Below are 1,153,433 nucleotides of genomic sequence, written 5' to 3'. Positions count from 1 at the left end.
CTTTAGAATTTGAAAGAGAGAATTCCAGTCAACATTGTCAAAAGCTTTCTCTAAGTCTACAAATGCTAGAAACGTAGGTTTGCCTTTCCTTAATCTTTCTTCTAAGATAAGTCGTAAGGTCAGTATTGCCTCACGTGCTCCAATGTTTCTACGGAATCCAAAGTGATCTTCCCCGAGGTTGGCTTCTACTAGTTTTTCCATTCGTCTGTAAAGAATTCGTGTTAGTATTTTGCAGCTGTGACTTATTAAACTGATTGTTCGGTAATTTTCACATCTGTCAACACCTGCTTTCTTTGGGATTGGAATTATTATATTCTTCTTGAAGTCTGAGGGTATTTCGACTGTTTCGTACATCTTGCTCACCAAATGGTAGAGTTTTGACAGGACTGGCTCTCCCAAGGCCGTCAGTAGTTCCAATGGAATGTTGTCTACTCCGGGGGCCTTGTTCCAACTCAGGTCTTTCTGTGCTCTGTCAAACTCTTCACGCAGTATCACATCTCCCATTTCATCTTCATCTACATCCTCTCCCATTTCCATAATATTGTCCTCAAGTACATCGCCCTTGTATAGACCCTCCATATATTCCTTCTATCTTTCTGCTTTCCCTTCTTTGCTTAGAACTGGGTTTCCATCTGAGCTCTTGATGTTCATACAACTGGTTCTCTTATCTCCAAAGGTCTCTTTAATTTTCCTGTAGGCAGTATCTGTCTTACCCCTAGTGAGATAAGCCTCTACATCCTTACATTTGTCCTCTAGCCATCCCTGCTTAGCCATTTTGCACTTCCTGTCGATCTCATTTTTGAGACGTTTGTATTCCTTTTTGCCTGCTTCATTTACTGCATTTTTATATTTTCTCCTTTCATCAATTAAATTCAATATATCTTCAGTTACCCAAGGATTTCGACTAGCCCTCGTCTTTTTACCTACTTGATCCTCTGCTTCCTTCACTACTTCATCCCCATACTTCTTCTACTGTATTTCTTTCCCCAACTCCTGTCAATTGTTCCCTTATGCTCTCCCTGAAACTCTGTACAACCTCTGGTTCTTTCAGTTTATCCAGGTCCCATCTCCTTAAGTTCCCACCTTTTTGCAGTTTCTTCAGTTTTAATCTACAGTTCATAACCAATAGATTGCGGTCAGAGTGCACATCTGGCCCTGGAAATGTCTTACAATTGAAAACCTGGTTCCTAAATCTCTGTCTTACCATTATATAATCAATCTGATACCTTTTGGTATCTCCAGGGTTCTTCCATGTATACAACCTTCTTTCATGATTCTTAAACCAAGTGATAGCTATGATTATGTTGTGCTCTGTGCAAAATTCTACCAGGCGGCTTCCTCTTTCATTTCTTAGCCACAATCCATATTCACCTACTACGTTTCCTTCTCTCCCTTTTCCTACACTCGAATTCCAGTCACCCATGGCTATTAAATTTTCGTCTCCCTTCACTATCTGAATAATTTCTTTTATTTCATCATACATTTCTTCAATTTCTTCGTCATCTGCAGAGCTAGTTGGCATATAAACTTGTACTTCTGTAGTAGGTGTGGGCTTCGTATCTATCTTGGCCACAACAATGCGTTCGCTGTGCTGTTTGTAGTAGCTTACCCGCATTCCTATTTTCCTATTCATTATTAAACCAACTCCTGCATTACCTCTATTTGATTTTGTGTTTATAACCCTGTAGTCACCTGAACAGAAGTCTTGTTCCTCCTGCCACCGAACTTCACTAATTCCCACTATATCTAACTTTAACCTATCCATTTCCCTTTTTAAATTTTCTAACCTACCTGCCCGATTAAGGGATCTGACATTCCACGCTCCGATCCGTAGAACGCCAGTTTTCTTTCTCCTGATAACGACATCCACTTGAGTAGTCCCCGCCCGGAGATCCGAATGGGGGACTATTTTACCTCCGGAATATTTTACCCAAGAGGACGCCATCATCATCTAATCATACAGTAAAGCTGCATGCCCTCGGGAAAAATTACGGCTGTAGTTTCCCCTTGCTTTCAGCCGTTCGCAGTACCAGCACAGCAAGGCCGTTTTGGTTATTGTTACAAGGCCAGATCAGTCAATCATCCAGACTGTTGCCCCTGCAATTACTGAAAAGGCTGCTGCCCCTCTTCAGGAACCACACGTTTGTCTGGCCTCCCAACAGATACCCCTCCGTTGTGGTTGTACCTACGGTACGGCTATCTGTATCGCTGAGGCACGCAAGCCTTCCCACCAACGGCAAGGACATAATATTTGTCCAAAAGTAAGAAACAAAATAGTTTGGTGATACATTTGATGTACATTTGCATGATGCCTGGGTTTATTTACCTCAAAGGTGGTACTGATTGAAAATTTAAAACTCAACGCTTAACTCAGAATCTTTGAATTTTAAAGAGTACTGGAGGATATATGTCTAGTGGACTGCATAGACGGTACAATCTCATTTGCTGTACGTGATTTCGAGCAGCATTCAAACGTGCGTCAAATGTTTTACTAATCTGTTTTATCAACTTTCTTTAGAAAAGTTATTTCATAAAACATTTTCACGGATTTTTATTTCATTTTTTTCTTTTTTCCTATTTTTCCTTTGACTTCGGTAATCCTTCCGACATCTACCTTATGCTCAACACTCTCTTTTCCTGATTACACGTAGTTTTTGGACTGTATTTGCATACTACATTACTGGCCATTAAAGTTGCTACACCACGAAGGTGACGTGTTACAGACGCAAAATTTAACCGACAGGAATAAGATGCTGTGATATGCAAATGATTAGCTTTTCAGAGCATTCACACAAGGTTGGCGCCGGTGGCGACACCTACAACCTGCTGACATGAGGTACGTTTCTAACCGATTTCTCATACACAAACAGCAGTTGACCGGCGTTGCCTGGTGAAACGTTGTTGCCATGCCTCGTGTAAGGAGGAGAAATTCGTATCATTACGTTTCCAACTTTGACAAAGGTCAGATTGTAGCCTATTGCGATTGCGGTTTATCGTATCGCGACATTGCTGCTCGCGTTGGTCGAGATCCAGTGACTGATAGCAGAATATGGAATCGGTGGATTCAGGAGGGTAATACGGAACGCCGTACTAGATCCCAACGGCCTCATATCACTAACAGTCGAGATGACAGGCATCTTATCCGCATGGCTGTAACGGATCGTGCAGGCACGTCTCGATCCCTGAGTCGACAGATGTGGACGTTTCCACGACAACAACCATCTGCACGAACAGTTCGACGACGTTTGCAGCATCATGGACTATCAGCTCGGAGACCATGGTTGCGGTTACCCTTGACGCTGCATCACAGACAAGACCGCCTGCGATGGTGTACTGGCCGGCCGCGGTGGTCTCGCGGTTCTAGGCGCGCAGTCCGGAACCGCGCGACTGCTACGGTCGCAGGTTCAAATCCTGCCTCGGTCATGGATGTGTGTGATGTCCTTAGGTTAGTTAGGTTTAAGTAGTTCTAAGTTCTAGGGGACTGATGACCACAGCTGTTAAGTCCCATAGTTCACAGAGCCATTTGAACCATTTTTTGATGGTGTACTCAACGGCGAACCTGGGTGCACGAATGGCAAAACGTCATTTTTTCGGATGAATCCAGGTTTTGTTTACAGCTTCGTGATGGTTGCATCCGTGTTTGGCGACATCGCGGTGAACGCACATTGGAAGCGTGTATTCGTCATCGCCATACTGGCGTATCACCCGGCCTGATGGTATGGGGTGCCACTGGTTACACGTCTCGGTCACCTCTTGTTCGCATTGACGGCACTTTGAACACTGGACATTACATTTCAGATGTGTTACGACCCGTGACTCTACCCTTCATTCGATGCCTGCGAAACCTTACATTTCAGCAGGATAATGCACGACTTCATGTTGCAGGTCCTTAACTGGCCTTTCTGGATACAGAAAATGTTCGACTGCTGCCCTGGCCAGCACATTCTCCATATCTCTCACCAATTGAAAACGTCTGGTCAATGGTGGCCGAGCAACTTGCTCGTCACTACTCTTGATGAACTGTGGTATCGTGTTGAAGCTGCATGGGCAGCTGTACCTGTACACGCCATCCAAGCTCTGTTTGACTCAATGCCCAGGCGTATCAAGGCCGTTATTACTGTCAGAGGTGGTTGTTCTGGGTACTGATTCCTCAAGATCTATGCACCCAAACTGCGTGAAAATGTAATCACATGTCAGTTCTAGTATAATATATTTGTCAGTTCGTTTATCATCTGCATTTCTTCTTGGTGTAGAAATTTTAATGGCCGGTAGTGTAATAACGTTTGGGAATGAGATTCGAACAGAGTCTGAGGCAGCAAGCTGCACGATAACGAAATGTGTGACAACGCGTCGTGGCTGCTCCAAGCTGCGCGCACGGCGGTGGATTTCCGCGCAGTCTTTGTGCAGTGGCCCCATGCGCGTTCACAGAGACGACACGGCGGCCCGTTTCTCTCCGGCTGTCTGTCTGGAGGGGCTTAGAGTTTCACCAATAACGCGCCCTTCCTGCTGACCCCGCGAGCTCAGCCAGACGCGGAGGGGCGCCCGTCTTCTGTCTTCTGGCGCCGCGGGTAGCTGCGCACCTCCCTGCCGGGACAGACCTTCACAATCAGAACGAGAACCTACTTTGTGTACCGTGGCCCCACACAGTTTGGTCGATCAGGAATTGAGAAGATACTAGCGTTCTCTTTCTCCCTCTTCTCTCTCTCTCTCTCTCTCTCTCTCTCTCTCTCAGGGACCCTAATAACGTTACCGTCTCTAATTTGAAGTAAGACGCGAGTTTAACTATCAAATATAATAGGAGGCAGACTTCAAGTTACGTAAGTTATTTATTGAAAATTCTTTCTTTGGCGGCAATGTTATAAGAAGAACTGAGGGCAAAGGATGGAATTATCTTTTTTTGTTATTTATCAAAATTTGTTTCACATGCAAGAAAAATTACCATTATTATCATTTTATTGGCTGGATTTCTGGGGTTAACTATGGTCTGCAGTTTGCTTCGAGAATGATTCGTTTAGCGGCTTTTTATTTATTTGACTTCGAGCAGAAATAATGTTTTCTCTTCAGAAAAAATTACGCAGAATGGTTATTGAACTTCGAAAAATAAATATAATTGCAAGTTCTAACGAGTATAACAATTAAATGGCAACCATTCAAAAGATGGTGCATAAAAAGATTTAAACATATTATCTAGACAGATGTCAGCACACATATAGCGTAGGAAATGCGTTACACAAACACCGACTTTAATGCAATTTATTTACCGGCCGGTTTTAGTCCAGGGCCATGTTCTGTACAAAAACAAAACACAAAAAAGCAGTAAAATGCGGTGACCAATATGACCTGCAAGGTCAAAAGTTACTAAAACGTTCATAACAAGCTATTCACTAAGGTACCTTCCATTACGGATGTGGATGCATTCGATGACTGTGATATGATTTTCAATATGATGGAACACAGTATTTAGTCGCCCCTTCCTTTCAGGCTTTATTAAAGCAAATCTAGATTTCGGCTAGTGCCTAGCCATTATCAACGCACTATTTCATAGTATAGGTCCCCTGACTACTGGTGTTCTCCACAAAGCCTACCCTCATTAAACAGTAGTCTTGAAAGAACTGTGACAGAAGCCGAAACAACAGGGGACTCACGTACTAGGACATACATTGATTCTATGAAATAATGCAGTGATAATGGCTACGCACAAGCCGAAATCTAGATTTGCTTAATAAAGCCTAAAAGGAAAGGACGACTAAATACTGTGCTCCATCATTTTGAAAACTATTCACTTCACCCTACATTTTTGTGTATATTCATATGTGAAGCTACTAAGACTACTTTGTACTACACCTTCTATTGTTGATGTCTTGGTGGAAATTTAATTACTCGGAAGGATGATTGTAGGCCAAGAATGGATACTGTATGTACATACTGTTACTTATGAAATAAGAATTACCTCAATAACTTCGTTGTCATTTTGAAAATTTAGGGTGCCAGATTTAAATGTTATTTTCATTCTGCCATCCCTATATTTTCTTGTCTTGTGTCTTGCAATGACACTTAGGGCTAGATCTTTAATATAAATGAGACTATACCGTTATTGCTTTGTTGCTTCTGAGATAGATTGCTGATAACAGCTATTTAATCATATCTAGTTATTTTACCTATAGATGATTAAAACTTTTATTTTCAACTTACCATACGATGTGATGATAAATTGCGCATGATATTATCTGTAATAATTACAACAATGTCCCACATATTGTATATGGTTATAACAATTATGGTTACTTTTATAGCTCATTTTCTTCACTCAACACTTCACCTAGCATACGTTTTAGAGTTTCATCATATATGAGGATAAATTGGCATACAAGCTGTACAATTTGAATTTACTTTATGTTTGTAAGACATTAATCATCAGTAGTATTGCCAAAAATACTCTCAAACACACGTATCTAGTTGAAAAACCTGACTTTTGCTGTAATCTTTCACATACGATAGTTGTATTATTTTGTGTAGTATTTTATGCACGTATGTTTTAGATTTTGATCTTGTAATTTGTAATATCTTCGAGTATCTTTCATATCTGTGCTTACTTCGTACTCCATGGTACTTGACCATGATATTGTGATCAAATATGACTTTATTGTTGACTATCCAGAGCCGGGTTTATGTATTCATTTGTGACGATTAGCGTCTGCATTTCACACACTTATTGTGTTCAGAATTGTTCTGCTTGACTTAAATTATGTATCTTGGATTTCGAAAAATGTGTGATATGTAATGCTCCTTTCATAATTCCATATTTGACATAAGTATCTTCTTATGAACTTTGTTACTGCAATTTTTGACCTTGCAGGTTGTATTGGTCACTTCTTTTTGCTGCAATTTTTGTTTTGTTTCTGTACAGTACCATGAACATGGTCCAGGACTGTAACTGGTTGCATGAAAGTCAGCATTTACTACAGCATAAAAAGATCACGATTCAAACGAAAAGTCTCCATATTTAAATATTTCTCTTTCTTTCACTGGTATTCTTTTACTATACTTTTCACGGAAAAGGTGATTGAATAACGTAGTCTATATGTTTTTAATTTTTTAAATGTGAACCAGCTTTTACAACGTTTATATGAATTGATGCAGCACAGCTTCAGTCTGGTGTCTGTAATGATAACAGCGACAATTGCGTTAGTAAGAGACGAATAGTGAGTATGATAGCAAAAGTGCATGAGCGCAAGAGCAAGAGCGACCAGAAACAAAGAGGCAAGAAATCTTTTCACAGTAGTACAAGTCTTTAAGCAGTACCTTAACACTTTTGAGAACCACAGAAACATTCTACCTAGTTCTTGGTTGGGTAGGTCTCTGCTGACGGCTTTCATCTTTGCGTATCGCTGCGTTACATAGATTCTTGTCAGAATAAAATTAAATATTATTACACGTAAGCGTGCTAGACGCTGTCATTTAATAATTTTTTTCTCTTGATATGGGGAAAAATTCTTTAAGACTGGTTGTGATGTCACACCCCGTTTGTTCAGGCCTGACCTAGCAGATATGCCAAAGACAGCTGAGTCTGTAGAAATGGATAGCTAGTACAGAATGTCTCTCTGCAGTGAATCAGTGTACTAACAACACGCGAAATAATTTTACAATTGAAGTTGTAAACGTGGCAGGTAACTTTCAAAGTCTACGGAAGACACTTACAAGAAGAGTTAATGGTACTTATACTGTAGTATTGAGGCGTATTTTTATATCACTTGGCAATAGAAGAAGAAGCCGAAATTAGTAAGATAATCAAAACTAAAATATGCCGAACACAGTATAGAACATGTCGTGGAAGAGACAGAGAAGATCCAACGAAAAGCATCGTTATTCGTCGCAGGTTCGTTTTCTCAGTGTGAGAAAGTTACGGACATGCTCAACAAAACCCCGCTGCCTGGGTCTTGTGTTGTCCTGGGTGTTGTGTTGTCCTTAATTCGTGTCGTAATTACTGACAAGCAGATCGCGTCAAACACACTGTCGTATAGTCTTTTCTCTATTGGGATGGCTGCATGTTCACGAACAGAAAGCCAATAAAATTAACTTTTTTTAAAAATTCAAAAATCACTGGCAGATGCTACAAGAAAGGCGCTGTGCTTCACGGAGAAGTTTACTGTCGGTATTTCGAGAGAACATTTTCTGAGAAGATTTGGGCAACATATTAATTCCTCCCACATATGTCTCACGAAATTAGATGCCATACCGAACTTTACCAACAGTCTTTCTTCCCACGGTACCAAAGGTACCCTCCACCACAAACCGTAAGGTGGCCTGCGGAGCATAGATGTCGATGTAGATGTAGTTGTGGAAGTAGATGCTGTTGGGTGTAATAGTTACTTACAGATGAAAAAATAAGCACAAGATAAGGAAATATCGATATCATCATACCAGTCAATAGATTGACGGCTTTAAAACGGAAGGAAGAAAGACGAGAATCTTGAGACTTCAGTCTGAGTGAAACAAAATACAAGAATCATACACGTCGGTCAAATGTTCCAGAAACTGGCTGGTAGTTTCAAACAGACACCCAAGTAAGTCATGAGATATGCGTAAGTCTGTAGTTAAGCTGTCTAGGAAGCATACAAATAATACAGCAGGTAGAAGAATGACTTTATTGATCGAAAAGTATGCATGACGTGTTTCGGAATTATCTTCATCCTCTGAACTGTCATCTTATGTTATATGCACAACTGGTAACGCTCTTGTCCTTGTCCTACCTTTGCACTTGGATTCTGAGTGTGGAAACAATTCCTAAACGCGTCATGCATACTTTTTTATCAATAAAGTCATCCTTCACCTGCTTGTGACGTTTTTTGCGTCTTATCCAACTTAACTAGGGAACTACGCACATTTAGTAGAATGGTCGCTAGCTTCCTGCTTGACTTTATGTCACATTTTTATTAAGTCACGAAATGTATAAAGCGAGAACTAATTTGCTGTACTGGAGCAAGGAGTCTACTTGTCTGCAGACTATCCTCGATGTTTAGCTACATCCTCTCTTTACAGGAACCAGAATAAATTAAATAAGACTCTCCGAGCTTGTTTCCGGGAAGCGAGATTAAATTTCTCTGTCCCCCTTTTCACGGCCTTCCCGCCATCTGGGCAGGAGAGCTGCCGAAGTTTATCACCTCGTAAGGTAAAAAGGGCGCCGAGGCCGTAAACCGCCCGCACTCCCGAAGATGGCGCTTTTCCATTAAGCATTTACCACTTTTCTCACTAACCGTAAAATGTCTTTTCTTCATTTTATTTTTGAAATTCTTCTTTGGCCGTGAATCAGATTCTTAACTGACAAGTAAATCATATCGAAACGGGATTCCACTTTCGAACTGTGCATTCCAAAGAAGAATCGATGTCATCAACATATTAATAAACAACTTCGTAGTGTTCGTATAAGAGGCCACAACCTGAATGGCACAACACAGAGTAACTTAATGTCGTTATTGATAAGTAATTTGTATTTTGAATCCTGCCCCGGGCATGGGTGTGTGTGATGTCCTTAGTTAGGTTTAAGTAGTTCTAAGTTCTAGGGGACTGATGACCTCAGAAGTTAAGTCCCATAGTGCTCAGAGCCATTTTTTGTGTTTTGAAGAGACAATGTGGGCAATAAAGGAGTATCTTGATGTGGTAGTTGTTTCTCACATGATACGCTTCAGTGATGGCAATGTAGTACCCAAGTTCCCATCAAGCCTGAACAGCAATTGAGTCGGATATTTAATGTACTGAAACGCGTGCTAGTAAATAGCTGTAATATGCTCTTCAACCGAAGAAAACTCAGTCCATGGTGAACGTAACAAATTGACGTACTTTATGGCTAAATGTTTAACTCCGACAAGAGACTCTTGAAGAGTTGGATTAATTTCTGCGACGTTCAAAGTACTATACACTTAAAAAACAAACACCGTCCGGAAAGACCTTGAAGGCTGAACGGTACCGACAGGCCGCCGTGTCATCCCGCTCTCGTAGGCGTCACTGGATGCGGAGGGGCGTTTTTATCAGTTTTTGTGACCGGTGCAACTACTTCTCAATCAAGTAGCTCCTCAGTTTGCCTCACAAGGGCTGAGTGCACCCCACTTGCCAATAGCACTCGGTAGCCCCGGACGGCGACCCATCTTAGTGCTAGCCAAGCCCGACAGCGTTTGACTTCGGTGATCTGACGGGAGCCGGTGTTACCACTGTGGCAACGCCGCTGGCAAGTAGACTAGAATGATTTACAAGAAAAGTGAAACACCCAGTTGAGGAGGAGGAAACGGCATGAAACTTCACGTGCTGAGGGGGTGTGTGATGTTATTTCAGTATTCACAAGTCAAATTTCCAAAGAACTGGACAGTATGAGCGTGTCTGTCAGTACTTCATTGCACCTTCGCTGCTCTGGATGCATACACTTGCTATCATGGATACTAGCATCGGGTCTGAGTTGACGTCTACAGATGCCCTGTCGGGAACACCTCTAGGGACCTTGTTGCCACGGGAGTACCTCATCGTTATTCTGAAAGTTCACAGAGACACTATATTTATGCGAACGAGCAATGTCTTGTTGCAAATGCCACCACGAGAAAGTGCCTCCCCCCTCCGTCCCTGATAAAACCGCTTGATACATCAGGTGTCCGGTACAAAAAGGAAGCAACTACTAAGGTAGCAGAGTACCTGTTCCTTTTTTTTAGGCTTTGCGGTACTTTGAGGTACTCTGGTAAACAGTCGCCAGTCGATTCTCAGCTATGAACATCGGTCCGCGTTCAGAGTAAAGACACTCAAAATTTTATCAGTGTATTCGTGACAACGTTCCCGAATTTATTGCTCTCCAGGAAAGTTCTCATGCTCAAATTATTCTTGAAACTGATTGCTGGCTAAAGCCTGAAGTTGAAAGCTCTCATACATTTAACGACTCATGGAGTGTTTACTGGAAGGACACATTAAACGCTGTAGGATGGGGAGTGTTCACTGTAGCTGACAAAAATATTGACGTTCAAATTGAGTGTGACAGCGAAGTTACTTGGTCTTGTGTGACAGATCTAGGTGAAACCAAATTGATTGTTGGACATTTTTGGAAAATTTGGAAATTTGTGGTAAAGTCTTAAGGGACCAAACTGCTGAGGTCATCGGTCCCTAAGCTTACGAACTACTTAATCTAACTTAAACTTACGCTAAGGACAACACACACACACACACACACCCATGCCCGAGGGAGGACTCGAACCTCCGACGGGGGAAGCCGCGCGGACCTTGATAAGACGCCTGCACATTTTTACCGGCCACCTGACTCAGCTGTAACAGTTCTAGAGTCATTCAAAAATATCCTAGAGTCGGTAGCCCATAGATGGCCAGATCGTGGAGTATTACTTGGAGGCGACTTTAGCCTTCCGAGTATACATTGGATCGTCTATGGATTCACTGCGGGAGGGTGCACACAGACCGTTGCGCGAGGTACTTTTGAACACGTTTCCTGAAAACTGTTTTGAGCAGCTAGTTCGGCCGCCCACACGCAGTGGAAGTATCTTAGATCTTGTAGTCTTGTATCTACAAACAGGCCGGACCTTATCGATGACGTCAGTATAGAGACGGGTATTAGAGATAACGATGTAGTCGTAGCGACTATAGTTACCAAAGTTAATAATCAGTCAAGAAGGCTAGGACAGAGTTTCTCCTAGAAAGAGCAGACAGGCAGTTGTTAGTATCTCCCTTAAACAATAAGTTGAAATGTTCAGAATGTTCAAATGTGTGTGAATTCCTAAGGGACCAAACTGCTGAGGTCATCGGTCCCTAGACTTACACACTACTTAAACTGACTTACGCTTAGAACACCGCACAGACCCAAGCCCGAGGGAGGACTCGAACCTCCAGCGGAAGAGGCCGCGTAATCCGTGACAATGCGCCTCAGAACGCACGGCCACTCCGCGCTGCAATGAGTTGCAATCTTTAATCCCAGCGTGATGGACATAGAAATATTATAGGCAAAGTTTCAACACGTTGTAAATCGTTCTCTGGACTACTATACGCCTAGTGAATGGATTGAGGACGGAAAAGACCTCCCACGCTTTAGCAACGAAATTCCGAAAACGCTGAGGAAACAAAGGCTGTTGCACTCTCGGTTCAAAAGAGAACGCGCAGATGAAGGCAAAGGTCAGTAGAGATCTGTGCGTCTCCGAAAAGATCTCTGCGTTGAAGCACACAACTACCAGCGTCATACCTTAGCAAAAGATCTAGCCGAGCACCCGAGAAAATTATGGTCCTATGTAAAATCGCTAAGCGGGTCTATGGAGCCATCCAGTCATTCATCGACTACGTTGGTGTGGGAGCTGAAGATAGTAAAACGAAAGCCGAAGGTTTATATTCCGAATTTAAGACGCCGGCCGATGTAGCCAAGCGGTTCTAGGCGCTGCAGTCTGGAACCGCGCGACCGCTAGAGTCACATGTTCAAATCCTGCCTCGGGAATGGATGTGTGTGACGTCCTTAGGTTAGTTAGGTTTAAGTAGTTCTAAGTTCTAGGGGACTGATGACCTCAGATGTTAAGTCCCATAGTGCTTAGAGCCATTTCAATCGAATTTAAGAAAATATCAAGCAGGAGAGTCGTACTACTGTACCGTCGTTTGACCATCGCACAGAGTCCCGTATTGACGACATAGTAATAAGCATGCCTGGCGAAGAGAAACAGCTGAAAGAGATGAAAAAAAAGTAAGTCGCCACGTCCGGATGGAATCCCAATTCGGTTTTAGAAAGAGTACTTTACGGCATTGGCCTCTTACTTAACTTGCATTTATCGCGAATCTCTCGCCCTGTACAAAGTCCTACGCGAGTGGGAAAAAGCGCAGATGTCTCCTGCATATAAGAAGGGTAACAGAATGGATCCGTAAAATTACAGACCAGCATGCGTAACATCATTTTGCTGCAAAATTCTAGAACATGTTCTGAGTTCGAATATAATAAATTTTCTAAAACCACAAAGCTTACGTCCACGAATCAGCAAGATTTTAGAAAGCATCACTTGCATGAAACTCAGCTTGAACTTTTCTCACATGATATACTGCGAACTATGAATGATGGACAACAGGCAGATTCCATATTCCTAGATTTCCGGAAAGCATTTGACACGGTGACCCACTGCAGGCTGTTAACGGAGGTAGGAACATACAGAATATGTTCCCAGATATGTGAGTGGCTCGAAGACTTCTTAAGTAATAGAAACCAGTTTGTTGTCCTCGACGGAAAGTGGTCACCAGAGACAAGGTTGTCGTCAGGAGTGTCAGGGAACTGTGATGGGATTGCTATTATTTATAAATGATCTGATGGATAGGCTGAGCAGCAATCTGTGGTTGTTTGCTGATGATGCTGATGATGTTGTTGAAGATAAGTGATTTAGGATGATACGAGATGACGTAGACAAAAATTCTAGTTGGTGTGATGAATGGCATTTGGCAAGAAGAAAATGTAAGCTGATGCGGATGATCAGGAAAAACAAACCCGTAATTTTCGGATACAGCATTAGTAGTATTCTGCTTGACACAGTCACATCGTTTAAATACCTGGGCGTAACGTTGCAAAGCGATATGAAATCAAAAGAGCATGTAAGGATTGTAGTAGGGAAGGCGAATGTTCGAGTTCGGTTTATTGAGAGCATTTTAGGAAAGCGTGGTTCACCCGTAAAGGAGACCACTGTGCCGTCCGAACAAGGCACAGTCAGGGCAAAGGCACCTCAGGCGCAAAGATGCGAGCTGGTGCCAGTGCTATAGAGACTCGCCACTCTCGCGAATTCCACCAGCGCCACGGGCTGCGCTGAGGATGAAGATATCGACTTCGCCTCGGCCAATTTCCGGCCGAGTACAATCCGCCAATGAAAGGACGACAACGGGCAGAAGCCTACTCGGAAGACAGAAGAGATGCTCTCGCCCACTTGGTTATAGGTCATCGTCGAGGGCTTAGACAGGGAACGTCGTTTAGTGCACTCTTAGAAGTGAACAGACAGTTGTTGTAATTTGCATTTGCTACGTACTGTAAAGTTTACCTACGATTATTTGCGCTTAACCATTGGGGGCCTTTTTGTGTTATGCAGTGTTGTAGACTTCATTATTCAACAAGTCACAAAGAGAAGTAAACCTTTTTAATTCATTTGTGTGACTTTGTCACTACTTTGTCGGAGTGTTGTAGAACCTTCGTTCTCCTGCCCTGTTATCTGACCCTGGGGCGTAGCTAAGTAATAGTGGCAGGGAGAAATTGTCTTAGCGGTGTACTGCACCGTACCAACACTGGCAACAGGGCCTCCACTGCAGTAGCGACGAGGCCTGTGCAAAACTGACGATAAGGGTTTACAAAAAAGACCGCACGTAGGAGGCTAGTGCGACCTACTGTTGAGTTGTACTCGAGTGTTTGGGATCCCTGCCAGGTCGGATTAAAGGAAGACATCGAAGCAATTCAGAGGCGAGCTGCTAGATTTGTTATTGGTAGGTTCTAACAACATGCAAGTGTTACGGTGATGCTTCAGGAACTCAAATGGGACTCTCTTGATGGAAGGCGACATTCTTTTCGAGGAACGCTACTGACAAAATTAAGAGAAACGACATTTGAAGCTGACTGCAGAACGATCCTACTGCCGCCAATATACATTTTGTGTAAGGACATCGAAGATAAGATGTGAGAAATTAGGACATATTGAGGCGTATGGATAGTCGTTTCTCCATTGCTCTCTCTGCGAGCGGCAGAGGAAAGGATTGGTAGTGTTACAAGATGGCCTCCGCCACGCGCCATACGATGGCTTGCGGAGTATGTATGTAGATGTTGAAGAATGTCGCATGAGGACGCACGATATCCGTGGCTAACTGTGTTCCCTCAGCGTCACTCCAAAAGTTAGATGGGTTCCCTAGGCTGCAGCTATACTCGCCGAGCATTGTCATCCGGGTAAGTGCAAAAACGCGATTCATCGCGACGTCATTTATCATCAGTCGATGCTTACCGGTCACGGCATCAATTCAAATGCAGCCTACATTTAATATGGCAATTCCCCATTCGTCTCAGCTCCGTGTACATAAATAAATCCATCCCTTACCGCGTCACGTGCCTGCAACGACGCCACTTGTCTTCATTCTCGCGGTCGGCAGTGCTCATAATGTTGCGGCTCGTCAATGTATGATTTCTGTGGCTGCAAAGAAAAAGAGCCCCTTTGACTTGCAATAACGCCAGAGTTTGCGATACATCCGCACAATTCAATCAATAAAATCATATTATAAAATTACCTTTAGCAGTTATTTAGGGAACATAACGTTTCTGGCCTGCTAGTGACAAATAGACCAGAACTTTCCGACCGAGCGTAGAACGGTGAGTATTATCTCCAGGACTAACGACGTTGTATGAAGACCTCTGCAGGAACGAACATAGGTTCCAAAAACAACGATCTTGTGAAGCCGAGTCCGTTCTGCTCGCCCAAGAGACGAAGAAAGCAATAGATACAGGCGTACAAGTAGATGGTTCCTTGACCTCAGGAAGACATTTGATACAGTTCCACACTGCCGAGTAATGAACGAAATACGAGAGTACGGCATATCGGACAGTTTGATTAGGCTGGAGAATCTCTAGCAAACAGAGCACAGCATGTAATTCTGAACGGAGAGAAATCTTCAGACGTAAAAGTAATTTCGTACATGCTGCAAGGGTGTAAAATACGACCATTAATTTTTACGAATGATATAAATGACCTAATAGATAATGTCGGGGCCGCGTGGGGTAGCTGCGCGGTGTAGGGCGCCTTGTCACGGGCTGTGTGGCTCCCCCTGTTGGGGGATCGAGTCCTCCCTCGCGCATGGGTGTGTGTTGTTCGTAGCGTAAGTTAGTTTAAGTTAGATAAAGTAGTGTGTAGGCTTAGGGACCGATGACCTCAGCAGTTTGGTCCCATAAACCTTACCACAAATTTCCAAAACATTCCAGATAATGTCGGATGTTCCGTGAGATTTTTCACGGACGATGCTGTTCTATATAAACTGTAGCGAAATGGAGGAAGACCTCCAGAGAAGCGGCGCCTGGTGCAGTGAGTGCCAACTGACCCTTAACAAAAAAAAAAGGTAATGTATTGCAAAAATATAGACGGAAAGACCCTTTATTGTTTGATTACACAATTGAGGAACAATCGGGGGAAGCAGTTACTTCCATAAAACATCTAAGAGTATACTTACGGAGCAATCTTAAACGGAGTGACCACATAAAATGAATCGCGAGATAGGCAGACTGAGACTCATTGGAAGAATTCCCAGGAAATGCTATCCGTCAACGAATAAAGTACAAATACGAAATATTCGCTCGACCAATACTTGAATATTGATCGTCAATATTGAATCCATACCAGATAGGACTGATAGATGAAAGATTGAAGGAACATAGATTGAAAGAAGAGCAAAACGTTTAGTTACAGGTTCATTTAATAAGAATTAAAGCATCACAGAGATGACAAACAAGCTCCAATGGCAGACGCTGCAAGAGAGGCATTCTGCACCAGGGTGACATTTATTGTCAAAGCTCCGAGAGCGTACCTTCTTTGCTTCCTCCCACATATATCTTACGAATAGACCATGAAGATAAAATCAGAGAAATTCGAGCCCACATGGAGGCTTACGGGAAATATTTCTTCCGGCGAACTATTCGTGACTGTAACAGGAATGGAGGGAAATAAGAATGGTACACAAAGTACTTTCCGCCACACACAGAAAAGGGCTTGCGAAGTATAGATGTAGATGTAATTGTAGATGTAAAACAGTTAACGATATGCATAAAATAAATATTTACAAATAACATATTTTTCTTTTACTTGTAGGTAAGCAGTTCAACTTGGTACGTCAGCCGGGCGTACACGAAACGGAGCGCACGCGATCCTGAAGAAAGGACATCGTGATTTCGTGAAGCTGTGACTCCAGAAACTGGTCTCGGTGAGCTCGTTCCTGTATGTTCCCTTACTTTCACAAGGTGTTACTTTAACGACCGTTGTTCGAGGTGAGAGTAATTCCTGCAAGATGATCATTTTCACTCCCAATGAGTGTCTCGTATGTGTCACACACGAGACTTTTCGCACGACACACGAGAAGAGGGGACGGATAATGTGAGCGAGCCAGCCACGAAATATTCCCACATGTTCCTGTCGCCTTTCAGCGAACGTCTGGCTCTTGTCGGTAGTGCAGATAGTATCCTGCCAACATTTGAATCGGTTATTTATCATAGGGCTCATGTCTTTTTTTTTCAAATACGAGTTTATCATGAAAATGGATTGTGCCAACATCTACGCATCGTTTACATAAGAAAGGTTTATTCTCGCACCAATACTTTTCAAGATACAGCCATTGAAATTCTGTGTCTAGTTATGAAACGGTTCATGTCAATGACAAGAGCCCTTTCTTAAATAAAGCATCGTTGGCAGCAGTGGTCTCATAACCAGCTGTTTCTGTTTACTAGTCTGTGTGGTTTGCACTTCTATTCCTCTCTCTTCATTATGATTCTTATTGTTGTAGGTTAGTTTCATGTCATATCTTTAATCTAAAACTAATTTGAGAGTGTGCTCTTAAAATATGTCAGAGAGTGATAATGATGTCGTAGAAGGTAATAAACGTAAAAGAGGAGTTTTCAAGATCGAGGACTACTAAGTAAATCGTACAAAGAAGCAAGAATCCGTAATGATGAGTATATTAATTACAAAAGCAATGTTTCTCAAGCGCGAAAAACAGGGACAACTAGCTTGTAAGTTGATTTATTTATTTTGAAATACCTTAAATCTAGACAGTTCTGTAGGTTTGTGTTGTAGGTTATGCTTCAATTTATTGCGGTTTGTTGTTCTACATGAACCCTAACCTAGCCTATATCTTCAAGTCATAGATTTTTAAACTGATTTTAGAAGAAATGGGATTAACTTGTTCTGCATTTTGTAGGTGCACAATGAAATGTTTCAACAAGTTTTCTGAGGAGGACCAAATTGACATTCTTAGCAGAGGCGGAAGTTTTGCAGGCAAAGATGAACAATACTTATTTTATCAATCATTAATAGAAGCCCATCTAGTGAAAAGTAGAAGGTCTAGGTTGAAACCTAACCCACAGATGACAAAGAAGAAGAGTTTACTAAGCCTACGCGTTCTGTTGAACATGTGAGCTCATTTACGTTTCATGTTATGGCTGGTGAACAACGAGTTAAGGTTTGCAAAAAAGCATTTCTGCGTTTGTATGCCATAGGGGATAAAAAAAGTTAGAAGACTGAAAGAGCTAATTTTAAAAGGTGAGTCGTCTAGAGATTTGAGAGGGCAACAGAAGAACTGTAAGACTTTTCCACAAGATTATACTGACTAAATCAAAGACCACATTAAGTCATTCCCCGTAAAAATAGTCACTACTCGTCGGAAGAAATACAATATTTGAACGCAATGCTTAACATAAAGAAAATGTACAACATGTTTTTAGAAAAATATCATGGTCGTGATGTAAAATATAGTTTTTATTAAAAGATATTTAACGAACATTTTAATTATCGGTTTGGAAGGCCCCAGATCGACACTTGCTGTGAGTGTCAGATGCTTAATATGCGAATCAAAAGCCCTCAGCTTAATGATACAGCAAAACGAGTAGATGTTGCACAGTTACTCGTGCCCGAAAGGCTGGGTAACATTTTATACTTCGGTACGTGAAACAAAACAATACTGTGCTGAACATGATAATGCTGTGTTATTTTGTTTTGACTAACGCTAAACATTACTTTGGCCAAAGTTCCATGTCTGTTACCTTAGGTAGCTGTCAGTTTATCCATTTTGTATCCACAACAGCAGTACTGACACTTGTACCACCAAGGGGTTGCACGAAAGGGCAGCAATGAAGTTTGATCTTTCATAATGAAGTATATCAATGATAATATACCTGCACAGTGATAACGGTACAGGTCAACACAAAAATCACTCAATGTCCTACAGACAGTGGAAGATTCAAAAAGATTGTGTAGAGACCACTCTTACCTGCCCTGTGACAGAGTCTTTGGCCTTGTCAAAAGAAAATTAAGGAAATGTGACCGATATTACACAGTAAAAGAAGTATGTGAAATGATATTAACGTGTACAGTTCAGGGAAAGTTTAGTATTGATTTGATAAAAACAGAAAATTTTTGGATTTTCAAAAATGGTGGCCTCAGTTCTATAAGAAATATACTGTTTTACAAGAAATCAAATCTGAAAATAAGGGAAAAAGAAAATGTTTTACTATTTCTAACTACCATGAATTCTCGTTCCAGCAGTCCAGTAAAGGGAAAGTAACAGTATCAGCTTTTATTAGTGAAATCCTTTACAACACATTCAAACTAGCTGTCCCGACACAATCATGCATTTCTCAACCCATACACAAATCATACACTGAAAGAGTACCTACGCCTAAAAAGAAAATGGACGATATAAATAAGCTTGTTCAGTTCGCCCCAGAGGAACACGGTTTCTTTTATGTCCAGATGATTCAGTGGCCTATAACTGAAAAAGAAGTGTGAAACTTAATGATATGAGACTTTAATGTTAATTTGTCTTTGTTAGAAACCCATTCTCGTGTATCTGTTATAGGCAATCTCAGTTGAGTATACAATGTTTATTGTAGAATAAACAGCCTTCTTAAAGTCTCGATCAATCATTGCATTTTTTTTTTTACTTCTCTCTCTATGAATGGGCTTCTGTCAGTCCTTTGTTTATGAAATGACTCTAGTCAGACAACTTTGATAGGCACTATCATACAACATAAACGACATAACTGTTTTTAATCATCGTTATTATTAGTGGTTAGTAGAATCAAAATAATTAGAATAAAAAAATTGTCGTATGTAGTAATATTAGAAACATAAACAGTTTTTTAAATTTACCAACGGTTTACATTTCGCGACGAGAGCCCTTTCATAAATAACCGATTCATTTCCTGTTTGAATGAGTACGACAGAACTATTTGCACTGGAATCCTACCCACTTAGACGAAGAGGGGCGCCATTTCGGACAACTGTTATAAAGTAGAATTTTTCACAACTTGCAGAAATATGTAAAATTGTTCCTTGTATTTTGTTACCAGAAGTATGAAATTTCTTACTTATCACGTAAAACTTTCGACTTATTCGTTCCCGTGCACTGGTTCCGTACGTCTAAATTGATAACTTGGTGCATTATACACTGAAGAGCCAAAGAAATTGGTACACCTGCCTAATATTGTGTAGGACCCCCATGAGCTCGGAGAAGTGCCACATCATCACGTGGCATGGGCTCGACTAATGTTTTTAGTACTTCTGGAGGGAACTGACTCCATGATTCCTACAGGGCTGTCCATAAACCCGTAAGAGTATGAAGGGGTGGAGATCTCTTCTGAACAGCACGCTGCAAGGCATCCCAGACATGCTCAATAATAGTCATGTCTGGGGAGTTTGGTGGCCATCGGAAGCGTTTAAACTCAGAAGAATGTTCCTGGAGCCACTCTGTAGTAGTTCTGGATGTGTGGGATGTCGCATTGTCCTGCTAAAATTGCCCAAGTCCGTTGGAATCCACAATGGACATGAATGGACACAGATAATCAGACACGATGCTTACACACGTGTCTCCTGTCAGAGTCGTATCTAGACGTATCAACTGCACACGCCCCACACCATTACAGAGCCTCCACCAGGTTGAACAGTCCATGAATTCATGAGATTGTCTCCATACCCGATACAACTTGAAACGAGGCTCGTCCAACCAGACAACATGTTTCCAGTCATCAACAGTCCAGTTTCGGTGTTGACGGCCCACGCTAGACGTAGGGCATTGTGCCGTGCAGTCAACAATGGTACACGAGTGGGCCTGCGGCACCGAAAGCTCATATCGATGATGCTTCGTTGAATGATTCGCAGGTTGAAACATAATCGTGGCCCAGAAGTGAAAGCTGCAGCAATTTGCTGAAGGGTTGCACTTCTGTTACTTTGAACGATTCTCTTCAGTCGTCGTTGGTCGTGTTCTTGTATGATCATTTTCCGGCCGCAGCGATGTCGGAGATTTGATGTTTTACCGGATTCCTGATATTCACGGTACACTCGTGAAATGGTCTTACGAGAAAATCCCCACTTCATCGCTGCCTCGGAGGTGCTGTGCCCCATCGCTCATGTGCCGTCTGTAACACCATGTTCAAACTCACGTAAATCTTGATAACCTGCCATTGTAGCAGCAGCAACCGATCTAAGAACTGCGCCGATCACTTGTTCTCTTATTTAGGCTATGCCGACCGCAGCGCCGTATTTTGCCTCTATGCATATATCTATATTTGAAAAAGCATGCCTACACCAGGTTTTTTTTCGCTTCAGTGTACATATGTATTGCAAGGTTTGCATCCGTATAAAACGGTCAATAGATACATATTCCCAAGGACGACGTCGCTAAAGAGTGACCTGAAATGCCCATTGGACACTTGTGTCATGTCATTTAACACGATAACGCATTCCTATCACAAAGCGCAGAAAATTTCTACTTTCTCTAAATTCGACAAAAGCCATAATTTATCCTCAAAGTGCTGTACCCTCATGATATCTATGATGTTACCCAACGACTGCTGTTCTCTGTTGAGATGCTTCGCCACTGCCGATGAGCCATTCTGTTCATTGTTATGCTCTTTAAACTTCAATCTAAATTTTCTTCCCTCTTGTTCTACAGTTTCACACTTTATTTCATATGTTCCTGCTTCCTCCATCCAGTCCTCCCCTGAGTCAGTCTTATGTTTGTCGATTAACATCACGGAGAGCGTGGGCGTATTGCACTTTGAGGATAAAAGACGTTAATTATCAGATATAGAGAAAGTGGAGATTTTTTTTTCGCTTAAAGAAAAGAACACGTCAACGTGTTAAGTGAGAAGACAGAAGTGTCCAAGGGGTATTTCTGGGTCCACTTCAGCGACGCCCGTCTTCGGATGCAGCCACCAACTCATTCGAATTAGCGGCGTTAGGTTTTATGTTATACAATTGGTTATTGTTTATGGACGCAAACGTTGCAATGTAGGTGTAGTATTGATTTTCGTAGTATTGGTTTTAGATTTACTAGCACTTATAATGTCATAGATTTATGATAGACAGTAGCATCGCTGGGGAATGTGACATATGCGTTGCAAGAAAGTACTATCTTTCGTAAGTGAACGCGGCTGCCTTTAGTTTACAGTTAACGCACCAACATGAGATATTCTAAGAAGTTCATGTTTGACAAAGCGTGTTTGCTTATGAGTTTTTGCTTCACACGGTGCATAATGGCACATTAGCTTTAAGGTATGTTGTACTACAGGAGCTATAAATAATTTTGTATGGTTTTCTGTATGCGTAGTGTACGGTTGTCAGTACGTGTAATATAGCGATTTATTGATTGATTTCCTTGTTTTATAGCATTTGATAATGGGATGTGTAGTCCTGAAACAAGTTCTGATAACAATTTCTAACATTTGAGAACGCGTGGCGTAATATACTCGGTAGTGTTTCATGATACAATCCTTGACGGCTTCACAATAGATGAACTGGTCTCTCGTTGGGAGAAATTTGTTAGTTGGCAGGCTGAGTATGTCAAAAAATATATATGTAGACATGAAGAATAAAGATGTTGACCGATAATAACGTTTCTTTTATTTAAAAAGCTTTAAAAGTTTTCCCATAAAAGTTCGAAGGCATTACAATTCAGGTCGCACTTGTGCGTTACACAAAGGAAAGTACGTACTGCTATGAATTTGAGAGTGGTTTGCAGACTAGTCCGCTGTCATTTCGATGCAAGTAAATGTATATATAGATCAAGAGACGAGATAAACGAGGTAAGAGAAAGATAGGACTGAAGTTCGCAGCGAATAGTGGCTAGAACTTTAATTTGGAACGGAAGCGGTAGGATGTTATAGTTGATAAGCCGGATAGATAGCCGGAATTACTTCCTGGTATTGCAGGTGAAGGTGGTTGAAATTACAGTGGAAGGCGACATAGAATGTGAGGAAATGTAAGAAAGCAGGAACTTGGTATCAGAGAGGGACGAAAGCAGTGCAGTCTTCTAACTGTGAGTAATACACTGGCGTGCTGAATTCGATTTAATGGAAGATGCAGGAATGGGGAACATATTCTAGATGTTTGAAGAGGTATATAAACCACAACAGCGTCAAGAATGGCTACCCTGGTGTCGTGAAAGTGTTGACGGGAGAGTGGAATAGCGCTATGTTGTCTTCAGTGATGAAAGGAGATCCTGTCCTTACCCCAGCGATGGACGTACTCGTGTATGGAGTAGATTTGGTGAGCTGCTTGATACTGGTGTCTGATACTTGATGTGCGAGTACTTTCTTGTTTATGACCTATCAATCAGTACTACCTGCCAGTGGTATGAAGCAAATGATGTGTTAGATTTTTTTAGGAATAGAAGCCTCACATTTCAGAGAGTGAACGGAACCTGAGGACAATTAGTATAAGCTGTTGAGGAAATCAAACGTCCTCGCCCCGAATACGCGTCCATTGTCTTAATCACTGTGCCTCCTCACCCGGGAGCAATACGTTAGGATTCACGATTTTAGCTGACAAGTTTGGCGTTTGAATTTTGTAAGATCCGCCCTACTCTCCAGATTTAGTTTCCTGTGACTTCCCCTGTACGCCCACATACAAGGAAATTTATGCTTGGATACAATCTTGAATCCAGTGATGCGACCGTGGTGGTCATAGAGGGGCATGTTTCAGATCTCCCAGATTAGTACGTTAGAGACGGTATCTGCTGACAATATTTTTAAAAAAATCATGTTGGGCCAAGTGTAGTGACATAAAAAAGGATTACAATACACGTACATGCCTTTTTGAGCTAAAAATATAGTCCTTCACTGGCTGGCTGAAAATGATTCAAATGGCTCTGAGCATTATCGGACTTAACATCTGAGGACATCAGTCCCCTAGACTTAGAACTACTTAACCCTCTAACGGTAAGGTTGGGGTTGGATCCGACCCCAGCGAGTCTGTTTTGTTTATAACTCCCCACTCCCTCCTTTTCTGAGAGCGCTGTGGTTCCAGCTACCCTACCAGCCAGTCGTCCCGAGAACGCCGAGGAGGCCACGTCAGTCTGGTGAGTGACCTGCAGCTACCCTCTCTATCCGAAATCTACATTACCCGCGCTCGGGTTGGATCCGACCCCACCTTACTGTTTACGTCACACTTATCAGTTTCTTTTGTGGAGAGGATTCAACCCCTCTTCTAGTATCTTACTAAAATGGCGCATCTACTCCTTAGAACTCCTGAGGAGATATACAACGAATTTCTCGGACAGGAGGCTGAGTCAGAGGATGGCGACAATATCGATGCAGAAAACTGTTCAGAAACCGAGGATGATGTATTATCTAATACTGATGACGAGGATGATGTATTTCACTGTGCGACAGGAGCAGTCGAGTTTGATAATTCTCAGTCAGATGTAGATGATAAGAGAAATTTTGAGCTAGGTAAAGACTTAGAGACAATATGGACCAACAAACTCATCCATTCAAAACTTTCTAGGACACCAGCGTCAAATATTATTACTCATCTCCCTGGTCCACGTGGGGAAGCAAGGGGGGTCACTTGTGTATTGGAAATACACTCCTGGAAATGGAAAAAAGAACACATTTACGCCGGTGTGTCAGACCCACCATACTTGCTCCGGACACTGCGAGAGGGCTGTACAAGCAATGATCACACGCACGGCACAGCGGACACACCAGGAACCGCGGTGTTGGCCGTCGAATGGCGCTAGCTGCGCAGCATTTGTGCACCGCCGCCGTCAGTGTCAGCCAGTTTGCCGTGGCATACGGAGCTCCATCGCAGTCTTTAACACTGGTAGCATGCCGCGACAGCGTGGACGTGAACCGTATGTGCAGTTGACGGACTTTGAGCGAGGGCGTATAGTGGGCATGCGGGAGGCCGGGTGGACGTACCGCCGAATTGCTCAACACGCGGGGCGTGAGGTCTCCACAGTACATCGATGTTGTCGCCAGTGGTCGGCGGAAGGTGCACGTGCCCGTCGACCTGGGACCGGACCGCAGCGACGCACGGATGCACGCCAAGACCGTAGGATCCTACGCAGTGCCGTAGGGGACCGCACTGCCACTTCCCAGCAAATTAGGGACACTGTTGCTCCTGGGGTATCGGCGAGGACCGTTCGCAACCGTCTCCATGAAGCTGGGCTACGGTCCCGCACACCGTTAGGCCGTCTTCCGCTCACGCCCCAACATCGTGCAGCCCGCCTCCAGTGGTGTCGCGACAGGCGTGAATGGAGGGACGAATGGAGACGTGTCGTCTTCAGCGATGAGAGTCGCTTCTGCCTTGGTGCCAATGATGGTCGTATGCGTGTTTGGTGCCGTGCAGGTGAGCGCCACAATCAGGACTGCATACGACCGAGGCACACAGGGCCAACACCCGGCATCATGGTGTGGGGAGCGATCTCCTACACTGGCCGTACACCACTGGTGATCGTCGAGGGGACACTGAATAGTGCACGGTACATCCAAACCGTCATCGAACCCATCGTTCTACCATTCCTAGACCGGCAAGGGAACTTGCTGTTCCAACAGGACAATGCACGTCCGCATGTATCCCGTGCCACCCAACGTGCTCTAGAAGGTGTAAGTCAACTACCCTGGCCAGCAAGATCTCCGGATCTGTCCCCCATTGAGCATGTTTGGGACTGGATGCAGCGTCGTCTCACGCGGTCTGCACGTCCAGCACGAACGCTGGTCCAACTGAGGCGCCAGGTGGAAATGGCATGGCAAGCCGTTCCACAGGACTACATCCAGCATCTCTACGATCGTCTCCATGGGAGAATAGCAGCCCGCATTGCTGCGAAAGGTGGATATACACTGTACTAGTGCCGACATTGTGCATGCTCTGTTGCCTGTGTCTATGTGCCTGTGGTTCTGTCAGTGTGATCATGTGATGTATCTGACCCCAGGAATGTGTCAATAAAGTTTCCCCTTCCTGGGACGATGAATTCACGGTGTTCTTATTTCAATTTCCAGGAGTGTATTTTTATTATTTATAGATTCGAAAATTATAGAAAAATTGTTTTGTACACAAATCTTGAAATCGAGAAATGTAGGCAAAAGTACAATACGGTCCAGTGGTTTCTTTCACCAACAGAGAGCGTTGAAATAAAAGGGTTGATGGGACTTCTCTTCATGAGTGGTGTCCTAAAAAATTCTATGCTCAGTGTAGATGAGATGTTCTCAGCAACCTATGGACCTCCGGTATTCCGTTGCACTATGTGCAAGAAAAGATTTGCATTTCTTCCAGAAAACCTCCACTTCGATGATAAAGCCACCAGAGAGGCCAGAAAAATCAACGACAAATTTGCGGCTTTCAGAGAAGTGTGGGACGTGCTTGAATCTAACAGTGAAAAAAATTATAGTCCATCTGAATATGTCATAGTAGATGAGACTCTACTGAGTTTTCGGGGTGCCTGTCCATTTCCCATCGAAACCCGACAAATATGGATTGAAAATAATGTCACTATGCGACGCAAGGACATTCTATTTTTTGCGTGGCATTCCATACACTGGCAAGGACAACAGAATAAAGAGGAGACCTGCAGATTTGCCTTTACCTGCCCAGTATGTTTTGCGCCTGACGGAATCTATCAGGGGTTCTAATAGGAACATTACAGCGGACTATTGGTTCTCCTCACTGGAGGTGACTGACTACCTCCCCCAAAAGAAACATTTGTAGGTACATTGAGGAGGAACAAACCGCAAATACCACCATCTATGCTACTTTCCGCTCCAGTAGGCTCTTCAACATTTATGTATCAGGAGACAAAACTTTGGTGTCATTTACCCCAAAGAAAAATAAAAAAGTTTTACTGATATCGCCTATGCACTTCTCTGGAGAGATAAATGAAAAATCAAATAAGCCTGAAATTGTGGAGTTCTACAATCTAACTAAAGGAGTGGTCGATGTATTAGACATGCTTTGCCACAGCAGGACCACAAAAAGAAAATCGACAAGATGGCCCATGCGGTACTTTTATGCTATTTTAGACATCGCTGCTATAAATAGTTTTATCATTTACAAAAGCAATAGCAAAATGGACAGCTTTTGAAATGACGCGAGAATATCATTTCTCAAAAATCTTGCGCTCTCTTTGACAAAACCTCTTATGGAAAAGAGGTTGAATAACACACATCTTCCCCGTGAGCTCCGTTCGTCTATTGGGAAACTTCTAGAAAAAGAACCAATCGAATTAGACAAGCCTACTCAAGCACAGCCACTAATGAAAAGAAGATGTGATTTTTGTGACAGATCAAAAATAGGAAGGGGAACACTTTTTGTAGTAAGTGTAATCATTCTATATGTGGGGAGCATAAAGTTATTATATGCCCTGGCTGTAAAGAAACTGAGATGTGATAAATTGTGCCAAATATGTATTTTCAGGGCTGTTTCCAGGATAACATTATACATTATACATTTATTATTTGTTCCTATTACATTATGTGTACAGAGACATTTATTATTGAGAACTTTATATTTCGAAACTGCTGACACTATAATTATTTTCTACAATTAGTAAGATATGTTTCTCATTTAGTTCCTACCTTTAGAATTTCTAAAGCACTCAAGTTCCTAGTTGATGACTGAATCTATTTATTTTTACTACGTTTTCAATAATTTTATAGAGATTATTTCTATTAAGGTAAACACCTTAATAGAAATGAAAAACCAAATCCTCTTTATTAGAACAAGTTGTAATTAAGTTCCTTTTTTTGTCCAAAGTACTTTACATTCTTACTTATTGACTATAAAAATAAAAAAACTTGTTGTTATAACAAATATTATGTGTGTTTAATTGATAATAAAACTTTTTCCCATTATTCATTTTTTATTTTACCCCGAAAGATCGATATTTTGAGGGTGGGGTCTGATCCAACCCCACCTTACCGTTTATGTCAGGAAACTTCACCTTACCGTTAGAGAGTTAAACCTAACTAACCTAAGAGCATTACTCACATCCATGCCCGAGGCAGGATTCGAACCTGCGACCGTAGCAGTAGCGTGGTTCCGGACTGAAGCGCCTAGATCCGCTCGGCCACAGCGGCCGGCACTGGCTGGCTGAGAATGTATCCCTTCGCCCACGTTATGGCAAGTCTGGGTAAAAGATGGCGCCACGAGCAAACTACCTACGCCATGTTTATTGCCATGCTTTTGTGATAGCGGAGTACAAAGGCTTCAAACGACGGGTACAATACACGAACTTCGTGAGAATACAGCTGCTCCGCCTGAGGACGTAGCTTTTCCGGAACATTGCGCTGAACAGATGACATTCAGCGTTTAACTAGCCGCTTTATCATGCACTGGCGACCACTCTGTCCGCTAGTTTGAAATGCACACCAACAGCGGTTTAGCAGTTATTTACAGTTTATGGAACCGTAAACTAAGTATATTTATTTTGTTTTTTACGAGTTTGGCTGTGTAGCTGAAATAATCATTTTGATGCGCATGATCCTCTCACAGTGAATAAAACTGTTTGACATTACCTAAGCAAAACAAACATCGACAGAATCGCAAACATTGTAATAAATTTGCAATGAAGGTAAAAGATATATCGCTCTATCAATAGTTTGTCACGTTCACAAATTGATGCTAACGTTTAAGATACGATTAAAGTATCTGCATTTGTTTCGAACCTTTACATGCTACTTAAAATACTATGAATGATACTGACGTAGTAAGATAAAATATCAGCAGGTAAAGAGATGCTTTAGAATTAATTGAAAAGTATACGTATCACCTGTTAGCGTTGTCTCACCAGCCACGAGTCTTGTAACATTAATGCAGCGCAAAGTCCCACAGAACATGAGCGAAGTGGGACCCGAGAATCCAGCATCGCTGCTCATGGCAAGGTTATATTGGTGGTGATTTGCCGTTGTCTTCCTACTATCTGTTATGAAGTGTCAGAAGTGTCCGTCTCCCGTGGATGACTGTGCTGAGTGTTCTGGACAATGTTGTGCTGGGTTTGTGTTGTTAAGCATGAAAGGAAGGGAGAGAACGAAACCTGGTGCCGAACTTAACGGTTCCGACGTATAGATCGCCTTCAACAGTGTCTCGCGTCCTCACTTCAGAGACACTTGAGAAGAGGTTTGGAACTGAATCCAGGACACTAGCGCAAAGTCTGGTGATCAGAAACTTTACGTCACAACCTCCCCTCCCCCCCTGTATAGCTGAAATTTCCATTTTTTTTTCTGGTACGCTGCAACGTCCGAAATTTCGTAATATTTACATCACCTATATTCGTCGAAACAGTGTCTGTTCTTCCAGACAAGCATGCCTGGCTGAAGATACTGTATAAACACAGAATGCGTGTCCGAAGGACATTGTAATGTAAGATACAGACACTGTATAAACACTGACATTGCAATAATCAATGTTATTAAAAATTACATTCAACTTACTTTTTCACGTTCCACAATTCGGAAGTATCGCCCTTATTGAACGAACCACGCACACCTGCCCGTAGAAAAGCTGAAACGACACTGTTCTTGCCGTGACGAATCGTGAAGTAGCCTACAACACAACTGAAACACCTGCCCTGAAGTGGACAATTTGCGAGATAGAGGAGTGATGTTGTTCATGCACGTTGGGCCACTTCACATATATTTTGTAATGGCAGGCGGCAGCAGACTGGTCACTTTTCTTCCCAGCGTGCCTATGTTTGAGCATGCGCTGTAAGTACGGAATATCACTTGGTTGTCAGCATCCGTTAAATATTCCTATCTTGAAGAAATCCCGTATTTTATAATGCTAGTTCTTGTTAAACCAGCACATATACACATAAAAAAAAAGTTTTGCATCACCTCGGTTCCGAGAGTTCTGGAACCAGTACAGAAAATTGGATTAGACATCAACGTAAACATCATTTCCGCCCTTTTTATCGCTCATCAAAACAACACGTTGCGGGTTGTACCACCATACAGCGAGACCTTCAGAAGTTGTGGTCCAGATTGCTGTACACAGCGGTACCTCTAATACCCAGTAGCACGTCCTCTTGCGTTGGCGCATGCCCGTATTCGTCGCGGCATGTTATGCACAAGTCCATGAAGGCACTGTTGCTCCAGATTGTCCCACTGCTCAACGGCTATTCGACGTAGATCCCTCAGAGTGGTTGGTGGGTCACGTCGTCCGTAAACAGCCCTTTTCAATCTCTCCCAGGCATGTTCGAAAGGGTTCAAGTCTGGAGAACATGCTGGCCCCTCTAGTCGAGGGATATCGTTATCCTGAAGGAAGTCATTCACAAGATGTGCACGATGGATGCGCGAATTGTCGTCCATGAACACGAATACCTCGCCAATATACTGCCGATATGGTTGCATTATCGTTCGGAGGATGGCATTAACGTATCGTACAGCCGTTACGGCGCCTTCCATGACCACCAGCGGCATACGCCGGCCCCACATAACGCCACCTCAAAACAGCAGGGAACCTCCACATTGCTGCACTCGCTGGAGAGTGTGTTCAGTCTGACCGGGTTGCCTCCAAACACGTCTAAGACGATTGTCTGGTTGAAGGCATATGCGACACTCATCGGTGAAGAGAACGTAATGCCAATCCTTAGCGGTCCATTCGCCATGATGTTGGGCCCATCTGTACCGCGCTGCATGGTGTCGTGGTTGCAAAGATGGACCCCCTATGGACGTCTGGAGTGAAGCTGCTCATCATGCAGCCTATTGCGCACAGTTTGAGTCGTAACACGACGTCCTGTGGCTGCACGAAAAGCATTATTCAAAATGGTGGAGTCGCTGTCAGTGTTCCTCCTTGCCATAATCCGCAGGTAGCGGTCATCCACTGCAATAGTAGCCCTTTGGCGGCCTGAGCGAGGCATGTCATTGACAGTTCCTGTCTCTCTCTGTCTCCTCCATGTCCGAACAACATTGCTTTGGTTCACTCCGAGACGCCTGGACACTTCCCTTGTTGAGAGCCCTTCCTGACACAAAGTAACAATGCGGATTTGATCGAACCCCGGTATTGGCTGTCTAGATATGGTTGAACTACCGACAACACGAGCCGTGTACGTCCTCCCTGGGGGAATGACTGGAACTGATCGGCTGTCGGTCCGCCTCCGTCTAATAAGCGCTGCTCATGCATGGTTGTTTACATCTCTGGGTGGGTTTAGTGACATCTCTGAACAGTCAAAGGGACTGTGTCTGTGATAAGATATCCACAGTCAACGTCTATCTTCGAGATTTCTGGGAACTGGGGTGATACAAAACTTTTTTTGATGTATGTATTAGTAATTGTAACAAGCACTACCTTGCCAGGTGATATTCATTAACATCATACTGTCTGAAGAAAAAGACTCCCCGTTTCAAAAAATGGCTACGGTTAGGTAGAATTTAGTTTCGAAAGCACTGCAGTTAACCACGCAGTTTCATAACCACCTTTTTATCAAGTAAACGAACGTTCATCGTTACCTTTAGAGTGACTCAGACTGGAATTACTTGTACGAACAATGAAGTTTTAACCAGTCTTTGCAATACTGCATTGCACACATTATGGTCGAGAGATGGCTTACAAGTCGCAGGAGGAGGAGGAGATTAGTGTTTAACGTTCCGTCGGCAATCAGTTCATTACAGAAGTTCTGATTATGGAAGAATGGAGAAGCGAACGCATCCTTTCGAAGGAACCGTTCCGGGAAATCACGGAAAAGCTAAATCATGATGCCCGGACGCGGGTTGAAATTGGAAATTCGTGGTAATGACCATGGGACCAAACCGAATTCGAGTTACTCACCGAAATATCAGCTATCAGAGTATTGTCTCCGAGCAGTGCACATTATTCTCCGTTTATGAAGTTAGAGACTTGAAAATTTTGTGGTTCTGTTTATTTGACATAAACTCAACAAATAACAAGTGCTAAATTCGTTTCACACTTACTCGCCTGATAAATGATCGAACGAGTGTCAAAATAAGAAACTCCGGGAAATTTTATTACAAAATTCTTCTTTCGTTTTATCAGTAGCATTCTTACTGTGGCAATGTTCGTTTCGAAGTCACAGTTTCATTGCCAGAACTTTTCTTTTTATGTATAAATCTTGATTACGGCGTCAGCACACCAGAAACGCGTATTTTATTTATTTTGTATATAACATTGTAATGAATTAACTCCCACTTGCTGTTTATACCGTCGTATCGATATATAAAAAACGGTTTATGTTAACAACGTAAACAGCGTGTGAAGTATTCATTGTTGCCATAGAACAAGTAAATGAGATTACACAGATTACAAGACAGGCAATATATCGTTATATTAAAGAGAGACACAACAACAATACCGTACCGTCCAAACTGGAATTTTTTGGCGTCTTCCCCAATTATCACGAAAACGCCAGGATGATACAACTTGCCAACGAATGATAAGAAGTCGTAAATGAAACCGTAATTGTATGAAGAAAAAAATCAACCCTCAAGTTGTCTGAAAAGAATGCAATGTTTATCAAAACTAGACATGATTGTCTTAATGGGATTTCCGCGATCGTTCATTAAATAAAAATTTGGCATTTCGGTCTTTGATCGCTATTTTTTATTTTCAATGACCGGTTTCGGGCTAGCTGCCCATCTTCAGATCATATGTTGCAGTTGCAGAGTAACTTGTCAGTACAGAACAATCGGTTCTTTAGTTATGACGGCGAACCGATTGTTCTGTACCGATAAGTTACTCTGTAACTGCAATATATGATCTGAAGATGGGCAGCTAGCCCGAAACCGGTCATTGAAAATAAAAAATAGCGATCAAAGACTGCAATGCCATATTTTTATTTTACGAATGCAATGGATAAATTTTTCAGCTCTGGTCGGCTTTATGTCGTAGATGTTTTCCATTAGAAGAGGCAAAGTGCCGCGACCGTTGTCACATGCCTGCACTAGCGCTATCAATCTTCCGTTGTCCAACACAGCCGTTCCCCAGTGTTGGCACCAATGGCGGCGCATGTTATCTGCGGCAGCTTTCGAGCACCACAACGTGGCTGACATGGCGGCCCCAGCTGTCCTGCCTCTCCCCTTTCCTACCCCATCTTCCTCCGCCTCCACTGCCCGAGACACGCCTTTCGTTAAACAACTATTACTCATTTTTGTTTACCCATCAGGCATCAACACTGACTACCTACTGACTGACTGTACAAACGCTTTGATATTACCCGGTGGAGAATACAGAGCCTACACTGAAGTGAAAAAAGTCATGGGATAGCGACATATCCATTTACATATGGCGATAGTATCGCGTACGCAAGATATAAAAGGGCAATGAATTAGCGTAGCTGTCATTTGTACTGAGGTGATTTTGGCAGCACGACCGAAATTAAGTGACTTTGAACGCGGAATACTAGTTGGAGCTAGAAGCATATCGCAAATAGTCGGGAATTCAGTATTCCGAGATCCACAGTGTCAAGAGTCTACCGAGAATGCCAAATTTCAGGCATTGCCTATTGCCAGAGAGCAGCAGCGATTGCGTAGAGTTGTCAGTGCTAACAGACAAGCACCACTGTATGAAACAACCGCAGAAACCAATGTGGGACGCCGGACGAACATATATGTTAGGAGAGTGCGGAGTAATCTGGCGTTAATGGTTTAGAGCAGCAGATGATCAACGCGATTGTCTTTGCTAAAAGTACGACATCGCCTACAGCGCCTCTCCTGCGCTTGTGACCATGTCGGATGGACCGTTGACACCTGAAATGCCGTGGCCTGGTCAGATGAGTCCCGACTTCAGCTGGTAAGAGCTCATGGTAGGGTTCAAGTGTGGTGCAGACTCCGCGAAGCCATGGACCCAAGTTGTCAACAAGACACTCTGCAAGCTGCTGGTGGCTCCATAATGGTGTGGGCTGTGCTTAAATGGAAAGGCCTGGGTCTGCCGCTCCAACTGAACCGATCATTGACTGGAAATGGTTATGCTCGGCTACTTGGAGGCCATTTACAGCCATTCATGGATATCATGTTCCCAAACAACGACGGAAATTTTATGGATGACAATGCGCCATGCACCAGACCACGGTTATTTCTGACTGGTTTGAAGAACATTCTCGGCTACCCGAGTCAATGATTTGGCCACCCCGACATTAATCCCATCGACTTTATGGGATGAATCGAGAAGTCAAATCGTGCACAAAATCGTGCACCGCCAACACTTTGGCAATTAGGGACGTCTATAGGGGCAGCATGGATCGGTATTTCTGTAGGGGACTTCCAACGACTTGTTGAGTACATGCGAAGTCAAGTTGCTGCCCTACGCCGGAAAACGAAGGTCCCACACGGTATTGGAGGTAATCATAACTGTTGTCGCCTCAGTGCGCATTGATTAGACATTAGTAATGCCGTATCACGATATAAAATACATACTTCACATGCAAATGAATAATGTTCAGGTTTCCACAAACTAGTTTTGTTATCATCCTCTTCCGGATTAACTTCACTGCCCAGTGTTTCCGCCTTTCTTCATTCATTGGAAATATTAGCGTCATGAAGTCACGTTCCCTACAGTTTTTACAGTGAAACAACCTGGAATTAACCATTATCGTCATTGAAAATAACGTAAGCCTTATTAGTTACATCTTTTGAATCACTCACGATTCAAAATTTATTCTAAATAAATTGGTGTGCAAACCTAATGCCACAATCATCGCCACAGATTCGACATATACAAGAGTCTTTTATCGATGGTGACATACATAAAATGAAACGAAGGACACGAAGAACGGCACCAGGAACTGATGTATTTTTACATGTAAATAATGTCACAGAGAAGGTTGTGGGAGCGTTAAAATCGGTCTACAATACCAGCGCGCACGCAAACCCAGCCACATCCTTCAACACAAACGGATAAAAACATGGCGTCCTGAGCTCTCAGTCTATCAGCAATCAACCATCAGAGTGGTCGTCTTAACCGATTTGGTTATCCAAGTACGACTCACGATTAGGCCCAAACTTCCATATATATTGTTCCTGGCCCACACCTTGTATTGGAATACACGTTATGTAATTCCCGTACAAGGGAGGACATTTTAACTGAAAGTTCTGCCTGGTCGCGACGGATAAACATGAGATTGCAGTGTATGCGTTGTTAAGAAGAACGATGTAATGTTCCTTCGGACATGCGGAGGCATGCCCTCGTAGAAAATAAAACTGACAAATTTTAAAATATATCTGGAACGAAGGACAAAATTTCAAAAAATAACGTTAGAAAAGCCACAAAATTGGAACCGCATGCAAAACAGTGGCAATACCTGTTCTACTATATGGAAGCGAATCCGGGACTGAGAGAAAGATGTTGTAGAAATGAGATTTTTAGGAACTGTCGAATGTTGCTCAAGGAGGGACCACATAAAAATAATGACATCTGGGCAGAATTATTGGTAACGCATCATTTAAACGAGAAGATTGAAGAACAGAGGGGAGATTGGAGACAATACCTCTGGCGGATGGATGAAGTAAGTAATAAACTAGTACAGTATCTCAATAAGAAGAGGTGCAGGACGACTGAAAAAAGATAACGTTAACTATGTGAAGTCGATAGGCATAGTGACCAAGCCTTGAAGTGCAGAGGAAGAAGAAAAAGAAAAGGCTGTAAGCAGCAAAACCAGAAACCAATGAAAGGGCCGTCCATATAAGGCGACTTATTCGTAACTTGGCACGACAACCAAGATTTGTATTTCATACGAAATCTTTAGTAATATGTCGACATAAAAGATGCGAATGTGCTGTACATCGCGCTACTTACTGTGTTCCAAAACGCCGCGCATAATAACGGAATTTTTCCGGGGCTCTTACCTCGGGTTCAACTGCTCATAGAAAGGTAGAGTAAAGTATTTTGGATAGCTGTTGTGCTACGGACCATTTGTATATCCATCAGAGGGATCGTCTTACTGTAACTAAAGTATGGAGTCAATGTTAGAATATTACACACTTCCTCCAACTTAGCGAAATGGAGCAGATCTGTTGTCTCCTTTTGCATTATATATGGTATATGGTGTGGCTTGAGGGGCTTGCGGAGGCTCCATTTAGTTCATGGATGGTTCCTGAGGAAACCCGGATAAAATGTTTATCGGGTACGAAAACCGAGCTACGGATTCGAAGACGGCTACGCAGAGCTAATGGCTGAAATTTTTACTATATATTCCTAAAACCCCGCTCTCGAACAAAACCTGAAATACGAAGGTTGGAACTTTAATAGCGGCAACTATTTATTTACAGCTAGTACAAAATAGATGCGTGTCTCAAAGTTTTACTGACCTTCAAAGTAGTCACCAACATTGTGTACAACCCGTTGCCAGCGATGTGGAAGTCGTTAGATACTCTTAACAGTGCCAGTTGTGTTGACAGTAAGAGCGGCGCGGTGTATTGCCCGACGAATTTGTAGCACTTCTGAAGCGAATGCCGTGACGTGTCTCCTTCAGTTTAGAAACCGAGATGAACTCACGAGGGCTTAAGTCAGGAGAGTGCAGTAGGTGGTATAGCACTTAGCAGCCACATCAGCCAAAGAAATCAGTAACAGCTTGGACTGTACGTGCTTCAGCATTGTCCTGCAAAATGATGGTCAGGTCTTGCAGAAAGTGTCATCACTTCTGTCTCTAAGCTCGTCGTAGGTTGTGTTCCAAAAATGGTGATTCAAATTGTAACTGGACTATTTTTAACTATTAGTCTCAGCTAAACAAGAAGCAAAACAAGCTAAAGCTAAGAGGAAAGAAATAATAATAAATCAGCAATAAAGCTGATAATTTGTAAAATCAAACATGTTAAAACTACCAATTAAAATGATTAAAGACAATAAAATCAAAGCTAAAGTAACTTCATATGAAACTGTTTCAGCAACAGAACGAACAGCAAAGAGACAGAAGTGATGATTATCGTATTTCTTGACATCTTTATCCGTTTCCGAGATACAGCGGCTCACATTTACCCTACATGAACACGTAATATCAGGTGTGAGGCGAAAACGTAATTTTCAAAGTGACGTAGCACGGAGAAATATGCTGTAAAGTGTCACCGTTATCATCGGAAAGGTTGTGGGAACCCAATATTATAATTCTGAAGCACATGCAAAACTTTTTTGCTGGTAAAATCCGGTGTGAGATGTAAAATTATATAGTTTTACGTTATTTCAATTTCACACAGTTAAACTATCAACATTTTATTAACCCATAAAATTCTTTTCATAAAAGTTACATGCCCTGCCCCATTGTGGCAGAAAAAAGAATGGAACCAGCGGAAAAACGACTGAAAACTGGGGTTCCAGCTGCCTCATTGTACCTCCCTCAGCACCTTTAAAAATTTTCCCGAAAATTAAAATGTAGGCGTGCGAACATATTCACGGTGTTTTATGCTGAAGGGAAGGAGACAATGGCAGTAGGTAAGAGACGGAAATTTAGTAAATACTGTACAATAGTTTTTCCTGAAAATTTAGGCGTGCGAACATATTCTCGGTGTTTTATGCTGAAAGGAACGAGACAATGGCAGTGGGGAAGAGACAGAAATTTAGTAAATACTGTACAATAGTAGAGAGTGTTTGTGGTGTAGAAAGATCGAAGGAGACAATGACAGTGGGAGAGAAAGAGAGGAATGCGGTGACAGTGCAACATATTTGACATTGACAGAACAGTGCTAGGAAAAGAGTTAAGGAGACATTGGCACAGGAATAAACAGAAGGAGAAAGTGGAAGTGGTTGAGAGCGAGCGGTAGTGAGAGACAGAGTATGTGATAATGAAAACTGGGGAGAGGGGGGTGGTGACAGTGAGAAGAGACAGCAGCCGTGGAAAGGAGCAGTACGACAGAGCAAGAGGGGCTCAGCGGCAGTGAGAGGGCACAGTAGTTGTGTGTGTGGCAGAACGAAGGAGACTGTGGATGCGACACAGGAGACAGTGGCGGTTAGACACACAGAGATAGTGAGTGAATGAGAACGGGCAAATGGGAGTGGACGGGTATGAGCGACTTGCAGTGACGGACTAGTGGGTGTGACTTAGTTACAGTTAGAGGAGATAGCGGGAGTGAGATGCGAGTCACATGCTAAAAAAAGAGCGAACATGCTTGCATGCCAAAAGTTCTGAGAGGATTTTTGAATTTGACAAGTAAGGTAGAATGAAGCAACTAGTGCCCCACATTTCAGTTAGTCTTTTAAAACACGAGCGTATTAGCTTTTTTTCTGCTCCAATAGGAGAATTTTTCCTCTGGTATGTTTATACATCAAAAAGCAAAATCGTCAATGTGCAGAAAAAGTCGACAGTGAAGGAACGGCCGTTCACAAGCTTTGAATAATCCGCAGCTCACAGCTGCTCCTTGGCTGGTACATACTATCCACCCATCGGCTGCCTGCTAGCGTGATACGAAGACCCGTTGCCAAGGTCTGGTCTATAACTGCAAATAAGCGCGGCACGTGGACTGTCCCCAGTAGAGCACAGCCGTCCTCGCGCAGGCTGCAGCGGCGCCTTGGCGTCTGCCAGAGCTGGAGCAGCGGGCAGCCACTCGGCGTCTCCACGGAGACGACTGCAGCTGGCGGTCCGCCAGGGGAGGCTGTCGTCGACACGCGGCCACTCTCGCTCTCACCCCACAGGCCAGCCAGTGGTGTCCAGTGGCGAAACACGGGCTCGGCTAGAGTGCGGGATGGGCAAAGAATCGGACCTGTCTTCTTCAAAGGAACCACCCTCACGATCGCTTAAGCACTTTGGAATGCCATGTGCGTAAGATTGCGAATCTGGCAGTGCTTAAGGAGGACATACACTATGTGATCGAAAGTATCCACACACCCCCAAAACCATACGGTTCTCATATTAGGTGCATTGTGCTGCCACCTATTGACAGGTATTCCATACCAGCGACCTCAGTAGGCATTAAACATCGTCAGAGAGCAGAATGGCACTCACAGACTTCGAACGTGGTCAGACGATTGGGAGTCACGTCTGTACGCGAAATTTCCCCACTCCTAAACATACCTAGGTCCACTGTTTCGTCGGCCGCTGTGGCCGAGCGGTTCTAGGCGCTTCAGTCTGGAACCGCGTGACCGTAACGGTCGCAGGTTCGAATCCTGCCTCGGGCATGGATGTGTGTGGTGTCCTTAGGTTAGTTACGTTTAAGTAGGTCTAAGTGCTAAGGGACTGATGACCTTCGATGTTAAGTCCCATAGTTGTCAGAGCCATTTTGTAAGTTGGCTGTTTAGGTTTTTTTGTTGGTAACGCCACCTCTGTATGCAAAATCACTGGCTGTGCTGTGTGCAGTCTGTGGGTAGTTTGCATTGTTGTCTGCCATTGTAGTGTTGGGCAGCGGCAGCTGGATGTGAACAGCGCGTAGCGTTGCGCAGTTGGAGGTGAGCCGCCAGCAGTGGCGGATGTGGGGAGAGAGATGGCGGAGTTTTGAAATTTGTCATGAACTGCTATATTTATACATGATGATATCAAGGTAAATACATTGTTTGTTCTCTATTAATATCTTTCATTTGCTAACTATCCCTATCAGTAGTTAGTGCCTTCCATAGTTTGAATCTTTTATTTAGCTGGCAGTAGTGGCGCTCGCTGTATTGCAGTAGCTTGAGCAGCGAAGATTTTTGTGAGGTAAGTGATTTGTGAAAGGTATAGTTTAATGTTAGTCAGGGCCATTCTTTTGTAGGGAATTCTGAAAGTCAGATTGCGTTGCGCTAACAAAATATTGTGTGTCAGTTTAAGCACAGTCATGTATAATTTTTCAAAGGGGACGTTTCAATTTGAACCATTTTGTTCCACTCTTTCCGATATATAGTGAAGTGTAAACGTGAAGGGACACGTACAGCACAAATGCGTACAGGCCGACTTCGTCTGTTGACTGATAGAAAATGGTTCAAATGGCTCTGATCACTATGGGACTTCTGAGGTCATGTCCCCTAGAACTTAGAACTGCTTAAACCTAACTAACCTAGGGCCATCACACACATCCATGCCCGAGATAGGATTCGAAGCTGCGACCGTACCGGTCCAGATTGTAGCGCCTAGAACCGCTCGGCCACCCCGGCCGGCTGACTGACAGAGACCGCCGACAGTTGAAGAGGGTCGTAATGTGTGATAGGCAGATATCTATCCAGACCGTCACACAGGAATTCCAAACTGCATCAGTTTCCACTGCAAGTACTATGACAGTTAGGCGGGAGGTGAGAAAACTTGGATTTCATGGTCGGGAGGCTGTTCATAAGCCACACACCACGCCGGTAGATGCCAAACGACGCCTCGCTTGCTGTAAGGAGCGTAAACATTGGAAGATTGAACAGTGTAAAAACGTTGTGCGGAGTGACGAATCACGGCACAGAATGTGGCGATCCGAGGGCAGAGTGTGGGTATGGCGAAAGCCCGGTGAACGTCATTTGCCAGCGTGTGCACTGCCAACAGTAAAATTCGGTGACTTTGTGATGTGGTCGTGTTTTTCATGCAGGGGGCCTGCACCTCTTGTTGTTTTGCGTGACACTATCACAACACAGGCCTACATTGATGTTTTAAGCACCGTCTTGCTTCCCCCTGTTGAAGTGCAAATTGGGGATGGCGATTGCAACTTTCATCATGATCGAGCACCTGTTCATAATGCACGACCTGTGGCGGAGTGGTTACACAACAACTACATCCCTGTAATGGACTGGCCTTCACAGAGTCCTAACCTGAATCCTGTAGAACGCGTCCGGGATGTTTTGGAACGCCCACTTCGTGCCAGGCCTCAGCGACCGACATCGATACCTTTCCTCAGTGCAGCACTCCGTGAAGAATGGGCTGCCGTTCCCCAAGAAACTTACCAGCATCTCCCTGAACGTATGTCTGCGAGAGTGGAAGCTGTCATGAAGGCTAAGGGTGGGCCAACACCATATTGAATTCCAGCATTACCGACGGAGGGCGCTACGAAGTTGTAAGTCATTTTTAGCCAGGTGTCCAGATACTTTTGATCACATAGTGTACCATCTGCACAGTCTCCGAGAGCTGAATGTGTAAAGTCTTGCCGTATCGTCAAAGGTGGGGTATCTAAGAAACTTGCTTTCTCGGATCGCTAGACAATCAAATCATATTAATGAGTTTTATTACGAAAAGTAAATGACAAAACTTTGAGAATTACATAGCTGTGTCGCAAGCAAAGGATTACATGCGAAATAACAAGCTTCTACAGTATAACAATACTAATAAAAGCGAAGTAATGAGCTTAGCGCTTCTATGCACGTCACTAGTCTTGAGGCTATTGTTCGACTGCCGCGACCAGCCGGCCGCGGAAGTTACGTTCTCTTCAAGCAGAGGCCGCTGATGTCGCGTTGTCGTACTGAAGAGAGGTCGGTCATCGAGCGATTATCTGACATCTTCTCACAGCAGTCTGTGCTCTATCCTTCCGACTGCCGGCGCTTGACTTTACGCTGTAACATAACACCCAAGCGCTATGAAAAATACACTACTTGGCATTAAAATTGCTACACCAATAAGAAATGCAGATGATAAACGGGTATTCATTGGACAAATATAGTATACTAGAACTGACATGTGATTATATTTTCACGCAATTTGGGTGCATAGATCCTGAGAAATCAGTACCCAGAACAACCACCTCTGGCAGTAATAACGGCCTTGATACGCCTGGGCATTGAGGCAAACAGAGCTTGGATGACGTGTACAGGTACGGCTACCCATGCAGCTTCAACACGATAGCACAGTTCATCAAGAGTAGTGACTGGTGCATTGTAACGAGCCAGTTGCTCGGCCACCATTGACCAGACGTTTTCAGTTGGTGAGAGATCTGGAGAATGTGCTGGCCAGGGCAGCAGTCGAACATTTTCTGTATCCAGAAAGGCCCGTACAGGACCTGCAACATGCGGTCGTGCATTATCCTGCTGAAATGTAGGGTTTCGCAGCGATCGAATGAAGGGTAGAGCAGCGGGTCGTAACACATCTGAAACGTAACGTCCACTGTTCAAAGTGCCGTCAATGCGAACAAGAGGTGACCGAGACGTGTAACCAATGGCACCCCGTAACATCACGTCGGGTGATACGCCATTATGGCGATGACGAATACACACTTCCAATGTGCATTCACCGCGATGTCGCCAAACGCGGATGCGACCATCATGATGCTGTAAACAGAACCTCGATTCATCCGAAAAAAAGACGTTTTGCCATTCGTGCACCCAGGTTCGTCATTGAGTACACCATCGCAGGTGCGTATACCATCGCAGGCGCTCCTGTCTGTTATGCAGCGTCAAGTATTCCGCAGCCATGGTCTCCGAACTGATAGTCCATGCTGCTGCAAACGTCGTCGAACTGTTCGTGCAGATGGTTGTTGTCTTGCAAACGTCACCATCTGTTGACTCAGTGATCGAGACGTGGCTGTACGATCCGTTATAGCCATGCGGATAAGATGCTTGTCATCTCGACTGCTAGTGATACGATGCCGTTGGGATCCAGCACGGCGTTCCGTATTACCCTTCTGAAACCACAGATTCCATATTCTGCTAACAGTCATTGGAGCTCGACCAAAGCGAGCAGCAATGTCGCGATACGATAAACCGCAATCGCGATACGCTACAATACGACTGTAATGGTACGCATTTCTCCTCCTTACACGAGGTATCACAACAGCGTTTCACCAGGCAACGCGGGTCAATTGCTGTTTGTGTATGAGAAATCGGTTGAAAACTTTCCTCATGTCAGCACGTTGTAGGTGTCGCCACCGGCGCCAACCTTGTGTGAATGGTCTGGAAAGCTTATCATTTGCATATCACAGCATCTTCTTCCTGTCGGTTAACTTTCGCGTCTGTAGCACGTCATCTTCGTGGTGTAGTAATTTTAATGGCTAGTAGTGTAGCTCACTTTTTGCCCATAGCCGCACATGCATACGCATATGACACATATGCAAGGTGTCAGAAATGTGCTGAAAAGCTTGTAAGTCTGTTGCAGATTAGGTTGTGCTGAGAAATAAATGTCAAGGAAAAAAATTTGGTACGTTGTGCCCTGCCCAAGTCAATTACCATTGAGGTTAGCCAATCAGGTCTTTGCGCCGGGAAATTCAAACAGGCCGCCAGTGACGGTGCCGCCAAACGTGTTCTTCGCTTGGTTTCCTAAAACCGAAAAAGAGCGCGATACAGAAATTGGACTGGGACGGCAGTCTCGTACGCTATCATCTACACTATGAGAACAACTGATACTAACTGTATCTTTTTAGGTGTCTATTGTTCCAGACAGTTTGCAACCACCCTGTATTCACGTCGTACACCAGCCCGTGATGTGCAGATTCGTCCCTCTTCTCTTGTAAGCGACGTTCAAGTTCACCTTCACATTCGCCAGCCCGCCTTGTAATGACACGTTCTCGCGTAGCTTTGCCGACCGCTGTGGTCGAGCGGTTCTAGGCGCTTCATTCCGGAACCGCACTGCTGCTACGGTCGCAGATTCGAATCCTGTCTCGAGCATGGTTGTGTGTGATGTCCTTAGGTTAGTTAGATTTAAGTAGTTCTAAGTCTATGGGACTGATGACCTCAGATGTTAAGTCCCATAGTGCTTGGAGCCATTTGAACCATTTTCGCGTAGCCTTAACTCCATGGTCATCATGTTATATCAACTTTGGGTTTAGGCGTCCTTGTCTGTTCCAAATTTAAGTTGAATGCAGCTGATGTTCCCATCTCTTCTTAGGACGCCTAATATCCCCTTTCCCTTGAGGTGTATATTTGAATATGAATTTAGATATTCGTTCTTCCGACATCTTTTGTACGTGTTCATACCATTTCTTTCTTTAATCCTCTATTTTCTGAAGTATGATTTTGACATCCAGTTCATTTCTTATTTCACTATTTTTATCCGTTCTATTAGTTTGTATCAAGCTAGAGGTCTTAGGAGTCTCATCTCTGCTGCCTCTGTCCTCCTCCTTTGACTGGCGGTTAGAGTGCGAGTGTCTGACCCATACATTGGAACTGGTACTGCCAGCACATTATAAAGTTTTAGTACTGTCTCTTTTCTAACTTTTTTGGTGTCGCTGCTAATCTGTGAAGCGCTGCTTACTTCCATATCTACACCTACATCATACTCAGCAAGCCACATAATGGTGTGTTGTGGATGCTACCTTTTGTACCACTACCTGAGCCCTCCAACCCTGTTCCATTCACGAATAGCGCGTGGAAAGGTAAGCCTCTGTACTGGCTCTAATTTCTCGAACTTTCTCCTCATGGTCATTATACGAGACGTATGTAGGGGAAAGTAATGTGTCGTCCGACTCTTCCCGGAAAGTGCTCTCTTGAAGTTGCGATAAAAAATCTCTCCGTGATGCACAACTCCTCTCTTCGTTGGACCTTCTCTACCTTTTCCATCAGTCCTATCTGGTAGGGATCCCAGACAGATGAACAATACTCAAGAGTGTGTCGAGCAAGCGTCTTATAAGCCACTTCCTCGGCGGATGAGTTACATTCCCTTAAGATTCTTCCTATGAATCTGAGTCTTGCATCTACTTTTCTCATTATATGTTTTATACGTTTATTCCACTGAAGGTCGCTCCGAACAGTTACTCCTACATATTTTACAGCAGATACTGCTTCGAGTGGTTTGTCATCAACGGTGTGGCTATACAATAGTGGATTTCTTTTCCTATTTGTGCGCAACATGTTACATTTTGTGCATACTTAGGAAAAGAAATCCACTACTGTAGTGCTACGCTATCGATAACAAACCGCTGGCAACTGTATTTACCACAAAAATTACTTAAATTGTGACACACTTTATGTGATCCTAATTCTGATTATCTGTTAAACGGTCACAGTGAAACAGAAGAGCGTAACTTTTGTACCTGATGGCTAGTTTAATATCGAGTGCGGTGCTCTGCGTGATACTTACGTGCAGCATATGATCAGCGAAAACTATACGTGTATCTTTATTTTTTCATTTTATATTTGAGAACAGACAGAACAAGGTCGAAGATAACTCTCATTCGACCATCAGCTAGCAAACAAATCAGAGCCACACCAGTTACTTAAAATATCGTGAAATGTTTGTTTCGTATGAAGTATATACAGAAAATATTTCGAAAAGTCTAAGGATAATATGGAAACACCTCATCACTTTCACTGTATACGGATCTTCACAGTCCGCAATAGGAAACCAGAGATTTCGGCGTGAAAATATATCATAGAATTTCATAAAAGCGAACAGTGTCTTTTCTCTTCCGTTTAGACAAGCACAGCAAAGGAACAGCAGCAGAGATATTAATGCGCGCTCTGCCACTGACTCTGCACTCTTACGATATCCGCTACCACAATATACACTTTGACATACAGAACGTGAAATATAAAGAGACATCGTATCTTTTTCATTTATTCACAATTGTTGCAACTTTTTCCCTTCGAATCTGGCCGGTATACTTTCGTTTTGTTGGAGAAATGTTGACAGTAGTATCGGACAGTCCTTTCGAGAAAAATGAATGTCGCTGTGTCTCTTTCTCCGTTGTTTCATACCGTGCGACTCCACAGAGGATATTAAATATATCTGTGGTATTCAGCTAGTGGTTGTATTCTCTGGCCCTGAACACGCTGGTATAACTATTAGCTCGTTGCAATGCTTATTCTCATCGCCTGATTGCCGTACTGAACAACACAAATGAGACACGGATTGCGATTCACATATTTAAAGTATTTCAAAAAAATACCAACAATTTCCGTTTTTGGATTTTTTTACATACCACCCCTTCTTATCCCGATAAGCACCGCTAGGGGTAGTCGGAGTATTTTATTTCCACAGTATTTTTATGCGAGACGTCAGAAGTCGCAGTGAAAGTTCCAAAATATAGAATGAGTGTATACTTGCCAAATTTGGTTGAAATTTAAATGAAATTGCTCCAGACATTTCTGATTTTCGCTTCTGTCTGACCACCTTTTCACCGCCACGCCTATTACTGTGGGAGATAGGTGAAGGTGACGGACTACAGCGCAAAGGTGAAAACCCAACTTTTGTCAGTTAGTTTCTCATGCCAGTAGAGACAGGTGAGTGCATGCACTGTAAGCAGGACTGCGGTTGTTCTAGTGGCAATCTGATTGCGCGCATCGTAACTCGAGTACATCGCAAGTTGGAACAACGGACAGACATCAAGTTCATCCAGAAATTAATCAGAACCGCCACAGAAACGTTTAAATGATGCAGAAATTTACAGTGACGCAGTGTCGCAGTGTTGTGTTAATGGACATTGACATTTTTGACAGGAAAGTACAGTGTAGAGAATGACGTGCGTACGATCACCCACAAACGATTCGAAATGAACGCAAGAGTGACGAGGTTGGAATGTCGGTTATTGCCAATTGCTCCCAAACGTAACGATCTAACCGCAGCAGTGGGCGTAAGCCACGATACGTGCTACAAAATTTGGACTGATGACCTGAATATGTCGAATGATACCCGGCATAAAGTGGCACACATCGTGACGCAAGACCAACGTGATGATCGCATGACGATTTTTTGGGGCCCTAGTCAGTAGCGTCCTCTACCTGGTCGTAAGTGGAGACGAAACTTGGGAAAACACCAATACTGCCACGACAGAAGAACCATAACAAGACAGGTTGAAAGGCAAGTTGGTGTTTGAACTGTTTTATATTCAAATGGAATTATTCATATGGAATTCATTATAACGGTGCAACTGTAAACAGATACCGCTACAAGGAAACCCTTGACCGCTTACTCGGTTCAATTCGTCGTGAACGTCCCAAGCCTTTATAAGTGAAGAACTGGTTGTTGCCGGCCGCGGTGGTCTAGCGGTTCCGGGCTCTCAGTCCGGAACCACGCGACTGCTGCGGTCGCAGGTTCGAATCCTGCCTCGGGTGTGGATGTGTGTGGTGTCCTTAGGTTAGTTAGGTTTAAGTAGTTCTGAGTTCTAGGGGACTGATGACCAGAGATGTTAAGTCCCATAGTGCTCAGAGCCATTTGAACCATTTTGAACTGGTTGTTGCCACACGACAGCGTCCCTACATGTCGCTCTCTTCTCGTCCAAGAGGAACTTGCAAAGTAACAGGTCACCGTATTACCACATCCTCCGTACTCACCTGATCACGCAACATGCGATTTTTATCTCTTTCACTGCATGAAAGCACTACTATGTTGACGTATATTTCGAAATGGCTCTGAGTACTATGGAACTTAACACCTCAAGTCATCAGTCCCTAGAACTTAGAACTAATTAAACTTAACTAACCTAAGGACATCACACACATCCATGCCCGAGGCAGGATTCGAACCTGCGACCTTAGCAGTCGCGCGGTTCCAGACTAAAGCGCCTAGAAACGCTCGGCCACACCGGCTGGCGGACGTAGATTTCATTCGGCCAAAGAGGTCATGACTGTCACAAGAGAAGCAGTACGAGACCTTTCTGCCAACATGTTTCACCGGCGCTTCCAGCAGTTATACAGACGTTGGCAGTCGTGCATAATCGCCAACAGCGACTGTTTCGGACAAGAATGTGGCTGTTGATCTGTTTAAGTGTACGCCGTGGTCGTACGGCCCTCATGCCAAAATCCAGTTAAAAAAATTAGTAAAAACAGATGTACGCCGTGTTATGCTACATCTTGGGAGACTATGGGTTCTTCTCGGCGCTTCCTTTCCAGGCGTCAGTCTCAGAACTTAATAACTGAAATGTATACTGTATAAATGACAACTGAGCAAGCCGCCCGTGGCAGAACGTTGTCTGACCATAGCATTCTGTTTGCGAAAAGGAAGGAAGATTATAGTTTAATGTCCCGTCGACATCAAGGTTATCGAATCCGAGGGAAAGCTCGAAAAGTTTCACGAAGGGGAACGAAATCAGCCGTGTCCTTTCAGAGGAACCATCCCAGCAATTGCCTGCAATGATTTAGCCGGCCGTTGTGGCCGAGCGGTTCTAGGCGCTTCAGTCCGGAACCGCGCTGCTGCTACGGTCGCAGGTTCGAATCCTGCCTCGGGCATGGATGTGTGCGATGTCCTTAGCTTAGTTAGGTTTAAGTAGTTCTAAGTCTAGGGGACTGATGACCTCAGATGCTAAGTCCTATCGTGCTCAGAGCCATTTGAACCATTTGAAAGATTCAGGGATCACATGGAAATCGTAAATCTGGATAGTCGGATGCGGGGATCTGAAACGTCGTCCTCCCGAATGCGCCCATTGTGCTAACCACTAGATAAAGACTTCCTGTCTGCAATTTTGTCACTGGATACTGTCTGAAGAGGTGAGGATCTTCGCCTAGGCGATTACTTACTGTGGTTCTACTATGAAGGCACGGGTAGAGATTAAATATTATGGCGCATTAACTACAATAGAGAACAAGAATACACACGTAGCAGAGCACGAGGGCAGAAACAGAGGGAATCGATAGACAATTGCGGGTCGGCGTGAGTGCGATTTTCGAATATGGCGCCGCCCACTCGCGTTTGCTGACGTCATCACTTCCCGCGGCGGGCTGGCGCTCTACCGGACAGGTTAACTTGCTTTCCAGCCCTTCTGTTAATTCGGTCCACCTTTGGATCGAACTGGACTCTGTCTCGTGAATACAAGGAAGACTCCTTATCCGTTCTGGGTACAACATTTCATCTTTTGTTTTAATTTCGTTGAATTTTAACAAACTGTACGTCTGAAGAACAGCTACTAGCCCTTTTGTAAATGAAATGAAAAAAAAGAAGAAAATCTATGCTGTCAGATGTATTAGTTTCTGATGACGATGGTGGTGACAGCTGTCGAAAGTTAGGCTTGATATCCAAGGAAACATAATCCAAGCTGCCAAATAGTTAAATCAGGATATTCTGACGTGGATTGGACTCTACAGCCTCATAGCCACTGCAGTACCTCCTTCGGTCTCATTGTTATCAGAGACGGCCTCTGACGCGTTTTGGAACTTGCACGTTACAGACCCCAGCGTCAGTTCATCTTACCCAGGATACGGCAACCAGAATAATTAACGTAGAGTAATGAAATTTCGGGAACATATGTAAGTTATTGTCACTGCAAGATCACAGGTTAGTAAAAGCGAGAGACAGGCCGTTGGAGATGTGAAATGTTGGTACATTAACAACCGGGTAACCACCAGAATGTTGAATGTAAGCATGCAAACTTGCAAGCACTGTGTTTTAAAGATACCGGATGTCAGTTTGTGGGATGCAGTTACATGCCTGTTGCACTTGGTCGGTCAGTACAGGGACGTTTCATACTGTTTGTGGATGACGCTGGAGTTGTCCGATGATGTCCCGTATGTGCTCGATGGAGACAGATCTGGTGATCGAGCAGGCCAAGGCAACATGGCGACTCTCTGTACAGCATGGTGGGTTACAACAATGATATGTGGACGAGGGTTGATCGATTGGAAAACACCAGGTGGAATTCTGTTAATGAGTAGCAGCACAATAAGCCGAATCACCAGAATGACGTACAAATGTGCAGTCAAAGTGCGTGGGATAACAGCGATTTTTCTCCTGTTATCATAAGAAACGGCACCCCAAGCGACTACTCCTGGTGTAAGTATAATGCGTCTAACACGCGGATGTCTTGGCTTCAGGCCCTCACCTGGCCTCTTTCTAACCAACACGCAGCCATCACCGCAAGACAGAACCAGCTTTCATCAGGAAACACAACAGACCTCCACTCTGCGCTCCAGTGAGTTCTCACTTGACGTCGCTGAAGTCCAAATGCATTTAGTTTGTGGTCGGGGCGTCTGACACGGAGCTGCCCTCGAAGTAACCGATTTGTAACAGCGCGCTGTATCACTGTGGTGGCAACTGCTGCTCACATTGCTACTGCATATGTAGTACGATACGTCGGAGCCATACGCCGAACACGACGGTCTTCACTCTGGTGACATGGCCTCGTGGGGCTCAGCCGTCTTGCGAGCGTACACTCCTGTGACTATCGCTGCCAGAAATTACATACAGGCTCTACATTACTGCCAAATCATCCTGTACTATCACAGTAGGAACATTCAGGTTCTCGTAGTCCTGTTACACGACCTCGTTCTCACTCATTGTCGCCTTAAAGGCTTTCTTAGCTAACATCAACTCACCACGTCCTTCCTCAAAGATAACTACACCACTGGCCACTAAAATTGCTGCACCAAGAAGAAATGCAGATGATAAACGGGTATTCATTGGACAAATATATTATACTAGAACTGACATGTGATTACATTTTCACGCAATTTGGGTGCATAGATCCTGAGAAATCAGTACCCAGAACAACCACCTCTGGCCGTAATAAAGGTCTTGATACGCCTGGGCATTGAGTCAAACAGAGCTTGGATGGCGTGCACAGGTACAGCTGCCCATGCAGCTTCAACACCATACCACAGTTCACCAAGAGTAGTGATTGGCGTATTGTGACGAGCCAGCTACTCGGCCACCCTTGACCAGATGTTTTCAGTTGGTGAGAGATCTGGAGAATGTGCTGGCCAGGGCAGCAGTCGAACATTTTCTGTATCAATAAATGCCCGTACAGAACATGCAACATGCGGTCGTGCATTATCCTGCTGAAATGTAGGGTTTCGCAGCGATCGAATGAAGGGTAGAGCAGCGGGTCGTAACACATCTGAAATGTAACGTCCACTGTTCAAAGTGCCGTCAATGCGAACAAGAGGTGACCGAGACCTGTAACCAATGGCACCCCATACCATGACGCCAGGTCATACGCTAGTATGGCGATGACGAATACACGCTTCCAATGTGCGTTCACCGCGATGTCGCCAAACACGGATGCGACCATCGTGATGCTGTAAACAGAACCTGGATTCATCCGAAAAAATGACGTTTTGCCATTCGTGCACCCAGGTTCGTCGTTGAGAACAACATCGCAGGCGCTCCTGTCTGTGCTGCAGCGTCAAGAGTAACCGCAGCCATGGTCTCCTAGCTGATAGTCCGTGCTGCTGCAAACGTCGTCGAACTGTTCATGCAGATGGTTGTTGTCTTGCAAACGTCACCATCTGTTGACTGAGGGATCGAGACGTGGCTGCACGATCCGTTATAGCCATGCGGATAAGATGCCTGTCATCTCGACTGCTAGTGATACGATGCCGTTGGGATCCAGTACGGCGTTCCGTATTACCCTCCTGAAACCACAGATTCCGTACTCTGCTAACAGTCATTGGAGCTCGACCAATGCGAGCAGCAATGCCGCGATACGATAAACCCCAAGCGCGATAGGCTACAATTCGACCTTTATCAAAGTCGGAAACGTGACGGTACGCATTTCTTCATCACAACGACGTTTCACCAGGCAACGCCGGTCAACTGCTGTTTGTGTATGAGAAATCTGTTGGAAACTTTCCTCATGTCAGCACGTTGTAGGTGTCGCCACCGGCGCCAACCTTGTGTGAGTGCTCTGAAAAGCTAATCATTTGTATATCACAGTATCTTCTTCTTGTCGTTTAAATTTCGCGTCTGTAGCACGTCATCTTCGTGGTGTAGCTATTGTAATGGCTAGCAGTGTAACTCCCACTACCCTTACAGCGTGTCTTTCAAAGCAGACCTGATCTGCACCCTTGCGCCACTCTTTTTTTTATGTCGAAGAACTCTTTCTTGTTGTTGTATCTTTTCTCCGTCAGTGTAGAAGCGCGTGGGATGTAAATGACAGTGGAAAATGAGCCAGCGACTAGTGAAAGTGTAACAGGTCACTCCATTATTAAGTGACATAAAACCTCTTGTGACGTAGTTATAATCCTCCGAAACTTGTAATGTATAGTTTAATAGAATAAATGTGACTGTATGTAGCTATTTGTTGTTCCGAGTTCAAATGGTTCAAACTGGTATGTGCACTATCGTACTTAACATCTGAGGTCATCAGTCCGCTAGAACTTAGAACTACTTTAACCGAACTAACCTAAGGACATCACACACATCCATGCCCGAGGCAGGATTCGAACCTGCGACCGTAGCAGTCCCGCGGTTCCGGACTGAAGCGCGTAGAACCGCTCGGCCACCTCGGCCGGCTGTTGTTCCAGATGACGTCCCTTCTGTTTTCTGTTATTGAAAACCTTTCAGAGATCTCAGCGTCGAATCCTGTCTGAATTATTGTACCTTCTGTGCGTTATGGTATTTTTTGTCATTAGAGCAAGTTCCAAGGTTTACCCGCCCTGATAGACAAGCGCGGTAGCACGCCGCTACTGGGATTTGAGGTGCCACGGCGCTCCGGTATCGTATCCGCCCGGCTTTTTAACTACGAGGCCCTGGATATGGTTTTCAAGCAGTCTCCCACATCCGACTAGGTGAATACTGGGCTAGTATCCGTCCGGCCTCAGTTACGCGATTCATAAATGTTTGGAAAACGTTCTCACACTTTCACATGGAATAATGCTAACGCAACCAAACCCAGATTAACGTACCGACCCCGTGAAGATACGGGATAATGCAAGGAAAACAAGAATATCAAGCTTCAAGTTTCGAAAAATTAAGCTAATTATTAAGTCATCTCCTCGAATATTAATGAAGACTGTAGTTTTTGCAATTTGTAGGATTTAAAAGAGTCATTGGCCGAAATAAATTTTCTCTTACTTTGTAACCGGTTTTATTATATATGATCATCATGTGATTTTTTGATGGTCATTTTCTCGATGAACTAGTATATAACACTAGTGCATGGACAAACATATATCATGAAGGTCATATATATCGAAATCGGAAATACTGCATTAGAGATCACAAATATTTAACTGTGGAACGCTGTGCGTCCTTCAGTGTCACATTTTAATTGTAGTTTTTATTCCCCACGTCAGTTCCCCTATTGATGCGATGTAATCTGCGTAAAAGCACAATATATGACTGTTTAGGAGTTTTGCACCGAAACTTAATACTGCAAAACACACGGGAAGCCGATAGCACCCGCAAGTGTGTTCCTCTAGCACTTGGGCCGTGACAGCCAGTCACGTAGGCTTCGAGCTTGCTCGCTTATATTTTGTGACCGCATCATTATCGTTGTCTATCTTATTCTAGAAATGCAGATTTTCCAGCTGTTTTGAAGCTCTGCGCTACTACAGTAACCTCGTCCGTTACGAATACGATGTTGCATTATCAAGTACTCCTGATTCCATACGGGAATTAGCGGCAAAATGGAGTCCACATTTTGTTGCCACTGCTTAAGATATGTAGAACGTGTGGCGATTTCAGAGAGAGAAAGAGAGAGAGAGAGAGAGAGAGACAGACAGACAGAGATAGAGAGGTATTTATAATTGCGAAGTGGCCGTGGACAAGAATAGCAGCGCGCAAGTTGCTCAACATGGACTCCATCCAAGACGACCAGACATAATACAGCCGACTGCGAGAGGTGACAGTGTGTACATATCTGCCAGAGTGAACTACATGATGTGCGCTGTTAAAATGCATACTCTGTGTTTCGCCGTTAACGTGTATTAAAAAATTGGGATGTTTAGTGACAGTCTGTATACGACTCTATAGAAGGTACCCTTTGCTTCATATCTATTGAGAAGCCTCCACTCTCCACGTACTTTGCTGCAGTTCTGGACAACCAGGGTAGGTTCAGTTAAAAATTGTCACAATCATTTAATGTTCAAACATTCTTTTACTATACCTGATTTTAGTAGTGATTTGCCAAGGCCAGTGTTTGCACAGAAGATTTGTCAGGCTCAATCTCGGGGCTGTCTTTTAGTGTGAGTCAAATCTTCTGTCTATTTCAGATGGCAGAAGAATTTCACTGAAATACTTTGAAGCGCACTGGTGTTCGTAACTTAAGGACGAAAGTGAATTTCGCATGGTGCATCACGTCAGGTAATATATCACGATGAAACTTGGACGACACTTAGAAGGAACTGCTACAGTATAATACAGAAGGCAACGCAAAGAGACTAACAGAAATGAAACTTCTGTTCAAAGATAATAATTACACTGAAGTCATCGCTAATTATGGTGGTCTGCCGGGCATTATAAACGGTGGGATAAGCTCAGAAAGCAATGCGTGCTCCCTTGCTGGCCACAAGGTCGGTAAGGAGTTACTGTGATGGGGCGTGCCATTCGTCCGCCATAGCGGTTAACGACAGCTGGACGGTCGCTGGACGTGCTGTGACACACACCTCCAAAGCATCCCACGTGTGCTCGATATGATTTAATTCGAAGCAACTGGAAGGCCAGCCTATTCGCCGAATATCCTCTCGTTCCTTTGCTCCTTCCCTTGCACCATTCAATGCGGTCGCGCATTATCACCTATAAAAATCACGGCATGCATCCCTGAAAAGACGCACATGAACAAGGAGTACAGTATCACAATAACGTTCACCCGTGAGTACACTGTATTCAGGGATATAGAGGTCAGTACGCCCATGCATCATTATGACTCCCCACACCATAACGTCAGGACCACCATGTTCGACAATGTTCCTCGTTGCATTATGTTTTCCTACCGCGCGCCACATTGGGATACGTCCAGAACCACGGCTCTCACTGAATCTGCTTTCAAAGAGTGTGCGGCTCCCTCCTCTTTCGCCAGCCCCTATGCACTTCACACTATCGCAAACGGCGCCGCCAATGTGTGGACCACAACGGACCACAACGGAACACAACGTAATGGTCGTCGAACAAAGAGATCAGCCCCACGCAGTCACCGTGTCATTGTGCAAAGTGGGACTGCGTGTCTTGCAGTCCTGTTAAATGTGGTTGCTGTTGCACCTGCTCTTTGACGTGGGTCCTCTAATGACTCACACAAGGTGTAAGTAGCCTGTTTAGGTTTTTATGTTGGTAACTCCACGTAGCGCTCTGTATGAAAATCGCTGACTGTGCTGTGTGCAGTCTGTGGCTGACTGGACTCATTGTTGGAATATTCGCTTGTGTATTGTTGGGCAGTTGGATGGGAACAGCGCGTAGCGTTGTGCAGTTGGAGGTGAGCCGCCAGCAATGGTGGATGTGGAGAGAGAGAGATGCCAGGGTTTTGAGAGGTCACTATAAGCGGACGACCTGGACGTGTGCCCGCCAGAAAAAGGAAATTTGTAAAGATGGATGTCATGAATTGATAGATACATATATGATGACTTTTGAACACTATTATGGTAAATACATTGTTTTTTCTCTATCAAAATCTTTCATTTGCTAACTATGCCTATCAGTAGTTAGTGCTTTCAGTAGTTAGAATCTTTTATTTAGCTGGCAGTATTGGCGCTCGCTGTATTGCAGTAGTTCGAGTAACGAAGCTTTTTGTGAGGTAAGTCACTCATGAAAGGTATAGGTTATTGTTAGTCAGGGCCATTCTTTTGTGGGGATTATTGAAAGTCAGATTACTTTAAGCTAAAAATATTGTGTGTCAGTTTAGTGATGATCAGAAAAAGTAAAGTGATAAGTGTCTGAGTACGTTCAGTTTTGCTCAGCTGTTTGAAAATCAAATAACGTAGAGGTTTTCCAGCACAGTAATTATAATTTTCAAATTGGACATTTCAAAGGAATAAAACGCACCAAAGACAGTTGTTTATTGACACAGAATAAGTCGTTTCATTAATCGCACAACTCACAAGGACAAAGAGGTAAGCCAGAGAAAAGTCCTATAACAACCAGCAGAGTAGCACTCATTCGCCAAGTACAGTATGTAGGGAGTATCAAGGCAGCGAATGATGCTAGACGAGAGCAGAACGGGGATAAATGCCGGCAGCTGATACATCGGCTACTCGCTACGACGCTGGCTGCCATGACTGGGTGGGGCTGCCGCCATCGGAGAAGGCACCATGATACAGTGGCACCGTACTGCAACTTCTGCTTCCGGTGACGCGATAGTGCTATGGGCGGCCTGGGATAGTGCGGTAGGTGCGCTACACAGGTCCTTTCCCGCGTGTTGCACTGTGTAGCGGTCATCCGCTGATGCAGTTCACTATCGTCGACCACATTCTAAGCAGAAGTGCCTGTGGTTCGGAACTCCCCCCCATGCAGATGAAACAATGCCTGAGCATTACCAATCTCGTGGGCCACACTCGTCATCGAAATGTGTTCAAATGTGTGTGAATTCCTAAGGGACCAAACTGCTGAGGTCATCGGTCCCTAGACTTACACACTACTTAACTTATGCTAAAAAACACACACACCAAGCCCGACGGAGGACTCGAACCTCCGGCGGGAGGGGCCGCGCAATCCGTGACATGGCGCCTTAAACCGCGCGGCCACTCCGCGTGGCCATCCATTTATGGCCTCCCGACAATGTTGCAACGAAGAACACCACCATAGTGCACCGTAACTGCTCGCTGATTGACATACACGCTGCTTTTTCTCGCTCCTTCAAATGCGTCGTTCTGCGGGACCAGCTCCATTTGGCACTACAGTCACGCAGACCTCACACACTCTAATATCCAGCTTTGTGTGCACGACTGGAAGGCCTTTGTCATATACTTCCGCACTTGCATTCATTTCCACCGAGTAGCTAATATGTTATCTTAATCGTTTTGTGAATGTTGCAGTTCACTTATTTCCGTGCTTGCTAAGAAAACTTGGAAAGCAATTTCGCCTTATGCGATACACCGGTTCGTAGTTTTTTTCACCTAGACATGTTTCACCACTTTTGTGCTGTCTTCAGTGGATTTATTTGTTTATTTCTTTTCTGGAAAATTGTTGTTACATATTAAACTCTTCTCTGGGTTATATAAACTTCTGACACAAGATATTTATACTTGTAAAAGGACCGATTATTGTCAAATATTTTACATTAGTTTGCATGCGGAATAGAGTTGAGACATATATTATCCAGTTGAGACACTCTATATTATTCATATGTGATATGTTTCAAAGTTTTTGTTTTATAATAAATTTTGAGATAAAGAGTATGTGTACATTTGTTTTCATTCATCACAGAAGCTATTGTCTGTTTATGCTGGTGAAACACCATGAAACAAATGAACACCGGATAGCCATAACAACACGTAATGGTGGCAGAAACTCTGCTTGGCGAAAAAAATCTTACAAGGAGCATATGTAACGACAATAATATAATAAATAAGGGAAAAAACTGCAGTATAAAAAAGTGTTAGCAAGACGCTAAATAATGCGCTGGATAACGACTCTCAACCGGAAATCAACAAAAAACAGAAAAAAGTTTTGTTATTTGCAGTTGGCGGCCGGGGTGACCGAGCGGTTCTAGGCGCTACGGTCTGGAACCGCGCGGCCGCTACGGTCGCAGGTTCGAATCCTGCCTCGGGCATGGATGTGTGTGATGTCCTTTGGTTAGTTACGTTTAAGTAGTTCTAAGTTCTAGGGGACTGATGACCTCAGAAGTTAAGCCCCATAGTGCTCAGAGCCACTTGAACCATTTCATTTGCAGTTGACAAGCTGCATATTACGTAGTAGACTTAAAGGTACCAGCATAAACAACCAATAGCTTCGTGTGAGGTACGTAAAAATTTGTATACATCAACTTTATTTACAAATTTACTATAAAAGTAAAAATTTTAGGCCTGTCGTAAATGAACAACACAGAGTATCTCTACTCAGTGTAATATGTCTTCAACTTTGTTCTGTACGTAAACCAATGTAAAATATTTGAAAATAATGGCTCATTTTACAAACATAAATATCTTGTGTCAACAGTTCAGATAACCCCGAGAAAAGGTTAACTTGTAACAACAATTTGTAGAAAGTTAATAAACAAATAAATCCACTGAAGAGAGCACAAAAAATTCTGAAACATGTCCGAGTGAAATCAAAAACATAATGCAGGGTCCTGCCCAGTCGTGTCTTACAGGGTACCTAAAGGATGCTCCATTCTCGGAATGTTATACAACAATTCAAGCAAATCACATTAGTAGTTTTTATTGCAAATAAGAAGATCGACAATACTTTGAATTTACAACGGTGTTGCAAGCGATGGGCGACTTGCAAACAGTCTATGTCTTTTGCTGTAGACAGTGCCCATACAAGCAATGGATATGGATCACTAATAACTGCTATCGTTAATATCACTGTTCATCTAGGCCTCTGCTCTAGCCTGCCTAGTAGTATGCTACTAATGTCCGTCTAGTACTGTGCTAATACTGTGCGGCCGAGGCTGGCAGGAGTGGTGCTTATATTCACCCCTTGTAGAGGCCGCTCCTCTCGTGGTGACATCCTGGTGAGCGCGTTGTTGGATAACGTCGTCTCTCAGCTTTCTCTGTGGTTGCGTTCTTCGTGCCGTCGCTTGTCGTGACGCCACAGCGTTCCTCCTACCCCCCCCCCCCCCCAACGCCGGGGGAGGTAGGAGAGTGGGCGTATCGCGGGGCCGGAAGCTGATGCTACAGAGGAAATCAAGCTTCCGGTCGTACCCCGCCGTCCGGCCTGCGTTCTGGAGTAAACGTCCGCCGAAAAACGACCAGAGGGGTACGCGTCCACGTCCTGTTGTCATGAACCAGGTGAAGAACGCGGCGACTGCTGCGGTGTCTTTGATTCATAATCAAAACGCCTTCGGTCCCGGGTTCGAATCCCACCGCTGCTTAAATTTTGATTAAAAATCAACATTGGCGGCCGAAGATTCCCGGCATAAGAAGTCACCCTCAATCTGCCAACGGCCTTGTCAAAGAGAGCGGAGAAGTGGACAGCGATACAGAACACTTTCTTGTCCAAGGGATGGGGAACTGCCCCTAAAGGAGGAAGAATCAGCAATGATCAACGGCATGAGGATGCAGAAGCAGTGGAAACAACTACATTAAAGACACGTAAAGTGTATCCACAGGACATGTGGCCTGTAATTGAAGAAGTGTCATGATGATCTCTCCGTTGGCAAAAGGTTCCGGAATAGTCCCCCATTCGGATCTCCGGGAGGGGACTGCCAACGGGGAGGTTACCATGACAAAGAGATTGAATTAACAACAGAAGGATAACATTCTATGAATCGGGGTGTGGACCGTCAGAAGGTTGAACGTTGCAGGGATGCTAGAAACTCTGAAAAGGGAAATGTAAAGGCTCAATCTAGATATAGTAGGGGTCAGTGAAATGAAGTGGAAAGATGACAATCATTTCTGGTCAGACGAGTATAGGGTAATATCAACAGCAGCAAAAAATAGTGTAACAGGAGTAGGATTCAAAAATTGGTTCAAATGCCTCTGAGCACTATGGGACTTAACTGCTTAGGTCATCAGTCCCCTAGAACTTAGAACTACTTAGGTTTAAGTAGGACAGCACACACATCCATGCCCGAGGCAGGATTCGAACCTGCGACCGTAGCGGTCGCGCGGTTCCAGACTGTAGCGCCTAGAACCGCTCGGCCACTCCGGCCGGCGAGTAGGATTCGTTATGAATAGGAAGGGAGGCCAGACAGTGTGTTTCTGTAAACAATTCAGTGACAGGGTCGTAAGTCTGAGAATCGACAGCAAACCAACACCGACAACGGTAGTTCAGGTATAAATGCCGACGTCGCAAGCTAAAGATGAAGAGATAGAAAAAGGCGTACCCAGGAGCAGATATAGACTCACATCACAATGTAGTAGTGATGAAGAATAGGCTGGAGTTTAAGACATTAGCCAGGAAGAATCAATACGCAGTGGGGTACGGCAGTACTAAGAAATGGCGAGATACACTTGAAATTCTCTAAGGCTATAGATACAGCAATAAGAAATCCCTCAGTAGGCAGAACAGTTGAAGAGGAATGGACATCTGTAAAAAGGGCCATCACAGAAGTTGGGAAAGAAAACATAGGTATAAAGAAGGTAACTCCGAAGAAACCATGAGTAACAGAAGAAATACTTCACTTGATTGATGAAAGGAGGAAGTACAAAATTGTTCCGGGAAACTCAGAAATAGAGAAATACAAGTCGCTAAGGAATGAAATAAATAGAAGTGCAGGGAAGCTAAGACGAAATGGCTGCAGGAAAAACGTGAAAAAATCGAAAAGGAAATGATTGTCGGAAGGACAGACTCAGCATACAGGAAAGTCAAAAAATCTTTGGTGACATTAAAAGCAAGGGTGGTAACATTAAGAGTGCAACGCAAATTCCACTGTTAAATGCAGAGGAGAGAATGGATAGGTGGAAAGAATACATCGAAAGCCTCTATGAGCGAGAAGATTTATCTGTGTGATAGAAACAGCAGTCGATTTAGAAGAGGTAGGGGACCAGGTATTAGAATCAGAATTTAAAAGACATTGGAGGACTTAAGATCAAATAGGCAGAAGGGATAGACAACATTGCATCAGAATTTCTAAAATCATGGGGGAAGTGGCAAGAAATGACTATTTACGTTGGTGTGTAGAATGTATGAGTCTGGCGACATACCATCTGACTTTCGAAAAGCATCATCCACACAATTCTGAAGACGACAAGAGCTGACAAATGCGAGAATTAACGCACAATCAGCTTAACATGCATCCAAGTTGCTTACAGGAATAATATACAGAAGAATGGAAAAGAAAATTGAGGATGCGCTAGATGACGATCAGTTTGGCTTTATGAAAAGTAAAGTCTCGAGAGAGGCAATTCTGACGTTGCGGCTAATAATGGAAACAAGACTAAAGAAAAATCAAGACATGTTCATAGGATTTGTCGACCTGTAAAAAGCGTTCGACAACGTAAAATGGTGCAAGATGTTCGAAATTCTGAAAAAAGTAAGGGGCAAGTTATAGGGAATCGGGTCATATGCAATATGTACAACAGCCAAGAGGGACGACCAAGAACAAAGTACTCGTATTAAAAAGTGTGTAAGACAAGGATGTAGCCTTTCGCCCCTAATGTTCAATCTGTATATCGGGGAAGCACTGATGGAAATAAAAGAAAGTTCAGGAGTAGAATTAAAATTCAAGGTGAAAGGATATCAATGATACAATTCGCTGATGACATTGCTATCCTGAGAGAAAGTGAAGAAGAATTACACGATCTGCTGAACGGAATGTACAGTCTAATGAGTACACAGTATGTATGGATTGAGAGTAAATCGAAGAAAGGCGAAGGTAATGAGAAGTAGTAGATACGAGAACAGCGAGAAACTTAACACTAGGAATGATGGTCATGAAGTAGATAAGTTCTGCTACCTAGACAGTAAAATAACCAATGATGGACGGGGCAAGGAGGACATCAAAAGCAGACTAGCTATGGCAAAGAGGCATTCCTGGCAAAGAGAAGTTTACTAAATTCAAATATTGGCCTTAGTTTGAGGAAGAAATTTTTGAGAATGTACGTCTGGAGTACGGCATTATATGATAGTGAAACATAGACTGTAGGAAAACCGGAACAGTAGAGAATCGAAAGAATTGAGATGTGGTGCTGCAGACGAATGTTGAAAAGTGCTACTCTGATATGAAGAGGTTGGCACAGGAGAGGAATTCGTGGCAGGCCGCATCGAACCAGTCAGAAGACTGATGACAAAAAAAAGTGGAGTGAAATATGAAGAAGACAAGGATTTCTGGTCAGACGAGTAATAGGGTATTATCGACAGCACAAAAAATGATATAACATTAGTTAGATTCGTTATGAATAGGATGATACGGCAAAAAGTGAGCTGCTGTAAATAGCTCAGTGACAGAATCGTCCCTGTTCAAGAATCACAAGAGGAGGAGATACAGGCTCATATCATCTAGTAATGATGAACAGTAGGCTGAAATTTCAGAGACTAGTCAGGGAGAATCAATGCCAAAAAAAGTGAGATACGGAAGAACTAAGGGTTGAAGAGATAACGCTTGACGTTCTCTTCTGAGATAATAAATATCTCATTAGACAGTTCAGTTGAAGAGGTATGGACATATCTAAAAAGTGCAATCACAGAAGTTGGAAAGGAAAACATAGGTACAGGAAACCATGGATAAATGAAGAAATAGTGCAGTTGGTCTACGAAAGAAGGAAGTTCAAAGATTTCTCAGAAATCCAGGAATATGGAAATGTAAGTCACTTGAGAATGGTATAAACAGGGAATGTAGGGAAGCTAAGGCGGAATGGCTACATGAAAAATGCGAAGAAATTAAAATTAAATGCCTGTCGGAAGGACTGATTCAGCATATAGAAAAGTCAAAACCTTCACTGGAACTGAAATCAAGGTTCGTAACTTTAAGAGTGAACTGGAATTCCTTTGTTAAATGTGGACGAGAGAACGGATGGATGGAAAGAGTGCATTGAAAGCCCGTATGAGGGTGAGGACTCCTCTGATGACCCGATAGGAGAAGAAACAGGAGTCGATAGAGGAAAGATAGAAGATCTATGATTAGAGTCGTAATTTAAAAGAGCTTTGGCTGACTCAAGATCAAAAAACGCAAAAGGGATAAATAACATTCCACCATAATTTGTGAAATCAGTGGTGAATGTGGCTACAAAACCACTATTCTCATTGGTGTGTAGAATGTATAAGACAGGCAATATATCATCAGACTTTCGAAAAAAACATCATCGACACAATTCCGAAGACAACAAGAGCTGGCAAATCCGAGAAGTATCGCATAATCGTCTTAACAGCTCAGGCATCTAAGTTGCTGATGAGAATAACAATGGAAAAGAAAATTGAGGATGTGTTAGGTGACGATCAGTTTAACTTTAGGAAGGACAAAGGCACCAGACAAGCAGTTCTGATGTTGCAATTGATAATGCAAGCGTGACTCGAGAAAAATCAGGACACTTTTACAGGACTTGTGGAGTTCGAAAAAGTGTTGACAACGTCAAATGGTGCAAGTTACAGGGAAAAAACAGATGATATACAATATACACAAGAACCAGGAGGGAACAGACTGGAAGAGGAAGAGCGAAGTGCTCAAATTAAAAAAGGCGTGAGGCAGGGAGTAATAGGGCAATGGGGCTCTGACCTCAATTTAGATATCAAACTGATACGTAAATTAATTAAACTGACCAATTAATTACCCTCCACGCCGAACCCTCCCTGGATGAGGTCATGGGTTTTTTTCCAGCTGGCGCGTGGATCCCCCCTTCCACTTACCCTTCCCCCTCAACCCCTCTGTCCCTTCCCCTCACCCACGTGCCCTGCAGCCAGGAATTTCGAATTCTGGCGAAAAATTAAAAAAAATTGGGGTATTTCAAAAATGGCGGGAATTTCTTTGTCTCAAGGCTTTGCTGGCGCCCCTCCCCCTAACCTTGAATCGGCGGGAAATTCAAAATGGCGGTGCCCTTTCCGGAAAGCCCAAGTGCACCCCTCAACCCAGTGAAACCGTCCAGATGCAGGAGAGGAAGCTTAGGTTAGTGTAATTTACTTATTTTGGGCAGGAAACTACAGTAAATATTGGTCCTAATTACGTAATTAATCATAAATATTGGGCCTAATTACACAATTATATGCATATTACTACACAAGGAGCACCTAAATTCACAATACAGCTCAAAAAATGACGATGTCATACAACTTGTGTTACTGTGCTGGGAAAAAAATTCACAATACCACTCGAAACCACCGGCAGAAACACTTATACTCTACACAGAATGATCCCTTCACCTACAAGCTGGCGACAAAAAGGTTGGAGTGGAAGGTTCTGTTTATTTTTGAGGGAACTGTGCTCAACTGACGAATGGTTGGTGCTGAACAGAGAGGAGTTTAAAATTACCTGTAAGCATACAGCTGAGAACTTTGTCTACCGCTGTTTGACGTCAGAGTTCGCTACAGACGCCTCTCACTGCTTTGCTTGACAATCACGCTGCAGCACTGGTGATAGAAATTCAGGAAGGCCAATGCACGCCACCACAACTGTTAGAAATTGCTTCACTGTTCTAGTTACACATCGAAATTGTCGTGAAAAATATCAGCACTCGTAAGCGACAGGTCATAATGCCACACACGTACTGGGGTTCGTAAAAATCATCGTAATAACACAACTACTGCAAAAACTGACCCCAAAAGAGTGCACCAGGAGAGAGGGGCGGCAGTTGCATGTGTGTTCTCCCCGATGTGCGGTCACGAACTAATCAACTTAGAGCCAGTCTTACCTCCCATCCTTCATCCCTCCCTCTCCTCACTGTAGGTAGGGATATGGGCCTGTTCTAACTCGTTGCTGATGGTCCTCAAAGAGATCCATCTGGTGGCAGTGATATACTGTCTCTGACCTGTGTGTGTCTAGGGTTTTTAAGTTTTGTGATGTGTCTGGACTCTGGCCTAAACTTTTAGGCTGGAGGTTTTAGTGTGTTGCAGAGTGGCTGACTCCTCCCTTTTTTCCTTGTGGTCAGCCAGTCACTTCCATCTGCTACATTGTTATAGCTCCCTCTACCATTTTCTTCCTGTGTTGTCCATGTTTTACTGCTGACGCCCTGCTTCATCCCACGCTTCGGTGTGGGTGAGCACATTTTTTCAATGATTGTTCCCCGTGTTTTATGTTCCATTTTATGTCAATGTTCTGAGGGTTTTTTTTTCTTGACACCCGTCTCACTATGATACTGCACGGGCGCTGAAGACCTTGCTGTCGTGCGCCCCCAACACCCCTCTACTATTACTACTACTATCTGACCTGTGGAAAACGGTCACAAATAGACAAAAGACGTCACAACAGGACACGCTTCCTGCAATCCGTTAAACATATCTCTAGGAATGGCTGCGTCCTTCCCCCTCCCTCCCCCCTCATGGAACAACAACGAAATTCCGGAGACTCTCCAGAATACATTTTCAAACATCTGATGCTACCACTTCTTCTGGCTTCTGCATGCAGCCACGCAGTCCACCCCAGGAGATAGATTTGGCCAGTCATAGCCGGAGGCCAAGGCGGTCCAGGAGATTAGTCAGCACTACCAATGCCGACACAATAGGCTGCGATGCTGGCAGACCACGGAACAAAGTGAGATAAATGACAGCTATCCCGACCGCGAGTTGCTTGTACCGCACTGTCCCTGCCACAATCGATTGCTTCCGCTGGTGCACGCCGTTCAGTGAGGAAAGACATTTCACTGTAACAGTTGTATTTAACGTCAATGCACCTTTTATAAACGAGAATCTATTCAAAAAAATCGCAGTCACGATGATAATAATGTTGTCTCCATGAAAACAGGCGCAATCCATTTACTTTTAGTTTTATGAGCAATATCAGAATAGCCTTTAACGTTCGACTGCGGGATACAGTTCTCATCTCTCTCTGTTTCCCCACACCTCCTGTTGTTTTGCGAAATCCAATGATGTGGAAAAAAACAGCACTGCAGCCGATTACAGATGACCAAACCACAGAGGTCGGTGCTCTATAGCCATTCATCCGACAGATGCATTAACTTAATAAAAGTAAGTCTTCTGGTCCAGACTGTATACCAATTAGGTTCCTTTCGGAGTATGCTGATGCATTACCTCCATACTTAACAATCATATACAACCGTTCGTTCGACGAAAGATCCGTACCCAAAGACTGGAAAGTTGCATAGGTCACACCAATATTCAAGAAAGGTAGTAGGAGTAATCCACTAAATTAAAGGGCCATATCGTTAACGTCGATATGCAGCAGGATTTTGGAACATATATTTTGTTCGAACATTATGAATTACCTCGAAGAAAGCGGTCTATTGACACACAGTCAACATTGGTGTTTGTGTTTATAACCAATCTGTTCATTTAGAATTTGATGAGAGTAATTTTGTGTGTGTTAATGCGTTTCAATCGCTTCAAGAACACGATATGAGTAGAAAAACAAAATTTACAAACATATCAGAGATCATGTTACCATTAAATTAAAAATAACCGCTGGAAAGAAAACGTTTAAATGCAAAACAACATCGAGAAATTACCATACATCTCGCGCTTTACAACAGTATCTGGCATAACCAGTTCCAAAAAAACATAGGATTAAATTACATATGAGCGTAGAACCACATGAACACGAACCATAATACAGCTGGTAAGAGCAAAGATACGACCTAGAGAATACCGTTGAAGCAAACAGCCTGTAACCATACAACATAGCTGATTCAACTGTCAATACAGCTGTCAAGTAACGTCGTAACGAATTAGTCTTTAACAATTCGACAACTTCACATATAACTCCTCTGAAAAAGTATAAGACCTACTATAGCTCCACCAACATCAACGGAGCAAACGTGTATAGTAGTGTGACAGCAACTGAGACATCGATGTCATATGGATACCAAGACCACCAGAGAGACGTAGCAAATCATAATTCTATAATACGTTAAATAATTCACTTCAAAAGTTGGCAATATTTTGCCAAACTATGTACTTCCCACAGATAACCTGGAGATGGCGCTCACGGCGAAATAGGCTTATTGTAATAATCGATGTAATCGAACACATCAGCGTCTTGGTCTCATAGCATAATATATGAAGTCCTTGTTGCTGTATTAGGTGTTAAGTCATTTGCAAAACTGAGCGTGAGTTCTGTTTTCTTTTGTGTTATTCTTCCATCATTCTGGCAATTTCGTAGTTCGTAATGTTAATAACGATTAAATGCAGTTGTTAAAGAAGAGTCCACGCTTCGTCCCCCCCCCCCCCCCCAAAGCTAAACTTCATCCCCAATGAGCTCCTGCGCCACAGCGTTTACACCAGAGTAGAAAACATTATTCTTTGTCCAGGCCCGTGTAACACCTTCAGAAGGCAGCAAAACAGCCAATTTAAACGAGAAAATTTAGAATTCGAATCACGAGTCTGGTGGGATCTTCGGTCCTCCGTCAGTGCCTGAACGGGAGCGCGCGGTGACGAAGTAACGCGACGAGGCGGCATCGCCGCTTCATTACGCTAATGACGCCCCTGTCAGTGGCTGCTAGCTCCTCGTTAACGTATCGCCCGTCTGCCATCGGCAGCGCCGACCGGGTGACGGCGTAATCGCGCGCTTCTGGTCCCGCGGGCGCGCGACGCCTGCCGCCCGCACCCGGCGCCTCGTGAATCACCTGCGTGACGTGGTTTGCTGACAAGCGTGACTGACGACGTTACGCGTTTATTTGCCGCAACCGTGACACGTCACTGCCCACGCCTCCGGTTCGTTAGGATGGCAATCCCGGTTACTGTAGGTCGCTCTGAGCTACCTCTGCCCAGTGCGCACGACTCTGCTACAGGTCGCCACGCCCCACCCCATCATCACCAACTTATCCCTTTCCAGGACATTGTATAATTATAATTCCAAGTACACTGCTAACTCTGATTGCGGTATGTTTTCATAATAGGCGTAATTCGGCTTAAATGCCATCATCAGGCTATTTATAAATAAATGGTACATAATTTTGGTGCTTTATTTACAATTTATAGGTAATTATTAAGTATATTTGATTATTATTCATTTTTAAACACGTCTGATGGTTTTGACATCCATGCGATATCGATGGTTCTTTCACTATCTGGCATTTTCTCGTTAGTTACTTTACTTTGGTGTTACTGGAGTAATAATGGTTGTTAATTATCTTCTCTGACTTATTACTTTATTTGTCAAATTCTTTTCTTTATACCACTACACAAGGTTCTTTATTCGGCCAGATCGCACAAAAACACTAATTTCAGAGAAATTAAATCGCCATATTCAGATCATCTGCATATAATAATTTTTTTCCAGGGCCAATCCACTTCGTCAACTGTCAAAATTAATTGGACACAACTTCTAGAGACGTATTCCATATTACTCTATCTCGCCATACAATAAGAGAATATCAGTGCGAACAGTGCCCAATAGTTTCAAACAAAATATATGAGACATGTATAAAACGTTTTGATGTTGTGTCCTTGTAGACCGAACCGTGGTACTATTCAGTTCTTTAGAAAATCAAAATTATAATCTCACCACAGTTATTTAAAGAAAATAGGAAGCCCGAGATCACTAGTGATGGGCAAGCTTGTGATTGTTTTACAGTTTTAATTTGACACAAAACAGACTTTATTATAAACTTCAAGTCGGACATTTGCCCTGTTATTGATGCAAGATACAAATTTTCACTTTAATTGAATTGCTTAGCACGAGTAAGCATCATATTTTGCATCTACAACCAAAAACATAGATAGTAGGTACCGTGAATAATCAATCATAAACAATCGTTCTTGTTTAACTATGTCTCAAAAGGCTAGTGACACTATACACTTCCAACCCCAAGTTACACAGCCACATAATACCACAACTTCATTTAAAAAACAAAGATCATAAAGCTTAATAAAACTGAACTGCCCACATAAAGGTCCACAGTGGAACATGCTTAAACTAAAAACGCAAAGAGGGACAACGAAGGTCGCAAAACTGGCACACAGGAAAAATAACAAGTTGCTCATTCATTAAAGATACACCAATGATTAACATAAGTGTTGAATAAAAATGACTAGTAATAAGGAGTAAAACAACTTACAGAAACGCTAATATTAACAAAGTGGCCTCACTTCCTCACTTAACTTTAGAGAACAGCGTTAAGGCGCACAGCAGTATTTGGAAGCAATAACCCTACGGCCGGCAGGCAATACGAGCGTTCACTCCCCACGGCTTGTGCACAGACTCACAAGCAGGCGGTATATATTTATATATAGTCCAACCAGCCTCACAATATGCGGTCATGACAAGAATCCATAACCGCACCGACACCAGGAAACGAGCAGACTTAACAAATGGCCTGCAGCACAAATAGATTGCAATGAAAACAAGGTCAAATCACAGCCACACTGCAATATATAATAAGCATGCCCCCAAATTCCTTTGGAGCAATACTCTAACCGTAACCGTCTCCCAGTAAATTAGCAGGAAACTTAGAGATCACATGCAGTTGCCTTAAGGCACTTTCAACATTGAATAAATATACCAAATGCTGCCGTGACAAATGATTGAACCATTAACTCTACGGCTGCCAGGCGCGTACACGACGGAAACCAGTCTCCAAGCGGTTAATATGTCCTAAAACAATTCAAAACTTGCATGAAAACCACTTAAAACACAAAGTCCGCAAATGATGAGAAACGAAATGAGGAACATCAGCCTCCTTAAAATAGCCACTGTGGAACCGAGTTCAGAACCATCTCCGGCCACAACAAGCTTCGACAACCTTCTTAGTTAAACGCAGAATAACTTGGAGCTTGCAAATTACGAGCTGGGAAGCTGTTCAGCGTGAGACGATGAACCCACCACAGTTTTGCACGTCAAAGCGCCCAGTGATCGGCACCGTACATCCGGCGCGCGCCAAAAGACAAGGGCGGCGAGCACGCCGAGGCCCACGCACCACGGTTAGGGACGCCGGCTTGTTTTCAACACAAGATGGCTCGATGAATGCCGACCGAAGACTCTTCCGTCACACGTTCATCCCGAAAACCCGCAGGGGAGCAGACAAAGATAGCGAGACAGCCGAATATCGATATCAGCGATGCAAGTAGAACACCCTAGCGCCAGCCGCAACGGCTCAGAAATGTGATAAGAAAACAAATGTGTCTTATCGGATGTCAACAAGGACGCAACATGAAAATAATTGCGAAAAAGTTGTCGGGCATGATTTCTTGGACGAACTGACCTCTACATTGTGTGCCATAAATGTTTGATCGGATTTATGTCAAGCGATCATTGGGTGGCCAAATCATTCACTTGAATTGTCCGGAATGTTCTTCAAACCAGTTGCCAACAACTGTGGTCCAGTAACATGGCACATTGCCATCCGTGAAAATTCCATCGCTGTTGGGGAACATGAGGCACATGAATGGCTGTAAACGAAGTAGCCGAAAAGCATCGCTTCCAGTCAATGATAGGTTCTGTTGGACCAGAAAACCCAGTGCATTCCATGTAAACATATCCTACACCATTATGGATTCACCACCAGCTTGCACAGTGTCACGTTCACAGTTGGAATCCATGGTTTCGTGGGACCTACGTCACACTCGAACCCTACCATCAGCTCTTACCAGCTGAAATCCGGATTCATCGAACCATTGTTTTCCAGTCATTAGGGTTTAAGCGATTTGTTCACGAGACCAAGAGAGGCACTGCAGGCGACGTCGTGTTGTTAGCAAAGGCACTCGCGTCGGTCGTCTGCTGCCATAGCCTATTAACACCAAATTTCGCAGCACTGCCCTAACGACCACGTTCGTCGTACGTTCCACACAGAATTTTTGGGGTTATTACATGCAGTGTTGCTTGTCTGTTGGCACTGACGACTCTACGGGAATGCCGCTGCTCTCAGTAGTTAAGTGAAGACCGCCGGCCACTGCGTTGTCCGTAGGACAGGTAATGTCTGGAATTTGGTATTCTCGGCACGCTCTTCACACTGTGGATTTCGGAATATCGAATCCCGAAACAATTTCCGAACCGGCCGCTGTGGCCGAATAGTTCTAGGCGCTTCAGTCTGGAACCGCGCGACCGCTACGGTCGGAGGTTCGAATCCTACCACGGGCATGGATGTATGTGATGTCCTTAGGTTAGTTAGGTTTAAGCAGTTTTAAATTCTAGGGGACTGATGACCTCAGATGTTAAGTCCCAAAGTGCTCAGAGCCATTTGAACCATTTGAACAATTTCCAAAATGGAATGTCCCAAGCGTCTAGTTCCAAGTATCATTCCACGTTCAAAGTCTGTAAATGCCCTCGTGCTGCCATAAGCAGGTCGGAAACCTGTCCACATTAAACATCTGAGTACAAATAACAGCTCCACCAACGCACTTCCCTTTTCTACCTTGTGTACGCGATATTACCATCATATCTAAATGTGCATATCGCTGTCTAATGACTTCTGTCACGTCGTAGCACGTTCCTTTGACGTTCAGGATCATATGGCAATCCCTGCACCATTCATTGATCCTCTGCAGCTCTTTGCGGAATTCGTTTCTGTCTTCCGGCAGCGCTACCTTCTTATAGACAACCACATCATGTGCGAACAGCCACGTGGAGCTTTGGACGGTTCCAGTGATCCGCTGCCCAATGGCGTCACTGTTTACAACACCTCAACCAACGATTATTATCGACTACAGAAATGTGTGGCTTATGAGGAGCTGCTCGACCACTGTACCCTACTCTACTTAACTCCCTACGAGCAATCAGTGTGCTAATTGGACTAGTGGCAGCACTTTAAAACTCACGAGTGAGTCCTTCTGCTGACTGCATGCGATTTTTTTCAGCCACCCTCCGCAACGCTCGACGGATCCTGTAGTCAGTACATGAGGTCTGGCTGGCCTTGGTTTAGATGTAGAGATTTCTTCTTGTTCGCACTTGACATTCAGATGACGAATAGTCGGGCAGCTTTGAATGGTTGATGAATCTGTTACGCAAGTGACATTCAGCGACCAGTCCACCTTCCAAGTCACTGAGCCCTGCTGACGAATCCATTGTGCTGTTGCTGCACCTCTACTGACAACACAACACTGCCCGCCTCATTTTGCAATGTCTAGTCCGCCTCTTGTGACATCTAGCGGTCAGTTCAGGATTATTTAGTGGTGCCTGGATACTTTCGACCTGATAGTGTATAACGTATGTGATAGAAACTTCTATCTCTATGGTTCAGTGCAAATATGTGTGGAAAAATCCGCATGTTCTGAGGAATACATCAATATACGAGAGCTGTAGGAATAAATCTTCAAGTTTCTCACTGGACAAAACCTTTAGTTTCGGATTAGTCTACTGCCCTAGGTACGAGATGAGAAAGCTACAGCCGGCCGTTGTGGCCTAGCGGTTCTAGGCGCTTCAGTCCGGAGACACGCTGCTGCTACGGTCGCAGGTTCGAATCCTGCCTCGGGCATGGATGTGTGTGATGTCCTTAGGTTGGTTAGGTTTAAGTAGTTCTAAGTCTAGAGGACTGATGACCTCAGATGTTAAGTCCCATAGTGCTTGGAACCATTTGATTTGAGAAAGCTACAGGACTGAGTTTTCAATTCTGTAGTATGACACACTGTCATGTCGTCCAGTTGGAACTAAATGTTTCAGATGGCTCTAAGCACTATGGAAATTAACATCTGAGGTCATCAACCCCTAGACTTAGAACTACCTAAACGTAAGGACCTAAGGACATCACACACATCCATGCCCGAGGCAGGATTCGAACCTGTGCGACCGTAGCAGCAGCGCGGTTCCGGACTGAAGCGCCTAGAGCCGCTCGGCCACAGCGGCTGGCCCAATTGGAGCTGCATCATGGTGTGAGACTTAACATTTCTCTTTTCTACGATGTGTTTCAGTTCTGAAATATATTTACTGTGTACCCACTACGGTTCAAAGAACTCCAGTCTCTTATGCAGTTATTAAAGAAAGAAATGAATTGATATTTCAAGCGATAATGAACATATGTAGTCTTTAAAAAAATTTCGAACAGCTCGACGCCCTGAACTGATTCACTTCTTTAACATGAATTCCATTTGTAAAAGTACCATACTTTTATGGAATTATGGAGGTAAGCCATAGTGTGAAAAAAAGTTTCTGATTCTAAATAAGGACGTAACTTAAAAGTAAAAAAGCCATAGCGTTAGTATTTCTCCCCATCAGGACTGGTAGCGTATGCAGGGTGAAACTGACTTTCCTTTAGAGTCTTTGAGGACAGGATCTTTACACCAAAACAAGAAAAAATGTCTAATAAACGTGGGCTTTAAATACATACCTTAAGAGCTATGGTACTGTGAAACACATCTCTTCTCTTTGCTTTCCACATTTTGGGAGAAGGTAAAGAAATGTCCGGTAAATGTGGGCTGTAAAATGCGATATGTTAAGAGCTGTGAGCACTTGTCCACTCGAAGAGATTTGTTTCACAGTAGCGAAGATGAGCAAGTGCTCATGCCTGTTAAAGTATGCATTTTAGAGCTCAAGTTTACTCGACATTTCTTTCTTGTTTTGGTGTAAGGAAACTGTCCTAAAAGTATGTAAAGGGAAGTTAGTTATAACTTGTTTAAGGGAAATGATCAGCATCAGATTTTAAGTGATGACCTGATCACTGTGATGTTACGTACTCGTGTGAGACAGAGATCGCAAGAACCCTTATTGTGGGTCTCCAATTGGCCAGTTGGTCGTACAACGTAGTGTCCAGATTTGTGGAGCATTCAGATATGACAGTGGCCCGATTTGGGCAGGAATACTGTCAGACCACGTCTGACTACCAAAAGAATTGATCGCCATACTGTGTACCAAGCCCGACTGCACACCTTCAGATCCAAGTAATGGACTATCTGCAACATTCTGTGTCATCTCACTCCTTTGGTCGGAGAACAGCCTCAGCTGGACTAGGGAATCATCTTCCCATGCGTAGGCTGCCGTTACTACCACAACACAAACGGCTGCTTTTGGAGTGTTGTAATGACCACCAAAAAGGGTAGACTACTGATGCGTGGCACCGCTTGCATTCAGCCATGAATCGTGGTACTGCACTACCTACATTGACTGCCGTCCGGAAAGCATGGCGGCAACATGGACAGAAGTTCCATTGTTCCAACGCTTTGCAGAAACACAGCTGTGCTACTCGTTTCGAGATGGTGCGAAGGGCATCAGGAATGACTCGAAGTCGTGACTGGTAGCGACTGAGGGAACTGTTACAGCACAACATTACGTCACGGAGATGCTGCGTCCTCACCTGTCACCTCTCTTGTGACAGTATCGTCGTGACATTTTTCAACAGGAAAACGATCGTCCACAATTCCACATGTCTCTACGAAGTGTCCTAGTGATGTTGAGGAACTTCTGTGGCCAGCAACATCCGCAGATCTGTCCCTGATAGCACATCTGTGGGTCCAGTTCTGTCGTCAACTCCACGCCATCCACGATATGCAGAACAGCAAGCACCAACACTTAAAAAAACATGTTCTAATATGAAATAAGAGCGTAACTCAAAAACAGGTCTGGTAGGGTAACTAACTTCCCTTTACAGATTCTGAGGAGAGTTTTCTCAGGAGAGGATACAATAGTTTACAACACCCTTACTAGTCAAAATGGTTCAAATGGCTCTGAGCACTATGGGACTCAACTACTGTGGTCATCAGTCCCCTAGAACTTAGAACTACTTAAACCTAACTAACCTAAGGACATCACACACATCCGTGCCCGAGGCAGGATGCGAACCTGCGACCGTAGCAGTCGCGCGGTTCCGGACTGCGCGCCTAGAACCGCTAGACCACCGCGGCCGGCCCTTACTAGTCGAATCAGTGTTTAGGAGGGCGTGCTGAAAAATAATACCTCCCAATTTTTCTTGTAGAAACTCTTAAACCGTTTTAAATAAAACATACGTTATTAACATTCTACAACGTTATTCTTCATGTCTACGTATTTGCAGCCCTCTTCCGCTAGAGGGCTCCGTATGGTAGAGTGTAACATGGTGCTGTGTAACGTAAATATGTCGGTGTGTGAGAAACAGCGTGCTGCAATGAAGTTCCTAACCGTAGAAAAATTCGTCCACACACGTAATGCCGTCTCCTGCAGCACAAAAATGCCAGACCGCACACAAGCGCTGCGACATCTGCAACAATCTGACGCCTTGAGTTCACCGTCATCGATCATCCTCCATACAGTTACAACTTGGCCCCATCCGACATTCAACTGTTTCCAAAACTTAAAGGACACCTTCGAGAGCTTCACTTTGATGGTGATGACGCTGGGCAAGTAGACGTGAGAGTGTGGCTCCGTCAGCAAAGTCAAACATTGTGCAGACCTCTCGTTGTGAGAAGTGTGTTCGTCGTAAGGGTGACTATGTTGAGTAAATCTGTAGACATGATGAAAAAATATGTAGACTGCCAATAATGTTCGTTTTATTTAAAAAGCATAGAGTTTATGTGTGAAAGATTTGGAAGAATTGCATTTCGTCACGCCCTCGTACGTTCAAACGAAAAGAGGTGCAACTTCATAGTGATAATTATGTTCATAGCCTGAAGTCCATTGTAAATTTTACTCGATTTCGTGATCACTTTAATAATATCAGATACCGTCTCTACCCTTGAAGTTTCATTCCATGTCCGTCTCCCCTGTTGGGTCCACATTTAATTTCATTTTTATTTATTTATTTAGTTTTCGTCAGGCATTGCAATTTGTCAGAATAAGCTACCCACTAAGCATAATTATCCAAGGACGGAGAGTTTCAAATGGTTCAAATGGCTCTAAGCACTATGGGACTTAAAACCTGAGGTCATCAGTCCCCTAGAACTTAGAACTACTTGAACTTAACTAACCTAAGAAAATCACACACATCCATGCCCAAGGCAGGATTCGAACCTGCGACCGTATCAGCCGCGCGGTTCCCGACTGAAGCGCCTAGAACCGCTCGGACACAGCGGCCGGCACGGAGAGTTTCCCGTTTACCTAGTATCCCGTAGCTGGTTCTTCTCCCAATCCCACCGTCCAGCAGTTGAGATAATAGACTAGTCAGTTTTGGAAGGAGTGACGTGTAGCTTCCAAAGGCGATTGCAGGAATGTATTCTGATTAAAATGTAAACTGTTGCACAATGAAGCCACTCTGCACCATTCATCAAAATTTGTTGAGTTATTTATCACGTAATGGATGTGAAATGATTATACTTTAATGCCATTCGCAACTCATGTCCTTCATCAACATCACTATGAGGTGCACCCAGCAAGAGAGCAAATATGATCTTGTAATAATAGTACAATGGAAGAAAACAGCCTCAGAATGGCACCTTGAGGAATTTATTGGCTCGCCTAAAACACACGTTGTGTCAATTCATGAAAGTATGAAAGGATGCCTCTCCCTATCTCGTCGTGAATATGCATTATAGGTGACAAATCAATGGAACAGGCAGGCCAGTCAAGAAGCCTGCTGACTGCAGTGTTGGCTCTAGCATTATCCGTCATGTCTTAAGTAAAGTAGGTTTGCTAGTAATTTAAATGGAACTAGGTGATCAATAAAAAATTTGTAAACATTTGAACGTTGAATTTGATTTTCTCTTATGATTTCATATCATTACTACACAAACAAGTCCGCTATCTACATCTTGCATGAGAGGACGAACATATAAGCAACTGGATACAGCAAACAGTACCTCTCTCGGAGCAGCAGTGGTCGCTTAATACGTAGACAACACAATTCTAAAACACAGAACGGTATAAAATCAACAATGAAGTGAATCACATAGGATCTTTTACCTTTTTTTTTTGTTATCGTAACTTGATGTTGCAGCTTAAATATGTTTTGGAGATCTACTACTGAAGCATCCAATACACTACTGGCCATTAAAATTGCTACACCACGAAGATGGCGTGCCACAGGCGCGAAATTTAACCGACAGAAAGACGATGCTGTGATATGCAAATGATTAGCTCTTCAGAGCATTCACACAAGGTTGGCGCCGGTGGCGACACCTACAAAGTGCTGACATGAGGAAAGTTTCCAACAGATTTCTCATACACAAGCAGCAGGTGACCGGCGTTGCCTGGTGAAACTTTGTTGTGATGCCTCATGTAAGGAGGAGAAATGCGTACCATCACGTTTCCAACATTGATAAAGGTCGGATTGTAGCCTATCGCGATTGCGGTTTATCGTATCGCGACATTGCTGCTCGCGTTGGTCGAGCTCCAATGACTGTTAGCAGAACATGGAATCGGTGGGTTCAGGAGGGTAATACGGAACGCCGTGGTGGATCCCAACGGCCTCGTATCACTAGCAGTCGAGATGACAGGCCTCTTATCTGCATGGCTGTAACGGATCGTGCAGCCACGTCTCGATCCCTGAGTCAACAGATGGGGACGTTTGCAAGACAACAACCATCTGCACGAACAGTTCGACGACGTTTGCTGCAGCATGGACTATCAACTCGGAGACCAAGGCTGCGGTTACCCTTGACGCTGCATCACAGAAAGGAACGCCTGCGATGGTGTACTCAACGACGAACCTGGGTGCACGAATGGCAAAACGTCATTTTTTCGGATGAATCCAGGTTCTGTTTACAGCATCATGATGGTCGCATCCGTGTTTGGCGACATCGCGGTGAACGCACATTGGAAGCGTGTATTCGTCATTGCCATACTGGCGTATCACCCACCGTGATGGTATGGGGTGCCATTGGTTACACGTCTCGGTCACCTCTTGTTCGCATTGACGGCACTTTGAACAGTGGACGATACATTTCAGATGTGTTACGACCTGTGGCTCTACCCTTCATTCGATCCCTGTGAAACCCTACATTTCAGCAGGATAATGCACGACCGCATGTTGCAGGTGCTGTACGGGCCTTTCTGGATACAGAAAATGTTCGACTGCTGCCCTGGCTAGCACATTCTCCAGATCTCTCACCAACTGAAAACGTCTGGTCAATGGTGGCCGAGTAACTGGCTCGTCACAATACGTCAGTCACTACTCTAGATGAACTGTGGTATCGTGTTGAAGCTGCATGGGCAGCTGTACCTGTACACACCATTCAAGCTCTGTTCGACTCAATGGCCAGGCGTATCAAGGCCGTTATTATCGCCAGAGGTGGTTGTTCTGGGTACTGATTTCTCAGGATCTATGGACCCAACTTGCGCGAAAATGTAATCACATGTCAGTTCTAGTATAATATATTCGTCCAATGAATACCCGTTTATCATCTGCATTTCTTCTTAGTGTAGCAATTTTAATGGACAGTAGTCTATTTATCGATGTAATAAAATAGCAATTTCAGGAGAAACAGGTAGAATTCGTACCGTTCTAACTAGATGTGGGGTGGACAAGCTTTGGTGAGCCGTGTGCCTGATTCACGTGTTTACGCTCGCGGTCCGCCCCGTCACGTGAAACGACAGCAGCGCTGTTAATGCGAGATGTCAAAACTATAGCGCCCGTGACGTTAATGTTAGTCTGGTAATGTACCGATGTGATACATTTATTTACACATTATGGACATTGTCTCTTTACTTAAGAAGTTTTGCAATTGATGTCTCAAAAACTTAAATTCTACAGTCCCTCGATCCCTACCGAGAATTTTTTCCAAAGGCTGGACGGAAACCAGTTGCGGGCCAATTTGGACCCCTTGGCTCGGCATTCAGTCGACTGGTAACTAAACAATGAATTTTAAAACATACGCCAGGACATGGATTAGCACCCCAGGAATATTGGTAATATCTTTGTCGTCACGAGTTGCGATTTCAAATACAGAGATATAATTTCGTAAGAGGATCATTTTATCATAAAATTTCAATTAGTAAAATTAATAGCACCGAAGTGGAGACTACATATCCTGCTCGAATATACCATTTATTCGTACCCTGATCAAGAGGACTATGACGATGGTCTTTGCCGTTCTTGTCACCTACGAGCGAGCAATCACGCCGGCCGCTGTGTCCGAGTGGTTCTAGTCGCTTCAGTACGGAACCCCGCTGCTGCTACCGTCGCAGGTTCGAATCCTGCCTCGGGCATGGTTGTGCGTGATGTCCTTAGATTAGTTAGGTTTAAGTGGTTCTAAGTCTAGGGGACTGATGACCTCAGATGTTAAGTCCCAAAGTGCTTAGAGCCATTTGAACCATTTGACTCAGCAATCACCACATCGATCCTGTTGCGATATCCAGCAGTTCCACACAGCATGATTCTGTCATCAAGTGTCTCCTCCAACGCTCCAACAAAACCGCATTCTCTTGAAAATCGCTGCTTCCCATGATTTTTCTCGTAGTCGTCTACGGACATGTTGGTGTCGTTCTGGTCGCCATAAGCAGAACAAGGCTCATCACTCAACACCAATGAACGCCACTCAGTGTCCCAGCTGCCCCTGACTAAACCCTATGTCTCAGTTCTGTTGTTTGTGGACCGTGTAAGTGGCAAACGACACATGGCAGCTCGAGATCTCAACCCACGTCCTCGTAATCTATTGTCAACATAAAATAGTGACATCCTGCTTGTGTACTCTCCTGACATTTCAGGCCGTCTATCAACGCCTCAGAGGCAGTCAAACTATCCCACGGTCACCTCCCAGTGTAGGCCTTCCGCAAGGACCTCTGCCCACACTTCCTCTCACACTGTCATCCTGAGGCCACCTTGTCAACTTGCGTTCTGCAGCCATTGAACTGCAGCAAACTGTCTGTGTGACATGTCAGTAAACACTCGCATGGCCTCATGCCGATTATTAGCCCTCTGTCAAAGTCCGCAGGTCACTGCACTTGCACGACCTCTGGGCTTGCTGTGTTGCGAGGTGCATCTAAAAAATTCCAGTGAGATTAGGCAAACACAACAGCCGTTGCGTATTCACACCTTTCTTCGCTAGTAGGATTCGGTTTCCTTCTACAGAAGAGGTTGTTGTACCGCGACACACATTTCAGACTTTCGCATCTTGCCAGCTCTGTAATAGAAGTTTAGTACTTTGTCTTTTTTTTTTAATGACGTCTTCACTTTGTATATGCTGCGGTTTTTTTCTGATAATGCAAAAGGTACTCTGGTAAATTAAGCGTTCTCCATTGTAACACCCCACCTGTCACTTATCTAGTTTTGGTGTGTGTTCACCCCAGGTAATTGACTAACAGATCAACAGAGAGTGCAAAACTGCCGCAATGTCGGATAACGCAAAGAAAGTAATAAGGCCCTGTGACTCCTGATTGAACTGAGGTGACAGTGTTGGCATTGATTGATTCAGAATTGATCCCTTTTAATTAAAAAGGGGTGCACATTGACGTTATATTCAGCTATTGAACACCAGATGCAGATGTTGAACATAAAATTAATTAAGAAAGTGACTTGGGATTTCAACTACTTGATTGAAAACAGATGCAGCCGATTAGCACAGATTTATTTTAACTCACGACCTTCAATCATCACATTACATGACCTTCCTAACAGGCAGTGGTAATAAATTGCGTTTGTGTGGAGTAAAGCGCGATAAATCAAAAGTAATTCCTATCGACTGACCCAGGCGTAATGCGAAGTGCGAGAAGAATTCTACAATACATGGCCCATGAAACCCTCGTGGAAACTTTGCCGACGTGATCCAACAAATTAATCAAAATTAATCAGTGGCTGGAGAGGGCGCAATATCACCGAATTCAGCGTGGCGGGGAGTCATCGTTATGCGGACGACGGCCAACCTCGTGGTGCTGCAAGGCTGCGCTAGTCTATTCACTTCTAGCTATCTTGCTCAGTACATAGCTGAACGAACACTTTCTATCTCCAAGCTCAATCGTTCCATTTGCTAAGTCCTAAACTGCAGAGATGCTCACTCTCTTTCAGGCAAGCTGAGTAAAGAACGCCACGTCAGCACTCTAGGCAAGCTGGGAACAGAAGACCTCTATGGGGACTTCTCCCAGTCTGTTCTTCGCCTCTGTTTCCCCTCCAGCAAAATCACTTACGCCAATTGCAGCAGAAGTCGTGTTAATTATGCATCACTTCCCAGCGCCGACCAAAGCCTGCTCTGGGAAGTGAACAAATTCCCACAAAATTTCCCTTCCTCTCAAGTTCTGCTATTTAGCTCCTCCCAGGCCACCCATCAACATTAGCGTCTGCACAAAAACCAATTTTTCCGGAATTCTGACTCCCAGGAGAGTACTTCAAATTCCTTGGTCCTATATTCCCATCAGAGGCCGGCGTATTTCATTCTGTCGCTCATCACCTGATTTACTTCAGACTCTGCAGACCGTGAATTCAGCGTGAAGTTGCTATAGTCACAAACACACATATTTTGGCCTCTGTTGACAGTTCCACCGTAGCTTTGCATGGCTTACTCGCATGTTTCACTGAAAACGGGATGATGGACATTTATCAACAGGTGTACAAGTTCTCCATCTGCTTCCCGGTACACCAGCATGGGGTCAACCACCCACTCACTGTCACTCATCTTAAGGCAGCTGGAGGCTGCGCCCCATTACCGCTTTCTCAGAACTTGAACTGCCCTAAGCTGCCTATTGTCACTTCCCTTCACTGTTCCCCAGCCGGCCACAGTCAACTCTGTATACTTCCCTGGGATAAACTAGCCTCTAGTAAATCGACGCGTTTCCACAAAGTTTTCATGTCTTGTGAATTACTTTAAAACCATCACCCGACATTAATTATTCCAATACGTCCATACTACACCCTCTACTAGATGCATTGTGCCTTGTCAGTCCTTTTTGTTCAGCCCTACTGTTCGCTCAACGTGAGTTAGGTGATCTGTAATAATTTCAAGTAAGAGGCATACTTCTTGCCATCTTATATAGCCCCTCTCATGAAATCAATTTTGTAATACAGATGATGACTCCTATGGTGTTACCACCTGTGGTACAAAATTAGTATCTCCGTAACTGGTATTTTAATCCATTCATGTGCTTAGTTACAGGGGATTGATTACCACTCTATCCTCTCTGATGCAAACTCCCACTCATTCCTAGGGTACCTACCTTCAATGACTGGATTTAATGTTAAAGACGTGGTCATTATTTGGTCTAATTTTACTTTAATCTCTGCCGATTCCTGAGACAATTATTGGTCAGAGTACTCAAAAGAAAACTATAATTATATTACAAGGACACACATCGCAAAGGGCAAATACACATGTTTAAGCACCTCTGTGCTTGTCATTTGAATGGCAAGACCCACAATTCTAACTTAAGGTCCATCCACTCTCAGTTATCCATCACTACTCGACTTAAATTACTAAAAACGTACATGAATAATATTCGTGTAACATTTTGTGAAGTTGATAGTGGTTGCTCTCATTCAATTATATGTGAACGCCCGTTTGACATTTTATAAATAAAGGTTTTTTTTGTGTCTCTGGACGTTTATATTGTGCATGGCGTAAGTGTCATCTTTACGCAATTCAACAAGGTCTGGCCCAGTTCAGTGTCTGGATTGTGTACACACATGTACACTTGACAGCCAAAAAAGTGGGTCACTGCTGCATACAACCAACATAACGTAGCTGTGTTGCAGGTCCTCTAAACACCAAAACCCCGAGGTGTACAGTCATTTGACTACACACAATGGGTACCACAAGAGACTACTAAGAGACCAAAGGTCTTTATGGCAGTCAGTCTAAGCGTCAACTAATATCGTCATACAAAACATATTAGAAAACACCTCCTTAGCGATGAGACACCCCATAACACTCATAAACTAACCTTAATTGCAACAAGTGACATTCCAAAAGTTCTGAGAAAACGGATTATTTTACATATATCGTACAGTAATCCTTAGTCAAAATTAAATACTTGAGACAATATATGGAGTTACAAAGCTGTACGGCAATTGGAAAAAAGTTTTTCGTTCTCTAAAAGGTTTTCCATCCACGTGCTGAAGGTCGCTCAACGGCGAGTGGCTCTGGAAACTGGATATTGGACAAACCAGTAGAAAACGCGATTAACGGCAACAAGCACTCTAAGGAAATCTCAACATTAACAGCGAATCACCAGTAATATCATTATTCTCGTAACACATCAACAGCTACGTGTACACAAATTTGAACTTTAAATGACATGACCAACGTCGTCGATCTGGACCTGGATTCAAACCCAGCGCCTATAGCCATTGCTAATTAAGCTAAGCTTTGTTTGTGCCTTATTGAGACCGGACCACTGGGCATAAAGAGACGTGAAGTATAGACGTTTGCACCATTATCAGTTATCAGTTCAGATCCTGAAAATAAATGACGAAAATGTTTGTACTGAACTGGGAATCCTGTCATAACAGTTACCGTCCTGGGAACTACCCCCAACGACGTTTAATGTGGTGTCATTCACAAGGAACAAGGTATGCTCAGGTTTAAAATTGAAATGCCATCATATGAAGCTTGTGACAGGGATGCGAACCCAGCACCTAATCGGATTGTTAACGAAGTACAATCATGCTCAAAAGTATCCGAACGACCTGGATTGCGTTTCGCCTGATTCCCATGCAACACACATAACGCAGCTGTCTAGCAGGTCCTCTAATCACTCCTTGATACAGTCGTTTGACTATTGAAAATGGTTCCAACAAGTCACCACTAGAAAACACTGCTCTGTATCGCAATAACTCAGGATGTAAAGTAATACCACGATACTACAAATATCGGGGAACACCTCATCACAGATAATACTGTCCTTAAGGTTTGTAAGCTCGGATTTATTGCAATAACTGACATACCTGAAATGTTAGCACTCTCATTATTACGTCAGATAGGTAATGCACGTAGTACGTCCGTCGTATTCGTGATTTCCTCTTGAAAGTAACATGCCATACTTGTTATTTAACACAAAATGTCATTAAAAATTTACGTTATTCACGAGCAGACAGTTGAGAATATGTATGAACTTCAAATGACACGACGAACCGACTCGTTCTGCATACGGATACAAACCCAGGTCATGCAAACTAAGATTTCGTGACTGACGGAAATTAACAGTCATTCCTGACTAGGCATAAAGAGAGTGATATACCTCGATTTTAGACAGTATCAGTTAACAAATATCAACTTTAAATTACATAACGTAAACATTTTTAACTGTCGCGAATTCCTACCCAGCATCTGTGTTAACGAACTACGAGAGATGTTAAATACTGCGTCTTCACAAGTAACTTACTTGAAATGCAGTGGTAAAGCTTTGTGTTGGACAGGGATTCGAACCCAGAACCTAACCGGATTGTTATCGAAGCACAATCAACTTTGACATATCGGATTTTTTCGGCAGTAGCTAGATGTATTAACTGAAATGACGAGACGAAACATTAATTTTTCCCTTCCCAGGACTCCAACCTGGCACATATCGCTGTTATATTCTAGAGAAAAGGAACGTTAAGTATGGGTTTGTTACACCAGCAGCGACATGTGAGCATGTTTGAAGTAGAAATAATATGACGTGGTGTTCAGTGCTGACTGAGAATCGAACCCCAAACATATCGACACTTACCTAATTTTTCTCCACCAGCAGCTCGGAATAACATTCTTGAACCTACAGTAATCACGCAAATAGATCTGTGTCTCACTGGGAGTCAAAAACGTCAGATATCGTTAGTGTTGACAACGAATGAAAATGCATTAAAAATAAAAATTATTATCCACCAGCAGATAGGTGTTCTCATGCTACAGCTTGATAATACATAGTGAAAAGTTTAGTGCTGGGCCAGGATTCCAACCCATTCATGTGGAGATGTTGAGGAATCTGCAGTTTTGAACAAACAACAAGTTGTAGTCGAGCTGTATTGTCACGAAGCGATCAAATTCCGCGTTAAGGGCGGTCTGAGTTGCATTCCCAGTTCCGAACCAATTTTATCGACATACAGAAGCTCAAATAAAAGATGGAATAAGTGTCCTGTGACCACACACAGGGGATGTTTCGTCACTAGAAATAAATAACTAGTATAAGAAAGGTTACTGGTGATAAGAGTTTCTACATGGGGCCACTCCTTACTTTATTTTGGTTCCACCTAACGTCTACTTGGTAGAGAAGGGATATCATGTTTAATGTGATTTTCAGACCACAATGCCATTATACCTTCTTCACTTGGTGTAGCCAGAAGAGAATAGAATCTGCCTCTCCCTATCAAAATGGCTCAAATGGCTCTGAGCACTATGGGACTTAACATCGATGGTCATCAGTCCCCTAGAACTTAGAACTACTTAAACCTAACTAACCTAAGGACAGCACACAACACCCAGTCATCACGAGGCAGAGAAAATCCCTGACTCCGTCGGGAAGCGAACCCGTGAACCCGGGCCCCTATCAAAAAACATTGGCAGAAGTTGGAATCGAACTGAGACCAACATCAGATGAAACTATCATCAGTCCAACACACCGACAAACCCTCTTCTCTACGACTCATTTCTCTATCATAACACCGTTCCGGCACACAAGATGAGAATTCTGACACACAGGCTCCCTGTACTGGTTTGCAGGATGTTCAGTACATTCATTTACTTGGTTGACCGAATCGCCATGAACTAGCTGCCTTGGCTACCCAGTGCATACATTCGACTCTACCTCGTAATTACCGAAATAAAATCACGTAACTGCCACCTACACATAACTGCCGCAGAAATTTAAATAGGAAGTGTTCCTTTCCATTTGAGCTACTCTATTGCGCTATCTGTTTGTTGAAACCATCGTTCAGTGCAAAAGAAATGCTGTAACTGTCTGTCTCTCAGAAGTCTATATCCGGCCATATGCATTACCTCACAGCACTGTAGAATGCCGAAGTTCTGGAGGAACTGTTGTTCACTTCCAGAGGTGCTGTAGCTGCGTCACAGCTAGTAGCGTAACGGTAAGTGTCGCATGTTCTATTACATTCACTACTACATTTTTTTAAAACGCAATTCTGCTGTCTGCTGAAGTTATCAATTTAATGGAACTTTGAACATAATTCTCTTCGCTTCTCAACCCAACATAGTCGCATGTGGAAAAAAGGCTAACTTCTGCGTCATTTTGTTCTTTTCAGGTTTAATAGACGGCCAGGCAGCAGATGCGTCTCGAAGCTTTTGTATTATGTATCGGGAGAGCGCATCGTGCCAAAATAGTCAGAAAAATAGTTTCTACATTAGCTGTCGTCTGGCACTGGCATTTTATTCTTCTTCAAGCCTTGTTTGACAGCTTTAACTCAGAACAAGTTTTCTACATGCATATAATCAATAAACTGCACGTGCATTGTCAGACTGTTATAGATAACATCAGAGAATTCGCATATATCGTTGATGATTAATTTCTCTCTCATGTTTAGTATTGTTTTAACAACGCTAAAAGAAACCTTACGAAAACTGTGCACTGTATTGTAAGAAATGAAATAAAACTACCCACGATAACCTTACGACGAAAGTCTGTTTTAACAAAACTGAGTATCTGTACACAAGCGTGCCTCTATCTGCACGAATTAGTAAAACACTATTCACTTAGATTTCGATTGGGTCCTTGTTTAAATGGTATGCTGTGTCATTCTCAACAGGTATGCAAACGTGGCATTTCATAAATAAAGCTACGTATTCCTAGAAACCCAAAATTTGCTTGTCAGCAGCGGAAAGAGGCGTTACCTGTTGTGCAGCATTGTATGTTTTTCACCATTGCGCTATGAGCTGAAAGTATTTTCTTACGATTTGCTTATCGATGTTTGATCTGACTGCTTGCAACTCTTACACAGGAGGGATAAGAACGTTACATTCAGCGAGGCTGGAACCGCAAACCATAACAGTCGCGTTTCCACAGGTTAGCACGTCAACACAGAGTTAGCGGATAGGTATGGTTTGCGCCTTCCTCTTACGAGGCCAATAGTGGCTAGAACTCGTAAACCGCTCTTTACAGGACGAGATTAGTTGCGATTGCCACGTTCAATGACTTTGCTGGGCAGAAAACCGTAAATTTACAATCTTCTGTTACACCTCAAGCGATAACAACTCAGGTTATTCAATGGAAATGACACGAGAAATCAAGTGAACTTTGAGGCTTAATTCCGTGCACACCAGGAAGTAACTCCTCGATCACAGAGTTGCCAAACATATCTTGCGTTGTTGCCAAATCTCAGTTACGTTACCAGCAGGAAGAAGACGAACCGATGTGATCCTACAGCGGGCTGGGAAGTGACCATAGCTGGCGCCTCAAAGACGCGGCTGCTACGGCCTGGAATATGTAATGCGTCTGATTCGCATTTCTGTAACTAGGTTTAGGGACTTGAACTGAGTTGCTAATAATACTCAGAACTGACTGCTACTAAGCATCATAAATCAGTAATTCTCATAGTTGTTTTTATATTTATATCGTAACTGTACTCAAAACTAAGAAACTCATTCACGGACGTTTTCGTGCCTCGCCGATAGTCGAGCACAAGAAACAAATAAAAATAAAAAGATAATGTGGAGAATGTGTGTGTGTGTGTGTGTGTGTATGTGTGCGTGTGTGTGTGTGTGTGTGTGTGTGAGAGAGAGAGAGAGAGAGAGAGAGAGAGCGTAAAAAATTGTTGTAAAGAAGTTGAATACTGGTATGTAAAGAAATCTTTCATTAAAATGAATCGTTCCACATCATTACGAAATGTCATATTCATGATCTATGGAACAAGTATTAATCTAATCTAATCTAATCATATAATATTGCTGACTATCCATGAAGAGTCATGAAGTACCGGAATTTTCGCCTATATCAGTTACCAAATCTAAACTTGAAAATAAAAGACGACAGTTTTTGTAATAAACCGGGACTCCTTTCATCCCTGTTAACTAACCATGAAAGATGTCTGATGTACCTCAATTCAGAAGTAACGAAGTGTGTATGAATTTAAAGATGAAGCGAATGATGTGAAGTTCTGCGACGGAGATACGAACACAAGACGTAATCGGATTGTTAACTAGGTAAAATCAAATGTTACGTATCGGTTTTTCTTGCCAGCTGCTAGGTGTTTAAAATAAGGACACAAATTTTTGTGCCTGAGCGACAATCGAACCGCACTCCTATCGTTCTTCTTTATTGTCCACGAATATTGTTTAAGTATCAATTGCTTACTCACCAACAGTAAGATGTGTGCGTGTTTGCTCATAAAATGTTGGCAACATGAACAGACATTAAAAATGCACGTTCATTTTCACTAGCAGGCCGGTGTGCGCGTGATAGGGCTTGAAATGAAATTATGAATATTTTTGTACTGGATCAGGATTCGGACCCACATATTTACCTTTGGAGGAGACCTAGAGAAGACTGCAGTCTTGGGAAAAGGAATCAAATGATTGAACTATACTGTTCCGAGAGATTCAGATCCTCGAAAGAGGAGATACGAATTCGAATCACAGTCCAGCACCAAATTTTTCAACGTCTCTAGTTCAATCAAGTACAATTAAAATAAGAGCCCTGTTCCTTTAGACGGCTATGAGTTCATCAAATAAAATAAAATTTTCTAATGTAAGTAAGTTTACTGGTGACAGTATTTCTGTTTACCCTGACCTCCACCTATGTCATTTTCCAACGTAAATCAGCTCTGCCCTGTTTGGAATGAAGGAACGTGATGTTTAATGCGGATTCTGGATTATAACAGCTTTCTCTTGAGGTTACCAGAGGTAAAGTAAATCTATTTGTGCCTCTTAAAAGTAAATGCCTGAACCCACCCATTGCACTTGTGATAGTTCGTTCCACCAGACCATTGTGCCACATTTCCCAGCCCCAGGAGTGTGCTGTAATGGATGATGTGCTTAGCTTACTAAACTAGTCACGGTGGAAAAAAACGCGAGTCTATTAAATGGTTAAGTAGAGACAAGCTTCTGACGTGTAGATTATGCTATTCTCATGTCAGCAGAATGTAAAGACTCTTCTAGGCGTCATACCCTCGATTTGAAGCCATTTTGAAATTTTCACTAATTCAGGAAATTTCTTAGTTACAGGAAATCCACTGTGAAGTGTGAAGTTACCGGATAATTCGATTATCACCGTCATTATTACTATCATTTTCTTCTTACCACTGCTGGAACACATGCGCTTGAAGATCATTTAAGTCCTTTTGATCATTATAGAAGTAGTTGCCCAAGAACAAATTCTTTCCCTGTCTACGGAATCCTTTTCATGTTAATATCAAACATCAGCAATAACTCGTAGATCACATTAAAACTAAAGTAACTGATGAAGACGTTACTTGATAACGAAAACGCGCTGCCTTTCTTCATTTACTTGCGCCTAGAAAAAGCTGTCGAATACTGCCAAACCAAAAGCCAAGGGATCTTACTGCCTTCCAATATACGTCGCTGTCGGTTCTTCCATATGATTTGGTCGACGTGACCGGTTTCAAGTTGTGTATGACACAGAGTGTTTTAGAAAATCAATTGTTTTCCTTTGCAATAAATAGAAAGATTTTCATTCTAAGCAATCCAAGTCCAAAATTTCCGCAAAATTTGTTCAAATTTAATATTCGCTTCCATAATGTAAGGAAAGTTTTTCACAGTTGCAAAACCCGCATCCGACTCACTGTCCTTACACTTAGTCGCTGGCCATAAATTATAGCTCAAAGTGACGCCAGTTTAAGCAACCTAATGTAGCGAAGACTGTTTGCCAGTGCTCTTTCTCACCGGAACATATGCAATTCACTCATTGGGCTCCATAAGTACACTGTAACAGTAACTTCTGTGTGAATGAAATGCATACGGATTGTAGAATTTAGTGGTGCTCTCTCTTCCACTTCTGTGTACAATATACCTGACCTAAACGGGCCCTTTATCATTACAGGCCCTGGGCGGTGCAACATCATATTGACAACAGTAATGTGCTTATACTGACAACCTCATTGTCCGTTTTACCCGATTTTGTAATCATTTAAGTAAAACAACATGACCTTCGAGTGGGAGACATTTCGTCCCCCTTTTCCTTCTGTGAAATTTGTCAGTAAGCTTTTTGCCTTCGAAACAGCGAAATGCGGCAGAGTACGGCTGGTAAATGATTTACAAACCATGATTTAGCGCCGTTAACACGATTTCTTTAAACATTGGCGTAGCTGAAGGAATTTAGTTTCTTCTTAAATCGTCTTATGCAGCAACGTGCACAGATATCTCAAATAGGAAAAGCTCTTTATCCAGGCACGAAGGTTGTAAAACAAACTTTCCACAGTTTGTGTCAGGTTGATCTTTTCGTCTGATAGCACTGCGTAAGTATTTTGTGTAAGAGGTATTAAAGTAGTGTTCCTGTAGCTGTGGGAATCATTGGTAGAAAACGAGTTTCACACCAATGGGTACAGTGCTGATAAATATTCAAAATGATTACCAACCTAAGTCTGTGTTCATCGACAAACAGAGGCGTATTCGTAATATTGAAGCTAGACTAGGTATCCTTGTCTTCCTTGAGTGGGCATTGGAAGGCGTTTGCACACACGTATACGAGGGTAATCCCAAAGGTAAGGTCTCCTAAGGGACACGCAAGTGCCAACACAGGCACGAACGAGAGATCCTTAATTTTAATGGCAAGCAGAAACCACAGTGTTGGCTGCATGGTGGCAAAGTGATAAACAGCAAGACTATGGATACGAAGGTTTCAGGTTCGATCCCTCACCAGTCCCACGATTTTTATGTGCCGTTTTACACATATTTCCCCTGGGGCAGTGTTTGTTGATGTGAAAAATGCCGAGTTGCACTGTGGTCCGAAAGCCACGCAAAACTGTAGGTTCCCCTATTAACTGGCTAGGTAAGTCAACTCAAAGGTCGGATGAAAGCAACAGCATACCACCTCCAACAAGTCCGTGCCTATTAAAGCACTGTGGTGTTCAAACCACTCTTGTGACTGATGACTGCTTTACTTTCTATGGGTTCCACAACTAATGGTCTTCGGGTTATTAACATTTTTGTGTTTTCATGCTGTAGCTTTGATACCAGTAAACGTAAGTAACCGGCCGAGCACTGTCACCGTTCGAGTTGTCAAGGTGGTAGACGACGATGCTGTCGACCCCAGTTACAATTTTGGTCATGGCTATGTTTCAGTCGAATACCTCTATGGGCCTTTCTGCGTATTTCAAGATATACTTTTATACACTTGATACGCTTCCAAATTGATATCTGATAGAGCTGTATTTAGCAACATGAATCAGATATGTTTTCCATGCCATATATCGGACAACACGTCAGTGCAGCGAGATTTCGTTTATGTGTTGCGCATGGTGCAAGAAATATTTGTGTTTTGCTTGCTTCTGTGATAGGTTTCACCCCACTGAATGCGAGCAAGCTCACGAATAGACTGTCAATAACTGCAATTGCGCAATAACACACTTAAAAGTTGTATTTTTGCATTATGTATCCCGATGAAAATAACTGTAAATAGGTTATATGCCTACTTGCTTATTATCGCGGCTCTCGATGCTTTTCTCAAAAAATTAAAAAAAAAAATAAAAAGAGAGAGAGAGAGAAAGAGAGAGAAAACAGAAATGTGTTTCAAATATCAGCTCAGTGACGCCATGTTAGTTTCGTGATGTAAAGCAAGAATAGTTGATAGGTAATATCTCGTTGTAGTAGCGATATGTGTGGCTACAGGGTTCTTTGTTTTCTCTCTGCAAACAACTAGAACAGAATTCAGTAACAAAGTGGTAAGAACACCTACTCAGTGCGCCAATTAAACACTTAGCCATTCTTGGTTGTTTTTTTAATCGTCTGTAATGCAGTAAACATATTTGATTATTGATTTGTAATTACTACCATTGTTATTGTTATTCGTCACCCCACAACAGCTTTCCTATCACTCATTGCCGCCGATGCACGTAACGAATGGGTCAGGATGAATGGAATGTGGGATGTTTCGCCACGGAGAATATACACATTTATCTCGGCGTCTTGTGTCAGGGTAAAATGAAAATCTCAATAAGAAAAGACGACAATAACACCCAACTATTTCTGTCCACTTAAGACCATGACGACAGACAAATTGGCGTCTCACTGTATTTTGATTATAATTCGTTAGCCTTTTTGCGACCTCATTTTAATACCTCGTGGGAGCAGGCATAATATTTTGCTTTTTGAACACCGAACAATAACACACAAAGATAGTAGATGGAAAGATACAAAGAAAAAATCAGACTCATGGGTGTGGATCCAGTTCATCATAAGAAGACAAAACAAGAGGGAAAGATTACGAAAGCAATGAATACGCTGGTTAGTATACATAATTTGTATAGATCTGAAGATGAAGAAGCGCAGATCAGCACAGTGCCAGCATCTGCACTTTAGTATCTGTCTTAATGGGCATAATTTTTAGTTTCTTCTCTCGTAAATTATAAAATGAATTGATTATTACATGGTACAGAATAATTAGGTAACTGTGTTTCTTACAGCTTCCACTCGCATTTTTCTACATTCTCGTGCAATTCATGAAATTCTATTTGTATGACCACAAGACTGCACATAGATGCAATCGATTTCGAGTTGCAAAGTGGTTGTTATCTTATTTTTCGTGACAGGTTGCAAAGTTGATTTCCAAAGACTTTTTATTGAACTGAAATAATCTTTTGTAACAAAGTAACAAGGTAAGTGTTTTATTCGTATATATTTTGCGGGAAACTGTAATCGTGATGGAAGATTACACACCTGAATGTTGGCACAGCTGGTAGGAGAAAACGCTGCATATTAACCAAACCCCGCGACTCCTCTCCGTATCCTCCTATGACACGAGCACAGGATTCTCCTCCTATAACGATACAGAGCTTTTCCTAGCATAGCTGAGAATTGGCAACATCGTCACAAACATTTGGCAACACTGTAACAGTGCAATCACTTCCGCGTATGGTACTGAACTGACTCGCTAAATTCACTTGATATTCCCTGTCCATTTGAATGACTCGTGGTATATAATCCTACGTAAACTAAGACACTGAGACAGAAATTTCAATTTTTTGCCTAAAGAAATACTATTCTTCACATAAGTGACAACTTTTAATATCTTTCACGATGCTTTATGAGGCTGAGCGACCAATAACATGACGAGAGTGGCGTGCTGGCAGCAGTGTGTCCGTAGCCCCGTGTTACCACCCGTATCCCGTGTTCCAACGGTTAAGAAAATCGTCAGTTCTAACTGTGGTAGGGGCACCGAGTGCGAGTTTTTTTGTGTATTATTTCATGGGGCTGCGAATTCCCAGAAAAAATTCTGTAACAAAATCAGAAGAAAACCTTTGCACATCAAATCCTCTTGGCAGCTCGACTCAGTAAGTTGTGTTCATAGTCGCAGATCTCGGCTTACTGACCGCCAAGCTGCTATACAATACAAGCGTCTCTGAAGAAATTCGAATCGACAGTCAACGATACGAAATTCTATAACGTTCTTCACTTAAGACTCCCATGCCAGGGTGATAAGTATGAATGAAATAAATTGATTAGCAAATCGCAAGAAAATACTTTCAGCTCATAGTGCAATGGTGAAAAACTTACAATGCTGCACAACAGGTAACGCCTCTTTCCGCTGCTGACAAGCAAATTTTGGGTTTCCAGGAATACGTAGCTTTATTTATGAAATGCCACGTTTGCATACCTGTTGAGTATGACACAGCATACCATCTAAACACAGACCCAATCGAAATCTAAGTGAATAGTGTTTTACTAATTCGTGCAGATAGAGGCACACTTGTGTTCAGATACTCAGTTTTGCTAAAACAGACTTACGTCGTAAGATTATCGTGGGTAGTTTTATTTCATTTCTTACAATACAGTGCACAGTTTTCGTAAGGTTTCTTTTAGCGTTGTTAAAACAATACTAAACATGAGAGAGAAATTAATCATCAAGGATATATGCGAATTCTCTGATGTTATCTATAACAGTCTGACAATGCACATGCAGTTTATTGATTACATGCATGTAAAACACTTCTTCTGAGTTAAAGCTGTCAAACAAGGCTTGAAGAAGAACAAAATGCCACTGCCAGGCGACAGCTAATGTAGAAAATACTTTTCTGACTATTTTGGCACGATGCGCTCTCCCGATACATAATACAAAAGCTTCGAGACGCATCTGCTGCCTGGCCGTCTATTAAACCTGAAAAGAACAAAATGACGCAGAAGTTAGCCTTTTATCCACATGCGACTATTTTGGGTTGAGAAGTGAAGAGAATTATGTTCAAAGTTCCATTAAATTGATAACTTCAGCAGGCAGCAGAATTGCGTTTTAAAAAAATGTTGTAGTGAATGTAATAGAACACGCAACGCTTACTGTTACGCTACTAGCTGTGACGCAGCTACAGCACCTCTGGAAGTGAACAACAGTTCCTCCAGAACTTCGGCATTCCACAGTGCTGTGAGGTAATGCATATGGCCGGATATAGACTTCTGAGAGACAGACAGTTACAGCATTTCTTTTGCACTGCACGATGGTTTCAACAAACAGATAGCGCAATAGAGTAGCTCAAATCGAAAGGAACACTTCCTATTTAAATTTCTGCGGCAGTTCTGTGTAGGTGGCAGTTACGTTATTTTATTTCGGTGATTACAAAATAGAGTCGAATGTATGCACTGGGTAGCCAAGGCAGCTAGTTCATGGCGATACGGACAACCAAGTAAATGAATGTACTGAACATCCTGCAAACCAGTACAGGGAGCCTGTGTGTCAGAATTCTCATCTTGTGTGCCGGAACGGTGTTATGATAGAGAAATGAGTCGTAGAGGAGAGGGTTTGTTGGTGTGTTGGACTGATGATAGTTTCATCTGATGTTGGTCTCAGTTAGATTCCAACTTCTGCCGATGTTTTTGATAGGGGGCCGGGTTCACGGGTTCGATTCCCGGCGGAGTCAGGGATTTTCTCTGCCTCGTGATGACTGGGTGTTGTGTGCTGTCCTTAGGTTAGTTAGGTTTAAGTAGTTCTAAGTTCTAGGGGACTGATGACCATCGATGTTAAGTCCCATAGTGCTCAGAGCCATTTGAGCCATTTTGATAGGGAGAGGCAGATTCTATTCTCTTCTGGCTACGCCAAGTGAAGAAGGTATAATGGCATTGTGGTCTGAAAATCACATTAAACATGATATTCCTTCTCTACCAAGAAGACGTTAGGTGGAACCACAGTAAAGTAAGGAGTGGCGCCATGTAGAAACTCTAGCACCAGTAACCTTTCTTATACTAGTTATTTATTTCTAGTGACAAAACAAACCCTGTGTATTGTCACAGGACACTTATTCCAGCTTTTATTTGAGCTTCTGTATGTCGATAAAATTGGTTCTGAACTGGGAATACAACTCAGACCTCCCTTAACGCGGAATTTGATCGCATCGTGACAATACAGCTCGACTACAGCTTGTTGTTTGTTCAAAACTGCAGATTCCTCAACATCTCCACATGAATGGGTTGGAATCCTGGCCCAGCACTAAACTTTTCACTATGTATTATCAAGCTCTAGCATGAAAACACCTATCTGTTAGTGGATAATAATTTTTATTTTTAATGCATTTTCATTCGTTGTCAACACTAACGATATCTGACGTTTTTGACTCCCAGTGAAACACAGAACTATTTGCGTGATTACTGTAAGTTCAAGGATGTTATTCCGTGCTGCTGGTAGAGAAAAATTAGGTAAGTGTCGTCTCTTTGTGTGTAGTCAACAACGATATGTTTGGGGCTCGATTCTCAGGCAGCACTGAACACTACGTCATATTATTTCTAGTTAAAACATGCTCACATGTCGCTGCTGGTGTAAGAAACCCACACTTAACGTTCCTTTTCTCTAGAATATAACAGCGATACGTGCCGGATTGGAGTCCTGGAAAGGAAAAATTAATGTTTCGTCTCGTCATTTCATTTAATACATCTAGTTACTGCCGAGAAAATCCGAAATGTCAAAGTTGATTGTGCTTCGATAACAATCCGATTAGGTTCTGGGTTCAAATCCCTGTCCAACATAAAGTTTTACCACTGTATTTCAAGTAAGTTAGTTGTGAAGTAGCAATATTTAACATCTCTCGTAGTTCGTTAACAGGGACAATAGATGCTGGGTAGGAATTCGCGACCGTTAAAAATGTTACGTTATGTAATTTAAAGATGATATTTTTTAACTGATACTGTCTAAAATCGAGGTATATCACTCTCTTTATGCCTAGCCAGGAATGACCGTTTATTTCCGTCAGTCACGAAATCTTAGTTTGCCTGACCTGGGTTTGTATCCATATGCAGAACGAGTCGGTTCGTCGTGTCATTTGAAGTTCATACATATTCTCAACTGTCTGCTCGTGAATAACGTAAATTTTAATGACATTTTGTGTTAAATAACAAGTATGGCATGTTACTTTCAAGAGGAAATCACGAATACGACAGACTTACTACGTGCATTACCTATCTGACCTAATAATAAGAGTCCCAACATTTCAGGTATGTCATTTACTACAATAAATGTGAGCTTACTAGCCTTAACGACAGTCGTATCTGTGATGAGATGTTCCCTGATATTTGTAGTATCGTGGTATTAATTTACATATTGAGTTATTGCGGTACAGAGCAGTGTTTTCTAGTGGTGATTTGTTGGAACCATTTTCCATAGTCAAACGACTATACCAAGGAGCGATTAGAGGACCTGCTAGACAGCTGCGTTATGTAGGTCGCATGGGAATTAGGTGAAATGCAATTCAGGTCGTTCGGATACTTTTGAGCACGACTTACATAAAATAGAAGTTAAATATCAAGTGTTTTCACCAATAGCGAAATGTCTGAACTTTAATTGACGATGGAGTTGTTTTTGCCTGACTGGGATTCGAACCCAGCATCTAGCACCGTCGTTTTCTAGCCAGGAACAGACGATAAATAGCCATTGTTGGTTCACCAGTAGCGAGATGGGCGCATGTTTAGCTAGACATCAGGCGACGAAAATTTCTGTGCTGAATGGAATTCAAACCCCGCACACGTGCTCATGAAGAAACCTTAACTACCAAATTCTTTTCCAATAATAGCTAGGAATGGCATGTTTGTACTTTCGATGATGTGATGGAAAATACTCTGCTGGTTAGAAGTAGAATCCACAACACGTCGTCGTTGGTGATCACTGCGAACACAACGTCAAACCCAAATCCGTTTTCACCAGTAGGATGGAGAGGAATGTTTGGACTTTAAAAGATGTAAGGAAACGTTTGATCTTGTAATGTTGTAATGAAAAGCTCATCATGTGGCTGTGAGTTGAAACGAACAAGTTACAGCTGACAACGCACGAAGAGACGTTGATAATGCAACTATTTTTCACCAGTAGTTCGGAGTGCACATGCTAGGGCTTGAAATGAAATAATGAATATTTTGTCATGATCAGGATTCGAAACCACATAGGTGCCTTTCGAGGACGCCTAGAAGAGTTTGCAATCTTCGGGAACACAGTGAAATCGAATTCTAATCCCAGTCCAGCACCACAATTTTCAACGTCTCCGTTTCAAATAAAGTAAGAGCCTTGTGAACTTACATGGCCATTGGTTCATTAAATAGAATACGTTTTCTAGTTTACGACGGCTTGCTGGTGACAGAGTCTCTGCCTTACGGGGTTTCTCCATTTGTCACAGCTCAAACGAATGCCCAGTCGGCAGCGGAGAGGTGTTATCTTTACTGCGGATATTGAACTACGGAGCTTACTGGCGTTCTGCACTTGGCGTTACTAGGGGTGAAGGAGAGCTACTTGTGTGTGTTAAAAATCTACGCCTGACGTGAGATGTGAACCTACACACAATACAAGATTAATCCACCAGACCACAGAACCCCCTGCCAAGCACATAATTATGAATCGCAGAGTATTCATTTAGATGTAGATGCAGATGTCAAGGGACGTGTAACAGGAAGGAGGGCGGGATCTGGGAATGGATAGAAGTGCAGAAGTGCAAAATATAAGCGTGAAATGCTTGCAAAGTATTGCTTACTTAGATGTGTGCCACAGTTCGTTTTATCTTAGGACCGAGAGATAAGGAAGGACTGTTCTCAGAACGAAGAATGGATTATAAGGAAGGGGAGATCAAAGAATACGGTTTCATAGGTGGTGAGAGGAATGATAGAGAGTAAAGACAGCAGAAATTAAAAGAGAAAATGTAGCGTCATTGGAAACAGCTAGATTTGTTTACAAAGTTTTCTGGGAGTGGAATAGAAGGGCACTTGCGGCGATAGTGTCAGAAATAGAGAGAGAGAGAGGAGGAGGAGGAGATTAGTGTTTAACGTCCCGTCGACAACGAGGTCATTAGAGACGGAGCGCAAGCTCGGGCGAGGGAAGGATGGGGAAGGAAATCGGCCGTGCCCTTTCAAATGAACCATCCCGGCATTCGCCTGAAGCGATTTAGGGAAATCACGGAAAACCTAAATCAGGATGGCCGGAGACGGGATTGAACCGTCGTCCTCCCGAATGCGAGTCCAGTGTGCTAACCACTGCGCCACCCCGCTCGGTAGAGTGAGAGAGAATAGAAGAGATATTAAAAACGAGTAAACATAAATGTTCAAATGTGTGTGAAATCGTATGGAACTTAACTGCTAAGGTCATCAGTCCCTAATCTTACACACTACATAGCCTAAATTATCCTAAGGACAAACATACACACCCATGCCTGAGGGAGGTCTCGAACCTCCGCCGGGACCAGCCTCACAGTCCATGACTGCAGCGCCCCTCAGACCGCTCGGCTAATCCCGCGCGGCGAGTAAACGTAATATAAAATCGTTGGCGTATTGTGTGGAGGACGGAGGGTGTATTCATGGATGGAGGGGAAGAGAGAGACGTATTTGAAATAACAAAAACTGCTGTGACAGAGTCCATCTACGCTGATTAGTTTGTAAGTATGTAGACAGGGTTTAAGTGAAATCAAAACAGAATACTTAAAAAACTGTATATTCAAAAGAAACCCACTTGAATTAAAAGGGCAACTCAAAGGAAAGCTAACCCTTATTGTATCTTTTCTGTTGCCACGCGATCTTCCACTAGCTCCCAATGAGGAAAAATGACGAAAAAGAAGACATAACAAAACATTTTAAGAACTCTAATATTTTATCCAGAATCCTTCATTATTTTGTACTTCTAACACGCGTCTTGGCATAGAATGTATAAGCCGTCGGACGTAACAGCCTGAAGAAGCAACTTCCTCCCAGGCTTCCAGGACGCAGTCCCAAAGAGCGTCTGCGGTAGTTGGTTGGTTTCGTGGCCAGTTCACTGTTAGTGTTCTGGCGACCCCAGCCCACATGTTTTCCATGGCGTTCATATCAGCCGCCCGTGGCGGCCAGTCCATGACGTTGACACCCATCGTGGAGAGCCGCTGCTGAACAAATGCAGACTTGTGAATGGGAGAATGGTCGTCTTCCAATATGACGTCCCCTTATGCGTACAGCATTCGCACTGACGGTAGCATCACATTTTCCAACATGTGGGCATGCTGCGCGCTGTCCAGAGTTCCTTCTATCCTGTGAGGAATTCCGGCCCCCCTCGCAGAATTCCAACCCCAACAGGTAACAGATAGCTGGCCACTTCTCGTCGTGGTTACATATTCGCGTCGATGGCGAGTCCCTTGCGGCTTGTAAACGATTCGTGGACCGTCATTATTGATGGAAAACACCTTCTCATCAGTGAAAATGACGTTGTCCCACGACGCCCTCAGACGGAGCTCCGCAAATGCTAGCCGGTATAAAACGTTGTCTTCGCTGAGCTCTTGTTTCACGGCGGATCGTCGTGCATGCAGTCCAGCGTCCCTCAGCCTTCGGCGAATCGTGTCACTGGAGCCGGGGAAGTTGGTCTCCCGTCGCAACTGCTTCGCGTTCAGAAAGGGATTTTCTCTGCTCCTAGACACTAGGTCCATGTCTTCCTGCTGTGAGATCACTCTCTTCCTGCCTGAGCCAGGAGCCCTGTTGGTGGTGCCTCTTTCAAGGCAGATCCTCCACCATCTCGTTGCAGCGGTATGTGGTACGCCATACCGTCTGCAGCTTCTCTGATGGAACATCCTCCTTCCTCAATGAGAGCGACGACTCTACCTCGGCCGGCCGGGATGGCGGAGCGGTTCTAGGCACTTCAGTCTGGAACCGCGCGACTGCTACGGTCGCAGGTTCGAATTCTGCCTCGGGCATGGATGTGTGTGAAGTCCTTAGGTTAGTTGGATTTAAGTAGTTCCAAGTTCTAGGGGACTGATAACCTCAGATGTTAAGTCCCATAGTGCTCAGAGCCATTTGAACCGTTTTTTACTCTACCTCGAATAGACCTCTCCCATTGAGCCATTACGGCAGACAGCCTGATGTGTATTTCTGCTTGCCGCTCTTATACTGATTTCAGGAGAGGAGGTAAACATATTTACGTCAAACGGAGCGGCAGAGGCAGAGGCATACGGCGCAGCCGTGCTGGCTCGTCCCGGGCTGTTGGCCCACCAACGCCACCGCCAGCTCGCTCACTTGCGTCTCGCCTCGGCCAACCAGGCTGGCCCGTAGCTCGCGAGCCGTGGCTAGTACAGACCCGGGCCGCATGGTCACGACCACCCCTTGAAGGATCAAAAGTTACACCTAACCTACCCAAGTCTGTAGTACAAACTAACACAGCTACAGCTATTATGCTATAACGTGCAGGCACACCTACAGTTGACGATTTATTCAAATATTTGACTAACAATACTTTCAAAAATATATTCATTTTAAACATAGCTACCACAAAATATTTCACCTAGCGAGCAATAGTATGACGCAGGAAACTATACTTTCTTGTAAGCGCTGTGCATTAGACGTAGCCTTAAGAAAACCTGTATTCAACCACGACAACTAAGCGGAATGTAAAAGTAAACAGGTTTGGCGCCAGCTTCTCCAAATAATAGTATATACTTAGTATATAATACACGTTTTGTGCACTTATAACATGTACTCAGTGTCTCTGAAACAATACGTGCTGCACGACGGAAATTACTTTCTGCTGAGGCACTTCATTTACATCTCAATGATACACGACTACTAGAGAACATTGCTCTTTACGGCAGTCAATCCACTTGTAAATTAACATCATGATGTCGCAGATATTAGGCAACACGTTATTAGGAATGAGTAAGGCCTAAACATGCTACTCCTAGCTACTACTAAATATGAAGTTGATTATTAACTTGTCTTCATAACCATGAGTGCGGCGTTCGACTCTCAGTCAGCATAGACGTTTTCGTCACCTTATTTCTAGTTAAACGTGTGCGGATCTCGCTGATGGTGGACCAACATTGGACATTTCTCGTCTGTTTCTGGTTAGACAACTACGGCGGTAGGCGCCGGGTTCGAATCCCGGTCAGGCAATACAACTTCACTCGTCATTTAAGGTTTCAACCGCACTACTGGTGACAAACTGTGATATCTTTACATACTTACTCAACAATTCGATTAGGTGCTGGGTTCTTATCCTTGTCCCCAGCATTACATGATGGCATTTCAATTTTAAACATGTGCATCCTTTATTCCTTGACAATTCAACACTATGCAACGTCCTTCGAGGTTAATTACCAAGAAGGTAATTGTCATGTTAGGGTTCCTGCTTTCGTACAAACATTATCGTCATTTACGTTCAGGCTGAGAATTGATAACTGATACTGGTGCAAACGTCAATATTTGACGTCTCTTTCTGCCTAGTGATCGAGTCTCGATAAGGCACAAAGCTTTGATTGGTTAACAATGGCTTTTCGTTCTGGGTTTGTTTCCGGATCCAGAACGACGACGTTGGTCATGTCATTTAAAGTACAACTTTGAGTACATGTAACTGTTGATGAGTAATGTGAACAACGATATTATTTGTGATTCGCTGTTAATGTTGGGATTTCCGTAGAGTGGTTGCCGCCGTTAATCACGTTTTCTTTTAACTGCTTAGTATTACATAAAGTTGATGCGAAACCACTCCCCATTGAACGTTGAACGACGTTCAGCGTGTGTTGGGTAAACCTTTTAGACAGCAAAGAACTTGTTTCCAATTGCCATACAACTTTATAAATCCATATACTGTCTCAAATATTGAATTGTGCCTAAGGGTAACTGAACGATTTATGTGACAAAACTAGTTGTCCCATAACATTTGAAATGTCACTTATTGTAATTAAGTTTAGTTTACAAACGTTAAGGACTTGCTGATCTCTTCTGTACTATCATGGTGTTACTTTACATCTATGTGCAACACAGATATGCTATGTTGGTTGCATACATTCAGGTGCAGCCTACACGTTGGAATTCAGGGGTGACTCACTTTTTTTGCTGTCGAGTGTACCTTTTATATATATAACCAAAATGACAAGAATCATTGCGTATGGAGCAAACACTGTTGTGTATTTGTAACAAGGTGTAAGTATGAAATCTTATTCTAACACAAAGAGACGTGGCATGACAAATATATGACGTTTTAGCAAATGGCACATTTATAAAATCATAACCTTCTTATAACGTAATTCATAAACAGAACAAATGAGTAGTATACGTTCGTTGAGGCGCATGTTATTCATTTGAATCCACACTGACACACTCACACACAGGGCACAAGCTTCCTGCTGGAACGGAAGTGACATTAGTTCTGACTAGCAAGTTGAGGGATGGCTAACGGCTGAGAAGAGAGCAACGTCGATTACGGAGATGGCGCCACAGGCAGTCGAATCTTCTTGAGGCAGGATGGCTCTCACCTAAGAGCTCGTTGTTGACATCTTGTCCGACAGGCACAAGACCCCATCGGTGCATCTATGATCGGTGACCTCTCGCGGCTCAGCCACAGGTCATTGCTCCTTCTATAGAAGTTTTAGGGCAAGGGAGGGATCGTGATCAGACAAGAGACTATTTTTTGCCCAGGCCCTCAAAGTCGGTGTCATTAGGCACAAAAGGTCAGCTGGGCTGTCGCTACACCTGACGTGGCGAGCAACAAATATAGAAACCTTCTTGGACTTCTTCATTGCTGCCCCCGATCCTCACCGTGTACGGAGACCAGGACCGACCTCTTTGTCGTACACAGAGGTGCTGGATCTCACCTCTGCTTGGCTGCTGAGCTGACCACCGTCCCCGTCGATTCAGGGAGTGGTCTGCATGCCACCACCATCGTCAGCTGTGTGCTCCCCTCATTGCTGTCGTCCTCGTTCCTTGTCAGCTCGTGTGTGGTGTGCCAGGTGTCGTAGCTTCACCTCCCTCTTGCTCAGTTACGCCACCTTAACACACTAAGACAACTAATTTTAGTACATGGAAAGTGCTCATGTTTAACCATCAGTACCATACTTTTTTTTTACATTTCATTTAAGATAATGAACTTTTTTCATTACAAAAGGAATAATTTTACTTGTTTGTATATCAACTTCGGGATCAATTAAAATAGAAATGTAACAGAATTTTTTATACATAAACATAAAAATGTACAAGACAACTTGCTTCATAGTCGTTCACACACACACACACACACACACACACACACACAAAATCAAGGGATAGGGAATCAAGATTATCTGAACAGGATCCCATCACCATTTCTAACTACCAATTCCTACGGCTAACACGGTGTTGGCCAACTCGACTACATATCTACTATTTACTACTTTTTATCTCGAATCTTGTTTTTTCTTCTGAATTCCCTATGTGGCAGACGTTCCTCTTATTGTGCCTGCGAACATGTATAAAACACAACAAACTTAGACAAGTGTCAGTCTTACCAAGATTTTTATTGGAAGTTTGGATAGCGTCCTTTATCGTGTTCTACTGCGACACTTCTTCTCTCCTCTATTTTCTTCCGCTTTTTTCCTTTTGTTACGAATGGTTTTATAAGGCCTGTGAACATATTTCGGATTAGTAACGTCACAATGGCACAACACAAATATAGCTCATTGCTCACACTCGCAGTTGTTACACTATCTTGGTATCGACAAGTATTTCTGGCGTATTAATGCTGCTGGTTCAAAAGTGGTTCAAATGGCTCTAAGCATTACGGAACTTAACATCTGAGGTTATCAGTCCCCTAGAACTTAGAACTACTTAAACCTAACTAACCTAAGGACATCACACACATCCATGCCCGAGGCATGATTCTAACCTACGACGCCGGCTATTAATGCTGCTGCTCGCTATGTAGATGATTGCATACGGTTCATTTTAACATACACTGGGTGCGTTAATTCACGCAACTGCGCGTAGCTGTCCACCTCTTACGTATTCGGGGGCATACGAGATGCGTCGGTGCGTCCTCGTAACGACCTACGGTACTGGCCGCCTTAAATACGTTCTCCAATGACGGAGATACAATTACGGGGAACTTTTCTGTAATTTACAGAGTTCCTAATCTACCTTTTTCTAGGGGTACGCCCAGAAATACTTGTATTCCATTCTTTAATCGTGTGTTTTTACAAAATAGTCTAGTGCTTCACTTTCACAACATCGAGAGGCGAGATATCATTATTAATAATAAAACACAAAATATAGGCACATATAATCGAGACATTCTACCAGTAAGATCAGTATATACACAAACAAACAAGACGCTTTAAAAAAAAGCCTTATTCTAAGCCTATATTTACTACAATTCCATGTACAAAGTCTGCAGTTCATCATTCCACAAATGCGTTTACATGTGCTATCGGATGCACTCCCAGCGATTTTCCTGTTTTTATGGATTCCACTTCCAATGCGTTGGCATGCGCTATTCTCCGCACGCGCACAGGCCCACTACACGCGGCGAAGAATTTGTGGCACAACTTCCTTTGCTTGTTTGACAGTCGGTGTGTCTTAATGAGTACCTTTTCCCCAACTACAAATTGTCGTACTCGCGCCCCTTTACCCGCTCGTGCTTTGCGCTTCTCGCCTGCATGTCTGTTATTTTGTTTGGCTTCCTCCACGACGGTCCCATGTCGCTGCCGTGTTCTTGGAGGAAACTCCACTAATTGACGGAGCCTGTCCGGCGGGTCCCGCTTCTTTAGTACCGTGATTGGAGCTAACAGGGTGGTGCTGTGGGGTATCTCATTAATTACTCTCTGGAAATCTTTGATGAAGATGTCCTATGTGGCGTGCTTCTTACTGCAGCACAATCTGCAAAGGTTTCGTAAATCCTTCATTGTTTTTTCAGAGGGATTAGAACTGGGGTGGAAGCGGGATATGAAAACTGGTTTAATTCCATGACTTTCAAGTGTTCTCTTCCATACCTCCGACCTGTACTGTGGCCCATTGTCTGACAAAATATACTCTACTGGCCCTACCTGTGCCAAGAAAACTCTACGTAGCGCCCTTCTCACCGTTGTCCTGGTTGCTCTTTTCAATGATGTCAGGGTGACGTACTTAGACGTTAATTCTAAGACCACCATGATGTATCTATAACCCCTTTGTGTGGTTGGTAACGGACCCATCAATTCCGTCGCCGCTGTTTGTCTTAATTTCTCCGGAATAATGGGGTATAGAGGCGGGTGCATGGCTACAGTACTGGTTTTCGCCTTCTGACACTTCTTACATACCGCGAGAACCTTGCGTATTCGTCTCTCCATGTTTTTGAAATGACAGACGCTTATTAGTTTCAAGAAGCAATTCCTGGGTCCGGAATTGAGCATAACTGAGATGTGTATACCAGATGAGCTTGTTTATTACTTCCTCTGGCACACACACAGCCCACAACGTCTCACCCGGATTTCTTCTGTAAAACAGGGCCCCCTATCTTAACACATAATGCTGCCTAAGCTTGGCTTGCGTTCTATCTTTCCACTTTTCTTTTATTCCTCTCAGGACAGGATCTTTGTCTTGTTCTCGCCCAATATCACGCGTTGTCACTGTGATATAATTTTCGAACGCCACTTTTCGTAGATAGAACAAGGAGAAATGTTCTTGTTCCAGTTCTTCAGCCTGATAATCGCTTATCCACAGAGGGGAACGGGATAGTGCATCCGCTATTACATTTGTGGGTCCCGGTACGTAGACTATTGTGAAATTGAATTCCTGGAGGACAGCAACCCATCTCGCAGGCCTGCCATGCGTTAATTTGGCCGTAAGTAAGAACTCCAGAGCTCTATGTTCGGTATAGACATCTGTCTTACGTCCCAATAAAAAGTACTTGAACTTCTGGAACCCCCACACTATCGCGAGGGCCTCCAGTTCGGTTACTGAGTAGTTCCTTTCGCTTTTACTCAGCACCCGACATCCGAACGCGATCGTTTTGTGTATCTTTATTCCATCTTCTTTATATTCTTGGAAGACCATTACGCCTTGTCCGGTTTTCGCGCTTTCCGGGTAATTGACACAGTCGTGGTGTCGCCAATGCCTTTATATAATTATGAATTTTTTTGTAAAAATTCACGACACCGAGAAAGCCTTTCAGCTGTTTCCTTGTTGTAGGCGTTGCAAATTCTGCGATTGCCCTCATCTGCTCTGGGTCTGGCATAATTCGTTCCCCTGAGATCACATGACTCAAAAAATGTACTTGTCTTCCTCCAAAACAGGACTTTTTTATATTTACCGTCACCTCATGTTTTCTTAATTTGGAGATTTCTTCTCCTAGAAGGTTGTTGTGAGATTCCCACGTCTTTTCCGCAATGAGGATATCATCAACGTAACATGTTATTCTCTCCCTTAACCCTTCATCCAAAATTGATCCTAATCCTCTTATAAATGCTGCCGGCCGCGGTGGTCTAGCGGTTCTAGGCGCGCAGTCCGGAACCGCGCGACTGCTACGGTCGCAGGTTCGAATCCTGCCTCGGGCATGGATGTGTGTGATGTCATTAGGTTAGTTAGGTTTAAGTTCTAGGGGACTGATGACCACAGATGTTAAGTCCCATAGTGCTCAGAGCCATTTTATAAATGCTGCAGACGAAATATTCAGGCCAAAAGGGAATCTCATAAACTGATAGCATCTACCAAATGCGATGAACGCCGTGTATTTTCTACATTCTGGATCCAACTCGATTTGCCAGAAGCTGGATTTCAAATCCAGAGAGGAAAACACCGAAACTCCATGGAATTTCTGCAGCAACTCATCGAGCCTCTCGGGTCTGCCGGTTTCCGGAACCATGATCGTATTGATCTGCCGGGAATCTAACACAAGTCGAATTTCCCCGTTCCTTTTGTCTACGATCCTGAGGGGGCTGTTACATTGTGACTTTGCTGGCTCTATCACATCCTCCCTCTGCATCCGCTGGAGTTCGATAAAAACACGATCTCGGTACGACCACGGAATCGGGTACGGCGGTACTCGAAACGGTTTGTGCCTCTTTACGTCAAATTCATATTGATAGCACTTTATGGAGCCCGTCTTGGGGAGAAAAACTTCAATATTCCTTCTTAGCACATTGTCTAACCCTTCTTTGTCTGCGTCTCTTATGACCATTACGCCCTCCAATTTCTCGCTTATTTCCTTATGTATTTCTACTAACTGTGCTTCTTCCGAAGTACTATCTCGATTGTCCTGTCCGCCGTCGGCTTCACCTGCTGACTCCTCCTGGTTTGGAAACTGCAGTCTTAGACAGCTCTTTTGTACCTGCCCTGGGATTGCCTGTTCATCAAAACGAAGATGGATTTTGTCATCCTCTCCTAATGTGACTTCTCCTCGACCCAAATCTACATCTACATCTACATTTATACTCCGCAAGCCACCCAACGGTGTGTGGCGGAGGGCACTTTACGTGCCACTGTCATTACCTCCCTTTCCTATTCCAGTCGCGTATGGTTCGCGGGAAGAACGACTGTCTGAAAGCCTCCGTGCGCGCTCTAATCTCTCTAATTATACATTCGTGATCTCCTCGGGAGGTATAAGTAAGGGGAAGCAATATATTCGATACCTCATCCAGAAACGCACCCTCTCGAAACCTGGCGAGCAAGCTACACCGCAATGCAGACCGCCTCTCTTGCAGAGTCTGCCACTTGAGTTTGTTAAATATCTCCGTAACGCTATCACGGTTACCAAATAACCCTGTGACGAAACGCTCTTCTTTGGATCTTCTCTATCTCCTCCGTCAACCCGATCTGGTACGGATCCCACACTGATGAGCAATACTCAAGTATAGATCGAACAAAGTGTTTTGTAAGCCACCTCCTTTGTTGATGGACTACATTTTCTAAGGACTCTCCTAATGAATCTCAACCTGGTACCCGCCTTACCAACAATTAATTTTATATGATCATTCCACTTCAAATCGTTCCGCACGCATACTCCCAGATATTTTTACAGAAGTAACTGCTACCAGTGTTCGTTCCGCTATCATATAATCATACAATAAAGGATCCTTCTTTCTATGTATTCGCAATACATTACATTTGTCTATGTTAAGGGTCAGTTGCCACTCCCTGCACCAAGTGCCTATCCGCTGCAGATCTTCCTGCATTTCGCTACAATTTTCTAATGCTGCAACTTCTCTGTATACTACAGCATCATCCGCGAAAAGCCGCATGGAACTTCCGACACTATCTACTAGGTCATTTATATATATTGTGAAAAGCAATGGTCCCATAACACTCCGACTGCTACGGTCGCAGGTTCGAATCCTGCCTCGGGCATGGATGTGTGTGATGTCCTTAGGTTAGTTAGGTTTAAGTAGTTCTAAGTTCTAGGGGACTGATGACCACAGCAGTTGAGTCACATAGTGCTCGGAGCCATTTGAACCATTTTTGAGCCATAACACTCCCCTGTGGCACGCCAGAGGTTACTTTAACGTCTGTAGACGTCTCTCCATTGATAACAACATGCTGTGTTCTGTTTGGTAAAAACTCTTCAATCCAGCCACACAGCTAGTCTGATATTCCGTAGGCTCTTACTTTGTTTATCAGGCGACAGTGCGGAACTGTATCGAACGCCTTCCGGAAGTCAAGAAAAATAGCATCTACCTGGGAGCCCGTATCTAATATTTTCAGGGTCTCATGAACAAATAAAGCGAGTTGGGTCTCACACGATCGCTGTTTCCGGAATCCATGTTGATTCTTACATAGTAGATTCTGGGTTTCCAAAAACGACGTGATACTCGAGCAAAAAACATGTTCTAAAATTCTACAACAGATCGACGTCAGAGACATAGGTCTATAGTTTTGCGCATCTGCTCGACGACCCTTCTTGAAGATTGGGACTACCTGTGCTCTTTTCCAATCATTTGGAACCTTCCGTTCCTCTTGAGACTTGCGGTACACGGCTGTTAGAAGGGGGGCAAGTTCTTTCGCGTACTCTGTGTAGAATCGAATTGGTATCCATTGGTAGCCATCGATTATGGCTTTGTTCGTTGATAGGAAATCCATACCAATGATAATATCGGTGGACAGTTTAGGAATGACAAAAAGATTATCAGTCAACTGATGTCCCTGACATTCAAATTCTAAATGTGTCTGTTGAGATATTTCTATAGTCTTTCCAAGTAATGCACCCCTAACCTTCGTCATTTGTGTGGCAAGTGTCGGTGGGTTCAGCACATTTTTACATGTCTTAAATAGCTCTTCTGAGATCGCTGAAAGCTGGCTTCCACTATCAATCATAGCGGCCACCGTTAAGTCACCTATTTTGATTTTGACTACTGGGTATATTTCTTTATTTTGTTGCCCTTTCTTTTCTTCGAGGAGTAACTCGGTGACATCCTCGTATTCGATAATGTTTATGTTACTGACTAGTTCCGACGTTACGGGCGTTTTGCAACTCCTGTCCGCGCTCTGGTTTAGTCATTCGTAATCCTGCCCGTTAAGGTGGAATGGAACAGGCTTCGGAGGGCGGACTTCGACCTCTTCCTGGTTGTTTTTTTGGTAACCCTAATTCCTGTTCCTTCCCGATTGCTGATTACCGCCTCAAGTCCTTTGTGATGTACTATGTTGCACCGGAGAGTGTCTCTCCTCTTCCGTGTACCTTCTTTTCGAATTGCCATTACTCTTATTTTGATTGTGGCCGTTGTAGTTCGGTGCTGGCCTACTATCCCACTAGGGTCCATTATTGCGACGGTTGTTATTTTGTTCACGCTGTCGGCGTTTCTCCCGCGCCTGTTCCTCTTGAAATGCGAATTCCAGTTCGCGCAAAATGCCCTTAAATACCCGTGGTCTAGGGGTAGCGTCTTTGATTCATAATCAAAAACGTCTTCGGTCCCGGGTTCGATCCCCGCCACTGCCCTAATTTTGATAAATAATCAGCATTGGCTTCCGAAGACTTCCGGCATAAGAAGTCGGCCTCATTCTGCCAACGGCCTTGTCAAAGAGGGCGGAGGAGCGGATAGAGGTTCAGGGCACTCTCCTGTCCTATGGGTGGGAAATCGCCCCTAAAGGCGGAAGAATCAGCAATGATCAACGACATGAGGATGCAGAAGGCAATGGAAACCACTGCATTAAAGACACGTAACGTGTATCCACACCACATGTGGCCTGTATTTGAAGAAGTGTCATGATGATCTCTCCATTGGCAAAAGATTCCGGAATAGTCCCCCATTCGGATCTCCGGGAGGGGACTGCCAAGGGGGAGGTTACCATGAGAAAAAGATTGAATAATCAACGAAAGGATAACGTTCTACGAGTCAGGGCGTTGAATGTCAGAAGCTTGAACGTGGTAGGGAAACTAGAAAATCTGAAAAGGGAAATTCAAAGGCTCAATCTAGATATAGTAGGGGTCAGTGAAGTGAAGTGGAAGGAAGACAAGGATTTCTGGTCAGATGAGTATCGAGTAATACCAACAGCAGCAGAAAATGGTATAACAGGTGTAGGATTCGTTATGAATAGGAAGGTAGGGCAGAGGGTGTGTTACTGTGAACAGTTCAGTGACCGTGTTGTTGTAATCAGAATCGACAGCAGACCAACACCGACAACGATAGTTCAGGTATACATGCCGACGTCGCAAGCTGAAGAAGAACAGATAGAGAAAGTGTATGAGGATACTGAAAGGGTAATGCAGTATGTAAAGGGGGACGAAAATCTAATAGTCATGGGCGACTGGAATGCAGTTGTAGGGGAAGGAGTAGAAGAAAAGGTTACAGAAGAATATGGGCTTGGGACAAGGAATGAAAGAGGAGAAAGACTAATTGAGTTCTGTAACAAGTTTCAGCTAGTAATAGCGAATACCCTGTTCAAGAATCACAAGAGGAGGAGGTATACTTGGAAAAGGCCGGGAGATACGGGAAGATTTCAATTAGATTACATCATGGTCAGACAGAGATTCCGAAATCAGATACTGGATTGTAAGGCGTACCCAGGAGCAGATATAGGCTCAGATCACAGTATAGTAGTGATGAAGAGTAGGCTGAAGTTCCTGACATTAGTCAGGAAGAATCAATACGCAAAGAAGTGGGATACGGAAGTACTAAGGAATGACGAGATACGTTTGAAGTTCTCTAACGCTATAGATACAGCAATAAGGAATAGCGCAGTAGGCGGTACAGTTGAAGAGGAATGGACATCTCTAAAATGGGCCATCAAAGAAGTTGGGAAGGAAAACATAGGTACAAAGAAGGTAGCTGCGAAGAAACCATGGGTAACAGAGGAAATACTTCAGTTGATTGATGAAAGGAGGAAGTACAAACATGTTCCGGGAAAATCAGGAATACAGAAATACAAGTCGCTGAGGAATGAAGTAAATAGGAAGTGCAGGGAGGCTAAGACGAAATGGCTGCAGGAAAAATGTGAAGATATCGAAAAAGATATGATTGTCGGAAGGACAGACTCAGCATACAGGAAAGTCAAAACAACCTTTGGTGACATTAAAAGCAACGGTGGTAACATTAAGAGTGCAACGGGAATTCCACTGTTAAATGCAGAGGAGAGAGCAGATAGGTGGAAAGAATACATTGAAAGCCTCTATGAGGGTGAAGATTTGTCTGATGTGATAGATGAAGAAACAGGAGTCGATTTAGAAGAGATAGGGGGTCCAGTATTAGAATCGGAATTTAAAAGAGCTTTAATGGACTTACGGTCAAATAAGGCAGAAGGGATTGATAACATTCCATCAGAATTTCTAAAATCATTGGGGGAAGTGGCAACAAAACGACTATTCACGTTGGTGTGTAGAATATATGAGTCTGGCGATATACCATCTGACTCTCGGAAAAGCATCATCCACACAATTCTGAAGACGGCAAGAGCTGGCAAGTGCGAGAATTATCGCACAATCAGCTTAACAGCTCATGCATCGAAGCTGCTTACAAGAATAATATACAGAAGAATGGAAAAGAAAATTGATAATGCGCTAGGTGACGATCAGTTTGGCCTTAGGAAAAGTAAAGGGACGAGAGAGGCAATTCTGACGTTACGGCTAATAATGGAAGCAAGGCTAAAGAAAAATCAAGACACTTTCATAGGATTTGTCGACCTGGAAAAAGCATTCGACAATATAAAATGGAGCAAGCTGTTCGAGATTCTGAAAAAAGTAGGGGTAAGCTATAGGGAGAGACGGGTCATATACAATATGTACAACAATCAAGAGGGAATAATAAGAGTGGACGATCAAGAACGAAGTGCTCGTATTAAGAAGGGTGTAAGACAAGGCTGTAGCCTTTCGCCCCTACTCTTCAATCTGTACATCGAGGAAGCAATGATGGAAATAAAAGAAAGGTTCAGGAGTGGAATTAAAATACAAGGTGAAAGGATATCAATGATACGATTCGCTGATGACATTGCTATCCTGAGTGAAAGTGAAGAAGAGTTAAATGATCTGCTGAACGGAATGAACAGTCTAATGAGTACACAGTATGGTTTGAGAGTAAATCGGAGAAAGACGAAGGTAATGAGAAGTAGTAGAAATGAGAACAGCGAGAAACTTAACATCAGGATTGATGGTCACGAAGCCAATGAAGTTAAGGAATTCTGCTACCTAGGCAGTAAAATAACCAATGACGGACGGAGCAAGGAGGACATCAAAAGCAGACTCGCTATGGCAAAAACGCATTTCTGGCCAAGAGAAGTCTACTAATATCAAATACCGGCCTTAATTTGAGGAAGAAATTTCTGAGGATGTACGTCATTGTACGGTAGTGAAACATGGACTGTGGGAAAACCAGAACAGAAGAGAATCGAAGCATTTGAGATGTGGTGCTATAGACGAATGTTGAAAATTAGGTGGACTGATAAGGTAAGGAATGAGGAAGTTCTACGCAGAATCGGAGAGGAAAGGAATATGTGGAAAACACTGATAAGGAGAAGGGACAGGATGATAGGACATCTGCTAAGACATGAGGGAATGACTTCCATGGTACTAGAGGGAGCTGTAAATGGCAAAAACTGTAGAGGAAGACAGAGATTGGAATATGTCAAGCAAATAATTGAGGACGTAGGTTGGAAGTGCTACTCTGAGATGAAGAGGTTAGCACAGGAAAGGAATTCGTGGCGGGCCGCATCAAACCACAACGACCGGCAAGTGATTGTTGATACGAGATGGGACGTTTCATGTAGCATAATCTAATGATTTCCGCACCGCTACATGGGTTGCCTACGTACTGGTTCCTTTTTGTCATATTTTCAAAAAAATTGACCGGACTCCGGTACCCTGCCCCTTCCATATCTTTGGACATCATAATTTCTTGTTTGATCCTTTCTTGGGTTTCTATAGACCAATACTTGCCCAAGAAGGCATTTTTGAATTCTTCGAACGAGATGCTCGTCTTCGCGACATTTCTCGTGTACTCAGCGGTCGCGCCCTCCATATGGGAGCACACAAAATCCAGCTGGTACATCAATGGCCAGTGTGGGGGCAAAGATAACTCGAATTGTCCCATAAAAGGTTTTGGATGCAAGCTATTACCTTCGTCCTTGTAGTGATGGAACTTTCGGACTGATACAAAATGCTTGTAGTCAAACCGGTCATAATTCCAGTTATCATTTCGCCCGTTCTTACGATTCGTATGAACTTCGGGACGTGGACTAATTCGTTCCGACACGCTATCGTCGTCTCTCCCCCTCTGTATGTTCGACAGTTGTTCGGTACATGTAATCAGCTGACAGCAATTGTGCTCACTGGACTGCTGCGCGCTGTCCGTGTTTACCTCGGTCGTTGCCTCAGAGCTGTGAATGAAGGCGTGGCTCCCGTTGCTTATAGTGTCAACTTTGTCACACCGTGAAGCGGTTATCTGTGTTCCGCCAAGTGACGGTTCAGTCGACGCAGTAATTACACCCTTCTCCTTTCCTGATGTCTCTCTAATGAGACGTTTTACCACGTCGTCTAAATTTCTTTTTAATATCGCCACCTGCTCTTTCAACATCTCGTTAGGCCCTATGTCCGGTTGCTCTTGTTGCTTTTCTTCGACACGTTTTATCCGGCTTTGTATCCTTGATAACATGACCTTTCCTACTTTTGCCGTGCTTTGCGTGGAGTCCCGAGTTTCTCTCGCTATTTTCCTTGCACCTTTCGCAATTAATTTGGCTTCAATTGCCGTTCCTTTGATGATGACAATCTCTTTCTCTGTTTTGACGCCGAGATTCTTTACCTCCTCTTTTACTTCCCTATGAACTTCTGTGAGCCTATAGTTCAGCTCCGCATTCGCCTTTTTAACTTCGGCATTAAGGTTGGCGCTCTGCTCTAAGTTCACCGTTTGCATCTGTTGCAGCAGGTCCGTAATGTTTTTGAGAGTAGCCGCATTTTGATCCTCGTTCTTTTGTGGTTGAAAATGCGACTCTTCTCCTCTGTTCTGAGGAACCCTTCGATATCTAGACAAGTACCGTCTCCGCGCCCCCGTCGGATCACTTGTGAATGAATCGTTTGATAATGGTCGGACACCGTTTTGTTCCAACGCACTCTGGCTTCTTAGGCTGGATCTTCCATACTTATGGATTAATCCTGTACTCCCTGCGTCCCCCGAGCCCTCAGTATCACTGCCTGAATCAACGTCCTTGCTATTCAGCGGACTAAACCAATCGTGAGACACAGATTCAGGAAGTTGCAACTCGCATGCGTCACGCTCATCGGTAGAGCTTTCCCTACTGTCAACCATGTTCTCCCGAGTAACAGTCTGATTATATTCTGCCGTTGACTTGGCTTTCCCCCTCGTTATCATTTGCACTCAATAATTAGGTAACGCAAAACATATATCAGGACACAAATTGATACACTGGGTGTGAGCAGTGACCCAACAAACAGTTCATGAAGAATTCCCCCAAAAAGGCTAGTACCAATGATTGTGTTCTGTGTGTATGCAACATCGGCTGATTACGGCACTGCACATCATAAGTACGCCAACAAATCACAAATACAATGCACAGGCACCTATAAATGTCAATTTGAAAGGACAGCACATGAATAAGACAATGTACGAGGGCAGTTCAATAAGTAATGCAACACATTTTTTTCTGAAACAGGGGTTGTTTTATTCAGCATTGAAATACACCAGGTTATTCCCCAATCTTTTAGCTACACAACACTATTTTTCAATGTAATCTCCATTCAATGCTACGGCCTTACGCCACCTTGAAATGAGGGCCTGTATGCCTGCACGGTACCATTCCACTGGTCGATGTCGGAGCCAACGTCGTACTGCATCAATAACTTCTTCATCATCCGCGTAGTGCCTCCCACGGATTGCGTCCTTCATTGGGCCAAACATATGGAAATCCGACGGTGCGAGATCGGGGCTGTAGGGTGCATGAGGAAGAACAGTCCACTGAAGTTTTGTGAGCTCCTCTCGGGTGCGAAGACTTGTGTGAGGTCTTGCGTTCTCATGAAGAAGGAGAAGTTCGTTCAGATTTTTCTGCCTACGAACACGCTGAAGTCGTTTCTTCAATTTCTGAAGAGTAGCACAATACACTTCAGAGTTGATCGTTTGACCATGGGTAAGGACATCGAACAGAATAACCCCTTCAGCGTCCCAGAAGACTGTAACCATGACTTTACCGGCTGAGGGTATGGCTTTAAACTTTTTCTTGGTAGGGGAGTGGGTGTGGCGCCACTCCATTGATTGCCGTTTTGTTTCAGGTTCGAAGTGATGAACCCATGTTTCATCGCCTGTAACAATCTTTGACAAGAAATTGTCACCCTCAGCCACATGACGAGCAAGCAATTCCGCACAGATGGTTCGCCTTTGCTCTTTATGGTGTTCGGTTAGACAACGAGGGACCCAGCGGGAACAAACCTTTGAATATCCCAACTCGTGAACAATTGTGACAGCACTACCAACAGAGATGTCAAGTTGAGCACTGAGTTGTTTGATGGTGATCGGTCGATCATCTCGAACGAGTGTGTTCGCACGCTCCGCCATTGCAGGAGTCACAGCTGTGCACGGCCGGCCCGCACGCGGGAGATCAGACAGTCTTGCTTCACCTTGCGGCGATGATGACACACGCTTTGCCCAACGACTCACTGTGCTTTTGTCCACTGCCAGATCACCGTAGACATTCTGCAAGCGCCTATGAATATCTGAGATGCCCTGGTTTTCCGCCAAAAGAAACTCGATCACTGCCCGTTGTTTGCAACGCACATCCGTTACAGACGCCATTTTAACAGCTCCGTACAGCGCTGCCACCTGTCGGAAGTCAATGAAACTATACGAGACGAAGCGGGAATGTTTGAAAATATTCCGCAAGAAATTTCCGGTTTTTTTCAACCAACATTGGCCGAGAAAAAAAATGTGTTGCATTACTTATTGAACTGCCCTCGTAATTTATTGTAACTAATGCTACTGGGTTTTTCAATTAAAAATGGCTAAGCAATGGATCACGTGGAAAAATTTTCTTTTTCAAGACTACTTCCTAGCAAATCCCGAAGTATCATATCCTGGCATGGGTCAGCCATATGTAACACCCCACCCATCACTTATCTGGTTTTGGTGTATGTTCACCCCAGGTAATTGACTAACAGATCAACAGAGTGTGCAAAACTGCCACAATGTCGGATAACGCAAAGAAAGCAATAAGGCCCTGTGACTCCTGATTGAACTGAGGTGGCAGTGTTGACATTGATTGATTCAGAATTGATTCCTTTTAATTTAAAAGGGGTGCACATGGATGTTATATTCAGCTATTGAACACCAGATGCAAATGTTGGACATAAAATTAATTAAGAAAGTGACTTGGGATTTCAACTACTTGATTGAAAACAGATGCAGTCGATTAGCACAGATTTATTTTAACTCACGACCTTCAATCATCACATTACATGACTCTCCTAACAGGCAGTGGTAATAAATTGCATTTGCGTGGAGTAAAGCGCGATAAATCAAAAGTAATTCCTATCGACTGACCCAGGCGTAATGTGAAGTGCGAGAAGAATTCTACAATACACGGCCCATGAAACCCTCGTGGAAACTTTGTGGATGTGATCCAACAAATTAATCAAAATTAATCAGTGGCCAGAGCGGGCGCAATATCACCAAATTCAGCGTGGCGGGGCGTCGGCCGACCTCGTGGTGCTGCAAGGCTGCGCTAGTCTATTCACATCTAGCTATCTTGCTCAGTACATAGCTGAACCAAAACTTTCTATCTCCAAGCTCAATCGTTCCATTTGCTAAGTCCTAAACTGCAGAGATGCTCACTCTCTCTCAGGCAAGCTGAGTAAAGAACATCACGTCAGCACTCTAGGCAAGCTGGAGCGGAAGGCCTCTATGGGGAATTCTCCCAGTCCGCTCTTCGCCTCGGTTTCCCCTCCAGCAAAATCACTGACGCCAATTGCAGCGGAAGTCGCGTTAATTATGCGTCACTTCCCAGCGCCGACCAATGCCTGCTCTGGGAAGTGAACAAATTCCCACAAAATTTCCCTTCCTCTCAACTTCTGCTATTTAGCTCCTCCCAGGCCACCCATCAAGGTTAGTGTCTGCACAAAACACCAATTTTTCTGAAATTCTGACTCCCAGGAGAGTACTTCATTTTCCTTGGTCCTATATGGCGTATTTCATTCTGTCGCTCTTCACCTGATTTACTTCAGACTCTGCGGACCGTGAATTCAGCGTGAAGTTGCTATAGTCACAAACACGCATATTTTGGCCTCTGTTGACCGCTCCACTGTAGCTTTGTGCGGCTTACTCACATGCTTAACTGAAAACGGGATGACGGACATTTATCAACAGGCATACAAGTTCTCCATCTGCTTCCCTGTACACCAGCATGGGGTCAACCATCCACTCACTGTCACTCATCTTAAGGCAACTGGAGGCCGCGCCCCGTTACCGCTTCCTCAGAGCTTGAGCCGCCCTAAGCTGCCTATTGTCGCTTCCCTTCACCACTCCCCAGCCGGCCATGGTCACTCGAATACTTCCCTGGGATAAACTAGCCTCCAGTAAATCGACGCGTTTCCACAAAGTTTTTATGTCGTGTGAATTACTTTAAAACCATCACCTGACATTAATTGTTCCAATACGTCCAAACTATACCCTCTACAAGATGCATTGTGCCTTGTCAGTCATTTTGTTCAGCCCTACTGTTCGCCCAACGTGAGTTAGGTGATCTTTAATGACTTCATGTAAGGGGCATAGTTCTTGCCATCTTACACCATATGTGAAAACATGTTCCGAGATACATAGTCATTTCCATAGGAACAAATATATGATTAAAATATAACAGCGTTGCAGTCGAGAAAATCATGACAGTATTGTATTTAATAGTCTACCAGGTACATTATTACTCAAGTACACACGAGTAATCAGTAAGTGAAATCAAAGTAAGCAGAAGTATTATCAAACACCAGTTACAAGTCATCTTCAAAAGCAAGGGTATCGTCTGGAGTGCCAAGCGAATTTTAACAGCACCGCTCTTATTCTCTGTATAAAAACATCAAAATAAGTTCTGCATGAGTATGGTCCCCAGAACTCTTGAAGTTAGACGTTGACTGTGGGTATTGTATCACAGACACAGCCCCTGTGACTGTTCGGAGATCTCTATAAACCTCTATAAACAAATATGTAAACAATCATGCACGAGCAGCGCCTATTAGGGGCCCAACAATCGATCTGTTCCAGTCAATCCACCAGGAAGGAGGTACACAGCTCATGTTGTCTGTAGTTCGACCACATCCAGACAGTCAATACCGCGATTCAATCGCGTCCGCATTGTTACCTCGTGCCAGGAAGGGCTCTCAACAAGGGAAGTGTCCAGGTGTCTCGGAGTGAATCAAAGCGATGTTGTTCAGACATGGAGGAGATACAGAGAGACAGGAACTGTCAATGACATGCTTCGCTCAGGGGTCTCGCCCAAGGGCTACTACTGCAGTGAATGACCGCTAGCTCTGGGTTATGGCTCGGAGGAACCCTGACAGCAACGCCACCATGTTCAATAATGCTTTACATGCAGCCACAGGACGTCGTGTTACCACTCAAACTGTGCGCAGTAGGATGCATGATGCGCAACTTCACTCCCGACGTCCATGAAGAGGTCTATCTTTGCAACCACGACACCGTGCAGCGCGGCGCAGATGGATCGAGCAACATTCCGAATGGACCGCTGAAGACTGGCATCACGTTCTCTTCACCGACGAGTGTCGCATATGCCTTCAGACAGACAATCGTCGGAGACGTTTTTGGAGGCAACCCGGTCGGGCTGAACGCATTAGACACACTGTCCAGCGAGTGCAGCAAGGTGGAGGTTTCCTGCTATTTTGGGGTGGCATTATGTAGGTCGGACGTACGCCGCTGGTGGTCAAGGAAGGCGCCGTAACGGCTGTACGATACGTGAATGCCATCCTCCGACCGATAGTGCAACCAAAACGGCAGCATATTTGCGAGGCATTCGTCTTCATGGAATACAATTTGCGCGCACATCGTGCACATCTTGTGAATGACTTCCTTCAGGATAACGACATCGTTCGACTAGAGTGGCCAGCATGTTCTCCAGACATGAACCCTATCGAACATGCCTGGGATAGATTGAAAGGTTTGCTTATGGACGACGCGACCCACCAACCACTCTGAGGGATCTAAGCCGAATCGCCGTTGAGGATTGGGACAATCCGGACCACTGGACCAACAGTGCCTTGATATACTTGTGGATAGTATACCACGACGAATAAAGGCATGCATCAATGCAAGAGGACGTCCAACTGGGTATCAGACGTGCCGATGTGTACAGCAATCTGGACCACCACCTCTGAAGGTCTCGCTGTATGATGGTACAACATGCAATGTGTGGTTTTCGTGTGCAATGAAAGGGGTGGAAATGATGTTGATCTCTATTCCAATTTTCTGTACAGGTTCCGGAACTCACGGAGCCGAGGTGATGCAAAACTTTTTTTGATGTTTGTACATAAAATAACTGTCGGGTTACGAGAAGCTGGATGTTCCTTCTGTAATACTGAAGAAATACTCGGCACCACAGTGAAACAACGAATTGTTACAAATCGGTTAGTTCAAGGACAGTTTCGACCCGTATCAAGCGTGTGCTCATTAGAGGGCAGGGTGGAGGTATGTTGTGCTTTCTGATGAAAGCTGGTTCTCCTCGGCGCCAGTGATGGCTGTGTGTTGTTTATTAGGGCGTGAGTTTAGGACTCGCAACCAACTTGTCTACATGCTAGACACATTGGACGAACGCCTGGAGTTACATGCTGGTGTGTGATTTCGTATGAAGGCAGGAGATCTCTCGTGGTTATTCCACACTCCCTGACTGCAGATTTGTATGTTAGTCTGGTGATTTGACCTCTTCTGCTGCCATTCGTGACCAGCATTCCAGTGGGTGTTTTCCAACACTATAATGCTCGCCCATATACCGCTGTTGTAACCCAACATGCTTTACAGAGTGTCGACATGTTACCTTGTACTGATCGATTACCATATCTGCCTCCAGTCGATCACATATGCGACAACATCGGACGACCACACTTGCGTCATGCACGAACAGCATTACCGATCCCTGTGCTGAGCCTCCAAGTGCAATAGACATGGAACTCCATCCCACAAACTGACGTCCAGCACCTGTACAACACAGTGCACGCTTGCTTGTATTCAACATTCTGGTCGCTACATCGGTTATTAATGTAGTAATATTTCACGTTTGCAATGGCTTACCTCGCACTTACATTAACCTGTGTTTTCGGAATGGTGATCACTTAAATATATTACTTAAACAAAAGTATTCTGTAAATTTCATTAGTCTTCATTAGCTGTTTTTCTGTACTGTGATTGTTTTGTATTGTGTACCACTTAAATGTGTAAGACGGTAATTATTTACAAAACCTGCACAAAGCAGAAACTCATGGCTAACAACGATAACTGTAGAAAATGGCGGAAACTGCTAACGGTGGTCTCCAGTAAGCTTTACTTCACGTGATTCTATAATCAGTCCTTAGACTGAAGTGACAGCCAAAAGACGTCGTGGATTCCTAGGCACACTACGCTCTACTTACAACACTCTCCCCCACTGGAAATAAGTCCATATAAACATGAAACTTTCGTAAAAATGGGCCACAGACGTGGAAGTACTGGAGTATCAAAAAAATGGTTCAAATGGCTCTGAGCACTATGGGACTCAACCGCTGAGGTCATTAGTCCCCTAGAACTTAGAACTAGTTAAACCTAACTAACCTAAGGACATCACAAACATCCATGCCCGAGGCAGGATTCGAACCTGCGACCGTAGCGGCCTTGCGGTTCCAGACTGCAGCGCCTTTAACCGCACGGCCACTTCGGCCGGCACTGGAGTATCAGTTTAATAGTGTTCGGTAAAGGCGTACTTTCCATTTCTGTTAGCACATTAACCATGCTCTCGCTAAGTTACTTTGACATTGTTTTTAGTAGATAATAAGCATAAAGTGTCTCCCGTATTACGTAGTGAAGTGCCATTTTCAGCGAAGAACTTGTTTTACATATTTTAATTAAAGTTCATCCGGAATGATAGACCTTGTACAGACAATACAGCAACAGATTTCTGCTTCAGTCGAGACCTCTCACGGCAGCCATTAGTACCTCCCCGGCCGCAGCACAGTAACGGGACGGCCGGCGTGTTGCAGTCCCACCTGACTCCCGCGTAGCTCGCTGCAGACGGCTTCCCCACGTGCTCGGTGCCGGAGTTCGCTAATGAGTCCCGCGGCGCGGGCTGACGACCTCTCCAGCTCAGCGGGGCGGACAAAGCGACATCCCTCGTGGCGCCCAACTTGTGCGCCAGGGTGCCCTCCCTGCCTCACGCCTCTGAAACAGCGCCACACTCCGTACCCAGAATGAGCCTCCCATCACACGTCCCACCTGCATGTGAGCGTGGCACCGCCAAAGTTGCCGAAGGAGGAAGGGGAACTCCATTTGTAATTCGGATGTATACACGCTCTCGTATACCATCCGATCAAATGTATCCAGACGCTTATTAGTGGACATTTTTCACGGATATGTCTACTGCTCCCCTTTATGGTGATTTGAACCCTCTTGGAGACACTTTCAGCCAAATATCTGAATTTTGGTGGAGGAATGGCAGCCCATTCTTCCTCAAGAGCCGAAGCCAGAGAAGATAGTGATTTTGGAATCTGGAGTCTGGAGCGAAGTCTATGTTCTAACCCATCCCAAATGTGTTCCATTGGTTTCAGGTCGGCACTCTGGCCAGGCCGGTCCATTTCAGGAATGTTATTGCCCACAAACAGTTGCCTCACAGCTGCTGCTTTATTACATACTGCATTGTCATACTGATACAAGTAATCATCGTCTCCGAACTGTTCCTCATACACTGCAATTCAGCGACAACGAAAGACATCTAGGTTTCCGTTATGTCAAGCAACTCGAAAATCCGCAAGCAGTACATATTAAATAAGATCAGGTGTCAAACAAGTGCAAGGCAGGTATCATAGATGCAGCGTCAGAACGGCATTGCACACCAGTAAGACGTATACACTGAAGAGCCAAAGAAACTGGTACACCTGCCTAATATCGTGTAGGTCCCCGCGAGCACGCAGAAGTGCTTCAACACAATGTGTCATGGACTCGAAAATGTCTGACGTATTGCTGGAGGGAATTAACACCATGAATCCTGCAGGGCTCTCAATAAATCCGCAAGAGTACCAGGGGATGGAGATCTCTTCTGAACAGCACGTTGCAAGTCATCCCATGTATGTTCAACAATGTGCATGCCTGGGGAATTTGGTGGCCAGCGGAAGTGTTTAAACTCAGAAGACTGTTCCTGGAGACACTCTGCAGCAATTCTGGACATGTAGGGTGCCGCGTTGTCCTGTTGGAATTTCCCAATTCCGTTGGTATGCACGATGGGCATGAATTTGTGCAGGTGATAAGACAGGATGCTTACGTACGTGTCACCGGTCAGAGTCGTATCTAGACGTATCAGGGGTCCCATATCACTTAACTACACACGCCCCACACTATCGCTGAACCTCCACGAGCTTGAACAGTCCCCTGCCGAACTGCAGAATCCGTGGTTTCATGAGGTTTTCTCATACATGTACACGTCCATACGCTCGATACAATTTGAAACGAGACTCGCCCGAGCAGGCAACATATTCATTTCCAGTCATCGAAAGTCCAATGTCGGTGTTGAGGGCCCATGCGAGGCGTAAAGCTTTGTGTCGTGCAGTCATCTAGGGTGCACGAGTAGACCTTCGGCTTCGAAGCCAATATCGATGATGTTTCATTGAATGGTTCGCACGCCCACACTTGATGACGGCCCAGCATTAAAATCTGCAGCAGATTGCGGAACGGTTGCATTTCTGTCATGTTGAACGATTGTCTTCAGTCATCGTTGGGCCCGTTCTTGCAGGATCTTTTTCCGGCCGCAGCGATGTTGGAAATGTGATTTTTTACCGGATTCCGGATATTCACGGTACACTCGTGAAATGGACGTACGGAAAAATCCCCACTTCATCGTTACCTCGGTGATGCTGTGCCTCATCGCTCGTCTGCCGACTATAACACCACGGTCAAACTCGCTTAGATCTTGATAACCTACCATTGTAGCATCAGTAACCTATCTAACAATTGCGCCGAATTCTGCCTGTTTAAATATCTCTGGATTTCAAGACGCTTGCCTATACCAGTTTCTTTGGTGCTTCAGTGTGTAAGGTCAATAACAGAATATGGAGCCGTAGCCCCCCGGAAGTATGAGAAAAACCACAGCAGAAAACTAGGTTACGTAGAAGTTTCAGAAGACTTCACAACAGGACACTAAGCGACGAAGTGTACAACACCTCCAAAATAGCCCCCTGCAAACTCGATTAGTGAAACTGAGAGGGAGGTACAGAAGACATATCGTGCAAACAAGACTGGACATGGAAGACACCCTAATCACCACGACACATTTCAACAGAAATTCCAAACAAACCATACGCCCTAACCGAACCATGGCTGAAAATACTACTAAAGTATACCCAAACCACGTGCCATCAATACCTCATACTCAGAACACGAGGAAGACTCAGCTCCTGGATGAAAGACAATAGAAAACTAAATTTAAAATTACATAACCCGCACAGTTTTGGAATCCTTGGATAGAACAGATATAAGTAAAATATAAGCACACAAACTGTAGTAATCAGCCTCCGCACCCCAAAGGAAAATGTAGTAGTAAGTAATATAAGATACACAAAAACAAAATAGAAAAAGCAAACCCATCGGATAAATAATTAGACTGTTTATAAAAATTGTAGCAACCAGCATCTGCACAAAACAAAGGAAGTTGTGTACATTCAAGTTATATATGTCATGCAAAACTGCGAAAAAGCAGCAATAACCTGTGTATTCCAAATAGTAAGCAAAAAAGAATAAAACATGTTACAAGTAGTAAGCAAAAACAGAATAAAAAGTATATTTTAGAAATAATAATAGATGAAACTATTAAACTCTAGAAGTGTGAAAAATGAATAAAGAAATGTATAACCCAAATGGTCGAACAGAGCACAACGGAAAGGGAATGAAAATATTATTTCTAAAAAAAAAAAGACAAAGAGTAAAAATTAGAAAAAGAATTGATCCTCTACTGTAGGCAGTACACAATCCTATAACATATATTCATATCCTTCCACATTTAACTTGTTCTTAAGGACAGTAAGGGGCTCACACTCTAGACTACTAAAAACACCTCCCAACCTTCACACAACCTCCTTCCTACATCATTGTTGGCACGACACACGATGGCAGCTAACGTTCTCCACGCATTCGCTAAACCCAGACCTTCCATCGGATTGTCACAGGAGTCAGGGGACTGCACAGTCATCCACTGTGCAGTGGCATCGCTCTTTACACCACCTCTAACATCCCTTAGCTTTACTCCAGAGAATTGTGGATGATGGCGGGCTGCTCGACCACTGCGCCCGCTTCTTTCTAACTTCCTGCGCACAGTCATTGTGCCAGCCGACTGCTGGCAGCACTTTGGAGTTCCGAGTGACTCCTTCAGTTGATCTCATTCGACTTTCTATAACCTCTCCCCGCAGTGCTCGACGGTCCCTCTCCGTCAGTACATGAGATCTCCCCGGTCCTGCTTAGCTGTGGTTGCCCCTTTACGTTTCCACTTCACAGTCACGTCAGTAACTTAGTAAAACACTAAATAAATCGATATATAGTGATTCTCAGACAGAAATGAACAATAAAAAGAAGAAGAAAAAAACGTTTCGTTGTTTGCGGATGACAAGCTGTAGATTATGGTGCAGATTTAAGGCCACCAGTATAAACTACCAATAGCTTCATGCGAGGTATGTAAACAGATGTATACATCCAGTTTATTTCCAAATTCGCTATAAAACTTAAACCTTTAGATATACCGTAAATAAACAACATAGGAAGCCTCAGTTCAGTGATAATATCTTTCAACTCTGTACTGTATACAAACTAATGTAAAGGACTTGACAATAAAGGCTCATTTTATAAATGCAAATACTTTGTGCCAGTAATTCATACAACCAAAACAATAGGTTAACATGTAACAACAATTTTGCGTAAAGGTAATAAACAAATCAACCCACTGAATACAGCACAAAAAACGCTGAAACATGTCTGGCTGAAAACAAAACTACAAAACGGTGTCTTGCACAAGGCGGTATATCTCTTCAATCCATAAGTGTAGTCTGATTAATGTTAAAGGAGAAGAAACAAATACTTTGCAGTTTACCGATTGTATTGTAATTCTGTCATAGTTAAGGATTTGCAGGAGCAGTTGAACGGAACAAAAAGAGTTGTAAAGAAAGGACATCAATAAAAGTAAAACAAGTGTGAACGAATGTAGTAAAATTAAATCAGCAAAGCCGAGGTATTTAGATTAGGAAATGAGACACTGAAAGCAGTATATGAGCTTTGTTATTTGGGTGTCCATATAATTGAAACTCGCCGAATTTTGGAAGATACAAAATGTAGACTGCCCATAGAAAGAAAAGAATTTCAGAAAAAGAAGAATTTGTTAACATTTAATATGAATTTAAGTGTTAGGAAGTCTTTTCTATAGCGTTGTACAGAAAAGTAATTGGACGAAAGACAATTTACACAGGAGGAAGACAGGAGCTTTTGAAATGTGGTGGTATAGAAAATTGCCAAGGAGTGAATTTTTAGGTCAAATAACAAATAAGGAGGTACTCAATCGTGGTGGTGAGAGATAAATTTATAGCACAACTTGTTTAACAAAGGGAACAGCTGGTAGGAGACACCGTGAGACGTGATGTAGGTTACAGTATTTATGTAGCCATGAAGAAGATTGCACAGTACAGACCAATGGTCGTAAAACTCTTTTATTCAGGAGCCAAAACTGAACTTGTGGGGCGACATACCAAACCGCATATGTAGGAGAGGTCTTATTATTGATCGGTAACCTACATAAATTACTATGTTATGAACCCCCAACAGACTAACTATAGTTTCTTCTTGTTTTGTTTTTTGAGTCATTAGTCTTCTGATGGTCTGATGTTGCCCGCCGCGAATTTCTCTCCTGTGCCAACCTCTTCTTCTCAGAGCAGCAACTGCAATCTACGTCCTAAGTTATTTGCTGTATGTATTCCTGTCTCTGTCTTCCTCTACATTTTCTGTCCCTCTACAGCTCCCTCCAGTATTATGGAAGACATTTGCTGATGTCTTAACAGATATGCTAACATCCTGCAACTTCTCCATGTCAGTGTTTTCCACCTACTCCTTCCGGTTTTCCCAAGTCCAAGTTTTACTACCATACAAGGCTGTACTCCGAACGTACATTCTCAGAAATTTCTTCGTCGAATCAAGGTCTATGTTTAATACTAGTAGATTTCCTTTGGTCAGGAATGACGTTTTTGCCAGGTGCTAGTCTGCTTTTATGTCGCCCTTACTCCGTCCGTCATAGGTTATTTTGCTGCCTAAGTAGCAGAATTCCTTAACTTCATCTACTTCGTACCGTCAATCCTGATGTTAAGTTTCGCGCTTTTCTCGTTCCTGCTCCGTCTCATTACTTTTGTCGTTCTTCGATTTACACTCAATACCTATTCTGTACTCATTAGACTGCTCATTCCATACTACAGATAATGTAATTCTTCTTCACTTTCACTCAGGACAGAAATGTCATCAGCGGATCGTATCATTGATATCCTTTCACCTTTGATTTTAATTCCACTCCTGAAACTTTCTTTTATTTCCATCATTGCCCCTTCGATGTACAAATTCAACACTAGGGGCGAAAGATTACATCCCTATCTTATACCCTTTTTAATCCGAGTAGTTCGTTCTTGGTGTCCACTCTCATTATTCCCTCTTGATTCTTGTACATATTGTATATTACCCGTCTCTCCCTATAGCTTAGCCCTATTCTTCTCAGAATTTCGAATATCTTGCAGCATTTTACATTGTCGAACGCTTTTTCCAGGTCGATAAATCCTATGAACGTGTCTTGACTTTCTTTAATCTTGCTTCTGTTATCAGCCGCAACGTGAGAATTGCCTTTCTCGTGCCTTTACATTTTCTAAAGCCAAACTCATCGTCATCTAACACATCTTCAATTTTCTTTTCCATGCTTCGTATATTATTCTTGTCAGCAACTTGAATGCATGAGCTGTTAAGCTGAACGTCCGATAATTCTCGTACTTGTCAGCTCTTGCACTCTTCGGAATTTGTCGATGATATTGTTCCAAAAGTCAGATAGTATGTCGCCAGACTCATACATGCTACACACCAACGCGAATAGTCGTTTCTTGCCACTTCCCACAATGATTTTAGAAATTTCTCCGAAGCTCTTTTAAATTCTGATTCTATTACTGGATCCCCTATCTCTTCTAAACCGTTTCATCTTCTATCATATCAGAAAAATCTTCCCCCTGATAGAGGTCTTCAATGTACTGTTTCCACCTATCCGCTCTCTCCTCTGTATTTAACAGGGGAATTCCTGTTACACTCTTAATGTTACAACCCTTGCTTTCAATTTCACCGAACAGCATTTCGAATTTCCTATACGCCGAGCCAGTCCTTCCAACAACCATGTCTTTTTCGATATCTCCATATTTTTCATCCAGCCATTTCGTCTTAGCTTCTCTCCACTTCCCATTTATTTCATTCGTCGGTGACTTGCATTTCTATATACCTGAATTTCTCTGAATGTTTTTGTACTTCCTTCTTTCATCGATCAACTGAAGTATTTCTTCTGTTATCCATTGTTTCCTCGCAGCTAACTTCTTTGTACCGATGTTTTTCTTTCCAAATTCTGTGACTGCCGTTTTGGAGATGTCCATTTCTCTTCAACTATACTGCCTACCCAGCTATTGATGTACCTATAGCCTAAGAGAACGTCAAGCGTATCTCGTCATTCCTTAGTATTTCCATGTCCCACTTCTTTGTGTATTGATTCTTCCTGACTAATCTCTTAATCTTCACCCTACTCTTCGTCACCTCTGCATTGTGAGCTGAGTCTATATCTGATCCTGGGTACGTCTTACAATTCAGTATTTGATTTCGGAACCTCTGCCTGACCATGATGTAATCTAACTGAATCTTTCCCTATCCCCTGGCTGTTATGAAATATACCTTCTCCTCTTGTGATTCTTTGACAGAGTATTCGCTATTACTAACTAATATTTGTTGCAGAACTCAACTGGTCTTTCTCCCCTCTTGTTTCAACTACCAAGTCCATCTTCACCCATAACGCTTTTTTCTACTCCCTCCCCTACAACTGCATTCCAATGCCTTATGACTATTACATTTTCATCTTCCTTTAGGTACTGAATTACCCTTTCAATATTGTTAAATACCTTTTTCTATCTCTTCGTCCACTGCTAGCAACGTCAGCATATATACCTGAACTATCTCTGTCGGCGTTGGTTTGCTGTCGAGTCTGCCAAGAAAACCCTATCACTGAGCTGTTCACAGTAACTCTCTCCTACCTTTCTATTCATAATGAACCCTAGTCCTGTTATACCATCTTCTGCTGGTGTTGATATTATTCCATACTTGACTGACCAGAAATTCTTGTTTTATTTCCATTTCATTTCTCTCGCTCCTGATATATTTAGACGAGCCTTAGCATTTTCCTTTTCGGATTTTATATCTTCCCTACCACGTTCAAACTTACGATATTCCACGCCCCAGCTCGTAGAATGTTATCCTCTCGTCGTTTATTCAATTTTCCTCTCTTGGGCACCTCCCCCTTGGCAGTGCCCTCCCGGAGATCGGAATGCGAAACTATTCCGCAATCTTTTGCCAATGGAAAGATCATCATGACGCTTTTTCAGTTACAGTCCTCATGTCCTGTGGATACACGTTATGTTTCTTTAATGCAGTGATTTCCATGGCCTTCTACATCCTCACGCCGTTGATCATCGCTGATTCTTCCCCCTTTACGGGCAATTTCTTACCCAAAGGACAAGAGAATGCTTTGAATCTCCGTCCGCTCCTCCGCCCTCTATGACACGGCGGTTGGCAGAATGAGGGCGACTTCTTATAGCGGAAGTCTTTGGCCGCCAATGCTGGCTAATAATCAAAATTTAAACGTGGCAGATTCGGATTTCGTGACTGAAGACATTACCGCTAGACCACGGTTGCATAACAAATACAATTACAGTAAGAACGCGATAAGTTGGCTGCCGACCCCCAAATACTCGTCGCTCGAAGTCACAACTGTTCGGAACACTTCGTTTCGACTGTTCTCTGTTTGAGAATGCTGCCACCCTCAGAGACACCAAAGTTTCGACAGTGTGCCTCCCTGGCGAAGTGTTGTGTTGTGTGAGCAGACGATTAATTGACTAATAACAGTAATTGTACTTCAGTTTAAATGCACTATCCAATATCATGACATATACGTACTAAATGCTTTGAACGTCGCTTTTCTTCTACTCACTGCATCGTATTACAACAAAAAAAATGGTTCAAATGGCTCTGAGCACTATGGACTTAACTTCTGAGGTCATCAGTCCCCTAGATCTTAGAACTAGTTAAACCTAACCAACCTAAGGACATCACTCACATCCTTGCCCGATGCAGGATGCGAACCTGCGACCGTAGCGGTCGCGCAGTTCCCAACTATAGCGCCTAGAACCGCTCGGCCACCACGACCGGCGTATTACAACAACGTTAATTTAATTTCACATTCCTTGCTACAAATAAGTACTGCGTTTGAAGATGACCGTATCTATAATTTGCATTCACGATTCCACATTACTGCCATTTGAAATTCATGCCATACTAGCTGATCGTTACGAAGCACATACGGCCGTAACTTGTTAGCACTGGAAGGTAAACAATAACAACTTGCAACCTCCTACTTACTCTTCTGCCCCTCAGTGGCCAATTTTACTTAGCTCGCGGTCGAATTCACCATCGTCATTAACATTAAGCACATCTTCAAATACACCGACGGTAGGAAAGTCGCTACAGCAGGAAGGAGATATACGAGTTAAACGAAAATTGGTAGGCATGTTTCTACACCTGAAAGATGACGTCTATTGAAATTTCGGGCGCATGAGAGTGGCGCTAGCAGCACCATTGTGAGGATGCAAATCAGGCTTACTTCAAATACATGATAACAATTGTGAGAGTTAGTTACATTTGAGACTGAACGTGGTGAGCTGATTTTAGTCAAGAATGGTCTTAAGGCGATAAAGGCACCATTATCAGCACCTCACTGACAAGTGAGTTTGAACGAGGTTGTGTAATAGGGCTACGAGAAACTGGATTCCTTATGTGATACTGTAGAAACACTTGTCAGGAATGTAGCCACTGTACATGATTACTCGCAGCGGTGGTCACGAGAATGTACGGTCACAAGAAGACCGGGCTCTGCATGGCCACGTGACACTACGGAGTGGAAGGCCATCGTGTTTGGCGTAGGCTCTGGCGCATCGCTGCTGTGTCTGCTGTAGCAATTTTGCAGTAGTTAGCACCACAGCGACACAACGAACTATTACAAATCGGTTACTTCAAGGACAGCTCCGAACCGACGCCCTGTAACGTATATTCCACTGGCCGCAAACCATCGCCATTTGCGACTTCAGTGGTGCCAAGCGAGAGCTCGTTGGAGGCAAGGATGGAGGTCTGTTGTGTTTTCTGCCTTGTGTCGGTGCGTGCTAGACACACTGGACTTAAACCTGTAATTATGATCTGGGGTGCGATTGCGTATGACAGCAGGAGCGCTCTCGTAGCTACCCCACACAGGCTGGCTGCAAATTTGTACGTCAGTCTGGTGCCTTGGCACATTGTGCTGCTATTCGTGAACAGCATTCCAGGGGGTGTTTTCCAATACGATAACGCTCGTTCATATACTGCTGTAGTAACCAGCGTGCTCTACAGTGTCGCGACACGCTTCCTTGGGCAGTCTGTCTTCAGTAGAGTACATATGGGACAACATCGGACCTCAACTCCAGCGTCATCCACGACCAACATTAACCGTCCTTGTATTGACCGCCTAAGCGCAACAGGCATGGAACTCTATCGCAGGAACTGATATCTGCCACTTGCGTAACACAGTGCATGCAAATTTGCTTGCTTGCATTCAACATTCTGGCGGTTACTCCGGTTATTAATGTTCCAGCATTTCAAGTTTGCAATGTTTTATCTCGCGTTTACATTAACCAGTGGTTTTATTGTATTACTGTCTCTTGTATTTTTATTTCTTACTGATCGTGAGCACGAAAACTACAGTCTTAAGAATTCCTTAACGTTAGCTGTCATTTTTGGGTTGAGCTGTTAGTGTTATGAAATACGGCGAGGAGCGCCGGCCACACGAATACCTGATTCGGGCCGTAAGTGGTCAGTGTGCCTCTGTTTGACAATGACTGGTATCAAACCTACTTCGGACTGAACAAGCAGTGACAGCAGCAGCAACAACAACAACAATAATAATAATTTGAATGCATACATGCAGGTCAATTTTGACTCGGACGTTTTATGGCAAAAGAACTAGAGGCGCAGCAGAGAATAAACAAGACACGATAGTTGTACAAGATAAGTCGGCCAGATTTCACTATGCAGAGACGAATTTACTGCACAACAGGTTAGCAGAAACCTCTTTTGTATTCAGCAGCACAGTTGACGAAGCGCCGCTCAGGATGAGGCAGCAACTCTGGGAAGTGGCGCACATGGGGTGAGAGGCACGCTGGCCGTTACTAGAGGCAGGCTGCGCAGCAAGTGCCCGTAGCCGGGGCCCCGCCGACGTCCAGGGTAATTGCTGCGAGCGGAACGTGCTCGGAATTGGCAGCCCTGCTCGTGACGGGTTCTATCGGGACTGGACGCACCAGAGAGGAAAGCTCATTTTTGGACTCACACTTTCATGTCATACGAAAATTTGGTGGATCCTAATAGAGAGCACGCAATTCCAATCGAATTTCATTTCAGCCGAGATACGTTGCGAAAGTAGGCGTCGATGTGTCAAGCAGTTCCAGAGGGAATGTCAGGATATAGATGGGCTGGAATTAATACACAAGTTTACGTTAGGCTTAGTGTCTAAACTTTTCACACTGATTACTAGCATAGAATTTCAGTATCCTGTGTGATGTCTGCAGATATCATGTCGCCCAGGTGTAAGCGATAGTATTATCCGTACCTCAGTGTGTAAAAACTGAACCCTTATGCACTGAAGAGCCAAAGAAACTGGTACACTTGCCTAATGTCGTGTAGCGCCCCCGCGATCATGCAAAAGTGCTGCAACACGACCTGGCATGGACTCGACTGTCTGAAGTAGTGCTGGAGGGAACTGAAACCATGAATCGTGCAGGGCTGTCAACAAATCCGAAAGAGTACCACGGGATGGAGATCTCTTCTGAACAGCACTTTGCAAGGCATCCCATGTTTGTTCAATAATGTGCATGTCTGGGGAGTTTAGTAGGCAGCGGAAGTGTTTAAACTCGGTTGAAAATAGCTCTGAGCACTATGGGACTATGGGACAGCTGTGGTCATCAGTCCCCTAGAACTTAGAACTACTTAAACCTAACTAACCTAAGGACATCACACACGTCCATGCCCGAGGCAGGATTCGAACCTGCGACCGTAGCAGTCACACGGTTCCGGACTGCGCGCCTAGAACCGCGAGACCACCGCGGCCGGCAAACTCGGTTGAATGGTCAATTTAAAATACACACTGTGTAATGCAATGCAGTACTCAACTGTGGGACCCAAGATTTCTTAACAAAGAAACATCTATGCTTGTTTGTCTCCCCACAGGACGGATACAACGACGACGACCCCTGCAACGACAACGGATTCTGAAAGGCAACACAATTAGGACAGGACCACGACGAGCGCTACGCGAATGCAGAGCGGAGGCCAACGAAGAGCGTTCCTGAAGCCACCCTGAAGCAATTCTGGACATGTGGGGTGCCGTATTGTCCTCCTGGAATTGCCCAAGTCCCTCGGAATGTACAGCGGACATAATGGATTCTTACGTACGTGGCACCCGTCAGAGTCGTATCTAGACGTATCAGGGGTCCCACATCAATACAACTGCACACGCCCCACACCATTACAGAGCCTTCAGCAGCATGAACACTCCCCTGCTGACATGCAGGGTCCATGGATTCATAGGTTGTCCCCATACCCGTACACATCCACTCGACACAATTTGAAACGAGACACGTCCGACAACGCAAAAATTTCCAATCATAAACAGTCAAATGTTGGTGTTGACGGGTGCAAGCGAGGTGTCGTGCAGTCATCAAGGGTACAGAAGTGGGCCTTCGGCTCCGAAGTCTATGTCGATGACGTTTCGTTGAGTGGTTCGCACGCTGACACTTGTTGATTGCCCAGCACTGAAATCTGCAGCAGTTTGCGGAAGCGTTGCCCTTCGTCACGTTGAACGATTCTTTTCAGTCGTCGTTGCTCCCATTCTCGCAAGATCTTCTTCAGGCCGCGGCGATGTCGGATATTTGATGTTTTTCCGGATTCCTGGCACTCACGGTACACTCTTGAAACGATCGTACGGGAAAAACCTCACTTCATCGCTACCTCGGAGATTCTTTGCCCCCTTGCTCGTGCGCCGACTATAACACCACGTTTAAACTCAGTTAAATCTGCCATAGTAGCAGCAGTAGCCAATCTAACAATTGCGCCAGACACTTGTTGTCTTATATAAGCGTCGCCGACCGCAGCGTCGTATTCTGCCTGTTTACATAACTTTGTACTTGAATATGCATACCTATAACAGCTTCTTTGGCGTTTCAGTGTAAACTCGCTTTGTTGTCTATCTGTCTGTCTGTTCGACTGTTAAGAGCCCGTTTACTCGCCAACGGGTAGATTTATCACGTTCATATTTATGTGACATACTAATGTCTGTGGCGGTGTAAAAGATTTAACGGTGTAAGTTAACGTAGTAAAAAGATACGACCATTTATTTATTTAAAAAACGACGCACCACGAAGGAATACCCGAATGGGATGGAAGTCGATAGATATCATGTACATGTATAGACAAACAAATGATTACAGTTTCAGAAAAGTTGTATTATTTAGAAAACAGAAAATGCTTTACAAACTGGGTGAGTCAGTAACGCGTTTGTCCACCTCTGGCCCTTATGCAAGTAGTTATTCGGTTTGGAATTGATTGATAGAGCTGCTGGATGTACTCCTGAGGCATATCGTGACAAATTCTGTCCAATTGGCGAGGCAGAGCGTCAAAATCCCGAGATGGTTGAAGGACTCTACCCATAATGCTCCAAAAGTTCTCAATTGGGGAGAGATCTGTACCTTAGTGGCCACAGTATTGTTTGAGAAGCACGGAGACAAGCAGTAGAAACACTCGCCGTGTGCAGGTGGGCATTATCTTGCTTAAGTGTAAGCGCACGTAAGTCAAATGGCGCCATGGCTTAGAGTAAATTACGTGGAAGAACTGGACCGGCTTACGGGTAAACATCATTTACCATTTGTAAAAAATTTATTATAAAATGCAAATTTCCAGTTTCACATTAAGTAAACTTTCAGGATATACCTCCTGTTTTTTGCCGCTTAATAAACCCAAAAATTTCTTTAACAATTTAAAAACAAGCCCACAGAGCCCTTAAATAAAGCTGGAACAGGAAATAACAGAATTTAGTATAATTTTGAATTTGTTATTTACGAACAGAAAAAAGCTATCAATGCCAACATTCGGTGTAATTATTCTTATACAGACGGCCAGCAGGTGTTCTGCAATCTTATACCACAACTTACATCTACAACCGGGACTAATATGAAACTAAGAACATGATGGGTAACAAGGACAATTTCTTATAAATGCAGATTGATAACCAAGCAGTTTTAGTCCCTTTACTTCCCAAACCAACCATTATTATAAACGCATCTCCATTAACATACTGCCTCTAAATGTAAAACCCCTTTAAATTAAAAGCTTAGCTAGTGCCAGATAATAAAACGTTAAGAAAGAATTTAACAAATTTAGTAACGGCCAATAACGGCTCTTAAAAAGTCTATATCTGGCCGGCGCCAGACGTTAAAATTTGAAGTTGAACAACCTGGCCAACGGCCGTTCACGGCCCTGCAATACATTAACCCAACGGAATGAAACTCTTACACTCATATTAACTGAAACACGAGATAGGATGAAGTTTCTTTTAAGAAAAGGAGAAAAAAACAAAATATAATTATTGCGGTAGAGGTCCGTAACAGAGTTACATAACTCAATTCCCTGTGGCCTGAGGTGATCCAGGAGGCGGCAGACACGGCGAAGACGATGCTGGCAGCCGATGCACACAGGCAGCGGGTCCACAAGAGAACTCTGTGGCCAACAGACTCCTTCGTGTTGAATTCACAATCTACCGTAAACGCGAGTTCCGCGTTTATTAAGAGTGGCAAAACGCAAATACGCCAAGCAGTGCGTTAATAAACGACATGGTAATTTCGCGATCATGTAGAATTATCTATAGACATTCATAAGCATTCATAAACTTATATTGCGCCTACCGCAGTGTTGCGAGTTACCAGACTAGTACGCTCCCTCCCATTGTGCGCAGAATGCATCAGACATACCATGCATCACACTGGACTCGCATTCGGGAGAACGACGGTTCAATCCCGCGTCCGGCCATCCTGATTTAGGTTTTCCGTGATTTCCCTAAATCGCTCCAGACAAATGCCGGGATGGTCCCTTTGAAAGGGCACGGACGACTTCCTTCCCCACCCTTCCCTAATCCGATGAGACCGATGACCTCGCTGTTTCGTCTCTTCCCCCAAACAACCCAACCCAATCGATACTATGCATCCGCCTTCTTTACTGTCCACCACTAATCACTAAATAAAGAAATATGTGTAATATTAGCTCGATGTGGATGCAGTGACAAGCAGAGTCAGGCATGACACAGAGTTCAATCAGCAGAGTTTCTGGAGTTTTCTTTCGCATATAAACCGTCAGAAAAAAGATTTTTATCATCTGTATACCTGCAAACATATATGATCTTAAAAAATTAAATTTACAGTGAAATAGAAAGTGAGCAATTACAAACATGAGGGAAATCTTTTCGAAAGTGTGCATTGCTGGGTAGCATTCAATACCGCATTGTTCCACGCCATGTAGGATACTTGGATCGTCCCCAGAATAATGCCCGGAAGGTGTCAGGTGCGTTGCCACTCAACAGTTTCCCACGTTCTAACAGTATCCTTCCTGGGGTCATCAGTGGTGCAAAGGTTTCAGCTGATCATAAGCAGTGCTTTAATAGAATGTTCCAACGCTGCTGGAAGCCCATCAGCTCGGTTACAGGCAGGTGCAGGCTGGTAGACTGTCCGCCAGATGGTCTATTCTCTACTGCATGCATTCTGCACACACGCTAGCCAATTAGCCACCCCTGCCCTCGGGCTCACGGCAGGTGTAACACAATTGCGTATGCCACAGCCCAGCTGCCTGGCTGTCCGTACGCTAACTATTTGCCCTCTCCTATCCAATTCTTCAAGAATCACAAGAGGAGTAGATATACTTGGAAAAGGTACAGAGACACGGGAAGATTCAAGCTTTATTATATCGTGGTCAGACCGAGATTCCTAAATCAGACATTGGATTGTAAGGCGTACCCAGATACATAGACTCATATCCCAATTTAGTGCTGATTAAGAATAGATTGAAGTTTTAGAGAATCATCCGAAAGAATCAGTGGTGAGCTAGGGGGTTGCTGAAGTACTGATGAGTGACGAGATGCGTTGAAGTTCGATAAGGATGTAGATACTGCAATAAGGAACACAAGAGCAGGCAGTTCGGTTGACGAGGAGTGCCTAGAAAGGGCAAGCGTTGATGCTGGATAGGCATAGGTACGAGAAGGGTAATTATGGGGATATCTTGGGTAACAGATGAAATACTTCCGTTGACCGGCGATAGAAGAATGTACAAAAATGTTCAGGGGAAGGCAAGAACACAACAGTATTAATCCTTGACGAATGAAATAAATAGGAAGCTCAGAACGGCGACGACGAAATAGCTGTAGAAAAGATGTGAAGAAAGAGAGAAAGAAACAACCGTCAGGAGGACTAGCTCAGCATATAAAAAAGTCAAAACAACTACATGGAATTAAAGCAATGGCGGTAACATTAAAAGAGGAATGAGAATTCCACTGTTAAACGCGGAAGAGACAGCGGATAGTTGGAAAGAGTACATTGAATGCTTCCATGAGGAGGACGACTTCTCTGATGACGTGGTAGAAAAATCAGTTGAAATCTATATGGATGACACGGAATCAGTATCAGAATCAGATTTTAAAAGAGATGTGGAACATTCGAAATCAAACAAGGCGGAAGGGATGGATAACGTTCCATCGGAATTTCTAAAATCACTGGTTGGAAGTGGCAAGAAAACGACTATTCTTATTGGAATGCAGTTTGGGAAAGTGACAAGAAAGCGTCTGTTCTTCCTGGAGTGTTGAATGTACGAGAGTAGCGACGTATCATCAGAATTTTGGAAAAATATTCCGCCAAATACCGAAAATAGCAATCGCAGATAAGTGCATAAATCAGCTTAACAGCTCATGCATCCAACCTGCTGGTTAGGCTTTAGGACAGGTAAGGGCAATCCTAACGTTGCGCTTGATAATGGATGAAAGGCTGAAGTAAAATCTGCACACTATCTTAGGACTGTCGACCTAGAAAAAGCATTGGACAATATAAAATGATGCAAGATTTTCGAAATTCTGATGAAAATAGGAGCAAACTGTAGGGAAAGAGGGTAATATACAATACGGACAAGAATCGAGAGGGAACAATATGAGTCGAAGACGAAGAACCAAGTGCACGGATTAAAAAGGTGTAAGCCAGGGATGTAGTCTATCACTCCTAATGGTCAAACTATACATGGAAAAGCAACAAAAGAAATAAAAGAAAGGTTGAAGAGTGGTAAAGGATATCAATGATGAAGGTGAGCTGATTACAGTGCCATTCAGAATGAAAGCGAAGAAGATCTGTTGAACTGAATGAACAGTCTAATGAATACAGAATATGGATTGAGAGTGAACCGGAAAAAGAAAGAGTAGTGAGATGTAATAAAAATGTGAATAGCGGGAAACTTAGTATCAAAACTGGTAATCACGAAGTAGGCGACGAGCGGAATTCTGCTACCTTGGATGGAAAATGATCCGTGACAGACGAAGCAAGGAAGATAAAAAGGAGACTACCACAGGCAAAGAGGGCTTTTCTGGCCAAGAAAAGTCTATAGGCGCCAAACGTAGGTCATAATTTGAGGAAGCATTGGCTCTGTGCATGCGCATACTACTTGGCCAGGACAGTATGGTCGCCTATGCCACAACCCACCTGCCTACCAGCTCCTGAGCCGTGTGTTCACCCCTCCCCAGACCTGCCTGAGTGCCACCGGCTGCTTGTGGGTGGGCACTCGAGGCGAAACGGCCTAACGCGTTCATGGCAGCAGATATAATGGTCCATTCCATTTGATTGATTCCTGTCTCCTTGAGGAAGCTGTTCACAAGGTGAGCATGGTGTACCGATTCCTTACCATCTCGAAACATGAACCCATTGCCTAAATGTTGAGTTTATGGAACGACAGTAGTTTGGAGGATTCTGTCTCAGTAATACTAAATACTAAAAGGTATCAGGTAGATTATATAATAATATTATATAATACTAATATAATAATATATAATAATAATTATATAATAATATAATATATATAATAATATAATATTATATAATAATTAAAATATTATATAATAATAAGATAATACTAAAAGGTATCAGATAGATTATATAATGGTAAGACAGAGATTTAGGAACCAGGTTTTAAATTGTAAGACATTTCCAGGGGCAGATGTGGACTCTGACCACGATCTATTGGTTATGACCTGTAGATTAAAACTGAAGAAACTGCAAAAAGGTGGGAATTTAAGGAGATGGGACCTGGATAAACTGAAAGAACCAGCGGTTGTACAGAGTTTCAGGGAGAGCATAAGGGAACAATTGACAGGAATGGGGGAAAGAAATACAGTAGAAGAAGAACGGGTAGCTTTGAGGGATGAAGTAGCGAAGGCAGCAGAGGATCAAGTAGGTAAAAAGACGAGGGCTAGTAGAAATCCTTGGGTAACAGAAGAAATATTGAATTTAATTGATGAAAGGAGAAAATATAAAAATGCAGTAAGTGAAACAGGCAAAAAGGAATACAAACGTCTCAAAAATGAGATCGACAGGAAGTGCAAAATGGCTAAGCAGGGATGGCTAGAGGACAAATGTAAGGATGTAGAGGCCTATCTCACTAGGGGTAAGATAGATACTGATTACAGGAAAATTAAAGAGACCTTTGGAGATAAGAGAACGACTTGTATGAATATCAAGAGCTCAGATGGAAACCCAGTTCTAAGCAAAGAAGGGAAAGCAGAAAGGTGGAAGGAGTATATAGAGGGTCTATACAAGGGCGATGTACTTGAGGACAATATTCTGGAAATGGAAGAGGATGTAGATGAAGATGAAATGAGAGATATGATACTGCGTGAAGAGTTTGACAGAGCACTGAAAGACCTGAGTCGAAACAAGGCCCCCGGAGTAGACAACATTCCATTGGAACTACTGACGGCCTTGGGAGAGCCAGTCCTGACAAAACTCTACCATCTGGTGAGCAAGATGTATGAAACAGGCGAAATACCCTCAGACTTCAAGAAGAATGTAATAATTCCAATCCCAAAGAAAGCAGGTGTTGACAGATGTGAAAATTACCGAACTCTCAGTTTAATAAGTCACAGCTGCAAAATACTAACACGAATTCTTTACAGACGAATGGAAAAACTAGTAGAAGCCAACCTCGGGGAAGATCAGTTTGGATTCCGTAGAAACACTGGAACACGTGAGGCAATACTGACCTTACGACTTATCTTAGAAGAAAGATTAAGGAAAGGCAAACCAACGTTTCTAGCATTTGTAGACATAGAGAAAGCTTTTGACAATGTTGACTGGAATACTCTCTTTCAAATTCTAAAGGTGGCAGGGGTAAAATACAGGGAGCGAAAGGCTATTTACAATTTGTACAGAAACCAGATGGAAGTTATAAGAGTCGAGGGGCATGAAAGGGAAGCAGTGGTTGGGAAGGGAGTAAGACAGGGTTGTAGCCTCTCCCCGATGTTGTTCAATCTGTATATCGAGCAAGCAATAAAGGAAACAAAAGAAAAATTCGGAGTAGGTATTAAAATTCATGGAGAAGAAATAAAAACTTTGAGGTTCGCCGATGACATTGTAAATCTGTCAGAGACAGCAAAGGACTTCGAAGAGGAGTTGTATGGAATGGACAGTGTCTTGAAAGGAGGATATAAGATGAACATCAACAAAAGCAAAACAAGGATAATGGAATGTAGTCTAATTAAGTCGGGTGATGCTGAGGGAATTAGATTAGGAAATGAGGCACTTAAAGTAGTAAAGGAGTTTCGCTATTTGGGGAGCAAAATAACTGATGATGGTCGAAGTAGAGAGGATATAAAATGTAGGCTGGCATTGGCACGGAAAGCGTTTCTGAAGAAGAGAAATTTGTTAACATCCAGTATTGATTTAAGTGTCAGGAAGTCATTTCTGAAAGTATTCGTATGGAGTGTAGCCATGTATGGAAGTGAAACATGGACGATAAATAGTTTGGACAAGAAGAGAATAGAAGCTTTCGAAATGTGGTGCTACAGAAGAATGCTGAAGATTAGATGGATAGATCACATAACTAATGAGGAAGTATTGAATAGGATTGGGGAGAAGAGAAGTTTGTGGCACAACTTGACCAGAAGAAGGGATCGTTTGGTAGGACATGTTCTAAGGCATCAAGGAATCACGAATTTAGTATTGGAGGGCAGCGTGGAGGGTAAAAATCGTAGAGGGAGACCAAGAGATGAATACACTAAGCAGATTCAGAAGGATGTAGGTTGCAGTAGGTACTGGGAGATGAGTAAGCTTGCACAGGATAGAGTAGCATGGAGAACTGCATCAAACCAGTCTCAGGACTGAAGACCACAACAACAACAATGTACAGGGCTCCAACTACCCTTTATAGCGATGAGAGTCGTCCGACATCCGTACGCCATATTACTTCAAAACTTGACTCACCCGCCTTCCTGCTGAACCTGTAGGCTAGCATGTCTTAGACAAGCACTAGCTCACCTCCACACACTTCTTTGACAATCATCATATGGCACACCCATTGGTGAAGATAATCTGATGCTATTGATCCAGGTTCCAATCCAGGTGTCCACTGGCTCACCTTCTTGGCACAGTCTGATGCTGGGGGATTTGTACTGACGTTCCCACTGAAACTGATCGCGTTGTGATGTTAGCTTAGTGTCTGGGTTGACACGGCCCTTCCATTCACCTCTAACCAGGAAGTAAGCTGCTGTGATGCATACTCCTCGGAGTATTCTTTTTGGGTGGGAGGGGCAGTGTTTTTCTGTCTTCTACCTGGATTAACTTAGTACTTGTACCCTTCATTTTCAATTATTTGTTGGATGCATTCCAACCTCTGTCTTTCTCTATAGTTTTTACTCTCAGCAGCTATTTATAGTACCATGGAAGTTGTTCTCAAATGTATTTACATGTCCTTTCATTCCGTCCCTTCTTCTCGTCAAATCTTTCCATGCATTCCTTTCTTTGCAGATTCTTCGGAGCTCCTTCTCATTCCTTATCTTCTCGGTCCACCTAATTTTAGACAGCCTTCCATAGCACCAAGGCAGACAAATGCTGTGAATGTGTTTGTAATTCTTGTTTCTACTATCAAGCGTAGCGTCAGAACTGCAGCTCTAGTGCCTTTACCTTTTAGAAAGACAAGCTGATCGTCATTCAACATATCCTCAATTTTCTTTTCCATTCTCTTGTGTATAAATTTTATCCGAAAATTAGCTGATCCTGTGATAGTTCATGGACTTACCTGTCATAGCTATCTTCGAGATTGTGTGGAAGATATTTTTCCTAAAGTCCGATGGTATACCTCCTGATTCATCGGTTCTACGCATCAACTGGAACAATGCCTCTGGTACGACTTCTCCCAATGATTTCAGATATTCCTCGTGCCTTGTTTGATCGCAAGTCTTGCAAAACTCTAATACTGGATCGCCTGACTCTTCCATATCGACTCCCACCCTTCCTCAATCACGGCATCAGATGAGTCCCCCTCCTTGTAGAGACCTCAGATGATTTCAAAAGCGTTTTATCTTTCCTGAGTACAATAGTATCCCATTACTTTCCGCATCGATTCTTCCGGATGATTATTTTAAACTTCAGCCTGTTCTTTATCATTACTAAATTGTGATCTGATTCTGCATCTGCTCCCGGGTACGCCTTACGATCCAATATTTGATTTCGCAATTTCTGCCTGACCATGATCCAAGTGGATCTTCCAGTGTCTCCATGTCTTTTCTAAGTATACCTCCTCCTCTGGTATTCACTATTAACTTTAGAACTGAATTTGTCTTTCTCATTCCTATTATGGAGCCCACATCTCCCATGATTCTTTCTACTCTTTCTTACCTTACTATCCTGTTCCACTTACCCATGATTATTAGATTATGTTCTCATTTTCTATGCTGAAGTACCCATTCAATGTCCTTCTATACTTTGCCTCTTCATCTTCTGCTTGTGCCGATGGCATGTATATCTGAACTACGAACCATAATAACTGTAGGAAGCGATTATCAGCCAGTGTTGTTGAACGCTGGTGACCACTGCGACAAAGATCCTCAATGTTTTGTGTATCGCGGTAGTGGGTGAATGTTCAAACGTAGTCGGTACGGTATAAAGCATTTAGGGGGCAACTTTCCCTGACGATCCTTCTTGCTGTGAAGTGGCAATTCGCTCACAGTCTAACAAGGCAACCCAAATTTGTGGTATATGCAGGGCTTTGCCGGAAATGAAAGTGATATAAATGGGAGCTCTATAACGCCAAACGTTAAAAAAAAATCACTTTTGGAGCGGATCTTGGGAGGAACGAGCGTTTTATGTTATCGTAATTCTTAAAGTTTTCATAAAAGGCTTGAAAAAGAATGCGAAAGGAAAATTTGGACTGAAAATGAACTTCGAAAGAACCCCTGTTATTAACAAGGTGTACACGAGAAATTCGTATATTAAATTAGATACTTTCATTATTTTACAGTAAATGATTTACACGTCCTGGTGCGATATTCATTACAAATATAGGGCAAGTAGTAATTTTTCCGGCATCCTGCACATTTTCTAAACGCCGCATTTTTACATGGTTGTTTTGAAGTTTCTATAGAGGAACATACTTTGTTTATATTCGTAAAAGGTTCTCTCTGAGTTTGTCAGCAAACCACGCATAATGCGTCATTTCGCCAAATAGTACCGAGGTAACTGGTGATGTACGACGGAATGTATTTGGATGCGGTACTGTTCCAAATCATTTACAGCGTACGTAACGTAAAAACTGAAAATTAAAAAAGTTTCCGAGTAGGGATCCAGCGCACTACAATCGGATCACCGTTGTATACTCTTCCCGCTGCGTCAAACCATGCTTCAAAACGACGCTAGGAAATGGCTCACGCCTCGCTTTCATTTCTGGCCAAGCCTTCCGTTTACCATTTAATCTGGACAAAATGGGTGACGTAGAGTAAACGCGGTTCTCTTGTAAGCTTGAAATGATTCTTCAAGGCATGTTGATAGAATAAAAAGTGTTTAGAAGAAATGTCATCCTGTTTGTCTTTGCAGACACAGTGGATTACTGAACTACATTTAGAATGCAGGTTTAGTTCTGTCTTCATTAAACAAGTTGCTGTACGTAGCGTGTGCCTGTTAAGAAAAGCGTGTTGAAAAAGAGGTTTCTGATTAACAAAACACAACTAGGCAAGAGCTGCATCTTAAAGATCCTGATTGAACTAGAAATTGCAAATCGAGGAAGAAGAATTAGAGTTCTGTCTGCATGTATTCTCCGGTAATTAGGAACATAGCACTAGTCCATTTATAAGTGCAACAGTAACAATTTGACGGGTTCTTATCTATAACGCCATTCAGACATACCATAAGAACTGTTTTGATAATCCCTAGATAAGGGAAAGCAGAAAGGTGGAAGGAGTATATAGAGGGTCTAGACAAGGGCGATGTACTTGAGGACAATATTATGGAAATCGAAGAAGATGTAAATGAAGATGAAATGAGAGATATGATACTGCTTGAAGAGTTTGACAGAGCACTGAAAGACCTACGTCGAAACAAGGTGCCGGGAGTAGACAACATTCCATTAGAACTACTGACAGCTTTGGGAGAGCCAGTCCTGACAAAACTCTACCATCTAGTGAGCACGATGTATGAGAAAGGCGAAATACCCTCAGACGCAACTAACAGTTTAATAAGTCACGGCTGCAAAATACTAACACGAATTGTTTACAGACGTATGGAAAAACTGGTAGAAGCCGACCTCGGGGAAGATCAGTTAGCAATCCGTAGAAATACTGGAACTCGTGAGGCAATACTGACCCTACGACTTATCTTAGAAGATAGATTAAGGAAAGGGAAACCTACGTTTCTAGCATTTGTAGACTTAGAGAAAGCTTTTGACAATGTTGACTGGAATACTCTCTTTCAAATTCTGAAGGTGGCAGCGGTAAAATACAGGGAGCGAAAGGCTATTTACAATTTGTACAGAAACCAGATGGCAGTTATAACAATCGAGGGACATGAAAGGGAAGCAGTGGTTGGGAAGGGAGTGAGACAGGGCTGTAGCCTCCCCCTAATGTTACTCAATCTGTATATTGAGCAAGCAGTAAAGGAAACAAAAGAAAAATTCGGAGTAGGTATAAAGTCCATGGAGAAGAAATAAAAACTTTGAGGTTCGCCGATGACATTGTAATTCTGTCAGAGACAGCAAAGGACTTGGAAGAGCAGTTGAACGGAATGGACATTGTCTTGAAAGGACGGTATAAGATGAACATCAACAAAATCAAAACGAGGATAATGGAATGTAGTCGAATTAAGTCGGGTGATGTTGAGGGAATTAGAATAGGAAATGAGACACTTAAAGTAGTAAAGGAGTTTTGATATTTGGGGAGCAAAATAACTGATGATGGTCGAAGTAGAGACGATATAAAATATAGACTGGCAATTGCAAGGAAAGCGTTTCTGAAGAAGAGAAATTTGTTAACATCGAGTATAGATTTAAGTGTCAGGAATTCATTTCTGAAAGTATATGTATGGACTGTGGCCATGTATGGTAGTGAAACGTGGACGGTAAATAGTTTGGACAAGAAGAGAATAGAAACTTTCGAGATGTGGTGCTACAGAAGAATGCTGAAGACTGGATGGGTAGAGCACAAAACAAATGAGGAGGTATGGAATAGAATTGGGGAGAAGAGGAGTTTGTGGCACAACTTGACTAGAAGAAGGGACCGGTTGGTAGGACATGTTTTGAGGCATCAAGGGATCACTAATTTAGTATTGGAGGACAGCGTGGAGGGTAAAAATCGTAGAGAGAGACCAAGAGATGAATACACTAAGCAGATACAGAAGGATGTAGGTTGCAGTAGGTACTGGGAGATGGAGAAGCTTGCACAGGATGGAGTAGCATGGAGAGCTGCATCAAACCAGTCTCTGGACTGAACACGACCACAACAACAACAGATGTATTATAGTTTCAACTATAAGGGGCGATCAAAAAGTTTCCGTTCGAATGCCGTACAGTCCAGAATCGGTATTCCAATGAGGTAAAATCACAGTGATCATTGAGCCAAAAATCCCACTGACGTACCGGGTCAAAGATACGCGTTTGGTAAAACACTTTGTCCTGCCGCGTGAAAAGATCCGTAACTGCCTGCAGCACCTCGTCTGACAAGCATCGTCGACCCTTCAGATCTTTTTTTAAAGGACGGAAGTCGTGATGATCGCTTGGGAAGAGATCAGGACTACGGGGCGAGTGCTCGAATGTCTCCCATTTGAGTTGGTTAACTTCTGAATTAAGAAAATTTGCGGTATTGGGACGTGCGTTATCATGAAGCAGCAGCACCCATAGTCGCACCATTCCACAACTGTGGTTTTTGACGGACGCGCTGGCTGTTACATATTCTGCATTCTCCGATCGATGCCTGCCGGTCCTTCGGTAGTCAAGAAAAGACTAACAGCACGTTGGTCCTGTTTGGACATGCCATACTAACGCCTTGCCTACGTATCAGTGGTTATACATCCACACCTGAGTCGTGCTACGTTGCATACTTGCTGCAGTAACGCCCTCATATGGAAACTTTTTGATCGCCCCTTATAGCTTTTCCTAGACCAGAGTGTTAACCTATCTATCAGACAGCTTAGTAACGATTTCAGAAATTTCTTTTGCTGACAGAAGAAATGGGTGAAAACATCCACATGTTTGTCTGTATGCTGTGAGTCAGAGTACAATGTGTGGCCTACAATACTAGTCATTCAGTATGACAATATCGTGACGAAAGGAATGAGGAAAAACGACACACTGTAAGCTTCCGTAGGCATCCCAGTCTTTCTTATCTTGTTTTACTGCACCTACGCAACATACGTACACGATGGAAACAATGAAAGTTTGCGACGTCTGTCTCGAAAACCGATCGCTAAGATTTTCAAACAGGCTATAGCCAGAGTGACAAGTACCATCTGAGTTCCCCGAGATTCTTCGTTAGACAACTTCTTTTCAAGTTCCCCGGACATTACTGTAGTACTTACATGTCTGCTATATGAACATATTCATGATTGTAGTGCCGAGTGCTGCATAGTTAGCATTGAAGTGGTGTATGTAGTTATTTTGACAGAATACAAACGCACGACATCGTGTCAAAATGTTTCTAGCATATTTAAGTCATTCCCCTTTTTCTCGCTGCTGACTCCATTAACGAAGTATGTTCAGAAAATTCCGGAACTTTGTCCACAAAATTTTTCTACGCTTACCTTTTATTTATTGCGCATGTTCTCCTTCGAAATACTCTCCTACATTATTGATACACCGCTCCTAGCGCCGTTTCCAGTTCCGGAAGAAGTCTTGAAACGCCTCTTGTTGGATCGCGCGAAACACCGATTGCGATTTTTCTCTTATCTCGTCTGTCGTTTCAGATCTTCGTCGTTTCAACGGGATTAAAACTTAGGAAACAAAAAAAAGTCCGCAGGGGTCAAGTCTGAAGAATACGAAGGATCGAAGGATGAGGCAGCAGAATGATATCTTCTTTTTTTTTTTTTTTTCACCCATTGTGAAGGTTGAATCTTGATCTCATTACCAGTTATAATTCTTTTAAGCAACATCTCGTTCTCATTTGCGTGGTCCGAAAGCTATTCACAGTTTGATATTGCCTCATCGGCCGTGGGACGAACTCAGCGGCAACGAGATGCATTGCACCACGCTGTGTCCGGATTTCATGACATGATCCAACTGAAATGTTACATTCTTCTGCAATCTCTCGGACAGTCAGTCTTCGATGGGCACGCACAATTTCGTTAACGTTCCCGACATGAGCCTCGTCCGTAGACGTCGAACGCATCCTGAATGAAGGTCTACTTTAACTTTCGTCTGGCCATTTTTAAACTGTGTGAGCAATTCGTAACACCCAGTACGGCTTAATCACTCATCATTACTGGCTACCTGCATCATTTGGTGTGCCTCTGTGAAGGTTTTGTTGAGTTCCCCGCAAAATTCTCTGCCACCACGATATTCGCAAACTGTGCGACACAACGTTCTACTCAATTCAGCACTGAACAATAACTAACAAATATACATCAATGAATTTTCTGGCAGTTACATATTAAACACTGGCTTGTGGAAGGATGGCAACCGCATTTCGCTGCAACACACTATTGGTGCGAAATTACGAATATTCCGGAGTTTTTTGAACATACCTTATTTAATATGTATTGTGTGTGTGTAAGGCAGAGGGGGGAGCGGGAGGGGGGGGGGGTGCGAAAGAAAAGAATTAAATGATGGGGAAGGGGAAGAGAGCATGAACAACTGCCCATAATCAGCGTTTGAACAGTTGCACATTTGCCTATACTCTGCATAATCGGCTCGCAAAAAATAATGTGATTCCGAGTTTTGCCTCACATTGGTTACCATCCAATGAATGTTGGCAGTTTCCGCTGGATTTTAATTCCTGTGCGACTCTGATGCCAGTTGGACTGGAAATAATTGAATTTTGTGGCTTTGTGTACTAATAATACACCGCCGATGTTCACTTCAATCATCTACAACAGACGCACGTATGCATTTTTCATTGCTGTAAACTGAACAAAGGAACAATATGGCAACCCAGTTGTCGTCAGCTTCTCCACACTTTTCTAAGAGTCAGCTACATAAATTCCTTGAACTCTGCATTTTTAGTGTTGGGTCTTCTCTCTCTTGGCAACAACAGCTTACTACTATATTACATGACTTTCTCACGTTACGCAGAGTTAATTGATATTTAAGTTAACGGACACGGCAGCATTTCCAACAATATTTTGTTTTACTGAGTACGTGAATATACCACGTTTTCTGCAGAATTCAGTTACTGAAATGGCAGATGAACAAGGTGCTTGTGGCGTGGTAGGACAAGGGCTTCAAATTAGCATCATTCGCAAAACAACAATTTTGTTGAAATAAACCGGCACTGCGCTCGAGAACAACAAAATACAAAATTGGCCAAAGGATCACAATACAATTTTAAATACCATCAGATGCCCAAATAGCTTCCTCTTATAATCATCAACATGTGGGCTGCATTCAAACCCAGCACCAGCTGACATTACTGAACGCCCTCCTCTGCGGGATCTGGCCAAACCGCGCAGTCGCTGGTACTCCTAAAAAAATATAAATAAAATACACTTAACAAACGCACAACAACCAATTTACAAAGCGGGCAGCTCTTCCAAGTTCCCCAAATTAGATACTGCATGGCCTGCCCCAGAAATATAGGGTGTCTGAAAACGTACGCTACAACTTCAGTTCGCTGTAACACACAAACTAATCAAGATATTCACACCATAATTAGCGTATATGACAAACTCGCAGAGGCTGTGTATTCCAGATTGTCGTGACTGAAGCTTAGTAACAGTGGTTCAAGAAAAGGCTCAGTATGTCGAATAGTTTACTCAGACCAAACACGATACGCAGGTTCACCAAAGAAACTTCCAAAAACAGTATAGCACATACAGCGGATACACCGTTGATACTGGAATTTTACGCAGACTGAAAGCTTTGGTGTGAAGTATGATACTGGACGAACCGGGAAAAGTGAAGCTGGCACAGAACGAATACCCGGCTTTTCGACGTTCACGGCAGGAGTCTGTTCGAAGGGCGTCGCAGGGGTTGCAAATCCCTAGGCCGGCCGTGCAGCCGTTCTCTCGGAAACTTTTCTATACTGGCTGCAATTGTTGCACGCATTGAAATCAGACAAAATCTATAACGTATGCAATTCGCTGCGTATGTTATTTGCCGTTTAGAGGAGGATATAAGTTGTTTCTATGGGGATGTATCAAGGACAGAGTCTACCAAACGCTTGTTAGAGGAGGATCTAAGTTGTTTCTATGGGAATGTATCAAGGACAGAGTCTACCAAACGCTTGTTAGAGGAGGATCTAAGTTCTTTCTATGGAGATGTATCAAGGACAGAGTCTACCAAACGCTTGTCAGCCACATCAACGGTTTGAGAACGAAATCGTTGCTGCCATTGCCACCGCTGATGTGCATATGTTGCACCGATCGTGGACACAGTTTGAATAGAGACTGGATGTTGTGCGTGCTACCGAAGGCACACAAGTTGAAATTGACTGAATGGCATAAACACTCGTGAGGTAGTGTGTCACATAAGCCAAACATGTTGTGAATATTTTAATTTTGAATGCTGCAAAACATTAATGTACTGCATCTTTTGAGACACCCTGTTTATTTAAAATAACTTTTCGTGATACTAATAAACAATATAAATCCCACAGATAAGAATAAGAACAAATAAAACAGTAGTACTGGTATCTGACGACGAAAACCATTAATTAAATGGATTCGCATGAGCGGTCGCCTTAATAACTTTGTATACCCGAGCATGCCTCCCCGTGTCGGTCCAGACCTCACGCATCACAATCGAAATGCGCACACATTCGTGAAACTTAGCACAGGAAGACCATTGTTATTTTAGCCCCGCCAGGCGTGATTACATCATTAAAGCCGGCCGGAGTGGCCGTGCGGTTCTAGGCGCTACAGTCAGGAACCGCGTGACCGCTACGGTCGCAGGTTCGAATCCTGCCTCGGGCATGGATGTGTGTGATGTCCTTATGTTACTTAGGTTTAAGTAGTTCTACGTTCTAGGGGACTGATGACCACAGCAGTTAAGTCCCATAGTGCTCAGAGCCACATCATTAAAATTTCGACAGCGTCTATATTCATGCAATAACTGCATTTATTATATGCATGTATGTCTGGACGTCATTGTCTTGTAATAAATGCAGTTACTGCAGGAACACAGACACTGTCACCATTAATGAAGTAACTATTAACCTTGCAATAATAAAGTACCAATAAGAATTCCGGGTAAACCTAGTACAAGGGTGATATAGCTTGCATTAAACAGTGCTGATAACGGAAGTGTAATTAAATAGAACTAAGCAAAAGCACAGCATCAACTAAGACGAGTTACAAAATAAAATCACATAATAAAAATCTTAGAACCAGAAGGACTCATTGAGCAGGATCAGACGAGCTTACAACTCAGATTTAATCTCGTCATCCACTTCTGCGCTCAGAACAAGACATGAGCAATTTAAATGTTAAGAGAAAAACACTGTATTCCGACCCGCAATAGCAAGAAGAAATTGATGAGCGGAAGCCATTTGACAAGACACACTGAATAATCCACTCTTTTCAAGTCCTGTCGGAACCCACAAGAAACACGTACAAAACCGACTGCAACTCAGTGAGGAGTAATGTCCCGCTAAATAGCACTAAACAGACTAAACTGTATGCAAAAGTCAGTTTCACAGCGCAAGTGTACAGTAGCAGGCAGTTTTCTGAAACGTGCTGAAGAAGTGCAGTTGTTTTGGGCTGAACAGAGGTGTCCCATGTGGAAGCTGGTACACCAAGCTTCCTTTGCATGTAAATTGAAGGAGGAGGGGACAGAAATGGAAAGGAAAGGGAAGGGATTATTGATGTCACCCGCATCCAGACTTGATGCGGAATCAGCTGCTACGAATGAAAATGTGTGCCCGACTGGGAATGGAATCCGGGATCTCCTGCTTAGCAGGTAATTGTGTTAACCTGTGCGTCACCTGGACACAGTGTTCATCGCAAGTGTGCGGACTGTCTCGGTAGGTCTGCCGGCCTCTCCACGTTCCCTCCGAGCGCCACCTATCCATGTTCTCCATGCTCGCTACTCCTGACTTTCACGTAGGAGGTCAGACGTAATTGTGCACCCGCCCTGAAGAAGGTGGGTCCGTTGGCCATCGAGACGTATCAGTCATATGGATGCTTAGTGTCTAGTTCTTTCGGACATTCGTACAATCTTTCCCTGACCACGCCTAGCATCCCGACGATTCCGTGATCCGCTGCACAGCTGCCCACTTCGCGTCATGCTCGCACAGTGCCAACGTCCTGCACCTCGCCACGCACTGCTCTGAAGGCGCCCCCCCCCCCCCCCCCCCCCCCAGATGGTGCGCCGGGAATCGAGACGGCACTCTCTTGTTGCCAGCCGGAATTAGGATGGGGAAAACCTGCCTGTTAAAACCGATTCCGGCTATTTAGTTCCTAATAACCGGTTTTCCGGTATTTGTTTGGTCTCAGTTGTAACAGGGAAACAGGTAAAAAAACGGAACTTCGATATGTCACAGCAGCAGTGCTACAATTTCTGTTTTTTAAATACAACTTAAAAAAAAAGGGCAATGTCGATTCGCAACGTTCCCATTGACAGAAATATTGGGTTCTTAAAGCAAATGGAAAAAGCAATCAGTGCTATTTCAACAACAATGCCGTCACTTTGAAGCGATCAACGAAACAATGACATAAGAATCGGTACAGGACCCCTGATACGTGCATGTTGCTGTGTGGCGTGGCTTTTTAGACAGCACGCGTGTGCATGCAATGTCCAAAACGTGCACACACTTGGTCTATACAGCCGTTTCTCTCTGTCGTCCTCGGACATCCGTTGTATTGCAGAGGGGTATTACTGCCCGTTTGAAAGTATTCCATAAAGGATGGTACCCATAAGGTACAATAAGCCATTTGCTTTAGCAGATTGAAAATGGGAGGCGGGACAACAACCTTGCGATATCAGATATGGAGAAAAACATCCACAATATTCTTCAGAAGAGAAGGTAAATTTCTTTAATATACGTACAAATCTATTTACGTGCAATAAACTTAGGACAATAACTGAATCCTTAACACTGTGGTTCCTTCGGGGTGAAAAATTGATACCAGCCAAAAGGGGCGATGCAGTGAAATCATGAACTTGCGACCTGCCGCTCCCGCCGTCACCACGCCCGTCTCCTTCACCTTCGCCGTCTTTGCAGGAGACAATGAGACCGATTTGTGCCACAGTCTCAACCCCATATCGATCGAGATCTTCATATTCAATAGAGTTTTTCAGTGTCGAAGACTAACTTTGTTACTGGGCATAACAGCAATAAAAAACTGAAAATCTGTTATTTCAAAAACCAGTTATTTTGAGCCATTTTATCTGCGAGGTTAAACTGGAGACAAAGAAAACCGCTATAACGGAAAACCAGTTGTTTCAGCGACACCCGCCGGAACTAACCGGAACTTCCTTCTTGACCGCTAGACCGAGGTCCACCACGCAACCCCCGTATACGTGTAAAAGGCTTGCATCTCGCCGCGTATGCCCCCCTGTGGCGCTATGCGGGAAGCCGTTACTTGCTAACAGTCAAAGAGCGTAACCCCGAGCAGTACCGATATCTACATCTAGACACCGTACAGGCCCTAGCGGATACTACCTTGTACCAATACTTGTCGCCGGCCGAGATGGCCGAGCAGTTCTAGGCGCTACAGTCTGGAACCGCGCGACCGCTACGGTCACAGGTTCGAATCCTGCCTCGGGCATGGATGTGTGTGATGTCCTTACGTTAGTTAGGTTTAAGTAGTTCTAAGAGGACTGAAGACCTCAGAAGTTCAGTCCCATAGTGCTCAGAGCCATTTGAACCATTTTGAACTATTTGTCATTTGCTTTCCTTCCTGTTCCACTCGCAAACAGAGCGAGGGAAATCGACTGTCTGTGTGCCTCCATATGAGCCCTAATTTCTCTTATCTTCGTGGTCCTTACGCGCAGTGCGTTTTGGCGGCAGCAGAATCGTTGGGCACTCAGCTTCAAATTCCGGTCCTCTAAATTTTCCCAATAGTGTTTCTCGAAAAGAAAGTCGCCTACCCTCCAAGGATTCCCATCTGAGTTCCCGAAACATCTCCGTAACACGTACGTGTTGTTAAATCCTACCGCCAACAAAACTAGCAGCCGCTTCTGAATTGCCTCGATGTCTCCCTTCAGTTCGACCTGGTGCGGATCAAAAACACTCTAGTAGTACTCAAGAACAGATCACACCAGCGACCTATATGCGGTCTCCCTTACAGGTGAACCATTATGTGCTAAAATACCTCCAATAAACCGAAGTCGACCATTTGGCTTTGCTACCACAGTTCTCACGCGCTCGTTTCATTTCATATCGCTTTGCAAACGTTACGCCCATATATTTAAACGACTTGACTGTGTCAATCAGCACACTAGTAATACTGTATCCGAACATTACAGGTTTGATCTTTCTACTCATTCGCATTAACTTACATTTTTCCACATTTAGAGCTAGCTGTCATTCATCACACCAACTGGGAATTTTGTCTTGTATCTTCGTACTGTCACTCAACTTCGACACCACAAAATCGTCAGTGAACAACGGCGGATTGCTGCCCGCCCTGTCCGCCAAATCATCTATGTATATACAGAATAAAAGCGGTCCTATCACATTTCCCTAGGGCACTCCTCCTGATATCCTTGTCTCTGAGGAGCGTTCGCTGTCGAGTACAACGTCCTGGGTTCTATTACTTAAGAAGATTCGAGTGACTCACACATCTGCGAACTTATTCGATATGCTCGGTTATATTACTGTCTACTGCAATTCTTGTTTTACTAACAGTTTTAGAGTCTTGATCTCAGCACAGTGTTTTAATCTGCCACGAAGTTTCTAAAAGAGCAACTGTTTTTAATCACTAGTCAGTTTTTGTAAGATTAAATAATCCTACAATTTCAGCACTCTAACTAGAGACGTATTTTATATAACAGAGGAAACGCTTGCACTAAGTAAGTATTTATTGTATCACAGCACGGAAAAAGGCGGTTCGCTTTATATAGAAGAAACATACTGATTTCTGCAGCTGCTCAGAAAAATCGATTCTCTTACACAATTCCAATAACGCCAAAGCTTGCCATCCTCCGCACAATTTAAATAGTGAAATCTCAGAAGAAAAATAATTGTTACGTGTATAACAAAGATTTAAAAATAACACGTGTTTCTTTTATTTACAGGTAAGCAGTTCAACTTTTTAAGCCCACTGTCGACACGAAACATGTGTAAGTAGGCTGTTTATGTTTTCTTATTGGCAACGTTACGTAGCGTTCTGTATGAAAATCACTGGCTGTGCTGTGTGCAGTCTGTGGCTAGTTTGCATTGTTGTCTGCCATTGTAGTGTTGGGCATCTGGATGTGAACAGCGCGTAGCGTTGCGCAGTTGGAGGTGAGCCGCCAGCAGTGGTGGATGTGGGGAAGTGGGATGGCAGATTTTTGAGAGCGGATGATCTGGACAGAGACAGTAAATTTTTAAGAATGGATGTCATGAACTGCTATATATATTACGACTTTTGAACACTATTAAGGTAAATACATTCTTTGTTCTCTATCAAAATCTTTCTTTTGCTAACTGTGCCTATCAGTAGTCAGTGCCTTCAGTAGTTTGAATCTTTTATTTAGCTACCAGTAGTGGCGCGCGCTGTATTGCAGTAGTTCGCGTAACGAAGATTTTTGTGAGGTAAGTGATTTGGGAAAGGTATAGGTTAATGTTAGTCAGGGCCATTCTTTTGTAGGGATTATTGAAAGTCAGATTGCGTTGCGCTAAAAAATATTGCGTGTCAGTTTAAGCCCAGTCACGTATAAATGTTTCTAAGGAGACGTTTCACATGGCACATCCGACCTCGAAGAAAGAGCATGGTGGTTCTGCAGGATTGCGCCCACACAAACTTGTCGTGGTGAGCTTGTTCCTACAAGCCGCCATACTTGCACAAGGAGCTGCTTTAACGACAGTTGTTCGAAGCGACAGATCCTTTTCATTCTCGAGGTATATTTCATATGTCTCACAGGCAAGACTCTTCACATGACCCACAAGAGGGAATCATGTGAAACAGATCAAATGGTCGAGCTGGTCACGAAATATGACCTCTTGTTTCTGTACATCTTTCAGGGAACGCCTGGCACTTTTCACGAATATAAAACGATTTTCGAAGATCATATCCTAGCTAGAATTATTACTGAGTCTGGATTGCTCACATACCAGCGTTAACCAGGATTGCTCGAACGGGTGCAAAAGATCTTAGTGCATTGATATACTGCCCACTTGAAGCTGGGGGCTCCACTGCGAACAATTGTTATTAGTGTAGAACTTTTTACAAGTTGCGTAGGTTAATCAGATTACTACAAAAATCTGTGTACTTGCATTATTATGGTCAGTAAATTTGAAATTTTCTTATAATCACTTGTAACTGTCAAATTAACCGTTTCCTTAGCACGGTTCTCTACATCCATATTGATGAATTGATGTATTTTACCTTAACAGTCATAATTAAAACATTTCATCATCATCTTTTATTTGTTAATTTGTCAATCTCGCTAATTTGTAGTGGTATAAACTGCCCTGTAGTAGTTCTCAGTGTGAATACGTAACGAACAAGATTAATTATTTACATAAGGGAAAAAAACGTTTTCGGAAGCAAAATACGTTTAATTTTCGACTGTAACGTTCCATCCAATGACAGTTTTGGAGTACAGTAATACAACAGTCAAATGTGGATGTCGTGTCCTTGATAAATGAAATGTCACTTCTCTCGTGACAACTCGTATCAGCCAACCGCTTCTTACTCGGTAATATCCATGTAATCGTCACAAAACATGTACCATTTTCGGTACGAGTTGCTAGTTGTACAGGAGACACTGTAATCGCCTGCAAATGACCTTAGAAACTCTTGATCTGTGTAACTACAGTCCTTGGCTTGTTTCCAGCGATTTCTTCAGACTGCCTTACGAACGCTGATGGTTTGTGTCGACTTTATCTTACACATCAACTCCAGAATGTTCTATTTTCCCATTGAAATGACATCCCAAGAGGACTTTGTCAAAATTTCTCTGTAAATCCCGGAGAACAGCAACTCTGTCCCTTTCCACGTACTCAAACAGGCATTAGCTATGATACAGGAAGTAATGACTATACCTTCCAGACGAAGAATAGAATCAGTCGCGTGGTGTCCCACAATATATACTATTGAACATTTCCATAAAATACTTGTGAGGACTAGAGCTCTTTACTAGAGCACATGTTTTCTAGAGCATCAACTCATTCTGATAGACTACTAGCGGGAAAATACTCCATCGGAACACAAAAAAGGTGAATATGCTACTGCTTGGAAGACTGGCTGAAAAGTGGGATATCAGCTGCCTCTTTCTATCTTCCTCAGCACTTTTAAAAACTTTCACAAAACTTAATGAATCATACATGTATCCATACATTCTCGAATACCCAAAAACATTCACCTCCCTTTTTCTACCTCTCTCAACCATCACACACACACACACACACACACACACACACACACACACACACACACACGCACGCACGCACGCACGCACGTACACATACACACACACATCAAATAAGTACTCGCCTAGCAAACACACAACAAAAATTTTCACCAAGGATTAAAAAAATAGCGCCACACTTGACAAAACAACGATGAACAAGTGTACGTCGACAATAGCATAGGGTTCGTGTATGAGTATGGCGACAAAAGTGTTTGTTCAAATCTCGTTTTTGTGAAAAAAAAGATACTGTTAAAACAGGTGAGAGTGAAGTATATAAATGAGTTGGAAACAATGTTCATAATTACAAAAAGCCGCGCGGGGTAGCCGCGCGGTCTAGGGGCCTTTCAGTGGCCCGCGTGGCTATTCCCGTCGGAGGTTCGAGTTCTCCCTCGGGAATGGGTGTGTGTGTTGTCCTTAGCTTAAGTTTAAGTTAGATCTAGTAGTGTGTAAGCCTAGGGACCGATGATCTCAGCAGTTTGGTCCCATAGGAACTTACTACAAATTTCCAAATTACAAAAGAAAAAGAAAAAAACACACCAAAGGGACACACTGGACGAAAAGGTAACTGAAGAATATACGCAACCACTACTGAGACTGTTTTGAAAAATAAGCAAAAAATTTACGACTACTTTGTAGATAACATGCCTTCAAATGATAAAAGACATAAAAGAAAGACAATCTGTGGAAATAGATTTCACACAACTAATGTGGTCTCAGGAGAGCAAATGAAACAAAATAAATAAACTGCACAGATCATTGTTTTTAGGCCTCAATAAAACAAAATAACCATGAACTCTGTATGATATTTTACAAAAATACGAGGTCGTGCTGATAATTCCTCCATATTTTTTGTGAAAACTCTTAAAGTTACTAACATTTTGCATCTTTACTCTTCATGTCTACATGTTATTTTCTCAACGATCATGTTTCTCCCGACGAGAAACCAGATCTTTGCTGTCGTCACTGTAGAATGTTTGACTTTGTTGACGGAGCCACAACCTCACTCCTGCTTGCACCGCGTCATCACTAGCAAACTGAAGTCCTCGAAGGTTTGAATTTTGGAAACAGGTGAAAATCGGATGGGTCAACTCGGGACTGTCTGAAGGATGATCGATGACAGTGAACCCAAGGTGTCGGGTTGTTGCAGATGTCGCAGCGATAGTGGGTGGTTTAGAATTGTTATGCTGTAGGAAAGGGTGCTCCATGTGTGACGAACTCTTATAATTCGAAACTCGATTACAGCAGACTATCTCTCATGTACGTACATAGTTACGATACGTACCTCCATATTACATGCTATAGTTCGGAGCCCTCTAGCGGCAGGGGACTGTATATATGTAGACATGAAGAATAAGGATGTAAAATGTTAATAACGCTTGTTCTATTTGAAAAACTTTAAGACGTTTGACATAAAAATTCGGAGACATTACTTTTCAGCATGCCTTTGTAAATCGAGACCCACGGAAGATGACATGTGTCGAAACAATCTCTGTTGGTCCATCATGGCCAGGGGATATCGGCGGGTTAATGTCAATGTGGTGTCACCGCCAGACACCACACTTGCTAGGTGGTAGCCTTTAAATCGGCCGCGGTCCATTAGTATACGTCGGACCCGCGTGTCGCTACTGTCAGTGATTGCAGACCGAGCGCCACCTGGCCGGCCGGTGTGGCCGTGCGGTTAAAGGCGCTTCAGTCTGGAACCGCGTGACCGCTACGGTCGCAGGTTCGAATCCTGCCTCGGGCATGGATGTGTGTGATGTCCTTAGGTTAGTTAGGTTTAATTAGTCCTAAGTTCTAGGCGACTGATGACCTCAGCAGTTGAGTCGCATAGTGCTCAGAGCCATTTTCGAGCGCCACCACACGGCAGGTCTAGAGAGACTTCCTAGCACTCGCCCAGTTGTACAGCCGACTTTGCTAGGTAAGGTTCACTGACAAATACGCTCTCATTTGCCGAGACGATAGTTAGCATAGCCTTCAGCTACGTCATTTGCTACGACCTAGCAAGGCGCCATTATCAATAGATATTTAACTTGTGATGCCTGTACCGTCAGACCGATGTACACCACTTATGGATTAAAGTTAAGTATTCTACCAGTTACCTCCTGTTTTGCTAGTCTTATTTCTCTGACCTGTTCCAGACCTCACGCCAGACTGCGTGAGCTTAAAAGCGTGCATTTCGGCCTCCTCTAGCAACACGGTGTTGGCTCTTCTGCCAACACTTCAGTCAATGTCAATAAAATTCACCAACATCCGTGTACTTCAAGATATTATTTTGATTTATTGTGAAGACTACTAGTTTCGGCATTTCATGACGCCATCTTCAGGCTCCATACGCATCTATCCAAATTAACGTGGTTAATTTTTAAAAAATTACTTTCTTTTTTCTATTACGATAAAAGGCCTGAAATCATTTTGTAAATCTATGAATGAATGAACAACCAGCTAACTAACTAGCTAGCTAACTTTTTAATCCAGTAAACCTACTACAAAAATTAGTTGGTAGCTTAAACGAAAAGTTTACTTTTGAATTAACTAGGATTGGAAAGTTTTTCCTTTTATGACCGTACATTTCCACCTTTGTCAGCGTGCGTTATTACTTGTGATGCATGCTGTACACGTTTAACTTTCCAACTGTGCACCAGACGCTACTTTTGCTTTTAAGAAGTCTTCCCATTGAAAACGACGCATTGGGTTCTGTTTGATGTGAAGACTTCGGTCTAAACACATACTTCACCTGACATTCCATATGGATGTTTTTATGAACTGGGCCTTCCGGAAGCCTAAAATGACATCGTCTCGTTGGCTTTCGCTTCGTGCAGGTAAAAACCTTCGCATCTAAAGTGAATCGCAATTATATTAACTGGTTAATGTTTTCAGCTAACGTTGAGCTGCTTTGAATACTGTTGTAGATCCATCTCCGTAGCTGAGAGGTTAACGAAAAAAACTGCCATGTAGCGGACTCGGGTTCAATCCCCGGTACCGCAAGAGCTTTTTCGTTGCTTGTAGGACAGAAACGGAGTGCGCTAAACCTCGTGATGCCAATCGACGATGTATTTGAGTCAGGAGCAGTAGCCCCAACATCTGGAAAGACTTCAGCCAACATAGAGGGCTGTCCATATCGCATCCAAATGACGTCATATGGGAGAGGATGACACGGCTGCCAGTAGACATCGTGTGGTCCTCTGGCTCTAATCTGGGAGTTCAGTTTTCATAACAAGAAGTGAAAGGAAGGAGAATATTTTGCTTACATAGTTTGATTTACTAAGAGTAGTATTGAAAAAAACTAACGACTACTTAGTATACAACCTAATTCACTAGAATAATGCCTTTTGTGAGCGGGAGGCTCGTTTTCAGCACAAAAGACTCAATCTGAGCTTTCATGAAGCGGCAGGAAATTGCATAATGGCGGTATGCTTCATAATGAAGGGTAACAAGATTGCCTTGGTCATGAATGCTGCAAATGCTGTGAAAAGGAGCCTCATTTTGACTGCAGCAGCGAGAGGGGACGAAGAGGGAGGCATCGTTCGTAACGAGACGATTGCGAAACATGCTCTCTGCGTCACAGCCGTGTTCCAGCTAAGCTGCCGTATTACACTGTCAGATAAACTGTGGTCCATACTGAATTCTCTTAATAAATATCGATGAGAGTGAAGGCAGTAAGAACATGAGGTGGACAAAAAAGTGATTGGACACCCGTTCCCGTACGCTCTCAATCCCGTCGCCCATACAAGTAATTTCGTGTAGGACACCTTTCGTAACATTGGCAGCTACATACGTATCGGGACGGAGCAATCGTTAAGGGCCTGGACTCGTATACGGGAACAATAGATTTAAAATTCGACCATCCTGACTAAAATTTCCTGTGCTTTCCCTAAACTACTTAATGCAATTTCCGATATGAAATTTACATTGCTGATTTCTCTTCCTTTTCATCTCTTACCATAATTTGCGCTCCGTCTCTTATAACCTCAACGTCTGCTGCACTCAAACACCAGTCTTCTTCCTTTCCATTGCTCCATCAAGATCCAGTCCGATCTTCCCCCAGTGACCTTAAACTCTAATGTTGTTTCGTTTTTACGGCTTTTAAACTTTGGGGAAATCCTATCACTGAGCCACTAAATTCAGAATTTGTTACCTATCTTCCTGAAATATAGTGAGGAGTTGTTTCGGATTTTATGTGCTGCCAACCTAAATTCTGTCTCAGTTCAAAGATGTTCGTCGGATTTCACGATGGGATTTTGTGCAGGCCAGTAAGCAAATGCACCTGACTTTCTAAGAATCATCATCTAACTCTCGTTGACTTGTAGACACAGGAAAGTTACGATTCCAAACTGTCGACACAAGTTGAATTTTTTTTTCACAGTCCAATCTAGCCATGTGACGAATGATGAGGACGATGATGACAACACAAACACCCAGTCCCCTGGCAGATAAAATCCCCAACCTAGTCGGGACTCGAACCCGAGACCCCGTGATTCTGAGGTAGCAATGCTAGCCAGTAGACCGTGAGCTGCCGACGACGGAATTGATGACAGATCGGTCATATCAATTAAAATAATTGTTGTTAAACACAGGAACATGTATAGATGCATTCTTCTTCATGCTGTTTCACGAATTTCGGTACAGTATATTAAGCCATACTTTACGCGGAACCGTGAACTAAATTACCAGTATGGGACATCATAGGCGAGTATGAGTTTTAGCCGGTCGGTCTTTTCCTGCTGTGGTGGGCTACATCGGAACAACTAAACTGCCAGGAGGGGAGTTGTTCCCTTTTTGAGCCATGGCAGGACAAGAAACAATAAATATACCTTTAACTTTCCAATGAAACTTAAAATACTTGGCTTAGCTAAATCGAGCTTGAGTGCTGGCTTCCCTATTTCGCGATTTCAGTAACTGCACTTGACTCTCCACTAATTCTACAGTTTGGTTAAACAATTACTGATACAGTGCTTACAGGTAGCACCTTCGTTTGACATTAGTGTTTATTCATGGAATCAGTCAGACGTTGGAGCTTGTGTTTATGAACGTTTTGTCACTATGTACAGCTGGAAGTAATGTACCGGACGTCAAGCCTAATAAGTTATTAACCTACGAAAGCCTTACTTTGAAGTTGAGTACACCCAGGGAGGCCTGTATTTTAAAAGTCATTTGTAATTCAGAATGAGATTTTCACTCTGCAGCGGAGTGTGCGCCGATATGGAACTTCCTGGCAGATTAAAACATCTGCCAGGAAGTTTCGCATTTGTAATTGTTGCTGTTTGCATATTATGATTTTCTTCATCAGATGCCAAGGTCTTTTAGAAGATATACGCAATTCATTTCGGCAGTAGCTTCATGTGGTATACTTTTAAGCTGTTTGTTATCTGATTTATTAAAAATTTAATTTGCCTAGTGTTAGTTGCTACACACCTTACGGTACATAGTAATAGTACCGAAGAGTTTATTTAAAATTTCTCGTTGTAATTTGGAGAGTAATTTTGAGTACCACTGGTTTATTATAACTTGGGTCGTGGAGCAGTCTGATGGCATATGGAATACTAAGCACAGGTCCAGAGTGGTGCGATACCAAATTTGATGGCTGTCTGAAGAAGGGTATTATAGGTTTGAAATATTGCGTTATTATAGAAAAGAGAAAAGCGATTAGTGCTATTACAATAACAATGCCGACAGAAACGAGCAACACACACACAAATGGCATCAGAACTGGCACAGCACTGCTGAGAAAATAATGTACCTGTTACCAGTGGCGCGGCCTATTGGATGCACTGTGCAGGCCTTGTCACCTGGCCTGTATGGTAGTTTCTCGGTGTCGTTACAGAAAGGCACCATCCTTAGGATAGAAGTATTTTACGCAGTGCGATATCAGTAAAGGCTCCATTTGCTTTAAAATACGAACAATGGGAGAAGCGACAACAAACTTGGCGACATCATATAAGAAGAAAAGTGGAAACTTAACAATTCATTCGTGGTTTATAATAAAAGTAGAAAGTATCTCATTGCTGCCTGTGGCTACATAATATGCCTTTATCTGCTTTTAGCCCTAGAAAATGGACACATTAACACGAAAAACAGATTTCTTCAATCTCAGTTCCCATCTCTCAGCATTAACTATTTGTAATGACCAAATAGTGGTATGTTCCTCGTTTACAACATGATTTTGTAGTAGAGCTTCAAAAAATAAGAATCACTAGGAGAATACCGGAGATTATTAACAGTATTCAAACATTTATCACGTTTCGAGAAAAGCAGCGAACTGCGGGTGGACTAAGTTTTCTTTTATTTGTCTATTTAATTTAATATTTTGATTCCATGTATCTTGTTGGATTTCTACCTGTATTACACAAAACAACAGGAATAAAAAACCAATAATCGGTTACTTCAGAATGCAGTTGTTTTGAGCGGTTTAAACATTCAGGCTGAAATGGCGTTGGAAAAAACAGCATAACCGAAAACCGGTTGTTTCAGCGATAGCCGCCATCCCTTCACCACATTATCGTAGTTAATTCCACTTCAGCCAATAACGCCGGTAATACTGACTCTGATACCCATGCCGTCCAGTTACCAATTCCCAGTAGCGAATGCAGGGCCGAGCACAACCACGAAGCACTTCCTGTAGCCGCCTCGGCTAACTAGGACTGCCCTCTGCTCGCCCTCCTGGACACTGCTTCTCGCACAGACTACAGGTGGCGCCGCCAACGCGAGCCATTGACCTTCATTTCAATTCGAATGTGCCTACAGTCGGTACACTGGGAATACACTGACTGAGCCAAAACGTTACGATCACCTGCACATCTGGAACGCAGTACAACAACGGGACAGTATGGCAAGTCCTTGGTGGCTTTGACAAGTCTTTGGTGGCTTTGTGAAGGTAGGTGGCACCGTGATGACTACGGGAGGCCAATAAATTACGCATAGGTGGTTTTTCAGCGTTGAGCACACTCTAAACCGTCCCAGACGCACCACATCAAGTACAGTGAGCCGAATTTGGTGGCCAAGCCGTCAATACGAGTTCAAATGGCTGTAAGCACTATGGAACTTAACATCTGAGGTCATCAATCCACTAGACTTAGAACTACTTAAACCTCACTAACCTAAGGACATCACACACATCCACGCCTGAGGCAGGATTCGAACCTGCGGCCGTAGCAGCAGCGCTGTTCCTGAAGCGCCTAGAACCGCTCGGCCACAGCGGCCGGAAATACGAGTTCACTATCATGCTCCTCAAACCACTGTAGCACTAATCTGGCCTTTCGTCACGAATAGTTATTCCGCTGAAGGATGCCATCGCTATGAACGGATGCACTGCTTCGCAATAATATTCTCGTAAACCACAAGTGTTATAATGCCTTCGAGTATTACCACGTGCCCCAAGAATTCCCTAGTGAATGTGCCCCACAGCACCAGCTTCCGTCTATGTTGCAGGGCATGTTTCAAGCTTTCGTTCACCTGGGTGGCAGCGTATCCAGACACCATCATAGACATGGTGTAACAAGAAAGGTGATTGTATGAAGATGGTATCTGTTCTTTCGGACATGTCCGAAAGAACAGATACCATCGGTGACCGGGCAGCTTTCTGGAATGAAATGATAATTAAATCAAGACCCTAAGCTGCCGACAGGCGTTGATATACATCAACGGGGACAGTCGAGAATGTGTTTCCCGATTGGGACTCGAATCCGGGATCTCCTGCTTACATTGTAGACGCTCTATCCGTCTGAGCCAACGAGGGCACAGAGGATAGTGGGACTGCAGAGATTTATTTCTTGCACGCTCCCTGTGAGACCCACATTCCCAACTTAATGTCCACACATTACATTCGTAGTGCCCCTGCCCATTACACTCATTACTCGCGGCAGACAATCTGGTCGAGTCCCGTAATAGTTCGGGCAATGCGTGTGCATCCGCACAGAGGAAAGTCAATGGCCGGTTAGCCTTAACCATATGAAGATGGTATCTGTTCTTTCGGAAATTATCGAACTCTTAATAATGCTAGTAGCAAAAGAGTTAATTATTGGTAACGTATGTCATCAGTAATACATTTTTACGCAACAGAGACAGTAGTCATTATCATCGTCAACGCACTTTCATTCATAGTTGTAAGTTGATGACCCATCATCGTTTTTATTTTAGGTGATCAGCCTTAAAGTTGGTTTGATGCGGCCCGCCACGAATTCCTCTCCTGTGCCAACCTCTTCATCTAAAAATGGTTCAAATGGCTCTGAGCACTATGGGACTCAACATCTGTCGTCATAAGTCCCCTAGAACTTAGAACTACTTAAACCTAACTAACCTAAGGGCATCACACACATCCATGCCCGAGGCAGGATTCGAACCTGCAACCGTAGCAGTCGCGCAGTTCCTGACTGAGCGCCTAGAACCGCTAGACCACCGCGGCCGGCCCTCTTCATCTCAGAGTAGCACTTGCAACCCACGTCCTCAATTATTTGTTGGATGTATTCGAATCTCTGTCTTCCTCTACACTTTTTGCCCTCTATGGTTGCCTCCTGTACCATGGAAGTCATTCCCTCATGTCTTAGCTGATGTCCTATCATCCTGTCCCTTCTCCTTATCAGTGTTTTCCAGATATTCCTTTCCTCTCCGATTCTGCGCAGATCCTCCTCATTCCTTACGTTACCAGTCCACCTAATTTTCAACATTCATCTGCAGCCCCACATCTTAAATGCTTCGATTCTCTTCTGTTCCGGTTTTCCCACAGTCTATGTTTCACTACCGTACAATGCTGTACTCCAGACGTACGTTCTTAGAAATTTCTTCCTCAAATTAAGGCCTATTTTTGATACTAGTAGGCTTCTCTTAGCCAGGAATGCCCTTTTGCCATTGCTAGTCTGCTTTTGATGTCTTCCTTGCTCCGTCCGTCATTGGTTATTTTACTGCCTACGTAGCAGAATTCCTTCACTTCATCTACTTCGTGACCATCAATCCTAATGTTAAGTTTCTCGCTGTTCTCATTTCTCTGTACCTAATTACTTTCGTCTTTCTTCGATTTACTCTCAGTCCATATTCTGTACGCATTAGATTGTTCATTCCGTTCAGCAGATCATGTAATTCTTCTTCTCTTTCACTCAGGATAGCAATGGTATCGGCGAATCGTATCATTAATATCCTTTCACCTTGTATTTTAATTCCACCCATCATACAATCCACTTAACAGTCTTTTTCCATTTTTCTCAGTCATGTGCGTATCGGAGTAGCTGGTCCATATTTGCCGTGTCTTTTCCTTTATCTGGTCTCTTCATCGACTCGGTTGTCTTTCCTGCAATCTTTTCCCTTCGCCTCTACCTTGCATGATCATCTTTTCAAGTCATCCTCCTGTCGTCGAATTATATGAGCAAACAACTGCAGCATTCTCTAGAAACAGATAGTAGACAACCTCTTCTCCAACCGGAGTTGAAATGGTTCAAATGGCTGTAAGCACTATGGGATTAACATCTGAGGTCTAGACTTAGAACTACTTAAACCTAACTAACCTAAGGACATCACACACATCCAGGACATCCCGAGGCAGGATTCGAACCTGCGGCCGTAGCAGCAGCACCCAGAGTTCTTGAAGGATTGATTTGTTAGTCCGTTTGTCCATCATGATATTCTCAGCAATTTCCTGTATGTCAAAATCTCAAAAGCATCAACTCTTTTGTGGTCCCTTTCTGTTAGTGTCCATGTTTCAACGCCATAAAGGAAAACTGGAAACACCAGAGATTTCAGCACTCGGTTTAGTATATTTGATTAGCTCTCGGTTTTTCCGAATCACTGTCAGCGTCGATGCAGCATCCCTACCCAGAACAATTCTACGTCGTATTTCGTGTTAGAGCCACCGTCTTTCTAAGCCCCTGAGCCCACGTGGAAAAAATGATCAACTTCACCACATGCTGGTGGTACATCAGTAGCTGGCAGTGAATAACTTGTGTCAGTTATCATGATCTTGGTCTTTTTCTTATTGATTGACAATCCAAGTTTCTCGGTCTCTCTCTTAACTCTATCCAGTAGTTCCTTCGTTTGCACTAGTGATTCTTCTTAGTCCTCCAATTCGGATCCAAGCAGTCCAGCCGTGAAGACTTTTTCTCATGACATATGCTCCACTGATATTAAATAGAATCGGTGCTAGGATGCCACCCTATGTAACTCCTTTACACTGCTGAAAATTACTTGAAATAATTTTACCTAGTCTAATTATTGCCCTACTATCAGAGTAGATATTTCTGATAAGGGTAATAAGGTGATCAGGAACGCCCATTTCCGCTAGTACGTTCACAGTTCTTTCCAGCGAACACCGTCGAAAGCCTTGCTATAGTCCAAGCTTCCTCTGGTAATTTTTTTTTTATCCGTTTAGGTTTCAGGCAGTCACGGATGACATTTAGAAGAATTTTGCTGGCAAGAGATACTAGTAATGATCTTTTAAAAATAACTGTCTTCAATGACCGTAACTCAGTCGAACCATTTTGCTTTTACCCCCCCCCTCCAGAAAATTTAATTTTATTTATCAGAGGGTAACTACCCGCAGGGTGAAAACCACTGCTCTAGGGTACATAGCTTAGCGATTTGGTCACACACTATATGAGACGGATTGAGCAACAGTTTCATGTTATTCACAGACAATAATCTTTACAGCAGATCAGCCTACATGCTTCCGGGAATACTGCACAAATGAAGTCATAACGGATGCTAGCATGAACTTGACCAAATCTTAGTTTGATGTTAAAAAAAAAATCTTGTGAGGCGGAGAGTACTTAAGCCATTGGATTCGATTAGCGGGGAAAAGAAGCTCAAATTTCCCCTTCCGGCCATTCCTAGCTTAGGTATCGCACTAATTACCTTGTCACCGACGCAACGTAATTTTTTTTTCCTTTGTGATGTCATAACCTGCCTCCATATCTGAGGTCGCTAACGCACGCCTGTGCAGTGACGCAGGATTCGGAGGTGGCCAGTTCCAATCCTGAAGGTGGAAAAATTATCACCGTCAGTATTTGGTCAGTAAATGAAGGTTGTCATCTACCGTCAGCGCCAGTGTCTTACCATGGCCTCCCCTCCGTCGGTTATCAGACGGTGTGTGATAGAGGATAGTCCTGGTACCATTATAACTTCTTCCCCTTTACTGCGCCGTTGTCAAATGGGACATTAAGCTTGATACAGAAGCACCGTGCTGCGTTACGGCGAAAGGGGACAGGGAACGAGAAAGAAACGTGGAGGCACAGTTCCTACTGCGGGATCCTTCTCTAAATGAAGCAGTGCGCTTTGTTGTCGAACTAAAGCGGCAGTTCTCCCTCGTTCTCCTCTATACGATAAGCAGGGCTCATGAACTCCTGTCCTACAGACTTCTTTTGATATCCGACGCCTTCTCACGTCTGAGATGAAACGAAAAGAGCCCTGTGTCGCGGAACGGTAACGTCAGCGCCGATGTTGTTTTAGGTCAAAGGGCGTCGGGCTTGCAGTGCGAAATGTCAGTTCCGCCGGCGCACATCTCGCGACTGGCATTTCGCGCCCGCGGCTGCTGCTCTCTATACTGCACACCGATACCGCTACAGAGGCGGACGCAAAATTTAAATTTCTCATAGTAGCTGCACATCGTCGTTTCCGCGTATGCATAGTGCTTTTTTCAGAATAAAATCTATAATTCTACGCAGAAAGCTCCATAAGGGTAGAATGAAAATTTTCTGTGTGGGATTCGAATGGTAAGAAAAAAAAAAAAACAGAGAGAGAACCAGGGATCAAAGTATTCATAAAATTTAAGCCATATGTGCTACATCATACCCAAATACTCCAAAGTGAACGTGCTGGACGAAACAGTATGATCTACACAATTCTCATACCAGACTATGACTCAGCGGTATGGTCGACTTAAATAGTGTAAATGGGCTTGTAATGAAGTGGTGACCTAATCTCGTTATGCTGTACTGAATGAACTAAAACGTGGGGTTCTGAGATAAAAAAGAATGGAACGAAATTTACTGTCCAATACAAAATCATTAAGCTATAGCAGTTTACTCTCCTTGTGCTTTTATTGAATCATGCAAAAAGCAGGACTATAAACATTAAAAGATCATCCTTTCCTGTCCTTATATATAGTTTCCGCAAGTGTACAAGTATAGCACCAATCTTTTTGAATAATAACCATACACGTCCACAGAAATGCTCCCAGTCACTCGAAATATTCTGACGCATATTGTAAAAGAACAAGCCCCAAACACAAATTATGTATTATGTAAGAAATCAGACTCTGCGGAACATGGCAGGTGTATCGAATGAGTGGGAGTATGTGTCACTACTATTTCAGCAACTGACAGAAAAATTAAGGTGAGAGATGTACACACTGCGTTTATACAGGGTGTCTCAGGGGAAATGGTCAGTATCCACGGATATGACAGGAACAAGCATTCGAAGCAAAAGAAAGTGCAGTAAACGTGGGCTCTAAAACGTATACCTTCAGAGCTATGAGCAGTTCTTCATGCGGTCGCAGGTTCGAATCCTGCTTCGGGCATGGATGTCTGTGATGTCCTTAGGTTGGTTAGGTTTAATTAGTTCTAAGTTCTAGGCGACTGATGACCTCAGAGGTTAAGTCGCATAGTGCTCAGAGCCATTTGAACCCAATTCTTCATGTAGGATACTGTGAAAGAAATCTCTTCTACTGCAAGCTCTTTGCTCCCCATATTTTGGGAGGAGGTATTATGGACCAAAAAAAAGTGTCCAATAAACGTGGGCTCTATGATGCATCCCTTCTGAGCTATGAGCTACCGTGAAACATTAGCTCTTAAGGCTCATTATAAATTTTTGTTCACATAAAATCAATCCTCGTAATACTCAAATCGGATACCGTGCACACTCATTGTTTCACTATCATTCCTTGCACACGCCAAAACCCTCTTAGTCCATCTAGGAATGAAAGAAAGACGCACAGGTCACAGTTAACTCAGTAGTAATCAGAGGCTTTCTGGAGTTCGCACTGGTACGGTGCTATTGACTTAACTGTTTCGTCAGTGTCATTACACACGAAAGCCAAGCCAGCAGTCCTGCCGTTACGTCAACGATCGTCTCCTCCGCCGTCAACTACCTTATCCATCGATCGTTCATTTTCGATAGTTATAACAGGCTCTCTTACAGCAAAGGTACATAAACATACATCTAAAATAAAATAATAAAAGGAATAAAATATTTATATCAAGTCCCTACCAAGCAAGAAATATGATATTCTGAATGATTTTCGTTATCTTCCTCATAGTACAGTCGAAGCAGTTGCCTTATTTGAAATATCTAAATAGGAATGGCCGAACGGAGGTCTGAACCGCCCCCCTTTCCTATGGGAGGCCAGTGTGTTAGTCACTCCGCCACATCGCTCGGTTGTTTACCTGAAATTAAGATAATTGGCGTTAGAATGTGTACAGGCAGTAATTACATCAAATACACAAATCTGTAAATGGAAACCTGATTTATGGTAATTAATGTTACAACTGAGTGTTACGTATGTTCTTTTATCTACCTTTAATTAATTGTGAATTAATAACGAAAACTCTTTGGTAGTGTACCAATTATGATGGCTAATTAAGATCGTGTGCCTCAAATATTATCGGTACCTCTTTAAACACGCCATCCAATAATACCTAGTTAGTCACTGCATCAAGTTTTGTTACCTGGCATTGATTTGTTAGTAAAGCACCGAATTATGTACAAGAAAAAACAGTTCCTATAGTTTTTATTTGATCAAGTAACCCTACTCGCTTGAAACTGCCTCTCCATTGGTGTATTTCACTTCATCATAGCTTGGAAGGCAATAGCAGTTCAGTCCGGAGCCGCGCGACTGCTACGGTCGCAGGTTCGAATCCTGCCTCGGGCATGGATGTGTGTGATGTCCTTAGGTTTGTTAGGTTTAAGTAGTACTAAGTTCTAGAGGACTGATGACCATAGATGTTAAGTCCCATAGTGCTCAGAGCCATTTGAACCTTTTTTTTTTTTTTTTTTTTTTTGAGCAATAGCAGTGAAGGCGCATACAAATTATGGATATTGCCGATTTTCAGAATCGAACATAGGACGTTGTTATTCCGCTAGTGGCTTCCTTGTGCTTGGGAAATCGTTGGCGTAGCACATAGATACCTCGTTAACTGTATGGACTAGATGGTGTTCTGGTTACGGGCTTCTGTCTGCCTTGCCCTGGATTTGTCTACACTTAAGAAGGCAGGCGATAGGTCCGTGCAGAATATCGCGTGGCAAAGCACCATGAACACACCACCCAATAACGACATTCTTTCGCTTCTGTTTATAGAGTGTGCTTTTGGGTGCGCATATAAGATGTGTTCTGTATGGCAATTGTGTCCGAATAAGGAAAAGTATGAGGTCACCAACTTGAGTACCAGAAAGAGTCCGTTAGATTCCGGTTACACGATAAATCACCCAAATTTAAAGGTTGTCAATTCAACTAAATACCTAGCAATTACAGTTATGGACAACTTTAATTGGAACTGTACATAGACAATGTTGCGGGGAAAACAAACCAAAGACTGCATTTTATTGGCAGAACGCTTGGAAGATGCAACAGGTCTACTGAAAACACTGTGTACATTACACATGTTCATCCTCTTCTAGAGTACTGCGGTATGGGATCCTTCACAGACGGCGCTGACGGGGGCCATCGAAAAAGTCCAAAGAAGGACAGCTCATTTTGTATTATCGCGAAATAGGGAAGAGAATGCCAGGATATGATAAGAAAGCTGGGGCTCCAATCATCAAATTAAACGCATTTCTCGTTGCGGCGAGATCTCTCCCAAAATTTCAATCACCAACTTTCTTCTCTGAATGTGATAATAAATTTACTGTCACGAACCAGAAAATGAACAGTGTCAAGTTATCAGCGACTTTAAGTGCAGGAAAAATACCTGACGCATGGGACACTCCAACTCCAGCGACATGCAAGTGCTGGGCTCTTAGAGTAGCACTGTGTCAAGGCTATACATTATTTATTTGTTTAATAAGAACTCGTCACAGAAAGATTTAAATGTTCATTTCTTCCACTCACAGTTACACATTGCAACAGTAAAGAAGAAACCTCAAGGTGGTTCGAAGAACTCTCTGGCAGGCACTTAAGTGTAAATTGCAGACTAGTGACGTAGATGTAGTTCTAGATATAGTTTTGATTTTACATGTTAGTTTAAGTATGTAGACTCTTTTTGCCACTGTACAGTCCATCATACTTGGCATAAAGCAAAAACGCCAAGTATTACATTCACGAGTGACAGCAGTAGGTTATCAAAAATGGCTCTGAGCACTATGCGACTTAACTTCTGAGGTCATCAGTCGCCTAGAACTTAGAACTAATTAAACCTAACCAACCTAAGGACATCACACACATCCATGCCCGAGGCAGGATTCGAACCTGTGACCGTAGCGGTCGCTCGGTTCCAGACTGCAGCGCCTAGAACCGCACGGCTACTCCGGCCGGCTAGTAGGTTATCAAACATTATGAATTTTTCTTGTGAGCTTCTGAAGAAGAAATAATAACGTGATGTGGCGCTTATCCCAGTGTTGCCAGTAAGCAGGGTATGCAACGGCTGGAGCATGTGACAAGGGTCAAAGATACGGAACGCAGGCAACGCCGCTAAGTATTCTCCATGCCTCTCCCTTCACGACGCGTCATTCACCCGCCTTCTTGCCTGCACTCCAGTATAGTGACAGTTCTGTTGCCAAACCAATGATAGCCTGCATAAGTCTGCACCCTGCCACTCTGTAACTCTCGATGCAGCGCATCAAGTCTCAGTGCGACTCGGTCACAGCTCGCAATGACCGTCGGCGTGACATTCGAACAGAAGATGAACAGCGTCCGGATGTCAGCGAATTTGATAGGGTAAAAATACCCGACGTGTGGGACACCCTATCTCCAACGATGTGCAGGTGCTGGGTTGTTCGGGGAGCACTGTGTCAATTATTTGTTTATTGCTGGTGCAAATTAACCTGCAGTCTTAGTGTCTAATACAATTTATATAATAAGAATATTAAAACAGGCCAATCATAATTAGGAGACAAAGGAATTACAGACCTTCGCTGCAAATGGGCTTTGATTTAAATTAATCGAGGAAGTTGAAAATTTGTGGTGGACTGGGATTCGAACATGAGTCTCCTGGTTATTAGGCAGATGCTCTGACCACCAAGCAATCTTTTTTTATCTGGTTTTGTTCGTTATTGTTCGTTGCATTTGTTTGGGGCGGACATCCAATGACACCTGTACAAGTTCACCGTTAATCCGTTCACTCAGACTTTTTTATTACAGTGGGCAGATAACCCTCTGACCGAGCATGCTTTTCTTCGTATTTGTTCGTCATTTTCGTTTCGTTTTGCCTGGGCGGACATCACATGACACCCGTTCAAGTTATCGTTGATTCCTTTACTAAGTTTTTTTTTCTTTACAGAGGACAATTGGCCCTCTGACAGAAAGCGCTGAGCTACCGTGCTGTTCAGAATACCCTAGTATGCCTCTTGTCAGATCCAATTTCTCAACTTATCCACGCACTGCTATTGTAGTGCCTCTTGCCCATTATCCTCATTACTCACGACATCTCGCCGATTCCCATGAAAGTTTGAGCCTGGTGTGCATCCACACTGAAGATATCGCCTGAATTATGTATATGTGGTGTGATATACAGGGTGGTCCATTGATCGTGACCGGGCCACATATCTCACGAAATAAACGTCAAACGAAAAAAGTACAAAGAAAGAAACTTTCTAGCTTGAAGGGGAAACCAGATGGCACTATGGTCGGCCCGCTAAATGGCTCTGCCATAGGTCATTTTTTATTATATATTCGTGTACTACGTAAAGAAATATGAATGTTTTAGTTGGACCACTTTTTTCGCTTTGTGATAGATGGCACTGTAATAGTCACAAACATATGGCTCACAGTTTTAGACGAACAGTTGGTAACAGGTAGGTTTTTTAAATTAAAATACAGAACGTAGGTACGTTTGAACATTTTATTTCGGTTGTTCCAATGTGATACATGTACCTTTGTGAACATATCATTTCTGAGAACGTATGCTGTTACAGCGTGATTAATTGTAAATATCACATTAATGCAATAAATGCTCAAAATGATGTCCGTCAACGTCAATGCATTTGGCAATACGTGTAACGGCATTCTTCTCAACAACGAGTAGTTCGCCTTCCGTAACGTTCGCACGTGCATTGACAATGTTGTCAGGCGTTGTCGGTGGATCACGATAGCAAATATCCTTCAATTTTCCCCACCGAAAGAAATCCGGGGACGTCAGATCCGGTGAACGTGCGGGCCATGGTACGGTGCTTCGACGACCAATCCACCTGTCATGAAATATGCTATTCAATACCGCTTCAACCGCACGCGAGCTATGTGCCGGACATCCATCATGTTGGAAGTACATCGCCATTCTGTCATGCAGTGAAACATCTTGTAGTAACATCGGTAGAACATTACGTAGGAAATACATTGCACCATTTAGAATGCCATCGATAAAATGGGGGCCAATTATCCTTCCTCCCATAATGCCGCACCATACATTAACCCGCCAAGGTCGCTGATGTTCCACTTGTCGCAGCCATCGTGGATTTTCCGCTGCCCAATAGTGCATATTATGCCGGTTTACGTTACCGCTGTTGGTGAATGACGCTTAATTTGTAAATAGAACGCGTGCAAAAAATCTGTCATCGTCCCGTAGTTTCTCTTGTGCCCAGTGGTAGAACTGTACACGACGTTCAAAGTCGTCGCCATGCAATTCCTGGTGCATAGAAATATGGTACGGGTGCAATCGATGTTGATGTAGCATTCTCAACACCGACGTATTTGAGATTCCCGATTCTCGCGCAATTTGTCTGCTACTGATGTGAGGATTAGCCACAACAGCAGCTAAAACACCTACTTGGGCATCATCATTTGTTGCAGGTCATGGTCGACGTTTCACATGTGGCTGAACACTTCCTGTTTCCTTAAATAACATAACTATCCGGCGAACGGTCCGGACACTTGGATGATGGCGTCCAGGATACCGATCAGCATACATAGCACACACCCGTCGGGCATTTTGATCACAATTGCCATACATCATCACGACATCGACCTTTTCCGCAATTGGTAAACGGATCATTTTAACATGGGTGATGTATCATGAAGCAAATACCGTCCGCACTGGCGGAATGTTACGTGATACCACGTACTCATACGTTTGTGAGTATTACAGCGCCACCTATCACAAAGCGAAAAAAGTGGTCCAACTAAAACATTTATATTTCTTTACGTACTACACGAATATGTAATAAAAATGGGGTTTCCTGTTTTAAAAAACGCAGTCGATATCCGTTTGACCTATGGCAGCGCCATCTAGCGGGTCACCCATAGCGCCATCTGGTTACGCAACTTGCAAAAACTCAGGAAAACTTAAAGGACACAGTAGATACTCTGAAACTTGGTTCAGAAAAACACACTGAGGAAATAAGTACACTATCGGAGAAAGTAGCCGAACTTTCGGATCAGTTCACTAACTTATCTACAAAGGTAGATGACGATCTGAATGACACAAGACCTGTAGCCATCACTGACACAGAAGAGTATGAACAAATTAAGAAATTCAAACAAAATCAGAATCAAATTAATACGCAACACAAAAGAGAAATCCGGGAAGTACAAGATCAGTTGGCACAAGTAATACAAAAATTACAAATTTCAGAGGACACTCGCGCTCCGACACGGGAAGAGGGACTTAGAAATACGGAACAACCACAAAATAATAACACAGGACACTTCGGAAATTATGAAAGAAATTGGCAAGGCACACCGAATTTAGAAATGGAACCGCCGAAACGACGTAACAATGACCGATTTGCGACTCGCCAACATGATGATTTTGACTATAAGCTGTTCATTACTATACGTAAATTTAAAACATTTAAGAATTCTGGCAACGACATTCATCCACAAGCGTGGCTCCATCAATTCTCTCATTGTTTTCCTCCCAACTGATCGTTAGAACACAGATTAGAATTTATGTGTGGCTACTTAGAGAATGAACCAGCTGTAAGAATGCGATCGGTCATTCACGATTGTCACAGTGAAGGAGAATTTTATCGTGCCTTTCTCTCAGCATATTGGTCTCAAGCTGCACAAGACGGAGCAAAACATAGCATCATGATGATGAAACACTTTGAACAATCAGAATTTTCCAGTCTTGTGAAATATTTTGAAGACATGTTGCATAAGAATCGATATCTTCCAAACCCATACAGCCCTTCAGAACTCATCCGCATTTGCTTAATGAAATTGCCTGAACATTTAAGAAATATTATTTTAGCAGGACGTTGCAAAGACGATATTGAAGCTTTCAGGGACTCTTACAAGAATTAGAAATTGACACAGACAGTCGCGGGATGCGAAAACAGGAAAACAATCACTACAGGTCACATCCGTCACAATTCCGTGACGACAGAAACAATAACTGGACACGACAAGTCTATTCTTACAACGTAAATCGTGACCAAAACAGACACCACCCGTATGACAACTGTTGGCAGAGTAGTAATAATTACAGGGAAAGATCACCTCTCCGCGATAATGACTATCACGGAGACAATCAGAAAAACAGACAATATGGGAACCAAAATAAATATTATCAACGGAGACAGAATAACTTCAGATGCAACGGTCCAGCGCGCAGTTATGATTCAGGGAGAAATTCTCCACCACGTGACCGACAAGAAAGAAACTATGAAATCTACCGACATGACGACAGACGATATGATCGTAACGACAGACCTGAATTGTATCAGAACTGGCGGGATTCAAACAGAGCAGGGCACTCTCGACAAGGTGAATTTGTAGAAGTTAGGTCTCCTAATCCCAGTAACGACGCGCGCCAACAAAGAAACAGACAATGACTCGCACCGCAGGCAGCCACGTGTGCCTGCTGGCTCAGAGAAAAATAACATAGACGCTAACCTTGAGAAAAATTCCAGTGTTCTTTACCGACATATACGACATGATAATTCCGTTGAAGCTCGAGCTTTGCATAGTAGGAAGAGTAAAGGCTTGCACCACATTTCACATGTAAAACCGTTTATTGAAAGATAATCTGCTTTTTAACTTTGTCTTTGCCATATAACTTTTCACGTTACATTACTAGTATGCTTGTCAGACTTAGAATCTGTTAACATGCAACAATGTTTGAAGTTAAATATCCAGTCAAGAACCAAGAGAACTTATTGAAACAGAAATTACGAATGCATTGTTATAGTGAACAGACGTCACAGTGTTATTGTGTGTGTACATTCTTGCTTGTTAGTTGCATGATTACGTAACGACTATAAGGCTTACATACTTAGAACATATACTGGTACTGCTAATGAGATTTTAATGCAACATTTTGGTTTACTTGAAAATACATTCTGAATTTAAAGTACTTTCTGTGAGATACCAGACGGCGCAGTGGTTAGTTTATGTGACAACTACACGGTTTTATCACGACGCTACTAATGAGTGACAATTTACAATGTTGCTTTTGCGGTGTTTCTGTTTTATATCTGCACAGTTTTTCTGCATTATTCTGGAAATTAAAACATATTTTAGTAGTAACTTTTGTGGTATAGCAACAATGAGACAGCCTTTTTCGTGGCACAACAATACGTTACTGTACAGTACTTTCTTCATCACGCCAATAAGCATAATAACTGCGATATCTATACGCAAAGCATTTCACTTTTGTTTATCATGAGGTAAGTACATTGACTTCTGCAGAACTTAGCTTTTGGAGGACGATAACTACGACACTTCGACAGAGATTATGTTGCAACAAGACGCACAGTTTAGCGCTACAGGGAACGTATTTGAATGATTAATTTTGCACTTAAATCATTTACTTTTAAAGATATTTGAAGTACAATGACACAAAGGTTTTCCGTGATGCATTTGATTCCACTGCTGTAATCCGTAACACCTGAGGGTATAATTACATTAATCCTCAGGGGGGTACATGCTTACTTTGTGTATCATGTGTTTGGCAAGCACAAGGAGCCCTAGCTAATATGGTCTTTGCTTACACAACTTTACACATCGGTACCATATTTCTCTAACACATAGTTACACAGCTATCTGATCACTTAACTGAGAGAGACAAACATTTATTTTACTACATCAGTGACAGATGTTTACGTAATTACACTTTTGGATAACTTCACACTTACGAAATTGTATTTTGTCTGTACTTTGTGAACTGTTCATATTTTTTCGGAACCATTGTGATATTATGAGAGCTTTCAATGATATATTTGGTATTTGATCATGATTATTAAAGTACGTTTGAGGTAGATGACACTGTTGAAATGAGCAGAGAATTTTTTTTTAGGTTTTGAAATTATTGAAAGAAGCTGCAACGATTCTGAGATGTGATTGATCTGTTATTATATTATTATTACGATGACTATGTGTATTATGCTGTTGCGGTATGTTTATGATCAATAAGCTCATGCTATATGAGTTATTTGATTATGCTACATATCTGTTATGATGAAGTATTGAAGAAGTGTCGACGAATAAGGTAAGGAATAATGAGTAGTGGTTAGGGACTCTGGTTTGTGAAAAAGGTTGTTGGTAACCAAGAATCGTACTTTAAGAGTTATGAAATGTATGTAAATGCGTGAATGTATTACAATGCCGACGAAAATTTTTTGGACACTGTTATATCAATAGGATTTTGTTTCTACAGATTTCTAATGCAAATTCTTGACCTGTGAAATATTTTTATATGAGACTGTCACTGTAGTGGAAACTGCTGTCGTAAATATTTCAGTAAGAAAGTTAAGTGACCACATGCACGTAATGCGTCGTGGGCACCCAGTTGTGCGACAATCGCCGGGAAAAAAGCCATTAGTGTGTGCCTTTCAGAGGCACAGGTGGAGAAAAAAAAGGGGCCATTATCCTCGGTATTGACATTCCTTTGTAGAAAGCATCACAAATACGACACGCTCAAACTTGAAAACATATGATTACATTGTGGAGCTCTTAATTTATGATATTTACTAAAATGCCTAATGAAATGATGAGAAACATTTTACATCTATTGTCTTTCTAGTTGAGAGAATTTTTTGCCTTTGGAGACGCCATTTGCCTAGTGAATCACGTTTCATATGTTGCTTTATATATATATTTGCACATTTTGTTTAATATCAAGTTTCTAGCTGGAATGAGATTTTCACTCTGCAGCGGAGTGTGCGCTGATATGAAACTTCCTGGCAGATTAAAACTGTGTGCCCGACCGAGACTCGAACTCGGGACCTTTGCCTTTCGCGGGCAAGTGCTCTACCAACTGAGCTACCGAAGCACGACTCACGCCCGGTACTCACAGCTTGCCCGCGAAAGGCAAAGGTCCCGAGTTCGAGTCTCGGTCGGGCACACAGTTTTAATCTGCCAGGAAGTTTCAAGTTTCTAGCTGCACTGCAGCTTTGGTTAAAATAAAATTTAATAGATGTACTAATATCACTATTTTCTGTCTACAGACCCAGTAAGATGTACTTTCTTAGAAAAAACAGCACAAATAATCATTTCCCTTCACAGGATTTGCATACATAATTTTCTTTTCAACTACTTGGTAATAATTCTCATAGAATAAGTTGTGGTGCACCACTTTAATTACATAGACATTAAGATGTGAATATACATTTCCCTTGTCTCCATTGTTGTCTTTAGTGTAATATTTTTTCTGCTTGAGCTATGTCATGTTTAGATATAAGTTATTGCATTTGCTGCTGCTGTTTGCCAGGCATTGTGCTACTAAATTTCACTTTACATTACTCTGTTAAGCCTGTTTTACTACTGATTTATTTTTCTTTTTGCTGCACATTGGCTCATATTAGTTGTAATTTTGCATTTTATCTGTTAATTTAGATTTACAGTAGCTTGCTTTGCAATTTTCCATTTTTTTGTCATTGCTGTTTGTGTTAATTGTTTTGTGCTGCTGCATTGCCTCCTCCCTTAGTTTAGCATCTGAGCTCAGTAGATTTAAGTTAGCTTAAGAGGGGGTAGACTATATAAGAAACTAACTATGATGGATTGGATGAAATGCATTGAGAAGCTATAAGAAAATGGTGTGGCCAAAAAAGTAGTGTACAGTGGAGAAAAACTATTTTTGAAAGAGGATGTGAACAGAATACAGAAAACATGCTTAGATAGTATTTTTTTTAGCTGGAGCAAATGTCGAAATAAGAGGGATGATCTATGGAATGAAGTTTTGGGTTGGACTGCAGTACCAAATGTTACACTGAAAACAAACCCTGTCCTTTCCTTTTGTGTTATCCCACTATGTGTTTGTGTACCCTTGTGTATTTGTTTTCTTCCTGTCTCTGTGTACTGTTTCATAGAATTTTTTTCTCTTCTTATACTAAGCTACATTCAGTATGATGAGGAATACTGTTATCCTTAAATATAATATATTGGCATTAATAATATGTTATTTACTTTGTAAAGATGTTTAGACATTATTTATTCTGTTTTATTTCAATGCTCATGTGTGACATTGATGTTTTAAAAGTTATTCTGATCTTTTATATATTTACTTATCTCATAATTCCTGCAACACTGATGTATATGTTTATTTCTATTGTATTGTAAAGCCTGTATTACTACAAATGTTATCTGTATTATTATGTTTTTAATGATGTATTTTGTACTTTTGTTATTGTATTCTTATGTTTAAAATTGTAATTGACACCAGTTCATCAAATTAAGTAACTTGTAAGTTACATTTCACTGCACACGTTTCTGTTGGTCATAGTATATGGACAATATGTGAGAAGTAGGGACTGATAGTGTTTGCACGTGTGTTAATAATTCAGCAAGGGACTGGATAACAGCATTGCTGGTTCTAAGGACAATTCCAAAAACTTGGTGAGTGCTTAAGTGGTGGTTATGGACTTGCTATTATCTCCGCAAGACTCTTCAATGGTGATTGTGCACCTGCACAGTCGCAACAGATGGCTGCTGGCCGTCTCTACAGGGACTGCAGTGGGTCTGCACCTTTGATGACCCACCAATACCATTATTTCTACAAGGACTAGAGTGGGTCTGCACCTCTGGTGGCCCACCAATACCGTAACCTCTACCAGGACTACAGTGGGTCTACTCTGTGATGACCTACCTACCAATATTTTTCAAAGCTTCGACTGACTCTGCTGTGGGTTTGCTCTGTTGTGGCCCATTACCTGTCTGCATGTCAAGAGTCAGAACTGTCTTTCCATTGGAAGGACAACACTATGTCTTCAAGACTGCATGGAAATCCACTACTTCCGTGTGCATTTTCTTTTACTGCTCAGACTTTGAGAAAAACGCTCCAATTTTACTGTGATGAACGATCAGGACTGTCTTTATGGACTGTGAGAAAATTTTAGCTTTTGACCAACATTGTATCAATAAGTGTGTGCATTTGATTTCTTTGTTATTGTATTTATGAAAATTTTTTTTCAAATCTGTATTGGCCACTGCCCAAAACAATTTGTAAATTTTTGTGGGGAGCATGGGGGCTATGTAAGTAGACTGCATAGGTTTTTTTATTGGTGACGACACATAGCGCTCTGTATGAAAATCACTGGCTGTGCTGTGTGCAATCTGTGGCTGGTTTGCATTGTTGTTGGCTATTGTAGTGTTGGGCAGTTGGCTGTTAACAGTGTGTAGCGTTGCGCATTTGGAGGTGAGCCGCCAGCAGTGGTGGATGTGGGGAGAGAGATGATGGAGTTTTGAAATTTGTAAGACTGGATGTCATGAACAGCTATGTATATTATGACTTTTCAACACTGTTAAGGTAAATACATTGTTTGTTCTCTATCAAAATCTTTCTTTTGGTAACTGTGCCTATCAGTAGTTAGTGCCTTCAGTAGTTTGAATCTTTTATTTAGCTGGCAGTAGTGACGCTTGCTGTATTGCAGTAGTTCGAGAACGAAGGTTTTTGTGAGGTAAGTGATTTGTGAAACGTATAGGTTAATGTTAGTCAGGGCCATTCTTTTGTAGGGATTTTTGAAAGTCAGATTGCGTTGCGCTAAAAAATATTGTGTGTCAGTTTAAGCACAGTCTTGTATAATTTATCAAAAGGGGACGTTTCAAAGTCGAGCAGGTGTGGTATGAGTCGTGAGCGCTTACGGTTGCCTGTGACGTCTTAGCATTTACTATGATGCTTCGATCAAACGGGTCTTAGTCCACGAAAGCATAGCCCATGCTATGGAGGATCGAACCTAAAGAAAGATGGAAGATTAGTGTTCAATGTTGCATCGACATCGAAGTCATTAGAGACGGACCACAGGCTCGGAACACTTCGAGGATGCGGACGGAACCTCCCTGGCATTTGCCTGGAGCGGTTTCAAGCAATCACGGAGAACCTAAATCTGGGTATAGTTGAGAAATGAAATCTCATAGGAGGCAGGTGACCATGGTTATAGTGTAAAGCAGTTCTGGATGGAGTTGAATAGGTCGCTTTAAGAAAGTCACTCAGCTGGTGAAAAATGACTATAACTCAAATTGCTCTTTTATCAGATATCCAAGCACGCTGAGGGTCACAGGATAGGAGCGTTACCAGCTGTATGTTTAACGTAAGCTGACAGACTACTCTGCATCCGTCTATGTAACATAAAATGACAGATTACGTGTGGTAACGCTTGTATCTTGTAACATTCAGTGCTCTGAGACATCTGATGGTGGAAATAAGCCCGAAACGTGTCGAGTAAGCGATTTGAGTAATAAAATCATTTTTCAGCGATTTTTAAAGTGATATATTCAGCTTCAACACAGTACTACGTTATCTGGACGACCAGGCGCAGATTTGAACAGTCGTCTTCCCTAATGCTAGTCCAGTTTTGTAGCCTCTGTACACCCTCGCTCGGTACGAACCTGAAGACACACAGACGCGAGCATAAAATAATTCCTTTAGTTGCTCTGGTGGAAGAAACGATGAGACCAATATCCGACAAAGCAGCAGCGCGCGGCGGAGCGGTTGGCGGAATATGGGAACAAATATAGCCGTGAGGCGAGCAGCGCGGTTTGCTGCAAGTGTGCGGCCCCTGCGTCTGGCAGATGCGGCCGCCCGGAGCGCGCCGAGCAGCGGCCGAAATGGCTTTCATAACTGGAATACCAGCGGCGCCGGGCACACGTCGCTATTACGGCGCTCCCGTTTCGCACTCCAGTCACGTGCCCAATTCTCTCAGGAGGAAACCGGCGCGCGGAAGAGCAGCTTCCAATAGAAGCTGAGGCTGCTAATTAAGTAATTACATACAGCCGGCAGCATATTTTATCTTTCCTTTTTACTTTGGCCCCTTCGAGTTAAAACAACTTGCCAACACACGAACCCTGCTGTCATAAGACCCACCACTAACTACTCAAATGTGAGGACCAACTGGACCGTACTGCCTGCGGTTACGACGGCCTTCAGAAACAATGTGTTTCATTTCCTAGCTGTCCAACTTTTACATTTATATGGGTACCCTGCAGTTCACAATCAACTCTTTTGTGACCGAATTAAGTAAAATTTCGCATGTTACTCTGGAAACTGGTTTCCTGCCCTTTGAATGGATACTGAGTCAATCCATGTTTCTAAATTTCGATTGTTGCTTATAGTTTTATAATTGAGTGGGACGTACACGCCCTGCTGGACTCTAGGAGGGATAAATGGTTCTCTACATTTATTCCTCCTCGAGTCCAGCAGGGTAATAAGTCCAACTTAAAATAGCTTTCTTCTGGGGATTAGGATCTGTAAAAAGAAGAAAGTGAGTACTACTATTATATCAAACTATATTATTTATTCAGAGCTTAAAATGTTTCTAAAATTTTTCAGAACATGGATGAATAAATTGTGGAACTTTTCAGTAGCTTCATATGAAATTAGACATATATTGTATACGCGTGCTGCAATGTTTCCATCTTCTCCGTGTGCTCCTTGTTGAAAAACTTTTTCGAACTCCACATAACCACACATCATCGCCTGTGTATCTGCAGTAAAATGGCAAGACAAAAAGCCACTCATAGTTTTGCCAGTTGCTCACCATCTGAAAGAAGAAAAAAAATAGAGATGGTGTAACCTCAGCTATATCCTGCCCTGCTATCACAGCAGAATACACAGCTGTAATGAGAGCTGTAGACGTGTTTGACCAGTGGAGACGTTGCAGTAGTATATATGGTATCATCATGTGGAACTATGACAATAGAGGAGAAAAATGTGGCAAACATTCTTTTTACCTTTCTCTTGTAAGACGCTTTCAACTGGGAGAAACATAAAGACAAGGGGAAGGCAAGCATTCATCCCAAAAAACATCTCCTGTAGCTTGTAATATTTTCCATTTCATATCAAATCAAGGAAATAAAATAACCTAACAGAACCAAATAAATTACATAAAGGTAAAAATTTAGACACAAATATGAACAAAAGGTACAAATGTAAATTCTCTACACACAATGGCCACAACACAAAACCATTAAACCAATTTAAAAGTGCTTTAACAATAAATACGAGCACACATTTGTAGATTTCTAGCAAACAACTAAAGTAGACAATAAATAACTTTACTGAATTTATCTATAAGAGATAGGAAAAATCTACATAAAACCGCCAAAACACAAGACACACATTGCACAAAGGAAACAGTTAAACGACACCTCGCGCATTAGGTGCCAAACAATAAGCCTGTTGGCTTCAAACAGTTGACACATACAACGCTAGATCGGAGCACCACACCCATGTGGACTTTTATATCCTTGTGAATTCAGGGAAATAAGCTTGTATGTTGGACACAGATGTTCCGCTGATAACGAAAGGGTTAAGTGCATGGCACAGGGTTCATCGAACCACCTTCAAGCTCTTTCTCCACCGTTCGACTCTCGAACAGCCTAGGGAAAAACGAACAATTAAATCTTTCCGTGCAAACTCTGATTTCTCTTATTTTATTGTGATGACCATTTCTCCCTAAGTTGGTAGAAGCTAACCATTTTTTTTCCAGGCGCTTTCATACCGCAACGAAAAACCCCTTTGTTTTAATGGTTGCCACACCAAATCAAATATATTATTCGTGGCACTGTCTCCCCTATTTCACGATAATACAAAACGAGCTGCCCTTATTTGAACATTTTCGATGTCCTCCGTCAGTCCTACCTATATATACTTGAATATTTCTGGTATATCAACTGCAGATTTTTCAGCGCTCATTTAACTTTAGGACTCTGTATTTCAGAATGAACAAAAATGGACTTGTGCCACTATTGAAATAAGCCCTTCACATGCGGTACATATTTGTTAAAAGAAATAGTTGGTCATTAGGTCTTTAAAATGTGTGTGTCCATCTGTGTGTGTGTATGTGTGTGTCCTCCACTTCCCCTCCTACACCCTCGAATCTATTTCAACCACACTGCTACACATATTATTTTCAGTATATAAAGAAATATTATGGGGTAAGCAAAGGGGATGTCTTACTGGGGCGGGGGATGATAATGTGGAGGGAGAAGTTGGAGGAGGACATGGACACATACAAGGAGAGTGCGAAATGGACAGATAAAGTGGTGAAGAGATGGTGAGTGAGGGGAAAGTCCATTTGCTTTTATTAACCATCTGTTCACAAAGACAACGCAGCAACATTTCGTCGGGCAATTACAGGTTCACAATTTACGGGTCTTTAAGGGTGGCAACAACCTGAAACGGAGAACATTCTACACGTAGTGGTCCGAATAGTATCGACTAGAAAGTCAGTGGTAAACCTCCCGATTCTTTACTATAGTTAGTGTATTGGAGGTTCATAACACACCATTTGCGTGGTTTGCCAGTTAATAAAATGCACTGGAAATCTGCGGTCCTAGGTACCACATCATATTGTTAGCTATGGCCCTTGAGCAAAAAAGTTTGACGACTACTGATTTAGACGAATTGTAAATAAACAACATGGAATGCTTCAAAATCAAATGGGTCAAATGGTTCTGAGCACTATGGGACTTAACATCTGCGGTCATCAGTCCCCGAGAACTTAGAACTACTTAAACCTAACTAACCTAAGGACATCACACTCACCCATGCCCGATGCAGGATTCGAACCTGCGACCGTAGCAGTCGCGCGGTTCCAGACTGAGCGCCTAGAACCTCTCGGCCACATCGGCCGGCTAGAATGCTTCAATACAGTGATATCTCAACTCCGTGCCGTATGCTAATCAATGTAAAATATTTGACAATAATTGCTCATTTTACAAATGAAAAAATGAGGTCTTCAGCGCAAGGGCAAAAATGGTCAAATTTTACTGGTTGTGTTTTATATTCATACAAGAGAGTAAATGTTAGTATTCTTTCCGATCGGTTTACTATTTTAGCATACTGTGCAGTATTTTTAGATCCTTGTATACTCATATATTATGGAATTGCTGTCAGTGTGTGACATAGCGACCATTACTGTTGCTTTTTATTCAGTAGAGGCGTTTGTACATTGTTTTCCTTCATATTGTGGCTGATATTTTGGATGTGTAGGTGTATCGTTTGGATAATTGGGATAAGTTCTTTATCGGAAAGAGTTGTGTTTGTGTTGTCGTGATTTTGAGGAAATGATAACTAACAACAATGCCACAGGCTCCCTTACATTAGAGTGGAACCTTGTTAATCTTTCAGATAACCATTCCTGTGCTGATAGCCCTATCCCATTGCATGATATAGTTAGAGTAAATGTTATCCTGATGAATGTCATTTGCTGAGTCCTGGAATACAAACCAGAACATTGCCACAAGGTCTTGCGATCTGACCGGAAATACTCCTTTACTCATACTTTCATCACAGCTTCCTCTATACATCCGACAGCTTGCGAAACTCCAGCGTTACACCACATGACATATCGTCTCCTTCCTATTAGTATGTACCAAGGTGACTATGACCAGTAACTTCACACAATAAAACAATAGCCACAATTGATGAATTTAAATCCAACATTATTGGTAACATCCTCACTAAAAGTACCTGAAGAACCTAGCCAGATCCTCACTGTACCCAGAGAAAAGCATACACAGCCAGTTAAAAAATTAGTACATCTGAAAATATGGCGTTGATTTTGATCTGATGACGGCGTGTGCCGCCTTGGAGATAGTAGATGTACTGATAGTGGTTTCGGCCGGCCGGTGTGGCCGTGCGGTTCTAAGCGCGTCAGTTTGGAACCGCGTGACCGCTACGGTCGCATGTTCGAATCCTGCCTCGGGCATGGATATGTGTGATGTCCTTAAGTTAGTTAGGTTTAAGTGGTTCTAAGTTCTAGGGAACTGATGACCTCAGTAGTTAAGTCCCATAGTGCTCAGAGCCATTTGAACCATTTTTGATAGTGGTTTCAGTATCGTCCGACAACAGATACTGTAGTTGCATCGCTGCCAGAGTGCCATCTGCATCTATGCGTCTATCCTTTAGTAGGCAATGCTCCCAGCCAGAAGGCTCAGTGTGGTGCAAAAATGTGAAACAAGCAGGCAACCATGCCACGGAGATGCACTCGTGCTTCCCAAAGCCAAATGAGATAATTGGAAAGGGGTCACATTTTCTCCTTCTGAGTGGCGGGGTGGTCTTTTCGGGGAACTGGCATAAAGTTGGACGTGCTGCGTCAGTTGTGCAACGATGCTGGTGTAATTAGTCAAGTAAGCATTCTCGCACCCGTGGGTGCCCCCCAGGATCGTTGTACTGCAAGTGCAGCAGTGGCAGATCGTACAGCTACCTCAGACCGGATAAGAGGGCTTGTGAGCAGTGACGTGTCAACACGAACTGCTGCGAATCGAGTCACAGCTGTGGGACAACGCAACGGGAACGCCCATCTCTAACCCGTCTTCCGCTCATGGCACAGCATCGACGTGCATTGCTCGAATAGTGCCATCAGACGATCACTTGGAAAATGGAAAGGCGCACCACCGTATTCAGCGATGAAAGCAAATTCTACTTGCACGCAGAAGTTACGTAGCAGGATTTTAGAAGATATATTGTGTTCGAACATTATGAATTACCTCGAAGAAAACTGGCTATTGACACACAGTCAACAAGGGTTTAGAAAACATCGTTCCTGTGAAACACAACTAGCTCTTTATTCACATGAAGTGTTGAGTGCTATTGACAAGGGATTTCATATCGATTCCGTATTTCTGGATTTCCGGAAGGCCTTTGACACTGTACCACACAAGCGGCTCGTAGTGAAATTGCGCGCTTATGGAATGTCGTCTCAGTTATGTGACTGGATTTGTGATTTCCTGTCAGAGAGGTCACAGTTCGTAGTAATTGACGGAAAGTCATCGAGTAAAACCGAAGTGATTTCTGGCATTCCCCAAGGTAGTGTTATAGGCCCTTTGCTGTTCCTTATCTATATAAACGATTCGGACACAATCTGAGCAGCCGTGTTCGGGTGTTTGCTTCTTATAGGTGAAACTTCTAATAGATTAAGTAACATCTTAAAGGCAAATGATTTCCCTACGTTTCTCTATGCCTCAGAGACGACCGGTGGGTGTTTCTATAATTCAGAGGATAAACAGCATTCCACTATGATAAGTGGAGTTTATGAGATCATATACCGAAAGTGTCACTCCTGTTGTATAGGCGGCTGATCTGCTCTAGGTTCAGGGAATGCCATAGAAGTTGGATGTTAAAGAGGACAGTTCATCCACTGCTGAACGTTGCTTAGACGAGAACCACTTACATGCAATAGATGTAAAAATGCTACACATAGAGGAAAAGGGAGAAAAGTTGACTAAGAAGTATCAGAAATTTAAAAAAAAAATCAACGTATGTTTCCGCACTTTTACTACTGAACGAGCAGTCCTAGTTCAGTTATTTATCCCCTTTTAGATAATGTTGTAATTTCTACATTTGAGTGAAACCCTATTAATCTCACAGATAACCATTCCTGTGCACATATGTTTAGTTATAGAGTAAATGTTATCCTGATGAATGTCATCAGGCTATGCAATACAAATCTGACACTGTCAAAATTGTCAACAGACATATCTTTTATAGTTCAAATCGAGAAACATAGATTAAGAATTTGACATGTGTGTATTTCTGCATTCCCAGTAGTTCAAAAAGTTGTGTGCTATAAAATGGGCTAACAATCTCGATCCTAGCTAGTACAAAAATAATAAAGTTTTATGAACCAAAGGAAATAAATATTTCATTTAAGTGTCCAAATGTTCTCTACTTTTTGAATGACACACAAACATTCAAGGCCGGCCGGAGTGGCCGAGCGGTTCTAGGCGCTACAGTCTGGAACCGCGCGACCGCTATGGTCGCAAGTTCGAATCCTGCCTCGGGCATGGATGTGTGTGATGTCCTTAGGTTAGTTAGATGTAAGTAGTTCTAAGTTCTAGGGGACTGATGACCTCAGCAGTTAAGTCCCATAGTGCTCAGAGCCATTTGAACCATTTTGAACAAACATTCAAAGCACACAACACACGAATATAATATTTTAAATACACTGCTGGGAAAGCTTAACTCTCTAACACTTCGATTCTGTCCTTTTCTAGTTTTCCCACAATACTTAATTGACTTCTATACAATTTTGTGGTATTTCCAATTTACAATGCTCCCCCATCCCTCCCAACCACCCTGACCCCCACGCCCCCCCAGTCATTGATTGCACGACTCCCAATACTTTGTTTAACTCTTAATCTTCATTGGATAACCAATGTCTTCTAACTCCTCTTCTATCGTGCCATCAGACAAATCGTACCCCACATAGATGCCTTAATGTACACTTCCACCTATCAGCTCAATCCTCTGAGTTTAACAGTGGAATTACTTTTAGACTCTTAATGTTTGTTCCTTTCGTTTTATTTTCACCAAAGGTTGCTTTGACTTTTTTATATGCTGAATAGTCCTACCAATGACTATTTCATTTTTGATTTCTTCGCATTTTATTTGCAGTCATTTCACTTTGGTTTCTCTGGTTTCCTATTTATTTTACACTTAAGTGACTTATAATGATGTATTCCCATAATGAGATTTTCGCTCTGCAGCGGAGTGTGCACTGATTTGAAACTTCCTGGCAGATTAAAACTGTGTGCCGGACCGAGACTCGAACTCGGGACCTTTGCCTTTCGCGGGCAAGTGCTCTACCAACTGAGCTAGCAGAGTGAAAATCTCATTCTGGAAACATCCCCCAGGCTGTGGTTAAGCCATGTCTCCGCAATATCCTTTCTTTTAGGAGTGCTCGTTCTGCAAGGTTCGCAGGAGAGCTTCTGTAAAGTTTGGAAAGTAGGAGACGAGGTACTGGCAGAAGTAAAGCTGTGAGGACGGGGAGTGAGTCGTGCTTGGGTAGCTCAGTTGGTAGAGCACTTGCCCGCGAAAGGCAAATGTCCCGAGTTCGAGTCTCGGTCCGGCACACAGTTTCAATCTACCAGGAAGTTTCATGTATTCCCATCTCTTAATGTTCATTTTTGTATTTACTTACTTTACATATCAATTTCAGTATTTCCTCTGTAACACAATGTTTCTTTACAGTTACCTTGTGCATACTTACATTTGTCTGTCCAACTTCTGTGATTATCTTTTTCAGATAAATCCCTTCCTCTTCAACTGACCTGCCTATTGCAGTATTGGCTCTGAGCACTATGGGACTTAACATCTGTGGTCATCAGTCCCCTAGAACTTAGAACTACTTAAACCTAACTAACCTAAGGACATCACTCACATCCATGCCCGAGGCAGGATTCGAACCTGCGACCGTAGCAGTCGCGCGGCTCCGGACTGAGCGCCTAGAACCGCTAGACCACCGCGGCCGGCTATATTGCAGTATTCATTACCTCAGTATTTAATGCTTCAGAGAACTTCAAACACACATCATTCTTCCAAGTACCCTACTTCCTTCACCACCAATAGTTCTGGACAGTTCTCGTAAACTTCAGTCTATTCTTCATCATTACTAAATTGTGATATGACTCTATATCTGCTCCCAGGTACACCTTACAATCCAATATCAGATTTGCAAAAGGTCTCTAAATGGTGTAATCCAGCTAGAATCTTCTCACGACTCTACTACTTTCCAAATATACCTCCTCCTCTTGCAATTTTCGAATAGTATATTCATAATTAATAACAAACTTATAGAACAATTGAATTTGTGTTTTTTATTTTGTCACTCCCATTACCAAGTTCATATTTTTCTACAATTCTGCCTTCTATTACATCGCGTACTACAGCATTCCAATCACTCACGATTATTAAATTTCCATCCTCCTTTCATAAATATTTTGCCATATACTTTCACTCTCTCTTTATCAGATTGTGACATTGGCAGATATACCTGAACCATTAGTGTTTTTTTTTTTTTGTCGGTTCTGATGAGAATAATCTTTTTACTGAACTGTCCATTGTATTGACCCGCACAGACCCACACCAAAAATCTGGGTAAGCAGTTGTAATGTGCATCAAACAAGTCAGCAGATGCAGCTAGAAGTTCAACAACGGGCAGAGGCTGACACTCGTGGATGCACACAGAGCCCCTCATCCGTGCACTCTACTAGCCGCCTGACAGCTTTTAGACAGGACCGGCCAGCCACTTTTGCCTTGACGTGTGTGTTACCTGACGTTTAATGTGCCATTGCCAAGTAACATAATTCGATGAAACTTGGACCATAAATAGAAAGAACTGCTCCAGTATAGTATACCACAGTACCGTACAGAAGGTAACTAAAATGAATACTCAATGAAACGAACAGAAATGATATTTTTATTCGGAGACAATATTTACACTCAAGTGATGGTAGCCTGGACATTACAAAAGATGGGACATAGTTTTTAGTGTGGCGTGTGACGCCAAGGACGGCAGTGCACGCTCTGCAATGTGCTTCTATGCTAGCAACAAGGTTGATAAGGAGTTCTTATGGTAGAACTTTCCATTCCTCGAGCAGCGTGTTAGATGGTCGTTGGTGGGAATTTAAGTCGAGGAAACGGACAAGTCATTTCCTTCGCTGAGTATCTTCTCACTTCAAAAGCTCCTCTTGCTACACTGCTCGATTCTCTTGCGCATTGTCATTGATAAAAATACATCAGGGAAGAGCGGACCCTTGAAATTATGGACATGGGGAAGGAGTGCAATGTCACAATAAAGTCGACTGTCCAGTGTACCGTGTCCGAAGATTTGGAGGTCAGTACGCCCATGCAACATTATGCCTCCCATACCATAACACCTATGAAACACATTTGGAGAAAACCGAATCAGTGACCCATAAAGGGCAATCTGCTGTAATGTGGTAGATAGTTTGTCTATTGGAACTACATTGACATTCTTATGAATCTGCCTTACCCCGTCTATAAAATGAGTCCACACATCTGCCGAAGTTGTTCTTATTCTGTTGAGGCTGGTCCATATTCTCTGGTATAAAGTGAAATCAGTTTTTCTGTGATACAGGTCAAGTCATAGGACAAAATGGTGAGAACACTTCTCAGAGAATTTACCATGTTAAAATTGCTGGCAATAGTTCCTTGGCTTTTAATAGGGACGGACTTCAGAGCACTGTCTTTTTCCACACATTTGGATAGATCTGAATCCTCTTACGTGTAAATTAAAAAGCGTTTCTTTCAATAGTTTATTCGTTATTTTTCTTCTGCGTGTCCTTACAAATGTTTCCTTCAAGTTTCATTGTCCTGCGATCACTCGCTTTTCACGGAGGCCTTTTCATTTACATCTATCCTCCGAAAGCCGCCTTACGTTATATAAGTGGCCTTTCCTCCCCCTTTCTTTTTCCATCGCGAATGGGGCATGGGGTGAATGATTGTCACTGAACCTCAGTATGAATTAAATTCTCGGTTTTTCTATTTGGGGCCATTTCACGAGACGTTTGTGGGTTGTCGTAATATAAGACTCGACTCATCCCGGAAAATACTCTCTCGGAATTTCTACAGTAACTTCCTCCGTGATACATAGCGCATCTCTTGCAACGTCTGCCACTGTAGTTTGTTGTGCATCTACGTAACAATTTTGCGTCGGTTAAACGATCCCTTGAAGAAACGGACTGCAACCCTTTCGATCTCCTCTATCTTGTTTATTAACAAGATTTTGAACTAGCTGCGCTTCAGCAATTGTGCATTCAAGACGTTCAATGGATTGGAAATAACTGCCAACCAGTTGCAAAATTCAGTTTTGTTAAACCTTGACCACGTTTTAGACAGTTTTAAAACTGTCCTGTGTTGAAGGTATTGTACGTAAAAATGGTTCAAATAGCTCTGAGCACTATGGGACTCAACTGCTGAGGTCATCAGTCCCCTAGAACTTAGAACTACTTAAACGTAACTGACCTAAGGACATCACACACATCCATGCCCGAGGCAGGATTCGAACCTGCGACCGTAGCGGTCTCGCGCTTCCAAACTGTAGCGCCTAGAACCGCACGGTCACTCCGGCCGGCAGGTATTGTACGTAGAATCACATATTATCTACAGTGAAGCCCCAAAGAAACTGGTATAGGCATGCGTATTCAAATACAGAGATATGGTAAACAGGCAGATTACGGAGCTGCAGTCGGAAACGCCTATGTAAGACAACAAGTGTCTGGCGCAATTGTTAGATTGGTTACTGCTGCTACAATGGCAGGTTATCAAGATTTAAGTGAGCTTCAGCGTGGAGTTATAGTCGGCGCACAAGCAATGAGACACAGCATCTCAGAGGTAGCGGTGTAGTGGGGATTTTCTCGTACGACCCTTTCACGAGTGCACCGTGAATATCAGGAATCCGGTAAAATATCGAATGTCCGACATCGCTATAAGAACGAGATCAACTGAAGAGAATCGTTCAACGTGACAATAGTGAAACTCACCCGCAGATTGCAGCAGACTTAAATGCTGGGCCATCAACAAGTGTCAGCGTACGAACCATTCAGCGAAACATCATCGACATGGCCTTTCGGAGCTGAAGGTCCACTCGTGTACCCTTACGACCGCACAACACAAAGCTTTACGCCTCGCCTGGGTCCGTCAAAACCGACGATGGACTGTTGATGATTGGAAACATGTTGCCTGGTCGGAAGAGTCTCGTTTCAAATTGTATCGAGCGGGTATGAATCCATGGACCCTCCACGTCAGCAGGGGTCTGTTCAATCTGGTGGAAGCTCTGTAATGGTGTGAAGGGTGTGCAGTTGGAGTGACATGGGACCACTGATACGTCTAGATGACAGGTGATACGGAAGCATCCTGTCTGATCACCTCTGTCCATTGAGCATTCCGAAGGACTCGGGCAATTCCAGCAGGACAATGCGACAACCACACGTTCAGAATTACTACAGTGTAGCTCCAGGAACACTCTTCCGAGTTTAAACACTTCCGCTGGCCATCAGACTCCCCAGGCATAAACATTATTGAACGTATCTTGCAACGTACTGTTCAGGAGAGATCTCCACACCAACGTACTCTCACTGATTTATGGAGAGCCCTTCAAGATTCATGATGTCATTTCTCTCCAGCACTACTTCAGACATCTGTCGAGTTCATACCACGTCGTGTTGCGGCATTTCTGCGTGCTCGCGGAGGCCCTACATGATATTACACAAGTGTATGAGTTTCTTTGGCCTTTCGGTGCCGGCCACAGTGCCCAGGCGGTTCTAGCCGCTTTAGTCTTGTGTACATAGTTCCGCGTCGTCAGCGCGTACACAACTTTCCCACTAGAGCGCGCCCCGCTAAGCACAACAGCGCAGGCGCAGCGCTGGTCCGTCTCCGCACTACGAGATGGCGCTGCCATAAAGACGGACCAAATTCTGCTTCCGTCGATCCGCATATTAATATGTACCGCAGCCAATGAGATCGCTGCTAACGTAGAACCTTTTCTCCTCGCAGATCACAATCGCGCAGTGATACATGAACGCGCGAGGTATTATTAGGAGTGTACAGACCTCCGATTAGTCAGTCTGCATTTGTCTGCATCAGTCTGTACGAGTTCTACATTTGTCTGTACCAGTCTACAGTCAAGTTTCAGTCTGCGCCCAATAAGATTACCATATTCCTGTACATAGCCATGAAAATAAATGTATAGACACTTTTGTCAAGTATCAGAGATACATGTGAGAATAAGATTAACGTACCAATACCAAAGGAACTTCAGATTGTCAATTGTAAATAGCATCCAGAACCAAGTTAAGTAATTTTTATGCTTGTTATTATTTTAATAAATGTGTGTGAAAATTAATCAAGTTCCGTTTAAAGTTGGTCACCGTCAATCTGCTGCTCTAAGTGTGCAAGTGGCATTTCTATCGTCTGACCTAACGGCAGAAGATAAACACGCCACGATAAGACCACGAGACATATTGCTGACACTCGCCTACTTCGTTAGAGCGACAAGTCTAATAATCTGATGGTGTGTGTAGTGAAGGTCTTACAGTACGCACACCACAAGTCTGGAACACCGCGACCGCTACGGTCGCAGGCTCGAATTCTGCCTCGGGCATGGATGTGTGTAATGTCCTTAGGTTAGTTAGGTTTAAGTAGTTCTAAGTTCTAGGGGACTGATGACCTCAGATGTTAAGTCCGATAGTGTTCCGAGCCATTTGAACCATTCTGAGAGTAAATTAAAATTATATCAATACCTTCAGCTGCTAACAAAAGATAAATATCAACGGGGACAGGTGAAAATGTGAGCCCCAACCGGGACTCGAACCCGGGATCTTTTGCTTTCATCGCAGACGCTCTATCCATCTGAGCCACCGAGGGCACAGAGAACAGCGCAACTGGAGGGAGTATCTCGCGCAAGCCTCCAACGAGACCCACATTCTCACCTTGTATGTCCACACACAACCTTCATAGTGTTCCACCCCAAGACACTCGCTGGCCGCAGTGGCTGAGCGGTTCTAGGCGCTACAGTCAGGAACTGCGCGACCGCTGCGGTCGCAGGTTCGAAACCTGCCTCGGGCATGGATGTGTGTGATGTCCTTAGGTTAGTTAGATTTAAGTAGTTCTAAGTTCTAGGGGCCTGATGACCTCAGAAGTTAATTCCCATAGTGCTCAGAGCCATTTGAACCATTTTTAGCCCAAGACACTCATTACTCGTGGGAGACATTCTTACCAAGAGGCGTAAGATTTGAGAGTCGGGGTGGTGGTGGTTAGTGTTTAACGTCCCGTCGACAACGAGGTCATTAGAGACGGAGCGCAAGTTCGGGTTAGGGAAGGATTGGGAAGGAAATCGGCCGTGCCCTTTCAAAGGAACTATCCCGGCATTTGCCTTAAACGATTTAGGGAAATCACGGAAAACCTAAATCAGGATGGCCGGAGACGGGATTGAACCGTCGTCCTCCCGAATGCGAGTCCAGTGTGCTAACCACTGCGCCACCTCGCTCGGTGATTTGAGAGTCGTTGACTCTGTCTAGTACATGTGCGTGTCATCTAGTCATCGACTTAATCACTTTTTTTAATACATATGATTTAAAAATAGTAGGTCTCTAAAAATTTGAAAACGTGATAAGAAGTTCACCAGGGTGTTAGTTCCTGAGAATGAGCCCGGAATCTGCAGTGATACGTATGGAATATCAATTATTTGGGATGTCTTTCCCAGAAGCCTCAAGCGAACGCACATGTACACTTCTCGACATGTGGCGAGCCCGGCTAGTGTGGCTGCGTTACCCACAGTGCTGGTACTGCCCCGGCTAGTGTATATACTAGTAGCGGGCTCATCGGAGAGCGACCGGCGCCCGCTGGCCGGCGGGCCGCACCTTGACCCGGCCTGACCTGGAGCGGCTGGCACGCGCGGGAAGCGGCGACGGCGGCGGCGAGCGCGTTAGCGCGCCACCCACCCACGACGCTATCGATCGCAGTAGCACCGTGGCACAGCGCGGGCACAGGCACAGACGCTGCCGGTCTGTCCCCAGAGATGCGGCGCCTCGCGGCATCATGCGGCGCATGCAATATTCACCGCACGCGCACGGCTCCACCGCGGAGGCTGTTGCGTCGCCGGATGCTTCGCTGACTGGAGGTGGTGCCATCGCTTCCGGTATAGACGAATCCCTGTGCGCATTCGGTACCGTAGCCCAGCTCGTCAGGTGTCACAGGCAGGCTATCCACTATTCACAACTTCACCTCTCTTTTCAAACTCCTATACATTTCTCCTTATGCTCTTCTGTCCCTTCAATATCACCACTACCTTGCAGCTTATCCTCCTCAGTCTCTCTCTTTCCACCTTCTCCTCCACTCGTATTCCCATTCTGCTCTACCTATATTCACCACCCCTCTTACCCATGTTCACTTCACCCCTACCTTCTTCTCCTAAACCTCTTCGTCCTCCATCTTTTTCGTCGCCCAACTCGGCCTTCACGTTCTGCTCATTCTCTCTCTCTTTCACTTCATCCTCTATTCTCTTCCACTTTTTTCTTCTCCTCCTTCATTTTCATACTCCTTCACCTTTATTCTGTTTCTTCGCCCAACTATTTCGATTTTGCTCTTCATATTGGTCTCTCATTTCTCATCTTTCACACCTCATTCCTCATCTTCCTAGATCTTGTCCCTCAACTTCCTCCATACTTCCTTTTCCCCTAATCTTTGTCATTTCTTTTCTTGAACCACTTGCATTTCACTGTCTACTAAATTACACAATTTACACCAAACTATAATTCTCATCCTGCCCTCATTCATTTCCCACTTATTTCTCCTAACTTGCTCATTGCCCCCCCTCCCCCCCCCTCTCCCTCTTGGTCCTCCACCCCTATATTGTTAGGCTTTCAGTTTTGCTATCAGATCCTGCCACAATGGGTTTTTACTAACGAATTTTGGCTTATACAAATTTTTTTATTGATTGTAAACTTTAATTTTCGTGAAAAACAGGAAATATCAATGTATGTTTTGCGGTGTTCATTACCTACTCATTGTTACAAAATTAATTAACCCCTAATGTCAGTTTCTTCAGAGATATTAATAGTTTTATGACCATTTTTCATAAATTTTTGCAGTTTCCCACATATATCTGCTATTACACAACAAAAGACAACAAAAAAAAAAAACATAAAAATCAACTTCAGTGTGGGCCTCAGCATTTACAAACAATTTTCAACAAAACGGTCTGCTATAATAAAATGTACACTACTGGCCATTAAAACTGCTACACCACGAAGATGACGTGCTACAGACGCTAAATTTAACCGACAGGAAAAAGATGCTGTGATACGCAAATTATTTCCTTTTCAGAGCATTCGCACAAGGTTGGCGCCGGTGGCGACACTTACAACGTGCTGACATGAGGAACGTTTCCAACCGATTTCTCATACACAAACAGCAGTTGACCGGCGTTTCCTGGTGAAACGTTGTTGTGATGCCTCGTGTAAGGAGGAGAAATGGGTACCATCACGTTTCCGACTTTGATAAAGGTCGGATTGTAGCCTATCGCGATTGTGATTTATCATATCGCGACATTGCTGCTCGCGTTGGTCGAGATCCAATGACTGTTAGCAGAATATGGAATTGGTGGGTTCAGGAAGGTGTTACAGAACGCCGTGGTGGATCCCAAGGGCCTCGTATCACTAGCAGTCGAGATGACAGGCATTTTATCCGCATGGCTGTAACGGATCGTGCAGCCACGTCTCGATCCCTGACTCGACAGATGGGGATGTTTGCATGACAACAACCACCTGCACGAACAGCTCGACGACGTTTGCATGTACTATCAATTCGGAGACCATGGCTGCGGTTACCCTTGACGCTGCATCACAGACAGGAGCGCCTGCGATGGTGCTTGGCGACATCACAGTGAAGACGCATTGGAAGCGTGTATTCGTCATCGCCATACTGGCGTATCACCCGGCGTGATGGTATGGGGTGCTATTGGTTACACGTCTCGGTCAGCTCTTGTTCGCATTGACGGCACTTTGGACAGTGGATATTACATTTCAGATGTGTTACGACCCGTGGCTCTACCCTTCATTCGATCCCTGCGAAACCCTACATTTCAGCAGGATAAAGCACGACCGCATCTTGCAGGCCTTTCTGGATACAGAAAATGTTCGACTGTTGCCCGGGGCCGGCCGAAGTGGCCGTGCGGTTAAAGGCGCTGCAGTCTGGAACTGCAAGACCGCTACGGTCGCAGGTTCGAATCCTGCCTCGGGCATGGATGTTTGTGATGTCCTCAGGTTAGTTAGGATTAACTAGTTCTAAGTTCTAGGGGACTAATGACCTAAGCAGTTGAGTCCCATAGTGCTCAGAGCCATTTGAACCTTTGTTGCCCGGGCCAGCACATTCTCCAAATCTCTCACCAATTGAAAACGTCTGGTCAATGGTGGCCGAGCAACTGGCTCGTGACAATACGCCAGTCACTACTCTTGATGAACTGTGGTATCGTGTTGAAGCTGCATAGCCAGCTGTACCTTTTACACGCCATCCAAGCTCTAGTTGACTCAATGCCCAGGCGTATCAAGGCCGTTATTACGGCCAGTGGTGGTTGTTCTGGATACTGATTTCTCAGGATCTATGCACCCAAACTGGGTGAAAATGTAATCACATGTCAGTTCTAGTATAATATATTTGTCCAATGAATACTCGTTTATCATCTGCATTTCTTCTTGGTGTAGCAATTTTAGTGGCCAGTAGTGTATTACTTCCAGAGTTATGGATACCTTCCAGAAAAAAGTTTAAAATTCGGCTGACGGACATCGACTGACTCATTAAAATTTCACGACATTAATGGTTTTAAAATAACACATATCTTTTCCTTAACAATGTTCAGTAATTAAATATCAGCGCCTCAGGTAAGTCCTGCAGCATCTTCTCCTGTAAGCTGGCCGTCGGCTCGTTAGTCTTCCATGACCAGCGCTGATCAGTCCTGTTACAAAGGAAGCATGCGACTCTGCTCTTCTCTGCTCTCACCCGCTGACATGAAACAGATAAAATAAACTCAATTGTATAGTTTAATTTACTACTTTCAACGTAATACATTAAAGGCATAGATTAATAATAATACAAACTCACATAAAGTCACTCAGCTCTCTAGGAACATGTTGTTGGTGTTGTGGTCTTCAGTCCTGAGACTGGTTTGATGCAGCTCTCCATGCTACCCAATCCTGTGCAAGTTTCTTCATCTCCCAGTACCTAGTGCAACCTACATCCTTCTGAATCTGCTTAGTGTATTCATCTCTTGGTCTCCCTCTACGATTTTTACCCTCTATGCTGCCCTCCAACGCTAAATTTGTGATCCCTTGATGCCTCAGATCATGACCTATCAACCGGTCCCTTCTTCTCGTCAAGTTGTGCCACAAACTCCTCTTCTCCCCAATTCTATTCAGTACCTCCTCATTAGTTATGTGATCTACCCATCTAATCTTCAGCATTCTTCTGTAGCACCACATTTCGAAAGCTTCTATTCTCTTCCTGTCCAAACTATTTAATGTCCATGTTTCACTTCCATACATGGCTACACTCCATACAAATACTTTCAGAAAAGACTTCCTGACACTTAAATCTATACTCGATGTTAACAAATTTCTCTTCTTCAGAAACGCTTTCCTTGCCATTGCCAGTCTACATTTTATATCCTCTCTACTTCGACCATCATCAGTTATTTTGCTCCCCAAATAGCAAAACTCCTTTACTACTTTAAGTGCCTCATTTCCTAACCTAATTCCCTCAGCATCACCCGACTTAATTCGACTACATTCCATTATCCTCGTTTTGCTTTTGTTGATGTTCATCTTATATCCCCCTTTCAAGACACTGTCCATTCCATTCAACTGCTCTTCCAAGTCCTTTGCTGTCTCTGACAGAATTACAATGTCATCGGCGAACCTCAAAGTTTTTATTTCTTCTCCATGGATTTTAATACCTACTCCGAATTTTTCTTTTGTTTCCTTTACTGCTTGCTCAATATACAGATTGAATAACATTGGGGAGAGGCTACAACCTTGTCTCACTCCCTTCCCAACCACTGCTTCCCTTTCATGCCCCTCGACTCTTATAACTGCCATCTGGTTTCTGTACAAATTGTAAATAGCCTTTCGCTCCTTGTATTTTACCCCTGCCACCTTGAGAATTTGAAAGAGAGTATTCCAGTCAACATTGTCAAAAGCTTTCTCTAAGTCTACAAATGCTAGAAACGTTGGTTTGCCTTTCCCTAATCTTTCTTCTAAGATAAGTCGTAAGGTCAGTATTGCCTCACGTGTTCCAATATTTCTACGGAATGCAAACTGATCTTCCCCGAGGTTGGCTTCTACTAGTTTTTCCATTCGTCTGTAATGAATTCGTGTTAGTATTTTGCAGCTGTGACTCATTAAGCTGATAGTTCGGTAATTTTCACATCTGTCAACACCTGCTTTCTTTGGGATTGGAATTATTATATTCTTCTTGAAGTCTGAGGGTACTTCGCCTGTTTCATACATCTTGCTCACCAGATGGTAGAGTTTGTCAGGACTGGCTCTCCCAAGGCCGTCAGTAGTTCTAATGGAATGTTGTCTACTCCCGGGGCCTTGTTTCGGCTCAGGTCTTTCAGTGCTCTGTCAAACTCTTCACGCAATATCGTATCTCCCATTTCATCTTCATCTACATTCTCTTCCATTTCTATAATATTGTCCTCAAGTACGTCGCTCTTGTATAGACCCTCTATATACTCCTTCCACCTATCTACTTTTCCTTCTTTGGTTAGGACTGGGTTTCCATCTGAGCTCTTGATATTCATACAAGTGATTCTCTTTTCCCCAAAGGTATCTTTAATTTTCCTGTAGGCAGTATCTGTCTTACCCCTAGTGAGATAAGCCTCTACATCCTTACATTTGTCCTCTAGCCATCCTTGCTTACCCATTTTGCACTTCCTGTCGATCTCATTTTTGAGACGTTTGTATTCCTTTTTGCCTGCTTCATTTACTGCGTTTTTATGTTTCCTCCTTTCATCAATTAAATTCAATATTTCTTCTGTGACCCAAGGATTTCTATCAGCCCTCGTCTTTTTACCTACTTGATCCTCTGCTGCCTTCACTACTTCATCCCTGAGAGCTACCAATTCTTCTTCTACTGTACTTCTTTCCCCCACTGCTGTCGATTGTTCCCTTATGCTCTCCCTGAAACTCTGTACAACCTCTGGTTTAGTCAGTTTATCCAGGTCCCATCTCCTTAAATTCCCACCTTTTTGCAGTTTCTTCAATTTTAATCTACAGTTCATAACCAGTAGATTGTGGTCAGAGTCCACATCTGCCCCTGGAAATGTCTTACAATTTAAAACTTGGTTCCTAAATCTCTGTCTTACCATTATGTAATCTGATACCTTTTAGCATCTCCGGGATTCTTCCATGTATACAACCTTCTTTTATGTTCCTTGAACCAAGTGTTAGCTATGATTAAGTTATGCTCTGTGCAAAATTCTAACAGACGGCTTCCTCTTTCATTTCTTAACCCCAATCCATATTCACCTACTATGTTTCCTTCTCTCCTTTTGCCTTCACTCGAATTCCAGTCACCCATGACTATTAAATTTTCGTCTCCCATCACTATCTGAATAATTTCTTTTATCTCATCATACATTTCATCAATTTCTTCATCATCTGCAGAGCTAGTTGGTATATAAACTTGTACTACTGTAGTAGGCGTGGGCTTCGTGTCCATCTGGGCCACAATAATGCGTTCACTATGCTGTTTGTAGTAGCTTACCCGCACTCCTATTTTTTATTCATTATTAAACCTACTCCTGCATTACCCCTATTTGATTTTGTATTTATAACCCTGTATTCACCTGACCAAAAGTCTTGTTCCTCCTGCCACCGAACTTCACTAATTCCCACTATATCTAACTTTAACCCATCCATTTCCCTTTTTAAATTTTCTAACCTACCTGCTCGATTAAGGGATCTGACATTCCACGCTCCGATCCGTAGAACGCCAATTTTCTTTCTCCTGATAACAACGTCCTTTTGAGTAGTCCCCGCCCGGAGAACCGAATGGGGGACTATTTTACCTCCGCAATATTTTACCCAAGAGGACGCAATCATCATTTAACCAAACAGTAAAGCTGCATACCCTCGGGAAAAATTACGGCTGTAGTTTCCCCTTGCTTTCAGCCGTTCGCAGTACCAGCACAGCAAGCCCGTTTTGGTTATTGTTACAAGGCCATATCAGTGAATCATCCAGACTGTTGCCCCTGCAACTACTGAAAAGGCTGCTGCCCCTCTTCAGGAACCACACGTTTGTCTGGCCTCTCAACAGATACCCCTCCGTTGTGGTTGCACCTACGGTACGGCCATCTGTATCGCTGAGGCTCGCAAGCCTCCCCACCAGCGGCAAGGTCCATGGTTCATGGGGGGTGGGGGGGGGGGGGTCTAGGAACATAGTGTTTGAGAATGTTTGACACACTACACGTTGCACTGTGTTCTGTCAATCTGTAACTCCTGCATCCCAACTCAATAAGTCTGCTCTTTTTGCACTTTGCTTCTCCATGTTCAGATCTTCAGAGCAACATTTCCTCTTACCCTCCTCCCCCCCCTCTTTCATATCTCCTCTCCAAGTCCTCAATCCACCTTTATACCTACTATAAGTTCCCAAGCATTTATAAGCCAAGAAAAATAAGATTCAATACAGCTTTTTCCTACACTGCTTTCAACAGTCGTAGCGAAAGTCGGCGCGTGTTCTCTTCGAAGACTGAATTGTGTAGTGAATGCTACAGTGGAGAAAGTGCGCTGATGTCGCCATGGCAAACTGGATGGCTCTGCCGGTTACGTGCAGTTGTCTCAATCGTGCGACTGGGTTCGCGATTTCCTGACAGCCAGGTCACCGTTCGTGGTAATTAACGGAAAGTCACCGAATAAATCAAAAGTAATATGTGGCGTTCTGCAAGGAAGTGTTACAGGCCTTCTGCTGCTCCTGATCTATGAACTATTTAGCAGACAATCTTAGCAACCCTCTTAGATTGTTTGTAGATGATGCTGTCATTAACCGTCTTATCAAGTCACCAGATGATCAAAACAAACTGTAAAACGTTTTAGACACGATATTTTTATGGTGAAAAAAGTGACATTTGACACTAAATAAAGAAAAGTGTGACGTCATTCACATGAATACTAGGAGGAATCCACTAAATTTCGGTTGCAGAATAAAACTCACAAATCTAAACTCTGTAAATTCAACTAAATATTTAACGATTACAGCTATGAATAATTTGAATAGGAATGATGAAATAGTAATCATGGAAACACAGCAATCATGGAGATGCGTCTGTAGATGTAGAAACCTCGTCAAACACTGCACGTGCCGCAAAAAATGACGATAGAGCAAAAATGAAGATAAAGGGCGTGACGGCGACGGCAAATCAGAACAAGAAAGTGTGTCCCCGACGCAAGCTCCTGCAAGGTCGCGATCGAATATTTCGATCAGCGGAAAAGCACCGTCCCCAGAGTGAGCTGCTTTGGCAGCAACATCGATTATCGACTATTGCAGCTTGTAACTGCGCATAGACACACCCCATGCAGGCAATAACTCTGCAAGTCAATGCTGAGCAACAGCAGGCAGTGATCAAGCAGAATGAGAAACGTTGGGCTGAATAATTCAAACACGGTAGGAAAGAGAAAAAAACTTTGTGACTCGAGAGAAATCACAAAGGGTACAACTTTGGGCCCACTCGTACTCCTTATGTATGTGAATTACCTCCTACTTAACATTTATGAAGCAGATTGGTACTTCTTGGAGAAGATGGTAACGCTATACTTAATCATATTAGGGAGAAGGTAGCTAAAGAACATCTTGTTATTCAGACAATTATTAAATGATTGTCGGAAAATTGGCTCTTCCTTAATTTTCAGAAAACATACTACACTCCTGGAAATTGAAATAAGAACACCGTGAATTCATTGTCCCAGGAAGGGGAAACTTTATTGACACATTCCTGGGGTCAGATACATCACATGATCACACTGACAGAACCACAGGCACATAGACACAGGCAACAGAGCATGCACAATGTCGGCACTAGTACAGTGTATATCCACCTTTCGCAGCAATGCAGGCTGCTATTCTCCCATGGAGACGATCGTAGAGATGCTGGATGTAGTCCTGTGGAACGGCTTGCCATGCCATTTCCACCTGGCGCCTCAGTTGGACCAGCGTTCGTGCTGGACGTGCAGACCGCGTGAGACGACGCTTCATCCAGTCCCAAACATGCTCAATGGGGGACAGATCCGGAGATCTTGCTGGCCAGGGTAGTTGACTTACACCTTCTAGAGCACGTTGGGTGGCACGGGATACATGCGGACGTGCATTGTCCTGTTGGAACAGCAAGTTCCCTTGCCGGTCTAGGAATGGTAGAACGATGGGTTCGATGACGGTTTGGATGTACCGTGCACTATTCAATGTCCCCTCGACGATCACCAGTGGTGTACGGCCAGTGTAGGAGATCGCTCCCCACACCATGATGCCGGGTGTTGGCCCTGTGTGCCTCGGTCGTATGCAGTCCTGATTGTGGCGCTCACCTGCACGGCGCCAAACACGCATACGACCATAATTGGCACCAAGGCAGAATCGACTCTCATCGCTGAAGACGACACGTCTCCATTCGTCCCTCCATTCACGCCTGTCGCGACACCACTGGAGGCGGGCTGCACGATGTTGGGGCGTGAGCGGAAGACGGCCTAACGGTGTGCGGGATCGTAGCCCAGCTTCATGGAGACGGTTGCGAATGGTCCTCGCCGATACCCCAGGAGCAACAGTGTCCCTAATTTGCTGGGAAGTGGCGGTGCGGTCCCCTACGGCACTGCGTAGGATCCTACGGTCTTGGCGTGCATCCGTGCATCGCTGCGGTCCGGTCCCTGGTCGACGGGCACGTGCACCTTCCGCCGACCACTGGCGACAACATCGATGTACTGTGGAGACCTCACGCCCCACGTGTTGAGCAATTCGGCGGTACGTCCACCCGGCCTCCCGCCATGCCCACTATACGCCCTCGCTCAAAGTCCGTCAACTGCACATACGGTTCACGTCCACGCTGTCGCGGCATGCTACCAGTGTTAAAGACTGCGATGGAGCTCCGTATGCCACGGCAAACTGGCTGACACTGACGGCGGCGGTGCACAAATGCTGCGCAGCTAGCGCCATTCGACGGCCAACACTGCGGTTCCTGGTGTGTCCGCTGTGCCGTGCGTGTGATCATTGCTTGTACAGCCCTCTCGCAGTGTCCGGAGCAAGTATGGTGGGTCTGACACACCGGTGTCAATGTGTTCTTTTTTCCATTTCCAGGAGTGTATTTTCAGTTCTGTACATGGAACAGAGGCACACCAACAATTGTTGTATTATATGAACTGGAGGTAGTAAACAGGGTAAAATGCACCTAATCTTTGGGGTGTATATGTTGATGAAAGTTTGAAATAGAAGAAGAATGTTACTGAGTGGCTCAAAGAAATAAGTTGAGCTACTTTCGCTCCTCATATAACTGCTACCCTTGGAAACAAACGAATTAACCTTTATGCTAAATCACTGCTGGAAATTGCGTTGCATTGTTGCATGTGGGTTTGCTTCAGACCATACGTGCTCTTTATGCACATTTTTTATATCATCTCGAGTAAACTGTGCCTCGTTAATTATTAAAATGCATTTGTGTAATTGCCGATTAGTGTTTAACCAGTTGCACAACTCCAAGCGAAGGGCAAGATCGCCCGGATGTAAATGATGCACTTTTTGTTTATGGTAATGATACAGATTATTGTACTTCAGTGTATGCCGTACCTAAGATAGCGAAATGCCCAATTGTTGAGAGGTATGTCGTGTACTTGTAGCCGGGCGAGCGCTCGTACTGATTATGAACGCTAGGTAGAGAACCTGTCTTCCGTAACGTTCGAAATACTCCAGTAATGGTTCATGCATTCGGAATACTCCAAGTTGGATAAGGTAAGCGATATTCGTTAACTGCAGCCGTAGCATTACCATCACATTTGCCATAAATAAACACCGTATCGGCATAATCTGCTGTCGTAAATTTGAAATGCATCCCTATTTCATAAATAATATACAAACTACAACAGCGACTATGTGGTTTCACTTAAATACACTGTTGTTATTATGTTCTTTCACTGAACAATACAGAAAACTAACTCGTTTCAAGGTTAGGAAACGGCTGCAACAACTCACTAATGGTTGCCAGCAATGGCGTAAACGGTTCTACATAATTAGTTTAAAGTAAAGAAATTTAGTTGTGTAATAATCTTTGCTTCTCTGGAATGTTCTGGAAAACTACTGCAGATACAAGTCTGGGACATGTTTTATTAGATTCACGAGACGAATAACAACAAAATAAATGGAAATCGTGCTTTACTTTAACCGCGTACCTTTTTGCGATGGCTCCATATTAGCGAACTCGCTAAATTTCAGGCAAAACATTTTACTAGCGGAAATGCCGTAACTAAATATTTGCAGACGTATGTTTGTATGAACTTTTCTCTTTAGTTTTATTGTTTAACAAAATATTGAAATATTTGCATATCTTCGTGAATCACCCTGTATATGTTCGCTAATGAAATTTGTCATAAATAATCCATCACAATTTGAGAAGAATAGATTTGTCTATAACAGCGCCACCAAAAGAAAAAAACGACGTGTACTTCGCATTATTGACGTTATCAGTGTTTCAGGAAGACGTTCAGTAAGCACCAACAATTCTTTTTGACATTTGCTCAATAACAAAGAATGTCTGGCAGCTAACAAAGAATTTTTAAACCTAACCTAAAATCAGTTCTTCCGGGCAACTCCTTATATTCCACAGATGAATTTTTATTTAAAACTAATAACTTGTAAAAAAAAGAAAAAAAGGAAAGCAGTTCCACGAGTAAGACTCCCAAATAATGTATTCATTAATGTTCCAACTTATCATACATACATGTCCTAGAAACAGGCTAATTCAAAAACATTTCGACAAAAATACCGTTCATATGATGCGTGGACTACGTAGCAGCCATACGAACGAGAATCATTTCCTTGCTATGGGGAACATAGGCATGGACATTTATCTGCTAACTGCACGTCACAAGGAACTGGAATTAGGGTGGCCGCAGGGACACCGCCAGTGGACATTACAGTCGTGGAGAAAGATCTGGACGGAGGAGTCGTGCTACGTGCTGTTACGCGTCGCTGTGCGTGGGCAGATGATACTTGTGCGTCGCAGATCTCACAATGCGGAGCACGTGGCTTGTCAACACGATCGGGCAAGTAGTGGAGACATTCTTGTTTTTATTATCTTATACGAGTGCGGAAATTCCGAGGCAAGAACAATTTTTGTGGTTCTGAACGGTCCAGTCACATTAATGTGACCGTTGGCGTTTTTTCCACGTTAACGTACAACAACCACTCGGCAAGTGGCAGCACTAGTAGTGGATGTTATATAAAACAAATCGGGGTGGGGGACGCGGTAAGAGTGTAGTCGTTGTCGTAATGCACAAACGGAGCGACAAATCCTGCCTCGGGCATGGATGTGTGTGATGTCCTTAGGTTAGTCAGGTTTAAGTAGTTCTAAGTTCTAGGGGACTGATTACCTCAGACGTTAAGTCGCATAGTGCTCAGAGCCATTTGAACCATTTTTTGAAACGGAGCGATTTATTTGACAACGAAAAGGACATGATCATAGGCTCTCGGACAAAGGGTGGAAGTTTTTCTGAAAGAGTTTGCAAACCGTTCACCTGCCTGCCGCTGTAGTTAAAGTATAGCATACATGGAAAAATGGTGCTATCCAAAGTCGGCGCAGAGGCAACTATGGTGCACCACGGGCCATAGGCGACAGGTGTGAAGGATGACTGCGGAGACGTGTACGGGCGAACAGAAGTGGAGCTGTTAAGCGACTGGCCGCCCAGACGAACCATGTGGCTACCAACAGTGTCTGCTCTACAATCATTTAGCGAACGTTGCCGCGTATGGGCCTCTGCAGTAGGGATATGGCGCCTACATCCCTGCTGACAGGCGTTCATCGGCAACGAAGGCTGGAATTTGCACACCACTACAGCAACTGGACGTCCACTGAAGACGGAGTGTCGACAGGTGGCCTTTTCTGACGAATCACGTTTAAACACCCTGCAACAGTCGCCAGGGTGGTCCAGGCTGGAGGAGGAAGCGTTACGGTCTGGGGAATATTTTCGTGGCTTCCCTGGGCATCTCGTCATTCTGGGAGGCACAATGGATCAACACAGGTATGCATATATCCTTGGGGATTATGTCCACACATACATGCAGTTTGTTTTTCGTCGGCACGATGGCATCTACCAGCAGGACAATGCGACGTGTAACACAGCCCACGGTGTACATAGCGCTGTTCGAAGAGCACCAGGATGAGTTTACCGTACTCTTCTGGCCACCAGACTCCACGGATTGAAACGTAATAGAGCATCTGTGGAACAACCTCGATAGAGCTATTCGCGCCATGGATCATCAACCGACAAAACTAGGCAACTGGCCACTACAGCTGAGTCAGCATGGTTCCGCATCCCAGTTGGCACCTTTCAGAGCCTCTCTGATTCTCTTCCTGCACATCTGCGCTTCAAAAGGTGGTCACATTACTGTGGTTCGACAGTGTACTGTGTTACTGAGAAGAATGTCTAAACTTCAAAGTTTCTTTTAAAGAACATAAATGTAACTGGACAGCGTGGTGTGTTATTGAGAAGAATATCTAAACTTCAATCGTTCTTCCAAAGCAAGAAACAAAAGAGATGACGCGTTTTCTTCTATATTACTGCAGGTAAATTCTGGCCTGTCTTGTCGAAGACATCACATCCGATTTTTTTCTGCATTCTTGGTTACCATAGCAAAAGACGATGCTGTCGCTGGAGTACTGAGCAACGTATCTGTAGTACATACAGAAACTCGAACAGCTTCAGTCCTTTCTCTACTAACAAAATACGTGAACTTTGTTCAGATGACTTATGGGAATGTTGCGGAGTAACATGTTCGGCAACCGCCATCCCCGTGGCATTTTAAGCAGTTTATGGCCGAACGTTGTGAAGGGAACTGCATACTGTGGACATTTGGAGAGGGCTGCCATTTCACACAGTGACACATAAAGCTGCACGTCTTTAATGGCTCAAAGAACACGTACGTATCCAGCACAGAAACTAACTGGAGGCGCGTAGTGTGGTCCAACGAGTTGCGATTTTGTTATTTTTTAAATTATTTAAGGCGGCGTCGAGTACGCTGATAACGTCTCTCACGAAAATCAAGAAGCGTGGACCACGTCTATGTATCTGCTAGTATATGCAACGAAGTAGGTCGGTGACTTTCTCGACTGCAATTGGAGCAAATCATCAGTCTTCTGAGTGTTTTGATGCGCCTCGCCGCGAATTTCTCTCCTGTGCCAACGTTTTCATCTCACAGTAGCAATTGCATCCTATGTCCTGGATTATTTGCTGGATGTATTTAAATCTCAGTCTTCTTCTATAGTTTTCACCCTCAAAATCTCTCTCTACTACCATGGATGTTGTTCCCTGATGCATTAACGGATGTCCTATCGTTCTGTCCCTTCTTCTGCTCATTGATTTGCTTATGTTTCTTTCCTCACCGATTTTGCGGAAAACCTCTTCATTCCACACCTTATCCCTCCATCTAATTTTCAAAATTCTTCTATAGGAACTCATCTCAAAGAATTCGATTCTCTTCTCTTCTGGTTTTCTCACTACCATGCAATGCTGTGCTCCAAACGTACATTCACAGAAATTTCTTTCTCACGCGGTATTCTACTGCCAAGGTAGCAGAATTCCGTAACTTCGTCTACTTTATGATCACCAGCGGTAATGTTAAGTTCCTCACTGTTCTCATTTCTGCTATTTCTCACTTTCGCCTTTCTTCGATTTACTCTCAATACATACTCTATACTCATTAGACTGTTAATTGCATACAACACATAATGCAATTCTTCTTCACTTTCAGTGAGGACAGAAAAGTCATCAGCCAATCCTATCATTAATATCTTTTCACACCGAATTTTAATCCCACTTTTCAACCTTTCTGTTTTTTCCTCGTTGCTTCTTTGATATATAGACTGAACAGTCGGGCTGAAAGACTACATCCTTGTCTTACACCCTTTTTAATCGAGCACTCCTTTCCTAGTCTTGTAGACTTATTGCTCCCTCGTGGTTCTTGTACATATTGAGTATTACCTGCCTTTCCCGATAGCTTACTGCTATTTGTCTCAGAATTTCGAACATCTTACACCATTGTACGCTGTCGAACGCTTCCCCCAAGTCGGCAGATCCTATGAAAGTTTCTTGATTTTTCTTTGGTCTTGCTTTCGTTACCAACCACAACAACAGAATTGCCTCTCTGGTGTCTTTACCTCTCCTAAAGCCAAACTGATCGTCATATAATACATCCACAACTTTCTTTTCCATTCATCTATATGTTATTCTTGTCAGCAAGTTGGATGCAAGAACTGTTTAGCTGATTATTCGGTAATTCTCGCACTTGTCGGCTCTTTCAATCTTTGCAATTGTGTGTATGATGCTTTATCGAAAGTCTAATGATATATCGCCAGTCTCATACATTCTACATACCAATTTGAATAGTCGTTTTGTTGTCGATTGCCCCAATTATTTTAGAAATTTCAATGAAACATTATCTATCCCTTGTGCCTTATTTGATCTTAAGTCTTCCAAAGCTCTTTTAAATTCTAATACTGGATCCCCTGTCTCTTCTATATCGTATATCGACTGCAGTTTCTTCTTCCATCACGTCGTGAGACAAGTCTTCCCCCTCATAGGGGCATTCAATGTACTCTTTCCATCTGTCCGGTCTCTCCTCTGCATGTAACACTGAAATTCTGGATGAACTCTCCTCTGCATGAAACAGTGGAATTCTTGCTGACCGCTTAATGCTACCACCCTCGCTTTTAATTTCACCGAAGGTTGTTTTGACATTTCTATATACACAGACAGTCCTTCCGGCAATCGAGTCTTTTTCGACTTCTTCGCATTTTTCATGAAGTCATTTCGTCTTAGCTTCCCTGCACTTCCTATTTATTTCGTTCCTAACTGACTTTTATTTCACTATTCCTGAATTTCCTTGAACATGTTTGTACTTCCTTCCCTTGTCGATCATCTAAAGTACTTCATTTGTTATCCATGGTTTCTTCTCACTTGCCTTCCTTGTACCTACGGTTTTCTTTGTGGCTTCAGTTACTGTCGTCTTTAGAGATGACCATTCCTCTTCAACTGTACTGCCTACTGAGTTACTCACTGTCGCAGTGTCTACAGCCTCAGAGAACTTCAAGCGTGCCTCTTTATTCCGAAGTACTTCTGTAACCCACTTTTTTTCCACACTGATTCTTCCTGACTAGTCTCTTATGCTTCAGCCTGCTCTTCATTACTACTAAATTGTGATCTGAATCTATATCCGCTTCTGGGAAGGTCTTACAACCCAATATCTGATTTCGGAATCTGTGCCTCAGCATGATGTAATCTAACTGAAATCTTCTCGTATCCTCCGCCCGTTTCCAAGTATACCCCTTCCTCTTGTGATACTTGAACAGAGTATTCCCTATTACTAACTAATACTTATTGCAGAACTCAATTAGTCTTTCTCTTCTCTAGTTTCTACTACCAAGCCCATATTCTCCCATACCATTTCCTCTACTTCCTCCACTACAACCGCTTTCCAGTCCACCATGGCTATTACATTTTCTAGTCCCTTTACGTACTGTATTACCCCTTCAATATCCTCATATACTTTCTCAATCTCTTCGTCCTCTGTTTGTGACGTCGGCATGTATACATGAACTATTGTTGTCGGTGTTGGTCTGCTGTCGATTCTGATGAGAACAGTCGTATCACTGAACTGTTCACGGTAACACACTCTCTGTCGTACCTTCCCACTCATAACGAATTCTACTTCAGTTATACAATTTTCTCCTGCTGTTGATACTACCCTACACTCATCTGACCAGAAGTTCTTGCCTTCTTTCCATTTCACTTCACTGACCCCCACTATATCTACATTGAGTCTTACAATTTCCTTTTTCAGATTTACCTACCACTTTCAAACTTCTGACATTCCACGCCCGATTCGTACAACTTTATCCTTTCTTTGTTTATTCAATCTTTTTCTTATGGTCACATCGCTCTTGGCAGTCCCCTCCAGGAGATCCGATTGGGGAAATCTGTTGCCGACGGAGAGATCGTCATGATCCTTTTCAGTTACAGGCCGCATGTCCTGTGGATACACATTATGTTTCTTTAATGAAGTGGTTTCCATTGCCTTCTGCATCCTATGTCAAAGATAATTGCTGATTTTCGGCCTTTAGCGACAGTTTCCAACCCCAAGAGCAAGAGAGTGCCCAGAACCTCTATCCGCTCTTCCGCCCACTTTGACAAGGCAGTTCGCTGAATGATGGTGACCTCTTATATCTGAAGTCTTCGGCTCCCCACAGTTGATTATTTTTATTCTAAATTTAAGTGGTGGTGGAGTGTGAACCCTGGACCAAGGAAGTTTTGATTACCCCTACACCACAGGAATATACGTGTTTGTATTGAGGAGGTCGCCATTATAATCTGCAGTGATTGGAAGTAGACTACGAGAGGCGTTCAATAAGTAATGCAACAATGTTTTTTGCTCAGACAGTTTCGGCTTAAAAACGTCGGACCCTTTAGCTTCACGAAGTTGCTATATGTGGCGATGCTTTAAGTAGTCTTTAAAATGACGTCTCTAACGGACGAGCTTTCCAAGCGGGTACTGTCATCGAGTTTCTTTTAGCGGAGAACCAGAGCATGGCAGATATTGATAGACGTTTGTCTACGGAGACCTGGCAGTGAACAAAAGCACAGTGAGTCGTTGGGCGTGGCGTATGTCATCACCCCAGCAAGATCGCATGAAGCTGTCACATATCTCGCCTGCCAGTAGGTCGTAACAGCTGTGACTCCTGCAATGCTGGAACGTGCGGACACTAATTCGAAGTGATCAATGGGTCACATGGAGGCACCTCGCTGGACGTCTCTGTTGGGAGTGCTGACGCTCTCGTCCACCAGTTAGGGTACTCAAAGGTATGTGCCCGCTAGGTTCCTCGCCTAAGAGAAGACCAGAAAGATTACCGAAGGACTATTTGCGCGGAATGCTTGCGCCTTACGAGGCTGATCGTGACAGTTTTTTGTCGCACATCTACACAGACGATGGAACATGGGTTCATCACTTCGAAACGGAACAAAATGGCAATCTGTGTAGTGGCGACACACCTCCTCCGAAGAAAAAAGTTCAAAGCCGAACCCTCAGACGGTGAAGTCATATTCTGGGACCCGGAAGCAGTTATTCAGTTTCTTATCCTCCCTCGTGGTGGAACGATCAACTTCGAAGTGTATTGTACTACCCACAAGAAATAGAAGAAATTACTACAGTGTGTTCGTCGAAACAAAAATGGAAACGAACTTCTCCTTCTCCATGACAACTCAAGACCACACACTAGTCCGCGCGCCAGAGAGGCACACTCAAAACGTTTGACTGTTCTTCCTCATTCACTCTACAGCACAGGTCTCGCGTCTTCCGGTTTGAATCATTTTGGCGTAATGAGAGATGCACTCCGTGAGAAGCTGTGCTTAGATGATGGGGAGGTTATCGATGCAGCAAGACGTCGGCTCCGACGTCGACCAGTAGAGTGGTACCAAGCGGGCATAAGGGTCCTCCCGTAGAGTGGCGCAAGGCCATCGCATTGAACAAAGATTATGTCGAAAAATAGAGTTTTGTAGCCTAAAGAATAGGTAATAATATGATGCACTGCAAACCTGAATAAATTCAATCTGCTTTCAGACAAAAATATGTTGCATTATGTACTGACCGCCCTCTCGTACATCTAATCATCTGCATCTCGTACTGTCTCGTTGTATACATGAAATATTGGCAAGGATGAAAATGACTCTGAACAGTAGTTTGAATACTAATACCTTACATGCAGTCAACTTAAGAGGAAGAAGTGCGGCTCAAAAGAAAAGCATATACCCAACAGGTGACCGGTTTCACTCATCTTTCGCATGACTGAATGTCATTGGTTGTTAAGCTTTTTATGGCTCCTGGCGAGTTATTGAAAATGTGTGTTCCTGAATAATTCACAGCCTTTTGTACAAGAGTAAATGCTTTAAATCCTTATGAAGATTATTCTTATTTCTAGTATTGATTCCACGAATTGAGCTGTTGGTTTGAAAAAGTGATATATTTTTAATGACAAATTTCATTAAGGAATAATTTTGTGAAGCAGTAGTTAGTATCCGTAGTTCCCTAAACAGGCTTCTGCAGGATGTTCTTGAGTTCACACCACATACAGGGTGTTACAAAAAAAGTACGGCCAAACTTTCAGGAAACATTCCTCACACACAAAGAAAGAAAATATGTTATGTCGACATGTGTCCGGAAACGCTTACTTTCCATGTTAGAGCTCATTTCATTACTTCTCTTCAAATCACATTAATCATGGAATGGAAACACACAGCAACAGAACGTACCAGCGTGACTTCAAACACTTTGTTACAGGAAATGTTCAAAATGTCCTCCGTTAGCGAAGATACATGCATCCACCCTCCGTCGCATGGAATTCCTGATGCGCTGATGCATCCTGGAGAATGGCGTATTGTATCACAGCCGTCCACAATACGAGCACGAAGAGTCTCTACATTTGGTACCGGGATTGCGTAGACAAGAGCTTTCAAATGCCCCCATAAATGAAAGTCAAGAGGGTTGAGGTCAGGAGAGTGTGGAGGCCATGGAATTGGTACGCCTCTACCAATCCATCGGTCACCGAATCTGTTGTTGAGAAGCGTATGAACACTTCGACTGGAATGTGCAGGAGCTCCGTCGTGCATGAACCACATGTTGTGTTGTACTTTTAAAGGCACATGTTCTAGCAGCACAGGTAGAGTATCCCGTATGAAATCATGATAACGTGCTCCATTGAGCGTAGGTGGAAGAACATGGGGCCCAATCAAGACATCACCAACAATGCCTGCCCAAACGTTCACAGAAAATCTGTGTTGATGACGTGATTGCACAATTGCGTGCGGATTCTCGTCAGCCCACACATGTTGATTGTGAAAATTTACAATTTGATCACGTTGGAATGAAGCATCATCCGTAAAGAGAACATTTGCACTGAAATGAGGATTGACACATTGTTGGATGAAACATTCGCAGAAGTGTACCCATGAAGGCCAATCAGCTGCTGAGAGCGCCTGCACACGCTGTACATGGTACGGAAACAACTGGTTCTCCCGTAGCACTCTCCATACAGTGACGTGGTCAACGTTACCTTGTACAGCAGCAACTTCTCTGACGCTGACATTAGGGTTATCGTATGGGAACCTTACGAGATAGGTTTGACAGAGGACATTGAAAAATTTGGTTCAAGTCTTCCCTCGAGTGAAAAGGTTACTTTCTTTATTTTCGCAAAGTTATGATCTGTCCGTTCGTTCATTGACGTCTATGTTCACTGTAATAAGTTTAGTGTCTGTGTTTTGCGACCGCACCGCAAAACCATGCGACTAGTAAACGAAAGGACGTGCCTCTCCAGTGGGAACCGAAAACATTTGATCGCAAGGTCATAGGTCAACCGATTCTTCCACAGGAAAACACGTCTGATATATTCTATACGACACTGGTGACGGCATGTGCGTCACATGACAGGAATATGTTGTCGACCCACCTAACTTGTACACTTGGCGAATGAGTAAAAAGATTCTACTACCTTGCTCGATTTAGGTTTTGTTGTGGATGTGATAATCACTCCCAAAGAAGTGATGAAAACATAAGAGTTTGTCACATTAACTGCAACAAATGAATGCAACAGATTCACAGTCGCACAGTTTTCCCTGTGCTCTGTCAAAACATATGTTTTTAACGTTTTCAAATTTTTCCTTGTATAGACCGTCAAATCCTGCATATGTCCAAGCAAATCTGAACATGTCCTGGAATTTTGGAGAGCGAAGTTGATTACGTGTGAATGCCTGAACTTTGATAATTCACACACGATCACGTAAACAATACTGCTCTGTGTACCTGTGCAGCTTCGCAAAATCATAGAATCTTTTCACAAAGTATTTCACTTGCCGAAAACCAAACACATCTAACGGTTGCACAAGAGGTGTACAACCTGGAGAAATAGTAATCACGTCTACTCCCACACTAAAATTGTACAATGCCTGATCCTTCTGTCCTGTATAGCTGTCAAAGAGTAAGGCAAAATCTTTGTCCGAGTAAGGAGCAATCACACGTTCATTAAAGTCTTTCACTAGTCTTTTCTCCATTTTTCCTGACGCACTGCAATTCACAATGACATTCGGCGTTTGCGCAAATACCCTATTCACCTGTTGCTAAATTTGCTGTCCAAATACACCATTTTTTTCCTACAAACATAAATAAAATGTAGGTAAAAGAAATCCTGCTTTGTTCCGAGCATACTGTATGGTATAACTATGTGAAGTGGCATGCAGCTGGTCTACAGTACATTCCGTGTCGCCTTCTCCAACTAACGATAACGTGCGGGTCGATTTCATTTCATAGTTAAAACCGATCTGTGTTGATAATATATGCGTCTTCATACTGTTGGAATCTGACGTTAGTTTCTGTAACAAACGTCTTGGAACACTGTAAAATTTCTTTCAGTTTATTCGCGTAGTTCTTGCTTACATATTTCGTAATCTTCCTGCTCGTAATTTTGTATTTTCTTTTGAACGTGAGATGAAGCCTTGAAGTCCAGGCCGATTTGTTTAGCGTAATGCAATCCCCAAATCTGTAGGTCTGTATCATGCACTGCACTTAATTCATTTCTGGCTTTAATAAATTGTCGGTATACATGGTTTTCTAGTTCACTGAACTTCTGTCTTCGGGTTCCACCTCGTTCCACGACTTCTTTGCAATATTTAATTGTGCTTTTTTCCTCCATCCCTTTAAATTTCTTAAATTTATTTGTTACTTCACTCCATAATCTATATTTGCGTCTTTTAATTGGTTTGGACAGTAACCTGTATTGGAGCATTTCCTTCATGTAACCCAAAGAAATACCATCAGATTGAAGTCGCAGGATTTCCTCTTCGTGTTCTTCGTACGGATCGTCAACAATCTCATCATCTGGTACATACAGCCCTGCAGCAATCAGCAAGGTATCGTCATCACCACACTTACTGTTTACCAACAAATGTAGGAAATAATCATACAAATGTTCGACAATCGTTCGATCCCTTAAGGAACTTTCCGATTCCTTACAGTTCGGAAAATATTCATTGAACTTGTTATTGAAGTCGCGAGGTATATTTGCTGGATTCATATTGCCCACGGAATACATCTCACGTATTTAATGCACTCTCGTCCAAAGTAGCGAACCGTCAACTGCCAGCCAGGAAGCCTCGTTAGCAGGAATACTCTCTCTTCCGTGCGCTGTAGTCGACTGACATCGTGTGTTTCGATGTTTGTTTAGGTGTAGCGTCCCCATACTACGGCGCAGTTACCTCGCATCGGACGGACGGACGGACAGACAATAATTGTCTGAAAATAAAAAATTAAACTTTTCACTTGAGGGAAGACTTGAAGCAAGGTCCTCTCGTTCCGCAGATGTTCACGCTAACCACGGGACCACAGCGCTTCTGAGCTCACATTATCCTTGATGTTGCATATCGTGCGCGTGGACTACTCAGTTTGTATATTTTGCTTATTTTTTTTTTCCTAGTTCCACTCAACTTCTTCCTGTTTTCTCGATTGATCTTTGATCTGTGTTCAGGTTTTCTAGGCCTATCCACTGCGCCAACTTATAACTAAATCTGAGGGGGGTGCGATGGGAGGTTCCCTTTTAAGAAGTTTGATCTACAGGAATCAACGCTCAGGACAATTACAAAAGGCAGAAAATATTCTCGAACGTGTGAAAAATGCTCCATCTTTGAATTCAGATGTCATTCGTAAACGTTATGGTATTATCGTTGAGATGGAAATAATGTTAAAATTACGGTGTGATAGTCAAGTACTAGTCAAAAATTGTCCTGTTGACGGTGTGCTCTCAAGCTAACCTTAATTTCGAGAGTTGTAATAGTATCGATTGATTTAGCCAGTTGAAAAGTCATTGTAATTGGCATAGTATCTCAGCAAGTGGAAAGGCAGCAATGGCTGACTAAGAGACTGGGTCGCTCTGTACAGAGAAACTCAAGCCAATCTTAGAAGAAGGTGGCTATACCAACAAAACCACATACAGCGTCGATGAAACTGATCTGTTCTGGAAGACGATGTCTAGAAGAACTTTTATCGCGCGTGAAGAGAATACCTATCCAGATTTTAAAGCCGCGAAAGATCGACTGACAGCGATGGTTGGAGCGTATGCAGCTGGGGTCTGAAACTTTAAACCTCTCTTAGCCTGTCGCTCAGAAAATCCAAGAGCTTTAAAAAGATGGTTTGCCAGTGGTTTTGAAGTCGAATGCTGAAGTTTAGGTGACAGCTTCCCTTTTCGATGACTGTTTTGGTCATTACTTCATACCTGAAGTCCAACGTTGTTCTCAGTTAAAACAAATCCCATTTAAGTGATGCTATTAATCGACAACCCATCAGGTCATGCTAGTGTTACTCTAATTAATTTGTACCCACGTAAGAAAGTTGTATTTTTGCCACCGAATATAACGAGTTTGCTTCAGGCGATGGACCAGGGAGTCATTAAAACATTTAAATTTTACTACACGAGACGACCGTTTGCGCGTGTACGTGACACTATGAGACGAAACAACGAGCTCTCTGTTAATTAAATTGCACAAAAAGCTTTAAATGGCGTCTGGAACCCAGGTAGAATCAGCATTAGATCCTGATCAAATTGCTAAATGCTTAAAAAAGTGGTCGATCTATCCAGACAATTAAATTCAGAGATGGGTGGTGATGATATTCAAGAATTGTTGGACTCACACAGTTAGAAACTGACAATTGATGAGCTTATGGAGATACGTGTGCAAGAGCAAAACGTGGAATAGCCTGATTATTTAGACCCAAGTCAACCAGAATATCAAATGATGGTTGCAAACTTGACAGAAGGCATCAGTTCAATTGAAAAAGGGCTAAAAATTTTGCAAAACATAGACTGCAACGAAATCACATTTCTGTTACAAAACAGGGAATAAAACATTTATTAGAGTGCTAGGAGGGAAGTTTGCATGAGAAGAAAACAATATTTGACACGTCAGATAACATTTCTAGATTTTATGAAGCCTTCTACGTCATAATAACTTCAAATACATTCATGCAACGCATAATACTGTACTGTAATATAATTTCCTGTATTTTTGAACATTTTACTAAGCATTTTACTTCTAAATTGCTTTGTTTTCTTTAGTCTCTGCTACCATTTTAAAGTAAATTGTATTTATTTATAAGCAAAATTAGACCCCAAATTTTGCGATTTCATCTTATGTGGTTATCGCTTGGACCACTTACCACTTTTGTCCAGCTTATTACTGTAATTGTGTATCATTACTCGCAAAACATCCCAAATACCTGTTGGTAAATTAATTTCACCCCTGAGTGAACATAACTACGTGTTTATCCCTATGTACCAATAACGAGTCAAGAGAATCCTTTGAGTATGGTAATTGAAAGCCTCCTCCAAACTCTGTTGTAGGCTTTGTCTTAGTCAATCAAGAGAGCATTGTAATAAATTAATGCATATAGGAAGGTCAGCGATATGATTATTATGGGGTTCTACGTAACTCACATTGTTGCACTGAAAGTCTGAGTGACTGATTTTGGATTATCGTCTGTTTTAAAACAAAGTAAGGAGTATACCTCCCTCTTGTGACTTCCTTCTCTCACATCTTGCAGAATGTAAGCACGCCAGTTTCTTCTTCCCTGTAATATTGTCATTAATTATAGGAGTAATTAACCTGAGCTGCATTTTTATTTATTTGAAAATGGACCACTGTCCTTTTCTAATGATATACAAACCCTCTTCATATTTCAGTTTTAATAACTTTGGAAAGTGACTGGTTTAGTGACGTGTCGATTAACTGCCATCTGCACGCCATTGCATGCCCATTTGCATTTTTCATAAGTCGAGCCTTGTAATTTAAATTTCTTATCACGAAGTCCTATTACTGTTTTTCTTCGTGTAATGTACATTATTCTGTTACATTATACAGCATATTATCATGGTGCGTCTACAGCAAGCTTTTCTGCTCCCCAACTCTGCATCTGCCTACAAAGGAAAATATTATTCCAGCGGGTAACAGAGCCTTTTTAGTCCAGTATAATGCTTCAGAATACTGAACCTTGAATCTAATAATTTTATTTTTTATTATACTCCTGTTGTGGTCGCTGTGGTGTAATCCACTTCCGAACAACTAGCTTTTGGAAGAGTTAAGCACAAGTATTTCTTTTTTATAGAGATACATGACAAGACGCAGGCTCTGAGTAACTATATTTGTGAAACTAGAGGTAGTACCAGCAAGATATGATGGTTTACAGACGCGTTAGCTGTGGCTCGCAAGTGATGCGAGGTATGTATTTGTGCGAAGACTTCAGCTGTCGAACTGCACTGCCGCAGGGTGGTCGTTCGCAACGGGGCCTCCACCACTACTGCGCCGACGGTTTGGGTACGGACTGTTTTGTGCGCGCTGTACTAGAATAGCCCTTAGTACATATAAGTACGTACTACAGTCCTGCAAAAGATGAGCTAAATCTGTGCCCCTTTCGGTGTACTTTTACCCTGTCAGACACCACAACGTGGCACTCCGAATGCTAAATGAGCAGCGAGGCGCCTGTGAGTGGGTTATCGGTTTACAGAGAGCCGCACGCAAATGTTGGCGGCTTTGTGTCAAATAAGGCAGCGCAGTGGGTTGCGCCGCCCTTGTCCGCAGCTACTCGACATCCCACCAGCGTTCACCCCTCCATCACACTTCAGCTGCATCCAGTGTCCACCGCTCGTTTAACCGTAAGCCTGCCGTTGGGCATCTACTCTTGCGTAAACTAGAGCCAACCCCCGTCCCCCTCTCCCCATAGTTGTGTCGGCCGTTACCCAACTTCCACACATTTGACGCTCGAATGAACTCGCCAGTTTTCCATCTCATTACACAGATTGTAAAACGGACAGTGTGGTCCTCGAATAAATGGGAAACGAGTGCGTCGACCCATCTTTCTAGTGTCCTCGCACAGTGGAAGGACTGCGAGTGGTCGCTGGTCCAGCTCTCGCCTGGAGAACGGATGTCAGTTGTACGTTTACCCATCAATGTACGTGCATGCGTGTGTGTGTGTGTGTGTGTGTGTGTGTGTGTGTGTGTGTGTGTTGTGTGTGTGTGGGTGGGTGGGTGGGTGGGTGGGTGGGTGGGTGTGTGTTCACTCGGGAAGCACTGTACTGCATGTGTCCCTAAACGGCTGTCAATGTTAGCACTGTAGGGCTGGATTCAGAACCTAAATTATTTTTATCCATATTCTGCAACTGTGGACGTGATCGTATTCAGTACACAGAACGCTTGAATAAAAATACCTTCAGTCACAATTTTTTTGTGTTTTATTCAATTCTTTCCACCAAAAACATAAAATTCAGAGTAGAGATGAGGGCAAGAAAAGCATTAATTTACTGGCTCTTGGAGGCACCAACCCCCAAGAAAAACATAAATTCAGCATACGCAGAAAACACACATACACATACATAAAAATTGACAGCTCATCATCCCATCCGCTGCACACAAACATGCTGCATTAGGTCTATGGTACACAGAGCACACGCCTTTGGACAGAATTGAACACATTGTCATGAACAATGGCTGCACAGTCAAAACACTAGATAGCTTGGACACAGAAATACACAATATTAAGACAGCAAATTGACATACTAAGAAAGAAGAGAAAATATTTGCCAGCATCCCGTACTTAAGCCCCATATCACAAAACGTCGGCCGGCCAGAGTGGCCGATCAGTTCCGTTTCAGCCGCGCTAGCGAGTGGCCGCTGTTAACTGTTGCGCAGCACTTCCGTGTTTACATCGCTGTACTTGTGCCATCCGCCCGTTAATCTCCGTGTTCGTTCCTATTCCTTGTGACCTGATCGCTCTTTCTGGTCTTGCTGCTGCTAATTGGAATTTCGGTTGTTTAACCGAAATTGCTTCGCTGGATTAATCAAACCTCAGGAAGAATATTCTGGTATTTGCTTTTGACAAGGAATCCCGTCCTGTTCAGCCGATATCCCTGGTTGCTGGGAAATCTTGTTAATTACATCCTTAACAAATTAGGATCCGATAGCATCATAGAGTTCAAGGTACACATGCTGTGTGAATTCCACAAAATTAGAAGGTATTCGAATCACAATAAAAAATTCGGTAATATGTTAAAAATTGTATTTGAAAGAATGAAAGAATGGGCATTGGTTAATATAAAAAAGAAGACTGGGTTGACAGTGATGTATTGCAGTTACCTTAAGGATATTATTTACGATTTTACAGTATATTTATGATGTGTGCTTTTTCTGCTTCAGAGAGTAGTTTTGAAATTTATAAGCTAATGTACAGAACTTATGTGACAATGAGATTGTGTGTCTAATGGTGTCAAAACACAAAACATTAAAGGTGCATTATTGGCTTATATTAGAAATCTGGAAATAGACAGTTTTTATAGAAATGTCCTTATCGATTGGTTAAAACCATAAGATTCTATCTGATAAATGTAATATTAAAAAAAAAAAAAAAAAAAAAAAAAAAAAAAAAAAAAAAAAAAGCTGTTCTAGGCGCTACAGTCTGGAACCGCGCGACCGCTACGGTCGCAGGTTCGAATCCTGCCTCGGGTATGGATGTGTGTGCTGTCCTTAGGTTAGTTAAGTTTAAGTAGTTCTAAGTACTAGGGGATTGATGACCTCAGAAGTTACGTCCCATAGTGCTCAGAGCCATTTGAACCATATTTTGAACAAAACGTGGTAACCTATTAAAAATTTTGTAACGATCAGGCATAAATTTTCCAGGAACACATAAATGCTTTCAGACTCAGTTACTGCACAGCATATGCAAGGAACTAAACACGTTATTTACAGGATAGAAAAAAATTGAAAGTGCTACAAAATGAAGCTAATGGCAATATCTGTTAGAACTCAGGTTTTCTGCGACTGTAAATATTTCGCCTCTGCTGTACTGGGACAAAGATGCATGACCGCGTTGCACAAGTAGTGGATAAGATCTTTGAGTCTGTTTTTCATGTAATCTGTGGTGCGCTCGGTCGCCAGTCAGTTATGCAGCGTAAGGGCGTTATTATTAGAGGTCGAGCACAGAAATAACGTAGCTGTAGGAACTATAGGTATAAGAGTTGTAAATTGTTGTAGCTGTATTGGGAAAGTCCAGAGTTCCAAGCAGTAATAGAAAGAACTGATGCTCAAATCATTATAGGCACGAAAATCTGGTTAAAGTCAGCGGAAATTTTTGGGAAGGACCTACCAGTGTTCAGAAAGGATACGCAAAATGCAGTTCGCGGTAGCGTCTTTCTTGTTGTTAGAAGTAGTTTATGTTGTAGCAAAACTGAAGTACATAATTTCTGTGAGTCGCCCGCCTACACAGGGCGACACGGGATTAAGTTGGTCCTACGCTCAGATACGTTTATTTGACGTGGGTGTGAGCCCTCATGACTGACTAGCCCGACTGCCAGACATTTATGTCTCCATACGTATTTAGTGGCACCTGAAGACGAGGCTTTAGGCTTTGAAACCGGTCGTGCAGAAACGAATTACTGGCAACTGTAGCGAATTTTTTATTCTATCAATCTCTCTGCTTTGTTGCCGTCTGCCTCTTGGGCAAGCTAGCCTGCACTCTGCACACAACCCAGTATAATGTTCAAATGCTTCAAATGGCTCTGAGCACTATGGGACTTAACATCTGTGGTCATCAGTCCCCTAGAACTTAGAACTACTTAAACCTAACTAACCTAAGGACATCACACACATCCATGCCCGAGGCAGGATTCGAACCTGCGACCGTAGCAGTCGTGCGGTTCCGGACTGAGCGTCTGAATATAATGTTCCACTTAAGATAAATCACAAGCAATTTCGTTTTTCAGCGTCGCTATTTTTCCCTACTCAGTGATGCAAACTCACATTTTCTCGTAGTTTCGCTGGTCTTTTGCTTTCTCGGCTAGTCACCACTTTCTATCCCATCCTATAACGGTCGGATTCCCCTTTCTCCTACCCATTTTGTCTTGCCACTATAACCCACAGTTTGAACCTACCTGTTTGTAATTTTTCATTATTATTCTGTATTTCACAAATATAAACTTTTTCTTTCTTGTAAAAGGTCTTACATTTGTCATTACCGTTTCGAAGTGTTGGTTAGCAGGGCAGTTATAAAACCTCTTATAATATATGTATTTTAATAAATGCAATGCAAAATGTATTAAGAATGTCTGATTCCGTGTAAAAGCGGACCTTATTGCCATAAACTCTCCAGGCTCAATAAACATAAATAAAATCATATGCTGATATCGACATAAGCCATTCGGTGCTACGGTGTGAAAGTCTGCGCAAATTGAGATATGTTCGTCCGTAGTAATCAGTGTGCGATTTGTAGGGGGGGGGGGAATGGGGGGGATTTCCCCCCCTCTGCATCAGACCATCCCCTCCTCTGGTTTTAGTTTATGCATCCCAACCTGGGATGTTTATTTCCCACGCACTGGAGTAAAACTTTACATATAATTTAAATTTGTGGAGCCGAACACTGAAAGTTTTTAATAAGTCTTACTATTAATAATAACCTTTACCTATAATGCACTTTTTAAAGATATAACAAGGGATGGCTTTTCTGATAGTGCATACGCGTGAATAGTGAGTTTCGGCATTAACATCTATTTATAAATAGCTGTTTAATCATGCGTAACGCCACGGTCCAAGCTAGTAACATATATAATTCTACTAACCCCCTAAGACATCCTCCCCACTGGTAAAAGCACAAATCGCACCCTGGTAGTAATTTTTTCCGATTTCTTCCATAAGCAGAGATCTGCTGCATATATTTTGTCAACAAATAATGTTGGTAGCACCAGAAGGCAGCTCACAGGAAATAATTGAATGGTTCAACTAGTTGTCCTCTCAGCTGTATTTAACTGCATAACAATGTGCTCAAACTCAAACTTTTCAAGTTACATTGGTGAACAGTGCTCTGCAGCTGAGAAAACAAAAGCAGTGGAAAAGAAAGTTAGTCTGATGTATACGTTTAATAAAAATTTTCCACAAGCTCCTCGAAGAGCTTAACTTGCAGCTTATACAAGTGGATGCAACATTCTATTGTTAAATCTAAAGCGATTCCCAAATGATTTGAGATTCATTGTTATTCATTGCCAGCAATCGAGAAAGAGCATTGGTTAACAGTCGGGAAGAGTTGGGGTCAAATTCTTCTCAAGTAAACCAGAACCCGCTTTAAAACCTCCGTAAACCCGTGGGTTTTGTAAAATTGTTGTTTAAAATATCGATCAAACGACTCTTTTGTTGTTCTGATTTCATCTGTAGGTATACCGACCTGCAAAGTAGTGGTAAATGTAGAATCTTCATTTACATAGTTTTCAAGCAGGCAGCCTGAAAAATTAACTTAATTTGATTGGGAGCAATATTAGATGCAACTCTACGAACGCATCCCCAACTATGCTTGGAGGTATAAATCTTAAACCAAATATATATTTCAGAAACTTTCTGACTTTTGATTGAGGGTTGATATACTTGAAACGAAGTCAAAATTCGATTATCTTTCGATACCATGCCTGAACTAAGTGAAAACTGCAGACTTTAATGCAAACAATAAGAAACACTTTCCGGCTCGGCACTGAACTGCAACTTCAAAACCTAAAATTGATGTTTCAGGCAGATCGAAATAATCAGCAACTAGTTGCAATAAAAGAAATTTAATTTCTTAACCGGTTTCAGGCACTAACTACCCTTCTTCAGAAGGTTATAAGTGTCGCATTATTTGCGAGTGTCAAAAATAAGATGGATTCAAATAAAGCTATAGCTACAATCTTCTAAGAACAGCACTAAGTTCCGGAAACCGGTTAAGAAATAAAATTCCATTTATTGCAGCTGCTTACTGGTTATTTCGATATGTACAACTACAGTTGCTGAAGATGGGTAACATACTGAATCTTTCAGGGTTAAAATTTTTAATGCACAGACTACGAATACCGTTCCACTTGCATTCGTATGCTGATACAGCTTTTTGATAACATTAAACAAATAGTAACTTGGACCTACTTCATGGTAGTTTGTGTAGTCATACGAAACATGTAAACCTGATGGAAATGTTATGGTTCAAATGGCTCTGAGCACTATGGGACTTAACTTCTGAGATCATCAGTCCCCTAGAACTTAGAACTACTTAAACCTAACTAACCTTATGACATCACACACATCCATGCCCGAGGCAGGATTCGAACCTGCGACCGTAGCGGTCGCACGGTTCCAGACTGTAGCACCTAGAACAGCTCGGCCACCCCGGACGGCAAATGTTATGGTGAAACGTAAAATGTTCCATCAGATAACAAAATACGCTAATTACTACACAGAATTGGTAGCTTTTTGTCCACAAGTGAAACGTATGTAGGCCTATGAGGCAGAATCTTTCGTCTCGATTTGATAAAATATCTAAACTGTTTGACATCTCTGATGCCTCCTTTGCGAATGGGCTTCTGTTTCCTTCGGTCTCTGGGGACGATAAACGAAAATTACTTTACTGGTTGTGACATCAATTTTTGACACTCCTTTCTTTTGTACTTATTCTGCATAACATATGATTCAATAACCCTACTGCTTTTATTTTTATGATGAGACGCGTCTCCTGAATACACTATTTCACTCATTTACGCCACATTCTGCAAAGTTCCGACACAATTCTCCTCCGTGCACTCCACGAAACGCCACCGGTCCTCATTTTACGCTGCTTTCTGTATTTAAAATTTTCCTTAATAATACAATCCATTTCAAGATTTCAAAGTTTTTATGAGGTCCATTCTTTAAAGCTTAAAGTGACAAGAGAAACATAGACGCACATAGACGCACTTCGATATCTTTGTCAAGACTTAGTTCCCAGTAGCGACTATTGCATTAACTCCTGACTATGTACACGGAGATACCCAACGCATCACCGAACACAGCATACAGCGTTCTACCTTGTGTAGCCACATCTGCAATAACTTTCGGCTGTGGCCATTGAGTCAGCACACGCAGCAATAGTTATACGCAAGGTGGGGTAGAGTAAACCTGGATCGAATTTTCTCATTTTGAGAAGACCGAAAGAGCGATCTGTTCTACTTGCTGAAATTATTCAACAGCCAAGATCGCATAAATATTTATTCATTGAAAACAACCCATTTCGACAGACTTCGCTCTCATCTTCAGGTCGTAAAACAATCTTTTGTTAAGTGCTAGTGTGTATAGTGCTTTAGTGACGTAGAAGCATCTGTGAGCGATATACATATGGACATGGCGATTTGCACTAGGTAATTTATAATTTTAAATATTTTAGTTTTGACTAACCTTTTATAATATGTTGATTTTTATACACATGACAATTTGGCATGAGGTCCAACGTAAAATGGAGACGTTTCATAACAAAAGATTTATCAAGACATGAAGACGAAAGCAAAGTCTGTCAAAACCTGTTGTTTAAAATAAAGAAATATTTATGCGATCTTCGCTGCCGAATGTTTTTAGCAACTAAACGCAGAGTTGCAAGACTTACATAGTATGCAATTAGGAATTCAATTTAGCGACAGTGAAAATTTATCTTTTGCAGTAATGAAAAAATATTTTTAGCGACAATGAATTAATTTTTGCGGGATTTCTTTTACGTTTCTGCACATTTGTTGTCTTGTCATATCACTTAACGCGACGTTCGGGACGTACTTATAAGAACAACCACGGCCTGAAGAAGAACTATTTAAATACTCATTTTTTGTTTATTGTCTTTTCTCTTTTCTGTAAATATGATAATAATTTTCAAACAGATTTATTGTCAAAGATTTATGTAAGCTGTAGGAAGGGATAACGCGAAAAAACAAAGAGCCGCTTCGCCTTCAGTTTCTTTCTCGACGAATAGCCGTCTTTTGTCACCTGTGAATCGAATTGTAAAGAAGTAGAGAATGTGTTGTGTGCAAAATGCTGAATAATTACCACATAAAAACGTATCGACATTGTTTTCCATTGACGGTCCAACGAATCAACAACCCTGGAGTCCCGTGAAGCTATTTCTTGGAAATTTTCTTTTCAAAATCTCATATAATATTGGGCCCAGATCTTCGATACGACGCTGCACAATAACTGAGGTACGTAAATGCACTCATCTACTCCCTTTTGTGGCCACCATATTTAATTTTGTTCTTAGGTCGTGGTAGGCCGTGACAAGGAACCTGTAGCTATTTTCCTCTCACGAAGTCCGATCCAGTCTATTTCTTTAAAGATAAAATGAATGTATTTTCCCCGACTTATCTTTACATAGGCCACAAGGGACAGGCCGCGCGTGCCTCTGAAAGAAGTGTACGTTCGCGAGTTTCACATAGGGACACAGAATGTACGTTCTCTCCGATTCTTAGAGCCCGTCCGGTGCCATATTTTAGTAACTTTAGTTCCATATCTTAATCGCACCGCCGCTTTACGGCGGAATTTATTACGCGATTTGTCGGAAAACTTTCTGTTTCCAAATTGCCGCGCCGACTGGCCGAAACGTACAACAATAAGCATTAGCGGAAGCAAAGGGAGAACTTACAGGTCGATCTGCAACCCCATTGTCTTCCAATCAGAACTAAGGCTCAGCCTCTAATGGCGTCAACGTCCATGTCACCCCAAAACATACACACGTTCTTTCCCATTTGTATTTCTCTGCTCTGAGTGCACTAACATTTATGGTAAAAATCCACAGATTGTAGATTTATTAATACTGAGTTAAAGCAGGGCACATGATAACGGCAGGTCATGAAATACATGAAAGGTGTTCACATTCTGTATTGCCTCTTTTACCATTTTCTGTACAATTGTTTAAACTCGTTTTAACAACAGTTCTTTTTGCAAGAACGTAAATCAAGCCCTGAAATTTCGAAAACGTTCCTGTTGAAACGCGTTTCTGTTTAACTGAATCGACAATTTGAAACGCAGAGTAAACTGGTGACTGAAGAAAAAGCCTCATCACAATATAGTACCGTTACGTATTGCACCATTTTCAAAGGTTCGAGAAAATAATTACTAACACGCGAACTGAGCTAGATGAGAAAATTATAGCAGGCTGAAGGTCGCACCAGTTGGGTTCCGAACAGGTAACGATATTCGGTTTGATATCGATGTAAATTACGAATTCTCTCAGTAGAGTTCCGTTCTTAATAACTTTTATAATTTGCGAGTTTTGAAGGTTAAACACGACACGGAATTAACTATACACTTCCAGCACTAAGATTTGTCTCCGGTGAATCGTAATTTTTACTTGTAGTATTTAACAGATCGAACACTCTTCATGATATATGTTTAACTGACTCCACATACACGTTCATTTAATTCTCTCGAAGTAATACTTCTCGTTATGAAGAAGAAAGTCTACGGACAACAACGGAAAGAAACACCGGACTAATTCGACTAAACTTCAGTACCGTCGATTTAGTTTTATCGATATTTACCTTTTAATCCATTCAGGTCAAATGATCTTCAAAGTCATTTGCTGTGTATGACAGAATTACAGGATCGTCGGTGAATGTCAATTTTTGTATTTCATCTCAGCGAACTCCTTTTATGATACTTTTCTTTCCTCGATGTACGTACTGAATAACACGGGGGACAGGCTATAACTTCGTCTAATTTCCTTATCAACTGCCACCTTCCTTTCATGTTCTTCGGCTCTTATAACTGCAATCTGGTTTCATTATAAGATGTAGGTCATCTTCGCCTTCCTGCATTTTATCCCTCTTGAATTCACAGTTTCAAAGAGGGCGTTCCAGAGGACACTGACAAAAGTTTTACCTGAATCCGAAAACGCAGGTTTGCCACTTTTCACAATGAGTTAAGTCTTAGTCTCAGCATTGCCTCATGTGCTCCTGAATTTCTCCGAAACCCAAGCTATTCGTCCCCCATGTCGGCCTAAACCAGTCATGCCATTCTCTCATAATAATTCGTATTTGTAATGCGTAACCATGGCTAATCAATGTGATGGTTTGATAATATTCACACCTGTCAGCACTTGTCTTCTTTGGTATTGGGATTATTACATTATCCTTCAAGTGTGCGAATATTTCACCTATCTCATGTATGAAGGGCTTATTTCAATAGTGGTATAACTCCATTATCTCCACTTTTCTGTCTCTAATGCTTCTGACATTAATGGTCCAAACAAACAGAAAGAAAGGTTCATTTCTAGCAAGAAGCCATATGCTTGAATATTTCTGGTATCTCAACTGCAGACTTTTCAGTGATCATTTAACTTTAGGACCCTGTATCTCAGAATGAACAAAAGTAGACTTGTACCACTACTGAAATAAGCCCTTCATATTCTGCGTACTACGTGGAACAGTTTTTCCGTGGTTGGTTCACCTGAGGTTCTTTATAATCCTGTGGGAATTCGTTTATTCAAGGTGTCTTGTTTCGATGCTTTCTGTCAAAGGTTTCTCGCCATATTTCATCACCTATCTAATTTCCATCTACTTTCTCTTCTTTCTGTAACACAATCATCAATCTTCTTTCCTTTTAATGCCCTCACATGCATTCTTCACCATTCAGGTTTCTCTCCTCTGTGTAGTACTAGCTTGCCTTTAGACTTCTTAATGTCCATACTGCCACTTTGCTTGTCTTAAGGGTTGCTATAATTTTCCTGTAAGCTATATATATCTCTCTCACAACCATGCGTCTTTTGCATTTCTCCTCTAGCCACTCCTCCCATTCCGTCTTGCATGTCTGTCAATCCCATCTGCTATTTATTTATGCACGATCCACTCACATTAATGCGACCACTGCCTATGTTTGACGTCAGCGTACAATAATCACTCACAGACGGCAGATGGCAGCACTAGCAGTGGAGGGTATATAAAGAGCGTCGGGGGACGCAGAAAACATTGCAGTCGTCGTCGTAATGCGGAAACGGGGCGATTTATCGGACGTCCGAAAGGGCATGATCATTGGCTGTCGGGCGAAGGGTGGAGGCATTTCCGAAATGGATAATTTTGTAAATTGTTTACACGCGACAGTGGTTAGAGTACATCGTCATAGTAAAATGGCGCTATCCAAAACTGACTCAGAGGGAACTGTTGTGCACCACGGGCCACAGATTACAGGGGTGAACGACGGCTGCGAAGTTGGGCATGGGCGAATAGACGTGCAACTGTTGAGCAACTGACCGCCCAGAAGAACCAAAGGGCTACTAACAGTTCAGCGAGGGCAGTAGGGGCCTGGTTCATGCACCCATGCTGACTGCTGTTCATTGGCAACGAAAGCTGGAATTTGCGCGCCACTGAATGGAGGAGACAACTGGGCTTTTCAGATGAACTACATTTTACCCTCCGTCGGACAGACGTTTATGGACCTGCAACAATCGTCATAAGAGTCCATGCCGGAGGAGGGAGCGTTATGGTCAAGGGAACGTTTCATGGCGTTCCCTGGGAGATCTCGTTATTCTGGAATGCACAATGGATCAACACAAGTATGCATTTATCCTTATGGACCATGTCCACCCCAGCACGTAGTTTGTTTTTCCTCGGGACGGTAGCATCTACCAGAAGGACAATGCAGTTTGTCAAACAGTTCGCAGTGTACGTTCGTGGCTCGAAAGGCACCAGGACCACCAAATTCACCAGATTAAAACCCAATTGAGAACTCGTGGAACCACCTCGATTGGGCTGTTCAACCGAGAAATGTAGCACAGCTTTCCACTTCACTGGAGTCGGCGTGGCATCACGTCCCTGTCGCTACCCTCCAAAACCTCACTGACACTCATCGTTCACGTCCGTGCTTCAAAAGGTAGTTATTCAAGGTTTTTACAGGTGCTCACATTTCCTTCTGATCATGATCTCATGATGAAGACAACGAAGTTTGGCACTTCCATTCTACACTTTTTGCATTAGCGGGCATATAGGATGATATTGCGCGAGGCGTCAGCCAGTTTCCAAACATTATTGCCGTACTTGCGCGGCAATGGCCTTCGATAAAACGGAAAGAGCGATGCCGAACGCTACTGCGAGGCCATTACTGACCAGTTGGCTGCTTTTATTGTAAAAGGCTGCAGCCATCGTAGTGCGCGGGTCACCGCCTTGAGAGATTTCTCTGTCATTGTGATTTTCCGCTGCAGTTATCACCCCACTAGATACTCCCTGTCGGAGGCACTGTTTGTTTCACAAGGCAAGTGCCCCCATTATTCGCCGTTTGTGTTGATAATGAACAACTTACAGAATAAAGTCAATCTGATTACGTTTTTACTAAACAAAATATTTGCGCTTCGGCTATAGAGAACTACTAGAAATAGACACATCGAGAGGGAAAATATAAGATCCGGAAGGTTGAAGGTGAACGTATCACCGACGATGAAGTCATTGAGGGTAATGTGCAAGCTAAAGAAAACTTTCATATTTCTAGAATTCCAACAAGCTTTTAACACCATTCCTGAACAGCGGGTTCTAATCAAATTTCTTGTATATGGAGTGCCGTTTGACTGGGTTCGTAATTTCCTGCCAGAAAGGTCACAGTTTGTAGTAACTGACAGAAATCCAATGAGTGAAAACGAAGGGTACGCCAAGAATGGGTTATAGGTCTTCTGAATATCTTAATCTATACAAACTATTTAAAAGACAATCGGAGTTTTCCCCTTCGATTGTTTACAGAGGATGCCATCGTTTCCTGGCTAGTAAAGTTATGAGAAGATCAGAACTCCTTACAGATACATGTAGACACAGTTATACGCGGATTTGTCATCCGCGTTTTCCTATATATGTGATTTTAGTTTTAAGTCTAGTGCTGTTATCTGTTAACAGTACGCGAAAGCAGTAGTGCATTTGTGCATGCCAATGCCTATTTTCTGTCGTGTGTCGAGACGTGAACCGTCTGTTCAGGTCATTAGAGACGTGAAGGTGCACTTGAGAGAAAGTGTGCCTGTAGAGGGAAAGGAGAGTGCACGAGGTTCGTATTCTTTAGAAACAAAGTGACAATTCAGGATAGCTATAAGAGAACCAGTGTGCGAACTGTTTGTGACAATGGAGAACCATTTCGAAAAACTATTTATTCTTCAACTGACTTAAGTATGACGAAAGTGATCAAATATCGCACGGAGGCGATGGGAGGAATGGAAAAAAAATACTAAGCCATTGGACTCAGTACTAGAACCAACAGCACATGCCTCTCTCTGGATCCGCTATTCAGACTAAGAAGCATGTGCGCAAATTTAACGAAGAAGAGGAGGATCCAACACGTTTCTCGGCCAGCTCAGATTGGTTTGATCGCTTCAAGCATCGTTTTGGCCTTCATAACATTAAAATGACAGGAGACGCAGCTGCGGCAGACGACGTTGGAACCGAGGAATTTAAAAGACATTTAAAGGAATTGTGACGGAAGGAAACTATGCTGCGAAGCAGGTTTTCAACTCTGATGAAATGGACTTATTTTGGAAACGAATGCCTTGCCGTATGTTCATTTCTATTGGAGAAGAAACAGCACCTGTATTTAAGGTTGCCGAGGACCGATGCTCCCTTCTTTTCGGAGGAAACGTTGCAACGGATTGCAAATCAAAATCCACAGAATTCTAGAGCAGTAAAGGGTTGTGACAAGAACAGGCTGGGAGTTCACTGGAGACGGAATAAGACATCAGTGAATTATTGTATCTTTCATTGTTAAATTTTTAAATGTATAAATTTCTCATTAAAATGCATTTCACTAAAATTATAATAGATACTTTTGGTCAAAAACGAAGAAACGCTGTTAATATTAACCGTAACATGTCAGAACACGAGAACATAACCCTACATTTTACACATAAAATGACTCTCGATTTACGCGTTTTCGGTATGCGCGGCGATTCCACGGAACGTAACTATCGCATGTAACGAGATTTATCTGTACCTGGATGGTGTGAAAAGTATCAGCTGACACTGAACACTAAAAGTGTGGGGTACTCCACATCAGCAGCGGAGAGTATTGTACGGTGAAACACTTTTCAGACGTTCGCCTGTATCCAGCCTTGTAACAGAAGTTTAATATATAAGAGGTGGGATATACAACTATTTTTTTTTAATTTGTGGTAAGTTCCTATGGGACCAAACTGCTGAGGTCATCGGTCCTTAGGCTTACGCACTACTTAACCTAACTTGAACTAACTTACGCTGAGGACAACACACACACACGCCCGAGGGAGGACTCAAACCTCCGACGGGGGCAGCCGCGAGAACCGGGACAAGGCGCCTTAGACCGCACGTATATGAGTGAATTAGAAACTGCTGTTTGTCTCGTGAATGCTATGCAGGTGTTGTGTGTAATCATAACAACAGAAGGCTGTCTGACAGCTGGTAGTAGCACAGAGTGCGCTCGAAATCAGTTTTGCGGCGAGCGTCGTGAGATGGAAGTAGCCCGTGTTGAGTAGCGCGCATACATCAAAACAGCAATACTCCGAGGGAGAAATGCGAGAGACTCTCACAGTGAATTGATGGAAGCTTTTGTGAACAGTGCCCTCCCATACTGTACAGTAGCTCGGTGGGTAGGAAAGTTTCAACAAGGACGTGCGGCAACCGATGGTCAGCAACGCTCGGAACAGTCAGTCAGTATGCCGACCGACGTGGCACCTGCCGACATCGACGAGCTCCTGGAGGAAAACGGACGATGAACGCTACAGAAGTGAGAGAGGGCAAGAGGCATCGAGAAACGCACCATCCACAGGATACTGCGGACAAAGATGCAACTACGCAAAGTCGCGTCGCTGTTGGTAGCGGATGGACTGACGGAAGTTCAAAGGTGAATGAGGTGTAGAATATGCTCCGACTACCTAGCAAGCTGCTAACAAGGTGACGATGACTTCCTGTCACGAATAATCGCCATCGATGAATTTTGGGCCGGGGCAGAAGAACCTGAACTCAAGCGTCAGTCTGATTGGCGACATGCCGGATCAGCAAGGCAGCAGAAGTCGTGCCATAATCCTTCCCAAATGAAACTGATGGCTATCGTCGCGTACGGCGGCAGAGGCGTCGTTGTGCGCCACTTAAATCCACATGGTGGTTCAAAATGGTTCAAATGGCTCTGAGCACTATGCGACTTAACTTCTGCGGTCATCAGTCGCCTAGAACTTAGAACTAATTAAACCTAACCAACCTAAGGACATCACACACATCCATGCCCGAGGCAGGATTCGAACCTGCGACCGTAGCGGTCGCTCGGCTCCAGACTGTAGCGCCTAGAACCGCTCGGCCACTCCGGCCGGCCCACATGGTGGAACAGTTAGCGCAGAGTACTGCAGGAACTTCCTGGTGCAGCAGGTACGTGTCGTTCGGGAGAAACGCCCGGATCTTGAGGACCGTGTAACCATACTGCACGACAACGCAAAGCCACGTAAAGCAGGCTGTGTGCGGCGGCAACTGCGCCGATGACAGAATGGGAAGAACTGGAGCAGCCGCAGTACTCTCCTGATCTGTCGGCCTTTGAGGACGTCTCATACGATAGGTGGAAGAACCACTATTTCGAAGGTGGTTTGCGGCACGAGAGGACATCGCCAATGCTTTGCGAACCCAGATGACGTGGTGCGGGAAATGGTGACGCAGGTGGTGATCAGCGCTGCTCTCGGCGTCGGCAGCGTGTGGCGAACGTTGCAGGCGACAGCTTTGAGGGTCTTTAGAATCAGTTTCGACATGTCAGCTGCATGTGTGCGGGGCTGTAATAATTTTGGACCACGAAACCAATATTGTCCTCTAAAATACAGTTAATAACCACGTGAGACATTATGAACGCGTATTGTTCCATGTCCAGACATGTTATTCCCACTTCGTCCTTTCATCTGTATATATCTCATTTTCCAACCAGATAGGTATCTGCAAGGAATAAAAGAAGTTGCAATCACTTTTGTCCCAATCATCCTACTTTTTTATTTCATTTCGAAATTATGGCATTAACTTTATGTGAGCTGCAGTCTCTTTCAAAACTCCGGCAAAATAAGGTTTTCACAAATGTGTGAACTGTTACAACGTTCAACCTGTTCGTTTACGTAGGAACAAATATTCCATTACAATTTAAAAGTGTTGTATACATGGAAGAACCCTGGAGACACTAAAACGTTTCAGATGGATTATATAATGGTAAGACAGAGATCTAGGAACCAGGATTTAAGTTGTAAGACACTTCCAGGGGCAGATGTGGACTCTGACCACAATCTATTGGTTATGACCTGTAGATTAAAACTGAAGGAACTGCAAAAAGGTGGGAATTTAAGGAGATGGGACCTGGATAAACTGAAAGAACCAGAGGTTGTACAGAGTTTCAGGGAGAGCATAAGGGAACAATTGACAGGAATGGGGAAAGAAATACAGTAGAAGAAGAATGGGTAGCTCTGAGGGATGAAGTAGTGAAGGCAGCAGAGGATCAAGTAGGTAACAAGACGAGGGCTAATAGAAATCCTTGGGTAACAGAAGAAATACTGAATTTAATTGATGAAAGGAGAAAATATAAAAATGCAGTAAATGAAGCAGGCAAAAAGGAATACAAACATCTCAAAAATAAGATCGACAGGAAGTGCAAAATGGCTAAGCAGGGATGGCTAGAGGACAAATGTAAGGATGTAGAGGCTTATCTCACTAGGGGTAAGATAGATACTGCCTACAAGAAAATTAAAGAGACCTTTGGAGATAAGAGAACCACTTGTATTAACATCAAGAGCTCAGATGGAAACCCAGTTCTAAGCAAAGAAGGGAAAGCAGAAAGGTGGAAGGAGTATATAGAGGGTCTATACAAGGGCGATGTACTTGAGGACAATATTATGGAAATGGAAGAGGATGTAGATGAAGATGAAATGGGAGATACGATACTGCGTGATGAGTTTGACAGAGCACTGAAAGACCTGAGTCGAATCAAGGCCCCCGGAGTCGACAACATTCCATTGGAACTACTGACGCCCTTGGGAGAGCCAGTCCTGACAAAACTCTACCATCTGGTAAGCAAGATGTATGAAACAGGCGAAATACCCTCAGACTTCAAGAAGAATATAATAATTCCAATCCCAAAGAAAGCAGGTGTTGACAGATGCGAAAATCACCGAACTACCAGTTTAATAAGTCACAGCTGCAAAATACTAACGCGAATTCTTTACAGACGAATGGAAAACCTAGTAGAAACCGACCTCGGGTAAGATCAGTTTGGATTCCGTAGAAATACTGGAACACGTGAGGCAATACTGCCCCTACGACTTATCTTAGAAGAAAGATTAAAGAAAGGCAAACCTACGTTTCTAGCATTTGTAGACTTAGAGAAAGCTTTTGACAATGCTGACTGGAATACTCTCTTTCAAATTCTGAAGGTGGCAGGGATAAAATACAGGGAGCGAAAGGCTATTTACAATTTGTACAGAAACCAGATGGCGGTTATAAGAGTCGAGGGACACGAAAGGGGAGCAGTGGTTGGGAAGGGAGCGAGACAGGCTTGTGGCCTCTCCCCGATGTTATTCAATCTGTATATTGAGCAAGCAGTAAAGGAAACAAAAGAAAAATTCGGAGTAGGTATTAAAATCCATGGAGAAGAAATAAAAACTTTGAGGTTCGCCGATGACATTGTAATTCTGTCAGAGACAGCAAAGGACTTGGAAGAGCAGTTGAATGGAATGGATAGCGTCTTGAAAGGAGGATATAAGATGAACACCAACAAAAGCAAAACGAGGATAATGGAATGTAGTCGAATTAAGTCGGATGATGCTGAGGGAATTAGATTAGGAAATGAGACACTTAAAGTAGTATAGGAGTTTTGCTATTTGGGGAGCAAAATAACTGATGATGGTCGAAGTAGAGAGGATATAAAATGTAGACTGGCAATGGCAAGGAATGCGTTTCTGAAGAAGAGAAATTTGTTATAATCGAGTATAGATTTAAGTGTCAGGAAGTCATTTCTGAAAGTATTTGTATGGAGTGTAGCCATGTATGGAAGTGAAACATGGACGATAAATAGTTTGGACAAGAAGAGAATAGAAGCTTTCGAAATGTGGTGCTACAGAAGAATGCTGAAGATTAGATGGGTAGATCACATAAGTAATGAGGAGGTATTGAATAGGATTGGGGAGAAGAGGAGTTTGTGACACAGCTTGACCAGAAGGAGGGATCGGTTGCTAGGACATGTTCTGAGGCATCAAGGGATCACCAATTTAGTATTGGAGGGCAGCGTGGAGGGTACAAATCGTAGAGGGCGACCAAGAGATGAATACACTAAGCAGATTCAGAAGGATGTAGGTTGCAGTAGGTACTGGGAGATGAAGAAGCTTGCACAGGATAGAGTAGCATGGAGAGCTGCATCAAACCAGTCTCAGGACTGATGACCACAACAACACAAGAACAATTTAAAAGTGCTGCAATGGAGAAAATTTTGTCAGTACTGTGTTTAATAGTCTATATGTTACCTTATTGCACTGCTACACACCAATAACGAGTAAGTGAAATCAAATTAAAAAGAAGTATTATCAGAAATCAGAGTTAAAAACATTTTCAAATAGTAGCTCTTGAAAAATAACAAAGGTTTCCGTTTTAGAGATATTTTATTTGTACAACACAGCCAACCGATTGCAACAAGATTTAACTTGACGTGGTTTTGACACCGACTATGGGTGTCTTCATCAAAAAACCCAAAAACAATTATCTATAAAAGATTAAAAAACCATTAATATAGAGGAAAGACCAAGAAAAGATGTTTATCATACTGAACAAATCTATGATATGGCTATACTCACATGTAGTGATAATGGAAAACAGATTTACAAGCAAAATGTTCTCGTCACACAAAATAACTTCTTAAAATCATACACCTACGTCAGCTAAAATGTTTAAGATATTTAAATGAACTCAGTTCACTAGCAAATATCATATTTTCCGTGTAGAAGATTTCCTTCCGATTCAAGGAGCAAGATGGTGCACGACGGACAAGTATGGGTGAGCCCTCCACACGTTACGTAACTAGTTTGGTAAATATGTGGAATTTTAATGAGCACAAAATTCTGTAACTAAAAATTAACAGTATCCTCCATATCGCTTTAATGTATTGTACAGCATTTAAATATGTAGAACTCGTAACAGTTACAAATGTCGCACAAAACACAACCTTAAGCCTTAAAACAACAAAAACAGTAGTAAATGCCGAAAACTGCTTATGTCGGTTTCTAGGGTGCATACCTTCATGTGATTTTAAAATCACTTACTAGATTAAAACGCCGCCCAGGGAACATCGTGTATTCCTAGGTACACTATCCTCTACGTACAATACTCTCCCCTATTAAAAAAGATCCGTGAAATTTCAGTTACACGATAAATCACACAAATTTAAAAGTTGTAGATTGAACCAAATATCAGGAATTACAATTACTAACTACTCAAATTCGAACCATTGCACCAGAAACTATTGTGGTGATGTCTCCGTTTTATGGGCAGAACTCCTAGAAACGCTGAATTTTATCCAGAATGAGTGCAGCTGAACTCCGTGAATGCACCTTTATAGAGTGCAAATTAACCAATATCAGTCACAATAGTAGATGATTTTATTTAATTCATTTCCGGTTTCTGGCTTGTGCCCGTCTTTAGGTGTCTTACTTTTAGTTACATATTTCCATGCTCAGTGTTGGAGATCACTGTTGAGGTAAAAAAAGTAACCACTGCTGACACAGCTGGAAATGAAATGAAATGATCGTTTGGCATTGATGGCCCAGAGTACCTACCTGGGGAAATTCGGCTGCTGAGTTGCAAGTCCTGCCAATTGACGCCACACTGGGTGACATGCGTGTCGATGATGATGAAATGATGATGAGGACAACACAACATCCAAGCCTCGAGCGGACAAAATCCCCGACCAGGCTGGGAATCGAATTCGCGCCCGCTGCATGGCAGTCAGACGCGCTGGTCACTTTTTCTATTTTTTTAGGATATTTATTTAGCATTTAACAGTCTCACATAATAACAGAAAACAAACTCATTTGACAAATAATTATGTACATTACAATACTTTCATATTTGAGTTTTTTGTACGGAAATCTGCAAGAAATTGCCCATTGAATTATTTCTTAGATGACACTTTTGTAAATTTCACACTGCATTTCTCTTTTTTTATGCTTTTCTTTTTCTTCCGTAAGGTTTCATGTCAAATTACTATCATAAGCTTTACATATTGGAATCTTCAGAAAATTCGGGTATTTAAGCTTGTATTTAGGACGACGAGTTGCTTTCTCTTATTCATCCCATGAGTATGCCAAGTACTGTAAGCTGTACGTTTATTTAAGTCCAAAAATTATATGAATTATGTGTGCCTGATCCACGTTGTTACGTGTCGCATTGCTTTGGGAAACGGTTTCCATTCGGTATCATGGCGTTAGAGACCTTATACTGATCAGTCGAATCCTTTCCCTTACTGTGTGGGCATATCTCGACAAATTTCGGACACTCAGAACGATGTTCGATTGTGTCCTCCGCATTACAGTTTGCACGTGCGGCTGACAGTTTTAACTGAATGGAGTAAAGATTGGAGTTGGTCACTATTGTCCTGTTTATCACTTTGTGCCACTCAGCTAAGGGGGCCAACATGTGTTGTAAAATATTACAGCACATATTGCAAGAGTAAACATGGCGCTTTCACATTACATTTATCATATTTTATACAAAAATCTCTTGACTTTTTTACACTTTAACTGTATATTATTCGCCTTGGTAATTATTGGCTCTTCCATATTATGCCTTTGATACAGCAGATGTTAGTAACTTCAGAAGCACATGCACTCACAACGTCCAACGTGTTATGAAAATAGAGTTTATGGTCAATGAGCTTAAATCTAAGAAGTACAGAGATGTTACACACAGAGAAAGGTAACAGATATTAGATGATGAAAATGAAACTGTTACATTATTATCGAACCACACTTTTATTGAACCACACTGACACTTATACAGAATGATTCCTGCAAATTACATAAGGTTGCAGTCATTGCAATTTTAATTCTGTAGTTGTGAGAAGGCGTAGAGTTACAGTTTTAGTTTTTGAAAATTTCATTAAAGTTATGTAGAACTGACTTGTTTGCCAGGCCCAGAACATGTGGGCAGTTGTCGCATGAAATTTTGTAATAATCTGATTTGCTGTGACACTGGATATTTGTCTTCCTGTAGTGAATGATGTGCATTCGTAGCTTATTGTTAGTGCCGAAGGATAGTTGAGTAACACTGTTACGGAAAAGGTTAGCAATTTGGCATTAAATTTCCCCTATAAAGAGATTGCGAGGAAATGTGTGTACTTGTTCTTGTGAATCTGATCTAGGAGGTATTGAGCACTGTTTCTTTTTGATTTTGTTGTGAAGTTTATCAGTTATACAAAATTGTTAAGGCTTTCGTGGCCACTTGTTGACAAACTGCCTATTTGCTTCTGTATCGGGTTCTTCGGCCGACGTTCGTCTGATGATTTTACTGACGTTTCGCCAGCACGAGTAGCTGGCTTTGTCAAAGCTTCACCCCCTTTTGCCGGTGGTGAACTGGAGCCGAGCTCGCTGCCGCAGACTATATGTACCTGGCGCACCAACGTCCGAGGGCTTCTCCGCTGTCATTTCCGGTGCGGTTCTCCTCTTTTATACCTGCTACGGTCCGCTACAATACGGGCAGCAAGAGGAGAACCGCACCGGAAATGACCGCGGAGAAGCCCTCGACGTTGGTGCGCCAGGTACATATAGTCTGCGGCCGCGAGCTCGGCTCCAGTTCACCACCGGCAATAGGGTGTGAAGCTTTGACAATGCCAGCCACTCGTGCTGGCGAAACGTCAGTAAAATCATCAGACGAACGTCGGCCGAAGAACCCGACACAGAAGCAAATAGGCAGTTTGTTATCAGTTATACTTGGGTTTTAGCGATTCCTATGTGCAATTCCTTAGATAAAGTTAATTTCTTTTTCTTCGTCAGGAGCTCTGAGTGTGATATCGTGTATACAGTTTTTCGTAGATCTGAAAGATGCCATTTAGAGTTGTATTGGGTGACAAGAGAAGTTGTATATGGCAACAGATTTACCGAAAACCCATCCCAGTGATACTGACTGAATATTTTTTGTCAGATAGTGTACACACACATACACACGCGCACACACACGCACACAATAATATCTGGACAACGATGCAAATGTCGACGGAGTGCGCTGGGTGTCATGTTTGGAAACAAGCTTGTTCCCTTCACCATTTTTACCTGCTGTTGACGACGGTAACGCCTAGTTCACTCATCACACTCAGTCCTGCATTTACTACTGATATGGTCGGTCTCGTGTTTATTTTTCTGGTAGTGTTAGTTGTACGCTAAGAGTAAGACACAGCAGCATGAACAGGTTTACTAATGAGAAACTGATCCGATCTGTACCTCTTGCGTGGCTTCAGTAAAAGTTGTGGAATTGGCACATCGACGCTGTGCCAAGCACTATACGCAGCGAGATCATCCTCATCACAGAATCTTGGCATTCGGATACAGCCACCAACGACAAATCTGATCTTTTCGCATTAGAATTACTGTATATTATGGGCTTTTCCACAGTTGTGAAGAGATCTCCATAGAAAAAGAGGTCACTCGCGCAACAAACCGAATAAACCACAACTACGTCGCGAAACTTCGTGTTTTAACGGTACAGTCGTACGACTGTTTGTTGAATGTGATTCTCCAAATATTCGCGAAACAACATAAGAGCATCGAGTATCTACAACTGCTTGTTGAGCCATATGATTGAACGACTTAAGTATTCCGAAAATCATCTACAATTTGAATGAAAATGCTGTGAGAAGACTTTACATAAATTTGTTTGTGTCTTGACCACACTTTTATTATTCAACAACTTTACATGTTTCGACTTTCAGTCATTTTCATGCCATGAAGAGCAACAAAACGGGACATAGGATATCGTCGAAGTACCGTTGAGCAGTATGTGAGTCACATAAAATCATTAGATACATTGTATCACGTCAACATACTCGATCACGAGACAAGTACAAGTCGAAACGCGTAAGACTGTTGAAATATAAAAGTGTGCTCAAGACATAAGTGAAGTTATTAAAAGTAATCCGAAAATCAAAATATTGAATAGTGCAGTGTTTTCTGTAAGATGCCCATATGAATATTTTTAAAGAGAATCAAGACTTTGTGTACGTTAAGGTATCCAGACTGAATTCTCGATGAAAACCGTGATTAAAAAAAAAAAAAAGCACGGGGAACAGACTTGTCTAGAAATTTCAACGAAAGATTGTGTCACATCAGTGAAATACGTACGCAACAGAGTTTTCCAACGTTAAATGTGTGTTATGGTGCACATGTGTTAAAAATATAGGTTAACGCTATTGATCTTGATACAACAAAGAAACTATTTGTTGACTTGTGGAATCATATGCAGTTTTCCATAGATGTATTTAGTATTTTGATATAATTTCGTAGGCTTCCGAAGGCGGAGTTAATTTCTATATAATTCTTCTATGTTGTAGACCTGGACATTTAGTAGCTTCTCCGTTTCCAGAGAGGGTTATTTGGACCAACAGAAAAAGTTAATAAGAATTTTTTAGGAAACAATTTGTTATGAAAATAAATTTAAATCAGTGTCGTTATTTCTAAAGTGTTAAGCAGAAATGTATGAAATTTTGCACAACAGAATATGAAAACCAAACACATGTAGCCCAGGCAGTGTTTGTCTATCTGCAATAGTAAACGGCCTTTGCTAGAAATCCGCAGGTATGTGGTAACACCGTAAAGATAATCATGCCCAAAACCAAATTACTAGTACAATTAACTACAATTACCCCGTAATGATGAAGGTTAGATTTTCGGGAAGTTTCTCTTGGCTTCAATTCTAAAACTGAAACCCAACTCCAAACATAGCGACTTGTGAATTGTGAACTGCTTTGGGCTCCTATCAGCTCGATGAAATTCAACAGAATAGAATTGAGTTTCCCAAAACAGAGAATGACTACTTCAACATGCGTCTGGAAATTTGTAACTGTAGAACTATCCATGTGCACTGTAGTAAAACAAATTAATGCTGTAACTGAATTGCTAAGCCTCACGCAGGGCACCTCTAGCCCTTACACAAGCAATTATTCGGCTTAGCATTGATTGGTTGAGTTCCTGGATGTTCTCCTGAGGAATATCGAGTGAAATTCTCCCCAACTGGCACATTAGCTCATCAAAATCCCGAGCTAGTTGGAGAGCCCTGACAATAATGCTCCAAAAGTTAATTGGGTAGAGTTCTTGCGATCTCGCTGGCCGAAGTAGGGTTTGGTAAGCACGAAGACAAGCAGTAGAAATTCTCACTGTGTGCGGGCGGACATCATCTTGCTGAAACGTAAGCCCAAGACGGCTTGCCATGAAGGGCAACTAAACGGGGCATAGAATATCGTCGAAGTACCGTTGAGCTATAACGGTGATGCGGATGACAACCAAAGCGGTCCTGCTGTAAAAAGTCTTCGTGCTTGCCAGCGAGGTCCCCGGATCTCTTCCCGATTGAGAACGTTTGGAACATAATCAACAGGACCCTCCAACCAGCTACGAGTTTTGAAGATATATCGCGCGGATAGGACAGAATTTCGAACTATATCTCTTAGGAGGACGTCCTATAACCCGATCAACCAATGTAAAGTTGAATAACTGCTTCCAGAAGTGCCAGAGGTGGACTAACGCGTTATTGACTTGCTCAATTTGTGGAGCTCTTGCTCTTGAATAAATCATCAATTTTTATCTGACATTGTAATAATTTGTTTGTCTGTACGTGTACATCAAATTTACAGATTTTTGTCCCATTCGGGAAATTCCTTCGTGATGCAGCGGGTTCTTTTGCCTTAGAGTATATGTACATTAGGTTGCAGTGAAAACAAATTGACTGAAGGGTAATTATATGGAAATATTTATGTTTATTATTGGATCAACAATGCAAATATAAAATCAGGGCCGATTTGACCGGACGCAGACACCGCTCAGTAATTGGGCAAGGTGGAGGGAATGAACTATTTCGTCTCCCCACTCGACAGAGTCAGTTTTACATAAAAGTATGAGCGGCAGTCACCCCTTGTTGTATGTGTGACTGCAAGCTGATAGCTGGCAAGTTTCATTTTCCGTGTTCTGCGGTTCTCAACTGATACCTTCATCCACAATGGCTGATTTAATCCCTTCGGGTAAAGCACCGTCCCGACGGTCGAGATGGTGGTGTTGTGCTCCCATTCAGTGCGTTTTATCTGTGGTGATTATCTCGCAGAGGAACTGTCACCGTAATATTTGGAAACTCAGGTGAGACAGGAAAGTACAGTTGGATACTTAATTATTTGAGCTTCGGACTGCGAAAGGTAGTCCAACGTGGAACGGAAATGAGTATGTCACAACGTGATGAGAGAACATCAGAATTAATGCTGGGATCTGATTCAGACTGAAGACATTGAGTCAACAATAGGTTGGCATGCCTTCAGAGCGAAAACTTATTGCCTCTCTTCCCGTCCGATTCCTCTCTCAGTGATCGCTGACCGATCCCTCGATCACTGACCGACTGCTGTACACTGACTTAAAAACTTCTGCTGCTCCTCCTTCTTCGAAGTTTTCTTAGTAGCCTTCACACTGCCCTCATTCGCTGAATTTTCTGTTTTATTGACTTTGTCAATGACGTACCCAATTTGCAATCTCACCCAACGAACAATCGACACTGCATAACGATATCTCCCAGTTTTCCTGGATTGTTCAAAAATTTCCCATCTTTCTGCGGCTGACGAGTAACTTTGGAACTCTAGCACCAGTCTCAGATGCTCCTTGTTGTGGCATTTCCTATAACTTACTTCTGTGTGCCAAGCAGGTTTGTAGGTTGTCAAGAAAGCAGCGACCCAAGAACAAACGCTCTTGTTTTTAATAAGAATGCCTACACGTTTGTCAAGTGGCCGCAGGCGTTTGTGACATGGCAGAATTCTTCTTGCTGTCCGTCGGACATGAAATGGGGTAACTTGCTCCGAGCAAAGCAAGTGCTTCTGTTAAACCGTACCTGTCTGGCTTTTGGAAAAGATTCAGTTGCATTTGTAACTTAAGTGCTCCTGTAGTTATGAATGAATGCCGGCCGCGGTGGTCTAGCGGTTCTAGGTGCTCAATCCGGAACCGCGCGACTGCTACGGTCGCAGGTTCGAATCCTGCCTCGGGCATGGATGTGTGTGATGTCCTTAGGTTAGTTAGGTTTAAGTAGTTCTAAGTTCTAGGGGACTGATGACCACAGATGTTAAGTCCCATAGTGCTCAGAGCCATTTTTTTATGAATGAATGGCAGCGAAGCATTATAGCACTCAGGTGTCTCCAGTACTGCTTAAGTTTTGCACACTGGCGATATATGACAAGAAATGTTCTGAGTGATATATCTGATTGTATATAAACTCCCTCTCAAATTCGCATTGGACGCTACACGCGATCAAGGATGCTTTGTGTTTCACGTCCTGTTTCGCAGCTTGCTCTAACGATCATGCGACGAGTTTATCAACAAAATCGGCAATATGTACGAATAGTATAGAGGGTTTAAATGAGTCAAGCATGGGGGCAAAGAAAATGGTCATCACTACCCATCTCGTGCATGGGTTTCAGTGCAGTGAGCTGCTCCTAGACTACATTAAATTTTCAACAGAACCATGACACACGAAGTAATAGAACTGCTGACAGAAATGTGGAATGTTATTGGTATGTCTTTCAAGTAACTGGATAATATGGTACTCAAGATATGCGTAGCTTCTGCTCAGCAGTTCGCTTTGAAAGATCTTAGGATCTCAACAACCAGTTACTAACAACGCCCATCCAAACGGAGAACCTCTGTTGGTGATCAGGAAGGAAGACTGGGATTTAGTGGGCCATCAAAGACGAGGTTACTAGAGGTGAGGCACGAAATCGGATTGCGGATGAATGCGGGAGGAAATAAGCCATGTGTTTCCAAATTAAGTATTCTGGTTTTGCCTTAAGCAATTTTAGGAGGAGTGCAAAACTTACACCGATATGACAAGTCATGGCATAGCGATTGGCACATATACAGATGGCGGCAATATCGCTTACTCAAAGTATAAAAAGGCAACTTATTGGCGGAGATGTTATTTGTACCCACGTGACTCATGTGGGAAGGTTTCCAACGTGATTATCACCGCACGAATGAAATTGACAGTCTTTGAATGCTGAATGGTAGTTGGAGCTAGATGCATGGGACTTTCCTTTTCGGAAATAGTCAGGGAATTCAGTCTTCCCAGATCCACAGTGTCAACCACGGACAACGCACCGATCGATGGCCTTCACTTAACGAGCGAGAGCAACGGCGTTAAACAAGCAACACTGCGTGAAATAACCGCAGAAATCAAAGTGGGACGTACGACGAATCTATCCGGTCGGACAGTGCGGCGGAATTTGGTGTTAATGGGCTATGGTACCAGACGACTGACGCGAGTGCATTAGCTAAAAGCACGACATCACTTGCACCGCCTCTCCTGGGCTCGTCACCATATCCGGTGGACCCTTGACAATTGGAAAACTATGGCCTAGTCGGATGAGTTCCGACTTCAGTTGGTAAAAACTGATGGTTGGGTTCAGTGTGATATAGACCCGCGAAGCCATGGATCAAGTTGTCAAAAACGCACTGTGCAAGCTGGTGCTGGTCCATAATGGTGTGGGCTTTGAATGTATGGATTGGACTGGGTCCTCTGATCCAATTGAACCAATCATTGACTGGGTATGGCTGCGATCGACTGCTGGAGACCATTTGCAACCGTTCATGGACTTCATGTTCTCATACAATGATGCGCAATGTCACTGGGCCACAGTCGATTTGAATAACGTTCTGGACATTTCGAGCGAATGCTTTGGCCACCCCGATCGGTCGACGTGAATCCCATCGAACATTTATGGGACAGAATCGAGAGGTCGCTTCGTGCGCTAAATCCTATACCGGCAACACATTCGCAATTATGGACGGCTATAGAATCAGTATCGTTCAACACCTCTGCAGGGAGCTTCCAGCGAGTTGTTGAGTCCGTGCCACGTGGAGTTGCTGCACGACAAAAGGAGGTGCGGCACGATATTAGGAGGTATGCCATGACTTCTGTCACCTCAGTGTATGACTGGATGGCCCAGGCAGATAATTTGACACTACAATGAAACACGTAAATTTCCATAGCAAACGTAAGCTGTGCCTCGCGTTTTAATTTCAGCAGACAAGACGTGTCTCTGGAAACCCCATGTATCTATAAAGTTAAGTTATTATGGAATCTGATGATATTTTATATTGCGACTAGAATAAATACTGAAATGACTCTTCCTTCGCCCTCTTGCAATTTTCACTAAGAGTAGAGTGATTCCGACGGAGCAAGTATTTGCTGAAGATACAAAATTCTTTGGACCGAGATAACAGTAGAAAGAGAATCGTATCGCGTAAAATTTGCATAGAGAGCGACAGTAACATTTGAGTAGTGTGTCTCTTCCAGTCGAGTATGCCGTATCTAGTTGAGGCCACTCAGCGATGATTAGAACACGTAGAGCTACAAATTATGGGGATGCTGATTGCTACGATTCGCACCTGTTTCAAGTAGTCCCAGGCATTTCCTCCAGGATTAAACTGGGTGATGTAGCAGACCAGTCGACGTGTAATGTGTTTCCTGAGTTTTCGTCGATCCAGGAACACATACGTGAAGCCCTATGGACGCAACTGTTGTCATCTTGTAAGGTGGGAGCGACCATGGCACACTCGTAATGAAAATTTAGATTTAAGAAGAGAGAGCAGTGCTCGAACGCAGATAATCTGAAATAAAGAAACTAGATTCACCCTCACGTTAACCTGAATGAGTGCCTCCAAGTCATGGTGGGACATTGACTCCCCATGGCAGCCCACATTTTATCTCACAGTATCCATAACAGACTATCCATGATTTCATTAACTCCAAAATCAAGCTCTCATTTTTATTAAAATTTTATATAACGTTTTCAATCATTGATCCACTAAACTGACCAATCAGAAATGTGCCCTGTGCAGGCAGATGCGAAATACTTACTTTAACTCCTCAGGCAGGCTGGAAATAAATTTCACGCTGATACCACGTACGTAATGCGAGTGGGTACTTTGTATTGTGTAAATTAAATTGAATAGTTGTTCAGCCTTGGGAAACATTTATGACCCAGTCTTGGGCTAGTTTTTGGGGGTGCAATAGTTGTATACCGTGAACAGATAGTATTTTCACGTAAATATGGCTTAGTGATTAGAAGTGCCTCGGAGTAAGTTTATATGCGACCTCGCTAGCGTGCGACTTCGAAAGGTCATTTAAGTTGCATAGCGACAATTTTATAAACTTGCAGTGATGATCGATAAGTAAAAATTTAACTCCACGAGCTTAGATATCAGTATTGCTGTTAGACTGGTTCTAAAGACTAGTTTCTCCCTAATTTTTAATAAAATAAGTTGGCATCCTTTTACTTCCAGACTTAAAGTAGCTTTCAAAATGGTTCAAATGGCTCTGAGCACTATGGGACTTAGCTGCTGAGGTCATCAGTCCCCTAGAACGTAGAACTACTTAAACCTAACTAACCTAAGGACAACACACATATCCATGCCCGAGGCAGGATTCCAACCTGCGACTGTAACAGTCGCGCGGTTCCAGACTGTAGCGCCTAGAACCGCTCGGCCACTCCTGCCGGCTAAAGTAGCTTTCAGACCACCCATTCGATCATTGGTTGAAATGGCTCTGAGCACTATGGGACTCAACTGCTGAGGTCTTCAGTCCCCTATAACTTAGAACTACTTAAGCCTAACTAACCCAAGGACATCACACACATCCATGCCCGAGGCAGGATTCGAACCTGGGAACGTAGCAGCAGCGCGGTTTCTGACTGAAAAGCCTAGAACCACTCGGCCACAACGGCCAGCTATTCGGTCATTCACAGGTGAGTAAATTAAAGGTGGAGGGAGAGAAAGGTAAGGAACTATTGACGTCAGCTGCTTTGGAACTTAATGTGAAATCAGCGGTGACGAGTGAAATTGTGTGCCGGGCCGGGATTCGAACTCCGGATATCATGCTTACTAGGCAGTTGCGTTAACCACTGCCCCATCCAGACATAGGGACTACCTCGGAACGCCCCCTGGCCGCCCCACATCCCCATCCTGCGCCCCCTGTCCGCAGTCGTCGGCCATGCCCTCCATGTTCGCTACTTTGAGATTTCTGCAGAAGGGCTAATGTAATTGTGCAACATCACTAAAGGTGGTGGATTCCTCGTCCATCGAGGCTACTCAAAGGAAGGAAAGGGAAAGAACTATTGATGGTAATTACACCCGGACTTTATGCGGAATCATCGGCGACGAGTTAAAATACGAGGGCTGTTCGAAAAGTAAGGTCCGATCGGTCGCGATACGAAAACCACAGCAAAATCAAAAATTTTTTTCGCTATAGTTCGCCACACCTTCCAGCTACTTTTCTAAATAGTCACCGCTCCGACTTAGACTCGTGTCGTGGCGTTGTACAAACTTTCCAGTACCCTCGTCACAGAAAGCAGCTGTCTGTGCTTTCCGCAGGTCTGCCCTTCGATGTCTGTGCCAGAATATTGTCTTCGTAGACAGCGGTTCATGTGAGCAGGCAAAATCACGGCTCAATGGACCACACTACATGCTCCTCACCTACTGTACAATGTCCTGCTAGGGGCCACGTGGCTCCGTGAGCATTGCCGCCTTGTGAGGGACCCGACTACGTACGTCCATTGCATGCTGTTACCTTCGCAATGTTCGCTCGGTTAATATGAACCTGTGTTCACTACGGCACCAGCTTCTGTCGTTTTAAACCGATTGTAACTGGCAAGGCGTGGCACTCGCCTCTGGACCCAGTTGGTTAGGATCGTTTGATGACCACCGCTCTTATGTAATTTTAGTTGCATGCGAGTGGTACACCTTATTGGAAGACAAGTTGGGCAATCCGCAATTTACACACCAATTAATTGGGCAAGTCTTTCGCGGTGTTGTCCTGGCAGTCCCAACACGATAGCTCCTTCCTGTCCTTCTGTCAGCCACGCAGGGTAGTCGCGTGGTGTGAGGCGCGCTGCCACTGTTGGTGCGGCTCGCCCCCGTCGGAGGTTCGAATCCTCCCTCCGGAATGGGTGTGTATGTTATCCTTAGCATAAGTTAGTTTAAGTTAGATTAAGTAGCCTAGCGACCGATGACCCCATCAGTTTGGTCCCATAGGAACTTACCACAAAATCATTCTGTCACGTATCCATACCGCCGAATCCTATTGCGCTGAGTCCTTAGAACCAAGAGTCACACCCACATCACTTTGTTATCATCACTTATGTCAACGGTGGAGGATCATATGAACACCTGGTACCAAATCTCCACCATCTAAAGCGCTGCAAAACGACCACTGAGCTCATTTAAGATGGCAATTACTGGTGCTACCAGCATCTATTATAGTATGATGGACAGCTCGTCCGCGTAACCCGATCGTCGATGATGGGGCTGCCACGGTGAATTTTCTGGTTAATCGGACGGACGAAAAGTATTTGTAGGCGTGGATCGTAACAAGTTTCTAAAACGTTTTGGATGGAACTCAAGATAATAATTCAGTCCTAATAATCAGGTAATTTTTTATCATACTGTTGTAGTGATAATAAAAATCGGCCGTGTTGCCTGTACGTAAAGCAAAAAATATTCATCACACTTCTAGCTCTACGTCAGCCTTCGACAGACTAAATATTTTCTGAAGCAAAGGCACCAAGAAAGCATCGATATTGCTGAAGCAGCAGACTCTTTGGGCACACATGTGCGCCTTTTGTTAAGTTGGTCAGGTAATGCGACGTATATTTCGAGTTGTCAGGCCACGGCGTTGTGAGGAGACGCGTGACGACCATGAAGCTGTGGGTATCGAAGCCGTAATCATTGTTAGTCCTGTTTCTCGACGCCTGTGATCATTCCTATTATCTGCGTTATCAACCAAAATTAAAAGCACATTCTGAGCGTTTTGTCACGGAATTTCGATTAGTTGGTTTTCGCCAGTCTTGACGTGCGTAACGGCCTATCGCTAATCTGACGCGTGTTTTGGCCTACATGGACGTTTTTGCTTCCCGTACACTCTTTCGGAATGTGTTTATAGCGTATTTTTGTATTCATAAGTAATGTAACAGTTCGTGAGACTTTCACCTTCGGTAACACGATGTCACGCATTATGGCCATGTATATGCTTAGCTGTAATTGGAAACCATGCATGTTGTGGGGAAGGCTTAATCAAAGACTGCGTTTTATTGGCAGGACACTTAGAAAATGCAACAGACCTACTAAGGAGACTGCCTACACTATGTTTGTCCGTCCTCTTTTAGAATACTGCTGCGCGGTGTGGGATCCTTACCAGATAGGACCGACGGAGTACGAAAAAGTTCAAAGAAAGGCAGCACGTTTTGTATTATAGCGAAATATTGGAGAGAGTGTCACAGAAATGATACAGGATTTGGGTCGGAAATCTTTAAAAGAAAGGCAATTTTTGTTCCGACGGAATCTTCTCACGAAATTCCAACCACCAGCTTTCCCCTCCGAATGCGAAAATATTTTGTTGACACCGACCTACTTAGGGTGGAACGATCACCAAGATAAAATAAGGGAAATCAGAGCTTATACGGAAAGATATAGGTGTTCGCTCTTTCCGCGCGCTGTACCAGATTAGAATAATAGAGAACTGTGAAGGTGGTTCGATGAACCCTCTACCAGGCACTTAAATGTGATTTGCAGAGTATCCATGTAGATGTAGATGTAGATGCTGTTTTCAGCTAAATATACAGGGTGTTTGACTGTTATAGGCACAAACGAAAAGGGGGCGTAAAGGATAATGGAACAAGCAAATAATCCTAGTAAGCGTAGATCACGACACAAATGATTTCTCCAACACACATATTACGACTGACTACTCGAACACCTTATAACAGAAACCCCGACGATTCAAACTGCAGATATGCACTTGAGGACAAACACGTTATAAGAAGCCTTCCACATGGCCATCGTTCACTTGAAGGCAGGCTTCAGCACGATTCCTCATCGAAACCTTACACGTTCAAATCTCCAAAGCCTGTTTCGAATGCTTTGACAACCATTCACAATGCGTTCCCAAAATTCACTGACACTATAAGCAGGGCTGGAATACACTAAAGCTCTTGAATCCCCACACACAATAGAATCCAAAGGGCTCAAATCAAGCCTGGGAGGCCGTAATACACCACCACCTATAAACTTGTCAGAACAACAACTTAGGCACCCGAAATGATGATAAAAATCAAACCGGGGAAGTTACTTCGCAATTTGCACCCCACTTGCGGCTTTTCGCAAGAAACGTAGCGTTAGACTTTAACAGTTTTGTACCATTACCATGACTGCACTTGCGCATACGTCATATAAGGGAAACTATTGCTTTTCTGACTTAAGTTTACTAGAATTATTTGATTATCTCATTTTCCTTTGCTTACCCCTTTCGTTTATAGCTGTAATAGTCAAAAACCCTATAATTATGCGAAACTGTTGTTATTGATTTTACAGACACCCTATATAATCTTCCGTAACCCTCGCCCTATCTTTTCCATAATCACATGCTCGACTTTTTGTAACAGACTGACCTGTGTAGATTCCACACATAGATAGGTAAACGTCTTCTCTCAGTGGGATAGGTGAAGGCAGACATTCTGTTGCATAAATTGCTATTGACTAATTGAGTTGATTTACATCAGGTATGTGACAAGTAAGATGGATTGTTTATGCACATAAGTAGTGATGACTCTCATCCACTAACGAAATTAGTATCTATTTTCAAAGAGCAAAGCAGAATAATATTAGAGTGAAGAAAAAAATTTTCGAGCTGACAGCTGGCGTAACTCGCCTGCTCAGCATGCAATGATTGCGTGACGAATATAAACAGTTGAGGACGCCGGTATACAAAGAAGCAAGGAGTACATTGAACAGGCTGTGCGAGAGAGAGAGTCAGGAACACCTATACAGCACCATATCAGTACAGAGGTGGCGTAACGACATTTCGTTAATGGAGCAGCAGGGAATAACTACGTCTAAAGTCTATGCAAAAACGCCTTTCAGACGGCAAACCTCGCATAAAAGAACGGTCTGAAGTTCTGAAGCTAATGTACCGCAGAGAACGCTGACAGTCTCGGAAAACAGGATCACACTCGATTACCCTGAAACGTCCCCATAGGAAAATTGTAAATGACTGTGCTAGTAAACCTCTTACGTTATTTGTTATTAAAATAGCCGAACAAAACTGAACGTACTCAGACATTTCTCTCTTTACTTATTCTGATCATCACTAAACTGACACACAATATTTTTTTAGCGCAACGCAATCTGACTTTCAATAATCCCAACAAAAGAATGGCCCTGACTAACAATAACCTATACCTTTCATGAACCACTAACCTCACAAAAATCTTCGTTACTCGAACTACTGCAATACAGCGAGCGCCAGTACTGCCAGCTAAATAAAAGATTCTAACTACTGAAGGCACTAACTACTGATAGGCATAGTTAGCAAATGAAAGATTTTGATAGAAAACAAACAATGTACCGTGTTTACCTTAATAATGTTCAAAAGTCATCATGATGACCTCCATCTTTACAAATTTCCTTTCTCTGGCTGACACACGTTTAGATCGTCCGCTTAACCTCTCAAAACTCTGGCATTCTCTCTCCACATCCACCACTGCTGGTGGCTCACCTTCAACTGCACAACGCTGCGCGCTGTTCACATCCAACTGCCCAACACTACAATTGCGAATATTACAACAATGCCAACCAGCCACAGAGTGCACACAGCACAGTCAGTGATTTTCATACAGAGCGCTACGTGGCGTTGCCAACATAAAAACCTAAACAGCCTACTTACCACCCGTGCAGTGGAACCACGTTATCGACCACTATATAAATCTCCCCTTCCCTCCACTCAGTGTCAGATTCTGTTCAGTCAGTCTGCATCATTGATAGCGACTGAAGGCCAGTTCCATTAGTTGCTGGATGACCTGTTGACATAATGTAGCCAGCTGCTGCCAATTTGGAGTCTACTTCTAGAATACCAGAGCCGTCCGACTGCGATGGGGGAAATTCAGCTCTGCAAGCTGCCATTCCCACCAGTCATTGTGATGAGTGACTAAAGATGAGGGCTGAGGAGTTATACCGTGGATGAAAAAGTAAATTGTCCCACTGCAAGTTGTTTGAGTTGGGAGCAGGGTGCCTGGTGTGGCCACTCCTTCGCAGTGCATATACCGCCTTACCGCTCGCACCCTGGGACTGCCCCTTGAGCTGTCCTCCTTGTCGTAGCTGGAAGTCCCGCCTGTCACCATGGGTACGCAGATTTCAGGGGGCAAGCCTAAGCGTAACTACGCTCAACGAGAACGCTGACGCTTCGGCGGACGTCCGCACTCACGCTAGGTTGCGGGTCCCGCCGGCCACTGCTCTGCCCTGCACGAGGGCGAGCAACTGACGGTGGTCAACACCAAGGGCTACAACCATAAATTCCACAACGGGCTCTGATGCGCTGCTAAGCCCACTTCTTTGACGTATACATTGCATGCTTGCTACCAGGCTGCGCTAAGTAGGAGACAATCACTGTAAGGCTCTCAGCAGTAATGTTAATTCAATGGTGTCTTACTGACGCCTTTGGCACGACCCAGGCGCCCAGCACCACCTCTCCGCTCGACCGTCACGAACCCTCCTAGGGGTTTACATCCGGCGAACCCCTACACATGGATTCCTAATGGTCAGTAGGAAATAAACAGTCGACACGATTGTTTCAAAGCTATGGTAATATCCTACGTCACACTTACTTGAAGGGACAGGTAGGAAAAGGAAAGAATGTTTAGAGTGTAAAGAGCTGTCAACAATGAGGTCACTGGATACAGAGCTCAAGCTCCGACTAATAAAGGAAATGGACTGTGCCTCTTCAGAGGAACCTACTTTGCGTTTGTATAAAGCGATTTGGGGAAATCACGGGAAACAAAATCAGCGTAGCTGAACGAAGATCTGAACAGCTGTTCTCCCGACTGCGACTCCAGTGTCTTACAACTGTGTCACGCCACATGTTGCGATATCAAGGCTGTTGTCCTAGATACCGAATCGCTGTGTTACGTGCTTGTGGAGAAGAGCCTGGGATCTCTCAACTGGTGGCTAGCAGTGGCAGAGTACGGAATGAAGAAATAAATTGGGCATTATCGCAGCAGCGGCAGTGGCAGCGCGGGGGGAGGGTGGGACGGGGAGAGCAGAAATACGGGCGCTCCTCCTGCCGGCCGTTGATTTCCCCTGCGGCTGCGCCAGCCGTGTTAAGCTGGTGGCCTGCAGGCGCGCGTTTAGCGGAGCGCGCGGGCACCGTCTGTCACGCCATCCAGGTAGTTTAATTTGTGTCAACGAGGACAAACCTCCCACCCACACCATCAGCCATTCACTCCACATCTTTCTCTCGCTGCTTTAGCTTTATACAGTGAAAAATATGCAGCCCTAATTCTGAGCTGCTCGTGTTAGGAACCGTGACGTGGGGCATGTAATATTGGAAAACTGCTCATTGCCGTAAACGTGGAGGGTAGAAGGTGTGGAGTGACATTTGATCTTTGTAAAACGTAATACGCAGAGTGTAACGAAAAGCTATGGCCAAAATTTCAGGAAATATTTCTGACACATAGAGGAAGAAAATATGTTATAAGGACGTGGGTCCGGAAACTTTCTTTTTTTTCAATGTTAGAGCTCATTTTCTACAATTATTTAACACATTAATCATCTACTTTGAAACTAAGCCTCATTCATGAACACATTTGCAATAAAGTGAAAGTTGCTTTATCTTTGAAAGAACATTCGCAGAAACTCTGTTGCTTGGATGCGAATGTTGCCAGTAGCCAGACACAAACGGGCCGCAGTCGACGAATTTTGTATCCGTGCAGGGAACTCACCAGCTGACAGTGCATGCCTATGCTGTACATGGTAGGGATACAGCAGGTTCTCATGTAGCATTCTCAGACATTTGTCCAGACAGAATTACTTGTTGCAGCTAAATGTCTTACACTGACATTAGGGTTGTCGTTACCAGGACAAGAAGTTCCTCCTCCAGTTGAGGTGTTCTCTTCCTACCTGACCACACCCAGTCACGTCCCATGATCTCTACGGCGACGATCAACTGCTCCAGACGTCCTCCTGTCGGGGCTGTGTCGTTCTGGAATATCTCCCCATACAAATGTTGAGCGCTACGGCTATTACCATTTGCTAACCCGTACAGCGCGAACAGCTCGATCCAGGTGACCCCAGGGGAGTACGGTAAACTCATGCTGGTGCTCTTCGAACCACGCTACGAGCTACGTCAAACAGTGTGACACGTTACATCGTCCTCCTGGTAGATGTCATCTTGACGAGGACAAAGAAATTGGATTTGGAGATGGACATGGTCCCCAAGGACAGGTGCGTACTTGTGTTAATCCGTTACGCATTCCAGAATGAAGAGATCACCCATGGAATACCGCTAAAACGTTTGCCATACGATAACGCTCCACCCTGGTTGCAGGATGTTTCCTTTCAGACGTTTCACGCCTTACACACCAACTCGCATCTGTCCGATGGAGCATAAAATGTGATTCATCGGAAAACGCCACATGTCCCCACTCAGTGAACGTCCAGTAGTGGTAATGGCGTGCAAATTTCAGCCTTCGTAGCCGATTAACTACAGTCAGCATGAGTGCATGAACCGGGCACCTGCTATGGAGACCCATAGATAGAAATGCTTGCTGAACTGTCGTTGTGGAGACACTGTTAGTAGCCTTTGGTTCATGCGGGCGTTCAGTTGCTAAACAATTTCACGTCTATTCGCCCGCACACATTTCCATAGCCGTCGTTCATCCCTGTCATCTCTGCCCCCTGGTGCGCCACCGTTGCTTCGGTGCCGGTTTCGGATAGCGCCATTTTGCCATGCAAAGCGGACTTTAACAACAGCGGCACCTGAAGAGTTTACGAACTTACCCGTTTCGGAAATGCTTCCAGCCTTGGCTCGAAAGGCAAGGGGCAAGGATCATCCCCTTCTCGACGTCAGATACATCGCTCCGTTTTCGTCTTGCAACAGAGGCCGCACGGCTGTTATGCGCCCCCCCCCCCCCCCCCTCTCCACCGTCTAACAACCCTACCACAACAAAGGTCAAAATTTTAATAACGATTGTGGTGTTGCTCACGCTGCTAAATACTGCATTTTCGGGCAACAACAGTCATATTATGTGGTAGGTGTCATTAGAGCACAGTTAATAAAGTCATTTCATGTAATAATCAAAAAACTAGGCACTCATCTTTTTGTGTTTCCCACACTGGTCTCGTCGTAAAATCATGGCTCAATCGTTGAAAACCTAGGTGGTTATGATTCCAAGCCCGGATGCAAAGGGGCCTAGGTTTTATCGTGCTATATTCAAAAGTTTTGTTGATGCGCTTCACAAACCATTCTTGAAGATTACACCTTTCAAAGTTAGCACAATAGTGATGTAAAAAAAAAAATAATCAGCACTCCGAATTTAAGTTACACTTCCTTTTGATTGCTTTTATTGCAATATCACGTGACACACAAACATCACTTCACAATACAAAACGTACTTGAAAACATCTCTCTCACAGTCAGTGTTAAAGTTCATATTTTATAAGCGGACTACGTTATGCGTCTTTCCAACATGACGTCCAACACTCGACTTTCTCAACTTCCGACTCTCTAACAAGTTAACAACTAACTAATAATCGCTTACGCGCCCAAAAATCAGAGTTACAAGTACGTCAAAGATCATAGTAACAAAAGAAAGAATACACATAAGAATAATATCATTGCAATATGAACATATCGATGTATCACAAATGAAATCAAATCTGAATGTTGTCTCAGAAATATGTTAAGTAGTTAACAGAAACACAGTAGAATATTACTGGTATCGAGAGGTTCAGGTGAGGTGCCGTAATGGTTACGTAATTCAAGTACCATTACACCTGCCATCCGGCACAGTTTAATGTGACTGGACCATGTAGTAGAACAATGAAGATAGTTGCATGTCAACGCTAGCAATGAACGGAGTGACATGTCAGCATTCTCTTCGTTCAATTGGTTAAACAAACACTGTTGTCGAACCTAAGAATTACGACTTAATGCACAAGTTATTGTGCAGTAACAGAGAGAGTATTTTGAACACATCACGTAAGAAAGCATTTCATGCAGTGTTGGTACATTCTGCTTCTGTGTGGTTCTTATGACTAATGTTATTATAAATAGAAGTAGACAATGTTCTCCGATATGGAAATGAAGCATTTCTGGATGCTGGATGTCCATATAGAACAGTATTATCACATAAAATGATCGAAAAGAAAAAGAGACGCAGTTAATGTGGAAATAATTATCATTATCAAACTGAAAATACAGTCCTTCGTATAATGTAAAACTTTGGTGACAAAGAGTACTTAACATTTTCACGAGAAATTCATTCATAGTGCAAGACATTGATATAAAGTTATTTTAATTAATGTTGTAGTTGGAAGTAACAGTATGAAATAAAATCCCACCGTTTCATTTTCCAACGCGAGGGAGGATGGGATAGACAGGCTTATTCTTAAGTTCCCCTGGGGTTTCAGAAGATGACTGCACAAAAACTACAAGACATACAGAAAACAAGTGCACAGAGCATTTATCCAAGTTTTTAACTCACATTATAAGTGCTCAATGTTCCAGAAACTACAGCATCCCGTGTTTGATAAAGAGACTAACAGAAATGTCTTGGAGGCGATAATGAGACGGGCGAATACTCGACGTTGACGTCCGCTTCATTCGGATAAAATGGCATCAAGACAATCTCTACAATCAACCTCTTGACCACCTCGCTAAGAGGGGCCTTATGGAAGGATAGTCCCGCCCAACATCAATCCCTTGTATGAATTCCAGCTCAACGGTCAATAAAGCTGCTTATCTCGACTGGAGTTGCAAATGGCACGTATCCCAGCGCTAGAAGTGCGGTCACATGTAGGCCACGGAACCGAACGTCTCTTCTCGGCCATGGTTCACCTCGGCGGAGGTTAGCAATTGTCAAGCGACCTCCCTCATCCGTATGAGACTGGGACACGGGTGTTATCCCGTCCACCTACAGCGGTTGAAAACCACCGATTCTGGACACTGTGATCAGGACACAGCGGAGGTGTAGGATCTGAGCACGTCGTATTGGAGTGTACGAAGTACTCGGCCGCAGAGATAGTCTTGTACAACAAATTGGTTGAGAGGGGCTACCCCCTCATTACGAGTGTAGCTGCTTTACCCCACCGATCCCTTGTATACAGATATTATTTCCTTTTGAACTGTTTAAAAGACATCGGCATCCATTTTTGACCTGTAAGTTGTTTGGCTCTTGTCCTCCCATGAAACCAACGTAATTCGAAAACTGGAATGTCTGTTCCTGTTTTCACTCTGCATTAATAACTTATCTTCCTAAACGACGCCGTCGGACAGCTTTCAGTTATAAGAGGCTGTGGATGCCCTCTCCTCTGGAACCGGCTGGGTTTGAAAAAAAAAATGGTTCAAATGGCTCTGAGCACTATGGGACTTAACATCTGTGGTCATCAGTCCCCTAGAACTTAGAACTACTTAAACCTAACTAACCTAAGGACATCACACATATCCATGCCCGAGGCAGGATTTGAACCTGCGACCGTAGCGGTCACGCGGCTCTAGACTGAAGCGCCTAGAACCGCTCGGCCACACCGGGCGGCGCTGGGTTTGAACTCTGGGTCGCAATTTTGTTTCTTAATTTGTACAGCCAGCTTATCTTTGTACTGCATACTCTTGTCATTGTTCTAGCGTGAAAATTTCAATAATATTAACCGGACAGTATATTAACAACTGCTGACTACGTGCTGTTCTTCCTTTAGTGCTGCTATTTTACATTAAGAACTTAAGTTCGCACTTCGAACTCTTTTTATGGTTCTAATGCCAATTACAGTTACTGTTGGCTGTATGGCCTTTGCTGGCCAAAGCCAAAATGAAACAATAAAAACAAGTACTTAATGTGGGCAGGGTCTGTGACGCGGCAAACGTCAGTACGAGCGTGCATTTCGTTGACACGAACTGTCCGGAAAGGAGCGACACGTGTCCGCTTTGCAAATCTTCTCACTGGGTTGCCTTCCTGCAGGCGCTAACAGATTCTAGGGAGCAGAGGACTAACACTAAAACTTCAAGCAAGCACAACCTACAGCTACAATCTGAAATTATAAGGATTCTGTAAACCGTTAGCAGGCTTCCTACAATGTCAATGCTTATAAACTGTCTGTATCTTCACATTACAATGTCCACGTCTTGACGGGCTAAAATGAAAATAAAATATTTCTCTTTCCCTGTGCAGGAATCACGACATTTGCGACTGCGACTGCAGCTGCGTACTCAGTGACATTTGTGTTTTTTGACGCTTCCAATGTAGTCAAACAAATCTGAATGACGAAGAACGAACAGGCTCTCTCTCTCTCTCTCTCTCTCTCTCTCTCTCTCTCTCTGTGTGTGTGTGTGTGTGTGTGTGTGTGTGTGTGTGTGTGAAGAATGGGAAACCGCAAGAGAAGTTATCAAAAACTGGCATCTTGTCGTCTCATAATCGAAATAATGAGAATTAGGCTTAGATCAGTATTCAACGTCTTTGACGATATGTTGAACCTGACGAACGGTCGGTGCCCACTGGATTCCGTGACTGCTCACACAGATTCCAGAACCCCGCCGAACCGAGGAAACAGCACATATGTTGCAGGTGTGCCAGGCACCTATAGCCGCCTAATCGTCACGAATGAGAGCTGGGTATATGACTATGACCCCGAGCGACATATCAAAGACCAAACTGGAAAAATGTGTATAAACGTAGGCTTCCGCGGCCATTGTCACATTCAATAAATTTTTTCTGGGTTTGTAACCGCATTTTTAATACATATAAAACTACAGACGTTTCGGTCCCTGTTGCAGCGACCTTCTTCAGGATGTTTTTTGTTTTTTTGTTTTTTTCTGCTGAATGAGAAAACTTTGTTTGTTGTATAACTACAGACATGGCTGTTGATAGGCTGTTTAGGACGAAGGGGAGGGACGTTTCCTCATTCAGCAGTAAATAGAAACACCCTGAGGAAGGAGGCTCGCAACAGGGACCGAAACGTCGGTAGTGTTAAACGACATATATTGACAATGCGGTGACAAACACAGAAAAATTTTATTGAATGGAAAAAATGTGGTTTCACCACCCCTGAAAAAGGCGCAGACTCAACCATCATCAGAGTGGTTTTTCTTTTTCTTTTTAAGAAAAAGTACGTGTGTGACAGGCGTTTCCAGAATGACCAAAATGCAGTCTTGTACTACCAAAGTATCTGATGGAAAAAAACGTGTGGTATTGGAGGGTAAATATGTTGAAGGGAACTAACATATCATCATTAGGTTTCATATCCTCAGCTTGATGTTTTCCAAAGTGATAATTAAAACTATGATTCGTGAGGAAAATCTCGAAACAATACTGACGAACTTGGAGACATTAGAGGGAGTGTCTTGAGGAACGAACTGAGGATTTCCAGGTCCACAAGCGTCATCCATTGAAGTAACAGAGCGTCAGTTATATTGGCCATACCCTGGAAACAGACTACCCCTCTGAAAGCTACGCCGGCTCCTCTGCTGCCACTGCACTTAGTCGTCTCTACAGTGATCCCGTGAAAGGTGTGGACGCTCTCGGCACCATTCGACATCCTGAATGCTCTGAAGTTCACTGCGAGAAGTACCGCTTGTGGCCCGCCACCTCACGTTTGCTATCGAATGACATTTCTAAAAAAATGTTTTCCAAAATGTGTTACTTACAATCCGTCTTCACTGCAAAATGTTTATTCATATGACCGGTTTCGATTCATCTAGAACCATCTTCAGATCTGATATTTCGGTTACAGGAGTAACCCGTCAAAATACAGCAACTTTCACATGCTGCGTCACATAAAATTTTGCAACCAAGACGGATTATAAGTAACATTGCAAAATCACTGATTGTGGCTATCCTGTCAGACATTATGTCTGTTTTTGCAAAATTTCCAAAATATGTTACGTCGTTCCTCGTCTTCCCCTATTTCTAACATTCTGACTATTATTGTTATTATTATTATTATTATTATTATTATTATATTATGAGTGTGCTGAAAAGTAAAGCCTCCAAATTCTATTTGTGAAAACTCATAAAACCTTTTTAAATTAAATAAACTTTATTAACATTCTACTTATTTATTTTTCATGTCTGCATATTGATTTCTCAACGCAGTCACACAGGCGACGAACACATTCCTTCCAACGAGGGACCAGTTGTTGATACCCTTACTATAGAATGCTTGAGTTTGTTGACAGAGCCACAACCTCACCTCTTCTTGCACTGCTTCATCACTATCAAAGTGAAATCCTCAAAGGTTTTCTTGAAGTTTTGCAAATAGATGGAAATCTGTTGGGGGCAAGTCGGAACTGTATGGAGGATGATCGATGACAGTGAGCCCAAGGCATCGGATTGTTAACAGATTTCATAGCGGCCGCGTATGGTCTGGCGTTGTCACGCTGAAGGTGAGGGTGCTCCATGTATGGACGAACTCTTCGAATTCGAGCTCTTAGTTTCCTGAGAGTCTCTCACGTACCGACGTTGTTACGTCACAGACCGTCACGTTACTTGCTGTGGTTCTGAGACTCCAGCGGCAGAGGGGTGCAACTTGCGTCAGTGAAGCGGGAAAGTCGACCGAGTAATTTACAAGACTAGTAATACCTCAATCGATGTTGAGGACAGAAAACAAAATTGGAATATATTACTTTTCAGCACTCCCTCGTGTTACTACTGTCATAACTTTTCCTTGTGCACTAAGAGTTCTAAGACAAGGAACACGTAAGTCGGAGGTACAGAAAAATCTTGATGATTGGTTCTAAGAGCCTGACAACCACAAGTGATGATCTGGGGTGCGATTTCTTTTCATAGCAGGATCCCTTCGGTTGTCATCCGCGGCGCCCTTACAGCTCAGAGGTACGTCGACGATATTCTACGCCCCGTTTTGTTGTTCTTCATGGCTAGCCATCCCGGCCTGACATTTCGACAAGACAACGCCTGCCCGCAAGGATTGCTACTACTTGTGCTCGTGATGGCAAACCCTACTTTGGCCAGCAAGGTGACCGCATGTCTTCCCCCTTGAGAACGCTTTAAGCAGTATGGGATGGGTGCTCAAACCAGCTCGGGATTTTGACGATTTAACACACTAGTTGAACAGACGATATCCCTCAGGAGGGCATCCAACAACTCTGTCAATCAGTGCCAAGCCTAATAACTCCTTACACAAGGGCCAGAGGTGGACCAACGCATTACTGACTTGCTCAGTTTGTAAAGCTCTTTCTTTTGTATAAATCATCTATTTTTTTCTGAAATTGTAATTATTTGTTTCTCTGTAGCTCTTCATTGCATCTACTGATTTCCGTCCCATTCCGATAATTCCTTCGTGGAGAGCCTTTTTTTTGTCTTAGAGCGTACTTTCGTATTACTGTTTGGAATGACGCAGATTTAGAAATTCAGAGATGTGATTCAGCTCATATGCTATAAATCTTTTGCAAAAATGAACCATGAGCTAAAGTTGTAAGCGTGTAGCAGCAACGAAATTATTATTACCCCTGTATGACAAATCAAAGCAATGCTACGCGCGTCATTAATATTATCGCTTAATGAATTAAATAGAAAGTAGTAAAGCCCACATATTGGTAAACTGTCAAATCAAATATTCAACTGTTTAATGAACACATATGATACATGAGAGATGTAGCTTCCCAGCGTACTGTTAGAAGCTGTTAGAATCAACTAGTGTAGTCACCCATTACAGTCACTATAGACACTATACTGAGGCTCTGGAACTCTTTATATTGCAGCAAAGCCAGCGTGGTTGACAGAGGATATGTTCTGTATGCAATGCCATCGATCCACGCTTGTAAATCATAATGGCCATACTAGATTTCACTTATCTGGTATCCAAGCTGTGCCGATAGGCAGTTCAGACAAAAAGAGAACAGAGGCTTTTGAAATGTAGTGCTAAAGAAGAAAGTTGAAAATAAGATGGGTAAACCGAGTAACAAATCAGGAAGTACTGAATCGAACTGAGGAAAAACGAAATTTATGACATAACAGTTGATACATCTTGCGGCATTAAGGAACCGTCTGTTTGGTAATGGAGGGAAGCCTGGTGGGTAAAAATAGTAGAGGGGGACCGAGGGATGAATATAGTAAGCAAATTAAAATGGATGTCGGTTACAGTAGTTATTCATAGATGAAGAGGCTTGCAAGGGTAGACAGGCGTGGAGAGGTGCTTCAGACGTTTCTTCAGATTGAAGACCACAACAACAACAACAGCGGTGCGTCTTTTAAAAAATCATTAACCTAATGTCCCGTTCTGCTGTCCGCGTCTGAAACAAGTTCCCATGCACTCTGCGCGCAAGCCGATACACTGTTGCATTTCTAGAAAAACAGAGCCAGTTCCTTGCGTTAATCCCTTGACTTTTTCTTAAAAAACGTGCAGGGAAGCTAAGGCGAAATGGCTGCGTGAAAAATGTGAAGAATTCGAAATATAAATGAATGTCGGAAAGACTGACTCAGCGTGTAGAAAAGTCAAAACAACCTTCGGTGTTTTGTAACAACAGTGTGGTAACATTAAGGGTACAACGGGAATTCTTCTGTTAAATGCAGACGAGAGAGCGGATAGCTGGAAAGAGTACACCGAAGGCATCTGTCAAGGGGAAGATTTATCTGATGACGTTTGATAGAAGAAGCAGCAGTCGACAGGAAAAAAAACAGGGGATCCGCTATTAGAATCAGAATTTTAAAGAGCTTTGGAAGACTTAAGTTTAAATAAGGCAGAAGGGACAGTAACATCGCATCGGAATTTCTAAATTCATTGGAGGAAGTACCAAAAATGGTTCAAATGGCTCTGAGCACTATGGGACTTAACTTCTGAGGTCATCAGTCCCCTAGAACTTAGAACTACTTAAACCTAACTAACCTAAGGACATCACACACATCTATGCCCGAGGCAGGATTCGAACCTGCGACCGTAGCGGTGGCGCGGTTCCCGACTGTAGCGCCTAGAACCGCTCGGCCACTCCGGCCGGCCGAGGAAGTACCAACAAAACGACTATTCACGATAGTGTGTAGAATGTATGAGACTGGGGATATACCATCTGACTTTCGGAAAAACATCATTCACACTGTACCGAAGATAGCATGAGCCGACAAGTGCGAGAATTATCGCACAATAATCTTAACAGCTCATGCATCAGCCAGTCAGTCAGTCAGGTCACTTCAATTTTCCCTCTTTTCATTATTTATGTTCTATCTCATCTCTATCTCTCTCTCTTCTATCCATTCCTCACTTTCATTGCTGTCATTGTCTACAGCAGTGGTTCCCAACAGGTGGTCCGCGGACCCCCAGGGGTCCGCGAGCTATGCCAGAGAAGTCCGCAAGATGCTATTACAATAAAAAATATATTAAATATATTTCGTATGATAACAGATTTTTTGTTTTGGCCGCTTCCTGCATGAGCAGAGCTTTAGCGAACGCTAACTTCTGTGTCTAGCGTGTACCTAGAGCCAACTGACACTAGCACACTCTAGCGCAAAACTAGAATTAGATACAGGCAAATAGTTAATAACAATGATGGCTAAATTGAAAAACTTTTAAACTCAGTATTTTTTCAATGTTTTTTCTAAGTACCAAAAATAGAAAAGGTATAAAAAGACGCTTCATTTGGTTTTTTTAGGTAGTTGATACTGTGATATGACAAGGTACCAATCATGCTCGATGAGGGGGTCCTCGAGAAAATTTTGTTGGGAACCCCTGGTCTACAGTCTAAATTTACTTGCCTTTAATTTATGTGTATTATTCTACTTTTCAAAAGCGAATGTAAACTATTTTTTTCTACTAGTGCTATTACGTTAGAACTTCCATGGGCGTTTAAAAAATAATGCAACTCTTTTTTTCCTGTTAATTTCGGTTGGAAAAATGCGGAATTTTGTTTTGGTACATTATGAAATACTCCCCCTTCAGCTCCTGTAGTTTCATGAAGTTCCGATTCGTGGTGGCGCCATACGCAGCCCTCAAAGTACCGTCTGCAATGGTGGTGCGTGCCAAGCTGTAACTGTCATCATCGCAACAAGGCCGCGCAAACCTATCCGATCTTCCGCTTGCCGATCGGCCGCACACAGCTGTGACTCCTGCAATGCGGACACTCTCATTCGAGGTGATCGACGGGTCACAATCGATCTGGACGTCTCTGTTGGTAGCGCTGATACCCTGGTCCACCATTCGGGGTACTCGAACGTGTCCGCCAGCTGGGTTCCTCGCCATCTAACGGAAGGCAATAAAGGGCAACGAAGACCATCTGTGCTGATGGTGACACTTTTTTGTGGAACAATATTACAGGCAACGAAATATGGGTTCATCACTTCGAACAGGAGACACAACAGCAATCCACGGTGTGGCGCCAATCCACCTCTCCTCCGAAGAAAAAGTTCAAAGACGCACCCATACACGTAAAGTCATGGCGACGTTCTTCTGGAAGTCTGTAGCGATTATTGCGTTTGACGACCATCCTCATGGAGCAACGATCAGTTCTGAAGTGTACTGTGCTACCTTCAGGAAACTGAAGCAACGACTTCAGCGTGTTCATCACAAAAATGTAAACGAATTTCTTCTCCGTGACAAAGCAACGCCCCACACAAGTCTGCGCACCAGAGAGCAGCTCACAAAACTTTATTGGACTGTTCTACAGCCCGGATCTCGCATCTTCCGACGTCCACGTGTTTGGCCCAGTGGGGGATACACTCCCGCAGGAAGCAGTAGGGCCGGCCGGGATGGCCGAGCGGTTCTAGGCGCTACAGTATGGAACCGCGCGACCGCTATATCGCAGGCTCGAATCCTGCCTCGGCCATGGATGTGTGTAACGTCCCTAGGTTAGTTAGGTTTAAGTAGTTCTAAGTTCTAGGGGACTGATGACCTCAGTAGTTAAGTCCCATAATGCTCAGAGCCATTTGAACCATTTCTTCTTTCTACTGTGTTTTAGATCTGACGACTATACTTTCGTTGTTTTGTGTGTGTGTGTGTGTGTGTGTGTGTGTGTGTGTGTGTTTTGTCTATTTTAAAAGAAAGCCTTCTGACCAAAAGCTTACATATTTAGTACTCGTGTTTTTTGCAGTTTCCATTTTAACAATCTCATTCTACAGAGTGATTAACTACAGGGACGGATGATTCCTGACTGAAAATGGAGGAAAAATGTCGTATGGACGCGTGTCAAGAAATGCTTCGTTGCCATGGTAATGGCGCTGACGAATGAAAGTTCCTCTGGTCACTTGACTTGTGTTCCTTGTGCGTTACGGGCTGTGTGACTCACGCAGCGTACTGCGAGCAGCAAAATGGCCCGGTATTCATGTCGCGAACAAGCGGAGATGGCGTTTGTGTGCGGCCAAGCAAATGGAAACGGACATCAGCAACATCAAACAACATTTAACGCACTTTCTGGGCGTTTGTGTGATCATGGGTCCTTTCAGACAGATGAATATGCAGGGGGCGGCGGACTGTGCGTACACCAGATTTGGAGGACCAGGCTCTACAAGATATTGAGACGCACATAAGTACAAATACCACGAAAGTGGCCCGCCAACATGGTTTAAGGCAAAGTACCATTATGTGTTTCCTGCATGACAACCACAACTACCCCTACCACCAGAAATCCCATGGAGACCACTCTCGGGGGCGCGATGCAGCTGTGTACTACATTCCGGGACAATTTGTTGTCGTTGCACACACACCGTCCATTTCCGGACACAAGTTCGTAGGACCTGCTGTCCATTTTCAGTCAGGAATCCGCCCCTGCATTTGTCAGTTTTATTTATGTCCATTCTATGCTTCGGTACGTGGCACATTCCAGCAGGATAATGCAAGATTACACACAGCAGTTCTCACCACAAAGGGCTTGAGGAATGTACGAAACCTCAACTGACCTGTCCAGTTCCCTGATTCGCACCCATAGAGCTGTCTGCTTCCACTTAGCATCGAATACATGTGTGTTCATGCCTGTGAATGTCACACCTCATACTGATGATGATGGACTTCAGTTCCGACTGGGATGTAACCTAAATTCCCAGTTATATGATGAACATCTAGACAGAGTTTCATCGTGGTGTAGCACTTCCTAATTCCGTCAATGTGGTTGTTTAATAATGTGAAATATCTCAATACTTTCCCAGTATTATATAGTAATTTCCATTTCTTCTTTCTACACCAGCTGAAAATCAGCATACTTTAATCTTACAACGCATGTCAATACAGAAGACAGATGACGTCATACTGTCTTCATCTGTTCGTCTGTCATGCTAACGACTCCCATGCCACAGTAAGGAGCCAAACACTTGAGACATCCAGCAGGGGTCGGAGACTTTAGAAGTCCGACATAAAAGCGTATGGCGGTCCATTTTTCGCTCCAAACTCGCGCCCAGCAGCCATAACAGTAACATTCAGCCGCCTTATCCCCACACCTCACCCCTCATACCCCGCGCTTTTCTTGGCGTTTTCTCACAAACCCTCCAGATCTCAACCGCTAGTGAAAACGAGACTCTACTACAGTCCTTTTGGTTTCTGTAGTGGCATACGTCAGGGCATTCTCATTTCCTTGGAGTGAGAAACTGTCCCTAAAGGCGGTTGAGTCAGCAATGATCAAAGGCGTGAGGATGCAGAAGGCAATGGAAAAACACTAGATTATAGATACATAGCATGTATTCACAGGACTCGTGGCCTGTAGTTGAAAATGTGTCATGATGATTTCTCCATTGGCAAAAGATTCCGAAATAGTCTCCCGTTCGGATCTCCGGAAGGGGACTGTCAAAGTGGAGCTGACCATGAGAAAAAATTGAATAAACAACGAAAGAATAACGTTCTACGAGTCGGGGCGTGGAATACCAAAAGCTTTAACGTGGTAGAGGACCTGGAAAATCTGGAAATAGAAATGTAAAGGCACGATCTAGGTATAGTAGGGGTCAGTGAAATGAAATGTAAAGAAGACAAGGGTTTCTGGCCAGATGAGTGTAGGGTAATATCAACAACAGCAAAAAATAGTATAGCGGGAGGAGGATTCGTTATGAGTAGTAAGGTAGGTCAGACAGTGTGTTACTGTGAACAGTTCAGTAATAGGGCTGTTCTTATCGGAATCGACAGCAAACCAACATCGACAACAATAGTTCAGGTATACATGCCAACGTCGCAAGCTATAGATGAAGAGATAAAAAAAGTATACGAGGATACTGAACGGGTAGTTCAGTTCGCAAAGAGAGATGAAAATCTGATAGCCAAGGGGGACTGGAGTGTGGTTGTAGGGGAGAAAGTAGAAGAAAGGGTTACGGGAGAATATGGGCTTGGTAGCGCAAACGAGACAAGCGAAGGACTATTTGAGTTCTGCAATAAGGATCAGTTAGGGAATACTCGGTTCAAGAATCACAAGTAGAAGATGTATACTTGGAAAAGACCGGGAGATAAGGGAGGATTTCATTTAGATTACATCATCGTCACACAGAGATTCCGAAATCAGATACTGGACTGTAAGGCCTACTACCCAGGAACAGATATAGACTTAGACCACAATTTAGTAGTGATGAAACGTAGGCTGCAGTTTAAGAGATCAGTCAGAAGGAATCAATACGCAAAGGAGTGGGATACTGGAGTATTAAGGAATGACGAGATACGATTGAAGTTCTCTAAGGCTGTAGATACAGCAATAAGGAATATCTCAGTAGGCATTAGAGTTGAAGAGAAATGGACATCGCTAAAAAGGGAAATCACAGAAGTTGGGAAGGAAAGGATAGGTACAAAGAAGGTAACAGCGAATAAATCATGGGTAACAGAAGAAATACTTCAGCTGGTCGATGAGAGAAGGAAGTACAAAAATGTTAAGGGAAACACAGGAATACAAAAATACAAGTCACTGAGGAATTATATAAATAGGAAGTGCAGGGAAACTAAGACGAAATGGCTGCATGAAAAATTTAAAAAAATCGAAAAAGAAATGATAGTTGGAAGGACTCGACATAAGTCAAAACATCCCTCGGTGAAATTAAAAGCAAGTGTAGTAACATTAAGGATGCAACGGGAATTCCACTGTTAAATGCAGAGGAGAGAGCGGATAGGTGAAAAGAGCACATTGAAGACCTATGAGGGGGAAGATTCGTCTGATGTGATAGAAGAAGAAGCAGGAGTCGGTTTAGAAGAGATAGGGGATCCAGTACTATAATCAGAATTCAAGAGACCTTTGGAGAACTTAAGATTAAATAAGGGAGACGGGTAGATAACAATCCATCGGAATTTCTAAAATCATTGGGGAAAGTGGCAACAGAACGACTGTTCACGCTGGTGTGTCGAATGTAGGAGCCTGGAAAGATACCGTCTGAATTTCGGAAAAATATCATCCACACAGTTCCGAACGCTGCACGAGCTGTAAAGTGCGATAATTATCGCAGAATCAGCTTAACAGCTCGTGCATCCATTTTGCTGACAAGAATAACATACAGAAGAATTGAAAAGGAAATTGAGGATGTGTTAGACGACGGTCAGTTTGGCTTTAAGTAAGGTAAAGGCACCAGAGAGGCAGTTCTGACGCTACGGATAATGGAAGCATGACTAAAGAAAAATCGAGACACGTTTCATAGGTGTTGTCGACCTGGAAATAGCGTTCGACAATGTAAAATGGTGCAAGATGTTCGAAATTCTGAAAAAAATAGGTGTAAGCTATAGGGAGACGTTTAATATACAATATGTACAAGAGCCAAGAGAGAAAAATAAGAGTGCACGACCAAAAACAAAGCGCTCGGATTAAACAGGGTGTAAGATAGGGATGTAGTCTTTCACCTCTCCAGGTCAGTATGTACATCGGGTAAGCAATAATGGAAATAAAAGTTTCAGAAGTGGAATTAAAATTCAAGGTAAAATGATGTCAATGATAGATACACTAATGACATTCCTATCCAGAGAGAAAGTGAAGAAGAATAACACGATCTGCTGAATGAAATGAACAGTCTAATGAGAACAGAAGATATATTGAGAGTAAACCAAAGAAAGATGAACGTATTGAGAAGGAGCAGAAATGAGAACAGCAAGGAACTTAACGTCAGGATTGATGGTCATGAAGTAGATGAAGTTAAGTAATTCTACTAGCTAGGCAACAACACAACCAGTGACGGACGGAGCAGGGAGGACATCAAAAGCAGACTAGCACTGGAAAGAATGGCATTCCCGGCCAAGAAAAGTCTACTTAATTTGAGGAAGAAATATATGAGAATGTGCGTTGGAGCGCTGCATTGTACGGCCGTGAAAAATGGACTGTGGGAAAACGGAACAGAAGATGATCGAAGCATCTGAGATGTAGAGCTACAGGCGAATGTTGAAAATTAGGTTGACTGATATGGTAAAGAATATGGAGGTTCTGCGCAGAATCAGAGGGTAAAGGAATATATGGAAAACACTGAGAAGGAAAAGGGACAGGATGGTAGGACATCTGTTAAGACATCAGGTAATGACTTCAATGATACTACAGGGAGCTGTAGAGGGCAAGAACTGTAGATGAAGATAGAGATTGTAATATATCCAGAACATAATTGAGGGCGTCGGTTGAAAATGCCACTCTGAGATGAAGAGGTTGTTGGTGCAGGAGAGGAATTCGTGGTGGGCCGCATGAAACCATTCGGGAGACTGATGACTCAAAAAAAAGTCGCATATGAATTTGATGGTAGTAACTATAATGATTGTGGCGTATACAAATCTCTTCGATCTCTCAGAGTGTGCTGGGCTCAATAACGGTGACCTCTGCAACGAGTAGGTGGTAAGTGCGTAGTTATGGGTTCCCGTCCGACGATGAGAGTTATAAAATAAGTATCTCACATAGCACCGTAATTCAGCTACTCGTGATTGCAATTGTAGATGATTTAAAATTGAAGAAACTGCTTCTTCCCCCATGTCTCGTCGTTCCAGTACGGACCCCAGGGGTAACATTTTCAGCATACAATAGCGTCTCAGAAGTACTATTGTTCGTCGCACCCTAATTACTCTTTTCACAAAATGCAGTACTCAATGTAACTTTAATAGCACGACTAAAGGCCATCTCTAAAATAACTGAACTTTGCTTAGAAATGAATCAAATAGATTGACACATATGTTTTCAACAACTCGCCACAGCATAATAATTATCTTGTGGTTGGGAATAATAGTGGGTGCAAGAAAAAATCAAAAACTTCCGGTTAGTCATCTTCTTCTACTCCACATAAGATTATGTGCTTTAAGTAATTACACCGTATTTTTTCGCTTTTCTGCATATATCAGAAATTACCTTTGGTAAAACGATATTGTCACATAGCAAAAACAGTCACTATGTAGCCGAAGGTGTTGGCTTTGTATGAAGGCGACCATTAATTCATCATTACTGTGACTTTTTCCCCTGACGGCAATATTCAGCTTTTAAGGGTGCACATGGGATGAGAATCCTGTAGCGCTGCAGTTCACTTTTAATCAAGAAATATTTTATCTCATGATCATCAAATTAATTTTGTAAAAGACTTAGTCATTGTACGTTGTGTGTGTGTGTTTGTATGTGTGTGTGTGTGTGTGTGTGTGTGTGTGTGTGCAGACGCTTATCTGATGCTTTTATCACGTTTCAGAGTGGCTGATTGCTTCCCGTGCTACACATAAATGACAGCCAATCATCTGTATTTGAAATGCGGTTTTTAATATTTTATTATTGATCATTTAATTGAGGAGTATTTTCCCCCTAGTTTTTACTCGTGTTAAAAGCAAGGGTCTAATAAAGTTCTAGGTCTCCCTCTCAGCAAAGTACACTGTGGCACGTTAGATCGTCAAAACCTCGAGCTGATTGGAGGTCCCAGTACATTAGTGCTCTAAACTGCAGAGATATGCGGCGACCTTGTTGGCCAAGGCAGGGTTTGACAAGCACAAAGACAAGCCGTGTGCGGTCGGGCATTATCTTGCTGAAAGGTAAGCCCAGAATGATTCTCCATGAAGGGCCACGAAACGTGGCGTAAGATATCGACGCAGTGCCAATATATAACTAGACGAAGGTAGAGAACCACCCAAAGCCATCCTGAACTTAACGAACTTCCAGCATGCTGGAATAGCTGTGGGTCAGCAACTTCTGTTAATCAGTACAACGGAACACCAATCCAAAGTGGCAAATTTAAGTTTCTTCTTCACTCGATGACTAGTTTCTGGCCGGGACCAATTTTCAATTCATCGTAAAACACTGTGAAAAATGGTTTTCCCAAGTAGAAACCATATCAAAAATGTGTTAACGAACAATTACAGTTACCTGTATGCATCGGCTGTATCTGTTCGTTTGAATATTTTGGACATCGTTTTTACATTTTCGGAAATACCATTCTTGACTGTGTTACGATGATTTGAAAATGGGTCCCGGCCCGAAAACAGTCATCAAGTGAATAAAAGAAGTGAAATTTGCAACTTTGGACTGGTTTTTCGTTGTACTTCCCCAACTTGGCCCGGAGAATCAGCTGTTACGAGACTACGACTGCACCAGAATAACCTTCGTCTCTCCAGTTTGTCAACATTATTATGCAGCCTGCCAAATGGACCGCAGAATTTGTAACTCTATGATTGTATGTGGGGCTATGTTTCATCCAGAAACTTCGAGAACGTCCCAGTCCTGGAAGGACATTTCGCCAAGCTCGAAATTTTTTGCAATATTTTCTAATGGGAACGTGTTCTTGGCACAGTTTGGTACGTAAAAAAAGGTACTAGTTTTTCGACTTATTTGGCAGCTTCAAAGACATTTAAACCACTACCTCTTGACATATTCGCACTTTTTTACTTAGTAGTAGTAGTAGTAATAGTAGTACCCTTGTCATGTAGTGTAATGCATTCTGTCATGTAAAGTAACATGATACATGATCTCATGTCGGATAACAAGACACTTGCCATCACTTCATCCAACATGGTATTTGTCATGTCGTGCAACGTGACACAAAATGTCATTAAACTCTAGGATGCATGCATACCCATTCTGGAAACTCTAGGCCGGCCAGAGATCTTTCAGCCATAACTAACATGGGGCCGGCCGGAGTGGCCGAGCGGTTCTAGGCGCTTCAGTCCAGAACCGCGCTGCTGCTACGGTCGCAGGCTCGAATCCTGCCTCGGGCCTGGATGTGTGTGATATCCTTAGGTTAGTTAGGTTTAAGTAGTTCTAAGTTCTAGGGGACTGATGACCTCAGAAGTTAAGTCCCATAGTGCTCAGAGCCATTTGAACCATTTTTGGAAACTCTACGATGCATGCATCCCCATTCTGGCACACTTCCCATTATTTATGCAACCTCATTCACCCTACTTCTTGCTGTAGATACATTCGACTCTCTAGAAGCACATACATTTGTGTCTATTTGTTCTTATACCCGGGGAGCAAGGAAGGTGCCTCCACGTGTGCATTTTACTTACATGCTACGTAGAAGAAAGTAAAATGCCGGCGCCCCCCGGAAACGTTGCCCAATGGGACAACGGCCAAACCTTCCACCACCGGAAACCAATGCAATCAAAAGCCAAAAACGAACCCTGACGGTCGTCAGCCTGAACGTCGAGGGAATCACCAAGAATAAGGAGGATGTAATATTGCAACTATGCCGATCAGAAAAGTGGGACGTACTGTGTTTGCAGGAAACGCATAGACATGAAACAGCAAACAGACCCAATATCAAAGGAATGCGCTTGGCAGTAGAAGTACCTCACAGAAGGTATGGGAGCGCAATATTTACCAGACCCGAGATGCTGCTCTCTTCCACGAGTTAAACAGCCACCAACAACATTGAAGTGTTAGCGATAGAGAGTGGATCATTTACAATATGCTCCGTATATAAACCCCCCGGCCAGAACTTACACACTTCAACGCCAGAAAGCTTCAACAACCAAAGGACACACTTCGTTGTGGGCGACTTTAACAGCCACAGCACCACCTGGGGCTACGACGAGACAGACGCCAATGGTCAGCTGCTAGAACAATGGGCTGAGGCAAATAACCTCTCACTTCTCCACGACCCCAAGCTCCCCTGCTCCTTCAACAGCAAAATTTGGAAGCGAGGTTACAATCCCGATATTTGCTTCCTCAGCCGGAACATCTACGACACCTGCTGCAAAAGAGTATATGATGCAATCCCAGAGACACAACATCGACCTATTGGAATCCAAGTCTACTCAACAACCAAAACAACCAAAATACCTTTCCGTAGGAGATTCAACTTTAAAAGGGCTAGGTGGTCAGAATATTCCCAAGCGCAGGATGAGGAATTAGCCAGTCTGACCCCAACACCAAATAATTACCTTACCTTTGTTGAGACTTTGCGAAAGGTATCTAGACAATATATTCCTAGGGGTTGCAGACAACACTATATCCCAAGGCTCTCAAATGCCTCAAAGGACATCCTGGAGAAGTATCAAGTATTGTTCGCGGAAGACCCATTCAGCGACGAAGCCATCACCTGTGGCACAGTTTTAACGTCAGCCCTCGGCGAGGCACGCGAGAAGAAGTGGATAGCAACCCTAGAAAGAATGGATATGTCCCACAGTAGCAAAATAGCCTGGAACCTGATTAAGAAACTGGATGGTGACCGAAGGCTAAGCAAGGCCCCGGCCAACGTAGCTATGAACCAGGTGGCCAACCAACTCCTTCTAAACGGCAAGTTCAACTCCAAACGTCAGAAAACTAAAATCACACGCCTACTGCCAACGGAAAACACCAACTTCCAGAAACCATTTAGCATGAGAGAGTTGAACAATGGCATCAATACCATGAAGAATGGGAAAGCCGCTGGGTTTGATGATATTTGCGTGGAACAGATTAAAAACTTCGGCCTTGGCGCCAGGGACTGGATACTTGGACATTTAACGTGTGCCGTGAAACCTTTCAAATCCCGAAACTGTGGAGGAAGTCAAAAGTGGTGGCTCTCCTTAAACCCGGGAAGGACCCAGAGCCTCCGAAGAGCTATCGACCCATAACCCTTCTCTGCCATCTGTTTAAGCTCTACGAAAGATTGATCCTCAACAGAATAGAGAAGATCGTTGACTCGAAGCTAATTCCACACCAAGCAGGTGTAAGACCTGGAAAGTCCTGTTCCAGTCAAATTCTAGCATTGACGGAACATATCGAGGATGGGTTTGAGAATAAACTAATCACCGGGCTGGCACTAGTCGACCTAAGTTCCGCCTATGATACAGTACATCACCGGACACTACTGCATAAAATCTACGAGACCCTGAAAGACTACCACCTAGTCAAGATAATCGAATCCCTGCTCCAAAATAGACAGTTCTTCGTAATGCTTGAGGGGAAAAAAAGTCGATGGCGGAATCAGAAAAATGGGCTCGCCCAAGGGAGCGTGTTGGCGCCAATCCTGTTCAACATATATACAAATGACCAACCAACTCCAGACAAAACCAAAACTTTTGTATATGCAGACGACCTGGCAATAACAGTTCAAGGCAACAGGTTTGAAGCCATCAAGGAGAAACTAGAAACCGCCTTTTCTATAATGTCACCCTACTACAAAAAGAATTCTCTAAAACCCAACCCCTCCAAAACTCAAGTGAGTGCATTCCATCTGAACTCGAGGCGGGCAAAGTACAGGCTCAGTGTTACCTGGGATGGGACATTACTAGAACACACACATACTCCCACCAACCTTGGCGTCGTGCTGGACAGAACATTGACATACAAATATCATTGCGAAAAAACACGCAAAAAAGTAGAAGCACGAAATTCCCTAATAAGAAAGCTGTCCAACAGCAAATGGGGTGCCAAACCTACCGTGGTCAGAACTTCAGCTTTGTGCTTCTCAACTGCCGAATATGCCTGCCCGGTATGGTGCAGATCCGCCCACGCAAAAAAGGTAGATGTTAGCTTGAATGAAACATGCAGGATAGTGACAGGCTGCATGAAACCTACCCCCATAGAAAATCTTTACAGGGCCGCAGGTTTCACAAACCCTGACTCACGTAGGAAAGCCCATGAACACACCGAGAAGCTAAAACAAACCTTTGATGCTCGTCACTCAACATTTGGTATGGAGTGTGGCCCTAGCAGACTCAAATCCAGACGCCGTTTCCTAAGTTGCGCCTTAGATGAGCCCCCCATCTACCGTCCACTAAGAGAGGACCCACCAAGCGTGGTTTCTGGTGATTGTAAAACCTGGAGAATGCTTAACCGCATCAGAACTGGGTGGCTCCTGTGAAATCTAATCTGATCAAATGGGGTTTGTTGGACGAAAATGACGACAAATGCGACTGCGGCACTCGACGGGACATGGAATATCTCCTACAATGCCCAGCCTGCCCGCACAGATGCACCCTCGACGATCTATGGCTGGCTAAAGAAGAAGCATTGGCCATTGCCCAATATTGGGCAAACAAATTGTAGTTTCCGGACACGAAAAAGTAAAAAGTAAAGTTCTTACACCCCTCGCCATACACGTAACACTGCGTGCACCTAAGAAAGCTCACTGCACTGGAGAAGTAAGGTTAACTCGGAAAAGAGCTCGAATATGTGAAGACGTTTTGATTTAAATATCTTTGAAGCTGCCAGATAAGCCGAAAACCTAATTCTTTTCGTTCCTCGACAACGGATAAAGACTACTCGATAAAAACTTTCGTTTTAACTTTATCCATTTATCTGCATTAAACGCGAAGTTTGAACCGATTCGTACAAGTTTCAACTATAGAACGTAGCGCGCTTCAAATCCTCCCAGAAAAACGTATTCTTTTGCAGGTAAAATCCAAACAAAGCAAGAGTTTTGAAACAGTTAAAACATATCATAAACCTAGGTCCGATGCACCAGCTGAACAAATTCGAACCATCAGTCTCGCTCTAGTCCGCATTTATTTAAGACTGGTTGTTTTTGCACGTAAAATCCGAACGGTGCACTTGCCATTAGCAGCGCATTAATTTCTGCCCAGTTAAAATCTCTTGCAAAAGGATTAATCGATTTTCACAAAAAAACATAGCTACATTAAGACAGATGTTCAAATGGCCATGCAAATGGCCGTTGGTTCAGGCTAAACCAAAAGCTTTTTACGCCACGTTCCTAGCTAAAACAGGAATCGAGTACCAGTACCTCCCAAACTGCGATACTGTGCACGGCCTTCCAGGCATATTTGTTACAGCGCTTCCGCGCTGTAACCGTAATGACTGCTAGAGCTGCAATATTTCTCTTCATGCTGGGCAATGTTACATCTGAAGTTTAGTGTAGGCACAGACAATGATTCCTAGAAATTCGAGAGGATTCTGTAATGTATAAAAAACCCAGGTTCCAGAAGGGGCCAAGTGTAACTCTCCCGCTGCCACCCCGCCCCCCCCCCCCCCCCACCGCATCCCCCCTTGCGGGTGTCTATGGAGCCACCCACGAGAAAGTTTGTTACGTATAAAATAACAACCATTGGTCTGGTAACTGAGCATGCCTTATTATAGATTGCAAGCCATTTCTCACGTCAGTTTAGATGAATGCTGCACCTATTCACCTCAGAACACGAATGGAGTACACAGTATTAGTCATCTCAGATTAAAATCGAATTCGTGGCCTGGCGACTGGCGTGGTACGTACTGTCGGTGATTCCTCACTGTCGGCCAGCAAGCGTCGCCTCAGCGAACTGAAATGCAGATTTAATGACGGTGGGTTTAAATCGTAAATTGATCATATACGTGGTAGAGATAACGTCATCAACGGTATTCGCTAGTTTTATTCATACGCAACGGGTCTCTGTGTTACAGGACACCAACTTCAGTCCCCTCTGTGACATTTGTACACTTTTCTGCAGAGCATCCTGAACAGCGGCGTACGCTAAACTGAAGCCTCTTGTGTAAGTTGGCAGTACAGTTGAGTTTATGTATTGCCATCGTACATACGTGCTGCTTCTCCATCAAATTTCATATTTAACGAAATAGAAAATACTGAAGATATTTAAGCAATCAAATCAAAATCACAAAGACTTAAGTCACCTGCAACCAGCTTTGCGAAAGAAGCGGCGACACTTTCTGCACAACCCCACCCATCATTTTACACGACAATGCGCAGGCGCATGCAGCGCAAGCAGTGGCTGCACTGTTCGGTCGATGGGACTGGGAAGTACTGTACCATCCACCATACTCCCCGGACTTAAATCCTAGTAACTTTGATTTGATTCCGAAGATAAAGGAACCACTGCGTGGCATTCGCTTCAGAACTGTTCCAGAGATTCGACAAGCAGTAGACCGCTCCATTCGCACCATTAACAGAACAGGTTCTGCTAACGGTATACTACGCCTTCCACATAGCTGGCAACGGGTGCCGCGCGGGATCAGCCGAGCGGTCTAGGGTGCTGCAGTCATGGACTGTGCGGCTGGTCCCGGCGGAGGTTCGAGTCCTCCCTCGGCCATGGGTGTGTGTGTTTGTCCTTAGGATGATTTAGGTTAAGCAGTGTGTAGGCTTAGGGACTGATGACCTTAGCAGGTAAGTCCCATAAGATTTCACACACATTTGAACATTTTTGGCAACGAGTTCTACACAACGCTGGTGGCTACTTTGAAGGACAGTAACATGTGCAAACATGTAACTTTTTTGTATTGGATGTGAATAAACAGTTGCCACTATTTAAGTTCCAACTCCGGTATTACACTTGCCCCAGAGCTGTACTCGAAAGAACAGTTTCTTTTTTTAAAAAAGTTTTCTCACATTTTGCAGTGTAGGGACGCCAAAGATTGTAGTTTCACTTCTCTCTGGTCCTAAAAACGCTTCCCTTTAAGGTTACTTTCCATCCTCGGTGTCAGATCCATTGGACAGAGTGGATTTACCGAACTAGAGCGACGGTTTACACTGCTCATTTACTTAACAGGAAACAGAGCCTGATGTCAGCACGTTATTTTCCCATGACAGTAACAGCGTTTAGAAAAAGAAGCACTCTAATTTACTTGAGCTTCCGTAGCCATCACGGCTATTCAACTGAATCAAAACGATGTGTGTGTGTAGACTCGTCTAGCGGGAGATCATGTCCTACTGCAGCTCCGCCCTTACGAAAGGAATTGTCGTTGGCTTTGAGTCCCTGTCGTATGAACAGTTTCGTTTCATGTGTGAATGGAGTGGAAATAGATAACATGTCTAGTACAGAAAATGTCATTTTGTCATTCACTTTATAGTCATTTGCGTAATACAGATTGCACATTAATGTGGCCACGACCTACGTTCGACGTCAAGTGCAATAACAATTCTCAGACGGTAGGTGGCAGCACTAGCAGTGGAGGGTATATAACACTTGGTCGGCGGACGCGGACAACAGCGTAGCCGTTATCGTACTGCGGAAACAGCGATTTATCTGACGTCTAAAAGGGCATGATCATTGGATTTCGGGGCAAGACTGGAAGCATTTCAGAAACGACTAAGTTTGTAAATTGTACGCGTACCGCCGTGGTTAAAGTGTATCGTGCACGGCGATAATCGGTGGCAAGATAACAGTGGTGATAGGGCTGAACGACGGCTGCGGAGGTGTTAACGGGCAAATAGACGGGCAGCTGAGCCCCAGTTGAACCAACGGACTACCAACACTGTCTCTTCAACGACTGTTCAGCGAACGGGTGCTGCGTGTGTGCCTCCACAGCAGGCGCCTGGTTCCCGCACCCATGCTGACTGTTGCTCGTCGGCGACGAAGGCTGGAATTTGCACGACAATATCGCAACTGGACGTCCACTGAGTGGTGACAGGTGGCCTTTTCAGATGATTCATGTTTTATATTCTATCAGACTGAAAGCAGACACACTGCAACAATCGTCGGAAGGGTCCAGGCCGGAGGTGGGAGCGTTATGGTCCGGCAAACGTCTTCGTGGCATTCTCTGGGAGATAGCCTCATTCTGGAATGCACAATGCATCAACACAATTGTTGATCTATCCTGGAGTATCATATCCGCCACTATGTGCAGTTTGTCTCTCTTCGCAACGATGGCAAGTGGCAACAGGACAATGCAACATGTGACGCAGCTCGAAGTGTACGTGCGTGACTCGAAGAGCACCAGGGTGAATTTATCGTACTCCCCTGATTACCAGTTCTCCGAATTTAAAGCCAAACGAGAACCTGTACAGCCACCTAGATCGGGCCGTACGCGCCATGGATCCTCAACCGAAAACACTAGCGGAGCTGGTTGCGGCACTGGAGAAAAAAATGGTTCAAATGGCTCTGAGCACTATGGGACTTAACATCTGAGGTCCCCTAAACTTGTTGTTGTTGTTGTTGTCTTCAGTCCTGAGACTGGTTTGATGCAGCTCTCCATGCTACTCTATCCTGTGCAAGCTTCTTCATCTTCCAGTACTTACTGCAACCTACATCCTTCTGAATCTGCTTAGTGTATTCATCTCTTGGTCTCCCTCTATGATTTCTACTCTCCACGCTGCCCTCCAATACTAAATTGGTGATCCCTTGATGCCAACCGGTCCCTTCTTCTTGTCAAGTTGTACCACAAACTCCTCTTCTCCCCAATTCTATTCAATACCTCCTCATTAGTTATGTGATCTACCCATCTAATCTTCAGCATTCTTCTGTAGCACCACGTTTTGAAAGCTTCTATTCTCTTATTGCCCAAACTAGTTATCCTCCATGTTTCACTTCCATACATGGCTATGCTACATACAAATACTGACACTTAAATCTATACTCGATGTTAACAAACTCCTCTTCTTCAGAAACGCTTTCCTTGCCATTGCCAGTCTACATTTTATATCCTCTCTACTTCGACCATCATCAGTTATTTTGCTACCCAAATAGCAAAACTCCTTTACTACTTTAAATGTCTCATTTGCTAATCTAATTCCCTCAGCATCACCCGACTTAATTCGACTACATTCCATTATCCTCGTTTTGCTTTTGTTGATGTTCATCTTATATCCTCCTTTCATGACACTGTCCATTCCGTTCAACTGCTCTTCCAGGTCCTTTGCTGTCTCTGACAGAATTACAATGTCATTGGTGAACCTCAAAGTTTTTATTTCTTTTCCATGGACTTTAATACCTACTCCGAATTTTTCTTTTGTTTCCTTTACTTCTTGCTCAATATACAGATTGAATAACATCGGGGAGAGGCTACAACCCTGTCTCACTCCATTCCCAACCGCTGCTTCCCTTTCATGCCCCTCGACTCTTATAACTGCCATCTGGTTTATGTACAAATTTTAAATAGCCTTTCGCTCCCTGTAGTTTACCCCTGCCACCTTTAGAATTTGAAAGAGAGTATTCCAGTCAACATTGTCGAAAGCTTTCTCTAAGTCTACAAATGCTATAAATGTAGGTTTGCCTTTCCTTAATCTATTTTCTAAGATAAGTCGTAAGGTCAGTATTGCCTCACGTGTTCCAACATTTCTGCCGAATCCAAACTGATCTTCGCCGAGGTCGGCTTCTACCAGTGTTTCCATTCGTCTGTAAAGAATTCGCGTTAGTGTTTTACAGCTGTGACTTATTAAACTGATAGTTCGGTAATTTTCACATCTATCAACACCTGCTTTCTTTGGGATTGGAATTATTATATTCTAGACTTAGAACTACTTAAGCCTAACTAACCTAAGGATATCACACACATCCATGCCCGAGCAGGATTCGAACCTGCGACCGTAGCGGTCGCGCGGCTCCAGACTGTAGCGCTTAGAACCGACACTGGAGAAGGCACGGCTCCACATCTCCATGGGTACCTTCCAAGATCTCATTGTCTCTGTTCCTGCACGTCCCGCAGCGGTCTGCGCTGCAAAAGGTGCTTATTCAAGCTTTTCATGGGTGGTCACATTAATGAGACTGGACAGTGTACAAGCAGAGCATTGAAGCCACTTATCTGAAGAACTAAGTTGAAGGAATTTCAATAAGCTTTGAGCACTGATACATCTCATGTTCTCCTGTTATCATTTTTGAGTCTCTCTTTTCTTTCTCGACAGCAATTCTTTCTTCAGACTTCATCGTTATTGAAGTTACTGTGACTTAAAATATTCTGAGAAAGCCTTATTACTGAGTAGTGCCACATCGTGTACCCACTGCCTAAGCAATCGCATATGTAAATGTTCTGACAGTAGTAACTACACTCATGTCCAGAAAAAAAAACAGAACACCTTGTACTACTACAGACAGGACGTTGATATTCACAGGACATATACATTAGTATGTTCTGCAGAAGTGATTAGCATTTGAACCATGTCAGCCCGCGGGTTCAGGGTGAACGCGGACATAGCGGTCCAACAACCACCTATAAATAAAATATGCCTGCAGCTCTCGTTGTCGCTATAAACCGAAGGTAATGCATCAGCGTGACTTGAGCAGACGTGCACGATGCGTCGCAGACGTACGCGCGAACTATACCGTCAAATCAGTGAGTTTAAATGAGGGCGCATTATTGGCATGAGAGAATGTGATGTATCCATCCAGAAAACGTCTGGGACGAAGTGTTTCGGCAGTGCAACGGGCGTGTGAAGAATGATTCGTGGAAGGCTGCAGAACACAACGACGTCGCGCCACCCGGTCCACACCCCGAGATGATCGACACCTAACCGACATGGCATTGCAGGACAAATCTGCGTCCTCCTCGGCTCTGACACAACAGTGTAACAGTGGAAAACATCGTACACTATCAGAGGAGACAGTCCGTCGCCTTTTATTACGATACGGGCTACGTGCGCATCGTCCACTTCTCCGCCAATCTTTGATGAATGTGAGAAACATGTTTGACGGTAATGGTGTATGGAACGACGTCACTGGGGTCAGGAATAGCATCAGATAGTGTTTTCGGACGAATAAAGGTTCTGTTTGTTTGAAAATTTTGGTTCGCCGCAGACAGGGGGAGCGGCATCACAGAGACTGCATTCGCACCAGATATACAGCGCCAACTCCAGGCCTTATGGTGTGGGGTGCTACTGGATACAACCACAAATCACAGTTGGTACGTGTCCAAGGCACTGTGACCAGTGTGACATACGTGAATGACATCCTGCGACTCGCAGGTATACCCTTTCTGCACAACATCCCAGACGCCATTTTTCAGGAAGACAATGCACCACCACAAGTTGTTGAATGAACATATGCCTTTTCGGTGTCACAGGATGTCAGCCTTTTGCCCTGACCTGCCAGATCACCAGACTTGTCGCCAGTCGAAAATGTGTGAGAAACGGTGAAACGACAGTAGCAGCCCAATGCTAACCACCACAGAAGAATTTTGGAACCAGGTGAATGCAGCATGGATGGCTATATAACAGGATGCCATTCGCGCCTTATACGCGTCGATGCCATCACGTATGGAACGAGATATCAGATCCCATGACTGACCTTGTGCCTACTAGGCAACATGCTGAACCGAGATGACTGAAATGCTAAGCATTTCGGCAGAACACGCTAATATACGTGTCCTGTCAATATGAACGTCCTACCTCTACTCAATCAAGGTGTTCTGTTTTTTTTTCTGAACATGAGTGTATTTAAAATCATTCTTTTATTAAATGATAATTAACTGAAACCGCCAGCTGCCGACAGGTGTTGTTGATATACTTCGATGGGGACAGCTGAAAATGTGTGCCCCAACTGATACTCGAACCCGGGGTCTCCTGCTTACATGGCAGGCGCTCTATCCATCTAAGCCACCGAGGACACAGATGAATAGCGCGACTGCAGGGACTTATCCCCTGCACGCTTCCCGTGAGGCCCACATTCCCAACTGTCCACTATCTACATACGTAATGAACCTGATAGATATTTGCCAATCCACTCGTTACTGGCGCACACTAAGGTGACGATTCACGTAACAGTTCGGGCAACCTGTGCGCATTAGAGGTGTACATGTCCCGCTTTTAACCCGCCCATGCTTGCCCGGTGGCCAGGCGGGCAGGCCGCCGCTCGTTGTCAACAGAACGGGCAGGCTGCTTCACTCCCAGCCAAGCCAAGCAGAACCCAACCCGGGCAGGCTGCGGGAAACTTGCTTGCCTGCCCATATTACTGCTGAGCTGCGCTACGCAGCCGTTTAGTCTGCGCGCGTCATTGTCGTATTATGAACGTTAATCAAAAGTTTTTATTTTACCTGAGCACCAAAAGACAAACCCCAACATTATAAATATGTATTAATTTCAGGTAAAAAAATATTGGTTTTATTTGTATATTCTTCCTTTACGCGTATATTTCGGGCTTCTTATTTACATAAATAAAAATTAATTGCCAAATGTGTTGATAAGCGTAAAACTTGAGAACGCCTGGACCAGTTCGGCAAAATTTTTTTTGCTGTGTTCGTAATTCTCAGGACAAGGTTTTTATGAAATAAAGTTTTTCGAAAATCGACCGAAAAATTGGAAAATTTGACAAAAACTGAAAGTGCGTTTTCATTGTGTCCGTGTGTTTGTATTGCATACAATCTTTATGAAATTTTGCACACTATACCTTGAAACCAAGAGGAAGGTCACAGTCTACATAAAATTTCATATGGTGCATGGCAGAGGTTCCTTTACATAACGGAATTCGACAAATTGTACGTATTTATTCCGATCTTGATGAAATTTGGCACACTTGATATTCAAAGCAGGATGAAGGGCGCTGTCTGCTTAAAATTCTGAATGGTGCATGGCGGAGGGTACTTTACTTACACACTTCTACACCAACCTACAATTTTATTCCGATCTTGAAGAAATTTTGCACACTTGACTATCAAGAGGAACATCACCGTCTACATAAAATTTCGGACAGTACATTGAAGAGAGTACCTTACAAAAGATTTTGACATCGTTTGCGGGTTACCATGAAAGTTCACTATGTACGCATGTTTCCATGGAGAAGGTTTTTGAATATTTACATGTGCATGTATATATATATATATATATATATATATATATATATATATATGTGTGTGTGTGTGCGTGTGTGTGTGTGTGTGTGTGTATGTATTTGTCTATGAGTATATATATATATATATATATATATATATATATATTTCTTTTAAACGAAATGTCTATGATCTTTTTGAAATTTGAGAGCTGTCTGACACATTCACAGTCATCATGTTGGACAATTCGCGCACAGCAAATGTCGCTTAACAGTTGCAAACCATTTTTGGTTGAGTGAACGTGTTATATTGGCTGCAAAAACCTTGATGTTAACGAAATGAATTTTCAGATTCAAAATATGACACCTGGCGAATTGCTGACATACAAGTCGGTTTATTCCGTTACTAACCAAGATGATGTACTCAACTATCCTACGGAATTTTTAAATTCGCTGGATTTCCCCGGATTACCGCCTCCCAATCTGTAATTAAGTCGGATCGGCAATCATGTTGCGAAAGGTAAACCAGCCACGTCTTTGTAATGGCACCCGGCTTGCGGGGAAGAAGTTAAAGAACAACGTAATCGAAGCCACAATTTTAAAAGGAAAGTACAAAGGTGAAGACAGTTTGATTCCAGTATCACTAAGATTCCGACCGACATGCCATTCGACTTTAAACGGTTATAATTTCCAGTGCAGCTTACATTTGCATGTCGATAGATAAATCGCAAGGGCAGTTGTTATATGTTTGTGGCATCAATCTTGAAAATCATGTTTTTCACATGGCTATTTGTATGTCGCATATCCCCCTGTCGGGACACCTTCAACTTCATTTGTTTACGCACCAGAAAACAAAACTATCAATGCTGCGTATCAAAAAGTATTACAATAAATGCTACCTAGCAATAAACTTTGACACTGATTCACTGATCACCACAAAAGTTGACAGATATATAGGAGTTTTCATAGATAGGTGAAGAGGAGATGAACTGAGGTGGCGGAATCCAACAGAGAGAGGACGAGGAGAAGGATAGAGGGTGGGGGGGAGATGGGCCAAGGGATGGGTTCAAAAATGGTTCAAATGGCCCGGAGCAATATGGGACTTAACTTCTGAGGTCATCAGTCCCCTAGAACTTAGAACTACTTAAACCTAACTAACCTAAGGACATCACACACATCCATGCCCGAGGCAGGATTCGAACCTGCAACCGTAGCGGTCGCGCGGTTCCAGACTGTAGCGCCTAGAACTGCTTGGCGACTTCGGCCGGCCAAGGGATGGGGAGGGGGGGGGGGAGGTGATCAAAGAGATAGTGGGAGAGGACTAAATGGATAGAGAGAAAATACGGGAGGGAAGATTGACTACGAGAGTATGGAATAAATAAATGCCCAGCAACGCAATGCAGTCTGTGCTGCACTTTTCAAGACCGAAACGGATGGATATTTGTACTAAAGAAGTGAACCTCCACCCCCCCAAAAAGAAGATTGGTCACCTCCCCAGAAGAATAAATTATCTACGCCCCTATTAACCACTGTACTGCAATGAGAACCAAATTAAGATTTTGGAAGTCTAGATTCTTTAACTTTAGTATGTTTCAGCCAAGTATGACACCACTTATATAAATATTTAACTACGTTTCCAGGATGTATTTTACTGGTTTAGTGAATTCATTCGAAGTTGGCAAAATCATTCTAAATTGCCAAAATGCATTATAACAAAATCGAAGGACTTGTTTCGTATCCAGTTCGTCTAAAAACTATAGTACTGGGAATACAATGGCGACCCTGAGTCATTTTTCGCGGCTCCTACGTTTGCGTCATGGGAGTCCATACTTGTAGTATAGGTCTGCAACATGAGGGACCATATTTCGGACCATCATGATGCAGACTAAGACGACGAGTGTTTACTTGCATGATGCAGATCCAAACGACGACTCTAGACCCTCATAACACAGACCTAAACGACGAGTCTGAATCCTCATGACGCAGATATAGACGCTGTGAAGAGTGGCTCAGAGTTTCCATTATATTCCTACTACAATACATTCATGGAAAAAGACGCTCTTCATTTTAGGAGTATTTGTAGTGTCTAGGTCTTCAGCATCTTGACTCTGCATGTGGGATTCCCCTTAATATAGAAATACACAAATAAAATTACATTTTGCAATGTGTGTGGAACTCAACAAAATAAATTGTAATTTAAACTCATAATGTGTATTGCCTTACTCCACAAATGAATATTTTATTTTGCAGAACACTTTTCAACATAAAATCTTTACAAATTTTCCTTCAGTTCCCCTGAAAGTATTATTTAGGTCAAACCAGATACTCCTAAAAATATTTGGCTACTTTTGCAAACCCAAGTAACAGAAAATGGTTTACAAACAATAATTAATGTCACTTGGGAGGATTTAAATCAAAAAGTTTAGTCTAAAATAAAAATGAACTGTATGCATTACAAAATTTCTATCTCAGAAATTGACGCCCAGAAAGCACAAGAAAGAAATCTGCACTCTTAATTAGTACATTTGCGCTCAAACTCAGTTTCCCGTTTAATGTTCTACTGTATTTTCAATGTGTCTGCTGATTAGTGTTTGAATTAATTATGACGAGATCGTTAAGTCTGTCTGCATTAAGACGTGATCGTTTTTCGCTAATTAGGTTTCCAGCGCAACTAAAAATTCTCTCACTAGACGCACTAGTGGCTGGTATATTTAATATTTTTCTTGCCACACACGCAAGTCGAGGAAGTCAATGGGAGTTATTTTTCCACCACTGTAGAATATCTCCCTCGTTCACACAGTGTTCTTGCAAGTATCTGCTGACTTCATCATGTAGGAGAGGAGGCTCTTCTGCCCAGTCCTCAAATTTCGCCATTTTGTACGGCCCTGGATTTGTTTCTTGGTTGCTGTGATTGGGCACTTGTACTGAAACTGTACAGGTTCCAATTAATATTTGCAGAATAATGTGAAGATCGTACTACACATAGTTGAAATTATAATAGGCTTTAGATGATGCTATCATTTATCGTCCTGTAAAGTCACCAGAAGATCAAAACTAACTGCAGGACGATTTAAATAAGGTATATATTTTTGGTGTGAAAATTAGCAGTTGGCAATAAATAATGACAAGAGTGAGGATATCCCTGTGTGTACTAAACTAAGTCCGTTAAACTTCGTTTACAAGATCAACCAGTCAAATCTAAAGGCTGTAGATTCTACTTAATACCTCTGATTACAATTACGACCTACTTAAATAGGAATGGACACACAGAAAATACTGTAGGCGTTTTAATGACAAAACACTCTTTTGGAGCATTGCTACGAAGTTGGAGAGCCTTACTACTGACGGAAGAGGTCGAAAGAGTCTAAATAAGGGCAGCTGGTTTGGTATTATCGTAAAACAGGGGAAAGAGTGTCGCGGAAATTACACAAGAGTTGGGGTGGTAATCATTACAACAATGGCGTTTTTTGACGTGGCGCGATCTATATATGAAATTTCGATCACCAACTTACACCTCCGAATTCGAAGAGATATTGTTGAGTCCCATATACATTGGAAGAAATGATCATCAGAATAAAATACAAAAAAGCAGCGCTCAGACGGAGAGCTGTAGGTGTTCTATCCCGCGCGAAATTCGAGAAAAGAATACAAATAAGTTGAAAGTGGTTCGATGAACCCTCAACTAAGCACTTGCGTGTGTCTTGCAGAGTAACCATGTGCATGTAGATGAAGAATATATGCATTATCTTAGGAGCTTACCTTCAGCACACATCTGTCGTGCTGCTTGGTAAACTTCAATTTTTTCATCCTCGGTTAACTTTCTTAATGTGCGGTAGTTAGCCACCGTAAACGTTGCAATTTTATGCAACATACTAACGCACATTTTCTGTTCTAGGAAGGCATCAGCGGCTTGTTTCAAAGGTTTCATGTCCTGAAAATACATTTTCTCAACATACATATTTCACAAGTGGTTCTATAATATTCAGATGGAATAAAATTACAAACCTCTTCATCGTTATCCCGTACGGTACAGTGAGTTTTTAAGGCATAAAACCACGGTAGAACTAAATGTAGGGTTGGATTCTTGTCACTCTCTAGATCAACTGTGGCTTCTTTAAACGGCTTAAGAAATTCTATAAGCTGGCCAGTTATATGGTGGTCATAACCCAGCATTTTATCAGAGGCACCTTCATTATGTAAAACAGCCTTCACTGAATCAATCTGAGAATGGACTGATACAAGCATGTCAAAATAACTATTCCAACGAGTTGAAACCCACTGCTTTAAAGATGAGTTCAGTCTCACACAGAGACCTCTTCTCTTGAAGTACGAAACCGTAGCCCGCACTGTATTAAGAATGGATAATATATTTGGAACATTTTCTTTCAAAAACTGTTCGCTCAGAACATGTTTCAAGACTGTGTTTATACTATGAGCCATGCATGGAAGACGCTGATATACTTCGAGAGCTTTGACAATGTTACTGCCCTGGTCTGTGACAAACGTAATTTTGGCAATGTCTTCACGAGAAACACCCATAGTTTCTAAGCCATCTTCCAACTCGTTTCGAATATTCGAGCCAGTTTTTGGGCAGTCAGGAAACGCAGAGCACATCAGTACATATTTATTCAAACGCCAGTCTGAATTTATGTAATGCATTGTCACGGACATGTAATGCACCCCTTTGTAATTGTCTGTCCATAGATCAATTTTACTGACACATATACCAGAACGAATCGCATGCACTATATCTGGGAGCATTTTGCTGCGCACTTTATGAGCTAAGGTTTGAACTTTCCTAGCTACTGTCACTCGGGAAGGCATAACATTTTTAATATCAACTGAGGCATATTTTTTACCTATGTCGATCAGTGTCTGCCCTAAATTAAGAAATCCTTCTCCCTCTATACTGCTAAATGGTCTCAGGTCCTTAGCACACATTTCGACGCACTTTTCGGCCACTAAATCTTTGTCCTCTTTCAAGATATTTACGGAGTGAGGGAACTGCTTGTCAAATTTGCACACATGTCGTAACATACTCGAGGTTCCCGAATAAGTACTTAATAGCTTTTTACATAGTTTGCATTGAGACACACCTACCGATTTATTTGAAGCGGCCTCATTAACACACGAAAACGTTTCCCATGCGGCACTTGTGCTCTGTTTCGTTACCAGCATGTATTCGCCAGTTGTCAATTTTTTTTCAGTCTCACTAAAGTTCGACCTATTCATTGTGCTGCCTCCACCGTTGCGATAAATGAACTGCAGGCTAACTACCTGGCTACTCTAGTCACGGTAGCTTGACAGCGCAACCTGTTGTCAGGCGCAGCAAGCTGAGCGGGTCCCGTGAAGCTTGGCAGGCTTGCGGGAACCCAGGTAGCCCGGGCTTGCGGGAGCCCGTATCGCCCGCATTGCCCACTATGCCTCAGTACACGCGCACTCTTGTGTTTACGTCGCGGCAGGCTGACCTGCATGAATGGTTGCAGAGGAGCTAGGGGCAAGCAGGCTGCAAGGGGAATTTGTACACCTCTGGTGCGCATACGCACAGACGAAGGTCAATGGCTGGGCAGCCTTTAACTATATGTAGCCGGCACGGTAGCTCAACGTGTTCGGTCAGAGGGCTGTTCGCCCTCTGTAATAAAAAACTGAGTAAAGGAATCAACGATCAACTTAAATAGATGTCTTGTGACGTCCGCTCAGACCAAACGCAACTAACTATACCGAACAAAATGAACGTCTGCCATGTAAGCAGGAGATCCCGGGTTCGAGTTCCGATCGGGGCACACATTTTCAGCTGTTCTCATCGAGGTATATCAACAACACTTCTCAGCAGTTGAAGGTTTCAATTAATTATCATTTATTCTAGAGAAGCTGCACGGTCATCAATGATATCTGTTCTTTCGAGAACAGTTGCTATCTTCATATACTTTCTTTTATTATTTAATGTCTTTCTCATGTTTTACCCGATAGTGATGAAAGTTTCTCCAATCTACTCTGCTTCCCCAATTTAGTTTTCAAACGCCTCTCCCGCCTCATCAGGATACATATTGTTGGCAAAGAAAACACATAGAAAATACGCATGGAATTAGCTTTCTTTATCTACACTTCACTTGAGCTGTTTCATTCACTTGTGTGCATTTAGGTGGATAACCTGGTAGTAGGTGAAGCTATACTTGGGCGGTATTTGAAGCAACACTGTGATGTCGACGCACATAGGAAGGCTACAGTTGTTAGATGTATTTTTGTCCTACAGTCTTGTCAGCCTTGCGAAAATGCTATTATATTTAATAACATCCCTCGTCACACCATTACCCGAAGCCAAAGGCAAAAATTTTGTTTGAAACTTAAACTTTACCATTGACGCGACAAAAGCATTTACACACGAGGGATGGAGTTTTCTGGAGTGACAACAGACGAAACCCTTTGCTCTCCAGCTTTCAGTTAACTTTGTGACTTCCTCTGAAGTAGTTTACGGTTTCCCAAGGCGATATAACGACATAGGTGGCTTCAGCGTTCCATTGCAGTTCCGAGATGCTCTTACCTGTTAACTCGCTAATGAGATGTGGGCCGCATTTTACAATGGGTACTTCTAAACTGACACACTAACATTAAATAAGTTGTAGCTGACCATGAGGAATATTTGTGTCTTAATGCACTTCATTAATGCAATTAATGCCGTGTACTGTGCGTGCACCAGCTCAGTAATGTGCTATCAGAGGAATTCCAAAGTAACAATTCGTTTCGACAGCGTTGTCTATTGGTTTCTCTGCTCATTAAAATTTATCTGAAAGAAGACACGGAGAAGTTAACTATCCTCAATGAAATGGTGATAATTACGTAACATGTTGAGGAAGCTTTTTGAATGATATTACAAGTGGTATTTAAAAGAAAATTGTTTATACGATAGTGTGCAGCGACGACCAGCACGAATTAGATGCTGAAAAATTAAATATTAAAATTTCTTCTTTTAGCTATCCTTGTGTAGGGGAGAGTTGCCTAAATTGCACCATTGAGATTTTGCAAGTTACATAATTATTTAGACAATGTCATCCTTAACCGTAGGGTGTTCTTCATGGTAACTGATTCAAAGCATGGAAATTCTGAGAAAAAAGATACTACCCTTATTCTCCAAACATCTACAAATGGTAAAATTAAGAATCTCATTACGTATTTATTTGTACTACTGGGTGCGTAAATCGTACCTGACCTATAAATTATATCCCTGAGCTTAACGATATGTACTAATCTAAGTTTAAGGAAATATTCAGTATTTTAGTTCTTGCGTCACTATTTATAAGCATTACAAATAACTTTTTCACTCCTTTCCCCACGCCTGTACATTTTTCATGAATCCACATCTTGCGTGTCACACATCTGATCGTTTTTTCCATTCGATCACAACTCGCAGTTCAATGCCTCTGTGTTAGGAATAAGTTTCTGTGGTGTCTTCCTAGTAGATTTCGTAGACGAACACGTACAGCCCAATTTTTTCCTGCCATGGCTTCTTCTGCACTGCAATTATGGGATAATCCGTTTCATTCGAATGCAAGTTTTCTTAACGTCCGACATTCCTAAGCCGAACGTCATGTATTCAAATGTAAGAGTATGCTCTTCCAGTTGGTTTGCAACTTCGCTGGAAAATACTTTAGTGAGTCTAAAAATTTTTGTATTCTAGCCTTTGCATTTTGTTTTTATTTTTAGTACGCCTCTTAATAGCTGGCTTAGGCAATTTTTATATGTGTGCGCGTTCATTTAATCCACGATTCCCATTTAGATATATTACAGTTAAATATATTTCATCTGTGTTTCACTTTCTATAACGCCTTCTGTTGCTATACTGTAGTACAAAATAATGATTTAATTAATAACATTGGATAAAGAACGACATTCGCCACTCAGTTTATAAATATTATGTTGCACTAACAATACTAAACACATTTTGTAGGGCTCACTATACGAGCAAGTTTCTCCAATTGTCACGATACAATATCTAAAACTTACAGATGTTCACTATAGGCACCGTTATCATTTTCTCTTAGTCAGTTCCCCACAAACGAATCATGATGAATACAGACTCATGACTATCTGAAAAATAAGGTTGTTTCATGTATATTTACCCATAAATAGTACACTATCTTGCCACTTATATCAGTAATTCCCATCGCCACGTATGCAAAAAGTTAGATGGAAACTATAAAAAATTCAATACTGTTTTCAGGCGAACTGAGCTTTGACACATGAACTCAATGCTGACAATATGGCTCCAGGAAACACGTACTTCATGGTGACCTCACTAAATGTTGGACAGTAAAAGAGGTACGAATTTTATAGCAGTGTGACAAATTTGGACCCGGTTCAATATAGGCTACCTTCCACTAGCTACACTGACAAATTGGAGGTGTGTAGAAGATACTAAAAATAAGACTGCACAATGGGGTATGTTGAACTCCATCCTTTGGAGTAGTGAGAAAACAAGCGAAACTAAATGATTATATTCAAAGAATTTCAGAAAGCATATGCATATACCCGTCTGAATTTTGGGGAATTAAGGAAGAGAGAAAAAGATCAGAGTCGAAGTGCAATAGCCTCTGGAAATGAAGAAATTAGAAAAATCGCAGAAATGAAACGTAGCAGACACTATTGAGAGGAAGAGGAGGTTACTATGAGGATGCAAATCAGGTTTGTATTAAATACACTCTGTAATGATCGTGAGCTTAGTTACATTTGAGATTGGAGTTGGTGAGCTGATATTATTCAAGAATGCCTTTAAGCCGACAAAGAAGTCATTATGAACGCCTCCCTGATTTTGAACGAGGTCATGTAATAGGGCTACGAGAAGCTGGGCGCTCCTTCCGTGATACTGCAGGAAGACTTAGAAGGAATGTAGTCACTGTACATGATTTCTGGCAGCTGTGGTCACGATAATGTACGGTCGTAGGGAGATCAGAAGGCCACATGGAACTACCCTGTGGGAAGACGATCGTGTTAGGTGTGTGGCTCCGGTGCATCGTGCTGCACTTGCAACAGCAATATGAGCAGCAGCTGGCATCACAGTGACACAACGAACTGTTACAAACCGGTTAATTCAAGGACAGCTCCTAGCCAGACGCCCTGCAGCGTGCATTCCACTGACACCAAACCACCGCCATTTGTGACCAGCGGTGTCAACCGCGAGCTTCTTGGAGGGTGGAGGCCTGTTGTGTTTTCTGATGCAAGCTGGTTCTGCCTCGGTGCCAGTGATGTCCGTGTTTTGGTTAGAAGGAAGCCAGTTGAGGGCCCACAACTGACCTATCTGCTTGCTAGTTACACTGGACCTACACCTGCACTTATGGTCTGGGGTAAGATTTCGTAGGAGCACTCTCGTCGTTACCTGATGCACCTTCTCTGCACATCTGGACGTCAGTCTGGTGACTACCCATTGTGCTGCCATTCATAAACAACACTGCAAGGGGATAACTCTCGTCCACATACCGCTGTTACAATACAACATGCTCTAAAGAGTGTCGACACGTTTCTTTTGCCTGCTCAATTACTAGATCTGTCTCATATCGAAAACATAATGGGACATCATCGGGTGACAACTCTAGTGTCATCCACAAACAGCATAAAACGTATTTGTGCTGGCATAAGCTGTCGCCACCACACCAGGTGGCAAAGAGGTTGCGAGAAGTTCGATAGTAAGCACCGGAGCAAGCGAGCTTATCAGGAAAGAGGCCAACGACAGCCTCGCAAATAACGCGCCACCAACGCCCTCTCGGCCCACCAGTACGTAGATCGCCACCGTGGACCACAGGGCCCAGTGAGTACCTGTCTGTCATCCAGTGAGTCGAGTCGAGTCATCAGTCGCAGCCCAGTGGGAGTCGCAGTTAGTTGGGAGTCGCAGTTAGCTCGGCCTCTAACTCAGTCAGTACCTAACGATTAGAGAAGTGTACGTAGCAGTACTTTGTACTTCAGGAGCAGCGAGACTAACGTGGACTCTTAGAGAAGAGCTTGTACCACAAAAAGTAGCTTAAGCTAAGTAGCTTTCTTATTCTTATGAATAAAGAACGCAGTTAGTACATGCATGCAGTTTGTGTTATAGAAAGAGGATACTGCCTGCCAACAACATACTCTCCTTGCTTCCCATGGTACAGTGACAGCGAGACGACACAAAACTATTGACTGACCAAGTACTACCTCCTACAAAGTGACATCTGGAACCTCCACAGCACAACGCAAGCACGTTTGCATGCTTGCATTCAATGACTTGGCAGTTGCACCGGTTATTAATGTAGCAGCATTTCATATTTGCAATGGCTTTTCTCACGTATACATTAACCTGTGATCTTGCAATGTTAAATATTTAAATATGTTATTTAGACAAATGTATTTCCGAAATTTCATTACCCTTCTTTAATTATTTTGTTGCTACTTTCTTCGGTCGGTGTACGATAAGCTAATTTTTGAACAGTTTTAGGTTCATTAGAGCTGTTTCATATGGAAGTAGTATCTTCCTTTCTTTCTGTAACGTGACACGAAGTACTGGCTCTGAGAAGATATTAGATCAAAATATTTAATGTATTTTGTCAGTGACAGTTATATGGCGAGTTGTTTGAAACGAATTGTTTTACTTAACTGCGACGGTATTGGCAGCATTACGGTTAGTATGCATCTGGTAACTTCCAAATTAATTATATATTCACCTACATATTCTTACTGGACGTTTCAGGAGCTTGTAGCAGAGAGTGAGTGTGTATTCCTTTGAGAAACGCACTTTTCCCTTCCTACAGAAACCAATATCTAACAAAACGTAATGTGTTCCACTCTTCTGAGACCGCTAAGCGTAGGCTGGGTATTAAGCTACCACGACTTTGGTGCATACACCTGTAACTAATTTACTAATTACGGAACAATGCCCATTGCTAAGTGACATCCGCAAAATATATCATTCGTGTTGTACAGGGTGTCCATAAAGTCTACTATCATTTCAAAACTCACACCTTGGAGACTTTAAGTCGTCGACAGGTACACGCAAAAGAAAGAAAACTTGTTAGCTTTCGGAGTAATCGTTTTCCAAGCTCGAGTACAAATACACAGAGAAAGAAACCACATGTATTTAGACAAATACTGTTAGAATTTCATTCCTCTGGGCTAAATAGTTTCAGAGAGAAGTACTTAGGCTAGAAAATACAAAAGCTATGGGAAATCGAGTTTAAAGTTTTGTTGTTTTACATTGTCTACAGTATAGAAAAGAAATATCCTTTGGCTTACCGAGCTTATGAATTCAAAGACGAGAAGTCACACAGCAACAAGTGGGCGCGTCTCACTCTGCAAGCTGCCATTTAAACTTTACGTCAACAATATAATGACTATAGAATACGGCTTGAACGTTAATGGAAGAGAGATGAAAGAAACAAGAACTAGCAGAAATGAGAACAGCTGGTGTTCACGAAGTAGAAAAAAATGTTCAAATGTGTGTGAAATCCTATGGGACTTAACTGCTGAGGTCATCAGTCCCTAAGCCTACACACTACTTAATCTAAATTATTCTAAAGACAAACACACACACACATGCCCGAGGGAGGACTCGAACCTCCGCCGGGACCAGCCGCACAGTCCAGGACTACAGCACCCTAGACCGCTCGGCTAATCCCGCGCGGCTCACGAAGTAGATGAAGTTGAGGGTTCTACTACCTAGGCAGCAAAATAACACTTGACGGACAGAGCACGTAGGACAGCAAAAGCAGACTAGCAATGGCAAAAAGGCCATTCCTGGCTAAGAGAAATCTACTAATATCAAACACAGGCCATAATTTGAGGAAGACATTTCTGAGAATGATCGTTTGGAGCCTATCGTTGAATGACAGTGAAACATGGACTGTGGGAAAACCGTATCGAAAGAAAAGAAAGTATTTGAGATGTGATACTATAGGTGAATGCTGAAAATTAGGTGGACAGGTAAGCTAAGGTAAGCTAAGGAACGACGAGGTTCCGCGCAGAATCGGAGAGGAAAGCAAGACACGGAAAACACTGACAAGAAGAAGGGACTGGATGACACTTGGGAATAACTTCCATGGTACTAGAGGGAACTGTAGAGGGTAAAACCATTAGAGGAAGACAGAGATTGGAACATTTTCAGCAAATAATGAAGGGCGTAGGTTGTAAGTGCTCCTCTGAGATGCTGGCACAGGTGAGCAATTCCAGGCGAATCGCATCGCATCATACCAGTAAAAAGACTGGGATGACTAAGAAAAAAGACTAATAGTTGCAACGTTGCAGGGGGTAGTAATATCGCAGATTTTTAAAAAGTGCGCCTTAATGGTATAAGTTAATATTTATTATTAAATGAAGTGTTTTAAGAACAAACGTGAGACCTGTGCCACATCGAAGTGCAGTAGAATGGTATTAAAAGCTGACGGCGCCGCAAGGTGCAACAGGGTGGACGGTAGAGGCAGGACGGAAAGTATGTTGCCAGATTATGGTCATACTATTCTCTCTATCATAGGTCACAGATCTGAAGGGCGGTCACTGATGCCCCACTCCATCTACCCCACTACGTCACAGGAAGCAACTACAGAATGTTTTACAATGTTATACGGCCCCTCCGTAGTGCGCCTTATAAATCACTGGCGACACAATGCGTTGACACGCCTAGCGGGTGTTTATTTTTCACAAAGTGTGTTAACACCATATGGAATGGTGTATAAGTTACTAATCATACTAACACAACAGCGGTATGTCGAAAGAATCTGTGTGAATCTCTGCACACTGTTGTACACTGCTAAAGAGGAAACTGATTTTTAGTCATCCTGTACAGCAACAATAGCATTCTTCCGTGAAAGGCAAACCAACCGCACCAAGGGTGCCGCTCTCTGTTTGGTTTACAGACAGATTATACCTCTCCAACATTTCCTCTCCGTTACTCTCATGTGAGTAACTTCACTAAGACAGTTTTTAGAGAATGGACTTATTTTCAGTTTATTACTAGAGGTAAGACAGATACTGCCTACAGGAAAATTAAAGAGACATTTGGAGAAAAGAGAACCACTTGCATGAATATCAAGAGCTCAGATGGAAACCCTGTACTAAGCAAATAAGGGAAAGCACAAAGGTGGAAGGTGTATATAGAGGGTCTATACAAGGGCGATGTTCTTGAGGACAATATTATGGAAATGGAAGAGAATGTAGATGAAGATGAAATAGGAGATATGATACTGCGTGAAGAGTTTGAAAGAGCACTGAAAGACCTAAGTAGAAAAAAGGCCCCGGGAGCAGACAACATTCCATTACAACTACTGATAGCCTTGGGAGAGCCAGCCGTGACAAAACTCTACCACCTGGTCAGCAAGATGTAAGAGACAGGTGAAATACCCTCAGACTTCAAGAAGAATATAATAATTCCAATCCCAAAGAAAGCAGGTGTTGACAGATGTGAAAATTACCGAACTATCAGATTAATAAGCCACGGCTGCAAAATACTAACACGAATTCCTTACAGACGAATGGAAAAACTGGTAGAAGCCGACCTCGGGGAAGATCAGTTGGGATTCCGTAGAAATTTTGGAACACGTGAGGCAATACTGACCCTACGACTTATCTTAGAAAATTCATTAGGGAAAGGCAAACCTACATTTCTAGCATTTGTAGACTTAGAGAAAGCTTTTGATAATGTTGACTGGAATACTCTATTTCAAATTCGGAAGGTGTCAGGGGTAAAATACAGGGAGCGAAAGGCTATTTACAATTTGTACAGAAACCAGATGGCAGTTATAAGAATCGATGGGAATGAAAGGGAAGCGGTGGTTGGGAAGGGAGTGAGACAGGGTTGTAACCTATCCCCGATGTTATTCAATCTGTATATTGAGCAAGCAGTAAAGGAAACAAAAGAAAAATTCGGAGTAGGAATTAAAATCCATGAAGAAGAAATAAAAACTTTGAGGTTCGCCGATGACATTGTAATTCTGTCAGAGACAGAGACCTGGAAGAGCAGTTGAACGGAATGGACAGTGTCTTGAAAGTGGGATATAAGATGAACATCAACAAAAGCAAAAATAGGATAATGGAATGTAGTCGAATTAAATCGGGTGATGCTGAGGGTATTAGAACAGGAAATGAGACGCTTAAAGTAGTAAAGGAGTTTTGCTATTTGGGGAGCGAAATAACTGATGATGGTCGAAGTAGAGAGGATATAAAACGTAGACTGGCAATAGCAAGGAAAGCGCTTCTGAAGAAGAGAAATTTGTTAACATCGAGTATAGATTTAAGTGTCAGGAAGTCGTTTCTGAAAGTATTTGTGCGGAGTGTAGCCATATATGGAAGTGAAACGCGGACGATAAATAGTTTGGACAAGAAGAAAAAAATTGTTCAAATGGCTCTGAGCACTATGGGACTCAACTGCTGAGGTCATTAGCCCCTAGAACTTAGAACTAGTTAAACCTAACTAACCTAAGGACATCACAAACATCCATGCCAGAGGCAGGATTCGAACCTGCGACCGTAGCGGTCTTGCGGTTCCAGATTGCAGCGCCTTTAACCGCACGGCCACTTCGGCCGGCGGACAAGAAGAGAATAGAAGCTTTCGAAATGTCGTGCTACAGAAGATTGCTGAAGACTAGATGGGTAGATTACATTACTAATGAGAAGGTATTGAATAGCATTGGGGAGAATGGGAATTTGTGGCACAACCTGACTAGAAGAAGGGATCGCTTGGTAGGGCATATTCTGAGGCATCAAGGGATCGCCAATTTAGTATTGGAGGGCAGCGTGGAGAGTAAAAATCGTAGAGGGGGACCAAGAGATGAATACACTAAACAGATTCAGAAGGATGTAGGTTGCAGTAAGTACTGGGAGATGAAGAAGCTTGCACAGGATAGAGTAGCATGGAGAGCTGCATCAAACCAGTCTCTGGACTGAAGACCACAACAACAACCAGTGAGAACTTATTTGCAGGGAGCTATTGTGTAAAGACACTCAATAACCGCAGCTGTCAATCGTCTACCAAGCTGAAGAGCCTGTCGCAAGTGATTAATACCGATAATACGTATTCGACAAAGTGGATTTCATGGTATCAGCTACCACTGGCTGGAATACTATCCACAGCACGAGGGGTATCAAATCCATCACCCCAGCCCCAGCTCTCCCAACATCTGAAGAGGATAAAAGTTCAAACTGTCTCCCGCTACATCGGAAATTGATCACCTAAGTCCTATGTGTTATGAAACTTCAGATATTTCAACGTCAGCCAAGCAATACATAACAGCAGATTACTGTTCTAGGCTTGAACATGATCAGTCCCGTTCCATCACACATAGTGACACCCAGCTTGCAAGATACTCTGTGGATGTGTGGTAAGTGGCTCCACGGAGTGTGCCAGCAATTCCAGCATAGAAGAGATTTATTCAATGAATCAGTAACACAGTTATTGGCGAGAAAAGTGCAGTAACTTTCCGGTCATTCATTAATTCACCACCAAGTTACTATAACACATTTACATGACTTTAGAATACCCTGTCAACTATGTATACAAATTAAATACTTCACAACCATTGTTTAAAGGAACTTATTGTTCACAAAAGCTCTCTTAACAACTGGAAAGAATTACCCATTAATAAACTGAAAATAACTCCACTGTATAAAAACGAGCTCAATGAAGCTCTTTGGGGGCATTGTGTGTCTGAAAACCGAAAATCGAGCAGTGGTCGTGTTGAGGGTCGTAGTCCTTCCCGAAATAACGCTACAACTGCTCCACTGGATGAGTGAGAATTAATTTCCTCTCTATGAGTGTACAATAATATACATAGATTAATGTAGATTCTGTCTGCAAGCCTTTCTTGTGGTTAATGGCTCATATCTGCATTCCGAGTAGTGTTAAGGGACTGCGTCGCCGGTGATGCATAATTTGCGCTGTGGAGGATCGGTATAACACACTCTCTAATTGCTTCTTTTGATGTAATAGGGTACATTGAGTGGGGACTCACCTGTTCGTTTTTCAGTTTGCAGACCTAAGAAGGAGAGAAGTGCATGACCACAATCTGGCTGACTACCTTTCCTTACGCTCTAAGCCTCGACCCCCATCCAGCCTGGTACACCCCCAGAGCACAATTTATCCTTTAATACAGCTCTACTGCGCTTTGACGTGGCATACAATTTAATATTTAACCTTAACCTGCATCATTTAATAATAAACTAATTTTATACCGTTATTATACAATTTTTAATAACGCGGAAACTATTAAACCCACGGAAAAAATGAGTAGGAACGTTTGGTGGTAAACTTTATGTAGTTTAATTTTGTTCTAGGAAATATTTTCGCTAGAATCCGTGGTTTTCGAGTTAATCAAGAGAACCCCACACCAACGCTCACACCCCACAGGACAGGATTTTGATTATGTTGTTTATGACGCCTTCTCCCATCCTTACCACTCTACAAAAATTAGCAACTGCACGATTTTTCATCAAATTTTCCTTCGCTGACTGGACTAAAAAAGAAATATGACCCGACCGCACAGCGCAACGCACGCTCTGCCAGTTCGTCTCCCTCTAGTTCGCCTCCCCTTTAAAGGGCTTGACAGATGTCGACACCTCGCCTGTCCGCCAGCCAGGGGTGTGACGGCAGCTGCAGTTCTGGTCGTTGTCACGAGATGGCAGCACGCCACAGTTGCCTTTACCCTGGCGGCATCCAACAGGTTTCAGACGTACTTCATTGTGGCTCTGTTCCAGCTAAAACCAGGCGTGCGTCCTGCTGTCAGAAGAACAGAAATAAACAACCAAGCTGAAACGAAACGCTCATTCCATTTTTACTGTGACCTCTACCAAGAAAACACCTACGTAAACTGTGTATTAACAATACATCCATCGGACATATCTATGTCACAAACAAGCGCAAACAGGATATAGTAAGACATTCACAGAGATCGTCTTGTAAAACGTTTTTATTTATTACAGCCTCAGGTCACAGGAGTACTATCATTGCCGATTCCAGCTAAATCCGAAGTCACCATCAGGTGACAATAATTTTTCCATTTTATTGGCTGTTAAGCTATGTGGCTGGGGATTATATTATTTTAAGACATACAACAACCAGCCACTTCTTATGTATTTTTATTTATACCAGTATCCTTTACAGGTTTTCACCCATCATCAGCTGGCATAACACATATTTCAATCTTCAGTTAGTACATAGTTAAAACACCGATTGCAGTTTGCTATGCAAAATAACAATTTTGTTTAGCTACTGCACTTCGCGGAACATGTAACTCGCGAAATATAGTTGCTACACCAAACTTATTTTGCATAGACCAGCTGCGGCATCCAAATTACATTCGATGTTTTAAACGATGCACTATCTAAAGACTGAGATATGTATTACGCCAATTGAAGATGAATGAAAACTCGAACGCGTATTGGCATAAATAAAAATACATAAAATATGTCTGGCTGCCGTATTTCTTGAAATAATATCATAACACGACCTGTTTGAAAGAATTAATCACACCTGTTCAGGTGCTATCATTAATCAGAAGTCAATACATCCCACACAATGTAAGTGGACTAATTTCCGGTCTATCATTCATAGATTATACAGTCTAAATGCAAAATTTGTGGTAAGGTCTTATGGGACCAACCTAACTGAGGTCACTGGTCCCTAAGCTTACACACTACTTAATCTAACTTAAACTAACTTAGGCTAAGGACAACACACACACCCATGCCCGAAGGAGGACTCGAACCTCCGACTGAGGTAGCCGCGCGGACCGTGACAAGGCGCCTCAGACCGCGCGGCTACCTCCCTTGGCGTATACAGTCCAAATCAGGATGAATAAAATCATGAACTTGATACATTAAAACAAGTAGCTACAACTAACAGCTATAAAGCAAAGGACGGTTTTAGCCTACGTAAGAAATTAACTAAGAAGTGGACGAGCAACATAAATAATAAACACAAAACACAAAAAAAGAGTTCCTTGTATTTGCTTACAGAGGAAGAGTATCTCATCAGATTGCTCGGTCTTTTCCTAAAGATAAAATGAAAGTAGATAATTAGCTTCGACATAAAATACTTCATAAGAGTAGTTCATAACGATTACTTCAAGCCAGGTGTGTACAGGATAAAATGTGGCAGCTCTCCGGAATTTTATATGGGCCAAACAGGTAGATTTTTTTATGTCCACTTTAGAGAATGTGGTAACGTAGACAGTAATAACATAGTTTTGATTCTCGTTTTCAAATGTGAACAAGAAATGCGACACATTGATCAATATCTTGAACTCTCTCATTCTATTCCCAAAGGATGCCATGTGGATACACGTGATAAGCTTGACGTCTTTAATGGTCAAAAAAATACCCATAACAGTTATTAAATGAACAAAGCGATTTCAGTAACAAAAGGTTTCTCGAAGTATATTTGCTGGCCTGTTGTGATGTCTCTCCCCCCTTTTGTTTGTTTTTGGTGTCGGCTCGCATTTGTCTATTAAAATGAAACGATTGTTTTGCATTATTGGCCAGAAGACCCCACCGTTGTGGTTGTTCGCACACCTGGTGCAGATATTTCCATCTGGTGTCTTTCGTGAATGGTGCGCTATGAAGATTAGATGTAATGATTAGGACAACACAAGTACCCACTCCCCGAGCGACGAAACTATCCGACCGGACCGGAAATAAAACCCCCGAACAGAGCCGTCGACCCCGCGATCTTGAGGCAGCGACGCTAATTTGCCTCATACTAGTTTGATTTAACTTGTTTCATCAGGACTATTCAGGGTATACTTGCACCGCCAGCTATACTGGTGTACCAAACTTAAATACGAAAAGCTTCACTGACCAGCAACATAGCTCGATGAAACTTGGACCATACATAGAAGGTAACTGAAAGAAATGCGCAATGAGACCGACACTTTTACACTAGTGGCCATTAAAATTGCTACACCAAGAAGAAATGCAGATGATAAACGGGTATTGATTGGACAAATATATTATACTAGAACTGACATGTGATTACATTTTCACGCAATTTGGGTGCATAGATCCAGAGAAATCAGTACCCAGAACAACCACCTCTGGCCGTAATAACAGCCTTGATACGCTTGGGCATTGAGTCAAACAGAGCTTGGATGGCGTGTACAGGTACAGCTGCCCAAGCAGCTTCAACACGATACCACAATTCATCAAGAGTAGTGACTGCCGTATTGTGACGAGCCAGTAGCTCGGCCATCATTGACCAGACGTTTTCAATTGGTGAGACATCTGGAGAATGTGCTGGCCAGAAAGGCCCATACAGGACCTGCAACATGTGGTCGTGCATGATCCTGCTGCAATCGGCGAACCTCAAAGTTTTTATTTCTTCTCCATGGACTTTATACCTACTCCGAATTTTTCTTTTGTTTCCTTTACTGCTTGCTCAATATACAGATTGAATAACATCGGAGAGAGGCTACAACCCTGTCTCACTCCCTTCCCAACCACTGCTTCCCTTTCATGTCCCTCGACTCTTATAACTGCCATCTGGTTTCTGTACAAGTTGTAAATAGCCTTTCACTCCCTGTTTTTTACCCCTGCCACCTTTAGAATTTGAAAGAGAGTATTCCACTCAACATTGTCAAAAGCTTTCTCTAAGTCTACAAATGCTAGAAACGTAGGTTTGCCTTTCCTTAATCTTTCTTCTGAGATAAGTCCTAAGGTCAGTATTGCTTCACGTGTTCCAATATTTCTACGGAATCCGAACTGATCTTCCCTGAGGTCGGCTTCTACCAGTTTTTCCATTCGTCTGTAAAGAATTCGTGTTAGTATTTTGCAGCTGTGACTTATTAAACTGATAGTTCGGTAATTTTCACATCTGTCAACACCTGCTTTCTTTGGGATTGGAATTATTATATTCTTGAAGTCTGAGGGTATTTCGCCTGTCTCATACATCTTGCTCACCAGCCCCACTAAAATAAATGTCATGTGACTAGGGCCTTCCGTCGGGTAAACCGATCGCCGGGTGCAATTCTTTCGATATGACGCCTTTGGCGACTTGCGCGACGATGTGGATGAAATGATGATGATTAGGACAGCACAACACCCAGTCCCTGAGCGGAGAAAATCTCCGACCCAGCCGGGAATCGAATCCGGACCCTTAGGATTGACAGTCTGTCGAGCTGAGCACTCAGTTACTGGGAGCGGACAATACCCCTCCTAGGAGGATACAAATCAGGTTTGCTTTGAATACACTCTGCAACGATCGCGAGCCATTATACACACGTCAATGAATTTGAACAAGTTCGTGTGACAGGGCTGTGGGAAGCTAGATGTTACTTCTGTGATACTGCGGGAAGACTTAGCAGGAATGTAGCCGCTGTACGTGATCACTGACAGCGGTGGTCACGAAAATGGACGGTCGCAGGAAGATCACACTCCAGACGGCCACGCGGCACTACCAAGTGGGAAGGCGACTGTGTGCAGCGTATGGCTCCTGTTCAAATGGTTCAAATGGCTCTAAGCACTATGGGACTTAACATCTGAGGTCATCAGTCCCCTAGACTTAGAACTACTTAAACCTAACTAACCTAAGGACATCACACACATCCATACCTGCGACCGTAGCAGCAGCGCGGCTTGTAACATCATAGATTAAGGGTCGACCTGCGACAGCAATTGCACAACTTGCGTACGGGCCGCTAGACGCCGCCGCGAGCGCTATGAGTGCATTGTGATCGCAGGCCGCGAGGTGCCGCCACGAGCGGAACTGTATATAAGTGCCGACGGAGTTCGGCCAGCTCTCACTTTGTTGGCATCTCATTCTTGCCTATTCTCTTATTTGCTTAGTTGCTTAGCTCTTATTCGTTTATGGCTCATGTTATTGTGCTCTCTTTCAGCCATTCTGATTGTTTTGACTTACTCCCAATTGAGAAGTGCTCATTTTGGCATTTCACTTTTGCATATTTCTCATTTTGTTAATAATATGCTCCTTAGCTTTTTACAGTTAAATTGATTAACATAGTCTGATGTAATGTTCGTTCATTTCAGCCTGTTCATATTTTGATGTTCTTTAAATACTGTAATAATTATCGGAAGCATTTCTTCCCTTAAACGTGTATTCTCGATGTAGGATTTGTTCTGTGACACAGGTGTATGATTTTGAATATAAATTATATACGAAACTGTGCTTTAAAAGGAATTTATTTTTTCAGTTTGTACTACATCAGATGACAATTTTGTGATATGAGGGAGAAATTTGAGGGGCGAACCCATGGAAATAGTCTTAAGTGATCCCCTTTAAAAATAAAAATTTGTGTGACACTGAAAGACGTGACACTGTAGGCACCGCAAATTTATATATATAAAACTATACGTCACAGGTTCCAGACTGAAGACGGCTCCTGTGCATTGTACTGCTTCTGCTGCAACAATTTGAGCTGCAGTTGGCACCACAGTGACACAACGAACTGTTACAGGTCGGTTACTTCAAGGACAGCTCCGAGCCAGACGCCGTGCAGAGTGCATTCCACTGACCCCAAAACCACCGCCATTTGCGACTTCAGTGGTGTCAGGCGCTAGCTCATTGGAGGACAGGATGGAGGTCTGCTGTGTGTTCAGATGGAATCTGGATCTGCCTCGGTGCCAGTGATGGCCGTGTGTTGGTTAGGAGGAGGCCAGTAAAGGCGTGGAACCAACCTGTCTGAGCTAGACACGCTGGACCTACACATGGGTTTATGGTCACGAGAGATAACGCTCGCCCTTGTACCGCTGTTGTAACCCAACATGCTCTACAAAACATCCACATGTTGTCTTGACCTGTTATATCACCACAAACAGCTTTAAGCGTCCCTGTATTGACCGACCAAGTGCAATGGGCATGGAACTCCCTCCACATACTTTCATCCAGCACATGTACAAAACAATGCATGCACGTTTGCGTGCTAGCATTCAACATTCTGGCGATTACACCGGCTATTAACATACCAGTGTTCTACAACTGCAATGGCTTATCTCACTCTTACATTAACCTGCAATTGCAATGTTAATCACTTAAATACACTACTGGCCATTAAAATTGCTACACCCCGAAGATGACGTGCTACAGACGCGAAATGTAACCGACAGGAAGAAGATACTGTGATATGCAAATGATTAGCTTTTTAGAGCATTCACACAAGGTTGGCACAAGTGGTGACACCTACAACGTGCTGACATGAGGAAAGTTTCCAACTGATTTCTCATACACAAACAGGAGTTGACCGACGTTGTCTGGTCAAACGTTGTTCTGATGCCTCGTGTAAGGAGGAGAAATGCGTACCATCACGTTTCCGACTTTGATAAAAGTCGGATTGTAGCCTATCGCGATTGAGGTTTATCGTATCGCGACATTGCTGCTCGCGTTGGTCGAGATCCAATGACTGTTAGGAGAATATGGAATCGGTGGGTTCAGGAGGGTAATACGGAACGCCGTGGTGGATCCCAACAGCCTCGTATCACTAGCAGTCGAGATGACAGGTATCTTATCCGCATGGCTGTAACGGATCGTGCAGCCACGTCTCGATCCCTGAGTCAACAGATGGGGACGTTTGCAACACAACAACCATCTGCACGAACAGTTCGACGACGTTTACAGCAGCATGGACTATCAGCTCGGAGACCATGGCTGCGGTTACCCTTGTCGCTGTATCACAGACAGGAGCGATTTTGATGGTGTACTCAACGACGAACCTGGGTGCACGAATGGCAAAAAGTTATTTTTTCGTATGAATCCAGGTTCTGTTTACAGCATCATGATGGTCGCATCCGTGTTTGGCGACATCGCGGTGAACGCACATTAGAAGCGTATCACCCGGCGTGATGGTATGGGGTGCCATTGGTTACATGTCTCGGTCACCTCTTGTTCGCATTGTCGGCACATTGAACAGTGGACGTTACATTTCAGATGTGTCACGACCCGTGGCTCTACCCTTCATTCGATCCCTGCGAAACCCTACATTTCAGCAGGATAATGCACGATCGTATGTTGCAGGTCCTGTACAGGCCTTTCTGGATACAGAAAATGTTCGACTGCTGCCCTGGCCAGCACATTCTCCAGATCTCTCACCAACTGGCTCGTCACAATACGCCAGTCACTACACTTGATGAACTGTGGTATCGTGTTGAAGCTGCATGGGCAGCTGTACCTGTACACGCCATCCAAACTCTGTTTGACTCAATGCCCAGGCGTATCAATGCCGTTATTACGGCCAGAGATGGTTGTTCTGGGTACTGATTTCTCAGGATCCATGCACCCAAATTGCGTGAAAATGTAATCACATGTCAGTTCTACTTTAATATATTTATGCAATGAATACCCGTTTATCATAAACATTTCTTCTGGGTGTAGCAATTTTAATGGTCAGTAGTGTATTTTATGTAGACAAATGTATTACAAAAATTTCATTACTCTATCAATTATTTTTTGGTGTTGCGATTTATTCCATCAGTGTATTTAACATAATTCTACAGTCCTTAGATCCAAATTTTAAAGCAAAATTAGACAAATAGAAATACATAGACGTGTTGAAGACACAAGACAGTGCTGTATATTAGGACTGTACAGACACCAGGCATTTTTCTCTGCTTAATAACCTATTGCCGTACCTTTTACATGAAATACAGCGTTGGTTCTTCAAGACTGTATAGCGAGAACACAAGATCCTAATGCCTTCGCTCTGCTCGGACATGATGCGACAATGTCGCACTTCGATTCTGTCGATGATGACAATAGAAATGAATGCATAGTGCTGACAGAATCTCAGCAGTGTCTATCACTGTCTCAGATTAGAGACCGAGCGAGGTGGCGCAGTGGTTAGCACACTGGACTCGCATTCGGGAGGACGACGGTTCAATCCCGCGTCCGGCCATCCTGATTTAGGTTTTCCGTGATGTCCCTAAATCGCTCCAGGCAAATGCCGGGATGGTTCCTTTGAAAGGGCACGGCCGACTTCCTTCCCCGTCCTTCCCTAATCCAATGAGACCGATGACCTCGCTGTCTGGTCTTCCCCAAACAACCCCCCCCCCCCCCCTCAGATTAGACAAATGAGATGTTACGGAGAAGATTCTTTAAGGTTTTAAGTAGCTTTTCACGGTATGCCATTCTTCGCAATTCACAGAACACAGCTCATTACACCGGACCGCGAATTTCCGAAGTCCGCATCTCGTGGTCGTGCGGTAGCGTTTTCGCTTCCCACGCCCGGGTTCCCGGGTTCAATTCCCGGCGGGGTCAGGGATTTTCTCTGCCTCGTGATGACTGGGTGTTGTGTGATGTCCTTAGGTTAGTTAGGTTTAAGTAGTTCTAAGTTCTAGGGTACTGATGGCCATATGTGTTAAGTCCCATAGTGCTCAGAGCCGTTTGAACCACGTTTTTGAATTTCCCAAAATCAATTCAATGTACATAAGCGATATACATGGTGATTATAATTAAAGTTGAACTTTCAAACCGCTGTAGAAATAACACCACTGTTCAGAATGACGCAAAATTGCAACGGAATATTATCGGAGAAGGGGGAAAACGTATGGCAGAAAAAAATAGTTACAAAATGTAGCAATAGATGACACTGTAAGCATCATAATTTGATGGTGGTCGACTACAAATGACAAATGAATCATACAACAATGCCTAAGTCGTACGTTTGACGTTAAACAAACTCTACTACTCTGTGTGCATGGGTGTACCGGTGTGATACCGTTAGTTACGTAAACCCATTCACTACGGCAACGTCATATCACATCGAACGGGAAAAATCGATTGTTAATTGACCTGAGGCCAAAAACCGCATAAACACATCGGTTTTTAACTGTCCTAAGGCCAAAAAACGCATAAAAAGCATCAGTCAAAATAAAATCGGATTATTAATTTCCGTGTGAGTGGCGCAAAACATGGTCAACATGCTGTCCACCGTCTTCTACAACAAGCTGAAATCGAGAAACAGCATGTTCCACAACAGATCGATGTGTTCCGGGGTCACGTTCAGAATGTGTTGCGCAATGAGTGCCTTCAATGCAAATAAGCTTGCAGTCGGAAGACTGAACACAGCTTCTTCAGATAGGCCCACAGCCATAAGTCACACGGATTAAGATAAGGCGATCGGGACTGCCAAGATGTAGGGAAACGGCGGCTGATAATTCCAGCATTTCCGAAATGGCGCTTCAGCAGCTGCTTAACTGGATTTGCAATGTGCAGAGGTGCGCCATCTTGCATAATAATGATCCCATCCACAGTTCCACGCTGTTGGAGAGCTGGAATGACGTGGTTGCGCAAAAGAGACTCTTAGCGCTTACTAGTGACGGTATAGGTAACAGGACCGGAAGCACCTGTCTCTTCGAAACAATATGGCCCTATGATAAATGATGCCGTAAACCCGCACCACATAGTGACCTTTACAGGATGAAGTGGTAATGGTTGATTTGCGTGTGGATTTTCCGTTGCCCGTATTCGACAATTCTGTGTATTGACGTTTCCTGTCAGATGAAAGTGGGCTCCGTCTGTCCACAGATTCTTCCACGACCAATCATTGTCCACTTCCATGCGCGTAAGAAATGCTAAAGCAAAGGTCTCTCTTGCTCGAGGTCAACAGGAAGCAACTCTTGCACATGGGTAATTTTGAATGGATAGCAAAGAAGGATGTTTCGTAGCCGGCCGGAGTGGCCGAGCGGTTCTAGGCGCTACAGTCCGGAACTGCGCGACCGCTACGGTCGCAGGTTCGAATCCTGCCTCGGGCATGGATGTGTGTTATGTCCTTAGGTTAGTTAGGTTTAAGTAGTTCTAAGTTCTAGGGGACTGATGACCACAGCAGTTAAGTCCCATAGTGCTCAGAGCCATTTGAACCATTTTTTTGATGTTTCGTAGGATTTACTCACCGTGCTCACGGGTATGTCCAACATTCGGGCAATTCTCAGTGCACTACACGTTTGCTCACCACCACACGTCGTCTCTTGCATTTCTGTGGCCACTGCTTCCACTGACGTCGAATCAATTCGTTTCCCCCCCTCTACCAGGCTGCACACAAAAAAAACCGTCTTTTCGAATTTCCGAATCATTTTCTCCCGACCCACGGCAGTCATCAGACCGACGCCTTTTTTCAAACCCTTCAGTGTCCGGAATTTCTGCAGAGCGACGTGTGCACAGTCATCATTCTTGTAATACAGCTTTACAAGCAGAGTCAGTCATAGCGAACGCCCGGCTGCTGTGGCGGAGCGGTTCTAGGCGCTTCAGTCCGGAACCATGTTGCTGCTACGGTCGCAGGTTCGAATCCTGCCTCGGGCATGGATGTGTTTGATATCCTTAGGTTCGTTAGGTTTAAGTAGCTCTAAGTTCTACGGGACTGATGACCTCTGATGTTAAGTCCCATAGTGCTTAGAACCATTTAAACCATAGCGAACGTTGGAGACACGGAAGGAGGAAAAGCAGTGTACCGGGCGTGTTTATGCCAACTTCAGTAATTCGTGCGCATAACAGATGTTTTTATTTAAGTATTCTGACACATACAGCGCCATCCATTGATCAATTTTCACACTATTTTTTTATTCTGCCATACGTTTTCCCCTTTCTCCGATAATATTCCGTTCCAATTTTACATCATTCGGAGCAGTGGTGTTATTTCTACAGCGTTTTGAAAGTTTAACTTTAATTATAATCACCGTGTATATAGACATCAAACGTTTCTGAGAGATTTCTAAACGATTTATGACGAACACGTCTAAGATCACAGTTTTGTAGCCTGACAGAAGTAGTACGAAGGTCTTGTACTCACGCACAAGCGCTGCAAATAGCACTAGATTCATTGATTGTGAATTTTTCAAATCTCTGTAAGTCTCGATCAATATACTTCATCAACTACACACTCTTTTCAAACGTACTTTTGATTTTAACCATTGCCTACGGTAAACTATCGACTTTTGACAGTTCGTTGCTAGTTATTCTTACATTAAAAAACTACTGTTATCAATACATACCTCACTCGTCAACACGATGAAAGTGAGCTCTTTGGCGTAAATAGACAAATGTATGGCACTGTCTGACGTCTGAGCTTAAACAGTATGCTGCACTAAAATTCTGAACAGTAACAGAACACTAGATCGCCATAGTCTCACAATAAATATCAAACAGATGACTAGAGAAACGTATGCATAGAGCACCACTTATTGCCTGTGCACAAAATCGATATGTATCCAAGATGTTACAGGAGATCGTGTCTCTATATCATCCGACATGCGTCTTCGTTTGATGGACTCTAACGCCTGCAGCTATTTTGGGGCATAGACGAGGATGTTTACTTTTTAACTGGTCTTCCAGCAATTTTTATCTAACTTAAACCAATTGACGTCTATACAATCGTTTTTTTAAGGTTCTAGTTTGTATCTTAGCAGAAGTAGCGTGAAAGTCTTGTACTAACAAGTGTTACAAGTAGATCTAGACATGGCAGAGTAGCCCTTTTGATATTGATAGTGAGTGTCCTACATTGCAACACACTTTAACAACTGACACACACATAAAACGTTTCCAGAGCATTTCTAAGTAATTTCCGATCCACTCCAAGGGTGCTTGCACAGGAAAAAGTGCAAAAACAGACATAATGTCTGATAGGGTAGCGCAATCAGTGATTTTACAATGTTACTTATAATCCGACTTGATTGGAAAATGTTTATTCATATGACCGGTTTCGTTTCATCTAGAACCATCTTCAGATCTGATATTTCGGTTACGGGAGTAACCCGTCCAAATCCAGGAACTTTCACATGCTGCGTCACATTCAAATTGTTTCGAGCGGATGGACGTCTACTGGTATGGAGACAACCTCTTGAACCCGTGCACCATGCATGTCAGCAGGGGACTGTTCAAGCTGGTGGAGACTCTGTAATGGTACGGGGCGTGTGCAGTTGGAGTGATATGGGACCCCTGATACGTCTAGATACGACTCTGACAGGTGGTACGTGCGTAAGCATCCTATCCAGCAGGACAATGCGACATCCCACACTTCCAGAATTGCTACAGAGTGGCTCCAGGAACACTCTTCTGTGTTGAAACACTTCCGATGGTCCCAAACACTCCAGACATGAACATTATTGAGCATGTCTGGGATGCCTTGCAACGCTTTGTTCAGAAGAGATCACCATCCCCTCGTGCTCTTACGGATTTATAGACAGCCGTGCAGGATTCATGATGTCAGTTCCCTCCAGCACTACTTCAGACATTAGTCGAGTCCATGCCACGTTGTGTTGCGGCTCTTCTGAGTGCTCGCGGTGGCATTAGAAAGGTGTGCCAGTTTCTTTGGCTCTTTAGTGTGGTTTTAGTGAGAAATCACTTAAAAACGCAGTGCTAGGCTGGAAATTTGATTTCGTTCTGTCTGTAAGAAGAATGATAGGAGTTTAACATTTTGTCTACATCGATGTCAAGTTTCCGTCACAACAGGGTGTACTTGCAGCGAAAATCAGTGTTAGTTAAAAAATAATACTGTCACTATCAAAAGATTGTGTGGTCGCTATGGTATAGTGAGCAGAGATTCCTTGGTTATGAATCCACTACTATAGCTAGTTGGGAACCTACAGCAATCTGTAATATCAATCTGCTGCTAGCACCTTATTGAATTCGCCGTGGGACCTACTGTTTGAATCTATTCAAGCTACTACCACTACATCCACTAGTACTCTACCAACTGAGGTACATCGATCACATATCCGTATGAACGATTATAGCACATTTTCCTGTGCGAGCACCTTTGCAGTTCTTCAAAAATGATTTAGAAATCTTTTGGAAACGTTCGATGTAGACGTCATTTACTTATGCGTATTGAGATATAGGACATTCATTGTCCAAAGCAAAATCCCTACTCTGTCATCTCTAGAATTATTTGCTACACTTTTAAGTACAAGAGCTTCACACTAATTCTGCTAAACTACAAACTGGACCGCAATTACTTCAGGTTAGATACAAACCGCTAGAAAAACAATTTCAAAGTAAAAATTCCTTGCTTTTGACGCAAAACGGAAAAATCAAGTTGCACCCCCTCTAGACGTTAGAGTCCATTGGACGAAGATGCATGTAGGATGATGTGGAGCACACCATTTCCTCATCACATCACAGTTTCATAGCCGTGGCGATTCTACGTCCGAGACAGAAGGTGGTGAGGTTCTGTCAGCTCTAAGCATAAGTTTCTCTAGCTGTTTGCTTGACCTTTATGTGTGAGACAGACTTTGTGGAGATCTATTGCTCTGTTCCTTTCTTGCTCACAGTGTGACTACAGCTCACTGTTTAAGTTCGGTCATCAAACGATGCCTCGCAATAGTCAATTTGCACCAAGGAGCTCGCTTTCATCATGCTGGCTATTGAGGTGCGTATTGGTAATACTGTTTTAGTTTTTTTAAGTATAACCAGTAACGAACTGTAAAAAACTGTTAGTTTAGTGCAGGCAACGGTTAAAAGCAAAAGCATATTTGTACAACCTACGTAGTCGACAAAATATTTGATCAGGTGAACATCCGTAATTGTGGAACGTATTTACAGAATAAAACCCGCTACGTTTGCCAGTACTGGCAACTGAAGCGGTTTTTATTCTAGGATATGTAGTCGAGATGAAGTATCATTCTCTGGACTTAGAGAGATTTGAAACACATATCATCCTTGAATCCGTTACTATTTGCACCACTTGTGTGTGTACAGGGTCTTCACGGTACTTTTGTCAGCCTACATATCCCTCAGAAATTTTTAATGTCTATGTCTGTCTTATTTGTTAATTGTATTGAGATATTGGACGTTCGCGGTCCTGTACAAAGAGTTGTGGTCTGTGAATTACAGCGAATACCCTACCGTGATAAAATGTATCAGACTGCTAAAATAATGTCGCCGATTACATTTATACTTGCAGACAATTTGGAATAAAACCAAATCGTTTGAATTCACAGCTGTAGCGATTCTGAGCCAGTGACAGGATGTGAGAAGAGTCTGTTAGAACTACGCATACTTTTCTCCAAAGATCAATGGCAGTATCGAAGTGCTACGTTCAATCCTCAGGACACGGGTTCGATTCCCGGCTGGGTCGGAGATTTTCTCCGCTCAGCGACTGGGTGTTGTGGTGTCCTAATCATCATCATTTCATCCCCGTCGACACGAAAGTCGCCCAAGTGGCGTCAACTCGAAAGACTTGCACCCGGCGAACGGTCTACCCGACGGGAGGCCCTAGCCACACGACATTATTATTATAGTGCTACGTTCTCGCATTGTTATGACCGAGCAGAGGGGTAAAATTAGAGTACTGTGTTCTCGTCAAGCAGTCCTGAAACAGGACTTGTTTCACGCAGAACCATCGCTGTATTCTATGTGAAATGTACGACAATACGTTTTTAAACAGATCTTCTCTTGTGCTATCCATACTGCCCACATAGAACACAAAGAAGTGATACTTAAAGAATAATACAGACATCCATCATGGGCGTTGCGTGCTTTCATCGAATCGGAATCATTCTTCATTTGTAAGAAATTGCTAACCAGATTCCATCAACGTTCGCAAATTGTGGTATATCACGTCATCATACAGCCACGGAGATGCTGTAACCATAAATGAACTCGTAGCGTCTTCGGAATACGTCTGTGTAAGGAACTACTAAGTGGGATCCTATGATGGAAAGACAGTAGATACCATGTTCCCCGACTTCTTGTCAGTGTTCGATACAGTTTTGCAATGTCACCATATGAGCAAAAATAAAGAATATGACGTCAGATTAAACATCACATGTTCTCTGATTTCAGTGCAAACAGTAATGTGGTCTAACCGATGGTCTTAGCCATCAAGTAACGATACTCTATCGAGGAGAGAACGAGTGTACACATCCGTACATTAAGTTTCTCTATCAGGTAGGTTATTCTATGTTGAGATAAAAACGCCTGTACAGTACTAATACAGTTGTGTCTCCAACAGACCTGTGTAGTACTATTTGTCTGATTTTACTTTAAAGCATGGACCCAAGTACCGTAGCACTGTATTGAATCATCGTCAAAATACGTTCTGTAAATTTTTGGATTGATGTTTCACATTAAGCACGTCTGTATTAGTTTCGTAAACTGAATAAGGGGTGAAGGTGTGTTTTCATACTGTCTTGTATCCCCCAAAACGCCAGAGAAAGAAATCGTAACGGCATTGCTCTGGGTGATTATAGGAAGGGACACGACTGCAGAGGTAGCAGAGGAGGTCGCGCTTAAAGCCCGCTATGATAGCTTACAGTTCTTAAGTGCAAAATAGTGTAGTTGACTGTAGTAGGGGTGCACTGCCTGTAGAATACACTACGTTAGGAACAACTGTTCACATTCTTAACTGATGATGTGACACCGAGCAGCCGAGACCCACAGGCAGCAGCAGCCTGTCCGTAGTGGTGCAGTGCGTGACTTGGGCGGCGGTCAGGAGCGTACGACTGTTGGCAGTTTGATGGTAGCTATGGAGCGCAACACAGTGTGCCGCTGCTTTGCTCTGTGCGGATGAGGCGGCTGGCAGAGCGGTGTTTTGTGGGGACCCTGCAGCAGTGGTGTGGACCTAGTAGATAGTGTCGGAAGTTCCATGCGGCTTTTCGCGGATGATGCTGTAGTGTACAGAGAAGTTGCAGCATTAGAAAATTGCAGCGAAATGCAGGAAGATCTGCAGCGGATAGGCACTTGGTGCAGGGAGTGGCAACTGACCCTTAACATAGACAAATGTAATGTATTGCGAATACATAGAAAGAAGGATCCTTTATTGTATGATTATATGATAGCGGAACAAACACTGATAGCAGTTACTTCTGTAAAATATCTGGGAGTGTGCGTGCGGAACGATTTGAAGTGGAATGAACATATAAAATTAATTGTTAGTAAGGCGGGTACCAGGTTGAGATTCATTGGGAGAGTACTTAGAAAATGTAGTCCATCAACAAAGGAGGTAGCTTACAAAACACTCGTTCTACCTCTACTTGAGTATTGCTCATCAGTGTGGGATCCGTACCAGGTCGGGTTGACGGAGGAGATAGAGAAGATCCAAAGAAGAGCGCCGCGTTTCGTCACAGGGTTATTTGGTAAGCGTGATAGCGTTACGGAGATGTTTAGCAAACTCAAGTGGCAGACTCTGCAAGAGAGGCGCTCTGCATCGCGGTGTAGCTTGCTGTCCAGGTTTCGAGAGGGTGCGTTTCTGGATGAGGTATCGAATATATTGCTTCCCCCTGCTTGTACCTCCCGAGGAGACCACGAATGTAAAATTAGAGAGATTCGAGCGCGCACGGTTCTTCTCGCGAACCATACGCGACTGGAACAGGAACGGGAGGTAATAACAGTGGCACGTAAAGTGCCCTCCGCCACACACCGTTGGGTGGCTTGCGGAGTATAAATGTAGATGTAGATTTAATGTAGAACTTACCCCGACACGCAGGGACCATGGGAGTCCGCCCCAAGAAGACCTTTTCCACTGCATAGTATTTGTGGAAACAAAGACAGAAGTGCATGCCTTTCCTATTTTTTCCTACCACATATGACTTTGGACAAGTCAGATCCAAACTTTTGATTAACAATTGTTTAAACTGTGACATCGGAGGGTGCTAGGGGTGAAGGAGGATTGTTTAACCTTTAACATCAGAAGTGAAATTGCTTTTAACTTAAGGTGGGTTCCAATTCTGAATTTGATCGAATTTGAATTAAATTAGAATGAAACTGAATTGGAATTAAATTGAGATTGAATTCGATTTGAATTGAAATTGAATTTAAATTAAATGAATTTGGATGTAATTGAATTTGAATGCAAACTGAAACTGAACTGAATTGGATTTGAAACTGAATTGAATTCAAATTGAAAATGAACTGAATCAAAGTGAATTAAATGGAATTAGAACTGAATTGGAATCGAATTGAATTTAAACTGAATTGGATTTGAATAGAAATTGATTCTGAACTGAGCTGAAAGTAGTCCAGCAGGCAAGGTACGAATGGTTACATCCTGTTGGGTGAAAAACATGTTTATCTATCCAACAGGCTCCGATTAACGTCTTTTATCAGACAGGCCAGTACTTGTGTAGGGGAAAACATTCTTTGCCTCGTGTGAAATGACGCTCTTTGTCCTAGAATTGTTACAGGGGGTGGGGGAGCTGAGGTAGTGTCAATGGGAAAGAATGCCCTTTGCCCAGAACTAAATGCTCAGACTGACAACAGAAAAACATATTTTGTCTTACAGGACAGGATTGGACATAAAGGATGAACTGGCATCCTATGTCTCAGGTGAGTGATTTCAGGGTAAAGCGCAGAAAATCTAGCAACAATTTAGACTGTACCAGTATCCCAGTTGAGACATGGTGAGCTCCAGCAGGACATGCACGATCTTGAATTCCCACACCCCCTCCCCCTCCAATTTATACTTAGGACAACAGCTCTACTACGACACTGACATTGTAGGAGAGGGGGGAAAACGCTGTTGCAAAGTTGGGTTATTTTTTAATTTCGTACCAAATTTTGTATTTCCTGCCAATTCTTGCATTTCCAGCCATTTGATAAAAAGGGCAATTGGCCTAAGTCAGAGGAGTTGTGGATGGGATGACAGCACTCTTTGTTATGAACTGTGAATCCCAGTAGGTCTGAATGACCTTCGGAGCTAATACTATTGTGCCAGAACAACATAGGGGCGACATGAAAGACCAGCTTACTGAACAATAGGCAGAGAACAATAGTTATTTGTTCCAGAACAATAGGTTAATTAGAGAACAATACGGGATTAGAGGACAACAGCCTTTCTTTGTACAACATTAGAGGAGGGGGAGAGTGTTGGCCACACCCTTTGTTGTGCTGTAAGTGGTACAGCCTATCTACTCATACTGAAGTCTGTTGTGGTTCGTAACCACAAATTCGCAACTATCCTACTAAGAGTTCTTTTCTGGGATCCGTGTGTACTGTAGCTGTTTTGCTTCTGCTATCGTACACTTTCGCCCATGTCAGTTTTTGCTGTTAATTTTGCTGTATGCAGACTCCACAGCGTGCAGAATGTCAGACACTATAATAACTTATAAAGCTCGGACTTATGGAACTTCTCTTCAGTAGGACGTCACGAGATTTTGTAACTACCCCCCCTAATATCCAAAAAGGTTACAACAGCAACAGGGATTCCATATCCTTGTGAGTTTCATAATCTAATCCTCCCAAAAATTTTATTCATCAGTACAGAATAAAGTTTCATCTCTGAAGGGTAGTTCCAGACGTCTTGTTTATCTTGCTATTGATGGCAGTGCATCGGGCTGACTTCAAATAACGGCAGTTACGGCAAACTCACAAACGAACAGTGGAACTCGCCGCGCAATTAACGAGCGGATAAGGATTCAACTCTGCTCGGAAATTCCAGCTTCTGTGAGGATCTGGCCTTAGAGGAGGGAGATAACTCGTTGCTCAGAGGCAGTATGGGGGCTTGGGTCGAATAGCAGCTCGGTCGGTCGAGCTGCACCACCTCCACTCGTCATGAACGGAAGCCGCATAAACTTCGCCTTATTATCAGAGTTGAACCTTAAAGAACACTAACGATGCACTCTCTTCGTCTCCCCAATCATTTCATGTTTCTCTGAGCAAATAAGTGTCTGTGAATTGTATCCTGATAATAAGTGAAATTTCTCTTTCTATCTGATACGTCAATAAAAGTATATTTCAGCTAACATCGACAGACATGTCGCATTAGCTTCTCCAGGTTGTTAATGCGAACTTAAAGTGCTCTTGCCCGTATCCAGACTAACTGTCCTCAACAAGTTTTATTCTTATCCAGGAGCGCTGCCTCTGTAATTCTCTCGCCGCTGCAGAAATGTATGATGCAGATATTAGAGTCAGTTTTTGTGCAAAATTTAAACATAATGTACTGTAGATTCCTCGAATAAAAAACCTCACTCGAAAGATCGAAAAATATACACACGTGTCTACAAGAAAAGTAGGAGGATCAATCCACAAAACTACAGTACAGTGTCACTGATATCGAACTGCAGTATCTCTGAATATATTGTGGGTTCAAATGTAACAGAATGACCTCCTTCTCCTCGTCCTCCTACTCCCAATCAGCATAGATTAAGAAAACCTCAGCTACATAGAACACAACTCACTTTTTCTGACATTGGATCCTGGGCGCTATGGATCAGGTCAGTCAGGTCGAAGACTTGCCAAAATCCTTTGAATCGATGCCGTAACAACGTTTACTAACGAAAGTACGATCACATGTGGTATCGAAAGAAATTTGTCTTTAGATTCAGGATTCAGGATTGATTTAGTTATACCAAATAGGACTGACAGGAGATACTGAACGTGGCAGCACGAATGGTCACAGTTTTCTTTCATTCGCGGAGAGTAATACAGAAGTAACTGAAATGACAGACGCTTGAAGGTAGCCGCATACTATATCAAGAAAGCCTGCGCACAAAGTTTCAAGAACCGGAATTACACGAGGGACCTACAAACCTAATACAGCCTCCTACGTAGCGCTCACGTGAAGATGAGACTAGCGTAATTACAGAACGCACAGAGGCATTTGAGGAAATCGTTATTCCAGAAGTACCCTCCGCCACGTGTTTCACAATGGTGTATGGTTCAAATGGCTCTGAGCACTATGGGACTTAACATCTTAGGTCATCAGTCACCTAGAACTTAGAACTACATAAACCTAACTAACCTAAGGACATCACACACATCCATGCCCGAGGCAGGATTCGAACCTGCGACCGTAGCAGTCCCGCGGTTCCCATGCCCGAGGCAGGATTCGAACCTGCGACCGTAGCAGTTCCGCGGTTCCAGACTGCAGCGCCTACAACCGCACGGCCACCGCGGCCGGCACAATGGTGTATATATGTATATGTAATCTGTAATACAGTATGTACACACACTAAAGAGCCAAAACTTCATGACCGGCTTGTAACACCATAACCGATAGTGAGTAGTTTGTTATGTGAACTATAAAGTGTTTAGGCCGGCCGGTGTGGCCGTGCGGTTCTAGGCGCTTCAGTCTGGAACCGCGTGACCGCTACGATCGCAGGTTCGAATCCTGCCTTGGGCATGGATGTGTGTGATGTCCTTAGGTTAGTTAGGTTTAAGTAGTTCTTAGTTCTAGGGGACTGATGACCACAGATGTTAAGTCCCATAGTGCTCAGAGCCATTTGAACCATTTAAAGTGTTTACTCTTTTCTGCTTAATATCTTTGCATTACTGTAAGGAAGTGGACTTTATCGAAATATGTTTTGTGGAATTATAACTGTGTGTTTAAATAATGAAACTTTATTAAATATCTTTCTTTATGTATGAGAAACTGTAATGTAAAAACTGGTACATACTTGGGGATTTTGTATTGTATCATATAAAAGACATAGCGATTCCCCTCCGCTACGAAAGTGGTTTGGCGCGCAAAGAAAATGTGGAAGTGGAGGTCAGGCTGAGCGGGAAGTGAGAGAGCACAACAGGCAGGTGCCGAGTGAGGCATCCAGTAACCAATCTGAAATGGAATGGCCTCGGGTGTGATTGCGGTTGTAAATTGGTGCTCTCGCATTGCTAATGGCTCTAAAAATAATATTCACGTCGTCAAGAAGATCTAAATAGAGCATATTACTGCCAAAGGGGAGACCAGGTAGCCGCTATGTGCTCGCCACCACTTCCCCAGATTCAAGAGGTTAGAACTGTACAACAGTATGAACCAGAGTGTTTGTGTGAATTAATTTGCAATAATAATTCAAATATTGCAAAAGTTGTGTTTAAACTTTAAGTCTGTCCTGTGCGTATAACCAAGTAGGATCCTATCCATAACTTGATAAAGTCTGAGTGTCCTCTGCATAAAGAACTGGGTATTGTCAGATTTATTTACAAGTGCCTAAAGTTCAATGTTGTTGTTGTGGTCTTCAGTCCTGAGACTGGTTTGATGCAGCTCTCCATGCTACTCTATCCTGTGCAAGCTTTTTCATCTCCCAGTACCTACTGCAACCTACATCCTTCTGAATCTGCTTAGTGTATTCATCTCTTGGTCTCCCTCTACGATTTTTACCCTCCACGCTGCCCTCCAATACTAAATTGGTGATCCCTTGATGCCTCAGAACATGTCCTACCAACCGATCCCTTCTTCTGCTCAAGTTGTGCCACAAACTTCTCTTCTCCCCAATCCTATTCAATACTTCCTCATTAGTTACGTGATCTACCCACCTAATCTTCAGCATTCTTCTGTAGCACCACATTTCGAAAGCTTCTATTCTCTTCTTGTCCAAACTATTTATCGTCCATGTTTCACTTCCATACATGGCTACACTCCATACGAATACTTTCAGAAATGACTTCCTGACACTTAAATCAATACTGGATGTTAACAAATTTCTCTTCTTCAGAAACGCTTTCCTTGCCATTGCCAGCCTACATTTTATATCCTCTCTACTTCGACCATCATCAGTTATTTTGCTCCCCAAATAGCAAAACTCCTTTACTACTTTAAGTGCCACATTTCCTAATCTAATTCCCTCAGCATCACCCGACTTAATTAGACTACATTCCATTATCCTTGTTTTGCTTTTGTTGATGTTCATCTTATACCCTCCTTTCAAGACACTGTCCATTCCATTCAACTGCTCTTCCAAGTCCTTTGCTGTCTCTGACAGAATTACAATGTCATCGGCGAACCTCAAAGTTTTTATTTCTTCTCCATGGATTTTAATACCTACTCCGAATTTTTCTTTTGTTTCCTTTACTGCTTGCTCAATATATAGATTGAACAACATCGGGGAGAGGCTACAACCCTGTCTTACTCCCTTCCCAACCACTGCTTCCCTTTCATGTCCCTCGACTCTTATAACTGCCATCTGGTTTCTGTACAAATTGTAAATAGCCTTTCGCTCCCTGTATTTTACCCCTGCCACCTTTAGGATTTGAAAGAGAGTATTCCAGTCAACATTGTCAAAAGCTTTCTCTAAGTCTACAAATGCTAGAAACGTAGGTTTGCCTTTCCTTAATCTTTCTTCTAAGATAAGTCGTAAGGTCAGTATTGCCTCACGTGTTCCAGTGTTTCTGCGGAATCCAAACTGATCTTCCCCGAGGTTGGCCTCTACTAGTTTTTCCATTCGTCTGTAAAGAATTCGTGTTAGTATTTTGCAGCTGTGACTTATTAAGCTGATAGTTCGATAATTTTCACATCTGTCAACACCTGCTTTCTTTGGGATTGGAATTATTATATTCTTCTTGAAGTCTGAGGGTATTTCGCCTGTTTCATACATCTTGCTCACCAGATGGTAGAGTTTTGTCAGGACTGGCTCTCCCACGGCCGTCAGTAGTTCCAATGGAATATTGTCTACTCCGGGGGCCTTGTTTCGACTCAGGTCTTTCAGTGCTCTGTCAAACTCTTCACGCAGTGTCATATCTCCCATTTCATCTTCATCTACATCCTCTTCCATTTCCATAATATTGTCCTCAAGTACATCGCCCTTGTATAGACCCTCTATATACTCCTTCCACCTTTCTGCTTTCCCTTCTTTGCTTAGAACTGGGTTTCCATCTGAGCTCTTGATATTCATACAAGTCGTTCTCTTATCTCCAAAGGTCTCTTTAATTTTCCTGTAGGCGGTATCTATCTTACCCCTAGTGAGATAGGCCTCTACATCCTTACATTTGTCCTCTAGCCATCCCTGCTTAGCCATTTTGTACTTCCTGTCGATCTCATTTTTGAGACGTTTGTATTCCTTTTTGCCTGTTTCACTTACTGCATTTTTATATTTCCTCCTTTCATCAATTAAATTCAATATTTCTTCTGTTACCCAAGGATTTCTACTAGCCCTCGTCTTTTTACCTACTTGATCCTCTGCTGCCTTCACTACTTCATCCCTCAAAGCTACCCATTCTTCTTCTACTGTATTTATTTCCCCCATTCCTGTCAATTGCTCCCTTATGCTCTCCCTGAATCTCTGTACAACCTCCGGTTCTTTTAGTTTATCCAGGTCCCATCTCCTTAAATTCCCACCTTTTTGCAGCTTCTTCAGTTTTAATCTACAGGTCATAACCAATAGATTGTGGTCAGAGTCCACATCTGCCCCTGGAAATGTCTTACAATTTAAAACCTGGTTCCTAAATCTCTGTCTTACCATTATATAATCTATCTGATACCTTTTAGTATCTCCAGGGTTCTTCCATGTATACAACCTTCTTTCATGATTCTTAAACCAAGTGTTAGTTATGATTATGTTGTGCTCTGTGCAAAATTCTACCAGGCGGCTTCCTCTTTCATTTCTGTCCCCCAATCCATATTCGCCTACTATGTTTCCTTCTCTCCCTTTTCCTACACTCGAATTCCAGTCACCCATGACTATTAAATTTTCGTCTCCCTTCACAATCTGAATAATTTCTTTTATTTCATCATACATTTTTTCAATTTCTTCGTCATCTGCAGAGCTAGTTGGCATATAAACTTGTACTACTGTAGTAGGTGTGAGCTTCGTATCTATCTTGGCCACAATAATGCGTTCACTATGCTGTTTGTAGTAGCTTACCCGCATTCCTATTTTCCTATTCATTATTAAACCTACTCCTGCATTACCCCTATTTGATTTTGTGTTTATAACCCTGTAGTCACCTGACCAGAAGTCTTGCTCCTCCTGCCACCGAACTTCACTAATTCCCACTATATCTAACTTCAACCTATCCATTTCCCTTTTCAAATTTTCTAACCTACCTGCCCGATTAAGGGATCTGACATTCCACGCTCCGATCCGTAGAACGCCGGTTTTCTTTCTCCTGATAACGACATCCTCTTGAGTAGTCCCCGCCCGGAGATCCGAATGGGGGACTATTTTACCTCCGGAATATTTTACCCAAGAGGACGCCATCATCATGTAATCATACAGTAAAGCTGCATGCCCTCGGGAAAAATTACGGCTGTAGTTTCCCCTTGCTTTCAGCCGTTCGCAGTACCAGCACAGCAAGGCCGTTTTGGTTATTGTTACAAGGCCAGATCAGTCAATCATCCAGACTGTTGCCCTTGCAACTACTGAAAAGGCTGCTGCCCCTCTTCAGGAACCACGCGTTTGTCTGGCCTCTCAACAGATACCCCTCCGTTGTGGTTGCACCTACGGTACGGCTATCTGTATCGCTGAGGCACGCAAGCCTCCCCACCAACGGCAAGGTCCATGGTTCATGGGGGGAAAGTTCAATGATAAAGTACTAATATGTTGCTAATTAAATTAATTGTTGCATAGACAAAGAGGGGCACTTGATGTCAAATTTATAAAAGGTTCCAATTTACTTTGGTTTGCGTCTACTTTACAAGAGTCATTGCTTTAATGTTCAGTAGCATAAAGTTTGTCTGTGAAAACTATTTGTTTCACAAGTAGTAACTAGGGCACATCACATAACGGATAAAAAGTATTGATTTGCTGTGACTAGCTACAGTTGGAAAGTGCCAAAGTTACAGCACTGATGAACAAAATTGAGGTTACTTTAAAACCACTTGCTTCACAAGTGGTCTTATAAAGCACTGGGTTTTGATGCAAACTGCAGTTTGACTTTAACTTGAAGTCATTTCTGAAATTTGTGGAAAATATTGCCAGTGTAAATTGTTTTAAATGGTTTTAAGTGGGGAAGTAATTCAGCTGTTATTATAATGAAAATAGTTTCTGAAATGTATGTACAGTCTGCTCATAAAAGAAGGGTCAGTTTGTACCCCCCCCCCCCCCCCTCGCCATTTCAATCTTTCCTATCAGGAAAACGCCAAACTGGATAAAGTTTTTCTAGCTAAAGAAATTTGAAGTATTTATAGAAAAGAGTCTATATAAAAAGGATGTGGATGGTGTTAGCTTAATGCATTTGTGATATGTATATGTGTGTTAGTTAAACCTGAACTCTTGTCAGGTGCTTCTTAGTTTTGTGTTGCCTTTGGGAATATTTTTTTGTGCTGAGTTAGTTAAAGTTTGAGGTATCGATTATAGTTAACAGGGATAAATTCTTTCTTCCATTACTGCGATTGCTTAACTATGCTGTTGATAACTACTGCTAGCTGTAATAGGTGTTCATTGCACTTTATAAGTGAAGTATTTATGAAAGTCTCCTTTTACAAGAGTAAGGACAAATTTATTGAGGGTAATGTTTTCACATTATTATGCCTAATTAGGCTGGCGACTGCATTTTGTTTCATTTACAAGAATTCTGTTACTGTTATTTCTTACAAAATTTTAGTCTTTCTGTTATCTACCAACTAGTACCATTAAGAAATTCGTGTTCGACTCCCTCTGTCTATTAGGTAACACACAGTCAAATTCAAAATTCTTCCCAGAGGGTAACACTATACAGTGCGTTTTAAACCATATTTGGTATTTATTAGCCTGCAGTTGGGTTATACTTGGCTTCCTTGTGACAGGTCAGAAGTTCAGTTATTGGGAAACAGTGTAGCACACGCACGCGAACGCCCGTATTAGTGTTACAGGCTGTTTAGAAGCGTCTTGATCCACCTTTGGAACGCATTACAGCAATGATTCTGTGTGGTATGGTTTCGACAAGCCCTTGGCAGGTTTCCCGAGGTATCTGGTACCTGGTACCAGATGTCCAAGCAAGTGTCACGCAGTTCCCGAAAATTACGTCATGGTGGTTTGTGGGTACCACGCAGGGCATCCGATAGCATCCCAGATGTGTTACGTTTGGTTCACATCAGGCGAATTTGGTGGCCAAGACATCAACGTTAATTTACTACCATGCTCTCTAACTATTATAGCTCGACACTGGCCTTCACTGACAGTTATCTTGCTGGAAGGTGAAATTACAGTCAAGGAAGACCTCAAGCATGGAAGGATGCAGGTGGCCCACAATAATGTTCACGTAGTCCACAGCTGCCACGGAAATGCAGGTGAATGGCCCTGCCATCTCTCCCTCGCCCCGCCCCCCCCCCCCCCACTCTGTTCTCCGCCGCCCACAGCATGATACTGCCCCCACAATTTTGCGTCCGTGGGGCGGCGGATGTTACGAGCAGCCCTTCACTTCCATAACGGCGTATCCGGACACGACCATTGGTCTTGTGCAACAATAAACCCGATTCAACCGATCAGGCGACTCCTTTCAATTGACCCACGGTCCAATCACGATGATCCGCTGCTCAATGCAATCGTAACTGACTATGTCGTAGAGTCCATAAGCGAAGAGGCAGGGGTCGCCTCTTGCGTAGTCCACTTTCCAACAACGTACGCTGAACTGTGTGGTCCCAAACACGTTCAGGTTTAACTCCCAGAGCCTGCACCGTTCACCACTCCTCTGCATGTCATTCTGCAGCTCGATACTGTCTTCAGGAGTTGCTACTTTGTTATAAACAACTGCATCACTTGCGAACAGTCTTAAAAAGCTTCCGACACCTTCTACTAGATCATTTGTAGGTATTGTTAACAGTAACGGTCTCATCACATTTCCTTGAGCTACTCCGGAAATTACCTTTTCATCTGTTGATTTTGCTCTGTTAAGAACGACGGGTTGAGTTCTGTCTGTAACGAAGCCTTGCTCCAGTCGCAAGTCTGGTCCGATAGTCGGTAAGCTTGTATTTTTTTTTTTTTTTACGCTAACTGGCAGTGCGGGACAGCGTACAACGCCTTCCTGAAGTCAAGGAATCCGGCATCAACTTGAACTCCGTTGTTTACAGACTATTGATCTCATGGAAGAACAGAGAGTACTGTTTCGTAAGATATCTGTTTCCGGAATCGATGTTGACTTTAAAGAGATTCTCGTTCTCCAAAAACGTCTTAATTCTTGACCGTAAGACATGTTCAATAATTCTACAACTAACTGACGTCAACGATATAGGCCTATAATTATATGCATCTGTCCCACAGCCCTTCTCCCACTCGCTAGGTAGCCCTTGTTGCTCCAGCGATCTACGATAAATAGCTGACAGAAGGGGAGCAAGGAGCAAATTCGTTCGCATAATCTTTTTAAAATCTTACAGGTTTCGCATCTGGTACTGATGCCTTTTCACTACCAAGCGATAGTAGTTGCTTTCCTATTCCGTGATCGGCTATCTCAATATTTGCAATTTCGATGTTCATACGATGGATGAAAGGAGGATCCGTGTTATGATCTTCCGCGGTGAAACAATTTCGGAGGATCGAATTCAGTATTTCGGCCTTCTCTCTGTTATCTACCGTTTCGGTGCTAGTGACAACATTTTGCTTTCAAATGTTGCAGGCTGGGACTTCCAAATGTCCAATAAATTGCTCCTTAGGCAGAAATTATGCATTATTCCAAACTTCAGCCGATGCTATACATGTCGATCTTCCTTTTTAGGTTCCAGTATACGTAATTTAACATATTTTTTCTGAAAGCAGATTGGTTTCATTCATGATTCCAGTACACTATATTATTCATCACTGTTTTGGCTACAAAACTATATTTTTCAACATAATCTCCGTTCAATGTGACAGCCTTATGCCACCTCTCTGGGAGGGCCTTTACGCCCCCATAGCAGTACTTTAGTGGTCGACGTCGGAGCCAATGTCTTGCTGCATCAATATCCTTCCCAACATCCACGTACTGCTTCCAGCTGAGAGTATCCTTCATTGAGCCAACAAGATGGAAGTTCTGTTAGGAGGCGAAGAACCCACCGGACATACACATTTGAGTACTCCAACAGGTGGACTAGCGTGTCACCACTACCATCACAAACGTTCAGTTGAGCAGCGAGGTGCTTGATTGGATCCGTCGATCACCTCGAATGAGAGTGTCCGCACGTTCCATCATTGCAGCAGTCACAACTGTGTGAGGCCGGCAGGCATGCTTAGGATTGGACAGGTTCGCGTGACCTTGTAGCGATGATGACACAAGCCTCACCCAACGACTCACCTTGATCACTGCCTGGTCTATGTAGACATTCTGCAAATGCCTACAAATATGTGCGATGCTCTGGTTTTCCCGCAAAAGAAAGTCAATGACATCTTCTTGCTTGAAACGCACCTCCTTTAAAGATGCCGCTTTCAAGGTTACGTATAGTTCCGCCAACTGTCGGAACTTCAGAAAACTAAAGGGGCTGGAACGAGGATATTCCACGAGATCCCACAACAAATTCCACATTTTTCTACCTAAATTGGCCGAGAAAAAATTTGTTGCATTACTCATTGAACATCCCTCGTACTTTTCTCTAGGGTTCATTGTACTAAACACAAGCATTATAATTAATAACTTCGAATTCCATTTCATTTTCATTTATTTTATTTATCCGTGTTGAAATTCACATGCATGACTCAGTACATTGATGACCGTTCTCCACAGCTCACAGTGCTCCTGATTGCTCGCCTAAGCTCTCACTGAGCGCATTTATTATTAGAAATGCGCTACTGGCCGCATCACAAAATCACAACATAGCGAAGCTGTACAGCGAGCAAGCAGTAAAGGAAACGAATGAAAAATTAGAAGAAGGAATTAAAGTTCATGGAGAAGAAATAAAAACCTCAAGGTTTGCTAATGACATTGTATTTCTGTAAGAGACATCTGTATCTATACTGTGCAAACCACCGTGAGGTGCATGGCAGAGGGTACGTCCCGTTGTACCAGTTATTAGCGTTTCTTCCTGTTCCATTCACGTACGGGGAATGGAAAAAATGATTGTTTGAATGCCTCTGTGCATGCAGTAATTATTCTAATCTTATCCTCACGATTCCTGCTTGAGCGATACGTAGGAGGTTGTAGTATATTCCTAGAGTAATAATTTAAAGCTGTCATTGAAACTTTGTTAATAGACTTTCTCGGAGTAATTTACGTCCATCATTAAGAGACTGCCATTTCAGTTCCTTATGTATCTCTGTGACACTCTCCCATGGATTAAACAAACCTGTACCCATTCGTGCTGTCCTCTGTATATGTTCAATATCCCCTGTTGGTCCTATCTGATAAGGGTCCCACATAATTGAGCAATATTCTAAGATGGGTCGCACGAGTGATCTGTAAGCAATCTCATTTGTAGACTGATTGCACTTCCCCAGTATTCTACCAACAAACTGAAGTCCAACACTTGCTTTACCCACGACTGGAAGACCTGGAAGAGTAATTGAATGTAATGGACAGTGTATTGAAAGGAGAATACAAGATGAACATTAACAGAAGCAAAACAGCGGTCATGGAATAAAGTGGAATTTTATCAGGTGATGCTGAGGGCATTAGATTAGGAAACGTGGCAGTAAAAGCAGTGGAAGAGTGTTGCTGTTTCGGCAGCAGAATAACTGATGCTGGCTGAAGTAGAGAGGATATAAAATGTGAACTGGCGGTGGAAAGAAGAGCGTTTCTGAAATTTGTTAGCGTCGGATGTAAATTTAAGTCTTAGTAAGACTTTTCTAAGTGAACTGTTTGGTTTAGTGTTAAAGAAGAATACCGAGGATGGGTAGTCGCCCAAAGGGTCGGGGGGTTTGAGTGTGCGATATAAGGCACGCTCGTTCACAATTCAAAACTCTTTTCAACTGTTTCAACTCACGCTAATTTGCCTGAATACGTTAGCGCTTTGTTACCTTCTGATGTGGAACGGGCTATTGTTCCATTGTCGTGAAAATAATTAAAAATTTCATTAAATGCAGTGTAAAACGTGGCCTACTTTTACACTACATACATCTTGTTAATGAGATAACCGAGCGTAAAACGCGCATTCAACGAGTTGAATATGAGCGTCCATCCACTCGAATATAGTTACGGTTTGTATGTATGGCATAAAGACAAAGCGTGTACGTAGCGCGTGTCAGAAAAGGCTGTAGAGGCGTGGTAGACCCGCTACGACAAAGCCTGCCGCTCGTACACGAAGGTGGCACCGCTTTTTCCGACAATATCTTTAATACTGTTGACGTGTTAATTACTGACGAGCTACATAACATAGAATTACCAGATGGATTTAGCGACCGCTGTTTTCCCAGAAACTGATCCGACATGCTCAACATCTGAGACCCGAAATGATTAGCAAGAGAAAGGCACCTGGGAGCGGATTATCTTCGAATTTTATTTGATACTAAAATCGTCTATGTAAAATGTAAGAACCCTTACATATAATGAAATAAGAAGCAAAAACAACTGATTTCAAAACTTATTTGTTTTTAACAATTTTCTCTTAAACGTATTAATATCAGTTGGCCGTATGCTTAAGACGATGGTAACTATTGCGAACGGTGACCTTCCAGGCAAGCATATTAATTTATTATGTAGACCAAAGGTACACCAAAGGTGTAGGTGTACACCATTTCTGTAACCTTGCCTAAATACCTGAAGATGAAGCCCATAAAAGGATTCAAGGTCAGTTTCAAATAGAAACAGGATTGAGTGGTAAATTAGTATGAAAATACCGTGCATGTTCCAAAACAAAACATATTATTTAGTTTTGACCAGATTAGATCATTCAGGAACTACACACATCAAAAAAAGTTTTGCATCACCCCGGTTCCCAGAACTCCTGAAGATAGACGTTGACTGTCGCAGAAACAGTCCCTTCAACTGTTCAAAGATGTCGCTAAAAAAGAAACGACGCGCGACGAAGGAATTGTCCTAATGGGACGGAAATCGATTGATGTACATGTAGAGACAAACAATTGGTTATAGTTTCATAAAAAGTGGATGATTCACTCAGGGGAAAGAGTTTCATAAATTGAGCAAGTCAATAACGCGTTGGTCCACCTCTGGCCCTTATGCTATGTCTTATATCATTCTGCTTGGCTAGAGTTGTTTGATGTCCTCCTGAGGGATATCGTGCCAAATTCTGTTCAAATGGCGCATTAGATCGTCAAAATCCCAAGTTGGTTGGAGGATCCTCCCCTCAGTGTTCCAAACGTTCTCAATTAGGGAGAGATCGGACGCGGACGGCCTTGTTGGCCAAGGTGTGATTTGGCAAGCACGAAGACAAATAGCAGATACTCTCGCCAAGTCCGGGTATGGTTCAAATGGCTCTGAGCACTATGGGACTTAACATATGTGGTCATCAGTCCCCTAGAACGTAGAACTACTTAAACCTAACTAACCTAAGGACATCACACACAGCCATGCCCGAGGCAGGATTAGAACCTGCGACCGTAGCAGTCGCGCGGCACCGGACTGAGCGTCTAGAACCGCGAGACCACCGCGGCCGGCTAGTCCGGTTATGATTTACCTTGCTCGACAAGTAGTAGAAACTCTCGCCGACTGCAGGCAGGCATTTTTTTGCAGAAATGTTAGCGCAGGATGGCTTGCCATGAAGGACAACAAAACTGGTAGTAGAAGGGTACCGCGAATGATGACCCAAGGGACACTGCTATGAAAAATAGCACCCGAACCCATCACCCTCCTGGTTGGCTGGCGGTATGCCTGACGGGAGTCCGGTTGGTACCCCACCGTTGTCCAGGGCATCTCCAGACACGTCTTGGGCCTGGAAGCTAAATAGCTGGAGTAGAATTGTCTTCAGCGACGAGTCCCGCTTCGAACTGAGCCTCGATGACTAGCGGTGACGTATCTAGAGGCGGCTTGGACAGCGGTGGGATACCAACCTGACTGTCAGGTGCCTTACGGTCCGACAGCCAGGAGTGATGGTCTGGTGTGGCAGTTCTTTTCATAGCAGGACCCCTTTGGATGTCATCCGCGGCACCCTTACAGCAGAGCGGTACGTCGACGATATTCTACGCCCAGTTCTGTTGCCATTCATGGCAACCCATTCTGTGCTTTCATTTAAGCACGATAATGACCGCCCGCAAAGTTCAAAGAAGGGCAGCACGTTTTGTATTATCGCGAAATAGGAGATAGAGAGATTTGGGCTGGACATCATTAAAAGAAAGGCGTTTTTCGTTGCGACGGTATCTTCTCACGAAATTCCAATCACCAACATTCTCCTCTGAATGCGAAAATATTTTGCTGACACCTACATAGGGAGAAACGATCGCCACAATAAAATAAGGGAAATCAGAACTCGTACGGAAAGATATAGGACTTCGTTCTTTCCGCGCGCTCTACGAGATTGGATTAATAGAGGATTGTGAAGGTAGTTTGATGAACCCTCTGCCGGGGACTTAAATGTGATTTGCAGTGTATCCATGTAGATGTAGATGTAGGTGTACAAAACTAAACACGAACTTTGACAGTGATTATTCAGTACGAAGCCAAGCCATCACGTGCTGCAATGACAGCCTCTAGACGTTGTGCCAAGGAATCAAAGATGGCCTGGATAACCCGCTGGAGAACGCACTGCTTCATAGTTTATGGGCGACTCTACAAAAGCGTATAAATGGGTTTGCCGGAGTGCCTGGACCAACAAAGTTGCCGACCGAACCTATACCAGACGTTCAATGGCCGACACGTCAGACGAACGTGTAACGCAGGGGAGCAGTGGTACCCGTCATTCTTCAAAGAAGTCTTGCACATTCTTCGCCACATGTGGTTGGGCATTATCCTCTGAAAGGAGGCGCCCCAGACCATCACACTTGGCGTTTGCCCACTATTCCGCTCCTAAATGGAGACCGACCAATTGTGCTCACCATTTTAGCGTCTAACACGTACACGACCATCACTATAGGACAAACTAAAGCGGGACTCTCCCAAAAACAATACATTTTACCACTGAACACAGGAGTGACGGCGTTGAGGCGCCCATTTCTGCCTGAAGAGTTGGTGGTTTATGGTCAATGGATGTCGGCGCAATGGGATGTATGCCACTAGCCAGCCCTCAGAACACGGCGTCGAACGGTCGACACAGAGACGCCCACACCCATTACAGTGCTCCAACATGAAGCTTATACTGTGGACGTAGATGTTTTGTAGAATACGACCATCCATCCAGCGCTGTCTTAACACTGACCAGTCACCGCTCGTCGCTGTGTACGACCCTGATTCCACACACGCGTTACTGTCGTAGCTTCGTTCCCTGTACGAGCCTCAGTGTCACGACATAAAAAAAAACCGTTTTCCGGAGACCAAACATTCTACTAACCCACATGCTGATATTCCGCCCTCTGAGGTCGACGACGCATACCGGCAGTTGCTTGCACGATTCCGCTTCGTTGGACGACTCTGCACCGTCTGACGTAACACTGACCAGTCCCGTCACACAAGAGAGAGGTCTGCTGATCCTACGTCTACGCCATCTCTCTGCAGTATTAAGCACTCATTATCGTTCCACTGTTCTAAACATCCTCTGGTTTAGCACTTATTCATACCACTCCTTTGGGTGCTGCAACATTCACAAACAGTAATCTATTAGAAGGTGGTAACCCTCTAGTGTATGTATGACTATTGCCAACGACTAAATTATTTTCACATGAGCAGAATCTCATATGATAAACCACGAAGTTGTAAGCAAATTGTTAGGGAACTGAAAAAGAAAATGTTTCTGGAAAAATAGAAATAATAGTATGTCATGGTAATAATCCAGTGAGAACACAAATCATACTGGCAATAAAATCGTTGAAGAAATTCGGAGGTTAAATATTTAGGCTTCTGACTAACTTCAAAAAAGGAATCTTAGTCCATTGAGAAAAGTGACCTACAGTAATTGGTGGGAGTGATTCAACGAAAGTTTGATAACTAACTGAGAATACTCACAATTTTCAATATAGTCGACAGCAGCAGCGAAAAATAAACTTTCAGTAAATGATGTATACAGCCACTCGGTTGCACAAAGTTTACCGTAATAATCCTTGACCAGGTTTCAGTACCATTAGGGGTATCTTCTTCAGAAGGAGTAAAGTCATATAACCTGCATACGTTAAAATTATGAGCATGTACTACGAGCTAAAACGCTCAAGTCAGATAGAAGAAATCATAGATTAAGTCCTACTTGAAAAACAGGAAGAATTACTTCACAGCTACAGCTTATTATAAGAACAGACATTGACTTCAGTGCCTTTTCTTATAATAAGCTGTAACTGCGGACTACTTCTTGTTGTTTTTCATGGAGGACTTAATCTATGACATCTGCTATTTTACTTGAGTGTTTTAGCTCACAATTTATACTTATAATTTTAACGTAATTTAAATTACGTGACTTTATTCCTTTTGAAGAAAGTACCCCTAGTGGTATTGAAACCTGGTCAAGGGTTATTGCAATAAAATTTATGCATCATTCATTGGTAATTAGGAGTGAACGGAATTTTTATCACAAGAGTGCTTCAATAAGAAAAGTACTCTCACGGTTGTATATGCAGTGCGTAGAAAATTCTACGTCAAGATAGAAGAGACGATCAAAGCTTTTAAACGCCATTCGTAGATGGAAGTAGCTTTGACGTTACATTTCCAATAACTGTTCCAAAATGGAGACGTTGACGGAAACGAGGTCGGCGACCGAAGTGTGAAGTGTGTTTCATAGGGTGCATCTGGGCGAAGTCTGAGTTATTAATATGCGTAATGAATGAGTAATGAAAAGTCAAAACATTAATTGATCAAACACAAATAATTTGTCAGTAAAACAGTTTGAAGAAGCAAATCTTATATGCCTTGGAATAGGGCAAAACAATTGAAATAAACACACTAGCGATGAAACAAATGTTTATACAACCATTGTGACTTTATTGAAACTTGATATGTACACTGGTACATATTTAGTAACTTTGTACAACTGTTTCATTTGCTAAATAAACCTATCTCGCGGAGAAGTTGTTGCTTCACTTATCGAAGCACCCCCGTCCGTAAAACTATTGCAGTACAGTTACTATTGAATGGATGCTAATACCAGACCTCATTAAAACAACGAAATAGTGGAACTGAAATTATTACGTATTTGGCAGACTGAATGACCAGAAAAGGGAAGAATAAATGAAATACAGTTTAAGTCGAAAAATGGAGATTTATACCAAAAAATACATCGATAAGAACGATGGGTTTGGTGATGATCGTGAAAGTGACGGTTATGGTGACGGTGAAGATAATAATGAGGCTCCATCCACCAAAAAGAAGCACCAATGATTGTGTTCTTCCTGCAAATAGCTCTGAGGATATTGAACAGAGTGAATAAGACTTCAATGGATGCAATGCTGCAAATAAAATAAAAGCTGCTACGATGGAACAGAGAGTAATGAAACCTTCTTACTGTTGATATGAATAGCTGTGCCTCTCCCAAAATCATTGTTTATAAAAAGGTGCCCATATAGGTTTTTTATCTTGGTAATACATTCACGAACACAAATATGTGAAAAAAGTAGTGCCTGCAACTCTTTTTATTTCTAAATATTTCCACAGTCACAACCACCCAACGTGCGTCAGCGGTCTGTCAAAGGGCCCCTCGCTAAGTGAGAGGTCGTTACGGAGTTTTCCATTATAACTACAGCGTAGGAGTGACTCTATGGGGACAGCACGTGTCAACTCAGCGCTCCATGGGAGAGAGTGCTGAAGGCCCGTTACCGTGGAGCAGCGCCGCGAACTTTTAACAATATGTGCCAACTTGTAGCAAGGCCTGCACTGCTGTGTAAGAAGAGGGCACTACAAACTAGATATGATGGGAGTGAACGGTGAGGAGCCTCGTAGTGCGTCGGCAAAATGTGTGTCAGCCGATCCGGTTACTGATGACAGACAGCTGTAGTTCTATAGGTGCGCTTGCCTACCCCGCAAAAATATATACTATACACAGCACTTTTAAATGTTTTCGACTCAACTTTTTCCTTTCAAAGATCTGCCTAAAACTCCTTTGCAAACACTTCTGCACGCTTCCTTATATTCCAACTTTTACCATTATGGACTCAGGTAATAACCCAGCAGTCAGCAAAGCCTTTGACACGGAAACCGTAAGTCCTAAAATTTCCGGAGAGGTATGTGCCCGAACAGAGAAAGAGAGAGGAGAAGGGGATAATATATGGCAGGTACGTCTTCTTCAGTTTACATTTTGCAGTTGCGAATACGAACAGTCATCATTTGTATAAGGGAATAACGACAATGAACATGTGTACGGGACAGGGAACTGAACCCAGATTTGTCGCTTTACTCGAGCGGTCGCCTAAGCCGCTTCGGATATCCGTGCGCAACTCACGGCCAGACCCAAACTTCCATATGTCGTCGTTCTCCAGTTGCAACCTGTTTAATATAACAACAAAGGCACTGCAATATCGTATTTATCCGCCGTTACCAGGCAGCGACTCTCAATTAAGATGTCCTATTTCCGTACGAGAATTACATAATGTGCGAACGAGTACAGGTCGTGAAGTAGAAACGTCGACATATGGAAAATTGGGTCTGGTTGTGAGTCGTGCACGGATAGCCGAAGTGGTTGAGGCGAGCGCCCGCGCAAAGCGAGAAACCAGGTTCGAGTCCCAATCCGGCACAAATTTTCACTGTGGTCATTCCTTATGCAGCTGGTGGTTGTCTGTATTCCCAACTGGGGATACAGTTCATGTATTTCGTAACGGCTGTAGTCGTCGCTGTGGCTTTTCCTTTGAACATGCATGCATGTCTGAAGGAATCCTATATCGTTCTTCTTAACAACGCAGGCACTCCAGTATCGTGTTCTAGTGTTTATAAAGGTAGTTCGTTATATAGCGTACAACGGAGCCATGCTGCTGTCGTGCCGACCCAGTAGTGTTCACAGGTGGTAATTGCTAAAGAATCAAGTCAGTCATGGATTTCAGCGTTCGATATATTTGTTGGTTGTTTCATTTTTTGGTCACATTTGTTTCACTAACGCTTATTTAGGAATAATTCTTCACAAATTTATGCCGGTGAACTTTTCGGTACCTCTCAGCACATATTGGCCTTCCACAAGTATAGTATTAGTGCTGATACGTGCAGTCCCCTGGATACACCTGTAACATTAAAAATTGTTCCCTACTCTTCCACCATTTTAATTATGGCTGAGAGATATGAGAGATCACCTAAGTTACAATGGGTCATATGAATAAAAAAGAAAAAATATTCCACAGAAGATTCAGAGAGCAGAGGAACATTGTCTGAGAAAATTCTCAGTTTCGTATGAATAAAAAAAAAGTTCGCAGCATATTCTCTGATCAGGGACTTCTTTCTCACTACATCACGTCCTTCTTGAGAACGTTCTCGGTGTGTGTTGTGCTTACGCTTATGTGTTAAAATTGATTATTTGGAATTAGCCTTTGTAAATGTAATTAAGGACTTTTCAGGTATGGTAAACAAATTTCAAACCTCTAACGCGAGAAAAAAGGAAGCTGATAGCCTAAATGATATATTCTTCATTCACACAACTACATATTCTCTCACAGAAAAGATTCAATACTAAATTATTTTCAGTGAAACAGTATCAGTAAAATATTCCAGTCTAAAATGTTATAGATTAGAAAACTTTTACACTTATTTACTACAGTATGTGGCAAGTATTTTCACCACACCATTGTAGGCCGTCTCAGAAGGTGTTTGTGGATTCTAGAATGGTGTCATGCATGGTGCAGTGCCATACCTTCACCTTCTAAAATTAGAGTATTATAATGGTTCTCTCTTAGTATCCGGCATACGCCAGAGCTTGTCCGTATCCTTTCAGTATGGTCAGACACAGGGCATGAAGTATCGACACTAGTAAACATTTCACTATGATGGCATGTCGCCTGCCCGTTGATATTAGGACTAGTATGTGCATGCAGTCGAGCCCTCCTCCCTCATCCCCCCCCCCCCCACCCCCACAATTGGAAGCCGATATCTTGATTACCACTTAACTTGTACTGTTTCTGGTCCCCTTACGTTTCTGGGAAATCGGGCCAAAAACGGTGCTTTTTGGGTAAAATCACGAATATCGTCTAAGGTGTCAGTGATACTGTTATCTGGCGTGTACCTAAGTCTTGTCCAACATTAGTCTGAGAACTTGGCTTTGTTAAATAGCGTAAAAATGTTTTCATTTTCGATTCATTTGAAAGGGCGCCATCTCTCCTTTCAGGGTTTGCTGGAAGAAGGTGATTCGACAGACAAATAAAGTTTTCAATTATAACCTGAAAAAACTTCTGAAGTTTCTCTCTTCAGTATTTCTTCGGCCTACGAATATCTCTCTTTACCTTCTGAGCAACACAAATTCTGCCATTTTTATGTAAAATAACTCGGTAAAACTTAACGTTACCTAAACTTACTCAGACCTAAGTAGGATACAGAACTCAATTCGAAAAAAAAAAAAACGGAGGATGTTCTCTGCTTTTGAGAAATTTCTCTAGTTTCATGCATACGATATTGGAGAATTTCCTTGCGCGAATAACTTCTCCCAGCCTTTCACTTAAGCAGAGAATATTCTTAGGTGACGTACATTCTTCGACTAGCTTTATCCATACGAAGCTGAGAATATTCTCCGAAATACCGAGAATAAAGTACATTCTCCAGTTTATTCATACGGCCCAATGTGGTCACCGTCGAATTCCTAAACAGACTTGTAGACGTTTCTCCTTCTTACACGAGGCGTCGCACGATCTACTCACAAAGAACAGTCAAATTCTATCTTTGAATCAGAAACCCACTGCGTAATCTTTTTTTTACGTATACAATATAGATCGTGGTACTTCTACTTACTGCCGGCCGAAGTGGCCGTGCGGTTAAAGGCGCTGCAGTCTGGAACCGCAAGACCGCTACGGTCGCAGGTTCGAATCGTGCCTCGGGCATGGATCTGTGCGATGTGCTTAGGTTAGTTAGGTTTAAGTAGTTCTAAGTTCTAGGGGACTAATGACCTCAGCAGTTGAGTCCCATAGCGCTCAGAGCCATTTTTTTTCTACTTACTTGTGCACATAGTGCTTGGATGCTAATCATTTGCATATCCGAGAATACAGTACAACTCATCCCGACGAGACATACGTAGCATGCCGCCTTCATGGTGTTTTAATTGTATCAGTAAAAAAGAAAATAGAAAAAGTTTTTCAGAGATATTTGGCCGTTTTTAAAACGGATTTTGTGTGGCGATTCTTCACCGTGGATGAGATACGAACCCGCCCTTTTGGCACCTCGAGTGAAAGAGCAGCCAAAACAGTGATTTGCAGCCGGTGGTCCTGCACCAAAATAGGAGAAGTCTGTTTTATCTGTTTGAAAGATGATGGCCAGTGTTTTTCTGGGATGCAGCAGAGAACGCTAACTTCCAGAGGGCACAATAATATCTTCCTTTGGGTAATACACCTGCAAATAAATGTGCTATGTCAATGATAAAACGGCGATTTGAGAAATGAGCTGTGGGAACATGCAGACTATCACGCAAAAATGTTACCCTCAGATTTTCGCCTATTCAGACAGGAAAAAAAACTGGAACGCATTGTGAGTTGGTTGTCAGCCAGGGCGGGTGCTTTCTTGAGCTTCCAGACTATCACTGGAAAGACTCTGGACAAACTTCAAAGATCAAATGAGGATAAATTCGAGAAATATAGGTACTTTTTGCGTAAAAAACCATTCTGTCTCTGCCAGGCCAAGAAATTTTCTCCTAGACACGTAAAAATTTCTGTGACTGATACAAAAAATAAAGGAAAGCCGAATAAGCTCTAACACCCACAACACCTTTTTGCCAACGTTTATAATCTGTTGGAAACTGTCGAAGAAGCGTCTTTGTGGAATCAATGGAAGTATTGGTGTCACTCATCATCTCATATGTATTTACATAAGTTACAGATAACTCGTCACTGCGGCTGTGGTGATCGCTTAATCCAGCTCGAACTGAGAGAACGCTGGTCTATTTAGTATCAGAAACGGTCTCGTCGTCACTTTACTCTCCTACTCGACATCAGTAGTAAAAATTCGCTTTTATTAGCACTTAGTGATAAAGTGACTCTTAGAACAACTGGGAGTTGCGAGTAATCGGTGACGACGATATGCACGTAGTCAACAGCGCTCTAGAAGCAGAGTGCAAAACACAGCAAAGTGGTCGTAAACGTACACTACCAGTCGAGGATGAACGCCGAAAGAGAGAAGCCGTTCAACAAGCAGACACTGTATTAAATGGCACGGTACTAATGCTACAAGGCTATAAAGGAGATTTCCTTAAGGGGCTCCGGAAAGGCTCAAAATCATGAAAAGTTCAATTTTTACTTTTTTGCGTTTTCTGAATCTGCAGACTATTACCTTTTAATAGATATATAATTTATTCAATTCCGAAGACTACAACTATTTTTAAATTTTTTTTTTGAAATGTGTTCTACATGGGCGTGACCAACTGTGGCGCTGTTAAACTGCTGTCAAATGGTGTTATTATTAACGTCCGTGTTCATCAGGTACATTTTAGTGATGTGAGATAAAGTATGTGTTGTGGCTAACCTGTGATGGTTCAATATATATCACTGGTGTGATTGTCGATTGTTTCATGTTTATTTACTCTGTCGTTATCTCGAAAATATTCGTAATTAATTCTGTTTCTTGAGTCTCTGTTTTGTTGAAGTATAATAATGAGTAAAAGTAAAGTTATTAGAAATCCTCTGAAGGCTTTTAAGAAGAGGAGAAATGTTGGAAAGCCAAAGGTATGTGTTATTACTGTAAACAATAAAGACGATAACCAAGTGAGTGAACCTAACCTCTCAAGTACACCTGGCCATAGCAGTCAAAGTGGGAAAGAAAATACTTCACAGAAGAAGCTTGGTTCAATGAGTGAAAACTATGAATGTTTTATGGGCGAATCGGGTGTGAATGAAATACACTCCTGGAAATGGAAAAAAGAACACATTGACACCGGTGTGTCAGACCCACCATACTTGCTCCGGACACTGCGAGAGGGCTGTACAAGCAATGATCACACGCACGGCACAGCGGACACACCAGGAACCGCGGTGTTGGCCGTCGAATGGCGCTAGCTGCGCAGCATTTGTGCTCCGCCGCCGTCAGTGTCAGCCAGTTTGCCGTGGCATACGGAGCTCCATCGCAGTCTTTAACACTGGTAGCATGCCGCGACAGCGTGGACGTGAACCGTATGTGCAGTTGACGGACTTTGAGCGAGGGCGTATAGTGGGGATGCGGGAGGCCAGGTGGACGTACCGCCGAATTGCTCAACACGTGGGGCGTGAGGTCTCCACAGTACATCGATGTTGTCGCCAGTGGTCGGCGGAAGGTGCACGTGCCCGTCGACCTGGGACCGGATCGCAGCGACGCACGGATGCACGCCAAGACCGTAGGATCCTACGCAGTGCCGTAGGGGACCGCACCGCCACTTCCCAGCAAATTAGGGACACTGTTGCTCCTGGGGTATCGGCGAGGACCATTCGCAACCGTCTCCATGAAGCTGGGCTACGGTCCCGCACACCGTTAGGCCGTCTTCCGCTCACGCCCCAACATCGTGCAGCCCGCCTCCAGTGGTGTCGCGACAGGCGTGAATGGAGGGACGAATGGAGACGTGTCGTCTTCAGCGATGAGAGTCGCTTCTGCCTTGGTGCCAATGATGGTCGTATGCGTGTTTGGCGCCGTGCAGGTGAGCGCCACAATCAGGACTGCATACGACCGAGGCACACAGGGCCAACACCCGGCATCATGGTGTGGGGAGCGATCTCCTACACTGGCCGTACACCACTGGTGATCGTCGAGGGGACACTGAATAGTGCACGGTACATCCAAACCGTCATCGAACCCATCGTTCCACCATTCCTAGACCGGCAAGGGAAGTTGCTGTTCCAACAGGACAATGGACGTCCGCATGTATCCCGTGCCACCCAACGTGCTCTAGAAGGTGTAAGTCAACTACCCTCGCCAGCAAGATCTCCGGATCTGTCCCCCATTGAGCATGTTTGGGACTGGATGAAGCGTCGTCTCACGCGGTCTGCACGTCCAGCACGAACGCTGGTCCAACTGAGGCGCCAGGTGGAAATGGCATGGCAAGCCGTTCCACAGGACTACATCCAGCATCTCTACGATCGTCTCCATGGGAGAATAGCAGCCTGCATTGCTGCGAAAGGTGGATATACACTGTACTAGTGCCGACATTGTGCATGCTCTGTTGCCTGTGTCTATGTGCCTGTGGTTCTGTCAGTGTGATCATGTGATGTATCTGACCCCAGGAATGTGTCAATAAAGTTTCCCCTTCCTGGGACAATGAATTCACGGTGTTCTTATTTCAATTTCCAGGAGTGTATTTGATACGTCGGTTCCCAAAGGAATTTTTTCAAACTGTGTAAGATGTATTCATTGTAGTGAAGTTGGTCTGGAACTCTCCATAATAAAGCACGTAGGACTTGCTAGTGAAATACAACTGAAATGTGATAACTGCAACTGAAGAAAATGGTAGCAAAATCTACGAACACAACAACGAGCGATGCTTGCTTTAGACAAGGAACGCCTTCGGGCTGCAGACAGGGCTGTAAAGAGTCTAGAAATACAAGCAAGAGTAAACAGGAGGAGGAGCAACAGGAAGCTGGAGGAGGAGTTTGCAGAGGATGAAGATAATCCATCCTATGGACCTGGAATGCACTAAAAAGTTAATCCAATCTTTGTCGCTCGATTCCCAAAACTTTTATTTTCTCATACTAATTACATGTTTTCTAAGGATCTTCCAAACATATTTGTTTCAAACTTTCAGTAAATGTTACACAGTACCTTCTGCATAATTTAACACAGCCTTTTTCCAAAAAACTGTATATTTTTGAATACATAAATAAAAAATTGCAAAAAAATGTGAATTTTCATCACAATTGAAAAAAATCATCTTTAATAACTGAACTAAAATTTTGTAAAATCCCTATGTTAAGTTGTAGCCCATATTCCAATAAATAATCTGTAAAAAGTTCAACTTCCTACCTCAAATACTTTGTGAGGAAAGATGTAATTTATAAGCGTTATTTTAACATTGCAAGTATAGGGCATTCCGGAGCCCCTTAATGCCTGTTGCTGCAAATATTCCATAAAAATGTCTGCTGCTGCTGCTGGCGACAAGGAAATGAATACGCGGCCGCGGTGTGCGAGCTATACAAACTACGTCCTCTGCAGACAATAATATTTTTGTTCAACATCCCCCCTCTCTCTTTCTCCGCCCATTTCGCTTCTATCCAATGACTGTGGCCCGCCAACAGCAGCAAAAAGAAATTTAACCAATAAGTCTTCTCCCGCATAATCGAGGGAAAAACCCTTTATATCCAATTACGATGGCCCACCAAAGGTAGTCGCAATAACCCCACTTCTTCATCATTAGCGCGGAAATCTTCACTTACTATCCAATGACGATGGTCCTCTAGTTATAGTCACAAAAATTTTACCCAACCATTCCCGCTTCTCCAGCATAAGCGCTGGAAAGTCGCCATTTGTAAAAGAACCCTACACTGGTCTCTGACAGTGTTCATTCAACTGTCGACACCACAAGATGCTGAAGAACATCCCAGCGATGGAATCGAAACGTCGACCGTACAGAACAAAAATGACGTGACTGAACAATCCGGAAGATTTTGCTCTCGATGTCTACGGAAGCCTGCTGTCTTATATGTTTATACAAAGTAGAAACATGTTTCAAAGTTTTACTGTTGTTCCAAGTAGTCGCCATCCCAGTCCCAGTGACGTGGAAGCACCAGTTGTGTTGAGAGTTTGAGTGGAGTGCTCTATTACCCGACGAACCTCTCTAACAGTTCTGCGACGAATGCAATGAAGTGCTTCCTTCAATTTAAAAATCAAGTTGAAGTCACAAGAGCTTACGTCCTAGGAGCGTGGTGGTTTTTACAGCACTTCCCAGCTTCATCGGTCGAATAAATCAGTCCCAACTCAACGCCATGTGCGCCCGATCATTGTCCTGCAAAATTATGGGTGTGTGGTGTAGAAAATGTGGCTGCGTCTTTCTCTAAGTTGTTCATCTTTGTAACACAGTCTGCGACCAGCTTAGAGTAAGAAGCAACGACTCTTTCTGCACGACCCATCCATAATTTTGCAGGACAATGCTCGGCGTGTATGGCTCAAGTTGTGACTGATTTGTACGATACATGGGACTGGGGAGTGCTGTACCGCCAACCACACTCCCCGGACTTAAGCCCTTGTGACTTCAACTTGATATGTAAATTGAAGTAAGCACTTCTTGGCATTCGTTTCAGAAGATTCGTCAGACAACAGATCGTTCCACTCACACTATCAACGCAACTGGAGCTGCTAAGAGTATCCACGTCACTGGCAACGAGTTACACACAGTTGGTGACTACTCTGAAGAACTGTTAAACTCGTGTATGTGTTTAATGTAAGTTGTAAATATGTAGTTGCCACTATTAAAAATCTCAACCCTCATGCAGAGGATGTAATGGGTATAAGTGTTCATATTACTACTGGTGACTGAGGACTTGTACTGAACAACATTACACCAGAATTTACTTCATATGCATACTAATAGCTATACTGTTAGCAATACTATGTTTTTGGTTTTGTTGGTACCTCCAAATAAATGTGCCAAGAACAAGCCAATAATGTTTATTTTCCACTAGGCAGCAGGTCAAGTGTTAAAAGTCTGGACATGTGGACTCCCAACGATTAGTCTATACCGACAGGTGCAGACCACTTAGTGCTGCAATTACAGCCGTGCAGATCGTAAAGTTTGTGACGTCTTTGTAGGAAGACCCTTCGAGGCATATTAAAGCAACCAAATCATTGGTGTGTGTACATATTAAGGTAACACATATAAAAATATCTGCATCTGCAACCTTTATATCCTGTATCGCTTCCATGACGTGCAGTCAGTGTTTCTTTTCTTTCTAACAACCATTCTTCTGGTGCAGCTCACAACCGGTGCATTGCCTTTAGCAACAATTGCTTTGCATATCTTAAGTATACCTAAAATACACGTCGTTGTGAGTCTCTAGCGTGCTCTAGGCTTACATCTGTAGCCATAACACAATTCCAGCCCAGCACATGTCGTGCTTACATTGCAGTCATGCGTTGATGGTCAAAGAAAAACCCATTGTAATATTTTCTTCGGCAGCGCCCAGTTTTAAATTCCATTGTCGGACATTACTCTCTTCACTCTGTAACACACTGCACGCCATTGAAATTGCAATACCATGAAGATAGATGCAACAAACACCAACTTGACATGAAGTGCACTTCACGCTTGGAAAAACAAATGATAAAACTTTCAACACAACCACCAAAAGAAAGTAGGGTTAACACCATCTAAAACCTGTAAATCTTCTATCCCCCAGCAAAGAGTCCAGGAGCAATAATAGATAGATATCTACTTTGGACCGATCACATAAATGCAATGTGTAATGTCTCCATGTCCTACAAAAATATAAATAGCTCTTCCACCTTGGCCTGAAAAAGAAATTTGTGGAGACATTTATGCTTCCAAATATTGATTACAGCGATATTATACTGAAAGGACTTTCTCAGGAAAGTTCACGACGCCTGGAACTGGTTATGTTCAAATGTGTGTGAATTCCTAAGGGACCAAACTGCTGAGGTCATCGGTCCCTAGACTTAAACACTACTTAAACTAACTTATGCTAAGAACAACACACACACACACCCAGGCCCGAGGGAGGTCTCGAACCTCCGGCGGGAGAGGCCGAACTGGTTATGTACGCACATGTTCGATATATCTGTGATGTTAGATTCTTTGCTGTATTTCACCGTCATATGCACGGGTATGGTGGCTGCATGCAGACAAGTGCGGAAATTCTCATATACTCTGTCTCCTATCAACGAACGCTGTCTCTCATATCTCTTCTCGACAGTAACGCTCTTGTCTGAACACCACGGCAGAAACATCCATTCCCAACAGAGCAAAATCCTTTCCGCCCATTTCATCGCTCAAAGACTTTCCCAAAGTCCTCTTGAATAGCAATAACCTGGCGCTGCAATAACCTCCCTCACTGTATTAAAGAACAGAATAAAATCTCCATTTTCAAGTGACAGTTAAATACATACCTAGTGAAGCAACAATAATAACTACCATTCTCCCTTTACACCTTCGTTATCCTTTTACACCACTGTTTCCAGCCAAATTTTCCTCATTTCCTGGTGTTCTTGGCAGGAGCAGTCTTCTGAAATTTATCTTCCCCAGAACTCGCTATATCAGAAAATATCTACATCTACATCTACATGGATACTCTGCAAATCACATTCAAGTGCCTGGCAGAGGGTTCATCGAACCACCTTCAAAATTCCCTATTATTCCAATCTCGTATAGCGCGTGGAAAGAATGGATACCTATATCTTTCCGTACGAGCTCTGATTTCCCTTATTTTATCGTGGTGATCGTTCCTCCCTATGAAGGCCAGTGTCAACAAAATATTTTCGCATTCGGAGGAGAAAGTTGGTGATTGGAATTTCGTGAGAAGATTCCGTCGCAACGAAAAACGCCTTTCTTTTAATGATGTCGAGCCCAAATCCTGTATCATTTCTGTGACACTCTCTCCCATATTTCGCCATAATACAAAACGTACTGCCTTTCTTTGAACTTTTTCGATGTAGTCCGTTAGCCCTATCTGGTAAGGATCCCACACCGAACAGCAGCATTCTAAAATAGGACGAACTAGCGTAGTGTAGGCAGTCTCCTTAGTAGATCTGTTACATTTTCTAAATGTCCTGCCAATAAAACGCAGTCTTTGGTTAGCCTTCCCCACAACTTTTTCTATGTGTTCCTTCCAATCTAAGTTGTTCGTAATTGTAATACCTAGGTATTTAGTTGAATTTACGGCTTTTAGATTAGACTGATTTATCGCGTAACCGAAGTTTAACGAGTTCCTTTTCGCATTCAAGTGGACGACCTCACACTTTTCGTTATTTGGGGTCAACTGCCACTTTTCGCACAATTCAGATATCGTTTTGCAATTTGTTTTGGTCTTCTGATGGTTCAAATGGCTCTGAGCACTATGGGACTCAACTGCTGTGGTCATAAGTCCCCTAGAACTTAGAACTACTTAAACCTAACTAACCTAAGGACAGCACACAACACCCAGCCATCACGAGGCAGAGAAAATCCCTGACCCCGCCGGGAATCGAACCCGGGAACCCGGGCGTGGGAAGCGAGAACGCTACCGCACGACCACGAGATGCGGGCTGGTCTTCTGATGACTTTGTTAGTCGGTAAACGACAGCGTCATCTGCAAACAACCGAAGACGGCTGCTCAGATCGAGTTTCGATCACTTTTTGATCTTCTTCACATCTGATTAATAACCACCAGGGGTTCGACCTTTTGAACTATCTCTCTTCAAAACTGGACAAGTACTGTTATATTGCTTTAGAGATTCTTGAATCTGCCACTCAGTTAAAGTGTTCTCTTTACCATAACTGATATTGCATCACTGTGACAATTATGTACTGCATATTCAGTTCATCTCAAATGACATTATTTCTCCCCTTATCCGCCCGGCTTGTTTTTTCTTTCTTTTTCTTCCTTAGACATTCTAAGTACGAGTAATAACACTGTATAATTCCCCAGTTTAATAGATACCTTGCTGTAGTCAGGATAGCTACAGACGGTGGACAAAAATATGAAAACGTAACTTATTACCGTACATAATACTGTGCAGAGAAACAGTTGCCTTTCTAAACAGCTTGCAGTCGTCTCGGAATGGATAAATACAGACCCTATACGATTTCAAGGGGATCTTACACCATTCCCCCTGTAAAATACTAGTAAGTTCAGTTGTTTATGATGCAAATAGCGATCACGCACACTTCTCTCCAAACTAGACCACAGAGATTCAATAAAACTGAGATCTGGTAACTGTGGTGGCCAGTGGAGGTGCTACAACTTATCTTTGTGCCCATAAAACCAGCCCTGGACGATGCAAGCTTTGTGCACAGAAGCCCTGTAGTCCTGGAACACAACATCACCATTGGGGAACAACCATGCCACTTTGCAGGGAAACCATGGGGCCCACGTAATACCACTACATGGTTGCCCAAATCATCACCGAACAGCCGTCTTATTTTACTCTTGGAACCTAAACTTGTTCAGAAGTTCGAAACAGTATGAAACGAGACTCATCCGATCAAACGACATTCTTTCATTGGTCCTTTCACTGTTGTCTGACAATTCATGAGAAAGAATACTTTTACCGCTATTTCGAGACCTGAAGATGGTAATTTCGAGTACCGAAACTAGTTATCTAGAATAAAGAATACTATAATTAGCGATTTTGTTCATAAAAAGTTTTTCTTCACTAATGACCTATAAAATTACTGAAAAATGAACATTCGATGCCCCTTCAGCAAGCGGTGTAAGATTTTTTAAAAAATATTTGGGGTTTTATTCAGCCTGTTGGCCGATTCTAACAACACCCTCCTTCGCCTAAAATGGTTCCCTTCGTGAACATAATTATACTGTTGCTCTCTTGTCACGCGGATGGTTCCTATCGACACGAGGTGCGCTTTTGTGCCAAGTGAATGAGGCGAACGTTTTGCCAGTATGTTATGTTAACACCTTGTATCTGCAGTAAAATATAAAGAATACTTCTGGGTAATAAAACAAACAATATAAAGTCCGATAAAAAAGTAATTGACAGTACATTATATTTGTACTTCTTCTTCTCTTCTTCCCTCAGAGTATTCTGTTTCGTTTGTCAATATTTTATTCTTCTTCATCCTGGATAGTAAAAGAGTATTCTTTCATTGGACATCTTCTGTGTATGCACACATGATTCATTCTGCTCTTGTGGTGACACGTAGGACTAACCTTAAAAAATTTTTAGGGACATGATATTCGCCCTCGATTGTAGAAATTACTTATTTCACAATTGCAGTTTCAGGCTATGGGTCATTCTCAAGCGGTACTCCAAAAGCTATAGGGAGGGACGGGTAATATACAATATGTACAAAAGCCAAGAGGGAATGATAAGAGTGGGTGACCGAGAACGAAGCGCTCAGATTAATCACGGCGTAAGACAGGGATGCAGTCTTTCGCCCCTATTGTTCAATCTGTACATCGAAGATGAAGCAATGACGGAAATAAAAGAAAAATTCAGGAGTGGAATTAAAATTCAAGGTTAAAGGATTTCAATTATACGATTCGCTGATGACATTGCTATCATGAGTGAAAGTGAAGAAGAATTACATGAACTGCTGAATGGAATGAACAATCTAATGAATACAGAATATGGACTAAATCGGAGAAAGACGAAAGTAATGAAAAGTAGCAGAAATAAGAACAGCGAGAAACTAAACCTCAGGATTGGTGGTCTCAAAGTAAATGAAGTTACGGAATTCTGCTACCTAGACAACAAAATAACCAATGACGGACGGAGCAAGGAGGACATCAAAAGCAGTGGCTAAAAGGGCACTCCTGGCCGTGAGAAGTCTACTAGTATCAAACAAAGGCCTTACTTTGAGGAAGAAATTTCTGAGAATATGCGTTTGGAGCGCAGCATTGTGTGTTAGTGAAACATGGACTGTGGGAAAACCTGAAAGGAAGAGAATCTAAGTATTTGAGATATGAAGCTACGGAAGAATGTTGAAAATTAGGTGTACCGATAAGGTAAGGAAGGAGGAGGTTCTGCGCGGAATCGGGAGGAAAGGTATACGTGGAAAACACTGACAAGGAGAAGGGACAGGATGATAGGACATCTGTTAAGACATCAGGGAATGACTTCCGTGGTACTAGAGGGAGCTGTAGAGGGCAAAAACTGTAAAGGAAGACAGAGATTGTAATACATCCAGTAAATAATTGAGGATGTAGGTTGCAAGTGCTACTGTGAGATGAAGAGATTGGTACAGGAGAGGAATTCGTGGCGGACCGCATCAGATCAGTCAGAAGACTGATGACCCAGAAAAAAGACTCCAAAAGACTTTGCTTCAGCGCATGTCAGACTTTAAAATGCTCCAACATGTATACGTGTTACTGTCAAAACTAAGTCTTTTCACTGTAGAAAGGAGTGCGAAAAAGTTTGACATGTTCTGAAGCAAAATATTTTGCAGTACCACTTAAAAATGACCCAAAGGCCGAAATTGCAAATGTAAAATAAATAATTTCTGCAGCCAACAGCGAATATAATGTCCTTTAAAAAATTCTACATGACTGGGAACACCGACTCTGAGAAATTAACCTCAAAAATATCATTTCTACAAAAAAGTTTGAGTCTCGGTAGGGCACGCAGTTTTAATCTGTTAAGAAGTTTGAGATCAGCGCATAATCCGCTGCAGAGTGAAAATTTCATTCTAGAATCATTTCTACAGCTTGAATTCTTTGTTCTTCTTTTATTGTACACATTACTCGCTGCCATATAGGGAACTCGTTATAACCGTTCTTATGTAAAATTTCATTTACTGTCTTTCGTAGTTCATTTGCCCACTGTAGCTCTAAGGGCTCTATATATGTAGTTCAAATACTGTAGCTTACAACCTGTGTCTGCTTCTTGGATAAACTGTACTTAGCGAGATATAAATTTGTATCTAAGGACCTTTTCACAGGTATTAACTCCGTGGATTAGCTTGCATCCTACAGGTGTGCATTCTACATTATTTTTCATTGAATTACGATGATTTTGAGGTATTTGCTTCTTCAGCAGTTCCCAATGTCCTCACCGTATAACTGTCTCGTGGCTTAGTACGATAATTTGATCATGTGCAACAAGAGAGTGGAAGCGAAACCACTTACAGTAATTTCTGTCTAAAGTTGAGGTGTTTGGGGTTACTTCGCTATTCTCTGATGGTCTTTGCAAGATATAAATTACAAAGAGTGTGCGACAATCAATGTCGGTGCCACGTTAGATTTTGCTCTTAATAAGGTCCCATATTCTTCCTGTATCTCTGAATAGGATTCGCAGAGATTTGATCGTACGATCTTGTAACTATTCTTTTTGTTTGTTTTGTTTCAGGTAAGCCGCTACGGATGACCGGCCTGAGAGCCTACAACGCCAATGAGCCGAAATTCTTCCAAAAATCAGAGTGCCTCAGCAGCATTGATGGTCAGTAAGCTTCTGCCAATAGATAAGGAGAACATGGTGAACCGAATTAGTTTCAGTGCCTTCATTAGTTTGGGCATGGTGACATCTCGTTCAAGTAGGCTGATAGTTGTCACAAGTGATGGAAATAAACCATACGTAGATGAGCTATCTAAATTAACAAACGCATCAGCACGAGTTCGGATCACACACGTATACCGGAAGGATCTGTGTAAATGAACTGAATCTTTGCAGAGGAGTCTGTTAAGAAACTTCCTGGCAGATTCGAATCGATTTCCCGACTCATCACGGTGTATTCTGCATTCTGGTAACGTGGCGTTCGGGTATTCACGAACGTTGGGTGGAATCGGGGACAATGTTAGACTTGTAGACTGCTACGGTCCAGCGTCAGGCCTTGTTGTCGCTACATCTGTAGGTCTCTTGGAGGTCCCAAATTCTAAGGGCACAGCGTATACGCCAGTGACGAGATCAACCAACATATAACTTTGTGCTCTCTTAAATATTAGTTTTTGGCTAATATACGTAATATAGTTCAGTGAGATGTTTCACATGCAGCCGTTTGGAGGTATACCGTTCCTGTGGTTATTACAAAACAGTTCAGACAGCACACAGCAACAGTGATACAGCGATGAGAAGTCCCCGCTCTCGATGCTGTTGCAGACTTACAGGGGTTGGGTAAAAATATGGAAACACCGCGAGAAAGGCGTGCTTGAAAATAAACGCAGATGCTGGCCAAGCCTGCAGGTTGCACTGTCGGATTACATCACGAACGACCCCTGTGCAATATCCGCAATACACTGCAAATGTCAGTCATAGTAAGAATGTTGTTTTGTGTACTTATGAGTGCTTCACGTCGGAGCTACATGAATTCCAACATAGGTACATTGTTGGTGCTCGAATGGTAGGTGCTTCCATAACCAAGGTGGTTCAAGTGTTTGGTAATTCAAGAAGCACTGTTTCGAAGATTCATACCGCATACAGAGAAAGCGGAAAAAGATCATCCGCTAAGTCTCGATACGGACTAAACTGTGTGTCGAGTGATCGTGAGGCGGTCATTGAAGAGGGTTGTGACGAAAAATAAGAAGACGACGAGTGCAAAAGACACTGCAGTACTGAATGTCGCCCATGCGAACCCTGGCAACACTCAAACAACTTGAAGCGGGCTCCATAAGCAGGATATTGCAGGAGCAGCTGGAATTGTAAAACCACTCATCAGTGATGCATATGCCCGTAATAATAAAGCCCGCTGCCGACGCCTTAATACCTGGACTGTGGAGCAATGAAGGAAAGTCATTTGCTCGGATGAGTCTTGTTTCACTCTTTTTCAAACTTCTGGCCGGGTTTACGCACCAAGAATGAAACATGGTGGGCTTTCGGTGATGGTCCGGACAGCCTTATCGTGGTGTTCCGTGGTGATGCTGTGTTACAAGAAGACGCGACGCCTGTCCACACCGTGCTCCAGATCTGGTTCTGTGAGTACGAGGATCAATTGTAGCATTTCTCCTGGCCACCACAGTCGCCATATCTCTATATTACTGAGTCTTTGTGTTTTACTTCGGAGAGAAGAGTGCATGGTAGCTATCCACCTGCATCATCGTTACCCGAACCTGCCACTATTTTGCAGGAATAGTGGTGTAAGATTGCCTCTATAACCATACACGACCTGTATTTATCCGTTCAGAGACGACTGGAAGCTGTTTGGAATTCCAACGGTTTTCTACAGCGTATTAGACATTGGTAATGTGCTGTGTTTTTGTTTTCATATATTTTCACAACCCCTGCATGTGACAGGTGCTACCTTGAGCGACACATCAAGGCACTAATACATTCTGTTACAGGCATATCTCATACTTTGGTGCAGTCGGACCATTGTTACGAAAAGACACTTAACTACCATCATTATAACGCGATTAGGTCAAGCATGTTACACAGTTCGTCTACCAATAATCAAAGTTGTCGAGTCCTCTAACTGTTCCTGTCATCTGGACGAACATGCAGATCTGAACCACGTCATTCTTGGGTGCTTGATACAGCCAATCCAATCCTGTATCGTGCAATACTTATATACTCAAAAGAAGTAAATTTTCATACGTGTCATTAAAAATGCCATTAAAATTCTACTTTATGTTAAGTAATCTAGATAGAATTTATTTTCGATACTGTCTACATTGTAAACATGCAAGGAAGAAATAAAATAAGTATATTAAAAACACAGGCACGAGATATGTAGTTCCTGTAATCGACCAAAGTTGTGGTACGTGGTAACATACTCGACTATCTTTAAGTGTACCATAAGGAGAAATCGTCCGGTATTAGATCAGATAAAAACCACGTCATCCTCTGTGTCTCACAGTTCCCAGCACTGCGCATTCAGTATTTTAGTACAGTGCTATTCAGGTATTCGCGAAGGTTCCGGTGGAAACTGGGAAAAGCACCATTCTGTAGAAAATTAAATTAAAATCTCCCTCTGGTTCTTTTAATATACCCAGTAGTACGACAGTAGCGAAAAATGGAAATGAGCGTTTGGCGTCATTGGCCGGGAGGCCCCTCGCGGGGCAGGTCAGGCCGCCTTGGTACAGGTCTTATTACATTCGACGCCACATTGGGCGACCTGCGCGCCCGATGGGGATGAAATGATGATGAAGACAACACCACACCCAGCCCCTGAGCGGAGAAAATCCCCGACCCAGCCGGGAATCGAACCTGGGTGCGTAGGACGGCAATCCGTCACGCTGACCACTTTTATTTTTTATTTTTTATCTCATTTTGTTCTATAGTGTCCGTTGAATTTGTTCGTGGCGGACGTGTGATGACACTCGTTCATGTTGTTCGTTGATCTGTTCACTCATTTTCTTATTTTTTTATTACAGAGGGTAACTAAACCCTCTGATCGAACACGCTGAGCTATCGCGCCGGCACCACTTGGCTACCGGGGCGGACTACACGACAGCAGTGACAGAAACCTGCGAAACGAAGGGATCCATATAGTTTTTTTCTCCTCGTTACGCGAAATAGTTTTGATGAGTCTCCCTCTCTCCCTCATCCTGCTCAGAGCTGTGAAGGTTTTCTGTGCCTCATATCCCATCATAGACGTATTAACTTTCCCGCTCAGGTACAATGTTACGTCACATCAATGTACACCTACCTTTCAACGACCCCACCGTCTTGTAACATCGTCCGCATTTCCGTGCAGAACGCAACGTATTTAGCCTTGGCTGCTGATTTGAACATCTCGACGAATTCCAGTTTTTTTTTTTTTTTTGTACTTTACATAAAAACGTTTTCCGAAAATCATCCGTACAGTAGATTGCACTATAAGTAAACCGCAATTAGCCTACACCAGCGGTTTGTTGGGAAACACTTTGCGGTGTCTCCATCGACGACTGCGACTGAACACGGCGTTTCGCTGGGAACAAGCAGCCACCGAACTAGAACTGCTGCACCCAATATGAGATGCAATTCGTAAGCACTGAGCACTAATGAAATTGTGTTAGTGTCCACATTGATACAACAGCCCTGATTATCAAGTTTTCTTACTGTCAGGTACACGTATATAAACAACATCAACATCATTTCTCGAGTTGATTACGAGAACTACTCTGATTGGCATCAAGCGTACGGACACGAAATTTTTGAAAGACGTCTGTCATTTTATACCTTTGAGGATCGCCTACACTATTTCCTGGCCAATGACGCCAAACGCTCATTTCCCTGCGCTACGATCAGGGTAACCTACAACAAACAGGTAGTTTTCAAATGAAACGGGACAATTAGCTTTTTAAAAAAATGCTCTTATTTATGCTAAATGAAAGATTAACGTATTCTGTTTCATTTATATGGTATCTTATAAAGAATTGTGTCATCCAAGCGGCGGCCATCTCTCGAATACAGTTTTCAACCCTCTCTTATAACTCAGCCGACAGGCATTCCCCACAAGAAAAATTACCTTCTATGTTACTTCGGTTTTTTGTGCTGGTGGCAGGTAACACACTCCGTAACAACGCCTAGATTTATCCGCACTTGTATTAATAGTTGAGCCTATTCTACTTTCTTGCTGATGTATCCAATACTTCATTCGCGTTTCTTCATTAGTTTATCAGGCTATCGCTGATCACGGAAGCCATTTCACTTATCTTCAAACAGCAATACGTTCCGCCAATGGAGGTTAGTGTGCAACAACACAGTCCTGTATCGTCCGCCAATTTCATAAATAATTCCACGTAACTCTCCATGAATAAAACGAATCATAAATTACTTTTACCCTGCGAACCTACGTAATGTTTCCAAACTCACAGTCGGTTCTTTAAAAAGTATCTTAGATAATTTATACGTATCTTGGCTGCAAGCGCCACTTATTACGAAACCCAAACTACGATTCGCTGCTCACACAATCTGAAAAGGGCATCGTATGAAATTTTGGGTACACATGAAAGTGCAGTTCATTATTCAACAGTCACTTTAATAGTTCTAAAGTCCAAATTGTGTCTGGATGGAACTATCCCGAAAAGGGCGCTCAATGTACACGGCGCAACAGAATTAAAGGATCACATTTTCCAAACCCATAAATTGGCAACCGTTGTGACATATAAGCTTGGAATTTTGCTCGAAGGTGCGAACAACCTTCCATTGTAGTGGTGCAAAAACATAACACCCTGCTACATCACCCTCAAGCTGGACAACGCTTCAAGCAACAAAGTGTCCACACATACGAAAAACAAAAAGAGCACGGCTCGGAAGTTCGTGTGAGGCATAAGGTTGGTTAATAATGTCACATTGGCACCAAACTTCACCACAGTTCCGCCCACAGCCACAACGAAGAACATGTCGCACGATGGGAGGGTCGCACAGCCTCCCTTACCCAGGTTTCACTCCTTCCTTTGAAGTCTCTGCGATAGAGGTTAGAACAGCGTTGAAATCACGTGGTTTTCTTTTGAGTAGCCGAGGGAAAAATCCCAGACACATGCCACTCAAAATCGGGAAAGGAGGGGGGGTGGGGTGGAGGTGGCATAAAGGGCTTCAATGAAACCACCCCTTTCCCGGGGGTTGAGTCCTACACATTTGGCGATAGAAAACGACGGTTCGCAGTGCGATGACCTACGGGTAGACCTTCTTGAGAACTTTGAACAGTACTGAAACGCTCAGACGCTTCAGCCTTTCTTTAAGAACAATATGGAGCTACTTCTCCTGTTCGTGACAGGAAAGAATACTTACGCATTTTCATTCCCCATTTTTCGCATCCTCCTGTGGCGTGATCACGGGATGGGTGTTACATTAAGCCTCGTGGCTGTCCTAGCGCCTGAAAGTCAGGCAATCCCTTCGACACCCTTCAATCGGTGTTTGCCTGCCTTCAGGCGCCAGAGCAACCGCAAGGAAACGTCTGTCCAAGTACACTTCTAACATGCTCAACTAAGGTACGCGGTTGGCATCCAAGGTGTCGTCTAACTGGGGTAGGGATCTTATAGGGATCCTTTGCGTTTTATTCAAGCACACCTTAATGTTGGGCCCACATCGTGATTACGCCATAGGAGGGTGCGAAAAAGGAGGGATGGAAATACATACTTACCCTCCCCTGTCACGAACCACGTTCACATTTCGTCGAATGATTTTGAACGGTCCCTACTGGTTTCATCCTATACACGAGAATAAAAAGTGCTGTCGCGCTGCCGTCCAAAGTGATCAGATCACGTTTAAAGGGGATGCAGCGCCGTATTGTCCCTAAAGATTGGTTGAAGCATCCGAGGGTTTCAACAGCGTCAAACATTGTCAAGAACGTCTTCCTGTAGCCCGTCGCACTGCGAATTGCCATTTTCTACAGCCAAATATGTGGGAATCAACGCGCCAGGGAAAGGGATGGGTTCATTGAAGCCCTTTTGCCAACCCTCTGAGACCTTTTCATGCCGATTCTGAGTGGCGATGTGTCTAGAATGATTTCCTCTGCCACTCAAAAGAAAACCGCGCGATTTCAACGCTGGTCTAACCTCCATCGAAGAGGCATCAAAAGAAGGGGAGAAACATGGATAACGGAGGCTGCGGCGAGCATCCCCGACCGCGGCGCACGCCCACGAGCGCAATACTGTAGTGCAGTTTGGCGCGTTTGAGCAAAATTTCAAAGCTATGTGTCGCAAGGGTAGTAATTACGGGGTTTCGAACAAGTGGTCCTTTAATTCTGTTGCGCAGTGTAATTATATGTGCTCGATCAGTAGCGCACTGGCAGTGTTGATATTAATAGCAAGACGATGCCCTCGCTAGAGAAAAGGCGCGCTCAGCCTCGAAAGTTCGATGCGTAAGGCGTACGATTTCGCGATCATAACACCAAAGATAGCAGTACTCCATATAGTCTTCAAAGATCTCTTACATACGCACAGCGAAATCTCACTTCTACAGGTCCCTGTCCGCAACGACAGCGTTAGCGTTATTTAGGACAAAGGTATCGTTTGCAAAAATGTAAAGTTCTATCGGCTACTGTTATTTTGGTACCGAAATGGCGGGAAGTCCCGAAGTAAACGACGTATGTCGTCCCATATTTTGAAGAATCTTATATACAGGATGAAACACCTAAAATTTGCACTGCAAATATTGCTTTTGATGTGCGGTTCTCACAGAACGGAGTGGTAATCAGGAGATGGTACTGTTAGCCAATAAACAAGTTGTAATAACACTTGGAAAGTGAATTATTGTGCAAAGATACATTTTTTCTTAAATGTAACAATGCATATTAACATTAACATACCAAAAGTAGTTTAAATTTGAATGTCAGTGGCTTTTGTTGCATAATTCTAGTGTGAGTCGTTTACGAGATAACGTACTTTGAAAATTTTTCATTGCGGCACCTGTTGTACCAATCAACCAGCGTAGTTGCTATGTACGATGTTCTTATGTTTGCTTACAATATGCTTGTGTGTTCCTTGAGTGTGTTCCTTGAGTGCACTGCGACTTAGTAGTCAGACAGTGTGTGATAGTCCAAGCAGTAGGTCGTAAGTGGACGATCGGATTTGTCAATGCAGAAGAAGCCGACATGCTCATGGCGTACGGAATGTGTAGGAAGAATACAGTTCGTTCTTGTACGATGTATGTGGTAAGATATATCAGTACACATCAACCGCTTCGGCAATTATTTATCAACCCTTCTGTAAGGACAATAGGGGCTGCATCAGCTTTAAACCTGACCGCTGTGGAGGGCAGCGTGATAGCACTTTTTATTCTCGTATATAAGTTGGAACGAGCTGGTGCCGTGCAAGCGGTAGTGTAACACCGAGACTTCGTAACAGAAAGAAACAAGTGAGGGGGAAACTGATGTTCTTGCTGTTGTGACAGTTGATCCGCACGTTAGCTCCCACGCAATCGTACGAGGCAGTAGCATGACTCAGGCAACTATCCTACGCATTCCCCATCGACATAAGTTCCATCCCTATCACCTCTCTCTCCGTCAAGAGCTGCATGAAAACGATTCGAGAACCGTGTCGACTTCCGTACATGGGCATTACGGCTTGATACTCAAGAAGTATCATGTGTCTCGTATAGTGATGAAGCCACATTTACAAATTATGGCCAGGTAAACCCCCGAAACATACGTTGTTGATCTGTTGACAAACCCCGTTTGCTTCGTCACGTGGAACGGCAGCGTCCATGGAGTGGAAACGTGTAGCGTGGAATAGTGAACCATCAGCTCATAGGCCCGTGTTTCATAATCGGAACACTGAACGCGCACAAGTTGACTAAATGGCTCTGAGCGCTATGGGACTTAACATCTATGGTCATCAGTCCGCGCACAAGTATCGCAGCCTCCTAACAGACCATCTTCCACGGATGCTAGAAGACGTTCCTCCTCTGCAGACTAGGAGGAATCTGTGGCACCAACATTGTAGCAGTCCACCCCATAGTGCACGAAGTACTACGGCATGTCTTCAAGAATTGACCAAATCGTTGGTTTGGACGCACAGGTCCTGTACCTTTGCCCGGCATGTTCCCCGGATTTGACGCCTGTAGATTTTTTTGTTGGTAAAGCTGAAAGACACTGTCTACAAGGGCATACCAACTACACCCGATGATATGTAACTTCTTATTACTGCAGCCTGCTCGGACATCTCCGCTGAAATGCTGGCACGTGTGCAGCAATCGTTCCACACCACACTGAAAGCGTGTGTTGCCGCTGCCTGTGGTTATTTTGAACACAACCTGAGATGATCAAGTGTCTCGTTACTGGTTGAACCCACATAACTGAAGTTGTGTTGTTTTTTCAGTGCGTGCTGGCACAGGTATTGTCCAAGTGTCGGTATGGGAACTTTTCAAAATACAATACCTCGTAAACGACTCGCACTAGAAGCCTGAAGCAAACATCACTAACATTCTAATACACCTTACTTTTAGTTTGTTAATCTCAAAAGGTATTGTTCTTTTCAAGTTTCTAAGTATTATTACAATCTGTTGATTGGCTAACAATACGAACCCCCTGAGTTCCAATCCATTCCGTAAAAACCGCACATCAGCAGCACTTTCCATTTCTCCCTGTATAACTAACTTAGCGGCTGCTGCTTCGCTCGGGTAGACTGTATGGTCAGCACAGATTTTTTTGTTTTTATTTAACCGAATTTTTATGCTGTTCAGAAATTATAACATCTTTTGTACTTGCCCCGCCAGTTACGGCCATAGAAGCGCGGTCTTTTCCGAATGTACTTCTGACCAAAAAGGGTCTGTTAGCTGGAGTCCATAGTCTTTGTTAAGCCTTCCTTTTGAGTTCTTGTGGTGAAATTACCATAACATTTTTCGTACCATAACACGTATTTCTTTAGAAGTAAAAACCAGTTTTCATAGATTTAGTTTTAAATACAAAAAGCATATTCAGAAGGATGTAAGTTGCAGTAGTTACTCGGAGATGAAGAAGCTTACACAAGATAGAGTAGCATGGAGAGCTGCATCAAACCAGTCTCTGGACTGAAGACCACAACAACAATAGCTTTAAATATGTTTTAACCTAACGAAATATTTCCATAAAAATTTTCCTTTCATACAGAGGGATTTTGCGATGTCTCCGTTTGTCGAGTGAAGTCATTAAACATATGTTGAAAGCACTAAACACTGAAATGGTGTTTGCTAGTCTGCCGGAATAATCGGGGTGACCGTCCAAATTCGAGTCAGCGACGTCCTAATAACGGTGCCCGAGCTTCGGAGGTAATACGAAGTGAAAGCAATTTGGCCCGCCCCACCCCCTCTAGGTGTTGGGCGCCGCTGTCAGTCGGGGCGCACGCGTATTGGTGCTCACCGGCCGGGCCGCGGGGCACGCTCGATACCTCGTGACGTCATGCGGTGCGCGCCAGGTGCGCATGCGCGAAGGCGGCGGGCAGCGGCTCCAACAAGTAGGCAGAAGCCGCGCTGCGCAGTGCGCGGCATGGAGCCGGTCGCGACGGGCTGACGTCTGTGTAGTGGGAGCCGGTGCCGAGCTGTGATGCAGGCCGCGCGCGCCTTCCTGCTGCGACGCTGCCCGTGCCCCTGGAGGGCGCGCGTCTCCTCCCGTAAGTCCACGCCGCTGTCTCCTTCCTCTCTCCCCCGTCTTCTGGGCACTCACCTGCGTGCTAGTCATTGCAGCTTCTCTCAATTTTGCACTTCCTTGATATGTTTCAGAGTATTATTTATCTTTCGATAAATGTTAATCACATGTTATAATGATATTGTGTTCGCTTTCCACTCCGTATAATGTCACAGGCTGTTCACAAAACAGTTCACAACAACGCCGTCTACAACACTTAATCCACCTGACAATGGTGGTAAATACTCAGTAACTCGTAGTGGAAACTGGAAAAAAAAATTGACTGGTTAAACATGCTAGTACAACTCAACTGATATTCTTAACAGACTAAAATTTCTATATTCTGAGACCAACCGTGACTGAAACGCCTTATACGAACGTTATGACTTACTTCTGAATGATTTCTCCCAACCCTTTTAACCGAGTAGCTACTCTCAGTGTTCTACTTGTACCATATGTTTCTCGTCCCTTCGTAATTGGACAGGTTTACAGCGTCCAACTCACTACGAAAGTACCTTGGAGGCATCTTATAAAAGTGATGTTTTCTGGCATACTCCACTGTGATGTCGACAAGAAGGTGACCTTCTTTTGACGAAAATTCATCATATGGGTTCAATTAAAATTAGTGTACTGTTGTAAATTTTCATTTTAAAATAATAAAATAATTTTGTTTTCGTTTTCCATTTTGGACATAGTCATCGATTGCTCACAGAAAAGTGAATAATAACAGCATTTACAACTGAAAGCACCCGACAGCAGTGATGGAAGCTTCGTACATCGTAATGCAAGTGAAAAAAGTCTAGTTAAACATATTCATACAATTCAGCTGATCTTAACATTTACAGTTACATATAAATTAAAATCTTCATATTCTAAATAACTGTTGTTAAATCTGTTTGACAAATGGAAGGAACTGTCAGCCCAAACCCTTCTGAAACACCTTTCGCAACCGTTGCTCTTACCTAATTACCTACATCTGAATGGCATCTTCCTAACCTCTGAACCAAGTAACTACTCATAATGTTGTACGTGTACCATATGTTTCTCGTCCGTTCGTAGCCGGACAGGTTTAAACCGTCGAGATCACAATGAGAGGTTTTTGGAGATATTTTATTGAAAAAGGTGTTCTTTGGGATATTCCAGTGAGATGCCGGTCAGAAAGTGAACTTTGTTTACGACGATTCATCACATGGGTTCAAATTTTCGACTTCACATAGTGTAACGATTCCTTTCCTCCTTGCATTCCCACATGTTGCCTATAAAACTGAGAGTGTAACGTCATTTACGTCTGTGTTCACCTGATGATGCAAGTGAAACACTCCAAATAGTGTCGTGAAACTGGGAATGTCCTTTCAGATATCTGTGTTACAACAGCAGCTGTTTCTTCTAATGTGAAAGGCTTACATTCCAGGAAATCATGAGTGAGACATTTTTTTGACAAACGAAGAAGGCAATTTTGTGCCTAATGAAGTCTGAAAATCTGTTATCAGCCTTTCACGGACATTGTACTAGCCCAATGATTCGTCTCTCCATAATTTCGACCGTCTTCACCGCCGAGTGGATCTTCGTGTTTTATGCGTTACATATGTTTACAAAATATTTTATACAGCACTGTTAATAAGCTGGAAGATCCATTCATACATATAAAGAAGAATATATCCATTCTAACGACCAGTACTGCACGTATGGTTGTCAATCGAATAACGACTGTTGAACATATGGACAGTATCATTTACAAATCATACGACTCAGGATGACGCGATTAACTTGAAACTGTTGCAGGTTTTGACTGTATTTTAAATAAAATACCACGAAACCGTTTCCAGGTAAGTAAAAGTAATTCCATATGTTTCTTACTCTTTCCTAATACGGTTGATTATATATGCTGTTGAGGCCACAACGAAAAGTGTTGGAGGCGCATGATTAGAAGCGATAACCTCTGTCATGCTGCGAATCGTTCAGAGACAGGCGACAGCATCGTCTTTTGCGTACGAAAACTGTCGCGCACTTTCGTGGCTTGTATACTTCGAAGGATTTATCGCAGTTGATTAAGGAAATCTAATTAAATATTACCGTAAAATACCAGTCTGGTTTCTTTCCTATTTCGTGTCATTCTTTTGCCCATACGCAGACATTTTCTATAGGCGATAAGTCTCCCTGGCAACAGTTGTTCACAGCCACTAGAGCCAATGAGACGCACGTTGTCAGTAATCGTGAGGAAAATCACTTAAATGCTGTGTAGACGGTTTCCCAATTCTGGGCGTATCTCATAGTGTTATGAAATTTCTGTAGTTCGCCGACAACACTATCGCAGCTGCCGTGCTTCGTTTTGGATATGTCACTTACCTGCCTTTATAAATTTATATCAGTAATACAATCATGCGGAAAAAATCTAGTTTAAGAGAAGTCCTGGAGACGAAAATCCTTCCCCATAAGTCTTTTCTGTGGGGAAAGGCTGAAAAAACCAATACATATGGTACATTAGCTAATTCATATATTTTAATAACCAGCAGAGAATCAACCAGAGTTGTTAGAATGCATTAGTTAATTGGAAACTACACAGTGTATTCCCGAAATAACTGCCTTCTATTCAAAATCAGATACAGCAGTATGAAATCCTAACGAGTTCTTGGATTATGACACGGGTTTCGTCACGTGTACGTATCTTAACATGGCAGGTCAAATTTTGTCCGAAACTTTCCACAATCGTGTGAGAGACAAACCCGAAAAACTGCTCTGCCATCGAAAGGAACACGTTAGTCTCGCGCATGTACGGACAACGCTCTTGGAATAGTCAGAGATACGATCTGGGAGACAACTAGCACTTGACCTAGGCTCTCGTTGTCATTGCAGAGAAGCGCCGTCTCTCCTTTCCTAACTCGGGGCCCCCCTTCTACGTATGAAACAGTCAGGCTGCTCCTTTATTGGTGTTCAGCCATTTCGGATAGGCTGATGAAAGACGACAGGTGGATGAGAAGGGAAACTTTATTATTGACAGCGAATTCAGCTACAGTTGATGAATGTGTACGAGAATGACAAGTAAATGTGAGCGAGAGACAGCGCAAAGCAGTCGCCACTCGAAAGCTAATAAAGTATTTCGAAATCAGCATTGTAAACAGCATTCTGAAAAAACATTGGTCCCTGCCACTTCTCTGCTGCGTCACACTTCATGTAATGAAAAAATGGACTACAATATAGGCACACACATACTCTCCCTCACTGATGGATTTTCGTTCGAGAGGCTACAAGCGGTCTGTTGGCATCAGCTAAATATAGAGGTATCTGCATCACGAACGTAGTTCGCCGGCAGTTATTCAAAATGCGTACATCAGCGCTACGAGCGACGCTGATGAAACACTACCCAGCCAGGAGATGCCAGACGAATCCACAGCGCGCCCACCTGTTTGTTATCCACTTCGTCGCAATGAACCTCTTCTAATCAGAGAGCGCTCTATTAGCGCGTAAAAGAAAAACTGGGACATACGGACATGGTCTCAAATATGCGATTCACTTAAATAATGTTTGAGTCGTAGAACTCAGGTAAGCCATTGTGGGTGGCGAATGTTCAAAATCAACAAAATAAACATTGATACGGTGAAATCGAATCGGTGCTGTTTCCAAATTCATGAATAAATTGCTAGACTGGATCGGCAGCACACTCATATTGTTGGCTAACTATGAAGTTGTCCATAGGGAGGCGTGCTTTTTAGAAAATTATGAAGAAATTTGGAACGATTTACCAAGTGTTTCCTCTTTATTTGCTGAGTTCAAAATGGCTCTGAGCACTATGGGACTCAACTGCTGTGGTCATAAGTCCCCTAGAACTTAGAACTACTTAAACCTAACTAACCTAAGGACATCACACACATCCATGCCCGAGGCAGGATTCGAACCTGCGACCGTAGTGGTCGTGCGGTTCCAGACTGTAGCGCCTTTAACCGCTCGGCCACTCCGGCCGGCTTGCTGAGTTCAGCTACGGTAGCATTGCAGTGAATTTTTATAGTTACGGAACACCAATATGTAAATGTTAGTCGTGGACAAAAACGTCAAGAACTTCACGAATAATTGTGGAGAGAACACCTCAAGAATTTCATGATTAATCGTGGACAAAACACGTCAATAACTGCATGATTTATAATTGTACAACTGAGCTTGAACTTTTAGTGACACAAGCGATTTCGGTCAGAACGAAGGCCCACCTCCTGAACGTAACAGAAAGTATGTTGACTGGAGTCCTATGAATCCTGTATAATCACAAATTACTTAGTTCTCGAAATACATCAAAGCTCGCCTACAGCGGGCACTGAAAACAGAACTGTCTTCGTACATCCATATTTAAATTAGATGATGGTGGGACATCAGCTCGTACAATTTTTTTTTATTGAAAATGAAACTCTTCCGTACACTTTGATGATATCAATTGTGTGTGGCTTCTTTGATCCACTGGTTTAAATTTCACACTAGTTACTGCCCGCCATCCACGTGGAGCACGTATTGGTCTCACCGCGGACTTCTAGTACTCAGCCACACACAATTGATATCATCAAAGTGTACGGGCCTGAAGATGACGTTGACGCAACGTCGAAACTAGTAGCCAAATAAATATGAAATCTTAAATACAGCTGGAGGAATTTCATTTTCAATAATAATGAAAAGAAAATAGAACAATCGATCTGAAACCTACCTAACAGCGCCGCAACGATTAGTACCTACGGAACGAAGAAGTACGTATAAAATCCGTCTTTATCTTTTAACGAAGGTGAATGCAAAGTAATGTCGGTAAGCTAGAGGAAACCCTATAGTTTCTGATTACATAATTAGTAATAACATTTTGTAGCCTGTCATCTAGTTTACAAATCTAGCGCTGATACTACAAACCGTTACGAAATATAACACGTGATATCTGTAGTAGGGGAGGCAAGAGGAAATCTCAAGATTCGTTGGGGATAGTTGTGATATTGAGAAGTGCACCTATTAAGAATACTGCTTAATACACACTCGTATGGTCCTGGAGTATTGCTGCAGTGTTTGCAGCCATTACGTCTAGAGAATTCAGAGACGCGCAGGACCGTGGCAGGTTGGGGTAACCCATACGAACGAGTATCGGAGATCCACAGCGAATATAACTCGGAATTACTGGAAGAGGGCGTTGTTCTGGTCAAACCCTGCTTGTGAAAATTTGTGGAGCTCATATTCAGGGACGTCTGTGCAACAATTCTACTATCTTCATTGTATACCTCGTGAACTGATCCGTACACAAATGGAATAGGCTAGGGAGTGACCAATGTTGTCCCAAAATAAGTTGTTCAAGCATCATCGGTGATTGACAGAGTATAATCAACTCGTAAGGGAGCTACTGATCGTAATTATAATCTTGATAGGCTGAAACTTCGCAGCTGTTTAGATTTACAACCAGGAGCAAAGCACTGCTCCAGGGTAAATTTCGTTGAATGGGCATTTCCTTATCCGTAAATAGTTTCGCATCTAAACCCACCTCTAGACTTTGGCACACATTTCTCGTGCGACACGCCGTGATTGAATTTGTCTCACAAGTATCCAATGCACACGGAACACATTCTGTATTATGTATCATTTCAAGGATAGAATGATTTCTCTGTATACATGTCGGAAACTATGCGGAGAGCCTTTGTTTATATGATAGTATCCATTCACAGCGGCTGTACTACTATCGTCTATAAACCTTTGTTGGCTTACTAACCTGTACGTACGTTCTATTTGTTTTGAAATAGGCGATAGTGATGGTGTTACAAAGATTACGCATTTTTCCACCAAATATTGCTTGCACTTTCCATGTGAAACCTTTTATGCTGGAAGCCTAATGCGGATTTTCAGATTTGCGAAGAAGGAAATTTCACTCTGCGAAAGAGGAGGGGACGATTTTGTACTTTGTACATTATCTCCCATAAACCACTCCACACCAAATGCCAGTTTATTTCGGGTGGTCTGCGTCATCCCATAAAAAGGGAATTTAAGAATTTTGTTGACACAGACTGTCTCTATAAACATCAACAAGTGTACATGAACAAGTGTACAATGTGGTGCAGTTTTTGTGCCTGAAAATGGCATGAAAGTTCGAAGCTGGTTGTAAAATAAGAGCACGTCACGTAGCAGCCGTCGATGTGTCTGTAGATTATGATTTTCATTCATTACTTGTCAGCTGTGAAGCACTATTAAGAACGATTTTCGCACTAACTGATTAACAATTACTCATACTTACCTCTTTTAACACTTTCAGCCGTGGCATTGGCCCTCTTTATCTACATGCTGAGTAGTTGCACTTCATCACTGTTACTTTTTCTTTCCATTCTGCCAAGTAAAAGACAATAATAATAGAATAATTCGAAATGCACGTTTTTTTCGGTATTAAAAGTAACTGTCAACATACCAGTAACTTTTTCACGTACAGACACCACTTTAATGTGGGAAGTTGCTGGTTTCTGATTGTTCTGATGCGGCTCGCCACGAATTCCGCTACTGGGCCAGCCTCTTCATCTCAGAGTAGCACTTGCACCCTACGTCCTCAGTTATTTGCTGTATGTATTCCGATCTCTATCTTCCTCTACACGTTTTACGCTCTGCAGCTCCCTCTAGTACCATCGACATTGATGTCTTAACACAACATGTCTTAACACATCCTGTAGCTTCTTCTTTTCAGTAGTTTCCATATGTTCCTCTTCATACGAGCCCAGAAGTTCTGCCTGCTGCTCTGCCCTCTTTTACAAGGTTGTTAGCAGTATTCGGTCGCCATTTCTGATGATTTTTATTCAAAATTTTTTTAGTAATGGCTAGGTTCGAAACCAGGACTTTTTATCACTAGTCAAAGACGCTACACATGCATGCACACCACACACACACACTTTCTTTTCCTCGTTGCTCTTTTTGTTCTTCGTCTTTCTTCTGCTGGAGGGGGGGGGGGGGGGGGGTAAAGGACGGGGGAAGGGCGAAGTGGTTCTGTGTGAGTATGTCGTATTACGTCCCTCAAAGTCCGTCGTTCAAACCCAGACTTAGTTATTATGGTTCCATACCTCAATCGATAAAAGCGGTGCCCTTATATAATCACTATCTTGTTCGTATGTCTGTATGTCCAACTGCTAAGAACTCTTTTTCTCAAGAACGGGTGAAGGTATCAGGTTGAAATTTGTGTCACATTCTAAAGTCTACGTTCTCTTGGTGGTGTAAGAAATTTAAGTTCCCACAGCAATGCAGACAGAAGATATGACCATTTATGTCACGTATTTTGATAACCGATAATAAGAAAAATAAAAAGACGTCATTGTTCACCACCAAGAGTTGATAGTAAATGCTTCTTTATTAGGAGCAGTTTCAGCCTCAGAGCATTATCAGGTTTCATAAGATATTTAAAACTGCTTACGTGGCGATATAAAACCAATGACGTCCATTAGTTGTCAAGCAGTAAAATACGAGTATAGTACATTGACAATAGGTTTTATATCGCCGAGTAAGCTGATTTAAAATTCTTATAACAGCTTCCGAGCTTACTGAGCCATAGTCGTACAATAAGTTTTAAATGAACGCACTGCTATTTGACTGTATTGTTGTTTATTTAATTACGACCCAGGTTTCGGCCTTTTATGCCACATTCAAGTGAGTGAATTTATGGCATTAACATATAGTTCTCGATGTTCTGCAAGATATGTTAATGTCGTAAACTCAATCATCTGAAAATGGCATAAAAGGCCGAAACCTTGGTTGTTATTAAATAAACAATAATACAGTCAAATGGTGGTGTATTCATTTAAAAATTAAAATTGTTATGATACCTGGTAGTCGTCTGAAGAAATGAAACCGGTCGTAATAAAGAAGTACTTACACAGCTCAGTCACATTAATGTGACCACCGCCAATGTTCGATGTCAACGAGTAATAACCACTCACAGACGGAAGGTGGCACTACTATCAGTGGAGGGGTGGGGCAGGGGGGGGGGGCGGAAAAACAATGTAGCCGTTGATGTAATGCGGAAACGGAGCAATTTGTCTGATGTCCAAAAAAGCATTATCATTGACCTGATCATTTCCGGAAAGGATAAGTTTGTAAACCTTTCGGTGCCGCCGTGGTTAAAGTATACCGTGCCCGTCTAAATGGCCCTACCCAGAGCCGGTACCGAGGCACCCGTGGTGCATCACAGTCCATAGATGACAGGGGTGAACGACTGCTGCGGAGATGTGCACCCCCCTCCCCCCCTCCCTTCCACCGAACTCAAATAAATCCAAAAGGCATAATAGCAAGCCTAATAAAAAAATACAAAAGATTAAAAATCATCTCCGAAGGGGACGAGTAGATGTACAATTCTTGAGCAACTCACCATCCAGATGAACCAAGGGGCTACCAACAACCGTTCAGCGAACGTTGCTGCGTATGGGCTTCCGCAGCAGGTGTCATGTTCAAGTACCCATGCTGATTGTTGTTCACCGACGACGAAGGCTGGAATTTGTGCGATAATACCATACTTGGACTTCCACTTCGTGGCGACAGGCGGCCTTCTCAGATGAATCAGGTTTTGTGCTCGTCTGGCAGATGGGCTTTTGAGTGTACGACTTGAAACGTTTGAAAGGGAACATCCTTCAACAATCGTCGGAAGGATCCAGGTCGGAGCACAGAGCGCTACGGCCTGGGGAATGCTTTCATGGCGTTCCCTGTGAGATCCTGTCATTCTGGAAGGCACAGTCGATCAGAACAAGTATTCATCTATCCCTGGAAACCATGTCCGCCATGGTTATGGTTTTTTTGTTTTCCCTTGGCCCGATGGCATCTACCAGCAGGAGAATGGAATGCCGGCCGCGGTGGCCTTGCGGTTCTAGGCGCTTCAGTCCGGAACCGCGGGACTGCTACGGTCGCAGGTTCGAATCCTGCCTCGGGCATGGATGTGTGTGATGTCCTTAGGTTAATTAGGTTTAAGTAGTTCTAAGTTCTAGGCGACCGATGACCTCAGAAGTTGAGTCGCATAGTGCTCAGAACCATTTGAACCATTTTGACAATGGAATGCGTCACACAGCTCACTGTGTACGTACGTTGTTCGAAGATCACCACGATGAATTTACCTTAGTCCCCAGGTCACCAAACTCCACAGATTTAGATTCAATCGAGAATCTGTAGGACTACCTCGATCGGGCTGTACGAGTCGTGCGAGAAGCCTAGCACAGTTGGCCATGGCGCTGGAATGGGCATAGCTCCACATCCCTGTTACTACCTTCCAGAACCTCACTGACACTCTTTCTGCACGTCTCGCAGCGGTCCCCGCTGCACAAGGTAGTTATTCAGGCGTTCGACAGGTGGACAAAAATGGTTCAAATGGCTCTGAGCACTATGGGACTTAACATCTGAGGTCATCAGTCCCCTAGAACTTAGAACTACTTAAACCTAACTAACCTAAGGACATCTCACACATCCATGCCCGAGGCAGGATTCGAATCTGCGACCGTAGCGGTCGCTCGGTTCCACACTGTAGCGCCTAGAACCGCTCGGCCACTCTGGCCGGCGACAGGTGGACACATTAATGTGGCTGCACAGTGTATTATCAGCACTTGGTGATGAATTAAGGCTTTTTTTTTTCAAATAATATTTACCAGTATTACTTAAATTTGTGTGCATTTCGGTGAATGAATCGCGCTATTATCAGTGTCCATCGAATTATTAATTTTTGCTGCCCTGTTAGCTTTGTAGCACCAGTGTTCAGGTAACTTTTTGTCTCTTACAGCTTCTGCGAAACAGTTAACGCTGGTAAGGTTTATGTCGCGCTGTACGATAAAGCCACACCTTCCCGTAACACTCTTTCTGAAACTTTCATAACGCTTCTTCACGTCTTATCTCTGACGCACCCAAACGCAAACATAACGGCGAGGTTTCACGGAGCTTTTGTAGATATACTGATCTCAGTCTAAGTTATAGTACATTGTTCCGAAAATAGCTCGGGACAGATATGGGAGTTGGCACCGTTCCCCAGCAAACCACCGAATGACGTTCGCTTCACAAACATACTTCTCCTTGTCTTTGGACATTTTTCGCTTTTTTAATTTTTGTGGTGCCTTAGTCACGAGCTGTACGTATAAACTTAACAATCCGCAGTGTATTGTCTATCGTCTGGCAGTCAGACTGTCGGTAGTGACTACCTGCTCCACACTACGCCTCCTAAATTAGCTCCGGAAAATTGCCCCGTGAAGGGCTTAGAAACTCTGAAGGTGTCCAGCTTCCAATAAAAAAAGCGCCACCCGGTAGCCACTGCGAGCCCTCGCCGCGTCGGTACACCAGTTGAGGACACAGGGTCCGAGCAGGCTAGATTTACCCAATGTACTCAACCGATACCCGTAGAACCAACATATTCGACCTAGAACCCAAGAGATTTTTTACGTTTTCCCAGCGTACTGAATACTCGACAATGTCTTGGGATATCAGACGATCGATGTTACTTGTCATGCACAGTGTTTCGCCTACGCATCATCCTGACATCTTCAGGTGAGCTCACGTCGCACAAATTACACAGGTCAACGAAAAAAAAATTTTTTTTTAACTTTTTTTACTTTGATAGATGAACTTCGTAGATTTTTATGAGCTGAATCCAAATCTAGCCTTCGGTTTTTTGTATCAACCATAGTTTTCGAGCAATATTCTTTTTATTATATAGTACAAAAATCCTATGCTATATGGTAAACAGGGAAGTTGAAACGCTTTGTTACAACATAAGCATGGTTTGTATTTACAGTAAGCTATTTAAAACAGTGACATGTGTTAATAGAGGTTTCACTTGACAGTAGGAATTGGTTTGTATTTTCTTTCTCTTTTCTCTTTGAAGCTTCTTGTGTAGCTTTTTCTACGATGAGTCGCTTGCTGAACTTCTCCGTGAAGTGACCAACAGTAGTCCCCCATCATGTTGGTGTTACAGCGGCCTTGGTAGCGTTTCTCCATCACTTTAATGTCCTGGTGAAAACGCTCTCCTTGCTCCTCACTAACATCTCCCATATTGTCCGGGAAGTAATCAAGGTGACTGTTCAAAAGGTGAACTTTCAGGCTCATTAAACATCCTAAAGTTTTAAACTTCTTTAACATTGTAACTATAATAGAAACACATTCTGTGTCTTTTTCATGTCCTAAGAACTTTGTAACGACTTGCTTGAATGATACCCATGCTTCTTTCTCATTTAAGGTCATTGTGGATTCAAAGTTAACATCAAACATCAATTTTCTAATGTCAGGTCCGAGAAAGACGCCTTCTTTTAGTTTAGCTTCTGAAAGGTGTGGAAACTTCTGGCAGAGATACTTAAAACATCGTCCATCTTTAGGCAAAGCCTTTAAAAACTGTTTCATTAGGCCTAACTTTATATGTAGAGTTGGTAGGAGTACGTTTTTTGGATCTACAAGGTTTTGGCGTAGAATGTTCTTCTCACCAGGCTTTAAAGACTCTCTCACACCTCGGGCATGGATGTGTGTGATGTCCTTAGGTTAGTTAGGTTTACGTAGTTCTAAGTTCTAGGGGACTGATGACCTCAGAAGTTAAGTCCCATAGTACTCAGAGCCATTTGAACCAACTCTCTCACAGGCCTGTTCTTTCTGCACCAGTGTGTATCCCTAGCGCTACTGTCCCATTCACACAAGAAATATGGAAATTTGGTAAAGCCACCTTGCTGACTAAGGAGCATGCATGTTACTTTTAGATCGCCACATATCATCCAACCATGAGCAGAATAGCCTATTTTATTTACCACTATTTCTAGGTTTTCATAGCTTTCTTTCATATGTACAGAATGTGCAACAGGTATAGATGCATACAGGCTCTAGACTTTCTGTATTACAGTGGAATTCGTCTCATCTGGTTCATCTAAATCACCCAGTACATCAGAAAATACTTCTGTTGAAATGGAACTTGAGACCTCTGGTGGTTCAGGAACTGACAGGTCTACACCATGTCCTACTGGTCGGATGGCGGACGGAAGGTTAGGGCAGCAAATTACCTTCTTGTTTTTCGAATTGTGACCAGTAATATCAACACTGCAAGAGTAGCAATCATCGGAATGATTTTTTGGCTCCCTCCATCTCATAGGAACAGCATATCTAAACGTTTTTTTCTCCTTTTTGGACCATTTTCTCATACCTTCAACACACACATAACATATCTTATGTGGCCCTCAAAATTTATCTTGATCACCAAGTTTAGATCCAAAGTACGATAGATAAATCTTTTTCACCAAGTCTGTAATGTTTCTTTGGTGTTTTTTAATCACACATTCACCACAAATATAACAAAAACTGCCAGCAGAGTTTTTACAACTAAGATTAGACATTATACTGAGCACATGTACAGGAAACGGGAAAATGAGGTTAAGTTGACAGTAAACAAAACACCATCTGTTAACACAAAAATAGAATCGTCCTTTTTTACCCAGCAAATGTTTTTCAGCGGTGCTACGTCATTTACATTCATTACACCTCCTTTTTAAATTATTGTAACTATATAAAAGCTGTTAAATTCTTTAAAAAATCGCTTAATTTAATAAATTTAACGGTAAAATGTGAAGAAATGGTGGATGATACAGTTTTTTAAGTGTCGTATTTGGATTTCCCACACTAAAAAAATAAGAATAAGGTATTTTTAGCAAAAAAGTTTTTCCATCGTTGGCCTGTGTTATTAGTGCGCTGGATGCGTTCTGCGCCTAGATCAATACGAGTGATCTCTCTTTAAACTGGATGAGGAACTGCAGCTGTGTGAACGTGCCTGCCAAAGATCGTCGTATTTCATTTCTTCTTTGATGGTTGCAATGTTTGTATCTGTACAGTGTCTGTATTTTTACATTTCAATGTCCTTCAGACATGCAATGTGCAAATGCAGACATTGTAACCACCAAAGATGTATCCACGCCCCGAGAGCCCAGAAAGGCGATAAAATATTTGTCTATCCCTGTACAGGAATCAATAAATGTGCGTATGTACGGGCTGTGGACTCCGTGACGTATGGAAGTTTGGGTCGGTCCTGAAAGCGTGCTCGGATAGCCGAACTCTTTAAAGCGACCGCCCGCAATAAGCAGCAAATCCGGCGCAGATTTTAGTTTCTGACGTCAATCCAGATTCGCAGAATGCGAATACAATTCTTAATTTTGTTTCTTCCCTGGTTACATGTCACTAGAACACAAAAGAAGTTAGAACAGTGTGCAAAACGGAAGGACGTAAGTAATTTTGGTACGATGCGTCACCGACAAGTAACTTAGCTCGATGAAACGAGGCCCATGCACAGAAAGAACTGCTCCAGTATAATACAGAAGGCAACTGAAAGAAATAAGCAGGGATGCCAACAGAAAAGGCATTTTTATTCAAAGGCAATAATGCACTGAAGTCTTTGCTATTCACATGAGAAAATGCGGGACGTGGCTCTTAATAGGGTGAGTGGTCACGACGGACGGCAGTGCGTGATCTACACCGTGCTCGCTTGCTAGCCACGAGGCTGGAAAGGAGTTCCTGTGGTAGGGCGTTCCATTCCTCCACCAGTGCGGCTGACAATCGCTGGATGATCGTTGGTGCATGTGGACGTGCTGTAGTGCGTCTCCCCAGAGATTTACGTCGGGGCAGTGGGCAGGCCAGTCCATTCACCGAATATCAGCTCATTCCAAGAGCTCCTCCACTTCGCTGTTCGATGAGTTCGCGCACTGTCACGCATAAAAATGATGTCATGTCCGAAGGCAACTCCGCAAAGGAACTCATGGGGAGGGAGCACAGCGTCACAATAATAGCGTTGACCGGCAAGCGTATCTTGTTCTATATTTTTGAGGCAGTACGTTCAGCTAACATTATACCTCCCCACCACTAGGCCACCAAACCGACTCTATCCGACAAAGCTCGACATTTCATCGTAATGCGAGAGATGGAGCCACGTAATGTACACAGAAACATTGTCGGTGGTCCAGGTGTTATGGTGTGCGCAGGCGTAATGTCGCTGGGGCCTACTGAATTTCCCAAGTACGCCTCCTCAAGGGTGCATTCGGCTGTGACTTCAATGTTATGTGTGAAAATGCGCGAAATCATCGAAGATGCGAGGCCATGAGCTCATGGAAGGAAAAAACAGTCGGCGAATGGACTGGCCTACCCTTTCCCGCCTGGGAATGAGTTGGTGTGACACCTTTCACCTCGTCTACAAATACCATCGACCATTCAGCAGCTGTCAGCAGCGCTGATGGAAGACTGGAACGCACAACCACAGAACTCCTTACCGACGTTGCGGCCAGCGCGGGAACATGTTACATACTACTACTGGTGACAAAAATTATGTATTGCTAAGCAAGTAATCATTCATTATAAATTGCTATTAAAAAGTGCAAGAGCATCTACTCAATTTCAGACGAAATACGTATTTGGCATCTGAAGTGAAGATTTGCCTTTCATCATTTCTGTTGCCACTACGTGGCGCTATGAAACGCACTGCCAATCTGATAATGTAGTTCCGTCAAATTGATCTTAGATGATGTGGACGATTATGTGGTCTTCTGAATACTACACCTAGCCTGTTGCAGCAACAGAGATACATGTATAAGATACCAAATTTGGAGACATTGTGGATCCATCTGCGGATGAGTCTGATGCACTAAAATGCACCTTCACAATTCTTGCAACGTCACACTCTCTTTGACCCTCTGCAGCGCATTTTTATATATTCTCTCTCTTTTTGATGAATAGCAGAGAATGTACAGAGACGCACCCTAAACGGACATAACTTGAGCTTCAGGGAAATCTCAGAAAAACCTCCAATAGTCGTCACGAGAGGCGAACCCGCCAGTATAAAAGGAGCGGGCATTACTGTTTGTCAGTGTTGGCGTACACGATGTCCAGAAGTAAAGCAACAAATAGATATCTTGCAAGGTTGCATTTATGTTGCCACAAAACCGTATAAACAGTTGATAGTAAAGCAGAAACAACGTAAAGACTACAGAACGCACACTACTGCAATATGCATAACGGCAGACAAAAATGTTCCTAGTTTTTTCCAACTTAATGGATTTGCACATACATTCGGATCACTGGTTAATGTGCTCAGTGTGGGGTGTGACCACTTCTGGCAACAATATAGGCCTGGCAAAGACGGGGCATGCTGCAAATCCTGCTCTCAAGCTGATGTTGAGGCAATAACGCCCATTCTTCCAGCAGAGCTGCTCACAACTCTTTGAGAGTGGTTCGTGGATGCTGACGTGATGCAGCCCGTCTCTCTAGTGCATACCAGATACGCTCTATGGAATTCAAACTGGGAGAGTGAGCAGTCAACCACCTGTGCTCAATGAGATCGAGCATTATCGCCCATCAGTACGAAACCTGGGCCAAAAGCGCCTCGCAACAACCGCACTTGACGTCCCAAGATCTCTCCCCGATGTCTGACAGCAGATAAACTTTGCTGAATCGCCCGTAGAATTTCATGAAGATGTTTTCGAGTGGTCAACATAATCCCTGCCACACCTCCTCGATATCAGTCTCTTTCCACAATGTTTGGGCCAATTAATCGTGTTCCACGTTCCCTCCAGAGATGAATACATTGCGAATCACTCTCCAGACCAAAACGGGAATCCTCTGTGAAAATAACATCGGCCCACTGTTCGACCGTCCATCTGCCTTGCTGGCGACTCCCCTTTAGACGTTCCCTTCTGTAAAAACGCGCCAGAGGTACACATACAGCAGGTCTTCGACAATAGCCGGCCGCTGGTGGCCGAGCGGTTCTAGGCGCTTCAGTCTGGAACCGCGCGACCGCTACAGTCGCAGGTTCGAATCCTGCCTCTGGCATGGATGTGTGTGACGTCCTTAGGTTAGTTACGTTTAAGTAGTTCTAAGTTCTAGGGGACTGATGACCTCAGAGCCATTCTCCGACAATAACGGTCACCCTAGCGAAGCCTTCTGTACACAGTTTGCCTCGATACAACACGTCCAGTGAATGCTGCGGGGTCAGATTCCAGTTGCCGTGCAGTACGAAGGTGGTAAGTCGATTCCTTACAGCCAAATAACGGTGCTCTCTCTCTCTCTCTCTCTCTCTCTCTCTCTCTCTCTCTCTGTGTGTGTGTGTGTGTGTGTGTGTGTGTGTGTGTGTGTCTGATGTGATACGGTGATACGTGGTCGTTCCTTCCCTGGTTTTCGGCATACAGTTTCAGTCTCCATAAACTGTCTCCACATCCGAAAAACAACAGAACGATTTACGTTAAGCCATCGGGCCACATGAGTTTGCAACTGTCCTGCTTCCATTCTTCCAATGGCCCTCCCCTGCAGAGAGCCTAGTTGCCGTCTTCATTGTGCCATACTCCACCGTCTGTGACTGTGTACGCAGCGATTGTGGATGTGGGACTATCTTGCAAACACTACCTCGTTTGATAGGTGTCATGATATTGTGGTGTGGTTGTCCGTCGACCAGAATGCCACCTTCCATGCAAAATACGATGGTAAGGACATCTGTTGACAGTCTGTATGATTATATCGTGAATTACACAGGAGGGGATATAGCGGTTTGTTGCTTCAATTTTGGACACCAGTGTAGTAACAGTGGAACGGATGGGTCAGTGACTTCGAACGTGGACTAGTAGTCGGACGTCACCTGAGTAACAAATCCACCAGAAGCATAAAAACCCTTCCAAAGCTGCCCAGGTCGACTGTTGATGATGTGACTAAAGGAAGAAACAGAGCTAAAAAAATGGTTCAAATGGCTCTGAGCACCATGGGACTTAACTGCTGAGATCAGCAGTCCCCTAGAACTTAGAACTACTTAAACCTAACTAACCTAAGGACATCACACACATCCATGCCCGAGGCAGGATTCGAACCTGCGACCGCAGCGGTCGCGCGGTTCCAGGTTGTAGCGCCTAGAACCGCTCGGCCATCCCGGCCGGCAACAGAGCTAAAAGAAGGCCAACAGACATTATGTACTGAAGGACGGGGACCGTCCAGCATTGCAGAGGATGATTTTGAGAAAATCGCATGAAAACAGTGGAAGGAATAACTAGTGAGTTCCACAGAGGTGCGGCGCGAGGTAGCTGTGTGGTCTTAGGCAACTTGCCACGGTTCGCGCGGCTCTCTTCGTCGGAGGTTCGAGCCCTCTCTTGGGCATGGATGTGTGTGTTGTCCTTAGCGTAAGTTAGTTTAAGTTAGATTAAGCAGTGTGTAAACCTAGGGACCGATGACCTCATCAGTTTGGTCCCATAGAACTTGCCACCAATCTCCAATATTCCAAAGTGATACCAGCAGTGCAGCAAGCACTATGACTGGGAGTCGTGAGTTAGGAAGAATGGGGCACAATAGTAGCATTTCTGTACTCAGTGCTAAGCTGGGGCGGTGTAAAGAGAGACGCCACTGGACAGTGGATGACTGGAAACGAGTGGTCTGGAATGATGGATCACACCATATCCTGTAGCAATCCGATGAAAGACTTTGGGTTTGGCAAATGCTTGGAAAATGGTACCTGCCATCATGTGCAGTGACGATACTGAAGTACAGAGGACGTGGCATTAAAGTATGGGGGTGTTTATCGTCGTCAGGGCGTGGTCCCCTGAATGCGCTTAGGAAAACGTTAAATGCGAAAGGGTATGGGTACACTTTACAGCATTGCGTACAGTAAAGGAACTGTTCGGAGACGATGATTGTATCAGCATGACCACGCACTTAGCCGGAGAGCAGCGAATGTGAGGTAATGGCTTATGAATATAACATTACTGAGATGGACGGTCTGTCCAAAGTCCCTACCGGAACCCAATGGAACACCTTTGGGATGAGTTGCAACGTCGACTTCCTTCCAGACCCCAGTGTCCAATATTACTACCTTCTCTGGTTTCAGCTCTTAAGGAAGAATGGGCCGTTATTCCTCCACTAACATTCAGACACCTCGCTGAAAGTGTCGACAGGAGTTATGAAGTCGTCATAAAGCCACAGGGCGGACAGTCCCTAATAAACGTACACTAAGAGGTGTAGGTGTCCAAGGCAACGGCCTTGCCGCAATGGATACACCGGTTCCCGTCAGATCACCGATGTTAAGCGCTGTCGGACGTGGTCGGCACTTGGATGGGTAACCAACCCGGCCGCCATGCGCTGTTGCCATTTTTCGAGGTGCACTCAGCCTCGTGTTTGCTAATTGAGGAGCTACTCGACCGAATACTAGCGGCTCCGATCAAATAAAACCATCATAACAACCGGGAGGACGATGTGCTGACCACACGCCCCTCCTATCCTCATCTGAGGATAACATGGCGGTCGGATGGTCACGATGGGCCACTTGTAGCCTGAAGATTACATCTTTTATAATCATCAGCCAATTCATATTAACTAAGCATAAACTTGAGGGTTAACGCTTTCCAGTAGCTTGTACCTGCCTGCAAGAGAAACGACGGCACGTAGTTCGCTATTCAGAACTAACTAGACAGTTTACGTACACTCCTGGCATTACTGCGGGCGCGAATGGCTGGGGACGATGCCGTGGCAGTACGGGAACAGTCCCCCATTGTGCCTTTGTCCTTTGTGGCTACCTGGAGGGCTCAGTTTCGAGAGGCATCCAACAAAGAAGGCTCCACAAAAGCCGAGGATGGCGCCTACGCAGACAATGTCGGCACCTAGGCGCGTCAACACTACCACCACCACTAACTGTCTCTCTCTCTCTCTCTCTCTCTCTCTCCCTCCCTCCACGCTAATGTTAGCGGTTTGTGAGTCGCAATGACTTACCTTCTTTCTCCTCCGACTTATTTTCGATGCCCACACTCAGCAGGTCACTGCGATCAGCGTTCGTTTCACTTACGAACACCTGACGTCCTACGCACCTACTTGTAGAATTAATGCTCAGTGTGAAAGCATATCTGCTAATGACATTGCTATCCTCTGCAAAAGTGAGGAAGAATTTATAGCACCTGCCGAATGCAAATATTGAGCACAGAATGTGGACTGAGCGTAAAGAAGACGAAACTATTGAGCTGCAGCCTAAATGAGATTAATGACAATTCTAACAAAAATTGTAGACCACATAGTACAATTGCCAGCCTAAACAACCACTCATAAACGGTATGTAGCACTGTGACCATGTGCTCGAAATCTGATTATATCTCTGCGCTGTTAGGAGTGTCTCCAAATGGTTGAAACGGATCTGAGCACTATAGGACTTAACAACTGAGGTCATCAGTCCTCTAGAACTTAGAACTACTTAAACCTAACTAACCTAAGGACGTCACACACATCCATGCCCGAGGCAGGATTCTAACCTGCGACCGTAGCGGTCGGGGGTTCCAGACTGAAGCGCCTAGAACCACTCGGCCACTGCGGCCGGCTAGGAGTGTCTCCGAACCACACAATAAACAGTTACAAATGAGCGGTTGCCTATCCTCATTTTTACTTATTACTGTGATCAGGGTTAGAAAAATTAATTATGGGTATCCACATTTTTATTTATTATTGTGATCGTTACTGGGAAAGGTCACAAAAAGCAAAATTAGCCATGTACACAAGAACCTCATTTACCCAGACCAGGTGGAAACGAATGTAATGCGAATTACTGAACGTCCGTATAATACAGAAATCTTGTACTAAATGGAAAACCTCCAATACGAGAACTATGCAGACAGTAAGGTCCGATCGGTGGCAAAATGGAAACCAAAGCAAAATTCAGAAATGTTTTATTTGCAACAGTTAGCTGCATTTTCCAGCTACTTTCCTACGTAGTCGCCACTCCGACTTAGAGATCTGTCGTAGCGTTGTACCAACTACCCAATAGCCTCGTCAATACCAGAGCTTTCCACCAGTTCTCTACGCTGGTCCACAGCTCGTTGTCCATGCCAAAATGTTGTTTATATAGCTAGCGGTTGACGTGGCCAGAGATGAAACTAAGGAGCAGCCAGTAAGGGGCTGCATTGTTGATGTTCAAACACTTCCCACTGAAATCGGTGCAGGAAGATCTCCATTGACCCTGCAGAGAATTGTCATGACGAAGGAAACGCATGACAGCTAAGTTACGTGGGCTGCTTGGAGGGGGGGGGGGCGTTATTTTCTGGGTATCTTTACGCGCTCAGTGTGCTTTCCATTTCGCGTCCGATCGGACCTTACTTTCCAAACAGCCCTCGTACGTACTACAATATAATTCCCTTTTATTTTGGCATTAACAAGAAACACTTTTTTGGCACTTGAACTCTATAGTTAGGGAAGTCCACTCACGTTTATTGACTGAAATAGTGCACAAACTCTTTTGTTTCGAAGTCGAGTGGCGTCTAAGAACTGTACGATCACGTAGACGTTTCACTAATAGTTCAGCAGGAGTTGTTTCCGGCTGACGTTCTAGGTAAACCATTAGTTTTTCCACCTTTGCCCTTGCCTCCGCATGACGCATTATTTCTTCCCCTGAAATACAGGAACAAAAGAACAATACAGGTACAGCTGTTTAACTCCGTGTAGATCAGGTACACACCGACTGTAATAATAGTAGCTGGAAGTGTAGAACTGTCGATCTCTGTAATATCTGCTTCGCCAACATAACAACTGCACATATATCGTATCATACCAACTGTACACCGCATATTTTCGCGTGAAAAAAATAAAAAGGATACAAAAGTGAATCCGGGATAGTGAGGGATGGGTAAATGAGGTTCTTGTGTACCGCACATACTTCGTGCCTATTCTCACTTGTGGTTTAGAGTCATATATCCTGCTGAAAAAATACTACTGCAGAACTGTGAGCGAGAAATGGGATTCATAAGAACCAGTGGCTGCTTTCACACATGAATATAGACGCAAGCTATTCTGAGACAGTCGAATCAGACTAACACATACAAAAATCTACCATGTCAAATATACGCTTTAATTTCATAAATAACTTTCTGAGAATGTCTGTCTGGAGGACCACATTGTGCAGAAGTGAAACATGGACTGTGGAACTGACAAGGTAAGGAATGAGGAGGTTGTCCGCAGAATCTATGAGAAATGGTGTATGTGGAAAACTTTTACTAGAAGAAAGGACAGCTGAATGATTAGAGCCAAACTGATGGAAAAAGTAAGAACTACAACCCATATGAAATGGGAATGCACACAGAAATTTAGATTTTCGGTATTTAATATATCGACACCCGAAGTAGATCTCACGTTCTCAGCAAACCCTTAGCGAACAAAATTCTCTTTATATCGTTGTAATGAATTATTGTGGGTACAACAGAAGTGTCTCATACTGATGGCCCCAACTTCCAGAGTAGTAAGCCATACGTCTAAAGACAGGGTATTATTCGGAGGCATGATAAAAACAGAAGCACAGCGTTAGAGGTAGCTGAAAGGAGATATGTCACGAGCGAATCATCCATTATATTGTCAATACCTGGTTTGTTACTGCTGCTACTGCTAACTTTTTTTGTGGATCTGTGCGTAGTTACTGGCGTCGCAGATGTGACAATCCTCCAATGAAGATAGATTCCGATGCATATTGACGACTTTCTTATAATGTTGCAGTAAATGACATTCCTTTTTTGTCGTTGTGATTCATATCGGCACGTAGGCGATTTATATGCCTTTTCGAAACTAGTACCTCTTCCTAAGTTTTTGCAGCTGGCTATTCATAGCTGTATGCTCTCTCCCAGTAAGCAAATTTTCCTATGTATTTCTATGAAGTGCATCTTGTCGACCTATATTTCAGGATTTGTCTTGTGTATTTTCTCTACGCCATATATAGTTTCTCGTATCGTTATTAGTGACTGCTAGATCACTTCGGAGGGTAAATATTTATCCGTGAGTTTACACCCATATTTTCCAATTTTTATATATTTGATATATTTTCACATTTTCTGATAACGTTTTACAGAACGTTTTTATAGAACTAGGCTAGAAGTAGGCTGAAGTTTAAGAGTTTAGTCAGCAAGGATGTAAGGAATGACGAGATACATTTGAAGTTATCTAAGGATGTAGATATAGCAATAAAGAACAGTCCAGTAGGCAGTACAGTTGAGGAATGGACATCTCGAAAAGGCAATCACAGAAGCTGGAAAGAAACACATAGATACAAGAAGGTAGCTGCAAAGAATCCATGGATGACAGAAGATATACTTCAGCTGATCGACGAAAGAAGGAAGTACAAAAATGTTCAGGGAAATTCAGGAATGCACAGATACTAGTCGCTGAGGAATGAAATAAACAGGAAGGCTAAGACGAAATGGCTGCATCAAGATTGTGAAGAAATTGAAAAAGAAATGACTGTTGGAAGGACTAATTCAGCATATAGAAAACTCAAAGAAACTTTCGGTGACATTAAAAGCAAGGGTGGTAACATTAAGGGTGCAACCGGAATCAAAGATTCCATAAGACTTTCTAAAACCATTAGGGTAAGTGGCATCAAAATGGCTATTCACGTTGGTGTGTAGAATATATGAGTCTGGCGCTATAACGTCTGACTTTCGGAAAAATATCATCGCAATTCCGAAGACTGTAAAAGCTCACAAGTGCGAGAATTATCGCACAACCAGCTTAACATTTGCGTTTAAACGTGATTGTACGTTTTTCTACATTTAAACTTATTTAGTGTAGTAAACCTAAGGAGACAGCCGCTAACTTACCTATACTCGGTTGTAGGTTAGTTATTGTGATTGTGTCAACATAATAATTTTTGTTTTAGTATGCACTATTCCCGCTCCTTTCTTACGAAATTGTCCTGAGTGCGAATGTTAGGAGATAACAAACCGAAATATAATTCATATTTTCTTCGCATTTAGGCTGTATTCACATCAGCAAAGAGAATTATAATTTTTAAAAATAAATATCGCCTCACGCTGTGAGGTTCCAAAAAATTCTTAAAACACCAAGAGAGAGTTGTATAGCTCACAGGTCAACAGTTAATTTAAAAAAATATTAAATGGGAGATTGATGAAGTTGTCATATAGCGTAACTACTGTGCGTCCTGTGAAATGCCGTGATAGCTCAAAAAGGAACTTCGCTTACTATATTTACTAACAGCTATTGGTTAATTTTTTACATCTTAGGGAAATGTGTAAATTGTATTTATGATGTGTAAAGTGTACTTTGTAATTGTAATTTATATTTAACGTGTTTAGTATGCGGCACCACCGCCACCACAACCACGACCACCAACAACAACTTGATAAACTTTGGGAGAAGCTGTTCCCACAGTGCTGAGTAGACCGTCGTGTGCGGAGCAGACTGGGGATTTCGCGAGGTCGTTCTGCATGTCAGCACGAAACCGGGATTAAGTGCTGCGGGAATCGCGCCGAATCTCAGCTCTTCCACACACAACAGCTTGCTCGATGCTAGAGCACGAATTCCACGTACTGTCTCAAAACTCCACACCTAGCCTTATGGCTGAACGACGTGGAACAGACGCTAAATCACGACTTCGAGAAGAGCAGGATTCAAATCCCAATTAAGTTTTCCGTAGTTTCCCTCAGTCAACTAAGAGGAATGCAGGAGTGGTTCTTTAAACAAGGCTACGTATATATTCCCTACCTTCGTACAATCCGAACATGTGCTCCGTCTCTAATAAGATAGACACCGATGCAACACGTAATTAGTAAATTCCCTTCAGCTATTGGAATGGTATTTTTTGTGCAAGATAGATTAAGACCACAGTCGTCTTGGAAGCGAGTAACAGAAAAGTGGTAACTATTATGGCAACGGAGGACCTCCCGAGTTGATCTAAAATTATTTATGTATTTATTTGTTTATCTTGGCCAGATTACGGCCATCAAGCCCTCTCTTACATCTAAACTGGCTTCCTCAGTACGTAAATATTACAATTTGAATGGTAAATTAGCCATTTAGAGGGTCAGTCACGCAAGACGTAACATACCTTTTATTTCGTGAAGGGTTTTACACATGGAAGCGAGATTTTCGGCAGCTGATAGTACGCTAAGGGGCACGTACTTTGTATGTATTAAAGAATCTTAACTCTTAGATCGATGGAGATGTTGAAGAAAATATGATTTTTTAAAAAGGAATGAGATACTTTTTTAGCGGCTTTTGAAAGCGCTAGAAAAGACTAATACAATTATGTAATTTTTGAGATTGAAAAGACGAATACCGTGATGCAATTTTTGAGATTGAAACTCTTCGCAAAAGAATCCTACAAATATTCCAAAATTGCAAAGCAAGTCAGCCGAAATCGGCAGACGAGATGTAAACATCACACGCCAGACTACGTCGCTGTATCGAGTCTATCGACTGTTTACTTGTCTGCACTGCAGAACTACCAGGAGCTGTGTTGTTTATTAGCAGATCGTTTGTGCTTCAACATTTCTTGCATGCACACATGAACACCAGTGACGAGAAGTTAGACATTCTACTTGTGTACGACGAATGTCAATCAAATGCTTCCGAAACGGTAATGGAAAACTACCTGACCAAACTGTAGTTGTTTCCACAAAAGCCTGGAAAAGTACGCACATTTTAAATCGTTTTCCTAAGCCCCATCTGATGCGGCAGAAGCTAGCATATGCCTTAGTTCCGTTTACAAGTATCATAGCTGACCCTGTATCTCCGTCGTGTGGGAAATGATGTTTTATATTAGTAGCGTAGTTGTGTCTTGCTGTATTAACAACATGAGAGAGATACTTAGTGGTGTTTACACCCCAGTAACCGACTCTGTCCGTATTGCTTTCCAATTTCACTGCATTTCTCGGAATATTGTGCAAAAGCTTTCAACGTCCGTAATAAGAAGCTCTGTATGACTGTAATTGTCTTTCCAAGAACTACTAAAAGCAGTTATGAAAATCATACAATTCCATTGAAAAATCCATACTTGTTTCAATACTTCGTTTGATATCAGAGTTCCAAGCCTTGGATGTACAACACGTTACGTGCCCCTCAGCTTACTATCGATTGCAGAAAACCTCGTTCCGATATCTGAAGCCGTTCAGGAAATAAAAGGAGTGTCTTACGTACTCACCCTACATACTAGGAATGATAATAGTACTAACGACAGTAGGTATAATAATGAATAGGTAAAATTTAAGAAATATACGTGTTCATTATTATAGCAGAGGCAATGAGAAACGACTTTAAAACCGAACTACAGTGGCTTTGGAGTAAATCAGTGAAAGTGGTCTTAGTGTTTCTCGGCAAATTGGAAGCAATTCCGAAAGATCTTAGCGGGCACTCGAAAACCATTGGCAACGATAAAACATTCATTTGCCAACTTTAGAAAGCCACTTTATTATCTGCCGATACATCATGCAATCTTAAATGCTTGGAAAGCGTCCGGCTAGTGACAAAATACGAAATCCAGCAAAATGCTGAACTCGTTTGCGGTGTTTACTGTTATAAACAATATGTAGAAGTTCAGAAATATATTAAACAATTTCCTCATTACGTACTTTTCGAATGTGAATTGAAATATGTAGTAGAATCTTTTGAGAGCGATGAAGAAGGAATCGATCTTGAGAGGAAGTTAAGTGGTCAGAGAAAGAGACCGAAATATAGGATAAAATTAGTATACGAGATGGAAAGAAAAAAACAGAAGTAGAAAGGAATGTGAGTAAGCTGCCATTGTAGCGTTGTCTCCTGCAGGCCTTACCGTACTACCACTTTACACTTAACAATGGGAAAGCCGTTACAGTTTCTCCTAAAATATATTCTTTACCATAAGTGAAAGTAGCACTGGGTTTGCTGCCACACGTGTGGAGCAGTAGAGACGAATGTTTTGTTACGTGCTTGATATCGTTTAAACATTCAATGAACAAAAAAAAAAAATCTCATATTTTCGTAAGCATGTTGCATGTCCGATCCAATGTACCACCAATAAAATGAAAGAAATTTATCTTTTGGCATGCAGTCGTCTCTCGTGTAATGTGAAAACGAGAGCTTTTTATTGTTTATTTATTGTTTTTTATCGGCAGAAGGTGAAACAAGTGAGCTGGTTATTTTTGTGGTTTGTGTCTTACGCGTAGATCGTTTGGGTAAGTTTAAAGTGTATCCTCGAGTGGTTGACTCAATCATTTTTTATTTCATAATGCTTTTAATTTAAGTCTATCACATGGTTTACGGCGGTATGTGAAAAGTACTGTCAAAGATTTCTACCTCACAGTTTGTCTGATCTTTTGTATAGTTGCTTTTATATATAGTTTTAACAACAAGTGAATTGACTGCGTTTTAGATTCTAGTGATGAAATTAATTTTCCTTGTCGCCCTTTGGTCAGGAAAGAAGGAGAGGTGAAATCTTACAGTCTACGATTGCTGGACAGAGCGCGAATGCTCCGGACTAAGTTCCAAACATCTTCATGGAGAAAAAGCATGTTATAGTGTTGATAGTGATCCATCTGTCGGATGGTCACATTAAGCTTGGAGAGAAGGATTGTGCGCCAGCACCAGTGCTCGCTCAGTCTCGTCATTCTGATAATCAGTACAGAGAGAACAGTGCGCTGACGATCACTTATCGCAGTCAATGACATGAGGGTCTTACACACTTTCACATGTGAGAGGAGGCAGTGGCAATTCGACCCCACTAAGCCCTCACTGTTAAGCCGTTGGCAGACTTGCCGCAGGTAACGTTGACTTGCGCGCAGTCGGCTGCGATGTGGTGCCTATATTCACTACGCTAGCCTGTAGCTAACTCATGAGCAACTTTGTATTTCAAGTTCTAGTCTTCTGCAGGCTTTAATCACTGAGACGTTTTTAGTTTACATTTAGTTATAATAAATTCTAACAAGAACTACATGTTTAATGAATTTCAGTCTGCCGGTGCCTTAAAACGGCTTACACACGGGTTACAACGCGATAACTAAATACGATAATCCTTTTACCACCAATACGACGCTTCTCGTAGTTTCATTACAAGAAATCGTACCAATGACGATTCGTTCCCGCGCCCGGGTTTCCGTGTTCGATTCCCGGGGGGTCAGGGATTTTCTCTGCCTCGTGATGATTGGGTGTTGTGTGATGTCCTTAGGTTAGTTAGGTTTAAGTAGTTCTAAGTTCTAGGGGAATGATGACCTCAGATGTTAAGACCCATAGTGCTCAGAGCCATTTGAACGATTCGTTCTTGTGACAGTGAATGTGCTGGTGCTTACAAGGGAACCTCCCCATCGCACCCCCCTCAGATTTAGTTATAAGTTGGAACAGTGGATAGGCCTTGAAAAACTGAACACAGATCAATCGAGAAAACAGGAAGAAGTTGTGTGGAACTATGAAAAAAATAAGCAAAATATACAAACTGAGTAGTCCATGCGCAAGTTAGGCAACATCAAGGATAGTGTGAGCTCAGGAGCGCCGTGGTTCCGTGGTTAGCGTGAGCAGCTACGGAATGAGAGGTCCTTGGTTCAAGTCCTCCCTCGGGTGAAACGTTTACTTTAGTTATCTTCGCAAAGTTATGATATGTGCGTTCGTTCATTGACGTCTCTGTTCACTGTAATAAGTTTAGTGTCTGTAATAGGATTAAAAACAGCCGACCAGTTGCAACTGGTCGGCTGTTTTTAATCCTATTACGTGGAACCGTTGCTGTTGCGCAGCTATGTTTAAAATACTTTAGTGTCTGTTTTACGACCGCACCGCAAATCCGTGCGATTAGTAGACGAAAGGGCGTGCCTCTCCAATGGGAACCGAAACATTTGATCGCAAGGTCATAGGTCAACCGATTCCTCCACAGGAAAACACGTCTGATATTTTCTATAACACACTGGTGACGGCATGTGCGTCACATGACAATAATATGTTGTCGACCCATCTAACTTGTACACTTGGCGAATGGGTAAAAAGATTCTTCTACCTTGCCCGATTTAGGTTTTCTTGTGTATGTGATTATCACTCCCAAAAAAGTGATCGCATCGGACGGACAGATAATAATTGTCTCAAAACAAAAAATTAAAATTTTTACTCGAGGGAAGACTTGAACCAAAGACCTCTCGTTCCGTAGATGCACACGCTAACCACAGGACCACGGTGCTCCTGGCTGCGTGTTACCCTTGAAGTTACATATGTTCCACATGGACTACTCAGTTTGTATATTTTGCTTATTTTTTTCATAGTTCCACACAACTTCTTCCTGTTTTCTCGATTGATCTGCGTTCAGTTTTTCAAGGCCTATCCACTGTGCCAACTTATAACTAAATCTGAGGGGGGTGCGATGGGGAGGTTCCCTTGTTAGAAGCAACGTATAATCATGGGGTGTGAGGTACAACATAAAAGCCATCGAAGCTGGGCTTCCACCGAACACTACAAATACAATAGGGTGTCTGGTTTTCTGCGGGTCTCAACTTCCTGCGTGTGACACAAGGACCATGTTTGCTTCCCAGTGGTTCTGCTTCAAGTGAGATCTCGTCGAAATGTCGCAGAATTTGTTTTATGTTCCACGTGAGGAAATGGTTCCACAGCATGAAACAGCAGGAAGTGATGCCACAAAACCAGTAGAGTATCACATCAACTTTAGCTAACTCGTCCCGTGTGACTAGGATTTAGTCTACCACCTTGCTCACTAGAAGGGCTGAGCCAGTTATCGTCGTACTGAGCGTTCGGTTTCACAGTCGCCATCATTCAGTATAGTAACAGTACTTACTACAGCCAGAATAGAAATTTCGTATGACTTTTACAATGGAATGTTTTTCACAATACAGTTCCCAGGGACGAGCTCTTTCAACGCAGCTTCTTTCGGCTTTTATGCTTTACATAACAAGTTTACCTCACCTGCTGCTTAGACAACAGCTTCACTTTCAATGACGCAATCATATTTCATTTCAACGTACCTTATTATTCAGTCTCTCTCTCTCTCTCTCTCTCTCTCTCTCCCTCACTCACTCACTCTCACTCTCTTGCACATTAGTTAGTTCAACTTCGCGCGCGCACCTTTGTGTGTGTGTGTGTGTGTGTGTGTGTGTGTGTGTGTATACACCCTCATGCCATTGTTTTCAGATGAATTCTGCTACACGAAGATCCATTGTACATATTATCTTCGTGCCGCTCTTATCTGATAGCTGACTAAGAGAAATTTACAACGATGAAACGTGGGCGCATAGTCAGGAGACGTGAATCTGGAATTCTTACCGAAACTAACAATCTGCAGATTGGAAAACTCGCAGGACTAAAATAGGTGAAAAACACAGAAATTCGGGAGAGATTTTTCTAGACATGCTATTTGAAAACAACCCTGCATATTCAATTAACCGATTCGAGTGAGAAGTGTCTTAGATCTCTTGGTGGCAAAAAGACGTGAAGACAGTCGCGAGCGATTCAACAACCACTGCTGGAATATTACCTCTGTCTAAAAAATGTATTAGAGTACAAAGAAAGGTAGGATATATTTCTGTTTAACTAGTGCAAAAAGAGAAGCAAATGTAAATTACCTGAACACTCAACATCAAATACTCATCTCCGTGACTGAAAACATGAAGCACAATGGAATAAAATTCAAGAGTATTGCACAACACTCTGTGAGATGTATATGTGCCGAACACGGTTAGTAAGAAGGGGAAAGACCTGCCGCGGTTCAATAACCTTGGAAGTACGATTCTAAAAAAGCGAAGGGATCTTCAGCACAAATTTAAACGAAGCCAAAGACTTTTTGACAAACAGAAGCTGAACCAAGCCAAAACGAAATGAGCATAAAATTCTACTAGCTCATCAATGAAAACTTCTAAGAATTTTGGTTATACGTAAAATATAAGGGTTGGATTATTTACCCAGTGGTTCAGTGATCGCGTTGGAGTCGAAAAGCAGTGTGGTTGAAATACTGAATTCAATGTTCTGGGATTGTTTCACTGAGGGAGACGTGCCGTTCCTCCTATCAATTGCCACGAGAACGTCGAAATGACAGCTACTGGGAAAGGTGATATTGATATGAAATATAAACTAAAATCACTCAACTATGAAATACAAGTAGAATGTTCCAAATCTCTTTACAGACTTCCTTTGAGATAGTAATGTTGTGGTCGAAAATTAATATTTAGTCTTTTATTAGTATAAACAACACTCTTTCTGACAACAGTTTGCCACCCGTAGTGGCCGCGCGGTTAGAGGCGAAATGACACGGATTGTGAGGCCTGTCCCGCCGGAGGTTCGAGTCCTCCCTCGGGCATGGTTGTGTGTGTTGTTCTTAGCAAAAGTTAGTTTAAGTAATGTGAAAGTCTATGGACTGATGACCTCAGCAGCTTGGTCCCTTAAGAATTCACATACATTTGAACCCTTTTTTGACAACAGTTTAAGCTTATGGCAATTGTTCAATATGAAGACCACTAGTTTCTATGTATACATGACAGTTTCACATAAACTTTTGTCGCGGTCTCTCAAATGTGAAAACTGAGATGATTTCACCAGACTATATTTTAAATTGCTTTATTTACTCTACTAATTTCAAACACTGTACATTCTCAAGTGCATCTATGGTAACATATGTAGACACATAGTGGTCACTTCGTTCAAAAACATCACCTGCCATGCATGTTTGTGCATATCACAATCGTCAGTGATCATCTTCTGAAACATAAGGTGCCTGGATGATATGTAAAGCGCTTTCGAAAGCAAAAACAGCTCGAAAGCACTTTGCGTGTGATGCGCCTTATGTTTTACAAGACGACCATTGACGACCGTGCTGTGCGCAAACATGCATGACATTTCTTAACGAATTTACCACTATGTGTCCACATCTGTTGCTATACGTGCACTTGAAAATGGGCAGTATATGAAACTAGTAGTGCAAGTAAAGTAATTTGCACATCATTTTTTAAATTTATTGGGGCTGTGGGGCCCACCCAGAAGAAAATAATTTCTCAAATATCTTTGCCCTCTGTTGTACGATGAGACATACATGAAAATACTATACATCTTCATGAATATTCTGCAATTTGCACTTAAGTTCCTGGTAGAGGGTTCATCGAATCACTTTCAACTTAAACCTCTAACGTTCCTCTCTCGAATAGTGTGAGGAAACAACGAGCACTTAATTACGGTATATTGATAATTTTTACTTACGGACCATCTGACAGCAACTGAATAAAACAAAATTTTAGTGCCATACGCGTTTCGCCTTTATTTTCTGCAAGGCATCATCAGTGACAGGTTGCGTGGACGATTTCCTACATATTAAGGCCCCTGTTGCATGTAGGAAATCGTCCACGCAACCTGTCACTGATGATGCCTTGCAGAAAATAAAGGCGAAACGCGTATGGCACTAAAATTTTGTTTTATTCAGTTGCTGTGAGATGGTCAACAAGCAAAAATTATCAATACACCGTAATATTAAACGCAACTGAGGAAGACTCGATGTCGAGGTCATTGCAAACGCAGTTTTAGCTCAGGTGAAGCAGGAAGCATCCACGGCCTCTTCAGAGGAACCATCCCGGCATTCGCTAGCGCACTCGTGATTTACAGAGACCACAACAAATCTAAACCATTATGGTTGGTTACAGGTTTTAATCCCCCGCCCCCACATTGTATTCTTTACATTGATTACCTTTCATGTAGAAGTAATACTGCCTGAGGAAGACGTTGAAAATAGTTCGTGAAGCAAATTTGGTTTCCTTTGCAGCTGAAGTTGTTATATTTGCTCTAAGTTTGTCCCTGACTGTGATAGTCCTAAGATTATTGTTACAGGTGCAATCACACATTGCTTTCGTCATTACATACGTGGATTAGTATCAAATACGCAAAGCGTTCCAAACTCCTTGTGTTAAAAACAAGTTTAATGAGAGGTCCGAACAACGTGACTTCAGACACGAAAAAGCAGGTCAGAAAAATCTACTAAACACCATGTCGTTGTGGATGAAAAGAGAACCTTAATTCTCCCCACAGCATCCAGCGTTCCAAAGAAATGTACTTCGCCAGTGGTTGAGAACTGTATCCCTGCTGACTTTGAAAGGATGTGGCTGCAAAGTCAGTGCCGAAGTTGAGCTTCACGAAGACAGTAACTTCCCTAATTGTCTGATTGCAAGGGCTGGTCCCATGCTATGGTTGGTCAGTTTGTCGATTCTGATTGTCCTCGTCCTGTGAGAAACAATATTCTTCGTGCTAAAATGCTATATACACAGCTATTCTACAATGAGACGACACGGTTTTTGTTTATATATCTTACTATACTTCCAGCGATCAATATACAATAGCATAGTTCGCATACGCCTTATTAAAGTCGTAACAGTTCTTTTCTACATTATCGGATTTCAGTACAGAAGCAGCCAAGTACAACATTCCTGATTTACTATGCAAGGAACAGTTAAACACTACTCTCTCGGTTAGAATTCTATAATTTATACCACACGAGCTATTCTCTTTCAAATGAAACTCTGGAGATTTATAGATAAGATCATATTCTTAAAAGCTTCTGCAACATATTTCACACTTCCCATTACAGCTACATATGTTTTCATCAAGCCACTTTATTTTGCGTACCTCTGTCATTTTTTCCTGTTGCAATCCCGAATATTGCGCGGGCAGAACGATCGTTGGTAAATTTCCGTGTGGTCCCTAAACTCTTTGATTTTATATTCGCGGTTCATTCGCGAGATATACGTCGGAGGAGACAATATACAGTATTAATTCTAAGAATTGAATTCAAATGGAAGTACGTGACCTCATAAACTTATTTACAGAGGTCAAAATAAATGTTACGTTTTGTCGAAACTTTAATACTGGAAGGTGTGATCCAGAAATACTTTATGACATCAATACATTGGTTTGTTTATAATGTAATTATAGAGGAAACAGTCCATGTTTCTACGGTGAGAGAACGGTATGTGCAGTCTATGGCAGCCGTATCACCTGTAAACATTGCAGTACTTCGGCTGTGTGTCATTACGACAGCTGTGTTGCTTCAGGATAGTTCGGGAAACAATAATGTACGATTAGAGGCTCCTTATAACCTCTCTAATTGGGCAGGGAATGAGACAAGTAGACATCGCAGCGAATGTCGCTGTGAGTTGAAGTGATGTCTCTAGAATCCGGAATAAGTTTTGAGGATCATCACAGAAGTGGCAATGGAAGAAAAACAATAGGTGTGCAGGACTGATACCTGCGTAAAACAGCAAGCAGAAACCCTCAACACAATGCTACCCGTCTACGGCGGCAGCTCCAAACGTATACAGGAGTGCAGGTGTCAGCACAGACGATATGAAACAGGCTCCGTGATGTGGGATTACGTGCCGGAAGATCTCTCAAGCCTCCTCCTCTAAATTGGGTTGGGAGAGCGGATCATGTCGCATAAGTACTAAACCACTTTTTGTGGTCTTAGCAGCAGCAGGACACAACGTTCTTTTCTGAGGAGACAAAATACTGATATTCTTATGTGGAGGCAACAAGCACAATATTTACAGCCTTACTGCATCGTAGACTGCCATCCTTATCAAGGCGGTTCAGTCATGTTTTCGGGTGGAATAATGTATGGCTGCAAGACATCCCTTGTCCCAATACAGGGGAGGATAATGGGTGTGAAGTGTGGGGACGGCATCCCTGCATGTATCGAGGCTCCATTTGGTGAACACATTGGAGCGGGATTCATGCTGGTGGACGAAATTGCACGCCTCCATCGTCAAATCTTATGAGTGGAGCATAGAATCTGTTGGGTGGTATGGCCACCGTATTCTCCGATCTCAGCTGCATTGAAATGGGCCATGCTAAAAAGAGCGGTTTGCGGTAATCCTATCCTAATACAGACGACAAGACGCCACAGAGACTTCTCTGGAGGAATCCCACACGCTTAAAAAATGGTTCAAATGGCTCTGAGCACTATGGGACTTAACATCTATGGTCATCAGTCCCCTAGAACTTAGAACTACTTAAACCTAACTAACCTAAGGACAGCACACAACACCCAGTCATCACGAGGCAGAGAAAATACCTAACCCCGCCGGGAATCGAACCCGGGAAGCCGGGCGTGGGAAGCTAGAACGCTACCGCACGACCACGAGCTGCGGACCCCACACGCTTATTTAGACAACTTGCTAAGCAGTATCCCTAACCGCATTCAGGAGTATCTCCAATTACGAGAAGGGCCCATTGGTTCACAAACAATATGTTATGCAAGATGGCGGTGAGAAGAAATTGTAATGCGTGCAGTGGAATCTTTAGTGAGGTTTTGTTTTTGTTCTTCTGTTCGTGTTTATCAAGGGAAATGTGTTTAAATTCTTTATTTTTGTTTCCTTATGACTCTACCAAGCAGAACGAAATCAGTTTTGTTTCCTATTATGTCCTATATTGACAATAAATCAGTATGCAACATGTATTTTGACCACTGTATAATAATTTATTACGACAAGATAGCCTATTTGTTGCTATATTCACATTACCGGTTTTGGCAGTGTACTACCACCTTCAGATGTCGTATTAATTCACTTCGTCATGATGTATAAAAATTCAGCTTATGCATTCTGTACATCATTGAATGGTATAAAATATGTCAATGAATTACACATCACGTCATCACATGCTTTTTCATCTGTGAATTTCGGTAGAACGCTACTGCGTCGGCTCGCCCACTACGAACATTGTGACAGCCAAAAAACGAAAGGCGGCATCACCTTCCCCGGTGATAGATTTTCAACTTTTCTTGGGGTGAATCCACGTGTTTCCCCTGCCTGCTTTGCTCCTTTGCCTCCGTGCCTTTGAGATGCCTTCAGCACTCGTCCCTCGTACACGACCGATTTCCTTCCCCATCCTCTAGTCCGAGCCTGTGACCCCATTTCCGTAAAGACGTTAAACTTTAATTTTCCTTCCCTGTGCCACGGGCTTCAGACTCTTTTCGTAATAAAAGAGCAGAAACAGCGCTCTTGTTTGTACTGTTAGGAGCACGCCAGAGCACCCGTCTTCAACATATTATTAGTAACTTCACGGAAAAAAAATCACCGAAACGCAGCGAGATTAGTGAGAAAATCTGTTGCCTAACCATAATATACGAATGTATCCCAACCGACTCTGTCACCTCATATATTTCTGAAAAGAAACGAAATATGGAAAATGAAATTGGCCAGTGATGCACTTATGTCAGGGGCTCACACAACGGGCAGCAACGCATAATTCATAAAGGTCAACGAACACCACTTTTAACGAAAATTTAGCTTTTTTTAATGGCACATATAAGTTTCTTCTACAGAAATGAAAACAGGAAGAATAATTTAGCGATAAGACGTAGTTCTAGCGTCTTAAACACAATTATTAGTGGCACATAAAAGCCACATTAACTTCAGATTTCTGCCTGTCATCCAGCACGGAAAACGCACTCACAAATAATCGCTATCGTCACGTCCGATGAATCTGCGTCACTTCAATATAGATGTTCGAAATGCCCACCGTTTGCATCAGTACACTTGTTCAGACGGTGAACAAGTGATCGTTGCACAGTATGCAATGTTTCCACAGATGATGTTGCACACACAATGGTAGTATGTTATTATACATATTCTCTGGTGTCTTGGCGGGGAGGGAGGGAGGGGGGAGTATATACACTCTTTCACTGCATCCCAATCCCAGAGAAAGAAGTTAACGGCAACGTCGTGGGACCGGGCTGTCCAGCTCACATGACTCCCCCGCTTATTCGCTTATCTGGAAACACTGCATCCACAACTCCCCTGGAAACACGTCTGTATTATGCAGAGCATCCGTCATGCTGGAATCACATTGATAGATGCGTTTCCAATCTCACGTCCTCCATGAGAAGTGTCTTAAAGAAATGGTGTATATCACCAGCCAGTTAATATTAACTGATAAAAGTAGGAACCTACAATACGGGTACCAATGATGCCGTACCAAACGCTGACATCCCGCGCGAAGCCAGTGGGGATTTTGCACGGATCAGCAGTGCATGTTCCGCACATTCACACGCCCATGATTTGTGAACGAAGTTTCATCCGTAAACAACGTATCACGTAGGGAGTCAAGATGAAATTACTATCGCTGAAGTGCAAAGTGACAGAATTCAATGCGGGATTCAAAATCTTTCCCGTACAGTTCTTGGTGGAGACGATATCACAGATAAAATATAAGCCTATACAAAATTCTCCACATACTACAACAGTTTATTCCAGAAACGTGTGCAATCTGTCGTACACTCACCTCAGGATTGTACGCTACAGCAGCCAGAACAGCAATTTCGTTGCCATTGCTAGTTGCTGTGTCTGTATGCTGCCACTTTCTGGGTGCCCAGCTACCTGATTCCATGAGACGTGCAGATGTTGAAATGGTACGACGTGAAGAACGCCTTCGATCCGGGTAACGTTCAGCGTACACAACTACAGCTGTTGTTTCATTTCTGTGACATTCGCCGTAAATTAACGTCATATCTAGTTTTTCTTCTATAATGGCGACCGCATATCGACGAGACGACCCAAATGTCACAAGCCACACCAAAACAGGGTAAGCACTGTCCGAAACACACGCGAAACGCGTCGCAGTATATTTTCTTGTTTGAGACCAACAGCAAATGGTTCAAATGACTCTGAGCACTATGGGACTCAACTGCTGAGGTCATTAGTCCCCTAGAACTTAGAACTAGTTAAACCTAACTAACCTAAGGACATCACAAACATCCATGCCCGAGGCAGGATTCGAACCTGCGACCGTAGCGGTCTTGCGGTTCCAGGCTGCAGCGCCCTTAACCGCACGGCCACGTCGGCCGGCACCAACAGCAGGAGATACAATTACACTGGACAATGTGGGTAGGATATGCACACTAATAATGTTCTGTTTACAGCTGGCGGCAGGAGAGTGCAGGTAAAATTTGCCCTGAACATTACGGCAGAAACCGAGGCACATTTTTAAGTCCAATATTTCAGAATGTATGAGGTTCATGGCAGTAAAACCAAGTCTTCCATCACTAATGGTACATCGAGATTTTATTTCTGTAGAAAAAACATACATGTGGCATTTAAAAAATCGTAACCACTGTGTGAGCCCCCGACATATCTGCATCTCTGACCAATTGCAGATTTCACACTTCGTTTCATTTCGGAAATCATGATGTGGCAGAGTTAGGTGGGACAAACTGTATATACAGGCATATTCGTATATATTATGATACGCACATATAACTTCGTTTCTGTTAACGTTTGAGAAGCCTCTCAGGATTGACACACAATGTCGGAACATACTTTACCCATGCATGAAGTGGCTCTTGAATGCGAAAATTCCGTTTTATGAAATTTTGTTTCTGTGTGGTTGCACAGCCTCAAAATACTTAATAAAAGAAAATATGGTCTTTAGTAGGGTCTAATGTAATGTAAACGATCTGATCGCTCGATTTAAATAAAGGTCGTTTACATTGTAGTATACTGAGGACGATGTTTTATTTTATACTGACAGGTTTCAGATAGATTGTACAGGGTGTTTAAAAAATGACCGGTATATTTGAAACGGCAATAAAAACTAAACGAGCAGCGATAGAAATACCCCATTTGTTGCAATATGCTTGGGACAACAGTACATTTTCAGGCAGACAAACTTTCGAAATTACAGTAGTTACAATTTTCAACAACAGATGGCGCTGCGGTCTGGGAAACTCTATAGTACGATATTTTCCACATATCCACCACGCGTAGCAATAATATGGCGTAGTCTCTGAATGAAATTACCCGAAACCTTTGACAACGTGCCTGGCGGAATGGCTTCACATGCAGATGAGATGTACTGCTTCAGCTGTTCAATTGTTTCTGGATTCTGGCGGTACACCTGGTCTTTCAAGTGTCCCCACAGAAAGAAGTCACAGGGGTTCATGTCTGGCGAATAGGGAGGCCAATCCACGCCGCCTCCTGTATGTTTCGGATAGCCCAAAGCAATCACACGATCATCGAAATATTCATTCAGGAAATTAAAGACGTCGGCCGTGCGATGTGGCCGGGCACCATCTTGCATAAACCACGAGGTGTTCGCAGTGTCGTCTAAGGCAGTTTGTACCGCCACAAATTCACGAAGAATGTCCAGATAGCGTGATGCAGTAATCGTTTCGGATCTGAAAAATGGGCCAATGATTCCTTTGGAAGAAATGGCGGCCCAGACCAGTACTTTTTGAGGATGCAGGGACGATGGGACTGCAACATGGGGCTTTTCGGTTCCCCATATGCGCCAGTTCTGTTTATTGACGAAGCCGTCCAGGTAAAAATAAGCCTCGTCAGTAAACCAAATGCTGCCCACATGCATATCGCCATCATCAATCCTGTGCACTATATCGTTAGCGAATGTCTCTCGTGCAGCAATGGTAGCGGCGCTGAGGGGTTGCCGCGTTTGAATTTTGTATGGATAGAGGTGTAAACTCTGGCGCATGAGATGATACATGGACGTTGGCGTCATTTGGACCGCAGCTGCAACACGGCGAACGGAAACCCGAGGCCGCTGTTGGATTACCTGCTGCACTAGCTGTGCGTTGCCCTCTGTGGTTGCCATACGCGGTCGCCCTACCTTTCCAGCACGTTCATCCGTCACGTTCCCAGTCCGTTGAAATTTTTCAAACAGATCCTTTATTGTATCGCTTTCCGGTCCTTTGGTTACATTAAACCTCCGTTGAAAACTTCGTCTTGTTGCAACAACACTGTGTTCTAGGCGGTGGAATTCCAACACCAGAAAAATCCTCTGTTCTAAGGAATAAACCATGTTGTCTACAGCACACTTGCACGTTGTGAACAGCACACACTTACAGCAGAAAGACGACGTACAGAATGGCGCACCCACAGAGTGCGTTGTCTTCTATATCTTTCACATCACTTGCAGCGCCATCTGTTGTTGCAAATTGTAACTACTGTAATTTCGAAAGTTTGTCCGCCTGAAAATGTACTGTTGTCCCAAGCATATTGCAACAAACGGTGTATTTCTATCGCTGCTCGTTTAGTTTTTATTGCCGTTTCAAATATACCGGTCATTTTTGAAACACCCTGTATAATGGTAAGACAGAGATTTAGGAACCAGGTTTTAAATAGTAAGACATTTCCAGGGGCAGATGTGGACTCTGACCACAATCTATTGATAATGAACTGTAGATTAAAAGTGAAGAAACAGCCAAAAAAAAAAAAAATGGTTCTGAGCACTATGGGACTTAACATCTGTGGCCATCAGTCCCCTAGAACTTAGACCTATTAAAACCTAACTAACCTAAGGACATTACACACATCCATGCCCGAGGCAGGATTCGAACCTGAGACCGTAGCGGTCACGCGGTTCCAGACTGAAGCGCCTAGAACCGCACGAAGAAACTGCAAAAAGGTGGCAATTTAAGGAGATGGAACCTGGATAAACTGACTAAACCAGAGGTTTTACAGAGTTTCAGGGAGAGCATAAGGGAACAATTGACAGGAATGGGGGAAAGAAATGCAGTAGAAGAAGAATGGGTAGCTTTGAGGGATGAAGTAGTGAAGGCAGCAGAGGATAAAGTGGGTAAAAAGACGAGGGCTGCTAGAAATCCTTGGGTAACAGAAGAGATAATGAATTTAATTGATGAAAGGAGAAAATACAAAAATGCACTAAATGAAGCAGTCAAAAAAGAATACAAACGTCTCAAAAATGAGATCGACAGGAAGTGCAAAATGGCTAAGCAGGGATGGATAGAGGACAAATGTAAGGATGTAGAGGCTTATCTCACGAGGGGTAAGATAGATACTGCCTAAAGGAAAATTAAAGAGACGTTTGGAGAAAAGAGAACCATTTCTATGAATATCAAGAGCTCAGATGGCAACCCAGTTCTAAGCAAAGAAGGGAAAGCAGAAAGGTGGAAGGAGTATATAGAGGGTCTATACTAGCGTGATGTACTTGAGGACAATATTATGGAAATGGAAGAGGATGTAGATGAAGATGAAATGGGAGATATGATACTGCGTGAAGAGTTTGACAGAGCACCAAAAGACCTGAGTCGAAACAAGGCCCCGGGAGTAGACAACATTCCATACGAACTACTGACAGCCTTGGGAGAGCCAGTCATGACAAAACTCTACCATCTGGTGAGCAAGATGTATGAGACAGGTAAAATACCCTCAGACTTCAAGAAGAATATAGTAATTCCAATCCCAAAGAAAGCAGGTGCTGATAGATGTGAAAATTACCGAACTATCAGTTTAATAAGCCACGGCTGCAAAATACTAACAAGAAATCTTTACAGACGAATGGAAAAACTGGTAGAAGCCGACCTCGGGGAAGATCAGTTTGGATTCCGTAGAAATGTTGGAACACGTGATGCAATACTGCCCCTACGACTTATCTTAGAAGAAAGATTAAAGAAAGGCAAACATACGTTTCTAGCATTTGTAGACTTAGAGAAAGCTTTTGACAATGTTGACTGGAATACTCTATTTCAAATTCGGAAGGTGACAGGAGTAAAATACAGGGAGCGAAAGGATATTGACAATTTGTACAGAAGCCAGATGGCAATTATAAGAGTCGAGGGACATGAAAGAGAAGCAGTGGTTGGGAAGGGAGTGAGACAGGGTTGTGGCCTCTCCCAGATGTTATTCAATCTGTATATTGAGCAAGCACGAAAGGTAACAAAATAAAAATTCGGAGTAGGTATTAAAATCCATGGAGGAGAAATAAAAAACTTTGAGGTTCGCCGATGACATTGTAATTCTGTCAGAGACAGCAAAGGACTTGGAAGAGCAGTTGAACAGAATGGACAGTGTCTTAAAAGGAGGATATAAGATGAACAAAAGCAAAACGAGGATAATGGAATGTAGTCGTGTTAAGTCGGGTGATGCTGAGGGAATTAGATTAGGAAATGAGACACTTAAAGTATTATAGGAGTTTTGCTATTTGGAGAGCAAAATAACTGATGATGGTCGAAGTAGAGAGGATATAAAATGTAGACTGGCAATGGCAAGGAAAGCGTTTCTGAAGAAGAGAAATTTGTTAACATCGAGTATAGATTTAAGTGTCAGGAAGTCGTTTCTGAAAGTATTTTTATGGAGTGTAGCCATGTATGGAAGCGAAACATGGATGATAAATAGTTTGGACAAGAAGAGAATATAAGCTTTCGAAATGTGGTGCTACAGAAGAATGCTGAAGTTTAGATGGGTAGATCACACAACTAATGAGGAGGTATTGAAAAAATGGATGGTGAAGAGGAGTTTGTGGCGCAACTTGACTAGAAGAAGGGATCGGTTGGTAGGACATGTTCTGAGGCATCAAGGGATCACCAATTTAGTATTGGAGGGCAGCGTGGAGAGTAGAAATCATAGAGAGAGACCAAGAGATGAATACACTAAGCAGATTCAGAAGGATGTAGGCTGCAGTACGTACTGGGAGATGAAACAACAACATCCACTTAGTGCAATAGTAATGCAATCCTGCAACGACGGTAGCCGAGAATGTGTCTTTAACATCTGGTGAAGCTTTACATATGTAAAGAAAGAGAATTTTAGTCGTGTATTTTCGTGTTCAGTTCACTGGAGAGGCCTATTTACTGGTCAGGGAAAAATTCATCTGATACGTGCCTAATGAGGCACTCTGACGCTGAAATCAACCGTCAGACGACATTTTAAGGTCGTTAGAACCCACTATGTCGAACAAAACATATACAGTGGTCTGTTCAGAGGCAACTTTTCTCTCGATGTTCGAATTATGTTTTTGTTCCTTGTCGCGCGGGATTAGCCGAGCGGTCTTAAGCGCTACAGTCATGGACTGTGCGGCTGGTCCCGGCGGAGGTTCGAGTCCTCCGTCGGGCATGGGTTTGTGTGTTTGTCCTTAGGATAATTTAGGTTAAGTAGTGTGTAAGCTTAGGGACTCATGACCTTAGCAGTTAAGTCCCATAAGATTTGACACACATTTTTTTTGTTCCTTTTTATAATACTTTTCACTCACATGCGTTTCACTTTTAACTAAGACTGGGATTTTATATATGGTCTTACACCATCGCTGAAAAGGGTTCTAGGTGCCGCCACACCCACCGTATGTTCCTGGACTGGCCCCTTTAATTCCAGTAGGCCGTCATCCACCTCCGGGTAGCTGCCCGCAGCTCTTGGAAGTTTGCGGAAAGATGTCCGCGCCGAGGTTTCCTCATAGCCCCGAATAGGTTGTAATTGGAAGGGGTCAAGGCAGGAGAATACTGTGGGTGTGGCCCATTTCAGCAATGACAGTGGTAGATTTCCGACTTTTATGGGAACGAGTGTTGTCGTGTTTGAAGACCATTTTTCGTGACGGTGAACATCCTCCACACACTGCCACCCACACACGGCATGCAGTACGTACACCCTCCTTCCACAGAATCCACGTCTTTAAGCGCTGTCCTTGATGATCACGCTCCATGTTGTCACCTAATCTTGTCTGCTCACCTAATGACAGCAGTTTAGACATTGGGCTGTACTGTACAGCGGTTACACTTCTACTGATTGTTTTGCCACCTACGGTTAGACCAAAGTACTGTAATGATTGGTCAAATGACGCACCGTGAATGATGAGATAAAGTAAAGTGTAAATCAATAAAGTGTAAGTGTAGTTTTCCTAAGGATAAACAAAGGTCAAGCGTTAGAAAAGTAAAAACTGACGAATTTTTGTCTAAAAATATTTAGAAGTGCGATAGCTCACTAATTTTCTGTGTAGTCATAGCTCCGAATTCAATATTTTTCGGAGTAGGTTCACCTTAGCATGTTGTCCATTTCGCGATATCAGCGCAGTGTAATTTATTAAAACAGAGACTCGGCAGTGTGACCAAGTGCGGTACAAAATCTAAAAATATCGGTGGCTATCCCTGGTTTTCCTGTATAAAAAAAATTACAAAAATAGTTGCACCGGAGCTGTGACGACGCAACCAACCCAAATGCTCTTCGAAGCTTTAAGTCAGGATTCCTCCGTACATAGTATTCAAATTATTAAGACGACAATGAAACACGAGTACAAAGTCCAAGATGCTTTGAAATGGGGGATGTACTGACATTCATAATCTTCAGAGCGTTACTGGCAAACGTTATGTTGCACCATAAATCCCAAGACATTTGGACAGAGCTCGGCAATCGATACTCGCGTTCGAAAGGGCTCGAGATTCCCCGGTAAGCCGCAGCGCTCGATACATTATTGGCCCTGTTTGAGCATTTACGTGGGCTTGGATTCACGCGGCGCGAGTGCAAAGGGTATATGAGAAATCACGAACTAATCATCAACAAGCATAAAGTCTGACCATTTCGTGAAACTCAGAAGGAAATAGCATTAAAACCACCGCTCCACAGATTGCTGTTGTATTTGAACAAATTTTCAATAAGACTTCTCACAGAATAACGCTATGTATGGATATAGTATAAGCATTTATACTGGTTTTCAAGTAAATGTAACAGGCAAAAAAGAAAACGTTGCCCTTCAAAGAAAAATTATTTGACTTATCCCAGTACAATACCTTATTTCTTTATGAGAGATTATTAATTTAGTAAGTGGGTTGCAAAACAGCATTTCAATTACTTTTACATTTTGTAATAACAGGTAAAAACGTTACAGATCAGTTGGAAAACAAGATGGCAACATTCATATAAAACAAGGTAAAAGATTGACCAAGAACTAAATACCTAACAAAATATACACGACGTGACAGAAGTCGTGGATTAGTGATATGCACATATACAGTTGACGGCAGTTTCACGTACATCCAGGTATAAAAGGGCAGTACATTGGCGAGCTGTCATTTGTACTCAGGTGCTTCAAGTAAAATGGTTTCCAAAGTCATTATGGCCGCACGACGGGAATTAACAGTCTTTGAATGCGGATTGTTAGTCGGAGCTAGACGGAAGGGACATTCTGTTTCGGAAATCGTTAAGGAATTCAATATTCAGAGATCCAAGAACGTGCCGAGAGTACCACATTTCAGGTATTAGCTCTCAGCACGCCAACGCAGTGGCCGAGGCCTTCAGTTGTTGGCGGTGAGCAGTTGCGTTAGCGTCGAGTTGTCAGTGCTAAGAGACAAACAATACTGCGTGAAGTAACAGCAGAAATCAATAATCAATGTAGGATGGACAACGAATGTATCCGTTTTGACAGTGCGGCGAAATATGACGCTAATGGGCTATGCCTTTCCTGGAGTCGTGACCATATCGGTTGGATCCTAGGCGGCTGGTGTGATCAAATGAGTCCCGATTTCAGTTGGTAAGAGCTGATGGTAGGGTTCGAGTGTGACGCACACCTCACGAACCTATGGAACCAAGTTGTCAACAAGGCACTGTGCAAGCTCTTGGTGGCTCAGTGATGGTGTAGGTTGAGTTTACAAGAAATGGACTGGCTCCAGTCTGGTCCACCTGAACCGATCATTGACTGGGAGTACTTGTGTTTGGTTACTTCAGGTGCAGCTGCTCATGGACTCCACGTCCAAAACAACGATGGAGCTTTTATGGATCACGATATGCCATGTCACCAGCCTGCAATTATTCGCGATTTGTTTGGAAAACACTCTGGAAAGTTCAAGCGAATGGTTTGACCATCCAGATCGCCCAACGTGACTCCCATCGAACTTTTATCGGACATAATCGAGAGGTCAGTTCGTGCAGAAAATCCTGCACCGGACACACTTTCGCAATTATGGACGGCTATGGAGGCAGAATGGCTCAGTATTTCTGAAGGGGACTACCAACGACTTTCTGAGCTCATGCCACCTCGAGATGCTGCGCTATGTCGTGCAGGAGAAGACTCGACACGATATTAGCAGGTATCCCATGACTTTTATCATCTCAGTATATTGTGGGAAATTGACTGTAATAAGCCGGCCGGTGTGATCGAGCGGTACTAGGAGCTACAGTCTGGAACCGCACGACCGCTACGGTCGCAGGTTCGAGTCCTGCCTCGGGCATGGATGTGTGTGATGTCCTTAGGTTAGTTAGGTTTAAGTAGTTCTAAGTTCTAGGAGACTGATGACCTCAGATGTTAGGTCCCATAGTGCTCAGACCCATTTGAACCATTTGACTGTAATTGTCGTCCAGCGGCAAGAGGCGTCTTGGAGATGGTACCATCACACGACACTAGATCGGGCCACGAGTGAAAGGTCTAGAACTAGACATAACCATGATTGCTATTCTTTATTTATTTATTAGCTGCTGTTGTTGCATGTGACCCTACACCTGTTACAACACTGTAGTCCGTGCATCACAGTTATTTTTGCTATCAAAATCCATAATGCATTAAAACGCTAAGACAGGTAGTAGAGATAGTATCAACAATAGCCAAGATTGCAAGTCAAGCGAAAGTTCGAACAGAACCCGTGATTTCCTGAATTGTGACGTATATTGTTCCAACAGTTCGAATCGGCCTCAAACACAGCCATACTTTTGGAAAACAGTGCATGTTGGCTACAAAAATTCCATTCCGCGCATTTATATGATCACTCCATAGATATTTTTATTCTATGCCTGGTTTCGCTCTTTCGTTTTTTAATTTTATTTTTTCTTCTGAAACCAGTCACGACAAGAAATCATTATTATACGAAAACATTAAGGTGAAGCTATAGAAGCGACATTAAAATAATGAGTATTATTGTCAGGGCTCTTAAAAAGAAAACGTGCATAGTTTGTGGCCGCACCAAGACGCCGAAAAGTAATTTCCGAGAGTTAATCAGGTCTGACAAAAATGTCTCGCCTAAGATTAAAGCGCCTGGGTTCATTAGCAAAAGAAGAGTAATTTCCTGAAAAAACTGTGATCAAGCCGTTGCAGAAGAAAGACCTCGGTAATCGGCACGCTCTCTTTGGGGTTTTATTTACCTTGCAACGTTTATGCTTTCCACAGGCAAATTAATGGAACGTCTCATCAGAATACCGGATATCTCCTTTCTCTGACGTTGTTTAACAAGATACGTTTCGCCCACACCGCCCAAAGGAATAAAGCCTCTTTACTTTAGTCCTTTTATTCATGTGAGAAACAGGAGATTGGCTGGAGTTGGAGATTTCCTTTACTTGATCTTGTCTCTCCCAGATTTTTTTATCAAGCCAAAAGAACGAAAGTCTTCCGTTCATCTCTACTGTTATTTTGTACATTTCTTATAACATGTTTGAACAACGAAGAGACGATTTAAAATTAATTTACTTTTAGTAAACGCTACGAATGCCTCATTTTGTTTAGGAATAGTAGTTTATACGCAGTGATAAAATTTCCTGCATATCCGTAAAAACGATACGTACGAAACAATTCTCAAAAAAAATGGTTCAAATGGCTCTGAGCACTATGGGACTCAACTGCTGAGGTCATTAGTCCCCTAGAACTTAGAACTAGTTAAACCTAACTAACCTAAGGACATCACAAACATCCATGCCCGAGGCAGGATTCGAACCTGCGACCGCAGCGGTCTTGCGGTTCCAGACTGCAGCGCCTTTAACCGCACGGCCAAACAATTCTCATTTCCTTTTACTATAGAGGATATATCACTGACGTTTATCTGCAGTATGATTTTGGAACATATACTGCGTTTGAACATATTACCTCCAAGAAAACAATCTATTGACGCTCTGTCAACATAGATTCAGAAAATATCGTTCTTGTGAAACATAACTAGCTCGTTTTTCACACGAAGTAAAGAGTGTTATCGACAGGTGGTCTCAAATTGATTCCATATTTATGTATTTTGAGAACGCCTTTGACACCCTTTCTCTCAAAAGGCTTCTAATCAAATTAGGTGTCGATGGAGTATCGTCTGAGTTCTGAGACTGGATGTTTGATTTCCTGTCAGTAAGGTCACAGTTCGTGGTAACTGACTGAAAGTCATTGAGTAAAACAGAAGTGATATCTGGCGTTCCCCAAGCAAGTGTTATAAGCCCTTTGCTGTTTCAGCCATCGGAAGATCAATACCAAAAGAGAAATGATTTAGACAAGATATCTGTTTGATGCGAAAAGTGAAAATTGACTCCAAATAACGAAAATTGTGTGGTCATCAACATTAGTACTAAAAGGAATCCATTAAATTTTTGTTGCGCTCTAAGCCACACAAATCTAAAGGCTGTAACTTCAACTAAATACCTAGGAATTCAACTTTAATTGAAACGATCACATAGACAGAGTTGTGGGGAAGGCGAATCAAAGACTGCGGTTTGTTGGCAGATTTGCTAGCAACTTGACTGTTGCTATCAACTCTTCGTGTGAAGCCCCTGTGAAACGGTTTTAATTAATTAAACCCAGGGAAATGTGGCACTCTATGGCACTACCTTGTATTCTGAGAGATGCATACGGGGCCTAAAATTGGCATAGTGAAATGCCGAAACTGGTTGTCGTCAAACTAAAATAAAGTAATGTCTTAGCTACACGGCTGTTGGAGACTTTCGTTAATACTGACAATTACTTAACCAGCTGATGTACCCAGTCCATGATGGATCAACAGACATTGGCTTGAATGTCGGTTACGTCATAAAAGCGTTGCCCTTCGAAGTTAATTTCTACACTTTGTCATTCTGTGGTAGGTTCGTATTGATAACACCAAGTCACTGTGATGATTACGTTTCAAGTTGCAGCAGGCGTCCATGCGCCATGGTTTTTGTTCGAGAATCGAGATGTGCGTGAAAAACTTTGCACACCACTTCCCTTCTTCGAAACATTTTGAAAAATGTCTTGAACTCTAATGCACAATACTGAATAGGGATGTTGTTCCATTTAGATTTGTGGCTTAACAAAGTTCGCACACTATGGTCGTACATACACTACATAGCGCTGCCTGCTCACAAATGGCTGTTCGCATGCGCATCTGTTGTTTACAGCTGTTAGGTCCAGCTGGGACCGTCGTTACCGCGCTGACGTTGCTTATAAGCCAGGTTTACAATCAGTCTCGAAACTCTTTGGGCGCGCGGCGTATAATTGCTGGAGCACGATCTTTATTGAACGTGGCATAAATTAGTTATATAAGCACTCATAACTGATGCCATCACTAAACAACGGCCCTCTTTTGTATTATAGTTCTCTCAGTAGTGCATGTATACTTCAATTGCCGTCACTAAACAACGGCCCTCTTTCGTATTATTCAGTAGTTCTCTCAGTAGTGCCTGTATACTTTAATCTCGTTATCAGAGTCCTCGTTGTCAGAGTCTCAAAAAACTTTTGTCACTTGACGTCACGGTCTGTGCTCCGTTCTTACACTTCTTTCGCACCAATTATTAACTCTTCGGTCCGACAGATTCATCTTCTATTACCTTCGCTGTTTATTCCTTACAACATGTCCTCTACGCCAATTCTTCTTCGTTCCGTCTTTCCACTGTAATATTCCCAAGAGTTCCCTCTTCCATCTTCAATACATGTGCATATTAATTTCTCTGTTCATAGCGTGTCACAATAAATATTACATACTATAGTATGGAAATCATGTTCCCAAATATATTGCCGAGCCACAGCTCTTAGCGATTGGTTTGCAGAACATTCTTGACAATTCGAAAGAATAATTTGACCACCCACGTCAACGGACACGAATCCTATCGAAAGTTTATAGGATGTAATACAGAGGTCAGTTGGTGCACAAAATGCTGCACCGACAACACTTTCGCAGCTATGGATGGCTATAGAGGCAGCATGGCTCAATATTCCTGCAGGGGGCTTCCAGCGAATATATATATATATATATATATATATATATATATATATATATATATATATATATATATGGAAGCCCCTGCAGGAATATTGAGCCATGCCAACTCTATAGCCGTCCATAACTTCGAAAGTGTTGTCGGTGCAGCATTTTGTGCACCAACTGACCTCTGTATTACATCCCATAAATTTTCGATAGGATTCGTGTCCGTTGACGTGGCTGGTCAAACCATTCATTCAAATTGTCAGGAAAGTTCTGCAAACCAATCACGAAAAGTTGTAGCCCAGTAACATGTCTGGGAACAGGATTTCCGTGAATGACTGCAAATGGTCTCCAGGCAGGCGGACATAACCATTTCCAATCAACGGTCGGTTCAGTTGGACCAGAGGACCCAGTCCATTCCGCGTAAACAGCCCACGCCATTATGGAGACAACACCAGCTTGCAGTGCCTTGTTGACAACTTGGGTCCATGGCTTCGTGGGGTTTACGCCGTACTCTAACGCTACGATCGACCCTTAACAACTGAAATCTGGAGTCATAGGACAGGCGACTGTTTTCCAGTCGTCTAGAGTCCAACCGACATGGTCACGTGTCCAGAAGAGGCGCTGCAGGCGGCGTCGTGCTGTTAGCAAAGCCACTGGCGTCGGTCGTCTGAAACTATAGCCCATTAACGCCAAATACCACCGCACTGTCCTAGCGGATACGTTCATCGCACGTCCCACATTGATTTCTGTGGTTATTTCAAGCAGTGTTGCTTGTCCGTTACCTCTGAGAACTCGTCGCAAATGCCGCTGCTCTCGGTCGTTAAGTGAATATCTTCAGCCACTAAGTTCCGTGTGGTGAGAGATAATGCCTGAAATTTTGTATTCTTGGTACACTCTTGACACTATAGATCTCGGAATACTGAATTCCCTGACTGCCCTCTTATATCTCGTGTACGCGATACTACCGCCATCTGTATGTGTGCATATCGCTATCACATGAATTTTGTCACCTCAGTGTATATTCTGTGTTTTGACAGATAGATGGTCTATCTCTCTCTCTCTCTCTCCAAATCCATATCTCTGTCTCTCTCTCTCTCTCTCTCTCTCTCTCTCTCTCTCTCTCTCACACACACACACACACACACACACACACACATATATATATATATATATATATATATATATATATATATATATATATATATATATATACCTCACTAACTCTCTTCCAGCATGTCTCGCGCTACAAAATGCGGTTATTCTGGGTTTCGACATATATACAGGGTGTTACAAAAAGGCACGGCCAAACTTTCAGGAAACATTCCTCACACACAAATAAAGAAACGATGTTATGTGGACATGTGTCCGGAAACGTTCATTTCCATGTTAGAGATCATTTTAGTTTGGTCAGTGTGTACTGTACTTCCTCGATTCACCGCCAGTTGGCCCAATTGCAGGAAGGTAATGTTGACTTCGGTGCTTGTGTTGACAAGCGACTCATTGCTCTACAGTACTAGCATCAAGCACATCAGTGCGTAGCATCAACAGGTTAGTGTTCATCACGAACGTGGTTTTGCAGTCAGTGCAATGTTTACAAATGCGGAGTTGACAGATGCCCATTTGATGTCTGGATTAGCACGGGGCAATAGCCGTGGCGCGGTACGTTTGTGTCGAGACATATTTCCAGAACGAAGGTGTCCCGACAGGAAGACGTACGAAGCAATTGATCGGCGTCTTAGGGAGCACGGAACATTCCAGCCTGTGACTCGCGACTGGGGAACACCTAGAAAGACGAGGACACCTGCAATGGACGAGGCAATTCTTCGTGCAATTGACGATAACCCTAATGTCAGCGTCAGAAAAGTTGCTGCTGTACAAGGTAACGTTGACCACGTCACTGTATGGAGAGTGCTACCGGAGAACCAGTTGTTCCCGTACCATGTACAGCGTGTGTAGACACTATCAGCAGCTGATTGGCCTCCACGGGTACACTTCTGCGAATGGTTCATCCAACAATGTGTCAATCCTCATTTCAGTGCAAATGTTCTCTTTACGGATGAGGCTACATTCCAACGTGATCAAATTGTAAATTTTCACAATCAACATATGTGGGCTGACGAGAATCCGCACGCAATTGTGCAATCACGTCATCAACACAGATTTTCTGTGAACGTTTGGGCAGGCATTGTTGGTGATGCCTTGATTGGGCCCCATGTTCTTCCATCAACGCTCAATGGAGCACGTTAACATGATTTCATACGGGATACTCTACCTGTGCTGCTAGAACATGTGCCATTACAAGTACGACATAAGATGTGGTTCATGCACGATAGAGCTCCTGCACATTTCAGTCGAAGTGTTCGTGCGTTTCTCAACAACAGATTCGGTGACGGACCAATTCAATGGCCTCCACGCTCTTCTGACCTCAACCCTCTTGACTTTCATTTATGGGGGCATTTGAAAGCTCTTGTCTACGCAACCCCGGTACCAAATGTGGAGACTCTTCGTGCTCGTATTGTGGACGGCTGGGTTACAATACGCCATTCTCCAGGGCTGCATCAGCGCATCAGGAATTCCATGCGACGGAGGGTGGATGTATGTATCCTCGCTAACGGAGGACATTTTGAACATTTCCTGTAAAAACGTGTTTGAATATTCCTGTATATATATATACAGGATGAGTCACCTATCGTTATCGCTGGATATATTCCGTAAACCACATCTAATACTGACGAACCGATTCCATAGACAGACGGAACGTGAGGAGAGGGGCTAGTGTAATTGTTTAATTCAAACCATAAAAAAAATGCACGGAAGTATGTTTCTTTAACACAAACCTTCGTTTTTTAAATGGAACCACGTTAGTTTTGCTAGCACATCTGAACATATAAACAAATACGTAATCAGCGCCGTTTGTTGCATTGTAAAATGTTAATTACATCCGGAGATATTGTAACCTAAAGTTGACGCTTGAAACCTCCGACGTTCAGTTGCGTGTTGTAACAAACACGGGCCACGGTCGGCGAGCAGCATCTGCAGGGACATGTTTACGATGACGACCGTGTTTACGAGTGTGGCTGTAGTGCACTGTTGTGGTTTGGTCTAGCTGTCGCAGTGTCCGCATGTAGCGCTTGCTGCTATTGTTATTCTGCATTCGTCTCCGCACGCAGACCAGCTGTAGTACACCGTGTTACCAGACGTCTGTGATAGTGTAGTGTTGTAGGAACTGTGACCATGGTGTATTCGAACTCTGAAAAGGCGGAGATGATACTCATCTATGGCGAGTGTCGACGAAATGCAGCTGAAGCCTGCAGGGTGTATGCAGAACGGTACACGGACAGAGAGCATCCAACGTGCCGCACATTGCAAAACATCTACCGCCAACTGTATGCAACAGGTATGGTCGTAGCACGCAAACGGGTCCGTAACAGGCCCGTCACAGGAGAAGCGGGTGCAGTTGGTGTATTAGCTGTTGTTGCCATGAACCCACACATGAGTACACGGGACATTGCGAGAGCCGGTGGACTGAGTCAAAGTAGTGTCATGCGCATACTGCATCGTCACCGCTTTCACCCGGTTCATGTGTCGCTACATCAGCAATTACATGGTGATGACTTCAATCATCGAGTGCAATTCTGTCAATGGGCATTAATAGAGAATGCGTTGCAGTTCTACCTGTTTACCGATGAAGCGGGTTTCACAAACCACGGGGCAGTGAATCTATGGAACATGCATTACTGGTCCGTGGACAATCCTCGCTGGCTCAGACAGGTAGAGCGACAGCGACCGTGGACTGTAAATGTATGGTGCGGAGTCACTGGCGACCACCTCATTGGTCCTCACTTCATTGCAGGGGCCCAAACAGCTGCAACATACATCGCGTTTCTACAGAATGATCTTCCAACGTTGCTCGAAAATGTCCCACTGGAAACGCGTCGACGTATGTGATATCAGCATGATGGTGCACCTGCACATTCCGCAATTAACACTAGGCTGACCCTTGACAGGATGTTCGACGGGCGTTTCATAGGACGTGGAGGACGCATAAATAGGCCAGCCCGTTCTCCTGATCTTACACCTCTGGACTTCTTTCTGTGGGGTACGTTAAAGGAGAATGTGTACCGTGATGTGTCTACAACCCCAGAGGATATGAAACAACGTATTGTGGCAGCCTGCGGCGACATTACACCAGATGTACTGCGGCGTGTACGACATTCATTACGCCAGAGATTGCAATTGTGTGCAGCAAATGATGGCCACCACATTGAACATCTGTTGGCCTGACATGTCGGGACACACTCTATTCCACTCCGTAATTGAAAACGGAAACCACGTGTGTACGTGTACCTCACCCCTCATGGTAATGTACACGTGCGTCAGTGAGAAAGGCCAATAAAAAGGTGTTAGCATGTGGACGTAATGTGCTGTTCCAGTCTCTTCTGTACCTAAGGTCCATCACCGTTCCCTTTGGATCCCTACGTAATTCGGTGCTCTCCGATACACACGATCTAACAGCGGAGGAGTGGTACTCAAGCGTCAATTTCAGGTTACAATATCTTCGGATGTAATTAACATTTTACAATGCAACAAACGGCACTGATTACGTATTTGTTTATATGTTCAGATGTGCTGACAAAACTAACGGGGTTCCATTAAAAAAACGTAGGTTTATGTTAAAAAACATACTTCCGTGCATTTTTTTATGGTTTGTATTAACCAATTACACTAGCCCCTCTCCTCACGTTCGGTCTGTGTAATCGATTCGTCAGTATTTGATGTAGTTTACGAAATATATCCAGCGGTAACGTTAGGTGACTCACCCTATATATATATATATATATATATATATATATATATATATATATATGTGTGTGTGTGTGTGTGTGTGTGTGTGTGACCATCTATCTGACAAAACCTAGAATAACAGCATTTTGTAGCGTGAGACATGCTGGATCACAGTGAGGTTCTGGAAACTACCGACAGGGATGAATAGCAAAACCGACTTCACTGCCGTAACCAGCTGCGCTAAGTTTCTCGGTGAGAATTCCTGGCGCAAACAGCCCGATCATGGTGGTTCCACAGATTATCGATTGAGTTTATATCCGGAGAGTTTCGTGGCCAGAGGACCACGGTAAACTCATCCTGATGCTCTTTCAACCACGCATGTATACTACGAGCTGTGTTATACGTTGCGTTGTCCTGGTGATAGATGTCATCGTACCGAGGACAAGCAAATTTCATTTAGGGCTGAACATGGTCCCCAAAGGTAAATGCATACTTGTGTTGATCCATTGTGCTTTCCAGAATGACGAGATCACCCATGGAATTCCTGATGCACGGGGTTTGTATTCAAACGTTTCACGCCGTACACACCAACGGCTGTTTGTCCGATGGAACATAAAATATGATTCATCTAAATAGGCCACTTGTCGCTACCCAGTGAATGTCCAGTTGCAGTATTGGCGTGCAGATTACGTACATGTGTATGAGAACTAGTCCGACTACTACTCGGCAGGTAGCAGCGCTGTTCGCCACCGCTGAACAGGAGATGTCTGCTGCGGAGGTCCATGCGCAGCAACGTTCACGGTTGGTAGCCTCTTTGTTCATTGCGGCGGTAACTTGCTCAACACTTGCACGTCTATTCGCCCGTGCATATCTCCACAGCCGTCGTGCAATCCTGTCATCTATGGCCCATGTTGCACCACAGTTGCCTCGGCGCCGGTTTTCGGTAGCACCATTTTGTTGCCATGCACTGTATTCTTTAACCACGGCGGTTCACGATCAGTTCACAAACTTGACCTTATCGGAAATGTTTCCACACTTGACCCAAAAGCCTATGACGTTTGCCCTTTTGGACGCCAGACAAATCGGTTCGTTTCCTAATTTTCCTAATTACGACAATAACTGCACTGTATTCCGCGCCTCCCCGGCACGATTTATATACATGCTCCACTGCCAGCGCTGCCGCTTGCCGTCTGTGAGTGGTTATTGCACGTTGACGACGAACATACGCGGTGGTCACATTAATGAATGGATCACGCAGGCTCTGCATGCTCAACATACAGATTTGGTAGTGATCGAAGGTGATGGCTGTAATTGTATTTGTGGCTTAAGGAAACACGACAGATTCCGTGAAGAAGATAATCATAGTGAATAAGAATCTAGTGCTTTCTCATTTAACAATCTATTTTGGTGCTACCACAGATAGTAAAGATACTCTAGGCAGAGCAGTAAGTTGCATTACTAGAAAGTATGCATTCTGTTTCTTTTTTCTTCTTTTTACCTAGAGAACCTGTGATCTATCTCTATTACTCGTAGCTCATTGCTGAATCCAAAAGAATGGTAACATATGAGTCAATAGGCTGCGTGATATTCCTGCTCAAACTTCTTCACTGCTCGACGTTCCGATCCCTCTGCTGAGTCTTCTTAAGGATGTCATTGGTGTCCCTGCATGGCTGAACACTCTCGAAAGACAGTCTCGCGTTCACATATAAAAGGCAATTTTCTCGTGCTTTTTCGGAGAAGCTGAGTTATTGGCTAAAATCCTTCAGGCTGTTGCTGGTAGGCCGTCTTCACTGGATAAATATTGAAGGCAGATACTGAAAGAGAGGAAAAATCGAAAATATCTCTGTTGTTGTACGGCCTCGATTTTTTTCATAGTACCCGATACGTCCCTCACTCGCCGTGGCGGAGTATTTACTTGCGTGATTGCGGGCAGCGACGAAGACGGAAGCCTGCAGCCGCCATTGCTTTTGAAATTGTGCTCCTTCTTCGACGTTTGGATTGCTTCCCAGACATCCCTTCTACAAACACATTGCTGCAATAAATGATTCATTCGTTTCCAAAGTTCTATATTTTCCAAAGTATTTCATCTACTAACACGACTGACGCATGAACAGAGCCGAAGATTCGCCGAGTTTGCATTGTGCTCACCAGTTGGCGTTACAAGTGCAGTGCGTTGACAGAATGACGACAAAGTAAGAAAATAGTTTTTGTGTGTTGGAATATGCGAGATGTTTATCTGTTATAACAGTGTAGCGTGTTCAGAAGGAATTCTATATCTACATCTACATCTGAATCTACATACACACTCCGCAAGCCACGTCATGGTGCGGGACGGACGGTACTCTGTACCAATACTACTCATTTCCATTCCTGTTGCAAACAGAGCAATGGAAGAACGGTTGTTTATATGCCCTATAAGTCCTACTTTCTTCTATCTTCGTGGTCCCTACGCGAAATGTATGTTAGGGGCAGTAGAATCGTTCCGCAGTCAGCTTCAAATGCGAGTTCTCTAAATTTTGTCAATAGTGTTCCCGAGAAAAGAACATCGGCTTCCCTCCAGTGATTCCCATTTGATTTCCCGAAGTATCTCCCTAATACTTGAGTGTTGTTCCACTCCATGAGCAACAAATCTAGCAGCCTGCCTCTGAACTGCTTCAATGCCTTCCTTTAGTCGGATCTGGTGTGGATACTCGAGCAGGACTGAAGAAGGGTCGCACTAGCGTCCGATAAGCGGTCTCCTTTACAGAAGAACTGCACTTTCTAAAATTCTCCCAGTAAACTGAAGTCGACCATTCGCCTTCCCTACCATTACCGTCTTACCTTGACATGTTCCAGTTGTGGTTGTTTGCGCAACTGACTGCTCATTCAGAAATTTCCTCTTCCAACAAGACGGGACACTCTCTCATAGGAACACTGATGTTCATCGGTACCTAAACGCTCTGTTTGACATAGCGGTGAAGATGATGTGACGCTGTCCACTTGGCCCCTCAAATCGCCTGATCTGACGCCTTGTGACTTTTTCCTTCGGGGGGAGGGGGGGGAGGTGACAATAAGGGGCGTGTTTACTCAACCTCACTGCCAAGAACACAGGAAGAGCTCGGAGAAAGCATCAATGCTGCTGTGGTAGCCACCGACAGAACGTTGCTGTATATGATGTGGAACGAAACTGACTACTGTTTGGACGTGTGCAATGTAACCAGAGTAGCGCTCATAGAATATCTGTAGCGTACAAAATCCAAACTCTCCGAGTTTACGGTTCTGTTCATGCAGTATTCATATTAGAGCATGTAATACTTCGGAAAATACAGAGCTCTGAAAATGAAGAAATTGTTTATAGTAGCCCTTTGTTACCTTCTGTGGCTAACATGGTCACATTCTTCTTGGTGATCCTCGATCGCTTCTTTCATATTTTGCCATGAGTGTGTTATTTAACGCATTTTTTATTGTTATTCCAGTTTCGATGATAAGTTATATACTTTGCCACAACCACACGTCACTTAAATACTCCCGCTGCGTGGGGGACCCCTGAAAGTCCATTGTAGGACAGAGACCGATAAGACTTATTTTGCGTCTACTGATAAATGTAGTCCTTATACCATTCTTCCAGAGAATTCTTCTCATGCGGTCGGTCACTCTATTCACAAACGATAACATTACAAAAAGTGCGGAAGGTTCCTTGTTCTTGTTCGCGTTATTATTATTACAGCTTTGTTTAGAGGCCATGTTTACGGAAAGGCCATCATAGCCGTTAGCCACCAACATTTCCTTAAGGAAACGGATCTCTGGTGGCAAGCTCTAACTGTTCCTGATACAAAATAAAGGCGGAGACAGTGTCCAGAATGGCTTTCCCCTGGTCTGGCTGGTGGCGCGAACCGGTTTTCAGAGGTTGGACAAAAATATGAAAAGACCGAGAAAGGACGCATTGCAAAGCAGATGCTAGCCAAGCCTGCAGGCTGCGCTGTTGTATTTGACCACAGGCGGCACCTGTGATGTGTCCTCAATAAGTTGCAAGTGTCAGTCGTGGTCACAACAGTATACTGTGTATCTGTGAGTGCGACATGTCGGAGCTAAGTGACCTTGGGCAAATTGTTAATCTGGATGTTTCTATATCCAAGGTAGCCGAGGTGTTTGGTACAGTACTGGCCATTAAAATTGCTACACCACGATGATGACGTGCTACAGACGCGAAATTTAACCGACAGGAAGAAATTGCTGTGATATGCAAATGATTAGCTTTTCAGAGCATTCACACAAGGTTGGCGCCAGTGGCGACACCTACAACATGCTGACATGAGGAAAGTTTCCAACCGATTTCTCATACACAAGCAGCAGTTGACCGGCGTTGCCTGGTGAAACGTTGTTGTGATGCCTTGTGTAAGGAAGAGAAATGCGTACCATCACGTTTCCGACTTTGATAAAAGTCGGATTGTAGCCTATCGCGATTGCGGTTTATCGTATCGCGACATTGCTGCTCGCGTTGGTCGAGATCCAATGACTGTTACCAGAATATGGAATCGGTGGGTTCAGGAGGGTAATACGGAACGCCGTGCTGGATCCCAACGGCCTCGTATCACTAGCAGTCGAGATGACAGGCATCTTATCCGCATGGCTGTAACGGATCGTGCAGCCACGTCTCGATCCCTGGGTCGATGGGGACGTTTGCAACACAACAACCATCTACACGAACAGTTCGACGACGTTTGCAGCAGCATGGACTATCAGCTCGGAGACCGTGGCTGCGGTTACCCTTGACGCTGCATCACAGACAGGAGCGCCTGCGACGGTGTACTCAACGACGAACCTGGGTGCACGAATGGCAAAACGTCATTTTTTCGGATGAAATCAGGTTCTGTTTACAGCATCATGATGGTCGCATCCGTGTTTGGCGACATCGGGGTAAACCCACATTGGAAGCGTGTATTCGTCATCGCCATACTGGCGTATCACCCGGCGTTATGGTATGGGGTGCCATTGGTTACACGTCTCAGTCACCTCTTGTTCGCATTGACGGCACTTTGAACAGTGGACGTTACATTTCAGATGTGTTACGACCCGTGGCTCTACTCTTCATTCGATCCCTGCAAAACCCTACATTTCAGCAGGAAAATGCACAACCGCAGCCGGCCGGAGTGGCCGTGTGGTTCTGGGCGCTACAGTCTAGAGCCGAGCGACCGGTACGGTCGCAGGTTCGAATCCTGCCTCGGGCATGGATGTGTGTGATGTCCTTAGGTTAGTTAGGTTTAATTAGTTCTAAGTTATAGGCGACTGATGACCTCAGAAGTTAAGTCGCATAGTGCTCAGAGCCATTTGAACCATTTTTGCACGACCGCATGTTGCAGGTCCTGTACGGGCCTTTTTGGATACAGAAAATGTTCGACTGCTGACCTGGCCAGCACATTCTCCAGATCTCTCACCTACTGAAAACGTCTGGCCGAGCAACTGGCTCGTCACAAGACGCTAGCCACTACTCTTGATGAACTGTGGTATCGTGTTGAAGCTGCATGGGCAGCTGTAGCTGTACACGCTATCCAAGCTCTGTTTTACTCAATGCCCAGGCGTATCAAGGCCGTTATTACGGCCAGAGGTGGTTGTTCTGGGAACTGATTTCTCAGGAAATGTAATCACATGTCAGTTCGAGTTTAATATATTTGTCCAATGAATACCCATTTATCATCTGCATTTCTTCTTGGTGTAGCAATTTTAATGGCCAGTAGTGTCTTTCAAAGGGGACCCTATCGAAACTTCATACACCTAAAGGGAGAGGGGAAAAGCGTCATTCGCTGAGTCAAACGCGGATGAAAGTGTGTGTTGGTTGATCGTGACAGACGGCCATTGAAGAGGATTGTGACGACAGCTGCAAAAGTCAATGCAGATCTGAAGTCACGAACTTGAACCCCCCCCCCCCCTGTCAGCACCAAAACAACACACATGGAGTTGCATAAGCTGGGAAATGCAGGTTGTACTGGAATTCGAAAGGAACACACCAGTGTTGCAAATGGCCGTGACTGGAAAACGTGGTGCCGAAGTAATAAAACCTGGCCTTTGGAGCAATAGAAGGAAATCATTTGGTCGGATGAGTTTTGATTCACAATGTTTCCAACTTCTAGACGAGATTACGTCTGGCGTACGCCGTTCCAAGCCTACGATGTAGACTGCTGTCTGCGAAGCGTCAAACATCTGTGGGTTCAGTGATGACTTGGACACTCATGTCCTGGTATTCCATGGTCGTCGTGGTTAGTCTGCAAGGACGCATTACTGGCAAGGATCACGTGACTATTTCAGCTGATCAGGTCGATCCCATGGTACAGTATTTGTATATCAATGGTGATGCTGTTTTCCAAGAGGACATGGATTCTGTTTGCACAACTCGCATCGTCCAGGAATGATTTTGTCGGATCTTCCTGGCTACCACAGTCACCACATCTCTGTATTATTCAGATTTTCTGGTCTGTTTTGGAGACAAAGGTTCGTGATTGTTATATACCTCTATCGCTGTTGCCTGAAGTTACCACTATTTTGCAGGGATCACAGTATAAGATTTCCTTGGAAACCGTACACCATCTGCATTATTCATTCTGAGACAACTGGAAGATGTTTTGAATGCCAACGGTTTTTTTTATACCGTATGAGTCATGTTAATGTGTCGTATTTTTGGTGTTTCCATATTTTTATCCACGTCCTGTAAATACTTGTGCCCTAGATTACGATCAGGTCTTCTGTAGATCAACACATCTGTAGCGTGTTTCACAATTCGTGTTACACGTATCGAGAGGTTGTAGAGGGGCTTAGTAGATCAAGTTTGACATAGAAACCCATGTCCGGAAACGTCAGAGTCGGTGTACCCGCGCGGTCTAGGGAGTCAAGCCACGGTTCGCGCGGCCTCCCCCCGTCGGAGGTTCGAGTCCTCCCTTGGGCACGGGGTGTGTGTGTTGTCCGTAGCGTAAGTTAGTTTACGTTAAATTAAGTAGTGTGTAAGCTTAGGGACCGATGACCCTTACTACAAATTTCCAATTTCCTGTACCGGAAATGAACGAGTCGAAAGTTATAAGCGAAAACCGTTCTGATACCTCTGACACTGGAATACATATAACGATACAGTTGTTGCTAATATTCTAGGGCAGGCAACTTTGAGAGGTTGTAGGATCTACCAAAACAAGGAAAAAATGCCCAGCACACACGGGCTCTGAAATGCATAACTGAGGAACTATGAGACCTTGTTCATCTTCGCTCCCGTGAAACAGGGCTCCTCTATTGAACAAGTGTTCACAGCTCGTCAGGTATGAATTTTACAGCCCTCGTTTACTAGACATATTTGTTGTTTTGATCCATACCTAACCTATAGCCTCACCAACAAAAATACGTGTACATACACTTCAGTGTCTGAGGTATGAGAACGGTTTTCACTTATAACTTTCGACTCGTTCGTTTACAGCCAGGGACCCTTACCTCAAATTGATAGATATGTCCTTCTCCGTCATCCTAGAAAGTTTGTAACATCATCATACATTTACAGGCGTCTATAACTTTGACGCTCTGTCGCGTCGCTGGATGACGTTTCCGGACAAGGATTCCTATGTAAAACTGCATGTACTAAGTAGCCTCTATAGCCTCTAGAAGTGTGTAACATGAAACTCCCTGTATACAAGGGGGCCGAACTCATTCTTGATGGGAAAGCTGACGACTGTTGATCAGTACACTAGGGTACAGAGTTTACAGAATTCCGACGACCACGATAGCCCGCAGCGTTACTTCTTTCTTTCCATCCACAATTATGTAGCCACGTATTACTGTTATCCATCAGAAACAATCCTGCTGCATGCTGCGGTTGCTTTTAATTAAACTTGTTGGCGCTCAGATCACGGAATTTCAGTTACGTCTCCAAACACATTTGATGCTGCTTCGACGTGTGACAACGTGGGTGTTTACGGCCCCGTGTTTATCCTGCGGCGGTGATGCGTTGCACGATAAACCCGGCGGCAATCAATAACTCGCTAGTTACTTCCCGTCCCTTCCCTGTGCCAGTTATCGCCCTGATGGAGGGGAGTGGGCGGAGCAATGCCGTAATAATTACCTCGTATCGGGCGCAGATTTCATTAACCTCTATGCGGGCAAGTGGCTACAAGTGAAAGACATTCCGTTCGGAAATTAGTGCAGCAAGGGAGGAAAAGCTTGTCTGTGCGAGCAGGATATTTCTTGTGATGAACAGTGAATGTTTCATCTGTTAAGATGAAGAAAACGAAGTGCAACTTAAAATAGGACTACGTGTGGTGTCTGGCAGGCATTGTTGAGGAGCGGCCCCATTAATTAATTCGAATGGGAAGTATATGCGCTGGCTGAGTATCTGGAAGCATAGGATGAAAGCTGGTTCTAAATATGCAAAAGCGATCGCAATCTCTCTATTAACTGGAGTATATTATTTAGGATGCATATGTTGTTGGATTTTTTCCGGGTCACAAAAAATGGCTCTGAGCACTATGGGACTTAATGTGGTGTCTGGCGGTGACACCACACTTAACATCTGAGGTCATCAGTCCCCTAGAACTTAGAACTACTTAAACCTAACTAACCTAAGGACATCACACACATACATGCCCGAGGCAGGATTCGAACCTGCGACCGTAGCGGTCGCGCGGTTCCAGACTGAAGCTCCTAGAACCGCTCAGCCACACTGGCCGGCTCCGGGTCACAAAAACGCGCCCACATTTCATCTGTCTCCACACAGGAATAAAAAATATGTATCCCTTTATTGGCTTCGAACGCTTGAGTATATCAGATTTCTCCCCGAAATGGGTGTCAATGTCACACACAACCCCACACCATCGTCCGTATGGCGTTGCTTTTGCAGATCCATCGTATAGATGAGGACACGGGATACGGCTGGTCAGTAACTCCCAGAACAAAGACACAAACAAGCGTAATTCTCCCTAAAAGTTTTATTATTTAAGCAACTAGTTTCGAAGCTTCATTAGCGTGATCTTTGGTCCCATATGCGAAAAACGATGGAGGGATCGAAACATTGCCTCACAACTGTTGCTGTCGTGCATTTGGAGTGTACACGTAGAATAAATAGAAGGCTACGGCACCCGGTTCAATATATATATTCTATGTGCTCCAGTGTTTCAACGTCACCATTCGTCTTTCGCATATACGGAGCACGCTAATGACGCTCCGGCCATTGTGGCCGAGCGGTTCTAGGCGCTTCAGTCCGGAACCGCGTGACTGTTACGGTCACAGGTTCGAATCCTACCTCGGGCATGGATGTGTGTAATGTCCTTAGTATAGTTAGGTTTAAGTAGTTCTAAGTTCTAGGGGACTGATGACCTCAGATGTTAAGTCCCATAGTACTCAGAGTCATTTGAACCATTTTTTGAGCTAATGAAGCGTCGAAACTGGTTGCTTAAATAATAACACTTTTAGGAAACATTCAGTTCTGCAGTGTGAATGAATTCTTCTACACAGTGACAATTCGTGTCCGTGTAGACGCAATTGATTGTTTCACATTTACGATGGGATTTGCTTTGCGTTTGAGGCTGGTTTCCTCTTCTCGTCCCGTTTCTTTTGCCAGTGGCACCATCTCTATGCATCTTCAATAGACTAGAGTCGATTTTTCACGTCTTGAATTCCTCTTCCGCCACGGACTGAATTAAATCACATTATACCTGCTTTTAAATCCAATGTTCAATTTCAGTGACCAAAAAGGAAAAAAGTATGCTGCACCACATGTATAGAGAAAGAATTTTTTTAACAATATATGTGCTTTGGTCCATATACGAGGGGTAGGAGTTATAATTATCTCTTTACCTATATGATGTTCTTTCCAGAATTATATACAACTTTTACGTTTACTTGCTACTATACTGTGTGTGCTCAATTAAGAAATTATCATTACTTGATGTTTTTCGTAGTATTTCAATTTTGATCGTCACCAGTATAGTATTTTGCGACGACATTGTATCATTGTGAAAACGGCGAGGGGTCAGATAAGCGGAGCTCGAGGTAATGTGAGAGCGTGAATACTGCACAGCTGCGCTCTGGCGCCTTAAACAGTACGGCCTTGTCTTCAGTGCTGTTCGCTGCTTCGTTTGGAGGTATTTTTCACTGCTCTTCACCATACGTTTCACATTGATGGTAAGACTGCATCATGGCCTTACAAAACCAAATAACTTGCAATTTTCCCTTTTCTTTTTGTGTGTTTGAGGCTAAAGCCCCGCTATCACTGTTTTCGTATCTTCTCCCCGCAGGACGCCGCAGAGTCTGTTGTACGCTGTGTACTAAGAGAACATAAATATGTAATGAAATGCAAAAGCAACTACCTCTGCTTGGCTGCTAATACCTCAGTCTGCGATCTGTGGAGAGGACATAGTGTAAAAACAACTGCAGATCCTCTCGACATGACCTTTATATACCTTTACTAAGAGGCGTGCTTTGTTAACATATTTCGTACTGCGTCTCATTGTGAGTACAGAGAGATGGACGAAGTCGTTCACCCTTGGGAACTAGTTCACTGGCGATCGATCTTTTTTGGGAACCATTCATCTTTACTGGTTCACCGTGCATTGTGCTTGGTATAAGGTTCTTATGAAAACTTGAAAATTAGTAGCATAGGTGACTGAAGATGGAAGGCGCCAAGAGGGGGCACTTGCCTACCCCCTGGAGTACAGAGTTTTCATTCATAACAGAATTCTCACACACTTGTAATTTTCGTGATTCTGCTAAACATCTCGTTTAGACAACTGTAGCGTTATGTGGCTGATCGCAGTGAAATAATATAAGGTGGTGCACGAAATCCCGGTCCCGAGTACAGACTGCTCGCCAATTACGCACGATTTGTCGACCGCTACGAGCAGAATAGATAAACATGTAATAATTAGGCAGTGAAGAAATAACAAATAAGCTAATGCAAACTGCTTCGAAACAACAGATGACGATCGGTAAGCGACAATGAGCAGTCTAGTACTCGGGGCAGATTTTTCGTGCGGCACCCTGTACCACTGAAATAATATTGTAGGAGTTATCACATTGTCTTTACAAAATGTGACACCATACACTCGATTACGAAGCGCGGGCTTCATTCGGTTGTGAGTCGGTCTGCCTTCATAACAAAGAACATACTCTTGTAACTTGGATCAAATAAAGACGTAAAATGGCCACTCGTGTGTGCCGTGCCGACGTCCTTTGCATGTGTAACAACAAAAAAATCTTGCCTTTTTGCAAGTAGCTGTTTATCGAAATAATGAAGTAAGCTGATACGCCGTTTTGTTACCTGAAAGGATGTATGTATTACATACCACGTAATTTTTATGTAATTTATGTAATAATGTAATCACAAAAGACACTTTAATTACCGGCCGTGGACGCTGAATAGAATACGAAAAGAACCAGAAGTTCAGAGTTCAGAAAGGATTTGAAACGGATCTAGAATGGGCGTGCGAAGCGAACGAAACGAACAACGACAACTCGATTCTGAACTCACTACGAACAGTCGACAGTAGAACTGCGACTAGCGGCGATACGAAGAAGGACGAGTGCGGCCGAGCGAGACCGAGACAGATGGAAAAGGGACCGAGACAGATGGGAAAGGGACCGAGGCTGGAACGAGATCGGCCGGCGCGCCGTTCGGGAACGGGACCGACCGTTTCCGTTCCCGGGAACTATAAGTAGAGAGCCGAGACCGAAGTGAACAATGAAAGACCGTTACTTAGAATTCGTTCCTCGCTCGTTCCGTTCGTCTTGGTGAACCGTTCCTTTGGACCCGTTAGTTCGCGAACGACCCATCTCTACAGTACACGGTGCTACATATCACACTTTACAGAACATTACGCAAGAATAAGAGATGAGTGGGTGCTTAAATAATTATTAAGGTTACTACGAATAAGAAAGGTGTATGCTGAAGTGGTAAATACTTAGTTTCGCCTTTTGGTTATTATTTCTTCTCAAAATAACTGTTTACATCGGCGAGTGCCACTTGTACTGATAATTTATTATTACATTCAATATGACAATAATATCAAGGGAGCCAAACGAGCAATGGTGTCTAATTGCATCCGGTTTGCTTGCTGGGTGACGAGAGAAGAAGTGCAGAGGAACAGGAAAAAGAATGAAAGTCGCCCGTAACATATGATGGGCGAAATTACTTTAGAATGTCCCTCTGTAAGTGTTTGCTGTCTCTGTTAATAACTAGAGTGCTCTATGTAAATATTAACTGTATTTAATCGAAACATTACAGATGGAAAGTGTTGGATGCTTCGGATGGTATTTTGGCTATAATATCTCGCCCCCACTAGTGGTTCAGTCACCTAGATCAAAAAGGTTTTCTCGAGTGAGTATTGCGACTGCAACAGTGCAGTTTACGTGTCTGTGATGAGTGCAAGCAGAGCGTTGTCTCGTGTTTATTTTGGTAGTTAACTGTGACATAAAGAAGTAATGGGCGAAAAAAGGTGTCGTTAACACCTCCCTCCGTCGGACAGACCACCGCCATCAAAATCACATACCCTTACTCCAGGAATCCAGGATCAACTAGCGAGATGGCTCGGTGGTAAGGCATTGGACTCTTATTGGGAAGGACGACGATTCAGATGCAGGTCTCGCTGGGTTTTCTGTGAGTTCCCTAAATCGCTTAAGGCGTATGCTAGGTTGATTCCTCTGAAAGGATATGGGCAATTGCCTTACTCAATACGAAGTTGTGAACCTTGTCGTCGACGAAACGTCAAACCCTAATCTTTCTTACTTTGTCGTCTAGCACTGAACCCGCCAGGTGTGTATACAGTATCCTCTTCGTGCTGGCAATATACTGGTAAGCCACCACTGGGACTAGAAACGGCGATTATGTGTGTGTGTGGTTTGAGGCCTAAACTAGTGGGAATGCGATCTGCTATCTTTTCAGCTATTCTTTGCCTGACTCTCGTATGCCGGTGGCCGCTTTCAGGTGCGAACTGCGCCAGAACCTCTGGCTGGCACTGTGCTGTCCCACTTCGCATACTTCGGCTTAAGGTCGATTCACCATTAACGGAACCGAACGTCAAAACATTCCACAATGCATTTCAAATTGTGGCATTCAAATCATTGACCGGAACGGAACGGTGTGAGGGAAGGGGGGAGAAATGGTGTGGGGGGGGGGGGGCGTTGTTGTCGTCTGCTGCAATCGAAAGGTAATCACGCCACGCTTATTCATGGGATGATAGTGGATTTCGTGCTTGTTTGTATTCTTAGTTTTTATTTAGTTGCCTGCTTTGTTTTTGTGACTCATTTGCATATTTTTCCCATGTGTATTCTTCCACAAAAGAGGGCAGATACCTGGAATCGGAAAATGATTGAAGTTGTACGGAACCTGGAAGGAGATACATAGTTGTGTTTTACGTTATTTGGCTCTTAGAAAGAAAATAATAACGCAATGAATAAGGTAACGACCTTCTATGCATTCTATTGTAAATATTGTTTCATGTGTTTGTATGTATATGTGATAAAATCCTCTCGAGTGATCAGCCGAGTGGTGACGTCTTGTTGCAACGTTTCAGTGACTTTCATACCCATCATCTTCACACGACGTGTAGAGATGCTGTCACCTGAGAACATTTTATCACTGGAATACGCAGAGTAAGCCTGCTTGTATGTCTGTATTTTCTCTAGCAAACAAATATCAATCTTTTGAAATCTTTAGACATTCGTTTTCCTTTTGTTACAATTCTCAGCACTTAACCACTTAAACTTTGTAAAGAACATGCATTATTAAGCTTGATTCCGCTACTACTTACATACTCCAGGGGTTACAGGCTATATAGTGACTTGGCCTCTCTGACGATCGCAGCCCAGTCTTGGTGATCATCTGTTGTTTCCTCCATACTCTTACGCTCATCTTTCACAAGTCATCCTCAACATCACCCAGCCATCGTTTCCGTGGTTTCCTTTTTCACCTTCTGCCAACCATCTTAATCGGTTGCTCTTGGATTCCGATACAAGTCAGCATAATCGTATATTCTTCCAGTTCCTTGTTTTACCATATTCTCTATTGCTCTGCCTCACTAAGTGCTCGAAAAATCTTTCTTAATATTTGCCTCTCTCATCTTTTCAGAAACTCCCCCCCCCCCCCCCCTGTTAGTCATTTGACTATGTAGATCAAAAAACTTTTGTAGAAATACTAGGAGTATATGGTATAAGACGTAGTGCAGGAGACTGGATCCTATCATACAAGATAAACAGGAGACAATATACAGAACTCACAAGAACGACAGCAGAGAAAATAAGAGCTGAAGCGAGAACACTTCACTTCACTGTACCACCGGAACCAATTCTTGGCAATTGCTTTTCATTTTATACACAAATCACACCCCAAAGATCACTAATTATGGCAACAAAGTTACTAATGCAGGCGACTCTACTGTTCATGGATAAATACACAGGAAATCTAGAAATAAAAGCCAACTTAGAAGTAAATAATGCTATTCAAATCAAACAATAGAAAATCCAGGATGGAAGGTAACAACACCACACTTAAAGCTTTCGGCAAACGTCCTTTGTCAACAACAGACACATATACGCACTCACACACACACACACACACACACACACACACACACACACACACGACTGCAGTCTCAGGTTTCAGTTGCCTGAGACTGCAGTCGTGTGTATGAGTTGCGTTTGCGTGTGTGTGTGTGTGTGTGTGTGTGTGTGTGTGTGTGTGTGTGTCTATTGTTGACAAAGCCCATTGGCCGAAAGCTTAATACTATTCAAAGATTCATTGAATTAACGACTTTACTAAAACACTTTGTCTACATTTCAGACTAAAAAGAACCTTCACAGTGAAGGTATCAACACTTACATAGAAGTGTGCTTAGCACATAACGCCAAATACACAAGTTTCTTTGAATAATAATATATTAGTGGGAAAATCAGCTCAAACCCGTATGTAATTCACAGACTGCGCTACCTAAAACGCACAAACATTACGAAAATGAGGTACTATACAATAATCCATTCGACAATAAGTTATGGCATAGTCTCATGGGGAGGCACCTCCAAAACAAACATTAATTGTGAACATATTACAAACAAGGGCTGTAAGAACGATAGCCAACATTAAATGGACAGAATCAAGAAGGCTACTGTTTAAAGCTCTTAAGATCCTAACACCAACTATCGTATACCAATACGAATTCTTGTGTTGGACAAAATTCAAATATGCTCGCGGTACTCAAGATAACAACACATCAACACAAGCACGATACGAGGAAATGGAAGCTCTTCCATGAGCCTGAACACAACGCTATGAAATACAGAACAGACCTTCCACCATGCGATTCCCATTTTTTCGCCAAGCTGTACGAACATCTGGGGCGAAAGAGATTTTCCAACGATGAGGACGTTTACATAGTGGTTCTCGAAGGACTCCGTGACGAAGGAGCAGATTTCCATCGTCTAGAAATTTAAACGATTGGTAGAACGTTTCCATTACTTACAGAGACTTGGTGACTGTTTTGAAAAATAGCGTCATGTATCTCTTTCACTATGAAATGTAGTGCAGCATCCAGGTTTCTTGACCTGCCATGATAATGTGTAATTACTTTTTGAATTCCCCTCGTGCGTCATAACCTCACTTTCACCATTTGTTACTGCGCAAACTTGATGCTGACGTCACCTTTTCCGCTCCCTGCCGTTAACGTCTAATGTAAATCGAACTATGTCCATACGCACAGTGCCTCTTAAAACCAACATGATACAATTACTAACCAACACCCAGCAGTATTGTGCGTTTCTGGCGCCTGTGATGGGTTTCCTGTGCCGCCAAAGTTTTTGACGCTGACGCACAATGGAATTCGAAATATAACGATCAGGATACCTAAGGCTCCTCCATCACTTATCTTTCACAGTAAAGGGCAGTTATAACGATATTAACTGGGAATAAGTTTTCGTTCCGGTAACGTGAATTTTAAGTATGTTGCCGAGCTTCCAGCTGAAAACGAGGTATGTGTGGCAGCCGAGAGACGAAGTAACACCGACTTGTAAAGAAGAGTAGGGGGCATTTTAGCAAGCGTCCGTAAATACCTTCCCCTCGTTGTCACTCTTTGGTGACGCTCCCTGTGCTAGGTGCCAGCCAGTCTTATAGCGCGTGACGCACAGTTGGTGCTCTGTCTCAGCTTGGAATCTTTTCCCACGCACTTAGCTTCTGTCTTTCCCCAAGAATACATAGAATCTCTCGTTTAAGAGGAGCGCTTCATATACCCGAGTGTTCATCCAGATTTATATTTTCCTCGGTTTCCATCTAGAACCCTGGGATGGTCCTTGAGATACGGGCAGGGCATTCTTTTCTATCATTGTTTAATCTACATCTGACTCCATACTCTGCAACTCACTGTGAAATGAGTGCCAGAGCATTCCTCCCACTATACCATTTATTAATGTTTCGTCCGTTTCCCTCGCGTACTGACTGCGGTAAGAATGACAGCTTAAATGCTTCTCTACGCTCTGTAATTAGTTTAATCTCATCTTCACGGTACCTACTGGAGAGATACGTGGTGTTCTAGATTCCTCATTTCGTACTGGTTCTTGAAACTTTGTATGTATGATTCTTGGGATAACTGGCCTTTACCTTCAAGCATCCGCCAGTTCAAGTTTACCGGCATTTCCGTGACCCCATACAAAGGTCAAATTAGTCTGTGATATTTCGTGCTGCCCTTTCTTATATGTGTTCAATATTGTATAGTCCATGAACCATGGACCTTGCAGTTGGTGGGGAGGCTTGCGTGCCTCAACGATACAGATGCCCGTACCGTAGGTGCAACCACAACGGAGGGGTATCTGTTGAGAGGCCAGACAAACGAGTGGTTCCTGAAGAGGGGCAGCAGCCTTTTCAGTAGTTGTAGGGGCAACAGTCTGGATGATTGACTGATCTGGCCTTGTAACACTATCCAAAACGGCCTTGCTGTTCTGGTACTGCGAACGGCTGAAAGGAAGGGGAAACTACAGCCGTAATTTTTCCCGAGGGCTTGCAGCTTTACTGTATGGTTAAATGATGATGGCGTCCTCTTGGGTAAAATATTCCGGAGGTAAAATAGTCCCCCATTCGGATCTCCGGGCGGGGACTACTCAAGAGGACGTCGTTATCAGGAGAAAGAAAACTGGCATTCTACGGATCGCAGCGTGGAATGTCAGATCCTTTAATCGGGCAGGTAGGTTAGAAAATTTAAAAAGTGAAATGGATAGGTTAAAGTTAGATATAGTGGGAATTAGTGAAGTTCGGTGGCAGAAGGAACAAGACTTCTGGTCAGGTGAATACAGGGTTATAAAAACAAAATCAAATAGGAGTAATGCAGGAGTAGGTTTAATAATGAATAAAAAAATAGGAGTGCGGGTAAGCTACTACAAACAGCATAGTGAACGCATTATAGTGGCCAAGATAGGCACGAAGCCCATGCCTACTACAGTAGTACAAGTTTATATGCCAACTAGCTCTGCAGATGACGAAGAAATTGAAGAAATGTATGATGAGATAAAAGAAATTATCCAGGAAGTGAAGGGAGACGAAAATTTAATAGTCATGAGTGACTGGAATTCGAAAGTAGGAAAAGGGAGAGAAGGAAACATAGTAGGTGAATATGGCTTGGGGCTAAGAAATGAAAGAGGAAGCCGTCTGGTAGAATTTTGCACAGAGCATAACTTAATCATAGCTAACACTTGGTTCAAGAATCACAAAAGAAGGTTGTATACATGGAAGAATCCTAGAGACACTAAAAGGTATCAGATAGATTATATAATGGTAAGACAGAGATTTAGGAACCAGGTTTTAAATTGTAGAACATTTCCAGTGGCAGATGTGGACTCTGACCACAATCTATGGGTTATGAACTGTAGATTAAAACTGAAGAAATTGAAAAAAGGTGGGAATTTAAGGAGATGGGACCTGGATAAACTGACTAAACCAGAGGTTGTACAGAGTTTCAGGGTCAGCATAAGGGAACAATTGACAGGAATGGGGGAAAGAAATACAGTAGAAGAAGAATGGGTAGCTCTGAGGGATGAAGTAGTGAAGGCAGCAGAGGATCAAGTAGGTAAAAGGACGAGGGCTAGTAGAAATCCTTGGGTAACAGAAGAAATATTGAATTTAATTGATGAAAGGAGAAAATATAAAAATGCAGTAAATGAAGCAGGCAAAAAGGAATACAAACGTCTCAAAAATGAGATCGACAGGAAGTGCAAAATGGCTAAGCAGGGATGGCTAGAGGACAAATGTAAGGATGTAGAGACTTATCTCACTAGGGGTAAGATAGATACAGCCTGCAGGAAAATTAACGAGACCTTTGGAGAAAAGAGAGCCACTTCTATGAATATCAAGAGCTCAGATGGCAACCCAGTTCTAAGCAAAGAGGGGAAAGCGGAAAGGTGGAAGGAGTATATAGAGGGTCTATACAAGGGCGATGTACTTGACGACAATATTAAGGAAATGGAAGAGGATGTAGATGAAGATGAAATGGGAGATACGATACTGCGTGAAGAGTTTGACAGAGCACTGAAAGACCTGAGTCGAAACAAGGGCCCGGGAGTAGACAACATTCCACTGGATCTACTGACGGCCTTGGGAGAGCCAGTTCTGACAAAACTCTACCATCTGGTGAGCAAGATGTATGAGACAGGCGAAATACCCTCAGACTTCAAGAAGAATATAATAATTCCAATCCCAAAGAAAGCAGGTGTTGACAGATGTGAAAATTACCGAACTATCAGTTTAATAAGCCACAGCTGCAAAATACTAACGCGAATTATTTATAGACGAATGGAAAAACTGGTAGAAGCCGACCTCGGGGAAGATCAGTTTGGTTTCCGTAGAAATGTTGGAACACGTGAGGCAATACTGACCTTACGCCTTATCTTAGAAGAAAGATTAAGGAAAGGCAAACCTATGTTTCTAGCATTTGTAGACTTAGAGAAAGCTTTTGACAATGTTGACTGGAATACTCTCTTTCAAATTCTAAAGGTGGCAAGGGTAAAATACAGGGAGCGAAAGGCTATTTACAATTTGTACAGAAACCAGATGGCAATTATAAGAGTCGAGGGGCATGCAAGGGAAGCAGTGGTTGGGAAGGGAGTGAGACAGGGTTGTAGCCTCTCTCCGATGTTATTCAATCTGTATATTGAGCAAGCAGTAAAGGAAACAAAAGAAAAATTTGGAGTAGGTATTAAAATCCATGGAGAAGAAATAAAAACTTTGAGGTTTGCCGATGACATTGTAATTCTGTCAGAGACAGCAAAGGACTTGGAAGAGCAGTTGAACGGAATGGACAGTGTCTTGATAGGAGGATATAAGATGAACATCAACAAAAGCAAAACGAGGATAATGGAATGTAGTCGAATTAAGTCGGGTGATGCTGCGGGAATTAGATTAGGAAATGAGACAGTTAAAGTAGTAAAGGAGTTTTGCTATTTGGGGAGCAAAATAACTGATGATGGTCGGAGTAGAGAGGATATAAAATGTAGACTGGCAATGGCAAGGAAAGCGTTTCTGAAGAAGAGAAATTTGTTAACATCGAGTATTGATTTAAGTGTTAGGAAGTCGTTTCTGAAAGTATTTGTATGGATTGTAGCCATGTATGGAAGTGAAACATGGACGATAAATAGTTTGTACAAGAAGAGAACATAAGCTTTCGAAATGTGGTGCTACAGAAGAATGCTGAAGATTAGATGGGTAGATCACATAACTAATGAGGAGGTGTTGAATAGGATTGGGGGAAGAGAAGTTTGTGGCACAAGTTGACTAGAAGAAGGGATCGGTTGGTAGGACATCTCCTCAGGCATCAAGGGATCACAAATTTAGCATTGGAGGGCAGCGTGGAGGGTAAAAATCGTAGAGGGAGACCAAGAGATGAATACACTAAACAGATTCAGAAGGATGTAGGTTGCAGTAGGTACTGGGAGATGAAGGAGCTTGCACAGGATAGATTAGCATGGAGAGCTGCAACAAACCAGTCTCAGGACTGAAGACCACAACAACAACAACATCAACAATTATTTTTCTGGATGTATTCCAATCTCTGCCTTCCTTTACAGTTTTCACCTTCTACAACTCCCTCTGACACCATGGAAGTTGTTCCCCGATGTCTTAACAGACATCATAACATCCTGTCCCTTCTTCTTGTCAGTGTTTTCCATATATTCCTTTCGTCGCCGATTTTGCGGAGAAACCCATCCCCACGTTATCAGTCCACCTAATTTTCAACATTCTTCTGTAGTACCACATCTCAAATGCTTCGATTCTCTTGTGTTCCTGTTTTCCCACGGTCCACATTTCACAACCGTACAATGCTCCGCTCCAATCTTACATTCTCAGAAATTTCTTCCTCAAATTGAAGCCTTTTTTTGATACTAGTAGACTTCTCTTGGCCAGGAGTTCCCTTTTTGCCAGCGCTAGTTTGCTTTTGATTACTGTCATTGGTTGTTTTGCAACGTAGGTAATAGAATTCCTTAACTTCATGTACTTCGTGACCATCAATCCAGATTTTAAGTTTGTCACTGTTCTCATTTCAGCTACTTCTACTCTCGTCGTTTTTCGATTTACTTTAATTCATTTTCTGTATTCATCAGACTGTTCATTCCATCAACAGATCCTCTAATTCTTCCGCAGTCTCACTGAGGGTGGCAATGTCATCAGCAAATCTTATCGTTAATATCCTTTCAACTTGAATTTTAATTCGACTCTTGAACCTTTCTTTTGGTTTCATCATTGTGTCTTCGAAGCATAGATTGAACTGTATGGGCGAAAGACTAATCCTCATCTTACGAGGTGCATTCAAGATCTAAGGCCTCCGATTTTTTTTCTCCGGACTGGAAAGAGATAGAAACATGCGCATTGTTTTAAAATGAGGCCGCGTTCATTGTCAATACATCCCAGAGATGGCAGCACCGTATGGCAGATGGAATTTTACCGCCAGCGGCGAGAATGAGAACTGTTTTAAATACTTAAAATGGCGACGTTTTCCTTACTTGAAAAGCGTGCAATCATTCGTTTTCTGAATTTGCGTGGTGTGAAACCAATTGAAATTCTTTGACAGTTGAAGGAGACATGTGGTGATGGAGTTATGGATGTGTCGAAAGTGCGTTCGTGGGTGCGACAGTTTAATGAAGGCAGAACATCATGTGACAACAAACCGAAACAACCTTGGGCTCGCACAAGCCGGTCTGACGACATTATCGAGAAAGTAGAGAGAATTGTTTTGGGGGATCGCCGAATGACTGTTGAACAGATCGCCTCCAGAGTTGGCATTTCTGTGGGTTCTGTGCACACAATCATGCATGACGACCTGAAAATTCGAAAAGTGTCATCCAGGTGGTTGCCAAGAATGCTGACGGATGACCACATGGCTGCCCCTGTGGCATGTTGCCAAGCAATGTGGACGCGCAACGACAGCATGAATGGGACTTTCTTTTCGTTGGTTGTGACAATGGATGAGACGTGGATGCCATTTTTCAATCCAGAAACAAAGCGCCAGTCAGCTCAATGGAAGCACACAGATTCACCGCCACCAAAAAAATTTCAGGTAACCGCCAGTGCTGAAAAAATGATGGTGTCCATGTTCTGGGACAGCGAGGGCGTAATCCTTACCCATTGCATTCCAAAGGGCACTACGGTGACAGGTGCATTCTACGAAAATGTTTTGAAGAACAAATTCCTTCCTGCACTGCAACAAAAACGTCCGGGAAGGGCTGCGCATGTGCTGTTTCACCAAGACAACGCACCCGCACATCGAGCTAACGTTACGCAACAGTTTCTTCGTGATAACAACTTTGAAGTGATTCCTCATGCTCCCTACTCACCTAACCTGGCTCCTAGTGACTTTTGGCTTTTTCCAACAATGAAAGACACTCTCCGTGGCCGCACATTCACCAGCCGTACTGCTATTGCCTCAGCGATTTTCCAGTGGTCAAAACAGACTCCTAAAGAAGCCTTCGCTGCTGCCATGGAATGATGGCGTCAGCGTTGTGAAAAATGTGTACGTCTGCAGGGCGATTACGTTGAGAAGTAACGCCAGTTTCATCGATTTCGGGTGAGTAGTTAATTAGAAAAAAAATCGCAGGCCTTAGAACTTGAATGCACCTCGTACAACCTTTTCAATCCGAGCTCTTCGTTCTTTGATCTTCCAGTCTTATTGTTCCCTCTTGGTTCTTGCACATATCGTATATTTCCAGTCTCTCTCTATGGCTTACCCCTATTTTTCTCAGAATTTCGAAAAGCCTATCTATTAGAGAAAACGGTATCGAAATCTCTACAGCAGGTACTGAGACTGGCCTTCGCATTCAGACAGAGAAACGCAGCGTCGTACTGTAATGTATAATATATACAGATATAGGTACAGACATGTATACCCGCGTCCGTAGTGAAGATCGCTAATGCACACTTGTGCGACGGTGCTCAACTCGGAAGCACAGAGTTCGAATCCCGCTGGTGGAAAAATTCCACTGCAGTATTTGGACGACAATGGGGGAGAGATGGTTGCGTAAAAATCCTGATGACCAGTATTTGCGCCAATACCCTGGCTTAAATTCCAAAACTCTCTGCAGTGTCTCATGGTGATCCACCCGTCGGATGAGGACGTTAAGCTCGGGATCAAACCTTTGGTGCTACTCGAGATGAGCAGGCCGTGTGCTGACGTTGGGTTTCATCAAGACCCTAACACGCCGTATCGGAGAAGTGAGGAAACCGTTCCTGAATTGAAGGCCACCATTTACTGGGATGAATATGAACACTGGCCTACTATGTAAACGATGTGGGAGGCAACGAAAGGAAACTGAAGAACAAAATGAGAGGATGCTTACTTCACAATTCCTACTGAGTAATCAAATTTGCCATACATGATTGTAGTTTCCTAGTGCTCTGTATCAGATGTCCATCCAAAGACGGGAAGTTTTAACTATCTATCCAAAAACATAAGATTCGCTTCTTATAAATATAAGCGAAAATGCATCAAGTTATCGATTCAAGATAGTTGCATGAAACTTATGAGGTAGCAGGTATTGAGATTAGTTTATCATTCACCAAGTTTTTCATTTTCGGTTCTCGTTAATATTTCGTGGCACACATTCTGCGTCTGTCTTTTGCAATTATTTTTCAGTCTTCAGTTTGGTTTTGTATGGCGCAATTTTATCTACCATACTTTCCACAGTTTTATCGTACTTTTCATTCAACCAGCTTGGTCTTGTACAATTGTAATCTCCAATAACTTCAACTGGCGACGTCTCTTTCATACTTTTTGTCCAACAACAGAGATATAGAGTCCTTATGAAAGTTATTTACGCATGTTAAGTCATTGCGTATGCCACTTTTTATAAGATATTTGATATCATTTACTAAGGGGCAAACCATGCAAATGGAGGCTTCAATATGGGAGCGTTATACTAGCTCTAGTGAGCGGTGTAGTTATTTTTCACCCTCTCCCTTCCCATCATCCATAACAACACAATACACATTGCACTGTACAAGGATTCATCAGAGTCATCCACCGACACAGAGGCACGCTTGACACTCAGTAACAGGTCTGAGGAACTCTGGACTTCGCTGCTCTCTGGAGTTTCAGCGGCTGTTTACCGCTTTCCCAGCCAAGCGCCACCTCCTCTGTAGCTGGTTAGCTCGTAGTTTCTACCACTGCCTAAGAACTCACTGCAAACGCCAATTAAATATGAAACAGATAACAATACATAGACTGCACACTCATCATTACTATAATTATAAATTATATACACAAATCTCCCTCAGGAATCAGTCTACTTATAAGTGAAAACCGTATGAAAATCCATACAGTTGTATGTAATCTCACCACGCGTGAGATTTTCATATTCTCTTGCTCGTTACGCACAAACTGCTAATCCTACAGAAAAAATTAACAAGACCTTTTTTTAGGAAATTGAGTATAACTAAATTTTGCACTGGGATACATTTTCGCTGGAGGCCATGATATTTGAGTTATTCAAGGAATACGTACAAAAGTCATCTTCAGACGCACTTCTATCCCCATACTCTTTCCTAACCAATTAGGATTTCTAATTATCTTCTTAGTGGCACTCGCTCCCACCACTGCACAAAAATTTGTGACTACGCGAACTATTCTCGATATTCCACCTTTTCTTGTCCCTACTGATTGAGTTATTACGCCGTCAACATAGTCGGATATTTCGTTAACATTATTAATTTAAACGTGCCCTTGAAGATAATGAAAGAGAAACGAGTTCTGTAAACATTACTCTAAAACTAATTACGTTGACAATTCGATCCAAATTTAAACCTTACAAGCACAGTAGTTCCGTGGCCAGAAGTTCTGACGAATACAGCGATGTAACTGGATATTTTATGTTGTTAAAATTCACAAAATTGTTAGATAAAATTTCCACAAACATCAATTTTACAATTCTTAAGTACTGTACTAAGCTGGTGGTGTAATAAGACCAGTCAACGACGACCAAAACAGGTCGAATGTGGCAAATAATTCGTGCAGTCGCTAATTTTTGTTCAGTGGTAGGAGGTAGTGTCATGAACAACTTACTAGAAATCCTGACTGGTGGGTGTTGAGTGCCATGAGGGGGGGGGGGGGGGGGACGTTTTAACGTCCTTTTTGTGCGTTACTCTTGAATAACTCTAAAACTACGGCCTCTCGCGAAAACGTATCGCAGTACAAAATATCCTACTAAAAGATACTGTTGATTTTCGCTGTAGGATTAATAGATTGCGCATAGCGAGTGAGACGACATGAAGATCTCGCGCGTGGTTTTTGAAGTCCAGAAATCACATTTGAGGTTGCGTAAAACGACATCGGTAGGGGCAGCTGAATCACCTTATATAAGGTATTTGCGTAGCCTCCTCTGTTAGAGCATATTGTGACTACGTATATGTGAATCAGAATTAGAAAATTTCACATGCAGCTACAGATATAAATAGGGTACATGGCTGCCGAGTAACGTCCTCTGGGCATATTTTTCGTGGGGGGCGCATTATTGTGATGGCCGAAAAGAAAAAATTAGAAAGAGCAAAAGAGAAAGCGAAGAGGACGGGTGAGGTATTAGGGAGAAGAAGGGGAAATTTTGGAGAGCTCTAAAACAGAAAGAGCAAAAGAAAAAGCGAAGAGGACGGTCGAAGTAGGAGGGAGAAGAAGGGGACGGTTTGGAGAGCTCTAAAACAGCACGTAGGTGGGAATGTGTGAAAATACATCATGTGGAGATTCATATTGGACTGTGTCAGCAGTAGTTCCGTAAGCTTTGCCTCTCCTTGGCAAGGGGACGCCTTTGTCTTGTTTCTGGCAGCTCTATGCAGCCATCATCGTCATGACTTGGGAGCCAAAGCTACACAAGTGTGGAAAGTATATTTTGCGTTTCTTAATTTTGTTTGTTACGCCAAATTATCAGCCACGAAATCTTGCGTTATCATTGCAAGCACTTTGGACCGTGTATTTTCTATGCCTTGAATCACTGTAAGATTGTCTTGATCCCAAGAAACGAATACATAGGTTATGCAGCGATGCGTATCAAACAAAAATTTGATCTGCATTGGGTGGGAGGCGGGGTGGTGTAAAGAGTCGCAAAATTCGTCCAGTGCGTCAATTACCTTAGTTACGTCATTGTAAACAGCTTGTACGCTACTTACTGTTTCAAGCATGCAGAAAAGCACTCGACTATTTATATAGCAGGTGTTGTCTGACAACTTCCTTAATCGTTTGTGATACGGGGGTTTCGACTTTACAAGTAAAAACGTCCACAGCAGGCTGTCGTACGTTGAGTCATGTTGGGTGCGGTGTACATGCTTGGCACTTGTGATGCATCGAGTGTGTCTTTTAGAGTGTGTTAGTGCTACGCACGCTGTCGGGGAAGTAGCGTGTTGTATGCGGTCGATACGATGGTAATGCGTATGACGCCGTTATCAAGGGAGTTGTTGTCGTGGCACACCTCTTTCCAGGTCACGGGGAACACCAAGCAAACAGCAACGATTACATAGAACTAAATCCCCATACCCGCTCATGGCCTTCGCGCTCTCCCAGCCTCTAAAGCGCCCTTAGAAAGCAATTTACGTACACTCTAAGCCCGGCGCAAATCACCGCGAATACAAGACCCAGAACCTTTCTCAAGATAATATATGAATACACAATAAACACTGAAAGTAATCAGTATAATGGAGCCTCTTGAGTGGAATAACTATTACGCCCTTGTACCGTCATCAGATTTTCATACAAATGTGACTGAGAGAATTGGGTGAATGCATACAGCTAATTGTTTCCAGAGAAATTTATGCTATTCATCACTCTGTGCTACGCTCATTACGTCAGTGATGGCAAGAAATTTTCGCTATTTTAATAAATATAAAAGCGACGACGAATCGCATGTTAATTGATCACTTTTGAAAAAGGAACTAAGCAAACGTTTCACATTCTACATCTCTCTACGACATTCATCTAAATTAACACAATTACAACTCCATTAGAAGGCAGGTAAATGACGAAAATAGAAAGACGATGTAAAACACAGTGTCACCAATCCCCATAAACACAGCACAAAATACCAAGGCGTGGAAGAACTTAACAGCTTAAGGAACAACGTATACTGCACGTAAAGAAACATAACAATACGCTCATATCTCAGATAATAAATATTTTTAAATGACAAGCATTTGAAGTTGTCCATAAATTCAGTAACGCGACAACTAAAGCAGTTCGAAGCAATGACAGGAAAGAGAAACAAATACAACTGGAAAGTATACTCCGCAATTACAACATCAATGTACAGAGAGATAGGTAGGAATTTTAGAGCACTCTCGAAGGAGAATGCTAAACGCTGAGTATGGCTATTCAACGAGAAGAGCCTCTGTGTTGCTACATATTTATGTTATTATAAACGGTTAACCTAGTTCATGGCTCATTCCCAACAAACCCAGCTGAAAGTTGCCTGTCTAATAGTTTCCAGTGGCAATAAAAAAATTATTTTCAATATGTCTCGTGATTGCTGACCCAATTTAAAAATTTAAAATGCTGTCTTCATCGACTCATTAAAAGATGTAATCTTATGTTAGAGGTTTACATTCAGTAACTGTGTGTATTTTGAGCAGCATAAACCAGTGTGCACAATCCCCAGATTATGTGATTCCGGTATTAGAGAGTGAGAGCATTAGTGGCTTGCTACAAACGTAACGTATAATCTCAATCCTTTTCGAAACTTTTGCTTACTGAGATCCTTCGCAAAATGAAGAAAGGAAAGACGTTTAACGCTTATTGCTTCTCCTGTTCATGCAGCAAAACTGCCGCATCAGGCATGACGATTCAATTTATTACTTCATTACTACTAACTCTGTTCGCAATCAATTTTGTAGACAGTATCCACAGTTATCAATGAATGCTCCTACAGAATTGTATAGTCGTGCGACGACAGATAGTTCAGGAGATACGGCGTCACAAACATTGAGATTCGTAAAAAACTAACTTTTGCTTAAAAATTGAGCTCAAAGTACCCTCGCTGCACTCATCCAGTGTTTGATAATGAGAGCACTTAGCGACTTCCAACGAATTCTAAACATAACTTCAAACATTTGCTAAATTACTTCTAGCTTACATACTTGAAGTCAGATATTTAACACATTAACTCATGTTTAAAGTAATCAGAAGTTTAAGCCATTTTATACAAGGAAGTTCGACCCTTTAAAGAATCGGGGGCTACTGCTACACGCTCTATGATCAAAAGTATACAGGCGCTTATTAGTGAACAACAATACGGGGTATGTCCGCCTTTGTGATAGCCTGAACACGGCTGGGGACACTTTCAATGTGGTGTCTGAATGTCTCTGGAAGAATGGCTGCCCATTCTCCGTTAAGAGCCGAAACCACAGAGGTTATTTTTGAACGCTGGAGTATCGAGCGAAGCCAGTATTCTTATCCCATTGGTGTTCCATTGGATTCCGGTTGGACTCTGGGCAGGCTAGTCCATTTTAGAAATGTTCTTGTCCACAAATCATTGTCTCACGGACTCTGCTTTATGACAGTGTGCGTTGTAATGCTGACACAAACAGTCATCGCCTGCGAACTGTTCCTCTGCTGTTTGATGTACAAAAGGCAATAAAATGTGTTCACGTCCTTCTGTGTTTAGCGTTTTCTTAACCGCAATAAGGCGACCACAATCTAATGACGAAAATCATCTGTATACCGTAACGCCGCCTTCTCCACACTTCACTGTTGGTGTTACACATGATGGCAGGTAACGTTCTCCAGGCATTGGCCGAGCCCAAACCCTTCCATCAGGTGGCCAAAGGCCATACGTTTCCAGTCATCTACTGTCCAGTGTTGTCGCTCGATACACCGCTTCAGGAGTCGCTTAATACTGACTACGGTGTTGTGTGGCGTGTGAGGAGCTGCTCGGCCACCGTGTCCCACTCGTTTCTCCCACGCACAGTAACTGCGCTACCTTGACTACTGGTAGCACTTTGGTACTCACGAGTGATTCCTTCTGCTGATTTCATGATATTTTTTATAACCCTGTCCGCCAGTACTGTGAAGTCTGCTTGGCCTTGGTTAGCTCCCACATCACAATCATAGCGCCAATAATCGACTTCTAAGGCTTTAGGAGTGTTGAAATGTATTTGATTGTTTTGTTTCTCAGTTGACAGTCATATCGAAAGCACTGAGCTCACCTGACCTTCCCATTCTACTGTTACGTCTCTCTACTGACAACATACAAGTCCCCACCTCCTTTTATACTGACAGGTCTGCCTCTCTTGACGTCGAATGATCAATTCCGCGTTACATAGGGGTATCCGGCTACTTTTGGTCAGTTAGTGTACTTTGCCTGTGAGAGCATGGAGCATCTCATTACAAGAAACCAACAATAACTGTAATCAACACTAACACAATTGTAATTAGTATATATATTTCATTGTTTTGTTTTGTGTTGTATGTTAACCGGGGGTCTAGAAACGGTGGAGAGGCTTCGTGCCCGCCGCAGCCGCAGTGGTCCACAACCCCACGACGACTACCGCAGTCCACTTCACCCCTCCGCCATCCCACATCGAATCACCCTTTTCAGGTTTTCAGGGTTAGTGGTAGAGTAATGGTGGTGAACGCGTACGAAAAGAACTTGTTTGCTCAGCAACCGCCGACATAGTGTAGCTGCGCGGAATAAGGGGAACCAGTCCGCATTCGCAGCGTCGGATGGAAAACTGCCTAAAAACCATCTACAGACAGGCCGGCTTACCGGACCTGGACACAAGTTCGCCTGGCGGATTCGTGCCGGGGACCAGGCGCTTCTTCCCAATTATATATAGTAGTAGTAATAATAAGACTAATACTAATAATAATAGTAATAATCATATACATGTATGTTCAGAAAAACCTTGAACGATTAGACACAGAACGATCATACACTACTGGCCATTAAAATTCCTACACCAAGAAGAAATGCAGATGATAAACGAGTATTCATTGGACAAATATATTATACTAGAACTGACATGTGAGTACATTTTCACACAATTTGGGTGCATAGATCCTGTGAAGTCAGTACCCAGAACAATCACCTCTGGCCGTAATAACGGCCTTGATACGCCTGGGCATTGAGTCAAACAGAGCTTGGATGGTGTGTACAGGTACAGCTGTCCATACAGCTTAACACGATACCACAGTTCATCAAGAGTGGTGATTGGCGTATTGTGACGAGCCAGTTGCTCGGCCACCATTGACCAGACGTTTTCAATTGGTGAGAGATCTGGAGAATGTGCTGCCCAGGGCAGCAGTCGAACATTTTCTGTATCCAGAAAGGCCCGTACAGAACCTGCAACATGCAGTCGTGCATTATCCTGCTGAAATGTAGCGTTTCGCAGGGATCGAATGAAGGGTGGAGCCACAGGTCGTAACACATCTGAAATGTAGCGTCCACTGTTCAAAGTGCCGTCAGTGCGAACAAGAGGTGACCAAGACGTGTAACCAGTGGCACCCTATACCATAACGCCGGGTGATACGCCAGTACGGCGATGACGAATACACGGTTCCAATGTGGGTTTACCCCGATGTCGCCGAACACGGATGCGACCATCATGATGCTGTAAACAGAAACTGGATTCATCTGAAAAAATGAAGTTCTGCCATTCGTGCACCCAGGTTCGTCGTTGAGTACACCATTGCAGGCGCTCCTGTCTGTGATGCAGCGTCAAGGGTAACCGCAGCCATGGTCTCCGAGCTGATAGACCATACTGCTCCAAACGTCGTTGAACTGTTCGTGCAGATGGTTGTTGCCTTGCAAACGTCCCCATCTGTTGACTCAGGGATCGAGACGTGGCTGCACGATCCGTACAGTCATGCGGATGAGATGCCTGTCATCTCGACTGAAAGTGATACGAGGCCGTTGGGATCCAGCACGGCGTTCCATATTACCCTCCTGAACCCACCGATTCCATATTCTGGTAACAGTCATTGGATCTCGACCAACGCGAGCAGCAATGTCGCGATACGATAAACCGCAATCGCGATAGGCTACAATCCGACCTTTATCAAAGTGGGAAACGTGATGGTACGCATTTCTCCTCGTTAATCGAGGCACCACAACAACGTTTCACCTGGCAACGCCGGTCAACTGCTGTTTGTGTATGAGAAATCGGTTGGAAACTTTCCTCATGTCAGCACGTTGTAGGTGTCGCCACCGGCGCCAACCTTGTGTGAATGCTCATAAAAGCTAATCATTTGCATATCACAGCATCTTCTTCCTGTCGGTTAAATTTCGCGTCTGCAGCACGTGATATTCGTGGTGCAGCAATTTTAATTGCCAGTAGTGTATTAACAGGACATGTACATTAGTATTTTCTGCAGAAAAAATTAGCATTTGAACCATTTCGGCCGGCGGGTCAACATTGACACCTTGGCGCAACATCACTACTGTAAAATATGCCTGCGGCTCTGTTGCCGCTATGGACCGACCGTAACGAATCATTATGACTTGAGCAGTCGTGCAGGATGCTACTCAGACGCATGCGCGAATCGTACCGTCAAATCAGTGAGTTTGAAAGACGGCTTGTTATTGGCATGACAGGATGTCATTCATCCATCCGGGAAATTACAGCTCATGTGGGACGAAGTGTTTCGCCTGTGCAACGAACGGCCGTAAAATACGGAACAGATGGGTCAGGTTGCACCACCAGACCATCCGCCGAAGAGAATGATACCTCATCCAAATGGCACTGCAGGCCAGATCTTCGTCCACCGCGGCTCTGGCGCATCAGTGGAACAGCGTAACACATCGTACGTTATCAGGGGCGACAGTCCGCCGCCGTTTATTAATTCATGGGTTACGTGCGCGTCGTCCACTTCTCCGCCTACCACTGGCGAGAGTACAGAAACGTAATAGAAGGCAATGGTGTATGGAACGACGTCACTGCGGGCAGAAATGGCATCAGATAGTGTTTTCAGATGACTCCAAGCTCTGATTGTTTGAAAACGAATGCTGCATTTTGGTTCGCTGTAGACGGTGGGGGCGGAATCACAGTCATTGGATTCGCACAAGACAGTCAGCGCCAACTGAAGGCTTTGTGGTGGAATGCTATTGGGTATAAACACAAAGCATAGTTCGTGCGTCTCCAGCGCACTGTGACCAGTATGACCTACGTGAATGACATCCTGCGACCCGTAGCTGCACCCTTTCTGCACAACACCCAGACGCCATTTTTCAACAAGACAATGCACGATGACATGCTGCTGCACGAACATATGCCTTCTTGGTTTCACAAGATGTCAGCCTTTTGCCCGCCAGATTACCAGACTTGTCGCCAATCGAAAATTTGTAGGGTATGGTGAAATGACTGGTGCAGCACTGTGACCCGATGACAACCGCAACAGATGAACTTTGGAATAAGTGAATGCAGCATGGATGTCTATACCACAGAAAGCCATTCGAGCCTCGTACGCGTCGTTGCCATTACTCATGGAACGAGTTGTCAGGGCCCATTGCCGACTCGTTGCCTACTAGGTAACAGGAAACGTGCTGTACCGACGTGACTGAAATGCTAATAACTTATGAAGAACACATTAATGTACGTGTCCTGTGAGTGTGAACGTCTTGTCTCTAGTGGTTCAAGGTGTTCCGTTTTTTTCTGAACAAGAGTGTATGTATGCTGCCGAGAATTAATTCATACAAGATGAATCCAAATGAAAATATATGCCTGCCGCACCGCTAATTGTTAGATACCAAATGCGGTAGCCACAAAGCCGCCAGGGTAGCAGCTTCCTAGTTACGAACAAATTAAACTGCCTGTAACCTTTATTCACTCCTCGTCTCTCCACACTAGTTAATTAAATTTCATTCAAAGCATATACCAACGCCCCTAAAATCCACTTCTTAATATAAAATACGAAATGAAGACATATTAGAATAGTGATGACTAAAATCTGTGGAAGACTATTGCCAGAAGAAGGGCCAGCTTTGTTGGACATTTGCTGTGACATCCAGGAGCAGTTAACCTGGTGTTGGAAGGAGTACTAGACGGGGAAACAGTAGGGCGCAAAACCTAGGATAAGCAAACCAGATTATATAGGCTCTAGAGTATAATAATTATATAGAGATGAGGAAATCAGCGTAAGATAAGAAAAGTATAGGAATAGCACCTAACTGGGTCTGGTCCTACTGGGTCTGATAAGCTCTTATCTTTCTCCATCCTGTGTAATGATTTGCCAACGCAGTGACAGGAAATCTAACAGTGTAACATTGAACCCGAATCACGTCTCCACATACATATTGCCAAATGTGAACACATACTAACAACTCCTAGCACCAACCGGATATCGAATTCCGGGCTTTTGAAGTAACAGTGTGGCACCCCTGCAGCCATAAAGCTGTGCACGATATGGCAGCAAAGACACCAATAACTTGCAGACGTCTCATCACGTCAGTAAGCCCAACTCGACTGTTGCTAGCGACAATAAGCGCAGAAGGAAAAACACGACCACACAGATATTCATCATTGGCATATTCTCTTACAGAAGATTTCCCACTACCATGGAATTTTTTTTCTCGATTTTCAGCCTTTCTGATCACCGTGGCAACGCCATCAATGTGGAGTTAGTACTGAAGATTTAGCGATCGTAAAATTCATCTCCGTCCAGATCCCTATTTCTCTTCTACTTTTCCCTCTATGATCAATTATACTTCCCGCTTCCAAAATGTTAGTGTTTATGTCTTCTTCTTCTGCGGCCCTATAACTCATGATGAGTCTCGGCCTCCTCAACTATCTCCTTCAATTTATCCCGGTCCCTTGCTAGCTTTTTCCAGTTCCTGTAGCTCATCTTCCGAAGGTCTTCTATGACTCCGTCCTCCCATCTCGTCTTTGGTCGACCACACTCTCTCCCTGTCCCTGTCCACCTGGCTTTCCTTGTAAATTTATTTATTTATTTATTTATTTATTTATTTTTATTTTTTTGTATCATTCATCCGTGCCATGCGTTCAGCTCACCTCAGCCTAGATGGCTTCACAATTCTTCTAAGAGGCTGGTTTTTGTAGATGACGTACACCTCATGGTTGTGTCTCCTCCTCCATCTTTACCTTTCGCAAACTGGGTCGATGAATCTCCTGAGTATCCTTCTCTGGAATACATCCAGCGATTCAGCATCCTTTGCTGTCACAGCCCAGGTTTCAGAGGCGTATGGAAGCACTGGTCTGATCAACGTTTTATAAATGGTTCATTTTGTTGTCCTAGTCAGGAGCCTTGAAAATAGATTTGATAAGGCGAAATAAGCTTCACTTGCTGCAAATAGTCTCTGCTTTATTTCATATGAGATATCATTTACGCTGGTTATAATCGAACCCAGGTACTTTATATGATCGACTCTTTCAATGGTGTAACTAGCCATCATTATTTTGGCTGGCATGTTCTTCCTGTGCGCTTTCCCAGCAGCCAAATACTTTGTTTTCTGCTCGTTGATATTTAGTCCTATATTCCTGCCGGCCTCCTCAAGCGCAGTGAATGTCTCTTCCACCGCCACCAGAGTTCTCGCTACAATGTCAATGTCGTCCGCATAGGCCAGTATGTGCACAGATTTATGAAAAATCGCTCACCTAGTCAAGATATCTGCTTCTCTCATCAATTTCTCCAAGGCGGCGTTCAATAGGAGGCATTCCAGCGCGTCACCTTGCCGTATTCCATTTTTAATTTCCAAAGTACTGAACAACATTCCTCCACTTTTTATGCTACCTTGCGTTCCTCTCATTTCATCCTTGCTACCCTTACAAGATTTTCATGGAATACCCAATTCACGAAGAGCTTGATGTAGTTGCTCTCTGTCTATATTATCGTACAGTGCTTTAAAATCAATAAAAATATGATACGTTCCGACCCCATATTCCTTTGTTTTTTTTTTTTACGGAATTTGTCTTAGGGTAAATATCGGGTTGACGACTTACCAGGGATAAATCCAGATTGGTACGGCCCCATTACCCTCACTGCTGCTGGAAGGAGTCGGTGGTATAGTATATTACACAGGATTTTATATCCCAGATGAAGCAGTGTGATCCCTCTATAGTTACCACACTCCATCTGTCTCCTATCTTATATATAGGGCATTTAACTCCCACTTTCTCCGTTTGGGACAGTGCTGCTTCTTCCCATATTAGATTAACCAGTTTCAGGATGTTCATTTCCAATTTAGAGCCTCCTTGCTTAAAAAATTCCTTTGAAATGGCGTCCATTCCTGCCGCCCTGTTGTTCTTTAATTTCCTCATTGCAGTTCTCACCTCTTCTAAGTTAGGTGGGTCCACACTGCTATCTGGGTCTTCTTCCTCCTGTATTTCTATTGGGCTCCTTGGTACAACTGGTGATGGATTGAGGAGTTAATCAGAGAAACGACGTCACCTCTCACAGATCTCCTTCTCTTCGCTTATAATTTCGCCATTCTCATCTTTTACTAAATTTTTTCTGCCTCTGAAACGTTTTTACACCTTGTACACCTCCCTATAAAATTCCCTTGCTTCGTTTGCATTTCTCAGACGCTCCGTTTCTTCAATATTTGCCTTCATCCACTCCTTCTGTTTCCTTTGATGGGTCCTTTTTTCATACTCTGTTTTTCTTAATATTCTTCCATTATCCTCCGGATACAATGTGGTTGTACGGCCCTTCTGTTTGCTTCATTTTTTTCGTTTGTTACTATTTAACATTCGGTATCGAACAACGAGGTTCTTGTTTGCCTTATGCTGTTTCCAAGTACCTCACTTGCTGCTGTCTGAACCTTCTTATCTTTTCACATTGATCTTCTTCAAATGGTTCAAATGGCTCTGAGCACTATGGGACTTAACATCTTAGGTCATCAGCCCCCTAGAACTTAGAACTACTTAAACCTAACTAACCTAAGGACATCACACACATCCATGCCCGAGGCAGGATTCGAACCTGCGACCGTAGCAGTCCCGCGGTTCCGGACTGCAGTGTCTAGAACCGCACGACCACCGCGGCTGGCATTGATCTTCTTCTCCAGCGTTTTCAAGGGCCTGAATTTTTCCCTCCTGGTATCGCTCCCTTGCTTCCTCTGATTCTAAAACTGTGACGTCATATTTCTGTATCTTGGGCCAGGTTCCTTTCACTGCGTTAGATATTCTTGCACTTAGCCGTGCCCAAATTGGGAAGTGATCTGTGCCTGTATTTGGACCTATTATACTCCTTACATCCAGCAAGTCTAACTCGTGCCTTGCAGCAATTAGTATATGATCGATCTGATTTATTGTATTTCCTTCTGGTGCTGTGCATGTCCCCTTGCGTATTTCCTTGTGAGGGAAATACCACCATGTTTCTGGTTTTACTGTAGATGCCACTTATTGGTCTGTAGATACGTTCTCTTGCCTCCTGGACGTTTAGGTCTCCGGCCAGTATTTTTATATCTAGCCCAGAACATTCATCATATGCTCATTCGAGATTCGTAGAAAGCTTCTTTCTCCTTATCCTCTGATTCTTCAGTTGGTAAGCGGGCATTAATTATGGAGTAATTGAAGAATTTCCCCTTTATGTGTCGACAGTCTTGGATTTACGGGGTTGAAGCCTATTACTAAGTGATTTTCTTGTTGATGCTCCACAAATCCTCTCCCGAACTCACGGTTCCTTTCGCTACAACTGTAAAATATGTTTGCGTCTTTCTTTTCTAGTATTTCACTCATAGTCCATCTTACGTCTTGTAATGCTATGGCCCTCTGCTTCGGTTTCATTCTTTGGTCTAGCATCACGTTCAGGGTTCCTGGGCGTTAGAATGATCTGACATTCCACGTACCTATGAATAAATCCGATTTACGCTTTATATTACTTTTCTTTCTTTTCTTACTTTTCTTGTCTCCATCGTTTGGTTGCCCGTCCTCCATAACCTTGTCCATGCCATGTCCGCCAACCATTAGCCACCCGGCTTTTCTTTGTTGAAGTTTCGTAACAGGTGCTTTTTTTACAGAGTGCGCTGTCAACCCCACGTCCAACCTCTATCGGAGGACGCGTAACTTTTATTCAGGTTTTTCTTCCCTTTGCCTTTGGAGACCCAACTCCCAGCTGCAAGGCAGCAGTTTGCTAGTTTTGGTCTGCCCCGGGTATTTTATTTCCTCGGTATGCGCCATGTCTGGTGAATATTCCCCTGTCGGCCACCTGGAGAGGCGCCCGATGGGAGACTAGCAGTGTTTATGACTTCGAGATTTTTACCGGCACATTGCAGTAGTCAATTATTGGTCAGATGAGCCATCCGTCGGATATTCAACTTACAACGGCATATTCAGATTTCAGATCCCTCACGCCTTTAAGACCTAGGCACAGACTTCATGCAGCAATAACTTCATTACACATTCCCACCTGTATTAAACTGGAAGTCACAATTACATGTTACACGTTTGAGTTTCCGAAATATTGGCAGTGCAGCGCCAAATATGATTCTTGTCTCCGCATCAGAATTTTATTTTTCTGTTAGCTATCGTTCTAGGAACTTGATTTTCATTATTCTGTCCATGTACGTGCCCATGTAAGTTCATAACCACATTGTCTGTCATCATTCTGATAAAAACCATGTTTTTTTTTTTTACGATATCGATGCAAGTGTTGCTGTCACATCCTTCCTTGAAGCGGGCATTATCTCCGTTAGCCTCTTACGCTGTTTGACTCTTATGTTTAACATCAAGTTCAGCTGTATTATTGTATTTCTTATTTATCCTGTCTGCAAGATGTAGTAAAAAAATTCTGCAACTAAAAGTTCACACTTATTTCACTGTATATTCAGTATCACATTTGGAAAGAACGAATGAGTTAGAACAGAAGCCGTTTCACGCATTTCGTTTGAAAACAATAGCAAGCTCTCGAATAAAGTAGTCCAAGATTGTGAAATTGCCTACGATATTCTGCACAAGCAGGAAGTGCATCTCCATCATAAAGCTCGTGAGCAGTCAACAAACATTCGTTATACCACACAGACAAACAGCTTCTAATGCCAGTCTCTTAAGACACAAAGGAATTACAGACATTGACTGCGGGCCTGCACTGATTGAAATCAATGGGGAAAGTTGAAAATTTGTTCGCCGATTCCCAGGCTCGAACTCTTACTGGAATCGGCGAAATGCTGCGAGTAATGAGGATAATAGGCAAGGGACACTACGCTAGTTGTGTGTGGATAAGCTGAGAATTTTGAGATTGACCGGAGGCGTACTGGGATAGTCCGTGCAGTTGCTATGCCCACTGAGTCCGAACGGCATCTGCCTAGTAATGGTGGATCTGTAATCTTACTTCGTTTCCATATTAGCCAAATAAATCAGTCCCAGATGGGTGAGGTAACTCGCCTAAAATCTGTCTCCATACTTTTCGTTTCCAACATTACGGCAGCAACAAGACTGAAACATTTGTGATTCACTCCCATGTTCTAAGTGCGCCAAAAGAATGCAAACCACCCGTTGTAGAAAGTTCGCTACGGACTTTTTGTTCACTTTAATTACAGAAGAAAAGTCTCCAGAATGAATCAACAAGCGGTGGAGTCTTCGTGAGTCTTGGAGAGGCAGCACCGGAAAGATCGGTTCGGCAATGGGCAAAGTGGCGAAGTTGAGGAAGTTGTTTGCCGCCGGAGTTCTAAGGTGGAGAACTGCGTGCGTCCGCAGTATAAACTCCCTGGGCGAGGAAACCGGGTGCTCATTAAATCTCTTGAGGCTATTGCTGTTAGCGCTGAGCCGGAAACAGCAGGAACGACGCTCCTTCTTGAAAGCCAACTCATTTGTGATACCACATCCTGAAGTAATGAGACTAACTTACTGAAAGAAGAGGTGACAGGGAGCATGGTAACATCTGGAGTCCTTGGTGGACTCCAGTGGGTTTATGGTTGAAACCATTATAAATTTTAAAAGTTTAGTGTACAGATGAGGTATTGAATGAAGAGACGCGAGAAAGAGTGATGAAGAGAGAAGTCTGTGAAAAACCTGCACCAGAAGAGGGAACAGATATATGGGACAATTACTAAAACCTTTGTATGTCCATCCTCGTAGTATATGGTTACAGGGATTTCGGCTGTTCAGTATGAAATGGAAACTGAAACACCCGCTGCCGTCTCTTTTGCATTTAATTTATTTACGCAACCAGCTTCGGAATTCTGTTACACCATCTGCAGACCACCATGTAAAAACAATGGAAACATGGACAAGTTAATAACCATTCTAATACAAGGATGGTATGAAAATTCAGAGATCATTAATATACAGAAGAATTTACTGTAAATATTTCCCAACATCCAAACCACACAGGATGTTACATCAACGTTAATCAATCACACAAAAGTAAAAAGAGGACAGTTATAAATTATTTTTATGAATATGAAGTGGGAAACAAAAACATTCTACACTCCTGGAAATTGAAATAAGACACCGTGAATTCATTGTTCCAGGAAGGGGAAACTTTATTGACACATTCCTGGGGTCAGATACATCACATGATCACACTGACAGAACCACAGGCACATAGACACAGGCAACAGAGCATGCACAATGTCGGCACTAGTACAGTGTATATCCACCTTTCGCAGCAATGCAGGCTGCTATTCTCCCATGGAGACGATCGTAGAGATGCTGGATGTAGTCCTGTGGAACGGCTTGCCATGCCATTTCCACCTGGCGCCTCAGTTGGACCAGCGTTCGTGCTGGACGTGCAGACCGCGTGAGACGACGCTTCATCCAGTCCCAAACATGCTCAATGGGGGACAGATCCGGAGATCTTGCTGGCCAGGGTAGTTGACTTACACCTTCTAGAGCACGTTGGGTGGCACGGGATACATGCGGACGTGCATTGTCCTGTTGGAACAGCAAGTTCCCTTGCCGGTCTAGGAATGCTAGAACGATGGGTTCGATGACGGTTTGGATGTACCGTGCACTATTCAGTGTCCCCTCGACGATCACCAGTGGTGTACGGCCAGTGTAGGAGATCGCTCCCCACACCATGATGCCGGGTGTTGGCCCTGTGTGCCTCGGTCGTATGCAGTCCTGATTGTGGCGCTCACCTGCACGGCGCCAAACACGCATACGACCATCATTGGCACCAAGGCAGAAGCGACTCTCATCGCTGAAGACGACACGTCTCCATTCGTCCCTCCATTCACGCCTGTCGCGACACCACTGGAGGCGGGCTGCACGATGTTGGGGCGTGAGCGGAAGACGGCCTAACGGTGTGCGGGACCGTAGCCCAGCTTCATGGAGACGGTTGCGAATGGTCCTCGCCGATACCCCAGGAGCAACAGTGTCCCTAATTTGCTGGGAAGTGGCGGTGCGGTCCCCTACGGCACTGCGTAGGATCCTACGGTCTTGGCGTGCATCCGTGCGTCGCTGCGGTCCGGTCCCAGGTCGACGGGCACGTGCACCTTCCGCCGACCACTGGCGACAACATCGATGTACTGTGGAGACCTCACGCCCCACGTGTTGAGCAATTCGGCGGTACGTCCACCCGGCCTCCCTCATGCCCACTATACGCCCTCGCTCAAAGTCCGTCAACTGCACATATGGTTCACGTCCACGCTGTCGCGGCATGCTACCAGTGTTAAAGACTGCGATGGAGCTCCGTATGCCACGGCAAACTGGCTGACACTGACGGTGGCGGTGCACAAATGCTGCGCAGCTAGCGCCATTCGACGGCCAACACCGCGGTTCCTGGTGTGTCCGCTGTGCCGTGCGTGTGATCATTGCTTGTACAGCCCTCTCGCAGTGTCCGGAGCAAGTATGGTGGGTCTGACACACCGGTGTCAATGTGTTCTTTTTTCCATTTCCAGGAGTGTATGTATTGACGTCAACTTCAGATAATAAGGCGTCTCATACTAAATAAAAAACTAAAATGTAAAACTAACAGAACACACCGTAACGAATTACCACGACGCAAACAATATTAAAATACAATATGAGAGATAGGTGCAACCAAATAAGATCATTAGGAGGATAATAGATGGGTAAATGATAGGGTAGTTATGTAACACAATAGACGGCAGATTGCTGAAGTAGGCGTACAAAAATGCACGGGAATTTCTGTAGAGTATGACAGATATATGAAAGGATAGGGGTATTCAACAAAATCAGAAAGCAAGAAATCCAAAGAAATGTGCATCTACAGTATATGACAAGTATTCCTCGCCAGAGACAAGTCAGAAAAAGTGTCGACTATCAAGTATTAATTATGAGACACAGGTATCTGAGGTTGACGTATGTTTCTGACCTTCGACGCATAGGTTAGTCTTTATTGTTGTATGACTTTTATATACATTTTTGCCAATTAATATTAATAAAAAAATTATAACTGTCCTCTTTTTATTTTTGAGTGGTTCACTAACATTGATGTAACGTCCTGTACGGTTTGGCTGGTAGAAAATATTTACTATAAATACTTTTACATATTACTGATCTCTCAATATTTCCATCGTCCACTAGTGCGGTTGTTAGCTTGTCTACGTTGTCATTGCTGTTATTACAGGCGCCTGAAGATTTTGTAATAAATTAATCGCAAAAGCGACGTCTGCAGGTTTCAGTTACTAAAACATCGAAAAACAGGAAACTGTTGTAAGAAGAATTAACAGGAGGGAATGTTATAGAAGTACATGAAAGTTAAAATTAATAGTGGTATAACGAATTAGCGAGCATTTTGGGTGTAGTAGACACACACAATGTTCAGATAGGAAAAGGGGAAGTCTTGAAAGACGCCAAATGGTTAAAGAAGAGGAAGAACGCGCCAGCACCAGTGTTTAACTTCATGAGGTAAGACGAAAGGAAGCTCTGTGTCGCAGGTTCGAATCCTGCCTCGGGCATGGATGTATGTGATGTCCTTAGGTTAGTTAGGTTTAAATAGCTCTAAGTTCTAGGGGACTGATGACCTCAGAAATTAAGTCCCATAGTGCTCAGAGCCATTTGAAACATTGTTGAAGCTCTGTAAGGAACTGAAATTCTCCTGGCTGGGAAACCGAACAAGAGATTCTAATATTGCTCTAGTACTTGCGATGTTAGTCAAGTGGCTCTGATGAAAGACTCCGTAAGAACGGCCGTCGGACTGCCATAATTGTAGCATCCGAAAGTCCTCTGCTAGAATTTAACAGATGACTTACATAGTTCGAGGACGACGACAAATTTTTGCGATGTCCTAGTGACTAAATTTGTTGTTGTGGCCTTAAGGCTGAAGAATGGTTTGATGCAGCTCTCCACCCATCTGTCCTGTGGAAGTCTCTACGTGGATGCATGACTACTACACCCTACATCTATTTGAATTTGTTTACTGTAGTCAACTGTTTGGAATAGCAAGGTGTCTATTAATACTTGACTCGTTTCGTGTAAACTGATGTGAAAGTCTCTTTAACTCATTATTCAGTTGTCCCTCCACCTTCAGTTGTCTCTCCACAAGTCAATGTTTGTCACAATGAACTGTAAAGCACATTTACAAAAGCATTGTAATAAAAGTGCAACATAACTATGTTATTAACCTTTCTCCTACCTCTTTCTCTGTAAAACTGCTGCTGCAAACGACCTCTGAAAAGTACAAGAAATTGGAATCTGATCATGCTATCCAAGCATTTTCACTTGTAACTCTACGTTTGTTGCTTTAGTCAACTTATCAGAGCAAAATTCATTTTTCTTTTTTTTTTGGCCAATTTGAAACCTAATGTTTGTTAGGACGATAAGAGTTGATAAATAAAAAGTACTACTAGAAAAGTAATTCAATAATAAAAAAAATTAAGTTCCATCTCTCAAATGGAACCTTGCCATCCCAACTAATCAAATAAAGCGATGTAAGTTGGGGCTTGGGCGTTTTCTTACTCGAATATTTATCTGCAGACTGTACTAAGAATGCGTTCCACTTGTAGTAAAAGTCAGATAGAACCTTGTCACACAAGCAACTCATTTTCTTCGATTTTTCAGTTGGAAACTTGACATTGCAAAGGTTCAAAAAAATGGTTCAAATGGCTCTAAGCACTATGGGACTTAACATCTGAGGTCATCAGTCCCCTAGACTAGAACTAATTAAACCTAACTAACCTAAGTACATCACACACAACCATGCCAGAGGCAGGATTCGAACCTGCGACCGTAGCAGCACCGCAGTTTCGGACTGAAGCATTGCAAGGGGTCGCAGTGTTGGTCTGCCCTCCTATTTTAACCATATACTTCCCTCCATTATCAAATTAACTACTCCTTGATGCTTCAGGATGCCTCCCATCAATCAATCCCTTGTTTTAGTCAAGTGGTGCCATAAATTTATTTTTTCTTCGGTTGAATTCAGAATCTCTGCACCATCCAATCTAACTCACTGATCTTCTGCATTCTTCTTTAGTAACACATTCCAAGCTTCTGTTTTGTTGTCTATGCTGTTTATCGACCAAATTTCGCTTCCGTTCCAAGCTACACTCCAGACAAATATTTCCAGAAAAGACTTCCTAACTTTTAAATTTTTATTAGGTTTTAAAACATCTCTGTTTTTCATAAAAGTATATTTGTTATTTCAAGTCTGCAGTTTATATGTCCCTAATTGTGGCATCACCAGGCATTTTGCTATTCACATACCAAAAATCGTAGTTTTACCTTTGTTGATGTTCATCTTATAACCTCTTTTCAAGACACTGCTCATTTCGTTCACGTTTAGCGTTACAAGTGTGTAAAGATGCAGGATTGTTAAACTTTAACTTTAATTTTAATTTAATAGGTTGAAAGTCATTTGTAAATGGCAGCAAATAAATTAAAATAAATTTTTAAAAAAATCCGTTCAACTGATCTTCCAGGTCCTTTGCAATCTATGACATAAATACAATGTCATTGATAAATTTAAATGTTTATATTTATACTCCCTGAACTTTAATTCCCCTTTCAATTTTGTATATAAAGAATCTAAATCCAGCAAACGTCTGTGTGAGGTAGACTGCGACGTTTCTTCTATTTCTATCTTATATCTCGGAGAGGGATAGAGAAAGTAATAAAAAAAACTGTGTCGCTAAGAGATAAAGGTGATCCTGTTTTATAATTTTATGAACAAAGCACAATCTATATGACGTTTTTTATTTATAGTAATTACCTGTTTCGGTGTAATTAGACCAACTTTCTGAAGTAACAGGGGAGAGAACTGTAGCTGTCATGTCGCGTAACTATCATGCTCTCCTGTATTTTAAATCTGAAGAAGACTTAATTCGATCGCAACCGGTTATTGCAATAAATAAATGTGTGATCTAAACTGTCCTTTGTTTAGAAATATAGGAAAAGCATTAGGATGTGTACGGGGGTATTCCGATATTTTCCTGCGCTCCACAGGCGAACGGCGTAGAACATGGTTTAGCAAGTACCCTCCACTACGTACTGTACAGCGGTTTGCAAAGTTCAAATATAGATGCACTTGCCGCATACGTGATACCTATAGATAAGCCTTCACCCACATGTAATCTTGCTGAGTGTCAACTGATATTAAGTTTTTCAGAAAGAGCAAACATACTGGGTGGCTCTGATACTTTGTCTACAACAGAACGCTTCTTTTTGTGCTTTGCACCTTATTTTTGTGCAGTTAATTTACCTCTTCGTCCTGTAGAGACGGACGCGGGGGTTCTCCTACTTTGACGATTGCGTCCTTCGACGCAGATGAGAACCTGACGACGAGTACTGGCAACATTGTCCATGCCACGTTCTCCTGTAGAGCATGCAGGTCATAGCTCACCGTCTCCTGCACGTACCGTGAAGCGGGAGACTTGAAAGTGATCCGATCTACAAACTTATTTTATATCCAAATCTTTTTCTACAGAGAACAACGTACAATCCCTATCAGCCTTTAATAGCATGTTTGCTACGCCCTGTATATATTAGTTGACTCTACTGATGAAAGAGATTCATCAAAGGAGTAAGAGTTGGCGACAAATACGTAGATCCTTTATGCTCTTAAATTGTACTTAATTACGAGCTCAACTTTTACGATGAGACCAAAGTGATTCTCAGTCTTAATGTAGATACAGGTGTTGAACGAAAGTAGTACGGCAGTACCAAAAACCTTAACACATTACCGTGTCTAATACGGGGTAGGAAAACCGTTGGCATTCCAGTTGTCTCGGAATGGATGAATACCGATCCCGTGTGGTTTTCAGGGGAATCTTGTATCATTCTTCCTGCAAAAGACTGGCAAGTTCAGGTAATGACGATGGAGGTGGAAAGCTATTAGGCACCCTTCTCTCCAATGTGGACCATAAAAGCTTAATAACAATGAGATGTGGTGACCGTGATGCCCAGGGGAGATGCGACAGTTCATACTCGCGATCACAGAACCAGTCCGCCGGCCGAAGTGGCCGTGCGGTTAAAGGCGCTGCAGTCTGGAACCGCAAGACCGCTACGGTCGTAGGTTCGAATCCTGCCTCGGGCATGGATGTTTGTGATGTCCTTAGGTTCGTTAGGTTTAACTAGTTCTAAGTTCTAGGGGACTAATGACCTCCGCAGTTGAGTCCCATAGTGCTCAGAGCCAACCAACCAACAGAACCAGTCCTGGGCAATCCGAGCTTTGTGAACAGGACCGCTGTCCTCTTGGATCACAGCATCACCATTGGGGACCAGACTTTCTACCGTGGAATGTACCCGATCAACCAAAATGGTTATATATTCCTTGGCAGTAATGAGACCTTGCAGAGTAAACATGGGGCCCACGGAATAGCACGATATGGCCGCCGAAATCATCACAGAGACTGCGCCGTGTTTCACTCCTGAGACGGAAACTCGGCCAGAAGTTGGGAACAGTGTGAAAAAACTCATCTGGCAAATGATTTTCTTCCATTTGCTTGATAGTCCAGGTTCCATGCCTTCGGCACCATATTTCGCTGTTTCGGGGACTTGCATCACTGATGTATGGTTTTCGAATTTCAGCATATCCTGCAGTTCCCAGATTCTGGAGCTCGCCTCGTCCCGTTTTGGTGCTGACAGGGTTCGCGAGTGCAGCATTAAGATCTGCAGTGACTTCTGCAGCTGCCGACCCTTTATTTTTCGTCACAATCGCCTTCAATGATTGTCCGTCACGATAACTCAACACACACTTTTGTCTGAGTCGTGACTTAGTGGATGATATTTTCCCGCTTTCCCTATATGCAGCATAGATCTTCAATATGATGCCTCTTGAAACAGCAGAAGACTTTGGGTACCTTGGTTACGGAAGTGCCCGATCATACGAGCACCAAGAATTTGCCCACGTTCGAATTCACTTAGCTGTGAGACATGGCTTGAAAACTGCACGGAACACTGTCCTGAACATGACTGACACTTGCAACGTATTGAGGAGATTGCACGGGTGCCGTTCATGGTCAAATAGAACAGCGCGGCATGCAGGCTTATCTGTCACTGAATTTGTTCCCGTTTCTCGTGGTGTTTCCATATTGTTGGACAACATATGTAGAATAATATTGGTTAACAACTCTCTCTCTCTCTCTCTCTCTCTCTCTCTATCTATCTCTCTCTCTCTCCGTTGCTAGGTTGTGTCAGAGTATGTGCAAGAGAAAAAACATGTCGAGCCGTACCACAGATATCAAAATACCATGAACTTCAAAAGTGACCTGCAAGTAGGCCAAACATCACGGTACGCACTCGGAAATGTATGCGAACGTAAACAGATGTAACAAGACTACAGTACAATCTCACAATGTAAAGGGAACAACTCACTGCATATCACTGACCAAACTAATGTTTACATCAATGTTACACGGAAGTATTTTGGAAATTTGTGGTAAGGTCTTACGGGACCAAGATGCTGAGGTCATTGGTCCCTAAGCTTACACACTACTTAATCTAACTTAAACTAGCTTACCATAAGGACGACACACACACCCATGCCCGAGAGAGGACCCGAACCTCCGACGGACCGCGACAAGATGCCTGGACCGCGCGGCTGCCCAGCGCGGCCACGGCGGTATTCCAGCACGCTGTAAACCCTAGTATGACACGGTGCACCAATGCAACAACGGGACTCAATCGGCAATCACATGTTCGTGGTGCCTTCCCACCAGGCCGTATTCCAGGCCAGGGGTTGTATTTACCTTTAACTATCGGATAGGCGTCTGTAGTAGACGTAATGCATTTCCATAGATGACACCACAAGAGCATCTCCTATAAACACGTGTTCAGATGCCATATGTCAGAACGTATGCTTTGTAGGACCCACAGTCATGCGACATTTTTGTCTTATTTCGATGCGATCCATCATCCCCTGAAATAGTGGATGGTTTTTTAACATCCTGTATAAATGTTCTGACTGACTGACTCATCATGGCCTAGCTCAAAGCCCTGAGAAATTTGAAATTTGGAGAGGTGTTGATCTCATACTGTAGTCGTCGTTTAAGAAGGGATTTTTCGAATTCCACCTCCAAGGGGATGAAACAGGCTTTGCTAAGGCAAAGTTAAAACTACGAAAATTGGGATTTGGTTTCTCAGTCAGAAATTTAAAAAAATAAGAGTTTGTGAATTTTTGGAAATGGGTGTAACAGAGGACGCAGTAGAGCCTGGGAGCTTTTTTTAAATAAAACGTTGTGAAAGAAATACTAAAGCATTTTTACGAAAATTGCTGCTTGACTTCCCGGTTAGAAATAACGAAAATACGTGTTTCGTTGTTTTGAAAATTCACTTCCTAAGAATGTGAAATAGGGGAAGAAAATTTTTAAAAATACATTTCGTTACATTAAAACGTTTTTAAAGCTAAATGTACGAAAACTTGTATCACACTTCTTTATTAGAAATAAAAAAAAGTTCGGGATGAAACTTTCTGTGGGAATATCAGCACAAGAACTCAAAAGGTAGGATTAATAAAATCCTCCGACTTCAGCTACCAGAATCGCATTTTTCTCAGAAGTACATTCAGAAACGATAATATCTCAATGGCCTTAACTAGCGCGAATAGCTTAGAAGGTGTTACAATTTAATTTGCGAATAACATAAAAATCTGTGCAGACCGTACAGTCTACGCGAGCGAAGCAGCGGGAGCCGGGCCATATTACTAATGGGACATTTGTGGACGCAGCGGTGAGGCGAGTTGCAGCTGATAAGGCGAGAAGGCTGCGAGGCCCGCGGAAAGCCGTCAGTCCCGGCACAGACGTGTCGGCAGAATTGGGGATTGGGATGCAGGCCGACTGAGGCGCCATTGATCCGCGCGGCGGGCCGCGGCTCTAAAAGCCAAAGGTCAATCAAACACGGCGTCTCCGTACCCTGTCCCGCCGCCGCCGCCGCCGCCGCCGTTCCGACGTCTGCCCGCCGCCACTCGCCGCCGCGGCCAACCTCTGCCCGCGCCCAGCGGCACTCCGGGCCGCGCTTCAAATATTAACGCCGACTCGCCCTTCGCCGTAAAGTTCTCCAACCGTTGTGCCGCACAAAACTACGAGTTTATTTCGGAACATTTCGGTCACTGTGGAACGAAATCCTCTTTCTATTTCGGGCTACCAGCCTGTAGTGAAACGAACACTAGCGAAACCAGCAAAGCTTCGCAATTGCTAAATTTGAAAAGGAGCTGGATTTACATTCTAATCTCCTTCCCCCCCCCACCCTCCCCCTCTCTTCCCACGTCCTCCACCCTCTTCTCTTCATCCAGCCCCTCCTCCTCCCCTTCCTTTCTCTGTGCGTTTGACACTGTGTGCTACAACACTCTGCTGCTGAAATTAAAAAACTGCAGGTTTCTCTGTCTCTGCTGTTAAAATTATTCAGTCATACTTATCTAATAGATCTCAAACTGTTTACTTCAGTAACCAATATTCTAGTTTCTTACCCGTTAACCATGGTGTTCCTCAAGGGTCAATCTTGGGCCCTCTCTTGTTCATATTATATATCAATGACCTACCTAGCAATCTAATAGATGACACTACAACCTGTTATTTGTATGGAGATGATATCAGTTTAAGTGTTACAGTGCCTACGAACAATAACATAAGTAACTCTGCCTCACTCAAGGTAGATATACTTTCTGACTGGTGCAATACCAATAGCCTGTCTATGAAAATAAATAAAACACTGGAATTAAACATTTCTTATAACAATAGAATCACCTTAGAGACAGTTCCCGTAAAATTTCTTGGCATTGTTTTGCAAAATAATTTAGGCTGCCAGGCACATGTGAATTATTTAACACCAAAAATTTCTAAAGGAATATTTATGCTCAGAAAATTACAAGCAACAGTAGATGAGAAAATTTTGCTTTCTGTCTATTATAGTCATATTCACTCTCATTTGATGTATGGGACAACCTTGTGGGGATATAATTGCTACTCAAAATGCTTATTTACAGCCCAGAAATAAGCTGTCAGACTGATATGTAAAGTACCACCTAGAACTCACTTTAGATAATTCAAATGGTTCAAATGGCTCTGAGCACTATGGGACTCAACTGCTGTGGTCATAAGTCCCCTAGAACTTAGAACTACTTAAACCTAACTAACCTAAGGACATCACACACATCCATGCCCGAGGCAGGATTCGAACCTGCGACCGTAGCGGTCGTGCGGATCCAGACTGTAGCGCCTTTAACCGCTCGGCCACTCCGGCCGGCTTTAGATAATTATTTATTAAACTTAGTAATATGACCTTGCCATGTATATACATATTTCAATGTCTCTTGTACATTAAAAAGAACTTGTCTAGTTTTGATCCGAATTCCGATGTACATAGTTATAACACACGACACTGTAATGATGTAAGAAAAGACTACTGCTCATATACCAAATCTCTAAACAGCTTCAAACACACATCTGTAAAGCTATTTAATAAACTACCAGAGTCAGTTAAGAATCTGGAGCTGAAACACTTTAAGATATTTGTAAGAACTTTATTAATTCAAAATTGTTTTTATAAAATGGAAGATTTCTTTGAGCACAATTTCTAACAGATTAATTATTTGTGTATATATTGTCATTGTTGTTTGTACATTTATTGACGTTGCTCATACAAACCTTACATCCCTGTAAATGTTTTGTTTTTGGGCAGTAAAAATCAATCAATCAACCAATCAGTCCCCCTGTCTCCCCATCTCTCCTTGCACCCTCATTCACACTGAACCTTCTTTACTCTTATTGTGAACGAAACTTCATTGGGAATGTGAGTCACTTAAAATATATAGGTAAATCAATTGCGATCATTGGTGTACGGGTGCAAGAGATAAACTGAACTGCTCGATCTGTGAGGACAGTACATCCAATGACAATATATCGCACAGTTTTAATCTGTGAATCGCTAGGATTCCAAAACTTTGAACGACTCAGAGTCCGTTGTAGTATTCTAATCGTAAGCCGGTAAGCCATAAAAACACATTTTCTGTTTTCTGTAAAACCAAGGAAGATAACAAAACAGTACATCGTTCTGTATACGATTATTGTTTGGAATTATGTGTAATGCGAAAGAATACACGTGTGAGAAACAATTTGTCTAATGGTTTAGGTGCCTTCCTATTTTACTTGAAACTGACTGCAGGAAAGAAAATAAACTTCACATTTCCACAGCACAGCACATCACAGCACAGAATTTCCTTTCTGACAGTCAGTTTTAAGAGGAAAGCTGTACATTCCCGTTTGAAAAAATGTATAGCCCGTATCCATCTCAATATTTATTGGTGTATCGTGTCAAAATTTGCAGGAAATTGTTCAAGAACTTTTCGAGATTTTTGGTAACGACGTTAAACATGGACTTGTCCTTATAAAATTATATATATTTGTGTGTGTGTGTGTGTGTGTGTGTGTGTGTGTGTGTGTGTGTGTACACCATACAAATAAAAAAATATATATAGCCTGCGTCTGTCCGAATATTTATTAGAGTATTGTGTAAAAATAGGGTACGGTGAGTCAGAGGGAAAGGTACATGCTTTGAGGGGTGATGGTATTAGTGATTCTAAAAAAAAAACCTTCTTATGGAAGTATGCCGTATTTCCAATGGTTTCCGCGATAGAACACATTTAATATCACTTTTTTACGTTTTTCTTTAATAACTCGAAACCACCCCCTCCAGTGAAAACATGTCGCAGTACAAAATTAAACTGTATTGAATTTCTTACAAAAAAGGTCTCATTCATCTTTTTCTCTAGAACTAATGGTTTGTGTGAAGAGAGCGCGAGTGTGTTGAAAAAGTCGCTCGACGCACATGCGCTGTAAAAAAATGGTTCAAATGGCTCTGAGCAATATGGCACTTAACTTCTGAGGTCATCAGTCCCCTAGAACTTAGAACTACTTAAACCTAACTATCCCAAGGACATCACAAACATCCATGCACGGGACGGGATTCGAACCTGCGACCGTAGCGGTCGCGCGGTTCCAGACTGTAGCGCCTAGAACCGCTCGGCCACCCCGGCCGGCGCGCATGCGCTGTAGCTTACGTAGCTTCTGTAGGCCAATTTGAGGTAGCATATTCTTCAGGTAGCAAGTTGAGACGAACAGTTTGATACGGGACACTTGTGGTCTGTCAAGTAGGGAAACTACCTCAAATTGATAGACATTACCCTGCGTCCATTTGAACATTCACTGGAGTATCGTGTAAAAAATTTTAAGTAAGTTGGTCAACAACTTTTAGAGATTTTTGGTAAAAACGTTAGACAAATCCCGGTATTGTGTCTTTACAGACTTTTTTAAAAAATTACTGTCGCTGACGTGAACGAGGGAGATGGCAGACGAATAACACTGACTCACGGCACATGGTCACGTGATGGTGGTAATTTTCCACAATGACGCCTTCTTGGGACAGGAAACGAGAGCGAAGCTGTTAAATTCTCGTTAGAGAAGACAGTTATTATCCCAAAAATTGACCTTGCTAGGAAGCTAAATAAGGACAAACTGCTGTGTCGTTCCTGTGGAAGGAGCTTGCTTACGGCACGAACTGGGTTGGCAACATGCGAGGAGCCAGTGCAGGGTGTTTTCTGGAACTGCTGAAGAAAGACGAACCGTCTTTCGGAGTGCAGAGGCGTGGCGGGTCGTACTTAAGTTTCCTTGAAGGTTTCCGAAGGCGGATCTGTGTGCCACTGATGTCACTGTCACCGCCACAAACCACGTAAATTTATGGTACAGAAAACAGTCAATATTCAAGGATACGACGGGAATAATCATTCGAAACGAAAAAGTTAAGTAAACATGGGATCTGAAACACATACCTTAAGAGCTATGAGCAATTTTTCATCTTCGATACTGTGAAACAAAGCTCTTCTACTGCAAGCTCTTTGCTTTCCATATTTTGGGAAACGGCAGTATGTACCAAAACAAGAAAAAAATGTCCAGTAGACATGTACTCTGAAATGCATGACTTAAGAGCTATGAGCACTAGTTCATCTTCGCTACGTTGAAACACAACTCTTCTAATGAACGAATGCTCATAACTTTTAAGGTATGCATTTCAGAGCAAATGTTTACTGGACATTTTTTCTTGTTTTGGTCCACACTAGCTTTCCAAACCAAAGAAAGCAAAGAGCTTGCAGTAGAAGAGATTTGTTTCACAGTATCAAAATCAAGAATTGCTCATAGCTCTTACGGTATGCCTTTTAGAACCCATGTTTATTCGACCTTTTTGTTTCGAATGATCATTCCTGCCATATACTTGAAACACCCTGTCTTTTTGCCATGTTGACAAACGTCCAAAGTGTGATCCATTAGTCACACTACACACGTCCATTGTCCAGTTTAGTCCACACTCGTCGTAAAGTGTCCACATCGACGTAAGTCACAGCTGCCCTGTTATGGCCTCGTAAGTCAGTGAAGTTGTGTCCTCACTTAGCTGCCGGCACGGTAGCTCAGCGCGTTCGGTCAGAGCGTTAGCTGCCCTCTGTAATAAAAAAACTGAATTAATGGATCATCAATGAACTTGAACAAGCGTCATGGGAAGTCCGCCCCGAACAAGTAGAATGAACAATACCGAACAAAATGAGATAAAAAAAATGGTAACGTGCTTCCCTCCCACACAGCGGGCCCGATTTCGATTCCGCTCGTGGACTGGGTGTTGTGTTGTCCTCATCATCATTTCATCCTCATCAGCGGCACGCGAGTTGCCCAATGCGCCGTTGACTGAAATTGGACTTTCACTTGGCGGCCGAACTTCCCCGGATGGGGCCTCCCGGCCAGGAATTCCATTTCATTTTTAGTGCAGTTGTGGGGAAGTGGACATTTGAAAACAGTGTAGCCCCAAGGCAAAAGCCGCATGGCGTCTGGTCCATGGGAAGGTGGGGAACATGCCAGCAACAGGAGATCGCAGAAGCTCAGTGTCCAGGAGCTCACGAACGTCACTGTGGGAGTGCAGTGGTGCACCGTCCACTTGACAAACGAAATTATCACTGTCCTCTTGCAATTGCGCCATTAACTACCCAAAATGCACGTCTGTCGCCCTGGCAGCCACGTTGCTAGAGGTAACTCTAACTTTTTTTTTATGAGTTGCTGTTTCCACACATATAACAGTTTTACCTTAACACAAACGCGTTTTGCAATTACTTAAGTGTGTCTAGATCATTTTAATAAGCCTTTATAAATATGGAGGCAGCGACGCATCAGTACTTAGTATCAGCACGAAAGGTGAGGACGTACAAACAAGACTCCGTTACAAACACGTTAGCGCAGGAGAATCATACACGTACTATATCAAATGTAGTGTTACTATTGTTACCCGAATACATTCGGCTCTCACAGTTTCTGGATGAAAACTCCTCTCCTGGATAATTTTCGAGCTCAGCTTTTAAATCGTCATACATTCATCAGGATGGTTTTGTTTTTTATAAAATAATATCTGTTTTTGCCAGATACCATTTCTTGTTATTTTCCGCAAGGAAAGGAATGGATGGTTTCATTGACGCCCATCATGCCACCCTCTGAGGCCTTTTTGTGTCGATTCTGAGAGACCCTTAAGTCTAAAATGTGTTCCTCTGTCGGCCATAAGAAAACCGTGTGAGTTCAAAGCTGGGCGTCGCGGATCTGACCTCCATCGCAGAGACATCAAAACAAGGGGTGAAATGTGGGTAAGAGGGTGTGACGACCGTCTCATCGTGGGACACGTCCACGGTGACGTTGGGCAGAACTGTGGTGAAATTTAGTGCCACTGTGACATCATTAACCCGCCTTACAGCTCGTATGAACTTGTGAGGTCTGGCCTTTCTTTCGTTTGTGTCGACAGCTTGCCGATTGAAGCGTCGCAGACCACGAGTGTGACGTAGCAGGGCGCCACGCTTCTGCACCATGACAGAGGAAGGTTGCAGCACCTTTCAGCCAACATTCAAACTTCTGCGTCGCAATGGGAGACAATTACGGAGAAGTGATTCTTTAATTCCGTTACGTAGTGTATTCTCGACTTTTCGTGTATTGTCTGCCTTTGCAGAGCGCGCCGTGTGGAGTGCGTTGAAACTGGTGGAAGAAGAGGCATCTGTTAATCTCATTCAGCGCTTGAGTGAAGCTTTAACACCTCTGTCACGCGAGTAAACGTCACGTTTCAAACTGCGCACAGCTTTCGCATTACTCATAAGTAAACATCACTATCTCAAGCTTTCCACGAAGCGATATCCCACCATCTGCCATTTGAGAGTTTTCGCTGTAGAAATGTTTCACAGATGAAAAACTGTAGTGGACGGCAAACAGGCGATCGGCTTAACGCAAGTCGTACACTGTAGAGTGGCCGAATTCGTATTCCGGTACCGCCATTCCGCTTCAGCTTCCAGTGGGTTCCCTAAATTCCCTCAGATTACAGGAAAATGTCGCGTGGCCAACGAGGCCACTGAAAACAATCTTGAGGTTCGATATCGGCAATGGTCTTTTGAAGGAAGCATCGCGGTATTCACATGAAGCGATTACAGGAAAAGCCGGAAAGCTTAAATCACGATGACTGGATGGAGCTTTGAACCAAGCTCCTACCCAGCCCACTTCGGGTCATTGCGAAGGTATTGAAACAGAGGCTTTCCTGAAGCTTTACCATTCCGTATCGTAAGTGAATACGTAACTGTACTCTAGTCTTTTCGCAGCCCCTACACCTTTCAGATGCACCACGTAAATTCCATTCGCGTGTTAGCCTCTTCCAGAAACTTGAGTGAACTTGTTTGGGAGGGTATACACCTCTTAAGATGTATTTCGCTTGTTCTTGGGTTCTCCACTTTGAAGTGCTCATAACTGATCAAACTGACGAGCAGGCAAATGCACTTTAGAGAATTTAACCATCTGATCAATTCGTTTCAATGTTACCAAAACTTTGCCCGTCACCATTCCACAGATAAATTCTGTTTACTGATGAGGGAAAAAGTGTTCTAAGTACGAACAACAGGAATGTTCCTCAGCTCGACACATCCTCGGGCCATACTCGTGAATCAATTTGTTCACGGTCGAGCAACTAACGAGTGAATTGTGGCCCAAGTTTAATCGCTACCTCATTGCACATTATGCAACTAGGTCAGGCACGAACACGGCCTCCGATTTAACAATATTTGTGATTCTGGCACTATAATGAGCACCAATCGCTTTGTCTAGGACTGTACCAAAAGAAGACTGTCGGGCAGATTGCAAGTACCTCACGCAGAAGACGAGTTAGCCACCATCTAACAAAGAAGGATACTGGATAAGTTTGGCAAATGTTCATGGGATAACGTAAATTTTTACTAAAGGATATAACCTTTAGTAAACGTGATTCTTACAGCGGTTCTTTCGAACTTTTGAACATATCCAATGCGCTCTTGCTTGTCGGCCACTATCTTAAGTGACCACTGTCGCACGTTGCGTAGAAACGGATAAAGACGAGCATCTTGGCGCCTCAAAAGTAGGTAGTATGTTGGACAGGTACATAAAACAGAACTGATAGGAATTCTCTGGGATACGCTAAATTGTTTGTTGTTGTTGTGGTCTTCAGTCCTGAGACTGGTGTGATGCAGCTCTCCATGCTACTCTATCCGGTGCAAGTTCCTTCATCTCTCAGTACCTACTGCAGCCTACATCCTTCTGAATCTGCTTAGTGTATCCTTCTCTTGGTCTCCCTCTACGATTTTTACCCTTCACGTTGTCCTCCAATGCTAAATTTGTGATCCCTTGGTGCCTCAGAACATGTCCTACCAACCGATCCCTTCTTCTAGTCAAGTTGTGCCACAAACTTCTCTTCTCCCCAACCCTATTCAATACCTCCTCATTAGTTACGCGATCTACCCACCTAATCTTCAACATTCTTCTGTAGCTCCGCATTTCAAAAGCTTCTATTCTCTTCTTGTCCAAACTATTTATCGTCCATGTTTCACTTCCATACATGGCTACACTCCATACAAATACTTTCAGAAACGACTTCCTGACACTTAAATCTACACTCGATGTTAACAAATTTCTCTTCTTCAGAAACGCTTACCTTGCCATTGCCAGTCTACATTTTATATCCTCTCTACTTCGACCATCATCAGTTATTTTGCTCCCCTAATAGCAAAACTCCTTTACTACTTTAAGTGTCTCATTCACTAATCTAATTCCCTCAGCATCACCCGACTTAATTCGACTACATTCCATTATCCTCGTTTTGCTTTTGTTGATGTTCATCTGATATCCTCCTTTCAAGACACTGTCCATTCCGTTCAACTGCTCTTCCAAGTCCTTTGCCGTCTCTGACAGAATTACAATGTCATCGGCGAACCTCAAAGTTTTTATTTCTTCTCCATGGATTTTAATACCTACTCCAAATTTTTCTTTTGTTTCCTTTACTGCTTGCTCAATATACAGATTGAATAACATCGGGGACAGGCTACAACCCTGTCTCACTCCCTTCCCAACCATTGCTTCCCTTTCATGCCCCTCGACTCTTTATAACTGCCATCTGGTTTCTGTACAAATTGTAAATAGCCTTTCGCTCCCTGTATTTTACCCCTGCCACTTTCAGCATTTGAAAGAGAGTATTCCAGTCAACATTGTCAAAAGCTTTCTCTAAGTCTACAAATGCTAGAAACGTAGGTTTGCCTTTCCTTAATCTTTCTTCTAAGATAAGGCGTAAGGTCAGTATTGCCTCACGTGTTCGTCTGTAAAGAATTCGCGTTAGTATTTTGCAGCTGTGACCTATTAAGCTGATAGTTCGGTAATTTTCACATCTGTCAACACCTGCTTTCTTTGGGATTGGAATTATTATATATGAGGGTATTTTGCCTGTCTCATACATGTTGCTCACCAGATGGTAGAGTTTTGTCAGGCCTGGCTCTCCCAAGGCTGTCAATAGTTCTAATGGAATGTTATCTACTCCCTGGGCCTTGTTTCGACTCAGGTCTTCAGTGTTCTGTCAAACTCTTCACGCAGTGTCGTATCTCCCATTTCATCTTCATCTACATCCTCTTCCATTTACATAATATTGTCCTCAGGTAGATCGCCCTTGTATAGACCCTCTATATACTCCTTCCACCTTTCTGCTTCCCTTCTTTGCTTAGAACTGAGTTTCCATCTGAGCTCTTGATATTCATACAAGTGGCTCTCTTTTCTCCAAAGGTCTCTTTAATTTTCCTGTAGGCAGTATCTATCTTACCCCTAGTGAGATAAGCCTCTACATCCTTACATTTGTCCTCTAGCCATGCCTGCTTAGCCATTTTGCACTTCCCGTCGATCTCATTTTTGAGACGTTTGTATTCCTTTTTGCCTCCTTCATTTACTGCATTTTTATATTTTCTCCTTTCATCAATTAAATTCAATATTTCTTCTGTTACCCAAGGATTTCTACTAGCCCTCGTCTTTTTACCTACTTGCTCCTCTGCTGCCTTCACTACTTCATCCCTCAGAGCGACCCATTCTTCTTCTACTGTATTTCTTTGCCCCATTCCTGTCAATTGTTCCCTGATGCTCTCCCTGAAACTCTGTACAACCTCTGGTTTAATCAGTTTATCCGTGTCTCATCTCCTTAAATTCCCACCTTTTTGCAGTTTCTTCAGTTTTAATCTACAGTTCATAACCAATAGATTGTGGTCAGAGTCCACATCTGCCCCTGGAAATGTCTTATAATTTAAAACCTGGTTCCTAAATCTCTGTCTTATCATTATATAATCTATCTGATACCTTTTAGTGTCTCCAGGATTCTTCCATGTATACAACCTTCTCTCATGATTCTTGAACCAAGTGTTAGCTACGATTAAGTTATGCTCTGTGCAAAATTCTACAATATGGCTTCCTCTTTCATTTCTTACCGCCAATCCAAATTGTTTATTACTGGATAATTACTTAATAATGTTCTTGTACAAGCGCAGGACATTTTTAAGAAACTCACGTTAAATTACGTTCACACACACACACACAGTTTGGTGTCCAAGACTTATAAACGAAAGTAACTTTCGCGTGATGTGTTGCGGCCAAGTAACATACCTTGATGAAACTTGGACCATACAAAGAAAGAATTGCTGCCGCGCGGGATTAGCCGAGCGGTCTAGAGCGCTGCAGTCATGGACTGTGCGGCTGGTCCCGGCGGAGGTTCGAGTCCGCCCTCGGGCATGGGTGTGTGTGTTTGTCCTTAGGATAATTTAAGTTAAGTAGTGTGTAAGCTTAGGGACTGATGACCTTAGCAGTTAAGTCCCATAAGAGTTCACACACATTTGAACATTTTTCGAAAGAATTGCTACACTATAATAAGCAAGTAAGTGAAGGCAAACACAGACGAACAGAAATGACACTTTTATTGAACGACAGTAATTACGCTGAAGTCACCGCGATTAATGTTGGTCCCATGTATGTTATAAACGGTTGTACGTCTTCCTTAATAGGGTGTGTGATGACCACAGGGGGCAATCCACGCCCTGCAACGTGCTACCACGCTCGCCGCAAGGTTACTAAGGAGTTATTACTGTAGGGCATTCCATTTATCCACCAGCGCAGTCTCCCAAACGCATGTCACAAGTTCTCGATGGGACTTAATAGGGGGAAGGGGCACGCCAGTCTATTCGTCGAATAACTTCCTCCTTCCACGAGACCCTACACCTGCACCGTTAGAAGCGGTTGCGCATTTTCGTCATTAAAAATGAAGTCAGGACCGAGTGCACCCCTCAAAAGCCTCACATGATTACAATGTCACAAGAATGGTGACTGCTGAGTGCACTGTGTTCAAACATCTGTGCGACAGTTCGCCCTGCAACATTTTCCCTCTTCACAACATAGCAACCGATCACATTTGACTATGCTAGACATACCTATATATGGCGGGAGTTGGAAACACGTTATGCACGCAGGGACATATCGAACATGACCGTTTCGGTGGTCTAGGTGTTACGGTGCAGGGAGATATAATGTTGCATGGACGTACTGACCTTCAGATTTTTGAATATGATGTACTTATCAGTCAACATTATTGTAGCACTGTTCTCCATCGCGACGTGAGGTTTCTCAGCTGTGCATTTTACCCTGACTTCATTTTTATGGAGGAAATGAGCGACCGCATTGATCAGCGTAGGTGAAGTAGCTCTTGGAACCGGAGAATATTCGTCATACTCTTGCCCTGCTCATTCCCCAGACTCAATCCTATCGAGAACGTGTGGAATGCGTTGGGGAGACACGCTGCAGCACTTTCACATGCACCAACAACCATCCAGCAGTTTTCAAGCGCACTAGTGTGGAATATAGCGCCCTAACTCAAGGGCTCTTTATCAATGTTGTGAGCAACATGGGAGCACATTGGAGATCATGCACTGCCGTCCGTGGTGATCATAATCCCTGCTAAGAACCAAGTACCACCTCTTTCAATGTCCAGAGGACCATCATGATTCGCAGTTTAATTATTGTCTTTGAATAAAAGTGTCATTTCCGCATTACTTTATCTTCTGTACTATATGTAGCAGCTCTTTGCACGTATGATCCAAGTACAGTCGAGATGTGTTACCTACCAGTGACTCATTATGCGAAAGTTTTTTCGCCCTTAACAGAACGCATCAAAAAATTTTAGTGATGACCATCTTTTGCAGTATCAAGTCTCTTGGTGATAAGCGCTTCCCTTAATCTACGAGGGTCACTCCAAAAGAAATGCACACTATTTTTGTAAAAATACAGTTTTCATTCTGCATGTGTGAAAGTTTTACAGTGTGTAGATACATCCTTCCTGCTTGTTTTCAAACTTAGTTCAACCTGTTCCCGTGAGTGGCGCCGTCACAGCATGTCTTCAAGATGGCTGCTACACTTGACGTTCGTCAGAAGCAACGGGCTGTCAGAATTCGTGTGCTCGTGAAAACGAGACAGTGGGAAACATCCACAAGAGGTTAAAAAAAGGCGTTTGGAGATGCTGCTGTCGATCGCAGTACAGTTAGTCGGTGGGCAAGCAGGTTACATGATGAAAGCGGGCACGGCAATATTGAGGATTGTCCTCGCAGCGGCAGGCCTCGTACTGCACACACTCCAGACAATGCGCAGAGTTAACGAATTGGTAACTGCTGACAGACGCATCACAGTGAACGAATTGTCACGTTACGATGGGATAGGGGAAGGAAGTGATTGCAGAATACTGAAAGTGTTGGTGTTAAAAAAGGTTTGTGCCAACTGGGTTCACAGGATGTTGACAGTGGCTCACAAAGAAATAAGAAAAACGGTATGCAGCGAACTTTTGGAACAGTACGAGAATGGTGGAGACGAATTTCTTGGAAAAATTGTGACAGGTGATGAAACATGGCTCCATCATTTTTCACCAGAGACAAAGAGGCAATCAGTGGAGTGGCATCATGCAAATTCACCCAGAAAAAAATTCAAAACCACACCTTCTGCTGGAAAAGTTATGGCTACGGTGTTTTTCGATTCCGAAGAACTCTTGCTTGTGGACATCACGCCAAGTGGAACCACCATAAATTCTGATGCATATGTGACGACACTGAAGAAACTTCAATCTCGACCGAGTCGTGTTCGACCAAAAGCAGGATCTTTTGCTGTTGCACCACAACCCACGACCACAAGTCAGTCAAAAAACCATGGAAGCGATCACAAAACTCGGATGGACAGCACTGAAACACCCGCCTTACAGTCCTGACCTGGCTCCATGTGACTATCATCTCTTTGGGAAACTGAAAGACTCTCTTCGTGGAACAAGGTTTGAAGATGATGACTCCCTCGTGCACGCTGCCAAACAGTGGCTCCAACAGGTTGGTCCAGAATTTTGCTGTGCAGGTATACAGGCGCTCGTTCCAAGATGGCGTAAGGCAGTTGAGAGGGATGGAAATTACGTGGAGAAATGAAAATATTGTTCCTAAAGAATGTATCTACACATTGTAAAACTTTCAAACATGTAGAACAAAAGATGGATTTTAAAAAAAATTGTCTGCATTTCTTTTGGAGTGACCCTCGTATCTTGTGGAATTACACAGATAAGCTCGTTTACGTTCCAGGTCGCAGCACATGTAGATGTGCAATATACTGTTGACAGTCTAGGACAAGGTGACATACGACTGGCCGAGGAGATTAGGAAGAGACAATTTCCCTGCACTGTGCGCTGAGGCGGAGATTGCGCTTCACGCCGGTAATTCGGGTGCAAAAGCTGTGAAGCTTCTAAATTTAGATGCGTGTGGCGTTGCGTCGACCTCCTGGAGGGAGAGGCGTGCCGGCCAAGTTCTGGGCACGCGGCCGCGCTGGTGTGCGCGACAGCCACCTGGGAAGACGCCAGCGCAGTTTTTTGCCCGCCTCGTTTGCAACATTCACCACTACCCACTGCCACCGAGCTGTGGCCGTCGCGTTGGTGTAGTAAGCTGCCCGTCCGGCGGTGTCGACATAGAATCGGAAGGTAACAACGGCTTCCGGTCACAGTCGCCGCTCTCTTCGCTCCTTGGCCACAGGAGACGTGGGAGTCACGGTTACTGTACTGAAAAATACTGCCACTCACTACTCTCTTGGAATATTCCACCGTAACAAGTTATCGGAATAACTCAACGCAAGGGTTGCGTAGCAGTTACTGACGATTTATTCGAACAACACCCTCAGTTTCTCCATACAGCAGTTTCACTCAATTTATTTGGGTGTTCAGTTCAGAAATCACAAAGTGGATCCCACAGGTTTCATTTTTGGGTCTGCTCCTATTCCTTGTATCTGTATTACCTTCCACTTAACATTCACTAACCAAAATTGGTACTTTTTGCAGACGATACTAGTGTTATACTAAATCTCATTGGAGAGAAATCAGCGGAAGAGATGGTAAATAATAGTTTCCAAATAATTATTAAGGGCGCCAGACACAAAGGAGTGGCTCAGCGGTTTGAGGGTGAAGTACGTCGAGAAAGACAAGGCGCAAGCGCATGCTGTAAGTAGTAAAGATTTTGATCGTAAGTCTGCAGGCTTTCGTGGCCAGTGTTATTGAAGGTAAAATATCGTATATTGCTAGACCGGGTTATAGTTCTTCTTCAGCATAAGCACGGGTCAACTCCATTTTTTAAGGAATGCGACATTGGTCTTTGGCAGTGTCCAGTCATCCGTATACTCCACGAAACCCTGAACAAGATCACAGCAGAATGCTCGAATGTCGATCGTATAGAAGAAATATGACGCCCCCTATCAACCTAGGAGATTTTACTTCATTTTAATTACGCTTTATTTCAATCAAGTGTGGTTAATCTTCAAAGTGACTGTGAGTATGAGTGATGCATATTTCCCAAGAATAGTTCCCGTGGTAAAAAAAATTATAAAGTTGACATCCCTGGGAAATGTTTATGTACTCCCTGTCAACAAGTTAGTGGCCCGTTAATCATTTGCAGCAATTCTCATTGCAGTCTGAGCGCTTTTAGCCTCAGCAATTTGCACCCAAAGGAAAAAAAAAAAAAAAAAAAAAACCATTGATTCAAGGTAAATGGAAACGAGCGTTTGGCGTCATTGGCTGGCAGGCCCCTTGCGGGGCAGGTCCGACCGCCTTGGTGAAGATCTTATTATAATCGACGCCACATTGGGCGACCTGCGCGCCGGATGGGGATGGAATGATGATGAAGACAGCACAACACCGAGTCCATGAGTGGAGAAAATCCTCGCCCCAGCCGGGAATCGAACCCGGGCCCGTAGGACGGCAATCCGTCACGCAGACCACTCAGCTATCGGGGCGAACATTGCATCAAGGTGAGGGCTGTCCACGGAATTTCGACTGTGCAATATCTTCTGCGTAAAGAACGCATTGTAAAAGACGGTTCGCTACGTGCACCTGAAGTGTAAGAGACTACCTGCAACAACTGAGTGAAACGTCTGGCTGTTACATCTAGCCCATATCATCGCGTCTTGAAGGACGACGAGAGGAGATGTTGCAAATTCATAAGTGTGGAAATTATATTCTTTGAAAGAACACATGCCTTATACATGAAGAGCGTAAGTTTTTCCGCTATTAACAGGAGGAAAACACGGCCTCCAAGAGCTTGTCGCCGACTCGCTGTGTGTCACTGAATGCCGTGTAGCCCACTAATGTGGTTCCATAAATGCCCTCCCTCTCTCTCAACACCGACCTGCTTTACTTCAGGGCCAATAAAATCTATGAAATTTGATGTCGTTGCTCTTATGACAGACAACATATAGAAGCACTAATACCCTGGTAAGGTAGTCTATGGTTTGTGAAAGGTCACTGCAACAAAGAGGAACATCGGTTCAGTGTTTTAGCATTTTAAGTACCTTTTTAAATGATGTTCCAGTACACCCTGAAGAGATTGACACAGGCCTCGGAAACCTACATATTTATACCACATTTATCTCGTCTCTGCGGTATATAAAATGGCTCTAAGCACTTTGAGTCTTAACATCTGAGGTCATCAGTCCCCTGGACTTAGAACTACTTAAACCTAACCAACCTAAGGACATCACACACAACCATGCCCGAGGCAGGATTCGAACCTGCGACCGTAGCAGCAGCGTGGTTCCGGACTGAAGCGCCTAGAACCGCTCGGCCACAGCGGCCGGCTCTGCGGTATCTGATCAAAAGTATGCGGACATCGGTTAGTGGACAGATATGTGGGGTCTGTCAACCCCTCTCGTTTATGACGGCTTGAAGCTTCTGGGGGACACTTTCATTGAGGTTTTTGATTATCTGTGGAGAAATGGCAGCCATTCTTCCTGAAGAGCGAAACCAGAGACAGTAGTGATGTTGGGCTCTGGCGTCTGGAGTAAAGTCGTCGTTCTGATTCATCCCAAAGGTGTTGCATTGGGTTCAGGTCGGGACTCTGCGTAAGCCAGTCTATTTAAGAAATGTTATTCACAATCTTTTTCTGCTTTATGACAGGGTGCATTGTCATGATGATATAAACAGTCATCGTCTTCGAACTGTTCCTCTGTTGTTCGCAGTACATAATGCTGTGAAATGTATTCATACTTTTCGCATTTAGCGTTTTCTTAAGTGCAATAAGGGGACCACACCCCAAATACGAAAAACACTCCCTACAGTAACACCACCCGATCTGTAATTCACTTTTTGTATTACACGTGATGGTAGATAACGTTCTCCAGACATACGCCAAACCCTAACCCTTCCATGGGTTGTCAAGGGGTATAGAGTGATTCACCACTCTTTCCATTCATCCACTGACCAGTGGTATCGCTCTTTACACTCCCTCAAGTATCATTTAGAACTGACTACAGAAATGTGAGATTATGAGCAGGTGATCGACCATCGTACACTGTTCTCTTTAAGTCCCTACGCACAGTAACTGATGGACGATGCTGTCTGGAGCCAAGTCGACGTTGTCTTAACTCATCCCAAAGGCATTCCATTGGGTTCAGGTAGGGACTCTGGGTAGGCCAGTCCATTTCAGGAGTGTTATTGTCCACAACTATTGCTGCTTTATTACAGGGCGTTTCGTCAAGCTGATACAAAAGTCATAGTCTTCTAACTGGTCCTCTACCGTACGCAGCAAGTCGGTGACTCCTTCCTCCGATATCATGCGATTTTTTACGGTCTCCAAAATGCCTGATGGTCCCTGTCTATCTGTACATAGCCGGCCGCGGTGGTCTAGCGGTTCTAGGCGCTCAGTCCGGAACCGCGCGACTGCTACGGCGACACCCCCGGGATAACAAGGCCGTCCAGCAGTGTTAGTGACGTCACACTAAGCGGCCCATAGCTGACGCAGCAGTCCACGGACACCTCCGTACAGACGCGCCTGATGCTAACAATCTTCTGTCCGTCATACAGAAAGGAGCCAACTATAATTCGAACCCAAGGCCAAATTATACATATTCTTGTAAACAGCATAAAGGTTCATAACGAAATACCGATTACATATACGGGGAGGAATAAGTTTAATCGATTGAGGAACTTTGCCACTATTTTATAATTGCCAGAACACTATTTAGCTTTAAAACTCGCATACAGGTGGTGACAAATGCCAACTGACAGCAGGACTTAACATTTTCAAGCTATTACATTGAAAGTAAATTATCTTAAACACTGTCATACATAGCAAAACCCTCACAACTTTCGTTTACAATAAGGTAACAAGAGTTCGCTTTATCTCATAAAAAACATGACTATTGTGAATTTACTCATATGTTCATGGTGACAGCTCTTTTCAAGAATTTTTACAAGTGTATCCCCAGTAATAAAGAATGGAAACAAAAGATAGATATCAAATATTCTCCTTTTAACATAGACATCACTGAACACAAGATTCTGTCTTGCACTGTGATACTAAGGGACTGCTCTTTCCTTTAAGAAAAGCCTGACAATTTGAAGTTCACTCTGCTATTGAAGATACACTTCTTGAAACAATATTAAAAATGTTATGAAAGGTAAGGAAATGAAAAACAACCAAGTGCATTACATGTAATAATGTGAGCAAAAGGCTGAGGCTCTCTTTACTTACCATTTTCAATCTCTCTACAGCATTTCCACGTAGAAATTACCAACTGCAAGTCTCATTATTGCTGTCTGTTACTAACAAAGTGCTTTTCTATTTAGAGAACCTGACAATTTGATGTTCATTCTGGTACTGAAGATAAACACTTTTCAGAGGAGTTCTAGAACCTATTCCTGCCCGTATATGTAATCGGTATTTCGTTATGAACCTTTATGCTGTTTGCAAGAATACATATAATTTGGTCTTTGGTTCGAATTATAGTTGGCTCCTTTCTGTATGACGGACAGAAGATCGTTAGCATCAGGCGCGTCTGTACGGAGGTGTCCGTGGACTGCTGCGTCGGCTATGGGCCGCTTAGTGTGACGTCACTAACACTGCTGGACGTCCTTGTTATCCCGGGGGTGTCGGCTACGGTCGCAGGTTCGAACCCTGCCTCGGGCATGGATGTGTGTGATGTCCTTAGGTTAGTTAGATTTAAGTAGTTTTAAGTTCTAGGGGACTGATGACCACAGATGTTAAGTCCCATAGTGCTCAGAGCGTTTTTATCTGTACATAAAAGGTCTTGGTTTACGGATGGTTATTCCTTAGCGTATACATTTCGCAATCAAATCATGAGTCGTCGACTTGAGCAGCTTTGAAAGGATTGAAATGTCGCTGATGGTCTTGTTACTCAGGTGCAACCCATGATTGGTCCGCATGGAAGTCGCTGAGCTCTCCTGGCCATCCCGCTGTACTACATCTACATCTACATCCATACTCCGCAAGCCACCTGACGGTGTGTGGCGGAGGGTACCTTCAGTACCTCTATCGGTTCTCCCTTCTATTCCAGTCTCGTATTGTTCGAGGAAAGAAAGATTGTCGGTATGCCTCTGTGTGGGCTCTAATCTATCTGATTTTATGCTCATGGTCTCTTCGCGAGATATGCGTAGGAGGGAGCAATATACTGCTTGACTCTTCGGTGAAGGTATGTTCTCGAAACTTCAACAAAAGCCCGTACCGAGGTACTGAGCGTCTCTCTTGCATAGTCTTCCACTGGAGTTTATCTATCTTCTCCGTAACGCTTTCGCGATTACTAAATGATCCTGTAACGAAGCGTGCTGCTCTCCGTTGGATCTTCTCTATCTCTTCTACCAACCCCATCTGGTACGGATACCACACCGGTGAGCAGTATTCAAGCAGTGGACGAAAACGTGTACTGTAACCTACTTCCTTTGTTTTCGGACTGCATTTCCTTAGGATTCTTCCAATCAGTCTCAGTCTGGCATCTGCTTTCAAAATGGTTCAAATGGCTCTGATCACTACGGGACTTAACGTCTGAGGTCATCAGTCCCCTAGAACTTAGAACTACTTAAACCTAACTAACCTAAGGACATCACACACATCCATGCCCGAGGCAGGATTCGAACCTGCGACCGTAGTGGTCCCGCGGTTCCAGGCTGTAGCGCCTAGAAACGCTCGGCCACTCCGGCCGGGGGCATCTGCTTTACCGACGATTAATTTTATATGGTCATTTCATTTTAAATCACTCCTAATGCCTACTCCCAGATAATTTATGGAATTAACTGCTTCCAGTTGCTGACCTGCTCTATTGTAGCTAAATGATAAAGGATATTTCTTTCTATGTATTCGCAGCACATTACACTTGTCTACATTGAGATTCAATTGCCATCCCCTGCACCATGCGTCAATTCGTTGTAGATTCTCCTGCATTTCAGTACAATTTTCCATTGTTACAACCTCTCGATATGCTACAGCATCATCCGCGAAAAGCCTCAGTGAACTTCGATGTTATCCACAAGGTCATTTATATATATTGTGAATAGCAACGGTTTCTTCTACACTCCCCTGCGGCACACCTGAAATCACTCTTACTTCGGATGACTTCTCTCCATTGAGAATGACACAAATGTTAGATGGAATTCATGTCGGGCTGTCTCAGAGGCCAAATCATTCGCTCGAATTGTCCAGAATGTTCTTCAAACCAATCGCGAACAACTGTGGGTCGGTGACATGGTATTTTGTCATCCATAAAAATTCCATCGTGCTGTTAGCAAAGACACTTGTGCCGATCGTCTGCTGCCATAGACCATTAACGTCAAATCCGCCGCACTGCCCAAATGGATGCATTCGTCATACTCCCACGTTGATTTCTGCGTTTATTTTACGCAGTGTTGCTTGTCTGCTAGCACTGACAACTCTACACAAACTTCTCTGCTCTCGGTCGTTAAGTGAAGGCCGTCTGCCACTGTACTCTCCGTGTGAGAGGTAATGCCTGAACTTTGGTGTTCTCCACACACTCTTGACACTAAGGATCTCGGAGTATTGAATTCCCTAACGATTTCCGCTATGGAATGTCCCATGTGTCTAGCTCTAGCTGCAATTCCGCCTTGAAAGTAATAATTGCCGTCGTCACATTAATCATCGGAATACAAATGACAGCTCTGCCAACGCACTGCCCGTTTATACCTTGTGTACGCATTACTAACCATCTAAACAGGCTGGCCGGAAATTCCCGTTACAGGCTTCTAGGAATTGTAGAGGGGAGTGAGTACATCGTATTTGGAATAGGAACCCATGTCCAACGAGACTACAGAACGACAAAGTTATAGGCACGGGCGACTGTATGTACGGATACACGGGATGATTCCGTGATGATGTACAGACTGTCTAGGATGATGGAGAACGAAAAATGTATTAATTTGAAGTAAGGATACCTGTACCGGATACGAACTAGTCGAAAGTTATAAACGAAAACCGTTCTGATACCTCTGACAGTTGAATACATGTACCGGTTCTTGTGTTGCGAAGAGTGTAGGGCTGGTAACTTTCAGTGGTGGTAGTGTGGCCAAAAACGAGAAAAAAAATGTCCAGTAAACGTGGGCTCTAAATTGCATACCTGAGAAGCTATGACCATTCGTTCATCTTCGCTAATGTGAAACACATCTCCCCTACTGAGCAAGTGTCCATAGCCGTTAAGGTACGCACTTTAGAGCCCACCTTTATTGGACATTTTTTCTTGTTTTTGTCCACACTACCAACACTGAAAGTTACCAGCCCTACACTCTTCGCAACACAAGAACTGGTACATGTATTCAACTGTCAGAGGATCAGAACGATTTTGGATTATAACTTTCGACTCTTTCGTTACCGGTACAGGGATCTTTATTTCAAATTAATACATTTATCGTTCTCCATCATCCTAGAAACTCTGTAACATCACCACGGAATCACCCCGTGTATACGTACATTTACAGACGCCCGCGCCTCTAACTTTGACGCTCTGTAGCCTCGTTGTCTGACGTTTCCGGACATGGGTTCCTATTCAAAATACGATGTACTCACTCCCCTCTACAAGTCCTAGAAGTCTGTAACGGGAATTTCCGACCATCCTGTATATGTGCATATCGCTGTGCCATGACTTTTATCACCTCAGTATGAAATTGCGATTTATTGTAATACTGTGATAAGGGAGCCTGATAGTCTTTAACAAACTGAAAGTAATTGAGTGACGAAAGCACTTTGCCTGCAGAGCTGGAAATAGTCGCAGTTGTGCGTGTTATAAGTGTCGATGGCATTATTCTTGCCACTTCTTTTTACGTCGCTCACCACAGGCGAGTCGTTCAGTCAGTGCTGACCTTGGTGTCGGTGGTCCTCATGGTTTCTTTAAGGTGGCGCAATGTGGGTCGACGAGGGAGCAGGCGTGCTGATTGGCCGCCCCGTCTCCTGCCGAACGTTCCGGAGGATCACCAGCAGACCTCAGCCTCCTCAAATATTGATGCCGCCGTCGAGAATAGTAGTTCCCTGAAACCGTCCACCGGAGAAAAGCACTTCGTCCTCGCTCTTTCCCTCTCGCACGCCAATGGCACACACTGGGAAACGCCTAACAGGCAACTTAGCTTCAGAAAAAGAACACGTAGTATCGTAAAGGCGTCGTTGGTACAAAATTAGTTTACGATCAGTTGACAAGTTTCCTATGTAAATGTATGTGTGTGCATTTACAGAGTGTTAAGGCTGTAAGTGCAAATCATTGGTACCTTAAAAAGTGCCCATTTCAATGTGTTAGTTGTTTTTCTCCGCGTGTAACAGTCTTCCCACAAACAAGTCACATAATTTACTCCCTGATGTTTTCTGCACGGTCCTAACTGCGCCACAAAGTGGACTACGAGTGCCAGTATACAGTAACCGTTTTGCATCCACGTGTCCATACTTCAGCACCTAATCTGCTTCAAAAATGGTTCAAATGGTTCTGAGCACTATGGGACTTAACATCTGAGGTCATCAGTCCCCTAGAACTTAGAACTACTGTAAACCTAACTAACATAAGGACATCACACACATCCATGCCCGAGGCAGGATTCGAACCTGCGACCGTAGCAGCAGTGCGGTTCATGACTGAAACGCCTAGAACCGCTCGGGCACAGTGGCCGGTGAAGTGTGGACACACCCCATATTAATGTCCACTGATAGGTGTCCGATTTGTTTGATCAGATAGACGTAAATGCCCTATGGTGGAAACTGTGTCCCCAAACGTAATAAATCAAAGAGAACGATACTAACTGCATAGTTTTGCGTGGAAAAGGCAGAGATTGTTTTTACCCATAGTTACTTGACCCTCGATTGTCTACGTCAGTAGTTTCCAACCCCGACAGCACAACACAATAGAAACAACGTAATGGTTACCACGCTCTTCTGTAACCTACACTGTACTATTATTTTTATTGGCAATCGTCAGAACACTGGCAACCAGAAATCTTCAAATTTTGGCCAGTTCAGAATTATGGAATCCAACAACCTATTGATTTACAAACAGAAGACCTAAGTATAGCGCACATATTTTAATTTGATCGATTTTAAATGAGGGTGCCGCTAGGTAGAGGAGTTATGCAGGAGAAGCAGGTTTTCTAACAAGACTGTACCTCAATGTGGATAGTTACCCTACTTTTGTGAGGAAATGTAGTTAGCACTCGCGACGCACTGAAAATTGCTTTTCCATTCTGTAAAGAAAAATGTTAGAAAAAAGCAATACCAAATATCATATTGACTGAATTGTCCGTGGCTTAATAATATACCTGAAAAAAACACTCCGTCTACAGGCCACAAGTGGCCCATCGGGACCATCCGACCGCCGTGTCATCCGCAGAGGAGGATGCAGAGAGGAGGGACGTGGGGTCAGTACACTGCTCTCCCGGTCGTTATGATGGTATTCTTGACCGACGCCGCTACTATTCGGTCGAGTAGCTCCTCAGTTGGCATCACGAGGCTGAGTGCACCCCGAAGAATGGCAACAGCGCATGGCGGCCTGGATGGTCACCCATCCAAGTGCCGACCACGCCCGACAGCACTTAACATCGGTGATCTCAACAATAAGTATCATGTATCATTCGACATTTTAAAAGTGAAAGTTTTGAAAGAAAATTTTCTCATTTTGGAGTAGTTTTGGTTGCTAATGTTGATTATGGGAGCGGGCTAGTGACTACTATCTCGTTGCATTCAGGGTAATATAAAAGTTGGAAAGCACTGTTCAATCTACACTCAGGTGACAAAAATCATGCGATGGTGATATGCACGGCTACAGATGGCAGTAGTGTCGGGTGCACAAGGCATAGAGGGGCAGTTAGGGAATCCGGGATCCACGGTATTAAGAATGTTCCGAGAATGCGAAATGTCAAGCGTTGCCTGTCACCACGGACAACGCAGTGGCCAACGGCCTTCACTTAGCTCCTGCGTTTGTGTAGAGTTGTCAGTCCTAACAGACGAGCAACATTGCGTGAAGTAGCCGCAGAAATCAAGAGTGCGGCGCAGACCCCACGAATCCATGGACCCAAGGTGTCAAGAATGCACTGTCCAAGCTGGTGGTGGCTTCATGATGGTGTGGGCTGTGTTTACAGGCAATGGAATGGGTCCTCTCGTCCAACTGAGCCATCTGAGAATTATGTTCGGCTACTGGAGACCATTTGCAGCCATTCATGGACTTCGAGATCCCAAACAACGATGGAATTTTTATGGATGGCAATGCGCCATGTCACCAGGTCACAACTGTTCTTCGATTGGTTTGAAGAACGTTCTAGACACTTCGAGTGAATGATTTGGTCACCCAGACCGACTGACATTAATCCCATCGAACATACATTGGACATAATCGAGGGGTCAGTTCGTGCACAAAATCCTGCACTTATAACTCTTTCGCAATTATGGACTGCTATAGAAGCAGCAAGGTTCAGTATTTCTGCGGGGGACTTCCAACGACTTGTTGAGTCCATGCCACCACGTTGCTGCACTACGGCGGGCAAAAGGAGGTCCGACACGATATTGGGAGGTGTCTCACGAAATTTGTCGTCCCAGTGCCGAATATGTTCTGAGGACGTACGAGCCACCCTGCTCGGTCTCTCCTTTTCAGTTGGCGTTGCCTCTGTACGCGTCAGATTTAGTCGTAATTTCGGAAACCTGCCCCATAACGAGACTCTATCCGACCAGAGCCACAGTGAAACGGCAATCATGACAAAAGCTTGGCGTTGAAGGTGGCAGTTAATTATCTGCGTCCGGACTGCGAGCATTTTGCCGACGAGCAGGCACCGCCCGTGTGAAGCGAAGCGTGCGGCTACCAGACTCGTCGCTCGTTTTGACTGCGGCTGTCGACCAGGGCAGACCAGAGCAGACGGCGCGGGAATTGATTTCAAAGGAGCAGTGTCTGTGGTGGCTATTCGTGGAGGGCGGCCCATGAAAGTTGCAGGCAGTAATAGCTTCAGGGAAGCGCTCTTCATAAGGGTAGCGCGCGAGGCCGCCAGTAACGTGACTGCGTGTCGGCCACGAAGCGCGAGCGGCGTTATGCCGCACGTGGCGTGGCAAGTTAAAAGTGCTCCCCAACCCCTCGAACCGACTCGGTGCACTCTGGGCGTCGTCTGCCACAAGCAGGTGCCATTTAGTCGCTCTGCGAGGAATATCGTTGTCTCTAAGCAACGCACCCCCCCCACGCCCCCCCCCCCCCCCCCCACACGCACACACACATACACTTACAGACACACACAAAAAGACAATCCTTATATATGCTCGCAACTAACTCTCGCAGTATACAGACAATCGCGACTTCCTCACGCAAAACTACGTCGTTTGCATTCTCCTCCTAAATTTGCAAAGCTGTGGGATGCAGTTTCCACCATAGGGCATTTAGTTATGTGATCAGCTTTGGGTGAATTACGTGTCTGACATCTATTTTGCAACTTTGAGTGTATAATGATGTTTACTTTTACGGAATATTTCGACTGTACATCAGGAAACGTAGACAAGATTGGAGGGGCTTGCCTGTAATACTCCAAACGTTCTCAACTGGGGACAGATCCGGTGACGTTGGTAGCCAAAGTAGGGTTTGGCAAGCACCAAGACAAGCGGTAAAAATTCCCATCGTGTATGGGCGGCCCTTATCTTGCTGAAATGTAAATCCAGGATGGCTTGTCGTGAAGGGCAACAAAACGGGGCGCAGAACATCGAAGAGGTTGACACAGAAGAGGAATCCGCAGCAAACCAGTCAGAAGACGGATGACTCAAAAAAAAAAAAAAAAAAAAAAAATAAGTCGTCGATGTACCGCTGTGCTGGAAGGGTGTCGCAGATGAAAACCAAAGGGATCCTTCAATGAAAAAGTGGGACGCCAGACCATCACTTCTGTTTATCTGTCAGGTTATCATCCCACCACTCTCTGGGGCATCTCCAGACACGTCTTCCGCCTCAAGTCTGATTCGAGTAAAATTGTCTTCAGTTACGAGTCCCGCTTCGAACTGAGCACCGACGACCAGCAAAGACGTGTTTACAGACATCTCGGACAGTGGTGGAATACCAACCTAACTGTCGATCGAAATACGGTCCGACAACCAGGAATGATGGTCTGGGATGTCATTTCTTTTCATAGCAAGACACCTTTCGTTGTTATCTGCGGTACCCTTACGATACGGTGGTACGTCGACGATATCCTACGCCCTGTTGCGTTGCCCTTCATGGTAAGCTATCCTGGGCTTACATTCCAGCAAGATAACGTCCACCCCACGCACGGCAATAGTTTCTACTACTTGTCTTCCTGCTTTCTAAACCCTGCCTTGGACGGCAACATCGCCGGATCTCTCCCAGATTCAGAACATTTGGAGCATCATGGGCAGAGACCTCCATCCAGCTCGTGATTCTGACGGTATAACGCGCCAGTTGTATAGAATTTGGCACGATATCTCTCAGGAAGCCATCTAGCAATTCTTATCAACCACTGGCAAACCGAATAACAGATTGCATAAGGGCCAGAGGTGAACTAGCATGTTATTGACTTGCTCAATTTGTGAAGCTCTTTCTCTTGAATAAATCATTCAATTTTTCTGAAATTGTAATCATTTGGTGTTACGTACGTGTGCGTCACTTCTACCAAATTCTGTCCCATTCGGGCAATTCCTTCGTAATGCTTCGTATTCTTTGTCCTACAGTCTGTTATAAGAATTTATCTGTGTTCCACATCTTCTCCTAATCCATTGGACCGATTTCAGCCAAACTTATAGTCTGGAAACATTGCTGTGGGCGTGTGGAGCTACTATCCATCAAAGGGGTGGCAGGGGGGGGGGGGGGGGGGGGGAGCGGAAAAACCACTGTAGCCCACCACGCGCAAATACCTACACGATCCAGTATTTAAGAATGAGATCACTTACTGACTTTCAACAAACTTCATACATAATTTCAAACCTTTAAGAAACTTTTTTCCCACAAAATGACGAAACGAGAAAAGTTTATCGTTTACTACATTTTCGCTCTACAGCCAGTAAAACTGCCGCATCATGCATGACGTTTCAATTTATTACGTCTTTATTACTAACTCCATTTGCAACACATTTCGGAGATAGTATTTAAACATACCACTGAACGAACCTGCAAAATTACATCATTGTACGACACATAGTTCAGAGGGAATGACGTCATTAGATATCTCTAATTGCATGAAACGAAACTGTAGATCGAAATTAGTTACAAATACAGGTGAAATACACTACTGGCCATTAAAATTGCTACACCAAGAAGAAATGCAGATGATAAACGGGTACTCATTGGAGAAATATATTATACTAGAACTGACATATGATTACATTTCCATGCAGTTTGGGTGCATAGATCCTGAGAAATCGGTACCCAGAACAACCACCTCTGGCCGTAACAACGGCCTTGATACGCCTGGGCATTGAGTCAAACAGAGCTTGGATGGCGTGTACAGGTACAGCTGCCCATGCAGCTTCAACACGATACCACAGTTCATCAAGAGTAGAGACTGGCGTCTTGTGACGAGCCAGTTGCCCGGCCACCATTGACCAGACTTTTTCAATTGGTGAGAGATCTCGACAATGTGCTGGCCAGGGCAGCAGTCGAACATTTTCAGTATACAGAAAGGCCCGTACAGGACCTGCAACATGCGGTCGTGCATTATGCTGCTGAAATGTAGGGTTTCTCAGGTATCGAATTGAGGGTAGAGCCACGGGTCGTAACACATCTGAAATGTAACGTCCACTGTTCAAAGTGCCGTCAATGCGAACAAGAGGTGACCGAGACGTGTAACCAATGGCACCCCATACCATCACGCCGGGTGATACGCCAGTATGGCGATGACGAATACACGCTTCCAATGTGCGTTCACCGCGATGTCGCCAAATACGGATGTGATCATCATGATGCTGTAAACAGAACCTGAATTCATCCGAAAAAATGACGTTTTGCCAATCGTGCTCCCAGGTTCGTCGTTGAGTACACCATCGCAGGCGCTCCTGTCTGTGACGCAGCGTCAAGGGTAACCGCAGCCATGGTCTCCGAGCTGATAGTCCATGCTGCTGCAAACGTCGTCGAACTGTTCGTGCAGATGGTTGTTGTCTTGCAAATGTACCCATCTGTTGACTCAGGGATCGAGACGTGGCTGCACGATCCGTTACAGCCATGCGGATAAGATGCCTGTCATCTCGACTGCTAGTGATACGAGGCCGTTGGGATCCAGCACGGCTTTCCGTATTACCTTCCTGAACCCGCCGATTCCATATTCTGCTAACAGTCATTGGAACTCGACGAACGCGAGCAGCAATGTCGCGATACGATAAACCGCAATCGCGATAGGCTACAATCCGACCTTTATCAATTCGGAAACGTGATGATAACCATTTCTCCTCCTTACACGAGGCATCACAACGACGTTTCACCAGGCAACGCCGGTCAACTGCTGTTTGTGTATGAGAAATCGGTTGGAAACTTTCCTCATGTCAGCACGTTGTAGGTGTCGCCACCGACGCCAACCTTGTGTGAATGCTCTGAAAAGCTAATCATTTGCATATCACAGCATCTTCTTCCTGTCGGTTAAATTTCGCGTCTGTAGCACGTCATCTTCGTGGTGTAGCAACTTTAATGGCCAATAGTGTATATGTATAGTTATGTGTAACGCATGTCAAATATTTGTGAAATATACGTGACACGTGTTTACTCTAGCAAAGAATCTCCTTAAGTCCTAGATAGATTTCAACCAAACTTGGTACACATACTACTAACTGTCTGGATAGAAATACTGTGGGGGTAAGCACCACCAGCCTGCTGTTGCTATAGGGATGGTAACTTGGAGAGGAAATTGAATTTTCTCGTGTTGACAAATGAGAAGGACGATCTGTTTTACTTCGTTGATAACCTCGCAGTTGAGCGATCTTGGCTCTGGAAGGTCTTTTACTAAGTAAAGCAGAAAGATTTATTACCAAGTAAAACAGGAGCTTACGGGCGCTCAACTGCGAAGTTATCAGAGATGTAAAACAGATCGCTCCTTCCATTTCTTTCTTTATTTTCAATAAGCGGTTTGAACAGATTTTACTGTCTTCTTCTGATCTTCAAAAATTTTCGTTACAAAACGTGTTCATTATTAGCTGGAACTTTATGCCAAGTTGTCATATGAGTGGATAAAATGAAGCACATTTTGCAAAGTTTTGGCAGAAATAAAACGTTTGCAATGAAAAAGCACCTTGTGCACATTACCACGTCTGTACGTGTAGCGAGAGAAACGGTAAGTGTGTGGAGATGGACAGAGAGAGGTAAAGAGGAGATAGATAGGAGGGTGGAGAAGATGGGCAGAGATATTAGAGGGACGAGATGGACAGAGAAAGGAAAAGGGTGAAATTTATGGAGTGACTGGGGAGGACCATAGGGACAGAAAGAGACAGGGAAGAGGAAGTGGACAGAGAGATGTGGGATGAGGAGACTGGCAAAGAGAAGAGACTGGCAAGAGAGGGAGAAGGAGACAGAGAAGGGGGGGAGGAAGAGGAGATCGACTTGGATTGGATCAGCATATAGTCGGAGGGCGGTGGGAGGAGATGGACTTAGAGGGGGTAGGTGATGATTGACAAAAAGAGGAGGTGAGGGCATATGTACAGAGAGACAGAGGGGAGCAGCAGGCGGATAGAGAAAGGGGGCAGGAAGCTATGGACAGAAGAGTGAAATAAATAAATACCCAGGCAACGCCGGGTACTCTGCTAGTAAGTCAACAAACAGATTTTTTTTAAATATGTATCTTCTGAATGAATTTAACCAACGTGTCGGTACTGGAAGTTTACCTTTCAAACAGTTGTAAGTTGCCAGGTCATATCGTTATCGGTAGGGTCTCCCTGGTGCAGCTAGCTAGCACACCCGTTCATCAACCAATGTACAACGGGTCGAGACGGCGCTAACACGATAAAAAGGATGTGTTGCGTTATCCTTTTCAGCTGCTGCGCAGTTCAGTTACATCTCCATGTAAGAGCATTTCTTAACAATATGCTACATTCAACTATGTGACGGGTGTGCTGATCTCAAATTGCACCGTTGGCCTTTTGTTTGACGTTTATGAAACTCCGTACATATGCCTACCCTTTCAACAACATTGGGTGAATTGCGACGCGCCGTGGCAACAGCGACGACGAAGCGACTCTAGTCACGCTCACGCTTGGTCCCGTAAGACCTTACCACAAATTTCCAATTTCCATGCTGACGAAAGAATTACACAAGTTTCAGTGCCGTCTGGTTGTTACTCGCGCGCAGTGGACTGGGCGCGGCAGGTTCGCTGGCCTGCCCTAGCCAGTAATGCAACACGATTTTGTAACGGTTTCTATGAACATGCCTCTGTGTTGTCACTGCTCTGTAAACGGCTAATGTTTCCGCCTGCAGCAGTTAGCACTCCACAGCTGAACGCTGGCAAAAGCGCTGCGAGCTGTCAGCGTGCTTCTTACGCCATCTCGACTACACCCGCAGCGTTCAGGTGTCATACACGGTACCTAATGAAATAGCACCACCATTCTCGTGAATTCTAGCAACATAGTTTATACTGCATGTACAGTGGTTGGAAAAAGTCATGAGAATCTTCTTTTTCTTGTGCCTTTGTCCAACACTTTCGCAGGGTCGGCATGGTTATGGGCGGAGTTGGCATGATTAAGTGGTGAAGGGGTGGCCGGATGTCCTTCCTGTCGCCACCCCGTTACGCGAATGATGAGGATGATTATGAAATAATGAGGACAACACAAACACCCGTTCCTCGGGCAGAGAAAATCCCTAGCCCGGCCGGGAATCGAATACGGGACCCTGTAATCCAGAGGCAGCAACTGCAGCCACTAGACCACTAGCTGCGGATCAGGACAAAGGCATGAGAATACCACGAGAAATGCAGGCTTGAACATAAATGCAGATGCTAGTAAATCCTGCTCTTGTATTTGACCACGAACGTCACCTGTGTAATACCCTCAACACGTTGCAAGTGTCTATCGTGGTCAGTACAGAGTTTTATGTAGTTCTTAGTGCACTGTCTCAGAGCAAAGAGAATTCGAATGTGGGCAAATTGTTGGTGTTCGTATGGTGAATCACCGTATCGAAGATTTATACTGCATGAACGGAAAGCAGAAAACATCAACCAGCAGCTCACAACGTTGAAGAGAGTGTCTGTGTGCGTGTGTGTGTGTGTGTGTGTGTGTGTGTGTGTGTGTGTGTGTGTGTGTGTCAACATCAAAACAAGACGAAGGGAGCTCCATAAGCAGGGAATTGCAAAGAGAGCCGAAATTCCAAAACCACACATTAGTGACGCAAATGCCTGTAACAGGAAAACGTGCTGCTGAAGCCTTAAGACCTGGACTATGGAGCGAAAGTGTTTGGTCGGATGAGGCTTGTTTCCAACTTCTGACTGAGTTTAAGTCCCAACATACCGTCGTGATCCAAGGCCCTTTGGTTGCTCTGCAGGATCTCATTACTGTAAAGAATTACACGACCATTTTGGACGATCCCGTTACTCTCGTGGCAGAAGCTTTCTGTTGTTATGTGCCACAACGTCAGGGTCCCTGTTCAAAATGTTCAAATATGTGTGAAATCTTATGGGACTTAACTGCTAAGATCATCAGTCCCTAAGCCTACACACTACTTAACATAAAGTATCCTAAGGACAAACACACACACCCATTCCCGAGGGAAGACTCGAACCTCCGCCGGGACCAGCCGCACAGTCCATGACTAGAGCGCCTCAGACCGCTCGGCTAATCCCGCGCGGTGGTCCCTGTTCAAACTGCTCGCGTCGTCTAGGATTTGTTTTTTAAGCATGAGGATGAAATATCACATCTCCCCTGGCCACGACCATCACCAGATCTCAGTATTAGTGATCCTCAGTGGTTTAGTTTGGCGAGAATGGGGCATGGTCATTGTCTACCACCATCATCGTTACCTGAACTTACCACTATCTTGCAGGGGTAATGATTCCGTAATTAAAGGAAGCTGTTTGAACGCCAACGGTTTCCTATACCGTTCAAATGACTCTGAGCACTATGGGACTTAACTGCTAAGGTCACCAGTCTCCTAGAACTTAGAACTACTTAAACCTAACAAACCTAAGGACATCGCACACATCCGTGCCCGAGGCAGGATTCGAACCTGCGACCGTAGCGGTCGCGCGGTTCCAGACTGTAGCGCCCAGAACCGCTCGGCCGGGCCAATACCTTATTAGGTAAGGTAATGTGTTTTCGGTGTTTCTATATGTTTGTTCACCCCCTGTTAATAGATAATGATATCCGTCATCTGTCTACTGTACGATCCGCGATTAGTCACCTGCAATCTGTGACAACCGCAAAAGCATCTAGGAGCATCTGTTCAGTGTGATATAACGTGGAATCGCCACATAAATTTAGCCGTGGAAAAGACGGAAGAATCCTACGGAAATGTAATAATTCATCCACGTACGAGTCCTATTTCATAAGCCTAGTTCACTTAATTTTTTAGAACTCTTCGTCATTACGGGATACATAATGGATTAACAGAAGAGATTAGATTCAAATAGCGGCTGCACGTTTCTTCGCGGAATTGTTAGCATGAAAACGCCACAGGTACGTTCTACAAACTGCTCTGAGAGACACTACAAGAAAGGTGTGTTCCCTCGTGGAAAACTTTACTCTGTAAATTCCATTGCCTAAGGATCCAGTATGAGTTAAAGTAGCTCAGACATACGTCTCGCGAGATGATGACTAAGTACAATTAGAGAAATTTGGTTTTATACAAGAGAGCTAATGACAATCATTCACCACCATCAGAATCGACGAATGAAACAGAATGTGGGGAAATTATTCTGATACACTACATTCGATACGGTGTCTTGTGGAGCGTTGATGTACGTGCAAACGGAAAAGAGTGTCTCGAACTGTTTCTTTACTTCGACGTTGTAAGAGCAGAATGAGTAAATCGGGTCCACTTACTAGGGACATTGTCGAATATTTCGACGGGCTAAACAGGAAAGAATCTGCTGACATCGTTAAATCTTCCCTACGGCATTTATTCGACGTCATCCAGTTTCAGTGGTGGCAGCAACAGCTTATTTTTAAGTCGCACTTGTCTACACAGCCGCCGAGAAAATATTCAACAGAAATTTCAGCACTCCTTTCCCAATACGTGACGTGTGGTAGTTCTTTACCTTCGAGAGTCTTAAATCCCAACTACTTGCTACATGTTGAAAGTATGTTTACGTACGTACTTAAAGCACTCCGCAAAAGACAACTGTCTAGTCATTAGTTCCAATACGATCGTTGTGCGCCATTTTTATGACTTAGGACGATGTGCAATGCCTGATGGCTGTACACACTGAATTAAGTGATAATTTTATGAATATGTATTATATTATATAAGTTAAAATATTAAATGTATTTTGCTATTTTTCACTTCTTATACGCTATCCTCTCTATTTTAGATCTGAAGATGGCTCACCAGTCAGTTGCAACTAGCTATCAATAACGGAATTTTTGCGATCTAGACTTAGGATTTTTATCCACATAGTTTAACATAACAGATCTCCTGTGTCGCTGTTTAACAATGTCAAATAACAATTAATGTATTCGCCAGTTTTAGTTTTCATGGCCGGATTTTGTGCTCATAGTGTTACTATAGTGACGCGGCGAACATATAAGAAAATAATATTGGGGTTTTACATCACATCGATCACGAGGTAAATAGCGACAGAGCAGAAAATCGAATTTGATACGGATCGGGATAAAACCGAGCGTGCCCTTTTCTAAGAGAAGCTGTAAGCAATTTAGGGAATTCGTGGAAAACCCAAGTCTAGACTGCGGTTAGGGATTTTCATCCGATCCTCGGATGCGAGTCCATTATCTTAGCTACTGTACAACCTCACTTTAAGTTCTGGATGAACAGTGAAGTTTCCACGAGTCATATAGTTTTGATTATCCCTTCGAAAAATCAAGCTATGTCCATGAAACGTAGTGTTGGTGTACATATTCACTGTTCAGTGAGACACATTTTTCCTAAACCACAATGGACCATTTCGCTCAAAGACCTGGACAGAACAGGAAAAGGTGAACGAATCGACTTTAGTTCCACGAAATACTGAGTAGATTGCACTGGCGCGTACTTGCCCAGCACTGTGGTGTGGTTCTAGTCTCAATTAGATATTATACTTGCTGTGACGGCGGTAAACAGCGAATCGTACAGCGACACATTTTTCAGATACTGTTTATGTGGCCTGTTTAATACATGACAGCTATCGTGCCGTGTTGTCAGGGTGAAATAGATGGGTGGCACTCCAGGAGGTACGTTTACGACATTTTTAACCGGTATAAATACGTATATCGACTTAAAACTAAATTACTTCCGTCATTATCCGAAATCGTTAGCTACAAAATTTCCTCTCCGTGGCTCCACTTTTGTAAATGGCTCAACTACTACCTTATTAGTATGGTTAACGACTTCAGATTTATTTGCATGCACGTATTTGCACTTTTTAGTGGACGGTCATTTTTCTACGGTGCGGCAGCGCCACACGATAAAAATAGGTTTCTCATTATTGCACTAACTGCACAAAAAATGTCATTAAGGTTTCTGTAGAATTCTAGGGGAGCTGTTCGAATTGTGATCAAAATTTTTGTCGCAATTTGGTAAATAATTTTTTTTTACGAGATTAATATTTCCCAAGCAATTTTGTTTTTCTCGTGAAATGCTGCAGGAGTATTCAAATTTTATACGGAGAACTCTAGAACTGAAACATATCTATCAAGAACTCTAAAAAAATATATATTTGTTTCAAATTCACCGGACCTACGACATCCTGTAATGATACCCGATGCCAACATCAGTCCACATAGTTCTGATGCTTGGAAATGCCATAATCAAAGCTGCTCCGTTGCCGATTGGCCGACATTTTACACGCAAATATCCCCGTGAGAAAACGATAAACGGCTTATGGCTTCGGATCATTTTATCCCGAGAGTCCACAAAGCGAGAATTGGAGAACATAGATGCCACTTGAAGTAAAACATTTGCTTTCCGACCATTTCCCAGTGGATAATGCGACAGTGACCCTTCGGAAAGAATTATGACACAAGGGACAAATGTGACAATGATTCCTATTGATAAATGTAAAATATTGAATAAAACATTTCAGTGCGGCAATTTTGACTTCTAATTCGCTATCAGTGACCGCGCAATACTTTATACCCGAAGTTTTACTCCAGTAGCTAAATTTATAATTTTTGATCCACGAAGCTGGATCCGACACTTTGAATTTTCTAATTCCAACATTGGATTCCTAATTAGCGATCCACTCCAATCTAAACAGAACAGGGTGTTGTAGGATTTTGTATCCAGTTTTCTACATCCAGGTTCTAAAGCGATAGTAATGCGGAGGTGTAGAAGTGAAATTGACGATAAAGTTAACATCAAAATTGGAGTTCCACGAAGCAGACAATGTGAAAAAAATTCTCAAAACTGGGAACTAAAATTATTTTTGACAAAATATCGAAGAGGACATACGAAGCAGACTACCACAAACAAAGAGGGGATTCCTCGTTTAAAGAAGTTTTCTTGTATGAAGCGTAGACTGTCTCTCGCTGAATGACTTAGCGGATACCTTGGTTGTAGAAACCTGCCTTTTGGCTGCAAGGGGAAAAGTTCCCCTTATAAAACTACATCATCGACATTTTAGAAATGGATGTGCCATGCGATAACTTCTTCATCTGAGGAAAGGGGAAGAAGTCATTAGGTGGCATGTCAGGAGAATACGGAGGATGGACAATAGTTCATTGTCCAAAGAAGCAGTCAGTATGTGGGCTGTGTCCCATGCAGAATGAGGTGGAGTGTTGTCGTGGAGCAAAAACAGTCTCTTATACGGCTTCCCATGATTCTTCGGCTTTAGAGTCTCCCATAACCTCTTCAGTGGTACAATCCAGAGACGATTTACCATTTACGAGAATAATCTGTTAGCACCACACCATAGCCCATGGCAGACCGTGAATCCACATGTTTGCAATGCTTGCTTGATGCTTCATCGGTATCATGGTGATACATCCAGCACTCGATGGTGATCAAGCGGCTAAAAGAGCCATCTACACTGTCCAGTCACATTAACACGACAACCTGTCAAAAACTTGAATAACCACCTTTAGCAGCAAAAACCGTGCAGAAGAGAGGTTCCGGAAGGTAGAGACAGAAATGTGCAGCCACGCCGATTCCAGTGCCACGGCCATATGTGTTAGCACTCTCGGTTGAGAGTTCATGGAGCGAAAAGCACACAGGTTATCGATTGGATTTAAATCCGGGGAGTTTGGTGGCCAGGGGAGTATGCTAAACTCACCTTAGTGCTCTTCGGAATACGCTGTGAGCTGTGTGACACGTTCCATTGTCCTTGTGGTACATACCATTGTCCCGATGAAAAACAAACTGCATGTAATGATGGACATGGTCCCCAAGGATAGATGCATACTTGTGTTGAACCACTATGCCTTCCAGAAAGACGAGTCCACCTAGGGAGTGCTAAGGATACATTCTCCCTCCAGGTTGAAGGGCTTTTGCTTTCAGACGTTTCACGCCATACACGCCAACAGCCATCTGTCGTATGAAACACCCAACATGGTTCATCTAAGAAGGTCACTTGGTTCAAATGGCTCTGAGCACTATGGGACTCAACTGCTGAGGTCATTAGTCCCCTAGAACTTAGAACTAGTTAAACCTAACTAACCTAAGGACATCACAAACATCCATGCCTGAGGCAGGATTCGAACCTGCGACCGTAGCGGTCTTGCGGTTCCAGACTGCAGCGCCTTGAACCGCACGGCCACTTCGGCCGGCAAGAAGGTCACTTGTCGTCACTCAGTGGACATCCAGTTGCGATACTGGCGTGCAAATTCCAGCCTTCGTCGACGATAAACGGCTGTCACCTGCAGCGGACGTCCATACACAACAACTTTCTCCAAACAGTCATTGAGGAGACATTGTTGGTAGCCTCTTGGTTCATCTGGGTGGTCAGTTGCTCAACAGTTGCACATCGATCCCCCGTACGCATCTCCGCAGCCATTATGCACCCGTCATATGTGGCCCGTGGTGCATAGCAGCTGCCTCGACGTTAGTTTTGAATAGCGTTATACTTTAAACATGGTGGCACGCAAACAGTTTACGAACGTAGCCGCTTCGGAAATGCTTCCACCCTTGGCCCGAAAGCCGATCATCACGCCTTTTGAACGCCAGATAAATCGCTTCATTTCCGCATTACGACAACAACTGCACTGTTCTCTGCCCTCCCCCTCCCCCCGAAAACACACACACACACACACACACACACACACACACACACACACACTTCGTATACCCTCCATTGCTAGTGCTGCCACCTATCGCCTGCGAGTAGTCATTAATGGATGTCGAAAATAGGTGGGGGCGGGGGTGTCGCATTACTGTCACTGGACAGCGTAGACCAGCCTGACGCTAAAATTTACGCTGCTGCCCGATTCAGTGGGAGTCTTGAATGCATGGGAGAAGTCGCAGAATCCAACCAGGCGGAGACCTTTGTCAGGTTCAATATATAGTGCAAAATGTTGAAAACTTTTCCGTGAGTGATTTTTAGAATTTTTTTCTGCTATCACCTTTATTGTGACACGTCTGTCTTCGAGCACCGCGGCCTCCTTTTCCTTTGCGATTTCCCTATCTTCACAGAGACCATGTCCGCCACTCCGTTCTTCATCATCGTTTCACCACACTGGAACCGTGTGCGTCACCTTGTAACCATTCCATATGAATCTGTATTGTTGTTGTGCACTTCCAACAGTGCAAAGTGCGACGTCGTTCCCCTTCAAATGCAGAAAACGAATTACCGAACGATACTCTATTTTATCAGAGGGTTGCGTCAATCTTCGCTTCACTAGCGGCGTGCTGTGGCACTGTGGCGTAAGGATTTCAGTGTGGGCGAGGTCTGTAGACATATACTTGCAAACAAACAAAAAACTAATTACTTCATTTTATTTTATAGAGGTGATAGCTAATACTACCTGTAGTATAACCGAAGAACAAAAACAGATACCAGTGAAAAAGTAAGAGAGAGTAAAAGCAACTTATGTTATTCTACATCTATATGTACGTTTATACTCCGCTTGTCACCTTGCGGTGTGTGGCGGCGTATACTTTGTGTACCAGTGTGCTAGAGTAACTCCCCCGTTTTCCTGTTCCAGTAGCGAATGGTTCGCGGGAATAACGATTTCCAGTAAACCTCCGCGTAGGTTCGAATCTCTTTAATATTGACTTTATGATATTTTGCTGTGTATAGGAGAAAGCAATATATTTGTTGACTGTTCTATGAACATATGCTCCCGGAATTTTAATAGGAAAGCATATCATTATGCAGAACGCCTCTACATCTACATTTGTATCCACATACATTCTCCGCAAGCCACCGTACGGTGGTTCAAATGGCTCTGAGCACTATGGGACTTAACTTCTGAGGTCATCAGTCCCCTAGAACTTAGAACTACTTAAACCTAACTAACCGAAGGACATCACACACATCCATGCCCGAGGCAGGATTCGAACCTGCGACCGTAGCAGTCGCTCGGTTGCGCATTGAAGAGCCTAGAACCGCTCTTCCACCGCGGCCGGCCAATTGAGTTCCGGAAGCACCTCCATAACACTTGTCTTATGGAGATGCAAATCTAACAGTCTGCCTCTGAATTGCTTCGATGTCTTCCTTTAATATCGGCCTGGCACTGATCCCAAACACTCGAGCAACACTGAAGAACAGGTCACACTAGCTTCATGTTTCCGAAAATTCTCCCAATAAACGGAAGCTGACCATTAGCTTTGCCAACGACAATCCTCACACGCTCGTTCCATCTCTCCTGTCTTGCAGCGCCTGTCAGTTGAGTTGGTTGAACATCTCCGTGACGCTGTCGTGCTTACTAAATGAAAATCTAGCGAAACGCCCTTCCGGTGTGGATCCCATATGGACGAGCAATATTCAGGTGTTGGTGAAGCCGAGGTTTTTTAAAACTGCGATTAGTTTTATGTGGTCGTCCCACTTTAAATCGCTCCTTTCACACACTCTTGGATATTTTGTGGAAATATCTACTTCCAGTGATTGTTCTGCAATTGTGTAATTATACAAGAAAAGTTCTTTTTGTCTATTTATGCTCATTAGATCACATTTTATTATTCTGAGGGTCAGCTGCCAGGCTTGGCCGCAAGCATGAATCCTCTGTAGGTCTGCCGCCGTTTCCTTACAGCTTTCTAGCCATGTGACTTCTCGGTATAAAACGGCATCATACATAAAAAGCCTCATCGAACTTCCTACGTTGTCTACTGTGTCATTTACCTATATTGTGAAAAGTAATGGAGCTGTAACACACCCGTGTGGCACGCCCTAAATTACTTTCACGTCTGAAGAGCTCTCTCCGTTGAGCAAAACATGCTGCATTCTGTTTACTAGATGCCCTTCAGTCCAGTCACACATTTGGCCCGATGTAGCAAAAAATGTTCAAATGTGTGTGAAATCTTATGGGACTTAACTGCTAAGGTCATCAGTCCCTAAGCTTACACACTACTTAACCTAAACTATCATAAGGACAAACACACACACACACCCATGCACGAGGGAGGACTCGAACCTCCCCCGGGACCAGCCGCACAGTCCATGGCTGCAGCGCCTCAGACCGTTCGGCTAATCCCGCGCGGCAGACAGGGTGTGAAAGGCGAAATACGTCAGACGTAAATATAAACAGAAATAATCAGTTGCACGTGTAAGGCTTCGTTCATCCTGCAACGAGGACGAATTAAGGAACTATTATTGGCTATGGTTTCCTACTTCGTAACAATTCTTAGATCACTCGTCATAGCTTTTTTTTCTGTATCCTCCTGATTCACCCACATTCAGCTTGATGTCCGCAAAAAGCGCTGAGCTCCGTTACTGCTGTTAATTTTAAAATGTTTAGAAAACTATTTTATCTTTTTTCCGCTCCGTGTCGTCAGAGAGAGATTGAGGACGAGGTGGCGCGTGCCAAGTGATGACGTAGTACCTTTGGCGCTGCTGGGAACAGCAGATGGTCGCAGGCCGCGAATGAGGCGTCGTCAGAGGTAAACGCGCAAGCAAACACCGCGAGCGTAAAACTAGTCGCTGTCTCGTAACGGGGCGCCGCCGAGAGAAAACAAACTGTTGCGGCGGCGAAAGCAAGCGCGGGGCCAGCGCCAGCCGAGCGCGGCGGCCGGCTTCGGCAACTGACCTGCCGCGCCGTGGCGTGTCTCGCTTCCATTCTGCAGCTTACGAGATTTATCGCGGACTGCCGACTGCAGAGCGTCTCCGAGATATATATTGTCTGACCTACGGACGGATGTACTACCTACTCCCGGTGTAATTCACGCTGTAACCGCTCCCCCTTTTCTTCCAGACGCAGGTACCGTTCTGAAAGTAATCGAGCGTCAACAGACCCGCTATTAACCGAGAGCCTTGGCCCACACACGTAAACTGTCTTTTAACTTGTGGATTCTGTCCTTCTTGTGGACGTAGTACAGCGGCTCATTATATCAATAATGGCAACGGAACACCACAGTCGTATTGTCAAAGTACTTGTTACTCAGACGACTAGTTTTAACACTACATTTGAATCATTTCCTGGTCTTACTATTAGCAAAATAAGTATTTGCAGTCATTGGCTCATGTATGATAGGACCTAAACAATAACTGTGTGCCGTGGATCGCTATTTTATAGGAGTATACAAACACTGCTGAAAGGTATTTATTGCGCTAGTAGTAGGACCCGGAGATGACTCAAATGTAGCGTTGAAACTAGTCGTCTGAGTAATAAGTACTTTGACAATACGACTGTGGTGTTCCATTTCCATTACATAAACTGTCTTTGTACAGGTTCTTGGTGGAATTAAGTTTCAGGTTTTAACGTCATGCCGATGATAACGTCTTGTGGACGGACCTTGCAAGGTTACTTTTCGCTTGGGATCATGGTATCGGTCTTTTCACATTGATTTGCCTTGCGTGGTTGTTTCTGTGATGGTTCTGAAGTGATAATCTTTGAGTGCTGGATAATCGTCAGAAACTTATGGGGGACCGGGTACTATCGGACACATAAGCTTTCTAAAAATTATAATATTTTGGAACATTGCATTGGCACATTCTTCACAGTAAGCAGTACTATGATACGATACTTAATAGAAATATAAAACTCAAGTGTCATAAGACTATATGTTTGGTGATTTTTTATACTTTTTCCACTTGTTTGCATTTTGGTCCTTGAAATGTTTCGAAGGTTCTGTCGTACATGAAATTGTAACGTGTAAAAAGTCTTTTTGTTACAATGTTTTAATTAGACCATAAAAGATGATAAACATTAAACTAAAGTAAGTACAAGTTACACATCTTATAAGGGGCAGTCAAAATGTTCTCGTTCGAAGGCCGCACCAACCCCTTGCCTAAAAGTCGGTGTTTATTCAGGGTGTACATCTACATCTACATTTATACTCCGCAAGCCACCCAGCGGTGTGTGGCGGAGGGCACTTTACGTGCCACTGTCATTACCTCCCTTTCCTGTTCCAGTCGCGTATGGTTCGCGGGAAGAACGACTGCCGGAAAGCCTCCGTGCGCGCTCCAATCTCTCTAATTTTACATTCGTGATCTCCTCGGAAGGTATAAGTAGGGGAAAGCAATATATTCGATCCTCATCCAGAAACGCACCCTCTCGAAACCTGGACAGCAAGCTACACCGCGATGCAGAGCGCCTCTCTTGCAGAGTCTGCCACTTGAGTTTGCTAAACATCTCCGTAACGCTATCACGGTTACCAAATAACCCTGTGACGAAACGCGCCGCTCTTCTTTGGATCTTCTCTATCTCCTCCGTCAACCCGATCTGGTACGGATCCCACACTGATGAGCAATACTCAAGTATAGGTCGAACGAGTGTTTTGTAAGCCACCTCCTTTGTTGATGGACTACATTTTCTAGGGACTCTCCCAATGAATCTCAACCTGGTACCCGCCTCACAAACAATTAATTTTATATGATCATTCCACTTCAAATCGTTCCGCACGCGTACCCCCAGATATTTTACAGAAGTAACTGCTACCAGTGTTTGTTCCACTATCATGTAATCCTACAATAAAGGATCCTTCTTTCTATGTATTCGCAATACATTACATTTGTCTATGTTAAGGGTCAGTTGCCACTCCCTGCACCAAGTGCCTATCCGCTGCAGATCTTCCTGCATTTCGCTGCAATTTTCTAATGCTGCAACTTCTCTGTATACTACAGCATCATCCGCGAAAAGCCGCATGGAACTTCTGACACTATCTACTAGGTCATTTATATATATATTGTGAAAAGCAATGGTCCCGTAACACTCCCCTGTGGCACGCCAGAGGTTACTTTAACGTCTGTAGACGTCTCTCCATTGAGAACAACATGCTGTGTTCTGTTTGCTAAAAACTCTTCAATCCAGCCACACAGCTGGTCTGATATTCCGTAGGCTCTTACTTTGTTTATTAAGCGACGGTGCGGAACTGTATCGAACGCCTTCCGGAAGTCGATGAAAATTGCATCTACCTGGGAGCCTGTATCTAATATTTTCTGGGTCTCATGAACAAATAAAGCGAGTTGGGTCTCATAAGTGCAGATATTTCTACTGTTGACTGAGGACGGTGTACTGAACAACATTACATCAGTACTTACTTCGTTTTCAGACTAATAATTTCAGCTATTACAACTCGTATGTTTTTAAGTTGGATAATACTTCCAAGTACATGTGCCAACAGTAAGCCATTAATGATTATTTTCCCCTGAGCAATAGATCAAGTTTTGTAGTGTGGACGCGTTGATCCAAAACAGATAGTCTATACCGACAGACATAGTCCACTTAGTGATGCAACTACGACCGTACAGAAAACATAAGATCGTTAAGTCTGTGACATGTTTGTGGGAAGACTATCTGACGCGGGTAAAAAAAAAAAAAAAAAAAAAAAAAACACAACTAACACATTGATGTGCGTACATATTAAGGTTCACATACAAAAATATCTACAGTTATACCTGAAGTATGGAAAAACTGGTAGAAGTCGACCTTTGGGAAGATCAGTTTGGATTCCGGCAAAATGTACGTACGCTCCAGATAATACTGACCCTACGACTTCTCTCAGAAGATAGTTTAAGGGAAGGCAAACGTACGTTTATAGTATTTGTAGAGTTAGAGAAAGCTTTTGAAAATATTGACTGAAATACTCTCTTTGAAATTTTGAAGGTAGCAGGAATAAAATACAGGAAGCGAAAGTCATAAATAACAGAAACCTGATGGCACTTAAAAGAGTCAAGGGGCATGAAATGGAAGTAGTGGTTGAGCAGGGAGTGAGACAGAGTTGTAGCCTATCTCTGATATTATTCAATCTGTACATCAAACAGGCAATAAAGGAAACCAAAGAATAATTGGTAGTAGTGTAATCTTACCCAACCACACATCACTATTAAAATTTTCTGTCTTTGCACAAATTTTGAAAGTTTTGAGACGAGAATGATGTACAAAAGAAGAACTTTTTACTTATCTTGATTTCTCTTCTTGTCGTTGCCTCTAATTCTTGTATGTCTAGGGTACATTCTTGCAGCTGAAATTTTGATTTAACGGGTTCCTGAATATGAAATAACTGTTGAAGATTTTCCTGATGCCATGATTTTCTTTTATTTTTATCCCATTCTTTTAAATCACGCCGACTGTACAATTTTAATATCTATCACACCAAAAATTATATTGTTGTTGACAAGTTTAGAAAAACGTCTACTTCTATCTGAGGCATGCCCATCACAACTTACATTCTGCGGTACTAACAATTTTCCAAAGACATTACAAAGCAAAAGAGTCCACAAAACAAAAGATGAATCATCGCTAAAATATACCATTATTTTGTAAATCAATTTAGAAACAAATTTAATAATTAGCCTTAGATTGTGCGTGAATTTTAAGTATGCCACAAATTTTTCAACTTCAGTTATTTTTAAAAGAAGAGTAATTTTAACTGTACATACAGAGCACTAACAAATTAATTTCTTTTTACGTATTTTATCCCGAAACATAACACATCGCATACAAAAACATATGAAATTCCTTAAGTTTAACAGCTGAGATAATTTTCATCTGTACAAGAATTAAAAAATGCAAGTTTACGAAATGAAAGCAGCTGTCAGAAGGACAATGAGAGACTCTTTTAACGAATTTGAAAACAATGTTTTATCTGCAGATTCTAAAAATAACCCCAAAAATTTTGGTCGTACGTAAAATCTATGAACGCTACAAATAATTCAATACCTTCTCTTGCTGACAGTACGGGTAATGCAACTGATGATGATAAACAGAAGGCCGAAATTCTAAACCTAGCTTTCAAAAAATTGTTTACGGTAGAGGACTGCAGCACCATTCCCCCTTTCGATTATCGAACAACATAGTGTTTAGCGTATCTGGGATTGTAAAACAGTTAAGATTCTTAGACGCCAGGAAGGCCTGGCCCAGACGATATCCCTGTAAGATTTTATCTTGACTATGCTACAAATATAGCACCATTCTTATCTATCATCTACCAGAGATCATTGGAACAGCGGAAAGTTCCACGGGACTGGAAGAAGGCCCAAGTCATAGCAATCTATAAAAAAAGGTAGAAAATCGGATGCGCATAATTACCGGCCAATTTCACTGACATCGATTTGTTCTAGAATCATGGAACATATTTTGTGTTCAGACATAATGACATTTCTAGACCCTGAGAAGCTCATCTGCAGAAACCAGCACGGTTTTAGGAAACAGCGATCATTCGAGACACAGCTGGCCCTTTTGTGCATGATATACAACAGGCTCTAGATACCGGCTCCCAGGTTGATGCCATATTTCTTGACTTTCGAAGGGCGTTCTACTCAGTTCCGCACTGTCGCTTGCTCCAAAAAGTGCGCGCTTACGGTCTATCCGATGACATATGCGGTTGGATAGAAAGTTTTCTAACAGACAGGGAGCAGTATGTCGTCCTGTCATCCTGAAGGGGGTCTCTTCGACAGAAACAAGCGTGGTCCGCTGCTTTTTACGATTTACATAACCGATCTGGTTGATGGTACTGACAGCGGCGTTAGACTGTTTGCCGATGATACTGTAGTCTACAGGAAAGTAGTATCACCTGAAAGTTGTGAACAAATCAGTGAGGATTTGCAGAAAATAAATGCGTGGTGTACTGACTGTCAGTTATCTCTCAATATTAGTAAGTGTGACCTACTGCGTATAACAAGGCGAAAATCCCCATTAATGTACGAGTACAAAATAAATGCCCAGTCTTTGGAAGCGGTAACATCCGTCAAGTATCTGTGTGTGACTATTCGAAATGATATCAATTGGAATGATCAGATTACACAAGTAACGGGTAAGGCGAACTCTAGATTGAGGTTTATTAGTAGAATCCTGAAGCAATACAGTCCTTCAACAAAGAAAATAGCTTAAAATACGTTAGTTCGTCCAGTCTTAGAGTATTGTTCGTCTAAAACACGTTAGTTGGTCCAGTCTTAGAGTATTGTGCGTCTGTATGGGACCCTTACCAGTTGGGTCTGATTCAAGAGACTGAGAAAGTCCAAAGAAGAGCAGCCAGATTCGTGACTGGTACATTTAGCCATTGCGAGAGCGTTACAAATCTCATAGAAAGTTTGAAGTGGGACACACTTGCAGATAGATGGCGCGCTAAACGGAAGGGGCTGCTCACTAAATTCCGAAATCCGATCTTCACCGAGGATGTAGAGCATATATTATTACCGCCAACTTTCAAATAGCGCAATGATCACCATTCAAAGATAAGGGAAATTAGAGCTCATACTGAGGCGTTCAGACAGTCGTTTTCCCTCGCGCGATCCGCGAGTGGAACAGAGGGAGGGGGGGGAGGGGGGGGGGAAGAAATATGACTTTGGCGCGAATTGTGCCCTCCGCCACACACCGCTTGGTGGCTAGCGGAGTATATATGTAGATGCAGATGTAGAAATATCCTTGACTGATCGATCATACGTCTGCTGTGCAAAAGTGATTCAAAGTGTGCTCTAGAACTAATTAGAACAATTTTTGAAAAGGTCTCTGTTTCAAGTGGAATAAGTGCCCACTTATGTTCACAGTTCCCAAATAACTCCGTCCCACGATTCACATTCTCTATATCTAATTACATTTTTATGTTTCATTAACACAAGTTCTACGCTTTGGCCGTTTCTTAGTATTTATTTTTAAGTTGAAGAGTTTCCTGATATCTCTTTGATATATGGAAACCGATATTATTTCTATTACGAACGCCAACATTCTAGAACATATTCTTTCAGTAGCATCCTGCTGTCATTGTTCCACAAATATAGCCGGCCGATGTGGCCGAGCAGTTCTAGGCGCTTCAGTCTGGAAACGCGCGACCGCTACGGTCGCAGGTTCGAAACCTGCCTCGGGCATGGATGTGTGTGATGTCCTTAATTTAGTTAGGTGTAAGTAGTTCTAAGTTCTAGGGGACTGATGACCTCAGATGTTAAGTCCCATAATGCTCAGAGCCATTTTTTTGTTCCACAAATAACGTGGCATTAACCGAAGCAAACGATTCACCGGACTTTATGAGGCACTGGTCGTTCTCGGATTTATAAGATACTGCGTTTCTGACGCTGTGGGTGTTCCTGTTTAAGTGCAGCATTTGTTAGATCATGTTTAATTATATTTGAATGTTTATGTTAGCTTGTATATACGATTCGTTCCATTCATCCATAGTGAGGAGACGCTCAAGGACATAGAACATGTCATAAAACAAGAATACATAGTACATATGTATAAAAAAAGAGATATACTTACTCGCCTTCCACTGAAGATTTGCAGAAGTCAGATTTTACGGAACAGTTACGTTACTTGATATCAACGCCTGATTTGTAAAAAAGGTAGTTCCGGTACTGTGACCTCGCGGGGGAGGGGTGCTTTTTTAAATTTAGACGTCGTAAAGCGTAATTTTAACGCTTTTTTGTCAGAGGTTCCGGTATGGTGTATCGTAGCGTACGGTCACATATTAGGCACTGCTTTCTACAATTAATAATGTACACGCAACAGTTGGTTTTACTGTGAAATTCGTCAATAGAAAAGCCACTAACAAATTCCTTAGTCTCCTCTTAAATTGAACTTCATTAGTTATTAAACTTTTAATGGCTGCAGACGAGTCACTGAAAATATGGTACTGAATAATGAAAACATTCCTGGAACAAAGAAAATGACTTAAATCTTTATTAAGTTTTCTTTTAATATTTCTAGTACTTATTCCGCTAACTGAGCTGTTGGTTTGCTACATAGATACATAATATAAGACTAATATCATTAAGGAACGAATTCCTTGTGCAGGCATCTGCACGGCGCTCTTCAGTTCACACCACAATCAGTTCATAGAACACATTTTTGGACTTAGACAACTTAAGCTTGATGAGTTACCCAAAGAAAATGATCCTATCCACTCTCTTTTGAAATGTAGATTGGTGTGTTTACAGAAGCAAACAGTTAATGCAAATCAAAAAACACTGCTGCAGGATCTTAGCTTCTAGTGGTAAAATAGTACATAAGGAAGTCCATACACTTCTTCTTCAAGGCTCTCAAAAATATGAAATTCGTGAAGTTAATTGTTTTGAGCCCTTCTGTAAATCTGCGTGAGGTGGGCAAGCGTTCCATCATTCAGGAAACGTTGACGCCCCTGTCACGTGCGGATTACTGCAGTGAAGTACGGCAGGAAACACTGCTTTATCACGGCAACCGACGCACGGCTGGCTCCAGATAAGGTGGCTCACGTCCGATAACGCGCCGCAGCCGGTGAGATTGTTTTGATTGTCGAGACGAACTCGCGAACTGGAAATCAGTCCATAGTAGCGTTACTGAAAGCAGACATTCGACCAAGATAGCGTGTAACACCCATACACGATACTTTGTTAAACCAAAACTGCCGTGTGACCGTAAGCCTTTTAGTTCGCAAATAAGGACAGTGGTTCTGAAGCACGATGGAAACAAGATTGGGGAAATACGCATCTCCGATCCGACTCAACTCTTGAGTCCTGCAAATCACTATCAGTCTGAAACGATAGACGTGCTCACTATTCACCAAAAATTAAAAATCCACTATGAATAGTTCACCGGATAACTAACCAGTTATTCCAACAATGGTTCTCTTAATTTTCAAATATGCACGTGTTTCCTGTTACGTGAATACCTCGCGCGAACAAAGCGAAAATTTGGTCGCCTGATTCAAAATTAAATTATTTTGGTTTAAAGAAAAACACTGCCTCCCGAATTTTGTAAATAAATAGTACTATAATTTGAATTGTATGCACTGTGACTGATCCTGGGAGTGGGGCAGAGGGAATTTTCGCAGAGGTTATCCATTTCCGATGTTTGCCTTATATCCAAGTGAATTCTCCCGAAAACCATAGTCGGAGAGAGCGGATTGAGGCTATTTTGAATTTGATTTTTGAATAGCATATCGCAGTCACAGACATTAAGCTCTGGCGTATGTTTGTGTGTATTTCCACGCGTGTATATGTATTTTAAGAGACTACAGTCGATGACTTGCTCGATATGTACTCAATTTTTTGACTTAGTGTTTCACTACCTGTTCATTAAGACAGAGCAGGCTTTTGTAGAGCTTGTTATTTGAAGCCAAATTCCAACAAGCTGCGAATGGCGCAAAGGCGTTCCCACTGTAGAACATTTGGTATGGGCTCTTCTGTGCTGAGATTCGCCTTATAATCAAGGGAAACAATCGAAAAACCTTTACTGAAGATGAGGGATGGAAAGTAATTTTTACTCTGCCTGACCAAAAAAAAGGCAGGGACCAAAGAAGATATGTTCGGATGTCAATGAAACTTCGTACTCGTACGAACCGTCGGCGCGTATGTAAATGATTAAGGGGTCCGATTCTCTGTGACAGACAGAACGACAACCAGCGTGCATTCGTGTTGTCCGTGTCTGGTGTTGTCACCAGGACTGGTAGGGTTTGTAGCTGGCGTGAAGAGCGTCTGGTGATGAGTGATCACGATCACCATCTGTCCCTAATAGCACGTGCGTGGGGGCAGCTCGAACTCCGCCCCAGCGCCAGTATCTAGTACATCAAGGACCAGTTACGTCAGTTGTGTGCCAGCGCGCCTCAGGAGAGGATACAGCGGTTTGATGACACCCTGTTCCCAAACAAATCAATGGACACATCGAGATCAGAGACGGTGCAGCATCATATTGCTAAGTGAGCTCATGCCGCCGAGCTTTACGTAATGTTTACTCGATATGGTAATCACTGAAATAACATCACCTACCCTCTCAACTAGTGGCGTTTCATTCCCTTTCCTCCTCCCCTTCTGGCTGCTTCCATTTTCTTTTCTCAGGCGGTTTTAGGGATAATACGATCAATTGAAATAGAAAAAAAAAGAAATGTGTGTGTGTGTGTGTGTGTGTGTGTGTGTGTGTGTGTATGTGTGTGTGTGTGTGTGTGTGTGTGTGTGTGTGTGTGTGTGCTCGTTAGCTGCTACCGCAGCAGCTGCAACCGAGAGACCTTTAGACGTCCATATACGCAAGACATGTGACGTGTTGCGAACAATAGTAAAAGTACTAAGGTTTACCTTATGGCATACGGAGAAAGACTACGTCGCTGCCTAGGAACGTTTATTGGAACACAAATAAATATCACTAAGGTACATCTACATCTACATCTACGTCAGTACTCCCTAAAGCACGGCGTGTCAGAGAGTATTTCCACGTAGCGGGGATTCATCACATCTCATCACGCGGGAAGAACGATTGCTTAAGAGCCTCTGTGCGCGTTGTATTTACTCCAGTCTTGTCTTCGTGGCCCCTATGGGAGCAATACGTGGGGCGTTATATAATTCTATGTTGCTCGCCCGGTTGGCCATGTGGTCTTACGCGCAGCTTTCCGGGCGGGAAGGAGCGCCTGGTCTCCGGCACGAATCTGCCCGGCGGATTTATGTCGAGGTCCGGTGAACCGGCCAGTCTGTAGATGGTCTTTAGGAGGTTTTCCATCTGCCTCGGCGAATGCGGGCTGGTTCCCCTTATTCCGCCTCAGTTACACAATGTCGGCGATTGCTGCACAAACAAGTTCTCCACGTACGCGTGCACCACCATTACTCTACCACGCAAACTTGGGGGTACACTCGTCTGGTGTGAGACGTTGCCTGGAGGATCCACCGGGGGCCGAACAGCACAATATCCCTGGGTTCGGTGTGGGGTGGTGGAGGGGTGAAGTGGACTGCGGTAGTCGTCGTGGGGTTGTAGACAACTGCGGCTGCAGCGGGGACGGAGCCTCTCCGTCGTTTCTAGGTCCGCGGTTAACATACAATACAATACAATACAATCCTATATTTATCACTTAAAGCTGGTTCTAGAAACTTTCCAAGAAGCTTTCAAAGACTTACTTACCATCTATGTTCAAATGTCTGCCAGGGTCTGTCTTCAAATGTCTTTCAGCATCTCCGTGACTCTCTCTCATTGGTCAAACGAATCTGATACAATTCGTGCGGCCCCTTTTTAATACGTCCAATGCACCCGTTAATCCTAACTGGCACGGATCCCACACAACCGAGCATTATTCTAGGACGGGATGCACGAGTGGCTTGTCGACTGTATTTTGTAGACACATTCTACTTTCCTAGTAACCTACCAATGATCGGACGTCTTCTGATTGCTTTACCTACGACTGAAATTATGTGATCACATCTCGGCACATTCAGCTCTGAACTCATGCACTAATTAGGTCGCAAGATCAACTCTGATGTACTATGTGACATGGAATTCTGCCTCTCGGAATTGTATGACAGGCCTCAGAACCTTTTATCCACTGTGAAACAAAGAAGAAAGGGAAAGAAGGATTCACTGTCTCATCGACGAGGAGTACCGCTCGGGTAGGGGAAGTAAGGGTAAGGAAATCGTCATTTTCAAAGGTAGCAACCCGACATTTGTCATAAGGGATTTACGGAAACCACACAAAACGTAAGTCTGGGTGGTCGTGTGAGCATTCAAATCATCTTCCAGAATGAGAGTTCAGTTTCTGAAACATTGCACCACGTGGTTCTTTATTCTTTCCATGTGGAAATATTGATTACACTGGATTGTCTACAGAAGTAAGAGAAGGAAAGCGGTGGGAGCAAGATCAGTACTATATAACGATTACCCGAACACCTGCCAGGTTAAAACCTTTAGAAAATGTTTTATCAAAAATTGACTTGAGAAGCTTAGTTTCATCCATGTTAATGGAATTTTATGACGTCTGTAACTTAATTTTCTGTTATGAAACAACTTTGACAGTTTCCGTCACTTTTTGCTAATGTTTATTAGCACGACGTGTTTCACCTACAGGCTACCATTACCAAGTGTATTGCAGTTACATGTAGTACATTACTTTATTATGAAGCATGAAGAGTATTAATTGATGAACATGCTAGTGATGTTACGTATCATAAAATAACCCGGTACAGAAAGATACATTTATTTTAATGTGCTCCTTAAATGGGTTATATGTTTAAATAATTGTGTTAGTGTATTTAGTTACTTTCGTGTTGGAAATTTGTTTGTTTCATGCACAGAGCTCGGAAATAAACACATCATCTTCCCTTAACACTTTCACGTTCAGATGTTTAAATCACTTCAGAGGAATGGTTCAAATGGCTCTGAGCACTATGGGACTTAACATCTGTGGTCATGAGCCCCATAGAACTACTTAAACATAACTAACCTAAGGACATCACACACATCCATGCCCGAGGCAGGATTCGAACCTGCGACCGTAGCAGCAGCGCGGTTCCGGGCTGAAGCGCCTAGAGCCACTCGGCCACCGTGGCAGGCCACTTCAGAGACTGTTAACTACTAAGATAATTTTTAGTTGGTGCGATGAATGGCAGCTAGCTCTAAATATAGTAAAATGTGTTAATGCAGATGAGTAGAAGAAACCAACCCATGGTGGTCAGCACAACATATCAGTGTGCTGCTTGACACAGTCATGCCGTTTAAGTATTTGGGCGTAACCTTGCAAAGCGGTTCGATCCTCTTCTCTTCCGCAGGTGCAATATACTCGCTCAAAAAACTTCAGACTTAAACTTATAGTTTATAAGAGAAAGAGTCCCGTTTGGCATTTTCAGCCAGTACAGTAGCGGCACTGAGAGTGTTGACTTCTCCATTCAGTAATCTGACATATCCCACATATGTATACTCGTCTTTCTTAAAACACAGTAAGAAACTTACTTTCTGAATATTCCTTCTACAGCACTTGGGCCTGCTCGGTCACCTTCGTAGAAGCTCCGAACTCTGACCTTATTGTTCATCGCAAGCGGATACGTCAGATCGATTAATTACTTCCCAGGAACGATTCGACGAAGCGACAAATGACTGCGTGGCTCTAATGAGCGTTAAGGCTAGTTCCAGTTATAACGTAACAATATTCTTTTTTTCCAGTTAGGATTCCCCATGGCGTTGATGTTATTGTAACTCTGTGTACTTCAATTTATAAATATGTTATTGTATTAGTTCGTGACTGATCACTAAACGTCAGTATCTAAGACGAGATTTAGTCGTGAGTGTCGTGTGTGAGGAAGAGGAGGACAGCAAAGAAACCAGAAACAATTTGGAACTTTGTGCCGCAATGTAATAACAAGGCCACATTATCTGAATCTGCATATTTTTAAGAGACTAATATGTAAACACAGTTTACCTGTATAAAAGGAGAGGAAGATCAGAATTTAACTTCCATCGACGACGTTGTCCTTACAGACTGGAAAAACGCTCAGATCCAAGGATAGGAAAAGAGATCGGCCGTATCTTTTTCAGGGTAAACATTCCGACATTTGCTTTAAGTGATTAAGGAAAATTTAGTTCGATTTATTTAGTTCCTTTGTTAGCCTGCATTCGAGAGGCTAATACAGGTAGTATTTCACAAAAAATTCTCTCAGTAACTTCTGGACAAGCAGTTCTTATTCCTGTTGTTACTGCTACGCCGAAAATCAACAAATTTTTGAGAGATGAGTAAGGAAGAGAGTGGTAGAATAATGAATTAATCAAAATTATGTCTAGAGTATAATCGTTAACTTCACCTGCATCTGTTCTACATTGTGGTGCTCATTTACATTTTCCATTTTGTATCGTACGTTCGCTTTGGAATTTAAGCATTATTCTAAGTCAGTAAATGACTGTTTATCAGGGACCTTCTGTAGAACTGCACATGGGGTCCTATTTATAGGAACATTGTGTGAATTCACACACTTTGTTCCGTTGCTAGCGTTATGTTATCACCGCAACTTCTGTATTGTCTCGGCTTACACCTACGTGGGAAAGTTTTTACAAAAGAAAAGTCGCCAACAGCCACATGTTTTCAGAAGCTATTTTATTTAAACACTTCGTTTCGGCATCTCATTAATGCCATCTTCAGGCCCCCAAGCACTCTACGGTCGCAGGTTAGAATCCTGCCTCGGGCATGGATTTGTGTGTGATGTCCTTAGGTTAGTTAGGTTTAAGTAGTTCTAAGTTCTAGGAGACTGATGACCTCAGAAGTTAAGTCCCATAGTGCTCAGAGCCATTTGAACCATTTGAACCCCTACGCACTCCATGTATACAGAATATGATAGATCGATACATACAGAACTAGACCAATCATTATCTCGGTTCCGTGAATTTTTTGTGAAACGTATGGGTCGTTGTCAAGTGATATGCATGTATCGATCTATCTTATTCTGTATACACGGAGTGCGCAGAGGCCTGAAGATGGCATTAATGAGATGCTGAAACTAGCTGTCTAAATAAAAACATCTGAAAATATACGGCTATTTTGCGACTTTTCTTTGGTAAATATCTGACCAGCTGCTGTTCCGTATCCGCGATGGATCAACAAAGATCTGTACGGAAAGACTGTGACCCATTTTGAAATAAATGTTTCCTCTTGTCGGTTTTAGTTGCTTCCGCTTAGATGCTTCATCTTCTATCATTTCTTGATATTTGGAAACAGCTGATATATTCTAGTAGCAGTTTCCACAATGGCTCAAATTTATTCCTATTCGTTGTTGATCTAAATACGTAATTTCTTATAGTGCCAGGGAACCCCTGAGTCCTTAAAATATCGAACTTCCATGTATAAAAAACCTTCAAACGCTTGATTACTTTACATATAAGTTAATGTGTTAAATATTTGTCAGTAAGCATGTAGGTAAGAAAAAGTTTAAAAACAGTCGAAATTATCCTTAGAGTTTGTTGGCAGTCGCTAAGTGCTCTCGTTCTGAAACATTGGATGAATACAGCCTGGGTAATTTTAAGCAAAAGCAAGGTTTTGATGCCTCTCAATGTTTATGACATATCTCCTGAACTATGTGTCGTACAGTAATATAATTTTGCAGGCACGGTGGTATATGTGGATACTATTTGCGGACTGTGTTGCTAATAGAGACCGTTGTACATATGTAATACTCTAAAACTTCATGTCTTATGCTGAAGTTTTATTGCATGAACAGCGAACTTAGTAAGAGATAAACTTTTTTCGTTACATCATTTTGTGCGAGGTGTCAGAGAGAAAAAGTATCACCCAGAACTACTACAGTTCTATGAAACATTTCATGAGTGCACGTATTCAAACAAGAGGTAACCCAGATTTATTGAATGTATAGAGTGCGATGTTGGCAGTACTGTGTACCGAACTGGACACGTTGATACAAACGCTTGTAACGTTCCCTGCTCTCATAAAGGAAGATGCCCAGATATCTTTTGACCACTTCTCCGGCGATGAGCTTTCCATGTAGTCTTATGGTAGGTGTTTGTTTAGCAACTGTATTATTCGCAGCTACTGAGTTTCTTGTGATTTCACCCCTCGAGTACCAAGGAGATGGCTACGTTGAATTGCTGGCCTGTTTTGCCCTAGACATCCCTGTGAAGATGTACGAACCAGACGGCGCCATTCTCCTACTCACTGGTCTCTAATGCGCTGTAGAAAGTGCCACCGGAAGATCCTTGTGTTAAGGGAGCAGTTATATAGACTTTCTTTCACACCAGTTTGACCCGACTGCTAAAACCGCTCAGAATAACCGGTTTCTGAAATAACCTATTTTTAGTTTGTTTATTCCTATTATTTTCTGTAAATAACGTAGAAAGCAAATAAAAGGAAATTTAGTGCGTCCACAGTTCGCTGCTTTTCTTTTAAAGTGAAAATAGTTCACTACTACCTACAAAAGATTACCATTATACTCCTACTCATTCATATTTTTTGAAACTTTGTTCAAAAACCATGTTGTAATTCGGGATCACACCACTATTAGGACATTACGAATAGTCAGGGCTAAAGAGTGAAAACTGACGTAGAAGAACATCTTCCGTGTTAATCTGTCCGTTTTCAAGGACTACTGCTGTAGACACAGACAGCATTTCAGCTACTTTTTATTTTTGTTGTACAGTATCAATGAATTATTGTTAAATTTTTATTACTGTTGCCATAATTTCCCTCTCCTCCCATGAACCATGGACCTTGCCGTTGGTGGGGATTCTTTCATGCGTCAGCGATACAAATAGCCGTACCGTAGGTGCAACCACAACGGAGGGGTATCTGTTGAGAGGCCAGACAAACATGTGGTTCCTGAAGAGAGGCAGCAACCTTTTCAGTAGTTGTAGGGGCATCAGTCTGCATGACTGACTGATCTGGCATTATGACATTAACCAAAACGACTTTGCTGTGCTGGTACTGCGAACGGCTGAAAGCAAGGGGAAACTACAGCCTAAATTTTTCCCGAAGGCATGCAGCTTTACTGGATGGTTAAATGATGATGGAATCCTCTTGGGTAAAATATTCTGGAGGTGAAATAATCCCCCATTCGGATCTCCGGGCGGGGACTATTCAGGAGGACGTCGTTACCAGGAAAAAGAAAACTGGCGTCCTACGGGTCGGAGCGTGGAATGTCAGATCCTTTAATCGGGCAGGTAGGTTAGAAAATTTAAAAAGGGAAAGGGATAGGTTAAAGTTAGATATAGAGGGAATTAGTGAAGTTCGGTGGCCGGAGGAACAAGACTTCTGGTCAGGCAAATGCAGCGATATAAATACAAAATCAAATAGGGATAATGTAGGAGAAAGTATAACAATTAATAAAAAAAAATAAGAGTGCGGGTAACAGTGAACGCGTTATTGTAGTAAAGATAGAAACGAAGCTCATGCCCACCCCAGTAGGACAAGTTTATATGCCAACTATATCCGCAGATGACAAAGAGATTAAAGAAATGTATGATGAGATAAAAGAAATTAATCAGACAGTGAAGCGTGACGAAAATTTAATAGTCGTAGGGAACTGGAATTCGATAGTAGGAAAAGGGAGAGAAGGAAAAGTAGTAGGTGATTATGGAATGCGGGTAAGAAATGAAAGAGGAAGCCGTCTGGTAGAATTTTGCACAGAGCATAAATTAATCATAGCTAACACTTGGTTTAAGGATCATGAAAGAAGTTTGTATATGTGGAAGAGGCCTGGAGACACTGGAAGGTTCCAGCTAGATTATATAAAGGTAAGACAGAGATTTAGCAACCAGGTTTTAAATTGTAAGACATTTTCAGGGGCAGATATGGACTCTGACCACAATGTATTGGTTATGAACTGAAGATTAAAACTGAAGAAACTGTAAAAAAAGCGGGAATTTAAGGACATAAACTGAAAGAACCAGAGCTTGTAGAGAGTTTCAGGGAGAGCATAAGGGAACAATTGACAGGAATGGGGGAAATAAATACAGTAGAAGAAGAATGGGTATCTCCGAGGGATGAAGTAGTGAAGGCAGCAGAGGATCAAGTAGGTAAAAAGACGAGGGCTAGTAGAAATCCTTGGGTAACAGAAGAAATATTGAATTTAATTGATGAAAGGAGAAAATATAAAAATGCAGTAAGTGAAACAGGCAAAAAGGAATACAAACGTCTCAAAAATGAGATCGACAGGAAGTGCAAAATGGCTAAGGTGGGATGGCTAGAGGACAAATGTAAGGATGTAGAAGCTTATCTCACTGGGTGTAAGAGAGATACTGCCTACAGGAAAACTAAAGAGATCTTTGGAGAAACAAGAAACACACGTACGAATATCAAGAGCTCAGATGGAAAACCAGTTCTAAGCAAAGAAGGGAAGACAGAAAGGTGGAAGGAGTATGCAAGGGCGATGTATTATGGAAATAGAAGAGGACGTAGATGAAGATGAAATGGGAGATATGATACTGCGTGAAAGACCCAAGTCGAAACAAGGCCCCGAGAGTGGACAATATTCCAGTAGAACTACTGACAGCCTTCGGAGATTCAGACCTGACAAAACTCTACTATCTGGTGAGTAAGATGTATGAGACAGGCGACATACCCTCAGACTTCAAGAACAATATAGTAATTCCAATCCCAAGGAAAGCAGGTGTTGACAGGTGTCAGTTTAATAAGTCACGGCAGCAAAATACTGATAAGAATTCTGTACAGACGAATGATAAAAATGGAAGAAGCCGACCTCGGGGAAGATCAGTTTGGATTCCGCAGAAATGTTGGAACACGTGAGGCAATACTGACCCTACGACGTATCTTAGAAGATAGATTAAGGAAAGGCAAACCTACGTTTCTAGCATTTGTAGACTTAGAGAAAGCTTTTGACAATGTTGATTGGAATACTCTCTTTCAAATTCTGAAGGCGGCAGGGGTAAAATACAGGGAGCGAAAGGCTATTTACAATTTGTACAGAAACCAGATGGCAGTTATAAGAGTCGAGGGGCATGAAAGGGAAGCAGTGGTTGGGAAGGGAGTGAGACAGGGTTGTAGCCTATGCCCGATGTTATTCAATCTGTATATTGAGCGAGTAGTAAAGGAAACAAAAGAAAAATTTGGAGTAGAAATTAAAATCCATGTAGAAGAAATAAAAACCTTGAGGTTTGCCAGTGACATTGTTATTCTGTCAGAGACAGACCTGGAAGAGCAGTTGAACGGAATGGACAGTGTCTTGAAAGGAGGATATCGGATGAACATCAACAAAAGCAAAACTAGGATCATGGAACGTAGACGAATTAAATCAGGTGATGCTAAGGGAATTAGATTAGGAAATGAGCCACTTAAAGTGGTAGATGAGTTTTGCTATCTGGGGAGCAAAATAACTGATGATGGTCGAAGTAGAGAGGATATAAAATGTATGCTGGCGATGGCAAGGAACGCATTTCTGAAGAAGAGAAATTTTTTGACATCGAGTATAGATTTAAGTGTCAGGAAGTCGTTTCTGAAAGTATTTCTATGAAGTGTAGCCATGTATGGAAGTGAAACATGGACGATAAATAGTGTAGACAAGAAGAGAATAGAAGCTTTCGAAATGTGGTGCTACAGAAGAATGCTGAAGATTAGACTGGTATATCATGTAACTAAAGAGGAGGTAATAAATAGAATTGGGAAGAAAAGAAATCGTGCATCAAACCAGTCTCCGGAGTGAATACCACAACAATTTCCTTCTTTTTTCGTTATTCCGTAGAAGCAATCTTTTAGAGCAAGTGATGCATTGTATTTCACTGCTATGCCACTTCGTAAAAATATTTGTAGACTACGGTTGGTTCCATTCTGCAGCATGACTGATGTCCGGCGCCGGCGGGTGTGGCCGAGCGGTTTTAGGCGCTTCAGTCTGGAACCGCGCCACCGCTACGGTTGCAGGTTCGAATCCTGCCTCGGGCATGGATGTGTGTGATGTCCTTAGGTTAGTTAGGTTTAAAGAGTTCTAAGACATTGCCGTTGGTGGGGAGGCTTGCGTGCCTCAGCGATACAGATGCCCGTACCGTAGGTGCAACCACAACGGAGGGGTATCTGTTGAGAGGCCAGACAAACGTGTGGTTCCTAAAGAGGAGCAGCAACCTTTTCAGCAGTTGCAGGGGCAGCAGTCTGGATGATTGACTGATCTGGCCTTGTAACACTAACCAAAACGGGCTTGTTGTGCTGGTACTGCGAACGGCTGAAAGCAAAGGGAAACTACAGCCGTAATTCTTCCCGAGGGCATGCAGCTTTACTGTATGATTAAATGATGATGGCGTCCTCTTGGGTAAAAAATTCCGGAGGTAAAATAGTCCCCCATTCGGATCTCCGGGCGGGGACTCCTCAGGAGGACGTCGTTATCAGGTGAAAGAAAACTGGCGTTCTACGGATCGGAGTGTGGAATGTAAGATCCCTTAATCGGGCAGGAAGGTTAGAAAATTTAAAAAGGGAAATGGATAGGTTAAAGTTAGATATATTGGGAATTAGAGAAGTTCGGTGGCAGGAGGAACAAGAGTTTTGGTCTGGTGAATACGGGGTTATAAATACAAAATCAAATAGGGGTAATGCAGGAGTAGGTTTAATAATGAATTTAAAAAAAATAGGAGTGCGGGTAAGCTACTACAGACTGCATAGTGAACGTATTATTGTGGCGAAGATAGACACGAAGACCACGCCTATTACAGTAGTACAAGTTTATATGCCAACTAGCTCTGCAGATGACGAAGAAATCGATGAAATGTATGATGAGATAAAAGAAATTATTCAGGTAGTGAAGGGAGACGAAAATTTAATAGTCATGGGTGACTGGAATTCGAGAGTAGGAAAAGGGAGAGAAGGAAACATAGTAGGTGAATATGGATTGGGGGTAAGAAATGAAAGAGGAAGCCGTCTGGTAGAATTTTGCACAGAGCATAAATTAATCATAGCTAACACTTGGTTCAAGAATCATGAAAGAAGGTTGTATACATGGAAGAACCCTGGAGATACTAAAAGGAATCAGACTATATAATGGTAAGACAGAGATTTAGGAACCAGGTTTTAAATCGTAAGACATTTCCAGGGGCAGATGTGCACTCTGACCGCAATCTATTGGTTATGAACTGTAGATTAAAACTGAAAAAACTGCAAAAAGGTGGGAATTTAAGGAGATGGGACCTTGATAAACTGACTAAACCAGAGGTTGTAGAGAGTTTCAGGGAGAGCATAAGGGAATAATTGACAAGAATGAGGGAAAGAAATACAGTAGAAGAAGAATGTGTAGCTCTGACGGATCAAGTAGTGAAGGCAGCAGACGATCAAGTAGGTAAAAAGACGAGGACTGGTAGGAATCCTTGGATAACAGAATAAATATTGAATTTAATTGATGAAAGGAGAAAATATAAAAATGTAGTAAATGAAGCAGCCAAAAAGGAATACAAACGTCTCAAAAATGAGATCGACAGAAAGTGCAAAACTGCTAAGCAGGTATGGCTAGAGGACAAATGTAAGGATGTAGAGGCTAATCTCACTAGGGGTGAGATAGATACTGCCTACAGTAAAATTAAAGAGACCTTTGGAGAAAACAGAACCACTTGTATTAACATAAAGAGCTCAGATGGAAACCCAGTTCTAAGCAAAGAAGGGAAAGCAGAAAGGTGGAAGGAGTATATAGAGGGTCTATACAAGGACGATCTACCTGAGGACAATATTATGTAAATGGAAGAGGATGTAGATGAAGATGAAATGGGAGATACGACACTGCGTGAAGAGTTTGACAGAGCGCTGAAAGACCTGAGTCGAAACAAGCCCCCGGGAGTAGACAACATTCCATTAGAACTACTGACGGCCCTGGGAGAGCCAGTCATGACAAAACTCTACCATCTGGTGAGCAAGATGTATGAGACAGGCGAAATACCCTCAGACTTCAAGAAGAATATAATAATTCCAATCCCAAAGGAAGCAGGTGTTGACAGATGTGAAAATTACCGAACTATCAGTTTAATAAGTCACAGGTGCAAAATACTAACGCGAATTCTTTATAGACGAATGGAAAACCTGGTAGAAGTCGACCTCGGGGAAGAACAGTTTGGATTCCGTAGAAATGTTGGAACACGTGAGGCAATACTGACCTTACGCCTTATCTTAGATGAAAGATTAAGGAAAGGCAAACCTACGTTTCTAGCATTTGTAGACTTAGAGAAAGCTTTTGACAATGTTGACTGGAATACTCTCTTTCAAATTGTAAAGGTGGCGGGGGTAAAATACAGGGAGCGAAAGGCTATTTACAATTTGTGCAGAAACCAGATGGCAGTTGTAAGAGTCGAGGGACATGAAAGGGAAGCAGTGGTTGGGAAGGGAGTGAGACAGGGTTGTAGCCTGTCCCCGATGTTATTCAATCTGTATATTGAGCAAGCAGTAAAGGAAACAAAAGAAAAATTCGGAGTAGGTATTAAAATCCATGGAGAAGAAATAAAAACTTTGAGGTTCGCCGATGACATTGTAATTCTGTCAGAGACAGCAAAGGACTTGGAAGAGCAGTTGAACGGAATGGACAGTGTCTTGAATGGAGGATATAAGAGGAACATCCACAAAAGCAAAACGAGGATAATGGAATGTAGTAGAATTAAATGGGGTGATGCTGAGGTATTTCGATTAGGAAATGAGACACTTAAAGTAGCAGATGAGTTTAGTTATTTGGGGAACAAAATAACTGATGATGGTCGAAGTAGAGAGGATATTAAATGTCGACTGGCAATGGCAAGGAAAGCGTTTCTGAAGAAGAGAATTTTGTTAACATGTAGATCTAAGTTTCAGGAAGTCGTTTCTGAAAGTACTTGTATGGAGTGTAGCCATGTATGGAAGTGAAACGTGGACGACATATAGTTTAGACAAGAAGAGAATAGAAGCTTTCGAAATGTGGTGCTACAGAAGAATGCTGAAGATTCGATGGGTAGATCACGTAACTAATGAGGAGGTATTGAATAGAATAGGGGAGAAGAGGAGTTTGTGGCACAACTTGACAAGAAGAAGGGACCGATTGGTAGGACATGTTCTGAGGCATCAAGGGATCACAAATTTAGCATTGGAGGGCAGCGTGGAGGGAGACCAAGAGATGAATACATTAAGCAGATTCAGAAGGATGTAGGTTGCAGTAAGTACTTGGAGATGAAGAAGCTTACACAGGATAGAGTAGCATGGAGAGCTGCATCAAACCAGTCTCAGGACTGAAGACCACAACAACAACAACAAAGTTCTAGGGGACAGATGACCTCAGATGTTAAGTCCCATAGTGCTCAGTGCCATTTGAACCATTTTGATGTCCGGCGACGACTGGGGAAACTACTGTATAAGACCAGGTGGTGGCCAAGTCCCGCACGCTGCACCTACACGCGAACCCTAAGCCACGGCACACGTCAACAGGGACATTACTGTCTCAGCAGTGCTGTTCATTTCTTTTGGTCTGTGATTTTTGCTCCTTTCTGTCGGCATTGTTGTTAAAACAGCACGATGGCTTATCCCATCCATTTTCTATAACAACACAATATTTCAAACGAATGCAAATTTTACGAATTATTCCTTTTTCGAAAAAGGTTTCATTAAAAACGAAAAATTGTAGCACTGTTACAACGGCTAACTGACATTTCCGTTTTTTACTCGGTTACTAGTAAAAACTAAAAACATCTGTTGCGATAGAGACCAAACAAATATCGAAAAATATCGATTATTCGGAACTAAAATACCAGTATCGGTTAACTGAATTGCAACCAAGACTTTTTAATTAAAACGTTCAACATACGGTTACAGAACGCAGCATGTCATTCTCAATGGAGAGAAGTCTTCCGAAGTAAGAGTGATTTCAGGTGTGCTGCAGCGGAGTGTCGTAGGACCGTTGCTATTCACAATATACATAAATGACCTTGTGCATGGCATCGGAAGTTCACTGAGGGTTTTTGCGGATGATGCAGTGGTATATCGAGAGGTTGTAACAATGGAAAATTGTACTGAAATGCAGGAGGATCTGCAGCGAATTGACGCATGGTGCAGGGAATGGCAATTGAATCTCAATGTAGACAAGTGTAATGTGCTGCGAATACATAGAAAGAAAGATCCCTTATCATTTAGCTACAATATAACAGGTCAGCAACTGGAAGCAGTTAATTCCATACATTATCTGGGAGTACGCATTAGGAGTGATTTAAAATGGAATGATCATATAAAGTTGATCGTCGGTAAAGCAGATGCCAGACTGAGATTCATTGGAAAAATCCTAAGGAAGTGGAATCCGAAAACAAAGGAAGTAAGTTACAGTACACTTGTTCGCCCACTGCTTGAATACTGCTCAGCAGTGTGGGATCCGTACTAGATAGGGTTGATAGAAGAGATGGAGAAGATCCAACGGAGACCAGCGCGCTTCGCTATAGGATCATTTAGTAATCGCGAAAGCGTTACGGAGGTGATAGATAAACTCCAGTGGAAGACTCTGCAGGAGAGACGCTCAGTACCTCGGTACGGGCTTTTGTTGAAGTTTCGAGATCATACCTTCGCCGAGGAGTCAAGCAGTATATTGCTCCCTCCTACGTATATCTCGCGAAGAGACCATGAGGATAAAATCAGAGAGATTAGAGCCCACACAGAGGGATACCGACAATCCTTCTTTCCACGAACAATACGAGACTGGAATAGAAGGGAGCACCGATAGAAGTAATCAAGGTACCTTCCGCCACACATCTTGGGTTTGTTAGGTTGTTTGGGGGAAGAGACCAAACAGCGAGGTCATCAGTCTCATTGGATTAGGGAAGGAGGGGGAAGGAAGTCGGCCGTGCCCTTTCAAAGGAATCATCCCGGCATTTGCCTGGAGCGATTTAGGGAAATCACGGAAAACCTAAATCAGGATGGCCGGACGCGGGATTGAACCGTCGTCCTCCCGAATGCGAGTCCAGTGTGCTAGCCACTGCGCCACCTCGCTCGGTCCGCCACACATCGTCAGGTGGCTAGCGGAGTATGGATGTAGATGGATGTAGATGTAGATGCTGCACCAAACGGTCTAATGGAGTGAAAGGTATGCAGGTATACAGGTATCGATTATAACCGGTCTGTTTTTCCCAACTATATTGTGGACGAATTCTGCTCTCTTGACTGTCCTTTTTCTGGTCGTCTATTTTGCTACTGTGCGCAGTACTCTTCTTCAGGCAATCCACGGAAAACCTCTACCTGAAGAGCACTGTAGGGATCTGAGGGGAGAGTGCTAACCAATGCGTCACCTTGTTCATACTCGCTGGCGATACGAAGGGCGTCCGGCCACCGTCTTACATTGACAGTGGCAGATACGTTAATTAATTAACATGTCGGCCACATGTAGATACGAGGCGAAGGCAAACGAAAAAGAAGAGGATTAAAAAATTTATATTTCAATGAAAAATTCGAGATCAGTATTAGCCTGGGTGACCGACGTACACACAGCTGCTTCTTTCCAAAAGCTGATTTAGTATTCTGATAGTCGACCCATATCAAAAAGCTCAGATAAACGTGCTCATCCGTCGGACGGATCAGTACCAACAGTAATGGGCGCCGTCAGTTCATGATGAAGTGTGGAGGGATTTGGAACTGCACTCTGAAAACCGGTGCTCAAGCTGGACGTCTGGAGATGGTCGCAACTATTCATCTTCTTATGGCCGGGCGTTTTTTGGCGACGTAAATCTATTGTATAAAGATTGGAACCGGCATCGTGCAGTTGCCGCACTACCACACACTGTCATATTCGACCAACAATGGCAGTAACTCAATTGCGGACAACACACACAATACCTTTGCCATCATAAACAGACGGAGAACGATCACCGAATTTCCACGAACACGAGAAAAAATAATTATTACTGCAGTTCAGAAACTTTCTTACGTGAGACTCCGTAGTGCATACCAAATAATTAAGAAGCGAAATCGATACCAAGAGTCTGACACTTCATTCATGATTCAAACTGACGGGTATTATTAGTTCTTAATTTGAAGACGTCAGAGGACCTTACGTCCTACTGGACGCGCTGCTGCACCCCTATCGAGCCATCCCGCTGGGAACTTGGCACGACTGCCGCGCTTTACCTCAGAAAAGCCTGCACCCTGGCAGTTGGGCCTTTCTCCTCTGGAAGCCTCTTCCCTCCAGCCGCCTTCTCACACGGAGACTCGTATCGACCTCTCTCGTAGGGTAGCTCTGAAAGCCTCACGCTTGGCGAAGCGAGATATGCTGTCTTATCGATGAAAATCTTCTTCCGACAGGGTAGTCTGTAGTTGAAAAATGTGCGTAGTGGAGGAGTGGAAACTATTGCACCACAAACTGACTTCCCTTGACAAACATTTTGGCTGGAAGAAGCCAATAGTTGACGTATATAATCCATTGGCAGAACTGTATTTTTGTAAGAGGAGCGAATGTATTGGAAACTACACTGCAACGAGTCGGCATTGTAATTGAAACGGGACCTACAACTGTCCGGCAGAGTGTATATACTATTCTTTGCAATAATTAACGCTGCGAGTATCTGCCGAAATAGTTACAAATATGGCAGTGCAAGGTAGATATTAGTGTGGATGTTCGAATGTAAAAGGGCGTGCGCAAAATTACTTATTCTTTTCTCGGCATCGGTTATGGTATTACACGTCATGTATATTATTCGGTCGACTTTGCAGCTTCGATGACGCAAGTTGCAGCCCCTTGCCGCGAGACGGCTGCGAATTGTAGCACTGTGTGGCGTAACTATGTCGGTGCCGAAGCATTCGAGAAAGACAGGCCGTGGCGCGTACGTCACGGAGGTAGGCCGAGCTAGCTAGCTCGCTCGCTCGCACAACTCAGCAGAAAAACTGCGTTTCTATACCTGTTTACTCGTAACTTGGTGTATATGAACGAGAATTGAATCTTCTACTAGAATCCGTAATTATGGAACCTTACTGTTACTAGTCCTACAATCATAGAAAGTGCATTGGCCTGCTAATAATTTGTTACGGCTGTACTGGGGTACAATAAAATTAAAATCACTTCAAAATGATTATCTGTTGCATAAGGCACCACATGAAATAAGGACTGTTACGCAGAAGAGACTAAACCTACAAACAAGCCGTTATACCATTTATGTCGAGAACGGAGCTTAAATTTTGTTGTACGACTAGTAATCAGTAAGACTTCATAATACCATATTTCAGCACAAGATATAATTCTCATTAGTACGTACACACTCACTTGCGAGTTAACAGGTTTAGAACCGCATTTCGTCTGCTGAGTTAAGCGAGCTCAGGCCTACCATCGTGTCGTAAGCGCAGCGGTGCGTCTTTCTCGTGGGCCTCGGTCGGTGCTTGAGAAACAGCGTGCTGCAATCGAGCTTCGAATTCTCAAGAGTTCGTCCCCACATGGAGCGCCCTGTCCTTGAGCGCGACAATGCCGGACCACACACGAGCGCTGCGACATCTGCAACAACCTGACGCCCTAGAGGACTTCACCTTGATAATGAGGAAGAGGTGCAAGCAGAGGCGAGGTTGTGGTTTCGTCAACAAAGCGAAACATTCTACAGTGACGGTATCAAAAAACTGGTCCCTCATTGGGAGAAATGTGTTCGTCGCTAGGGTGGCTATGTTGAGAAGTGCATATCTAGAAATGGAGAATAAAGATGTAGGATGTTAACAACGATTGTTTTATTTAAAAAGCCTCAAGAGTTTCCCGTTAAAAAAATTCGGAAGCATTACCTTCAGCACGGCCTCGTAGTAACGCTGTACCTGGCAGAGTACGTTTTAACGTAACCGATTTGTAGGAGTCTTCTCATGAGACCAAACGCAGTTATTTCAAGCCCACTTTTCTAGATGTGTCCTTGTCGTAGCGTCCCATTGGCGACGGAAATTTGTACATTCCAAAGGATTTTTTCGATAAATATGGTAACATAAAGAGTGTTAGCATCTACAGAGAAAATCTTCGAAAAATTCGTAGCGAAACTAAGTTTCTTGTGGGAAGCAGGGAAGCCAGCAGCGCTCGGTTTCACTCTGTTGCCACATACAATGAAAGCCACTTCATTCATGATTCAAACTCACGGGTATTATTAGTTCTTAATTTGAAAATGTCATAGAACGTTACTTCCTACTGGACACACTGCTACAGTACAGAAATTCTGCACGTATCCTGGTTAGTCTTGCAACATGTTTCATTAAACACATTCGTCATCTTGCATCATCATCAATCATTTGATATCCACGGCTACATCAAAACCTCATCTATACATTTGCATGCATCGTATTCTATCCTTATTTGCATCCATGTTTCTCCTGCCTGTTTCTCTGCGTCATCTACACAGATATCATTAGGTCGTCATACCTGACTTTTCTTACGTCTTCGAATTCAGCAAAGAACTTCCTTCATCGATCTACCATACCATTCGGCTGGTCTGGTGACTCCCCCATCCCCGCCCCCAATCCATATTAAACACAGTCGTAATTCTGTCTTCCGCTTCAGTGTATTTACTGATCCAGTAATTCCAGACATTCGTCTCCCCCTCATTTTTGTACGGTTTTCGCATTAAATGTCCACATCTTACTGTCGTAACTGTAAATCATTTTTGTAAAAAACATCGGAAACTTTATTTATGAAACCCCAGCTTAGATTACGAAAAGCACTCCAGGTTATCTTTACTCTTATATTGATATTCTTGTCCATCTAATCGATATACTGTCCAATCCAAAATGCGAAGCCTCATTAAGTGGTTCTGTGACTTCATTGTCAATTTGTTCTAATTTCTTCTCGGTGCGTTCTTTGCACATTATTTTAGTCTTATTGTAATTGATTTTCAGGCCTATTTTAAAACTTAGTCCGTTACGACCTTCCATTCATTATTAACTCAATCTCCACCACAAACAAAACTTAAGGTATTGCAGATATGGCCATTTTTCCTACCTGAGGGTCTGCAAATTTCTCCTGCACCCAGTGTGAATAGTTTTGGTAATATGCAATCTCCTTGCCTCACCCATTGTCTGTCCTGATGACAGGACAAGCCTCATATTACAACACTCTCGTTTTGAAGAGCTCTGGAAAGCGTTAAGAATAGGCATTGCTCCATTGAAAAAGTAGTTGCTTCAGTATCCGGCCTGAATGCATGCACTGATTCAGTAGGGATGGGTGTCATAAAGCTGTTGTATCCTGTCCTGTGGCAGGCTGATCCACAGCTGCTGTAACAGGTCCTCCATATCCAGGATAGTGGCAGTGGGACGGAGCTGCCGTCCGAGCTGGTCCTACACGTGTCCTATCAGGAGCAAGTCTCACCTCAACGTCACACATACAGTTCAAAGAGACACGTTCCATATGTGGACCAGCATTGTCCTCTTGAAAAATGGCACCACGATACTGTCGCACGAGAGGTAACACATGACGAGGCAGGATGCCCGCGACGACCCGTTGTGCCGTCAGACTTCCCATAATCACTATCAGGCGCGACCTGAAGTCATACCCGCTGGCTCCCCACACCATGAAGACCGCATTTTACGTCGCTGTGTCTCTGCTAAACATTAGAAGAACCTACCTCTCCTCAGCTCGCCGCCGTACTCGCTGTCAATGGACATCCGGCGAAGTGCAGCACTGCGTTTCATAGCACGACGTCATTCATCAGAAGTCCATGCTTCCCGGTTACGGCATCACTCCAAACGCAGCCGTCTGTGTTGTGGTGACAACGCCAGCCAACGCGCAGGACGGTAATTCCCTACTCAGGCTGCTACTAGACACCAATCAATGCTGCAGGATGACATCGAATGCTTCAGGGCTTGCATTCCTTGCATTACTTGTTCTCAAATGGTAGACGCAGATGAGAAGGGATGTGCTTGGTGCACAACCAAGCGACCCTCCCTTGTGGTGAACGGACGCTTTCGACCGGAATCTTGATGACAAATATGCCTGCTCCCACGTTCCCGCTCAGTTCAGTGCCTTACATATCTGGATACTGCACGATTCTACCAGTCGGCCAAATGGCGACCCACAAAGAGGTCCCAAACTCAGTGCTGATAACGGTGTCTCTTGCGAGTACACGGCATCTGCGTGCCTTTCACAGTGATCACTCAACATCTGGCGCTGTTTACACCCCTTATAAAGCCTACCAGGCCTGGAACAACACTAAATACGAACAATATTAATTCACTCTCGGGGGCATCTTACCTGTCACAGAGAAATACAACTCTAAAAATTTATATAATCGCTGATGGTGTGTTTTGTGTTGTCATTGACACTGTTGAGTCCTGTACCAGGAGAAGCAAGGGAGAGGATGTTGTTTGGTGGTCGGTATCCTCTTTCTACAGCACACCTGTACGCATGCATTAACAGTGTTATTTATTCGTAAGAACAAGAAACTACTTATCTTAAGCTAGTCCATGTGTTGTGGTACAAGCTCTTACTTAAGAGTCCACATGAGATAGTCCACGTTAGCCTCACTGCTGGTGAAGCACAAGTCCCGTAGTCTCGTAGGCGTGTTGTGAGCTGATAGATGCCAACTAGAATAGTAACTGAGCTAGTAACTGAGCTGACTGCGACTGCAACTGACTTTGAGCTAGAGACTATGACTCATTGTCTGTGACTGCAACTCCGACTGCGACTGATTGTTTGATTGGTTCTGTCTTCGACTGGGCTGACTGAAAGACTTGACCCTCCGGTCCGTGGCAGGTATCTAAATACTGGCGGCCGAGATGGCGTTGGCGGTACATTTCTTGCGAGTCTGTCTTTGTCCGCTCTTTGCCGACCGGTGTGACAGCTTGTTCCAGCTCAGTGTGTAAGTGTCTGACGTCCGACCACGTCTTCTAGCTACTTCAATTTTTTTGTCAGGCAATGTATTTGCCGTATAAGGCTTAACTGCGGATGTTTCCAGGAACATTTTCACTCCACTGGAATCAGTTCTGGCCCACACTGCGACAGCACCAACTCTACACAATGCGTTGTTAACCACATTTCGTTTCCATACCGAAAATGGAAAAGCAATAGACGACCATTTTTACAACAGCTGTACTGCCTCAAAGTAAAATTTTCTTTCTTCCACATTTAATTTTTTCGACTCAATCACAAGAGTATTTCACAATATGTTTATCGGTTTCAATGAGAAAATAGTATTGCTGACAATTAAAAAGAAACCATTTGTGGGCGTGTGTCCTTACTCTGAAGATGGCCTCTGGTCGGTCGAAAGCGGTAACGGTATTGCGAAATGCTCGTGTGACTGAGTCGAAAAAAATATAAAAATTGAATTACCTAAGTCAGTCACTTTACCTCCGAGAAGGTAAGTCATTTTTCCAAAGCATAATTTCCCAAAAGTGCCCCCATTCTCCTCTCTTTGAGCAACCCTAGTAATGATAGTGCGCCACTAGGGACGATCATAGCAGCCATTGCAACAGTATGTGCAATCCTAACCTATCATCGCTGTTTATCTGTAGTATGAAGCAAATTTCATTACTATTAGTTATTATTGTTATTGTGTCGCTACCCTACTTTTTTGTTTTAAAACCAAATATTTGTTTTTGATAAATCTGTACTTGTCATTCAATTCCTTAGGTTTCATTAATTTTATATCATGTGTATCAGTTCACGTATTTCATAAAAATATATAGAGTCAGTGAGTGTACCATTAGCTGGCTAAATGCCTGATAGTTGTATGTACCCCAAAGAAGTAAATAAAAAGTGCACTCGTTGCAAATGACACATTGTTTGCATGGTCTCGGAATCGCATATGCAATCTCTCCCTCTCTTGTTCCTGGAGCATGCCATTATATGCAAATGAAAGCCGTAAGTTCGATTTCAGAAGTACTAACGTGACTTTTCCGACAACAGGCGCCTTTCGCTTTTCAACCTTGCATGTTCGGGGATCGTGTAAGAGCGAAAAAGTGAATGGCACGCGCTATGTAGGTCTGTGTAAGGACGCCCCACTCTCATTCGAACACCGAAGGCAGCCTATTGATAAATTTTCGGGCCAGATAGTCTCTTTTGTTGGTCGAATGATGGTCCAAAATATCTGCTCATTAAATCACCCGGCCAGCCTGTGACTCACATCGTATAAAAACACTGCTCACTATTGACTGCGACTAAAATAAATCTCCGAAAAAAGGAGTTATCGTGAATACCGCTGATTATTTTGCCTCGCATACACAGTTCAGGACTAAAGACCATTATAGCTCAATAAACGCCTTTGCTGAATGACAATTTCGGCATTACTGGTCGGCAGCTGTTTAGCAAGCACTCTCGTTCCGAAACTGCGTATTGATACTGTGTGAAAGATTGCAACTCGAACGAAGAGCATTGTGTACGATTGGTTAGGGCAATTACGTCTACTTGTTGACGAATGTAGATCCTTAACACCTCTCCTTTCTTCAGCTTGAAAAATGCGTTTGAATTCTTTTGTTGGTCTGTGGTGTTTAGATTGCTTATGTCCTAAGAATACTTCACATATGCACTGCGTTGTTTCTTTCTTTCTTATAAGTTTTCATTTCTTATATTTTTCCTTGAATCTTTTGTTACCATTCCATATCCGCGGGAGTTCCACTTCTTTCAAATCTTCCTTAGTGTCTTCTAATCATTTAAGCTTAGGTTTCTAATTATCTTTAACAGGCCTCTGTTGAGTCTGTTGCCCATTCTGTCAATATTCCCATAGTATTTTGTCTCTTACGTATGGTATCTCCGAACTTATTTAACAGTATTAGAGCTGTGCGGTTTTGCTCCTGAACCAAATTCTGTTTTCTCACGTGGGCTCACTTGTTTCTATAAGAATTGTGGATTCCTACTTTTTGATGTGTTATTTCAGCATGATTTTCAATCTTTTTCAGCTGCATGTAGAAAGAACAGTGTTTATCGTCTCGTCAGTGATGAGATCACTGGAGATGGGGCACAATCCCTGACTGAATAAGGATGAATAACAAAGTTGCCCTTGTGCTCTTCCAGGGAAACATCCTAGCATTTGCCTTAAGCGATTTAGGGAAACCACGGAAATTGCATGAAGAGACGGGAATTTGAACTACCTTCATTCCGAACGCGAATCCAGTGTGTCAACCATTGCGTCATCTCTGATGGTTTTCGACAAACAGCTGTTGACATTTCCCATGTTTAGTGTTCCGTACCTCAGTCGGTACAAACGCGAACCTAATAGGATGACTTTGTTGACCGACTGTCTGTCTGTCTCTTTGACTATTAAGCCCCTTTCTCTCTTAAACGGGTCTATGTCATATAAATACGATCCCTTGGCGGTGTATAAAATGTAAGCTTGTATGCTTGTAAATCAAATTTCGATATTCGCGAACTCGCTTATTGCCTACCTATGGGCTACTTCCCGTTGATATAGGATTATGAAATTTGCAAGAAACAAGGTTTAGTAGTAGACGTGAGGGAAATAAATCGTAAAACTGTCAATTTGTAATTATATCACACGAAAAAAATACTTTTTTCATTTGTTATCCGACTGCATGCAGTCTGTTAAGACACCCTTTTCTCAGAATCTGGTAGACACAACGAGTTAAAATTTGTGTCACGTACTATCTACTATAAGTCTGTACAAATGCTGGGATAAGCAGATGACATGGATTTAATGAGCAGAACACGTAGACATCTACAAAGTGCATTTTCGGCTCTAAAACTGAGTGCAGAGAAGATGTGCCTGAGAATTAATGAAGGAAAGACGAAGTATATGTATAATACCCCTAAGCAACCCTTACAGCTCACAATAACCCTTGATGGAATGACATTTGAGCGAGTGGAATGTTTCACCTATCAGGGCTCAAAGATGGAAGCAAATGGCACCACCTTTACTGAAATTATGGCTCGCATAAGTGTTTCTAACCGATGCTACTATGGAATGTTGCGACATTTTAAATCCAAGCTTATATCACGAGGGACTAAGTGCCGACTTTACAAAAACGCTGATACGCCCAGTACTTACTTACGGCTCAGAAACATGGACAATTATGAATCAGGGTGAAAACAAACTGAGATCACATGAAAGAAGTATATTGAGGAGGATTTTCGGACCTGTATAAGAAAATGGTATCTGGAGAAGGCTAAGAAATGACGAACTTTATGATTGCTACAAGGAGGATGATATGGTGAAGTTTGTAGTGTTGACAGATTGCCAACACTACGCACATTATTTAAGGGAGGCGGCCATTAAGCAAGCAGGCGGACTTGATGGTCTGAAACAGGATACTTCATAAATGCGATAAAGAAAAGTACGTTGCTTTGGGAATACTTAACTTTAAGTCATCCTTGTTGTATACATCGTTCCTGATGAGACATTTCATACGATAACTATCAAACTATGTAAGGCTAATGGCGCCTTGCTAGGTCGTAGCAATGGACTTAGCTGAAGGCTATTCTAACTATCTGCTCGGCTAATGAGCGATGCTTCGTTGTGTAGTCGCTAGCAATGTCGTCCGTACAACTGGGCGAGTGCTATATCGTATCTCGAGACCTGCCTTGTGGTGGCGCTCGGTCTGCGATCACACAGTGGCGACACGCGGGTCCGACATGTACTAATGGACCGCGGCCGATTTAAGCTACCACCTAGCAAGTGTGGTGTCTGGCAGTGACACCACAAAGTTCATAAAGCTGTGCAGACTGAGATGGGCTGGACATGTAATGCGACTCGATGAGACAGATCCTCCAAGGAAAGCCTGGTGCAGTGAACCTGGAGGAAGAACAGCAAGGGGACGACCTAGGTTGAGATGGAGCGACGAGGTTGGAGAGGACGCTGTCCGAGTCGGTTGCCGTTACTGGAGGTCCACGGCGAAGTCCAGAGAGGAATGGCAGAAAATTATTGAGGAGACCAAGTCCCATTCCGGGATTCAGTGCCAATGGAAGAAGAAGTCTTGGTCCATGGTCCCTTAACGATTAAAAAATTTAAGCCTCCAAGTCAATGCAGTAAAGAGATACAGGTGTTTGTGTCACATATTTTGAAGCTCGCAAATTCGCGAATCAAGCTAGCTGTTACAGTACATGTAAAGGTAAATATCCGAAAATTGTTACTTTTTAATTATATCACACGAAAACAATTTTTCGTCATAGCAAATGCGAAATTACACAAAAATTAAAACTTAAAAGATTCTCAACGGTCGTGGAATTAGCAGGTCCGATATCTTGCCAATACCGATAACAGGCAAAAATCTTCGAGATTCTCGATTTACAGGGTGGAGCTACTATCTATAAACCCAATTAAGTTCCACAGAACCCTCAGAATGTGAATCCTACTTTGGTATGTGTATGCCTTTGAAATTATAAGGCGCTTCCTAAGTTGGCCCCCACTGTTCAACATTCGTGGTAATAATATCTGTCCTCTGTTCAGGATAGAGAAATAAGCCATGTTGTCCCGCATTTCCATCTCTACCTGGACATTTCCTGCTAAATTTATTTATTTTTCTTTTCTTTCCTTTAGATGCAAACGTCAGTTTCACTACTGAATCAGACTCAGAGTTCATTCACGCGATTGGCAAAAGAGGTGCGAGAATGTACCAAACTGTCTGAAAATAACGACGGAATGGATACAAATCCGACCAGCTTCGCAACTTTTAACATTTTTTTCCGTTGAAAAAGTGAAACTCGACACTGAGTGACCATAGAGTTTATTGCTGTGGAGATAGAGTGGCAGGGGACGGCGACAGGAAGCGACAAAATAAAGCACGTATTTACTATCGCTTTTATGCACCCAAGCTGTGTACTGGTAGTGGCAAATGGAGACAAGTGTACTTTTTTCTATTGTTCTGTATTACACGTTGATACTTTTGTTATTAAATTCAGAATTAATATTTGACTGTATGTGCCAAAGATACGAAAGAGAACACGACGTTCTGCCTCAGCTCTCAACACAAATGTCCACCTCAGCGTAAAACAAAAATGTATGCGGGAACACTAAATTGGTTTACGGCTCTCCATAATGATAATTGAAAACGAAGGCTAAAGGTCGAAAGGATTGAGAGCTGTGACGTGGTGGGTTACATTTTGGTGTCTGTATTGGTCATATGCAGGTTTAAAAAATTATGCCTGGTGTCGTCAATTTTGATCCACACTCAGTCTACAATACCTATCACGGAGTTTGCATATGAAGCTTGCATGTCTTTAGTTTATTTGTGTTTCGAGCAAAATAATGCAATGGTATCAGGGTTATTGATTGCACTTGAAAAATGGTAGTGGTTTAACCAAAGAGATTTCACCTCCACTGAATATCGGCTTTTTCCATCTTTCTCTGGAATATATTTCAAAAACATCTCTCACAAAGGGAAGTGATCTGGATGTCTTTTGTGCCAGAACGTGCATGGAAAAGTAAATTATGTACTATCGTTGACCAGAAATCACTTGGGCCTCGTACTTGAAGGGTTAAGATGGTAACATTCAGTTTTTTTTATAAATCTCTGTGCGTAATCTTAATGTATCCTTAGTTTCGGCTCTGAACATTTGCTATGCTGGTATTAGCAGAATAGGATATCTGCTGATTCTTCATATGCGAGTCTCTGCTGCCAGCCACTTGGATAACATAATAACCCTTATGTCGTTACGTACACGTTTCCAAGTGTTACACAAGACAGCTCCATATAACATTAGGACTGCACTGGGTGTTTACAATGAAACTTTCCCTATTGTAGACAGCACCCATGAAACACGATTGATCGTAGGACAGTGAAACTTGGTGGAAACGTTTGTAAGGACATGCGAAAGAGAAATAACGAATAAACCATTGAAAGAAACACATTTTAATTTCCACGTGAGAGGGTAACATTTGATAATCACGTACCATGTTTATGTTCCAACTTAACAAACGTTGCTCGATGTGACGACCACAGCCATCCACGACAGCCTGAAACCGTAGTAAAGATACCATTTCACGACTGTTCGCAGCGCTTTTCCAGTAGTGGACTATGGAATGTTCAGCTGCCCTGACATAGCTCCTGCATTCCTTGATGATCGCAGATTGCGTCCAGCACTTTCAGCTATGGTAACGGAAACTACTTCAACAATTTGTGGCGCAATTGCCCGTCGGCCACTCCCAGGAGCTGTTCCCAAATCCCCAGTTAATCCGAACTTCCGAATCATGTTCTAAAACCTCGATGCCGAAACAGGACCTCTCCGTATTCGTTTAATGCATCGATACTCGCGGAGAGCACTGTTGCTGTTGATTTGATAAAACGAGCAAAGCCCTGCTTGCCTTGGCCAGACCATGTTGACTGTCTGCAATTACAATGCACACTGATGGTTGCGCTTCAACTCTACGTTGCCGTACCAGTACCGGCAACTAACGTATGTTACGACACTAACATTACTAATAACGTAGTTTTGCAGCGCACAGTCTGAACATCATTCCATAGTTGGGTACCCACACGATAAACAGTTTTCCGCCTGCACTAACTCAAGTGGCAAAAGTGTAACCATAACCGCCCTGACGTCTCACTTCTTCCGCTTATGTCCCTGTCCCACATCGGTACAGTTATTTAAGGATTTATCTTGCTTAATTTAACGGATGGCCGGATGCTCTTTCTGTCGCCATCCCGGTACCCCTTGGGACGGAACGCGAGCACCCCATCTGCCTGTGTGTTATGTTAGTAATTGGAAAGTGAGTGATAGTTTTCGAGACGTTCACGAATCGTGTAACCGAGGCGGAACTTAGGTACCAGCGCGATATTCACCTACTGGGATGGGGGAAACCGCCTAAAAACCACAACCATGTTGCCGGCACACTGTCATTAATCCACCGGGCAGTTTCGATCACCGGCCGGCGCACCTTCCCGTCCCAGAAACGGCACTTTGCCCTGCGCGGCTAAGTTTACAGCTGAAAATGGGTCGTTCATTTGCTTTTAAAATTGGTTATTGATCATTCAGTACCATACCGGAAGCCCGCTCGGTTATCCGTGCGGTCTAACGCACTGTTTTCCGGGCGGGAAAGCCGGCCGGTGTGGCCGTGCGGTTCCAGGCGCTTCAGTCTGGAACCGCGTGACCGCTACGGTCGCAGGTTCGAATCCTGCTTCGGGCATGGATGTGTGTAATGTCCTTAGGTTAGTTAGGTTTAATTAGTTCTAAGCTCTAGGCGACTGATGACCTCAGAAGTTAAGTCGCATAGTGCTCAGAGCCATTTTTTGAACCGGGAGGGAAGGCGTGCCGGTCCCTGGCACGAATCAGCCCGGCGGATAAGTGTCGAGGTCCGGTGTGCCAGCCAGTCTGTGGATAGTTTTTAAGGCGGATTTACATCTGCCTCGGCGAATGCGGGGTGGTTCCCCTTATTCCGCCTCAGTTACACTATGTCGGCGATTGCTGCGCAAACACTTTCTCCACGTACGCGTACACCATAATTACTCTGCCACGCATACATTGGGGTTACACTCGTTTGGTGTGAGACGTTGCCAGGGAGGGTCCACTGGGGGCCGAACCGCACAATAACCCTGGGTTCGGGATGGGGTGGCGATGGGGTGAGTGGACTGCTGTAGCCTGTTGTGAGGTTGTGTACCACTGCGGGCTACGGCAGAGACCAAGTCTCTCCGTCGTTTATAGATCCCCAGATCAATGCAATACAATACCATACCGGAACTCCTGCGTGCACTGTTCTCACATTCATACGTGCCACCGCGTCGCTTCAGGCTGCATTTTATATTCATAATACCGTTAAGTATTCATCACGCCACCTGCCAACTATTAGTACGTTTTTCAAAATTTGCAATGAGTGACCAATAAATTATTTTATAAGCTGCTGAAGCTGCATTCTTGAAATTTTCATCTCCTCCACGGCAACTACAAGACTAGCATTCAATACGGAAGTAATCGAATAATTTCAGAAACTTTCACCGGAGAAGTCCCAAGATAAAAACCACCGCAGTACCAGTCGCTCGTATTCGATGATGCCAGCCACCACTTCTTTTCATAACCATCATTTTCATCTTCTGCACTTACCGGCCTTCGCCTGCCATTCTACTCATAGAAACTGGTACAAGTCCTTCCACCTGGTTGTGGATCTTCCTATATTTCTTCGTCCTGTTTGTTTGTATTTGTATAGTTTTTTTGGTAATCTCTCGTCCTCCATCCTACTGGTGGGATCTTTCCATTTCCTTCTGCATTCTGTTCTTTTCCTATTGAGACACTAATCCTAATTTTTCCCTTATTTCTATATTCCGCTGTCGATATTTCCTTTTGTATCCTGCTAAATCTCTGAGAAATCTCATCTAAGAAACCTGTGTTCTTAGGTTTTCTTAACGTCTCATTTTTGCATCCATACATTTGAACTTGAAGTGTCGGTGTTTAACAAAATTTCGGAAGTACTTTCTTATTTTCCTTTGTTAGATTCCTTCAAAAGTACAGTTTATTAAGTTAAATGTATCTACTTTATGCTAAGAACAATTCCTCTTCATGTGATATATCCCACCTTGAGTGTTTAAAATTTGTTGACTGCTCAAACATTTTCATCGGACTTCTTCCATCAATTTGAGAATCAAAGCTAGACCGTTGGGCTCACCTCAGGAATGTATGATGGGTGGTGAAGTATTTCCCATCCATATTTATCAAACGTTTATCTCACTGGTTGCACGGTATATGATTTGCATTATCGTGCAAAATGAGGGCACCAGTTGCAAGCATTTCAGGCCTTCTTTGACGAATTTTCGGGCGCAAAACATTTTGCAGAAACAGACTGTAGTATATGTCTAGCTACGAACGTCCCCTGGAGCAATCTGTTTACAGCTATGACTCAGTTCATGTCATACGCGGAGATCATCATCAGTTTCACCTTTGATTGTTGGCGGAGGAACTTTTACGCGAGTGGAGAGTTGGAACATTTCCATTGTCACGACTGAGACTTCAGTTCTGGCTCAGAATCTCGTATCCGGGTTTCATCAAGTTCAACAGGCCTTTTCAGAAACTGTGCTCCTTCTGTTGAAGCAATTCCTCCGCTTTCTGCCACTCACTCAGATCATACGGAACTCGTCTGACAGCAACTTTTCTCATCTTTAACTTTTCAGTTGTGATTCTGTAAACTGAAGTGACAGACATTCTGGCCTCACATGCAATTTTCTGGCCTCATATGCAATTTTCTCACGTGTTTTTCGTCGATCTTCTCTTAAAATGTCCTTAACAATAAGCTGAAAGGTTTAGTCTGCTGCAGTTGACGACCTTCCACTTTTTCGGTTGTCCTCAGTGCTTACCCGACCTTCATGGAAAAGAGTAGACCACCGTAATATTGTGCCACGATCCACTGCACTACTCCCACATACTTCTCTTACAGCGTTATAAATTTCCGTTGGGCTTTTTGCGCGTAGGGATTTTATTTTGATATAGGAACGCTGATCACTACGTGTAATCAGACGTGACTCAGTATCAGCTTCCATTTTATAACTGATTTATCCACGACTCAGCCACGCAAACCACCAAACAAATATACGACCATCAAAGCTAAAGTCTGGCTTACAACTGACATGAATTTCAACTTGATCACGTGACATTAACGGTCACTCATGCGCAGTATGCAACGCTTTTGAAATGACCTTCATATGTGACTACGTCATTTTTTATACATACTTTTCATGATTTCTATAAAATGTTTAGGGAAATCCTTTTGTCAAGTATCTATAAGCGCTTGTCTCCTTTAATATGATCAAAAACTGTGCCATTGGTTAATCTAAGCACCCTACCCAAATAACCGTGGTTGATTGGGTCGTTAGGATAGGAGTGTAACCAGAAGCTCGCTCATAGCATTCATTTTATTTAACATAGATATAAAATTATTCATTTTAAAAACAAATACCATCCAAATTAACGTACATCTATATATATTATTCAGAACAGAAGTTGTTACTCACAAAATATCAAGCCAAAATTTTTTAACAGCACTGAAACAGTGGAATTCATAGAGACTAGCCAATTGCATCAATAACGCATATCTTTCCAAAACTCAGAAAAATTCTCACAATGTCTCAACAACATTAAAACAATTTCCCCAATTGTAATTACGGTAGACTGCCAACACGAGTATTAAAACAAAAAGCATGAAAATATCACGTAAAAATGCAAAAACATTAGGTAAAGACTGTTCAGTCATGTTAACAAGAAATACATAGCCATTCAGAAGAATAATAACAAGTTTACGAAAAAGTTAGGTTGGCTGAAAGATACACACATCAAAAAAAGTTTTGCATCACCTCGGTTCCGAGATTTACGGAACCTGTATTGAAAATTGGAATAGAGATCAACATAAACATCATTTCTGCCCTTTTTATTTCTCATGAAAACCACACATTGCATGTTGTACCATCTTACAGCGAGACTTTCAGAGGTGATGGTCCACGTTGCTGTACGCACCGGTACCTCTAATACCCAGTAGCACGTCCTCTTGCATTGATGCATGCCTGTATTTGTCGTGGCATACTATCCACAAGTTCATCAAGGTACTGTTGGTCGGGATTTTCCCACTCCTCAACGGCGATTCGGTGTAGATCCCTCAGAGGGGTTGGTAGGTCACGTCGTTCATAATCAGCCCTTTACAATCTATCCCAGGCATGTCCGATAAGGTTCATGTCTGGAGAACATGCTGGCCATCTAATCGAGCAATGTCGTTATGCTGAAGGAAGTCATTCATAAGATGTGCACGATGGGGGCGCGAATTGTCGTCCATGAAGATGAATGCCTCGCCAGTATGCTGCCGATATGGTTACACTATCGGTAGGAGGACGGTATTCATGTATCGCACAGCCGTTACGACGCCTTTCATGACCACCAGAGGCGTACGTCGGCCCCGCATAATGCCACCCCAAAACAACAGGGAACCTCCACCTTCCTGCATTCGCTGTACAGTGTGTCTAAGGCGTTCAGCCTGACCGGGTTGCCTCCAAACACGTCTCCGACAATTGTCTGATTGAAGGCATATGCGACATTCATCGGTGAAGAAAACGTGATTCCAGTCCTGAGCGGTCCATTCGGCATGTTGTTGGGCCCATCTATACCGCGCTGCATGGTGTCGTGGTTGCAAAGATGGACCTCTCATAATGCAGCCTATTGCGCATAGTTTGAGTCGTAACTGGACGTCCTGTGGCTGCACGAAAAGCATTATTCAACATGGTGGCGTTCCTGTCAGGGTTCCTCCGAGCCATAATACGTAGGTAGTGGTCATCCACTGCAATAATAGCCCTTGGGCGGCCTGAACGAGGCATGTCTCTCTGTATCTCCTCCATGTCCGAACAACATCGCTTTGGTTCACTCCAAGACGCCTGGACACTTCCCTTGTTGAAAGCCCTTCCTGCCACAAAGTAACAATGAGACGCGATCGCACCGCGGTATTGACCGTCTAGGCATGGTTGAACTACAGAGAGCACGAGCCGTGTACCTCCTTCCTGGTGGAATGACTGGTGGAATGACTGGAACTGATCGGCTGTCGGACCCCCTCCGTCTAATGGGCGCTGCTAATGCATGGTTGCTTACATCTTTGGACGGATTTAATAACACCTCTGAATAATCAAACGGACTGTCTCTGTGATACAACATCCACAGTCAATGTCTATCTTCAGGTTCTGGAATCCGGGATGATGCAAAACTTTTTTTAATGCGGGTAATTTGATTTGTTGAAGCTACAGCATCCTTACGTAATACATTTCACATATGCTGCACATCGTTTAACAAGCGGTGGGGCTAGTGATGCCCGTTTTCATTACAACATAACCCAGCTTCACAATATACCTTTGAACATAATGCCGTCTGTTTCCTGAGATGTGCCTACTTTAGACACACGCTAACGGTAGATCGTACAAATCATAGACCACAATTTTACTTGGTGCCACAAACAGAACACAAAAACTTAATAATACCGAACAAGACAGGCGCCGTAATATTCGTACTCCCTATAGTACCATGCAAGTCACTCTAATGTCTTAACAGTTGTTCTACCATCCTGTCCTTCTTCTTGTCAGTGTTCTCCATAAATTCCTTTCCTCGCTGATTCTCTGGAGAACCTCCTTATTCCATACCTTATCATTTCACCACATTTTCAACATTCTTCTGTAATTACGCATCTCAAATACTTCGATTCTTTTCTTTTCTGGTTTTCCTCCAGCCCATGTTTCACTACCATACAGTGCTGTGCTCCAAACGTACATTCTCAGTGAGTTCTTCTTCAAATTAAGACCTACGTTTGATACTAGTAGACTTCCGTTGGCCAGGAATGTTCTTTTTGCCAGTGATAGTCCGCTTTTTATATCCTACTTGCTACGACAGTGATGAGTTATTTTGCTGCCTAGGTAGCAGAATCCCTTAACTTCATCTACTTCATGATCATCAGTCCTGAAGTTACTGCCTTTCTCACCTTTCTCATTTCTGTTACTTCGCAGTATTTTCGTCTTTCTTCGATTTACTCTCAATCCATATTCTGCACTAAGTAGGCTGTTCATTCCATTCTGGAGATAATGTAATTCTTCTTCACTTTCACTCACGATAGCAATGTGATCAGCGAATCTTATCATTGATATCCTTTCACCTTGAAATTCTTCCACTCTTGAAATTTTCTTTTATTCCTGTAATTGCTTCTTCGATGTACAGATTGAACACAGAGGCAAAAGACTACATCCTAGTCTCACACACTCTTTAATCCGAGCACTTCGTTCTTCGTCGTCCACTCTTATTGTTCCCTCTTGGTTCTTGTACATGTTATATATTACCCGTCTTTCCCTACAGCTTACTTCTATTTTTCTCAAAACTTCGACCATCTTGCACTATTTTACATTGTCGAACGTTTTATCCAGATCTTGTAAATTCTCTGGTGAACGACCCTCAGAAAGATCTTTAGGAGGTGACTCATGAGGCTGACGGTCCTGTGTTCACCACAAGTCTTAGTTCGGGGCTTTTTGGGCAATGTAATGAATTCGGATTTAAGCCATTCCCGTGAAATGTTACCAGAGTCGTAGATGTCATTAAATATTGCAGTCAACCATTTTAAATTATCCTCGCAGAGCAGCTTGCGAATCTCAGCATTCGCATTGTCGGGACCAGGTGATTTACCATCTTTCATTTCATTTATCGCAGCATGTACTTCTTCCAGCAGAATTCTAGGTCCTGTTTTGCAATATATTTGAGGAAGTTCTGGCCGTTTTCCATAAAAGAGTTGTTTTATGTATGTTTTGCATGTTTCTTTAAGCTCACTATTATTTTTCCTTCATTATTCACCAACCTGTTTCCTGTCCTTTTTCTGTAATTTCCTGTCACTTCCCTGACTTTTTTCTGAAGAAAGTATGGGGCCCCATTAACTCTTACCTTACCAAACCATAATATTGCATTACGAGATACGAAGAAAAAATTATGCAGATAACTGAGCGATTTTTCTGGCATGATGGGTTTTTTACGATTATAAGGTTGGCGTGGAAACTTCAGATCGCTGGGGCACGGCTGAAGACGTTACTAGTTGTTGCATGCCTCCAACCACCAATCCATTGGTAGAGACTTTAACAAAATGGAATCGGTGAAATTTATTGACCCGTACGTCGAACGAAGTGGTACAGTAGATGAAACATCGGACTTGCTTTAGGCAGAATCACTATTCAGGTTGCCGTTTGCCTATCCGTATTTAGGTTTAGCTCAGTCCCAGATATATTATGGCGAATGCGGTATTGGTTCCCTTAAAAAGACCAATTTCCGTGCCCATTCTTGACGTATCTCTCCTGTGTTCAGTCTCTACTGACCTCGTTATTTCCTTAATTCCGCCGTTCCTTTATGAGCACGCAACTACTAGGGCGTGCTGAAAATTAATGCCTCCGAATTTTTTATCTGAAAACTCTTAAAGTTTTTAAAATAAAAAAAAGGTTATTAATATTTAACATCATTATTCTTCATGTCTACGTTTTTATTTCTCAACATAGTCTACCTGGCGACGAACAAATTTCTCCCAGTGAGAGACCACTTTGTTGATACCAGCCGGCCGGTGTGGCCGAGCGGTTCTATGCGCTTCAGTCTGGAACCGCGCGACCGCCACGGTGGCAGGTTCGAATCCTGCCTCGGGCATGGATGTGTTTGATGTCCTTAGGTTAGTTAGGTTTAAGTAGTTCTAAGTTCTAGGGGACTGAGGACCTCACATGTTAAGTCCCATAGTGCTCAGAGTAATTTGAATCATTTTTGTTGATACCGTCACTGTAGAATGTTTGGATTTTTTGACGGAGCCACAACCTCACCTTTGCTTGCACCGCCTCATCACTATCAAAATGAAGCCCTCTAAGGCGTCCAGTTGTGGTAGATGTCGCAGCGGTCGAGTGATCTGGCATTTCCATGCTGAAGGAGAGGGTGCACCATGTGTAGACGAACTCTTCGAATCCGAAACTCAATTACAGCACGTTGTTTCTCACGCACTCACACAGTTACTTTACACGACACTATACTACAAGCTTAAAAAAAAATGGTTCAAATGGCTCTGAGCACTATGCGACTTAACTTCTGAGGTCATCAGTCGCCTAGAACTTAGAACTAATTAAACCTAACTAACCTAAGGACATCACACACATCCATGCCCGGGGCAGGATTCGAACCTGCGACCGTAGCGGTCACGCGGTTCCAGACTGAAGCGCCTTTAACCGCATGGCCACATCGGCCGGCTTACAAGCTTCACTTCGGAGTCCTGTAGCGGTAGAGGGCTGAAAATACGTAGACATGTAGAATAAAAACGTGGAATATTAATGACGTTTGGTTTACTTGAAAAGCTTTAAGAGGTTATACATAAATTCGGAGGCATTACTTCTTAGTACGCCCTCATATATCACCTGCGTTTGTGATAAACAAACTTCATGCACCGAATAGTGAGGGTTATTTTACTTTGTAAATCAAATGCGCAGACATTTTCCTTAATCTGCTGTATAGCACTTGGAGGAGAGTCACATCAATATTTGCTGCTCCTTGTTCTGTTTCGAATATGGAGAGAGGGGAAAATGATTGTCAGTACGCTTCGTAAGCGCTCTAACGTCTCTTATCGTGGTCTAATTGTCTGCTCGCAAGGTATAAGAATCAACTGGAGTTTTGCGTTGTCCGCCCGGATTACCGGTTCTGTAAAGTTACCCCAACGGTTTTACGAGTAGCCCATTTGAGTTATTTTGTAGTATCTTTTATACTTTCACATACGCTACATTGATGAACATGCCCCCATTAATTCTATCGACTTCTCTCGTACATTGTACAGGGAAATTTTTCACTGAAGCAGCTTCGCCAATTAAGAACGCTGTTGCCGACCCAACACATTTAACCACAACGTAGAAAAGCCTAAACTCTGATAAAGATCTCAAATACTGGACCATTACTCCAGGATAAGTTGCACTAGTTTCTGGTTTACGATTTCTTTAACAGATGCACTGCAGTTCCCAGAAACCTTGTAACAAATCTGTTGTATTCCTATTCCCTGCTACTAATATTCTGTTCCGTTTCGAGTTATTATATCGCTGCAGTACTTAAGGGAAACATTTAGTAAAGAAGTTTACCACTCAGTTTTAAACGAATACTATTATACTCTTTTTCTTGACTATGGACGTTGTATTAAATGAACACAGATTTAAGGATATCTGTCACCTACCTCATCAAGCGGAATTACTCTGTAAGTCGTATTAAATTTCGTTATGATCGAAGAACTATTTGTTGCTTTGGGTATCTGCACTGTTACAGAACTATCCGATAGAGCTGGTGACAACATCTGATTAATATTTCATTTGTATATACATTGGCGGTGATGTTAAATCTCCTTCGGAGATGTATGGTACAACGACATTTCTGTTAGACATTCGACATTCAGATTACTGCACTAGGATCTGTTAATCAAATATTCTTTGGAAACTCTTCGCTACAGAGACAAATGACAGTCGCTGCGTATGCGTAGTGAATTTCCCATCGCTCCCACCAAACACACTGGGTTCCCAAGCGTATATGTATCCACTGTTTTGATAACTATCATCGTTGTAGATTAAATTAAGTAAGTTAGAGGGCAACTTGACAGTTGTCTCCATTACCAATTCAACATTAAATTAACACCTTCACTGGCGTTTCCGTGTCTTTCTTTGAGGATCGTACATTGGGCTATCAGAAAAATAAATTAAGTACAGCCTGAATTTATCATTAGTCCTGTGACTAATGGGCCCAAAACACGCAAAACATCCATCGACAAATCTTCCGCGCAATTGATCCGGAATAGTTGTCTGCCGGTCGTTGTGGCAGAGCGGTTCTAGGCGCTTCAATCCGGAACCACGCTGCTGCTGCGATCGCAGGTTCGAATCCTGCCTCGGACATGGATGTGTATGCTGTCCTTAGGTTTAAGTAGTTCTAAGTCTAGTGGACTGATGACCTCAGACGTTAAGTCCCATACTGCTCAGAGCCATTCGAATAGTTGTCCTCCGTCTTCAGTGTCTCTGTCTTGGTTACTCAGTGTCACCATGAGCTGATTGGAATTCCATCATTTTAACGCAGTTCGTACATATTTCTCTTAAGCTTGGCACATTCTGTAAGAAAAACCCGATGGCTGAAACTCCCATAGCCTACCAGCAGTGGCGTACCAGCTACTTTTTAATGTGTATGCATATCGTCTGGTGTATGTGTGTGTGTTGGTGGTGGTGGTGGGGTGGAGGGAGGGAGGGCAAGCAAACCTGTTGACTGATTGTTGAGGGAAGGTGGGGTCAAGCCAGCATATTCACTGATTTCGTCTAACGTAAAATAGACATACACTTTCAGCGAAGCCATTAGGCCTCTGTGTGTGTGTGTGTGTGTGTGTGTGTGTGTGTGTGTGTTAATTACCTTTGAGACTGGACGTGGTGGATTGATGTTATTCAAGTGCCTTTAAGGCGACAAAGATGCCGTCATTAACACCTCACTGGGTTTGAAAGAGGCTGTGTAATAGGACTGCGAGAAGCTGGATGTTCTTTCTCCGATATTGCAGAAAGATTTGGCAGGAATGCAACCACTGTACATGACTGGTGGCAGTGCTGGTCATGAGAATGTACACTCGCAAGAAGAACATCATTACGGTTGAACGCTGGCTACGTTCTGTGTGTGTGTGTGTGTGTGTGTGTGTGTGTGTGAGTGAGTGCAACATATTATTTACGACAGTGCTGCCCTGCATGCAGGCAGTGAGGAAAGCTATTCCCCGTGATGTGCTCTGTCACCCCTAGACATTTGCCGCAAAGACTGAAACACCCTGGGTATATTGTAAACTTGATGGTCCTATAACAGTCCTATGCATACACCCCAGTTACTTTTACCTCTAAAGATTTCTCCGTGTTGATAATGACGTACCTTACCAAACTACACGCTAGATATCTTAATCGTTCCGAGCCTGTGTTCCGTCAGTAATCAGCTTATCGTTGACGAGGCTCTAATTGAAGAACTGATTGTATCCCGCACCTTCATGCATTTCTACTGTCTCAATAACGTACTCTACTTAATATAAGAATAAACTGCCACAGAAACATGTTATTTGCTTTTTATTACTAGTTTCGCTCCATCATGGGCGCATATTTAGGTGTTTTTACTCATGCTGTCTGATGATGGTGCTGAGAGTAGCTACGAAATTTGCCAGTAGAGGATGAACACCTCACACCAAAAACTCAGGCTTACGCACACAACATTATATCAAATAACGATTAAGAGAAGGAAAAAGTACAAACGATAACTGGTCTTTCACACAGCAGTGTAGACAAACATCGAAGGCGGCGTTGGTTCCTTTGAACCAGACGAAAGCCAACCTTCGTAATCAGCACTCAAGTAAAATACGCCCGTGTACCAATATCTATGCCGAGTCCCCTTAAGACATACAGTATACAAGCAGTTCTCTATAATGTAGAATGGAATACGATAAACTTACATATCATAACGAGGCAATCATTTACACCAAAATTTTCACTGATGTGTTCCACAAGGTACGAGCACCAATACAGCGATGAAGTGATTTAGCTTTAGCAAGCATAGGAAACAGTAGTGAAACAATTTAGCACTGAAGTACGTCGCGGCAGTAATGACTTACGGGAGTAAGCTGGGTTTCCTGGAGCATGTTAACTTGAATGACATTACATGCTTCACAAGCTGCGACATCGTCGCGAAAAAACACAGTGACCCGTATATGTAATAAGTTTCCTTTAATTTACGTCTATAGTCACAATCTTTTCTGTTTAACAGATTACCGGTTTCGGTCTTTAATGACCATCATCAGATCTGTCTCATGAAAACAAAGTCCTAATGCATGCACTGCAGCCATAGTGGGATAGTCAACTGTTAAATGCGGAATCAGCACCAACATCGTCAAATACATATAAATCACATCACATGCACGACTCATGTTGTCAGTAGACTGACGATGCTGGTGCTGATTCCGCATTTAACAGTTGACTATGCCACTATGGCTGCAGTGCATTAGGACTTTGTTTTCATGAGACAGATCTGATGATGGTCATTAAAGACCGAAACCGGAAATCTATTAAACCGAAAAGATTGTGACCATAGACGTAAATTAAAGGAAACTTATGAAATTACATGCGACCGCACATCCCACCAAAATGTTGTAGGCACAGTCTACATTGCAGCACTTGAACTTGTTTAGGCAAGCAGTCAAGCCAAACAGCACAGAATCTGACACCTTGGTAACACAGTTGCCTTTAACGGAAACAGATCCTCGCCAGTTATAGAGAACCGGAAACGGCCTTTAGGTCCACAGCCCCGGGCACACCTCGCACCACGCACTTTCCCGGCCAGGCGCGGGTCTCTGTCCTCTGCCTTGTACGTCCCCGTCTCCGTCGATAATAGCACTGCTTCCTTCTTGCTCGAGCCGAGATGGCCCATCAAACATCACGTGTCCCGCCACACTCCAGCACAGCGCGCGCACCGAACCTTCTGGCAGCGATCGCAAGACAGCCGCGTATCCGTCCTTGGGCACGGATTAAGAACTTCCCGCAACAGCCGCCCGCGACCTCTCGCCGTGGGCAACCAGTGGAACCTGAGAATCAACGATGCTGATGATCGACAGATCACAAAGTGGACGTATCAGATATCTGGTTCCATAACATGCCCTTCTTTCCTGACAAGTGTTTTATATTTATAATGAAGAGCCAAAACACTATGGACACCTGCTTGGACGCCGGCCGCGGTGGCTGTGCGGTTCTGGCGCTGCAGTCCGGAACCGCGGGACTGCTACGGTCGCAGGTTCGAATCCTGCCTCGGGCATGGGTGTGTGTGATGTCCTTAGGTTAGTTAGGTTTAAGTAGTTCTAAGTTCTAGGGGACTTATGACCTAAGATGTTGAGTCCCATAGTGCTCAGAGCCATTTGAACCATTTGAACACCTGCTTGGTCCACCTTTGGAAGGCAATACAGCAGCGATTCGGCGTGGCGTGGATTCGACAAGTCACTGGCAGGTATCCAGAGATGCGTGGCACCAGATGTCTACGTAGAGGTCACGCAATTCCCGCAAGTTACGCGCCAGTGGTTTTTGGACTTGGAGCGGACACCCGATAGCGTCCCAGATGTGTTCCATCCAGTTCAGGCGAATTTGATAACCAAGACATCAGCATGTGTTCATGAGGTCCGCAACAATATTCACGTAGTCCACGGCAGTCATCTAGGTGAATGTTCCTGAAAGGGTAGTGACTGCCCTCACCGGACCATCGACATGATTTACAAGAAACGTTATTCATCCGACCTAGCGATATGTTTCCGTTGATCCACGATCCAGTCCCGATCATTCCGTGCCCACTAAAATCATAATTGACGATGTCGTTTAGTTAACATGGGAACACTGAAGGCTTGTCGTCTGTTATGCGGCCTGCATGTGCACTGAAACACTTGTGCCTGCACCAGTACTGTCGCCAGATGTGCCACAGAGCCTCCACGTTGTGTTGAGGCTTGGACGGACAACACCTAATCGTCTACTCGTGGTTTCTCGGCCCTTCAGTCAATTTCCATACATGCTCACAACAGTAACAAGCGAACAGTCTCATACGCTTCTTTCCAGGTACTGGACCTTGACAATGTGCCCTTTGTCAAAGTCGCTTCTTCTGTGGATTTTCTCATTTGTTGCCCAGGTCCATACGCATCCGGTTACATTGGTGATAGAAAGGGAGGTTCAAGTGTTTTGGAAATCCCTTGGGCTTGGGACCATTTGTATGCCCGACAGAAGGATCGTCTTACTGTAACTGTCCTACAGTACAGAATCAGAAGTCAAATATTGCACACTTACTCAGGCAAATGGAGCAAATCGGCTCGTTCCTTTTGCATTGTATATGGTCTGTATATGGGCGGCTCCAGAGAGAACCCGAAAAACGTGGGTTTTGGGTACCAAAACAGAGCGGCCGATTTCAAGACGGCTATGCACAGTAAATGGCTGAAATTTTTACGATATGCTCCTAAGATGCTGCTCTCGAACAGCCTTGAAAATTATTTTTATATCTTTATCCATTTCCGAGGTACAGTGGTTCAAAATTATCCTTCTTGTACACGTAAAATCCGATGTGAGGCGAAATCTAAATAACAAATAATCGCAGCAAATTGCTCAAATTTTAACGGTATACCCTTTCGACATTTATGTAGAAGTGGCGTCTTCAAGTTTTCCAAAATATTTGTCAGATATCTATAATCACCCGAAAAAACATAGTTTTTTGGTATCAAAAGCGAGCCGCGTATTTCAAGACGGCTACACGCAGCAAATTGCTAACAGCTGTAATTCTTACGATGTATTCGTAAGATCACGATTTCGAACAACCTTGAAAATTTTGTCAATATCTTTAGCCGTTTCCGAGATACAAAGGCTCAAAGTTGCCCTACTTGTGCAAGTAAAATACGCACCTAATATCCGGTGTGAATCGAAAACGTAGTTTATAAAGTGAAGCAGCACGAAGAAATATACCACAAAGTGTCTTAGTTAGCATCAAAATTGTTCTGGGAACCCTATGTTGTAGTACAGAAGCACATGCAAAATTTTTTCTGCGCGTAAAATACGGCTGAGTTTTAAAATTTGCTTCGTGTTATTTCAGTTTCACATCAGTAAACTATCAAACTTTTACTAACCCATAAAATTCTTTTCGTATGAGTGACATGCCCTGCTGTAGCAGGGAAAAGAAGGGAACCAGCGGAAAAAAAGCTCCTATCGGAGCACAAAAAAGACAAATATGCTCATGTTATAAAATACGTGGTCTGGAAAGTGGGACACCAGGTCAGTCTACCTTCCTCAGCATCTTTAAAAATTTCCCGAAAATTTTGGCATGCGTTTATATTCGCGCTTTTTACGCTGAGATAGGAGGCGATGGCAGTAGGAAGGAGACGGAATAGTATTAAATCGAGGACGATAGTAGGCAGCTGTTGTGATATAGAAAGAGCGAAGGCGACAGTGACACTGTGAGAGAAAGAGAGGGACAGAGTGACAGTGGAACATGGCTGAGAGTGGCAGAATAGTGCTAGAAAAAAAGTGAAGGAGAGAGTGAATTGGTACAGGAATAAAGAGAAGGAGAAAGTGGAAGTGGGTGAGAGCTAGTGATAATGAGAGACACAGTTTACAACAATGACACCGAGGAGGAGAGAGATCGTGTCAGTGAGAAGAGAGAGCAGAAATGGGAAGGAATGAACGAGATAATAGCAGTAAGAGAGAGCAAGAGGGGTATAGTGACATGGAGAGGAGACATTAGTAGCATGACAGAACAGAGGAGGCTGTGGCTGTGAAATAGGAGACAGTGACAAAGTTACAAACGGAGATGAAGCTTGTGAGAGTTGCATGTTAAAAAGAGCGCGAATATATTCGGATACCAAAAATTTTTGCGAAAATTTTTGAAGGTGCAGAGGAACGCAGAACGTGGCTACTGGTACCCTACTTTTCAGTCAGAGTCATTTAAAACAGGAGCGTATTAGCCTTTCTGGTGTTCCGATAGGAGCATTTTTCCGCTGTTCGTCATTAAAACGATTCGCTACTCGTATCTGCTTTGCCTGTATACTCATACTTTCCTTAACGCGTCACGTGCTCCCAGTGTATTAGACGTCTTTCGATCTAGCGGTGGGCACTGCTCATAATGTTTCAGCTTATCAGTGCGGGCACAAACACACCAACTCAAATATAAGTTTTCCTACAGTAACAATCACAGAATCCGTGCGAAATTACCGTGGGAATAGTATGGGTAACAATAACCCAAAGTCATTTGGCACTACGCATCGTTTTAAATTTAACGTTGAAATATTTTGAAGAGAAAAATCCTCCTTAGGCCGAAAAGCGCAACTTCTTTATTCACGTCCATAGTGAAAATTACTACTACTCTTCCAGTCCGTCCTTATCGCAACAAAATTTTACGGTAGCCTCCCACTTCTGTTATCAGTATTATTGTCACAATATGTCCGCTATAAAAAAATAATAATAATAATAAAAAACTCATCTGTACTGGCTTTGCAACACCACTCTAAGTAATAACTCCTATCGTAAAATGGCTGATTATTGAACTTGTCTGCTTTTTAACTTATAGTGATTCGTCGATGGTGTTTTCTTAATGAAGTGGCTGTTACAGACATTCACAAAATGTTTCAGTTCAAGTTCGACGTAAATTCATTACTGCATAGAAACTTTCTTTGTGGACAGTTAATCTGCCTACATGGCTAGCGCGAAGAGCAGCTATATCGCGACGCGTCCTCCTCAGGACCATGTCCCAGCTCAAAAATGGTTCAAATGACTCTGAGCACTATGGGACTTAACTTCTGAGGTCATCAGTCCCCTAGAACTTAGAACTACTTAAACCTAACTAACCTAAGGACAACACACACTGCCATGCCCGAGGCAGGATTCGAACCTGCGACCGTAGCGGTCGCGCTGTTCCAGACTGTAGCGCCTAGAACTGCTCGGCCACACCAGCCGGCCGTAATGGAGGAACGGTACCATTTATCTGACGTCCGAAAGGGCATTAACATTGGCTTTCGAGCCAAGAGTAGAAGAATTTATGAAACGGCTAAGTTTGTAAACTGTTCGCGTGGCGCGGTGGTTAAAGTATACCGAAAATGGCGAAACTGCGCCGAGGCAACCGTGGTGCACCACCGGCCATAGATGTCAGAGGTGAACGAAGGCTGCGGAGATGTGTACGGGCGAATAGACGTCTGAGTGTTGAGCAACTGACCGCCCGATGAACCAACGGGATACTAACAGCGTCTCTCAAAGACTGTTCAGCGAACGCTGCTGCTTACGGGCCTCCGCAGCAGGCACCTGATTCATGCACCCATGCTGACGGCAGTTCATTGGCGAAGAAAGGCTGCAACTTGCGTGCCAATACCGCCGTTGGACGTTAGATTTTCTCATTTTGAGAGAACCGAAGGATGATCTGTTTAACTGTTAAAAACCATTCAACAACCAAGACTGCATACAATATATTTTTATTTTAAGACAACCGGTTTCAACAGTCTATGCTGTCATCTTCAGGTCTTAAAATAGCACTTATAAAAGGTTTGTCATCGCTAAAATATTTAAAAACATAAAGCACCTTTTGCAGCAGGCTATATCCATGTACATATAGCTCACGGTTGGTTGTTGCATCTACATCTACATCTACATTTATACTCCGCAAGCCACCCAACGGTGTGTGGCGGAGGGCACTTTACGTGCCACTGTCATTACCTCCCTTTCCTGTCCCAGTCGCGTATGGTTCGCGGGAAGAACGACTGCCGGAAAGCCTTCTGTGCGCGCTCGAATCTCTCTAATTTTACATTCGTGATCTTCTCAGGAGGTATAAGTAGGGGGAAGCAATATATTCGATACCTCATCCAGAAACGCACCCTCTCGAAACCTGGACAGCAAGCTACACCGCGATTCAGAGCGCCTCTCTTGCAGAGTCTGCCACTTGAGTTTGCTAAACATTTCCGTAACACTATCACGCTTACCAAATAACCCTGTGACGAAACGCGCCGCTCTTCTTTGGATCTTCTCTGTCTCCTCTGTCAACCCGACCTGGTACGGATCCCACACTGATGAGCAATATTCAAGTATAGGTCGAACGAGTGTTTTGTAAGCCACCTCCTTTGTTGATGGACTACATTTTCTAAGGACTCTCCCAATGAATCTCAACCTGGTACCCGCCTTACCAACAATTAATTTTATATTATCATTCCACTTCAAATCGTTCCGCACGCATACTCCCAGATATTTTACAGAAGTAACTGCTAGCAGTGTTTGTTCCGCTATCATATAATCATACAATAAAGGATCCTTCTCTCTATGTATTCGCAATACATTACATTTGTCTATGTTAAGGGTCGGTTGGCACTCCCTGCACCAAGTGCCTATCCGCTGCAGATCTACCTGCATTTCGCTGCAACTTTCTAATGCTGCAACTTCTCTGTGTACTACAGCATCATCCGCGAAAAGCCGCATGGAGCTTCCGACACTATCTACTAGGTCATTTATATATATTGTGAAAACATAAACACGGTACACAAAAGCACATATGTTGGACTTGTGCTATTTTTATTCACTTGTCATCTTGTGCACGAGGTCAGCATAAAATGAACATGTTTTACAAAAACAGATTTTAAGACATTAAGTCTGTTGACACCCGATATCTTAAATAAAAAATATTTTATGTGATCTTGACTGTTGAATGGTTCTTAGCAATTGGACGTCCACTGAGTGGAACTGGTGGTCTTTTCAGATGATTCACGTTTTTACCGCATCGGTCAGATGGCCGTTGGCATGTATGGCTTGAAGTGTCTGAAAGCAAACATCCTGCAACAGTCGTCGGAAGTGCCCAGGTCGGAGGAGGAAGCGTTACAGTCTGGGGAATATTTGCGTGGCAGTCCCTGTTAGGCACACTGAATCAGAGCATCCGCATGTATTCGTGTATCCGTGAGGACCATGTCCACCCCTAATTGTAGGATGAGTTTACCATACTCCCCTGGCCACCCAATAGAGCATCTGTGAGACTACCTCGATCGCGATGTTCACGCCATGCATCCTCAGCCAAGATACCTACCGCAGCTGGCCGTGGTACTGGAGTCGTCACGGCTCTACACTCCTGTCCTTACTTTTCTGAACTTCATTGTCTCTCTTCCTGCACCTCTCGCAGAGGTCCGCGCTGCAAAACGTGGTTATTCACTCTTTTGACAGGTAGTCACATTGTTGTAATAGGACAGTGTATTTACCCATAGTTGACTACTAAGCCCTAGGTAGATCACAGTTGCTCCATGTATCCTTTGGAGCACAATAATACCAATTCCACCATCATTTCAGTCATTCACCATTACATCAAGATAACTTTTAATTAATGGAATCAAATTATTTTGCACGTCGTAATAGTTTTATTTTCATCTTTGTTAGATTCAAAATCAATATGGATAAAGACGTGATCGTCAGCGGTTACAAGACCCCCCCCCCCCCCCCCAAATGAAAATAAAAAAGCTACACGCTGTTCCACTGCATACCTCAATAACGTTTTAAACAAATCGTCACCTAACGACACCACATCAAGAGTTCTGTCTGTGAAATAGCGAAGAGCCACCGAGTTAGCTTTGACTGCAGGGGCGTTAACTTCAGGTGTGGCTAGCCCGGGCTGTGATTACTCGCCGGCGCCCGGCCGGAGTGCCCCTACCACACCCAGAACTACAGTCAATTATTGCGTTGCTCTGGGCTTCGCGCCACCCTAATGGGCAGCCCAAAGGTCAGGGTTCAGGCTGGGATCATCCCTGCGGTCGTAACGGCCAAGATGAAAACGTGGAAGCCGGGCCCCTACCTGTCGTATACCTTCATTTTGGAAGGCATTCAAAAAAATGGCTCTGAGCACTATGGGACTCAACTGCTGAGGTCATTAGTCCCCTAGAACTTAGAACTAGTTAAACCTAACTAACCTAAGGACATCACAAACATCCATGCCCGAGGCAGGATTCGAACCTGCGACCGTAGCGGTCTTGCGGTTCCAGACTGCAGCGCCTTTAACCGCACGGCCACTTCGGCCGGCTTGGAAGGCATTCTCTACGTTACTCTCACCTCGTTCTTCGTCACCCCAAGCCCCTGGCCATGGCTTTGCTCTCCTCAGCTACGAAGCTGGCGAATGTGTCACGACGAACGAGGATTTACGCAAGACCGGGACTCGAACCCCGAATACCTGTTTTCCGTAGGAAGTCACTTTAATTTTTAGACTGTCTGAGCATACCTGCCGGCTTAACTTAAACTCTCGTTCTCACCGGTTTTACTTTTATTTTCTTCGACGATCATTTACTAATCTGGAGTGAGACCACCGGAGAAACAAACAGGATGTTGCTTACCCTACTACAACACACAGGGTGTAACGGGTGTAAGTGCAGATATTTCTATTGATGACTGAGAACGTTGTACTGAACAACATTAGAGCAGTGTTTACGCCATTTGCAGACTAATAATTATAGGTACTACAAGTCGTAAGTTTTTAGCTCGGTTACTGTCTACAAGTACGAGGGTTGGAACTTAAATAGTGGCAACTATTTATTTACAACCGTTACAAAAGAGTTAGATATTGGCACATGTTACTGTCCTTCAGTGTAGTCACCAGCGTTGTGGCTAGCCGCGAAAGTCGAAAGTGCGTCAGAGCCCCAGTATGGTGAAAGTTATGGTGATTCCCATGTACGACTGTGATGGTGTTATCCTAACACTTTACGTTCCTCCACGGCAGACCGTCAGTGCACAGTATTACTGTTCGTTTTCGGAGCATCACCTGCGACCAGCTTTGCGAGAGAAGCGGCGACACTTACTGCGAAACCCACCTATCGCTTTGCACTACAATGCGCGGGTGCATACAGCGCAAGCTGTGCCTGCTCTATTCAGCCGATGGGACTGGGAAGTACTGTACCACCCACCATACTACCCGGTCTTAAATCCTTGTGACTTTGGATTGATTCCGAAGATGAAGGAACTACTTAGTGGCATTCGCTTCAGAACTGTTCCGGAGATTCGACAGGCGGTAGACCGTTGCATTCGCACCATCAACAGAACAGGCTCTGCTAACGGTATACTACGCCTTCCACATCCCTAGCAACGGGTTCTACACAACGCTGGTGACTACTTTGAAGGACAGTAACAGGTGCAAATATGTAACTCTTTTGTATTGGTTGTGAATAAATAGTTGCCACTATTTAAGTTCCAACCCTCGCATATGTGGCAAGAGCATGTAATTAATGCTTAATTTCAGGTCAGGTGTTGAAGTATTCCGTAGTCATACTCCACTTACTGGTGCAGTTAGGACTGTCCAGGAAACATCAGGCAGTAAATTATGTGACGTGTTTGAGGGAACGACGCAGAGAAGAAATAGCCAATATGGTGGTGAGGGGGAGGGGTGTGTGCGTGTGGGGGGGGGGGGGGCGGGAGAAAAGGAAATATTTAATATCCAAAAGCAGCGTGCGTAGCTGTGTCCTCTGAGCTGGGCTATTATGGTTGTGCAAAATCATCACCTTAGACAGCTTTCCAAATAAAAAAAATAATGATAATTACAATATGAGCGTCGTGTTATTGCTACAAAGTTCATAATGAAACTTTACTTTTGCCTGTACTTTGGCAGGCTCAAGTCTAAAACAAAATTCTTAGTTTCCGAATAAGTAGTTTCTTCAGTAGCGTGCTTTATAATACGAAGGAAACCTCCAGTAGTTATGCTAATACCGTAATTAAGTTCTCCTGCAAAGCCGTGCCAATAACTCTGACAAAAATAGTCCACAATGTGATAAAATCCGCTGCACAACGATTTCTGTATCGGCAGCGTAACCGGGTAACGCTTTGTTAATGTCTCGCAAGAAGGAAAGCTGCGTCATTATCCAAGAAATATGAGATCTCTGCCAGTGTTCGATTTATCGAAGCACAAAGAAAGGCGGTTCCTTATGCCGCCCCTAGTCACTTCCCTTTTAATCCGTCTGTACCGACTTTTAATCTTTCGTCATCTACTCCCAACAAACGTCATTTTCTCACCCAGTAGAGTCTAATTGTCGTCACATCGTCTCTCTTTAAAGCCTGTTTTGTGGATGTACCTACATTTAACGCCGGCCGGAGTGGCCGTGCGGTTCTAGGCGCTACAGTCTGGAGCCGAGCGACCGCTCCGGTCGTAGGTTCGAATCCTGCCTTGGGCATGGATGTGTGTGACGTCCTTAGGTTAGTTAGGTTTAATTCGTTCTAAGTTCTAGGTGACTGATGACCTCAGAAGTTAAGTCGCGTAGTGTTCAGAGCAATTTGAACCATTTTTGAACCTACATTTAATTCGTGACCAAGCGAATCTTCACAGTTTTCCACGAAGTACTTTACTTACATTTTCATGGCGTCTATTATTTTACGCATCCTACTTAGTTGAAGTGTGATTACAAATTAGCGCACAAAAGTTTTGTTTAGAAAATGCGTCACACTCTCCCTGAAGTCGCGATAACACAAGGTGTTTAAACCTTCTCTTTGTGACACTTTTATTGCAAACACGCATACGTCTGATTATACCTCATAGTGTCTGTTCTCTACAGTGAGGACCTGCAAATATTCTCTTCATAAAAGATATAAGACAAGAAGAGAACAGAAGCATTTGAAACGTGGTGCTACGAAAGAATGCTGAAGGCTAAATGGGCAGACCATACAACAAATGAAAAAGTACTGAACCGTACTGGGAAGAAGCTCGATTAACTTGACTAATAGTTCCATCAATGAAGCACGTTCTGAAGCATCAATGAACCGTCGATTTGTTAATGCAGAGAAGTGAAGTGGAGGCTAAAAATTTAGAGAGAGACCAAGGCTTGACTACAAATGCAGGTTCACACTGACACAGTTATACAGAGGTGGATAGGTAGTGTGAGGAGCTCCATAGCACCAGTCTTCGCACTGAAGACCACAATAAAACTAATTCCAGAACAAATACGTAAATATTCCTGTTTCATATTCAAGAAATTCGAAGTTTAAAAGCTTTTTGGACAACTCTAAACATAATGCTTAAATAGACGGTGTCTGAAACCTATAGGGTTCCATTGAAACAGTGGGCCCACAACCGATTATATTGATACAGAGAAAAAATGGTCGGTAATGCGTATTTATTGTGTTATGGACATACTCAGCGTAGTAGTTCGTAGTAATTACTCAAGACGATGTTCGCCAGTCTCATTACATGCATGGTAACCGCTCATTAAGTTCTGCCACACTCTCTCAATGATCCCTGGTGTCTGTTGTACCAGGAGAAAGGCAGATTGGACCCTAGGAAGCAAGCATACGGGTGTTTCATACACCAACGTCCTGAAGTGTGAGATCCGGGGATCGCACTGGCCATTGGACAAGGATCAGAGTAAGTGTTTTTCAGGTCCCCGTGGACGTTGACATCGAAGTGAGCACGTGCGCCGTCGTGTCGAGACCACAGCCTTTTGCGGGCAACAAGGGGCACAGTCACCAGGAACTGTGGCAGCACTTCTCGCAGGAACAGCAGGTAACGTGGAGCAATCAAACGGGGAGGCATAAAATAAGGTCACATTACGTGATCTTGGACAATGCCCGCCCATACTTTGACAGAGAATCGTTGCTGATGACCGCCGATGTGGGTGGCGTGCCTTCATCCAGACAAGCCTGTTGCGGTTGTTGAAAACACTATCACTGTTGAATGAGACCACATTCGTGAACTGTACAAAGTTCAACACTACAAGACCGCAGTGGATAATCCATTGACAGAAGTAAACAGTGGTCTCATAATCCTTTAGTCCAAGTGCTTGCGTCCTTTCTTTATGATACCGTTCCCCAGTACTTCCAACACTGTATCCTTCGAAGTGTACGTTTGACGGGCAGTTGGACTGTTCTTATTGCCGGGTGGTCGGCCACACAACCCTACGCCATCTCTATGAAGTCTGGCTTCGAATATGTCTTTGACGGAACCTCGACCGGCTCTCTGTGACGTGAAGGATCCTGTCTCTTGTAAGTTGTTATCCACAGAGATAGACTTCTTCCATTTAGGATGATGCCAGTTGGGACAACGTTCTCTGTACCTTCGCGGTGCTTTACGGGCACTACATCCTGCCGCAGCGTACATTAAATGCATGTCTGCCAACTCTCGTAACGTTCCATTTATGACTACGGGTCATGCACCGCACTGTGGACACATCACAAGCTGTCTGATGTAATGGACAACTGGCACCGGGGTTAGTGGTGTGAGTGTGGCACAGGTTACTCCGCCGGTTCAACGCATACGGTCGTCACTTGTCACTTGTGCTAAGAGCTACACTAGTGGCCATTAAAATTGCTACACCAAGAAGAAATGCAGATGATAAACTGCTATTCATTCGACAAATATATTATACTAGAACTGACATGTGATTACATTTTCACGCAATTTGGGTGCATAGATCCTGAGAAATCAGTACCCAGAACAACCACCTCTGGCCATAATAACGGCCTTGATACGCCTGAGCATTGAGTCAAACAGAGCTTGGGTGCCGTGATGCAGCTTCAACACGATACCACAGTTCATCAACAGTAGTGATTGGCGTATTGTGACCAGCCAGTTGCTCGGCCACCATTGACCAGACGTTTTAAGTTGCTGAGAGATCTGGAGAATGTACTGGTCAGGGCAGCAGTCGAACATTTTCTGTATCCAGAAAGGCCAGTACAGGATCTGCAACATGCGGTCGTGCATTATCCTGTTGAAATGTAGGGTTTCGTAGGGATCGAATGAAGGGTAGAGCCACGGGTCGTAACACATCTGAAATGTAACGTCCACTGTTCAAAGTACCGTCAATGCGAACAAGAGGTGACCGAGACGTGTAACCAATGGCACCCCATACCATCACGCCGTGTGATACGCCAGTATGGCGATTTACGAATAAAGGCTTCCAATGTGCGTTCACCTCGATATCGCCAAACACGGATGCGACCATCATGATGCTGTAAACAGAGCCTGGATTCATGCGAAAAAATGACGTTTTGCCATTCGTGCACCCAGGTTCGTTTTTGAGTATACCATCGCAGGCGCTCCTGTCTGTGATGCAGCTTCAAGGGTAACCACAGCCGTGGTCTCCGAGCTGATAGTCCCTGCTGCTGCAAACGTCGTCGAACTGTTCGTACAGATGGTTGTTGTCTTGCAAACGTCCCCATCTGTTGACTCAGGGATCGAGACGTGGCTGCTTGATCCATTACAGCCATGCGGATAAGATGCCTGTCATCTCGACTGCTAGTGATACGAGGCCGTTGGGATCCAGCACGGCGTTCCGTATTACCCTCCTGAACCCACCGATTCCATATTCTGCTAACAGTCATTGGATCTCGACCATCGCGACCAGGACAATGCTCAAGCACGTACAGTGCAAGCTGTTGCTGATTTGTTTGACTGATTGGGCTGCTAAGTGTTATACCACCTACAGCACTCCCCTGATATAAGCCCTCGTGAGTTCAACTCGATTTCTAAACTGAAGGAAACACTTCACGGCTTTCGCTTCAGAACTGCTACAAATTCGTCGGGCAATAGACCTCGCCGCTCGAATTTTCAACACAACTGGCACTACTAAGAGTATTCTACGACTTCCAGATCACTGGCAACGTGTTATTCACGATGCTGGTAACTACTTTGAAGGTCAGTAAAATTTTGAAACACTATATATTTTGTACGAGCTGTAAATAAATAGTTGCCACAATAAGTTCCAACCGTAGTATTTCACCTGGCAAGGTTAGAGGCCTTAGAACCTGCCTTACATGTAAGTTCCAACCCTAGTATTTCACCTGGCAAGGTTAGAGGTCTCAGAACCTGCCTTACATGTGACCAGACATATTTAATGAGCCAACATTATCACTTTTACATAACATCAGCAATATACAGTAATAATAATAATAGTAACAAGATATAGAGGAAGATAATGGATTAACGCCGGCCGGAGTGGCCGAGCGGTTCTAGGCGCTACAGTCTGGAACCGCGCCACCGGGCATGGATGTGTGTGATGTCCTTAGGTTAGTTAGGTTTAAGTAGTTCTAAGTTCTAGGGGACTGATGACCTCAGATGTTACGTCGCATAGTGCTCAGAGCCATTTGAACCATTTGAACCAATGGATTAACAATTAACTTCCACCCATAGCAAAATTTTACTTCGATGTCTTGTTTCTCCGTGAATACGTCGCCACTTCCTCAAATTTTAGTTTCTTCAACACTCCTTACGGTAACACCTTAGTGAAGCTGAATAACAAGACGCACCTTCCATTCGTAGGTTTTTGCATGCATTACTGTCTCAGCTGTTCGTACCCGTGTCGCTCCTTGACATCCTTTAATGTCACATTCCATTATATTGTGTAGGCCTGGCTACATACCGCACTCATCTCCGTCGGCTTCCCATTACAGTCATATATATGTCTTTCTCTCCTTTGGAGTGGGCGTTCTAATGTTTAATTCATTGACTAATCATGATAGTGACAAAAAAATACTTCCACTGATGTTCCGCTGTTCCCATAACCCTTGCAGTTGCTGCAATGTTTGTGACCTAGCGAGTGTTACTTAGAGTGAGTGAAACACTCAGTAACATTTATCAACGAGTAAACATGACAGCAGAAGCAGTAGCGGAGGTCACATTTACTGCCTAGAATAATTCAGGCAGGACGCAGATGCTACCAGCAACGGCTACTGATATTTAGTTAGCGTCAATAATACATTAGGTTTGCGGCTCAGAGCGGGTGTTTGTGAAGCAGTCATAGGAAATAGCCGTTGTGTTTGGAGCACTGTTCGCAGTGTGTGAACAAACACAGAGCTACACGGAGGTCCATTAGTTCGATTTACAGCGAGACCTACTTTCGCACGTGATGGTCTTTTCCACAAACCTACGCGACACTAGACTCGTCATGCCGTCTCTGGGAGCAATTTTGAAAATCTGTTCACAGACGTCGACTGCAATGAAGTACTGTTAATAATGAAACCATTAGCAGGGGCGTACTCTACGCGCTCGTCACATGAGAGTGCGACCAGAAGCTCAAGTTTCTTCCAGTGGACCGATGCACTCGAAGCTTAGTGTTGATCCTGAGATATGAATAAATGACAAATGAAAACATGCGCTTTTTTGTTTACCATTATATTAATCTGCAATACCAGCGATAAATGTTGTAAAAAACAAACTGAAAATCTACTACCTAGAATTAGAGCTGCCGTAAAGTTTTTCTTTTGCATATATATACAGGGTGGTCCATAGATAGTGACCGGGCCAAATATCTCACGAAATAAGCATCAAACGAAAAAACTACAAAGAACGAAACTCGTCTAGCTTGAAGGGGAAAACCAGATGGCGCTATGGTTGACCCGCTAGATGGTGCTGCCATAGGTCAAACGGATATCAACTGCGGTTTTTTAAATAGGAACCCCCATTTATTATTACACATTCGTGTAGTACGTAAAGAAATATGAATGTTTTAGTTGGGCCACTTTTTTCGTTTTATGATAGATGGCGTTGTAATAGTCACAAACGTATAAGTAACGTGGTATCGCGTAACATTCCGCCAGTGCGGACGGTATTTGCTTCGTGATACATTACCTGTGTTAAAATGGACCGTTTACCAATTGCGGAAAAGGTTGATATCGTGTTGATGCATGGCTGTTGTGATAAAAATGCCCAACGGGCGTGTGCTATGTATGCTGCTCGGTATCCTGGACGACACCATCCAAGTGTCCGGACCGTTCGCCGGATAGTTACGTTATTTAAGGAAACAAGAAGTGTTCAACTACATGTGAAGCGTCAACCACGACCTGCAACAAATGATGATGCCCAAGTAGGTGTTTTAGTTGCTGTCGCGGCTAATCCGCACATCGGTAGCAGACAAAATTGCGCGAGTATCAGGAATCTCAAAAACGTCGGTGTTGAGAATGCTACATCAACACGATTTATATTATCGCGAAATATGGGAGAGTGTGTCACTGAAACGATACAGGATTTGGGCTGGACATCATTAAAAGATAGGCGTTTTTCGTTGCGACGAAATCTTCTCACGAAATTCCAATCACCAGCTTTCTCCTCCGAATGTGAAAATATTTTGTTGACACCGACCTACGTAGAGACGAACGATCACGACGATAACATAAGGGAAATTAGAGCTCATACGGAAATATGGAGGTGCTCGTTCTTTCCGCGCGCTATACGAGATTGGATTAACAGAGAATTGTGAAGATGGTTCGATGAACCTTCAGCCAAGCACTTAAATGTGATTTGCAGAGTCTCGATGTAAAATGGACATTATTCCCTGATGTCTTCACAAATGTCCTATCATCTTGTCCCTTCCTCTTGTCAATGTTGTCCATATATTTCTTTCCTCATCGATTCTGCGGAGAACCTCGTCGTTCCTTACCTTATGAGTCCATCTAATCTTGAACATTCTTCGGCAGCGTTACATCTTAAATGCTTCTATTCTCTTCTGTTCCGGTTTTTCCGCAGTCCATGTTTCGCTACCATACAATGCTGTGCTCAAAACGTAAATTCTCATAAAGTTCTTCTGCAAATTATGACCCATGTTTGGTACTAGTGGACTTCTGTTGGCTGCTTTTGATTTCCACCTTACTCCGACCGTCATAGGATATTTTGCTGCCTAGATAACAGAATTTCTTAACTTCATCTACCTCGTAAACTTCAATGCTGGTGTTAAGTTTCTCGATATTCTCATTTCCGCTACTTCTCATTATTTTCGTCTTTCTTCGATTTCCTCTAAATCCATATTCTGTACTCAACAAACTGTTCATTCCATTCAGCAGTGCGTAATTCATCTTCACTTTCACTGAGAAACACGAAAACTTTGTTCCATTGTAATATCTCGCGTCTAAAAGGCTACTTTCCGCAGTAATTGTCTTGCGAAAGCGATGTAAGCGTAATGTTTTAGAAGTAGAATCAGACAAGGAAAATGGAGTGTGCAAAAAAAAAATGGTTCAAATGGCTCTGAGCACTATGGGACTTAACATCTGTGGTCATCAGTCCCCTAGAACTTAGAACTACTTAAACCTAACTAACCTATGGACATCACACAGATCCATGCCCGAGGCAGGATTCGAACCTGCGACCGGAGCGGTCACGCGGTTCCAGACTGAAGCGCCTAGACCGCATGGCCACACCGGCCGGCAATGGAGTGTGCATTCGGATGCTTAAAGACTCAAGCACTGGACCATAAGGATTCGTCCATTCAGTATAGCACAAAAATTAATATATTAGAAAGTGACGAAAAATACTGGTGTGGAAGTTGGGAATCTGACTCAGAGTCTGAAGACTAAGTTAGAAACAGCTCCACGTGCCTCCAGAAATCAAATTCTCTGTCCCAGATCTGTTTCTTCACTCTCTCCCAGATTGCCTAAATGTTTAACTGATTTCTCCCTGTTTCGCCGACTGAATCTCCAACCAGAAAGGATCCCTTGGCTGCTGGAATTTTTCGTCGTATCAGCATTTGTCGTTGGCAGGCCGAATTTGCATATCTACCCAGGCATGTCTTGACAACGCTTCCCACTCTTCGTGCAGGCTGAAAATTTCCGATCTTGTGGTGTTCAGCGTGTGACTCGGGAATTCCAGTCCTGTTTTCAAGTGTTCTATATTGTGGCAGTTCCCAACACTTCATTCTCCCCAGCGACTTGTTCAAACGTTTGGCTGCATTCCTGAGTTGTCAAGGAAGCAGTTACACAACAATAAAGCTACTTGTTTGTGACGTGAAGGCCTGTGCTTCGTTCAAGAGTCTGCAGGTGTCCGTGACAGAGGCAACCCTCTTGTTGTCTGTTGAGCTGCCCATTCACAGCCCGATTGGCCCGCCGGCTCGCTCACCGACCCATCCAGCTGCTTGTGGTCACATCAGTTGGCCAAACACGAGCGGATTTCCGCCATGGGCCAGTCCCGTACGTAACTCTGGCGGATCTGGCTCGCCGATCTGAGGACAATCGTTCCTCACTAACGTGCAGTCCCTGCACGTCGGATTTTGCCCTCCGATCTGCCAGCAGGGCAGGTCCGTTAGTGTGTGGCGGCAGGTCGATGGATTTTCGCGATTTATCCGCAGACCCAAGAATACAGTGCTCAACAGGCTAGAGGCCACGAGAGACGGATCTCAGGAATTACCACTGTTAATTTTATCCATTGTTTTTCAGTGTTTCGTCCGCGACTGTTTTACTTTCGTAAAACGAAGAACAAATCGCCTTCAGTCACAAGTTGCGTTTATTTACTGCACTGTGCATTTCGAGCCCTGGAGGTTCATCTTCAGGTGCTTTTTAGTGATTTACATACTATGACTCTGACTATGTATATATCCCAGTACGTACTGCAAAATTAAAGATGTGTATTGTGTATACCAACTGCACAACAGAAGCAGACATCATACAACGTTAAACTGCAAACAACTAAAAAACCTGATGTAAATCACTAAAAAGCACCTGAAGATGAGCCTCCATGGCCCGAAATGCATAGTGCAGTAAATAAACGCAACTTGTGACTGAAGGCGGTTTGTTCTTCGTTTTACGAAATTACCATTGTTGTATAGTGCGGCACTTTTTATGTATTTTACTTATTGCAATACGTTCCCGCAGTTTCAAAGTAGTTTATGTCTTAGAGAGAAAGTATAGCAATGCTAGGAAGGAAACTGTGGCAGTCACCAGCTGTTTGTAAAGTACAGTAATTCAAAATACATATAAAATAATGGACTAACACAATTACGGGTAATAACATGTAATAATGAACATCGTAAAAGCAAAATTTTATTGGCACTCATTATAGTATTAGCTTGTGAAACTCATCCCCCCCTCCCCTTTCCACCTTTCACGTTTCTTTCGAGAAACATGCACCTTCCAGAGATTATTTCTAAAAATACTGAAGCTATTTTAAATCCGTCCTTGCAGATAGAACAAAATACGTATTTTTGTCGCCAAACGCGTTTCGTTTTATTGGAAAAAAAGGCATCGCCAGTGGTCTGTAATGAAACATGTTTACAATCTAGCTTGTTTTCTATATCTAAAACCAATTCGTTACAAAATATATTGATGTTGCTGATAATATATTATGTCCGATTTTCGCTCACATCGGGAAAAGCCGTCTGCTTGAATGTTTTTGAGGTATTCCCTTGTTTGACACTGTTCTTAGGTTTTATAACACCGTGGTCCGTAGTCGGAATACTGTCTATAAATGTTTCAACAATATCTTTGTACGCCCTATTTTCATACATTCTTGTTTGTGTAATGTTTATGTGTCAATTTTCACAAACAAGGTACTTGACGGTACAGCTACAAGTTCCAGACTGAAAGTCCCGCCCCACTTCTTCAGCGACTGGTATGCACATATCCTGCGTGTGTTTTGTAAAAGACTACATTCCACCAGCTGAACAATTTCTTCTACTTCATCCACACTCTGTCCATTAGCACATTCAGACGAAATACAGCTGTGTACTGCACAAGTCTCACACAACGTAGTGAAAACTTGAGAAGACCCTCTTGAAACTGGCACTTTGCAGTTAGAAAATCGTCTATTGTATTCCTTACAAGCAGCAGCGTTTCAATTATAAAACTATTACAGAAATACCACACTGGGATACTCAACATTTGTAAAGACTGAAACATCCCCTTAGAAAAATTAGTGAATTACTGTGCTGATAAACCTGTACGTTATTTGATTTTCAAACAGCTGAGCAAAACTGGACGTACTCAGACATTTCCCTCTTTACTTATTCTGATCATCACTAAATTGACACACAATACTTTTAGCACAACGCAATCTGACTTTCAATAATCCCTACAAAAGAATGGCCCTGAGTAACAATAACCTATACCTTTCATGAATCACTTACCTCACAAAAATCTTCGTTACTCGAATTACTGCAATATAGCGAACGCCAATACTGCCAGCAAAATAAAGGATTCTAATTACAATGCAAACCAGCCACAGACTGCACACAGCACAGTCAGTGATTTTCATACAGAGCGCTACGTGACGTTACCAACATAAAAACCTAAGCAGCCTACATACAATACGTTCGGCATGCATAAATAATGGAATAGAATTGGGTGACATATCACGCAGATGAAAAATTCAGTTACGTAAACTGAAGCAAAACTTCATAACTTGAACTTCAAAATAAAAATGAAAATCGGTAAACAAACTCATAGCATTCATAATTTGGATTTGGATTAGCAGCTCTTGTATTTTCGTGTTTGCACACCCACTGAAAACAGTCACAACCAACAATACAAAATCAGTAACAGAATCATTAACCTAACCGACAAAATCTTACCAAACAAGGAAAAAGGCTACTAGAAAAAGGACCAAAACACAACATTAACACAAACATATCACACAAAACAATAGAAAACCTCATAACAGAATCTGAACACATTATAAAGGAACGAAAAAGACTGAGCACACCAAATTTTAATGCAAACTTAACAAGAGAATTAGTAGCTGCAGAAATAACACATATAATCAGAACACACATATCCACCAATATCTCTAATAATAGAACATCAGAGGAAATCACAGCCAACAAGCTAAAACAAAAATTAAAACAGAGCAACACCACATTAATAAGAGCAGACAAAGGGTATACTACTGTAATTGTGGATGAAAAGGAATACATAGGTAAGACTCTAGATTTTCTGGAAGACAACAACATCACTAAACTGCCCAGTGACCCAAAAGCAAAGTACCAGAAAAACGTTCAACAGACACAGAGAAAACTTCAAAAATACATTCTCAAAATGCCAGATAAAAAGGGTGACCCAGAGAAATCCAAAAGCAACCACCCTAAATTCCCTACTAAAGGTTCACAAGGATAATATCCCATTAAGACCCGTCATCAACTGCTGATGTGTTCCACCCTACCACATAGCCCAACAGACACACACATAACTAAAAAAACTGTACACTTTTGATAACAACAGGAAATTGGAAAACTCAAAGGAATTAATCGACAGAATCAAGAACATACTCATAGCAGACGCAGCAACCCTTATATCATTTGATGCCACATCAAAGTACATGTATATTCCAATAAATGAAACAATCAGACTCACCATACAAAAAACAAACGCACACGACTTCACAATATTCAGGAAACTGACAACCACAAGCACCACCATTCACAACCTATCGACCCCCCCCCCCCCCCCCTGACGCGTAAGCAAGCAAACTTGCTCCATAGATAAAACAGAACATCCATGAGCAAAGAAATCTACACACAAGAACTAAACACAATAAAACAAATAGCAGTAGAAAATGGTTATGATACCCAAATGGTAGACAAATTAAAGCAAAAAACATGTAAACAGTACAGAAATGTACATACCACACACACACACACACACACACACACACATACAAAGATAAAATGTAAACTAAATTCAAATTTGGCACCAAACTCACTGGTGAACAAATTAGTAGTGACTGGGCTAGGACACAGGATTACAGTGTGTTTGGGTGGAGTATAAAGCGTTTTTTACTGCCAAATTTCGGAAAATATGTTTTATATTTACGTGTGCTTCACAACACCTCATCAGGATGCTGAGAAAAAAAGTCTTACCACACAAAAACGTAAGTAAAATCGAAAATAAAAGCAGAAAATGGTAGATTAACTCACAACAAAATTTCTGATCGACATCGTTTGGTTGCAGATGATACGCTACCAGTACGAAATTATACGCAAGTGCTCCTGCAAAACCATGCAAACAGAATGTAAAACTATTAACTAACAGAAACAAATAGTTGTTTGAACTAAATATTTCCGTAATTTTGGAGTCATTTAGTAAAAATGTTTAATTACAAATTAAATGAAACAGAAACCCACTGATGATGGCACAGAGGTGCTGAAACATCTTTGGGAACTTTAAAAAAAACGGTGTTTTGCATAACTGGCGGACCTTACATCCAACAACTGGAGTACCAACACGTGAAATGAAAACTTACCTCTGTAACCAACTGCATACACTGAGTGGTTATAATTAAAGTGCAACTACTCACGAAAGTCCATTGTGTACTGTAGCTGTCATATGGCCGCGAAACTTGGTAGATACTGTAACGCGTTAATGCGGGGCCAATTTTCAAAAAAAAAGGTTCAAATGGCTCTGAGCACTATGGGACTTAACATCTTAGGTCATCAGTCCCCTAGAACTTAGAACTACTTAAACCTAACTAACCTAAGGACATCACACACATCCATGCCCAAGGCAGGATTCGAATCTGCGACCGTAGCAGTCCCGCGGTTCCGGACTGCAGCACCTAGAACCGCACGGCCACCACGGCCGGCGAACCAATTTTCGCTGGGATAAAATTAGTTCCAGTTTTGGCTGCCAGGTGCAAATCTGGCGCTGTACAGTATCTCTTAGACTACTACCGTGCAAACATCGAACAAATTGTTTAAGCGATAGTTTATAATAAAATCAACATTATATCTTTCTCACTTGTCCCCTTTCCTAACGCATTACATATGAAGCATTTCTATGCTTCTCCAGATATGCTACTGGTGGCCAAAATTGTAACTACTTTTTTCTACGTAAATCTGTTTCACATTAACGCATTAGAATATCTACGAAGTTTCACTGCCATACGATGATTGCAGTCCACACTGGACCTCTGTGAGAAGCTGCACTTTATGTATAACCACCCAGTAAGTAACCAATGAACATCAGATACATGTTACTGAGCTATTTGATTCGAATTAATTTATCTACCACTTCCTAAATATTCACTACCCCTACCGAAACACTCTGTATCTATAATTTCTACCGCCATCATCATCATCTGTCATTTCATAAATGCTGCTAGCTAAAGCCCTCCTCTTCATATTCCACACTTTGTAGTTATGCTGCTCCTGTGATTCTAATGTCTTCTGTCCACGTTACAGTAGGCTGTACAGTAGATTGTATTTTCTCAGAATTCAGCAAATGACTTCCATAGTCAATCTACGACCCTTTTGTCTCGCTACGTTTTCCACCTGACCCCACTACACTTTCCACACAGTCGTAAGTATGTCCAGCATTACAGTGTCTTGTTTCCCTGTCTCTTCCAGTGAACCCTAAAATGCATCACGCCAGCGATCGTGAGAAACCCCCAGCTTTTGAATGGTTATCGAATTACAACTTCATGATTCCCATAAGTAAGCACTAGGCATACACTCTCAAGGCATGTGGTGTCTTCCCCACTCGTTGCTAATAGGGTGCCTACGGCATGCAGCGTTCTCGGAATGCTGTACGACAATTCAATCAAATAACATTAGTAGTTTTATCTCCAGAAAGCAAATTGAAATACTTAACTTGACTATAGCGAATGTCGCTAGCAGGAGGCGACATGAAAACTATACAGTCTGACAGAGAAGCATTAAACACGTTGCAGACTCGGGCCGATCCAAGCAACCGTGGCTAGCAGCAGCTGCGTATACATCCACTCGCTACCGGGGCGCGCCTCGTGCGGCGCGGTCTGATTCCGTGCACCATTAGCCGCCCTTTCTTGCCCGCCTTCTCTGCTCTTGCGTGCCGTCTCTTCGTTCCGGCGTTTGTGGTTACGCCAGAACAATACAAACTTTCTTTACCAGACCCAACTGAAACTTAGTTACGGAAACGCTATTTTGTTAACCAAAGGACATTTTAAATCTTCTGTCTATTTAGTTTTCTCCCCACACTAAAGAAATAAACAGAAGAGTAAAAATGAACTGTTCACAGACGTCAACTTCCGATACGTCCGAAATAAAATCTCACAAACAGCGACAACTTTTGTGGTACTCTGTAAACGAATACCAGCTGTAATTTTCTTGATATGTTCCACATCTACGCCATCGACGCGCAGGTCGCCGAAGTGGCGTCAAATTGAAAGACCTGCACCGGGCGAACGGTCTACCCGACGGGAGGCCCTAGCCACACGACATTTCCATTTTTATTTATCTACGAGAACTTCCTCATTATGTCTCTGTGAGGAGCAATGTATGTTCCCTGACCTAATTTCGAAACCTATCCTATCAGGCCCAGCTTCTCGATAAGATTACAGACATTTTCGTTCATTAACGGTTTTATAAGTCGATTAGTGAGTTTAATGTTCGCCAGTTTCTTCTTTATTTACCAAAACTGGTTTGATGCAGCTCTCCACGCTACTCTTATCCTCGGCAACACTCTTCTTCTCCAAAACACTACAACGACCTACATCCGTTTCAACCTGCTTACTGCATTCATGTCCAGGTCTACCTCCACAGCGCTCCTCTCCAACAGTTCCGCGCATTACCAAACTGACTATTTCCCTTGTGCCTCAAGATGTGTTCTGTCAACCGTCCCCTTCTTTTAACCCTTTGAGTTTCTGCCTGAAACCACCATTTTTTAATTTTTTTAAAGACCAGCGCCTTTTTTCGTGAAACCATCGACTCCATTGCGAGACATCTAATGGTACACAGACGTACTTCTACCAATGTAGTGCATTGTAACAATCACTTATAGCGTTCAAAGCAACAATCGGTGCGGAGATTGTTCTGCGTGATTGTAGGAGACTGGGCCATGCAGTTTTTTTACGGTGTGCATAATATACATTGTAAATTTGAGTTTGTGCTACTGCTTTTGTGATTGGTTTTTAAATGAAACGACTGGAGCACAATGTACTTTTGATATAAATTTATTAAATTTTAGGCCAATTTTCCTTGCTATTTAAATCTATAGTTTGTTTTAGATATTATGAGTTTATGGAAGTTTAGAGAGTGTCTAGGGAAAATGCAACATTGCTTTCAAATACATCTCATGAATTGACAGGTGGCTGAAACCTGTATGTCTCAGTAGTTCCAAAAACAACTTCCTTAAAACAATTCATCATTTACTTTTTGCCGATTTCTTGTTGTATTCGTTACTTCTTGTGATGATAAAGGTCAATTTGTGAAAAATTTTACTGAATTTTTTACGTTATTTTACTCAGATTGTTACTCACGTTGTCCCATAATTTCCTTCTCTCACCAATTCCATTGAGAACCTCCTCATTAGTTACTTGGTCTACCCATCTAACCTTTAGCATTCTTCAGTAACATCGCATTTCAAAACCTTCTATTCCTTTGTAGTCTGAACCGATTATAGTTCTAGTTTCATTTCCTTACAAGGATGCACTCCACATTAATACATTCAGAAAAGACTACCTAACATTTAATTTGTATTAGATGCTAACAAATTACTCTTTTTTCAGAAATTTTTTTTTGCGATAGCTAATCTGCATTACACAGTAAATTCTCTTCACTGCACCCATAATGTCATCTAGTGCCCGAATAGTAAGAGTCATCTGTCATCTACTACTATTAGTATCTCATTTCCTAATCTAATTCCCTCAGTATCGCGTGATTTAATTCGACCACTGCGTTTTACTGTTGATATTCAGTTTATAATCTTTTTGCAAGACACTATCCGTTCCGTTCAGCTGCTCTTATAAGTGCTTTCTCGCCTCTGACAGAATTACAGTGTCATCGGCAAACGTCGAAGTTTTTATTTCTTGTCACCGAACATTAACTCCCTTCACAAGTTTCCCTTGCTTTTCCTTGCTGCTTGCTCGATGTACAAGTTGAATACCATTGGGGGTAGGCTTCAGCATTGTCGCCGTTCTTCTTCATTCACTGCTTCCTTTTCATGTCTTTTGGCACTTATAATTTCAGTCTGATTTCTAAGCTAATTGTAAATAGCCTTTTCTACATGTAAGCTTCAAAATTTCAAAAAGTATTGTCCATTTAACACTGTCAAAAACTTTTTCTTAACCTATAAATGCTACATGCATAGTTTTTTCATCTTCAACCTGTCTAATAATATAAGTCGTAGGGTCGGTATTGCCTCATGGCTGCTTTCATTTCTTCGGAACCCAAAGTGATCTTTCCCGAGATCGGCATCCATTAGTTTTTCCATTTTCTGGAAAGAATTCGTGTTAGTATTTCGCAAGAATTACTTAAAAACTGATGGTTCGATAGTATTTACACATGTCAGCACCTGCTTCCCTTGGACATGGAAAGTTGAGAGTATTTGGCTTGTTTCGTGTATCTTGCACGTCATGTGGAATAGCTTTGTCGTGGTTAGCTCTACCAAGAATCTAAACAGTTCTGAGGGAATATTGCGGTGAAATATCGATCTTTTGTTTGGCTGCTATACAACTGGTAATTTTCTATATCATATAAAGTAACTAATGAAGTAAACTGAAACTTGGTGAGGTTGAAAGGAATCGTCCAATCAATTGCAAATAAAGGTTTAGTGGAACCCTTGACAAAGGTTTCGACAATTTTAAAATTGTCTTCTTCAGAAGGTGTAATGAACCCTAAAATTTATATCAGTGGTTACAAAAATATTTTAAACAAAATAAAGTAACAACTGTAGCCAAAAGATTGGATGGTAAGGGTACTCACAACATCACACACTGATTAAGCACGCTGAATAAATCCAAATGGCTCTTGTCATCTGAGACACCCACCTTAAGAACACAAATAATCACAAACCATGACTTACGTTTGCAGAACTACAGCGTTACAGACCTCTTGTCGTCATAACAAGAGTCACCTGCTCACATGTGCAGGCTATAGCGCTGAGGAACGCTAGCTGCAGCGGGCGAAAATGTGTCCGCCTCGGACGTTCAGTTCCTGTAGAACTCTAATCTTTTCAGCTCCGGTTGCAGCGTAGATAAGAACCACTTTGACTCATTCAAGAATTGAATTATCAGCTAGCAGCTCTCGGTAGTTAATCTCATTTGTAAAATTGTGCGTCACATAACTGTAGTTGATTGTTTTTCGTAGCGGGCTGCGTCTCCTCACAAATTATTGGTAAACATCAGCGTACTTGAAACTTCCTGGCAGATTAAAACTGTGTGCCCGACCGAGACTCGAACTCGGGACCTTTGCCTTTCGCGGGCAAGTGCTCTACCAACTGAGCTACCGAAGCACGACTCACGCCCAGTACTCACAGCCTTACTTCTGCCAGTACCTCGTCTCCTACCTTCCAAGCTCGCAGGAGAGCTTCTGTAAAGTTTGGAAGGTAGGAGACGAGGTACTGGCAGAAGTAAGGCTGTGAGTACCGGGCGTGAGTCGTGCTTCGGTAGCTCAGTTGGTAGAGCACTTGCCCGCGAAAGGCAAAGGTCCCGAGTTCGAGTCTCGGTCGGGCACACAATTTTAATCTGCCAGGAAGTTTCATATCAGCGCATACTCCGCTGCAGAGTGAAAATCTCATTCGGGATCAGCGTACTTCATTATTACAGGAGAAAAAGTTACAATAACATTTAACCGGAAAACTGACAGGACTACCATAGTCTAAAGGAATTCTAAATGATGTTATACTACTCTTATCTTCTTGTCTCTCTTCCCTACTTAATGCTATATACTGTTTTTAAGAAGTTTTGTGTGGCGAGACTATCTTCATTTGATGGAACTTTACTTATAACCAGTAATTTAAACTGAGAGTGTAAGTGACGTCACTGACAATATCTCATGTCGACAGTCGTTCACTATTCTCCCTGACATTTTGACGTATTGAATGGCCTCCTACTACTTCTTGTTTTAAAAGATTTTATTTCATTATACTTATTACATGGAATAAAGCGTTGCGTTTCCAAAAGATTCTGTGTCATATATGATAAAACGTTAGAAACTTGGGGTGGGTTTCAACTTAACTATCGAAATTAAACTTTTACGTTGGTGCTAGTTCTAAGCTGACGGTTCAAGTGTCGCTCAGGATCATCCTGATGGAGCTAGCTCGTTCGCACGTTCGTTGTCCAATGTGTGGCGACACGAGACGATGATAACACAGAGCAAAACGCGTTTTGCGTTCTTTGTTTCAACAGCTGCAATTCATTTACAACTGTGTAGCTTGATTTTCGTCCAGAGTACAGCATTACACTTCCTACAGCTCAGAGCACCAGCAATTACAAGAGACAGTCTTTGACCGTCAGCACTACAAGATCCTGCAGAAGATATCAGCCTAGAGGTCGAAACATCGATCGTATAAAAGAAATACTATACAGCCGAACAATCCAAAAGATTTTACCTGCAACGTCAAAGATCTCGTTGCCCAATAGTTGAGACAATCAGATCATTCAGAATTTGATGGCAACTTGTAATTACGATCGCTTCCGGACCACTGACGGCCCTATGGGGCCGCAAAGGCAACCTGCCACGATCTTCTGTCACGTGCCACCATTAGACATGTACTGTCTGTCTCGCCTTCAATTACGTGATTTATTTCTGTTTTGTGTAAGTGTCATCCGAGTACTATAGCGCGTGAGTTTTGCTGATTACTCTAGCGTTCTCTCCCGGTCCTGCTTACGCAACTAACTTCTGTCCTGGTACTTCTGTCACCAATTTCAGTAACCTTTTACCTTGACCAATCGTGTGAGTTTATTAATGTATTACAGTATACAGGCGGTAACCAAAAACATGGAAACACCAAAAAGACAATGCGTACTATGTCTAATATAGAGTACAAAAACTGTTGTCAATCGAAACAGCTTCCAGTCGTTTCGGAATGGATAAATACGATGATGGAGCTGGACGGCGATCATGCCTCCTTATCTCCAAAATAGACCACAAATGTCCAATAATACTGACTACTGTGACGGCCAGGGGAAATGTGAGAAATTCACCCTCTTGCTCACAAAACCTGTCCTAGAAGATGCGAACTATGCGAAGACAGGCTCTGTCGTCTTGAGACACAGCATCCTCATTGGACAACATACATTATATTGTGACCTTGCAGAGTACCCATGGGGCCCTTGGAATACCACGATATGGCTGCCTGAATCATCACCGAACCCCAACCTTTTTTCACTCCTGAGGTGTAAACTCGACCCAAAGTTGGGCACTGTGTACAAGATTCAACCGACCAAATTACTTTCTTCCAGTACTCCATAATCCACGCTTTGTGGCTTCGGCTCCACGTTTTCCTATCACGGGCATCTGCTTCACTGATGGTGGTTTTGGTATTCTAGCTCACCCTGCAGTTCGCAGTTTACTGAGCTCCCTTTGTATTGTTTTGCTGCTGACAGAGTTCGCGAGTACGACATTCAATTCCGCAGTAACGTATGGAGCTGCCATCCCCTTATTTTTCGTCGCAATCCTCTTCAGTGACCATCCGTCATGTTCCCCCAACACACACTTTCGTCTGCGCAGTGATGTTTCTCCGCTTTCTATGTATAAATTTTCGACATGTCTCTGTTGAAGTGCCAAATAGTTTGAGGTATCCTAGCTACGGAAAAACCCACCCCAGAAGCACTAACAATTCGCCTATGTTCAAATTCACCCGGCATACTGCACTCACACCTACACGGAACACTGTTCTGGCCACGACTGACACTTGCAACGCACTGAGGACACTGAGCAGATGCCGTTCGTGGTCAAATGCAACAGCGCAACCTGCCGGCTTGGCTGTCATCTCCATTTTTGTTCAGACATGCATTTCTCTCGGTGTACTCAAATTTTTGTCCAACTCCTGCGGTTTTTAAATTGAGTCTGTAGTCGACTCTTATTTAAGTAGAGAGGTGCCGTCACCTTCCGTCCTTGATCTGTCATCTCGCTTGATCTAATCCACTGTGCTGTGAAGACAAGGTCGAATCACACCTGTATTAGATTAAGTCGATGCTTTAGGCGCTGTCAGGACAGGGGGCAGGTAAGTGGATGCTCGTTTGCAAGCGGAGCATCTGGGAAACCGGTCTCACCTTTTCGCAGTAACAGAGATACTCTCCGTCATACAGCGTAAGGTGGCTAGCGGAGTATAGAGAGATTGAGAACGCGTGTGAAACACGAGACCGACGATACTGGGCTGCTGGTCAGCGCAGCCACTTCCGATCGCAACTGGGATCAGACCGTGGAGTGGGACGCCACAGATCTGAGAAAAGGGACACGCGCCTTATGAATGGAGCCGGGTCAGCCATTGAGCATGCGCGCCGCTGCCCGAGTGGCCCTTGACCTTTGCCGGGTGGCGGGGGCGGCGGCGGCGGCGGCTCGAACTGCTACGGCGCTGATCATTACGTGGCGCCTACCTGTGCCCCTAGGCGCGCGGCTGTCAAAAGACACCTCGACGAAAATGTTTGACAGGAATCTTTCTCCTGTGCACTCCCATACAATTCTAATCTCTAAATTTTAACACATCACACTTACATGGTTCTTAGATTCACCAAATAAGTTTGGCACCAAGCAAAAGGGTAGCGGGAAGCGAATACCCTAGCACAGAAATCATTGCTAGTTGCACCCTGCATTTGTCTTGTCAGAGGGCAAATTTAAATACAGCACAAAATAATGTTAGCAACACGATGAATAACAAATAACAATAATTCATCAAAATAATATATAGGGGCACCGGGGGCTGCTTTTGCCTAGATTTTGGTTTTCCATTTTTCTATTTTTTTGTGCGATACTTAGAGAGATTCTTGTGAATGCGGCGGAGAGCTTAACTTTTTGACTACAAAATGATGTAGGACCCAGCAACTATGCCAACCAACCCCACACCTGGGGTTCACTGACGTACCCCTAGCGGCGAGTTGGCATAACCTCATATGGGAAGAAATACTTTGGCAGAAAAGTTGAAGTCACCACATATCGCAACAGCATGATCGAGGAACTTACAATATTATGCAAGTTCTCTTCGTAGCGCTCTACCACTACACCTTCTTCCCAGGTGGTCTATAAAAGCATTCGACTGTCATTTTGACCTATCTTTGATGCTTAACTTAGCCCAGATTAATTCAAATTCGGGATCCATTACAACCTCGCTCGATAATATCGAATTCTTTACCGTAATCAACATGCCGTCACCGTTGGGGACTAACTTACCCTTATAATAAATATTCTAATCTGAACTTGGGATTTCGTTGCTATTCACTTCCGGTTTCAGTCAACTATCTGTCCTAATACTAACCTTCACTTAACGATTCTAATTCTGGAACCTTTACTTGGAGACTCCTGCAGCGTACTAATATCATATTAACCTTTTCTATATCCGACGCCGGCCGGAGTGGACGAGCGGTTCTAGGCTCTACAGTCTGGAAGCGCGAGACCATTACGGTCGCAGGTTCGAATCCTGCCTCGGGCGTAGATGTGTGATGTCCTTAGGTTAGTTAGGTTTAAGTAGTTCTAAGTTCTAGGGGACTGATGACCTCAGAAGTTAAGTCCCATAGTGCTGAGAGCCATTTGAACCATTTTTTCTATATCCGATCTGCGATGTCGAGCCTTCTCTTCGAAGGTTGCGGCTAATGTAAGTGCGTATTTGACACGCAATTCCTCCTTTGTCCCAAGGGGGAAGGGGGGGGGGTTCTTAGCCATGAATGTAGTAGTTGGACGCTTGTTTATTTGAACACATGGGTTCAATTCCCTCACAATTTTACTTTAGTTTTACCAAGCTGAATCATTTTCACCTTGCCATGTCCAGTTTTTCCCCTGTTTGACCATTCTGAATATGGGAATCTCATTAATCTTCACAGGGTACTGGCGGGCACGATGCTTCACCAGAACAAAGTCATGGTATTGAGCGTCATTCGGAGGCGTTTAGGATTGCGGGAGATTCGTTGTTGGTGTTGTTCGATGTGACCTTTTAGCATCTTTTTGAGATTCTTCAGCCTCTGAACTATCATTAAGAAAGGCCAAGCAGTCGTCAATTGTGGCCTAGGTAAGGTATGACACGTCGTCAGCAGAGCCCTTACAAAAAAAATTTAAATTGACGTTTTCTGGAAAGTTTTTTGTTCTTCGACTTTTTTGTTTTTTGTTTTGGTTTGGGGCGCAAAACTGCTATGGTCATTAGCGCCCGGTCCGTGACTTAGGAAACAGTAAAAAACCGAACATGGAAACCAGCAGCAATGGGAACGAAAGTCATAAAATTGGAGAAACTAAAAGCAGAAGGAAGGCTTAAAAATCCACTACAGAAAGGGGTTGGTTGTCCCCAAAAAAATAAACTCGAGAACGCGATCGGCTGAGCGCGTGTCATCTGCTAAAATCGACGATATATCAGGCGACAGCTGTAGACGGGAGCGTAACGGATTAAAATAGGGGCACTCAATTAAAAGATGTCTTACCGTCCACAGCTGAGAGCAGTGGGGACAGAGTGGGGGAGGATCGCCGCTTAAAAGATGCCGATGGCTAAAAAGACAGTGCCTTATCCGGAGTCTAGTTAAAATTACCTCCTCCCGACGACGCGTTCGGGAGGAAGAGGTCCAAGCACAAGGAAGAGCTTTCACGTCCCGCAATTTATTATGGGGAAGTGTCGACCAATGTGCGTGCCATAAAAGAACAACACGACGACATAAAACGCTCCGTAGATCGGCGAAGGGAATCGATTGAATAGCTGGCCGAAGAAGAGAGACTGCAGCCTTGGCTGCTATGTCGGCCGCCTCATTTCCACAGATACCATTGTGTCCCGGGAGCCAGAGGAACGCCACCGAGACGCCCCCCAGGTGGAGCAAGCGCAGACAGTCCTGAATCCGGCGGACCAGAGGGTGCACAGGGTAAAGAGCTTGGAGACTGAGGAGAGAGCTGAGAGAATCTGAGCAGATAACGTACTGTATCCGCTGATGGCGGCGGATGTAGTGGACAGCCTGGAGAACAGCGTAAAGCTCCGCCGTATAAACCGAACACTGGTCGGGAAGCCGAAAGTGATTTGGGGTATCGCCAACAATATAGGCAGTCCCCACACCTAACGATGTTTTCATCGGTGTAAATAAATATGACTTCCATCATTTGTGCACATAGAGCAGCAAATGCCCGACTATAAACAAGTGAACGGGTACCATCCTTGGGAAATCGACAAAGGTCACGGAGCAGGCAGATCCGGGGACGGAGCCAAGGCGGTGCTGTACCCCAAGTTGTCAAGAAGGGTTTAGGAAAGCGAAAGGAAAGAGAATGAAGCAGTTGACGGAAGCGAACTCCCGCTGGTAGTAGGGAGGAGGGGCGGCCTGTATACCCTACATCAAAGGAGGCGTCGAAAAATATGTCATGGGCTGGATTAGCAGGCATGGAAGACAGATGGCTAGCATAACGACTCAGAAGGACTGCTCGCCGATTGGACAGCGGAGGTTCAGCAGTCTCAGCATAAAGGCTTTCCACAGGGCTGGTGTAAAAAGCTCCAGACACTAAACGTAGTCCACGGTGGTGGATAGAGTCGAGACGCCGAAGAATAGACGGCCGAGCAGAGGAGTAGACTATGCTTCCATAGTCCAATTTCGAGCGCACTAAGGCGCGATAGAGGCGGAGAAGGACCACTCGGTCCGCTCCCCAGGAGGTACCATTCAGGACACGGAGGGTGTTGAGGGATCGCAGACAGCGAGCCGAAAGATAGGAAACGTGGGAGGACCAGCACAGTTTTATGTCAAACATAAGACCCAAGAATTTAGCGACGTCCGAAAACGGAAGGTTGACAGGTCCTAGATGTAAGGAGGGTGGAAGAAACGCCTTACGTCACCAAAAATTAACACAAACGGTCTTACTGGGAGAAAAACGGAAGCCGGTTTCGATGCTCCATGAGTGGAGGCGATCGAGACATCCTTGAAGACGTCGTTCAAGAAGGCTGGTCCGTTGAGAGCTGTAGTAGATGGCAAAATCGTCCACAAAGAGGGAGCCCGAGACATCAGGAAGGAGACAATCCATAATTGGATTTATGGCAATGGCAAACAGTACAACACTCAGCATGGTGCCCTGGGGTACCCCGTTTTCTTGGGAGAAAGTACGGGAGAGAGTAGTGTTCACCCGCGACCTAAATGTGCGCTCTGCCATAAATTCGCGAAGAAAGCCCCAAGAGAACAGCGTGCGGAGGATGCCTGTCCTTAACAGGTATCGTATGCTCTCTCCAGATCAAAAAATATTGCTACTGTTTGGCGTTTCCGGAGAAAATTGTTCATGATATAAGTGGAGAGAGCAACAAGATGGTCAACTGCAGAACGATGCTTTCGGAAACCACATTGGGCAGGTGTTAAAAGACTGCGGGATTCCAACCACCAAGCTAAACGGTAATTCACCATACGCTCCAAAACCTTACAGACACTACTCGTGAAAGAAATGGGGCGATAGCTAGAGGGGAGATGTTTGTCCTTTCCAGGTTTCGGAACAGGAACGACGATAGCTTCCCGCCATCGTCTGGGAAAAGTACTGCCGGCCCAAATTCGATTATAAAGGCGAAGGAGGTAACGCAGACTATGGGTTGATAAATGCAGCAACATTTGGACGTGGATACCATCCGGTCCTGGGGCGGAGGAGCGAGAAGAAGAGAGTGCATGTTGGAGTTCCCGCAAGGAGAAAACAGTATTGCAGCTTTCGCGATTTTGAGAGGAGAAAGCAAGATGTTGCACTTCCGCTGCACGTTTCTTCGGGAGAAACGCTGGCGGGTAATTTGAAGAGCTCGAAATCTCAGCAAAATGCTGACCCAATGAGTTAGAAATTGCGACGGGGTCCACTAATGTATCATGCGCGACAGTGAGCCCAGAGACCGGGGAGAAACTAGGCGCGCCTGAGAACCGTCGAAGCTGACTCCAAACTACCGAGGAGGGAGTGAAGGTGTTAAATGAGCTAATAAAGAATTTCCAGCTTGCCTTCTTGCTATCTCGGATGACACGACGGCATCGCGCACGGAATTGCTTACAGCGGATACAGTTGGCCAAAGTAGGATGGTGGCGGAAAACGCGAAGAGCACGTCGCCGCTCACGTATTGCGTCACGGCATGCCTCGTTCCACCAAGGAACTGGGGGGCGCCGGGGCAATTCGGAGGCGCGTGGTATTGAACGTTCCGCAGCTGTAAGAATAACGTCGGTAATATGTGTGACCTCATCGTCGACGCTGGGAAAGTGACGGTCATCGAATGTCGCTAGAGACGAAAAAAGTGTCCAATCGGCTTGGGCAAACTTCCAGCGTCGCGGGCGCATATATGGCAGTTGAGGCTGCAGTCTAAGGACACATGGAAAGTGGTCACTCGAGTGTGTATCATCAAGGGCGAACCATTCGAAGAGCCGAGCTAGCGGAACAGTACCGACCGCAAGGTCCAAATGAGATAAATTTGTCGTGGAGGCAGACAAAAATGTAGGGACCCCAGTGTTGAGGCAAACTAGATCCGCTTGGTGGAAGACGTCTAGCAATAGTGAGCCACGTGGACAAGGATGTGGAGATCCCCAAAACGGGTGGTGGGCATTGAAGTCCCCAACCAGCAAATAGGGGGATGGAAGCTGACCAAGAAGATGAAGGAGATCACCTCGTGCCATTGGTGTGGACGATGGAATGTATACAGTACAAAGAGAGAACGTGTATCCAGAAAGGGAAAGACGGACGGCGACAGCGTGGAAGGAAGTGTGTAAGTGGATTGGGTGATAATGGAGAGTATCATGGAGAAGAATCATAAGTCCTCCATGGGCTGGAGTGCCTTCAACAGAGGGGAGATCATATAGGACGGACTGAAAATGAGGGAGAACAAAGCGGTCATGGGGACGCAGCTTTGTTTCCTGAAGACAGAAGATGACCGGTGAGTAGGATCGTAAGAGGATCGACAATTCATCCCGATTGGCTCGAATGCCGCGGATATTCCAGTGGATAATGGACATAGAGTGAACAGAAAATGGAGGAATGTGACCAAGGTTGCTGTCAACTCAACGACTGCTCAGAGCTTGCGACCGACAGCATGGAATGGCATTCAGCCGAAGGCAGAAGATCCTGATCCATAGGTTGTTCAGGAGCAGCTTCTGCCATCAGCGATCGGCCGGTTGATCGGCCGCCAGCAGTGCGCCTCGGCGACACAGAAGACGGCCGAGGGCGATTTCCGCCAGGTGGTGCTGTAGATGGGACACGCCTTGGCGGAGAAGGAGATGAACTGGATTTCTTTGTAGCCTTCTTGGAAATATCATGTTTAGATGAAGGAGGAACAGATGGTTGTGAAGTTGGGGTACGTAAAAAATCTTCACGAGTATGCTCTTTTTTCGAAGTCTTGGTGTCTGACTTTTGGGATCGAGATTTAGCAGAACCCGATGAAGGGTGAGCCATAGAGTGGGCAGGCGAAAGTGGTGAGGTTGAACGGGCGATCTTTGCGCTGGCCGATCTGACGACCGTGGCACTAAAGGGGAGGTCGCAAGTCTGCATGGCCGCCTCCTTTGTTGGCCGAGGAGAAGCAAGGACAGTGCTGTTTTTTCCTGTCTGTGGCACGGTGGGCTGTCGACTGGCGAATAATTTTCGAGCAGCAAAGGTCGACACCTTTTCCTTCACTCTGATTTCCTGGATGAGTTTTTCGTCCTTAAAAACGGGGCAATCTCGAGAGGAAGCCAGCGTGGTCACCCATACAGTTGATGCAGTGAGGGGATGGAGGTGGACAAGCACCCTCATGGGCATCCTTGCCACACGTAACACATTTGGCCGGATTGGAACAGGACTGGCTGGTGTGATTGAACCGCTGACACCGATAGCAACGCGTAGGGTTTGGGACGTAAGGGCGAACGGAAATTATCTCATAGCTTGCTTTGATTTTCGATGGGAGTTGAACTTTGTCAAACGTCAAGAAGACAGTGAGGGTTGGAATGATGTTCGTGTCAACCCTTTTCATAACTCTATGAAAAGCCGTTACGCCCTGGTCAGACAGGTAGTGCTGAATTTCTTCGTCAGACAATCCATCGAGGGAGCGTGTATAAACGAATCCACGCGAGGAATTTTAAGTGCGGTGCGCTTCAACCCGGACAGGGAAGGTGTGGAGCAGTGAAGTACACAGCAATTTTTGTGCCTGGAGGGCACTGTTTCTAACAACAAGGTGCCATTCCGTAATCTGGAACAAGACTTTACAGGACCTGCAATTGCGTCGACACCTTTCTGAATAATGAAAGGGTTGACCGTGGAGAAGTCGTGACCTTCGCCAGACCGAGAAACAACAAGGAACTGTGGCAACGATGGAAGAACTGTCTGTGGCTGAGACTCAGTGAACTTACGCTTGTGAGCAGACATAGTGGAAGGTGAGGAAACCATTGCGGAAGAATCCCCCATGATTACCGGCGTCTCCGATGGCGCGCTCCTCCCTTGTGGGGGCCCTCTCTGAGGGCACTCCCGCCTTAGGCGATTGTTCACACCTCAGGTCACACCTCCCGACAAACGGACGGAGGGAACAATCGGCACTTTCGGAAGGTATCAGCTCGGGTAATCACCCCTCCCTGGGCCTGGCCGTTACCAGGGGCTACGTACGTGTCCTACCTGTCTACCCGGGGCGGGGAATTACGCGTTACCCCGTCACTGGCTACGCACTAAAATGCGTGGGTCGGCCTTCGGACACGCACAGGGAGGAAGAAAGAGAAAGGGAAAAACAAAGAATGGGAAAGGAAAGGGGAGAGGTCTCAAACGCGGCAGTGGAGAAAAGGTTAAAGAGAAGAGGTAAGGAAAAGAGAAGGACAAAGGAGGGAGGAAGACATACAAGCAGAGAAGGCGAAGAATGCGGTACATTTACGAGCGTCCGTCTCCAGACGTAGGCACAAACCATACTCCCAGATGGGGAGAAAGGGATGGAAAGAGCCAGAAGTGAGGGGAGGAGGGGCGAAGATGGGGGAGAGGGAAGGATGCGGAAAAGGAAGGTGTGCAGCCCGGAAAGGAAGGAGGGCCACATTAGCTCGGGGTCCCGTGCTCGCTACGCACGTATCCACAAAAGAGTTGTGGACCCCCTGGGGGGGGGGGGGGTTCTTCGACTTGTCAACCATGAGTATCTTGTCCTTCTTGACTATACGTGGCTTTTTCCTTCTTACTGGTCCTTTCAACCATAATTGTATCTTCGATGGAACTGTCAGTAAGCCTTCTTTTTCGGCCACGGTTGGATTGCTGTCGTGGCAAGGCTTTGCAGAGCGGGCGAATTCCTTCTGGGGTATTCATGTGTTACAGAAAATGTTTGTTTTTTAATGAACAGCAATGGAGAGATTAGTTGGCATAGGTGCAGTACGAGTTTTCATAGTTATACCAACTTATCCCATGCCAACAAGCCCCGAGGGGATATCTAAAACAAAGTGGATACCACATAACTCCAGTATCAGAAACAAAGTATTATGACACTCGCATGCAGTAATAGTTAACCACTCTTTCGAAAAGCGCCATCAGTAGCGCCTCAGTTCGATTATTAACAGAACAAAAAAAAAAATACGCACCTATCAGAAAAACGATGAATCAGAGGTCCTGCCTTCGTGACGCTTCCAAGCAGAATTACGGTGGGTTGGGCACCTTTAAATACACTCCACACTAGCACAAGGACACCGTCCTAGCTACGTAGTGGCAGGAAATAGGAGCTGAGTGCTAATTAACCCCTTATGCCAATTAACTTTGGTCCTTCCTACACAAGTAAATACTGAACTTCATTTTGATGAAAAGGTATGAAGCTAGTGTACAAGTTCTGAACACTAGCCTAAATTTAACTCATAGAGCTGGGGCTAATTGTAGCTCAGTCTTGACTGCTCTCAGTGACAGGCTTAGTTGATAGATAGACACTCCGACACTCGGCAGTAGTTGCGCAATTTAACGATACTTGCTGGTAACTGCAGCTGGAGCTGCCTGCGTGAAGCGGTGCGGCGCGAACTATTTGATGGATGAAGGAAGTAGTCCCTGGTAACAGCGTCCTCTGTGGCGTCAGACACAACTATATGCGGATGGATCGGATGATCTGTAAGTTGTGCGACGGAGGCATAATACGTTCGCCATTTATGTGGCGACTGACAATAAATCTGTGGCCCCATGCTTGAGTCCAATCTGGCGCATGGTACAGCTGCTTACCGTACCTGACGGTGGACTCAGTAATGTTACTGCTGCATGACTTTCAGCGTCCTGATCATTGACCTAGCTGACCAATCACATACTCCATTGTAACTTTGCCTGTCAGAGAGTCACTCAGTTTAAATGAAACCAGAGGAATGTCTCCATCTTGTGCCCTATCTGCAGGAAGATATGATTTCGTGTCTCATTCTTCATCTCATTCTTACCCCTACTTGTGAGGGGTTCTAAACTGATTAAGAAACTGAGGAGGTGAACAGAACTAATAATACACAATGAAAAAGGTTATCATTTAAATATTCTCGTATTAAAACAAGAGACTTTCACATTGCCGAAAACAGTCTTGACAAAAGCACAATTACAGCCAGGCTACACAACAGACAACCATAAGCAGAACTCTGACGCCTAAAGAAACTACAATTTTTAGTGAATTAATGAATAATAAATGATTATGGAGTGGTGAAAAGCACCCCGTTCCTCTAGCAGCTAAATTTAACCTCCACGCTGCATATTCTGCTGGAGAAAAGCAGGGAACAGAGAAATTATAGCACTTATGAAAATTTGGTCGAAACAACCATGTGGAATGGTTGCCTACGTATTTGTTGTAGCCTGGGACACATAGGCTCCACGGCATACACCAGTGTTAGCTGGGTTGCCCGCTCGGTAGGCGTTGCGTGGCAAGATGACATAGCGGCTAAAGCCGTAGTTTCGGCAAGGCAAGAGCGGAAACAAAGCATTGCTTGATGTCTTTCCGGTTGCCGAGTGTTTATGTGGGACGTCGACTGGAGAGTCAATCGGCGGGTCTACTTCGGAACCGAGGCCCACCATTATAGCTAGGACGAGCGCCAGCGAAGAACAGCCGCTCGTCCACCACTGCACAGCGTCGCGATTGGACTTACAAGAGGACCGCGCCTACTCTTCCAGATTTGTGGTGTACACTAGTCTTGGTCAGAAATGAATGTGACAGAAGTGGGACCTCCACATGGCCAGGCGTTTACAAAAAATAGAATTTTTGGCACGGGTCGGTCGGAGTCATATAAGCTTTTCAGTTTTCAGCCGGTGGCTGGCGCAGCGGTAAGAGCACGCAATGGAAATCCGAGGCACGTGGAGTCAAGTCCTTTGTGGAAATTTCTTATTTCTTTTTGTCAATTTTTACGTTACTTACACTATAAATAAAGCTAGATATGAACAATGTAAGCCACTAGTATTCAGCCCAATATCGTATTAACCTCACTGAAAAACTATTGCTAACATTCTACGTACTCTTACCAGATAGTACTGCCTCTTTTGGACCGATGACTCAAAAAACGGTGCATGAGTACGTGGTAAAATATAGAAATGCCGTCATTACTTTGTCAGGGAAAACTTACAATAGCACCATACAAAAAAATGTTGACTGTTATAATGGAGCCTTACATGAAGGAGAAAAAATTTCTTCTGTTAACTGTCTTGGGGGGGGGGGGGGGGGCACATAGACGAATTTACAATTATATGAAGAGATTTTTCGATTTTTCAAGACAAGAATGGTTGTCATCGTGCAATATTGAAGTGACTCCCCCCTCCAAATGCACTACGCTAATGCAACTCTGTGATGTCTATTTTTATCGTCAGGAGAAGACTGCATCAAAAAACATTCCATTGCACATCACCAGCTATCCTCGCCAATATTTGGTGAAATGATGCTGCCAAACTGTGCGATGAGAGTAAACCTTTTATGAACGTAGACCGTTTGTTGTTTTGTAGAAGCTTTAAAACAACGATCCAATTGTGAAAATGTGGCGTTTATAACGTTTATGAGATACCGAGAAAATTACTGGTTCCCCTATTCTTACAATCAGTATCATCACAGCACGTGGAAATCATCTGAAAAATAGAGTGAGAATCTGCCAGGAAGTTTCAGATCTGAAAAATAATTTATTTCCAATCCGAAATTTTGCTTTACCTTTTCAGGCCTTAGGGGGGATACGAAAATGTTAATAAATACAATATATTTAACATTATTTCTGTTTATTTGCTTTGTAAGCAACGTAAAAATGGGAAATAAATAAAGTATCGGCTTCGGGACCCGACGCCACGACTCTCGGATTATTCCGTGATCTTTTCGCAGCGCTATCCGCTACCTGGAACCTACGCTAACATAAATGGTCGATGTCTCGCCCGATCCGCGTCAAAAATGTTATTTCCTCTAAAAGTTGGGCCATCTGAAACTCCCTCTTCTGTCACTTTCACTTCTGGTTCAAATGGCTCTGAGCACTATGGGACTCAACTTCTGAGGTCATTAGTCCCCTAGAACTTAGAACTAACCTAAGGACATCACACACATCCATGCCCGAGGCATTATGAAATGAAAGGAAGCATAGTATGCCAGCTTTTTCATTTTGATATCCCCTATGTCTGACGCAATTCGCTTTGCAAATAGAGATTTGTTAAGACGCTTCAGCAGTTCTGTGGTGTGCTCCTCCCAGTTGAATTTATTATCAAGCTGTAATCCCAAGAATTTAACATAAAGGCGAATGGTGGACACGGCCCACATTACTAACAACTAGTAGGTGTCCCGACACTATTGATCTCAAAATATATTTATTCATTGCAGAGTAACGAATGTGCCACGAGACAAGAAGTATCGTTACCATGTGAAATGTTCGTGTCCGTCTCGGAACACGCCCGTAGGTTCCGTATTCCTCTAATTTGTTACCCTCAGTGGACTCTGAGTGACAGAAACTCATAGTGGAGATGTAGGATGAGGTCGCTAAGTTGAGCCTCTTTCTTGAATATATTTGAGCTGAGCGTATAAATAATGATAATATCACGGACGTTAAAAACTGTAATGTTATCTAAGCGATGACTTACGAAGCTGGTTGCAGTAATTTGACTTAGGTACGTGTTATGTATTTGCAATACCCACATCTGTATGGAGTTCCGAGAAAAAATTTCTTTGTTGTGCAGGGATGTAGAACGTATCTGACGTCATCGAGTGAGGGCAATGCTAAACACAGTCACTCGAGATCGAGTCTACTGTAGCTGAATATAACTTCCTTTTAAAAATTGGCTCACTGCTAGACATACTGCAGATTAACTGCATTTTATAAACAAATCCAGGCTATTAAGCTATTAGGTGAAAGGACGGTAATACTTAATAACCTGTTGCTGTACTGTGGAAATCCAGTAAACATATTTCTTCACTGATATGTAGAAAAGCTAAAACATAAAGAATGGAAAGAACAAATTCAGAGTAGCTGATTTTCGAAAACGCAACATTTAGGTCCATATCTCCTCCACTGACACAGTAGTAGCAATACATAACAGATAATTGTTTATCCACGTTATATCCCTGTTAGCAAAGTACCAAGTTTATATTTCTTCCCCTTTATTCTCCATAGTAAGTAATTTGCCCTGGAACTGTCAACAAACTACAATGAAAAAATGAATCTGTAAAAAGGAAAATACGTGCCCTCATTGAATGTATTACTACACATGTACAAGAAGTATATCACTTTTTTTTGCCTGAACAAATCACTGGCAGAGTTCAAGGAAGCAGTACTTCGATAAAAAGTGGAATTGATTGAGGACTGAATGCGAGGTTTTTGGGTTGCTAATCAGGCATTACACAACTTGCCTACTACGACAGGTACTAAAATGCGGCTTTAAATACTTATGAGTCATAGTGTATTATGCATTAAATGAACAGTTTCAATGATTCTTGTAAGCCAGGTACTAAAATAGTCCAACAGTTGTTTGGTACTAAAAATGTGGCTTTTCTATTTAATCTTGCGCTTGCAGAACAACAAGCATTCTGTACGTTGGAACAAATTGTAAATAACTCCATCACCATTTTAGATGTATAATATTAGCGCCATATGACGATATCAAGTGCCTGTTATATTTTTTGTAACAAAATTAAGTCAAAACAAACAACTAGCTGCATCCAACTGGTACTCATATAACGAAATATCGCTGTTTCCCACCTGAAGATGAGATTATAAGCTCTCGAAACGCGTCGTGGGAGAAAATAAAAAGTGGCTGACGCAGATAAATTGTTTTATTTGAACTTCTATGGCAAATATTTAGAAAAGGTTCGCACACTTTCACAAGGATATGGCTAAACACAGACAGTTGAGGTACACGTATTTCGTCCCGGGAGTAAAGGGATGGCAACAGGGAGGGCATCCCTTAAATAAACCATGCCGTATCGAATAATAATAATGACAACCCGGCGTAGATGCGGGACAAAGGCAGGAGAAGGAGAAGATGAAGGAGAATAATGGATAATGTAAGCGCTGAAACCGGTCTACGGCGGCACCGCATATACTACTCTAGCCACAGCAGACACAGGTAAAAATATACGACTTGAGACGTCGAGCCAATCAGCGTCGATATAATCATTGCTCCTTCCCCTCCCCCCGCTCTCTCTCTCTCTCTCTCTCTCTCTCTCTCTCTCTCTCTCTCTCTCTCTCCTCTCTCTCTCTGCCTATGTAGGCAGGAACTGAATGTCTCCGACATCTATTAGTTCGACCTACCAACTTTCAGTTAAATTTGTTACAATAAGTAAACACCGTCTGCATCACAACTTTTTATTTACCGACCGTAGGTTTCAATCTGCGCTGCAGATCATCTTCAGGCCCAGATTGGAACAAGAAGGCAACAACATTAATAATTTTACAGAAGTGTGATGTTGCGAACGCTTGTCTCATGGTTAGCAGAAATGTTACAAAATAGTATGAAAGCAAACATACCTGGCGCCACAAACTCAGTTTGTCAGAATTTTGCCATAATTATTAATCTGTTAATGAAGTAAATATTGATGTAATGCTGTTCAACACACTGTCCTCTCTCATCCCTAGAAATATCTCATGAATTTTGTGCAAACACCGGAAAAATGTTATTTTGACGACTTCATTGAAACAACAACTACCCACGCGACAGCGTACTTTGACGAATGTTGTGTCTTGCGTGCCACTTTCGAACGTCTAAAATGAGAAGGGCTACAGTTTGGCTGGATTCCGGGTGTAGCGTCAATTCTATTTGGAATCAGCAAGGCTAAGCGACCAAGTCCTCATCGAATATTTACAAAACGCCGTTCGTCTCTCGGGCTTCCACAAAGGAATAGTAGCACCTGTCATTAGTAGAGCCTTTCCAGAGAACCGTAAGCACGTTAACAGCACCATTCAAGTGTGAACAATAGAACACTAGATCGATGAGTTGTTAGTTCTTCCATGCAGCTGACTTTCCACTCTCGCGGCGGGTATAATTTAGTAGACACAGTGTGAAAGTTTTGTTCTTGTTTCCAGATCATAACTCTTCTGTCCTCTTTGATTCGTCAGCCACGTGTTATTTTGATATGAAGGTAGCAGAATTCCTTAATACCGTCTACTTCGTGGTCACTAGTTTTGATGTTAAGTTGATCGCTCTTTTCCTTTACACAGGATATTCTGTTCCTCATTACTTTCATCTTTCGGTGGTTATTGTTAATGCATATCCTGTGTCTTCTGCTCCTCATTACTTTCGTCTTTCGTCAGTTTATTTTTAATCCATATTCTGTACTCGTTAGACTGTTTATTTCACTTAACAGGTACTGTGATCCAGAATGAGATTTTCACTCTGCAGCGGAGTGTGCGCTGATATGAAACTTCTTGGCAGATTAAAACTGTGTGCCCGACCGAGACTCGAACTCGGGACCTTTGCCTTTCGCGGGCAAGTGCTCTACCAACTGAGCTACCGAAGCACGACTCACGTCCGGTACTCACAGCTTTACTTCTGCCAGTATTTCGTCTCCTACCTTCCAAACTTTACAGAAGCTCTCCTGCAGTTCGCAGGCTGTGGCTAAGCCATGTCTCCGCAATATCCTTTCTTTCACGAGTGCTAGTTCTGCAAGGTTCGCAGGAGAGCTTCTGTAAAGTTTGGAAGGTAGGAGACGAGGTACTGGCAGAAGTAAAGCTGTGAGTACCGGGCGTGAGTCGTGCTTCGGTATCTCAGTTGGTAGAGCACTTGCCCGCGAAAGGCAAAGGTCCCGAGTTCGAGTCTCGGTCGGGCACACAGTTTTAATCTGCCAGGAAGTTTCATATCAGCGCACACTCCGCTGCAGAGTGAAAATCTCATTCTGGAAACATCCCCCAGGCTGTGGCTAAGCCATGTCTCCGCAATATCCTTTCTTTCAGGAGTGCTAGTTCTGCAAGTTTCGCAGGAGAGCCTCTGTAAAGTTTGGAAGGTAGGAGGCGAGGTACTGGCAGAAGTAAAGCTGTGAGTACCGGGTGTGAGTCGTGCTTCGGTAGCTCAGTTGGTAGAGCACTTGCCCACGAAAGGCACAAGTCCCGAGTTCGAGTCTCGGTCGGGGACACAGTTTTAATCTGCCAGGAAGTGTCAGGTACTGTGATATTCTTCACTTTCATCCAGAATAACAATGTCATCAGCGAAACTTATCATTGATATTCGTTCACCTTTAATTTTAATTCCACTCTTGATAACTTCTTTTATTTCCATCATTACTTCTTTCATGTGTGGATTAAACAGTAGGGGTCAAAGACTACATTCCTGTCTTAAACTCTTTGAAATCCGAGCACCTTCTTCCTGGACTTCCATTCTTACTGTTCCGTGTTGGCTCTTATTATATGTTGTTGTATATTGACCTACTTTTCCTAATGCTTGCTCATATTTTTCTCAGAATATCGAACAAAAAAATGGTTCAAATGGCTCTGAGCACTATGGGACTCAACATCTTAGGTCATAAGTCCCCTAGAACTTAGAACTACTTAAACCTAACTAACCTAAGGACATCACACACACCCATGCCCGAGGCAGGATTCGAACCTGCGACCGTAGCAGTCCCGCGGTTCCGGACTGCAGCGCCAGAACCGCTAGACCACCGCGGCCGGCTATATCGAACATCTTGCACCATTTTACAGTGTCAAACTTATGTAGATCAACAAAAAACAAGGAACGTAGCTTCATCTTTTAAAGTCTTACTTTCATTACAAAAGAAAGGAAGTAAGATTGGGTTTAACGTCCCGTTGACATCGAGATTATTAGAAATGGTTCAAATGGCCCTGAGCACTATGGGACTTAACTTCTGAGGTCATCAGTCCCCTAGAACTTAGAACTTCTTAAACCTAAGTAACCTAAGGACATCACACACATCCATGCCCGAGGCAAGATTCGAATCTGCGACCGTAGCGGTCGCGTGGCTCCAGACTGTAGCGCCTAGAACCGATCGGCCACCCCGGCCGGCAGGTTATTAGAGACGAAGTACAAACTCGGATTGTGTCAAGTAAGGGGAAGGAAATCGACCGTGTCCTTACAAAGGAAACATCCCGGCAATGCCCTGGAGTGATTTAGGGAACTCACGGAAAACCTAAATCTGTCTGCCCGGACGCGGGTTTGAACCGTCGCTCTCCCGAATGCGAGTCCAGTGTGCTAACCACGGGGCCACCTCGCTCGGTTCCATTACCAACCAGAACGTCGGAACACACTGGTGCATTTACCTTTCCGAAAGCCAAACTGATCGTCATTTAGCAGCTCTTCGATGTTCTTTTCCATTCTTCCGTGTATTGTTCTTGTAAGGGGTTAAGTTGACTGTACGATAATTTTCGCACTGATCATAGGGATTATATGGGTGATATTTTTCCGAAAGTCTAGTGATAAACAGTGACGGGACTTCCGGAAGATTAGTCACAAAAATAGAAAAAAGAGCACGGCGCCGTCCTCTTTTCACGTATTTTTTCGTTGTCAGACTTCACAGTCGCTTAAACTGCCAAGAAATAGTAGTTCCGAGTCCCGACCAAGGATCGAAGCTCTCAACGTTAGGAGTCTTTATATGCCACTTATTCTGCCCAGCCATCAGGACACTGACTGTTATTTTTACTTTATTTAGAATGCACAAAAGAAACTTGCGATTGTCTACACCACAGCGACGGCTTTTGATGGAACTGGCAGTCCTTCAGTAGTAACCAGCTTTCTGGTAATAGTTGTCACCCGTAGCGGAGGTGAGAGTTAATACCTTAATAACGTCCACCATCTGCTGCGAGCCGACAATTGATTTCCTGCGCTCCTAATCGATCTCGCACTGGTTACGACTGGCGCGCGTCGAGTGTTATCGATCTCACGCTGTAGCGTCTGGCGAGAACGGATCGACACTGGAACGTAACCGTTTGCTTGTTTCAGACACAGCGCGTATGACGGCTCCCTCCGCTCGCGCCACAGGTTAAGCAGCAATTGCGGTTCTCCGCTTGTTGTTCACGCAACTGCTAAGAGTCACTGGTCACGCCATCGTTTTTTATCACCACCTTGTTCACGGAGCTTTCGAAAGAGCATGACGTGTCCCACCGTGATGAATCGCGGAAGATGTTACTGAAAGTAACATTGCTGCCCAGTACAGCTACATCAGCTACATTACGCAACACCCGAGAAATGACTTACAGGCAGAGCGATGTCTTTTGCCAACCTATTGCACCTAATATTCCCTGTTACTTGTTGTATACACTGAGGCGACGAAAGTCAAGGATTAGCGATATGCGCATAAACAGATGGCGGTAGTATCGAGTAAACAAGATATAAAAGGGCAGTGCATTGGCGCAGCTGTCATTCATGTAAAAAGGTTTCTGGCGTCATTATGGCCATACGACGGAAATTAACAGTCTTTGAACGCGGAATGGTAGTTTGAGCTAGCAGCATGAGATATTTCATTTCGGAAATCGTTAAGAAATTCAGTACTCCGAGATCCACAGTGTCAAATGTGTGCTGAGAATACCACATTTCAGGCATTATCTCTCCACATAGACAAGGCAGTGGTCGACGGTCATCACTTAACAACCGAGAGCAGCGGCGTTTGCGTTGCGTTGAAAGAGCTAACAGACGAGCAACACTGCGTGAAATAATCGCAGAAATCAATGTGGGACTTATCCGTAAGGACAATGCAGCGAAATCTGGCGATAATGGGCTAGAGCAGCAGACGACCGACACGAGTGCCTTTGCTAACAGCACGACATCGCCTGCAGCGCCTCTCCTGGACTCGTGACCATATCGGTTGGACCCTAGGCAACTGGGAAACCACGACCTGGTCAGATGATTTCAGTTGGTAATAGGTGATGACAGTTTCGAGTGTGGCGCAGTCCCCACGAATCCACGGACCCAGGTATCAACAAGGTACTGTGCAAGCTGGTAGTGGCTCCACAATGGTGTAGGCTGTGTTTACAGGGAATGGACGGGGTCCTCTGGTCTAACTGAACCGATGATTGTCCATTTCCAATTATTCATGGATTTCATGTTCCGAAACAACGATGGAATTTTTATGGGTGGCAGTTCACCATGTCACCGGGCCACAGTTGTCCGCGAATGGTTTAAACAACGTTCACAATTCGAGTGAATGATTCGTCGACTAGATCGCCCAATACGAATCCCATCGAACATTTATGGGTCATAATCGAGAGATCATTTCGCGCACAAAATCCTGCGCCGGCAACACTTCCGTAATTATGGACGACTATAGAAGCAGCATGGCTCGATGTTTGGGTGTGCAGGGGACTTCCAACGACTTGTTGAGTCCACGCCACGTCGAGATGCTGCACTATGCCGGGCAAAAAGAGGTCCGAGACGATATTAGGAAGTACCCCCCGACCTTTGTCACCTCAGTGTATATTGCAATCTCTGTCGCCTCCTACAGCTTTTAGCCTCTACATATCCAAGTAGCACGAAAGATATTCTTCATTTCTTAACACACGTTCAGTCATTCTGTTCCCTCTTCTTGCCCGAAGCTGTTTTTCCAGTCTCGCAAAACTGGCGTGCGATGGACAGGTACGACCCGGAAACTTTTCGTGATACAAGCGTTGTGCTAAGCGACCATTTCGTTCACTATCACTGTGGATGACCAACATGTCAGTGGACTCGGAATCAGTGGCAGCTGACGGACATGCGCCTCGGTTCATCGGGTTGTTCCATGATGACACGTCACATGACTCCACAAAAGAAATCAAGTGACAAGAAATACCGACCGCTGTGAGTGTATTGCCTTTCATCGTTCATAGTCGGTTAACTTATAAGCGGCGCATTTCCGGACATGGATTTACTACCAAATATTGCAGTCCTAGATCCCCTTTACGAGAACTAGAACTGCGTAATAGGAACTTCGAATCACCCTGTATTTAGTATTATCAGTTCATTTTTCGATCGTAAATTCTTTGTACCACTGTGCACGTCAGGATATTTGTCGGTTGTCCTGGACAGCGGACTAATAATCCGAGGCCGCAGCTCGTGGTCGTGCGGTAGCGTTCTCGCTTCCCGCGCCCGGGTTCCCGGGTTCGATTCCCGGCGGGGTCAGGGATTTTCTCTGCCTCGTGATGCCTGGGTGTTGTGTGATGTCCTTAGGTTAGTTAGGTTTAAGTAGTTCTAATTTCTAGGGAACTGATGACCGTAGCTGTTAAGTCCCATAGTGCTCTGAGCCATTTGAATCATTTAATAATCCGAAATCTAAGCCACAAAAATAAGTAATTAATGAAACAGGTGGCAACAAAGTGTGTGTTTTTATATGTAAACGACAGCATAATTAAAATGGTGAAGCATGTCCCCCACGTCAATTTTCTGAATGAGTGACAAGTTGTGCCCCAGGTAACCTCAACTGCCGTACATCTCTGCTTGTAAAGACGAACGTCAGATAAGCGCTGGTGATGAACACGGGCTGTGTCGCCGTGTTACAGGTGGCTGGCCGGGTAACCACCCTCTCTGTGTCCATCCCCCCGGCGACGCCTGTCTGGGCGGCGTCAATGGCCGGCGTTGATGACGTTTGGCGCCGCCCTATCGATCCTGCCACCCGCCCCCGCCCTGTCGCTAGGCACGCCCTTTCCTAGGCACTCCCTTGTCAACAACGATGATTGTGAAACACGTATTAGCTGACAAATCCGAGTCTCGCACCCGCCATAGCGGGAATTAAAACTGGCAAGGTCTAGCCGAGTTCAGTTACGAAGTAGTTGACGCGCGGTATTAGCCGAGCGGTCTGGAGCGCTGCAGTCATGGACTGTGCGGCTGGTCCCGGCGGAGGTTCGAGTCCTCCATCGGGCATGGGTGTGTGTGTTTGTCCTTAGGATAATTTAGGTTAAGCAGTGTGTAAGCGTAGGGACTGATGACCTTTGCAGTTAAGTCCCATAAGATTTCACACCCATTTGAACAGTTACGAAGTAGTTGACGCTGCTATTTCGTAGAGCAAGTGAAGCAAGCGCTAACAGAAAAGAAGTATACTAACGAATATTACCATTACCTGTTGCAACAATAAGGAAATCGTATGGCAGATTGCATGGAGCTGCGAGTGGTGAGGTGTTAAACTTAACATAATCAGAAAGAAAAAACATTACAACGTATTTTTTTTATTTTTAAGGTTGAATAACAAGTTCACTATTTTTGTTATATTGATTTTCGTTTATTTCTAACTAGTTTCCGGCTTATTGGGCCGTCCTTAGGAAACAACCAACTAGCTTCTGAAAAGGACACTACTAGTTAGGTAACCAACACTGTAAGCAAACATAAAATCCACTTGCTCAGAGTGCTGTACATCAAACTTGTTTCTTAACGTTGAAATTACACTTTACACAATGGGCAGTGTTAACTGCAATAAATAATAAAACTACACAATATTACAGGTTAAACGGTTATAACGCTAAAGTTTGTGACGTCTTGATATTGGCTGAGAAACTTGTAAACTGAGCACTCTTTATTTATGTTGTATAACAAACATGTTTTTAACATTGTAAACTAAGCTTTAGGCAATGGGCAGTATTATTCAACATTTACTCGCCTCAGCGGAATTCAGAAATATTGGGAATAATTAAAAATTAAATTCCGAAGGAGATAATATTTCAATTAACACAGAATTATTTCGTCTTCCTCCAAAATTATCATTGTAAGAACCAACATCAAGTTCTTAATAAATCACACAATCCGAACGACGCTACTAGTTCTTCTTTTAAACATTCAAAGAAAATTTAAAAATTTTGCGCTTATGAATTCTTAAGCCCCAGAAACAACGAAAGAATCAGTATTAAAGGAATTTATTAGTTTCACGACGGCTTTTCTTTATTCATTAGATGAATTAATAAACAGTAAAAGCATTAACAGTATTAAATCACGGTTCAAGGGGCTGGAAACAAATACATCTGGTTAATTATCAGGCGCTGACATTGGGTGACCAGCTTGAGCTTAGCCCAGACACTTCTCGGTCGCTTCATTAAGCCAGATTAGGCACTCTAAAATACACACAGGATGAAAATTAAAATCATATAGCCACAAGGTGATAACAGCTTTCAGGCTTTAACTCTGATCAAAAAGGTTTTACACTGATGACCTAAAAGATTATGACCACCTGCTTAATAACTTGTTTGTCCGCCTTTGAAACGAAATGCGCCACTGATTCTGTGAATCAGGGATCCGACAGTTTGTTGCTATGTTTGTGGAGGTATGTGGCATTAAATGTCTGCGCACAGGGCATGTAATTCACGTAAATAACGGGAAGCTGATTTGCGTACGTGGTGATGGCGCCCGATAGCGATCCAGATGGGTTCCATATGATTTACATCAGGCGAATTTGGTCACCGAGATATCAACATGAGTTCATTCTAATGCTACTCAAACCACCGTAGCACGGTTCTGGGTCCGAGACACGGACACATAAACTGCTGAAGGATGACTTCACTGTCGGGGAAGCCATCAAGCATGCATGTGGCTCACAGCTGTCAGCGTGACTTCGATTATTAGCACAGGTTTCATACAAGCGCATGAAAACGTCTCCCATAGCATAATACTGTTCCCACCAGCCTGCGTCCGTGACGCGCTGCACTTTTCGAGCCGACGTTCACTCCGATGATGGCGTTCGTGGAGGCGACCATCGACCTAGTGCAGCAAAAATGTGATTCGCCCGAAGAGCTGACACGTTTCTGTTGATTGACGGTCGAATCCCGATGGTCCCGTGTGCACAGCAATCGTAATTGACGATGTCGTAGAGGCAATACGTGGACATGTAGCGGTAGTCCGCTGCGGAGTTCCATGTTCAACACTGTACGATGAACGGCGCGCTCCGAAACACTTGTACGTAGAACAGCATTGTGCTCTTTGGCAGAGATGCCACAGATCACCATTGTTGTTGTTGTGGTCTTCAATCCTGAGACTGGTTTGATGCAGCTCTCCATGCTATTCTATTCTGTGCAAGCTTCTTCATCTCCCAGTACCTACTGCAGCCTACATCCTTCTGAATCTGGTTAGTGTATTCATCTCTTGGTCTCCCTCTACGATTTTTACCCTCCACGCTGCCCTCCAATAATAAATTGGTGATCCATTCATGCCTCAGAACATGTCCTACCAACCGATCCCTTCTTCTAGTCAAGTTGTGCCACGAACTCCTCTTCTCCCCAATCCTATTCAGTACCTCCTCATTAGTTATGTGATCTACCCATCTAATCTTCAACATTCTTCTGTAGCGCCACAGTTCGAAAGCTTCTATTCTCTTCTTGTCCAAACTATTTATCGTCCATGTTTCACTTCAAATGGTTCAAATGGCCCTGAGCACTATGGGACTCAACATCTGAGGTCATCAGTCCCCTAGAACTTAGAACTACTTAAACCTAACTAACCTAAGGACATCACACACATCCATGCCCGAGGCAGGATTCGAACCTGCGACCGTAGCAGTCACTTGGTTCCGGACTGAAGTGCCTAGAACCGCACGGCCACCGCGCCCGGCTGTTTCACTTCCATACATGGCTACACTCCATGCAAATACTTTGAGAAACGACTTCCTGACACTTAAATGTATACTCGATGTTAACAAATTTCTCTTCTTCAGAAACACTTTCCTTGCCATTGCCAGTCTACATTTTATATCCTCTTTACTTCGACCATCATCAGTTATTTTGCTCCCCAAATACCAAAACTCCTTTACTACTTTAAGTGTCTCATTTCCTAATCTAATTCCCTCAGCATCACCCCACTTAATTCGACTACATTCCATTATCCTCGTTTTGCTTTTGTTGATGTTCATCTCATATCCTCCTTTCAAGACACTGTCCATTCCGTTCCACTGCTTTCCAAGTCCTTTGCTGTCTCTGACAGAATTACATCGGCGAACCTTAAAGTTTTTATTTCTTCTCCATTGATTTTAACACCTACTCCGAATTTTTCTTTTGTTTCCTTTACTGCTTGCTCAATATACACATTGAACAACATCGGGGAGAGGGTACAACTCTGTCTCACTCCCTTCCCAACCTCCGCTTCCCTTTCACGTCCCTCGACTCTTATAACTGCCACCTGGTTTCTTTACAAATTGTAAATAGCCTTTCGCTCCCTATATTTTACCTCTGCCACCTTCAGAATTTGAAAGAGAGTATTCCAGCCCCCCCCCCCCCCCCCCATGAGATCGCCATGTATCCTACTTTACGGAGCAGACAAGCCTCTGACCCCACGTTCTGTGAAGAGTCGTGGACATCGAATCATTTAGCACCTAGTGGCAGTTCCACTGTCCTACCTTTTTCCGTAGATGCTCACGACAGTAGCACGTGAACATTCGACCAACTTCGCCGATTTCGAGAGACTCGTTCACAGGCTCTGCGTAATAATCAGCCCATATATTCGCAATGGTGATTTCACGTCCGTGTCTGCTCCCCGTACATACGTTAATACGTCACGTGCCCACAAGGCTACCGAGCGGCATCCAACGTCGCGGTGGGCAGTGGTCATAATATTTTGGCTTATCAGTGTATATTTCGGCTCTGTAATCTTGAATTTGAAAAAAAAATTGTGACAATTAAAACAAGAGTCTTTAAAAGGGAACAAACAATTCACAAAAATTAATCTTTCGTAACTGTCTTAACACTTGGCCCTTTAAAAAGGAAACATACATTTCAAAATAGATAATTGCACCAAATACTAAGACTTTCAGTTTGCCAAAGTACTGCTTTTTGCAAGTGGCTTAAGGGTAACTCGGGCATGTTCTTGTAATTCGGTTTGCAGATCTACAACGAGGAGTAAGACAAATATGACTGTCACTAGTGGAAGGTGCATAACATTAAACGCGAGAACCTAAATTAAATTTCTATAACAAAGCCTAGCGCAAAGAGTAGAGGCTATCGCGAATCACAGCCAGTACTTTAGTCACACGTAACGAAGCCAGTCCTTGGCTGTGTAGTAAATATTAGTATCCAGGAGAAGCCGCAATTCTTCGAACGTTGTAGTCATATATTTCACAGTTAAGGCTCACCAAATATAACGAACAGGACCTCAGTCCTTGGTGAGGAACCGTAGGTGCCATGCCGAACAGCAATCAAAAGCCACTAATAGTCATTGAATTGAGAATATCGCAAATGTGTACCAACGGCAATTTATCATTTCTTACTGTGTTAGCAATAGTGATTTGGTTATCCTCGTCAGATTCGACTGCGAGCCAACGGCGACGACGGTAGTTAATCCGACGCCGCAAGCAGAAGATGAATATATAGAGAAAGTATATGAGGACGTTGAACGGATAATTCAGTATGTTAAGGGACGTGAAAATCTATAATCATGGAAGACTGGAACGCGGTTTTAGGGGAAGGACAAGAAATAACCGAGTTCTGCAATAAATTTCAAATGTTAGTAACGAATACCCTTTTCAAGAATCACAAGACGAGGAACTATGCTTGGAAAATATCCGAAGACATGGGAAATTCCAGCAGTATTACTTGTTAGTCAGACAGAGTTTTCGAAAACAGGTATTGGATTGTACCCAGGAGCAGATATAGGCTGAGATCACAATTTAGTAATGATGAAGAGTAGACTGAATTTTAAGGGAATCATACGGAAGAATCAGTGTGGAAGGAAGTGGGATGCTGAATTGCTGAGGAATGATTAAGCTCGCTAAGGATATGGGTACTGCGGTAGGGAATACCAGAGTATGCAGTTCAGAGGAATGAAGAGTTATAAAAAGAGCAATCACAGATGTTGGACAAACAAACATAGCTACAAGGAAGATAACACCGAAGAAACCTTGGGTAATACTTCAACTGATCGACGATGGAATGAGGTACAGAAATGCTCAAGGAAATACAAGAATATGGTCGTGCTTCGGTAGCTCAGATGGTAGAGCACTTGCCCGCGAAAGGCAAAGGTTCCGAGTTCGAGTCTCGGTCGGGCACACAGTTTTAATCTGCCAGGAAGTTTCATATCAGCGCACACTCCGCTGCAGAGTGAAAATCTCATTCTGGAAACATCCCCCAGGCTGTGGCTAAGCCATGTCTCCGCAATATCCTTTCTTTCAGGAGTGCTAGTTCTGCAAGGTTCGCGGGAGAGCTTCTGTAAAGTTTGGAAGGCAGGAGACTAGGTACTGGCAGAAGTAAAGCTGTGAGTACCGGGCGTGAGTCGTGCTTCGGTAGCTCAGATGGTAGAGCATTTGCCCGCGAAAGGCAAAGGTCCCGAGTTCGAGTCTCGGTCGGCCACGCAGTTTTAATCTGCCAGGAAGTTTCAAGAATATGGTAATTTAACCGTGGAAATGAAATAAAAGAAAATTCAGGGACGCTAAGGCTAAATGGCTGCAGGAAATCGAAAAAGAAATTATCGTCAGTTGGACTGACGCAGCATGTATAGAAGTCAAAACAACCTTCGGTGAAACTGAAAGCAATTATGGTAACGTTAAGAGCGCAACGGGAATTGCGCTATTAAACGCATAGGATTGGGGAAAAGAGTACATTGAAAGTCTGTGTGAGGTTAATGACTTATCTGCCGACATGACAGAAGAAACTGGGGCCGACATGGAAGACGCAGGAGATCCAGTATTAGAGGCAGAATTTAAAAGGGCTTTGGAAGACTTGAGACCAAATAAGGTTCTGACATTGCGTTTGGTAATGGAAGGAAAACTGATGAAAAATCGAGACACTCTGTAAGGATTTGGGGACCTAGAAAAAGCGTTCGACAGTTTAAAACGGTGCAGTACATTCGAAGTTCTGAGAAAACCTGCAGTGAGCTATAGGGATAGACGGGTAATATACAGTACGCAGTAGAACCAAGATAAAACAATAACATTGGATGACCAAGAACGAAGTGCTCAAATTAAAATGGGTTTAAGACAAGGACAAAGCCTTCCGACCTCACTCGCAAGATAACGAATGAGGGGGATCTCCGCAGAATCGGCGAGGAAATAATATATGGAAAACACTTACAAGAAGAAGGGACAGGATGATAGGACATGTGTTAATACTTCAGGAAACAACAAGCGTTGTAGAGAAGGGAGCAGTTGTTGTTGTTGTGGTCTTCAGCCCAGAGACTGGTTTGATGCAGCTCTCCATGATACTCTATCGAGTGCAAGCTTCTTCATGTCCAAGTACCTACTCCAACCTACATCCTCCTGAATCTGCTTAGCATATTCATCCCTTGGTCTTCTCCTTCGATTTTTACTCCCCATGCTGACCTCGAATACTAAATGGGTGATCCCTTGATGCCTCAGAACATGTTCTACCAACCGACCCCTTCTTCTAGTCAAGTTGTGCCACAAATTCCTCTTCTCCCCAATTCTATTCAGTACCTCCTCATTAGTTACGTGATCTACCCATCTAATCTTCATAATTCCTCTGTAGCACCACATTTCGAAAGCTTCTATTTTCTTCTTGTCCAGACTATTTATCGTCCATGTTTCACTTGCATACATGATCACGCTCCATACAAATACTTTCAGAAAAGACTTACTGATACTTAAATCTATACTCGATGTTAACAAACTTCTCTTCTTCGAAAACGCTTTCCTTGCCATTGCCAGTCTACATTTTATATCCTCTCTACTTTTACCATCATCAGTTATTTTGCTCCCCATATAGCAAAACTCACCTACTACTTTAATTGTCTCATTTCCTAACCTAATTCACCTGATTTAATTCGACTACATTCCATTATCCTCGTTTAGCTTTTGTTGATATTCATCTTATGTTCTCCTTTCAAGATTCTGTCCTTTTTGTTCAACTGCTCTTCCATGTCCTTTCCTGTCTCTGACAGAATTACGTCATCGGCAAACCTCAAGTTTTTTTATTTCTGCTCCGTGGATTCTAATTCCTGCTCGAAATTTTTCTTTCGTTTCCTTTACTGTTTGCTCAATACCTCGGGGATATGCTGTAATCCTGTCTCACTCCCTTGCCAACCACTGCTTCCGTTTCGTGCCCCTCGACTCTTATAAATGCCATCTGGTTGCTGTACAAATTGTAAATAGCCTTTCGCTCCCTGTATTTGATCCCTGCGACCTTCAGAATTTGAAAGAGAGTATTCCAGTCAATATTGTCAAGATAAGTCGAAATGATCTTCCCTGAGGTCGGCTTCTACCAGTTTTTCCATTCGTCTGTAAAGAATTCGTGTGTGTATTTTGCAGCCGTGACTTATTAAGCTGATAGTTCGGTAATTTTCACACCTGTCAACACCAGCTTTCTTTGGGATTGGAATTATTACATTCTTCTTGAAGTCTGAGGGTATTTCGCTTCTCATACATCTTGCTCACCAGGTGGTAGAGTTTTGTCATGCCTGGCTCTCCCGAAGCTATCAGTAGTTCTAATGGAATGTTGCCTACTCCTGGGGCCTTGTTCCGACTTAGATCCTTCAGTGCTCTGTCAAACGCTTCACGCAGTATCTTACCTGCCATTTCATCTTCATCTGCGTCCTCTTCCATCTCCATAATATTGCCCTGGAGTACATCCCCCTTGTATTGACCCTCTTTATACTCCTTCCACCTTTCTGGTATAGAAGGCAAAAATGGAGGAGAAGACAGAGACTGGAATACATCCAACAAATAATTGAGGACGTAGGGTGGAAGTGCTACTTTGAGATGAAGAGGTTGGCGCAGGTGGCGGGCCGTATCAAACTACTCCAAACACTGATTACCCATGAAACATATCCGACTTGGTAGGGATTCCAGATACACAAGCAGTAGTCAAGAATGGGTCGCACTAGTGTTCTTTATGCGGTTTCCTTCACAGATGAACCACAAAAACTTTCCAATAATCCGAAGTCGACCATTCACCTTCCCCACTACAATCCTTCCGCGCTCGTACCATTTCATATCGCTTTGCAACGTTACGTCTATATGTTCACTATACCTGATTGTGTCAAGTAGCACACTATTTATGCTGCGTTATAACGTTATTGGGCTGTTTCTCCTACTCATTAGCATGTTCTTATGTTTCTCTACATTTAGAGCTATCTGTCATTCGTCTAGAAATTTTTTCAAAGTCATCTTGTATCCTTCTACTGTCACTCAACGATGCCACCTCCCCATACGCCACAGCATCATCAGTAAAAAACTGTAGATTGCTGCTCGTCCTGTCCGTCAGACCATTCATGTTCATAGTTAATAATAGCGCTCCTGTCACATATCCTGGGGCACCTCTTGTCTCTGATGAACACTCGCCGTAGAGGACAACGTACTGGGTCACACTACTCAAGCTACTCACATGCCGGGGAATCTATTCCGTACGCTCGTACGTTCGTTAACAGTCTGCAGAGGGGCACCATGTCAAACGCTTTTCGGAAATCTGGAAATTTTGAATTTTCTAGTTGCTCAAGGAAATTCATTATATTCGAACTGATAATATGTTCAATAATTCTCTAGAAAACCGATGTTAAGGATATTAGTCCGTAATTTTGCGCGTCAGTTCTTTTGCTCTTCTTCAGGAGTCACCTGCGCTTTTTTTCAGTGACTTGGAACTATATGATCGATGACAGTGAACCCAAGACGTCGGATTGTTGCTCCTGTGTGGTGTGCCATTGTGACCCTCAAGGAGAGGGTGCGCCGTGTGTTGACGAGCTCTTCGAATTCGCAACCCTGTTAAAGCACACGCTGTTTCTCAGGCGCCGACATAGTTACGTTACACACCACCATGTTACATGCTGCAATACAGAGTTCTCTCGCAGCAGAACGCTGCAAATGTGTAAACGTGAAGAATAAAAATGTAGAATGTTTATCTAGAAAGCTTTAAGAGTTTTCACATAAATTTGGAGACATATCTTTTCAGCCCGCCTTCGTAAATTGAAACCTTACAATTTGAGAGAAAATTGGAAATTTATGGTAAGGTCTATGGGACCAAACTGCTGAGGTCATCGGTCCCTAGGCTTACACACTAATTGAACTAACTTACGCTAAGGACAACACACATACCCATGCCCTAGGGAGGTCTCGAACCTCCGACGAGGGGAGTCGCGCGAACCGTGGCAAGACGCCCGAGACCGCAAGGCTACCCTGCGCGGCAAAATTGAGGGTAGTGCATCGACTGACCAATACTGTGGCTCAGCGTCAATACTGTCAGAACACAGAACTACGCGAGGATAGTTCATATCATAAAAATTCTGTCATAGATGAAGTAGTAAACAGCAGCCGGGGATCGTTCAAATGGTTCAAATGGCTCTGAGCACTACGCGACTTAACTTCTGAGGTCATCAGTCGCCTAGAACTTACAACTAATTAAACCTAACTAAACTAAGTACATCACACACATCCATGCCAGAGGCAGGATTCGAGCCTGCGACCGTAGCGGTAGCTCGGTTCCAGACTGCAGCGCCTAGAAGCTCCTGGCCACTCCGGCCGGCCCGGGGATCGTGACCAAATAGAATAAGAACATAAAAATACGTTACAATTGCGCCCTTATGCGTTTTCGGAACGTATGATAATTACCCCTACTAGCCGGTAGTCAAGTACCAAAACACTTCTTAACCAAGACGGGAGCATTCGACGTTGCTGTTTGTCTGTAACTCTGCATTTTTGTCCTTCGCCACGGGTAGTTATAGAACACAAGGCAAGCTAATTGCACACAAGCTAGGTCGGGATTTTCTGCGTTTAAATTGGGGGCACACAATGATGGTCATCAAAGGTCTATACACAAAGTTAATGGCAACTGTAATAACGACGGTACAATGTAATTACCCTTCGTATTCAAATTTTCTCAGTCGGCCGCAACGAAATGGAAGCACCGCCTCGCCACCATTCGTTAGGCAACTCGCACAGCGCAACAACTGTGTATGTAGTGGAGTTGCTAGGCGCTCCTGTGGCTTATGGAGGCAGCGGAAAGCGCTCTCAGAGGATAAATTACATTGATGGCTGTCTTTTCTTAGACTTCTAAATTCGTCGTCTTGTATACCCACTATTCATCAAGATGAATCTACCTCCATCAGTTTGTTAAAGAATATGTAAAAACAACGTGTATAAAATTGTAGTGTTTAAAGAGGATAACAAGCAGTTCTTTGAAACTTCCTGGCAGATTAAAACTGTGTGCCCGACCGAGACTCGAACTCGGGACCTTTGCCTTTCGCGGGCAAGTGCTCTACCAACTGAGCTACCGAAGCACGACTCACGCCCGGTACTCACAGCTTTACTTCTGCCAGTACCTCGTCTCCTACCTTCCAAACTTTACAGAAGCTCTCCTGCGAACCTTGCAGAACTAGCACTCCTGAAAGAAAGGATATTGCGGAGACATGGCTTAGCCACAGCCTGGGGGTTGTTTCCAGAATGAGATTTTCACTCTGCAGCGGAGTGTGCGCTGATATGAAACTTCCTGGCAGATTAAAACTGTGTGCCCGACCGAGACTCGAACTCGGGACCTTTGCCTTTCGGGCACACAGTTTTAATCTGCCAGGAAGTTTCATATCAGCGCACACTCCGCTGCAGAGTGAAAATCTCATTCTGGAAACAACCCCCAGGCTGTGGCTAAGCCATGTCTCCGCAATATCCGTTCTTTCAGGAGTGCTAGTTCTGCAAGGTTCGCAGGAGAGCTTCTGTAAAGTTTGGAAGGTAGGAGACGAGGTACTGGCAGAAGTAAAGCTGTGAGTACCGGGCGTGAGTCGTGCTTCGGTAGCTCAGTTGGTAGAGCACTTGCCCGCGAAAGGCAAAGGTCCCGAGTTCGAGTCTCGGTCGGGCACACAGTTCTAATCTGCCAGGAAGTTTCATATCAGCGCACACTCCGCTGCAGAGTGAAAAGCTCATTCTGGAAGCAGTTCTTTATGTGACAAATGTCACATTTGTGCCGTTTCCTCGTTAACGGTCCATGAAGGTTTTGACGCTATTGATGTTCAGGACACGGTGTTCAAACTGCCGTCTGATGAATGCTGATTTAGAGATGTGGCTCAATAAGTTGTCCGTTTACATTAATAGACACTGGTATCTGCATGTTAATGATTATCTGAGGCGCTCCAAACAACCAGGTATTCCACAAATAGTGACTGCAGCTTCAGCCAAAGAGGCAACCAGATTTTGTGGAGTATCTGTCGTGTTCCTATACAACAAACGCTTCCTCTCCACCCACGACAAGCATTCCATAGGAGTGAGGTCGGGTTGAAAGTGGAAACATTGTCTAAAAGTTCTCTGACAGCAACAGCAAAGTGTGGTGGGGCTCCGTCATGCTGGAACCATATCCGTTGCCTGAGTGGTAGTGGGACATTCTGTGACACCGGTATTACTTCACAGAGAAAGGTGCAGAAATTTCCGCCAACGACCGTTTGAGGCAGAAGATCGGATGGTCGAGAATATTGCCAAGTTGTGTTAGACAAATGTTGTCAGGCAAATGAACGTTTTTTATTATTATATTTTTTAGCCTGTCGCAGCTATTTAGCTGATTACATTGTTGTGAATTGTAAACAAGCAAATTGACGGTATCGGTCGTAAGAAGTTTGAAATCATTTATTACAGCAAATCGATTTCAGTCACTGTGTGACCATCTTCAGTGCAAATATTAAACTCTTGAATACCCTTATAAAAGAAGCACATATTACAGATTCAATGTGGTGTCATACAGAAGAACATAGCAACTTATGAACAAAGTTTGAGTTCAAAAATCTTGAGTTCAAAATTTGTTCGTTAGCTGCTGTTCTTCTGTATGACGACATGTTAAATTTGTAATGTGTGTTACCATTGCATGAGTTTTCAGGACTTTAATATTTGCACTGAAGACGGCCACACAGTTACTGAAAACGATTCGCTGAAATAAATGATTTCAAACCTCTTACGACCGATACTGTCAATTTACTTGTTTACAATACAAATATCGTGGTGGGTTGAGCACATGGTCCCAATGGAATCCAATCTCTTGTTGTGAATCAATGTAAACGGAAGGCATTTTCAGCAGCATCACTAAAACAGTATTCATCACACAGCAGTTTGAACAGCGTCTCTCAGCGTCATCGGCGCCCCGATCTTCATTGACCCCTAGCGGGGAATGGTTTCACCTGTGAAATATTTATCTCCTCTAAACACAAAAACTTTGCGTAGTTTTTCTACGTCCTATTGCTACCATTCAGTTAGAACAAGACAATTAAAAGTTCAAAACTTTTTGCAACTTTGAAGGAAATGGCTAAATCATTAAACTGATATGAACGCAGACCTAGCTTGTATCGAAAGCATCTTCTATTTGCAGAGGAAGTTGTTGTGTTCGCTTCGGATCCAAAAAAACTACAGAAAGGATGAAAGATCTGAACAGAGTAAGTATGACACACCTGAAAGTTACTTTCAGCGTGAACATTATAATGTAGGGGAGAGTGTTGTTTTTAGAGGGGAGTGTACCTAGGGCACATGGAGTTTCCTGGACGTTGTTTCAATCTAGTGTCCGACTTTAGAGTCACATAAAGGAACGCGCACTGGAGACGCCATGAGTAGTTCCCGCATCTTATGCTGCAATATACTGAAGCTGCTTTGAGGATACTGTTAATTCTTCAGTTACAGAGTTTTACGCGAGTAAAATTCTGTATGTTTATAAAACTAATGCATATAGTGTGGAAGATTCAAATGGGTCTGAGCACTATGGGACTTAACTGCTGAGGTCATCAGTCCCCTAGAACTTAGAACTACTTAAACCTAACTAACCTAAGGACATCACACACATCCATGCCCGAGGCAGGATTCGAACCTGCGACCGTAGCGGTCTTGTGGTTCCAGACTGTAGCGCCTAGAACCGCTCGGCCACTCCGGCCGGCAGTGTGGAAGGTTAAGCCATACTTCGTCCATCGCGCAACACCTTGTAACTTGAAACGGATGGTCGTCTACCATGTAGCATGTGATATCTCCAAAAGAACTGAGTTTTTTTTAATCTCCTAACAATTTTCCTTGTATATGAAGTCCCAACATACTGACGGTGGACAGGATCAGCAACCTGGATTATTAAATCTTTATTTTCCTTCAATATCCGCCACAATTGCAATAACAGTCATTTCTTTGTGGTGACTCGTTTCGGACAATCACGTCAGTTTTCAAACCATGGCCTGCTAAAGACTTAACGTGTTAAGAAAGGCAAAAATTACAGTGTATTTTCATAATTTTACATACAAGTTTAACGTTACATAACGTATTAAAAAGTTTTACACAGCATAAATGTAAGCACAATCACGCAGTTCCCACCAATGTAGATGTGGGTAAGCAAATGCCAATTACTTATCACCAGTAATAATCACATAGAAATAAACTGGTAAACTTCGTATGAGCATATAGTGTTATTTCTTTCCAGTCGAACGCAGAAAACTGAAATGTTGCTCCATATTAATCGCCTCACAGCTTCGGTAGAGGTCGCTAGGAGAGATTTGAGATAGCCTCATACTAATTAAAACATTACTTGCACTTTTAGTCATGGAATCAGACTAATTTTAACAGCACAGATCTTCGTTACAACTGTTAAAATTAATTGCAATGATTTACTTTTTTTTTTTTTTTACACATACAATTGTGACACGTCATGCATTAAAATAAAAGTAAAGCAGCGCCACAATACGGCGTGCCCAAAACGAAGGCCTGTCAGTCATGAGCGACATAACAAGTTACAATTATAGTTTTTCTTTTTAAATTTTATTAAAACAATCTTAAGCATAAATTGTTAAGGCTGACACTCTTCAGTAATAACGTTCCATACGTTCAATAGCCGGTTGGTCATTGTGTTATACAGGGTAAATCAGAAGGTTGCGCACAGATTGATGGAGTTGATAGAGGAGTCAAAATACGCCTCTAGAATAGGAACTTTTGGCCTTATGAGTTAACTTGAGCTAGTGAAAGCGAGTGAGCGATAGTGACATGCAAACTGTTCCAAATGTGTACCACTTAACATGCACCGTCAGATGTGATGCTCCTAGGCGAAGGACCTGCACTCTTTTCTGTGCTAGTATGTAACGCAGACAATGCCACAGGAAGGAGAAATCCACCTGCGATTTTTTTTATTTGTAGGTGAATATGAAATGCTTCATATTCGTAACACCAGTTCCCAACGAAAAACCACTTCTGGCCGAGAGCCAAGGTACTCGCAGCGTCTGATGACGTTCGTCCGATGCGTGGTGCACGTAGTAGAGTGTGCCACAATTTTGGACGAAGATGGATTTGCAAACTAGTTCGTGGCGTACTCAATCACCCGATATTACACAGGATGATTCAAAAGATCGCGCACAAATTGATGGAGTTGATAACGGAGTCGAAATAAAACCTGTGTTGAATGTGGCAGTTAACATTTTGAACACCATCTGCTGTGTACAGCTTTGTTCAGTAAGCAGTTTATTATCTACGCTGAAGGTAAGGTGCATGGGCATTGATGGTTCTTGTTGTTGCTGACTCCAAAGCTTTCACTGGCCTAGGGTTACTTGTAAGACCATAAGTTCCTATTCCATAGTTGTTGCAGTTATTCTCCCCTATCACATCCTTCAATTTGTGTGAAACCTTTTGAGTCACCCTGTAAATCACATATATTTTTTAACTGCTCTTGAGAATCCTTGTTCTGTCAGCTGCAAAACCCGTAGTTATTGACAGAGATCACTTCACAGCATTCCAAAAAGAGATTTGACTTATTTCATCTACACGAGGTTCAAAGAGCCGACCTAAGAAACTGTGAGTGAATTTTCCTTGATTTGGAGCCTATAATAGACATTCTCGGCCTCACGAAGACAACAGGGGAGTTATCTAAGGTAGCAGTGGCGGCTCGGGTTTCGCAGGCCCGCGTTAACGACAGGAAGGTGGGTATTTTGCACAGCTGTCATTATAGCACTGGCATCAAACGGTGCCTTAGGCCAGGGTTGCCCACGGTGTGCAAAACTTCACGCCTACACAATGTTCTGCACACGTGTGGGTCGAGGCTCGAGGTGTCTCGGCTCTTCTCAGGACGTCTCGGCTTTGCTCGTTGCTCCTCGGTACGGCGCAACATTTCATTTAGCGGTGCGATGCGACACTTTCTTCCAGCATTTGGTGGGGCTTACCTAGGTCTGCACAGTCTTCTTCAGTTTGACAGAACTGTGAGGTAAAGCCTGTTTACTCTTCGCTGTTTGTTCTTGGAGTAAAAGAATATCGAAAGTCCAGTAGCTGTATGCGTAAAAAGAGGCACTCCAGGGATCTATCGTCGCAATCCTTTCAAAATGAATAGGAAGCGGAGAGGAGAAGAATGAAAACTCTCAATATCTGCTCATATTACGTAGATGCGTACTCAACAGGTACCGCAAGTTTCCTATGAAACGGTATTACAGCAGAGGTAATGTAAAGCTTTAGTTGATGATGAAGGAGTTAAAACTCATAACGTTGGACAACGATTTGTACAGGCTACTCTGTAAATCATGGTGCCTGTAATACGTGATGGAATTCACGTTGCAAAGCCTGCCGTTGTGGCCGAGCGATTCTAGGAGCTTCAGTCTGGAACCGCACGACCGCTACGGTCGCAGGTTCGAATCCTGCCTTGGGCATGGATGTGTGTGATGTCCTTTGGTTAGTTAGGTTTAAGTAGTTCTAAGTTCTAGGGGACTGATGACCTCAGATCTTAAGTCCCATAGTGCTCAGAGCCATTTGAACCATTTTTGAACCCGTTCCAATAACGTTATTTGCAAAAATTTGCAATGGAATTGAATATGCAGACTTTAAATATTATTACAAAGTACGTTGCTTAGGTCAAAGGATATGTCTGGAACATGTTTTCGATCTAAGGCCCACTACTGTTGAATTTATGAAAAAAAAGGAAAGCAAGAACAAAAATTACAAAATCCGGAATGGGTTACAGACCTCGCATTTTAAATAGAGTTGACTGCAGATTGCCTCAGAAAGACAGTGCAGGGTTTGAAGCAAGTTATTTCTGATTTCATGTCGAAAGTGGGTGCACTTAAAGAGAAAGTCGCATAGTAGAAGGGATAACTACCGACAAGGAACGCAGTCCATTTCCCTAAGCCAAGAAAACGAGAATTTTGAACAATCCATTGTGGCGTTGAAAGAATTACAGGTATAGCTTTCTATATGTTTGAGGACACTGCAAATCTTACATCTGTTTTTGAGTTGTTTTCGAGACCGTTTTCCGTTTCATTTGAAAGCGCCCTTGTGGATCTACAAATGGTAGTACCTGATCTGCACTCTAATTCCAGTTTAAAAGACAAATTCTGTTAAGTTAAAATTGTCCAATAGTTCTACATTGTTTTCCTCAGTAAGAGTTTTATGCCTCCATGATGCGGTTACATTTCACTGTTTCGATGAAGGTAAGTGTGTAAAGGCTTTTTTCGATTACGAAACCAAAAAAGTCACCACTAGATTGCACCCTGAGTGACGTAAATCTGCGAAACTGTCTGCGTCTGTCTGTATGCCGACAGTTTGATTGTATTATAATTTCAGTGCGCTAAATAAAATGAAATAATACTAAAAATTTACTTCCTTTGTGATCTGTGTTACTGAGAAATATGAAACAAAGCCACATTTCGCATGTGGCGCTTTCGCGGTTTTGCCGCCTTTCCCTCTTCCTGCTCAGGCAGCGTGGCGTGGGAGAGGCGGACCTGTGCGCTCAAGCAAGAGAAATTCCCACGCGTTCTCAAGTACCACATGCGAATTCTTGGCCGTCCCTGCCTTTGGAAGAGGACAAGACACACATGGCAGGCCAAGGTCATTCGTTGTCCGTAGTGTGAAGGAACCTTTCCAGTTGATCTACAAGTAATCGGGGGCATCTGATGCTCATGCCTGGAGTTATCCGCGATCCTTATTTTTAGAAAACAGATGTTCGTTTCCCTTTGTCGATCGCTGTGTTTATTGTTTCAACCCGACTGATTTAGTCTTCATGAATCCATCATGGACTCGGGAGAAGGGCTGATCAAACAATATGTAGAGCAAAAACTAAACAACATGCGTATTTCAATCACTTCTTATTTATTTTTCTTTAAGCTACCAGTTTCGGCACTTCATTGGTGCCGTCCCCAGGTCCCTAATGTACAATGAACAGATGTACCACAAAGCTTGTTGCAGTACAGCAGAAGCCACCAAATAATTTTGGATTCCATGAACTGTCAGCTGTTGTCTATCCGTTGGGCCACTCACTTCAGAAAAATATTCACGGAATTCAGATTTATTTCGTGGGTCCTCTTGTATCGCACCAAGCTTCGTGGTACATCCGTTCACTGTGCATAGGGGCCTGAGGATGGCAACAGCACCGAAATAGGTAGCTTAAAAAAAACTGATAGAAATACGGCTGTTGTTTAATTTTTGCTCTGCATAATCACCGGTTTAGGGCAGTGTCCCCTATCCTCAGATCTGTTTATATAGCTTTCTGTACTATGGCTTAATGGACAAGAAGACACGTCTTAAAAGATTTGTTTGTCAATCTAGGAAAACCCCTGAGCGGAACCTTTTGAGTCACCTTGCATTACAGAGAGCGACGCGAACTGGTCGGGTCTGTGTCCATCCGCTGCGTTGTCGGTCACGTTAGCAGGCCCATCTACGGCTGTTGGGCCGTGACGCGGCGGCGCGCACGCTGCATGCTAATTCGCAGAGCTTTAGGCCAGCGGCCGGCGAGTCGCTGCTGCACCCAGCGGTACGTTCGCTGCTGCTATTCTCAGGCCGATGACTCCATTGCGTCGTCCCAGCCACGTCTGCACAGACACGAGAATACCTATGAGCCAAACTCTGTTTCCCCAGCTGTTTCCCCTAGCTGCCAGGTTAAAATTATGTGTCGTACAACAGCGCTTACTGCTACAGAGTTCCCCCGCAAAGTACGTGATTACTCTGCTGTGCACAATAAAGTTCCTGGCAGAGAGTCCAATGAACCGCCTTCAAGTGCGAGCCCTGATATCTCTTATTTTATCGTGATGATCAATCCTCCCTGTGTAGGTGGGTGCCAACAGAATGTTTTCGCAATCGGAGGGAATATCCTGTCGCAACGAAAAACGCCTTTGTTTTAATGATTGCCATTCCAATTCAGGTATCATGTCTGTGGCACTATCTCCCCTATTTCGCGATAATACAAAACGAGCTGCCCTTCTTTGTATTTTTTCAATGTCATCCGTCAATCCCAACTGATGTGGATCCCACACCGCACAGCAGTACTCCAGAATAGGGCGGACAAGCGTAGTAGACCTGTTGCACATTCTGAAGCCTTCTGCCAATGAATCGCAATTTGGTTTGCATACATACATTCCAAACAAGCGCTGAGCCAAATAGGCGGCAGGGCAAGGGGACGGGGGAACGGGGTCAGAACTCCCTAAAAGCGTTTACATTTTTTAGAAATTTTAAACATCTGATTGGCTGTGATACAGCAACCATACGCTATTTAATCCCAGGGCGTATATACAGCCACTTCAGTTGCACAAATTTTTTTGCCAATGGCCACCGTTTCGATTGCTCTAGGACAATCTTCATCAGAATAGAAAGTTACATGGAATACATGTAATCACACCACGGTCTAAAACTTAATTTATTAATTTCCGAGTGTTCTAGATAAATTTAGAAATAGAAATAAGTTTAAGAGACTAGTCAGGAAGAATCAATGCGCAAATAAGTGGCACACGAGGTACTGAGGAATGACGAGACATTTTTGAGGTTCTCTGAAGCTATAGACACCGCGATTATGAAGAGCTCAGTAGGTACTGCAGTTGAAGAGGATTGGACATCTATAAAAAGGGCAATCACAAAATCTGGAAAGAGGAACATAGGTACAAGGAACGTAACTGCGAATAAACCGAACGAAATATCGATCGACGAAAGAAGAAAGTACCAATATTTTCAGTGAAATTTAGGCATACAGAAATACAAGTCACTTAGGTATGAAATAAGCAGGAAGTGCAGGGGAGCTAGGACTAAATGGCTGCGTGAAAAATGAGCAGAAATCGAAAAAGAAATGGCTGTCGAAGGGACTGACTCAGTATGCTAAAAAGTTAAAACAGCCATCAGTGAAATTAGAAGCAAGAGCGGTAACAGTATGAGTGCAAATGGCAATTCCACTGTTAGATGCGGAGGAGAGAGCGGATAGGTGGGAAGACTTCATTGAAGACGTCTATGAAGGGGAAGATTTTTCTGGTGTGAATCAAGAATAAGCTGGCGTCAATTTAGAAGAGATAGGTGATCCAATATTAGAATCAGAATTTACAAGAGCTTTAGAAGACTTCAGATCAAATAAGGCAGAAGGGATACATAAAATTCCATCGAAATTTCTAAAATCATTGGAGGAAGTTGCAACAAAACAGCTACCCACGTTGGTGCGTCGAATGTATGAGTCTGAAGATGTACCATCAGACTTTCAGAAAAATATCATCCATCAATTCCGAAGATAGCATCAGCCGACAAGTGCGAGAATTATCGTATGCACTGTAAATGCGTATCGACCCGAAACTAGTCATCCAATGAAAAATAAAATATTTGCAACTTGGACTGCTTTTTCATTCTTTTGATTAACAGAAGTTGCAGACCCAAGCTACTCCAGCATGCTGGAAGTTCGTGTTACGTGCAGGTGCACTATGTGGACACCTGGCTGAAAATGACTTACATGTTCATGGTACCTTCCATCGGTAATGCTGGAATTCAGTATGGTGTTGGCCCACCATTAGCCTTTATGACAGCTTCCACTCTCGCAGGCATACATTCAATCAGGTGCTGGAAGGTTTTTTGGGGAATGGTAGCCCATTCTTCACGGAGCGCTGCACTGAGGAGAGGTTTCGATGTCGGTGGTGCGGCCTGGCACGAAGTCGGCGTTCCAAAACATCCCAAAGGTGTCCTATAGGATTTAGGTCAGGACACTGTGCAGGCCAGTCCATTACAGGGATGTTATTGTCGTGTAACCACTCCGCCACAGGTCGTGCATTATGAACAGGTGCTCAATCGTGTTGAAAGATGCAGACGCCATCCCCGTATTGCTCTTCGACAGTGGGAAGCAAGAAGGTGCTTAAAACATTAATGTAGGCCTGTGCTGTGATAGCACCACGCAAAACAACAAGGGGTGCTAGCCCCCTCCACGAAAAACACGACAATAGCATAATACCACAACCTCCGAATTTTACTATTGGCACTAGACACGCTGGCAGATGACGTTCACCGGGCATTCGCCACACCCACACCCTGCCATCGGATCGCCACATTGTGTACCGTGATTAGTCACTCCACACCGTTTTTCCACTGTTCAGTCGTCCAATGTTTACACTCCTTACACCAAGCGAGGCGTCGTTTGCCTGGCGTGATGTGTGGCTTATGAGTTGCCGCTCGACCATGAAATCCAAGGTTTCTAACCTGCAGCCTAATTGTCGTAGTACTTGCAGTAGATCCTGATGCAGTTTGGAATTCCAGTGTCATGGTCTGGATAGATGTCTGCCGATTACACATTACAAACCTCTTCAAATGTCGGCGGTCTCTGTCAGTCAAGAGACGAGGTCGGCCTGTACGCTTTTGTGCTGTACGTGTCCCTTCACGTTTCGACTTCACTATCACATCGGAAACAGTGGACCTAGAGATGTTTAGGAGTGTGGAAATCTCGCGTACAGACGTATGACACAAGTGACACCTAATCACCTGACCACGTTCGAAGTCCGTGAGTTCCGCGGAGCGCCCCATTCTGCTCTCTCACGATGTCTAATGTCAGGTCGCTGATATGGACTATCTAATATTAAAACGTATATTTTTGGTTGTCTGGGTACTTTTGATCGCATAGTGTATATACATTTTAAAAACACATCGCAGAATGGTGAAATTATTCTAAGAAAAAAGCACTTTCACTTAAAATCTGAGGGATCTGCACTGGAAGAGAAGTATTTTGGGAGGAGAGAGTACGTTCCGTAGGGTTTAGGGGTAAGGGTACAGAAGATAGGAGACTGTTTGGTAGGAAAACAATGGAAATGAAGGTAGATGTTGGGGTTGATTATGGGAAGACAAGGTGGGAAAGACAAAGATGTGGAGGATTTTGGTGTATGGGTAGAGTGGCTGTAACCAGAAGAAAGGGTTGGGGATGGATGGAGTGGAAAAGAGAGAAGGAGCCCTGATGTGGAGTGGGACAAGTAGGGAAGAGTTCGTGAGACGGATAAATATCGGAGAGGATCTCGTTGTCTGGGAGAGGGAGCTGGTTGAAGTTAAATTGGGATAGGATATGGAGTATGTTTAAGGGTAAAGATGGAGGGGCCGTCTTTGTAAAGGCAGCATGCCAGGGATAGTGATCAGAGGGGAGACAATGGGATTATTGGAATCTAGTTTGCGGATTGCAGAGGAGACGCAAAGGTTTTCGATTTGATAAGGGGGGGGGGGGGGGTGGGAATTTGATGAGATGATAGAGGATCTATATAGGAGAAGATGAAGGGATGCGGAAGGCGAGACGGAGTTCATGGCGTTGGAGGATTTGAGGGGACTTATAAACGAAAGGTTTATAGGTCCACGTAACTTTTGCGTTGCAGTGGATGGTTCATTTCAGAGTTTTGTAGGTGTGGAGAATAGTGGAGGGGTGTAATCCCGAAATTCTACCAGACAGTAATTCTAGTTAGACTGTTGCGTGATCCGGTCGTATCAGGGGCATTTTTTGGTATGCCGAGGGGATGAAAAATAGAAATATAGAAGTCTTCTCTTCACGTCTCTTTTGTTCGAGAAGGAAGAGCGGTATTTTCACAGAGTCGTCTGGAGGAGAGGACTCGTAACCATGCTAGAAGAGTATGAGGATCTTAAAGGTTGATAAAGCTATAAAAATGTAAATGGAGAATTCCCAGTAGTGCAGAGGATCTGTACGGCTTTGCCACCACCTCGTCGTTCTCCGTTTGCTCGCTAGATAGCGTACAGGCGCACACAGGAACCCCCAGACGTTAGCGCCTCTGGCGGCAACTGGCTGCAACTCGCAGCGCAGCCGAAATACTAGTGCCATCTGTAGTCAGTTGTCACGTGCTGGCTCGGTGCCCGTCGCAACGCTACGCTACAAAAGCGTAAAGTCGCATGAGTTTTAGCGTGCGCTAGGTGCGTGTGACGCCACCCGGTGCGTGCGAGCTGCAGCAATGTGCGATTGGCGACGGCTGCCGCCGACGCTGCTGCGAATCTGCAGCCGGGGCGGCCGCTGGTGGAGACAGACGTTCCGGCCGACGCCGCTCACGGGTTCGTATTCACCCAGAGTCCAGTACGCCGCTGGAGGCGTTGTGTTGATGCGCCGTCACTGTGACTTATATCGACGCCGGAACCGGTTTGACCTCTGCATGCGAAACGGAGCTTATTAGTGCGCGTTATGTAACGGCATCACTGTCACAGGATGTGCATCGCAAGTCGCAAACAGTTTGCAGTTTTATCCTGCTCGTATTATTTAAGAGATAAAATATATTAATTGTTGCGATTTGTTTCGAACTTGTCATTCAGCGCGCCTTTCTTGTTCGGTGGAGGCCACTGCTGCATCCGTGCTTTCATTCCTCTTCTGGATGTCACTATGCTTCCACCGAACATTTCGTGAATTTTGCAGTGTTTAATATTTGGGTGACACCGGGTGTAATACACTACGGACATTTCACTTTGTCACCTGTTCATAGCCCGGCGGAGGACGCTCAAATCTGTTTCAGACACACATTTTCCTCCAGACAAGAACTGCAACTTAAAAACTGACCTGAGTAACATGTGACAAATCACAGAACAACCCACCTACCGTACCGTGAATCTGTGTGGAATATGAGATATCGTTTACTCTCGTGATATGCTTAAATTCGCTTCCTCGCTGCACTTTTACGGTTTCAATTAGCGATGAAGGGACATACGAAAATACAAATGAAAATCGCAGTGTAAAAGGTCAGAGAGTATCTTAGCACAGTATTCGCTGCTGCTTCATTCCTTCTGAAATGTTAAAATTACTGAATGAGTGAGCAGTGTAATGTCCGTCAACATGACCTGGGCCAAAAGGTTTTCCCTTTGGTAGCACCGGAAGTATCGACGTAGCCCTCTATAGCGTCCTACTTTTGCACAAAAGAAAAGAGCTTTTGAATAATGATGAAGGACTGTGCCGGCGCTTTTTAAGCGTTCGAGAGGTATTTACCTCAGTCGGTAAAAACGGAACCCTTATAGAATGACTCTGCTGTCCATCTCTCTGCCTGTCCGTCCGACTTTTAAACGTCCTTTTCCTCAAGAACGGGTAGATGTATGAAGTCCAAATTTATGTTACATGCTATGGCCTATGCTCCTTTGGCGCTATAACAAACGTCAGATTCTGAGTCAACGCAGTCAAAAAATACGGACATTTATATCACGTATTTTGATACTTGTCTAGAAATTCGGCAAATTTCACTGTCCAAGCAAAGGAAAAAATCCAAAAATTGTAAATTATTTAATTGCGTTACACAAAAAATTGTTATTTGTTATGAGACTCTCTCTCTCTCTCTCTCTCTCCCCCCCTCCGCCTGTCAAGACCCCTTTTTCTCGGAAATAGGTTGACGTATCAATTCGAAATTTATGTCACATACTGAGGTCTACGGTCCTCTGGTGCTATAAGAAAGTTAAGCTTCTAAATCAATGTACTCGAAAGCTACGGCCATTTATGTTACATATTTTGATATTCGCAAATTCTCTCTTCAAGATCTATTGGGTACTTCCGGTTGGTATAGAATCATGGAATTCAGCAAGAAACAACGTTTCACAGAACAGGTAAAGGGGAAAAAGTCCGAAAATTGTTGATTTGTAATTGTATCACACGAAAAATAATTCTTTTGTCATTTGGTCTCCAACTTGAAACTGAAACTTTCTCGGTAGCCCTGGAGTCCTTGAGACCGATATATTGCCAGTATCAATGTTGATAACAGCCAAAAATCGTAGAGGTTCTGCATTACCGGAATGGATGGTCTGTCTACGTACGTAACTTGAGTCCGTAGGAACCCTCAGTACGGGAGTCCTGCTCGCACCTGACAAATTTTTACGATGCGTGGTACTTGTAGCGTCCACAGCGAGAACTGTTTGCGGGCTGATCTTTCCTCGTAGGCATACTTTTTGCTGTAACGTGTAGGATCTGTATTGCTGTTGCGTGGCGATATTTTCTCACTGCGACTAAAGTCACTGAAGAAAAAAAAATACAGTAAAACATTGCACGTAGTTATTATGCGACATGTAAACTTGTGTAACACTTGTAACCTTCACGTGTTTACCTTAGTTGTACTATTCCTACATTCAGCGAACCGCAATGAATCTAGTTGAGTTGGCAAGATACCAACATCCGCCCTTCTGGAATCAATATCAGAAGAAACAGACGCGCGAAGTAGCACGGGACAAACGGCAATGTTACTGGATTCGGTCACTTTGCCCATGCAGAGCTGCATTTATAACGAGCGTCTCGTAAAGGTAACCATTCAATGCCTCAAAAACTAAGTAGCATCAGGACCTCGAGAGAGACAAATGTTGGTGTCGAGCTTTTATCGTAAACCATAAATTTTAATAATCTGCTGCACATCTTTCACGCTATTCACACGTGAATTATGCTTTAGAAAGCAGACTACTCGATGGATAAATGCGCTTGTTTGATTTGCTTAGCGCAAGTGAACATTGTGCAGAATCCATTTCCAAAAACTTGATATTTTCATAGCTATTTCAAAATGTATTCATTATTATCCTTTTTCATTATCTATCTTTCCTCTTTCTCGAAATATAACGAAAAACATGAATACAGTACCACAAACAAATTCTACAGAGACTGCGGAGGGTTAGTACAGAAATGAGTCATATTTGAGTACACATGAATTCAAGAACCTGCCGCGTATATAAAGTGCTGATGTTTAAGACAATTAAAATAATTTTTTGTTGGACAACACCGTCTCTCCAATGAAGAGTAGCTTCACAGAAAATCTTAAACGTAACGTCTGAAATTATTTTATAGTTAGAATTAGCACTATAATTCTATAGTCTTTCATAACCTTAAGCCATTTCGTTGTACTGCACTTAAAATAAATTAAATGTATGTCTTTGATTTCTTTCCACATCCCAAAGACCACACTCCGCAGAATCCATGGACTACGACTAATATTAAGTAATGCGATGTTGTACAACGAGCATGTAAGGACTGTAGTGGAGAAGGCGAATGGTCGACTTAGGTTTTTTGGGAGAGTTTTAGGAAAACATGGTAAAGGAGACAGCATGTAGAACACTAGTGTGACTCATTCTTGAGCACTGCTCTAGCGTTTGGGATCCCCACCAGGTCAGATTAAAGAAAGACGTATAAGCAGTTCAGAAGCGGCCTGCTAGAAGTGCTACTGGTAAGTTTGAACAACACGCAGATTCCATGGAGATGCTTCGGGAATTCAAATGAGAATCACTGGAGGAATGTCGAATTACCTTCCGAAGAGCATTATTGAGAAAATTTAGAGTACTGGCATTTGAGGCTGACTGCAGAACGATTCTACTGCCGCCAGCGTACATTTCGTGTAAGGATAACGAAGGTAAGGTCAAGGAGATTAAGGCTTATACGGTGGCATATGGACAGTTGTTCTTTCCTCACCCTGTTTGAGAGTAGAACAAAAAAGGAAATGACTATTAATGGTACAGTTCACCCTCCGCCATGCACCATACGGTAGCTTGCACAGTGTGCATGTAGTTGCAAAAGGTAAAAGTCCGCTAGGCAGGCCATTCGGGTCTGACCGACCGCCGTGTCATCCTCTGCCAATGGTGTCATGGGTTTGGTATGGAACGACACGCGGTCTGTGCGCCGCTCTCCCGATCGTTGTCGGGTTCTCGACGTTGATCTGCCAAATACATTCTCAGTTGGCCTCAAGAGGCTGAGTCCACCCCATACCAGTCCTCTCACCACAGAAAAATCCCTGGCAATACCGGGAATGGAACCCAGGTCCTTTGCTTGGCAGTCAACCACGCTGATCAGTCATGCGGATATAGTAGTAAAGACATAATAATTTATAATGCCATGTTTGTTGCTGACATTTTACTGTGGTGACAGCGAAAACGGAGTAAGCGATAAACTGTTTTCCTTTCCTCATTTTGTGGGGGCTGTCAGTGAGAGAAAGTCTCGTAAAGTTTTGAAACAATACTGTAAGTAAAGTTTTCTTCTGCAAGTCACTACATACCCTCATTCTCAGATACTGGATGAAACTTGGTGAACTGCACGACATGAGCTACACTGTCTCAAGTGATTCAGCTGCCCCTACGGATATTGTTTTATGCAACCCGAAATTTTATATGTGGCCTCCAAAAGTCAACTGCGAAATTTTCATTTTCTCTCGTTTGCTACTCGTAGACTATTAGTCCTACAGAACAAAATGAACAGAACCTTTTTGTAGAATTGTAATGTAATTCAATTTTTACTGGGATACATTTTCGCTGGTGCCACAGTCTTCGATATATTCATGAAAAACGTACTATAATGACCTTCAAATGTACTCATCGCTGACGTGAGCATTTCTAGTATATTGGTAGTGGCACTTCCTCCTGCCACTGTGCAAAAACTTCCAACTACACGAACTGTTCCGATATTCGACCTTTTTTGGTCTCTATTGAGTCGCCTATTTCATTAACATTATTAATTTAAACATTCCCGTGAAGGTAAAAAAGAAAAGCTACTTTAGTAAGCGTTACGCTAAAACTAATTATGTTGACAATTCGATCAAATCTTAACCCTTAGCGCAGTAGTTTCATAGTCAGAAGCCTTACGAGTACGACATTGTAATTATTTTATGCTGTTAAAATTCACAATAATTTACACCAACATCGCTTTTACACATTGTAAGTGCTCCACTTAGTCGGTGGTGTAATGAGACCAGTCAATAGAGGCCGGAAATAACTCGCCCAGTCGTAAACGTTTGTGCGGTGGTAGGAGCGAGTACCAAGAACCGCATACTAGAAATACTGACTGATGGGGGCTGAGTGTAGGAGTGGGAATGATTTTGAAGGTCACTTTTATACGTTTTTCTTGGATAGGAAAAAATCGAAAACTACGGCGTCTAGCGAAAACGTATCCTCCTTTCTGTATCGCCAATAGTTTGCGCCTGACGCGCAAGAGAATATAAAAATCTCGCGCGCCGTCTTTGGAGGCTACATATAACATTGCGTGTTGCATCAAACGACATCGGTAGGGGCAGCTGGTTCACTCTATATGCACAGATTCTAACTTATCTAACTGTGTTAAACTTTTAGCATGAAATTATTCCACTTAATGGGTACATTCTGGTAGCATTTACACTTTAAGTTTGGCCGCTGTATGAAGTATAGAAAATCAAATTTTTGTTGCCACTGGAAGCTTTTCGATAGGCAACCTGAAACTGGGACTGGGTACCATGAACTGAGCTAGCTATTCAGTAATATAGATCATGTAGTCTACGTTAGTTTTTTGTTCACATACATTTCATTGCCTGTCCCGAAAGGAGAAGAGGGCTGTTCCAGTAATGACTTTCCATCCAAATACCACAGGAGCTGTGAGTGATACCCCAGCTAGAACTATTTGGGAGGCGATTACCAGTCCAAGAATTTGGCTTACAACCAAGGAAAACCTCCCGAAAAGCTAGGTCAGAACCGGGGGCAGAAATATCCACGTCATAGCTTGTTGACGGCTGTACCCGTCATTCTGGCGCAATACTCAGGACTGCTGTTGCTGGTGTACCTATCATTGCTAAGTTAATGACAACGTAAAAGCAAAGTAGAACTGTTATTGCAATAACACCTTTTTTACATTTTTCTACATGACCTATTATTTTGGACTGACATAAAATACAAATAAAAGGAAAAAAGAATTTTAAAAAAATTTATTTTTTAATCTCATCAGTTCATTATATAACAATCCATATAGTAAAATTTTATACAATTAAATCATATCTCAGATTAGAAACAGTCTGGGTCGCAAACTTATTTATTTCAATAACGCATTCCACGCCTTTGAGGCATCATCTGACTGTTTATAAATCAATACATTAAGAACAAAGTGGAGGGAAGGGCAAGGTCCTTCTACAACTACGCTGATAAGTGAACTGAAATATATACTAGAACTTACAAGATAGACAGATAACGCCTCAGAAGGGTGGAACGCGTTATTGAAATAAATAAGTTCGCAACCTAGACTGGTATTCAATCTGAAACAACTCCAAACGGTTGTTGTACCAAACGGTAAGAATGGAATGGAATGAATCAAATAATAAGCCTGAAACGCTATATTACAGGCTTTTAATTCAAAAACTGCACTTAAATACTATTTTTGTGATGTTGTTGCTTGCTGTTGGTGTGAACTTCAGTCCAGCCCGAGAACTGGTTTGAAGCATCTCTCCACGCTGTGCTGCCCTGTGCAAGCCTCTTCATCTTCCAGTAACTACTGCAACCCACGTCCATTTGAACCTGCCTACTGTATTTATCTCTCCACCTCACTTTTAAATCCCACCCAACCACCCACCCACCTACACACACACACACACACACACACACACACACACATCCCCCCAATACTAAACTGACCGATGTTCAAGTTATGCCACAAATTTCTTTCCTCACCATTTCTAATTAGAAGCTCATTATTTAAGCGATCTACCCTTCTAATCTTCAGCATTCTTCTGTAGCATCACTTTTCGAATGCCTCTATTTTCCTCTTGTACGAACTGATTATTGTCCACGTTTTACTTCTGTACAATGCTACACTCCAGACGAATGCCTTCAGAAAAGATTTGCTAACATTTAAATTTACATTAGGTGTTAACAAATTTCTGTTCTTCAGAATCGTCATTGCCAATCTACATTTTATGCCCTCTCTACATCAGCCATCCGCAGTTAATTTGCTGCCCAAATATCAAAATTCGTCTGCTACTTTTAGTGCCTCATTTCCTAATCCATTTCCCTCAATATCACCTGATTAAATTCGACTGCATTCTATTAATCTAGTTTTGCTTTTGTTGATGTTCGTCTTAAATCCTCCTTTCAAGACTATGTCCATTCCATTCAAGTTCACTTCCATAATTGCAATGTCATCTGTAAATCTTATAGCTTTTACTTCTTCTTCTTGAACATTAATTCCTTCTCCAAATTTTTCTTTGTTTTCCTTTACTGGTTGCTCAGTTTACCGATTGAATAACATCGGGGATAGGCTACAACCCTGCCTCGCTCCCTTCTCAACCAGTGCTCTCCTTTCTGCCCCTCGATCCTTAATAACTGTCTTCTGGTTTCTGCACAAGTTTTATATGACCTTTTACTCTCTGTGTTTTATTCCTGCTAGATTCAGAAAGCATTCCAGTCAAGCTTTCTCTAAGCGTAAAAAAACTATAAACGTAGGTTTTCCTTTCACTAACGTATCTTCTAAGATAAGCATGGGGTCAGTACCGCGTCACGCATTCCAACGTTTATTTGGCTTAACTATAACAAAATTTCCCCTATATTGACCGCACCACGACTTCTGCCTGGGGATGTACACAGGCTAAATAGGGCCTTGTTGCTTTGTATACCTTCAATAGCCACTGTTAGACCTATTTGGCTTGGTCCTCTCACACTTCGGCAGTATTCTAGGATAGATGGCACGAGTTTATTCTAAGAAATCTGAAACTTCCCCTTTGAATGTAAAGAAAGACTGTGCTGGTAAACTTCTACTTCATTTGTTAATGAAACAGCTGAGTAAAACTGAACGTACTCAAGACAGTTTTCTCTGTACTTATTCTGATCATTTCTAAACTGACACACAATATTTTAGCGCAACGCAATCTGACTTTTAATAATCCCTACAAAAGAATAGCCCTGACTAACAGTAACCTATACCCTTCATGAATCACTTACCTCACAAAAATCTTCGTTCCTCGAACTAATGCAGTACAGCGAGCGCCAATACTGCCAGCTAAATAAAAGATTGTAACTACTAAAGGCACTAACTACTGATAGACATATAGTTAGCAAATGAAAGATTTTGATAGAGAACAAACAATGTATTTACCTTAATAGTGTTCAAAAGTCATTATATATAAATTCGTGACATCCATTTCGACAAATTTCATTTTTTCTGATGGACACACGTCCAGATCGTCCGCTCAAACTAACGTCTCAAAACTCTGGCATCTCTCTCCCGACATCCATCACTGCTGGCGGCTAACCTCGAACAGCCCAACGCTATGCGCTGTTCACACCCAACTGCCCAACACGACACCATCGAATATTCCAACAATGAGTCCACAGCGCAGTCAGTAATTTTAATAGAGAGCGCTACGTGGCGTCACCAACATAAAAATCTAAACAGCCTACTTACAAATCTCCTTTGTACTATAGACTGCATGACACCTGTAACCTTATATTATCATTCCACAGAACTGACAGATTCCAATTGTGAGTCATTGGTATAAAAGTGATCGAACATTTATACACCAGGTGCAGAACCTAAAGGTGAAAATAACTTTCGCATGATGTGTCACAGCTCTGTAAGGTAGCTCGATGAAACTTGTGCCGTACATAGAAAGAACTGCTACAGAGAAGTACCGCACGTAGCTAAAATAAATACGCAATGAGGCAAACACAAATGACACTGTAATTCAAAGATAATAATTACACTAAGTCATTACGATTTATGATTGTTCTCTGGACATTACAGTGGGCGGAACATGATTCTTAATAGGGTGTGCAGTCACCGCGGAGGCAGCGCACGCTCTGCAACGTGAACCCATGCTGGCTATGAGCTTGTTAAGGAGTTCTCGTGGTAGGGCGTTCCATTCCTCGACTAGCGGAGTTAACTCCTGGACGGTCGTTGGTGCACACTGACTTGCCGCAATACGTCTCCCCAAGCATCCCACACGTGCTCGGCGGTATTTGAGTCGGGGGAACGGACAGGCCAGTCCATTCACTGAATATCCTCTCGTTCCAAGAGCTGGTCACCTGCGCTGTCCGATGCGGTCCCTCTACATCATCCACAAAAATAATGTCTGGGCGGAGTGCACCTATGAGAAGATGCAGTTGGGGAGGGAATACAGTGTCAGAAAAATGTTGACCGGTGAGTGTGCCGTATTCAAAGATCTAGAGGACCTGTCGCCCATCTAACATTATGTCCTCCCCCCTCCCCACACATAACACCTGGATCACCAAAACGATCATGTTCGACAATGTTCCTGAGTGCATTACGTATTCCAACCTCTCCCATATAATGGTACGTCCAGATCACTAAGACTGAATCTGCTCTCATCCGAGAAGAGCATGCGACCCGACACCTCGTTGGTCCCGTTTCTATGCCCTTGGCACCACCGCAGACGGTGCCGCAGACTTGCGAGTGTCAACGGAACACAACATACGGGTCGTCGGGCAAAGCACCACATGCAAGCAGTCACCGTGTCACTGTGGAGCGTGAGATTGCGTGCCTTCCATTCCAGTTAAACGCGGTCCCTTCTTCCCTGGTGCACAATGTAGTGGTCATTTGCTGCTGTAGTTGAGCGTGCCTGTGGTTCTCAACGCTCTCGGTGCACGTAAAATAATGCTGTGAGCAAGACCCGACTTCCTGGACTACAGTCGTCACACTTTGTCTTTTTTTCACGTTCCCAGTCATTGTTTCCCGTGTGATGTCATCCAGATGTGGTCTGCGGGATAGCTGTAATAAAAAAGCACCAGCACAGTGCACCGTAACTGCTCCCTGATTGACACACGCTGTCTTTTCCCATTCCTTCAGCTACCTCGTGTTGCAGAAACAGCTCCATATGGCGCTATAGTCCCGCCGACCTCAAGCTTTGTGATGCCTGTGGATGACTGGACCACCGGAAGACCTTTGGCAATATCCTTCCGACTAGAGACAGGACGTACATATTCTCTGTACATTAGTATGCTCTGCATTTGAACTATGTCGGCACGCGGGTTCTAGGTCAACATTGATATCGCGGTGCAACACCACCTACTGGTAAGATATGCCTGCGGCTTTCGTTGTTGCTAGAAATGAATCAGTGTAACTTGAGCAAATGTGCAGGATGCCTCGCAGACGTATGCGTGAACCGTCAAATCAGTGAGTCCGGAAGAGGGCGCATCATTGGCATGAGACAATATGATGCATCCGTCCGAGAACTTGCTGCTGGAGTCTGACGAGTTATCTCGGCAGTGCAACGGCTGTGTCCAGCCCGTAGAACACGAGAACAGGGGCCATGTCGTACCATCCTGACCACCCCCAGAGAAGATCGACAACTCATCCGAGTGGCATTGCAGGACAGGCGTCCTCCTCGGCTCTGGCGCATCAGTGGAACAGTGCAATACTTCGTACACTATCAGTGTACGGGTTATGTGCGCGTCGTCCACTCCTCCGCCTACCTTTGACGAACGTGCAGAAACGTGCTAGATGTAAATGGTGTAAGGAACGACGCCACTGGGAACAGGAATGCTATCAGATAGTGTTTTCGGACGAATGCAGATTCTGCTTGTTTGAAAATGAAGGCCGCATATTGGTTCGCCGCAGGCAAACGGGAACAGCATCACCTGACATGTCCTGTGAATATGAAAGTCCTATCTCTAGTCATTCTAGGTATTCTGTTTTTTTTCTGAACACGAGTCTTCTTGTCCTTCAGTTTTGAGGAGCAGTGAATACGAAGGACGTACAGTAAGTAATGCAACACTTTTTTTTCTAAAAGCAGACTCGTTTTATTCAGGATTCCAGAATACCATATTATTCCATACTCTTTTCGCTACAGGACTCTCTTTTTCAACAACATCTCTGTTCGATGGGACGACCTTGCGCCACCTTACTGGAAGGGCATGTACACCCGTCCGGTACCATTCTATTGGTGGGAGCCAATGTGTTGCTGCATGAATAACTTCCCCGTCATCCACATACTACTTCTCGAGGAGTACATCCTTCATTGGGCCAAGCTCTTTATGATCTTCTGTTAGGCAGCGAGGAAAATGGCTCTGAGGTCATCAGTCCCCTAGAACTTAGAACTACTTAAACGAAACCAACCTAAGTACATCACTCACATCCATGCCCGAGGCAGGATTCGAACCTGCGACCGTAGCGGTCGCGCAGTTCCTGACCGAAGCGCCTAGGACCGCTCGGCCACAACGGCGGCGGCACCGAGGAACCCAGCAGGCACACACTTTTGAGCATCCCAGCTGGTGGACGAGTTTGTCAGCACTACCAGCATAGACGTCCAGTTGTGCAGCGAAGGGTTTAATTGTGATCCGTCGATCACCTCGAATGAGAGTGTCCGCATGTTCCAGCACTGCGCGTGTGACAGCTGCGTGCGGCCGGGCGGCACGCGGGAAACCGCGAAGGTTCGTGCGACCTTATTGTGATTATGACAGCGCCTTGCTCATCTACTCACCGTGCTTTTGTTCACTGCCAGGTCTCCGTAGACATTCTACAAGCGCCTATGAATATCTGCGATGCTCTGCTTTTCTGCCAAAAGAAACTGACAACTGTCTTCTTGGAACGCACCTCCTTTACAGGCGCCATTTTGAAGGCTACAGCGCCGCCACGCATCGCAACTTCGTGGAACTGTAGGGGCTAAAGCGGGAATATTCCACGCTCTCCCACAACAAACTCCGCATTTTTTTCAACCTACACTGCGCGAAAAGAAAGTGTTGCATTACTTATTGAACGTCCCTCGTATATCGCGAAACGCAGTGGCTTGTAAACCGACGCTCATAGATTTCTGTCTCCGCCGAATGTTAGAATAAAGTAATGCAGGAAATGGCGTTCCAAAAAGCAGCCGATAGCAGGTCCACCGCCGCACGTTATGACCCATGGCGTCCTGCCGGTGTTATCACAGCGCCAGCTGTTCCTCGCACCCAGCTACAGCTTGCGCCGCGACGCCACAGCGAAATAGAGCGAGCGCATTCGTGTAACGGAGCTCCGCTGTTTCCCTAGCTGCTATCTATTTCAGGTCCGCGGCGATGCTGTCATCCTGTTGGCACGGCACGGTTCGTGGTGGCCGCTCCAAATCGCCCATTGCAATGCGCGTGGCGCGGGAGAAATTCCGCTATCTTGCCGTTTCCACTCGCAGCGGCCGATAGCTGCTTCCGTCTCTCGCAATGTCGATTCCTCAAATCAGGTGTGCTTCGCTCGTCGCGGGAACTAAAGCTTGTCTGTTGACCGGATACACTGAGGGGACAAAAGTCATCGGATACCTCCTAAATATCGTGTCGGACCCCCTTTTGCCCTGCGTAATGCAACAACTGCATATTGCGGGCTTTCGAATTAATAAAACTGAAATGATGTGTGATGTGGTGGCCCTCAACTACACACCCTATATTTTAAAAGTTTTGGCTGGTTTCGTTATCTAGGGGCTGGGATACGCAGTTGCCGCATTACAAGCCAAATACTGCAGAGTCTACAGTATACAATATGAATACACACATGAATCGAATGGTCGAAGATTCCTGTCATTCGGCAATTGCGAATTAATATAGAAATTGATAAATGAAAGATTGCAATTAAATAAAATCTGCAGGTACTATTTTAACGACTTTAAATGATAAGTACGATAGCAGAAGTACTTTTGAGGATGCCGTATGTTTCTGCAAAACACTTATTGGTGTCGATGATCCAGCAATTAAATAATATACAAGTTGAAAAACAGGGTAACAATAGATTCCTACTGCACGTAATTAGTTATGAACAACAACATAGCTAGCGAGATATTAACTTCTAAACGCACACTACGTCTTCACTGCAGAAGCCACGGAAATCACACAAGAGCACAAGTCGGCACTCCGAAACACTTCTATCTTCCGCGACCACGCGCAAATTGCTCCACTGTCCAAGTCTTTCCCGCGACTGTGCGTCCGTCGCGCCATACTATCCAAGACTCCATGTGTCCTGTGCGACTCTCTCTCGCGTCGCCCTGATCAGAACTCCGTCGTGTCCTCTCTGGAAACGATGGTCCTCCCCAACCTCCATACGTCTCTCTTAGTAACGAGCGCTGTGATTGGCTAGAGCGCTCCCTCCATGTCTCCAAGCCAACGTGCACTCACAAACATATTGAAACACATGCGAAATACTGGATTTACATTTAAATAACTTGAACTTAAAAAAATATTCTTACAGGTGGACCATAAACATGCTCTAACACACATTATTAAATACATAAACAAATTAAATAAATAATTATCAAAGGAATAGCAACAAAAGGTAGGCCAGTAGCCTAATGTCTCTGTGCTTTCTAAAACACAGTAAATATTTAACCAATTTCTTCATTAATACTATATATCGGATATATCCAAAGACACAGATGAATAAATATATTTATAAGCGTGCTGCGACCGTTTTTTCGTGTAACTGTGGAGTACTTATGGCCTGACGCGGTCGATAGTAATCTGCCACTTGGCCGCGTGGGATTAGCTGAGCGGTCTGAGGCGCTGCAGTCATGGATTGTGCGGCTGGTCCCGGCGGAAGTTCGAGTCCTCCCTCGGGCATGGGTGTGTGTGTTTGTCCTTAGGATAGTTTAGGTTAAGTAGTGTGTAAGCTTAGGGACTGATAACCTTAGCAGTTAACTCTCATAGGATTTCACACACAATTGAACATTTTTTGAATCTGCCACTTTGACCTCCAATAACTCATGTACTATGTAAGTTACATGCCTGTAATTCATGCCAATTTAGGTTTACACTGATAGCTTTCTAAAGACATGTAGATCGTCGAAATCGGATGAACCGTTTAAATTTTTGAAATTCCTGGCTGTGTGTTATTTGTATAATTTATAGTCAGATACTAAACTTTGAACTAATAAAGATATTGAAAATCTGATTACACCATCAGAATCGTCGTCCAAATAATGGTAATGTACATGTTTCTTTTTGAGGTATCATGATTGATCTGGCTACTATTAATTTCTATACGAACTGTGAAAAGTCTGCCATTAAGGTGTCACAAAGTCCGCCATCTTTGGAACTCCCAACGTATCTCCGTCATCGACATAGCGTCACAGCGGAATTCGCAGCCACGCAGCTGGACCATGTGCTGGAGCCACCCCTCTTGTCAGGCACCACGTGCCGAGCGGCCCGTGCGGCCACGCCAACTACGAACTTAGAATATTTCCAGGGCGCCTCAACTTACCCGTTACCTCAAAAGTCATTGGAAGCCCTCTGCAGAAATAATGAGCCACGCTGCCTCTATAGCCGTCCACAGTTACGAAAGTGTTGCCGGTGCAGGATTTTGTGCACGAACTGACCCCACAATTGTGTGTCATAAATGTTCGATGGGCTTCATGTCGGGCGCTCTTGGTGACAAAACCAAAAAATGGTTCAAATGGCTCTGAGCACTATGGGACTTAACGTCTATGGTCATCAGTCCCCTAGAACTTAGAACTAATTAAACCTAACTAACCTAAGGACATCACACAACACCCAGTCATCACGAGGCAGAGAAAATCCTACAAAACCATTTCCTCGAACTGTCCACAACGTTCTTCAAACCAATGGCGAACAGTTGTGTCCCAGTGACATGGCGTGTTATCATCCACAAAAAAATCCGTTTTTCTTTGGGAACAATACATCTGTGAATGGCTGCAAATGGTCTCCATGTAGCCGAATGTCCAGAGGAGACAATACATGGCATGTAAGAACAGCCCACACCATTGTGGAGCCACCAGCTCTTACCAATTGAAATGGGGACCCATCCGACCAGATCACGGTTTTCCAGTCGTCTAGGGCCCAACCGATATGGTTACGAGTCCAGGAGAAGTGCTGCAGGCGATGTGCTGTTACCAAAGGCACTCGCGTCGGTCATCTGGTGCCATAGCCTATTAAGGCCGGCCGCGGTGGTCTAGCGGTTCTAGGCGCGCAGTCCGGAACCGCGCGACTGCTACGGTCGCAGGTTCGAATCCTGCCTCGGGCATGGATGTGTGTGATGTCCTTAGGTTAGTTAGGTTTAAGTAGTTCTAAGTTCTAGGGGACTGATGACCACAGTAGTTAAGTCCCATAGTGCTCAGAGCCAGCCATAGCCTATTAACGACAAATTTCGCCGCACTGTCATAGCGGATACGTTCGTTGTACATCCCATATTGATTTCTGCGGTTATTTCAAGCAGTGTTGCTTGTCGTTAGCACTGACAACTCTACGCAAAAGCCGCTGGTCCCGGTTGTTAAGTTTAGGCCGTCGGCAACTGCGTAGTCCATGGTGAGAGGTAATGCCTGAAATGTGGTATTTTAGGCATACTCTTTACACTGCGGATCTCGGAAAATTAAATTTCCTAACGAATCTGAAATGGAATGTCCTATGCGTGTAGCTCCAACTTCCATTCCGCGTTCAAAGTCTGTTACTTCCCGTCTTACGGCCATAATCACGCCGGATACTTTTCACATGAATCACCTGAATACAAGTGACAGCTTCGCCAATGCATTGCCCTCTTATATTGTGTACGCCAGATTACCGCCAACTGTATATGTACACCTCGCTATCCAGTGACTCAAAAGTCACCTCGCCGTATATCTGAAGGCCAGATGTTCAAATGGCTCTGAGCATTATGGGACTTAACATCTGGGGTCATCAGTCCCCTAGAACTTAGAACTACTTAAACCTAACTAACCTAAGGACATCACACTCATCCATGCCCGACACAGGATTCGAACCTGCGACCGTAGCAGTCGCACGGTTCCGTACAAAGTGCCTAGAACCGCTCAGCCACCGCGGCCGGCAGGAGACTAGCAATTAGCAACTGTTTTTGCGGATGACGCTTTAGCGAACGGAAAACTGGCGTCGTTCAGTGAGTGTGTGTTGTGTTGAATGGAAATTTGCTCTACGTGTGGAAGAATGTAAGTTAATGCAGGAACCGTGTAATGCTCGAATGTAGACTTTGTCGTGTGCAGTTTGACACGGTCACCTCTATTTAAATATCACAGCGACATGAAATGGAACGAGCACATAAGGTCGATTGTAGAGTAAGCGGTGGTCTACTTCTGTTTATTGACAGAATTGTAGGAAGGTGTAGCTTATCTATAAAGGAGACAGTAGAACACTTTACGACGCGTTCTTGATAGTGCTGCTCGAGTGTTTGGCACCCGCAAAGGCATCTAAGGAATTCCGAGTCGTGTAGCTATGTTTCTCGTAGGTTCGATCAACATGCGAATGCTGCGTGAACTCAAATGCGAATCCCTGGAGGAAAGATTTTCGAGAAATTGTATTGAGTAAGCAGAACGATCCTGTTTCCACCAACATACGAGGTGTGGCTATAAAATGAATGGTCTATTGCTGTGAAAATTTTATTTCAAAAACATAAGTATATAGTTATTATCACGCTTAATATACTCCTCTAGTCCACGCGATTTTTCCATTGCTGAAAACGGCGCGGGAAGTCTTCCGCTGTGAGCTCCTTGATGAAGCTTGTCAGTTTTTCTTTCATAGCTTCAGCGAACTGAAATCTTGTTCCTTGGAATGCAGATTTGATCTTGAGGAATAGATAAAAGTCCATAGGTGCTAGATCACGCGAATAGGGAATTGGAAATTGGTGGTAAGGTCTTATGGGACCAAACTGCAGAGGTCATCGGTCCCTAAGCCTACACACTACTTAATCTAACTTACACTAACTTACGCTAAGGACACACACACCCGTGCCCGAGGGAGGACTCGAACCTTCGCCGGGGGCAGCCGCGCGGACCGTGACAAGACGCCCAGACCGCGCGGCTACCCCGCGCGGCTCAGGCCAATAAGGTGCGTCGCTAGTAACCTCTTCTTAGCAGACATTGCGGTATGAGCCGGTGAGTTGTCTTGATGCAGAAGCCATGACTTGTTCTTCCTCAGTTCGGGCCGTTTTTTTTTTCTTATTTGCACACGTATTTGAGCAAGAACCTCAAGCGAGTAATGTTGATTAATAGTTAACCTTCTGGAACCTAATGAACATACACAGTTCTGTGAATAGCGAAAAAAAAACAGTCACCGTCGCTTTCAATCTTGGTTTGCCCATTCGAGCTTTCTTTCGCTTTCGGTAAAGATGGACGATTCCAGTGCATGCATTGGCTTTTGGTTTCTGGATCATAAGCGAAAGCCCACATTCGTGACATGCTGTCACTCTTTCAAAAAATTTGTGATCATTCTCAGTGACAATGTTCCAGTAGAAACATTTTTATGAGTTTCTTTTTGTTCACTTGTGAGAATTTTCGGTACCAGTTTGGGACACACATTTTTCACATTATGTTGGTTAAGTAAAATTTGCCTTGCGCATTCTTTGTCGATTCCTACAGTTTCAGCAATCGATCGAATATTCAATCGACGTTCGGATCGAACCACGTTACCGATTTTTTTTTATATTTACATTCGTTTTTTATGTTGAAGGAGTCCCTTGCGTGAGTCATCTTCAGTGTCTTCTCGGCCATCTTGGAAACGCCTAAACCACTCAAAACCTGGCGTACGTGATTCATTTCTATTAGCAAAAAATTTGAAAATTTGTGGTAAGTTCCTACGGGACCAAACTGCTGTCATCGGTCCCTAGGCTTACACAGTGCTTAATCTAACTTAAACTAACGTACAAGGGAGGACTCCAACCTCTCACGGGAGGAGCAGCGCGAACCGTGGCAAGTCGCCCAAGACCGCGTGGCTACTCCGCCAGCAGTTCTTTTAGTAAAAGGTAGGTTTGAGCTGAAGTTTTTCCAAGTTTCATGTGAAACTTCTCGGCAGTTAATTGCTCTATTATTACGTTCATCATTTTTCCGGCAAATCGAAATAGCTGTTACATAAACAAAAGCCACGGCCACAGTGATCTGTCTACAGACATCAGAGGTGCCTCGTTCGACTGAGAAGACTTCACCCTTCACAGCTGTTGGTCGTTCACCTTTGTCACATGTGTACTTACTCCCTGACAGAATCACTCCCGTGATTTTATAGCCCCAGCTCTTACACCCGGGTTCGATTCCCGACCGGGTTGGGGATTTTCTCTGCCTGGGGACTGGGTGTTTGTGTTCATCATTTCATCGTCATCATCATTAGTGACGGTGGCGAGATTGGACTGTGTAAAAATTGGACTGTGTAAAAATTGGAGTGTGTAAAAATTGGACTGTGTAAACATTGGGACTTTGTACGGGCGCTGATGACAGCGTTGTTGAGCGCCCCACAAACTAAACATGATCATCAAACACCTCTTACATCTCGCGTTAGCACCGTGAAGACAAGTTAAGAGAAATCAGGCTTCGTAAGGAGGCATACGGATAGTTGTATTTCCCTCGCTCCATTTTCGACTGTAACGGTAATTGTGGTACAAGGTATCCTCCGCCATGCATCTTACAGTGGCTTTCGGAGTAAGCGCCTAGATGTGAATGCATACGTACATGGGAAGATTAACTGGCGAACGGAAGGCTTATAGGGTTAAATATCCCGTAGGCGACACTATCATCAGAGATGGAGCGTACTGTTGCTGCTCCGTTTTGTTTACTATTCGTAATTTTTAATGTGGCAGCAGCACTGAACTCACAACACACATACCCTCAGACACTCGCATACGTAACATTGGCATATGTAAAATTTACACAATAGCGAACAGAGAGTTAGTTCTATTATAAGATTATCAGAATATTTATGTTGTTTCTTGAGGTGCTGTTTATTATTTGGCTGCACGCTAATGAAATTTGTTGAGTAAGTATTCACAAATAGTTCCTATGTTAAATGTTGTTAATATGCTTACTGCTGGTTAATAATGTATATCATTAACTTTATTTATTTTTTCATTCTTTGTATTTTTCATTCTCTTTATATTGTTGGCTGAGAAATGACTGCACCGTAATTCTCCTCTGCCGTCAGATCTGCCACAAGTCAGCTACTCGTGATTGTATCATTCAGTCACTTCCATAGACGCACTCGATATAGCAAGCGAACAGCCAACCAGCTTCGCCGTTTTCCAGATACTCCTTTTCACGCGCCGGACCATAACAGTCCGCCCCTGTAAAAGTCTCTTACCCTTATCCAGTGGATTTCCCCATTTTCACCCCGTATCGTCTACAAAATGATTCCCCATTCCTCTTCGCTCCTTTTATATATCTTCCTTACCGCGTCACGTGACCACAACGCAACCACGCGACATTCAGTCTCGCGGTGAGCAGTGGTCACAATGTTTTCGCTCATTCATCCAAGCATTGTGAAAAAATAATGGCAAAAATTATTACCTGAAAACAAAAAATATTAATGCATAGGAAATTAAATTTTAAATAGAGTTTCTTTTTCGTGGAACTCTATCCAACATGGCGAACATGGCTAAAAAAAACGCGAAGTTGCGCAAAACGATTGTCTTAAACAAATAAAACAACCCATAGCGCCGATCAAAAATATTAAATGCGAAAGTTGCATGGCTTAAAAAGATCTATCTGTTAAAAGTGGGGTTCTCTGTAACCGTTAACTTTCACGTTCCCGTACTATCTATGTACCTTAATTATAGCCCACGGCATGTCAAAGAAATACTTGTTTGGAAAATTGAGAAATATTAATTATTTTTTGAGATAAATTAATTTTAAAAAAAAGGCGCTCTCGATAATTGGCTGGATCTTCTGAGCGGATGGCCCTTCAATAACGCTTTTAGGCTTAATTGCTTCGCAAAGAGTTTTGCTACCATATTATTCGGTAATTTTTACAGTTTTATTAATTGTAATTGTAAGTGTCAAAAACTGACGTTAAAAAACTTGCACTTTCCTTGACCGTGTTTTTCTATGATAATACCTTTTAAAGGAAGAAATTGCTGACGTTTTTCACGAAAAAAAAAAAAGAATTCCACGACTTTCCAGAGCCAAGATAACTTAAAAAAAGTCTAGTGGACGCAATTAACACTTTACTTCGATGCGCTTGATGGAGGTTAGTGTTTCATTGACTTTTAGTACTATAATTATTACCAAGTGAGGCCAAAGTGCAGAGTTCGTCAGATGGCGCGAGCGACGGCTGTGGGAGGGAGTGGGTGAGGGGGCCGGGGGGGTAGCAGGGACCGGCGTATGCTCGTTCTCTGAAAACTGATTCTAAACGGCCCACGCTTGCATACTCTTCGATATCTCGGGATGACGCACAAAAATCATTTTTTACTTACTGTGGGGTATGTCGGCTTCGGGACCACATACAAAAATCCTACTCTGGGGCAGCTTGAGGAGATAAACAAGAATGTTACTGTAATTTTCACCTTTAATTTACATTTAAAGTCTTTAGATGTATAAAATACATGTAAAATATTTAAAATTTGATTTCCCACAAGCTCATAGGTTTTGTTTTCAGGTAATAATTTTTGTAAATTTAAAATCAGGCCGTCACAGAATGCCTGGACTACATCATTAATGCTTTCTAGCTCCTGCAACGAGTATTTCTCTATCTTCGTGAAATCTAAGTAATGGTAAGTTCTACCGTGGACACGTTACAGATGTCTGTGTATTGTGTTTCGAGGTAGCGCTGCTAACGTCAATGCTTCAAGCATTTGTTTATTATGAAACACAGGCATTTTCCAAAATTAGTGATCTGGTACAGCTGTGCGGTAACAAATAATACCACTTCACGAAGCGCTGGAGTCGTTGCGCATCTGCTGATTTCGTGTTTGTCGAAAAATGTAACGTTTGAATGACGCTCACAGATGCAACTGTAAGTTTCAATACTAATGCAGAGATGAAGATAAGTATGCAGTATAGACTAATGTGAAGAACTGTATCAAACGCACCTTCGGACAGAAGGACAACTTGATAGAACAAAAGTGCACGCCCTCAGTGCTGTAGGACGGTGCTATGGCATTGATCGCCATTTCTTTCCGTTGCGCGTGACGTGAAAGACAACGCTGACCTGCACTGTGAGTTGGTCGTTGCGCAGACATTGCTGGCGGACCGAGACCCACAGACTCTCTAGTTCAGGTCAGGGACGGTCAACAGTCAACCGCGCGTGCTCTCGCTACAGATTTCTGCACATCCGCCGCCTCACAGCGATGAAGAGATACAGAAGTTGGACGAGAACATGAAAACACCGCGTGTTTTGAACCTGCGTGTTTCGAACGTAAATCCAAATGGTAGCCAAGCTTGTGGGTTGCGCTGTCGTATTTGACCACCAACGGCACCTGTGTAATGTTCTCAACGCTTTGTGTAAGTCGTGATCAGAGGAGTGTTCTATGTAGTTGTGATCGCGTTATGTCGTAGCTGAGTGAATTCGAAAGTGAGGAAATTGTTGGTGCTAGTATAATGGGTGGTTCCTTAATCAAGGTAGCCGAAACGTTTGGTGTTTAAGAGGGGCCGTATCGAAGATTTATCCTGCATACAGGAAAGCGGAGAAACATAATTCGCTAAGTCACAGCGCGGACGAAAGTGTGTGTTGAGTGACAGTGACAGACGGTCGTTAAAGAGGACTGTGACAAAAAGCAAGAGGAAGACAGTTGCAGAAGTACTGCAAAACTGAATGTCGCACTCGCGAACCACCGTGTCAGCTCCACAACAACACGGAGGGACCTCCATAAGCAGGGAATTGCGGGGCAAGATAGAATTCCAAAAACCACTCATCAGTAATGCAAATGCCCGTGACAGGAAAATACAGTTCCGAAGAAGCCGTGTAACGTGAACTATGGAGCAATGGAAGAAAGTTTTGTTTCACACTGTTTCAAACATCTGGCTTAGTTTACATCCTAAGGAGGATGCTAAGTTCACCCAACCTGGATATGATGTGACGTCATTATGACGTATATACTCTTTAGTCGATTAACACACCTATCGACTATTACGAACGTTCGAGATTCTAAACTATCGTCAGCTAGTGGTTTGTTTTGACACGTGCGATTCTTATAACAGCTCAGTGTGGCAGCGTATATGTATTTCGCCAAAATAAAAGTAAAAGAGCTGGATATTAATAGAAATATTCCTGACCGTGGCCTTGAAAACACCACGGACAACACGTTTCGTAAAAAAGTGAAGTCTTCTTATGTCCCGACCAGATTAGATTGTGTGATTGTTGTATTGAACTCTTACGCCGAAAATAATATTTATTTATTATCAATATTTTTGTATGGTTTCATACAATTGGTCTTGTCAGTACATATTAGATTGTGGCAGCATACTCTTGCTGACATTTTTTTCTTAATTTATATAGCTGAAAGAGAACTCGTGCAAGTTTGTTAGCTAAGTAATTTATATGTCCATCCCAAGATAGTCTTTTATCAACCATAATTCCAAGTAATTTTACACTCGGAACGCAGAGACGGGTACCTTAGTGTCCAGTAATGACTGGTGTGTAGAATGATTGAATTTCGGACTTAAAAAGAAAAATATGAGGCATTGTTGAAGAAAAATCGTTGACCGGAGATGAAATACGAGGGGAAGTGGATTTCTCAATGTAATCTTAACCAAAGGTTAGTGTCTTGACGCATTTAAAGATTTTGCCTGCTGAGTGCTTCTTCTCACCGAGTACGAATAACCGACGCACTTCAGCTGGGTCAGAAGTACATCAATTTCTGCTTAAGATTCACAATAACCAGGCAATTGCTCGTCGTCATCGATGCTGAACTCTTTGAGCTTTTCTCTCATTAGTCTCTCGAATGCTGAATACATAATTAGACACGAGCAAACGAAAAACAACGCACAGGACACAAACACAATACAATACACGATTTAAACGCAAGGAACGCAAAACACATTTAAACGAACGGCACAGAGCACAGCGCTACCCTGTCACAACCTTTCGAAAGTTCACAAAAGTCGATATACGGTTTCTATCGTTTTCGATGTAGCGTGTATACGTCATAATGACGTCACATCGTATCCTAGTCCGGTGAACTTAGCATCCTCCACATCCTAAGAGTGAAACATGGCGTAGCTTCGGTGATGATTCGGGCCGCCATGTTGTGCGGGGTATTGCAGTTGGCCCTCCACGGAAACGTATTGTGCATAAACTGTCAGAAAGGACCATTGTAGCCTGACTATACTCTTCTGTCCTAGTCTTTATCCCGTCGTAAAAGATCCGTTATTTTTTCGAGACTTGGCAAATTTTACTTTAACTTTGTGGCCGATGCCCTTCTTGTCGCACCAGTAAGCGATACACCATTTTCTTTTTTTTTATTTCATTAGTTTGAGGGGGAATGTCAGCGAGAAAAAGTTTGGTAAAAGTTTGAAATTATATGTTAAATTTGTTGCACGTCACTAAGTGCACTACTCTCAAATACTGGAAGATTATCACTGGCTATTTGCGTGACGCAGCCTCAAAAGATATACAGGGTGAGTCGCGTAAGACGTAACACCCCCTTTATTCCGGGGGCGATTGCACGTATCGGCATGCGGTTTTCGGCGAACCATAGCTAACTATGGGGTACATACGTTGGTACATGCACAATAATCACAACGTTTGTATTGACCTAGATAATGAGGCAAGTACACGTTTTTTAAATGGGGCGCTATACTTTTTTTACCATCACTCGAACGCTCTGGAAAAGACGCGTATAGTGATGTTGCTATTGTGATTCAAACTTTGCTTAAAAGAGGGCGGATGAGGATTTACCTACGTAGCGTAGGCCGTGCATGCTGCATAGAGCACGGCAACTCGGCCTGCGGGTCGCGCGAGGCGTGTTTACGGTCTGCAGCCGCTTCCGACCGCCTCGACCTTCAATCGTACAATATTTCCCAGCTTCTTTAAAAAAAAAAATGGTTCAAATGGCTCTGAGCACTATGGGACTCAACAGCTATGGTCAACAGTCCCCTAGAACTTAGAACTACTTAAACTTAACTAACTAAATGACATCACACAGCACCCAGTCATCACGAGGCAGAGAAAATCCCTGACCCCGCCGGGAATCGAACCCGGGAACCCGGGCGCGGGAAGCGAGAACGCTACCGCACGAACACGAGCTGCGGACCAGCTTCTTTTAAGCGAAGTTTGAATCACAATAGCAACATGCGCTATATCACTATACGCGTCTTTTCCAGAGCGTTCGAATGATAGTAAAAAAAGTACAGCGTCCGATTTAAAAATCATGTGCTTGCCTCATTCTCTCGGTCAATATAAACGTTGTGATTATTGTGCATATACCAAAGTATGTGCCCCATAGTCTGCTATGATCCGCCGAGCACCGCTTGTCGATACGTGCAATCGCCAGCGGAATAACGGTGGTGTTACATCTTACGCGACTCACCCTGTATATACATGTAATACTTGTCTCATTGTGTTAAGCGTTCAACATAAGGTTACACATTTTGATGAGTAGATTATGACAGCGATCTAAATTTTTAAATTCGGTCAAGAATGAGGCGAAATATTGAAATCAAATTTTTATTGCCCCTGAAGCTGTTAGATAGGCAACCTGCAACTAGAAAGATGAACCATGGATCAGGATACCCGATTATTAATGTAGATTGTTCACAGGACGAGAGACGAATTTATCTCTTGTTTCACATTACTGTCTCTAGATTTCGTTTGTCATCCGTCCTACTGGAATGAGGTCTAATGACCTTGGCGACCAATGCGCGTGACCGGTGCGGTCGATCCATCGATCAGCAGTGTCGGATTTACATTATGTGTTACCTGCCGGTTATAGCGTGCATGGACTCCGTCTTTCTAAAGGAACTGCCGTCGTGTTGTCGTTTCAGGAATCTTTTCCAATAACACAGTCAACTCCTTTTTTAGTAAGTCTCCTTATGTAAACGTCGTAACAAGATTCGGCTAGCCAATTATCCACGACGTGACATTACACGTTTACTGAGAAGCTATGTTGATAAAGTGTTCCGCAGACTGTGAGTTCTAATAGATGTTTCATTATCGTGCACGATTAAAAAGGAAAAAGGAAAATCATTTCTATTGGCTACCACACATTTTCCGCAATATTTACTAAGCTGCTGGAAATTTCAGCAAATATCTGATTTTGAATTAATGGAACACTGATGTCAAATGTCGTTGGATATATGCAGCTGGGCAGCTGTGTACTACTACCATTATAACTATCCTGCCCCCCCCCCCTTACCCCGACCTTTGTACCGACTGCATCACCCCATATCCATGTCCTTTTTGTCCAGAGACCATATGGGATAGCGCAGAGGTTAGCGCAAAGGTTCAACATTTGTTCAAGTTATCATAATTCTGTTTTGCCGATGTGCAAAGAGGCGAATTTGGATGGAAGGCCTAAGTAATTTTGGAGAAATTACAAACGTGAGATTTTTTTAATACCAAATCTGTTGCTATCTTACACCGAATTTCATTATGTCTCATCCAAATAGCGAAATATAGTAGATAAGGATAGAACACAGTGTTGCAAAGCCATGACGCTCGTAAAATAACGTCACAGAGAAAATTTAGCTTTCTACTGGCTCAAATGGCTCTGAGCACTATGCGACTCAACTTCTGAGGTCATCAGTCGCCTAGAACTTAGAACTAATTAAACCTAACTAACCTAAGGACATGACACACATCCATGCCCGAGGCAGGATTCGAACCTGCGACCGTAGCGGGCACGCGGTTCTAGACTGAAGCGCCTTTAACCGCACGGCCACACCGGCCGGCCTAGCTTTCTACTCTTCCCTTGTACTTCACTTGCATCTAATGATCGTTACTTTGAAGGAAAAAAGGGAGAAACATGTTTCACAAACCAAGAAAACTAAATCTACTTCTTTACGAGAAAAACAGGAGTAACATGAAGCCAACTGTAGAGGCGTCGTACGTAGGGATCCTGACATATGGTGTCAAACAAAAATGGCGATTCAGTGACTTTAAAGCAGCCCCTAGGCGATCAGACTTATTTCTCAAATTCGCTCTTTAGTCATAGTTTAGCTGATAAACATAGGGGTCGTAGTGTGTGTCGAAATATGTGTCTAAATGTAACATAAATAAAGCTAATCAATATCATGTGAGAGCGTGGGAAATCATTTGGTCATGACAAAAATATTTTGAGACGCTGAACTGGACCCGGACCATTACAACCCCAAGCGCCCGGCCACCGTCCCACATAATAACGTATTTCCTCGTGTACGAGAATATCTGCAATGGACTAATTTTTCAATTCAAGGGAACTATAAGATGGGGGCCTGAAACGGTAAATGATTTTTTTTGTCAAGTTTTCTGAGGATTCCGTCTAGCCCAGAATGGATCCTGCGCCATAACTTTTTTCTTTTTTTTTCGAAAACATGATCTTAGCGACACGACCCCTTTTACAGAACTTACTTCCGAATGGCCTTCGCCTAGCACGTCAAAGCCTCGTAGGAACTGGTGGGCCACAGCGACTGCCCGCTCGTTAGCTGAGCGTATCGTTAGTTGGACGAGGCACTTCCTTGTCATAGCACCAGCTTCTGGTCATTTTCACTTCTATTTCTTGTCCAAGCAGAACTTGTGCTGCAATTATCTGATCCCCGATCGGAATTTAAACCACAATTTCTCTTTCCCGCGTGAAGTAATGACTGGCCAAAATTGCTTTATCGTAGTTTTAGTTCGGTTAACAATACGAACAATGCGGGGTATCCAGATGAAACCTCTCTTATTTCCAAATGCAATTGAAAAACAGCTATTAGGCACATATACTTACCGTTTACAGGATCATTTGAAGGAATTCAAAACAGTTTTTTTCTAACCGTTTCTTTCTGTTTCGTTTCAGTTGCTTAACAGTCACCAGAATTCACTACACGTCAAGAAAAAGCCCAATGCACGGTGTGATATGTGTAAATGAAATCACCCGTTGCTGACCAATGAAATTTCCTACGTGAAATTGTTCAAGCATGACCAGATAAACGATTGCTGTTACTGTTTGCTCGATGAAGGAAAAGAGATCCACCTATGCTGTCTTTCCTCAGTGCATACCACACACTCTCCTTATCTCTGTCTGACATGTTCCCGAAAACTGTGGGGGTTTTCCGAAACCCAAATGCGAAAGTTATGCCAACTAACCTATCGACATGTGTGGAAGGTTGCTTATTCAGAGAAAAAACGACATTTCCTGAGTAGTTGGGTTTTTGCCCGGACCGGTCCAACATGTCAACAGCAAATTCGTGACGAAGGTACTGGTCGTGTCTCTTTAATGGTTGCACTATTTGAACGTAGTAAGCGTGCAGGTGATCGAGTTTATTCAGCACCTAGTGAAATGTTGAGGGAGCGATGTTTTTATCTTATGGTGTTCAGCGAACTGACTTGGATGTGCGTCTTTGGAAGGTCACTCTGATCTCCTCTAACGTTTTATCACCTCTACCATTTCTGTCAGAACGTATTGTTTACGCTTCCAGTGAGTAAAAACTTGTCATATCAAGCCTTAATCGTCTTAACGTTTAAAGCCTCATTTACCATTTCACGCCGGAAATTTCTTTGGAAAGCAGTGGGTGATTGCGCTCCCTCTAGAGGTGTAGTTATTTCTATTAATCATTTGTCACCTGAAACAAAACGAAAGGAATCGAGTAGAAAAAAATTTACACAAAAGATTTTGAGTTGCTTTACATGTCTCCGCAAACCGTCAGTTATCTGTGTCTACGTCTACATCTACATCTACATCTACATAGATACTCCGCAAGCCACCTTACGGTGCATGGTGGAGGGTACCTTATACCACTACTAGTCATTTGCTTTCTTGTTCCACTTGAAAATAGAGCTAGAGAAAAACGACTGTCTATATACCTCCGTATACGCTAATTTCTCGTATCTTATCTCCGTAATCCTTAGTCGCTATTTGTGTTGGTAGCAGTAGAATCGTTCGGCACTCAGCCTCAAAACGCCGGTTCTCTAAATTTTATCAATAGTGTTTCTCGAAAAGAACGTCGCTTTCCCTCTAGGGATTGCCATTTGAGTTCCGGAAGCATCTCCATAACACTTACGTGTAGTTCGAACTTACTGGTAACAAATCTAACAGCCCGTCTCTGAACTGCTTCGATGTCTTCCTTCAATATGACCTGGTACGGATCCAAAACACTTGACCAGTACACGAGAACAGGTCGCACCAGCATCCTATATGTAGTCTCATTTACCGGTGAACCACTCTTTCCTAAACTTCTCCCAATAAACGGAAGCTGACCATTCACCTTCCTTACCACAGTTCTGACTTTGCAACGTTACGCCCAGATATTTAAACGACTTGATTGTGTCACGCAGGACACTAGTAATACTGTATCCGAACATCACAGATTTGATCCTCCTACTCATCCGCATTAACTTACTTTTTTTTCACATTTAGAGCTAGCTGCCATTCATCACACCAACTAGAAATTTTGTGTAAGTTGTCTTGAATCTTCCTACACTCACTCAACTTCGTCACCTTACTGTATACCACGGCAGCGTCAGCAAACAACCGCAGATTGCTGCCCACCCTTTTCTCCAAATCATTTACGTATATAGAGAACAACAGCGGTCCTACCACACTTCCCTGGGGCACTGCTGACGATACCCTTGTCTCTGATGAGCACTCGCCGTCAAGGACAACATAAGTCTTCGAGCCACTCTCACATCTGTGAACTTATTCCATATGCTCGCACCTTCGTTAACAGCCTGCAATGGGGCACCGTGTCAAATGCTTTCCGGAAGTCTTTCATAGTTTTATTTAACTGCATTTGTAAACCAAAGAGCTTTCATGTGGACACACTCTATATCTCTCATAGAGTACGTACCAAACAGCGACGTTTTGCCTCACAAAAGTTTAACGCTTTCTGAGACTACATGGATCTATTCAAGAAAATCGTCTACGCCTGTCTCTTTTGATAAACCACTATTTGCCGCTTCTCGTCATATGTGTAAATTGAGTCTTCATAATACGTGTAAAATTTGGTGCTCATAAATTTTCTAATGTGGAAGATTATCTAGTGTATTGTAGCAAGTCAAGACTACTTCAGGAGGAGGTGCAGAAGATACTGCAACACAAACACAAATTAATAGTAATTTATAGAAGCTTGAATGTGGAAGATACTTTAGAAACAATTATTGTCTTCACAGAGGACATGTGTCTGATACTGTCGCTGAAACAACATTTAGCACTTCGTTTATTGCAGAATGAAAGTTTCACATCAGAGTACAGTTGTCTATAATTTGATGTAGAGTTCTGAATAACTGTTCTATTATCACGCAGCCGGATCTGTGCTAAGACGATTATCGCAAGTGGTCGCTGATTACATAAAGACTGGGGGCTGAGCGGCATTGCGCTCGGACGTAAATAACTCTCCGGTTGCGGCGGCGTAAGGAAACACTTGGGGGCGTGTGTACACCCACGTAGATGCGTGGTGCCGTCGTGAGGTACCAGCTTTTGCACGAAACCTCGTCTGCGGGCGACACCATAGATTATACAAGTTCATAATAAATTTTACTGCTGTCAACGAGTGGCGTTCATTATCGCATTTTGATTGATTATATCCCTTTAACTTTTGACTGCTTTCTGTCGCAACTTGTGGCTACTGCTCGTGCGCAGTTACGTCACATACCGCGCTTGTTTATGTTCAAGATCAAACGCAATTGGTCTGATAAGCTGTGCAGGATATATCGTGTAGACTTAGAGAAAGCTTTTGACAATGTTAACTGGAATACTCTCTTTCAAATTCTGAAGGTGGCAGGGGTAAAATACAGGGAGCGAAAGGCTATTTACAATTTGTACAGGAACCAGATGGCAGTTATAAGAGTCGAGGGGCATGAAAGGGAAGCAGTGGTTGGGAAGGGAGTGAGACAGGGTTGTAGTCTCTCCCCGATGTCGTTCAATCTGTATATTGAGCAAGCAGTAAAGGAAACAAAAGAAAAATTCGGAGTAGGTATTAAAATTCATGGAGAAGAAGTAAAAACTTTGAGGTTCGCCGATGACATTGTAATTCTGTCAGAGACAGCAAAGGACTTGGAAGAGCAGTTGAACGGAATGGACAGTGTCTTGAAAGGAGGATATAAGATGAACATCAACAAAAGGAAAACGAGGATAATGGAATGTACTCAAATTAAATCGGGTGATGCTGAGGGAATTAGATTAGGAAATGAGACACTTAAAGTAGTAAAGGAGTTTTGCTATTTAGGGAGTAAAATAACTGATGATGGTCGAAGTAGAGAGGATATAAAATGTAGACTGGCAATGGCAAGGAAAGTGTTTCTGAAGAAGAAAAATTTGTTAACATCGAGTATAGATTTAAGTGTCAGGAAGTCGTTTCTGAAATTATTTGTATGGAGTGTAGCCATGTATGGAAGTGAAAAATGGACGATAAATAGTTCGGACAGGAGGAGAATAGAAGCTTTCGAAATGTGGTGCTACAGAAGAATGCTGAAGATTAGATGGGTAGATCACATAAATAATTAGGAGGTATTGAATAGGATTGGGGAGAAGAGAAGTTTGTGGCACAACTTGACCAGAAGAAGGGATCGGTTGGTAGGACATGTTCTGAGGCATCAAGGGATCACAAATTTAGCATTGGAGGGCAGCGTGGAGGGTAAAAATCGTAGAGGGAGACCAAGGGATGAATACACTAAGCAGATTCAGAAGGATGTAGGTTGCAGTAGGTACTGGGAGGTGAAGAAGCTTACACAGGATAGAGTAGCATGGAGAGCTGCATCAAACCAGCCTCAGGACTGAAGACCACAACAACAACAACAAATACGCAGAACTGTCACGGGAGAAAGTATGCGAGTACAGGAGAAATGCGTTCCAGTGAACTCGTTTGGGTGATAATTCAGTGTGAAATATTGCCCTAGTCCGTATATACGTATTTGAAATGTACCCTTTTCCTTCAAACTGAGCTCGAATTGCATCTGTGGCCTACTTTGGCAAGAAATACAGTAGTGCTTCAGCACGTTACATGTTACAATTTACGAGGGACGTTCAGTAAGTAATGTTACACATGTTCAAATAACTTACGGGTTTGCTGCCGGGTGACGTCGTCGACCACGGCCGATATTTCGACAGGAGCACACCCTGCCATTCTCAAGGTACAACTGCAAGGAGGAAGCAATGTGCAAGGGAATTTAAAACCTCGGTTCACAGAGGAAGATACTACACACAGAACAAGTAACCGCAGAGTCCACACTCAACCAAAGAAACCAACATCGGAAATATCGATAGTGACTATTAATCAACAGGTGAGGTAGCACTAATTCTGTCCCTCTGTTTTTTGATGAGAGACAGAGCCGGATTCCAAGGAGCATTTAAACAAAATCCACCATCTCTGTTTATAAGGTTGCTTGATAGTTTAATTTCAACAGCTTCCTTAATAACACTATCCCTATAGCTGGACGTGCAAACCAGAATCTCCGTGTTGTTGTATTCTTTAGGATGACCGGTGTCGAGGCAATGTTCTGCAATAGCGGATTTGCTCGGCTGTTGTAAGCGTGTGTGACGCTTATGTTCAATACACCGGTCTTCCACAGTCCTGATTTTATGACCAATATATGACATGCCACAACTGCAAGGAATACCATAGACACCTTCCCTTGCACATTGCTTCCTCCTTCCAGTTGTGGCGTCAGAATGGCAGAGTGTGCTCATGTCGAAATATCGGCGGTGGTCGACGACGTCACCCGGCAGCAAACCCGTAAGTTATTTGAACATTCAATTCGCCGGGAAAAGTTAATGTCTCACAATGTTACACATGTTTCTCTGAAAGCACATTGGTTTTATTCAGGATTCCAGTATACCATGTTATTTCCTTCTCTTTTGGCTACCCTATTATTCAACATATTTCCGGTCATTGCGACAGCCATCAGTGGGAGGGTCTGTGGAGCTATCGTCGTACCGCATTGGTAATCTTCCCGCGGAGTGCATTTTCCATTGGACCAAACACATGGAAGTCGGAAGGTGTAAGATTCGGGCTGAAGGGTAGAGAGGCCTTGCGTTGTCATAAAGAAGGAAAAGTTTGTTTGCATTTTTATGGCGGCGAACTCGCAGAAGTCGTTTTTCCAGTTCCCTGAGAGATGCACAGTACATTTCAGAGTTGATCGTTGCACCGTGAGGGAGTACATAAAACAGAATAACCCCTTCAGTGTTCCTGAAGAGCATCCCCGTGACTTTGCCGGTTGAGGATGCGGCTTTGAACTTTTCCCTCGGAGGAGAGGTTGCGTGGCGCCACTCCATGGTCTGCTAATTTGTTTCCCGGTCGAACTGATGAACTGTGTCATCGCCTGTGACGATATTCGACAAAAAATTGTCACGATCGGCCTCGTAACGCGCAAGCAATTCTGCACAGATGGTCCTCCGATGCTCTTGATGGCGTTCTGTTGGGCAGCGAGGTACGCAGCGGGCTCGCATACGCCTTTGAGTATCCCTGCTGGTGAACGAGTGGGTCAGCACTAGTAACGGAGACGTCTAAATGAACAGCGAAATGTCTGACTGCGATCCGTCGATCTCCTCGAATAAGTGTCTGCACGTTCCAACACTGCAGCAGTCGTAGCCGCGTGCGGCCGGCCGGCGCGCCAGGAATCGGACAGGTTTGCGCGACCTTGTTGCGATGATGCCAGACGCTTCGCCCAACGAAATTACCGCGAATGTTCGCTACCATGTCTCCGCACACATTCTGCAAGCGCCTACGAGTATCTGCTATGCTCTGGTTTTCCGGATCCTCCGGATTGTTATGGCGTTGGATGTAGTATTCAATCAGAAGCTGAAAAGTGCTGGTGCACCACTTTGGACGTACCACATTCTCCGATAACGGGTCGCGTGTGAAATTTGAGCCCAGTTACTCAAAAAGTTTACATTTCAAATACGTTCCCACTAACTAGGTTTACATTTCATTCAGGGACCTAAGGCAACTCGTAGCCACGCATTCACGGTTATCTCGCTAAAGGTTCAATTGCTGACAGGACTTTACTGGAAATACTTTTTATTTCTAAGCTCACACCCAGAGAAATCATTACATGGATTTGGTTAGGAACTGAGTCCACGTGGTTGTGCAGGTACATTACATCCAGGTTACGCCACTCGCTTGGGATTTGATGGCGAAGTTTCAACAAATTGCCAGTATACTGATATCGGTGTTTTATCCGCTGTTCCACTTGAACCGCATATTTTCTATAGGATCAAAAAATTGCTCTGAGCACTATGGGACTTAACATCTGAGGTCATCAGTCCCCTAGAACTTAGAACTACTTAAACCTAATTAACCTAAGGACATCACACACATCCATGCCCGAGGCAGGATTCGAACCTGCGACCGTAACGGTCGCACGGTTCCAGACGGAAGCGTCTAGAACCGCTCGCCCACTCCGGCCGGCTCTATGGGATCCAACTCGGGTGATTTTGCTGGCCAATTAAAATATAACAGGGTGGGGGAGAGTTCGGGAAACCAGTCACATGTTCCTCCATCCCGAGGAACTTTGCTGCTGACATCTTTGTGTATCCGTGTGGGTAATGGCTCACCTCTCACGAGGTGACTAACTCCACCTGCTCACTGCATGCAGTTCCCGTCGCACTGTTCTCTCGGTTACAAGTTGGACCGGATCTTCTTTCACTAAATGCAATAATTTCTGTCCTGTTGGGAAGCGATTTTGATTAACAAGCCATGAAATGTGTCTCCGGTCCTTCTCAGTCAGGATCTTTTTCCGATCATACAATCTCGTCCGCGTTGTGATTTAGCGGATGACGTTCTTCCGCTTTCGCGGTTCGCGGTATAAATTTTCGATAAGTTCCCTTTTGAAACTCCAAATACTTCAGCTCTCTTGTTTACGGAAGCTCCTACCTTAGGAGTATCAACGTTTTGCCCACGTTCAAGTTCAGTTAGGTCTGACATAATGCAGTCACAAGTACACAGAGCTCCGTTCCGACTACGGCTGACAGTTGATTGATTGGTCTGGTGAGAAAGGGACTAAACCACAGAGTCATCGGTCCGACCGACAGCTGCAACATTTGAATGACATTGCATAAGTGCCGTTCATGGTCAAGTTTCAAGTACAACAGCGCAACCTGCAGACTTGGCTAGCATCTGCCTTTATGTTCAGGCATGCGTTTGTCGCGGTGTTTCCATATTTCTGTCCAACCCCTACGAATTTGACGTATAGGATTAACTGCGATTGCTATTATGTATACTGATTGCTGAGAGGCCGAAAGTAGTAAATATGGTACATAAACTACGTAGCCAACACAATTAGATTTTATCACTGCAGCCATACAGAGTGTTACAAAAAAGGTACGGCCAAACTTTCAGGAAACATTCCTCACACACAAATAAAGAAAAGATGTTATGTGGACATGTGCCCGGAAACGCTTCATTTCCATGTTAGAGCTCATTTTAGTTTCGTCAGTGTGTACTGTACTTCCTCGATTCACCACCAGTTGACCCAATTGAAGGAAGGTAATGTTGACTTCGGTGCTTGTGTTGACATGCGACTCATTGCTCTACAGCACTAGCATCAAGCACATCAGTACATAGCATCAACAGGTTAGTGTTCATCACGAACGTGGTTTTGCAGTCAGTGCAATGTTTACAAATGCGGAGTTGGCAGATGCCCATTTGATGTATGGATTAGTACGGGGCAATGGCCGTGGCGCGGTACGTTTGTATCGAGACAGATTTCCAGAACGAAGGTGTCCCGACGGGAAAACGTTCGAAGCAATTGATCGGCGTCTTAGGGAGCACGGAACATTCCAGCCTATGACTCGCGACTGGGGAGACCTAGAACGACGAGGACACCTGCAATGGACGAGGCAATTCTTCGTGCAGTTGACGATAACCCTAATGTCAGCGTCAGAGAAGTTGCTGCTGTACAAGGTAACGTTGACCACGTCACTGTATGGAGAGTGCTACGGGAGAACCAGTTGTTTCCGTACCATATACAGCGAGTGCAGGCACTATCAGCAGCTGATTGGCCGCCACGGGTACACTTCTGCGAATGGTTCATCCAACAATGTGTCAATCCTCATTTCAGTGCATATGTTCTCTTTACGGATGAGGCTTCATTCCAACGTGATCAAATTGTAAATTTTCACAATCAACATGTGTGGGCTGACGAGAATTCACACGCAATTGTGCAATCACGTCATCAACACAGATTTTCTGTGAACGTTTGGGCAGGCATTGTTGGTGATGTCTTGATTGGGCCCCATGTTCTTCCACCTACGCTCAATGGAGCACGTTATCATGATTTCACACGGGATACTCTACCTGTGCTGCTAGAACATGTGCCTTTTCAAGTACGACACAACATGTGGTTCATGCACGATGTAGCTCCTGCCCATTTCAGTCGAAGTGTTCGTACGCTTCTCAACAACAGATTCGGTGACCGATGGATTGGTAGAGGCGGACCAATTCAATGGCCTCCACGCTCTCCTGACCTCAACCATCTTGACTGTCATTTATGGGGGCATTTGAAAGTTCTTGTCTACACAACGCCGGTACCAAATGTAGAGACTCTTCGTGCTCGTATTGTAGACGGCTGTTATACAATACGTCATTCTCCAGGGCTGCATCAGCGCATCAGGGATTCCGTGCGACGGAGGGTGGATGCATGTATCCTCTCTAACGGAGGACATTTCGAACATTTCCTGTAACAAAGTGTTTGAAGTCACGCTGGTACGTTCTGTTGCTGTGTGTTTCCATTTCATGATTAATGTGATTTGAAGAGAAGTAATAAAATAAGCTCTAACATGGAAAGTAAGCGTTTCCGGACACATGTCCACATAACATATTTTCTTTCTTTGTGTGTGAGGAATGTTTCCTGAAAGTTTGGCCGTACCTTTTTGTAACACCCTGTATATCCCACAAAAGAACAGTTAACAGCGCACGGCAGTTTGATAATAGGCGTCCATAGAAAACTTTTATGAAATGAGTGGGGCTACAACACACAAAACGATCACTAGTAACACGAGCAGTGAGCGGGCCGATGTCTCAGCGGGAAAGAATGTTAAAAATGCTAAGGAGCCGCACGAAGCCGTTAACATACTAATGTAAAACGAATTCGTTTCCCACGACCAGTCGACCGTAGTGTGTACGAATATCCGCATCACAGTGCAATTTCCGCACCTCATTGATATAAAGTTTTACTCTATTAGGTCTACAACTTCGATTCGGCCGTTATGCAGTAGATGGCAGTAGCGGCAAGTGGTGGTGCACGTGGTAGCTCGTATTAGTCGACCACAATATTATTGCACCTGAGAGTGAGGCTGCTTTGGTGGGCATATCGTCAGTTTTTATCGTGATATGTGACGAGGACACGGTGTACCACTCGATAATATAGGGTGATTCAAAAAGAATACCACAACTTTAGGAATTTAAAACTCTGCAACGACAAAAGGCAGAGCTAAGCACTATCTGTCGGCGAATTAAGGGAGCTATAAAGTTTAATTTAGTTGTACATTTGTTCGCGTGAGGCGCTGTTGACTAGGCGTCAGCGTCAGTTGATGCTAAGATGGCGACCGCTCAACAGAAAGCTTTTTGTGTTATTGAGTACGGCAGAAGTGAATCGACGACAGTTGTTCAGCGTGCATTTCGAACGAAGTATGGTGTTAAACCTCCTGATAGGTGGTGTATTAAACGTTGGTATAAACAGTTTACAGAGAATGGGTGTTTGTGCAAAGGGAAAAGTTCTGGACGGCCGAGAACGAGTGATGAAAATGTAGTACGCATCCAGCAAGCATTTGTTCGCAGCCCAGGAAATTCGACTCGCAGAGCTAGCAGAGAGCTGCAAATTCCACAATCAACTGTATGGAGAGGCACATTGGCACTTATCTGTCCGTAACTACCTGAACGTCAACTACCTGAGGCGATGGATCGGCCGCCAGGCAGCCCGTGACAGAGCACTTCATCACTGGCCTCCAAGAAACCCTGATCTTACCCCCTGCGATTTTTTCTTATGGGGGTATGTTAAGGATATGGTGTTTTGGCCACCTCTCCCAGCCACCATTGATGATTTGAAACGAGAAATAACAGCAGCTATCCAAACTGTTACGCCTGATATGCTACAGAGAGTGTGGAACGAGTTGGAGTTTCGGGTTGATATTGTTCGAGCGTCTGTAGGGGGCCATATTGAACATCTCTGAACTTGTTTTTGAGTGAAAAAAAACCTTTTTAAATACTCTTTGTAATGATGTATAACAGAAGGTTATATTATGTTTCTTTCATTAAATACACATTTTTAAAGTTGTGGTATTCTTTTTGAATCACCCTGTATATGTGCAACTATGCCCTGAAAGCATTCGTAGTGCGATGTGTTTTCCCTAGTCATCACTGTACTTCTTTACGGTAACGTCCCCGCGTGTTTCCGTTAGCGGCCACGGGAGGCCAAGTGCGACAATATCGCGGTCAGGCAGTTTCATACAATGACCTTAGGCATTTGTAAACATAACGCCATTAGAATATTAGTCGATTTGTGATTACATCCTGATGTTATTCTCGATTGAATATAACGATTTACGAACCCAACTCTCGTCACCTGCGGCAAGTTTTCATTATCTACTTTAACATCAAAAAATCTGCGGCTGAGGCTCATAAAGTGCTTGGTAAGACCTATGGTGAGGCACCTATCGGTGAAATAACGTGCAAAGAATGGTTTCAACGCTTCAAGAAAGATGATTTTGAAGTCGAAGAATTTTGGAAATTTGCGGTAAGATCTTAAGGGTCCAAACTGCTGACGTCACCGGTCCCTAAGCTTACACACTACTTAATCTAACTTTAACTTACTCCAAGGACGACATACACCCCCATGCCCGCGGCAGGACTCGAACCTCCGACGGGAGGAGCCGCGCGGACCGTGACAAGACGCTTCAGACCGCTGTGGCTACCCCGCGCGGCTGACTTCGAAGACCGGCATGGCGGTGGAAGAGAGATGGTTTTCGAATCTACTGAAAGAGACGGAAACAGTCACAGGAGGTCGTTATAGAAAACAGCTGATGAGTTTGAGCCGAGTACTGAAAGACAAACGGCCACAATGCAGTGACAGACATGAGAAGGTCATTTTGCAGCATGACATTGCTCGACCCCGTGTCACAAAACCCGTCGAAACATACTAGGAAATGTTGAAGCAGAAACCCCTACCACAGTCACCGTATTCTCTAGACATTGCTCCCTCTGACTAGCACCCTCTTCGACCAATGGCACACAGCCATGTTGACCACAACTTACGGTCATATCAACAAGCGCAAGATTGGATCGATTCCACCACGTGATTCGTATGCTACACGAAAGACAGGAGAAAGTAGTGGCCAGCGATGGCCATCACTTTGAACTGTAAACTTTTTGTAAGTTTTTCACAATACAGCCTCGGACTTCGAGGGAAAAAATGGTGGAAGCAGTGTTGTAGACCTAATAATTTGTGAGAAATTGTGACGGACACGCATTCTGTCATGCTGGAATTTCACGGAAAAGATGCTAGGAACAAAAATATGTTTACGACTATTTCAAATTACTTCTACAGGGAAAAAAGAAAGAAGCTTAGAGGTAGACGACGAGCATTGGACAGGGAACACATGTTCAAGTTGGTGGAGAATCGAGAAAGAAATCGGCCTTGTCCTTTTCAATGAAGCATCCGGACATCTGGCGCAAACATTTTCGAGAAACATAGCAAAAACTAAAATTTGGAGGAGCCAGACAGGTGTTTGAACCGTCGTCCTCCCAAATGCAAGTCCAGTGTCGTGTCTTACCGCGTTAAATGGTTTTCAGGGTGCTCATGAGTACGACGTCAGTTGGGTGCTAGCCTGCCGTGTTATTGCGCAAGCGCAAGAGCGATTTAAATCATCTTGCCAGCTTCTCCTTTTGGCATTTTAAACATTGTGGAAATAACATTGACAAACACACCGCTAGCTTCAGTTCCAAAAGTGGGGGTTATCACAGCAGCGAGCACCTGAAGCGAAACGTGTCGCTTGAGGCTTCCGGTTAACTGTAGCTTAGCGAGCGGAAGCAGCCGCAACGTTACGCGCTGAATCTTAAAGGGGATATGGTCCTCTGTGAGAGACAGTGTGTGACACTAGCTCTCGCTTTCTGGCTCTTGCCAAAGGAAATTCTATTCAGAGTATCCAAATAGGGAATCAGCAGTGACCCCGAATTGTGTGTTATTGTAGTGCACTCATAGGCGTGTACATGAAGAGGATCTATTGAGCATAAGGTTTTAGCCACCACAAAATGAGCCGACAGATGGAAAGGGAAGGAAGATCATGGCTTAGTTCAACTGATATGAAGTGAATGGTTGTGATGGAGATGAAATCAATGGTTCAAATGGTTCAAATGGCTCTGAGCACTATGGGACTCAACATCTTAGGTCATAAGTCCCCTAGAACTTAGAACTACTTAAACCTAACTAACCTAAGGACATCACACACACCCATGCCCGAGGCAGGATTCGAACCTGCGACCGTAGCAGTCCCGCGGTTCCGGACTGCAGCGCCAGAACCGCTAGACCACCGCGGCCGGCTGAAATCAATGAAGGCGCTATAACGTGAAATGGTATATCGACATAATGCTCCGAAATGCTGAACTCAAATATAACGAATTTGTTATAACTAATGAAAGTATATGCCAAATTGGGATCGAACACGGATATTGTGCTTTTGTCGGCAGACTTCTTGACGATTAGCCTATCTGAGCACGCTTCCAGGCATGTTTCAAACCTCAATGTCACTGATGTCCCTACAAATGTCTCTCGAACACTGTTACTAGCGGTTCTCTCATGAGGTAAGTGAGAAATTGGAGAACCTACAACAACTGCGAAATTCTGCGATCGCTGGATAAAAGGCAACAAGAATACATGCTAAAGCAACTATAGGAGATTAAAGAGTGAACGAAGATTAAGGATTAACGTTCCGTCAATGGCGAAGATGCGGAGACAAAGCACAAAGACGTACATTACAGTATGGCAATGGAAACAGGCCGGATGCCTTTCGACAGAATCATCATGTCATTTGCCTTTTATTGATTTAAGAAGACAATGATGTGACTCCCCTGTGGAGAATATTGTGTCTGGGACATCTTGGGGTACAAACACTGGATAGTACTATACGAAGATGATAAAAAATCACAACTCATGAGTGTAGCTCCAATTTGATTTCAGTGAAGGGAACGCAACAAATTAGCAACGCGATTTATCAGAATATGCCCTTGAGCCAAAAAATGATGGCCACCGCACACCGCGAATCTAATGCCTGCTGGCGTGATGCTCAAGGAAAGTGCATAAGGGGAGAAGTGACGAATGAGTAATCATTCTAGCGACACTACGGGCTACAAATGGAGAAATCCACGGACGTAAGCGACTTTCAGAAAGGGCCCGACGCCTGGGAACGAGCATCCCGGTAACGGCGGAAGGTGGTCACAGTTCGTGTGCTACAGTCCAGGGCGTTTATTGGAAGGTTGTTGAAACCACGAATACGTGACGAGGTGCTGGACAGCCACACATCACAGAACGTGGGAGTCGGAGGCTAGACTGCTCTGTAAAGAACGATAGGTGACCATCTGCGACAGTCTTGAGCTCAGAGTTACAGTGCCGGTGCAGGCACCCTTTGGAGCACGTCGTTCAGTGCTCTTCGTCGTATATGATGCTCCGCAGCAGACAATCCATGCATGTTACCATGTTGACCCAACGACATCGTCATTTACGGTTTCAGTGAGCACGGGATCCTCGAGGCTAGACCGTGGGTCAATGAAAACGTGTCGCCTTGTCGGATGAGTCACGTTTCTTGTTAAGACCGGGTCAATGGTCGATCGAACGGCTGCGCGAAACATGCACCGCTTCAGCGGTGGGGCAGGATTGTGCTGTGGGGGACTTTGATGTCGGATCAAAAATGGCTCTGAGCACTATGGGATTTAACTTCTGAGGTCATCAGTCCCCTAGAACTTAGAACTACTTAAACCTAACCAACCTAAGGACATCACACACATCCATGCCCGAGGCAGGATTCGAACCTGCGACCGTAGCGGTCGCGCGGTTCCAAACTGTAGCGCCTAAAACCGCTCGGCCACCCCGGCCGGTGACGTCGGATCCCATAGGACCAGTGGCAGTAAACGAAGGCACCTAGACAGATGTGGACTACGTGAACATTACTGCTGACCACCTACATCCCTTCATGCTCGATATCTTCCCCGACGGCTACGGCATCTTCCATCAGGATAACTCTCCGTGTCACAAGGGCATAGTTATGCTACAGTGATCCGAAGGGCTTGATAGTCAAGTTGATGGCTTGGCCACCTGATCTGAACCCTATGGAACACACCTGAGACACCATCGGGCACAGACTGCCCGCCACAAACGCCGGCCCGTGATTTGCGGGAATTGCGTGATCTACGCTTACGGATGAGTTGCCACCTACCTCTCGAAACCTACCAACGACTTCGAATCCGTGCCACGCAGAATTGCTGTTGTATTGCAGACAGTAGGTGGACCAATACGCTATTAGGCAAGTACTTACGAAACTCTCTATTTCGAAATCTCTGTAGCTTTAATAGTCTTATCATTGCATAAAAATATATCTTCGCTGTGTAAGCAAACTCGATCCTTGGCACATGAGCATATTTTCAGTCATTTGTGTTTCTCCGCATTTACGCTGGTCATCTGCAGAGTAGACGCAAATAGCAATGTCTACTTTACATTTTGTGACTCCACTATTTAATTTTTCAGTGCTCTCCATGTACTTTACTGTAATTGCTGACCTTGTGTGATTTCCTGTTTGAGGTGCAAATTTGTATTTTGCACAGAGCCCAACCAGAAAAATATTTTGTGGGTCTCAGGTCTGCCTTCTATCGGTACTGTCCATTGGATAAAGCTTTTCCTCACGACTTTTTGGTGGTTGTACAATAAGACCCGTGCTCTGTTTGCTTTATTCCTCTCTATTTCGCGAGCTACTCTGCGTCTGATATGTGGTGGTCGGAAACTTTTTGGATAGGTGTTGAACTCAGACATCAATTAACAATCCTGATAGCCACATTTAAAAGCGATGTCTATTTGTTTTGAGTGGCAACACGCCCCCCATACTGGTGCCGCATATTCTCCAGCTGCAAAACAGGGTCCCACTGTAAATGTCGAATAATTTCTGGGCACCCATCACGTGCTGATACAGTCAATTTGTGTACACTCCGCTGTAGAGTGAAAATTTCACTCTAGAAACATCCCCCAGGCTGTGGCTAAGCCATGTCTCCGCAATATCCTTTCTTCCAGGAGCGCTAGTTCTGCAAGGTTCGCAGGATAGTTTCTGTGAAGTTTGGAAGGTAGGAGACGAGGTACTGGCGGAATTAAAGCTGTGAGGACGGGGCGTGGGTCGTGCTTGGGTAGCTCGGTCGGTAGAGCACTTGCCCGCAAAAGGCAAGGGTCCCGAGTTCGAGTCTCGGTCCGGCACACAGTTTTAATCTGCCAGGAAGTTTCAATTTATGTACAGTGTTGTTTCTTGCACATATTTTTCCTTTAAGATACAGTGTTTATTAAATGACAGCGCACTGTATCGGCTCACTTCCGATTATTTTAGACTGGTGCTATGGTCTTGTCTAACACCTTTCAATTCTATTTCCGTCTTGTGGCTTCTCTGTTATGTATGTCGGACACACATGTGTGTACCCTGCAATATATAGCAGATGCTTTTCCTCATATCAGTTCCTAAGGATTTCCAAAGCCATTTTCAGTTTTCTTCCATTCTCTTCAAATATTTTTCCGTGAGCAGTAATGACGGTGCAGTCTGCGTATATGAATCTTTTAATTTCTGGCTGCTGTGGCTGGTCATTTCTGTACATGTTGTACAGAACAGAGGAAAGAACGCTCCTTTGTGCAAAACCACTTTTTGGTTTCTCATATACTTCTCTTCCCTCTTGGAGGAATACGCAGAGCCTTGAATTCTGCAATAGGTCACTAGATGCTTAGTTATAGCGTGGAATAACGAATGATACTGAAATGTAATTTTATAGCTACTGACTATATTTCACTCTAGGAGAGCGTATTCAGGAAAGGTTACTGCGAAGCCATGCAAGTGCAATTGCTCTCCGAGACAGAGTTATTGTCGGTCACTCCGGAACGCTCGTCAGTCGTCATTTGTAATTGAAATATCTCAACAACCTTAACCTACATAAATGCCTCGGAAAAAGCTCCGAGGGAAGCTTTTTAAAAACGTGCAGTGTTTACTGATGACACAACGGTACTAATAAAGGACCCAAGTAACAACTGAACAGGCCTAGCCCTCTTTCACGGTAACTCTTAATGTTACAAATACAACTTCGAACAAATAGACACGACCCGCTGATATCAGCTATGGACACTAAAGACGATACATTAAATGAAACAGTGAGTAAAATCCCTTGTGGTTCAGTTGAATATCAGGATAAAATGAGAGGAACTTATCACGAACATCTCTTGGAAGAACCAGTGTAGTAACTTGAAGACCAGGAATTCCAAAGTGCTGCCGTATTTATATCGCTACTGTTTATTCAGCACGAGAGCGACGGCGTCATGGTGAACTCAGGAAACATTACAGCAAAGGCATCGTACTCCATGGAAAGTTAATTCGGGTTCCGGGAACTTGTCACCAGTGACGCCAGAAGAACTTATTAGTGCCTTCTAAATAGCAGGAACGTGTAAAAGTTCTACCCGTTATTTGCGTGCGAACGGTTACGCATTGCAGTCTTACCCTCCCACACATCACCATTAATATTCTCTTAGTCTCTTCATTATTTTCAAAAGCTTCAAGAGGTGTAAGATATACAAAAGAAAAACTTTTTAATTATCTTAATTTTCTCTTCTTGTTGGCTCCAAGTCTTGCTTCTAGGGGTACATTCTTGCTGCTGAAATTTTGATTTAACTTTGTGGGTTCCTGATGACTAAATAACTGATGAATATTTCCCTGTATATTTCTTGAATTTTATTCTTTGTCACATTATTAAATATCACACCGTTTTTACAATTTCCACTTCATATTCCAAATCACATTGTTAGTGTCGATCATATAAATACGTTTGTCTCCATCAGTGGCATGCCCACTACTACTACATTCTGCGCTACTCACAATATTCCAAAGAGTTTACAGAGCAACAGAGTCTACATACTTTCTTGACAAAAGATGAATCTTCGCTAAAATATATCATCATTTTGTAAATGATTCCAGAAATAAATTTTGTAATTATCGTCAGATTATGCAATTAATAATAGGAATTTTAAGTATACCAGAAATTTCGTAATTTCAAATATTTTTTAAAAGAAGAAATGAACATTCGAGCACCACAATGGAATCTTATGAACGAGGTACGTTCGTTAAAAATGGACCATATCAGAAGAAGAGCAATGACGTGCTTTGAGTTTGCTGGTGTTCCTTCGAATAGATCGCTATCAGCATTGAGCTGCATGCACATCCGTACATTGTACCGGTGTTGATTCACAAGTTACTACACGTAACGATGCAGTACATGGATTTTTATCTTATACTTGTGTGCATTTACCTCCAGCATGTTTTAGAAGCACTTCGTTGCTCTTCTGTTGGCATGGTCTGTTTCTAATGAACTTATCTCGTTCATGAGATTCCACTGTGGTACACAACTGTTCATTTTATATCTTTTCGATGGGAATGCTTCCTACTATTCAGATCCTGTGTTTTATTCGTTTAATATACTAATTTCTCACCAAACTGGATTTGAGGATGGTTGATTTTTTCAACGGAAGCTAATTATCTAATTATTGCAATCACTGTGATCTAGACAATTTTTTCAATTTTTTATGAATAAAAAGCATTATATTCACTAACAATTTCGATAACACAGATCATCATCAGGTCCAAAAAACGTAAAGAACACACACATACAAATCAAGAAATATAGCTGCATAGTGCAAATTACTGGTATGGCTTAATACAAAACTTTTTATTCAGGCAGTAGCTTATCTTGTTGCTCATAACGTTCTCCGTGTGTTTTAAATCAAGTCGTCAATGGAAACTGCTCTCATCTTTTTTAAGCAACGTATCGCCATGTCTGTCTCCTATTGTAAAAGCCTAGCTATATTAACGTCTTGCCATATTGCAAAACAATTATTTTGATTTGTTATATGTGCAGTGTATGAAGAAAGTGTGCAAATATTATTGTTGCGACGATGGTACCTCAACCATTGTGGAACGGCGAAAATCAAGTAACACTGAAATAGAGGGGGGGGGGGGGGGGGGGGAGGGGGAGGGGGAATACTGACGCGGTCAAAAGTTTTCTACGTTTTCTGCGCCAGCCATTCATTTCAGATGACCTGCGGAGTCAGTCCATTAGCTCAGAATCTTGAGTGGATGTAACTGTAGCTTACCAAGTTTGTTTCCGTGTTTTAGAGAATTGCCTCCGCCTCATGCAAATACTGTTTACTTTGTGTTCCCCAACACGTTTCGCCATCGCTACGCCGTCTTCAGTAGCTTCCTTTCCTATTAATTTTATAATACGTGGCAAAAAATAAGAACAGAAACCCTGTCGATGAATAAATTTATTTTGGTGAGTATAAATTAAACTCTGTTTGCATAAGGTGTTCTCAGTTTCCATAAATATTTTACTCTGCCTTTTTATGCGTTTTAAGAGTAAATGGGAAGAGCGGAGGAAAATAATGGTTTAATATCTCGTCGACGACGAAGTCATTAGAGAAGGATCACACCTTCGAATTGGAGTAGGATATGAATGTGAAATTGGCGGTGTCGTTTTCAGAGATACCGTCCCGGCATTTGTATTCAGCGAATCACGAAAACCACTGAAAAACTAGATATGGATGCATGGACGATAATCTGAACCGTCCGAATACCAGCCGTGAGTGAATCAGCCAGTTTTATTAAATTGCTCCAGTACTCCTCAGCAGCTATGCACGGAGAAATTTGCAGATTAACTCTTAGTTAGCCGTTTGCAGTTTCTTTAAAGCAAGGTTGCTCCAGACGCTATGACTGTATGACGTGGAGAAATTCCAGTTCCCCCTCGGATCTTAAGGTAACAAGACATACCATATGAGCTTCCTCTTAGCAGCACCTGTCTTCATCACTTAGGTTGTTTGTTACGAAACTCGCTGTTGACTAACCGGAATCGCTCTTACTTGTCGCACATGAGTCATTTCACAACAGGCTACTAATTATTGCTAACAGTCTCCCCGTTCGAGTTCCTTAGCATCAAGAATAGGGACACTAAGTCAGAACTCACTTCGTTGTTGTCACTGCGTTAAAGACTTGCGTCAACAACCTTTTGCCCCAGTCTCAGACATCACTAAGGAGTAAAGAACGAAGGAAAACGAATGATATAGAACCAGCTCAAGGATTACGTCGTCCCTTCTGTAACCGCTTCCGACTAGAAAGTACTGTGATGATGATGATTATACGGTGATGCTGATGACGATGTTGTTTTTGGGGCACTCTACGGTTTGGTTATCAGCGCGCATGCTGAACATGTATGTGTGTATTTTATATAAAGACCAAAAAGGTCTTTTTTTTTAAAGTCAGTGTTGTAAGTGGTTTGACACAGCCCGCTGCAATCTCTCAGAGCAGCACGTAACACACAACGTTCTCAATTATTATTTTATACATTCCAATCTTTATTTACCCTCTACGATTCCCTCTAGGGCAACGGAAATTATTCTCTGATGAAACAAATCCTGTTATACTATCCCTAGTCCTATAGTGTTTTCCATACATTCCTGTCTTCGTCGTTTTGCGGAGAACCTCCTCGTTCGTATGTCACCTAGTTTTCAGTATCCTTCTGAAACACCACACCGCAGACGCTTCGATTCTCTTCTTTCCCCGTCTACACAACCCGTAATTCGTTTCCAAAGAATTCTGCGCACCTCCCGAACATTCAGAGCAATGCTTTCCTCTAGCTAAAGCATGTCCTTGATACTAGTAGACTTAATCTAGCGAGGAAAGCTCTCTTTAACAGTACTAGTTTGCTTCCCAGGTCCTCCTGGCTTTGCCCGGAAAGCGTCGGCTTTAATACCGTGCGTAATAAGGTTTCCAGCAGCGTTGTGCGTGCCTTCCATTCGAATAAGCTTTAAGTGTTTTACTGAAAGCTGGTAAAACTAATATGCCCGCTAATTAAAAATTCTCTGCTATGATTAAACCTAATGTTTTAGGTTATGCAAGTAGCTGCATTCAAGCAAAGACGTCTCTATTCAGAAAAAAGGGGCCGCGAATCTTGTATGCACAAAATGGAGGTTGCTACATAAGGGACCGTCGCAACATAGAACAGGCTGAAAATGAGACCTACTAACTAATTTTCAGAGGTTTTATTCTTCAGCGTTTGTCTGAGTATTCTTTTACAGTTCTACTAGATGTACTAGGTGACTGTAGGGCATTGTATTAGTCCATCTCCTTCCGAAGCTCTCTGTCCATCTACTCCTGCCCTATCTATTTGCTACCTCGCCTCTTTCAGTCCATCAGTTCCTCCCTCCACTCGCTGACCATCTTCTCCTTCCCCTTCTCTCATCCCGTCAAAGTCCATATCCTCCTCCTCCTCCTACACCCCTCTCTGTCGATCTCCTCTTCCCCCTCTATCCAACTCCTCCTACTCCACCTCTCTCTGTCGGTATTCTTCCCAATTCCCCCTGCCCGCATCTCGTGGTCGTGCGGTAGCGTTCTCGCTTCCCACGCCCGGGTTCCCGGGTTCGATTCCCGGCGGGGTCGGGGATTTTCTCTGCCTCGTGATGGCTGGGTGTTGTGTGCTGTCCTTAGGTTAGTTAGGTTTAAGTAGTTCTAAGTTCTAGGGGACTGATGACCATAGATGTTAAGTCCCATAGTGCTCAGAGCCATTTGAACCCAATTCCCCCCACCCCCCCCCCCCCACCCGCCCTCTCTGTCCATCTCATCCTGTTTTCTGTTACATACTCCTCCTCCCCATCTCTGTCCTCTTCTCCTCCCCTCTCTCACATTGCAGCTGCTCCTCCCACGTCTCTCTCTGTCTCCTTCTCATTACTTTCTCTGTCTATCTCCTCCTCCACTCACTCTCTGTCGATCTCCCTATCCATTTCCTCCTCCCCTCTCTCTGTTCATCTTCTCCTCCCCCATATCTATGTCCATTTCTTCCTTCCCCAACTCTCTCTGTCCATCTTTTGCTGCCCTCTTCTCTAAGTTATCACCTCCAATTCGATAGCATGTTTCTGGTTCTTACTCTCACAGTATTTCTTTACAGACACTAAGTTAGTTTGAAATCGATCCAGGGGTTTAGTAAGGGTGTTTTACCTGCAACTTTGCCTCCATACGCACGTGTCACATATATTTCACATACATTTAACACTTTCTTCATGTGCATATGTAGCGAATTTCGCCCTGCGGTTTCGTTTTCACGAAGCTCGATCTCCAGGACAATGGGTAGTAAAATACCACATTCCGTGGTATATTTGAATACTGTCTGCGAAGTGAGTTGTGAAAATAGTAGTAAAGGATAATAAATTAAAACGTCAGCATGATGTGGCAGTATTTCTTCCATGTCAGTGTTTATGACGTCATATCTCTTGAACTCTTTGTCGTACAGTTATATATTTTTGCAGGTGCATACAGTGGTATATATGAATACTGTCTGCAAAATGAGTTGCTTATAGAGTTAGTAGTAAAGAGTAATAAATTAAAAGGTCATGCTTGATGCGAGGTAAGCCCCTCCTAAACGCTGCATGAACAGTGTAAATGTAGTAAGCGGCTGTTCCCAGACAGTAGGTGATGTGTGCACCATATTCGGTTGAAATCGATCCAACGGTTTAAGAGAAGATGTGTAACATACATACTTAAATACATACATCCACTTTTATAATATGTATGGATTTAGCAGCCACAGTCTTCGTGACTAAGTAATAGCAAGATATTTGTACATCTCATTCGAGTATGCCGGAAGCAGTAAAACGTTTCTTGAGCCCTCCCGGAAGGTCTGTTCCCAGAACTGTTTCCTTAATTGTCCTCGTGACGCACAACGCATTTGTTTTGGCTCTCCCGAAGGAATTAGTTAAGCGCGTCTATGACACATCTGCTCTTCTGTGTACTTAACTTCCCTACGACTTCCCACTTAAGGGAAAACTGTTGTTTACTTCCGTAGAGTCCGTTTCCTCCTTAAATTCTATTTGGAACAATACGAATTAATACAACTACTGACAATGCAACCTGGCGAGTTTTTTTTTTAATTTCTTAAACTTAATGGCATTTAGTTTACTGGCAGACATAAACGTTGCTACTAAAGGAAATGGTGACAGAAAATTACTAAGACTCTGATAATTGTTACCTTTGTATCCAGCCACTCCTCGTCACCGCTTACGCTAAAATTTATAGTATATGCAATGCTTGGCCAGAAATGAAAGCGACAGAAATAGGAGCTCCAGATGGCCCAGCATTCAGAAAAAAAATAGCATTTTTGTGGCGGTTCGAGCGAGGCATGAACCATTTGTGGTAGCACAGATTCGAGTCAACAGTTGGCGCAGCGGAAAGACTTCACAAACGAAATCAGAGGCTCATGGGGTCTAGTCCGTATGCGGAAAGCTTTCTTTTCTTATTTCTTCTTTTTTCACTTTTTACGTTACTTATACTGCAAATAAACCGAAAGGTGTTGAATATATTGTACTTATTAATATTATCATTAAAGGCACGAAAGGCAAAATTAAAGGAAAATTTGGGACTGCATATAAATTTTCAGGAAGGAATTGTAAGTGATACATTAGAACATCGTATTAATAAAATGGATTCTTTTTATTATCTTACAGTTCATGATTTTGACGTGCTGGAGTGATATTCATCGTAAAATGCGGGGAACCTACTGTTTGCGTGCAGCTCCGGTGGATTTCCTGGACGCTTTAATTACAATCCCTTCTTGGAAAGTTATTTGCAGAGTCGTCGTTCACTCTAAAAAATGGCTCTGAGCACTATGGGACTTAACATCTGAGGTCATCATTCCCCTAGAACTTAGAACTACTTAAACCTAACTAACCTAAGGACATCACACACATCGATGCCCGAGACAGGATTCGAACCTGCGACCGTAGCAGTCGCGCGGTTCCGGACTGAAGCGCCTAGAACCGCTCGGCCACACCGGCCGGCTCGTCGTTCACTCTGTAAGCACAATCATTTCTGGGAATTTATTCCCAATACTAAATTTTCTTTCGTCTTTCCTTTTCATGCTTTTTATGAAGATATTAATAAACACAATATATTGAGTGTTATTTTGGTTTATTTGCTGTGTAACTAAAGTAAACATTGAAAATTAAAAAGAGAAAAATGTTTCCGCATATGGTCTCGACCCAAAGACCTTCGCATTATTGTTCCGAATTCATTCGGTTGCCGCAAGCGGTGCCTGGGAACGAAGCCAACGTAAGTGGATGATGCCTTCTCCGACCCGCGCAGAAAATTCCATTTTTTTCTAAACGCTTAGCCACCAGGAACGCCCACGTCTGTCACTTTCGTTCCCGGCAGACTCCTGCATTTTCCATAAATCTGAACAATTTCTTTATAAGTAATGTGACAAGAACGTCCATTACTAACCGCTGTTATAGTTAGTGAACGGAATGCTGACCATCACTGGAACATGAGACACGGATCGTTCAGTGCAACGCGTATCTCACTTGTCCCATAGCTGATAAAATAGTGGTCTTGTTCTCCACAGTCATATTAGCCATCGAGTTTTAAAGACATCAGCACTGTTTCTGTTTTTTTCTTTTCCAAGAAGAACTGCGGTACTTTGTGATCCCAGCATATCGGTTCTCAGTCAGACAAACGCAGCTATTTAATGAACAGCGGAAAAATGCTCCTATCGGAGCACAAGAAAGGTGAATATGCTCTTGTTTAAAACTCTCTGACTGAAAAGTGCGGTACCAGCAGCCTCGTTTTACTTCTCTCAGCACCTTTAAAATTTTTCCCAAAAATTTTGGGATGCGAACAGATTTTCGCTCTTTTTAACATGCAGCTCACCTCTCGCTTCCTCAAGCTCCCGTACCTGTAACTCACTCTCTCTCACTAGCCTGTCGCTCACACCAGTCATCTTCCACTTGCGAATTCTCATTCACTCATTCAGCCCAACTCATTATCTCTTTTTGCTTCTCTAACTGTCACTGTCTCCTGTCTCACAGCCACAGTCTCGTTTGTTCTGTCCCATTAATACTGTCTCCTCTCATTGACACTGTCTCCTGCTTGCTCTCTCCTACTGCTACCATCTCATTCATTCCTTCCCACTGCTGCTGGCTCTTCTCACTGTCACCATCTCTCTCTTCCTCGTTGTCGTTGCCATAGATTCTGTCTCTTATCATCATTGGCTCGCACCCACTTCCCGTTTCTTGTGCTCTGTATTTCTCTCCTTCTGGCACTGTCTCCTTCACTCTTTTCCTAGCACTGTTCTGTCATTGTCAACTATGTTCCACTGCCACTATGTACCTCTCTACCTCTCACACTGTCATTGTCTCCTTCGCTCTTTCTATACCACAACCATTGTACCATCTTTCAGCATTTATTACTTTTCCGTCTCTTTGTAATTGCCACTGTCATCTCTTAGCATGAAAAAGCGCAAATATGTTCGCATGTCAAAATTTTGGGAAAATTTTTAAAGATGCTGAGTAAGGTAGAATGAGGCAGCTGGAACGCCGCTTTTCAGTCGGAAACTTATAAAGAGGATCTTATTTGACTTTTTTGTGCTCCGATAGGAGCCTTTTTCTGTTGGTTCACTCATTTTCCCTGCCACAGCAGGGCATGTCATTTATTGATCAGTAAAATTTTAACAGTTTACTTATGTGAAACTGGGATAATGCAAAACTAATTTTACACCCCAGACAGGATTTTTCACGCGCTTCAGTACTACAACATTGGGTCACAGAACGCTTCTGATGTTAACGGAGACACTTTACAGCATATTTCTCCGAGCTATCTCATTTTATAAACTACGTTTTCGTCTCACACCGTATTTTACGTACGTGTACAAGTAGGGTAACTTTGAGCCTCCGTATCTCGGAAACGCCTAAAGATACCAGGAAAATTTTAAATACTGTTCGAGATCGGAATCTTAAGAATATATCGTAAAAATTACAGCCATTTACTGTGCATATCGGTCTTGGAATTGGCAGCTCGGATTTGGTACCCAAATACCAAGTTTATGGAGTTTATCTGGATAATGGATAAAGATTTTAGATTTTTGATAACAGGAAGATGGCGCTTCTTGATATATACCTAGAGAATACACTGTAATTTTGGCGATGTGCTGCGGTTAGTTATTCAGATATCCGCTGCTGATGGAAAAAAATTGCGAAAAACGCCTTTTTCGGGTTTTCTCAGGAACCGCCCATGAACTAAATGATGCCTCCATAAGCCCATTAAGGCACCCTATAGACCACATAGAATGCAAAAAGAAAAATAACCGATTTGCTCTATTTTCCTTAGTGCGGGGATGTGCCTAACATTCAGACTTTCATTCTGTACTGTAGGATGGTTACAGTACGACGACCTTTGTATTGGGTACCGATTTAATTGACCTGGGAAGAAATTACGGAGAAAAAGTGCATTTGTATTTGATCATTTTTCTCAGGTTTCTGTGGCGATTTGAATCAAACACTCTCGGAAGATTATTTCGACTGACATAAGATACGAATTCATGCCGGAGTTCCAGAGTCTGCTAAGCTTCAAACACATTTTACATCTATGAAATCAAGAGACTTCTCAAATGCATCAGTGTCAGCATTAACTGCGTCCACTACTTCCTCTCACGTCCAGGCAGTTGCAAAACCTATTCTACATTCATTCCGGATGTCAAGCCAGGAAGTTCTGGGCGCTACGTCAGTCAGCCGTCGCGCCTGAACTGCAGAGCAATCCTGATTCAGAATCCGCTTTTGCTCCCTAAATTATTCTTAGGGCTGTTATAACATTCTACGTGTCTTACCGAGAACTGTTACTCTAGCGCAGAACGCATACTTGCATAGTTACACTTTTTTAAAGAAAGTATGTTTAGCTTGATGTGTTAAGATTTAAATTGGACGCCTTATAAAATTGGGAGCTTATTTCAAGCAGAAAGATGTAAGTTTTCGATATAACGTTTAAGCACAGATAAGCAGTCTACCGGGGTGCGTAATAGACTAGCCTCCACGTGGTGCACCCCGGGCAACGTGATTATATCGCGGCTAAATAGTCTACAAACTTGGCTACCAGACTATCCTTTGGGATCTCCTGGTAATTCAAACATGCAACGAAGTGACCAAACGAACGATTCCTTTGGGAACCATCCGACTAGAAGATTGGGACCATCAGTCCGGATCTGCCAGCTAAATATTGAGGGAATTGGTCGATCCAAATCTGAATATCTTTCAAAGTTTCTATTGGACAATAGCATCTATGTGGTACTCCTTCAGGAAACACATACCGACTCGCAGGAAAACTTACAAAGAAGAGGACGTATTCAAGGCTTCCAACAAATGGGCGCAACATATCACCACGCCTATGGCCCCGCCACATATGCCCGATCCGATATTGAACATGCACACCTGCTGTCCACAAGCACAGAAAACAACATCCATGTTGTTGATATAAAAGTAGACAACATAAGACTTATAAATGTCTACAAACCACCAAACCAAATCTGGCCAAGTATTGTACTACCTGTACATGAACACCCAACGATATATGCCGGTGATTTTAATAGCCATCATGAAACGTGGCGATACACCCAAAATAATGAACATGGAGAAGCGCTGGTGGAATGGGCCGACGAGAACAATCTACATCTTATATTCGATGCCAAGGAGAGGGGCACATTCCACTCGGCCGCCTGGCGCAGGGACTACAATCCGGACCTCTGCTTTGTAACTACCGATAACGAGGGAAAACCAGTGCCTATACATAGAAGGGTTGCCACAGATTTCCCACACAGCCAGCATAGGCCTGTTATTTTAGACATCGGTGTCACTATACCCCTGATACGGTCCTTCCCTCGACCTAGATGGAATTTCCAAAAAGCTGACTGGGAGAAGTATTCAGCGGACCTTGATAAATGCATCCGGTTTATACCGTCACTACCTAAATGCTACGATCGTTTCAGGAAAGCTATAATTACCACAGCTAAAAAACGCATCCCTAGGGGGTTTCGAAAAGAATACATCCCAGGATGGGATGCAAAATGCCATCAGCTATATGAGGATTTTACTAGTAGTGGTGACCAAGAAATAGCTGATGACCTCCTCCACAATCTAGATTCCGCAAGAAGACAACGATGGACTGAAGCAACTGAAAGAATGAATTTCACTCAATCAAGTAGGAAGGCATGGAGTTTGTTACGTAAACTCGGAGGTACGACAAGACCAGCCCAGAAAAATCCAACCATAACACCAGAGAAAATTGCAAATAACGTTGTCGAAATGTCAAGAGCTCCGAGAGACAAACCACATACCAGGATGATTAAGCGCGAACTCAGAACACTAAGAAAGAATACTCCAAATATATCAGAGCTTTCCAGACCGTTCACTGAGGATGATGTCATTACTGCCCTCAAGGATATGAAACCGGGCAAAGCCCCAGGTTTTGACAACATACATCCAGAATTTCTAACCTACGCTGGAAAGTACGTAGTCAAATGGCTGGCAAATTTCTTTTCGAACATTTTGACTACAAACCATCTCCCTAGAGAATTCAAAAAGGCAAGAATAATAGCTTTGCTGAAACCAGGGAAACCAGCAGACCAACCGCTAAGCTACAGACCAATAGCACTTCTTAGCTGTGCGTACAAACTTCTCGAACGACTTGTCCATAATCGAATTAGCGGCATTATTATGGAGAACTTACCTATAGAACAGGCAGGCTTCAGACTTGGCCGTAGTTGCTGTGAGCAAGTTCTGGCATTAACATCCTACACAGAGGCTGGCTTTCAACAGAAATTGAAAACAAGTGCTGTATTTCTAGACTTAACATCTGCATATGATACTGTTTGGAGAGATGGAATAATTTACAAACTCTTAAGAGTGATTCCTTGCCAGATTCTAACATCCTTAATACATAATATGCTGAGTAACAGAACCCTAAACGGAAAGACAAGCAAAACAAAACTTATTAACAACGGGCTTCCGCAAGGCTCCGTATTGGCCCCTCTTCTGTTTAACCTCTATATAGCTGATTTCCCAAACACAAAGTCAAGAAAATTTTGCTATGCGGATGACATAGCACTGGCTACCAGAGACAAGTATCTCTTCAATACAGAGGAAGTCCTTAATAATGACGTTGAAATACTATACAATTATTTCAAGAAATGGAGACTCAAGCCAAACCCTAACAAAACTGAAGTATCTACATTCCATCTTAATAACAAAATGGCAAATAAAATTATTAACATAAAACTCGGAAACACCAACCTCAAACATAATAAGTTTCCAAAGTACTTAGGTACAACATTGGATCGCACTCTTTCATACCGAAAACATCTGGAGAACACCACTGCAAAAATTGGAACACGGAATAACATCATCCAAAAACTTAGCGGTACTACTTGGGGAGCTAACGCAAAAACATTACGCACCTCATCTATCGCCTTAGTGTTCTCTGTGGCTGAGTACTGCGCTCCAGTCTGGATTAATAGCTGTCACACCAAACTTGTTGACAGGCAATTAAATAACACAATGAGGTTGATTTCTGGAACTGTTAAATCAACGCCCACGTACTGGTTACCGGTGCTATGTAATACCCTGCCCCCGGACCTGCGTAGAAAAGCGGCCCTACTGCACGAATTCAGAAAGATTGAGACAAAACCAGAACTACCAATTATAGAAGAATTCTCACAACTGCGACACACTCGATTGAAATCAAGAAAGCCACCCATACGCACAGCTGAGCAGCTTCAAAATAATAACTATGACCACATGAAACAATGGAGACTAGATTGGAACCAAAAGACAAATGACCAACTACAGACCTGGTTTGAGAGCTATAACTGCAACATCTCTAGAATGGAACTAACACGGAAAACATGGTCCGCATTAAATCGAATACGTACTGGACATGGCAGGTGTGCGGATTCACTACACAAATGGGGAAGAGCGATGTCACCAGAATGCGACTGCGGTGCCCCTAGACAGACGATCCAACACATCCATGGTGAATGCTCCTTGCGAGCATATGCAGGGAACTGGTCCGACTTCCTGGAGGCATCCCCATCGGCGCTAGAATGGATCTCAAACCTCGATATAACCTTTTAACTGACCAATATAAACATAAATTATATTTATGATTGTTATAAGATTTTAATGTCTAACACTTGATGTATTAATGTTGCATGTATAGCCATACACTAAATAAATAAATAAATAGCAGTCTATACTACCTGCTGCTTCTGTACTAGACGTTTCAGCCACCGGTGCGCTTGATAACGTGTTACCCAGACTACCATCAGTTATTGTATAAGTGTTTGAAACTGTAGAAATAGTAGCTACATCATCTGCATCAAATTCGTCTCCAAATCCTTCTTACTATAAAAAACAAACCAAACATGAGTAAATAAAACGCCTATGATATCCAAATGTATGCATAAACTGTTTTCATCACGTTGCAAATTTCCGGTAATAATCCTGCATGTGCACTGTCAGCGGAAATAATTTGTATTATACAGTGGTCAACATTTTCGAGGAAATTTATGAAACAATATTATCTGCAACGTCCATTCTTAATCAGAAGCATTCCATAGCATGTAATTAGTGTGAATCCACGACGATCTATTCACCTACATTTACGGCACGGAAAATACTAACTGTAGGCCCTAACTATTACGTTAGCGATTTAATACATTATAATGTAGAAAATGTTACTGTGAATTGAACTCATCGTGGTTTATATCACAAGATATCAGACGAGTAAATCCACAGATGACAGATGCTACCTGAACACAAAACCGGCTCTGAAGACGATTGCCTCAAAGGCTATCGCAAAATATTCATAGCATTACTCACTTCTTCGCTAATACTCAAGCCTAATGACTTGGGAACATAAAATTGGTATTCGTCAGACATTATTGTGAATCTATTAATACCAATATAATATACTCTTTGTACTAAACAAAGTTGTAAATATCATTTAACCTAAGTGTTACATATATTACCAGTTTGATGTGAATGCTGGGATGGTTTCACGGAAAGGACACTGGCGATTTCGTTCTCCGCCCTTCCTTAATCAGAGCTTGTGCTCCATCTCTAATGACATTTCGGTTGATGGGACTTTTAACCCTAATCTTCCTTCCTTCGGACAGAACAAGGATGGGGAAGAGAGTTGTCAGTGTCCTGTTCAAAGAGCCAGCCCTCAATTCAAAGGTAAGCCGCGTAAAGCCAAAATCTGGACAACCAGATTGAGATGTGAACTCTGCGTCTCCCGAATGCGAATCCATGGCCTTAAGCTGGTGGTTCCAGAAGAACGCTCCCCCAAATACCAAGTGGCTTGCGGAGCGTTGATGTAGATGTATTGATGTAGAAGCTATGCGCCATCTCGCTTGGTAGGCTCCAGTCGATCTTAGCTTGTTCCTGGTTATCAGTGTTTTCGCAGCTCCTAAAGTCGAGCGTACTTCGTCACCATATCCGACAACGCACTGCTTTAGAGTTTTTTCGTTATCGTGACGATCGACAGACAACAAACATTGCAAAAAAAAAACTACCAGTAGATGTTGAATTGTACAGAAAGGACAGGAACAGTCTGGAATGCTTGTAAGAATGTTTCAGGGTAGTTTGTGCTGAGAAATAAAAGAGAATCGATGCGCTGCGCCCTTTCAAAGCCAATTAGCATTGAAAGCCAATCAGGCTGTTGGGCGCACAATACCAAGCGGCCCGCCAAGCCGGTGTCGCGAAATGTGTTCCTCGTTTGGTTTCCTAAAAGTGGATAGAAGAGCGATGCAAAAACTGCACGTGGGACGATAGTAAGGATCGAACCCGAGGCAAAGACTGAGCAATCTCTTGCGCTGTCATCTACGCTATGAGAACAACTGACACTAACAGAATCTGTCGGGTCAGTTGGATCTGCGCTCGCATGGGCCTGATTGGCTAAATTCGATGCCAGTTAACTCGGAAATGGCGCAACGTATCGAATTTTTTTCTTAAAAAGTTATTTCTCAACACAACCTTCCATGCAACACCCTTACAAGCTTTTCACACTATTTTTGACCACCGACAAGCAGGTCGTTAGGAAATGTTCTCTGGGGTATTTCGTTACTCGTGTAAAATTTTTGACGCGAAGTGAGGCCGTTTGTACGTCCTAAGGAGACCAGTGACTTTTCGTATCGGAGAAGATTATAAAAGTCAATGAGTTGGTCACACATAATTTATTAAAAGTGAATAATGGTTTCGGCTTTGCAGCCATCATCAGACATAAAAATTTATCAGCCTCACGTAGGCGCGTAGTTTAAAAATTTATGCTTTAACAAAAACAGTTTTCTAGAGAGTTATAAATTATTTATTTTTGATTACTGTAACCGGTTTCACTTGAGCAGCTGATGACAGGTTCTCACAGCGGCTCCGTCTACAGGCTCCTCACGTCTTCTAAGCCTCTGGTCTGAAGATGGTCACGTAGACGGAAACCAGTTACCGTAAACAAAAATAAATACTTTATTACCATCTTGACTAAATAAATATTATGTCACTAAGACACTGTTTTTTATAATGTAACTTTGGATCTTTGTCTAACTGTACTAGTACACTATCCCCAAATGACCATCTTTTCGACGTGAACTTGAAACTCATCCTCGTCGACATCGAAGTCTCTGCGTCACGGTATCGGAGATCAGTCAACATCCGCGAACTGCCACCGGAAGTTTGCAGAGGTCGATTCCTTTCTGTATTATGTGCTTTTCACAGGCAACTTAAGAATATATTGAGACACATCTCACTTTGAAATGAGTGACTTCAGTTCCGTATAGTGATTCGTCAAAGCTAGCTGTATCTGGCGCAGTAGCTTAAGTCACCGGTAGTTGAAACGGAGAAAGAGTTCTCGTGAACCGCTCGAGTGGAAGAAATTTGCCACACCACAGCTTGAAAGTGAAAGAGAGTAATGACGTAACATTCTCTTGGGCTACGTCCCAAATCCGTGCGCACAATCTTTTGGAAGGAGACACGTTCTCTCTCTCTCTCTCTCTCTCTCCTTCTCTTTTTCTCTCTCTCTCTCTCTCTCTTTGTCATCAAATCATAGATCTGCCACAGTTTGCTGCCTATCCGCTTTACAGAGCGGGCAAGCTTCCTAACTCCACGTTGAGGCATGGACGTCCAACAGCTTATCACCTACCCGTTGTTTCAACGACACAACTCTCACCCAACCGCAAAGAAATGAGTATTGAGCACGGAGGAAGAACAACATTTCCGACAGGCGGCTGAGTGCTATCCGTGGGATATCGCAACCAACTTTGCTAAACGACATTTACAGTTCATCACTATCATGTAACTACACTCTGCACGCACACATCACACGGAACAGTTTCATTTAAGACAAAACACTCTGTATTATATGGTGCCCAAAGGGTGTGAATATACCTAGAATACGCAACTATCTACATTGCCATATATCTTTTCCTTTTTCAGTAACTTTTTTTTTCAGTCGCAAGAAACATCCTTAGGTGCACATCAGTTGCTACTGAGAGCTTTTATTAATTCTCACTGTTGACGAAGAGATGGCAGTAGTTACACTAGAGCATCTTAGCGGACAGCGACACAAGACCCATTTAACAGTAAAAATATTAGGCTTTCAGATCCGCCTGTCGCTTCGGAGTGGAGTGAAGAAAACCTCGAAGGGACTTCGATGGGAGGCTAGCCCCACCCAACACATTCACAGCACATCGCTCCTTCCGATAACCATTTGTTTCAGTCCAAGCAAGCACGTCCACTCTGAACAACACTTGACATGTCTTAATGATCTAGAAATCTGGCCCAGTGAGGCATTACCTCAAACGACTGTTTTTGTCTTCTTTTTTAAAAAAAATTACGGAATCCATTTGTTACCCGCACTGTACGAAATGATTGTAGCTGCCGAAGGACGCCACTTTTAGTAAATTATCTTATACCATTCTATTAGACATCGTTTATACTGTCCAACAAACACCGAGAATTAAGTCGAGTACAGAATATACTCGTATTATACGTTTCTGCAACAACAGTACTGGCGGGAGCAAGCAGGAAGCTTAAGGAAAACAGTAGCAGAGCGCGGCACTGGCCACCTCAGAACGCGGAACCGCGACTATTAACCGCTTGCCGGGTTGACGCAACCAAACCGGCGATAAGCCTGCTCGACCAGCCAGCCTACCCGTTGGCGTCGGGGTGGTGGGCGGGGGATGGTGGGGGGAGTCCCCGCTGTACAGTACCCGAGGCTCTCGCAAGGTGACGCAGCACTAACACATGGAATCGTTCACTATTTACCATGACGCAGCCTAGCGAAATAGAACCGTACGTTTGCTGTTTCAGCTAACAGAGATACTTTCCGGGCTCAAACATTCTTGGTCAATACATACAGTGAAACCAAGGCCTAAATGTTCTGTTTTTCAATTATATTCTACTCTAGTGCCGTGTCAACTCTAAATTCCCTGTTGGCACAACGGATTCGCTCTTCCTCCGCCTCCTCGCTTTTCCTCTTGTTGTTGTTGCTGTTGTTGTTGTTATGGTCTTCAGTCCGAAGACTGGTTCCGTACAGCTCTCCATGCTACTCTATCCTGACCAAGCCACTTCATCTCCGATAACTAATGCAACTTACATCCTTCTCAATCTGCTTACTGACTTCGTCTCTCGCTCTCCTTAACGATTTTTACCCTCCAACTTCCCTAAAATATTTAACTGGTGGTCCGTTAATGTCTCACAATATGTTCCATCAACAGGTTGCCCCACAAATTCCTTTTTTCGCCAATTCTATTCAGCAACTCCTCATTTGTTGCATGATCTACCCATCTAACTTTCAGCATTCCTCTGTAGCACCACATTTCAAACGCTTCCATTCTCCTCTTGTCTAAACTGTTTATCATGCATGTTTCACTTACATACATGGCTACAAAAATGGTTCAAATGGCTCTGAGCACTATGGGACTTAACATCTATGGTCATCAGTCCCCTAGAACTACTGAAACCTAACTAACCTAAGGACATCACACAACACCCAGTCATCACCAGGCAGAGAAAATCCCTAACCCCGCCGGGAATCGAACCCGGAAACCCGGGCGTGGGAATCGAGAACGCTACCGCACGACCACGAGCTGCGGACTACATGGCTACACTCCACAGAAATATTTTCAGATGAGACTTCCCAACACTTAAATTTGTATTCTATGTTAACAAATATCTCTTCTTCAGAAACGCTTTTCTTGCCATAGCCAGTCTACATTTCACATCCTCTCTACTTTAGCCATCATCAGTTATTTTGCTCCCAAATACCAAAACGCATCTACTATTTTAAATCTCTCGTTTCCAAATTTAATTCCCTCAGCATTGCCCGATTTAATTGATTACATTCCATTATCTTTGTTTTTCTTTTGTTGTTGTTCATCTTATATCCTCATTTCAAGACACTGCCCATTTCGTTCAATTGCTCTTCCATGTCCTTTGCTGTCTCTGACAGAATTACAGTGTCTCTTTGAACTGTAATTCCTACCCCAAATTTTTCTTTGATTTCCTTTGCAGTTTGCTCAAAGTACAGAATGAATAATATCAGAGACAGATTACAACGCTGTCTCACGCCCTTCTCAACCACTGCTCCCCTTTCATGCCTCTCGACTCTTATAACTGCCATCTGGTTTCTGTACAAATTGTAAACAGCCTTTCGGTCACTGTATTTTATTCCTACCATCTCCAGAATTTCAAAGAATGTATTTCAGTCAACATTGTCAAAAGCCTTCTCCAAGCCTATAGATGCTATAAACATAGGATTAGCTTTCCATAGCCTGTCTTCTAAGAGAAATTGTAGGTTCAGTACTGTCTCGTGTGTTCCTACACGGAATCCAAACTGATCTTCCCCGAGGTCGGCTTCTACCAGTTTTCCACTCTTCTGCAAAGAATTCGTATTGGAATTTTGCAACCATAACTTATTAAACTCATAGTTCGCTAATATTCACACCTGCCAGCACCTGCTTGCTTTGGAGCTGGGATTATTAAGTTCTTCGTGAAGAACAGCAGATGGAATAGTTTTTCCATAGCTGACGATGTCGTACACTCCCTGGAGACTTAAATCTTTCAGTGCTGTGTCAAATTCCTCTCGCTCAACATATCCCCCACCTCATCTTCATCTACGTTCTCTTTCATTTCTATAAGACTGCCTTCAAGTTCATCTCCCTTGTTTAGACTCTCCATAAACTCACTCCTCTTTTGTTTTCCCTTTTTTGCTTAGTATTGGTTTTCCATCTCAGCTTTTGATTATCATTACTGTTATTTATAATTATTGCACTTCCAACCACGTCTTAAATTTGTATCACTTTCAGCTCCATAGTGGCCCGTGAAACCTATTCGCCGTACACTAGCCTTATGAAGCAACTTTTAAAGAACAGCTGGCTAGCAATTCAGTCAACACCGCTAGTGAACTTTTCAGTCTCTACCTACTATAAACGGAAAAGTCGTGCTGATCACATGTGGTTATGAATATCACAACTAGTATACGTGTGGTTTGTTGGTCTATGTTACGAAGTTGTGTGCACCTATGGATGAACAAACCATACTTGAAGTTACTGGAGGCGTTATTTTGTACGTGTATTTTGACCCTTGGTCATTGACAAGATCACTGTGGATGTATTCACAAATAGCAAGTAGCGCAGTATAAAGCATTTGTCTAATTAAACAGCCCAAGTAGAAATGGTTCATTGAATTTATCTAGCTTGATTTTTTCAGATGAACTACAGTTTATTTCTCAACCCCTTGAGAATAAAAAGGAATTAAAAAACGAAAACACGACTGATGCCGTTATCTTCCTGTTACACGCCAATTTCGCTGGATTCAGGTTATGATGCTAACGCATGTTTTTCCATATCAATACTCAGACGTCCACTGTTCACCTCTCCAAATCACCCCGAAAAAAATCTTGATAAGCAGATAATACCAAACAGCTGATGCAAAAAGCATGACAGAATTGCTTCTTGTCTGTGGGATGTAATTTTCTGTAGACATTTTGCACCACTTTACTCCCTGTTAACATCTTATACACTCCTGGAAATTGAAATAAGAACACCGTGAATTCATTGTCCCAGGAAGGGGAAACTTTATTGACACATTCCTGGGGTCAGATACATCACATGATCACACTGACAGAACCACAGGCACATAGACACAGGCAACAGAGCATGCACAATGTCGGCACTAGTACAGTGTATATCCACCTTTCGCAGCAATGCAGGCTGCTATTCTCCCATGGAGACGATCGTAGAGATGCTGGATGTAGTCCTGTGGAACGGCTTCCCATGCCATTACCACCTGGCGCCTCAGTTGGACCAGCGTTCGTGCTGGACGTGCAGACCGCGTGAGACGACGCTTCATCCAGTCCCAAACATGCTCAATGGGGGACATATCCGGAGATCTTGCTGGCCAGGGTAGTTGACTTACACCTTCTAGAGCACGTTGGGTGGCACGGGATACATGCGGACGTGCATTGTCCTGTTGGAACAGCAAGTTCCCTTGCCGGTCTAGGAATGGTAGAACGATGGGTTCGATGACGGTTTGGATGTACCGTGCACTATTCAGTGTCCCCTCGACGATCACCAGTGGTGTACGGCCAGTGTAGGAGATCGCTCCCCACACCATGATGCCAGGTGTTGGCCCTGTGTGCCTCGGTCGTATGCAGTCCTGATTGTGGCGCTCACCTGCACGGCGCCAAACACGCATACGACCATCATTGGCACCAAGGCAGAAGCGACTCTCATCGCTGAAGACGACACGTCTCCATTCGTCCCTCCATTCACGCCTGTCGCGACACCACTGGAGGCGGGCTGCACGATGTTGGGGCGTGAGCGGAAGACGGCCTAACGGTGTGCGGGACCGTAGCCCAGCTTCATGGAGACGGTTGCGAATGGTCCTCGCCGATACCCCAGGAGCAACAGTGTCCCTAATTTGCTGGGAAGTGGCGGTGCGGTCCCCTACGGCACTGCGTAGGATCCTACGGTCTTGGCGTGCATCCGTGCGTCGCTGCGGTCCGGTCCCAGGTCGACGGGCACGTGCACCTTCCGCCGACCACTGGCGACAACATCGATGTACTGTGGAGACCTCACGCCCCACGTGTTGAGCAATTCGGCGGTACGTCCACCCGGCCTCCCGCATGCCCACTATACGCCCTCGCTCAAAGTCCGTCAACTGCACATACGGTTCACGTCCACGCTGTCGCGGCATGCTACCAGTGTTAAAGACTGCGATGGAGCTCCGTATGCCACGGCAAACTGGCTGACATTGACGGCGGCGGTGCACAAATGCTGCGCAGCTAGCGCCATTCGACGGCCAACACCGCGGTTCCTGGTGTGTCCGCTGTGCCGTGCGTGTGATCATTGCTTGTACAGCCCTCTCGCAGTGTCCGGAGCAAGTATGGTGGGTCTGACACACCGGTGTCAATGTGTTCTTTTTTCCATTTCCAGGAGTGTATAATGGCTCCGAGTAGGGGATTTGAGTGGTGTAAATAATTTCCCGTCCAGCCGAGTAAAAGACTCGGATTTTTAAAAAGCAATAGCTTTACATAGACATCAAGGAAATACGATTAAAACGCCCTCCCGATGTCTTCAAATTTCGATTAATTTGACTGGTAGACACTCAAAGTTTGTCGATTACATTTTACCTTATCGAATAAGTAAGTAAACTATCGAATTATCACCTCTTTCTACACATTTCCGGCGTTACCACTACATTTTCAAATCTCTCCGGATGGGTACTCCCAGATGCCTGACAACTGCGAGACTGATTGCAGTGACAGGGTAAGCGTTGGCGTAAGCAAACAATACCAGTGATGTTGGGTCTCATCGCCTGTTTACGCACAATACATTATACCAGTTTATGGCATGTTGGCCAGATGCATTTTTTCCTCCGCTGAGCAACGATTTTCCCATGACGCGGCAGGTGTGGTAAAACTTCGTCGTCCTTCCCTGAATAGTAGCGATCGTAATCACATTTCTCCGAGGCCTGCCGACTGCCTTTCGCTTCTGACTGAGGACTGAGCTCTGTTTGAAGCAAAAAATTTTGCTAACGGAAATCATTCCAGCTACTAAAATATTTCTTTATTACGCTTTAAAAACACTACGAATGAGTTTTAGCCTGAAGGCTCATATAGAATTATCCTCGCGACAATGATTTACAAGTAAAACGCTAATCACATTTAATAGCGCGTAAGCCATTCATATATTTTGTGATGTAAACACTTGAAGATGTCTCTGTGGTCTGAAAATGTCAGGTAGTGTATGTAAAAAGTAACTAACATATGCCATATGCACGTCTTTCGTTTACTAGGAGGCAGTATGAAACTGTATTGTAGGCCGTTTGGCCAGAAGACACTTCGCGTCATCTATGCTTCCACTGCTTACAGTTGTAGAGACAACTCGAGTGAAGCGACATTTCGAGCGTGGATCCGTTCGCCTTTGGTGTTTTCAAACAGCCAACGAGTCTAAGGAAAGGAGACGAGAGTTTAGCGTCCAGTCGGCGATGACGTCATTTGAGACGAATTACACGATCTGATAGCAGAAAGTTGAAGAAGGAATTCTGCCATGTGCTTTTCAAAGGAACCATTGTTTTATCTGCCTTAAGTGCTTTAGAGTAACCACTGAAATCGTAAATCTAATACGAGTCCAATATTCCTAATTCGGTGGCTTAAGAGTATGCGAATCTTCCATAATCTGTCAACGCCATGGCTGCCTCAATAGACACCCTCACGCACATCCGCTGGGAACCTGTCAAAATGTCTTAATCGCAAGAATTGTGTCCCTAGGCACCGCTCATACCCATCATCAAAATCTGGCTCGTGATTTGTTTACTGCTGGCATCTAGCGACTACTTTCGCAACAAGTCTAGACTTCCTGATAAGCGTCGCGCGGTGTTACCGCAGCGTGTTATCGCTTCCTACGCTAAGCACAACACTGCCTTTTCAGTAATCACCCCATGCTATCCCACACAGAAAACAACTATATGATCGATTCAGTAGACGGATGTACAAGACGTTTTTTAATTGATGATTTCATTCCCCTCCACGTCAATTGTGGGGCGAGCTGGCAGCAACCATTTTACTGACACAGTGTTCCCCCTAAGATTTGTCGATGTATGCTAGAGTCAGCGAAAATAAATACTGCTCGTCACGTCATTCATGCGACGCCCTTTGTCTAAGGAAAGCGTCGATTTGTTTCCCGTTACGAAAACATTATTTTAAAGCGAAATTCTAAGTGACCATTCGACAGAGCGGTCCCAAATCAGTCTAGCGCCATATCCGTTTTAATGATATGTTTTAACATGGAATATTAAACCATGAAGAATAACCAGTACTTCAGCAGCGTGTGAGCAGCGCTACTCCATGGCGAAAGCAGTCAGCGAGAGTTAAGGCGCTACCCAGTCGGTACTACACTACTGGCCATTAAAATTGCTACACCACGAAGATGACGTGCTACAGACGCGAAATTTAACCGACACGAAGAAGATGCTCTGATATGCAAATGATTAGCTTTTCAGAGCATTCACACAAGGTTGGCGCCGGTGGCGACACCTACAACGTGCTGACATGAGGAAAGTTTCCAACCCATTCCTCAAACACAAACAGCAGTTGACCGGCGTTGCCTGGTGAAACGTTGTTCTGATGCCTCGTGTAAGAAGGAGAAATGCGTACCATCACGTTTCCGACTACGATAAAGGTCGGACTGTAGCTTATCGCGATTGCGGTTTATCGTATCGCGTTGGTCGAGATCCAATGACTGTTAGCAGAATATGGAATCGGTGACTTCAGGAGGGTAATACGGAACGCCGTGCTGGATCCCAACGGCCTCGTATCACTAGCAGTCGAGATGACAGGCATCTTATCCGCATGGCTGTAACGAATCGTGCAGCCACGTCTCGATCCCTGAGTCAACAGATGGGGACGTTTGCAAGACAACAATCATCTGCACCAACAGTTCGACGACGTTTGCAGCAGCATGGACTATCAGCTCGGAGACCATGACTGCGGTTACCCTTGACGCTGCATCACAGACAGGAGCGCCTGCGATGGTGTACTCAACGACGAACCTGGGTACACGAATGGCAAAACGTCATTTTTTCGGATGAATCCAGGTTCTGTTTACAGCATCATGATGGTCGCATCCGTGTTTGGTGACATCGCGGTGAACGCACATTGGAAGCGTGTATTCGTCATCGCCATACTGGCGTATCACCCGGCGTGATGGTATGGGGTGCCATTGGTTACACGTCTCGGTCACCTCTTGTTCGCATTGACGGTGCTTTGAACAGTGGACGCTACATTTCAGATGTGTTACGACCTGGGGCTCTACCCTTCATTCGATCCCTGCGAAACCCTACATTTCAGTAGGATAATGCACGACCGAATGTTTCAGGTCCTGTACGGGCCTTTCTGGATACAGAAAATGTTCGACTGCTGCCCTGACCAGCATATTCTCCAGATCTCTCAGCAATTGAAAACGTCTGATTAATGGTGGCCGAGCAACTGGCTCGTCACAATACGCCAATCATTACTCTTGATGAACTGTGGTATCGTGTTGAAGCTGCATCGGCAACTGTACCTGTACACGCCATCCAAACTCTGTTTGACTCAATGCCCAGGTGTATCAAGTCCGTTATTACGGCCAGAGGTGATTGTTCTGGTTACTGATTTCTCAGGATCTATGCACCCAAATTGCGTGAAAATGTAATCACATGTCACTTCTAGTATAATATATTTGTCCAATGAATACCTGTTTATTATCTGCATTTCTTCTTGGTGTAGCAATTTTAATGGCCAGTAGTGTAGTAATTCTTCGTCGTTTAATGTCCCTGTTAATACGCATCGATAAAACCGATACCGCACTAGTCTACTTTCGGAGGAAATATACAATTGTCTCTCTTAAGAATAGCCATTTGTATACCACATAGCCCGCGCAAGCCTTCCTCTGTAGTTTTATGTTTCCCGCATATATTAATATGCGTATATGTCACTGCTTGCCTTTGACAGTTCTTGCTATGTTGAGGTGCTGGTATAGTTCCTCAAGCTTTTGGTTGTATCTGATCCTCCATTCCCCTGTATCTACATCCAGAACCGGACCGAAGATCTTCCGAAGCACTCCTCTCTCAAAAACGAGGAACTTATGGAAGTCCTGTTTCCAAATGCTCTATGTCTCACTGCCATATAGAACACAGATGGCCTCGGAAAGTCCTGGATTTCACACTTACAGGAAGGAGACACCCAGGGAGACCCAAGAAGCGTTGGAGGGACGGCTTCCATGAAGATTTAAACCAAGTGTCAATAGATGTGGACGGATGGCGGATAGCAGCAATGGACGGAATACAGTGGAGGAGGAAACTTGTAGAAGCGTGCAGTCCACTGGGCCTGATCACATAGTAGTAGTAGCAGTAGTAGTAATATGTCACTGTTATCCAAGGGAGAGCTGCATCAAACCAGTCTCAGGACTGAAGACCACAACAACAACACATCCAAGGGAGAAGTCCATGTACGAGGGTCGTTCAATAAGTAATGCCCCTCATATTTTTTAAAAATCCATTAATATGCATAGACGAACGTCGTTGATGGTGCTTCACATTTGATGTTTGTTCTGTGCGCCGATGAAGTTTCGAATCGTTCTGACAGATGGCAGAGCCGTAGTACAGCACCAGAGTGGCATCTACATACGACTCACGTTACAAGCAGTGTGCTGTTATTTAATTCGCGTGTGCATGAAAAGAAACCGTGGTGAACATCCATAAACGTTTCTGTGCAGTGTATGGCGATGCTGCGGTTGGTAGTAGTACAGTGGCGAGATGGGTAAAGAAAGTCACAGCCTCAGGGAATACAGAAACAGAGCTCCATGAACAACAGCGCTCGGGACGTCCTGTCCCACTGCTCCAGACATGCTGAATCGTGCGGATGCCATCATTTGTGTCGACCGGCGCATCAAAACTCGACAATTGGCTCTACGGTTGTCGGTCGGCAGTGGAAGTGCGTGTGGAGTGATCGAGACTCCCGGATATTCAAAAAGGTGCTCACGATAGGTTCCACGAATGCTCACAGCGGACCACAAGATTCAGAGAAAGTCCATTTCATGTGAATTGTTGCGAGCGTTTTGAGACCGACGGAGAGCCCTTTCTGTCACAGATTGTTACGGTGGACGGAAGCTGGGTGCACCACTTTGCGCCGGAAACAAAAAGGCAGTGCATGGAGTGACATCATCCTCATTCACCACAGAAGAAGAAATTCAAGACAACTCCCTCTGCTGGAAATGTGATGGTGACAGTCTTCTGGGATTCTGATGGCGTCATTCTCGTGGATGTGATTCCAAGAAGGTCAACCATCAGTTCAGAGGTATACGTGAAGACTCAAAATAAACTCGATAACCGTTTCCGACGTGTTCGATCGGACAAGAATCCAGCATAAATCTTGCTCCAACACGATAACGCACGCCCATACACAAGTCTGAGAATCCGTGAACACATCGCCAAATTGGGTTGGTCATCATTGCCTCATCCACCCTACAGTCCAGACCTGGCACCGTCGGACTTGCTTCTCTTCGGGCCGCTTTAAGATTCGCTGTGGGGAAAACACATTGAAGATGACGAGAGTGTCAGTCATGCCGTGAAAACATAGCTACGCCTACGACAAGAGCTTTTACCAGCAGGGAATGAATGCTCTTCCACAACGTTGGCGCCCGGCCATAGAACGTAATGGAGACTATGTAGAAAAATAGGACATGGACAAGACATGTTAATGTATATTGTCACCAAATTCTGACTCTTAACAATAAATATGTTCTGAGAAAAAAAAATGTGGGGCATTACCTATTGGACGACCGTCGTACAAGCAAACCTCGACCGAGCTGTGCCGCCATCTGCGTCCGTTTTCCTCCTGGTTTCGCTCCAATAAGGTCGCATGGCCGTCTGTAGTTAGGAGAATCAGGTGTTACAGTCAAACAGGTAACAAGTGCAATGTGCCTCTAGCAAAGACTACACCTATATGATATTGATCTGTGAGGAGATGGACCGCAGTGCTGCTGAGGTCCGAAACCTGTACTCACAACGCTTTCCAACGAGACGTCTACCTTCTGCGTATGTTTTTAGACGTACAGAGATGTGTTTAAGAACTAAAGGAGCTTTCCAGGTACAACGTGTCGTGGAAAGACCAAACCGCGACGCATCCGATGTTCCTCGGAATGTTGTTGAGTATTCTGGAGCACATCCCGCGCACGGTGAGCATAAAGGAGGAGATTAGTGTTTAACGTCCCGTCGACAACGACGTCATTAGAGACGGAATACAAGCTCGGACTGGGGAAGGATGGGGAAGTAAGTCGGCCGTGCCCTTTCAAAGGAACCATCTTGACATTTGCCTGAAGAGATTTAGGGAAATCACGGAAAACCTAAATGAGGATGGCCGGACGCGGGTTTGAATCATCGTCCTCCCGAATACGAGTCCAGTGTGCTAACAACTGCACCACCTCGCTCGGTGGTAAGCGTAGCTGAAATGAAAAGAAAGCGTACGTACGATATAGTATAAACGGAGGTGTTATCGTGCTATTGCTTTGACGTTGCAGTGCTATTTGTACCTACAATAATAATAATACTGTCATTATTATTAATATTATGAAAGACACTAGATATCGCCCAACAATATCTATTTCTCAACGTAATTAGGACGAAGAAAAGAGCCGCAGAACTATGTGGATACGATTTAAAAATCGGTTATCGTTTTCCAGATGTCTCGCACATAAAGTAGCAGTAAATCTGGATGTCATCAGACAGATTTTCGCCAATGACGCCACTGCTAATAGACACAATCTACGAGGTGCATTCAAGTTCTAAGGCCTCCGACTTTTTTTTCTAATTAACTACTCACCCGAAATCGATGAAACTGGCGTTACTTCTCGACGTAATCGCCCTGCAGACGTACACATTTTTCACAACGCTGACGCCATGATTCCATGGCAGCGGCGAAGGCTTCTTTAGGAGTCTGTTTTGACCACTGGAAAATCGCTGAGGCAATAGCAGCACGGCTGGTGAATGTGCGGCCACGGAGAGTGTCTTTCATTGTTGGAAAAAGCCAAAAGTCACTAGGAGCCAGGTCAGGTGAGTAGGGAGCATGAGGAATCACTTCAAAGTTGTTATCACGAAGAAACTGTTGTGTAACGTTAGCTCGATGTGCGGGTGCGTTGTCTTGGTGAAACAGCACACGTGCAGCCCTTCCCGGACGTTTTTGTTGCAGTGCAGGAAGGAATTTGTTCTTCAAAACATTTTCGTAGGATTACGCCCTCGCTGTCCCAGAACATGGACACCATGATTTTTTCAGCACTGGCGATTACCTGAAATTTTTTTGGTGGCGGTGAATCTGTGTGCTTCCATTGAGCTGACTGGCGCTTTGTTTCTGGATTGAAAAATGGCATCCACATCTCATCCATTGTCACAACGCGCCGAAAAGAAAGTCCCATTCATGCTGTCGTTGCGCGTCAACATTGCTTGGCAACATGCCACACAGGCAGCCATGTGGTCGTCCATCAGCATTCGTGGCACCCACCTGGATGACACTTTTCGAATTTTGAGGTCGTCATGCAGGATTGTGTGCACAGAACCCACATAAATGCCAACTCTGGAGGCGATCTGTTCAACAGTCATTCGGCGATCCCCCAAAACAATTCTCTCCACTTTCTCTATCATGTCGTCAGACCGGCTTGTGCGAGCCCGAGGTTGTTTCGGTTTGTTGTCACACGATGTTCTGCCTTCATTAAACTGTTGCACCCACAAACGCACTTTCGACACATCCATAACTCCATCATCACATGTCTCCTTCAACTGTCGATGAATTTCAATTGGTTTCACACCACGCAAATTCAGAAAACGAATGATTACACGCTGTTCAAGTAAGGAAAACGTTGCCATTTTAAGTATTTAAAACAGTTCTCATTCTCGCCGCTGGCGGTAAAATTCCATCTGCCGTACGGTGCTGCCATCTCTGGGACGTATTGACAATGAATGCGGCCTCATTTTAAAACAATGCGCATGTTTCTATCTCTTTCCCAGTCCAGCGAAAAAAAATCGGAGGCCTTAGAACTTGAATGCACCTCGTACATTATTGTGGGGTGGTAAACTGTGGTGCGACATTCTAGGAGACCACATTACCGGACCAGTTTATTTGGCTCCCAGACTAACTGTTCGGCTGTATTTGCAAGTCCTACAGAATGAGCTGAATCTTGGGCAAATCCTAGCTGTGAGGTACTGGCCTCAGCACGATGGTGCATCACCCCATTAGAGGGGTTAGGGAATGTCTCAACATTGTGTACCGCAAACGGTGGATAAGTCGTGATGGTTGCATTCGATGGTCAGCGAGACCGCATGATTTAACGCCCCTTGATTTTTTTTTTTTTTTTGTGATAATATCAAAGCCAGGGTTTACGAAACGGAACCGGAAAATCCAAATGTATGTTAACAGAACAAATACGTCATGTCTGCACTCCAGTATTTGCAGAAATATTAAGAGGTATCCATACTAATATCGAGAGGCGCATCATCAAGGCTGACATTCATTTGAACATTTGTATAATGAATAATGCAATTATAAAGATCTGTCAGCCTGCAAGATAGCTTTAAAGGAATATCATTTATGATATTATATTCATTGTTCTTTATTGCAATCAAAGATATGATAGCATTTATGTAATGCTGCCAATTGTGAAGCACGAATTGCTGCATTATGTGTTGTTAATAAATTACCTGTCATAGGTTGATATGTCTTGAAACAGATAATTAATATGCTTTGGCTCTTGTGCGTATTGTTTTGATCAGGGACCACCATTCTTCTATACAGACACTTTCCTCGAGCCCAGGAATCGATCCTGGCACGCCACCTACAGCAAGAAATTTTTCTAGCAACGAGCTATAGGACCAGTTATAACTGTAAATTGTTTGTTTTCAAGCGCTGGTCTTACGCTTAGCAGGGTCTCCTCTCTGTTGGCGTGGAGTCCCCTTTACTGTTCTGCTTAGGCAAACCTTTCGGAGTCTGTGGTATCCCTCATTAACTAACGTCAACGGAGGACGGCGTGCGTGGGCCACCTGGTGTATACACACACATAGGGTGTTCAGAAAAGTATTCCATGTGTTGAATGGGTGATACTATGGACCAAAACAAGGAAAAAAAACCCTGTGTGCATGGGCTCTCTTCTCCCAAATCCTCTTCTCCCAGTGCAGGTCCTCCTGCTTTTAAGTGAAAGTGCAGTACTGTTTCTTACAAGAATGTCACCTTTTCTACGACGTGTTTTTAAATGTATATACAGTATTTTTGTTGTTTTTTATCTTTTAGTCCTCTGATTTTAATTTTAAAAAATTGGTCAGGTGCGAGTACGACTCTGACTCAGAGGATTCCGTATAAACTTAATTACGCACACAGACAGTTCATCCGTATCGGAAATCGAGAATCACGGCCATTTTTGATTATTATTGACACTGATATTGGCGAGATATCGGTCCCAGGAACGCCAAGACCTTCGAGAATGTTTTGATTTTAAGTCTGCAGTCGGATAACAAGTCATAAAAGAAACATTTTTTCATGTGTAATAATTATCAATTTTCTAATTTTTTTCTCGACAAACATCATGATTCTATGTCAACAGATTTTAATCAGTGAGTTTGTGAGTATCAAAATGTGAGACATAAATGGCTCTGTCTTTGGATCGCATTGACTTAGAAGCTTACATTTATTACAGCGCCAAGGAACTATACACCTTAGTACGTGACGTAACTTTCCACTTGATGCGTCTACACGTTCCTGAGAAAAAGTAGTCTTAACAGACAAAGTCGAATAACAAATGACAAAAAATGTTTTTCCTCTGATGAAATAACAAATTCGAAATGTTCGGATTGTTTCTCTTTGCTTGTAATACGAAACCTTGATTCTTGCCAAATTTCATGATTCTAGACCAACAGGAAGTACCCTATTGGTTTTGATGAGTGAGTTTGTGAGTGTCAAAATATGTAACATAAATTATTAGTTGTGCTATAGAACCCTAAAAACAGAAAGTAAGAGTCTTAATGTTTCTGCGTATACGCAAAAAAAAATCCATCCCTTTTACAGTTTTTAAAACTATCTATAAACATTTCACCGTTTCATAGTATTTGTTTTCGCCATTGATATATTTTTTAATGCTCGTGGCTGAAGAGCGGAATTGTGTATCGCTAAAGACCCCTTGCCCCCCTCCCCCTTTTTCTCGCTAGAAAGCTAGAAACCTGTAACGCATTAATGGTGTACATCTCAGAAATAGCTAGTGTCATACAAATATCTGCAGTATAATCTCCCAATCTCCGACCAAACGAAGTAGCGTGGTAGTTATGACAATGGACTTCTCTTTGGAAGGACTGGAGCTATACCCCTTGTTCCGTCATCCTAATTTAAGTTCTGTCGAATACCGAGACGCTTTCTTACATAGACCAGGGCTACTTCCTTCTTCCATTCCTTTCCGTCTGAGCTAATGTTCCGTTTTTAATGACAACGAAGGCATCGAGGCGGTAACCACTAATCTTCTTTCCATCTCTTGTGTTATATTAATGAACATTGAATGCACTGTATAAAAAGTGCAACTGCAAACAATATGACAATATCTGAAACATCACAGTTCACTAAAAAGAACTAAAGAAAAGGAAAAGTTATATTTCTTCCCTAAAAATGAATCACGTGTTTTGTACACTTGTTTCTGCAAATGAAAAAGTCGCAAATACAGCATAAATTGGGGAAACATAAAGCAACTGAACCGAGGTGTATGTAGTTACTGAGGCAGTGCTGCATAATACTGTCACAAACTAGCGGAGCTGCAACTTGCCTACATCATCTATACAGAGCGAACATGGAGCGCAGGTGAACAGATGATGCTGTTAGAGCTCGGTTACCCAAACTGTGTTCCGCGAAACACTGGTGTTCACACTCAGTTTCACGTCTATCAGCGATTTTTGTTTCACGGTTTCTATATCGCCATATGTCAAGAACGCCCACACGACAGTTTGCAGAGGGGGGAGGGGCGGGTGCTTTGCCTGGGGGTGTGGGGTACTTGCAATATTTTGGAAGACAAATGGCGACTTCTAAGCAGTTATAAAAAAGTTACAGTTCCGAACATGTTGAAAACTTGCATTATACCAGCTTTTAAATCGTTATCTTGAAAGAAATACAGCAGATTATATTTTTCCTCTCCCTGTGAGATAGGGGATCCCCCCCTCCACTTGTCTGCGTGTATCGACGTACTTGTCTCGTGCCCCTTTTCATCCCAGGCCACAGGAAGAAGTCACAGGATGCCAGACCTGGTGAGTTGGATAAGTGCGTAACTACTGCATTGTGCACGCTACAAATTACACTCAGTCCGACGGTTACTGCTGCTGCCACGGTAATCATATGTTGATGCGTTTCTACATTAGTGCTTAAGGGCCGTAGAACACGCACCGAAGCTATTCTTTGTAACAGCAAAAAAAAACAGAAAAAAAGGAAGAGAGAATGAGAAACACTTTTGGTCATCCGGTTATATTGCTAAAGCAGCTGTTTCTTCCCAAGTGATAGCCGCTACGCAAGCGCTCAACACCAGAGAAAGTTTAGAAAACTCAGAATTTATGTATGTTCAAGCTACTGAGTACATCACAAAAGAGAATCCAAACAGATGCTTTTAGCTCAATAATCCGTAAAATTCATACAGGAGTGGCCCACAAAGCTCGACTTAAACTGATTGTTAAATGTGCGAGGAGATCAATTTCTGCATCCACATTTACATCTACATTTATATTCTACAAACCGCCGTGAGGTGCATGGCAAAGCGTACGTCCCATTGTACCACTTATTAGGGTTTCTTCCTGTTCCACACGCGTATGGAGCGTGCGAAGAATGACTGAATGCCTCTGTTCGTGCAGTAATTATTCTAATCTTATCCCCACAATCCCTATGTGGACGATATGTAGGGGGCTGTAGTATATCCCTGGAGTAATCATTTAAACCAGGTTCTTGAAACTTTCTTAATAGACTTTCTCGGGATTGTTTACGTCTGTCTTCCTTCAACAGTCTGCCATTTCAGGTCCTTCAGTATCTATGTGACACTCTTCAACGGATTAAACAAACCTGTGACCATTCGTGTTGCCCTTCTCTGTATACTTTCAATATCCTCTGTTAGTTCTATCTGGTATGGGTCCTACACACTTGAGCATATTCTAGGATGGGTCGCACGATTGATTTGTAAGTCTACTACTTGCTTTGCCCACGACTGAATCTACACTACTGGCCATTAAAATTGCTACACCAAGAAGAAATGCAGATGATAAACGGGTATTCATTGGACAAATATATTATACTAGAACTGACATGTGATTACATTTTCACGCAATTTGCGTGCATAGATCCTGAGAAATCAGTAACCAGAACAACCACCTCTGGCCGTAATAACGGACTTGATACGCCTGGGCATTGAGTCAAACAGAGCTTGGATGGCGTGTACAGGTACAGTTGCCGATGCAGCTTCAACACGATACCACAGTTCATCAAGAGTAATGAGTGGCGTATTGTGACGAGCCAGTTGCTCGGCCACCATTGATCAGACGTTTTCAATTGCTGAGAGATCTGGAGAATGTGCTGGTCAGGGCAGCAGTCGAACATTTTCTGTATACAGAAAGGCCCGTACAGGACCTGAAACATGCGGTCGTGCATTATCCTGCTGAAATGTAGGGTTTCGCAGGGATCGAATGAAGGGTAGAGCCCCAGGTCGTAACACATCTGAAATGTAGCGTCCACTGTTCAAAGTACCGTCAATGCGAACAAGAGGTGACCGAGACGTGTAACAAATGGCACCCCATACCATCACGCCGGGTGATACGCCAGTATGGCGATGACGAATACACGCTTCCAATGTGCGTTCACCGCGATGTCGCCAAACACGGATGCGACCATCATGATGCTGTAAACAGAACGTGGATTCATCCGAAAAAATGACGTTTTGCCATTCGTGTACCCAGGTTCGTCGTTGAGTACACCATCGCAGGCACTCCTGTCTTTGCTGCAGCGTCAAGGGTAACCGCAGCAATGGTCTCCGAGCTGATAGTCCACGCTGCTGTAAACGCCGTCGAGCTGTTCGTGCTTAGCCGAGCGGTCTAAGGCGCTGCAGTCATGGACTGTGCGGCTGGTCCTGGCGGAGGTTCGAGTCCTCCCTCGGGCATGGGTGTGTGTGTTTGTCCTTAGGATAATTTAGGTTAAGTAGTGTGAAAGCTTAGGGACTAATGACCTAAGCAGTTAAGTCCCATAAGATTTCACACACATTTGAACATTTTTTTGAACTTTTCGTGCAGATGGTTGTTGTCTTGCAAACGTCCCCATCTGTTGACTCAGGGATCGAGACGTGAATGCACGATCCGTTACAGCCATGCGGATAAGATGCCTGTCAGCTCGACTGCTAGTGATATGAGACCGTTGGGATCTAGCACGGCGATCCGTATTACCCTCCTGAACCCACCGATTCCATATTCTGCTAACAGTCATTGGATCTCGACCAACGCGAGCAGCAATGTCGCAATACGATAAACCGCAATCGCGATAGGCTACAATCCGACCTTTATCTGAGTCAGAAACATGACTCCTCCTTACACGAGGCATCACAACAACGTTTCATCAGGCAACGCTGGTCAACTGCTGTTTGTGTATGAGAAATGGGTTGGAAACTTTCCTATGTCAGCACGTTGTAGGTGTCGCCACCGGCGCCAACCTTGTGTGAATGCTCTGAAAAGCTAATCATTTGCATATCGCAACATCTTCTTCCTGTAGGTTAAATTTCGCGACTGTAGCACGTCATCTTCGTGGTGTAGCAATTTTAATGGCCAGTAGTGTGTGTGATCATTCCATTTTATATCCCTGCACATATTTCACCCCCAGATATTTGTATAAGTTGGCCAATTCCAACAGTGACTCATTGATATTATAGTCATAGGATATTACGTTTTTTCGTTTTTTGAAGTGCAAAATTTTACATTTATGAACATTTAGAGCAAGTTGTCACTCTCTGTACCATGCTGAAATCTTATGAAGATCTGATTGAATATTTATGCAGCTTCTCTCAGATAGTACCTCATGACAGATAACTGCATCATCTGCAAGAAGCCTGACTTTACTATTAATATTGTCTGCAAGGTCATTAATATACAACATGAACAGCAAGGGTCCCAACACACTTCCCTGGGGCACACCCGAAGTTGTTTCTACATCTGATGATGAGTCTCCATCCAAGATAACACGCTGTGTCCTCCCTACCAAAAAGTCCTCAATGCAGTCACAAATTTCACTTGATACCCCATATGATCGTACTTTTAACAGTAAGCGTAGGTGCGGTACTGAGTCAAATGCTTTTCGGGAATCAAGAAACACTGCATGTACCTGGTTGCCAGCTGTTGCTCAACACCACTGAGTCTAATCTTATTTCATTCATCTCTTCAGTGGTACGAGGATTAAAATGGGGGGCAATTCGCCTGGGTTTTCCTTTGTAAAGGAACATTTGAAAACGGAATTAAGCATTTCAGCTTTTTCTCTGCTACCCTCAATTTCAGTTCTTGTCTCATTCGCCAGGGACTGGCCACCAACTTTGGTGCCACAAACGGCCTTTACAAACGACCAGATGTCCTGCCAAATTTCCCAGCGGCTTCCTGTGATTCCATTGTCAGAATATTATGTTGCTTTTTGCAGATGCCGCAAGAAATCAGTTATCTTCATTCCAACTTCAGTTCCTTTTCTATCTACTCTGTTCCTTAATTTCCAATATTTTTTATTCTTTTCCTGGGATATGCTGTTGTTGTATCTTCCTTGTGTCTGTATTTCTCTAGACACGATTTTGTTCTCCACAGTTATCCTAAATTTCCTACTTTATTCCTAAACGAGTTACTTCCCGTATTCTGTGTGTTAGATACTGTTTCTATTCGTATCCTAATGAAAGAATTGGAACATTCATAACCTATCATAATTCTATAAAGATCATCCCCCGCTTACCGATTATCTCCGATATTTTCTACATAATGTCGTAGATTTCCCCTTTCCTTCACATTTTCAATTCGCGTTGTATCGATATTGCAGTCGACATATTTTGTTCAATTCTTATTTCTCGTATAGTTCATCTACCTAACAATTCTTGACAATATCTCTCGTGCACCTAATCATTCTGTGTGATATTTCGCTTCTTCTCCTTCCTGTCAACAATTTTGGACAGCGAATTTGTGTTGAAATAATGGCTGTACTTAGTGCCAGCAGTGGAGACGTATAGCGAAGAGCTCAGTCCTCGTCGGTCTAATTAGAAAGCTGCTGGTCTGACTCACCGCAGTCGTAACACGGGTGCTAAGCTGTCCGTTCTGGACTTCTCCACACACCAGCGCCGCTGTGCTCAATCGACGCCACCTGTGTGGTGGTGGCTCAATGTAACCCGAGGGTTTTGTAGGGGCGGCCGTGGTGTGACCTTGAGCATTGATTCTCAACGGACGTCGGTGGAAGCTACCCTGGCCCAAAGCACATCCAGTCTGCCCGCAGTCGCCCCCTCCCCCTCACCCCTCCCCCCCCCTTCCCTGATCTCAGGGAAGCGCGCTTCCTCGTAAGACGTAAGACTCTGGCCCGCAAGAGCTTATCAATCAGGGACAGGTGACGTCAGCTACACGAGCCTCCAAAGAAGAACATTATTGTCGCAAATCGAATTTGTGCCCTGTCTCATTACACAGGCAGACTTAAAAATTCAGAGCCATTTTGAAAAAAATATGAAACTTTTTATCTGTCTAAATCGCAAAGCTATATGATGATACGACCAGTTTCGATGGCGGTACCAACCATATTCAGGTCATAAAATTATCGTTATCGGGTGTAACTCGTCACATATTGTACAATTAAGCACGGAGTCCTTAATGGCTCCGTATCTAAGGACTGGAAAGTTGAATAGGGCACACCAATACACAAGAAAGGAAACAGAAATAATCTACTGAATTATTGAGTGACAAGGTTTTGGTTCTTATAGTACGTTCGAACGTTATGAAGTACTTCCAAGAAAACGCCCTATTGACACATAGTCAGCGCTTATTCAGAAATCATGGTTCTTGTGAAACACAACTGACCCTTTATTCACGCAACGTACTGAGCACCATCGACAAGGGATATCAAGTTGATTCCATATTTCTGGATTTACAGGAGGCTTTTGACGCCGTTCCTGACAAGCCGCTTCTAATCAAATTGCGGCCTATGGATATTCTCTCAGTCGTGTGGCTGAGATCATGATTTCCTATTAGCAAGGACACAGTTCGTAGTAGCTGAGGGGAAACCATCAAGTGAAACAGAAGTGACAAAGTTTTGTTTATTTCTTGACGCAATAACTTTTTGTGAGACAATCATAAACGGTGTCGGAGACAAGTCTGATAACGGATGAACATGTGTTCACCAAATGCCGCTTTTGGCATCTGAAGATAGACATTGTGGTCAAAACCAGTTGTGATTGTTTAACGAAATAAACAAAACTTTTTAGTAAGTGAATCATCGTCTCCTTAAACGAAATGTAGTTTTTTCCAAAAACAGAAGCTGTATCTGACGTTCCCGAAGGAAGTGTTATAGGCCTTCTGCTATTTGCAATCTATATAAACGATTTGGGAGACAATGCGGTTGAGTGGGTGGGGTTAATTATTACACACTTTTGCATGCAAGGTGTGTTCCAAAAAGTTAGGGAAGATTTTCTTTTTTGGAAACAATTTTATTTACTCGTCTACGTCAGAGCTGTCCTCTTCAAAATAGTCCCCATTCTGTATTAAACTCGTGTGCTATTATTTTTTCCAATCCTCAAAACATCTGTAGAGCTCGGTCTTTGGAATAGCTTTCGGCTCTCTCAGCGATGCGTTTTTAATCTCGTCTGCGCTTGTAAAACGATGGTCGTTAAAGATTTTCGTTATTTTTGGTAAACGAAAAAGGTCACATCTTTCGGGTACTATTTTTGACCAAACAACGCGGAACGAAGTATAATTAGGTGCGTTATCGTGATGCAAAAGCCATGATTTGTTTCACCGCAAGTCCGAACATTTCCTTTCGGATTGATTATAAGTAGTACTCTTTTATTGGTCGCAAGAAATCATAGTGAACTATGCTGTTAAAACTGAGTAACACAATGAGCACAATCTTGACCTCTAACCACACTTGTAGAGCTTTTTTCGATCTTGTCCTGTCAACTGGAAAAGCTATAGTTACTTATGACAGAGATCAGTTTACCGAAACTAAAAAAAAAAAAGTTTGATTCAACTGTATAGGGGAGAAAGAATCGACCAGCGATACGATCTATTATTTCCATGTCGTTTGAGGACTAGAACAGGTACATATGAGGTGGACTGCGAAGTTACGTCAAGCGGTAGTAGCGGCTAGGGTTTCGTAAGCCGGCGTTAACGACCGGAAGATGGACATTCTGTCCAGGTGTCACACCTGTACTGTCGTCAAACGACGCCCCAGGCAGAGGACAAGCCTCTGGTCGCTTGGCAGGCCAACGTCAATCGCCTTTCGTAACACGAAAGAGTCTTTCCCATGCATCCCAAAGTAATTCGGTGCATTTCATACTGAAATAATGCTTTTTGTAATCAAAACTGAGCATACTTGCCGGCATGGACTTATCAGCGATTCTTATTTCTAGAAAACAGACTTTGTTTTCCGTACCCGCCCGGATAGCTGTGCGCGTTAAAGCCCATCTGCCAGAATGGGGAGATGCACCCACCACAGATCGAATCCTACCTGCGGATTAAAGACGAGGGTTGGAGTGCCGGCCTGCGTGGCGTAGTTTTTAGGCAGTTTCTCGGGCCAAACTGCTGCCCGAATCAGATTAGGTTCTCAGCCGAATCAAAAAACAGCTTCTTAATGGTGTAATTTTCCTGCTTAGTAACAAAATATATTCCGACAAACAGTAATAATATGTGCTTAATTTAATTGAAGCTGGTGAAATTGGCTTTGAGCTAATAAGGGGACGTACGTATTTGCCATTACTGAGTTCCTCCACATTTATGCTTTATACAGGGACATGGCCAGAAATAAAAGTTACAGAAGTGGCAGCTTCAGATGGCCAGTCGCTAAGAAAAAAAAAAAAACAGTATTTTGCCGAGGGTTTACAAAAGATATCTAAATGTGCTAACATTTGCAGTGGAACCTAAATAACGAAAAGTGTGAGGTCATCCACATGAGTGCTAAAAGGAATTCGTTAAACTTCGGTTACACGATAAATCAGTCTAATCTAAAAGCCGTAAATTCAACTAAATACCTTAGTGTTACAATTACGAACAACTTAAATTGGAAGGAACACACAGAAAATGTTGTGGGGAAGGCTAACCAAAGACTGCGGTTTATTAACAGGACACTTAGAAAATGTAACAGACCTACTAAGGAGAATGCCTACACTACGCTAGTTCGTCCTCTTTTAGAATACTGCTGCCCGGTGTGGGATCCTTACCAGATAGGACTAACGGAGTACATCGAAAAAGTTCAAAGAAGGGCTGCACGTTTTGTATTATCGCGAAATATGGGAGAGAGTGTCACAGAAATGATACAGGATTTAGGATGGACATCATTAAAAGAAAGGCGTTTTTCGTTGCGACGGAATCTTCTCACGAAATTCCAATCACCAACTTTCTCCTCCGAATGCGACACCGACCTACATAGGGAGAAACGATCACCGCGATAAAATAAGTGAAATTAGAGCTCGTACGGAAAGACATAGGTGATCGTTCTTTCCGCGCTCTATACGAGATTGGAATAATGGAGAATTGTGAAGGTGGTTCGATGAACCCTCTGCCAGGCAGTTAAATGTGATTTGCAAAGTATCCATGTAGATGTAGATGTAGGGTCGGATGAGGCGTTAGCCTTTTACGTTAGCGTAGTTTAAGGCAGCGGTTGGCGCAGCGGGAAGAATGCAGGACGGTAATCTGAGGGTCGTGAGGTCGAGTTCTTATTGCAAACTTCTTTTTATTTTCAGTTTTTACGTTACTTACAATGCAAATAAACTGAAATAATGCTCAATATATTGTACGCCCTGCAAACGCTTTCTGGAAATTTATTTGCAGTCCCAAGTTTTCGTTCACCTTTCCTTGTCATGTCTTTTATGAAAATATTAATAAACACAGTATGTGAAGCACTATTTCGGTTTATTTACGCTATATGTAACGTTAAAATTGAAAATAGAAAGACGTTTCCTCATAGAGACTCGACCTCACGACCCTCAGATTACCATTCCGTGATCTTTCCGCTGCGCCAACCACTGCCTGGAAACTACCTAACATAAATGGCTTATGTCTTGCCGGACCCGCGGCAAGACTGCTAAAACTCCCGCTTCTGTGACTTTCATTCCTGGCCATACCGTTAATTTGGACGAAAAAGGTGACGACGAGTAGGCGCGGTCTCCTTGTAAGTAAAGATGGCCGCCAACCTCGGTGCCAGAGGAGTACGTAGTGCGGCCGTCGCGGGCTTAGACGGTGCGAGAGGAGAAGTGTTTTATTGCTTTTCTTCCACTACTGACAACCCATGGACATGCCCGTCTCGTACCAGTCGGCTGCTATGGTATAAATTTTGAAACAGAACTGACATGGACTCGCGAATACACATTACAGAGATGGTCATCTTCAAATGTGGTACTTACTTGTAGCAAAGAACATTACCATAATGGAACACAATAAGTAAAAGAAACATGATATTCAAAACATTTACGACCACGTCTAGTCTTGCATAATGCATTTTAATACACTACTGGCCATTAAAATTGCTACACCACGAAGATGACGTGCTACAGACGCGAAATTTAACCGTCAGGAAGAAGATGCTGTGATATGCAAATGATTAGCTTTTCAGAGCATTCACACAAGGTTGGCGCCGGTGGCGACATCTACAACGTGCTGACATGAGGAAAGTTTCCAACCGATTTCTCATACACAAACAGCAGTTGACCGGCGTTGCCTGGTGAAACGTTGTTGTGAGGCCTCGTGTAAGGAGGTGAAATGCGTACCATCGCGTTTCCGACTTTGATAAAGGTCGGATTGTAGCCTATGGCGGTTGACGTTTATCGTATCGCGACACTGCTGCTCGCATTCGTCGAGATCCAGTGACTGTTAGCAGAATATGGAATCGGTGGGCTCAGGAGGGTAATACGGAACGTCGTGCTGGATTCCAACAGCGTCGTATCACTAGCAGTCGAGATGACAGGCATCTTATCCGCATGGCTGTAACGGATCGTGCAGCCACGTCTCGATCCCTGAGTCAACAGATGGGGACGTTTGCAAGACAACAACCATCTGCACGAACAGTCCGACGACGTTTGCAGCAGCATGGACTATCAGCTCGGAGACCATGGCTGCGGTTAGCCTTGACGCTGCATCACAGACAGGAGTGCCTGCTATGGTGTACTCAACGACAAACCTGGGTGCACGAATGGCAAAACGTCATTATTCGGATAAATCCAGGTTCTGTTTACAACATCATGATGGTCGCATCCGTGTTTGGTGACATCGCGGTGAATGCACATTGGAAGCGTGTATTCGTCATTGCCATACTGGCGTATCACCCGGCATGATGCTATGGGGTGCCATTGGTTACACGTCTCGGTCACCTCTAGTTCGCATTGGCCCGCATCTTGTGGTCGTGCGGTAGCGTTCTCGCTTCCCACGCCCGGGTTCCCGGGTTCGATTCCCGACGGGGTCAGGGATTTTCTCTGTCTCGTGATGGCTGGGTGTTGTGTTCTGTCCTTAGGTTAGTTAGGTTTAAGTAGTTCTAAGTTCTGGGGGACTGATGACCATAGATGTTAAGTCCCATAGTGCTCAGAGCCATTTGAACCTTTTTTGTTCGCATTGGAGGCACTTTGAACAGCGGCCGTTACATTTCAGATGTGTTACGACCCGTGGCTCTACCCTTCATTCGATCCCTACGAAACCCTACATTTCAGCAAGATAATGCACGACCACATGTTGCAGGTCCTGTACGGGCCTTTCTGGATACAGAAAATGTTCGACTGCTGCTCTGACCAGCACATTCTCCAAATCTCTCACCAATTGAAAACTGGCTCGTCACTATACGCTAGTCACTACTCTTGATGAACTGTGTTATCGTGTTGAAGCTGCATGGGCAGCTGTACCTGTACACGCCATCGAAGCTCTGTTTGACTCAATGCCCAGGAGTATCAAGGCCGTTATTACGGCCATAGGTGGTTGTTCTGGGTACTGATTTCTCAGGATCTATGCACCCAAATTGCGTGAAAATGTAATAACATGTCAGTTCTAGTATAATATATTTGTCTAATGAATACCCTTATATCATCTGCATTTCTTCTTGGTGTAGCAATTTTAATGGCCAGTAGTGTATATGTACAAATCTATGAAGCATAAATCTATTAATCATCTGCTCACAGAGACAACATTACAACACTCTATAAGGTAATTACAGTGTCACAACTTTGGTGTCGCCGCATCCTGAAACAGAGTCGACACGAAGCGTTCCGAATGGTGCCGACTTTTAGAGATCGGTAGTAGGGGGCCGACGGTCAACTTATCGCGCCCTTACTATACATGGTCTGTTGGGCGCTCACAACATACTGTGTTAAGTAGTTTACCAGTTAATAATAAGATCAGTACCCATGCGGTTGGAGGTACCGCTCCACAATGTCAAAATTGGCTCTTGTGCGGAAAGGTTTGAAGATCGCTGTGCTAGGTGTATACCGGCCTAGTGCCCAAATTGTGCCTCAGTTACACGATTCGCAAACATTTAGAAAACTTTCGCACACTTTCACATGAATAGCACTATACGAAGACAGTTATGGTACGCGCATTCTAATGGGGTGGCTACAGGAAGGGCGACGGGCAAGCCGTTAAATTAACCGTACCAAATCCGTTCATAACCCCGCCGACCGTGCGCAGATGCGGGGCGTGGCACAAGAGGAAGAAGAAGACTGTATTTTCCGTCTGTCTATCGCTGTATTTTTTTTCATAATTTCAAACTTACAGATTTCACGCAGTGTCGCGCATTTTTGGATCTGTTCGCACAGCTTCCTTCTGCGATGGCCTAATGGAAACGAAGAATGGACACATTCTTAAAAAGTCTTCTTTAACTGTTTCCCTTTCCTAAAATATGTTTCTCAGTCTAGGAAATCCTCTGTAACGTTTTATGTTTATTCCTCTGGAACGTTTTTGTATAAATTATTTCAAGATTGTATTTTTAAATCCATTTGAACATGTAGAGGATACTCATTAATACTATGGGCTTTTTGCACCATTCAGATTTCTTTTAAAAATTTTGTACGAAGCGGTAGCATACAAGTTTGAATTTAGTATATGACAGTGAAATTCATAGTGACTGTATAACTATGAGAAGGGGTTATAAAGCGTTTGTATTGCTTTTGATAGGAAACAATCTTACCTCTGTTAACACACGGTTAGAACCCAGTTGTCATTTATTTTTTAACTGTTTAACTGATATGAAGATGGGCGGTACTTCCTGAAACCGATCAGTATGAAACAACAACAAAGAAACAATTACCGGCAATTACTGATGTACTAAAATAAGGCATATCACGCAACAAGCCTGAGTTAACGTTTACAAGGATAAGCACCACTGTCAGTCGCAAAAATGCTCTCTTCTTGTGTATTGCCATGGTGGATCCTGTGCTCACATCTTCAAGCACGAAAAAAATTTTCGACTGCATTTTATTGTTGCAATCACGGCACTGCGAGAATTAAATAACTTATTTAATAAAACAGAAATTAAATCTTCCGTAGATTAAAACTCTATATCGCACTGTCGTTTAGGTGTCTGCAAATATACAGGAAAACACGTTGGTTGTTTTTAGGATTCCGTACCTCAGTACATAAAAACGGAACCATTACACAATGAATTTGTTGTCCGTCTGTCTGACTGTTAAAATACTTTTTCTCAGGGGCAGATAGACCTGTTAAGTTGGAATTGATGTCACATACTAAGGTCTACGGTCCCATGGCTGTGTAATAAATGTAAGCTTCTAGGTTATTGAAGTTAAAATATAGAACCATTTATGTCTTATTTTGATACTCGCAAACACACGTATGAAAACCTGTAGCGTACTTACTGCTGGGCTAGAGTCACGAAATTTGGCAAGAAATGAGATTTAACAACACAAGTAAAAGAAAAATAATCTGGGAGACGTTAACTTGTAATTATGTAACACAACAAAAATATTTTTTTAAAACATTCTGGAAAGTTTGGAATCCCCAGACCGATATCTTACCAGTATCAATGTCGATAACTGGCAAAAATCGTCGGGATTCTCGATTCCTGAGATGGACAAACTGTCTGTATACCTAATTATAGAGTATGTAAGGAACTCTGAGAGCGGGAGTCCTTCCCACCGCTGACCAATTTTTATTTAGCGATTAACCCAACACTGGGCTACTATCGTACGTTGTAATTTGTATCTTTCAGGCATACCAAAAAAACCTTGTTCGCGGTGTAGCTATCTTCAAAAAGATGGTATCCTGCAACAGGATGCGGCAATGCGTTCTCATGTTCAGGTTTACTTAAGGATGTAATTATTGGACGGCTCAAAGAGACCAAAAATTTTTTGCTCCAGATCTCAGCTAGGCGTTAAAGGCTACAATGTGTACTATGCCCTTTCCTGCCAGTCCTTCAGCGATTCTGTTATCAACTCGAAGGCCGATTTCAGAACTACTGTGCTTGATAAGGCATGGGCCCGCTGGACGTAGTATGCCGTTGCCTTCCTCCGACTTTTGAACTGACTTACCCAGCTTGTCGTAGGGTGACCAACAGTTAAACGTGGGCCGTGACTAACAGTTAAACGTGGGCTCCGAATCACGGGTCAGTTCGTCATTTTTCATACAAACAAACACTGACAGAGGTCAAAGGAGTGATAAGTGGCAGTTAAAAATCTTAGTAGTGAACCATAATCATACCAGAGGCCTTTTGGATCGATAATCTTGCACTTTACGCTTTTTTATTGTTCGCTGCATTTGCCCGGGTCGGGTGCCCATGGTATTCTCTCAAGTTCATCCTCGATCCCTTCCCTCAGTTTTTTTTATTAAAAGGGCGACTAACCCTCCTAACCCTCTGACCGAACGCGCTGAGCTACCGTGCCGGCTACCAATGAGCTACCGATTCACTGTATATGATAAATCCACCGTAAAAAAAATCTGTTTTCGCTTAGCCACAATACCTCTTCCTGCTTAACGGCTGTGCGTAATTTTGATAAATTTTATAGCTTTTTTTTCCAAAGTAGCGCTTTATTAGTCTAGTATAATACCCCAGCGCCCAGTGAAACGCAGTTACACCCGGCAGTGAGGGGTTGCGCCCTCCTCCCCCTAAAACGTCGGATCAAAACGACACACGGCCTGTCAGTAGATCCCATCGATGAATGGCTGATCGCTCATATTTCCAAAGCGATCCGGTAAATTGTTGGCGACGATTTGTCGAGTATAAGTATGGCTGACTGGAAGCGCCCCGATTGTCTATGAGATTTCGCATTGATCAGCGCTTTGAAGCTATTTCTGCAGAAGCAGAATTTCATAAAAATATAACAATGGTCGCAATGTTCACAATTCCTGCTGATGATTTTGGAATCAGTAATATCAAGAAATTTATTTAAAAGTAAAAAGGGGTTTTAGTTAAACACCAGGTAATTTGCATCTCCAGTTTTTATAAGTATTACTCGACATTTTCAGAAGAAATATCACGGCTGCTAAACGTACCCCCCCCCCCTCTTTTTTTTTTAACCACAGCAGGCTCAGTGGTGTGGTTGAACTTGCTTGGTAAATCGCCCGTTTATGACGGGGTCGACGAGAAATGTTGTTTGCAGGTGATGTTGCTGCCGAATTGCCAGCAATATATTGTTATGTATAGGGTCCTTCGGTGTACGCATGGTAAAGCGAAAATTAGACAGCTGCTTTGTTCTCCAGTTCCGAGAAGCAATATAAGGAACAAAGGCATGTTGGGAGTACTCCATTTCCTTTATGAAGATGGTTTCTGTTCTTTCGGTCATGTCCGAAAGAACAGACACCACTAGTGATCTTGCAGCTCTCGAAGAATGAAATTACGATGAAATCCAGACCATTAGCTGCTTACAGGCGTTGATAAATATCGACGGGGACAGTTGGTATTTATCAACGCCTGTAAGCAGCTAATGGTCTGGATTTCATTGTAATTTTATCCAGTTCCTTTGTTCCAAAAGGACATGTTGTCCGCCCCGCGATACCCTTCGCTTGATCTGGTTCACAGGAACGCTTCAAACCCTCAGCAACTTACACGGTGCACTAGTTAAGACGGTAGGTTCGTATTCGTGAGAATGGTATTTTTATACGAGTGGTTTCATTTTATCATGGTTATCGTAAATCACTTCATAGGAATATCAAGACGCCTTCCGTATCCTTTCCCTGTTATTGACCACTATTGTCCTCCACCTGTAACGGATCTCTGCTGATTAATTTTTGCTCTCTTTCTCATCCTTATTGATATCGTAATACGGTCACCAGTATCATTAACGATGAAGAAACACGATATTTTCGAGTGTATTGTAAAACTGACTTTCTATTAAAAGTAACACTTTGAAATATGAGGGAATCGTTTGTAACAGGTTTCAGGAGTTCAGGAACAGCAAAACGACATTAGCATTTGTGAAGAAAAATTTAAAAAAACGTTTTAATGCTACTGTAGTAGAATCAAAGGTTTATCCCTTTAATATTGGCAACTGAAACTTTGCAATGCAATTGTTGGGTTTTAGAACAAAGAATTGTGGAGTTCCAAGGTCAGTCTTTGCGCTGATACAGAAATATTTGGAAAAAAATTGTCTGCTTTGAAAGACCTGGAGAAGAAAGATATGTTGGTTTCTAACATCTGAAATAGTGTTCCTGACTAATACAATTACACATTTATAACGACTTTTTCCAACTGTAATATCCATAATTAAAACAATGTCACAAAGTTTAGAACAATGAAAGCATTTGTCTGTTTCTCTTATTCCATTTTTGTAATCCAGCTGTCTCACAATATACGGAAACTAAAAGCTGACATAAAGCGCGCAATTTCAGCGATTTCATAGATTCTGCTTTTGTTCTGTACTACCCGAGTCACTTTCTAAAACTGGAATTTGCTGCGTTTCCCTCATCACTACCTGTTTCCTTCACACGCGCAAATACATCTACTTTCGACTCAAAAACGTTTGTGCGACATTTGCTTCTTATTTCGGACTAGCGAGAACCCCGATATTGATCAACACGACTCAATAATTTCTTCTATAGCGGGCCTTCACACATTGAAGCATCGGAATGCCCTCTTTAATTTTCCACTAACCGTAAAGCAGCTGCTGTTCTAGAAAGTTGCATGCGGTGACTTGCTGCACTTTCATGGATTGCCTGCATGTGCGAATTTCTCAGCCATTATTCTCTCTAGTTTCTCCCTATCCTACACACTTCCTAAGAAATCTCTTCATTGCTCTATATTCGTATTTCCAGTCTTTGTTTCGCTATGTAACTTCCCCGCCCACTGTTAGTCCCGTGGCCGGATAACCTAGTTCTGTATACATATGTATATATTCCCTCAACATGTATCCTTTTCTTGAAACAGTTTGCTAAGGATTTCTTAAGACACCTAGTCTGTCTGTCGTTACTTCATTTCGTACTTTATTTTTCTCTAAGCTTAAGATTAAATTAATTTGTACCTTCCTTGTTTTTTCCATCTCATGTGACGTTAAACATTCGTTTAATATCGTGTAGGGCCCCCATGAGCACGGATAACTGCCGCAACACGACGTGGCATGGACTAGACTAATGTCTGAAGTAGTGCTGGAGGGAACTCACACCATGAATCCTGAAGGACTGTCCATAAATCCGTAAGAGTACGAGGGAGTGGAGATCTCTTCTGAACAGCACGTTGCAAGGCATCTCAGATAGGCTCAATAATGTTCATGTCTGGGGAGTTTGGTGGGCAGTAGAAATGTTTAAACTCAGAGCGTTCCTGGAGCCACTCTGTAGCAATTCTGGACGAGTTGGGTGTGGCATTGTCCTGTTGGAGTTGCCCAAGTCCGTCGGAATGCACAATGGACGTGATTGGATGCAAGTGATCAGATAGGATGCTTACGTACGTGTCACCTGTCAGTCGTATCTAGACGTATCAAGGGTCCCCGTATCACTCCAACTGCACACGCCCCACACCATTACAGAGCCTCCACCAGCTTTATCAATCCCCTGCTAACATGCAGGGTCAACGGATTCATGAGGTTGTCTCTCCATACCGGGACACGTCCATCCGCTCGCTACAATTTCAAACGAGACTCGTCCGAACAAGCAACATGTTTCCAGGAATCAGTCCAGTGTCGGTGTTGACGCGCGCAGGCGAGGCGTTGAGCTTTGTGTCGTGCAGTCATCGAGGGTAGACGAGTGGGCCGTCGGCTCCGAAACCACTAGCGATGATGATTCGTTGAATGGTTCACACGCTGACACTTGTTGGTGGCCCAGCATTGAAATCTGCAGTAATTTGCGGAAGGGTTGCATTTCTGTCACGTTGAACGATTCTCTTCATTTGTCACTGGTCCCGTTCTCGCAGGATCTTTTTCCGAGCGCAGCGATGTCGGAGGTTTGATGTTTTACCGGATTCATGATATTCGCGGTACGCTCGTGAAACGGTTGTACGGGAAAATTCCCACTTCAACGCTACCTCGGAGATGCCGTGTCCCAACGCCCGTAGGCCGACTATAACACCACGTTCAAACTCACTTAAACCTTGATAACCTGCCATTGTAGCACCAGTAACCGAGCTAACAACTGCGCCGTAGTGTCCCTGTTTACATATGTCTGTGTTTCAATACGCATACCTTTACCCGTAGTCGGCCCTGTGGCTGAGCGGCTCTAGGCGCTTCAGTCCGGAATCGCGCTTCTGCTACGGTCGCAGGTTCGAATCCTGCCTCGGGCATGGTTGTGTGTGATGTCCTTACGTTAGTTAGGTTGAAATAGTTCTAAGTCTAGGGGACTGATGACCTCAGGTGTTAAGTCCCATAGTGCTTAGAGCCATTTGAAGAGATAGACAAAATCCACCGAAGACGGGGCGGTTTCGTCTCAGGATCGTGTTAGTCGGCGCGAGAGCTTTACAGAAGTGCTCGACAAACTCAAGCGGCAGACGTTACAAGCGAGGCATTGTGCATCACAGAGACCTTTGCTAGTGGAATTCCGAGAGAATGCGTTCCGGGAAGAGTCGGACAACGTACTACCTCCTCCCACGCAGTGGCGTAAATAACCGCCCCGCAGACCCCACAATGCGGGGTGGGCAGAGTTAGGGGGTATAGGGAGTGGGGGGGAGGGTGGCAAACTGATTTTAATGATTTATTTAAAAATCTCTTCTTATATTCAGTTTAGACATGGAAACTCATTAAGAAGAAGCGTGCCAGAATACATTTCGCACCCTTCTCGTTTAACGTTTACGAGAATGCTACAGCGTGTAGCGGCCGGTACTATGCATCGTCTGCAGATTCCACCAGCCTAGTTTTGTACTCAGGCCATGGGTGGTACGGCAGGTAGCGTTCTGGAATGCACTACCCACACCAGGTATTTCCCTCCGTTGGCGTTGACAACAATAGACTCCCCTACTAACATTCCCTGAAGTTCTTTGTACGTTTGTGATAGGCGCCGTGTAATAGTGCAAGTACGCTGAGCTGGCAAAAGTTGTGGGATAGCGACATGCACATGTAGAGAAGGCGGTAAAAAGGGCATTGCGCTGACGGAGCAGCAATTTGTACTCAGGGATTCATGTGAAAAGGTGATTATGGCCGCACCACGGCAATTAACACACTTTGAAAGCGGAATGGTAGTTGGTACTTCCGCAAGTATGTACGGCTATAGAGGCAGCATGGCTCAATATTTCTGCAGGGGACTTCTAACGACTTGTTGAGTCAGTGCCACGTCGTGTTGCTGCACTAAGCCGGGCAAAAGGATGTCCGACACGATATTAGGAGGTATCCCATGACTTTCGTCACCTCAATGTGAACTGTTATTAGAAAGTGACTCAGACATCACAATTGTATACTTCAGTAATCTGTGTAATGAAGTTTATTTCCTCTTCATCTAAGCTACGCTTACGGTCATATAAAACGTGTTGCTATTTTTTTTCTTATTTGAGCTTCTTTTAAATTTTGCATTAAGTTAAAACGACAATGTCTAGAAAAAAGGTCTTATTTAAGTGGTGCTTAAAAGCGAAATTTAAAAGACTGCCGAGAAGAAGAAGTTGAAAATACAATGAAGACTCCAGCGATCAGCTTCATGCCCAAGGCAGATATGTACTAAAATTAATAATGAAAGTGAAGCCGGCTGGTGTGGCCGAGCGGTTCTAGGCGCTTCAGTCTGGAACCGCGCGACCGCTACGGTCGCAGGTTCGAATCCTGCCTCGAGCATGGATGTGTGTGATGTCCTTAGGTTAGTTAGGTTTAAGTAGTTCTAAGTTCTAGGGGACTGATGACCTCAGATGTTAAGTCCCATAGTGCTCAAGGCCATTTTTTTGAAAGTGGAACTGGAGAAAAAAATGACGATGTAAAAGTTGAAACTGGGAACCAACACAGTTGCAAAAACGAGACGCGGGAAGTTTCTGACAGTTTGCAAGTTCATAGAGGACACGGTACCAGCTTCTAAAAGGAACCGAGAGTAAATTTTGGTGATGCACAATTTGAAAACGGACCACTAGCAATAGACGCAAGACGCAGATTCACCAGCAACAGATTGTTCTTCTCAACTTGAAAGTTAATGAGCAAAATACATCTTTTAGCACTGACAGAGGATTATTCCAAGGTAAACTGAAGAGATTAAACTAAAAATTATAAATAGCAGATCACGCAAGCCTCACGGGCCTTTCCTTAGAGAAAGTAGGATCAAAAGATAGTTTAGCTGCAATTATTCTTATGATAATACAACAGGCCAGAAAATTTATATATTTTACTTTTAATCTGAATTGTGATGTGTGAGTGCCTAATCTTATCATATTTGTTCTTTAGTTAACAAAAGCCCCAAAACCTTAGTTACGCCAATGCGGTACCACATATCTCGCGAAATGACCACAACGAGGAAATCCGAGATATTAGAGCTAAATGGGAAGTTTACCCACGTTCTTCTCTCGCGCCATTCGCGAATGGTCCCAGAAGTACCCTCCGCCACAAACAGTAAGGTGGCTTGCGGAGTATACAGATGTAGATGCACTTTTGAAAATGTAAATAATGTTTTCTTCAAAATTAGTTACTGGTTCTCTGCAAATGGACTGTCAATGAATTTGGGTAAAATTCAGCACCACGTAACACCTGACCACACAGTCAGGAATAATGGGCTGGTCCCGGCGGAGGTTCGAGTCCTCCCTCGGGCATGGGTGTGTGTGTTTGTCCTTAGCATAATTTAGGTTAAGTAGTGTGTAAGCTTAGGGTTCAAATGGCTCTGAGCACTATGCGACTTAACTTCTGAGGTCATCAGTCGCCTAGAACTTAGAACTAATTAAACCTAACTAACCTAAGGACATCACACACATCCATGCCCGAGGCAGGATTCGAACCTGCGACCGTAGCGGTCACGCAGTTCCAGACTGAAGCGCCTTTAACCGCACGGCCACACCGGCCGGCTAAGCTTAGGGACTGATGACCTTAGCAGTTAAGTACCATAAGATTTCACACACATTTGAACATTTGAAGAAATAATGCACGAATGAAAATTAGGAAAGGAAACTGAATATTGCGTTCCTGTGTGTTCAATTTCTAAGAATGATGTTGTCAGTGACCTATGTAGTGCAGGTTGGAATGGCATTGGGTTGGTGAAAGTGGTATCTTCTGCTGTTTGTCGTTGGCAGCATATTGTAAAGCCCTTTAATTGAGTTTTAGTCACTTGGTGGTGAATTAATGAATGACCAGAAAATTACTGCACTTCTCTCATCATCAATTGTGTTGCTGGTAGAATGCATAAATCTTTTCCATTCAGGATTTTTTGTCACTTGTAATGTGGGCTGCACTGGGTGGAGCTACTTCCCACACATCTGCAGTATATCTTCCAAGATGGGTGTGAATATGTCCGATGGAATGGGACCGATCATGTTCAGAAGTTGAACAACAGACTACTGTAATGCATTGCTTGTCTTATGTTGAAATGTCTGATGTTCTGTAACACTTAGGTAAACTACTTCTCTTCCAGAGGGGGAAAACTTAAGCGTCTGAGGCTCTTCAGATTTCGGGAGAGCTGAGGCTGGAGTGATGCATTTGATACCCCCATTGCGAGCTAACATCCCTAAGAGGTTCGGAGTCACATGCGGTTCCTCTTCGTCGAAATGTCTTGGCTCAAACTCGTCTAAGGGTTGAACCGCTCGTGTCGCATTACACGCCCTAAATTAGACACTTGTGACCCTTTGGTTAAATTGTCCGGCTGATGGCAAGTTTGCGAAATGCAAAGTTAATATAACATATAATAACAGTAATAATAATATCGGGAACTAAATTAGCGACCCATAAATGATGTAGGCCCCACAGTAGCGATTTCGTTACAATAATGTTTATTCAGAAAGCAAACTAATAGCGAAAGTGGTCGTATTTAGAGTTACTGTTACACTCGAGCGCATATCCATTTGACACAGTTCTATCATTCACAGTGTCATCACGAAACGCAAGTCCGAGACTCCACCTCGATATTACACGAAAAGTTAAAAGTTCACACCAGACGCGCGGGTGATCACCGCTCAGAAACTAAGTCCCGCGATACCACACAACGCGAAATTTTCTAAGTCGTTTCACCTCCTAGCTGCCTAAAGACCGATTGTCCGCTTTCGCGTCTCAATCTGAACTGTACCCTTCGGTGTCTCCAGACAAACTGTCCTCTTTCGCGTCTGCACCCGCACTGTCCCTCTGCCCGTCCCGGGCGCGCTACCCGCGCGCCGAACATACTCGCTCAACTGACTAGGGAAGTTCCCTTTCCTGAAGCTGTCCGTCTGATCGGCTACAGCTTATTCTACATTGTTTTGCTTTTTAACATATTTAAATAATCCAAGCTTGACCACTTTCACGTACTAAATAAAGTAACAATAATAATCATTACATAATAAACGTTAAATACTTTTACATAAAACCAATACAATTTCCTTCTTAGCTTTGAATGTCATGGCCAGTAGCCTTGCACCAATGTGCATTCTGATAAATAAGTAAAGAACAAATGTAACTATTATGCACTAAACTTTACAACAAATATCTATTACCTAATGATTCAGTAAGGTGTCATACTGTCATCGTTCAATGTGTTTTGTGTGGAGGAAATGATGATCTGTTGCTTAACTGAAATAGTGATAATTTAAATTTACTATATCTTTTAAACAAATAAAGTTACAGAGTTGATATTTGCAACATCTGTCATTTCAATGATGCGCTTCTATATGAAATGTCGATCGTTAAGATCGACCAAAGCGTTCAGATTTTAGGATTCAGGTCTTTGTTACAAAACTCCTTAATTTCACTTTAACAGTAAATCCTAAAGTATTATAGATATGATCAATATTAAAGTTTTATTGGGATCACCATGAAATTTTATGAAGTATGGTAGGTTAAAATTACTGTGGCTTCATTCCCTGCACTACTACAGAATTAAATAGTTTTCATAAATGCTTCCCTTTATGGCTGATCTTAGGTCCGCCATATTTAACACTGCTACGTCTCCCTGGCCACGCCTTCTACTGGGTTTCCCTATGACGTAGGTCCTCATCTGTATCACTCGCACACTACAGCACTTGGGCCTCAATAGACAATAGACGCCTCTGAGTTTCCCCATCTCGTGGTGAATCTGTGCCCTTTGTGGCACACGGTTCTGCATGACAAGGTTCGTTTCACAATTCCTGTAGGCTGACTCTTTCGGCCATATATTTAAATCAGAGCGCAATGTTGTGAAAAGTATCGCAGTCATTAATAGTGGAAACAATAAAATCGAATGTCTAATACATATTGGCAGCATGTCACACTCTTCAGTATACTAGACATTTGTCAGCTCCAGCTATTCAACTTTTTTACATAGTAGTTCATGCAAAAACTGCAAATAATACTCAATAAACCGAAAACATCTCTGCTATATGAAACTTGCTGACAGATTAAAACTGTGTGCCGGACCGAGACTCGAACTCAGGACCTTTGCCTTTCGCGGGCAAGTGCTCTACCAGGACGGGTCATGAGTCGTGCTTGGGTAGCTCAGTTGGTCAGCCGGCACGGTAGCTCAGCGTGTTCGGTCAGAGTTAGCTGCCCTCTGTAATAAAAAGAACTGAGTTAATCGATCAACAACGAACTTAAACGGATGTCTTACGACGTCCGCCCCGAGCAAATGCAACGAACAAAAGCGAACAAAATGAGATTAAAAAAAAAAAAAAGTTGGTAGAGCACTTGCCCGCGAAAGGCAAGGGTCCCGAGTTCGAGTCTCGGTCCGGCACACAGTTTTAATCTGTCAGGAAGTTTCATATAAGAGCACACTCCACTGCAGAGTGAAAATCTCATTCTGCAAATCTCTGCTATATGACCACAAGGTAGGTGAAGTTATTTTATCTCCCCACATAAGAGAACTGGACGGAAACTGCTGGAGAGGCACAGTCTGTCTGTGAACTGACAAGTGAACAGCGCTCGAGGTGGGGCAAGTTGCCTTTCCCGGAAAAACACTACACTTGCCATACTGGACGACTAATGAACGACTTACCTTCTGGCAGTGCAGAACTGTGCTGAGATTTACGTATATTCTGTCCTTATGCGTTTCTTACTTTAGTGTTATCAGTGACTCATATTCGCTTTCCCTGTAATATTAAGATATTTTGTGCAAAATAAACACTCTTCAGGCATGTCTGCTCACTCCGTCACCAGTGATTCATAAGGCATGCTGTGCAGGGTCCGTGGAACACCTCGTAGTTGCTTCTTGTGATGTAGCAAGGTAGACGAAGTGGGAAATCAGCTGTTTGCAGACCTTCGCAAAGGGAAGTGAATGAACGCAGTTCAGCTACCTAACTTCCCTCGCGCTACTGGCCGACCCATCTCCCCTCTTCCCCGTGTTACACCACAGAATACAACTTGCCCACTAATACGGCTCTGCCACACGTAGATGTAGTACACACATTTAATACTTATTTCTAACTCGCTTCATTTTAAAATAAAACATTAATTTTATACTGTTAAAAAGTGTTTATAATAATCTGCGATTTTTACCATCCCCTGCAACGCGGAAACTGTTAATCCTAGAGGAAAAATGAATAGTATCTTTGTCGTAGGAAATAATGTAGTTAAGTTTTGTACTGCGAAACATTTACGATAGGAGCCGCGGTTTCCGCTATTTGAAAAAACGCGAAAAAGCGGCCATTTAAACGCTCCCCTCCCCCCCCCCCCCAAACCACCACCTTCCCCATCTTGTGCCCCCCCCCCCCCCCCCTCGGCCAATGCTCACTCCCATGTAGCACGGTACAGAAATTTATTTGCGCCTGCACGATTTTTTTCTCCTAATTTTCTTTCGTTGACTGGAGTGAAGAACCTAGGAATGTGCTTCAACGCCGCGTAGCGCTCGCGTAGGGACCACAAAGACAAGATCAGAATAATTACAGCGTGCCCAGAGGCTTTTAAGCAGTCATTCTTCCTGAGTTCCTTAAACGAAAGGGGAGGCGAAACCTTAAACCTTAACTCACGAGGTGTGGCCTCTCAGACTGCGCCAGAATTTTCCAAGTCGCTCTCGTAGGTCAATTATGGCGGAACATTTTTATACACCACCTACCCTCTTGTTCCAAATCACCGGGTATCCCTACTAAAACCGCATTATAATAGCCATACCGCAACCATAAAAGTAGATGGCGAATACTCGGAATTTTTCGATGTGACAAATGGCGTCAGACAAGGTTGCAAACTGTCACCTCAGCTCTGCAATACCTATGCAGTGTGTGTAATCTGGAAAGCGCTGGATGGCTGAGACGGTGTGGGATTTCAATTGGCGGCAGGAAAATCAACAATTTACGCTTCGCAGATGATACTACACTCATAGCAGGAAGTGAGGAAGAACTTGGTAATCTGTTCTCAAGAGTGAAAGATATTAGTCTAAACCTTGGCCTAGAGATAAACATTAAAATAAAACCAAACTAATGGTTATAAATCGCCAAGGCATCGATCAAAATGAACTTACAGGATGCTTAATGAATCTGGGGATAGTGAGTGATTATGTATATCTAGGCTCTCTGACCAATTGCACAGGGAAGTGTGATAAAGAGATAAGACGACGAATCATTCTTGTCGAGCCGCAAAGGTCAAACTCACTGGCAGAATCGGGCAATATCCAAGACAACGAAGATGCGCTTGGTAGAAGCATTGGTGTTTCCTGTATTCTTATACGGATGCGAGACCTGGACCGTGAAAAGCAGTGATACAAGCCGCGTTGATGCTACGTGCACCGTGGACACAAAGAAGACCAAATGTTTCAATAATAGAAGAACTTAAAATCACCAGAATATTATCTTCTCGTGTCAGTCAAAGATACCTTCAGTTCCTTGGGCACATCTCGAGAAGGAAAGGGGATAATTGAGAGAAGACTATAGTGCAAGGAAAAACTGAGGGCAGAAGACCAAGAGGGAGAGCAGCAAGCAGATGGCTGGATCAAGCGAAGAAGATTACCAGCCTACCTCTTCACATCATGTTAAGAAAGACCGAAGATCCCTGTGAATGGAGACATCTGTCTGAAGTTTCAACTACGTAAGAATGAATGAGGAAGTGAGGTCATGACACTCAGCAATGAGTAAAACGACTAATGAGAATGAGACCCTCTTGTAATCACCAACCCTACAAGATATTATTGTCAGTTGTGTTGCCGACCGAGGTGGCCGAGCGGTTCTAGGCGCTACAGTCTGGAACCGCGCGACCGTTACGGTCGCAAGTTCGATTCCTACCTCGGGCATGGGTGAGTGTGATGTCCTTAGGTTAGTTAGGTTTAAGTAGTTCTAAGTTCTAGGGGACTGATGACCTCAGAAGTTAAGTCCCATAGTGCTCAGAGCCATTTGAACCATCACTTGTGTTATCGCCTTTTTGAGTGTTGACATATGATGGGGTCTGCTAGACCGCACCTCGTGAAGTACGGACCTTCTTTCGTCAGTTCAGTACAAAATGTGTTAGCAAGAATGTGACAATTTTACACACTCTAAGTTCGATGAAATTTTTAGTCAGTGTATGGAGAATGATGTCAATGATATAGAACAAGAAGTAGACGAAGAAGACAACGATTTTTCAGTAGCCAGTGATCAAATTTCTGCTAGCGAACAAGAGAAACATTCAGAGGAAGAACTTCAAGATAATGGTGATGAGGACCTTTCTGTTTCTCCAACAAAATACTTGGTGTTGGTTAAAATTAAATGTGTTCTGGGTGGTGGTAAAGAAAGATGTAGATCTCAGTACTGAATATTAATTTTGCAGCCTTTCTTTTTCTAGCTGTCGAGTTCAGTTTTTATATGCAAGTTTAAACCCCGGAAATTAGTTTTATGTGAAAATTTGCTTTCTACAGAGATACTATAATTTTTCAGAACGTAAAATTTAGTTATCTAACAATTCGTTTTGTGTACTACTGAAAAAGCTTGACAAAAGTATTGATTTTTGCTTGATACAAAATAAAATACTGTTGACTTTATTTAGTGCAATACAATCAACAAAGAGTATTTAAACATCACTTATATAGTTGTAACCATAAATGTTATATAACATAAATTAAATTTTCAAGTGATTTACAGTTTAAATCTTGGTTTAAAGATAGGGCTCTCGGAGACCACACCCCGTAGTACACGTTACAGAAAAGTCACCTCGTGAGTTATGGGTTAATACTTGGTGCTATGGTAAGTGCCATGTACGTAACAGTGATTTGCTGAGTATACTTGTAGAAGCAGACCCACTCCAACGTGGACATAGCTAGACGAAACATAACTACACAACCATCCTTAATAAACAGACTCATTCAGACAGCCACATTGCCACTCAGTGGCGATTCGTCTCATGTCATTCATCGATGTTTGAGCGATCAGCAATCCATAGCTACGAATTGCCACACTGACACATCGCGCGAACGGACAACGAGTTACTGCGATCCGTTATTCGTTTGGGGGGGTCTTAATATGTCATAATTATATCTGACAATATTTTAAAAATATGGAAACCAGTCCTAATTCATAATTGAAGGTTACAGATATAAAAAGTGTCGGATCATTGACGAACTATGGTGAATACGCAATTCCTCAAGCAGGGGACTTTACGCATGGTTTTCACGTTTTGTAGTTGGATATGGCTGAAGTGCACAGTACCGCTGGGTGATGATTTCTACCGAATTCACTGCGGAGTAGACTAATATTTAGAAAGGGAAGTGCTTGGTAGAAACGGGATGGGAGTGGCGCAAGTTCATTGAGTATAAAGGAGTGATGGTGATTACGAGTCCGCCATTTTCTGTTCTCAACATGGCAACAAGACACACTGTGGTTTTAACATATGTATAATACGCAGTATTGCAATAGCGCAGTGATGCTGTCAAAGTACAGTGTAATTGTAACAAGCCGAGCTTCAGCGAAATTCCAGAACTGTCAAGTAGGACAACATACCACTGCACTTAGCTCGACGATATTCAAAAGCAAAGATGATACCGGAAACTTGACTTTATTTACTGTCAGCATTTCCGTTGTAGTTTAAGATTTCTGAATAGCGAAAACATATTAATTCTGATAATGTTACATGCTTCATAGCCTGCTTGTAACAACTATGAGAGTTGGGACGCACAATTAACACCTCTGATCGTCCACGTTTAGTTTTATGTTGAGATCGGAAGTGTTATGAATGTTAAACTCAAAAGGAAGAGCGAAGTTATCGGGTATTTCTTGTTTTAAGGGAAATGCAGAGGACAAACTGGCTGTTACAGCTTCCTGATGGACCGATCCCAGAGTTTACATTCGGCTGGAAGAAGTTACGCAGATGAAGTGACAATTGAACTACGGATATTCAGTTAGTTTACGTTAGTTCACTCACTAGAAGGAATACAAGTCGTAGAATTTTTGAATGTCACTGTCATTACATAGTCACGGATTGAGAAATGTCTTTTACGTAAATATACGTTACATGTGGATTCATCATGATAAACACATCTCATTAATTCGATTCTACTGCTCGATGTCGCACAGAAAATAAAATACCGGTAGTTCCTTCACTTTGCTCTTCATGTTCACACATAAAAACTACCGTACGAACAGATAAAATGGATGACTAGAAAGAAACCGTAGGTGTGACCTGTGATTTCTCCCTATTAAATAGAGATGTATACTGCTACAGTGCAATTTACTTACCCTTGATTCTTAAAAGACAAATTTTTGTTGGAAACTCATGGGGGTGTTTACATTAGTGACCAATGCAATTTGCCACAAATAAAAAGAAAAAAAAGGGGGGGCAGCTGAGATATTTATAAATTATAGAGTGCAGCAATCAGTCGTTCTTTTTAGATTTTATTATGCAAATCCGGATTTCGGCTAGTACCTAGCTATTCTCAATGCGCTGTTTTTTTTATTCTCAATGCATGTAAGTCCCTGTTGTTCTGGCGTCAGTCTCAGTTCTTCAAATATTGAGGTATACTGAGACGAATATTGAAGCTGTCATTAAGTCTTGGTGCATTTGAGTTATTATGAAGACTTATTAAATGATACTAGTGAGGTAAATATTTAAGCATCAATAACCACTACAAGAAGGCTACAGGTAGAGTAAGAGAATACCCCTCATCCCATGAAATCTTTGTGTTGGTGGCATACTGATCTGAAGTGTAGCTCGAGGTCTAGTTAGAGTGGAATGTAGACAGAGTAAGACTACAGTATGACAGGGCTCCTTGTCCCATGAAATCTTTGTTGTCGTGGCAAACTGGTCTGATTTGTAGACTGAAGTGTAGCGTAGACTGTCAATTTGTTTACATGTTCACATATGTAATCAGTGTGAATGTGCCATCAAGATGGTGCTATCCAATCTGTAGTGTGGGTATCAAACACACACATTTTTGGTATAAAAACTAAAACCACAAAGTAAATTAAAAAAAAAAAAAGCTGTCTGAAGTTATAGACAAATCTCTTAAGAGTATTTTGGTTCACATCAGATGCTACACACAAACAATGCGTCATCTATGTAAGATGAAACTGTTACTCAGTTTGGGATGCCTGCAGCAAACAAAATAATGGGAAATCAACCTCAGATATTCCAATGTAAATGTTTTTGTGTTCAGGTCATGTATGCCTTTAGTTTTTATTGTTCTTTACTAATCATTTGTAATTATTACAAAATGAATAAATCAGTAGACAACAAAGAATACCTGTTACAGAAAATGTATACTGGTAATGTCACTGACAGTCGTATTTTGATATTTCTCTTTTTCTAGATGAAGATGTGGAGACGACTTCGGGCATCACGGAGGAAGTGGAAGGAGGTCTAGTGGAGCACCGAATTATATTTGTGAACCGTCCACAACCAAGCAAATACTGCAGTAATCACATCTCCACTGCCAAATACAACATGCTCTCTTTTGTACCAAGCTTCCTTTTTGAGCAGTTTCGGCGTTACTCCAACATCTTTTTTCTGTTCATCGCACTGTTGCAGGTTTGTTAAAAAATGTATGCAAGTTATTATTTTTACACTCACTCGTGAGCTGAGTTTTTAGTATAAGTAGCTGATTATACCAGTAGGCCTATGTCAGTTGCTCAAAATACTTTGTTTATAACTTAATGATTTTCTACCATTTATATTGAATTGTGCCTGATTTGTGTATTTATCCCATTTTCTGGTAAAAATAACAGAAAACATAAATATTAAAGCTGCTTCTACGATGAAATTATTTGTGTTGTGTAGGCTGATGTGCAACAGAAGAGACAGTAGTTCTTCATACTGAAGAAGTAGTGTCAATATTGGGAGTGCATATGCTATGCTTTCATAGGCACACCAGAATTTTATGACAATGAAATGAAGTGACATTGTGTATTAGGAAGATGAGGGACATGATCATCATGCAGGATAAGAGTCAGAAAAATTAATATTATTCACTTCCACTAAAGGGTGAGATTGGAGGCAGGGCAATGTTAGGGGTAGAATTGTTAAAAAGGAAACAGTTAGAAAAGAAATAACAACAAGTGATCAAGAGAGAGGAAGGAAAGGCACTGCATTGAAAAGTAAGAGAATGAAAGTAGAAAGTGAAAGTAAAAGGGGACAGGGATGGAAGTAAATGAAGAAAATTAGAGAAAGCAAGACTGAGATAGAATGTAAATTGATTGAGGATGCAGTATGAGTAGATACTGAAGCTCTAGTGTTGATGAGACACAGTCTGTGCTGTTCATATTTGCAGTCTAGAAGAGTTATTGCTGTGGGGTGGATAAATAAGACCAACTCATTAGATTGATCAGCATGTATGTTGCTGATGCAGTTAGTTCAAAAATGCACAAGAGCAGTTGCTGTAGGAAAAAAAATTAGTGTAGCTGATGTGTTTATTAATCCAGTAGGTGAACACTCCCAATACCAGCTCTTTTCTGAATTTCCTAGATTAGTATTGCCCTTAAAACATATCTTTCAATCCCGCAATCCTTGCCTCAACCTCCTTTATTCCCTGGCCCCATGTCTTCATTCCATTAATCTTTGTAAAAGTGCACTTATGTATTGGTGGCTTTTCCATTGTGTGTTTCTGTTTGTAGCAGTTCACATGATGATTCTGGGGAAGTTGAATGACAGTTCATGATTGAGGTCTAGGTAGCCAATGACATTCTCATCAGTAATTTCCTATGGTTCATTAATCAAGTTAGCTGGTGTTCTGTTGTATAAGGTTAGAATGTAACCACGTCATTGGAATTTTTGGCAAAATCAGATATAAGATGTGCAAGTAGATTATTATAGTGACGAATGTGTATGTCGGATTACACTGAACATCAATTTATTACAGTAATCTCATTTTCGTTGTAAGATCCATTGGCTTTGCCGACTCAAAAGCAAATGATCACATTCCAGTCAGATCAGTCTGTCACTACAACCATGTTTTTTGCTTTCACATTTATTGGTTTCGCCATTCACAACCAAATTATCACGTTACAACCTAACCTAGGCTCTGGCTTCCCTAGGTCAGTCTGTCACCTCACCTTGGTTTTTCCAGTCATCAAAGAATTATAAAAATCAGTACACAAACTTAAAATTGATAATAATTAGATCAGTAAAAGCTGTTCTGGCTCTCTCCATATCGATAAGTTCTAATCACTCCATAACTTCTGCCAAAATAAATCATTAAATTCAGCAATTCTCATAGGCTGCCGTATGCTATCATACGATTGGCTATGGCCAATCTCAGTGAATTACCAACATATGCACATGATGCAAGAGCTGCCATTGTTGTAAATAAACTTTACCCCTTTAACCTACACCCTCTATGTCCTCTCTGCAGCAGTCTCCGTCTTCCTCTGTGGTACCCTTGCCCTCTTTCTGTGTGTTATTCTACCCACCTATCAACCCTGTGTGTGTGTGTGTGTGTGTGTGTGTGTGTGTGTGTGTGTATGTGTGTGGGTGTGTGTGTGTGGGTGTGTGTAAAACTGCCGAGGTTTCGGTCACTGCTGCAAGTGACCGAAACATTGTAGTTCTACATGTTGAAAATGCAGTCACAAACCCAGAAAAAAAATATTGCCTGTGACAGTGGCTGCAGAAGCCTACATTTATATGCACTCAATGTCTTATTTATGTGGTAAGTGGTTACTTCTACTCCTTCCATTAGATAATGCATATGTCAAAAAGCACCATGGAATTAATTGTAAGTTTGGTGTGGTGATTGTACATTCAAACATAACATTATAGAATGGGAGGAGAAAGTTGTCAGGTTCATCAGTTACTTTTCCTCATTTGGTTTTGTATGTATCATTACAGCTGCTTCACACCACAAGACTGGAATCTTTAATATGGAATGCAGACCGCCAAGAGTACAGAGTCTTTCATAAGAGACTCCAGTGAGTACTACAACAGAATAGTGCTTTTGTACAAGACAGAATGCTGGTTTTTGTTGCTTATTGGAAACATTTTACAATAAAGAGATAGTAAATACAGGGAAAGTATATGACTGTATTGTAGTTTCAGAAATGGACTTTAAGTAAGAAGAGTACTGGGCAGAGCTGGACATCAGGAAAACAGTGCGCAAAAGAAACAGAAGCCAAATTAAGTTATACAAAATCAAATAATTATTGAACACATTAGGGTCAATTTGTGAAGAAGACTGTGAAGATACCAGGCAGATGAAAAAGAAATGAGAAACATAATGAAAATGTCTCAAAAGGAAAATTCACTGGAGAAAACTATAAAATTACAGAGAGGCAGAATGGCTGGCCAGTATTTACCTCCAGGGGATCAAATTCCAGTACTATCAGTACACCCATTTGGAAGTGAACAAACTGTTTCTAGCTTATGGAATTACTAAATCCTTCCTCATGGAGGAAAGAAAGAGAGGCTGGGAAAGTTTAGAAAGGAAGAATAGATCCCTCAGATCGGAGATGAGTTTCTCCTCGTCTTCACATGTCAGTCCCTTTTATCCTATTCTTTATTTGCCGTTGACCACAAGCTTAGAATAGGCTCTCTCGGTGACAGCATGTTACAGTTACTATCAAAATATTAATATTAATGTTCTGATTACATGTTGCCATTTATTATTGTCCACTTCTCCACTTATCTTTGACAGATGTGCAGAAACATGCTAGGCAGCAATGGTGTATGGAATGATGTCATTGGGGACAGGAATGTCATCAGATAGCATCCAGGTTCTGTTTGTTCGAAAATGATGGTCGCATTTTGGTTCGCCGCAGACATCACAGTGACTGCATTTGCACAAGACATATAGTGCTAGCTCAAAACATTATGATGTGGGCTGCTATTGGGTACAACCAAAACTCTCAGTTGGTACACACCCAGGGCACTGTGACCAGTGTGACCTACGTGAATGACATCCTGTGGCCCATAGCCATACACTTCCTGCACAACACCAGACACTGTTTTTAAGTAAGAAAATGCACAACTCCATATTGCAGTATGAACACATGCCTTCTTGGCAGCCTTTTGCCCCGACCCGCTAGCTAACAAGACTTGCCACCAATCAAAAATGTGTGGAATATGGTGAAATGACTGGTGCAGTGCTGTGACCCAGTGCCAACCACCACAGTTGAACTTTTGAATCAGATGAATGCAGCATGGATGCCTATACCACAGGACACCATTCATGCCTTATATGCATCAATGCCATCACACGTAGAACAAGTTATTAGGGCTCATGGCATACCCTATGCCTTCTAGGCTACACAACACATGATGAACCAAGATGACTAAAATGCTAATCGTTTCTGTAGAATATACTAATGTACATGTCCTGTGAATATGAACATCCTATCTCTAGTCATTCAAGGTGTTCTGTTTGTTCTGAAATTAGTGTGTTTGTTGCATCTCATATGTACCTTTCACATGGTACTTTTTTCAACTTATATGGGCTCAGCTTTGTAACACATTTTATTTCTATGGTAATCATTGTAAACCAAATCCCCCTGCTCACCCCTCAGTTATCCTCACATTTAAATATTCAATACAGGATGAGCGTGCTTTCTTTAATTTCTGCTAATTCTTTTGTATACAAAGTTAAGTTTTGTATTGTTATGTTTACCCGAAGAGCTAACTTTTATTAATGGGGAACAAGAGTACCATAAGTCATAATATTTATTTAAAAAAATCATTTTCATCTTTTCAGATTTTCCTGTTTGATACTCGTATACAGAGTCCTAATTTGTGTTCTTCAACTTGTCAATAAATAACATAATGTGCACCTCTTTCTGCCCTCGTGCCCATGTCACATTAAATTCATTGGAATAAATTGTTTGGTTATGATAAAATGTAAAAGTAATGGATCATGATCTGCGAAAGCTACTTAGGCCAAAGTAGCAACATATTCATCTCTAAGTAAATTAACTATAATATTATCTAGGCATCCATCATTACGAGTAGGATATCTGGCATCTGCTACCGTGGAGGTCGAATGCCCACCAGAGGAGGTGGAAATAGATGTCTGTTAGGGGGCACAACATCTGGGCAGCTCTGTGCTAGCATGGTGGATGTGCCACTCTCTCACTCCTCAGTGTGCCCCCTGCCGCCGTTGGATAAGCAACTGCAGCAGCAAGTCGTATACTCCTAGCTCACTCATTTGTTACATAGTTTAATTCTTAATTTCTTTGCGTGTTTTTGGTACTTGCATTGTTTAATTCATAAATTTCGGGCGTATTATAGTATTTGAGAGTTGTAGCATCGCGTTTTAGTACCTGAATAATGTAAAATCGCATAGTCTCCTTCCGCCACCAAGCAGTGTGTCAGCAGTGCGCAAGTAGCAGCATTACTGCATTTACTAGGCAATCTTGTATTTTAATAACCGTTTAAATTTTGTGTCGATTTGTTTGTGCTCTCTGTAGATTAGTTCAGACGTTCTTTGCACAACAGTTTTTAGCATGGATAGGGACTGCAACTGTTGTGTTCGGATGCAGGCTGAGTTGGCATCCCTTTGCTCCCAGCTTCAGGCAGTGTTGGCTTCGGTCACTCAGCTTGAGGCTGTTGCCAATGGGCATCACTGTGGGGGTCCGGATGGGCATTTGTCGGGGACGGCCAGCTCGCCCCACGCATCCCCCGATCGGACTACGACTACGACTATGGTTGCCCGGGATACTGCCCGCATTGAGGCTGATCCTTCACCTGTGGTAGAGTGGGAGGTCGTCTCTAGGTGTGGCAGGGGGCGAAAGACATTCCGGAGGGCTGAACGGAAGGCCTCTCCAGTTTGTCTGACGAACCGGTTTCAGGCTCTGTCTCAGGGTGATACTGATCTTCAGCCTGACATGGCTGCTTGTCCTGTTCCAGAGGTTGCCCCTCAGTCTGCAAGATCCGGGCAGTCGCAGAGGGTGGGCTTACTGGTAGTTTGGAGCTCCAACGTCAGGTGCGTAATGGGGCCCCTTAGGGATATGGCAGCAAGAGAGGGGAAGAAAACCAATGTGCACTCCGTGTGCATACCGGGGGGAGTCATTCCAGATGTGGAAAGGGTCCTTCCGAATGCCATGAAGGGTACGGGGTGCACCCATCTGCAGCATCGTCGACAGGACTGACTGCGGACCTTTGGTACAGAGCCGAGTGGAGGGTCTGAATCAGAAGCTGAGACGGTTCTGCGACCGTGTGGGCTGCAGATTCCTCGACTTGCGCTATAGGGTGGTGGGGTTTGGGGTTCCGCTGGATATGTCAGGAGTCCACTACACGCAGCAAGCGGCTACACGGGTAGCAGGGTTGTGTGGCGAGGACTGGGTAGTTTTTTAGGTTAGATGGCCTTGGGCAAGTACAGAAAGGGCAACAGCCTCAACGGGTGCGGGGCAAAGTCAGGACATGCGGGGACCAAGCAGTAATCGGTATTGTAATTGTAAACTGTCGAAGCTGCGTTGGTAAAGTACCGGAACTTCAAGTGCTGATAGAAAGCACCGAAGCTGAAATTGTTATAGGTACAGAAAGCTGACTGAAGCCAGAGATAAATTCTGCCGAAATTTTTACAAAGGTACAGACGGTGTTTAGAAAGGATAGATTGCATGCAACCGGTGGTGGAGTGTTCATCGCTGTTAGTAGTAGTTTATCCTGTAGTGAAGTAGAAGTGGATAGTTCCTGTGAATTATTATGGGTGGAGGTTACTCTCAACAACCGAGCTAGGTTAATAATTGGCTCCTTTTACCAACTTCCCGACTCAGCAGCATTAGTGGCACAACAACTGAGAGAAAATTTGGAATACATTTCACATAAATTTTCTCAGCATGTTATAGTCTTAGGTGGAGATTTAAATTTACCAGATATAGACTGGGACACTCAGATGTTTAGGACGGGTGGTAGGGACAGAGCATCGAGTGACATTATACTGAGTGCACTCTCCGAAAATTGCCTCGAGCAATTAAACAGAGAGCCGACTCATGGAGATAACATCTTGGACCTACTGATAACAAACAGACCCGAACTTTTCGACTCTGTATGTGCAGAACAGGGAATCAGTGATCATAAGTCCGTTGCAGCATCCCTGAATATGGAAGTTAATAGAAATATAAAAAAAGGGAGGAAGGTTTATCTGTTTAGCAAGAGTAATAGAAGGCAGATTTCAGACTGCCTGACAGATCAAAACGAAAATTTCTGTTCCGACACTGACAATGTTGAGTGTTTATGGAAAAAGTTCAAGGCAATCGTAAAATGCGTTTTAGACAGGTACGTGCTGAGTAAAACTGTGAGGGATGGGAAAAACCCATCGTGGTACAACAACAAAGTTAGGAAACTACTGCGAAAGCAAAGAGAGCTTCACTCCAAGTTTAAACACAGCCAAAACCTCTCAGACAAACAGAAGCTAAATGATGTCAAAGTTAGCGTAAGGAGGGCTATGCATGAAGCGTTCAGTGAATTCGAAAGTAAAATTCTATGTACCGACTTGACAGAAAATCCTAGGAAGTTCTGGTCTTACGTTAAATCAGTAAGTGGCTCGAAACAGCATATCCAGACACTCCGGGATGATGATGGCATTGAAACAGAGGATGACACACGTAAAGCTGAAATACTAAACACCTTTTTCCAAAGCTGTTTCACAGAGGAAGACCGCACTGCAGTTCCTTCTCTAAATAATCGCACAAATGAAAAAATGGTTGGCATCAAAATAAGTGTCCAAGGAATAGAAAAACAACTGGAATCACTCAACAGAGGAAAGTCCACTGGACCTGACGGGATACCAATTCGATTCTACACAGAGTACGCGAAAGAACTTGCACCCCTTCTAACAGCCGTGTACCGCAAGTCTCTAGAGGAACGGAAGGTTCCAAATGATTGGAAAAGAGCACAGGCAGTCCCAGTCTTCAAGAAGGTTTGTCGAGCAGATGCGCAAAACTATAGACCTATATCTCTGACGTCGATCTGTTGTAGAATTTTAGAACATATTTTTTGCTCGAGTATCATGTCATTTTTGGAAACCCAGAATCTACTCTGTAGGAATCAACATGGATTCCGGAAACAGCGATCACGTGAGAGCCAACTCGCTTTATTTGTCATGAGACCCAGAAAATATTAGATACAGGCTCCCAGGTAGATGCTATTTTTCTTGACTTCCGGAAGGCGTTCGATACAGTTCCGCACTGTTGCCTGATAAACAAAGTAAGAGCCTACGGAATATCAGACCAGCTGTGTGGCTGCATTGAAGAGTTTTTAGCAAACAGAGCACAGCATGTTGTTCTCAATGGAGAGACGTCTACAGACGTTAAAGTAACTTCTGGCGTGCCACAGGGTAGTGTTACGGGACCATTGCTTTTCACAATATATATAAATGACCTAGTAGGTAGAGTCGGAAGTTCCATGCGGCTTTTCGCGGATGATGCTGTAGTATACAGAGAAGTTGCAGCATTAGAAAATTGTAGCGAAATGCAGGAAGATCTGCAGCGGATAGGCACTTGGTGCAGGGAGTGGCGTATTGCGAATACATAGAAAGAAGGATCCCTTATTGTATGATTATATAACAGCGGAACAAACACTGGTAGCAGTTACTTCTGTAAAATATCTGGGAGTATGCGTGCGGAATGATTTGAAGTGGAATGATCATATAAAATTAATTGTTGGTAAGGCGGGTACCAGGTTGAGATTCATTGGGAGAGTCCCTAGAAAATGTAGTCCATCAACAAAGGAGGTGGCTTACAAAACACTCGTTCGACCTATACTTGAGTATTGCTCATCAGTGTGGGATCTGTACCAGATCGGGTTGACGGAGGAGATAGAGAAGATCCAAAGAAGAGCGGCGCATTTCGTCACAGGGTTATTTGGTAACCGTGATAGCGTTACGGAGATGTTTAGCAAACTCAAGTGGCAGACTCTGCAAGGGAGGCGCTCTGCATCGCGGTGTGGCTTGCTCGCCAGGTTTCGAGAGGGTGCGTTTCTGGATGAGGTATCGAATATATTGCTTCCCCCTACTTATACCTCCCGAGGAGATCACGAATGTAAGATTAGAGTGCGCACGGAGGCTTTCATACAGTCGTTCTTCCCGCGAACCGTACGTGACTGGAACAGGGAAGGGAGGTACTGACAGTGGCACGTAAGGTGCCCTCTGCCACACACCGTTGGGTGGCTTGCGGAGTATAAATGTAGATGTAGATGTAGATAAATATGGTGGCCAAAAGTGTTCCACATAGCAAGTATATAGGCAGCCGCCCAATTCACAGCTCGTCAATGCAGTGCTTGTGCGTGATATCATTGGATCTATCACCAGGCGATGTGGTGCAGTGGTTAACACACTGGACTCACTTTCGGGTGGACGACAGTTCAATCCCGTGTCCGACCATCCTGATTTAGGTTTTCCGTGATTTCCCTAAATCGCTTCAGGCAAATGCCAGGATCGTTCCTTTGAAAGGGCACATCCAATGAGACCGATGACCTTGCTCTTTGGCCTCTTCCCCCAAATCAACCCAACCCATTGGATCTATCATTGCCGTACTAAGATTGCTTGATAACTACCTTGCTTGTCATGCAGTTACTCTCTTTTGTCAAGTCTCGAATTTGTGTCTCCGCTGCTTCAGGCCTTGTCGTTGTCATTGTAGTGAAGGCTTAGCTTATTGCCTCATTGTCATCTGTGTTGTATGTTCTTGTTGTCATCTGTTGTTTGTCTGCACTCTGTCTATCACGATTTGCTTGCCTACCATTGGTTTGTGTTCCTCTTCCACCTGTTTCTCCATTTGTTAAGGAGCTCTGATGTGCATACCAATATCCAGCTGTGTGCGAATGTAGCAGGATGTTTGTTGCTGCATTGCAAGTTTAAAGATTTTAAAATATTGTGTTTGAGTGACCTTTCCTTCCTTTCTAATTGTCCATGACCTATCCTTCTTTCCTCCCTGAGGATGTTTGTTGCTGCATTGCAAGTTTAAAGATTTTAAAATATTGTGTTTGAGTGACCTTTCCTTCCTTTCTAATTGTCCATGACCTATCCTTCTTTCCTCCCTGAGGAATGAACTAATAGTTTCAAAAGTGTGGGCTAATTTTTTCTCTTTAAAATGTTTCTACTGACAGTATTTACACAAAGGAAAATTCTATATGTGTTACATGTAGGAAAATGGTATCACGAATATCTGAATAACCAGAAAGTGGGATGAAACCATAACAGAAACAAGAAAATGAAAATCAAAATCAAAGAGAAAGTAATTATATGAACCTGATATATTCTTTCAGTGTATGCATACTGAGATGTGTACCGTAGCAGAATATGAGCAATAGTCTGAGTAGAAAAATGTCAGCAAATTAACATAATTTGTATAATATCATTGAAAGACATAGTTAAACATATTTATTTTAATGAGAATGGAAACTGAAGAGACTGTTCAGCTGATTAAATTCCTTCTGTGTGTAAAAAAATAATGTGTTTGATGCTTTATCAGTTCCTGACAAAAAGTAGAATTAACATTCAGTAAATCTTTCAATGCAGAGTAGTTGTAACTCATGATTTATAAATATTTTACATGAACTAACAAAATATTTTTCAACAGCAAATTCCTGATGTGTCTCCTACTGGACGGTATACCACATTGGTGCCTCTAGTGTTCATCCTTAGTGTATCAGCTATAAAGGAGATTATTGAAGATGTTGTAAGTATCAGAGCTGTCATATTTTGAAGGTTTTTGTGCATCACTGATAATTGATTATCTTCCTTTAACAAAGCATCTACAGTAATAATATAGAAAAACACATAAGTGAATACTTAAATTTTAATAGTTTTAAGCATCATGAAAAAGAGACCCTTATTTATGATAACTAATTTTGGTCTGAAGATTGTTTAACTGAAACTGGCCACCAGAAGTAAATAGTAAAGTGTTTTGGACTGTATCAAGTTTATTATACTTAAATTTTACATTTCTGAATTACAAGTTTCCTGAGGAACTAATGAAAAGGGATCTAAGGACAAAACATGTATCATATGTGGAACCCGTGATTGGTAGATCTAGTGGGTTGATGGAGGAAATGTAAACAGAAAAACAGAGGTGACAAGTCAGATTTCTAATAATGGCGTGAGCATTAATAGTGGCGGCATGAAAGAGATTCATTTAACAGAAGGCATCAGATTTAGTACACATTCATACATAAAAGAGAGCTGACCATAATGGTTACACGTTACAGTAATTTTTGTTGTTATGCTAATTAATTAATTTATTTATTCATTCATTCATTGTATTCTATAGATTATATCAAGAACAGACAAGCAACACATATAAACTTATTTTGTAGAAGAACCTTAAGGGTCCAAAGCGCAGACACAAAATGTCAATTGTGCTGTGGGCCTGTATGGAAATGAACATCGGAGACATATGTGCAGATCAACATTCTTTCACTTTTTTGTGTGAAATGTTGCTGTATTTCAGTCTGCTGTTCTCAGTCAATTCATCTCATTAGTACAGTTATTTTGTCCGTCTGTGATGTGAGATGAAATTTATTTTATAACATCACACTGCTGACATAATTCTCTTATGAGACAATGAAAGAGAAATTTTAGCTCTCAAATAGCATTTAACTGAAGCCCTCACAGAACCTGATCGACAGTTAAATATTTACAAAACAAGATATTTTCAAGAATGACATCTTGAAAGGCCAAACTGAAACATGTGAACATGTAAATCAGTTTATATATCTATGCAACAGATAATGTTAAAGAAGAAATTAAAATTAGAATTCAGAAAGCAAACAAAAGGTATTTATTACACATGTCAAATGTCTTAAAGAGCAGAAAGTCTCTAGGGAAGGAAAACAGTAACAAAATACGCATCTATAAGTCTAATTCTGGGTGGGGCAGAGCGACTCCCATGTTTGTATTTTGCACCCAGAAGTGACATTTGCTCTGGGAAGGGTGGGGGCAGGCAAATTCTAAAAGGCGTGGCGAAAGTTATAACTCCACCTGGATTAGTTAGCATCGTGGAGTGGATGAAGATGGATGCATAATTTTTGGAGTGGTGAAGATAACTGTGAATCTGAAAAAAGAACATAGATCTGATATGTTTAAAGAAGCTGTCTTTACAGTAAAGATAAAAGTTAGAAGAATTAACTGGACTGGTCATGTAATGAAGTTGCAAGTGACACCTCCAGTCCCTAACTTGTAACTGCTGTTTAAGAGAATTTAAAAAAAATGACATCATCAGCATGTGAATGGGGAATACTTTGTCCATTGAGAGATGAAGTGCAGATAGAGAAGGTTGTTTCTCTTTAGCATCTATGTTGAAAAAGATATGATAGCAGAAATGTGATTTGAAGGATACTGTAATTCTTTGATTGAAAGTATCACTCATATGTTAAGGATACTCTGATATTGTTAATGATGGCTCATTAGACTTTCCAGATTGGGCCACCTAAGTATGACATTTGGAGTGTGTGAAAGCTGCATATTACAATTTCTTCCCTTCTACTTCTCAGAGGCTCCCCATCATAGTTGCATGTTATTATCTTGAAGGACTTTAAAGGAAGCAGATCTTTCAGAGACTAAGATTGATTTCTGGATTGAAACTTTCATTGGAAAGTTTGCATACCATCATAATACACAGTGTGTTTTGAAAAGATTCATCGGATTTCAGTAGACTATGTTTTCTACATGAATGAAGATAGAAAGAGGGGGTGAATTTTAACTAACACATACAACTACAAAGTTTTTATTTTCAAAATAATTGCCCACTTTTACAAAGTTATATATTTTACGTGCATGCACAAACGATTTGGGTACTTTGGACAGTTGCATTTAGAATAAAAGTTGTTATTTACCTTACACAGGTGTTCAATGTGCCATCCACTAGATGCACAAGAAACATCCAAATGTGTTCTGGCTCATTCCATACTTTTATGAGCATGTGTGGAGTTCCTATGCAGCAACACAGTTCACCTAATCTTATTGAAAAAGGGGAGGAGCAACTAGGCCGGGCCTTTCACAAATGCCAACAAAAGATGTCACATAATATAATTAGCTGACCTTAGAGGCCAATGGGGGATTTTGAGATCCATACACCCATTACGACAAACCCATTATCAAGGCATCACATTGTTTAGAAATGCTCTTACATGGACGTGCCATTGCAGTAGTACTCTGCCTTGTCGAAAAATAAAATTTCCAGCATGTTCTCATGTAATTGTGTGGTGAAAGAGCAATTAATGTAGCTGCACTGGGAAGATCATTGCTGGCAACCATATGAACTGGCAATTGACAGTTGATGCTGAGGTAAACTTTTAATTTTTCTGTATAAGTTCATATTCTCCCCAACTGTCAACCTCTGTTCATGTAGAAGATATAGTCTTGAAATGTCTGCTGGATATCTATGAAGCACCCTCTATTAAAAAGATTTATTAACAACCTTCTATGCTGTCTATATACTTGCATTACATTTTATACTGTATTCATGTTCCAGACTAATAGATTTTAGAGTAATAGGTGGCTCCAGAAGTGATTTAATTTGGTTTTTGATGTTTACTGGTGTTTAACTACAGTTGTTTACTAGAGTCAATGTGCAGGTGTATGATCACAAATCCAGAAGTTTCGGGTTCAGTCTTCAGTTATTGGATTGGGGTTTTGTTTGGCAATTAGCACAAATTACACTTCTGTCACTGCTTTGAGAATGTGATAAAATCAAGTTGCATTTTGGTTTGCATTCGACTTTCAACTGTAGATTCCCATGTAAGCAAATGTTGAGCCTGTTTGCAAGTAAGATTAAGGGAAAGTCATATAATTGGGTCCAGTTGGAACATTTGTAGTAAAACACTGTATTGTTAGCTCTATGTTTCTGGTTATTTTTTATTGCTGAAGAAGTTGAGTATAATTTACATTTTAGATAGTACTTTTAATTACTTATTAAAAAATAACATCATTTGTTGAGCACCTGTCTAATACAGCTTATACAGTTTGCCATTAAGTAATCTTTCTTCAGAGAACATAAATATAATGCAGATCAATATCATTACTTATGCTATAGCAACATATTTACAAAAGAAATGGACAAGAAGTTGCATAAAGCAGCTGGCTATATTATCAAGAAAATGTAACTTATGAATTACTAAATTAATAGTATTTATGTGTTAGGATAATTTATTTTTGTTGATTGTCATTAGAGTCTCAGCAAGGACTACACTTACTAACATCCATGATATTCTGTGCCCATGTTGCTACCTCCCATCAGAGTAGAAATAATCCTTCTATTTTTCTCAAATTATCTTTTTTATCCTGCTTTCCTAGTTCTGTTCCCTATGCTTTCAATATATCAATACTCCATTGATGAATTTCTGAGGAAAACCAACTGATTTGTATATAAGTACAACATATCTTCTGCACAATTTCAGTGCAGTAATGTGTTCACTGAAAATTTGTGTGTGTGTGTGTGTGTGTGTGTGTGTGTGTGTGTGTGTGTGTGTGTAAGTATAATCTAACTTCTGCACCATTTCAGTGCAGTAATGTGTTCATTGTAAATAAGTATTACAGTAGTTGTATTACATGTTTCTTACCTTATAAATAAATAAAAAACTTTTTTATTTTAAATTCAGTGCAATAGTATTTGTAAAATGACTCTTAGTGTTCATTAAAAAATGACGATCATTCCACTTGGGACCTGTGGAATGGTACATTAGCTTACCTGTTTTAGTTTAAATATTTGTCATGTATTGTTGTTTTTCTGACATGTTCCACATCCTGGAGGACCTCCTCACTACGGATCAATTGGAATGAAAGTAAATCTAATCTAATCTAATCTAATCCTCTGACAGCAATCCTCCATGTTTTCCTTTTGTATCTTCCAGTCATAGTTGTCACACATTAAAGGGCAGATCCAACTAACATAAGAGGTAACTGCAGACGCAGATGTCTCAAAGAATGACATAGTTGGTATGGTATGTGGCTTTGATGTTGCGGGGCCTTACTAAATCTGTTGTGTCAAATGACTACTTTAAGTGTCACAGTTTAATGAAATCACAATCTCAGTGGCAACTGCTGTGCTCAATATGTCGGTGACAAGGATGACAGTCAACTAGTATGTGTTAATTTTTATTAGTTACCATGACTGGATACATTGCCATGTTGGCCACAATGCAAATGATCTGCAATCAGTATAAGGCTGGACGTCAACAATAGTGTAGTGACCATAACATTCAGAACCAGCCCCATCGTGGAGTACAGATACCAGCATCCCACCTCTGCTACTAGCAAGTCATAAGGTTGACACTATTGTGAGTGCAGTAATCTTACCACTGGACACTTGAAGCAAGGAAAATATTAATCTGAAGTAATGATTCACAGAACTCTGGTAATATGGTTGTATCAAAATGCAGATATCCTCATGCAGTCATGAAAATACTGTTGGGGCTGTTGATTACATCCTCGTATGTACAATGGGATGAAATTCAACCTTGATAAGTGTGGGAACAAACTCATATTTGTGAGGAGTATAGTCCAATTTGTCTCATGCAGGAAGATTATTTGACATCATAGTTGGTGAACAATATGGAGTGTCCCAGTAGGAATGCTCAGTATCTAAGGGTAGGAGAGGAACAATCATTTGAAAAAAAAAAACTGCATATGGACATATGCCTTTTTCTGAATTGTTTTGAAGATAGAACACATTTCATTGACGTCATTATTTGTTGGAGCTGTGTTATTCAGGACATTGTCTAGTTTACACTTGTATAAAGTCAATAATTATTACATTTTACAAAGTATCAATTAAAAAATACATATTTTTAAAATGTTCACCTCTAAGCATTATCATACACATCACATTACAGCTGTTGTACAGTTCACAATACATGTTCAAATATCCCACTGTCAACTGCACTCTTGGGAGGACATATTGTATTGCTTGTGGGAGTGTCTCTGCATGTTCTCTAATGAGGCATCAAATATCCCACTGTCAACTGCACTCTTGGGAGGACATGTTGTATTGCTTGTGGGAGTGTCTCTGCATGTTCTCTAATGAGGGCAGTAGCATTCTTGATTGACCAAGCAGTTCATCTGTCATATCCCCTTTTGTTTGTATTCTTCCGACTTTATACAATCCCATAAATAAATATCTAGTGGTACAAGGTCTGGCTATCTCGGTGGCCAGTTAATTGTACTATTACAACCAATCCAGCAATTGGGATGAGACACATTCATGCACACCACAAGCCCAAAAACAAATGTCCGTGGAATGTGTTCCATCTCTTAAACTATTCAGAATATAGCTTACTTCCATATGAAGTTTTTTGCTTCAAATGATTTTTCATGTCATATCCTTGAATATTGGTCTTTCCTCCTGCAGCACCCTGTACATCAGACAGGAATGTTAAACTAGGTGACCCCATTAATGCTATCTGCATTGAATGGACAACATCCTAGCACTCAAGTTACCCCCTCATTTACTCATCAACTACTCCAGCACAACGCTACACGTTTGACTTACTCTGCAGTGATCAACACAATCTACACTGAACAGAATTAAAAGACACAACACTCACACTTCTCAAATGCTAGTGTGCACAAAGAAAGAAATTCATTCCAATTACTGTTTATGAATCAGTTTAGATTTTATCAGTGAGCTTATTGTTTTCATTTTCCATGTTAGAAAGTGTTGTCAGTTTTCTCATGTCCATAATGTTAAAGATGTAATATGGTTTACAGATAATGTCAACAAAACATATTTAGCAGTTCCAATAAAATTATGTATATTATTCATGGCTTCACAGTTACTTTCATTAACACACAACTAGTCATACTGAACTAATATTCAAACAATGGAAACAGTAAGATAAGCACCCACTGTATGCTTGAAATGTTGGGTGGTAAACAGGCACACAAACAATGTTGATTTTCTTGCTAAGTTTTTGAATAATGTCCTTTCCAGCCAACACACACACACACACACACACACACACACACACACACACACACACACACTGCTTTATTGTCCAGGTGCTGGGGATTGATTAGAGTGAGTAGTGGAATTGACAGGAGTGAATAAGAGGAAGGAATGGTTAATTAAAAGTTCAGTTACCAACTGTGCACAGGCAGGGTGACGACGCCAGCGAGCGACCAAATGGTGTAAATTGACCTGAAGATGTCCCCTTCGCGGGTTGAAACCGGTTGGCGGCAAAATAAATAATGCGATTGTGACAGTCATTTTGAATAATTGATTATAAGTAAATTAATTACTGTTTTTCTCCATACAACTATGTTGTTTAAAAATTTATACAAGTTCAGTCTTTTTTTTTATATGCATGTGTACTGACCAGTGCTTCATCTGTAGGGCAAGTGACTGTCTTTATTTTTTCCATTGTCTGTATTCCATGTAGAGCTTTCCAGTAACATATTAATGAACTTGTATTCAATTACGCTTTATCTGCCTTCTTACGTTACACTTTATTTGTCTTCTTATCAGAAGTTATTCTTCAATCAATCTTTGTTCAGATGTCCTCTATACAATTGTATGTTATCAGTTATCTGGCACTTTTCTCTGATGTTTCTTTTATTTTCTTATTTCTTTTGAAGTTCACTTTTATCTTTCTGACTTTTGTTTTTCTTTTCCTCTGTACCTCTTTTATGGGTATAATCTTTTTGTTCCGTCTCTCTTGTTCACCATACTAATTTGAGTATAGCAGTTAGTAAATTCATCACTCAACTAGAGAAAAAGTTCGTGTTCTCCATAATATTGCATTATTTATCACTGCAGTTTTGAAATACATGTCTACAAGGCCACATATTACTTCTGTAAAAATTTAGTCTGTAATTAGTTCTGTTACATCAAAACAACATTTCTTCCTTGAGATGTTACATTTACTTCCTTCATTGTTAAGAGAAATTAATGTGTAATACAAAATCCTCTATCCAAAAAAAAAGAAATTGCAGTAGGCAGCTTCATACAAAAGCTCAGTAGCTAGGCTACGGTACATCAATTGTCACTTTTTTGTACCTATCTTCATAACATTTCTTAAATTAAGAAACATGGTGTTATCATAAAGACACTTGTCCTAACTGATTATTCCTCTTTCCACCATCCAGAAAAGGCATCATGCAGACAATGAAATCAATCATCGTGATGTTGAAGTGTTAAGAGATGGTCACTGGCTTTGGATACAGTGGCGAAATGTAGTGGTGGGAGATATTGTTAAAGTGCACAACAATCAGTTTTTTCCAGCAGACCTCATTATCCTGTCATCAAGGTAAAAAGCTTTAGTGTGTAGTATAATTTTTTATCTTTATGACATCATTATTTTCTTTCTGTAAAGCTGGTTTATCTGATGATATAATATAGTAGTTGTAAAATTTATCAAATTGTTATTGAAAAAAAAAAATGAAGTGTGTACATGAGGATCACAAGGCAATATTTATTGCCCAGTGATGGATGTCAAACAGCTAATTATGATTTACATTACTATAGAGATTGTAAAATAAGAGGAACAGTGTCAGTTGTTATTTATTTGTATTTTCTACTAGCAATCACTTTTATTTGTTTTTTGTTTGACTGAACATATTCCAGTGAGTTTGGAACACGTTCTGCCCATATTCAGGCACTTATGCATACACAAAATTGTTACTTATAAATAAATTGTGGTGATCTAAATTAACATAGCACTCTCTGTTTATTATTCGCTGCTGTAGTACCTATTGGGATACTTGCAGGGAAGACAGGAAAAAGGGGGGGGGGGGGCACAGTGATTGGCCAGAAATTGATGTCTAATGATGTCTGCTGCTGGTGTGGTTATTATGACTGACACCACAGCCTTTGCATCAGTTATTATATTGCAAAAATACACTTTTTCATGTGAAAGTTCGTCACTTACAATTTTGGCATCTTTAAAAGTCCTTTTTCATCCTTAGTACGCTGGCAGAGCTGTTGTGTAACATTACACTATTGTACTATTTATTTTGTTACTATTTTCTGATGCAGTTCACTGCACAAATTTTTCTATGTACGTATAAACACTGGTCTGTTCATTGTCTTGTTCTTCAATAGGTTTTCTCTTCTTATTTCTTCACTTTCATCTACTGGCGTAGTGCTGTTGCTGTGCAGTGCAATTGGGAACTATTTTGATTTTCAGTCATACAATGAAAAAGGGGCACACACTATCAGTAGTCAACAAGGCCATTGATAGATTCAAACTATCGATATGCCAGTAGCACTAACAGCTATCGCCAATTCCTACTGTAGTGAAGACCAACTATTGCACATTGTTGGGCGTATTTGAACTCTGCTGTTGTTTTGTTGATCAGTTCAGTTGTTACTTCCAGTTGAATCTAATGTAAGTACTGGTGTTTGTTTTAGTTCTGCAAGGTTTGCAGGAGAGCTTCTGTAAAGTTTGGAAGGTAGGAGACGAGGTGCTGGCAGAAGTAAAGCTGTGAGGACGGGGCGTGAGTCGTGCTTGGGTAGCTCAGTTGGTAGAGCACTTGCCCGCGAAAGACAAAGGTCCTGAATTCGAGTCTCAGTCCGGCACACAGTTTTAAACTGCCAGGAAGTTTCATATCAGCGCACACTCCGCTGTAGAGTGAAAATTTCATTCTAGAAACATCCCCCAGGCTGTGGCTAAGCCATGTCTCTGCAATATCCTTTCTTTCAGGAGTGCTAGTTCTGCAAGGTTCGCAGGAGAGCTTCTGTAAAGTTTGGAAGGTAGGAGACGAGGTACTGGTAGAAGTAAAGCTGTGAGGACGGGGCATGAGTCGTGCTTGAGTAGCTCAGTTGGTAGAGCACTTGCCCGCGAAAGGCAAATGCCCCGAGTTCGAGTCTCGGTCCGGCACACAGTTTTAATCTGCCAGGAAGTTTCGTATCAGCGCACACTCCGCTGTAGATTGAAAATTTCACTCTAGAAACTGGTGTTTATTACTTTTGTGCTGTGTGTTGTTGTGACAGTTTCTAATTATGGATAAGTTAGCAGCAAGACAGTAAAGGTAAATTTGTTTTGAATCATCCACTAGTATTATGGTAAGTTGAAAATACATATGCACTACTATAGTAGCCTAATTACTTATCCATACCAGGTTAATATTAGCACTTGAATCATTATTTGAGACTGGTAGAACTGTAGGGTTGCAATATTTCAGTATTTCACAAGGCAGTGGAATGGTAAACAGCATTACAAACAACATTAAATTAAAATTGGTGCATAAAAACATGCTTGGACTTGCCTATGTTGCCCAAATGGTGATGGTTCCAGTCCTTCAAAAAATTTGCTCAAAATTCTATCATTAATATTCCAAATGGCAAAATATTGCCCAATCTGGTCACCCATGCAGTACTCAGTTATGAAAACCAATTCTGATATGGGACAGTGAGGAGGGGTTTGTGGAGAGTAAATGGGGTATGTGATGACAGCATTCATGCACTCTCAAATGTTTCTCCAAATTCTCCCCTGACCAGGCTAGCTTTGCGCATTGAGGTGCTGAGCGAGCAATCCCTGTACTCAGGAGATGAGATGGTTTGAATCCATGTGGCAGCAACCTTGAAAATGGTGTTCTGTTGTTTCTCATTTCCGATATAAGCAGATGCCATGGTTGGTTCCTTACTATAGGTCACAACCAATTCCTTCTGAATTCCTTTCTTTCCTGACAGCTTGAAATTCCCTCAGAGATGCAGTCTCTCTGCTTATGTGAAAATAGCTGGGCCAAAGGTGAGCTGAACATCTCTTCAGATACTACTGGCACTAAAAGCCATATTTACATTGGAAGGTAGCTAGCAGTTGTCATTGTGTACCATGTATCTGTGCATGAAGGTGGCTCACTTGTGGAATGGCGATATACAATGTCTTCAAGTTTTACTACAAGAACAATGTTCTACTGTGAAATGTCTTATTTGGAATATCCTTGGATAGTGAGTCCAACCATCACAACTTGTAAGATATCTGTAAACAACTATCATATAAATGTCAATGTATTTTGTACATCATAGAGGAGCTTATTAGCATCACAGATCTTATAACTAGATTCTAATGTATAAATACAAACTCATTTATGAGGTCACACACATTAGCAGTCTAACTGAAATCAATGTTATGATCCCAAAACTGTAACTCAGAAATTAAAGAATGTTAATCATGTGTAGGATACTTAATAAAATTTGAGACTGATACTGTCAAAAGAGATTGGGACCTGATTAACTTTATTCAAGCCAGCTTTAAAATTCTTCTGCTCTGTGATAGCAAACCTTGTAATAGAAGACTCAGCTGTGTTCATGAGCAAAGAGGCAATATATTATAAATTTAATTCATGTAGCACCAGAGTGAAGTTTATATATATATATATATATATATATATATATATATATATATATATATATATATATATATATATATATATATATAAAAAAATAGAGGGAAACATTCCACGTAGGAAATATATATCTAAAAACAAAGATGATGTGACTTACCAAATGAAAGTGCTGGTAGGTCGACAGACACACAAACATACACACAAAATTCAAGCTTTCGCAACAAACTGTTGCCTCGTCAGGAAAGAGGGAAGGAGAGGGAAAGACGAAAGGATGTGGGTTTTAAGGGAGAGGGTAAGGAGTCATTCCAATCCCGGGAGCGGAAAGACTTACCTTAGGTGGAAAAAAGGACGGGTATACACTCGCACACACAGACATATCCATCCACACATATACAGACACAAGCAGACATATTTAAAGACAAAGAGTTTGGGCAGAGATGTCAGTCGAGGCAGAAGTGCAGAGGCAAAGATGTTGTTGAATGACAGGTGAGGTATGAGTGGCGGCAACTTGAAATTAGCGGAGATTGAGGCCTGGTGGATAACGGGAAGAGAGGATATATTGAAGAGCAAGTTCCCATCTCCGGAGTTCGGATACGTTGGTGTTAGTGGGAAGTATCCAGATAACCCGGACGGTGTAACACTGTGCCAAGATGTGCTGGCCGTGCACCAAGGCATGTTTAGCCACAGGGTGATCCTCATTACCAACAAACACTGTCTGCCTGTGTCCATTCATGCGAATGGACAGTTTGTTGCTGGTCATTCCCACATAGAATGCGTCACAGTGTAGGCAGGTCTGTTGGTAGGTCACGTGGGTGCTTTCACACGTGGCTCTGCCTTTGATTGTGTACACCTTCCGGGTTACAGGACTGGAGTAGGTGGTGGTGGGAGGGTGCATGGGACAGGTTTTACACCGGGGGCGGTTACAAGGGTAGGAGCCAGAGGGTAGGGAAGGTGGTTTGGGGATTTCATAGGGATGAACTAAGAGGTTACGAAGGTTAGGTGAACGGCGGAAAGACACTCTTGGTGGAGTGGGGAGGATTTCATGAAGGATGGATCTCATTTGAGGGCAGGATTTGAGGAAGTCGTATCCCTGCTGGAGAGCCACATTCAGAATCTGATAAAACTTGCACCACAAATAGGAAAGTACTATTGATATATGGTTTTCACAGGATGGATAGTTAGTCAGAGGCTCATATTGTTAGTCAATAAACAGACTGTGGTAATAGAAAGTGCCTTTTTTTTTTTTTTTTTTTTTTTTTTTTTTTTTTTTTTTTTTTTTTTTTTTTTTTTTTTTGCAAACATACACTTTTTAAAAGTAGCAGTGCTTATTGATATTATCAAACTATAAGTGGGGTAAATTAGAATGTCAGTAGTGTTTGCTGTGGGATTCTAGTGTGAGTCATTTACAAGGTATCATATTTTGAAACGTTCTCACACTGACACTTGTACAATACTTGTGGTAGCCCACTCAAAAGAACAACACAAGTGCATACACTAGTTATGGGGATTCTGACCAGTAATGAGACAATTGGCTATCACAGACTGTGTTCAAAATGACCACCGGCAGTGGCAATACACGCTTCCACTCTGGTACTGATGACTGCTACACAAATGCTAGCATTTCAGCAGAGTTTCCAAGCAGGCAGCAGTAATATGTTGTTGCATATCATTGGGTGGAGTTGGTATATCCTTGTAGACTGCATCTTTCGTTTTCCTCCACTGAAAAAGTCTACAGGTGTGAAATGTGGTGACCAGGTCGTCAAAGGTACAGGTCCTTTGTGTCCAATCCAGCGATTTGGAAAAAATTTGTGAAGACATGCTGTAGTACTTTATGCATTGTGGGCTGGATAGCCATCGTGTTGATACCACAGGTTTCTCCTAGTCTTCAGAGGAATGTCTTCTAGCATCTGTGGAAGATGGTCTGTTAGGAGGCTGCGATACTTGTGTGTGTTCAGTGTTCTGTCTGTAAAAAACAGACCTGTGAGCTGATGGATCACTATTCACATCCCATGTATAAACTCCATCGATGCTGGCATTCCACCTGACAAAACCAATTGGGATTGTCAACAGACCAATAGTGCATGTTTTGGCAGTTTACAATAGTTACCTGAGTCTGAGACACCTCCATATTTTAAGAGGTTCCGTGATAAAAATTTATTTTTTAACATTTTCGGGCTGATCAATATTACAAACTTTTATGGATGTAAGGTCCTGCTGAAAAAGTTAACAGTGCATCAGTTCTAAACTTATCTCATTTATTCATTTTGATAATACAAGGATAAATAAAATTAACAAAAACAAACATCAAAAAGAAATGGTTTACATTAATTTTTATCTTCACTGCCAATCTGTTTACCTTTGTCTTTGTATCACTATCTTTACATCATCGTCATCAACTAATAGAACAACTATGAAACTTACATCTTCATTGCCACAAATGTTTGGCTATTTCTTCTGAATATGTTGTGATTTCTGAGGATTTGGTGACAGTGGGACCTGAGAACACAGCTGTTTTTTTTTCCTGAACACATAGTGGATTTTACTTCTATACTGCAGTGATAATGTTACATGCTTCCAAAATATTGTCTGCCCACTGCCCTCTCAAAATTGGCTGTGTAGATCCAGAGCTGACACACTCCATGTTGTGAGCATCGATGACATTGCTACACAAAATTCATAAGTTCACCACTGGCCCCTGTCTAGTCTTTTGCTGCCTGTTCATCATGCCCCTTGTAGTTCCCAGCCAAGATGATGTCACTGTTCCCCCTCTAACTCTTCCCGTCCCCACAACTGTGCTTGAGCAGTAGAAAAACACACATGGAAATATCTTCTAGAGTGCAGGTCGTATGCAACAACATCAACTAATGCATAAATAGAATGTTGGCACTATCTCCACAATGGGTCTTTCCATTGTAATTTATTCTTGCAATAAAAATTGCAGTTGGTTTAATGCAGTGTACTTCATTTATTAGAAATTTAATTATGTATCAGTTTTCTTTCTCATTTCCCCTGATTCTTACCATTTTGTTCTAAAGCAGTTTAACAAACTAGTGACATTTTTCCCCAGTATTCTTATAGATGAACAGCCACTGAATTTCTCATTTGCAACCCCCTTGGGAAATCTTTACAGTTTCTTGTAAACAAATAAAATATTGACTTGGTTTCAGAATCAAGTAACAGTTTTTGAGGACAAGATTTTCGGCTTTGAATGTTAGTGTTACTTAAAAAGCAGCATAAATGTATGTGTATGGTTCCCATACATTTGTGAGAATTTTTATTGCAAATCTGTTCAAATACAACAGAAGTTTGTAAGTTGATTGAATTTAATGCTATTTCCTCCTCTGTTTCACAAAACTGTCAATTTTTAAGCAGAGCATTAGAATATTGTAATGACTATTGGCTGGTTCATAGTTTCTTGCATATCCCTTGCACTAGAGCCTCCAGCAAAGTGAGTCAGTTGCTACGTGATTGTATGAGCAAGGTCAATACTGTATCGAGCACTTCGGCAAGGCAGGAAATCTCGAGCCTGTGCAAATGAAAGCTTTTGCTATGCCGTGCCCTTCTGAATTCTTCAAAATAAATTATCTGCATCAAACCAGTCTCTGGACTGAAGACCACAACAACATGAAACCTCAATAGCCAAAACGTAATTTTTAAGTGTAAGACAAGCTCTGTATTAATCTATTAAACAATGTAAAAACATTGACTTCATTAGTTTAATCTTTTATGTACAGCAGTTGACACAATTTGCATAATTGTTTCCAAGCATCTTTTGATGGAGTGAGATGGGATATGGATGGAACCTATGTTGATGGAGAATGCATAGTACTCTTGCCTGACTCGTGCCACTTCTTCATATGACTGCATCTGAACTATAGTGTGGATCAGTTGCAACAGCAATAAGAACATTAATTTCCCCATCCTCTATCATTAGTTATTTCATTTTGTTACATTGTCTAGGTGCTTCACTACCAGTTTCACACAAAAGGTTGATGAGGTTGATAAATGATTGCCCAGGTGGTAGATGTCTATTAGGATATCTTGCTGCATACACTGCACAAGAACGAATTGCGTTCTTACTGTTTGGACTGTCACACACTGACTGACTAGCAAGTCACAGTGCACTCGAGGAACACACAAGCACACTGTAATCAAACGTGACAACATTGTACGTAGCAATTGTAGCAGGGTTGAAAGAAACAAACAAGTGTCAATGTGGAAACTTTTCAAAATACGATGTGTCGTAAATGACTCGCCCTAGAATCCTGCAACAAACACTACTGACATTTTAATTTACCATACTTTTAGTCTGTTAATGTCAATAGGCATTGTTCCATTAAAAAAAAGTGTGTGTCTGTACAAAAATACGCTTTCTGCGTATTATTACAGTCTATTTATTGGCTGACAGTATGAGCTGCTGACTATCCATGCATTCTGTGAAAACCACACATCAATAGCACTTACCATTTTCACAATATTTGTGGTGCAAGTTTTAGGTGATTCACCCTGTGTGTGTGTGTGTGTGTGTGGGGTGGGGGATTAGATGTGCTCGCATGCAAGCGTCCAAACAAACACACTGTTGATAATTTTATTTTTACACTTTTTTAAGAAAATTTTTTCTTGCTTAATTTTATAGACCAAATACTGTTTCTATAAAGGCCTCCCAAAAGAAAATCATGTACATAAAATTAAAAAAAAAAATTGTTCCCAGAATAAAAAGAAAAATATGAGCCTTTTTAAGATCCTCTTTAACAAATCCCCCCCCCCCCCTTCCACCTCCTCCTCCTCCTCCTCCTCCTCCCCTTTCTATGACTAAATCCTGGCTATGTCCTTGCTTAGTACATTAGAAAGTACACATACTAGATTTTTTGTAACAGAACAGTTCAGTAACAGAAATTTTTCTGCACTCTAAGGCTTTGCCAGAACAGTCATATATTTTATTGAAATAAAAATCAGATCATTGTGTTGCATGTTTACCGCATGACAAAGAGTATTAACGGAGTTGTTGGTTTGCTCCTAGCATAATCACCATTGGCAAATTGTTGCCAGCTGTCATTTAGGTTTCAGGAAGAAAAGTGGATTTACAGCAGTGACAACAGCAAAAACTTTACATAGGAAAGAATATAGATGAAAAATAGATCTGTCTTAAATGTGCAGTGCTTGACGTTAAAACTTCATCACCAAGGAGGTGGCATGAACAAAATGCTTGAATGTATATTGACACACAGCCAGCACAGATTTAGAAAACATTGTTCTTCTGTGTTTACTCACACAAAGTGCTGAGTGCTGTTGACGAGGGATTTCAAGTTGCTTTCACATTTCTGTACTTTGAGCAGGCATTTGACACCACATCTCACAAGTGGCTTATAATCAGATTGCATGTTTGTGGAATATCATCTCAGTTATGCAACTAGATTCATGATTTCTTGTCAGAAATGTCACAGTTCATAGTAATTGACGGAAAGTCATCGAGTAAAACAGAAGTGATTTCTGGAAATCCCCAAGGTAGTGTTATAGGGCTGCTGCTGTTCCTTATCTATATAAGTGATTTAGGAGACAATATGAGCAGCCATCTTAGGTTGTTTGCAGATGATGCTGTCATTAATCATCTAGTAAAGTCATGAGAGGATCAAAACAAATTGCAAAATGATTTAGAAAAGATGTCTGTACAGTGCAAAAATTGGCATTTGACCCTAAATAATGAAAACTATGATGCCATCGTCAAGAGTGCTAAATGGAATCTGTTAAACTTCAGTTACACAATAAATCAATCAAATCTAAAGGCTGTAAATTCAACTCAATAGAAAATGTCATGGAGAAGGCAAACCAGACTGTTTTATTGGCAGAACACTTTGAAGATGCAACAGCTTCAAGCATGAAGCGATGCAAATGGTCTGCAATAATGTTCACATGGTTCACTGCTGTCACCAATGGCCTCGGTGCAGTGGTACCACCAGTTCCTGTCAGATCACTGAAGCGCTGTCGGGCTGGGCTAGCACTTGGATGGGTGACCATCTGGTGTGTGCTGTTTGCAAGCAGGTTCCACTTGGCCCTTGTGAGACAAACTGAGGAGCTAGTTGATCAAGAAATAGCGGCTCCAGTTTCGTAAACTGTCATATGACCAGGAGAGCAGTGTGCTGACCACAAGCACCTCCAGATCCACACCCAGTTATGCCTATGGACTGAGGATGAAACAGCGGCCGGTTGGTGCCGTTGGGCCGTCATGGCCAGTTCGAGTTCATTGCTGTCATGGTGCCTTTGAGTACTACAATAGGTCCCATAGAAGCCCAACTCAGTGTACCTCATAGCATAATTATCCTGTCAGTGGCCTGCACCTGTGGCATGATGCGTGTTTCAAGCAGCCATTTGCCTGGATGACAGTGTGTAAGGACCCAACCATTGACCTGATGTAACAATAGATGTGATTCATTCAACAGGCAACACATTTCTATTGATCCACGGTGAAAACTCAGCGATATTGTGCCCACTACAATCATCAATGACGATGTTGTCATGTCGACACAGGAACACACACGAGTTGTGTGATGTGGAGCTCCATGTTCAACAATGGCCTTTGAACAGGGTGCTCTAAAACATTTGTACCTGTACCAGTATTGTTCTCTGTCATCAGATCTGCCACAGATTGTGATGAGCCATGGTCATCCAATATCATAAGGCCTACTCTTTATTTCACCATCCTTCAACCACTTTCCATAGGTGCTTATGACCATAGTACACCACCAGGTGATGAGCTTCACCATTTCAGAAATTCTTGTTTCCAGCCATAGTGCCACAACAATGTGCCCTTTTGTCAAAACCACTTATGTCAGTGGATGTTTCCTGTTTGCGGCCCGTATCTTTGCCATAACAGCTACCCAATCATATCTGTTCCACTTACATTCTTTCCTTTGTGCATCACGTGCCCACATCGGTATCTTGCAAAACGACTTGTCACCCATGCTGTCCCCCCTTTCTTCAATACTGAGGATATTTAATTGTTGCCCTGACCAGCACATTGAACAGATCTCTTGTCTACCAGGAACATTTGGTCATGGGTTCATTAACAGTCTGGCACTCTACCACTCACCAGCCACTACAATTGATGAATTCTGGCATAGCTGTGAAGCAGCATGGAATGATGCATGTATTTGTCATCTAAGCTCAGTTCAATTGAATGACAGGCTGGGTTAGAGCTGCTGTTATTGCCAGAGTTGGCAGCTCTGTATGCTTTCAAAGAGTCAAAAAATTTAATGATTTAACTTCCAGTACTGTAAATGCAAAATAAGTAAAATTTCATCACTTGCTATCTTTCCTTCTCAATATTACATACATATTTCTTACTAACAACTTCTTCATTTTCTTTCATGTTTTCAGGTTTACAAATTAAATAAATGGAATTTTGAGACTTGGCAGCATGTTTCAGAATTTTGAGCAATGCATTATTTTCGCGTAACACTGAATTTAATATTCGCTTCATCACTGTCCTAGTTGAAACATTTGCATGTTTGAAAATGTTGACATTGTATTGGCATTAAATATTGCTTTATGGATGGTTGAATTGAGTTTTACATCCTACTGGGTTATGTAATTGGACACTTTATGTGCAGAAGCATTTGGGGGAAAAAAAAAAAAAAAAAACACACACACACACACACACAAAGATGCTAATATATTTTGTAGAGATTCAGTTAGATTTCCAAAGTTAAGCGTTAGGTTGTACTATTTTGAACTGAAAGCAGAATTCAGCTGTGTAAGGCTGAGTTGTTGTTGTTGTTGTTAACTTACACATGTTGTAGCCTTTTAGGGTCTTTAAATTTACATTGTATAAATGTCTGATTCTTTAAAGTATCAAATTTAAATATGTAAAACATTTTCAAATGTCTGATTACTTTGCAGATGATTTAGTGTGTTAAATATTTGACATCAAGCACATAATAATAAAAGTTTGGAAAATGTTTGAAATTATGTTTAGAGTTTATTGGAAGTCACTAAATGTTCTCATTATGAAACACTTGATGAATATAGTCTGGGTAATTTGTGTTCAGTTCTAAGCAGAAGACAGTTTCTCACGCATATCAATTTTTATGATGCCATATCTCCTGAAGTAACTGTCAAACAGTGATATAATTTTGCAGACATGTTCAGTGGTATATGTGGATACTGTCTGCAAGGTATGTTTGTGGAGTCGGTAGTAAATAAGTATTAAAATGTCATTTGATGCTGAAGTTTTACTGCATGAATAGAGAAAATGTTTTAAACGATACACTTTTTTCCTTTTATCGTTTTATGGGGAGTGTCAGCAAGAAAAAGTTTCATAAAGGTTTGAAAATATGTATCAAGTTTGTTGAATTCACCCTGAGTGCTCTCTTTCTCAAATACTGGGTGAATAAAGTACAGGTATTCACATGCCATCGGTTATGCTGCCTCAAGATAAACGGAGAGTTTTTAACTGTATTACTTGTCTTATTGTGTTAAACTTTCAACATAAAATTAAATGAGTAGATTATGACAACATTTCAAGTTTTTAAATCTGTCAATAATTGTGCAAAATACTAAAAATCAAATTTTTGTTGACCGCTGAAGCCTTTAGATAGGTAACCTGCAACAGCTTCTGGGCTCCATAATAGTCACTTAATAATACACTGAAGTCACAAAAGTCGTAGGATAGCTCCTAATATTGTGATGGACTTCCTTTTGCTTGGATTAGTGCAGCAACGCTGTTTGGCAAGGGCTCAACAACTTGGAAATCCCCTTCGAAACATTGAGCCATGCTACCTTTATAACTGTCTGTAATTGTGAAAGTGTTGCTGGTGCTCAATTTTATGCACAAACTGACCTCTCAATTATGTGGTGTAAATGTTTGATGGGATTAATGTCAGGGGATCTGGGTGGCCAAATAGTTCACTCGATTTGCCCACGATGTTCTTAAAACCAGTCACGAACATTTGTGGCGCTGGTGACATGGCACATTGTCTTCCATAAAAATTCTACATCTACATCTACATCCATACTCCGCAAGCCACCGGACGGTGTGTGGCGGAGGGTACCTTGAATACCTCTGTCGGTTCTCCCTTCTATTCCAGTCTTGTATTGTTCGTGGAAAGAAGGATTGTCGGTATGCCTCTGCTAATCTCTCTGATTTTATCCTCATGGTCTCTGCACTAGATATACGTAGGAGGGAGCAATATACTGCTTGACTCCTCGGTGAAGTTATGTTCTCGAAACTTCAACAAAAGCCCGTACCGAGCTACTGAGCGTCTCTCCTGCAGAGTCTTCCACTGGAGTTTATCTATCATCTCCGTAACGCTTTCGCAATTACTAAATGATCCTGTAACGAAGCGGGCTGCTCTCCGTTGGATCTTCTCTATCTCTTCTATCAACCCTATCTGGTACGGATCCCACACTGCTGAGCAGTATTCAAGCAGTGGGCGAACAAGTGTACTGTAACCTACTTATTTTGTTTTTGGATTGCATTTCCTTGGGATTCTTCCAATGAATCTCAGTCTGGCATCTGCTTTACCAACGATCAACTTTATATAATCATTTCATTTTAAATCACTCCTAATGTGTACTCCCAGATAATTTATGGAATTAACTGCTTCCAGTTGTTGACCTGCTGTATTGTAGCTAAATGATATGGGATCTTTCTTTCTATGTATTTGCAGCACATTACACTTGTCTACATTGATATTCAATTGCCATTCCCTGCACCACGCGTCAATTCGCTGCAGATCTTCTTGCATTTCAGTACAATTTTCCATTGTTACAACCTCTCGATATACCACAGCATCATCTGCAAAAAGCCTCAGTGAACTTCCGATGTCATCCACAAGGTCATTTATGTATATTGTGAATAGCAACGGTCCTACGACACTCTCCTGCGGCACACCTGAAATCACTCTTACTTCGGAAGACTTTTCTCCATTGAGAATGACATGATGCGTTCTGTTATCTAGGAACTCTTCAATCCAATCACACAATTGGTCTGATAGTCCATATGCCCTTACTTTGTTCATCAAACGACTGTGGGGAACTGTATCTAACGCCTTGCGGAAGTCAAGAAACACGGCATCTACCTGGGAGCCCGTGTCTATGGCCCTCTGAGTCTTGTGGACTCCATGATTGTTTTGGAATATGAAGTCCATGAATGGCTGCAAATGGTCTCCGAGTAGCTGAACATAACAATTTCCAGGCAGTGGTTGGTTCACACCATACCGTACCACTATGGAGCCACAACCAGCTTGCACAGTGCCTTGTTGACAACTTTGGTCAATGGCTTCATGGGTCTGCACCACACTCGAACCCTACCATCAGTTCTTACCAACTGGAATTGGGGCTCTTTAGTTATACCAAAGTATCCCAGCTGTCTAGGGCTCAACCGATACGGTCACAAGTCTAGGAGAGACGCTGCAGGTGATGATGTGCCGTTAGAAAAGCCTCTCGCGTCAGTCTTCTGCTGTTGTAGCCCATTATCATCCAACTGTGCTTCACTGTCCTAATGGATACATTCGTCATTCTTCCCACATTAATTTCTGCAATTATGTCTCGCAGTGTTGCTTGTCTGTTAGCACTGACAACTCTGCACAAACACCGCTGCTCTCAGTCGTAAAGTGAAGGCTGTCGGCCACGGTATTGTCCGTGGTGAGAGGTAATGCCTGAAATTTGGTATTCTCAGCACACTGTTGACGCTGTAGGTCTCAGAATATTCAATTACCTAACAATTTCCAAAATGGGATGTTCCACGCATCTAGCCCAACTACCATTTTGCGTTCAAAGTCTATTAATTCCCATCATGTGGCTATTATCACGTCAGAAACCTTTTCACATGAATCATCTGAGGATAAATGACAGCTCTGCCAATGCACTGCCCTTTTGTATCTTATGTACACAATACTAGTGCAATATGTATATGTACATGTCGCTATACCATGACTTTTGTCACCTCTTTGTATACTGATGAAGAAAGTAATGTTGCAGTAGGTGGATGTATTGCAGTAGGTGGATGTATTACTGACCATGATCTATTAATTCTGTCAGTCTGTTATGAACTGTAGGTGTAGATATGCCAATCAATATTGACCATAATGTTGTTTAGATGAGAAGTGTTGAAGTTCTTCTAATCTTTTTTTTGCTAACAATCATTAATTTATTTTACTCTTACTCACCACTTAAGAAGACCCAACCCCAACATCCATTTTGAAAGAAGAAACTAAAATGGTCCTATGGTTACATGGCTAATGTTAGGGAAGAGAAGCTCAAACTGGAAAGAAATTTTCACTCAGCAATGGAGTGTGTGCTGATGAAACTTCCTGGCAGATTAAAACTATGTGCTGGACTGAGAATCAACTCGAGACCTTTGCCTTTCGCAGCCAAGTGCTCTACCAACTGAGCTACCCAAGCATGACTCACTGAGAATTAGGAGATGAGGTACTGGCGGAAGTAAAGTTGTGAGGGCGGGTTGTGAATCATGCTTGGGTAGCTCAGTTTGTAGAGAACTTGCCGGCAAAAGGCAAAGACCCTAAGATCAAGGCTTGGTCCAGCACACAGTTTTAATCTGCCAGGAAGATTCAGATGCTCACAGTGTTTGGAATTAATGAAAGCTGTTATGAGGGTCAGGCAGTGCCATATGACACACTGTATCTGAATGCAAGAAACTTTGAAAAGACAAACTTATTCTGGCTAAAAGAGGAGCCTGTGGAAAATATGTTGAAAGTTGAAGGAAGCATTGCATAGTGTAAAATAAGAGCAGTCTCATACCCATACACAAGATATAATTCTTGACCAACATAGTTTAAAATTTATGATCCCAGTAAATAAACTGAGATCCAAATTCCACTCAAAAGAGAACATACAATACATCTGCATGGTTTAGGGCTCTCTGGTTTCCACTGGGATATTACCACACCCACAGATGTGATAAACGTTGTTTCTAACTTCTCCAATTTTAGAAATGTGGATTGTTATTTGATATCTATTCACATAGCTGAAAAAACGATACACCTTATTTGTAGACCATTCATCAGGACTTGATAAGTGATCAGAATACTGAGTGTTTTTCTAGTCATGGAAAATTTCTAAAGTAACCCAGTGTTAATTAACAAGATGGGTAACTCCCAATCCTCTCTCTAATATTTCTGTGTGTTCTTTCCATCAACTGTGCTATTATTTTGAAAACCATAATCTTCCCTCAAATTGTTATTGAACACTGGACTGCATTTGAAAACAAGAATAAAGTATAAGGGGTGACTAAAACATTTCCATTAGATGGCTATGTAAGGGGTGACCAAAAGGTTTCCGTTAGATGGCTGTACAGTCCAGAATCAGTACGCCAATCAGGCAAAATCACTGTTAGCATTGAGGCCACCATCCCACTGACACACTAGGTTGAACATTGCCTTTAGTAAAACACTGTATTCTGCAGAGTGAAGAAATCCATAACTGGCTGCTGCATACCCATGTCCTACAGCAATCGTCGACCTTTCAAGGTCTTTTTTTTTTTTTATGGGACTAAAGCTGTGATGATTACATGCGGAGAGATCAGGACTTTAGGGCAGGTGCTGGAGTGTCTCCCACTTGAGTTGATGTAACTTCTGTGTTATGACATTTGCAATATGAGGACATGTCATACAATATCATGAAGCAGCGTCACCCCTTGTTGCACCCTTCCACAATGGTGGTTTTTGACAGATGTGCTTCCCCATACACATTCTTCATTCTTGATGGATGTCTGCCAGTGTTTGTCCTTTGACAGCCAAGGAAAGAATACTAGCATGCAGATCCTTTCTGGACACTTTTGGTGAGAATGTTGCCACATTTCCGGATTTAATGCACACTCTTTGGAAAGACACGAATGCCACACAAATTCCTTGGCTACATGTCAGGGCTCATGTACTCGCATCAGAGTCATGCTATGTTGCATATTTGCTACAGCAGTGCCCTCAAACAGAAACGTTTAGAGTGTCCCTTATATCTCTGGTGTTTTGTGATTGAAGTAAAGCCTTTCACTTTATCCCTTGCAATATACTGCTTGAAATTCTTGAATAGTATGAGATAATTAACGCATCCTTAGCTGTGATTTGATAATATTTAAGCAACATGAGACAATTTGCCTCAGATGAAAACAAGCACTGTTCTGTAAGGGAAGTAAAGACAGGTTTGGTACTGGGTTCAGTCCTGGGACTATTATTCTTCATAGTAGCTATCACTAAATTGGTCGGTCACGTTAGGCTTCAGTCAGCTATCTGTTATGCAGATGATACAAAACTGTTTAATGTATGTGACAATGCTATAGAGCTGCACTTCGCTATGCAGGAATTCCTGGACTATCTATTATTGGTTTGCATCTAATAAACTGCTTTGCAAACCTGTAAATCACAGCACCTTGTGTTTTGATTAACTGTGGTCATAGCACTCCATCTTCAGGCCACAAGTGGCCCATCGGGACCATCCGACCGCCGTGTCATCCTCGGTTGAGGATGCGGATAGAAGGGGTGTGTGGTCAGCACACCGCTCTCCCGGTCGTTATGATGGTTTTCTTTGACCAGAGCCACTACTGTCTGGTCGAGTAGCTCCTCAATTGGCATCATGAGGCTGAGTGCACCCCGAAAAATGGCAACAGCGGATGGCGGCTGGATGGTCACCCATCCAAGTGCCGGCCACGCCCGACAGCGCTTGGACATAGGAGGCAAATAATTAAAAATTTTAGGAACTGGAGTGTGAGGAGAACATCAAGGGTGTCCTATATAATGTGAAAACTGGTAGATTTAGTCAATGATATGTATTTAAGGATGGCTTAATTCAGTTTCTTACAGTTTGTTATTGTATGACACTTTGGTCATGTCACAGACATTCTAGAAATACAGAAGAAAGTAGGGTAAGATGATCTAAATAAAATTTGTTTGTATCTTTTAAAGAAAAGTAATAGCTGATAGGAAAAAATTGTGTATGGAAATTGTTTCAAAATGACATTCATTTTTGACTAAAAATCTTATATGATATGGCTGGTCCAAAATATGATACACATGTGATATGCTTATGTACACTGCAAAACAAGATTGACATCTTAAAAATGATGTAGAGAACCAAAAAAATAATACACATGTATAATTGCGATTTTTCTGTTGGAGATAGTTTCGGGATATTTAAGGCACGAAATGCATGTCGGAGTGTACTACAAAATGTTCTTTATTTGTTTTTTTTTTCTATTTTTAACAATAAAATGTCAACCAGCAATGGATATGAGCTGTTTACAGTCACTTAATCCATTAATACAAAAATAGGATACACACAAAAGAGAATCACTGTCTCTCTCCCTCTCTCTATTTTCTTTCCTCCCCCCCCCCCCCCTCCCCCAAATGTCAACAAGATCTTTAAAGCATCGCTCCTGCAAAACGCAACTCGCCTTTTTTTCACATGCTATCTTGCGAACCATGGATGAAGGGTATCAGACGGATGCCATATTCCTTGACTTCCGGAAAGCGTTTGACTCGGTGCCCCACTGCAGACTCCTAACTAAGGTACGAGCATATGGGATTGGTCCCCAAGTATGTGAGTGACTCAAAGACTTCTTAAGTAATAGAACCCATTACATTTTCCTCGATGGTGAGTGTTCATCGGAGGTGAGGGTATCATCTGGAGTGCCCCAGGGAAGTGTGGTAGGTCCGCTGTTGTTTTCTATCTACATAAATGATCTTTTGGATAGGGTGGATAGCAATGTGCGGCTGTTTGCTGATGATGCTGTGGTGTACAGGAAGGTGTCATCGTTGAGTGACTGTAGGAGGATACAAGATGACTTGGACAGGATTTGTGATTGGTGTAAAGAATGGCAGCTAACTCTAAATATAGATAAATGTAAATTAATGCAGGTGAATAAGAAAAAGAATCCTGTAATGTTTGAATACTCCATTAGTAGTGTAGCGCTTGACACAGTCACGTCGATTAAATATTTGGGCGTAACATTGCAGAACGATATGAAGTGGGACAAGCATGTAATGGCAGTTGTGGGGAAGGCGGACAGTCGTCTTTGGTTCATTGGGAAGATTGGGAAGATGTGGTTCATATGTAGAGGAGACCGCTTATAAAACACTAATACGACCTATTCTTGAGTACTGCTCGAGCGTTTGGGATCCCTATCAGGTCGGATTGAGGGAGGACATAGAAGCAATTCAGAGGCGGGCTGCTAGATTTGTTACTGGTAGGTTTGATCATCACGCGAGTGTTACGGAAATGCTTCAGGAACTCGGGTGGGAATCTCTAGAGAAAAGGAGGCATTCTTTTCATGAATCGCTACTGGGGAAATTTAGAGAACCAGCATTTGAGGTTGACTGCAGTACAATTTTACTGCCGCCAACTTACATTTCGCAGAAAGACCACAAAGATAAGGTAAGAGAGATTAGGGCTCGTACAGAGGCATATAGGCAGTCGGGGAGAGAAGATGCTAGTTGTGGTAGGAGGTACCCTTCGCCACACACTGTATGGTGGATTGCGGAGTATGGATGTAGATGTAGATGGAGAAATACACAGCAGATTCCTTGTCTGATATTTCCCACCCCAATAACAATATGAGGAACTGGCAATTTCCCAATTTCAGCACTCATGTTAATAAGAGAAATGTCTTTTTTATTTAATCTAAAAATTATTTTTCCTTTTCCGCATACTCTAGTGCCATAACTTCTATGTCATTTTCCAATACTTTTGTTTAGTGCAGAGGTGTCTGTAGCTGTGTGAATTTCTCTTTAATCTTTGAAGTTTAGCCAAGGTATAATCTCCTTCATCCACATGTGCTGGATCAGTCATTACAATGGGATGTGGTGTGGATTCTTCAAAGGGATCAAAATCATGCAGGCTGTTGTCACTTCTCCAAGAGATGTCAGAATCTGACCGGCCCCCTCAGTTTCCTATCTCTTTCACGTAATTGCCACAGCTTTGGTCACAGGCATAGCTTTCTAGCTCTTCTGCTTTTGACCTACTCCATTTTTGTTTGTAGGATGTTCTTTTTCAGCATGAGTTTGCTGTGTTCTTCAGAGGGTATTACCTATGACAACTAGTCCTGGTCACAGGTTTGCCTTTTTTATTATTATTCTATGAATTGGTAAATTCTCAAAGCTGTCTGAAGATTCACTTATGTGAACAGAGATTAATTGCTTCCAGAGCCATTAGGTTCAGTTCACCTCCATCACTGTAAGACAACATGGCATCATTTTCAGAAATGTTGTGACCCAGGTCAGTGGCATTTATGGATCATTCAATCACTGTAAGACAACATGGCATCATTTTCAGAAATGTTGTGACTCAGGTCAGTGGCATTTATGGATCATTCAATGTTGTTTTGTCTTGTATATTATATCTCTGAACTTCTTCGGAATCCAGTTGATGAACAGAATACTGTGACCTATTGTAGGGTCAGATTCCTGTGTTCTTGATGTGCAAAATTATGTCTTTAGGCTTCAAAGTGTCTGGCCATACTTTGGAGACAGATTTCACAAATTCTACTTTAGATGGTGTTCTCTAATTTTTTCTTTGCCACTGTACTCATTCTTTGCTTTTTCATTTACTGTGGGCTCTAAATGACTAGTGTGACCATCCTTTCTTTTACAGTATCACAGAAATGACTAAAGTAGCTTGAAAAAATGGTTAATACCATGAAAATGTGCCAGGTAAATCATTTCCAGGAGCTCCATAGGGGTTTCCCCTCAAATACAATTTGAAAACGTAGTGCAGTCTATATTCTCTGATAGACTGATGTCAACAGTAACAAGAGATATTGCAGTGTGAGCTGCTCCAAGCAAAAGACGTGGTGTCTGTGTTGGTGCTGCACAATTTTCACTGAGATAAACTGATGCTGCAGTGTTCCCCTTCAACACTTCAGTGTAGAAATTGTCACAGAATCAACTACGAAAAAAGTCTGTGTGATTCACATGTTTATTTATACAAAGGCTGACTTTCAAACTTTCATTTATGTGAGATTGTGTGTGCCAGATACGTTTGCCAATTCAAAATTCTAGATTCTAATATTTGCTGTTTATGTCCATTCAGCATAACCTTTCATTGATTGAGTTGGTACTCATGTGTACCAGAATATATTGTTATATTTTGAACATTTGCAAGTCCTACAATAAACTCGTGCTGTTTTCGTCAGCTGTAGACCTGAACTGAAATTTTGCTTTCTAGTAGACCTCATACAGGTACTATCATTCCTAATTTTGTTGTTTACTTACATGAGAAATAAGTTTATTTTGCCGGCCGCAGTGGTCTAGCGGTTCTGGCACTGCAGTCCGGAACCGCGGGACTGCTACGGTCGCAGGTTCGAATCCTGCCTCGAGCATGGGTGTGTGTGATGTTCTTAGGTTAGTTAGGTTTAAGTAGTTCTAAGTTCTAGGGGACTTATGACCTAAGATGTTGAGTCCCATAGTGCTCAGAGCCATTAAGTTTATTTTTGAGAATTTGCAGAAGTTACCATTGTCATGCGCTTAAGCTATTTCATAGTAAATTGGTGTTTGTGAATTACTTACTATAGCACATATATCCCCTCCCACATGAACCATGGACATTGCCATTGGTGGAGAGGCTTGCATGCCTCAGCGATACAGATAGCCGTACTGTAGGTGCAACCACAACAGAGAGGTATATGTTAAGAGGCCAGACAGACATATGGTTCCTGAAGAGGCAGCAGTCTGGATGATTGACTGGTCTGGCCTTGTAACACTAACCAAAATGGCCTTGCTATGCTGGTACTGCAAACGGCTGAAAGCAAGTGGAAACAACAGCCATAATTTTTCCCGAGGGCATGCAGCTTTACTGTATGGTTAAATGATGATGGCGTCCTCTTGGGTAAAATATTCAATATGTAAAATTCCCCCATTCGGATCTCCGGGCGAGGACTACTCAGGAGGATGTTATCAGGAGAAAGAAAACTGGCATTCTATGGATCAGAGCGTGGAATGTCATATCACTTAATCGGGCAGGTAGGTTAGAAAATTGAAAAAGGGAAATGGATAGGTTAATGTTAGCTATAGTGGTACTCAGTGAAGTTCGGTGGCAGGAGGAACGAGACTTCTGGTCAGGTGAATACAGGTTTATAAATACAAAATCAAATAGGGGTAATGCAGGAGTAGGTTTAATAATGAATAAAAAAAAAATAGGGGCACGGGTAAGCTAACTACAAACAGCATAGTGAACGCATTATTGTAGCAGAGATAGATATGAAGCCCACCCCCACCACAGTAGTACAAGTTTATATGCCACCTAGCTCCGCAGGTGACGAAGAGATTGATGAAATGTATGATGAGATAAAAGAAATTATTCAGATAGTGAAGGGAGGTGAAAATTTAATAGTCATGGGTGAATGCAATTCGATAGTAGGGAAAGGAAGAGAAGGAAAAGTAGTAGATGAATATGGAATGGGGGTAAGGAATGGAAGAGGAAGCCGCCTGGTAGAATTTTGCACAGAGCATAACTTAATCATAGCTAACACTTGGTTCAAGAATCATGAAAGAAGTTTGTATACATGGAAGAGGCCTGGAGATACTGGAAGGTTTCAGATAGATTACGTAAAGTTAAGACAAAGATTTAGGAACCAGGTTTTAAATTGTAAGACATTTCCAGGGGCAGATGTGGACTCTGACCACACTCTATTGGTTATGAACTGTAGATTAAAACTGAAGAAGCTGCAAAAAAGTGGGAATTTAAGGAGATGGGACCTAGATAAACTGACAGAACCAGAGGTTGTAGAGAGTTTCAGGGAGAGCATTAGGGAATGCTTGACAAGAAGGGGGGGAAAGAAATACAGTAGAAGAAGAATGGGTAGCTTTGAGAGATGATATAGTGAAGGCAGCAGAGGATCAAGTAGGTGAAATGATGAGGGCTAGTAGAAATCCTTGGGTAACAGAAGAGATACTGAATTTAATTGCTGAAAGGAGAAAATTTAACAATGCAGTCAATTAAGCAGGCAAAAAGGAATACAAACTTCTCAGAAACGAGATTGACAGCAAGTGGAAAATGGCTATGCAGGGATGACTAGAGGACAAATGTAAGGATGTAGAGGCATATATCACTAGGGGTAAGATAGATACTACCTACAGGAAAATTAAAGAGACTTTTGGGGAAAAGAGAACCACTTGTACTAATATCAAGAGCTTTGATGGAAACCCAGTTCTAAGCAAAGAAGGGTAAGCAGAAAGGTGGAAGGAGTATATAGATGGTTTATACAAGGGTGACGTACTTGAGAGCAATATTATGGAAATGGAAGAGGATGTAGATGAAGATGAAATGGGAGATATGATACTGCGTGAAGAGTTTGACAGAGCACTGAAAGACCTGAGTCGAAACAAGGCCCCCGGAGTAGACAACATTCCATTAGAATTACTGACAGCCTTGGGAGAGCCAGCCCTGACAAAACTGTACCATCTGGTGAGCAAGATGTGTGAGACAGGCAAAATACCCTCAGACTTCAAGAAGAATATAATAATTCCAACACCAAAGAAAGCAGGTATTAACAGATGTGAAAATTACTAAACTATCAGTTTAATAAGTCACAGCTGCAAAATGCTAATGCGAATTCTTTACCGACGATTGGAAAAACTGGTAGAAGCCGATCTCGGGGAAGATCAGTTTGGATTCCGTAGAAATGTTGTGACACGTGAGGCAATACTGACCCTACGACTTATCTTAGAAGATAGACTAAGGAAAGGAAAACCTACATTTATAGCATTTGTAGACTTAGAGAAAGCTTTTGACAATGTTGACTGGAATACTCTCTTTCAAATTCTGAAGGTGGCAGGTGTAAAATACAGGGACCAAAAGGCTATTTACAATTTGTACAGAAACCAGATGGCAGTTATAAGAGTCGTGTGACATGAAAGGGAAGCAGTGCTTGGGAAGGGAGTGAGACAGGGTTGTGGCCTGTCCCCGATGTTATTCAATCTGTATATTGAGCAAGCAGTAAAGGAAACAAAAGAAAAATTTGGAGTAGGTATTAAAATACTTGGAGAAGAAATAAAAGCTTTGAGGTTCGCCGATGACATTGTAATTCTGTCAGAGACAGCAAAGGACCAGGAAGAGCAGTTGAACGGAGTGGACAGTGTCTTGAGAGGAGTATATAAGATGAACATCAACAAAAGCAAAATGAGGATAAGGGAATGTTGTTGAATTAAATTGGGTGATGCTGAGGGAATTAGATTAGTAAATGAGACACTTGAAGTAGTAAATGAGTTTTGCTGTTTGGGGAGCAAAATAACTGGTGATGGTCGAAGTAGAGAGGATATGAAATGTAGACTGGTAATAGCAAGGAAAGCGTTTCCGAAGAAGAGAAATTTGTTAACATTGAGTATAGATTTAAGTGTCCGGAAGTCATTTCTGAAAATATTGGTATGGAGTGAAACATGGACGATAAATAGTTTAGACAAGAAGAGAATAGAAGCTTTCGAAATGTGGTGCTACAGAAGAATGCTGAAGATTAGATGGGTAGATCACATAACTAATGAGGAGGTATTGAACAGAATTGGGAGAAGATAATTTTTTGTGGCACAACTTGACTAGAAGAAGGGATCGGTTGGCAGGACATGTTTTGAGGCATCAAGGGATCACCAATTTAGTATTGGAGGGCAGCGTGGAGGGTAAAAATCGTAGAGGGAGACCAAGAGATGAATACACTAAGCAGATTCAGAAGGATGTAGGTTGCAGTAGGCACTGGGAGATGAAGAAGCTTACACAGGATAGAGTAGCATGGAGAGCTGCATCAGACCAGTCTCTGGACTGAATACTACAACAACAATATATTGTGTTACAGCTACTTTAAAGGGGAATCTATATTATGTACGGTTATTGTAAATTAATGCTATTATTGAGTTTGAGAGTGACTACAACCTCAAAGAGTTTTAGGAAACCAGTAAGTCTTTTCACAAGTTTTTCTGTGTAGTGTTGGCAGAAAAGCCAACACTGTTTTTCTAGAGGAGGCCGAAATGCACGTGTTTAATTACACGCTGACTGCCGTGAGGTCTGGAACAGGACAATATCTTGAGAACTGCAAATAAAGTACGTAGTTGATATAATACTTAACTTTAATCCACAATTGTAGAACATCTCTCGTTATGGTACATGCTTCATAATATTAATTATCAATTGAATACGGCGCCTTGCTAGGTCGTAGCAAATGTAGCTGAAGGCTATGCTAACTATCGTCTCGGCAAATGAGAGCGTAGTTGTCACTGAACCATTGCTATGAATGTCGGCTGTACAACTGGGACGAGCGCTAGTACGTCTCTCTAGACCTGCCGTGTGGTGGTGCTTGGTCTGCGATCACTGACAGTGGCAACACGCGGGTCCGACGTATATTAATGGACCGCATCCGATTTAAAGGCTACCACCTAGCAAGTGTGGTGTCTGGCGGTGACACCACATTCCTCCCCCGCAAATCGGCGTACGGTTGTGTTATAAGGCTTCCGCCCACCGTGGGGAGGACCCCATGTTGACGTATGCGACGAGGTGGGAAGCCTAATAACAGGCGAGGCTGTGCCACCCACACCCAGCCATTCGGTACGAGGGAAGCTAGGAAACGCCTGATAACCTAGTCCAGGGTGCACGTCAACATGCGGTGTATGCGCCCGTAGGGAGACAGGAGGGGCCGAAGGGTCGACCTCCATCGTGTCGGGGTACCCAACGGGCGAAGTCGACATCTGGTCCGGAGCGGACAAAAGGTGCAAAAGGTCCATGTCGGAGGACAGCTGGTCACGGGAAGCGATCGGCGGCGCGTGACCCAGGGAGGCGCTTGGCAGCTGCACCGAAGTGTCCACTGCGGGCGTCGCCGGCGGGAGAACAGGCGGCGGCGGCGCGCCGCCATGTGGCAAAATGGAAGGCATCGTCGGTAACACCTGGGGATGAGGCGAGCCAGCCCATGGCGCTGACCGGACGGCACCGTCGCTGAAAGCAGACGGGGAGCGGCAGAACCCAGGTGGCGACAGAGGCGCAGCTGATTGAGATGCTGTCGCACCTCACCAGAGGCCCCCAAAACCAGATACATAGCGCGGCCGAGGCAGCGAAGAATACGCCCTGCGAGCCAACGCCGCGAACCTCGATAATTGCAATAGTATACAACATCGCCTGGAGCAAAAGCAGGTGGCTGCCGCTGCACAGGAACCTGATGCGGCGGATGTAGCAAAGACATCAAGGTTCGATGAGGACGACCGTGGAGCAACTCAGCCGGCGAGCGACCATCTCGGGGCTGAGAGCGATACGAAGACAAAAAGAGCAACAACGCGTCCTCCCGAGAATGTGACTCTTTGAACTTCAACATCTGTGACTTGAAAGTCCAGACCAATCGTTCAGCGGCACCATTTGACTGAGGCGAAGACGGCGCGGATGTCAGATGTTGAATACCATTGGCCTTGCAGAATGACTGAATTTCTGCGGACAGGAATTGTGGGCCATTGTCGGAAACAATAGTCTGTGGAAGACCTTCAATGCAAAAGATAGCGGATAACGCTTGGATGGTGGCAGATGACGTCGTGGCAGACATCCGGACAACAAAAGGAAGATTACTGAAAGAATCGACCACAACCAACCATCTAGCATTCCTGAATGGACCAGCAAAATCGATGTGTAAGCGTTGCCAAGGGGAAGTGGCTTTCGGCCATGCAAAGAATTTCCGCGGTGGTGCGGATTGTTGTTCGGCACATGCCATGCAAGAAGAGCACATATTCGTAATCGCAGCATCGATTCTGAACCAACTACAGTGCTGACGAGCAAGTTGTTTCGTGCGCACTATACCCCAATGTCCTTGGTGGAGAAGCCGTAAGACAGAGGACTGTAACGATCATGGGACCACGACCCGGGACTGATCATTATCAGAACGCAACAGCAAAACACCACATCGTACAAAAAGTCTCTCCTTGTGAGCAAAAAATCGGCCAACCAACGGATCCTCGATCCGTGATTTCGACAAGGGCCATTGCGTAGCAACAAAACGCAAAACTGTAGCAAGGACAGGGTCAGCAGCTGTGACTGTAGCTACACAACGAAAATCAATCGGAAACGATTCGACCACGTCATCAGTTTCCGAATCAGTGAACATGCAAGCAAGTTCGGAAGAATCGAATGCTCTATCCTCAGCAACAGCCAAACGGGACAACGCATCGGCGTTTCCGTGCTTAGCAGTGGACCGATACAAGATATCGTAGCGGTACTGCGAGAGGAAAATAGACCAGCGAATGAATTTCTGCGCTCTACGTGGAGGTACAGGCTTGTTTGGATGAAAAAGCGATGTCAAAGGTTTGAGGTCTGTGATGATGGTAAAGTGACGACCATACAAGAAATCGTGAAACTTAGTAACACCAAATACGAGAGCCAAGGCTTCTTTCTCTATCTGTGGATAATTTCTTTGCGCAGACGAGAGCAATTTGGACGCAAAGGCAATAGGGCGATCATGCGATCCATCTTTGTGCGCAAGCACAGCACCGATCCCGAAATCCGATGCATCTACCATTAACAAAAGGGGTTTCTGGGGATCGAATGGCGTAAGGCAAGTATTTGAAAGCAACGCCGCTTTCAACTGGCGAAAGGCGCGTTCGCATTCCGTCGTCCAGATGAACGGAACACCTTTATGGCGTAAGCGATGAAGCGGAGCTGAAATGGAAGAGGCATTGCGCACATAGCAATGGTAGTAATTTATTTTACCCAGCACATTCTGTAGCTGCTTCAAATTCTGTGGCGAAGGCAAGTCTTGTATGGCACGGAGGTGCTCTGGACTAGGATGTAAGCCTTGGGCGTTGATTACATGTCCCAGATAGGGTAAGTCACGAGCAAAAAACACACATTTGTCCTTCCGCAAGCGAAGACCATTTTGTCCCAAGACCTGAAATAATGTCGTGAGATTGGCTAAATATTCTTCTTCTGTCTTACCGGAGATCACAATATCGTCCAGATAGTTTGCTGCAGTAGGGACCGACGCACAAACAGTTTGTAGATATTGCTGAAACAATGCAGGGGCACCCGAATGGCAGTCTTTTGAATCGATACAAACCAAGATGCGTGTTAACCACCAAGACGCGCTGGGATTCTTTGTCCACCGGTATTTGCAAGTACACATCTGCCAGGTCCAACTTCGAAAAATATTTACCCGGGCACAGTTTTTCAAAAAGATCTTCCGGGCGGGGTAAAGGATAAGTTGCAATCACTAGTTGTGGATTCACTGTAGCTTTGAAGTCCACACAAAGTCTCAATTTTCCGGAAGGTTTTGGCAAAATTACTAAGGGTGTGGCCCAGAGAGAAGCCTGCACACGTTCAATCACACCTTGTGATTCCAAATCGTGTAAGGTTCTTGCGACCTCAACACGCAATGCGTGGGGAACATTGCGCGCTCTGAAAAATTTCGGTTGCGCGTTTACTTTCAGTTCCAAATGTGCTTTATAGTTCTTAGCGCAACCAAGGCCCGGAGCAAAAATGTCTGCAAACGCCTCACATAGACGAGAAACACTAGCTGAAGGCACAGTCTGATTCACCGATAGGACCTGATTGACTATAGACAAGTTAAACAACTGAAATAAATCTAAACCAAACAAGTTCACTGCAGAAGAAGAACGAATTACGTAAAATGACACAAGTTTTGTTTGTCCCTTGTATGTGGCAAGAAGGCTGCAATGTCCTAACACAGGGATATTCTGACCGGAATAACTATTTAACTTAACATTTGCGGCACGCAACAGAGGTATGCCCAGTTGTTTGTACGTGTCTTTATTGATCAATGAAACTGCAGCTCCGGTATCGAGCTGGAATGGGATCACGTTGCCATGAATGTCCAAGTCTACAAAAAGTTTATTGTCCTGCTGACGACAAGAGCGACTGTCTCGTGCAATTTGAACAGACACTGGTACAGAATCACTTGCTAATTGACGTGATTTCCGGCGACATCGACGCACACTTTTTGTGGGACGCACACAGTCACTTTTAGAGAGAGTGGCACTGGGCGGAGAGGAATTAACTACATGAATGTCCATGGGCGAAGGTTCACGAGCCTGAGTATTCTTGGTTCGATTCCGATTCCGGCGTGAAGCAAAGGGCCTGGAATGGTTGTGAGTGTCCGATCTGAGCTTTTTCTGGCAAACATTCTCAACATGTCCTTTTTTATTACAGAAAAAGCAAATAGCTTGGCGTGACAGGCAATTTTCACGCGAATGTCTAGTAGCACACCGCGGGCATGATTTCACTGCATTTGCGTGCTTGCTCGGCACACGTGGCTGCATGGACGGGCGTGAGGGCTGTTTACTGTTCCGTGCAGCTCGCCCGGCGGGCCGGTTAATGTGAAACACGGCTGGCGAAGTTTCAAATGATTCCTGAGCAAAGTCAAGCGTGTCTTCCCTATCCAATATGTCTATCACATGTTGAAGGGAGGGATTGACTAGTTTCAAAATTTGCTCCCGTATACGAACATCAGAAACGTTCTGTGCAATTGCATCACGTACCATAGTATCTGAATAAGGGAGTCCACATTCACACTCAAAAGCACAATCCCTAGTAAGGCCTTGCAAAGTTGCAACCCACTCCCGATTAGTTTGACCGGCCGTACGTTTTGTACGAAAGAACGTATACCGTTTTGCAATTACATTGACTGATTCCTTGAAATATGCATCTAATGCAGACAAAATTTCTTCGTAGGACAGAGTTGCTACGTCGCGTCGGGGAAACAATTTCACTATCACACGGCACGTCTGGACGCCGACACATGATAATAAGTGCGGCTGCCGCTCATTACCTTGAATTCTGTAGACGGCGAGATGGAATCCAAATTGGCGTGACCACTCCGTCCAGCATTCCAGTGCCGCATCAAACGGACGAAAAGGTGGTGCAACAGCATGTTGTGGCTGTGGTAGCGGTGGAGCAGCGGCTGCCGCATCGTTTTGCATTGCACGTTGACCCTGGACGAGCTGTCCAAGGGCATCCACAAAGGCCTGCGTCTGCTGATTCTGCAAGCGATAAAATTCGGACAGTACATCTGGAGATTGTGGCGAAGCCATGACACAAGTAAATTAGTTATATATAAAGGAGACCGTTTGTATCCGAGTCGCCAATTTGTAGTGTTGGCAGAAAAGCCAACACTGTTTTTCTAGAGGAGGCCGAAATGCACGGGTTTAATTACACGCTGACTGGCGTGAGGTCTGGAACAGGACAATATCTTGAGAATTGCAAATAAAGTACGTAGTTGATATAATACTTAACTTTAATCCACAATTGTAGAACATCTCTCGTTACGGTACATGCTTCATAATATTAATTATCAATTGAATACGGCGCCTTGCTAGGTCGTAGCAAATGTAGCTGAAGACTAGGCTAACTATCGTCTCGGCAAATGAGAGCGTAGTTGTCAGTGAACCATTGCTATGAACGTCGGCTGTACAACTGGGACGAGCGCTAGTACGTCTCTCTAGACCTGCGGTGTGGTGGCGCTCGGTCTGCGATCACTGACAGTGGCGACACGTGGGTCCGACGTATACTAATGGACCGCGGCCGATTTAAAGGCTACCACCTAGCAAGTGTGGTGTCTGGCGGTGACACCACATTCTGTTGCCTTAATAGAAATCTTATTTTGTGCACTAACTGCTTCAGTTCCTAAAGTGAATTAGTAATATTTTTAGCTCAGCTGATTAAGAGATAATTAATAGGTTTAGTTTAAAGTTATTTGTTCACTGCCCTGTAAAATGTTGCACCAGCCACAGTACAGCCCCTGTGTGAATGTTGTTCTCAAACACAGGGCTGACATTTGTAAGTACCAGAAATTTCCCTGACTAATGTCAAACAATTGGCAGCTGCTGGGAATCGGTGTGTTGCGAGAGCTACCAAGTTTGCTCTCATGGTGTAATGATAACCCGGGCAGTAGTGACTGACTCCAAGCTTTACTCCATACGATTAAAACCATCAGCTGCATGTGAAAATTGTAATTTGGAGGACACAATCGAACGTCAGTTTGAGTGCCCAAAATTTTTCAAGATATGGCCCACAGCAAGGGACGTGATTTGACTGACCAATAGAACAGACATGTGCAATGCACAGGTTTGTAACACAATGATACCTGAATGCAAACAGTTTCCCAAAGCAAAGCGACATGCAAAAATGTGGATCATGCCACACACAATTCATATAATTTTTGGACTTAAATTAATGAACAACTTACAGTACTTGGCAAACTCATGGGATGAATATGAGAAAGTAACTCATCATCCTAAATACAGGTTTACGTATGTGAATTTTTGCAAGATTCCAGTTATAAAGGGAAGGAAAAAATAGACTGAAATGTGAAAGTGTTGTAATGTATATAATTATTTTTTCAAATGAGTTTGTTTTCTGTTATTACGTGAAATTGTCAAATGCTAAGTAAATATCTTCAAGAAAATAGAGGATAATAGCTTCACATGCAAGATGTTGTGGATTTGAATCTCACCAGGAGCAGTAGAAATGTTTATTTTTACATCTTTATCAAAATGACTTTGATCATTATTTTTATTCAATTACTTGGTTTAAATGTAATTTTTATTTCCATCCTTTTTCCACACAATTTTAATCAACTTATCAACTTTTTCCATATGTCTCATTTTTTCTTTATATCATTTTTTTCCAATCAGAATTTTTGTGAACATCAATTTAATTATATTTATCTATTATAATATTCAGTTATTTGAAAATTGTGATCTGTCAGTTAAAAGACAAAAGACAAAATAATCTATTAATATTGACTGTGCAATGGTGTGAAAAATGTGTTTTTTTGTTAAAAGATGTACAGTTTTTTTATTACCTTGGTTGGGGAGTCAATGTCAGATGTAGAAGTAATTCCTGGTGTGCAACAGAGAAATGTATCGGGACCCTTGCTGTTCGTATTATATGTTAATTCCCTTAGATAATATTGGTAGTAACCTCAGACTTTTTGCAGATGATGCAGTTATCTAGCATTAAGTACTGTCTGGAAGAAACTGTGCAATTATTCTCAGATCTCAATAAGTTTCCAAAGTGATGTGAAGAATGTAAACTTGTTTTAGTTGTTAAGGAATGTAAAATTGTGCACATCACAAAACAAAAAACATAGTATCCTGTGACGAAAGTATCAATGAGTCACACTTGGAAACAGTCACCTGATACAAATACCTCTTTGTAGGGGTATGAAATGGAATGATCACATTTTGGAAGCTTGTGGTAAGTTCCTATGGGAGCAAACTGCTAAGGTCATTGGTCCCTAGTCTTACACACTACTTAATCTGACAAAAACTAACTTACACTAAGGACAACACACACACACCCATCCCCAAGGGAGGACTCGAACCTCCGACAGGGGGAGAAAATGATCACTTAGGCTGAGTCATGGGCAAAGCAGTGGTAGACTCTGGTTTATTGGCAGAATACTGGAAACATGCAATCAGTCTACAAAGGAGATTGCTTACCAACCACTCGTGCGACCTGTCCTAGAATTTTGCTCAAGTGTGTGGGACCCATACCAGATAGGACTAAAAGGGACATTGAATGTACACAGAGAAAGGCAGCAAAAATAGTCACAGGTTTGTTTGATCCATGGTAGTGAGCCACAGAGATGCCAAAGAAACTGAATTGACTGACTCTTGAAGATAGGTGTGAACTATCCCGAGAAAGCTACTTCCAAAATTTCAGGAATTAGCTTTAAATGGTGATCCTAGAAAAATATGCTGCAACCCTCTATGCATCCATAGAGATTGGGACAACATGATTAATTTCATTGCAGCATGCATGGAGGCATTTAAACAATAATTCTCCTCGCACTCCATATGTGAATGAAACAGGAAAAATCCCTAGTAACTGGTACATGTGGCAAACACTCTGCCATGCACTTCACAGTGATTTCTACAGTATAGATGTAGATGTTGAGCTACAGCACAAAAACTGGTGAATTATTGGCAACAGAGGCAAGAAACAAATATTTCAGTGCGTAGAACTTATGATCAAACAAAATTTGGTGTATCACTTTTATGACTCACCAGTGTCACTTATGGAATGAAGCAACCATGTGCTATTGGCATTAGTTTTTAAGAATGTGTGTATAAAAGTAGTCTTTTTCTTGTAAGAATCCTTTTGAAAAAAAGGCATAGTTCTCTTTAATGAAGATGCTTATTTCACAGTATATGGTCAATGGCAGAAAGGAAATTACTCAAATTTGTGTCACTTTAATTACAGTGAACCACAAGCAATTTGCTACATTGAAACTTCAAACCTGGATGGAGAAACTAACTTGAAAATCAGACAGGCACTGCCTGACACAGCGCACCTTTTGGAAACAAAAGATTTGACACAATTCACTGGAACACTGGAATGTGAGCTCCCAAATCGTCATTTATACGAGTTCACAGGAATCTTGAAAGAAACAAACAAACAGTATGTGGTGTCTCCTTTTCCTATCTATGTAACAGTGCTGTATAAAATAATATTAGAAGGACCTAGAATATTGACAGAAATTACCTTTCAATATTTAGTGCAATAGTTATTTTGTTTCGTAAGATATTTGAAGGAGCCATTCTCAGTTATGTTACAGCTCATTTATTAATCACAAAATTTTAGTAACATTATTATTGTCTGATACCTGCACCTAGTGATTAAAGTTGTATTACATTATTATTTCAGTTGCATGTAGTTTTACAGGTAATTCTGTCACTTTATGTGTACCTGAAAGACAAGAATTCGAGAGAAGGAAAGTTGCTACTCACCATATAGCAGAGATGCTGAGCCGCAATAGACACAATAAAAAGATTCACACAATCATAGCTTTCGGCCATTAAGGCCTTTGTCAGCAATAGACACGCATACACACACACACACTCTCACACAAGCGCAACTTGCACACACATCTGCAGTCTCAGAGAGCTGAAACTACATTGCGAGCAGCAGCAACAGTGCATGATGGGAGTGGCGACTGGGTGGGGGTAAGGAGGAGGCTGACAAAGGACTTAATGGCCGAAAGCTATGATTGTGTGAATCTTTTTTATTGTGCCTATCGTGGCTCAGCATCTCCGCTATACGGTGAATAGCAACTTTCCTTCTCTCGTATTGTTGCATTCCATCCTGGATTTTCCATTGTTTGAAAGACAAGAATTGTTATATTTTGTTTGTTACACTTTTCTTAACATCTGCTGCTTCAATAAACTCCCTTACAGATATTAACAGCAATATATCTGATAATTACATTCTCTCTCTCTCTCTCTCTCTCTCTCTCTCTCTCTCTCACTCACACACACACACACACACACACACACACACACACACACACAAATCCTTTTATGCCTTCTGTGTTTAGTTTTCATAGGGAGATTTGCAAATTCACTTGGCTAAGAAAAAAAATATATTTATATCACAGCTCAGTATGAAATATGTGGATATACTGATAGTATAATTTTGCAGGACATTACCACTGGGACCTGACCAGCTTTTACTTAGAGGTGCAATGCTGCGCAATACCAGCTGGATATTTGGCCTTGTGGTATATACTGGTCATGAGACCAAACTCATGAAGAATTCTACCTCAGCTCCACTGAAACGTTCTACTGTTGATAAGCTCACAAACACACAGATACTGATGTTGTTCTTCATACTTATTGTTCTGTGTCTGCTTTCTGCTATATTTAATGAAATATGGACTAAGGAACATGCAAGAACAGACTGGTATATTGGTATTGATGGTAATATTTAACATCAACTTACAATATGTTCTTTTTAACATATAATTAAATTAAATTAGAAAAACAACAGCATGAAATGGATAGACTTTACTCACAGTATTGAGTGGCAGACAAGCACATTGTAAAGAATACTGTTAAATATTATAAGCTATTGAACAAATTTCGGCTTTTGTGCATGGATTACAAGTTTTTTTTTTGTGTGTGTGTGTGTGTGTGTGTGTGTGTGTGTGTGTGTGTGTGTGTGTGTGTGTGTGTTTTATATATCTGAAGGAGGACTTTCTCTAATGCCTTAAAACATAATTATTAGGGTATTGAGAAGGTACAAGCACAGATGCTGCAGAGCTGGATCATTACACACAAGTGTTAACCCCAGAAACTGTCGAGCCTACCATTTCTATTCAGTTTCGCTGGTGGAGGCTAAGTACAATGTGGTCACACTAGGAGAAGACAGTAATGTGTGTAAATGGCAGATTCCATGCCAGGTGCTTTTTCACAGCTGATTAGTTCCAGTAGAATTGTGTGCTTGGTTACAGTGTCCAGCACCGGGTCTATAGTGTGTGAGGTGCATTAGAACTTGCTTTTAAGGTTCTCTTTTTTGTATGTCTCTTCAGTTATTGAGCTAGATGTAACAGTGGCCTTTACAGTCTCATGAGAGAGGTTGTGGCTAGGTCTACATGTACCACATCTCCCAGCAGTCTTAATCCGACATTACTGGTAGACTGTTCTACATATCCTCTGAATTTGGATTCATTTGTGCCATTCTTTCTAGATGCTGTTATTGTCCCAAACATCAGTGTCTGTCTCTATTCTGAGATAGTGAGTTTCTAATACATTTGATACTCGAAAAGGTAATCAGCATTTTATTGTGTTGTAAATCTTACTCTAAAGTAGGACAAGAAGCAACCTTGATGAATAGTGTGTGTAGGCACTCAAAAGGCAAAGTTGTTTGCTAAACAAATTGCTGCTAGTAACATGATATGGCTTCAAGGAAGAATGCAGATTAACAGTGGCAGTTACTGAGTTTTTCCATCAAGTATTCAGTGTCCACACCTTGATGCATGGATTAGTACACAGTCTGTTATGAATCATTTGTAATATATTAATATCTAACAGTACATTCCTTTTATTTGTATAAATAACATTTTTTTGTAAAATCAAAAGGGGATAAGCAAGTGCAGATATGTTCATGACCACAACAGTACAACTAAGGGCAATTACTTCAGATGTAGAACTAAATAAGAATAACAGACCATAGTTGATATATCAATTGGCAGATATGCTTTAATATTTTCACACTTTTACCTTCATGAAAATTACAGTCATTAGTCAGAATGTAAAATGTCAAATATTAAGCTATGTAAACATTTTTCTAGCATTCTGTATGAACAGACCAAAGTGGCACATTACAATGGTTATAAAATATCTGATTCATTATCATGTGATTAATGAAATAATTTTGTAGTGTAGCATTTATTTTGAACTGCTCTCAACAATTCACATTTGAACATTCTGAATCCTTGATGCTACTAACTACTATACACTGACTCATCTGTTAAAAAAATGTTTTAAGAGTATTTGACAGGCATTATCTGTGCAGAATATGATGTCTGTGAATTGAAGCTCTGTGTGTGATGCTTCAGGACTTTACTGCTTGCCAGGATTAGATACGAGCTGTACACGTGCTGTTCACCAGAGTTAATATTGAGTAAATTATTACTGTTACTGTTTTTCCCACCTTCCATTTATGTGCCCTTAGCCTCACACTGTTAGAAGTGCATATCCATCTTCTTGCGTTATGCTTTTTGTTCTGTCATCCTTATCATCTCACTTTATTGGTATTCCTTTTGGTTTTAGTTTCTTGTAGATGTTCCTATATTTTGAAATAAGTAAGCAACAAATTTATTTAATTGGGTTATTGTGACATTTAATATTATGTTGTACTAGAGAATGCTCGTGACATTCAAAAAAGTTTGTATTGTATTTATATTTTGTTTTCTTACTTTGTAACACAATATGTTTTCATTTTCAGAAATGATTAATCTCAACTTCGGGTATAATCTTCTGACATTCATAATATTGTACAACAACCTGATACCAATATCCTTACAAGTTTCTCTTGAGGTTGTTCGTTTTGTACAGGTCAGTACTTTAATGTGCATGGTGTAAATGCAGTGTCATTTTTGTAATTTACCTGAGTTCACTTTTTCATCAAAAGGGAGGTGACACTTCATATTTTCTGTATAGCAGCCTTCAGAATTTGGTAACTGTTTTGCTCTAATAATTCAATGAAGGTCTAAATTTCTCATTGATTTTGTAATATTTCGAATAACTTAGGATCTTGTAACAACAAAAATAAAAATTTTTGAAAATATAATGTAATTGGATAGATAAAAAGTCTACTCCCCAAGCAATGGTAGGAGAACAAAACATAAAAGGTATTACAGTTTGCAAGCTTTTGGGGCCAGTGGCACCTCCTTCTGACTGAAGGTTTAAAGGGTAAGGGAGAGTGGTGAAGGAAAAGGACTAGTGAGGCTTGTGGAAGGGGGTAGAGTTCAAAAAAGTCACCCAGAACTTAGGATCTGGGGAGACTTCCCAGACTGGATGAGAAGGAAAGATGATTCTTATGGACTGCACTGAATGAGATTTGGAAACCTGAGAGCTTAAAAGTGGAAGATAGATAATATGCAAGACAGAGATTACAGCTAAAACATTATGCATTACTTAATAAGAGCAAAAATCTAAATGTGTTGTATGTGATAGAGGTGAGAGGGTGCCAACAAAAAATAATAGACAGGTTTAGAAAATGAAAGATGTAGAAAACTAAAAGGGAGTGAAGAAAAGAATAGTTACTTTGAAGAAATGCAGAGACAGAAGAAATTAACATAAATTAAGGCCAGTTGGGTAGTGAGAACTGAGGATGTGCTGAAGCACCAGTTCCCATCTGTGGAGTTTTGAGAAACTGGTATCCAGGAGAAGAATCCAGATGGCACATGTAGTGAAATAGGCTCTGAGGTCATGACTGTCATGTTGTAGAGCATGCTGTGCAACGGGTTATTGTTTGTTGCCGGTATACACCCTCTCCCTATGCACATTTATCCTAACTGATAATTTGGTGGTAGTCATGCCGATGTAAGAGACCGAACAATGTTTACATAACAGCTGATTTGTGGCGTGTCATATCACAGGTGGCTCTCCTTTTTATAGTATATGTTTTGCCAGTTACAGGTCTTGTATAGGTGGTGGTAGGAGGGTTCATAGGGCAAATTTTGCAATAGGGATGATCACAAATGGGGTAAGAAGCGTATTTTTCTTCTCGCGCCTGTAGCACGAATCATCACATCATCTTGAACAGTTTCCAGCCACTGGCTGGGTCCGTCGGGAACACAAGCCTCTCCATCGTGTTCTGTCTTTCCGCCATTCCCCCTCTTCCACCTTCGTCCAGTTCTCTCCTCTTCTCATCACACATTCCTTCACTCCCTTCACCCATCTATCTCTTGGTCTTCCCCGGGGCCTCTTCCCCTCCAGTTGCAGATCAAACATCCTCTTTGGAATTCTTCCCTCATCCATTCTCTTCATGTGTCCATACCACTGCAGTCTTGATTTTTCTATCCTGTCCTGTACTGGTTCCTCCTTTAGTCTTTCCCTCACATACACATTTCGCAATCTGTCTCGTCTTGTTACACTCAACCTGCTCTTCTGGAACTTCATTTCACTAGCTTGTATTCTACTTTTGTCGCTTTTGTGCGTTACCCATGTCTCACTTCTGTATGCCAATATGGGGACAAAGTAGGTTCGGTATATAATTCCCTTGGATTTCTGTGGCACCTCCTTGCTCCAAATAAGCCCCCTAATGCATTTGAAGAACTGCCCTGCTTTTCTGCACCTTTCATTTATTTCCATTGCGTTTCCCCCTTTACTTTCAATCATGCTTCCCAGGTACTTGAAGTTCTCTACCACTTGTAGTTTTTCCCCTCCACAAGTTATATCCACATTTGGCCTATTCTTCTTCCTTGTTGTGACAATTATTTCACTTTTCTTTGCAGAGAAATGCATTCCATATTGTGCTGCCGTTGCCTCCCATACATCTAACTGCTCTTGCACCTCCTTCTCGCAATTTCCCCATAACATCAGGTCATCGGCAAAAAGCACTGCTTTCATTTTATGATCTCCAATTGCATCTGATACTTGCTGTAGGATTTCATCCATAACAATAATAAACAATAAAGGCGAAAGTGCACTTCCCTGTCGCAGCCCATTTTCCAGCTTGAACCATGCAGTACGTTCCCTCCTCACTTTCACACAACTCTCACTTCCCTCATACATTTTTCTGACTTTTCGTGTTATCTCTTCATCTATCCCTTTTGCGTTCAGCACATCCCAGAGCTTGTCCCTATAGATACTGTCATACGCCTTCTCAATATCTAAAAAGGCCATGATTAAGTCCTTCCCGTACTCATAGTGCCTTTCCTGCAGTTGCCTTACCGCAAATATGAGGTCCGTTGTTGATCTTCCCGGTCTGAAACCATACTGCTCCTTTTGCAGTCTACTTTCAATACTGCTTCTTATTCTCTTCTCCAGGATCTTTTCATAGATATTTACACAGTGGCATAGCAGGGTGATTCCTCTGTAGTTCTCACATCTCCTTTTATCCCCTTTCTTGAAGACCGGGACTATAATTCCTTTCTTCCAATCCTCAGGAATTCTGTTCTCCTTCCACACCACCCTCAGCACTCTGTATAGCCACTGGGTTCCTACTTCTCCTGCTGCTCGTATCATATCCACTGTCACTTCGTCCCAACCTGGTGCCTTGCCCCCTTTCATCCTCTTTATGGCTTCTTCCACTTCATTCCAAGTTAGATCATCAATTTCCCCACTATTATAATCGTCTGCTGCCTTAGGCTCTCCATCGCTGTTAGTTACCCGCTTGACGGCATTCAACAGATCTTCAAAGTACTCCTTCCAAATCTTTTTGAGCTCATGCATTTCCTCCACAACTCTTCCATTATTATCCATGATCCTCAGGCACTCGCTTCTGTCGTTCCTCTTATTTCTTACCATGGTGTAAAGTACTTTTTTGTTCCCTTCACTGTCCTCTTCTAACATTCTTGTCCATTTTTCCATCCACTTCTTCTTCTCCGCCCTTACTATGGTCTGTGCCGCTTTCTTGCTTCCCTTATATTTTACCCTAGCTTCCTCTGTTCGGGTCTGGAACCATTCTCTGAAGGCTTTGTTCTTTCGAAGTACTACCTCTTTACATATGTTGTTCCACCATGGGGTTTCCTTACTTCTCCTCTTTGTGCTAGTTCTTCCGCACACGGTCTCAGCTGCCTCAACTAGAGCCCTCTTAAAATCTCCCCATTCTTCTTCCACTGTTCTCTGATCTTCCTTTGGCAGCTTCTTCCTAATCAGTGTCTGGTACTGGGTCCTCCGTTCATCCTCTTTCAGCATCCATGTCTTCAACCTTTTCTCCTGTATGTCTGTTGCCCTCCTATCTTTTTTCTCTCTCAGGGTGGCTACCAACAGCCGATGGTCACTGTCTAAGGCCTCAGATGGAATGACCTTAACATCTGTGAGGCTGCTCATCATCTGCCTATCCACTAGTACATAGTTTACTACTGAAGTTTGAGACCAGTCTCCACTGTACCAAGTTATTTTGTGGCTACTTCTCTTCTTGTACCAGGAATTTGCGATCGCCAGCCCATTCTTCTTGCAGAATTCCAGCAACAATTTTCCTTCTCTATTTCGGTTCCCCCAGCCCTCTGGTCCCATTATCTCCTCGAATCCTTTCCTGTCTGTGCCAACATGTGCATTGAGGTCCCCTATTATAATCTGATTACCTCCATTTAGCTGCTTTTGCATGTCATCTTCAAATTCCTCCTTCTCCTTTTTTGTACACCCCACCTGTGGGGCATATGCTTGGATGATTTCAATGCTTTTTCCTTTCACTCGTACTCTGGCTTTTATCATTCGATCATTGATACCTTCCACCTCCTCCTGCAGACCACTATTGCCACTCCATTTCTTCCCCTCTCATTCCCTATCCAGTACAGTTTACATCCTTTACTTAGTGGTTTTTCACCAACTCCTCTCCACCTAGTCTCAGCAAGTCCCAAGATGTCCAATTTCCTCCTTTCCATCATTTCTACAATTTCTTCTAACTTCCCAGTTAGAGTCCTTACGTTTAAGGTGCCCAGTTGTAAACCATCTCGTAATCCTTTTCCATTGCTTGGTCGGTTTCCTTTAAATCCGTTCCGTGATCCGAGGCATGTTCCCTTTTTGAAAGCAGTTGATTTATCCACTACTGGCTTGCTAGGCCTATCGCAGCTTCACCCGAGCCCCGTTAGCCGTCACGTTTCAGGGTTCCCATAGGGCCTTCCCAACTATCGTAGCGGTCCTGGGGGACACGAAGTCCCTGCTGTACATTGCCCCTATAGGCAGTCCCCTACTTTGTGCCGTTGCCCATCTCCCACGACTTGGACGAGGGGTTGGACTTATGGGAGACTGTAGCACGAATCCTAGGCTTAATTTCACGCATGCAAATCGTAAGTAAGCAGTGAATTAAACTTATATGTAAACGTTTCCAGTTGGTATAAATGTGATATAAGTGTTACATTAGTGGAAGTGTTAGTGAAGTGTTAAAGAAGATTAAACAGGGTAAGAAGTTTATTTTCCTTCTCGCGCCTATAGCATGGCTTTTAGGCTTCATTTCATGCGCGCGTATCATAAGTAAACGGTGACATAAACTTATATGTAATCACCAGTTTTTTTATTCAGTACTCTTTCAATTTATTTACATCTGCCTGAATAGTTTCTAGGGTCCTTTGTTTGCATTTTAGTCAATACTTAAATCAGTTTATACGATTTCTGCTTTTACCATGAGTGAGAAGTGTGTGACATGCTGTAGGATTGTTTGTTCCGGGGTGTGGTGTGATGGGTGCTGTAGTTTCTTTCATTGGGGTGAATGTAGTGGTGTGGGAAATGGGGACACTGGTATTGTACGATCTGCATTAGAGATAGGAAAATACTGGAGCAGGAAGGGAAAATTGCAGCTCTTCAAGCTGACTTAGACAAGGCAAGGGAGGATCTGGACATGTTAAAGAGGGAGAAGGGTGAGCAGAGGTGGGAAGTGGCAACAGGTAATAGGGGGAACAGCAAAGGAGAGCATCAGACAGCTTTGTCATAAATCTTGAAAATAGATTTGACCTGTTGCCTCAGTCAGAATCGGATGAGCCTCGTGTAGCTGAAGCTATAGAAAGGGCACAACAAGCTCTCAAGGACTTGGAAAAGGTAGGGAAATTTGTAAAGAGAAAGAAAGTTCTGTTGTTAGGTAGCTCCCATGGTAGAGGTGTTGGCCAACTACTGCAGGAAAATCTAGGTCCAGATTACCAGGTCACAAACTTTTTCAAGCCTAGTGCAGATCTGGGTCAGGTAACAGAGGATGTAGGTTCTTTATGCAAGGATTTCACAAAGGAGGATGCTGTGGTTATAGTGGGTGGTCCAGGAAATAGCGTTGACAAAGACTCTGAATATTCCGTAGAGAGTGACCTCGTGAAGATAGCATAAGCAACGAAGCATAAGAGTGTGGGATTTGTGTCTATGTTGAGACGCCATGATCGGCCTCATTTCAACTCTTCCGTCGGGAGGGTAAACTTGGAGTTGGAGTGGCTGCTTAGGACGGATATAGGGTCCCATATTGGTTTGATTCCTGTGGATGCTATCAATAGGTGGGTCTACACTAGGCATGGCCTTCACCTCAATAGGAAAGGGAAGGGAAAACTGTCTGGATTGATTGCAGAAAACTTAAAGTGGGACACTGTCACAAGTGGTAAAATACCAGTGGTCACAGGTGTCAGAGGGATGCCTTTTTTAGGATAGGGAAGGGGGAAAGAAAACGAGTTTTAAGAGATATTGGCAGACACACTCAGTTTGAGAAAACAGATGAACAGGAGTCAGACTTTAGCATACAGCCTCCATTTAAACAATGTTTAACAGAAAGTAATCAGAACTGCCAGTTCATCTTAGCCAAAGCAGTTATAATACCATTAGTATACAGTATCAGTTACCTTTATTACACCAGAACATTCCAGGACTCAGAAATAAAGTTGATGAACTACTCATTTGTATTAATGAAATGAACTCGTCTAACCAAATTGACATAATCTGCCTCTCTGAACATCAAGTGATCACTGGTATAGATATGTTAGACATTTCAGGATTTAAGATAGCTTCCTACTTCTGCAGAGTAGATATGGATTTATTAAAAACTGCCATAAATTCAAGAACATTGACATTAATAAATTCTGTTTAGAGCAGCATCTAGAAGCACGTGCAACAGAATTTGAGTTCCATAACAGATCCAATATAATAGTAACTATTTACCGAGCACCTGCAGGAAATTATAATCTACTCATAAATCGTCTAGAAGCTCTTTTGGGTTTTTTAAGAGGAAGTTTGATTGCTGATGACTTTAATACAGATTTTATAATGCAATCTTCCAGTAAACATTTATTGCAGTTAATAATGTTGTCTTTCAATCTAACTCACACTGTAAACTTTCCAACTAGGATCACTAAATCCTCAAGGGCAGCCATTGATAACATTTTTATAGACAAATCAAAGGAACAAAATCAATCGTAAAACCTGTAATAAATGGACTATCAGATCATGACATGCAGCTCCTTGTTTTAGATGTAAATTCTAAGCAGATTATCAAGACTGCTAAATCTGAGTACAGGAGAGTAGTCAATCAACCAAAAATTGAGTGTTTTGGAAAACTGCTCAAAGATATGAACTGGAAAGATGTTTATAGTGCTCATGATATGAATGAAAAATATAACACATTCATGAACAATGTCAGTACTATGTTTGAAAACTGTTTTCCTCTAAAAGTTACTCAAATTAAACAGAAGTCTATAATAAAAACATGGATTACACAAGGAATAAAGATTTCCTGTAAGACAAAAAGGAAAATGTATCTGTTGACCAAGAATAGCTCCAATGCTGATGATTTAGCTAAATACAAGGAATACTGTAAAATATTAAAAAAAGTAATTCAGACATCTAAACAAATGCACTATGAGAAGAAGATAGCAATGTCAGGTAACAAAATAAAAATAGTATGGGATATAGTGAAAGAGGAGACTGGTAGAACCAGAAAGGACCAGGAGCAAATAGCATTAAGGGTAGATGATACATTAGTAACCGATGGGCATAGTGTGGCAAATCTATTTAACAATTACTTTATATCCATTACTGATAGAATGGGATTGTCAGGATCACTAAATAATGCCCTTGAATATCTGAAACTAGCCTTTACAAATAGCTTCAGGTACATGAATGTGTCACGCACTTCACCAAAAGAAATAACTTCCATAATAAAATCTTTAAAAACAAAGCATTCTAGTGGTTACGATGAAGTATCAACAAAGTTAATTAAGACATGTGCTTGTGAGTTTAGTACAATTCTAAGTTACTTGTGTAACCAGTCAGTTTTAACTGGGACATTTCCTGACTGGCTAAAATATGCAGATGTTAAGCCTTTATTCAAGAAAGGGGATAAAGAGATACCATCAAACTACAGACCTATTTCACTTTTGCCAGCATTCTCAAAAATTTTAGAAAAAGTAATGTACAGGCAGCTTCTCAACCATCTGACCACAAATAACATATTATCAAGAACACAGTTTGGATTTCCGAAGGGTTCTGATATCAAGAAGGCTGTTTACACCTACAGTGAAAATGTACTTAATTCATTAAATAACAAATTACAAGCAGCAGGTTTTTTTCTGTGATTTGTCAAAGGCATTTGATTGTGTGAACCACAACAAAGCGACCAGATAAAATAATTCGCGCCAATCAGACATCCGCTCCAGGACTCTCCGCTCATGACATGATATTCATAAATTACTCAGTACATACTACCAAAGAAAAATCTCACCTGGTAACCTACAGAAACCTAAAAAATGTTAACCATGACGCTCTTCAAAAGGATTGCTCAGACATCCCTTGGCATGATATAAGCAATGAACCGACTTTAGACGGAAAAATTCGGGAATTATGTTGCAAAATTATTGCACTGTATGATAAACATGCTCTTCAACGCACTGTCAAGGTAAAGAGAGCTCCCGCTCCGTGGCTCACCACTGCATTACGCCAGTTAATGAATAAACGTGATGCTGCACATAGGGCCTTCAAGCGTAACCCAACTCCCGAGGCGTACGAAGCTTATAGGAAACTCTGAAATAGAACCAAGCAAAGCGTGAGGAATGCCAAAATCAGACATGCCCGCTCTGTCGTATGCGGCATATCAAAACCTGCTGCACTGTGGAAAAAACTGCGCAGTTTCGGTATAGGGAAGCAAAGATCTGACGCTGTTTATCAAGCGTCTGCAGAAGAATTAAATGATTTCTTCTCAACAGCTGTAAACCGCCACGCAGCGACAAATTACCAGCCCCAAGATATTAATCTCTCGAGAGACAAGTTTTTCCTAAAACATGTCACTACCGGCACAGTACACAAGGCAATTATGAGAATCTCTTCCGAGGCAGTAGGAAATGATGGAGTGAGCATTGGCATGATTAAGAACGCCGTAAACACTATTACTCCAGTTATCATAGACATCTTCAACCTGTCTCTTGTCAGTAGTACATATCCTACTGAGTGGAAGCAAAGTTTAATTCAACCTATACCCAAGACTGACAACCCTAAGTCGCCAGGTGACTACAGGCCGATCAGCATACTTCCTGCAATATCTAAAGGCCTAGAATACATCGTCCATGAACAGCTGACGGATTACCTCAAAACTCATAACATCCACGACAAATATCAGTCAGGCTTTCGAAAGCACCATAGTACAGCAACTGCATTAATCAAAGTAACTGATGACATTAAACATGCTATGGACAGACGTGAAGCTACCATCCTAACACTGCTTGACTTTAGCAAGGCTTTTGATACAGTTGACTTTGATATATTACTAATTAAAATGAAGCAGCTGAATTTCTCAAACAGTGCAATACACTGGTTCGACAGCTACCTCAAAAACATAAGTCAACAAGTCATTTGTGGGTCGGAAAAGTCATCATGGAAAAACGTGCGCTCTGGAGTTCCCCAAGGCTCCGTCCTTGGTCCATTACTCTTCTCACTGTACATTAATGATATTTCTTCAGTGATTCACTCCTGCAACTACCATCTATATGCCGACGACATCCAACTGTACATAAGTGCAAGCCCCAAGAACATTGCTGACGCAGTAGCGAGTATGAACGCAGATCTTGGCTCTGTTTCTCGATGGGCACAGAACCTAGATCTGAAACTAAACCCCAAGAAATCCCAGGTCATACTTATATCTCATCCAAAGTTAATCAGTCGGTACTTTCGCGAAACAGTCCCTCAAATACTCCTCAATGGTACCCAACTACCGTACCAAAAAACAGTAAAGGACCTTGGAATAATCTTGGATGAACACCTAAACTGGGAAGAACAAACAGTCACAGCTTGCCGGAAATTGCTCTCCTCTCTACATGCAATTCAAAAATTTAGAAAAATATTTCCAACCCATGTTAAACAAAAATTAGTCCAATCACTAGTCTTGCCTAATCTTTACTACTGTGATGTAGTTCAACACGGCACAAACGGTGAAAATTCGAGATGCCTCGAGCTAGTGATGAACGCTTGCGTTAGATACGTATGCAATATACGGTTGTATGATCATATCAGTCCTTCATATTCCCAGCTAGGTTGGATACCCCCACATAAGGCACGCGATCTCCACATGATGTGCTTACTTCATCGATTTCTTAGCCACTGGTGCCCTCAATACTTATCTTCTCACATTAAACACCTATCATCATTCCACAACCGCAATACCAGATCGGATACATCTAGCATCTTGGCTGTACCTTTACATAACACAAAATCTTTCTCCGTGTCATTCTCCATCTCAGCCATACGACTATGGAACGCGCTCCCCTGTGATCTGCGTCTTATCCAGAACCACTCAACATTCAAGAGGGAACTCAAGACTTACATATTAGGAACGGTATAGCCACCATTGTTGTGCCCCTCTCATCTTTTTTTTTCTCCTCTCCATCATAGCTTCGAATTTTACCATTCTATTTCTCTTCCTCTAACCTATCTACCTCTTCTATATCTCTTTCACCCCATTCCATCGTCTTTTGTCTCTGCTTGATGAGAATAACTCACAAGCTGCAAGAATATAACGAGAAAATTCCCAACTAGCAATAGGACTGACATTCATAAAAGAAAATATGTTTACTTTCATATACATAGTCATTATTATTATTATTATTCTTGATTGTTATAATTATTTTTTGATTGTTATAATTATCATTGTACTACTTTTATAATTTCTATTTTTTTTCTTTAACATTAATACTGTATAACATGTTATACGTCCTTAATGTTCTGTAGAAACTGAAATTTGTTGAATCTGAGTATGCCTGGTTAGGTGTAAGAGAGGGCCTGAAGGCCCTAATCTTGCCAGGTAAAATAAATGCATAAATAAAATAAATAAATAAACATCCTTTTAAATAAATTAGAATTCTATGGTGTCACGGGCAGTGCTGCAAAAAGGTTCAAGTCATATCTTGCTAACATGAAACAAAGGGTGTCAGTGCCAGGGACTAGTGAATTAAGTCATCAGTCATCATCAGAATGGGAAGAAATTACATGTGGTGTCCCACAAGGATCCATCTTAGGGCCATTGCTTTTTCTTGTGTACGTTAATGATCTCTCATCAGTTACACTGCCAGAAGTAGAGTTCATTTTGTTTACAGATGACACAAGTATTGCAATAAATATTATGTCGAGTATAGTTCTAGAAAGATCTGCTAATGATTTTTCATGGATATTAATAAATGGTTTAAAGCTAACTCACTGACATTAAACTTCGAAAAGACTCACTATATGCAATTCAGAAACTGTTAGAGGTTTCCACTCACCATATGCATAAAATATGAAGAAGAGCAAAGAGGTTGACAGTCTTAAATTCCTGGGATTACAACTTGATAATAAATTCAGTTGGGAGGAGCACACCACAGAACTGCAGAAACGCCTTAACAAATCTGTATTTGCAATTCTAGTGTTAGCTGACATAGGTGACATAAAAATGAAAAAGCTTGCATGCTTTGCCTACTTTCATTCCATAATGTCATATGGTATAATATTTTTGGGTAACTCTTCAAGTCAAACAAAAGTTTTCAGAGTCAAAAAGCGTGTAATACGTATTATTTGTGGAGTAAATTCACGGGCGTCCTGTAGAAACCTCTTCAAAGAACTGGGTATACTAACTACTCCCTCTCAGTATATTTACTCCTTAATGAAATTTGTCCTAAATAATATACCTCTCTTTCCAACAAACAGCTCAGTTCATACATACAATACCAGGAACAAAAATGATCTGCACATGGACTTAAAAGCACTTACTTCAGTTAAAAAAGGGATCCACTACTCAGGAGCACTCATCTTCAATAATTTGACAGCAAACATAAAAAATTTAGTTACAAATAAAGATCAGTTTAAAAGGAGCCTGAAAGACTTACTAGTGGCCAACTCCTTCTACTCCATTGACAAATTTTTTAATAGAAACAAATGATGTATTGTATATATTCATACTATTAATATTGTTATGTCAGCTTAAAAAAAAAAAAATAAATATTGACATGTTCCACATCCCAAGGGTTTCCTCAGTCCAGATCTATGGAACAAATAACTAATCTAATCTAATCTCTAATCACAAGGGTAGAAGCCATAGGGTGCAGAAGGAGCATAGGGTCTGACAAGGATATTGTAGGGATTGGGAGGATAGTGAATAGCTATTCTAGGTGTGGTGGACAAAATCTTGGCCAGAATAGATTGTAGGAAGTCATAGAAATGTCAAAGTAGCTGATCAATTTTTTCAAGATCAGGATAAAAATAATGTATTAATCAGCTACTTCAACAAGGCAAAGACTTCCTAAAATCATGTCCCTGAAAAGAGATCCATTGTGTCAGAGATTTTACTCACCACACCTAGAATAGCTTTTCGTTGTCCTACCAGTCTTCACAGTATCCATATCAGACCCTACACTCCTTCTGCACCCATCTCCCTACCCTATGGCTCCTACCCCTGTAACCATTCCTGCTGCAAGATTTGCCCTTTGCACCCTCCCATCACCACATATACCAGCCCTCTAACTAGTAAAACATATGCTATCAAAGGGAGAGCCACCTGTGACATGTCATATCATGTACCAGCTGTTATGTAAACACTGTTCAGCCTTTTATTTAGGCATGACTACCACCAAGTTATCGGTTAGGATGGTGGACATAAGGAGAGGGTGTATACTGGCAACATACAACATCCTGTTGCAGAGTGTGCTCTACAACATGACAGTCATGATCTCAGTGCCTGTTTCACCATATGTGCTATCTGGATTCTTCCCCAAACACTTGTCTCTCAGAACTCCGCAGTGGGAACTTGCTCTACAACATGTCCTTGAATGTCTCCAACCCCTGGCCTTAATTTACATAAATTTCTTTGGTCTCAGCATTTATTCATAGTAACTGTTCCTTTCTTCACTCCCTTTTAGTTTTCTATATCTTTCATTTTCTGATCTGTCTATTTTTCCATTCCACCTCCAATCTCTATCACAAAGAATGCATTTAGCTTTTCACTCTTATTAACTCATGCACAATGTTTTATCAGTAATCTCTCCCTTGCATTTTGCTTGTCTTTCACCTTTAAGCTCTCCAGTTTTCAAAACTCATACAGTACAGTACCCAGCAAACAGTCTTTCATTCTCATTCCATCTGGTAAGTGTACCCTGATCCAGGGTTCTGGTTGCCTTTTCTGAACTCTGCTCCCTTTCTTAAACCTTACCAGTCCTTTTCCTTCACCTTTCTTCCTTACCCTCCAACTCTTCTGCCAGAAGAAGGAGCCACTGACTCTGAAAGCTTGTAAACTGTAATACCTTTTATACGTGTTTTCTCTTGTTGCCACCTGGTGAGTAGATTTTTTTGTCTATCCAGGTACATTATATATAGGCTGGAACTTAAATAGTGGCAACACTGCTGTGGAGACACTATGCAGTGTAATCTACTATTGTCGCTGATAGCACACGTTGTTGACACACCTACCTTACTTCCGAGCAAATGGACTCGCCCGTCCCACGTCACTGGCGTGTACACTATTGTGGGAAACACAGTCACGTGTGAGCGAGCAGTCTAACGTAACGGTGTCACTGTGTTTTCAAAACACGAACAACAGAGTTGGATCAAGATTGAATGTGCCAGAGGTTGTACAGCATGACAGTGTCATCAAGGTCTTCAATAGGCATGCGGGAAATTGGCATTGCTGTACACAACAGTGGCACATGGGGTAAAAGCCTTCAACAAAGGTCGGAAAACTGTGGCAGACATGTGTTGGACAGGTTGTCCTAACATCTTTGAAGAAGTAGTGCATGCTGTTGCTGCATTAGTGGACAGTAATCGACACCATACGATTCGTGAGCTCACCCATAAAACTGGGTTAGTGCATATGACTGTGCGTCACATCCTGAAGGACACGTCATGATGGGTTCATCATGAATTGATGGAAATGCAAAAATGGATGCATTACGACGCTGCTCAGACGCACTTGGAGCGCTATGAGATCAAAGTAGAGGCTTTCTTATGCCATATCGTAACACTAGATGAGACATGGTCCACATCGTACGAGTCAAAACTGAAACGCCAGTCCAACAAATGGCGTCATTACGAGTCACCGCGAGAGTCGTAAGTGTGTCAGAGCCCCAGTATGGTGAAAGTTATGGTGATTTTCGTGTACGATTGTGATGGTGTTATCCTGACATATTACATTCTTCCACGGCAGACTGTCAGTGCACAGTATTATTGTTCATTTTTGGAGCATCACCTGTGACCAGCTTTGCGAAAGAAGCGGCGACACTTTCTGCGCAACCCACCCATCATTTTGCATGACAATGCACGGGCGCATACAGTGCAACCTGTGGCTGCTCTTTTTGGTCAATGGGACTGTGAAGTACTGTACCATCCACCATACTCCCCGGACTTAAGTCCTTGTGACTTTGATTTGATTCTGAAGATGAAGGAACCACTTCGTGGCATTCGCTTCAGAACTGTTCCAGAGATTCGACCGGCAGTAGACCGCTCCATTTGCACCATCAACAGAACAGGCTCTGCTAACAGTATACTATGCCATCCACATCACTGGCAACAGTTTCTACACAATGCTGATGACTACTTTGAAGGACAGTAATAAGTGCAAACATGTAACTCTTTTGTATCGGTTGTGAATAAATAGTTACCACTATTTAAGTTCCAACCTTTGTATTTAGGATTTTGTAGATACGTTATTATCCCTTTGAAGCTATATTAATGTAAAGGAAGAAACATGTACAAGTAACAAAACAAAGACAGGGCTACCAGCAATATGAGACAGTATTGGCCAAACCTTGTGGTTTTAAAAATGTGAATGCTGTTATTGGAATCTGAGGAGAACTGAAGAGCTAAGGGAAGAAAGTTGTGGAAAGTAGGCAATGTAGAAATAAATGTGAATGTCTCTTTGGATAACAATGGAACATTATACAATTTTGCCTCCTCTGTAAGATGTTACAGAGCATATAGGCCCCTTCATGGTTTCATTTCATTTTTGACAAGAACAAGTGCGTTAGCACCCACACAATCATACATTTTATTTAATAAAGAAACTTTGATGCTTTTAGACTCACTGACTCACTCAGTACAATTTTTAATAGACTTGAGTTAAATTGCTGTTATTTGCACTAACCAGACAACCAAATAACTACCTGGTAACATGTTGAATCTTCAAACTTTGTGCTTTGTATAAAAACAAAAAGTAACAGTCTAAATCACAGTTTATTTTCAATATACTAGAGGTAACTTTTTTTGATTGTAATAACCATCAGATCAGGATTCTGATATACGGTGAGTGGGTCATCGTAGCAGATGGCCTACTATTAGCAACATTTAGTTATAAGCACCTTAGGGGAAAAAAAGAAGAATTATTAAAACCACAAATAATAAAAGTATGCGGTAGTATATAAGAAGCAGCATATTATAAATGAAGATCTAAAAGCAACAATGAACAAGCTATCAAGGTACCCAGAGAAATCTGAAACGGGAATTAAGGTGCAGTGAGAAGAAATAAGATTTGCTGATGACATTTTAATTGTGTCTGAGACAGCAACAAATTTTGGAGAATAGGTTGAGCAGAACAGATTGTTACATTATTTTTTTGCAGGTATGCCACACAGTGGCAGTGGAACAAAATTTCTGAAATGACAACATTTTCAACCTTTGGCAATAATTACAGTGGAATGTGAAAACATATTTTCATTTCAACAGTAAACTATGTCTTGAAAGAGAGGTCATAAGATGAATATCATCAGAAGTAAAACAAGAGTGATGAAATGTAGTTGGATTAAAGAGATGATGCTAATGAAATTGGGTTAGGAAATGAGACATTGAAAGTAGATGATGTGCTCTGCTATTTGCGGAGCAAAATAACTGATGATTGCAGAAGTAAACAGGTTAAAAAATGCAGTCGCAATGGCAAGAAAATTTTTGTGAGAAAGACAGATATTTTAACTAATGTAAATTTAAGTGTTAGCAAATCTTTTCTGGAAGTATATGTCTTCATTTCAACTTTGTATGGAAGCGAAAAGTAGACAGTAAGCTGTACAGATAAGAAGGAAATAGAAGCAATTGAAATGTGATGTGACAAGAGAATGATGAACATTAATTTGGTAGGTTAGGTAACTAATGAAATTTTAATGAATTAAACAGAGGAGAAAATAAGTTTGTGGCGCAACTTGACCAAATGTAGGAATCTGTTTACATGTACATACTGAGACATCAAGAGAAAGATAATTTGATGATGGAGGGAAGTGTGAGAGGCTAAAATTGAAGTGGGAGACCAAGACTTGATTATTGTAAGCCAGTTCAAATGGATATTCGTTAAAAAAGTTCTGGAAGGATGAAGAGGTTCGCACAGTATAGTGTAGTATAGATAGCTGCATCAAACTGGTCATTTTTTTGAATGTCAGCACAACAAATAAATTGTTATGGAACATATCTTACAGTAAATGTGTCTGTACCCCATAGCATTAAATGTCTCTGGAGGTATTACATGTCATTTTGCTTTAATTTTCATCTTTGGTACTAGTTAGAAAATTACGTGTTCACCACACCATACCAAACCATGCAAATGCCCAAACACAATCACTAAAAGAAATTACATACTTTCTTCATCAACAGTTGTTGAGCAATAGAGTGCTACTAACACACTTTCTTGCAGTGATGAAAACTTACCCAAAAGGAACATAAAATTGAAAAGCCTCTTAAAAATAACTATTTACAGCCTTCAGATAAACAGGAATTAATGTATTAATGTTCTTAAGTACTGCAATATTCTTCCCTATGTTTGCTCTTCTTCAACAGCTCACTCAGTTGGAAGAAACTATAAAGATCCTCACAGAACCAACAACATTCTTCATAATCCACTTTCACACAACCTTTAATTTAATAGCTTAGTATAAATGATGTGCAGTTGTATCCGAACTTGACATGTAGCCATGAGGTTTCATTACTACAATCTTTAGTGTCACAGAACTACAAATAAATAAACCTATCCTTGATGTGTTAGTTAGGTTTGATTATTTCCATTGTGTTGCTTTTTGTGACAAATTTTCCCATGGGCAGTATTTAAAAGTGTGTGTTAATCATCTTACAGTGCAGAAAGCTAGTACCATGAAATATCTCATTTATATTGTAAGAATCTTGGAACATGAAGGGATGAGACCATTCCTGCCCCACTGGCAGAAAGCATATTGATTGTATATTTTTCTATTGTGGGCGAAGGATAGAAGTAATGGACAGTTCCTAATAATTTGTGTTATGTATGATGTTACGGACAAAATCAGTATCAACTCTGAGCATAAGACGTAGTTGGTTATGATTGTTCACATGATGGAAACACTGGACTGCTGATTGCCTCAGTTCTCTTTTATGGCGATAAAGTGTAACATATATAACAGTTCTCATCCTCCTTCCATTTGCATCAATGGCAGCAGTACAGATAATTATGTTCTGTATCAGAATAAGTAACTTTATCTCCCTAATTCATTTGAGAATGATCCTCAACAAATGACATTGCAGGAGACTTCCAACTGTACTAACTGAGCATCATTCTTGAAGAATAGTGCTATATTTTTTGTTATTGTATCTTATAGAGTAGTATTAATTCCATCTTAAAGTACATCAAGTAACTCTAACGAGCAATGCCAAGTTAGGTGGCTATTATAGCAAGTAGCTTGGTTTTTCATCTTGATGTTTAACCATAGTAGTCACTAATAATAGGAAAATAATCAATTTACTAAAAAATATCACGCGGCATTTGTCTTCCAGTCTCCTGATGTGCTGTGAGAATGATTGAATGTTAATGAATGTCCAGCATTTACCTTAAATTACCACACTCCCACTTCGTAAGAACAACCCATGTTCAACTGTCAGATCTGAGCTTATGAAATGCCTGAGTTAGTAAAATATGTTGCAAATAATAATAATAATAAATTTAAAAATAAAGAGTATTGTGATCTTTGGTTTATCTGGCGTATGATGGTCTTGAATATCTGTTATGTATTCATCCAGCTGAAGATCCAAGAGCAGTTGAAGATCATTATCTTCTAGGAAAGCCAAAGATCACACATCTGCGTTGGGGATAAGATGCTGGTTAAGTCGTTCTATCGCACGCCAGACTCGCCTCCTGATATGACCAAAATCTTTAGAGAAAACCTCTGTTTGCTTGTTAATAAATTCCCTAATCGTACTGTAATCGTTGGTGGAGATTTCAGTCATCCAACAATTAATTGGGAAAATTACAGTTGGTGAGCATACAAAACATCCTGTGAAACATTTCTAAATACCTTCTCCGAAAACTACCTGGAACAGGTAGTTTAGAACATCACTAATGATGGAAATATATTAGATACAATGGCAACAAATAGACCTGACCTTTTTGAGGACACCCACATCGAAACTGTTATCAGTGACAATGACACAATTGCATCAACAATGATTACCAAAGTACAAAGGACAACTAAAACCAGTAAAGATGTGTGTTTATTCAGTATACAAGAATAAGTAACAGAGTCTATCTGAATGAGGAGCTTGAAACTTTCAGCACATGATAGGAGCAAGTAGAGGAACTATGGCTCAAGTTTAAAAGAATAGTTGATCTTGCACTGGATTTATATTACTCATTAGAACTCTTCATAATGGAGGATGCTGCCAAGTGGTGTATAGTCACTGTAAAGAAACTTCTAGAGAAAGAGAGACTACTGCTTAATAGGTCTCAAAAAAAGCATAGGCCTGTAGATAAAGAGATGCTGAATGGAATGCATTTAACCATCAAGCAAGCACTGCACGAAGCCTTGAATGACTGCCATAGAAGAATACTGTCAAATGATCTTTTACAAAATCCAAAGAAATTCTGGTTGCATGTAAAGGCAAGGCAGTTAGTGTCCAGTCACTCAAGAATGAGACAGGGACTGAAACTGATGGTAGCAAAGCAAAATCTGAAATGCTTAAGTCCACTTTCAAATGTACCTTTACAAAGGAAAATCCAGGAGAATTGTCCCAGTTTAATTTTCGTACCACTGAAAATATGAGTACAATAAATGTTAGTGTCAGTGGCATTGGGAAACACCTGAAATCATTAAAATGGAACAAAGCTCCAGGGCCCAATGGAATTCCTATCAGATTCTATACTGAATTTGTGACTAAGTTAGCCTTGCTGTTAACTATAATCTGTTGTGGATCCCTCAAACAAAAAACCATGCCCAGTAGTTGGAAGAAAGTACAGGTCACACCTGTTCACAAGAAGGGTGATAGAAGTAATGCACAAAGCTACCGTCCAATATCCTTGACATTCATTTGTTGTAGGATCTCAGAACATATTCTGAGCTCAAACATAATGACATATCTCAAACAGATTGGCTTCCTCCATGACAACCAGAATGGATTCTGAGAGCCTCAATCATGCGAAACTGTACCCACACTTTTTTCACTGATATACTGAAAGCTTTGGTTCAAGACAGCCAAGTAGATACAATATTTCTTGATTTCAGAGAAACATTCAACTCAGTACCACAGCTATGTTTATTCTCAAAAGTGTGAGCGGATGGGCTATCGAATGAAATTTGTGACTGGATTGAAGATTTTTTGGCAGGGGGGATGCAGAACTTATCTTGGATAGAGAGTCAATATCGGATGTAGAAGTAAGTTCAGTGTGCCGCACGGAAGTGTGTTGGGACCCTTACTGTCCATGTTGTTTATTAATGACCTTGTGGACAATATTAATAGTAACCTCAGATTTTCTGCAGGTGGTGCAGTTATTTTCATAAAGTACTGTTTGAAAGAAGCTGTGCAAATATTCAGTCAGATCTTGAGAAGTTTTGAAAATGGAGAAAAGATTGGCAACTTACTTTAATTGTTCAGAAATGTAAAATTGTGCACATCACAGAATGGAAGAACATAGTATCCTTTGACTATAATGTCAGTGAGTCACAGCTGGAATCGGCCAACTCCTACTTTGTAGGGATATGAAAAGGAATGCTCACATAGGCTCAGTCATTGGTAAAGCAAGTGGTAGACTTTGGTTTATTGGTAGAGTACTGAGAAAATGCAGTCAGTCTACAAAGGAGATTGCTCACAAATCACTCGCGTGACCCATTCTGGAATATTAATCAAGTTTGGGGATTCATACCAAGTAGGGCGAGCAGGGGATAGTGAACTATACAGAGAAGGGCAGAACGAATTGTCACAGGTTTGTTTGGCCCATGGGGGAGTGTCACCGAGATGCTGAAGAAACTGAACTGGCAGCCTCTTAAAGATGGATGTAAACTGTCTCGAGAAAGCCTACTTAAAAAGTTTCAAGAATCATCTTTAAATGATGACTCTAGAGATGTACTACAACACCTGTTTATCACTCACATACAGATTGTGGAGACAAGATTAATTACAGCACACATAGGGGCATTTCATGCTGTTGTTCTTCCCGCACTCCATAAGTGAATGGAATGGGAAGAAACCCTAATGACTGGTGTAATGGAATGTACTCTCAGCAATGCGCTTCACAGTGGTTTGCAGAGTATACATGTAGATGTAGGTGTAGTTCTTCTACAAGGAGGAGACGCAGCACCAAGTAAATAATCTGGACAAATTACATAGCAGGAAAGAGCGTCTTCTGGCCTCCCTTGTCTCTCTGTACTGTATCTGTGAGTTGCCACTTACCAGTGCACATGTCAGAGAAAAGGCAATAAATAATGATGATGCAGGGCGGGAAGACTCTTTGCGGTTGGGTCTCAAACCCACACCAGAGTTGAACAATAGGGCAGGTGAACAGTGGACCGGCACAACAGGAGCAAGGCAAGAGCAATCTAGGCTACAACAAAGTACGACAAACTTTTGATTGAGTCCTATCGACAGATCAAGTATGAACCAAATGCAAATTGAGACCAGAGAGGAAAACCAATATCAAAAGCAAAATCGTTGGCAAGTAGTAAGTAGTACAGTGGAGATAGTAATGAACACTATCAGACGAAGTGCACAACTGACTGAGTGGTCGATGTGTGGTGGTATTTATGCCAGCTGTGAGGGACACTATTGGCCGGTATATTCATGGAGCGAGATGGTTGTACAGTCCAGGCAAGTCCAGCACTGCAGTGATACTGCCCTCTATAGGCCACTGAGATCCATTTTTTTCTGGCAGGCATTCAACTTCTGCACATCCCAATACCAGACTCTGCAGAGATGCTAAGACAACCATGCATCCCTTCTTTCATGAAGGTCGTCCCATCACATCAAAACTTCAGCTGCCAACTAGATCATGCCACTCACCTGAATGCCTGAAGACAATTCAAAAATAGTAGTACAGTTACCAACATGGCAATAATCTCCTGCTCAATTTGCCTAGCAACAGTATTGCAAGTGACAATACCAAGACATCAATAATTGCACTGTATTTTTGCACCTATGTATTACAGACTTGAAAACTCAAGAAAAAGTTTGTAATTTTTTCTCTGAGAGGAAAGAATCACATTTAAAATGAATGACATTTAGAAATTATGCATTTCTTTAAGTGGTCCATCTGATCAGGAAACATAAGGAGATACATATTGTTTTGAAACCTAACAAATATTGTGTCTTATGCATTTGTTCTCTACTGTTATAATCTCACCCCCCCCCCCTCCCCCCTCCCTCCCCCCCCAGAATAGTTTATCATTCTTAAAATTGTGTGCTCAGTCAATGCAGTCGATCACCTTTTGATACAAACTATTAATTTTTCAGGCTATTTTTATTAATATGGATATTGATATGTACCACGAAGAAAGTGATACACCAGCTATGGCAAGGACATCAAATCTGAATGAAGAGCTAGGACAGGTAAAGATTTTTTTGTGCATTACTGATTTAAGATGCAGTATGATTAAACGTTGTGAACAATTTTCTGGTATATCTTGTCACATTGTAATGTCTATTAACACATGTCTAAAATAATACCAACTCATTGATGAGGTCAGCTCTGTGGCTGCTTGATAGCCAAAATCCTGAAAATTCTTATAGGAGAAAGTCTATCTTTTTATTCTCTGTTCTATATACAAATCTTGTTTGAATGCTGTAGTTGTGAATAAATGTTACACACTCTTGAGATGATGTTATGTTTGCAATTTAGGTGAAGTATATATTCTCAGATAAGACTGGCACACTTACAAGAAATATAATGGATTTCAAGAAGTGCTCCATAGCTGAACAAATTTATACTTTAGCAGATAATCCAAATGACACACAGTTAGTGAAGGTAAGTGAAACTGGCTATTTTTTAAAATAAAGGTTGTCTTCTCACTTACACACACACACACACACACACACACACTGAATTGTGTTTGTCATTTTAGCAAAATGCTGGAAAATGTAGGTAAACATTGGAGCTCCAGTGATACATTGTGTTCATAAATTCATTATTTTAAACACATACTATTGATCATCTTCATTCAGTTCACTCATTCCTACCAAAAGGTGGCATTGTGATGAGCATTTTTATGGGTAACATGTGATTTGCTAGCAGTTTTGCCCCTCAACATTGGAATACCTCACTTTTACTCATGCAGAGACATTTAGTAGTAATTAGAGGACTAGGATGTTGCAATAATTCACCCATTAGGACTAGTTTCTGGAAGAAAAATTAGCTCTTTGTTTATATGAATGTTGGCAGAGCTATGTTGAACCAGGGGCATTATGGCACTGCAGAAGCTTCCCATAATCCAGTCTTGTGTTGCTGTTCATACTCCTGTTCTGTCCAGGTCATTTTTAGGGTTTTGTATCTAAAGTGGTAAAAATGAAACCCTTTGTGTGTGTGTGTGTGTGTGTGTGTGTGTCAAAAAACCGTTCTTATCAGGAACAGGTAGACATATCAAGTTGAGATTTATGCCATATACTGAGGTCCACGGTACAACACAGTACAACTAAAGGAAGAAATCCAAAAATTGTTATTTTGTAACTGTATCATACAAAAAAATTTTGTTTGTCATTTGATATCCGATTGTCTGTGTGTCTTTTGAGACCCCTTTTTCACATGAATGGGTAGAAGTATCAAGTTGAAATTCATGTCACATACTTAGGTCTGAGGTCCCTTGGTGGTGTAATAAATGTAAGCTTCAAAGTCAATGCAGTCAAAAGATACAGCCATTTATGTCAATATTCTGAAAGGATAGTTGCTACTCACCATATAGCAGAGATGCTGAGTCACATATAGGCACAACAAAAAGACTGTCAAACAAGTAAGCTACATCTACATGACTACTCTGCAATTCACATTTAAGTGCTTGGCAGAGGGTTCGTCGAACCACAATCATACTATCTCTCTACCATTCCACCCCCGAACAGCACGCAGGAAAAACGAACACCTAGGCCTTTCTGTTCGAGTTCTGATTTGTCTTATTTTATTTTGATGATCATTCCTACCTATGTAGGTTGAGCTCAACAAAATATTTTCGCATTAGGAAGAGAAAGTTGGTGACTGAAATTTCGTAAATAGATCTCGCCGCGACGAAAAACGTCTTTGCTGTAATGACTTCCATCCCAATTCGCGTATCATATCTGCCACACTCTCTCCCCCACTACATGATAATACAAAACGACCTGCCCTTTTTTGCACCCTTTCGATGTCCGCCGTCAATTCCACCTGGTAAGGATCCCACACCTCGCAGCAATATTCTAACAGAGGACGAACGAGTGTAGTGTAAGCTGTCTCTTTAGTGGACTTGTTGCATCTTCTAAGTGTCCTGCCAATGAAACGCAACCTTTGGCTCACCTTCCCCACAATATTATCTATGTGGTCTTTCCAACTTAAGTTGTTCGTAATTTTAACACCCAGGTACTTAGTTGAACTGACAGCCTTGAGAATTGTACTATTTATCGAGTAATCGAATACCATCGGATTTCTTTTGGAACTCATGTGGATCACCTCACACTTTTCGTTATTTAGCGTCAACTGCCACGTGCCACACCATACAGCAATCTTTTCTAAATCGCTTTGCAACTGATACTGGTCTTCAGATGACCTTAGTAGACGGTAAATTACAGCATCATCTGCGAACAACCTAAGAGAACTGCTCAGATTGTCACCCAGGTCATTTATATAGATCAGGAACAGCAGAGGTCCCAGGACGCTTCCCTGGGGAACACCTGATATCACTTCAGTTTTACTCGATGATTTGCCGTCTATTACTACGAACTGCGACCTTCCTGACAGGAAATCACGAATCTAGTCGCACAACTGAGACGATACCCCATAGGCTCGCAGCTTGATTAGAAGTCGCTTGTGAGGAACGGTGTCAAAAGCTTTCCGGAAATCTAGAAATACGGAATCAACTTCAGGTCCCCTGTCGATAGCGGCCATTACTTCGTGCGAATAAAGAGCTAGCTGCGTTGCACAAGAACGATGTTTTCTGAAACCATGCTGATTACGTATCAATAGATCATTCCCTTTGAGGTGATTAATAATGTTTGAATACAGTATATGCTCCAAAACACTACTGCAAACTGACGTCAATGATATAGGTCTGTAGTTAGATGGATTACTCCTGCTACCCTTCTTAAACACTGGTGTGACCTGCGCAATTTTCCAATCTGTAGGTACAGATCTATCGGTGAGCGAGTGGTTGTATATGAGTTCTAAGTAGGGAGCTATTGTATCAGCGTAATCTGAAAGGAACCTAATCGGTATACAATCTGGACCTGAAGACTTGCCCGTATCAAGCGATTTGAGTTGCTTCGCAACCCCTAAGGTATCTACTTCTAAGAAACTCATGCTAGCAGCTGTTCATGTTTCAAATTCTGGAATATTCCATTCATCTTCCCTGGTGAAGGAATTTCGGAAAACTGCGTTCAATAACTCCACTTTAGCGGCACAGTCGTCGGTAACAGAACCATCGGCACTGCGCAGCAAAGGTATTGACTGCATCTTGCCGCTTGTGTACTTTACATACGACCAGAATGTCTTTGGATTTTCTACCAAATTTCGAGACAATGTTTCATTGTGAAACCTATTAAAGGCATCTCTCATTGAAGTCCGTGCCAAATTTCGCGCGTCTGTAAATTTTAGCCAATCTTCGGGATTTCGCGTTCTTCTGAACTTCGCATGCTTTTTCCGTTGCCTCTGCAACAGACTTCAGACCTGTTTTGTGTACCACAGGGGATCAGTTCCACCTCTTACCAATTTATGAGGTATGAATCTCTCAATTGCTGTTGCTACTATATCTTTGAATTTGAGCCACATCTCGTCTACATTTGCATAGTCAGTTCGGAAGGAATGGAGAATGTCTCTTAGGAAGGCTTCTAGTGGCACTTTACCCGCTTTTTTAAATAAAATTATTTTGCGTTTGTTTCTGGTGGATTTGGAAGAAACGGTATCGAGCCTAGCTACAACGACCTTGTGATCACTAATCCCTGTATCAGTCATGATGCTCTCTATCAGCTCTGGATTGTTTGTGGCTAAGAGGTCAAGTGTGTTTTCGCAACCATTTACAATTCGCGTGGGTTCGTGGACTAACTGCTCGAAATAATTTTCGGAGAAAGCATTTAGGACAATCTCGGAAGATGTTTTCTGCCTACCACCGGTTTTGAACAAGTATTTTTGCCAACATATCGAGGGAAGGTTGATGTCCCCACCAACTATAACCGTATGAGTGGGGTATGTATTTGTTACGAGACTCAGATTTTCTCTGAACTGTTCCGCAACTATATCATCGGAGTCTGGGGTTCGGTAGAAGGAGCTAATTATTAACTTAGTTCGGCTGTCAAGTATAACCTCCACCCATACCAATTCGCACGGAGTATCTACTTCGACTTCACTACAAGATAAACCACTACCGACAGACACAAACACTCCACCACCAATTCTGCCTAATCTATCTTTCCTGAACACCGTCTGAGACTTCGTAAAAATTTCTGCAGAACTTATTTCAGGCTTTAGCCAGCTTTCTGTACCTATAACAATTTCAGCTTCTGTGCTTTCTATTAGCGCTTGAAGCTCAGGGACTTACCCAACACAACTACAACAATTTGCAACTACAATTCCGACTGTTCCTTGATCCAAGCACGTCCTGTATTTGCCATGCACCCTTTGAGATTGCAGCCCACCCCGTACTTTCCCGAGGCCTTCTAACCTAAAAAACCGCCCAGTCCACGCCACACAGCCTCCGCTACCCGTGTAGCCGCCAGCTGAGTGTAGTGAACTCCTGACCTATTCAGCGGAACCCGAAACCCCACCACCCTATGACGCAAGTCAAGGAATCTGCAGCCTTAAACGGCCTTCATCCTATGCTACAGAGTGAAAATTCGTCCTGGATAATCTAAGTTGTTAACCAAACCATTCTTGCTTCTTTCATTATGGGCACTTTCCCTTTGTCAGCAAAATCATGGCACATGCTCCTTATGTTCTCTGTAACCTAAGTCTAATGCCTGGTTTCACATTATTTGTGAGCTGGTCTTCTGCATTTAGTTTTCTCCATAGCACCCGGCCCACAGCTTTCCCTTTATTGCTATCTGTCAGCAAGTCTCTCTTTCTTTCATTTGATTTTGCTACCAACCTAGTATTAACATAAATCATATGAGTTTCCTGCAGCCGACTTTGCTTTGCAGGTGACAAAGGTTTATGCTGTATTCCACATTACACATCAAACTGTTTGACAACTGGAATGTCAGTTGTGTTGTCAGAATTTTCTTCTTAGCTTTTTTACTTACTACCATTTACAAATTCCCATCATCTCTCTCCTTGTCAACCTATCTAATTCAAAATACGTATTTTTAATTGTGCCTGAAGGCTTCTTCCTTTGTTTTATGATTCCATTATATGTATTTTTACAGCTCCATGGAAGAGCCTAATCAAATACTTTCCTAACTTCCCAACTTTAGTCATCCCAGTGAAACACCAAACTATACTCTAACATGTTATACGCAGACTGCATAACTTACACCAACATCCACAATTATTGCACATGTTGCTGATGTTTTGATGATGGGAAAGCAGTAATGTGCACTTTAACTAGAATAAGGAACTACTGAACACTTAACAAGAAACAGTGAGTATCTTGAGATGAGGAGTACAGCGAAATATTAATGTGCAATGGTCAGAAGGTGGAAGTAAGAAGTATTCAGATATTCACTTAAAACAAATTTCATTTTACAGAAAACATGGAATAAAAAAACTGACTTCTTTAATGTTCTTAACACTAATATTAAATGTACACAATTAGAAAAATTATGGAAACATATATAAGTGACAAACTTTTGATTGTAGCAGTAAACAACTAAGTCATAAATTTTTTATTTGCGTTAATATGTAGTGATACTTCCATTCTGTCAAATTACTATCAGTTTTGATACCAAGTACCTCCATCAGGCCATACCCCTGGTGTGCAGTCATCTCTCTCTCTCTTACCCAAGTAGGTATGTCAAACAATGGAAAATCCAGGATGGAATGTAACAGTATTCTGAAAAGGATAGTTGCTACTCACCATATAGTGGAGAGGCTGAGTCACAGACAGGCACAACAAAAAGACTGTCACAAAATAAGCTTTCGGCCAACAAGGCCTTTGTCAAGAATAGAAGACACACACACACACACACACACACACACACACACACACACACAGTCTGATCTGCCAGAGACTGTGTTGTGTGTGTGAGTTGCATTTGTGTGTGTGTGTGTGTGTGTGTGTGTGTGTGTGTGTGTGTGTATCTCTGTTGTCTATTTGTGATAAAGGTCTTGTTGGCCAAAATCTAATTTTGTGACAGTCTTTTTGTGGTGCCTATCTGCAACTCAGCATCTGTGCTGTATGGTGAATAGCAATTATTCTTTTCATAATATTGTTACGAGGGTGGTTTGAAAAGTTCTTGGAATCACCAGAGAGGTCAGCGCTAGCGCAATGAGTTGTTCATGTTATATTCATTGGACTGTTGCCTGTAAACATGTGCCATGTCAGTGCTCTTGGAAGAGAACTGTGCCAGGCACGTGGCTCTGTTGTTGTTCCCACATACTGATTTGTGCAGATAGAAAAAAATCGAGATTCAAGCAGTGATTAAGTACTTCATAAAGAAAGGTATGAAAGCAAAGGACATTCATGCCAATTTCCAGAATACACTGGAGGACTCTGCTTCTTCATATTCAGCTGTTGCCAAGTGGACAAATGAATTTAAATTTGGTCGGGAGAGCTTAGATGATGATCCACACAGTGGTCGGCCATGATGTGTCACTACTCCAGAAATCATTGCAAAAGTGCACAAAACGGTCATGGAGGATCGTTGATTGAAAGTGTGTGAAATTGCTCACACTTGCCAGATGTCATCTGAAAGGGTGTATCACAATTTAACTGAAGAATTAGAAATGAGAAAATTCTCTGCAAGATGGGTGCTGCGACTCTTGATGTTGGATCAAAAACACATGAGAATGGACGTACCCGAACAACGTTTGGCCCATTTTAGAAGAAACTAACAAGATTTTTTTGCGCCGGTTTGTAACCACAGATGAAACTTGGGTGCACTACTATACCGCAGAGACAAAACAACAGTCAAAGCAGTGGAAACATGCTGATTCTCCATCACCAAAGAAAGCAAAGACAATTCCTTTGGTGGGAAAGGTCATGGCATCGGTGTTCTGGGATGCGAAGGGGATTCTGTTTGTAGATTATCTCCCCACTGAGCAAACAATTACTGGGGAATACTATGCTAACCTCCTGGACAAATTGCAACAAAAGATATGTGAAAAAAGGTCATGTTTAGCAAGGAAGAAAGTCATCTTCCGTCAAGACAATGCACACCCACAGACATGTGCCGTCACCATGGCAAAATTGCACAAACTAAGGTATGAATTGTTGCCACACCCACCTTATTCGCTTGATATGGCTCTGTCAGACTTCCATCTCTTACCAAAACTGAAAATTTTTCTTGGTTGACAAAGATTCACTTCAGATGAAGAATTGATAGCCGGAGTTGACAACTATTTTGCAGGCCTGGAGGAAACTCATTTTTGAGATGGGATCAAGGCACTGGAACATCTTTGGACCAAGTGCATTAATTTACAAGGAGAATACATTGAAAAATAAGAGTTTCAGTGATGTAAGTACTTTCTTTCTATTTCGTTCCGAGAACTTTTCAAACCATCCTCATATATTCCAGGTAGGTATGTCATATACTTCATGTCAGGGGATGACCTGATAATGGCACTTGCTTCTGAAATCAGTAGTCATTTCACAGAATAGAAGTATGACTACAGACTAAAGCAGATAAACCCTAGACGTAGCCAGAGACTCAAATACAGACAAAAACTAAACAAAGCAAAAATTAGCATCTGGAGGGCCACACTTGAAGTGTTCACTGAATTCGAAAGTAAAATTTTATCTACGGACTTGACAGAAAATCGTAAGTTTTTGTCTTATGTTAAATCGGTAAATGGATCGAAGCCATCTATCCAGACACTCTGTGACGATAATGGCATTGAAACAGAGGATGACACAGAAAAGCCAAAATACTAATTGCCTTTCTACAAGACTGAGGAAGAGGGCACTGTAATTTCCTTTTCCAAATTGTCTCACAAATGACTAAATAACAGATATCAAAATAAGTGATCAAGGGATGGAAAAGCAATTGAAATCACTCAACAAACTAAAGGCCACTGGATCTGATGGTATAACAGACCAATTCTGTGAAACAACTTGCCTGTCTTGTACCAGCTGAGATCATAGGTATCTGGAGGAACGAGCATTCTTGATGATTGGTAAAAAGCACGTGTCATTCCCATTTTCAAGAAGAGTCATTGAACTGATGCACAAAATTATAGGCCAATTCTCTGAAGTCAGTCTGTGGTAGAACTTTGAAACATGTTTGAAGCTTGTGTCTTATGACATTTCTGGAGACTGAAAATCTCCTCTGTAGGAATCAACATGGGTTCTGAAAATGCTCATGGAAAACTCCACTCATTCTGTTCACCTACAAAACCAAGAAAGCAGTAGATACAGGTACCCAGGTAGATGCCATTTTCATTGACATCTGTGAGGCATTCAGTACACTTCTGCACTGCTACCTTAAAAAAAAAAAAAAGTGTACAGAATGTCAGACCAATTGTGTGACTGGGATGAAGAGTTTCTAGCAAACATAACAAAGTATGTCATTCCGAATGAAGAGGTGTCTTCAGATGTAAAAGAAACTTCAGTCATGCCCCAAGGGAATGTTATAGAACCATTATTTTCTAAATGTACATAAATGACCTAGTAGATAATGTTGGAAGTCCCATGAGATTTTTCATGGATATTGTTGTATGCAGAGACATCGCAACACTAGAAAATTGTAGCAAGATGCAGGAAGATCTGCAGAGGATCCAGGCTTGGTGCAGGGAATGGTAGCTGATCCTCAGCATAAACAGATGTAACATATTTGTGTATACATGGGCAGAAATACCCTTTATTGTACAATTACATGATTGCAGAACAGTCACTCAAAGCAGCTACTCCCATAAAATATCTCAGAATTTGGTGGCTATGGGGTAATTTGAAATGTAACAATCACAAAAATTAGTCAAATTCCAGTCTGAAATGTATTGGAAAAATCCCGAGGAAATGTAGTCCATTAATAAAGTAACTAGCTTACAAAACAGTTATTTGACCAGTACTTGAATATTGCTCACCAGTCTTGTATCTGTACCAGATAGGACTGATACAGGAAATAGAGAAGATCCAAAAGTAGCAGCATATATTTATTTTTGCTACAGGTTCATTTAATAAGTGCAAAAGCATCACAAAGATGCTCAGCGAACTCCAGTGGCAGGCACTGCAAGAGAGGTGTTCTGCATCACAGTGTGATTTGCTGTTAAAGTTACGGTTGTGTATGTTCCATGAAGAGTCAGTCAGTATATTGCTTCGTCCTATGTATATCTCGTGAAAAGACCATGAAGATAAAATTAGAGAGATTTGAATCCACATGGTGGCTTACTAGCAGTTGTTCTTCCAACAAACCATTCATGACTGGAACAGGAAAAGGAGGAAGCGGCACTTGGGTGCAAAATACCCTCTGCCACAAACTGTTAGATGGCTTGCAGAATGTAGATAGGGATACATAATTTTTATGAAAGCTGTTTTTACTTTTGCTTTGTGATTGAATTCTGATTAATCAAAAATAATACTGAATGTTCCAAATTTACAATGAGCCACTTGATATAACACCAAAAAGTGAGCCAAATATTGGTCTGGCACCTTGTTTATGCCATAGTTACAAATTTCACTGTCAAACCACTAGGGGGAATAAAATGAAACTGGACAATTTTCACTAAATGTCATTAAACATTTACTGTCTCAAATGTAAACTCCATGACACCTAAGGTTTGTAAATCAAAAGAGGCCAAATAGTTGTGCCTTATCTCATATACGTATTTAGGCAAGCGATGGAATTATTGTTACAGCTTGTCAAATGAAATATCATCCATTCCAAAATTATGTATAGATGTCTTTCTTCAGTTCACCAGAAAGTATAAGTCCCATAGTAAAAGATATAGGCTTCAGGTGAGAAGTGTGAGGTGTCCCCTGGCCAAATCTCTTGATGTACGTCTTCCTGTAGTACTCAAATGTGGAATTAGGCATTGTCTTGGAGAAGTATGTTTCCATCACACAGTAGCCCCATCCCAACTGTTGCACTGTGCTTCCTTTAAGTGTGCACATTCATTTATTCACACATCAGGTTCTGTAAATCCCATTTACAGGCAGAAGCTGAAGGTAAGGCAACTTTTGAAAAGTATACTAGCAGCTACATTGGGAAAAAAAATACTGCTTATTGCTTATTTATTCTGTTGTGGCTTTCAACTGTTACTTCATACTAAACAATTATGTAACTTCACCTATTTCATAGACCAGTACAGCTGTCTATGTATTGTTTTATGTGAAAACTCTTAAAACTTTTTAAATAAAACAAATGTTATTGACAGTCTAAAAACTTAGTCTTCATTTCTATTTATTTGCAGCCCTCTTATGCTAGAGGGTTCCAAGTTGTGTCTAACATGATGGTGTATAATGTAACTATGTCGGTGTGTGAGAAACAGCGTTCTGTTATGAAGTTTCAAACACAAAGAGTTCATTCACACATTTAGCAGTGTCTCCATCAGCATGAAAATGCCAGTCCACACACAAGTACTTCAACTCCTGCAACAATCCTATACTTTGGGTTCATTTTCATCAATCATGCTCCATACAGTCCCGACTTGACCCCATCCAGTTTTCTTGTTACCAAAACTTAAAGAACACCTTCAGCATGCCCTCATTTTCTGTTAATAAGAAACTATATCCCTGAGTCCAGATATCCTCCTAAATTGTTGTATCGGAGGAGTGGCTAATATGGCACTGTTCCACTTATTTATGAACTTCAGTGAGTTTTCAATTTATTGTTTTATGTTGATTGATGACCTGTTGCTTTTGCATTGGAATATTAAATTTCATTCAGAAGCTGAGATGGGATGCCTGTTCTATGTGGAAGTTACTTTTTAATTTTAGTATTGTGGTATGATGTGGATAGTTCGTCCTAAATACACTTGATATGAGGGCATGCTGGAAAGTAATGTCTCTGAAAGTTTTATGTGAAAACTTTTAAAGCTTTGTAAATAAAACAAATTTATTAACATTCGGCACCATATTCTTAATATCTACATATTAATTTTTCATGTCATGGAAAAGCCAGGATGAAATAATGACAAAATTATGAAAAGGATAGATTTATAACAATACAAACAATACAAAATTATTTAATTGGATAGATTTTAAAAAATCTACTCACACATATAAAAGATGGTTGAAGTTGGCAAGCTTTTGGAGCTAGGGGCTCCTTCTTAAGACAGAAGGACTGAAGGGGACAGAAGAGGTGTGAGGGAAAAGGACTGGAGAGGTCTAGGAAAAGGGGTGGATTTCGGGAAGTCGCCCAGAACCACGGATCAGGGGAAACTTACCAAATGGGATAAGAAGCAAAGACTGATTGTTGGGGACTACATCAGGCAAGATTTAGAAATGTGAAAGCTTAAAGGTGGAAGACATGGTAATATGCAGACAGAGATTACTGCTGAAACATTATGCATGAGTTAATAAGAATGAAAAGCTAAGTGCCTTGTACATAACAGAGCTGGGAGGGGGTGAAAAGTAGACGGGTAAGACAATAAAACACGTAGAAAACTAAAACGGAGTGAAGCGAAGAATAGTTCCAGTGAAGAAATGTTGAGACAGAAGAAATTAACGTAAATTAAGGCCAGGTGGGTACAAAGACTCCCCTCATACATAAAAAATACCAACCATTTCCTAGATCGTCTGAAATCCGTGGCCGTCCCACTCCCACCACACACCTTGCTTGTTGCCATTGATGCCGCCTCTCTCTATACCAACATCCTGCGTGTACATGGTCTGTCAGTTGCTGAACATTTCCTCAGTCAGTGCCCACCTGATTTGAAACCTATGACATCCTTCCTACTCACCTTAAACAACTTTACATTCACCAACAACTACTTCATCTTTGAGAGGCAAACATACAGACAGATAAGGGTTACAACCATGGGAACCAGGATGGCTCCTTCCTTTGCCAACCTTTTCATACGTCACTTGGAGGGGGCTTTCCTGAGATCCATAAGTCTTCAGCCCCTGGTTTGGGTTAGATACATTGGTGATATCTTTACCATATGGACTCATGGTGAAGCTGAAGCTGACCTGCTAAAATTCCTGGAATCTCTGGATACCTTCTCCCAATTAAATTTCACATGGTCCTATTCCAGATCCCTTGCCACCAAATCCCTTGCCACTTTCCTCAGTCTTGATCTAGTCCTCAGTGAAGGCCAACTACACACTTCTGTCCACATTAAACCTATCAACAAACAACAGTACTTACATTTTGACAGTTGCCATCCTTTCCATGTCAAATGTTCCTTCCCATACAGCCTTGGCATTTCAGACAAACGTATTTGTTGGGATGCAGACTCTTTACAGCAGTACACCACCATTCTCATCTCAGCCTTCACTGCACATAGTTACCTCACCAGCCTGGTTAAAAAGCAGGTATCCAGGGCCATCACATCCAATCCTGGTACCTCTGATCCCTCCAAAAAACAACTTCAGAGCACACCATTGGTGACTCAGTATTATCCTGGTCTGGAATGTGTTAATCAGCTACGTCAACAGGGCCATGACTTCCTAAAATCATGCCCTGAAATGAGATCCATTCTGTCTGAATTTTTGCCCACCTCACCTAGAATAACTTTCTGTCACCCTCCCAACCTCTGCAATAGGCTTCTCAGACCCTATGCTCCTTCTGCACCCATTTCCCTACCCTGTGGCTCCTACCCCTGTGACCATCCCTCTGCAAGACTTGCCCTATGTGCCCTCCTACGACCACCACCTATAAAAGCCCTGTTACTGGCAAAACATACACTATCAAAGGCATAGCCAACGGTGAAATGACATATCATATACCAGCTGTCAGGTAAACACTATTCGGCCTTCTACAGTGGCATGACTACCACCAAATTATCAATGGGCATAAGCAGAGGGTGTATATTGGCAACTCGCAATATCCTGTTAAGAGCAGTCTTTACAACAAGACATTCATGACCTCAGCACCCGTTTCATCACATGCGCCATCCTTTTCCTTTACCCCTCTTCCTTCTCCTTCTGCCTGAAGAAGAAGCCACTGGCTTCGAAAGCTTGCCAATTACAACCGTCTTTTATGCGTGTGTTCTGTCGCCAATTGAAAAGGATAGATTTCTACTCACTGTATAGTGAAGATGTTGAGTCAGACAGGCACAACAAGGACTGCTATAGTCACTCTGACGACAAACATATTCCTCCCAATGAGAGAGGAGTTTGTTGATACTGTCACTGTAGAAGTTCTGCTTTGTTGATGGAGCCACAACCACAGCTTTGCTTGCACCACTTCAGCATTATCAAAGTGAAGTCCTTGAAAGCGTTCTTTATGTTTTGGAAACATGAAAATCGAATAGGGCCAAGTCAGGACTTTATGGAGGGTTATTGACAACAGTGAATGCAATGCATCAGATTGTTGCACTGTTCATGTGCCGTATAGCATAGTAATGCTGAAGGAGAAGGTGCTCCGTGTGTGGATGAACTCTTCAAGTTTGAAACTCAATTGTAGCATGCTTTTTGTCACACACTGACTAATTATGTTACATATCAACATGTACATGCTGCAATTTCAAGTGTTCTAACAGCAGTGAGCTGCAGTTATGCAAAAATAAGATGTAGAGTGTTAGTAATGTCTATGTATTTAAAAAGCTGTAAGAGTTTTCACATAAAAAATTTGGAGGTATTACTTTTTAGCTCACCTTTGTATTTAGCCACAAATATCATTAGGAAGTCAATGTTTTGGCATATGTTGTGTATCATCCCCTAGGTTCTTGAGGAGGCATCTTAAAATTGTGTAGTTATCAACTTGTAATATTCTTATTACATGCTTCTGTAGAATAAATATTTTTTGATCTTAGGTGCATTACCCCAGATGATTACGCCATAGGACCAGTACGGAGTGAAAAATAAGCCTGCAATCCCATGTTCAGGTCAACATACTGAGGGAGATTTTTGATTGCAGTCAAGATGACCTGAGCTTAACTTATGCACATGCTGTTGCAACCTCAGTTTGTTACCCATCTGAAAGCCTAGGAACATTGCACATAGCTCTTGTATAGTGTATACCCGCAGATCTCTAGTTCCAATATCTACAAGTCATTCTTTTTTGATTGGAGTTAGTTAACATAAATCTTTGTAAATTTAAGGATTAAGCTATTTGCTAGAAACCAGTTGTAAGTATTTCCTATTATTTTCATGGCCTTTGGACCCTTTGCTTGTTTCTTGTGTAATCAATAAACATCTGGATTTTTTTGAAGAGTCCTCAAGTATCCCTGGTAAATATTTCATGTAGGTCAAGAACAGGGCTGGGCCACCATATTTAATGATTTCCCAATCCATATATAATGTTATCATTAATTAATGTGACACACTATTTCTTTATTGATATGACATGACTCCATCCAAGCAGTGAGAATGTCTTTAATGGCATAACATTCTGTCTCCCCAAGTAGAATTTTGTTACCTGCACAGTCAGCACCCTTGGTAAGGTCACAGAAAAAACCAACACAGTAATATTTCTTCAAGGTGCAAAGGGCACTGATTTATATCAGTGGAGCAAATTGAAAATTTGTGCTGGACCGCGGTTCGGACCCGGTTCTCCTGCATACGAGGCAGATGTGCTGACAGCTATGCCGTCTGGACACAGTGGTCACCACAACTGCACAGATTACCCTCGCACACCTTCCATCAGTGCCAAATTCTCAACTTACACCCCACACTACCGATGTAATACCCCTGCTCATTAGCCTCATTACTCATGGCATCTTGCCAATTACTATAAGAGTTCGAGTTTGGAGTGCATCTACACAGAAGGAATAATTGGCCGTTATCAACTTTATTGTACCTGTATGTATGTAATATTTCTTGTTTGGTTCTAACGGAATGGATTTTGCAAGATCATATACTGATTTTTCTGTATAGACACTTTTGTGGAAGCCAAACTGAGCTGCTGGTAAAGGATTTTTGTCACAAAGGTTGTTCAGTTCCCTGCTATGAGCTACCTTCTCAAAAAATTTTGCAAATACAGGAAGGAAGGATAAACAGTCTATAATTGGGAGTTCACCTGCTTATTACCATATTTATAAATGGGTATTACTACTGTATGTTTAATCATTTTAGGAAATAAATCTCAGTGTGGCGTTAGTAGGGATACTGGAGTTACCTGATGTTAGGATTAAAAATGAATGCACCCATTGCTAATCTTATTTAAGCTCCAAGTGGTGAAATCATTTAATGGAAACTTTGGACCAAATATTGAACTTTTTTGTTAATTTGAATAAACTGCATTCTTCTATTTTACATAGTATGTCTTGATTATGCTACTTCCCCACTCTGTATTGCAACTTTCAAGCAATGTTTACATATTCATACTAATTACTGTAGTTCTGTAATTATGTTCATATATGTGATACTAGCTTTCATTTTTGTTGTTACATAGTTTTTGTTGTGGAGTAAGGACAATTATGAATGTTTATGCTCCTGTGGCACATCTCATTGTTCCTTAATGTGTTTTCTGCTTTATATTCTTTTCAGAATTTGCAGTCTGGTCATCCTTCAGCTCTCTACCTTAGAGAATTCCTTATTCTTATGTCCGTTTGTCATACAGTCATTCCGGAGAGGAGTAAGGATACAATTATATATAATGCTGCCTCACCAGGTTTGTTTTTTATTTTATTGGAATTTATAGATACAGTTAAATAAACTCTCTTGAATGACAGCATGAAACAAAATCTTGCTCTCTGAATTGTGCTGTACTGATAGTTAAACTGTGCCTAGAAGTGCTGATGAAGGCAACACGCAACCTGAGACTCATAGTTGGACTCAACAGTGTTCAAGGTTTTCCAATACTAATACCCATACTTGAAATTGAGAATTTATCTTCTATATCCTGACCATCATAATTGTGTTTCTTAAAAAAAAAAACCTTTGCTCGTTAACTGTTGCCTTACAAAACCAGAAATCATGACCATCATACACTTAATTCACTACAAAAATGTCACATCGAATAAAATTACATATATGAAAATATTTAAACGTGCACAGTGGATGCAACATCACCAGAAGTGTAGAAACATGTGTCCACAATCATAATAGTGAACACCAGATTTGATACATGTTGTTGTGGTCTTCAGTCCGAAGACTGGTTTAATGCAGCCATCCATGCTAATCTATCCTGTGCAAGCCTCATCATCTTCAAATAACTACTACAACCTTCATCCATTTGAAACCAACACCTGTCGGTCTCTGTTTACAAATCTTACCCCCCACATTTCTCTCCATTACCAAATTGACAATACCTTGATGCTTTCAGATGTGTTCTAACAATCAATCCCTTCTTTTCATCAAATTGTGCCATAAATTTCTTTTTCCACAGTTTGATTTGATACCATCATTATTTACTCAGTGTACCCGTGTATCTTCGGTATTCTTCTATTGCTTCATATTTCAAAAGCTTCTATTTTCTTCTTGTCTTTGCTGCTTCTCATCCATGATCCACTTCTGTACAAGACACCATAACATAAATGTAAACTCCACCCACAGGCCCTCACAGGCACATTGGTATTGACTGACTGCCATGTCATCCTTAACAAACAGTGTTGTTGGATGAGGTATGGAGGGTACACAAATAACTTAAGAAAAGACTTCATAACACTTAAATTTATAGCCATTGTTAACAAATTCCTCTTTTTAAGATTTTTTTTCATGCTATAGCCAGTCTACATTTTATACCCTCTCTACTTTGGATATCGACAGTCCAAATAACAAAACTCATCTACTATTATAGTGTCTTGTTTCCTAATCTGATTCTCTCAGTGTCACCTGCTTTAATTTCCCTTGCCCTCTTAGCATTTATTTGCTGGGTACACACTTGGCAACCCAGAGGTTCCAGTGCCGCTGGTCCTCTGTCATAGTAAGCTCTGGGCATGCTTCAGCGACCACCATGAAATGCGACAGTGGAACGTTGTGTGTCACAAAGAATGGGGATCTTGGCTTGACCAGCCGGATTGCGAGGATGGTAAAATCTTCTGTAAATAACCCTTCGGTCTCAAAGTGTGCTGTTCACTGAAGAGATTCGTGGCTGTTAAGGTGGAACAGTTGTTAGTGGGCAACCTCTGGGGTACCTGTCACACCTCCATTCTATAGGGCATACTCAGGCACATGGGGCTCTGTCTGAGTGGACCCTACTCATGGGATTGAGATAGGACCCTTGCAATCTTCTTCTTCTTCTCTTGTTTGTACCACATTCATGATAGTATTATGCATTATTTTGGACTACGAGTTATTTTTCTTTACAAAGGATCAAGAATGCCCTGTTCCCAGTGCATCAAACCTTCACAATTCTCAAAGGTGTGCAGATGATTCAGAATTCAAATCTGCTTGTGTGCAGCCATTTATTCCTCCCTTCCCAGCACTGTCTGTTTCCCTGTTGCACCGAGCACTGTTAACGCCTGGGCTAGGCCAGTTACCCGAATGAGCCATGGGCCTCAACAGCACATCACAACTCATGCACACAGTTCTCATGACAGTTGAGCTTGACTACCCTCAGTGCGGGCAACAGAACGGAACGGTCGGCCACAGGTGAGTTCAGGCAGGTAAATGGGGTGCGATGCAAGGCTCTAGTGTACACTTACCTTAACTCAAGCACGGGTGTTCTCATGTGCTGTGATATCGTGGACACAGATGTAGCTGAGCTGAAACAAGAATGGGCATCAGAGGAGATAGTGGATGCAGTGCAAATGACACATAGGAATAATGGAGAAATTGAGAAGACCACCATCTTCATTGTCATCTTTAATTGTCCAATGCTGCCCGAACGTATTATAGCAGCTTTCCTGTGACTTAACAGTTAGGCATTACATAGTTAACCCTATGCGGTGTTATAAATGCCAGAATTTTGGTCATACAATGATGAGTTGTGGAGGTGAAGCGATCTGTGGGAAGTGTGGAAAGGCAGCTCATCTGGGAGCCACCCAATTTGGAGCCGAGACTGCCCTGTGTTTACTGAGGAACACAAAAGTCATAAGATAAAAGAACCAAGCAGATTCCCTATGCTGAAGCCAAAAAAAGAATGTAAGGTGACTAAAACTGTCTTAGCCACTTCGTATGCTTCCATAGCGCAGAAATCTAGTCCCAAGGTGGACACTTCAAAGCAGACAAGGTCCATCATATCACGATCCACCACAAACATCTGTACTCACAACTGTACATGCCAAAGCAAAGTGAGTAAAGACATAGCAATCCAGGTGTCTATGACAGAAAGACCATCAACATTTTCACAGTGAGCATTGAGAAGGCACACTAAAAGCACAGTACCTATCAACGACCCCCTTTCCTGACCATTATCAAAGGACAGGGAGCAGGGAAAGGGTCACAAAATTTGGGTCAAAAGCTATCTGGTGGTCCAATCGATGTCATTCTGGCACATCTGATTATTGAGGAGGTTAGATGCCTTGCCACCAGATGCACCTCATGGAGTTAGATGCCTCATCAATAGACCCAGGCATCCCCTCCAATCCCCTGTGCCCTACATATGCCTTGTGTCCCCGGCACAGAGACAGGGGTAAGTTAAAAACCACACCACTGAAATGGCTCCCATACTACAGTGGAACATGAATGAGTTCAGGACTCATGTGGACAAACGGAGACTCCTAGCACAGGCACACCCCCTATCCTTGTGTTTACAAGAAACACATTTTCAAGATACCAACAGCCTTGTGCTACAGGTCCTCTGCTCTCCTACTGGCTACTGATCTGCAAGCAGTTGCAGTTGAAATTCATTTGTGTTGGAAGATCACTGTTTGCTCGCTGTATTTACCTGTGCAAGATGCAATACACTCTGGGGCTCTCGCAGATCTTATGGAATACTCCCCCAACCATTTCCCCTTCTGGGAGACTTCAATGCCCATTACATGCCCATCATGTCTTGTGGAGCTTGACATCTTCTTGCCCTCAGGGTCGGGTTGTGGAGAGCCTCATGACATCTCATGAGCTGTGCATCCTCAACACAAGTACTTCCACTCATTTCTGAACTGCTACTGGCTCGTTTCTCTGCTCATGCTACTCTGCCATTGACCTCTCTTACTGCTTCCCAGCCCTCACAAACTCTATTCGGTGGAAATCATTGACAGCCTTCATTTCTGTGACCACTTCCCACTGTGGATCTTCCTACTGGATGGAGCATCCATGAACAGAAGCCATCAAAATGGATGGTCAGCATGGTTACCTGGATTCTGTTCAGTCAGCTGTCTGTGTTTGGACACTGTGACAGTGTCCGGTAATGGGTGGACCACATTATATGAGTGATCCAGATGCCACTGACTTATCCAGTTGAAAGTTCTCTGTCATCGTAGGAAGCAACCTGTACCTTGATGGACTGGTGAATGCTGCTCAGCAATCTGGACAGGTGTGTGTCTCTCTGGCAGTTTAAGTACCAGCCAACAGCAAACAAGCTCACAGCATTTCGGGCTGCAAGAGCCATGGCTCGACACGTAATTAAAGACAGCAAGAAAAGGCCATGGCAAGTGTTCCTGGACTCCATTACCATTCCACTTGTTCCACAAAAGTATGAGAAGCTGTTAGGAGGATTTCCATAAAACTCAGTTGTTTACCAATAGTAGTAGTGATGAAACAGGAAACACCTGGAGACATCACTCAGATGAAGGCAGAGCATTTTCCAAAGACTGCAGCGAGTACCGGCCAGGATCCAGCATTTCACTAGTACTGTGCGACTGTAGAGAGGAGCAAGTTGAACTTCAGATCCAGCAGTTCTGAGTTCTAAAATTACCCTTCCTTCACGTGGGAGCTGGAATTGACACTGTCTGAGACTTGGAGTACTGAACCTGATCATGAGCCAATCTGGTACTGCATTCTTCGACGTTTGCCTAAAGCATCAAAGGAAGTCCTCAAATGTTTAATTTGTTATGGCAGAAAGGAAGAGGAAATTTTGATCCCTTTCCCCAAATCAGGAAAGGACTGCAGGGGTCCCAGTAGGTACCAGAGTATTGCCTTAATGAACTGTGTCAGAAAGACCCTAAAGTGAATGTTTAGTTGCCATCTAGTCTGGTTGTTAGAGACCAGGCAATTTCTTAGCTGCTCTCAGTGTGAATTCCAGAGACATCTGTCCACTGTCAATGAGCTGATCCTGCTAGAGATGGGTATTCAGAAGCCTTTCCTACATAAATGTCACTGTCTCAGTATCTTCTATGAGGTGAGTAATGCATAGACACTACTAGAGCAACTTCATCAGTGGGGCTTTCAGTGCCACCTCCCAATCTTCATATGGTCCTTTCTGTCTAAGCAATTTCTTAGGCCCTGTGTTGGTGACATGCTGTAGGATCATTTTGAGCAGGAGAATGGCAGTCCTCCGGGCAATGTTTTAAGTGTTAGTCTCTTTGCTACAGCCATAGACAATATCGTGTCTTCATTGAGGAGTTCTGTACAGTGCTCCTTGTTTGTGGACAATTTTGAACAATTTGTGGACAATTTTTGTTCCTCCTCCAGTGTTGCCACAGTGACTCGCCAGTTGCAACATACGGTGCAGAGATTAGAGGAATGGACTGTAAAGACAGGTTTTCATTTATCTGTGGATAAATGTGTCCTTGTCATATGTTTAATTTATTTCACTTGCATATGAGGGACACCCTTCTAAGTTTTAAAGACTCAGTGAGGTTTCTGGGCCTCATTCTTTACTCCAAATTGACATGGTTGGCATGCCTGAGAGATCTGAAAGCCAGGTTCTTAAAGTCACTGAATACCATAAAGTGCTTTAGCCATGGGCTTGGGGAGTGGGCAGTGTGCATCTGATCTAGTTGTGGAGGAATTTCATGTGTTCGCGACTGTACTATGGATGCATAGTATATGGATCAATGAGGCCTTCTTATCTGAAGATCATTTAACTGTCTACCATGAAGGGATTAGGCTGGTCACGGGTGGTTATAGAACCACCCCCCCTATCCAGTCTCTGTGCTGAGGCTGGTGAATTGCCACTTACAGTCTGATGGCAACTTCTCTTCTCATGGTGTGTCAGGCATGTAGGTTCCTTGCAGCTTCGAATTCGCTGGTATACAATAATGTTGCTTGTCCACCTCTGAAATGCCTTTTCTCCAGTCATTCATGAGCAACAAGGCCATTTGGGATCTGCGTGCAGCATGTGGTAGAGTCAGGCAGTGTGGAGCAAGTACAATCTCAAATCCAAGTTTTGAACCATGTACCACCATGGTTACTGCAAGGCCCAGGGTAATTTTAGATTTAGTGCAGTACAGAAGAGGTTGCATTCCTCCATATGTTTTTCATACATTATTCAAGAACATTTTAACTGAGCACCACAGCTCTACAGTTGTCTTTATGGATGAGTCAAAACAGGGGTACTCCGTTGCTTGCTCTCTTGTTTTTCTTGATTGTGTCATCGGATCTGACTGCCTCAGGACTTTACTTTCTTCACTGTGGAATTATATGTGATCTTATTGAGTGAGGTTTCACAGTGGTTAGCACACTGCACTTGCATTCAACAGGCTGGCAGTTCAGACTCTCGGCTGACCATAGGTTTTGCACAAAGTCCCTAAACCAGCTCAGGCAAATGCCAGGACTGTTCTGTGAAAGGTTACAGCTGATTTCCTTCCTTATCCTTCCCTCAGCCGAGCTTGTGCTCTGTCTCTTTTCCTTTTTAAGGTGTTTTCTGGAACGCTTAGAAGTCTAACAAACAAGACATGATTCCTGAAACACTTTGTGAACTCATGTACAGGTGTCATACACCTAACACCACTATCATTGTTACATATATGGATACTGAAGTTGAACACCCAAACTTGCTACAAATAGAACACAACTTTAGTAGATCTTTGGTGTTGGAAGAGCATTCTACAAATCATTAATTGTTAAACAAAAGTCTTATTCGTCTTTGAGCAGCTGAGACTCGAGTTCGATCTAAGCGAACATACAGAGGCATTATATCATGTTGTTTGGATATCCATACATCACATATTACAAGTCTCAATATGAGGCATTTTGAAATAGACATTAAATTTTCTTGCATATATACTTCTATTACTTCTATTTGTATTATCTCTACAACTCTGCAAATCATTCCTTTCATTTTCATTTTTGTAAAGTTGGTGCATTTTAGCTATAGATTTCAGATTTCCTTGTCAGTCTCTTCCCGTGGCAATGAATGTTGTACAGATGAAATCACTTTGTATTATCATAGTATTAACCAATAAACTTTGTCTTTCCTGTGCCATGTTTTTGTCTTTGGTTAATACATGGAGAAGATTTACAGGCTTCATTTTCTAACATTTCTGTTTCGTGAGATTTGTCACTATAATAATGAACATCATCAGATGTTTCATGATGAATGTCAAATGTTTGTGTAATTGGGTCTCCTATGGCAGCAGGTAAACATTTCCTTTACATTGCAAATACATCACAAAATGCTTTAGTACAAATCTTTATTGGAACACCATTCACATCCTTTATGCAATATGTATATGATTACTTTTTTTTATTTTCACTGTCAAAACCTGCACAGTTTCTATAAACTTTGTTGCATGTTTTGCCGTACACACGACCACAAAATTTTTTTTTAAATTATAGTTTTCTTGTTTATAAAGCTCAGTAAAGATATTGTCCTTCATCTTAAGTGTGTGGTATTTGCATCAAGTGAGGTTAGCTTTCATAGCCTTAAGCACACAATTGCAACTACTGTCCTGTTTACTCACTGGAAGAGCTTTGTTAGTTTTCTCACTCACATAGTCCATTTCCAAGTTTCTTTGTAGTTGCCATTCTTTTCCTCTAAAAAAAAAATAATAATAATAATTCTTATAGAATACCACTATCCCAGAGGCCTTGTTTCAACTTGTCTTCAGTGCTCTGACAAATTCTTCCTGCAGTATCATATTCCTCATCTCATCTTCATCTACTGTCTTGTGTATCCTTTCCTTTTATGCAAATTTTTCTAAACCATTTTCTTGAACAATTTCTCCTAATGTTTGGATTTTTTTTATGTTTCTGTTTGCCCAGTATTGGATGTAGGCTGCAGTAGGTACTGGGAGATGAAGAAGCTTGCACAGGATAGAGTAGCATGGAGAGCTGCATCAAACCAGTCTCAGGACTGAAGACCACAACAACAACAATTGCCCAGTATCTGTCGTCAATAGTTTCGAGCATTTTTTGTCAAAAATTTCATTTACTCTGTAGAGATTCTTAAGGCTGTCATGTTGACTGTATCTTCCAAAAGACTGACTTGCACTGCTGCTTCTTCCACACTTTCAGAAAGTATTGCAAAATCATCCACGAATGCTAGGCAGTTTATGGTAATGGCTTTGTTCCTTCTCTTTAGCAAAATTGGTGATATTTTGGATTCTTTCATTTTTTCCTTCCATGTCCTTACAATTTTCTCCATGACATAGTTGAATAGAAGTGGGGATAAATCATTGCCTTGCCTGACACGTGCAATTATTTTGAAATATGTAGATATCTCACCCATAAATTTTACATTTGAGATTGCATCTGTCAGAGTTTCTCAGATTAGGTTTGCCATCTTAGTTTTAACTCTACATTCATGAATTATTTTATCTAGGGTATCCCCATCAATGGAGTAAATTCAATAAATGTTTCAGCTCTGTATTTGGAGTTTATTAATCTGTGATGTATTATGGATTTTGGGTTGAAAATCTGTTCTGAACTGGATAATCCCTTTCTGAGGGAAAGAGGCCGCTATATTGTAGAGATAGTGCAGTGGCAGTTCATGAGGCAGTGGAGCTGGCTAGTGGTGGATAGGAAAACTAATCTGCGAGATACAACAACTTTTATTTAGTACTGAGGTACACTGTAGAAGTACTGCGAATGCTCTCACGTATGCCAAGTGGTCTACCAGTGGTGCTGTTGACATAGGAAACTCATATCAGTGGGACAGCCATTTGACGTCTGTGTCTTGCTTTGCTGGTTTACCTCTCTTGGCAGTGTGTGCCTGAGTTAGCACTATGTGGCCTTGAGTGAGCAATGCCAGTGATGCAAATGTCCACTATATTCTTGTAGATGTCCATCTCTATCGGGTTAAAAGCTCGTCATGGTGCAGATGGGTGGTGATGGTACTGCCCTGGCTGTAGACCTCTGCCCTCCAAGCCAGGAGTTCTGTTGGTTCCATGGAGCCTGGGGACAGCTCATCTGTTGTGTCATTCTAAGTCCACAAGTGCACACTTAGAAGTGTGAACTGGCCTAGTGGAGATGGCTGCCTAAACCAGTGTCAGTAATGTGATGGAGACTTACATGGATTCAGTATTGCAGAAGGTGCTGCCAGCCTGCACACAACTGTTCTAGAATCAGAGGTTATAGTGGCTAATAGCACACTTGTTGCGCCAATACATTGCTTTCAGGCATGTACAGATCAAAGCCTTCCTTTATCAGTGGTGTGGAAATACTCTATAGGCCAGTTTGTAGTTTGCTTGGCCTTTCTGCAGTGTCACCACAATTGTGCGGCTCAAGCCCAGTTACCTTGTGGTATACAAACAGGCCACTTGTGTAATTACACATCAGGGGCTCTCTACCTGCCTGCTGCCTCACATATGATTGTAATGGAGCTGATTCTCACCCAGAAACACCTAAAATTAGTGATAGCGGTACAGAATATACATCTGAAATTGTCAACATCATACTTAACTATCTAGGAAAAGATAGAGTGCTGCTTACTGTAAAGATAACATGCTAAGTTGCAGACAGACACAATTAAAAGACACTTACACATAAGATTTTGGCCACAGTCTTTGTCTGAATAAGAGAAACACACATCATTCATTCACACTAGCAAGCACACCTCACGTACAAATGACTGCCAACTCCAGCAGCTCAGGCCAGAATGCATTCTTTCCTTACCTGATAGAGTTGGCGGTCAAGTGTGCATTAGGTGTGCTTGCTTGTGTGAATGAATGACATGTGTTTTTCTTTTTTAGACGAAGGCTGTGGCCGAAAGCTTATGTGTAAGTGCCTTTTAATTGTACCTGTCGGCAACTTAGCTTGTATCATTACGGTAAGTAGCAAACTTTCTTTGAATACTTTGTTGATACTCCTACCTGAAGTTTCCATTGTTCAATATCATACTTGTTGCTTTAATTGTGCAATGAGTGTTTCAGAGCCACTTTCTATTGCTCTGGAATCTTCTCTATTTTCCACACTTCTTCTGAGATTAATTGTAGATCATCTGTAATTTTAAGTACAGACCATTTTAAAAGATCAGTCTTCTCCATTATTTTTGATATTTTTTAAAGTTTTTAGTACTTCCTTACTTTCTTCAAGTCTAGGTAGTGAATCAGCTTCTAGGCTTTCATGAATTTCGGGAAATTCTAATTTATGGTTTGACTCTGTGCAGCTCAAATTGTATTTTAAATGCATTTCCAGCATATCACAGTTTTTGCTTTTGATAAGGCGAATTTTACCATTTGCATTTTTGAAGCAAACACTCAGGAATTGTTAGCTCTTTAGGGTATTATTGAAGATCTGATAAAAATGGCTGAAGTTATTTTTTATGAAATTATTCTTTCCACTAGCTGTGAAATTTCAAAAACTCTTTTGACACTCATTATTCTTGTTGTTTCTTTTCTTTGTTTCTTAAATAGCTCATAGTGGTCATTTTTCCCAGAGATTCTTTTTTCCACCAAAATTTCTTTTAACTGATTCAAATATTTTCTTTGCTGCACTGTTGATCTGTTTGGGCAATTCTTGCCATTTTCAATAATTTTAATTTCTTCCTGCATGTTTTCTATAATTTCTTGTGTAATGTAGAGCCCGGCTTTGTGGCACATAATTAATTTTCTCGGCCTTCTAAGAGTTTTGTGATGTAGAAGCTTTAGCTTAATTTTAGAAAGATAACAATCATAATCTAGCTCCCCACTTCTTGTTACTTTAACATTCGTAATTTTCTTCATACTTAGTTGAGAAGTAACTGCATGGTCCAGTTGGAATTCACCTAACATTGGATTTGGAGGGAACTCATGCATTAACTTTCTTTAACGAAGTTGACGTAACTTCAGATGGAAAGATGTGCAGAGATTAAATTATGAGCCTCTTTTTTTGTGCCAGGAATACTCTTACTGTGTTGCCATTTTTATTCTTTTTTTTCCTATTTGTGCATGAAGGATATCTTGGACAATAAAGTTGGATTTTGAATATTTTGTTGTCCAGTAGACTCCAGAATTCTTGGTTTTACTTGGATTGTTCCTGTTATCTTCATCTATTGGTTCATGACAGTTAACAAATTATACTTTTTGTTCTTATATTTCATTGCAAGAAGAGTGAGTTTTTTCTGAACTGGATTAGAATTCAATAAGATTATCAGCTGTTGTTTTATGACGAACTATGTACTCAGAAGTAGCAGTCATTTCATAATTTTGATTATTGGTTTAGCTTCAAAGCTTCTATATTTTTTGTTTCTAATTCTGACAAATTTTTATCCAGAAATAGTGTCTTTTGAATGGCCAAAATCCTATATTTCATACTTATCTAAGAACATTTTCATATATTTTTGTTTGCTGGTTTTTAGCAAGAAATTTCCTCTAAGAGTGCCTGCAAAGAATCTCATCTTAAACATAAGTCTAGAAGGATTTCAAGGATACTTCAATTGATCCATATTGCAGAACTTGGGACTCCTCGGAACCATTGGACCCAATGCTTTGTGCGAACCAATAGTGCATTTCTCTAATGAGCTACCACTTGGGCGAGTACTTTCTTTCAGTGAAATAGTATATTGCACAAGATATGAAGTGAAATTCCAAGATAATATTGGATTGTATTTCTTCTTCTTCTTCTTCTTCTTCTTCTTCTTCTTCTTCTTTTGTGCTTTAGTCCACACTGTGATGTCTTCAACAGATTTCTGTTGAGTTACTGCATTGTTACTTTAAATTTGCTGCTGTTGTGATGGAAATTTACTAACGGTATACTGGGAGTTTAAATTCCTCATCCATCGTCAAAACCACTGAGCGAGTTTCATCTAGTAACACTTGGTATGGGCCCTTACAGGATGTTGCCATTTGGAGCCAGATGGACCCAGGTTTTTTTACAAGGTCGTTTATTCCTCTTCCTCTTCCTCCTCTTTCCTGTTTCTAGTTATGTGAGGCTCTGTGCTTGGGACTGCCATCGTGAAGTTTTCTCTACCTATTATATGAGTTTTGCTGCTTTTTAGGGCTGCTTCAACCTCTGGGACTTTGTTGTAAATGCTTCATCAATTGGTCACTCAGATTTTAATCCTTAGGAGTCATTTCTGTGGATTTTCTGTAGTTATCATTATCAGGATTCAGTGGAGAGTTGCCTAATCTAGAAAATGTTTGCACTCTACACACAGCAAGCCATCAGGATCTGAGCCATTTAGGGGGCCCCTACAGTTCTCAAATCAATTTCTCTTCCCAAGTCCAGGAAGCATCGGGCTAGCTTATCACAGAAGCTTCAGTGTCTCTCATTCATGCTTGTATACATTTTTCAATAAACGTCTTTGCAATCAGATAACTAATTCTGATTTCTTCAATAGATTTCTGTTGAGTTACTGCATTGTTACTTGCAATTTGCTGCTGCTGTGATGGAAATTCACTAACATTATGCAGTTTGTCCGAATGTAAATTTTTCCTGCATATTCTGACGATGTAAAGCTAATTGGTTTCCAGCTGATCACCAGTGCTGAAATATCCCAAAATGTTGACGAGTGTCATACTCAAATCTCTTTGTGGGCACTCTTTATCCACATCTTGTCATGTCTATTCTTGGGTACTCCCTTGGCAGTTATTTGTTAATGTGGGATTCTGCACTGAATTGATAGCCCTTGTCTTCATTAATGAGAGTCTGTTGATTCCTATGTTATGCTCTCCCATTATTCACTGACTTGGCACAGAAATTTGGGTAAATCCGACATATATTCTTCTTTTTGGCTGTGCTGTGGCACTGCTGAGAAATCGAATGCTATCAGTGGAGTGGAGTGTGAACTCTCGCATTAGTGACTATTTGCCGAGAGTATGTACAACGGTGGAAAGCACAAGAGGTGGATGAAGAGTGCATTTAAAGATTCAAATACAGTAAACACTCTATCCTGTGCAAGCTTAATCATCTCCCAGTACCTACTGCAGCCTACATTCTTCTGAATCTGCTTAGTGTATTCATCTCTTGGTCTCCCTCTACGATTTTTACCCTCCACGCTTCCCTCCAATACTAAATTGGTGATCCCTTGATGTCTCAGAACATGTCCTACCAACCGATCCCTTCTTCTAGTCAAGTTGTGCCACAAGCTCCTCTACTCCCAATTCTGTTCAATACCCCCTCATTAGTTATGTGATCTACCCATCTAATCTTCAGCATTCTTCTGTAGCACCACATTTCGAAAGCTTCTATTTCTCTTCTTGTCTAAACTATTTATCGTCCACGTTTCGCTTCCGTACATGGCTACACTCCATACAAATACTTTCAGGACAGAATTACAATGTCATCGGCGAACCTCAAAGTTTTTATTTCTTCTCCATGGATTTTAATACCAACTCCAAACTTTTCTTTTGTTTCCTTTATTGCTTGCTCAATATACAGATTGAATAACATCGGGGATAGGCTATAACCCTGTCTCACTCCCTTCCCAACCACTGCTTCCCTTTCATACCACTCGACTCTTATGACTGCCATCTGCTTTCTGTACAAATTGTAAATAGCCTTTCACTCCCTGTATTTTACCCCTGCCACATTCAGAATTTGAAAGAGAGTATTCCAGTCGACATTGTCAAAAGCTCTCTCTAAGTCTACAAATGCTAGAAACATAGGTTTGCCTTTCCTCAATCTATTTTCTAAGATAAGTCGTAGGGTCAGTATTACCTCATGTGGTCCAACATTTCTACGGAATCCAAACTCATCTTCCCCAAGGTCAGCTTCTACCAGTTTTTCCATTCATCTGTAAAGAATTCTTGTTAGTATTTTGCAGTCGTGACTTATTAAACTGATAGTTCAGTAACTTTCACACCTGTCAACACCTTCTTTCTTTGGGATTGGAATTATTATATTCTTCTTGAAGTCTGAGGGTATTTCGCCTGTCTCATACATCTTGCTCACCAGATGGTAGAGTTTTGTCAGGGCTGGCTCTCTCAAGGCTGTCAGTAGTTCTAATGGAATGTTGTCTACTCCGGAGGCCTTGTTTCAACTCAGATCTTTCAGTGCTCTGTCAAACTCTTCACGCAGTATCATATCTCCCATTTCATCTTCATCTACATCCTCTTCCATTTCCATAATATTGTCCTCAAGTACATCACCCACGTATAGACCCTCTATATACTCCTTCCACCTTTCTGCTTTCCCTTCTTTGCTTAGAACTGGGTTTCCATCAAAGCTCTTGATATTCATGCAAGTGGTTCTCTTTTCTCCAAAGGTCTCTTTAATTTTCCTGTAGGAAGTATCTATCTTACCCCTAGTGAGATAAGCCTCTACATCCTCACATTTGTCCTCTAGCCATTTTTGCTATAAATGTATAAAATAAATACAGGAACTACATTACAAGTGGCACATACACACACAAAAATGTTATGTGACTTTGATATGTTTCTTCCATGTTAATGAGATGCCTGAGCTTGTTTTCTGGACACAGCTCGTCTATTCATGACTGAATCTTTTTTAGCTTATCAATGGTGATTCTGGATTCCAGCAATTACTTTGTTTGGTTTTGATTGCTGTCAATGCAGAGAAATCCTGCCCACTCAAATAAGTAGAAGGTAATGGAAGAAAGTGTGTAATGGTAGGGTCATTTAGGTCAATGTACTCTTTGCATGCACCAGAAACCACAAATTGACATGTTTACAATTTTTATTTTCAGTGAACTGTCAATGGACATTTCCAAAAGTCTTTCCTTCAGTTTTACAGGAACATCAGAGAAATTGATGGTGGCAGTACAAAACGAATTTGTAATCCATTCTTATGTATTTAGATCTATCTTAATTTCTGAAAAGTATTTAAAGACTGTTACTGAGTTTTTGTGGGTGGAATTAGATTATTTCCGAAAGTCCATCAGCAATACTAATTTCATTTAGTTCACCATGTTTGGACAAAGTATTCCCTTTTTTCAGTTCAAAATAAAACTTTCTTATAAAACCAGTGTACTTTCTCATGTGTTTTAAAAATATTTGTGTCAAAACCTTGGAGCTCAAGATTGAGCTTGTTATATTTGTTGAATGTATCTGTCAAATAAGCTAATTGGCAAATCCACTCTTCATCCTTGAAATGCTTCTCCAAATCAGATTCCAATTATGTAAGGAAACAATTTTACCTCATTTTTTAGTAAAAAGATGAGTCAGTCCACATCTTTATGATAGCCAGTGCTCATCGGTATGCAAAAACAATTGAGCATGTAGCTCTCATTTCCTCGCCCACTTTTTTGAAAAGGTGAAGCACAGTACATATGAATTTATCAGGTTGACTACTTTTTTGGAGGGTTTTTTTCCGCTACCAAATTTTCTGCATATAATTCAAAATTTCCATATTACTTTGGGGTTAATTTTGTGAATACGAACAATAAGATCACCTTTTTACCTGTCAATCAAGCAGCACCATCTGTGGACAAACTAACACACCAGTCCTATGACAAATTTAATTTTAATCTTGTACAGTTATCAAGAATTTTAAAAATATCCTCTCTCATTGTGTAACTGGTTATTGTTTACAGCCTAGAATTTCATCAGCAATAGCACCTTTTTAAAGTAAAAAAGTGTCTATATACAGGGTGTTCAACACTTTTAGAAGTTTTAGAGTGGACTTAGTAGGTCAAGTTTAACCCATGTCTGGAAACATCATCCAATGACACTACTGAGCGTCTTAGTTACATGTGCCGGCACCTGTGAATGTATGTATATAATGTGTGATTCAATGATGATGTTACAGAGTTTCATGGATGATGGAGAAGGATAAGTGTATCAATTTGAGGTAAGTATCCCTGTACCAGAAATGAACCAGTCAAAAGTTATAAGCGAAAACCGTTCTGATACCTCTGACAGTGGAACATACGTACCAGCACTGATGTTGCTAAGATTGTAGGGTAGGCAACATTCAGAGGGGCTAAAACAAGAAAAAATGTCTTGTAAACATGGGCTCCAAAATACATACTTAAGAGCTATGAGCTCTTGTTCAATAGATGACATGTGTTTCACACTGGTGAATAAGAACAATTGCTCATAGCTCCTCAGGTATGCATTTTAGAGCTGATGTTTACTAGACATTTTTTATTGTCTTGGTCCATACTACCACCTCTGAAAGTTGCATACCCTACATTCTTAGCAAAAACAGTACCGGTACATGTATTCCATTGTCAGAGGTATCAGAATGATTTCACTTGTAACTTTTGACTCGTTTATTTCCAAACCGGGGCCCCGTACCTCAAATTGCTACATTTGTCCATCTCCGTCATCATAAAAGTTTGTAACATCATCATGGAATCATCCTGTGTGTACATACATTTACAGGCGCCGGCACCTATAACTTTGATATTTTGTAGTGTCATTGGACACTGTTTCCGGATATGAAACTTGATCTACTAAGTACCCTCTACTATCTCTAGAAGTGTGTAACATGAATTATGAAACACTATGTCTATGTAGCTCAGCATCGTCTGACATCCCCTCCATTTCTTTTGTCCACTTTAATATTTTCTTCTATTTGACCAACAGTATCTTGTACCATGTCACGAATACTATGCACTACACTTCTGTCAGAATTCGAAATTATTTTGATTACTCTATTAGCAACCTTTTCAGTAGTTGCAGGGGCAGCAGTCTGGATGATTGACTGATCTGGCCTTGTAACATTAAACAAAACGGCCTTGCTGTGCTGGTACTGGAGCAGCTGAAAACAAGGGGAAACTACAGCTGTAATTTTTTCTGAGGGCATGTAGCTTTACCATATGGTTAAATGATGATGGCGTCAACTTGGATAAAAAATTCTGGAGGTAAAATAGTCCTCCATTCAGATCTTCAGGCGGGGACTATTCAGGAGGACATTGTTATCAGGAGAAACAAAACAGGCATTACACAGATCGAAGTGTGGAATGTCAGGTACCTTAATCGAGCAGGCAGGTTAGAAAATATAAAAAGGGAAATGGATAGGTTAAAGTGAGATATAGTGGGAATTAGTGAAGTTCAGTGTCAAGAGGAACAAGACTTCTGGTCAGGTCAATGCAGGGTTATAAATACAAACACAAATAGAGGTAATGCAGGAGTAGGTTTAATAATGAATAAAAAATAGGAGCATGGGTAAGTTACTATGAACAGCATTGTTACACATTATTGTAGCCAAGATAGGCATGAAGCCCATGCCTACCACAGTCGTACAAGTTTATATGCCAGCTAGCTCTGCAGATGATAAAGAGATTGAAGAAATGTATGATGAGATATAAGACATTATTCAGATAGTGAAGGGAGACGAAAATTTAATAGTCATGGGGGACTGGAATTCAATAGTAGGAAAAGGAAGAAAAGGAAAAGTAGTAGGTGAATATGGAATGGCGGTAAGGAATGAAAGAGGAAGCCACCTGGTAGAATTTTGCACAGAGCATAACTTAATGATAGCTAACAATTGGTTTAAGAATCGTGAAAGAAGGTTGTACATGTGGAAGACGGCTGGAGACACTGGAAGGCTAGTAGGAATCCTTAGGTAACAGAAGAGATATTGAATTTATTGATTAAAGGCGAAAATATAAAAATGCAGTAAATGAAGCAGGCAAAAAGGAATACAAATGTCTCAAAAATGAGATCGACAGGAAGTGCAACATGTCTTAGCAGGGATGATTAGTGGGCAAATGCAAGGGTGTAGAAGCATGTATCACTAGTGGTAAGAGATAAACTGCCTACAGGAAAATCAGAGAGACCTTTGGAGAAAGGAGAACCATCTATATGAATATCAAGATCTCATATGGAAAACCAGTTCTAAGCAAAGAAGGGAAAGCAGAAAGGTGGAAGGAGTATACAGAGGGTCTATACAAAGGTGATGTACTTGAGGGCATGATTATGGAAATGGAAGAGGATGTAGATGAATATGAAATGGGAGATATGATACTGCGCAAAGAATTTGACAGAGCACTGAAAGACCGAAATCAAAACAAGACCCCAGGAGTAGACAACATCCCATTAGAACTACTGGTAGCCTTGGGAGAGCCAGCCCTGACAAATCTACCATCTGGTAAGCAAGATGTATGAGACTGGCAAAATAATGTCAGACTTCAAGAAGAATATAATAATTCCAATCCCAAAGAAAGAAGGTGTTGACAGGTGTGAAAGTTACTGAACTATCAGTTTAATAAGTCACGACTGCAAAATACTAACAAGAATTCTTTACAGATGAATGGAAAAACTGGTAGAAGCTGACCTTGGGGAAGATGAGTTTGGATTTCGTAGAAATGTTGGACCACATGAGGTGATACTGACCCTACGACTTATCTTAGAAAATAGATTAAGGAAAGGCAAACCTATGTTTCTAGCATTTGTAGACTTAGAGTTAGCTTTTGACAATGTTGACTGGAATACTTTCTGAATGTGGCAGGGGTCAAATACAGGGAGGGAAAGGCTATTTACAATTTGTATGGAAACCAGATGGCAGTTATAAGAATCAAGTAGCATGAAAGGGAAGTAGGGTTGAGAAGGGAGTGAGATAGGGTTGTAGCCTATCTCTGATGTTATTCAATCTGTATACTGAGCAAGCAGTAAAGGAAACAAAAGAAAAATATGGAGTAGGAACTAAAATCCATGGAGAAGAAATAAAAACGTTGAGGTTTGCCGATGACATTGTAATTCTGTCAGAGACAGCAGAAGACCTGGAAGAGCAGTTGACCAGAATGGACAGTGTCTTGAAAGGAGGATATAAGATGAACATCAAACAAAAGCAAAACGAGGATAATGGAATGTTCTCTAATTAAACCAGGTGATGCTGAGGGAATTAGATTAGGAAATAAGACACTTAAAGTGGTAGATGAGTTTTGCTATTTGGGGAGCAAAATAACTGATGATGGCCAAAGTAGAGAGGATATAAAATGTAGGCTGCAGTGGCAAGAAAAGCATTTCTGAAGAAGAGAAATTTGTTAACATCAAGTGTAAATTTAAGTGTCAGGAAGTCCTTTCTGAAAGTATTTGTATGGAGTGTACCCTTGCATGGAAGTGATACGTGGACGATAAATAGTTTAGACAAGAGGAGAATAGAAGCTTTCAAAATGTGGTACTACTGAAGAATGCTGAAGATTAGATTGGTAGATCATGTAACTAATGAAGAGGTATTAAACAGAATTGGGGAGAAGAGGAATTTGTGGCAGAACTTGGCTAGAAGAAGGGATAGGTTGGTAGGACATGTTCTGAGACATCAAGGGATCACCAATTTAGTATTGGCTGGCAGCATGGAGAGTAAAAATCGTAGAGGGAGGCCAGGAGATGAATACACTAAGCAGATTCAGAAGGTTGTAGGTTGCAGTAGTTACATGGAGATGAAGAAGCTTGCACAGGATAGAGTAGCATGAAGAGCTGCATCAAACCAGTCTCTGAAATGAAGACCACGACAACAACAACAACAACTCTAGCAGAATTTTTGTGTGACATTTTATCTGCTACATCAAAGAATCAGGAATGATAAGACATTCACATGCCGTATAAAGTGATTTACTTTTTGCAATAGCAACGCTAACTGATATAATGTCTCCAGTGCCACCCTTGTTGATTTTGTAAAATTGTGTATTTTGTTTCCAGTTTTATCTACATTTTCTACTTTGCATCTGAAAAGTTTGACTGACTTGTCTTTATAATTGCCGTGATCAGTTACCAAGTGTCTGTGAAGTATGGATGGTTTCATAGAATTATTCAACGGAGTTTGGTTCAAAATAATTCTGAGGGGAAGAAGTGGATCGCAGATATAAGATACAAATCCATATTTAATGTAAGATTCACTGTAATGTTAGATTTTATGTTTCTTGGGTTGTTTGTCTTACTTGTAGATGGCTCAACTTCAACAGTATTTTCACCTATGTCCCCTGCTGGAAAATGCCTTATCACACTTTTCACTGGCAGTGGTTCAATACTACTACTACTATCACTTATTTCATTGGTTTTATGTTTTGCTCTTACAAAGAATTTATCCATCTGCCAACAAATATTAAAATATGTAGTCTACTACCACAATAATAAAAGTGTTAATCTGAAAATCAGTTTACACATATAAAGAATGAGATGTGTGGCTTTGAGTAAAGAAAACATACACTATGTGATCAAAAGTATGCGGACACTCCCAAAAACTTATGTTTTTCATGTTAGGGGCATTTTTTTGCCACCTACTACCAGGTACCAGGTACTGCCAGCGACCTCAGTACCCAGTAGACATCGTGAGAGACCAGAATGGGGCACTCCATGGAACTCATGAACTTCGAATGTGGTCAGGTGATTGGGTGTCACTTGTGTCATACGTCTGTATGCAAGATTTCTACATCCCTAGGTCCACTGTTTCCGGTGTCATAGTGAAGTGGAAATATGAAGGGACACGTACAGTACAAAAGCGTACAGGCTGACCTCGTCTCTCGACTTACAGAGACCACTGACAGTTGAAGAGGGTCATAATGTGTAATAGGCAGACATTTATCCAGACCATCACACAGGAATTCCAAACTGCATCAGGATCCACTGCAAGTACTATGACAGGTAGGCAGGAGGTGAGAAAACATGGATTTCATGTTCAAGCAGCTGCTCATAGCCCACACGTTACACCAGTAAATGCCAAATAACCCTCACTTGGTGTAAGGAGCATAAACATTGGATGACTGAACATTGGAAAAACATTGTTTGGAGTGACGAATCACGGTACACAATGTGGCTATCCGATGGCAGGGTTTGGGTTTGGCAAATACCCAGTGATCGTCATCTGCCAGCGTGTGTAGTGCTAGTAGTAAAATTCAGAGGCAGTGGTGTTATGGTGTGGTCATGTTTTTCATGGAAGGGGCCTGCACCCCTTTTTGTTTCGCGTGGCATTATCACAGCACAGGCCTACATTGATGTTTTAAGCACCTTCTTGCTTCCCACTGTTGAAGAGCAATTCGGGGATGGCGATTGCACCTTTCAACATGATCGAGCACCTGTTCATAATGCACAGCCTGTGGCAGAGTGGTTACATGACAATAACATCCTTGTAATAGACTGGCCTACACAGAGTCCTGACCTAAATCCTATAGAACACCTTTGGGATGTTTTGGAACGCCGGCTTCATGCCAGGCCTCACTGACCGACATTGACACCTCTCCTCAGTGCAGCACCTGACTGAAGGTATGCCTGCGAGGGTGGAAGTTGTCATCAAGGCTAAGGGTGGGCCAACACCATATTGAATTCCAGCATTACCGATGGAGGGCACCATGAACATGTAAGTCATTTTCAGCAAGGTGTCTAGATACCTTTGATCACACAGTGTACCTGTACGTAACACGAACTTCCAGCATGCTGGAGTAGCTTGGGTCTGCAACTTCTGTTAATTAATAGAATGAAAAAGCAGTCCAAGTTGCAAATATTTTATTTTTCATTGGATGACTAGTTTCGGGTCGAGACCCATTTTCAAATTAACATAACAAAATCGAAAGTGGAATTTCGGAATATCTCAAAAAATGCGTAATGTACATTTACAGTGCACACAGATATCTGTAAATGTACATTATACATTTTTTGATATCTTCGGAAATGCCATTTCAACTTTGTTATGTTGATTTGAAAATGGGTCTTGGCCTGAAACTAGTCATCAAATAAAAAATAAAATATTTACTACTTGGAATGTCTTTTCATTATATTTTCTGCACATAAGTTACAAAACTGTTCTGAGTACTGAAAGTTAATAAATCAGTCAGTAACATATGTTAGCAGACACTGTTATTGTTGTTTGTGTTTGGAACAAACAATACAATGATTACTGAGATCAGCTGTAAGGTAACATTGTTGGATAGACCAGTAGAATAAACAAAATGGATTCTTGGATAGAGGGCAATTAAAATTTCCCTGTCTAAAATAGTTTTTGTTATTTGTGATTATTCAGGAAACATAGTATACTGACTCTATCCATATTTCAAATTTTGTGTATTCCCTAAAAAGCCTTTGTGTACCCATGAGGATATGCTTGCCCATGTTGAATATCACTGCTCTAGACAATTGATTTGTGAAGAGAGGGCATTAAAAATGTTACAGTCACTGAAATGAATCCGTTTCTGTACAATACTCAGGGCTGCACCCTCACAGTGGACATCTTGTGTAATGACTGTGACACTCTATACAGCTGAAAAAGGATCCTTTTTCTCCATTATGTAACACATCATGGAAAATACATGAAGGGGAGTCAAATGAAAATATTAAATATTTTTTAATTTTTTTATGGAACAAAATTGGAACACAAGTGTATAATTTTTTGACATTTTCTCCCTGTCATTCAAAACAAGCTCTCCAGTGTGTACAAAGTACATGGATTCCGCTGAAAAAAAATTATGTTGGTTGTGTGCTCAATCATTTATGCACCGTCTGCTGCACCTCTCCATCGGAATGAAATTTCTTTCCTCACATTGCCTCTCTGAAACGTCCAAACATGGAAATCACTCAGTGTGAGATCTTGTGAGTATGGCATCCGTGACACAGTATCAAAGTTCAGATCATCAATGGTTGCAAGTGTTGCACAAGTAGTATGAGGCTGAGCAATATCAAGTTGCAAAGTGACACCTGTAGTCAGAAGTGTACGTTGCTTTGATCTTATTACAGATTTTTAACACATTGAAATATGATACCTTTGTGATGGTGTTTCCCCTAGTTGTGTAGTGTTCCAAGACAATGCTTTGTGCATCCGAAAAGAATGTCTGCAAACTCCTCTCTCCAGATGACTGTGTCCAGAACTCCTTGGGTTTTGGTGATGAGGACTGGCACCATTCCTTGCTTGCTCTCTGTGTTTAGGATTAGTGGTACTGTTGGTTGGTTGGGGGAGGGGGAGGGGGAGGGGATCAGACAGTGATGTCATCGGTCCCTTCAGATTAGGAAGGCAAGTTGGCCATGCCCTTTCAAAGGAACCATTCCAGCATTTGCATGAAGCAATTTAGGGAAATGATGAAAAAACCAAACCAGGATGGCCAGATGTGGGTTTGAACCTTCATCCTCCCAAATGCAAGTCCAGTGTGCTAACCACTGCTCCACCTTGCTCGGTGGTGGTAGTGTACCCAGGTTTCATTTCCTGTAATGATTCCCATTAAGAAACCATCACATTCCGGTTCAGTTTCTTCGCAGGTGTCAATGCGTCGCATTTTCGGTTCTGAAGTGAGCAACCGTGGCAGACACTTTGCAAAACTTAAGCACTCCATGAATGATATAATGTGCTGAGCCTTGACTAGTGTTCAGATTTGTGGCTATTTCATCTGCTGTCCCATGGCAATTTTCCATCACAATGGCTTCAACTGCTGCAGTAGTTTGGTGTCGCAACGTAGTACGTCTGACTTGGTGCTAAATGTCTGTGACAGAAGTCACGCCATTTCCAAACTTTCTACTCCACTCATACATTTGCTGCAGAAATGGACATGCATCACCATATGACACCTTCATTTGCCCATGGATTTAAATAGGTTTCATATCTTCATTGCTTAGAAAACTTAACAGAACACTGTTCCTCCTTGGCGTGTGTCACAAGCAGGGTAGTCATTTTTGAACTAGTATTGTGGCATCATTTTTTTTCTTTTTTTGTAGTATGCTGCTGCCTTTAGGGCATTCCTTACATCACTAGTAATGGTACTGTAAACTTATGGACCAATGGCGTGAAATTTTAATTTTTAATTACATTTTTAAAGTTTTTCATTTGACTCCCCTACTGTATTCTGCAGTAAATGCGAGAATTATAAGTTTCTTAAAAATTTGCTACACGTGGTTCTATGGAAGGCTACACTCATGATTCTCATGACTCATTTCTATGCATGTAGCACTTTCCTAGCCAGTGGAGCAATGAACAATAGCTGTCAAGTTTAGGCTCATTCTGTGCACCTGAGGTGTCATCCATTTTCTGACCACCATTGAGCATTCAGTAGTGTTCTGAGCACTCTGCTGTGAATTTCATAGCCTGTGTGAGCATTAAACATGATCATAGAAAATTATTTAGTGAAGTTTTGTTCCATTTGCTGCAAGTTGTCATGGCTGATGGTGGTGGTAAATGACAAATTCTGCACAAACAAGCAAAAGACTTAATTTTGCAGGATTGACACATTCTTCAAGCACAAATGATCTGTATGTACATACTGCAAGTGTCACTTGCAACTGGCACCACTGCTGTCCTCTCTGTGCCTTGACCTGTGCTGGCTGCCATCATTCATAAATCAGACTTTAGTTGGTATTTCTGCACCTAGTGGCTACCTTTGTTCTGCTCAAATGACTGAACTTTCAGTTTGCTCCAGCCAACCTCAGACTTGCTTGTCACCTCCTGTAGTAGTATCAGGGATAACCAGAGGAAGCACACTACTTGAAAATTCAAACTTACTCGCTAATTAATCAGAAATTCTGACCAGCTCAAACTTCACAGATTACCCACAGAGGTATTTGTCATAAAACTTCTGGAAGTACAGTGAGCAGTCACATATTTGATATCTTTAACTGGTGAAAGGTAAAGAAATGATCAGAATGAAGACCAAGCATTTCTGAAGTGAGCACTGAAAATGGCAAGATGCAGTAAATACTATGATGGCAAATCCTCAGATGGAATGGAAATGTCTGTGTGAGGTGGTGATAAGGAGCAACAGACAGACACAACAAGCTGTTAGCAGCTGAGCCATAGAATAAAACATCTTTCCCATATAGTGTTCTGAACCACAGGTAACATATATTTCTCTTATTTTTTGTGTTACTTCTTTTTTTCTTCCAGATGAGAGGGCTCTTGTTCGTGGTGCCTGCCTTTTTGGCTATGTTTTTGACACCAGGACACCACATCATGTAGAAATAAGTGCTTTGGGAACTAGAGAGCGATATGAAATTCTGAATGTCTTGGAATTTACAAGCAGTAGGAAAAGAATGTCAGTCATTACACGGAATTCAGCTGGTGAAATAAAGTTATATTGTAAAGGTGCAGACACTGTGATATATGAAAGGTAAATATTTATAAATGTAGCATCTCATCTTCCATTCTATATATTTCTATAAGGCTGTTAACTAACTGGTCTGAGTTTGTTTAAGGTTATCTCCAGATGGGCAACAGTTCCGTGAGGCAACTCTCAGACACTTGGAAGAATTTGCTACTGAAGGGCTTAGAACATTGTGTTGCGCAGTTGCCAACATATCAGAAGAGGCCTATGAGGTAAAAGTTATAATGACAGTGAGATAATAGTGGTATTAAATGAAGTCTTTATTACTTTTGTAATTGGTCAGAAGCGGATAAAATTATTAAACTTACTATGGCCTTTCAGGAAAGTTTTCCAAAATTTTTAGACTAATATGTGAAATTTCAATTTGCTAAATTTTTATCTGGTACACCACCCAGAATTTACAGAAGCTGGTGAGTTACTGTAGTTATTACCTTTCTCTAGGATAAAGGTGATAGTGTTGGCATGTATAATAATTCCATCGTCATTGCTCAACTAACCATATTGTAGTTGCAGGAACTAAACTTTGTGACACTGCAAGGTACAGCTGCATTCAAGTCCAGTGTGGCTTATATTGTTATTTAAACTTGAACACACAAAATATCTTCTTGGTCAGAGCCATGACTTGCTGTTAATGTTCTTATAATCAGTGTAGGAGAAGAGTGTGTGTGTAATAGGAAAGATAATGGAGCCTACTTTCAAGATAGGCCAAAGATGGAGGATGTGACATGGAGTTGAGGGTCATTGAAATCTTTGCTCATTACCAGAAGAAGAAATGTTGAACTATGTGTTAATGAGCTTCATTGATATGCTACAAATCAGCTGGTTTTTGGTACCAGGGGCAGTATATAATCCTGCCACTTTCTTTGGAAACTTGACAAATGTTGTCTCAAAATTGTGGAAAACTACCAGAAAAAATTATTTTTTGTGTAATATTTCATTGTAAAAGCTGCCATAATATCCAGATATAAACAACAGTGTACTATATTTTTACATCCAGTTTTGTTACCAAGTATCGGTCTGAGTGTCCATTGGTGTATGTACGAGGGAGGGGTAGTCATAATGTTTTAATTGTTACATCAAAAAAATAAAGTTACATTACTAATTTTTGGTTTGCTTTCTGGTACACTCAACAGCAAAAAAACTGGGCCGCTGTAGACAAAAGACAGAAAAATCAGACCATTTGGCAACAGCAGCACTAAAACCAGGCCAGGACATGACATCAGACAGAGAAAGTGGGTCATTTATTGAGGAATTGTGACGTATCCAACACTCACTTTGTCTTTACCCTTGCCTTGTGTGCTAAGGATTGCCTACCTTACAACACTGTTTATAGACCAGACTGAATCACAGTGACAGCATCTGGATAGCAACAAATATGGGGCACAGAGGCTATAAAAGTTTTAAGAAGGTGCTTATGATGGCTCACTATCTTCCATTCAAGGTTAACTAAAAATGAAAGATCAGTTTTACCAACTAGGTATTCTTCTTCGTCTTCTTCTTCTTCTTCTTCTTCTTCTTCTAAAATTGCTCATATTTGTCTTTTGAAAGATGAAATGCTAACATTGCACTTTTTACAATGACGGTAAAAGCCTCAAAATTACTTTCAAGGATCATATGGATCCAAGTGTACAAGCAAACTTCTGACATCGGTCTCTTGTGGCATAATGGTTAGAGGAGTGGAATCATAATCTGAAGGTGCAAAATTCAGAGATATATGTTCCTGTTATTTTTATTTCTTTTTTATTCATTAGAAAGAAAAAGACAGCAGAATTTCAGACGAAGTTTAACGAAATTATGAAATCAAATGTGAGAATAAAGAAATATTGTGTATCAACTTCGCTAAAATTCATATACACTCCTGGAAATTGAAATAAGAACACCGTGAATTCATTGTCCCAGGAAGGGGAAACTTTATTGACACATTCCTGGGGTCAGATACATCACATGATCACACTGACAGAACCACAGGCACATAGACACAAGCAACAGAGCATGCACAATGTCGGCACTAGTGCAGTGTATATCCACCTTTCGCAGCAATGCAGGCTGCTATTCTCCCATGGAGACGATCGTAGAGATGCTGGATGTAGTCCTGTGGAACGGCTTGCCATGCCATTTCCACCTGGCGCCTCAGTTGGACCAGCGTTGGTGCTGGACATGCAGACCGCGTGAGACGACGCTTCATCCAGTCCCAAACATGCTCAATGGGGGACACATCCGGAGATCTTGCTGGCCAGGGTAGTTGACTTACACCTTCTAGAGCACGTTGGGTGGCACGGGATACATGCGGACGTGCATTTTCCTGTTGGAACGGCAAGTTCCCTTGCCGGTCTAGGAATGGTAGAACGATGGGTTCGATGACGGTTTGGATGTACCGTGCACTATTCAGTGTCCCCTCGACGATCACCAGTGGTGTACGGCCAGTGTAGGAGATCGCTCCCCACACCATGATGCCGGGTGTTGGCCCTGTGTGCCTCGGTCGTATGCAGTCCTGATTGTGGCGCTCACCTGCACGGCACCAAACACGCATACGACCATCATTGGCACCAAGGCAGAAGCGACTCTCATCGCTGAAGACGACACGTCTCCATTTGTCCCTCCATTCACGCCTGTCGTGACACCACTGGAGGCGGGCTGCACGATGTTGGGGCGTGAGCGGAAGACGGCCTAACGGTGTGCGGGACCGTAGCCCAGCTTCATGGAGACGGTTGAGAATGGTCCTCGCCGATACCCCAGGAGCAACAGTGTCCCTAATTTGCTGGGAAGTGGCGGTGCGGTCCCCTACGGCACTGCGTAGGATCCTACGGTGTTGGCGTGCATCCGTGCGTCGCTGCGGTCTGGTCCCAGGTCGACGGGCACGTGCACCTTCCAGCGACCACTGGCGACAACATCGATGTACTGTGAAGACCTCACGCCCCACGTGTTGAGCAATTCGGCGGTACGTCCACCCGGCCTCCCGCATGCCCACTATACGCCCTCGCTCAAAGTCCGTCAACTGCACATACGGTTCACGTCCACGCTGTCGCGGCATGCTACCAGTGTTAAAGACTGCGATGGAGCTCCGTATGCCGCGGCAAACTGGCTGACACTGACGGCGGTGGTGCACAAATGCTGCGCAGCTAGCGCCATTCGACGGCCAACACCGCGGTTCCTGGTGTGTCCGCTGTGCCGTGCGTGTGATCATTGCTTGTACAGCCCTCTCGCAGTGTCCGGAGCAAGTATGGTGGGTCTGACACACCGGTGTCAATGTGTTCTTTTTTCCATTTCCAGGAGTGTATTTTTCTTCAGGCAGCTACAGTTGGGAGATTTATGGTGTCTTATGTCAGACAAAATACTCAACCACAAAAGCAATTTTTGGAGAGCTATTCTCAAAAGATAGGTCCTAAAATGAAATCATTACTAGTTCAGTGTAAGAAATGTTACAAATTTGTACTGATACACATAATAGTTACTATCCCTAAGCGTTTAGAGACAGTGGTTACATTTTCCCAATAAATGAATGGTAGAATATTTCAATCAACAGTAAATGAGTAAGGCTGTTACAGGTACTTGTCCACCTAGAAACAGCTGTTCAAGCTCTCATGAAGGGACAGTTTTAGGAAATTAGTAAAATAACATTACTGGATACCTACTTGTCAGAAAATATTAACTGTAATATATGAAGTTTGTTGTGGACTTCTAGAACTAAATTATGCACACAATTCAAAGCTCTACAGAGGAGTTTGAACTCAGATGTTCACATCTCAACTAATGAGGTAAATGCAATTAATGAGGTTTTAGTTCAGTATTGTTCATCAAATACAAACCAAACATCATGAGAGAGAATGAAAACAGTAAAAATTGTGATTCGCTTTATCTTCCTGTTGCTGGTCTAGTTAAGCAAAACCTTGCATCACAAACCACTATCATACACCTACGAATTTCATCCATCATATGTGCCAAACTATTATTTCTTTTTCCATTCACAAAGCTAAAATGCCTGCATAGGGTCCAGTGCAATGTTGACGCTGTGAAATGCAGTTCCAGAAACCCTTCTTGACAAAAAAGTCATAAATTTCATCAAGGAGTTTGTAATATTACGCAGATTTTCGTCGTACGTGATTGATATCTTGGACGTGAATTGTGGGACAATACATATTATGTGGATTCCCCTGTCATTATTGGAAATGAAATGAAGTAATCATATGGCAGACTAACTGCCCCTAAAAGAAAAAACCAGAAGGGAAAACAAGGAAGAAGATCGCGAAATGACTGCCAACCATTTGATGAACTCCTCATGGCAACACTAGCACAGGCCACAGAGCACTGGAAAAAGTTGGGACAGGCCTTTGAGCAATCATGGGACACTAATTACTAGTAACAAACATAACAAATAAATATACACAAACCAGCAAACATACCCTGGATGTCATTACTCATGTCCTAGGTTAAACTCAAATCGTTCACTACCAGTTAACTGTATTATGCTCAAAATGCTGATTATGGGTGGATGACAACTGAGGTGTTGTCAAAGAGGTTTATGGCTTTTGACAGATGTAGCATACTGACCTGATGTTTATTTATTGCTTTTGTCATGCTGATGATGTTGAAGGTGTTTAAAGCAGTTTTCTTGGACCACATGGCCTATTCTCCAATGTGAACCTAGCTGCAGCCACGTAGGATTTAACATTCACCTGCAGTACATCTACAACTACACAGATACGCTGCAAATCACACGTAAGAGCCTGGCTGAGGGTTTATTGAACTGCCTTCACAATAATTCTCTATTATTTCAATCTCAAACAACGCACGGAAAAAACGAACACCTATATCTTTCCGTGTTAGCTCTGATTTCCCTTATTTTCATATGATGATCATTTCTCCCTTTGTAGGTCGCATCAACAAAATATTTGTGCATTTGGAGGAGAAAGTTGCTGATTGAAATTTTGTGAGAAGATTGTGCCGCAGCGAAAAATGCCATTGTTTTAATGGTGTCCACCCCAAATCCTGTATCATGCCAGTGACACTGCCTCCCCTATTTCACAATAATACAAAATGTGCTGCTCTTATTTGAACTTCCTCCATGTACTCCATTAATCCTATCTGGTAAGGATCCCAGACTGTACAGCTGTACCCCAAAACGAGATGGACAAGTGTAGTGTAGTAGATCTATTACATTTTCTAACTGTTCTGCCAATAAAATGCAGTCTTTTGTTTGACTTCCACACAACATTTTCTATGTTTTCTTTCTAATTTAAGTTGTTCATAATTGTAATTCCTAGGTCTTTAGTTGAATTTACAGCCTTTAGATTTGACTGATTTATTGTGTAACCAAAGTTTAACATATTCCGCTAACACATATGGATGACCTCAAACTTTTCTTTATTTAGGATCAATTGCCAATTTTCACACCATACAGATATCTTTTCTGAATCGTTTTGCAATTTGTTTTGATCATTCTGATGACTACTAGATGATAAATGACAGCATCATTTGCAAGCAACCTAAGATGACTGCTCAGATTATCTCCTAAATCATTAATATAGATGAGGCTGGCTCTGAGCACTATGGGACTTAACAGCTGTGGTCATCAGTCCCCTAGAACTTAGAACTACTTAAACCTAACTAACCTAAGGACATCACACACATCCATGCCCGAGGCAGGATTCGAACCTGCGACCGTAGCAGTCTCGCGGTTCCGGACTGAGCGCCTAGAACTGCGAGACCACTGCGGCCGGCAATATAGATGAGGAACAGCAGAGGGTGTATAACACTACCTTGGGGAATGCCACAGATCCCTCATGTTTTACTTGATGACTTTCCATCAATTACTATGAACTGTGTCCTCTCTGACAGGAAATGATGAATCGAGTCACATAACTAAGACGATATTCCATAAGCAAGCAATTTTGTCACAAGGTGCTTGTGTAGTACAATGTCAAAAGCGTTCTGGAAATCTAGAGATATGGAATCGATTTGAAATCTCTTGTCAATAGCACTCAACACTTCATGCGAATAAAGAGCTAGTTGTGTTTCACAAGAACGATGTTTTCTAAATCCTTGTTGACTGTGTGTCAATAAACTGTTCTGTTCAAGGTAATTCATTATGTTCAAACACAATATATGTTCCAAAAACCTACTTCATGTCGACATTAATGATACAGGCATGTAATTTAGTGGCTTATGCCTACTACTACCTTTCTTGAATATTTATGTGATCTGTGCAACTTTCCAATCTTTGGGTACAGATCTTTTGTCAAGCGAGCAGTTGTATACAATTGTTAAGTATGGAGCTATTGCATCAGCATACTCTGAAAGGAACCTAATTAGTATACAGTCTGGACTGGAAGACTTGCTTTTATTGAGTGATTTAAGTTGTTTCGCTACTCTGAGGATATCAACTTCTAAGTTACTCATGTTGGCAGCTGTTCTTGATTTGAATTCTGGGATATTTACTTTGTCTTCTTTGGTGAAGGAATTTTGGAAGGCTGTGTTTAGTAACAGTATGCAGGTAAATTGACTTGTTCATTCACATGTCTCACATATCTAGCACATTTATGAGTTTTAGGTATCCTGGATCCACACGACAATGATTAAGTGGCAGTAACATTTATTTTCAAAAGCTAAATAAATTCACCTTAAAGATGACTATGAGAATGGAAGTTGCCTATGTATTGGGAACTATGGATTAAATATCCGCCCCTGTGATGGTTCAAATTTCAGACTATCAAGGGTGCAATCGTAGACCCGCACTGTGGACCCAATAAATGCATGGTCTTCAGGAGAAACCAACAACAGCATGGCATGCATTACATATATGTTTGGTGTAGATATTTCCAGTACATGATTCTTGTTTTGTTGTTTCAGAATCAATATTCAGTACAGTGGTTCATATCCTTGAAATTGCCACTCGACCATTAGGCAAAATAATCATTCGCTGTGTTTTGCAGTCATCATTATTACTCTCTGAGTATGCAGAGAAACAACACAAACACTGAACAAAAATCACCAAGACTTGGAATATGTTCGAACCAGTGATCTCTGTCTTACTTTCTTAGTTCCATCTGCAACAGGAGCCTGGCCAAACAGACTTTTTCTCTTTATTTAGACATATATATCTTAAAGAAACTGGCCTCAGATACGTGCCTGCTATAAATGCCAACTACTTGCATATAGTAACTTTACAGTCCAGCTATCAATTATTTTTTAAAAATTCAAGCAAGTCTCTTAAGAACTAGTTCACACTTTAGGGACACACACACAGATGATGTGGATGAGCACAAATTCAAGACAAAATTGTCAATTTCATGTGCAGGATTCAAATCCATGATCTCTGAAAAAGTGTTGTGGTGTTTTTGCCCACTCACCTTCACAAGCCAGAGCCACATTGACTTAAGGGCAGACCTAAAGTACCAAGAATTTTTGAATAGGTCTTCCTCAGTATGACACATGTGTGACTTATTTTGACGGAAATATGTTTACTTCCTCTCCAGGCATCAGTATACAAATGGCAAGCAGAAATCATATGTGCAGGTTTTGTAATTGCTCACTAAGAGCATTCAGTTAAAGACAGAATCATCACTGTGATTGCAGATGGCACGTTTTCAGCTAGAGATGCTAGCAGGAGGTATGGTGTGCCAGACTAGAGGCACTACCAACAGGGTTCCTGTCTCAGACAGGGAGAGACTGAGAAGGCACCAGGAGGACAGAGAGCTTGTTTATAAGAGCTGACAGTTTCCCTTCCTAAACATGAAGCAGTTGCAGCAAGAGACCAACTTCCTTCGCTACAGTGTCAAAGTTCGCCAGAGGCTGAGAACAACTGATCTGCACGCACAAAGATATGCTGTGAAACAGGAACTCAGAGAGAAAAATGTCTTATACCAGCTGGCATCTTTGTAGCTCCCTCTGAACATGGCAAGAGAAAAATGTAATTTTTACTGATGAGAAGGCGTTTTTGGTGAGCAATGTTGGTCCAAGAATGACTCAAGGGCCACAAGGGACAAGATGTCATGAAGAATGTGTAGTGACTACAAGGAGAACTGAGGGGCTGTTGACTTGCTACTGGAATTGGAATTCTGTGAAGAAAGTGGGAATACTTGATTGAGGGAACTCTTGATAGCAGGCAGTATGCCCATAAAGGGAAAAATGTGATACTTCCTTCAGTGGGAATGCTATACACTGTAGGAAAAAATGAAATGTGTACATGGGATTATTAGTCAAGACACCCCATTTGGGGTGTTTGGCCATCTTGTGCAAGTCTTTCAATTTGATTTCATCTTGGTGACTTGCGCATTGGTGATGAGGGAACCACACACACACACACACACACATATGCACTGGCTGCTACATGCTGTTGATATCAATCCAATGGAGAACAACTGAGCTGAAGTAACATGAAAACTCTCAGATAACTGGCCACAAAACCAACCAGCTACATGTGACACCCTTTGAGACTGAGTCCTTGACTCCTGGGAGGAAGTTGTCTCTCCTGGCAGTTACGTCTGACTCCTCATAGTTTCCATGCCAAGACACGTGATTAAAGTTAAAAATAATGGGCGATTCTGGAGATGATAGAGCACTGAAAACATTTTAATTTTCTTTACTTGTTCTTTTGCCCAATTTTGTGGCATTGAGAGCATGTGGAAAATCAGTTGACAATGGAAAAGTATCGAAAATTAGATAATAAAGTGTGAGTTAGTTTTCCTTTAAGTTATCTTTCCCAATTGAAATAAATTCCTTTTAAATATATTTTTTGTGTATTACATATCTATTTCAATTGCTCTCTGCCTACAAACTTAAAATAATAAATTGTGAGTGACTTTTTAAGGCTATTTTCTGGTATTTCAAACCCATCCCTGTTGCCACCTATTGTACGTCCTGTATCCTGCCAAAAATATGTAAAAGATTTCTTGTAATATTTATTTACCTTTAATTTTTCCTTCCACGTGTTTCTGTCATTCTAATGAGCTACTGGTTGAGGTTGACAGGCAAGTTAGATGCTTACATTTATATACAGCCATCAGTGATGGGAGTCCACTTTCAGCAGTTGTCTTGAACTTGATGTGATGGTTTCCTATGACATCATCTGATGTTTTCAGTGAGTGAATTACTTGAGCTTCAATGTAGAGAACTATTTTTGGGGGCACAGGAGTCTGGACAAGCGTACAGGCCCATCAATGTGATAAGTAGGCAAATAAACTGTAGCTACAGCATCAAAAAGCGAAAATGCATGGATCTTAAAAAATTCAGGGACTACTGAGAACTCATAAAATCGATGAGTCATTGTTCTCACTCATAGAAGAGTGTTCTTAGCGGCCAAATAGATGCAGATGTATTTCGGTAGTATACGAACTTATCAAAACTGACATGTGGGACCCACAGGGATTTGTCAAGCTCATTTTAGATATAGAAAGACTACAAGAATAAATTCTGTTTCTGTGTGTAGGCGTTGAATTTCATAGCCAAAATGCAACATCTGAAGGTGACTGTTGAGATTTAATGCAGAAATGCTTGACTTGATGTAGGGTACTTTGGGTGATCAGCTGTTTTGTTCTTCAACTTATAGCATATGGAGACAAAAGAAGATGATGTGGCTAGGCAAAGGCAGCTCTGGAGAGCAAATAACTAGCTGTGAGAGTTAATGGCTGTTATGAGGCTTGTTAAACTGGGAATAAACTATGTTATTTTGTTTGACTTGCTTTTTTGTTGTGCTGATATTTTTGATGACATTACAGGATGGAGGTTGAGGGTTAAGCGATGTATATTTCTATTTCATTTTATGATTTTCCAATGACTTTTTCATGTTTGCCCATGCTGAAGTCACTTGTCTGTTCTAACAGTTACTCCTTGATGATTCCCATGGGCTAGAAAACTTAATATCATATCATCAGGCAATAATGTAAGAAAAAACTGCACTGGCTGTGAAGCATTTCTTTGCAAATGTCCCCCGTGCTCTAGATAAACTTCTTATTGTTATTTTTGTCTCTTTCTGTCATAAGTGTACTACAAACTGAACTGTTTGTTCATAAGAACATTTTCACTTTTATGAACATAGTATCAGCAATGATTTATAATCATTATGAGTAGATGTACTTTGTGTTATTCCGATTATTACAGACTGAATGACACTTTTACTTTAGAATGACTCATTAAAGACTATACTGTCAGTGTACTGTGTCGATTTTTACACTCCCTACTTTAATGTCTATATGCCTTTGTACCGCGCTTTCCCAGTAATTGCACAGATTGTGCTTTGTTTCTTTGCACAATTCACTTGAAATATTTAAGGCTTTAAACGACTCATAGCTAACAGAATTACTCTGTGGATGTTTGTGTTTTGCAATCAATGCTTTGTTATTGTCTTCTCATTGGCATTCCTCCATTTTGAGGATAGTGCCAATGACTGTGTTCTCAAGAAATGGTTGTTAAGTCTATAAAGGTCAAAGGATGCATAGGGTACACGTAATGCTTATGGTAAAACCATTGCAGTATACTTAATAAAGACAGCTATTAATTTTTGGCTCTCAGCTTGCAGTCAGTGCATCTGAGTGTTAATTGTCTCTACTCTCTAGGCCCTAATTGTAGTTACAGAAATGAGATAAAAGTCATTAGTTAATACTGGTGATATTTCGGCCTTGGGTCATCTCACCAGCACATCTTTGAGATGCGAGCTACATTCTGTACTCCAAGCCCACTCAGGGAAAACATTGGTCATGCAAACGTTTTACACTGAAGAGCCAAAGAAACTGGTACACCTGCCTAACAGCATGTAGGAGCCCCAGGAGCATGCAGAAATGCTGCAACATGACGTGCCATGGAGACAACTATGTTTGAAGTAGTGTTGGAGGAAACTGACACCAGGAATCCTGCAGGGCTATCCATAAATCCGTAAGAGTACGAGGGGGTGGAGATCTTGTCTGAAAGGCACGTAACAAGGCATCCCAGATATTCTCAATAACGTTCTTGTCTGGGGAGTTTGGTGGCCAGCGGAAGTTTTTAAACTCTGTTACTGGAATCACTCTATAGCAATTCTGGAGGTGTGGGGTGTCACATTGTCCTTCTGGAATTGCCCAAGTCTGTCAGAATGCACAGTGGACATGAATTGATGCAGGTGATCAGACAAGATGCTTACATGCTTGTCACTTGTCAAAGTCATATCTAAACGTATCAGGGGTTCCATAATACTCCAACTGCACCAGCCCCACACCATTACAGAGCCTCCACTAGTGTGAACAGCCCCTGCTGACATGCAGGGTTCATGGACTGATGAGGTTGTCTCCATACTTGTACACGTCCATCCACTCGATACAATTTGAAATGAGACTCATCCAACCAGGCACCATGTTTCCAGTCATCAACAGTCCAATGTCGGCATTGATGGGCCCAGGCCAGGGGTAAAACTTTGGGTTATGCAGTCGTCAAGGGCACATGAGTGGGCCTTCATCTCAAAAAGCCCATATCGATGATGTTTTGTTGAATGGTTCACACGCTGACATTTGCTGATGCCCCAACATTGAAAAGTGCAACAATTTGCAGAAGGTATGCACTTCTGTCATGCTGAATGATTCTCTTCAGTCATCATTGGTCCCGTTCTTGCAGGATCTTTTTCTGGCTGCAGCAGTGTTGGAGATTTGATGTTTTACCAGATTTCTGATATTCACGGTACACTCGTGAAATGATCATACAGGAAAATCCCTACTTCATCGCTACCTCGCAGATGTTGTGTCCCTTTGCATGTGTGCCGACTATAACACCGTGATCAAACTCGCATAAATCTGAACAAACTGCCATTGTAGCAGCAGTAACCGACCTAACAATTGTGCCAGACACTTGTTGTCTTATATAGGTATTGCCGACCACAGTGCCGTATTCTGCCTGTTTACATACCTCTGTATTTGAATATACATGCTTATACTAGTTTCTTTGGCACTTCCTGTGTTTCTGTGGCTACTAAAATTGGCAATGTTGTATATCACACTTGACAACTCTGTGATTGTCAGGTTCTTCCTGGAGGGCACAGAATTATCCTGCTAAATTCATTGGATATTTTCTTGCCAGGTGTAAGGTGTGACATCAAGTTATCATATGTATGGTTTTGAACACAAGGAGGTTGTTCCACAGAAAAATAAAATGCTCTCATATTTTACACTACAGGTTATCTTTGCTAGCTATTACTATAGCAGTCACAAAGTATGGAACACAGCACTGGCTTGCTAGTATAGTGGTAATGTGAATGTTGTCTGAAACAGTGGCAGTATAAGCTGTAGGTTCAAAGCTTGCTGGAAAATTATTATTTGGCATCCATATTCTTTAAAATGCCAGACTAAAAAAAAGGTAAGGATATCTTAAGAAAACCTCTGCAATGTAAGTCTTGTAACCTGTATTCAGTATGTTTTAGATCTGGAGGTGAAAATCTTATGAAATTCCTGAATTACACACTTATTAATACCAGCTTTTTTCTGCTTCAGCTGTCAATCTTTAAGTTTTTTTTGTGTGTGCATTATATGATTAGATGCTGAGTAGCACTGAACAATTTGTTAAGTAGGTACAAAACTTAATCTGGTCTTTAGCAGACTGAGACCTTGCCGTGGTAGTGATAAACAACAGTTTCAGACCAGACCACGTGGAATGTAAATTATGTTCTGGGACATAATCCAATGTTGTATTATGTAAACAGTGTTCTTTGCTTCAGCTAAATCCTCTGACAGAGTGATCTAGCTGAAAAGCTTAATGGTAGATAAACAAAATCATTCCCTATGAACTTGCGTAATGTTTGGCATGTCTTGAACCACTCAAAACACATGGAAGCTATTGTAAAGATAGAATACTGCCTTCGAGGTAGGTGCTGGGAACGTCAGCATGTTTCCTCAACTCATCAACTCTTGTGTAACTGAAAAATTGTGGGTCTCATAAATATAACATAAGGGAATGACAAATTGATATTGAGACTAGCAACCCCACAGTTGGAATCACTATGGAAGAACTTGACAGAGTCATTAAGAAGGTGAAAGATGCTAAGGCAACAGTTTTAGATAATATGAGAATGAAACAGATTAAACATTTAGGCACCAAATGAAGTTTATTGCAGCGGATATATTTTATGTTGTTTATTTGTCCCTAAATGATGAAAGAACTCCTAACAGGCATCATAGATGGTTTCTTACTTTTACAACTTCTGGTCATTGTCACAAGCTTCAATGCAGTCCCGGTGCAGTAAGATACGCAGACTCACTACATGAGACATTTATGCCATTACGGGAAAAATATATCAGCAGACCTGAATCAACTCCCAAAACCTGAGAATTACTGAAATAATTTAGTCAAAGATCACCACCTTCACCTTGACCTGCAAGACAAGGATAAAAATGGTATCATGCAATACTACTATCAGCTCTTTGCCTGCTACCTTCATTCGGGAGGACGACGGTTCCATCCCGCGTCCGGCCATTCTGATTTAGGTTTTCCGTGATTTCCCTAAATCGCTCCAGGCAAATGCCGGGATGGTTCCTTTGAAAGGGCACAGCCGACTTCTTTCCCCGTCCTTCCCTAATCCGATGAGACCGATGACCTCGCTGTCTGGTATCCTTCCCCAAACAACCCAAGCCCAACCAGCTTCCTTACATTAGGATAAGTTCAAATGATTTCATGTTCAGTTCTGACTTTTGTAAATAGCTCTCCAAAACTTGCTTTTGTGGTTGGGTATTTTCTCTGTCACAAGGCACCATAACTTTCGTGACTTTAGCTACTTGGAAAATATTTGACTTTTAGTGAAACCAACAATCAGTATTTCACTACACACTCAGTTTCATAATTTGGATAATTATTGTCCAAAATTTCACAATCTTTCTCTTTCTAGTGAGTTCATACACATGTTGAAAAAACAAATGGAAAATGTATATTGCACCATCAGATTATGACTCCACTCCACTGTCCATTATGCCACCAAAGAGACAGACATGAGAAGTTTCCTTGAACTCTTGAGTCTATATGCTCATTATAGGTAATATTATGAGTTTTTTCTTCAGTCTAAAACATGCAAAATTATCATTTCAAAAGACAAATATGAGTGATCTGAGAAGAAAACTTGTTGGTAAAATTTGTCTTACATTCTTAGTTAATCCTGAGCGGTAGATAGTGAGCCTTTATAAATGCATTTGTAAAACTTTTATAGCCTTTGTGCCTCGTATTTGTTGATATACAGATGCTGTCACTGGAATTCAAACATTGTCAGGGCCATGGTCTGTTTGGTAAAGTAAGCATTCCTTAGCATGGGGGCATGGGTGAATACAGAGTGAGCATTAGATATCTCACAGTTCTTCAATCAATGACCCACTTCCTTTGTCTGATGTCACACCCCAGCCTGGTTTTTATACTGTTGCTGTCAAATGGTGTGATTTTTCTGCCTTTTGTCTACAATAGGTTAGTTTTTTTGCTGTTAAGTGTACCAGCAAACAAACAAAAAAATAATTATGTAACTTTATTTTTTCATGGTGACAACTGAAACATCATGACTACTTGTAGAGAGGATGGGGATTTATCCATATGTTGAACCAGTGTTCACAAAGTGATAAAACAGTTTTGGGCACTGTTGTGAATCAGTGGCAACAGCAGTTAATGTTCAGTTATCATGCTTTGTTCTGTGTACTCAAAATATAAAATTTTGCAAGAAAATTGTTTCAATTGCATTTGAGAGCAGCTACATCATGCATACACAAATCCAGGTGGATTTGTGTGGATGGAGTTTAATTCTTGATTACAATGTGTGTAATTTAGAATCAGTAAGAGAGTCATTAATGCTTTTATTGTAAATATATTACAGCACAAAATGAAATTGATATATCATGTTAGAAAAACCTAAGATAAATACTAGATGACATATAGTTTGAGTAATGTAAAACACAAAGTGATCCTTAACCTGAAGGTCGTTTTGAACACCTTAATACTTTGCAAGGAATGGTCTTATTTGAGGCGATAGGCCTATGCTTCTTTTGACTTTTGAACTGAATTACTCATCAGTTTTGGGTGTCTACAATGTAATGTTGAGTCTGAACCACAGCGCAACTTTACATTGATGATGAAGACATAAATTTAGTAACTTAGCATGCTAATGTGCAATTAGAAATTCAGGAGTGTAGTACATGACCAAATTAGTACAGGACAGTTCAGTGGTTATGTCTAATGGTAATGTTGATATCAACAGAGAAAATAATGCCACAGATACTGTCAGCAAGGTATTTGTAGCAGCAAAGAAAAAAATTAAAATGAGAATTCACTTTCAAATTCTGTAAAATAACAAGGAGACAGTAATTATAGTAATGCTGACAGACACATTAAAAGTACAAAACATATATTCCTAGCTTTGATGCTGTTAGTTCCCTTTGTCTGGGATGAAAGAGGGATACATTTCATAAGGCTGAGAAGGAGGGATGAATCACTCAAACCCCAGGGAGAGACGAAGTTGATGTGAGAATGAGGGAGATGAGGTGAGATCTTCACATCAGGTAAGTCCAGCCCTTCTTCCCAACTGTCCAAAATCCATCCCACTTTCCTTCTTGACAAAGGAAGTAACATTTCCAAAAGCTAGGAAGAAATTTTTCTTCTTTTAATGTGTCTGTCGTCTATACTGTAATTCACCTCCTATCCCAAGCTGCATGAGTTGGCGGTCATGTGAGCGTAAGTTGTGCTTGCTTGTATGAATGAATGGTGTGTGTTTATCTTTTTCTGAGGAAGGATGTGGCTGAAAGGTTATACATTGTAAGTGTCTTTTAATTGTGCCTGTCTGCAACTTAGCTTGTTATCTTTATAGTAAGTAGCAATCTGTATTTTCCTACATTATTTATATTCATACCTAGAGTTTCCATTGTTTGATTCCTTTTATAAATTGTATATTTAATTTCAGGAATGGAAAAACACTTACCATAAAGCAAGCACTTCAATGCAGTATCGGGAGAGGAAATTAGAAGATGCAGCAAATTTAATAGAAAATAACCTAACACTTCTGGGAGCAACAGCTATAGAAGACAAATTACAAGATCAGGTAAAATCTGTAAATAGTGGTGTCTTGAATCAACAAAACTGTTCTGGGCTCAACAGTACCAACTTAAAACTTACTCAAAAGTTTTTTCTTAGGTGCCTGAAACAATAGCAGCCCTCATTAAAGCTGATATACGTGTTTGGGTATTGACGGGGGATAAACAAGAAACTGCTATTAATATTGGCTATTCATGTAAGCTAATAGTTCATGGAACACCACTACTGATACTGAATGAAGATAGCCTTGATGTAAGTTTATATGATTTTTAAAGTTTTTAATGCTACTGTTACTTATTGGAATTTAACCAAATTTGTGAATTTCTATAATACTTTATTTTTTGTTGAAAGCTAATTATCATTTCTTTTAGAGTACACGAGAAACAATAGCACGCCATAGTTCAGAATTTGGTGACCAGTTGGGCAAATCAAATGATGTTGCTCTTGTTATTGATGGGAAAACTCTAAAATATGCCCTCAGTTGTGATGTCAGAAGGGATTTTCTTGACCTCTGTGTCAGTTGCAATGTGGTTATCTGCTGCCGTGTCTCCCCAATGCAGAAGGCTGAGGTTCGTAATGATAATAGCAGGAAAGATTAAGTTGTTGTAAAAGATTAATTCCAAGAAACTGATTTTTGACAGAGGATATTGTAGTATTCTCATTTATTAAAAATTATTTTAGCTCTTTCACCTGTATTTTACAAATTCGAACATTGTCATTTTAACCCAGTATAATTTAATTAAAAATCAATCTTTATTTCTGTCAGGTTGTGGAACTTGTTACATCACATACGAAAAGTATTACACTGGCTATAGGAGATGGTGCAAATGATGTTGCTATGATCCAAAAAGCTCATGTTGGAGTTGGAATCTCAGGAGTTGAAGGTCTCCAAGCAGCATGCGCATCTGATTATTCAATAGCACAGGTTAGTTTCATTACCTTTTTAAAATTTGGATCACTTTCTTACACTACTTTGCCTTTTACCTATTCCTATTTTTCAGCTTGTAACCATCTCTCCACTCTCCCCCTGTTGCCACCCACCCACACACTCTACCTCACGGCAACACCCATGCATGTGTGCATGCGCGTGTGTGCGTGCGCCCACACACACACACACACACACACACACACACACACACACACACACATTCTTCATTGATTCTGAGACGTACCCAGTTACAATGAAAATGTGTGTCTAAACATTCATTCACTTTTGAAGAAAATAATGTGTGAAGTTTGTAACAATAAAAGTTGTTAAGTGTGAAATGTCAGAATAGCATTTAGTAAGAAATACACAATATGTTTAATGATTTTACATTGCTCCCTGACAAAAGTAAGAAAAGAGGTTCGTAAATGTTACCTCTTTTGTTATGAGATTCCAAAAATGTCTGTGTTCATAAAACCAGTAATTGGCACTGGTGTGTATTTTTATAAATATAATGATAGTGAGATAAGAAAGAAGCATAACATTTGTGCATATGGGATGGTTGTGGCAGAAGGGAGACTTAGAATACATTAATAAAATGGAATGTTAGGGAATAAAGATAAAAAACCTTATTAATTTAAGCAGTATACGAGTGTGCTGAAAATCAGTGCCTCTGAATTTTGTATTTGAAAACTCCTAAAGCTTATTAAATAAAACAAACATGATTATTCTTCACGTCTCCATATTTATTTCTCAACATAGTCACCCTGGGAACAAACACATTTTTCATAGCAGGAGACTAATTTGTTGATACCTTCGCTACAGAATTTGACTTCATTGACAGAGCCACACACTCAGATTTGCTAACACCACTTACCATTTCAGTACTATCAGAGTGAAGTCCCCAAAGGTGTTCTTTACTTTTTTGAAACAGATGAAAATCAGATGGGGCCAAGTTGGAAATGTATGAAGAATGATCAATGACAGTGTCGTCAGATGTCACAGCACTCGTGTGGTCTTGCATTGCCATGCTGAAGGAGAGGGTGCTCTTTGAATTCAATTACAGAACACTGTTACCCATACACCGAAATAGTTACATTACACACCGCCGAGTTACATGTTACAATGAGGAGGCTTGTAGCGACACAGGGCTGCAAATATGTATAAATGAAGAATAAAGGTGCAGAATGTTAATAACATGTGTTGTATTTGAAGCTTTAAGAGTTTTCACATTAAAAATTTGGATGTATTTCTTTTCAGCAAGCCCTTGTAAGTAATCAGAAATCTTGAAATCACAAATAGTGAAGTTATGAATACCAGATCAGTAGATAACAATAACAGAATCTGGAAATGTATGAGGGATAGTCATAACATTTTAATTACTGATAAAAAGTAAAGTTACATAATTAATTTTTTATTTGTTTGTTTGCAGGTATATGTCTGCAGTCCTGGTACACAATGAAATTCCTGTGCCACAGTTCTGTTGCTTGTCGCTAGAGGAGTCCATACAAAATGGCATGACCCACTGATAAAGTGGAAATGGTCTGTACTGTTTTGTATTGACTCCTCTAGAACAAGCAGCAGTACTGTGGCACAGGAATTACAATATATACTGGGATAGCAGACATGTACTTGCAAACAAACAATAAATTAATTATGTAACTTTATTTTTTCAAGCTGATAGTTATCAGTGGTCCCATATAGGTACTTGCTAAGAAACTGTGGCTCAGGGATTTTAGTGTGTTCTAGTACTGCAGACACGAACTTGTAAACAAACAAATTCCAGAAAGAATTTTCCACTCTGTATTGGAGAGCCCAATGGTATGAAAACTGTGTGCATAAACTGCATTTGTAAACAACACAACTAATAAAAGTACGGTACAATACAGCAAAGTTATCCAGATATCTGTTGTAAATTTTCGATAAGTTAAGGCACACAACCCTTGTAAATCTACCAAAAATCACACTATGGTGATATCTGTTTGCCCTGTAGTAGATATTTGAGTCATGTAGGAAGTTTCTAAAACAGCTTCACTTCAGTCAAAGATGCTGGGGTGAGTACGCTAGCCACATCAGGTTGTGCCAAGAGAAAACATCTCGGCAATAAAAGACATTGTTACATACAATTATCATATAGCTCTGAAAGAGTTAGTCATGACATGTATCAGTTTAGTACATCACATCATGATATCAAATGAAATGATGCTGTTGTAAAGACACGACTCACATTTAGGAGGAGGACCCGAATCATCATCTTACCACACAGAATTAGGTTTTCCTTGGATTCCCTAAATCAGTTAAGATGAGTACCATGTTGATCACTTTGCTCCGTCATTGCCCATACCTTGTTCTCCATCCCTAATGATCTTATCATTGATTAACCATTAAAACCTAATATTCCTTCCTTCCTTCCTTCCTTCCTTTTCTCACCTGACCCTTAACATACTGCACCTCAATAAAGTTTGTGCTAGACTGCTGCTGTTTCAATTAATTCTAGAACTGAAAAACAATATGTTGATGAATGCAACAAGCTTCCATTGCTTCTTAAGGCTAGGATGGAATTTGGCAGTTCTCCAATTTTCCTTGCGAGGGAATTGTCTATGTCAAAACATGCCCTGAGGCTTTTTTTTATGGGAAAAATTCACTGAAAGAAAGATCCTGTCAAAATTTTAGCTGCTAAGACAAACTGCAAGTAATTTTTTTTTTATGCTGAAAATTGCCAAATTTGTAGCTCATCACATGGCAGGAGCAGTGTACACCATTACTGGAGTTGTAGTGGACTGTTTTTGTGCAACATGGCATGCATATATCCTTGGTTGATGGTGCATTGGTAAACAGACAACCCAACTCAGTGTGATCATGACCTGCATAGTGAATTTCAGTTTTCATTCAAAGTTCTGACCATGAACTGTATAAATGGAAGAAAGACTTACACAAAGTAATAAATACGCGCCAAAGTGAAACCTGTAAAACTGTGAAAGAAAAACCGTCCAAATGATTCACTGCTCAGTCCCGTTACCCGCCATTAATAACCAACATAAACTCATAAGCTTGAATAAAAATGAAATGAACAACAGTTCTCTAGAGGAGTTTTCTTTAGATATGAAATATGTAGAGCTGATCATGAGAGGCAGCACACTGGGCCCTCTGAAATGCAGTTGGAAGGAACGTTACTGATTTCATGTCTTCATCAACCTGGTTAAAAAGATTCAACAAATATACAGTATAGGAAGTGGCAAAACAACAAAGTTTATTTCAAGTAAAAGTGTAGAGGAGATGTAAGTAATTCATAACTGATGTGAAGACGAAGCTTGCTGTTATGTGCGCATCTGCTGTGTCTAATGCCGATCAGTAAGGTTTCGTGAAACAACTGTGAGAAAATCACACATTATCATTTCAAGGCGAAAAAAATCAGTTGTGCAATTTGGTTAATGCTATGACACATTCATAAACAACAATGACTCTGATAAGTAGAAGTGGATTACTTTTTCCACGGGTTTATATCTGTCTTCAGGGACTACTAGGCATTATCACCAAAAATAAAAAGATGACTATATGATGGCAAAAATCTTACAATTTATCTTTTCAAATCTGAAAAAAAATAGGAAAGAATAGCTTGGAATATTTCATTCAAAACTGTTTCTAACCAGCTGCATAAATTAGTTCATTACTTAGGCTGGACTCTTGGCATGGACATAATGATACCTCTGTCTTTCAGGAGGTCAACGAAAAGACTGTTGAAGTAATTCAGATGCCACCCAGTACAATCAGTGAGAGTCCCAATAAATAATTTTATCGACAGTGGAAAATATTTTTAAGGAAATTTTCAAACAATATAATTTTCAATGGCTCCGTATCAGCTGAGGTTTATCAAGAGAACAGTATTCTTAAATTCTAGTCATTTATGCATTATCAATTCACATTGGCACGTTTTATGAATTGCTTTAAGTATGCTTGGTGTGCAAGCCAGGACCATTTCTTGCTCAACTGCAGTTCTGTCTAAATAACACTAGTAATTGAAGGGCCCACAGAAAAAACGGATAAGCCATATTTAGTACATTATTAATGAGAGGAAATTTAAACTTTCAAAATTACAAAAAAGTACTTAAAACTCAATAATTGAGTGTAAACAATATAGCTACAATGTCAAATTTAATGATTGTGGATGAAGTACCTTAGAAAAAATAATAATTTAAATTATATGACAAAAAAGGCAATACATACAAAGAAAGTATATCGTTGCCCCTAAAAGGACATGGTAAGACCATCACTTTTTGGTAGTCTTTCATCTCAATACTGTTTTAAGTTCTTGAAGGTCTGCATATTTTTTGTAAGATATTGGCAGGAGCGCTGAAAGTATACCCCTAGAATCAGTTATCTGCAAAACAGTTTTCATTTACCTTACAAAAAATTTCATATTACAGAACACACATCATTACATCCTCTATGAGGCCTTAAGAATTCATCAGGTCCCTGAGCTTGATTCTCGGACTTGACGTGTAAATGTAGATAAACGGAACATACCCTATCTACTGGTGGCCAGGTTCCATTGTACATAATCCTGTATTTGAACAACTTATCTTCCTTCACAACCAAAGCTCCTTGAATGGTCATTTCTTCTAAGAACACTTCAGTTTGTAACATGTTTTTAAAAACATCGTCCAGTCTTGTATAATTTCTTGTTGATCAGGAATGACTTCATAAGTCCTTGGATTCACTCTTGTGGTTCCAAAACCCATAATCCAGCCTTTTGTGAACTCTGCAGTAGTTTTCTGTTTTATCAAACCAAATTTTTTATCACATTCCACCTAAGAGTGTCCTCTTAGTGGAAATACTATTTGGTGCTATCTAATCTCTTAGTCATATGAATGACATAATGAAGATGTAAAAACATTGCATAGTTCTTACTCTGTCCTGAGCATGAATCATAAAACATTTCAAGAACCCTTACTTTTGGATCAAGAATTTCACTCACATAATTGTGCAAGAAACTAATAAATTTAAAAAAAATTAATAAATAATAAATTAAGTATAAAATATTGGATCACTCTTGGACAGTTGATAAATGTCAACATGTTAAACCATAATTTACGCTTGTAATAAACATCATTTGTGCGTATACTTGGCAAAGGTAGATTCTTTTTTACAGTCCATGCATACTGCTTCATTTTCCTTTATCTTTTGACTTTCCTGCAATGCTTTTCATTTTCTTGAATAAAATGTAACAGCTCTTATCTTACGAACCTAGTCTTTTGTGCTAAGTACTTTGCTTTGTAATTTGTAACTTTTCTTTTTCAGAGATATTTTGTGAAAGCATTGCATTCAAACCTCTTGAGTGTGCTTGAACTTTGTCACATGTTGAACAGGTATCGGTTCACAGATATCCCAGTAATAAGTTTAATTTGCTGCTAAATATTTTCTGATATGTCCCATACACAACAGGAAGTTTGGGTATTTTTCTCTATATAACTCATGGCATGTTTTTATTGGTAGGTATTCCTGAAGGTACAGTCTGTCTGTCTTTCCCTTGTCATAGTATCTCTCTTCCCTTAATTTCCTTGGGTAGTTTCCAAGGCAATTATCATGTATATCTCTCTTCTCTTCGGGACATATTCCAGTATCCTTCGTACTCAGTTATATAGTATGCAGTCTGTGCTTTGTTATTTCATGCAAAGCAATAACAGCCTTTCGGCAAACAGGAATTTCACTCATCCTATCATTTTGTTTGATTCTTATAATGGGTCAGAAAATGGCATATGTGGCATCAAAATCATGATACCTAGGCCTTCTATGAGCAATTAATGTCACAGAAATTAAGCAGATTAAATAGGAAGAGTGATTATTTTAGTTACCTAATAAATTAAAATTCCTAGTAAGCTGTTCTTTATCATGGGGTTTGATTTGTCTGAAACACTTAAACAGTGAGCATTTTCCTGAAACACTTAAACAGTAAGCATTTGCAGTAAGTGCCTAACTCTTGAGACATTGCCCTAAGGTCCCTACAAACCTTACTCATTCTGCCATAACTTTTTAGTTTTTAGTTTGTTGATTAACAAATGGTTTCTCACAGTCAAACTCAATCAATCACACTTGCAGTCACAACTCAGCTGAAAGCTGTAATGTGAACAGTGGAAACAAACCTTGGACTTGCCCATTCTTTCCGTGAAAACACTGACTTTGAATGTTCTTTCCTTTATCACAAAAAGTGAAATCCTTTGTATCTTGATGACTTGCTTCTTTATTTGAAAGTCATTTTAATTGCCTTGTATTACCAACGACTAGCCATCAGAATGTGCCATAAACTCATTTCCTAATTAAATAGACTTACCCCTTTCTTCTGTGGGGTCTTCAGTTACCGAGACAATCCTGAAAGCATTAATTTTTCGTTTGTCAGGTGTGCCTGGTGAAAGAAAAACGTTTGTTTTCATCTGATAATGACATAATTGTTAGAGTAGGTACACCAAATAGCTGCTTATAATTTTTATTTACATTTACAGCAGATTGTTTCAGCTTAATTTCCATTTCAAGTACGTCTAGATTGATGTGACGTCCATATCACGTCATTAGTGGACTATTTTGTAACTGTCACTGCTTTAATAAGATTGTAAATTTTGTCAAGATGTTGAAATTAAATGTTAATTATGATAGTGCCACTTTGTAAACCTATAGCATCATAAGAGTGGAACTGTCAAACTGCTGTCACATCGTAATTAACATTTAATTTCAACATCTTGACAACATTTACTATCGTATTAATGCAGGTACAGTTACAAAGCAGTCCACTAATGATGCAGTATGGATGTCAGATCAGTCTAGACATACTTGAATATGGTAATTAAGACAAAACAGTCTGTTGTAAATGTAAATAAAGATTACTTACTATAAGCGGCTATTTGGTGCATCTACCCTAACAATCATGTCATTACGAGACATATATTACGCCGCTGGCCCTAAAGAAGAAAAATTTGTTTTCATCATTCAGATGATACTTCACTTTATTTTACAACTATTAGTAATAAACAATGAACTATTTCATTATAACAAGAATATACACATCCAAAAATTATGTTATGAAATGTGCTATAGTAACTGTTATAAAATGATGCACATGTAAGAAATATTTCAATAAACTGATGTTATGATTGATGAAAGTCATCTATAATCTAACATCAAACATTGCCTTGATTTCTTTTTGTCTGCTAGTCACATTTGTAAGAATTACATATGCAAAAGTTTAGGTGTGAATACAATCTGCCCCTTAGTCAAACCATTAATGATACACGAAAATTTTCGTGTGGTTTAGGTGCTTTAAATATGCTTGTGCTACTCCCTATATTAGCACTATGAAGCACTATGCTCTCTTGTCATGGCCAATCTCATACTAGGCACGAAGGGCTGTACAAACTGCTTTCATAAGTGATTCTTCATATGAGAAAACAACAAGTAACTTCAACATTTTTTTTTTTTTTTTTTTTTTTTTTTTTTAATGCTTGTAGTGTATCTTAGCAGCTAAAATTTTTACAGTGAATGCTTTCATTGTATTCTTCCTGTATAAAATATTTCAGGATGGATTTTGATGTGTCAGTTTAGACCACTCCCTTGTTAGCTGAGCACCAAGTGAACTGGAAATTCAGTCAACGTCTTGCATCTATGATATCTTTCCTCATATAATTCGGATTGTAGTCATCGCTGTATGTTTATTTGAGGGGGGAAAAGCCACAAAATATTCCCTTTGATTGGTACAGGCAGCTTGTTTGCAGGTAGTAAAACATTAATTTTGGTGTATTTATAGTTTCATAATACACATAATTACTTTGAAAAACTCCCATCACATTATTTTTAGTTCTTTTATTTCTGAGCTGTAGGCGTAGATGTGAAGGTTTTGCTGTATAGGGTCACTAGTTTTTAATTGGTTAATTGACTGATCAGTTAGGAAGTCACCTATTGCACTGAGTACTTGCAAGAGTAATTGACATTGTGGATTGTTCTTCAAAACTTGAGTTTAGTTTAACTGCCTGGTAATGGGTTTACCAATTTTTTATACAAAAATTAAGAGCTGGCTGCAGGAATGTTTGTATTTGTACAAATATTTTCTTGCACTGCTGACTTCTGATACTTGAAATTGGCAACTGCTAGGGAAGTTTGTAAAGTAGAATGTTAATTACACTAACTTTAGAACTGTCAATAACTTTTTCAAAAGTTTTACTGTTTCCATGTTTGACATGTACATTTTTGTGTTTGATCAGTGGTACTGTGTTAAAGGCTGCAAGATTTTATTTTGTCAGTTACTGGCTACTTTATTTTTAAAAATCTTGGTGAAAGTTATAAGCATGATGCATACATAATTCATTGGTGTTCTATTGATTGTTATGCTGGGGATACAAAAGATGAAGCATTTAGGACTTCACTATGTACTTGCAGAGCTGAGATCTGCAAAAAAACATTTTGTTTGATTTTTATGTACTATATGACGCTATGAGGAATCGTGTATAAATTGCACGTTACATAGAGCGATCACTGTTATGATGTGCAGATTTAGTAATGATTACAAAATTTATTGTTGTTCATCTAGTTAAGTGTAAAAGTAATGTAACATTAACAGAATGCTGAAACATACAAGCAGACTTTTCATGGTAATTAACACAAATTATTGTTTGCAGTTTCGATTTCTTCTGAAGCTGCTTTTTGTTCATGGAGCATGGAACTACAATCGAATGTGCAAATTAATATTGTACAGCTTTTACAAAAACATATGCCTTTACGTAATTGAACTGTGGTTTGCAATATATTCAGGGTGGTCAGGACAAATCCTGTTTGAGCGTTGGTCTATTGGGTTATACAATGTGGTAAGTGTACTTGTTTGATATTTAGTTCTGTTCTGAAATTTCTAACAAGAACTGTTGATATTTTTGAAACTTAATATCTATTTTCATCATGTACAGGTCAGTTATGTTGTTTATTTACTTTGCCATCAAGAAATGATGTTCAAGATATGAATACAAAGCACAAATTTCAAAGCAGTTTCGTGCATGTCAGGAAGGGCCACTTCATGTGATAGTACAGGTTTTATTTATTCATTTATTAGAATTTTATTTATATATCATTCTATCATTCCAAAAATGTTGTGCAAGCAGATGCACAGCATTCAGCATTTTATAGCAAATCACAACAATACATAACGATCAAGAGGGAGAAGGTGAAAAACAGTACAAGTACAGAAATTTTAAGTGATATTGTGTGTTACGGGCCAGAATAGTTGACAGAACAGTGGTTATGAAGAATCATTTCCTTGGCCATCATGGAATCATAAATGAATGGTAACAGCAAGATATTTGTTCAGCTGAGTTCATACAGCTGAAGCAGACAGTGTCCCTGTGTCAGGTGATGATCACAAGTGGCAGTGCTTGCTCAGCCCAGCTCACAGCAGGGCCTCAGCGGTCTTGCAGCTGCATCAGGCCTGTGGACATCAGACACACAGCAGCAGCAGTCTCGTGGGCATACTGTTAGGCAGGAATGCAGGGTCAGCCTACAGCTCACAATGGATTAGGTGCAGGAGGCACCCCACAGTGGTCTGCAAACTGAAGACCCCTTGGAAGCTCCAGGGAGTTGGTTACTGTCAGCTAAAAGCAGGCTACATCTGGAAGACACCAGTGCAGGCCCTGGCAGCATCAGTTTTATCAGTTTTCGGCACAGCTCATAGACCAGCAGTTAGCGGAGGCAGTGGCTAGTTTCAGATGAGGTGGTGACTCACATTGGGGTGACAGCTGGAATGGAGGCATTCAGTTGATGACCGATACTGCACGGTTGAAGCAGCGATTACATACATGTGCTTATCCAGTGCTATTATGAAAAGATGCCACTTCTCATCATGTACAGAGCGTAGGCAGCAAGTGTCAGGGCCCAGTGTGTGGTAATCGTGTTCACCAGGGCAGAAGCTTTCACCATGCTGGCGCAGCAGTTTTCAGCACCACACATCAAAATTACGCAATCAGGAAGCTGATCCACCTACCCAGGGGTTCTGAAGTCCACTGGGTGTTGTTGTAATGCTCCTCTTCCCTTCAGAAGAACTGCTCCATCAGATCACAGACTGCTATTAACTTCGCAGATTGCTTAAACATTACATTTTAATTTTTCCATGTCTACCCATTTATGTACACTTTTTGTCCCAATGCATCTTATACGGATCTAGTCCAGTTCACAAGGTCCAATTACCAGTATGCTTAATGACTAGTTATTTTCTAAGGTTGGTGTGGAGTTCAGAAGAATGGGCAGTTCTCTGTCATAGATAGATGTTTGCTACACAAACCAGAATTTGTGCAAGATGGTACTTGAAGTGGAGATGTCAGTCACTACAATTTTGTGCTGGAACATACTGTGGTACAGCTTTATGTATAGAAACATTAGCTGTGCGCTATTACATCCCTCCTACACTATTGTAAACTTGTCCACAGGACTGAGTAGCTCAAGATCCATAGTATTGTTCAGGAAAGTGAAGTTTCTATTTATTTTGGTTTATTTACACGTCAAGTTCTGTAGGACCAAATTGAGGAGCAAATCTCCAAGGTCATGGAACGTGTCAGTACATGAAATTACAACATAAAAGTAATAACAAATAAAAATAAAATGTTTATGAACCCGAAAAAAGTCAATCCATAAGTTTAAGTAAAGACAATCAACCATACAACGAGAATGAGCTTACTTTTTCAAGGAACTCCTTAACAGAATAGGAGTGACCTATGAGGAAACTCCTCAGTTTCGACTTGACAGTGCATAGATTACTGCTAAGATTTCTGAATTTGCATGGTAGCTTATTGAAAATGGATGCAGCAGTATATGGCACACCTTTCTGCAGAATAGTTACGAAAGTCCGATCCAAATGCATCTTTGATTTCTGCTGAGTATTAACTGAGTGAAAGCTGCTTATTCTTGGGAATAAACTAATACTGTTAACAAGAAATGACAGTAAGGAATATATATATTGAGAGGCCAATGTCAAAATACCCGAACTTGTGAACAGGGGTCGACAAAAGGTTCATGGACTTACAACACTTATTGCACAAACAGCCTGTTTCTGAACCAAAAATATCCCTGTAGAATGGGAAGAGTTACCCCAGAATATAATACCATATGACATAAGCGAATGAAAGTTGACAAAGCAAACTAATTTTTGTGTCGAACAATCACTCGCTTCAGATACTGTTCGAATAGTAAAAATGACAGCAGTAAGTCTTTGAACAAGATCATGAACATGGGCTTTCAACGACAGTTTACTATCTATCTGAACACCTAGAAATTTGAACTGTTTAGTTTCACTTATCATATGTCCAGTCTGTGAAATTAAAATGTCAGGTTTTGTTGACTTGTGTGTTAGAAACTGTAAAAACCGAGTCTTACTGTGATTTAGCATTAGTTTGTTTTCTACAAGCCATGAACTTGGGTCATGAACTGCACTATTTGAAACTGAGCCAGTGTTGCACACAATATCCTTTACTACCAAGCTAGTGTCATCAGTAAACAGAAATATTTTAGAGTTACCCGTAATACTAGAGGGCATATTATTTATATAAATAAGGGACATGAGTGGCCCCTGCACTGATCCCTGGGGCACTCCCCACTTGACCATACCCCACTCAGACCCCCCATCACAGTTATTCTCAACATTGTGTATAATGACATTTTGCTGTGTTACTAAAGTAAGAGGTGACCCAGTTGTGAGCTACTCACCGTATTCCGTAATGGTCCAACTTCTGGAGCAATATTTTGTAATCAACACAATCAAACACCTTGGTTAAATCAAAAAATATGCTTAGCATTTGAAACCTTTTGTTTAACCCATCCAGTACCTCATAGAGAAAAGAGACTATAGCATTCTCAGTCGTTAAGTGACTTCTAAAGCCGAGCTGTACATTTGACAGCAAATCGTGATATAAAATGATCAATTATCCATACATACACAGCCTTCTCCATTACTTTAGCAAACACTGATGGCATAGAAATAGGTCTAAAATTGTCTACATTATCCCTTTCTCCCTTTTTATAAAGTGGCTTTACAACTGAGTACTTTAATCAATCGGAAAACTGAACATTCCTAAAGGAAAAATTACAAATATGGCTAAGTATTGGGCTAACATGTGCAGCACAGTATTTTAATATTCTGCTAGGCACTCCATCAGAACCATGACAGTCCTTAGTCTTCATTGATTTAATTATTGACTCAATGTCCCCCTTATCTGTATCACAGAGGAATATTTCAGACATCGATCTCGGAAAGGCTTTTGCCAAGGGAGTTATATAATTCCCTGTAGAAGCTAAATTTCTATTTAATTCACCAGCAATGCTCAGAAAGTGATTGTTAAATACTGTACATATATCTGATTTATCAGTAACAGAAATATTTTCACTGTGAACTGACTTTATATCGTCGACCTTGTGCTGTTGGCCAGACACTTCCTTCACAACTGACCATATGATTTTAATTTTATCATGTGAATTAGCTTTTCTATTTGCGTACCACATACTCTTTGCTTCCCTAATAACATTTTTAAGCACCTTACAATACTGTTTGTAATGGGCTACTGCAGCTTGATTGCGACTACTTCTAACGTTTTGATATAAATCCCGCTTTGTTCTACATGATATCCTTATCCCACTAGTCATCCACCCAGGCTACCTATTACTGCTAGTACCCCATTTAGAACATTCTAATGGAAAGCAACTCTCAAAGAGCATGAGAAATATGTTAAGGAAAGCATTATATTTATCATCTATGCTATCAGCACTATAAACATCCTGCCACTCTTGTTCCTTGACAAGGTTTAAAAATCTCTCTATTGCTGTTGAATTAACTTTCCTACATAGTTTATAATTACATGTGACATTTGTTTGAGTACAAAAGCCTTTTAGTCTTAAAATTTATGCATCATGGTTTGAAAGGCCATTCATGCTTTTACTAACAGAATGCCCATCTAGTAATGAAGAATGAATAAAAATATTGTCTATGGCTGTGCTACTGTTTCCCTGCACCCTAGTTGGAAAAAACACAGTCTGGATCAGATCATATGAATTTAGGAGATCTACCAACATCCTTTTTCTTGCACCATCGTACACAAAATTTATATTGAAGTCACCCCATATAACTAATTTCTGGTACTTCCTACAAAGTGAATCAAGAGCCCTCTCTTGCTTGAGCAGAAATGGTCTGAAGTCAAAATTAGGGGACCTATAAACAACAACAATTAGAAGTTTAGTTTCACTAAATTCACTGCCCCTGTACAACATTCAAATATCTGTTCAGTGCAGTGCTGTGATAGGTCTATCGACTCAAATGGAATACTGTTTTTTATGTACATAGCTACTCCCCCACCCTAAAAGGAACTCCTTGAAATACAGCCAGCTAATCTGTATCCTGGGAAAGGAAGCCTCTGAATTGTCAAATTATTTAAGTGGTGCTCCGACATACCAATAATTTCAGAGTCAACATTTGTAAGCAGTTCACTAACTTTATCTCTAATACATCTTATATTTTGATGAAATGTGCTAATTCCTTCTCTGCTTGGAAACATGAGATCCTCTGAAGGTGAGCCGTTATTTAGAGGGACTTCCTTTAAGCAGATATACCTATCAGCTGACTTCAATCTAAATAAGGTGAACCTCTAACGCCAACTACTACAGGAATTTTTCCATCAGTGATCCCACCACCACCCACCATCCACTACACTGTCACCTATCAGCTTTGCCAGCCTCCCCTTCCCATACCTATTGAGGTGCAGGCCATGCCTAGTGAAACCTGATCTGCTGATGGACCCAACTGGCATCATTGAAATGTGACCCATGCCCTCTGCCATCAGCACCCTCTCCAGCCCCATGTTAACATGCCTAACAGCCGCTTTAAGATGATCTGATCATGACACTGAAACTGCTGCACGAAATGCATTTTAGTGCCACCAGTTTGAGTAGCTGTCTTTACCAGGTCACCACCTACATCATATTCCCCGTCCCTATCAAGACTGTTCCCTGCTCCACCCACTATCACTAACTGATCCTCCTTTGTAAAATTTAGCCAGTAGTATCTCCAAAGGTTTGTCAGGGGAGTACTTCTGCAGGATGTCAGGTTAGAATTGTACCCCCCTGTGATGGTTGCCAGTACCCAAAAAGTTGACCCCAAATGTCACACATTGTACCATTTATTAATTAGGGTGGCGATTCTCCTGGAAAACCTGTAATTCTCAGGGAGCTACATTTTACTTAGAAAAATCAGGGAAATCTCAAGAAATTTCAGTAATTTCATAAAATCTCAGGGAGTTCTGTGTTTTTAGCCTAAGTGTTATTGAGCTTTAAAAACCACAAATTTTAAAATACTTTCAAAGTGTGTTAATTACATGAATATTATTGCACACAAATTACTGATATTTAAAAACTGTGATTAAACTGCTGTGGCTGGTATATAGCTCAGCAGAGAGGCAAGAAAAGTTGTTATTGTTGTATGCTGCCCCACCCCCTCTTACTCCCCTCCACACACCCCTACTCCCCTTCACAATTAATTTGTCAGGAGCCTCTTGATGCCATCTTCATCCTTACACCTGAGATTCTTGGGAATTTTCTTTTTTCTGAGTTTGAGTAGCCACCTTGCTAATATACCCTATCTTGCAGCATAACTGTTCTGCCCCCGTAAGTCGCCCCTGCTTGTAACAGAGTGCAGTAACCACTATTGTATTGTATGCAGTGTATATCCAGTGTGGACCTGTCTTCTGGAAATTTAGTTGAGATGCCAGGATGTTCCACAGGAATCCTTCTACTCATGTCCCTCCTAAAAATAATTGCATTTCACATGTGCCTTTGGCAGTGTATATCACCCAGGACCAGCAATCATGACTTGTTCTCAGCAGCACTGTCACAATTTGTCATCTGACTTCAGTACATGGTTTTCCCCTCATTGCATAACTAGTTATATTTTATAGGTCTTGACTTGCGCAAACTTTCCCATGGCCCTCCTGCTTTACACAGTATCAGTGAATGATATAGCACTCGCACTAGGTGTCTGTACCTATCATTGGGAAATGAGTTATCACATGTGGGCACACTGACACCAACTGACATGAGGTGTTATAGCAGTGGTAGTGTTTTTCTTCTCCAGCACTACAATGAACTCTAACGTAGCTGGCAGCTCCTCCCATGCCTGACGTAAATCAGCCAGAAATTATCTTGGTGGCAACAAGCTGTCATAATGCAGACATCCCCTATGCTATCGGCAAGTGTTGCAACAGCCTTTTCATAGCCAGCTGTTGGTACCCAAAGAGTCTAACCAGTGCTGTGTTATAGTTAAATCCTATTTTAGAGAACTGGTGGTCATTCTCACATAATCCATCATCTCTTCTGTTAACTCCCACAGTATTCTGGTATTATTCAATACTCCTTGTTCCAGGTTCACTTATTGAGTTCATCTACACACTTACATTTACATACATACTCTGTGAGCCACCACATGGTGTGTGGTGGAAGGTAGTCTGTATTAATCATTTCATTTTATATTCCACTCACAAATAGAGTGAGGGAAAAATGTCTGACTGCCTCTGTACAAGTCCTAATCTAATTTTTGTCATCCTTTTGTGAAATGTACATTGGCAGTGGTAGAATCATTCTGCAGTCAGCCTCAAATGCCAGTTCTCTCAATTTTCTCAGAACATCACCTTCACTCCAGTGATTGCCATTTGTGTTCCCTAGACATCTCCATAATACTTGGATGCTGTTCAAACCTACCAGTAACAAATCCAGCAGTTCACCCCTGAATTGCTTTGATATATACCTTTAATCAGACCAGTTGTGGGTATCAAACAATCGAACAGTACTCAGCAGTGAGCCACACTAATGTCCTACATTCAGTCTCCTTTACAGATGAGCCACCCTTTCCTGAATGTGTCCCAATAACCCAAGGTGACTGTTTGCCTTCCCTACTACAATCCTAACATGCTAATAATATTTCATATCGCTTTGCAATGTTGTGCCTAGATATTTAATTGACATGATTGTGCCGAGCAGCACACTGCTAATACTGTACTCAAACATTATAGATTTATTTTTCCTACTCATCTGCATTAACTTACATTTTTCTGCATTCAAAGCTAGCTGCCATTCATGACATTCATGAAATTTTGTCTAAGCCATCTTGTGTCCTCATACAGTCACTCAATGACAACACTCTTGTATACACCACAGCGTCATCAGCAAACAGCTGCAGACTGCTACTTACCCTGTTCCCAAGGTTGTTTACTTTTGTAGAAAATAACAGTGGTCCTATCACACTTACTTAGGGCACTCCTGACGATACCCTTGTCCCTGATGAACACTTGCCCTCAGGGTCAACATACTGGTCTTTGTGTGGATCCCCGGTCATGTCGGTATCCCGGGCAATGAACATGTTGACTGCCTGGCGAAAGAGGCCACGGCTAAACCATCTCTGGATGTTGGCCTCCCAGAGACTGATTTGCGGGCAGTCCTCCGCCGAAAAGTTTTTGCGCTTTGGGACGCTGAATGGCGCGATCGGATTACACCCAATAAACTCCGTGCCATTAAGGAGACGACAACTGTGTGGCGGTCATCCATGCGAGCCAACCGCAGGGACTCAGTCGTCCTTTGTCGGCTCCGCATTGGCCACTCCCGGCTAACACACAGTTATTTACTGCGCCGGGAGGACCCTCCTGTATGTCGCTGCGGGGCGGCTTTGACAGTGGCCCACATTCTGTTGGCCTGCCCCCTTTTAGCTGTGGTCAGGCAGACATTTGCGCTGCCTGCTACACTCCCTGCCCTTTTAACAGACGACTCCACTATGGCTGACTTAGTTTTACGTTTTAATCGGGCAGGGGGATTTTATCATTTAATCTGAGTGTTTCTGTTTTATTTTATTGTTTTGTGTTGATTCTGGCCTTTGGCTTATGATTTTAAACTGATTTTTTAATGTGTTTCTAAGTGGTTGGCTTTTCCTTTTTTATTTATGTGGTCGGCCAACCACCGTCACACTCTGTGTGGTTTTAGTTCGTTTTGTCTTGTCTTTGTCTCAGTTTCTCTTGTTCTGTATCGTCTGTGATCTCTTCTGTTCCTCGTTTTTATTCTCTGTGGGTGTCCTTTGTATTTGGAAAAAGGGACCGATGACCGTAGCAGTCTGGTCCCTTTAATCCCCCAAACCAACCAATCAACATACTGGGTTCTGTTACTTAAGAACTCTTCAAGCCACTCAGATACTTGGATATCTGTTCCGTAAGCTTGTACCTTTGTTAACAGTCTGCTGTGTGGCATGGTGTCAAGTGCCTTACAGAAATGTAGGAATATGGACTTGCTTGTTGACCTTCATCCATGGTTCACAGGATCTCATGTGAGAAAAGGGTAAGGTTAGTTTCGCACGAGTGATGCTTCCTAAACCATGCTGATATGTAGACAGAAGCTTTCCCTCTCAAGGAAATGTATCATATTTGAGCTGAGATAATGTTCAAGGATTCTGCAGCAAATTGATTTTAAAGACATTGGTCTGTAAATTTGCAGGTCCATTCTTTTACCCTTATTGTACATAAGTCACCTGCACTTTTTTCCAGTCACTTGGAACTTTTCGCTGGGTGAGAGATTCACAATAAATTTAAGCTAAGTATGGAGCCAAATGCTGTAGAATAGTCTTTGTAAAACCATGTTGGGATTTCATGAGGACCTGGCAACATATTTGCTTTCAAATTGTTCAAAGGTTTCTCTACACCAGTGATGCTTATTACCATGTCATCCATACAGGAGGCTGTGTGATGGTCAAATAATGGTATGTTTATTTGATTCTCCTGTGTGAACGATTTCTTAAATGAAAATTTAGAACTTCAGCATTACTTTTGCTACATAGTACTGCCACACCAGACTGGTTAACAAGTGACTGGATAGAATCCTTAGCCCCACCTAGCAATTTTACGTAGGACCAGGATATTCTATGGTCCTCAGCAAGATCTGTTTGCCAAGGTACGACGGTGGTAGTTGTTGTAAGCTTCGTGCATCAATTTTTTAATAGATGTATGCATGCTGATTGAACCTACCAGTAACAAATCCAGCAGCATTCCTCTGAATTGCTTCGATGTCTTCCTTCGGTCCAACCTGGTGGGGATCCCAAACACTGGAAAAGAACTCAAGAAAGGGTTGCACAAGCATTCTACACTCCTGGAAATTGAAATAAGAACACCGTGAATTCATTGTCCCAGGAAGGGGAAACTTTATTGACACATTCCTGGGGTCAGATACATCACATGATCACACTGACAGAACCACAGGCACATAGACACAGGCAACAGAGCATGCACAATGTTGGCACCAGTACAGCGTATATCCACCTTTCGCAGCAATGCAGGCTGCTATTCTCCCATGGAGACGATCGTAGAGATGCTGGATGTAGTCCTGTGGAACGGCTTGCCATGCCATTTCCACCTGGCGCCTCAGTTGGACCAGCGTTCGTGCTGGACGTGCAGACCGCGTGAGACGACGCTTCATCCAGTCCCAAACATGCTCAATGGGGGACAGATCCGGAGATCTTGCTGGCCAGGGTAGTTGACTTACACCTTCTAGAGCACGTTGGGTGGCACGGGATACGTGCGGACGTGCATTGTCCTGTTGGAACAGCAAGTTCCCTTGCCGGTCTAGGAATGGTAGAACGATGGGTTCGATGACGGTTTGGATGTACCGTGCTCTATTCAGTGTCCCCTCGACGATCACCAGTGGTGTACGGCCAGTGTAGGAGATCGCTCCCCACACCATGATGCCGGGTGTTGGCCCTGTGTGCCTCGGTCGTATGCAGTCCTGATTGTGGCGCTCACCTGCACGGCGCCAAACACGCATACGACCATCATTGGCACCAAGGCAGAAGCGACTCTCATCGCTGAAGACGACACGTCTCCATTAGTCCCTCCATTCACGCCTGTCGCGACACCACTGGAGGCGGGCTGCACGATGTTGGGGCGTGAGCAGAAGAAGGCCTAACGGTGTGCGGGACCGTAGCCCAGCTTCATGGAGACGATTGCGAATGTTCCTCGCCGATACCCCAGGAGCAACAGTGTCCCTAATTTGCTGGGAAGTGGCGGTGCGGTCCCCTACGGCATTGCGTAGGATCCTACGGTCTTGGCGTGCATCCGTGCGTCGCTGCGGTCCGGTCCCAGGTCGACGGGCACGTGCACCTTCCGCCGACCACTGGCGACAACATCGATGTACTGTGGAGACCTCACGCCCCACGTGTTGAGCAATTCGGCGGTACGTCCACCCGGCCTCCCGCATGCCCACTATACTCCCTCGCTCAAAGTCCGTCAACTGCACATACGGTTCACGTCCACGCTGTCGCGGCATGCTACCAGTGTTAAAGACTGCGATGGAGCTCCGTATGCCACGGCAAACTGGCTGACACTGACGGCGGCGGTGCACAAATGCTGCGCAGCTAGCGCCATTCGACGGCCAACACCGAGGTTCATGGTGTGTCCGCTGTGCCGTGAGTGTGATCATTGCTTGTACAGCCCTCTCGCAGTGACCGGAGCAAGTATGGTGGGTCTGACACACCGGTGTCAATGTGTTCTTTTTTCCATTTCCAGGAGTGTATATGCCGTCCCTTTTGTGGATGAGCTACACTTTCCCAAAATTCTCCCAATAAAATGAAGCCATGCATTCGCCTTTCCTATTACCAGTGTGACATGCTCATTTCATTTCATATCACACTGAAATGTTACGCCTAGATATTTACCTAACCCTACTAATGCTGTATTCGAACATTACAGGTTTATTTTTCCTGCTCATCTGCATTAACTTCCATTTTTCTACATTTAGAGCTAGCTGCCATTCATGACACCAACTAGAAATTCTGTCTAAGTCATCTTGTATATTCCTGTGGTCACTCAGTGACGACACCTTCCCATACACAACATCGTCATCAGCAAACAACCTCAAACTGCTGCCAACCCTGTCCATTAGATCGTGTATGTAAATAGAGAATAACAGCTGTCCTTTCACATATATATTGAGGCTCTCCTAACTATACCCTTGTCTCTGATGAACACTCACCATTGATGACAACATACCGTACTAGTTTCTATTACTTGAAAAGTCTTTGAACTACTCACATATCTGGAAACCTGAACCGTATGCTCAGACCATCATGATCAGACTCCAGTGGGGCAGCATGTTGAATGCTTTCCAGAAATCTATAAATATGGAATGTGGCTGTTGCCCTCCATCCATGGTTTGTAAGACATCATGTGAGAAAAGGGCAAGCTGAGTTTCACACGAGTGATGCTTTCTAAATCAATGCCGATTTGTGGACAGAAGCTTTTCTGTCTCAAGGAAATGTATCATATTCAAACTCAGAATGTGTCCAAGAATTCTGAAGCAAATGTGTTAAGGACATTGGTCTGTAATAATGCAGGTCTGTACTTTTATGTTTCCTACATACAGGAGTCACCTTCACTTTTTTCCGGTCACTCGAGACTTTGCTCTGGGCAAGAGATTTGTGACAAATGCAGGCTAACTAAGGAGCCTATGCCACAGAGTACACTCTACAAAATCAAACTGGGATTCCATTTGTGTGCCATTCTGTCAGGGTTCTGGTAGCTTCCACCTCTCTCTCTCTCTCTCTCTCTCTCTCTCTCTCTCTCTCTCTGCACCTTGCGCCATAGAGCCCCTAGATGTCATCAGCTTCTGCTGTTTCAAATATTTGTTACGGGATGGCAGGAGCAGGTGTCGAGTAGGCATCTGAATCGGCATGGTCAAGTAAATGAGAAGTTGGTTAATTTTCAAAAAAGAGCCCAAAGGATTTGTTAAAAGGTATACATCTGAGTCACTTAAGGAAGAAATCACTGTCTGAAGACATGGCCACTAAAACCAAAATGTATAGGACAGCTTGGGAGAGAGGGAAAGGAATCTCTTAACTGGTCAGGCACCAGCGAGCAAGAGTGTGTAGTGTCTCTGTTCCATTCCTTATGTGCCTCCGTCCGAGGCACCACATGACCCTTTCATACTTCCCCATTGGCCAAGGAGGGTGAACAAAGTCCACTGAAGGCATCCCCTGTTCAGCAATCTGTACTGTGAGAAAAATTAAAGGGTCAGCACTATGCGCTGAAAGTGCGGCTGTGGGCCGCTTGCCTAGCATCCAAGCTTGCAGCAAATAACGAAAAAACCTCAATACATTTTTTTGAAAAAATCTGCTGCGTCCTCCCTCTTCATGTGGGTAGTCCCTGCACAGATGTTTTTCAACATTGTACATCGAGCATGCATCCATCCCCACCTCCATTGCTTTAATGTGCTTGGCACAAAGTCCATGGCTTGCTGCAATTGATCCCTAAGTGCTTGTACAAGAGATGCGCACCTGGTACTTTCCTTCTATCCCTCTTAACACACCCTTCTTCCTGCTTTCAAGGTGTGAGAAAGCTTCATGCAGCCTTCACACCTTGTTTCTTACTCGTGTTGCATTACAAGTTAATCTCTGTGTCTACTGGTGACTGATCAAGACAATTTCATCCTGCCTGGTGAAAAACACCTCTCCTTTCAGTGGTTATTCCTGCAAGGTGATCACCACCTTCACAGCTGTGGAGGTGCAGCACCACTAGTAGTGTGATGCACCTTGCAGTCATCCTCACTGGTTGTGTCAGATGGAGGAAGGAAGCTGTAATCACTTTTCCCTTCTTGACATCAGTCTGTCATATAAAAATGCCCGTATCTAACATGCTGTGTACATACAAAAACATGAATAACCTCAGTTTCCATCATGTGACTTTTTTTGCAAACACTACATGATCATGGCAGTCAGTTCAGATAAACTGCTCAAATCACCTTCAAAATAATGATTAACTTATGACAAAATGAAATCTACACCCACATTGTCAACTTGAAAACCAATATCTCGAAAGTACCACAACACAGTCCTTCATTTGTGTAACGTTCACATATCTTCATTACCATGTTTTATGAAACAACAGACACCCAGTAAAACACCAAAAATCTTAATATTTTATCACTTCCATGGCCTTAACGCATATAGCAATGTATGTGTAACTTGTGAGGTTGTGGCTAATCTTTTCTTTTTAATGTCCTCTAACCCCTTTCAGGGAATGGCGCTGATGCTGGCAGTAATGAATCTGGCACGCCCCAGGAAGGACGTTTACATATGACATGTATGACGGTTGTATATGTCGGAAGCTGCAATTTAACCTTCACTCACAATGTCATCTCAGTAACCTGATTTGGACCCTGAATTACTTCTTTTTCCCCTTTGGTGTTTTGCAGCCATATGCAATATTGTTCAGTGATAGGCCTGTACTTTCATGATCGTTTTTATTTTATTTTAAGCTGCAACATTTTATGGAAATAAAGCATAGTGCCGAAGCACTTTCCCTATCATTTGAGGTACGTGCTCCATTCTTCCATTCGCTTGTGGCTAAAATGGGCTTCTCCTCAGCTTATGAACATGTAGGAAATGGCACATCTGCTTCATCTATTCCAGTATAAAATTGGTGCTCTAATCTGTGATTAACATTTGGGAACACTGAATTTTAGTAATTAATTATTCATACTGGCCTGTGCTTCTGTGTCATCTTGCTGATTCAGGATAGTTATCATTCCCGTGTAATGTGAGAAATAACCTATTGTAGTCAGAACGTAGTAGTTCCCTGCTGGTGTCTGGAAAAAGGTCCTAAAATGTTCATCCCATTCATTTAATTGATGGCTCAACTCCACCCTCTGTGTGCGTGGCACACTGTACGTAACATATTGCCCTGCATCTTGTTTGTGCATATATCACCCATGGTTCTGTGCCCCGTTGACCATATTGTATGTGATCATGTGCTTGTTTCAAGACTTCTTCTCTCAGTGTGACTGGCACCACAACATGCAGACCAAGCCTTACTGTCTTGCACAACACACCATTTTGTACAACGAACTGCGACTGCACTGCAAATTGTTTTCACACCTTGTCAGCAGCTTGTACTTTCTGCCACTTCACAGCGGTATTACCTAATGTCTGTAATACACCAATCTTCCTACTGACACCATCTGCATTACCATGATATCTCCCATGTTTATGGACTACTTTTAAGTTGAACACTCTCGGTTCCAGTGCCCAGTACCAATAACCATTTCAGTGCTGCGTGTTCTGTTATTACCTTAAACTTTTTCCCATACAAATAGCAGTGTAAGTATGTCATGCCAAGTTGAGGTTCAGAATCTATTTTTCTGTGATAGAATAGCTCCCCTATGCTTTGTTTGATTGTTGTTTGTTTGATTGTTGTGACACATATGTGACCAGATATTCCTTCCCCTCTGACAGTTGACTCAAAACACAACCCATTGCGTGATTGCTAGCATCATCTGATAATGTGGAGTCCTTTTCATTAATCAGGAAGACCAACACTGGACTAGTTGTTAGTAATTCCTTCAGTTTCCTGTACAGGATACTGTAGTGTACTTGCTTGATAATGAATCCCTTCAGCACCAGTTATAGGCAATGGGCACTTTATATGGCTTACAACACACAGGTGGCTCATTCCCAGTAGGGATTCTGTCTTGCATTACTGGTTGTGAGCACAGATCTATGAGAATTAAACAAGCCCTCTGATTCTAACAATTACTACTTGTTACGTTTGTCTTCTCGTGTAATAGAGTTACACTGGCTGTTTGCTTATGGCAAGGGTTCGAATTCATCCTGTCTAAATCATATTCATTTAAAACATCTAAATTGGCAACTAGAAACCCTTTAGACAAATCCACACCATCAGTCTGAAAATTATCAATACCATTTGGCACTACTCACTCACTGTCTATGTTACATATGTGCTCAATACTCCTGTGTGCAAAACATCATGATTTATCTAACTCATCATTTTTCCCCGTGGCTTAACTGCACTTAACGAATGTTTATTCAGCACTTGCACATAAAAGAGGGTGGAGAGAACTGCCTCTGGCCAGAACACATATGGTATATATATATAGCTACAGAACATTCCAGTACAGTGATTCTTGCCATTTGTGGATACTTGCAGAATGTACTTGAACCGAATATAGATATCAAAATGTTTCAGTCTAGGTGAGTTTAGAAACTCACAACCCTCCATGCAAAAATCCAGTATCATAGCCACTATACTACGGCAACTGCACTACTCAGCTTCTTCTACAACATTGCTCCCTCCTTAAGAGACCAGCATCTAGGTGTTATGTCCTCCTAGTCCAGGAACGAGTCATCGGTCCTGCATACTCCAACTCCCAATGACTGATGTTCGCCCTAGCCGTGATCTTCTTAGAACTTCCCTTGCCGCTACATTCTTCGGTACCTTTCTGCTTGTTGCCTGTCACTGGAGCTTCGAATTTACTCTGTGTTGCAGGATCCTTGTAGGAATTCGTTCGAAGGATGTGGACCGTATCTCTGGTCTTTTGTCGTCTTGTGTTGGGGTCGAAATCTTCAACTTCGTAAGCAACATCAGTAACTGTCTTACAACCTTATAAGGTCCAAAGTAGCGCCTGAGGAGCTCCTCAGAGAGACCAACCTTCTGAACAGGAGTGAAGATCCAGACAAGGTCACCAGGCTGGTAGACAACAGGGCGGTGGCTCACGTCATACTTTCGGCGATTGTTTTCTTGAGCCTGCAGCGTGTGGAGTCGAGCTAACTGCCGAGCTTCCTCAGTTCTGGTTAACACCTGGCCAATGTAGTCGTCATCCGGCTGTAATGGAAACACAGTGTCCATCATCGTCGTCATCTCATGCCCATGCACCAGGAAAAGTGGCATAAAACCTGTGGTGTCTTGTTTGCCAGTGTTGTAGGCAGATGTCATGAAAGGTAGCACCTCATTCCAGTTGCTCTGCCCAACACTGACGAACATTGATAGCATATTAGCCAAGGTCTTATTAAGGTAAGCCCGTTAGTTTGCGGATGGTAGGCAGTTGTCAAGGTGATGAGTAATGTTGCACCGACAGTTTATCTCTGTCACGAGCTTTGATTGAAAAAACTTTCCCTCGATCCATAATTAACAACCTTGGGGCACCGTGTTTTAATACAATGTCTTCTATGATGAATTTGGCTACCTCGAATGCTTCGGCTATTTTCACAATTTTGCAATGGCATAGCGCGTCAGGTAATCAGTGCAAACAATAATCCATCTATTGCCACTAGCAGACATTGGAAATCATCTGAGGAGGTCAATCCCAACATGCTGGAAAGGCATTTCGGCTGGTGGAATTGGTACGAGTCGGCCAGATGGTTTCTGAGGAATTGCCTTTCACCTCTGGCACTCTCGATAGTGCGACACATAGTGACAAAAACTTCTAAATCAATCTGGCCAGAAAAATCTCTTGCGGATCCTATCATATGTCTTAATAAATCCTAAATGTCCGGCCTCAGGTGTGTCGAATTTCTGTAGAATATCTAACCACATGTATTTAGGAATCACTGGCAACCACCTCTTTCCAAACAGATCGAAGTTTTGCTTGCAAAATAATCCATTAACTATCTTAAATTGTCCTTTCACATCCTCTGACCGATTTAAGGCAAGCATAATTTGAGATATCTTGGCGTCCTCCTTCTGCTCAGCTGAGAGATCCTGGAGTGCAGTGAGACAATCACTATCTTATTCAAAGTCTTGATGGTCTTGCACAAGGTTTCTTGAGAGACAGTCGGCATCTTGGTGTTTTCTTCCACTTTTGTACACTATGATAATGTCATACTCTGAAGACGTAGTGCCCACCTGGCGAGTCGTCCTGTTGGATCCTTAAGAACTATCAACCAACAAAGTGATTGATGGTCTGTAACAACAGTGAATAGCCTTCCATAGAGATACTGTCGAAATCTGCACATGGCTCAGATCACAGCAAGACATTCTCTTTCTGTAGTTGAGTAGATTGTCTCGGCTTTTGTAAGTGTCCTAGAAGCATAGGCTATAACCTTCTCTTTTCCATCCGAAATCTGCACCAGAACAGCACTGATCCCATACCCACTGACATCTGTGTGTAGTTCTGTAGGTGCTCTCTCATCATACAGCCCTCCTGTCGGTCCGGGGATTAGAATAGACCCGAGGTATTCCTGCCTGTCGTAAGAGGCGACTAAAAGGAGTCCCTCCCCCTCAAGGGGGTTGTTAGCGCCTGCGTCCAGAGACGGACGGTTCCACGACCTATATTTGCGGTCATTTTGGTTTTTCACTTCTTCTCGTTTCTTCCTTCCTTTGGTTGGTTCCTTTCTTTGTTCTTCTCCATCTCACTGTCTTCCTTACTCTTTCCCTTGCATTTTTCTCCTTGCCTTCTTCTCCTTGCCTTCTCTGGTCTCCGCCTCGGCGTTTGAGACAGTCTGTCCTCTCTCTCTCTCTCTCTCTCTCTCTCTCTCTCTCTCTCCCTCTCCTTTTTCCTCGTCTTCCTTCCTCCCTGTGCGCGCCTGAAGGCTGACCCATGCATTCGCACGCGTAGCCAGTGACGGGGTAACGCGTAATTCCCTGCCCTGGGTAGACAAGTAAGGCACGCACGTACCTCCTGGTAAAGGCCAGGCCCAGGGAGGGGTGATTGCCTGAGCTGATACCTTCTGACCATGCCGATTGGTCCCTCCATCTGTTTCTTGGTAGGTGTGACCTGAGGTGTAAACATTCACCTAAGGCGGGAGTGCCCTCTGAGAGGGTCCCCACAAGGAAGGAGCGTGCCGTCGGAGACGCTTGCAATCATGGGGGATTCCTCCTCAATGGATTTCTGTTCTTCTTCTCTCTCGACTTCTGCCCATAAACGGAAACTTGACCAGCCACCAGTGACAAAAGTACTACCACCTGCCCCACAGTTCCTCGTAGTTTCTCGATCTGAGGACGGCAAGGATTTTTCCTCTGTCAACCCTTTCGTTATCCAGAAGGGCATAGATGCCATAGCCGGAACTGTCAAGTCGTGTACCAGGTTGCGTAATGGTACCTTGTTACTAGAAACTGAGATCGCCTTTCAGGCACAAAAACTGCTTCGGGCCACACTCCTGTACACGTTCCCTGTCCGGGTGGAGGCTCATCGCACTTTGAATTCGTCTCGTGGTGTGGTATATACTCGATCACTCGACGGATTGACTGACGAGGAGATTCAGTCTTTCCTCGCTGAGCAGGGCGTGACAACTGTCCATAGGGTCATGAAAAAGGTCAACAATGACCTTGTACCGACCCGGACACTTTTCTTGACCTTTGATAGTGTTCAGCTGCCGTCGCGTATCAAAGCGGGCTACGAGGTTATTTCTGTTCGCCCCTATGTCCCGACACCTACGCGCTGCTACCAGTGTCAGCATTTTAATCACACTCGCCAGTCTTGTTCCAATGCGGCTAAATGTGTCACTTGTGGCAGGGATGCCCATGAGGGTGACTGTCCACCTCCGTCTCCTCGTTGTGTGAACTGTCAGGGTGACCATGCAGCGTCCTCCTGCGACTGTCCCCTCGACAAGGAAGAACGCTGTATCCAAGAAATTCGGGTCAAAGAGAAAGTGTCCACCTCGGCTGCTCGCAAGCTATTGGCTAGTAGGAAGCCCATGCTGCTCCCAGCGGGAAAATACAGTACTGTCCTCGCCTCTCCTCGGACTACCAGGGACGTGGCGACGCAGACATGCGATCTGACCTTCAGCACCACGGTCGTCCGTTCGGCCAGTGCTAAGATCGCGCGGTCGACGTCTCCTCTTCCTCCCGTCACCCCTCAGGCACCTTCATCAGCTTCTGCCAAGATGAAGACCCAGAAGTCAGATGCACGAGCCTTCAAGAAGGAACCATCCCGTGCAGACTTCCTACGTACCTCGAACTCCCAGCCGTCGTCCAGTACTTCCACTAAACGACCTTCCAAGAAGGCTCATAGGAAGCACAGTTCTCCTTCTCCTTCACAGCGCATTTCTTCTCCTGCGCCACCCAGCGGTTGCCGCCCCAGGCCGTCATCCGTTTCGCCTGGCCGCACCGCTGGTAGCCGAACATCTGGCCGTTCACCTGCAGAGGAAGCTCCCCCTCCCGGCCATCTTAACAAGATGGCCGATGGACCTATTGAACCAATGGACGATGACTCTCTGCCTACTGATAGCGGCGGCAGTGCTCGCTCGAAGCCAGGCCCTCAGCGGCCTTCGAGGTGACCCCTTCTTTCATCTTCCTTTTCTTCTCACGGTGGCACGTATTCACTGGAATATTCGCAGCATTCGCTCCAACCGAGAGGACTTGAAGTTGCTGCTCTGCTTGCACCGTCCGCTCGTCGTAGCCCTCCAGGAAACAAAGCTACGCCCATGTGATCAAATTGCCTTGGCACACTACACCTCTGTGCGTTTTGACCTACCCCCTGTGGTAGGTATTCCGGCTCATGGAGGGGTTATGTTACTGGTCCGGGATGATATTTACTGCAATCCCATCACATTGCACACCGGCCTGCAGGCAGTTGCCGTCCAAATTACTCTCCCCACTTTTACATTTTCCATTTGTACCGTTTACTCTCCATCGTCGTCTGCCGTTACCAGGGCAGACATGATGCAAATTACTGCTCAGTTACCTGCACCGTTTTTGTTAACTGGAGACTTCAATGCCCACCATCCCCTTTGGGGCTCTCCAGCATCCTGCCCGAGGGGTCCCTGTTAGCAGACCTTTTCAACCATCTCAGTCTTGTCTGCCTCAATACTGGCGTCTCTACTTTTCTTTCGGACACATCTCACACCTATTCCCATTTAGACCTCTCTATATGTACTACCCAACTTGCACGCCGGTTTGAGTGGTATGCACTTTCTGATACATATTCGAGCGACCACTTCCCGTGTGTTATCTATCTCCTGCATCATACCCCCTCTCCGTGCTCAACTAGTTGGAACATCTCCAAAGCAGACTGGGGGCTCTTCTCTTCCAGGGCGACCTTTCAGGATCAAACCTTCACAAGATGCGATAGTCAGGTCGCACACCTCATGGAAGTCATTCTCACTGCTGCTGAATATTCCATCCCTCACACTACTTCTTCTCCACGTCGCGTACCGGTCCCCTGGTGGACCGCAGCATGTAGAGACGCTTTACGTACTCGTCGACGTGCTTTACGCACCTTTAAACGCCACCCTACAGTGGCGAATTGTATCAGTTATAAACGATTACGTGCGCAGTGCCGTCGTATTATTAAAGAAAGCAAGAAAGCCAGCTGGGCTGCTTTCACAAGCACCTTCAACAGTTTTACTCCTTCTTCTGTTGTCTGGGGTAGCCTGCACCAGCTATCTGGCACTAAGGTCCACTCCCCAGTTTCTGGCTTGACGGTCGTGAATGACTTCCTTGTGGCCCCTGAGGATGTCTCCAATGCCTTCGGCCGCTTTTTCGCAGAGGTTTCGAGCTCCGCTCATCACCACCCTGCCTTCCTCCCCCAAAAACAGGCAGAGGAGGCTAGGTCACCTAACTTCCGCTCCTCGAATCGTGAAAGTTATAATGCCCCTTTCACCATGCGGGAACTCGAAAATGCACTTGCCCGGTCACGGTCCTCCGCTCCAGAGCCTGATTCTATTCATATTCAAATGCTGAAGAACCTTTCTCCTGCGGATAAAAGTTTCCTTCTTCGCACTTATAATCGCATCTGGATTGAGGGACATGTTCCCGCATGCCGGCGCGAGTCTATTGTTGTACCGATTCCGAAGCCGGGAAAGGACAAGCACTTGCCTTCCAGTTATCGACCCATCTCGCTTACCAGCTGTGTCTGTAAGGTGATGGAGCGAATGATTAACTCTTGTTTGGTTTGCCTGCTCGAATCTCGACGCCTACTTACCAATGTACAATGTGGATTTCGTAGGCGCCGCTCTGCTGTTGACCATCTGGTTACCTTGTCGACCTTCATTATGAATAACTTCTTGCAGAAGCGCCCGACCGCAGCGTGTTCTTTGATTTGGAGAAGGCTTACGACACCTGTTGGAGGGCGGGCATTCTCTGCACCATGCATACATGGGGCCTTCGTGGTCGCCTCCCTCTTTTTATTCGTTCCTTTTCAATGTATCGACAGTTCAGGGTACATGTGGGCTCTGTCCTGTCAGACACCTTTCGCCAGGAGAATGGGGTGCCACAGGGCTCAGTTTTGAGCGTTGCTCTCTTCGCCATAGCAATCAATCCAATAATGGATTGCCTCCCAGCTGATGTATCAGGCTCCCTTTCCGTGGACGATTTTACCATCTATTGCAGCGCGCAGCGTACATGTTTCCTGGAGCACTGTCTTCAGCGTTCTCTTGACCATCTTTACTCCTGGAGTGTCGCCAATGGCTTCCGTTTTTCTGCCGAGAAGACGGTCTGTATTAACTTCTGGCACTACAAAGAGTTTTTCCCACTGTCCTTACGACTCGGTCCCGTTGCTCTCCCATTCGTGTAGACAACTAAATTTTTAGGTCTTACATTTGACAGGAAACTTAGCTGGTCTCCACATGTGTCTTATTTGGCTGCCCGTTGTACCCGTTCTCTAAATGTCCTCCGTGTTCTCAGTGGTATGTCATGGGGAGCGGATCGAACCGTCCTACTTCGCCTATATCGGTCGATCGTCCACTCCAAGCTGGATTATGGGAGCTTCGTATACTCCTCTGCACGGCCGTCTATCTTACGCCGCCTCAACTCCATACAACATCAGGGTTTACGTCTTGCGATCGGAGCATTTTATACTAGTCCAGTCGAGAGTCTTCATGCTGAAGCGGGTGAATTGCCACTCACCTACCAGCACGATATACTGCTTTGTCGGTATGCCTGTTGGCTACTGTCAATGCCCGACAACCCGTCTTATTGTTCCTTTTTTGACGACTCTCTCGACCGTCAATACGGGTTGTATGTCTCTGCCCTGCTACCCCCTGGAGTTCGCTTTCGTCGCCTCCTTCAACACCTTGATTTTTCACTCCCTGCAACCTTTAGAGTGGGCGAGAGCCACACGTCACCTTGGCTCCAGGCTCACGTTCGCGTTCACCTTTACCTCAGCTCGCTCCCAAAGGAGGTTACCCCCGGTTCGGTATACCACTCCTGTTTTGTCGAACTTCGTTCGAAGTTCATTAATATGACCTTCATTTATACAGATGGCTCTAAGACCAGTGACAGGGTCGGGTGTTCTTTTATTGTCGAGGCACAAAGTTTCAAATACCGGCTCCATGGCCATTGTTCAGTCTTCATAGCTGAGCTCTTTGCCCTCTACCAGGCTGTTCTTTACATCTGCCGCCACCGACATTCTGCTTATGTCATCTGCTCTGATTCCCTGAGTGCCCTCCAGAGCCTCAGTGATCCGTATCCGGTTCACCCTTTCATGCACCAGATCCAACGCTCTCTTCAGCAGCTGGTGGACGACGGTTCTCCAGTTAGCTTTATGTGGGTTCCTGGCCATGTCAGTATCCCTGGAAACGAAGCTGCAGATGCTGCGGCCAAGGCTGCGGTCCTCAAGCCTCGGACGGCTTCTTGTTGTGTCGCTTCATCAGATTGTAGCAGGGTCATCTGTCGGCGCATTTTATCGCTGTGGCATGCCGATTGGGCTGCACTTACGGACAACAAGCTTTGGGCCTTGAAACCTCTTCCCGCGGCTTGGACGTCCTCCTCACGTCCTTCTCGGCGGGAGGAGGTAGTTTTGGCCCGGTTACGAATTGGACACTGCTGGTTCAGCCATCGCCATCTGCTGACGGCTGCGCCGGTGCTGTTCTGCCCATGTGGGCAATTGCTGACGCTCCGCCACATTTTATCGTCCTGTCCGGATTTTAATACACTGCGTCTTGATCTTGGCCTGCCGTGTACTCTAGATGCCATTTTAGCGGATGACCCAGGAGCAGCTGCTTGCGTTCTTCGTTTTATCAACTTGACAAACCTGTCTAAGTACATTTGATTATGCTGTTTTTTTTAATCCTATGCCTGTCAGTCTTTTATCGTGTTTTCCCTTTTAGTTGCTGTTCTAAACTTGTGCCTCGCGGTGCATTCCTAACGTAGCCTAGGCGCTAATGACCATTGAAGTTGTGTGCCCTAAAACCATAAAAAAAAAAAAAACTCATCATACAGACCAAGTTCAGGGTCAGTCGTCAGAGTTTTTTGCAGCACATCAAAAGAATCTTGTTGAGCACCACCCCAGATAAATTTAGCATCAACTTTTAACAACTCTTAGAGTGGCCTGGCTTTGATACAAAAGTCATTGATAAAACGACGGTAATAAGAACACAATCTGAGGAAGCTTCTCACATCTCTATACTTTTAGGAATAGGAAATTTCGTTATAGCCCTCACTTTTTCTGGGTCTGGCCGCACACCTTCATTTGACACAAGGTGCCCAAGTATTTTGATTTCATTTGCTCCAAAGAGACACTTTCTTGGATTAAGTTTCAGTCCCGGTTGTTGGAGACACTTAAGAATGGCCCTTAGTCTTTTTATGTGTTCATCAAATGTCTCTGAGAACACTATAATGTCATCTAAATAACAAAGACACATTGTCCACTGCAGGTGCCTTAGAAGATTATCCATTCTTCAAAAGTTTCTGGTACGTTACACAAACCAAATGGCATTACCTTAAACTCATACAGGTCCTCAGGGGTGAAAAATGCAGTTTTCTCACGATCAGCCTGATGTACTTCAATTTGCCAGTATCCCGAGTACATGCCCATGGTTGAGAAAAACTTAGCCCCCTTCAGAAAATCTAGCGTATTGTCAGTTCGTGGAAGAGGGTAAATGTCCTTTTTAGTTATCTTGTTAAGCTTCCTGTAATCAACACAAAAGCACCATCTGCCATCCTTCTTCCTGACGAGAACCACTGGTGATAACCATGGGCTCTGCGAAGGCTGAATGATGTCATTCTTCATCATTTTCTCTACTTCGTCACGAATTATTCAATGGTCCATTGCTAACACACGGTATGCTCTCTGGCTTATTGGTTGATGGTCTCCAGTTCTAATCCGGTGCTTCACCATCGATTTGTCTAATTTGCTCTTCACCTGTGTATTGAAGCATTCAGAGAACTCTTGAAGAATGGCAAGTAGCTTCTTCTGTTGTTCCTTAGTGAGATCTGGTGATAGTCGAGATAGAAGATCTTGTCTTGTAGTGGTAGTGTTAATTTTGCCCACAGACTCGGCATGGGAGCTTTCTATGATGCTCAGCTGTTCTGCAATTAACGGCTCAGCATTTGGTATGCACATGCGCCTTGGAAGGATCTGCAGTTCCTGGCAACAGTTAACTATCCACAGTTCACCGAATCCGTTCTGAAACGAGATGGCAGAGGCTGGGATGACCAAGTTATTCTTCAGTGGTATGCTTCTCCTACATTTCACTACAAGATCCATGGGTTGATGCATGGCATGACACGTGACAGTTACGCTTCTACCACTGACTGCAGGAATGATCATTCATCCAGCACACATAGCCTCCACACACTCGGATGCGCATCTTCCTCTCCACAGTATCTCATCTCGTCTAGCATAATCTTCAAGCGACCACAATCTATAACTTCTTGAAGCTTTCAAAAAGTCCCATCTGAGAAAGACTTCATGACTACACTCTTGTAAGACGATGAATTCTAAGGGCTGTGTATTGCCACTTATACCCACACGAATGACACATCTTCCTGTAGGTTTTACATATTTCCCATTAACCACCTTCAGCAGAGATGTTTTGTTGTCGACAAATACGGTTTTCTGAAACTGGCGACGGTACTTCTCCGAAATGACTCAATATGATGCTCCAGAGTCCACAAGAGCTTGGGCTTGTTGGCCATCCATGAGGATATCAACGTAGTTTCCTATCATTTTTGTAGTGATTGACGGCGGAGGATTTTTCTCTTCGGCGGCCTCACCTCCAAGGAAGGTCGCACCCTTTAGTTTTCCAGGTTGTGGCGGCTAGATGATCGTCTGGAGCTTCTAAATGGCGATGGAGGCCTTGATCGGTGTGTTGGGGAGCGCCCTCTCCAGCGGCTAGCTTGCGGCAATGACGACCTACATCATCCTGCACCCACATCATCTTGTTCATCTTCGTTGTCCCGGAGGTGGCGTTGGCTAAGATTGGTCTGCTGCCTTCTGGTGTGGATGTCATCAAATATCCGCTGCCTTTCTCGACAGTAGCACACCACATGTCCCGGTCATCCGCAGTGGACTGGTTGATTATCCTGGGTCCTCCAGACATCAGTCTTCCTTGGTGCCCAAACAGGTTCCTCATGCGGCATTATAGGAACATAACTTCACCTGGGTCTCGACTTTTTTACTGTTTTAAAGGGAAATGAAGGATGAGAGATTGGGTTCAATGTCTGTTTCACTTCCTCCCGTGACTTCTTGAAGCATCTTGTTGTTTTGCTCGCTGTGCAATCCAAGTGCCTTCTGAACTTCCTCTCTCACTATCTGATGAAGAACACTTGTGAAATCACTTTCTTCCTCCATCACAGACATCAATACGATGTTTGGAAGACATTCAAACTTCTTGTGTGTAATTCTTTTTTGATGCATTGTCTCAATATACTGGTACCATTTTATGAAGTCGTCTGCTGTTGAAACCTCCTTCAGGAGTAGGACTTGATATATGTCCTCAGCAACACCCTCCTTGAGATGTGCAACCTTATCTTCGTCCTTCATTCGAGGATCCACTATTTTACACAGCTCCAAGAAGTCTTGAATGTAGGATGCTGTCGTTTCTCCTGGATGCTGTGCCCTGCACTTTAATTTAGCTTCAGCCTTGCACTTCTGTTATTGTGTGTCGCCGAAATACTTGTGCAGTTCCGCCTGTAATACTTCCCAGCTTGTGAACTTTTCCTTGTTGTTCTCATACCATTGCTTGGCAGTGCCCTCCAAGTACAAAAATACATTAGCCAAACACACAGTGTCATCCCATTTGTTAAATTTGGCTATACGCTCATATTCCTTCAGCCACTTGTTTGGATCTTGGCCATCGTCACCAGAAAACCCGGAAGGATGTCTCATGTGGTGGCACACAGTTGCTGTCATCGTGACATCTTCTTCTTCTTCTTCTTCTTCTTCTGTCTCCAATTGATTGCGATTTGTTGAATATGGCTCGAACTCGGGTTTCTCACCACGTAAACGGTGGCTCTGTCATAGCCTGATGGAAGCCACTGTGTTGTCGATAATGTGTGGTACCACAAGTTCCAATACCCAGTGCCTCCACCAGAATAATGTCATGTAGAGGAAGGTGTAAGTAGATGAATGACCCACTAACTTCACTTAACGAAGGTTTATTCAGCACTTGCACATACAAGAGTGCGGAGCGAACTGCCTCCGGCCAGAACACGTATGGTATATATACAGCTACAGAACATTCCAGTACAATGATTCTTGCCATTTGTGGATACTTCTAGAATGTACTCAAACTGAATATAGAAATTAAAATGTTTCAGTTCAGGTGAAATTTAAACTCCCTCCATGCAACAATCAAGTATCATAGCCACTATACTACAGCGACTGCACTACTCTGCTTCTTCTGCGAAGGTCAATTTTAATGTGATGCTTGTAAAGGGTATCAAACACCAAGATCGTGCAGTAACCTTCATGTATACAAAGCATACATTCCCAGGATTATTTTGCTCCCACTTGAAAACTTAATATTGCTGAACCCAGTGAAAGCACGTCATTACCTCTAACTCTGCATAACTTATACCACGGAGGGTTTAACTGTACATCTGTCTCTAATAAAAACTAGTTTTAGCTACTGCCCATTACACCAATCAAGCAAAATTCTGCCTTGTGTTTCTATAGCATTAAAATTTACGAGGAACACCAGGGGCCCCCACTGCCATTTAACAGTTGGCTGTTTCCCTTACGACACTTGAAGTCCCTTGGAAATTCCACCCACCCTTTCGTTGACACATCATGTGGTATTTCCCATAAAAATACAGCCTAATGCACATTGCGCTGTATCTTGCAGGATCTTGTTTGTGTTGTCACTGACAGCTGACTCACAGGTATTGACAGTGAGTTTTCTTAGCCTGTCCACAAAATTTACAATGGATTCACCCTGCTTCCGTGATACACCATTTAATTGCCTATGATAGTACCTACAACTGTTCTGTCTTTTATATAATTGTATCAAATCTCTCTCCAGCATCTCATATATTTGTGCATTTCCCAGATCCTCGTGGTACATAATGTAAGTTTTTGTGTCTCCTGCTAAACATTATTAGGCCATTTGTAACAATTGTTCATCCATCCAATAACCAAGCTTTGCAGGTGTCAGCAGGTTATCCACAAACACTAAAATATCCTCCCCCACCTTACCCATAAAAGAATCAACTAGGCTAACAGTAGTAGTATATAGAGCAAGTACTCAAAAACTGAATGGGCTCTGTCCTCCTTCATAGCATCTAACTACCTGTACAACTCTGTATTATCTGCTCTCATTTGTGCTACCTGATCTAGGAAAACTGAAATCCTTCCTGAGTGGTAACCATCTGTCCCTGTGATTCACTCATTTTGAAGCTGCAGTCTAACATACTAGGACAAACAGAATAGAATAAACACAGAGACACTTTATCTTTAACAACTCTTGATACAACTCAATTTCTCCACCTAAGAGCTAACCACGCACAGTCATTGCACTTGTGGTGTAATGCCCATATGTTCTGTATGTGAAGCACAGCACAGATGATGTATACCTTACAAGACACATACCAGCATAAATTTCTCTTGTATTACCCCTGAACGTTCAAATGAGTCCATCAATCTAATTGGCCTGACATTCTGCGATACTTGAAGGCAGCACAGCCAAAAAGTATAGTTTATTTTCTCTCACCCCTCTACGCTGGTGCTGATGTATACTGACCCATGACTTTGCTTGATGTCACTGGTCATTCTTCACACCAGGTTATTAAGGCTAATGTCAGTTGACTGGACTGCAGGTATTAAGAACCAGTTCTTCGGCCATGTTGAATCATAAATGCAGTGGCAACAGCAACATATTTGTTCAGCAAAACTCATATATCTGTAGCAGACAGTGGCCCAGTGGTGTGCAATAACCCTAGGTGGTACTGCTTGCCCAGCTCAGCACCTAACGAATGCAAGGACACTGGGCTGAAAAGACGGCCACAGCAAAGGAGTGGTGTCAGCATCTCAGCAGGTGCACGGTTACGTCAGGCCTACAGATATCAAGAACTTAGCGGCAGCAATCTTGCGGGTAGACCAGCTATGCCATTAGGTGTGACTACTGCAGCCAATCACAAGCTTCGAGTGGGTTAGGAGCGGAGGCCACCCCATTTTGCCATCTGTGAATCAAAGTACACCTCAGAAGGTCCCAGAACTTGGTTCATGTCAGCCATCAGAGGCCCCAGGCGGAAGGTGCTACTTCAGTCCCCAGCAGCATCAGTTCTAGGTGCAACCTATAGACCAGAGGCTACTGAAGGTGGAGGCTAGTTTTAAAAGAGACTGGATGACCCACATTGGATAAAAGACTGGTGACAACAGATAATGCAAGGCTGGGCCTGTATTTATATGGTCTTGCCTGTATTGTTATGGAAAGGTGCCATCTTATATGGACCTCAAGCAGCAAGAGTCAGAGCCCAGAGTTTGATAATGTCACAGGCTATTGTGCTAGAGTGTACACTTTCACTATGGCAGACCAGCACTTTTCTGTATTATGCAGGCAGCAAGCTGGCCCATCTGCCCATGGATTGTGAAGTCCACTAGGAAGTTTTTGGCATAACATGTCACTATCTTATTGTTGTTAGGTTCTTCGATAAGGAAAAAATTAAGCAGTACATAGATGCAGCACTATTGCCTGATATGAAGTCCATGGTATCATATAAAATCTCACCTTGGGAACACAAACTCAGTTACATTTACGGGTCAAAACTTCTTATAAAGTCCATGATAACTATATAAATTGTATTTTGTGATTTGAAGACAGTAGTAATGCCAGTGGGAAATTGTACTGGTGGTCTCCTTGTCATTATTTGCCATTATGTTTCTTCCCATTGACCTTTCCATATGTTATAAGCCTTCACTTTACCGTTAGAGATGAGGTCGAATGCATTGATGTGGTGGATAAGCAATTGTCAACCATTGGGTATTGGACCCTTTGTGAGGAAGTCGACATACTCGTTTTGTTGGAGTCACTGACGCAATGGTATACGAAGAAAACTTCCAGACGTTCCATACCAGTGTAACTCAATCACTGGTTTGACTTAGCATCATTATTTTAGCTAAATAAGTTTTTGTGACTAGTGAGCAGTAAGATGAATAAAATGATTGCTCATTGAAAACTGGTAGCCATCCTTCAATTCCCCCAGCTTCAACACTTTAGAAAAATTTCTGCAGACATGGCACCTTAACTACAAGTCCATGTAGTCCAGTAGCTGGCAATACTAACCACAGAAATGCGAACTGACCACAGAAATGCATGTTGTTTCTTAGAGTCTAGTTGTGAAGGAAATGTGACTTTTCTTCTTGGATCCCTGAGAAAATGGTTGACTGACCAAAGTGGCACTACTTTTTGTGACCAACCTAACTGTATATTTGTAGCAATTTCTGGAAGAACCACTCTGTGATGATAAGTTTCCACACTCTGGGGACTTTTTATTGTCAACTTCACCTTGCAAGGGTGTTCCTGCACTTGAAGGCAGTTTTTATAAAACATGGTTTGAAAAAAAATTACTATCTTGACAGTAGTCTGTAACTTATTAGTGCTGTTAAGTATCAACTAACAAAATGGAGAAAGAATACTTGTATTCATGGGGCATTATTTTATCATCTTCTCTCAGTCACTCTTGAAACACACACAAAATTAATATTCAGATTTTGGCACTCACTAATTTAATAAAGTTTTTTTTTTTTAAACCTCATCGTCTGCTATTACTTAATTATATGCAATTGTGGAATACAACTTTCATATCACCAGTCACTTGAGCGTGTAGCACCACAATGCATCTCCTGTATAACAAATCAGAACACTTGAAAATTGTGTACCATGAGACAAGTCACACATATAACAGGATGCTTTAAATGAATTAAGGATGGAATAATGACAATATGGAAAGGATAAATTGCTGCTCACCATATAAAGGAAGCATTCGATTTAAGCCTATTCTATATGGTGAGCGACAATGTATCATTTCCAAATTGTTATTATGCTGTAAATGAATTTTTTCCATTCCCTATAATTATGATTTTCCCTTGTACTTTATTTAAAAAAGTATTTCATATTCTTATTATTGTTATTGTGCCATTGTTAACTATTAAAATAACTTCTGAAGTACAAACATTGAATTAGTTGTTCACAGCAGCTCCACCACTTGCACTGGGTCTGTTTGACAAAGTCTGTTCTGCTGAGACAATGCTGAAGTATCCTGCTCTGTACAAACCATCTCAGAATGCTGATCTGTTCAATGTTAGAGTTTTCTGGGTATGGATCCTCAATGCTCTTGTACACTCAGTACTGCTGTACTGGCTACCATTATTTGCTCTGCAGAAAGATGTTATATGGGCCAATGGACGAGAAGGTGGTTATCTGCTTCTAGGAAATATTGTGTATACGGTATGGAAAAAAAACTAATTTATTTGTTTAATTTATAGTTGTAGTTTATAGTAGAACAACTACTTTCTTGTTGCCCTGTCAATTTTAGTAGATTTCCTGATAATTTTAAGTATTGATGTTTGTGTGTCTAATAAATTAAGCAATTAACAGTTTTGATGGTTACCTGACATGATCATTCAGCACAGGAGGTGACATATAAGTTTATAGTGTAGTCTTCTTTTAGAAACCAATTTATTTGCCAAGCCTGCTATGTTAACAAAATTGATTACTAGTTCCGGCAATACGCATTGCCATCCTCAGATCTTAAAAGGAAAATATATCAAGGTTACAAGCTTACAATAGAAAAATTAAAAAGCAAATTTAGTAGGGCATACCCAAAGAGCATGTAGGCTCAATGACAAAAATTACATAACCATAAAACCAGTCAGTAGCAGTTAACATCATACAATGCTTACACTAGTCTGTCACTTAAGGATTATGCAGTATGCTGTAAAATAACAACTCTCATAAAATTCTGCTCATATGATTGGATAAAACCCAAAGTCAACATACAAGAAGGAATGCCTCTAATAAGTAATTTTTTAAAAAAATAAAAGCATGCCATAGAAAAGATGTGGCATTACAATGACATGCCAGGAGTTCTCTCATAATGTATGTACAACTTTGAGTAAGCGTAGTACAAAAAGACCGAAACAAGCTAGATCCTGGTGCTTCAAGGTACAATGCCATGCTGGCCGCGACAGAGTAACTGATGCATGGCTTTATACCATGAAGCAGCAGGATGTGGCACATTTCTATCTTTTTCATGCCACACTTACTCGAAGTTGTACATACTTTACGATAGAACACCAGGCATGTCATCAAAATGCCTCAACTCTTTTTAGTTATTAGAAGTATTCATTATTATGTTCAGTGTCACTTTTTTAACTACTAAATTTGCCTATTATTTTATTTCACCTAGAAAATATGGAGTTTCTGTCATCATCTTATGTGTTATTTTGGGAGCAGAACTGTGTATAGGGTTTTTGTTTCAAGCTTGTATCATTAACTGATACTGTTGTATAAACACGCTCCTGTTATGGGGTCAAGTAAAAGGCTAGAGTAGTTAAGGTACTGGACTTTAAGAGAAACAGGGTTCAATTGTGTGTCTGGCCCCCAAGTCATTTAGAATAATTTGATTCTTCATCCTAATCCAATTTAAACCAGTGCTGATTCTCTAATGACCTTTATAACAATCATTCAGCCTTATTTCCTGTTTCACTCAGAAAAATGATAAATCTTTAAATATCATAAAAACTGTTAAACTTATTTGTTCAAAAGTTGCTTTTGGATGAATGTAGGAAACTGAGGAACATAGTTTTCTATCTGATCTTCAAATAAACCTTATCTTTCAGTATTTGAAAATTAAATTAATTGATGATGTTGCATTTAATTGTTACTTCTAACTCATCATGTACTTAGAATATTTTATGTTGTATAAATGTGTATTTAAACTATGGGAAGTCCAGAATGGAATAACAACAATATGAAAAGAACAGATTGCTATTACACACACACACACACACACACACACACACACACACACACACACACACACACTGACCACTTTGTCTGACTGCAACAAGATCTCTTTTCATCCAAAAGTTTAGATATGCAGCAGTAATTTGTGGTGAATGGCAATCTCTCCTTTACATATGAGTGTGTATTTGCAATATAGGCTCCAAATCAAATTTCTTTAAAGACTAAGAATGCCTTTAATTTGAGCCCAGAGAGTTCCTTTCTTAAGAATTTATATTAAGAATGAGTCAAAAATGCTTCTATTTGTTGTAACAGTGCTTCTAGAAACTTACACAACCAAGACCAGATACATAATGTTATCGGCTGTTACAAGCTGTCAGATTATATATAGTCAAGAATGAAAAACCGTTGTAGGATCACTGAGCACAATAAAAACAAAAGCAGAATGTATACTGGTTTATTGCACACTTACCAATCATGTGGAAGGAGCAAAGAGAACTGAACAAATGTGAACTGAGCCAGATGTATCACACTTTTCTCTCTCAGTGTTTGTCTTTAGTTATCTAATTGCATCACCACATAGACACCCCTCTCCCTGCCCCCCTCTCACCCTGTAGAGTGGAGCTTCAGGTTAAAGGGGAATTTGTAATGCAGCACTTGCACAGCCTTGGGACAAATCGGCAATGGATCCTGTGAAACCTGCATAGCTTGCAATGATGACAAAGCAAAGGCTACTTAGGTGATGGTGTAGTCTCATCACCACTTGTGTCTTATAGTGTAGGCTTCAGTTGACAGTCATAATGTTAAGCTGAAGTTGTGTCCTCTGGTAATATTTAGACGGGATTAACTTACTCTAATATTATGGTAGTGGCTTTACCACTCTGTAGGATTTTCAATGTGTGTTCGCCAAGACTGTATACAGGCTAGTGTATGGAGACTGTAGTGACACTCTAACTGCATCCCTTCATAACACTGCACAAGAACAAGTGCGTGTATCATTACAGTCAAAAATATTTGTGTCCGTGTGATGAGGTGTTGGGGATGGGCAGAATTTAGAAACATAATGCTTTACATGTTGAATGACAAGTGGCAGCTCTACGGCATTCACCACTTACCTAACTTGCATTTTTTGTGAATGTCACACTCAGTACAAACTCCCAATTGACTGGAAAAAGGCACAGGTGATACCATATCTAAGAAGGGTACAAGAACAGACTCACAGAATTACAGACCAATATCCCTAACTTCCGTTTGCTGCAGAATCCGGGAACATATTCTCAATTCAACTCTAATAAATTTTGTTGAGACTGAGAAGTTTATGTCCACGAATCAGCAGGGCTGTAGAAAGCATTGCTCGTGCAAAACTCAGCTTGCCCTTTTCTCACACGATGTACTGTGAACTGTGGATGAAGGGCAACAGGCAGATTCCATATTTCTAGATTTCCAGAAAGCATTTGACATGGTGCCCCATTGCAGGCTGTTAAGAAGGTATGAGCATACAGAATAAGTTCACACATATATGTGTGTGGCTCGAAGACTTCTTATGCAATAGAGTCTCAAACAACACATAAGTGTTACGGGGGTGCTTCAGAAACTCATGTGGGAATCCCTGTCGGGAAGGCGACATTCTTTTCGATAATTTATATTGAGAAAATTTCGAGAACTGTCATTTGAAGCTGACTGCTGAACAATTCTACTGCCACCGATGTACATTGGACGTAAGGACCATGAAGATAACATACAAGAGATTAGGACTCATAAGGAGGCATATAGACAGTCGTTTTTGCCTCACTCTATTTGTGAGTGTAACAGGAAAGGAAATGACAAGTAGTGCTACTGGTTACCCTCCATCACACAGTGTACGTTGGCTTGCAGAGTACCTATGTAGATGTAGATAGAAAATGCTCCTGCTGTTGCATGGTATGTTCCATGGGAAGTTGAAGGGTTACTCCATAAACAAAATCCACCTCAGAGGCACCAGTGCCTGGTTTTTCAGCCGTGTATGATCCTATTAGCATTAAAACAGTACTGATATCCATCATGTATGGTGGCATGTTAATGACAATTTCACAGCCCTATGCCACCATTTCACCATCCCATTGCTGGTTGGATGGTAGCTGGCTGTATGGTGGTCTTGCAAACCACTCAGGTTGTCAACTTCATGGAACAAATAGTCTTCCTTGATCAGTAGTAATTTTGGTAGTTGGGTGCTTCTTCTTTGAGCTGCCGGTCATGCCTAAATCCAGTCATTTTTGTCATTTGGGTAACCACAAGGAGAGATGCACTTCCTTGCTTGTGTTCTGATATGCAAGTGGTACCAACACTGAGTCAGCATCTGTTTGTTGATACTTCAACATGTGCTCCAGTGGGTGTTGCTGCCCCAGCTGGTGTGTGTCAATGCTGCAGTTCTGTTTCTTTTATTTGCCACTAGATATTACCTGTGTGCATGGACCTGCTCCGCAAGCAGAAGCTGATGTTCTCTTGCAGCATCAGGTGAAACTATGGCTATAATGCCATTACAATACTGAGATGCTCCACCTGTGTTGTCATTTTGCAAAATACTGAGAGTTTTGTTAATAATGTCCAACTGTGAAGACATGTCACCACTGTTGGAAGTCACAGCACTTTTAATGTCAAATGTCAGTTGGTTAAATCATACTTGGTGCGGTGTTGCACCAGATACTTCAAATTTCTGTAACTAATGCATGAAGGTGGCACCAAAATTCTGAGGGAGATTAGTCACTAATAACATCACTGTATAGAACTTGCTGCATGTGTAGATCCTGCAATTTACACACTCGTTTAAGCATGTTGTCATTCAGGCATTGATATTTACTCTGTTTAGGGGCGGCATGAACAACAGAGCCTGGGCATCAAGTGCATCAGTAGTAAGTTGTTGTTGTAGTTGTGGTCTTCAGTCCTGAGACTGGTTTGATGTAGCTCTCCATGCTACTCTATCCTGTGCAACCTTCTTCATCTCCCAGTACCTACTGCAACCTACATCCTTCTGAATCTGCTTAGTGTATTCATCTCTTGGTCTCCCTCTACGACTTTTACCCTCCACGCTGCCCTCCAATACTAAATTGGTGATCCTTGATGCCTCAGAACATGTCCTACCAAACGATCCCTTCTTCTAGTCAAGTTGTGCCACAAACTTCTCTTCTCCCCAGTCCTATTCAGTACCTCCTCATTAGTTGTGTGATCTACCCATCTAGTCTTCAGCATTCTTCTGTAACACCACATTTCGAAAGCTTCTATTCTCCCCTTGTCCAAACTATTTATCGTCCATGTTTCACTTCCATACATGGCTACACCCCATACAAATACTTTCAGAAATGACTTCCTCACACTTAAATCTATACTTGATGTTAACAAATTTCTCTTCTATAGAAATGCTTTCCTTGCCATTGCCAGTCTACATTTTATATCCCCTCTACTTCGATCATCAACAGTTATTTTGCTCCCCAAATAGCAAAACTCCTTTACTATTTTAAGTGTCTCATTTCCTAATCTAATTCCCTCAGCATCACCTGACTTAATTTGACTACATTCCATTATCCTCATTTTGCTTTTGTTGATGTTCATCTTATATCCTCCTTTCAAGACACTATCCATTCCATTAAACTGCTCTTCCAAGTCCTTTGCTGTCTCTGACAGAATTACAATGTCATCGGTGAACCTCAAAGTTTTTATTTCTTCTCCATGTATTTTAAAACCTACTCCAAATTTTTCTTTTGTTTCCTTCACTGCTTGTTCAATATACAGATTGAATAACATCGGGGAAAGGCTACAACCCTGTCTCACTCCCTTCCCAACCACTGCTTCCCTTTCATGCCCCTCGCCTCTTATAACTGCCATCTGGTTTCTGTACAAATTGTAAATAGCCTTTCGCTCCCTATATTTTACCCCCTGACACCTTCAGAATTGAAAGAGAGTATTCCAGTCAACATTGTCAAAAGCTTTCTCTAAGTCTACGAATGCTAGAAATGTAGGTTTGCACTTCCTTATTCTAGCTTCTAAGATAAGTCGTAGGGTCAGTATTGCCTCACGTGTTCCAATATTTCTACAGAATCCAAACTGATCTTCCCCAAGGTCGGCTTCTACCAAGTTTTCCATTCATCTGTAAAGAATTTGCATTAGTATTTTACAGCCGTGACTTATTAAACTGATAGTTCAGTAATTTTCACATTTGTCAACAACTGCTTTCTTTGGGATTGGAATTATTATATTCTTCTTGAAGTCTGAGGGTATTTCGCCTGTCTCGTACATCTTGCTCACCAGATGGTGGAGTTTTGTCAGGACTGGCTCTCTCAAGGCTGTCAGTAGTTCTAATGGAATGTTGTCTACTCCCGGGGCCTTGTTTCGACTCAGGTCTTTCAGTGCTCTGTCAGACTCTTCACGCAGTATCATATCTCCCATTTCATCTTCATCTACATCCTCTTCCATTTCCATAATATTGTCCTCAAGCACATCACGCTTGTATAGACCCTCTATATACTCCTTCCACCTTTCTGCTTTCCCTTCTTTGCTTAGAACTGGGTTTCCATCAAAGCTCTTGATATTCATGCAAGTGGTTCTCTTTTCTCCAAAGGTCTCTTTAATTTTCCTGTAGGCAGTATCTATCTTACCCGTAGTGAGATAAGCCTCTACATCCTTACATTTGTCCTCTAGCCATGCCTGCTTAGCCATTTTGCACTTCCTGTCGATCTCATTTTTGAGACGTTTGTATTCCTTTTTGCCTGCTTCATTACTGCACTTATATTTTCTCCTTTCATCAATTAAATTCAGTATCTCTTCTGTTACACAAGGATTTCTACTAGCCTTCGTCTTTTTACCTACTTGATCCTCTGCTGCCTTTACTATTTCATTCCTCAAAGCTACCCATTCTTCTTCTACTGTATTTCTTTCCCCCATTCCTGTCAATTGTTCCCTTATGCTCTCCCTGAAACCCTGTACAACCTCTGGTTTAGTCAGTTTATCCAGGTCCCATCTCCTTAAATTCCTACCTTTTTACAGTTTCTTCAGTTTTAATCTACAGTTCGTAACCAATAGATTGTGGTCAGAGTCCATATCTGCCCCTGGAAATGTCTTACAATTTAAAACCTGGTTCCTAAATTTCTGTCTTACCATTATATGATATATCTGAAACCTGTTAGTATCTCCAGGCTTCTTCCATGTATACAGCCTCCTTTTATGATTCTTGAACCAAGTGTTAGCTATGATTAAGTTGTGCCTTGTGCAAAATTCTACCAGGCGGCTTCCTCTTTCGTTCCTTGCCCCCGTTCCAAGTTCACCTACAACATTTCCTTCTCTTCCTTTTCCTACTACCGAATTCCAGTCACCCATGACTATTAAATTTTGGTCTCCCTTCACTATCTGAATAATTTCTTTTATTTCATCATATATTTCTTCAATTTCTTCGTCATGTGCAGAACTAGTTGGCATATAAACTCGTACTACTGTAGTAGGTGTGGGCTTTGTGTCTATTTGGCCACAATAATGTGTTCACTATGCTGTTTTTAGTAGCTTACCCGCACTCCTATTTTTTTATTCATTATTAAACCGACTCCTGCATTACCCCTATTTGATTTTGTATTTATAAACCTGTATTCACCTTACCAGAAGTCTTGTTCCTCCTGCCACCAAACTTCACTAATTCCCACTATATCTACCTTTAACCTATCCATTTCCCTTTTTAAATTTTCTAACCTACCTGCCCGATTAAGGGATCTGACATTCCATGCTCCGATCTGTAGAACGCCAGTTTTCTTTCTCCTGATAACGACGTCCTCTTGAGTAGTCCCCACCCAGCGATCCAAATGGGGGACTGTTTTACCTCCGGAATATTTTACCCAAGAGGATGCTATCATCATTTAACCATACAGTAAAGCTGCATGCCCTCAGGAAAAATTACGGCTGTAGTTTCCCCTTGCTTTCAGCCATTCGCAGTACCAGCACAGCAAGGCCGTTTTGGTTAGTGTTACAAGGCCAGATCAGTCAATCATCCAGACTGCTGCCTCTGAAACTACTGAAAAGGCTGCTGCCCCTCTTCAGGAACCACACGTTTGTCTGGCCTCTCAACAGATACCCCTCTGTTGTGGTTGCACCTATGGTACGGCTATCTGTATCGCTGAGGCACGCAAGGCTCCCCACCAACGGCAAGGTCCATGGTCAGTGGTTCATGGGGGAGGCAGTAGTAAATATTAACTGCAATATGTTGTCATGCTCACCGTTAAGTGACAAACAAAGGTTTGAGCATTTTCAAACTCAAGTTTGACTGATGTGGCATATTTGGCAGAATCGTGGTGACTGTGCTGTTCGGTGCAGAGGATGCAAAATGTTTCTAGGCTGCACACAGTCCACAAATACTGAAGAATTTCTGTTAGCTAGAGCTGTTTGAGAGTGAGATTTGTATGTACACTGTTCAAAACACAGATTATTCTAGTGAAATGCCATTTGTTGAAGCCAGCAGTGTCATTTCACATGTATTGATTGTTTTTAGGGTTCACAACTTGTGGGATCACTGGTCTCAATAAAAACAGCATATATACTGACATGATGTATAAATGTAATTTATTGCACAACCCTGCAAGAGATATAAAATAAAGAACAAATCAAAAGCTTACAAATAGCTTTGTGTTCAGAACAACCTCAGCGGTGAATGTACATCTTGTGAAAGAAAAACTGCAAAAGCTGTATTTAAGATCCTTTATTTGAAACCACAACTGGTTTTGTGGTTCCAAATAAAGGATCGTACATACAGCTGTCTATGGTTTTCATTCCACAGGAATTCAAGAGGTCCCAACCTCATGGAAGGAACAAAGAAATCTGAACAAAGGTAAATAGAGTCAAAAGATACCGCACTGGTCTCACTCAGCATTTGTCTACTGTTCGCTGACTAACTGTGTATCCACATCATTGTTAACAACATGATGGATAATAATGTTTACTGTAAATGGACATGTCCTTACGAGTGTAGATAATTGGCAATGGAAAGAGTAGATAGAGGTGGTACTGAATCACAGACAGGCACAATGAAAAAGAATGCTAGATACATTCTGCTAAAGGACAAGTTCTTCGCCAGAAATTGAAAACTTATCTACGTTCACACAAGCACAACTTGCACACACATGGCCACTGTCATCTCTGGGGATGACGGTGACTGTGTGTTTCTATGTCTGATAATGGACCAATAGCTAAGTATGTCTCATATTCTTAGCATTCTTTTTCATTGTGTCTATCTACAGCTCACTGCCTCCTCTGTGGAGTGAGTAGCAATCGGTCCTTTCCATATTGTTGTTTTTCCATGCTGGTTTTTCTGTTTTTAGATGTAGGTAATCCTCATTCTTCAATAAATCTCATGCAATTTTGTGAATACTAAGCAAGCAGTAGCAGATAAGCTCTAACTAAATTCTTTTACACTGTCTTCCCAGTCACGGCTCATACACATGGAACTATTAACAGAATCAGATTAAAAGCCATCATCAGATGATCTGTTTGGAAAAAAGTAAAAAAAGAGGAGTAGTTGGTTAGTTAGTTTCATGTTGCATGGATCATTTTCAAGATAAATGATAATAGTGTGGAACAAGTCATTTTACATTCACAAAGCAAATTATGTTGAATGTATGCCTACATGCTGATCATTTTTAAGTTATCATTATTATTAAATATATACATATGTGTTAGTAATTCCTACCTACCACCCTACCACCTTTTACACATTACAATAATAAAATAATAATAGTAATACAATGGAGATGCCGAATCGCACTAAGGCACAACAAAAAGACTGTCAGAAAGTTAATTTTCAGGTAACAAGACATTTGTCAAAAAAGATAGCATACACATATGCACACACTCAAAACTGACACACATGGCCACAGTGTCTGACAGTTGGAGCCAGACTACCATGTCATATGTATGTGAGTTGCGTTTGCGTGAGTGTGTGCGTGTATGTATGTTGTCTACTTTTGACAAAGGCCTTATTGGCCAAAAGTTAACTTTCCAAATCTTTTTGTTATTCCCTTCTGCAACTCAGCATCTCTGCTGTATGGTGAGCATCAACTGTCCTTTTCATTATATTGTTACATTCCATCCTGGATTTTCCATTGTTTAATAATAATGATAATAATAATAACAATAGTAACATAAATTATCTAAGTAACTAAGTTAGAAACTCAAATCAGCTTCCATACACAGCTAACATGCATTTGAATATTTTATGTAGTAACTCGTCAAAAGGAAGCATGCAGCACTTCAGTAAAATTAGAACTGAACAGGTGAAGAGAGGCACTTGCAGTGTAAACATATATACAATCTGAGAGGTGGAGATCAAAGCTGTATTTAACTGTATAATAGTATAAAGCTTACAACTCTGAAACTGCAAATATAATTTTAAAATATTTAGAACATTAATTTAATTGTAAGACATGCCCATCTCAAACTAAAAGTAACATGCCACTGATGTAAATAAGTTGGACATTTATTAGTAGAATTAGTAGCAGAGTAGATGACGTCCACATACAGATTTTATCTGTGTGCGACAAACTGGATACCAGTAACCACTGGTGTCCACCAAATATTCAATATACACCTACTACTTGAGGACTCACTGACAGAAGAGAACCCTTGCAAAAGAAGGAGAATAAATATATTAAGTTCTTGAAAAAAGTTTTGTTCATTTAACAACTGATGTTTTTATATTAATAAAAATTTCATGTACATGCCAATTATTGGTATCCTACTGGAATATAATGACATGCCAGGATGCTGAAGTGTGTACCCTACATTGTGTGCTCATTTCATGCCAGGATGCTGAAGTGTGTGCCCCACATTGTGTCCTCATTTTTTCAAATTAGAACCAAAAGCTGTTTTATTACTACCTTTATTCCCTACCATCTTTCTTTTCTGACAGTTCATATTGATGTAATTGAAGCTTGTTTGAACAGATGTTTCATTTTTTATGTTGAGTGTTCATTTGGAACAGCCAATGGCAAGTTTGTCAATTGTGAATCACCTCTGAAGACAAGCACTATGTACCTCATTTCTAGTAAACTTCTAACTTTCCTACACCAGTAGTTATGTATTTTTTACTAGTTTTTGCTTTTGAGTAGGTTGTATCTGACAGTCATATTAGTATAGTGAATTTTTTTAATTTTACGTTATCCAGTTTATGAGTTTCAGGCTTTATATTATTTTGCAGTTAACTGCAGCCTTCAACATTCCCAACCTGAGTGCAAACCTGTTTACGTCATGGGCACCTCTCATAGAGTTGCACTTTTACTGCATAGTTGTAGGCATCCCTCTGAAGAAGTGTTTTTCCCTTTTTTTCCTCTCTCCTTTTAAAGAGATAATCTGTTGATGGTCAAAACTGATAATGATAATGGGAAGATAAAATCAAACAATGGAAAACGCAGGATGGAATAATGACAATATTATGAAAAGAATGGGTACTACTCGCCATATAGTAAAGATGTTGGGTCACAAATAGGCACAACAGAAAGACTGTCAATCAAACAAAGCTTTCAGCCAAACAGGCCTTCATCAGAATTAGGCAAAACACACACACACACACACACACACACACACACACACACATATTCACATACAACATGTGTGTGTATGAGCTGCATTTCGTGCACGCATGTGCATGCTTGGGGGTGGGGAGGGTCTAATTTTGATGAAGATCTGTTTTGCTGAAAGCTTTGTTTGGCAGTCTTTTTGTTGTGCATATCTGTGACTCAGCATCTCTGCTATACGATGAGTAGCTACTATCATTTTCATAATAAAATCGAAGAATTTTGTTTACAAGTCAGTTCTGAGTAAAACTACTTAATATAACAATTTTACTCGGCCTTTCTTAAATTAGGAACCCTCCTCTTAATTTTGTTTTGCTAATTTTAACTTCAGTGAACATTAATAATGTATAATATCAAAAAGATAATTTACTCGAGAAAACTGTAAAATTACAAAGAGGCTAAATAGCTGACCAGTATTTGTCTCCAGGAGATGAAATTCAAGTGCTATTAGTTGATACATTTAAAAGTAGAAAAAACTATTCATAGACTTGTGAACTGTGTTTCCTGCTTAGTGAGGAAAGTTAAGTGGCTTTTGGAAGTTTGAGAGTTAGGGGTTGTTCACTCAGCTTGCATGTTGAGATGGGTGTGCCACAAGGGGAAATCAGACTGACTTGTAATGTCACTGCTCCTGATGAAATTATTACATGATATATTTGTATTTTATTATGGCATCACCTGATATAAAATACGTTCTTTGTTTCAGTATGTCGTAGTGACAGTATGTTTGAAGGCTGGCTTGGTGACAAATGCGTGGACATGGCTCACTCATCTTGCAATCTGGGGCTCAATTGCCATGTGGTTTATCTTTGTTGCTGTGTACAGGTTTGTATATCTGGTGGAATATATACACTAGTTTTAATAAAAGGCATAATGGAAGTAATTACATATACACTAGTTTTAATAAAAGGCATAATGGAAGTAATTGTATGGGACAATCCTAGATTTGTCCCTCACTGAGATTGTAACCTGGAGCAGCTAACAAGGAATATTTAGCTGTGTGGAACAAGGAATATTTAGCTGTATGGAAGTAGACAGCAAACCATTAAGGCCTTTTAGTGCACCCTGAAAGACAGACATATTAACAAAAAGTATGTTGGAAAAATTTGATTTACATGAACGTCTCTCATAACAGTCCCAATCATGCCATGTATATTTATGTGACCCCTACAGTAAGGTAATTATCAACCCTTGAAACAAACAAAGAAAGGAAGAGATGCTGCATAGCTGTTTCATTATGTATGACATTAGAGTAATAAGAGGATATCATATGACCATGATCCAAACATCTGGACTGAACATAGATATCTCTCTCTCTCTCTCTCTCTCTCTCTCTCTCTCTCGTTCTCTCTCTCTCCTCCCCCCCTCTACCCCCCTCTATCTCTCTCCATCTCCTTCCACCGCTGTATAGATGTGAAAGCTTCCCAAAGATTATACTGTGAAGATAATTGTGAAAATAGAAAATTTAGACATAGAAGTGTAAAGCTTGATGTCAGAAAGCCAGAGATAAGAAACAACCACAGAAAGGTGGCATCACAAATACCTGGAACAAATTTATCAGTTATGGAACACGATATGGGTACTACAGAGATGAGGATAGAAAATCTCCACTTACAAAAAAATAGCTATATGTTCTCCAGTTTCATTTGTGATGATGATATTTCATACATTAGTGTACATTCTTTCCTCATACCCTCTTAAACTCTATTAAGATCCATGAATGTTTCAGATATCATTCGTACATGGTTAAAGTAACTTTTGGAGTAGTGGGCCAAAATTATGTCATTGAGTGCCCAAGATGACATCTTCTCTTTAGCCCGTCAGGAATTCAAGCATATTTGTTCTTTTTCTTTTGTACGTATTTCAGTCAGACAAGCCTGAACTCCTTTACTACAAATGTAACTGCCACAATTTCATTTCAGAGTTAAAAACAGTGCTTTGGTACTCACTAAATGTCAAAACTGAGGTGTTCACTGATGCCACTGTATAGACAGCCATTTATGAAAACTGTTTTGCAACACTGGTTTCAAGAAACAAACTTCACATCTCAGTTTATTCATGTAACCTAGGCTTTAAGGGGAGAATTTCCATCCACAGAACACATATCCAATAAGCCAACATTTGGAAAGAAGTGCAATATCTAATGAACGGAGTGGCTAACAAAATCCTAATTCTGAATGCTGTTGACCTTTCAATTGGTGCCTGTTTGGCTGTATCCTGTGTTGTGCAATAAATGGTCCCAGGTATAGTTGTCGTGTTGTATACTAAATAGTTAGCACTTCTTTCCCCAATCACCTAGCAGTTTGTCCACAATTATTAGTCCTCAATGTGTGAAGCTTATAAGGTTAGAGTTATTTGTGGAATATTTACAGGAAGACATGTTACTTACAGAAATGCTCATTTCTCAACTTACGTAGCAGATTTCTATTTAGAATTGCAATTTCATCAGTTGTCAAGAAATATGCAATGATATTAATGATAATGACAAAAGGAATTTCCAACATTTTGCTACATTGGGGCATTGAAATAACACATTGGTGATAGGTGAAAATTTGGGGATTCAAATGCAGATTTCCCATTTTATGCAAGCAGTCACTTTAAACACTTCAACTATTTAAGTACATCTCCTGTTCGACCCATATGTCCATATGTCGCACATTACTGAGTAGTGTCCCCTGCCCATGTCCAAAAGAACAGATACCATACCTATATAACACATGTACCCGACGGCACATTGATCTTTCAGTGCAGATACACAATGATGTGACCTCTCATGGGAATACAATAGGGCTACGAGCAGAGAGGAATAATAAAAGGGACACTTCTCAGTAGTGTGTGACATATGGAGATTTGGGTTGAATGGGAGACTGCTCAGACAGCCAAAGAGGATAAGGTGACCGCTCACATGGAGTGGGAAATCCGGGGTCAAATCCCAGTCCATCACAGATTTTCATCTACCACCATTAAGCTGTTTCTCATAAAGAGAGTCAGTGTGTGTGTGTGTGTGTGTGTGTGTGTGTGTGTTTGAATCTCAGTCCATCACAAATTTTTTTGTATCGCCATTAAGCAAGCTGTTTCTCATCAAGGATCAACACGATGGTGTCTGTTCTTAAAGATGTGCATGTTGTCTGAAAGAACAGACACAATACCTGTATTAATAACCAGTCATTGTCATATCTAATGTGGTTGTACTTGTGGAAAAGCTTCTCATTGGACATACGGAATGTTCAAAAAGTCTCTCCGCAGTGCTGTACAGTTGTTAGCCGCACATGCCATAGGATTGTTCGCCTGCCTGGGTTACTTCCCTTCAAGTGGACTCTCCCAGCACTCCACTGTTTCGTTTATCTCAGTCAGCGACAGTAGTATCATTGGTGTGTGTCATTATGTGTTGACGTGAACGTTAAAGTTTAGTTCCTTTGTTCGTTTGTTTTGTTTTTGTCACTGCCAAAATGCTAACCATTGAAGAATGTGTGTCTTTAGTTGAACAAGTGCTCAAAGCTGGCAGTAAATACACAGTTTCAGTTCATCAAACATTTAATTCAGTTTTCCCAGAGACAACACTTCCACATTGCAATACTGTGCGAGATTTGATTAATAAATTTTGAAGTACGGGTTCAGTGACAGATGCACCGAGAAGCGGTCATCATAACGTTTTGTCTGAAGATAAACTACTCGATATTTCTGATATAATGTCGATGAGTCCGACCAAGTCAGTAAGAAAACTTGCCCAGGAAATTGATGTTAGTGTCGTAATGGCCTACACAGCTGTAAGGAAAAAATTAGAACTTATCCCATACAAAGTGACAGTCATGCAAGAACTGAAAAATACTGATCATGGCAAGAGACTGCATTATTGTCAATGGTTCAAAAATTTCGTTCAACAAAATGGAAGGGATATTCTTAATGAAACGTTTTTCACTGATTATGGCGTGGTTTCATTTATCCGGGTACATGAACTCACAAAATTCTTGTATGTGGTGTACTGCAAATCCATTGTGTATTCATTAGGAACCACTTCATTCTGTGAAAATAGGAGTTGGGATTGCAATTTCTAGATATTGGATTGTGGGTCCCATATTTTTCAACAAAACAATAAGCGTACAACAATACTGCAGTGATATTCTGTTCCCATTCATAGGAGAACTTGCGTTAAATGAAATACTGAACGGTTATTTTCAACATGATGGTGCAACTGCGCATACAGCTCATGTTTCAATGTCACTGCTTGCTGATGTTTTTGGTGATTGCATAATTTCACAGGGACTTTGGCCTCCACGATCGCCTGACCTAACACCACCTGACTTTTTCTTCTGGGGTGCAGCGAAAGCAACTGTCTATAAAACCTTCCAAAATCCATCGATGTATTGAAAACTGCAATATCCACTTTCACTGCTTCTGTTACAGAAGAAATGTTACAGCTTGTGTTTGGAAACATGATTAGACAGAATTGAATTCTGTATTCAACAACAGGGGGGACACTTTCAACATTTAATGTGAAAATTTGTAAGTAAAAATGAATATTCAATAAATTAATAACTTGTATTTCACTGAGTTTCATTTCGGTATATTCACTGCGGCATATGGCACGTGTGGCTAACAATTATATGGGACTGCAGAGAGACTTTTTGAACACCCCATATTTAGGTTTGCATTTTGTGCAGTTACAGCATCATACTGAATATACAGGTGCTAATATTGTCATTCATTCCACAGTAATTTTTGGCCTGTCATCCCTGTTGGAGCTGTTATGCTGGGAATGGATCGAATGATGTGTACTTCACCTGTTTTTTGGCTTGGACTCATTCTCATCCCATTTAGTACACTGATAGCAGATGTGTCCTACAAGGTGTAAGTGTTAGCTACAGTGTATATTAAAGATTGTGTGTTGTCCTTAATCACTGATAGTTTTGTAAGGATCATGTGAAATAATTCTCAAAGTATGAGGCAGAATTGCTGATCAGTACTTTCCTACTTCGGGAGGAGAAATGGACTTTTATTTTTCATCTCCTTTTCCTCCTAGTTCTTATTTGCCCTATTCATTCCGCATCCTCTAATCCATCTTTACATCTCACTCTGTTCTCATTACCTCTCACTAATTTACTTTCTTTGACATCTTACTCTCTTTGTAGCCCATCAATCATCATACTCACAAAACATGAGACCCTCTCATCCTGCAATCCTAGTGACCTGCCCTTTATTTTTGACCTTCCTAAAACTTATCCATCTCTCTTTTCCAAGGAAGGAACTTATCATTGTGAAAGCAGTGATATCCTAGTGTTTTATATTATTATATGTGTGTATCAGCAGTGTTAAAAATTTCACCCCCTGAAGGTAAGTACTGGCCAGCAATGCTGTTTTATAATTTTATAGTTTTCTTTTGTGAATTTTACTTTTGGTATGTAAAATAATTCCCATCTTGAAGGAATTCGCAGTGTGAGTTGGTAAGTACAAATCATAATTGGTTGTTAGCATACTTTATAGAAATAGCCTTCAGTGGCTGATCCTGCCTATTAATATATAATTTGACTCACTCCTGATCCTTGAAAGTTCTCCTTCATGGCATGGTAGAATATGAGGTGTGTGTGTGTGTATGTGTGTGTGTGTGTGTGTGTGTGTGTGTGTAAATAAGTAAATGAGTATGAGAGGTGTTGATGTTGTTTTTGTTGTAGTACTCAGGCTAAAGACTGGTTTGAGGCAAGGTTTCCACATTAGTATATCCTGTGTAAGCATCTTCATCTCTGCATAAGTGAGGTGGCACATTGGTTAGCACAGTAGACTCCCATTCGGGAGAATGCAGGTTCAAATACCCATCTGGCCATCCAGATTTAAGTTTTCCATCATTTCCCTAAATCACTCCAGGCAAATGCAGTTGGTTCCTCTGAAAAGAGTGCAGCCAATTTCCTTCCCCATACTTTCATAATTTGAGCTTGTGCTCCCCCTCTAAAGATCTCACAGTCAATGAAGTGTTAAACTACTATCTTCTTTCCTAATTCCCTTCCTTCTCTACATAACTACGGTAACCTACATCCATGTGAAACTGCTTAATGTCCTCAGTCTTGGTCTCCCTCTACAATTTTTACATCCTTCACCTCTTTCCATTATCAACTTGACAATTCCTTGATGCCTTCTTTTAGTCAAGTTGTGCCATAAATTTCTTTTCTCCCCCATTCAATTCAGTAACTGTTTATTAGTTATCTGATCCACACATCTAATCTCCAGCTTTCTTCAGTGGCTCCAAATTTCAAAAGCTTGTGTTCTCTTCTTGTCTGAAATGTATATTGTCCACATTTCACTTCTATATGAGGTTACATTCCAGGTAAATACTTAGTTTTACGGGACTGCTTTTCATACTATTGCTTGTCTGTATTTTACATCCTCTTTTAATCTGGCCATCACCCATTACTTCGCCACCCAAGTGACAGAATACATGTACAATCTTTAGTGTCTCATTTTGTAATGTAATTCCTCAACATCATCTGACTTAATTTTACTACAATCCATTACCTTTGTTTTACTTCTGTTGTTACTCATCATATAACTTTTCAAGACACTATCCTTTCTGTTCAACCGATCTTCCAACTCCTGGCAGAATTATAATGTCTTCTGCAAACCGTTATGTTTTTATTTTTTCTTTCTGAACTTTAATTCTCTTTGCAAATTTCCCCTTGATGTTCTTTACTGTTTATTCAGTGTACTTATTGAATAACACGGAGGGAAGACAACAATCATGTGTTACTCTCTTCTCAATCATTACCTCTCTTGTGTCCTTTGACTCTTTTAAAGTACAGTCTGGTTCCCATACAGGTTGTCTATAACCTTTTGTTCTCTGTATTTTATCCCTACTGCCTTTGGAGTTTCAGAATGTAGCCCAATCAACATTGTCAAAAACTTTCTCTAAATCTACAAATTCTATTATTTTAGGTTTGGTTGTCCTCAATTTGTCTTGTGGGATATTGATAGTGTCTGTATTGTCCTGCATGTTGTTATATTTCTCTGTAACCCAAACCGATCTCAAGAGGTGGTGTATGATGCCAAAACGTGTGGTAGCATACATTTTTGTATTTAATATGTAAAGAGCCTCCAACTTCAAATTTGGTATTGTTAAATTGACTCCACTCTGTCCACTAATCATAGAATGATTTGCTATTTACATAATGGCTTTTAAACAAACATGCTAAAGTCCAAAATGGTATATAATCAACAAAAATGTAAACAAAAAAAACCTACTTATGAGATACTGAGTCGATAGCAATTAGGGCAGGATGAATACATATCATGTAAAATTTCTGCAGATTGTAAATTATGACCATCAACAACCTTTCGGAGCCTGAAGTTATTTATAATCACTTAAAGCCACTCTGTGACAAAATAGTCTACCAAAAGAGAGGAACAATCACTGACAGTCTGAATGAAATACATGAGTATGTGAACCCATAGCAGTTCCCATATTATTTTGTTTGAAACACAGATGTAGTTTGGTTGAGATGATTTGTTAGTCATCCACATATCATCACAGCAACTGAAGGTGTGTTTTCAGTACTACAATATTTGTCTCTTGCAAAGCTGTCTTGTGTCATGAGTGAGTATTGATTCAAGTTTGGAAAGTGGGAGAGAGGTACTTGGGGAGGAAAAGTTATGCGGTCAGGTCACGAGTTGCAATTGGGTAGTTCAATAAGTAGAGTATTTGTGCGCAAAAGGCATAAATGGTATGGTGGGCAGCAATCTGTGGTTGTTTGCTGATGATGTTGTTGTGTATGGTAAGGTGTCAAAGTAGAGTGAATGTAGGAAGATACAAGGTGACATAGACAAAATTCCCAGTTGGTGTGATTAATGGCAGCTAGCTCTAGATAATTGTGTAAAAATGTAAGTTAATGTCAGCGAGTGGGAAGATCAAACCTATAACGTTCAGATACTGTATTACTAGAGTCCTGCTTGACACAGTCAAGTTGTTAAAATATCTGGGCATAACATTGCAAAGTGATAACGAGCAGGTGAGAACTATGTTAGGGAAGGCAAATGGTCGATTTTGGTTTATTGGGAGAATTTTAGGAAACAGTGGTTGACCTGTTAAGGAGACTGTGTACAGGATGCTGCTGCAACCTATTCTTGAATTCTGCTTGAGTGTCTAGGATCCGTACCAGGTCAGATTGAAGGAAGACATCGAAGCAGTTCAGAGGCAGGTAGCTATCTTTGTTACTATTAGGTTCGAACAACACGTAAGTGTTATGGAGATGCTTCAGGAACTCAAGTGTGAAACCCTGGAGGGAAAGTGATGCTCTTTTTTAGAAACACTATTGAGAAAATTTAGAGAACCAGCATTTGAAGCTGACTGCCTAACTGCTCTGCTGCTGCCAACATACATTGCACATAAGGACCATGAAGATAGAATACAAGAAATTAGGGCTCATGTGGGGGGATGTATACAGTTGTATTTCCCTCGCCATATTTGTGAGTGGAACAGGAAAGGAAATGATTAGTAGTGGTACAGGGTACCATCTGTCACACAGTGTATGGTGGCCTGCGAAGTATCTGTGTAGACATAGATGTAGAAAGGTCCTTGAGTCCTTGTCCAGCACTTAGTTTTAATCTTCCAGGGAGTTTCAGTTCCAGTGTTATTTTTTATTAACGTTACATCTGCTTCATGTTAGTCTTGCAGTGGAATTCTGATTGGCATTGAGACAGATTACTTATAAGAATGTTTTGTTGCATATCCTTTATTGTTGTATATTGTTTGTTGTTGTATAGCTGATCTACTATGGCGATGAATCTGGAGAGGTGTTAAAATCATATTTGTCTTCATGTTATTGCATCTGTGTTGTTAGCACATGGTATCCACTGATTTTTCTCATAAAATGAATTAAGTTGTTCTGTTATGTGTATGAATGGGCACTACAATACTGTGGTCTAGATCAAAGGTGACCATGTAATGGCTGAACATGTTACTGAGTATGTGACCAAGCTCAGTGGCTGCTTCACAGCCCATGCTGTCTGGATTCTCACATCCCACCTCACACTAACACACTCCCCTTCCCATTAAACTCTACTTCTATGCCACAATCCTGGAATCCACCCTCCCAACCTCTCAAAAAATCGGTTATTTGTTTTATTATTTCTTTCTTTTCCCCTTACTTTAGTTTTTCTAGCCAATGAATCTCCCACTATACCATTCTCTCAGTGGTCCCATGTCCATTCTATTCTATCTTATCATCAAATCCCCACTCCCCATATCACCATATGCAACACATTATTACAGCATATGCTTTCTTCTGGAGCAGCCAGTTCCAAAATATAATGGATGACTTCTTTGAAATTGGGAGGAAATAGAGTGAACCAAGTGAAAAATTAATGTTTTGAGTGAATTCAAAATTCATTCTCAAATAACAACAGTTATTGAATCAGTCCTCAAACTGAAGGTGTCGATGTTAGTCTTGGTTTAGCACACAGTATGTTACATATTAATATAGTTTTATGCTTCACTTCACTTAAACTTAAAAGAAACCATGTAATGAATTTCTGTGACATTTATTAAGCAGAAAGATAAATTATCTATTATTCTCACTTTCTTACAAATTCGGAAACTTCTTTACAGCATCCATTCGACAGCATTTAAATCACTTACAGAAGCTGCAAGGGAAAGTGAAATCAGGAAAACAGACCCAGGAAATGTTATAATGAGGGAAACAAGGCACTCGTGAGTAGTAGAAAATATTCATTTCTTAGTTTACATGTGCAGAACATCACTTTGCATACTGTGTTCTGAAGTTGCCTTTTGAGAATAAAAAAATTAAAAATTAACAAAATTTGTAGCTTTGTCTTTGGAAGTTGCCTTCAAAAATAATGATGTTAAACATTGATACTTTTTTTTTTTTTTTTTTTTGTTTACAACCATGTATTTTTAATGCAGTGCACCAGTGATGTTCTGCTATTGACCGTCATTACTCCAGTAATACAGAGAGAGATATTTATTTGTTTTCAGCTACTGTAATAGTAAACCAAATAGTAAACGCAATTGATGTGATTGCCTTTTACGCTACAGTGGGCTCTTCAGATATGCATGACTGAATGAAGTGCTACAAAATGCTTTTTGGCTGTAGTTAACAAATAACTTATTCATTGACTATAAAGCTCAGTGTATTTTTAAAAAATAAAAATATATATGAAAAATATTGATATTTGATTATTGTTCAGATGTATATTAATACTTTGCATCTTTCTACATGATGGCATTTAATAACTTATTATATCCGAATTAAAATATTTAGGATTTTTAGTCAAACAGCAGCTTACAATTTTTTATAACAGTTGTTTCTTGTAACTATCAGTCAGGATCTTAATAGTTGATGGTAAATCACAATATGCACCTGAGTAGATAATTACGGGAAAAGTGGATCACTTTTTCACTTAATCGTGAAACAGTGAGAAATGAAGAGAATACAAGTAAATCTTAAAAGGTGCAGTTTATCAGTGTGTTCTATACACTGCTCATAATGTCATTTATATTGTGGGAACTGGTGATTTACCTTCCTGTGATATTTATTGAAGCATGTTCTTCAGTATATTACCATGTTCCTTACCAAAAGTTTTCTATTTGTTATATGTGGGCTGCATGCATTTTTCAATAGAAATAATTATATTTTACAATATAAGTGTGCAGTGTAATGTGTATAAATAATATTTACAACACTGTATATATGTAGTACTTAAAGAGTGGTATAGAAGCAAACTTATTTTTTCTGCTCATGTTGACAACTTGCAATGGTTGCATTGTCAACTGTGCATTAATTATTTATGAGTTTGTTTTTCTTATATTCTTAAGCATGACTGTATGACATTGATTAATTTTATTCCAAAATGCTTCATAAACAGCAAGGCAAGAAACACTTCCTAACAGTAGTATAGTGATTATATACTCAGAAATAGAAAATGTAATGGGTAGATAAGAAACATCATCTTCAGTAGAACAGCATTGTGACTAATGCTACTAACCTTTCACAGCAACAGAACTTCAGTAATCCATTATATATTGAGCTTACAGCTGCACTTGAGTGATTAATAGATCATTTTATTGCTCATTTATTTGCCACCAGTCTTTTCTGTGCATTTACAGTGATGAAACTCCCTCTTTGAATATACAGTATTGATGCTAATGTAAGAAGGTCAGGTCATTTTCAAGCATAATTCCACAGAATTTACCATAAACCACATTTTTATAAATGTTTGAAAATATAATGTAATTGGATAGATAAAAAATCTCCTCTCCAAGCTGTGGCAGGAGAATGCACATATAAGGGTACTGAAATCTGCAAACATTTGGAGCCAATAGCTTTTTTCTCCTTACAGATGAGTTGAAGGGGAAGGAAGAGGGGTGAAGGTAAAGAACTGGTGAAGTTTAGGAAATGGGGATTTCAGAAAAAGTCAACCAGAACTGCAGGTCAGGGGAGATTTACCAGACAGGATGAGAAGGAAAAACTTCCCTTCCCATCCGGTCCAGTAAATCTCCCCTTACCAAGAGACTTTCCTTCTCATCCTCTCCAGTAAGTCTCTTGGAGTTCTTGGCAATTTTTCCAAACTCTCCCAATTTCCTGGATCTCACCTGTCCTTTTCCTTTGTCCCTCTTCCTTCCCATTCAACCCTTTGCCAGAAGAAGAAGCCACTGGCTCCAAAAGCTTGCAAATATCAATATCTTTATGTATGTGTTCTCCTGCCACTTCTTGGTGAGTAGATTTTCTTTAATCTTTCCGATTACATTATACTTCCACAAATTGATTATTTTTGTTGAATATTTTCTTATAAATGTGTGTACAAATATCTATTTAGCGAAGTGTAGTCCAAAAGATAACTTCAGATGAATAATGGCAGATGAAACATCTGTGTAATTGAGTGGAGGGGAGTCATTCAGTTATACACCATGTTCTGTAATTCCTCCAGATTCCAAGTCACTACATAAAAACTAAGGTATACTTCACCCATAAAAAGAAATAAAAATGTGCTTGAAGAATATATTTTAGACTTCCTGCAGGAGCAAAGGTAAAACTCACTATATCGTTCAAGGCAAAGTGAGCCTAGTTAGGATAGTGAAGGTTTGGTCATCTTTATGGTCATTAAATCATAAAATGTAGATTTTTTTAGGAACCTAAGGGAAGTTGATTTTTTGTGTAGGTTACAGTCATGCATGCCCTGGTCAGGTTGCAGGGGCACCAGACTCTTGGTGGGGCCAAAAGGTGAAACATTAGAGATGGAAGTATGTGATTCAGGACTTAGATCTCCAAATCATTCAGGAAAGAAACATGCTGCAACTAGCTGGATGCCAGTGTTTGTGACTTGGAATCTACAGTCTTCAGTGGCAGCCAGTGGACAACATTTGAATCTTCTCCCATGGCTCCTATAGGCTACATGCAGTTATTGCATAAGGGCAGATTATTAACAGCTCGCACTTCACAGGAACAAACAGCCCCCACTGAAGCTATGATCTTACTTGGCACGTAGGGCAGAATGAGAACCACATAATAGTTAAGGAAATTATTAAATTGGCAGGGCAGCCTGTACAGTATAGTTGAGATGATGAGTCATCAGTAAGCACATAAACAAGGTTCTGAATGCTGCTAAGCTCTTGAACACGTCCTCCTTCAGATTTAACAGAACACATATACACACAGAGTACAGATGCACAGCTACATAGTCCCCTTAGCTGCAGTTTAATTGCACAATATTATCAACCTTGTTTATGTGCCTGTCAACAACTCAATGCATAAATTATATCATCAATTGGTACCATTACTCCTTTCATTGTTTGTATTTCATCAAAAATTTTCCATTATCTAACTCATTGTGTTCGGATGCAGGCTGAGTTGGCATCCCTTCGCTCCCAGCTTCAGGCAGTGTTGGCTTCGGTCACACAGCTTGAGGCTGTTGCCAATGGGCATCACTGTGGGGGTCCGGATGGGGGTTTGTCGGGGACGGCCAGCTCGTCCCACGCATCCCCTGATCGGACTACGACTGTGGTTGCCCGGGATACTGCCCGCATTGAGGCTGATCCCTCACCTGTGGTAGAGTGGGAGGTCGTTTCAAGGTGTGGCAGGGGGCGAAAGACTTTCCGGAGGGCTGAACGGAAAGCCTCTCCAGTTTGTCTGACGAACCGGTTTCAGGCTCTGTCTCAGGCTGATACTGATCTTCGGCCTGACATGGCTGCTTGTCCTGTTCCAGAGGTTGCCCCTCAGTCTGCAAGATCCGGGCAGTCGCAGAGGGTGGGCTTACTGGTAGTTGGGAGCTCCAACGTCAGGCGCGTAATGGGGCCCCTTAGGGAAATGGCAGCAAGAGAGGGGAAGAAAACCAATGTGCACTCCGTGTGCATACCGGGGGGAGTCATTCCAGATGTGGAAAGGGTCCTTCCGGATGCCATGAAGGGTACAGGGTGCACCCATCTGCAGGTGGTCGCTCATGTCGGCCCAATGATGTGTGTCGCTATGGATCGGAGGAAATCCTCTCTGGCTTCCGGCAGCTATCTGATTTGGTGAAGACTGCCAGTCTCGCTAGCGGGATGAAAGCAGAGCTCACCATCTGCAGCATCGTCGACAGGACTGACTGCGGACCTTTGGTACAGAGCCGAGTGGAGGGTCTGAATCAGAGGCTGAGACGGTTCTGCGACCGTGTGGGCTGCAGATTCCTCGACTTGCGCCATAGGGTGGTGGGGTTTCGGGTTCCGCTGGATAGGTCAGGAGTCCACTACACGCAACAAGCGGCTACACGGGTAGCAGGGGTTGTGTGGCGTGGGCTGGGCGGTTTTTTAGGTTAGATGGCCTTGGGCAAGTACAGAAAGGGCAACAGCCTCAACGGGTGTGGGGCAAAGTCAGGACATGCGGGGACCAAGCAGCAATCGGTATTGTAATTGTCAACTGTCGAAGCTGCGTTGGTAAAGTACCGGAACTTCAAGCGCTGATAGAAAGCACCGAAGCTGAAATCGTTATAGGTACAGAAAGCTGGCTTAGGCCAGAGATAAATTCTGCCGAAATTTTTACAAAGGTACAGACGGTGTTCAGAAAGGATAGATTGCATGCAACCGGTGGTGGAGTGTTCATCGCTGTTAGTAGTAGTTTATCCTGTAGTGAAGTAGAAGTGGATAGTTCCTGTGAATTATTATGGGTGGAGGTTACACTAAACAACCGAACTAGGTTAATAATTGGCTCCTTTTACCGACCTCCCGACTCAGCAGCATTAGTGGCAGAACAACTGAGAGAAAATTTGGAATACATTTCACATAAATTTTCTCATCATGTTATAGTCTTAGGTGGAGATTTCAATTTACCAGATATAGACTGGGACACTCAGATGTTTAGGACGGGTGGTAGGGACAGAGCATCGAGTGACATTATACTGAGTGCACTATCCGAAAATTACCTCGAGCAATTAAACAGAGAACCGACTCGTGGAGATAACATCTTGGACCTACTGATAACAAACAGACCCGAACTTTTCGACTCTGTATGTACAGAACAGGGAATCAGTGATCATAAGGCCGTTGCAGCATCCCTGAATATGGAAGTTAATAGGAATATAAAAAAAGGGAGGAAGGTTTATCTGTTTAGCAAGAGTAATAGAAGGCAGATTTCAGACTACCTAACAGATCAAAACGAAAATTTCTGTTCCGACACTGACAATGTTGAGTGTTTATGGAAAAAGTTCAAGGCAATCGTAAAATGCGTTTTAGACAGGTACGTGCCGAGTAAAACTGTGAGGGACGGGAAAAACCCACCGTGGTACAACAACAAAGTTAGGAAACTACTGCGAAAGCAAAGAGAGCTCCACTCCAAGTTTAAACGCAGCCAAAACCTCTCAGACAAACAGAAGCTAAACGATGTCAAAGTTAGCGTAAGGAGGGCTATGCGTGAAGCGTTCATTGAATTCGAAAGTAAAATTCTATGTACTGACTTGACAGAAAATCCTAGGAAGTTCTGGTCTTACGTTAAATCAGTAAGTGGCTCGAAACAGCATATCCAGACACTACGGGATGATGATGGCATTGAAACAGAGGATGACACGCGTAAAGCTGAAATACTAAACACCTTTTTCCAAAGCTGTTTCACAGAGGAAGACCGCACTGCAGTTCCTTCTCTAAATCCTCGCACAAACGAAAAAATGGCTGACATCGAAATAAGTGTCCAAGGAATAGAAAAGCAACTGGAATCACTCAATAGAGGAAAGTCCACTGGACCTGACGGGATACCAATTCGATTCTACACAGAGTACGCGAAAGAACTTGCCCCCCTTCTAACAGCCGTGTACCGCAAGTCTCTAGAGGAACGGAGGGTTCCAAATGATTGGAAAAGAGCACAGATAGTCCCAGTCTTCAAGAAGTGTCGTCGAGCAGATGCGCAAAACTATAGACCTATATCTCTTACGTCGATCTCTTGTAGAATTTTAGAACATGTTTTTTGCTCGCGTATCATGTCATTTCTGGAAACCCAGAATCTACTATGTAGGAATCAACATGGATTCCGGAAACAGCGATCGTGTGAGACCCAACTCGCCTTATTTGTTCATGAGACCCAGAAAATATTAGATACAGGCTCCCAGGTAGATGCTATTTTTCTTGACTTCCGGAAGGCGTTCGATACAGTTCCGCATTGTCGCCTGATAAACAAAGTAAGAGCCTACGGAATATCAGACCAACTGTGTGGCTGGATTGAAGAGTTTTTAGCAAACAGAACACAGCATGTTGTTATCAATGGAGAGACGTCTACAGACGTTAAGGTAACCTCTGGCGTGCCACAGGGGAGTGTTATGGGACCATTGCTTTTCACAATATATATAAATGACTTAGTAGATAGTGTCGGAAGTTCCATGCGGCTTTTCGCGGATGATGCTGTAGTATACAGAGAAGTTGCTGCATTAGAAAATTGTAGTGAAATACAGGAAGATCTGCAGCGGATAGGCACTTGGTGCAGGGAGTGGCAACTGACCCTTAACATAGACAAATGTAATGTATTGCGAATACATAGAAAGAAGGATCCTTTATTGTATGATTATATGATAGCGGAACAAACACTGGTAGCAGTTACTTCTGTAAAATATCTGGGAGTATGCGTACGGAACGATTTGAAGTGGAATGATCATATAAAATTAATTGTTGGTAAGGCGGGTACCAGGTTGAGATTCATTGGGAGAGTGCTTAGAAAATGTAGTCCATCAACAAAGGAGGTGGCTTACAAAACACTCGTTCGACCTATACTTGAGTATTGCTCATCAGTGTGGGATCCGTACCAGGTCGGGTTGACGGAGGAGATAGAGAAGATCCAAAGAAGAGCGGCGCGTTTCGTCACCGGGTTATTTGGTAACCGTGATAGCGTTACGGAGATGTTTAATAAACTCAAGTGGCAGACTCTGCAAGAGAGGCGCTCTGCATCGCGGTGTAGCTTGCTCGCCAGGTTTCGAGAGGGTGCGTTTCTGGATGAGGTATCGAATATATTGCTTCCCCCTACTTATACCTCCCGAGGAGATCACGAATGTAAAATTAGAGAGATTAGAGCGCGCACGGAGGCTTTCAGACAGTCGTTCTTCCCGCGAACCATACGCGACTGGAACAGGAAAGGGAGGTAATGACAGTGGCACGTAAAGTGCCCTCCGCCACACACCGTTGGGTGGCTTGCGGAGTATCAATGTAGATGTAGATGTAGATTAAAGGATTATATAATGTAAAAAATCTACTCACCAAGCAGTGGCAGGAGAACACACACATAAAAGGGTTTAACTTTTATAATCTTTCAGAGCCAATGGCTCCTTCTTCTGGCAGAAGAGTTGAAGGGGAAGGAAGAGAAGTGAAGGAAAAGGACTGGAGAGGTTTAGGGAAAGGGGTACAGGTCAGAGAAATTAATCAATTATTGAAAATATAATTTGTATTATTAATAATTGATTGTATTTCATATATTCAGGAAATAAATCTCTCTCTCTCTCTCTCTCTCTCTCTCTCTCTCTCTCTCTCTGTGTGTGTGTGTGTGTGTGTGTGTGTGTGTGTGTGTGTGTGTGTGTGTGAGTGAGTGAGTGATAGTGTCTGGCAAGATTTCCGGTCTTAATGCTTAAATAAGTAATAATGCATCTTTCCCATATATGTTTTCCAAATAATAAACTAATATTCATTTCTGGTTTATATAGATCCTAAGATAAAATAAGGGTAAGGCAACCACTCACATATAGTGGATCGATGCCTGGGGTACAATAACACATAACAGGAAACAGCATTTTACCTAGCTTTTGAGCACAAACTCTTTTTTTCAGCAATAGTACACACACACACACACACACACACACACACACACACACACACACACACACACACAAATGCACACACCCGTGCCCATGGGAAAAAGAACTAGTGCTTGCTGTTTTCTGTTATGTGTTACTGTGCTACAAGCATCACTACAGGATGAGTTGTTGCCTTTTCCTTATTTTATGTACTGCTCCATCCAGAAATTTCCATTATTGTTATGTAGATGTGTGTTTACAATGGAACATGCTTTCTATCATAGTCTTCCTTTTTCAAAAAATAAGATAGAATAAAATAATAACAATAATAATAATAATAATAGCAATAATAATGGGCACAAACCTTATGAGTCAGGAACAGATTGTTGTAATTAACAAAATTATAAAATCTTAATTCAGTTTGCACTATTTATATAAGTTGGTCGTGGAAGAATTGGCAATCTCAGTTTGTATAACCATCTTAACTGTAAAAAAAAGACTTCAAGTTTTATTTTCTCTGCCTGATGTAAACAGACCTAAACATGCAATGACAGCATTAGTGCAAATTTCATACAGAAAGTGGCATCAGTACAAATTTCATACAGAAAGTGGAGAAGAAAGCTACTACTGCAGTTGAGAATGTCGTCACTGTTAGACATTGTAGACATTATGTTAAAGAGTCACATAAGCTCTCCTAAGTAGAATGTAAACATAAAATACTGTGATGTTTTAAAAGCCACAGATTTTCTGTAAATTAGGAGTTTCATCAGGTAACAGGAATGAGGAAGATAATATCACTGCAGGGTGCACACAAATGTTGAAGTGGCAAAAATGAAAAGAATTTGAGTAATATTTTCATATCTATCCTTTCTCACATCCTGAAGAAAGGAGATTTCCTTTTTTTCCTATGATGGGATATATATATATATATGATGTGACTTACCAAACGAAAGTGCTGGCAGGTCGATAGACACACAAACATACACACAAAATTCGAGCTTTCGCGACCAACGGTTGCTTCATCAGGAAAGAGGGAAGGAGAGGGAAAGACGAAAGGATGTGGGTTTTAAGGGAGAGGGTAAGGAGTCATTCCAATCCCAGGAGCGGAAAGACTTACCTTAGGGGGGAAAAAAGGACAGGTATACACTCGCACACACACCCATATCCAACCGCACATACACAGACACAAGCAGACATTTGTAAAGGCAAAGAGTTTCGGCAGAGATGTCAGTCGAGGCGGAAGTACAGAGGCAAAGATGTTGTTGAAAGACAGGTGAGGTATGAGCAGCGGCAACTTGAAATTAGCGGAGGTTGAGGCCTGGCGGATAACGAGAAGAGAGGATATACTGAAGGGCACGTTCCCATCTCCGGAGTTCTGACAGGTTGGTGTTAGTGGGAAGTATCCAAATAACCCAGACGGTGTAACACTGTGCCAAGATGTGCTGGCCGTGCACCAAGGCATGTTTAGCCACAGGGTGATCGTCATTACCAACAAACACTGTCTGCCTGTGTCCGTTCATGCGAATGGACAGTTTGTTGCTGGTCATTCCCACATAGAAAGCTTCACAGTGTAGGCAGGTCAGTTGGTAAATCACGTGGGTGCTTCCACACGTGGCTCTGCCTTTGATCGTGTACACCTTCCGGGTTACGGGACTGGAGTAGGTGGTGGTGGGAGGGTGCATGGAACAGGTTTTACACCAGGGGCGGTTACAAGGGTAGGAGCCAGAGGGTAGGGAAGGTGGTTTGGGGATTTCATAGGGATGAACTAAGAGGTTACGAAGGTTAGGTGGACGGCGGAAAGACACTCTTGGTGGAGTGGGGAGGATTTCATGAAGGATGGATCTCATTTCAGGGCAGGATTTGAGGAAGTCGTATCCCTGCTGGAGAGCCACATTCAGAGTCTGATCCAGTCCCGGAAAGTATCCTGTCACAAGTGGGGCACTTTTGTGGTTCTTCTGTGGGAGGTTCTGGGTTTGAGGGGATGAGGAAGTGGCTCTGGTTATTTGCTTCTGTACCAGGTTGGGAGGGTAGTTGCGGGATGCGAAAGCTGTTTTCAGATTGTTGGTGTAATGGTTCAGGGATTCCTGACTGGAGCAGATTTGTTTGCCACGAAGACCTAGGCTGTAGGGAAGGGACCGTTTGATGTGGAATGGGTGGCAGCTGCTATAATGGAGGTACTGTTGCTTGTTGGTTGGTTTGATGTGGATGGACGTGTGAAGCTGCCCATTGGACAGATGGAGGTCAACATCAAGGAAATTGGCATGGGATTTGGAGTAGGACCAGGTGAATCTGATGGAACCAAAGGAGTTGAGGTTGGAGAGGAAATTCTGGAGTTCTTCTTCACTGTGAGTCCAGATCATGAAGATGTCATCAATAAATCTGTTCCAAACTTTGGGTTGGCAGGCCTGGGTAACCAAGAAGACTTCCTCTAAGCGACCCATGAATAGGTTGGCATACGAGAAAGTGGTTGGTGTCTTTGATGAAGGATGGGAGACTGCATGTAATGGGTTGAAGGTGTTGATCTACGTAGGCAGAGATACGTTCTGTGGGGGCTTGGGGATGATTTGGTTTGTGAATTTTAGGAAGAAGGTAGGGGTGTCGGTGGGGTCAGGAGGTTGATGGAGTCAGGTGAAAGGTTTTGTAGGGGGCCTAAGATTCTGAGGATTCCTTGAAGCTCCGCCTGGACATCAGGAATGGGATTACCTTGGCAAACTTTGTATGTGGTGTTGTCTGAAAGCTGACGCAGTCCCTCAGCCACATACTCCCGATGATCAAGTACCCCGGTCATGGAACCCTTGTCCGCCAGAAGAATGATGATGGATCGGTCAGCCTTCAGATCACAGATAGCCTGGGCTTCACCATTGGTGATGTTGGGAGTAGGATTAAGGTTTTTTAAGAAGGATTGAGAGGCAAGGCTGGAAGTCAGAAATTCCTGGAAGGTTTGGAGAGGGTGATTTTGAGGAAGAGGAGGTGGGTCCCGCTGTGACGGAGGACGGAACTTTTCCAGGCAGGGTTCAATTTGGATAGTGTCTTGGGGATTTGGATCATTATGAGTAGGATTAGGATCATTTTTCTTCGTGGCAAAGTGATATTTCCAGCAGAGAGTACGAGTGTAGGACAGTAAATCTTTGACAAGGGCTGTTTGGTTGAATCTGGGAGTGATGAAATCCTCCCCACTCCACCAAGAGTGTCTTTCTGCCGTCCACCTAACCTTCGTAACCTCTTAGTTCATCCCTATGAAATCCCCAAACCACCTTCCCTACCCTCTGGCTCCTACCCTTGTAACCGCCCCTGGTGTAAAACCTGTCCCATGCACCCTCCCACCACCACCTACTCCAGTCCTGTAACCCGGAAGGTGTACATGATCAAAGGCAGAGCCACGTGTGAAAGCACCCACGTGATTTACCAACTGACCTGCCTACACTGTGAAGCTTTCTATGTGGGAATGACCAGTAACAAACTGTCCATTCGCATGAACGGACACGGGCAGACAGTGTTTGTTGGCAATGACGATCACCCTGTGGCTAAACATGCCTTGGTGCACAGCCAGCACATCTTGGCACAGTGTTACACCGTCCGGGTTATCTGGATACTTCCCACTAACACCAACCTGTCAGAACTCCGGAGATGGGAACATGCCCTTCAGTATATCCTCTCTTCTCGTTATCTGCCAGGCCTTAACCTCCGCTAATTTCAAGTTGCCGCCGCTTATACCTCACCTGTCTTTCAACAATATCTTTGCCTCTGTACTTCTGCCTCGACTGACATCTCTGCCAAAACTCTTTGCCTTTACAAATGTCTGCTTGTGTCTGTGTATGTGCGGTTGGATATGGGTGTGTGTGCGAGTGTATACCTGTCCTTTTTTCCCCCTAAGGTAAGTCTTTCCGCTCCCGGGCTTGGAATGACTCCTTACCCTCTCCCTTAAAACCCACATCCTTTTGGCTTTCCCTCTCCTTCCCTCTTTCCTGATGAAGCAACCATTGGTTGCGAAAGCTTGAATTTTGTGTGTATGTTTGTGTTTGCTTGTTTGTCTATCGACCTGCCAGCGCTTTCGTTTGAACAAAGATGATGTGACTTACCAAATGAGAGTGCTGGCAGGTCTGACAGAGCCATATCAGATGAATAAGGTGGGTATGGCAACAATTCGTACCTTAGTTCATGTAATTTTGCCATGGCGGTGGCACATGTGTGCTGGCAAGCTTCAAGAGTCGTGGTGCCCATCTTGCAGATAATTTTTTCATTTCTAATTCTTCAGTTAAAATGTGATATACCCTTTCAGATTACATCTGGCATGCATGAGCAGTTTCACACACTTTCAATTGGCAATCCTTCATGACCATTTTGTGTATTTTTGCAATGATTTCTGGAGTAGTGACACATCTTGGGCGACCACTGCACGGATCATCATCTAAGGTCTCCTGACCAAATTTAAATTCATTTGTTCACTGGACAACAGTAGAATGTGAAGGAGCAGAGTCCCCCAGTATATTCTGGAAATTGGCTTGAATATCCTTTGCTTTCATACCTTTCTTTACGAAGTACTTAATCACTGCTCGAGTCTTGATTTTTTTTTTTTTTTTCCATCTTCGCAAATCACTATGCAGGAACAACAACATAGCCACATCTCTCTTCCAAGAGCACTGACATGGCATGTGTTTACAGCCAATGAATATCACATGAACAACTCATCGTGCTAGCGCTGACCTCTCATGGTGATTCTTAGAATTTTTCAAACCACCCTCATAGCACAGTGATATGACAGTTGTGCACAGGACTTTACCAGATGACAATACCTGGTTTTGTTTTTACAGTGAGAGGTTCCAGCTGAGATCTACAGCCATCTTCAGATTGGCGTTGTACCTTGAGAAACATTGTAACACAGATATAATAAAAGATGACACCTACTCTCTTTTTACAGCCTGACAATTGTGGCATATTTCACAACTTAACATTGAAACAACACAGTCAAGCAAGCATAAAGAACTTGTGCGTGGAAAGTGTAATCAGTCATTCCATTCACTTAAGGCAATCAGACATATTCCTGAAATCAATAGGACTTTGCTAGGAGAAAACCTTCAACTTAGATTTGAAAAACAGCAGTATTTCACAAACTGGCTTCAAACCTTGTTGTGCAATCCCATTGAAAATATCTATTGCAGCGTACTGCATACTCTCATGAATCAGTAGATGCAGTGAAATGATGCTGTAAGAATTTCTAGTTCATGTGAATTATACAATATTATGAAAAGAATAGTTGCTATTCACCATATAGCGGAGATGCTGTGTCGCAGATAGGGACAACAAAAAGAATGTCACAAAATAAGCTTTCAGCCAACAAGGCCTTTGTCACACACACACACATACACACACACCTGCCGTATCTGGCAGCTGAAGCCACACTGTAGCAGCAGCAGCAGCAGCAGCAGCAGCAGCAGCAGCACATGATAGGAGAGGCAACTTTGTGTGGGTAAGGAGGCGGCTCGTGCAGGTTAGGGGGAGGGATAGCAGTGTAGGAAGAGCTTATGGGGAGTGTGCAGGGACTAGGTGTAGAGAGGGTAGGGCAATTAGGTGCTGTCGGGAGGTTAGATGGAGGGCAGGGGAGAGGTGGTGGTGGAGGGGGGGGAGGGGGATAGTGGAAAGGAGAGAAATAAAAAGACTGAGAGCATTGGTGGAGTGGGCCATGTAGTGCTGGAATGGGAACAGGAAAGGGGCTAGATGGCTAAGGACAAAGGCTAATGAAGGTTGAGGCCAGGAGGGTAACGGGAATGTTGGTTATATTACAAGGAAAGTTCGCACCTGTGCAATTCAGAAACTGGTGTTAGGGGTAAGGATCCATATGGCACAGGCTGTGAAGCAGTCATTGAAATGAAGAATGTCATGTTGCGCGGTGTGCTGAGTAACAGAATGGTCCACTTGTTTCTTGGCCACAGTTTATTGGTGGTTGCAGCTTAGCTTGTAGATCACATGACTGGTTTCACAGGTAGCCCTGCCTTTGATGGGGTAGGTGATGTTCATGACCGGACTGGAGCAGCTGGTGGTGGGAGGACATATGGGGCAGGTTTTGCATCTAGTCCTATTAGAGGTATGTGAGCCACGAGGAGGGGTTGGGAGCCAGGGTTGTGCAGGGATGGACGAGAATATTGTGTAGGTTCGGTGGACGACTGAATACCACTGTTGGAGGAGCGAGAAGGATAGTGGGCAGGACATTTCTCTTTTCAGGGCACGACAAGAGGTAGTTGAAACCCTGGCAGAGAATGTAATTCAATTGCTCCAGCCCTGGGTGGTGCTGAGTTACGAGGGGAATGCTCTACTATGGCCAGACGGTGAGACTTTGGGAGGTGGTAGGAGACTGGAAAGAAAAGACACAGGAGATTTGTTTTCATACGAGGTTTGGAGGATAATTACGGTCTTTGAAGGCCTCAGTGAGATCCTCGTTATATTTTGAGTGGACTACTCTTCACTGCAGATGCGAAAACCACAGGTGACTAGGCTGTATGGATTGGGTGACAGCTGTCGAAGTGGAGGTATTGCTGGTGATGAGTAGGTTTTTGTTGTGCCTATCTGCGACTCACTCTATGGTGAGTAACAATTATCCTTTTCATAATATTGTTACATTCTGCCCTGGATTTTCCGTTGTTTGAGTATTGTCAATTAATGTGATGTGTGACTGGTGGTCTCCTTTTGAAAAATATTCTTCCTTTGTGAAGTGAATTGTCCCAAAATATTACTACCTATGTCACCAAAAGAAAGGGTGTGAAATAACCAACTTTTAGTTCATTTCTTACTCATTGACCCAGACTTTTTCCTCTACATCATCATACCGCGATTGTAAGTGGGTTGCATATATTTGAACAGCATTGTGTGCCAAAAACTAGTTGTGCTATGTTACATTACAACTAGCTGACATACCCGGTGTCATTTATGTTGCCAGTTATCTTTTAGAAATAAAAACAAAAAATGAACTGTGTTTGTAGTGAAGTACCGAAAAAATTCCGTTTCCATGTATTTGTAAAAACACCTTTGAAATTATGAAGCAGTTGTACAAATAAATATGAATAATATACAAATGTATGAGTACAGTATTCAAATTAAGAGAAGTGATACCAGCCAGTTTCTGTATGCTGGACGCAGCTGTGTCACATATCTACAATGTGGTTTTGTAAACATCTCTGTGCCAATGCCTCTTCATGGCTCTAGAGAAAGCTATCATTTTTGTCTACAACCAATTGCACTTCAAAGTTAACATGTAATAGGAGTTTCATTAAGTTGACTTGATGTTCTTAGTACTAAAAAATAAATGTATTAAAAGTTCATAAATAATGTGGCATCTTTTTCACGTATCTCATTGTTTATGACTTCATATCTTTTGAACTAATGTCATACAATGATATATTTGTGTAGGAACTCAGTGTATACTGTCATCAAAATGTGTTGCAAATAAAATTAGTAACAAAAAAGTAATAAATTTAAATGTCAAATGTCATGCATGATGCTGTAGGCCCCCCCCTCTCAGCATTTGATGTCATATCTCCTGATCTATGCATCATAAAATGATATGATTTTGTAGGTACATTCAGTGGCATTTGTGGATACTGTCTGCAAAATGTGTTATCAATGGATTTAGTAGAGAGGAAGTAATAAATTTAAGTCATGCACAATGTGACAGTTTTTCACGCACGCATCTCATTGTTGATGACATCATATCTCCTGAACTATATGTGGTACCATGATATACTTTTGAAACTTTATTTAGCAGCACACGTAAATACTGCCTGCAAAATTTATTGCAAATACAGTCAGTAAAACAGAAGTAATACATTTAAACTTCATGCATTATGTGGCAGTTTTTCACGCATCTTGTTGTTTATGATATCATATCTCCTGAGCTATGATAGGTAGGTGATTCTTACCTGTGCAGCGATTGTTGCCCGACATTAAGCGATGTGTGTACCAAGTTTGGTTGAAATCGGTCCAGTGGTTTAGGAGGAGATGCAGAACACAAACAATGTATAAGTTTTACTTCATTCGAGAATATTGTTTGTTGTACTACTAGATTCCTAGAAAGAATCAACAATAATTATGCTTTTATTAGCCCAAAACCAAGCAGCTTTTAAGTCACCTGCTACAACTGAAGGCAGATCATTAATGCATCATGAGGAAAAGAAGTAATCCTAGTATGGAATTCTGAGTAGCATCAAATGTAACAGTGACGTGACTCAGTTGGAAGCTGGAATGCTTGCTATGTGACACTGTCTAAAACAATTTTCTGCTTCCTGCTGCTTGTAAAGCAACTAAACCTTCAATTAGACCCATCATTCCATAATGTTCTAACTTATTTAGTAACATACTAACAACTTGCCCTGGCTTCACATGGGTAGCATTAAGTACCTTCTACCACCTGAACAATAATAAGTTAGACTGCATGACAAAAATGAAGCACTCAGAACGGGAGGAGGAAACGAAATGAAACTTCACAGACTGAGAGGGTATGTGATGTTATTACAAAATTGAGTAAAATTTATGAAGAACTTCACAGTATGAAACTTCCTGGCAGATTAAAACTGTGTGCCCAACCGAGACTCGAACTCGGGACCTTTGCCTTTCGCGGGCAAGTGCTCTACCATAAGAGCTACCGAAGCATGACTCATGCCCGGTACTCACAGCTTTACTTCTACCAGTACCTCGTCTCCTACCTTCCAAGCTTTCTGGAAACTTCACAGTATATGCTCACTCACCGATGTGACATTAGACACCAACTAGTCTAGATGCATGCACTGATTCAGTTTGGAAGGTTGTCATAATGCTGTTGTATGCTCTTCTGAGGCAAGCAGGCCCTAAACTTTTGTAACTGGTCCTTAGCATGTTAGATATAGGCACTGGGACAGAGTTCACATCCAATTTGGTCCCACTTATGTTCTGTCAGGGACAGATCTGGGGACCTTCTTGGCCATGAGAGTACCTCAAAATTCTGCTGGCAGTTGAAAGAGAGACATACTATGCTATGCATATATGTTGAGAAATGGCTCTAATGTACCACCACATGAGAGGTAACATATGAGGATACAAAATATCCATAACATGCTGTTGTAGCATTAGAGTCCCCTCAGTTACTATTAGCTGTGACCTGAAGTCATACCTGATGGCTCCCCACACCGTGGTGCCAGGAGTAGCACCACTGTGCCTCTCCTGGCACCAGGTTGCCAACATGCGACAATGGTCAGCTGGGGTAGTGCAGAACTGCCATTCATCTCTCAGCACAATGTTATGTCTTTAATCAGTAGTCCATACTTCCCAGTCACTGCACCACTCCAAACACAGCTATTTGTGTAGTGGTATTAATGGCAGCCTGCACATGGGATAGTAATTCCCTAGGCTGGTTGCTCCTAGTCTCTGAATAACCAGTAAACCCCTAGTTCTTTAAAGAATCAAACTCCCTTGTATAGAATAGCTTCATGTGTCTGGTTACATTACAAGTGATTTAAGGTGTTCAACGTTTGACATTAAGCATGTAAGTGAGAAGAAGATTGTTGGCAGTCAGTAAGTGCTCCCATTCTCAAATACTGGATGAATAGTTCTGGGTGTTTGTGTGCCATCAGTTATGCTGCCTCACGACAAACACACAGTTTCTAACTGTAATACTTGTCTTATTGCATTAAACTTTTAACACAGTGAGTAGTTTATATTAGTATTTTAAATTGTTTAATTCGGTCAATAATTACACAAAATATTGAAAATCAGATTTTTATTCCCTCTGGGTGCCATTAAATAAGTGACCTGCAACTGGTATCGACATAGTAATATAGATGGCATATGACATAGAATGTTTGGAGGAGTCCATTACTTGTTCACAGATGGCAGGTGCAGTGAAGGAAGATCAATGTGCATGATGCACAACACAGTGATGCTCTCTTGTGGTGGTCAGGTGTGGTTGATCAGAACCTTTATGATAAGTATGCCTGACCTCACATTCCCATGCAGTCCAGTGTCAGGGCACTGTCACATCCAAATGCTGTACAAATGTGGATATTGCATCATTTGACCAACTGGCCAATTGGTGACCCACAGTGAGGTCCCTTTCACACCCTGTCAAGGGCTAATAACATAGGCACATACGAGTATGTGACGTGTCTGTGTCCTTCACTGATAACTCGGCGTCTGACACTGTTCACACCACTTATATACCCTATCAGGCCTAATAACAACACTAATGGATTCTGGTGGCTGTTCTACCTGCCAGAGAGAAGTACAACTCTTAATCATTTATATACTATCCAAAGCTGTGTACATGTACAGAGTTACATTGATATGTGATGCAGTCCTATGAGTGCTTTACTTTTTTTGTTGGGCAGTGTATAGACACAAACCTTCCTCATGAATCAATCTGTCCAGTAGTGAAATTCATATCAAAACCTCTACTGGAGTTCCTGAGATTAGCCTTCAGATAAAGAGAGAAAAACAGGGCAAGTGACTTTAATTTAGCATTATGTCTATGGTCTACATAGTCAAAACCTTTGATTAAAAAGATACCTAATTTCACTGGATTTTTGCCTGATCAGTAGAAGAGTCATTGCTAAAGCCAAACTATGAAGTTATCAATGATCTGTGTGTGAAGGTAAATGTGACTAAACTTTTGGAACAATTTTAGCCTGTAGCTATCACCTTCTTTTTTCCTCTTTCTGTTGTAGAGGTCACTTGACTGAATATTTAAGAATGTCCGCAGAAAGGCCTGCTGACAATGCACTGTCAATGCAAAAAATTGCATCGTTGTGCTTGAATAATTACTGTTGCCTGATCTCTTGTCATGCATCTACCTAAAATACTTTTTTTCATATAAACAATACTACTACCATTGTCATTGTCCGTGGGGTGTTATGTATTCAAAGGCATGTTCATATCAGAATTTTTTCATCAATCATCCTTCCTGATTCAGTTTGTGTATTTTCAGTGATTAAACTTATTCTATAAAAATTTATATCTGTTCTGTTAAAATATTTAATTTCTATCTATCTAATTCTGTGCACTTATGGCAACCTGTATCTCCAGACTAAAAACCATGTACTGTTCTTATAGTTTAGAAAGTATACTGAATATCATATTTTAGGAATTCTGTAGTATTAATTTTGTTAGCTGTGTTTTATGATATATCTAACATGATTAATATTGAGAGGAATAACATAAGAGAGGGCTTCATTACAATGTAATAAAAGTTACTGAGATAGAATACAAATAATTTTCCCAAGAGACTTTGGAGTTACTGAGACACTTTATTTTTAAAATTTTGTCTTTTTTATTGAAATTTCTGTCTGTTGTAAACAGCATGTACAGTTTTTAAACTATCTGAAATTTGCATATGAGTGCTTTTTAGTGGAATGGTGTGCATGAGCATTAGAGTATTATAGATAGTCATTGCTTTTGGAACACTACAGGAGGACAGGTGAGATTCTTGTGTACCTAATTCACTTCATGCCCACCATTTACTAAAACTCTTTGTTGTATAACAAGTCAAATTTTTTGTTGTACAATATTGCAATGACAAGATACACTAATGTTTCTTTTTTGTCTTTTTATTTTGTATTTGTATGTGAGTCATCTCCTTACTTTTAGTTAACCAATTCCTACCCTAGTTTTATTTTTCAGTTAAAATGTGTCTAAACAAACATGGATAATTGATCTATTACAGAAAGATAAAACAAACTGTATATATTTCTTTTTTAATCTGTTGGACAGAGAACACTATTCACTACTTATATCTTTAGTTCAATTTTAAAAGAATTTTTTTAACACATTAAACATTTTAATGTAAATAATCTTCTGTGAAATGAAAACCTATAAGACTCATACATTATGCATTAGCCTTTCACAATTAAATTTGCTAACCTAATGTTCATCCTCAATAATTTTTACCATTAATCTTTTGCATGTTATCTTCCTTGCGGATCATGGAGTTATGATTCTGCCATGATGTGCAATGACAGCAAGGCTGTTTTAATCACTACACATTATAGACACAATATTGATACCAACAGAAACTGTTTGAAAGGATATTTTCTTTACATTTGTTGAACTGATGCCTGATCCCAAAGGCATCACTGGGAAGGGGGTAGGGTGGGGGGCGGGATTGACAGATACGTCAGTTTCAATCAAATCATAAAAATCAGTTGGGAAAGAAAGAATGGAAATGCAAAGAGAATGGTAACATGACCAACCTTATGCCCATATGACATTCGTTCTGATATGGTTTGTGAGCAATCGCCCACTTCTGTCTTTAATTCACAACTCCTCATTCCTGTATTTCTCATAAAGAAGGAAGCTGAATTCTAAAAGGTCAATAATATTCAGTACTTCCTATAAAGTTCTTATTGCTTTTAATAAATACGTGCATACTATACATGCCATTATTGACTTGTTACAAGAAATGAACAAATATTGTTAAATTAAACTGTGATACTACTGCGCTTTACATATGTGGGCATGAAAATCAGTTTCAATGTCAGTTCTCAAGAAATTAAAGTGCTTTCATTTTGTCTACATCTACATACATACTCCACCAGCCGGCACATAGTGGAGGGTACATTTTACCACAACTAACCATCCCTTTCCCTGTTCCACTCACAAATAGAGCAAGGGAAAATGACTGCTTACGTTCCTCTGCATGAGCCTTAATTTCCCTTATCTTCCCTTCTCAATTCTTAAGTGATATGTAACTCAGTGGCAGTAGAATCATTCTACAGTTAGCCAAGAATGCCAGTTCTCTAAACTTTCTCAATAGTGTTTCACAAAAAAGAACATCATTTTCCCTCCAGGGATTCCCATTTGAATTCACGAAGCATATCCATAATACTTGTGTCATGACTGAACTTACCGGTAACAAATCTAGCAACATACCTCTGAATTACTTTGATGTGACCTGCTGAGGATCCGAAACATTCGAGCATTAGTCAGGAATGGGTCCCACTAGTGTTATATGTGCTCTCCATTGTAGATGAGCTGCACTGTCCTAAAATTCTCCCAAGAAATCTAAGGTGACCATTTGCTTTTCCTATTAGTGACCTTACAAACTAGTTTCATTTCATATTATTTTGCAACATTACATCTAGATACTTAATTGATGTGAGTGTGTCAAGTAGCACACCACTAATACGTTTGAACATTACAGGATTGTTTTTCCTACTGGTCTGTATTAATTTAAATTTTTCTACATTTAGAGCAAGCTGCCATTCACCATACCAAATAGAAAATCTGGCTAAGTCATCCTGTGTCCTCCCACAGTTGCTAAAGGACTACACTTTCTCATTTGCTACAGCTTCATCAGCAAACAGTGACAGATTACTGCTCGCCAAATCTGTCAGGTCATTTATGTATACAGAGACCAAGAGCAGCCCCTTCCCTGGGCACTCCTGATGATACCCTTGCCTCTGATGAAAACTTGTCATCCATCATAATGACATGGATTGTATTACTTAAGAAGTCTTAAAAACATTTACATATCTAGGAACCTTTTCCATGTGCTCAAGACTTAATTAACAATTTGCAGCAGGACGTATGTAAACATCTCATATGCAAGTTTAATAGTAGTTGTCATAGACCTCTGTGACTTATTGCCTAGGCTTAGCTTCTGATTAAGAAGTGTGAAGATAACACGTTAGAAAAATTGAATACTTAAAATTATAACGATGCTGAGGGAAGAAACAGTTGGAATGCATGTCACATGTGATGAAGGCTGATAAAAATAAACTGTTAAAGCGAGGTAGCAATCACTTATTATTCTTCTTCAAATTACCAAGCAACATGACTGAGTGATAGAGACACTAGACTCATATTCAGTAGAAGGATGGTCAAATGCTTATCAAATTTTCTGTGATTTTCTAAATACTTTCAACTTGATGCTGGGACAATTCCTCTGAATAGTCCACTGTATGTTTCCTTTCCCCTTCTTGTCCAATCTCAGCTTGTGCTCCATCTCATTAATTACCTCAACAGGATATTAAAGTGTAATTTTTGTCTATTCTATGATGTGAAATGAAATTTCAAACCACACACAAAATGATATTCAATGGAGAGTTTTAGAATTATTGCTGAGATATTGCTGTATGCTGTGTTCATCCAGGTCAACAAGTCACTGACTTAACTCCTAGAGGCTTTGTTTAGTTTATTGTGTTCTGTTCATGTTTATTTGATGACCCATCTGATGAACAGTCAGGCTGGGAAAGAAGTGGTATTTGTTATTACCTTTAATCACTAATAAATTGTGTGGATATACAAACGTAGAACAATAGCGAGTTACATGCTACCAACTCCGAATCTGTCATTAGACTGCCGTCCCGTGACATGCGGCCAGCGCCGTTCGTAGCTAGGTGGCGATCACGCGCTCAGCCGAGTTGCGGAGCGCCTCTATCGCCGTGTTCGCGTACTGATGTAGCGGCACTGTTAAATATCGTGGCACTGTCACAACACTTTTCCCCCCTTGAAAGAAAAAAAAAAAAAAACCTCTCACTTCCTTGGAGACACGGACAGGGCGGAGACATCCATGGCCTCTTGGAAGGCCCCGAGAAGATCCCGTGGAGAAACATGAGAGTATGGTCGAAAATGTCCAGGATGGAAGCTCGTGCGTGGAACGTGCCTCCTGGACGAGATGATGGGTGAAAACTCCGGAGCAGCATCCATGTGTGTCGTGGACCTGGGGGTGTGATCCAGCGAGATGGGTCCCGGATAAGGTGGCGTCGCGACTGGGGCCGGTTCCGGCGTACTCGGAAACGGTAGCGATATTGGTTGCCACAACACGCACAGGAGATCGGCAGCAGCGACAGGACTGGCTTCTCGGGCTGGTGGAGGCGAAGGAAGGTGCGGTGGCACCGGTGTGGCCACCACTCGTGGGCGCATCTGGTTGTAATGGCGAACAACCATGCCGTCATCCGTACGTATTTCCCAAAGCTGGCGGCCGCAAAGAGCCTTGACCACCCCTGGAATCCATTTAGGGTGAGAACCATACCCTCGTGCCCACACGTCGGCACCCACTGAGTATTTTCCCGCACTAGGGGACACAGTACAAGGCCTGACAGGGTGAAGCAGGTGCAGTAGAGTGCGCGGTTGGCGGCCATGCAAGAGTTCAGCAGGGCTGCGATCACCCAGAGGCGTGAAGCGATAAGTACTCAGAAAATGCAACAAAGCGTCACCTGTGGAAAAATCACTAAGGAATTTTTTCATCTGGCTTTTGAAAGTGCGGACAAGGCGCTCGACCTCCCCATTCGATTGCGGATGGAAGGACGGTGCTGTAACATGATGAATCCCGTGTCCAGTACAAAAATCACGGAAGGCCTGCGAAGAGAACTGAGGGCCATTGTCCGTGATGATCATGGATGGAAGACCTTCTAGCGCAAAGATTTTGGACAAAGCCAGCGCCGTCGCTGCAGTGGTGGGCAACGGACATCGAACAACAAATGGAAATTTCGAGAATGCATAAAACAACAGTAGCCAATAAGTGCCGAGGAAGGGGCCGGCAAAGTCAGCATGCACCCGTTCCCATGGCTGTGCCGGATCAGGCCACGGAGAGGGCATTGTACGGGGTGCAGCCAGTTGTTGAGCACACTGACCACACGCAGCGACCATGTGGGCAATGTCCGAATCAATACCGGGCCAATAAACGTGCCTGCGGGCCAGGGACTTAGTCCGATAAATCCCCCAATGGCCTTCCTGCTAAAGTTTGAGAACATCTTTGCGAAGAGAGGCTGGCACCACAACCCGTGGAGATGCGCCATCCGTGGCCAGAAGAACAACACCTCACGAACAGACAGACGAAGGTGCAAGGCATGGTAGTTGCGAAGGGGATCCGATGTCCGGCCCTTGGTCCTGTCCGGCCAACCCTGTTGAACAAAACCGATCACCTGACGCAGGACCGGGTCCCGCGCAGTATCTGACGCGACCTGCGAACCTGTAAGTGGAAAACCCTCGACTGCACGACGTTCTTCCTCATCAATGTGGAAACAGAGTAGTTCATCTCGATCGAAAACCGGGTTGGGGCCCATCGGCAAACGCGACAACGCGTCAGCGTTGGCGTGCTTGGCCGTGGGGCGATAGTGAATCTCATAGTGAAAACGAGACAAGTATAAGGCCCAACGTTGTAGGCGGTGAGCGGCCTTATCCGGAAGCGATGCCGATGGGCTGAACAGAGAGACCAGCAGCTTGTGGTCGGTGATGAGGTGAAACTTAGAACCATACAAAAAAACGCTGAACTTTTTTACAGCATAAATGATAGCGAGCGCCTCCTTTTCGATTTGAGAGTAACACCGTTGCGCATCGTTGAGGGTCTTGGAAGCATAGGCGATGGGTCGTTCCGACCCATCCTCATACCGATGGGCGAGAACAGCCCCTAGGCCATACTGTGACGTGTCAGTCGCCAGAACCAAGTGCTGACCCGGACGGAATGTGGCAAGACAAGGCGCCGACTGCAAATGAGCCTTCAGGCGGACAAAAGCCTGCTCACACTCGTCGGACCAACAGAAAGGAACGTTTTTGCGTAACAGCTGATGCAGAGGATGAGCTACCGCCACCACGGATGGAATGAATTTGTGATAATACGCAATCTTGCCTAGAAACGCCTGAAGTTCTTTGACCGTAGATGGCCGGGGTAGAGCGGTAATGGCCGCAACGTGCTGACGTAGAGGACGTATACCGTCATGGGACAAGTGGAAACCAAGATACACAATGGAGGGTTGGAAAAACTGTGATTTGTCCAGATTGCACTTCAACCCAGCCGAAAGCAGAACCCGAAACAGTGAACGCAAATTGCGAAGGTACTCCTCAGTGGAGGCCCCCGTGACAACATTGTTTTCCAGATAGTTGATGCAGCCGGGAACAGAAGCCGTGAGCTGTTCCAAAAACCGCTGAAAAATGGCCGGCGCGCTAGCGACGCCAAATGGTAACCGCTGGTACTGATACAACCCACAAGGAGTGTTGATGACGAGAAAGTCCTTGGAAGACGCATCCAACGGCAACTGATGGTACGCCTCCGATAAGTCAAGTTTGGAAAAGAACTGGCCCCCAGCGAGCTTGGTAAATAACTCCTCAGGACGGGGAAGAGGATAAGTGTCAATGAGGCTCTGAGCATTGACAGTAGCTTTAAAATTACCACACAATCGCAGACTCCCATTTGGTTTAGAAACCACCACGATTGGCGATGCCCATTAGCTGGAGGTAACAGGAAGGAGAATCCCTGAAGCTGTTAACCGGTCTATCTCAGCCTTGACAGATGCACGCAACGCCACCGGAATAGGGCGTGCCCGGAAAAACTTAGGGCAAGCTGTAGGTTTAAGAGTAATGTGGGCTTCAAAATCCTTGGCACGACCCAGACCAGCAGAGAACACGGACGAGAATTCAGAACACAATCCATACAGCTGTTGATACGGAATATCCTCAGATATGAGGTGCACATCATCATCATTGGAGAACCCGAACAACTGGAAAGCATCATACCCGAACAGGTTTTCAGTGCCCGCATGATCCACCACATAAAACGTGAGGGGCCTTCAACAGACTTGTAGGCAGTGGAAGCATCAAACTGGCCAACGATAGGAATTTTCTGCTTATTATAAGTCCTCAGATTTCGCATAACGGGAGACAAGGGAGGGGAGCCCAACTCCAAATACGTGCGAGAATTAATTAGAGTTACTGCAGAGCCAGTGTCCACTTGCATGCGAATGTCTTTATCCAGAACACAAACAGTGACAAAAAACTTATTTGTTTGAGAAAGCACACAGTTAACATCAATGTCCGATGCCTTGTCCTCGTCGACAGGAACTTTAGGGGACTGACACACAGAAGCAATGTGGCCTTTTTTTCTACATGAATTACACATGGCCCAACGTTTTGGACATGCGGCCCTGTCATGCTGTACGAAACAACGTGGACAAGAAGGAAGTGCGGAACGAACCTGCTTCTGTGGTTGCTGTTTTCGCTGCGAGCGTGGCGGCCCAACGCGACGTTGTTGGCGCGAGTGAACCACCGCCACATCGTCGTTCCCCTGGGAAACATGCAAATTGTCTGTGTCGAAAGTTGTCTGTATAGCACCTACATCACACCACGCGTCTGTTTGCGCACCAGCAGCATGAGACACTTCAAAAGATTGAGCGATGCTTAGAACTTCCGACAACGACGGGTTTGGCAGTTGTAAGGCACGTTGCCGAACTTCTTTATCAGGAGCAAGCCGTAGAATAGCATCCCTAACCATTGAATCAGCATAAGACTCATGATGAGTGTCCGTGACAAACTGACATTTCCGACTCAGACCGTGTAGTTCCGCCGCCCAAGCCCGGTAAGATTTATGGGGCTGTTTACGACACCGGTAGAACGCCACGCGGGCGGCAATGACGTGGGTGTTTTTTCGGTAATAGGTAGACAATAAGTCACACATTTCTTGGAAGGACAGAGAGGCAGGTTCCCGCAGAGGGGCTAACTGAGATAGCAGCTGATAGATCCGTGGGGAAATCCAAGATAGAAATAACGACTTACACATAGGAGCGTCGACAACGCCGAAAGCCAAGAAGTGTTGCCGCAAACGCTTCTCATAATCCTCCCAGTCTTCAGCAGTCTCGGCGTAAGGAGGGAATGGAGGCGGAGAAGAGGAAGACAGACGATGAGTAAGCGACGTCAACAACACCTGAATAGCAGCCGTCAGCTGTGTTTGTTGTTCAATGAGTGCTTGCATAAGCTGTTCCATGTCTGCCCCGACAAGAACACACAATTCCACAATGCAGGAAAAAAAATATCCCGTCCTCGTCGCCAAAAAGTGTTATAACCTTTAATCACTAATAAATTGCGTGGATATACAAACGTAGCACAATAGCAAGTTACATGCTACCAACTCCGAATCTGTCATTAGACTGCCGTCCCGTGACATGCGGCCGGCGCCGTTCATAGCTAGGTGGCGCTCCCGCGCTCAGCTGAGTTGCGGAGCGCCTCTATCGCCGTGTTTGCGTACTGACGTAGCGGCTCTGTTAAATATCGTGGCACTGTCACAACAGTTATGCTGTGAATAAGACTTATACAATGTCACATGTGAGGTCTCCTGGCATGTACAATTTTCAACTAACTTACAAGAATGTCTTTGCCTTGAAAATGGCAAGATGTTCTCCTGTCAGAGTGTTGGTGATTGTTGATGACATCACCTGGCTGCATTCTCATAAGTTATTTGAACAAGACTTGGACATTTTGGAAAAACTGACCAAGTGTTTTGTTGTCTAATCAAATACCAAGTTTATGCTGAAGGGTGTCTAATTTAAGGTTACACAGCTTTGTTAAGATGCTGTTTAATGCCGGTGGCAGCAAAAGCTCTATTTTGCTAGTCACACCTACTAGCTCATTTTCATTTGGTCCAACAGTCACAAAATTCACTTTGTAACATTCTGCTTAACCCAGTCTAAGAATATACTGCCATTACCTTAAGCTTGTGAAGACACAATATGTGAGCTGTCCACTTACTGATGTAATATGTGAGCTTTCTGCATTCTTACATCTGCATTGATACACAAATTGTATCCCAAAATAATGATGTTCTAACACACACCTTGAAATGTCATAGTTCACAAATGACAGAGTTGTTGTGCAGTGTCAGCTGGATATCTGTGGCAATTTTAACTGTTATAAATTGCAAATACTCCCCACACAAGCTGCTATCTCACTATAATTTTGTTAGTTGAAGTAGTACTATTCCGTGCTTTATTTTTGTATGTCCAGTTTGTATGTTGCCAAAAGTGTGAAAGCCTTCTGTGGATATGAACCATTTATAGCAAATTATAATGATTTAATATTGTGCAGAATATAATATGCCTCATGAATCTGTGTCAATCCTGAGCATCAGTCATCTCTTACAGTTGAACTGAAGGCCACTGACATGTAATGTCCAGGAGTTCATAGAGTCACTCCCCACATTTTTAGCATACCTGGATTCATATGTGAATTGTGATGCTCAGGCTTAAATTTTCAAAATTTCACTCTCTTTACAGAACTGATGAGTGTGAAAATGGCTAATTTATCTTGGAGTGCACTGTTATAGACTCATTATACATTGTCATAGCCAGTGTGTAATCATCACTTCTCACTTGCCACTTATCCACCGAGTGGTTTTTTTTTCCAGTTTTTACTAAGGTGATCTATCATTACTTTTTCCATAGCACCTGCTTCCCTGTTTTTTATCGAAACATCACATTCCACTAGTTTCTACCATTTTCCACACAATATCTTGACTTTTAAGTCTTCACCAGGTACTATTGTACTTCAACAGTATGTAGTATGTAATTATATCCTGAAGCTTCTACTACCACAGGAAATATTAATTTTAGGATAGTAATGATGCTGTGGTTTTCACAATTAAAGTTTCTGATCTGTCTGATACTGAAAGTTTACAGTCAGTATGTATTACCAGTTTTGACTTATGGCAGTGACATGAAAATTTAATGTGAAATCGATTCAAAAATAGTGTGTTTCATAGTAAAGATTGGGGGAGAGGTATGTTTGGAGTTACTTGAGTATACATGAAAATAAACAAATGGATCAGGCAACAGATTGGATTGGAAGATGTAATTAAAAATGCACTACAAATGAAACTGAGTTGGGCAGGACATGTAGCCACACGAATGGATTGTCAATAGACTGCAGTAGAACTTTGCTGGTTCTGATATAAAGAGGATAGACAATATTGGAAAGTGTGCCAGAGCAACATCAATGTACATTGCTGACGACCATAAAGCTTCGAGGAGTCTGGAGGAAGTCTTTATCCAGCAGTAGGTGTCAAATGGCAGATGATGAATGGTGCTGAACCTGGAAAGTTTCAGTATGTGCCACAGCTGGTATAAATCTGATGGTACTTGATTTAATGGGGTGCAGCATTTTAGACAGCTTGAGTGATCAGTTACCTAAAGCATTTAGTATGACTCAAATTTATAATCTTTTATAAATAACTTTTTAATGACAATATATAAAGCATAAATTGCTACACACCATGTAGAGGAGGTGTTGAGCCTTCAGTCGGGGCCCCAGTGCTCAGAGACCAGTGCGCACGCGCACGTGTATGTCCACACCTGGAGACACCGGTGTTTGTGTGTGTGTGTGTGTGTGTGTGTGTGTGTGTGTGTGTGTGTGTGTGTGTGTGTTCTATTTTGGAAGGAAGACTTTTCAGCCCAAAAACCTGCAGTCAACATTGTGGCTGTCAGTGACTCAAAGCCTCGTCTACATGGTGCAGCAGTTCTCCCTTTCAATCCCTTTCATATTGTTGTTATTCCATCTTGGACTTTCTGTTGTTTAACTTCTTCATAATTCTGCCAGATTTGCAATTTTGATTACATTTATTTTTCTGTCACCAGTTTCTGTTCTGTTGTCAGTTTTAAGAGTGATTCACTTTCAACCAATACTTGTATAAAATCAGACTATCAGCTTGACAATTAACAACATATCAAAATGGCAGTGGAAAAGTAAATATAAGAAAACTTAAAACTTTGATGTAATTATTGAAATATCATTCATACAATTATTGAAACTGCTGAGCACAAAATACAAAAATCTATCAAATTTTGTATGTCATTAAGTTCATCTCATAATGGTAATCAGGAATGCTCTACTGTAACAACAAGACAGAGTTTAGTTTGGTTTCAGGTCTCATTACCTTCTCATGCGTTATAACTTAACTCTCTTGTGCCTTATCTACAATAATGTTATTCCCCTTCCTAAATATATTCAATGAAGCTGTTTCCTATAAGAATGCCAAACATTTGACTCCACTGCAAGATTCGTTCCATACTCTCTGTCAAAACATGGAGTTTCCTCACAATACTACTTTTGCAGCAGTATTACAGATACATCTGTATGTCTTATCACTCGATTTTTGCCTAAGAGCTTATATATTATAGCATACTACATTCGAAAAATAACCACGAGGGAACATTTTATATATTTGTGCTTTTCTCCCACAACAGATTTTTGTAAAATAATTCAGCAGGATTTAATTGCAACACAGTCAGACCATGGACCTTCCTTTAATAATTTGTATTCAGTGTTGTTTAAATTTCTTGCATATGCTTTTCCACTTTGCTTCTGTGTATTGCCTGTTGTCATTTCTAAAAACTTACTACACCGACTTCCAGTTTGTTTTTTGTATTTTCTACTTTCATTGTAGTATTTTTATAGTTTTGCAAAATTTTCAACTATTTTCTTACTCATTCTTAAATTTTGTTTTCTTTATTTTCTTTTGTTTGTAATACATTAAAGAATGATTTTTGATTTTACATAATTGTAACCTCCTCATTATTTTTATCTTAATTTTGTCATTTCATAGAATTAGTCTCATTTGCTTTATTTTTACGAATTTCTGGTTGTTCCTCTTCATCAGTTGGTTATAATCTTGATTGAAACATGTGGAATGGTATTTAGTTCTTAAATCTTTGTTGAACCAGATGTGAGGCACTGACAGCTTTCCATGTCTCCTAGTACTTGTCAAGCATAACTTCTCTTGGGAACCCAGTCATGGGTCTGTTATGGTCATATGTTGACAGGATGCTATGATCACATCCATCAGTGATCACTTTAATGTGACACAGTTCAGATGACCATATCATTTAATTACAGCATGCTATAAAAATGTTTTATGGAATACTTGGCTGTGATGCAGGCTATGGAGAGCTCATTGTAAACATAGATACAGAATGTGTCACACATCTATGATTCACCAGAGGGTTGCTGTCCACAGAAGAGAGGAATTTGAATTAAAATTAGTGTCACAAAACTTTAATTTTCCACCAATTTTCACCCCTGTGATTGTGGAAAGCTCATGTCATTCAAGAATTATTTGAGATTTCTTATTCATAAAAGTTGTCATTTTGACAAACTTCTGCTATGCATGTTGAGATAATTCAAGAAAGTCATGTTAACTGCTATTTCTTCTAATCACAGAAAATGGAAAATGGCTGTAAATTGCAGTAGTTTATATAGCTGCTGTGAAAATAGCCACAACAAGAGACTTGAAAAAGACGTCACAGGTATTTGTCTGATGTAAAATTTTGATAGCATTTCTGTACCAATTAATCAAACAGAATATCAGAGTAGCCTACCTGCATCAATTGTAACTTTGCTGTAGTAAATACAAAGCAAGAAGAATAAATAGGCAATAAAAGTTACACAAAGTGTGCATTATATGTATTTGGAAAGAAATAAAGAAAGCAGTTTCGTATTGGATATTAATAGTCTGCTCTTAGGCTGGATTTTCGGAAAAATAAAAATAAAATACTGTTTAATGATTTATTGTTGATGAGCTGAAGTGTCAATGGGATACAGTGGGACAGCATATGAGACACTACAAATTGGAAATTAGAATATGAACTAGAGTTCAGTAGAGACGTATAACAAACTGAATGATTGTCTGCCGTGTACTTAGTGTGACAAGCAATCAACACTTAAAATGAGTGAACCCTTATAGAACAGTGCTTCAGAATGGCATTCATGCCAATATGAAGGAACTCATTTAATCCTTGAGAACATGAATTGTAGTAGCATTTTTGTATACAAAATAGTGCATAATTTTTAAATATGTTTGAACATCTTGCATAGTAAATATCCAAACTTCAGAGCAACTGAGAATCATAATTTTCAACACAAACATTACACTTTAAGGCAATTACAGATATACTGTAATCAAAGAATAGGAAACTGAATAGCATATACTTTGTAAGTTAAATTTTACTGTCTTCAGAGGCTTAGAAAAATGTAGGGACACCGGTAGAATCATATGTCACTCAAACAGTACTAAACATATCAGACCTGAAACAAAACACTCTGTGACCAAAACCCTCCGTAGCTGTTTATTCCAAAGATGTCATCCATGTAATTAATAATGTGTGGGCTTCCTTCTGCTGCTGTTATAACTTTCAACAACCAAAGAAGGCCTTCCATTATATTCTGGTACACTGAAGGTGGCATTTACTTCCATTCTACATTACGGACAGTGTATGGTTGTTGCCAAGATTTTGTGCAAATACGTGCAACACAAACCAGCATCCTAGCTAAGCTCAACAATGCCCAGTTGCAGTCTGACCAGCACTTTGAATAGACCAGTCCAGTAAATCCACATACAAACGATAATGCATTGACCTTCGCTATTTGGATAGTACCATTATTTTCATGGCACAGGAAAGTATTTTGTTTCAAATTGTTACTATATTTGAGATGAATGCTCCTCTCCAAATTGTTCCCATTAACACCTGCATTCATTTGGCCATTGACCAAAACTGGTGGTCTGAGCCCCAGACCATTGTAATGAATTTTTCTGTCAGGACCACACACTAATGTACTAAATACCTCCCCTACCTCTCTGTTCCCCCCACCCCCAAAACACACACACACACAAAAAGAGCTATGTCACATCACTCCATACCATTACTACAATTGTCAGTGTTGTCATATGATTATTAGGTGATTTTCCACATCCACCTAGGCAAATACTTGGCTGTTTCGCAAGTCCTGACTTGGATACATGATCTGCAAACTCTTTGAAAAATGATGTCACATTTGACCATGCAAATACACTAAATACGTAAGAAAGGGTACATGAAGTGTGGTGAGCCCATAGTAGTAATAGTAATAATAATAATAATAATAATAATAATATCCTGTACATGGGCATAGTTGGTTCTCAGTGAAATTGGTATCAGTCCCAAACTGGCATTGGCTGTATAATGGGCACTGGAAAGGAAAGATTCATTCTTCAGATCAGTGGCTTTTAGGTAACAGAATTAGGAGGAAAACACAGTACTTTCACATTTCAGTTAATCATTCTGTTATTGATGTCTGAATGTGAGCTAGAATGGAAGTTCTCTGTTGCGGATGACAAGAACAACATAAAACTGATTTGGATAGCTTGCTGCAAAGTGAATTGGCCTTTGTCAGTTAATTTTCTGGACGAACCAGAATCATTATTAGGCTACTGTGGCATTTTCTCTTTAAATATCATTGCTAATAATGAACCTTGACAAGTAGGATTCATGTGAAATATCTGTCACAGACTGACGAATTTGGGTTTTCTACAGTTGTGTATAATTTCAGCTTAATCAAGTTTACCTGAAATGTACTTTGGGACATAATCTTATTGTATTCAGAGGGTATCTGAGTAATTTTTAACATTGTAATCCACAATTTCTCACTCTTGTTTTGGTAGTTGAATAATAGGCACTCCTTTCATAGCTCCTATAGGCTCAAAAAGAAAAACAGTCTAAAGGAATTAATTAAAATGAGAATGTAAAGAAAAACTGTTGCAAATTACTTGATGTCAAAGTGAAAAGTACTAAAAATAGTACCTTCTGACATGAGATGTTCTTAGGCAGGTTCAAGAGCAGATGTATGGAATATTACTGTAATTTTTGATGTTATGTGTTTCACAAACTTATTTCACAATAGTGAAAGTAATTCTCAAATTAGGGTGCTATGTAAATTTCCTTTTAGAAACAGAAAGGAGGTGTGTAATTAGTTGAAGTTAATGTGTATGCACCAAGTATTTATTTTAGATTTTCTTTATTACATGTCTCAAGTACAACTTGCTTCCAATTTTAATATCATACTGAAGACACCCATTTCCTTTCCTCATCATTGTTAAATATGAAAGGTGCAAATTTTCTTTTGTTGCAATTTTAGAATCATTCTAAAGACAGACTTTTCCTCTTTTCATCATTGTTCAGTACAAAAGTTACAAATTTCCTTTCTTTGCTTCACAAAGAAAAACATGAGAAATACACTACTGGCCATTAAAATTGCTACACCATGAAGATGGCGTGCTACAGATGCGAAATTTAACCGACAGGAAGAAGATGCTGTGATATTCAAATAATTAGATTTTCAGAGCATTCACACAAAGTTGGCGCCGGTGGCGACACCTACAACGTGCTGACATGAGGAAAGTTTCCAGCTGATTTCTCATACACAAACAGCAGTTGACCGGCGTTGCCTGGTGAAACGTTGTTGTGATGCCTCGTGTAAGGAGGAGAAATGTGTACCATCACGTTTCTGACTTTGATAAGGGTCAGATTGTAGCCTATCGCAATTGCGGTTTATCTTATCGCGACACTGCTGCTTGCGTTGGTTGAGATCCAATGACTGCTAGCAGAATATGGTATCGGTGGGTTCAGGAGGGTAATACGGAGTGCCGTGATGGATCCCAATGGCCTCGTATCACTAGCAGTCGAGATGACAGGCATCTTATGCGCATGGCTGTAACAGATCGTGCAGCCACGTCTCGATCCCTGAGTCAACAGATGGGGACGTTTGCAAGACAACAACCATCTGCACGAACAGATCGACGACGTTTGCAGCAGCATGGACTATCAGCTCAGAGACCATGGCTGCAGTTACCCTTAGCGCTGAATCACAGACAGAAGTGCCTGCGATGGTGCACACAACGACGAACCTCACGAACGGCAAAACGTCATTTTTACAGATGAATCCAGGTTCTTTTTACAGCATCATGATGATCGCATCTGTGTTTGGCTACATCACGGTGAACGCACATTGGAAGCGTGTATTTGTCATCGTCATACTGGCATATCACCTGACATGATGATATGAGGTGCCATTGGTTACACATCTCGGTCACCTCTTGTTCGCATTGACGGCACTTGGACAGTGGACACTACATTTTAGATGTGTTACGACCCGTGGCTCTACCCTTCATTCGATCCCTGCGAAACCCTACATTTCAGTAGGATAATGCACGGCCGCATGTTGCAGGTCTTGTACGGGCCTTTCTGGATACAGAAAATGTTCGACTGCTGCCCTGGCCAGCACATTCTCCAGACCTCTCACCAATTGAAAACGCCTGGTCAATGGTGGCCGAGCAACTGGCCCGTTACAATACGGCAGTCACTACTCTTGATGAACTGTGGTATCATGTTGAAGCTGCATGGGCAGCTGTACCTGTACATGCCATCCAAGCTCTGTTTGACTCAATGCCCAGGCGTATCAAGGCCGTTATTACGGCCAGAGGTGGTTGTTCTGGGTACTGATTTCTCAGGATCTATGCACCAAAATTGTGTGAAAATGTAATCACATGTCAGTTCTAGTATAATATATTTGTCCAATGAATACCTGTTTATCATCTGCATTTCTTCTTGGTGTAGCAGTTTTAATGGCCAATAGTGTATGTATTTGCAGTAAGCATATAACACAGAAAAGTGATAAAAGGAAGAGATACATTCATTACTGCTGCAGGTGTGCACATCGAAGTTAAATCATTCTACAAATTCAAGAAATCTTGTGTACAGTATCACTTTTCTTCTGTGTAATTCTGTGTACAATACACTGTTTACACTTGCACATCAGACATCACCAAAAGTATTTTATCCTGAAGTTGTTAACAAAGACACTACCTTTTTCTGTACAAATATATTTATTTCATAGACTGTATACTGAAAACAGACATTATTAAATAATAGATTTGAATGTGTGCATATTATAGCAGTTGTAGACACATTTGTATATTCCTTACGCACATATTCCAAGTTAATAAATAAATTCAAATAAGCACCATTACCCTTTAAATTATGACTTAATTTTGTCATTGCTTTGTACAAAGCTTTTATTCTGTCCACATTTATGTATTAGTTTCTGTACTTAGTGGCTCTTATAAAAATATTATTGTGTAGTTATTTTAAAAGTTGTAAGTTACTCTTAAAACATTTGAGTTTAATTTTAAAATACAGTCACTTTCCTGGTTAATTCCTTTACATTTGTTTGCTCATCAAATTCAAGTGAGTGCTCATCATACAATACAGCTTTCTCCTTACCCACAAACTCTTTAGAATGGACGTGGCTGCTCCAGCATGCACACTATCAAAGAGACCTGCATTCAGTCTAATATTACAATTTGAATCCACGGTGATGATATAACTATTATTTCTAACAAAAATTCCATATGCATTAAAAAGAATCATGATTTTTAACATCCTTTATTTAGTTGTCACTGGTTATTTGACTTTACGTATGTATTGTAGTTACTAATAATTCTATGTTTTCCTGACACCCAAACCTTGTCTTTGTTATTCTATTGATGGTGTTCTTTCTCTTTGTTTCTTTCCCTTCTCATCAATTTCTTCAGACCGTTGCATGCAATTGGACAGCTATCGAGATGTAAGTACTACTAAATGACACCTTAAAAATAATATGACTTGTACTGCATGCTGCCCTTCTGCTAAAATATTTTGTAGTCATTAATTCATGCTATTTCACATAATTTTTGTTGGACAGTTTGTAGGTACAATAGTTTATTTCATTGTGTAATGCATCATGTAGTGTAATAAATTTGTTACCATAATATTTTGATTTGCAAGTTACGTGGCATGGCACAGATGAAGATCGCATCACATCACCACTCTGTTGCTCTCATCACAGGAACCAATGCAGATTCTACACACGGTTTGTACAAAAACTATAAAATAGATTAAATCATAGGGGAACAAAAGTTATATCTTAGAACATCATATTATGCAAATATAATTTGGTAATAAAACATTTTTTTAATGATAAGACAATTGACTGTGTTCCTGTGCATAATATTCAGATAGATAGATAAATACACTTTTTTTCATTAGATCCATAGTGAGAAGATCATGAAGGATGTAGAAATATGTAATACACATTGCCTTACAAAAGAAAACAAGAAGCACTCAGAAGCGAAGGAAGAAATAAAACAAAACTTCGTAGGCTACGAGAGTATGTGATGTTATTTCAGTGATTGTTCTATTGAATCAGATTACAATGACTTTGGTGGTATGAGCCCACTTACCAGTATGACTCTGCACCAGCTCTGGCCTGGATGCATGCATTGTTTTGGGTAGGAAGGCTGTCACAGTACTGTTGTATTCCTTCCAGAGGCAAGCTGGCCCACAACTTTCGTTACTGGCCCTTTAAATTCTGAATACTGATACAGGACAAAGTCCAAAGTGGCCTCACACATGTTCTATCGATGACAGATCTAAGGATATATTTAGCCATGGGAGTATGTCAACATCAGGCAGACAGTGCATAGAAACACCTGCCACATGCATTGTTCTGTTGAAAACTGGCATCACCATACCTTTCCATGAGAGGTCCACAAGAGGACATATAAGGGGTATTCAGATGAAAACTGAACACCCACCATGACACAACGATGAAATGGTTTCATTCAAAATTATTCACCACACACATTAAGACATTTATTCCACTGGAAGACGAGACAATTAATTCGTAGAATGTGGTTGGCCACAACCACATCCACTCTTGCACTTCCTTGTCCAACTGAAATAAATGTCCATGCATGTCTTCCTTCCAGTAACCAAGTATGTGAAAATCACAATGTGACAGATGTGGGCTGTTCAAAGGATGTTGCTATGTTTCCCAACCAAATCACTGGAGCATAGCCTTCGTCTGATTGGTTGTGTGGGGGCAGGCATTATCATGTAACAGGATGATTCTGTCTGACAGCATTCCAGGAAATTTTGACTATAAGGTGCATCACAGTTTCTGCAAATGTCTTCATAGTGCTGTGCATTGATTGTGGTTCCACACTTGAGGAACTTAACAGACAGAGGGCCCCTTCAGTTGACGGAGTAGGTCGTCATGACCTTACTGGAACTTGCATGAATAGCTCTGGAGTTCTTTGATGGGGGAGATGTGGGATGTTTTCACTGTTGGCTTTGCCATTTGCCCTCAGGTTGTCACACTGCTGTTGGACAGGATCATCCTGTTGCGCAGTAACACCTGCCCCCACACTGCCAATTGGATGAAGGTTAGGAAACATTACAATATCCTTTGTACAGCCTGAATTTTTCACTGCATGATTTTCACATCTTCGATTTCCTGGAGAAAGACATGCACGGACATCGCTTTCAGACGGACAAGGAAATGAAAGAGTGGGTGTGGTTGTGGAGTTATCAGCAGCTGACCTCGTTCTGTGCATCTAGTCTCCCAGTGGGATAAATGTCTTAACACATGTGGTGATGACTTTTGCATAGAACCATTCCTCGCTCGTGTTGTGGAAGGTGTTCAGTTTTCATTTGACTGCCTCTCTTAGAATGTCCGTTATATACTGCTGTGACATCAGAGTTTCCTCAATCACTACCAGCTGTGATCTGAAGTCATACTCAATGGATCTTCACATCATGACACCAAAATAACTACTACTGTGCCTCCACAAAACATTGGAGGAATGGAACCTCTGCCCAGGTTGCTGCCATACTCACCAGCAACATTCATCTGGTGTAGTGCAGAACTGTGATTCATCAGTGAACGCAATGGGATGTCATTCATCAGCAGTCCATGCAGTTTGGTCATGGTACCAGTCCAAATGCAGCTGTTTCTGTTGTGGAGTTATTAGCAGCCTATGCAAGAGACATTAATTCCCTAGACTGTCTGCTGTTAGTCTCCAACAAATGGTGTGGGATGACACAGAATATTGGAGGGAATCCCTTTCTTGTTCTTGGATAGCAGGCACAGATGAAAAAGGGTTACGATGTGCTTAGTGCACAATGCAACAATCACCCCGTGTAGTGGTTAAGCATGGTTGACTGGAACATTGATGACCAAGTATATCTGCCCTCACATTCCGCCAGCCGGAGTGGCCGTGCGGTTCTAGGCGCTACAGTCTGGAGCTGAGCGACCGCTACGGTCGCAGGTTCGAATCCTGCCTTGGGCATGGATGTGTGTGATGTCCTTAGGTTAGTTAGGTTTAATTAGTCCTAAGTTCTAGGCGACTGTTGACCTCAGACGTTAAGTCGCATAGTGCTCAGAGCCATTTGAACCAACCCTCACATTCCCATGCAGTATAGCATTGGGCCACTGTCACATCCAAATGCCCTACAGATCTGAATTTTGCACTATTCGACCAGATGGCCAAATGGAAACCCATAATGACGCCTCTTTTAAACTCTGTCACATTAGCTGTATCACATTAGTATGCAGCATCTCCATGTCCTTCACAGTAATCCCACAACATTTGATGCTGTTCACACACCTTATATGCCCTACCAGACCTGGTAATAACGCTAATACACTCTGGTGCCCATTCCACCTGTTGCAGAGAATTTCATTTCTAATCACTTGTATTCCCACCTTGGTGTGTAAATGCACAAAGTTACATTGACATCTTGCTATGTTCTCTGGGTGCTTTACTTTTTCTGTCAGGCAGTGATACTTACATAAAAAGAGATGTACTGATGTTCCTACCACATATTATAAGCGAAATGGTCCTCAGTGGTGTGAAAGAAGTCAAAACTCCAAAACATATTTTAATGAAACTTTAATACCAAACTTGACACACACATAAAAATGTATACATGGTGAACCAGAACTCCATCATGGTGAACCAGAACTCCATCAACAAACTTTTAGAGGCTGTTTAGGGATATCTTTGAGTATTTTTGTGTTAGTGGCCCTTGATCTCCAGCAGCTAGTTGCAGAGTTATTGCATACTGATTGGTTTCTTGCCCCAGTTAGCTTTGATCTGTACTGCACAGAAAATAGTACACAACAGTACACATGTCAACAGTATGCACTGTGTGTGTACCTTATTTTCATTTGCTCACAGTACCTGCTGTTGACAATAGTAATGCCGTCTTTAACTTTTTGCCTTACCACAGCAACTGCAGCCTTATCACAGTACTGCCTCCGGGTTGTTGCAATACTCTGTGTTGTGTGTTGCTCATTTTGGTTATTGCATATTACATGCTTTGTCACCATTGTAAAGGTTTTCACAGAAACAAGGGTGATTGTGGTAATAAAACTGAATAAATCTTACTTGTATTATTACCATGTAATGAGCCATTGGAGGCCACGGGTCTCTTATACCAAAATACTCAGGAGATATCCCAGAACTACCTCTGAAAATTTGTCAGTGGAGTCTGTTTCAGCTTGTATACATAAAAGTGCATATTGTAGTCACCCATCATCAAACAGAAAGCAATTTACAGCACTCACTCACACAGACTGCATTATTAAATTGCAGACATGCAAAAGTTTGTTTGATAGGTGACACTGATTATCAAGCACATGTTTAATGGAACATTCCATGAACATTTTTTAAAAAGATGAACTTAACATAGAGAAATTATCATGGAAAATCATAAAAAGTTATCTGAGTGGGGGATGTGGAAATTATTCCAGAGTTATCAAAAATAGAAGAACACAGCAAAGATCATCTGCAACTTCTTTTTTATTGGATGTTCCAGTACGTACTTCAGTAATATCTTCTGTGATACAGTAGTTGTCAACACTGTATTCAATTGTGAAAAAAGAGAAACTAATCTTAAACCTTTATGCTGAACCATTGATGTCTCAGCAGATGACCAGCAATTCCTCTGTTTTCTTACTGTGACAGATCCAGTGTGACCTGGAAACGTAGTTGAGATTAGGGACACTAACCATAAAGCTATGATCTCTGTACTTTAAATGTGGGAATTTCTCTCTCTTTCTCTTTTTTGCTTGCGGACTTAGGTGTTGATGTATTTTGCAGTTTCACTCCTCATAGTCCCAAAGGACAACTTTCTGGATGATGTAGGAGACATCAATTAAGTATTTATTCCACAAAAGCAAACAGTAAGAACATTTTGTTAAGTAGATAATCCAACATCTCACTTATGCTTGTTCTGTGGCCTCTGAAGTTCTTACTCTTGTTTAGAGAAATGTTTCATCTGTAATGAGTTAAAATGAAAGTCACTTTCAGTGAAACTGATATGCACAGCAATGGCACGTACATTATAAAAGTAAATGCTGTAGGAAAGTTCTTGTAGAATGTAAATACTTTTGGATTAAATGCCCCTACATGGTGCTGATTGGACTAACAGTACCAATGCTGCCAAAAAATAGCATTCACTCTGTTAGTGTAGTTGGCACCAAGTAGGGGCATAGGTAGGTGCGTGTGTGTGTGTGTGTGTGTGTGTGTGTGTGTGTGTGTGTGTGTACACTTTAGCACGTCAAAGGATAGTTCCATAAGTTAGAAAGTTTTCTTTCTTTAGTGTGTGCCTGTCGTCAACTCAATGCTTCTGCTTTTTGGTGAATCATCTTCAATCCAAAAGTATTTACATTATAAAAGTAATCTTCATACAGACTGGCTCTCATTGCCTCAGATTCAGAATGAAGGTCTGTATTTTGAAGATGAAGCTTTTCTTTATAGTCTGAAGGAAGGAAACTTACGGTTTAACATCCCATCGACATCCAGGTCATTAGAGACGAAGTATAAGCTAAGAACGTCTCAAGGATGGAGGAGGAAATTGGCCATGCCCTTTCAAAGGAACCAATGTGGAGTGACAGGAAAATCATGGAAAACCTAAATGTGTATGGCCACAGATGTAAATCTGGACCATCATCCTGAATGCGAGTCCATTTTACTAGCAACTGCACCACCTCACTTGGTCTCAACTGTACGCTCATATACATAAGGCCAAAAATTACAACTCCATACAAATTAAAAATATCATTAAAAGACTCCCTCATTGATCCGCCCTATAATTCTAGTGTTCTGTGACTGTTCATTCCGTAGAAGTTAATTTAACTATCTAATAGAACTCTTATCTTCAAACAATGGAAAAACAATATTTGAGAAGGAAAGCTGCTACTCGCCATATAGCGGAGATGCTGAGTTGCGATAGGCACAACAAAAAGATTCATACAATTATAGCTTTTAGCCATTAAGGCCTTTGTCAGTAATAGACACACATACACACACATGCGCGCGCGCACACACACTCACACAAACGCAACTTCCACATACGTCTGCAGAGGTAAGTAGTGGAAAGGAGAGAAATAAAAATAAATTAAAAGACTGGGTGTGGTGGTGAAATGATGGCTGTGTAGTGCTGGAATGGGAACAGGGAGGGGGCTGGATGGGTGAGGACGTGAGTAACGAAGGTTGAGGCCAGGAGGGTTCCGGGAAGGTAGGATGTATTGCACGGAAAGTTCACACCTGTGCAATTCAGAAAAGCTGGTGTTGGAAGGAAAGATCCATATGGCACAGGCTGTGAAGCAGTCATTGAAATGAGGGATATCATGTTTGGCAGCATGTTCAGCAACAGGGTGGTCCACTTGTTTTCTGGCCACAGTTAGTCAGTGGCCATTCATGCAGATAGACAGCTTGTTTGTTGTCATGCCTACATAGAATGCAGCACAGTGGTTGCAGTTTAGCTTGTAAATCACATGACTGGTTTCACAGGTAGCCATGCCTTTGATGGGATAGGTGATGTTTTACAGGTCCTGCATCAAGGTCTATTTACAGGGGTATGAGCCATGAGGTAAGGGATTGGGAGCAGGGGTTGTGTAAGGATGGACGAGTATATTGTGTGGGCTGTAACCAAGTAAATGAAACATTGGCAGTGAAAGATAATATTATGCAAAGAGAAACAGGTACTGGTGATGGCCTAATAAGCTAATACTAGTTACCATTGAGCAAATAGCACAAAAATACAACATAATTTGTTTTCTTCTCACTTTTAATCATATGATTTCTCTACTAAGAGGTGAAGGAAGAATCCATAACCTGTACTTACCATCAGGTACCAGAAACACTGGTTTCAGAACCAGTGCATGAAAAAAGAGGAATAGAAGAGTAAAAAGGATTATTGAAGAGCTGAGTAGAAAAGTCATCCAGGTACCCAGGACAATAGATACTTATATTTATTTCTAGCGACTTCTGCATGTGCTGATGAGATACCTGCATCACATTCAAAAATTACTTTCTAAAATGTCAGATTTATTTATTTTTGACAATGGCTGTGAATTTCCTGACATCAAGTGTATTAGATAAAGATTTACTACATATGTGAAAATTTATGCCAGGACTCAAATCCGAAAGTCCCGCTTACTGCGAGCGGTCGTCTTAAACGCTTCAGCTGTCCATGCACATTCCCTGACCAACCCAAACCTCCGCATGTCACGCTGTCTACATCCTTACATTGTAATCTACTAACTTCATCACCTAATGCACCTAATGCTCAACCTCCCTCTTGTAGGAATCCAAGGAATGTTGCATATAGTATGAGATGAACTTAGTGGTGTGCAGTATAAGGATGACAGCATGACATATAAAGATCTGGGTTGGTCCAGGGAGCATGGGTAGATAGCCATAGTAGTTGAAGGGAACCGCTCTCGATAAGCAGGAAATCCAGGCACAAATTTTTGTACATCGCTGCTGTGTAGTAAATCTTTACCAGGTCAAGCAAAGTCAATTAATTAATTTCAGAGTACTTCTGTTATCTGTCTTTAATCAATAGTGAGAGAGAAAAAGTATTTCTGCTGAAAAATTAATATATTTACATCTACTTTTATCAAGCACTAGATGTGCCAGTCTAAGAGCAAGTGCATCTAAAATTGATGGCGTTCTGAGTATTCAGCAGTATCTAAAAGATGTGAGAGTATGGATACCATACAAAAAAAAGAAAGGAAAACAACAGGGAAGTCAACCTTTGTGGGACATTGAAGCTTAAGGCAGGATTAGAATATATATATATATATATATATATATATATATATATATATATATATATATATATATAGGGTGTTTCTGTAAGATAATGCAAAAATGTAATGGGACATAGAAAATGCTCCATTGAACAATTTGAGGTATGGAGGTAGAGAAGCCAGTGTAAGGAGATACGGAAGTAAATGTGTCTACTGCTCTGTGTAGCATTAGTGTTTTCCAGCTCATTAACAACTAACATGCATATAAATTTACATGTACTGTACTGTTTATTTACATTAGATTCCTTATTTCCAGTGAGGAAACAAGGAGGTGAACCTGATTACTAGGAAGTCATGATGCAGGTTTTGTTTATTTGTCTATCAGATTGCTCTGTTGTATCGTATTTACATTGTCACATGACAGAACATACTATGGATCAACAACAGGCCCATTTGATTACTCAGGGGTATTCAGAGATATACCATACAATACGATGGAGCAGTACTGTTACAGTTTTGCAGAACTCACAGACATGGACCTTGTGTATGTGGAAGTAAATTGCAATGCTCTCGCTGTACAGGCTGTACAGAGAACGATTTCCTAACAGGCATCATCTATCATGATGAGTGTTTATTATTCTCGATTGACAAATGTGGAAGTTTAGTTCATTGGAAAGAAGAAATGAGTGATCTGGCAACATGAGGTCTATTTGCACACTCGATTTTGAAGAGTATGTGCTGGAATGTGTTTCAGTGTACCCCACTATAAGTACTCATCGTATTGCATATGAAATGGGTGCTGCACATACTAGCATGTTGTGAGTATTCCATGAACAGCAATACATACATATCACACACAATGATTCCATGCCATGCTTATGACTTTACACCAAGGGTCACATTGTGTCAGTGGTTGCTCCAACAATGGATTGATCAGCCAGATTTCCTCCAAATCATGCTGTTTTTTCGCAAGCCCTCATTTGATCATGATGGTATTTTGAACAGCAGGAATAGCCATGTGTGGGATGAGGAAACCCTCAAGCTGTAGTAGAGTCACACCATCAAGTACATTTTGTTGTCAATTTCTGGGCCAGCATTGTAGGCAACAATCTCATTGGTCCATATCTTCTACCTGGTCATTTGAATGGCCACCAGTACTTGAGATTCATGCAAAGAGTTCTACCTGAGTTGTTGGAGAATATACCCTTGACTGTTCGTGAGAGGATGTGGATACAACATGATGGTGCACTGCCTCAGTTCATTGGTGGATGTCCGCAACCGTCCCAGTGCTGTATTTCCTGGTCACTGGATTGGAAGGAGAGATCCTATTCCATGGCCAGCAAGGTCACCTGACCTGAATCCCCATGATTATTTCCTATGGGGATATCTAAAATCGCTTGTGTATGAGACTGCAGTAGATATGGAGATGGAATTAGTTGCCAGAATTGTAGCTGCCTGTGATGTGATTTGAAACACAGCAAGGATATTTGTCAGGGTGCATCAGAATCTTGTTTACTGATGTCATGCTTGCATTGAGGTTGATGGCCATCAGCACATTTTGTAAGATTACAGTACAAATGGTCCGTTCACTGTGTCAACGATGGTATTTGCAGTTACCTGTAACTAATGGAAATAAAAAAGTACACAGTAATGTGATTTTACTCTAATTATCTCCTTACTCTGGCTTCTCTGACCCCAGGTTCCCTACCTCAAATTGTCGAGTGGAGCATCATCTATCTCCTGTTAACACACAAACACGCTGTAGAACAAATATCAATATGTATAGAATAATTATCATCAACAGTGTCTGTTCTTTCAGTCATGCATGCAAACAGCATAAATATTCTGGACAGTAAAAACTGTCAGTCTTAAAAATTATTATTTCCACAACTTGAAATGTTAACCCATCATGTTTGCTGGTGGAACTGCAGTCATACCTGATCAGACATGACTTCATCCACCGCGAAACATTGCATTTGAATCCCTTTGTTCATATTGGCAACAACATGGTCCTTTTTCCCCAAATGACTTCAACTTTCATCTTGTTCACAACCAGCCATGCCTTTCCAGATTAATGGAGGCTTGCTTTCACAAATTTGGTTGTGAAGATTTCAACATTTGTCCAATTACTTTCGCATGCATGGCTGTGAGAAGCAAGTTGTGTGTAGGTGTGTATGATTGTGTATAGGTTTCTTTCTAGTCACAGCATTAAAATTTCTATAATAAGAATGTATTCTGACTGTGACCAGGGATTGAGCATTGCCTTAGCAGAAACTGAGATAAGTTTCAAGATTATAAATATTGCAAAGCTTGTTTTGGTGGCTGATTAATTTTATTAAGTTACACACGTTGTCACAGTCCACCTGTATACTAAGTGAGGTGTTGAAGTGTTGTGACATTTGGCTCATATTCAGGAGTATAGCATTGAAATGCTCACCAAGATGTTCTGATTCGTATTTTGTGGTGCCCAGCCTGAGTTTGTATGAGTACCTTGTTCCCAATGATGTCAATGTTGATGGATCATTAAAGCCTAATCTTCCTCATTTTTAAGTTTCCTGTTTGGAAACTCATCTTGTCATGTAAAATAATTGCTCAGTTATTTTACTAGTAACTTTTATTGTGCTCCCATAGGCTAAAACAAAAAACAAGGGTAAATAAATACCAACAACTGTCACTATGCTCACTGCAGCAAAGTAATTTTTAAAGTCCGCAACGGATTTGCTTGCTTACTGCAGTGAAGGAAATTAGTGATGCCTCCACCATCCTTCCTCCTTTTTTCAAAACCAGATGCTCCCGTACGTGGGGGAACTTATATTTGATTTGCCTGACAGTTCTCGTGAATACAGCTGGTGAAGGAAAAGATTACTCCTTTTCAATTTTGAAATTGACTCTTTGTGATACAGAGCACAGTAAAACAATGTGTGGGTGCACTGTGTCATCCCTGAGCCACACGTGGAACATTATTTTAGGACTCTGTGAACAAACTCTGGTCACCATATCTGACATGACTAGTAGGCTGAGAGTTCCTAATTCTGATGCTGAGTTGTTCAAACTGCATGCATAGCTCAGGGACAACTGGTTGTGCAGGTGCTGGTAAGATTAATTCTCCAGAAACCCTCAGCTGCTCGTGATCAACCAGTTGTGCGGGAGACCATTGTATATCCTCCCTCACTGTCATTCTTAATCCAAATGTTCAAATGTGTGTGAATTTCTAAGGTAGCAAACTGCTGAGGTCATCGGTCCCTAGATTTACACACTACTTAAACTAACTTATGCTAAGAACAACACTCACACCCATGCCCAAGAGAGGACTCGAACTTCCGGCGGGAGTGGCCATGCAGTCAGTGACATGGTGCCTCTAACCACGCGGCCACTCCGTGCGGCTTGTTCTTAATCCGATTGGGACTAGGGAACAATGATGATGAGTTGCATATTACGGAGCCGGCCGAAGTGGCCGTGCGGTTAAAGGCGCTGCAGTCTGGAACCGCAGGACCGCTACGGTCGCAGGTTCGAATCCTGCCTTGTGCATGGCTGTTTGTGATGTCCTTAGGTTAGTTAGGTTTAACTAGTTCTAAGTTCTAGGGGACTAATGACCTCAGCAGTTGAGTCCCATAGTGCTCAGAGCCATTTGAACCATTTTTTGCATATTACGGCAGTTTTGAGCATGTGGTGAAATATTCTAGTGCTCTATTGCTAGCTGGACGGTAGCTTGTAGTGCGGAGATGGTTGCAGCTATATGGTAGTAAAAATTCATTGAAATGTTGACTTTCAAATTGCCGTCTGCTATCTGTAGTCATGTCTCATGGAATGCCAAACCTGGAAAACCAAGGGTGCATTAGCACCCTCACAACTGATTCAGCAGATATTGTCCTGTATTGTGACAACTTCTGGCCACCTATTAAAATGATTGATGATCATTAACAAGTAACGTTGTCCTGCAGAGCATGGTAGCAGCCCTATGATGTCCATACATATGTGCAAAAATCTTACCAATGATGCCAGAAAGTGAGCAGTAGGTGCAAAGACATGCCTGCCAATCTTATTAATGCTGGCATGTCAAGCATGCACATGCCCATGTGTGATGATCTTTTTGAACTCCAATTCACATGATTTTGGTGGAGACTAATGTAGCTGTGGCTTGGACCCCAGGATGTAGTGTAACATTAGATTTTCTGGCTTAACACATTCCGCTATTATCTTCTTTGACTGAAGAAAGATGTTTGTGGGAGTTAAAAACATATTTCAGTAGTTATTAAGTAGTGGACTGCATACTGTGCACACATTTTTTTTTACTTCTGTGCATATGTGAAGGGAAAAATGTGAGCACAGTGCATTAACAGGATGCAGTGACAAGTGACTGGTTTTACTTGCAATGGAGAAGTTTGTTTACACTTTGCCATTGTGGCTTCAGGGTGCTGTGGACCTCAGATGAGAAGAGGTCTGGATGACAATGGTTTCACACCAGAGAAAAAGAAGCATGTTAAAATAATCATGGACTTAGTTAATGACTCACCAACTGTATATCATGCATTGGAGTATCATATAAAGACTAGCTACAAGCACATTGTAGTAATTGATATATTCACTCAGTGCTGTAATGAGTTATGAGAATAGTTGAATACAGAAGATTTCCTTAAATTGTGGTTACGTGACTTCATAATGAGTTGCTAGAGAGTAGGAGCTCTCTTACAGCCCTTGATCCTCTGTGTATGGAGATAAAGTCTAGTGGTCAAACTAGTGGCACTGCTTATCAAGACCACAGAAACAAGAAAATACATGAAAGCAACCATCGAGATTGAATAGGGTAACTTTTATTACAAACAGCATCAGGGTGGTAGATCCATGCATGAAGTTGTTTTCAGCAGTTCTACCACGGGAGCCCTCTATTTAAACACCTCAGAGATGTGCTAAGTTAAGCAGTGCTAAGTTAAGCAGTGCATTGCTTCATGACAATATTGTTCTGCTATGTAGGGTTACTGCTTCCTTTCCACTATGTCACACCAAATTCCATCTGGCGCATTTGGGACTGACACACATCTGAACTGCAACACTGTTTATTGTTCTTGTATTACACAGTGCAAGAGAGGATCTTCTTGTTTCAAAGCTAGCCCTGCCCAATTATTGGAGTTTAAACTGGTGCAGTTCTGTGACAAGCAACCTGCAACCACATTGTCCCTCCTGCTATGTGATGCCCATTAGTTGTGAACTATGTGATACACTCAACCTGCCTGCACTGATGTGGTGAACTGAGATCCTGAAAAATGGCTCCTAGCAGCACATGGTCCATAAAAATTGCAAAATGCCTCTCTTCATTGGATAAGTGGAAATACTTGATCACTAAGTAAATAGCAAGCAACTCATAGTCAATAACACTCCATTTTTGCTACTGTTGAGTCAGGTTCCTAAAGAAAAAAGACTGCAGCTGCCATTTTCCATCTAATTTTTGTTTGCAAAGCTGCTCCTACTTTCGTATGGCTTACATCTATCATAACAAAGGGGCATTCAATCTTGATTGTCACTGCAGCGTTGCCTGTGATAGATATTTCTTTAGGTCATGGAAAGCTTCTTCAGCCTCTGGAGTCCACAGTACTTTATGATTTCCTGTAGCATTTCTGCTGGTGAGTAACGCTGTGAGTTGGTCTTGGATGGCAGCTAGTTTAAGCAAGTGATGTTACTAACAGTTCAGCATACCTAGGAACTGCTTAGACCCTCTTGGGCAGCAGTGACAGGTCTGCCATGGAGACCAAGTATCCCAGGAATTTAACCTAACATTCTCCCACAGCAGTCTTTGCTTCATTAATAATTTTGCCATATTCTTGTAGGTGGCAGAAAATCTGTCATAGGTGTGTAACATGCTGTTCTGTTGAAGTAGAGAATACAATAATGTCATCCATATAGCAAAATACAAATGGTAATTTTCCAAGAGATTTGTAATTGTAAAGCAATAAAAAACATTGTGGACATGGTCCGCATCCCGTGCACGGGGTCCCGGGTTCGATTCCTGGCGGGGTCAGGGATTTTTCCTGCCTCGAGATGACTGGGTGTTGTGTCGTCTTCAGGGGAAGCTTAACATTTCCATGCCGCATGTATCTTGTGTATTTTCATCTATCATTCTGTTTTGTGGTGAATTAATAGTTGTGAATGGTGATCGTGTGTCAAGCGGTAAGTGCTGTTCCATCGTGATCCCAGCTTCTGGTGCTTGCATCAAAAAATCCCTTATTCGTGATGATACATTCACACTGTTTTCCTTGCTTTTGTTTTTTCAGGACATCACTGTGGGAACTTGTCCTTTATATCTCATCACATAAAATAATTCCGTAGTTATTTCACTAATAACTTTTATTGTGCTAGCATAGGATAGAACAAAAATGAGAGTAGACAACTATCAACAACTTTCACTGTACTGACTGCAGCAAAGATATTTTTGTAACCAGTGATGAGTTTGTTCACTTATTGCAGCAAAGTGGATTAATAATGGTACTGCACCTATTTGATTAAGTTGAAAAATTATCTTGTTGTCAATATCAAAACTATCTTTGTAGGATCTAATTCAGTGGCATTTGCCTATTTGTAAAACAATATTGGTTATGAAAAATATTGACTGATTTTACACAATTTTCGAAACTTGTCACTACACTTGTATTATTACTTTCAACACAATTATACTTGTCAAAAATGGACATTGGAGACATTATATGAATTAGTGAACATTGGAGATAATTACCAAATTATAATAAAAGTTTCAAATATCTATTCAATTTTTGCTTCTAACTAATGACTTTAATCAGATGTATATCCAGTTTGCTGGAGATTGGATCAAATAACAGATCTTATAAATATTAAACATATTTGTGAAGCTCTCTAAAAAGAACGCCTCCCATGGGTTTCTGTTAATTTGCTTGCGATCGTTACCAATTTTAAATGATTGGACAGGTGATAAATTGTTCAGTGGAAATGAACAGACCATAGATATATGTTTTACAGTGTAAGAATTTTGCAGACAGTCTGAATGAGGTACAGAGAGAAAACTGCCAAAAAGGTTACACAGACTGAACAGTGAAATGTAACAACCTGTAACTATTCAAAGTGCTGTTGTTCTACTCCTGCTGAATAACTAATTTTCCCCCTTTATATTTTAAGTTGTATCTGTCTGTCTGTTTGTATACACCATACATTCGAAATTGACAAGTTACTGTACGTACACAATATCTCATTATTATTTTATTCAGGTGATGGTTTTCAATCCACTGGTTACAATGATATAGTTTTGTTGAAAACCGTGTTCATTAAGAGTAACTGATAATTGAAATTATTACTGCATCATGTATTGTTCAAAATAAGAAAGAGCTACTAAGTAGATTTGAGATTATTGATAATGCTCATTAGAAAGCCTTTATTTCATTTCTTCTGAAGACCAATTTCAGTTTTCTGAAAAGTAATTCACTTAAAAGCTATCTTCAATTAAAGGTTGGTTACATTCAAATTTACTTTTGCCGATTGAACCACTGTACTTGTTACATTCCAAGATTAAATATTAACACTTTCATTGCACTAATTTTTCTGGAATGAAGACATTCTTCATAGTTCACTTAAGCTACTAATTGAGAATATGTATAAATGAACGTAATTTCAAATATGGCAGTTGCTTTTAAAATCAGTAATTCACAGCAGAGGAATACTAAATAACTTTGTAACCTTTTTTATTTTCACCAACCATATTTCAGTTAAAGCAAGTGCTTGTTGAAATTGCTCAAATAAATTTTCATGCTGCAGTTTTATGAACAAATATGTAATTTTCAAAACCCTAAAATATCCACATGCTAATATTTATATACTTTGGTCCACCAAAAAATTCTGCTGTCAACTACTGGAAAGCGTATGGTTAACATCTCTGCAGCAGTCATTCGTTTCGGTAACATTATTTAGTCTCGTATGTTGTATATGTATGAACTTTGGAAAAAGTCTAGCTTGCACCTATTCATCCACTGTACAACACTTCATGGTTACAGTCAGCTTACACTGTGGTGTTAATTTATCTCTGTCAATCACTACAATTCTTTGCAGCAATATCTGTTAGCACGAAACCATTGAATATGATTGTGCACCAACTACAGGAAAGACCACAAAAGGGTGTATGTTAGTGTATAGAGAATCTCTGCAAGTTTTAAGTGCATCGTTCAAATGTTAAATGTTGCTTTCATTTATGATATAACAAATGTTAATACTTAATTCTAACTCTTTGCACGTGTGTCCAAACGTATTATGGTTGATAACAATGACACATTCATGACTGTTCCTAGTACTTGTGAGAACTGTATGGCATTGGGTGTGCAGTCACATAATCTTTTATTTAATCCTAAAATAAAAAAGGAGCACATCAAGTTAGGGCTTGTGATAAGTTTTGCCATAGTGTAGAAGAAGACAATCTCACTGAATTTCTTGTAAACCCATCAATAGTATCATCAATTGAAGCTTCTGCCTACCATCTGGTATAAATCATCATGATTTAATCACATTTAGTGAGTTCAAATACAAAAAATATATTAATGCTCTGATTTATGCCATGATATGACTGCTAGCATCACATTTTGCAACTACACTACTGGAGGAGCTATGAGTGGAAACTTGGGAAGATTATCTATTGAGTGATGTATTCTTGCTGTTATCTCTCTTGTGGCTGTCATATTCTGAAACCCTGGAGATGCTTATTAATTACTTTGTTCAAAGAGTTTGTACTTAAAAATAGCATTCTTTTATGCTAATATCAAAGACATGGCAAATAAAATCACAGTGTAGAGCCAGTCTTTTTTTATGCACACCATTGTGGATTGCATAGAAAATGAGTCAGTCTGTACTGATAGCATCTACCCCATACTGGTCATTGCAGAATGATGTATAATGTACTGCAAAACTGTATATGGTGATTTGTCCACATCCTGCACTCATAAATGAATCAAGGCACATGAGAATAACTTTAGTGACTCATATCTCTACCATGAGAGCAAAATAGGGAGTTCAGGATGTAAAAAATTGCTTATGTGTTAACCCGAATGGAGGTTTGTAGACGTGGTACAGAGACTAGCAAATTTTCATTGAGGACCGTAAAGCTTATCAAAGTTTGTGTCCAGTTTAGAGAATGAATGATGGATGGGGAGGAAAGACAATAGTTTTGCAACATAACTGTTGTTGAATTAAAATATAAGTGAAATATCTCATCGTTTCTGGACATATAGAAAAAGGTAAATATATATTTTGCATATTTTGCAGTGTATTTTAATATATATCAGGGCGCTTGCATGGCTTATGTGAAACTGCATGTTACAATAATTTCATTTTATTAAAAAAAATTGAAATGGGTTAAGATTAGACCTTCGTAATGCGTAGAAAACATTGCAACCCACATTTTCAGACTGACGGAAACAGCAAGGCTCCTGAAGAATGTGAGAAGTGTATTTTCATTCAACCGACGCTCTGCCACCAGGGTAAATATGGAAGTGGAACTCTCTCGTAAGTATCGGAGCTACTGATTACTGGAATTCTTGATTGTACATTATTGTTGTGATATAATTCAGTTTTTCTTCTGATTAACTAAGAGACATTGTAACAGTTGATAACAAAGTTCCAAATAGCAGGGGAATGAAATGTCGATGCTTAACATTTTTGTGTGTGTGTGTGTGTGTGTGTGTGTGTGTGTGTGTGTGTGTGTGTGTGTGTGTGTGTGTTATTTGTTAACTGTTTGCTGACATTCAAGTTGCTATATACAGCCATTTTAATCTGTGTATTGTGCCCAATCAGATCATTGTGCTGCTAATTAGATGAAGTAAAAATACGGAGGGGCTTCTATCCATTCATATATTCTCAATACTAAAAAACATAAGATGTAACACTGTAATGTACATACCTTAACTTTATTAAGATCTTCTATTGTAGTCATAATAAGAACACCGACAAAGGCTATTTACAATAGACATGCACTGCTTTTCAGTATCAGTACAGTAATTTTTTGTTCTTTGCTTAATGTATTCTTATGCAGCTGTTCACTAGTTGATGTTTTATTCACAGTTCAGCACCAATTGTATTTTTATGTATTGTTAACAAAAATATTCAAGTAACTTATTTCATCTAAGATGTAGAAATGTCACTGATAACATAGAAGCAAGTTGGTGTTGTGCAGCAAAGGTCTTGAATTCAGTCTTCACAAACCTAATATAACAACATTTTTGTGGTTACCCTCCAGTTTTAAACACACCGTAAGCCATAATTAATGCTGCCATCAAAAGTTTAAATATGATATATATTTCCTGCAAGGCAGATAGTTATCACAACACAAATAATCTGATTTGTTTTCTGTTCTGTGTAGAGCATTTGTTTTGGTGGGAGATGATACTTTTCATAGGATTCCTTCCTAGGCTTGTTGTTAAATTACTTAGTGTGATGTAGAAAATTAATTTAAAATGTTACTCCAGAACTCTGATGTTCCTCCATTGGTAACAAATTGTGATTTAAATGTTCACATAGGCATACAGAAATTTGATAGTAACCTGTGACATGTCTGTTTGTCACAATTCTTTCCTTAGATCCTGTACACTCTCTTGCTGAGAGAGAGAGAAGGGGAAGGGTTTTTTACTCATTCACGTGCATCGTACCTCACTAAAGACAATCCGAGTCCAGGTAGTCACAGTTCAGCATGCCCTTTCACAACTCTGCTTCAAGAAAAAGAAATTGTGAGCATGTTTACTGTAAACAGGGCTTGTATAGATTTAATACTGGTTGGTCAGAACCTATATTCTACACCATAAGTTGATTGAAACACAGTTTGACCCAGATATGAAGCAGCAGCAATTAATCTGGATCTTACACTCATTCAACAAAAATGAAACAGGCAACAGGTCTGGCACAAAGATTTGTGTGCAGTTTCTTCCCTGTGTTAGCAAACTATCTTACTCACATTTCAAGTTAGGGCAGTAACTGGAGATTATTGTGTTGAAGTGCAATTTTCAGGGTCGTTCAAAAATGACCAGGAAAAGGAACCAAAGGTTGCACTGCAAAGCGTTTTGTTTACAACATTACCAAACTTAGGTCAATCACCACACTCATTTTGTGAGCTAGAATGTCCCAAATTCACACACTTCCACATCCAGTTTACAGGCCAAATCTCTCTCGTGTAAATTATTTCTGTTTGAAAAGCACACAATATCATTGATGGGCATTGTTTCACTTCCCAGAGTGACTGTTTCTGCCTATGAAATACTCTTGGTAAAATCTTTCTGAGGAGACATGCATTGGAGTGGTTAAAAAAGAAAAAAAAGAAAAAAGAAAAAAACGAAAGAACGTGACTTGAGGTGACGTAGCAATGCATACAACTTGAAGCAAGATACTTTGAGGAGATCCACGGGCTATTTTTCAAGAAAGGAAGGATTCACTTTAGTTTACCCAACCTTTCAAAGTGACATAATTTTCAAATGACTCCAATAATTTCTTTGGGAATACATTTCTTTCTCAATTTCCATCTCCAACCCCCCCCCCCTTTTTGTAGTGAAAGTTATTTTATTTCTATGCTAGTTAATCGCTTATTACCTCACAGACTTCAAGCTTAAATGTTATTGACTTCTGACAGATTGCTGATGAAAATGTTTATAGGTGTTATGCTGCAACTTCCATTCATTGAATCTCTGTTGATTTGACAAACATGTAGCATTCAAGTATATAACTTTTTAGATGATTGTGAGGAAGAGAAGGTATTGATTGGCAACTTCTAATTTCATTTTTCAGTTGCAAGCTATTAACATAAGACAGTGCTAGTGCATTACAGCGCAAGGAAGTATGTATTACATTTTCATTGTTAGTGCTGCACAGAGTGTGCTATGTTAATTAGCAGTCTAGCAGAAAAAGTATTGCTTAAAACATTCAACTTTATAATTTTTTTTTACCTACAGGAAAAGTTGTTGTTGTTGTTGTTGTTGTTGTTGTTGTTGTGGTCTTCAGTCCTGAGACTGGTTTGATGCAGCTCTCCATGCTACTCTATCCTGTGCAAGCTTCTTCATCTCCCAGTACCTACTGCAGCCTACGTCCTTCTGAATCTGCTTAGTGTATTCATCTCTTGGTCTCCCTCTACGATTTTTACCCTCCACGCTGCCCTCCAGTACTAAATCGGTGATCCCTCGATGTCTCAGAACATGTCCTACCAACCGATCCCTTCTTCTAGTCAAGTTGTGCCACAAGCTCCTCTTCTCCCCAATTCCATTCAATACCTCCTCATTAGTTATGTGATCTACCCATCTAATCTTCAGCATTCTTCTGTAGCACCACATTTCAAAAGCTTCTATTCTCTTTTTGTCTAAACTATTTGTCATCGACGTTTCACTTCCATACATGGCTACACTCCATACAAATACTTTCAGAAACGACTTCCTGACATTTAAATCTATACTCGATGTTAACAAATTTTTCTTCTTCTGAAACGCTTTCCTTGCCATTGCCAGTCTACATTTTATATCCTCTCTACTTCGACCATGATCATTTATTTTGCTCTCCAAACAGCAAAACTCCTTTACTACTTTAAGTGTCTCATTTCCTAATCTAATTCCCTCAGCATCACCCGACTTAATTCGACTACATTCCATTATCCTCGTTTTGCTTTTGTTGATGTTCATCTTATACCCTCCTTTCAAGACACTGTCCATTCTGTTCAGCTGCTCTTCCAAGTCCTTTGCTGCCTCTGACAGAATTACAATGTCATCGGCGAACCTCAAAGTTTTTACTTCTTCTCCATGGATTTTAATACCTACTCCGAACTTTTCTTTTGTTTCCTTCACTGCTTGTTCAATATACAGATTGAATAACATCGGGGATAGGCTACAACCCTGTCTCACTCCCTTCCCAACCACTGCTTCCCTTTCATACCCCTTGACTCTAATAACTGCCATCTGCTTTCTGTACAAATGGCAAATAGCCTTTCGCTCCCTGTATTTTACCCATGCCACCTTCAGAATTTGAAAGAGAGTATTCCAATCAACATTGTCAAAAGTTTTCTCTAAGTCTACAAATGCTAGAAACATAGGTTTGCCTTTCCTTAATCTTTCTTCTATAGGGTCAGTATTGCCTCACGTGTTCCAACATTTCTACGGAATCCAAACTGATCTTCCGCGAGGTCGGCTTCTATCAGTTTTTCCATTCGTCTGTAAAGAATTCGTGTTAGTATTTTGCAGCTATGACTTATTAAACTGATAGTTCGGTAATTTTCACATCTGTCAACAGCTGCTTTCTTTGGGATTGGAAAAGTTATTATGCTGTATTTTGCAGCAATTGGTGCAGTCTGAAGAAAATTTTCAATGTGAAAAAAAGATCAGTATCTGAGTAAACTTTAAACTGTAGATTGATTGGGGGCCATATTTAAAGAGAATTCATGGAATCTTACTTTCAAACATAAATTTTAATTTCCTGAAAAAATACTGATGTTTTTCCATGTTCACGTGTTCAAAGCACTTGCAGCTGCATATGATTACAGAATTTCACTACTTGATGCTTGTTGGATGGAAGCTAAGAAGAGTGTTTATTTGGGCATCAAGCAATCATGCAGACTGCATGTTATTTTTTACAGTATATTTCCAAAAACATAAAATGATTACTGCACATGAAGCACATAATCTGAAAGGTCAGAAAATTAATTTTGCAGAGAAGTTATCACTTTCTGTAAAAATAAATGCTGCTGGCATCTAAGTAAATACAGTGTTCATTTGTCCTTGCTGGTTGAGGACAATTTACACTGTACCTTCCCTGTTTACAAATTTATTTTTCTAGTGGATTTGATGCAATAATTCTTCTGCTTATACAAATCCTGAACAAATGATCAGCCATCTCAAGTTGCACATCACTACAAAATGACTGAAATATTCTGCATTGCCTTCTCATATTTTTATTAAAATTAGGGAAAAACTATCATAACAAATATTTCTTATTATTGCAAGCAATAACTTTTATTGAGTTGCTGTATGGAAAGCAAGTGAACCACTTTCTGGAATGAAACAGGGAACCAATAATTAGCTAGACATTATGTGGCATCCATCATAAATTTTGTTTGCATAAAAATAATGACAAGCTCATGATGCTAAAATCATAAATAACAACTGGCTTTTCCTGCATACTTTTGCATAAAATAGAGCAGACAAGAAAATTTTTGATCATGGAAGTACACAACATCTGCATAAAAATGTAGAAGCAGTCTTCAAACAAAAAGGAACTGTAGTTGTTATTGCAGAACGAAGTCATAATGTGATGGTAATAAATATATAACTTTGAGTGTGAAATTCATTGTTGAACTATGAACTCAGATATTATGATTTGCAAGTTTACATTTGAAAGATTTAAAGAAGCAAAAACAAGAAAGAAAAATTGGTATTTGAGTTTAAAAAAGTGTTATAGATTTAAAAGATAATACTTGATTACAAAGATAATATGTAACAGAAAATACACATGTGGTGGGAAAAGTAATCATCAGGAGTACATATTATCATTACATTTCTCCATAAGCATTAAGACAAATGACAATAACAAGTCATTGTGACAGCAGATCAAAAGACTAGAATGAAAACGCTGTCTCGGAAGTGATGAATTACATAACATAAAACAAATAAACTGAATGAGCTGTGAATGTATAGTTCCTGTCACACATGCAACACCCAAAAAATTTCCGTGTTGTGTCAAATAATACTGCATAGCTCTTTTTCATGAGGCTTTTGTATAATCTTTGTTGTATCCTTGTTACTCCTCAAGGAATAAGCAAAACAGCACAGGTAATTTACACCAAGAGTGTTCATGGGCAGATTCTGAATCACTTGCAACATTTCTATGCATTATGAAAAGAAAATCACTTGATGACAGTGAAGCAAAAAATAAAGAATCAAAATGTAAATGTTGTAGAAAAATTCTTGCAGAATGTAAATACTTTTGGATTAAGGGAGACCACTCACCAAATCACTAAGTTGTCAATAAGCTCACACGAGAAGAAGGAAAACTTGCTTGCTTTTGGAGTAATCCTTTTTACATATAGAATGGTTAAATGATGTAAAGTCTAGGATGGAATAACAACACTATGAAAAGGATAGACTGTTACTTACCACATAGAAAATACATTGAGTCAGTGAAAGGCACAATGAAAAAGATTGCTAAACATTTAAGCTTTCAGACAAAAAAGTCCTCCTTCCAAAATATAAAAGAAAAGCACAACTCACACACATACTTGGTCATGGTCTTAAGGCACTCAGAGACAATGGCCATGTGTGCATGAGTGTCATGTTTGTTTGAAAGTATTTTCAATTTCTGAAGGAGGATGTTTTTGTCTGAAAGTTTAAATGTTTAGTGGTCTTTTTCATTGTGCCTGTCTGCCTCACATCATCTCCTATGTGTTGAGTAGCAGTCTATCCTTACCAATTGTTGTTTTTTCAAGTGATTGTATTCACATAGAAATATGGGGTAAATCAGAACAAAAATAGTTTAGAAATACGAAATTTCTTCCGACTATGTGATGTATCAGTAAAGAATAGTTTCTCTATGTTTAGTATTTTAGAATTTTTTATTCTTTATACAACATACTTTAAAAATGAATGTTACATTGAAAATTTATAAGAAGATATTGTCACATAGTTCACTGGTAATAAATTCAGTTCTTTTGTTGGCAGATGGCTTTGCATTTTCTCAAGAAGAAGGTGGTGCTGTCACACAATCAGAAGTTATTCGTGCTTACAACACCAACTTACCAAAACCAGGTGGCATGTAAAATATAAGACATTTTTATTACAATCCTGCGTGTGCAAATGGGATGACATTTGGACTAGTTACTGCAGGGTTTAATTTGCAAACTATTGCAGCTATTGTATTCTGTGAATGCTGGTATTAGTATGCATCAGAGATTTCACAAATGGTGTTTGTGGTGTATGTCTGTGCGTTTGCTGTACAGTCAATTTCATATTATGTAAAGTACATTTTTAGTTTTTATTTTCAAACCAGTTCAGTGTTTCATACTGAATGGATCTCAGTTGAAGAAAGGAAACAGGGTACATTATGCTTTACGTAACTGATCTGGAAACATTATATTTCTTTATTATGAGTATATTCAACAAAATTAATTAAGTCTTAAGTGAGTACTTACTGTAGATACCAACAGTATTCAGCTTTCAAATAACTAAATCGTGAGTGGTAAGTGCATCACTGTTCAGATAAAGTATAAATCTGACAATGAGGTCACTATTTCTAACTGTGACACTATTTTCACATTGAGTGTTCTTCCTTCCATCATCAGTACCTCCAGTTCTACTGTTCCTTCTGAAAAACGTATTTTGATAGAAAATGGTGTTGCTAAAGTCGATATCTGCTTGTCAGATACATTACTAATGTTGTAAGTTGTCACTATTTCATTTTCTATTAATAATTTAACCCAGAGAGTCTTAGCATGTTTGGGGATTTTTTTTAATAGTCATTTTTAATAGTCACCTTCTTTTTTATAATACATGGACATACATTTTTGTTACTACGTTTTGACATCAAAAACCATCAGTTCAGTGTGATTTAGAATAAGTTGTAGACTTTGCCTCATTCAGTTATGTTAAATTATGTGTAACCAGTATAAACCTTTAAACAGAGACTGATTTGAAGTTATAAATATTAACTCACTGGTGAATAACAGTGAAAGCACCATATACTCATTTTCCAGCAACAGTCAGTCAGAAACAGTGTTATCAACCTGTTTCACTCACAACATTATAGAAATTCAAACTATAATGAGAGTAAATTTTAAAACAAACTAAGGTTATCCAAACATTCTTTCTTCCTAGTACTCGGAATCAGGACTTTGTTTCTATTGGTTTCATCCAGTATTGTAAGAGTAAGAATTTATGCTGTTTATAATACATATTAACTGTGCATACAGAGGTGTAATGGTTCTTACGTGCTTGTATCAGCCCTTGTATTTTATATATTCAGGTGTTTTTGAAGTGTTGTGCCAGATACAAAGTTACTGACAACAAAAATTGAAAGAAAGACGTTTCCCCTCCCCCCTCTCTGCTACAAATGCAGTTTTATTGTTATTTGAAACCGTGTTACTAATCAAGAATCAGTAACGTTTGAGTGAATGTGGCAGCACGTCCGTCGTGAATGTGGTAAATAAATTCAAAGAAAAATTTTGTTAACTATACTATATATGAATGCATTCTGAATGTCAATATTTTCACTTTCATAAATTATATTTAAAATAAAAAGTAAATTTTGCTGTTTTAAGTGTTTGTGTTGCAGAGTATATGCAATAATATCCAAGTAACTAATAAGCCTGTCACGACATATTGCCCATAACAAGTATGTTGTTCACTTCTTGTTTTTTATCTGTGAAAGTCATCATTATAAATCTATGAGTGTAACACTGCACTGTGCAAACACAATGTAAATTTCAATGGAGCTACACAATTTTATTGGTAATATCATTTTGCAATTGAAACGAAGAATCATCCCAGATATACCTGTAATGGTAAGTGGTACACAAGGACAATTCACTGTTTCAAATTTTATCGTACTTTCCTTAGCAGAACAGAGTGCTGTTATACCACGTCAAAAGCAATAACAAATTTATATAGCTCATCTTACTACCCAGCACCCCACTTTGAAAAAAAAAAAATCTTCCATGTTGAAAACTTTGCTTCATTACAGAGACATCAAAATAACATCTGCTTCCACATAATGTGTTATTAAGTATTATAGTGTTTTCAAAATTTTATAACCATGTCTGTCTTGCAGTAACAGTGAGTGATGTAGCAATGAAATTTTATGATGCAGCCAACTGTTGTTAACTTCCTCCATTGATACTGTCACAGAGATCTGTTGACATCCATCATAAGAGATATATGCACATACCATGGATAAAACCCCAAGGTGAACACAAAAATGGCAAGCTCTATTTACATTGAAGATGGCTTTATAGGTCTAGGCCAGAATATTATTTTTTGTCGTTGCTGTTGTCTTTATGAAGCTCTCCCCACTATTCTATCTTGTTCAAGTCTCTTCATTGCTGGATAACAACTCCACCTTACATCCATCTGACCTGTTTAGTGTACTAAAGCTTTGGTCTACTTCTACTATTTTTACCCCTTAACACTTTGCTCTATTACCAAATTAACTCTTCCATGATGCCTCAGAATGTGTCAACTGGCCCCTTTTTTTAGTCAAATTTTGCCATAATGTTTTGTTTTCTCCTCAGTTTGATTCAGTACCTCTTCGTTAGATGTCCAATCTATCCATCTAATCTTCAGCATCCTTCTGTAACATCACTTTTCAAACGCTTCGGTTCTCTGCTTGTTTGTACTGAATATCATTCACTACTCTATAAGACTAGATCGTAGACAAATAATTTCAGAAAAGATTTCGTAACACTTAAATGTATATTAGAATAGCAGCCCGCTTTGGCATCACACAGATATAGTAAACAACACACAACTTGCCTTACATAGTGTTAATAAATTTTGCACATAAACCTTCATCGTAAATCAGTCTATTATTGATGAAAACAGTGTCAGTATCCTGAGATACATACAGGCAGAAAAAACATGCTGGAGAACTATAATTCATCATAGTTCAGCCAATATTCAGTGGAGCATTTATAAATTGTGTGCACAAATCTTTCTCATGAATTAGTTATCAATTAGTGAAAACCATATCAAAATCCCTAAGGTAGTTCCTGAAACTAGCTGTAACATACAGACAGAAAAACACAGTGGGGTTCTTTAAATTGTATATATGTACCATTGTTACAAATTTCTATTTTTCAGAAAAACTTTACTTGCTCTTTCAAGTCTGCATTTTATGTCCTCGTCTACTACTTTCAGTGCCTGAACTTCTAATCCCATCTCTCACTATCACCTGATTTAATTTGACTACATTTTAGTATCTGTTTTTTACTTTTGTTGATGTTCTTTTTGTAACCTATTTTCATGACACCATCAGTTCCTTTTAACTGATCTTTCAAGTCCTTTGTTAAGTCTGACAGAATTACATTGTCAACAGCAAAACATCAAGTTCTTATTTCCTCCCTGTGAACTTTAACTTCCCTTTCCAAATCTCTCCTTGGTTTCCTTACTTCATGCTGGATAAACAAGTTGAATAACATAAGGAATAGGCTATGGACCCCTCTAAAACCCTTCTCAACTAGTGCTTCCCTTTCATATCCTTTGACTCTTATAACTGCAGTGTGATTTCTATACAAGTTCTAGATAATCTTTTGCTCCTTGTGCTGCATTCGTGCTACATTCTGACTTTCAAAGAGTGTATTCTAGTCAACAATATTGATAGCTTTCTCTAAATCGCGTATACTATAAATGTATGTTTGTTTTTCTTTGTTGTATCTTTTAAGATATGTAGAATGGTGGATACTGCCTTGTGTGACCCTACATTTCTCCAGAATCCAAATTGATCTCCCACAAGTTTGCTTCTAGAACTTTTTACATTATTTTGTAAATAATCTGTGTTATTATTTTGTAACAGTAACAAATGAAAGTGATGGTGACATAATATTCATACCTGTCAGCACATGCCTTGTTTTAGACTGGGATTGTTATGTTGTTCTTGACGTCTGAGTATTTTTCAATTATATATCAAGCACTTGTAATTGACCTAAATAGTACTACTGTATTAACCCCCTACTCATCAATGTTAGTAGTGCTGGTGAGTTGGATCTAGGAATTTTGCATTTAGATGTTGTAAGTTATGTTTTGTGTTTCTACAAATAGCCAAATCATACCTTCTTTGGCTGTACCAAATTGCGTAAGATTTATATATTATCAAAAGCAATTGTGATGCATTGCTTTTTTGTATACGTCCTTTTTGAAGGCTACATGGCCAGAACAGAAATTTTCTTTCAGTTACGAGTTTGTCCTGAAAGATGACGGTTATGGGAATTCATTGCTTGTGGCTGTTCATTCTTAAGTACTCCTGTATTCTTAGTATAAATGTCAATTTAGTATACCCAGTATTGTTATTGCTGACTGAAATGCGATGGTTTTTAATGGATCAGTTCGTGCCATGATCATGTTAAAAGTTAACATGAAGCTCTTTTGGAGTGTCCTGCTCTCTACATAACTTTCTGAAGTGTCTTCATGCATAACAGAAGGGAGAAAAGTTACGATTTGTATGGTATAGAGGATCGTGTAATAGGCATTGGCATGAAATATGATTTTGCTTTTGGATTATTATAGTCATCTTTTCTAGGAACCAAACTGTCAGAAAGGTAACTGTTAGACAACTTCATTATTTCAGACAATGCCGCTACAAGATTTGATGTGCTACAAGTGTTTTATCAATTAATTTTGGTGCTAACAGTAACCTGTAAAATACCCTGGTCTTGCAGCTGAGGTATGAACCAATAAACACAAAAGCATTTGCAAGCAATTAATATATAAATTATGTTTCCTGTTTTTGACAACTAATCTAAGAATGAAGTATCTCCTTGAATCTGTCATCATCCCCACCTCCACTTTTTTCCCATTTTTTTGTAATGATGGTCTTTTTTTGCTGCTATTCATTTTATAATATTTTGATACCTTGCAGTATTTGTTAAGAGCTATACTACTGGAAGTTAACTGGGAGAAATATGAAGTCAAATACTATAGTTTTGAGGGGAGCAATGGCAATGCTTCCCCCATGTGGAAATCAGTCAGGCAGATGATGACTTAAACCTCAAACCAGAATTAACAGATTCTACTTTTAAGAGTAGTTTGGGACAAAAGATTTAATCATATCTTACATGTGAATCAGCATAATATGAACTGAATGAACTATTCAAAACTGCTTTCTTTCTCCAAGATTTTAACATTGCCATTCATTAGAACCCAATTAAGACTTGCATACTCATGCAGTTGTCATAAAACAGCTGATACAAGGAAACTAATCGGTGAAGAGGAATAACACACTCCACACTCTTAGAGTTCAGCTGTTGACTAAACCAAATACTTTACTTTAAGAAGAGTATCAAAAACATTTGACTCTCCACAAACTCAACAATTAATATGCCAGTAGTTGAAAGATTAATCAAATGTGATTCATTTTTTAATTGCCACAAAGAAATTTGTCTCACTTCACCTGCAAATATGATTGTTTTAATTCAGTGGCCTATGTATTTATTGTTCTTTGATGTTATATTAAGACTGTGCAGCAAAATAATATTGTTGTAATTTTAAGTGTTGTAGATGGGTATGCTTAATTCTTCCTACATGTGGCACGAGAAGTGTATGTCTCAGAATTGTCAATTACATTAAAACTCAATGTTTCCTTACAGTATGTAGCTTATGTACAAATTTACATCTATGTATATGTTAATACTTTTGAGTGTTGCTCGTGAACCTTAACTCGCCTTACAATTGTACATAAGTGTATATTTGCGGAAATTAAGTTTTGTCATGTGTGTGATTGCACTGTAATTTTGTGCATCATCAGAAATATACATTGGAGCCCTGTGTCAATAGTTTTGTGTTCTATAATGTAGTATTTACAAACTGTCATCAGTAACCTCAAGCTATATTATCTCTCTTATGTACCTGCTGCAGGTTCCATTTGTCCTTTAATATGCCTCTACAATCTTGTTTTGGAGGAACTTGTAGATCCTAAATTATTTCCTAGAGTTGGCATATTGTCCTTGCATAGTATGGTTACTACTGCAGTCTGAACTGTCAGATGTATAAACACATTCCACAGTCCTGACATTTAGTGTACTTTTGATGCAAGATGATTAAATTACAACTTAGTACAAATGTCCTTCTTACAACTTCCATATATTTGAATATTACAAGTATATTTAAATAATACAATTTCTAATTTTTCATTGTTAAATGCTTATGTGTGTTGTGGTTCTTCAAAATAAATTAAAGTAGCTAAAGATTTATCTGAACATTGCTATGAAGGCAAATATCACGCTTTAACAAGAATGTCTGTAACATCCAAAAAAGATATATTGGTGCTCACCTGAACAGAAATTCCAATTCAGGTCCTTTTTGCAAATGTCAATTCTCCTCCTCCTCTGCTTCCCCCTCTCCTTTTGTTCCATTTTAGTTCATTTATCTGTACTTAGTTATCATTTATCTGCTCTTTAGTTATTGGTTTATCTCAATTTTTCTCTGTTTACAGGCTTTCCATATCTGTAGCTTCTAACTGGCTTATATAAACTTCTTTTTATCTGTGATTAGTTATTTTTCCAGTGTATTGCATTCCTCACATCTCTGTTCAATAAAAGACATAGAAGTTTTAGTATGTCTGATATTACAAATTGCCAGATTCTCATTTTCATTTAGAACTTCAAGAATTCCTTTTACTTTTTGGATCATAGCGTTGCACTTCAGAGAACACAAGGTTCAAACTTATGAAATTGTGTAAATATATGGGTAGCACTAATATATGGGCTATAATTTTGGAAAAAGTGCTAAATATATACTTTCAAGTTCTCATAGACCATAGAATTCCGTAATGACGACAGACTGAAAATTCATAATATTGTCCCTCAGAATTAAATGAAGTAAGATCCCATGCAGTGTTTTGTTTATCAACGTCACATCAGTTACAGATGTTCTTCAAGTATTACAAAAGTAATACAAAAAATACTGACATGATGATGTTTCCCTGCTAGGTAACACTGAATATAACCAAGCTTTTCATACAAATATGTTCTACTTTTCCTCTTAATAAGAATGAATATTGTTAGTGGGTGCCTGTTGACATACCTCTCGCATACTGTTCGATGTATTTTGTCACAGTTCTGCACTACCTGGAATGTGAACATGAACATGATTTTTGCAACCTGTTAATTGAAAGTGTCATATTTTTGTTACTATTTCAATGTGCTTAGTAACACCTGACATTTTAAAAGTAATTTTGTATTAAAAGCAAGTCCAACCACTATAAATAAAATAGAGGGATATCAGGAATGTTGTACATCATGCTCTGTTAATCATATCTGATTTGCCTTTCTTAATCACAGTTTTTATTTAACATGCACTTCACTCAGTAGGCCTCATCCCCTCCTCCTGTACTGTATCTTACATACTCTACCATAGAAAAGTAACAGGGGATGAGAGATCAGTAAGAAACATACTTTTAAATACATGACATGGATACAGTATTGTTACTATTTTTTCGTGCATTATTGATGAACACATATTTGAAACCTTTTTGCTATATATTTTAATGCCTCATTTTGTGGATACAGTTACATTTAGTAAATTATAGTTGTGTTTGATATTGTTCTTAAGAGTTTGTATGTGTATGCATGTTGGCGGGTGGGCGTGCACTTGTGTGAGCATGCATGTGCGAGCACACACGTGCATTTCCTCCAAGGAAAAATGAGCCATTGCCTACTTTCACACTTATTTAATTTTGTTAGGCCAGAACTGACTTCTTAAGTACTAGTAGTGATTGTATAATAAATGATATATTTTACCTGTTCATTTAAAACGTAAGTAATTTTAGTAAGTTAAATATTACTGAAAAATGTAAAATTGGAATGGGTACATCCCTGATTGAAATGTCTTCTACTCCATGTAAGAACCACATTACATTTAGCATTTATGTATAATCACCAGACAGTTGTGCTCTACTGTTTTGCACATTTTACTCTGCACTAACCTATTTTATCAGAGGTCGTGTGCATGTCAGCAACTACTGTACTAGAACCTGTGAGGATAACGAATCTGATAAAACAACTGTAATGATTTATATTTTCTGTGTATAGAGATAACATAATAGAACGTTACAAAGTTGTTAAATAGTAAGCTCTAAGAACATTATTTTGTAAATAAAAGGGAGCATGCAAGGCATATTTTATTGTCCTGTGTATACATAACAATATTTTTATGGGGACATAACTTTTAATGTTTTCCATTTGTAAATTTCAACATACTGATATACAGATAAAAATTACTTGTAAATGTTTGTAAATTTATTTATTCTTTGGAAAAAATGTGTAAGCAAATATGAGTGAAGCAAATTAAATTTCATGATAAACCAAAAAGTGATTATTGTTGCATAATCTACCACACTTTATATTTGTAAATTTGTTTTTAGATATATTTTTCCTACGTGGAATGTTTCCCTTTATTATAACCATAACACTTTATATTTGTTAAGATAATCATTTGTAGTGGCTCTGCAAAAGTAATGCACTTGCGGTAAGTTAATTATCTCATACTTAACAATAATTAGCACCGAAAAAAGATAGTATCCGAATTATAGCCTTTTATTAAACAAATAGAAAATCCATCTTTTGACTGGAAAGACATACAGTAAATTGTTTTTGTTATTATGTGACCACTATTGCTTCTCGCATAGATATGCTTGACCAGCTTGAACATCAGATCTTTCATACTGTCACACAGTAACCACAACCAAGTCCATGAATGAATACAACATTAAACACTGAAAACACAGATGGAACAAAACTGTCTTATGCATGGAGAGTTATGCTGTTTTTCAAACATCATGTATTCCAGAAAATGCAAACATTACATACAAAATTTAGAGAATCTTCTAGAAATGATAAATAGTTATAAGGGAAACTCCCCATCATACTCCCTTCTGGTTTAATGGTAAAATGGCCCAGTGTATAGCGTGTTAAAAAACTGAACACATCAAGAATGAAAACAGGAAGAAGATGTTCTGAACTGTAAAAAAAAAAAAAAAAAAAAAAAAAAAAAAAATAGAAACATTGAACGGTCCAAGCTCAGGATGTGCAACCTCAAGCGAGTTGCAAGAACCCTGGCATCATGGTTTTGTGATCACAGTTTGGACGGTGTAGCAGAAGGTCCATGTTCAAATCTTCCTCATGTCCATTTTTTTTCCACAAAATAATGAACTTTCTATCACTGACATGTATATTCTCCTTCCATAATCTTGGCAATTGTCATACTGTACATTGGTTATAGAAGATGAGTCATGTGGTAAGAGTATAGTAAAGTCACAACTAAATATGATGAATAGTGAGAGCAGGTGAGATGCTAATAGAGCTCTCACAGAAACAAAATCAACAAATAAACGGGTGTGAACATTGTTACAACAAAGGAATTCAAGAGCCAAAACTTCCAAAATGAAACACAAGAGTCATAACATGTGGCAGTTGCGTAGAACTAATAGGAGTTACATACATGTGGAGGTCCCTTCCTTGTTGCAAATGGGCATTACACAACAACACAGACACAAATTTGAATATAGTGAACATACACGACAGTGTCCCGACGGTAATCTGATTTGAACCAGTGACCAAGAGCACAGCAGGCAGCGAAGCTAATCTCAACACCACATTGCATGTGGCACAATTTGCAGCATTACTCCTTGTCCTGGAGAAACAGTGGCCCAGTGCTTCAGAAGTTCTCATTGGAGTTGACAACAGCACCCTATACATGGATTTTGTCAGTTGTCCATGGATTTTGTCAGTTGTCCTTTGTATGGCAGTGCTGTAGGATCTTTGCATTCAGGTCATGTTTTCACATTCTCTTCACTATGATGAGCATTGGAGGTAGCCCCTCCCATTGAAACTTTGTGATCATGTAGCGACCTTCAAGCCCCACCTTCCGTTTATGCCTTAGGACTATTGTAAGGATATGCACAACATCAATGATGTCTCTGTGCTTTTGTTTTCTTCATGAAAGGACATAATCATCAACTTTGTATGTGATGTCCAACAAGCAACAAAGAATACAAAAGGGCCACAAGTAGTGTTTTAGTAACTTTTCTGATAGTCCTACTTTACATGCTAGGCTGTATCTCCCTGGCCAGTGTTTGGCATTATAGTGCTCTGAGTCCTCCTACTGATAGTCCAGAGAGTGTAATGCAAGCCAGCTGTCTTGCTTCTTCAGTCTTGGTGATGACGTGTTTCACATAGTCATCCTGAGTATTGTATGCTTGAAACACGAAGAGTGTATCCATTGTTGTTTTAGCCTCATGACCTTGGAACAAAAAGAACACTGTGAAACCTGTAGTGTCTTCTCTGTGTTGTACGTGAATGTCCTTGTATCCAAAGCTCTCAGTTCAACATAAATGTACATCATTATTTAATTGGATAGCAAAAAAATCTATTCACCAAGCAGCAGCAGAATACACACATAAAAGACTTTTGTGATTTGCAAGCTTTCAGAGCCAGTGGCTCCTTCTTCAGGCAGAAGGGTTGAGGGGGAAGGAAGAAAGGTGAAGGAAAAGGACTGGAGAGGTCTAAGAAAAGGGGTAGATTTTGGGAAAGTCACCCAGAACCATGGGTCAGGGGAGACTTATCGTATGGGATGAGAAGGAAAGTAAAAAAATGTTAACAAAGAGGACAACGCCCAAAGTTATATCAAACCAGATGCTCACATTGACGAAGTACTATCAACAGTAATAGACACTTCTCAGAAGATAACCAAGAAAGATTACATTGTGATCTGTGGTGATTCAAATTACGTTGCACACAACAAAGGTTTATGTGCTGCTACTGTGTTAAGAACAGCTCTAAACCACCTGCAGTGTTGTAATGTAATTGTAATTGATATTCCACACAGGCATGACTTAATACCATCCTTGTGTGTAAACAAGACAGTAATAACTACAAATAGACATTATGCAGAAATCTGCAGCAATTTTGCAAATATTCATAGGATTGAAGTTCACAAATTTGGTAGAGAACTTTACGCCACTCATTGCCCTCAACTCAACTGGCATTGGGAAAATCATATAGTGACTATAATTTGACATAATGGCAAATGCATGGAACAACATGAACCCAGGACAATCAGATTTGAACAAAGAGTGTACCACTACACAAGATAATTGTAGGACTGACTGCAAGCAGACTACTGGTTTTTTGAGAAAACAATGTAACTGCCTCCCTAAACCAAAACTGGCAATTTATTATCAAAACATTCGAGGCCTCTGCACTAAGGTCAATGAACTTAACATCAATATCCATGAGTCACAATGTATAGATTATGCCCGTGTTCTGTGCTTTAGTGGGCATCACATTAATACTGGTATAGAAAAACTTTTGGTAAATAACTATTAATTAGCAACATCATTTTTTAGGAAGTGTAAAGAAAGAGGTGGTGTTGCAATTTATGTTAAAAATAGTGTCACATGTAGAGCAGTTGATGTGCAGAATTATTGTTTAGAACAACATTTGGAAGGGTGTGCCACAGACTAACTCTCATATATCAGAAGTTACAATGTACAGAGCATCTTCAGGGAACTTAAGTCTCTTTTTGAAGATGTTACATGCCCTCCTAAGATACTTATTCAGGCATGAAAGAGATGTGACAGTGCTTGGGTAGTTCAAGGTAAACTTTCTAAGAAATACTAGAGACAGGTCAGACCTAGAAAATCTGATGTCCACATATAATCTTGCTTTTGTAGTTAGCTTCCCTACTAGAATAACTTCATGTACAAGCACACTGATCAATAATATATTTATAGACCAGACAAAAATAGGCAATATAACTACCAGGCAAGTCCTGAATGGTCTCTCTGACAGTGATCGAGAAAGACTTAGTATAAATACTGCACATATGAATGATAGTGGCCCCATTTGGAAAATAGCTAGGACAAGTAATGATGAAATTATCCAGACTTTTAAATCACATCAAGCCATTGACTGGAGTCCTGCGTATAATTTAGAAAATGCCAGTTCCAAGTACAATCTTTCCAGTAATGAAGTGGCACTGATATTTGAAAGTAACTTCCCAAAAAAATATGTACAAGACCAAAACCACAAAACATACCAAAAGCCCAGGATAACGACTGGTATTAAGATTTCATGCAAAAGGAATAGAGAGCTGTATATCATCCCAAAACATTCAAACAGCAACAACCAGCTAAATCACTATAAAAAATACTGTAAAATGCTAAGTAAAGTTATTCAAGAGACAAAAAGTTTGTATCTGTGCTCCAAAGTTAATAAATCTAGTAACAGAATCAAAAAAAATATGGGAAGTGTTAAGGAGTGAGACTGGTGCAGATTGCCCCAGTAGGTCCTAAATATTGTTCTCAGTAATGAAGGTAGACAAGCACAAAATCAAGAGACTGTATCAAAAAATTTTAATGAGTACTTTCTAAGTGTCACTGAGAAAACAAGACACAATGGCTCCTTAGAAGAGGCCTTGAAAATACTAAAAGGTCATTTCCCAAGTTCCATAGAGCAGATAGTATAGCCTGTAACAGTACAAGAAGTATTTAAAAAAATATTTCTTCAAAAAGCAAAAATTCAACAGATGTTGATAATATCTCTAGTAAATTGATAAAAGCCTGCTGCAATCAGTTCAGTGATGTCCTAGCTCGTATATTCAAAGCCTCAATGAAACAGGGTATCTTCCGTGGCATGATGAAGTATGCTATTGTAAAGCCCCTCTATAAAAAAATGGTGATGCCTCAGATGTTACAAACTATTGTTCTATCTTGCTTTTGACTACATTTTCTACTGTCCTCAGAAAATTAATATACACATCAAAAAAAGTTTTGCATCACTCCAGTTCCCAGAACTCCTTAAGATAAACGTTGACTGTGGGTATTGTATCAAAGAAACAGCCCTTTGACTGTTCAGAGATGTCACTTAACCCGCCCAAAGATGTAAACAACCATGCATGAGCAGCACCTATTAGACAGAGGGGATCCAACAGCTGATCAGTTCCAGTCATCCCACCAGGAAGGAGGTACATGGCTCGGATTGTCTGTAGTTCAACCTTGCCTAGACAGCCAGTACTGCAGTTCGATTGCATCTGCATTGTTACTTTGTACCAGGAAGGGCTCTCAACAAGGGAAGTGTCCAGGCGTCTTGGAGTGAACCAAAGCGATGTTGTTTGGACATGGAGGACGTACAGAGAGACAGGAACTGTCGACAACGTGCCTCGCTCAGGCCACCCAAGAGCTACTACTGCAGTGGATGACCACTACCTACGGATTATGTCTCAGAGGAACCCTGACAGCAATGCCACCATGTTGAATAATGCTTTTCGTGCAGCCACGGGATATCATGTTACGACTCAAACTATGCACACCAGGCTTCACTCCCTACGTCCATGGTGAGGTCCATCTTTGCAACCACAACAGCATGCAGCGCGGTACAGATGGGCCCAACAACATGCTGAATGGACCGCTCAGGATTGGGATCATGTTCTCTGCAATGATGAGTGTCGCATATGCCTTCAACCAGACAGTCATCTGAGACGTGCTTGGAGGCAATCTGGTCAGGCTGAATGCCTTAGACACACCGTCCAGTGAGTGCAGCAAGGTGGAGGTTCCCTGCTGTTTTAGGATGGCATTATGTGGGGCCGACATACACCAATGGTGGTCATGGAAGGCGTCGTAATGGCTGTACGATACATGAATGCCATCCTCCGACCGATAGTGCAACCATATTGGCAGCATATTGGTGAGGCATTCATCTTCGTGGACAACAATTTGCACCCCCATCATGCACATCTTGTGAATGACTTCCTTCAGGATAACATTGCTCGACCAGAGTGGCCAGCATTTTTCTCCAGACATGAACACTATCGAACATGCCTGGGAGAGATTGAAATGAGCTGTTTATGGAAAATGCGACCCACCAACCACTCTGAAGGATCTACACCAAATTGCCGTTGAGGAGTGGGACAATCTGGACCAACAATGCCTTGATGAACCTATGGATAGTATGCCACGACAAATGCAGGCAAGCGTCAATGCAAGAGGACGTGCTTCTGGGTATTAGAGGTACTGGTGTGTACAGCAATCTGGACCACCACCTCTGAAGGTCTCACTGTATGATGGTACAACATGCAATGTGTGGTTTTCATGAGCAATAAAAAGGGCGGAAATGATGTTTATGTTGATCTATATTCCAATTTTCTGTACAGGTTCCAGAACTCATGGAACCAGGTTGATGTGTGTATCTGCCAGTATAGTCAGTTGCCTAGAAAACTTTGCAGTGATTAGTAAAAATCAGCTTGGATTCAGAGAAGATATCTCCAGGACCAAACCTACAAGTTCATTTACCAATAACTTTTTCTAATGCCTTGACAAGAAGATGTTACCTGTGGGCATATTTTGTGATCTGCCTAAGGAATTCAACTGTGTCAGTCATAGAATACTTACAGAGGAAGCATACAACTATAGACTCTGAGGACAAATGGACAACTGGCTTAAATCCTATCTACAGGACAGACAACAGAAAATAGTGTTAGGTGGCAACAATACACAGGTAGGAGGGGTAGAGTCCAACTGGGGAACAGTAAATTATGGAGTTCCATAAGGTTCTGTCCTTGGGCCCCTGCTATTTCTCATATATATCACTGATTACCTTTGTCCTTGAACAAAGCAAGCAACTTTACAATATATGCAAATGACACAGGTATTGTGATAGACAATAAGACATCTCTTGACCTAGAATTAAATGCCAACCAGTTACTTGAGGACGTTCTGAATTTGTTCACAGTACATTTCTCTATCAATAAACCCCAGCAAAATCAATTACATTCATTTCCATCCTGGTCACAAAAGCTCACAGGAGATAAATATTGAACAAGAGAGCCAGCAGATACAGATGTTTGAAATTCGTGGGCATACATACAGATAACAGGCTTAACTGCGAAAAGGCTTATTTCAGCAACATTTGCCATCCTGATAATCGCCAAAATTGGAGACATCAATGCCTCAAAATCTGCTTACTTTGGCTACTTCCATTCACTTATGTGTTATGGTATAATCTTCTGGGGCAATTCACCATGTCAAAAAAAGTCTTTACAAGTCAGAGAAAGGTTGACTGAATTTTGCGTGAAGTGCCTCCAAGAACCTCATGTTGCAACCTTTTTAAGCAAATAGGAATACTAACCACTACTTCATATCATCTCATTTGCATCAAGACATTCATGCTTCACAATCTATCTCAATATGAAACAAAGGAAATCCGGGTGGAGTGGCCGAGCGGTTCTAGGTGCTTCAGTCTGGAACCGCGCAACCGCTACGGTCGCAGGTTCAAATCCTGCCTCGGGCATGGATGTATGTGATGTCCTTAGGTTAGTTAGGTTTAAGTAGTTCTAAGTTCTAGGGGATTGATGACCTCCGAAGTTAAGTCCCATAGTGTTAAGAGCAATTTGAACCATTTTTGAAGCAAAGGAAACATTCCATCATCATAACACAAGAATGAAATGTGACATACACTATAACCTGAAAAAATTAGTCTCTGGTGCAAAAAGATGTAAAATACGCAAGCACAAAAATCTTCAATGCACTTTCAAGTAATATTAAGTGTCCATGGGGTAATAATTTTTGTTTTATTATGATTTGAGATGGCAGGAAAAGGACAGGGTAAGGACAGGCTTGGGATAGGTGAAAAGGACCAGTGGGCTGTTGTGGGACACACTTCGTCTGACTCCTCCCCCTCGGCCAATCCGGCATGGGTGACCCTGCTGGTTGCTAAGCTACTGCCAGCTTAGCTCTCAGGATCCAGAGCACACAAACCTCCTCGCCCGCACGGACAGTGCTACTGTAAGGCGGTGTCCCCCGAGGAAGACACATCTCAAGTCACAATGAAGGGTTGGAGGGGACTCTTAGGCGTAGGGAAGCCAGCTGCCCTAGGGGAGTAAACCCTTAAAAGAAAATTGGTCACGTCTGGAGGCTCTTAGCTGGTAGCCCCACCACCAGACTAGGGAGCTGTGGGCCAATCACCGGCACTCCCAAAAACAAATGATTAAAGAACAGCCAGACGGACTCAAATATGACGACCTTTGGCTTGAAAAGGACACTGAAAATAGGTTTCTGGAATATTAGAATACTAAGAGAAACCAGCAGACTGAAACAGGTTACAAAAGAAATGACGAGTTACAGGTTGGACATTCTCGGACTTTGTGAGGTGAGAAAGCTAGATTTTGGAGAAATCCAAACACAAGATGGATACACCTTTTTATACTCTGGACCTGCTGGAGAGGATGCAGAGCACAGAAATGGAGTTGGACTTTTGTTAACCAAAGGAGCAAAAAAGAGCCTCATGGAATGGAAACCAGTTTCAGAAAGATTACTGACAGCAAGTTTTAAGACAAACATTCAAAATGTCACAATCATCCAATGCTATTTTCCTATAGAAACCTCAGATACTGAACAGAAAAAAAGAGTTTTACCTCTCCTTAAGTGACACCATTAAAAGTACCAGTAAGAGAGACATCATCATTATTGTGGAAGACCTAAATACAAAAGTCGGAAAGGACAATGAAGGCCTAAAGCATGTAAACGGAGTTCATGGTATTGGAGAAATGAATGAAAATGGGGATATGTTTTCAAATTTCTGTGCCAGTCATGATTTGGTGATTGGAAGTACATTATTCCCACACAAGAATTGCCATAAGGTTATGTGGGTATCCCCTGATCACAGAATGGAAAACCAAATTGATCATACAGCGCTAAGCAAAAAATTTAGAAGGTCGCTGATGAATGTGAGAAATAAATGTGGGGCTGATGTTGGCAGTGATCACCACCTTGTTGTTGCAAATTTTAGACTAAAAGTCATGGCTACAAATAGAAAGTTCGAACAATGGAACAAAAAATATGATGTGGGAAAACTTAGAATAACAGCAAAACAAGAAACTTTCTGTACTGAGCTAAGGAACTGCTACAAGGCACTCCTAGCAGCACAGGAAAATGATGAAAATTGTGTTGATGATACATGGACTCAGATTAAGGATGTCTATTGCAATGTAAGCAAACAGGTCCTTGGCTTTAAAAACCATTTGAAGAAAAATTGGATGTCAGAGTGTGCATGGAATTTGATCAGCTGTAGGAAGGAGATTAAGGCAAAATTAAATATGAGTACAACAAGACAGCAGAAAACTCGAATGCAAGCTGAGTATGCAGCTACTGAGTCTCAAATAAAGAGAAGTGTGAGGAATGATAAGAGAAAGTGGATGGATGAGCAAACTCTGAGAGCAGAGGCAGCCGCAGCAAGGGGTGATGCAAAAGAACTGTTGGCATCACTAGAATATTCTCCAAATAAGGTTTCAACAAGAACAGACCTGTGAAAAGCAAGGAGGGTCGACTGTTGACGACAGAAGAAGACCAACTTAGAAGGTGGAGAGAACATTTTTCTGAAGTCTTAAACAGACAGCAACTTGAAGAGAGGGAGAGGCAATGGAATTTTCCAGATGCCAGTGACAGAATCAATGTAAATACTGAAAGACTGAAATTAAAATAGCTCTCAAACAGATAAAGAATGGGAAGGCTCCAGGAATGGATAATATTGCACCTGAGGTGCTAAAAGCAGACATTGACACCACATCCATTGTTTGAGAAGATATGGTCAGAAGAGAAAATACAAAAGGATTGGGAAGAAGGGCTGATTATTAAGTTGCCAAAGAAAGGGGATACTACCAAATGTAATAAATGGTGAGGCTTCACCCTCCTATCTCTACCAAGTAAAGTACTCTGTAGATTGATGCTAAATCGTATCAAGGACTCATCGAGGCACGGCTGAGGAACGAGCAAGCTGCATTTAGAGAGCACAGAAGTTGTGTTGATCTCATCAACACACTGTGTATAATACTTGAGCAGAATGGCAGAACACACTCTACCTTACATTTATTGATTTTGAAAAGGCATTTGACTCTCTTCATAAGAGAGTTATGTGGCATACCTTGGAAGAATATGGAATACCATCAAAGATAATAAATATTATTAAAGCCATGTATGATGGAAAAGAATTAGAGTGCTACCCAATGGGAAACTTACTGAACCCATCCAAACAAATGCTGGAGTGAGGCAAGGATGTATTCTGTCACCTACCTTGTTCTTGTTGGTACTGGACAGCCTAATGAAAAGAACTGTTGATGGTAGGAGAAGAGGTATTCAGTGGGGAATGCAAGATAGGCTTGAAGACCTTGACTTTGCTGTCTGCTCTCACAAAGATTGCATGAGATGGAAGAAAAGTTGGAAAGAGGAAGCAGAAAACTAAGGAAATGAGAATGCGATCTGAAAAACAAGCGGAGCTAACAGTGTATGGAAAGGAATTGGAACAAATAGACTCCTTTGTATATCTAGGAAGTACCATCTGTAAAGATGGAAGGGCTAGGAGGGTGTAAAGAGTTGGACACGGAAGGCAAATGGAACCTTTGTACAACTGTACCTGTCTGGCATAATAAGAACATCTCGAGATGAACCAAGCTGTACTTGTTCGATAGCAACGTAAAGTCAGTCCTCCTGTATAGTTGTGAAACATGGAAGGTAACAAATATGACTGTAAACCAGCTGTAAGTCTTCTTAAACCGGTGTCTTCGGCAAATTATAATAATTATAATTACATGTAATATCAAGAATTGAGGGAGATGACAAACCAGCAACCAATCCGTGAACAAATAAAGGAAAGAAAATGGAGGTGGATTGGTCACATAATACACAAACAACAAGGAGCTGTTGAAAAGGCAGCACTGGATTGGAACCCACAAGGAAACACGTAGACGTGGGCAGCTGAAAAAGACATGGAAATGACTGGTGGAAGAAGAAGCTCTGAAAGCTGGTAAAACATGGAGTGAAGTGAAATGTTTGGCTGTCAACAGAACCAGATGGAAGGTATTTACTGCTGCCCTATGATCCTAAAGGAAATAAGTCAAGTAAGTCATGGGGTAATAATTTACTATTTAAAAGTAAGCTAAAGGAGTTCTTGCTTGAAAAAAAGTTTCTCTGTTCTAGAAGAATTCTGTAGCAGAGATGGCTAAAATTGTTTAGCATGTATTATTGTGTATTCCTTATTCAATATATCTCATTGCTTTAATTTGATTAACTGGTGAGCTGTAAGTCAAGAAGATGGTCACTTTTAGTCTGTGAAAAATTGTTTAGATAAGATCTGAAAATTATATCTTAACCTCTGCTTGTGAGTGTAATTAGAACTTACAGATTATGTTACATTATTATTATTTTCAGTTGTGTTCTTAATCTTTGTTTATTGTCCTGATGGAAACAAATGTAGTAATGAATTAAAAGGATCAATGGAATACATATTGCAATAGATAAATCGCATCTTTCTGAGAGGCCTGCAAAGATCCGTGGAACACATTAGTGGACACTTTAAATGCTCTCAACTTGTTCTGGGTCATAGTAGCCTGCAATTCCAATTTCCAGAGCCTCAAAATATTGTGTCGAAGTTGTAATCGTAAGTCTGTGTCTGGTATCCAAATGTCAAGTTGATCTCCTGTAGTTGCATCTTTAACTAGACAGTTGGCAAATTCATTTCCTGGAATGCCTACGTGCTCAGTGTCCACATGAAGGTCATTGTCTTTCCAGAGCTGTAGAGGTCAACCAGTAGGTCCTGGACATTGTCAACCAAAAGATTTTTGGGATAGTACAGGGTTATGCCTTTTAAGGAACTTATGGAATTGCTACAGATCAGAAAGTTCATCATGGTCTGGGATTTAATGTACTGCAAAGCCTGAGATATGGCAACCAACTATGCAGTGAATACACTACAGGCACTCGGCAGTGAGTGCTTCTCATATCCCATTGCATGTTCAAAAGGATAACTGACCCTGTCATTGACATTTCATCCATCCGTATTGATGCATTCCAAATTAGAATAATCATAGAGGATCAAAAGAAACAGGTGTCAGAGAAGGGTAGGATCAGCATCCCACTTGGGGCCACAAAAGAGTTCCATCCATACCACAGGACAGGTTACAGATCACGGTGGGTGTCAAGAAGGCGCTCTAGGAACATGGACTAAAAGAGGCTGTTGGAAATCCTTCAACAGAATATTGAGTCAGAACCCAGCTGGTCTACCCAGTTTTGGGCAATGCGCAAACAGTCTGAACTGTTAGTCTTGGAACAGAGTTGAGTGACATGGATGTGTAGGTATCTGATAGATAGTGTCTGCATAACTTTCCAGAAGCTGCTGTCATCTCACCTGCAGTGGTGGGACACCAGCTTCCACCAGGAGGCTGTCAACAGGGCTCATACAGAAGGCCCCCCATTGTCAACTGCTTGCTAGTGTGGTTAACAGGGTCCATCAAGCTTCATACAGAAGGTGCTGCCAACTCGTAGGCAACACATCCAATGTCCATGCAGGACTAAATCAGCACTTTGTAAAGTCCCAAAAGAACAGTGCAGTCTGCACCCTATGGGGAGTGACTAAGAATGCAGAGAGCATTCAGCTTCTTCATGCAAGTTTTCTTGAGCTGGTGGACATGCGACAGCGAAGTTAGCTTGTTGTCAAATAAAATACCTAAGAATTGAAAAGTTTCAACAACTTCAAGTAACTGGTCACCAAGATAAATTTCTGGGTGCGGGTGCACAGTCTGGAGTCAGCAAAAATGCATAACTCATGATTTTGCAAGAGACAATTGATAGCCGTGTTCATGGCCCAGTCGTGGATGCTCCAGACAGCCTCCCGAAGTTGTCAAATGTTGGCAATGCACAAAAGTATTGCACACTGTGGATTCCAAATGAACCAGTCGATCTGTGGTGGACCAGAAAGCCTGAAAGCCACTTTGGAATCATGATATATGCTCTCCAGCTTGAAGGCACTAACAAAAATGGTGGTTGATCATTCGCTCGAACAGCTTGTACACAGCCCATTAGTTGGCCTGTTACACGACTGGCTGCAAAAGTGGCTGTAGAGGAGAAAGCCTGCCAATCAGCTTTTTGAAGTGATCAATGTGGAGAGAGTTCCATATGTCTGTGAGTGGAGAGGAAGAGAACAATAGGAAAATGGTCACTGTTACATAGACTGCCATGGTTGCGCCACTGGATCAGGGTTAAGATACTCGGGCTGCAAACTGCGAAATCAATAGCAGAAAGTGTTCTGTGGACCACACTGAAATGGGTTGCAACTCAAGTGCTGAGTAGGTGGATATCCCTCTCTGAAAGGAGGAATTCTAGTTCTTAGTCTCCATGAGACATAGTGTCACCGTCTCACAGAGGCTTATAGGCATTAAAGTCAATCAACAAGAGGAAGGGGGAAAATAGCTGTCCAGTAACTTTAACAGCTCATGATAATGGAAAGGTCCATCTAGAGGTAGATAAACATTACATATTGTCATCTGAACTGACATGGCCACGACCTCTAGTGCAGTGAGAGGGACATCTGGTCACTGAACATATCAGGGCATATGAGAGTACAGACCCCACAGGACATTCTCTCAACATTAACGCAATTGGTGCAGTAGGGTTTGTAGTTTTCCAGAGCAGGGAGATAAGTAGCCATTAAATGACAGAGTTCAGTCAAATGGCGATAGTGGCCATTACAGTTCTATTGAAAGAGCATTGATGCCAGGCCTGAGAAAGTGGCAAATTGAAAATATGGATGTGATTACTTTCCTACCAGGTCGTGATCCACCTGACTGCGTGATCCATCGTCCATATGCATAGGCTCAACTTCTGCAGGGCTGGGGAGTGGAATATCTGAAGCTTCAGAAAGTAGTTTACCTTTCTGCTTATCCTTCTGAAACTTCAATTTCTGTGAAGTTTTCCCCATTTTATCTTCTGGGAATGAAGAGGACCATACTTTTCTTCATCCCACAACCTGAGGGGTTGAATCTTGACAGGTGTCATCATCCCTGACACCAGAGGGTGACTGGGCATCTCTGGCCACAAATGGTGTGGAAACCAGCAATGGTATAGGTGTAGGGGATGAGAGAGCTGACATTCCCTCCCCCCAAATGTAGGGCCGGCCACAGAATATAACTATGGCCTGTAGGTGTCATGCGAGACATTGTCATTCCATGAGGTGTACATTGTGACACTACAGTCTTTCAGACTTTTGCCTTGCATCCTGATAAGACAGGCATTATACAATCTTGAATTTTCTTCTCCCTCTCAAGCACTGAAAATTTCAGTGAATGAGGAGGGTGCGGTACTGGACAATTGAAACATTGAGAGTTTGGTCGAAAGGGTTGCCCTCATGGGACACCTGTTCATATACCCTACAATGAAAAAGACTCTTATTAGTCGCCTCTTACAACAGGCAAGGAAGGACCATGGGTCTATTCTAGCCCCTGACACCACAGGATGGGCTTGAGGCATAATAGTCATTGAAAATTGTCTCCTTTCTCTACAGAAGCGTACAATTTATCCAACGTGGCTACAGCGGAAACATACTAGCATGTTGTCCTCCAACTGGATATTCTTCTGCAGAGCATTATACCTGGCGGAGCATCATTTGATGGCTGTGACTTAAATCCTAGTCACCTATAAACTGCTGTATCTCTTCTTTTACAGTATGGTATATGAGAGAACTGAGTTCATGATGGTGTTCCACAACTGTCATAGAGACCAAATGTGGGAGTTGCTCAAACCTCTTTCATCTGACTCTTTTCTGTTGTATTTCCACTATGCTCTGGCACAACTTGATAAATTCCTGAGTTGTTGTGACATCCTTTACCAGAAGAGCTTGGTACATATCTTTAGTGATTCTATTCATCAAGAGTGAGATTTTGTTGGCTTCTGCCATATTCAGATACACAATGTGGAAAAGAGCCAAAACATCCTGTCATTCCTGTATGATCCGTGGTGCTATATTTCAGTTGAACATCTGCTAAGTGAACTTGCTGCTGATTATCATCAAACATTTTCTTCGGTGCAACTTGGATTTTGTACCAGCTATCTAGCTTCTCTTTGTTGTTCTCAAACTACTATTGAGCTGTGGCATCCAAGTAAAAGTACACATATGCCAAACACATCATGTCATCCCACCTGACAATTCAGCTATTTTGTCAGGTACTGACCTGCATCACCAGAAAATACTGTGAATCCTAGATGTGCGGCTGGCTTACTGCTATTTCAGAATCCACTGGTCTCCATAATATATGGACATTTGGGAATAATGCCCTGCTTGTATTCCAGTTTCTGCCTGTATAAGTGATGGCTTTTACATTGCCTAATTGGAGCTTTGATTATGTAGATGTTTTTGGCATCTCCCTCAAACAGTGTCACATCATACCCACAATCAAGTACAAATCTGAAAATATGGTCATCAGTAAAGTACAACTCTTAGCACTGAAAACATGTTTATTACAATCTCCAATGTACAAACAGAAAAGAACTGATATCCCTCCACTATTTATACAAACATAAAGTATTCATAAATGCTGGTATTTATATAGGCTTCCATTATCCCTGAATGTGTAAACATTACAAACGTAAGAAATTTCAATAATGTTCTAGAAATGTTCGATACTAAGTAACAAGCATTTGCTGGTCGTCAGATTTGAACTGGCAATCTGCAGCATATCAGTCAGCAATGCTAACCACTACTTCACCTTGCAGCATCACAGCTACACAGGTACTAGTTGCTATTCCATTGTGTAATGTAAAATGATACATTAACCTGAAGAGCTCTCAGTAGTCTAATAACACAGATACTGCAAAATTGTTTAAAAATAGCATTTCAAGTGCAAGGAATTTTACATTGAAGTATCAATAACAGAAAAATCCTATAAGTGAACAGTGTATGCTGTAAAGACACTTCTCCAAGGATTGTTAGTTGGCAAAACGTATAAAGAGTTTTTGTGAAATTTGGAATAATCCTCGAGCTGGCGTACAAAGTGCGCCAGTCACAAATGACACTGTTTTGTACTGTTTTGTTGTTGTTTTCCAATTGTGGGCCCATACTTATTCCTGCATTATTGCATCAACTAACACAGCGATAAGTTGTGTTGTCATACATCCAAGTGAGCAGCAGTAACATAAAGTAAACAGCAAGCTGTGTGAGAAAAAATTTACAATTTGTGCAAGGAAAGACCCAGATTACAAGCTAGCAGCACAATCCCTTAATGAGGCAGCTGTCTATGAAATAATTAGTAATCAAATGAGCAGTTGGTTGGGCCCTGAAGCATCTTTGCTGTTAAATGCTTGGAGATGCTCATTAGTGAGGGGTAACACTTGTATGTGGCAAAAGAGTGATATAATGAAAGTTTATTTTATTATTCTTTGATTAAACAGTGTTTTAGCTCATATAATGTAAATTTGTTTTACCATTGTTGTATTAAACTAAGATTAAACTGTGATTTTGCTCGTTCATCTTTACCTGGGTGACATAAAGACAGTTATTCTTTTACGAAGTGCACCACACGCCCACTCGTTTTATGAAAGACAGCATGTCTGCTCAAGGTTTAAGACAGGGATACTGCTAGATTGTGGGTATAAGATGAGCTGTGAGGCTTGATCAAGTGAGTCAGTTGCTAAGAGCAATTTTCCTGAAGGAAAAATTGTCCACTTAAAGTCAAGATCCACCACAAATTTTAAACTGACATCAAGTATCACTTTAGGACACTTCCCCTTCACAGAGAAACGTTCATTCACAAAACATTGATTGTATTTTTCACTAACTATTATCAGAAACCAGAGTGAAATGGGATTGCTAAGCTTCCCACAAAATCTGAATTAATTTTCACAGATAAGGTTCACCTCCCCCTTGGCAGTTTCATAGCTGACTGCCTTAATATAAGTGAAAGTAAATTATTGACAATTCATTGTGTCAAAACCACAATGGTAGGTGTAGCATCTAATGTAGAAGCAGCGGTCATATAGTAATGTCATTTTGAGGTTTTCACAGTGCAACAGATGGATAGTAAAGGTTCGTTCATCTGAGTTGATGATTCAGTTTTTCTGTACAATATCACAATTATGAAATCTGTCATAAAGAGGCTATCAGAAAAATGGAATGGAGGTTTTAATTTAACCAAGGCTTGGGTTCTGGTAAGTTATTTATTAAGATTTTGTTTACCATCTCACTTGCCAGAAACAAAAATTGATGACGGCATGTGCATCGAAGGAAATAATGGTGTAAGACCTGGAAAACAAATGCACATTAAAGGGTGATGATGTCTCTGGGAGTCATACATGCTTAGAAATATGGCTGTGACACCAATAGTTCCTCACAGTTTAGTTGTAGTCCACATAGCATTTAGAGATGATGACTAGGTCAGTCATCAAATACTGTATTTATTATGTATAATTCTTGACTCCAGATTGCAAACAATTAGCTCTAATTACTCATTACTGTGAGAGTATTCTCCAGATTGCCACAACTAAAGCTGCTGCAGTGTGTTTAGGTATCTGGCTGTGAAAATATTTGCATGTAATGGCAAAGAACATATAGTTGTCACTGTCTTTCTAGCATAAACTGTTCTCTTGAAAGCACAGGTATTCATCGCAAATGTATCTCTTTCAAAGCTGACTCAGTACACATATGCACTGAAAATCTCCACAATGTCATCATCCACAACTGACCAAAATTGTGGTCCACATATGTATTTCCTGTATCATGAAGGCTACAATTGTCTGCAGCGATGAGGGTCATTTGATAAGCCTTTAGAAAAAGCTAGAAAAACAAATTATTTTGGAATATTTTTGTTTTTCGACACAGTTCCATTTTTAGTCTATAGATTTTTCCAGTCACCGACAGCCAAAAGGAAGGATTATTTATTCTGTTTATTTATTTTGTGTTCCTTAGCTCCAGGTACTGAGTGAATTTCAAGGATATGGAGTATATCAAATTGTACATAGTTTAGATGTAACTTATATCAATACAGTAAGAGATCCAACTAACAGGAAGTTGTGTTACACTCAGGAAGGATCAATAATGAACACTGGTAGCAAAGTTAAGCTAAGTATTACAATCAATAAATAAATACATGAATACCAAAACTCAAATTTTTGGATGTCAATGATGGTTCTCAAAATAAAAGCAATTAAAAGTATTTGTAAAACGGTTATAAATTAGTGGTGACATTCACTTTTCTCTCAAAGATTCATCTACCATATAAAAAGATTTCTCCATTAGGTACTCTTTCAGAATTTGTTTGAATTTTATCAGTTGTTTATGAAGACATTTGATATGCAGTGTGAGTGCATTAAACAACTTAATGCTGGAGAAATAAACTCCTTTTTGAACCAGATTTAGACTTTTCAATTCAAGTAAAAACAGTTTTTGGTTCTTGTGTTGTGGTCATGATATTCGCTGTTGTCTTTGCACAGAGAAAAGTTATTACAGACAAAAGTCAAAAAGGAAAACATATACTGTGATCCCCATCTACTGAAAGAAGTACACATAAGAGTGTCTATTATGGACACCACTCATTATTCTGACAGCTTTCTTATGCACAGTGAAATTTCTTTTGCGAGAGGTTGGTTCCCTCAGAGTATAATAGCAATGATATTAATTAATGAACGTAGCCAAAATAGCCTTAATGGTATCCTCTACAGCCACAGAAGCAGTAATTTGTAGTGTAAATATTGCTAAGTCTTTTAAAAAGATGGAGAAAATGGATTGGCCAATTACATTTGCTGTCTATATATCCAGCCAGGATTTTTGTATCCTCAACTTTTTGTATTGGTTGATCTCTACATTTTATATTAATTTCTTCAAGGTTTCTTCCTGGTGTATGGAACCTTATATAACAGTTTTTATCTGCACTGTGTGAGACACCATTCAATGAAAATCAATTTAAAATTACAGAAAAAAGTTGTTCGTAGTTTGTTCAAGATCATTGTCGAACAATTCATCAATGAGAAGTTTAGTATTAACTGCAAAAAGATTAAATTTACTCTTTGTACTGGAACAAAGAGAGAGTTTATTCATGAAAATAAGAAATAGCTGTGGACCTAAAATGGAGTCTTGTCCCACACTCAGATGAGGTAGGTTCTCTGAATAAGCCATTCAGCTTATAGTTTGCTTTTAGTCCTTTATGTATGACTGAAGGCATGAACTAGTGTTACCACTAAACCTTTATATTCTACCTTTTTCAAAATAATTTGATGGTTTACAGAATCAAAAGCTTTTTTTTAATGGCTTACAAAACTTGATTGTTAAAAGAGAATGTTGGTTGTTCAGTATAAAAACCAGCATAAAATCCAAACTGACTATTGCTGAGAATATTCTGGCAGGTGAAATGATCGGCAATCAGTCTGCATGAGTTTTTCAAGAACTTTTGAAAAGTTAGTTAAAAGGAAGAGAGTTTGTGACATTATTTGTATCACCCTTTTTTTTAAATGAGAGGTATCACTACAGCCAATTTTAGCCAATCAGGGACAATTCCTTCTTGGAGAGATCTTCTGAATATATTGCAGAGGACTGGACTTAAATATTTATAACTATGTTTCAGTATTTTACTAGAAATCTTCTCCATACAAATGAACTCTTTATTTTTTAATGACTTAATAATTGTTTCAGTCTTGTTTAATATAATAGAAGGTAAAGATATCTGTGTGGTTCTGTTGCTATTAGCTTTCTGGAGAAGACCCATTGCTTCGACCACAGATCTTTTACAGCCTGCCTTCTCTGCTCTGTCAAAAAATGTTTGTTTAATATTTCCGCAACAATTCTGGGTTTCTTTATAAAATCATCACCTTGTTTAATTTCTGTCTGTGTCATGTTTTCAGTTTTTCTGCCAGTCTTCCCTCTTCATTACATTCCAAATTCTTTTTATTTTGTTTGCTGGTTTATCAATTTCAGTTTTATGCACATGTTCTTAGATTGATGTATTTACTTCTTTAGAGTAGTACAGTAAAGTTTGTAGTGCTGCTGTTTCTTTGGGTCATGACAAGTTTTGAGAGAACTATACAGCACACTATTTGTTCTGCAGGATGTTTTTATTCCTGCAGTGAGGCATGTCTTCTTGTCAGTGGTTACATGGCTGTCTCTACTTAGGCTTTTTGGGAAAAGTAGCTTCAAAGAGAGTTATGAATGCATTTAAAAATGTATTATACTTTGTATTTACATCTGTTTCACTGTAAACTGGACTCCGGTCTACCTCTTGCTGTCTGCAGTTGAAATTTTTAAGGGTCTCATCATTCAACACCTTAAAAGATTTCCAAGAATGCTCAGAACTGTTGCACAGATTGGTGTCAGCAAGTGTAAGTCTTGCCGCGTGGTAGAATGACTCAGCAGAGCTCCTACTAAAACCCTCTGGTGGCACAACCTGCTACTACAAGTACACGATGTGCAGCATTACGATTCCAGCTACTTTTGGGTCCCCCCTCATATATCCTTGGGGACCACATCCACTCCTACATGCAGTTTGTTTTTCCTCGGTACAATGGCATCTACCAGCAGGACAGTGCAACATGCAATACAGTTTGCAGTCTATATGTATGGTTTGTTGTGCACCAGGATGTGTGTACCATACTCTCCTGGCCTCCAAACTCCCCAGGTTTATACCCACTGTATACACTGTGGATCCTCAGCTAAGAAACCTAGCACAGCTAGCCACGGCACTGGAATTGGTATAGCTCCATGTCCTTGTTAGTATCTTCCAGAACCAGCCAATGGCCTTGCCGCAGTGGTAACACTGGTTCCCGTCAGATCACCAAAGTTGAACACTGCCAGGCTGAGCCAGCTCTTGGATGGGTGGCCACCCAGTCTGCTGAGTGCTGTTGGCAAGCAGGTTGCACTCAGCCCTTGTGAGGTAAACTGAGGAGCTACTTGATTAAGATGTAGTGGCTCTGGTCTTGTCAACTGATATACAGCCGAGAGAGCGGTGTGCTGACCACATGCTCCTCCATATCCACATCCAGTGACATCTGTGGGCTGAGGATGACATGGTGGCAAATCAGTACTGTTGGGCCTTCGTGGCCTATACGGGCGAAGTTTAGTTCGTATCTTCCAGAACCTCACTGACTGTCTTCCTGCACATCTCGCAGCAGTCTGCACTGAAAAAGGTGGTTGTTCAGGCTTTTGACAAGTGGTTACAGTAATGTGTCTGGGCTGTGTAGTTCCAAATACAGAACCAGATGAGTAGTGAACATCCAGCTTGTCATTGATCTCTTTTGGTGTTATTCCTTTTAAATAGAAATGCTTAATCACTGCTCAAAGCTCATTTTTTTTCCTGCTGTGAAATAAATGTGAGCTCGTTGCTTCACTCGACTTGGAGAATGAAATCGCTTGATGAATATGGCTGTAACTTTACGTACACTCTAGGGACAGATGATGCTTACTACCAGTAAACCATTTCGATATGACAAGCTCCATCTCTTGGATCTTCTAAGGGCTTACTGAATGACCCTCATATGAACAAAATTGCGGTTTACCCTACCAACTATTTTTCTCACAACATCCAGAGAATTGTTTTGTTACCATTTGAATGTCTAAAACTTCCTGGTTACATTTACTGATGTGTAGTTGATATCTTTAAATATTAATTTAAAATCAGAGTTGTTAGTTCTTCTGGAAAAATATAATTAAGTCTGGGGAAAAATGTGCTTGTGATACTGATCATTACCACCATCCACATGGAAGTAAGTGCAAAACTGTTTCATCTCCCAATCCCACATTTCTACCTCGGCAGTAACAGTCCCAGCATTCTAAAGCTTTAGCTGGCAAGAAGCGATGTGGAGCTGGTTTGCAAACTTCCCACCTCTCTGCCATAGGTTGGCTTACTTGGTAAGCACAGCCGATCTTCTCCTCTAGATAGCCAGCCATGTCAATCTCTAAAAACTTCTTCTCCAAAGAATAATGCTGGTTAAGGGAACTTATCAGGCTCTCTCTCTACTCTTGAAATAATTTGGTACTTGAAGAATACTTTTAGTTCAGTCATGGTATATTTCAACTTTCACAAAAAACAAATTTACCACTTCTCTTATTAATATTCAAACTCGTGCAAGTCAACCAAGACATCTGACATTAGACTCTATTAGGATAAATTTACAGCAGGGATGGTTTAATAACAACAAGAAAATATGAACATGTCTTGCTTCTAGCAAGTCCAATACATGAATTACTTAAAAGTCTAATCTCATTTCTTCATTTGTCCTTAAGAATCATCACAGTCACTAAACCAGCAAAGACTAGCACAGGCTTTTCTCCACACATACACTGAAACTCTATAGATCATACAGCAGGTACTTGTCGGCTGCCGTTCAGCCACCGCATCCACATTTTGTGCGGGACTGTTTTTAGACCTGCACACACAAACATGCAATGCGCAGTAGGCTGGATTCATCTGTCTCACACTTCTATTTAAAATATCATGAGTTTGAGATGGAGGAAGGCCAAGTGGTTCTAGAATTTACACGGAAATTCTCGAAGCACTACAGCATCAGCGTTCACAACAGCAATATTAGTCAAGAAACTACTGACAGCATTTCATCTGTAACTTAAATGATACATGAACCAACATTTTCTCAATTGATTGATAATAATTGATAAATAAAGTTTTTTAACTACACATTGAAGCTGTATTGTTATTGTTGTAGAGATTCAGTGAACTTGCACACATTTTCAGAAACAACGGCTACTACAATCACATGTTGAGATTGTCAGTATTTCACATCTCCATAAATAATTCCCACATTATTTTTAGCCAGCTACATTCCAAATCAACTGAAGTAATTCTAAAAAACAGTTTAATGCAAAGTTTTTTCTACTCAACTGTCACAACTGCTTCTTCCGTAGGACTTCAGTTGTATCTTTCTTGGTTATATCACTATATTCTGTAATTAACTCTCACCAAGAAATTAAATTTAAAAATAATAATAATAAATTTGTAGTTCTATAAATGTCATTGGTTTGCCCGTACTGGTTGTCCAGAATATTATGATCACCTTTCTCCATTGGATGGGTATGCCTGTCATATCCTTGACCTACAAGGCAGTATTTGAGGTATATAATAACAGGTGCCAAAGATACAAAGAAATTATTTAGATGACTGTTCAATGGGAAATGCTAGCGATTTTGAAACAGAGTGGTGTGTGTGAGATGAATGACCTAATAACTGCAAACAAGTAAAATCAAAACAGGAAGTCCTGTCAGATGCTCAGATGTTGCCATCATTAGCATATATTGAAAGTTGACATATGGTAGTGCAATCACTAATCAAAAACAAGATATTGGAAATCTGCAGCTCATCAAGTTATATGAACATGGAAGATTTACCTGCTCCATAAACAAAAATAAACAGCAATCAGTTGTAGCAGTGACCTACAATGCTGTGAAGCACACAAGAGTTTTGAAACACATCAGTCACTGCATATTACACTCCTGGAAATGGAAAAAAGAACACATTGACACCGGTGTGTCAGACCCACCATACTTGCTCCGGACACTGCGAGAGGGCTGTACAAGCAATGATCACACGCACGGCACAGCGGACACACCAGGAACCGCGGTGTTGGCCGTCGAATGGCGCTAGCTGCGCAGCATTTGTGCACCGCCGCCGTCAGTGTCAGCCAGTTTGCCGTGGCATACGGAGCTCCATCGCAGTCTTTAACACTGGTAGCATGCCGCGACAGAGTGGACGTGAATCGTATGTGCAGTTGACGGACTTTGAGCGAGGGCGTATAGTGGGCATGCGGGAGGCCGGGTGGACGTACCGCCGAATTGCTCAACACGTGGGGCGTGAGGTCTCCACAGTACATCGATGTTGTCGCCAGTGGTCGGCGGAAGGTGCACGTGCCCGTCGACCTGGGACCGGACCGCAGCGACGCACGGATGCACGCCAAGACCGTAGGATCCTACTCAGTGCCGTAGGGGACCGCACCACCACTTCCCAGCAAATTAGGGACACTGTTGCTCCTGGGGTATCGGCGAGGACCATTCGCAACCGTCTCCATGAAGCAGGGCTACGGTCCCGCACACCGTTAGGCCGTCTTCCGCTCACGCCCCAACATAGTGCAGCCCGCCTCCAGTGGTGTCGCGACAGGCGTGAATGGAGGGACGAATGGAGACGTGTCGTCTTCAGCGATGAGAGTCGCTTCTGCCTTGGTGCCAATGATGGTCGTATGCGTGTTTGGCGCCGTGCAGGTGAGTGCCACAATCAGGACTGTATACGACCGAGGCACACAGGGCCAACACCCGGCATCATGGTGTGGGGAGCGATCTCCTACACTGGCCGTACACCACTGATGATCGTCGAGGGGACACTGAATAGTGCACGGTACATCCAAACCGTCATTGAACCCATCGTTCTACCATTCCTAGACCGGCAAGGGAACTTGCTGTTCCAACAGGACAATGCACGTCCGCATGTATCCCGTGCCACCCAACGTGCTCTAGAAGGTGTAAGTCAACTACCCTGGCCAGCAAGATCTCCGGATCTGTCCCCCATTGAGCATGTTTGGGACTGGATGAAGCGTCGTCTCACGCGGTCTGCATGTCCAGCACGAACGCTGGTCCAACTGAGGCGCCAGGTGGAAATGGCATGGCAAGCCGTTCCACAGGACTACATCCAGCATCTCTACGATCGTCTCCATGGGAGAATAGCAGCCTGCATTGCTGCGAAAGGTGGATATACACTGTACTAGTGCCGACATTGTGCATGCTCTGTTGCCTGTGTCTATGTGCCTGTGGTTCTGTCAGTGTGATCATGTGATGTATCTGACCCCAGGAATGTGTCAATAAAGTTTCCCCTTCCTGGGACAATGAATTCACGGTGTTCTTATTTCAATTTCCAGGAGTGTATTAGAATTTGGGAGTGGAGACCAGAAATTCATGTGAGGATTCATTGTTCTTTACAAGAACCCATTGCTTGACACATGCACTTATGGAATTAAGAAACAGTTCTTAAACTATGAAAAGTATTCAACAGGAACTCCTAAGACCAGCAGTTACAGAACGTAGAAAAGAAAAATAAAACTTAATGATTATCCGAGTAGTATTACAGATAACTAACTTCCCTAAATGTCTAATATCTTCTTCAAAGTCAATGACCTTTAATAATTATTATTTTTATTTGGCAGTATTCTGTTCTGGAGACATCTTTCTAAGTTTCAGAGAAAATACAGCTTTTCTTAAATAGACTAATGTATCTTGAAACAATACTTTAAAATTCTTGGAGGAATACAAGCAGTGAATGAATAAAGACAAACACTGCTCTATGGTGGATACACTGAATTATGAATGTACACACAAACAACAATGGTGACATAGGGGCTTGGCTTATATATAAACTTGCATTCTCTTTCAGAGCACACAGATACACACTAAACAACAATATGTGAGGACAGTCTCATGTATGCATGCACTGAAGTGATTTTTATGCTGAGTTATGTCTGTTTGCTAGTTAACTGTTCCATAGACCAAATTCACAACAAACATTATGACAGGAACATGTCAACAAAACAAACATAGGACACTTAAAAAATGCAACTAACAAAAATAATATTTATGTAGCTACAATTTGGTCATTTACAGCCTAATTACCGCTACTCAAAAATTTATCTATCATATATAATGAATTGTTAAAGACAGCTATCTTTAATCTATATTTGAAAACACCTCTGCTGTCACTCTGACATATTATTTCCATGGGCAGATTGTCAAAAAATTTTACAGCTGCATATTTCACTCCTTCCCATGCCAAAGTATAACACATTTCATACTTTGAGGCTGTGGTTAACATTCCCAGCTTTCTTTCTTTTGTGCTATGTATACTTTTTGTCTAAGTGAGGACTTACCCCAGAGTAATATCCCATAAAACATCTATGAAGGAAAATATGTTAATTCACTGATTTCTGTATCCCCAAATTACAGAATTTTTCGTATGGCAGAAGTACCCAAGCCTGGATTTTTTTAGCAGGCCTGCTATATGTTTTTTCATCAGTTTGCACATGGAAGAGGTTTCTGCCCTGTTTAGTACTTCTTGTTGGTATACTTTGTTAATAGGAGGTGGGATATTTTTGATAGTAGAAAACTAGATGAGCTGCAGTTTTTTTCCCTCCTTTCAAAGCATAACACTAGTCCATTTGTGTAAAACCATTCAGTAACTTTCACGAAAACATCATTTACTATTTTCTCTGTTGATGCTTCTTTGCTCAGCTTCATAACAACGTTTGTAACATCTGCAAAAGGACTAATTCTACCTCCTGATTCAAATAAAATGGAAGATCATTAACATAAAGCAAGACCCCTGTGGGGTTCCCATTGTAATTTCTCAGCATGCACATGATGTGACATCCGTCTTTGTATTACTCGAACAACCTAGGGCCAATTTCTGCAGATTATTTTTTTATACAAACTAAACCAGACATTTGCTGTGCTACATATTCCACAAAACCTTAACTTCTCTAATAGAATATTGTGACTGACACAATGAAATGCCTTCTCTAAGTTGAAGAAGACCACAGTAGTGTGTATTTTTATGTTTAAATATTTTATTATATGCTTGATAAATGTATAACTAGCTGACTCAATCGAATGGTTCTTTTGAAATCCAAACTGTGATTGGCTACGTATCCCACTACTACACATCTGGGTGATAATATTGAAGACATTACCTTCTCAAAAACATTGGAAAATGACGTAAGGAGTGACTTTGGGAGGTAGTTATTGACACCTGTGGAGTCACCCTTTTTATGGAGAGACCTAACAATGGTATATTTGAATCTTTCTGGGTAAACACCCTAAGTTAATGATGCATTACGTAAGTAACTAAGAACGTCGTATGTTATAGGGCAACACCTTTCTAGTGTCTTATCAGAGATATTATCCACCCTATATGATCTATGTCTTTATAGAGTCATGATGATCTTCCTTCTTTCATATTTGAGATATATTTTTATTTCACTAAATGTTAGAGGACGTTTAGTGAAATAAAAATCTTTTGCTTCTTCAGCATACTGTTTCCCTCTCTCTTCTGAACTACTACACCAAATTTCTCACCTATTTTTAAAAAGTTGCTGCGCATGAACTTCCTTTTACAATGCTCATTCCTTTTAACAGAAATTATTTTATCTTCTACAACTTCATTCCCTATCTCTCTTTTAACAATATTCTAATAGGCAAGTTCTGGTAGAATGTAGGTGCATTAAGAAAAAAGGAGAACACTCACCAAAAAGCAGAAACATTGGGGCATCAGAGACTCGTCAGCACGCCCCCCCCCCCCCCCCCTCCCCCCACCACCACCACCACACAGAAGTGTACATATGTGTGTGTTTGGGAGGGAGGGGGGAGGAGGCCCTCTAGCACAAAAAAGGATTCATTCTGAAAGCCAAAAAGTTTTTGTTCTCTTTGTGTATGCCTGTAGATGACAATGTTTCTGCTTTTCAGTGAGTGGTCGCCTTTTTTACGAAAGTATTAACAATATTCCACATTTATTTCTCATGTGATTGGCCAATTTCAGATAAAATGTGCATACTTCTGGATGTTTTACAATTTTTATTAACATGTTACAGTACTGTTTACAATACAAAGGCAATGCTGGATTGTTACTTGTTATGACTACTTTTTGCAAGTCCTTTCTTCGTTGTGAAGAGATTTTTATTTATACCTATAGTGATCTAAGGTTTCTTTAGTGATCTGCCACTATTACATTTAATTATTGTGTTTGGCACTGGTTGCAAAAATGGATACAATCTCATTAAGAAGTGCATGGAATTCTGAGTTAGCATTAGGCTCATTGTAAACTCATGCCAGTCAACATTTTTTAAGCTTTCTTTTCAGTTCTTATGTAGTATTGCCCTAAATCAGTCTCACTGTTTTCTTAGAGCATCTCCAAACTGTAGTTTATATAATGTGACTAACTGTGCGCCATGATCCAATAGTCCCTTTACCACCAGATAGGCTCGTCTCTCTCTGCTTGTTGAATGAATAAGTCCATACATATTATGTATTGGTTTAGGAGGATATGTGGAACATACACACACGTGTGTGTGTGTGTGTGTGTGTGTGTGTGTGTGTGTGTGTGTGTGTGTGTGTGTATGTGTAAGCATGCGCATGCAATCCACATCTCTTCCTAAACCATTGAACCGATTTCAACCAAACGTGGTACGTGTATCCCTTACTGTTTGGCAACAATCACTGTCTGGGTAAGAACCACCTACCTATCATAGTTCAGGACATAAACAAAGAGATATGTGAAAAACTGCTGCATCATGTATGATATTTAAATTTATTACTTCTGTGCTACAAACACTATTCACAACAAATTTCACAGACAGTATCCATACATGCAGCTAAATGTGCCTACAAAATTATATCATGGAACCATACATAGTTCCGGAGATATGATGTCATAAACACTGATATGCATAATAAATTGCCACATTTTACATGATGTTAAATTTATTACTTGTTTGCTGCTAACTCTATTCACAATATATTTTGCATACGCTATCCATATATGCCACTGAATGTAATTATAAAAATATATCATTGTATGACACATAGTTCAAGAGATATGACATCATAAACACTGAGATGCGTGAAAAAGTGCCACATCATGCATGAAGTTTTAATACACTTATTATTTACCATTAAGATTCTCCTACAGTCAAGTCAACTTAAGGAAGTCCTTGACACACAGTTCATTTTTTGTCTCCATTTCTAATAAAACCTGGAAAAATGAACAAAAAGGCAATGACGGGTTTGTCAGCTAGTTATCTCTAAGGGTACTACCATCTTAGCAACTTGGGTAGGGTAATTTATGACCAATACCAAATTATAAGTGGATAAAAGCACCTTTCTATCATTTTTCCTGACAGACTCCTTCAATCCTCACAAATTAATAATCTCTTCCTTCTGTCCAACCCATAGCACAAAAATTCCTCAATTTTTTTCATGGAAATCTCCTAACTACTCATTGGAAACAATCACAAATAAGACATTTCTCAATACTAACTCACTAGTATATACTTCTATACACTGATCTATACAGAATTTACTTATATTTAAATTTTTGTACTGATATCCATTTTTTTCTGAATGTTATAAGTCTTCCTCTATCCATGTTGGATCTACATCTACATCTATACTTTGCAAACCACCATGACATTCATGGCAGAGTGTATGTCTCATTGTACCAGTTATTAGGGTTTTTTCCTGTTCCATTCATATATGGAGTGTTTGAAGAATGATTGTTTGAATGCCTCTGTACATGCAGTAATTATTCTAATCTTATCCTCAAGATCCCTATGTGAGCAATATGTAGGAGGTTGTAGTGTATACCTAGAGTAATCATTTAAAGCCGTTTCTTGCAACTTTGTTAATAGACTTTCTTGGGATAGATTATGTCTGTCTTCAAGAGTCTGACAGCTCAGTTCTTCAGTATTTCTGTGACACTCTCCCACAGACTAAACCAACTTGTGATCATTCATGCTGTCTTTTTCTCTATGTATTCAATATCCCCTTAAGTCCTATTTGGTATAGATCTCTCATACTTCAGCAACATTGTGGAACCAGTCACACACATTATTTTAAGCAATCTCCTTTGTAGACTGATAGCACTTCCCCAGTATTCTACCAATAAACTGAAGTCTACTAACTACTTTACCCATGACTGAACCTACATGTTCATTCCATTTCATATCCTACAAAAGTTACACCCGGATATTTGTAAGAGTTGGCCAATTCCAACAGTGACTGATATCACAGTCAGAGGATACTACATTTTTTTCATTTTGTGAAGTGCAAAATTTTACATTTCTGAACATTTACAGCAAGTTTCCAATCTCTGCATGAATATGCAGCTAATTTATAACCATTTATTTATTTATTCTTGTCACAGCATGAAATTTCAGTGTAGTAGATACATACATACACAAACATAATAATGTTTATAAACTAACTGCTAATTTAGAAAAATATTAAGACCAGACCTGTGTCTACTTAGGCATGCATTAAAAGAATGTTTAAAACCGAAATAAAGACAAAGGTGGTAATCTAAGTAACTTTATCCCAGAATTTGGCAATCACAGCGGCTTCAGAGCTTGCAAACATCAAGTAATTAATGCCACATGTTGTAGGACACATTGTACAGTGGTATAAATCTTTTCTTCTCGTCCCATCCAGTAAGTCTCCCCTGAACAGCAGTTCTGCATGATTTTTCTGAATTCTATCTTTTTCCTAAATCTCGCCAGTCTTCTTTCTTTCCCTTTGTCCTTACCCTTCAACCCTTCTGCCAAAAGAAGGAGCCACTGGCTCCGAAAGCTTGCAGACTTAAATGTGTGTTTTCCTGCCACTGCTTGGTGAGTAGATTATTTTTCTACCCAATTATAACATATTTTTTTAAAAAACGATTATTTTCATTGGTATAAGTACTCCATAGTTTGTTGAACTAAAGGGCTGATGATGCATGTGTGTGAATGCAAAATTCTCATTCCACATCATTAAGATTTATCACAGAAATGATCCATGGATCATGAAACTAACCCTGTTCCTACAAATTGTCTTTTTTCCATTGCAACCCCAATTCTGGGCCTATTTAGAATGTCCCATATTGGCCATTCTTCGGTGAAACTAGCAGCACGATTTTCCGATGGTGTCATCCAGTAGTATTCAGATCTCATAGTCCACATAGATAATCAAGAACTTGCTGCCAGACAGTGTTGTCTGTTGCCCTCATGAAACATTTCGTGGATGTTAGTCAGGAAGGAGGAGAATGACCATGAGGGGAAATTCCAGCTAATTGGTGTAGGCTTCATATATCCAACAATTAGTCTATGCAACTCACTAAGAGCAATATTCACTTGTTTAGCACGGGCAGAATTATATCAGACAGGGCTAGCAAATTCACTTGTAGTCTTACACAAAAGTAAAGCCGCATTTTTAATTGTTTTAGCCGCGACACTCCAGGATGTTTCCATAATTTTGTGCAAGATGTTGCTTCTTCCAGACACTTTTTGTTTTATGTTCAGACAATGTTGCTTAAAAGTCAACATATGCACAAGAGTGACCCCAAGATATTTGGGCTGGAAACTGTGTTCAGTTGCGCTCCTCACCAAGTCACTTGAAGCTTCCTGAGGACATATATTTCCTCAGATGGGTTGCACACACTTGTGTTTGCAACACATTTGGATTTGGTTTTAACTGGTTCTTACATTAGTATTTACGTAATTCCCCCCAAAGCAGTGTTAAGATTCAGCTGCATTTATTCATCGGTCCCGTTCTGGGAACAGAGGGCAAGATCATCATCATAGATGAAACTTCATAAGTAAGTTATTAGACAGGGGATGACTTTTGATATGAATATTAAATAAAAGAGGAGCCATAATATTTCCCTGTAGTAACACATTATTCTGCACCTTTCACCAACTGCGCTGATCTTGAAATTATATGAAAACCCTTCTGCTTTGAAGGAGATCTTGAATTATTCATGTAAGATGGTAATCTTTAGTTATTCCATACATTTTGAGCAGGAGCATTTGATGGTTGATTACAGTGTAAGCTGTTGTTAGATCAATAAATGTTACCCCAATGACGTTTCTTGTCTCAAACACATCTCCAATGGGCTGGATTAGATTTAATACTGTGGTGTATATTCCTTATCTGGTTTAAATCCAGCTTGCTTTGGAGTTAAGAGGGGTTTGACTCCTAAGTGTCTATTATGGATCATTCATTGAAAGGTCTTGTAGATGTGACTCCGGTCATCAACTTAATTGTAACCATTGTGTACATGTGACTATCCAAACCTTCAGTGATGTCATTTAAATACCTGGGCATAACACTGCAAGGCAAGATGAAATGGAACAAACATGTGAGAACTGTGATAGGCAAGGAATGATCAACTTCAGTTTATTGGGAGAATTTTAGAAAAGTGTGGTTCACATGTAAAGGAGACTGCATTTAGGACACTGGTGCAACATCTTTTTAAGTACTGCTCAAGTGTTTGGGATCCATACCAGGTGAGGCTGAAGAAAGATATCGAAGCAATTCAGAGGCGGGCTGCTAGATTAGTTACTGGTAGGTTCAAACAACATGTAAGTGTTACGGATGCTTCAGGAACTCAAATGGGAATCCCTGGAGGGAAGGCAACATTCTTTTCAAGGAACACTATTGAGAAAATTTACAGAACTGGCATTTGAAGCTGACTGTCAAAAGATTCTACTGCTGCCAACATATATTGCACATAAGGACTGCGAGGATAACATATGAGAAACTAGGGCTCATACGGAAGTGTGTAGACAGTCATTTTTCCCTCACTCTACTTGCGAGTGGAACAGGGGAGGGACTAGTAGTGGTACATGGTACTCTCTGCCATGCACTGTATGGTGGCTTGCGGAGTATGTGTAGGTGTAGATGTAGATGCAGATGTAATACTGTACTTCACCATACAGTGAATGGATATCTTTATACATTCCCTTACCTGACTCTTAAAGTTATTTTTTGTGTTTATTTTTCACATACTTCAGGAAGTGGATGTGGATGTTGATGTAGGCTTCAAGTAATTTGGGTCTAGAATTTAAAAAAAATGTTTTTATATTTACAGAATAGTATGACTGGTACACAATAAACACCACAACCAGTTAACACAAAACATCAACAATATTCTCAAGAAAACAAAGATAAAAATAATGACCAGTCCCCATTTGCATAGTACAGGAGAGCTGATGATCAGATGATAAATGCAGTACATAACATTATTATGATAAATGTAGTACACAATTTTATTATACTGTCCAGTAGTGTTAATGTTACCTCATGTAAAAAACCTGAATAATCACCTTTGTAGTGTTGACTGTTGTGAGATGTGCAGGATGAGAGTCAGTAGGTTCCGGAAGCTAGCAACAGGAGTATGGGGCCATGTCAACTCTAGCACTGTGGCAATGTGGCCAGCTGCACTAGGTTTCTCGGTAGAGGATCCACGGCACAAACAGCCTGATTGAGTTAGTCCCACATATTATCGATTTGGTTCAAATCTGGGAAGTTTGGTGGCTATGGTAGTATGGTAAACTGAACCTGGTGCTCTTCAAGCCATGTACGTACACTGCTATTTGTGTGACATGTTGCATTGTCCTGCTGACAGATGCCATCATGGGAAGGAAAAACAAACTGCATGTAGGGGTGGACATGGACCCCGCCAGCCGCGGTGGTCGAGCGGTTCTACACGCTACAGTCTGGAACTGGGTGACCGCTACGGTCGCAGGTTCGAATCCTGCCTCGGGCATGAATGTGTGTGATGTCCTTAGGCTAGTTAGGTTTAAGTAGTTCTAAGTTCTAGGGGACTCATGACCTCAGAAGTTAAGTCCCATAGTGCTCAAAGCCATTTGACGTGGACCCCAAGGATATAAGCATACTTGTGTTGATCCTTTATGCCATCCATAATGACAAGATCACCCAGGGGATGCCACACAAACATTTCTCAGACCATAATGCTCCATCCTCCAGTGGTAAAATGAATTTTTCTGCGGTGTAAAAACAAACATGGTTCAGTTGTGTCTTGGTCACAAAACTAAGTTATTTTTAAATGATCACTATTTTTGTCACTTTTTGTATGAGTGTAGTATTGATTACATAAGTTATCAACAATTATATTTTCTTCAAACACAAGCATTAATGTAACTACATAAGGTTCTATGGCTGATGTCATGATGATTCAAATTCTTCTAATCATTGTACCACATCAGTGGCTCCTATTAAACTGTTCCAGAAGCTGTTATGGCAAGCCATGACAGAGGTGTCATCATATTTGATGCAGTGGCCATTTCTGGGAGCAGTCTCAACTAAAGCATCAAATTTGATGTCACCTGTGTTATGGACCACACTAACAGCTTCAGTGACAGTAAAATTAAACAAGCAATTGAAATGAAAAATCACGTTCTTAATAGAGATGGCATCCTACAGCTCAGTGCAGTGTGGAATCCACTGCTCTCAAGGTCAAAGCGGGCACGGTCTCAATGTATGCCCATATAAGGTGATAGCATGAACACCAGTGATGTCAGCCAGCAGCTGGAGTATATAAAGGTGTACAAACAACCCATCAGCACTCACTCTACTCGACAAGCCAAGGAGCACTTGGTCAGAAGTTCATGAATTTTTAACCACTTGCTAGCTTCATTAGCATCCTGCTTCCTTGCTTGCTGGTGGGCTTATTTGGTGAGTGCACGATTGCTACTTCCCCTGGCATTCATATGTGGCATCATGGGAAACCTATGCAAAATCACAGTGACAGAGTGGCTGGTCAAGCATTTGCCATTTCAATATTTGTAGGCTGAGGCTGGTCTGAGGTGGGAGTTGCGATGTCCACTTCCAGCGCTTCATTGCAAGCTGGGGACCACAGCTGGCACCACTAGAGAGGGGGGAGGGGGGTGGGGGCATGCCAACGGCTGCATTGAAAGTCCCTCAGGCAGCTGGTTGTGTAAAGGTCTTCTGATTCCATAAAAGGAAACAGCCTACAAGCACTGACTATATGCATGTGAGAGCGGTGTAGTCTGATTTGATTTTTATTGCATGTTGTTTTTCCATGTGAATATTTCATCTTAAACAAAAGATTGCCGAGCTGCTCTGTGACTATGCCTAGCACCCATGATTGTTTCCCAGATTTGTACATTGAAATGAGCACCAGATCAATATGTTCAAAAGATTTTTGGCGCACTGTTGTCGAAGGTTGGCTCATAGATGCAGTGGCTTTAAAATTGACATTAATGTTTGGTGCAGCTTCCATGTAGTTTCTCCTCCGGAGACTGTGCATCACATGGAGGGGCTCTGTACTGAGAAAGGAAGAGCAATGAAGCATTGCCTTTATTGTACTCTTGAATGCTTTTCATGTGTGACTTAAAAGTATGTATGAATCTTTCAGCGAATCTGTTAGTCTCAGGATGAAACTGTGTGGTCCTGAAGTGTGAAACGTCTTTAATTTTACAAAATAGTTTAAATTCTTGAGAAGAAAGTTGAGTGCTGTTGTCACTGATAATAGATTTCAGCAATGCTTCAATAGAGATGACTACAGACAAAGCAAGAATAGTCTTTGTTGAAGATATCAGTGATATTTGTATCACAAATGGAAATCTGGAGGAAGCATCGATGAAGATGGGCCAGTAGCTTCAAAGAAATGGTCTGGCAAAATCAGTATGCAGACATGACTAGTGTTCTGATGCCTGTGTCCAAGGAAAATATTGTTGAGACAGAGCCGACTGGTATTTTTGACATAAGCGACATCTGGCCAACATCATTTTATTGTTTGCATCAATATTCTCCAGCAGCAAAGCTCACTGGCAATGTGTTTGTTATGAATGTGTCCCAATGGCATTGCTGTAGCATCTGTAGTACTCTAGATTTAAGCACCTCAAGAATAGCTGCTTGTGTCTTGCCAAATCCTGAATGTGCCAGAATGATACCTTTGTGCACGGTAAGTGCATGCATCATATTCCATTAAGATTTAATCTCTAGTTGATTAAGTAATGTCTTATCAATAAGCCACTTCATTTTAATATACTGTTTGATCTATGACAAAACAGGATCTTTTGGCACAAGTCCAGATATCTATTGAAAAAGAAACATCAGTTTAGGAGTGAAACTTTTTGTCTTGCCCTATTGGCAAATGGGAAAGTAAATCTGCATTCACACATTGTGCTGAGGACCTGAATATCATTTCATAGCCATAATTCAATAGAAGTAGCATCCAGCATTCCAAACACTGAGGTGGCCCTGTAGGAACAGTATTGTTTGGTCAAAATACAGCCACTAAAGGTTTGTGATTGGTGAGAAGAATGAATTTGTATCCTTAGATATAATCATGAAATATCTTGACAAATAAATGCAAGAACCACCTCCTTGAGCTGACTGTAATTTCTTTGTGACACTGTCAAGGTCTTTGAAGTGAATGCAATTACTGGTAATTCGAGACCATGATGTCGAATGTGACAGAATGGTGCCTATGCCATAGTCTGAAGCATCCACAGCAGTTGTGAACATTTTGCTGAGATCATAAGTCATAAGACATTTAGCATCAAGCACACTTTTTTTTAATTTGTTAAATGTGCATTGACATTCAGTGTTCGAGTTCCAGGTAGTAACTTTACATAACAACCCATGCAGTAATTCACTGATGGAAATTGCATGAGGGTGAAAATTTTGATAATAATTTATTTTTCCTAATGCAGAATGCAACTGTTTGATGTCCTTGGAAGCCAGGAGGTTTTTAATGACATCCTTATGTCGCAGCATCGACTTGATGATGTATGCAGACAGTATGTGGCCCAAGTATTTTTATTCCCATTGAAGTCCAGGAAGCTCATATCTTTGTTACATTTCAGATTTTCTGCTTGTAGAATTTTGAAAACAGAATCCAAATTCTGTAAGAATTCCTGTGGGTTTGTGCCTGAGACAATTATCTCAAGGTAGTTATGTCAACAATCAAAGCTTTTGAATTGATTCTTTGAAATAATGCTGAGACAAACTCAGTGCTCTGGCTATTCCAATGGGCAACCTTTTATAATGGTGGAGACCAAATGGAGTATTTATCAACATAAACTTCTGTGTGTCTTCACCCAAAGGAATTTACAGATATGCTTCTTGAAGATCCAGTCTGGCAAAGTGAACACCACCAGCTGATTTCAACATCAGTTCTTCTATCATGGGAATAGGATATGAATCAATAATAGATTGAGCATTAATCACTATTTCAAAATACCCACAGATCCAAAGTGAGCCATTCAGTTTCTGTACAACTATGATCAGCATTGGCCATTGGCTACAGCTATGGCTTCGATAACTTTATTCTGTTGAAGACAGTCAAGCTCCTGCTCTACTTCATCTGTCAACACAAAAGGAATGTAGTGTGCTTTGCAAAATTTTGGCACCACTTTCAGCTTCAGTGTAATGTGTGCTTTGTAACCTTTGATACTGCTTGTTGCTTCAGAAAATATATTTTTGTAACAGCTAATTTAATTTTCCATTCAGAATGTCAGTTTGAATTTGAATCATGATTTCATCAATGCCAAAGCCCAAATAAGTAAAAAGAATTAGTCCTAATAAATTCATTGTATTATTTGAATTTACAACTATGAATGTAGCCAGTTTCATAAATTGTTTATACATAACAGATGTTGAAAATTGTCCCTTCACTGGAATCTTCTGATCACTGTGACTGGGCAGCGAACTTTGAAAGTCCTAACTTTTGATATGCCTGCAGATTAATGACTGAAACTGACAACCCTGTGTCAATTTCAAAATTGATTGGCACTTTGTTAACTCGAAGAGTTAATCATAATGACTTGTTATTGCCAGAAAAAGATAGCATTCATATTATGTTTCAGCCATGTAAGTTTTTGAATTTGCATATGTTCATTATGGACAGTAACTGACTTTTTATTTTTAACCATGACATTACATTTGAGTGTCTAGTGTTTTTGCTCAACACAACCTTATGCCGTCTTTTTTCAGTAATTATAGCATGCATTGTGACAGAAAAATCATCTCCTTTTTGTAGTTTATGCCACAGCATGAACAAGTTTGTAACTGAGAATTATTAAACTTCTTTTCCAATTATTTCAGCAGAGCAACATGCACACCTTGTGTTTTTTGGATCTGGTCTTGTAGGTTGCTTGGCCACGTCAGCTGGTTACGTGTAATAAATACGTAGGCATTGCACAGTATTGCTTCAGCAGACATGTGTTTGTTTGTATGCTCAAATCAATTGCAAGCAACCTTGTAAAGATGTGTTTGTAAGACTAAGCAGGTTCTTTAATTTACTGTTAGGATAGTGCATGATAAACATGTGATGAATTAGAGAGTCTCCATAAGATTCTTACATTGATCATTTTCACAATGAAGTTTGCTGTCTGGCAGCAGTAGCATGAACTTGTGAATCAATTTATTTCACAAGCATTTTTTTAAAGCCAGAATATGAGAGAGTCACTGGTTCACAAGTAGTTTACAATTTCTGAAGAAGCTGAAATATTGTAATCTGCTTATGCTAATAAAAATGATTTTCATTCCCTATTAGCTGATATCTGATGCATGAAGTAACACTGCTCCAGATGCTGGAAACAACTGTTCCAGGACTCAACTTTTTGATTTAATGGCAGAAAGTGTGGTAGCAGCATCTTTAATTGCAGTGGATGGTGTTTGTTGGCTGTCATTCTTGCTTTCCTCAAGACAGGCCAAGCATGCCAGCATGAGCTCCTGGGTCTGACAGTTGTTGCAGTAAATTTAGTGCGGGCTGAAGGAGGAATTCCAGTTGGGTCATGTCTGAAAAAATATTCTCAAAACAGTTTATGTAATTCAAAAAAATCTTCCTGGAAATGAAATGGATTAGCAGTACTGTAACATAATAATCACAGAGTAAAGCCATCCAGCATTGCCACAAAATCAATGAAAATATTCATTCATTCTAAGGAACAAGAAAAATAAAAATTTGGCCCACTTAGTTTTTCTTTCTGTTTTTCTCCAATTATGTTTCTTTTCACTCCCTGCCTACTGTTGATGAGAATTCTGTGGGTCTTCATTGATGAAGTTCCCAATCAACAATATCAAATTTTTCCATGGTACCAAAAATGTTAACTGGCAAAAATTGTTATCAGTTTTTAAAGCTTTTTCTCATTGCCAGAATCTCCTATACTTCTTTAAAGGTGGCTGGTTGCCCACTTGCTAATTAAAATTTGTTTGACAGGGTGGCACTAAAACAGAAATGCAGAACACAATAAGACATAAGAAATAACATTTCTTAAGAGTAGCTATGTTACAAAATGGTACTTTTCTTTGGCTCAATTCGATGCATGACACTCAATGTCCTAAACCTAATACAATGAAATCTAGATAATTTTTGCTCACTCTGGCAGTCTGTGATGATATCACTACAGCTGAATGTAGTGATTGAAAACATTCTTGATAGTCCAATTATTCCATGAGTAGTGACTGTTAAGTCTGAAGATATTCTTCAGAGTACTGTACCGAGCTGGCTGCTGGCATTGAACTTGAGTTGCCTAACTGTTGGTTCGGAACTGTCTGAATGTCCATGGTGCATCATTTTTTGGTGGTTGTTGGCAAAGGATTTTAGTGGAAGGAGTCCACCAGTGCAAAGTGTTTGACAGTGCTCCCTATAGCTTCTGTCCACACTATCAGTGGATGTATATGAGATGCTGAAGGAAGTGGTGAGGAAGCAGGAAGAGGTCCAGGTTTCTGAGTGCCATCTGGAGGCTAATGCACGCAACTGAGAAACACCAGGCGACTGGTTATGCCTGTTTGGTGGTGGCCTCTTGCAGTATTTGTCGTGTACCCTTAAGCCTGGCACACAGCAAATGTGTATTTGACAATGTCAATTTCATCAATGCACTGTCGATGGCTAGAACAGTTTTCACAGCATGATGAGTATCAAATGCATCGCCCCAGCCTCAACTCTCCCAACATTTGAAGAGGCCTAGAGGCTCAAATTGACTCCCTCGGTAACAGAAGTAAGCCACCTAAGTTTTATGGAACTTCAGATATTTCAACTATGTCTAACAATGCATTACAGCAGATCATTGTGCTAGATATAAACATGATCAGTTCCATTCCATCAGACATATTTACACTAATCTTGCAAGATAAACTTTATAACTGTGATAATTGGCTCCACTTAGTGCAGCTCATTCTACAAGTGCCAGCAATTCCTGAGTGGAAGTTATTTATGCAGTCTGAAGTTAATTGTGAGAGAAGTGGAGGAACTATCTGGTGATTCATTATTTCATTACCAAGTGACTACAACACAGTTTACATGGCCTTACAATGCACTATCAAAGGCTGAAAGCAGCAAATGCCACATTTGCCAATCTAATCTCTTTTCCATCAACACTACATAGTTCACTGACAACATCACACTTACAAATTAACTTCTTCTCAGCAATTGTTTATAGGAACATATTTTATATAGAAGCTCCTTTAATAACTGCAAATAAGTTCTCAATTTATAAACTTAAAATAGCTTCATCATATAAACATAAGCCCAGTGAAACTATTTTGTCTACTCCCATAAGAGAACTGGACATGAAATGCTAGGGAGGTATAGTCTGTCTTTAAAATGAAGAGAGAGCAGCACTCATGACAGGAGTAGTCAGCTTTCCCGGAAAATATTACAACTGCCTTACAGGATGATTAAGAACCAATTATCAACTAGCAGTGGAGAACAGTGTGCAGAGTAGAATCTGTCCATTTGCTTTTATGTATTAGTGTTAGTATTATTAATATAATGGAAGGAAACATTCCACGTGGGAAAAATTATATATAAAAACAAAGATGAGGTGACTTACCGAACAAAAGCGCTGGCAGGTCGATAGACACACAAACAAACACAAACATACACACAAAATTCAAGCTTTCGCAACAAACTGTTGCCTCATCAGGAAAGAGGGAAGGAGAGGGGAAGACGAAAGGAAGTGGGTTTTAAAGGAGAGGGTAAGGAGTCATTCCAATCCCGGGAGCGGAAAGACTTACCTTAGGGGGAAAAAAGGACAGGTATACACTCGCACACACGCACATATCCATCCACACATACAGACACAAGCAGACATATTTCAAATATGTCTGCTTGTGTCTGTATGTGTGGATGGATATGTGCGTGTGTGCGAGTGTATACCTGTCCTTTTTTCCCCCTAAGGTAAGTCTTTCCGCTCCCGGGATTGGAATGACTCCTTACCCTCTCCTTTAAAACCCACTTCCTTTCGTCTTCCCCTCTCCTTCCCTCTTTCCTGATGAGGCAACAGTTTGTTGCGAAAGCTTGAATTTTGTGTGTATGTTTGTGTTTGTTTGTGTGTCTATTGACCTGCCAGCGCTTTTGTTCGGTAAGTCACCTCATCTTTGTTTTTATATATAATTGTTAGTATTATTAGTAATTCATATATGTACTCCATGTAGCGTTAACACATTTTGTCTCAAATAACCCCCCTCTCTTTGGGAAACACCTTTAAGTTTCTTCTTGTAACATAGTGGGGTAAAGAGGATGGGGAATCACCTGCTCATTCTTCAGTTTGCAGACTTTTGAAGGCAGGAAGTGCATGACCACAATCTGGCAACCTGACTTTCCTCAAAGCATCTACCCTTCAACACCTCTAGAAAACAATTTATCCCTTAAAATGGTTCTGCTGCACTTAGATGTGGTAGACACATTTAATATTTCTTCTTAATCCACTTTATTTAACAATAAACATTCATTTTATAACAGTACAACTCTGTTTTTAATAACTGCAATTTTTCTGTCTCCTGCGACATGGGAAATGTTAGTCCTAGAGAAAAATGAATTTTGCACTGAAAATCACTTTCACTTGAAACCATGATTTTTTAATTATTCCAGAAGCACAAAAGAAGTTACATTAAATTCCCCCACCCACTCACATGCTCACACCCGCAGTAAGGATTTTTAGTATGTTGTTCATGGCACTCCCTTCTATGAATTTCTTCCCTTATTTCACATTGTTTGGCTTCACTCACTGTGCTAATGACCATCTGCTTAATAACATGTTGATCCACCTTAGGAATGGAATACAGCAGCAATTCCATGTAGCATGAATTTAATAAATCCTTGGTAGGTTTTCGGAGGTATACAGCATCAAATGTCTATCTCAGGTCACATAATTCCCATACATTATGGACCAGTTGTTTGTGGATGTGGAGCTGGCTCCCAATAACATCCCACTTGTCTTTCAATGGATTCAGATCAGACAAATTTGGTGGCCAAGACATCAACATGAGTTCCTCAAAACTACTGTAGCATGATTCTGGCACTGTGGCATGAAGAGTTATTCTGCTGAAAGATGCCATCAATGTTGGGAAAGAAATCCAGCATGAAGGGATGCGGTTGGTCCACAATAATGTTCACAGCTTTCATGATGCCTTTGACTATGTCCCATGGAAGCCCAGGTGCATGTCTTTCATAGCATAATACTGCCCCTGTCAAGCTGCATCCACTGCGCATTGCAGGTTTTGAGAAGCCATTTCCTGGATGACAGCATATCCAGAGATAACCAACATCCTAACATAACAAGAAACATGATTCATATGACCATGTGATATATTTCCATTGATTCACAGTCCAGTCTCAATGATCCCTTGGCCTGCAATCATAATTTATGGTGTCATTTGGTCAACATGTTAACTCACATACCACAGTGGTCATCTGCAGCAAAGCAGCATGTTCAATAATGTGCACTGAATGGTGTTCTCTATTTGCCACAGATCACCACCTATCCTACTTTACAGAGCAGGCAAGTGTCCAACATCTATGTTCTGTGATGAGGTGTGGACATCTGGCATCTTGTTGCCTACTTCTGATTTTATCATCCTTCAGCTTTTCATAGATTCTCACAAGAGTAGTATAGAAACAGTCAATCAGCTTTGTCAGTTCTGAAGCAATTGTTTGCATGTGCCAGGCCATAACAATCTGCCCTTTGTTGAAGTTATTTATGTCGTGGTTCCTACCCATATTGTCACTAGAATGATTCACCATTTGCCTCCTTCACAATAATTCTTTATTATTCCACTCTCAGACAGAGAGCTGACAAAACAAACACCTTCATCTTCCCACCTGATTTCCCTTATTTTATTATGATGATCATTCCTCACTATGTAGATCAGTATCAAAAAAGTAATTTCACATCCAGAGGAGAAAATTAGTGTTTGAAATTTCATGAGAACATCCCCCACAACAAGAAAAATTTGTGTTTTAATTATGTCCACCCCAAATCCTGTATCACGTCCATGCCACTCTCTCCCCCATTTCTCAATAACACACGGTGAACTTTGTTGATGTACTCTGTTAATCCTATCTGGTAAGGATCCCACACCGAGCAGCAGTATTCCAGAGGAGGATGGACAAGTGTAATGTGTGGGCAGTTTCTTTAGTAGATCTCTTGCATCTTTTAAGTGTTCTGCCAATAAAATGCATCCTTTGGTTCACCTTCACCACATCTTCTATGTGTTCTTTCCAATTTAAGTTATTTGTAATTGTAATTCCTAAGTTGTTGTTGTTGTTGTTGTGATCTTCAGTCCGGAGACTGGTTTGATGCAGCTCTCCATGCTACTCTATCCTGTGCAAGCTTCTTCATCTCCCAGTACCTACTGCAACCTACATCCTTTTGAATCTGCTTAATGTATTCATCTCTTGGTCTCCCTCTACAATTTTTACCCTCTATGCTGTCCACCGATGCTAAATTGGTGATCCCTTGATGCCTCATAACATGTCCTACCAACCGATCCCTTCTTCTAGTCAAGTTGTGCCACAAATTTCTCTTCTCCCCAATTCTGTTCAATACCTCCTCATTAGTTTCATGTTCTACCCATCTAATCTTCAGCATTCTTCCGTAGCACCACATTTTGAAAGTTTCTATTCTTTTCTTGTCTAAACTATTTGTCGTCTATATTTCACTTCCATACATGGCTGCACTCCACACAATTATTTTCAGAAACGACTTTTTGACATTTAAATCTATACTCGATGTTAACAAATTTCTCTTCTTCAGAAATGCTTTCCTTGCCATTGCCAGTCTACATTTTATATCCTCTCTACTTCGACCATCATCAGTTATTTTGCTCCCTAAGTAGCAAAACTCATTTACAACTTTAAGTGTCTCATTTACTAATCTAATTCCCTCAGATCACCTGATTTAATTCCACTACATTCCATTATCCTTGTTTTGCTTTTGTTGATGTTCATCTTATATCCTCCTTTCAAGACACCGTCCACTCCATTCAACTGCTCTTCCAGGTCCTTTGCTGTCTCTGACACAATTATAATGTCATCAGTGAACCTCAAAGATTTTATTTCTTCTCCATGGATTTTAATTCCTACTCCAAATTTTTCTTTTTTTTTTTTTCCTTTACTGTTTGCTCAATATACAGATTGAATAACATCAGGGATAGGCTACAACCCTGTCTCACTCCATTCCCAACCACTGCTTCCCTTTCATGCCCCTCGACTCTTATAACTGCCATCTGGTTTCTGTACAAATTGTAAATTGCTTTTTGCTCCCTGTATTTTACACCTGCCACCTTCAGGATTTGAAAGAGAATATTCAGTCAACATTGTCAAAAGCTTTCTCTAAGTCTACAAATGCTAGAAACGTAGGTTTGCCTTTCCTTAATCTATCTTCTAAGATAAGTCGTAGGGTCAGTATTGCCTCACGTGTCCCAACATTTCTACGGAATCCAAACTGATCTTCCCCGAGGTCGGATTCTACCAGTTTTTCCATTCGCCTGTAAAGAATTTGTGTTAGTACTTTGCAGCCGTGACTTATTAAACTGATAGTTTGGTAATTTTCATGTCTGTCAACACCTGCTTTCTTTGAAATTGAAATTATTATATTCTTCTTGAAGTCTGAGGGTATTTCGCCTGTCTCATACATCTTGCTCACCACATGGTAGAGTTTTGTCAGGGCTGGCTCTCTCAAGGCTATCAGTAGTTTTAATGGAATGTTGTCTACTCTCGGGGCCTTGTTTCCACTTAGGTCTTTCAGTGCTCTGTCAAACTCTTCACGCAGTATCATATCTCCCATTTCATCTTCATCTACATGCTCTTCCATTTCCATAATATTGTCCTCAAGTACATCGCCTTGTATAGACCCACTATATACTCCTTCCACCTTTCTGCTAAGTATTTTGTTGAATTTATGGCATTTGGATTTGATTGGTTTATCATGTCACCGAAGTTTGACAGACTCCTTTTAGCACTCATGTGGATGAGGGTCAGTTGCCAATTTTTGCACCATACAGATATCTCAAGTAAATCATTTTGCAATTAGTTCTGATCTTCCAATGACTTTACTAGACTATAAATGACAGCATCATCTGCAAAAAAACCTAATACAGCTGCTCAGACTGTTGCTAAACCATTCATACAGATAAGGAACAATAGAGGGCCTATAACGCTGCCTTGAGGAATGCCAGAAATCACTTCTGTTTCACTTGATGACTTTCTGTCAATTACTGTGAACTGTGACCTCCCTGACATAAAATCAAAAATCCAGTCACATAACTGAGATGATATTCCATAAGCACGCAATTTGATTATGAACCACTTGTGAGAAATGGTCTCAAAAGCCTTGTGGAAATCTAGAAATGCAGAATCAATTTGAAATCACTTGTCAATAGCACTCAGTACTTCATGTGAGTAAAGAGCTAGTTATGTTTCACAAGAAAGATATTTTCTAAATCAGTGTTGACTATGTGTCACTAGACCATTCTCTTTCAGGTAATTCATTATGTTTGAACACAACATATGTTCCAAAATCCTGCTGCACATCAACGTTAATGACATGGGTCTGCAATTTAGTAGATTACTCCTATCGCCTTTCTTGAAAATTGGTGTGACCTGTGCAATTTTCCAGTCTTTGGGTACAGATCTTTCTTCGAGTGAGTGGTTGAATATGATTCACCCACATTCTCAACGTATTGTCCCACACTACATTCGTAGTGCCCCCGCCCATTATACTCATTACTCTTGGCACATTGCCAATTCCAGTAAGAGTTCGGGCACTGTTTGTGCATTCACACAGAAGAAGAAGATGGTCAAGTGGCCTGTGAGCCTTAACTACATATTTACTAAGATGGTATCTGTTCTTTCGCGGGAGGCATGCCAGAGATAAATCCCTGCCGTCGCGCTATCCTCTGTGTCCTTGGTGGCACAGAGCGTCTGCCATGTAAGCAGGAGATCCCGGGTTCGAGTCCCGGTCAAGGCACACATTTTCATCTGTCCCCGTTGACATATGTCAATGCCTGTAAGCAGCTAAAGGTGTTCATTTCATTGTAATTTCATTCTAACGAGCTGCTTGGTCACCAATGGTATCTGTTCTTTCGGACATGTCCGAAAGAACAGATACCATCTTCGTATAAATATAGTTAAGGCTCACCAGCCACTTGACCATCTTCTTCTTCTGTGCGAATGCACAAACAGTGCCCGAACTCTTACGGGAATCGGCAACGCACCGTGAGTAATGAGTATAATGGGCGGGGGCACTACAAATGTTGTTCGGGACAATACGTTGAGAATGTGGGTTTCACGGGAGGCGTGCCAGAGATAAATCCCTGCCGTCGCGCTATCCTCTGTGTCCTCAGTGGCTCAGATGGTTAGAGCGTCTGCCATGTAAGCAGGAGATCCCAGGTTTGAGTCCCGGTTGAGGCATACATTTTCATCTGTCCCCGTTGACATATGTCAATGTCTGTAAGCAGCTAAGGGTGTTCATTTCATTGTAATTTCATTCTAACGAGCTGCTTGGTCACCGATGGTATCTGTTCTTTCAGACATGTCCGAAAGAACAGATACCATCTTAGTAAATATATACTTAAGACTCATCAGCCACTTGACCATCTCCTTCTTCTGTGTGAATGCACAAACAGTGCCCTAAATCTTACAGGAATCAGCAATGCACCGCGAGTAATGAGTATAATGGGCGGGGGCACTACGAATGTAGTGCGGGACAATACATTGAGAATGTGGGTTTCGCGGGAGGCTTGCCAGAGATAAATCCCTGCAGTCGCACTATCCTCTGTGTCCTCGGTGGCTCAGATGGATAGAGCGTCTGCAATGTAAGCAGGAGATCCTGGATTCGAGTCCCAGTCGGGGCACACATTTTCATCTGTCCCCGTTGACGTATGTCAACGCCTGTAAGTAGCTAAGGGTGTTCATTTCATTGTAATTTCATTGTAACGAGCTGCTTGGTCACCGATGGTATCTGTTCTTTTGGACATGTCTTAGTAAATATCTAAAATAATCAATTTTTGACTTACAGACTACCCTCTTGAATTGAGATTTGATAAATACTATATCCTGTTCATTATTAACATTTGACAAAATGAACTTCATGTCATGGACTGAGAGGCCATTGACTACTGATTTTGCAATATAATTTTGTTTATTAGATCTTTCAAAAAATATATTATCAATGCTGTGAGCAATTAGCTACCCTAGTCGGGAAGTTTAAAGTAGAAATTAAGCTGAATAATAGTGTTGCTGAGTGTAATAAATTCTTACTGGGAGAGTTCTTAAGAAAATCTCCACTAAAGCAACCACTATTAAAAAACAGACCAGTAGAGATTCAAGGTGATTTATGAATAGATTAAAGTTACCTGCAGGTGGTCGGTATACACTTACCATTAAGAAGGATTTGTTATGAAATTCTGCTTCTGTCACACACGCTTCCGTATGTGTATTAGGCAAAATTTATAAATGTCTGTCTATGTTCTTAAATGTTTGACAATTTCTTATAATTGTGGCAATTCCTCCTTTTTCCATTTCTGCTCTACAAAAGTGAGATGCTAACTTAAAAATCTTGTAACATTTATCACATCTAAACCAGTGCTCACACAATGTTCAGAGAGGCAGATTATGTCAACTGGATTTGATGACTCTTATTCGTCAACACAGATAAGTAGCACATTAATTTTAAATCTTAGTCCTTGAATATTTTGATGTAGTAAATACAGCTGGATTTCACCTTGACTGAGTTAAAATTGGGTGGAAATAAAATTTCTGCTGATTGCTGAGAATTTTTAACCAGCAGCTGTTAGTCCTGATGCAATATGACAGAATTATGTTATTTACTTTTTTTCTCAAAGAGAAGGTTTGTTCAAACTAAAACCTCTCAAAACTTGATTTTTTTCTGTCCACCCGACCCTAAAAAAGACACTGTTGTGAACCTCTTAAATACTGGTACTTTATCACTCATGCAAGTGTCCGCTCTCCCCCCTTAAATAAGTGACTACTTAAAACAGTTTCATAATAGACAACTGTTATTCAAACAGCATGTAGATCTGGTTATTTTCATTTAGTCATTGTATTATTTGAATATGTATTTCTGAACTGTCTCCCAAGTAAAATATCAATGACTGTGTCTGTGATACTGTTTCGGAACATATAACCCTTTAAGTCTGAAAATGGTGTAGTGCAGGCAATATATCACGGCAGTTGCAGCAAGCACGAACAAACGAGAACTTTGACAACCTGAGGGGAGAGAAGCAGAGTGGAAGAACTGGAATGTCCTCCCTGTCGCAGTGCTGGCAATCTACGTCTGTCTTTTGTGCTCCTGCTGAAGAAGAACTGACATAATGATCATAGGAATCACCAATTGCTTCTGATGTGATGAGGATTGTACTTGAACACTGTCAAGGACCAGGATTAGTCATGTCATACCTTTGAAAATAAGAAAAGAAAACAATAAGCAATATACAACACATAGCAAAGTGGAGTACACAAAATATTGGTTAACAATGACAAAGTGCTTGTTCACTGCAGGTGGTAGTGTTGTAAATATGATATTTCATCTCACACAACCATAGCTCAAAACACCTCCCACCTAAAACTATCACATTAAAATGTCTGAATAATAATCATTTGTTGTTTGGATTTTATAATCGTTTAGCCTCTTTATTATAAAGCTGTTTTCATTTTAACTATAATGTAAATGTTACTGAATATAATCAGAATATTTGGCATCAGCTATAACACAAGTAAATCTCATGGAAGAAATAGCCAGCAGAATTAACCTAAGAATTTCTGCAGAAAAAACAAAATTTTTAATAAACATTAAGGATGCTCCAAAATTCCTGAAAACAGATATCAACCAAATAGAGAGCGTAAAAAAATTCGAATATCTAGGGGAAATAACCCAAGAACATGCTTTGGAAAAATCTGCAATAGAGGAAAGATTGCATAAACTGGGGAGAGCATATGGTGTCACCAAAGGCCTCCACAATAAAAGATGGAAAAATAAGGCATTATAACAAAGTAGTGAAGCCAGAATGCCTATATGCAGTCAAATGCCTGGCATTACAGTACAATTTAGATAAATTAGAAGTACTAGAAAGGTGAATATAAGCAAAATATTAGGACCACAAAACACAGCAGAAGATTGGAAATTACACAGTAATGCTGAAATATCTCAAAATATAGGAAGTGTTTCAAATGTAATGAAAAAAAGGAGAGTCATGTTTTCTGGACATTTATTTCAAATGCAAGACAGTTGATTAACTAATAAGATTTTCAAATATTTGTGGGATAAGAAGCCCACAACAAGCTGGGTCAATGAAGTAAAAAAGAATTTAGAAATAAACAATAAAAAACAGAAGACATAAACAACAGAGAAGCCTTTAGGAAAAAGTATTCGAAAAGGAAGGTTTCCAAGGGAGGGTGGCAAAAAAGACAGGTTCAAAATGGTCTGAAGACAGAAAGAAGAAACATAGTGAACAGAAGAAAGCATACTGGAAGAAAAGAAAAAAATAAATAATGAAGAACTGGGACTGGAGCGTGGCCTACTCGCAGCAGAAAAATCAGGATATTGATATTTCCACATCTAGCGGGAGCTCATAGCAGTATGCATTTACAAAATACACATTCTATAAATAAAAAATAGTGGGGCAGGCTTACAGCTGGTTCACAAAAAGAAACTTAATCTTGATCTTAAAAAACTCATATTAATAATTAGACAGAATTTCTGGCTAGTGCTTACCTTCAGGGAGCAAATATTTAGTGCTGACAATAGATACACACAAAAGTAAAGGTGACAACACTCTAGTAGCTTCTAAAAAGGGAGGGTAGGTTACTCAGACTCCATGAAGAGATTGAGCTGTACTGACGTGGATGACTGCAGATACGTTTCTCTCGTTACCACAGATGGGACTTTTAAATCTTAGAGAGCAATTGCCGATGCATTTGTAGCAAAGTGCCACAGTGTTCTGAATTCGTAGAAAGCAGAGCAGCTCCTATAATACTAGGTACAAAAGGCTGTTTAAAATCCAAAAATGACAACAGCAAGATTTTTGGGGTAAATCTAAGTGTATATCAAAAGAATAGGCTAATGGGAAATGAAGGTGGTGTATCTGTTGTAGTAGACAAGAAACTCAAATCCACCAAGATAGAAACAACTGTAGGTATGGTTTTTTGGCAAGTATCAGTACTGAGGGTGGGCATAAATTAATAAAAGGATCTTTTTATTGACAAACTGAATGGACACAGGTTTTATTGACCCTTGGGAGAGAGTCTTGGGACTGCTGTAAAACCTCAACTTGCGGACACTGACATAAACTACCATACAATAGCTTACTTATGAAGTTTCAAAAACCAGTGTTACGTGGGAAATCTATGACTGTCTTGCACTCCCTATGTATATTACTCCTGTGGTGACCACATGGACAAGATTTCACTCATTACAGCATGCACATAGGCAATTATGCTAGCATTCTTTCTGCACTGCATATATGAAAGGAATGTGAAGAAATACTAGCATTTGGCACAACAGCAAGTCTCCTCTGTTATGCACTTAACAGTGGTTTTCAGAGTATAAAAGATGTATGAAAAAAGTAATGTGACTGACAACACTGCAAGCAACCTGGAAACACTGTGTTGTTCTACTTGCATAGACTGATGTGTTCATCCCTTCCAGATGTTCAGTCTGAGTTTCAGCTTCATACAGCCATCATGTGATTTTTGAGAGCACCATCAGTGAAGTTGTATTTTTGTTGGGTGTTACGAAAACAGAACAGTTGAATTTAGAGCAATGTTATGCACTCAAGTTTTGTGTTAAACTTGGGGGACCCATGAGTGTGACCTTTGAAAAGTAGAAACAGTACTATTGGGAACATTCCTCATCAAGAGTACAGGTTTTGCATTGGCACAAATCATTTTTGGAAGGCCGAGATCACGTTAAAAATGAACCTCGCTCAGCGAGATCTTCAGCTTCAAAAACCAATGAAAATGTCAAATGTGTTTGGTCTTATGACATCAGATTGATGTTTAACAATAAGGATGATGGTTGACCTGTTAAACTTAAAGACTCACTGCACATCAAATTTTGACTGAAGATGCTGCATCATGACAATGCCTTGTGTCACAAATCCACTTCCATCACAGAATTTTTGACCTCAAAAGGCATTTTTGTTGTTCCACAGCTTCCCTATTCACACGATCTGGGACTTTGTGATTTTTTTCTTTTCCTGAAATTGAAAAATGTCTTAAAAGGACATTCTGGGCCTATGGAGAACATTCAAAAGAATGCAACTGACATGTTAAAGGGCCTACAAATTGAAGCCTTTTAGCACTGCTACCAAGATGGTAAAAATGATTGCCGCAAAAGGAACTACTCTGAAGAGGATAATATTGTTGTTTTAAAAAATAAAAACTTTGCTAAAAGGTGTACAACTTTGCTTCCACCATTTTCCCCCAACATTTGAGGCTTTAATGAAACAAGTTGGTTACACATGTATCAATCAAAGTATTTTCCATTGCTGACCACTACTTCCTCCCATCTTTCAGGCAGTGTATGAATCCCATGTTGAAAAAATTGTTCATCTTTTGAAGCGATCCATGAATCGATCCAATTTGTGACTTCTTCATGTGATCAGAAGTGTTGGTCAGCCAGGCCATGCACCATTGACCTAAACAGGTGACAGTCAGAGGGAGCAATGCCTGGATAATACAGTGAGTGGGGTAGGACTTCCCATTTTAACGTTTCCAAGTACGTTTTGACCTCTTTTGCAACATGCGGTCGAGCGCTGTTGTGCTGCAAAATCACTTTATCATTCCTCTCACTGTATTGCAACCGTTTGTCTTTTAACGCTCTGCTAGATGCATTAATTGCATTTGATAATGAGCACCTGTGGTTTGTTTCACTTGGTTTTAACACCTCACAGTACACGACGCCGAGTTGGTCCCACCAAATGCAGAGCATGATCTTGGAGGCTTGAATATTCGGTTTGGCTGTCGGCATGGAAGCATGGCCAGGATGTCCCCATGATTTTTTGCATTTAGGGCTATCATAATGCACCCATTTTCCATTCCCGGTCACAATTTTGCCTCTGAAGCAACTGTTCACAAACGCACAAACACCGTTCAACGTCTCTTAGTTTCAGCTCACACGGAACCCAAGTTCCTTCTTTCTGAATCATGCCCATAGCCTTGAGACGTTTTGAAATGGCTTGCTGTGTCACTCCCACTAATTGTGCCAATTATTACTGAGTCTGACGCGAGTCTTCACTCAGCAATGTCTCCAATTCTGCATCTTTGAAAACTCTCTCTCTTCCACCACTATGCCAGTCTACGATATTAAAATCACCGTTCTTGAAGCATTGAAACCACTCACAACATGTTCTTTCACTAATAGCGTCCTTACCATACATACCTGAGAGCATGTGATGAGTCTCAGCCACTGTTTTCTTCATATTGAAACAAAACAGCAACACCTCCCACATGTGACGAGAATGAAACTCGTCAGCTGACATTTTTGATCGAGAACAACTTTATGATGCAGACACAAATCGACTAACATTTGAATGAGGTTATGTTGACCGAGGTCCAAGCTAGCTGCCTGACGTCTGCGATCTGTTTCTTTCAACCGCTACTTACCGTTGTCACCACCTATCGGCAAACGGCGGAAGCAAAGTTGTACACCTTGCAAATAAAAAAATCAGTATCATTACTTTTCTCACACTCCTCACAGATGTAGATATACAAATTTCAGTTAACACTAATGTTCATATTTAATACCTTTTTATCTCTACCAGTATGTAGGTATCTGACAGGATTTGGGGCAAAGTTACATAACTTTTGATTTGAAGTACTGCATAAAAACAGCTGCTCACGTCAGTAGTATAAGGGGAAGAGCAATACCATTTCTGAAAGAACTTCCTTGTATTGGTCAAACGTGATTGTTAATTTACATGAGAGATTTTGCCTATAGTGGCTGCTTCTGCTGATTCATATTCTATGTCCACCCCATTGCCTGCCTCATCCCTCCAACTCCTACAACTTCTTCACTTCAAATTACTTTACTCAGGCCTCCTTACTTTGGTACAGAGGATTATCAGTCCCAATTCACACTGTTCTCCCAACAGTCTTCCACGTTTCCATCCTGCTTCACCGCCACCCCCTACACTCTTCAGTTCTCCCTTCACTCCCTGTATTATCACATGCAACTCCTTACTGCCCAGCTTGTATCAGGATTACCTTTGTCTGGTACCATACACCTCTCTTATTCCCCTGCTGTTTCTCCTGTTTCCAGCCCCTGGACTCGTATTTTGGAGGACATCAATTCAAATCCCTGCCTGGATGTCCAGATTTAGGGTTTCTATGTATGATGTAACACATCTTTATAGGTATGTGTACTACATCACAGTCACGTTGGATTCGTTGCTGCCTCAATGAATGTTACTTTTAATAAATCTTACAAATTATGGTCTTTCTTGATTGTTCTTGTGGGCTGGCTAATCTGTTGCACAGCCATGTATGAACTTCTTCTTATGAACTTTGTTTCCTGGCAGGGTGGTGGTGTAAGAAAGTATTAACTATTTCAAGCTAGTAAGGAATTCAACTCTTCCATAAAAGCTCTTCTGTATTTTAACTCTTCAATTCAGTAATGGACAGTAATAGACTGATCCCAGTCAAGTAGCTACAAAAAGCTTTACAAACAAATGTCAACATAAAACATACATTGTCCGACTGTCAACTCACAAATCAATGTTAGAAGCTCATGATTCTGTCCTTCATTTGTTCCGGCCCCCGTTGGCATTGTCCTATTACTCCTAGGAGCTCAGGACACCATCGAGCCTTCGCCCCAAAGCATAAATGGGCCTGTACAACAAGTGACTGCTTCTGCTTTACACCATGGCTTGTCACTGCCCTTTGCTGTTACTGCTCATACGCCATCTACACAAAACCACAGGTTGGAGAGTGCACAATGAATGCTTCCCACTTACATACTACTTAATAAGTTATTAAATGTCACAATCATCTTTTCTGTCCTGAAAGCTCATAATGGAAAAGCGTATTCCTAAGAACACCATGTTACACTACACATGATTTCCCTGCTTTATAAAATCGAATGCTACAATGATTCCTTTTGTAAAAGATCATGGCTACTTTGCTTAACCAATGGGAGACTATCCTCCATCTGCAGTGACTTAGTCATCCACAGAATATTCAGCCCTAATATTTTTTACTATTTTCCTTTTTCCTATCCTAGTGCAACTGTTCCATTTACCCCACCTTTCTCTGACCACTGCCTTGACCGTTCTAGATTATGTCTCACCCCAGTCAATCCAGAGTCCAGGGCAATGTACGTACCTGTGTGATCTGAATAAAAATGTAAGTTCATACGCCAATCTGCTTTGTTCCAGTTCTCATTAAAGTGTCTGTAGACAGTCCAAATGTTTCAATATAGGGGGCAGCATAAGAAGCACTTTTTTGGGTATATTTCTTTCTGATCTTAGATGAGAAGCTAAAGAATGCACAGTCTTGTGCTAAGGAAGCAAGAGAGAGGATGTTGTTATGGGTGGCTGGTATCCTCTTTCTACAACACAAATGCACATGTATATTAATACAGTTCTTTATTTACATGAACTGTAAGTTTTACTTAACTGGAATAGAATCCACGTGTTGCGGTACAAGCTCTTCAGTAATAGTCCTCCTGTAGACAATAATGATAATGTTGCTTAGTCTCACTGTTAGTTTCGATCTGGTCGCAATGCACTGTCATAGCCAGAGGGAGCCAGTGAGTCAGTGGCAGTGAGTTAGTGACTGAGGCCCTCCGGTCACCAGCAGTGATCTAAATACTTGCTGGCAAGAGGACGTTGGTGACGTGTTACTTGTTGGTGTATCTTTGACCTCTCTCCTGACAGGCATGCTTGATCCAGCACCTACTATCGACCTTCAAGCTACATCTTTGCTGACAGGTGTGGTGGCAACACCTTATGCCAGCATATTCCTTCCCCTCGAAATGCTGCACCATTGTCTTGTAGGGAGGATGCAAACAACAATGTGGCAATGCAGGACGCTAGATGTAGACATGAGCCAAGACTGTGGAGGGCGGCATACTCCTGACTGTAGCTGTTTGGCTTGCAAGGCAATAGGAACATCCTCCTGAAAACTGCTGCCAGGGCACACGTTCAGCCCTGAGGGCGTGTCCTGGGGCGATGATGGTGATGGCGGGTCCATGTCCATTGGGTCAGCAAGCAGGGACAGTGGGGGCATGGATGCATCATCCATCCGCTCCTCCTGGGGCTCCCTGGTGGCACCAGTGGGCAGCTGCGAAGGCCACGCAGTCTCGTGAGGCCATGAATCTGGGGAAAGAAAAGCTGCAGAATCATGGGGAAATTATACACACTAATTTAGTTCTGGTGGAAGCACTGCAAACCATCAGGACCTGCAATCAATTACATAAAACAGCCAATGCATTCCTGGATCACACCTCTTTCCCAGAGGCCACAGTTGCCATAAACCCTGAAAAGAACCAGATCGTGTGGCGCAAAGCGATACTTGTGGACCATTGGCAGTGCCGGATGCTGTGGTGAGTGTAGCATGTGCAGCAGCATCTGATGGTGGTGGTCATGCAGAAATTCCACTGGTGAAGGTCCATCTTGTGGGTGGGAGCAATAGGAGGAGATAAAGGGTTGCAGCGCCTGTTCCCGTGTGTGAGTGAGATGAAGCTTGGCCATCCGTTGTTTGATAGTGTATTCGAAGTGTTCTTCTCGGTTGGATCTAGGGGTGAAATGGAACAGTTGTAAGGTGACGAATACCATTTCATCCACAAAACTGTTCAAAACCACATGAAGTGAAATGTGGTCCATTGCCTGACACAAGTACTTCTAGTAAATCTTCTATGCAAAATACTAAAAGAGTCTACCACAATGAACCAACGAGTGTTCCAAAATGGTCCTGCAAAGTCAATGTGCACTCGTTGCCATCGTGATTGAGTCTTAGGTGAAGCTGAGAATGTCTGTGGCAGAGTAGATTGGTTTTCCACACATGCGCGACACTGTGCCATCATCTTTTCAGTGTGAGAATCCACGCTCTGCCAAGTACAGTACTGGTGCGTTAACTTTTTACTACGAACAATTCCCCAATGTCCTTGGTGGAGCGATCATAACACATTCTTTTCCAACACTCTGGGAATTAGCACACGCAATTGTCCACTGTAATTTTGAACTAGATTCACACCCTGTTGAACTGAAAGGTTATGCCAATGTGCAAAATATTGGTGCACAACTGCATTCTGGATACTGTTCAGTGAGCAAGGCCAAGAAGTACGAATGTAATGCAACAGAATCATCAGATCGAGGTCCACTTCCATGGCCTGTGCAATTTTTCTGTAGTGCAAGGGAAAAGATTCCAGCAATTCAGAGTCCTGCACATCAATCTGGCAACAAGATGTGGCAGATGCATCAGAATCAGAGTCTGGGCCAATCGGAAAGCGAGATAGGGCATATGTGTTGCCATACTTTGCCAGAGGTCTGTACTCAATTTCATACTGATCTTGTGAAAGCACTGAAGCCCAACATTGTAATTTTTGAGCAGTGTATGTAGGAACTGGCTCTGACGGATGAAATAAGGACTGCAAAGGCTTGCGATCTGTCACTAAAAAGAACTTGCAACCATATAAATACTGATGGAATTTGGTCACATTGTACACAATACCGAGAGCCTCTTTTTTAATTTGTGAATAACTGCACGACTTTGAGTTAACAACTTTGAGGCAAAAGCAATGGGGCTGTGTTGTGCACCAGTTCCTCTATTCAGTAGAAAGAAGTGTCAACTTGCAAAACTACTTGCTTGGCAGGTCAAAATGCACTAAACATCTGTCAGTAAGCAAAGCATTTTTGAGTTTCTGAAATGCATCATGACAGTCTCTGGTCCACACGAAAGGTACATTTTTGCAACACAATGGAGCCACGATATGAGCGGCGTTCAGTACGAACCGAATGTAGTACGTAATCTTGCCTAGTACTGACTGCAGTTCAGACACATTGTGAGGAACAGGTAGGTCATGGATTGCAAGCAAATGAGATTGGAGTGATGCACACCCTGACTGTTTATCACATGACCTAAGTAGTGTTATTCAGTTTGAAAAAAGTCACTTTTCTAGATGACACTTGAGTCCTGCTTCTGACAACACTCGAAAAAGAGTACGCAAATTGGCAATGTGTTCCTCTGGTGTATGACCTGAGATGACAATATCATCAAGGTAGTTTGAACAAAATGGCACTTTTGCAGTCAGCTGTTCCAAGCAGTGTTGAAAAATGGTGGGTGCAGAAGCACTGCCAAAGGGCAAACGCAAATACTAGAACAGTCCCAAGTGTGTATTTACCACAAATACTTTCTGTGAGTCTTCATCCAATGGAATTTGCAAGTAGGCATCATGCAAATCTATCTTTGAAAAGTAACGTCCTGCACCAAGCCTGTCCATGAGTTCCTCAGGGTGAGATAACAGATAAGAGTCAACTACTGTCTGTGGGTTGATTGTAAACTTGAAGTCAACACAAATGCGAATATGACCAGAAGGCTTAGGTAGCAAAACGAGAGGACTGCCCATCAACTAGCTTGAATGGGAGCTATTACACCATTCTCTTGCAATTCTTTCACTTCACTGGCTACTTCATCTATTAAAGCAATTGGAAAAGAATGGGCCCAGAAAAACTTAGGCTGTGCATTGTCTTTCAATGTGACATGCACTATAAAGTTATTAGCTTTTCCCATTCCTTCTGAAAATAGTTCAGGAAATTCTTTAAGCAAGCTAATTAGCTAGCTACACTGTGTTTTGGGCCAAAAGCCGAGACTGAAAGTGCATTGTCTTGGATGCTAAGTCCAAACAAATCGAAGGCATCTAGACCGAATATGTTGCCACTGTCTTTTGATTTCAACACAGTAAAATTCACTGTCCTAGTGAGAGATTTGTAAGTGGCAGGCCAACTACACTGTCCAAGTTCTGGAATTTCTAGTCCATTATAAGCAGTGAAGTGCTTGATAGATTTTGAAAGGTGTGGTGAGCCTAACTGTTCATATATAGCACGATTAAGCAAAGTTACTGAGGCACCTGTGTCTAACTAAAAGTTCATACAACAGCCAGCAATTCATGAGACAAATAGTTTGTTAGAATGTCATTCCATGGCACTAGGGCAAGAAGGAGGCACAACTTTAATCTTATTTTTGCCACAATCTGTCGTAGATTTTGAAAATACAGCAGTCACTGAATGTGCATGAGCCTGTTTTTTCTTGGGAGTGGGCAAAATTGGTGGTTTTGTGCTGTTGCAAGCAAACTGCTTGGGCATGGCCTTTTTTTCCACACTTGTGACACATTGCAATATGTGACGGGCAGTCCTGTCTTTTATGGCAAGCAAAATGTTTAGGGCACGCATGGCTGTGTATGCACTTATGGCTGCTGGGGACGGTCGTGAGCAAGGGGAAGCTCATCTTGACAAATCGCGACCTGGTCAAACCTATCAGCTACTATGGCACCCGAATCACATTGCTCTATGATTTTCACTACTTAGGGAAGTGATGGATCAGAGTACTTCAAGATCTGTTCCCATATTCTACTATTTGGGACATTGTAAATTGTTGTGAATTGTGGTTTATTAGTCTCATAACGTACATAATCTAAATCATTTGATTTAGGTACAGGAGACATGTCAAAATTTTGGTTAAGTTTTACCATATACATACAACACCCGATTTTAACAAATGGTACCATAATAATAATACAATATAAAAATACACATACAGTAAAAAAATTACAATTAATTACAACAACTGATTTTAACAAATTGTATCATAATAATAATACAATAAATATTTCTGCTTGTGTCTGTATATGTGTGGATGGCTATGTGTGTGTGTGCGAGTGTGTACCCATCCTTTTTCCCCCTAAGGTAAGTCTTTCCGCTCTCGGGATTGGAATGACTCCTTACCCTCTCCCTTAAAACCCACATCCTTTCGTCTTTCCCTCTCCTTCCCTCTTTCCTGATGAGGCAACAGTTTGTTGTGAAAGCTTGAATTTTCTGTGTATGTTTGTGTGTCTATTGACCTGCCAGCACTTTCGTTTGGTAAGTCACATCATCTTTGTTTTTGGATATAATAATACAATTTTGTTACACATACAATAAAAGACTAACAATTAATTACCCCTTGCTCAAATTATCATGTCATCCTCTATGAATTCTTCTACTGAATAGTAGCATTTATCCCACAGAATCTGCTGTAGCCTTATTTTTAGACTCTCTGGCTTCATATTAAATATATTTTTGCCCATTAGCTTGTTATATATTGTCATCTCCATATATTGTGGAGTTCGTGCAAATAATTTCAAATGGTGTGTGGGTAACATAAAATTATTTTTATTTCTTGTGTTGTACATGTGGTTAAAATGATTTTCCTCAAATAATTTTTGTCTGCTGTGTACAAAGATTATAATTTCATAAATGTATATGGAGGGAACTGTTAGGATTTGCAGGTTCCGAAATAATGGGCGACAAGATTCTGTTTGTTGTGCACTAACATGTATCTTATGTTTTCTTTTGCAGTTTCAGTATTCGAGATACACTACTTGAATTTCCCCAAAAATGATACCATACCTAATGACAGATTCAAAATAACTATGATATGCTATTTTTCGTGTACTCATGTCAGTAGAGTTTGCTAGTATTTGCATTGCAAATGTAAAGCTGCTTAGTTTATTTGATAGGAGCTCGATATGTGTACTCCAGTTTAAGTTGTTGTCCACATTTAGTCCTAGGAATTTGACTGTGTTAACTTCTTCCATAGGATGATTGTGACGACGTATTTTAAGTTCCACACATTTCAAATGTTTGGTTTTGAAATGTACCATATTGGTTTTTGCAATGTTCAGTTTCAAGCCATTTAACTGGAACCAGTTTTCTAGAGTATCCATTGTGCTCACAATGGAGCTCTGAATTTTTTCTGCATAATCTTCAATTAAAACAGAAGGGTCATCCGCAAACAGAACTGACGGGGATTTATATTTATGGGCAAGTCATTTATATAGAATAGGAACAGGATTGGTCCCAAAATGGAGCCTTGAGGCACACCTTGTGATACTGTACTCCATTTAGAATAATAATTCACTGCATTTGATGTGACACTTACCATTTGCTTTCTGTTGTGCAAGTATGATGTGAGCCATTTCAGAGCTTTGTCCTTAATCCCATATTTGTTTAATTTGTAGATAAGCAAGTCGTGGTTCACCGAGTCAAATGCTTTTGAAAGATCGCAGAGGATACCTGCGACTTTACTCCTCTGATCCAATCATTTGCATATCTTCTCAATAAAGTTATTTACTGCATCCAGTGTGTTTTTTCCTTGTTGGAATCCAAATTGGTTTCTTACAATAATATCATTTTTTATGATAAAATTTTTGATCCGATTTGCAGCTACTTTCTCTAACACTTTTGACAGGATTGGGAGAATAGAAATATGGCGATAGTTTCCCATATCTTCCCTCAACCCTTTCTTGAACAGAGGTCTCACTTTGGCATATTTTAACACATCAGTAAAGCACCCATGTTCAAAAGATTGGTTGATTATTTTAGCTAGCGGGGTGCTAATATGTCAGATACTGCTTTAATCACTTTACTTGGTGCCCCATCCCGCCCAGCAGAATTTTTATTTTTTAATGATAATATAACATTTTTCACATCCTTTATTGTGACAAAGGGATTTACTTTACTCTGATATCCTGCTGCATCAACTTCTGACTTTGCTACATTTATGAAGAATTCCTTTAAACACTCTGATATTTAATCTTAGTTATTTCATTACTACTGACTTTAACATTGAATGTTATCGCATCGCCTATCATTAAATCGTTGTAAAAGTTGCCAGAACTGCACTTAAATTTACACTTCCTAGACATGCCCATTAATTCTGCATACCACTGGCAGTACATCTGTTCTGGCTCTTTCTGCAAGCAAAAGAACTGATATCTAGCTGCAGCTGTTTGACTTGCTAGTCACAGTGTTTAGTTAATACAGTGATTATTAGGTCATAGTTGAGTTCGTCGGGATTGTTGGGCTGGTTGGTTGGTTAAATGATTGTCAGCCACAACCTGTCGTAGATTTTGAAAATGCAGCAGTCACTGAATGTACTTGAGCCTGTTTTTTCCTGGGAGTGGGCAAAACTGGTGGTTTTGTGCTGTTGCAATCAAACCAAGCAAACTGCTTGGGCATGGCCTTTTTTTCCATACATGTAACACATTGCATTATGTGACGGACAGTCCTGTCTTTTATGGCAAGCAAAATGTCTAGGGCAAGCACGGCTGTGTATGCGTTTATTGTTGTGGCTGCTGGGGGCGGTCGCGAGCAAGGGGCAGCTCACCTCGACAAATCAGGACCTGGTCAAACCTATCGGCTACTATGGCACCCGAATCACATTGCTCTATGATTTGCAATACTTAGGGAAGTGATGGATCAGAGTACTTTAAGATCTGTTCCCATATTCTACCATTTGGGACATTGAATGTTATCGCATTGCCTATCATTAAATTACACTTAAATTTACACTTCCTAGGCATGCCCATTAATTCTGTGTACCACTGGCAGTACATCTGTTCTGGCTCTTTCTGCAAGCAAAAGAACTGGTATCTAGCTGCAGCTATTTGACTTGCTCGTCACAGTGTTTAGTTAATACAGTGAATATTAGGTCATAGTTGAGTTCGTCGGGATTGTTGGGCTGGTTGGTTGGTTGAATGGTTCTAGGGTTGTGTGGCCAATGCAGCTTGTGCAGCCAGTAGTTGTACCGTTGTCAGTAAGGTATCAATCTGTCAGCTCTGAAACTGAAAAGCTTATGCTATATCCATCACACTGGCTGTCTGTGGCTGAGGTGCAGGGGCAGGGGGTGGAGGAGGCAGGGAATTCATGGTTTACAGAAATACGTTATATCAAAAAGCAAGTAATGCCTCTAAAAAGAGAAATTTGATTAGTTAAGTGGCTCCCCACCGGGAATACCTGCAAGAACACAACAACAAATTAGCAAACACTTGAACATGATCACCCCTGCAAGCTAAAACACAAGAGAAGCAAGCAAAATATTTGCCCAAATTAATCAACTTCAATTGCCACTGAATTATCCTCGTCACCACCGTAGAGGCTTGTGCTAAGAAGCAAGGAAGAGGAGTTGTTATGGGTGGCCGGCACCCTCTTTCTACAACACAAATGCACACATGTATTAATATGGTTCTTTATTTACATGAACTGTAAGTTTTAGTTAACTGGAATAGAGTCCATATGTTGTGGTACAGGCTCTTCAGTAATAGCCCTCTTGTAGACAATATCGATAATGTTGCTATTACAAACTTTAGTCTCGCTGCTAGTCTTGATCTGCTCACTATACACTGTTTTAGCCTGAGAGAGCCAGTGGGTCAGTGACAGTGACATAGTGACTGAGGCCCTTCAGTCAGCCACGGCAACCTAAATACTTGCTGTTGAGAGGGTGTTGGCGGTGTGTTGCTTGTGTATGTCTTTGGCCTCTCTCCTAATACGCATGCTTGACCCAGCACCTACTATCGATCTTTGCGCTGTATCTTTGAGGACGGTGTACTGGTGATGGCTTACGCCAGCACAAAGAAAGGCTAATCTACATTTGTACACTTCGAAACAGCTTTTACAACGTTGACTGGAATACACTCTTTGAAATTTTGAAGGTAGGAATGGTGAAATACAGGGAGTGAAAGATTATATACAACTTTTATGGAAACCAGACAGCAGCAGGGGCATAAATGGGAAACAGTGATTGAGAAGGGAGTCAGATAGTGTTGTAGCTTATCTCTGATGTTACTAAACCTGTACACTGAGCAAGCAGTATGGAAAGCAAAAGAAAAACTTGGACAAGGAATTAAAGTTCAGGGAGAAGAAAGAAAAACTTTGAGGTTTTCCAGAAACATTGTAATTCTGGCAGAGAATCAAAGGACTTGAAACTGCATCTGAATTAAATCAGGCAATCCTGAGAGAATTATATTAGGAAATGAGATGTCTTTAAGTAATAGATGAGTTTTGCTATTTGGACAGCAAAATAACTGATGATGAATGAAGCAGAGAGGATATAAAATGTAGACTGCCAATAGCAAGAAAAGCTTTTCTGATGAAATTTGTTAACATCCAATATAGATTTAAGAGCTAGGCACTCTTTTTTGAAGTTATTTGTCTGGAGTGTAGCCTTGCATGGTAGAGAAATTTGGGCAACTTGCAGTTCTGACAAGAAGAGAATAGTAGCCTTTCACATGTGGTGCTATAGAACGCTGATGACTGGGTGGGTAGACCATGTAACTAACAAGCAAGTACTGTATGGAAATGGAGAGAAAAGAATTTGTGGTAAAACTTGACTAAAAGAAGTGATTTATTGACAGCACACATTCTGGGACATCAAAGAATTGTCAGTGTAGTACTAGAGGGAAGTGTGGAGGGGGTTAGGGGAGGTAAAATTTGTAGAGTGATACCAAGAGACAAATATAGTAAGGAGGTTCAAATGTGTATAGGTTGCGGTAGTTGAAGAGCCTTGCACAGGATACAGTAGCATGGAGAGTTGCATCAAAACAGTCTTTGGAATGAAGACCGCAACAACAACATGCACAAATATAATTAAGCAGTGTAGTAATAGTTAACACACTGTACAGATTAAGCTTCTATGGTATGATTGTCCATGTCAATGTATTTCTTGACTCACACCACACTGCTGGAAGTTCTCCTTTTTGAGGGAAACTACAGAACATGATGAATAAATAAAAAATAATAAATTATCTTAATCTTTCACATAATTTTGAGTTTGAGTCTGTTGGAGTTTGACAGCTAAACAGTCACAGAAATATGTGCTTTTTGAAGTCATGAGATATGATTTCTATTGCTTTGTTATGCAACTGTGAGGGATCATTTTGGGCTTTATCTTTTTTTGCATATTCCCTCCTTTTCTGAAATTATGGTTTAAGCTTACTTTTTAAACAATCTGTTAAGTAAGTTAGGTCTTCAAGAAGTGACTACATACCTTTGTTGTTTCTATCCCTAAAAAACAGGTGAATTAATGTACACATACTTTCGTAGTACGGCAGGCACGAAGAGGCGATTAGGTGGTGGTAACAGGCATGGTAGAGTGGAAGGAAGGATAGTCTTTCTGGGACATGTTGTCATGCATTAATGTAAATTGAAATAGCTGTGCTATTGATCTTGCAATTAATGGGATGAATGTAGAAGGAGAACAGTTTATATGTTTTTATATGTTTTATAAATATCTTTGTTTATTAGTCACTCAGCATGTTTACCATGCAGTTGGCTTCATCAAAATACATTTTACATATTCACAAAAGTATAGTTGTTACAAATTTTTACCTTATACATTAAATATTATGCATATATATACATACATCTTTTTAGTAGTTAGTAATTTTTGCATTTTACACACATCATCATTTTAAATATACACATAAATACACAAACTTCTAACTAATCAGAAGATCTCAGTAAGAATCATTATATACTTTACATTCAAGAATTAATTATACAGTTTTACACATTTAGTTAATGGTAGTTACACTATTCACTGTTTATTTCATTCAAGAATTAATTATACAGTTTTACATATTTAGTTAATGATAAGTTACCTTATTTCATTGTTTATACATTCCTTACAAATTACTTCCAAGATATTCTTCAGTTGAGTATATACTTTATTTTTAAACCATGTATCTAATACCTCATTTAATTTAAAGAGGGTGAGGGTTTTGACTGACTGTGGCAGTTTATTGTATAACTTTATACATAGGTGTACATCAAGCATGCAATTGTTTCTGATGCTGTGCAAATGTAAATTCATTCTCTGTTTGAATTATTGTATATTTTCTTTTACGTATATTAAGCAGTTATACATATAGAGACTAGGGAGGGTCATTGTGTTTAATAGGATGAAGTGCTCCTTACGGGCTTCTCTTGGACCCAATCCTTGTACACATCAAATTGTTTTTTTTTTTTTTTTTTTTTTTTTTTTTTTTTTTTTTTTTTTTTTTTTTTTTTTTTTTGACTGAACAGCCTCAAAATCCAACCATTTAACTTCCCCAACACGCTCACACTACCATTGATTCTTATCATGAACTAGCTGTTCCTGGGCACATGTTGCTGTGACTCAGTCTGGTTAAATGGAAAAGAAAGAAAAGAGAAAGTACATGTTTCTAACATGAATGAGAACTGGATCAATGTCCTATTCTCCTTCTCCCCTCTGTCTCAGTCCAGGTCCTCCTGCCGGTCTTGTCCATCAGCTCCTCCCCCTTTTCTGTCGATCTCCTTCTGTTCATTTTTTATGTCTATTTGCTCCCATTCCTCTGTCCATCTCCTATTTCCCCCTTTCCCTGACCTTGAGCTTCGTTTACTGTTATTGCAAATTCAGATTCTGTACTAGTAATAATCATAAGCCAATAAGCCATAGATACAACATTCCTGTTTGCAAACAATATGTTATATATGTTAAAAATATATCACTTATAAGTTTATTATAGTAATGTTATTTTAAATCATATTGGTTGAGTACTTTTTGAGATTTTTGGTAACAATGTTTCCCCTTTATATGTTACATGTATATCTGCACATTACATATATTGAAAATATCTGTTACGAATGTCTCAATATTTTTGGCAAAACATTTCCACCTTACATAATACATATTTATTTATACATTATATAATAAAACAATATGTATATAAAATGTGCATATTTGAATACAACATCATGCCAAAATTTCAAAGCAGTCAGGAAAGAACTTATAGAGATTTAAGATCTTGAACAAACATTTACATTCTTAAATAGATTTTCCCTATAATTATTACTTATATATTATATGTGGCACTCCATTAGGTATATAAAAACATGTGCAGATTCAAATGCAATGTTGTTTCAAAATTTAAAAGCAGTCAGTGACAAACTTTCAGAGGTTTAAGATTTTGAACAAACGAACATGAGGTTTCACTAACTTATCCCCTTTATTATATTTATATATTTAGATACCATTCTGTGCTGCTGCAGTAGGTATATAAAAACATGTTCATATTTGAATGCAACACTGTGTCAAAATTTCAAAGAAATCTGTGAAGAACTTCCAAAGATGTACAATTTTGAACAAACAAACAGTTACATTTTTATTTATATAGATATGAACAAACAAATAAACCAATCAATAATGAACGCAATAAAGTATATGTCACCAAAAGTGCACATCATAAACCGACAACAGAATTGTCCATACAACACTAATATTTGTCACAGTACATTACATCAAACAACAATACAAACAATATAATTATGCATTCTGGTAGCCATTCATTAAAAACTATTTAACTGATTTTTAATAAACAATCTCCTTGGTCTAAGGGTAGTATCTTTAATTAGTAATCAAAACATCCTTGGTCCCATGTTTGAACCATGCCACCGCTTAAATTTTGATAATAATCAGCAATGGTGGCTGAAGACGTCTAACATAAGAAGTCACCATCATTTTGCCAATGGCCTTGTCAACAAGGGTAGATAAGCGGATAGAGGTTCAGGGCACTCTCTTGGCCTTGGGGTGGGAAACTGCCCCTAAAGGCGGAAGAATCAGCAATAATCAATGGCATGAGGATGCCGAAGGCAATGGAAATCACCACATTAAAGACACACAATGTGTATCCACAGGACATGTGGCCTGTAACTGAAAGGGTGTCATGATGATCTCTCCATTTGGAAAAGAGTCTGGAATAGTCCCCCAGTTGGATCTCTGGGAAGAGCCTGTCAAGAGGAGCTGACCATGAGAAAAGATTGAATAACCAACAAAAGGATATCATTATATGAGTCGGGCCATGGAATGCTAGAAACTTGAATGTGGTAGGGAAGCTAGAAAATCTGAAAAGGGAAATGCAAAGGCTCAATCTAAATATAGTGGAATGGAAAGATGACAAGGATTTCTGGTCAGATGAGTATAGGGCAATATCAATAGCAGCAGGAAATGGTATAATGGAACAGAATTCATTATGAATAGAAAGGCAGGACAGAGAGTGTGTTACTGTAAATATTTTAGTGGTATGGTTGTTCTCATCAGAATCGACATCAAACTAACACTGACAACAATAGTTCAGGTATACATGCCCATGTCGCAAGCTGAAGTTGAAGAGACACACAAAGTATATGAGAATACTGAACAGGTAATGCAGTACATAAAGGGAAATAAAAATCCAGTAGTCATGGGGGACTAGTTGTGGTTGTACGGGAAGAAATAGAAGAAAGAGTTACAGGAGAATATGGACTTGGTATTAGGAATGAGAGAGGAGAAAGACTAATTGAGTTCCGTAATAAATTTCAGATAGTAATAGTGAATACTCAGTTCAAGAATCACAAGAGGAGGAGGTAAACTTGGAAAAGGCCGGGAGATACGGGAAGATTTCAGTTAGATTACCTCATTATCAGAAAGATATTCCAAAATCAGATACCGTATTGTAACGTGTAACCAGGAACAGATATAGACTCATATCACAATGTAGTAATAATGAAGAGTAGGCTGAAGTTTAAGAGATTAGCCATGAAGAATCAATATGTGAAGAAACCACCTTCCCTACCCTCTGGCTCCTACCCTTGTAACTGCCCCCGATGTAAAACCTGTCCCATGCACCCTCCCACCACCACCTACTCCAGTCCTGTAACCCGGAAGGTGTACACAATCAAAGGCAGAGCCACGTGTGAAAGCACCCACGTGATTTACCAACTGACCTGCCTACACTGTGAAGCTTTCTATGTGGGAATGACCAGCAACAAACTGTCCATTCGCATGAATGGACACAGGCAGACAGTGTTTGTTGGTAATGAGGATCACCCTGTGGCTAAACACGCCTTTGTGCACGGCCAGCACATCTTGGCACAGTGTTACACCGTCCGGGTTATCTGGATACTTCCCACTAACACCAACCTGTCAGAACTCCGGAGATGGGAACTTGCCCTTCAGTATATCCTCTCCTCTAACACCAACCTGTCAGAACTCCGGAGATGGGAACTTGCCCTTCAGTATATCCTCTCCTATCGTTATCCGCCAGGCCTCAACCTCCGTTAATTTCAAGTTACCGCCGCTCATACCTCACCTGTCTTTCAACAACATCTTTGCCTCTGTACTTCACCCTCGACTGACATCTCTGCCCAAACACTTTTCCTTTACAAATGTCTGCTTGTGTCTTTGTATGTGTGGATGGATGTGTGTGTGTGTGTGTGTGTGTGTGTGTGTGTGTGTGTGTGTGTGAGTGTATACCTGTCCTTTTTTCCCCCTAAGGTAAGTCTTTCCGCTCCCGGGATGACTCCTTACCCTCTCCCTTAAAACCCACATCCTTTCATCTTTCCCTCTCCTTCCCTCTTTCCTGATGAAGCAACCGTTGGTTGCGAAAGCTTGAATTTTGTGTGTATGTTTGTGTGTCTATCGACCCGCCAGCACTTTCGTTTGGTAAGTCACAACATTACACATGTTTTTTGACAGGAAGAGAATTCTCTGTGATTAAAGACCACGCCATGCTTAAATGGCTGTTGAGCTAGAAGTACACAAGTTCCAGACTAACAAGGTGGGATTTGAGACTGAGTGAGTTTCAGTTTAAAGTTACTCATCGACCTGGCAAACTACATGTAAATGCTGACACAATGAGACGGAAGGAGTGTGTTTGTGTTACAAAAAGGTTGCAAGGCAGCGTTAAAAAGGAGGATCCACAATGCAAAATATGGAAAAATGATCAACGTTTAGTTGAAATAGATGGACTGCTGTACAAAATTACTAGTAAAGGAAACAGCCTAATCATTCTGGAAAGCATGAGAGAGCAAATCATGACAGGACAACATGATTCTTTATTATCTGGACACTGTGGTAAAAAAGCAACAAACATTAAAATAGATGAGGTACATTGGTGGCCAAGATGTAAAGTTGCCTTTTTTGAGTTTGTTTCACAATGTGATATCGTGCAACAGACATAATAATTTGGGAAAACTGAGGCACCATTACAAGAACTGCCAGAGACTAGTGAACCGAACAAAAGAGTAGGACTTGATGTCATTGGACCTTTGCCTAAGACCAAAGATGGGAATAAATACATATTGCCCATGTTAGATCATTTCTCCAGATGTATTCCCATGATACCAGTACCTGATCAGAGTGCTGAGACTGTGGTTAAGGTTTTCGTAAAGAAGCAGATTCTCAAGTGTGGATCACTAACCAAGGATCAAATTTCATGAGTGAATTGCTTAAATGCAAAAATGCACACGTCAACTGGCCCAAGTCTATATGAAAATGTATGTAGTAGAAGGATGCATTTGCCCTTGGACTTTGCACAATCAACCACTGGAATCAGCAATGAATACCTACAGGAATTAGTGCGCAAGCCAAAGGAGGCATGGAAGGGAGTGATATGTGGAATCATCCGTCTTTTCTGCAGTAAGTGAAACAACACGATTGCCAAGCAGTTGCACCACAGTATCGAGTTGGAGATCTTGTCTGCCTGAGCAATGTAATGCTGAAAAGGAATCAGAACAAAAAGTTCAAGTAATTTTGGAAAGGACTGTATCCAATCTTGGAGTAGTAGTTGCCAGTGACTCTTAAGCTCCAACTGCCTCATCATGTAATTGTCATTCAGGTCAATTGTGTAAAGCCATTTCTGGGGAGACTTCTGGTAGCATCACAAGATGATCATGAGGACCAACCAAGAAGCTGACCAGCTGTTCCTAAACCCAGGACGCGAGCAGCATGAAGTTGCAGTCCAAACTTCGAGCCGAGGCATTGCCATGACCCACACATGCCTACAATCTTCATAGACATGTGTAGTGGGGGTGAGTGTAAAGCTCGTTTTTATTTTTCAGCTAAGTGCATACGTGAATGTGTTGTACAAATGCAGAATTACATTAAGTGCGCAAGTGCAACTAAATCTTATTCCACAGGTTACCACAAGAGATGCATTTGTATTATATCCACTGTTTAACTCTAGTGTTTAGAACTAATTTACCATGTTTACTGTAATTATAATTTTTACTATGACAATGTGTTCCATTAATGCTGTAGTAGTAGTACCACAGGCAACAAGTGTTTTCTTTGAATCACGATCAGACATTGTTGTTTCTACAAATAATGCTAAGCTTCTACGTAAATACAATCTGATTATAATAGAGGGAAACATTCCACATAGGAAATATATATCTAAAAACAAAGATGATTTGACTTACCAAATGAAAGTGCTGGCAGGTCGACAGACACACAAACAAACACAAACATACACACAAAATTCAAGCTTTCGCAACAAACTGTTGCCTCATCAGGAAAGAGGGAAGGAGAGGGAAAGACGAAAGGAAGTGGGTTTTAAGGGAGAGGGTAAGGAGTCATTCCAATTCCGGGAGCGGAAAGACTTACCTTAGGGGGAAAAAAGGACGGGTATACACTCGCACACACACACATATCCATCCACACATATACAGACACAAGCAGACATATTTAAAGACAAAGAGTTTGTGTGTCTGTCGACCTGCCAGCACTTTCATTTGGTAAGTCAAATCATCTTTGTTTTTAGATATATAAATACAGTCTGAGTTAGATTCAACAACAATTCACTTCTGTTAAGAAGCAAATTTATTTGATATGTTCAATCAAAGATAATGGCATTGTTTTGGAAATGGCAATGTCTTGGTATAAAAACTGGATTACTGCCAAAAGGAAGGTAGAATCCACATTTGTTAACTATCAAACAGAGATTAACTGTTTCTTAGGCGTTCTGCCACACAAAACATTGATTAAGCGCAAATATGCCTGGTTTGATTTTGGCAGAACTATCCTTCATACTATATTTGGCGCTTTAACAAGCAGAGATCTATTGGAAGTTAAAGACAAAATTTTAGCCCTTGAACAACCAGTCCCTAGACATAATTGTATTGTTGTTGTTGTTGTGGTCTTCAGTCCTGAGACTGGTTTGATGCAGCTCTCCATGCTACTCTATCCTGTGCAAGCTTCTTCATCTCCAAGTACCTACTGCAACCTACATCCTTCTGAATCTGCTTAGTGTATTCATCTCTTGGTCTCCCTCTACGATTTTTACCCTCCACGCTGCCCTCCAATGCTAAATTTGTGATCCCTTGATGCCTCAAAACATGTCCTACCAACCGATCCCTTCTTCTAGTCAAGTTGTGCCACAAACTTCTCTTCTCCCCAATCCTATTCAATACCTCCTCATTAGTTATGTAATGTACCCACCTTATCTTCAGCATTCTTCTGTAGCATCACATTTCGAAAGCTTCTATTCTCTTCTTGTCCATACTAGTTATCGTCCATGTTTCACTTCCATACATGGCTACACTCCATACAAATACTTTCAGAAACGACTTCCTGACACTTAAATCTATACTCGATGTTAACAAATTTCCCTTCTTCAGAAACGATTTCCTTGCCATTGCCAGTCTACATTTTATATCCTCTCTACTTCGACCATCATCAGTTATTTTACTCCCCAAATAGCAAAACTCCTTTACTACTTTAAGTGTCTCATTTCCTAATATAATTCCTTCAGCATCACCCGATTTAATTTGACTACATTCCATTATCCTCGTTTTGCTTTTGTTGATGTTCATCTTATATCCTCCTTTCAAGACACTGTCCATTCTGTTCAATTGCTCTTCCAAGTCCTTTGCTGTCTCTGACAGAATTACAATGTCATCGGCGAACCTCAAAGTTTTTACTTCTTCTTCATGAATTTTAATACCTACTCCGAATTTTTCTTTTGTTTCCTTTACTGCTTGCTCAATATACAGATTGAATAACATCGGAGATAGGATACAACCCTGTCTCACTCCTTTCCCAACCACTGCTTCCCTTTCATGCCCCTCGACTCTTATATCTGCCATCTGGTTTCTGTACAAATTGTAAAGCCTTTCGCTCCCTGTATTTTACCCCTGCCACCTTTAGAATGTGAAAGAGAGTATTCCAGTCAACATTGTCAAAAGCTTTCTCTAAGTCTACAAATGCTAGAAACGTAGGTTTGCCTTTTCTTAATCTTTCTTCTAAGATAAGTCGTAAGGTTAGTATTGCCTCACGTGTTCCAACATTTCTACGGAATCCAAACTGATCTTCCCCGAGGTCCGCTTCTACCAGTTTTTCCATTCGTCTGTAAAGAATTCGCGTTAGTATTTTGCAGCTGTGACTTATTAAACTGATAGTTCGGTAATTTTCACATCTTGTATTAAGGAATATATAAGGAACCATTACTAATCACACAGTTTTTATGGAACAAATTGTAAAGCGTTTTGTTACACATTTCAACATGATTCATGGTGTGATGAATGCAACCATCCACAAACTATTTGAAGAATCCTGTAAGTACTCACATTTAAACACTGTCCTTTTAAGAATTATTGACAGTCTATGCAATGTTACAATTGATGCTCTTAATTTAAGAACAGTTCTGATTGTGTTGTGACTCGCCGATCTTTCAAAGTGCCGCCGCGCAGTTACACGCATCCTCTACATGCGGCGCTGTCTGCCAGCCATGCAGCAGCAGCGACACCTAAGCAGCCAGCCAGCCAGCGGCTGCTAGACTTGGACTCAGTTATGATTTGACTGGTAAAGTGTGCACACGTCTTATTCTGTTTACTTGATCTGTGACTTACATGTATTGCGTCTTCCTTGAAATATATTTGTTCAACTTGAAGTTATTACAATTGGTGACGAGGTAGTGATTTTTCTTTTCCATTGTTGACCCACATGTTTCCATGGCTACTTTAGAGCAACTATTGCAAGGTCTCATAGAACAGTAAACGCTTCTCACAAATGCGATTCATGATTTCATCACGGCATCAAATGTGGGGCGTCTCTCATCGTTGTCTCTACCAACTTTTCCTCCTTATGACGAGACGGCGGAAGACTGGTCTGATTACGAAAAATGTCTTTGACAGCACTTCTTGGCATTTCATGTCGCGGACGAACAAACATGTAAGTCTCTGTTCCTTTCATGGATTTCACCTCAAATGTATCGGTTGTTGTCGCAATTGGCTCCTTTGAAAGATCCTGCATCTTTGTCCTTTGCTGAAATGTGCTCACTTCTGTCCATCTATTTTCAAATGCAAACACATGTGGTAGCCTCTCGTGTTGCCTTTTATCATTATCAAAAACAACCGAATCAATCCTATCACGCTTGGGCTGCTGAACTTCATGGCCTCAGTAGAAAGTATCAATTTGTTACTGAAGTTCACAAAGAACCCTACGCCAATTCCATGGTACGGGATGCTATTATCCGATAGGCACCCGACAAAGAAGTTAGGCAACGTCCCCTTCAGTTGGCAAATCTGTCTCTAGATGAAGTCCTATCCATCGCTCAGTCTTTTTAAATTTCTCACGCCACTGGAGCGCAAATAGAGACATGGGGCGACGACGGGGAAATACAACCTCTGTGCGATGTTGACAAAGCGTGTGGCGTGTCCCGGCCGGCCGACGTGGCCACAGTACACTCCCAAGCGCAGCCTCGGCCTAACTGTAAACAAACCTCTAAGAAACTGCAGCAAAGCCCAAGGCAACTTCCTTCATGTCCACAGTGTTTTACGAAATATTCACGAGAAGATTGTCCACAACGTTGGGCCGTGTGTCACAAGTGCAAAAAAAAGGGTCATGTGTCATCTGTTTGCAAATCTGACCACGTTCATGATGTTCATGAACATGACGCTGATTCTGTGTTGTCTGTCAATTGTACTTCTTCCCTTTCAGGGAAGTTATTCCTCACTGTCCAAATACTTGGTCAAGATTTTCGCATGCAGGTGGATACTGGTTCTGCTGCCACTATCATCAATTCTGGTTGGGTTCTCCAATCCTGTCACCTGTCACTAGGCAATTACGGACTTACAATAAACAGAAGATTGCTCTCTTGGGACAATTTGATGCTGAGGTATCTTACAAATCTGTCGTTCGCACTGTTCCTATATTTGTGGTCGACCATAGTAACATGGAGAATCTTTTTGGTTTAGATGCCTTTAGCGTTTTTGGGTTCTCCACAGATGACTCTGTCAATATCGTCTCTGATGCCATTCCTTATGCTCAATTGGATTCCTTGTTGACGACATTTTCGTCCCTTTTTTCTCCTGGGTTAGGCCGTGCAAACGACTTTGAAGCTCATATCATGCTCAAACCCACTGCTCGGCCTAAGTTTTTTCGGGCTCGGCCCATTCCTGTGGCCCTTCATGATCAGGTCAAACGGGAGCTGAATCATCTCACTGCTTCAGGGGTCTTGCTTCCTGTTTGTCGCAGGTTCGAATCCTGCCTCGGGCATGGATGTGTGTGATGTCCTTAGGTTAGTTAGGTTTAACTAGTTCAAAGTTCTACGGGACTGATGACCTCAGATGTTAAGTCCCATAGTGCTCAGAGCCATTTGAACCATTTGGAACTTTATCGACACTTACCCTATGCCTCAACCTGAAGAATTGTTCACTAAACTTGCTGGAGGCCAGTATTTTTCTAAACTTGAGCTGTCAGAAGCTTATCATCAACTTCCTCTCAACACTGCTTCCCTGCAGTTTCTGGTCCTTAACATGCCTTTCAGCCTCTATCAATACCAACTATTACCATTCGGGGTTGCCAGCGCCCCTGCTGTCTTTCAGCGATTCTTGGAACAATTATTGCTCACTGTCCCTGGGTGTATAAATTGCCAGGACGACATTGTTGTCACTGGCTCCACCACTGATGAACATCTTCCAAATCTCTGCACACATTTTCATGTGTTACAGACTGCCGGTCTTAATTGTAATCTTCAGAAATCAAAATTTTTTCAGGCATCTACCACGTACTTGGGGTTTCAACTCTCTCGGGATGGTATTCGTCCGCTTCAGCAAACTGTCGCTGCAATAGATGCCCTTCCTCGCCCTAAATCTGTTAAGGAACTGCAGGCCTTCTTGGGGAAAATAGCATACTATCACAAGTTTTTACCGTCTGCTGCTTTGGTGGCTCAGCCGTTGCATCACCTGTTGCATAAAAACGTGCCTTTTCACTGGTCCACGTCATGCGATGCGGCTTTCCAGAAATTGAAGACTATGCTGAAACAGGCCCCGTGCCTGGCTACTTATCGACCTGGCCAACATCTTGTTCTTGCCATGGACGCCTCTCAATACGGGGTCGGTGCAGTCCTTACGCACCATTTTTCTGACGGTTCTGAACAACCCAATGCTTATGTCTCCAAAATGCTCACAGATGCCCAACAAAAGTAATCTCAAATTGAGAAAGACGCTTTGGCCATTATTTATGATCTTCATAAGTTTGGTGTTTTTCTCTATGGATCCAAATTTCATCTTGTTATGGATCACAAACCACTTGTTTCCTTGTTTCATCCATCAATGTCACTTCCCGACAAGGCTGCACACTGCCTCCAGCGTTGGGATCTTAGCTTGTCTCATTTCAATTATGAGATTCATTTCCGGCCGATGGCTCAACATGCGAATGCTGATGCACTGTCTCGCCTTCCCACGGGTCTTGATCTGGCATTCGATAGGGACGAACTTTTGTTTTTCCACCTGGATGTTGCCAAGCAGCGGGTTGTGGACGGGTTCCTCATCACCAGAGACCGGCTGGCGGCTGCTACGGGTTCTGACCCTACCCTTTCCCGGGTTTTACACTGTATTTAGAAGGGTTGGCCAGATTGTCCGTCCAACTACTACACTTTGCATTACCGCCTCACGGCTAGGGATGGTGTTATCCTTCTTTCCACCGAAAATGCTTCACCGCGTGTTGTGGTACCTGCGTCTTTGCGTGCTTTGGTCTTGTGCCTCCTTCACCAAGGGCACTGGGGTGTCTCCTGCACAAAATCTCTGGCGCGCTGTCATGTGTACTGGCCCAGCATCAACTCTGAAATCGCACACGTGGTCACTGCCTGCGGCCCTTGTGCAGCACAGGCCGCCGCCCCGAAGTCATCTTTGTCACCGTGGCCTTCGCCTGAGGAGCCCTGGGAGTGTATTCATGCTGACTTTGCAGGACGTTTTTTAGGTACTTATTGGCTCCTCGTTACTGACACCTACTCTAACTTTCTTTTCATTGTCCGTTGCACGTTGCCTACCACTGTGGCAACCTCCAATGCTCTAGCTCGCATTTTCTCTTTGGAAGGCCTTCCCTCTAGTCTTGTTACTGATAATGGTCTACAATTTGCCTCTTCTGATTTTGCGGATTTTTGTGCCCGTCACAGTGTCGTGCATGTCACGGCCACTCCGTTCCATCCACAGTCAAACGGTGAGGCTGAACGACTGGTCTGCACATTTAAGGCTCAGATGATGAAACTCCTGACTTCTTCTGCTGATGATGCGCTTCTCCAATTTCTGGCTTCTTACCATTTCACCCCCATGGGCGACCACAGCCCGGCTGAGCTTTTACATGGCCGACAGCCCCGCATGCTACTTCATCTTCTGCGGCCTTCCACCTCACGGCCGTGGGTGCTTTCGCTTCGCCGGTTCACCGCCAACGACCTTGTATGGGTACAGGGATATGGCAGGCGGCCAAAATGGAGTCCTGGCCACACCTTGGCCAACGCCTGTATGAAATCCAGACGGACACGGGAGTTGCAGTGCGTCATTCGGACCAGCTTCGGCCTCGTGTGCCAGCAATGCCTGTTCCGGATGCCACTACACCACCTTCGGCTCTACCTGACACTCGGGATACTGGAATCTCTCATTACTCACAACGCAGTCCTCTCACCATCATATCAGTGCCAGCACAAGAACTGACGCCACCAGGAGACGTGCCCATGCAGGAACCAGCTGACCATCATCTGTCGGAGCAACTCTACTTACCTCCTTCTCCTACGGAGGCGGACACATCACCCATGTGTCCTGTTATAACAACCGGACTTGCCGCAACGGGCAGATTGGTGCACGGGGCCTCAGCAGATTTGACCCCCACGTCTCCTGTCATCTCGACCCGTTATCATCGGTGACACTTCCGTCCGTACGGGAAGCCTCCTCCTCGAGACTTTACGGCCAGTCAAACAACACCTATGGACGTTAGCAATCTACAGGCCACCTCCATCAAGACCTGTGGAAAAAATTCAAAGGGCGAAAAGTGTTGTGACTCATCGATCTTCCAAAGTGCCGCCGCGCAGTTACATGCGTCCTCTACATGTGGTGCTGTCTGCCAGCCATGCGGCAGCAGCGACACCTAAGCGGCCAGCCAGCCAGCGGCCACTAGACTTGGACTCAGTTATGATTTGACTGATAAAGTGTACATACGTCTTACTCTGTTTACTTGATCTGTGACTTTCATGTATTGCGTCTTCCTTGAAATATATTTGTTCAACTTGAAGTTATTACAGATTGCTTAAGCAGTGTATTATTGCAGCCACACCAATTCTTACAGTTATTACTATTGATTGAATGTTAGATGCAACATCTACTATGATTTACTCTGTTAATTCTTACAATTTATATGTTTATTGCAAGTTAACTACATCATTTTCTCTGATGATTGAAGATGAATTAAATATTACTGAAACTATACCCATTTCTACTCCAAAGCATAATTTTGAAATGTATAAAATTTTTACTTATCTTGCCATGTGGCAACAAACAGGCCTTCATGTCAAGTGTCAGCTAAAAGATTATTTACTGACCACTAATGATTGAAGGAATTTTTCTTTTCTAAATGAATATGATCTGTATATATGTGAACGTAGTCATACGTTAATTTGCCCAGAATCAGCAGTATTTTTAGATAGTAGAATGTATAGCTGTGAGAAAGCATTGTCTATGAGTAATCCTCCAAGAGATGGCTGACCTAGAAAGTTAATGCAACTGTCTCAGCCATTTCCTAAATAATGTTCTGAAGGTACAATTTACTCTTTCAATTCGACTTTTGATGTCACATTTAGACGTAAAATTTCTGATACAACAGCTCACCCTTACACACCCAAATTAAATGGTAGTGGATTAATTTTAAATGCCACCCACTATGATTTACCATGTGATCTGTTCGATATTCGTTACACATGCAAAACATTCCCTGTCCAGTTTTCTCAAAGATAATGGTTCAATTACGGATATCCAAGAAAATACAATTACTACTAACAATGATTTAAATATGTTTCAAGCAGCAAAGAGGATTAAGTCTTTTGGATCTTCAAGTAATGTTAATCCATGCTTAATTATGAGTATTGTGGTCTAACTTTTATTAATTTGTCTTGTGTCTACAGCATATGTCATATACCAAGTTCTGATTTTAAAAGCCCACTTGTCACTACCAAACCATGCTGTGTCTGCAATGAGGTAAACGTTGCAGTGCCTTCTAATGCCACAACAAAAAGATTCGTGGTGCCGGTGCCCGGGAGAGGGGGGGGGGGGGGGGCAGGCTGTTGTTATGTAACTGTCAGAGGCTTGGACGCAGCCGCCATATGCAAGTACAAGTGAGAGCTGGCATTATCATGGAATGCTGACGAACTGTGATATCAACATATGCCAGCTGCAAGCACCTCCACAAACACAGTATTTGCGTTGTATTGCTGGCGTTGTTTCAACACAGAATTTTCAATAGTTGTGATCTTTCATTGTTCCCATACATTAACTGTTGCCTGTTATTTAGGTACGATTTAATCAAATCAAGTGGTTTGTCTGCAATACCATAATATTCTACTTTTTTAACACTTATTTCATGTGATACTGATCAAATGCTTTGCTTAAGTCTATGAGTGTTGCACAGGTGGTCAGTTTCCTTTCAAAAGCAATGTGGATTTCAGTTATTAGGCTTTCAATAGCTTTTATGGTTGATTGATTAGTTCTAAATCCAAACTGGCTGTATTAAGTAATTTATTGTTCTCAAAATACATGTAAATCTGTGTGTGGAAGCAGATCTCTACGATTTTGGCCAGTATAAGGACAATTGATATTGGTCTATTGTTATCTGGTATTTCTCTGGCACCCTTTCTGTATACGGGGAGTGTAACCGTAACTTTAAGTCAATCAGGGGAAGTGCCATCATCAAGGATTTTATTTGCACGGTAGAGAGGAGTTCTAATTTCCTTAATTATAGCCTTTATTACAAATTTTCTGAATCCATTGTAGTCTTCATTTCTGGAGTTGTTCAGCCTTTTTACGGAATTATTTATATCTGTAGCAGTTCTTCTACTCCGATTAAATCTTTTATTTGTTTTATTCTGTGATTGCAAAAGAAAAGCTTCCGCATCAGTTAAATCTTTACTTTTTGGTACATGGGCATTTACGGAATTTATCTCACCTGACCGCTTTGACGCCATTTGTTTTCGTGTCTCTTTTAGATTCCGGAAAACCTTTCAGCAGTAGGTTCGTCACTGATTACTTGGACTCAACTTACTGAGACAATGCGGACAGAAAAAATGATTTGTGACCCTTGTGTACTTGACGAACTGCCTTATTTGCAACGCTGAGAGTATTCTATGACATGGCATCATATAATTTTATAATATGCTGTGGTGTTCCGTATAAAATAATGATCCTCGACCCCATTCTAGGGTATCTGCATCCACGACTAATATTGCTATCATGATCATGTATATTTAACGCTGGGAACAATATTTACCTCATTTAATTTCCCGCCATTCATATGCATGAAACAAAGACGTTGCTGAGATGTAATGATCAGAGATATGGATCCACGGCAGTGATCTCCATACTGAGATCACTGATCCAAGGCAATTATCTTGGCGACTGAAACCTCAGCCATTGTAGTGTTATTGCCGAGTAGGTTACGGTAATGTTGTCAAGCATGTATTCCAGCTGATTCCAGTTCACACCAGAACTGCAATGTCTGAAGTTTGAGGAAACATTGGTTGCGAAAGATATTCATAATTAATGAATCACGGTGATGTATCGATATTAAATACAATGTATGTCACTATAATACAGACTGCTATTAAAGTCTATTAATTAATTCGCAGCGGAATAGCAGAAATGCATTGTGTGGTTTGAGTATTTCCAAATAAGAGAAACATAAAAGTTCTTCAGTAGTTAGGATACAGATACTGGATGCGAATTTGCAAAGTAAAATCCTAATTCAGATTTTTTTTTTAAGTTGCGCTGAACAACCTAGTTGATTTAATCAAATGCTCTGTCTCTGTCTGTAAACTGTTCCAGAAAGAGTTCAAAAATTAATTGCATAGCAACCATGTATTTCTGCTATCAGTTTCTTTAACGGAGTTAAGTGCATATCGAAGTAAATTTTCGCTAATTCATACCTTTTTATCGATCATGCTATTTTCCTTTAGTAACTGCTGAGGTGGATGTAATTTATGACGTCACTGTTGATAAGACAAATTTATCAGCTTTATTCGATGTTTTTCCCCGACTGTTGATCTCGGCTGACTACATCACTAATTCAGTAGATATATTTTCGGTACTGTGCTAGGGCTATATAATTTGATGAAGGCATAAATTGAGTTTAGAATGTAACACAGTTTCTTACTCGCTCAAAAACTTTCACGTGTTAATATTTTCAATTTGGCGCTCCAATGTGCATATCCGCAATGTGATTTTCACCTGTTTTCCCAACAGGTCCTCTATCGATAGAATGCTGTAACTATCTCTTCCACTGAGCAAAAAGTACCAGCAGAGTTGTTGCCAGTGAAGGATGCCTTCTGCCGCTACAGCGAAGTTAGAAAAACAAGCCTCTACGGAGGCTGTTGATCCTATTAAACAAGTGATTATAGTAGTTGAACATAAAATAAGAAACCTAGAAAAACGGAAGGTATGTGGATTTCAGATATTTTTGGTATAGTTTATGTAATAAATTAAATCATTTAAAAATGACATTTCAAGGGGCGCAACGGCAGCCATGTCTAGTTTTACCATGTGCTCTAAACTGAGTAACCGAAGTTAAAGCAACGTATACTCAGCGTTAGAATTGGCATATATGTACCGACGTATTGTTGTTACATTTGACAGTCGTAGTAGAACTTACTGTTTGTTATATCGCTACGTAAACGGGCTGTTAGGAGTGAAGCAATGTGGAAGAGCTCAGATCTGTAAACGATGTTTGAATAAATAGCTCATGTCCAGTAAGGAAATGGATAGTATTTTAAATACTTGCTTTTGCAGTAATGCTACCCAAGTTTGAAGGCTGATTTGTTGCTTGCTTATACCTTCCTAACTTTTAACAAAGCACGTTAACTAACCCCTCGTCTTTTCGATAAAGTAGGGTTAAGTGATCAACCTTCAGGGGGGAAAATTAAGTTTTGTTTTGTACGACTAGCTTTACATTGACGCATTTGACAGCGTAAATTCATTACGCGCACGCTAGAAATCTTGTAAGATCTTTAAATACAAGTGTACATCTCAACAGAAATGTTGGTTACCCTAAGTAGAGAGGGTGTCTACTTGAAACTGGAATACACAAGGGTGACTAAACCAAAAGTATCACCATTTTGAGATGACAACAAGGACTAAAATAGAATGCAGTCATAAAGCTGCTTGTGCCACAGTTTGTGTTGTGATTCTGTTAAAGATAGCTGGCCTTGCCTTCTCTCAATGTGAAATTTTTCACTCTCAGCCAAAACAGGTGAATTTCCGTTTTAACGTAGCGTTAAAATGATAAAACAGCGAGTTGTCAGACGTTTACAAAAGAAAGTAAATATTGTCTGAAAAAGATCCTCTGCAGATCAAATGCTACACTAGCTACCATCACACTTCAGCATGGTTTTCCCTTTCTCTTAGGTACCTCATTCACATTGTTTGGCAAAGTGTGGATGGAAAATATTAGTTCTGTTGTTGATCATCAGAGTTGCATGTGCTCTGGTGGTGGTCCTTTTATCTGCAGAGAGATTCTAAAAGCAAAGGATATTTTGTGCATGTAGATTATTAGTGTAATGGGTGTCTGAGGTATGTTCCCTCATCCTGTCTGTGAGAAATCAAAATTGAGATACTTACTTTCCCCATGGCTTATCCATACAGTAGTTATTAAAACACTTTTAATATACTGTTTAAGCCACTATTCAACTCAATATCATAAAGGAATGGGACTATTAAGAAGAAATGAAAATGTACTCTTTTTATTTTAAAGTAATATACTGTTCTTTAAGTATGAGAATTGCTCATTTTCTCTAGGTGCCAAATTTTTTCAGAAACAAAATATTGGATGTTGTGTGTGTCAGGTCTCATTACTTCAGGTTACATTTGTTAGTTGTATTTTCTTTCTATTTAACTGAAAATTCCCTTCGGTTTCGTGCCTATTTTGGAGTTAAGTTTCAGTGACAAGAAATAGACTTCAAGATTTACTGATATTGTAGTTCTGTTAGAGATGGCAAAAATCTTTGTAGAGCAGTTGAAAAGAATGGATAACATATTCTAAAAGAGAGGAGGATGATGATGAACATCAGCAAAAGTAAAACAACGGTAGTGGAATGTTCTTGAATTAAATCAGATGTCCTGAGTTAAGTAAGTTAAGACAGCTAAAAGTAGTGGCAGTTTTGATACTTCGGCAGCAAACTTAATGGAGGCTGGAGTAGGGAGAATATAAAAGGCATCCTGGCAGTAGTAAGAAAAAGTATCTAACCAAGGTGTTGATTATTTTGCAGATAGTTATAGTGTGCTACTATTGCTTAATACTAAAATTAGTATTTCATCAATATACGTGCAGAAGAACTTAATTAGTCTGTTTTCATGCATTATGTTATCTGAAGCAGATGTTACATCCCAATCCACATAAATTCAACCAGAGATCTGAACTCCACAAAATCTAATGTACTTATGTATTCATGTAAGATCTCAAAAATATTCCATTTTTTCTAAAAAGTAATTTTCATTTGTGTATTTAAGAACAGTGGGTTGATATTTCAATTTGGAGAAAGAATAAGTGTTTGAGATACGAAATTAAGGACATTTATACTACATAAAAGAACTAATGTGAGAAATGCAGAGTTGCACTATGGTTCGGACTCCATGTTGAACTGCCCTAGTCGGGTGACTTCAGTATACCACCTGTAATAGGACCATGAATGTGTTCAAACCACCCTTCAGATTGATGGGAGCTTAACAAAAGAACTGTGGTATTGCAGTAACAAACCATGAAACCTGGACTTCAAATACCGCATGTGTAGCTTACCATAAATCGAATTAATGTCAAATTTTATAGCTTAAAACTAACAAGGTATTTAAGTTATAAGGTACCTGAAATGTAAACTGCATGTATTACTTGAGTTAACACACGCGGTATTTTTGTTAGCTTTATAACCATTCTTTTTGACACAGGATATGAATAAATAAAATAAAATAAAAAGGCTGTCAAAACAATCAGCTAAGTTGGGGGAAAGCAGAGTTCTACGATAGCTTTCATTCATAGTTTTCCTCTGAAGATGTGATAATTCTAATCTTGGGTCATTGTATACTCCTCCAGAAGACATCCAGGTCTCGTCCTTTCTTAGCATACAATCAACTAGCATGTTTAACATTTTGAGGTTTAGGTAAAGATTTTAAAAAATATTGTGGATCATTTTTTTATCGGGAATGCTAACTTTGAACTTCTTAAATTGGTGGTCTGTCACAAGAATTGAAACAAGCTGATAACTTTGAGAACTGGGGTTATCAGTTGCAGCAAGTGAACCAATTTGACTTTAATGATGCTCCATTCTTATGAGAAGATGTGTGTTTAGAAATTGTTTCTATACTTGGTTTGCCACTCAAGGAGTGTGGCTTAGGTCCATTTTACACTGTAAAAGTCAAGATATTTTTATAAAATCTTTGACAGTGCACTCTGATACTTTTCACACCTTTTGTAAGTGTTAGTGTAGGCCCTAGCTTGTATAAAAATTATCAAAGAATCTTGACAGTGTAATATAGACTTTAGTTGCAGACATTGGATGATTTCTTAATTACTAAGTGTTCTTCCTAAACATGGGCAGTCCAACATTCAGGTGGTTATTCAGTTTGACAGTCTTTTACTTGTGGCTTAAATGCATCAGTAGTGCCATTATATTTCCTTGAAAATCTGCAGAGCAGAGGTGGGAACTGTATAAATACTAAATTGTCAAATGCAACATTACTGATGCTTACATAGATTAAAATTTAGTTAGACAAGTACTTAACAAATATAGAGGCCATGAGCAAAGATTGTGCTGAGTATTACAGGTGAATATCCGTTAATAGAATAATATACCTTGCCTTTGGTTTTAAAAATCCTATCTTTTTTATAGAACTTTAATGTGAAGAAAAATTTCTGAAAATCGAAAACCACGCATTGGGATTTCTTTGGAATGTCCAGTGTAGATGTATCTGCATAAGTCTCCCTCTGTATTTGTGTTTTTTTGTTTTTGACAGAGAAAAATAGAATCCTACCGTGAAGAAGAGAAAAATGGTAAAGTCTTAAACAGTGATCAGCTGAATGCTGTGTCAAAATTTAATGAAGTACAGCAGACTCTAGAATTTGCACGTGAATTAAACAAACAGTTCCAAGGTATTGCTGCAGATGCTGCTAAGCAGCAAAAGAAATTGGCTCGGAAGGAAGCATTAGAGAGGGCACAGCAGGAACATGCAAAAGTTAAAGAAATTCTTCTGGTCCAGGTAAGAAAACAAATGGTCACATTATTGTTCATAAAACTGAGGAGATAATTCTATGTTCAACTTATGTATTTTATAGTACATGGTGTGATTCACTAGAAAAATATTTCTTTGTTTTACTTGCTTGCTTTTTTATACACACACACACACACACACACACACACACACACACACACACACACTCTTTAATCCAGACCTCTTCAGGTCCTATTGATAAACTAAAGAAATGTTTGGGTGTGATGGTGGTTGTTGTTGTTTATATTCATGTATCCATTGCTTTTGTAAGGATATTGTCTCATGATAGTGGATAGAGGAGGATAGTATTGTTTGATTAAAACAGCACAACCTCAGTCATTTTATCCTATAATGAAAGATACTAGCTAGGAATAGCCAAAATAAATTAGAAAATCACTTGCATTCATAAAACTAAGCACAAAATTAGATCTGGTATTACATTCTTTAAAACTGAAGGCCAACCTCCTCTTTTATGAAAGTTAAACAATAGTGCAGTGGCCATAGAACTGTGTATTATTAGGGGGGGGGGGGGGGATGTGAACAGTGAAAAAGTACTGTGAACTGCAACTGTACACCTGTTGGCTGCATTATTATAGTATGCAGTGTCTGAATCCACAACCCGTTTTTCAGCCATTGTATCAATGCAGTACATAGACACGGATGACAACAAACGAAGAAAATAAAGCAGGCAGAACCGCTACAATACTTGCATTATGTTCTCTCCTCATGTGGACTACCTCTTTTTACTTTCTTAATTGATAGAATCTTAGGGTGAACAGCAGGAAAAGCATTAGACAGAGCTAAGAATGTGCCTGTGACGCACCTATTCTTTTAAACAGTATCAGGTTGTTTTATTTTGATCCTTCTGGAGAACACTCAAATAATGTGAAGCCAGGTGTAACTCTCTCTAAACTACAGGCTCATTTCTCTACTGCTTTAATTCTCAAAAACAATACAATTGATTATGAACGACTAATAAATTAATTGAATCAATGCAGTGTTCTAAGTTCATCACTAACAGAATTCCAAAATGCTGGATGCACAGAATTAGCCCAAGTAGAACAATCTGATGCTCTTGAAAAGCATCAAGGTAGAATAACTGTTCCCACATTTGTCACTTATGGTCACATGAATTTAGAAAGAATTGCCATATTTACCCACATATAAGATGACAGTGTATACAATACACCCCCCCCCCCCCCTCCCATCAAAGTAGCTCCTAGAGAAAAATTTATTTTTAACATTCTGGGAATGAAAATTACAAACTGTTTTATTTACAAATTATCTGCTTAAAAAGTTAACTCTCTACCTATTCTTAATTTATGCAATTTCCCAATTTTCTAAATTTTGATGATACAAGGAGAAATAAAACACAAAAAGTAGTAGTTTACATAAATTTGTGCTGTTTTAGTTTGTACCTATTTTGCTTACCAACCTGTTTGTGGTACCATTATCTTTAGTCATCATCCTAATAACACACCTGTAAAAGTTATACACTGATAAGCCAAAACATTATGAACACCGTCCACTGCAACCTTGGCTGCTGCCTGGTGGCGTTGCGGGCACATGGTGCGGCAACAAAAGTATGTCAGCAGAGCAGACATGGACGGGTGTTCACCATAGTGAAGATGTAGGCTACAAAATGGAAAAATCAATTGAGATAAGAGACTTTGTCGAAGTACAGATTAGGAGTGTATCGAAAATGGTGAAGCTGGTCAAACGTTCACATGCTAGTGTCTTGAGCATCTAAGGAAAGAGATAGGAACTGAAACTATCACTAGGTGCTAAATGGTTGCCTGTCCACAACTCTTTCCAGGATGTGGGTTTCAGAGGCTTGTCTGCTCTGTAAGGTTGGATAGACGGAGATCTGTGGGATCTCTGCCAAAACAGCACAATGCTGGCGCGAGCACAATCGTTTCAGAGCACGCCATTCATTGTACACTGTTGAACATGGAACTCCACAGCAGACCACCCCTACGTGTTCACATGTTGACCGAAGTACGTCATCAATTAAGACTGCACGGATCTTCGGCTGAATAATATTTTTGCTACATTAGGTTGTTGGTCATCTCCGTGATTGCTGTCATAGAGGTGAATGGCAGCTCCAAATGTGCAGTGAGCCGTGGATGCAGGCTGATGGGAGCAGCATTATACTAAGACATCCACTTGCACTTGCATGGGGCTGATTGAAGACACACTAACAGCTGTGAACCACCTGTGTCCCCTTCATGCTTGATGTCTTCCCCAACTACTTTCAGCAATATGATTCAGTATCTTGGAGCCAGAACAAGCTACAGTGGTTTGTGGAGCATTATAGTGAACTAAAGTTTGTCTCACCGAGCAAATTCACTTTACGTTAATCCTATGGAATCCATGTGGGTCACTATCAGCTGCCATCACCACATATGCAAGTCTGTGGCCCATTATTAGTGTGAATTACATGAACTGTGTGTAGACATCTAATACCATATACCTCCAAAAACCTACCAACAAACTTTTGGATCCCTGATAAGCAGAATCACTGATGTATTTCATGCCAAAGATGGACAGACAAGCTATTAAGCAGGTCATATTATTTTGACTCATCAGTGTATATTCGTTGTCACAAATATTTGGCTGGTCTTCTGAATATATTGAGATTGCTGAGGTTGTAGTTACAGTGAGACGTGAGAGCACAGCTGTTTTTAGAGTAGATATGATTCTGCTTCTCCACTGATGTGAAAATGTTAAAACGACTATTGCTTCCAGACATATTGTCTGCCCAATGCACTCATCGGCTGCATAAAACCAGCAGCTGATGCACCCCCTTCCGTTTGTCATACGTCACAGTGAGTGTCAACAACTTGTAGCATGAAACACATAAGTACACCACTGGTCCCTTCTAGACTTTTACAATCTCCTACAGAAATGAATACTACTTTTGAGTATTTGTCCAATTTTAAAGTCAATTCTGTTTAGTCTACAAATGGATTGATGTAACTGCTATTAAAAGGTAGTGGATGTTCCTATAAACTGTTACTATGTGGTGCAGATTCTCGTGGTTGGCAACACAATGTAATTTGTTGCTTGCTCACTAATCCCCTACCTGCACTTGGCTTAGTTCTCAGCTGAGATGGTGTCACTCTTCCTCCTCCAACCCTTTATGTACTCTGTGCTTGAGAACTGTGAAATATAGGTTGCAATATCATCTAGGGTGAAAGTCATATGTAAGAACAGCAATTAATAGAAAATAGAAGAGCGCAGTCAAGATTCAAGTAGTTCCTCAAACATTCACTCATCCTGCGATCAATTGATGTCTGTTGGCAATATCTCCACAATGGGTCTTGCAGCTGTAATGTATTCTTGCGATAAGTCAGTTTAATATTATTTGGTTCATTGGATATTTCATTCTGGATTAATTTTCCTTCTTGTATCATCCGAATGTCACCATTATGTTCCAAAGCTGGCAATGTTTTTACCCATTATTCTAATACAGGAACAGTGATCGAATTGTCTCATTTGCAACCCACATGGTCAAACATTACAGTCTCATAATTTATTAAAATATTCGTCTGGGTCAGCATTTTCAGTTCTACATGGTATTTTCATTTAAAAAGCAGTGTTAATTTGTGTATGTGGTACTCATACATGTATGACAACTTCATTGCAAACCTGTTCAAATACAAGAGTTCATAAGATGATAGAATTTAAAACTATTTCATCCTGTATTTCACAAAATCATCAAATTTTAAGCAGAACAATAGAGTGTTGTAGTGGTTAGTTCATATTTCCTCACATTTCCCTTGCACTAGTGCCACGTGAGGCAAATGTCACATGATTGAGCAATGTTGATACTGTATCAAGTGCTTCAGTGTATCTGGAGAGCTAGAGGCTGTTGGAATGTATTTTTTGCCCAACCCTGCCCTTTCGAATTTTTCAAAATCTGCATGTGGCTCAATAACCAAATCTTCATGTATAAAATGCCCTGTACATACTCTGTTTGGAAACATAAAAATGTTGTCCTCAATGGTGACCGTTTAATCTGCAAATATATGACCATATATTTTTCGAATGACAAATGTGGGAAAAAATTTCTTATCTGGTAAATACAGTTACTGAAACAGAATCTTGACTTTGTGCAGTTGCCATTGTTTTCGTACAGTTTTAGAGATCACAGGAGAATGAATTAGTTGATTTTGTTTTGAGAGAATTTAAGTTACATAGATGGATTGGTTAGGTTTGTTGCTATTTGTCACTTGGTCTATGCCTAGATAAAGTCTATCAAACTAGCAACTATCAAGAAATGTGCTCAGAAATTAGATTTAGGGCAGATTGTATAGAGAAGTTTAATCTACACAGAAAATGATTGCAGATGAAGATGAACCTGGAAATTTGTGTTGTATAAACATTAATCTCGGATCATTAATTGCCAAGACGTAAGGTCATCTGTCACTGCCAAAATTTTGTGACTCAATTAAACTGCACTCATCAGGTTGCTACCTTGTAACATTACAAACCGACACATATTTGTACAAATAAGAGAAAAAGAAGTAAATCATAAAGTTGTTTTAACATAAAAAATTAAGTAAATATGACTTTCCCTCTTTAGCACTCCTGAAGCTCCAATATTTTTTCCATCTGTAAACTTAGATTACGGAAAGTATTGGTTATGTTAAGTAATTAGTACAGATAATTACTGATCTCGTAACAGTTCTTGAAGCCAACTTGTAATTAATACTGCATTCAGATTTTTATAGGCAATAAAGCTGGGATGGCCATGATTTCGACTCGTGGGTTGGTCTTGGGCAGGAGGGCCAAAGCACTCTGCCTCGCGGTACATTTCCCCCACTGCCACACTACACTGTCTTGAACATGAAGAGGGGAATACTGTGAACGTGCCGCATTTAAATGGCAATAAGTTGGTACTGCAAGTGGCTTTTTTATATATTTCACATTTCTCAACAATAAAGATCACAAACAAAACAAATTTTCAGCATTATTTAGTTATTTTTGGTGTGCTGTAGATACAGTTACCTGGTACAAACTGTTGGCACACATACATACGCAGATAATTAAGTTTTGCTCTCAAGTTGCCATATATTTGCACTTTTGCAACCTTATTATGGAGACTCGAAAACTAAATCATAGGAAAGCAATGTAAAAGCTCTGAACAGTTTCAACATAAAAAAATTTTTGTCATTAAAACTGAAAATGTCCTGCAGGTCAGTCAGTTACATCTGCGTATGCACAGGGGCACTTTAAATTGAAACTGCATTTTTAATGCATCCTCATTGAATAGTGTTTTTTTAGTCTCCATGCTCTTTGTTCAGTTCCATTTAAAACTGTTGCAATTGACTGTTGAATAATGTGTATCAGAAATTTTACTATTTGTACCACTAACTTCTTCACATGCTCTTTGTCTGGAAGTTTAGCACAAAGTGCTTCTTAATGGACACAATGAATCCTGTCTTTTGATCATTGTAAGTTTTTGCTCTTTTACTGTCAACTAAATCTTTAAATTCTTCTTGCATGCTATCCTAATGTTTCATAGCAAATATGCAGTACCTGTCACTTAAGTGAATTGAGAATGCTCATCCTTCTCTTCTGTCATTCCCACTTGTTTCAAATAATTGTTAAGATAGATTGACAGACTACCCCCTTTAGTGCAATCAGCTTGCGAACATCCTTCATACCAGGAACAAATGGCAGAGGGTAAACAGCACTGACACCATGGCTGCTGAATGTTGTGCTGACTGAAAAATGCCACAGCTCAGTGCTGAATGAAATATCCTGCTGCCATTCTGGGTAGTTCTGAGAAAAGCAGAGTGACAGACTGGGCTTTGGGATGCCTGTGCCCCCCCCCCCCCCCCCCACACACACACACACACACACACACACACACACACACTTGACATGCCTGGCCAACCCAGCACTAAAGTAAGGAAGGGAAATTAGAAATATGTGAAGTGAAAAGTTAAGTACAGGGAGTTAAAAAGCAGCCAAACATGATTGAAAAAGTCTTAAAATAATATTCTCTATGCTCAAATGACAATAAGTGCACAATTCGTGATCAGTTTTAACTACAAAAAAGTGCTTAAGCTGCTGTGACAATTGTGTGTATATTGATGAATAAAACTAGTAGTAGGCAGAAGTCAGTTCCTAATTATGAGGTTTTAGCTCAGTGGGTGCCTTTTGCAGTACTGTCCAGGATTCTTGGTGTCCAATCTAAAGTCATTTCTCAGAAAGGCTGAATTGTTTCAGTTTAGGACTAAACTAAACATAAACAAATAATCGAAACATACTCAAAATTTAGAGATTTTCAAACCTGTTATTTTGTTTGAAAATTTATGTGTTCTGTGCATATTTACTGTAGGCCTGTTTATTTCTTAAAGTAGTCTGTTATGTTGGTCTGCTTCTGAGAGGAGTTTACATTTTTCGTGCGACATTTTGAATTCTACCTACAGCAATAATGTAATTGTATTCTGGCTCGTGTACTCTTTGAGTACACATTACAATGTGTTGCAGTGACTGACAGGGTCACTATCATCATCATCTTTGTTTTGTTGCGAAGCTGTGGTTGCAAGTTCAATGTCACTTGTACTGGAAGCCATGTTCCCGTGCATCAGTCTTCATCCACTAATTCAAGTTTTCTTAATTGACATCTTCAAAATCATTTTAACCCATTGCCAGATTTATCGTTTGTGCAGTTACTTCATCATCACTAACAGCTTGAAAATCACTTTTTTCTGTATCGCAGAAGAATTTTCCTGTATGTTCAAACTAGTTGGTGTGGCTTGACTTCCTGTGTATGGAATCTAGAATTGTCATTCTTCCAGAATGTCACCAAATCCTCAACTAGCACTCCCATTTGACCAGCCTGGTTGTACCATTTTACTGATGGATTTATGCCTTGGTCCAATGGCTGTAAAAAGGCAGTCACATTAGGAGGTAAAAACTTGGTTAAGATGAGACCATCATGGGATACGAGAATCCTGGTGCTGGGATGTGAAGGGGTGTTATCAAGCAATGGAACAGCCTTCCTTGCCAATATGCTCTCTTCTACAAAACACCAAACTTGTGGTACAAAATCTATGTGGAACCAGTCTTTGAAAATTACACCGTCAACCTTGCTCCGTTTTCACTGTAAGAATGCAAAGGGAGAGCCTTAGCTGCGATAGCCTTCAATGCTCGGGGATTTTTTTCTTTACCAATCACTAGAAGTTTCACTTTGTCCTTCTCGGAAGCATTAGCAGTGCTCAAAATTGCAATTCCCTCTTTAGATGATTTACGTCTAGGAATGCTAACCATGCTCTTAAAAGCAATGGTTCTGGTTGGTAGACATTTCCAGTACACACCACTTTCATCTTCATTCTCTTCTTCCAAAAATTTTGGAAACTCTTCCCCCCTGTGGGTCTGGGGGTTAGCATATGCCCAAGGTATTCCTGCCTGTCATACTTGGCGACTGAAAGGGGTTTCACACGTTTCGCCTTTTGTGTTAATCCTCTGCAGGGTTTGACCTCCATTCTTCAAAATTTTCCTGAAGAGCGAGCCAATTGGGGAAGGGCACCTTACAATGTGCATAGTGTCCATTGTGCATTGAGATCTTTAGCGCACTTTCTTGTCGTCAGATCGCAGTCATGCCCATTCTCTATCTCTTGGGCGTGGACACCTTCCTGGGTACGTTTTCCACCATGCACTACAGATTTCTGCATCGACGAGAAGCCTTGATTTCTTTGCACCTGATATCCAGCGCAGTAGCCAGTCCGTAGTGGTGGGGCCACCATGTACCCCGTTGGTTGTAGCCCCCTGACCACACAGGGATTGCTCTGCTGATGCCTGCGCCGTTAACTCCCCATGTATGCCAAGGGGTAGATACCCATCCCCCTGGGGCATCGGGACTCCCGGCAATGGCCATCCTGCCAGGTGGCCTTTGCTGCGGCTGGGTGGCACCTGGAGGAGGCCCTTGGTTGGAGTGGGTGGCATCAGGGCAGATCACATGCGATGAAGTGAAGTGTAGTCCATCATTTCTTGCTGGTGGTGAAACACAAGCAGTCTCTAAGCGATCACAAGCTGAATTCAACGCACAGAAGTACAACCCCAAATCGTTCTCCTCCCTGGCCACACCGTGGGAGGAACGTCAGGCTAAGGATGGCAGCGCATCTTACTTGCCCCGGTACCTTGTATGGTAGAGAGCTGATGGGGAATCTTTCATGATGATGATGAAGCCTCAGTTTTTTGTTGAGCATTTAGAGGACAAGTTTGGGGAGGTGGAGGGCTTGTCCAAAATGAGATCTGGGTCAGTCTTCATCAAAACAGCATCCTCTGCCCAGTCACGGGAGTTACTCACTCGTGACAATCTGGGGGATGTTTCTGTAAAGGTGCGTTTACACTGTGATTTGTATCGGCACATGTATGAGATACATGTATATGCGACTTTGCGACATGTATCGCGACTTGTATGAGTTGACAAGTATCAACCTCATACATGTATGAGCGTGTGTTTACATTGGTTGATATGTATCACTGTGCGATAGCTTCCGACGACGATTTGGAAGATTTCACATTTTTATGTGCTGATACACTTGCTCTTTTGGAAGATGATAGGAAGAAAAGGCGGAGGAAGCGTAGATGGTGGCACAGAGAGTTTCTCGCGAATTAACGCTAGAGGATGGTGCATATTTTAGAAATTATGTTAGGATGAGTATGGAGGATTTCCGCGGTTTGTTACCACTTGTGGCTCCTCTTGTGTCCAAAACCAACACAAACTTTCGGGAAGTGATTCCACCAGAGGATCAGTTGGCAGTAACACTTCGTTTTTTAGCCACTGGGGATTCCTCGTAAAACGAAGATTTCATGACAAAACATTTGCATTGTCGCACGATTGCTAATGCCAACATATCACACAAGATTGTCGGCATTAGCATCCGTTGTCCGCCGGAATAATAGCAAAACATTGATATACGTGCCAGAAGCATGAAAAAATTATATAATGTATTACATACTCAGATATATATAAAACGTTTACCTTCACTTCTTGGGATAAAACTTGCACAATGGCCTCGAAAACACGAAGAATAATGTTGCATATGACACTTTTTGATATTCTATGCAGATACATTAACGTCGAAACGACAGTCGGCACCTTCAAAACTCAAACAGCCGCCAAAGAGCCTGGTACTACGCATGCGCTAATTGTCGAAATAAGCAGTCGACAAGACGACAGGAAATGATAGTACTGCGCATGCGCGAGTTCTTCAAATGTCGCTCATATATGTCGCGTATATGGCCAAAAAGCGATATACAAAATGTATACGCGACATGTATGAGCTGGAGGGTCCGCATACAAGTTCCGTTAATTTTTGTATGAGGTGATGTATCGCGACATGTCAAATTGACATGTCGCTCATACATGTCGCGATACATGTATCCCAGTGTAAACGTACCTTTACCATTACGCTCCATAAATATGGTTCAGGGTATCATATTTCAGAGAGACCTTGTTTTGCAGTCCGACAATGAGCTGCGCGCCAATTTAGAGCAGCGAGGTGTACATTTTGTCCGGCGCGTCCACCGGGGTCCGAAGGATAATCAGGTTGCCACCAGTGCCTTCATCTTGGCCTTAGAGGGTGCAACATTACCCGAGAAGGTCAAGGTGATGGTCTATCGCTGTGATGTAAAGTCCTTTATCCCTCCCCTGATGTGGTGCTTGAAATGCTGGAAGTTCGGCTATATGTCTTCCCACTGTACTTTCAACATCACAGGCGCTGTGGACGCTCATCACATCCCAATACTCCATGTGCCCTGCCTCCCATCTGTGTCAACTGTGGAGAGCACCATGTTCCTTGCTCGCCCCACAGCAGGATTCTCCACAAAGAAAGGAAAATCATGGAGTAAAAGACCTTGGACTGACTGACCTACACTGAGGCTAAGAGAAAATTTGAATGCCTGCATCCTGTGCATATGACATCGTCTTATGCCGCCGCTCCAACAGATCTGACACCATCAGCTCCGCCAACCCTCTGAGCCGGAAGACTACACCTGCCCACTTGATGGTGGGGGGCATTTCCCTCCCTGTTGTTCCTGCACCACCTACTTCGTGAGCAGCAACCCCCCCCCCCCCCCTCCCAGCCATCGGGGATGTCCATCCCCACTTCTAAGCCGTAGAAGCGTAAGTCTTCTTCGGCTTCTCTTGCTGGGAAGGGGTCTCTTGGGTCACACCCTTCCCAGGTTTTTTCTAGTGGGAAAGATGACACCTGCCAGTGGGGGTGAAGAGCCCAAAAGCAGCTGGTTGTAAGGCTTCACACTCATCCTCAGTCCTGGAGACTGAATCGGTGAAATCCTCCCAGCCAGGGAAACCCAAGGAGCAGGAAGATAAATCCAAAAAAAACCTAAGACCAAGGAAATTGCGGTGGCACCCTCACCATTACCGCTACCTACAAGCTCTGCAGCTGAGGATGGAGTGGAGATTTTGGCGTCCGCTGAGACCTAGATCTCGCCAGACCCTCAGACACAATGGATGTTGACGGCTCGGGCAATAAATTGGTGGCAGCAGGTGATGCCGAGGTGTAAACTGCCTCAGTGTTCCATGCCTTCCCAGTCTCACAATGTTATCCTCCGGTGGAACTGCGGCAGTTTTCTCCACCGCGTGGCTGAGCTACGGCAACTGTTAAGCTTTACACCTGCTATCTGCATTGCCTCCAGGAAACCTGGTTCCCAGCAATGCAGACGCCTGTCCTCTGCGGCTATAAAGGATATTACAGGAACCGTAGCAACTACAAGCAATTATAATAGTGTGTCAGGTGGAGTTTGCGTTTGTCCTGAAGTTGGTCTGTAGTGAACATATGTCCCTTCAAACCCCTCTTGATGCTGTGGCTGTCAGAATAAGGATGATGCAGGCAATAACTGTCTGCAATGTATATCTTCCTCCTGATGGTGCTGCACCGATTGATAAACTCCCTAAACGTTTCCTACTTCTGGGAGATTTTAATGCCTATAACCCCTTGTGGGGTTGTACCATGCTTACTGACAGAGGCAGAGATGTCGAAACTTCACTGTCTCAATTCGACCTCTGCCTCTTAATTACTGGGGCCGCCACACATTTCAGTGTGGCTCATGGTAGTTACTCGGTCATCGATTAATCAATTTACAGCCCAGGACTTCTCCCATCTATCCACTGGAGAGCACATGACAATCTGTGTGGTAGAGACCACTGCCCCAGCATCAGGCACACAGACGCCTACCCAGATGGGCTTTGAACAAGACAGACGGGGGAACTTTTAATCACCTCTGCTGAATCTCCCCGACACAGTAACATCGATGTGATGGTTGAGCAGGTGACCAGCTAAATTGTTTCTGCAGCAGAAAATGCAATCCCTCGCTCTTTAGGGTGCCCCTGACGAAAGGCAGTCCCTTAGTGGCCACTGGAAGTCGATGAAGCAATTGAGGAGCGTCAGCGAGCTCTACAGCAGCATGAGTGGCATCCTTCCCTGGAGCACCTCTTAGCCTTTAAACGGCTCTGTGCCTGTGTTCGCTACCTTATCAAACAACGGAAGGAGTGTTGGGAGAGACACGTCTCCACTATTGGGTGCCACACGTCATCTTCCCAAGTCTGAGCAAAGATCAAATGTCTTTTCGGGTACCAGGCCCCAACAGTTGTCCCTGGTGTTACCATAAATGGCGAGTTATGTACCGACGCAAACGCGATTGCTTAGCACTTTGCTCAAGCCTCTGCATCGGAGAATTACCCCCCAGCCTTTCGCACACTCAAACGGCGCCTGTAAGTGAATGTCCTCTCGTTCACTACATGCTGCAGTGAATCCTATAACACCCCATTTACAGAGTGGGAGCTCCTCAGTGCCCTTGCACATTGCCCCGACACAGCTCCTCGGACTACAAGCGAGATCTTCTCCAACTGGCTCTGGTGTGATGGCGTCTTTCCATCGAAATGGCACGAGAGCACCATCTTTCCGGTGCTCAAACCCAGTCAAAACCTGCTTGATGTGGATAGCTGTCGGCGCATTAGCCTCACAAATGTTCTTTGTAAGCTGCTGGAACATATGGTATGTCGGCAGTTGGGTTGGGTCGGGTCCTGGAGTCACGTGGCTTGCTGACTCCATGTCAGGGCAGCTTCCGCCAGGGTCGTTCTACCACAGATAATCTTGTGTCCATAGAATCTGCCACATGAACAGCCCTTTCCAGACAGCAACATCTGGTTGCCATCTTTTTTGATTTACAAAAAGCATATTACACGACCTGGTGACATCATATCCTTGCCACATTGTATGAGTGGGGTCTCCGGGGCATGCTCCCGATTTTTGTCCAAAACTTTGTGTCGCTCCGTACTTTCTGTGTCCAAGTTGGTGACTCATAATTCCATCCATATCCAGGAGAATTGAGTCCCGCAGGGCTCTGTATTGAATCTCTATTTTTAGTGGCCATTAACGGTCTAGCAGCAGCTGTCGAGCCCTCCGTCTCACCGTCTCTGTGTGCAGACAGCTTCTGCAGTTCATACTGCTGCTCCAGTACTGTTGTTGCTGAGCGGCGCCTCCAAGGAGCCACCCACAAGGCGCAGTCATGGGCTCTAGCCCACGGCTTCCAGTTTTCAGCCACAAAGTCATGTGTCATGCACTTCTGTTGGCATTGTACCGTTCATCCGGAACCCGCACTTTACCTTAATGATGATCCACTCACTGTAGTGGAGACATATCAGTTCCTAGGACTGGTTTTCGATGCTCGATTGACTTGGCTCCCTCATCTTCGTCAGCTTAAGCAGAAGAGCTGGCATCACCTCAATGCCCTCCATTGCCTGAGCAACACCAATTGGGGTGCAGATCGCTGTACACTGCTGCAGCTCTACATAGCCCTTGTCCAATCCCAAATTGACTGTGGAAGTGTGGTTTATGGTTCTGCAGTGCCTTCAGCATTGCATTTACTCAACCCTGTTCACCCCTGTTGGGTCCGATTAGCGACAGGAGCTCCTACAACGAGTCCGGTGACCAGCGTACTGGTGGAGGCTGGTGTCCCTCCCCTGCAGATCAGACATGCGCAACTACTCACCAGTTACGCAGCACACATTCATAGTTCCCCTGCGCATCCAAATTAGTTTCCTTTTCTTGCCCACTGCAGTCCATCTACTGCATCGGCGACCCAAATCGGGGCTAGCAATTGCGGTTCGCGTGCAGTCCCTTCTCTCAGAACTGGAGTCCTTCCCTTTACCATCTCTTATTGCAGTCCGTTCACGTACACCTCAAGGGTGTACGCCTTGGCCGCAGCATCGTCTGGAACTTTTTCATGGCTCTAAGGACTGTTTACCCCACCGCTCTCCGCTGTCACTTCCTCTAGATTCTTGATGTGTTCCAGGGCTCTGAAGTGGTTTATACCAACGGCTCAATGGCTGATGGTCACTTAGGCTTCGCATATGTTCATGGAGGATGTATCGACGAGTTGGCTGCAGTGGCAGCTTGAGTACATCCGCTCATGTCCTGGCAAGTCATTTCTCCTGTGTATTGACTCATTGAGCGGCCTACAAGCTATCTACCAGTGCTACCTTCACCACCCTCTGGTAGCGTCCATACAGGAGTCCATTTATGCCCTGGAACAGTCCCATCGTTTCATGGTATTTGTGTGGACCCCAGGACACATCGGAATCCCCGGCAACGAACTTCCCGACAGGCTGGCCAAACAGGCGACACGGAAACCTTTTCTGGAGATAAGCATCTCTGAAGCTGACCTGTGTTCTTACACCGCAGGGTTTTCCGGCTTTGGGAGATGGAATGGCGTAACAGGACGCACAACAAACTGCATGTCATTATGGAGACTATGAATGTGTGGAAGTCTTTCATGCAGGCCTCTCGCAGGGAATCAGCTGTCCTCTGCTGGCTCCGCATTGGCCATACGTGGCTAATGCATGGTTACTTACTCCGTCGTGAGGACACCTAAGTGTTGCTGTGGCTCCCAAATGACAGTCGTCCACCTCTTGATGGACTGCCCACTTTTGGCCGCCTTGTTTCAGACTTTTAACTTTCCCAGCACCCTGCCTTTGGTGTTGGGTGGCAATGCCTCCACAGCAGCTTAAGTTGTACGTTTTATCCTTGATATTGGGTTTTATACTTCTATGTAGGTTTTAGCGCTTGTACTTTGTCCCTCTGTGTCGTCCACCCTAGTGCTTTTAGGGTGGAGGTTTTCATGTGTTGCGGCTTTCCCTTTTTATTCCCTTGGTTGGCCAGCCACTGCAATGTGCATTCATGTTTTACTGTCTTCTGTTTCTAGCATCTGTTTTCTTGTCCTCTTTTGTTCCTTTTAGTGTTCGTTGCCTTCCCTTCGTTCTTGTGGCTTTTCCTTTCTTTCCATTTTGTGTTGTGTGTTTCGTCCACATTTTATTCTAACACTTGTGGCATTGTTTTATTAGGAACAAGGGACCGATGACCTCGTAGTTTGGTCCCTTCTCCCGCCTTTAAACCAACCAACCAATCGGAAACCCTTCCCAGGAGAAATTAGCTGCCACAAAATTTGAACTAAGCTGCTTTCCTTGCACAGTAAGTTCCTGAATCCCATGATGATGTTTGAATCTGATTAGCCATCCAGATGAGGCCCCATATAACCATAGAGCTTCAGGAAAAAAAGATTTAGCTCTTTTGCCACACATTGTGCCTGAAATAGTGATACCTTCTGCTTGTTTTTGGCAGCATCTAGGCCGTCAAATGTAGATCTCTTCATGCTGTTGCGTGCAGGTGGTCCAGAATTAGAATTGCATTTCCTGACAATATGCTTAGGCCGGTATTACACTATCAAATTTCTTTGTCCAATATCTTTGTCAAAGATTTTTGATAGTGTAATAGGGATCTTTGACAAATGTCGTCCAATATTTGATCAAATCTAGGCCGAGGCCGTATATTTGATCAAAGAAATCGCTTGTCTTCTGTTCACTGCAATGCGATATGTTACCACGCGGAGCGCTAGTATCGCTGCAGCGTTCTGTCGTCTGTAGTGTTTTTATAACCATTGCCGGTAAATACAATTGGTGTGTGCCGACAACTACAGAATTAATAGAGATGTCTGAAGCTTATGAGGCGCTTTACAACGTGAGGCACCCTGAATACAAAAATAGATTAAGAAGATTGGAGACCTAACCTGACCTAACCTAACCTAACATAACCCTCTCCTGTAGCAAGGAATCGGAGTGTTATAGTGAGCCTGTCTTCTGAAGATGTAGCAGTTCTTAAGTGAAAATTGTGCTTTGTGATATGAGGATACACTTCATTGAGCACATACAGAAATGTATGCACATCCATTCTTAAGTAATTGATGTACGACTTGACGTCTTCCACTGTAAGCTCACATAACAAGTTTTGTTGAATGCTTTTATCATGTCGTCGTAAAACCCACGGCTTCACCCAGATTAGATTAGTTTTTCGTTCCATAGATCCGTGCTGAGGAGATCCTCGTGGATGTGGAACATGTCGATTTTTTTTAAGCTGAAATAAAAATACTAATAGTATGAATAAATACAATACATCATTTGTTTCTATTAAAAATTTCGCCAAGGGAGTAGAAGGAGTTGGCCAGTAGTAAGTCTTTCAGGCTCCTTTTAAACTGATCTTTATTTCTAACTAAATTTTTTATGTTTCCTGGCAAATTATTGAAGATGAGTGTTCCTGAGTAGTGGACCCCTTTTTGAACTGAAGTAAGTGTTTTTAAGTCCTTGTGCAGATCATTTTTGTTCCTGGTATTGTATGTATGAACTGAGTTGTTTGTTAGAAAAAGAGATATATTAATTACGACAAATGTTATTAAGAAGTAAATATACTGAGAGGCAGTAGTTAACCTGCGAGCTGGAAGTATAGTGAGACTCTTGTCATTTGGGCCTACGAGAGTTATAGTTTTTTTTTTTTTTTTTGTTTCTCATGCCTCGATAACTGTACAAACATATCGTTGCATGTATTGTAATAATCATTACATATAATGATCCACATGCAACAATATCTCTACGGAAGTATCTAGGCATGAAATACAAAACAAAAAAAGCTAACCTGCAAATCTCGTACGTCCAAACGACAGTCTCACTGTACTTCTGGCCCGCCAACAGTTTCATTTTCTTTCTTATTTTCCCCCAGTACCAATGCAAGAATCTGAAGTACCCAGTTCTTTGAAGAGGTTTCTGCAGGAGGTCCGTGAATTTACTCCACAAATAATACGTATTACACGCTTTTGGACCGTGAAAACTTGTTCGACTTCAAGATTTACCCCAAAATATTATCCCATATGACATTATGGAATGAAAGTATGCAAGCTTTTTCATTTTTATGTTGCCTATGTCTGCTAACACTCGAATTGCAAATACAGATTTGTTAAGGCGTTTCTGCAGTTCTGTGGTGTGCTCCTCCCAACTGAATTTATTATCAAGTTGTAATCCCAGGACTTTTAAGGCTGTCAACCTCGTATGTATGGTTCCATTTTTTCCCCCACTTCTTTTCCGCATGTGCACACAATGCAATTGGAGTACGTAGAACTGCTGCGGTTAATAACAAGTTGTTGTCAGCCATCTTGAACTTTGACGAAAAATTTGATGACAGTGTAATACCCCCTCTAACGCTACGTCAAAGATCTTTGTCAAGTATATTGGACGAAATATTGGATCACATCTTTGATCACATCTTTGATCACATCTTTGATCACATCTTTGATCACATCTTTGATCACATCTTTGATCACATCTTTGATCACATCTTTGATCACATCTTTGATCACATCTTTGATCACATCTTTGATCACATCTTTGATCACATCTTTGATCACATCTTTGATCACATCTTTGATCACATCTTTGATCACATCTTTGATCACATCTTTGATCACATCTTTGATCACATCTTTGATCACATCTTTGATCACATCTTTGATCACATCTTTGATCACATCTTTGATCACATCTTTGATCACATCTTTGATCACATCTTTGATCACATCTTTGATCACATCTTTGATCACATCTTTGATCACATCTTTGATCACATCTTTGATCACATCTTTGATCACATCTTTGATCACATCTTTGATCACATCTTTGATCACATCTTTGATCACATCTTTGATCACATCTTTGATCACATCTTTGATCACATCTTTGATCACATCTTTGATCACATCTTTGATCACATCTTTGATCACATCTTTGATCACATCTTTGATCACATCTTTGATCACATCTTTGATCACATCTTTGATCACATCTTTGATCACATCTTTGATCACATCTTTGATCACATCTTTGATCACATCTTTGATCACATCTTTGATCACATCTTTGATCACATCTTTGATCACATCTTTGATCACATCTTTGATCACATCTTTGATCACATCTTTGATCACATCTTTGATCACATCTTTGATCACATCTTTGATCACATCTTTGATCACATCTTTGATCACATCTTTGATCACATCTTTGATCACATCTTTGATCACATCTTTGATCACATCTTTGATCACATCTTTGATCACATCTTTGATCACATCTTTGATCACATCTTTGATCACATCTTTGACCACATCTTTGACCACATCTTTGACCACATCTTTGACCACATCTTTGACCACATCTTTGACCACATCTTTGACCACATCTTTGACCACATCTTTGGACCACATCTTTGGACCACATCTTTGGACCACATCTTTGGACCACATCTTTGGACCACATCTTTGGACCACATCTTTGGACCACATCTTTGGACCACATCTTTGGACCACATCTTTGGACCACATCTTTGGACCACATCTTTGGACCACATCTTTGGACCACATCTTTGGACCACATCTTTGGACCACATCTTTGGACCACATCTTTGGACCACATCTTTGGACCACATCTTTGGACCACATCTTTGGACCACATCTTTGGACCACATCTTTGGACCACATCTTTGGACCACATCTTTGACAAAGAAATTTGATAGTGTAATACCGGCCTTATTCCTTTTAATGTCCCAGACAGTCTGCATTCCAGTGCCAATATTAGCACTTGGTTTTGCAGTTGTTAGCGGACCAATGACCATAGATATTAAGTCCCATAGTGCTCAGAGCCATTTGCAGTTGTTTTCCCCCTCTCAAATCTTCCAATTAATTCTAAATTTTGTTTTAATGTTAACGTGTTTCTTTCGTTTTGCCATCATCTCTCTCAGAAATTTCTTTTGACTTGCTTCAGTGACACATGCCGATTACCATCAGAAAATCAGTTTTGTTAGAGATTGGTATTAAGACATCCTGTGAAACATTGTTAAATCCCTTCTCAGAAAACTACCTAGAACAGATAGTTAGGAAACCTCAGTCATGATGGAAATATGTTGGATCTAATGGCAACAAATAGGCCTGACCTCTTTGAGGATGTCCACATCAAACCTGGTATCAGTGACCATTATGCAGTTGTGGCAACAATGACTTCCAGAGTACAGCAAAAACAAGCAGAAAGATGTATGTTCAGTAAACCAGATAAAAAATCAATAGTGTCCTAACTTTCAGCATAGGGCTGGAACATGTACACACACTATTGCTAAAGTTTAAAAGAACTGTTGACTGTGTAGTGGATATATATGCACCCAGCAGAACAGTTCATAATGGAAGGGAACATTTGTGGTATAGTCACTAGACATTGAGATTACTATATAATAGGTATAAAACAAAGCATAGAGCTAGAGAGGGGGGGAGGGATATGGTAAATGAAAAGTGTGGGGCTGTCAAGAGAGCAACGCATGATGCCTTCAATGACTATTGTAGCAGAGTATTGTCAGATGATATTTCAGAAAAAACAGATAAATTCTGGTCATATGTAAAGGCTGTTAGAGGCACCAAAGTTAGTGTCCAGTCCATAGTGAATGACACTGGAACTGAAACTGAGGGTAGCAAAGCAAAAGCTGAAATACATAACTCAGTTTTCAGATGTTCCTTTACAAAGGAACAGGATAATTGCTCTAATTTAATCCTCTTACCATTGAAAAGATGAATGAAATAAGTGTTGGTGTCAATGGTGTTGAGAAACAGCTGAAATTGTTAAAATTGAAGTAATCTCCAGGACCTACTGAAATCCCTATCAGGTTCAACCTGCCATCCAATATGTTTCACTTTGATTTGTTGTAGAACCTTGGAACATATTCTGAGCTCAAACATAATGAGGTATCTTGAACAGAATGACCTCCTCAGTGCCAATTGGCATGGATTCCAAAATCATGTGAAACACAACTCACACTCTTCTCAAATGGCATACTGAAAGCTTAGGATCAAGGCAGTCGGGAAGATGCAGTATTTCTTGCTTTCTGAAAATCATGCGACTCAATGTCCAGTGTATCTTGGATGGAGTAATTGTCAGATGTAGAAGTAACTTTTGGTGTGCCCCACAGAAGTGTGTTGTGACCCTTATTGTTCCTGCTGTAATTTAATGACATAATGGACAACATTAATAGTAACATGAGGCTTTTTGCAGATGATGCAGTTACCTAGAATAAAGTACTATCTGAAAGTAGCTGTATAAATATTAAGTCAGATCTTGATAAGATTTCAAAGTTGGCAACTTGCTTTAAACGTTCAGAAATGTAAAATTGTGCATTTCACAGCGAAAACATAGCATCCTATGACTATAATATCAGTGAGTCACTGTTGGAATCACCAAACATGTACAGACTGCTGGGATATGACAAGGAATGATCACATAAGCTCAGTCTGGGTTTTGAATGTGGATAGAGAAGGGCAACATGAATAGTGACAGGTTTCTTTGATCCATGGGAGTGTATACAGAGATAGTGAAGGAACTGATCTGGAAGACTTAAAAAGGTAGACATAAACTATCCTGAGAAATTCTGTTAATGAAGATTCAAGATTTGGCTTTAAATGATGACTCTAAAAATGTACTACAATCCCCTACATATTGCTCACATAGCAATCAAGAGGATAAGATTAGAATTATGGCACACAGTGAGGCATTCAAACAATTGTTCTTCCTGCACTCCATAACTGAATGGAACGATGGTATGCAGAGTATAGATGTAGATGAGTAGGCTGGACTATAACAAGTGAAACAGTACTCTGTTGTCACGTGGGGCAGTTCTTTAGACAGTGGAAATGGCACTTCTTGTCTGATGGTTGGTTATTACACACACACACACACACACACACACACACACACACACACACACACACACACATTAAGCACAAATTCTCACTTTCTCTCATTAAGCACAAATAGTCCTCAAACTGGATAATCTGTGCACGAATAATTGGGAGAACATGGTGGTTGCAGCCTTTTAATTTTGCGAGCATCCACTGTATTTTATGTTCATGTATGAGGCACTCCAATCTTTTGTAAAATTTGTATTTCACATCAAGAATGTCTTTGGTCTTGGGACGTGAGTCTGACACTGCGGGTTTTTTAACAGAATCCTGGCTTGGGTGTTGCTTATCAGCTTGTAGAGGTTATTGTTTGTTCAAAATATGCAATGTATTGGTGTCACAGTTAACTTGCACTATATTCTCATCTTCATTTCCATTGTCCTCTAGGAGAACAATATTTTTGATTGAAGTTAGTTATCTCCTTTTTTACTATGTGAATAAAATGCATACTTCAATAATACCCCTTAACTCATGAGGTGACATTTTGTAACTTATACTAAGACTTGTTTAAACAGAGATTCAAGGTGCAAATCGTTTGAAATTTTTAATTAAAATTATATAACATTTATTTTTACAATTATTTAAGTGTTGTTTAAATACTTCGTGTTGATTTTACTGCACTGAATAAAACCTGCATATTGTACTTTTTGTCTCACAAAATCACTTTTTTCCATATAAAACAAAATTCCAGGATTAAACTTGCACTTCCTCATTAGATTCAAAAAGAAACTGCAAATTTGATATTCAATGCTGGATAGAAATTTTTTGTTACTGCCATCCAGAATATATTGGATTTTCACTTGCTTATTTTATTGGAGGAAAAGAAAGTTCCCCACTACAATTGTTCTGAAGTTCTGAATGATCCTCTGCTGGCAGAACTGTGATCACTGGCTATTGTATTGGTATATTTCTTGATCTGTATTACCTACATCTTAGTCCATCCACTTACAGTTTCATTAAACTAAGGATCATTAAAACTGACACCTTCCTGAGATTTGATTGTGCACTATACTGAAGAAAACATGTATGTAGATCATGAGGTGGATCTATTACAGCGAGAAAAGATGCACTGAACCTTGTTCAGTTGTTGCAAGTTTCGTGTTTGCAACACAGTGGATACCAGAACTGGCTCAGTTCTGATACTAAGGTTAAATTGCCCTGCAATCAGCAGTGTTTGTACTGTTGGCCCTTAGTAATTCTAAATTTTATTTCTAGGTTGAGAGTAGGTGTTAACACTGTGCAAGTATTGTACATACAAAAATTTAGGTTAAACACTGTTTAAGGTTAAGTAACAACTATTTGTGAATGAGATGAGATGTACTGGTCTCTTATGCAGCACTCCATAGGAATTACACAGAATACTGCATTGGTTAATGAATATATATATATATACACAATATCTACAATATGGCACAGTGGTTAGCACACTGGACTCGCATTCGGGAGGATGATGGTTCAAACCCACGTCCGGTGCGTTTTCCCTAAATCCCTACAGCCAAATGCTGGGATGGTTCCTTTGAAAGGGCATAGCCAACTTCCTTCCCTAATGTGAGGGGACTAATGGCCTTGCTGTTTAGTCCCCTGCCCCAAATCAACCAACTAACCAATCTCTAGTATGAGTAATATTTGGAGCTTTCAGTGCCAATTTAGACTCCAGACAAAATGTTTTATGAAGTGAAACACTGATTTTATGTCCTAGAACACCCACCTTATATTATGTAGATAAAAATGAGATTGTGTTAGGAAATAAAGGCATGAAAATTCATTTTTGGAAGGGCAATATTATGAAAAGGACAGACTGCTAAACATGTAAGCCTTTGGACAGGAGGACTTCTTCCAGAATGGCTGTGTACCTGTCTACAACTCAGCAATTGTGATATATAGTAAGTAACAATCTATCATTTTCATAATATGGTCATTATTTTGTCCTGGATTTTTCCATGGTTTCATTTTAGGAGGAAATATTTTGTATTGTAATTTTTGTACATTGAATATGACAAGAATGAAATTGCTGGTGGTGAATTCTGTGCACCATTGTTTGTGATACAATATTTGCTGCTGCTCTTCTGGCACTGTCCATTTGCTGTAGTCATTTTTTAAACATCATCTAATCGTGAAAGTTGTTTCGAAACAACCTTGTTGCAATAAGTAGAATCGTTGTGAAGTTATCTTCTTTGTAAGATGCACAGGTCTTGCTGTGTGGAAGTAGCATGTCAGATTGAGATTCATTGGAATAGTTCTGACAATGCATCTTTGAAAGAGAGAACTTTAAAAAGTCCTTGTCTGACAAGCCATTGAGCAATATTCGGTTTGGGTTACTTAACATCTTAGCTTTCCATTTAAAATACAGAAGTTTGTTCAGCACGAATCTGTGAAGCAAAAGCATATGCTTCTTGTTGAGAGATAAGTCACTCATAGAAAGGCGATATGCCAACAATTAAGCGGAAATGTCTATATTTTGTAGAAGGAACAATAATACTAAAAGGCTAGACCCCTGCCAACACACAAAGAAGGTGTTGAGTGACACAGGCACTTTAAGAAGGTAGATATTATTAGCTATCACACAAAGTTCTTAAGATGTAAGCAAAAGAAAATGCACATGTCCACGCAAACATAACTCCCACACGTGGCCAGTCATCTCGTTTCTTGATTATCTAGGAATAATAGTGATGATGTTATGTTGTCAATATAGTTCATACACACACATTTTCTCAATATATCAAGCTTTCATAATTATTTTTCTTGCGTGCCTTAACTTGGTGTTAGCACATCCTGTCAAACTTAAAGAATATTTGTTGTCTGTATGGTAAGTACTTGGCATTGTAATCAGTTCATTGAATTATTTGCAGTATAGATGTATCACACACATTATTCTTTTGTGCTCAGTACAAAAGTTGAAAAAACTCTGTTAAATTGTATTTGAAACTGCCTATACTTAAGGCAGATATATGTAATGCATCAGAAAGAGACGTGCTGTAGTTTTTTATATAATGTTCATCACGTAACACCCAAAACTTTTGCTCTAGGATGTACTGCAGAGTATGGGGCAAGATACTGTTCGGGAAGATTTTTTGGCTGGTAGAAATGGTGCAGCACAGCTGACTGAAGAAGATTTAAAGTATCTGGATGACTTATATGTTGAGGTTTCTCCAAAGCATGGAGGGGAAGAAGGCACACAATCATTCCAGGTATGAATCAGGCTCATCTTTTGTCTTTCCATTTTTCTCTCTCTTTGTAAATTTGATAATTCTCTTCTGCATCCACAGGACCAAGTGAATCTTTCTGCCGAACACCTATTAGCTATTGTTGAAGGGAAACCAAAAGAGCTTGTTGGGACGACATGTGCAAAACTGAAAGAAATTGTAACAACCATAGTCAGTTGTGGATATTTTGACCAGTCTGTGGAAGAAGCTGTAGAGGAGACTGCAGGAGAGGTGAGTATATCTACCTTTACAGACTCATCCCTCCCCTGTCATTCTCTGCATCTAAAGCTGTAAAACATCTTCCTTGTTGTTGATACCACAGCAGTATCATCATCTTTGATGTGCATTTATAAGCTTTCCTATGCATGTGCAATAATTGTATTTTACTGTACGTAGTGCTCTTGTCACTTTCATTGCAGGATTGTTGAGGTTTTGTGTGTATTCTATACCACAAATGTTCATAACACATTGCTGTCAATCTGGTCCACTCATTTAGTATATTCAGAACACTAGCATGCCAGTTAACCTCCAAAGGTCACAGAAGTTAGGGCATTGTTTGGTTTAGTTTGAATATGAAATGTTCCCTTCTCACAATACAGTTAGCTTAATCTATACCTCATTGGAGTGAAGTGGCACTGTGCTTAAACAAGAATGGTTAATGGTTCGTTAAATCTGGAGATTGGAAAGAGTCTAACTTTTTTAAAATTATAATTCTATTGTAACTCGGACAACATATTTGTGACACAGGTGCAGATGCACTGCTGATCTCTAAGTAGTTCTTAAAACTAAGCAAAAATCCAGTGTATCAACCATTTTTGGCAGACTATCCTAGAGTTATTTTTATGGAAATGTGAACAGAGTTAATAAGGCTGCCACATGAGGGTCTGATAGTGATAACTTTCTTATTTCTGCATAGGCTTATTGCAGATAATATTTGAGATCCATGTGGTTCTAGGGATGATGCAATAATTGCTGCATCAGTGATTTGTAAGTGATGAGGAATGTTTAGTTAGTGATTTTGTAGTGAACTGCAGAGCAAGCAACTGTAAAAACTGAACAAACTGCTGGAAAGGGTCAGAATATTCAGAAGGTATTACTAAGTGTCAGTATGATCATACCTTCATTCAGGCTTTGATAAAATACACCTACTACTTGAAATCACAGATAATACTCATTCAGTAAGATGTACAAACAATGTAGATAATGCTTAGAAATGGTAGGCTTCATATTATTTTGATGTACAATAACACCTCTATACTTTTTCGTTTCTTCATTTCTCTCGTACCACAACTTGCATCCCAGTGCAATTCTTGCAGATGTGAAAGAAATGTTAAAAACCCTTTAAGATAAAATTTTTAAGAGATGGTATACTTTAATTTGTGCAGTACATACATAGACAAGAAATAAAAATTATGGGACCTCTCCAGTGTTTTTCCCATCGCCTACCTGCTGCCAATCACCTCACCTGTATGACCTCTGTTGCCCCTCAGATGTGTGTATGGGTAGTGCCATGAAGTATATAATTTAATATTAATTTCTTATCCATATTTAACTGATTGAAATGTAGGAAAATAGTTGCAAGTATATTTGTGATGCAACATTGTTCACAATTATAAAGATTCTTTCAATTGTAGAATGTTGCACCTGAAGGAGAGGTCCCTACGAATGCAGTTGCTGAAGAAACGGCAGCAGCAGTGGCTGTTGAAGAGCCTGCTGTATACCCAGTACCTGACCAGTCAGCAGTTTGTCCTGATGAAACCCCGCCAACATTCCCAGCAGGTACTTTATGTATAAAGATTTGTTTTATTCTTTTACTGTATTTTTCAGCACTGGCTCATGTAAATGGTATCATAATAGGTTTCAACTTCTTAGCAAGTCATAATCAGAAGTTTTGAACGCGATATGTAGTAATTCATCAGTTGTACTATGAGTTACTATGTAACTTAAATGGTCTGACACCTTGCTAAATGATGAAACTGGTCATGATGCCATTTGTGTGACCTCAGGCTGAAAGTGCAATAAAAGAATTTTGCTTATGGGTGGTCAATGTGTTTCACTAACACCATATTCTTAGTCTGTATAAGCTTGTTTTATTACTATTTTGTTCAAAAGTCAAAACATACTATGAGCATAGTGAATAATACATCAGAACAAAGTGTTCTGATGGTCAGTTGTAATAATAATACAGACTGAATGAAATTTCTGAATCAGTGTTTAAAGTTCACATCATCTGCTACATGAAATTTTAATACTAAACATGACAGCACTATGAAACTCGTACTTCTGTCCGTATCGTTGAATTACATAGTAGAATTTTTAAACCAGTAGAAGAAATACTCATTACTGCCATGACTGAAGATACTCGTAACTTTTATGCTGGTGAGCTTTTCTGTGATATTCCGGAACCAGCACTCTAAAGAAGGCTGGAATAGATAAGATCAATGAAGTTGAAAAAACTAACTTCAAGGTAAAACCTCTTCGCAGCACATGAAATGATGGAAAACTGTTATCCAAAATGGTTTGGAGGTATAAAAAGATCATTGAGTTTTAAAAACCTAAAAAAAGTTTCTGCTATTAATGAATGGACCAAATGTGAATTTAAAACGTTTGAATGACTTTAACAAGGAACTAAAAGAATCCTTAGGTTGTTAACAATTCCTATAAACTGGTATCTGCAGTTTGCATTACAACATGACACTTTCAGAACAGGCATTTCCAAAACTAATTGGAGAATTGTCATTTTTTAGGGTACTATTATTTTGTGATTCGCCTGTACAAAGGTCGCAATACCAAGTGTACCGGTATAAAATGAGCATTTTTTGTGAAAATGAAACACTATATTTGAATTGAAAAGTAAAAACATTTTATTCAAAGTACTGACCACCTTTCTGGCAATTTGTGGACACCACACAAATAAAAATGGTCTTTTTAAGCAAACCAATCACACCCAATTTTCAACTTCTTCATAGGAATCAGTGTTCCTCAGCCAATGCGTGTCACATTGATGAAAGCAAATGGTAGTTGGAAGGGGCCAAGTCTGGTGAATACAGCAGGTGGGGTAGCAGCTTCCAGCAAAGTGTTTTGATTGTATCCTGAACCAGTTCTGCTTTGTGTGCAGGTGCATTGTTATGTAAAAAAAATACTTTGCCATGTCTTCTGGCCCATTCTGGTCTTTTTTCGATCAATGCATAGTTCAAATTGATCATTTGTTGTCTGTAGCGATTAGTATTCAGTGTCACCGGGTTTTAGAAGCTCATAATACACCACACCTTTCTGATCCCACCAAACAGAGCATTGTCTTCTTGCCAAATCGATCTGGTTTTGCAGTCGGTGTTGATGGTTGTCCAGGATTAACCCATGATTTTTCCTGTTTAGGATTCTTAAAATAAATCCATTTTGCATCGCCAGTAACAATTCGATGCAAAATTGATTTTCTTTCCTGTCTTTGAAGCAAAATTTGACAAATGGTTTTTCGGTTTTCCATCTGTCTTCCATTCAGTTCATGTGGCACCCATTTTCCACACTTTTGGATCTTTCCCACAGCTTTCAAACAGTCAGAGAGATCCCCCCCCCCCACCTCCATTTAGCATTGCTGCCATTTGCTTCTGACTCAAAAGTATCATCTTCATCCAATATTGCTTGCAATTCGGCATATTCAGACTTTTTTGGTGGTCTTCCACGTTCATTTCTTACATCAAAGTCATTGTTTCTGAGACCATCTTTTGCTTCTGATAGAGCATGATCACCATATGCCTTGACAAGCATTCATGCGACTCTTCAGCACTTTTTTCAGATGAAAACAAGAAATTAATGCTTTCCGCAAATCATCGCTTTCTGGCACAAAATTCGACATTAACACGATGAAAACATATTATGTTGTTTGTTCCCTGACTTGATGTATACTACCCCCCTGCGGGTCCGGGGTAAGAATAGGCCCGAGGTATTCCTGCCTGTCGTACGAGGCGACTAAAAGGAGTTTCAACCGTTTCGGCCTTCCATGTGATGGTCCCCCTTGGGGTTTGACCTCCATTTTTCAAAATTCTACTGAAGTACGAGCCTTTTGGGGAAGGACACCTTACGTCGTGTACCACTGGTCCTAAGTGCACTAAGACCTTGGCACTCAGCATTGCACCGGCGTTGTAACCATACCCACTATTCCTCAAATTGGGCCTAAACGCCTGATGGGTTGTCCAAGTTACACCCATAGTGCATCTCCATCTGCCCCAGCGATCATGATGGACTTTCCATGGCACCAGAAATCCAGCACGGTAGCCAGCCCGTTGTGGTGGGGTCGTCATGTACCCTCTAGGTTGTAGCCCCCTGACAACACAGGGATCGTACTGCCGATACCTGAGCTGCACCCTCCCCACGTCGGCCAAGGAGTAGATGCCCGTCTCCTTGGGGCATCAGGACTCCCGGCAATGGTCATCCTGCCAGGTGGCCCTTGCTGCGGCTGGGTGGCGCCCGTGGGGAGAGCCCCTGGTCGGAGTGGGTGGTATCGGGGCGGACGTTTCGCAGATGAAACATCAACACGTATCAGGTCGCTCTGCGGCAGAGTCTTTCAAAAGAAAAGGTACCGTTTCTAGTCCTGGTTCTCCTGCCCTTTCCCCCTTGGCCACTCCATGGGAGGAGGGACAGGCCCGCCGGCTTGGGGCGAAGTACTTCCCCCGCTATTTGGTCTGTTCTCGAACCGATGGGGGGACATTCGCCACCTCCAAGCCCATGTTCTTTGTTCAGCACATTGAGGACATCTTCGGGGAAATCGAGGCTCTCAGCAAGATGCGTTCAGGGTCCGTTCTTATCAAGACCACCTCCGCCACACAGTCGGCGGCGCTCCAGGTGTGCGACCGCCTAGGGGACATCTCAGTATCCATTGTCCCACATCTGGCACTAAATAGGACGCAGGGGGTTATTTTTCATCGTTACCTCCTGCTACAATCTGATGAGGAGCTCAAGGCCAACCTGGAGCGCCGAGGCGTGCATTTCATCCGGCGAGTCCAGCGCGGCCCCAAAGACCGTCGCATCGACACCGGGGCCTTTATCCTCGCCTTCGAGGGGGACGTTCTCCCGGAGAAGGTCAAGGTGATGTGCTACCGGTGTGACGTGCGACCTTACGTCCCGCCTCCTATGCGCTGTTTTAGGTGTTTGCGCTTTGGGCACATGTCGTCACGGTGTGAGGCTGAGCCCCTTTGTGGCGATTGTGGACATCCTCTTCGTGAGGAACATACATGCACCCCACCACCTCGGTGCATTAATTGTCCTGGCGTCCACTCGCCTAGATCTTCAGACTGCCCCACATATCAGAAGGAGAAGAAGATACAAGAAATCAAAACTTTGGATCGGCTCTCTTATTCTGAGGCCCGGAAGAAGTACGACCGCCTCCATCCCGTGCTATTGACCACTTCGTTTGCCTCAGTTGTGTCCACTCCTTCCGCGGTATTCTCCCCCCTATCCTGTCCCCCCTCCGCCTCCTCCGCCCATCAGGGGGCTCTGCCTCCGCCTCCCAAATCCCTCCCTTCCAAATCCTCCTCCCCCGTGGCCCCCACCCCCTCTGCCCCAGGGGCCACCCTTCCTCCTCCTCCCCCCACACCACCTGAGAAGCGATCCTCTTCTCAGGCGTCCATCGGGGAAACTTTCCGGACCCCAGCTTCAGAGATCCGGCGTTCCAAAACGGACCCCGCGCGTGAGGACCTTCTTCGGATCCAGCCCACCATCCCTGTGCCTCCTCGGCCTTCCCAGAAGGCCTCCAAGAAGAAGTCTCTATCCCCCTCTCCATCCCGGCGCATTTCGTCTGACGCTCCATCCGTGAGTCGCTGCTCCCGGCCGTCCTCCGTTTCGCCGGGACGCTCTGCTGCCAGGCGCTCCGCCGGCCTTTCGTCGGCAAATGATGCGGCTCCTCCTACACAACCAGGGACAGCGGCCGCAGCTGGCGACGAGTCGATGGAACCGGATCCGCCTCCCGTCGGTTGTAGTGTTGTTCCCTCGCAACCTGGCCCTCCGCGGCCATCGAGGTGACCAGCTCTTCCCCCGTCTCGTTCCCTCTCTTTTTTGACTAGCGATGGCCTTGTTACATTGGAACATAAGAGGTATTCGATCTAATCGGGAGGAATTGCAACTGCTCCTCCGCCTGCACTGTCCGCTCGTCCTTGGTCTCCAGGAAACCAAGTTGCGCCCGACTGACCGTTTTGCCTTTACCCACTATACCTCGGAGCGGTATGACCTCACCCCTGTGGACGGTATCCCAGCTCATGGTGGGGTCATGTTGCTCGTTCGGGACGATGTCTATTACCATCCCATCCCATTGACCACCCCACTCCAAGCAATAGCTGTCCGCATTACTCTTTCTGCTTTTACTTTTTCAGTTTGTACCATCTACACTCCGTCATCTGCTGTTAGTCGGGCTGATGTGATGCACCTGATCGTTCAGCTTCCCCCGCCGTTCTTATTGTTTGGCGACTTCAATGCCCATCATCCCCTTTGGGGCTCTCCTGCATCCTGTCCAAGAGGCTCACTCTTGGCGGATGTCTTCAACCATCTCAATCTTGTCTGCCTCAATACCGGCGCCCCGACTTTCCTCTCGGACTCTACTCATACCTACTCCCACTTGGACCTCTCGATCTGTTCTACCACTCTTGCCTGTCGGTCCGAGTGGTATGTCCTTTCTGACACCTATTCGAGCGACCACTTCCCCTGTGTCATTCGTCTCCTGCACCACACCCCATCCCCACGTCCTTCGAGCTGGAACATACTGAAAGCTGACTGGGGACTTTACTCCTCCCTGGCGACCTTTCTGGACCACGATTTTCCCAGTTGTGACAGTCAGGTCGAATACCTCACGGCTGTTACCATCAATGCTGCCGAACGTTCCATTCCTCGTACTACTTCTTCTTCACGTCGCGTTTCCGTCCCCTGGTGGAACGAGGCTTGTAGGGACGCTATCCGTGCTTGACGACGTGCTTTACGCACCTTTCGCCGCCATCCTACGTTGGCGAATTGTATTAAATACAAACGACTCAGAGCGCAATGCCGTAGAGTCATCAAAGACAGCAAAAAAGCTTGTTGGGCCTCTTTCACCAGCTCCTTTAACAGTTTTACTCCCTCTTCCGTTGTTTGGGGTAGCCTGCGCCGGCTGTCGGGCATTAAGGCCCACTCCTCGGTGCCTGGCCTGACCTGACCTCAGGTAATGAGGTCCTTGTTGATCCTGTGGCTGTCTCCAACGCCTTTGGCGCCTTTTCGCGGAGGTTTCAAGCTCCGCCCATTACCATCCTGCCTTCCTTCCCAGGAAAGAGGCAGAAGAGGCTCGGCGACCTTCCTTCCACTCGCTGAATCTGGAAACTTATAATGCCCCCTTTACTATGCGGGAACTCGAACGTGCGCTTGCACTGTCCCGGTCCTCTGCTCCGGGGCCAGATGCCATTCACGTTCAGATGCTGGCACACCTTTCTCCGGCGGGCAAAAGCTTCCTTCTTCGTACCTACAATCGCGTCTGGACCGAAGGTCAAGTCCCCATGCGTTGGCGTGACGCTGTTGTTGTTCCTATACCCAAACCCGGGAAGGATAGACACCTTCCTTCTAGTTACCGCCCCATTTCTCTTACAAGCTGTGTCTGTAAGGTGATGGAGCGCATGGTTAATGCTCGGTTAGTCTGGATTCTTGAATCTCGACGACTACTTACTAATGTCCAATGCGGCTTTCGTCGCCGCCGCTCCGCTGTTGACCACCTTGTGACCTTGTCGACATTCATCATGAACAACTTTTTGCGAAGGCGCCAAACGGTAGCCGTGTTCTTCGACTTGGAGAAGGCTTATGATACCTGTTGGAGAGGAGGTATCCTCCGCACTATGCACAGGTGGGGCCTACGCGGTCGCCTGCCCCTTTTTATTGATTCCTTTTTAACGGATCGAAAGTTTAGGGTACGTGTGGGTTCCGTATCGTCCGACGTCTTCCTCCAGGAGAACGGAGTGCCTCAGGGCTCCGTCTTGAGCGTAGCCCTTTTTGCCATCGCGATCAATCCAATTATGGATTGCATTCCACCTCATGTCTCAGGCTCTCTCTTTGTCGATGACTTCGCGATCTACTGCAGTGCCCAGAGAACATGCCTCCTGGAGCGCTGCCTTCAGCGTTGTCTAGACAGCCTCTACTCATGGAGCGTGGCAAATGGCTTCCGGTTCTCTGAAGAGAAGACGGTTTGTATCTACTTTTGGCGATATAAAGCGTTCCTTCCGCCATCCTTACATCTCGGTCCCATTGTTCTCCCATTCGTAGACACAACTAAGTTTCTAGGGCTCACGTTGGACAGGAAACTGTGTTGGTCTCCACATGTCTCTTGTTTGGCGGCCCGTTGTACACGTTCCCTTAATGTCCTCAGAGTTCTTAGCGGTTCATCTTGGGGAGCGGATCGCACTGTCCTGCTTCGCTTGTATCGGTCCATAGTCCGATCGAAGCTGGATTATGGGAGCTTCGTCTACTCGTCCGCTCGGCCATCCCTCTTACGCCGGCTCAACTCCATCCACCATCGGGGGATACGTCTTGCGACCGGAGCCTTCTACACTAGTCCTGTCGAGAGTCTTTATGCTGAAGCTGCCGAGTTACCATTGACCTACCGGCGCGACATACTGCTGTGTCGGTATGCCTGCCGGCTGTTGTCTATGCCCGACCACCCCTCTTACAAGTCCTTCTTCGCCGATTCTCTCGACCGTCAGTACGGGTTGTATGTGTCTGCCCTGTTGCCCCCCGGAGTCCGCTTCCGTCGCCTGCTTCGACAATTGGATTTTGCCCTCCCTACCACCTTCAGAGAGGGTGAGAGCCCGACACCACCTTGGCTCCAGGCTCCGGTTCATATTTATCTCGACCTCAGCTCACTCCCGAAGGAGGGTACTCCAGCTGCAGTGTATTGCTCACGGTTCGTCGAACTTCGTGCTCGACTTGCCGGTCACACCTTTATTTACACCGATGGCTGCAAAACTGACGATGGTGTCGGCTGTGCCTTTGTTGTCGGGGCCGCCACCTTTAAATACCGGCTCCTCGACCAATGTTCCAGCTTTACGGCCGAGCTTTTTGCTGTCCATCAGGCCGATCAGTATGCCCGCCGCCACCGCCGTTCATCGTATGTACTCTGCTCTGACTCACTCAGTGCTCTTCAGAGCCTTGGAGCTCGCTATCCGGTCCATCCCTTGATTCAACGGATACAGCAGTCCCTCCATTCTTTCGCTGATAATGGTGGTTCTGTCAGCCTTCTGTGAGTTCCCGGACATGTAGGAGTGCCTGGGAATGAGGCTGCGGATGCTGCAGCCAAGGCTGCAGTCCTCCTGCCTCGGCCAGCCTCCCATTGTGTCCCGTCATCTGACGTTCGTGGGGATGTGTGTAAGAGGCTTGTGTCGTTGTGGTGGGATGCTTGGTCATCCCTCCAAGGAAACAAGCTCCGGGCAGTAAAACCTCTCCCAACTGCTTGGACAACATCCTCCCGACCATCTCGGCGAGGAGGTCCTTCTGACCAGGTTGCGGATTGGATATTGCCGGTTTAGCCACCGCTACCTGCTCTCCGGTGACCCAGCCCCGCAGTGCCCTTGTGGTTAGGCATTAACAGTGCGCCATGTTTTATTGTCGTGTCCCCGTTTTAGTCAATTTCGTGTTGTCCTGTCCCTGCCATCTACTTTACCGGATGTTTTAGCTGATGACGCTCGAGCAGCTGCTCGTATTCTGCGTTTTACAACTTTAACTGGCTTGTCCACAGACATTTAACCTTTTTACTTACTTTATCTGCATCTTTGCCAGGTCCTTCTGGTGTCCCCCCATCCCCTTGAGTTTTAGCAGATTCCATGTGCTCTAACACCAGTGACTGGGCGCTAATGACCTCAGCAGTTGAGCGCCCTTAAACCCTACCAAAAAAAAACAATTTTTGATGTATACTAAATATATTTGACAGATGTCATACCAACCAAACAAAAAAAAAAATAAGGCTCTTTAACAACAAATGTTCCCTATCAACACATTTGTATCTTAATGCTCATTTCATTCCGGTACATCTGGTACAATGAGATAACTGGATCTTCTTATTCATCTTTTTGTGGAACAAGATGGGTCAAAAAAGCCAATGCGCAGTTGAAAAAGCTTTACTGAGATAAATAGATAACAATTCCTCAGTCACCAAGTTTGAGAGTTGTTTCTGAAGCTGTAAGTGACAAATTGCTATCCACAAAACTGACATTTTGCAGTTAAACAGCACATTTGTTGGAACCATTTTTACTTGATATTCAGAGCAATGCCCCGATGGCTCCATTTCTGCATGATGTACATAACCTTATTAACATTTTGACGCAGAGAGTTGTGAAACTAGATGCCTAAAAGCAAAAAATAATCGTTAGTGAAAATAGACTTAAAGTATGTAAAAGTGTAATTACAGCAATATAATTCAATCTGGATTTTGCTGCAAGAAGCCCACTGGAAAAATTAAGAATTTATCTGAAGAGGAAATATTGTTGCTAAAATAAAACATGTTAATATGCATTTGTAGCATAGTAGAGAAGTTGCAAGAAAGATCACTGCCCAAATACAATTTAATACATAAGATTTCCTGTTTGAATCCAGAAGTTACATTAAATCAGGAAGTAGCTCAAAGAAGATTGACAGTGTCTTGAAATTTTGATATCAAACGGAAGAATGTATGGTTCAAAGGCAGACTGTGTCAAGTGTGAATTTGTGGAGAGGAAAATGAATTGAAGACAAAGCATTACTAAAGAAGTGAAAATTGTCTTCATAAATTCTGTATTCAAATTATCTTCAAAGCTATGCATATATCACATGCAGCCAAAGTCTTGCTGAGAACACTCAACAGAAGGCTATATGGAAATAAGAATTGCATAATAGATGAACAACTTGGTTTCAGTCGAGGAGTGGGAACTAGAGATGCCATTGGACTACTGAGAGTGATAGGGGAGAGGTACATGGAGAAGAAAAGGAAGGAGTATGTTGTGTTCATTGATCTTGAGAAGGCTTTTGATTGTGTCAGATGGGACAAACTTAAGGAAATCCTAAGGAAACACGGAGTTGACTGGAGGTATAGACGGCTAATTAGAAATTTATATTGGAACCAGAGAGCAAGAGTAAGAATAGGTCGTGTGATGAGTGAACTGGGAAGAGGTGTAAGACAAGGTTGTTGTTTATCAGCAACACTGTTTTGTATATATCTGGAGGAAATTATTAGTGAAAGTTTTGATGGAAGGAGAGGCGTTTGTACAGGGGCTTGGAGAGTGGAGTGTATAAGATTTGCAGACGACATGGTTGTGATGGCAGAAAGTGCAAGAGAGGTGGAACAAATGTTAGATGATCCAAACACAAAATTAGAATAATATGGAATGAAGATTAACAAGAAGAAAACAAAAAGCATGGTAACTGGAGGAAAGGGGTGAAAATGCCGCATGAAAATAGGGGAGGGGAAATAGAGCAAGTGAATAACTTCAATTACTTGGGAAGTGTATTGCTCAACAGAAATTAGGAAAAGGCAAAAGGATTAAAGAGGAAACAGAAATTACTTTGTGGACCACTAAACATAGATCTGAGTAAAAGACTTGCCAAATGTTACATCAGGAACTTTGCACTATATGGTGCATGGACCTGGACATTGAGGAAGGAAGATGAAAGAAGATTGGAGGCACTAGAAATGTGGATATGGAGAAGAATGGAAAAAGTGAAATGGGAAGACCGAGTAAGGAATGAAGTAGTATTAAGAAGAGTTGGAGAAGAAACAAACATGCTGAGAGTCATCAGAAGGAGAGAAAGGTACTGGATTGGACATAGTCTGAGGAGGGACTGTTTATTGAAGGAAGGAATAGAAGGAATGGTGGAGGGAAAAATGGGAAGAGGAAAAAGAAGATATCAAATGCTGGACAATATCAAAGGAGGCAGATATTCAGAAATAAAGACTGGCTATGGACAGACAAAAGTGGAAGACACTTAACCCATGAAAAGATCTGCCGTAAGGCAGAATACCATACATACATGCCCAAATTTCCAAGGTTTTATGCAATTTTAATAATCTCGCATAGAAATGTTATGTTGAGCTAGGCTCTTCTGTAAACTCTGAAATTATAGTTGAAAATCAAACACAAAAAACTCTTCATTGCTCTAAGATACGTATATGATACCCTCCAGGACACAAATGGAGTTGACAGCTTGAGCATCGACAAAAGTCACACTGTTTTCACAACACACATTCATTTTACGAAGGCAGACAATATGAAACATAAGGCGAAGAAAGATGAACGAGAAAAGGAGAAACAATTGTTGAACAAATTAAAGCAAGGTGAAATCAAAGAATTAAAAACATACAGAGCATGTATGTTGAGTGAAGTCTCAAAGATTTTGGCAGAAATAGAAAATTTAAAGAAAAGATTTATTCATTTTTATCATGACAAATTTCCACAGTCTGTTCCCTGTAATCAATAAGTTGCAATGTATATGTATCTGTAAAAACAGAATTTGCAATTTTTTATTGCCTGTTAATTAAAATACAGTATTTAACAACTTTTAAAAAGTAAGTTATATATGTGATTTATACTACTAAAGAAATAACTTGTAATTAATTAAGCATATTCTAATAATTGTCAGTACAGTGAAACCTCTTTATAATGTTCCTCCATATAATGTTTTCCTCTGTTACATTCGTTTTTTTCGGTCCCGACTAAAAGCCCATATAAACCATGTTAAATTTTCCACTTTACTGCGTTTCCTCTATATTAAGATTTCCTCCATGTAATGCTCATATTTTTGGTACCCAGGTCAATTATTTACCTCTTTATAATGTTTAAGTGACTGGATGTAGACGCATCGTTTTCCGTTCTGTGGATTCACAGTTTGCACCGGCTCGGAAAGCCTGCGCTCAGCGTGTTTCATATGTCAGCGGCAGAACCTGGTCGCGTTACATGTGACGCACATTCTGCTTGCGATCTTTTTGGTGCCATTTACTTTCACCCATCCACCTACCGGGCCCCATGTTCTAATTACAAAAAACTAATCATTTGATACATTGATCAATTGCAATGAATATCATATTACAATATTGTGAAAGTTGAAATGTCATCTATGGCACCATTTGTCAAAGCTGATTAGTGGTATCCCGATCTTCAGTAATGCCGTATAATTATTATTTGGAAGCCTTCCTCTTTATAGTGTTTTCCTCTATACAGTGTTCAGAATTTGTGGTCCCTTGAAAAACGTTATATAGAGGTTTCACTGTATAAAGTTTTGGTAATAGGTTGTTTTAGTCTCAAATTTAACATGGAAAAAAATTGCCCTTAAAAGGGCTGTGAATTTGAAAATGTATCACTGGACAACTTGCCTGGAAGACCCTCATCTGCTTTGGCCCAATAAAGGCACTTCTGCATAAAATCTTTCTCAGGTTGCCTTCAACGTTTGGGTTTTGTTGTGTCTACGTGCTTTCATCAAAATGCATACTTCGCGGATGTCACTTATTCTGGATGAACTACCCCTGGATTGAGGGAATGATGACCTTACTGTTGAGTCCCTTACCAACCAGCCACGTGCTGCATTAATAACATGTGACTGTATTTGTTGCGTGTCAGTGGTACGCAAGATGATCCAGGAAACATATTGTCTTTAAGACAATCACAGGAAACTTAAAATTGTGTTGTTACCAGATAGCTTTAAGATGTACTGGAATTTTTATAATTTTCTAATTTTTCTGTGTAATTTGCCACAAATGTCTTTAAAGTATACAGAGAGAAGAAATCTAGTAATATTTGATACAAAGTATCACCTATTAAAGGATAGTTATTGAGAAATCTCTCTCTCTCTCTCTCTCTCTCTCTCTCTCTCTCTCTCTCTCTCTCTCTTTCAGGATGCATTATTTTGTGAGTGATCTGAAACATGATGCAACTTTCTGTACCAATTAAGAAGTGTCAGGTGACTGACCGTATCCATCTGTTGAAATCTGTTTTTTTCTTTGTTGCTTATGATGTAAGAATTCAGTGTTAGAGGATTTTAAAGTAACAGTGAATATATATATATATTTATATGGCAAAGAGTGAAGCTAAAAGATTTTGTATTAAATACATCTTGTTTTATCGTAGGAGCCCAGCCAACATTCGCACCTTCACAGACCCAGCCAGCTCGGGTTATTAATGAAGTGATTGGTTCAGTTGGTGGTACTTTCAATTTCTTGCAAGTAAGTCTTTCATAAATATATAAGAAGCTAGAGAATTTATTGAGTAAGCAATTGAACTTCACGTGATAAGGCATAGCAATTTGCCTTTACAGTTGGTTTTTCGTTAGCATTAAAGTTCCATGCTTTCAAGACAAGAACTGTGAGACCCCTTTTATGAATATTGAATAAAATTGCTAAATTTTGCATACATATTGATTTCATTTGCCACGTTTTTGTGAATATAAAACTTCGATATTTGGCAATTATTCCATGGAAAATAAGGATAGACATACTTGTGTTCAGTATCTTAGCACTATGAGGGTTTCCACTTGTTAGGGTAAATGAACTACTTGAGCATAATTTTCAGTATTAATTTTTTGCTACTGCAGTCAGCATTTGTAACACATTTGAGTGTGGTTTGTTGAGTCGGACATTCCAAGCAGCATCAAGCCTGTTAAATGGTGATTATCATTACTTCCATTTTGTGATGGATGGAATTTACCTCTAGAAAGAAAACATTGTTGTTTGCTTGCACAGAGTGAATTATGCCTACCCAGAGGTGTAAGACTCGTGTAGTGAGTAAGCAAAAACATCATTAATTTTCCCTGAGAAATAGTATTACCAATGGATGTTTAGGGCACATATCATGATGATGATGATGATGATATTCAAACTTATTTTTTTTCTTATTTTATGTTTACTTGCATACTTAAATCAGCTTTGTCACAGTATTGTTCTTCAGTTATTCCACAACCTTGTCACTTTCTCTACTATACATACATGGCTTCCCTTTCATCCTTTCCCTAATGTAGCCAGATGGTGCTCTGTCTCGATAATCAATGTGATTTCTTGTGGCTTCTCTCAGATATTCTAAAACTTCAATGATGCATAAATGTCCTTCCTTTCCACTATACAAGAACTCTTAGCTTCATGTAGCCCCTCTTGCAGTATCTGGGTTTTGTTGTGCCACATAGTGCAACATTTATTTTGTCACATGTTCTGAATAATAGTCAGCTCCTGTTAATGGTTTTTCATTTAGTCACATATAACACCAGAACATTTGCCACTGCCAGTCAATATTTCATGATTTAATTTGCCCACATTTTGTTTCAGGAAATTATTAAATGTGTTATTACATGAGAGTTACATGTGAGATTTTGCAGCATTCTGAAAACTTTTACTATGCAGTATTTGTATGGCAAAACATGTCAATAACAGTAAACTTTGGTAGTTCACTGAAGGGTTCGCAGCTGTCATAGGTTTTGATGTGACAAATCCCACTAGTCACTCATTGCTGTTGATATTGTAATAGCAATTTAGACACAATTTGCTGGGCACACTGTTGCAATATTAAGGATGAATTCATGTTTATATGTCTTCCAAAACCCGTATTTTTAATCCAAATGCCAAAATAAAGCAATACTACTGACAGATATTGTTAGATTTCATGCTTTTTTTCTGCTACAGCAATAGTTGTTTTTGCCTTCATGAAAGGTAAGACAGTAATTATCTTTTTAATTTTTTTTCTTGTTATATTGATAACTGTGTGCCGTGCCATTCAGTATGTATGCTTTGATGTTGACATTACAGTTTCCAGGAAATACAACACCTTGGGCAAAACAAACATGACCTTTATCTTACCATAATATAATAAAAAATGCACTTCCAGAACGGGAATTATTTTCTGGACACTAAACAACAAGATGGATTAGTTGTGGCTAAAAGCAACAAATGTAATTTTGAAAATGTAAGAGTTGTTTCTAGTTGTGGACTTACTATAGCCATTTTATAATGGATAAAATAAAAATGTGATGAGTTCAAAAACATGGATTTCAAGGCAACAGCTATTGAAACAGATAACATAATGTATGTCACACAGCAATAAGTGAATTTGCTTCTGTAATCAGTTTCTCATCTCGGCTTGAGCCCAACTTTTTTGTAAATTATAATGGAAAGTTGTGTGAAAGAAAAACATTTACAGTTTAGAAGGTTTTCTCAGTTTCTTGTCTACATTCTATGTAGAAACCGAAAGCAAAGTGTGTAAGATAGAAGTGTAAAAAATGATTAGGCAGCTTTTTCATATGGTGATAGTGTGACTCAAGACCAATTTATCGGTGAACATGTTGGAAGGAATTCTGTTAGCCAAAAGTACTTAAATTTACAGCTGAAAGCCCTTTCAAATGTTAGAAACTTGATAGAAAAGTTATTTCAATTGATAGAAAAGTTATTTCAATTTAGTACTTCACATTTGGTTGTTAAAGGACAACTTTTCTCAAAGCAGTGTTAGTTAAAAGGAATTTTAATGATATACTTCTTGAGATTTCTCCAGGACCAATGGAAAAATTAGATAAAACAATATTTTGCTGAATCTCCTCCTTTTTACCCATCAGATTGCAGAGCATCATTCAGGGAAATGCATTTCATCCTTTTCACACAATGTTCAAAATTCTGTAGGTCAATGTAACCTGTGTCCTATTTTTTTTTAGACTTTCATAAAGCTTTGGATTCAGTTCCCCACTGGCACATACTCTGATAATTTCATCAGATACATATATGTCGTACATCATTGTTAAATTTCAGAAATTTTATTAAAGAATTATCTTACAGGTTGCACAGCAAGTACAATAGTCCAGGTCACACAGGAATTCCTCACCCATTTTATCTGTGAAGTGATAAATGATTAATTTACTTGAAAACTTAAGAATTACTAATCGAAATTCATTCCATGTATATTGCTGTTTGTGCTTCATATTTGAATAGTTTGAGTGCAGCCAATTTGAGAAGGTTCATCACGGTTAGGGGAGTGTATAAAATAGCATGGGAAAATGGAAGGAGGGAGAAAGAATGTGTCTATTTTGAAAACCTTAGTGGAAATTTTCACCCACCAGAAAACTGTTCCGCCATTAGTAGGTGGTATACATAGCATTGTACTATAATGTTCAATTTAGGTGACTTAATTTCCTCATGAGTTAAAATTACTGACTATTACTTATCTCACTTTTTTAACATAGTGGTAACTACCAAAAAAGCTACTACTTGTGATTCTGCAGTAATTGCTAGAAATATTCAATATAATATGCAAATTCATAAATAAAACTCTCCTCTGATTCATGTGACATACATTTTTGCTGTCAAATACTCTCTCTCCCTATTAACCTTTTTTCAGAAGGAACACTAAAATAATAGCTTAACTTCGGTCTCAGTTTAACATGTTGTGTTGTAAGCTTGAGAAACAACAGAATAAATAGTTTTTGGCAGGTCTCTCTAAATGTCATTGTCCACTGTAATATCAGCATTTGTCATGGTGTGCCCTTCACTCGACAGCATACCCCGTTTCCCCAAGCCAGGACATCGAGGCATATAACAAATGCTGTGCCCACTAGGTACCGCAACTCACGGTAAACTTTTGTTGCGCTACCCTGCCTAGAGGATGCTTGATGTCCACCTGTATCGATTCACATGCACAGTCTATCAAGAAAACCTCGAAACAGTTCGTTATTGTAAACTACGTAATTAATAAAAATGATTTCAACTATCTGTTCTCTTTGGTTTGTCAGTAGGCATTTAGTGATGCATCACTACACCAAAGAGACAAGTTATGCTCACATACACATACACAAAATTTTAGTGTGTCCTGAGGGTAATGTCACCATGTCTCTGTTTTATAATCTGGGTTTTGTATATACTATGTTTTAAATTAAAGTTTGATGTAATTGTTCGAAAACACTCTTCTATATAGCAAAATAATTTATTCTGTGTCGCATGTTGTCATGTCAATGGCGTGCTGTGGCTGAATTTAACAGATGTATGATCATCTCCAGGAATCTGAACTGGATACGCCAGACATCTCGGCTATTCTGACAGGAGCAGCAGCACAGCAACATAGCACACCACCACCACCACAGCCAGCAGCTGTTCCAGTTCCTGTTCCTGTTGCAGTTGCACCAATACCGTCACAAACATTTACAAACCAGAATTTTGCAGCTGTTACAACAGCGCCTGGTCAACCTCAGGTAACTTTGTCAACACTAATTGTAAGGAACTGTCTGTTAATGCTTTGCATTATAGTTACTTTTTACTTAACCTGTTTAGTGTAATATTTCATTTAAAGTCCTATATTTTATGCAGTGTGTGAAATATTGCATGCCATCATTACACTCTGATAGTGTTGAGTTCATGTAACAAACAAGTTTTCAAGTTTATGGTAGGATAACATTCCCATGAACCAAACTTCTTCGCCGTTCATCCATTGCATACATGCAAAAATTATTGCATCTTAGAGAACTTAATAAAACAGGGTGACTAACTTCAGTGAAAGTTAAACCGTATGCTTGATTCAGTAGTAATATAATCTTTGAACGCATAGTGCTCAAACTTCACGATTCTCTGAAAGTTATGTTACTTCCAATAGTTTTGAAAAATTATTAGGTCTTAATTTTCCACTAGCTTCCTCTGCAGCAGTATGGATAAGTCTACCATTGTTCCTTCTCTTCACATTCCACTACTCTCAGTAATGGACGTAATTAAAAAGAACTGCAGTAAATATACTGAAGGGGAACTTGTAGACTTGAATGTTAGTTCTTTGCAATGTGGTTTCCCATTTAAATAGTGTCAGTCAATTAATAAATTCAGTTACAGGATACAGTGTTGAATGTTGATTATGAATTCTTGACATGTCGTGTGTGCTCGTCAAAGGGCAGAACCTCCTCACAGGCAAATCCATAATCACATTAACCTCCCTTTTGACACAGCAAAGATAATTACCTCCTTATTCTGCCTTCTTCACAGTTTGTCTTAATTCCTGTTTTGCTGTCCAGGTTCAAAGGCTGTAGATAACATCACATTTCGTATGAAAGTTGTATCTACACGGGAATCTGCTTCCTGTATTTACTTCTTGGTCTCCCTCGAAGATTTTTAAGTCTCCCCCTCCCCCTCACTTAGGTGCTAAATGGTGATCTCTTGATATCTCAGTATGTGTTCCATGAACCGATCCCCTCTTATGGGAAAGTTCTGTCATATTCCTCCTCTCCCCTTTCTCTTCTATACGTGACTATACTCCAGATAAATACTTTCAGAAGAGACTTCCTAACTCTAAAATCTATATTCAATGTTAACAAATTTTTCTTCAGAAATTCTTATCTTGCAATTGTCAGTCGACATTTTATATCGTCTCTGTATGGCCATCATCAGTTATTTTGCTGCCCAGATAACAAAACTAGTCTACTTCGTATCTTCTTCCGTAATCTAATTTCCTTAGCATCACCTGATTTAATTAAACTGCATTCCATTATTGTTGGTTCACTTTAATAGATCTAATATCATCCTTTCAAGACACTGTCCATTCCTTTAAATTGCTCTTCAAAGTCTTCTACTGCAGCTCTCCATGTCGTTCGCAAACCTCAAAGTTTTTATTTCTTGTGCCTGAACTCTTAATCCCTACGACAAATTTTTCTTTCTTTTACTGCTTGTTCAGTGTGCAGATTGAATAGGATTGATAGTCTACAAACCTGCCTCACTTCTTTTTCTACTTCTGCTTCCCTATCAAGCACCTTGAATCCAAACTGACTTTGCCAAAGCTCAGCTTCTACCAGTTTTCCAGTCTTCTTCTGTAAAGAATTCGTGTTCGAATTTTGCAGCCATTACTTATTAAACTGATAGTTCAGTAATTTTTGCATCTGTCAGGAACTGCATTCTTTGGAATTAAAATTATCACATTCTTCTTAAAGTCTGATCATAGTTCACCTGTCTCTTACATTTTGCACACCCAATGGAAGCATACTGTCATGGCTGGCTCCCCCAATGCTATCAGTAATTCCGAACAAATGTAGTCCACCGCTTTGACTTAGATCTTTCAGAACTCTGTCAAATTCTTCTCACAGTATCATATGTCCATTTACGTCTTCTTCCATTTCTGTAATATTGGCCCCAAGTACATCTCTTGTATAGACCCTTCGATGTACTTCCACTTTCAGCTTTCACTTCTTCACTTAGGACTGGGTTCCCATTTGAGCTCTTAATATTCATGCAACAGCTTCTCCTCTCCCCACAGGCCTCTTCAATTTTCCTGTAGGCGGTATCTATCTTTCCCCTAGTGAAATGCACATCTAAATCCTTAAATTTGCTCTCTAGCCATTCCTGCTTAGTCATTTTGCACTTCCTGTCAGTCTCACTTTTTAAATGTTTGCATTCCCTTTTTTCTGATTCATTTGCTGCAGTTTTAAATTTTCTCCTTTCATCAATTAAATTCAATATCTCTTGTGTTAGCCAAGGATTCCTACTAGGCCTTGTCTTTTTACCTATTTGATCCTCTGCTGCCTTCACTATTTCGTTTCTTAAAGCTACCCATTCATCCTCTACTGTACTCCTTTTCTCTGTTCTATCAGTCATTGCACAATACTCCCTCTGCAGCTGCCAACCACCTCTGGATCTTTCAACTTATCCTGCTCCCATCTCTTTAATTTCCTACCTTTTCCCAATTTTTTAAAATTTAGACCACTCATCAGAAAAGTATGGTGTTTCTGGCAGAATTTTCGGCGCATTTTCTTTGTCAGCAGTTCACATTTTGTTGTTTGAAGTTTAGTAATTTCCATTTTTAGTGCACTGATGATAAACCGTAGACTGGATGCTCATTCACTTAGTTTAAATATTTCGTCCCTACAATTTGCACGATTTCTTTTTACTGGAAATATTTACATTTTTCCGAGGAGATGCACAACATACTTTTGCGATGGCTGCCATGTTGTTGTTGGCAGTGCTTCAAATGTTTTCAAGTGGAGAGAGGCAACAATCTTGAAGACTAACAGTAGAAACTCTTGCCATGGCAGGTGAGCATAATCTTGCTGAAATGTAACCCCAGGATGGTTTGTCATAAAGGGCAACAAAATATTGTCAACATACTGCTGCACTAAAAGTGTGCCACATATAAAAAATGTGTCCTGCTATTAAAAGAAATGGAACCCCAGAACATCATTCCTAGTATTTGGGCTGTATGACGAGTTTTTGGGCTCTATGGCAGGTGACAGTCAGGTTCTTGTCCCATTGTTTGTGGGGGAACTCCAGACACGGTCAAAGAGTTTCATTTTTAAGATGTACCCTCCATGATCGTCTTCAAAATGAAACTCTTTCATTTTGAAGATGTACCCTCCATGATGCTACAGAAGAATGCTGAAGATTAGATGGGTAGATCACATAACTAATGAGGAAGTATTGAATAGGATTGGGGAGAAGAGAAGTTTGTGGCACAACTTGACCAGAAGAAGGGATTGGTTGGTAGGACATGTTTTGAGGCATCAAGGGATCACAAATTTAGCATTGGAGGGCAGCTTGGAGGGTAAAAATCGTAGAGGGAGACCAAGAGATGAATACACTAAGCAGATTCATAAGGATGTAGGTTGCAGTAGGTACTGGGAGATGAAAAAGCTTGCACAGGATAGAGTAGCATGGAGAGCTGCTTCAAACCAGTCTCAGGACTGAAGACAACAACAACAACCCTCCATGAAGGCAATTTTACTACAGTCGATGAGATTCCATGTGAAAAACATGTCTGGTGATTCCCTGGACAGCAGTGGGATACCAACCCACCTGCTGTCCACCATATGGCCTAACAACTAGGAATGAGTCTGTGGTATTCATTTCACAGCAAGACTTCTGGTTGTCACCCATGGCACCCTTACAGCACAGTGATATGTCATTGATATTGTGTGTCCTGTTCTGTTGACCTACATGGCAAGGCACGTTTTGTTTCCCTTCGTGCCCACCCACACAAGGAGGGAGTTTCTTCTGCTCGTTTTCATGCTTCCCAAATCCTACATCTTCTAGTAAGATCACTGGATCTCTCCATGCCTGAGAATGTTTGCAGTATTATGGGCTGCAGCCTCCAGCCATCTTAGAATTTTGGCAATCTAACATGCCAACTGGACATAATTTGGCATGATATCCCCAGCCCCCCTCCCTCTCCACAAATGAGCCACAGACCTTGTGTTGTGGTCAGTGGTGCGGCTTGTGTGTCTCAGCAATACAGATAGCTGCACCATAGGTGCAACCAGAGGCCAGACAAACGTGTGATTCCTGAAGAGGGGCAGCAGCCTTTTCAGTAGCTTCAGGGGCAACAGTCAGGATGATAGGCTGATCTGGCTTTGTAACACCAACCAAAGCAGCCTTCTCGTGCTGGTGTTGCAAACAGCTGAAAGCAAGGGGAAACTACAGCCAAAATTTTTTTCCCAAGGGCATCCATCTCTACTGTATGGCTAGATGATGATGATGATGATGATGATGATGATGATGATGATGATGATGATGATGTCCTCTTGGGTAAAATATTCCAGGGGTAAAATAGTACCCCATTCAGAACTCCAAGTGGTGGCCTCTTAGGAGGATGCCATCAGGAGAAATGAAACTGAGGTGCTACAGATTTGAGTGAGCAATGTGAGATCCCTTAATTAAGCAGGAACATAAGAAAACTTAAAAAGGGAAATGGAGAGGTTGAAGTTGGATGTAGTGGCAATTAGTGAAGTGAAGCGACAAAAAGAACAGGACTTCTTGTCAGGTAATACAGGGTTGTAAGTACAAAATCAAATAGGGGTAATGCAGGTGAGTTTAGAAATAAAAACTGCAGGTAATTTACTATGAGAAGCACAAAGAACATATTATTGTAGTCAAGATAGACCCTAAGCCCATGCCTACTCCAGTAGTAAAAGTTTGTATGCCAGCTAGTTCTGGAGATGAAGGGACTGAAAAACTGTGTAATGAGATAGGAGAAACTATTCAGACAGTTAAAGGAGATGAAAATTTGTGATGGGGGACTGGAATTCTATAGTAGAATGGAGGGAAAAAAATTAGGGAGTATGGACTCAGGGAAATGGATAGAAGAGGAAGCCACCTGGTAGAATTTTGCACGGTACATAATTAAATGAATCGTAAAAGAAAGTTGTGCACATATGAGACCTGGAGACACTGGATGGTTTTAGATTGATTATATAACTGTAAGACAGATTTAGGAACCAGATTTTAAATTTTAAGACATTTACAGGCACATTGGAGGGCAGTGTGGAGGGTAAAAATCATAGAGGGAGACCAAGAGAAGAATACATTAAGCAGATTCAGAAGGACATAGGTTGCAGTAAGTACTGGGAGATGAAGAAGCTTGCACAGGATAGAGTAGCATGGAGAGCTGCATCAAACCAGTCTCAGGACTGAAGACCACAACAACAACAACAACAATGTGGACTGATCACAATGTCTTGTTCTGTTGGGCCTCAAACAACTGTTACAAAAGAAGAAAGTGCTTATTGTAAGTGAGTCATGGCAGAAAGTGTAAGAGTACACACAACGCAAATTAGGTAAAACATTGAGTGTGCAAAGTATTATAAAACCTGGTGTGCCAATTAAGGAAGCTGTGAAACACGTGGACAAATTTACTGGTAACTTCTCTGTTAATGACATTAATCATTATTGGTGGCACAAATGATGCTGAAAACCTCGGGAAAAATTTCAAAAGAAATGATAGATTTGTTGAAATATATACTTGTGCACAAAACGAATGTAAATAATTCATCAAATACTGCTTAGACATGGGGCACAAGGTCTAAATGGAAAAAATAAATCTGTAAATTGCATTATGTTAGAAAAATAACACTGCCACAGGTCTACGTAGGAAGAGTGTATCTGTGAATTTTGAGATTGATAGCCTGAAAAGAAATGAATATATAACACGTGGTTTACATCTAAACAAACAAGGAAAGATTCGCATTTGTAATAGGCTGGCTTCTTTCATACACATGTCGAAAACTGAAAAACCAAATACCGAGACAGGGAAAAGCATACGCAAATGGACAATCGGATAAAAAGTGCCGGTCTCGGAGTGAAAGTGCCACCCACGAAAAACAGTTATGGACCAGTATATAACAAAAAATATGATCAAAGAAAGTCACAACAAAATACTTACTAGGTTAAATTTCAAGCCATTAAATGCAGCAGCAACAAGGCAGTTGTTAATGGACAGATGGGTGAAAAAGGACAGATGAAAAAGCAGAAATTGGGAAAATTTCAACAGAAGAAAGGCAGAAACCCGCATACGGTGAACCAGCAACACGCACATCAAACACCGTGAATGCCATCTCTGAAAAAATGAGGATTTTCTCCCCACTAAGTACACTAGCTCAAATAGTGAGGTAAGTGGTAAAGCAAGAAATGATTTACTCCCTGTACCTAATTTTGATTTACTCTCTGTACCAAATTTTAATTTACTCCATCAAAATGTTCAACCACTCTCGAAGACACTAAATGAGATAGAAATAATGTTAAATTACCTAAATGATATTTCTGTACTATGCTGTGCAGAACACTGTCTCTTCAAGATATGTTAGAGCATTCATACATCAAGCAAGCATGTTTTGGAGGAAAATATCGAGTAATGGGGTACCTGTGTATATGTTAGAGAAAATATTGAATTAAAACAGTGTAACTTAATATCGTAAACTGTCTTTTGAAAAAGATATAAAAGTCTCAGTAGCTTAACTACCAAGGCAAAACAGTTATTATTTGTGTATACAGGTCATCAGATGGAGACAGTGTTTTACAATCACATGTCGGAACTGTGGAGAGAAATTCACCCTCCCAAGAAAAACTTCACAAACAGCCGTATTGTATTGAATGAAAAGTACATACCAGCTGATGTCCCCTGGCCATAATGGACTGACAGAGAGAATTATATGTGGTGACTTTATTGTATTTCCAGAAATCAATATTAAATTCTGAGATGACATTATAGGTATACTACAATTGATCAACTACAGTGCAAAAGTAACTGAACCATCTTCAGAAACACCAACCTCTGTATCTATTGTTGATCAGATCTTCATAAATACATGCAAATATTCTTATAACATAAGAATTGCAAACACAGGTCTTAGTGATCACAGTGCTCAAATTCTTGCAATGAATTCTCCAGGACACTAAATTCCCAGTAGAATATGACACATTGTAAGGAATTTCAGAAAAAAATTAGGAATATTTTTGTTCTGCCCTAAAGTGTGAAAGTTGGAAAGATGTATAAGACTGTAATCGTACCAATGAGAAATATAAGTTTATGGCTACATTCAAACATTTATTTTTTTATTTACTATTTTTTTGAAATGGATTTTCCCAAGAAAATAACTACATTTAATTCTCATATCAAAATAAAAGGAGATTTTATGATAACTCCAAGCAAAATACTAAACCTGACTTACTACAAATTTCAAAAGATACAAAAGAATACTAACACGAGTTACTTCAAAAGCAAAGAAACTAGAAAATGATGAAATATTGTGCAATGCCAAGAATAAAACTAAAGCAACCTGGCAATTTATGAGGAAAGAATTGGGCCCCAGGCCAGTTAATTACAGTAATGTATAGCTGATAATAAATAAAACTAAACTGCCCCAAACATGTGGGTAGTGCTTTCAACAATTATTTCTCTAATATAGCACAGCAGTTAACAGATACATACCTTGACAAACAGCCAGCCAGTCACTCGGATCAAAAAATTTATCCAAACCCAATATTCGTGTATCCAGCAACACCTGAGGAACTGTCAAGAATCATAAAAGAATTACCTAATAAATATTCAGTGGGTGTTGACGAGATCTGGTGCTATTATCAAAGTTAGTGCAACATTTGTTGTGGAACCACTATCAGACATAGTAAATTCAACTGTTCAGAGTCGTGTGTTTCCAAATAATCTAAAAACTGCAAAAGTAACACCTTTGCATAAGAAGGGCACAAAGTGATATTGCTAATTATTCGCCAGTTTCAGTATTGTCATGCTTTAGCAAAATTATGGAAAAATGTTTCTTAGAAGATTGTTTTCTTGAATAAAGAGTCTGATAAGTGACTCCCAGCATGAGTTCAGAGCTGGAAAGTTAACTCAGACAGCAAATTTTGCCTTCTTGAATGAAGTATTAAAAGCAGTGGACGATAAAAAAAAAACCATGTATCTGGGATATTTCTGGATCCAAGTAAAGCCTGTGATGTTATTGATCATGGCATTCCCTTGCATAAATTAAGTAATTATAGGCTAGTCTGGAAGGTGGCTCTAGTTGTACCTCAGTAATCGACAGCAGATTATAGTAATAAAACACAGATTGTGAAACATACACAATTTCTAGTTTTTTACACTGATAAGGAAAAATAAAGTATGGAGTCCCACAAGGGTCAGTTCTGGGACCTGTCCTATTTCTGCTGTACATAAATGACTTGGTTAGTAAAATACATGATGGAACCACTGTACTCTTTGCAGATGACACTAATATTCTAATTAAATCACTTAATGAGGAAAATCTGCAGGAGGCTGCAATATCAGTTATGCATACCTTAATGCACTGGTTCAGGACCAATAGGCTTTATCATAAATTCTGAGAAAATTGTGGCAGTTAACTTCCACACCACACACAACCTCCGTCCTGCAAACAGTTTTCGTTATCGAAGGAAAAAGTGTTGAAGATCAGTCATACAAAATTTCTAGGCATTCATGTTCAGGCAGATCTGAAGTGGGAGGTGCACCTAAACAATTTAACCAAGATACTGAATTCACTAGCATATGCTGTTAGGATCCTCACTCAGAATACAAGCTGCTCATCAGTGCTGACAATGTACCATTGTAGTGTACAGTCGCTGCTCATGTACGGAATAATTTTTTGGGGAAATGCACAAATTCTACAAAAACATTTAAAATGCTGAAATGCAGGGTGTTAAAAAAGCTAAATGCAAGCATTCCTGTAGACCCTTTTGTGAAACTCTCAAAATATTGCCACTGCCTTGCTTGTATATATATATATATATATATATATATATATATATATATATATATATATATATATATATATATATATATATATATATATATATATACGAAATACTAATTTCGACAAAATGGAGCATCTTGCAGGAAAATCTCTTCAGACCAGCTACGATACACACACATACATATGAAACTAGGCAGAAGATAAACCTACACATGAACACAATAAATATAGGAAGGAAAATGAGGAGTGTACCATACTGGAGCTATGTTACATTACCATTTGCCTTCTTATCTACAATGCATGCCAACATTAAATGCATTTAAAATAAAGTCCTTGCTTGACCACTGGTTCTAATTTTTTGTCTGAATTTATGGAACATCATAATAAGTATACCTCATTTACCAAATTTTACTAATTGTCTATTCATAACATAGTTCAAGTCGTGCTTACCATGTCATCTGCTATTACCACATGTAGAAGCAATGTGTACGTAAACATAAATTATTATGCATTTTGATTATGTCAACAATGTAGTCAAAATTACTACTGTATTGTGAATTAACTAAGTTTACCACAGTCCTATACCACATGTACAAACAGTGTGCTAAAATGTTCTTGGGCAAATAAACATTATAGGGAGAGCCTCCAACCCACTTGGTATTTAGATGATCCAACATGTCAGATGGACACAACCTGCCACAATATTCATCAGGAGGACATCCAACAACTCATATTAATCAATGCCAAGCCAAATAATACTAAACACCTTTTTCCAAAGCTGTTTCACGTAGCAAGACCACACTGCAGTTCCTGCTCTAAATCCACAGCACGAACGAAAAATGGTTGACATCAAAATAAGTGTCAAAGGAATAGAAAAGCAATGAAATCGCTCAACAGAAGAAAGTCCACTGGACCTGACGGGATACCAATTCGATTCTACACAGAGTACGCGAAAGAATTTGCCCCCCTTCTAACAGCCATGTACCGCAAGTCTCTAGAGAAACAGAAGGTTCCAAATGATTGGAAAAGAGCACAGTTAGTTCTTTTTCAAGAAGGGTTGTCGAGCAGATGCGCAAAACTATAGGCCTATATCTCTTGACATCGATCTGTTGTAGAATTTTAGGACATGTTTTTTGCTCGCGTATCATGTCATTTCTGGAAACCCAGAATCTCCTCAGTAGATTCCGGAAACAGCAATCGTGAGAGACCCAACTTCCTTTATTTGTTCATGAGACCCAGAAAATATTAGATACAGGCTCCCCTTGACTTCAGGAAGGCGTTCGATACAGTTCCGCACTGTCGCCTGATACACAAAGTAAGAGACTATGGAATATCAGACCAGCTGTGTGGCTGGATTGAAGAGTTTTTAGCAAACAGAACACAGCATGTTGTTCTCAATGGAGAGACGTCTACAGACGTTAAAGTAACCTCTTGCGTGCCACGGGGGAGTGTTATGGGACCCTTGCTTTTCACAATATACATAAATGACCTAGTAGATAGTGTTGGGAGTTTCATGCGGCTTTTCGCGGATGATCCTGCAGTATACAGAGAAGTTGCAGCATTAAAAAATTGCAGAAAAATGCAGGAAGATCTGCAGCGGATAGGCACTTAGTGCAGGGAGTGGCAACTGACTCTAAACATACACAAATGTAATGTAATGCGAATACATAGAAAGAAGGATCCTTTATTGTATGATTATATGATAGCGGAACAAACACTGGTTGTAAAATATCTGGGAGTATGCGTACAGAACGATTTGAAGTGGAAAGATCATATAAAATTAATTGTTGGTAAGGTGGGTGCCAGGTTGAGATTCATTGGGAGAGTCCTTAGAAAATGTAGTCCATCAACAAAGGAGGTGGCTTACAAAACAGTTCTTCGACCTATACTTAAGTACTGATCATCAGTGTGTGATCCGTACCAGGTCGGGTTGACAGAGGAGATAGAAAAGATCCAAAGAAGAATGGCGCGTTTTGTCACAGGGTTATTTGGTAAGCTTGATAGCGTTATGGAGATGTTTAGCAAACTCAAGTGGCAGAGTCTGCAAGAGAGGCACTCTGCATTGCAGTGTAGCTTGCTGTCCAGGTTTAGAGAGAGTGCGTTTCTGGATGAGGTATCAAATATGTTGCTTCCACATACTTATACCTCCCGAGGAGATCACGAATGTAAAATTAGAGAGATTCGAACATGCACGGAGGCTTTCCGGCAGTTGTTCTTCCCACAAACCATACGCGACTGGAACAGGAAAGGGAGGTGATGACAGTGGCACGTAAAGTGCCCTCTGCCACACACCATTGGGTGGCTTACAGAGTATAAATGTAAATGTAGATGAATAACTGCTTGCATAAGGGCCAGAAGTGGCCTAATGAATTCTTGAGTTGCTCAATTATTTGTGAATCCCTTTCTATGGAAAAAATCATAATCATTTGTCTGTCTTTGTGTGTACATCACATCTACAGAGTTCCATCCCATTCAGATAATTCCTTCATGGTGCGTCACTTTTTAGTCTTAGAATGTATATTCCAACCTTGAAGCTGGAGCTTATAAATTTTGTCGATAGACTTTTGTGAGATAGTTTGCATCCGACTTAGAGCATCTGTCAGTTCAGGTTTTTCAGCCTCTTCGTGACAGTCTCCTGTGAGGGTGTTGTCTGTACGTGAAAAGATTGCTGTTTGAAATGCAGGCAATAAAAGATACAGATCCAAAAGAAATGCATGGCAACAAATTACTTGTTAGTTGACATCTGTCACAGGCTAACACTTAGACAGCAGGTGACTTAACAAGTGCCGTTACTTAGGTAAAAAATGATGCTGCGGCCCTCGGACACAATGGTTATCGATCGCACAGGTACTCATCTGGTGACGGCAGGTGACCCTGAGGTGTAGACTGCCTTATTGAGTGTTTCATGCCTCCGTCTCACGATCACATAATCCTCCAGTGTGATTGCGGCAGTTTTCTTCACCACCTATCTGGATTTTGCGTCGTGTTCTGAACTTGGTATGTAGTGAACCTGTGCCCCTTCAGACCCCTCTCGAAGCTGTGGCCTTCAGAATGATGATGATGTAGGAAATACCTGCCTGCAATGTTTATCTTCCTCCAGATGGTGCAGTACCCCTGAATGTGTTAGCTGCACTGATTGATCAACTCCGTAAACGTTTTCTACTTCTGGGAGATTTTAATGCCATAACCCCTTGTAGGGTGGCTACAGGCTTACTGGCCAAGGTAGGGAGGTCGAAAATTTACTGTCACAACTCGACCTCTGCCTCTTAAATACAGTTAAATACAGGGGCCCCCACAAGTTTGTGTGGCACATATTTGGCCATTGATCTGTTAGCAGTCCTGGCCTTCTCCCATCTATCCACTGGTAGCACATGACAACCTGTGCAGTAGTGACCACTACCCCGACTTCCTGTCACTGCCCCGGCGTCAGGCCCATGGACGCCTGCCCAGATGGGATTTAAACAAGGCGAACTGGGAGAGTTTCACCTCTTCTGTCACCATTGAGTCTCCCCTAATCGGGAACATCTATGCGATGGTTGAGCGGGTGACTACAACAACTACAACTGTGACAGAAAATGCAATCCCTCGCTCTTTAGTGTGCCCCTGACGAAAGGCAGTCCCTTGGTGGTCACCGGAAGTCGTGAAAGCAATTGAGGAGTGTCGGTGAGCTCTACAGTGGCATAAGCAGCACCCTTCCCTGGAGCACCTCTTAGCCTTTAAAGGGCTCCGTGCCCGTGTTCGCTACCTTATCAAACAGGAAGAGGAGTGTTGGGAGAGATACGTCTCCACTATTGGGTGCCATACATCACCTTCCCAAGTCTGGGCAAAGGTCAAATGTCTTTTCCGGTACCAGGCCCCAACAGCTGTCCCCGGTGTTACCATAAATGGCGATTTATGTACCGATGCAAACGCGATTGCCGAGCACTTTGCTCAAGCCTCTGCGTCAGAGAAATACCCCCAGCCTTTCGCACCCTCAAATGGTGGATGGAAAGGAAAGTCCTCTCGTTCACTACACACAACAGGGAACCCTTTAATGTCCCATTTACAGAGTGGGAGCTCCTCAGTGCCCTTGCACATTGCCCCGACACAGCTCCTGGGCCAGATAGTATTGACAGTCAGATGATTAAACATCTTTCATCTGACTACAATCGACATCTCATCATCTTCAACTGGATCTGCTACGATGGTGACTTTCCATCGCAGTGGCTGGAGAGCACAAACATTCCGGTGCTCAAACCCAGTCAAAACCTGCTTGATGCGGATAGCTACAAGCCCATCAGCCTCAGCAACTTTCTTTGCAAGCTGCTGGAATGTATGGTGTGTTAGGCAGTTGGGTAGGGTGCTGGAGTTCCTACTGGCTCCATGTCAGGGTGGCTTCTACCAAGGTTGCTTTACCACTGAAAATATTGTGTCCCTTGAGTCTGCCATCCGAACAGCCTTTTCCAGGCACCAACATCTGGTTGCCATCTTTTTTTATTTACAAAAAGCATATGACATGACCTGGTGACGACATATCCTTGCCACATCGTATGAGTGGGGTCTCCGGGCGCGCTCCTGATTTTTATCCAAAACTTCATTTCTGACGGCATCTCACCGTTCGTTCAGAACCAGAACTTTACCTTAATGACAATCCACTCACTGTAGTGTAGACATGTCAGTTCCTAGGATGCTCGATTGACTTGGCTCCTTCATCTTCGTCAGCTTAAGCAGAAGTGCTGGCAGCACCTCAATGCCATCTGCTGCCTGAGCAACACCAACTGGGGTGCAAATCGCTCTACACTGCTACAGCTCTACAGAGCCCTTGTTCAATCCCACCTTGACTATGGGAGCCTGGTGTAAGATTCGGCGGCACCCTCAGGGTTATGTTTACTTCACCCAGTGCACCACTGTGGCGTTTGCCTAGCAACGGGAGCTTTTAGGAAGAGTCTGGTGACCAGTGTCCTGGCAGAGGCCGGAGTCCCTCCATTGAAGGTTAGGCATGCACAACTGCTCACCAGTTACGTTGCACATGCTCGTAGTTCTCCTGCGCATCCAAATTACAATTACCATTTCCTTTTCCCAACCACGGCAGTTTATCTCCTGCATCGGTGGCCAAAGTCTGGGCTTAAGATTGCGGTTCACGACCAGTCCTTTCTGTCTGAACTGGAGGCCTTCCCGTCACCACCTCTCCTCGAGCTCCATTCACGTACACCTCGGCCGCAGATTCTTCTAGACCTTTTGCATGGCCCTAAGGACTCCGTTAACCCTGCAGCTATCTGCTACCACTGCCTCTAGATTCTCGACATGTAAGGAGTACATGAAATGGTTTACACCGACAACTTGATGGCTGATGTCACGTAGGCTTTGCATATGTTCATGGAGGACATACTGAACACCACTCCTTGCCAGATGCCTGCAGTGTTTTCACTGCAGAGCTGGCGGCCATATCTTAGGCTCTTGAGCACATCTGCTCATGCCCTGGCGAGTCATTTCTCATGTGTTCTGACTCCTTGAGCAGCCTACAAGCTGTCTACTAGTGCTACTCTCGCCATCCTCCGGTAGCGTCCATTCTGGAGTCCATCTATGCCCTGGAATGGTCCAGTTGTTTAGTGGTGTCTGTGTAGACCCCAGGACACTTCGGAATCCCAGGCAACAAACTTGCCGACAGGCTGGCCAAACAGGCTATGTAGAAACTGCTTCTGGAGATGGGCATCTAAATGGATTCAGAGGGAGTACAAGGTCGGACCAGGATGTTGCAGTGAATGTCTAAATGGAGAGGGCATGTGAAATTTGAGTGTGCAAATTAGTTAAAATATTCTAAGATTCACCAACATTTCAGTCTCATATTGAATCTGCACCTTGAAAATAGTCATTGTATCAAAGCGAGGGGCTAAATTTATTTAATGAATGGGGACAGGAAAACACAAACGTGTAAAAGGTATTACAACATGCAAACTTTTGGAGCTATAATGTATTAGCTTTCATATGTGTGCTCTCCTGCTGTCACTTGGTGAACAGATTTTTTGTCTATCAAATTACATTATATTTTCAAAAACTGATTACTTTTGTTGATATATTAGCCAGAATGAACATTTGAAATAGTGAGGTAAATAATTTTGCATGACTGAGATTCACAGTTATTTAGAATGTCTGAAGATGACATTTTTGCCATTGTCTGTAGAATGTAATCGTTTTAACAATTAAAATTTCAGTTTTATGGCCATTATTGAGGGGTGTGGTGCAAATGAGTGATCTTCAACACTTGTCAAACTTTAAAACAAGCCACCGAAATATACACATAATCATCGTATCTGAGCATTAGTTCTGTAAGACGATAGCAAGATTAAACAATCGTTTAATGGGGCTGTGTATATTGTGAAAAAGTATGACGCGCTAAAGTACGGTTGTAGAACACCACTTGATAATTGCCCCATGGTCAAAATTGCAATTGTGAAACTAAATAGTCAATAGTGAAAGCTATGTTTTTTGAAAGATAGTGAGATAATATTTGTAGGAACAAGTCGTCTTCAAAGTTACCATCCATTAGTTGTGAAATTTTGGTTTCAGCAGTGTGTTTTCTTGCTCTTTTTAACTGTGTTAGGTTGTGGTATAAACAAACTCGTGTGGGAAAGTTAATTTCTCCAACTTATGCCAATTGTGACAGGCTTTTTACATGCTGCACCACGCGTCACATCACCAAAAATTAAAAGAAAGCAGAAGCATCACCATATAAAAGTCATATTTTTAATGCTAATTGCTTCACAGCTGTCAACAAATCATGTACCAGATAGAAATCTTGACTGTAGAAACAAATAAAACCAGGCACTGTAAATTTAATATCAAAGTAGTTCTCAATTAGAAATTAGGAATTCATTGAACTGATTTTACATACAATGAAAATCATCTGAGTTTCTGTGGTCATTCAAAGATCCAGTGGAACATTTTTCATAAACACATGCAATATCTACTGTCTGATGCTCTGTACAGTGTACCAAAGAATAACTTAGTTACTCAACCAGTGTGGCTCTATCAGTGTACAATATTCACCTATTGGTTTTTTATTGTAGTTACTGCATTTCCTTCTGCTCTGCTGTTGCACTGATTTTGATTAAGTGGATGATGTCATTCCCCCTACTTTCCTTGGTATTCTTGCTTTCAAAGCATGAGGAATTTATTATTGTATAGCAGCCAATAATATTTTAACCCTCATGTTTTCCCCCAGTTTCCCGTGTTTAATTTCGTAATGAAAGTAATAGTTAACATTTTTTGTCACAGGTTGTTTTTCAGGCACCAGCAGAAATGACACAAGCACACATCCCTGGTTTTGCTTCGACAACTCCAAATCCACCTCCTCCAATACCAATGCCTCCCTCTCATCAGACACAACCTGTTGTGCCAAGTCAGCCATCTGCGCAGTTCGCAGCAGCAGCAGCCACAGTTCAGCAACAACAGATAATGTCTGCAACATTTGTGTCGCAGGCCAAACCGCAGCAACAGCCACCGACCTTTGTACCAGCTCAGCAACAGAAGCAGGATATCTCACCTGCAGTAAGTCAAAAATTAATACAATGTAATAATAATTAAGACACATATAACCTAGTGGAAAAAACCAGTAAGAGCTTAAAATGTTTGGTGTAACGGAAACACACCAAAATATTTCCTTGGAAGGATAGTCTGAAATAAAACTGACAAGTTAGAAACAGCATTATTCAAACTTAAAAGTTCTCACATAACATTTTATTCCTTTTAAACATGTGTAGTGGCAGAAGATGCACTGTGCTCTACTGTATAGTTAATGTGAACATTGAACACAAAATGCAAGGCTCAGAATTAGTCCTGGCCCAGCAGACAGTTTCAATATTAGGGAGTTTCAAAATTGCACACTGCTGCAGAGTGGAAGAGTCATGCTGGGCACTTAATGAAAGCTCCCTGTGGGAGCTTGGATATGCTTTGTGAGTAAACAACAGTTTAATTAAATTCAGTTATACCCATGGAAGACTCCTTTCACATTCAGAAAAAGTGGGGGAGTGGAGATCACATTGAGCCACTCTGAGTTGCGTAGTGGATAAACATCATACTGCTCATTTAGACTGTTATTTGAGTAGGCATCTTGATGCCACTCAAGCACGCATTTTTGAACTCCCGAATTATTCCGAGCAGCCTATAAAGCCATACTGAGATACATAAAATTGTGGTTGCTAATTGCATGTAGTTTTAAATTTACAGTGATGAGAATGTACATAATCTTACTCATGTCCTACTTGTTTTTACATGGATGTGCTGCAAAAAGGTTCAGTGCATAGATACTGAAAATATTTCACAGTATCACACCACCACTTGCTTAAACTGTAACATCTCTTGCGACCAGTAGTCATGCATGGAGGTGGGGACACAATTTTTGCTATTGGTTACTACTTGAAATATACAAGAAATGTGAGCACACTCATTTGTTTCTGTTCCTTTTGTAACTTGCTGCAAAAGACCACTATGCAGACGTTGAAATCATCATGAGTGCACTAACATGAAAATTTATGCTCAATATTTGGAAGAAAACACAGGCAGTACACAAGTGAATTGTACAGACAGGTACAGCAGGACACCAGTGGCTGTCATGTCGTGGGATAAACTGTCTGTTGCTACTGCACATCTTCACACTACCCTCTTCCTCCAATAAATCAGGCTTCACTTACTGGTCCTAATGGGCCATTTATTACAGACTAGCCACATTGTCTTCATCTGCCAATTGAGTAATTCAGATGTGACATGGGGTCAGCACACAACTCTCCTGACTGTTGTTGGTTCGCCAGCCTTCAGAACTATTACTTCTCACTCAAGTAGCTCCTCAGTGGGCCCCATTAGACTGAGTACATCTAATTTGTCCTCACACAAAGGAAAAATCCCTGCCATTACCAGGAACTGACACCAGGCCCCCCACACAGACTTGATGCTGCTGATCACATAGCTATGGACAATTTTCTGGATGAGTCCATTGTTATTGATGATGATAAAAACCCCATGTGCTGCCTTATTTGTTGATGTAATTATGTACAAACAATAGTGCTAATTAAGATGACTGTTTTGAACAGTGCAGTTTTCTTAGTAATTTTAATTTCATGATACAGTAGTATGTTCTCTAAAGCCTGTTTTTGTCCCTGTTTCACCTCCTAATTCTGGCCTCGGAGCATGCAAATATGAAGTAAGTTGCTGTTTGAAATCCAAAAAGTCAGGAAGCTGAACTTTTCAGGATTTCTCTAGCATTAAGAAACAGTTTGTTATGGACAGAAACATACATCAAACACAGCCTAACACCCATACAGCTAAAATCTCCAAGAATTAAATAGTACGAGCACAGTGCCTTACCAAACATGGTTCTACTGGAGATGGTTGCTCTTGCCTTTATTTAACATATAAATTTACTTATCCCGACTGTTATAGTGGGATGTATGATTTTATGTGGACTCTGAAGTACAGTGAATGCTGTAACAATTCTGCTATTATATTTTCTCTAAAAGGAAAAATCAAATAAATAGCGTTACTGCTTGACTCTCTGCACACAGAAAATTAAAGGGAACTCACTCAAGTGCATTGTCAGAAGATCAGCAACTGGTTCTTTCCATCTGTAGGTTTCAACATACTGCTCTTCTGTGTGACAAAGCCATGAATGGGGCTGGATGTTTACACCTAAGGAAACATAAGTCATGTAATGGGGCTGTTTGCCACTTGGCACTCAAGATTACGGATTTACATTTGTATAAATTACTTTTGTATGGGTTGTTTATTGTTGAAGTTTAATTAATTTTAAAATTCTATAAATTATTGAAAGAAAATATTGCATAGATCAGATCCTCATCTTATGACAAAGTGGAAATAACTGCTTGTTCTCCACATAATCATAAGTCTATTAAGATATCAGTTCTGCAAAAGTAGTCACTAAGAATAGTTCAGTATGTAGTCAATCCCTTACAGGTAGTGGTGCCTGAACAGCAGCCCATTCCTGACACTAAGACTGCTGCTCAGGGCAACACTTCCGAATGGCAGCAAGTTGAAATGACAACTCCATCTGGTGACTGGGGAAATACAGAGAACCAAGCTGCTGGTGACTGGGGCACTCCAGAAAATGCAGTAGCAGCTGATGATTGGAAAGGTACTGACAATGCTGGTTCAGGGGATGAGTGGCAGCAAGTAAGCAGCCAAGGAGACGGGACTAACCAGACTTCTGAAGAATGGAGTACTGCAGGCCAAACAGATAGTAAGTAACAATTGGTGCTTATACACATTTCCTTGACTTTATTTCTTTTGGTGAGGGCAGAAGTGTTGTGTCAATTGTAGAATGGCCACGACTGTTTGTGGAACAGCCATTATTGATAATGTTGGAAAATATTGTTCTCCTAACTCTGTATTTCAATGCTATTCTGTGCAAGTTTATTAATAATTAATAAATTTCAGTCAGTAATAAGTAGAATTTTTGATCGGTTTGATTCATACTAAATTTTCTACTCTTAAAATCTGAACAGTCTGGTGAAACTCAGTAGTTTGTGACTGTGTGTATATGCCTGTTACAGCTGCTGCTGCTTCTGCTTAAATAGAAATCCTTTTTCTGTAGAATTTGCACTTACATATGTAATACTGATATGAGGTACAGTTAAATAAGAAGATGCCCAATTCTGTCAGATGTAAATGTAACTTTAATGAGGGTTATAAGGTCATTACATTCGCAATATCTATAAATGATCTGGCAAATGTAAACTCAGTGGGGCTGTTTGTAGGTGGTGTTACAGAGTGACGCTACAAAAAAAGCATTCAGTACAGAACTGTTGTAAACCTGGTCGACCAGCTAGCTACAGACACCAGTGCTAGACTGTGTTCTGTTAGTTGGCTTCTGCATTGTGAAGTTGTAAATCCTATTGCAATCAGTCATATGATGATGGTGGTGACGTAGTTTTCTTACAGCAGCAAGTCCATGAAGAAGATTGTGGAATCTGAAGTCAGTGCTCCTGGTAGACAGCCATCACATTTGATTCCAGACAACACTATAGCCATAGTGAAGCCATCATGGAGGAAATTCACTGCAGTGTACTAAGTGACATTGCCAAAATTGTTAGGATTAGTTGTTGTAGAACAAATTCCTATTTCACAAAGTGTATGCTAGATTACTAGTGGGTTGCTCTGCCAGCTGATGATGAGAAACAGTGAGACAACACTATTCCAAAACCAAAGTAGTTCTGCACTGGGGCAGGGAGGTTGTGCTCAGCTCGTGTAGAAAATGAAAGCATAATAATCATGGAGCACTTACTTGATACTTCATACCTCAGTTGGTCTTCTTCCAGAAATTTTTCTGCTTTTGCCGATCATTCAGAGCCTCTTCCAAGCTTCCGTCTCCCCCACCACCACCACCACCACCACCACCACCACCAGTCTATTGGTCAGCGTCTCCTGTCTTCGCAGTCTTCTTCAGTTTACATCATCCTTCACATTGTCTCCATCTTGTTGGTGGTTTCCAAATTGGTATTCGTTCAGTTTCTGTCCATTCAAGGGCTCTTTTTCAAATCTATATTGTCCCTTTCTTTTAATGTGGCCGAACCATTGAAGTCTATTTCTCTTCATAGTTTCTTTTAGGGAAATGATTTGAAGGGTCTTCAATACTGTTTCATTCCTTATCCTGCCCCCCTCTTGTCTTAACACAAGATCCCTCATAGATCTTGTATTTTGCTCGGATCTTTGTTGAAGTCCAACTTCTGAACCACAGGATGAAACTGGCAGATAATGACTTGTATATTGTGATCTTTGATTTGGCAGGTATTTTCAAATTTCTAACTATGTCCGACACACGATAAAATCCTGAACAATTTTCTATTCTCTCTCAAATTTCATCCTTGTTACCTTTCTTAGTTAATTTACTTGATAAATAGTTGAAAGCATGTACTTCCTTACCTATTTTGTTAAGACTTAAATCTTTCATTTTCCCCTCCTCATTTTCGTTACTTCATTTTTTTGTTAAGCTTATTTGGTTCTACAGTTACTCGGTTGCATGCATTTAATTGTTCTTCCCATTTCTACACCTTTTCTTCCCAAATCATCAAATCTGTATGTGCTCCGATTTTAATATCCCCTGCTGTTGACCCATAGTGAACTTCCTTGTTAAACCCACTTCTCCATTCTAAGCCATTCAGATTTTTTGCCATCTATTATTAAAAAAATTCAGGCATATTTTATATGTGTTTCTCATTTGTATTTCCATTTTATTCAGACCTTGCTGTATCTTTTCCCTTCTAATAGTGTCATAGGCTTTTTTTATATCTACGATGTCTCCCAAATTTTTCTCTTTCACAACCTGTCTGGGTGTAAATATGGCATCTATAGTTGATTTTTCAGGTTGAAATCCTTGCTGTTCTTTTAGTTGTAGTTGTATCTTATTCCTGATTTTCTGTAAAATTCTTTCCATAAACCTTTGTGCAGTGGCACAGTTGTGCTTTTCCTCCGTAATTATCACACAACACTTTATTAACCCTTTATTACCCTTCTTAAAGGTAGGTACAATAATTTGCTTTATCTAGTCATCAGAAATCTTTCCATACGATTGTACTATACTCATTATTCTATACAGCCACCTAATTCAGGTAGATCATGCAGCTTTAATAATTTCCACTGTGATGTCATCTACTTCAGGAGCTTTGCCATTTTTCATTTGTAATACAGCTTTCTCTACATCCAGCATCTGCATCATCATCATCAGTTATCTGCTATATTAGCAGGTCCTTTGCCTCTCCATTTTCTGCGATCCATTGCTTCCTTCTTAAGGCTGCTGTATGTTGTACCGTCCATAATGTCATCCAGTATCTGGAATCTCTTCCTTCCTCGCTTCCTTTTCCCTTCTACATAACCTTCTAAAACTGTTTTTCAGTCCGTCATTTTTTCTTAATATATGCCCAATCCAATTTCTTTTCCTTCTCTTTATTACATCTAGTAACTGCCTTTTCTCTCCCACTCTTCTCAGTACCTCTTCATTTCTTACTCTGTCCATCCAACTTATTCCTTCCATCTTCCGCCATGTCCAGATCTCAAAAGCCTCCAGCCTTTCTCTGTCTTTTTTCCTCATAGTCCATGTTTCAGCGCCATATAGAACACTCCATACAAGACATTTTATGAGTCTCTTTCTGAGTTCTCTGTCCATACCGCTGCAGAAGATTCTCCTTTTCTTATAAAATGCCTCTTTTGCCATTGCTATCCTTGTTTTAATTTCTGTGGTGCACTTCCAGTCGGTGTCTATCCTGCTTCCAAGATACTTAAAATTTTGCACCTGTTCTAGTTTTTCTCCATTCAGCACAATTTTTAGTTCCTTATTTCCTCCTATTGCCAATACTTTTGTTTTATTTGTGTTAATTTTCATTCCATATTTTTTTCCGTTAGTTGCAATGGTGTCCACCAAATCCTGTAATTCTTTTTCCCTTGTGGCTAGAAGGACCATGTCATCAGCAAATCTCAAGCACCCTACTCTTCTTCCTCCAATTTCTACTCCTTTGTCATCTAATGAGCATTGGTCAATCATATTTTCCAAGTACAGGTTGAAAAGAGTAGGTGATAAACAGCATCCTTGTCTTACTCCTTTCCCTAGTCTGATCCAGTTTGTACTTTCTCCTCTCACTTTAACTGAAACTTTTTGATTAAGGTACAATGAGTTTATAAGTCTTCTGGTTTTCCAGTCCACTCTCTTTTCCCTCATAATAGTCGCCAGCTTGTCCCAAACCACATTGTCAAATGCCTTTTCTAAATCGATGAAGCACATATATAGGTCTCTTCCTTTTTCAATAAACCTTTCTCCTAAGATTCGTAGGAGCCCTATTGCATCTCTGGTGCCCGTATTCCGTCTAAAGCCAAACTGCTCCTCGCCGAGATTCTCCTCTATTACTTTTTCAAGTCTTTTATTAATTATTCTTAACATCACTTTGGCTGCATGTGAAATGAGGCTGACTGTCCTGTGCTCGCTGCATTTCTTGGTTCCTTGTTTTTTCGGCAATGGAATCATTACTGTTGTCAAAAAGTCCTCAGGCCATTCACCACTGTCATATATTTTATTACATAACCTCAATATTTCTCTTATTCCATTGTGGTGCATCTGCATATCATCTTCTATTTCCTCTGTGATCGTGATACTTCATATCCTCCTATCTCACCATATGTATTTATTTCATCTTGTTCTTCACATAGTTATTGGAAGTTTTAGTTACTGTGAGTGTTCAGTGTCAGTTCAGTTTTTTAGTAGTGTAGTGCATACTCAAGACCATTATTGGGCATGGCTAGCGACTGATTTACCTACCACACCCCACAATGAGCAAAATCATACCCTGCCAGTGTTGGCAGTCTGCACCATGTTTAAGTGTTCAGAAGTGGAGCTGACAGTTCATGTGGCAGTGCTGTAGTGACATGTGACATATATCTAAATAGTCAGCACGCAATTGCATAAAAAGAATTTAATTTCTAGAACAGTTTTAGGCACTTAGTGCCCTTCAAAAGGTTTTAACTACTTAACTATTTGCAGATGTTAACAATAACCACATAACAGCAATATGCTGCATGTATCTTATTGTTGACATTGGCAGATAATGCCTAAAACCAGTTAAGAAATTAAATTTCTTCTGTGAAACTAGTTGCTAATTTATTACAAGTACAGTTGCTCAGTATGGATAAAATACTATATCAGATACTTCGTTTTAATTGGGCTTCCTACCAAAAAACATTAGTCTACAATCAAATTGAAATGATTGCAGCATAATGAAAGTCCCATGCAAAAGTTGTGGCAATAGCAGACATGAAATGTAACTCCTCCATCATTAACATAAATAGTAAAAATTTCCCTTTCACTTCTTTCAATTCCTCAAAGAAGTACTTAGTGGTCTGTTCTGATCAGTGGCAGGTACAGAAAAACCTCGAGGGGGTGTGCTAAAGATATCTTCAGCAACCTTTACTTTTATCATAATAAAAAATAAGTCACATGCAAATAATCAGTTGTTCACTTTTTATCACTTCCGAGTTATTGTGACAATTGTAGCTTTCAAATTGACTACCTGGCAGTGACTCTGCTTCCCTTCTCTATGTGCCTCTGTTGTTTTGAGAATATTTGCTGCCAGAAACAACAAATACCTACTGTGAAAGCGACAAGCCAACCTGTACCTTATGACGAGTAAAATAAGGGCGAGTTTCCAATGAGAGGGCCTATATAGTAACAATGCGTTTTAGTTATCTTCTCGAAAGTCACTATTACTGGAGATATATGCATTGATAGTAACGGTTACGTTATTAGTAAAAATATTGTTAGGTCTCGTAACAACTACTTCTGAATGTAAATTAGTTTCCTATTCAGCAAATAGTCCATATTTATAATGCTACATATTGAAGGTTCTCTGTACAAGAAGTCAGTAGAATATTTGCAATTGTTCTCGAACAAATGCCAAACAGAATAACGTATTGAGATTACTACAACGGCTGCAACTTTTCTCATAGGCATGTGTTAGCTATCTGTGTCAGATAGAAACGTATAAAATACAATGACACAGATGCGTGTGTGCTACATAGGAAAGCCGCTGCCTCTCTCTCTCTCTCTCTCTCTCTCTCTCTCTCTCTCTCTCTCTCTCTCTCTCTCTCTCTCTCTCTCGTGAATATATGCATGGCAAATACAGGACCCTGAGATACTGCAGCTCTTTCCTTTCCGAGCTGCATAGCTTCCCTTTCCACATCCCTCCCTGTCCTCAATCTCCACTCCCACCCCTTCGCTTCCCCTTTTCCCTCTCTCTGGGAGTATGTTTCGCACCTATGTACGATGACAGATGCTTGTAAATGTGACGTGGTTTCTCTGTGTTTTCCTTGATTCCTCTCTTTATCACCTTCTCCGCTGTGGCATTAGAGAATTCTTCTGTTCTTTACTTTTCATTTTCCTCCATTTCTCTTTCTTTCCTCCCTGTGCATGTCTGAAGGCTGACCCATGCATTCCTGCACCCATCTGGTGATGGTAACGCGTAATTCGCCACCCCGGGTAGACAAGTAGGACACATACATACCCCTGGTAAAGACCAGGCCCAGGGAGAGGTGATTAGCCAAACTGGTACCTTCTGAATGTGGCGATCGGTCCCTCCGTTCATTTCTCAGGAAGCGTGACTTGAGGTGTGGACAATCACCTAAGGCGGGAGTGCCCTCAGAGAGGTCCCCCACTTAGGAGTGTGCCATTGGAGATCCCAGTAATCATGGGGGCTACCTTCACAATGGTTCCTACAACTTCTGCCCACAAGAGAAAGCTACACGAGTCTCAGCCACAGAAAATTCTTCCCTCAGTGCCGAAGTTGTCAGTTGTTTCTCAGCCTGACGATGGTCAAGACTTCTCAACAGTAAACCCTTTCATTATTCAGAAAGGTGTCGATCCAATTGCAGGTCCTGTAAAGTCTTGTTCCCAGTTACGAAATGACACCTGGTAGAAACACAGTGCCCTCCAGGCATAAAAATTGCTTCGAACTATGCTGCTGCAAACCTTCCCTGTCCAGATGGAAGTTACACTCATCACACAGGGTGGTTTATACCCGATCACTTGACTGATTATCAAATGAGGACATTCAAAATTACCTGTCTGATCAGGGAGTAACGGCCGTACATAGTGATGAAAAGAATTGAAAAGGAATTGTTACTGACCTGCACTCTCTTCTTGACGTTTGACAGTTAACTGCCATTGAATGTTAAAGTGAGATCTAAGATAATTTCAGCTCGCCCTTGTATCCCCAACCCTGCACGTTGCTATCGGTGTCAGAGGTTCAATCATACCAGCCACTTGTGTTCCAATCCAGCTAAATGAGTTACCTGTGGCAGGGATGCCCATGAGGGTGGTTGTCCACCCTATCCCCTCACTGCATCAACTGTATGGATGACTACGCTGCTTCCTCTAGAGATTGTCCTATTTTTAAAGATGAATGAATTATTCAGGAAATCAAAGTGAAGGAAAAGGTGTCTAACTTTGCTGCGTGTAAGTTATTCACCAGTAGAAAGCCCACTGTTCTCTCAGAGGGTAAATACAGCACTTTCCTCACCTCTCCTCGACCTACTGAGGAGCTAACCATGCAGACTTGCGATCTCACCTCTAGTGCCACAGTCGTCAGATCGGCCAGCCCAAAGATCGGCTGTTCCACCTCCCCACTATCACCTGCTCAGTCTAAGGCTCAACCTTCATTGGCTCCTGCTAAATCATGGGCCCCAAAATCGGACACCCAGACATCCAAAACAAGAGCCTACTCGTGAAGATTTTTTACGTACCCAGAGCTCGCAATCCTCCACTCCATCTCAATGTCCTACTTCCAAGAAGGCTCAAACGAAACACAGTTCCTCTCCTCCTCCACCATGGCGGCTCTTGTACTACATCACCCAGCACTAGCCACTCTTGGGAGTCTTCAGTGTCGCCAAGACACACCGCTGGGGCAGATCAACCAGCTGATTACTGGTGGCAGGAGCTGCCCCCGAACAACTTATGGATCAGCCTCTTCTGCCTCTGACTGAATGCCATTCCAAGCCGTCGGCCACCGGCTCTCAGTGGTCACTGAGTTGACTGCCACCATGGTGAGATTTTTCCTTTTTCATCCACCCTATGTCAATTATCCATTAGAATATCTATGGAATTCACTCTTGATTGGAATGAACTGTCGATCCTCTTACGAACGTACTCCCCCGTCATCTTCTGTCTTCAGGAAACAAAGCTATGTCCCCAAGATCGCTTTGTCTTCTCTCATTTCCAATCGGTTCGGTTTGATCTCCCCTCTGTTGCTGGCATTCTGGCACACAGGGGACTTAAGATTCTCCTCCATGATACTATCTATTATCACCCAATCCACTTACATCATTCCTTCCAAGCTGTCGCTGTACGTCTCTCCCTTTCTGGATTCACTTTCTCTCATTGTACCATATACATTCCGTTGTCCACACCAATGGCAAAAACTGATCTCCTTCATCTGTTTGGTTAGCTCCCACCGTCCTATTTGCTGGTTGGGGACTAAAACGCCCACCCGCGACACGCATTCTCATATGTATCTGCCGCTGGTTCTGATGAAGAAATAAACTAGTGCAAAATTAGTTGCATGAACTCAAACCAAGTTCTTTTCTATGCGATACCACACACTACATAAGTGCAGGTGATTGTGTGTGTGGAAGATGATGCCAAAATGTAGTACTAATTTGTACTGCATGTGCACAGTAAACTATTATTATTATTATTATTATTATTATTATTATTATTATTATTATAAGCAGTCAAAGAGAAACAAGCCAGAGGCATAATTACAGAAACTAGTACCTGTATGTGTATTGACCCTGGCTGTTGAAACTTGCCCCACTGTGACACAAGGCGGTGAATGGCTGTCTTATAAAATTCCTGGGGTTGCAGTGTGAACCAGTTCAGCATGTACAGCTGGACACCGTCATCCAAGGTGATCGTTTGCCCCCTAGAGCCTTTTTAAGGGGACGAAAAATCAGGGAGAGAAGTCTGGACTGTGTGGAGGGTGGGCAAGAACCCCCCCCCCCCATTTGAATTTCTGCAGGAGTGCCATGACTGTGTTGGCCATATGAGGCTTTGCATTGTTATGGAGCAGAATGGCTCCATGAGTGAGATTGCCTGGTTGTTTTGATTTGATCGCTTGGAGAACGGTGGTCAAGGTTTGCAAGTAACGCTGGGCATTCACTGTTGTCCCATGCTGCAGGAAGTGAATCAGAAGGGGCCAATCTTGGTCAAAGAACATCATCAATATAACCTTCCCTGCACTCATGTGGGCGATGACGTCCAGCTGTACGTGCGGAACTGGTTCACGTCACAGCCCCAGGAATTTTACGAGGAAGCCATTCACGCCTTGTCACACCGTCTCAACAGCCAGGGTCAATACTTCTAACACACAGGTACTGGTTCCTGTAATTACGCCTCCAGCTCATTTCTTTTTGAATGCTCCTTACATTATTATTATTATTATTATTATTATTATTAAGAAACATTTGTTTGCTTTGTCTAATCCTCTTCTTTAGGCTGCAAACCTTTCATTTGTAGATTTGTTTAGTTCTTAGTGCATTTGTTACTCTTAATAAAAATGAACTCAAAATGTAGACTCACTACAGTTTTACATATTCTGTATAATACTTTCTTCCCTTCCTTGAGACTTTCCTATTATATTAAAAATTGAGTTATGTCTTGCAGATTACACAACTCAAAGTGGGCGTAATTATGGTGGCCGTGGTGGTAGAGGTGGCAGAGGAGGTGGTGGAAGGGGTTCATCCAATGGTTACTCAGGAAGAGGCCGTGGTGGAAGTGGTTACCAAAATGGCAGAGGTGGTGGCAGTTCAGGTGGTGGCGGTATGTATTTACAAGCATATTAAAGTCTTCTGAATGTTTGATTTTGCCTGACAACTTTCCATTGTTCAATCATTCTGAATGAATGGTTCATCCTTCTAAAAATGATTCAAGCTTAAATTGTAGTGATTTATAGAGTGCATTTTTCTTGAATTCAGAATATGGCATTATAAAAACACACATTCAACAATGAGGAAGATTAGTTTCGAAGGTAAGGCCTAAGTTGAGGAACCAAAAATGAATCTACGAAATTGTACTGGTGAGTGATAAATGGTTGACACAAACTTGGAAGGGAATCACTTTTTAACTAGCACAAGCTGCGGAAACTGTTTAGGAACTTGTGCGTCTATCTCAACCATGCAAGAACAGTTTGAAGATTTTGATCATATCGGGCAAAAGTAGAGGAAATGCTAGTCAATTTGTGTGAAACAGCAACCAGCCACAAAATTGATATTTAGATAATTCCCATCGCTAGTTTTTAAGTGATACAGCTCTTCTGATTGTTTTAGCATGTAGCACACTTTACTGTTTACCAGAAGCACAATAATAAATTAAAACAGAAATGCCAATAAGTAGTAACAAGACTTGATGAATAAACACAAACTGCTTTACAAATTTGCCCTTGCTAAACTTAGATAGGCTGAGGGCAGTTATCAGGGTTGGAACTACAGTAGGGGAAATAATTCAATCGTAGTGTTTGTGTGCACATCATTCAGAGCCCTTCATGTTGGTGTAAATTTTACTACTGACAAGGGAACCTCCCCATCGCACCCCCTCAGATTTAGTTATAAGTTGGCACAGTGGATAGGCCTTGAAAAACTGAACACAGATCAATTGAGAAAACAGGAAGAAGTTGTGTGGAACTGTGAAAAAATAAGCAATATATACAAACTGAGTAGTTCATGCGAAGATAGGCAACATTAAGGACGATGGGAACGCAGGAGCGCCGTGGTTTCGTGGTAACGTGAGCAGCTGCGGAACGAGAGGTCCTTGGTTCAAATATTCCATCGAGTGAAAAGTTTAATTTTTTATTTTCAGTTTATGTGACAAACTCTTGTTTTCATCACTTTTTTGGGAGTGATTATCACATCCACAAGAAAACCTAAATCGGGCAAGGTAGAAGAATCTTTTTGCCCATTCGCAAAGTGTACTAGTTAGGTGGGTCGGCAACATATTCCTGTCATGTGACGCACATGCCGTCACCAGTGTCGTATAGAATATATCAGATGTGTTTTCCTGTGGAGGAATCGGTTGACCTATGACCTTGCGATCAAATGTTTTCTGTTCCCATTGGAGAGGCACGTCCTTTCGTCTACTAATCGCACGGTTTTGCAATGCGGTCGCAAAACACAGACACTAAACTTATTACAGTGAGCAGAGATGTCAATGAACGAACGGACAGATAATAACTATGCAAAAATAAAGAAAGTAAAATTTTCAGTCGAGGGAAGACTTGAACCAAGGACCTCTCGTTCTGTAGCTGCTCACGCTACCACGGGACCACGGTGCTCCTAAGCTCGCATTGTCCTTTATTTTGCTTATGTCGCCCATGGACTACTCAGTTTGTATATTTTGCTTATTTTTTCACAGTTCCACACAACTTCTTCCTGTTTTTTCAATTGATCTGTGTTCAGTTTATCAAGGCCTATCCACTGTGCCAACTTATAACTAAATCTGAGGGGGATGCGATGGGGAGGTTGCCTTGTGAGTGGCAGGAGCACGTATTAGTGATCAGGCAGCACCTCGGTATTGTCTCTGTTAAATTTCACTCTCTATTCCCTTCGTGCTTTGGGAATACAATTTTAACAAGAAGGAAAAGTTGAATTAATTCAATAAAGGAATATTTTAATGTTCATTATTTTGGGAGGTAATTTGGGGTGTGTGTGTGTGTGTGTGTGTGTGTGTGTGTGTGTGTGTGTGTGTGTGTTGGTTGGATACACAGCATCTCACCAGACGCACCCAAATCTGAGTAGCCACGTAGCTGCTGGTGGTGGTGAAATCTTGGGTTCATTAAGTGCACCAAGAATTGTTGTGTGCCAGAAACAAAATGCACAGCACAAGAAATAAGGTTAGGGTTCCTACAAGCTATAAACTTCCTGCAAAACTGATGTCCCATTGTTCACTTGTGAAATACCTTGCCAGTAGTTCATTGTAAATTTTTGTTCAGTGGTTCACCTATATTGGACTAAAGTTTGTGATAAAGGTTCTAAATAAAAAGGAAGCTTACTGTTACTTACAAAATGAAGCTTCCAAACTAAATATATAGTGACACTATAGTGAAACAATCAATTTTTACACTGTTCTGTTCACATATGCGCCACTAAAATATATTGCTTGAAGCTTATTTCCTGCTTTTTGATTGTCTTCCTAGACAGCAACAGTTGGCCCCAACTTGTCATCTGTTGATTAATGGAAGGAAATACTGTCGCCAACCATTTTTAGACACCAAACTTGGAGTAGGCAGCTGAGGGTTATATACATTATGTGATCAAAAGTATATGGACACTGGCTGAAAATTACTTAAAAGTTCGTGGCCTCCATCGGTAATGCTGGAATTCAGTATGCTGTTGGCCTTGTTGACAGCTTCCACTCTCATAGGCATACATTCAATCAGGTGCTGGAAAGTTTCTTGGGTAATGACAGCCGATTCTTCACCCAGTGCTGCACCGAGGAGAGGTATCTGTCAGCGGTGAGGCCCGGTGCAAAGTCAGCATTCTAAAAAATCCTTAAAGGTGTTCTGTAGGATCCAGGTCAGGTCTCTGTGCAGGCCAATCCATTATAGGTATGTTACTGTGGTGCAACCACTCCGCCACAGGCCGTGCATTATGAGCAGGTGCTCAATCATGTTGAAAGGTGAAATTGCCACCCCAGTGAGAAGTAAGAAGGTGCTTAAAACATCAGTGTAGGCCTGTGCTGTGATAGTGCCATGCAAAACGGGGTGCAAGCCCCCTTCGTGAAAAACATGACCACATCATAACACCACCGCTTTTGAATTTTACTGTTGGCATTACACACGGTGGCAGATGACGTTCACCGGGAATTTGCCGTACCCACACTCTGTCATTGGATTTGCCACATTGTGTACCGTGATTAGTCACTCCACACATTTTTCCACTGTTAAATCTTCCAATGTTTAACTCCTTACACAAAGCGAGGCGGCGTTGGGCACTTGCCGGCATGATGTGTGGCATATGAGCAACCGCTAGACTGTGAAATTGAAGTTTTCTCACCAACTGTCATAGTACTTGCAGTGGATCCTGATGCGCTTCGGAACTGTTGTGTGATGGTCTGGATAGATGTCTGCCTATTACACATTACTACCCTCTTCAACTGTCAGCAGTATCTGTCAGTCAACAGACAAGGTTGGCCTGTATGCTTTTGTGCTGTGTGCTTTTGTGCTGTGTGTGTCCCTTCACATTTCCACTTCACTATAACATCGGAAACAGTGGACCTAAGGATGTTCAGGAGTGCAGAAATCTCACATACAGACGTATGACACAAGTGACACCCTATCACCTGACCACGTTTGAAGTCCACGAGTTCCGCGGAGTGCCCCATTCTGCTCTCGCAATGTCTAATGACTACTGAGGTTGCTGATATGGAGTACCTGGCAGTAGGTGGCAGCACAATGTACCTAATATGAAAAACGTTTGTATTTGAAGGTATCTGGATACTTTTGATCACATAGTGTAAGTGCAGACATACTGCACTAACACGATAGGTGGCCTTATTGTGAATTGAGTAAAGTGCTGAAAGATTTAAAATGGATCATTGCGAGAGAGGACTTCCATTAGTTTTGTCTGACAATAGAACAAATGTGAAAGTTTGAAATTGTAGTATGAAGTGTAACCTCTTCATAAGTTATGGGGGAGATTTGAAAGTATAAAAGTGACTGGCTCACACGTGATCACATGGGCTTTGTCTTGTGCATCATTGCAATACTGTTTTCAAGTTGATAAAAGTCTGGATTTGACACCAGGTTCTACGAGAATCAATAATAAAGCTGTCGGAGGAACTGCTTATACCTCACTCCTTACTTTTCCATGCGTGCAGGTACACTTTCTTTTTTACGCATAAAAATTTAAAAGCGATCACTGACATGTCACACACAAGAAGCTATGCACCTAAGCTGAAGACATAGGCCGCTTTAGAACTTTGAAGTTATCCTACTGTCAAAATGGCTTCATGAGAAGTGGAACATTCCAAAAGGCAGAAATTTATTCAGAGACAAGGTCGAAGAAATCCCTCTGAAACTAGGGAGTTGAAGATTTGATTTCAGCCCATCAAGTGGCTGGCAGGTTGGTTTGGGGAAATGGATAAGGACACAATAACAACTGACCATGATTTCAGGCAGTAAGTAAAGTATTCAACATTGGAAGAAATTACCACCATTAAAAAATTTTATAACACTTTTCATCTACTGTTTTATTCGCAGTGCATTGATGACTTTTGAAATTTGTATGTTTCTTATTTTGGATGCCAAGAGATGGATGCAATAGGAAAAAATGTCATTCTCATTGACAGATGCCTTGTGTGTCCAAAGGTAGTAATGTTCATATTCATTCTTGCTGTTGTTTCTAACCAAAACCAACCAGATAATGACAACTGTCAGTTGTTTATGCTGGCAAGGATAAAGTGAACTTCACTTCTCAATTACTACTTTTACCATAAAAATAATGGACAGTCATTAATGTTTCATTCATTTTGTGTGCCATTTAGTTGAAAGAAAATTGAGCATAAACAATTTACTCTTCTTTCTGGACGCTGTATTTAAACCGAGTCATCAGTTGATTTTCTACGTGACTTAAAAGTTCATGCCTATTGAGTTAATGAAAACTGTAAGGCACTAAAATGCAGAGAGTATCAAAAAGAATCATCCAATTTGGAATGTCTATATTTCTGAAACTAATAAACATATACAATGATTTTCGTATTTTGATGAACGGGAAACTGTTTTTCATACCGGAAACTATTTTTCATACCTTTCATAAATGTTCAATACACCCCCCTCCCCCTTGAGATGCACGGCATATGTCATTGGGGTATTCATATTGTTCCCGCACTGCAGTGAGCATGTCTTGAGTTACAGCTTCAACTGCTCTTACGCGATGCCTCAGTTCCAACACTGTTGTTGGTAACAGAAGCACATACACAGTATTTTATAAATCCCCGTAAGGAATAATCACGTACAGTTGGGTCTGGTGACCTTGGAGGCCAGTAATGTAAGGCGGAATCATTTGGCCAGTAGAACTAACCCGTTGTTCAGTAAACCATTGATTTAAAAATTTCTGCACTTCCAGAAGCCAGGGTGGCGGTGCTCCATCCTGTTGATAAATGAAGTCATTCGAATCAGTCTCCAATTGTGCGAAAAGAAAATTCTCAAGCATATCGACATACGTGCTTCCTGTATAAGTGTTCTCAGCAAAGAAAAATGGATCATACACATTTTCTCATGAAACTGCACAAAACATACTAAATTTTAGTGTCCCTCTTATGTTGCAGAACTTCTTATGGTTGTTCCATGCCACATATTCTCACATTGACAGTTCACCTTTCCATTTAAATGGAATGTCACCTCATCACTAAACACTGAGTGTAGAGGAAAACTGTCATCCTCCACCTTGTCAAGAACGAAATTACAGAACTACACACGTTGTTATCACCTTCACCATTTTGTGTGATTTCATGTGTAAACATCGATGCAACGGACATCGGGGCATGTTGAGCTGTACGGTAAAAAGATTTCTTGCAGACTCCTTGTGAAACTGACGGATTCGTTCGATGTCTGTCAGACACCTGGGAATGGCCTGGTGATATGCCTTTACACAACCAACCTGTTTTCAGAATTCTTCTTGGCATCGTCTAATTCTCTGTGCTGTAGGAGGATGCACACTATGTAGCAAAAGTCGCACTGAACAGCTATTACTGCTCCGCACTGCGCGAAACATAAAACACACAATGCTTTCTGTTGTCCCGACACTTTTTTTTATAGAACTGCTGCTACCTAGCAGAAACATGTAAAACTAGTGTATCCTCTTTCCAACAGTGTTCATGTGCATACCTGAAATAACATAATAGTTACGATCTTTTTTAAAACGGGATGATTAATTGTGATACACCCTTTATATTCTAGGATTTAAGGCCAAGTCATATGGCTTTGTGATAGTGCTACTGATGTGATCGAAATGTCTCAACAGTCTGATAATTTTTTGTCACTTCACTGGCATATTTCAGCTATACCCCTATTTAAGGAAAAAGTATTTCAAAGAGATTTTTTAAAGAAATTTCTCCAAATAGTAGTAGTTATGAGGCCTCCATCACCATATCTTTATTTGTAAATAGAACATGGCAATGGCTTCTATTCATAAAAGCATAGCAACTTACAGAGAAGTGTAAATACAGCTGATAACAATATTTCCACAGAATTTGATACAAAAATTTTGACGGATATTGCCCTTAACTGTACAAAGATTTTGAAGGATAAGTGATTCTACATATTTTCTACGCATGCCTATCCATTGTTTGGCATATCTTGTATTTCACAAGTAGTGATCTGTCCTTGATGGGACGCTATACTCTAACCTTCCTAGAACAGAGCACGTTTGTAGTAAGACGATACTATTATGGATGCGTGACACCAAAATGAACGTTATGCTACACATTAGATTTAATACGAAATAGGACATTTGGAGAAGCCAACAAAAGAGGAATGGTAGGAACAACAGGGTGTATACATGGACAAGGAAAAAAAAATTCCCGGATATCCCGTTTAAAAAATATATTTTTCCCGGGTGAAAATACACTTTTTCTGTGCTAAGTGACAAAAGGTTTTCCGTAGATTTTTTCCCCTCAGAACTATAAAACTTATCAATCCTTTGAATGGTTAACATTTTATACAATGGCATAGAACTTCCTGGGGAAAAAAGACTGGGAGAGAAGTTTTCGAAAGACTTTTGATGTGCAGCAGCATATACGCTGCATATTTTCATATTACGAAAGTATAAATTCGAATTGCACCAAACACAGCACATTAATTCCCGGAGCATTGAAATAGATTGCAATGTCCTTTTATAAGCAAGACACAGAGAGGAAAAGATAATGATTTACATTAATATACATAGTATAGCTACAAGAGAAGCTGAGCTTCCACATGTAATATTGATCTTTTTTGTATGTGTTATACTTTAAGATACATCACACAAATGTGCCAGTAAACTTAAAATAATGACATAAATGACGGGTCTTCTGGGCTCGAATGCTTTTTGAACCACTGTTCGCAATACTATCCCAAAACTGTTAGAAATAGGTTCGATTTAGCAGTTGCCAGATAGCGCCAGAAAACGGGCATTATTGCGCGTGCGCAGCTGCAGTGGTGTAGGAAGCTTGCATGTTCATATGTATAAAGCATTAAGAGAGCTTACATTATGCCATAAAAGAAAAAGGATATCAGAGGATACTCCAAGAGCATCGAAATTTGGTAAACCATACTAAAATGCATAATTCGGCTTGAAGTGCACATTGGTTTTTTCCACATTCACAATGAAGTAGGTACCATCTGATATGAAGCTTTTCAGTGTGGTTTTTGGGATGTAAATTTTCTTGGATTACCAGTACTGTACTGTCTCATTTGGTTCTTCATTATGGCATAATGCTATACATGGCAGAAGATGAAAACGCACTTGAAATTCAGCGAACAGTGGAAGTAGCAAATACTATGGAATGTAAAACTTAGTTTCAAATAAAGTGATTGCCTCAGCAGAAAGATCAATAAAGTCAGATTTCTTTAGCAAACTGACAGAAATAACTTCATTGTTCTGCAAGGCGATTAATGCTTGACTGCTAATAACTTGGAAATAAAATCAGAAAACTGGAACTAATACATTTTTGCCCTCCATAGTTATGTGAATGTATTTTAATTCACTTGATCGCTCCCAGCCAGAGATATCCATTTTGTCTTCATGTGATGTGGGAGCTGTAAATGAAGAGGAATCAGCGAAATCACTTAACGCAAACACAGGTCACGTGGAGACTAACCCTCTCCCCACTACAACTCGGACAACTCTGTGCATGCACGGATGTGGCAGCTAGGACACGCGAGAAAATTTTTTTCATTATCATCTGGCTGCTTGCAGCTACTGCCGATACAGCTGACAGCCACACTTCAAGTAGTGGGAAGTGGGAACATACTGCTCACACGCGAGTCAACTGCGCATGAGCCCGCTGGCAACTGGTCAAATGAACCTAATGTAAACAGTTGTAGTGCCATGCCCATAGAAAGCAGTGTATTGTTGCGAAGTATTACATAGTCTTTGACATATTTTTGCTGTTTGCAGACGCTTGTGCATGCATGGTGTTTTGTTGTTGTAAATTATGCATTTCCTTTTCCACTAAAGTTTTAAATTTTTTCCTCTCGTTTATATTTTATTGTTGCATCATTCTCCAGTAGCAGGATACAGTAACATTATTTGCTGGAGAATCAATTCTTACCAGTCAAAATTACAAAAATTTAACTGAAAGCTAAACCAAAGAAAAATTCCTGGGTATTCCCCAGTTTTCTCCCGGATTGAAAAAATTCCATGTTGTCTCGGGTAATAGACACCCTGGACAATACCAGACCTGCAATGCAATTTTGTAACGACTTGTCATCTCCTATTGTGACGACGTTCCCTGCTTTTCTTGTCCTCTGTGTTGGTGTACTGGTTGAAACATGGGTTGTGGAAGTCCAACTACTGTCTACTGTAAATGATGTAGCTGACATGCACAGTTGCATTTCAGTCTTTTACATTCACTGTTCACAACCCCACAATATTACACAGTTACATGGCCAGTGCTCTATTGTTTAACTTTTGATAAGCCTCATATATAGGTTGCAGGCAAACATCCACATATTGCTACAATAGTTTACTATTGAACATCTACAAGCAGTAAAAACCTAACCATAAAGTTCACAGTTCCTGAAGAATAGAAAGGTACGTATGGGGCAGACAGTCTTTCTTACGGCACGGCCTAATTGTGTAACACTTATTTCACAGTTAAGTTGAAGCATTGTTGTTCCAACCAACACAGGTTTCCCATCTGAAACTCGATCATGGACTGATTGTCTCATTCCACGAAGGGGGCCCTTATCTATCCTCACAGTACTGAAACTACACATTGTTCGAAGTTAATATTACAGAAATTACGATTAAAACTTAACTCATTAAATTAACTGAATACATCAAAAAATTCCGTCTTTTTAACATTTCCTTCTACTGCAAGGGTAAAGCCGAATTTTGTTTAAATCATTAAATTAACATATATAGTTATGCAAACAATACTTTTGACAAAACTAAGTACTTGGTAATTAATTTAAGGCTGGCTTTGCTAACATGTTTTCGAATAGATACTTTAAGATTACTAGCACTTAGTCTTCCAAACATTTACAATAATTATAGAATTTATATTTGTTTATAAGTCAACAATAGAATTTAAGTTGTGAAAAAATTACTCATTTCACCCTATAACAAGATACTAACTAGGCATAATCAAAATTAATCAGAAAACAAACTGCATACCTAAAAGTAAGCACAAAATTAGATCTTGTTATATTCCTTAAAACTGAGAGCCAATCTTTCTCTTTTTGAAAATACAGATTATATTCACATATGTTAATGGTAATTAGTTTAAAGTGAAAAAACAAATTTAAGGAGGCAGGTGGCAAAACAAGAGGGGGAAGTAAAAATATCCCAGCTTTCTTTCACAATATGCCGACTCAAACCATCATACTTGAACTTTCCTGCCACTCCACCCTCTGACTGTAGGCTGTTAGCATCATAAAACACATGCAGCACTAACTGTTTTGGGACAGGTTGGAAAGGGAATCATCTAAAAACATATTTTCCACTAAAGCAGAGCTGTTCATTTCAATTAGCTGTTTGTTTCTGGACAGTGAAAGCGTACAGTGGCATGGAGTGCCATCAGTCCACTCACAGCTTACAGCGTAAACCATTAATAAAGAGATCCATTGCACAAAAATGTTAATCCCATGCTATGATCAAATTGCATAAGCCAGCACCTGTCTGTTGTTGCAGCATGCTGTGTCACCTGTCTGTTGTTGCAGCATGCTGTGTCACCTGTCTGTTGTTGCAGCATGCTGTGTCACCTGTCTGTTGTTGCAGCATGCTGTGTCACCTGTCTGTTGTTGCAGCATGCTGTGTAACATCCCAAATAATATGGTTATGAAAAATCTACAGCATAGAGATAAATCCTGTCCAGTTTGATCTGTTGTGGCATGCTTGCAGTTGATTTTATGTTTCCACTTAAGACTGTTCTCTACTGCTAGAGCTTGCTGTAACATTGGCCTCTCCAGTCATGTGAGAACATACATATGCTTAGCACAAATTTACTTCTATTATTTTTTATTGTTCAGTTATCAGTTTTCACATGTGTTGGTATGTGTTAAATAGTTCCTATGGCATTTTGTACTTCCTTAAAAAATGGTGATATAAAATTGATAGCATGGTATATAAAATGATTTGCATTGAAATTTGGAAAAACTTTTCTCATCTTCCCCTTCTGTGTCCTTAATGCTAGGTTACGGCTATCGAAACAGTGAAGGGGGCAGCAATTACTACCAGAATGGGTACCAGCAAAGAGAGAACTTCAGCGGTGGTGGTAACTATGCTGGTGGTTACAAGAGAGGAGGGCGTGGAGGACCAGGTGGTCCCAGGGGAGCAGGTAAGGTATTTTAAAGTGTTAAATTAGTCAAATGAAAATCATTCATCTTGTTTGTGGCAGATTCTAAGTAAAACTTTGGGGGGGGGGGGGTTGAGCATAATGGATAAATATACTGTGAACTGTAGCAGCCATCTCTCAGCTATTAGGGAAAGTTGGTAATTTAGCAAGAGGCTTTGAGATGGAACTGTTGAAATTCTGACATGGTGTGCTGTGTTATCATAGCATATGAGGGGTGTTCAAAAAGTAAGGTGACTTTTCAAATTCCACAGGCAAAAACAGATGTTCACTGTTTAAAGTGTACAGCATACTTAGTTCGTTGCTGACAGATTGAATGGTTAGACGTGTTTTTATGTGCTCAGCAATTTGATTATTATAAAAAATGGAGCAAAGAATTTGCATCAAATTTTGTGTGAAAAATGGAATCAAGTGCTCTAATATACTTGAAATGTTGACCGTGACATATGGTGAGTCCGCTCTAAGTAAAAAAAAAAGTGGTACAAGCTCTTCCAAGATGGCCTAGAAGATGCCAATGATGAACCTCTCTCTGGATGCCAAAGCACATCAACAGATCATATGGTTGAAGCTGAGAAGAAAATTGTTTTGGAAAATCGTCACATTACCATAAGAGAAGTTGCTGACGATGATTGCATGTCTGTCGGCTCGTGTCATGCAATTTTTTCAGGTGTTTCGGGTACGAGATGTGTGTCAGTGTAGTTTGTTCCAAAACTTCTCAATTTTTGTCAGAACAACTGTCGCATGTGCATCACTCGGGAGCTCTTGATGATGTCAATGATGATCCTGATTTGCTCAAAAGGGTCATAACTGGTGATGAAACATGGATTTATGGTCGAAACCAAAGCCCAATCGTCCCAATGGAAGCATCCCGGAGAGCAAAGACCAAAAAAGCACACAAGAGTTCGATCAAATGTCAGACTTTTGCTCACTGGTTTTTCAATTACCATTCCGTAGTGCATCATGAGTTTTTGCCTCAAGGTCATATGGTCAATGAGTATTACCTTGATGTTATGTGCCGTTTGTGAGAAGCAATACACAAAAAACAAATGGAATTGTGGAAACAAAATTCATGGCTTTTGCATCACGACAATGCGCCTGTCCATTCATTGTTGCTTGTGAGAGATCTTTTGGCCAAAGACAACACAATTGTGCCTCAGACACCATATTTATAGGATTTGGCCCTGCGACTTTTTCCTGGTCCCAAAACTGAAGAGACCAATGAAAGGATGAAGATTTTCAATGATTGAGGAAATAAAAAACTGCATCGTGGGAAGTACTCAAGGCTGTACCGAAAAAATGCTTATGAGAAGTGCTTCAAGGCTTGGAACAAGCATTGGCAAAAGTGTTGTTGTATCTGAGGGGGATTACTTTGAAGGGGACAACATGAATATTGATGAATGAATATTTTTTTCATAAAAATATAAAGTCACCTTAATTTTTGAACACACCTCGTATGTTTCATTTGGTGCTACATCAGTTATTGAAACGAATGTTAGAACAGTTTTGGAAGGCAGACCAACAGGAAGAATTGTGGAGGCAGCTGTCCATGCTTCTTCGGTTCCTCTGTGTGTGTGTGTGTGTGTGTGTGTGTGTGTGTGAGGGAGAGAGAGTTAGTTTTCAATACCATTATTTTCAAAATAACATTACGTTCTCACTATGATTCAATTTTATCCAATGATGTTTCATTCATTTTTATGTTTACAACTCATTAAAATTTGTTTTTTGTACCATCACTGGGGTCAATACAGTCCCAGCTTAAACTATTTATTTTTCAATGTAACGTCTACGAAAATAGAATTGAACAGCTGTTACACAAAACACCTACAACAATAAAAAATTACTGCCCACTAATTTTTGTATCCATTGTTAGGGTTTTTTACTTTGGTCATTGTTGTACCCTTCCTTGTACCACTGGGGTAATATGAATGTTGATTACTTCTAGTACTGATGTCTGTTTTACTCATCTTTGCAGTGATGCACAAGTAGCTAAAATGAAAGTGTTTCCATTCCTTGTCTAATGTATTTTCATTTGCTGTGGTAGCAATTAGTGTAAGAGTTAAAAGTTGAAAACTGATTTTTTTGTTATTACTGAAACCAAGTAGTCGTTTAGCTCTTCTAATTTTTCTCTGCTAGTGCATTAAAAATGTCATCTCTTTATATTTAATAAAAAAGCACTTTGTTTTTACAGGCCAGAGGGGTGGACCTGGAAACCGTGGTGGCAACAATCCTAGAGGTGGTAGAGGTGGCAACTTTCCCCGTGGTGGTGGCAACAAGCAGTAACAGAAAATGATGCTTCTGTCTCACATTATGCCATCAGTCCTTGTTATGGCGTTATTATATGTACAGTTGAAGATGTGATCCTGTTGAGTGTGTGCTTTAACTGTATACAAGGAACAATGAGTTTATCTGTCTGTTGTGTGGAAAAAGACAACAGATCTCAAGTGACATTTTTGTTCCATGCTTTTTTAAAGATAAAAAACTGCAAGATGTAATGTGCAATGACTAAGCAAGTAATCATACTGCATACTTCTTGAAGACTGTGCTAGATTCAAGCATTTTATTATTTGTGCAAATATAATGATCCCTATAGTTGTTGCAGAACTCTAGGGTGTGTTTGTAATTTACAGTTGCAGTACGTCTTGCCAGTTTTGAAAGTTTTGGGTACACAAGTTGAAAGAACCACACAATTACAGACAGGTATAAAAGTATTATAGTTGTCAGAAGGCAGTTTTCACTGGACAACAACTGATATGATAATTCTTAAAAATAATTTTATAATAAAATGCCAAAAAAAGAGTACACATGTATTAAAAAATGAATAACTAAAAAATACAGAAATTTATTTCATAGGCACTTAAGAGAACCTGCCTGAATTTTTGTTGACTGGGTCAGAGCACTCCTGTATTTATTTTGTGCCTTATTTTTGCTGTTTAGTAATGTTTTCTGTTTGACTGGTCTCAGAAAACAATTTAATTACAGACTTTTTAATCAACTTTTGTTTATTTAAAATTATTCATGATTTAATAGTGAACTGAAATAAAACACAACTTTGTTAAAGGAGAGTTGTGCTTTAGGCCACTTTGTCCATATATGCCCCATTAACATATATTGTGTTACCATATATGGAAGACAGAACAAAAATATTTAATATCTTCATCACAAAATATTGCAGTCAATATGCAGGGTTACCGTATTTTCCAGACCCAATGCCACAAAGCAGTGCTTCAAAAACTAAATATACGTATCATTGAAGTATGCACCAAAGTTGAAGAACTTCAGTCTTTACTATGCTATAAGATAATAGTTCGAAGAAAAATTGCTGCCCACAGTAGGCAGGGTTGAGTAGTAAATGGATACACTAGTTGTTAAACATTAAACATCTTCAAAACACTTTTAGTTTTTAGAGGTTCACACAACACTGAAAGGTTACATTGTGATATTTTATGGCAACCCATTTGCAAGGGTTAAATTTGAACAGCTCACTATAAAGACTATAGATATGATTTTTGTGTTCTGGAGAACATACATCATTCTTGACAATACTGGGTCTGTTCCTGTTGCAGTTTAATAAAACACAATGGAAAACCCTAGCAGTACAGTGAGCTAATTTGTTTTATCAAATCATCTCTTACAATATTTTAGCAAAATTGTGTAAAAGAGAGAAACTTCCCTCAGCAGTGCTTTGTGTGAAGCCACTTATGGTTGAGCAGAAATGTTAAGACATCAAGCAAGATAAATTCATAAGGAAATATTATTTTGTCCTGTTCCACTGCTAACCATAGTGCAAATGCTTTGATATGCATACTGCACTGACACAATAACAGGATGTGAAAATTGTTCATTCCTTTTTCCCATCCTCTCAACATCTGATGCTGCAGAACTATCACTGCAGAAAAGGCTGGGATTACTGTTCACTTCAACTTTGGATGATCCTTCTTAAAAATATTTCTTTTCCTTCACAGTAATGAAACTTTTTGCCTCCAGTATGTGGGGCAGATCACATAGCATGTTCATTAAGGATGTGACTAATATTATTTGGGGCACGCCATATGCTCTTGCCACTTGACACTGTCCTGACGACTTCTGTAACTGCACACTTTTAAATTGTGGCATGATTGGATGTCGCTGTTGCCTTTTCTGATCGTGGGGTGTTCAGTGTCGGGTGTGAGGCTCTGAGGGGCGTGTTACAGTAGATTTGGTGATGGGAGTTATTCTGTTCACTTTGATTTTGATGTATTCTTTATTTTGTTCCAGGCTGTGGTCATAGAAGTTTCAATGGATAGTACCAAGGAAATGAATGCACACATTTAAATTTAGCTTTCTCTATGAATAAAGATGAATTTT

The 1,153,433-nt window shown here is 42.0% G+C and overlaps 2 protein-coding genes across 10 annotated transcripts; both read left to right on the top strand.

Moving 5' to 3' along the window:
• Positions 1–363,146: 363,146 nt before the first annotated feature.
• Positions 363,147–978,133, top strand: LOC126473750 (probable phospholipid-transporting ATPase IA). 8 transcript variants are annotated; one of them, XM_050101001.1, is made up of 25 exons: positions 363,147–363,259; positions 725,822–726,039; positions 736,005–736,103; positions 743,507–743,667; positions 775,886–776,083; positions 777,104–777,381; positions 779,411–779,520; positions 800,770–800,865; positions 801,155–801,280; positions 816,171–816,294; positions 840,510–840,732; positions 840,818–840,938; positions 856,604–856,741; positions 856,834–856,986; positions 857,106–857,303; positions 857,501–857,659; positions 866,320–866,505; positions 896,820–897,083; positions 908,883–909,001; positions 912,890–913,024; positions 917,766–917,867; positions 953,532–953,563; positions 953,764–953,848; positions 970,272–970,369; positions 976,540–978,133. In XM_050101001.1, exons 1-25 carry the CDS (start codon positions 363,193–363,195, stop codon positions 976,635–976,637), a joined length of 3,588 nt encoding a protein of 1,195 aa, XP_049956958.1. In that variant the 5' UTR covers positions 363,147–363,192; the 3' UTR covers positions 976,638–978,133. The 8 variants fall into 8 exon arrangements, 5 of the variants coding, with proteins under 5 accessions (XP_049956958.1, XP_049956957.1, XP_049956962.1 ...); XM_050101000.1 differs by lacking the exon at positions 363,147–363,259 and adding an exon at positions 622,672–622,873; XR_007586523.1 differs by lacking the exons at positions 363,147–363,259; positions 953,764–953,848 and adding an exon at positions 622,672–622,873 and having other exon boundaries at positions 976,540–976,579.
• An 86,596-nt stretch (positions 978,134–1,064,729) lies between these two features.
• Positions 1,064,730–1,152,081, top strand: LOC126473753 (caprin homolog). 2 transcript variants are annotated; one of them, XM_050101009.1, is made up of 12 exons: positions 1,064,730–1,064,916; positions 1,068,480–1,068,722; positions 1,091,900–1,092,061; positions 1,092,140–1,092,307; positions 1,093,711–1,093,855; positions 1,106,164–1,106,258; positions 1,110,059–1,110,250; positions 1,126,478–1,126,546; positions 1,128,965–1,129,247; positions 1,138,206–1,138,361; positions 1,148,931–1,149,074; positions 1,151,278–1,152,081. In XM_050101009.1, exons 1-12 carry the CDS (start codon positions 1,064,800–1,064,802, stop codon positions 1,151,367–1,151,369), a joined length of 1,866 nt encoding a protein of 621 aa, XP_049956966.1. In that variant the 5' UTR covers positions 1,064,730–1,064,799; the 3' UTR covers positions 1,151,370–1,152,081. The 2 variants fall into 2 exon arrangements, with proteins under 2 accessions (XP_049956966.1, XP_049956965.1); XM_050101008.1 differs by having other exon boundaries at positions 1,064,732–1,064,916; positions 1,126,274–1,126,546.
• The last annotated feature ends 1,352 nt before the right edge of the window (positions 1,152,082–1,153,433 follow it).

The sequence above is a fragment of the Schistocerca serialis genome, chromosome 4, assembly GCF_023864345.2.
Source record: "Schistocerca serialis cubense isolate TAMUIC-IGC-003099 chromosome 4, iqSchSeri2.2, whole genome shotgun sequence".
Classification (NCBI taxonomy): Eukaryota; Metazoa; Arthropoda; class Insecta; order Orthoptera; family Acrididae; genus Schistocerca; species Schistocerca serialis.
The sequence above is the reverse complement of the archived record's forward strand: the minus strand, read 5'-3'. Positions and strand labels throughout refer to the sequence as shown.

Coding starts and splice junctions, on each gene's coding strand:
- LOC126473750 (XM_050101000.1), top strand. CDS start 622,777: ATGTGCGATTGGCGACGGCTGCCGCCGACGCTGCTGCGAATCTGCAGC. Junction 856,742..856,833: donor AAGACAAATTACAAGATCAG/GTAAAATCTGTA, acceptor GTTTTTTCTTAG/GTGCCTGAAACAATAGCAGC. Junction 856,987..857,105: donor TGAATGAAGATAGCCTTGAT/GTAAGTTTATAT, acceptor CATTTCTTTTAG/AGTACACGAGAAACAATAGC.
- LOC126473753 (XM_050101008.1), top strand. CDS start 1,064,800: ATGCCTTCTGCCGCTACAGCGAAGTTAGAAAAACAAGCCTCTACGGAG. Junction 1,092,062..1,092,139: donor AAGGCACACAATCATTCCAG/GTATGAATCAGG, acceptor CTGCATCCACAG/GACCAAGTGAATCTTTCTGC. Junction 1,092,308..1,093,710: donor TAGAGGAGACTGCAGGAGAG/GTGAGTATATCT, acceptor TTTCAATTGTAG/AATGTTGCACCTGAAGGAGA.